We start from the raw sequence: 1,153,433 nt of genomic DNA on the forward strand, positions 1-1,153,433 counted from the left end.
TTCCCCATCCCTTACCCCATCCACGCTTGTGCTCCGTCTCTAATGACCTCCATGTCGACGGAACGCTGGTGTTGATAAGAAAGTATCCATCGACTATTCATTTAAGAACCGTTTCGTCTTAATGGATGAAATTTCCAAATTTTGCTTAATAAGTAGGGCGGTTTGAAGTTGATTCTTCTTTATAGGAGACAAAGTGAATCGTCTTTTAGTTCGATTAGTCTTTAGAGGTTATTCCCTCTTAAACAACGACGAAATTTTGCCATATCCTTGTCAACGACTCTCGATATGATGTTTAAAAAATTGTAGTTCAAAATTCGTTTTAAATCCATCAAAACAGATACGATTCTTCTTGAAATTTTCATGGTATCGGCTTTGCACGGCCACAGTCTTCTCTGCTGGATATGAAACAAAACAAAATCAAAGCTTGACATCACTACTTACGCCTTATAGAAAATATAAAATATATATTCTTTGTACTCGATACCTGGTGTTGCTAAAGCGAGAACAATAGGAGAGCCGTTGTAAATGTTTGTGATACCACAAACCTGAAACTTGAAACTTCCTGGCAGATTAAAACTGTGTCCCGGACCGAAACTCGAAATCGGGACCTTTGCCTTTCGCGGCCAAATGCTCTACCAACTGAGCTACCCAAGCACGACTCACGCCTCGTCCTCACAGCTTTACTTCTGCCAGTACCTCGTCTCCTACCTTCCAAACTTCACAGAAGCTCTCCTGCGGACCTCATGTCTTGAAACATAGAACAGTTAATGAAAGTAAGTAATTCGCAATTCTTAGTCGTAAATACACTCCTGGAAATTGAAATAAGAACACCGTGAATTCATTGTCCCAGGAAGGGGAAACTTTATTGACACATTCCTGGGGTCAGATACATCACATGATCACACTGACAGAACCACAGGCATATAGACACAGGCAACAGAGCATGCACAATGTCGGCACTAGTGCAGTGTATATCCACCTTTCGCAGCAATGCAGGCTGCTATTCTCCCATGGAGACGATCGTAGAGATGCTGGATGTAGTCCTGTGGAACGGCTTGCCATGCCATTTCCACCTGGCGCCTCAGTTGGACCAGCGTTCGTGCTGGACGTGCAGACCGCGTGAGACGACGCTTCATCCAGTCCCAAACATGCTCAATGGGGGACAGATCCGGAGATCTTGCTGGCCAGGGTAGTTGACTTACACCTTCTAGAGCACGTTGGGTGGCACGGGATACATGCGGACGTGCATTGTCCTGTTGGAACAGCAAGTTCCCTTGCCGGTCTAGGAATGGTAGAACGATGGGTTCGATGACGGTTTGGATGTACCGTGCACTATTCAGTGTCCCCTCGACGATCACCAGTGGTGTACGGCCAGTGTAGGAGATCGCTCCCCACACCATGATGCCGGGTGTTGGCCCTGTGTGCCTCGGTCGTATGCAGTCCTGATTGTGGCGCTCACCTGCACGGCGCCAAACACGCATACGACCATCATTGGCACCAAGGCAGAAGCGACTCTCATCGCTGAAGACGACATGTCTCCATTCGTCCCTCCATTCACGCCTGTCGCGACACCACTGGAGGCGGGCTGCACGATGTTGGGGCGTGAGCGGAAGACGGCCTAACGGTGTGCGGGACCGTAGCCCAGCTTCATGGAGACGGTTGCGAATGGTCCTCGCCGATACCCCAGGAGCAACAGTGTCCCTAATTTGCTGGGAAGTGGCGGTGCGGTCCCCTACGGCACTGCGTAGGATCCTACGGTCTTGGCGTGCATCCGTGCGTCGCTGCGGTCCGGTCCCAGGTCGACGGGCACGTGCACCTTCCGCCGACCACTGGCGACAACATCGATGTACTGTGGAGACCTCACGCCCCACGTGTTGAGCAATTCGGCGGTACGTCCACCCGGCCTCCCGCACGCCCTCGCTCAAAGTCCGTCAACTGCACATACGGTTCACGTCCACGCTGTCGCGGCATGCTACCAGTGTTAAAGACTGCGATGGAGCTCCGTATGCCACGGCAAACTGGCTGACACTGACGGCGGCGGTGCACAAATGCTGCGCAGCTAGCGCCATTCGACGGCCAACACCGCGGTTCCTGGTGTGTCCGCTGTGCCGTGCGTGTGATCATTGCTTGTACAGCCCTCTCGCAGTGTCCGGAGCAAGTATGGTGGGTCTGACACACTGGTGTCAATGTGTTCTTTTTTCCATTTCCAGGAGTGTATAATCAGTGGCTAACACTTGGATTAAGAATCATGAAAGTAGGTTGTTTACATGGAAGAGATCTGAAGACATACACCGCACGGTTATGGTAGATTATAGAATGGGAAGACAGAGGTATTGCAGCCAGCTTTTAAACTGTAAAACATTTTCAGGAGCTCATGTGAACTCTGGTCATAGAGAAATTAAGGCAAGTTAGAGTGTCAAACAGATGAGACCTAATCCATAAAATTTCGCGCGTGCAGCCGCATAAATTTGACTTCTTCTTCTAATATTTCAGCTGAATACCGTCCAGCCATCTTCAGGGTGAGCCGAGGTGACTGTCGCTACAGCTTTTTTTTCTTTATTGTTATTTTAACACCTTATACAAGGTGTGCCGGCAGCGGCAATATTACGCCGCTCTTCGGCCACAGATAATACAAATAGAAACAGGAAGACATAGAAAAAAACATAATGATTGACAAAAAACAGTAGACACAGGAGTAAAAAACACGGAGCCGTTCACAGGCGTAGGAAATTAAAAAACGTTCAGCACTGGTATACGAATACAGATGACTGAAATGACACACGTGAACGATGGAGCGTGGGCGGTGAAACACTAAAGCACTAACACGATGGCACACACAACAAACCGATGGCGATGATCTCCGGCGCGCGAATGTTCACTGTACGTGAATGAGTCCAGGGACCTGCCAAAGAGGAAAAGGTGGGGGAGGAGGGAGAGGGGAGGGTGTAGATGCCAGTGGCAGAGGAGATGGGAGGGGAGAAAAGATGGTAGGGTGGTAGGGGAAGCCCAGGGGAGAGGAGGGAGGGAGGAAGGGAGGAGGGAAAGAAGGGAGAGAGGATGCCCTTGGGAAAAGACAGAGGGGATGGATTGGGAGGATCAAAGTTGGTAGGAGGGGTAGATGGAGGGGATGAGGGCATCATCAGAGAGATGGAGTTGGTGGAAGCCACCTTGGGCGAGGGTATGGAGAGTGGAGAGATGGAGAGCAGGTGGGACGTGGGAATACAGGTGTGGCAGCAGACGGGGGTGGGAGAGGATGGGGGAGACAAGGGGGTGAGGGGGATCAACTTTATGGGAGGTGTAGAGGATCCGTATCCATTCGAGGAAAAGGAGGAGGTGCTGGAACAGAATGAGGTCATACAGGATCCGCGTGGGGGAGGGGAGATGGATACGATAGGCGAGGCAGAGCGTATAGTGTTCTAGGATTTGAAGGGATTTGTAAAAGGTAGGAGGGGCGGAGATCCAGGCAGGGTGAGCGTAGCAGAGGATAGGGCGGATGGGGGATTTATAGGTGTTGAGGATGGTGGAGGGGTCCAGACCCCATGTGTGGCCAGAAAGGGGCTTGAGGAGATAGAGTTGAGAGCGTGCCTTGGCTTGTATTGTCGGGAGATGGGGGGTCCAGGAGAGGCGACGGTCAAGGGTGACGCCAAGGAACTTGAGGGTGTGGGAGAGGGTGATAGGATGGCCATAAATGGTGATATAGAAGTCGAGGAGACGGAAGGAAGGGGTGGTTTTGCCTACAATGATTGCCCGGGTCTTGGAAGGATTGACCTTGAGCAACCACTGGTTGCACCAAGTGGTGAACTGGTCAAGATGGGATTGGAGAAGGTGTTGGGAGCATTTCAGGGTGGGGGCGAGGGCAAGGAAGGCGGTGTAATCGGCGTACTGGGGAAGGTGGATGGAGGGTAAGGATGGATTCCAGGACCTTGCTGAAGACCGAGGTAAGGCTGATGGGACGGTAGGAGGAGACAGCAGATGGCAGTTTGTCAGGTCTGAGGAACATCAGGATATGGGAAGTTTTCCACAGGTCGGGGTAGTAACCGGTGGACAAGACCACATTTTATAGGATGGAGAGGAAGGGTGGAGAGGAATGAGGCAGGAGCTTCACGGAGGTGGCGATAGGTAACACGATCGTGACCAGGAGCGGTGTTGTGTTTCATGTGGAATGTAGTGATGATATCCTGAGTGGTGTGGGGGCATTGAGTTCGTTGTGTGTAATGTTGTCCAAGTACTGGAAGCCAGGAGTTAGTGGAGGGACAGAGGTGTCAGTTCGATCGCAGACATCTGGGAAGAGGGAGTAATCGAACTGAGGATCGTCAGGGATGGTAAAGATATCGGAGAGGTAGGAGGCAAAGTGATTTGCCTTACTAAAGTTGTCAGGGAAGGGTCGGTCATCATGAAGGAGGGGATAGTGTGCGGGGGGGGGGGGGTTATATCCCGTAAGGCGGCGGAAGGCTGACCAGTACTTGGACGAGTTGATAGGAAGGGTAGCATTAAGATGGGTGCATGTCTGTCGCCAGTCCCGGCGTTTCTTAGCCGCGAGCAAGTTTCTAACGTGTCGTTGTAGTTTCCAGTGGCGTCGTAGTGTGTCCCGGTCACGCGTGTGAAGGAAGGCACGGTAGGGACGGCAGGATTCATGGAGGAGGAGGACGGCCTGTGGGGGTAAATTGGGATGGTGCGGGTGGATGACGACGGTAGGGACGTGGGCCTCCACGGCCTCAGAAAAGGTCTGCTGGAGAAAGGAGGCGGCATGGGTAACATCATCAGGATGGTGGTAGGTGAGGGGGTGGCTATGGACCTGGGTAGAGAGGTAGGCATTCCAGTCGACACGGCAATAATCATGGACATATTTCGGCGGAGGGTCGATGCGAGGATCGGGACGGGGGCGACGACCCTCTGAAATGGTGAGGAGGACAGGGAGATGGTCACTACCAATAGGGTCAAGGACGCTCCAGCACTTGCTCCGTCCTTTTAAAGCCGTGGACCGCCACACTGCGCATGCGGCCACAGATACAAAAGGCACTAGAGACGTTAAGGCGCCAAAGACGTATGGCATATACATGGAAATAGATCTATGGATGCGCAGTCGATCCACACGGTGATATCGATGTATCACTGCGAGCTGCACCCGTCGCGACGTCTTTGTGATTTTATTACAGAAACTGCCGGATTCCAAGATTAGTCCAAGCTAAAGTCGCTATCTCTAATATTTAAATTCGTCGCCAAGCGAATTTCAAATGCTTCCTTCACTACTGAGTCCCAGAAGGATGAAGTCAAGGCTAAAATCTCGACGTTATCGTACACCATAGAGTGCCCAGTGTCAATACAGTGCTCGGCCACTGCAGATTTATTAGGTTGTAAGAGCCGGGTATACCTGCGGTGCTCTGTGCATCTCTCTTGGATAGTACGTGTCGTCTGTCCGATGTATGAAAGGCCGCACTTAAAGGGAGTCTTGTAAACCCCAGGCTTCGGAAGCACCAAATCATCTTTCACGGAACCCAGTAGTGCTGCAGTCTTTGGTGGAGGGCGAAAAATCACTTTTACTTCATGCTTACTGAGGATCCGTCCTATTTTTGACGATAGGTTTCCCATGTATGGCAGAAAAGCCATCGATTTAGAAATTTCCTTGTCTTCTTCTGACTTTCTTATACCCACAGTTGGTTTCATTTGTAGCGCCTTATGTATCTGTTGTTGTGAGTACCCGTTGGCTTCAAAAAGTCTTCTCAGGTGTAAAAGCTCGTCCTTCAGACTGCTCTCGTCAGCAATGACATGTGCTCTGTGTACTAGAATTTTGAGGACACTCACCGTCTGTGAAGGATGGTGGCAGCTATTTACACGTAAATATAAATTCGTATGTGTCGGTTTTCGATAAACCGCGTGTCCCAAGGTGCCATCATCTTTACGCCGTACCAGCACATCCAAAAATGAAAGGCATCCATCTTTTTCGATTTCCATCGTGAACTGAATATGTCTGTGGATGGAGTTCAGATGATCCAAAAATCCTTCAACTTGTCTTCACCATGGGGCCACACTACAAACGTGTCGTCAACATACCTCCAAGGTACCTGCGGTGGCCGAGCACTGTATTGACACTGGGCACTCTATGGTGTGCTATAACGTCGAAATTTTAGCCTCGACTTCATTCTTCTGGGACTCAGTAGTGAAGGAAGCATTTGAAATTCACTTGGCGACGAATTTAATTAATAGAGATAGCGGCTTCAGCTTGGACAAATCTTGGAATCCGGCAGTTTCTGTAATAAAATCACAAATACGTCGCGACGGTGCAGCTCGCAGTGATACATCGATATCACCGTGTGGATCGACTGCGCAGCCATAGATCTATTTCCATGCATATGCCATACGTCTTTGCCGCCGATTAACGTCTCTGGCGCCTTGTGTATCTGTGGCCGCATGCGCAGTGGTGCGGTCCACGGCTTTAAAAGGACGGAGCAAGTGCTGGAGCGTTAGTCACTTCGGCTCCCTCTGAAGATGACTGGACGGTATTCAGCCGAAATATTAGAAGAAGAAGCTGAATTTATGCGGCTGCACCCCCGAAATTTTATGGATCAGTATTTGCGCCGCGAACATATGAAGATGCACAGATGAGGCCTAAATAATCTGAAAGAACCAGACGTTGTTGAGGATTTCAGTGGGACTATTAGACGATAATTTCCTGAAATGGCTGAAAGGAATGTAACAGAAAACAAATGGATAGCTTTCGAAGATGAAGTAGGGAAGGCAGCAATTAATCAAATAGGCAAAAGGACAAGGCCCAGTAGAAATACTTTGAGTAACGCATGAAATTATAAATGTAATTGGCGAGAGAAGAAAGTATAAGAAAAGCAACAAATGAAATAGTCTAAAGGGAATACAGACGCCCAAAACGAGACCGATAAGAAATGCAATACTGCAGAAGCATGCACGACTATGGGAAAGACAGGTGCAACGTATACTAACATTAAAGATGCTTTTGGAGAAATGAGAAAAGCAGCTATTTGAATATTGAGAGCTTAGATGGCAAGCCATTACTAATCAAAGAAGAGAAACCTGAAAGTTGGAAGGAATATACAGAACTGCTATATAAATAAAACGAAGTTAAAGACAGTATTATAGAGATGGAAAAGGAAGTAAATGAAGGTGAGTTGCGAAACTGCGAGAACAATGCCTTAGAGCGCTGAAAGAACTAACTAGAATCAAAATTCCTGGAGCAGAAGACTTTCCCTTAGAATTACTAATATCCTTGGCAGAGTCAGTTATGACAAAACTATTCCAGGTGGTGTGCAAGTTACAGGAAAGAGGCGAAATAACGTCAGACTTCAAGAAGAGTGAAATAATTAAAGTTTCAAAAAAAGGCAGGTGCTGACAGGTATGAATATTAGCGAACTGTCTGTTCAGTAAGTCGCAGTTGCAAAATACTGAACGAAATATTTGCAGACGAATAGAGACGATGGTAGATGCCGACCTCATGGAAAATCGGTTTGGATTCACGCAAATTTTAGGCATACGTGAGGCCATACATTTATAGCATCTGTAGATTTTAGAGAAACGTTTCACAGTGATGACTGGACTACACTCTCTGAAATTTTGAAACTAGCAAAGATAAAATACAGGGAGCGGAAGTTATTGGCAGTTTGCACAGAAACCAGACTGCAGTTATGAAAGGGAAGCAGCAGCTGGGAAGGGAATGACACTCTGTTGTAGTTTATCCTCCATATTATTCTATCTATACACTTGTAACACGCCTGGGAGTACAATGGGGGTGGGGGATCCTTAAAATGGTTGTCTCTTCTGCTTTTCTAGACCGTGCGCCCTGTCCACACCACGTACCTGATAATCCCGCGGCGGTCGTACTGTTCTGCTCCACACTGCTGTTGGCTTGCCTGGAACTATCTATCGAAGTATGCAAGCGAGTCAGGGGAGCTACTCAACGTCAAAACACAACACTGTCCTATGTCTGGTATGAACATCTATGTTCTGAGACGATATGGAAACCACAGGTTGCACTGTTTACACTCTAAATCGTAAATGTTTATCCCAATTAGCAATCTTGATGATTAACAGTCCAAAATGTCATTCAGACGAGCGTACGCGTAACCGACACGACGCGGGTGACTGTTGATGATGCGGAAGCCGAATGATCGATCGAAAGTTCTTACGCTCGTCACACATACCGATGTCTGGTAATAGTCCTCCTTGCACTAGTAATGATATAACACTGTTCGTAAAGTTAATTATTCAGTTCTCACTTGTACGAGGGTGCGCATAAGCGTCGCGGCGCGGCTGATTGTTGATAATGCGGAAACGCGATGACCGAACGCAAGTTCTCACGCTCGCTACAAATCACTGGCACTTAATTGCACTCTTTTATGGTAACTAATTTCTACTGATTCACATCAGTTCATTCTGGGAGACCGAGCACGGCGCGGATGACTGATACTGTACGGAACGACACGCAACGAGAGGATACACATACACTTTATCAGCAGCACTGCTCATTTTTAAATTACTGCTTGATGCACTTTCCTCTGAACCATTTGCATACTTTATCACTTTACTGTAATAGCACTTGTAGCAACACTTCAACTTCCATAATAACATTGCCTCTCACATGCAGAGCTACACAGTACACAACATAACAGTTCCGTGTCCTGCGCTCGACTCCACAAACGCGGCTGCCCGCAAAGATACTCCATAACTAAGCCAGCGATATGACAATACGCTTAAACACTGAGCAAAATGTGCAAGAAACAAAGGAAAATTTTGGAAAGAAATTAAAGTTCGGCGAGAAAAAATAAGAACTTTTAAATTCGCCGATGGGCTTGGAAGAGCAGTAGAACGTTTTTATTCCTCTCTTGTACCAACCTCTTCATTTCAAATTAGCGCTTGCACCCTAAATCCTCGATTACTTGGGGGGGGGGGGGTGTTACAGTGTCTGTCTTCCCCTACTGTTTTTACCCTCTACAACCTCTCTAGTGCCTTGTAAGTTATTCCCTGTTTTCTTAACACACAAGCTAAATCCTGTCCCTTCTTCTTTTAAGTGTTTTCCATATGTTTCTTTCTTCGCCAGTTTTACAGAGTACCTGCTCAGTCCTTATTTTAGCAGTGTACCTAATTTTAAACATACTTCTGTAGCACCACATCGCATATGATTCGAATTTCTTCTTTTCCCGTTTTTCCACCGTCTATGCTTCACTACCTCTGACACAGAATGACTGACACACACATACACCTTTTCCAACGCATGATTATTTCGCTACAGAATGTGGAAATGTACTACTGTATTGTTCTGTGAACTCATACGAATAGTAATGTGAAGCTGTAAAAGAGCTCTAATGTTGTCTTACACCTCAGATCACAATTTTAATTTAATAATTGATTGGAACACTTCGTGAAAAACGTAGGTATGTCCAACCAACCCACCCGGATACCGTGCGTATCAAACCACCTCTTCTAGGATGGAGATGTGCACTGGCCCTTGATCGAATCTGATCACCAGATGAGCGTGTGTCGGCGTGCAGGCCAGCCTGTGTTTGGTTTTAAGACGATTTCCCACACACCACTAGATGAATGCCATGCTGGTATCCAAGTTCGGCGTCAGTTACACGATTCTTAAGCATTTAGAAAACTTTCACTCACTTTCACACGAATTAAACTACACGCAGGCATTTTAAATATTTCGTCTAGTGGGAGGCCATGGGAGAGGGGGTAGCGTGGTGGCGACAGGAAAGGAATCTGGCGACCCCTTAAATCAACAATGCCAAATGCGTTAATAGCCTTGCCGACCATGCGCCAATGCGGGACAAAGACGCAAGAAACAGAAGTAGGCAGGTCCAACTAATGTCAAAAACCATACAGATCCCGCACAAGTCACTGACGCCATCTATTGCTCTTGCACTTACAGGACCTGGAGATTTACATGAATTATATGCGTGGTGTCTGTTCTTTCGGACATGTCCGAAAAAAACAGACACCATGCGTTCGCACAACTGATACACCTCGATGGGCTGTGAATCCACATCCACCAGTGCAAGTGCACAATTACGTTCGACCTCCAGCGGGAATCTAAAATTTTGCGAGCACGGAGGACATGCACGAACACTGCGCATGAGCAGTGGCGCCAGCTGGGAATGTAGGTCGACCGAATAGCGTGCCGAGGTAGTCCGCGCATTTGCGATTAGCACTCTGTTCGGGTGGCGCTGTAGTGAACGAAACTTTTCCCGCTAAGCAGAAGAACTCGGGTTAGAGTCCCGGTCCGGGTCGCTTTTTCAATCGTCGCCGCTGACTCTGCATAAAGTTCCAAAGCGTCTGAGGTCCTCATTTTCTTCTCTGACTTCTCCCTCCACCTTCAGTTAATACAATTGGAGGATCACGAATACTGCCAATGAGACCCGATCGGACACGAGTAGGATGCCGAAAAAAAATTGCAGCGAATGACAAAGTTTATTCGATGCTCCATGTCACTACTGAGCTGGTCCGCTTTGAATAAGAACTTGAGGGATTTCAAAAACTACCGAGTCGACACGAACGTGCGGGAGAGAAGACAAGCGAGTAACGAAACTTTTCCATAACACCGTAACGTATAAAAGGAGTACGAAAACTACCGTCCGTATCTCAGTCGATCACGAACTGCCTCCGGATACTATACTACTGGCAATTAAAATTGCTACACCATTAAGATGACGTGCTACAGACGCGAAATTCAACCGACAGGAAGAAGATGCTGTGATATGCAAATGATTAGCTTTTCAGAGCATTTACCCAAGGCTGGCGCCGGTGGCGACACCTACAACGTGTGACATGAGGAAAGTTTCCAACCGATTTCTCATACACAAACAGCACTTGACCGGTGTTGCCTGGTGAAACGTTGTAGTGATGCCTCGTGTAAGGAGGAGAAATGTGTACCATCACTTTTCCGACTTTTATAAAGGTCGGATTGTAGCCTATCGCGATTGCGGTTTATCGTATTGCGACAGTGCTGCTCGCGTTGGTCGAGATCCAATGACTGTTAGCAGAATATGGAATCGGCGGGTTCAAGAGGGTAATACGGAACGCCTTGCTGGATCCCAACGGCCTCGTATCACTAACAGTCGAGATGACAGGCATCTTATCCGCATGCCTGTAACGGATTGTGCAGCCACGTCTCGATCCCTGAGTCAACAGATGGGGACGTTTGCAAGACAACAACCATCTGCACGAACAGTTCGACGACGTTTGCAGCAGCATGGACTATCAGCTCGGAGACCATGGCTGCGGTTACCCTTGACGCTGCATCACAGACAGGAGCGGCTGCGATGGTGTACTCAACGACGAACCTGGGTGCACGAATGGCAAAACGTCATTTTTTCGGATGAATCTAGGTTCTGTTTACAGCATCGTGATGGTCGCATCCGTGTTTGGCGACATCGCGGTGAACGCACATTGGAAGCGTGTATTCGTCATCGCCACACTGGCGTATCACCCGGCGTGATGGTATGGGGTGCCATTGGTTACACGTCTCGCTCACCTCTTGTTCGCACTGACGGCACTTTGAACAGGAGACGTTACGTGTTACGACCCGTGGCTCTACCCTTCATTCGATCCCTGCGAACCCTACATTTCAGCAGGATAATGCATGTATCAGGTCCTGTACGGGCCTTTCTGGATACAGACAATGTTCGACTGCTGCCCTAGCCAGCACATTCTCCGGATCTGTCACCAACTGAAAACGTCTGGTCAATGGTGGCCGAGCAACTGGCTCGTCACAATACGCCAGTCACTACTCTTGATGAACTGTGGTATCGTGATGAAGCTGCATGAGCAGCTGTACCTGTACACGCCATCCAAGCTCTTTTTGACTCAATGCCCAGGCGTATCAAGGCTGTTATTACGGCCAGAAGTGGTTGTTGTTGGTACTGATTTCTCAGGATCTTTGCACCCAAATTGCGTGAAAATGAAATGACATGTCAGTTCTAGTATAATATTTTTGTCCGATGAATATCCGTTTATCATCTGCATTTCTTCTTGGTCTAGCAATTTTAATGGCCAGTAGTGTAGAAAATGCGAGTAATGGATCGTTTTAGGTAGTAATGAAATGGTGCTTCGAGTCCCGAGGCGTATTCGTTACTCACAAGGGAAACTTCCCATCGCCCCGCCCTCAGATTAAGTGGCACGAGGGCCCAGCTCACAGCCCGTCAAAATTGGACACATATCAAGCATGAAAACAGGAAGAAAATGGCTCTGAGCACTTTGGGACTTAACTTCTGAGGTCATCAGTCCCCTAGAACTTAGAACTACTTAAACGTAACTAACCTAAGGATATGACACACATCCATGCCCGAGGCAGTATTCGTACCTGCGACTGTAGCGGTCGCACGGTTCCAGACTGTAGCGCCTACAACCGCTCGGTCACCCCGGCCGGCAAAACAGGAAGAAGGCGTACTGAACTGTCAGAAAAAAAAGCAAAATAGAAAGAGTGGACGGTCCAATCACAAGAAGTGAAAAATAGAGAGGACTGGCTGAGTCGTTGTGTCGTAGTTAAGTGGTCAAGGTGTTGGTCTGCATAGCGGGCGAACAGTGTTCGAAGCCCTCGTCACTTTTTTTTTTTTTTTTTTTGGCTGTTATCTCTATTCAAATTTTTGTCTGTGTCGTGGTGCAACGTCTGCTTGCAACACCGATGTCTAAGGAAGATATCTATAATGAAAGTTTATTCTCCACAACTGCTCTGTTAGCAGGCGATAGGAAGTGGCTTTCGAAATGCCACCGCAAACCTTTGATGGCAAGGCGACTAGTCAACAGAATACTCCACCAGAAAAGACGTCCGGTGTGTCATATGCGGCTTTAGTGTCAGTACGTGTGTCATATGACAAGAATCTCTTATCGACGCACCTAACTTGTGCTCCTCTGGTGAGTGAGTGAGATATTCCTCCTTGCCCGATTTACGTGTTCCTATGAACGTGAAGGTGATCACTCCCAAGCAAATGACGAAAACGTAATAGTTTGTCACGTAAGCTGAAACAAATGAACGTACAGTTCCACAATCACACAGTTTTACCTGTACTCTGTCAAAAATGTTTTTAATGTTTTTTGAAGTTAAGTTCCATTTTGGACGTTTTGACTCTTGAATTCCTTTGTTGTAACATAGTTCACACCCGTTTATTTGTTATATTCATTTCTGTGAGACGTCTGTGTGGTACCTCGCCTGCTCCCACTACTGATTACATTTGCTTGCGACGGTAATGTATTCTTACAACGTGACCCTTATTCTATAACCAGTGTATAGTGTGTCAGCTGCCAAGACTACAGAGAGAATAAACGTTTCAGTGGCCATACGGAGAGTTCATGATTTTGTGAATAAATAAATAAATGGCATGAGTGAGTTTCGAACCCAGGTCAGCTCCTTAGCAGTAAAAATGTGGCCCCTCCACGCCCACATCAACGTGGTGAGCAAACAAAAGTTCTACTGTCACCTCCGTATAACATGTTAGTTTTTGAATCGGGAGTCACAGGATGCGGGCTGTGATGTTATCCATGCGTCTGGGTAAGTGTGGTGTGCGTACTGTAAGACCTTCGGTACACACATCATCAGATTATTTGACTAGTCGCTCTAACGAAATAGGCGATTGTCAGCAATATGTCTTGTGGTCTTATCGTGGCGTGTTTATCTTCTGCCGATAGAAATGCCTCTTGCACGCTTAGAGTAGCAGATTGACAGTGACCAACTTTAAACAGAACTTGATTAATTTTCACACATATTTATTAAAATAATAAGTAACATAGACATTACGTAACTTGATTCTTGATGCTGTTTACAATTGACAATCTGAAGTTCCTTTGGTCTTGGTACGTTAATCTTATTCTCACATATCTCTGATACTTTGCAAAGTGTCTATGCATTTATCTTTATGGCTATGTACAGGAATATGGTAATCTTATTAGGCGCAGACTGAAACTTGACTATAGACTGGTGCAGACCCTCCACCACACACCGTCAGGTGGCTTGCGGAGTATGGATGTAGATGTAGACTAATGCAGACTGGTACAGACTGGTGCAGACTAGTGCAGACAAATGCAGACTGACTAATCCGAGGTCTGTACACTCGTTATAAAACCTTGCGCGTTCAGGTATCACTGCGCGAGCATGGTCCGCGAGGAGAAAAGGTTCTACATTAGCAGCAATCTCATTGGCTGCATTACATATTAATACGCGGATCGGCGGAAGCAGAATTTGGTCCGTCTCTAAGGCAGCGCCATCTCGTAGTGCGGAGACGGACGAGCGCTGCGCCTGCGCTGTTGTGCTTAGAGGGGCGCGCTCTAGTGGGAAAGTTGTGTACGTGCTGACTGCGCGGAACTATGTACACAACAGTAAGATTACTCATTTACATGGTCGATCGGGAGATAGAAGTGGACGAAAGAGATCGAAGGGTAGCGGTTGTAAGGGCAAGGGAAAAAAGTGCCAAGGCAAGCGCCAAGGGGGAAAAAAAACCTCTGCGACCGTAGGACGGCTAGTAAGGGCAGTACCTGTTTGCTATCTGCATCAGTGCATGCAAGTTAGGTAATGTTAGTGTGAGGTATTGTGCATCGTTACCTATGTCGCTGCGTGCTCGTTATAGCTGGCTCAGTCCGGGTGCTGCAGCTGGGCTCGTGTGGATTCTCCTGGGGCTGCTGCAGTGTCTTCGTCCCTGTAACAAAGGAATTCGGTGCGGCAACGCATGCGTTGCCTTTACGCCCTCTACTGTGTCGTATCGTCAGTGACTTGGTACAGCTTCATCAGGCTGGATGCTGAACAGCGGCAGCCCCCCACCGTTCGGCGTCCTCCGCTACTGCATGGCGCAGCTCTGCCGCATCTGGGCCTCGACCAGCTCTGCTTGCTCGGTGAGCTGCACCGCCTCAGCATCGGAGAAATGCACGCCGTTCGCTCGCGCTATGATGGCTGCCTTTGCTGTCCCTTGCGGGGGCCGCCCCCACGGTGGTCGGCGTCGCCGCCAATACCGCTTCTTTGCACCTTTCACCTGCGGTGCTGCTGGGCGGCCGCTGGGGCAGGCACGCGAGGTGGCAGGTGTGTTCGCAGGGCTTCGAACCCCTTCAGCTGTACGGAGGCCTTGAGCGAAGACTGCACGCAGTTGCCTCGAGGCCTCTTCCTTCTCTGCAGCCACGGCGGCTGCGAAGGCAGCCCTCTCAGCCGCCATGACCGCTTTTGCGGCTGCAGTGCCCTCCATGACGGCGGTGCCGAGTTCGAGGCCACAGTTCTTCTCGGGGGCGCGAGTTGCATCCCGACCGCCAGCCTCCGGGCGGTCGTCCACACTCTTGGCAGGTGGAGCTGCTTCTCCGCTGTCTCTCAGCTGGGCCGAGCTGGTCTGCGCCCTTCGTCGTTGCCGACGTCGTCTTCTCTTCTTCCGCTGCGTCGGTGCGGCCGCGGCCGCCTCGCCGCCTTCGGCACGGCTGCGGCTTGAGAAAGCCGATGTAAGTAGGCTGTTTAGGTTTTTATGTTGGTAACGCCACGTAGCACTCTATATGAAAGTCACAGGCTGCACTGTGTGCAGTCTGTGTCTGGTTGGCATTGTTGTAATATTCGCTATTGTAGTGTTGGGCTGTTGGATGAGAACAGCGCGTAGCGTTGCGCAGTTGGAGGTGAGCCGCCAGCAGTGGTGCATGTGGGGAGAGAGATGGCGGAGTTTTGAGAGCGGATGATCTGGACGTGTGCCCATCAGAGACAGTAAATTTGTAAGACTGGATGTCATGCACTGATATATATATATATATATATATATATATATATATATATATATAATGACTTTTGAACAGTATTAAGGTAAACACATTGTTTGTTCTCTATCAAAATCTTTCATTTGCTAAGTATGCCCATCAGTAGTGCCTTCAGTAGTAAGTAGCCGGCCAGAGTGGCCGTGCGGTTCTAGGCGCTACAGTCTGGAGCCGAGCGCCCGCTGCGGTCGCAGGTTCGAATCCTGCCTCGGGCATGGATGTGTGTGATGTCCTTAGGTTAGTTAGGTTTAATTAGTTCTTAGTTCTAGGCGACTGATGACCTCAGAAGTTAAGTCGCATAGTGCTCAGAGCCATTTGAACCATTTTTGTATTGCAGTAGTTCGAGTTACGAAGATTTTTGTGAGGTAAGTGATTCATGAAAGGTATAGGTTATTGTTAGTCAGGGCCATCCTTTTGTAGAGACTATTGAAAGTCAGATTGCGTTGCGCTAAAAATATTGTGCTTCAGTTTAGTGTTGATCAGAACAGGTAAAGAGAGTAATGTATGAGTACGTTCAGTTTTGCTCAGCTGTTTGAAAATCAAATAACGTAGAGGTTTATCAACACAATCATTCATAATTTTTTCTAAGGGGAGGGCAGCTGCGCCAGCTGCCGACGTGCGGGCCGCCACACCGGACGCAAGTCGGCAGAACGTTGCTGCCGCGGTCGCAGGCGCGGCTGTCGTGCTCGCCTGAGCACTTGACGCACCGCGCCGTGGTGCGGCAATACTTCGCAACATGGCCCTCGCCCTGGCACCTGAACCACTGGGCTGGGGGGCCATGGCGGTCGGGAGTGCTTCCGTCGTAACCGGGAAGCCCAGCAACTTCCGAAAGCCGAAGATGTCGCTCTCGCCGTCGGCCGTTTGCACGGTCACGGCATAGAGCGGCGCCCTCTTCTTATTGGTCCGGTTGTGCAACCTTGCGGTTGCATTACCAACCCCAGCTCGCATCAGCCCTTTCCGGACCGCTGCCTCGTCGCACCACCAAGGTAACCCCCTTAGGAGTGCCTCGGTCTTCTTCTTCCTTCGAGCGGAAGGTGCCTTCTCACGCGCTGGCGGCGCGTCGACAATGTGGTCGGCCACTGTGACCTAGATCGTCCTGTGGTCAGCCATGTTTGCGGCCTGAACGCTAAATAAGCGAGTCTGTGTCGACAGACTTGTAGACCACCTCGTTCTTGGCGCAATTCGTCATTATGTAGAACAACGCTGTCCACCCGCCTTTGCACTTGACGTACATCTACATCAACATCTACATACATACTCCGCAATCCGCCATACGGTTCGTAGCGGAGGGTACCTCGTATCACAACTAGAATCTTCTCTCCCTGTTCCACTCCCAAACAGAAAGAGGGAAAAATGACTGCTTATATGCCTCTGTACGAGCCCTAATCTCTCTTATCTTTGTGGTCTTTCCGCGAAATATAAGTTGGCGCAGTAAAATTGTACTGCAGTCAGCCTCAAATGCTGGTACTCTAAATTTCCTCAGTAGCGATTCACGGAAAGAACGCCTCCTTTCCTCTAGAGACTCCTACCCGAGTTCCTGAAGCATTTCCGTAACATTCGCGTGATGATCAAACCTACCAGTAACAAATCTAGCAGCCCGCCTCTGAATTGCGTCTATGGCCTCCCTCAATCTGACCTGATAGGGATCCCAAACGCTCGAGCAGTACTCAAGAATAGGTCTTATTAGTGTTTTATAAGCGATCTCCTTTACAGATGTACCACATCTTCCCAAAATTCTACCAATGAACCGAAAACGACTATTCGCCTTCCCCACAACTGCCATTACATGTTTCTCCCACTTCATATCGCTCTGCAATTTTACTCCCAAATATTTAATCGACGTGACTGTGTCAAGCGCTACACTACTAATGGAGCATTCAAACATTACGGGATTCTTTTTCCTATTCATCTGCAGTAATTCACATTTATCTATATGTAGAGTTAGCTGTCATTCTTTACACCAGTCACAAATCCTGTCCAAGTCATCTTGTACTCTCCTACAGTCACTCAACGACGACACCTTCCCGTACACCACAGCATCATCGGCAAACGTACAAATGGGGGACAGGCTGCGACTCGTCTTCTCGGGACTTCCTTGCTTGGTCGGCAGACTAGTGAGGCACACAACCGAAGGACCCTTCGTAGCAGCAGCTTTCCTCTGCTGGCGTTGTGAAAACAACGCACAACAATTTGCTTCCCGCGGTACCCACAGCACAGAACTTCTTCACGCGCTCACAACAGCCTAGTATGCGTAGCGTGCAGCGACGGCGTTACGCACACCTCGCTAGCTCAGGCCGCTCTGCCTCCTTAGCAGTATAACGCTGTGACTACTTAACCGCGATGCTGGAGCTCTTCGAATGCGCACGATGTTGCAGTTGTTAACGTGGACCTTTCACTGTTTCTGTTTTGCTTCATTTTCACCCTTCGGTACACCTCCTTTCTGTTTTCATGCTTGATCTGTTTACAGATTTTGACGGGCTACCAGCTGGGCCATCTACATCTACATCTCCATTTATACTCCGTAAGCCACCCAACGGTGTGTGGCGGAGGGCACTTTACGTGCCATTGCATTACCTCCCTTTCCTGTTCCAGTCGCGTATGGTTCGCGGGAAGAACGACTGCCGGAAAGCCTCCGTGCGCGCTCGAATCTCTCTAATTTTACATTGGTGATCTCCTCTAGAGGTATAAGTAGGGGGAAGCAATATATTCGATACCTCATCCGGAAACGCACCCTCTCGAAACTTGGTCAGCAAGCTACACCGCGATGCAGAGCGCCTCTCTTGCACAGTCCGTCACTTAAATTTGCTAAACATGTCCGTAACGCTGTCACGCTTACCAAATAACTCTGTGATGAAATGCGCCGCTCTTCTTTGGATCTTCTCTATCTCCTCCGTCAACCCGAACTGGTACGGATCCCACACTGATGAGCAATAATCAAGTATAGGTCGAACGAGTGTTTTGTAAGCCACCTCCTTTGTTGATGGACTGCATTTTCTAAGGACTCTCCCAATGAATCTCAACCTGGCACCCGCCTTACCCACAATTAATTTTATATGATCATTCAACTTCAAATCGTTCCGCACGCATATTCCCAGATATTTTACAGAAGTAACTGTTACCAGTGTTTGTTCCGCTACCATATAATCATACAATAAAGGATCCTTCTTTCTATGTATTCGCAATACATTGCATTTGTCTATATTAAGGGTCAGTTTCCACTCCCTGCACCAAGTGCCTATCCGCTGCAGATCTTCCTTCATTTCGCTGCAATTTTCTAATGCTGCAACTTCTCTGTATACTACAGCATCATCCGCGAAAAGCCGCATGGAACTAACGACGCTATCTACTAGGTCATTTATATACATTGTGAAAAGCAATGGTCCCATAACACTCCCCTGTGGCACGCCGCCGGCCGGAGTGGCCGAGCGGTTCTAGGCGCTACAGTCTGGAGCCGCGCGACCGCTACGGTCGCAGGTTCTAATCCTGCCTCGGGCATGGATGTGTGTGATGTCCTTAGGTTAGTTAGGTTTAAGTAGTTGTAAGTTCTAGGGGACTGATGACCTCAGATATTAAGTCCCATAGTGTTCAGAGCCATTTGAACTTTTTTTTTTTTTTTTTTTTTTTTTTTTTTTTTTTTTTTTTTTGTGGCACGCCAGAGGTTACTTTAACGTCTGTAGACGTCTCTCCATTGAGAACAACATGCTGTGTTCCGTTTACTAAAATCTCTTCAATCCAGCCACACAGCTGGTCTGATATTCCGTAGGCTCTTACTTTGTTTCTCAGGCGACAGTGCGGAACTGTACGAACGCCTTCCGGAGGTCAAGGGAAATAGCATCTACGTGGGAGCATGTATCTAATATTTTCTGGGTCTCATGAACAAATAAATCGAGTTGGGTCTCACACGATCGCTGTTTCCGGAATCCATGTTGATTCCTACAGAGCAGAATCTGTGTGTCGAGAAATGACATGATACGCGAGCAAAAAACATGTTCTAAAATTCTTCAATAGATCGATGTCAGAGATGTAGGCCTATAGTTTTCCGCATCTGCTCGACGACCCTTCTTGAAAACTGGAACTACGTGTGCTCTTTTCCAATCATTTGGAACCTTCCGTTCCTCTAGAGCAGAGGTTCTCATCAAAATTTTCTCGAGGACCCCTCATTGAGCATGATTGGTACCTTGTTATATCACAGTACCAAGTACAAAAAAAAGCCAAATTAAGAGTCTTTTTATAAGTTTTATCTTTTTGGTACTTAGAAAAAACATTGGCATATTCATTATTGAACAAAATTGAGCTTAACTTTTTCAATTTAGTCATCATTGTTATTATTAAGTTTTTGATTATTGCTCAAAATCTTTGTCTTCAAATCTGGGTGTTCAGTTGTAAGGTGCCAGGACATGGGCACTTACACGTTAGCCTACCAACATTAGTATTTATAATAAAGGGACTGGCCAGGGCATCAGATCATGACTCTGTAATTATGATAAATATGAGGCATTCTCGAGCAGTATTCCCTGCATGTCTGCATGATTGAGCCAGTGACTTACAGCGTTGGTGAAAAGTATAGGAAGTTGAGGATTGTGCAATGTAAAGTCTGCAGATGGCCGTAGCTCGCCGGGCCGCCGTGGGCGGCAGGTAGCGCTCACCGGAAACGCGGGACAATACGGCGCTTTTGGGGATAGCCCGGCATCCGGAACCACCTGTGCTGGGCAACACGTGGCGAAGACGGGAATTTCGTTTGCCTAGGGGCGTTATGACCTACTCGATCATTGGGTAGATCTCAGTGGAGGGATTTCGGCGATGATAGAGCGTTCGACACTGGCCGAAACTGAGTATTCTTCCGCCGCGTTTTCGTACGCGTGGGAGACGAGAGAATTGTGGAAGGACTTCGCCTTCAGCCATCGAGCGGTACGGACTTGGAGACGGCGCCTTGGCCATCGTCTTCGAAGGGAGATATACGGTCTGTATCGCAGCACTGCACCAACGCGTGTTCCGTTCAGAGTTCTGCGGTTAGAGCTCTTTGTGTGCTCAGAAGCGAGATTTTCTCCAACGCCTAACCACTTCCAACAACTTACGTAATATTCTCGATCTAGAAGTTATCCTTGCGAGGTGCCGAGTATTTATCAACACAGCTGCCGGTAATAGGGGCGCGTAATTGCAAATTGGTAATGTGCCGTTCTCAGGAGTGTGTGGGTGGACAAAGAGATTCACTTTTCTTTTTGCAAATTTTTTCAGTTGTGGGAAATATCAAATTAAAATGCCAGTATTACGATCGAATTATCGACTTCATTGTAACTAGTATTTACCCTGTCCCAGTAAGCTTTACATGTACTCTAGTCACTGCACAGCTTGCCCAGACGGGAAGGAAAGGTTTGCAGTCTTTTATACTTGAGGACAATATTATGGAAATGAAAGAGGATGTAGATGAAGATGAAATGGGAGATGTGATATTGCGTGAAGAGTTTGACAGAGCACTGAAAGACCTGACTCAAAACAAGGTCCCCGGATTAGGCAACATTACATTAGAACTACTGACAGCCTTGGGAGAGCCAGTCCTGACAAAACTCTACCATCTGGTGAGCAAAATGTATGAGACAGGCGAAATACCCTCAGATTTCAAGAAGAATATAATAATCCCAATCCCAAAGAAAGCAGGTGTTGACAGATGTGAAAATTACCGAACTATCAATTTAACAAGTCACAGCTGCAAAATACTAACGCGAATTCTTTACACACGAATGGAAAAACTGATAGAAGGCCACCTCAGGGAAGATCAGTTTGGATTCCGTAGAAATGTTGGAACACGTGAGGCAACACTGACCCTATGACTTATCTTAGAGGAAAGATTAAGGAAAGGCAAACCTACGTTTCTAGCATTTGTAGACTTAGAGAAAACTTTTGACAATGTTGACTGGAATACTCTCTTTCAAATTCTAAAGGTGGCAGGGGTAAAATACAGGGAACGAAAGGCTATTTACAATTTGTACAGAAACCAGATGGCAGTTATAAGAGTCGAGGGGCACGAAAGGGAAGCGGTGGTTGGGAAGGGAGTGAGACAGGGTTGTAGCCTATCCCCCATGTTATTCAATCTGTATATTGAGCAAGCAATAAAGAAAACAAAAGAAAAGTTCGGAGTAGGTATTAAAATCCATGGAGAAGATATAAAAACTTTGAGGTTCGCCGAGGACATTGTAATACTGTCAGAGACAACAAAGGACTTGGAAGAGCAGTTGAACGGAATGGACAATGTCTTGAAAGGAGGGTGTAAGATGAACATCAACAAAAGCAAAACGAAGATAATGGAATGTAATCGAATTAATTCGGGTGATGCTTCGGGAATTGGATTAGGAAATGAGACACTTAAAGTAGTAAAGGAGTTTTGCTATTTGGAGAGCAAAATAACTGATGATGGTCGAAGTAGAGAGGATATAAAATGTAGACTGGCAATGGCAAGGAAAGCGTTTCTGAAGAAGTAAAATTTGTTAACATCGAGTATAGATTTAAATGTCAGGAAGTCGTTTCTGAAAGTATTTGTTTGGACTGTAGCCATGTATGGAAGTGAAACATGGACGATAAATAGTTTGGACAAGAAGAGAATAGAAGCTTTCGAATGTGGTGCTACAGAAGAATGCTGAAGATTAGATGGGTAGATCACATAACTAATGAGGAGGTACTGAATAGAATTGGGGAGAAGAGGAGCTTGTGGCACAACTTGACTAGAATAAGGGATCGGTTGGTAGAACATGTTCTGAGACATCGAGGAATCACCAATTTAGTATTGGAGGGCTGCGTGGAGGGTAAAAATCGTAGTTGGAGACCAAGAGATGAATACACTAAGCAGATTCAGAAGAATGTAGGCTGCAGTAGATACTGGGAGATGAAGAAGCCTGTACAGGATAGAATAGCATGGAGGGCTGCATCAAACCAGTCTCAGGACTGAAGATCACAACAACAACAACTCAGCGACTGAGTGAGTGATAAGCTGACACAGTGTAACGAACTCCTTAAAAAAATAAAAATTGAGTATAACTGAAAAAGACAGGAAAAAATTAAAACTGAGTGTATTGGTCTTTCAAGTGTACTACACTTGAGATTGCTTGAGTCGACATGTGTGAAAAATAGTAGCATCTTGCGGACCCCTCTGGCGTAGCTCGCGGACCACCTGTTGGGAACCACTGGTCTAGAGACTAGCGGTACACGGCTGTTAGAAGGTGGGCAAGTTCTTTCGCGTACTCTGTAGAATCGAATTGGTGTCCCGTCAGGTCCATCTTACCAAAAAATCTGAGCGGGCCGCGATGGGGACTTCCCTAGTCAGTAACGAAGACACGGCGGCAGCCGGCAGCGGCTCTCGCGCGGGGTGGCCGCCCACGGAGCGTGGCGCTGGCGTGCGCCGCGACCTGACCTAGCCCACGGCGGCCCCTCCACTGCCAAGGCTCGCTCGGCTCTTAACCTCGTTCTGTTCCGCCGCGGCTGGCAGCGCCGGGCCGCCGTGTCGTCTTTTTGCACCGCAGCGCCGCGCCGCCTGTGTTTACGTCTACTTGCGTGTTTATTTGCTCATCCCTCGCCTGCAGGCGCCCTCTCCACCGCTCCCCGGCTGCTCTTGTTTCTCTCTGACTAACGCCCGGCGTGCCCGTTTTATTGCTTTATCCGTTCCTTCCGCCTTTCCTTTCCCTTTCCCTCTTGCCGTCGTCGCCGTCTTATTTGAATCCGCGCCCCTGCTCCATTCATTACTGTACTCGGCTGGCTGGCGACACCACCGCTCTCCTCTCCCGGCAGCGGACGGTAGTTAAACGGATGGAGCCGCTTCGCTGCGGCCCGTATTGAAGGAGAGCTTGCGACGCGCTATCGCGGTCAGTAATGTTCTGTTCTACATCTCCACGAGTACACTACAATTCACATTTCAGTGCCTGACAGAGGGTGCCTACAACCATTTTCAGTTTATTTCTTATCTTTCCACCCTCCTTTAGCCCGTGGTAAGAATTGAAACGTCCCCTTTGGAAAATTAGAAATAACTGTGCTGATAAACCTCTTACGTTATTTGATTTTCAAACAGATGAGCAAAACTGAACGTACTCAGACATTTCTCTCTTTACTAATTCTGATCAACACTAAACTGACACATAATATTTTTAGCACAGCGCAATCTGACTTTCAATAATCCCTAAAAAACAATGGCCCTGACTAACAATAACCTATACCTTTCACGAATCACTTACCTCACAAAAGTCTTCGTTACTCGAACTACTGCAATACAGCGAGCGCCAATACTGCCAGCTAAATAAAAGACTCTAACTACTGAAGTCACTAACTACTGATAGGCATAGTTAGCAAGTGAAAGATTTTGGTAGAGAACAAACACTGTATTTACCTTAATAATGTTCAAATTCATCATATATATATATACCAGTTCATGATATCCAGTATTACAAATTTACTCTTTCTGATGGACACACGTCCAGATCGTCCGCTCTCAAAATTCTGGCATCTCTCTCCGCACATCCACCACTGCTGGCGGCTCACCTCCAACTGCGCATCGCTACGCGCTGGTCACATCCAACAGCCCAACACTACACAAGCGAATATTCCAACAGTACAAACCAGCCACAGACTGCACACAGCACAGTCAGTGATTTTCATACAGAGCACTACGTGGCGTTGCCAACATGAAAACCTAAACAGCCTACTTAAAACCTAAACAACCTACTTACATAGCCCCAACGCTCCACACACAAAAAAATTACAAATGCCCAAAATATTCCAACAATGCAAACCAGCCACAGACTGCACACAGCACAGTCACTGATTTTCATACAGAGCGCTACGTGACGTTGCCAACATAAAAACCTAAACAGCCTACTTACAGAATGAAAAACTAAAGCTATCCGTACGAGCTCCGATTTCTCCCTATTTAGCCGGCAGTCATCAAAATTCAGTGGTATGCAAAACTTAAGGACGAAAGTAGCTTTCGTGTGATGAGTCTGTGGCAAGTAACATACGTTGATGGAACTTGGACCATACTCAGAAAGAACTGTTACAATATAGTACATAAGGTAACTGTAAGAAATACGCAATGGCACGATCGGGAATGACACATTTATTCAAAGACAATAATTCCACTGAAGCCACTGCCATTCATGGTCGTTTCCTGGACATTATAAGAGGCGGGACATAGTTTTTCAGTAGGGTGTGTGATCACGACGTACCTTAGTGAATACTCTGCAAAGTGCTACTATGCTGGCTCCAAGTGATGGGGCGTCCCATTCCTACACCAATGCCGTTGTTGTTCGTGTTCAACATCTACATCTACATGGATACTCTGTAAATCACATTTAAGTGCCTGGCAGACGGTTCATCGAACCACCTTCACAATTCTCTATTATTCCAATATCGTATAGCGCGCGGGAAAAAATGAACACCAATATCGTTCTGTGCGAACTCTGATTTCCCTTATTTTATCGTGGTGATCGTTCCTTTGTATGTAGGTCGCTATCAACAAAATATTTTCGCATTCGGAGGAGAAAGTTGGTGACTGTAATTTCGTGAGAAGATTCCGCCGCAACAAAAAACGCCTTTCTTTTAACGATTTCCAGCCCAAATCCTGTATCATTTCTGTGACACTCTCTCCCATACTTCGCGATAATACAAAACGTGCTGCCTTTCTTTGAACTTTTTCGATGTACTCCGTCAGTCTTACCTGGTAAGCAGCAGTATTCTAAAAGAAGACAGACAAGCATAGTGTAGGCAGTCTCATTAGTAGGTCTGTTACATTTTCTAAGTGTCCTGCCAATAAAACGCAGCCTTCGGTTAGCCTTCCCCACAGCATTTTCTATGTGTTCTTTCCAATTGAAGTTGTTCGTAATTGTAATACCTAGGTATTTACCGGCCGGTGTGGCTGAGCGGCTCTAGGCGCTTCAGTCTGGAACCACGCGACCGCTACGGTCGCAGGTTCGAATCCTGCCTTGGGCATGGATGTGTGTGATGTCCTTAGGTTAGTTAGGTTTAAGTAGTTCTAAGTTCTAGGGGACTAATGACCTCAAATGTTAAGTCCCATAGTGCTCAGAACCATTTGAACCATTTTTGAATCTAGGTATTTAGTTGAATTTACGGCTTTTAGATTGTTGTTGTTGTTGTTGTTGTCTTCAGTTCTGAGACTGGTTTGATGCAGCTCTCCATGCTACTCTATCCTGTGCAAGCTTCTTCATCTCCCAGTACTTACTGCAACCGACATCCTTCTGAATCTGCTTAGTGTATTCATCTCTTGGTCTCCCTCTACGATTTTTACCCTCCACGCTGCCCTCCAACGCTCAATTTGTGACCCCTTGATGCCTCAGAACATGTCGTACCAACCGGTCCCTCCTTCTGGTCTAGTTGTGCCACAAACTCCTCTTCTCCCCAATTCTATTCAGTACCTCCTCATTAGTTATGTGATCTACCCATCTAATCTTCAGCATTCTTCTGTAGCACCACATTTCGAAAGCTTCTATTCTCTTCTTGTCCAAACTATTTATCGTCCATGTTTCACTTCCATACATGGCTACACTCCATACTAATACTTTCAGAAACGACTTCCTGACACTTAAATCTATACTCGATGTTAACAAATTTCTCTTCTTCATAAACGCTTTACTTGCCATTGCCAGTCTACATTTTATATCCTCTCTACTTCGACCATCATCAGTTATTTTGCTCCCCAAATAGCAAAACTCCTTTACTACTTTCAGTGTCTCATTTCCTAATTTAATTCCCTCAGCATCACCCGACTTAATCTGACTACATTCCATTATCCTTGTTTTGCTTTTGTTGATGTTCATCTTATATCCTCCTTTCAAGACACTGTCCATTCCGTTCAACTGCTCTTGCAAGTCCTTTGCTGTCTCTGACAGACTTACAATGTATCGGCGAAACTCAACGTTTTCATTTCTTCTCCATGGAATTTAATACCTACTTCGAATTTTTCTTTTTTTTCCTTTACTGCTTGCTCAATATACAGATTGAATAACATCGGGGACAGGCTACAACCCTGTCTAACTCCCTTCCCAACCGCTGCTTCCCTTTCATGCCCCTAGACTCTTATAACTGCCATCTGGTTTCCGTACAAATTGTAAACAGCCTTTCGCTCCCGGTATTTTACCCCTGCCACCTTTAGAATTTGAAAGAGAGTATTCCAGTCCACATTGTCAAAAGCTTTCTCTAAGTCTACAAATGCTAGAAATGTAGGTTTGCCTTTCCTTAATCTTTCTTCTAAGATAAGTCGTAAGGTCAGTATTGCCTCACGTGTTCCAGTATTTCTACGGAATCCAAACTGATCTTCCCCGAGGTCGCCTTCTACTAGTTTTTCCATTCGTCTGTAAAGAATTCATGTTAGTATTTTGCAGCTGTGGCTTATTAAAGTGATTGTTCGGTAATTTTCACATCTGTCAACACCTGCTTTCTTTGGGATTGGAATTATTATATTCTTCTTGAAGTCTGAGGGTATTTCGCCTGTTTCATACATCTTGCGCACCAGATGGTAGAGTTTTGTCAGGACTGGCTCTCCCAAGGCCGTCAGTAGTTCCAATGGAATGTTGTCTACTCCGAGGGCCTTGTTTCGACTCAGGTCTTTCAGTGCTCTGTCAAACTCTTCACGCAGTATCGTATCTCCCATTTCATCTTCATCTACATCCTCTTCCATTTCCATAATATTGTCCTCAGGTACATCGCCCTTGTATAGACCCTCTATATACTCCTTCCACCTTTCTGCTTTCCCTTCTTTACTTAGAACTGGGTTTCCATCTGAGCTCTTGATATTCATACAAGTGGCTCTCTTTTCTCCAAAGGTCTCTTTAATTTTCCTGTAGGCAGTATCTATCTTACCCCTAGTGAGATATGTCTCTACATCCTTACATTTGTCCTCTAGCCATCCCTGCTTAGCCATTCTGCACTTCCTGTCGATCTCATTTTTGAGACGTTTGTATTCCTTTTTGCCTGCTTCATTTACTGCATTTTTATATTTTCTCCTTTCATCAATTAAATTCAATATTTCTTCTGTTACCCAAGGATTTCTACTAGCCCTGGTCTTTTTACCTACTTGATCGTCTGCTGCCTTCACTACTTCATCCCTCAGAGCTACCCATTCTTCTTCTACTGTACTTCTTTCCCCCATTCCTGTCAATTGTTCCCTTATGCTCTCCCTGAGACTCTGTACAACCTTTGGTTTAGTCAATTCATCCAGGTCCCATCTCCTTAAATTCCCACCTTTCTGCAGTTTCTTCAATTTTAATCTACGGTTCATAACAAATAGATTGCGGTCAGAGTCCACATCTGCCCCTGGAAATGTCTTACAATTTAAAACCTGGTTCCTAAATCTCTATCTTACCATTATATAATCCATCCGATACCTTCTAGTATCTCCAGGATTCTTCCATGTATACGACCTTCTTTTATGATTCTTGAACCAAGTGTTAGCTATGATTAAGTTACGCTTTGTGCAAAATTCTACCAGACGGCTTCCTCTTTCATTTCTCTCCCCCAATCCATATTCACCCACTATGTTTCCTCCTCTCTCTTTTCCTACTCTTGAATTCCAGTCACCCATGACTATTAAATTTTCGTCTCCCTTCACTACCTGAATAATTTCTTTTGTCTCATCATACATTTCTTCAATTTCTTCGTCATCTGCAGAGCTAGTTGGCATATAAACTTGTACTACTGTAGTAGACGTGGGATACATGTCTATCTTGGACATAATAATGCGTTCACTATGCTGTTTGTAGTAGCTTACCCGCACTCCTTTTTTTATTCATTATTAAACCTACTCCTGCATTACCCCTATTTGATTTTGTATTTATAACCCTGTGTTCACCTGACCAAAAGTATTGTTCCTCCTGCCACCGAACTTCACAAATTCCCACTATATCTAATTTCAACCTATCCATTTCCCTTTTTAAATGTTCTAACCTACCTGCCCGATTAAGGGATCTGACATTCCACGCTCCGATCCGTATAACGCCAGTTTTCTTTCTCCTGATAACGACGTCCTCCTGAGTAGTCCCCGCCCGGAGATCCGAATGGGGAACTATTTTACCTCCGGAATATTTTACCCAAGAGGACGCCATCATCATTTAACCATACAGTGAAGCTGCACGCCCCCGGGAAAAATTACGGCCGTAGTTTCCCCTTGCTTTCAGCCGTTCGGAATACCAGCACAGCAAGGCCGTTTTGGTTAGTGTTGCAAGGCCAGATCAGTCAACTATCCAGACTGTTGCCCCTGCAACTACTGAAAAGGCTGCTGCCCCTCTTCAGGAACCACACGTTTGTCTGGCCTCTCAACAGATACCCCTCCGTTGTGGTTGCACCTACGGTACGGCCATCTGTATCGCTGAGGCATGCAAGCCTCCCCACCAACGGCAAGATGCATGGTTCATGGGGGTAGGGCTTTTAGATTAGACTGATTTATCGTGTAACCGAAGTTTAACGCGTTCCTTTTAGCACTCATGTGGATGACCTCACACTTTTCGTTATTTAGGGTCAACTGCCAAATTTCGCACCATTCAGATATCTTTTCTAAATCGTTTTGCAATTTACTTTGATCTTCTGATGACTTTATTAGTCGATAAACGACAGCGTATTCTGCAAACAACCTAAGACGGCTGCTCAGATTGTCTCCCAAATCGTTTATATAGATCAGGAACAGCAAAGGGCCTATAACACTACTTTGGGGAACGCCTGAAATCACTTCTGTTTTACTCGATGACTTTCCGTCAGTTACTACGAACTGTGACCTCTCTGACAGGAAATCGCAAATCCAGTCACATAACTGAGACGATATTCCATAAGCACGCATTTTTACTACAAGACGCTTCTGTAATCTTCTCAGGTATTGTTGAAAGGAAAGTGCGAGTATTAGTTGAGGACCAATTGGATGAAAATCAGTGTGGGTTCAGGCCTCTTAGAGGTTGTCAGGACCAGATCTTTAGCTTACGGCAAATAATGGAGAAGTGTTATGAGTGGAACAGGGAATTGTATCTATGCTTTATAGATCTAGAAAAGGCATATGACCGGGTTCCTAGGAGAAGTTATTGTCTGTTCTACAAGATTATGGAATAGGAGGCAAACTTTTGCAAGCAATTAAAGGTCTTTACATGGATAGTCAGGCAGCAGTTAGAGTTGACGGTAAATTGAGTTCATGCTTCAGAGTAGTTTCAGGGGTAAGACAAGGCTGCAACCTGTCTCCACTGTTGTTCATATTATTTATGGATCATATGTTGAAAACAATAGACTGGCTGGGTGAGATTAAGATATGTGAACACAAAGTAAGCAGTCTTGCATATGCGGATGACTTAGTTGTGATGGCAGATTCGATTGAAAGTTTGAAAAGTAATATTTCAGAGCTAGATCAGAAATGTAAGGACTATGGTATGAAGATTAGCATCTCCAAAACGAAAGTAATGTCAGTGGGAAAGAAATATAAACGGATTAAGTGCCAAATAGGAGGAACAAAGTTAGAACAGGTGGACGGTTTCAAATACTTAGGATGCATATTCGCACAGGATGGCAACATAGTGAAAGAACTGGAAGCGAGGTGTAGTAAAGCTAATGCAGTGAGCGCTCAGCTACGATCTACTCTCTTCTGCAAGAAGGAAGTCAGTACCAAGACTAAGTTATCTGTGCACCGTTCAATCTTTCGACCAACTTTGTTGTATGGGAGCGAAAGCTGGGTGGATTCAGGTTACCTTATCAACAAGGTTGAGGTTACGGATATGAAAGTAGCTAGGATGATTGCAGGTACTAGTAGATGGGAACAATGGCAGGAGGGTGTCCACAATGAGGAAATCAAAGAAAAACTGGGAATGAACTCTATAGATGTAGCAGTCAGGGCGAACAGGCTTAGATGGTGGGGTCATGTTACACGTATGGGAGAAGCAAGGTTACCCAAGAGAGTCATGGATTCAGCAGTAGAGGGTAGGAGGAGTCGGGGCAGACCGAGGAGAAGGTACCTGGATTCGGTTAAGAATGATTTTGAAGTAATAGGTTGAAACGTCCCCTTTGAATAATTTTACATGTGAAACGTCCACTTAGAACAATTGTACAAGCCTGTGCTTAACCTGACACACAATATTATTTAGCGCAACGCAATCTGACTTTCAATAACCCCTACAAAACAATGGCCCTGACTAACTTTAACCTATACCTTTTACCAATCACTTACCTCACAAAAATCTTCGCTACACAAGCTACTGCAAAACAGCGAGCGCCACTACTGCCAGCTAAATAAAAGATTCAAACTACTGAAGGCACTAACTACTGATAGGGATAGTTAGCAAATGAAAGACATTAATGGAGAACAAACAATGTATTTACCTTAATATTCATAATTGACATCCAGTATTACAAAACTCCGCCATCTCTCTCCCCACATCCACCACTGCTGGCGGCTCACCTCCAACTGCCCAGCGCTACGCGCTGTTCGCATCCAGCTATAGCAGTTCATGACAACAATGGCAGACAACAATGCAAACTAGCCACATACTGCACACAGCACAGCCAGTGATTTTCATACAGAGTGCTATGTAACGTTGCCAATAAAAAACATAAACAGCCTACTTACATAGCCCCCATGCTCCCCACAAAAAATTTTACAAATTTTTTTGGGCAGTGGCCAATACAGATTTGAAAAAATTTTTCATAATTACAATCACAAAGATATCAAATGCACACACTTATTAATACAATGTTGGTCAACAGCTAAAATTTTCTCACAGTCCATAAAGACAGTCCAGATTGTTCATCATAATAGTAATTACAGTTTCTCATTAGTAAAAGAAATTGCATACAGAAGTAGTGGATTTCCATGTAGTATTGAAGAAGTAGTGTTGTCCTTCCAACGGAAAGACAGTGCTGACTCTTGAAATGCTGACAGGTAATGGGCCACAATGGAGCAAACCCACAGCAGAGTCATTCGAAGTTCTGACGAATATTGGTAGATAGGTCATCACAGAGCAGACCAACTGCAGTCCTGGTAGAGAGTATGGTATTGGTGGGCCACCAGAGGTGCAGACCCACTGCAGTCCTTGTAGAAACTGTGGTACTGGTGAGTCAGCAAAGGTGTAGACCCACTGTAGTCCTTGTAGAGATGGCCAGCAGCCATCTGCTGCGACTGTGCAGGTGCACAATCACCATCGAAGAGTCTTGCAGAGAAGATAGCAAGTCCATAAACCACCACTTGTGCACGCACAAAGTTTTTGGGAATTGTCCTTAGAACCAGCAATGCTGTTATCCAGTCCCTTGCTGAATTAGTAACACACGTGCAAACACTAACAGTCCCTACTTCTCACATATTGTCCATATACTATGACCAACAGAATGTGTGCAGTGAAATGAATGCTGACAAGTTAATAATATGATGAACTGGTGTCAATTACAATTATATAACATAAGAATACAATTACAAAGATACAAAATACATCATTAAAAACATAACAATACAGATAACATTTGTAGTAATAGGGGCTTTACAAAAGAATAGAAATAAACATATACATCAGTGTTACAGGAATGATGACATGAGTACAAAAATAAAAGATCAGAATCACTTTTAAAAATTCAACTTCACACATGAGCATTAAAACAACACAGAATAAATAGTGTCTAAGCATCTTTACAAAGAAAATAACAGAGTATTAGAAAAATTCTACAACATAGCTCTCATCAGCACATAAACACATCAACACATAAAGACAGGAAAACCACAAATACACAAGGGTACACAAACATATAGTGGGATAACACAAAAGGAAAGGACAGGGTTTATTTTCAGTGTAACATTTGGTACTGCAGTCCACCCCACAACTTCATTCGATAGATCTTTCGTCTTATTTCAACATTTGTTTCCACCAAAAAAATCCTATCCAAGCATGCTTTCTGTATTTATATGTTCACACATTGCTTACCTCATAATTTATTTCCAAGAAAATCCTACCTATACCTCGTTCCTGTATTCTATTCATATTTCTTTCAAAATAATTATTTCTGATTGTACCATACTCATTTGGGCCCAAATCTTTCTTCGCAATGCATTCTTTACCTATTCTCCATAGTCAGTTTCTTATATAGTCTACCCCCTCTTAAGCTAACTTAAATCTACTGAGCTCAGATATATATACCAAGGGACGAGGCAATGCAGCATGACAACAAATCAACACAAACAGAAATGACAAAAAATGCAAATTGGCAAAGCTAGCAGCATAAATTAGCAAAGCAAGTGCAATATTACAACTAATATAAGGCACTGTGCAGGAAACAAAAAAAAACTAGCTTAGAAGAGTAACACAAAGTCAAATTCAGCAACACCACGCCTGGCAAACAGCAGCAACTTATACCTAAACATGACATAGCTCAAGCAGAAAAAATATTACGGTAAAAACAACAATGCAGACAAGGGAAAAGCATATTCACATCTTAATGTCTATGTAATTAAAGTGGTGCACCATAACAACTTATTGTAAAAAAAATACTACCATGTACTTGAAAAGAAAACTATGTGTCCAGTTACTAGTTCCTTCTTATTGTTCTTTCCTTTCCAAGTGCTCCTTTTTTAAAGAATGTGGATCATAAAATAATTATTTAATAGATCTGTTGACAGAAAGAGTTCACATTAGCAAATGCATCTCAGTTTATTTTATAAAACTAATGCTGCAACACAGCTGGAAACCAGATATTAAATGAAATAAGCAACTATGAAAAGCAAAGCATAAAAATATCATTCAATAGTCATGTGGCATTTCGTAAGTCAGTAGCACTCAACTCTCGGAGAAAGACACTTGTCATAATCAAGTGTGCAGATGTACGAATATTTCCCATCAATTCATAAGCATTTCAATAATTAGCACAAAGTGCGAGTAATCATATGTTTTTAAGTAACGAGGGTGTCGCATTAGCGATGAAAGGCACACCTTAATGGCTTGTTCTCCAGGTGTTTGACGCAGCTGTGTGCCCACAACGCATTACAAAAATCATATGTTTTCAAGTAACGAGCGTGTCGCATTAGCGATGCCCTCTACAAAGGATTGTCAATAGCATGGTTAACCCCTTTTTTGTTTTTCTACCTGTGCTTCCGGAAAGGCCCTCACTCTAATGGCTTGTTCTCCAGGTGTCTGACACAGCTGTGTGCCGACGACGCACGTGCAGGTGGTCACTTTCTTACGGAAATATTTACGACAGCAGTTTCCGCTGCAGTGACAGTCCCATTCACGCATTTACACACACATTTCATAACTCTTAAAGTACGATTCTTGGTTTCCAACAACCTTTTTCACAAGTCAAGAGTCCCTATCTTCTATTCATTATTCATATACATATAAACTGGTAATCACCTTCCTCATATATGGTAGCATCATCTTATTGACATAAACATACCTCAACAGCATAATACACATCGTCGTCATAAAAATTACATCATAACACCTCAGTCAAATGTCAAAACCGTCGTAGCTTCCGCCAATGATTTCAAAACCTAAAGAAAATTCTATGCTCATTTCAGTGGTGTCATCTACCTCAAACGTACTTTAAAAATCATGATCTCATACCAAATACATCATTCAAAGCTCTCATAGTATCACAATGGTACCAAAAAAATATGAACAGTTCACAAAGTACAGACAAAGTACAATTTCTTAAGTGTGAAGTAATCCAACTCTGTAATTGCGTAAACATGTGTCACTGACGTAGTAAAAGGATGTTTGTTTCTCTGTTAAATGATCAGATAGCTGTGTAATTTATGTGTTAGAGAAATATGGTACCGATGTGTTAAATTGTATAAGCAAATACCATATTAGCTAGGGCTCCTTGTGCTTGCCAAACACATGGTACACAAAGTAGGCGTGTACCCCCCTGAGGTTTATTGTAATTATACCCTCAGGTGTTACAGATTACAGCAATGGAATGAAATGTATTGCGAAAAACTTTCTTTGTAATTCAAAAATCTTTAAAAATAAATGTTTTAAGTACAAAATTAATCACTTAAATACGTGTCCTGTAGCGCTAAATGTGCGTCTTGCTGTAAGATAATCTCTGGGAAGTGCCGTAGTCATTGTCCTCCGAAAGCTAAGTTCTGCAGAAGTCAATGTACTTACCTCATGATAAACAAAGTGAAATGCTTTGCGTATAGATAACTTAGTTATTACGCTTATTGCCGTGATGAGGAAAGTACTGTGCTGTAACGTATTGTTGTCCTACGGAAAAGGCTGTCTCCTTGTAGCAATAGCACAAAGGTCACCACTAAAACATGTCTCACTTTATAGAAGAATTCAGAAAAAACTGTGCAGATATAAAACAGATACACCGCAAAAGCGACATTGTAAATTGTCACTCATTAGTAACATCGTGATATAATCGTGTAGCTGTCACATAAACTAACCACTGTGTCATCTGGCATTTCACATAAAGCACCTCAAATCCAGAATCCACTCGTAAGCAAACCAAAATGTTGCATGTTAACAGTTTCTCAGTGTGACAAATTGTACAAGTAGCGTGAAGTGAAAATTGCAAAGACTAAGTTAAAAAGCAGATTATCTGTCAATAAATGGTTTTACATGAGAAATGTGGTGTAAACCTTTACTCTTCCTAGTACGCAGAGTTTCAACTTCAACGCAATTATCATGTGGTATACGTCGGATTCTGTAAGGTCCATTGTAAACTAGAAAGAATTTGTGACTCAAGTGTTTCTTCTTATGTGACAATGAATGAGCTTTAATGAGAACTTTCTGACCAATATATAATTTCTTTGCATTTGCTTTACCGTGTAGTTTTCTCCTTTTGTCTGCTGCAGATTTTATATTTTTTTAGAGCCAAATCAATTATGTCTTTGTGTCGAAGTTTACGTGTATTCGGGAAAGGTACAAGCTCTCTGATTCTGTTCGGAGGTTCTTCATTCTTCAGTACAAGAGTAGGTGGTAAAGCAGTGGAATCATGAGGCATTTCATTCAGCACATTTTGAAATAAGTGTAAATATCTGTCCCAATGCTGATGCTTTCTGTGACAATAAAGTCTGCAAAGCTTATTGATTTCTTTCATAATCCGTTCAGACGGGTTACAATGTGGTGAATACAATGAAATAAAAACAGGTTTGATTTTATGATTCCGAAGCATGCGTGACCAAACAGCAGATCTGAATTGCGGTCCGTTATCTGAAATGACTTTACTAACGTGTCCAACTTCACGTAAAAAATTTTTAACAAAGGCGTTGGATACAGACCGTCCAGTGGCTTTACGTAACGGAGTGAAAGAAACAAATTTTGAAGTAAGTTCAACAGCGACTAGAACGTACGAAAATCCATTCGATGTTCTGACAAGGGGTCCCAAGAGATCAACAGCAGCAAATTCTTTTAATTTAGAAGGAATAATAGGAAATAACGGAGCACGATGTGAGATAGTAGATGGTTTCGCCTTTTGACAAAGTTTACAAATAGACAAGACTCTTCGAATTCTCTTTTCCATATTGTTAAAATAACAAGTCGTTCGAAGAATATGATAACATTTTCGTGGGCCAAAATGTGCGTAGCTGAAATGAATGTACCAAATGAGCTTATTAACAAAATCGTCTGGAATGCAAAGTACCCATAGCTTGCCATCAACAGTGCAACGTTTGAAGAGTATGTTGTTTCTAACCAGGTAATAATGCCGAATCTGAGTGTGTGTCTTTTCATGCCATTTACTTTTGATATCTTTCCAAATCGGATCTTTATCTTGTTCATGAGCAATGTCCTTTAAAGATGTGGTGATGAAGTTTTCAAAGGCGACTTTCTGAATGTAAAGAATACTGAAATTTTTCTCGAGGTTGCCTTCTGTGTTACTTTTCTCAAGCCCAGCCGGTGCGCGTGACAGCGCGTCCGCAACAATGTTCTCCTTGCCGGGAATGTAGACTATTGTGAAGCGGAATTCTTGCAGAAACAATGCCCAACGTTTTAACCTATCATGATTTAATTTTGAAGACATAAGAAATTGTAATGCCCGATGATCACTGTATACTTTTACGTGCTTACCAGAAAGAAAGAAACGGAATTTGTTAAATGCCCAAACGATAGCTAAAGCTTCTAATTCAGTAACGGAATAATTTTTTTCAGATTTTGTTAGCACTCGGCTAGCAAAAGCAATGGTTTTCTGAACAGTAGTGTCATTTTCTATGGCTTCTTGAAATAAATGGGCACCAAGACCAACTTTGGAAGAATCAGTGCTAAGGCAGAAATCTTGTGACAGATCTGGATGAGCTAGTATTGGCGCGTGAAGTAACGCTTCTTTCAAAGAATTGAATTCCAACTGTGCTTGTTCGTCCCAGTTCCAAATAGTATTTTTTCCAGTGAGAGAACAAAGTTTTGGTGTAACTAGAATTTGCATATTCAGAAAACGACGGTAAAAATTTACGAGACCTAGAAAACTGCGGACTTGTCTTTTTGTGGATGGAACAGGAATGGCTCTGATTGCTTCTAACTTTTCTGGATCCGGCTGAATGCCTTCAGAAGAAATAATATGTCCCAAAAACTTCACCTTTGACCTACCGAATTCAGACTTTTCCAAGTTAACTGTAATTCCAGATTCTGCAAAAATACGTAACAAACTGTTGAGGATGCGGTTATGTTGTTCCCATGAAGCTTCTGCTATTAGAATATCGTCCACATATAAAGTGATGTGACGTTTTAAGAACTCAGGTAATATGGAATTTAACCCACGAATGAATGCTGCCGAAGAAATGTTCAAACCAAAAGGAAGTTTCCGAAACTGATAACAAACGCCGAAACAAAGGAAAGCTGTGTATTTTCTGCATTCTGGATGAAGTTCGATCTGATAAAAGCTGGATCTGAGATCAATGGAAGACAACACTTTTACACCATTAAAATTTTGAAGAAGTTCTTCCATCGTCTGCGGCCTGTCTGTTTCAGGAATAATGATAGTATTGATTTGTCTCGAATCTAAAACAAGCCTGATCGATCCATTTTTCTTCTCAACAACATGTAATGGATTGTTGTATGAGCTTACTGCAGGCTCAATAATGCCCTCTTCAAGCATAGATTGTATTTCTGTTCTAACACGGTCCCTATAATGTGCCGGAATTACGTATGGTCTAACACAAAATTTAGTATGCTCACGAACACGAAATTGGTATTGAAATCCCTTGATTGTTCCTGTCTTGTGAGTAAAAACTGTGGAATGTGCTTGTAAAATCTCAAAAAGGTCCTGCCTATCAGTGTCATTACAATTCTCAATTGTTTGAATTTTATTCTGAATTAACTCATTAATTTCAAATATGCCGTCGATATCATCCCTTTCAGTACTTGCAGAGTGATTGTTGGTGTCTAGTTCCGTAGAAAATTCCGAACTGTTATCTAACAGAAGGTAAAGCCGATTAATTTCCTCATCATGGTTCGAGAGCCAGTCTTCAAATTTCAAAGCTATTGACTTACCTTCTTTCTCTAAACTTATTTCAGCATCGTGAAAGCTTAAGATTGCTTTGTATTCATTCAAGAAGTCTACTCCCAGTATAATTTCCGTCGACAATAATGGAACAATAAGGAAGTTCATAGAGAAGCTGTGGCTTTGACAAAAGAATTCTAAGTTGGTTTGTTGGCGTACATCTACACTTTTTCCAAAGATTGCACCTTGTAATTTAATCTTACGTAACGGAAGTGTGGGGCAATCGTTCGATTTGTTGCATTTGCTAAAAGCTGTTTCACTAATTACTGAAATGGGACTGCCAGAGTCAAGTACTGCCGTAAATTTTACGTCATTTACAGTAATGTGAATCACAGGATATGCAATGTTATTATGTTTTACGTCGTGTTCCTGGAGTAAGATGTCCCTAATGTCTTCCATTTTTACGTAATTACTAGCTACGGCAGCTGCGTCGTCAGTTTCATAAGTACGTCTTGTGGCTGCCAGTGGTGTGAGTCATCGCCTATTTTCTCTTTGTTGGCGCGCGTCGTTATTGGGATTTGGAGACCTAACTTCTACAAATTCATCGTGACGAGAGTGCTCTGCTCTGTTTAAATCTCGCCAGTTCTGATGCAATTCAGGTCTGTCGTTACGATCATATCGTCTGTCGTCATGTCGGTAGTTTCCATAGTTTCTTTCTTGTCGGTCACATGGTGGAGAATTTCTCCTTGAATCGTAACTACGCGCTGGACCGTTGCGTCTAAAGTTATTCTGTCTCCCTTGATAATAGTTATTTTGGTTCCCATATTGTCTGTTTCTCTGATTGTCTCTGTGATAGTCATTACCGCGGAAAGGTGATCTTTCCCTGTAACTATTACTCTGCCAGTGGTTGTCATATGGGTGGTGTCTGTTTTGGTCACGATTTACGTTGTAAGAATAGGTTTGTCGTGGCCATTTATTGTTTCTGTCGTCACAGAGTTGTGACAGATGTGACCTGTAATGATTGTTTTCCTGTTTTCGCATCCCGCGACTGTCTGTGTCAATTTCCAGTTCTTGTAACAGTCCCTGAAAAGCTTCAATGTCGTCTTTGCAACGTCCTGCTAAAATAATATGTCTCAAATGTTCAGGCAGTTTGATTAAGCAAATGCGGATGAGTTCTGAGGGGCTGTATGGGTTTGACAGGTACTGATTCTTGTGCAACATGTCTTCAAAATATTTCACAAGACTGGAAAATTCAGATTGTTCAAAGTGTTTCATCATCATGATGCTATGTTTTACTCGGTCCTGTGTGGCTTGAGACCAATATGCTGAGAGGAAGGCATGGTAAAATTCTCCTTCACTGTGGCAATCGTGAATGACCGATCGCATTCTTACAGCTGGTTCATTCTCCAAATAGCCACACATAAATTCTAATCTGTGCTCCAATGACCAGTTGGGAGGAAAACAATGAGAGAATTGATGGAGCCATGCTTGTGGATGAATGTCGTTGCCAGAATTCTTAAATGTTTTGAATTTACGTGTAGTAATGAACAGCTTATAGTCAAAATCATCATGTCGGCGAGTCACATATCGGTCATTGTTACGTCGTGTCGGCGGTTCCATATCAAAATTCGGTGCACCTTGCCAATTCCTTTCATAATTACCGAAATGCTCTGTGTTATTATTTTGTGGCTGTTCCGTATTTCTATGTCCCTCTTCCCTTATTGGGGTGCGAGTGTCCTCTGAAATACGTAATTCTTGTATTACCTGTGTCAGCTGATCTTGTACTTCCCGCATTTCTCTTTTGTATTGCGTATTAATTTGATTCTGATTTTGTTTGAATTTTCTTATTTGTTCATACTCTTCTGTGTCAGTGAAGGCTACGGGTCTTGTGTCATTCAGATCATCATCTACCTTTGTAGATAAGTTAGTGACCTGATCCGAAAGTTCGGCTACTTTCTCTGATAATGAACTAATTTCCCCCATGTGTCTTTCTACTGTGTCCTTTAAGTTTTCCTGAGTTTTTGCAAGTTGCGTAACCGAATCGGTAGATGCAACTGAGTCCATTTTAGCTTGCAAGGTCTCATGATTTTCATGAACAATAGTTTGCAGTTCTTTTATGGCTGCTTCGTGATTCTGTAATGCATTTTCATGCCGCGAAAAAATAGGCTGAAAATGCTCACAAATTTGTGTTTTTACGTCATTACAGACTTTTTGACATTTCGATTCAATGTTATGTAACTCAGTAGTTAAATCTTCACGTGTTTGTTCAAGTGTGGTGTCTAACTTTTGAAGCTTTTGCTGTGTTTGTCTCTGATTTTGTTCCATTGTGTCTAACTTTTTAAGATTTTGTTCCACTGTGTCTAACTTTTTAAGATTTTGTTCCATTGTGTCTAACTTTAGGAGATTTTGTCCCATTTGTTGCATTAATTGTAATAACAATGCATTAGTGTCTGGAATCTGTTCCTCTACGCTTTTCGGCAGTGCATTTGCACCAGCAACATTCACATTTTGACAAGCAGAAAATGTGTCTTGACTCATTTGAGAAAACGGTGAGGACGCAAAACCTGAATCTACAGTATTTGCAAAATTGTGTCCTATCATTTCGGATTCCTGAGGCGAGCTGTTGCCGACCGATCGATCGATAATGCTTCCCTGTTCACTACCTGTTTGACTGTCTACGCCATTGTTTGACGCCCGCTCCATTTCCCTATGCACAGTTACCAAATTACTACTTTGAACATTAGTTAACTCATTACACAGTGGCGCTAACACATTGCTTTCGTCTTCACTGTCGTTTCTCATTTTACTTTGGAGCCGAGTGTTACGTTTTTCACACGCCATTATTGAGACAATATTTCACACGATAACACACAAAAACACAATTTGAAGAGCAAAAATAAGAGAACACATTAATATAGCACTGAAAATAATATCTAGTTAATTGCAGCAGCGAAATACTTGGCGCAAAGCTACATGCATTCCACAACTGTTTTACTGTACAACAATGAAAGACTGCAACTACAAAGGAGATTCTCTCTACAATTACGCGCTAGCAATAAACAAAAGCTGCACTAAATACACAAACTACAAGAAAAAATCAGAAGATTCCAGTGAGGTATCCTAGGCTAAGGGTCGACATATGAAACGTCCCCTTTGAATAATTTTACATGTGAAACGTCCACTTAGAACAATTGTACAAGCCTGTGCTTAACCTGACACACAATATTATTTAGCGCAACGCAATCTGACTTTCAATAACCCCTACAAAACAATGGCCCTGACTAACTTTAACCTATACCTTTTACCAATCACTTACCTCACAAAAATCTTCGCTACACAAGCTACTGCAAAACAGCGAGCGCCACTACTGCCAGCTAAATAAAAGATTCAAACTACTGAAGGCACTAACTACTGATAGGGATAGTTAGCAAATGAAAGACATTAATGGAGAACAAACAATGTATTTACCTTAATATTCATAATTGACATCCAGTATTACAAAACTCCGCCATCTCTCTCCCCACATCCACCACTGCTGGCGGCTCACCTCCAACTGCCCAGCGCTACGCGCTGTTCGCATCCAGCTATAGCAGTTCATGACAACAATGGCAGACAACAATGCAAACTAGCCACATACTGCACACAGCACAGCCAGTGATTTTCATACAGAGTGCTATGTAACGTTGCCAATAAAAAACATAAACAGCCTACTTACAAGGTTTAACATCAGAAGAGGCACCAATGTTAGCACTGAATAGGGGATCATGGAGGAACTGTATAAGGGGGCTATGCTCCAGACTGAACGCTGAAAGGCATAAAGAGTCTTAAATGATGATGATGATGATGATGATGATGACGCTTCTGTAGTACAGTGTCAAAAGCGTTCCGGAAATCCAGGAATACGGAATCGATCTGAAATTCCTTGTGTTTGTGGACACATCACATTCGTTCTCGATGGGATTAACGTTCGGGATGGAGGGGGAAGAGGCAGTCCATTGGCCGGACATCCTCTCTTTTTAAGAGCATCTCCACGTGCGCTGTTCGTTGCGGTCGCGCATTGTCATCCGTAAAAATGAAGTCACGGCCGAAGGACCCCTGAAAAGAAGCATGTGGGGGACGAGTACAGTGTCAATGCACCATCAAAAGTGTACCGTGTTCGAAAATTTGCAGGTCAGTACTCCCATGCTCCACTGTACGTCCTCACGCCACAACACCTGGACTACAAAAACGATCACTAATCGACGTGTTCAGAACGTAACCTCGTATGGCGAGTGCTAGAACAGTGTAAACCTAGGGCGTACAGTGTGCGCGTGTTTAGAATAAGATATTCGGGCCGCGGTTATAAGAGTCAAAGGGCAGCAGAAGAGAAGAGAATGAGTCAGGGTTTTAGTCCATACCTTACGTTATTCAATCGGTACGTGCAGTAAACAGTTGGGGAACGAGTGAGAAATTTGGAAAATCAATTAAAGTTCAAGGAGCAGAAATAAAAATATCAGTATTTGTCAATAACGAACTTGGAAAACCATTTGAATGAGTTTAATATGTATTGGTACAACAGGGGTATCATTCCACTTTGCTTTGCTGTCAGATGTATCCAAGATGGCGGTGATGACGTCATCCAAGATGGCGGCGTGTAGACTTGGCAAGAGTGCATAACGTCATTCAAGATGACGGCTGTGACGTCATTCGAGATGGCGAGAAATTCGAATGTTGGCGGGAATAAGGTCAACTGGGCTACCTCCACTAGCCTAACCTCCTCCGTCAGAAAAATGGCGGCAAGTTCAAATTCCAATAGGATAATGCAGCACACCTGACTTATCTCTATTAAGCAAAGAAAATAGCGGAAAGATAGTTCACTTGGACTAACGTAAGTCATCCGACCGCCACGTCCTCATACAAACTGTTGCAAAGTTTGAATGTTTGAATTTTGCTGGTAAACAAAGATCACTTGGGGTTTCGCTGCTAATGCGAAAGAATGCTCACTTGTACTAATCCGACCGCCACCTCCTTCTCCTAAGGAATCGTGGGAAAAAAGGACTTCTCTTCACAATTTAAACAATTTAATGAACGTGTGTTCACCACTGGGTCCAGAGCCCAACAGGCTTAGTTCATTTCGCCACCAGCAGAGGGCGCCATCATGACGTCACGTAATGACGCAAGTACCGTTATTCAAGATGGCGGCACCCAGTGTGTTCACCACAAGGTCCAGAGCCCAACTGACTTAGTTCATATCATCGCCACCAGAGGGTGCTACACTGACGTTGGCTGATGACGCGAGTTCTGTTATTCAAGACGGCCACATAAATTTTGTTCGCCATGTAGCCTGGAGCTAGTAACCAGCACGATTCCATTACATAATCCAAGATTGTCTTCTTTCTCTCCCGAGCGTTTATAATGGCATACGCGGCGCGTCTGCGGCCCACGAGCACTGCTGACGTCACATCCTCCACCCCACACCTGTATACTTGCATCAGAAATAGTCTTCTGCAAATATCCTAACGAATGTAACACCTCCATCGCACATCTAACGTATGAATTACCTAAGTGCTTAATTCCACTTCAATTTTAATGATATTCAATAACTGAATGTACCACTTCGATATTCAATGATCAAATGACAAGTTCCACATTTTCCCACTAGGGGCGCAGTGCTCCTTCATGACGTAGCCCCCCCCCCAACCCCTAGAATGCTGCTCTCCAATTGGCTACTTCATTAGTCACGTCATTCGACGTCATAGAACCCCAGACGGTGGTCTGTAGAGGGAAAATGGCTCGAAAATGACTCAGGCTGCGCTGGGTTGCTGGGGAGAGTAAGGAAGGAGTGTACTCTATTTATTTTTGAATGTTTTATTTATGTATGGAGTTCATTTATCACACTGATGTAAAACACACGCTCTCGCTTACTTGGGGTCATCTCACACGTCCCACAGACCTTCAAACTACTTCTAAATAACGCTCTACAGACACGCAAACAACTCCTAAATTAACCAAATAATTTCAGTACACACTTCCAGACTACTCCTAAATAATGCAGCACAGTCATGTGTACACACACTAAGTACTCGTAAACTGTCCAAATAGCGCATGGCGCAGCCTACAGGCCCGCTCGCAAAATAATGCAATCAACACGTGGAAGCACCGCCCTCCCCCCCACCCCCCACACCCTGTCTAACAAACTGCGAAGTGGCGCGGCCGTCAGTTGTCAAACCAAGCACAGGCCCCCGCTCGCGTCCCGCAAGCATAAGGCAGCCACATCCCTTTCATGCGCAAATTTCTGAGAAATTCCCATCTGAATATGTGTTCACCTAGACACACATGCTGACGTGAACGGGTGGGAACGCAGACGCAAGCCGCCGCCGAACGCAGGTGAGAGTTGTATCTAGGCGCCGTTGATGACGCAGTTGGACAGGGGTGAAGACTTATTTACAGGGTGGACGCTCCAAGCAGTGCCGCGTGTGTGGGTTCGTCGCTACCCTCGCTCTAACTGAGGTCCGGCGAAGACGTCGCAGAAATCCATTCGAGAATAGCACAAGCTGCTTTCTCCTTAGCGATTCTTATGGACCATGTGTGATGTCTGACTGACGCTTCGCCACGCGTAGCTACTTCCCATCGCAAGTGCATCTAGCAACGTTCTCAATCTTATACTGATTGCTATCTAATAAACAAGTCGAACTCTAGTAAATTCCATAGTCCCCCAGAAATACTTAATGTGCGCTTTTGTAGGAGTTTTCGTTTTATCTCAGCTTGCATGCACGAAAATTCTTGCCCTAACAGAACCTCTCTACGAAAATAACGGACAATAACGTCGAATGCAGTCTTCCTCGCGCACCTAACGTGGTACCGACTCCATCACATGCTACCCTTCCTGCTCTCAACATACACAAATGTTCTCACGGCTATGTAGATGCTCCTATATCCAAGCACAAATGATGGAACATTATGATTGGCTATTATCGAATTTACTCGCCGAAATACTGATACCGCCGATATTGAAGGACTGGCCGCCTTTTTTCCTTTTGCAGACGAGACTTTCAGCGGTTACTTTACACAGATCGCCATACTGCACTCCCAATTAAATCGTACAGACTACCATACATATCGTCAAATACGGAAAGACTCTTACAATAGGACACTCAGTCATATTCTCTACTCTTGCCATAACATAAGCCATATTAACTTTACAATGCAATATATACACATTTTACATGACGTAAGCCACAGTAATTTTACAATACAATATATACACACATTTTACACAAACAGTGAAGTTATCTTTTATATCTGTACAGCACCCGAAAAAATTATCATATGCCTACACTCACACAGGCTATATGTCACGATGCTCCCCAGTCCTAGGAAAGCACCGTCCACCTTTTCTTTCTTTCTACATACGTGACATTCAGCCGCAATAAACTATTTTACACTGATCGCCATATTGCACAAACAACTAAACCTCACAAAGTGCCATACATATCGTCAAATACGTAAAGACACTTACTCATTTACACTGTCCTCCCAATTGTGCTAGGGGCTTGAATATTAGTGCGTGAAACCGATATCCAACTCAGCAATATATCAACGTTTGCTGTGTCGATGTAGTAAACATACAATTCCTATCATACGCAATACAAAATCACCCCTTTTACATCAGAAAGCCCTCACTGAATCGAAGTCACTCTCAGAACTGATGTGCAAAGACAGGTTCGTTTTCCCCTCAGTACAAACGCGCTACTGTTTCTGGTCTGGACCTGCTTGCTTGCTTGCTTTTCTACACCCATTTCCAGACTCATCGATTACATGAACACAAGTATTTCCGCATCGTCTGCCATAATATTATATGATTTTCCCTGTACTTCTCGATATCAAGCACACATCAATAGCCGCCCGATCGCTCACGCAGCATAATTCCGAAGATAAAGACTGGACATTATTTCTCTACAAACGCAAACTTCAGCTAGGTGCTCTAGACCACTGAGTAACTAGAAACTAACAGATGAAAAATGATATTTCCACCCACGAATACCGATCTCGCTGATGTAACAGATTCCAAATCATCGCTATAATTTACAAGCCAACTAAGGTCTTTCCCACGTCTAGATAACAGGCAACCGTGTCTTCCACATACCAGATGCACACACCACAATCGATCTTCTCTCAACTAAGTAAAAGTCCGAGATGTGCAGAAGCAGCCAACTGAACAATTTACATGGGAGGGAATAATAGTCCAGCGCAAACTCACTTCCATACACAATCTTCTCAAATTTCGACATGATCACGAAAGCCGCCCAACACATGCTCAGTATTGGTTCTCTATTCGCTCATCTATAGACGTCAAAGTTAACTCATATACATTCCTACACTCCAACAGGCATCTGCATTCGGACAGCTGCTGCCGTTTACGGGGAACGTGGATCATTTCCACCACTGCCCATGTATACAGGGAATTATTCCAGTAAACTGGTCACATATGTATTTTATCATTATACTTACAATTAAATGTTACAATCGTGTTCTCAATTTAACGGCATTCGACAATGAGCGAAGTATTGGAAATACACCCTGCTGTCGGCAGTGGCTCTGGAAATAGAAAAATCTGTACCTTCCTTAAGAATGGACATACTCTTCCCTTTACTATAACAGTACTCCAAGTCAAATCCATACCCTCCTTACGAATGGACATAGTCATTTCCTTTCCACAAACACATACTTTATAAATCTGATCCTCAAATGCGAACAAATCACGCATTCCCTATTACCACTAAATAAAATACTTCGTCAATAGATGATTGCCTGTGATACGAAATGCTACTGACCGAAAATCAACGATCTGTGTGCATGTCTCTTAGGTTTTTCTTGCGAGTCCTACCACCCTGTCCTAGAAAGAGAGACGTAATTGGTGAGATGTTAAAGAAAAACCCGATCGCAGCAACTACCACATGTTACTATCACAAGCGGCCTTGGTTCTACAGGTGCACACAAGTATCCATGTTAAAAGCTATACCCACTTTACGAATCGAGGTACGATATTACCTCAGAATGAGGTGTTTTTTTTTCACGACAAATACGATGACGGTGATCGTAGGAATGCATATTACCAGCCCATCATGCAACCTCCTGATAAAATTATCCCATTTTGAAAGCGATTCGGCTACGGAACGTGGTATGTAAGCTGCATTTGCGACTCCCTCACACCACCCGAACAAGATAATTGTATAGTATTTCTAGCGCATTCTGTCTCGATACCATAGCAGAGGTTCTGCCATAAATACACTGAGTTATAGGCTACGGATGATTGAGAAGGAACACAAACAGTAGTAGCAGATGATGTGTTGATGAGGTCGTAAGAAGAAAACTGTACACTAGCTTCTCAGATCTCTAGTGTTACGCTATCCGCTAGAAATGATGTCAATCATTTGGAATCAGGTCTCTACATTCAAGCACATACCTTCATCCGATCACACCCACAAGTGAGTCATATTTCCGGCACTCCCATATCTCGAAACGTGTAACGCCGGAAATAAATTTTTTTTCCTTATTTTGTTACCTGAAGATATGACATTTCTGTGTCTTTATATATTGTAATTGTTTTACTGTTTGTATATATATATATATATATATATATATATATATATATATATATATATATATGTGTGTGTGTGTGTGTGTGTGTGTGTGTGTGTGTGTGTGTGTGTTGGTGTGTTTTGTGAATATTATTTGTATTTATACGCTGGGTCTGGCCTAGGGAAAACTATGCTATCGAACGAATACATCGATAGGTCGTGTGGAGAACAAAAGTGTTTAGGATCTTTGGTATGGGTTAACTCTGTCGCGTGGAGCGCGGGAAGAGCAGGGGGAGTCTGGCTGGGGTGGTGCAGTGGAGCAGGTGTGTTGTGTGAAGCTCCCACGAGTTGCCGCGCTTTCGGGGTTTGACAGCATGTAATTGCGCTCGACTTGTGATGATAGTTTCTGACATGGTGTCGCGGACGGGAAGCATTAGCTGGCGCACATCAAGAGCCCGCTTCGTCTGGTGACCGTGTCGAGAAGAAGGCGCGCCAACATACAGCTTCTGCAACAGCGACGACCGACAATGAGTGACTGTCGCCACCTCCTCGATCGACGGCTTCAAACCTTCAATCAACCAACAATGAAGACTGGAAGCACGTAAAGTTTTTTGAACTGTATGGCAGACCTCAGCTTTTAAAACTGTTCAAATCACAAAATTACAGCAATGTAGCATGAACGTTTGTTGCTGATTGTCCCAGTTGCATTACCAAGCAGGGTCTCTTCCTTTTCCGGAATGAACCCGAGTGTCGTTGAAATTCAAACGCCAGCATCATTCGATTTCACTGCTTTAATTTCAAAGTTCAGTTAAGGTATTCGTAGCTGGCTACAATATTTAGATTACACAAGCACAAATTAAGAGTGCGAGTTTTGTTACCGTATTTTAACTTACCTGTGACTGCAGCTCAGCTTGGTACATACTAAATTTTACTATTGTTAATTGTTCAGAATCATTTAATTCAAGTTCAAAGTTAAATATCTTATTTCTAAATTGCGTAGATTCAAGTAGCTTTTGAAATGATTGTTGAGGTAGTCCAAGACTAACCGTATTTTTCTGAATTTCTATATGCTTCAGAAAGAAAGCTCACTATTAACTTCAGTCACTAAATTAACTTTCGATTTTCCGGTTTTATTAATTCTTTTGCTAAATTAAGTCAGAGTGTAGCGAAATTTATTACTTCTGACAAACTTTCAGTTTTCACACTACACGTGTCAACCTTCAGTTGCCACACTTGTAGTGCTAATTGTATGTGTAATAACCTTTCTTTTTCAGTTACTATAGTAATTGTCCTAAGGACTGGCGACCGTAATTTCTCCCAAATCTCAAATACCTAATTACCGCTAGTTAATTGTTAACGTAACGGCCGCACATTTACTTTCTTTATTAACTTTACCCCTTTTCAAAATTAATTTCCACCAGTTTCATTAGCATTTTTCCTTTCATTTAGATGTAACCCTTTCCTCCCTCTTTACCGACAAATTAACTTCGGTGACGATTGCTTTTCCCAAATTTCCATTAGGTACACGCGGTTTAATTTTTCACTGTCATTAAGGTCGATAAGTGAAGGGGAGGTTACAAACGAATCACCTTTTATGAACCTAGCTGCTACAGTAAAATTGCAATGTGGTTTCAGTCACCCCGTACGCATCGTGCGACACCTATTTCTACAGGTTTCCACATGTGATGGCTTCAATTTAAGTCTGAACTGAGCACTAGTCGGAGGTAGACATACCCACCACCTTCCGCAACCAGTGTAGAAACAGAACGACCTGAGTTAGTACAACTGGACAGTGTTTCGACCATTCGGCGGAAATGCGCGCTATGTTGAACGTCCCCAAACTACATACAAGTACTACAGATCCACGTCCATTCAAATTAATCAGCCCAGCATGCTATCATCGTTATTCTTTACCCCAACATAGAAAAATTACGAACTATAAAATCTCATCCCATTTAGAAGTCATCTAGGCACCGATGAGGGCGCAATGACGCATAGCTACGGCATGGTCCAGCAGGGAGAAACAGATTTCGCAATGCTTCCCCAGAATAGCAAAGCGTGCAGCCATCCAAGCACTCCGAACTGTTTACCAAGTCCCTCACCGAATTTACACCTAAAACTGCTTCTGCTACTAACGCCTATTAAATATACAGGGCTGGAGAGACCACTTTAAAGTTCGACCAGCTATACTCTAGGTGAATCATCTTATCCTGCTGACTATACTAAGTCGCATTAGACGCTCCCTCTCTTCCTGGTTCCAACACTGTTTTCTATCACGCTTTTGTACAATGCCAAAAATTTCGTTTTTCTGTCACGACTTAGAGGCCAGTATCAGGTTCTAAACTGACATTAAGAAGTTCTGATCTACGGCCTTTCGCAGGAAATTATACGTTGCATGGTGTAAATGATATTCTTACGGTGGATAGCATAACACACCACACATCGTTTTATTTTAAATAAAATACAATTGCAAAATAAGCAAAGTGGAAGAGTTTTGCCGCATTGGTATAGGTTTCGAAACTACCGTCCTAAGGTGATTCACGAGCTCTACATTTATACTCGTCTCTCACACTGACCTAATAGCTCATGACTCTGTGTTCCATTTTGACTGATTCCTCATATTGCACTCATGTACGCGATCAGTGTTTCGGCGCTATCCACCCAAGAAGTTGCTGTTCGTCCACGAAAAAATTTTCCCCAACTCAAACAAGCAATATTAGTTAATAATTATGTGATAACCAGTGCACGGATGGAATAGAAAGCCGGCCGGAGTGGCCGAGCAGTTCTAGGCGCGTCAGTCTGGAACCGCGCGACTGCTACGGTCGCAGGTTCGAATCCTGCCTCAGGCATGGATGTGAGTGATGTCCTTAGGTTAGTTAGGTTTAAGTAGTACTAAGTTCTAGGGGACTGATGACCTCAGCTGTTAAGTCCCATAGTGCTCAGAGCCATTTGAACCATTTTTTGAAATGGAAAAGACAACATCCATGTACTGTAATAATAAGCATCGCAGTTGATAGCACGAACAATTTTACAGTAACTTCAACACCGGCCAGTAATGTGACAGCATGTTCCACCAATTTCAGTATCATAGCTAAACCACCCCTTCTCCACGTTGCGAGTATCAGTGTGAACATGGATAGATGACTGTGCAGTACATCCATTCAATGTTAATTCTCGAACACGTAAATTATCAACGTATACCAGACAGCACTCCATATATTTCTGTCGCCTCAAGCACAGTGTTTAATTTATGATCTAACTCTCTGCGTTTGGGAGTCACAGAGCATTCCCACTGTCTTAGGGTAAAATTAGAAAGTGAAAGACCCTCCTAACATTGTCATTGACCAACCTGCCATGCAACACTGTTAGCGAATTAAACTGCAACCGACCAGAAGAAGACCGCTACACTCCACCTCTCGAGAATGAATGGAGGTTTCCTAGTCCTCACCCATCTCTAGATGCTTCCATATCGAGGAGCTTAGCACTCCTTATCGACATATAGTAACAGATTTCAAAGTGCCATGATGTAATAGCAGACAGTTAAGAAGAACAAGAAAGGAACAATTTTTATAGGCGACAGAGCCCCAGACGGATGGACTTCGACGCATTTTTACGTAAATCAACCAAGCTATCAACTCTAAAGTACTTTTCTAGAGTGTAGGATCGGTACATGGAAGGTATTGGTAAGAGAGAACATAAATACACGCACTCCTAAGGCTACAACGTTCTGCACTTAAAACGGGCCTATAATGTTAGATCACCTGCGTTTCCGACCTATCAGACATGTGGAATGTACCGTTGTTAATATTCCTTTGTGAGAAATTTATTTCAAGTGCCTGACATACATCCTCCTTCCCGCTTTCTCTACGAAAAACTGTGTAATCGAACCATAAAACACTTGCTCTGCGTGATACAAGCAGAATATAGCTTTACAGAGATGTAAGGTGTCCACTGTTCACATCCAAATGGCATTCAGACATTATATCATGCCTGCATCAGACCTATATAAAATGATCGTTAGTAGCGGAGGATACGTCCTACAAGGAAACAAATAAACGCATAGCACCAGTGTCCAACATTTGAAAATTACAAGTAATTCCATCAATAACTCTGTAAACAGCACATCTGTCGGGCAAATGTGTACACGGGGCTTGCAACGCCTCACAAGCTCCTATCGCTAACTCAGTTGTGATGCTGAAGTCTGAATTTCACACCCAAGATGCGGTAGGGGGGATGGAATACATCACATAAATCAAAGTTCGTTTAGAGGAATCTATCAAGTATCATCACTCTTGAGATGTAAGTCCTCTGATGACCGACAGGTTTACCATTAACAATCGCAAATAGACAGTGCTTTAAACCGCATACAGAACATGTGGCTGTATACGAGTAGAACGCAGGCTATGTCATGTGACTGATGCATCCGGACAGAACACTGGAAAAAATTGATCTGCAGCAACTTCTCCTTCCGTAGAATGAATCGGTCAACCATTAAATCGTACCTCGTTACAGCTCTATCTTAATCGATCACTCCGTCCACTCTCTGTTATCCTTTAACCCAGATGCAAGTAAATTTAGAGCTGAATGGTTCTTTGTCGTCCTGAAAAGCGTAAAAACAGTAGTCAAATCGCATTTATCACTGGTACCTCAACAGACATACAGTATAATACTGCCTCGACGGAAAAAATTGACTACCTCCCTGATTCCCTTTGTTTCGATGTCGACTTTTTCTCAGATTCCTCCCGGTGCCGCATACTCGTTCGCATGTACAAAATTGTTCTGCGCGAACCAGAAGATACGCAAGTACTTCCTCAATTTCACAGCATTTTGGTGTATATTCCGTCAATTTATACCTATTCCCTCGTCATTTTTGTCAATTCTATCGATTTTAGATCAGATCTACCCATGCGATCACGACATAACACCTCGTTCTGTGTTCTAAAATTGCCTGTAAGTGTAGAACAGCCGCCAACACCTAGCCCAGATGCACTGATTGGGAGGCGTAATACAGCACTGTACTGTATGGGTGATTTAGGTTAGTCCAAGTGAACTATCTTCCCTCGATTTTATTTGCTTAGTAGAGATAACCGAGGTGTGGTGCATTATCCTATTGGAATTTGAACTTCCCGCCATTTTTTCTGGGGGAGGGGAGGGGGTTAGTGGGGGTAGTCCAATTGACCTTCTTCCCGCCAAAATTCAAACTTGCCACCTTCTTGAATGATGTCATAGCTGCCATCTTGGATGATGTCATGCACTGTTGCTAAGTCTACACGCCACCATCTTGTATGACGTCACACCGCCATCTTGGATACATCTGGCGACAATGCAGAATGGAAAGATGCCCCTGTTGTCCCAATACTTTAATAGCCTCTTGAAAAGATATGTTTGAATAGTGCTTCTGTTCACTTTATTTGAAGAAAAACACTAGTTACAAGTTCAGCACTGGTAGAGAGTTCGGCACACAACACACACTTCTGACTGGCTGCGTTTACACAGAGAATAAACATACTGAAATACTGTAAGTTCATAAATAAAGTGCAACTCTGTCCCACAGCTCATAGAACCAGTCAAGGACTAAACGCAGAAACAGTCCAGATTCGGGGGGTAGATTGTCAACAGAAGGGTGTGTGTGTGTGTACTGCGTACTGAACCGTGGACCTAGAAACGACGGAGAGGCTTCGTCCAGCCGTAGCCCACAGCTGTTCACAGCCCCACAACAGGCCACAGCAGTCCACCCACCCCACCGCCGCCCCAAAACTGAACACAGGGTTATTGTGCAGTTCTGCCTCCAGTTCGGCCCATGCAAAGAATGGTGCCACAACTGAATCTGATAGCGCCACCAGCAGAGTCCATCGGCATCCAAGCTGTAAAGGCAACAGGCCTAGAGATCTATGATGGTAACAGGGACCATCTCGGATCTCATCAGTATCTCCGCGCGTTATCGAGTGCAAAACTTCTGCTAGGCTCTAGTCTGTGATAGCACCTGTATGCATCCCAAAAACGGTTAGAGTGTCTTTTCCTTAAAAGCGCAAACCATCTGCTCCATCTCGCCATTCGATTGAGGAGGAAAAGGAGCAGTGTGCTATACTGACTGCAAAATTCCGCGATGGTAGCAGAAGTCAATCTGAAACACACTGGCGCCGAATGGACAGCTCTTTTTCTTTCATAGTGCGCGCAAGCACGTCCCGTGCGATATGTTCCCTTCTATTTGTTTATCTGTGCATCGTGCAGCTGGTGTATACGACAGGCCAACACAGACGGTCTTTGTGCCGTCTCGTGTACCATATCTCTCTCTTTTCAGGGACTTTTGACTTGCGGCAGCCAATGAGAGAGTGGACAGCTAAACTTCAGACGAAACAGGAAGATACACCGCAGGCCCCTCATTCATGTAATATAGTTCTTTCATTCTAGAGGTGGATGTGACTGTTTTGGTGTTTAGGCATGCTTTTTGATATAAATGGGTGAGATTTCTGCCTGATGTAGGCTTTACCCGCGCATTTCATTCACGTTCCTCCTGTGTCTCTTGCCTTTCAAACGTCTTTTCAACTTACGGTTATTCAGAACGGCTTCTCATGCCGCTTGTTTATTTTATTTGCAGTGGAATTTCAAAATTCTTTTGTGATACGTTTAAGGTCATGTGAGTTTATAATTAGTACGTCTGTGAATATATCCTGCAAAATATATATGAAACGTTTTATCACTTTCGTTCACATCAAATGAACCTGTAACTTCCGAGCTCGCGTAGCACTTGAACTGACGAACAATATCTGTCCATGCGAAATTACCTTGTCTGCACTACAGTTTGGAAAATTATTATGATCATTTACCGTATCTTGAGTACTCACACTCATAGAATCAGAGAACACCCATTGTCCATACGTACAACCTCGTGACTTTGTCCATCCACATTATTACTAGGTTTTCTCATGGGATCTAGTCCCATTTTCTTCTGCTGTTTGTTTTGAAAGAAAGGTACTTATTAAATACTGCAATGCGTGCGCCATTTATCTTTCTTAATATTTTTTCAGCGAATAGGTAAGGGGCCGGCCGCGGTGGCCGAGCGGTTCTAGGCGCTTCAGTCCGGAACTGTTAGAGTCGCAGGTTCAAATCCTACCCCGGGCATGGATGTGAGTGATGTCCTTAGGTTAGTTAGGCTTAAGTAGTTCTAAGTTCTTGGGGACTGATGACCTCAGATGTTAAGTCCCATAGTGCTCAGAGCCATTTGAACCATTTGATTCTGGTGGGAGTAACGCACAAGACATAGTACCCTTTGCAGGAGCTATTTGACGAATTTAGCCTCCTTCTTTCGAAGTGGGTTTTCACGTTCTACGTATGTCGTCAATGACCTGTAAATGGTATTTGGATGAGAGCATCCCTTTCTATACTGAAACCCAGGTAGTCGACAGAACGTCGGTAAAAATGACATTTCTTGAGACTGCACTTCATTCCGGCTTTCTGTAAGGCGGAAAAAAGTGTGTGCGTTTTCGAGATGCTTGTTGGTCTTAGACCCCTTGATGATTATGCCGTCAAGATAGTTAAAACACACGGGATTTCTCGGACCAACTGTTCTAAGTATCTTCGGAAAACGGTAGATGAGCTACAAACGCCAAAAGGGAGCCACTGCTATTGGTGAAAGCCGCGATGGTTGTTCAAAAGAAGCACTCTTTTGGACTCTGGATGCAAGCATTTCCTAGAAATGTGGAATGAGGTTAAAGTCTCCACAGAACGGAGGGTAAAGAACTCTTCCGTCCAAAATTGGGGTGGGAGGGGGGGGGGGAGGGTTCGCTGAACTGGAGATACATTTTTGCCCGTATGTCAGAGGCACAGCGTAGCTCTTAAGAAAATAACTCAAGTATGTGAGTAGTATGTCGACGGCTTGGATAGCAAATACCATAGAAACCAGATATATTGTCCCATCGAAGGAAAATCCAAAGCGACTAAATGCGTAGATATTAAAAGTATCACCTGCTACAAGGGAATTCTTAACAATAAAGACGATGCGCCGGCCGCGGTGGCCTAGCGGTTCTAGGCGCTTCAGTCTGGAACCACGCGGCTGCTACGGTCGCAGGTTCGAATCCTGCCGCGGGCATGGATGTGTGTGATGTCCTTAAGTTTAAGTAGTTCTAAGTCTAGGGGACTGATGACCTCAGATGTTAAGTCCCATAGTGGTTAGAGCCATTTGAATCACTTGAAAGATGATGCTCCATGGCGCGCATTTCGATGTCACCTTCGTTTGAAAAGCTGCTCGAATATGAAATTCGTAGCCCCTGTAGGTCATACCTTCCTTTGAACAAGTTTGCACGACGAGAGAGCCCAATTTATGAGGGAATCTGAAGTGTCTGTATCAACTTGAAACGCAATCAATTTGTCAAAAATTTTTAGTTCAGTAACTCGTGTGGAGTGCCTGACGCAGGTTTACCACAGTTTCGTTGTGGTTCACCGAATCCTACTCCTGGTGACATTCAGTCATGAATGAAGAACTGCAGACACTACTTATGTAGCCGTATTTCCTACAGCGAAAACGCTGTTCATCATACTTTGGGCATCGGTGGTGAGGATGCTGTAGAAAACAGTCTGGGCAGGACCGCAGCTGCTGCTAGCGGTAGACGGACGTAAAAAGAGGAGAGGTTTCGAGAATGAGATTTTCACTCTGCAGCGGAGTGTGCGCTGATATGAAACTTCCTGGCAGATTAAAACTGTGTGCCGGACCGAGACTCGAACTCGGGACCTTTTCCTTTCGAGGGCAAGTGCTCTACCATCCAAGCTACCCAAGCACAATTCACGCCCCGTCCTCACAGCTTCACTTCTGCCAGTATTTCCAGGCTGTGGCTAACCCATGTCTCCGCTATATCCTTTCTTTCAGGAGTGCTAGTTCTGCAAGGTTCACAGGGGAGCTTCTGTAAAGTTTGGAAGGTAGGAGACGAGATACTGGCAGAAGTGAAGCTGTGAGGACGGGGCGTGAGTCGTGCTTGGGTAGCTCAGATGGTGCCGGCACGGTAACTCAGCGTGTTCGGTCAGAGGATTAGCTGCCCTCTGTAATAAAAAACCTAAGTTAATGGATCAACGACGAACTGAAACGAGTGTCTTGCGACGTCCGCCACGAGCAGATGTAACGAACAAAAGCAAACAAAATGAGATTAAAAAAAAAATGCTAGAGCACTTGCCCGCGAAAGGCAAAGGTCCCGAGTTCAAATCTCGGTCCGGCACACGGTTTTAATATGCCAGGAAGTTTCATATCAGCGCACACTCCGCTGAAAATCTCATTCTGGAAACACCTCCCAGGCTGTGGCTAAGCCATGTCTCCTCAATATCCTTTCTTTCAGGAGTGCTAGTCTGCAAGGTTCGCAGGAGAGCTTCAGTAAAGTTTGGAAGGTAGGAGAGGAGGTACTGGCAGAAGTAAAGCTCTGAGGACGGGGCGTTAATCGTGCTTGGACAGCTCAGATGGTCGAGCACTTGCCCGCGAAAGGCAAAGGTTCCGAGTTCGAGTCTCGGTCCGGCACACAGTTTTAATCTGCCAGGAGTTTCAGAGGAGAGGTTGCTTACGTATGCAGCTGTGAACCTTGCCAGGGACGGGGTTGCTTACTAGTACCAACGCATGCTGTCGGATGTGCTCTCATGGAGAGAGCCGTTTGTCTAGCATTGCCGAAGTAAATGAGGAAACTGGTAACTGCTTTAGCAGATTTTATTCAGGTTCGAAATTTTGTGCAACTTTGAGTTCTCCTAATGAAAGATCCAAACTTATTAAAGCCTGTGTGCGAACCTCACTGCCTGGGGGAGGGGGGGGGGGGGTACCAAACAATGGAGTCCCAAAGGAGAGAGTCTGCGTGCGATCTTTTGCACATATCATTCATGTTGCGAAGTTGCAACGACATCTTAAGTCCTTTAGCTCCGCGATCCATTCCTGATACGATCCCGAAGGTGATGTTCGATCCCAAAAAGGTGCACGACTAGCGAACGCTATGTGCGCATTGTGACTATAGCAATCTGATATCAGTTCACACAGTCTAGAAACGAAAGCCTATTCGGGTCGCATAATGAGTGGAAATTACGAAACAAACATTTCGAGAGGACCCGCACAAAAAGAGGCGCTTCTGAATTTATAGAACTCTATTCTTATTAGCTGGGAAGTGGTGATGTAGCCGTAGAAAATATATTTCCCAGTCGTCTTTTCCGGTTTGGAAAGATGGGATCGGAGCTACAACCGGTGCTGTCGAAGCCGACGGTAATTGATGAACGCACTTAATTTTTGGATTTGCAGGATGCACTTTGTACCTATGAACGGTGTTTGTTCTTCCGCTTTCACTTTTCATTAGCACTTTCTGATATGCTCTTCGCTTGACCATTGGCAATATTCATTACGCTGTCCTAAAGTTGTTACCAACATTGGTCATTAACATAACTGTTCTCTATCTTTGCATTCATTGCTGTCTTGTTGAAGGTTTTCACACTCTAATGCTCATTAAAGGGAATAAATAGCATCTCTTATACGCATGCATTTTCATTTAATACATTACTGACCATTAAAATTGCTGCACCAAGGAGAAATGCAGATGATAAACGGGTATTCAATGGACAAATATATTATACCAGAACTGACATATGATTACATTTTCACGCAATTTGGGTGCATAGATCCTGAGAAATCAGTACCCAGAACAACCACCTCTGGCCGTAATAACGGCCTTGATACGCCTGGGCATTGAGTCAAACAGAGCTTGTATGGCGTGTACAGGTACAGCTGCTCATGCAGCTTCAACATGATACCACAGTTCATCAAGAATAGCGACTGGCGTATTGTGACGAGCCAGGTGCTCGGCCACCATTGAGCAGACGTTTTCAATTGGTCAGAGATCTGGAGAATGTGCTGGCCAGGGCAGCAGTCGAACATTTTCTGTACCCAGAAAGGCCCGTACAGGACCTGCAACATGCGGTTGTGCATTATCCTGCTGAAATGTAGGGTTTCGCAGGGATCGAATGAAGGGTAGAGCCACGGCTCGTAACACATCTGAAATGTAACGTCCACTGTTCAAAGTGCGGTCAATGCGAGCAAGAGGTGACCGAGATGTGTAACCAATGGCACCCCATACCATTACGCTGGGTGATACGCCAGTATGGCGATGACGAATACACGCTTCCAATGTACGTTCACCGCGATGTCCCAAAACACGGACACGACCATCATGATGCTGTAAACAGAACCTGGATTCATCCGAAAAAATGACATTTTCCCATTCGTGCACTCAGGTTCGTCGTTGGATACATCATCGCAGGCGCTCCTGTCTGTGATGCAGCGTCAAGTGTAACCGCAGCCATGGTCTCCGAGCTGATAGTCCAAGATGCTGCAAACGTCGTCGAACTGTTCGTGTAGATGGTTGTTGTCTTGCAAACGTCCCCATCTGTTGACTCAGGGATCGAGACGTGGCTGAACGATCCGTTACATCCATGCGGATAAGATGCCTGTCATCTCGACTGCTAGTGATAGGAGGCCGTTGGGATCCAGTACGTCGTTCCGTATTACCCTCCTAAACCCACCGTTTCCATATTCTGCTAACAGTAATTGGATCTCGACCAACGCGAGCAGCAGTGTCGAGATACGATAAACCGCAATCGCGATAGGCTACAATCCGACCTTTATCAAAGTCGGAAACGTGATGGTACGCATTGCTCCTCGTTACACGAGGCATCACAACAACGTTTCACCAGGAAACGCCGGTCAACTGCTGTTTGTGTATGAGAAATCGATTGGAAACTTTCCTCATGTTAGCACGTTGTAGGTGTCGCCACCGGCGCCAAGCTTGTGTAATGCTCTGAAAAGCTAATCATTTGCATGTCACAGCATCTTCTTCCTGTCGGTTAAATTTCGCGTCTGTAGCACGCCATCTTCATGGTGTAGAAATTTTAATGTCCAGTAGTGTACTTAGATGCGAACCTTAACTAAAACATGGTGTCGTTTGACGGTTTACCTGTGTATTTCACGCATGACTATCAACTTTTGAAGGTGGGCCTACCCATGTTTCAGATTTAATAATTCACTATCCGTTGTGTGACTTGTTTCATTACCTTTTAAAAGTTGGTTCGCATGGTTGCTAAAGGAGCTTAACTCCGTTTCCCGATAACGGGGAAATTAATTTTGCATTTCAGGGGTATGCGCACTACTATAACAATCACCCCAACTCACAAAGGCACCTGACAATATTTATCTCAGCAGGACATAGCATTATGCAAGCATTAGTAAACAGGATTGTGAGAGGGTGCTTTTAGAAATGTTCTTGATCAGTTTGCATTCTTCTAATGTGGAAAGGAAAGATGATATTACAACTATGAAGGTTGCCAACGAATAATTGCATAGGTGAGTAAACAATCCAAATTGACCAATCACCTGTAATAATCTGACCCAAGCAAATATGTCTGAATATTAGGGGAGGGATCCTCCTAAACTGGAGACATCGCCACTAGGCCGGACGAATGGGACTTCAGCGAATGCTCAAAGGCTGATTTTGAGTGCATTTACTTAATCATAACCACTACATGCCTTGTCCGTCCCAACCTGGCTACTACAACATACGTCATCTGTTGCCCCAAGATACTGCTGTTCTTCAGATTGAACCATGGATATCACATAATACCCATACCACGGACAATCTTTTCCACTTTGCCACGACAAGCTCTACACCGTTCAAATGCATGGCAGCAAAAAAGCAATAAATAATACTTAGAACACAGAACATCGCCCGTGTAGCCGTGTTCGTCAGTTCACCGCTTCCTACATTTGGGAGACGACCCCGGGTCGAATCCGCCTTGCGAATTAAGTACGAGGGTTTGTGGGCCGACCAGGCTGTATGTGGTTTTTAGGGGGTTTCTCATTGCCAGTTAACTAAATACCGGGGTGGTACCCACACCCCGCCTCACATACAGGGTAAGTAAAAATTTAAGAAATGTTCCCACATTTGTAAATTCCCTTCCAAGGAGAGTGGTGGCGACAATAGGACAGTCGGCCACTAACATTGCCTCAACAATGGTTCAAATGGCTCTGAGCACTATGGGACTCAACATCTTAGGTCATAAGTCCCCTAGAACTTAGAACTACTTAAACCTAACTAACCTAAGGACATCACATACACCCATGCCCGAGGCAGGATTCGAACCTGCGACCGTAGCAGTCCCGCGGTTCCGGACTGCAGCGTTGCCTCAACACATACAACAATGCCGATGTCATAGAGAGACGAGAAAAGCCAAGGATGTAGAAGAAAAGAAGAAGAAATAATATCGTGAACGCATCCCTGAGATCGTTATTAACACGATGGACATACTATCGTTTTCTTATTATTCTTTGCTTGTGATGGAGAGATATCAATTATTTCAAAATACTTCCGACTTTCGTAGTCCTGTCATCCTCAGATGCGTGTAATGTTTCGGTTGTTGATAATTTTTACTTGTGAACCGATTTATAACAACTGAATGAGACACAATTTTCGCGCCTTACGCATTTGGCGCTTATTCTATGTAAGGCAACTTCAGTGGCTTCTTACAGGTTCCGTGGACGTAGTTCTACATGCCATGCCTTTGTTCCATTTTGGTACTGTTTCTCGTATTACTATAATTGCTGTTGTCCAGATTTCACAGGACTAGGAGCTGAAGACTTGTTTTGATGCTCTTGTTTTGGTTGGTGTTGCCGACTGTCGAATGTTATTGTCAAAGCTAGAGTGTTATTGTTAACTACTGAGTGTAATCTTGAGATATCTGTGATATGTGTGCGTCAGTGTGTGGGTGTACTTATATTTGTATGATTATATTTTTTTAATAATTTTGTGTGCGTGTATGCACGTGATCAGAGGGGAAGAGAGAGAGGGGGGAGGGAGACAGAGAGAGAGAGAGAGAGAGAGAGAGAGAGAGAGAGAGAGAAGGAAGGAGAGAGAGGATATGTCCATACTAAAACTGGAATCACACCCAACTACACGATTTCTTGCAAACCTGAAGCGAACACTGAAAAACAGTGAACATGTGCTCACTGATAAACTGAGATACTACATAACACAAAGAACAGACAAGCACCGATACTTCACAGCCAACCAAAGATATATAAAGACTTTACGACAGTGAGAGCCGTTATTAACTTCAGGAAAGGCCCGACGTATCACACAGCCAAACATCTTCAAAAATAGAAAACAACAGAACAGTGATAAACACAAGAGATCTAATAGAACACATCCAGCATCACTGATTTCATTCGACATAAAAAACATGTATAGCTCCATCACTTTCACAAATCATAGAGAACATCCCACAGCACCCTCACCACAGAAACAGTAACAGAAATAACAAATGTGCTGAGGTTGGTAACAAAAAAAAAAATCTTCTTCCAGTTTCAGAATGAATATTATATCCAAAGTGACGGACTTCCCATGGGATTCCCAATATCAGAAACATTAGCCAACGTTTTTGTTAGTCATTTAGAAAATCAGATATTAGAAAGGTACCTGGTTATGAAAAATTTAAAATCATATATTGGTACAGATAAGTGGATGACATTATTTGTCTGTTAGTTGACCCAAATGAAAAACATAGATGAACTGTTCTCTGAATTCAACAAAAAGCACACGAGAACATAAAATTCAAGCTTGTAAAGGGAAAGGAAGATCAAATAAATTTTCTTGACGTAATAGTAATGAAAGAAAATGGAGAACACACATTTAACATTTTCAGAAAACCAACGCCACAGACACAATAACACATTTCACATTAATCATCTCCACAACCAGAGGCTTGCGGCACTGAGACATATGTTGTATAGAGTAAACAGGATTCCGCTCAACAAGAGAAACTATGAAAAGGAAATGAGTGCAATCATACAAATAGCTAGAAGTAATGGATATGACACACATGTAGCACAAAGACTCAATCAAAAACTAAAAACACAAATACAAAACAAACACAACATATCCAGTACTTCCAGAATGCTACGTGACTCACAAGTTGCAAACTCACAAACACACTCAACACACATAAACAATGACAACATCACACAGAACAGAGGCAGATGGTACACTATCACTTACACACACAAATTAGTACACAGAGTGGCAAATATCCTAAAAGAACAGGTCTTAAAATAGCATAAAAACTGTGTAAACCATCCAATCAAACTTAAGCCAACCAACAATAAAGGAGGAAAAATTACAGAAATCAGGAATATACAAACCTGAACGCCAAAGTTGTGATGCAGTATACACAGGGATGACGTCAAGAGTACTAAGACACAGTACAAAGACCACATCAGGTACTGGAAATAAGAAATAAAGCAGTCCACATTTGCAGAGGATTAAAAACCACAACAACCATCCTACAAACATTTGACAGTCGGTAACACCAAACACATAGCATTAAAGTAAGTGTTCAGTTCCTAATGCTGTGAAGTCTGGTAAACGGCAAGTATAATAATAAGAAGAAAAACACCAAAAAATGGAACAAAACACATCATGTAGAACTACATCAACGGAACCTGTAAGTAGAATTTTAAATTATTACAGTTATTGTTGTTGTGGTCTTCAGTCCAGGGACTGGTTTGATGCAGCTCTCCATGCTACTCTATCTTGTGCAAGCTTCTTCATCTCCCAGTACCTACTGCAGCCTACATCCTTCTGAATCTGGTTAGTGTATTCATCTCTAGGTCTCCCTCTACGATTTTTACCCTCCACGCTACCCTCTAATACTAAATTGGTGATCCCTTGATGCCTCAGAACATGTCCTACCAACCGATCCCTTCTTCTAGTCAAGTTGTGCCACAAACTCCTCTTCTCCCCAATTCTATTCAATGCCTCCTCATTAGTTATGTGATCTACCCATCCAATCTTCAGCATTCTTCTGTAGCACCACATTTCGAAAGCTTCTATTCTCTTCTTGTCCAAGCTATTTATCGTCCATGTTTCACTTCCATACATAGCTACACTCCATACAAATACTTTCAGAAACGATTTTATGACACTTAAATCTATACTCGTTGTTAACAACTTTCTCTTCTTCAGAAACTCTTCTTTGCCATTGGCAGTCTACATTTTATATCCTCTCTACTTCGACCATCATCAGTTATTTTGCTCCCCAAATAGTACATTACTACTTTAAGTGTCTCGTTTCCTAATCTAATTCCCTCAGAATCACCCGAATTAATTCGGACTACATTCCATTATCCTCGTTTTGCTTTTGTTGATGTTAATCTTATATACTCCTTTCAAGACACTGTCCACTCCGTTCAGCTTATTATCCAGGTCCTTTGCTGTGTCTGACAGAATTAAAATGTGATCGGCGAACCTCAAAGTTTTAACTTCTTCTCCATGGATTTTAATTCCTGCTCCAATTTTTTTTTGTTTCCTTCACTGCTTGCTCAATATACAGATTGAATAACCACGGGGACAGGCTACAACCCTGTCTTACTCCCTTCCCAACCACTGCTTCCCTTCCATGCCCCTCGACTCTTATTACCGCCATCTGGTTTCTGTGCAAATTGTAAATAGCTTTTCGTTCCCTGCATTTTACCCCTGCCATCTTTAGAATTTGAAAGAGAGTATTCCAGTCAACATTGTCAAAAGCTTTCTCTAAGTCTACAAATGCTAGAAACGTAGGTTTGCCTTTCCTTAATCTTTCTTCTAATATAAATCGTAAGGTCAGTTTTGCCTCACGTGTTCCAACATTTCTACGGAATCCAAACTGATCTTTCCCAAGGTCGGCTTCTACCAGTTTTTCCATTCGTCTGTAGAAAATTCGTGTTAGTATTTTGTAGCCGTGGCTTATTAAACCGATAGTTCGGTTATTTTCAAATCTGTCAACACCTGCTTTCTTTGGGATTGGAATTATTACATTCTTCTTGAAGTCTGAGGGTAATTCGCCTGTCTCATATATTTTGCTCACCAGATGGTAGAGTTTTGTCAAGACTGGCTCTCCCAAGGCTGTCAGTAGTTCTAATGAAATGTTGTCTACTCCTGGGGACTTGTTTCGGCTTAGCTCTTTCAGCGCTCTGTCAAACTCTTCACGGAGTATCATATCTCCCACTTCATCTTCATACACATCCTCTTACATTTCCATAATATAGCCCTGAAGTACATCGCCCTTGTATAGACCCTCTATATACTCCTTCCACCTTTCTGCTTTCCTTTCTTTGCTTAGAACTGGGTTTCCATCTGAGCTCTTGATATTTATGCAAGTGGTTCTCTTTTCTCCAAAGGTGTCTTTAATTTTCCTGTAGGCAGTATCTATCTTACCCCTAGTGAGATAAGCCTCTACATCCTTACTTTTGTCCTCTAGCCATGCCGGCTTAGCCATTTTGCACTTCCTGTCGATATCATTTTTGAGACGTTTGTATTCCTTTTTGCTTGCTTCATTTACTGCATTTTTATATTCTCTCCTTTCATCAATTAAATTCAATATTTCTTCTGTTACCCAAGGATTTCTACTAGCCCTCGTCTTTTTACCTACCTGATCCTCAAAGCTACCCATTCTTCTTCTACTGTATTTCTTTCCCCCATTCTTGTCAATTGTTCCCTTATGCTCTCCCTGAAAATCTGTAGAACCTCTGGTTCTTTCAGTTTATCCAGGTCCCATCTCCTTAAATTCCCACCTTTTTGCAGTTTCTTCAATTTTAATCTACAAATGGTTCAAATGACTCTGAGCACTATAGGACTTAACTTCTGAGGTCATCAGTTCCCTAGAACTTAGAACTACTTAAACCTAGCTAACCTAATGACATCACACACATCATGCCCGACGCAGGATTCGAACCTGCGACCGTAGCGGTCGCGCGGTTCCAGACTGTAGCGCCTAGAACCGCTCGGCCACTCCGGCCGGCTTTAGTCTACAGTTCATAACCAACAGATAGGTGCCAGAGTCTTCATCTGCCCCTGGGAATGTCTTACAATTCATAACCTGGTTCCTAAATCTCTGTCTTACCATTATATAATCTATCTGAAACCTTTCAGTATCTCCAGGCATCTTCCATGTATACAATCTTCTTTTATGATTCTTGAACCAACTGTTAGCTGTGATTAAGTTATGCTCTGTGCAAAATTCTACCAGGCAGCTTCTTCTTTCATTTCTTCCCCCCAATCCATATTCACCTACTAAGTTTCCTTCTCTTCCTTTTCCTACTATTCCAGTCACCCATGACTATTAAATTTTCATCTTCCTTCACTATCTGAATAATTTCTTTTATCGCATCATACATTTCTTCAATTTCTTCGTCATCTGCAGAGCCAGTTGCCATATAAACTTGTACTACTGTAGTGGGTGTGGGCTTCGTGTCTATCTTGGCCACTTTAATGCGTTCACTATGCTGTTTGTAGTAGCTTACCCGCACTCCTATTTTTTTTATTCATTATTAAACCTGCTCCTGCATTATCCCTATTTGATTTTGTATTTATAGCCCTTTTTTCACCTGACCAAAAGTCTTGTTCCTCTTGCCACCGAACTTCGCTAATTCCCACTATATCTAACTTTAACCTATCCATTTCCCTTTTTAAATTTTCTAACCTACCTGCCCGATTAAGGGATCTGACATTCCACGCTCCGATCCGTAGAACGCCAGTTTTCTTTCTCCTGATAACGACGTCCTCTTGAGCAGTCCCCGTCCTGGGATGCGAATGGGAGACTATTTTACCTCCAGAATATTTTACCCAAGAGGACGCCATCATCATTTAACCATACAGTAAAGCTGCATGCCCTCGGGAAAAATTACGGCTGTAGTTTCCCCTTGCTTTCAGCCGTTCGCAGTACCAGCACAGCAAGGCCGTTTTGGTTAGTGTTACAAGGCCAGATCAATCATCCAGACTGTTGCCCCTGCAACTACTGAAAAGGCTGCTGCCCCTGTTATTATTACTATGTCATGGAAAAGCCAGTTCCAGACCTATTTACTACCTACATGTAACTTGTCCCAAAATGTAAACTAAATAGTATGAATAATTTGTACATATTCCATGCCACTGAAGATGCCTTACAAAGAATGAGGGCAAACGCATATGGCACGAAAATTGTGTCTCATTCAGTTGTAATTAGACGGTTAAAAGGTAAAAAAAAAAATATCAATATACTGTAATATCTCAGAACATGTTTCCGAAGGATAACTACAGCGAATCTAGCTTGACCTGGGAAAGTGTACTTTATGATAATGGGAGTAGCTGTAACATACCCAACTGACTGACTTGCAGTTGTCGCACTGATTAATTTACTTGATTTACATTAGAAACAAAGAAGTCAAATGCTAGTATTCATAATTAAGAACTGTGACTAACTTAAGTTAGCTTAACACTGAGGGCGTAAAACAGCAGGACATAGCATTTAAAATGGCGTCCACCGACGGGCTGGAAAAAGTGTTTCTTGAACACTTTAACGAGTAACAGCTGATTTTGTTTCTAGTAATTTTAGCTATCTTCAGACCTCACTGGGTTACCATTCATCCGTGTATAAATCTGACTGATTCTTTTTCTTAGGAACCATGATCCCTTTCGTTATAATACATAAACAAACACCTCTCTGGACAGCAACTTTTTATTAGCGACTACCGGTTTCAATCTGCGCTCCCATTCATTTTCATGTCTAAGCTGCAAAAGAGTGATATTACAAACACTACAACAAAGATTCTACAAAGGATAACAAAAATTGTGAACTCATACATATCCGGTGGCGCAAAGTGCAGATTGTCAACATCGGTGCAAAACTAATGTAAAATACGAAAATGTGGTGTGAAATCTGTTTTTGTATAATCACGTGCGTAAGCCATAGATGAATACATTAAAACAGTGTACAAGAATTCCCCCGTGATAAAAAATTAACAAAAATTAAGGCTTAAAACACGTTAAAGTAGTACATTTCTGCATGTGTTAAGTGTTATACAATAGAAAACATTAAACAAATGTAATAAGCAACCTTACTGTATATTGAACATCGTAGATTTTTGTTCTTGTTTATATATTTTTAAAGGCAGTGAAAAATTAACAAATACGTCTAATTTGCATAGTTTGAATCCTCCACCTGTAAAAATAAAAACTTTAAGGAATTGCCTTTATTTCAAATAAAAATAAAATTCACTGAGTGCTCACAATGCGAGTTAAGAACATGTGGTTTGCGTCAGCTGTCCTATACTTCTGCAGCTCCCTTTTCGCTTCGATGCCCTATGAGGTGCCTCGTCTTTCACCTTCAGTTTTTTATTGGACATGACATTTGTAAACTTTCTATTGGAATATAATCGATCATGGTAACACGCTTCATTTATATGCCAGTATACTGTGTTTTCAATCAAAAAATTTTTCCGTAACTCTCGTGTTTTCAGTTCAGAACTTCTGGCCAGCGAGTAATGTTCCGATAATGCTTTAGTTTATAAAGTTTTTGAAGCCCCTAGACAAGACTAACGAAGCAAGACTGAACGAAGATAGCTGCGTTTCCTCACGGGTTCGTGTAAACGGCGCGAGAGTGTGACAGAGATATTGAACAAACTCCACTGGCAGACGCTAGAAGAGAAGCGTTGAGGATCAAGAAGAAGTTCACCATTCAAATGACGAGAGAGTGTGTTCTGGGAAGAGTCGAACAGCATATTGCTTCCTCTCACATACGTCTCGCGAAATGACCACAACGAGAAAATTCTAGAAATTGTAACTAATACAGAGACTTACCGACAACCCTTCTTCCAACGCCCCATTTGCGAATGTAACAGAGAAGGATGAATCAGTTGGTGGTAAAAGAAGTGCCGTAAGTCACACACCATCAAGTGGCTTGTTTAATGTAAATGTAGGTGTGAATGATCATACATGTACGGAAATTACAAAACTAGTGGCTTTTTGAGGGTTGACTACTTAGAGCAGTATTCGTATATAAAGTCTTACTTAACATGCGACACGCACACATAGCTTACAGAAACACACAAAATGTCAAAGTGATCTTTTGTCGATCGCGCTTTATACTACACACAAACTTGCTGCTATAAGCATTCCATAAGAAGCAGAAATACTTCGTAAGTAGCTCAACACTGACTGATACCAATTGCTCAGAAAGGCTATTTAAAGGTATATACACAGAGTAAATTAATTCAAGTTTTTTGAGAAAGGACTGTATTGAACTAGAGATGGTCAAATGTAGTATCGATTGTGTAGTAGCGTCGCTGCTTAATAGCGATCACTGAGTCAAGGTGTTACGGGTAATGTGTCAGAGTAACTTTAGATCGAGAGAGGTACGAAGGATTCTCAAACGTAAAGACGTGTTGCACTTGATGTGTGCTGGATATATACTTACTCGCTACAGGCAGTAATGATTTTCTTATTTGCAAGATACTATGATGTTTGATAACTGCAAAAGGAATCTCTACAGAAGTTGGAAATAATTAAGATAAAGAAAGTTTTTTGTTACTAGCACAATGCGCGTTTTCAGAAGTGTAGACCGAGACAATGCATAGCACTCACATCCAATGATTTTGTAACGCTAACTTTTAATGTATAATCAGTTATTTGAGTGTGTTAATTGTGAGCATTATTAATTTTCAAAGAGTCAAAATACAAGTTGTGAAGTTAGTGCCATATTGTTACTTATCCCAAGACAATACAAGTTCTCTGATCCATGTCATCTTTGATTAACTATTTTTCCCAAGAATTTATTGTCTCAGTCATATTCGATTTAATTAATATTTATGCTAAGCAACAGCCTTGCACGTTAGCTGTTTGCTAGCTAACAATTTAAAATACTAAGAGAGAGCAGTGTGAAGAGTGTTAACATTATGTAGATAAAGGTGAGAAATTTTATTATTTCGGGGATAACATTCACTCAGCACAGGGACCATCATTTTCAAATTGATCAAGTTTTGTTTTATTATTATGGCTAATATGAAATCAATTGTGTTGCGTCAGATACAGTACCCATGTTAGGTAAATTCATGCAATTTTGCTTCGGTATAAGTTCTTGACAATTTACATTCTCGCAGCTGAATTAAATTTACATTCTCGCAATCAGAAAAGTTCAGTACAGGGCAAAGCGCATAAGCGACGAGATAAAATATACGTTCACATGCCTCTCCCACTCTACGCAATTTCAATCTTATTTCAAACGTACGTTTCATTTGGCGACAACTTTGTGCAGTTCGAAATTCTTTTTGGAGTATTTTGAAATAATACAGTCAGGCATACGCTCTGCTCTTTGTTACTCAGTTCGTAAGTGCAGTTAGCAATTTTGTGCTGCGTGTTTGCTAATCAGTGTCAATCATTCCTAACACGAAAACGGCAAGTTGCTCTTTATTTCTTGTCTATTTGTTTGTTGTTTTAATGTATTTGTGCATCAAGCCGCTTAAAACGATTAGTAGCACTACGCATAGCTCTGTCATGGACAATACCGAAAATACTCATTTGCCAAATAACTCTGTTGCAATGAATATATCGCATTCTCTTTGTTATTGCTCGCGTAACAACTAATATATTGATAAATGGTTGAGATTAATATGTTGCTACGAAAAGAGTCCTGAAATACGTTTTAGGGATGCTGTTCTGTGACTCTCTTTGGATACTTAATTTTCAACAAAACAATATATATTATGTTCTTATTATTCTGGATCTGGTTTTCTATAAAGGGAACAGTGTTTCGTTACTGTAACTCGTTATAAAGTTCAACATATCTTTCTTACTTTACAGTTATTGAAAAGGTTACTGAAAATTATTTCGTTATCGATACTGATGTTACAGTACGCAATGTTTGTTCAACATCAAAATTTTGCAGGCGATTTTCGTTAACAGTAAAACACCAATAAGTACCACGACTAACACGAGAACATCAGACTGTTATCAGAGAAAAAATTTTTTGCTATAATGTTTGCCAGACCAGAACTACGCACAGCAGGATTTCTTTTATGCCATGAATGTAAATTATCTTTTAGCACTGTTAATAATATATCATCCACAGCCCGCGTCCGCCTGTAAAACACATCATAAAATCTGCTGCTCTGTCCTGCAATCCCGAAAGCTGAAAGAAGTAATTTTACTTCACTATTACCTGTCCGCTTCTTTGCGGTATGATTGGTTTCATTTAATGCAGTTTGAATGTGCCGAGGCAGCGGCTCGTTCGTTCGTAGCGCAGCTCTGCACCACGAATAATATTTAAATAGCTGAAAATGTATTAAAAGGATGGGATAAAATACCAGGCAAGCTTATTACAAATCATAATGCAAGTTTTCACTAAATAACTCTATTCAAAACATTTAGACAGATTAAATTTTTACACAGCTTTACAAATCAATGCCTAATGGCGTCCTTCTCTCAATCTTGACGAAAGAATGCTACACAAGCATACAATATAGCGTCACAACCTCTTCCTACTCACGTAACTCCAAAAAGACGACAGAGAAATTAATGCTCGAGCGATACTATTTATACTCAGTTTGATATATTTTCAGCTTTGTTTGATCGGCTTCAGTACTCGCCGACACAGATATTATCTTAAAAAAAAATCGGTACATAATTCTATACAAGTATAAAACATGACATATAATGGTTTCTCTTTATTACATAAAGTTCACACAATCATTGTCCACGCAATTACAATCATCCAGTTCAATTATTCTTTTCTTTTTTTTACCACATATAACACGTGTTTTGCCAGGAGACGTTGCAAACACCAATTCTGACAATACTGCATTGACGACAATGTATTACCCGGCAGTCAGTGAAAGTGCATCTTCAATGCCAAACAGTCAAACTACCTTGAATTTTGCTTTACCTGCCGATGTCGCAATTAATCAGACGGCACATTTCACAAATGCGGAAGCCGCTGATACGCCGACTTCCTACGTACAAAATTACTTTCTGATCATTTACCCTTAGAATTCAATCAAAATGACGTCAAATGCTGCACTGTTGAACTGTTTACGCAAAATACTTTAAGGGGACCACACTGTGGTTCAGGTCGAGAAAAACCGATTTTCGGTTTTCATCATATTTCGATATATTAAGGTTTTATTGAAGTACTCTGAAAAGGATTTTGCTGAAAAAAATTTTTTCGAGCATTTAAAGAGCATTTTCCTACCACGTGTGTTTATGTGCCACTCCCATTTTTCTGTCACCCACTTTTCTGCATATATTTTAGATCTTTATATCCCCTACATTGCACGTTAGGGATTTTTTCTTACTCCCGAGTTTGTTGGCTATCTTTGGAGTGGAACAGTCGGTATTCTTTTGTTTCTGCTATTTGTAAACAACACGGTTTCAAACACGCAGTTAGTTTTGTTCAAGAGTGATTGCGAGTAACTGTTACAGAAAACTTGCAGGTATACTATGGGCAGGCAATTAGGAGAGATAAAGAAAATCTGGAGGCAATGAAGAGAGATGTTTGGGCCATATTCTTCCATAAGTCCTCTACTGATGATAAGCCAAGTCATGGATTGTGTCCATCAGGAGAAAATTCGTGGTGGAAATACCATAGGCCTCAGGCAACTGGAGAATCTTATTTTAACCATCATTCTCTTCCTGCTGCTGTTCTACAGCAATTAAACTGATTTTCAGAGACTTGGCTCAGCCTGATCTTCTAAGGAAATGTCTGCATGGGCAGACGCAGAACCCAAATGAATGTTTCAACAACATAATTTGGAACCGCCTTCCTAAAATGGTGTTTGTAGGCATGCATACAATGAAACCAGGAGTTCGTGATGCTGTTTTTACATTCAATTGTGGTAACATTGGAAATTGTTGGGTACTGAAAAAGCTAGGAATTAATCCTGGTGATAATATGACCACTGGGCTGCAACACTGCGATAAAATGAGGATAGCCGATGCAGACAGGTCTGCATCTAATAATCTATGGCCAAGAAAGCAAGACAGACATCCAGGAAGGTGAAAATGAAGCTAGAAGACCTGCTAGAGGCCAAAGAAGGGCCATCATAGGCAGCAGGACAGTTTTAATTAACTGTAAGTAAAAAAAATTTCAAAAGTTTTTTCTTTAAAGTCAGTTTCCCGCAAACTTAAACCCTAATGACTACGGTAGCAGAACTGTAGAAATTATTGAGATGCCACGACAAGCTTCGACAAATAATCAAATTCAGAATACTACATGACTAAAGGACAACCCCGTTGCTTTAGCCTGCAACGACGATCAACAGTTGGAGCCTCACGGAACAGTAAATGAAAATGAAATTACTTTCGACCACGATAAAGAAACGCTTTTACAAGAAAAGAACCAGACTAAGAAGACAGATTCACACCCTATCACTGAAATACAAATAGGTACTCATAAATTTACTGCTGTGATAGATTCAGATTCGCCTGTTATAATACTGTGATAAGTGATGCTTACATTTAGTAAGTGTAACCACGATAATTCCTGTCCGACTTTTCCACTGAGCAAAACAAAAGTACGTGGCACAGTTTCTAGCAGAAGCGTCGACGTAAAACTTCAAACACATATACGTTTCTCTGTACATGGTCACACATTTTATTCTAATTTTTCGATTGTTCCCTTACTCACCACCGACGTAATGTTAGGTTTGGACTGTCTGATCGAACATAAAGCTATTTTGAATTTGAAAAACTCGTACCTCATATTAGATGAAAATGACAACAGGTTGCTAGCGAATTTCACTTAATTTGTCCTCTGAGGAATAAAACGTCAATAGAACTGAACTTATTTCTGTTACCAAAAATACGCATTTGCATACATCTTTTTACACTGACACTCATTTTCATTGCAATAATGTACCAGAAGATATAGAATACTACATTCAACAAGTAATTACCAACAAGGTAAGTGAAAACCAAGCAACAATTAATGACGAACAGCGGCAATTACATGACAGTTTACTACATCATCCACGAGTCTTTGATAACATTCCAGATACTACGGCAGGTTTCTTATATGAATTCCAGGTCAAACCTCAGGATTCTTTCACATCTAAACATTGTTCCATACCATTTATTTATAGAGACCAGATCAAACAGGAACTTCAAGCCATGCTCGACTAAGGAACTATAGAACCAGCTGTTAGTCAGTACATAAGTCCACTACACATTTTTATTAAAAAGGATCGATCATTACGCCTTGTTCTCGGTTTACGCCAGATCAACGACATTACAGTAATGGAAACTGATCGACCACAGGCTTTAGACGAACTTTTACCGAAATTTCTTGGTACATCTGTTTATTCAACACTAGATCTGAAATAGGGTTTTGGCAGATAGAATTTCATCCCATCTGTAGAAAATACATGACATTGCTCTGTTTTGGCAATTGCTATAAGTTTTGTAAACTGCCATATGGTTTGACAACATCTTCTGCTGTATTCATACGAGGTATGAACACAGCAATACTGGCTGAATTGGAAGACAGAATAACCACGTATGTTGATGACATTTTAATTGTGGAACCCACTTGGTCAGCATAAAAATACTCTTCAAGCTTTACTTCAGACATTCTTTAGCAAGGCCTCACAGTTAATCTGAGTAAATCCCACTTTGGTAAAGTTTCTATTAAATTTCTAGGTCATATCATTTCTGCCAACGACATAGCGCCCGATCCAGAAAAACTTAAAGCAATTCGAGATATTACGATTCATGCTCTGATAAAGCAACTTCATAGCTTCCTGCGACTGATTAACTTCTTCGTCGTCTCATTTATTATTTTGCACTGGATACCTCGAGATTATGTCAATTAACGGGCAAAAATACTATCTGAACCTTAAGCATGTACTCTGATACTATCATACCCTGCTCCCACTAAGAACTTTTCTATCGCCACTGAGAGTTCCAAAACAGCTCTCGACGTATACATTTTCCAAGAGACAGGAAAAGATGGCATCATTGTTATTAAAAGCATTGCATTTGCGAGCCACATTCCATCTGCTGCAGAACGCAACTATTCGATTACAGAGTTGGAAACCGTATCTGTAGTTTGGGCCTTTACCAAATTTAGACACTTTTTGTATGGAAGACATACCACATTTTATACTGTCCACTGTGCTATTCAATTCCTGCTTTCCACTAAATTTCTCACGACCTCCTTGGACAATGGAAGTTATATTTACAAGAATTTGACTTTACTGTAACCCATATTCCTGGTTCTCAAAACGTGTTAGCTGATGATTTATCCTGTTCTCTTACTACCAGACAACAAGACATAGCCACACATTTCTGCCAAACTAATTATCGTATTTTGTAGATATAGCAAGTAACGTTTGAAAACTTCTTTTCTTCGTCTCTTAAAGACATTCTAGTGAATAGGATAAGGACAGTATCTGGGAAAATATTAAGCATCTTTAGCACGAGAAGACCAATTCAACAATCAGACATCACTGCGTACTATCTAACAATATTCTCCTTCGACATACACATCCACACAGCGACAGTTGGGTCTTATTTATACCTTAAGGTTTAGTCAACAAATTATTTTGGTATTGGTACATGCACGTAAGTTACCCACATTATCGTTCACGAAAGTGTTTCCTCATTTTCCCTGTTATTTTGCAAATGTGGAAAACGAATACGACGTGTACTAGCAACATGCAAGCTTTGTCAGCAAGTGAAATCATCGACAACTTCTTATCTCGCTCCATTATATCCCATTATACCAATTAAGTTATGTCACACGGCCGCCGTGGATATCCCCATAAGCAAAAGAGGATTTTCTTACATTTTCGAGCAGTAATTTTCAGACCATTACGTAATGCTACATCCAAAATTTTTCAAAACATTTTTTACCCATGTAGGTCATGTACAAAAAGTTATTTCTGATAATGGAACACAGTCCAGATCAGCTATATCGACACGCACTGTGGAAGCTAGGATGATTGCAACTACAGACATATCCAGTTACCCTCCTTCATCAGACTCATCTGAACGCATTATGAAAGAAATTGGCAAGCTTTGACCCCTATACTGCCACAATAAACACAAAGACTGGGATAAAGATATTTACACATTTCACATTTCAAGCAATTATTAAATCCGTTCAAATTCGTTGTATATTGTTGTGTCTGTACGTGGTATTACAGAATGTTGGACCGCCGAGCAAAATTAAGAACTATTAGCATTTCCTGCTTCACGGTGACTACGTAACCATGAAGTCATCGACATTGCACTCAGCAATATTAAGCGTGCATCTAAACGCAGGAAGAAACAACAGAAACAGGTAAGTCGTCTCCACGAATTTAGAATCGGTCAAAAAGTATTGGTATGTAGTCATCATCTTTCCAACAAAGCCAAAAATAGGTGCAACAAGTTCGAGTTGCTGTTAAGTAGTCTGGGAACATCACATCAGTAACTGAAAACATTTTTTTGAATGAAACCTTTTTTTTCCTGACAGATGATATTTGATAGTACACTGTCAACCATGACATAATAATTCCTTTTTCATTTTTCTCTACTTTTAGCACATTTATTTGCACTATGTACTATGTATTTGTTATTTGTCTTGTAACTTACTACCATTTCATGCACTACTATGTTTTTACAGATAGCCATCATCTAGGTACAGATAACATTTCACATGCTTACTGTATATTGTCATTACTATTTACTCATCAAGCTCATTCACTGTTCCAGAACAAGTTGTTAGCATAAATATAAACTTAAGTGTAACATCCATATACTACAATCTCATTTATATGCTGCTACTAATCAGTTCCTCTTCAGCATGCTACATGAGTATTATAGCAATACCAAGAACACCATGTAGTAACGATTTTTATATGTATGCTAGACATGTTTCAGTTTGATTATAGTAATATTTTATTAAGTGATAATAATAAAGACACAATGATGTTCTATTAATAACAATAATAATTATTAGTGAATGATAAGGCAAAGAAAACTGATGACACAGAGGTCACACTGTTATAATGAGAAATGTTTTATGATGATTTGAAGTTAACAAAAACATAATAATGGATTAACAGAGGTACAGATACTGTTGTTTTACCTATTGTAGAAGAACATGACATTACTTGGTACACACATGCATTACTTCTTCTACAAAAAACAAAAGATTTGCTTTTGAATGGTAGAATAGTCATGCATGTTCTTCTTGGTACACTGCAATTTTCTGAACTAATTATGATTTTACACAACGTGTGCACCGACATTGAGCATCTGCTGATACTACTTTTGATTGAACTAACTGTGCCATTAACGGTTTCAGTATAATAATTTCCTCATGCTTTACAGGTACAAAAAGCCATAAGCCGTAACTATGGAAATAAGGATTATAAATGGATACTTGATCTCACATACTAGTGCACGTAAGCACTACAATTCTCAACAAGTTTGTAAATACTTAGTAACGTTTTTCTATAACTCTGTATTAAATAACTCAGGTTGCTTTTATTCCCATGTACTTTCTAAGCAGCGAGTTGCTGATACTATTGTGTTTTTCTAGTTCCCAAACTTTTATTGGCCTATACTTATGTAATGTTAAGAATTTGTTGTGTTGTTATGGCCAATTGCCATAACAAACCTGCCAAATTCTTCAGAAGGAGGGAGCAGTGTTATGAAAGGTATATATACACAGGGTAAATTAATTCAAGTTTCATAAGAAAACATTATTCTGAACCAGAAATTGTCAAATGTAGTATCGATTGTGTAGTAGCATTGCTGCCCAACAGTGATTGTTGGTTCAGGATGTTACGGGTAATGTGTTCAGATTAACTATAGATTGAGAGAGGAACTGAGGATTCTTAAGTGTTAAGACTTGTTGTACCTGATGTGTGCTGGATGTATAATTACTCGCTACAGGTAGTAATGATGTTTTTATCTGCAAGATACTATGATGTTTGATAACTGCAAAAGGAATCTCTACAGAAGTTGGAAATAATTAAGATAAAGGAAGTTTTTGTTACTAATGCAATGTGCGTATTCATGTGCTGACTGAGACAATGCACAGCACTCACATCCAATGATTTTGTAAAGCTAATTTTTAATGTATAATCAGTTTGTTGAGCTTTAATTGTAAGCATTATTAATTTTCAAAGGGTCAAAATACAAGTCGTAAGGCTAGTATTATATTGTTACTTATCCCAAGACAATACAAGTTCTCAGATCTATGTCATCTTTGACCAACTGTTTTTCTCAAGAAGTTATTGTTTGAGTCATATTCGATTTACTTAAAATTTATGCTAAACAACAGCCTTGTACATTAGCTGTTTGCTAACTAATAAGTTAAAGTACTAAGAGAGAGCAGTGTGAAGAGTATTACTATTATGGAGATAAAGGTGAGAAATTTTATTATTTCGGGGATAACATTTCTTTAGGCACAGGGACCATTATTTTCAAATTGATCAAATTTTGTTTTGTTTATTATTATGGCCAATATGAAATCAATAGTGTTGCATCAGATACAGTTCCCATGTTAGGTAAATTCATGCAATTTTGCTTTGGTATAATTTTTTGGCAATTTACATTCTCACAGCTGAATTAAATTTACATTCTTGCAGTCAGTGAAGTCCAATGCAGTGCAAAGTACATTAGCGATGAGATAAGATACATGTTCACATACCATACCCAGTCTAATTGTTGTTTCAGACTACTGTCAGTAATGCAGTTTTAATCTTATTCCAAAAGTACATGTTTCGCTGTAAGTGTTTCACACAAGAGTGAACTATCAATAAAAAAGAAAACAGTCACTGCTGCGAAGTTTAAGCCACATGTTGTGAAAAATAATAGTGATCTCTATCTCTTGTACGTCTTCAAAGAAGAACAACAGCTTCATCTGCACAGCTGATGAAAGTTAAGTTGGTGCCTGCAAACTGGATATTAAAGAGCAGTAGTCATAATTGGACTATTGTCACTTCCTCAAACTACATTAAGTACAATTTGATGGGCTTAAGTGATGTTTGTGGAAATGTTCATTTTATTTTTATTTAACTAAGTGTATGCATCAGTAACATGAAATCACTTATACATCACGAGCAGCTCGCACTGTTGCTAGATTATCGATGACACCATCAATGAGGTCACCCAGAGACGTCATGCAGTGCAGCCAGATTAGTCTTCTACCCAAACCCTGTGACTGCACACTCTAAGAGGTTAGAAGTAGGTTAAAAAATATGTGGGCTTAGCACAGTTACCCTAAGTATATAATCCAAGATGGCTGATGTAGGCCACTTTTGCTACTGGGTTTTCTCCAACCCTTGATGGCACAGGCCATTTGTGCTAAGTATAGAATTCATGATGTAGGACCCGAGGACAACCTGCAAGGCGTCCAGACACTTGTGTTAAGTACAGCATCCAAGATAGTGTATAACGGTAGCATGGTGATGTAAGTACTGTTCTGTCACCTTAAGCCATTTATAATGATAATATACATAGTTAATGTTCTAGTCCTGTCTAAAGGCCGCTTATAACACTCACCGTTTCTACTCTTGCAATTACGTTTAGTACTTCAGATGCTATTCTAGCTTCGGTAATTGAAACACTTAAACACAACTACTTCCTTAAGAACCGCTAGTGACCTCAGATGCCGCGTAATGGATAAAGCTCGGTCAAATGTGAAGTTATCGTATAGTCTTGGTTGCAGCTTTACTATTTCATCAAACTCTTCTTGCAAGTGATAATAATACTAAAAAACACAGTCCCCAGCCAAAATGATGAATAGATTGACGTTATTCAACGAATTCACCAAATTTGGTCTTTACTATATTTTGGTTCTTATTAAAACTTTTTCTCTTTTAATAATTTCTGTCACTGAAGGAACAGGCTAATACACGTAGCTAGCTGAATAATGACTGCTTTCAGAATTGGTCACATGCACACACTTAGAAAGTTTTGGTCCATGAAAACAACGCCGGAACGACAATAATGTCTACTTACGTTTCGAAGGTAAGATCAGCAACAATGCCTCTGAAAAAAAACTTCTGACAGATATGGGGAAAAATATATTGCGGTTTTTTGTCAAAAATAGTTCAAATGACTCTGAGCACTATGGGACTTCTGAGGTCATCAGTCCCCTAGAACTTAGAACTACTTAAACATAACTAACAAAAGGACATCACACACATCGATGCCCGAGGCAGGATTCGAACCTGCGACCGTAGCGGTCTCGCGGTTCCAGACTGAAGCGCCTACAACCGCTCGGACACACAGGCCGGCCATGTATTATACACAAGAAACATTTTACGATACTTTTGTAAGTATCGAAATGATTGCAAAAGGTTTTATACTTGGTTTTTCTCAGTTTTATTGAAATAGTTACTTTACGTAATTTCTTGGACAGAAGGTCCCAATAAAGAAGTCCACACACTAGATAGAATTGCTATTTACTTTACTTACTTTCAAGGCAATCTACAGTTCTCCACATTTACTTTAATGGTTGCACTTGAGTGATAATTTAAATTTATTTTGCAAGAAAACACTCAGTTGCGCAATAATGTTTCGCACCATGGATTCTCGGTTTCATTCTCTTTAGTATAGGAAAGGAACCCTACTTGGCACACTATAGGTTCAATGAGTAGTTTTGCGTAAAAAACAGTTAAATGACTATTGAAAAAAAAACACGCAAAAACTTGTTAACACAGCTCGTATACAGAACTGTGGACGGTTAATTTCGGTAGTGTCTTTGTGAGCACAGTTACTGGATATGTAGGTGCTTTGAAGGCATGTACCGTTTTGCAGCGACGGAGATTATTACTTGTCTTCGTGGCGTCGAATCATGCGACTTATACCATCGCAAATATGAGTCTGGCTTTCCTCAGGATCTGTTTCAGTCTAAGTAATGGATTCCTTAGACCATTTCAGCTGGCCGCGGTGGCCGAGCGGTTCTAGGGGCTTCAGTCCGCAACCGCGCGACTGCTACTGTCGCAGGTTCGAATCCTGCCTCGGGCATGGATGTGTGTGATGTTCTTAGGTTAGTTAGGTTTAAGTAGTTCTATGTTCTAGCGGACTGATAACTTCCGATTTTAAGTCCCATAGTGCTCAGAGCCATTTGAACCCTCTCCTGACTGATTCCCTTAGCAGCAAAGGAAAAAAAAATCTCCACCTTTTCCGTCCTTCCAGAACGTCAGTAAATCCCTACTGGTTTTCACCTATATTTAACTTTAGCCCTGAGCTGGAGTTGACTTCACTTTACAAACAGTTATACATAGTTAAATAAAAGATACTTATTGTTACTTACATAACATTATTAACATTTGTGAGTTACATATAAACATTGAACTTCACACAGTCTAAGAATATTGTCTCCTGCAGACACTGTGCAAATCTCATTCTTTGCTTCATTAGTGCAAAGTCTCTCTACTCTAAAAAGGTCGACAGTGTTACAAATGGATTGGGCATTTAGGCCAGACTGCATTGTTTCCTGATCTCCAATGAGGTCATTGACCACGTCATCAAATGCTCCTCACTCTTCTTCCGAGCATTTGATATCACAGGACACTTAGGGCAATTTCCCTAAGCGTCAAAAGGCTGTAAATTCAAAAATTGGGGACGCGGACCTATCTAAATTCCTGTAAGTATAAAATCCATAACAGTGAACATAGGCCAAAATTCTCCTGAATGTTCTCCAACCCCCTGATGTTAGAAACTAAGATGGCCACTTGTCCTAAGCATAGAATCCAAGGTGACAGACCTGATAGACCGCCCCAGGCTGCATGTTTGCCAGGTCATTTGTGCTAAGTATAGGAGCCAAAAGCCTTTAGCTTATCGACCGTATTCGGTCAAAAAATGCGGCTGAGAGAAAGTTGATTCACATGATTTTGTAGCTAAGGGTACTGGGAAATCACTTTGGGTCAGCGTTGAATCTATCTTTCCAGCAGGAATTTTGTGTGTAGTAGAACCGTTAGAAGGGAATGAAATAGATCATGAAGGTTGCTTAGTCGTAAGTGGTATAATAAGCATACAAGGCTGAAAACAAAGTACGTGTATTGTAGCTAATTTTAGCGTTGAGGGGATTGTTAATCGCTAGTGCAGATATCCTGTAGGAAGAAGAATAGGACACAAGGGGTCTTAGTCCTGTGAAATGTCGGGACACATTTTAAATTGCATTACGAGGAAATGTGAAGCACATTGAGGGAAGCAATAGGGAACAGATGCAAAAACTATTTTTGGTGTTTAAGGATTTATTTTTCCCAAAAGTTCCATTGAAAACTACGCAGATTACACAGCACTGCATACCAATAGGAAATGAATCACCTGTCTACTGCAAACCATAGAGAATACCTAGGTTCTTGCAGCCAATTTTGGAAGAATTTAACGATCAATAGCTGAAAGATGGAATACTTGAAGAAAGTCATAGGGCGAGGGGTTCAGGAATAGTCATTGTGCCAAAAAAATCAATGGATGGAACTCGAAAATATAGATTTTGAGATTACGTAGGCTTTCCCGGCGTAATACACTCCTGGAAATGGAAAAAAACAACACATTGACACCGGTGTGTCAGACCCACCATACTTGCTCCGGACACTGCGAGAGGGCTGTACAAGCAATGATCACACGCACGGCACAGCGGACACACCAGGAACCGCGGTGTTGGCCGTCGAATGGCGCTAGCTGCGCAGCATTTGTGCACCGCCGCCGTCAGTGTCAGCCAGTTTGCCGTGGCATAAGGAGCTCCATCGCAGTCTTTAACACTGGTAGCATGCCGCGACAGCGTGGACGTGAACCGTATGTGCAGTTGACGGACTTTGAGCGAGGGCGTATAGTGGGCATGCGGGAGGCCGGGTGGACGTACCGCCGAATTGCTCAACACGTGGGGCGTGAGGTCTCCACAGTACATCGATGTTGTCGCCAGTGGTCGGCGGAAGGTGCACGTGCCCGTCGACCTGGGACCGGACCGCAGCGACGCACGGATGCACGCCAAGACCGTAGGATCCTACGCAGTGCCGTAGGGGACCGCACCGACACTTCCCAGCAAATTAGGGACACTGTTGCTCCTGGGGTATCGGCGAGGACCATTCGCAACCGTCTCCAAGCTGGGCTACGGTCCCGCACACCGTTAGGCCGTCTTCCGCTCACGCCCCAACATCGTGCAGCCCGCCTCGAGTGGCGTCGCGACAGGCGTGAATGGAGGGACGAATGGAGACGTGTCGTCTTCAGCGATGAGAGTCGCTTCTGCCTTGGTGCCGAAGATGGTCGTATGCGTGTTTGGCGCCGTGCAGGTGAGCACCACAATCAGGACTGCATACGACCGAGGCACACAGGGCCAACACCCGGCATCATGGTGTGGGGAGCGATCTCCTACACTGGCCGTACACCACTGGTGATCGTCGAGGGGACACTGAATAGTGCACGGTACATCCAAACCGTCATCGAACCCATCGTTCTACCATTCCTAGACCGGCAAGGGAACTTGCTGTTCCAACAGGACAATGCACGTCCGCATGTATCCCGTGCCACCCAACGTGCTCTAGAAGGTGTAAGTCAACTACCCTGGCCAGCAAGATCTCCGGATCTGTCCCCCATTGAGCATGTTTGGGACTGGATGAAGCGTCGTCTCACGCGGTCTGCACGTCCAGCACGAACGCTGGTCCAACTGAGGCGCCAGGTGGAAATGGCATGGCAAGCCGTTCCACAGGACTACATCCAGCATCTCTACGATCGTCTCCATGGGAGAATAGCAGCCTGCATTGCTGCGAAAGGTGGATATACACTGTACTAGTGCCGACATTGTGCATGCTCTGTTGCCTGTGTCTATGTGCCTGTGGTTCTGTCAGTGTGATCATGTGATGTATCTGACCCCAGGAATGTGTCAATAAAGTTTCCCCTTCCTGGGACAATGAATTCACGGTGTTCTTATTTCAATTTCCAGGAGTGTATATAGTTCCATTAAAATCGTATTTGTCTCAATATTTCGGTTGTTAAAGAGAGTCAATCCTCTAATCATCATGTGGCTACGATGGGTGCATCGGCATCGGCGCGTGCCGAACGGCTAGCTGCTTGAGGACATATACATAGCACTTGTAACCTACATCCTCAATTATTTGCTGGACGTATTGTACCTCTGTCTTCCTCTACAGTTTTCGCCAACTACAGCTCTCTGTAGTACCATGGAAGTCATTCCCTCAAGTCTACATGTCAAATCATCCTGTCCCTTCTGCTTATCAGTGATTTCCACATATTCCTTTCCTCTCCGATTCTGCGCAGAACAACCTCCTTCCTTACCTTATCGGTCCACCTAATTTTCAACATTCGTCTGTAGCACCACATCTTACATTATTCGATTCTCTTCTGTTCCGGTTTTCCCAAGTCCATGTTTCACTACCATACAATGCTGTACTCCAGACATACATTCTCAGAAATTTCTTCTCAAATTAAGGCCGATATTTGATATTAGTAGTCTTCTCTTGTCCAGGAGTGCCTATTTTGCCATTGCTAGCCTGCTTTTGATGTCCTTCTTGCTCCATCCGTTATTTTACTGCCTAGGTAGCAGAATTCCTTAACTTCATCTACTTCGTGACCATCGATCCTGATGATAAATTTCTCGCTGTCTACCTTCGTCTTTCTTCGATTTACTCTCAATCCATACTCTGTATTCATTAGACTGTTCATTCCGTTCAGCAGATCATGTAATTCTTCTTCACTTTCACTCAAGATAGCAATGTCATCAGCGAATCGTATCATTGATATCCTTTCACCTTGAATTTTTATTCCACTCCTTAATCTTTCTTCTATTTCCGTCAATGCTTCCTCGATGTGCAGACTGAACAGTAAGGGCGAAAGGCTACATCCTTGTCTTTACATTCTTTTTAATACGAGCCCTTCGTTCTTGGTCGTCCGATCTTATTATTCCCTCTTGGCTGTTGTACATAGTGTATATAACCCGTCTGTCCCTGTAGCTTACTTTTCTCAGAATTTCGAACATCTTGCCCCATTTTACATTATCCAACGCTTTTTCCAGATCGACAAATCCTATGAACGTATCTTGATTTTTCTTTTGTCTTGCTTCCATTATTAACCGCAACGTCAGAATTGCCTCTCCCGTGCCTTTACCTTTCCTAAAGCCAAACTGATCTCCATATAGCGCATCCTCAATTTTCTTTTCCATTCTTCTGTATATTATTCTTGTAAGCAACTTGGATGAATGCACTGTGAAGCTGACTGTGCGGTAATTCTCGCACTTGTCAGCTCTTGTCGTCTTCGGAACTGTGTGGACGATGCTTTTCCGAAAGTCAGATGGTATGTCGCCACTCATACATTCTACACACAAACGTGGATAGTCATTTTGTTGCCACTTCCCCCAATGATTTTAGAAATTCTGATGGGATGTTATCTATCCCTTCTGCCTTAGTTGACCTTAAGTCCTCCAAAGCTCTCTTAAATTCTGATTGTAATACTGGATCCCGTATCTCTTCTGAATCGACTTCTGTTTCATCTTGTATTACATCAGGCGAATCCCCCATTGAGCATGTTTGGGACTGGATGAAGCGTCGTCTCACGCGGTCTGCACGTCCAGCACGAATGCTGGTCCAACTGAGGCGCCAGGTGGAAATGGCATGGCAAGCCGTTCCACAGGACTACATCCAGCATCTCTACGATCGTCTCCATGGGAGAATAGCAGCCTGCATTGCTGCGAAAGGTGGATATACACTGTACTAGTGCCGACATTGTGCATGCTCTGTTGCCTGTGTCTATGTGCCTGTGGTTCTGTCAGTGTGATCATGTGATGTATCTGACCCCAGGAATGTGTCAATAAAGTTTCCCCTTCCTGGGACAATGAATTCACGGTGTTCTTATTTCAATTTCCAGGAGTGTAAGTCTTGAAAGTCTCTTCGGGTTTGCTGACGGATCCTAAAATTTGTTGTGATTACAGACATACAACTGTGAAAACCATAATGGACGTCTACCCTTTGCCACACATCACAGAAATCTTGGATCATTTAGGAGAATGGAAATATTTTTGGGCAATGGATTTGAAGAGTGGTTGTTCCCAGATAGAGGCTGCACTGCAGGATCGACACAAAATAGCGATTTTGGCACTCTGGGGACCCACTAATTCAGCAGAATGCAATTCGGATTAAAAATGCACCTGCAATGTTTCAGATATTGCTAGATGGAGAACTCAGAGGCAATGCTTAGTGTATCTAGATGATATAATCGTCTGTTGGAATGATATGGAATAACGTATGTAACGATTAAGGGAAGTATTCCTTGGCATAAAAGCGGTGAAGCTAACACTGAGTACAGAAAAACTGTAATTTTTCGATTGAAGAGGTGGTATATCTACGTCATATTATAAGTAAAGATGGGTTTAAGATGGATCCAAGATTAATTAGAGCTTCTAACAATCCTACCACAACAAAGGTCAAAAATTAATTATGATTGTAGTGTAGACACGCGGCTAAATATTGCATTTTCGGGCAACAACAAAGTTATATTATGTGGCAGGTGTCATTAGAGCACAGTTAATAAAGTCATTTTACGAAATAATGTATGAATTAGGCACTCATCTTTTCGTGTTTCCCACGCTGGTCTCGTTGTGAACTCATGGCTCAATCGTCGAAAATCTAGATAGCGATGATTCCAAGCTCGGATGCAAAGAGGCCTAGGTGTTATTCTGCGACATTCAAAAGTCTTTTAGATGTGTTTCATAAACCATTCTTGAAGATTGAACTTTTGAAAATTAAGACAATGGTGATGTAAAAAATAAAGTAATCAGCACTCCGAATTTAAATTACACTTCTTTTTTATTACTTCTGTTGCAATATCACTTCACAATATAAAACCTACTTGAAAATATCTTCCTCACTGTTAAAGCTCATATTTCTTAAACTGACTACAACTTGAGTCTTTTCAACATGACAACCAAGACTTGACTCTCTAATAACCGCTTAAGTACCCAAAAATCAGAGTTACAAGTACGACAAAGATCATAGTGACAAAAGAAAGAATACACATAAGAATAATATCATTGCAATATAAACATATCGATGTATCAAAGTACCTCTACATTTAGGTAATCAAATCTGAATGTTGTCACAGAAATATGTTAACTATCTTACAGAAACACAGTAGAATATTGCTGGTATCGAGTGGTTGAGGTTAGATACCCTAATGGTTACGTAATTCAACTACCATTACAAGCTGTACCTGATTTTTCTGTGCCAGAATCCGTAATTGAGCTATAATAGTTCTCAGGTGTCGTGAACTACTACCTCCAGTTCAAATAAAAGGGTTTGTGGATACTGCTAGACCATTCACACAGTTGTCAAATAGGGTACTAAATCTGTGACGTTAGAAGAGTGCCAGCATGATTTTGATGAGCTAAAAGAAGCTTTAAAATCGAGACTGATATTGTTATTTTCCAATATTAATAGAAAATTTATTTTATCATGTGATCCATCAAACTATACATTTGGCTATGGGGTGTCACAAGAGGTAGAAGGCGTAGAACATCCGCTAGCTTGTGCATCAAGACAGCTAAACTCTACAAAGTGAATTATTTCACAATGGAGAAAGAGATGTGAAGAGTTATTTACAGAATCATACATTTCGAATGTTATATGTACAGTAAAAAGTTTACGGTAATAATAGATCTGTGACATAAAAAATGGTTGTTGGTGTTAAAGGATCCTTCTAGTAGGTTGACACGATGGGCAGTAAGACTAAGTGAATTTGATTTCGAAGTCATGCATAAAGAGGGGAAGAAGCATGGAAATGCGTATGTTTAAGTAGAAAAATAGCACTAGCACGTATTGGTGATAACGAGCATAAGGAAGGACAAACTGCACAGAGAGCAGATGACGAATGTAAGCAATGTTTTAAGCAGTCACAAGTTTGTATACAGGATGGATTGCTATACAGAGAAACCAAGTGAGGACTGTGGGTGGTGGTACCAGTGAAACTAAGGAATAGAGTGCTACAAGAAGCTCATTGTTGTTGTTGTTGTGGTCTTCACTCCTGAGACTGGTTTGATGCAGCTCTCCATGCTACTCTATCCTGTGCAAGCTTCTTCATCTTCCAGTACTTACTGCAACCTACATCCTTCTGAATCTGCTTGGTGTATTCATCTACTGGTCTTCCTCTACGATTTTTACCCTCCACGCTGTTCTCCAATGCTAAATTTGTGATCCCTTGATGCCTCAGAACATGTCCTACCAACCGGTCTCTTCTTCTTGTCAAGTTGTGCCACAAACTGCTCTTCTCCCCAATTCTGTTCAATAACTCCTCATTAGTTATGTGATCTACCCAACTAATCTTCAGCATTCTTCTGTTGCACCACAGCTCGAAAGCTTCTATTCTCTTCTTGTCCAAACTATTTATTGTCCATGTTTCACTTCCATACATGGCTACACTCCATACAAATACTTTCAGAAACGACTTCCTGACATTTAATCTATACTCGATGTTAACAAATTTCTCTTCTTCAGAAACGCTTTCCTTGCCATTGCCAGTCTACATTTTATATCTTCTCTACTTCGACCATCATCAGTTATTTTCTCCCCAAATAGCAAAACTCCTTTACTACTTTAAGTGTCTCATTTCCTAATCTAATTGCCTCAGCATCACCCGACTTAATTCGACTACTTTCCATTATCATCGCTTTGCTTTTGTTGATGTTCATCTTATACCCTCCTTTCAAGACACTGTCAATTCCGTTCAACTGCTCTTCCAAGTCCTTTGCTGTCTCTGACAGAATTACAATGTCATCGGCGAACCTCAAAGTTTTTATTTCTTCTCCATGGATTTTAGTACCTACTCCGAACTTTTATTTTGTTTCCTTTATTGCTTGCTTAATATACAGATTGAATAACATCGGGGATAGGCTACAACCCTGTCTCACTCCCTTCCCAACCACCGCTTCCCTTTCGTGCCCCTCGACTCTTATAACTGTCATCTGGTTTCTGTACAAATTGTAAATAGCCTTTCGCTCCCTGTATTTTACCCCTGCCACCTTTAGAATTTGAAAGAGAGTATTCCAGTCAACATTGTCAAAAGCTTTCTCTAAGTCTACAAATGCTAGAAACGTAGGTTTGCCTTTCCTTAATCTTTCTTCTAAGATAAGTCATGGTCACATATTATTGGGTCATGGAGGTCGCACATTTACCAACAGAAGAATAGCAGAAAGGTATTGGTGGAAGAATAGGCAGGCAGACGTAAACCAGTACGTGCGCAACAGAGAGATTCGAACGGCTGCCTGCGCCTTCAACCACGTGGCGACTGTCTTTTGGAACAGAAAAGGAGTGATTTTTGTGGATTTCCTGAAAAGAGGCACTACAGTAAACTCTCAAAGGTATTGCCAAACTCTGCACAACCTCAGAAGAGCAATACAAAACAAGCGCAGGGGAAAGTTGGGCTCAAAGATCTTGCCGATTCACGACAACGCCCGGGCCCACACGGCAAATGCCACTCGTGAAGTTCTCGAATCTTTTAAGTGGGAGTTGTTTCCTCATCCGCCGTACAGTCCCGATCTGGCACCGAGCGACTTCCACTTATTCCCAGCAATGAAGAAGTGGTTGGCTATGCAGCGTTTTGATGACAACGCACAGCTTCAAGAAGAGGTAACCACGTGGTTGAAGGCGCAGGCGGCCGAATTTTACGACGAAGGAATTTCCAAGCTCGTCCATCGCTACGATAAGTGCCTTAATTTAAATGGCAACTATGTAGAAAAGTAGTATTTAAGTGTGGCTTTCATCTGTATATAATAAAAAAATTTCCAATACTTTATTTATTTTTAATTCCAAAACGTAATGTACTTTGTGGATAGCCCTCGTATATCAAAGATCAGTACTGGAAAGAATCAACATTGACTATCGCCATACCAACCACTGCAGCGGCACTCGCTCTGCGTAGCGTAGTCCTTGTTTTGGTACATAGAAAACGAAGCACAAGACAGATTTCTCACCCAGCCATCTTTCAGATTCCAGTGGATTGGATACTCCGACCATAAAAGCAGCAGGTGTAAGATGAACGCACAAGTGGGTAGTCTTATGGATAAGTGCATTGTTTTAGCTTGTAAATTTTGAATAGAGAGAAGTTATTGAGCAGGAAGCTTAGTAATGAAATAAGTTCCACGATGTTTCAATTAAGGAGCAGGACAAGCGGCCCTGAAGAAATGTCTAAGATTAAACGACAGGGTTAAGGAAACCATTTGATAGAATAATTCTTGAGAGGCAGAACAGGGCCACAAAGGCCGATCGCCAGGAACTTTGGTGTAAAGGATAATCTAGTCTCGTCTACCCAAGGAACTGGGTCTTGATAAAAAGGAGGGCAGTTTAGTGTATCGACCGTGTTCGGTCGAAAAATACGCCAGAGAGGAAATGAGTTGTAACAGAATCATCCGCAGGCAGGCCAGAGTATTATGCATTGTGAAGCAAGAAACTTCTGACAGCCATTGTGAAGTAGAGCCAGCTGTGTGAGGCATAGCAACAGCCGACGCTGCAGTACGCTGGTGGAAGAACAGACGCCTCTCCTCACTTGCCACCATGTCAGTGTTTAGAGTATGTGCCTCAATCCCTAAGCGAATGTAGTCTGGAGCACAATGATGTCATTGGGTGTTGTCATGAATGATGTCATCGAAAATCTGGCAGCAATGCAGCCTGGGTCCAAATCATCAGGTCTGCTATCTTGGGTTCTATACTTAGGACAAGTCACTTGGCAACCATGAAGATTATCCCAGTATCCTCAGGTCCACCGTCTTAGATTCCATACTTAGGATAAATGGCCTATGACATCAGAGGGCTGGGAAAAGCTCCATAGTGCATGTGGCCTATGTCCACTGTATTAGATTTTGTACTAAAATTTATTGAGCTAGGACCACCTGCTTAGGTACATGGAATATCAGCTATTTTATATTCAGGGCTATTGTCCTGCTTCTACTGGCTTGGATTGTGACATCAGTGAAGTGGGGCAATAGTGCGGGAGAAAGCTGTGATGATGATGTTTGATTTGTGGGGCACTCGACTGCTCAGTCATCTGTGCCCATACAGAGCCTCAATTTTTTACACTGTTTAAATTTTTTCACAGTCCAGTCGAGCCACTGTCACAAATGATGATGATGATGATGATGAAATGACGAGGACAACACAAACACCCAGTCCCCAAGATGAGAAAATCCCCAACCGGGCTGGGAATGGAACCTGGGACCCTGTGAAGGAGGAGAAAGCTGGCAACATTGTGTGATTATTGGGTGACATCATCTGGCAACATTGCAGACTGTCCTAGATCGTCCATTTCCTCACTACTGTTTTTTAAAAGAATGACAATATAAAACAATCGAACCATGAAACTCCAAAATTAAGATAACAAGAAAAGTAATAACTGGAAATATGAAATATAATCCACTACTGCTTTACTGTTATCATCACTATTATTCTTATCAACAGTTGTTATTATTTCAGTTCTGCAATTTCACACATGTCGTTATCCTAGGTGCTGATTATGAATGGCAATAACAATCATAAAAATACGCAATTCAAAATTTATTTAATTTTGCAGATATTACTAAGAATCGTTACAACATTCTCCTGGCTTGATTTGGAAAAGGTATGAAAACGAAAAAGCAGGATGACTTGGTCAGGCGAACAAAACTGATTAGTTTTCGTACTTTTCATTTCATTTTAATGAGTAACACTGTAAAACAAATTTTAAATAGTGACATGTTAATGATGCAGTCTATAATTTCAATCATCTTGTTAAATAACTGTTTTTTTCCTACGGAATCCCTGCAGCGAATAGGTGGTCTTTTCCAAGATAGGAGGTTTGAAAAACTGTAAACTGTTACCAAAGGCCATCGAATCTCGTGGAAGGCTATCGACAATGTGTATATTAGAGTACTGCGTGTTCTCTTGAACAGTACTTCTGGATGCACTCATAAGAAAAGAAGAACCTTTCACTGTTGCGCATTTACTGCTGTTACTTTTGACTAACTTAATGTTACCCGTTATAAATCTTAAAAGGATGTGAATGCAATCCGAGAATATGCGGTTCATAACAAAGAAGTCTTCGTGCCTCCACGATCAAATGGAAATGTGTACGAAATGTCTCGCTTTTGTATTAAAAGTATGCTCTCTGTCTAAACTGAGGAACCGTAAAATTGGTCCTATATGAAATGGCGATATGAAAGGATGCAAAGGAAACAACTTTCAGTGTATGAATAGTCTTGACTGTAGACAAGATTCGAATCGAAAACTTCATTCAGTTTTATTAGGAGGTCCTGAAAATGCGTCTGCTAGAAGAACTTAGCGTCTGCCATCACTGCCAGAAGTGTGGTATCTCCTGCTTCACTAATCGTACCACCATTGTGAAAGGGATACATGAAAAAGCTGACAGTATTGTGTCTAAGAAACTGGCTGCAATGGATTGCACTTAAGAGCAATGCTAAGAGCTTGAGAGAAAATTGATTTTCTCTGGTACATAGTTCTCTGTATGATCCTGTTCATCGTGAACAGCCGTTAAAGAATTTTATAGCGACGTTGGAGATATTTACGGGCGTGTCAGGACGAAGCGTCCAGGGAAAGGAAGATTGAGCAACTAGTCACACACTGAATGCATTGTAGATAGGTCAATGTAACTTGAAACTTCGTCGCATATTCAAGCTTTGCTGGACCGAGACTAGAACCTCGAACCTTACCTTATGCAGTCACTGCTCACACATACCGAGCTGTACAAGAAACTCATGATTCAGCCCCACAGATTATTTACTTTCGCCAGTACTTCCCTCCTGCCTAGAATGTAGCGTGTACTTCTCTTGATTATGAAGTAAGCGAAGTTGAGAAAGAGAATGTTTGATATAGTTCAGGTAATTAAATCAGTTCTAAAGTTCTCTGAAAATCATGAGACTGTTTAGCAGGAAATAATCTTTCCTTATTGGCTTCTGTCTCGGGTTCTTCGGCCGACGTTCATCTAATGATTTTACTGACGTTTCGCCAGCACGAATGGCTGGCATTGTCAAAGCTTCACCCTCCATTGCTGGTGGTGAAGTGGAACCGAGCTCGCGGCCGCAGGCTACATGTACCTGGAGCGCCAACGTACGAGGGCTTCTCCTCGGTCATTTCCGGTGCGGTTCTCCTCTTGCTACCTGCGACGGTCGTTCGCTGCAGTACGGGAAGCCAGCATCCGTTTGCCTTAAGGCTTTACTCTTTCTTGTCGAAACTGTTCGCGTGTTTTTGTATTTGTACATCTTCTCTGAACAAGCGCGTATGATAGTGCTTCTCTAAAGCCAGAACTTCCGTGACAGCGAATTTTATTACGTGGTCGGTCTCACATAGTGCGTACTCTGTCACGGCCGATTTCTCCACCTGCCCCAACCTACAATGTCGCTTATGTTCTTTGATCCTGATGTTGATTGATCGTCCAGTCATTCCGACATAAACGTTTCCGCATGTGCATTGTATACGGTATTTTCCCGACATTGCAACTGGTTCCCTCTTCTCCTTTGCCGCCCTAAGACACTATTTGATCTTCCTTGTCGGTTTGAAAATCGTCTTTACGCCATGTTTGCGCAATATACGGCCGATTCCGTCCGTCACTCTGGGAATGTATATCAGAAAGGCCGTACCCGACATTTCTTTTTCTGATTCCTTAGGTCGCCGAGTGTTTGGCTCTGTTACACTTCTAATATAACTTGTAGAGTACAGATCGCTCCTCAGAACACTTTCCAGGTGTTGCATTTCGCGTCTGAAGTGCTGCGGCTCACATATTCGTCCTGCTCGCGTTACGAGCGTATTAATCATGCCTCTTCTCACGCTCGGGTGGTGGTTTGATAGTTTGTGCAGGTATCGGTCCGTGTGTGTTAGTTTTCGATACACGCTGTGTCCCAGGTTTTCACCATCCCTTGTGACCAGCACATCTAGAAATGACAGTTTTTTGTCCTTTTCTACTTCCATGGAAAATTTTATGTTGGCATGGAGGCTGTTCAAGTGTCTTAGAAAGTCACTGAGATGTTCTTCACCATGGCTCCACACAACGAAAGTATCATCGACGTACCTGTACCACATCTTAGGTTTGCAAGTCACCAAGTCCAGTGCCTGTGCTTTGAATTGTTCCATGAAGAAGTTGGCTACCACTGGACAAAGAGGACTACCCATGACGACGCCTTCCAGCTGTTCGTATAAATCGCCATCCCACTGAAATAGCTCGTGCCGAGATGAAGATGCTACACCGATTCTGAAGCTTTGACAATGCTAGCCACTCGTGCTGGCGAAACGTCAGTAAAATCATTAGATGAACGTCGGCCGAAGAACCCGAGACAGAAGCCAATAGGCAGTTTGTCAACAAGTGACCACGAAAGCCTTAACAATTTTATAATCTTTCCTTAGCTATAGAACGGTTACCGGTAGCACTAAGCAATGCATTCACCAGCAAATATGTTAATTGATCTTAACATAAAAGTAAACAACTCACAACTTTCTCTAAACAACAAAAGTTAAAAACTAGCATCGAATGCTTGTATTGAATATGTGACAAACTGTTAAGGAGAATACAATGTTTTTGAAACTGTGAGAATAATCGTCATCGCTGCAGTATACCAACAATGACAAAAACGATGACGATAGGCTATCACTCGCTGACGAGTATGATTGTCTTCTTCGAAACTCGGTTTCTATGGGATCTCAACTGACTGTAGAGCCCAATCCTCGAGTTGCAGATTTTACCACGTTGTTGACACATGTTTGTTCTGGTGCGGAATGGTTACGTAGCGTTGCTCATCTTCAGCAGTTGCCACTGTTTCTTAGCATTGGGTTTGTCAGATTCTGTTTTGCGCTTCAGTTTTTCGAAGCGCTGAACACCTTCCCAAACATTATGATGTCATATTGCACAGTTAAGTGCAGTAGTTTCCCACTTATCAGTTTCAATGTCAAATTCTTTCGTGTTGTAATAAAATGGAACACCTACAGCCGTCCTTACGGTATTTATTATACAGCTACCAGTTTCCGTGCTTCAGTGCATCATCTTTAGGCCTTTATTGGCGCTGAAAGGGTTAAGTCCAATCGTGTACACCGTTCATCGGTGGGCAACATCTCTCAACGTGTTTTTGCAGATACCTGTAACAACGATGTCGTGTCTCCAACACCAACTTCCATCTCAGTTGGCAGTTGATACTTGGAGACACGACATAGTTGCTACAGGTAGTCTGCGAAAACCCGTTCACAGATGTTGGCCACTGATGAATTGTGTATGCGATTGGAGTTAATCCCCTCAGAGTCAGTTAAGGCCTGAAGATGGTGTACTGAAGCACCGAAAACGGTGGCCATATTGGTATGGTAGGAGCTATGTAGGAGTGGAAAGGTGCCAGGATAACATTAATTCAGAAATCTTTTAAAACAAATTTATTAACAAACAATTCTTACTGAACAGTTATCAAAAACATATTGCCCTACCCCTTCCATTTTTTCTTCTTTAAAAAGGTAGCCATTACAAGGCTTACTTTCACTGATAATATTTACACTTATTCAATATCAAGGATAAAATATTGGTGATATAGTAATGTCAAATTTGACCCCAAAGCAGTTATAACATCAATAAAAAGTTTCAACTTAGGGTGGGCGACCACTGGTGATAAATAAATAAAATCCCCAATGCTATCTAAAAAATTCATGTAGTAACCCTTAAACAAATTTAGAATAAGAACCTGGCAGTAATTCAAACCTGAAAACAATATTCAGATAAATGCAATTTGTTAAAAGCACTTGAAATACGCAACAAAAAATTACAGCGGGATACCCTTATCAAACACACCAGTTTTTCTCCTGCCACAATTTAAAATTTGCTCATTTAATGTTCAGGAGTGCGAACAATATCAAAACAAGTTTAGGTGCAGAATTCCTGCAGATGAACCCCAAATTAAGAGACGTGAACTGTTCAATTACAAAAGGTAATTATTTAACTCAAGAATAAATCTGCAGCGTTAGAATTCATCCGCTGCTACCTCAGTGGGTTTACAGAGCCATAATCTTCCTCGCAATACATTACAAACATCATTAAATTGGAGTGATAAGAACTGAAACATAAATCAGTTACCACTGGTCCCAGACATGTATACAAAATAATGGCCGCCACCAGTGCAATCTCAATGACAACTCTGTAACATGAACAGTTAAAGGAAACAAATGACCTGTAACGAAATAGCGGAACTAATAGAGCTACACAAGGACAGATTCAATTACAATTTTGCAAGACGAGCATGCAACAGATAGTGCTGAGGATCAGTGGACAAAGTTCAAAACCATTGTACAATATAGATTAGATGAGTATGTGCCAAGCAAGATCGTAAGAAATGGAAAAGAGCCACCGTGGTGCAACAACCGAGTTAGAAAACTGCTACGGAACCAAAGGGAACTTCACAGCAAACATAAACATAGCCAAAGCCTTGCAGACAAACAAAAATTACACGAAGCGAAATGTAATGTGAGGAGGGCTAAGCGAGAGGCGTTCAACGAATTTGAAAGTAAAGTTCTATGTACTGACTTGGCAGAAAATCCTAAGAAATTTTGGTCTTATATCAAAGCGGTAGGTGGATCAAAACAAAATGTCCAGACACTCTGTGACCAAAATGGTACTGAAACAGACGACGACAGACTAAAGGCCGAAATACTAAATGTCTTTTTCCAAAGCTGTTTCACAGAGGAAGACTGCACTGTAGTTCCTTCTCTAGATTGTCGCACAGATGACAAAATGGTAGATATCGAAATAGATGACAGAGGGCTAGAAAAACAATTAAAATCGCTCAAAAGAGGAAAGGCCGCTGGACCTGATGGGACACCAGTTCGATTTCACACAGAGTACGTGAAGGAACTTGCCCCCTTCTTGCAGCGGTGTACCGTAGGTCTCTAAAAGAGCGTAGCGTTCCAAAGGATTGGAAAAGGGCACAGGTCATCCCCAATTTCAAGAAGGGACGTAGAACAGATGTGCAGAACTATAGACCTATATCTCTAACGTCGATCAGTTGTAGAATTTTGGAACACGTATTATGTTCGAGTATAATGACTTTTCTGGAGACTAGAAATCTACTCTGTAGGAATCAGCATGGATTTCGAAAGAGACGACCGTGTGAAACCCAGCTCGCGCTATTCGTCCACGAGACTCAGAGGGCCATAGATGCCGTGTTTCTTAACTTCCACAAGGCGTTTGATACAGTTCCCCACAGTCGTTTAATGAACAGAGTTAGAGCATTAAGACTATCAGACCAATTGTGTGATTGGATGGAAGAGTTGCAGCATGTCATTCTCACTGGAGAGAAGTCTTCCGAAGTAAGAGTGATTTCAGGTGTGCCGCAGGGGAGTGTTGTAGGACCGTTTCTATTCACAATATATATAAATGACCTCGTGGATAACATCGGAAGTTCCCTGAGGCTTTTTGCGGATGATGCTGTAGTATATCGTGAGTTTGTGACATTGGAAAATTGTTCTGAAATACAGTAGGATCTGCAACGAATTGACGCATGGTGTAGGGAATGGCAATTGAATCTCAATGTAGACAAGTGTAATGTGCTGCGAATACATACAAAGAAAGATCCTTTATCATTCAGTTACAATTTAGTATGTCAGCAACTGGAAGCAGTTAATTCCATAAATTATCTCGGAGTACGCTTTAGGAGAGATTTAAAATGGAATGACCATATAAAATTAATTGTCGGTAAAGCAGATGCCAGACTGAGATTCATTGGAAGAATCCTAAGGAAATGCAGTCCGAAAACAAAGGAAGTAGGTTACAGTACACTTGTTCGCCCACTGCTTGTATACTGCTCACCGGTGTGGGATCCGTACCAGATAGGGTTGATACAAGAGATAGAGAAGATCCAACGGAGAGCAGCGCGCTTCGTTACACGATCATTTAGTAATCGCGTAGGCGTTACGGAGATGATAGATGAACTTCAGTGGAAGACTCTGCAAGAGAGACGCTCAGTAGCTCGGTACGGGCTTTTGTTGAAGTTTCGAGAACATATCTTCACCGAGGAGTCAAGCAGTTTATTGCTCCCTCCTACGTATATCTCGCGAAGAGACCATGAGGATAAAATCAGAGAGATTAGAGCCCACACAGAGGCATACCGACAATCTTTCTTTCCACGAACATTACGAGACTGGAATAGAAGGGAGAACCGATAGAAGTACTCAAGGTACTCTCCGTCACACACCGTCAGGTGGCTTGCGGAGTATGGATGTAGATGTAGATTAAGACACAGGTGGGAAAGTACTCAATAATAAAGTTACCCAGCTTCACGTGAGTTATCCAGTACTCGCGTGTAAACGCAACCAGGTCGCAGTATAGTGACGGCTGTACAGACCTCCAACCGATGCCTTAACTGCCTGTCTTCTTCGGGCAACACCAGCACTGTGCAGCCGAAGCGCTCTTGCATGCGAAATTACAATTTTCCAAATTACAGCTTTCCAAACAACGGCTCCCGACTACAACTAGACCGGGCTATCACTGCGGGTGCGGCAAAGTCGTTTTCCGGCACACACAGGGGCTGCTCCTAGCATAGGGCCCCCCCCGTTCGCCACCTTCCTCGTACCGCTGCTAACTCAAGACTCCCGTCGCCACCCGTTCATACGCCGCCTCGCGGACCACACTCGCGCCACAAGCCTCTCTGGCAAAGGGATTCTACACAAGCAGTGATTCCATCAGAGGCACAAAGTCGAAAAATAACAAAACTTTGCGGAAGGTTTCGAAGCACGGCAAACATTTAATAATTAAGATCGTAAGGACAGATGTAGGTGCCCCGTTTTATTGCATAAGTGAACGGCCGATCTCCTTCAAACCACCAATCAGAATGACAGACAAACAAAAATCTTTTCATGTTGTCCTTCAGTAAATTTTTGCATCGTCTCTGAGGTCTTCCTAGTCTTCTTTGACCATTCATTAGCTGTTGTTGTTGGTGTTGTGGTCTTCAGTCCAGAGACTGGTTTGATGCAGCTCTCCATGCTACTCTATCCTGTGGAAGCTTCTTCATCGCCCAGTACCTACTGCAAGCTACATCCTTCTGAATCTGTTTAGTGTATTCATCTCTTGGTCTCCCTCTACGATTTTTACCCTCCACGCTGCCCTCCAATACTAAATTGGTGATCCCTTGATGCCTCAGAACATGTCCTACCAACCGATCCCTTCTTCTAGTCAAGTTGTGCCACAAACTCCTCTTTCCCCAATTCTGTTCAATACACCCTCATTAGTTATGTGATCTACCCATCTAATATTCAGCATTCTTCTGTAACACCACATTTCGAAAGCTTCTATTCTCTTCTTATCTAAACTATTATCGCCCACGTTTCACTTCCATACATGGCTACACTCCATACAAATACTTTCAGAAACGACTTCTTGACACTTAAATCTATACTCGATGTTAACAAATTTCTCTTCTTCAGAAACGCTTTCCTGGCTATTGCCAGTCTACATTTTATATCCTCTCTACTTCGACCATCGTGAGTTATTTTGCTCCCCAAATAGCAAAACTTATGTAGTACTTTAAGCGTCTCCTTTCCTAATCTAATTCCCGCAGCATCACCCGATTTAATTCGACTACATTCCATTATCCTCGTTTTGCTTTTGTTGATGTTCATCTTACATCCTCCTTTCAAGACACTGTACATTAGCTAGGAATACATAATATTTCTTGGTAAACGGGTTTCAGGCGTACGAACGATGTGGTCTGTACAGCAGAGTTGATGCGTGATGACCTGCGCTTCGATGCTAGTAGTGTTTGCTTCTCCTACAACTCTGATGTTGGTGCGCCCATCTTGCAATTTCATCCTTAGGATCCTTTTCAGGAAGCGCTTATGGTACTTTTCCAGTCATCGTATGTGACTTCTGTATGTAGTCCATGCTTCGCTTCCATATATGAGAGATGGTGTAACAGTAGCCTGATATTCGCAGAGCTCGGTCTTGATGTTATGGTTACCAAAGCCGTTATCCAATACGACCAAAAGCAATACTGTCACATCTGAGGAGATAGTATATTTCAGCTTCAATATTTGCATTTGCTGAAAGATAGCTGCCAAGGTATGGAGAGTGTGCTATGAACTGCAGAACTTTACCTTGTACTGTGATTCTTGGGCGGAAGTTGATGTAGGATCTACTTCTTCTGGATGTTAAGGCTTAGACCATGCTCGTATATGCTTCATCAAATTCATTCAAGATAGCTTGCAGGTCATTTTCTGAGTTGTAAAAAACGACATTACCAAAAAGAACATTTTCCTCTACATCTACATCTACATGGATACTCTGCTCTTATATGCTTCATCAAATTCATTCAGGATAGCTTGCAGGTCATTTTCTGAGTTGGAAAAAACGACATTATCAGAAAGAACGACATTTTCATCTACATCTACATCAACATCTACATGGATACTCTGCAAATCACATTTGAGTGCCTGGCAGAGGGTTCATCGAATCACCTTCACAATTCTCTATTATTCCAATCTCGTATAGTGGGCGGAAAGAATGAACACCTATATCTTTCCGTACGAGCTCTGATTTCCCTTATTTTATCGTGGTGATCGTTCCTCCCTATGTAGGTCGGTGCCAACAAAATATTTCGCATTAGGAGGAGAAACCTGGTGATTGGAATTTCTTGAGAAGATTCCGTCGCAACGAAAAACGCCTTTCTTTTAATGATGTCCAGCCGAAATCCTATATGATTTCTGTGACACTTCCATACTTCTCGATAATACAAAACGAGCTGACTTCCTATGAACTTTTTCGATGTACTCCGTCAGTCCTATCTGGTAAGGATCCCACACCGCGCAGCAGTATTCTAAAAGAGGACGGATAAGCGTAGTATAGGCAGTCTCCTTACTAGAAGTGTTACATTTTCTAAGTGTCCCTGCCGGCCGCGGTGGTATCGCGGTTCTAGGCGCGCAGTCCGGAACCGCGCGACTGCTACGGTCGCAGGTTCGAATCCTGCCTCGGGCATGGATGTGTGTGATGTCCTTAGGTTAGTTAGGTTTAAGAAGTTCTAAGTTCTAGGGGACTGATGACCACAGCTGTTAAGTCCCATAGTGCTCAGAGCCATTTGAACCATTTTTTCTAAGTGTCCTGCCAATAAACGCAGTCTTTGGTTAGTCTCCCCCACAACATTTTCTATGTGTTCCTTCCAATTGAAGTTGCTCGTAATTGTAATACCTAGGTATTTAGTTGAATTTACGGCTTCTAGATTAGACTGATTTATCGTGTAACCATCTGCATACTGAAGTTCAGTGATGATTATAGCGGATACTTCAGTCATGTCCCGTAATCTACTGAGATTGAACAAGCTGCAACCGGTCCTGTATTCTATTTCTATGCGCTTTGGCTATTTCCCGTTGACAAGATGAAGTATAGTTTAACAAATATTGAAAACAAAGTGGGGCCTATCACACAACCTTTTCCAAAGCCGTTGCGTTTTCGAAATTGTCTCCAGGACTATTGTTGACAAGAAACATCCCATTTATGTTATTGCGCAGAAGTCTAAGAACATTAATGTGCTTCAAGGGAGAGTCTATTTTAGCTAAGATCTCCCACAACTTGACAAGACCCAGAGGACGTAGTTCTTCTTTACACTTCTCCTGCATTTGTCTGGCATAGAAAATCCTATCTGTGGTACTACGAGTAGGTTGAAATCCAAACTGTGTTTCGGGTAAACACACTTCAGAGAGAGGTATCAGGCTGTTGGATAGAATTCGCGCATTTTTCCAGCACCTGATAGAAGGGATATTCCACGGCAGTTACCATAGTCAGTTATGTCACCATTTTTGAAGATGGTAACTAACAGTGCATCCCTGAAATCAGGAGGAATGGTTTCAGTGCTCCATATTTTGACAATCTAAATTAGAGAGGAAACGCCCATCTCCTTTGAAAAATTCAGCAGGGATTCCCTATCTGATCCACCGCCTTTGTTGTTTTTCAGTTGTTTAATAGCTTTCTCGACTTCTTGTAGAGAAGGGCTTCGTCAAGTTGAGCTATTGTAGGTTATTGTGGCATTGTGGAAAGTGTTGTCTCATTGATCTCTGGGTCTTTATTCAAGAGTTCATGGAAATGGTCCTTCCATCGTGTGTTAATGGAATTGATGTCCTTCAGGAGGGTAGAGCCAGCCCTAGAATTACCTTGAGTTACTGGGCTACATATAGTTTTTGTCATGCTGAAGAAAGCTTGAGAGTTGTTAGTTTCTGCTAGATTTTGCATTTCTTGAGATATCATTGTCCACTATTTTTTTCCTCTGCACTTGCGCCTTCGCTTCTAGATATTCTCTTTTCCTGGTGATTGACTTGGGATTGCTCTGCCACGACTGATGTGCCTTTCTTGGTTTGTTTATTAGTGCCTGTGTTTCTTGGTCATTTTCGTCAAATCAGTCTTAGTGTTTGGTCTTGCAGTACCCAACTGATTCTTCAGGAGCTGACATTCTTCCAGCCTTTAATGTCGCAATGTGTTCTTCAGTGGTTTCAGAATAGTTATCCGGTAGCCTTTCCTCCAAGAGTTTCCTTTACTACTACTATGCTTATGACCGTCTGCGTTCGTTTTAGATCTTGCAGTTTTCCTCTGTTTCCTACAATGTAAGTGAACGTGAAGGGATATCACATACTGCACCAGTCGGTGGTCCGTTGAGCAGTCATCAGCGCTTATCAATGCTTTCTTGATAACGACATCGCGTTGGTCTCTTGCGCGCACAGTTACATAATCGATCAAGTACCATTGTTTTTAGATATGTTACCATGAGGTTTTCAATTTGTCCTTCTGCCTGAAGATGGTATTAGTGATAGCTAAGTCGTTTTCCGAGCATTTTGTGAGTAGCAGAGTTCAGTTATGACTGCACTTGCCTATCGTCTCTTTTCCTATTACTTTGTGACAGTGTTGAATCTCTACCAACTCGTGCATTGAAATCTCCCAAAAGAATGATTTTGTCGTCTTGGGGTATTCTTGTCAGAACATTTCAAGTTGGGAGTAGAAGGCTATTTTTTCATCGTCTTGACAAATGAGGGTCGGAGCATATGCTCTGATAACTGTTTATTGATGAGTTTAGGTTCACGAGCCTTTCGCTTAAGCCGGCAGGGAGTTCATGAAGGTGAGGAACAAGTTCGTTAGTGATATCAAAGCCAGAACCATGAATGCTGGGTTCATGAATTGTTTTTCCTTTCCAAAAGAAAGTGTAGCAACCACCGTTTTCTTTGATTTGTCCTTCGCTTGTTCTTCTAGTTTGACTCAGTGCTGCAATATCAGCCTTAAATCTTTTAAGTTCACGAGAAACAATAGCTGTTCGCGTTTCCGATCGATTTACTCTATCGTTATTTTCTGTTGACCGCATGTGGTGAACCCTCTGAGTGCGGCTTTCCTGTCGGGTTAAAATTTAGGCTGGATACGTTTAGGGCATCTTTTATAGCCCTCTTCCAGTTCGGAGTGAGCAGAATGGGTCCTGAACAGGCCTGCTCAGTCACAAGTGAACACACGAGTCACCTTACAGCATCTTCTCACGCAAAGCGGCTGCCAGAAATTCGTCGCCTATGTGCCCAGTCCCAGAACTTGGGGTGTTGTGCTACGTTATTCAGAACGCCTGGGCGTGATATCGTTAAGTGCGGGAATGCTCCTGCACAACAACAAACGCACATTTCTTGACAGGCTCAGCACCTGTACCCAATAGCATAGTAGTTACGTCGACTAGAGATTCCGAAACTGCTGCAGTCGTAGTTCTGCCTTTCCAACCGACGGGGAAACTTTGGCTGTCCCTGCATATGGTTTGTCGTTGAGGACTTTAAGCCTCTACCAGCTCATCCACCTTCCTAGGAGACAGCTGGTATAGGAGAGGCGACTCTTGATACCGAGAGTATATCGAGGATTTTCTGCCAGGGTTTAATCCGTTAGCCCTAGAAAATCCCCCTCATCCCACAGGACAATGAGTTCCACCTGTATTACTCACAGAAAGGTGGCTTGTCTCTTTTGCCAGCTTCGCCGTTCTGAATTCCACAAATTTCCGCCTTCGCCGCCGTTGATGGCTTCGATGTACCCTGACAAGGGGCCCTCACGAGGCGCTATCACCCAGGCCAAGTGAAACGATGTTTTTTAAAGAGGTGCTACCTCCTTTTCTCCTTTTCTCTCGGCCGGGATTGGGACCTACTATGGAAAAGAATGAGATTTTCACTCTGCAGTGGAGTGTGCTTTGATACGAAACTTCCTGGCAGATTAAAACTATATTCCGGACTCAGACTCGAACTCGGGAACCTAGCCTTTCGCCGGCAAGTGCTCTACCAACATAGCTACCCAAGCACGACTCACGCGCCCCGTCATCACAGCTTCACTTCCGCCAGTACCTCGTCTCCTACCTTCCAAACTTTACAGAAGCTCTCCTGCGAACCATGCAGGACTAGCACTCCTAAAAGAAAGGTAGAGCACTTGCCTGCGAAAGGCAAAGGTCCCGAGTTCGAGTCTCGGTCCGGCACACAGTTTTAATCTGTCAGGAAGTTTCATATCAGCTCACACTCCGCTGCGGAGTGAAAATCTCATTCTGGAAACATCCCTTTGGCTGTGGCTAAGCCATGTCTACTCAATATCCTTTCTTTCAGTAGTGCTAGTCCTGCATGGTTCGCAGGAGAGCTTCTGTAAAGTTTGGAAGCTGTGAGACGTGGTATTGGCGGAAGTAAAGCTGTGATGACGGGGCATGAGTCGTGCTTGGGTAGCTCAGTTGGTAGAGCACTTGCCTGCGAAAGACAAAGGTCCCGAGTTCGAGTTTCGGTCCAGCACACAGTTTTAATCTGCCAGGAAGTTTCATACTATGGAAAAGTTCACACATCGAATACGTTCCTGACAATAAAGGCACAACACCAAGCAGATACTATTGGATGTCAGCGTAACTTCATGCACATACGCAACATCAGTGGGTACTTAATGATTCGAGTTAGAGTTCTCTTTGACACTGCCACGAGCATGCGTTAGTGGTTGTCGCGTTGAGTGTTGTTATCAGAACTGATAGAGTACATATGGCACATGAACGACGGCGGATGTTGAGTGATGCCAACTGCAAACAGGTAATGGACTCCCTGCAACAGACTTTGTCATCCAGCACTATTAGACGCGGACTAACAGCTCAGCTGGGGATTATCGCCCCTTGAGTAGGCTGGTGTTAACTCCATGACACAAATGACTCGTTTTGGTGCCGTGAAGGGGAGGCATGGACTACTGACTAATGGCGTCGCATTGTGTTCGGCGATGAACTGCGGTTCTGCAGTATCCTAGACGACTATCGTTAGCTAGTAGGGCGGCGACCTGAGGAGAGGTCCTAATCTTACATTGTTTTGAAGGGGCACAGCGATGTTACTCCTGGGGAGTGTGGGGAGCCACTGGGTACAACTTCAGGTCAGGATTGGTAGCGATTGAGGGAATTCTGAAGGCACAGCGGTACGTCACAGACATCGTGCATTCTCTACATCTATATCTACATCTACATTTATACTCCGCAAGCCACCCAACGGTGTGTGGCGGAGAGCACTTAACGTGCCACTGTCATTACCTCTCTTTCCTGTTCCAGTCGCGTATGGTTCGCGGGGAGAACGACTGCCGGAAAGCCTCCGTGCGCGCTCGAATCTCTCTAATTTTACACTCGTGATCTCCTCGGGAGGTATAAGTAGGGGGAAGCAATATATTCGATACCTCATCTAGATACGCACCCTCTCGAAACCTGGACAGCAAGCCACACCGCGATGCAGAGCGCCTCTCTTGCAGAGTCTGTCACTCGAGTTTGCTAAACATCTCCGTAACGCTATCACGCTTACCAAATAACCCTGTAACGAAACACGCCGCTCTTCTTTGGATCTTTTCTATCTCCTCTGTCAACCCGACCTGGTACGGATCCCACACTGATGAGCAATACTCAAGTATAGGTCGAACGAGTGTTCTGTAAGCCACCTACTTTGTTGATGGACTACATTTTCTAAGGACTCTCCCAATGAATCTCAACCTGGCACCCACCTTAGCAACAGTTAATTTTATATGATCGTTCCACTTCAAATCGTTCCGTACGCATACTCCCAAATATTTTACAGAAGTAACTGCTACCAGTGTTCCGTTATCATATAATCATACAATAAAGGATCCTTCTCTCTATGTATTCGCAATATATTGCATTTGTCTATGTTAAGGGTCAGTTGCCACTCTCCGCACCAAGTGCCTATCTGCTGCAGATCTTCCTGCATTTCGCTGCAATTTTCTAATGCTGCAACTTCTCTGTATACTACTGCATCATCCGCGAAAAGCCGCATGGAACTTCCGGCACTATCTACTAGGTCATTTACATATATTCTAAAAAGCAATGCTCCCATAACACTCCCCTGTGGCACGCCAGAGGTTACTTTAACGCCTGTAGATGTCTCTCCATTGAGAACAATATGCGGTGTTCTGTTTGCTAAAAACTCTTCAATCCAGCCACACAGCTGGTCTGATATTCCGTAGGCTCTTACTTTGTTTATCAGGCGACAGTGCGGAACTGTATCGAACGCCTTCCGGAAGTCAAGGAAAATGGCATCTACCTGGGAGCCTGTATCTAATATTTTCTGGGTCTCGTGAACAAATAAAGCGAGTTGGGTCTCACACGATCGCTGTTTCCGGAATCCATGTTGATTCCTACAGAGCAGATTCTGGGTTTCCAGAAATGACATGATACTCGAGCAAAAAACATGTTCTATAATTCTACAACAGATCGATGTCGGAGATATAGGCCTATAGTTTTGAAAACTGGGACTACCTGTGCTTTTTTCCAATCATTTGGAACCTTCCGTTTCTCTAGAGACTTGCGGTACACGGCTGTTAGAAGAGGGGCAAGATCTTTCGCGACAGTATCGTAGTCCAATATTTCAAGAGGACAATGCTCGTTTACATGTGGCACATGTCTCTCTAAACTATCTGCATTTTGGTACGGTACTCCTCTGACCAACGAGTTCCTCAGAACTTAGCAGATAGATCATGTGTGGGACCAGCTCGGATCTCAGCTCCGTCCCAGTGCCAGTATCAGGGATATCAACAGTTGTGGGTCAGCTTGGTTTAGGAGGAGATACAACGGCTTTGTGGCACCATTCACCACGGGACTGGCGCATGCATCCACACCATAGGTGATGAGACCTCACACTGATAAGTGCGCTAATGCTGCCAAGTTCACTGTAAATTATGGACGGGTCTGTAACCACAGAAATAACATCGCATACCTTCTCCACACATGAAGTTTCATTTCGTTTCCTCTTCCCTTTCTGGTCAGGCAGTGTACATTGTGACACTAATTTATACAAAAAGAATAAAATATTGTTACGAGCGCATTTCTATCTGCATAAATATATGTATTTATTGTACATTACACATAATTATTTGACACGTGATATGTACTTAAAATGATGAACACCCTTAGAGGGGGCAGACAGTGCTTCTCAATTGTCTGTTATAGCTGTTGACCTATGTGGAGATTACGTAAAACTGATCGCCTATTTTATCGTTTGCACTGTCCATTCCAATGGATGGTTGACGAATACTGTGAGCAAAACCGCACAAATCGATAGATTAAAGTTTACTATTACTTCGTTAGGTCATCATCGCAGATAATGTTAACCCTTCCTAATAGCTCTCTTCATCACACGTTTGATGCCACTTTTCTGCTTTTCAAGTGCTATTAGTAACTTTTTTGCACCAATTTATCACTGCAGCCATTTCATTATCCTCCTATAATTTCTGTAGGCAATGAATAGGACACATTTCGCCTCGACAGTTATTCACTCCCAAAATGGTTAGCATGTGACGGTCCAACACATTATTAACTTTTATGACTAAGCTTGCGAAAAAAAAATGACGCCACTGAATGAAATGAAATTCCTCAGCAGTTCCAGCCCCTCGTAACTACATTTTCATATTCTTTTGGATTTGTATCTGAACACCCAAAAATAAAAAGGGCGTCAGGCAAAGATACAGTCTACTGTTCAGCCTGTTTATCGAAGAAGCAAATAAAATAAATGCCCAGCAACGGGACTAAGATACATGATGAAATGATATGAATGACAATATTCACTGATGACATTGCTGTTCTCTGTAAAACGGAGGAAGAGCTGTAGGAGCAACTGAATGGGATGAATAGCTTACTGAGCACCACATACTATGGACCGAGAGTAAAACAAGGAAATACTTAAGTATTAAGGAGCCCCAGATATTAAATTAGCAGTAAACTTAACATCAAAACTGGGATGCACTAAATAGATGAAATACAGGAATTTTGCTATCTTAGAAACAAAATATCGAAGGTTAACTAGGCAAAAAGGATATAAGAACCAGAATAGCGCAGCCAAATAGGGGATTTCTCGCTGAAATAAGTCCACTAGTATCAATGTTAAGAAAAAACATTCTGAGAATGTACGACATTTTTAAATACTATATATTCTCACTTCCACTGGTTCCGATACTTACATTTACTCCTCCTGTGGAGATGTTTGCTTTCATCTAAGTTGAATTTCAAATATGGTTTAGAACTGGATGGGGAATCTTTGACTAATAACAGTCGTCATGAATTTAACACTGCTTACTAAGAGACCTCAACTTAACATCGCACATACATTTAGGCCGGCCGGTGTGGCCGAGCGGTTCTAGGCGCTACAGTCTGGAACCGCGGGACTGCTACGTCGCAGGTTCGAATCCTGCCTCGGGCATGGATGTGTGTGATATCCTTAGGTTAGTTAGGTTTGAGTAGTTCTAAGTTCTAGGGGAGTGATGACCTCAGAAGTTAAGTCCCATAGTGCTCAGAGCTATTTTAAGCCATATATTTAGAAATAAACATTTCAGCCAGACTGTGCGGGACAAATTTGTCAATCTATCCGAAATGATCGTGACTTTCTGACTGTAATCTTCGATAAGGCTTTAGTCAGAAACACCATGGTGTAAAACTGGCTAGTATTAGTGGTGGATATTCTCATGTTTTTGTAATAAGAACATCTTCTGACGTTTTTTTCCAATTAAAAAACAAACGATAAAATTGTGTTCTTGTTTGTCATAAATATTTGGCTGTTTTTTTTTTTTCGAATATGGCACGACTTCTGACGAAGTGGTAGACAGTTTTGACAGCACCTGGTCAGAACATTCAAGATTAGATATTTTGTGTATGATAAGTTTATTAACATTGGATAACAATATTTCATTCTGGCAGTGTATTAATTCTGTAAATATTAGCAGGTGCACTTCACTGTAATGATTCACGCATCTGACAATCTCCCGACAGACTCTGCAGGAGAGGAGGGTGCGTTTCTGGATGAGGTATCGAATATATTGCTTCCCCCTACTTAAACCTCCCGAGGAGATCACGAGTGTAAAATTAGAGAGATTCGAGCGCGCACGGAGACTTTCCGGCAGTCGCTCTTCCCGCGAACCATACGCGACTGGAACAGGAAAGGGACGTAATGACAGTGGCACGTAAAGTGCCCTCCGCCACACACTGTTGGGTGGAGTATAAATGTAGATGTAGATGTAGAAATGATAATGAGTATTATACTCAAATGTTTTATGTTTTGTATTTCAGAGTTTCTGACTTGTTCGACCCCCACGGGAATCATCTCAGTTTAGAGTCTATGGAACGAAACCTGAATCCAATCTAAACTCTAATCTAATCTCATTGGATAGCGCCACGTATTTGCAGACAACTATGAATACATGCCTGATAGAACTTAAGTGACCTGCCTTCCTCTAACTTTACTATTTTCCTTTCGTGGCGCTCTGGTAGCGGCGTTTCTTCACAGCAGTGCCACTGGTAGCGGGGAGTGAACAGTGTTAGTCAGTAGTAGGGTGGGACAGTGTAGTACTCAGGAGGCTGCTGGCACAGTGGGCTCGTGGCCAACACAGAGGAGGGGGAAACAGGAAGGGTTGGGGTGGGGGCGCACAGACAATTTGGAAGCCTGCCACAGAGTCACCTCTGCGCTGGCAAATACGAAAACAAGACCGCTCCAGTTGCCCCGGATGAGAATCTTTTCGGTGGAAGGCCAAAGTGTCTGAGCGGAGCTGAAAAACTATTGCTCCTAACAAAATTACGAGTACACGATCACAGCACTTGCCAAAGCAAGAAGAAATGCAGATGATAAACGGGTATTCATTGGAGAAATATACAGGATGTTACAAAAAGGTACGGCCAAACTTTCAGGAAACATTCCTTACACACAAAGAAAGAAAATATGTTATGTGGACATGTGTCCGGAAACGCTTACTTTCCATGTTAGACCTCATTTTATTACTTCTCTTCAAATCACATTAATCATGGAATGGAAACACACAGCAACAGAACGTACCAGCGTGACTTCAAACACTTTGTTACAGGAAATGTTCAAAATGTCCTCCGTTAGCGAGGATACATGCATCCCCCCCTCCGTCGCATGGAATCCCTGATGCGCTGATGCAGCCCTGGAGAATGGCGTCTTGTATTACAGCCGTCCACAATACGAGCACGAAGAGTCTCTACATTTGGTACCGGGGTTGCGTAGACAAAAGCTTTCAAATGCCCCCATAAATGAAAGTCAAGAGGGTTGAGGTCAGGAGAGCGTGGAGGCAATGGAATTGGTCCGCCTCTACCAATCCATCGGTCACCGAATCTGTTGTTGAGAAGCGTACGAACACTTCGACTGAAATGTGCAGGAGCTCCATCGTGCATGAACCACATGTAGTGTCGTACTTGTAAAGGCACATGCTCTAGCAGCACAGGTAGAGTATCCCGTATGAAATCACGATAACGTGCTCCATTGAGCGTAGGTGGAAGAACACGGGGCCCAATCAAGACATCACCAACAATGCCTGCCCAATCGTTCACAGAAAATCTGTGTTGATGACGTGATTCCATAATTGCGTGCGGATTCTCGTCAGCCCACAAATGTTGATCGTAGAAATTTACAATTTGATCACGTTGGAATGAAGCCTCATCCGTAAAGAGAACATTTGCACTGAAATGAGGATTGACGCATTGTTGGATGAACCATTCGCAGAAGTGTACCCGTGGAGGCCAATCAGCTACTGATAGTGCCTGCACACGCTTTACATGGTACGGAAACAACTGGTTCTCCCGTAACACTCTCCATACAGTGACGTGATCAACGTTACCTTGTACAGCAGCAACTTCTCTGACGCTGACATTAGGGTTACCGTCAACTGCACGAAGAACTGCCTCGTCCATTGCAGGTGTCCTCCTCGTTCTAGTTCTTGCCCAGTCGAGAGTCATAGGCTGGAATGTTCCGTGCTCCCTAAGACGCCGATCAATTGCTTCGAACGTCTTCCTGTCGGGACACCTTCGCTCTGGAAATCTGTCTCGATACAAACGTACCGCGCCACGGCTACTTCCCCGTGCTAATCCATACATCAAATGAGCATCTGCCAACTCCGCATTTGTAAACGTTGCACTGACTGCAAAACCACGTTCGTGATGAACACTAACCTGTTGATGCTACGTACTGATGTGCTTGATGCTAGTACTGTTGAGTAATGAGTCGCATGTCAACACAAGCACCGAAGTCAGCATTACCTTCCTTCAATTGGGCCAACTGGCGGTGAATCGAGGAAGTAAAGTACATACTGACGAAACTAAAATGAGCTTTAACATGGAAATTAAGCGTTTCCGGACACATGTCCACATAACATCTTTTCTTAATTTGTGTGTGAGGAATGTTTCCTGAACGTTTGGCCGTACCTTTTTGTAACACCCTGTATTATACTAGAATTGACATTTGATTACATTTTCACGCAGTTTGGGTGCATAGATCACGACAAATCAGTACCCAGAACAACCACCTCTGGCCGTAATAACGGTCTTGATACGCCTGGGCATTGAGTCAAACAGAGCTTGGATGGCGTGTACAGGTACAGCTGCCCAAGCGGCTTCAACACAATACCACAGTTCATCAAGAGTAGTGACTGGCGTATTGTGACGAGCCAGTTGCTAGGCCACCAATGACCAGAGGTTTTCAATTGGTGAGAGATCTGGAGAATGTGCTGGCCAGGGCAGCAGTCGAACATTTTCTGTATCCAGAAAGGTCCGTACAGGAACTTATATATGCATTATCCTGCTGAAATGTAGGGTTTCGCAGGGATAGAATGAAGGGTAGAGCCACGGGTCGTAACACGTTTGAAATGTAACGTCCACTGTTCAAAGTGCCGTCAGTGCGAACAATAGGTGACCGAGACGTGTAACCAATGGCACCCTATACCATCAAGCCAGGTGAAACGCCAGTATTGCGATGACGAATACACGCTTCTAATGTGCGTTCACCACGATATCGCCAAACACGGATGTGACCATCACGATGCTGTAAACAGAAACTGGATTCATCCGAAAAATGACGTTTTGCCATTCGTGCACCCAGGTTCGTCGTCGAGTACACCATCGCAGGCGCTCCTGTCTGTGATGCAGCGTCAAGGGTAACCGCAGCCGTGGTCTCCGAGCTGATAGTCCATGATGCTGCAAACGTCGTCGAACTGTTCGTGCAGGTAGTTGTTGTCTTTCAAACGTCCCCATCTGTTGACTCATGGATCGAGACGTGGCTGCACGATCCGTACACCCATGCGGATAAGATGCCTGTCATCTCGACTGCTAGTGATACGAGGCCGTTGGGATCCAGCACGGCGTTCCGTATTACCCTCCTGAACCCTCCGATTCCATATTCTGACAACAGTCATTGGATCTCGACCAACGCGAGCAGCAAAGTCGCGATACGATAAACCGCAATCGCGATAGGCTACAGTCCGACCTTTATCAAAGTCGGAAACGTGATGGTACGCATTTCTCCTCCTTACACGAGGCATCACAACAACATTTCACCAGGTATCGCCGGTCAACTGCTATTTTTGTATGAGAAATCGGTTGGAAACTTTCCTCATGTGAGCACGTTGGATGTGTCGCCACCGGCGCCAACCTTGTGTGATTGCTCTGAAAAGCTAATCATTTGCATATCACAGCATCTTCTTCCTGTCGGTTAAATTTCGCGTCTGTAGCACGTCATCTTCATGGTGTAGCAATTTTAGTGACCAGTAGTGTATTAACATAAAAGACACGCTAGAAAATATTAATAGACATTTGGGAATTTAGTTGTCCACTCTGTGTGCGAAGGTCCAGCGTTGTCTTGACAAATAAACGAAGTTTTCATGCATCAACTGGAAAACTATAGAAATTTATGTCTTTGTAATACGAGCAGGTTATTTGCCTCTTTTACAGAAATGTGAAACATTACTTATTTCCTTTTTTTTGTCAATGTTTTGGAAGCCATTTGACAACATAGTACATACACCACCAACATCTTGACTGAATGCTGTGAAAAGAAGCACGTGAACATTCGACCAGCTTCGCCGTTTCCGAGACACTCGTTGACGGGCTCTGGGTCATAATAATCTGCCCTTCGTCAAAATCGCTTATCTCGATGGATTTCCCGATTTGCTGGTCATATCTTCATTAGGCCGGTCCTCCGTCCGTGTCTGCTCGGCCAACATATTTTCGTTACTTTGTCACGTGTACGCAACGCTACCAGGCGGCATCTAACGTGGCGGTTGGGCAGCGGTGATAATATTTTGGCTCGTCAGTGTAACTGTCGTATTTCAGTGAGTGGTTTGTTATTGCTGTTTGATGATGTCATAGTACAAAGCAGACACGTGGTATCGGCAGGTTCTGTACGCTCTATAATTAATCACTGTTGTGTACGCAGTGGGCTGTCCATTAGAGTTCACAGTTATCTGTCTGACTTACATCATCTGTTATTCCCCGTCTCTGAGGGAAAAGGCGGAGGGACGGGGCAGGAGGGGACTGTTGTAGTTTTAGAGGAGGCAGGTAGCTACATTGCCTTCCTTCCACTCCCCAAATAATTCATGTGCTAGCGGAGTCCACTGTCCACGGGCAGACCCGATAACCTACAGCCACGGCGCGGCTGGCAGGAAGTAATCCACTGCGTGGCGTCGGCCTATTTGCTTGTCACAGAGGCTGCCATAATGAAACGCAAACAGCAGCGCGCCCATTTGTCTTCCAGCACGCAGCGGACGCAGGGTGGCGGCCGCCTTGTCTAGCTGTCTTATTTTTGTTACGGTTTAACGCCCTGCCGACAGCCAAGTCATTAAGGACTTCCTCGGATATGACAAAGAGTGGGAAAGGAGCGCTTCGTAATGAATCGTCACATTATTTTCCCAACATAATTTATTAACATCACGATCTATATACATCCCCCAAAACAAAATAATCTTTCTTCTGCGTTAAAAGAGCTTGAAATGTTTTCTAAACCTTAGATTTTAAAAGTACATGTACTGAAATTTTCAGTTTCTATTTACTGACTGTATAACTCAACCCTTGTGTACGTTTATCACTATAGTGTTTCGTTCAGCAGCACTGGCAAGGCATGAAGGAACGATATGTGTGAATTCCAGCTTTGTCTCTGATTCACTGATTCTGAGAAATGTTTTTGCACATTGTCTAAAGAACCTGTACTAGTTGCCCATACTGTATCTATCCAACGTAAGTACCGGGTGATCAAAAAGTCAGTATAAATTTGAAAACTTAATAAACCACGGAATAATGTAGATAGAGAGGTAAAAATTGACACACATGCTTGGAATGACATGGGGTTTCATTAGAACAAAAAAAAAACCACCCCATATTGCTAGACGCGTGAAATATCTCTTGCGCGCGTCGTTTGGTGATGATTGTGTGCTCAGCCGCCACTTCTGTCATGCTTGGCCTACCAGGTCCCCAGACCTCAGTCCGTGCGATTATTGGCTTTGGGGTTACCTGAAGTCGCAAGTGTATCGTGATCGACCGACATCTCTAGGGATGCTGAAAGACAACATCCGACGCCAATGCCTCACCATAACTCCGGACATGCTTTACAGTGCTGTTCGCAACATTATTCCTCGACCACAGCTATTGTTGAGGAATGATGCTGGACATATTGACCATTTCCTGTAAAGAACATCGTCTTTGCTTTGTCTTACTTTGTTATGCTAATTATTGCTATTCTGATCAGATGAATCTGATTCTGATTCTGATCTGTCGGACATTATTTTGATCGTTTGTATTTTTTTGGTTCTAATAAAACCTGACGTCATTCCAAGCATGTGTGTCAAATTGTACCTCTCTATCTACATTATTCCGTGATTTATTCAGTTTTCAAATTTATACTGACTTTTTGATCACCCAGTATATTGAGAAACATGCAGTACACATGGGAAAGAAAATAGTTCAAAGAAATAAAACAGTCAAGTTGATAATATTTTTTACCTATGGCGGTTAAAGACGGCTACTGGATGGACAGAAAAGGAATAAAGAGACAAGTTATTTTCGTAAACTAAAAACTAAGCTTACACTTCCCGTGAAAAAAAAGTTTACAGCCACATATATAACCAGTTTTGCCTATACGTATTGAGGTACAGCCTTCAAATATCCACACACAGAAACTAGAAAAGACATGAAAACACACAAAAGAGTCACAGGAAAGCAACAGTAGATCATGTAACTATGTCTACAAATTAAATGAAGATGAGAAGCAGATGTAGCTAAGCTGGGTTAACCGAAAGTACACGGGGTAGGAAAACTCTCTACTTAAATCCAAGAAATAAGGTAGAGACGATGATTTAGTGGAAGATGATAAGATGAATCTGGAAAACATTCAGGAGGAACGAGCATCTGTAGAACAGGAGACACAAACTATAACGCATCCCCGAAAAAAATAAAACCAATAAAGTGAAATTCTCAGTATTAATTGTTCGAGAGGTAGGACACGTCACATTGACGACGGCAGGAGCATGACAAGAATAACATGGAGCAGCATTGTTTATTTCAAGTTTCTCCTACCAGTCACTTTTTATTTTATTCTTAATCTAACATAATGCAACGCGTTTTGAGTTTTTGAATTCAAAAACTCAAAATTCTTCAACAGTCTTAAACCAACTCTAACTCAATAGATTCAAGATATGTCAATGTAAATAATTGGCTACAAATCTGTCAGTACCAAGAATATCTATACAAAACCTCGATAATCGATACAGACTCACATGCTACATTCCGCCATCTTGTGTTGTGTGTATAACATCGAAGCAATTCGTGCAGTGAATTACGTTGGCAATCAGTGACAAAATATAATATACAATAGTGTAATGTCAGCCAACAGCTCCGCCACTACATCCGTGATGCAAGTGAAGCACCAAGATGATGAAATTGTAAGTGATCAACTGTCATATAAAAGCCTTTCACACTATTTTCATAACGCATAACTGATGCAAATCTATCTGCATCCTATACAGGCTGTGATATACATAGTCAACCATAAAGAAGAAAACCAGCGGAAGACATCACTGATTTCGATTTCTAGCCATACTCTGCCCCCCTCCTTCCCCCCCAAATGCCACACCAGCAGCTACGGTAAAAAACAATGGACGAAGTGTTCTAGATTAATCTAGTTTAAGACTGTTTATTTTTAAGTAACATTTCTCTATGTATGTATGTATGTATGTATGTATAAACGCCTGAAGATGAACAGAACATGTTCGAAACGCGTTGCATTATGTTAGATTAAGCATATAATAAAAAGTGACTGGTAGCAGAAACTTGAAATAAATAATTATCCCACACAGTCACGGTTCACAAACATAGCCATTACGGCTGAAAATAATGGAGCACCATACCTTTTTAGATTAGTGTTCAAAATGAACTTCCCGCTGTGCCCCATGGAAGCTCTTACATATTTTTATTAAAAGCAGGCGCAGATAAATGAGTCTATGGAAAGATCTATGCGCAAAGCATACCATTACTACCAATGTCTTACTTTAGCGAAAGATCTGGCAGAGAACCCAAGAAAACCCTGGTCCTGTGCAAAATCTCTAAGTGTGTCTAAGGCGGCCATCCAGTCGCTTGTTGACCACTCTGTCGTAGCAGTTGAAGATGGCAAAACGATAGCCAGAGTTTTAAATTTCACGTTCAAGAAATCGTTACGCAGAAGTATCGTACAAACATAGCGTATGGACGACATAGTAATAAGCATCCCTACCGTAGAGAAACAGCTGAAAGAGTTGAACACAAATAAGTCACCAGGTTCGGACGAAATCCAAATTCGGTTTTCCAAAGAGTACACTACGGAACTGGCCCCTTACTTAGCCGGCATTTGTCGCGAATCTCTGACCGAGCACAAAGTACCAAGTGCCTGTAAAAAAGCACAGGTGACTCCTGCGTATAAGAAGGCTATAAGAATGGACCCGCAAAATTACAGACCAATATACCTAACACAGTTTGCTGCAGAATACTTGAACATATTCTCAGTTCGAATGTAAGAAATTTTCTTGAGACCGAGAAGCTTACGTCCACTCATCAGCATGGTTTTATAAAGCACTACTAGGGCAAAACTCAGCTTACCCTGTCCTCAAATGATATACTGCGAACTATGGCTGAAGGGCAAGAAGCAGATTCCATATTTCTAGATTTCCGGATAGTGTTTGACGCTGTGCCCCACTGCAGGCTATTAAAAGAGGTATGAGCATATGGAATAGGTTCACAGATATGTGAGTGGCTCGAAGAATTCTTAAGTTATAGACCTCAATATAGTGTCCTTGACGGCGAATGTTCATGAGAGACAAGGGAATCGTCAGGAGTATCCCAGAGAGTGTTATAGGACCGCTGTTATGTATACGTAAATGTGTAAGTAGGCTGTTTAGGTTTTTATATTGGTAACGCCACGTAGCGCTCTGTATGAAAATCACTGGCTGTGCTGTGTGCAGACTGTGGCTGGTTTGCATTGTTGTTGGTCATTGTAGTGTCGGGCAGCTGGATGTTAATAGTGTGTAGCGTTGCGCAGTTGGAGGTGAGCCGCCAGCAGTGGTGGATGTGGGGAGAGAAATGGCGGAATTTTGAAATTTGTAAGACTGGATGTCATGAACTGCTATATACATTATGACTTCTGAACACTATTGAGGTAAATACATTGTTTGTTATCTATCAAAATCTTTCATTTGCTAACTATGCCTATTAGTGGTTAGTGCCTTCAGTAGTTTGAATCTTTTATTCAGCTGGCAGTAGTGGCGCTCGCTGTATTGCAGTAGTTCGAGTAACGAAGATTTTTGGTGAGGTAAGTGATTTGTGAAAGGCATAGGTTAATGTTAGTCAGGGCCATTCTTTTGTAGGGATTTTTGAAAGTCAGATTGCGTTGCGCTAAGAATATTGTGTGTCAGTTTAAACACAGTCATGTATAATTTTTCTAAGGGGACGTTACAAATGATTTGGCGAACAGGGTGGGCAGCAATCTGCGGTTGTTTTCTGATGATGCCGTGATGTCCGGTAAGATGTCATCGTTAAGTGACTGTAAGAGGATACAAGATAACTTAGGCAACATTTGTAGTTACTCTGAGGAATGGCAGCTAGCTCTAAATGTAGAAAAATGTATGTTAATGCAGATCAGTGGGACAAACAAACCCGTAATATTCGGGTACAGCTTTAATAGTGTCGTGCTTGACATAGTCGCGTCGTTTAAATATCTGAGGGTAACGTGGCAAAGCTATATAGACGGAACGAGCATGTGAGCATGTGAGGATTATAGTGGGAAAGGCGAATGGTCGACTTCGGTTTATTGGGAGAGTTCTAGGAAGGTGTGGTACATCTATAAAGGAGGTCGCATACATGACACTAGTTAGGTCGGATTAAAGGAACAGATAGAAGCAATTCATAGCCGGCTGCTGGATATGTTACTAGTAGGTTCGAACAACACCGAATTTTTACGGAGATGCTTCGGGAACTCAAACGGTAATCTCTGGACGGAAGGTGACATTCTTTTCGAGGAACACTACTGAGAAAATTTAGAGAAGGCTACTGCAGAACGATTCTGTTGCCTCCAACATACATTGCGCCCCAAGGACCATGAATATAACATAAGAGAAATTAGGGCTCATACGGAGCCATATACACTCCTGGAAATTGAAATAAGAACACCGTGAATTCATTGTCCCAGGAAGGGGAAACTTTATTGACACATTCATGGGGTCAGATACATCACATGATCACACTGACAGAACCACAGGCACATAGACACAGGCAACAGAGCATGCACAATGTCGGCACTAGTACAGTGTATATCCACCTTTTGCAGCAATGCAGGCTGCTATTCTCCCATGGAGACGATCGTAGAGATGCTGGATGTAGTCCTGTGGAACGGCTTGCCATGCCATTTCCACCTGGCGCCTCAGTTGGACCAGCGTTCGTGCTGGACGTGCAGACCGCGTGAGACGACGCTTCATCCAGTCCCAAACATGCTCAATGGGGGACAGATCCGGAGATCTTGCTGGCCAGGGTAGTTGACTTACACCTTCTAGAGCACGTTGGGTGGCACGGGATACATGCGGACGTGCATTGTCCTGTTGGAACAGCAAGTTCCCTTGCCGGTCTAGGAATGGTAGAACGATGGGTTCGATGACGGTTTGGATGTACCGTGCACTATTCAGTGTCCCCTCGACGATCACCAGTGGTGTACGGCCAGTGTAGGAGATCGCTCCCCACACCATGATGCCGGGTGTTGGCCCTGTGTGCCTCGGTCGTATGCAGTCCTGATTGTGGCGCTCACCTGCACGGCGCCAAACACGCATACGACCATCATTGGCACCAAGGCAGAAGCGACTCTCATCGCTGAAGACGACACGTCTCCATTCGTCCCTCCATTCACGCCTGTCGCGACACCACTGCAGGCGGGCTGCACGATGTTGGGGCGCGATCGGAAGACGGCCTAACGGTGTGCGGGACCGTAGCCCAGCTTCATGGAGACGGTTGCGAATGGTGCTCGCCGATACCCCAGGAGCAACAGCGTCCCTAATTTGCTGGGAAATGGCGGTGCGGTCCCCTACGGCACTGCGTAGGATCCTACGGTCTTGGCGTGCATCCGTGCGTCGCTGCGGTCCGGTCCCAGGTCGACGTGCACGTGCACCTTCCGCCGACCACTGGCGACAACATCGATGTACTGTGGAGACCTCACGCCCCACGTGTTGAGCAATTCGGCGGTACGTCCACCCGGCCTCCCGCATGCCCACTATACGCCCTCGCTCAATGTCCGTCAACTGCACATACGGTTCACGTCCACGCTGTCGCGGCATGCTACCAATGTTAAAGACTGCGATGGAGCTCCGTATGCCACGGCAAACTGGCTGACACTGACGGCGGCGGTGCACAAATGCTGCGCAGCTAGCGCCATTCGACGGCCAACACCGCGGTTCCTGTGTCCGCTGTGCCGTGCGTGTGATCATTGCTTGTACAGCCCTCTCGCAGTGTCCGGAGCAAGTATGGTGGGTCTGACACACCGGTGTCAATGTGTTCTTTTTTCCATTTCCAGGAGTGTAGATAGTCGTTTGTCCCTCGTTCTGTTTGCGAGGGGAACAGGAAAGAAAATGACTAGTAGTGGTACGGGTTACCTTCAACCACGCGCGGTAAGGTGAATGAATCAGAAAAAAAATGGAGTCGTCGTAGGAGAGCAGAGAAGCTTGGTGACACAGGAGCGTGAAAATACTAAACTGCACTGCAAGAAATGATTTTCTTGGAAGTAGCAATCATAATGGGACTTCGAAAAAAAAAGTAAAATGGACTGTGGGGGCGACTTGTGAAAGACGTAAATGTGCAATCGATAGCGCGCTGATGGCGTGCGATTATCACGTCACCGATCCGTTCACTTGAAACGTATAATCAGAAAGTTCAAATGATACTGGTGGATTGAATTGATCACTTTGTCAATAAATGAAACTATTGTGAAATTCATGAATGCTTTCCATTAAAATCAAATTACAAATAATAAAATATACAGGAAGTTGCAGGATGGTGGCCTGGATATAAAAGGACAGCAAGAGAAAGACTTAGCTCATTTCATTGCTTTTATAAAACGTAAGATGAACGAAAATCGAACGTAGATGAGTTAATTTTCAAAGAGGTAAGTTCTGCAACAAACTTAAAACGATCTGATCGCTGACGTTCAACATACTGTTGAATGCGGAACACAATGTCTACAATAATTTGTTATGCGCTATTCAACTGTCACATAGGGGTTGAGCATTACATGAATTCTTAAATCAAATACTTGACAGACCAACGACACATGTATCTAGTTTAAAATATGGTAGAAACCCAGTGTCGTCTAGTTAAATTTTCTGACAGAGTAGTCTCCAACATTTTGGACGCGTAACATAACTGTCTTTTTTATTGCGATATTTTAAGCAAGCCTTGATAGCAAAATATTAAATGGAAAGGCTTGGTGTTAACATCTCGAAATTTAATTGAGCTCAGGGTTATTTAGATAAATATTTGCTCCCTGCCCCCTTTGGGCATAGTCTACGAATAACATGAAGAAACTTCGTTTGGGCCTTCAGACGTTAAGTGACAGTCATTAGCTCTTGGGAAAAAAAAAAAGAACTCGCTAGGCTCTTCACAGATTTAAATATTTATGAGTACAGTACTTTGACTTATAATTCGTCATATTGTGCAGTTTACTGAAAATGACCTTTTTTAACAGTTTGCGCTTTAGCAGTTAAAAAATTCTTGGGATTAATTCGTCATTAGGGTAATCCCCTTTCAATTTGTGAACAGTTACACATATCGAAACGCGGTTTTCGGCAAATGTTACAGCGTCGAGAGGCACGTATTTTTTTGTTTGGTTAATTTTTATAGCGCTGGTATCAACTGAGATATTGAAGTATGTACCTTTAAAAAAAATGAAACAGTATACTTTTTATAACTGCGTTCGATAGCTCTTGAGAAGACAATTACAGTGATATAGCGTTTTTTAATGTTGCCGTTGAAACCTGTCGTAAAAAATTTCGAGAAACGTCCTAGAATTTGAGAGCAATGCGTCTGGAATCGGCATTTGCGGCTCAGACACTGGGAATCAGGCGTCTCGGACCAGGATGCGTAGTTGTATATCATTAGGTTGGCGTGCGCTACGAGAATAAATCTTTACTCCCCCTTGAACCAAATTACGACCTAGATGCAGGTTCACCTCCGAATGTTGTATATAGAAATACATCATGGGCTAGAACCTAGTGTATCACAAAGGGCTTAGGAAAACTTTTTCACATTTGTGTATTCTCCAGATTTATGTGATTTATGTGACCTGAAACACAGAAATCAATTGCTCATTCTTAAAAAAAATAAAGAGGTCTTATACGATGGAAAACGCAACTGCTGTATTAAATATATAAATGTTAGAAGGAAGATTTGACCATCTTTTTCTGTACGTGGCCGTGTTGTTAGAGGTAAAACACATGCTGTCGTACAACTGTCTCTACCTACACTGCTCTAATTTACATCATGTGGGATACATTCATTGAACTAAACATTTTATTAAAAATACTTTGGTGACCATCTGTACACCGTAAAATAAATATTCTTCATAACGAAACGTCGTTTCGTGTTGAACGTAGGCACGTAGTGACAATGTTACCAGCTACGTGCAATACACTCTGTCGACTTATTTGACATTGCAATGCAGTTTCGTACAAACGTAAATGAAATAAACAGTTTACTAACAATGATTTGATAACCACCCAAATCATATTACATAAATTTTGCCTTAAAAAAACTTTATCCTTTATCTAAGCTCGTGTTCAGTCTATTGACCATGGACTGAAAGACACATATGCAATAGAGAGTACGATCAACGGATGTAATTACAATGGTTGATACGGTAGAGCACGCACTGGCAATTCAACGACACATATCGTCTGGCGTAGTTGGGGCTCCGTCATAGACTGCATGTTTGAGATCTTCCCAAAGAAAGAAAGGAGGTCCAGGAAAGTTCTCATTCAGTATTTTCGTTTGAAATACGGGACGCGTAAGCTGGACAGTCGTCGTGTTGCAGCCACATACACTGTCGAATATCTACTGGTACCTTTTCTAGAAGACACGGCAGAATGTTGGTCAGAAAACTGTCACAAAACTGTGCGTACGAATGTCCCTTTAGGACGCCTGAGACGAAGTAAGGTCCCACAATGTAACTTCCATTGGTGCCGCACTATACGTTCTCGCTACACGGGCGCTGATGTTGCACCTGACGAAGCCAGTATGGATTTTCGGCTGCCTAGTAGTGCATTAGCCTGATTGGTAAACGTTTCTTCATCGGTAGGGAGTCCGTCCCGGTAGCTGAATGGTCAGCGTGACAGACTGTCAATCCTAAGGGCGCGGGTTCGATTCCCGGCTGGGTCGGAGATTTTCTCCGCTCAGGGACTGAGTGTTGTGTTGTCCTAATCATCATCATTTCATCCCCATCGACGCGCAGGTCGCCGAAGTGGCGTCAAATCGAAAGACCTGCACCAGGCGAACAGTCTACCCGACGGGAGGCTCTAGCCACACGACATTTCCATCGGTAGGGAGCACACGTTAGAAATAAGTACGTTCGTCTCTGAGTTGCCGAAGGGAAAAACGACAAAATCACAGTCGTCGAGTGCCTTATGTAGTGACAGAAGATAGGGATGGAAATTCTGTCGATGCAGGGTGCGAAAGACACTCCCCTGGGTGATTCCACATTCCTTGGCAATATGTCAGGTACCACTGTGCGGATTCATTAACGTCGTACCCAGAACAGATTCTTTGTGTTCTCTGTCAGTAATAGTTTTCTTTCTTATCCTCTTGTTGACTTTCAAGCAGCCTGTCCGCACTAGCGTCTTGATAATTCGTGCAATTGCCTGGCGCATCGGACACTGGGGATCCGGACAGACAGCCCAATACCGCTGTACTGTTTTTATGGCATTTCTTTTACATTCACCATATAAACGTAGTATATCCAACTTCGCCTCTTTGGTATGTACTTCTGTACGCAATGAAACAGATATGAGAGGCCTGCAGTGCAGACAAGTAAACAGACAATTGTATTGACATTCTGACAGCGCAGCACGGAAGCTCTGCTTGGCGATTTTTGCTCCGCTAATGCCGATTCCGCTCAGCGTGCTCTCAAATTCTGGGACATTTCCCGAATCTGTTTACGAAAAGTTTCAACGTCAGCATTAACAAACGCTATAACTCTGTAATTGTCTTCTCAAGAGCTATCAAATGCACTTATAAAAAGTGTACGGTTCCATTTAAAAAACGTACTTGCTTCAGTATCTCCATTGATAACAGCGCTAAAAAGTTAACCAGATAAAACACACGTGCCCCTCGACGCTTTAACATTTGCTGAAAACCACGTTTCGATACGTGTAACCGTTCACGAAATAATAGGGGTGTTACGTCTTATGTGACTCAACCTATATATATATATATATATATATATATATATATATATATATATATATATATATATACTGATCAGCAAGAACATTATGAGCCGGCCGCGGTGGCCTAGCGGTTCTAGGCGCTTCAGTCCGGAGCCGCGCGACTGCTACGGTCGCAGGTTAGAATCCTGCCTCGGGCATGGATGTGTGTGATGTTCTTAGGTTAGTTAGGTTTAAGTAGTTCTAAGTTCTAGGAGACTGATGACCTCCGATGTTAAGTCCCATAGTGCTCAGAGCCAGAACATTATGACCAACGAACTACTATCGATTTATACCCGTCCAGGCGACAGCAGCGTCTGGAGAAGACTGACTGCTAGTCAGACACACGCATGGTGCATGTAATATCAGCGAGCGTGCTGTCCATGTGTAGAATGGGGCAGGTGCTCTGTCTATCTGAGTTTGACCGAGGGCATAGTGTGAAGGTCCGGGGGCTCAGTACAAGAAAAGAAGAATCCATGAAACTCAGTGATATATATCGAAAATGAAACACTTGCAGCCGTCCTTTCGATGTCATTTATAATACAGCAACGATCAACTGGTTGCAGACATAAAATAGCTGGTACAGTTTACAGAAGCCAGATCATAGATGTTGGTCACTGATGGGATTGTGTATATCATTGGAGTTCACCCCCTCAGCGTTACTTAAGGCCTAAATATGGTGTACTGAGTTACCGAAATTGGTTGCTATATAGCAAATAACATCGACAAGACGGCTGCAGGTGTTTCATTTTATTACAAAAATGATTGGTCGAAGTCCCACAAACACTCAATCACAAGGATGGACATACAAAAATCAGTGCTATATGGACATTGGGTCTACAGAACCGATTGATAAGTTTTTCTCCTTCGCAGGGGACACCGATAGTGAACTTTTATCTCTGACAAAGATTATCTCTGCTGATCACATGTAAACTCGACCACACCCACTTAACACAGGATTTGTTTCGCTCTCCAACACGTCAACTGGCAAGAATGAGCGCCACCAGGAGCGCCTTCAGTGATGTCCAGCACAGCTCTGGACAAAACGTTAGGAGCTGAAAAGTTTCTTTGACCTCGCCATACAGCCTGGAAGTCCCATCAGCAACTGTGACGTCCGGCTGTGAAAACCTTCATTGTATCAACAGGGAGAAAGCGGTCTCCCAGAAAGCGTTGCCCCATTAGATCCTGTTCCAGGTGCCGTTATAAACTTGGAAGCCACATATAACTTGTCACCTATATGTAATAGTTTCTGCATTGTGGACACTATTATCTGCCAGGATGGTCGATTCAGGACGCTGCGCAGGACATGGGGTGCATACTACCACTTTCTCACCAGTCATGAAATCAGAAAAGCTCCGTTAGCAGTTACAATCTTTATCATTGAGACCCTTAAGAAGTGGATGCTGGTAGCGTCTTAAAAGAATGCTTTGCCCTCGGATAGCCAAGCTTACCTCAGCAAAGTGCAATTCAGTGTATTCGGCTGGTGGCAGAAGAGGCAACCAAGACAGCTGTGTTCTGTCTCAAGGAAGAAAAGTGACGACAAACTTTGCTGACTCAAGACTGACTTCAGATGCTTCGCAGCTGGGAGACATGGGTGTAGAATAGCCATCAGCTTCTGACCACACTGTCTCCGATCCGAAGACCCCCTGGAGACACCCAGAGGCCTGATGCCAGCTGATAGTATTTGAAGTGTTGTATTATACTTGTATAGCGTTTGTGTTGTTTGCAGTGACTAGAAGTAAGAAGTAAGTGGTGCAGCATTTGCTTTTTGCATGATCGAATAACTTCTTTGAAATCTGTATTGCACGCTATATATATATATATAAAAGGAAGGAGGACTAGAAATTGCACTCGCGGATTGAGGAAGTATGTAATATATTTTGGGTGATTTTAAAATCGAATGAAATATACAATAATCTTTACAGTATAAGCCAAAATATTGATATGACTTTGCCCCACCTGTAACCTCGTTTGAGAAAGGTGTCATAAAGTTGAATTATCCTCTCTTAAACTATGCTGGCTCACAGCTGTTGCAAATGGGCCTTGACCTGTTGGCTACTAGCACAGAATGGAGTCCACCTCCGACCTCGCCCCACATACGTCCTATCAGGGAGAGATCTGAGGCTCTTGCTGGCCAAGGGAGTTCCTCAAAATCACATAGTCAGTGACGAGCACTGTCCTCTTGAAAAATGACAGCGAGGTATTGTCGCATAAGGGGTAAGACATAAGGATATAGGATGTTCGCGATGTACTATTGTGCCATCAGATTTCCCTTAATCACTACTAGCCCTCACCTGAGTGAAAGCCAAAGACTCGGCACACAATGATGCAAAGAGTAACACCGCTGTGCCTCTCCAAAACGTTGGAAGAATGGGACGTTTCCGTAGGTTGTGCTGATAGTAGCTGACGGTAGACATCATGAGAGTGCAAAGCCGCGGTTCTTCGCTGAACACTATGCAAACACCACTCTTCAGCAGTTCGTGATACCTGGTCACGACACAACTCCAAACATAGTCGTTTGTGCTGTGGTGTTAACGGCAGCCTGCGGTTTGTACGGTAATTCCCTAGTTCAGGTGGTTCTAGTCTCCCACCAGTGGTGCAAGATGGCGCAGAACGTTGCAGGAAGTTGACGGGTGGCAGGTGCAGATGTCAAGTAGTTACGATGTGCTTGGCACACAATATGAGGATCCGCCCTCGTGGTAGTCAGACGTGGTCGGCCGTAAACTTGGTGACAAGTATGCCTGCCGTCAAGTTCGCATGCAGTCCAACGTGGGGCGACTGACAAATCTGCAAATCGCACGATTCGACAAGTCAGTCAAACGGAGACTGACAACGAGGCCCCTTTCAAACTCCGCCAGGTGACGATAACGCTTTCTCACATGAAAACGCATCATCTCCGCGTCCGTCACAGTGGTCATTCAGCAACTGGCACCGTTCACTTTCCTTACGTAACCTTCCAGGCCTGGCAACAACACTAAGCAGACAACACTAATATAGTGGTGGCCGCTCTGCCTGTCGTAATTAATCCATTTACAGACCCTCCCTTGATGCGAAACGTACGAAGCTGCATTGATGTCCGATAATGTCTTCTGGGTGCTTCACTTTTTTTTGTCAGTCACTGTATGAATTACGTTATTTTCGTCGTTCTTAAAGTTGTAAGTAGGCTGTTTAGGTTTTTATATTGCTAACGCCACGTAGCGCTCTGTATGAAAATCACTGGCTGTGCTGTGTACAGTCTGTGGCTGGGTGGCATTGTCGTAATATTCGCCATTGTAGTGTTGGGTAGTCGGCTGTTAACAGCGCGTAGCGTTGCGCAGTTGGAGGTGAGCCGCCAGCAGTGGTGGATGTGGGGAGAGAGATGGTGGAATTTTTAGAGCGGACGATCTGGACGTGTGTCCATCAGAAAGAGTAAATTTGTAATATTCGATATCATGGACTGATATATATATATATATACTCGCTGTATTGCAGTAGTTCGAGTAACGAAGATTTTTGTAAGGTAAGTGATTTGTGAAACGTATAGGTTAATTTAGTCAGGACCATTCTTTTGTAGGGATTATTGAAAGTCAGATTGCGTTGCGCTAAAAGTACTGTGTGTCAGTTTAAGCCCAGTCATGTATAATTTTTCTAAGGGGACGTTTCATAAAGTATAATACGATGACATGTCCAATGTCCTTGCAAAAGGTCTCAGGGGATGAGTACAGCTACTTCTGTTACTAACACTGCTGGCAAAACAAAGTAGACAGCTTCCCATTAAGAGCGTGTCTCAGACTGTGGCAATTACCGAAGTGATCAACGGTTATTTCATACAGACCAATGCAAGAGCACAAACCGTTATTGTGTCTATGGCTGTGTATGCTCTTGCACTGTCCTGCATGAAATGACAGTAGATATTTTCTTAGTTGTTAGGTGTCTGACAAACGAATGCCGGCCGGTGTGGCCGAGCAGTTCTAGGCGCTACAGTCTGGAACCGCGCGACCGCTACGGTCGCAGGTTCAAATCCTGCCTCGGGCATGGGTGTGTGTGATGTCCTTGGGTTAGTTAGGTTTAAGTAGTTCTAAGTTCTAGGGGACTGATGACCTCAGAAGTCCCATAGTGCTCAGAGTCATTTGAACTATTTTTGACAAAAAACCGCAATATATTTTTCCCATATCTGTCAGAAGTTATGGACTGGTGGATAAGTTCATTGGAATAGTTCATGTTGCACTAATTGTACATTCCACAGTCGAGCTTCCAGGTCACCCAGAAGGCTCCTGATGTAAGTAATGAAGATCTTTCGGAACTCCAAGGTCTATTGTAATGCGAGACTCATACCATGATATATGCAGCCATGTTTCATGAAGTAAAAAAAAAATGTAAAACAGGACAAATGCGAGTAGAGGGTTCTGTAAAAACTAGGTTTTCATGAATGAATTTGTGTCTATAAAAATATGTGAAATAAATGGTTATATGTTTTCGCTGCATTGACTTAAAAGCTTAAATAATTTACACCGACAAGGAACCGTAGACCTTGTTATTTGACATACATTTCAACTTAAAAACTGTACCTATACCTGAGGAAAAGAAGTCGTAACAGGCATAAGGAGAAACAAACGGACAACAAACAGGAAAAGATTATTTTTTATATGATATAATTTCAAATTAACAATTTTCGGATTATTTCCTTCACTTCGACCGTAAACTCTTGCTTCTTGGCAAATTTCGTCATTATGGGTCAATGGGAAGTACCCTACTGGTTTTGAAGAGTAAGTCTGAGAGTATCAAAATATGTGACGTAAACGGCAGTATCTTTTGATTGCATTGAGTTATAAGCTTCTATTTTTTTCACCGCCAAGCCTAATGTCGACCGTAGTATTTGACGTATATTTCAACTCGACATCTTTACCCTTTCCTGAGAAAAAGGAGACTTAACAGACTGACAGACAGATGGCCAACAAAGTGAACCAGTAAGGGTCTCCTTTTCACCGACTGAGGTACACGACACTATGAAAGAGCACTCCAGGATTAACCTCCCCATCGTGCACAGAATACGCTAGCCAGTTGCAGTACTGACGTCGAACAACAAGGCCTGAATCGTTCAGTCGACGCAGTATTGCTACTTTAGTAGATTTCAGTTAACGTTTTGTGCACAGCTCTGGGACCACATGTTGCTGACACATAAGTCTGAAGCGTTAAATGACGCGACAGTTTTCTCAGACTTCTTTACAAGGCCTTTCGTAATGTAAAGCCGATACACCACTTGCTAGATTCTGAGATACAGGGCGCAGCGTGTACTGCGGTCAGAGACTGCTTATGTAAAGTCCCACGCCACGCTGATACAACGCATGCATCGTGCACGAAATACTCCCTGTATCCGAAAACATGTCATTTGAGTGCTGTAGCTGCCAGTTATAAAGTTAGTCGATGTTCAGTCGTATGCGAATAAAAACAGAACATTATTTAAAAATTTACATCGTCCATTTCCAGTTTCAGTTGCATACCTCTACTGTACTAGTTTAGATTCCCTAAATCATCTTCAGATCTAAAAACAAAGTAAAGCTAAGTATGTACTATCTATTATTTAACAGGGGCTACATTTTTCTCAAGGACTGATCGGCTGTGAAATGGAAACCTCAGGGAATATAAAAAGAATTTATTTGCAAAATTTAACTACACCTTCCAGCTAGTTCTGTATATAGTTGCCGCTCTGACTTACACATTTGTTGTGTCGTGATACCATCATTTTAATGCCTTCTTCTTAGAAGGCAGCCGCCTATGCTTTCCGACGACTCTCTATGCTGGTCGGCAACTCGTCGTGTGTGCCGAAATGCGGTTCGTGCAAGCAAAGAAGTGAAACTCAGAGAGAGCCCTGAATGACGGGCGATCAAACACTTTCTATCGAAAACAATGCAGGAGCGTCTTTGTTCCAGGTGCACTGTGCTGCTGAGCATTGTCGGGAAGAAGGACAATGCTTGAAACTTCCTGGCAGATTAAAACTGTGTGCCCGACCGAGACGCGAACTCGGGACCTTTGCCTTTTGCGGGCAAGTGCTCTACCAACTGAGCTATCCAAGCACGACTCACGCCCCGTCCTCACAGCTCTACTTCTGCCAGTACCTTGTCTCCTACCTTCCAAACTTTACAGAAGCTCTCCTGCGAACCTTGCAGAACTAGCACTCCTGAAAGAAAGGATACTGTGGAGACATGGCGTAGCCACAGACTGTGGGATGTTTCCAGAGTGATATTTTCACTCTGCAGCGGAGTGTGCGCTAATATGAAACTTCCTGGCAGATTAGAACAGTGTGCCGACCGAGATTCTAACTCGGGATCTTTATCTTTCGCGGACAAGAGCTCTACCAACTGCAAGGTTCGCAGGAGACCTACTGTAAAGTTTGGAAGGTAGAAGACGAGGTACTGGCAGAAGTAGAGCTGTGAGTACTGGGCGTGAGTCCTGCTTGGGTAGCTCAGTTGGTAGAGCACTTGCCCGCGAATGGCAAAGGTCCCGAGTTCGAGTCTCGGTGTGGCACACACTTTTAATCTGCCAGTAAGTTTCATATCACCGCACACTCTGCTGCAGAGTGAAAATATCATTCTGAGGACAATGCTTGTTCTGAACAGCCCTTCATAGATGATTTTCTGGAATCCCCTGGTCCACTTGCTGAACAGGATCATCAACTGACACCCGGTTCCGTTCTTGATCGCCAGCATTACGAACGTCTGTATGCTCAGCACCGTTACTGCATTTAGCTGTCACGCATGACAGTTATGTTATGTGGGTTGAGTTAAATCACGCACAACCCCTTAAAATGAAGAAATCGGATGACAGCAAACAATCCAGGAGCTTGTTCCAGGCATCATCAGGTATTCACTGTGCGCACAGTATATATATATATATATATATATATATATATATATATACAAACAGTAAAACAATTACAATATATAAAGAGACAGAAATGTCATATCTTCAGGTGACAAAATAAGGAAAAAAATTTGCAGTGCAATAGATGGAAATAGGAGGATATGCATTTCCGGCGTTACACGTGCCCCACACTGTCTGAGGATGTTCGTGTAACCTAAACAGACTCAGAAAATGTCCCAAAAAAGAAACAGCGGAAATGCATATGCTCAAAACATCAACAAAATTTAGCATTCGTCTAATTAACCATGAATCAATTTTTAGACCATAATAATTGAGTGGAGACACTCCTAATCTTATTCCACTCTGTCATCTTTCACAAAATAAAACAGGTTGACAACATATTAAAATTCATAGAAAACAATGAAAATGGTTTAGCTATTCAAAAAATCAAAATTCTTAATAGTATCAAGAAATGTACTACTATTTACAAAATTAATCAGAGTACATGGTCATAAAAACAGGTATATCAAAATACGCAAATTAATAATTAATTACATAGAATACACATTTTATATAACCTTTTCATAATTATTATCTCGTGACGAGAGTCGAATTAACGCTAAACAAGAAAATAATATTCAGCAGATCGAAAAAACCATAAATATTGACAGCAGAATTCTTTCACATCAGCTGTCTGGGAAGAAAAACAACTCCACCTTCGGTACTCACAAGTACAAAGAATGCCGACAGCGGCACAAGAGCCGACAGCGTCACAAGAGCCGACAGTGGCTCCACCTCGCCACTTTTGTTGCGCCCGCCTGTGCGGCACGCTTGATCTCACTCGCCCTTGTAACGGCATTTCCAGAACGTCCGTTTGACTGAATTCTTTCGGAAAAACACACTCCCGAGTAATCTCAAGGAGTCCATTAACACTATCACAGTGGATAACTCGACACAGTCCATCATCACACACATGTACTAGCCTGAAACTTAAAACAGCGTCTAAGTACATCGGCAATGACTAGTAAATCACACATTAATTAAATCTTACAGTTAGTTACAAAATCATACTTACATTCCTTTATCTACAGTGACTCAGCTGAAAACTTGAACTAGCAGCTTGTATTTTTCAATTGATTTATAATGACTCTCTCTTAAATCATTTAGTAAAATTAATTACTTATTAATTACAACTTCTTTAATGTCCTCTTGGTCAGGCAAAAGCATGGCAATCTAGCAAACCTTAAATCTTACACTCTATATTTACATACTATACAAATTACCCATTGTGTGGTATTAATCGATCCTAGGTTGGTACAATTTCAAGTCTACAATATTAAGTATACCTAAAGTTTTCCATTCTCTAAGCAATAAGCATTTGTGTGAGGTATACCAATGACTTTATATGGTCCATTGTAAACAAATTTAGAGATTTCATTGTCTATCTCGCTCGATTTCTCATGAGTTTTTACAAGTATTAAGTATCCGATTGCAAACTGAGCAAAACGCGCTTTAGCGTCATGACGACATATGCGAGCATCGGCTTTTAGCTTCATTACTTCTCGCAAACGATCTTTTTTTCACACCAATACTAATGTCAATCCGTGGAGGGAATTTGATTATCTCTTCCAATTCACTTTCTACACTTTCGTCAATGCCGAGATTCCTCACGTTACGGCAGTTCAAATTCATTCCTACATCAATGTCATCCGGCCAGTTAACAATGTGTATAGGCTGGTATTGCCTATGCACACCGTCTCCTGCCTCGTCAAAACTAACTACTATTGCTTTATCTTGTGACGTACATGTCAAAGTTTTGCTTTCGCAGTTAATCACTGCACGGTACTTTAATAGCCAATCTAACCCGATAATTACTTCCGTAGTTAAGTCTGGCACGACGAAAAACTCTTGTTCAAATCGTGCCCCACATATCTCGAAGTTGACAAAAATCTGTTTTGTGACCGGTTTACTAGCCTTCCCAGTAGCACCGATAATTTTCACTCCTGTTACTGGCATAACTACGATACCAGGTCTGTCTTTCAGTAACTCAAATATTTTCCCAGATACAGCGCTCAATTCTGCACCGGTGTCAATCAACATGTTTAGTTGTAGGCCGTGCATATTAACGGACACTACTATCTGTCTACACTTGTCCTCGACTGTTTCTTTATTTTCCCACAATAAATCCTCGTCTATATCGAGGTCATTCCAGAAAAAACCATCCGGCTTTGATCCTAAATCCTGCTTATCCGGCGGCTTTTTCAGCCTCTGTTCACATACAGTTTTAATTTCAACACGTTTGTCCTCCAATGCCGAAACCTTTTCCTGTATCTCGTCAACTAGTGAGTGTTGCTTTGCTATCAATTCACTAATGTCACCTTCGTTGATTCCTCTTTGGTCACATTGATCTCATCTGCCAATCTACCTGGCGGAATGTGCCCAGTAGTATCTGCAATTACTTCCTCTGGATCTGCGCAACCCACACTGCTACATCATGTCAGCTGTAACCTCATACACGCTGTAATCTACGTGCTTTTCTACCAATCGTGTCCGCCTATCACTAAAATTTTCGTAATCTTTCTCCTTAATACTCTCGCAATGTTTAAACTGGAGGTTTGCGTTGGATGGGTCGGCTACTTCTACCACTATAACTTTCAGTAAAATCTGCCGGTTAGGGCCAGAACTTTCCGTTACTACTTCAACATCCAACTCCTGCGGGACGAAACACGACGAATCTTGCTCGTGCTCCCCATTAACATCAACTATTTCTAGTAAAGTCTGCCGGTTAGGGCCAGAACTTTCTATCACTTCACAACTACTATCTTCCTGTGGGACGAGACGCGGCAAATCCTGCCCGCGCTCCCTATAAACACTTCTCCCGTACAGGCCGCTATAATCTCTTAGTTCGTCGTATAAGCGACCGAACTGCCTTAACCAGACCTCATCCCTCTCTGCATCCCCTCGCTCAATGACGGACGTGTTATCCGACATCTGATCTCTCAACAATTGCGAATCATTCTTAAACTCAATCTCCATTTCCGCTGTGGGTGTTACAGCAGCCACATTATAATCGATTTCCGGAACACTACTTAAATTGTTCTCACTGACAGTGAATGTATTTTCTACTGCCGTGTATACAGCTGATCTACTACTTGTTGGCGCACTCCTTTCTCCTAACACTGGCACACTCTCCCGCCATTGATTATTCCATACGAAATTTTCATAACGACGACACCTGGGTTTTCTCTTGTTATTGGGCCTCCAAAATTTCTCCACGCCCGGTCGGCCCCTCACCGGCGCGGCTAATGGTTTCCCTGTCTCGTCCCAACAGATACGCTCCCCGGATGCTGCTGAGGCGGCTGACCACACCCTCTGGCCTTATTACTATTCTGCGAAGCCCTTATCACGCTAGTATGATACTGGTTTCCGTCATTCCTGTTATTATTTGCATTGTACCGATTTTCATTATGGCCCGAACCACTATTGTTATTGCTGCCATGGTTGCGGTATGCATTATTCCCTTGGTTATCGTTGTTGTGGCTCCCGTTGTTGTTTCCACGGCCTCTACCACTGTCGCGATTATTGCGCCAAATGTCCTCGTCCTCAATTCTTTCCAGGAAATCATTGATTGTCTTGTAATTGCTTCCTACGCACCGTTTAGTATCATCTGGAAGCTTCTTGTAGAGTTCCCAGACCATTTCGGATTCCGTGCGGCGATCACGCAAATATTCCAACTTGCGGATCCAGCCCTCACAAAACTCCTTCATCGAGCCGCGCGAATTCGCATCGAAAGGCGTCGATACGACAAATTCGCGCCAGACACTTTGTTGTTTTTGCTCTGACCAGTATTCAGCCAGAAACAAATTTTTAAACTCGTCAAAAGTCAGGTTCGTAATGTTGAGGTTTAAGCCCCAACGCTTGGCATCACCAGCCAACACATCAATAACCGCATTAATTTTTCTCTCATTAGTCCATAATCTGGGTAAAACTCTTTCACAATTTTTAATGAAATCCGTCGCGTGTATACCGCCTTTTTTCAAGGGGTCGAACCGCTCCTCTTTCGTCAACAATTCCGAACTATGTGCACATATTGGCACATAGCTCTGTTTTTCGTCAAGTTTCTTTTCTAATTCCGACACTCTCGTAATTACTTGGCAAGTGGTTGTCGCAAGCGTTTCTACTTCCCTTTTTTCTCTTCGCAGGTATTAGCCTGCTGCGTCACTTTGGTATCTACTTCGGATGCTAAAGCCTTTAAAGTTTCCACCTTCTTTTGATCCTCTTTTTTCACTAATTGAATGTGTTCCGTCACCTTATTCTCGATGATTGGAGCAACTGCTTCTCCTACACTTTTCTCGATTCTGCTAATTTCGGAATAAAAACGAGTATTTATGCTCGCAATCTCCGCCTGAACGCCTATCATTTCCTGTTTAAGATTACCGATTTCGGTATTAATCACAACAATATCTTCTTTGATTTTCTCAACTTTTGAGTTAACAACTCCAACATTGTTGTTAACAACATTAATAGCTTTGTTCTGATTGTCTAGCTTTCGTTCAATTTTTCAGACTGAGCTTCTTGCTTGGCAGCCTGAGCTTCTTGCTTGGCAGCCTGATCTTCTTGCTTGGCAGACAGAGCTTTAATTTCTGCCGATTGACTCTTGATTTCGTTAGTCAAAACATTCAATAAATCAGTTAAATTCCCGAAAACTGCCGGTTTTACTCCCGTAGCGGCTTCCTCTTTAATTGTCCCCCCGTATTCGTCATCAAGGGATTCAGATTTGATTTTCGCTTCCGATTTCGAAACATTTTCTAGAGTGTGGAATTCCATTTCTGCTCTTTGTTGCGTTTCGGCGGTCGCGTCTTTCATGCTAGCCGCCTGCCCCTGAATAATGGGTACCGCGGTGCGCGTTTCCCACTGTTTGACCGATTGTTCCACATCCAAGTCCACCAAATTTTGGCAATTGTTGCCTTCACTCATTTTAATAATTTTCAATATAAATGCGAAATCTCAAATCTAATTAGGATTGCTCACACTAATATTCTCGGTGAGGTATCGACCATTTCGTAACCAGTACTTTGTTACGAGATTTGCACAATGCAAAATTCGTGTCCAGAACAACCTCAAATCCGAAGATTGTCCTGTCACCAGGTCGCCACGTGTAACCCCCTCACTTATCGATCCCAATGACAGAGAAAAACTAAACCGCGTGTACCTAATGGAAATTTGGGAAAAGCAATCGTCACCGAAGTTAATCTGTCGGTAAAGAGGGAGGAAAGGGTTACATCTAAATGAAGGGAAAAATGCAAATGAAACTGGTGGAAATTAATTTTGAAAAGGGGTAAAGTTAATAAAGAAAGTAAATGTGTTGCCGTTACGTTAACAATTAACTAGCGGTAATTAGATATTTGAGATTTTTGGGGAAATTACGGTCGCCAGTCCTAAGGACAATTATTATAGTAACTGAAAAAGAAAGGTTATTACACATATAATTAGCACGAGAAGCGTGGCAACTGAAGGTTGACACGTGTTGTGTGAAAACTGAAATTTCATCAGAAGTAATAAATTTCACTACACTCTGACTTAATTTAGCAAAAGAATTAATAAAACCGGAAAATCGAAAGTTAATTTAGTGACTGAAGTTAATAGTGAGCTTTCTTTCTGAAGCACATGGAAATTCAGTAAAATACGGTTAGTCTTGGACTACCTCAAAAATCATTTCAAAAGCTACTTGAATCTACGCAATTTAGAAATAAGAGATTTAACTTTAAACTTGAATTAAATGATTCTGAACAATTAACAATAGTAAAATTTAGTACGTACCAAGCTGAGCTGCAGTCACAGGTAAGCTAAAATATGGAACAAAACCCGCACTCTTAATTTGTGCTTGTGTAATCTAAATATTGTAGCCAACTACGAATACTTTAACTGAACTTTGAACTTAAAGCAGTGAAATGGAATATTACTTTAATGCTGGCGTATGAAATTCAACGACACTCGGGTTCATTCCGGAAAAGGAAGGGCCCTTCTTGGTAATGCAATTGGGACAATGAGCAACAAACGTTCATGCTACGTTGCTGTAATTTTGTCATTTGAACAGTTTTAAAAGCTGAGGTCTGCCATACAGTTCTAAAACTTTACGTGCCATACAGTTCTAAAACTTTACGTGCTTCCAGTCTTCCTTGTTGGTTGATTGAAGGTTTGAAACCGTCGATCGAGGAGGTGGCGACAGCCACTCATTGTCGGCCGTCACTGTTGCAGAAGCTGGATGTTGGCGCGCCTTCTTCTCGACACGGTCACCAGGCGAAACGGGCTCTTCATGTGCGCCAGCTAATGCTTCCCGTCCGTGACACCGTGTCAGAAACTATCATAGCAAGTCGAGCGCAATTACATGCTGCCAAACCCGAAAGCGCGGCAACTCGCGGGAGCGTCACACAACACACCTGCTCCACCGCACTACTCCCACCAGACTCACCCTCTGCCCGCGCTCCACGCGACAGAGTTAACACTCCCAAAGATCCTAAACACTTTGGTTCTCCGCACGACCTATCGATGTATTCGTACGATAGCATAGTTTTCCCTATGCCAGACCCAGCGTATAAATACAAATAATATTCACAAAACCAACCAACATAAATGCATAAATATATATATACAAACAGTAAAACAATTGCAATATGTAAAGAGACAGAAATGTCATATCTTCAGGTGACAAAATAAGGAAAAAAAATTGCAGTGCAATAGATGGAAATAGGGGGCTATGCATTTCCGGCGTTACAAGTGTAGTACAGAACTGTTGAATTTACGCCGGCCGGAGTGGCCGTGCGGTTCTAGGCGCTACAGTCTGGAGCCGAGCGACCGCTACGGTCGCAGGTTAGAATCCTGCCTCGGGCATGGATGTGTGTGATGTCCTTAGGTTAGTTAGGCGACTGATGACCTCAGAAGTTAAGTCGCATAGTGCTCAGAGCCATTTGAACCATTTTTGTAGAATTTACCTACGTACTGTAGGTGCGTCAGCAACCCGTCGTGTCTGTATCGTAACACACATCAGAATATTGTGCTATGGAACTGTGGGCTATGTTTTTGAACAGCTAACTGGTGGAGGGAGGAGCTCTGGGGGAAAAGGGAAGAGGGAAAAAAAGTGGAAGAGAGGAAAGGAAGGAGGAACGGGGATGCCGAAGGATGACAAGACCATAACGTTTGCGTTCGGTAAACCATTATAGAAACTTGTGGAAAAAAGAGAGAATATTAGGCTAAAGTGATAAAAACCAAAATTATGTAAATTTCTTTTTGGTTCTTATGAGTATTACAGGTCACATAATCACATTCTGAATTCTACAACGACTGTTGGGAATCACATATTTTTCGAATCTTATTAATTCTTTTTCTCATTTCTCATTTCGTCGTGATGCTTCGTTTCGAAGTCGTGCAGAATTTCACGGTTGCAATGTAAGTGTAAGTGAACAAGTTTTGGTAATTTATTTTATTTTACCTTTCGTAGCAAAAACTGGCAGGAGGATTACAGCATACCTCAAGAAAGCAGTTAAGCCGACGAGGGACAGGATAATAAGAAGCAAGCAGCTTAAAACCGGCTGATTTTCACGTGAAGGGATGTAGCCAGGCAGCGTGGAGGAGTGGCACAGACTGCGGCGTGGATGAGACAAAAAGACAAGTGCCGTGAGACTATGCAGAGGACCAGCGCCGCAAATGGAGAAGCGGTGTCAGACAGGCGCTGGGATATGCCCCAGGAACGCGGCGCGCGGCGAACAACAAAAGCAGCGATATGCGCCTGCACCTTCTGCATTGAAGAATATCGCTGCCCACAGGCGTATCGTTATAACGCAGCTTCACAGGAAACTGCGGTCATCTGGATCGGTTGGGTTTCAGGTAGGGTGCGTCACGTGGTGTAGAGTAAGCTGACGGAAGCAATTACAGTTACTCTTCCTTTTTTGCAACGGCTGCTAAACATCAGAATGAAACTTTCGCTCTACAGCGGAATATTACTGAAACATCCTGGATGATGAAATGTTCTCTCTGGATCGTTCCATAGCCTGTGGTTGAATCACTTTTCTGCAATCTCTTTTCTTTCCGGAGTGCTGATGTAGCTAGGTATGGAGGGTTTCTACGACGTTTGGAAAGCAGCAGAAAGGTACCGGCACAGTTTGAGGTAGCGTGGCTTTTGAAACGTGTCTGGGTAACTGAGTCACGAATAGCAGTCCTCGCAAAGACAAGATTCCGTGTCCGAGTCCCAGAACGGCACAGGCCTCTAATCTACCAGGTAGTCTGATTAGAGGAGGATGTATACTTGGAAAAGGCCGAGTGATAAGGGAAGATTGCAGTTAGATTACATTATGGTCAGAGATTCCGAAAACAGATACTGGACTGTAAGGCGTACCAAGGAGCAGACATAGACTCAGATCACAATATAGTCGTGATGAAGAGTAGGCTGAAGTTTAAGACATTAGTCAGGAAGAATCAATATGCAAAGAAGTGGGAAACGGAAGTACTAAGTAATGACGAGATACGGTTGAAGTTCTATAAGGCTACAGATACAGAGATAAGGAATAGCTCAGTAGGCAGCACAGTTTAAGAGGAATGGACATCTCTAAAATGGGCCATCACAGAAGTTGGGAAGGAAAACATAGGTACGAAGAGGGTAACTGCGAAGATACCATGGGTAACAGAAGAAATCGCTGAAAGCAGCAAATACAAAAATGTTCCGGGAAACTCAGGAGTAGAGAAACACTAGTCGCTGAGGAATGAAATAAATAGGAAGTGCAGGGAAGCTAAGAAGAAATGGCTGCAGGAAAAATGTGAAGACATCGAGAAAGTAATGATTGTCGGAAGAACAGACTCAGAATACATGAAAGTCAAAACAACCATCGGTGACATTAAAAGCAAAGGTGATAACATTAAGAGTGCAGCAGGAATTCCAGTGTTAAATGGAGAGGAGAGAGTGGATAAGTGTAAAGAATACATTGAAAGCCTCTATGAGGGGGAAGTTTGTCTGATGTGATAGAAGAAGAAACAGGAGTCGATTTAGAAGAGATAAGGGATGCAGTATTAGAATCAGAATTTGAAAGAGCTTTGGAGGTCTTAAGATCAAATTAGGCAGAATGGATAGATAACATTCCATCACAATTTCTAAAATGGTTTAGGGAAGTGGCAACAAAACGACTATTCACCTTGGTGTGTAGAATGTATGAGTCTGGCGAGATACCATCTGACTTTCGGAAAAGCATCATCCACACTATTCCGAAGAATGCAAGAGCTGACAAGTGCGAGAATTACCGCACAATCAGCTTAACAGGTCATGCATCCAAGTTGCTTACAAGAATAATATACAAAAGACTAGAAAAGAAAATCGAGTATGCGCTCGATCACGATCAATTTGGATTTAGGAAAGTTATAGGCACGAGAGAGGCAGTTGTGACGTTGCGGTTAAGGCCAACGAAATTTTTTTTTTAAAAACTTTTTTTACTTTGACAGCTGATCTTAATAGATTTTTATGAGATGAATCCAAATCTAGCCTTAGTTTTTCTGTATCACCCATAGTTTTCAAGGAATATGCTTTTTACTATATAGTTTAAAAATCCTGTGATATACGGTAAACGGAGAAATTAATGAAACGCTTTGTCACAGCGTAAGCATGGTTTGTATTTACAGTAAACTACTTTAAACAATGATATGTGTTAATAGAGGTTTCACTCGTCAGCTGGAATTGGTTGTATTTTCTTTCTCTTTTTATGTAGCTTTTTCTACGATGAGTCGCTTGCTGAACTTCTCGGTGAAGTGACCAACAGTAGTCCCCCATCATGTTGGCGTACCAGCGGCCTTAGTCGCGTTTTTCCATCACTTTAATGTCATAGTGGAAACGCTCTCCTTGCTCCTCACCAACATTTCCCATATTGTCCGCGAAGTAATCAAGGTGAAAGTTTAGAAAATGAACTTTCAGGCTCATTAAACATCCTCAAGATTTAAACTTCTTTAACATTGTAGCTATAAAAGAAACATATTATGGGTTTTTTTCATGCCCTAAGAATTTTGTAATGACTTTCTTGAATGATACCCATGCTTCTTTCTCATTTAAGGTCATTGTGGATTCAAAGCTAACATCCGACATCAATTTTCTAATGTCAGGTCCGAGGAAGACGCCTTCTTTTAGTTAATCTTCTGAAAGGTGTGTAAACTTTTGGCAGATATAATTAAAACTCGGTCCATCTTTAGGCAAAGCCGTTACAAACTGTTTCATTAGGCCTAACTTTATATGTAGAGGTGGCAGGAGTACGTTTTTTGGATCTACAAGATTTTTGCGTAAAATGTTCTTCTCACCAGGTTTAAAGACTCCCACACAGGTCAGTTCTTTCTGCACCAGTGTTGATCCCTAGCCCTACTGTCCCATTCACACAAGAAACAGCGAAATTTGGTAAAGCCATCTTGCTGACCAAGGAGCATGCATGTTACTTTTAGATCACCACATATCATCCAACCATAAGCAGAATAGCCTATTTGATTTAGCATTATTTCTAGGTTTTCATAGCTTTTTTTCATATGAACAGAATGTCCAACAGGTATAGATGCATACATGTTACCATTGTGTTATAAAACAGCCTTTAAACTAGTTATGGATGAATCAATAAACAGCCTCCAGTCTTCCTTTTTGTATTCAATAGCAAACTCATTCATCAGACTGGGAATGTCTGAGCAGTACACTAAGTCACCTTCTTGCTGAAAAAACTTGGAAAATTGCTGCTCTCTCTTTCTATACATGTATATGCTGGTTCCAACTGCGAATAAGTTCTTTTCTTTTAATCTAGAGCCAAGGAATTCAACTTTTTCTTTCATTAAGCCCAGATCCCTAGCCAAATCGTTAAGCTCGGCCTGAGTAAACAATTTGGGCTCTAGACTTTCTGTATTACAATGGAATTCAGCATCTGGTTCATCTAAATCAAACTGTACATCAGAAAATACTTCTGTTGAAATAGAATTTAAATAATCTGGTGGTTCAGGAACCATTAAATCTACACCATGCCCTACTACTCGGATGGCGGACGGAAGGTTAGGATAGCTTATTACCTTCTTGTTTTTCGAATTGTGACCAGTAATATCCACATTGCAAAAGTAGCAATCATCGGAATGATTTCTTGGATCCCTCCATATCGTAGGAACAGCAAATCTAAAGGCTTTTGTTCTCCTTTCTGGATAATTTTCTCAGATCTTTAACACACACATAACATACCTTATGTGGCGCCCAAGATTTATCTTGATCACCAAGTTTAGATCGAAAGTATGATAGACAAACCTTTTTCTTTGGTGTTTTTAATCACAAATTCACCACAAATATAACAAAAACTGTCAGCAGACACTGTACTGAGCACACATACAGGAAACAGAAAAGTGAGGTTAGGTTGACAGTAAACAAAACACCATCTGTTAACACAAAAATAGAATTGACCTTTTTATGCCAGCAAATGTTTTTCAGCAGTGCTACCAACGTCATCTACATTCATTACACCTCCTTTTTAAAATACTTCAACTATATGAAAGCTGTTAAATTCTTTAAAAATGGCTTAATTCAATAAATTTACTGTAAAATGTGAAGAAATGGGGGTGATAAGTTTTTTAAGTATCATATTTGGATTTCCTACCCTAAAAACATAGGAATAAGGTTTTTTAACAAAAAAGTTTTTACATCGTTGGCACTGGTCTTATGCAATGTTGTACCTATCTGCAACTCAGAACTTCCATTATATTGTTACAAATATTTCTCCTGTGATTTAGGCCTATGCTGCCTTTGTTTAGGAATAGTTAGTCATAACTTGTTTTGCCATTACAAATTTCTCTTTTCAGGAAAAATTAATTTCGACAAACAGCATTTTCGGACTTAAAAATAAATGTGCACACAGTTGTTACAAACACAGAATATTGTGTTCTGCCTGCTGGATTATTCATTATTGTTAAATTTATTATATGGAGATAGTTATTAAGCAGTTAATATTATCTTTAAATACGATATGCTCAGTTCCAGAATATGATGTAGTTCGACAATGTAAAATGGTGCAAGATGTTCTAAATTCTAAGAAAAGTAGGGGTAAGCTGTAGGGAGAGACGGGTTGTATACAATATGTACAACAGCCAAGAGGGAATACTAAGAGTGGGCGACCAAGAACGAGGGGCTCGTACAAAAAGGGTGTAAGACAAGGATGTAGCCTTTCGCCCCTTCTGTTCAATCTGTACATCGAGGAAGCAATGATGGAAATAAAAGAAAGGTTCAGGAGTGGAATAAAAATTCAAGGTGAAAGGATATCAGTGATACGATTCGCTGATGACATTGCCACCCTGAGTTAAAGTGAAGAAGAATTACGTGATTTACTGAACGGAGTGAACAGTCTAATGAGTACAGAGTATGCATTGTGAGTAAATCGAAGAAAGACGGAGGTAATGAGAACAGCGAGGAACTTAACATCAGAATTGATGGTTATGAAGTAGGTGAAGTTAAGGAATTCTGCTACCTGAGCAGTAAAATAACTAATGACGGACGGAGCAAGGAGGACATAAAAAGCAGACTAGCAATGGCAAAGAGGGCATTCCTGACCAAGACAAGTCTATTAATATCAAATATCAGCCTTAATTAGAGGAAGAAATTTCTGAGAATATATATTGAAAATTAGGTGGACTGATAAGGTAAGAAATGAGGAGGTTCTGCGCAGAATCGGAGAGGAAAGGAATATGTGGAAGACACTGATACAGAGAAGGGACAGGATGATAAGACATCTCTTAAGACATGAACGAATGACTTCCATGGACTAGAGGGAGCTGTAGAGGGCAAAAACTGTAGATGAAGACAGAGATTGCAATACATCCAGCAAATAATTGAGGACGTTGGTTTCAAGTGCTACTCTGAGATGAAGAAGTTAGCGGAGGGCCGCAGCAAACCAGTCGGACGACTGATAACAAAAAAAAAAAGTCTGATAATTTGCAGCTTCAATCAGTACTTGACCATAAGCACAGCTAGCTTCACCTGTGCTGAACTATATTCTGACGAAATCTTACGACCTGTATTGCCTAGCTGCCAAGATGATTGCTGATACGTCACTTACCAGAATAACTTTCACTGTAATCTACACCATCGTATATAGGGTGTCGCAAGAGGAATTGTCGATGTTTAGGAATATAACTGGTGCTATCATTCGAAGTAAAACAGTCTAGTGAACATACGCTCTGAAATGCATAATTTAAGAGCTACGAGCACTTGTTGGTCATCGATACCGTGAAACAAGTCTCTTGTGCTGAACTATACTCTGACGAAATCTTACGACCTGTATTGCCTAGCTGCCAAGATGATTGCTGATACGTCACTTACCAGAATAACTTTCACCGTAATCTGCACCATCGTATATAGGGTGTCGTAAGAGGAATTGTCGATGTTTAGGAATATAACTGGTGCTATCATTCGAAGTAAAACAGTCTAGTGAACATACGCTCTGAAATGCATAATTTAAGAGCTACGAGCACTTGTTGGTCATCGATACCGTGAAACAAGTCTCTTTTGCTGCAAGCTCTTTGTTTTCCACATTTTTGGAGGAGGTAGTGTGGACCAAAACAACACACAAAAAAAAGATTTCTATTAAACATGGGCTCTAAAATAGATACCTTAAGAGCTACGCGCACTTCTTCATGTTCGATACTGTGAAACAAATTACTTCATCTGCAAGCTCTTTGCTTTCCATGTTTTGGTAGTAGGTGGTATGGGCCAAAAAAATAAAAATTTGTGTAGTAAACATTGGCTCTAAAATCTGTGCCTTAAAAGCGATGAGCACTTGTTCTGTAGATGTGTTTCACAGTAGCGGAGATGAACAAGTGTTCAAAGCTGTTATGTTATGCGCTTTAGAGGCCATGTTTCTTTCACGACTTTTTTTTTTTTTTTTTGGTTACATGCTACTTACTCTGAAAATGTGGAAAGCAAAGAGCTTGTAGCGGAAGGTATTTGTTTCGCCGTATCGAAGATGAAGAGGTGCTTGTAGCTAAGCTGTACATTAGAGCCTATGTTTATTACACATTTGTTTTTTTTTTTTTTTGTTCAGTTCCAGACTATCTACTCCCAAAACGTGGAAAGCAGAGAGGTTGCATTAGAAGAGATTTGTTTCATTCTGTCGAAGATGAAGAGGTGCTCATACCTCTTAAGCTATGCATTTTAGAGCCCATGTTTACTAGATTCTATTCCTTGTTTCGATCCATACTACCACCTCCCAAGAGCTTGTTGTAGAAGAGATTAGTTATACAGTACTTGTTTAACAGTATCAAAAATGAAGAAGTCCCGATAGCACTTAAGGTACAGCCTGCGTTTACTAGTCTTTTATGCTTCGAATGGTCGTTCCTGTCATATCCCTGAACATTGACCATTCCTATTGGGAGACCGTGTATTCTACGGAAGCAGCTATACAGTGCTCTTCACTGTGGTTGCAGACTAGTGATGCAGATATAACTTGATTATGCGTTCGGTCTCCTTTGGACTTTCTGGCAGTTAACATCCGTTTAACCTCTGGCAATGCTTTTTGTATATGACAAATATCAGTTTAATGTTTCTTCGTTAATTCATACAGTAATGTTTGGCTGAGTAAATCATTCACTTATCAAATCCAGATAAAGGTCTACAGTGGGTCGTCCGCAACATGCAACGTGTTGTTCAAACCATCCTACTGCACCTGCACCTGCTTGTATATTCAGCGGATTATTGTAAGAGGCTATATCTACATCTACAGTATTCCACTAAGTTTTATTTTTTCCACCCGTCCCAGCCGCAGATGGACCGAGAGACGAGTGACTGTTTACATCTCTCTCTCTTTGGTCTAAACCTACGTACCGAGCGAGGTGGCGCAGTGGTTAGACACTGGACTCGCATTCGGGAGGACGACGGTTCAATCCCACGTCCGGCCATCCTGATTTAGGTTTTCCGTGATTTCCCCAAATCACTCCAGGCAAGTACCGGGACTGTTCCTCTGAAAGGGCACGGCCGCCTTCCTTCCCCATCCTTCCCTAATCCGATGAGACCGATGACCTCGCCGTCTGGTCTCCTTCCCCAAAACAACCCAACCCTCCAAACCTACGTAAGTGTGTATCGGCATCACGTGGTAAGTGGTAAGCCTCTTGACGATCTGCCACCACTGAGGCATGGTAACTTGCTTTCTGCAAGTGCATCCCCGTCTGGTTTTGTCTGGTTTTTAATGTGGTCTGTCCACCGAAATGACCCGCGTCCTATGGGTCCTCTAGGACTTTTACATTGTCTCTTGCCTTCTGCCAATGTGACCAAAATATTCCAACTGATTTTGGTTGACAAGAGTCGACCGTCTTGTTCTGATGGCGAGCTGCCTCAGGATCGATTCATCAGTCCGATGTGCTGTCCATGATGTTTGAAGTAGTCTTCTGTATCATCACATTTGCAGAGCATCAATCCTGCGACGATCCTCCGTCTTCTTCGTCCAAATTCGTAGCGATAGGGAAAATTAGAGTTCGGAAGATGGTGGGCTTTATCTTGGCGGAGATGGAGGTGTCCTTCCAGATGAGAGCATGTTTTTCTGTAGAATTTCTGGCAGTCAACATGAACCTATGGATCTGTGGCTCGCAATCTCCAATATCAATGATAACAGACTCTACATACTCGAAGCGACTGACGACGTCGTAGCCACAATTCTCGTGATATTAGGTCTGTTGTCATTATGGTGATTTAAAGTCATTAATTTGGTCTTTTTATTGTTTATTTCAACCGGATGACACTAAGAATGCGTATGTGAAATACATTATCACCAGGACTGAAGGAGCAAAGGCAGCTTGCTCACTTAAGAACCCTGGATGCCCAGGAGAAAGAACGAGTGCTTAATAACGTCAAACACTAGCCAGTGGATACAATTGTCAGACTTGGTATGGATTTCCACGTCTGTACGGAAAGTAGGCCTACTTGAAAAGTTACTAAAGCGCTTCTTTGGTCTGTATCGCATCCTCCGTCGTTGTCGGACGTCACATAGGAGGTCAAGGATTATGACCCTATATCAGGAAGACAAAAATACTGACACATCCACCACCTCCTCCGTATGAAGCCGTACCGCAGTTATGCTGGTCGACGATGGTAGATTCAAGCAAACTGAATATTCACTCGAAGATCGCGGAAGTTCGATGGAAGGTGCTACCTCCGATGCTCATCACAGTGAAGAGTGTGTACTAAAACAATAAGAACGCGAGGATTCACCAGCGCCGCCAAACGGAGGACTACTGATAAGATCTGGATACATGGTACTGTAGGCTGCTCAAACAGGAACATCTGATTCAGTGGGTCGCCGTTTCTCCGGGAGAGGGAGCTATACCGTGTACTCAGGTGCATGTAGTGTAGCGTAGTACTTAGTGTCGCTGGACGGTGCGCTGTGGCCTGCCTACAAGAACAACCATTTGCAGTTATTTAATATTTAGTATTTATTATTTGTGGAAGATTGTTCAAATATCTCTTATCTCGATTGTTTGTTGTTCGTATATATACTAGTACTTTGGAATATTCGTGCGCCATGGCGCTCAGTGCGCGGGGTCGCATTGATTTGGCAATCTTTGCGAGAATTTTTAATCTCTGCGAGAATTTTGAGAGGTCGAGTAGAGAAACTAGCCAAGAGAGGTCGGGCGTTGCGACGCGAACGAGGAGACGAGTGCGAACGGCCTTTGCGAGAGGGAGTTAAGAGGGGTGCGGAAACTTGCTCGGTGTCAGTTGGTTGCTGCTGTCTCTCTTGGCTACGATTATCCTTCGCGTAAGGGGTCATTGGAGCTGTGGCCACTTGTTTATTGATTCCACTGTGTACGCTGCACGATCAGACCAAGTCCGGCGTTTGGAAACGGTGAGCCTTACTACGCTTAGGACGAATCTGTGTTCAACGACTGTTTGTAATGTGACGAGTTGGATTTGATGAATAGAACTTAATGCTTGGAACTGTATATCCTTGTTAAAGGCCTCACAAGTGTAGTAGGCTCAAGCATACATTTGCATGTGACTTTGTGGTATAGCTTGGTCAGCTGAATTACATGATCTAGTCTGTTAGCGTTCACAACTGTAAATGCTCCTTTGCCATGTCGTGCTTGCTGTAATTACATACATTTAACCCTGTTAGTGGAGACTGGCAGTATCTTGGTACATTCAGCTTCCGTTCTTGTCAGATAACGGAATTTAACCTTGTGTCACTGCTCATATACCAAGTGCCCCTTTAAGCAATATAAGTGTGGCAAACTATTGCTCGCTAGTAATAAACTTAATCGGTTTTAGTACACTACTCCTCGGGTCCTGTAATTGGTCACCTTTCCCTCCATGTTCTTGAGTAAGCGATTGAAGTTGTTTATGGCGGACCAAGTGGTCTGGGCCGATCAGTTGATGGAGGAAGGAAACTGCACAATGCAGTCATGGCATTTGCAATATTGCTGTGACAAAGGTGAACGGGTCGGCGCCTTGGCCTTGGCCTTGTTATGGACTAATTTATGTACACAACAGTTGTGTTAAAGTTATTGTGTTTAAAGGATTGTTAAAGTGCCCAACTTACTTTGATTGCCACTTGGCAATTGAACTGTGTTTTAGTGCGTACCTAGCAGTATTTCCTTACATTTTGTGCGAGTGCACGAAATTCATTTCATCACGTTTTAGTGTCTGTAAATTATTATTAGCCACTTATTGAATTGTATCCATTTGTGTGTCTTGAGAAATGATTGTTTCTGAAATGAAATGACTAACGGTCTTATTTGTGTTGACATTACATTTCTTTAACGTCAGTATTTGTTAGCCTCAAGTATTGGTACGAATTCAGGGAGTTACTAGTAGTTCACGATGTCGATTGCCTCAATAATGGCTAAATATGTAAAGAAAACATCTTACTTAAAATACCATTTTCTTGGGATTTGTTAAAGATATTGATACAGTGTTTTTAAGAAAATTTTTCGTATTTTAAGAGATCATTATTTTAAATATATCTGAACTTTCTCAAGCTGATTGAGACCTGAAAAACATTCCTTAAGATTTCATTATCATAAACACATGCTGTATCAAACTGAGCTTTTGTCCGCAACTCGTGGTCGTGCGGTAGCGTTCTCGCTCCCCACGCCCGGGTTCCCGGGTTCGATTCCCGGCGGGGTCAGGGATTTTCTCTGCCTCGTGATGACTGGGTGTTGTGTGACGTCCTTAGGTTAGTTAGGTTTAAGTAATTCTAAGTTCTAGGGGACTGATGACCATAGATGTTAAGTCTCATAGTGCTCAGAGCCAAACTGAGCTTTCCGGTTATTAAATAAATTTTCTGTTAAAATTTTGTTAATGTGAATGGTGTTGCTGTTGTGTTACTCTTGGGTTTCCCCTCCAGAGCCCTTGTGCTGACCTTTACCTTCTCGCTGATAAAACTCTTTAAAATTCGGTGCTTGTATAAACATTTGCACTCACTATCCAGGAGTTCCGTTCTGTTCTGACTGTACGTTGGTGTGAGCAATGAACGTCTTCTCACTTCTCCTGTGCTTCAGTGTGAAACGTCCCCTTTGAAAAATTGTACATGACTGTGCTTAAACTGACACACAATATTTTTAGCGCAACGCAATCTGACTTTCAAAAATCCCTACAAAAGAATGGCCCTGACTAACATTAACCTATACCTTTCGCAAATCACATACCTCACCAAAAATCTTCGTTACTCGAACTACCGCAATACAGCGAGCGCCACTACTGCCAGTTAAATAAAAGATTCAAACTACAGAAGGCACTAACTACTGATAGGCATAGTTATCAAATGAAAGATTTTTATAGGAACAAACAATGTAGTTACCTTAATAGTCATCAAAAGTCATAATAATATATATAGCAGTTCATGACATCCAGTCTTACAAATTTCAAAATTCCGCCATGTCTCTCCCCACATCCACCACTGCTGGCGGCTCACCTCCAACTGCGCAACGCTACGTGCTGTTCACATCCAGCTGCCCAGCACTACAATGGCAGACAACAATGCAAACTAGCCACAGACTGCACACAGCACAGCCAGTGATTTTCATACAGAGCGCTACGTAACGTTGCCAATAAGAAAACATAAACAGCCTACTTACATAGCCCCCATGCTCCCCACAAAAAATTTTACAAATTGTTTTGGGCAGTGGCCAATACAGATTTGAAATTTTTTTTCATAATTACAATAGCAAAGAAATAAATGTACACACTTATCGATACAATGTTGGTCAAAAGCTAAAATTTTCTCACAGTCCATAACGACAGTGCTGATCGTTCATCACAGTAAAATTGCAGTGTTTTCCTCAAAGTCTGAGCAGAAAAAGAGAATGCACATGGAAGTAGTGGATTTCCATGCAGTCTTGAAGCAGTGTTGTCCTTCCAACAGAAAGACAGTGCTGATTCTTGACATGCAGACAGGTAATGGGCCACAACAGAGCAAACCCACAGCAGAGTCATTCGAACTTTTGAAGAATATTGGTAGGAAGGTCGTCACAGAGCAGACCCACTGTAGTCCTGGTAGAGAGTATGGTATTGGTGGGCCACCAGAGGTGCAGACCCACTGCAGTCCTTGTAGAAATAATGATATTGGTGGGTCATCAAAGGAGCAGACCCACTGTAGACCTTGTAGAGACGGCCAACAGTCATCTGTTGCGACTGTGCAGGTGCACAATCACCATCGAAGAGTCTTGCGGAGAATATAGCAAGTCCATAAACCATCACTTGTGCACTCACAAAGTTTTTGGAATTGTCCTTAGAACCAGCAATGCTGTTAATCAGTCCCTTGCTGAATTATCAACACACGTGCAAACACTATTAGTCCCTAATTCTCACATATTGTCCATATACTATGACCAACAGAAATGTGTGCAGTGAAATGGATGCTTACAAGTTACTGAATTTGATGAAATGGTGTCAATTACAATATTATGACATGAGAATACAATCACAAAGGTACAAAATACATCATTAAAGAACATAACAATACAGATAACATTTGTAGTAATACAGGCTTTACAAAAGAATAGAAGTGGACATATACATCAGTGTTACAGGAATTACGACATAAGTAAATAAATAAAATAATGAGAATAGTTCTTGAAACATTAATTTCACACATGATCATTAAAACAAAACAGAATGAATAATGTCTAAACATCTTTACAAAGAAAATATTATAGTATTTGAAAAATTCTACAACATAAATCTTATTAGCTAAACACATAAAGACAGGAAAAACACAGATATACAAGAGTACACAAACACATAGCAGAATAACACAGGGGGAAAGGACAGGGTTTGTTTTCAGTGTAACATTTGGTACTGCAGTATTTTGCAAACAAAACCTTTTTTTCTTGGAGATCTCCCTTCGTTCATCATTATTCCCAAAAAGTCCTATCTATACCTGCTTTCTGTACTTTTTTCGTATAACTTCTCAATGCATTTCTTCCAATTCATCACAAATCATTCTCTTATATAGTCTACCCCCTCTTAAGCTAACTTAAATCTACTGAGCTCAGATGCTAAACTAAGGGACGAGGCAATGCAGCAGCATAAAACAATTAATACAAACAGCAATGAAAAAAAATGGAAATTGTCAAAGCAAGCTGCAGTAAATCTAAATTAACAAACAATGCAACATTGCAACTAATATGAGCCAATGTGTAGCAACAAGAAAAATAAATCAGTAGTAAAACTAGCTTAACAGAGTAATACGAAGTGAAATTTAGTAGCACTATGCCTGGCAAACAGCAGCAGCAAATGTAATAACTTATATCTAAAGATGACAAAGCTCAAGCAAAAAAAATATTACACTAAAGATGGCCATGTCTAATACCTATGTCACTTCTTAATACTAGAGTGATGCATCACAATTTATTCTACAAAAGAAATTATCAAGTACTTGAAAAGAAAATTCTGTATGCAATTCCTGTGAAAGGAGATGTCTTTCTGTGCTCCTTCGTTTTATTGAAGTACATCATAAAGTTATTCTTTACTGGGTCTGTAGGCATAAAATATTTATATTAGTACTTCTATAAAATTTTATTTTAACCATAGCTGCATGGCAGCTAGAAACTAGATATTAAACAAATTGAGCAATCTCTCAACTAGAAAGACAATAGATGTAAAAACATTTCTCATCATTTCATTAGGCTTTTTAGTAAATATCATAAATTAAAAGCTCCACAGTGTAATCATATGTTTTCAAGTTTGAGCGTGTCGTATTTGTGATGCTTTCGACAAAGAACTGTCAATAGCGAGCATAATGGCTTCTTTTTTTTCTACCTGTGCCTCTGAAAAGGCACACACTAATGGGTTTTTCTCCAGGTGTCTGACACAGCTGGCCGCTCAAGACGCATTACGTCAAGGTCACTTGGCTTTCTTATGGAAATATTTACGACACCAGTTTGCACAACAGTGACAGTCTCATATAAAAAAATTTCACAGGTCGAGAATTTGCGTTGCAAATCTGTAGAAGCAAATTCCTGTAAATATAATAGTGTCTATAAAATTTTTGCCGGCATTGTGATACATTCACGCATTTACACACATTTCATAACTCTTAAAGTACGATTCCTGGTTTCCCACATCCTTTTTCACAAATCACAGTCCCTAACCACTACTCATTATTCCTTACCTTATTACACATGTACACATTCATCGACACTTCTTCAATATTTCATCATAATAAATACGTAGCATAATCAAATTCCTCATATTGAAAGGTCTCTGTTGGATTCATTTCATGTTTAAATTCTTAAATCTGTTGCCATTTATGGAATAAATTCCTCTTCTAAATGTACTGTGGCGTTTCTGACTATCTGGGAGGAGACTGAGCAGTGGAACGTGTTACTTTTACACATAAACAAGAACGATCTGTCACACTACTACACTTTAAAGCACAGTTTATATGTAATTCTTATATGTAATTCATGTCACACAGTCTCATACGGAACCTACATCCGCTTTCTTTTATATACTGTATATGATAAGATACTGTCATCCCCCTTCCCTTTTGTGTGAGAGGATGAATGAGCATATGTATTTCTAGTTGCATGCTTGAGGGTAGCAGACAAGGCTGTCTGCTAGAGAACAGTAGGACCAACGTCGGAACAGGTAGCTACGCTTCCTAAAAGCAAAGAGGTTTCTATCCTTAGTATGGTCCTGTCCGTCCGTTGTCATGTTGGTATAGGAAGCTGCCCCTCTGGCCACTTCCGTTGGTCTTTGTGAGACCCTCAGGAAGCACGCTGGGCAGGAGGGCAGTTGCAGTGTGGCCGTGGCGAGCGTCTGAAGTGGTAAGATCTCCGGCTAAGCGCGTGTCTGTTAAGTCCGTAGGACAATGGATTTCTTAAGTTCAGCCTAACTGAAAATTTAATCACCTTGATTTCAGGTTTAGCTCTAAAATATCTAATGCTATCTTAAAGTGCAGCAGAGTGTAATTCTCGTGTTAAATTCAGATTATTTTGCGGTAGTTGCTTTGTTACTACTTTGTGAGTAAAGTGGAACCACGTGTTGATCAGTAACTCTAACTAAGTTCATCAATCTTAAATGCGAATGTTTGTGTGATTATAACGTCTCGTCTTGACAATATTTTGCAATATAGCAACTTTTCTTTATGTTCAACCCACGTGGAGTGTACTTTGCGAGACCACTACCATGTGCTTATATAACTGTTTGACCCATCAGGTTAATAGTAAGACATTAGTAACCAGTTCAAGGTTTTTCTTTTGTCAATTGCTTTTCGATCTAATGTATTTTAATTATCAAAATTATTGTGGAGTTGTACGCTTTGTGTAAACCAAGTTGACCACGTGAAGCATGTGGTGTAATCATCAAAGTAGCCCTCAGCTATTCTTTTTGCGAAGACTTCACAAAGAGTTAATATGAATTTAGTATACCAGTGTGTGGTAATTACATGATGGACAGGATTGTGGTATGAACGTAATTTCTTTGGGTAAAAACTGAATCTGTTGGTTGTGGTTAATTTCTTCTTGCTTATGTTTCAATGTTCTTTGTGTGTTATTTTATGAATGCAGTGTTGTATCCAGTCTCCCAATCTTGGCTCCATATTTTATGTGTTCCGTAAGATTACAATCTCACATTCTTTTCAATCGTAAATAAGGCACCAGCTCAGTTATAACTCACGTATAATATGCTGAAATTTCAATGAACAATCTTAAAATAAATTTCCAAATATAAACTGATTTCTTTCCTTTTATTTAAATTCTCCTTTTTATATATATATATATATTACCGGTTTTGTATGACTATTAAAAGATTATCATTAATGCATTAATGTTAGTCTGCTTGGTAAGCCTAGACTAAATATCTGATGAAACAGTTGCCCAGTAATCCACGGTTAATCTCCCCAGACAGATCACGCCTTTTAACCCACTTTCATTGTCATTTAGCACTGATTTCAGTATACCAAATTAAAGTTACAACGTTACACATCAGCATACCAAATTAAAGTTACAACGTTACACATGGCGACCCTGTTCTGTGATTCCGCTAGACTCTGGAATCTCTGAAATGTTAGATTGCGAGCGTGTTATAATCTTAATTTTTTTTCCTTACAGCGCTCAAACAACTTCTGCGTTGTTTCCGAGCAGACTTTCAAAAGATTCACGGCGTTGTTGATCGGCGTTGCGTTGCTTGTCTTGTTGTGTTTTTTTTATAATTGTGTGTTTTATATGTCTGTGTGTTTTTTTATTCTCGCTTGTAAATTCCACTGTTTCGATCTAAGATAAAAATTTGTTTTGCATGTGAAAAAGTGCGTACTAGGTTGGGTATCTTTCGTGTGACTGTCGTAATTTTTGTGGGACACATTTATTTTGATTAGTGTGTCGCATACCGGTTATAAATTGCACTAATGCAGACACGTAACCAAACTAAAAGTAAGCGGTCCGACAACCTAACCAACATGGACCAAGGGGATAATTTAATTTCGAATGTTAACGCGTCGGGCGGTTCCGAAAATGCAATGGGGAATACTTCAGACGAAATGCAAGACAGGACGAACGGGCTCACATCAGAGCCACAAATTAATTTGCCTCCAACTAACCAAATTGATTTGGCAGAACTCATGAAAGCCTTATTGCAACAAAATAAAGAATCATTTGAAAAATCATTCTGAGAACAAAAAGAATCATCCGAAAAATCGATCCGGGAGCTAGGGGAACAAATAGACGAAAAACTAATCCAGCAGACAAATAAAGTCGACAAGTCGATGCAGAGAGTGTCCGATGATATCTCGCAAAGAATAAACAATCTGGCAAGTGAGATAAAAAGTGATATTATGAAAGAATTAGGCCGTACATTTGAACAAATCGATGATCGTCTGCAAGCCTTAGAACAGAGCAAGCGGAGGGGCGATGCCGAATCTAAAGAAAGCGAAGAACGGCTGCTTAGGAATTTCCTAGAGCTGAGGGAAGAATGCCAAAGGGAGCACCAGCAGGTACTCTCGAGTGTCCAAGAGGCGGAAACGCATTGTCCCACGTCCGTTAGAAACACAATAGCGGACAACAGTTTAGCGATCCATGCGTTGGAACAGCAAATAGAACAATTGAAGCAGACTGGGGCGGAGGACAAGAGACAAATTGATGATAAGATTGCGGCATTAGCGGACATTGTAGGCACGATGAAGCTGACGGAAAGCGAGAACAATACTACACCGGTAGCGGCCGCAGAGACCGAAGAAGTGCGTTCTCTTCTGAGATTTCAGAAGGGACAGTTTGAAGTGAACAGGCAAAACAGAGCTGTAACAGGCGAATTGCAAGAACGCGTGGCGCATCTGGAAAACCGCATGGCATGTCATTCCGAACTCGTCAATAGCATTAAAAATAGCCGTACGAACAGTGCAGAGAGGGACTCCGGCCACGAGGGAGATTTTGACGACAGGGAAGAATGTAATTTGAGGGGCAGACATGAGAATAATAGAAACATTCAAGGGCCTCGCCAGGAGGAAATGCGGGGATTTGATTTCAAACATTTCCTTACGGTGAGAAAGTTTGAGATATTCCGAAATTCGCAAAAAGGAATACATCCACGAGCATGGCTCGAGCAATTTGAGTTCTGTCTTCCTCCCGACAGGGCAAGTTCACATAAGATAGAATATATGTGTGGCTATTTGGAAGGCGAACCGGCGATTCGCATGAGGTCGGCAGCGCGTCACTGCAACTCCACTCGGGAGTTTCGACAAGCCTTTCTGTCCGCCTATTGGTCGGAAGCGGCACAAGATAGGGTCAAACATGGCATAATTATGCTGCCAAATTTGAACCAGTCTGGTTTCGGCAGCCCTGCACGTCTGTTCGACCACATGCTGCAGGCAAATCAATTTTTATACGACCCATACGGGCCTGCGGAACTAATTAGGATATGCATCACCAAATTGCCGATGCACTTGCGGCACGTCATTCTTGCGGGACGATGCAAAGAGGACGTGGAAACGTTTAAAACACTTCTCCAAGATTTGGAATATAATACAGCAGAATGCCCGCCTAATCAGGCACAAAGTTATTACGGGGCACAGCAGCGCGATCGCAGTCGTGGCCGTAGTACTAATCAAGGGCGTGACTGGTCGTCGCGACGCGAACGGAACAATAATCGGGACAGGCCGTATAGAAACTGGGGTGACAGTCGCGAACACAGGTGGAACAACAGAAATGATCGAGGACGTGGACAAGATCGTAGAGGTACGGCAACCAGAATCGATACGATGAATACGGTGGGAATAGGACTGTAGGTGGAGCACCTCATGATGTCGAAATTCGGCCGGCCAACCCTAGAAATAATCCGGCAAATGGAAATGAACAAAACCGGCAATGACAAACGATTAGCGCAGAAGGCACCCAATCGGAAGAAATGAGCGACATGGCAAATGACTAGAAAGGACAGTGAGAAGTAGAGAGGACGGTGAGGAGAAAGAATTGATTAGTTTAAATTTGTGACGTATGCATTTTGAATAATATGTTGGTAAAAATTAATGATAAAGATGTTTCTATGTGATGGATTGAAGTGATGTTTTAATTTTTTTCTCTCCTTGTGCAATTAGGATTTAGTTTGATTCAAACGTGAAGATAAAAGGTTTCTTTGTGAACGAGTAAAATGCTGTTTATGTTTTTTTTTGTGTGTAAATTGAAAAGAGTCGCTCCTGAGGAAAGCAAGATCGTTGCTGAATTAGTGCATAAACTCAGGGGAATATCCGATCTGTGGGTATTATGGGTCTGGCAAACCCAGGTCCCCAGCTGTTAGTAGCCTTGTTTCCGATTTTCTGCTTTCAGTGCTACTATCTATCTATTACTATTCTATATCTGTCAGTATAAATGAGGATCTCTTACTATAGTATGCGTGCTGTATGAATATTTTAAGATAGGAGAACTCTGAGAAAGGAATGAGTAAGTTTGGAATCTTGAAAACAGGATGCGATAATACGATTGTTGAACCATTGGCTTCCAATATGCGATGATATGTTAATATTGATGATATATGTCTTTTTTTGTTCTTTATAGCTGAGTACGTAAAGTGCTGTCTGTGGATTTCGTAAGTATATTGATTCCCTTCAAGGTGAAAGAAGAATTGTGGTTTGTGTAATTTACGTGGCTCTGAAAGATTATTGTGGTAGTCAAATACGAGCAGCTTTTCAGCAAATGGAGAATGGAACGGAAATATGGATCCTTTTTGTAGTCTTGATTGATGTTGAGCCAAAGCCTAAAAAATTATTCTGCGTTAATACTTGTCCTAGTAAAGCGACGTTTATGTGTTTTGCTGATGCTGTGAGCATTACAGCTTACTGTTTTCGCTGGTGCGGGATGCACTGCAGCCTATATGATTTGTACTGAGGAAATTTCCCTCCTGAAGGTAGAGGATGATTAAATAATTTTGATTATGGGAACGAAGGAAAGCTTGGTTTAAGGTAATAAGGATAAAGCAAAACATTTGTCATTTAAACTACAGGAGGATTCGGATCTTTTGTGTCTGTTGTAAGTTCAATATGTTAAGATGATACTGTTTTACAGAATAGAGGTGACCACAATTTTGCCATTCATGAGAAATGAATCCAGAATAACCACCACAGGCGAAATAACTGATTTGGAAGCGAAAGGTAACGTAAAGAAGGAACGAAATCGCAGCAAAATGGGTAAGAAAATGTAATATAACCTGTATAATGCAAATATTTGTAACCTTCTCAGAGTCATCTGCGTGATTAATTGTTGTGATAACGTAATTTTAGGTGAAATTTTCTTACTGTTTTATGTGTGAATATATGAGTATGATAAATGTATAATTGCGAGTCTCTTTTCAGGTGTGCGAACTGGTATAAATGTTTTGGCGTGTAAATAACCATTGTTCTTTTTAATGTGTATGTTTAAGGAAAGTTCTCCATATTTATCATGTGACAAGACGTATGCTGCGAGCGTCAAGAAGAGGACGAATTAGAACAATGTTGTAGTGGTGTAAACACTTTGTTGAAGTAGCATTGAAGTAGCTTGTTGGATTAACTAGTAGTGGATTGAAGTAAAATTTTGAGTAATGCATGTTTACGGGTAGTTAGTTTGTAGAATAGACAACAGGTGTGCATGTGTGTGTGTAAATAACATGTGAACCCTATGCTCTCCTGACCTATACTTGCGCAAGGCATAACCCTATTCATTTTAGTGAATTAATAAGTGGCATTTGATTTATTAAAACACAAGTGAACCACATTAGTGATGTGGATTTAAATATTGTATTGTCAGTTCATTTAAATTTTTATTTTTATACTGTCAAGTCATTTCACTTTTATTTTTTTTACATTGTCAAGTCATTTAAATTTTATTTTATATTGTCGATTCATCTAATTTTTTTTATTAAAAAAAATATTAAGTCTCACTTTGTTCTCAAAAATTGTGAAAGACAATACTAAGTGGTATTATGTATGACATTGTGTAATCACATAAGGATGATGAAAAATTTCTGTGAATGCAGTTGAGAACGTGAAAGCGAACCGGCAAAACTCTTAAGAGACAGCGGGAGCAGTCGGACTAGTTGTAAACTGGCGGGTTTCCCAGCGGGACACGCTGTCATCCGGGCCACTTTGGGAGCGCGGCCGACAACAAAAGCAGAGTAAGCGGCAAACACTTTCCCTTGTACCTGGAGCTAATGGGCGGCCGCCCCGGGCGACCTTTCCTCGAGGCGATGACCTGAGATGGGCGAGCGGTCCACCGCGCGGAAATCCATCTGCTGGCAACGCACCACACGCACGCGACCGTGACGAGACGGCCGCGGTGAAACAACACAAGGGGCGTGGAGCCTTTTGACACATACTGTCCAGAGTAACTGGCAGACTTCAATGACGCCTATCAACATCTCCTGATGGATGCCTACTGTCAAGCGACAGTAAATCTTGGTTCGATGTTCTCTGGTCGCTAAGGGTGGCACAAAAGAAGAGCCATTAAGTGTCATCCTTGCCCGAGAATATCAACCTGGCGTATCAAACGAGGATACCGCACGAATTTGACAATACAAACATGGAACCAAATCGAGATGTACGTGACACGAGAGAAACTTCATGAGAGGGCAGAGATGGCGGGATCGCACGCAACAGATGGACAAAAATCCCTACTGACAGCTGCGGCGACGAACCCCCCCTTTCCCTTATATTGTGCCTCGGAACAGTGGAACTACTGAGTGTGTCAGTGAACAGTGATTATACGGTTCTTAGTCCAGTGCATATACGTGTGTTTCTGTCAGAGAAACTCTGACTCGTGTGTTTTGCAGGAGTTCGATTTATTGGTGTTTATTAGACTGACTCTTGTATTTTGCAGGTGTTCTATTTATCTTTTTTAGTCTTTGACTCTTGTTTTTTGCAGGTGTTTTATTTATAGGTGTTTTTTTTTGTTTTAGATGTTGACTATTGTACTGTTTTATTTATCAATGTTTGTTTTTGTGTGATGTATTAGATTTGTGATATTTTGTTTCGTAAATTCATTGCTGTGGCATTGCTTCGTTTATCAGTCAGATAGCTTTTTATTCTCATTGAACTGTGATCGATTAGCCTTTGCATGGGGCATATTTACTGTGAGGAACCCCTTAAGGGTAACAATCACATAATTATTGTAGTTTCAGTATAATGACACAGTGCTCATTGTTTGCTAGCTAATTGAAATATAGTAGAGTGATTAAATGAGTGCCACATAGTTATTTTAATTCTACAAATTATTAGTTTTATACGATATAGAATTTTTTGCGATAACCACTTTGTAAAACATGTTTTTTCTCTTATCATTTTGTTGCTTTTGCAGATTGTGCATTGTTATGTTCTGCTTTTTAATACCGATGTTATTTGATGTTCTTTTTTTCTGTTTGAAATTGGTAGATTCTAAAGATGTGTTGAAATTATTGTGTTTTAGTAAGTAGCTGGTGTCCTTTTGCCTTTTCTTTTACACTTTTGGTTTAAGTAGGGTGTGAGAAGCCTGCTTGGGAATGTCCTAGCATGGCCAGAAAATTCCCTGCACAGTCTTTTCCCGGAGCGTTGGGGTTATGAAAGGTCTCTGTTGGATTCATTTCATGTTTAAATTCTTAAATCTGTTGCCATTTATGGAATAAATTCCTCTTCTAAATGTACTGTGGCGTTTCTGACTATCTGGGAGGAGACTGAGCAGTGGAACGTGTTACTTTTACACATAAACAAGAACGATCTGTCACACTACTACACTTTAAAGCACAGTTTATATGTAATTCTTATATGTAATTCATGTCACACAGTCTCATACGGAACCTACATCCGCTTTCTTTTATATACTGTATATGATAAGATACTGTCATCCCCCTTCCCTTTTGTGTGAGAGGATGAATGAGCATATGTATTTCTAGTTGCATGCTTGAGGGTAGCAGACAAGGCTGTCTGCTAGAGAACAGTAGGACCAACGTCGGAACAGGTAGCTACGCTTCCTAAAAGCAAAGAGGTTTCTATCCTTAGTATGGTCCTGTCCGTCCGTTGTCATGTTGGTATAGGAAGCTGCCCCTCTGGCCACTTCCGTTGGTCTTTGTGAGACCCTCAGGAAGCACGCTGGGCAGGAGGGCAGTTGCAGTGTGGCCGTGGCGAGCGTCTGAAGTGGTAAGATCTCCGGCTAAGCGCGTGTCTGTTAAGTCCGTAGGACAATGGATTTCTTAAGTTCAGCCTAACTGAAAATTTAATCACCTTGATTTCAGGTTTAGCTCTAAAATATCTAATGCTATCTTAAAGTGCAGCAGAGTGTAATTCTCGTGTTAAATTCAGATTATTTTGCGGTAGTTGCTTTGTTACTACTTTGTGAGTAAAGTGGAACCACGTGTTGATCAGTAACTCTAACTAAGTTCACCAATCTTAAATGCGAATGTTTGTGTGATTATAATGTCTCGTCTTGACAATATTTTGCAGTATAGCAACTTTTCTTTATGTTCAACCCACGTGGAGTGTACTTTGCGAGACCACTACCACGTGCTTATATAACTGTTTGACCCATCAGGTTAATAGTAAGACGTTAGTAACCAGTTCAAGGTTTTTCTTTTGTCAATTGCTTTTCGATCTAATGTATTTTAATTATCAAAATTATTGTGGAGTTGTACGCTTTGTGTAAACCAAGTTGACCACGTGAAGCATGTGGTGTAATCATCAAAGTAGCCCTCAGCTATTCTTTTTGCGAAGACTTCACAAAGAGTTAATATGAATTTAGTATACCAGTGTGTGGTAATTACATGACGGACAGGATTGTGGTATGAACGTAATTTCTTTGGGTAAAAACTGAATCTGTTGGTTGTGGTTAATTTCTTCTTGCTTATGTTTCAATGTTCTTTGTGTGTTATTTTATGAATGCAGTGTTGTATCCAGTCTCCCAATCTTGGCTCCATATTTTATGTGTTCCGTAAGATTACAATCTCACATTCTTTTCAATCGTAAATAAGGCACCAGCTCAGTTATAACTCACGTATAATATGCTGAAATTTCAATGAACAATCTTAAAATAAATTTCCAAATATAAACTGATTTCTTTCCTTTTATTTAAATTCTCCTTTTTATATATATATATATTACCCGTTTTGTATGACTATTAAAAGATTATCATTAATGCATTAATGTTAGTCTGCTTGGTAAGCCTAGACTAAATATCTGATGAAACAGTTGCCCAGTAATCCACGGTTAATCTCCCCAGACAGATCACGCCTTTTAACCCACTTTCATTGTCTATTAGCACCGATTACAGCATACAAAATTAAACCAACAATATTACAATATAACATCAGCTTATTGATCATAAACATACCTCAACAGCATAATACACATCGTTGTCGTAAAAATAACATCATAACACCTTAGTCAAATCTCAAGAACGTCGTAGCTTTCTACAATAATGTCAAAACCTAAAAAAAATTCTCTGCTCATTTCAATAGTGTCATCTACCTCAAACGTACTTGAAAATCATGCTCCCTTACCAAATACATCATTCAAAGCTCTCATAGTATCACAATGGTTCCCAAAAAATATGAGCAGTTCACAAAGTACAGATAAAATACAATTTCATAAGTGTGAAGTTACCCAACTGTGTAATTGCAGAAACATGTGTCACAGATGTAGTAAAAAAATGTTTGTTTCTCTGTTAAATAATCAGATAGCTGTGTAATTTATGTGTTAGAGAAATATGGTACCGATGTGTAAAGTTGTATAAGCAAATACCATATTAGCTAGGGCTCCTTGTGCTTGCCAAACACATGGTACACAAAGTAGGCGTGTACCCCCTGAGGATTAATGTAATTATACCCTCAGGTGTTACAAATTGCAGCAATGGAATGAAATGTATCATGGAAAACCTTTGTATCATTGTACTTCAATATCTTTAAAAATAAATGTTTTAAGTACAAAATTAATCACTCAAATACGTGTACTGTAGCGCTAAACTGCGCGCTTGTTGTAAGATAATCTCTGTGGAAGTGTCGTAGTTATCGTCCTCCGAAAGCTAAGTTCAGCAGAAGTCAATGTACTTACCTCATGATACACAAAAGTGAAATGTTTTGCATATGGATATCTTAGTTATTACACTGATGATGAAAGTACTGTGCTGTAACGTATTGTTGTCCTACGGAAAAGGCTGTCTCCTTGTAGCTATACCACAAAAGTTACTACTAAAACATGTTTTACTTTACAGAAGAATTCAGAAAAAATGTGCAGATATAAAATAGATACACCGCAAAAGCAACATTGTAAATTGTCACTCATTAGTAGCGTTGTGATAAAATCGTGTAGCTGTCACATAAACTAACCACTGTGTCTTCTGGTATCTCACAGAAAGTACTTTAAATCCAGAATATATTTTCAAGTAAACCAAAATGTTGCAGTAAAATCTCATTAGCACTACTGGTAAATGTTCTAAGTATGGGAGCCTTATAGTCGTTAAGTAATCGTGGAACTAACAAGCAAGAATGTACACACACAATAACACTGTGTTGTCTGTTCACAATAACAATGCATTCGTAATTTCTGTTTAAATAAGTTCTCTTGGTTCTTGACTGGATATTTAACTTCAAACATTAACAGATTCTAAGTCTGACAAAGCATACTATCAATGTAAAGTGAAAAGTTATATGGCAAAGACAAAGTTAAAAAGCCGATTATCTTTCAATAAACGGTTTTACATGTGAAATGTGGTGCAATCCTTTACTCTTCCTAGTACGCAGAGGTTCAACTTGAACGGAATTATCATGTGGTATACGTCGGTGAGGAATGCTAAAATTTTTGTCAAGGTAAGCGTCTATGTTATTCTTCTCTGAGCCAGCCGGCGCATGCGGCTGCCTGCGGTGCGAGTCAGTGTCTGTTCCTTTGCTGGCGCGCGTCGTTATTGGGATTAGGAGACCTAACCTCTAAAAATTCACCTTGTCGAGAGGGCCCTGCTCTGTCTGAATCCCGCCAGTTCTGATGCAATTCAGGTCTGTCTTTACAATCATATCGTCTGTCGTCATATCGGTAGATTCCATAGTTTCTTTCTTGTCAGTCACGTGGTGGAGAATGTCTCCCTGAATCGTAACTGCGCGCTGGACCGTTGCGTCTAAAGTTATTCTGTCTCCCTTGATAATAATTATTTTGGTTCCCATATTGTCTGTTTCTCTGATTGTCTCTGTGATAGTCACTACCATGGAGAGGTGATCTTTCCCTGTAATTATTACTACTCTGCCAACAGTTATCATACGGGTGGTGTCTGTTTTGGTCACGATTTGTGTTGTGAGAATAGCCTTGTCGTGTCCAGTTATTATTTCTTTCATCACGGATGTGACCTGTAATTGTTGTGTTCCTGTTTTCGTGTTCCGTGATTGTCAGTGTCAATTTCTAATTCTTGTAAGAGTCCCTGAAAAGCTTCAATGTCGTCTTTGCAACGTGCTGCCAAAATAATATGTCGTAAATGTTCAGGTAATTTGATTAAGCAAATGCAGATGAGTTCTGAGGGGCTGTATGGGTTTGACAGGTACTGATTCTTGTGCAACATGTCTTCAAAATATTTCACAAGACTGGAGAATTCAGATTGTTCGAAATGTTTCATCATTATGATGGTATGTTTTACTCGATCTTGTGTAGCTTGGGACCAATATGCTGAGAGGAAGGCATGATAAAATTCTCCTTCACTGTGACGATCGTGAATGACCGATCGCATTCTTACAGCTGGTTCATTCTCTAAGTAGCCACACATAAATTCTAATCTGTGCTGCAATGGCCAGTTGGGAGGAAAACAATGAGAGAATTGATGAAGCCATTCTCGTGGATGAATGTCGTTGCCAGAATTCTTAAATGTTTTAAATTTACGTGTAGTAATGAAAAGCTTATAGTCAAAATCATCATGTCGGCGAGTCGCATATCGGTCATTGTTACGTCGTTTCGGCGGTTACATTTCAAAATTCGGTGCACCTTGCCAATTTCTTTCATAATTTCCGAAATGCTCTGTTTTATTATTTTGTGGCTTTTCCGTATTTCTAAGTTCCTCTTCCCGTGTTGGAGCGCGAGCGTCCTCTGAAATATGAAATTTTTGTATTACTTGTGCCAACTGATCTTTTACTTCTCGGATTTCTCTTTTGTATTGCGTATTAATTTGATTCTGATTTTGTATGAATTTCTTAATTTGTTCATACTCTTCTGTGTCAGTGATGGCTACAGGTCTTGTGTCATTCAGATCATCATCTACCTTTGGAGATAAGTTAGTGAACTGATCCGAAAGTTCGGCTACTTTCTCCGATAGTGTACTTATTTCCTCAGTGTGTTTTTCTGAACCAAGTTTCAGAGTGTCCATTTGTGTTGAAATCGTATCTACTGTGTCCTTTCAGTTTTCTTGATTTTTTGCAAGTTGCGTAACCGAATCGGTAGATGCAACTGAGTCAGTTTTAGCTTGCAAGGTGTCGTGATTTTCATGAACAATAGTTTGCAGTTCTTTTATGGCTGCTTCGTGATTCTGTAATGCATTTTCATGCCGCGAAAAAATAGGTTGGAAATGCTCACAAATTTGTGTTTTTACGTCATTACAGACTTTCTGACATTTCGATTCGATGTTATGCAACTCAGTAGTTAAATCTTCACGTGTTTGTTCAAGCGTGGTGTCCAACTTTTGAAGATTTTGTTCCATTCTGTCTAACGTTTTAAGATTTTGTTCCACTGTGTCTAACTTTTGAAGATTTTGTTCGATTGTGTCTAACTGTTGCTGTGTTTGTCTCTGGTGTTGTTCCATTGTGTCTAACTTTTGAAGATTTTGTTCCATTGTGTCTAACTTTTGAAGCCTTTGTCCCATTTGTTGCATTAACTGTAATAACAGTGCACTGGTGTCTGAAACATGTTCCTCAGTGCTTTTCGGCAGTGAATTTGCACCGGCAACATTCACATTTTGACAAGCAGAAAATGTGTCTTGACTTATTTGAGAAAACGGTGAGGACCCAAAACCTGAATTTACAGTATTTGCGAAATTGTGTCCTGTCATTTCGGATTCCTGAGGCGAGCTATTGCTGACCGATCGATCGATAATGCTTCCCTGTTCACTAATTGTTTCACTGCCTACACCATTATTTGCAGCCCCCTCCATTTCCCTATGCACAATTACCAAATTACTACTTTGAACATTAGTTAATTCATTACATGGTGGCGCTAACACACTGCTTTCGTCTTCACTGTCATTTCTCAGTTTACTTTGGAGCCTGGTATTACGTTTTTCACACGCCATTATTGTCACAATATTTCACATGACAACACAGAAAAACACAGTTTGAGGAGCAAAAATAAGAGACCACATTAACATAGCACTGAAAATAATATCAAGTTAATTGAAAGCGCAGCTGCGAAATACTTGGTGCAAATTTACATGCGTGCCACACCTGTTTTACTGTACAACAATGAAAGATTGCAACTACAAAGGAGATTCTCTCTACAATTACGCACTAGCAATAAACAAAATCTACACTAATTACACAAACTACAAGAAAAAATCTGAAGATTCCAGTGAGGTATCCTCGGCTAAGGGTCGACATATGAAACGTCCCCTTTGAAAAATTGTACATGACTGTGCTTAAACTGACACACAATATTTTTAGCGCAACGCAATCTGACTTTCAAAAATCCCTACAAAAGAATGGCCCTGACTAACATTAACCTATACCTTTCGCAAATCACTTACCTCACCAAAAATCTTCGTTACTCGAACTACTGCAATACAGCGAGCGCCACTACTGCCAGTTAAATAAAAGATTCAAACTACGGAAGGCACTAACTACTGATAGGCATTGTTAGCAAATGAAAGATTTTTATAGGAACAAACAATGTAGTTACCTTAATAGTCATCAGAAGTCATAATAATATATATAGCAGTTCATGACATCCAGTCTTACAAATTTCAAAATTCCGCCATGTCTCTCCCCACATCCACCACTGCTGGCGGCTCACCTCCAACTGCGCAACGCTACGTGCTGTTCACATCCAGCTGCCCAACACTACAATGGCAGACAACAATGCAAACTAGCCACAGACTGCACACAGCACAGTCAGTGATTTTCATACAGAGCGCTACGTAACGTTGCCAATAAGAAAACATAAACAGCCTACTTACAAGTGACTACGCTGTCTTTGGATTTGGACTGTGATATGTGATTTCGAATTGACAATATTCATTCGTGTCAGCTCATGCTTTCTTTGGAGGGTATTTCGACAGTCTCGTGTGTCTCGCACACCCCACGGAATATTTGTAACGTTACGAGCGACTGGCGCTGATTGTATTTAGCGACGGCTTGTGCGACCATTGTCATTGTCAGATGTCTTGTCCCACCGAGAACTGCAGTCTGCGGGGAGAGATCATAGTACGCACGCAACCTGTCAGCCAGGGGGAAATCACGAGCGCGGGGACTGTATGGCTGCCTTGCTCGGTGAGCAGAAAAATGGAGACTCTAGTGACGTCGACTGTGGAGACATTCTACAGAAAATACATCCCTTGCAGACATGTTACCAGAAAACTAGATACACCATGTGAATCGCGAATTAAACCTGGATTGTAATCAAATTCTTTAATATGTTATTGATTTTTTAAATTATTATAGCTTATAAAAATTATAACAAATAAAGCAACCACACATTATACACTTACAATGAGTCAATGAGTCATATGAAAACTGATGACAACATGTTACGTTTACACTCAATCAAAAATTATACACAATTACAAACAGCTTAATCAGTTACCTGCTAACCGCGGCGTGAATAAGATTTCTCCACATGAACACAAAATATGACTTGAGCTTGAGTATCCCAGTCTATTATTGAACAAACCCCTATGTTTAATTAGCTATAATTCTATGTTTATAGAGTATTTATGGCCTATAACTTGAAGCTGAACATGTTAAACAGCAGGATGTGTTTGGGCTGCCAGCAAAGTTCTGTTAGTAGATAACAAGTAATTGATTTAAAACGTCTAGTAACATGTTTGTCCATTTAAAAATAAAAGAAAAAAAAACAGTTCAACTCGGGAAAATGTTTTTGGAAAAGTGGACATGGGACTGCGCACAGCAGGATTAGACGTGACTTGTGGAAACATTATACACAGTAGACTGGGAGAATGCATTAAACATTATCAGAACACTATGCCGCGCGGAGTGACCGCGCGGTTTGATGCGTCATGTCGCGGATTGCACGGCCCCTCCCGCCAGAGTTTCGAATCCTCCTCCGGGCATGGGTGTGTGTGTGTGTGTGTGTGTGTGTGTGTGTGTGTGTGTGTTGTCCTTAGCATAAGTTAGTTTAAGTAGTGTGTAAGTCTAGGGACCGATTACCTCAGCAGTATGATCCCTTAGGAAATCACACACATTTGAACATTTTTTGAGAACACCGCGGGGTGCCTGCTCCACGCCCTTCCCCAACACAGATGCACTTGTATAAGCAATGGGTTCGTGTTATTTACCACTGCGCAGATTGACATCACGGGCGTGAGTCACCAGCAGTGGCAACAACAGTCTGCGTGGTTAGGTGACTGTAATGCGCCGATCGTCGGCAGTCGTCGAGTTACCTGTGCAGTTAGTTGCAACTCTGTTAAACGTTAGGATGGAAGGGAGATTTACTGTCACTGAACTATGCGTTCTTCATTTATTTTATGGCGAGGCGAAAGGTGTTACGAGGATAGCTCTACGAATTAATCAAGAAAGCTTCCCACAACGATGTCTTCCTGCACGATCGACATTTCTTGCTGTTCACGGAACGTTTGTATCATCATAATTCTCTACTTTTACTCAATTATTTTACAATTCACTCGTAACGAAGCACAGCAGTCATCTTTACCTTTTTACATTTAATTCTGCTTGCGAAACATATTGCCCGTTCTGATACATTTTCGTTTTACTATTAAATAAATCATAGCAGTATACGCCTTACGAATACGTATTTAATTTGCGTAGATTAAGAGATACTGGCTCTTTAGTACCCCGCGCAGAAGGCAGAAGCGCACAACGCGAAGAACGTACCAGGAACAAATTCTGGAGCGCCCAAGATCCTACTCAGAGTACGACACTACTGGCCATTAAAATTGCTACACCACGAAGATCAAGTGCAACAGACGCGAAATTTGATGGTCAGGAAGAAGATTCTGTGATATGTAGATGATTAGCTTCAGAGCATTCACACAAGCCTGGCGTCGGTGACGACACCTACAACGTGCTGGCATGAGGATTCTCATACACAAACAGCAGTTGACCGGCGTTGCCTGGTAAAACGTTGATATGATGCCTCGTGTAAGGAGGAGAAATGCGCACCATCACGTTGCCGTCTTTGATAAAGGTCGGATTGTAGCCTATCGCGATTGCGGTTTATCGTACCGCGACATTGCTGCTCGCGTTGGTCGAGATCCAATGACTGTTAGCAGAATATGGAATCGGTGGCTTCACGAGGGTATTACGGAACGCGGTGCTGGATCCCTCGTATCACTAGCAGTCGAGATGACAGGCATCTTATCCGCATGGATGTGACGGATCGTGCAGCCACGTCTCGATCCCTGAGTCAACAGATGGGGACGTTTGCAAGACAACAACGATCTGCACGAACAGTTCGACGACGTTTGCAGCAGCATGGACTATCAGCTCGGAGACCGTGGCTGCGGTTACCCTTGACGCTGCATCACAGACAGGAGCGCCTGTGATGGTGTACTCAACGACGAACCTGAGTCTACGAATGGCACAACGTCATTTTTTCGGATGAATCTAGGTTCTGTTTACATCATGATGGTCGCGTCGGTGTTTGGCGACATCGCGGTGAACCCAATTGGAAGCGTGTGTTCGTCATCGTCATACTGAGGTATCACCCGGCGTGATGGTATGGGGTGCCATTAGTTACACGTCTCGGTTACCTCTTGTTCGCGCTGACGGCACATTGAACAGTGGACGTTACATTTCAGATGTGTTACGACCCTTGGCTCTACCCTTCATTCGGTCCCTGCGAAACCCTACATTTCAACAGGTTAATGCACGACCGCATGTTGCAGGTCCTGTACGGGCCTTTCTGGATACAGAAAATGGTGGACTGCTGCACTTGCCAGCACATTCTCCAGATCTCTCACCAATTGAAAACGTCTGGTCTATGGTGGCCGAGCAAGTGGCTCGTCACAATACGCCAGTCACTACTCTTGATGAACTGCATGGGCAGCTGTACCTGTACACGCCATCCAAGCTCAGTTTGACTCAATGCCCAGGCGTATCAAGGCCGTTATTAGGGCCAGACGTGGTTGTTCTGGGTACTGATTTCTCAGGATCTATGCACCCAAATTGCGTGAAAATGTAATCACAAGTCAGTTCTAATATAATATATTTGTCCAATGAATACCCATTTATCATCTGCATTTCTTCTTGGTGTAGCAATTTTAATGGCCAGTATTGTAGAAGCATCGTTCGCCAAGTGGGTGTATCGCACACTGTCGTTCATTACACTTTGAAAGAGGAGCGCCTGCGACCTTACCACGTTCAACGCGTACAAGCGTTGAAAGAGTAATATCTCCCTCCGCGACGAGCATACTCAGAGTGGTTTTTTGTTACAAAGTGCGCAGCATGATTTTGTAAACAAAGTATTCGCCACACATGAAGCGGATCTCACTCCAGACGGAATTACCAATTTCTGTAACATGCACACGTGGAATGTACACAATCCACAAAAAGTAGCAGCAATACATTTTCAGCGCTGCTTTTCCGTAAATGTATGTGTAGGTATAATCGATGGTTACATTATTGGGAGCCGGCCTGGACGGCCGAGCGGTTCTAGGCACTTCAGTCTGGAACCGCGCGACCTCTACGGTCGCAGGTTCGAATCCTGCCTCGGTCATGGATGTGTGTGATGTCCTTAGGTTATTTAGATTTAAGTAGTTCTAAGTTCTAGGGGACTGATGACTTGAGCTGTTAAGTCCCATAGTGCTCAGAGCTTTTTGAACCATTTTTTTTACATTATTGGGACTTACTTTTTACCTCCACAATCGACTGGTAATAATTATCGAACTTTTCTAGAGGAAACGTTACTACTCACGGAGGTGGCTCTGAGCACTATGGGACTTAACATCTATGGTCATCAGTCCCCTAGAACTTAGAACTACTTAAACCTAACTAACCTAAGGACAGCACACAACACCCAGTCATCACGAGGCAGAGAAAATCCCTGACCCCGCCGGGAATCGAACCCGGGAACCCGGGCGTGGGAAGCGAGAACGCTACCGCACGACCACGAGCTGCGGACGTTACTACTCACTTTATTACGAAATATTCCGTTAGCCGAACGTCATAGCACGTGGTTCCTCCACGATCATGCGTCACCCCACGTTGGTCACAGAGTACGAAGATTTTTGAATAGACGATTTCCAGGACGATGGATAGAACGCTTTGCTCCACATCGACGGCCTGGTTGAAAAACACTGGATTTTACTTTCGGCGCCATATGTAGAAACTTATTTATGCTGGGCAAGTAAATAATGTGAAAGAACTTACGTAGAGGGTTTTCGATGCTGCCCGTACCATAAAGGCGGATAGATGTTCATATGTGTGAACGAGTGCGACGAAACTGGGTTGGACGTAATTAAGCATGTGTCGAATCGAACAGTGGACATTTCGAACACTTATTGTAGTTTTGGTGTAATGGGAAACAAAACAATGTGGGTTTCATTTTTTTTACGATATGTTGAAGAAAAGGAAATAATCTGAATTTAATTTTCGTCGTGGAATTGCTGCAAAAAGAGGAAACAACTGATTCTAATTAATGCACAACAAATGACGTAGAATTTGTAGATTTTCTATTAAGACAAACACATTTTGTTTGATGTTAGCATTTTTTTACTACCACGACTTTCGTTATGGTAATGTTGTAAAAGAGAAAACGTCGGGTTGTACTTAATTCAATCTCTACGTAAAACGAATGATACGTTCATGACAACTCAGTGACTGTTTAAACTGCTTGATTGGGTAGTAGGTACCGCCGCACGACGTCGTTGTACACGTGTTTAAACAGCGCTGGTTCGTTATCTTTTCTCTGACCGCCGCGTTGATGTCTGTAATAAACAAGCAAAGTCGTGTGCCGTCAGTTTAGAATGTAAACAGAACTGCGTCTACTATCAAACCTACGGATACCTGTCTTTTAGAAATACAAAAATAAAGAACGTGTTACAACGATATTTCATTAGACTTTCTTGTTGAGCACACCGTGATGTAACGTCTGTATAATTTTAGCAGTTTATAGCGTTTATACCCTGTATATGTGAAATTAATGTTTAAAATTTGAATGGTGATCAGTTGCAGACACTTACACTGAGTTGAGTAGTGGTCACGTGACCGAGTGGTTGAAGGTGAATGCAGAGTCTGGAGTGGGGCCTTCTTGGTTTTTCTCGGGATATATTTTGGCGAGCGTTCCACCTGGGTAAGGTCGGTGAGTACGATTTAGACAACAAAAAAATGGCTCTGAGCACTATGGGACTTAACTTCTGAGGTCATCAGTCCCCTAGAACTTAGAACTACTTAAACCTAACTAACCTAAGGACATCTCACACATCCATGCCAGAGGCAGGATTCGAACCTGCGACCGTAGCGGTCGCGCGGTTCCAGACTGTAGCGCCTAGAACCGCTCGGCCACTCTGGCCGGCTTAGACAACAAGACAGCGTTCACGGAGTTAGTAAATTTCTGGTGGTCACGAATTGGACACTTATAGCAATTTCAATATTTAGTACAGTTTCGTGGGAGTGAGCCCAGAAACCTGAATTCTGCCGGGACTTGGGAGAATTTCGTGTTGCTTTCAGTGATGGTTGCTTCTATGACGACGCCAATTTTATTGTTGTTTAAACAGTTTAGGGCAGCAGTGAATATTATTATTTCAGATTGTGTGACGAACTCGTTAACTGTTTGTCGCGATAGTATCGACGATTAATAGACATTAGCTTTGGCTGTTAATGTTAGTAATTGCTACGGTCGCAGGTTCGAATCCTGCCTCGGGCATGGGTGTGTGTGCTGTCCTTAGGTTAGTTAGGTTTAAGTAGTTCTAAGTTCTAGGGGACTTATGACCTAAGATGTTGGGTCCCATAGTGCTCAGAGCCATTTGAACCATTTTTGTTAGTAATATTTCACGTAGACGAACGTTTAATATGTTAGTACTGTTAATGCACTGTGTGTACTTATTTGTGCTTACTAATGAGTGTAAATGCTCTGTTTACGCTATTTAAATACATTTGGCACTGTCCTTTGGAGAAAAGAGAACCACTTGCATGAATAGCAAGAGCCAGTTCTAAGCAAAGAAGGGAAAGCAGAAAGGTGGAAGGAGTATATAGAGGGTCTATACAAGGGCGATGTTCTTGAGCACAGTATTATAGAAATGGAAGAGAATGTAGATGAAAATGAAATAGGAGATATGACACTGCGTGAAGAGTTTGACAGAGCACTGAAAGACCTAAGTCGAAACAAGGCCCCGGGAGTAGTCAACACTCTATTAGAACTACTGACAGCCTTGGTAGACCAGGCCTAACAAATCTCTACCATCTAGTGAGCAAGATGTATGAGCCTAACCTCAGACTTCAAGAAGAATATAATAATTCCAATCCCAAAGAAAGCAGGTGTTGATAGATGTGAAAATTACCGAACTATCAGTTTAATGAGCCACGGCTGCAAAATACTAACACGAATTCTTTACAGACGAAAGGAAAAACTGGTAGAAGCCGACCTCGGGGAAGATCAGTTTGGATTCCGTAGAAATGTTGCAACACTTGAGACAATACTGACCCTACGACTTATCTTAGAAAATAGATTAAGGAAAGGCAAACCTACGTTTCTAGCATTTGTACTTAGAGAAGGCTTTTGACAATGTTGACTGGATTACTCTCTTTCAAATCCTGAAGGTGAAATGGCAAAAACAGGGAGCGAAAGGCTATTTACAATTTTTACAGGATCCAGATGGCAGTTATAAGAGTCGAGGGGCATGAAAGGGAAGAAGTGGTTGGGAAGGGAGTGAGACAGGGTTGTAGCCTATCCCCGATGTTATTCAATCTGTATATTGAGCAACCAGTAAAGGAAACAAAAGAAAAATTCGGAGTAGGAACCAAATCCATAGAGAAGAAAGAAAAAGTTTGAGGTTCGCCGATGACATTGTAATTCTGTCAGGGACAATAAAGGACTTGGAAAAGTAGTTGAACGGAATGGACCATGTCTTGAAAGGAGGATATAAGATGAACATCAACAAAAGCAAAACGAGGATAATTGAATGTAGTCGAATTAAATCGGGTGATGCTGAAGGTATTAGATTAGGAAATGAGACACTTAAAGTAGTAAATGAGTTTTGCTGTTTGGGGAGCAAAATAACTGATGATGTTCGAGGTAGAGAGGATATAAAATGTAGACTGGCAATGGGAAGGAAAGCGTTTCTGAAGAAGAGAAATTTTTTAACATCGAGTATAGATTTAAATGTCAGGAAGTCGTTTCTGAAAGTATTTGTATGGAGTGTAGCCATGTATGGAAGTGAAACATGGACGATAAATAGTTTGGACAAGAAGAGAATAGAAGTTTTCGAAATGTGGTGCTACAGAAGAATGCTGAAGATTAGATGCGTAGATCACATAACTAATGAGGAGATATTGAATAGAATTCGAAAGAAGAGAAATTTGTGGCACAACATGACTAGAAGTAGGGATCAGTTGGCAGGGCATGTTCTGAGGCATCAAGGGATCACCAGTTTAGTATTGGAGGCCAGCTTGGAGGGTGAAAATCGTAGAGGGAGACCAAGAGATGAATACACGAAACAGATTCAGAGGGATGTAGATTGCAGTAGGTGTTGGGAGATGAAGAACCTTGAACAGGATAGAGTAGAATGGAGAGCTACATCAAACCAGTCTCTTTACTGAAGACCACAACAACATCAACAACAATATGCGCTGGTGCTTTGAATACTGTCCAACTCATATATTAGTTTTGTCTATGTAGGGTCACCTTTTTCCAAAGCTGTTTCACAGAGGAAGACCGCACTGCAGTTCCCTCTCTAAATCCTCGCACAAACGAAAAAATGGCTGACATCGAAATAAGTGTCCAAGGAAAAGAAAAGCAACTGGAATCACTCAACAGAGGAAAGTCCACTGGACCTGACGGGATACCAATTCGATTCTACACAGAGTACGCGAAAGAACTTGGCCCCCTTCTAACAGCCGTGTACCGCAAGTCTCTAGAGGAACGGAAGGTTCCAAATGATTGGAAAAGAGAACAGGTAATCCCAGTCTTCAAGAAGGGTCGTCGAGCAGATGCGCAAAACTGTAGACCTATATCTCTGACGTCGATCTGTTGTAGAATTTTAGAACATGTTTTTTGCTCGAGCATCTTGTAGTTTTTGGAAACCCAGAATCTACTCTGTAGGAATCAACATGGATTCCGGAAACAGCGATCGTGTGAGATCCAACTCGCTTTATTTGTTCATGAGACCCAGAAAATATTAGATACAGGCTCCTAGGTAGATGCTATTTTTCTTGACTTCCGGAAGGCGTTCGATACAGTTCCGCACTGTCGCCTGATAAACAAAGTTAGAGCCTACGGAATATCAGACCAGCTGTGTGGCTGGATTGAAGAGTTTTTAGCAAACAGAACACAGCATGTTGTTATCAATGGAGAGACGTCTACAGACGTTAAAGTAACCTCTGGCATGCCACAGGGGAGTGTTATGGGACCATTGCTTTTCACAATATATATAAATGACCTAGTAGATAGTGTCGGAAGTTCCATGCGGCTTTTCGCGGATGATGCTGTAGTATACAGAGAAGTTGCAGCATTAGAAAATTGCAGCGAAATGCAGGAAGATCAGCAGCGGATAGGCACTTGGTGCAGGGAGTGGCAACTGACCCTTAACATAGACAAATGTAATGTATTGAGAATACATAGAAAGAAGGATCGTTTATTGTATGACTATATGATAGCGGAACAAACACTGGTAGCAGTTACTTCTGTAAAATATCTGGGAGTATGCGTGCGGAACGATTTGAAGTGGAATGATCATATAAAATTAACTGTTGGTAAGGCGGGTACCAGGTTGAGATTCATTGGGAGAGTCCTTAGAAACTGTAGTCCATCAACAAAGGAGGTGGCTTACAAAACACTCGTTCGACCTATACTTGAGTATTGCTCATCAGTGTGGGATCCGTACCAGATCGGGTTGACGGAGGAGATAGAGAAGATCCAAAGAAGAGCGGCGCGTTTCGTCACAGGGTTATTTGGTAACCGTGATAGCGTTACGGAGATGGTTAACAAACTCATGTGGCAGACTCTGCAAGAGAGGCGCTCTGCATCGCGGTGTAGCTTGCTCGCCAGGTTTCGAGAGGGTGCGTTTCTGAATGAGGTATCGAATATATTGCTTCCCCCTACTTATACCTCCCGTGGAGATCACGAATATAAAATTAGAGAGATTAGAGCGCGCACGGAGGCTTTCAGACAGTCGTTCTTCCCGCGAACCATACCCGACTGGAACAGGAAGGGGAGGTAATGACAGTGGCACGTAAGGTGCCCTCCGCCACACACCGTTGGGTGGCTTGCGGAGTATAAATGTAGATGCAGATGTAGATTCACGTACGAGTAGCCAGATTTCTGAAATAAACATTTGCCTCGAACGTTAAGTAATCTGGTTTAGACCTCTGCTGGCTTCACTATTTCGTCTCTCAAAGATACTCTTTCGTCTTGCATTGTACTCCTTACCCCGTATCACCCACAACTTGCGTATTGTCCCCTCTGAAAGTCTCAACAACCTCGGGCTCCTTCTGTTTATCCAGGCACTTTCTCTTTAACTTCCTACGAAACATCAGATAGAAAAATATTCTTCTTCGTAAGATGTGGGTGTTGCTGAACGGGGACAAGTGGAGAGTAGTGGAGCGACTTTTGCCGTAAGCTCAGGTGGAGCGGTGGGTGTGGGCACCGCAGCAGTCGCTTGCAAATGCAGGAGAGCTGCCAGCCAGCGCTGTGACGGACTGCAGCGGTCTCCCTCTCTTCTGGGACGGCGCCAGCGCCCACAGGCTGCGTCCAGGCTCCCGGGCGGCGCGCTTGCTTGCCACAGGACGCGGCTCCAGCGCGGTGTTCTACCTGCCATACTCAGCAGGGAAATATCCTCCATAAACGGCGTTATTATAGGATGTTCGAAAAAATGCTTTGAGAGCTGGTAGTACTCATCGAAACAACAAATGTAAGTTCAACAAACATAGGTCCGGAAATGCATACTTTTTGTGATAAGTTGTATAAACATGAATGCGGAAATGCGTATTTTCTGCGCTAAACTCTTGTCTACGGGGATGTCCAACGTGGTCTCGCCGGCCGCTGTGGCAGAGCGGTTCTAGGCGCTTCAGTCCGGAACGGCGCTGCTGCCCCGAGCATGGATGTGTGTGATGTCCTTAGGGTAGTTAGGTTTAAATAGTTTTAAGTCTATGGGACTGATGACGTCAGATGTTAAGTGCTTAGACCCATTTGAACATATTGGGCGTGGTGTCCATTTATGACAATGAACCCCTCTACGCTCCGGCGTAAGTAATGTTGCACACTCTGAAGTATACCTGGTTGATGTAGTGCCCGCTGGCACGCATTGAAGACGCGACCCTGTAGTGCCCGCCAACGTTGATTGGCGTGACGTGTACCAATTCCTTCTTCCTTCAAGTGTTCCCGTTACGAAAAGTCTAGGGGATTGAGGTCTCGGGAACGACCAGGCCAACTCCACCCCCCCCCCTCGCCCTCCCCCCTCCCAGTCTTGCGGTCCTGAAATGTCTACGTCAGATGTTTGCGCGCACGTTGTGACGAAAGTGTGCTGGTGCGGCATCATACATGAACCACACAGTCATTCGTTCTGCAATTGCACAGTCTCCATCAAGGTAGGCAGTACATTAATGAGAAAGTCCAGTTGATGTGTCCCAGTAAACCTTTATGGTCAGTTGATGTGCCCCAGTACACCTTTGTGGTACACGTATGGCCCTTTTAATCTATCGCCAAGTACGCCTGCCCATAAGTTGATGCCCTCTTTCCTGAATTGCTTGGGGATTTACATCTACAAATGGTTCAAATGGCTCTGAGCACTATGGGACTTAACATCTGAGGTCATCAGTCCCCTAAAACTTAGAACTACTTAAACCTAACTAATCTAAGGACATCACACACATCCACGCTCGAGGCAGGATTCGAACCTCCGACCGTAGCAGTCGCACGGTTCCAAACTGAAACGCCTAGAACCGCTCGGCCACCGCGGCCGGCGATTTATATCTGCCCATATATTCTGGTTATGGAAATTCACAACACCATCTGTTGTGAACCCTCCCTCATCGGTAAATCAAATCTTGGATGTGAAAAGTCGATCAGCGGCACACTTCAGCAACAGCCATTGAAAGAACCGCCGTCTATCAAGATCATCCTGTGGCATTAGGGCCTGAATGCGATGTAGGTGATATGAGTACAGCAACTGTTCATGAAGTCCCCCCTCACCAAGATACCAGAGTAAGACACACCTTCTGCTGCTGATAACAGTCGACACTGTTCCCAGGGGTTCCTTCCACAGAACGTAGCACACACTCTTCCATGTCAGGCGTGCAGACTGCGTGGGAACTTCTACTGTGAGTCTTCCGAGGTGCGAGGGTAACTGTGCCTTCAGACACTGGAAATGTCTGCCGAACAGCTTGTCAGAGCGCACTCTTCGCTGTGAATATTTTTCAGCATAGAGGGCACCGGCTCGCGGACTACGACCGCAGAATACCACATCCGCCATTTCACTTGTCGAGTAGTAGGCTTCCATTGCTAACAGGTGGTGGAAGACAGAAAATGTAAAGGTACTACACCATTTGCACGTGCAAACAGTGCAAAAACAGTAAGCACATGGGTGAAACTGCGTTTGGAAGAAGGTAAAACACCATGATACGTACCCAGGGTCGACAGTACTGTTCAATAACGCACAAAAACACGACGAAAACTAACGTAGGCTATAGCACGACTCGAACCACACAACGGACTGTAGACCACCCGGTGGTAAGTGGAGTGCTGTGAGTAAGACATCATAATACCTTGACGACACATTTGACGGAGAGCCAATGCAGCGATTGTGCTAATATCCACAAGCAAGCGTCGCACAACCCTTCCTATAAACACGTGTTTATCTTGGAAAGAATGCATTTCCGGACCCACGTTTATTTTTCTTGTTTCACTGAGTACTACCATTCTTAAAGTATTTGGCGCAAATAACTGTTTGGTACATGGACCTAGGTTTCGACACCTACTACGGTTGTCTTCATCAGAATGAAATTTTGAGAACCATAAAATTACATCCACGTCCTATGAAACGCCCGTCGATCGTGTACCTCACCCCTCATGGTAATGTACATGTGCGTCAGTGAAAAAGACCAATAAAAAGGTGTCAGCATGTGGACGTAATGTGCTGTTCCAGTCTCTTCTGTACCTAAGGCCCATCACCGTTCCCTTTGGATCCCTACGTAATTCGGTGCTCTCCGATACACACGATCGAGCAGCGGAGGAGTGGTACTCAAGCGTCAACTTTAGGTTACAATATCTCCGGATGTAATTAACATTTTACAATGCAACAAACGGCACTGATTACGTATTTGTTTATATGTTCAGATGTGCTAACAAAACTAACGGGGTTCCATTTAAAAAAACGTAGGTTTGTGTTAAAAAACATACTTCCGTGCATTTTTTTATGGTTTGTATTAACCAATTACACTAGCCCCTCTCCTCACGTTCGGTCTGTGGAATCGATTCGTCAGTATATGATGTGCTTTACGAAATATATCCAGCGGTAATGTTAGGTGACTCACCCTGTATATATACCGATCAGCCAATGACTTTTCTATGTTTCAAATATACACATACATCAAAAAAAGTTTTGCATCACCTCGGTTCAGAGAGTTCCGGAACCTGTACAGACAACTGGAATAGAGATCAACATAAACGTCATTTCCGTCCTTTTTATTGCTCATGAAAACCACACATTGCATATTGTACCATAATACAGCGAGACCTTCAGAGGTGTTGGTCCAGGTTGCTGTACACACCGGTACCTCTAATACTCAGTACCACGTCCTCTTGCATTGATACATGCCTGCATTTGTCGTGGCATGCTATCCACAAGTTCATCAAGGCACTGTTGGTCCAGATAGTTCCACTTCTCGACTGCGATCCGGCGTAGAACCCTCAGAGTGTTTGGTCGGTCAGGCCTTCTATAAACAGCCCTTTTCAATCTATCCCAGGCAGTTTCGATGGGGTACATGTCTGGAGTACGTGCTGGCCACTCTAATCGAGCGAAGTCGTTATCCTAAAGGAAGTCATTCACAAGATGTTCATGTTGGGGACGCGAATTGTCGTCAATGAAGACGAATGCCTCGTCAATATCTTACCGATATGGTTGCACTATCGGTCGGAGAAGGGCATTCACATATCGTACAGTCGTTATGGCACGTTCCATGAGCACCAGCGGCGTACGTCGGTCCCACATAATGCCTCCCCAAAACAGCAGTGAACATCTACCTTGCTGCACTCTCTGTACCGTGTGTCTAAGGCATTCAGACTGACCGGGTTGCCTGCAAACACGTCTCCGACGACTGTCTGGTTGAAGGCATATGCGACACTCATCGGTGAAGAGAACGTGATGCCAATCCTGAGCGGTCCTTTCGGCATGTTGTTGGGCCCGTCTGTACCGCACTGCATGGTGTCGTGTTTGCAAAGATGGACCCCGCCATGAACGCCGGCAGTGAAGTTGCGCATCATGCAGCCTATTGCGCACAGTTTGAGTCGTAACACGACGTTTTGCGGCTGCACAAAAAGCATTATTCAACATGGTGGCGTTCCTGTCAAGGTTGCTCCGAGCCACAATCCGTAGGTAGTGGTCATCCACTGCAGTAGTAGCCCCTGGATGGACGATCGAGGCATGTCATCGACAGTTCCTGTCTCTCTGTATCTCCTCCATGTCCAAACAACATCGCTTTGGTTCGCTTCGAGAAGCCAGGACTCTTCCCCTGTTGAGAACCCTTCCTAGCACAAAGTAACAATGCGGACACAATCGAACCGCGGTATTGACCGACTAGGCATGGTTGAACTACAGACAACACGAGCCGTGTACCTCCTTCCTGGTGGTATGACTGGAATTGATCGGCTGTCGGACCCCCTGCGTCTAATAGGTCCTGCTCTGGCGTGGTTGTTGACGTTTTTGGGCGGTTTTAGTGACATCTCTGAACAGTCAAAGGGACTGTGTTTGTGATACAATATCCACAGTCAACGTCTATCTTCAGGTGTTCGGGAAATCCGGGTGATGCAAAAGTTTTTGCATGTGTGTATATACACTACTGGCCATTAAAATTGCTACACCACGAAGATGACGTGCTACAGACGCGAAATTTAACCGACAGGAAGAAGATGCTGTGATACGCAAATGATCAGCTTTTCAGAGCACTCACACAAGGCTGGCGCCGGTGGTGACACCTAAAACGTGCTGATATGAGTAAAGTTTCCAACCGATTTCTCATACACAAACAGCAGTTGACCGGCGTTGCCTGGTGAAACGTTGTTGTGATGCCTCGTGTAAGGAGGAGAAATGCGTACCATCACGTTTCCGAGTTTGATAAAGGTCGCATTGTAGCCTATCGCGATTGCGATTTATCGTATCGCGACATTGCTCCTCACGTTGGTCGAGATCAAATGACTTTTAGCAGAATATGGAATCGGTGCGTCCAAGGGGGTAATACGGAACGCCGTGCTGGATCCCAACGACCTCGTATCACTAGCAGTCAAGATGACAGGCATCTTATCCGCTTGGCTGTAACGGATCGTGCGGCCACGTCTCGATCCCTGAGTCAACAGATGGGTACGTTTGCAAGACAACAACCATCTGCACGAGCAGTTCGACGACGTTTGCAGCAGCATGGACTATCAGCTCGGAGACCATGACTGCGGTTACCCTTGACGCTGCATCACAGACAGGAGCGCCTGCGATGGTGTACTCAACGACGAACCAGGGTGCGCGAATGGCAAAACGTCATTTTTTCGGATGAATCCAGGTTCTGTTTACAGCATCATGATGATCGCATCCGTGTTTGGCGACATCACGGTGAACGCACATTGGAAACGTGTATTCGTCATCGCCATACTGGCGTATTACCCGGCGTGATGGTATGTGGTTCCATTGGTTACACGTCTCGGTCACCTATTGTTCGCACTGACGGCACTTTGAACAGTGGTCGTTACATTTCAGATGTGTTACGACCCGTGGCTCTATTCGATCCCTGCGAAACCCTACATTTCAGCGGGTACTGCACGACCGCATATTGCAGGTCCTGTACGGTCCTTTCTGGATACAGAAAATGTTCGACTGCTGCCCTGGCCAGCACTTTCTCAAGATCTCTCACCAATTTAAAACGTCTGGTCATTGGTGGCCGAGTAACTGGCTCGTCACAATACGCCAGTCACTACTCTTGATGAACTGTGGTATCGTGTTGAAGCTGCATGGGCAGCTGTACCTGTACACGCCATCCAAGCTCTGTTTGACTCAATGGCCAGGCGTATCAAGGCCGTTATTACGGCCAGAGGTGGTTGTGCTGGGTACTGATTTCTCAGGATCAATGCACCCAAATTGCGTGAACATGTAATCACTTGTCAGTTCTAGTATAATATATTTGTGCAATGAATACCCATTTATCATCTGCATTTCTTCTTGGTGTAGCAATTTTAATGGCCAGTAGTGTATGTTCTGATTAGCCGAAACATTATTACCACTGCGTAGCGCGGAGTTGGATGCCGCCTGGTGGCGTTCCGGGCACGTGACTCGGTAACAAAGGTATATAAAAGGAGCAGACACGTCGCGGAATTACCCTAGTGAAGATGAAATGAAGTCCCTTGCTTCTTTACAGATCGTAGGGGAACGATGCGGGAGACCCGCACCGCCTTACTAGGCAAGGTCCTAATGGAGGTTGTTTGCCGTTGCCTTCCTCCGACCGTAAGGGGGATGATTGATGATGATGAAGACGACACAACAACACCCAGTCATCTCGAGGCAGGAAAAATCCCTGACCCCGCCGTGAATCATGGTCTGAAAATGGGAAAATCCATTCAGATACGCGACTTTGACAAAGAGGAGACTGTTATTACGCAAAGCTTATGAACGATTATCTCGTAAACGGTGAAGCTGGTCGAATTTTCAAGTGCTACTGTCGGGAGCATCTGCAGAAAGAGGCAGAACGGTGAAACAACCACTAGGTGCTACGTGGTTGGGCGTGCACGACTCTTAATAGAACGTGGGGTTGTGTAGCTTGTCTGCTCTGTAAAGTAGGATAGATTGTGATCTGTGACATTTCTGCTGAAAGAGCACAATGCTGGTGCACGCACAAGTATTTCGGAGCACACCGTTCATTGTACATTGTTGAACATAGAGCTTCGCAGCAGATCACGCTGGAACCGCCCGACCGCTACGGTTGCAGTTTCGAATCCTGCCTCGGGCATAGATGTGTGTGATGTCCTTAGGTTAGCTAGGTTTAAGTAGTTCTAAGTTCTAGGGGACTGATGACCTGAGACGTCAGTGCTCGTAGCCATTTCAACTTTTTGAGCAGATCGCGCCTGCGTGTTTACATGTTGACCCAACGATACAACTGAAGTGGCCGGCCGGTGTGGCCGAGCGGTTCTAGGCGCTACAGTCTGGAACCGCGCGACCGCTACGGTCGCAGGTTCGAATCCTGCCTCGGGCATGGATGTTAGGTTTAAGTAGTTCTAAGTTCTTAGGGACTGATGACCTCCGATGTTAAGTCCCATAGTGCTCAGAGCCATTTGAACCATTTGAACAACTGAAATGGTCACAGGACCATCGGATTCGAACTCGATCGATGGAAACGTGTCTGCTCTTCATTGAATCTCATTTTTGCTACGCTAGGTCGATGTTCGTCTTCACGAAAGCAGTCATCGAGGTGAACGCATCACGGACGCATGATGGTGGGAGAAACACTATGCTTTGACAGACATTCTCCTGCGAATAGGTATGTAAAATTCCGTTCCATTTTGTTTATGCTGGGAAAAAACCGGCGCTTTCCGTTGACACTAGGAGTCGCACAAGGGACTTGATGAATGGTGTTCGTTTGGGCTGACTCCAGATACACATTCAAAACACGAAATTGCAGGTATCTGCCAGAACACTATATAAAATGCAGCTGACGACACCTTATACACACAGGGTCAGTCACGTGACACCTTTTACTTGCTGAATGCTTTCAGATATCGGAACGAGGTTTTCGGCACATGGTAGAACGTTAACGTGCACGTACTTCAGTGAATAACAGAGAGTCTTAACTCTTGTATCTAGGAAGATACTGAAGCCAGTATGATTTTTTTAGAAATAGAATTATGTACTTTCTTTAACGGCATCCTAAAGCGCTCGACAAGACGAGTACACTGATGTAATGATAGTTCATTTTAAGTCCCAAATTATTAGCAAAAGAATACAATTAAACTCTAAAATTGAAAGGCAAGTCTGCCGAAATCTGTTATTAAGTTGTAAACACCCCCATTCCAGGCTACGCCGTTGCATCAAACCTTTCGACTGTTTGTCTGCACTGCAAAACTAGCAGGAACTGTTGGTGTCTGTCGGCATGTCACTTCTGCTGCAAAAGTCCTTGAAGACAGACACGTACACGAATGAGGAGAAGTTACAAAAGTCAACCAGAGGACGAGAATGAAGACTGCAAGTGATAGAGCACATGAGAAAGTTATCAATCCGCATGGTGGCAGGCATTGCCCAAAAATGTCGGATCAGCCAGACAAGTACCATTCGTATCTTTAATGGACATAAATTCCATCGTTATTGTCTGTCACTGTATCAGGCACTCGGAGGACATGATTTCGATCGTTGTATAGAATTTTGTCGGTTTCCTCTGCAGCGCTGGGCGACGTCGCTTCGTTTTTCCAACCTGTGATCTTTGTCGACGAAGCAACATTTACGTGTCACACTAATGTACTAATGTACACAACGTGTCCGTAGCGCGCACTACTGGGCAGTTGAAAATACACGCTAGTTTAATCATGTACAACATAACGACCGTGCAGCATAAACATAATTATGGTGCTGTATCACAGGAAATTACATTTTCGGACCTTACTTCACCCCAGGATTGTTAAAAAGAAATACGTACGCACACTTTCTTACGAACAACTCTACCTGTTCTTCTAGGAGAGGTACCACTGGATAAGCGACAGTGTATGTGGTTCCAACACGATGACTGACTAGCTAACTCTTACCATAGAGCAACGCAAATACAGAATAAAACGTTTCCCGACCATTGGATAGGACAGAATGAGGCAGTACAATGTCCTGCGGGGTCCCCTGCTTTGACTCTTCCTTAGTTGTTTCTATGGGGAGCACTAGAAGACGCTCTATACCATGAAGCCGCAACAACATCAGACGATATGCGCCGTAGGTTGGCGAAGAACCACCGACTAAAACCGATACCGGTATTTTAGTTCTAAACAACCGGTATTTTTCGGTATTTGATTGGTCTCAGTAGTGACAGGTTTCTTATTTTCTAATAACAATAGGATAAAAAACGAAATATCGATAAGACATTACTCTTTTTTGAAGAAGAGTAATTTTAATTCGTAAAATATCCCTTGCATTGGAATGTTGCATTATTATAGAAAATGGGGAACGTATCAGTTCGATTTTAATAACAATTCCGACAAAAACGAGCAACAAACACATGACATAAGAACTCGTAACTATTCCTGAGACAATAATGCACCTGGCCAATTGGGTGGGAGTCTTGTACATACAGTGTTTGAGACGTGCCGTATGTGGTCTATATGGTTCCTCTCCGTAGTCGTGGGACATGCGTTATAGATTGGTACCACCTCTAGTCTAGAAATATTTTACGAAGTGCGATATCAACGAAGTAAAACGCTCCATTTGCTTCAAAAAATTGAGAACGGGAGGCGCCGCAACAAACTTGCGACATCATATAAGGAGAACACTTGAAACTTAACAATTCATTCATAGTTTACAATAAAAACAGAAAGTAGCTGATTTGTTGCTTGTGCCTACATTATATGCCTTTATCTGCTTCTAGCGCTTGAAAATGTACAAATTAACACAAAAACATACTTCTCCAGCTTCAGTTTTCACCCTTTAGCACTGACTAATCGTAATGCCTAAATAGCGGTATGATCCTCGATTACAACAGGATTTTTGAACAGAGTTTCAAAAAATTAGAACCAATAGAATACTGGCGATTTTGTTGTAGTATATCCAGTTACACTTTCCGAGAAAAGCAGGGAACAGTAGCTGGACTAAGTACTTTTCTATTTGCCTATTTCATTTAATATTTTGATTCGATGTATCTTGAAATTGAGGAAGTCAAAATTTTTTAATATTTATTATATTATTATAATTAAAGATTTACAACAAATAATCAGAATATTCTACAATTCAAATCAGTATTTACATTAACTCTAAGCGGGTACTATAAGCTCCGTAAACGGAAATTCGGGAGGGCAACGGTTCAATCCCGCACCGGACCATCCTGATTTAGGTTTTTCGTGATTTCCCTAAATCGCTCCGGGCAAATGCCGGGATGGTTCCTGTGAAAGGGCACGGCCGACTTCCTTCCTCGTCCTACCCTAATCCGACGTGACCTATGACCTCGCTGTTCGGTCTCTTCCCCCAAATAACCCAAACCAACCGTGAACTGAAGCGGCCGCCCGTCGGGAATATAACGTTGAAACAACCTTAAAACAGGAACTAATCTAAAACAGAAAAAACAGAATAGATGCCGTACCATTCAACTCTTCTTTATACAAAAGTTTTACAGGACATGAACTACTTAGACGGGGTTAATGGTCGAGCGAAATTTATGACTTTTTACTTTATTTTATCAACTGAGCAAAAATTTAAAAAACCTTGGCCAGTGTTTATTAAAATAATGAAAATACTTAATAAAAACAAAGTTCAAAAGGGGCAAAAGCACTATTAAAGACGAACACACATTAAAATTTCATTTAAGATCTTAGCCTTCCGTGGTGGCCGAGCGGTTCTAGGCGCTTCAGTCCGGAACCGCGCTGCTGCCACGGTCGCAGGTTGGAATCCTTCCTCTGGCATGGATGTGTGTGATGTCCTTAGGTTAGTTAGGTTTAAGTAGTTCTAAGTCTAGGGGACTGATGACCTCAGATGTTAATTACCATAGTGCTTGGAGCTATTTGAACTTTCTGAAATTTCGTAGCTGAACATTACAGTGCTTCTGCGTTAAGTCAATTTACAAGAACATAGAGAACGCCTCCTTAAGAAATTGACTCAAATTACAAAACAGCTCTCGATGTTTAAACAACCGGAAAATTGCTGGTAAACAGGAATCACTCATCCCTTCCCGTGAGATTACGAGAACGGATGTTCACCGTAAATTCCAATTATATTAAGAACTCCTCGGTTTTGGTTCCCACACAGCTTTCCATCAGCCGCGAAGCCAGATGGAAATTTCAAACAGAGGATCAGCACCTACTTCCGTGCTGCGGTGATCGCGTGGTTCCGACAGTACAGAACAACTCTCTACTTACTGTTTATTTCCACTCTACGCCCACGTTCTGACGCACACTTCGACCCAAGGCGTAACTCTGCCTTACAGCGAAGCGCACACTGCAACAAGTCAGCATGATTTCACCGGCATGACTCTCATATCGTGGGTTATATCTGGAACCCTGCTTACAAGGTGAGCTGACAGTCAGAGCCGACTGCCGATACAATTCCCGCAACCTCACACCTTCGAGCCGAAAGCCAACTGCTACGAGACGGTCTCTTCTACGGCTCTTGAAGGCTTCGTTCAGCCCCTTCCGCCACCTAATGGAGAGGCAGAACAAATGGTTCAAATGGCTCTAAGCACTATGGGACTTAACTTCTGAGATCATCAGTCACCTAGACTTAGAACGACTTAAACCTAACTAACCTAAGGACATCCCACACATCCATGCCCGAGGCAGGATTCGAACCTGTGACCGTAGCAGTAGCGCTGTTCCGGACTGAAGCGCCTAGAACCGCTCGGCCACAGCGGCCGACAGAGGCAGAACACACGCGACAGCCGTAACCTCTCTGAAATCGATAGAGACAGTCTCAATTATTATTATTATTATTCAAATCTAAGAAAGTAAATACAGTAGTTCCTTTTTTCCGTCAATAGAAATGTTTATCATTAAGAAGTATGGACGACTGACGTGTCGGTTTCGACTTTGATAGAAGCAGCAACGCGGAGGGTTTAAATAGAAAAGTGTCTGAAGAAACTGTATTTGTTTCCATAAAAACATGGAAACGTATGCACATTTGACATACTTTTCTTAAGTACCGCCTGATACGCCCGAAGCTTGCACATCCCGTAGTTCCATAAACAAATATAATGGCTTACCTTGTATCTATGTCATATGTGAAATGAGGTTTTTCTTAGCAGCGTAGGCCTATTTTGCTGCATATAACGATGAAGCCTCGCATGAGGGCTCTGGTTAGCGGTGTTTACAGCGCAATAGCCGACTCTGGCCGCATTGCTTTCCTATTTTAGTACATTTCACGTATTCTTTTGAAAAAGGTTTGAATGACAATATAAACTAGAGCTCTGTCACTGTGATTGTGTTCGCAATACCTACTGAACAGAGTTATGAGAAGGATACGGTTCCAAAAAAATGATTCAAATGGCTCTGAGGACTATGGGACTTAACATCTGAGGTCATCAGTCCCCTAGAATTTAGAACTATTTAAACCTAACTAACCTAAGGACATCCCACACATCCATGCCCGAAGCAGGATTCGAAACTGCGACCGTAGCAGTCGCGCGGTTCCAGACTGAAGCTCCTAGAACCGCTCGGCCACACCGGTCGGCGATACGGTTCCATTAAAAAAAAACCATACTTTTCCCAATATCCCTGTTAATATCAGAGTTCAGAATATTATCCCTACGAAACAGTACGTGCCCCTTAGATACCATCAATCGCGGAAAACCTCGTTTCGATATCTATCTGGAATCGTCACGTCACGTCACGGACTGCGCGGCCCCTCCCGTCAAAGGTTCGAGTCCTCCCTCGGGCATGAGTGTGTGTGTTGTTCTTAGCATAAGTAGTCTAAGTTAGTTTAAATAGGGTGTAAGTCTAGGGACCGATAAACTAAGCAGTTTGGCCCCTTAGGAATAAAACACATTCGAACATTTGCCAGAGATACTTTGGTAGAAGTGCGGCGGTTTTGAATGAACACGTCAACAGTTACGTGACTGTACTCGTAGTTAAAGCATGTGTTCAAAGTGCCGTCCTTGTAGAGGGATGCAGACCTGTACCCGTTGCTTCAACGAGTTTCGAATCCTTTCAAACAAACCTGGATCATTTCGAAATTCTTGACAATCACTGTCAAGTCTCTGCTCCAGTCGTCAATCGTGTTAACCGGAGTGGCGTGCACTACACCTTTAAGATGGACCAGGACGCAAAATCTGTGGGTTTCAGATAACGTGATATTGGAAGCCACGGTGCAGGTCATCCTCAACCAATACATCTTCGGCCATATCGGGGCGTCAGATATCGTCTCGCCATAGCGGCAAAATGTGCCGGTGCTCCATTATGCGTGGACTGTGCGGCTGGTCCCGGCGTAGGTTCGAGTCCTGCCTCGGGCATGGGTGTGTGTGTTTGTCCTTAGGATAATTTAGGTTAAGTAGTGTGTAAGCTTAGGGACTGATGGCCTTAGCAGTTAAGTCCCATAAGATTTCACACACATTTGAACATTTTCTGGAAGATGATGCTGCAGAAACCGAAGGTAATTCAGCCCATTGAGTTTTTTTTGGTAACATGCACGGCCGAATAAAACGATTACCTGTCACCCCTAACCTTACATTCAATGAGGAACGTTGCCAGTGTGGAGACTCATGCACAGCATGTGGGTGGAGCCTAGTTGACTCCGAACGTCATAATTATGGCAATTAAACACGCTATCACGAGTGAACCCCGCTTCATCTTTAAATGGAATGTTATCTTCAGACGTAGGCTTGCCTGCAGCTTGTTATTGGATCCACTGACAGAACGTTAGTCTAGGACCAAAGTCCGTCTCAATAAGACACTGAGCTCTTTGGAGGTTGTGCGGATACAGTGCATTGCAACGTATTATTCTCCAAACACTACTGTGTCTCATTCCTGGAATTTGTGCGGCAAGGCTCCTTGTCTAGATTCCTGGAGAGTGGTCGATTGTTTACAGCACCGCATCTTCAAACACAGGTGTAATTCGCGCAAGCCTGCCCACTCCGGCAGCTTATGCAAAGCTCCCAGTTTCTCGGAGATACTGATGCACCCTTGTAAACCTTCGACTCTCGGGGTGCTTTCGGGCAGGGTATGCTTCTTGGCACAAGCGTACGGCCACCAGTTCATTGTCGTTTGCTCTACACTACTTGAAATGCTTATCCGCGTACTCCCCATTGTATTGTATTGTATTGTATGTTAACCGGGGGCCTAGAAACGACGGAGAGGCTCCGTCCCCGCCGCAGCCGTAGTGGTCCACAACCCCACGACGTCTACCGCAGTCCACTTGGTATCCGGACAGTTGCCACGCCGGACATTTGCCACGCCGGACATTTACCACGGTTTCACCTGCTCCGAAGGGTTCGGTCCCTTGTCTCCCCCCCCCCCCCCCCCCTCCCTCCTCCTCCTCCTCACCCGCCCGCCCAGTTTGCTTTTGAAGTTCCTAACGTGACCAGCAGTATGGAAGTTATTACAACGAACAAGGACAGGCCTCCTGCTCATTAGAAAGGTTACGCGTATCTTAGACAGAGGGAATCTAAAGAAGGTGTTGTTACATGGATTTGCTTACGCTGAAAAGCGGATCATTGCAAGGGAAAGCTGCTTTCGAGGAACGGAGAAGTGTTGAGCGTATTAGAACATCTCTGTGGACCACCTGATGATGCAGCTCTGAAAGTGAGAAAGCAAGTGGAAAGAGCGAAGAGAAGGTCTCGAGAAGAAACTACACAGTTATCGGAGATATACGCGGATGAAATGGGAAATCTACATAATAAAGTTTATGACTTTGTTACAGCGATGCCTAATCCAGAATCTATGAAGAGAACCATGCGTCGTTGATGGAGTCAAGAGTGGGGCAACCAACAAGAGCCTAAGAACTCTTATGAAATTGATCTTCATGAAGATCTATTAAAAATGGGAGATTGCAGTAGTTTTCTTCTGGAAGACGATAGATTAGAGGTGAGAATAATGATTTTTAGTGGAAGCAAAGGAAAAGAAAGTTTAAAAACATGTTCCCATTTTTTTATGGATGGAACATTTAAGAGATGCAGCAAGCAGTTTGCACAGATCTACACCATACATATAGACTTAGGAGGCCCGTTAAAGAAACGAAAATTCTTCCTACAGTATTTGCACTGCTCCCTAATAAGAAGAAAGACGCATTTGTTCGTCTGTTTCGTCTGATAAAACAGGCAGTCTCTGAGTGGCGTCCTAAACAAGTAAAGGTGGACTTTGAGGCAGCTGCGATATCGGCCATTCGTCAAGTTTTTCCCACAACTGAAATAAATGGATTCTATTTTCATATGAAGAAGACTTTATGGAGTGCTTGAAAAAGGAAGCAGAGCTCACAAACTGCTTGTACATGAAATTGGAAATGATTCTTGAAGGTAAGTAGAGGAAGAAGAAGTACTTGAAGCTGGACGACAGGATGGAGAGAATCGTAAAGAATTATGAAAAGATTGGCAACATTGGCAATCAACTATTTAGTGGAGTGCTTGAAAAAGGAAGCAGAGCTCACAAACTGCATGTACATGAAATTGGAAATGAATCTTGAAGGTAAGTAGAGGAAGAAGAAGTACCTGAAGCTGGACGACAGGATGGAGAGAATCGTAAAGAATTATGAAAATATTGGCAACATTAGGCCTCTCTTGAAAGCCATTGCCCACATTCAGAAATCGAGTTCTCGGTCTGACTGAGGAGTAACGCTAGAACGAGGATTTAAGATTTCACGTCGGCATGTGTGCAGCGCTGGCAGTTGTAAAACTGGAGGACGTAAACAATGGATGGATTGAGATTCACGCAGAAGCTCTTGATAACGAAAGGTTCTCTCAATTTTTTGACTACTTTGTGGATATCTGGCTAGAGCATGAGCATATCGCAATAGATATGTGGGACTGTTACGGAAAAAGGTACCAAACGATGAATGCTGTTGAAGGGTGGCACAACAAAATAAATAGTATTATTGGAAACCCTCACCCTAAAATCAACTATTTAGTGGAGTGCTTGAAAAAGGAAGCAGAGCTCACAAACTGCATGTACATGAAATTGGAAATGAATCTTGAAGGTAAGTAGAGGAAGAGGAAGTACTTGAAGCTGGACGACAGGATGGAGAGAATCGTAAAGAATTATGAAAAGATTGGCAACATTAGGCCTCTCTTGAAAGTCATTGCCCACATTCAGAAACTGGACTAAATTACGTTAAAAATAATGTATTAAAAACTATGACGACCACTGAGTCCTCGCAGGTTACTGAGACAAAATTATTAAAACATTGAAGCAGCATTATCGGAGCTAATATTAAGTTGTAATTGTAAATAGAGTGTACATTAGTTCAGCGTGTTGAGGCTGATTTTACACACTCCAAAAAAAAAAAAAAAAAAAAAGGTTCAAATGGCTCTGAGCACTATGGGACTCAACATCTTAGGTCATAAGTCCCCTAGAACTTAGAACTACTTAAACCTAACTAACGTAAGGACGTCACACACACCCATGCCCGAGGCAGGATTCGAACCTGCGACCGTAGCAGTCCCGCGGTTCCGGACTGCAGCGCCAGAACCGCTAGATCACCGCGGCCGGCTACACACTCCAGAATGGTAGATGGTCATTTATCATTTTCACGGTCCAAAGTCTGTGCAAAGTGTGATGCGAATCAGTCTTTAATGTAAAAATTAAAAAGTTTTTCATGCCTCACAAAAGTATCCCTATTGTTGTCACGCTAAGATAACTTTTTTCTACCTTCCAATATTATGGCCATACTGTTAAATAATTGTGAGCTGTAAAATGATTTTCTGAAGCTTCAGAATCGCAACTATCACTTAAAATATCATGGTTTGTTAAACTGATTGTATACGCTTTCGTAAAAGAAAATGGGAACTGAACCTTTGCATTGCACCTAAAATTGACATCCCAAAACCTGATGCTAAGGCTGACAATTTTGGCTCCTCAAATACTTTTTATTTATGTTTAGCTGCAAACATTTATAGTAGATATAAATCTACTTAAGTACATTTAGATATAGTCCTTTAAAAATTAAAATTTCTTACTAAATTGTAGATTATCTTTAAACAGGTCAGTAAAAGCAAGCAGCTTACTACTGAAAATTAATTGTTAATAAAGAACATCAGAAACAAATGTATTAGACCTACTTTTCTTATACATTAGAGACTTTTTGAAAAGAGATTTGATCATTTCCTCTGTCACTGACAGTGTAATTTCAGTTGCTTTGCAACACCAGGGATATCTACCTCTAAATTATGTTTGCAGCTGTTCTCATTTCGAATTCTGGAATATTACTTCGTCTTCTTTGGTGGAGGAATTTCGTATAATGCATTTACTAACTCCACTTTAGTGGTACTGCCATCAGTAACATTACCGTCGCTGTCGCGCAGTAAATGTACTTACTGATCCTTTCCGCTGGTTTACTTAACATGGGACCAGTATCTCTTTCGATTTTCCGCCACATTTCTAGAGCGAGTTTCGTTGTGGAAACTATTAAATGCATCTCGCATTGAAATCCGCACCAAATTTCGAGCCTCAGTAAAACTTCACCAATCTTGGAGATTTTGCGTTCGCCTGAATTATACGTGCGGTGCTCCTGCAACAGCTTCAAAAAATGTTCAAATGTATGTGAAATCTTATGGAACTTGACTGCTAAGGTCATCAGTCCTAAGCTTACACACTACTTAACCTAAATCATCCTAAGGATAAACACACACACCCATGCCCGAGGAAGGACTCGAACCTCCGCCGGGACCAGCCGAACAGTCCGTGACTGCAGCGCCTGAGACCGCTGTGCTAAACCCACGCGGCTCTGCCACAGCTTTCTGTCGTGTTTTGTGTACCATTGGGGATCAGTTTCGTCTCTTATTAATTTATTTGGTGTGAATATCTCGACTGCTGTTGATACTATTTCTTTGAACTTAAGCCACATATGGTCTTCATTTACATAGTTTGGAAGGATTGGAGACTATATCTTAGAAAGATGTCACCCGAATTTTTAGCTGCTTTTATAAGTACGAGTAGACATATTTCGCGTTTAGTTTTGGTAAATTTCTTTGCTTCGGAAGTGAGCCTCTCTACGACTGCGTGTTCACTAATCCCTGTATCCGTCGTGATGCTCAGGATTATTTGTGGCTAAGAGGTCAAGTGTGTTTTCAAACCATTTACAATTTGAATGGCCTCGTCAACTAATTGTTAAAAATAATTTTAAAAAAGCATTTATAACAATTACGGAAGTTGTTTTCTATTTACAATATGGTATGAAAATGTATTTTTGTCAACATGTGGAAGGTAGATTGAAGTAACTGCCAACTATAATTGTATGACTAGGGTACCTATTTGTGATGAGACTCAAGTTTTCTTTTCTTTGAACTGTTCAGCAACCGTTTCATCTGAGACAGTTATTAATTTATTCCGGTTGTCTAATATAACCTCTGCCCATACTAAGTCACAGGAACTAGCTGCTTCAAGTGGATTGTGAGCTTACATTATTTTTCCTTAAGTTGTCCTTATTGTTTCTGTTTTAGTGCAGATAATTACAAGTACGGCTTTTCCCTCCAGAACCTAAGATGCTTTCTCTGTGACCCTGTAAATACCAGCAATGTAGAACAACAACATACGTTACAAGCGTAGCATTCTGTATTACTTCATTTCCTTATTTCTAACATTTTAAAATGGTAAGTCGACTTTAGATGACATGCCAATCATAAATGTTCTTATCTTTATTTAGTGAACGTGTTTTCAGTTATGTTTTGAACATAGTCCCGCTACACTTTATTAACTAATATTTTTAGAGAGTAAATTAATATGGAGTACGTCGTTCTTCTTTTCAAACATTCACAAATCCATTTATCCTTTCCCTATTGTCTTTTGGGTATGCAGTTGTAGTAATTAAAGTAGGCAGAAGTGCAGTAATAAAAAAGAAATGATTAGCGTACATTTGCATTCTCGTTTTATCGTTCCTTTCTTGTTGCTCCCATGCCGATGGACTGTTTCTATCGCAGTCAGTAAGCGTGAAAGGAAGCTACCGTACAGACAGAGGAATCTATAATTATACTTGGCAGAACTAATTACATAGTGACATAATCGTCGGTATTGCTTTCGTTTCCCATAAGTTATAAATATTTCGATTTCGGAAAAGAAGCTCTGTATTTGGCCAAGAAGAAGGTCCCTTACGTACTGGTGGTATCGAGTAAGATGTGGAGACGGTGGTTTGAAAGCGAACAGAGGTAGTGCGGGGAAGGGCGTCCCTTACCTGAGGGATCGCTACTCAAGCTACCTGGCGAAGGGGCAAGTGTGGCAAATGTCCGGCATTCGCCCACTTCACCCCTCCGCCACCCCACACCCAACCTCTCCTTCAGGATTATTGTGCGGTTCGGCCCCCAGTGGACCCTCCTCCTCCCCCCCCCCAGCCTAGGGAACGTCTCACACCAGATGAGTGTAGAATAATGGTGGTGTACGCGGAGAACTTGTTTGCGCATCAATCGCCGACATAGTATAGCTGAGGCGAAATAAGGGTCGCTGAGGCAGATGGAAAACCGCCTAAAAACCATCCATAGACTGGCCGGCTCAACGGACCTCGACACAAGTCCGCCGGGCAGATTCGTGCCGGGGACCAGGCGCTCCTTCCCAATCTGGAAAGCCGTGCGTTAGACCGCACGGCTAACCGGGCGCGCTGTACTCCCCGTTACTGTAATGTTCCATGTTACCACGAACATTCGTACACCATAGCTGACGCTCCGCAGACAACTGACGTGAGTGATACTCTGTGTACTGTACTATGGTATCCGTACTGTTTACAACTCCAGGTCTCGAAAATGTCATGTAGATTTTACACAGAATCTCGTCAGTAGCAGCTGCTCACCAAAAAGTCGCAGTTATCTCCCAAAAGGTTCGTTTGCGAACTTAGGTTTGCTCCTAGTATCGTGCACTTTCCACTATGTACATTTACGTCATTCATTATTATACACCCTCCCTTGGTTTCTTCAGGTGTTTTCTCTCATGCCTCCAGAGTTTTTGCAGTTCTTTTCCATCCGGCACTCTAATACTGGTGAGATGCTCTATTACTTCATCAATCCGCTTTCTTCTACAGTTTTCTTTTTCATCTAACGGTCACACCTTTCATCATATTCTTTTGTGTTGTACCCTCTGCCATTATCTCTACGTGTCCTAACCATGGTATTCACCGTGAGTTGATAAATTTTGCTGTATCTCTTCCTTGTATCAATGCCTGTTACTCCGTTTTGCAGGGTGTCCTCTCACTTTGTTCCTCCCTTCTTGAGCTATAAATTTCACGACGGTAGTCGTTACTCAAGGTTTTTAAAACTTTTAGGCATCCTGGTCTAGGGGTAGCGTCTTTGATTCATAATCAAAACGTCTTCGGTCCCGGGTTCGATCCCCGCCACTGCCTAAATTTTGATAAATAATCAGCTTTGGCGGCCGAAGACTTCCGGCATCAAAAGTCAGCCTCATTCTGCCAACGGCCTTGTCAAAGAGGGCGGAGGAGCGGATAGAGGTTCAGGGCACTCTCTTGTCCTAGGGTTGGGAAATTGCCCCTAAAGCGGAAGAATCAGCAATGATCAACGACATGAGGATGCAGAAGGCAATGGAAACCACTGCATTAAAGACACGTAACGTGTATCCACAGGACATGTGGCCTGTAATTGAAGAAGTGCCATGATCTCTCCATTGGAAAAAGATTCCGGAATAGTACCCCATTCGGATCTCCGGGAGGGGACTGCCAAGGGGGAGGTTACCATGAGAAAAAGACTGAATAATCTACGAAAGGATAACGTTCTACGAGTCGGGGAGTGGAATGTCAGTAGCATGAACGTGGTAGGGAAACTAGAAAATCTGAAACGGGAAATGCAAAGGCTCAATCTAGATATAGTAGGGGTCAGTGATATGAAGTGGAAGGAAGACAAGGATTTCTGGTCAGATGAGTATCGGGTAATATCAACAGCAGCAGAAAATGGTATAACAGGTGTAGGATTCGTTATGAATAGGAAGGTAGGGCAGAGGGTGTGTTACTGTGAACAGTTCAGTGACCGGGTTGTTCTAATCAGAATCGACAGCAGACCAACACCGACAACGATAGTTCAGGTATACATGCCGACGTCGCAAGCTGAAGATGAACAGATAAAGTGTATGAGGACATTCAAAGGGTAATGCAGTATGTAAAGGGGAACGAAAATCTAATAGTCATGGGCGACTGGAATGCAGTTGTAGGGGAAGGAGTAGAAGAAAAGGTTACAGGAGAATATGGGCTTGGGACAAGGAGTGAAAGAGGAGAAAGACTAATTGAGTTCTGTAACAAGTTTCAGCTAGAAATAGCGAATACCCTGTTCAAGAATCACAAGAGGAGGAGGTATACTTGGAAAAGGCCGGGAGATACGGGAAGATTTCAATTAGATTACATCATGGTCAGACAGAGATTCCGAAATCAGATACTGGATTGTAAGGCGAACCCAGGAGCAGATATAGACTCAGATCACAATATAGTAGTGATGAAGAGTAGGCTGAAGTTCAAGACATTAGTCAGGAAGAATCAATACGCAAAGAAGTGGGATACGGAAGTACTAAGGAATGACGAGATACGTTTGAAGTTCTCTAACGCTATAGATACAGCAATAAGGAATAGCGCAGTAGGCAGTACAGTTGAAGAGGAATGGACATCTCTAAAACGGGCCATCACAGAAGTTGGGAAGGAAAACATAGGTACAAAGAAGGTAGCTGTGAAGAAACCATGGGTAACAGAAGAAATACTTCAGTTGATTGATGAAAGGAGGAAGTACAAACATGTTCCGGGAAAATCAGGAATGCAGAAATACAAGTCGCTGAGGAATGAAATAAATAGGTAGTGCAGGGAAGCTATGACGAAATGGCTGCAGGAAAAATGTGGAGACATCGAAAAACATATGATTGTCGGAAGGACAGACTCAGCATACAGGAAAGTCAAAACAACCTTTGGTGACATTAAAAGCAACGGTGGTAACATTAAGAGTGCAACGGGAATTCCACTGTTAAATGCAGAGGAGAGAGCAGATAGGTGGAAAGAATACATTGAAAGCCTCTATGAGGGTGAAGATTTGTCTGATGTGATAGAAGAAGAAACAGGAGTCGATTTAGAAGAGATAGGGGATCCAGTATTAGAATCGGAATTTAAAAGAGCTTTGGAGGACTTACGGAAAATAAGGCGGAAGGGATAGATAACATTCCATCAGAATTTCTAAAATCATTGGGGGAAGTGGCAACAAAACGACTATTCAGGTTGGTGTGTAGAATATATGAGTCTGGCGATATACCATCTGACTTTCGGAAAAGCATCATCCACAGAATTCCGAAGACGGCAAGAGCTGACAAGTGCGAGAATTATCTTACAATCAGCTTAACAGCTCATGCATCGAAGCTGCTTACAAGAATAATATACAGAAGAATGGGAAAGAAAATTGAGAATGCGCTAGGTGAGGTGGCTTTATGAAAAGTAAAGGGACGAGAGAGGCAGTTCTGACGTTACGGCTAATAATGGAAGCAAGGCTAAAGAAAAATCAAGACACTTTCATAGGATTTGTCGACCTGGAAAAAGCGTTCGACAATATAAAATGGTGCAAGCTGTTCGAGATTCTGAAAAAAGTAGGGGTAAGGTATAGGGAGAGACGGGTCATATACAATATGTACAACAACCAAGAGGGAATAATAAGAGTGGACGATCAAGAACGAAGTTCTCGTATTAAGAAGGGTGTAAAACAAGGTTGTAGCCTTTCGCCCCTGCTCTTCAATCTGTACATCAAGGAAGCATTGATGGAAATAAAAGAAAGGTTCCGGAGTGGAATTAAAATACAAGGTGAAAGGATATCATTCGCTGATGACATTGCTAGCCTGAGTGAAAGTGAAGAAGAATTAAATGATCTGCTGAACGGAATGAACAGTCTAATGAGTACACAGTATGGTTTGAGAGTAAATCGGAGAAAGACGAAGGTAATGAGAAGTAGTAGAAATGAGAACAGCGAGAAACTTCACATCAGGATTGATGGTCACGAAGTCAATGAAGTTAAGAAATTCTGCTACCTAGGCAGTAAAATAACCAATGACGGACGGAGCAAGGAGGACATCAAAAGCTGACTCGTTACGGCAAAAAAGGCATTTCTGGCCAAGAGAAGTCTACTAATATCAAATACCGGCCTTAATTTGAGGAAGAAATTTCTGAGGATGCACGTCTGGAGTGCGGCATTGTATGGTAGTGAAACATGGACTGTGGGAAAACCGGAACAGAAGAGAACCGAAGCATTTGAGATGTGGTGCTATAGACGAATGTTGAAAATTAGGTGGACTGATAAGGTAAGGAATGAGGAGGTTCTACGCAGAATCGGAGAGGAAAGGAATATGTGGAAAACACTGATAAGGAGAAGGGTCAGGATGATAGGACATCTGCTAAGACATGAGGGAATGACTTCCATGGTACTAGAGGGAGCTGTAGAGGACAAAAACTGTAGAGGAAGACAGAGAATGGAATACGTCAAGTAAATAATTGAGGACGTAGGTTGCAAGTGCTACTCTGAGATGAAGAGGTTATCACAGAAAAGGAATTCGTGGCGGGCCGCATCAAACCAGTCAGTAGACTGATGACAAAAAAAAAGGCATCCTTAAAAATATGATAATGGCAGGGGCACTACTAATGTAGTGTGTGGACTATAAGTCGAGAATGTGGGTCTCACGGGGAGCGTACCGGTGATAAGTCGCTGCAGTCGCTGTCCTCTGTGCCCTCGGTGGCTCAGATGGAAGCTGCATTATTGGTTTATATCAGAAATCTGGAAATTGACAGTTTTTGTGGAAATGTCCTTATCCATTGGGTAAAACCATAAGATTAACAATCAATTAATGTCCAGAAAGTGTAGTTGGAAGGCTAGTCAACTTTATAATATCTCCTTTCCGCCATTCTCAAGTATTTCAGAAATTGTTTAATATGGTTATTAAATAGTTTTTATGTGCGCAGGACATAAACATTACATATTCTGTATTTGGTAGCCGGCCGGTGTGGCCGAGCGGTTCTAGGCGCTTCAGTCTGGAACCGCGCGACCGCTACCGTCGCAGTTTCGAATCCTGCATCGGGCGTGGATGTGTGTGATGTCCTTAGGTTAGTTAGGTTTAAGTAGTTCTAAGTTCTAGGGGACTGATGATCTCCGATGTTAAGTCCCATAGTGCTCAGAGCCATCTGAACCATCTGTATTTGGTGACTTCCACACATTTGTGTGAAATGCTCCTAGCTAGTCTGACTAAGCTGATAATGTTAAAGATCAGTTTTTACCCTTAACCTACCTCTCACAGAGACGATTTCCTTGTGTACATTAATATAAAAAGCATCCCACAAACTTGCTGATATCCTTCATAAAGAGCTAATTATGCTTGTGTAAAGATTGGAGCACATGTAATTCAAAGTGCAGATTTTATTTCTTCATGTTTGAAGTTTGAATGTCTTTAAAAATTTTTTTTCTTGATGTTTATCTTAATTCTTTTTGGTAATTTAGTCAGTAACACAGTCTTAATCATTTCATGTATAACATGTGTACATGGTTAGTATATGTACTTAGTATGTATTTGGAATGTGTAATATTGTTTCTTTAATAAATGTTTTTATAAATAAAGAAAGAAAAAGATGGATAGAGCGTCTGCCATGTAAGCAGCAGTTCAAGGGTTCGAGTCCCGGTCGGGGCATACATTTTCAACTGTCCCTGTTGATGTATTTCAACGCCTGTCTGCAGCAAATGGTATTGATTTAATTGTAATTTCATTTTAGTCATCTTCCGTCTGCGTCCACACCTTTACCCCATATGTGGCAAAATGGCGAAGTAGGGAGTCATATGGCAGGAGTTTCATTCTTCAGCAAAACACGATGAATAACCAGTATTCCAGCAGCGACTGAACAGCGCTGTTGCATGGCGGTAGCAATCACCGCGAACCAAGGCAGCAAGCAAGGCACTGCTGCAGTACGGATTATTCTTTGTGTTTTAATGTACAGTCGTGGTCAAAACGAGCGAGACCCCTCGCCTTTTCTTTATGCTGATCCGCACGGCTTTAAAGTCTGCTACACAGCATAACCGGCAAGGCGACGAAGTGCTACCAACATACTATGCACAGGCGTGAAATTGACAAACTATCTGACCTTTTTTAGGCTGTTTTCAATAATTTGTAATACTATATTAATGCTGATTAGTGTGTTAAATACAACACGTAAATATAAGACAGAATGAAGGAAGAAACGCTAATTGGTATGAACTGTACCAATAAAAATGAATTTCAACTTATCGAGATAACATAACTGTTTTAGTAAGACAAAGAACGCCGGATCGTTACGAATTAGCAAAATATTATCCGCTTTCGGCCGCGAATCGGTCTGTGTCAACGTTCAGACCAGTCCTACTGGATTACCGTTGCTGACCTACCATGAAGGTGTGCAAATTTAGCAATGCGTGAAGATTCATAACGAAATTCAGTTAAAAATCATTCAGTGCCACACTTAAGTCAATTCCATTATTGACAGAAGCGGAAAAAGTAGGCAGTAACATGTGAAATTCTACAAGAGTGTCATATTGACATGCACAGGGCGCCAGTACAGAATAAAGGTAGCGATTAAAAGTATTGAGGGCGCGAGAATTTCTTAAAATTGCTTTACTGATATTCTACCTGCCTCCATCGAGATTAGAACCGAAAACAAACCAGACCTTCCTTTCACTACGCTAGCAGACAACCCAGGCAAACAGCCCTCTATTATTACCCCAGACATGAATAAGCCGGCAATTTCGCAATGAAAATGGTAAAATGATCTACAGATTCTGTTGCATAGAGCTTTCTGCGCTCAAAAACATGAATTTTCTTCCTTTATGTCACCGCTTATGTGACAATCATTCGGGATGTTTATCGAAATAACAAAATACTCTTATTAGAGGGTAAATTTAGTAGGATAATTCTGCACCACCTCAGGAAATAAACGGCTACATAGCTGCCAAACATATTCTACACTGTTTCGAATTCTCCACTAGACTCGCCACAGCCAGAAAACGTTCTTTAGCCTAAGTGTTTCTTAAGCTATCTAGCAATGGGAATGTTCGCACTTCTAAAACACGGTAGCATTAATACTGGGATGTGAATTACAACGTGTATAGGCAAATGGATTCTATTTGCATTCCTGTAAACATGATTTGGATCGAATGCGTAGCTACGATTAATATGCTGACGTATCGACTACATCTAGAACATTTCGAATAAAGAGTAGGGGGTGTTATTTATGCGGCCCTCATCTTCAGTAGCTGTCGTAGCTGTTTTCGTTGTTAGGATTTCGTCACCTAAACCGGTAAAAACGGAACCCTACTAGTCTCACGACCGTCTATCGGTCTACCCAACCTTTAAAACTCTTCTACCTCCAGAAGGGGTAGACATAATAAGCGGAAATGTATCTCACTTCTTGTGGTAACCGGTCCCTTGGTGGTGTAGAAAAGTGAGCTTCTATGTCAACGCAATCTAAAGATACGGCCGTTTATGTAAAGAAAATTTACGCGAAAGGCCAAAAAATGGCTTCAAGAACTATGCGACCAAACTGCTTATGTCATCAGCCCCTAGACCTAAAGCTACTTAAACCTAGCTAGCCTAAGGACATCACAGACATCTATGCCCGAGGTAGAATTCCAACCTGCGACTGAAGTAGCCGTGCGGTTCGTGACTGATGCACCTGGAACCGCTCGACCACAGCACCCAGCGGGGCCCTATTTACCTCATGTATAATGATAAACTGTATTCGCCAGCAACTCAGATCGTTTGATCACGAAACTTTTACGAAGCTACATTCAAACTTTGTTCGAAGTCGTCTGCAATATCCATTTATAAACACCCTAGGAACGTCGTATGCGATATCCACTTCTGAAGACGCTGGCAGATACTGCAGTACCATAACAAGTAGGTAAGAATTTATTGTTATTGGTACATGCATCACACTTTATTTCAATATCAATTTAACGCGCCTAGGTGTTCATATATGGCTGAAACTAATGAACAAAAAGTAAATAAACAGCAAACAACTTCGATGTTCAAATCAAATGAAAGTCACATGTTGCAATTACAACATAATTTCGTCGTTACATCTACATGACTACATCAACAAGATTTCTTTGCAATCCAGACTTACGTGCCTGGCAGAAGGTTCGGACTATTTCTCTACCGTCCCAGTCATTAACAGTGTGCGGGAGAAAGGACCACTTAAATCTTTTCTTGCGAGCCTTGAATTACATTACTACTATGGTTTCTTCCTGTGTAAGTTCCCGAGGATTGGCATTCAGAACAGATTTTGGTGATTGAAATTTCGTGAAAAGATCTCGCAGCAACGAAAAACGCTTTTGTTTTCATGAATGTTACCCCAACTCGATTATCAAACCTGGCACCCTCTCTCCCCTATTTCGTGACATTACAAATCGTGCTACCGTTCCTTGGACGTTTTTGCGAGCGCAGTCAATCACTTCTGTCAAGGATATTATAGCAGTGGACGGACAAACATAGTGTAGGCAGTGTTTTCAGTTGGCCTGTTGCGTATTCTTAGTGTGCGGCCAATAAAACGCAGTCATTCGTTTGCCTTCCCCACAAAAGTATGTTTTCGATCGTTCCAGTTTGAGTTTTACTGGGTACTGAGATGAACTGACAGTGCTTCGACTTGTGTTTTGTCATGTAATCGAAAGTTAATTATTGTTATTGAACGCAGCTTTCATGTTTAATGTATTCCTCATTCAATAGAGTGCACTCCTCCTACACCACATATAACTGTTTCAAAGTATTAAATTGTTACTGATGTTACCAAGTTGCAGTGGTCATCTTAACTTGCCGTTATAGCGAAATGTAGCAACTAAGAAGCGGAGTATCCAAATAAATAAACATTTCCGGTTTAAGAAGTTGCAGTAGGTCTACTACACAGTAACGTAAATTAGGAGCAAAGTCCATTAGCAGATCGTTATCAGGAAAATCAGCCCTCATAATGCAAAGTGCCACAACAAGAAAGAAAGTTTCCGAACATGTCAATGAGTAGTCGAGGAAAGTGGACGCATTCTGTCTACTGAATCCCAACGCACGCCACCTACGAGAGGACACGCCAAGCGTCATACCCCGATCTTGCTGAAACTTCCCTCAGTGAAAGAGGGGACAAAATAAGCGAACACGTGTCTTAGCTTATCTGCTTACACTCTACCGCTTCTGAGAAAACGACGATCAAAGTTTTCAATGCGCTGTTGCTATAGTGTAGATACCTCTTAGCGGGTAAGGATTCAACTGAAGCGGTGGCTCTGCGGCTACCATAGCGACTTCGGAACTTTGCGCTGCGAGTTCAAAACCCGGTTTTTCCTTCCCCCCACCCCCCCCCCTCACTCACTGAATTATCTACGAATGTTTATTCCAATTTATGTTGAAACACTGTTGTCGTTATTCGTCAGTTAATTTACTGTGTAAAGAAATAAGTTAAAAAGGGAACACATAGTGCGTAGTGGGGCGATCACTCTGTTGTAGAAATAATTCAGAAGCCAAGATCGCTTAAATACTGTTTACTGGGTAACCGGGTTCAACACACTAAAGGTGCCGTCATCGGATCTGAATGTAGATTAACATTTATAAACCATTTGGATATAACGATACATGAGGCAGACCAGATGATTTTAGATCAGCTTGTCTCATTCGTTTATTGTTTTTTTAATTAATTTATTACACATAAAGTTAATTGGCGAATAATGACAACATTATTTCAACATAAATTAGAAAAAAAACGTTCGTAGATAATTCTGATAGAGAGGCAGGAAAAATAGTCATAAAAAAACCCAATATGGTCTCGAACACGGGAATCAAAGTTAAGAAGGAACGACGGTAGCCACAGAGCCACCGCTTCAATTGCGTTCTCGGCTGCAGAAGGTATCTACACTATAGCAAGAGCGCGTTGATAACTTTGACCGTCGTTTTCTCGGAAACGGTCAAGTGTCTGCAGATAAGTCGAAACACATGTTCGCTTATTTTGTCCTCTCCTTCACTGAGCAAATTTTCCGGACAATCAGCCTATGACACCTGGCGAGTTCTCCTCGTTAGTCGAGTCGCTTCTTACGCCCGGCGAGAATTATGTATGCCTCAGAGAAAACTGCGCCACTGGGAAACACGGCGAGCGAGGATAAACACGTTTTCCTTCTTATAAGGCGACCTTCTACAGCTAAAATTCACGAAGTGTTCTTCAGGTTGCCTCATATATTTCAGAAATGTTTCTTGCTTTAGGCCTGCCGCATATGCAAAACGTAAACATTTCATTTCATGTAATATTTATCAGGATAAGACATGACAAGAGTGGACCAGTCCCTTCTGAGAAAAATTACAGATTCTAAGTTGCTCCACTATGTAATGACACGGGTACGGGCTTGCGACCTCTCGTTTATGCCATAGATTTCCGTGTTACACATACTTGGCCACTGCGTGGTGGCTGTCGTCGTGGAGGAGGCAGTCTGTTTCCTACTAGCGCTGTTTCCGCAGCAGATACACTCCTGGAAATTGAAATAAGAACACCGTGAATTCATTGTCCCAGGAAGGGGAAACTTTATTGACACATTCCTGGGGTCAGATACATCACATGATCACACTGACAGAACCACAGGCACATAGACACAGGCAACAGAGCATGCACAATGTCGGCACTAGTACAGTGTATATCCACCTTTCGCAGCAATGCAGGCTGCTATTCTCCCATGGAGACGATCGTAGAGATGCTGGATGTAGTCCTGTGGAACGGCTTGCCATGCCATTTCCACCTGGCGCCTCAGTTGGACCAGCGTTCGTGCTGGACGTGCAGACCGCGTGAGACGACGCTTCATCCAGTCCCAAACATGCTCAATGGAGGACAGATCCGGAGATCTTGCTGGTCAGGGTAGTTGACTTACACCTTCTAGAGCACGTTGGGTGGCACGGGATACATGCGGACGTGCATTGTCCTGTTGGAACAGCAAGTTCCCTTGCCGGTCTAGGAATGGTAGAACGATGGGTTCGATGATGGTTTGGATGTACCGTGCACTATTCAGTGTCCCCTCGACGATCACCAGTGGTGTACGGCCAGTGTAGGAGATCGCTCCCCACACCATGATGCCGGGTGTTGGCCCTGTGTGCCTCGGTCGTATGCAGTCCTGATTGTGGCGCTCACCTGCACGGCGCCAAACACGCATACGACCATCATTGGCACCAAGGCAGAAGCGACTCTCATCGCTGAAGACGACACGTCTCCATTCGTCCCTCCATTCACGCCTGTCGCGACACCACTGGAGGCGGGCTGCACGATGTTGGGGCGTGAGCGGAAGACGGCCTAACGGTGTGCGGGACCGTAGCCCAGCTTCATGGAGACGGTTGCGAATGGTCCTCGCCGATACCCCAGGAGCAACAGTGTCCCTAATTTGCTGGGAAGTGGCGGTGCGGTCCCCTACGGCACTGCGTAGGATCCTACGGTCTTGGCGTGCATCCGTGCGTCGCTGCGGTCCGGTCCCAGGTCGACGGGCACGTGCACCTTCCGCCGACCACTGGCGACAACATCGATGTACTGTGGAGACCTCACGCCCCACGTGTTGAGCAATTCGGCGGTACGTCCACCCGGCCTCCCGCATGCCCACTATACGCCCTCGCTCAAAGTCCGTCAGCTGCACATACGGTTCACGTCCACGCTGTCGCGGCATGCTACCAGTGTTAAAGACTGCGATGGAGCTCCGTATGCCACGGCAAACTGGCTGACACTGACGGCGGCGGTGCACAAATGCTGCGCAGCTAGCGCCATTCGACGGCCAACACCGCGGTTCCTGGTGTGTCCGCTGCGCCGTGCGTGTGATCATTGCTTGTACAGCCCTCTCGCAGTGTCCGGAGAAAGTATGGTGGGTCTGACACACCGGTGTCAATGTGTTCTTTTTTCCATTTCCAGGAGTGTATTAACCGCGACGAATCATTCAGTCAACGCTAAATGGCCCATCTGGCTGAGGAAGACAAGGGCGCTATAATAGCACTCCATGCAGAGGGATCTTCAAATGGCCATACAGCACGAACTATGGGTCTTCCCAAGTCGACGGTAGCCAGGCGGATCAGACGAAAGGAAGAGAGTGGTAACCTGAATGGGAGGCCTCATGGGCGTCGCCGCAAAACAACAGCAGCTCAGGATCAGCAGATACGCCGTTTCAGTGAGAACCACCCATTTGTCACCCCACGACAAATTCAGCAGACTTTGGGTCTCAATGTTAGTAGTAAGACCGTCACTCGTCGTCTAAGGGAAGGTGGACTGAGAGCAAGAACCGCTGCTCTGAAAGAGACATTGACTGTTTTCCACAGAGAAGCTCGCCTTGCTTTTGCTGCTGAAAATGTCGACAAACCTCTCCAGTTTTGGAGGCGAGTGATTTTCACGGACGAAAAAGTTTTCTCTACGGCATCAACCGGAAAAGTACTTGTTTACCGGCCTGAAGGTGCTAGGTATAATCGAAAATATATTACAGTTGCCGAAGGAATGGCAGGGATTCGGTAACGGCATGGGCATGGATATCGGCCGAAGGGTGTGGGCTCCTGTGGGAAGTGGAAGGAAGATTCGATGCGCGCAATTAGATATCAATTCTGGAGAACGTGATGTAGCCTTCTGTGACAGCAAGATTTGGCGATGATCAAATCATGTTCCAACAAGATCGCTCGCCTATTCATATGGCACGTGTGGTTAAGAGGTGGTTCGACGACCATAGTAATATTACTGTAATGGAATGGCCACGTAAAGGAGCTGACATGAATCCCATTGAGAATATTTGGGCAGAAATGGTCAGAGTACTACGAGAAAAGGGGCAGTCACCGTCGACTCTCCGACAGCTTTCTGATGTGATTCAGGACGCTTGGAATGAGTTACTTGAATCTCCTAGTTATGTGTCTCGAGTTGTGGGCTCAATGCCCAACAGACTTAGAGCTGTTGTGGAAGCCGAAGGAGGCTATACGCGATACTAAGCAGCATCAGCGGAGGTGGCTTTTTTTTTTTTTCAGCCCTTCACCAATCAGCTGCAACAGCTGTTTCAAGTTTTTTCTTTATTTGCAGACGTATATTTTATATAATTTCAAGGAAACGCAGTAAGTGGAATGTGGACAAACAAATTAATTCACAGCAAGATATGTAATATTTAATTTGACAAGAGAAGAAATACACACCTTATATATTCATGCAGTCTGTAAAAAATACGTGACACACGTGTATATGCAAGAAGGGTACAAAACAAATCAACACAAATGAAAAATATTGAGGAGAAGCTCGCCGATGAAGGCGTAATTGGAGAACAAAGGTTGGGCTAGAAGGAGAGGTAATGAGGCCCGAGAAAGCAGAGAAAAATCAAATACCCAGTAGACTTTGAGTCGTTGTCGCTGCAGAGGGCGGTTGGTATATGCGATTCGGAGCAACAGTAGAATAATAGTTTTATTTACTGATTTTTGAGGCTTTATTTTGTGACGGCTAAACAGTGCTGCATCATGAGACCCACTATTTGTCCACATGTGGCTAAACATCAGAGGTGTAAAAATTTTTGAGAGATGCCGAAGTTCCCTGGAAGAGTAACGTGTTTTAGACACGAAGATGATTTTTAGTTCATTTCATTTTAACCATTCACACTATGCTTTGACATTCTAATCTTTGATTTCATTTTATTATCATGTATCTTTTCTTCAGTGAAAGTCAACGGTAGTAAGTTTCAAGATATGAAGAATAACTGGAAGTTTTTAATTTGTGGAACAGCGTATTTAACAGTTAATATTTTCAACAAATCTGTAGTTATAGGACATATTAAGAAGCAAGTCAAAAATGGCATTGTGGAAAGATCAGGTTGGTTTCTAAAGGGTAACGACGGTAAAATAGCAAATACGAAAATATGGGTAACAACTATTGTTGATGGTGAGGAGCAATAATCGATATCCAGAATGAGATTTTCACTCTGCAGCGGAGTGTGCGCTGATATGAAACTTGCTGGCAGATTAAAACTGTGTGCCCGACCGAGACTCGAACTCGGGACCTTTGCCATTTGCGGGCAAGTGCTCTACCAACTGAGCTACCGAAGCACGACTCACGATCGGTACTCACAGCTTTACTTCTGCCAGTACCTCGTCTCCTACCTTCCAAACTTTACAGAAGCTCTCCTGCGAACCTTGCAGAACTAGCACTCCTGAAAGAAAGGATACTGCGGAGATATGGCTTAGCCACAGCCTGGGGGATGTTTCCAGAATGAGATTTTCACTCTGCAGCGGAGTGTGCGCTGATACGAAACTTCTTGGCAGATTAAAACTGTGTGCCCGACCGAGACTCGAACTCGGGACCTTTGCCTGGGGTATGGATGTGTGTGATGTCCTTAGGTTAGTTAGGTTTAATTAGTTCTAAGTTCTAGGCGACTGATGACCTCAGAAGTTAAGTCGCATAGTTCTCAGAGCCGTTTGAACCATTTTGAACCAGAATTTTTCGACATTTTCGGTGTTTTTCTTATTTTCGATGTTGGTGGGGACACGTGCATTGATGAGTGTATATTTTTTACTGGGGCTCTGAATGAGCATAGTACCTAAGCTTACACACTACTTAACCTAAATTATCCTAAGGACAAACACACAAACTCATGCCCGATGGAAGACTCGAACCTCCGCCGGGATCAGCCACACAGCCCATGACTGGAGCGCCCCAGACCGCTCGGCTAATCCCTCGCGGCTACTAAAAGTATACTCGTCCACAAAACCCATGTGAACAATTATCTGATAATCGGTCAAGCTTCGCTTTGTCGCAGCTCTTTAGCATACAAGTCCATTTGCTTTCAGGCTCCTCCTTACAATTCTTGCAATGCAAGGTAATTGAAAAATCCCATCCACTCGACGCCAACTGAGGAACTGACTGGTGCATGTGTTGTTCAACACACAGTAGTTGTCAGCCTCACTAGAATCAATGACTGTGTGTGTGTGTGTGTGTGTGTGTGTGTGTGTGTGTGTGTGTTTTCGTTTTCATGCACAATCTGAATCAATACTATTAACATTAGAGAGACAACCAACAATAAATAATTCATCAAGTATGACTGTAAAGTATTTTAATGCGATGGGAAGTTACTAACTGAATTTTCACCCAACCCACGTCCTGCATATTACGTTAAGTAAGATGTATTAACTCCATAGTATCGTTAGCAAAGACAGTGCGCTCTTGTTGTCGAGGCTCGCGACAAGCGCAGCGATCAGCAGTGCCCAATGCCGCCGCGATTTGTTTATGTTGGCTGAGCGTGGACACTGCAGCAGACGCTTCGCCATAAACAGAAAGAAATCATCTTGTCTCTGACCGCAGTGAGCGGATATCACTGCCTGCGTGTTCTTTTAGTAACCAACGTGAGACTCTACTCACAGGTGCCATGGAGCAATTGCAACGGGTATCATGTCATTAGTCATCAGAATATTAACCAGTGATGAAATGTCCACTCTATTTGAATCCCAAGAAAATAGGAACCTTCTCACAAAGGAATGTGAGGTGATATCAAAATTTATCCAACATACAAAAATTAACTGCAGGGCTTTCATGTATGCAGTAGTAGCACACAAGGAAATATTGTCTTGGAAACCAAACCCGCGTGGATTTGGACGATGTCGTGCGCCTAGCACTGAAAACTTTAGATGAGCCGCCGAGACCCATATAATTATACAGGATGTTTCAGGAGGAGTAGTAAATATTGTAGGAGGTGGTAGTATAGACAAGTTGCAGAAGAAATGCCATATAACGTGTGTCCAATTTTTATTTCGTACATACAGCTGGGTTCAATGCATTTACGTTTCGTATGTTGGTCCTTACAGTACCCAGTTGTCTACATTTCCTTGAAAATGACTTCCAGCGTTATTGGAAGAGGTTTATTTGGCTACAGGAATGCCTGTGTTCCTCCAGCATGACGGGGCTCCTGCAAATTCTAGTCGTCAGGTGACACATTATCCAAACCTAACATTTTATGGAAGATGGATCATTAGATATGGGCACTTCTTTTGGCCTTCAAGGTCCCTGGACGTTCTCTCTTTGGATTTGTGCCTGTGGGGATGGTTAAAGGCGAAGTCTAGAAAGAAAAAGTAAACCCAAGAGCCGATTTGATCGTTCGGATCATGAATAGTGCAGCCCTCATAAAAGAATGCAAAGACGACCTCAGAAGAGCTACACGTGGTGTTATCAAGAGAAGTCAAATGTGCATTGAAGTTGGTGGGGAAATTTTTGAAAATCAACTTTGAACGTCCTCATTTGCCTTTGATTTGAGTTTGTTAGGGTTACGTACTAACAGCTGTATCTCTGTCATCAATAAAAAGTGGACGTATTTACATGGAATTTTTTTATGCATTTCGTCTGTACTACCACCTGCTAAAATATCTACTGTTCCTCCTGAAACACCCTGTATATGGATATATGTGTGGTGTCTGTTCTTTCGAACATGTCCGAAAGAAAATGTTTCATGACATTCTGCAACGACCTTCGATCTAGTTGTACGGGCTGATAGAGATTTCAGAGCTGCTTGGCTGTCTGAATAAAAGTAGATGCTACGATTTTTGTAGGGTCTACTCTAATTCTCCTCCGTGCACTTGCTGATAGAAGATGTCATGTAATACTGTGGCCATCTTCCCTAAAGAGATTCTAGGCAGTACACCAGACCCGGTACATTCATCTGTTTTCGACCTGTCAGCAAACCACTATATTATGTCTCCTGCACGGTTTAGTGGTTCGTTCTTCCACTGCTCCCTGCCTCCAACTGTTACATGGCAAGGTTTATTGAAACAGCTACAAGTTATTGTATAGTTATTCGGCATTTCCCGAGCCAGCGCCATACTGATTTGGGATTCCGTATATTCTAACTATATCCAGCTATTTCCAATTTTTAGCCTTTATGTCCCTGCCGCTGTCTCCATTTTAAGCCACAGGTGTAAGGCTGGCATGTCTAGCGTAATATCAATCCCAAGAGTGGATGTCCTGCTAATTCCATCTGTTTGTGAAAGCAGATAAGTCTCTGCACTTTGCCAGACTCCCTAGCAGCCACCTTCTGTTCGACTTTGTTCATATTATAGGCCTATAAATTACCAATGGTCTTTTTACAGAGGTGTATATCCAGTAAGTACTGGGTTTAGACCCCATTTTACCCTACAACAGCTTCTAGTGCTTATAAGATTGTCTTTCGCAGTGGAACACATTATTTATGTGAGGTGTTCATAATATTTTTCCATTCAGGGCTACCTCTAGATACATTACAACCCAGCTATATGTATGTTCAATAAAAATTGGACACATGTTATATGTCATTGTTTCTGCAATTTGTCTATACTACCATCTCCTACAATAATTACTGTTTCTCCTGAAACATCCTGTATAATTATTTGGCTCTCGACGGGTCATCTAAAGTTTTCAGTGCTAGACGCACGTCATCGTCCGAACCCTGACGCACGACATCGTCCGAACCCTCGCGGGAATACAGTGTGGCCGCGAGCGAGTGGAATAATGGCCGGTGAGGAGGGGGGGGGGGGGAGGGAGGGGGGAGTACCGCGCATGTGGTATACGGCAAAGATGGGAATTCGCGTCTGATGTGGAGCGTGTGTAGATATGTGCTGCAGAGAGGTTGGTTGCTGTGTCCCGACAGTGCCCACCGTCGGAGCTTCGAGTCCTCCCTCCGGCATTGTCCATAGTTTAAGTTAGATTAAGTAATGTGTAAGCTTACTTGGTCCCATACGTTCTCACCACAAATTTACAAAATTTTAAATCCAAAATACTGCATCTCGGTTCCTACAATAGTGCAATAAGTGCGCACTGGTTAGATGTAACTGAAGTGAGTCTCCATCTCGGATTGTGGTTAAGGGCGAACGCCAAGCGAATGGCCACTAACAGTTGGGAGCGGAAACTTAATGTCATCGGAACCGTGTTGAAGGACCATGACATGCGATCGTTAGACTGACTGCAGAAAGTTCAGTTTATAAATACATACATACTTAGCAAAATTTATCATGTCGCAGCAGTCTTACCGATACTGCAGGTCACTGCACATAAAATATTAGCTGTAGCCTCTTGGTATGTGTGGAAACAAAATATCTTCAAAGTACCCTTCCACACGGCGACTTTGCACAGGCAAAACAGAGGACTTGGAATTAAAGACGTGCCTTTAAACTAATACATGCCACTAAGACAAGCATCACGAAACTTCTGTTCCTCTCGTTAGATCCTGGAGATAGGAACGCTCCTGTTAATGTAGCACGCCAGCCTAGATTACGTCCGAAAGTACTATGGCGATTGGAGCTGTATAAGACTTCCACCAGCACAAACCAACACTAGAACCGTCTATGATTATATTACCAGACCTTGTCTACACAAACCAATTCCGGTGAATTAACCTACAAAAAACTGGAGAAACGTCTGGAAAAATATTAACAATAAAATTATACCAACTAGAGTCAGTGCCGTATGGTGCGACGTTGTAAACGAAACCATACCCACAGCGGAACGATTATGAAAAATCCAATTGAGACCATCTTCATACTGCGACAAATGTGGGCTTGTAGAAACTGTAGCGCACACCTTCTTATGTGAAAATAGAATCAGAATTTGGAACTGGACTACGAAGAAATTACCACTAGCCACAGAACCGCAGAAAGTCATATACCGATAACTGAAGCTTTAAACCTGACTGGAAATGTTACCCGTCCGCAAAGAATAACAGTTATTCGTGGCTTCTGGGACAGTTTGTGTTGTACGTCGTAATAAACAAAACTTAGAACTTAGAAGAGTGCATGTTTTATATTTCAGAAGAACATTTTAAGCTGAAGAAGAATAACAAATATAAGGAATGTTTTAAAAATTTTTTATCTATTGCTTTATGTGGGCTACAAAGAGGTGGACAGTTTTATTGATTCGAAGCAGAATACTATTCTTTCATTTATTTTTATTCCTGGAATATTCTTTTACGTCGGTTCTTAAATCACAACTGTTCTAATTTGGCAAACCCCCTCCGGCTCCGAAACTTCTTCCATTTGTTGAAAAATATATGGCTTCCTTACAGACTTCATATGCATCCAGTACATAATAACTTAAATTGTGAATATATTTCTGAATGAATGTTTGTTATTTATTTTTCCGTCACCCTGTTCACTGTTATAAGTTATGTTCCACAAGGAACGCACGACATTGGAGGCGACAATCTGTAATTTATTTTACCTTAATTACTACTTCAATTTTGTTCAACAATTTAAAGGAATATATGGGTGCAAACATGGAATACATGTGAATAATGCAGCTGCTCAGTGACAGGTATGGGGGAGGCACTATGGCCAGGCCTCGGATTTTCGACCCCTGCCCTCTTTGCCTCCGCCTACCTGGTGCTGAAATTCTTCTCAAACTTTAAAAAAAAGTAATAGTGCAGTGGTCAGAACGTCTGTCTAGTAAGCAGCAGGTCTAGGTTCGAAGCTCAGTCGGTCACAAATTTTCATCTGCCGTCGTTGCTGTATTTCACCGCGCTGTGACAGTGTGGACGTCGGTCCTTCGATATTTAAGATGCAATTGTTTTTTGAGGCAATAGAGGTGATTTGCGAACATTTGTCTTGCCATCAAAATAACGGAACTCCAACGGAATCCAATCCTTAGTCATACCTTCGTGCCGGAGCTAACCCATGCCATATACATGCGAATTAGATTGTAGTTCATATTTAGTCAAATAACGAATGGTCAGTATACAAGTATGCCGGCCAGGGTGGCCGAGCGGTTCTAGGCGCTACAGCCTGGAACCGCGTGAGAGCTACGGTCTCAGGTTCGACTCCAGTCTCCCACATGGATGTGTCTGATGTCCTTAGGTTAGTTAGGTTTAAGTAGTTCTAAGTTCTAGCGGACTGACCACCTCAGACGTTAAGTCCCATAGCGCTCAGAACCATTTGAAACATTTTTGAAGTATTTAAGTATTTACAAACAGAAGCAGCAGGATTGCAGTGAACTGATCACTTAACCAAGTGCAACATAGAGTACCTGTGTAATGAGTCATTCCAGCTACATAGCTGAGGGTAATATTTTTTAAGCAATTCATTGCAGAATTAATGTAATACCCGCACGATGATCTCTGTAGTCATACAGTATCATTAGCAGCCCGTGAATGTAGTACTATGTTCGTTAAATCGGATTATTCAAGCTGAGGTCAAATAAAGACAAGCGACGACGCCACAACACTATCTTTACTTAAGTAGGTAGTCAGCGCTAAATTATGTGCGCCACCATTAACGTTGCTGTAAGCAGTTTGACAGCATAACACCACCACAATTACTGACAACCTGAACCATTATCATCACGCAGTTGTAACTCGCAGTGATTACAAGTTTCTCATGTTTGTCAAGAATAGCGAAAGCGCCTCTCAAGCTCAAAAAAAAAAAAAAAAAAAAAAAAATGGTTCAAATGGCTCTGAGCACTATGGGACTTAACTGCTGAGGTCATCAGTCCCCTATAATTAGAACTACTTAAACCTAACTAACCTACGGACATCACACACATCCATGCCCAAGGCAGGATTCGAACCTGCGACCGTAGCGGTCGCGCTGTTCCAGACTGTAGCGCCTAGAACCGCTCGGCCACCCGAACCGTCGCCTCTGAAGTTCCATTCCCACTGCGCCTAGGACGGAGAGAATCCTAAATATCAGTAACAGGTCACCTATCGAAGAGAAGAGTCCACGTATTGTCTCAAGTTCTTGCAGTTTGATGTTAATGCAGTTTCAGATGGTTTCGCACTAACGGGTTCTTTTGGCTATGGGAATACGCATATGGGAATTATAGAAGTGTAATTGCTAGAACGTTCAACTATCTTAATAACACCTCATTCTGGATTGAATACGACTTTGACGTTTCCATCCAACTCCTGACGTCTTACTGAATGAAGTCTGAAGTGCACGCACAGCCGTGTTGCCTGCCGCAAGGATTCTGTGAAGTGTTGTGGCAGCTGGCGGTCATTGCTGAATACAGACATGTGCAAATATCCTCACTGCTCCAGGGGAACTCGTCTTTGTTGCATTTTTTCCATACCGTAATTAGCAGAATAACATAAGGCTTGTTCTGCTGAAGAACTTGATGCTCACAAGTCCTTAAATAAGAATCTCCTAACGTGAGTAATGCATGAAAGGAAACAGACTTTTGGACAAAACAATGGACAGCTCCCTGCTTTTTGCGTTTCCGATAGCGCCTACGATAAGAATCTGGTGTCATATTATGTTTCAGAACCCTAAACTGTTTATTTTTTTACCTCATACTAAAACAAAAGTTATGATATGAGAAGAGGAAATGACTTATATGCTTCTCAGGAACTTGAGTTTTTCGTGTTTATTTTCCCACTTCATACTAAAAGAAGGGCGATAAAATGAGAAGAGGAAATGAAATATACGCTTCCAAGACATAATATTTCCTTGTGTGCTACTACTGCATACATGAAAGCCCTGCAGTTAATTTTTGTATGTTGGATAAATTTTGATATCGCCTCACATTCCTTTGTGAGAAGGTTCCTATTTTCTTGGGATTCAAATAGAGTGGACATTTCATCACTGGTTAATATTCTGATGACTAATGACATGATACCCGTTGCAATTGCTCCATGGCTCCTATGAGTAGAGTCTCACGTTGGTTACTGTAAGAACACGCAGGCAGTGATATCCGCTCACTGCGGTCAGAGACAAGGTGATTTCTTTCTGTTTATGGCGAAGCGTCTGCTGCAGTGTCCACGCTCAGCCAACATAAACAAATCGCGGCGGCATTGGGCACTGCTGATCGCTGCGCTTGTCGCGAGTCTCGACAACAAGAGCGCACTGTCTCTGCTAACGATACTATGGAGTTAATACATCTTACTTAACGTAATATGCAGGACGTGGGTTGGGTGAAAATTCAGTTAGTAACTTCCCATCGCATTAAAATACTTTACAGTCATATTTGATGAATTATTTATTGTTGGTTGTCTCTCTAATGTTAATAGTATTGATTCAGATTGTGCATGAACACGAAAACACACACACACACACACAGACACACAGTCATTGATTCTAGTGAGGCTGACAACTACTGTGTGTTGAACAACACATGCACCAGTCAGTTCCTCAGTTGGCGTCGAGTGGATGAGTTTTTTCAATTACCTTGCATTGCAAGAATTGTAAGGAGGAGCCTGAAAGTAAATGGTCTTGTATGCTAAAGAGCTGCCACAAAGCAAATCTTGACCGATTATCAGATAATTGTCCACATGGGTTTTGTGGACGAGTATAGTTTAAGTAGCCGCGCGGGATTAGCCGAGCGGTCTCGGGCGCTGCAGTCATGGGCTGCGTGGCTGATCCCGGCGGAGGTTCGAGTCCTCCCTCGGGCATGAGTATGTGTGTTTGTCCTTAGGATAATTTAGGTTAAGTAGTGTGTAAGCTTAGGTACTGATGACCTTAGCAGTTGAGTCCCATAAGACTTCACACACATTTTAACATTTTTTTATACTTTTAGTAACCAACCCACCCACGATCATTACGTAAGATTTCTCGAATGCTTAGGGAATTGATTTCATTAAGTCGTCGACAGTGTAGCGTGATGGTTTACTTCCCAACATATGTTTTCTATATTTGTCCAAAGGTCGCTTGCTTTTGTAGATCCACGTGGCAATGGCCTTGTTACCTCTGCCCACATATTCTCTATCTGGTTGATGTTTGGTGATCGTGGAACAAACGGCAACAGCTTTATCCTCTCTTGGGCCTGAAACCAATCTCGCACTGCTCTGCTATGATGGATGGGGCTCTGCTCCTGTAAATAAACTATTATCTCATTAGTCCATGTATTTATATTTAAATAACGTATTTGTAATAAGCACGTTGGATTATTATTTTCCACAGTGTTTAAGAATTCAGGCCCTGTCATAGATAAGTGATCTATATTCAACAGTCTGATTAAGAATGTGATTTGCCCAGTCTATCACATGATGAGAGTCGTAGTCAGATACCCACATTAAGACTGCCTAGCTGAATCCGATTAGAACTATCTGGTATCGAAACGAAATTACAGAAATCGGATAATTTGAACGTCTGTATTGCAACAATGCTGCGCACATAAATTCCTATGATGGAGGAACAGGTAGCAACTGTCTAAGAAAAAGTGAGAAATATGTCTTCTAGCAGCAATGTAACGTAATTATAACCCACATTTATGTGATGGAAATACTGAATCGAACAATACACACCTATTTCAGTGGTGGGAAGATACACCATATCGGATTTGCTGATGACATAATGACAATAATAATAATAATAATAATAATAATAATAATCGCGTGTGGCGGATAGGGGAAACCCTCCCCCATATGGGTGGTACCGAGGAAATCAAATACTAGGGGTGAACCAAATACTAACACAATCCTGAACGGCTACCAAATCCGTTGAACCCAAAATCCAGACACGTCTGAGTGAAAATCACCGCTACTCTGGTCACCGTCTCTTAGCTCAATGAGCTTGGCTGAAAATATTTGCTTTCAAAGGCTTCAACACCCTCTGGTCCTGTCCGGTCCTCGTATCACCCAAGCCAAACCAATGAAACACAAGCAAACATGAACTATGCAAGCAAAGTCAACTTTACCCCAGGTGGTACACAACCCGGCTGTCGACAGGCGGCAGTTGGATTTTCGGATTCTGGGGAGTCCAGGTTAGCACGGCAGAGAATATCGAAGATCTCTGGTAAATTTCCCTACAAGGAAGAAACATGCATTTAAAAGTAAACATCGATACATTGATCCAAACACGAAAACTAAATAATCTCACAAAAGAAATCCACCGACAATCTTCGGCATTGCATTTCTCGAACACAGATCTATCATCAACTCTGTCAAAGAAATCACACCCATCAACAATGAAAAGGTTCAAATGACTCTGAGCACTATGGGACTTAACACCGGAAGTCATCAGTCCCCTAGAACTTAGAACTAATTAAACCTAACTTAACCTAAGGACATCACACACATCCATGCCCGAGGCTGGATTCGAACCATCGACCGTAGCAGTCGCGCGGTTCCGAACTGAAGCGCCTAGAACCGCTCGGCCACCGTGGCCGGCCCATCAACAAGCGACTTATGACTATGCTCATTCAGAGCCACAGTAAAAAATATACGCTCATCAATGCACGTGTCTCCACCAACTTCGAAAATAAGAAAAACTCCGAAAATGTCGAAAAATTCTGGAACACACTCGAAAATACTATGAGCAAAATTCACCAGGATGACGTGAAAATACTAGTGGGAGACTTCAACTCTCTATTTGGGACAGAAGAAACCTGTAGAAAAATCATTGGCACAAATTCAACACACCGAACCGCTTAGACCAATGGCACACGCCTGACTGACATTTGCCAACAATTCAATCACAAAAGGACGTCTTCCCAGTTTAGGAAAAAACCAGTTCCCAGGTAACATGCTTAGCTAACAGGTGCAAGCTGCTTTCGTTCGCCATTCGCGACTTGCTGAAAGCCAGATTTTTAATTCTTTTGTAGCACAGCTACAAGCAGGCTGATAAAAACTCAATAAGGGAATCGTAAGACAACGCACGAGCAAAATTCGTCTTGCTACTTTCAGTAACTCTTAGTGTCAGAGCGAAAACCTTACGGTACTGCCAAATTCATAATGCCACTTTTGTTTTCTGCCGACATATTTTTTGTTGTTGTGAATACATAATTTTATCTATGAAATGTCACATTTTCATAATGCTTGCGAATGGTACAGGAAATGAAATAAATACAGATCTTTTCGAAGTCAAAAGTTGGTAATATCCTACTAATTCGTGTTAAAATAGGTTCAATCGTCTCACAGACACTTAATGCTTTATTAAGATAGACTGCCGTCGTGATGTTTCTGTAGTAAGCTGAATTTAATTTGTATTAGTACAGTGAATATTTTAATTGCATTTTTCATTAGTTTACTAAACGCAACAGTAATTATCAAAGAGAAATTAATCAGCAGCAGAATTTTCTTTCACGATATCTAAAACGATCTGACAATGCTAAAGTTGTTTACAAATTCTACGCCTGTAGAAACCTACTGGTTCTAACGATGTCATTAAACCAGAGTAGTTTTAAGAGTATTTCCGTCTAGAAATGAATTGCCTTGACGGTTGATCGATCAAGAGCGGGAAAGGTAAAATTTTACAAATATATGACGAGAGGGACAAGTGCTTGAGAGACGACTTCCCTATCAATACAAGTGCCTGACAGACGACTTTTCTATCAATCTCCTGGATTGTTTTGTTTCTCAAATCAACATAGTGCGTTATCATGCATTAGCACAGGTGATGTAGTTTTGTTGCTCGATTTTCTTACACTCTGACCGAAAGGAATGCTCGATGAGTGACCTGATGATGTTCAATAATAGTCACTCCGTTGATTTTTGTTGTTTCGAATTAGAGCATGCAGTACTCCTACACCAGACTTCTGAACTTTGCCTGTTGAATGCAAATGTCGCATGATGGTTAAATGGTAATCTATCACATATATCAGTAGTCGAGACTTCCTTAATGTGGAAAATCATTCTTGTCAGAACGATCTTTGTTGAAACACGAATTCTTTTTCTGGCGTATTTTTACCAAAAGCACTCGCTCCAAACACAGTTCAAATCTTTCTAGCTGCCTCCTCTGCATTCACCCCTCTGTTATACCAAAAGTAAACGTTGTGTTTCAGGTGTTACACCTTTTTCCACTTGCGACTCAATTTTACAATGCTTAACTGTAGTTCATGATTTTCAAGTATGCAAAATCGAATGTTTAACTGCAAGATGATAACTAGAACTTCAAATTCGAAAATGACAGTTGATACATACACTGACAGCGTGGCGCCGCGTTCACATGGGCGGCGCCGGATTTCAGGCGGCGGGTGGCGTCCGGCCGGTGGCCGGTAGCCGCTGCAGCGTGAGGCAACGCTCGAGCGTAAGCTGTTATGATCACGGCGCAGCCACGAACTGTCCTGCGGAGTTGTTTCTGGAATACTTGTCATTGCTGGTGGGTAGAATGTTAAGTGAATTATCTTCGATGCTCAATCAGAATCATAACTTTAGACCGAAATGTGGTAAAAAAAAAAAAAATAGTTGGACACGAACAGGCGACCATAAGCTTAGAATGCATGACGATTACCATTTTTTCTTTTCTTTTTTTTCTTATTGTTCATTATTGATCTTTGTGTTTGGTCGTTGCGGACGTCGCAGGACATCCTGTTCAAGTTCGGTGGTTGATCCTTCCACTCAGTTTTTTTTATTACAGAGGCCAACCGGCTCTCTGACCGAACACGCTGAGCTACCGTGCCGGCTAGCACTAGACCACGGGCTCACACAATCCGAGAACATCTCGGAAGTAGACAATACTTCCTCCTAACGCTTCCGCATCTTACAGTGTTGCCAGATTGTGCAGATGGCCGGTCAGTTTTATTGGCTACGTTAAGTGCATAGACTCTGACTTAGTCTCTGTGGCAGGCGGCCGGCGGTCAGTTTTTATGTCTAAAACTGTACGCCAATGTGTTTCATTCACGTATCTGTGTGGAGCTAAAGTGTGTTTATGGATAATACGTATGCTCAGATTGCGAATGTAACATCATAAGTAAAGAGAGGGAAACGAATTAGGCGTCCTTCGTCTTCCGTAACATAAAATATATTTTAGTTATTCTATCTTAAATGAACTGCGCAGAAAATCATTCACCAGAAGTAAATAACTTGTTAGCAACATCAGATGATATTAACAGCTTTCCGGCGCGGGTTAGCCGTGCTTTCAACGGCGTCATATCGCGGATCGCACGGCTGCTTGCGCCGTCAGTTCGAATCCTTCCACGGGCGTGGATGTGTGTTACGTTAGGTTGGTTTAAGTAGTTCTAGGTCTAGGGGCTGATGACGTAAGCAGTTTGGTCGCATAGTTCTTGGATCCATTTTTTGGCCTTTCGCGTAAATTTTCTTTACATAAACGGCCGTATCTTTAGATTGCGTTGACATAGAAGCTCACTTTTTTACACCACCAAGGGACCGGTTACCGCAAGAAGTGCGATACATTTCCGCTTATTATGTCTACCCGTTCTGGAGGTAAACGGGTTTTGAAGGTTGGGTAGACCGATAGACGGTCAAGAAAGTGAGACTTGCAGGGTTCCGTTTTTACCGGTTGAGGTGACGAAATCCCAATAACGAAAACAGCTACGACAGATACTGAAGATGAGGGCTGCATAAATAACACCCCCTACTGTTTATTCGAAATGTTCTAGTTGCAGTCAATACATCAGCATATTAATCGTAGCTACGCTTTCGATCCAAATCACGTTTACAGGAATGCAAATAGAATCCATTTGCCTATACACGTGGTAGTTCACATCCCAGTATTAATGCTACCGCGTTTTAGAAGTGCGAACATTCCCATTGCTAGATAGCTTAAGAAACACTTAGGCTAATGAACGTTTTGCGGCTGTGGCGAGTCTAGTGGAGAATTCGAAACAGTGTAGAATACGTTTGGCAGCTGTGGAGCCGTTTATTTCCTGGGGTGGTGCAGAATTATCCTACTAAATTTACTCTCTAATAACAGTATTTTGCTATTTCGATAAACATCCCGAATGGTTGTAACATAAGCGGTGACATAAAGGAAGAAATTTCATGCTTTTGAGTCCAGAAAGCTCTATGCAACAGAAACTGCAGATCATTTTGCCATTTTCATTGCGAAATTGCCGGCTTATTCATGTCTGGGGTAATAATAGAGGGCTGCATGGGTTGTCTGCTAGCGTAGTGAAAGGAAGGTCTGGTTTGTTTTCGGTTCTAATCTCGGTGGAGGCTGGTAGAATATCAGTAAAGCAATTTTAAGAAATTCTCGCGCCCTCAATACTTTTAATCGCTACCTTTATTCTGTACTGGCGCCCTGTGCATGTCAATATGACACTCTTGTAGAATTTCATACATGTTACTGCCTACTTTTTCCGCTTCTGTCAATAATGGAATTGACTTAAGTGTGGCACTGAATGATTTTTAACTGAATTTCGTTATGAATTTTCACGCATTGTTAAATTTGCACACTTTCATGGTAGGTCAGCAACGGTAATCCAGTATGACTGGTCTGAACGTTGACACAGACCGTTTCGCGGCCGAAAGTGGATAATATTTTGCTAATTCGTAACGATCCGGCGTTCTTTGTATTACTAAAACAATTATGTTATCTCGATAAGTTGAAATTCATTTTTATTGGTACAGTTCATACCAATTAGCGTTTCTTCTTTCAGTTCTGTCTTATATTTACGTGTTGTATTTAACACACTAATCAGCATTAATATAGTCTTACAAATTATTGAAAAAAGCCTAAAAAAGTTCAGATAGTTTGTCAACTTCACGCAAGTGCATAGTATGTTGGTAGCACTTCGTCGCCTTGCCTGTTATGCTGTGTAGGAGACTTTAAAGCCGTGCGGATCAGCATAACGAAAAGGCGAGGGGTCTCGCTCGTTTTGTCCACGACTGTACGTGTGAAGCGATGTATATTTCATCGTTAAACCGAGTATCGCATTGGACTAATTTCGGACTGCTGTATCGGATGAACATGGAAATTTTGCATTAAAAATCATTTTGTTTTGTAACGGGAAACAAACCGGCACTTTCCATAGATATTGCACGTCGCATGGAAGACGTGATGAGCAGTATCTGTCTGAGCTGACTGCAGCTACACATTGCAAAAACGAGTTTGTATCCGTATATGTAAGTATTTACAGAGTGTTTCAAAGTCTTTGCGACAGACATGTTTGGGGACAACTTTTGTTTGAGACAAAGTGTTTGCTACGTAACGGTGTCGTATAAGACTGGTTATGCCCCTGAGGGCGGCAGGGTATAGGCAGTCTGCGATGTTAATATGCCACTTGTGTTGCCTATCATCCAGTCATCTGCTACGTGTGAAAGGCGGCTAGCCACGCAAAACTAAAATTCCTGGATTGTTTCTAAAAGATGTTTCTCTGCTTACAGACATTCATGCTTACGGTTTTCTTGTTGTCATTTTATCAACTTGCTAGGGTAGATAGTACCATGCAAATGCAGCACGCCGGACCGGTAGATTTCGGTGAAATCGCGTCGTCTCAGGCCAGGCGAATACCGAAGAATGCCTAACGTACCAGGTAGCGTCAGCGAACATGTTTTCTCCGTCAAAAGTTGTTTTCCATGATGTGATGTAGCACCCCTAAGTGTGTTTGTAGCAAAAACTTGGAAAGGCATTTATACATTGAGGTTCGGCAATGAGTAATAATGCAACTATAAGTGCTTCGGTTTCTTACGATAAACCACATTTGACCCCTGAATACACTTTTAATGAAGGTGAATGCAATATGCAATGATCAAAACGCATAACACAAAACGCAGGCTAACACAATAACCCTCACTCAGATACAAAAGACAAGGCTACCGTCACCACGGGACCTGCTCAAGACAGCGTCATTTACAGACTTTCCAGTGCACTCAGCGAAACTATACACAAGGTGCATATCGCCTCCTAATCAGTAAACCTATCCGCACTGCCGCGAAACATTATTAATCTGCAACTAACATTGCCCAACTAACAATGCGCGGGTTAAATAAACCCAAGACAGATCAGAGCCATATTGAACGTACGCTTGAGGGCAAAGAGTAAAGTGGAGACATCAAAATTAGGGAACAGGCTCCCTGATATTGGATGAAGAGGGAGAGGAGCGAGAAAATAGTAGAGCCGGCCGTGTGGCCGAGCGGTTCTAGGCGCTTCAGTCTGGATCCGCGCGACCGCTACGGTCGCAAGCTCGAATCCTGCCTCGGGCATGAATGTGTGTGATGTCCTTAGGCTAATTAGGTTTAACAGGTTCTAAGTTCTACGGGACTGATGACCTCAGATGTTAAGTCCCATAGTGCTCAGAGCCATTTGACCTAAAATAATGGAAATAATGGGGGTTTATGCTGGGGACAAGCTTGGAATTAAGAGAAGAGGGATAGAACTGTGGCAAGATCAATTGAATAATGAGGAAACGGGGCGCGGAACGTATGAGCTGCTGCCAAACATAGAGGGACGTTTAAAACTCACATACCACAAACCAACCAGAGGACTACTGCACTTCCTTACCAGACATAGGCCCTACCGGACATACTTGTGTCTTTTTGGGAAGCGGGCTGCCCAAAAGTGTGACTGTGTTGCTGTGCAGGGCACTCCAGACCATGTGGTGTATGAGTGCCCCCACTTCGACGATGTTGCATATCAGCTTAGACAGCAACTCCCTAACAACGACACGCACCACCTGTTCAGTCAAGAGGACACATACAACGTCCTTAACAAACTTTCGGATGAGATTTCTAGAAAAGTTCTCAGGGAATTTTTGAGCAACAAAATTAGTAAATAATCACACCGACGAAGATTCCGTGCACCTTCCCCGTTCTGCCGGGGCCTGGACTTGGCCAGCCGCTTCACGGCTGGAATCTGCCTTGCCTTGGATTAGAGTGGAGGGTGTTCACACCACAGATTAAGACACGCACCTACTATGACGGTAGATATTAGAGGTAGGTTAGTTGTAGAAAGAAATGATAAAATTCTTAGCATAGCACTGCAGCGAAACTAAGTCATCGAGCAGCCCAGTGCCAGGGTTAGCTCAGTGGGCAAGGCCAAGAATAACTAGGTTTGTAGATTACTGGCCTACCTGTAACGCTGCAGGTAGTGTAGTTTAGTAGGATAAAGGTAGATGTAATTTAATAGTAACACAGTTCAGAAAGAAATAAAAATAACCAGCACTTAGCCATATGTAGAAATGGAATAACAGTATGTTAGAGATCCCTGTAGTGGAGAAGGAATAAAAGCATTTACCTGTAGTGTAGAAATAATAGCTGCAGAAACGTAAAAATATGAAATTAAAAACCACTAATGTACTTAGATAGTGGGTTAATATGTATTATTATAATACTTTTGAATAAAGAATTATTTTTTTAAAGAAAAAAAGAGTAAAGTGGGCATTGCTCCTGTCGGCGCCAAGTACCGTGTGCATGAATGGAACAGTGTTGCTTCCAGATAAGAGATGCAGCGCAAGCTGTCGATTTTCACACTTTTGTAGAGACGTTTTCAGTGCAACACAGATACAAAGATAAGTGAGGCTAAGAAATTACTGTTTAAGGAACCACAGGTGACTACAAGTACGTTATATCTAATTACTTAGAAAAATTCCTGAACGATGTCCGAAATTTTGTCAGTATGCCTCAGTGCTCCAGTTTTCATTAGACTTCAAGACAGTGAGAACAGAACTGAAAAATGTGATGAACGAAGATACTGTGGGGCGGCGGGTGGAATAATAGAATAAATGTTTTGTATTTATGCTGTTGTTTGCCATTCTCAACACTGGCTCTCTAACTACAATATTGGCAACCAGAAAGTGATTAGCAATACGTGAAGCCTGTAATTAGAATTCCTAGTGCCCACTTCATCTGAGAAATACATTTGTAGCTACAGCTTATAGCTCTGAGGAATTAGGAGATTGTCTGGGATTCATAATCAAAAACCGTTCTCTCTAAAATGTTCACTATATTCTGAAAGTCACAGACCAAAAAGAATCGACACAATCCAACTACCAGAGCAGTTCAGAGTCTAATGCGCTGATGCAACTATAACTGTTCAAATTAAATGTTTAAGTGAATGCTCGCCATAATTTGATGATAATGTTCATCAAACGCCACGCTAATAGTGGTAGAATGTCTGTCGTGCGGCACGTGAAAATACGACGTACGTAGATCATTAACGTCATCCCAAAATTAACACTTCACCCGAAAACGATTTCATGGTTACGCGTATCACGAGTAACTTATTACTGCATCCGAGGCTGTTTATATCAACGATACCGACGCGACGCGACTCCTGGCACAGGTGGTGCGCTAATCAGCATCTGGATAGAACTGGGGCCTTCTTTCTTGCGCAGCGTTCTTACATATAAAGCCGCGGTGCGGACGACTAAGGGAACGCCTGATCAAATCTGCCCTCCCGACTAGCCGCTGGGCTAGTAATGCACCACTTTAAGTTATCGAATAAATCATTGCTTCCTTTGCTGATGGCCGATGAAGCTGTCAATTTAAATGTGCAATCAGCACACAGGTAAGTAATCATAATAAAAGTCTGATGTGGCTAAGTCAAATATTTTTGGCGAGAGAATTAATTTAATTACACTACACGCAGTAGACGAGCTCTGAACTTGCCCTTTGGAGATACGCTATTACTATAGTTTTATAGTTATTCAATTGAAACTTCTCACATCTTTATGATTATAGCAGATCTCCCTTCTACTTAAATTTAAACATCCTAGCTTTAGTTATTCGCCTACTTAATCTATCTTGCTTCCTTAATTTCTAAGACAAAAACCAGAAAATCATGAATTTCAACTAAAATTTTAATTTGTGAGATCCAGAATACTGTTTCTACTAAATTATTATGCAAAAGAAATCTAAATATAAATTTTTAAGTTTCTAGCTCTTTTCTGTTGCGCCAATGATTTTTACAGAAAACATCCAAATTTCGAAAATGGTTAAAGTTATTGAACTCATATTCAACACATATTGATTTAGTATTACTCCTGACTTGCTAGAAACGTTTCAGGTTATTTACTTGATTTTTAAAGTATTGCGCAACATTTATGACGTCAGAGCTAGTTACAGCGGACTGGCTGGCACACAATGGAAAGACTGATGTGAATTTTATAAGGCGTGAGTAGGCTGCCCTACAATACCATATCTTGAAAACTATTCTTACCAGTCGCAGAGCAGATTCTGAGAACCTTAAACAAGGATAATAATGACGGGATACGTGTTACAGGAACATATTTGAAATTACTTCGTTTTAGTGATGTCATTGTTTTGTTTTGTTTTGTTTGCCTGATACAGACTACTTAACAGAACAATAGGAATAAATTATAATGAGACTAAAATGGTAGACTGCTAACATGTAGAAAAGAGTAAATATATTCGTAGAATCAGTTAAAATGTAATTTAAAACTGCCATCAGGAAAGAACACCGAGCGCTCGCGACCGGCCGCCATGTCATCCTATGCCACGTGGTGTCATTCAGATGCGGTATGGTCGGACGTGGCGCCAGCACACCGATCCCGCGGCCGTTGTTGGCTTTCCAGGTCTTGAAGCGCTACTCCTCATTCAAGCAGCTCCCCAGTTGGCATCACTGGGAAGAGAGGAAACCACGATCCATTCTCCCAGCAAGGAAAAATTCCTGAAAGTGCTGCGCTGAGTACTCAGCTATGGAGGCAGACCATAGAACCAGCTAACGAGGTTTTATGTTTAGGGCACATGGAACTGTGGACCCGATGAAAGCTAAAGAAATAAACGTAAAGCCGGCCGGTGTGGCCGTGCGGTTCTAGGCGCTTCAGTCTGGAACCGCGTGACCGCTACAGTCGCAGGTTCGAATCCTGCCTCGGGCATGGATGTGTGTGATGTCCTTAGGTTAGTTCGGTTTAAGTAGTTCTAAGTTCTGGGGAGCGGATGACCACAGATGTTAAGTCCCATAGTGCTCAGAGCCATTTGAACCATTTGAACGAAATAAACGTAAGAGTAAAAATGACATGACTATTTTTGGTGAAAGGGAAGTTAACACTATAATTTTTGACAATTCTAATGTACGATGCTGAGATGAACATCCGCGAGAAATATTCAAAAAAAAAAGAAGGTCGTTCACGGAGCAGTCGAAAAATTTATGTTGGGAATTACAGGGAAACAAAGAAATCGATCAAGGAAGAGTCTGAAACCGAAAACGTAGTTATTATTGTAAAGAAAATAAAATGGAGTCGGGTAGGCAGACGAGTGGGTGTTAGATGGGCAAAGAAAATTCTTTCGTGGATTCGAAGTAATAGGAAACGCCAGTAATCCGAAAACATGCGAAAGAGAACAGAAGAGTGTATATCTGAGGCTATAAATCATAGAAAGGACTAGAAGAAACCTTTCTTCAGCAACAAATATCAAATGACTAATGAATCTGTAATAAATAATACGTACATCGTTCCACTCTTACTTGCACAGTTAATAAATGGCACGTATTTATTCAGATGAAGGTAACGTAGCTAATATTTCATTAACAGAACATCCGGATAAAGACATGAACATAAAATCTCAGCAGTTTGCATACATTATTATGAAACGAAGCAGTAGAAGTAATTACGAAGTTCTTTACTGTTGAACTCGTTGCTTGCGCCAAGCAGACGAAGGTCAGTCTGTCACTAATACGCATTCACTGCACGCATATTCACGCTGCAGTAGCAAATAAGTCAGTTTACTCTGCGCACGAGTGATTCGGTCGTTTGTTCAGATCTTTTTAATTCATCCTTTCATCACATAAAATGTAACTTTCGTTATGTGAATTCACACAAATTATGTCCCGCAAACTGAACTTGTTCAAAGAAGTATAAATACCAAAATTCCATGTGAATTTTGAAAGTTCCTCGGCGTACTGAATACTGATGATGTTTTGGCAGTGGGACTGACCGTCATTTCCACTATACACGATATTTCGTCTGGCAACCTACCAGGTACCTTTAGGTGAGCTGTCGATACTGTTACCTCGGTCGCAAATAGATTATGAAATTGATCACTTTCCTTCTGTTCTTTTGGTAGTAGAGGATTCGGTACCGTCGGTGACTGAGCTGTAGTTAATGCACTCACTGAAAACTACAGTGAAGATTTTATTATGCAAAGTATTATTACGCATTAAAACAAGACGATGAGTAGTGTTGTATTAATTTTGCTACGCTATCACACATGCTACTGCAAATTTACTCCTGCTGATATCATTCTTAACTTGTCTTTAGTTCTTCTAAGAGAACTTATGTACCGGTAGCGGATGGCATTATTTCCTTGACCTTGAAGCACAAGCACAGAAGATGATAATAGTAGCGGGCAGACATGAAATCGTGTAGGAGAAGTAAAAATCTAGTTTCAATGACTATTTCTACGTCTGTGGAGCTGATTACCAAAGCAGTGGTTTTGTTTATATATTTATCTGGTCACGGTTATTTTCATCAGTCTTGGACAATCACGTATCTCTGTCGGCATTTAAATCAACTATTAATAGTACGAACACACTGAGAGTCATAAAATACTGTACGTCTGATATATGCCTACATATTCAAACAGGCTTATCTAAATCAGCATTTAGTACGCTACAAGTAGTCTGGCGGTACACGTCTTTCATTAAAGAGCTTTTTGTTCTCCACAACAGAAAGTCACCATCGTATTTGTTGAGTCCTTAATCGTAAGTGTACTTCCCACTCCTGGGCCATTCTTTGTTCTCTCCCCCCCCCTCCCCCTCTATCTATCCCGCCCCTCCGTCCATCACACCTTCTCTTTCCACCCCCTCCCCTCTCCTCTCTGCCCACCTCCTTCTCTTCCCTTTTTCTGTCCACTTCTCCCACCTCCTTTGTGTGTCCATCATCTCTCCCACCCCCCTCTATCTGTCCATCTCCTCTTCCCCCTTCTGTCTCGCCATTATCACCTCCGCCCCAATAGGAGATTGCTACTTTCAACTCCTACAGTAAGTAATGCGTGTACCAAAAAAAATGGTTCAAATGGCTCTAAGCACTATGGGACTTAACATCTGAGGTCATCAGTCCCCTAGACTTACAACTACTTAAACCTAACTAACCTAAGGACATCACACACAACCATGCCAGAGGCAGGATTCGAACCTGCGACCGTAGCAGCAGCGCGGTTCCGGACTGAAGCGCCTAGAACCGCTCGACCACAGCGGCCGGCTGCGTGTACCAAGTTAGGTTGAAATCGAACCAGGACTTTAGGAGTTTTCCACCGGCGGCTTTGCTACATTAAGCACTTGTCATACATATATTCAACGCATTTTACTCGTATTTGTGCACATATAATCACCGTATCTTTAGCGAATCTCGCCCTACAGTTACGTCTTCATGCAGTTCAAGGCCTTGGCGTCATATCGCCTGATATACACTGAAGCGCCAAAGAAACTGTTAAAGGCACACATATTCAAATATAGAGATATTTAAACAGGAAGAGTAAGGCGCTGAGGTCGGCAACGCATATGTAAGTGTCTGGCGCAGTTGTTAGATCGGTTACTACTGCTAAAATGTCAGGTTATCAAGATTTAAGTGAGTTTGAACGAGGTATTAACTCATTGTACGAGCGATGGGACACAGAATCTCCGAAATAGCGATGAAGTGAGTATTTTCCCGTACGACCACTTCACGAGTGTACCGTGAATGTCAGGAATCCGGTGAAAAATCAAATCTCCGACATCGCTGCGGCCAGACAAAGATCCTGCAAGAATGGCACCAACGACGACTGAAGAGAGTCGTTCAAGGTGACAGAAGTGCAACCCTTCCGCAAATTGCTGCAGATTTCAACGCAGGGCCATCAACAAGTGTCAGCGTGCGAACCAGTCGGAACCGAAGGCCCACTCATGTACCCTTGATGACTGCACGACGCAAAGCTTTACGCCTCGCCTGGGCCCGTCAACACCGACATTGGACTGTTGAAGGCTGGAAACACGTTGCCTGGTCAGACGAGTCTCGTTTGAAATTGCATCAAGCGGATGGACGGGTACGGGTATGGAGAGTCCTCCCGGCTAAACGTGCGGTCTAACGCGCTGCTTCCCGAGCGGGAAGGCGTACCGGTACCCTGCACGTATCCGCCCGGAGGATTAGTGTCGAGGTCCGGTGTGCCGGCCAGCCTGAGGATGGTTTTTACGGCGGTTTCCCATCTATCTTGGCGAATGCGGGCTGGTTCCCCTTATACAGCCGCAGTTACCTATGGCGGCGATTGCTTCGCAAACACTCCCTCCACGTACTCGTAAACCATAATTACTCTACCACGCGACAATTGGGATTACACTCGTCTGGAATGAGACGTTCCCAGGGGCCCGGGGGCCGAACCGCACAGTAACTCCAGGTTCGGTGTGGGGCGGTGGTGGGGTGAGTGGACTGCTGTAGCCTGCTGTGGGGTTGTGTACCACTGAGGGCTACGGAGAGGACGAAGCCTCTCCGTCGTTTTTAGGTCCCCTGTTCGATACATGCGCACATACGTGTACGGAGACAACCTCATGTATCCATGGACCCTGCATGTCGGTAGGGGACTGTTCAAAGCTGGTGCAGGTTCTGTAATGCTGTGCTGTGTGTGCAGTGGGAGTGATATGGGACCCCTGATTCGTCTCTGACAGGTGACACGTACGTAAGCATTCTGTCTGATTACCAGCATCCATTCATGTCCATTGTGCATTCCGACGGACTTGGGCAATTCCAGCAGGACAATGCGACACCTCACACGTCCAGAATTGCTACTGAGTGGTTCCAGGAGCACTGTTTTGAGTTTAAACACCTCCGCTGGTCAATAAACTCCACAGGCATGAGCATTATTGAGCATATCTGGGATTTCTTGCAATGCATCTCCAACACCCTCGTACTCTTACGGATTTATGGACAGCCCTGCAGGATTCATGGTGTCAGTTTCCTCCAGCACTACTTCAGACATTAATCGAGCCCATGCCACGTGTGTGGCAGAACTTCTGCATGCTCGCGCGGACCCTAAACGATATTAGGCAGGTGTACCAGTTTTTTTTTTGGCTATTTGGCTTTTGTTGGTACCTCCAGTGGTATATGTGGATATTGTCTGCAAACTGTGTTGCGAATAGAGTTATTAGTAAAAAAACTAATAAGGTAAAACTCCTGCCTGATATGACAGTTTTACTACCCGAAGGTGAGAATGTAGTAAGCAATAAACTTTTCACCTGTTATTATTTTGTGGTGGGTGTCAGAGTGAAAAAGTCTCTTAAAGTTCGTTGCAAGTCACTAAGTCATCTCATTCTCAAATGCTGGATGAATGTAGTCCCGTTATTTGCGCTTCGATAGTTTGGATAGTTTACACACTGTACACTCCAATCTTTGAGAAGGGGTGGTTCTTAATCCTACGATGGTTATTTCCAAGCAGTACATGATTTGTGTAACAACTGTGGTTGGAATCAAAAAATGGTTCAAATGGCTCTGAGCACTATGGGATTTAACATCTGAGGTCATCAGTCCCCTAGAGCTCAGAACAACTAAAACCTAACTAACCTAACGACATCACACACATCCATGCCCGAGGCAGTATTCGAACCTGCGACCGTAGCAGTCGCGCGGTTCCGGACTGAAGCGCCTAGATCCGCTCGGCCACCGCGGCTGACTGGTTGGAATCAATCCATTTGTTTAGGAGGAGATGTAGAGCATACGAACAAACGTCCTATTTTATAGTATTTTTTTGTTAGTAGATGTGTCAGGTGATATTAGAGTCCGTAACAAGTAGTCTTGAAACTGATGAAGTATTCTGCATCATTGTAAGTCGACAACATTCTTAGTTGTTTCTTCTGTTAACGATCTTTTTGCCAGGGATACTGGAAAGTAACAAAATATTCTTGGATCTGTTAAGATATTTGCAAAAACATTGCTCACTTTTTTACTTAAAAACTATATTCAGGAGCTGAACTGAGGTCAGAGTGTCATTGGAGTAGGCTTCTTGAATAGTTTTCAGATGGTTCATTCATTCTACTACATTTTATGACACGTTACTCCCATATATTTCAGACCATCATTTGGGTGTGTTTTGAAAGTCTGTTGTAGATAAACTATGATACAGCCACAACTAACTACAATTTTCGTTCACTTCACGCACAGCCTTGCAGAAATAATAGAGTCCAGATAAATGTAAACACTATTTGTTGGAATCACTCTACTGGATGATTAAGATCACATTCTAGTGGCCCATCCATTAAGTGCTTTTTTGATATGGTATTTTCTAGGACGTTTCAGTGGGGTCCAGACTGTTACAAACCTACAGTAAAGCTCCACACCCCCTCCTCTTAAACACGTCTAGAGTACAAGGAATTTTTGATAACAATACACGTTCGGGACGCGCTGAAATGGACTTCTCCAAGCAAGATGCTCCATAACTGACTCGCAGACTTGACGACTTTCGAACAACTAAGTTTGACTCAATCGGAATAGTTGTGCACAACGACTGTGGTATATTTCAAAAAAAGGAAAACGAATTCAGTAACTCAGTCGCTAATCCACACTGTACTTTTATTGCAGATCTAGGTTGCAGTTATTGTGTAGCTATCTCCTCAGGCCTGTGACAAGACATGTTACTATGCAACTTTAAGTTCGTATCTGTGCTTTACATTCTGAACTCTTATGGTTAGCTGAAGATATTGTTTTTTACCTGCATCTGTCAGTGTGCAATACTGAGTATTTACATTTATTAGTGTCATTTAGAATCGATACATTGAAGGTAGCAGTTTTTATAGTTTTATTGGGTCATTTTCGAGTGAACATAAACGTTTGTTTACATTATAAATATGAGGGATAATCAATAGTTGTAGCTTACCGTAGGATATTGTTTAATTCTGTAATAATATTCACTAGATAGCCCCTAGCAGTTTACTGTAGGTCACTGTTTATTTTCTTTAGTATTCACTACACAGCTACTAGCAGAAAAAAAGCACAAGATCTAGCTTCTACCATACATTTTTGTTGTTTTCATTGTTGAGTGTCCTTTCTGCCAACTACAGTGTAGCTGTAAACCTTGTATGGCAGTACGTTTCCTTAATTTTCTTACAATAAATCACATACTAGTTAGATGCATATGGAATGTGTCTGTTGTGTGCTGATGCAGGAGGGGTTGGTCACAGTCAAAACGCAGCTGGAAGCTTTGTTGGCCACAGTTAACAGGCTCCAGAGTGCCACCTTGACTTGTGGTGATTATGGGGTGCCTGGGGCAGCCTCTGCTGTGCTCTTTGTCACTGAGCCGACCTCAGGTGCGACTGAGCCGGCAGGCCCACTTTCACCTCAGTGTGGGTGGCGGACTGTGTCGAGGTCTCGAACCTCAAGGCGAAAGCTGCATTGGGGACGCAGGCTCCTGCCAATTCCCATGCACTTTGCTAATAGATTCAGTGTGCTATCTGATGCTGGGGGGGGGGGGGGAGGGGGAGGCTGAGCCGAATCAGAATGCTCCCTCTGCCAGGATAGTGGCCGCTCCTTCAGCAAGGTCCAGAGAGGCACGTGGGGACAGGGGTTTGTTAGTTATTGGGAGCTCCAATGTCAGGCCGGTAATGGAACCCCTCAGGAACATAGCGGCTACGGCGGGGAAGAAGTCCAACGTTCACTCGGTGTGCTTGCCGTACGGCCTCGTCGGGGATGTGGAAGAGGCTCTTCCAGCGGCTATCGAGCGTGCGGGGTGCAGCCAGCTGCAGACTGTTGCACATGTCGGCACCAATGATGCCAGTCCTCGGGTTTCCGAGTAAATCCTCGGTTCCTTTAGACGGCTGGCTAAGTTGGCGAAGGCGGCCTCCATCTCTTGAGGAGTGGAAGCCAAGCTGACGATTTGCAGCATCGTACCCAGGGTGGACAGGGCTCCTTTGGTTTGGAGTCGTATGGAGAATGTAAACCAGAGGCTATGTCGACTCTGTGACAAAAATTGTTGTAGATTCCTCGTTCTATGCTATGGGGTGGAAGGTTGTAGGACGCCCCTCGATGGATCAGGGGTGCACTACACACACGAAGCAGCTACATGGGTTGCGCAGTACTTGTGGCGTGCACGTGTTTTTTTTTTTTTTTTTTTTTTTTTTTTTTTTTAGATTAGGTTGCTCCCCACGGGAAACTAACCGTTTTGTGGATAACATCGGAAGTTCACTGAGGCTTTTTGCGGATGATGCTGTGGTATATCGAGAGGTTGTAACAATGGATAATTGTACTGAAATGCAGGAGGATCTGTAGCGAATTGACGCATGGTGCAGGGAATGGCAATTGAATCTCAATGTAGACAAGTGTAATACATAAAAAGAAAGATCCCTTGTCATTTAACTACAATATAGCAGGTCAGCAACTGGAAGCAGTTAATTCCATAAATTATCTGGGAGTACGCATTAGGAGTGATTTAAAATTTAATGATCATATAAAGTTGATCGTCGGTAAAGCAGATGCCAGACTCAGATTCATTGGAAGAATCCTAAGGAAATGCAATCCGAAAACAAAGGAAGTAGGTTACAGTACACTTGTTGGCCCACTGCTTGAATACTGCTCACCAGTGTGGGATCCATACCAGACAGGGTTGATAGAAGATATAGAGAAGATCCAACGGAAAGCAGCGCGCTTCGTTACAGGATCATTTAGTAATCGCGAAGGCGTTACGGAGATAATAGATAAACTCCAGTAGAAGACTCTGCAGGAGAGACGCTCAGTAGCTCGGTACGGGCTTTTGATGAAGTTTCGAGAGCATACCTTCACCGACGAGTCGAGCAGTATATTGCTTCCTCCTACGTATATCTCGCGAAGAGACCATGAGGATAAAATCAGAGAGATTAGAGCCCACACAGAGGCATACCGACAATCCTTCTTTCCACGAACAATACGAGACTGGAATAGAAGGGAGAACCGATAGAGGTACTCAAGGTACCCACCGCCACACACCGTCAGGTGGCTTGCGGAGTATGGATGTAGATGTAGATGTAGGTTACCAGTTCGTGACACTGATGTGGATGTGAAACTGTAAAAACTGTTAGTTTGCCTAAACAGGTCAATCCAAAGGATTTATATATGCTAAATCTCATGTTAGTAAATAGTGATGTGTCTGTGGCAAGATCCCCGAGTTACTCTCCGAAATAAACAGTAGTAAAGCCAAAATTTTATTACGTACCGAAAGCTAGTTGTAACCAGACATAAACAGCTGTGAAAATTAGAACTCGCGTTGGATAATGTTCAGGAAGGATAGGACTGACGCTATGGTAGGTGGTGCGTTCACTGCAGTTAAAAGCTATTTAATCGTAGTTGAGATCGATACTGGGACGGACTGTGAAACAGTCTAGATAAAGCTGTCAATCAGACAAGGAGTGACCATGGTATTAGGATGTTTTTATAGACCACCAGCATCCGGAACAAACGTCGCAGAGCGTTTCAGGGAAAGTCTTGAGTACATAGGAAATAAATATTCAAATTATCCATTAGTTATAGGTGGAGACTTTAATCTGGCGTCCATTGACTAGGAGAATTACACGTTTATCCCAGGGGGCAGAAGCAAAGACTCGTGTGAAGTTATTCTAGGAGTGCTCTCAACATACAACCTTGAGCAACTGGTTAGAAAACCAGCTCGAGATGGGAACATATTAGATATCTTGGCGACAAACAGACCTGATCTTTTTGAGGAAGTTAATCTAGAACAAGGCATTAACGACCATAATGTCGTTGTGGCTTCTATGTCAGCGGAAGTTGCAAAAAAAGCCAAAGAAACAGCGTAGAGTTTTCTTGTTTGGGAAAGCAAATAAACGTGTCATTAATGAATATCTTTATAGTCAGCTGCAAGCATTCGCCGCGGCACACGAAGATCTTTAGCATCTTCGGTCGGAATTTAAAGGTATTGTCCACCACGTGCTAGAGGAATATGCGTCTAGCAAAAATATATGGGAGGAAAAGGATCCACCTTCGTTCAACAGACATATTAGGAAGTTGCTGAGAAAGTAGAGAATTTTGCACAGTCGTTTTAAACGTAGTCACTGCCACTCTGAAAAACAGAAACTACGTAAAATGAAAGCAGCTGTCAAAAGGTCAATGAGAGAGATTCTTTCAACGAATTTGAAAGCAATATTTTATCTCCAGATTCTAAAAATAACCCCAAAAAATTTCGGTCGTGCGTAAAATCTATGAACGCTACAAATAATTCAATACCTTGTCTTGCTGACACTACGGGTAATGTAACGGATGATGATAAACAGAAGGCCGAAATTCTAAACCTAGCTTTCAAAAACTCGTTTGCTGTAGAGGATTGCAGCACCATTCCCCATTTCAATTATTGAACAAACGCAAGGATGGCTGATATAGTGTTTAGTGTACCTGGGATTGTAAAACAGTTAAGATCCTTTGACACCTGGAAGGCATCTAGCCCAGATGATATCCCCATAAGATTATATGTTGACTATGCTACAAATATACCACCATTCTTATCCATCATCTATCAGAGATCATTGGAACAGCGGAAAGTTCCACGGGACTGGAAGAAGGCCCAGGGTAGAAAATCGGATGCACATAATTACTCGCAAATTTCACTGACATCGATTTGTTGTAGAATCATGGAACATACCAGGTGATCAAAAAGTCAGTATAAATTTGAAAACTGAATAAATCACGGAATAATGTAGATAGAGAGGTACAAATTGACACATATGGTTGGAATGACATGGGGTTTTATTAGAACCAAAAAAATACAAACGTTCAAAAAATGTTCGACAGATGGCGCTTCATCTGATCAGAATAGCAATAATTAGCATAACAAAGTAAGACAAAGCAAAGATGATGTTCTTTACGGGAAATGCTCAATATTTCCACCATCATTCCTCAACAATTACTGTAGTCGAGGAATAATGTTGCGAACAGCACTGTAAAGCATGTCCGGAGTTATGGTGAGGCATTGGCGTCGGATGTTGTCTTTCAGCATCCCTAGGGATGTCGGTCGATCACGATACACTTGCGACTTCAGGTAACCCCAAAGCCAATAATCGCACGGACTGAGGTCTGGGGACCTGGAAGGCCAAGCATGACGAAAGTGGCGGCTGAACACAGGATCATCATCACCAAACAACGCGCGCAAGAGATATTTCACGCGTCTAGCAATATGGGGTGTTTTTGTTTTTTTTGTTTTAATGAAACCCCATGTCATTCCAAGCATGTGTGTCAATTTTTAACTCTCTATCTACATTATTCCGTGGTTTATTAAGTTTTCAAATTTATACTGACTTTTTGATCACCCGGTATTCTGTGTTCAGACATAATGACCTTTCTAGAATCTGAAAAGCTCATCTGCAGAAACCAGCACGGTTATAGGAAAAAGCGGTCATGCGAGACACAGCTGGCCCTCTTTGTGCATGACATACAACAAGCTCTAGATACTGGCTCCCAGGTTGATGCCATATTCCTCGACTTTCGAAAGACGTTCTACTCAATTCCGCACTGTCGCTTGTTCCAAAAAGTGCACGCTTACGGTCTATCCGATTATATATGTAGTTGGATAGAAGGTTTTCTAATAGAAAGAGAGCAGTATGTCGTTCTGAATGGGGAGACTTCAACAGAAACAAAGGTAACATCAGGTGTGCTCCAGGGCAGCGTAATAGGTCCGCTGCTTTTTACGATTTACGTAAACGATCTGGTTGATGGTATAGACAGCGGCATTAGACTGTTTGCCGATGATGCTGTAGTCCACAGGAATGTAGTATCACACGAAAGTTGTGAACAAATCAATGAGGATTTGCAGAAAATAAATGCATGGTGTAATGACTGGAAGTTATCTCTTAATATTAGTAAGTGTAGCCTACTGCGTATAACAAAGGGAAAATCCCCATTAGTGTACAAGCATAAAATAAATGCCCAGTCTTTGGATGTGGTAACATTCGTGAAGTATCTGGGTGTGACTATTCCAAATGACCTCAAATGGAACGATCAGATTACACAAGTAACAGGTAAGACAAACTCTAGATTGCGGTTTATTGGTAGAATCCTGAAGCGATGCAGTCCTTCAACAAAAGAAATTACTTACAAGGCTTTAGTTCGTCCAGTTTTAGAGTGTTGTTCGTCAGTATGGGGTCCTTACCAGTTGAGTCTGATTCAAGAGATTGAGAAGGTCCAAATAAGAGTAGTAAGATTCGTGAGTGGTCCATTTAGCCATCGCGAGAGCGTTACAAATCTCACAGGATGTTTGAAGTGGGACGCACTTGTAGATAGACGATGCGCTGAACGGAAGGGGCTGCTCACTAAATTCCAAAATCCGATCTTCGCCGAGGATGTAGACCATATACAGGGTGTTTATAAACGAATATCGGGGTTTTAACCTTTTATGATATTTATTTTATTAAACTTACAGTTATAAATGATATGTCAAATGAAAGAGCAACACTAACAGTTTTACCGAGAACCTTACAATCCTCATTGGCATAGCGAAGTATGCGATTCGTTGAACTTCACTGTACCCAAGCGCTGGATAGGCCGCAAGTGGCGCAATGACAGAACTTGCTTTGCATATCCTCCACGTTCACCCGACCAAACGCCATGCGATTTATTCCTTCGGGGCTTTATCAAGAATCGTGTGTACGTGCCTCCGCTACCAGCAAACCTCCTTAAATTAAGAAACCGGACTGAAGCGGCTGTATGACAAATGGTGTTCACATTGAACATTTATAAAGTTCTTGGTAAAACTGTTTGAGTTGCTCTTTCATTTGACATATCATTTATAACTGTAAGTAAGGAGATACAGAGAGACAGGAACTGCCGATAACATGCCTCGCTCAGGCCGCCCAATGGCTAATAATGCAGTGGATGACCGCTAACTACAGATTATGGTCCGGAGGAACCCTGACAGCAACGTCACCACGTTGAATAATGCTTTTTGTGCAGCCACAGAACGTCATGTTACGACTCAAACTGTGCGCAATACGCTGCGTGATGCGCAACTTCACTCCCGACGTCCATGGCGAGGTCCGTCTTTGCAACCGCGACACCATACAGCACGGTACAGGTGGGCCCAACGACATGCCCAATGGACTGCTCATGATTGGCATCCCGCTGTCTTCACCAATGAGTGTCGCATATGCCTTCAACCATACAATTGTCAGAGATGTGTTTGGAGGCAACCCGGTCAGGGCGAACGCCTTAGACACACAGGACAGGGAGTGCAGCAAGGTGGAAGTTTCCTGCTGTTTTGAGATGGCATTATGTGGGGCCGACGTACGCCGCTGCTGGTCATGGAAGGTGCCGTAACGACTGTACGATATGTGAATGCCATCCTCTGACCGATAGCGCAACCATATCGGTAGCATATTGGCAAGTCATTCGTATCCATGGACGACAATTCGCGTCCCTATCGTGCACATCTTGTGAATGACTTCCTTCAGGGTAGACATCGGTCGACTAGAGTGGCCAGCATGTTCTCCAGACGTTAACCCAATCGAACATGCCTGGGATTGATTGAAAAGGGCTGTTATGGACGAAATGACCCAACAACAACTCTGAGGGATCCACGCTGAATCGCCGATGAGGAATGGGACAATATGGACCAACAGTGCCTTGATGAACTTGTGGATAGTATGTTGTTGTTGTTGTTGTTGTTGTGGTCTTCAGTCCTGAGACTGATTTGATACAGCTCTCCATGCTACTCTATCCTGTGCAAGCTTCTTTATCTCCCAGTACCTACTGCAGCCTACATCCTTCTGAATTTGCTTAGTGTATTCATCTCTTGGTCTCCCTCTACGATTTTTACCCTCCACGCTGCCGTCCAATACTAAATTGGTGATCCCTTGATGCCTCAGAACATGTCCTACCAACCGATCCCTTCTTCTGGTCAAGTTGTGCCACAAACTTCTCTTCTCCCCAATCCTATTCAATACTTCCTCATTAGTTATGTGATCTACCCATCTAATCTTCAGCATTCTTCTGTAGCACCACATTTCGAAAGCTTCTATTCTCTTCTTGTCCAAACTATTTATCGTCCATGTTTCACTTCCATACATGGCTACACTCCATACAAATACTTTCAGAAATGACTTCCTGACACTTAAATCTGTACTCGACGTTAACAAATTTCTCTTCTTCAGAAACGCTTTCCTTGCCATTACCAGTATACAATTTATATCCTCTTTACTTCGAACATTACCTGTTATTTTGCTCCCCAAATAGCGAAACTCCGTTACTACTTTAAGTGTCTCATTTCCTAATCTAATTCCCTCAGCATCGCCCGACTTAATTCGACTACACTCCATTATCCTTGTTTTGCTTTTCTTTATGTTCATCTTATACCCTCCTTTCATGACACTGTCCATTCCGTTCAACTGTTCTTCCAAGTCCTTTGCTGTCTCTGACAGAATTACAATGTCATCGGCGAACCTCAAAGTTTTTATATCTTTTCCATGGATTTTAATACCTGCTCCGTACTTTTCTTTTGTCTCGTTTACTGCTTGCTCAATATACAGTGTTTAGCTTCGGGGAGAGGCTACAACCCTGTCTCACTCCCTTCCCAACCACTGGTTCCCTTTCATGTTCCTCGACTCTTATAGCTGCCATCTGGTTTCTGTACAAACTAACTTTAATATATCCATTTCCCTTTTTAAATTTTCTAATCTACCTGCCCGATTAAGAGCTCTGACTTTCCACGCTCCGATCCGTATAACGCCAGTTTTCTTTCTCCTGATGACGACGTCCTCTTGAGTAGTCCCCGCCCGGAGATCCGAAAGGGGGACTATTTTACCTCCGGAATATTTTACCAAAGAGGACGCCATCATCATTTAATCATACAGTAAAGCTGCATGCCCTCGGGAAAAATTACGGCTGTAGTTTTCCCTTGCTTTCAGCCGTTCGCAGTACCAGCTCAGCAAGGCCATTTTGTTTAGTGTTACAAGGCCAGGTCAGTCAACCATCCAGACTGTTGCCCCTGCAACCACTGAAAAGGCTGCTGCCCCTCTTCAGGAACCACACGTTTGTCTGGCCTCTCAACAGATACCCCTCCGTTGTGGTTGCACCTACGTTACGGCTATCTATATCGGCGAGGCACGCAACCCTCCCCACCAGCGGCAAGGTCCATGGTTCATGGGGGGAGGGGGGGCTGGGGGTGTGGATAGTATGCTACGACGAAATGCATCAATGCAAGACGACGAAGCTACTGGGTATTATAGGTACCGGTGTATACAGCAATCTGGACCACCACCTCTGTCGGTCTCGCTGTGTGGTGGTACAACATGCAATGTGTGGCTTTCATGAGCAATAAAAAGGGCGGAAATGTTGTATATGTTGATCTATATTCCAATTTTCTGTACAGGTTCCGGAACTCTCGGAACCGAGGTGATGCAAAACTTTTTTTGATGTCTGTATAAAATTCAAGCAATATTCCTAGCATTTTGCCCTATATCTCAGCTTATACTCAGAATTTCAGAATTTATTCTTGAAACCATGTTTACTGAGTTTATAGAAATAAGTGTACAAAATTTCATAATTCTAGTCTTCATAGCTTCGGAGAAAGAGGTATGTAAACTTAAAAAAGAACACAGAAGAACATAATTTAGAAGAAATACTATTGAAAGTTGAACATAACGTTTTTTCATATGTCAGCTCCTCACGAGGCCCCAGGTTTGTACTCAGGATCCTCTTTCCCTTCAAGGCTTCTCTTCAGGGTTCTTGTTTTCTACCTTCTTTCCATTACCATGTCTTAAATATTTTCAGCTGCAGAGAGCCACTACAAATCTATTTTTCTCAAGATGTCTCGACTAAATTTCTCATCTTAAAGCCCATTGTCTCTAATACTTTTATTTTCCTCTCTTTTCCTTAATTAAATCCAAGAACTGCACCATAAGTTACAATTCTTACAACAGCAGCAGATGAAAACGTGGCAAAACAAGAATTGCTTCTTCTTCAACTGCAGCAGCAGCTGGTTTGTTATTGTTTCTAAGATACGGAACAGAGCCACATACGAGCTATAAAACCAAACAGTATATAACACAGCCTTCTAGATGTATCCCATGCATGTTTGCTTGGAAGTAATCCACGAACTCGTTGTTCATCTAACTAGTATTAAAGTGTTTCTTCAAAAAGTGGACTGTCACGAAGGTCGTATGGCATATTTAATTATTTTTCAGGCACGTCGGATGCGGTTTCATCATTGAACTTTGGGACCTTATTGTCTATGAGTTCTACTGTTAAATAAAAAATAAACTGAAAAATGACATTTTCGATCAATTCCATGAACGTACGCACTTAGAGCACAGAGTGTGCAGGGTGTAATTCGGGCCAGAGGTGGTTCTGCCGTACATTGGGATTGTTTATTGCATAACGACTTGGTGCAACTCACTCAGGACAACGCGATGTTGATTTCAAAATTCTCGGTGGGCAAGTGTTGCCCTTTCTTCTACACCTTCACGACGGCTATGCTACGGACAGTCTCGTACTGCAAAATGATTAGAGTCGTGTGGACAGGAGAGCACGCATACGTTACTGGTTCGACGAACACTCTGGCAGCGTATCGCATCTCGAACTGCACGCTGTTCATCTAATTTTTATCGCATGGAAAATCTTTGGGACTATTTGCAACATAGCAGTGAAAATCCCCGCATTTCGGAAGCACCATGGGACCTAATCTTCAATGTATGGCTTCAGGTCGACGTGCCATACTTCAAGAAACTAGTGAATTCTATTCTTCTTTGAAAAGAGACAGTTGTCATTGCTAGAATCGGTGTTGGACGATATTAACATGTACGCTTGATGTTTGTATTAGGTTGGTGTATAAGTTCGTAGCATTTTTGTTTTGGATGTTGGTATTCCGGTTGCTATGGATGTATTTTTCGATTGTCATTTTTTATTTGTATTTCACTTCTGCTATTCGGGTTTACATTTCGTCATTTTGTCGTTTGGAGATACTGAATGGAGCTGGGGACGCTAGAAAATGGAGTGACAAGTGGAGAAATCGGAACATTTGCGAGATATTCTTCTTCACATTTGCGCCGTGTAGGGGGATAAACCCACTGGAGAGAGATTTAAGGAAGATCGTTTTCACATTAGCGACCTTCCACGTCCAGAATGATCTTTTTCTGCGATGAGGATCGTTTAAAAGCATTAACGCACAATGATCCACGTCAGTGTACGCGAGGGCTGACAGATGCGCTGAACTGTGATCATCCGACCATCGAACCACATTTCCACGCTATGGGGAAGGTTCAAAAATCGGGTGTATAGGTATCGCATGCTCTACGCCAATGTCACAAAACTCAGCACGTGGCTATACGTGCATCTCTGCTTGCTCGTCATCAGTTGACTCGTGAAAAGCACCAATCATTCCTATTGTGTATCGTTACTGGTGACGACAAATGGTGCCTTTGTGGTAACATAACGAAAAGAAAGGAATGGTCGAGCCGAAACAATGCCGAAGCTCTCCGTACATAGGCTTGCGCTCACCCACAAAATATAGTGTTATGCATCTGGTGGAACAGCAACGGTGTGGCGTGCTGAGAATTCCTTCCCCAAGGTGCAACCATCACTATTGATATTTACGTCAACAACTGAGACGTCTTGTATGAGCAGTCCGAGAACAACGACCAGGAAGACTGCGCGAAGTTATGGTACTCCATGATAACTGTGGTGTCACCGCCAGACACCACACTAGCTAGGTGGTAGCCTTTAAATCGGCCGCGGTCCGTTAGTATACGTCGGACCCGCGTGTCGCCACTATCAGTGATTGCAGACCGAGCGCCGCCACACGGCAGGTCTAGTCTAGAGAGACTCCCTAGCACTCGCCCCACTTGTACAGCCGACTTTGCTAGCGATGGTTCACTGTCTACATACGCTCTCATTTGCAGAGACGACAGTTTAGCATAGCCTTCAGCTACGTCATTTGCTACGACCCAGCAAGGCGCCATATTCAGTTACTATAACTACTATCTTCAAGAATGTATTCTGAACAGATAATATTGTGAATCATGTACCCTCAAGAGCGGCGTTCATCATGAATGGATTAAAGTAAAGTATCAAACTAATTACGTCCGCTTTCTGAATTCTCATTCCTTGTCATGCTCCAGACCTCACGTCAGTATAGTTCTTCCCTCCTCACGCCAGTCTGCGTGTGCTAAAACGCGTGAATTTCGGCCTCCACTCGTAACACGGTGTTGGCTCTTCTGCTAATACAAAAATAACATCCGCCGAATTCTGCTGGACCGACAAGTCATTCAGTACCCAACTTATTCATCTGATCTAGCGCCCTCAGATCTTCACCTTTTTCCGCGCGGGATTAGCCGAGCGGTCTGGGTGCTGGAGTCATGGAGTGTGCGGCTGGTCCCGGCGGAGGTTCGAGTCCTCCCTCGGGCATGTGTGTGTGTGTGTGTGTGTGTGTATGTGTGTTTGTACTTAGGATAATTTAGGTTAAGTAGTGTGTAATCTTAGGGACTGATGACCTTAGCAATTAAGTCCCATAACATTTCACACACATTTGAACTTTTTTTTTCTTCACCTTTTCCGCTTGCTATCGACATCCTCTAAGGAACTTCCTTTCTAGACGAAAATGAGCCTGAACAATGCTGGACGAGTTCTTCGTCTCAAAACACGTGTGATTTCTACAGTCGCGGAATCTAAAAGTTATTCTAGCTTTGGCAGACTTCATGTAAGTAGTGAAGGAGAGTACATCATTGATGACTAAAGTCTCTGTTATGTGTATCTATTGTGTTTCTTGAACTACTGCAGAAACGCTAAGAGCTTATGCACCAATCCAATAATTTCTTGTCCTGTGTGCCGATTTTTAATTTAAGGCGCTGATGGTATAGGAGTGACCCGCAACCTGGATTACCAGCACTGGAATGACGGTGGACCACGGTAAGTAGAGGAGGCGTGCGGCAGTCGTACTGCAGTCGCTGCTGCGTGTGAAGACGGCTCGTGGTGGCGTCCGCTGGTCCCGGCGCAGCGCCGCAAGGCCAGCAGGTGGCTGGCTGGCTGGCTGGCTGGCTGTGAGCGCCGCCGAATCGCCGGCCTTGGCGCCGTCGGCCTGACCTCGGCGGGACTCGCGCCGCGACCTCCGGCCTCAAGGCCGACTCGGCCTCCTCCTCCTCCTCCTCCTCCTACTACATTCGGGGCTCAGAATTCCTCTCTCCCGCAGCACTGCAGGTCCTTCCAAAGGTCCGCCCGCACGATTTCCATTGCTCTCTCAATTGGCCCAGAGGCTGAAAATACCGCTTCAGTTGTAAAGTTCTTGTATTATCGACCGGTTTCAGCCTCTCATACGCCCATCTTCAGGTGTCGTACCGAAATAGCAAGAGACGGGGGACAATTTATAAACGCAGCAATACACATAACAGCCGGCCGCTGTGGCCGAGAGGTTCTAGGCGTTTCAGTCCGCAACAGCGCTGCTGCTACGGTCGAATCCTGCCTCGGGCATGGATGTGTGTGATGTCCTTAGGTTAGTTAGGTTTAAGTAGTTCTAAGTCTAGGGGACTGATAACCTCAGATGTTAAGTCCCATAGTCCTTAGAGCCATTTGAACCATTTGAATACACATAACAAACAAAACATTTTCATTAAAAATGTAATTAAAAAAAACATTTCGAAACCGTCGGTCGGGCTAGGTGCTGCGAAATCTATGTCAATGTGACACAACACAGTATTACGGACGGCTGCCTGGGTAGAAAAAGATACAAAGATTACCAGGACACTTACACTTGGTGCTGTGACCCCTGAGCGCTACGGAAGACGTGTACAAGGCACGGTGCGCTACATCTACATCTGCATACATACTCCTCAATCCACCATACGGTGCGTGGCGGAGCGTACCTCGTACCACAACTAGCATCTTCTCTCCCTGTTCCACTCCCAAACAACACGAGGGAAAAGTGACTGCCTATATGCCTCTGTACGGGCCCTAATCTCTCTTATCTTATCTTTGTGGTCTTTCCGCGAAAGGTAAGTTGGCGGCAGTAAAATTGTACTGCAGTCACCCTCAAATGCTGGTTCTCTAAATTTCCTCAGTAGCGATTCACGAAAAGAACGCCTCCTTTCCTCTAGAGACTCCCACCCGAGTTCCTGAAGCATTCAAAAAAATGTTCAAATGTGTGTGAAATCTTATGGGACTTAACTGCTAAGGTCATCGGTCTCTAAGCTTACACACTACTTAACCTAAATTATCCTAAGGACAAACACACACACCCGTGCCCGAGGGAGGACTCGAACCTCCGCCTGGACCAGCCGCACAATCCATGACTACAGCGCCTTAGACTGCAGGGCTAATCCCGCGAGGCTTCTGAAGCATTTCCGTAACACTCGCGTGATGATCAAACCTACCAGTAACAAATCTAGCAGCCCGCCTCTGAATTGCTTCTATGTCCTCCTGATAGGGATCCCAAACGCTCGAGCAGTACTCAAGAATAGGTCGTATTAGTGTTTTATATGCGGTCTTCTTTACAAATGAACCACATCTTCCCAAAATTCTACCAATGAACCGAAGACGACTATCCGCCTTCCCCATAACTGCCATTACATGCTTGTCCCACTTCATATCGCTCTGCAGTGTTACGCCCAAATATTTAATCGACGTGACTGTGTCAAGCGCTACAGTACTAATGGAGTATTCAAACATTACAGGTTTCTTTTTCCTATTCATTGCCTTAATTTACATTTATCTATATTTAGAGTTAGCTGCCATTCTTTACACCAATCACAAATCCTGCCCAAGTCTTCTTGTATCCTCCTACAGTCACTCAACGACGACACCTTCCCGTACACCACAGCATCATCAGCAAACAGCCGCACATTGCTATCCACTCTATCCAAAAGATCATTTATGTACATAGAAAACAACAGCGGACCTACCACACTTCCCTGGGGCACTCCAGATGATACCCTCACCTCCGATGAACACTCACCATCGAGGACAACGTACTGGGTTCTATTACTTAAGAAGTCTTCGAGCCACTCGCATACTTGGGAACCAATCCCATATGCTAGTACGTTAGTTAGGAGTCTGCAGTGGGGCACCGAGTCAAACTCTTGCCGGAAGTCAAGGAATATGGCATCCGCCGTATACCCTTCATCCATGGTTTGCAAGATATCATGTGAAGAAAGGGCGAGTTGCGTTTCGCAAGAGCGATGCTTTCTACAGCCGTGCTGATGCATGGACAGCAACTTCTCTGTCTCAAGGAAATTTATTATATTCGAACTGAGAATATGTTCGAGAATGCTGTTAAGTGCTGTCGGGCTTGGTTAGCATTTGGATAAGTGACCGTTCAAGTCTGCCGAGAGCCGCTGGCAAGCGGGACGCACGCAGTCCTTGTGAGACCAATTGAGGAGCTACGTGAGTGAGGAATAGCGGCTCCGGTCACGAAAGCTGCCTACGACCGGGAGAGCGGTGTGCTGACCACACGCCCCTCCCTCACCATCGAGGACAACGTACTGGGTTCTATTACTTAAGAAGTATTCGAGCCACTCATATGGGAACCAATCCCATATGCTCGTACCTTAGTTAGGAGTCTGCAACTGGGCAAGAGATTCGCGATAAATGCAAGCTAAGTAAGGAGCCAATGCAGTAGAGTACTCTCTGTGAAACCGAATTGGAATCCCATCAGGACCTGGCGATTTATTTATTTTCAACCCATTCAGCTGCTTCACAACCCCAGCGCAGAGCATGGCGTAGTGATTGTAAATAGTGATTGTAAATAGCAGTGGCACATGAGTATATTCTTTTAACTGATGCCTGTGGCGTATTGTAAAAGTATATTTCTTATGTAATTTTTTTCTTTTTTTTCTTCATTTTAAATGTAACTATTAATTCAAATTGTTAACGGCCGGGCTAGTGGCCCCGCGTTCTTCTCTCCGTCAACAGATGGCAGCACCTTTGCCACTGTGGTTTACAGGTTTGCTTCCCCCTTCGCAACCGCTACTACATGCTCTGCGCTCGTAGGTCGCACACCGCGCCTTGTACGCGTCTACGGCGGCGCTCGGGAGTCACAGCACCAAGTATAAGTGTCCTGGTATTATTTGTATATTTCTCTTCCCGGTCTGTCGTCCTTAGTACTGTGTGGTGTCACTTTCGCCTTTACACAGATTTCGCAGCACCAAGCCCGACCGGCGGTTTTGAAATGTTTTTAAATTTTTTCTTTTTTTACGATTTTTTTTTCTTTTTTATGTGTATTACTGCGTGTATAAATCATCCCCCGTCTCTTGCTATTTCACATGAAGATGGGCGTATGAGAGCCCAACTTTACAACTGAAGTATTTTCAACCTCTGGTATAATGCTCAGTTGCGGATGTTCCTCCAACAGGATTGTTTGTCTATCAATTGGGTACGTTTGTGTATCTCAATGCAAATTTGCCATTTATTTTCTTTTTACCAAAATACAAAATACGAGGACGTTCAATAAGTAATGCAACACATTTTTTTCTCCCCCGGCTTTGGGTGAGAAAATGCGGAATTTGCTATGGAATATTCCCACTTCAGCCTCTATAGTTTCATGAAATTCCGAAAGCTGGCGTCTGTAACTGAGGTCCCGCTCCAAGCAGAGAGCTGTCATTTCGTTTCTTTTGGAAGAAAACCAGCGCATCAGAGATATTCATACGGGTTTACAGAATGTCTACGGAGAGCTGACAGTGACAAAAAGCGGTTTGTGTAGTTGGGCGAGGCATGTGTCATCATTGTAACAAGATCGCGGAAATCTGTCCCATCTATCGCGTGCCGGCTGGCCGCACACTGATATGTTGGAACGTGCGGACACTCTCATTCGAGGTGATTGACGGGGGTACTCAAAGGAGTGTGCCCAAAGGGTTCCTCGCCGCCTAACAGAAGATCATAAACAAGAAAGAAGGATCATCCTCCCTGAATTGCCTGCTGATTACGCGCCTGACCGTGACAATTTTTTGTCGTCCATCGTCACAGGTGATGAAACATGGATTCAGCACTTCGAACCGGAAGGAAAGCGGCGATCTATGGAGTGGCGCCTGACCATCTCTCCTCCGAAGAATAAGTTCAAAGCCGCACCCTGAGCTACTAAAGTCATGGTGACTGTCTTCTAAGACTCTGAAGAGGTTATTCTGTTTGATGTCCTCTCTCATGATGCAACTACTAGCTCTCAAGGGTATTGTGCTACCCTCAGGAAACTGAAGAACGTTCGTGTCCGTCGCCACAAAAATGCAGACGAAGTTCTCCGTGACAACGCAAGGCCGTACGAAGTCTGCGCACCCCAGAGGAGTTCACGAAACTTCATTGGACTGTTCATCTTCATCTACCCTACAGCCCGGATCTCGCACCATCCGGCTTCCATTTGTTAGGCCCAATGAAGGATGCACTCCTCGAGAGACAGTGCGTGGATGATGGAAGGGTTACTGATGCAGCAAGACAAGTAGAGTGGTACTACGCGGGCACAAAAGCCTTCCCAGTATGGCGGCGTAAGGCAGTCACACTGATCGCAGTTGATGTTGAAAAATAGGGTTTTGTATCCAGCAGTGGTGAACAATGCCGTGTACTGGAATCCTGAATAAAACCAACCTGCTTTCAGAAAAATGTTGGTGCATTGTTTATTGAATGCCCCTCGTACATATGCGCTCAATTTTTCTATCAAGAAATAAACTTTCACGGAAAGATAAAATGCAATAGCTCAATTAATAAAGAACATTGCACATATATAGGACGAGTATAAGATCTTTCCCTGACTACAAATTTTTTTTCTAGTGGACTATGCTCGGTACGTGCATAAGGTTTGTTTCAAATCGTAGTTCAACTCGCCAATTATTTTATGAATACATTTCCACATGTCTATGCGGTTTTCTGCAAATGGTAACTTGTGAAGTTTTTGTAGATGCACTTTTACACGTTCTCTGACAGCATCTGGTTTCTTTTCCGATTCTCCCGTTACGAGCAACTTAATGTAGTCTCTGAAATAAACCGCACCAGCTATACAGGGCGTAAATTTTAAGTTGACAAACCAGAACAACTCGAAAAATAAGCTTCATACGAAAAAATGTGTAGAATCCAAAGTTGATTATTTTCGAGGGGGACATCTGCTGGTGCTAAAATTAGCCCGCCACCCCAGCCCGGTGGGGGTGAGGCGGGAGACAACTTCAAAATTTCAAATGAGAACCCCAATTTTTTATTGCAGAATCAGATTCTACATAAAAAAACTACGTTCATTTTGTCTTAAACATTTGTGTTCATTATTGGTAGTGGTCGGTTGATGTAACGGAAAGAATAGGGAGGATCTTGACGAAGCGGAATATTACCGTAATTTACAAGCCCACCAGGAAGATACAGGAATACCTTAAGCCTGCCAAGGACGCTCGCAAACCACTAGAAAAAGCTGGAGTGTATAGGATCCCATGCAGTTGTGGAGATGTTTATGTGGTTACCACTAAAAGGACTGTTTCAAAACGTTTGGAAGAGCACAAGGGAAATTGTAGAAGAGGAGAAACGGAACGATCAGCTGTTGCGGAGCATGCTTTCCAGCCAGGTAACACCATACTCGTTTTGAGGAGACGCAAGTACTAGAGGCCACAAGCGGATATTACGAAAGGGTATACAGGGAGGCAAACAAAATCGCCAAACACCCTAATAATTTCAATCGAAAGGAGGAGGGCGTGAAATTAAACGGTATATGGATGCCGGTATTGAAGAAGATGTGTACCACCCGTCCGCCACTGGGTGATGGCAACGGCGATCGACGGCAGCGGACAGAGGCCAATTGCACTGACGTTTTCAAAACACGTGACGTCACGACTCGGCGCGGGAGAGCGCGGACACGGAATTTAGCGGCAGTCAGTAGCGAGCCAGTGGGTGTGTTGGACCTTCCATCGAGCTACAGACCCCCTTGAAGATGTCCTCCGCAGACGGGGACGAAACGTTAAAGAAAGTGGGAACTGACACAGAATTCATCAACCGACCACGGCATAACATCCCGGATAATTATAATGAACATCCTTGCAACACTTCACACGATTCCGTTTTTGGTCAAGGGTGAGCAATCGCGGAACCCATCTTGCGAATAGCTTTTTCATGTCCAAATGTTTACGCAAAATATTATGTACCCGTTCATTCTAGATGCCCACAGCACTAGCAATCTCACGCACCTTAACTTTTCTGTCATCCATCATCATCTCATGGATTTTATCAATGATTTCTGGAGTCCACAGGGCGTTCAGAAAGTTCAGCATCACTTGTGCCTATACGGCCACTCCGAAAACTTTGAAACCACTTATAAACTGTTCTAATCGAAGTTCCACAGTCACCGTAATGTTTATGAAACTTCTCTTTAGTCTCCTGAGGGGTTTTGCCTATCACAAAGCAATGTTTAATCACCACACGAAATTCTTTTTCGTCCATTTTTTTAAAATTACTCGACTTACTTGATTCACACGAATGCCAAACACAAAGAAATAGACCAATATGGCCGAAATTTGGTGTGCGTTTCTCCCAAAGATGCTACTAACTAAACATGACCTCCATACGCACTGGTGCTGCCATCTATCGGACTTTGCACGGACTTTTCAAACGCCCCTCGTATTTCGGCTTCTTTTGGATAGCACCTACTATATTTCTCTCAAAATCTGCAACCAATCAAGGTTCCGCTACGAAACGTTCACTGACATGAAGCTACGAAACAAAAGGATTGCTTAGGACAGTTTTTGAAAACTGAACTTTTGTAGATTTTTTCTCTACCACGGAAAATGACCTCTTGTGCAATATGTGACTCTCCTATCACTTGTGGTAAGTGAATTTAATTTTATAGTTCCTGTACTACCATACTTGCCGGCAGTGTGATAATATACAGCATCTACTACAATTTTCATTTATGTGCTGCATAAACGTAAGCTATAAAAACACTTGATGGTGATAACATGTTGCTGAATGTGCAGTGATAATTTTACTAAAAACTGTGCCTGAAAATGAGTTTATTTCTCGCAACATATAAGAAAACAAAGTGTGACACTTCTAGGTTGAGCAATATCCGAAATAATCTTCAATGTAGAACTACGCTCTTTATTACGTGCAGGAGAGTTTTTAATGGTAATCTGTCGCTACTTAAACTTTTTCAATTAATCAATATCTTACTGATTTTATGCCTATGTTTCACAATATTTTATTTCACATATTCTAAATTTTGGGTTCGAAATGTTACTCCTTCAGAGAAGGTATTCATGTTCTCTGGAGTACTATGAAGCAACGAATCTAAACCATAAGAGTTGGGCATTCGAAATAATCGGTATCTTGTAGTATGCACAGAGAAATCAAATGATAATATGAGACACTGATCGCGTAGTATATAACTTAATTGTAGACTAACTATGCGATTTCTCACTGCACCATACTGATATATTATTTGCTACGCAACATCGAGCCACAGTTCTTCTGCAGTTTAAAATATATAAGAATTTGGCACAATAGGAGAGAATAAGTCGGCGAGGAGGAGAGATCAGTCAGGTTTTCCCACAAAAAGTCTGATAAGAAGCAAAATCTGTGTGTGTGCGTGTGTGTTTTAATTGAACGAGCGCTAAACAGCGAGGTTATCAGCGCTCAGCAAATTCCGTGTGGTCGTTCAGTGGTAGTTCTGGCTAGCTCTTATGATGGTTATTAGTTTCTAATGCTTCAAGCCCCGGACGTTGTCTGTTCTCCGTGTCCTGGATTCAATATTTCAACATATATTGAATTCATACTGTCGGTTTCTAAATATAAAAGAAAAAATGGGGAGTCTCTTTTTTTAAAATTTCCAGGCATATATGATTTTCAGTGTGCCCCTGTACTCGTATTTACTGTGTAGTACAATCTACATTCCTGGCAAGTTAACTTGTACAGTTCACTTTTATAGTAGTAGAACTGTGTCTCTGGCTGAACAGATTTACGCCTATGCCACCGTGATGTAGTTGGCCAGTGAGTAACTTATTACTGTGAAGATATCGCAAATTTTTGATGTCAAATTACTGACAAATGACGTGTCAACAAATAATAAATGTCCTTTCCAGTAACCGTTAACACTCACGCGCGTGCTGTTGGCACTTTGCATTAATTTTAGTTACGCGGCGAATTTATTGATATAGACGTATCATTAGGCATTCATGAGAGTATAAATATAACTATACGTAAGTAAGTGAGCTTATGCATTTGCTTTTTGCACGATACTGTAATCTTAGCGTGTAATGTAACGTAAATGGACTGTCCGTTATTTATGTTAAATACTACATAAGAATCATATGGAGCGTTATTAAGTGATAGTGCTATAAACCAGAGACATTACTAAACAAAAAAGATATCTTTTCCTCTCGGCAGTCAAGGAACTTGGTAGCGAAGTAACGGAGATAATTTTTTTGTTCTCTGTATTAATCAAGAACTGGAGAATATATCAGTGCTCACCACAGAATAATAGGTGAGGTTGGATCTTAACAAATCTCTTATCAAGTTATTTCTCATCTTATAGGTCAGTTACAGAACTTCTACGAGGACATGGCGTCGGAGCACGAATTTAGATGACTGCGAGATTAAAACTGTTTAGCTCTTCACCGAGATAATTCCAGCCGAAGCTTTTTGAGGACATTCGATTGATCTTCACAAGACATTAACCAGGAGTTCCTATGAGTGGATTTGAAGACAAACTATTCAGGACTACAGAGTAAACACAAAATACAGCACGTAATACTGAACAGAGAAACAAAAACAATAACAAGGAAATATTTTAGGCTGTTGCTTACGATGTCTTAGAACATCGACTATGTAGGGAGAAAGGACTTGCACTCTATCTCCTCAATTATTTGCTGGATGCATTGCAATCTACGTCCTGCCCTACAGTTTTTACTTAATACAGTTCCCTCTAGTACCAAGCAGGTTTTTCCCTGGTGCATTAACACATGTTCTACCACCCTGTCTGTCCCTGTTGTGTTTTCCGTATGTCCCTTTCTGTGGAGAAACTCCTCATTCCTCACCTTATCAGCCGACCTGATTTTCAACGTTCTTCCGTTGCACCACATCTGAAACGCTTCGATTTTCTTGTGTTCCGGTTTTCCCACTGTTCGTGAGTAACATGCATACAACGCTGTGTTCTAAATTACAGTCTCAGAAGTTTCGTCCTCAGATTAAGACTTCTCCTGGCTAGGAACGCTCTTTTTGCCTGTGCTAGCCTGGCTTTTATGTTTCCCTCGCTACATAAATCATAAGTTATTTTGATTTTAAGGTATCACGATTCCTGAACTTCGTCTACTTCGTGGTCACCAATTTTTATGTTAAGTGTCTCGCTATTCTAATTTCTGCTATTTCTTATTACATTCGTCCTTCTTCGGTTTACTCTCAATCCATATTCCGCACTGATTAGACTTTCTTTCTATTGAAGAGATTCAGTAGTTCTTCTTCAATTTCACTGAGGGTAGCAATGTCATCAGCGAATGTCGTCGTTGTTATCTTTTCACACTGAATTTTTATGCCACTTCTGAACTGTTCTTTTATTTCCGTCATTACTTCTTCTGTGTATAATGTGAACACTAGGGCCGGAGGACTGCATCCTTGTCTTACGTCCTTTTTGATCCAGGCACATCGTTCTTGGCCTTCGAGTCTTATTTTCTCCTCCTGGTTGTCGTAAACATTGTAATTACCCATTATTCTCTGTAGCTTACTCTCATTTTCCTCAGAATTTCGTACATCTTGAACCATTTTGCAATGTCGAACTCGTATTTCGGTTCGAGAAACCCTATGAACGTGTCTTGATTTTCCTCCAGGCTTTCTTCCATTTTCGTCTTCCAACAGATCCTCAATTTTTTTCACCATTGTTCTGTTTATAAATTTTGTTAGAAAACTGGATGCACGACCTGTTAAGCTGATTATGTGACAGGTATCACACTTGCCCACTCTTGTTCTCTGCGGAATTGCGTGGATGATTTTTTTTTTCTAAATGGTATGTCACCTGCTTCATATACTCTGCACACCACGCTGAATAATCGTTTGGATGCTTCTTCGCCCTATGATTTTAGAAATTCTGATGGAGTGTTATCTATCCTTTCTGCCTTATTTGATCTCAAATGTACCATACCTCTTTTAAAATCTGAGTCGCAAACTGGATCTTCCATATCAGGGGAAGGGAAGGGCCAGTTAAAAGACAATGGTCCAAAAGCTAATTGTTGTTGCATGCTGATGTTACTGGATGAACAGGATCAATTTCCCCCACACCCTTTTTTTATCTCAGTTTTGTGGGTTTCGTCATTCATATGAGTGAAACGGTCAGGGTCTTTCTGTTTGTAAATAACAACACGAATGTAGCAAAATTTTGGGTTATTTAGAATAATTTTTTTACAAAACTTTTTTTTCGAAGTTACAATACAATTTTCTATTTTATTTATTTTTAACAGTTCAACAGAGAACTTATATAGAAATAGAGATATATCAGGGAGACATTACTGTGCTTCCCATTGGTTAATTACATACTTTTATACAGTATATACAATACAGGGGAAATGGTCGAAACTAATTGGTATCATTCGCAGCAGGTGAAGAAAGAGACATGTACACAGCAGTCAATATCTGTAAGCATACACACACACACACACACACATATATATATATATATATATATATATATATATATATATATATATACGTTAATACTACTCCACGTACACATACAACATAAATACATACACTCACAATTTCTCTCTCTCTCTCTCTCTCTCTCTCTCTCGGACACACACACACACACACACACACACACACACACACACACACACACACACATTCACACTATCACGAAAGTGATTTGTCTCAATATGTGACAATCCAACTTTCAGCTACGGTGCAGTATGGATCTCATGGCTTCACGATCTAAACACTACTTGGTGCACCAAGTGCAGAGCGGCGCAGAACCCCTCAAGTAGGCACCTCTAGTAATCTTCGACCGAGTGAGCCTTGCAGCAGCATAATGCACAGCCTTACTTATTTTTGGTTGGTGCCTTTGTCTGTACGCTGTGTTTGCACTTTCAATCCAAGCCCCACAAGCTCACTATCTGTGAACTATTTCTGTCATCCTTCATCAGTACATTTACCTTCTTGTTTTGAAGCCTAATGCTGAAAGAACTGTCAGCCACATATCCACATCTGTCGAATGCTTCAGCATGGTATCTTATTACTTGACACAGATCACGGCCTTATCCTTATAAAGCAACTTTGGATCGCCAAAATTTGGTATTGTTAACTGATAGCGGAAGTAGTACATGTAAAGTCTAGGAAGGTCCAGAACACACATCCTGACATAGATAGCTTTGTGAACTCCACCATCACCGTAGCTATCCCCAGACCGACTGATTTTTGATGGAATGTAGTGACTGCCTTACAATTTGGCCTGGCGATGTAATATATAGCACCATAACGCCCATACCAGTGGCAAACGAAATGAATTTTGTGACGCTTTTGAACCGGGTGTAGTTACCCTAAAGCAGCTTAATACACTGTTGAAGGGTAGGGCTGAGCCAGAAGGCAAGAAAGTTGAATTCACATTAATTGAACACGTACAAAAGTCAATAACCTCGTGACGTCAATAAAATAGCTTTTAAAAACAAGTAAGAAATTGAACAACTTGTCGAATATTAAAGAGAAAAGGAGATTAGCAATTGATGTCAGCAAAACGGTTAAGAATTTGTCAAATATTAATTGGTATCTGAAGTTAGCCAAACTGCATATTGATACTCAAAAGCTTACCATTTACAAAATTTTTCAGTTGACTTTTAAATATAAAATCTTAAATGATTGCAGCAGATTTGGTAACAACAGTAGCGATGTGACATCCGTTGATAACAAAAGTCCAGAACCAGGAGCAGTTATACAGATACAGTTCAGCCCGTGACAGACGGGATACCTGACAGCAGGATGGGTGGTGTGACTTCGCCACCCACAGGTGTGCTGGTGAATGGGGAAACACTGTACAACGTAAACTACAACAGACTAACATCTAACCTTAGAAAACCAGTAATAGTGCACTGCTTCACAAAGGGCAGCACATATTTCATTATATTACCATTTAAGAACCAAACATAAATAAATAAAGAAAAAACAACCATCTGCCCAATCAGCGAATATGATGATACGAAACAAAGCACTTAACAACGGGGAAGTGCTCCTGTTACAGGAATCAGTAAACTAATAAAGCTTACCTGCCCCCAAAATTAATTGGCAATCAGCTACTTCTACTAACTATGCACCAGGAACTGCTCCACCATTTCAAATAGCTAAACATCGAATCTCTGATGCCAAACTTGGCTTTCCAGGCTGCCAGTAACAACTACAGTGTGTAAGAGGTCCATGACAAAGGAATTTATTGCTAGCGCACTCAAGCAGATGTAACTTCTATGGATTGCTCACGCGCTGCCTGCGATATGTAAAGCTACAATAGAATCGCAGACCAGAGACCACTGTCGGCAGTAGTAGTAGTAGTAGTATTAGTAGTAGCAGCTCGCAGTCGGGCGGTTGGGTCAGGTCGCTCTTAGAGAGCAGTAGTCTAGGTGTATAGCTCACAGAGAGCACTTGTGTCCAGTATGGAATTACCAAGGCCGGTCTTGGAGAACGATGGCGATGCCTGAGCGATGTAGTATAAGGTAAAAGCAAGTGGAAAAGTACATTCTTATTTTAGCACAATTTACCATAGAAAATCTTGGGGCGGATTAACTAACAACCCCACCAAAATGTTTTACAACTACTGAACCAAAATTATAACAGTGAAAATCCATACAGATTAAAGTAGACTAACCCCACTAAAATGTCTTGCAAAAGCTGAACTAACATGATTACAGTGCCCTGATTGAAGTTAGACTACAATATATTTTAAAGGAAGAACAACACAGAGTCCGGCCCTGAACATGGTTCACGCTAAGCCATTCGAAATATGACTAATTTAAACAGGCAATTCTGATAAATGTAACTCCACTAGCTCTGTGACGCAGACCACTCAACTTCCACACATATCACAAAGAGTTGCGACTAACGTCTGTAACGAAACGGAGTTTCCTCCATTAAGGTAAACTTCAGTTCTTTCGTAGCTAACTCTCACAAACAGAAAACACAGCAGTCTTTCTAAGAAGGAGAAACTAGTCGCAACACTACGAATTTAACAAAACAACGCGCACAAGCCACGGAGTCTAACCAAAATATTTGGTGATGTGCAGCGAATTGGCATTTAAAATCTCCACACGCTCGGCATAGGCAAATTAGAAGAGTTCCATTACGACCAACCCAAAACACTATCTTTGCGGGATGAGATCTGTGCTCAGCAAAAGCCATTTACTATCGACTCCAGACCGGCCTCGCACCCCTCAAGTGCTCCTTCCAATTCTGCACGCAAATTCTAACAGTCCTCCTTCGTGCCAGTCAAAGCTCCTTGTGGGAAGAACCAACAAAGATTGTGCTCCGCTGCTGCTATCTAGCGACCGATTGATCGATGCGAGCCGGCGCGGATCAGCTTTCTCAAATCTTCCATAGTTTTCCCGAAAACTGAACTGTTAAATAATTTAATATATACTTTTCGAAATTACACACTGTGAGTGCCCTCTTTTCGGTATGGTCATCTATGTACTCCTTCAACCAGCAAGAATGGTTGAAGGATATGATGCAGGTGACTTTAATAAACTGCATTCTCAATATGAACCAATGCTGGTGGTTTCTGTATTGCATGATGTATGTCTGTTTGTCGCTCTGGACACAGCAGCATGTCACTCTGCGCATGATGCAAAAGGCTGGGATGTACCAATTCTGTTTCCAAGACATGTCTTTCACAAAACTGTGCAGCCACATCTTTGATCTTACCCAATCTGACGACTTCCTTTCCAGAAAGCCATCAAAATCCTCCAGAGATCGTTGCATGACGTGCCCACACAGGTTGGTTACATCCATGTATAGGAAGCAACTCCATTCGTCTGAAGGCTTGTCTTCCTCCTCGCTAATTAGCATATTGTTTGTCTGGACATGTACATGAAAAGACTGGCACAACTCCCCACGAATCACCCATTCAATAGAAAGCGGCATGTCAAGATCAGTCAACCGTTTGATATCCATATGCATCTTTTTAACACTGTGTCCTATGAAAGCTCTGGTGTGCTATCTTCTCTTCTTCTTAAGTTGCCAATCCTAGGATTGATTTGCAGCAGCTCTCCATTCAGTGCGATTGTCGGCCAGCCTCTTCAATTCCGTGAAACTTCCGCATCCTAGGTCCTGCATTATCTGGCTTATGTACTTTCTTCTAGGTCTGCCTCTTGCCCTTTTGCCCTCCACAAGGCCTTCCGTTATAGTGTGGAGAAGACTTTCATGTCTCAGAATGTGTCCCATCCATATATCTCTCCTCTTCTTGACCGTCTTCCAAAGAACTGGAACTTCCTCCGCTCTCTGCAGGACTTCTTCATTTGTCATCCTGGCCGTCCATGGAATTTTTAACATCCTTCGCAGACACCATATTTCGAATCCTTCAATCCTTCTTCTTTCGTCCTCTCCAAGTGTCCAGGTTTCGCTGCCGTAGAGAAGCACACTCCCAACGAAGGTCTTTATTAACCGCTTCCTTAACAACAGACTTAGCATATTTGATGTGAGGAGTCCTTTCCTTTTATAGAATGTGCTATAACATAAGACAAAAGACAGCATGTAAAAACCAATCAACTCTCTGATATCGGCAGGTGTGTTTTTAACACTGTGTCCCATGAAAGCCACAGTGTTATTATCAAAAGACAGGATACAGAGTGTATGTGTGCATGCACAGACTCCAGAATTTCTCAACTGTCTGCACTCAAGTAAATATCTGTCTCCATTTGTCAGACATAGTCCCCAATGGGTGAATGTCGAACTCATGTGAAACATTCACCCCATGTCCATACTCCACTTTCATTAAGGCAGTCTGTGCAAGTTTACTGGTGATTGTGGTTATGCTGGACAATATGGCTTCGTTGCATCCCTACTTGGAATTCCTAAAGAAAAGACCTCCTTCTTCATCACAAGCTGAAACTTTCCATCATTAGGATATGCAGCTCTAGTGATGTGCATGTCCTCCTGATGCATTGTTTCAGCAAGTTCCTGAAGAGGTATTTGCATGAAAGGTAGGGAATCAAGAAACCGGAGCATTATTTATGGCTTGATACGTTTGGAGAATGGAATCAATTTTTTGCGTTATCAGAGGAACACTAACCTTATCATCTGTCTAACTGAAAACAGCCAAGTGATCAACAACAAAGTGAGCACATACCTGCTCAAATTGTGAAAGAAATTGTGTCCCAGTAGTTGGTATTCCAAGTGGCATGTATTGAGTGGTGCACTGCCGAACTTTCCTGTCAGATGGCAATGGTCTTTAGGTAGCGTTTCTGATTCTCTAGGCAACAGCAGATAATAAATATGAGAATCAGTTGCCTGCTCATATAACGCATCTTTCTCCTGCTGTCTGGTCATGGGAATGTTGTTCCGATAAATCTCATCACCACTCTTTGCAAGTTCTATGAACTCAGCAAGCAGCCATTTCACAGGATTATCTCGGACGTATGATTTGAACTGGTTAAGAATGGAATCAAATGAGCACACAACTTGATGTACCACTGCATAAGGTAAGTGTGATTGTGTGAAAGTGATGTGAGAGGCTGTGGGATCACCTTCACAACCTGCCACAGAGGCTAGTAGGCACTCAAAATCCACGTAAAAGACAAAGAGGTATCACTCCTAGTGGTGGGCTTTCTTAAACTTTAAGAACTCGTCGCCCTTTCCACATGTACCATCTTCTAGCTAGTGCAGTCAGTTACATGCCATTCAGAACACGCACTCGTAGGAAACGAGTTTAGGCGTGTATGGGAAAAATGGAATTTCTGTCCTTTTTTACTCATTTGGAAAGTAGATGGGACATGCTTTCGGTCAAGACATAGTGTTATGTCTCACGGGCAGTGACTCGCTGCTTCTAAAAACAGAGGGGTCCAACTACTTTATGCTTTACATAATCTATGTTTGCACAGTGCCCTCTTCAGCATTGTCTTCTCCGTCATCCTCTTTTTCTTCTTCTTTCTGTGACTTGCTTTTTTGATCAACCTGCCAGTCATAAACATGTACTGAGTAGTCCAGATTCAGCCTCTCAGATTTCGGCAGATCGTCAAGTTTAATGGAGTATGAGATGATTATGAAGCTATAATGCTTGCAGACATTAGATGTTTTGTATGTAGCAGTACGCTCAAGATAGAGCCCGTAATTTCTGTCACAAGCCAGAGTCAACCAACAGGAATAACGCTTATCCTCCACAGCAGTATTTTGGACCTTAACACATTTTTTTAGCAGTGATATCTTGTGGAAGAAGAAAAAAAATGCCCCCTCCCCCAAGTATTGAATCGTACACATGTGAATACAAATCAAGGGACACTACGTGACTGAGTGTCTTACCAGACACCTTTTCCTGCATTTTGGAAAAACGATCAAGTGTGTGATACTCTTGGTGATAGTTCTGAAATAGTCTGCAATTGACCTGTCCTGTGGTTTCAAGCTATTGCCCACGCAAATGTAGACAACGAACTTCTCTGCAACATCTTTACCGCCTTCTTTCGGAGGTGAAAGGGGGTAGGGAGGCAGGAGTTCACAGTACAGAACCACTTTTGCAATTTTAATGGTAGGATACTGTGGGTCACTGATGGATTCTGGGAAACTTACTTCCTTTCCAACACAGGAAGGCATACATTTAAGAAACTACAGGGTCTCAGTAGCCTATATTAGAATTCTGTATAGGAGCATGCAAGATGCAGTCCAAAAAGTGCCAGCTATCACAGAATAGTCCAATGCGGACATGTGGCTCATCTGGTTATTGTTAACACGGTGGGATGGTGGGCTGCCGCTAGGTCTAGGACGATGATACCGAGATGGTTCAGGGTGTGGGGAGTGTGTCATAGACTACAGCAAATGTGCCATTACCATCAGTCTGTACCAGGCTGAAGATAATGATGATGTCGACAGACCTGTTCATAGTGATGACATCAATTGGTGCAGTGAGAAGGTCATTGACAGGCCCATTTGCAGTACTCGTGTTGTCTGTCTTATGTGGATGATTGGCCCACACATTGTACTGGCATTGTTTAGAACAACAACAGTGTTAGCATTGTCAGGCATGGTGAATACATCGACAGGTTCAGTAGTGATACCGTTATTATCAACCATGGTATTACTGTAGTCAAGAAAAGTATATGCATCACAGACAGGCCGACTCACGGTATGATAGGTATGATATTAGTGAAAGGTAATGTGCAGACACTTCCGTCATTCCTGCAAAGGAGAGGCGATATTGATAAGTATCAAGTAACAGACATACACAGTTTTTAATAATAACAGTAATAATAATAATAATAATAAAAACAACGCCCAGTAGTTATTTGGAAAATCATCGGTGTTGGTACAGCCACACAGGGACTTCCATCACTCATCATCCTCAGCACAGACCGGATTATTGGCTTTTAATATTGCAGCCAGTTTAGTGTTAACATAGATCACATTGTGGGAAAGCGTGATATCAATTGGAGTAATGGCTCCCAGTATTTCATCAATATCAATCAAATTGTGAGCAAGTGTGACACCCTTCAGTTAATGGACTCTAATATTTATCCAGCTTGGCTTAAGCGCTGATCTCATTGTTAGCATGTGTGACATGGACTTACTCTGCAGACAGAGTTGTGTGTACATCCTCCACCCTCATGGCTGCAGTCTCACTGAAGAGTTCTGCAAGAAAGGAAAGCGTTACAGGCGGAAACCATCATGCTATTATTATTATTATTATTCACGTGAGGTATATGCTTACATTCACAAAAATCGCTTTTTAATGGTTCTGGATATATCCCAAGTAGCTGTATTACCTCTTCTAATTCATTATTCTTTAATGATGGTAAGGATATACCTTCATAATGCACCCACATGCCTGATGCATCACACTCCTCTGGAGGTCGACATTTCGTATTTTTCAGATTTTATCCTGGGTCAGACTCTAAACCGAGTGAAGTCTCCCAACAAAGCATCGCTTATATGTAGACCACAAGGTGACAAGTTGCAAGTTGAAGAGATAAGTAATGAGGCCACCAGCAATGGCTAATGTCTTATCTCCCTTCTCATAGTGCAGTGTAGGTGGTGGTCACAGTGATGAAAGAGTACAATCATCTTATTAAACCCCTCTCACATGTGGGGTCTCAGATCTACGTCTCCCAATCACAATGCTGGTTCTAGGACAAAGGGGTCCATATTTTTGGAGATGGGTGATGGATTGTCTGCTGTCTTATTGCTGTCAGCATGATTCAAAGAACCATTACATCTTATCCAACCACCTGGCACACACTAATGTCCTCATAATTATTTTTATTACTGCTTGTTATCTTATCACATCCAGGTGGCAACAGTGCTCCATTATCGCGAGCAATACCATGCCTGCACTGTGAAGTAGTAGGATGCAAAGGTTGCCCCTGTAGCTGCTCTTGTGACATAGCTGCGGCTTGTACCATTGAGACCTTGTGCTGGAACAGTCTTGCCTTTCTGTGGTGGGTATGCCTCTGTCAGTAAACAAACATGCAGTCATGAAGAATGTGCACCTCTCAGTTGGTTCTCATATGAAATGTCTGGGATTTTTTCATGTACAGAGCAGCTCCAGTAGGTCCATGTCAACAGACTGCTATGGACAAATGACGCTTACAGAAATGCACTGAACAGGCTTCTAAAGTTATAACTCCAGTCCGCTATCAACAGCACAGATAGTGCATAATAAATATTTACCTGAAAGCTGTAACAGATGTAGGAGGAAGTGGAATAAATGAAAGTAAGTCGATCTCTAGTCCTTTTCAAACCCCGAATTAGGAATTTGATGAAATGGACACCACCAGTTAAGAAGAACAGTATCATTTGTTGAGAAACCAACTTCAAAATATTTCTGCATTGTCTCAAGCACATGTATGTCACTTACATGTCAAACATACTCTCTCCTGAGTCGTCAAATGATTGGGCCATTATAAACTTCAAGGTTTCTTATTAATACATTTTTGAAAAATTAGAAAGCCTTGACACTTTTTCAAAGCCTTTGATGTAAACACTCTTACCTGTATGATGAAAGTTTTGAAGTAAATTTGTAACATTTTTGTACTCCTTTCCAACACTGTCCCACCATTTTCTGTGGTGAAAACACGTTAACCAAGCAGCTGTCCATCAATGTTTGGCGTTCTTGACTACTGCAAATGGTGTGTGCAAAGCGAAGGTAGTTGATATCGTTGGCAACAGTCGACCAGTGTTGTCAAATGCAAGGAACACAACGGCTTTGGACACATATTATGCACACCTGTCGTAAAAGACCTGCACATCCACAACATTGTTTGCACTTGATGGGCCATCAGGGAATGCCTCACTTGTGAAGCACTTTGAGACATTTATGCCAATCACTGTACGATTTCTATGAGAGATGAATAATTAACATGATGATGCAACAATAATGCATATGGTGCGGTGTGTGGTGGAAAACTGTGTAATGATTGAAACTGAATATGGATGTCTACAGGGCCTGATTTGATACTCTCATTCTGATTTGAGCAAACGAGCAAAACAACAGCACTAAATCGTTAAGCCGACCTTGTGGCCGAGCGGTTCTAGGCGCTTCAGTCTGGAACCGCTACGGCCGCAGGTTCGAATCCTGCCTCGGGCATGGATGTGTGTGATGTCCTTAGGTTAGTTAGGTGTAAGTAGTTCTAAGTTCTAGGGGACTGATGACCACAGATGTTAAGTCCCATAGTGCTCAGAGCGATTTGAACGATTTTTGAACTGAATCGTAAAAACGCTTTAAGCTGAGAACGCATCCTAATTTATCACCCTCATAGTATGAAGAGCGAAACCTAGTACACATATCATACAGTAGATCGATATTTTTATAGCCCGCCGGCCGTAGTGGCCGAGCGGTTCCAGGCGCTTCAGTCTGGAACCGCGCGACCGTTGCGGTCGCAGGTTCGAATCCTGCCTCGGGCATGGATGTGTTTGCTGTCGTTAGGTGAGTTAGGTTTAAGTAGTGTTAAGTTCTAGGGGACTGATGACCTAAGAAGTTAAGTCCCATAGTGCACAGAGACATTTGACTCATTTTTTTATAGTCCCAGTCAATCGTAATTAACGTAGGAGTCATATGCAGAATTCAGAAACACTCTTGCATCCGTTAGTGCACAGTTGTCGAATACAGTGGCATCCTTCCTGTCTGTTTGCAGCGCTAGAATAATGAATTAAAACTTCTGTAGTTGAACTGACATTTTGATCACTCAACTTTGCTCTTGAAGCCATTAGTAAACTGAATATTTGTAAAGTTACCTTTAATGGAAACTTAATGGCAGTTCAACACTTGCATTCATTGCTTGTAATAGTGTCACATGCCCCTTGTCTGATACAAATAAATGGGGCTCTTTCCACACCAACATATCGAGCAAACCGATATTCTCTGCTCTCTCCTCTAGAACGTACACATTGTTATCCGCAGTACCTCAGACAAGATTCACTTCTTGTTTAACATTCACAATTATACATTTACTATCTTCAAGACGACTTATCGATTTACCTTTGAACCATCCTACATTTTGTGAAGCATTGACTTCCAGAGTTTATGTGGATACATATGTTTTGAGGGCCAATGTGACTCCAACATTTCTTGCGCAGTCGACCTCGACACCATTAAGTTCATATCTTATTTCTTGCAATAGGAAGGCAAACGCATTATGCGAAAGTTGCGAAGTTGCAGCTGTAGGGCTTCCATTGTTCTTCATAAATTTATCTTCCCGGTATAGGAAATTGCTACTTCGAAATTGTAACTCATCTTAATATTGAATCAGAATCAATATCGTGTCTTTATAACTAAATGTTGCTGGAACAAAAGGTATTTGGGAGAAATACTCCAGGCAAGTGATCAACTTATCATATTCAGCTAGAGCTGTTACATAGTGTGAAGTCACTGCACAGTTTCACGCCTATCTGTTTAAGAAACTCATAATTCTCAAATATTATCACATTATACTCATACTTCCGCCGTGAAGCGACGTACTGAAGTCCGTGTACATTGCTTCTATGCTTTATACCCACTCTCCTTCAAAGGAATAAGTAATATGACTTCCTCTTCTTGAAAAGTAACTAGATTCCCTTCCTGGTCCACAATGTTCAACTCGAGGCAGTCTAATGTCTGAATAGTCACTGGGAGGTATACCAGGCTCCTCAGCACCTTACTGAGTTTGTATCCTGGTGCCACCACAGGGAAAACCAGTAGATTGTGTGAATTAATGGGTTTTTGAGATATGAATTCGTTGCTATGTTACACTAAACATGGATTGTGCTAACTGGGAGCATGTCCACAGCTGGACCCAACGCTTAAATTTTCTCAGCATCACTCTCGAAAACATGGCTCCTTGAGTATCCCGGTAGTAGTTCTCTTGGACTTTCCTTGCTATAGTTTATTGTGTATTTTGTCATGTTTATCTCTGTTTCAAAGATGTTAATGTTTGTACGTAACTCAGACCCTTTTACACATTGTTTAGTAATAACATTTAGACCATGGATTTGGTATGAGTGTAGGAATATTTCCACAACTTCAACTCCACCAAAATGAAGTTTATTGTTCACCTCGGTGGTATTTGGAATACTGTTGTATATATCCAGACCAATCAACGTAATACTCCACTCCCCTTGCTTAGATATATTGGCAGAAACTAACCAGCACTTAATGCCGACGAACTTTCTTTTGACATTAGCATGTACAATAACACATCTAAACGTCAACTGACACAATGGTATGCATGCTACTTGTTTCTGTGCAATCGTAAGGAAGAACATTGAGTAGAAATGTCCACAGATGTGTGAATCAAAGCCTTGGTAGCATCGAAAATTGAAGGACCCAAAGCCACTGGTGGAATAATGGCAACGATAAATCCCTGTACATGTCGAAGTAGCACAAGATTTTGTAATATACGCAACCCATTACATTTCAGAAGCCTCTGAAACATTCTTTAGATATCCACATTATCTCTGACAGTGTTCTCCACAGAACTGTATTTGTAAGTGGTCTCTCCGACGGCATAGCTAGGCTCTTTTTTATATATATAAATAGACCAAGTCCTTTCTTGCACATTTTTAAATGTAGCTCTTTCCCAATGGCGATGGCCTGCAACATCCTTTTACTCCTTTTAGATTCCTGTACTTGGTCCTCTGCATTTAGTGCATTCTTTACTGTTCGCTACAGCAGCCACTCTTCCTACCAATGACACATTTGCTGGTAGCCCCCTGCAAAAGCAGGAATTGTAGTAGAAACCAATAATCCCACCAGATGTATTAGGTAATGATAGAATCCTAGGCATTTTAATGTGCCTTCTTCCTCTAACTCCCTCCTGCTTCAAGGAACTTTTTGTCACTACCAAAAGTAATTGGATGCAGTTTTCTGAGCATTCTACAGGTTTTTTTTCCGTCTTCTGCTTCTTTAGCGTACGATGAGTGGCGTCCATGGCATGTTGAAAATTTAACCAAGCACCCAATTTAAGTTTGGCGTGCATCACTTTATTAAATATGACTGCTGCGATACGTTGTTTCATGTTATCTCCGATATATTTTCTTGGCTGTCTGAGCTAAAATTCGACCAGCAGTGTACCGTTCTGCCAGACCTTAATTTGCAGCATATGCTAATTCACGTTTCTTGCAAGCATAATCAAGTAGCTTAGTCCTTTTGTCCAGGCCCACATAAAATGCACCCAGGAGAAGGAAATTCAACTGCCAGTTTATCGAGAACGCTGTGATTACCTCTGATTCGCTTCCTAGCAATCACAGTGCGCTACTGCACTGCCTGAGTTATGTATCATCGGTGGAGAGTTGACATTTCTGTAGAACGTGGTGGCAGTTAACATCGATGTCTTGCATGGGTGCCTCCACTCATCTATGGATAGCACAGCTTCTGTGTGTAATCACCGCAACTTAGGATTATTATTTTCTGTTTATAAATCAAGCATTTTATCCAAACAGCTGTGGTATCAGTACGAGGTGCATTGAAGTTCTAAGGCCTCCGATTTTTTTTCTCCGGACTGGAAAGAGATAGAAACATGTGCATTGTTTTAAAATGAGGCCGTGTTCATTGTCAATACGTCCCAGAGATGGCAGCACTGTACGGCAGATGGAATTTTACCGCCAGCGGCGAGAATGAGAACTGTTTTAAATACTTAAAATGGCGACGTTTTCCTTACTTGAACAGCGTGCAATCATTCGTTTTCTGAATTTGCGTAGTGTGAAACCAATTGAAATTCATCGACAGTTGAAGGAGACATGTGGTGATGGAGTTATGAATGTGTCGAAGATGCGTTCGTGGGTGCGACAGTTTAATGAAGGCAGAATATCGTGTGACAACAAACCGAAACAACCTCGGGCTCGCACAAGCTGGTCTGACGAAATGATCGAGAAAGTGGAGAGAATTGTTTTGGGGGATCGCCAAATGACTGTTGAACAGATCGCCTCCAGAGTTGGCATTTCTGTGGGTTCTGTGCACACAATCCTGCATGACGACCTGAAAATGCGAAAAGTGTCATCCAGGTGGGTGCCACGAATGCTGACGGACGACCACATGGCTGCCCGTGTGGCATGTTGCCAAGCAACGTTTACGCGCAACGACAGCATGAATGGGACTTTCTTTTCGTCGGTTGTGACAATGGATGAGACGTGGATGCCATTTTTCAATCCAGAAACAAAGCGCCAGTCAGCTCAATGGAAGCACACAGATTCATCGCCACCAAAAAAATTTCGGGTAACCGCCAGTGCTGAAAAAATGATGGTGTCCATGTTCTGGGACAACGAGGGCGTAATCCTTACCCATTGCGTTCCAAAGGGCACTACGGTAACAGGTGCATCCTACTAAAATGTTTTGAAGAACAAATTCCTTCCTGCACTGCAACAAAAACGTCCGGGAAGGGCTGCGCATGTGCTGTTTCGCCGAGACAACGCACCCGCACATCGAGCTAACGTTACGCAACAGTTTCTTCGTGATAACAACTTTGAAGTGATTCCTCATGCTCCCTACTCACCTGACCTGGCTCCTAGTGACTTTTGGCTTTTTCCAACAATGAAAGACGCTCTCCGTGGCCGCACAATCACCAGCCGTGCTGCTATTGCCTCAGCGATTTTCCCGTGGTCAAAACAGACTCCTAAAGAAGCCTTCGCCGCTGCCATGGAATCATAGCGTCAGAGTTGTGAAAAATGTGTACGTCTGCAAGGCGATTACGTCGAGAAGTAACACCAGTTTCACCGATTTCGGGTGAGTAGTTAATTGGAAAAAAAATTGGAGGCCTTAGAACTTGAATGCACCTTGTATTATATTATCTCGTAATTCACATCTGAATACTGACTATTATTACAGCAGGAAAGAAGGAAGGAAGTGGCGAAGGCACTCTGCTGGCAGTGGCAGCAGTGTTAGTTGTGGTGGGATTGGGGTTGGTGGTGGTGCCTGCAGCAGCAATGGTCACACTGTGAGGAGTGTTGGCACGCGTTACATGAAGATTCATATGCATGACTGGACATAGTGGCCTGTTGAGGGCAGACCAGTGGCTAGCAGGCTAGATGAACGGGGCTTCGCTCCAGCCCCCCCCCTCCCCCCCCCCCTGATGTGGGAGTTTACAGTGGTAGCAGCACTAGCAGTAGCAGCAGTAGTGGGTGAATCATACACATCACTACTTGGCACGCGCTTTGCTGCTAAGTGTAGCCCTGTGGAAACAGCACCGATGACTCTTGGTACATAGCAATATTTTGTGTAACATCTGATTTTTAACATGCTTTTTCGTTGGACAAGCTCGGCTACAAACCATCTGATTGAAACGACTGGGGAAAATATAATCACTTTTGTAGGAGATACTTTTTGTATTTACACTTGTGTATATCCATTCCATTCATTCTATTGGACGATATTTTTCAAATAGTTTCTTTCTATAGCCCTTAAATTCAGCCTGAATTGTGTTCAAATCAATAGAAGCAATGACATCCATGGGTATTATTATTATCATTATTGTTATTATTATTATTAGTAGTAGTAGCTTTATTCATCCATAGATCTCTTTTTACAAGGATATAGGACATGTCAAAGGATCTACAAGCTTAGACCAATTTAAAATAAGTTAATTTGTATACACATACATTTACAGAGACCATAATTAGATTTACTCCTGCTATACAATACTTTTTTTTTACAAATAAATTAAATAATGTAATGCCACACTGTTCAGTCATATCTCACTATCAGTCACTGCACACACAATACACACATTGTTTCATAACACTTCACTCACTACACACACAAACATATACACACTGGTGATCTTTGGGGAATTTTCTGTACCACAACTTCCCATTTGCTATCCTGAAAAACTGAGTCAGCATCCCTCTATAACGTTGAGCTCAGAAAGAGGAAGAGGTGTTAGTATTGTGCTGTGCATACCTTGGGAGTAAGTTTTCCTAGAAAAGGAAAAAGAAAGAAGGAAGAAAACATTGTGTGAAGGTGTTATGTGGAATGTTGGATGTGTTAAACTGATTATTATGTGTATACCTTTTTTTTTACCACACCCCTGCTCTGTTGTATCCAAGTAATCCTTCAGTGTATAAAATGTAATGCATAAGAAGCTGCCTCTTTAAATAAGTGTATTTTTGCAATTTCTTTTACCTCTTTTGGTAATTTATTGTACAGTTTTATTCCTTGGTAGAAAATGCTGTTATGAGTTGTATGTTTATTTTTTCTTGGCAAATGTGCGTCTGGTTCTTGTTCCATGGTCATGGACAGAACTGCTTGTTATTTTTTGCATTTGTTCCCGAATAATGAATGCCATAGCTAAGAATTGAGTGTACATATGAACAGTATGTAACTAAAAGACACTGCATGTTACACACTGATGATAGGATTCTAAGGGCAGACTGATGACATTCTGTTTGCAAGTATCTTTGTTTGTTCACACCACTTCAACTGAGAATCAGTATTCATTCCTAGAAATTTTGCATCGGTTACACAGTCTATAGAGGTGTCATTTACATTTAATTTAACATTGTTATTTTCCCTCTTCAAACTAAAATTCATGGCATTATCTTTCTTTATGTTCAATGTCACTTTATTCCTTATTGTCAAATCTTAAACTTCCTTGAGAGCTTCATTTGCTTTCTCTGCAAGGAGTTCGCTTGTTTGCTCAGAGACTATAACATTGCTGTCAACAGCGAAGATAATTTTTTCACCATGAGTAACACTACTGGGAAAATCATTGATGAATATCAGGAACAGTATTGCTCCATCCATATATTCCAATCCTACAGACATTCTGCTTATGGGGTGAACTGTGACACTATTGCTGGAGGGGTACAAGCATTTATATAGCGTTATCACTGATTTATATTTACACTGTAGTTGTGTAAACAGTATAAAAGGTCATAGTATGTTGCTCTGATATATAGATGGCAGTGGCATAATTTGTCTGTCAAAATCACTAATACATAGTACCCGCCATGTTAGCCGAGAGCGCTAATGCGCTGCTTTGTGGACTCGGGTAGGCGCGCCGGCCCCGGATCGAATCCGCCTGGTGGATTAACGACGACGGTCGGTGTTCCAGCCAGCCTGGATGTGATTTTTAGGCGGTTTTCCACATCCCCCTTAGTGAATACCGGGCTGGTTCCCACGTCCCGCCTCAGTTACGTGGCTCGCAGACATCTGAACACTTTTGCATTATTCCATGGATTACACTAGTCACAGACAGTTGGGGTACACTAACTCCGTCCCGGGGGGTACGGAGTGGCGGCAGGAAGGTTATCCTGCCCCCCCCCCCCTTAATCTCAGATTGCCAAATCCGATTAACCATGCCGATCCTGCGTACCTGCGGGAAAAACGCACAAGCGAAAGAAGGAAAGAAGAAAGAATCATTAATACGCTATGAGTTCACGCAAATTGACGACAATTGCGTATTTAATGAATACGCCAGTGTCTCTGCAAGTTATCTTCAGCATTGTCTCTCCATACACTTAGTAGTCAAAGGTCGTACTCGGTTGTCATATTTCTCCTGCTGTAATCTGTCATACTGCCCAGGTAGTCCCACTTGTGCCATGTACACTTCACTCTCTTACTGAGCCATTGGAGATTCTCTACTTCAATCATTACATTAAAGTCACTATCAGGCACGAGGCGTATGTTCACACCTGTAAATCTGCTAGCAGTCAAAACTTAGGTGTGCGAAAATAGTAGCTACTGCTTCTCTGACTGTCATGGTTGAGGGTAGTCTGATAAACCTGGAAGACCACCTTTTGGTTGCTGTCGTTGTGCAGTGAGTAGGAAGTTGTATACCTGTGTTACCTGGTGTAGCATTTCGGATAGTACAGCATCAGGGACCTTTGTGCTGTTGGAAGAATAAACAAGACAGTTTACCACATAGAATATTAATAACAATATTTTTTCATAACGCTAATAAGGAATGGACAAGTACTTACATTTCTTCTTATTGCTCGATAACTATTGGCAATTCATGGTGATTCTTCCGCTACGATTAAAGTATGTATGACAATGCTTATTAAATGGAAGCTATATCAAGATCGAGTGAAGGGTAATCATTAGGAATTCAGGTGAGAAATTTTGAAATCGTTTTAACCTAATGGAAGAACCGCGGTCCCCACATAACTGCTTCAGTGTTCATCATATTTAATACGTATCATGACTTTATTAAAATCAAACGAGTTTAAAAAAAATATACAGTAAAACTGACTGAGAAGACTTTAGAAAAATGACTTAAACAGTTACCACTAATTATGAGCCACCAGATTTTAAAAGCAATTAACTCCAGCTAGCAAAATTCACTGAACAGTTTAACTAAATGATCTTTAAACAGCTGTCATTAATTATGAACACACTGTCACTGAGTAGAGAGCAAAGGTAAATAATTTTAAATACAACTAACAGTCACTGAATAGTTAGCTACAGCTAGCCAAAATTGCCACAACAGATTTTCATCAAATGATTTTCAGACAGCTGTTATTAATTATGAACCCACTGTCATTCAGTAGATAGCAAAATACAGAATTTTAAAAACAGTTAAATCATTGAATAAACAGCTATAATTATCCAAAATTCACTGGTCAGAGTTTAAGCAAATGACTTTTGAACAGCTGCTATTGATTACGAACCCACTGTCATGCAGTAGACAGAAAAATACAATTAATAGTCACTATGTAGGCAGAGACAGTTAAGCCAAAGTTCACTTATCAGTTTTTAACCAAATTACTTTTAATCAGCGGCCATTAATGACGAGTGGTGGTTGAACAAACCCCACGAAAGTGGGGAAGAGGGAGGGGGCGGAAGGAAGAGCACGAGGTAAGGATGTACACGAAGTTACTTAACTTGGCGGAATGACCGCCATACTTCTATTCCTTAAGCCTGCAAGAGACCAGACTGCCCTCATTAGCACTGAACCGGCCAAATAACCTCCAAATTGCTGGTGTGTTTTCCAAAACATCGTGCCCACACATGGAAACCGCTCTGCAGGGCAGGCAATAACCAACAGTCAAAACCAGGCTTGGTGCCTTCACAGGAGCTGATTCGTTCTCTTGTGTACCATCCAGAACTCCAAACCTCTAGCACCCTCAGCCGACTCGCTCCACACATTATACACTGAGTTCCCAAAACCTTCCTGCGTATCTTCAAGCTATCCAGATAAAGGAGGGGCGAAATCGATAGAAGGCCGAGCCTGCACGGATGAGAGGGGAGGGTGAACTAGATCTCTATTGTCCCAATGACCTCAGCTTTTGAGAACAACAGCCTTTTGCCCCAGTACTAACCCTGTGGTTTAATTACCTCACTAAATTTCAGGAGGATGGGGAAAAGAGGGGACTTCACTTATTGGTGTCCTTGGTATACTAGAACAATATCCTTCTGTCGCTAAACCAACACTGTTGTTCAACGCCCAGGGGAGTGGAGGTGATGGAGCTTATCTTATCAGCGAGCCTGGCATACTAAGATAATGGGCCCCAATATTTTAGAACCGATCCTGTCCTGTTACTCACATGAACTTCAATTTCTTCATCTATCATGTCGAAAGACAATTCCCCTGCCTCCCCTCCCCCTCCCCCCCTCTCATATAGGCCTTCAATGTACTCTTTCCATCTATCTGTGTTGGCTTTGCATTTCACTTTTAATGTAGCCATCCTTGCTCTTGGTTTAACTTTCCTATGTGCTAAAACAGTCCTACAGTCCTTCCTGAACTGTTGCAGTCAGCGTTGGTTTGCTGTCGAATCTGATGAGAACAATCCTATCACTGAACTGTCTACAGCAACTCATTTTCTGCCCCACCACCGATTCACAATGAATCCTTCTCCCATTATACCACTTTATTTGTTGCTAATATTACCATATATTCTTTTGAGCAGAAATCCTTGTCTTCTTTCCATTTCACTACACTGACCCTGCAATATCTAGACTGAGCTTTGCAGTTCCCTTTTCAGATTTTCTAACTTCTCTGAAACTTTCGAACTCCTGACATTCCACCCTCCGGCTTGTAGATTATTACCCTTTCGTTGGTTATTCCATCTTTTCCTAATGGTCTTCTCTATTTTTGCAGTCCTCTCCTGGAAATCCGAACTGAGGATTAATTCGGAATCTTTTGCCAATGGAGAGATCATCATGACAGTTTTCCAATTACAGGCCAGTGTCCTGTGGATACATATTGTGTCTTTAATGCAGTGGTTTCCATTGCATTCTGGATCCTCATGCCGTTGATAATTTCTGATTCATCCGTCTTTTGGGTGCAATTCCCCGCTCCAGACGTTCGCTCCTGCGCCCTCTTTAAAGAGGCCATTGGCATAAAGAGCGTGACTTCTTATACCATTAGTCTACGGCCGCAATTGCTGATAATTGTCATGCAAGATTTAGGTAGTGACTGGATTCGACCCCAGATACAGGAAGATTTAATTATCAGTCTTTGGTACTACCCCAAGACCAATTGCCGAATGACAGTAAAACGTTTGATTCCCCCAAATCCTCTATAAATTTATTGGTTTCTTCCTGCTCAACTGTATATTTACAATAAATTAAATTTGTTCCCTATCGTTCCCAGTGGCTTGCAATGTAAAAATTTACACAGAGCATTATTGTGATGTCTACGCAGTCTTCCTCTTCTCGCCGAATTTAAGCCATTATCAAGGCGGTGTTACTAGATAATAGCGTGACGTCTTTGCCGGGGCAGGGGGAGAGGGAGGGGTGGGGGGGTGGAAGTTGATTTCTTTCTCGATGTGTTGAATTTTTTAGAAAGCGGTATCTTGCAGTATTTACTGTACTTTTATTTCGCAGGTAGCTTTACATTTCACCTCCGATTCTAGTGATTAAGGATATCTGCAGCTTCTTATGATCCTTCCACATTATTTTCTGAAGGGTTACCTCAACAGTTCTACAACTTACTTCCTTTAGCACCCTGGTCCAAATGAACGAGTATTCTCTCTAACAGCCTCGACGTAGACTTAAAATTGAACTCTCAACAGTTTGTTATTTTCTCCTCAACTTGAAGTATCTTATTTCTTCCACGATACATTCTTTCTCTTCTTGTGCTTTGCAGCCTGATGATGATCGCTTCTGTATTAGGACACGAATGAATATCTGTCCCGATTGTCATGTATACTGTCGTACAACAAATGTGTCACCGATAAAAAGCCAGGAAACCAATCACATCTGTCGTGGGTCAACCTTTATGTTGTTTCCTTGTTGTGGTCTTCCGTTCAGGATTGGTTGAAGCATGTCCGCTCCACAGCTTGTCCTTTCAAACCATTACTGTTTGCTTATGTATTTGCAGCTTCATCCCCTTAAATCTATTTACAAGTCAAGTCTTCCAGCGATCAAAACATTTTGAACTTATACCTTCCACCATTGTCTAACTCTACCTCGATGATCCGAATGTGTTGTGTCAGTCTATCCCTTCTCTTAGTCAAGTTGTGCCGCAAATATCCTTTATTCCAGATTCGATACAGTGCCTACCGGTATCCAATCTACCCATTTAATCTTCACCAATCTTCTACAGTACCACATTTTAAAAGCTTATACGCTCTTCTTTATCTGTTTGCTTTATCGCCATACTTCTGTATAAGACTATAATTCAGATAAACAGTTTCAGATAATGACTTCCTAACATTTACATTTACACTAATAAACCCATGCAGGATGATCACTGTCCACAACTTTACCCAAGCGTTACGGAGAAGTAGTTGCAAACATTATTCACCTGAAAACAAAAAATACGAACGTATAGGAGATGAAATTTTAAACAGAGTTGTTAAACGGAGTTACTTTTTCATGAAACCCGATTCAAGAACCGAAGTTCAAAAAAATCGCTAAGTTACAAAAAACGATTTTTCTGAAGTTAAGCAAAACTATAGCTCCAATCGAAAAATGTTACAGAAGAAACTTGTAGGGCTTAAAAAGATATATCGATTGCTTTTTAACGATCATTAGTTTTTTTGTTTCGTATCGCGAAATACCGAAAACGCCCTTTAAAAATCAGGTTGTCTGTAACTCCTTAACATTTACATTCCTGTACTTGCTGTCTACTGAAAGTAAAGCACGTGGTAATTAAAAAAGTATTTGTTTGAAAAACTGAAAGATATTAATCATTTTTCGCGATATATTTTTTGAAAAAGAAAAGGCGCTTTTGATATTTGGCCAGTTCTTCTTATTAGATCGTCTTACAGTAGCGGTTTAAGACTTATTTCCTTCGCAAAGAAATGTACAATCATGCTGTTAAATAATTTTTAAGACTTTATTAATTTTAAGGATCAGAAAATGTTTTCTCAGAACTTGCAGTTTTGTTGGGCGTGTTTTTTCACTAATTATTTCGGTTTTTTCACAGAAATAACTTTCAAAGAAAGAAATTTTTTACACCTTTTTGACGAATTAAAAAGAAATCTACGACCTTCTGGAGCCGAGACAATTAATTTTTTTTTTAAACCTAGTTAACGCAATTAAGGTTTTACAGTGATGTGTGGTGAAGGTTAATATTGAATACTTACATTTCCAAGAAAAAATTTCATTGATTTTTAGTATTAGTAACTGAATAATGAAATGAAGCGTGCAAGAGTGGAGTGCGTCAACTGGAGCGGGTGCCGGAATGTGTGTGTGTGTGTGTGTGTGTGTGTGTGTTGGGGGGGGGGGGGGGGGACCGGCACTCTCTCACTCTGAAAACTGATCCTAATCGGCCCGTGCTTGCACAATCTTTTATATATCGGCTTCAGAACTTACTCTGGTATTGCTTGACGCGGTAAACGCAAATTATATAGTAATTTCCGCCTTGGAGGCAAAATAGCCCAGGAAATACATAATCTTCATTTAATTTACCTTTATAGGTGTCAGAGCGAGCTCCTCCGTGCGTCTTTTTTTACCTTTACAATTAATAGTAAAAATTTTTAGTAGCATAGGGCACAACTCTTTGCGAAGAAAATAAGGCTAAAACTATTGCTGTAGTGCCATCTGCTGAGAAGATCAAGCTCATTATCAAGAGCGCCTTTTTTTTCAAAAAGTCTATACACCTCGAAAAATAATTAATATTCCTTAATTCTTCAAACACGAACTTCTAAAACTTGCAGCAGGCTATACTTACAGTACAAAGCAAGTATGGGAAAAATAATTAATATTCTTTAATTCTTCAAACATGAACTTTTGAAACATACAAAACATGTTCAAATGTGTGTGAAATGTTATGGGACTTAACTGCTAAGGTCATCAGTCCCTAAGCTTACGCACTACTTAAACTAAATTATCCTAAGGACAAACACACACACTCATGCCCAAGGGAGGACTCGAACCTCCGCCGGGACCAGCTGCACAGACCATGACTGCAGCGCCTTATACTTTAAAAGATACAGCAGGCTATACATACAGTACAAGTAAGTATGGGAACGTGAATGTTAACGAGTTATAGAGAACACAATTTATAACAGTTTTTTCGGTATATGTCGAAACGTAACAAAGCAATCAATAATTATTTAAAACAATCAATCGATAGGTTTTTTTAAGGCCTACAACTTCTTTTGTTTAACATTTTTCGACCGGAGCTATTATAGTATTTACTTATCTATGAAAAACCGATTTTTTGCAGCTTTGCGGATATTTTGGCCATATTCGCCATCTTGGATCGAGTTTTACGAAAAAAAGCCTTCTGTTTAAAATTTAACTTCCGACGCGCTTATATTTATTGTTTTCATGTAACAATTTCTTTCAAATTTACATTACGGCGTCACTCAACGCTTGGGCTAAAGAAACTGAATGCCGCCATGAGGCGTTGTGGACACGTGGCGCATGAGGAAATTGTATAACCAGAGCAAAGGCGAATGAGGAGCCGAAAAACGTGAAAATTTACTGACGTGTGCGAATTTGACAGAAGCAGGTTGTAATGACTCGGCATTTTGGAACCAGTATCACAGAAACAGTGTAGCTGGTCGGTTGTTGGAATCGATGGAAAGTGGTTGAAGGAACGTGAAATCTCAAAAGGCGACACAGAGAAGGTGAAGGTTCGGACATTTGCACACTCTGTATACGAGGGTAGACGGCATTTTGTGACAGCTCTGACGACAGAGTGTACTGATCGAGCAGGCACAAGTGTTTCGGAGTTCACTGCTCGGCGCACAGCGTCGAAAATAAGGCTCCGCGGCAGAACAACCATACGCGTTCCCATGTTCACCCAACGACATCGTCAGTTACAATTACATTGGCCAGGGGATCATCGACATTAGGGCGTGGGTCAATAGAAACTTGTAGCCTGTGTAAAGGGGTGGTTGTCTTATAAAGTGGAGCAATGTGAATTCGGGTGAAATTCTGATAATCGCGTAAATGAAACAGCGTCAGTCGAGAAGTTGTACTGTCATTATTGTGATCTTAGTATAAAAGGCAGACAGTACTAAAGAAGGGATCGCGTTGCATATGTGGTCGGAGTTTGAAAGTAAATTGGTTATCTGAATCTGAATGTTAGTCTTCAGAGTGAAGCTTGAAGTTAATGAAAATGACTTTACTGTCCCTATACGTCACCTCAGGGTCGCGACTCGATCTCACCACAGCAAACTGTAGCAGGAGGCTGAAACGGCTGCAGAATCAGTCATTGGCGGCACACCAACGACTCTCGCCAGCGGCCAAGTCAAATCAGCCCGACATCTTTCTATGTCACTCAGCTCACCTGCTCTGGGCTGGAGTCTCTCCAAGATTAAGCGATGAAGGCTCTCTGCGATCAAGTCTTGAAAACGAAGTAATTTTTTATTGAATGCTTACTGAGAGAAAAACATGTATTTCTGCGTTTTGCACTTTTTACTCTTTCCGTATTGTCTGGGCAACGGATCTTCCGAGCGCCTACCTGTAAAAATATTCCTTACAAGGGAACCTCCCCATCACACCCCCCCTCAGATTTAGTTATAAGTTGTCACAGTGGATAGGCCTTGAAAACTGAACACAGATCAATCAAGAAAACAGGAAGCAGTTGTGTGGAACTAGGAAAAAATAAGCAAAATATACAAACTGAGTAGTCTATGTGTAAGATAGGCAACACAAGGACAAATTGCGATCAGGAGCGCCGTGGTCCCGTGGTTAGCGTGAGCAGCTGTGTAACTAGAGGTTCTTGGTTCAAATCTTCCCTCGAGTGAAAAGTTTAATTTCTTTGTTTTCGCAGTTATGATCTCTCCGTTCGTTCATTGACGTCTCTGTTCACTGTAATAAGCTTAGTGTCTGTGTTTTGCGATCGCACCGCAAAACCGTGCGATTAGTAGACGAAAGGACGTGCCTCTCCAATGGGAACCGAAAACATTTGATCGCAAGGTCATAGGTCAACCGATTCCTCCACAGGAAAACACGTCTGATTTATTCTATACGACACTGGTGACGGCATGTACGTCACATGACAAGAATATGTTGTCGACCCACCTAACTTGTACACTTGGCGAATGGGTAAAAATTCTTCTACCTTGCCCGATTTACGTTTTCTTGTGGATGTGATAATCACTCCCAAAAAAGTAATGAAAACATAAGGGTTTGTCACATAAACTGCAACAAATGAATGCAACAGTTTCACAGTCGCACAGTTTTCCTTGTGCTCTGTCAAAAAATATGTTTTTAACTTTTTCAAATTTTTCCGTCTGTAGACCGTCAAATCCTGCATATGCCCTGGAATTTTGGAGAGCGAAGTTGATTGTGTGTGAGTGCCTGAACTTTTATAATTGTCTGAAAATAAAAAATTAAAATTTCCTCTCGAGGGAAGACTTGAACCAAGGACCAGTCGCTCCAGAGCTGCCCGCGTTAACCACAGGACCACGGCGCTGCTAGGCTGATACTCTCCTTAATGTTGCCTATCTTCAGCATGAACTACTCAGTTTGTATATTTTGCTTTTTTTTTTTCATAGTTCCACACAACTTCTTCCTGTTTTCTCGATTGATCTGTGTTCAGTTTTTCAAGGCCTATCCACTGTGCCAACTTATAATTAAATCTGAGGGGGGTGCGATGGGGAGGTCCCCTTGTTAGAAATGCAAGTTCCCTTCGCTGAGGTTTTCTTCAGACTGTTAATCAGTATTGTATCGCCTATTACTTCGTGCTGAAAAATGGCGTCTCACTTTCTTTCTATCTCTGTCTGTTGTCAACAAGGTGGGTCCTCATCTCCAGTTTATTTACGCTGGTCAGCCAGTGTGCTCCCTGCCGACGTTGGATAAGCAGCTGCAGCAGCAAGTCGTATACTCCTAGTTCACTCATTTGTTACATAGTTTAATTCTTAATTTCTTTGCGTGTTTTTGGTACTTGCATTGTTTAATTCTTAAATTTCGGGCGTATTATAGTATTTGAGAGTTGTAGCATCGCGTTTTAGTACCTGAGTAGTGTAAATTCGCGTAGTCGTTTGTCTTCTGGTTTTGTTTTGAACGGCCAGTGTCGGTTGGTCAGAGTCAGTGTGCTCCCTGCCGCCGTTGGATAAGCAGCTGCAGCAGCAAGTCGTATACTCCTAGCTCACTCATTTGTTACATAGTTTAATTCTTAATTTCTTTGCGTGTTTTTGGTACTTGCATTGTTTAATTCATACATTTCGGGCGTATTATAGTATTTGAGAGTTGTAGCATCGCGTTTTAGTACCTGAATAGTGTAAAATCGCGTAGTCTCCTTCCGCCGCCGAGCAGTGTGTCAGCAGTGCGCAAATAGCAGCATTACTGCATTTACTAGGCAATCTTGTATTTTAATAACCGTTTAAATTTTGTGTCGATTTGTTTGCGCTCTCTGTAGATTAGTTCAGACGTTCTTTGCACAACAGTTTTTAGCATGGATAGGGACTGCAACTGCTGTGTTCGGATGCAGGCTGAGTTGGCGTCCCTTCGCTCCCAGCTTCAGGCAGTGTTGGCTTCGCTCACACAGCTTGAGGCTGTTGCCAATGGGCATCACTGTGTGGGGGTCCGGATGGGGGTTTGTCGGGGACGGCCAGCTCGTCCCACGCATCCCCCGATCGAACTACTACTGTGGTTGCCCGGGATACTGCCCGCGTTGAGGCTGATCCCTCACCTGTGGTAGAGAGGTAGGTCGTCTCGAGGTGTGGCAGGGGGCGAAAGACATTCCGGAGGGCTGAACGGAAGGCCTCTCCAGTTTGTCTGACGAACCAGTTCCAGGCTCTGTCTCAGACTGATACTGATCTTCGGCCTCACATGGCTGCTTGTCCTGTTCCAGAGGTTGCCCCTCAGTCTGCAAGATCTGGGCGGTCGCAGAGGGTGGGCTTACTGGTAGTTGGGAGCTCCAACGTCAGGCGCGTAATGGGGCCCCTTAGGGATATGGCAGCAAGAGAGGGGAAGAAAACCAATGTGCACTCCGTGTGCATACCGGGGGGAGTCATTCCAGATGTGGAAAGGGTCCTTCCGGGTGCCATGAATGGTACAGGGTGCACCCATCTGCAGGTGGTCGCTCATGTCGGCACCAAAGATGTGTGTCGCTATGGATCGGAGGAAATCCTCTCTGGCTTCCGGCGGCTATCTGATTTGGTGAAGACTGCCAGTCTCGCTAGCGGGATGAAAGCAGAGCTCACCATCTGCAGCATCGTCGACAGGACTGACTGCGGACCTTTGGTACAGAGCCGAGTGGAGGGTCTGAATCAGAGGCTGAGACGGTTCTGCGACCATGTGGGCTGCAGATTCCTCGAATTGCGCCATAGGGTGGCGGAGTTTCGGGTTCCGCTGGATAGGTCAGGAGTCCACTACACGCAACAAGCGGCTACACGGGTAGCAGGGGTTGTGTCGCGTGGGCTGGGTGGTTTTTTAGGTTAGATGGCCTTGGGCAAGTACAGAAAGGGCAACAGCCTCAACGGGTGCGGGGCAAAGTCAGGACATGCGGGGACCAAGCAGCAATCGGTATTGTAATTGTAACTGTCGAAGCTGAAATCGATATAGGTACAGAAAGCTGGCTGAAGCCAGAGATAAATTCTGCCGAAATTTTTACAAAGGTACAGACGGTGTTTAGAAAGGATAGATTTCATGCAACCGGTGGCGGAGTGTTCGTCGCTGTTAGTAGTAGTTTATCCTGTAGTGAAGTAGAAGTGGATAGTTCCTGTGAATTATTATGGATGGAGGTTACACTCAACAACCGAGCTAGGTTAATAATTGGCTCCTTTTACCGACCTCCCGACTCAGCAGCATTAGTGGCAGAACAACTGAGAGAAAATTTTGAATACATCTCACATAAATTTTCTCAGCATGTTATAGTCTTAGGTGGAGATTTCAATTTACCAGATATAGACTGGGACACTCAGATGTTTAGGACGGGTGGTAGGGACAGAGCATCGAGTGACATTATACTGAGTGCACTATCCGAAAATTACCCCGAGCAATTAAACAGAGAACCGACTCGTGGAGATAACGTCTTGGACCTACTGATAACAAACAGACCCGAACTTTTCGACTCTGTATGTGCAGAACAGGGAATCAGTGATCATAAGGCCGTTGCAGCATCCCTGAATATGGAAGTTAATAGGAATATAAAAAAAGGGAGGAAGGTTTATCTGTTTAGCAAGAGTAATAGAAGGCAGATTTCAGACTACCTAACAGATAAAAACGAAAATTTCTGTTCCGACACTGACAATGTTGAGTGTTTATGGAAAACGTTCAAGGCAATCGTAAAATGCGTTTTAGACAGGTACGTGCCGAGTAAAACTGTGAGGGACGGGAAAAACCCACCGTGGTACAACAACAAAGTTAGGAAACTACTTCGAAAGCAAAGAGAGTTTAAACGCAGCCAAAACCTCTCAGACAAACAGAAGCTAAACGATGTCAAAGTTAGCGTAAGGAGGGCTATGCGAGAAGCGATCAGTGAATTCGAAAGTAAAATTCTATGTACCGACTTGACAGAAAATCCTAGGAAGTTCTGGTCTTACGTTAAATCAGTAAGTGGCTCGAAACAGCATATCCAGACACTCCGGGATGATGAAGACATTGAAACAGAGGATGACACGCGTAAAGCTGAAATACTAAACACCTTTTTCCAAAGCTGTTTCACAGAGGAAGACCGCACTGCAGTTCCTTCTCTAGATCCTCGCACAAACGAAAAAATGGCTGACATCGAAATAAGTGTCCAAGGAATAGAAAAGCAACTGGAATCACTCAACAGAGGAAAGTCCACTGGACCTGACGGGATACCAATTCGATTCTACACAGAGTACGCGAAAGAACTTGCCCACCTTCTAACAGCCGTGTACCGCAAGTCTCTAGAGGAACGGATGGTTCCAAATGACTGGAAAAGAGCACAGGTAGTCCCAGTCTTCAAGAAGGGTCGTCGAGCAGATGCGCAAAACTATAGACCTTTATCTCTGACGTCGATCTGTTGTAGAATTTTAGAACATGTTTTTTGCTCGAGTATCATGTCGTTTTTGGAAACCCAGAATCTACTCTGTAGGAATCAACATGGATTCCGGAAACAGCGATCGTCTGAGACCCAACTCGCTTTATTTGTTCATGAGACCCAGAAAATATTAGATACAGGCTCCCAGGTAGATGCTATTTTTCTTGACTTCCGGAAGGCGTTCGATACAGTTCCGCACTGTCGCCTGATAAACAAAGTAAGAGCCTACGGAATATCAGACCAGCTGTGTGACTGGATTGAAGAGTTTTTAGCAAACAGTACACAGCATGTTGTTATCAATGGAGAGACGTCTACAGACGTTAAAGTAACCTCTGGCGTGCCACAGGGGAGTGTTATTGGACCATTGCTTTTCACAATATATATAAATGACCTAGTAGATAGTGTCGGAAGTTCCATGCGGCTTTTCGCGGATGATGCTGTAATATACAGAGAAGTTGCAGCATTAGAAAATTGTAGTGAAATGCAGGAAGATCTGCAGCGGATAGGCACTTGGTGCAGGGAGTGGCAACTGACCCTTAACATAGACAAATGTAATGTATTGCGAATACATAGAAAGAAGGATCCTTTATTGTATGATTATATGATAGCGGAACAAACACTGGTAGCAGTTACTTCTGTAAAATATCTGGGAGTATGCGTGCGGAACGATTTGAAGTGGAATGATCATATAAAATTAATTGTTGGTAAGGCGGGTACCAGGTTGAGATTCATTGGGGGAGTCCTTAGAAAATGTAGTCCATCAACAAAGGAGGTGGCTTACAAAACACTCGTTCGACCTATACTTGAGTATTGCTCATCAGTGTGGGATCCGTACCAGATCGGGTTGACGGAGGAGATAGAGAAGATCCAAAGAAGAGAGGCGCGTTTCGTCACAGGGTTATTTGGTAACCATGATAGCGTTACGGAGATGTTTAACAAACTCAAGTGGCAGACTCTGCAAGAGAGGCGCTCTGCATCGCGGTGTAGCTTGCTGTCCAGGTTTCGAGAGGGTGCGTTTCTGGATGAGGTATCGAATATATTGCTTCCCCCTACTTATACCTCCCGAGGAGATCACGAATGTAAAATTAGAGAGATTAGAGCGCGCACGGAGGCTTTCAGACAGTCGTTCTTCCCGCGAACCATACGCGACTGGAACAGGAAAGGGAGGTAATGACAGTGGCACGTAAAGTGCCCTCCGCCACACACCGTTGGGTGGCTTGCGGAGTATAAATGTAGATGTAGATGTAGAACATCTACCTACTATCGATGTGAACCCGTCCGTGTGACAGCAGCATCACCTGGCGATGAACGACTGCTAGTCAGACACTCGCGATGCATGCAGTATAGCGAACGTGCTGTCAGTGTGTAGAATGGGGAAGGTGCACGATTATCTCAGTTTGACCAAGGATAAATTGTGATGACCTGGAGGCGTGGCACGAGCATTTCGGCTTTTCGGGTGTTCGAGGAGTGCTGTGGCGAGTGGCTTCAACACGTGGCGAAACCAAGGTGAAACCATGTCCAGACTCGTGGGGTTGGGCGACCACCCCTAACTACAGGTATTCGACGTCCTCGGCAGACTGGTAAAACAGGACAGGCGGCGAACTGTGGCGGAACGAACATCCGACTTCAGTGCTGGGCAGAGTACGAGTGTCCTGAACACACAGTGCACCTAGCACTCCTAACAGTGGACCTCAGCAGCTGACGACCCGTGCATGTGCCAATGTTTTAAACCACGACATCGGAAGCTACTAATGAATTGGGCACGTGGCAGCTGGCATTGGACGTCGGCGCAGTGGCAGAGCGTTGCATGGTTTGATGAATCCTGATACCTTCTTCATCATGCCAATAGGAGAGCGCGAGTCCGACGTCTTCTAGGGGAACAGTTCCTTGAGATGTACTGCGGGACGGAGACAAGATGGCGGGGACCCCATTACGCTCTGAGAAACTTTCACGTGGGTCAAATGGAATATCGTACACTGGTTGCATTCTACATACACCCCTTCATGACGATCATTTTTCCCGACGCCTGTGCCGGCCGGAGTGGCAGTGCGGTTCTAGGCGCTACAGTCTGGAGCCGAGCGACCGCTATGGTCGCAGGTTCGATTCCTGCCTCGGGCATGTATGTGTGTGATGTCCTTTGGTTAGTTAGGTTTAATTAGTTCTACGTTCTAGGCGACTGATGACCTCAGAAGTTAAGTCCATTGTGCTCAGAGCCATTTGAACCAACCGACTCCTGTGACATTTTTCAACAAGATAATGTGCCATGTCACTGGGCCATGGGTGTGATGGAGTGGTTCGAGGGACACAGTGACGAGTTCCAGTTGGTGTGCTGACACCCCCAACTCACCAGATCTGAACCCGATCGAACACATTTGGGATGTGATCGCTCCCATCTCCAAATTTACGGGGATTAGGTGATTGTGTGTTCAGATCTACCAAGACCTCATTTCTTCCACGCAACGACTCGTTGCAGCTGTTGTCTGTGCCAAAGTTGGACATACCGGCTATTAGGTAGGGGATCATGATGTTCTGGCTGATCAGTGTACATTAGACTATGGCAGCGGTTCTGATGTTCTTTAAACATTTAGGTTTTGTGAACTCAGTATTTGGTGGTGTTTCATTTTTTTCAAAGGTGCCCCGAACTGGTTGTCACTACGTTTCCTGGGTGTTATCTCTAACGACAGGTGCATTCCAAAGAAGCACAGGTTTCTACGTTTTATGCATAGTAGAGCCTTCCTGGGCCCTGATAAAGACAGAGTTCCTTCTCTTTCGATTTCTGGGCGGCGAAACGGTCGCCACAAGAGATCGTACCTGTGTTCCTTGCTGTGTGCCCAACACCCAAGCACGATACTACAGAAAAAGAGTCCTGTGGACTGCATGGCATTGAACTGCACCTCTCCTGCAGCCTCGTTCTGCGAACTGCTTTGAGGGTGGTCCCTCCGTTTGCCTTCATGACTCTGCAGCTCGCCTGAGCACTGTCACCTTGTCCCATTCTCCTTTCAGCGCCCTCTTACTTATAAAAAGCATGCAGATTCGAATAAAAATGTAAATTACGACAACTGACTGCTGAATGTCACATTTCTTGTTGACGATTAATTATTCCAGTGTAACGGATCTTTATATTCTGATCTTATATACGTCATTGGACAAAAAGGGAAGTAGGAGTAATCCGCTGAATTACAGGTCATATCACTAACGCCAATTTGCAGTAAGGTTTTGGAACATATACTGTATTCGAACATTATGATGTACCTCGAAGAAAACGATTTATTGACACATAGTCAGCAAGGTTTTAGAAAATATCGTTCTTGTGAAATCGACTAGCTCTTTATACTCCTGAAGTAATAAGTGCTATGGACAGGGGATGTCAAATTGATTTCATAGTTTTAGATTTCCAGAAGGCTTTCGACACCGTTCCTCACAAGCGTCTTCTAACCAAGCTGCACGCCTACGGAGTAACGCTTCAGTTGTGCGACTGGATTCGTCATTTCCTGTCAGAAAGGTCACAGTTCGTACTAATAGACGGAAAGTCATCGAGTAAAGCAGAAGTAATATCCGGCGTTCTCCAAGGAAGTGTTATAGGCCCTCTATTGTTACTGATCTATATTAACGACATAGTGTAACGCCGGAAATGCATATCCTCCTATTTCCATCTATTATACAATAAATTTTTTTCCTTATTTTGTTACCTGAAGATATGACATTTCTGTGTCTTTATATATTGTAATTGTTTTACTATATATATATATATATATATATATATATATATATATATATATAGTCGATGTATAATTGGTTTGTTTTGTAAATATTATTTGTATTTTTACGCTGGGTCTGGCCTAGGGAAAACTATGCTATCGAACGATTACATCGATAGGTCGTGTGGAGAACCAAAGTGTTTCGGATCTTTGGTAGTGTTAACACTGCCGCATGGAGCGCGGGCAGAGGGAGTCTGGCTGGAGAAGGGCGGTGGAGCAGGTGTGTTATGTGACACTCCCGCGAGTTGCCGCGCTTTCGGGGTTTGGCAGCATGTAATTGCGCTCGACTTGCTATGATAGTTTCTGACACGGTGTCGCGGAGGGGAAGCATTAGCTGGCGCACATCAAGAGCCCGTTTCACCTGGTGACCGTGTCGAGAAGGAGGCGCGCCAACATCCAGCTTCTGCAACAGCGACGGCCGACAATGAGTGACTGTCGCCACCTCCCCGATCGACGACTGCAAACCTTCAATCAACCAACAAGGAAGACTGGAAGCACGTAAAGTTTTAGAACTGTACGGCAGACCTCAGCTTTTCAAACTGTTGCTACACAAAAATACAGAAACTTAGCATGAACCTTTGTTGCTCATTGTCCCAATTGCATTACCAAGCAGGGTCCCTTTCTTTTCTGGAATGAACCCGAGTGTCGTTGAAATTCAAACGCCAGCATTAAAGTAATATCATTCCATTTCACTGCTTTAATTTCAAAGTTCAGTTAAAATATTAATAGCTGACTACAATATTTAGATTACACAAGCAGAAATTAAGAGTGCGAGTTTTGTTACCATATTTTAGCTTACCTGTGACTGCAGCTCAGCTTGGTACATACTAAATTTTACTATTGCTAATTGTTCAGGATCACTTAATTCAACGTCAAAGTTAAATCTCCTATTTCTAAATTGCGTATATTCAAGTAGCTTTTGAAATGATTGTTGAGGTATCCCAAGACTAACCTTATTTTATTGAATTTCGTAGTGCTTAGGAAACAAAGTTCACTATTAATTTCAGTCACTAAATTAACTTTCAATTTTCCGGTTTTATTAATTCTTTTGCTAAATTAAGTCAGTGTGTAGCGAAATTTATTACTTCTGACAAACATTCAGTTTTTCACAGAGCACGTGTCAACCTTCAGTTGCCACGCTTTTAGTGCTAATTATATGTGCATTAATCTTTCATTTTCAGTTATTATGGTAGTTGTCTATAGGACTGGCGACCGTAATTTTCCCCAAATCTCAAATATCTAATTAATGCCAATTAATTGTTAACGTAACGACCGCACATTTACTTTCTTTATTAATTTTACCCTTTTCTCAAAATTAATATTCACCAATTTCATTTGCTTTTTTCCTTTCATTTACATGTAACCCTTTCCTCCCTCTTTACCGACAAATTACATTCGGTGACGATTGCTTTTCCCAAATTTCCATTAGGTGCACGCGGTTTAATTTTTCACTGTGATTAAGGTCGATAAGTTAGGGGGAGGTTACAATAGGAGACAATCTGAGTAGCCATCTTGGATTGTTTGCCAATGATGCTGTCATTTACCGTCTTGTAAAGTCGTCAGATGACCAAAACGACTTGCAAAATGATTTAAATAAGATATCTGTATGGTGCGATAAGTGGAAATTGACCCTGAATAAGGAAAAGTGTTAAATAATTCACATGAGTACTAAAAGAAATCAGCTAAATTTCGATTACGCGATAAGTCACACAAATCTGAAAGCTGCAAATTCAACTAAATACTTAGGGATTACAATTAGATAAATTTGAACGATCAGTAGATAATGATATGGGTAGAGCAAACCAAAGACTGCGATTCATTGGCAGAACACTTAGAAGGTGCAACAGGTCTACTAAAGAGGAGCCGGCCGAAGTGGCCGCGCGGTTCTGGCGCTGCAGTCTGGAACCGCGAGACCGCTACGGTCGCAGGTTCGAATCCTGCCTCGGGCATGGATGTGTGTGATGTCCTTAGGTTAGTTAGGTTTAACTAGTTCTAAGTTCAGGGGACTAATGACCTCAGCAGTTGAGTCCCATAGTGCTCAGAGCCATTTGAACCATTTACTATAGAGGCTGCTTACATCACGCTTGTCCGACCTATTCTGGAGTATTGCTGTGCGGTGTGGGATCCGCATCAGGTGGGACTGACGGATGACATCGAAAAAGTACAAAGAAGGGCGGCTCGTTTTGTATTATCGCGAAATAGGGGAGATAGTGTCACAGAAATAATACGGGAAATGGAGTGGCAATCATTAAAACAAAAGCGTTTTTCGTTGCGACGGGATCTTCACATGAAATTTCAATCACCAGTTTTCTCCTCTGATTGCGAAAAGATTCTGTTGGCACCCACCTACATAGGGAGAAATGATCATCACGATAAAATAAGAGAAATCAGGGCTCGCACAGAAAACTTTAAGTGCTCGATTTTCCCGCGTGCCGTTCGAGAGTGGAACGGTAGAGAGACAGCTTGAAGGTGGTTCAATGAACCCTATGCCAAGCACTTTATTGTGAATAGCAGAGTAATCACTCTGAAAAGCTAATCATTTGCATATCACAGCATCTTCTTCCTTTCGGTTAAATTTCGCATCTGTAGCACGTCATCTTCGTGGTGTAGCAATTTTAATGGCCAGTAGTGTCTCTGAGAACGAGCGTCTCTAAGGGGATTGGAATATAGGCAAGACACACCGCACATGTACTTCACGGAGTGCCTACACCTTGCCATCTCTCAGGGGTATACTCAATACAAAAGGACACGTAGCATTGCTGGGAAGCGTCAAGGAACATAGTTTTTTTGATAAGTAGGACGAGAGGACCACGCCATCAGCTCTGACTTTGTTATCAATCTAATGGTACTGAATTCGACGCTCCACTTCACCATCAGGCCCTCTACATATGTAGTGGCTGAATTTTCCCGGAAGACGTCAGTCAGAAAGTCCAACGAGGAAATAATTGTTATTCGCATTAGCTATTGTAGAAAGCAACTTTTGTTTCCATTCTTACTTGTGTGGTTGCTTACTATAAGAGTTGATGCGAATGCCGGTTATTTTCGCGTGGGGCCGGCCGAAGTGGCCGTGCGGTTAAAGGCGCTGCAGTCTGGAACCGCAAGACCGCTACGGTCGCAGGTTCGAATCCTGCCTCGGGCATGGATGTTTGTGATGTCCTTAGGTTAGTTAGGTTTAACTAGTTCTAAGTTCTAGGGGACTAATGACCTCAGAAGTTGAGTCCCATAGTGCTCAGAGCCATTTGAACCATTTGAATTTCGCGTGGGACTTTCTGATTGATGTCTTTCGGACAAAATCAGTCACTATAGACGGACTGATGATGACGAAGTGTATCGCTGAAACCGGTTTCCAGTAGACTGGTAATGAAATCAGAGCTGGCAGTAGTGTTGAAAATTGTAATAAGGAATATTACGTCTAACAAAAGTTATTCCCCATGACGCGAATTATCATTCCCACACGTCTGATGCAAACACTGAAACGCCCTGCATATTAAGTATAATTATGAGTTAGAGCAGATCAGCGCTTGGCATAATATGTTGATAGTATACTTAACAGCCGGTCACTGTGACCGCTGTGTGCTTTCGTCCAGAACCACACGCCTGCTACGGTCGCAGGTTTGAATCCTGCTGCCCCCATTGATGTGTGTGATTTCCTTAGGTTAATTAGATTTAAGTAGTTCTAAGTCTACCGAACTATCATTTTAATAAGCCACAGCTGCAAAATACTAACACGAATTCTTCACAGTCGAATGGAAAAACTGGTAGAAGCCGAGATCGGGGAAGATCAGTTTGGATTCCGTAAAAATGTTGCAACACGTGAGGCAATACTGACCCTATGACTTATCCTAGAAAATAGATTAATGAAAGGTAAACCTACGTTTCTAGCATCTGTAGACTTAGAGAAAGCTTTTGACAATGTTGACTGGAATACTCTCTTTCAAATTCTGAAGGTGGTAGGCGTAAAATACAGGGAGCGAAAGGCTATTTACAATTTGTACAGAAACCAGACGACAGTTATAAGAGTGGAGGGGCACGAAAGGGAAGCAGTGATTGGGAAGGTAGTGAGACAGGGCTGTAGCCTCTCCCCGATGTTATTCAATCTGTGTATTGAGCAATCAGTAAAGGAAACAAAAGAAAAATTCGGAGTAGGAATTAAAATCCATGGAGAAGAAATAAAAACTTTGAGGTTCGCCGATGACATAGTAATTCTGTCAGAGACAGCAAACGACCTGGAAGAGCAGCTAAACGGAATGGACGGTGTCTTGAAAGGAGGATACAAGATGAACATCAACAAAAGCAAAACGAGTATAATGGAATGTAGTCGAATTAAATCGGGTGATGCTGAAGGTATTAGGTTAGGAAATGAGACGTTTAAAGTAGTGAATGAGTTTTGCTATTCCGGGGGGCAACATAACTGAGGATGGTCGAAGTACAGGGAATATAAAATGTAGACTGGCAACGGCAAGGAAAGCTTTTCTGAAGAAGAGAAATTTGTTAACATCGGGTATAGATTTAAGTGTCAGGAAGTCGTTTCTGAAAGTATTTGTATGGAGTGTAGCCATGTATGGAAGTGAAACATGGACGATAAATAGTTTGGACAAGAAGAGAATAGAAGCTTTCGAAATGTGTTGCTTCAGAAGAATGCTGAAGATTTGATGGGTAGATCACATAACTAATGAGGAGGTATTGAAGAGAATTGGGGAGAAGAGAAATTTGTGGCACAGGTTGACTAGAAGAAGGGATCGGTTGGTAAGACATACCCTGAGGCATCAGGGGATCACCAATGTAGTACTGGAGGGCAGCGCGGAGGGTAAAAATTGTAGAAGGAGGCCGAGAGATGAATACACTAAGCAGATTCAGAAGGATGTAGGTTGCAGTAAGTACTGGGAGAGGAAGAAGCTTGCACAGGATAGAGTAGCATGGAGAGCTGCATCAAAGCAGTCTCTGGACTGAAGACCACAACAACAACAATTCTAGGGGACTGATGACTTCATATGTTAAGTCCCATAGTGCTTAGAGCCATTTCAACCATACTTTACAGAAGAAGACTACATACTAGTGAATAACTTGAATCGCCCCACTAGTTTGAAGAATCTCCTATATGATGGGAATGACAGAGCACAGAGTACATGAACGTTAAGGACTCGTTACAGAACGATGTTACACATATTGGTATTTCATATGTATCGTCAGTACACAAAGGTGAGACACTGAGTAATGTGTAGGTTAGAGTCATAACTCACATGCTCCAAAATAATGAAAATTGAGATGCCAACATATTGTCATATAGCTTTATACATAGAACATAATTCACGGAACAGTTATTCACAATTGGCACAAGATCCTTGAGAAAACCGGTGTTAAACTTCATGGTTAGTTCCAAAAGTCTTATGATCCGCGGGATCTTGTGAGTTTTGTCCCTACCTCATCTTGACCAATCAGCGATTAGCTCATTCGGCGCCATTTTCTTGTGTAGTAGTAAATATTGATGCCACTGGAGTGTGTTTTCTGTTCTGTTCAGTTATGTTGAGGAATATAATTCAATATAGTGGTTGGAATAAAATTGATTTCAGACACAAGTCATGGAAGAAAACGTTTCACCCGTTGGAGAAAGAGGAAGGCCAAGGAAACGTTCACAGCATCCAGAAATGACCTTGGAGTGTTTAGATCCGTGTTTAAATCTGGAGAAAATGCACTTACACATCCTGAACTCATCCAACCAAAGAATTCAATCTCTTTAGAGAAAAGGAGGGATGTTGAAAAATTTCTGACTGCCCATTATGGGGAAAGCTGGAGAGAAATTGAGGAGCTCAAGTTCTATAAGCATGTCATTGATGAGAATACATTGGATCAAACTGATCATGAGTGTATGTGTGACATGATTCAAGAGGAACTTAATGTTGTGATAGAGACATGGAAGAGTAAAAATATTTTCAGTTTTAGAAGTGAATCTCCTTTAAATTTTCAGTTTTATTTTAGTAGCTTATTTTCTTTTGGGATTTGATAGTTTCTTTCTTGTCAAAGAATGCATAACAAGTTTGAATTATTTTCCTGATCATAATATTCTACTTTTATTTGTGATCAATAATTAGGTCTCATGAATGGAAAATTTGTAAATTTCTTTGATCATTAAACTGAAGAAATGTGCAACGGTAGACATTTGTTTTATGAAATTGCAAACGGTATTCCAAACTAGAGAATATCTTTCGTAAACTAACACTAGCAAAGTCCGTAAAAGATGATTAGTTGGTATTTATCACGATTAACATCGGAACTTAATATTATATATACACTGTAGAAGAGAAGGTTGCTTGCAGTCAGAAACAAAAAGTGTTGCTTATCGAGTGGCAACACGATAGTTCCCGCGAAACCAACATCGTCGAAACAGCTCAGTATCAAAAGTCACAAGATCCAAAATGGGGATTATCAAAACTTACGTGTTCTATAGCCCATTAACAAAACTCACATGATCCATGTTATAACCTTAAATAATTGTAATATCTCAAAAAGCAAACATAATCTGAAATATACATAATGATTTATAGACATTGTTGTTGCACATACTGATGTCAATATATGGGACATGGGCACGACGCATGTAAAACACGTTTTTAGTCATTTGTGAAAATTTGTGTTTTTGGAACATGTGAGTTACCCTTCTAACCTACTCAATTGGAGAACGTGTTTAGGGACAAGCCCGCGGTGAAAAACTGCAAGCGAAAGAGGCGACTTATTGATTTTTTAACGGTCCGGGCACAGCCACATAGCTACAGACTAACAAGTGAAACTTGAGGTGTGCACCAATTGGGGGTGATGGACCAGTCGACGTGCAGAGTGGTCAGAGGATGGGATGCCTCGGGCGGAGCAGGAAGGCTGCAGGAAGGCCGATCGCCGGGGGCCAGAAAAATGTCGGAGCATCGGGCGGCCGGTTATGCGGCGCGCAGAGGCGGGGCAGAGCAAAAAAAAGCGCGGCAAGTGGCGCCGCTGGTCGGCCGTCCGGCGAACCCGCTGCAGCCGGCAGCGGCGGCGGCGGCGGCCCAGTGCGGCGCTGCGCTGGCCTGGCGTGGCGAGGCGAGGCGATCATTGCGGGTTGCGGGCGGCAGGCGCCCAGCCCCGTCCGGCTGCCTCTCCACTGGGAGGGCGAGCTCTGCAGCGGCGCAGCCCGCAGCGGCCGGGGCGCGCCACCCGACGGCAGCTCTCGTACGTGGGCTAGTCACAACATTTGCAGTACTTGAAACCAAAAACTAAACTCCGACCGAACAGGCCTCGGAAGGCCTAACGGTATCGACTAACGGCCTTGTCATCCTCGACCGGCAGGTTCACTGGATGCACATACGGAGGGGCGTGTGGTCAGCACACCGCTCTCCCGGTCGTAGGCAGCTTTCGTGATCGGAGCCGCTATTTCTCACTCACGTAGCTCCTCAATTGGTCTCACAAGGACTGCGTGCGTTCCGCTTGCCAGCGGCTCTCGGCAGACTTGAACGGTCACTTATCCAAATGCTAACCAAGCCCGACAGCACTTAACAGCATTCTCGAACATATTCTCATTTCGAATATAATAAATTTCCTTGAGACAGAGAAGTTGCTGTCCATGCATCAGCACGGCTGTAGAAAGCATCGCTCTTGCGAAACGCAATCCGCCCTTTTTTCACATGATATCTTGCGAACCATGGATGAAGGGTATACGGCGGATGCCATATTCCTTGACTTCCGGAAAGAGTTTGACTCGGTGCCCCACTGCAGACTCCTAACTAACATACGAGCATATGGGATTGGTTCCCAAGTATGCGAGTGGCTCGAAGACTTCTTAAGTAATAGAACCCAGTACGTTGTCCTCGATGGTGAGTGTTCATCGGAGGTGAGGGTATCATCTGGAGTGCCCCAGGGAAGTGTGGTAGGGCCGCTATTGTTTTCTATCTACGTAAATGATCTTTTGGATAGGGTGGATAGCAATGTGCGGCTGTTTGCTGATGATGCTGTGGTGTACGGGAAGGTGTCGTCGTTGAGTGACTGTAGGAGGATACAAGATGACTTGGGCAGGATTTGTGATTGGTGTAAAGAATGGCAGCTAACTCAAAATGTAGGTAAATGTAAATTAATGCAGATGAATAGGAAAAAGAATCCTGTAATATTTCAATATTCCATTAGTAGTGTAGCGCTTGACACAGTCACGTCGATTAACCAGCATTTGAGGTGACTGCAGTACAATTTTAGTGCCGCTAACTTACATTTCGCGGGAAGACCACAAAGATAAGATAAGAGAGATTAGGGCTCGTACAGAGGCATATAGGCATGTAAGGTGTCAGGCAAATCCAACACCTTCCATGAAAACCCTGACATGATAAGCAAATCCAGTAGTATGTCACATAGCTCCGAATAAATCGTGACATTAAATTAACCAAAGTAATACGAGTAACGAGTGAGCAAATGGAATACCACACACTAACACAAGAATGCCTAAGTGCATGTCATATCTTCCCACCGTGACGCAGACGCAGTTCCGAGAGGAGGAACGAGAACAGAAGCCGAGACCAGAACCGTGTTAAGCTGGAAGACCCTACGATAAGGGACGGACACCCACGTTACCAGCTAACCGCTAGGACCATACCCCAGACGCAAGTTTTAGTGTGAGACTTTTTCGCGTCTCTGTTACGACAGGACCACCCCCCAGCCCATGTTAAAAGCTAGAGCCCTCCAGAAGAACAGTATAGGTCTTACGATAACACAAAATGGTCCACCCCAACCGCAAGTTTTAGCATGAGACTTTTTCTCATTGGATAGACAGAATTTTTGTAGGTGGAGCTTAAGGTTAACATTGAGACCCTGATTGGTCAGATGAAAACACAGCCAGATAGTTTTTTTAAACCAACTTCGGTAAATTGTAGTAAGGAGAAGTTAGGAGAGAGTTGCTTCCGAGACGGCGAGGTGAGGGGAGCTGTGCTGCGCGCCGCCCCCTGACGAACACCGACAAGGTAATGAATGCACGCGATGCCGCATAACAGCGCATAAAGCTTCACTCAGAACTGCAGAAGTCTCATCTGTTACACCCCCTTTTTGCGCAATACTTGTGTCGATCGTCAATTAAAACTCATGGTGTTCACATTTGCCACTTGAAGTAAAAATCTGAAACGCGATGATTTTTCTGTTATATAGTTATTGAGAAGCCACATCAGACACTGTAATTTACGACAAGTTAGATAAGTAATTAAAGATAATTGTGGGTCACTGTAGACCATTTTGATAGTTTTCTCTCTTGTGAAACTTAATTTAAACCTAGATTATAGATGTGATATGGCATAGGTCATCCTTCGATCCATTGTAGAACTTGGAAACCCACTCAGGGAATATTCGTTCACATTTTTGTTGAACGCAGTTGGTTTTTACCATCCTGTATTAAAACGTTTCCTTTTATCAATAGTGCAATTTATAAACGATGTTTTGTGAGTAGGATAAAATTTCCAATGGTAAACTTAACTGCTTTTTCGACATTATTTTACCAGCTAACTAAAAATAGGAAAGCCTTGAACCCCTTCCACTAAATTTCGTTATTATTAAGTTTCTTTTACAGGGAGTTCAGTGGAGCTGACGCTGAAATCATTAATTATTTGGTTATATCATCGCTAGTCTCACTGAACTCTTCTGAATTCTACATGTCATGTGTGGTCTGGCGTCTCCTTATCAGCAACAGGTCCCAGGTTCAAACTAGTCAATTCCCTAAAAAACATGCTCAGAGCGTCGTTGCGCGAAAGTGGTAGGGAGACACGATATAGAACAAACAGACACCACGCAGAATCTTAGAGGCAGTTATTTTTCCCTAGTTCTGTTTGGGAGTGGAACAGGGAGTGAAGATTCTAGTTGTGGTACGAGGTACCCTCCGCCACGCACCGTATGGTGGATTGCGGAGTATGTATGTAGATGTAGATGTACGTCGGTGATCTGACGGGTATCGGTGTTACCAAGGCAGCAAGGCCGTTGGCAACTTTATGTTATTGCTTTGCGAACGTGAGAACTAGTGTTACGTCTTTCTCTACACGTTCATCCTTCATTACGACCAACGTACGGATGAAGTAAATGAGTTGGCAGAAATCTTGGTTGGGGAATGCATTTTGCCTGTTCCACATCTAAAATTATCTCGTCATCATTTTGAGAATAACTGCCACGCAGAACAACGGAAATAGGAAGAACACAGTGGGTGTTGCAGCAAAATTTGATAGCCTGAAGATGCAGCATGTGCGACTATCTTGAGCAGAAGGAGCTGGGGCATTCAAAGTAGAGCTAAACCGTCCCTTTGAACAGGACCCCGACACTTCGTCCGTATAGCTTTGCTCAATCTCTCCAGGAGGGTATGCTCCCATGATGGCTTGCCCCTACGGTTATAAACTATTAGTACCATACCATGGCAGTCCAAAAAGTCACTCTGCGTCACAATGAATTTTTAATGTTTTCATCAGTTTAGATACAAGAGCCGTTAAGTACTTTAGAAAGTGCAATTTAACCATCGTTTGTTTTGTAGCTCTTTACACTAATGAAGTAATGAGTGCTATCGACAGGGGATGTCTAATTGATTCCGTATTTTTACGTTTCCAGAAGGCTTTAGACACCGTTCCTCACAAGCGTCTTCTAACCAAACTGCGTGCCTCAGTTGTGTGACTGGATTCGTGATTTCCTGTCAGATAGGTCAGAGTTCGTGGTAATAGACGGAAAGTAATCGAGTAAAACAGAAGCAATATGAGGCGTTCCCCAAGGATGTGTTATAGGCCCTTTATTGTTTCTGATCTATTTTCACGATATAAGAGACACTCTTAATAGCTGTCTTAGATTGTTTGCAAATGATGCTGTCATTTACCCTCTTGTAAAGTCTTCAGATGACCAAAACGAATTGCAAAATGTTTTAGATAATATAGCTGTTTGGTGCGAAAAGTGGCAATCGGCCCTGAATAAATAAAAATGTGAAATGTTTAGTATTCACAAAAGTACTAAAAGAAATCCACTAAATTTCGATTACGCGATAAGTCACACAAATCTGAAGACTGTAAATTCAGCTAAATACTTAGCGATTACAATTACAGGTAACCGAAATTGGAACGATCAGATAGATAATTTTGTGGATACAGTAAACCAAAGACTGCGATTCATTGGCAGAACACTTAGAAGGTGCAACAGGTCTACTAAAGAGTCTGCTTACACCACGCTTGTCCGCCCTATTCTTGAGTATTGCTGTGCGGTGGGGGATCTTCATCAGGTAGGACTGATGGATGACATCGAAAAAGTACAAAGAAGGGTGGCTCGGTTTGTGTTATCGCGAAATAGGGGAGATAGTGCCACAGACAAGATACGTAAATTGGAGTGGCAGTCATTAAAACAAAGGCGTTTTTCGTTGCGACGGGATCTTCTCACGAAATTTCAGTCACCAGTTTTCTCCTCCGATTGCGAAAACATTCTGTTGGCACCCACCTACATAGGGAGAAATGATCATCACGATAAAATAAGAGAAATCAGGGCTCGCACAGAAAAATTTGAGTGCTCGTTTTTCCCGCTCGCCGTTCGACAGTGGAACGGTAGAGAGACAGCTTGAAGGTGGTTCATTGAACTCTCTGCCACGCATTTATTTTGAATAGCAGAGTAATCACGTAGATGTCGATGTATTTAACGTGTGTATGTATCATCTTAGGATTTGGTCATAGACCAGCGTGACTAGAGGGAAACCAAATAAGATAAAAAGCATATGTAATTTTTAGTACTTTATCCATCTTCAGCAATTGTAGTCGTAAATGTATAAATAATCACCCTACCAGTTGTATGAAAGAAATTTTGTTTACATAACCGTTTTCAGGCACATAGTGGCCTTCTTCGGAAGGTTATCACCATCTCATTGTCTATGTTTTTAACTGATGTGTTTTACCTTACATCCAGTGATGACTGCCTATTACCGAAACGGGTATATGATATATAACTTAAATAAAACAGCTGATGGTTAAAATACATTTTCTAAAATGAATTTCTCTCATCGAAGGAGCATGCACTGATTAGAAACTTCCTAGAGGTTTAAAACTATGTCCCAGACCCAGAGTCGAACCCAGAACCTGGGCCTTTCGTGGGAAAATGTTGTACCGAACAAGTACGACCGACCTTCACATCTTTACTTCTGCCAGTACCTCTTCTCTTACCTTCCAAACTTCCCAGACGTTCCCTTTTCTCCCAGGTGTGCTAGTCGCACGAGGTACGAAGGAAAATTTGTTCCAGGCGTGGAAGGCAGGAGAAGAGGTACTGGCGGAGCTAAAGCAGTCAGCGTGAATCGTGAGTCGGGCCTGGAGAGCCCAGTCGGCGGAGAACTTCGTCGCGAAAGGCCAGGTTTATGGGTTCGAGACCCGGTCCGGGACACGGTTTTAATCCGCTACAAAGTTTCACTCGGCGTCACCTTGCTCGATGATGGTCGGATTCTCGCCCCTTTCTGAAGTGTTGAATTCTCTTGTTTGTCAACAACTTCCTCATCATCCACGTACTGCTTCCTGCAGAGTGCATTATTCATCGGACCAAACAGATAGAAGTCGGAAGGTGCGAGATCCGGGCTGTAGGATGGGTGAGGAATAACAGCCCAATGAAATTTTATGACCTGCTCTCGTGTGCGCTGACTTGTGTGCGGCGTTGCGATGTCATGGAGAAGGACGTTAAGTGGCGACGTACAAGTTCATGTCGTTTCTTCAGTTTTCTGTGAGTAGCACAATAAAGAGTTTATCGTTGCTCCGTGACACATAGTCCCGGAAGACCGTCGCCATGTCTTTACCGGTTGAGAATACGGCTTTGAGCTTTTTCTTTCGAGGGGAGTTGGTGTGGCACCATTCCATTGATTGCTAGTTTGTTTCCGGTTCGATATGATGAACCCATGTTTCATTGCCTGCAAGGATGTTTGACAAAATACTGTCGCGATCCTCTCATAACGCGCAAGTAATGCTGCACAGATGATCCATCTTTGCTCTTTATGAGAGGCGGCGAGGAACGCAGCGGGAACACACCTTTGAGTATTAGCGGTTAGCGTTTCTGCCTCTGGATCACGGGGGCCCGGGTTCGATTCCAGGCCGAGTTGAGGATTATCTCAGCCGGGGAACTGCGTGTTTTGTTGTCCTCATCATTTCGTCATCATCATCATAATTCGTGACAGTGGCTAGATTGGATTGTGAACAGAATTGGACTGTGTAAAAATTGGGACTTTGTGCGGGCGCTGATGATCGGGAAATTGAGTGCCCCACAAACCAACCATCATCATCAGCACCTTTGAGTACCCCAGATGGTGGTCGAGTGTTTCAGCGCTACCAACAGAGATGTACAGTTTTTCAGAGAAGTGTTTGATTATGATCCGTCGAACATCTCGAATGAGAATGTCCGCACGTTCCAACACTGCAGCAGTCAGTCACAGTTGTCTGCGGCCAGCCGGCTTGCCAGAGATCGGACAGGTTTGCACGACCTTGTTGCGGTGATGACAGACGCCTCGCCCAACGACTCAACGTGCTTTTGTTCACAGACAAGTCTGAGTAGGTATTCTACAAGCGCCTATGAATATCTCCAGTGTTCTGGTTTTCCACAATAAAAGGCTAAATGATAACTCTTTACTTGGAATGCACCTCTGTTGGAGACAACATTTTGAAGGCTACGTGAAGCGGTGCCACCTACAGGAACTTGACGAAATTGTAAGGGCTGAAGTGGGAATATCCCGACATGTTCCATAACAAAGTCGCATTTTTTTTCAACCGAAATTGTCCGAGAGAAACAAGTATTGCATTATTTATTGAATGCCACTCGTAATTTGGTAGTCCTAATACTTCTGCAACGTTTCTACTGCTGCCCTGATCCGCCGGGCTTTTCAAATAATTGTAAGCTGTCACGGCATCCAGTGGATGGCGACCGCTGTAGATCAAAATGTTTTACAAGATTTTGATTTTCGCATTTTCCGCTATCGCATCTGGTGCATACGAGCTGTAAAACGCCTTCCAGTGAGCGCTTATGTTTCAGTACATGGGTACAAAGGGTAATTAAAAGCAGAACATAACCCTACTGTTTTGTTCGGCTTTATACGACCCAAAATGATTATAAATTTCGTTTTTTATTATTTAAATATTGAAATAACTTTATGAAATTTGATAACTTTTTCTGAAAATGCAACGCCAGTCTGTGGTTAAATAAGTTTTAAAATATATTAAGTCATCTGGTCATAAACCTTAAGAGTTACGTAATGTTTGGGTCAGTGTGACCCGACATAAATATAATTACTCTAAAGTCAAATACTTTATTGTTGTCTCTTGTTTTATAGCAGTAATAACTTTTATTGTTCATACTTATTCTCAACATTCAACAAGTCAACAAAGGCGCTGCGTTTACGACAATGGATTTGTCATTACGACTTGCCAGCTATTCGAATTATCCGTTGTTTTTGCTCAGTTTGTGTATTCTAGCGTCTGTGATCAGTCTGAATCGTGACTTTTGGGGATTACATCACTGACTGACGCTGAGTTGGAAGAATTTGTAAAAAGCTCAATAGAAGAAGGATCATTTTCGACGATCATATCAGTAATGCATCTGAGAGCGAGTGTGCTGATGATATTGACGACAATCCACAGCCTGTTCAAAGTAGTGTACAAACTTCTATTTCTAAAAACGGGAACATAGAATGGCAGCTGCAACGACCAGCACAACATAGCCGCCTATGTCCTTCGAACGTCATCAGGTATGCAAGCAGCAGAACAAGTGATCTAAAAAGTTTATTTGAAGTATTATTTTATACAACACTTCAGAATGAAATAGTGGAGATGTCAAATATTGAGGGGCAACGAGTTTATGGTAAACAATGGTCAAACATTTATGACTCTCTTTTTCGCCCATACTTAGGACTGCTATTCCTTGCGGGTAGGTATCACTCACATGGGAAATCTATAAAAAGTTTGTGGGATAAGGGTACTGGGCGGAACATATTTCGACCAACCATGTCCCTTGAAACATTCTGTAAAATATTGCGCGTCTTGCGATTTGATACGAAATCCTTAAAAGAGAAAAGACGACGTGCTGATAACCTCGCTGCAATTCGCAGTGTTTGGGAAAAGTGGTTAGTAATCCTTCCTAAACTGCATAATCCAGGGGAAAATGTGACCGTCGACGAGAAGCTGGCAGCATTTAGAGGCCGCTGTCGATTCAACCAGTACATCCCAAGCAAACCGGCCAAATATGGGATCAAGGTATGGACTCTGTGTGGCAGAAAATCTTCATATTTACTGAAAGCCCAAACTTATTTAGGAAAGGAAAGTGGAGTGGCACCAGAAAAATCAGGGAATGAGAGCAGCTGCTTATGTTACCTCTGATTTGCGAGGTCCAAATGTACGTCAATTTGGGACAGTTGCTCCTGAAAAGGAAATTGACAATGTTAGGAGCCATATTGATAAATAAACTAAAGCTTCCACAAAATATGACCAAAAAGGAGGTTCATAGCTCTTCATTTTACTTCACAAATGGTACTACGATGGTCAATTATATTACTAAGAAATATAAGAATGTTGTACTAATGAGCACTCTCCACCATGGTGGGGCAATAAGTGACAGGACTATTAGAAGCTAAAAATGATTTTACATTATAATTCAACCAAATGGGGTGTAGACACATTCGATCTGCTAACAGGTGCATATTAATGCAAACTAAATATCCGTAGATGGCCCATGATAGTTTTTTATAATGTTCTTGATGTTGCTGTTTATATCGCATATGTCTAGCGGACTGCGATTGACTGTAACTGGAATGCAGGAAAATTGACTACTTTTGAGGGAACTTGGAAATTCACTGGCTGCAGAGCACATTGCATCAAGGAAGCATTTTCCAAGAACAAAAAATTCTTTAAGAATGGTCAGGAGCATCCAAAACCCTGAAGGGGTAGCAGGTGCGTCTAAATCAGTAACAACAAGAAACTCTACTAAACGTGCATGCTGTTAAGCTCTGTCCTTCGAGCAACGACAATAAAACAAACATGTTATGTGGAACGTGTAATAAAGGTGTTTGCAAAAGATACGTACCTACTTGTGTCAAAACTGCAGTGAGTAAGAAGGAGAAAAAGTGATACGTGCAGATGGGCAGATGGTTATTGAGGATCACTCTTTGGTAAAAATGTCTGTTTTCGTAATATTCCCTGCATTAATATTAAAATAATGAATTTTCTTTAGTGAAGTTCTGATTATTTATACTGCTATTATCGCTATGATCATTAACAACATATTGTAATATAACAACAATGTCGATGGCTTACAACTGTATGAAAAATAGTGAGCCGTGCGTGGCTCGTGTTCCCGCCCTCATGTATATTATACCCTGTTTCTTACGTACTTCCACCTCATTACGTAAATTTTAATTACTACTGTCAGTGAGTTGCTGCTTTGCCTGACCGTTAGCGGCGTTAGCAGCGCGTGTCGATATTTGCCCTCTCGTAGTATCTTTGCTCGACTGCTATTACTTCCCAGTGGTTGTCTGTCGCAAGCCAGTCCGGAATGCGAGTTCGGTCTGCCACTCAGTTGGAACGTGTCTGGAGCGCAGTCCGGACCCGTCAGTTGGAGTTGCAATGCGGCATTAGTGCAGTCGGGTTGGAGCAGCAAAATTGGTTCAAATGGCTCTGAGCACTATGGGACTTAGCATCTGAGGTCATCAGTCCCCTAGAACTTACAACTACTTAAACCTAACTAACCTAAGGACATCACACAACACCCAGTCATCACGAGGCAGAGAAAATCCCTGACCCCGCCGGGAATCGAACCCGGGACCCCGTGTGTGGGAAGCGAGAACGCTACCGCACGACCACGAGCTGCGGACGTTGGAGCAGCACTGAGGTCTGTGTCGACATGGCTCGTCCGACCATTGCCGCCTCGCATCACTTGAGCTGGGCCACGGTCTTGGTGGATCGTCTGCCGGTCGTCTTACCGGATGTTTGTGTGTGTGTGTGTGTGTGTGTGTGTGTGTGTGTGTGTGTGTGTGACTCCCGTTTTGTCTTCGTGTGACTAGTGACTGTGAGGCATCGTTCAGGTCTCTGTGCAAGTGCTTGTCAGGTTGTGTGTGTAGTCGGCGTTATTCCCATTGACGACTATTTTAGATGTTGCCGGCATTCTGAGCGAGTCGGTCTGTTGTTGCGGATGAGGAAAGTTATCTCCGCGCGGTGCAGTCGGCAGGGTCCGCAGGCAGCCCCTGCGCAGTGTCAGAGGGTGTGTGGAGCTGTCCGATTGCTACGAGCTTCGTCGTGCACCGACACAGGACATCAGAGTTGAGTTGTGGTTTCAACTACCCAAGCTACGTCCATTCATGCTGTAGTGGTTCGTTCGGTGGTTTGCTGTTGGGGTGGTTTTCCTGTGAGCAACACCGAGTGTTTATGCTGCTGAAATTTGCCGCCATGCGGTGCAATTATCTATTTTGGTTGACTACAGTTCGAGTGCACGAGTGGAATTTTCTGCCTAGTGGCCGTTAGTGTTCCGGTTACCTGCCCTGGCCACTAACGTAATTTCAGGCAGCGTCCTTTCCTCACCTGTTGTCGCTGTCCAACATGGTGTGTAAGTTTGGCAGCTAATACATACTCCACTGGGGATTTTCACGTTTGTAACCTTCTCTGTTTGAGTTCTCATGTACTGATTGATGGGAAGCAGGTCGTTGTGTTGGTCGGTCCGTGGCTGTCCCCTGGTTGGGTTCCGACAGATCAAGTGTAGTTGGGCTCACCACCGTTCTCGCCTAAGTGAACAAGAGCAGACGGATTTCCCTGGAGGCTTCTGAGTGCCACCGGTGTTTAATTATCTGTTTTCAGCTGATTGAAATTTAAGGTTTAAGGTTATTTTTTCTTAAAAATTTTGCAAAATTAATTCTTTAATTTATCTTTCAAGCTTAAAAATTTCAGCCTTCTGCTTTTAAAAGATTATGGTAATATATTTTAAAATTTTGAAACTTAATTGTGGCCTTCAGCCTTTGGTATTGCACCTTGCATATGTTTGTTATATCTACTTTGCTGTGATTTTTTTTATTATTTTATTGCTATCTTAATTGGATTATTATCTTGTTGATTTGTTAAGATTTCTTATTTGGAGGCCTTCAGCCGTGAAAGAGTTGCATTCAGTAAAGGTCCGGCTACTTGCCGCTTTGGTTGTAAAAGTGTTATTAAATTACAATAATTACAACTAGAAGGTGAAACTGCCCCCAACCTATTCGGCCCTATCCACAATCCTCATTACCTGTTTTGCCCAGCGGGTTTAGCGGGAGTATCAAATGCGTGTGAGTAGAAGTTTTTTTCAGCATTTTATTATGTAGGGTCATATTGGCCCTAACAGTATGCGTGAATTACTAATGGGCCAAACTGCTGAGGTCATTGGTCCTTAGAATTATACACTATTTAAACTATCTTAAACTAACTTGTGCTAAAGACAACACACACACACCCCCATGCACGAGGGAGGACTCGAACCTCCGTCTGGAGCGGCCGCGCTGTCCGTGACATGGCGCCAAGACCGCGCGGCCACTCCGCGCGGCCCGAACAGTACATCTGTGTAGTAAAAGTGAACAGAACAGCAGGAATAAACAAAGATTTGTTATCAATGCTACAACCTGCGTCAATACCAGTCCTTGTAAATTCAAAGAGCAGCATGTCGGAGATATTTTTAAAATATAGAATCTATGGATTAGGATGTACATCTATATAGTAGCTTCTTTTTCGCAGTACACGCCAGTGTAACATAATATGAAAATGTATGTATTTATGTTCCATATCTCCTCCTAAACCACTGGACCGATTTCAACCAAACTTGGTACACTTATCCCTTACTGTCGGGCAACAATTGCTGTGGAGGTAATAACCACCTAACTACCATACTTCAGGAGATAAGCCGTCATGAACAGTGAGATGCATGAAAAACTGACGCATCACGCATTACCTTTACATTTATTAGTTCCGTCCCCCTAACTCTATTCGCAATAAATTTCGCAGACAGTATCCAATGTGCTGCAAGAGTGTAGGCTATCATGTTACCAGTTCAGGAGATATGACGTCATAAGCATTTAGAGGAGTGAAAATTGCCACTTAGTCAAATTCTCCGTTGGCGTTTTGTCCATCTACTATATGTAGCTGCACATTACTTTTGTATTTAATTTTATCGAAAGAGGTAGCGGTGTCATTAAGACACTCAACTTGCAGTGGAGGACCGTGGTTCAAATATCTGGCTTCTTGGCTTCTAGGTTAAGCGGATGCAACGATTTTTTAAAAAAATCGCACGAAGTTTTTAACGATGCGTTTCTTTTTCGTATCAGTTTATATAAAGCTGCATGTTACGCCTCCACAATTACTTATTAACCAGCGTCTGATCCAAATAACATAGCATTAAGACGAGCCTAAATGTTTTCCTGTTATCATCAGCGTAGCATCACCGTCGGTTTATCAACCTGTCTCCCACTCATCCAGCAGCGAACCAGGGTCTTCGTCACATTTTCAACACGGTTCCCGCTTTCCGTTCCCCTGTCTGTCTCGGTTTCATTTCTTCAGTATTTTCTGCTTTATCCAATTATATCTGGTGGCTGTTCCTCGATCCACTTAACTCCTTCTCTACAGGGTGTTTCCGTAAGAGCGTGCAAAAATGTAACTGGGCACAGAGAATGCGCCTTTGAACAATTTTAGGTAGGGAACCTGGGGTCGGAGAAGGAGCTTAAGGGGGGACGTACACGAAACTGCAGTAATTTTAAAAGTATTTTATAAAACTCTAATTTTTTAAGATAATCAATCCAAATTTGGTACAGTTATTAAGAAATGTTATGCGCATATGAACCTAAATTTTCATTTTTATTGACCTTTTACATCTTTAATTATTAACAATTAATTTTTTTTCAACAATGTAATTACAAATGTTCCTTTTTTGAGAAAACTGTGAGAGCAATGTTAATGAATTTTTGTACACACTTTCATACCAAATAATTACAAAACTCTGTGGAGCAGAATTTTTATATCTTCTTTTGTTCAGTTTTTACGGGTCTCCCAATTTCCCTGAAAAATAATATATCAAATTTAAGGAATATTTTCTACCATAAATACGTTACTATTTTATTAAATGAAAATTCCTTCCACAGAATTTTTCACTATAGTACTGACTAGTCATATACCAAATTTCACTTCTCTACCTTTTGTGGTTTTTGAGAAAAAGGTACATAAAGTTATAAAAATGTAAGTTACGGGAAAACTGAATCAATGATTTGATAGTGTTTGTATTAGGTCTTACCGTCTCTGTGTGAACTAGTGCAAGCCATATGCATACTCCTCTTCATCTGCAAGCAGTCTCTTCTTTGCTTGTCTTCTTTGGTTAACCTGCTGTTCAATTTTATTGGCTGTAATATCAGCCGCAGCAACTCTTTTGTCATCGATGTCCTTCAATATTGAATAGGTGAAAGCTCCTGGATGAAATCCTAGCCTCTGTAGAGTTTTTATTCTTCCAAGATTACCATTGTTAAAAACTAAACAAGCATCATATGCAGCAATTTCAACAATAATTGTTGAAACAAATGTTGTTTTTGGGCAACGTTTCCAAATCAGTGAGTTGTAACTTTCATTAGGGTTTTGTGTCTTTCCATGCACACACTTTCGTAGGAGGTCTGGCTCTGCTAAACACCTAAATGTTGGTTTTATAGCACTTAAAACAGCCACAGGTAAACTGTGCTTGTGTGAATAGTTCATGCCATCACGCTCAGCCTGCTTGAATTTGCACCACGATATGTCACACAAATTATGTACAGGTTTGTCATCTGTGGATAGTTTATGAAAATAAATAGACCACACAGCCTTCTGCATGTTATTCAAATTTCCACTGTTGTCCCTTATTGCCTTGCCATAGTACACTTGTAAAGAATGAATTTCTTTGTCTGTGAGTCTGTTGGGACCACCTAAAAGTTTTCCATCCTCAAGTTTCCTGCCCTTCAATTCACGTTTCAATTTTAAAAGTCTGCCTCCCATTCGTTTTTGCACATGTCCAACACATTCCAACTTTTCTATAGCACAATGGGGACCATAAGGTTCACTTTCCAAAACAGTTTTGAAGGAGCTGGAGTCACCATCACCAAGGTATTTTGTGTATCTAACACCGTACTTTTCCACACTTCGATGGAACATAAGTTTCATAGCTGCAGGTTCCATTCCACCACTAGAACCAGAATAATTTCTACAGCACACTTTCTTGTGTTCAACCTGCCACTTATTTTCTTCCACTTCACCAGCTCTCTTTCCGAGTACACAGCTATAGCAATATTTGCTCATTACCTGAACGTCAAGAATTTTTCCAGTATCAACACTAATGACAGATGATACTCCATACAGTGATGTATGTCCACGCTTCATCCACGTTCCATCACATGACACACACAAATCGGTGTCTGGCGTGTTATCTGCTTCTGTCTTTAGTTCACTATTCATCTTCACAGCTTCCTTTGCAGAGGACTTCAAGTTTTCTTCCACTTCCTCTTGAAGAGCACTTAGCAGTGTTTTATTTCCAGTGGTGTACCTAGCACTTGGTTGTGGCATGTTCATGATCCCACAAAACAGTCTGGTACCTTCCCTGCCTATGCCCAAACATCTCATGCCATATATTAAACGCATATTTGCTTCATATATCCGGTTACTTGATGCCGAAGTTCTAAAAGCAGTGTCTGAATGACAGCTTTCACAAGTAAGATGCAACATACACACTATTCCAATTCTGTTTTCTTCGTCATATAATCTCAAACTTTTTGCACCACAGTCAGCACATACACAAGCAGATGATATAATATCAGATAGTATTTTCAAATCAATAAGCCTAAAACCACTAGTAGCTTGAGTGTCTGAGCCACAATCATCAAGTGATTGACAGCTGTCAATTTTCCTTCTCGAAGCACTCGCTTTCTTGGTTGAAGTATCGTTTCCATTTGTTATTATGGGGCTGGTTTTCAAGTTGTCTTTACTACATCGAGAAGCTTGACACTTTCTAACCTTTTTAAACACCTTACTAGAACGCGGCATGCTGCAAAATATAATAACAAGTCTACTTACAACTTTCGTAAAAATGTATTCCAAACAAACACTCGTAAACAAACGCTATAAATCAAAGAATATAAAACCAGCGGCAGAGATATTATTCCACAGCCTTCTTGATGTAGTACACAAACGTTCCCTGCATTGTGACTGCACAAAACTGGAAAAAAACGCAGTATAAATAGATATACGAGAGGATGAAGACCAAGATGGGGGGGCGTCGCCCTGTGCAAGCTATTACAAATTATTATTTTTTTCCCCCTTAGAAGCGGAATTGGAACGTAATATTTGGTAATTGAAATTTCAATACCATGTAGTAAATGAAGAGCCAATAAAATTTTTTTCACAAATTTGGTCATTTTCATGTACGTCCCCCCTTAAGGAGATATGGAAGTAAACTTGCCTACCGATTTGTCTAGCATTACTGTTTTCCAGCTTATTTACAACTAACATGTGTACAAATTTAACGTACTGTGCTGTTTACTAACATATAATTCTTTATTTCCTGCAATGAAACATGGAGAACGAGCCTTATTACTAGGAAGTCATGATGCAAGTTTTTTTACTTGAGGTTCGTGCAAAGAGTTCTACTTTAGTTTTTGGAGAACGTACCCATGGCTGTTCGTGAGAGGATTGGATACAGCATGACGGTACGCCGCCTCACTTCAGTGTGCATCTCTGCAACCATCTCAGTGCCGTATTTCCTGGTCGCTAGATTAGAAGTCTTATTCCATGGCCTGCGAGTTCACCCCACCTGAATCCCCTTGACGGCCATATCTAAAGTCTTTTGTTCAAATGGTTCAAATGGCTCTGAGCACTATTGGACTTAACATCTGAGGTCATCAGTCCCCTAGAACTTAGAACTACTTAAACCTAACTAACCTAAGGACATCACACACATCCATGTCCGAGGCAGGATTCGAACCTGCGACCGTAGCGGTCACGCGGTTCCAGACTGAAGCGCCTAGAACCGCTCGGCCACACCGGCCGGCCATGCTGGTAACAGCGTGGTGCTTGGTATTATGTCCTAAGACGTCTTCAGTATAACTGGCTGTTCTTCTGTAAGTGTCGCAACCTCAGTGCCTTACCTTGCAGTGTTCCATTGTGCGTTACGTGTCACGTTTTAGGACTAAAGGCGGTGGCTACCCTCATCGAGCGTGAGTGTCGGATAATTGGAAAGGCCGAGCTGTCGGACGAAGATTAACGCCGCTCGCGCGCCGCCAGGCGGTGCACGGCCTGCAAGGCGATCCGGTCCTGCGGCCGTCCCAAGGTGGTCGGGTGTGGCGGCTTCCGGCAGAGGCGAAGGCCGCAGCGGGGGCAGCAGCTGCCGAATAGCCGCGCACAGCGTGCCCTCTGCCCTCGCAGCGCCGATAGCCGGGGGCCGGCTGACGTCCCACCGTGTCCTAACGCGGCCACGTCACGCCGGCTGCAGCTGGAGAGCAAGGCTTGCGCGCAACGTATCCGTGGTGTCCCTTATTTCGACCGCTTTCCATTACCTTACCTACATTCACGCTGTTGGCTACTAATACTGCAACACGATGAATCTGGCATGCAATAAACGTCAAACTGGACAGGAATGTACACTGTTGTTGTTGTTGTGGTCTTCAGTCTTGAGACTGGTTTGATGCAGCTCTCCATGCTACTCTATCCTGTGCAAGTTTCTTCATCTCCCAGTACCTACTGCAGCCTACATCCTTCTGAATCTGCTTAGTGTATTCTTCTTTTGGTCTCCCTCTACGATTTTTACCCTCCACGCTGCCCTCCAGTACCAAATTGGTGATCCCTTGACGCCTCAGAACATGTCCTACCAACCGATCCCTCCATCTAGTCAAGTTGTGCCACAAACTCCTCTTCTCCCCAATTCTGTTCAATACCTCCTCATTAGTTATGTGATCTATCCATCTAATCTTCAGCATTCTTCTGTAGCACCACATTTCGGAAGCTTCTATTCCCTTCTTGTCTAAACTATTTATCGTCCATGCTTCACTTCCATACAAGGCTACACTCCATACAAATACTTTCAGAAACGACTTCCTGACACTTAAATCAATACTCGATGTTAACAAATTTCTCTTCTTCAGAAACACTTTTCTTGCCATTGCCAGTCTACATTTTATATCCTCTCTACTTCGACCACCATCAGTTATTTTGCTCCCCAAATAGCAAAACTCCTTTACTACATTAAGTGTCTCATTACTGGCCATTAAAATTGCTACACCAAGAAGAAATGCAGATGATAAACGGGTATCCATTGGAGAAATATCTTATACTAGAACTGATATGTGATTACATTTGCACGAAATTTGGGTGCATAGGTCCTGAGAAATAAGTACCCAGAACAACCACCTCTGGCCGTAATAACGGTACCTATGTTTCAACATAGCACAGTTGTTACTTACTGTAGGAATTTAAAAATGGTTCAGATGGCTCTAGGGACTATGGGACTTAACAACTGAGGTCATCAGTCCCCTAGACTTAGAACTACTTAAACCTAACTAACCTAAGGACAACACACACATCCATGCCCGAGGCAGGATTCGAACCTGCGACTGTAGCAGCAGCGCGGTTCCGGACTGAAGTGCCTAGACCAGAAATTTAAAAAAAAAAATGTGTCTCGTGCCATGGTACCTATCAAAACTAGGAAAACTACTGGTATTTCCAGCGGCAGACCTGCGGTTTTTTCTTTCCCACTCCCGCAATACGTCAGTTGCATTGCAGGATTGAAGCAATGTTAAGCATTTTTATTACAAAATTAAAAAAAGAAAAAAACGGTAGGACAGGTGCGATCAGGACTCGCGCTCTTAGGCCACCGTATAAATTTGATTATGGTTAGTTGCTTGCTTGTTTTTGGGGAAGGAGACCAGACAGCGAGGTCATCGGTCTCGTCGGATTAAGGAAGGATGGAGAAGGAAGTCGGCCGTGCCCTTTGAAAGGAACCATCCCGGCATTTGCCTGGAGCGATTTAGGGAAATCACGGAAAACCTAAATCAGGATGGCCGGACGCGGGATTGAACCGTCGTCCTCCCGAATGCGAGTCCAGTGTCTAACCACTGCGCCACGTCGCTTGGTATTTGATTATGTAAATAGATATTTTAGCTATGGATTTTGATGAGTATCAAAATGCGTGACATAAATGGCTGCACCTTTTCACTGGATAGACTTCGAAGCTTAAATTTATTCTACGGCCAGGGGCCTTATACCTTAGTATTTGACATAAATTTCAATTTGATACTACTACCCGGCCGCGCGGGATTAGCCGAGCGGTCTATGGCGCTGCAGTCATGGACTTTACGGCTGGTCTACATCTACATCTACATCTACATGATTACTCTGCAATTCACATTTAAGTGCTTGGCAGAGTGTTCATCGAACCACAATCATACTATCTCTCTACCATTCCACTCCCGAACAGCGCGCTGGAGAAACGAACACTTAAACCTTTCTGTTCGAGCTGCGACTTCTCTTATTTTATTTTGATGATCATTCTGAAATTTCGTAAATAGATCTCGCCGCGACGAAAACCCTCTTTGCTTTAATGACTTCCATCCCAACTCGCGTATCAAATCGGCCACACTCTCTCCCCTATTACGTGATAATACAAAACGAGCTGCCCTTTTTTGCACCCTTTCGATGTCCTCCGTGAATCCCATCTGGTAAGGATCCCACACCGCGCAGCAATATTCTAACAGAGGACGAACGAGTGTAGTGTAAGCTGTCTCTTTAGTGGACTTGTTGCATCTTCTAAGTGCCCTGCCACTGAAACGCAACCTTTGGCTCGCCTTCCCCACAATATTATCTGTGTGGTCTTTCCAACTGAAGTTGTTCGTAATTTTAACACCCAGGTACTTAGTTGAATTGACAGCCTTGAGAATTGTACTACTTATCGAGTAATCGAATTCCAACGGATTTCTTTTGGAACTCATGTGGATCACCTCCCCGGCGGAGGTTCGAGTCCTCCCTCGGGCATGGGTGTATGTGTTTGTCCTTAGGATAATTTAGGTTAAGTGGTGTGTAAGCTTAGGGACTGATGACCTTAGCAGTTAAGTCCCATAAGATTTCACACACATTTGAACATTTTTTTGAACTGCTACCCGTCCCTGAGAAAAAGGAGCCTTAACACACGGAGAGACAGATGGACAAAGAAGTGCTCACTTAAGGGCTCCATTTTTACTGAGTGTCATTGAAAATACGGGAAGACATAAACGAATTTTCTTCAGATTCAAAAGTATAAATCTTATGGCAAACTTTTGACATAAAACATTACTTAAAATAAGAAAATAAACAAAAGCAATATAATGCGGATTCTTCAAAAGTTTCAGCAAAGAAAAAATTGAATGGATAATTTGTTACAGGTTTCCGTGTTGAATACTGAGATGTGAGTGTACTATAGAGTACCTAATTATTTATAAAATGAATTTGTTTTCTATTATTTTCTGTTATGTGATGTTATTATTTGAAAATGTTAAATGCTGAATTAATATTACGAAAAAAATGAGGCACAGAACCATAAAAGAGAGGTAAATAATCATCTTAACCGCCATAAAGGTGACGAAAAAGTGTTGAGAAAGGGAAGTATATAACAATGAATTCCAGTTTCAAGTAATTTTGTTCTGTAGCTATGTTTAAGCTGGCGATAACATTTTAGTTTTGTACTAAACACGCACCAACAAGTTCGGTCTATCCACTTCACCATTTTTCCGTAGCATAATTTTGTTCTGCTTGTCTCTTTCTGGTTTTCTTGTCAGTTTTTGGTACGGAACTGGAGCCGAATGTATGAGTCTGTCTGTACTCTCCTCAAGTTACTCAAACGTTATGGTGAGCCGAGATTAAAAGAGAGAAGCGAGACTGGGGCGCATTTGTCGTTGCCAAAGCGAGAAGGTCTTCCTAACTATCTGATCACACGTATCCGAAAATCCCTCTGTAATGCGGAACTGACCACTAGGTGTTAGAAGAGGTGGACCCGCCAGTATAAAAGAAGGCGAGAAGTGTTGTGTCGGCAGCGAAGCAGGAGCATGAAACTGCATCGCGATCAGGAAAGCTGTGTGACTTCAAACGCGGATGTCACCAGAGTAACAAATACACCAGGGAAATTTCCGTTCTTCAAGAGGTGTCCGACTGTTAATGATGCGATTGTGAAGCGTAAACGCGAAAGAACGCCCACAGCTAAACTAACAAGGAGAGGCCACAACGTCGTGATCACAGACTTACTTCAGACATTGTAAACTTTTAGTAGACCATTAAAACTACATATTGTGCAAGTAGTAAGGTGCACTACACTGGCAATTCCGAGAAAATCGCAAGAGAAGTTGTAAGGGTCTGTAATGGACGTATCTGTGCGTAGACGCAAGTTGGCAAAAATTGGTGGCGATGCCTGCACGGTAGCTCAGCGTGTTCGGCCAGAGGATAGCCGGCACGGTAGCTCAGCGTGTTCCGTCAGAGGGTTAGCAGCCCTCTGAAATAAAAAAAACTGAGCTAATCGATCAACAACGAACTTAAAACGGATGTCTCACGACGTCCGCCCCGAGCAGATGCAACGAACAAAAGGAGATAAAAAAAAATTAAAAGAAGAGGGTTAGCTACCGTCTGTAACAAAAGAACTGAGTGAACGGATCAACGAAGAATCTAAACGTGTGTCACCGACGTCCGCCCAGGAGAAATTCAACGAATAGTGGCGGGTGGTGTGGACCCCCTTCATTTTTTTCCTTCAGCAGCGCAGGTCACCGAATGTGGTTGAGGGTAAGCTTCCTCAAGTCGACTGGCGTGCCGATTGGCGAACGGTGTACGCTCCTTACCTTGACACTGACGTCCAGTCTACACGTTCCTTACCGTCAATGGAAAGCAAGTACGCAGGTCATGCCCTCATAGGATTCACCTCGCAGACACCCCGATGTGTGTCGACTGTGATGTTCTGGACACAGAGGAACACCGCCTGGTGTGCAGATCGGCGAGAGGTGTTCTGGTTCTTGGTGCGACAGGTGTTGTCCCTAATTACCCGTGCCGCGCGGGGTAGCCGTGCCGTTTAAGGCGACTTGTTACGGTTCACGCGGCTCCCACCGTCCGAGGCTCGAATCCTCCCTCGGGCATGTGTGTGTGTGTGTGTGTTGTCCTTAGCGTAAGTTACAAGGCGTACAGCTTTGCTTCGTCCTTTTTTCCCCCAAATTTTGAGGCTTTAATGAAACAAATTGGTTACGCATGTATCATTCAAAATATTTTCCATTGCTGGCCACTACTTTCTCCCATCTTCCTGGCAGTGTACGAATCCCGTGTCGAAAAAAGTGTTCATCTTTTGAAGCGAGCCACGTATCGATCCAATTTGTGACTTCTTCACGAGATCGGAAGCGTTGGTCAGCCAGGCCGTGCGTCATTCATCTAAACAGGTGATAGTCGGAGGGAGCAATGTCTGGAGAATACAGACTTCCCATTTTAACCTTTCCAAGTACGTTTTGACCTCTTTTGCAACGTGGGGTCCAGCGTTGTCGTGCTGCAAAGTCACTTTGTCGTGCCTCTCGCTGTATTGCGGCCGTTTATCTTTTAATGCTCTGCTCAATCGCATTAACTGCGTTCGATGACGAGCACCTGTGATTGTTTCCCTTTGTTTTAACACCTCATAGTACACAACCCCGAGCTGTTCCCACCAAATGCAGAGCATGATCTTGGAACCGTGAATATTCGGTTTGGCCGCCGACGTGGAAGCATGGCCGGTATATCCCCATGATTTTTTGCGTTTAGTGTTATCGTAATGAACCCATTTTTCGTCCCCGGGCACAATGCGATGCAGAAATACCTTCCGTTTTTCCCTGTTTTGCCAATTCACAAACACAAAAACGACGTTCAACGTCTCTTGGTTTCAGCTCACACAGGACCAAAGTTCCTTCTTTCTCAATCATGCCCATAGCCTTGAAACGTTTTGAAATGGCTTGCTGTGTCACTCCCACTAATCGTGCCAATTCTTCTTGAGTTTGATTTGAGTCTTCAATCAGCAAAGTCTCCAATTCTGCATCTTCTAAAATATTCTCTCTTCCACCACTACGCCGGCCTAGACACTAAAATCACCGTTCTTGAAACGTTTAAACCACTCACGGCACGTTCTTTCACTAACAGCGTCCTTACCATACGTACTTGAGAGCATTCGATGAGATTCAGACGCTGTTTTCTTCATGTTGAAACAAAACAGTAACACCTCCCGCAAATGACGAGAATTAGGCTCGTAAGCTGACATTTTCAACCAAGAACAACTTTATGATGCAGACATAAATCGACTAATGTTTGAATGAGGTTATGTTGACCGAGGTCCAAGCTAGCTGCCTGACGTCTGCGATCTGTTTCTTTCGACCGCTACTTACCGTTGTCGCTACCTATCGGCAAACCGCGGATGCAAAGTTGTACGCCTTTTAGTTTAAGTTAGATTAAGTAGTGCGTAAGCCTAGGGACCAATGGCATCAGCAGTTTGGTCCCATAGTCCTTACCACAAATTTCCAAATTTTTCCCTAATTACCCGTACGACTCCTCGTCAGATACCAACTCAAGTGCTCCTCTTTCCGGACGCGGTGTACTTCCCGCAAGCGAAGACGAACTATGTGAAGTGGATTTGTAGATAGGCAGCACGCTACTTGTTTGTTGATGGCGAGAAATGTGTCCTTGACTTTGGGAGTTCCTTAATGAACGCCACTGTGCAGTTGTCTGCAATCCAAAACACAGACAAATTTTCCCCAGTTTCCTGTGCAGTGTCTTCCCTAACCCACCCCTGAGCTGGAGTGTTCCTGTCATGAAGAGTTGATCCCCCCTCCCGCCCTCCTTCTGCCACCATTAAAACCGATATATTCACTGGCAATCGGAAACTTCTTAGTCTGACATGTTGCTACGCCCTCCTCCGCCCGTGACGCCGGTTTCCTGATATTCTCGGTGGTACTAATGCCAAAACAAAAAAATAAAATAAAAAATAACGTAAAATAAAAAAAAGAACGGAAAGAAAAACAGATAAATAAACGATGTTCATTGTACCTCTACTCCACGTTCCTTACGCTTTTCTTGGTTTCTGGAGGGTGGGAAAAGGACATCGTGGCCAAGCCTCGGGTTGCGGCCCCTGCCCGTAACAAAAAAACTGAGTGAAGGGATCAACAATCAGCTTCAACGGATGTCATGTGACGTCCGCTACGACCAGATGCAACGAATAATAACGAAAAAAAAAAGTGGTTAGCGTACGAGCTTTGTAAGAGGTACGTGTGTGTCGCGACGTTTCAATTCCCGTTGAAGGTTAATGTTTAATGTTTTTCATCTCTGGAAGTATTATTTAATTTATATGACATTTGAGAGGTAATATAATTTAAAAAGTCACGTGTATTTACATAAAGTTTTAGTGAATTTCATGTTATTTGAGTACTTACAATTTTTAATTAAATTTTATTATTAGACCAAACATATTTATAACCATCGACAAATAAATGAACAAACGCACAGAGTTTTCCTGAAAATGTATCGCTATCGTGATTTGGGACATCGACAAATAAATGACCAAACGCACAGAGTTTTCCTGAAAATGTATGACTGGCGTGATTTGGGACATCCCTTACATATGCAGTCTGCTAATGTATCCGGACCTACTTTGCACATCGACGCTTTGAGCTGCAGAGACAGAGGCAGGCCTAATTTAGCAGTTAACCTGCGTAGCGGTGGAACGTTGCTAATGTAGGGAGAACGAATAGTGTAGGTGCAAACAGTTTGAATGTCACAGAGTTTACACTTGTACTACAAAAATTAAGGTTTGAGAGGGAGTCGAACCGTCGCTTTATAAACGTTCGTCTTATAAGACTCGAACGCTAACCAGTTTTTTTTGTTCTTTTTTGATCGTTGTTCTTGTTCGGGGCGGACGTTCCACGACACTCGTTCAAGTTCATCGTTCTATTCACTCAGTTTTTTATTACAGAGGACAGCTAACCCTCTGACCGAACACGCTGAACTTCCGTGCTGGCCAATTTTTTTTTTAATCTCAGTTTGTTCGTTATTGTTCGTTTCATTTGCTCGGAGCGGACATCCCATGACACCCATGCAAGTTGATCATTGACCCATTCACTCAGTTTGTGTATTACAGAGGGTACTTAACCCTCTGACCGAAAGCGCTGAGCTACCGTCCACTTGATCAGCATCAATTCTAACGTCAAAAACCCACGCAGAGGCACATCAGGTACATAATAGGCACGTAAAACTTCTCTTCGGAATTGCCAAATTAGCGAACCTTCATACTTGCTCATTATGTTGTTTTAATGGCTTACTGTCCGCAGTTCGTGATCTTGCGGTAGCGTTCTCGCTTACCGCGCACGGGGTCTCGGGTTCGACCCCGGAGGGGTCAGGGATTTTTCCTGCCTCGAGATGACTGGGTGTTGTTGCGTCGTCTTGATCATCATCATTCATCCCCATTACGGTCGGAGGAAGGTAATGGCAAACCACCTCCACTAGGGTCTTGCCTAATAAAAAAATGGTTCAAATGGCTCTGAGAACTATGGGACTTAAAATCTGAGGTCATCAGTCCCCTAGAACTTAGAACTACGTAAACCTAACTAACCTAAGGACATCACACACATCCATGCCCGAGGCAGGATTCGAACCTGCGACCGTAGCGGTCACGCGGTTCCAGACTGAAGCGCCTAGAACCGCTCGGCCACCGTGGCCGGCCCTTGCCTAGTACAGCGGTGCGGGTCTGCCGCATCGTCCCCTACGCTGCTCGGAGTATGGGACCTCATCATCATCATCATCAGTGGCCTACTAAACGAGTACAAAGTCTGAAGTAAGTCCGTGTTCCCAACCTCGTGGCCTCCCCATGTTAGACCAGGCTGATCTCATGTACTTAGGGACAGAGAACGTAGAGAGTGGCAGAGGGTTGTTCCAAAAAATCGCTTATCAGCGGAAGGAATCACTTGTGAGTTACAAAGTACTTCCATCAGTCCAGCCAGCACAATGGCCGTGCACTGGTAGTTAAAAACATTGGGTGCAATGGTCTAGCAGCTGCTCATAAGAATACATTTCCGTAATCAATGCTAAGCGACACTTTAAGTGGCATAACGAGCGACGCCACTGGGCAGTGGATGACTGGAAACGGCTGATTAATCACGATAAATCCTGTGCCAGTCCGGTGCAAGGATTTGAGTCCGGCTTAGGCCTGGAGAACGTCATCTGTGTTGCCAACAGTGAAGTACAGATGGAGTGGTGTTGCAGTATGGAGGTGTTTTTCGTGACTAGGATGTGGTCTTCCTATTGCGCTTAAGAAAACACTAAATCTGCAAGTATGTGAACACATTTTACAGCACTGGGTGCTGCGTACGACAGAACAACAGTTTGGAGACGCTGGCCGTAACAGCACTACAACGCACCCTGTCATAAATCAGCATCTGTGAGGCAACGGTTTGTGGATAATACGAGAGCGTGCTGAAAAGTATTGCCCCCGAATTTATACTCATGGTCATAAATTAATGATAATTGCAGAATGAGGTGCCACATAACGTGGCACTCCACAAAACTGGCGTTAATGGCATAGGCACATAGAGAACACACACGACACAAATCTGTAAGTTCACGGTATTGGTTATAAGTTGAGAAAACCGTCCCTAAACAAATGTGCTACGAAACGCCACTGTTTCCTGCGCATGTACCCCGACGTCAATATGGGATATGATCACCATGCACACGTACACAGGTCGCACAACGGGTTGGCATACTGTGGATCAGGTGGTCGACCCGCTGCTGGGCTATAGCCTCCCATTCTTGCACCAGTGCCTGTCGGAGTTCCTGAAGTGTCGTAGGGGTTTGAAGACGTGCAGCGACACGTCGACCGAGAGCATCCCAGACGTGCTCGATGGGGTTTAGGTCTGGAGAACAGGCAGGCCACTCCATTCACCTGATATCTTCTGTTTCAAGGTACTCCTCCACGATGGAAGCTCGGTGGGGCCGTGCGTTATCATCCATCAAGAGGAAGGTAGGACCTATTGCACCCCTGAAAAGGTGGACATACTGGTGCAAAATGACGTCCCGATACACCTGAACTGTTACAGTTCCTCTGTCAAAGACATGCGTGGGTGTACGTGCACCAATCATAATACCACCCCACACTATCAAACCACGAACTCCATACAGGTCCCTTTCAAGGACATTAAGGGGTTGGTATCTGGTTCCTAGTTCACGTCACTGTTCCAGTGGCTGCGGTAAGGTCCCGAGCAAGGCTACCTGCAGTACTCCGTCGCCGTCTGCGGGCACTGATGGTGAGATATCGGTCTTCTTGTGGTGTTGTACATTGTGGACGTCCCGTATTGTAGCGCCTGGACACGTTTCCTGTCTGCTAGAATCGTTGCCATAATCTTGAGATCACACTTTGTGGCACACGGAGGGCCCGTGCTACGACCTGCTGTGTTTGACCAGCTTCCAGCCGCCCTAGTATTCTACCCCTCATAACGTCATCATTATGTCTTCTTTGAACCATTTTCAACACACAGTCACCATTAGCACGTCTGGAAACGCCCGCACACTTACTCGCTGCACCGTACTCAGACATGCACCTGCGTATGTGGAGTGCAGCCAGCGCCACCGTCGACGACCGCAGGTCAAATGCACCGCATGGTCATACATCGAGGTGATTTAAACCCGGAAAACGCCCACCAGAGCGTTGTTTCACCATGTATCATCATTATCCTTAATTTATGAGCATGAGTGTATTACGCGAAACAAACGTTAATGACATCTTTATTATTCATGTCTAAATATTTAGTTCTCAACATGGTGAAAGTGGGAACGAACCTATTTCTCCCATCGGGAGAGCAGTTTGGAATTTGTTGACGGGTAGCACCGCTTCATCTCTAACAAAGTGAACTCCTCGAAGGTGTTCTTCAGATTCCGGAAACAGATGAAAGTCGGATCGGGCCAAGCCGGGAAAGTATGGAGGATGGTCGATGACACTGAACCCAAGGCGTCGAATTCTTGCAGATGTCGCATCACTCGTGTGTGACCTGGCATTGTTCTGCTAAAGGACAGGGTGCTCCATGTATGGACAAATTCGCCGAATTCAAACTCGGTTACAGCATCCTGTATCTTACACACTTACTTAGTTACGTTACACACCACCATGTTACAAGCTGCAGAGGGCTTCAAATATGTGGACATAAAGAATGAAGACGTTGATTTTTAATAACGTTTGTTTTTCTTAAAAACCCTGCAGAGTATTCGCATCAAAAATTTGGAGGCATTACTTGTCAGCAAGCCGTCGTAAGATTTCTGAAATGGACTGTGAAACATTCCCGATTAATTTCCGTCGATTGTTAATAACTGAATAGTACCCTGTACTATACTGAATGAGCCTGTGACCTAACAGATAAGTGCTAATCGGGTTTATTTGCTTCGGGAGTCGTTTCCGATCACGATTCAGCTGCTCAGCAACGCGAAACATAATGCAGAGGAGTTTTTGTAGTAATTAGTGTCAAGGTATTTTACACTGCTTTGAGCGATATATTCCGTTAAGCACAATTTGGGGCAGACACTACTGTTGTCTTACAATTCTGACTGCTGTTAATCTCATCGCAGGTCAGTATTTTGATAAATCGTCGTGCGCTGTGGCAAGGGTTAACACACACAATCATCACAGTAATCTATTGTGTTGCTCACTACACGAATACGGATGTTCTGCACTTCATAAACTTTCCGGAGACTTGTCGGCAATATCACTTATCACCATTCGATGTAACGTTTTACTGAGGGTTAATCCACGGCGATGGGGACTGTCTCAGTGAGTTCAAATGGTTCAAATGGCTCTAAGCACTATGGGACTTAATGTCTGAGGTCATAAGTCCCCTAGACTTAGAACTACTTAAATCTAACTAACCTAAGGACATCACACACATCCATGCCCGAGGTAGGATTCGAACCTGCGACCATTGCAGCAACGCGGTTCCGGACTGAAGCGCCTAGAACAGCTCGGTCACAGCAGCCGGCGTCTCAGTTAGTACGACGTGACGCATTGCTTACTGGTTCACGGCTCGACACATGCAGGACTGACTATCACTTCACTCACTTAGCCATCACGGTGCTTGACAGTCGATTCTGCTATTAATTAAGGACTTAACTAACTTCATAGGAAAAATCTTGAGAAAGCGGAACAACACGGTAATTTACACACCCACACGGAAGATACAAGATAACCTAAAATCGGGCAAGGATGCTCACCAACCGCTGGAAAAAGCTGGAATTCATGGTATTCGGTGTAGTTGTGGGAAGGTGCACGTGGGTGTTTCAAAAAGAACTGTCAAAAAAAAAAAAAAAAAAAAAAAGACTCGAAGAACACAAGAGAAATTGCAGAAGAGGGAAGATTGAAAAAGATCGGCTGTTGCGGAACATGCTTTACAACCGGATCGCTACCATATTCATTATGACTGGTCTCAAGTACTTGCGGCCACAAACGGATACCGCGAAAGATCATAGAGATTGTGAAACGCCCCAGGAATTTAAATAGGACGGATGAGGGCGTGAACTTCAATAAAATTTCGATTCCGGTGCTGAAGAAGATGTTTACGTCTTCGACCATAGGATGACAGTAACAGCGGACGACGGTAGTCGACAATGGCCAGTTGCCCTCACGTATTCAAAACATGTGACGTCACGCCACTGCGCGGAAGCTCGCGGAAGCGCAATTTTGCTGTAGTCAGTAGAGAGCCAGGGGGTGAATCAGACATTCAACATAGCCTCAGCAGATGAGGACGAAACGTTGGGTTTTAAAGTGAAATCCCTTCGACCACTGCCTAATAGCCTGGGATATTTTATTAATTGTGACAAGTCCGATTGTGAAAGTTTACATTTCACAATCGACTCTGCCTACCAGCTATCTGTGTCAGACAGAACGTGTCTGCAAGTAAGAGGTCGTACATCCTTTACAATTGCCCTATCTCTTCCCGACCTGAACCCAATGACCTATCTTTCGTATGAGTCAGAACATCGTCTTCAGTCCGGACCCGAGCTTCAGACGTATCCATCTTCTCTGGAATAAGCTCTGGAGGAAGAATGGAGGGCCATTCTTAAACAAACATTCAAGGCAACTCATTGAAAGTCTCCCCAGTAGAGTTCACGCCACCGTACCGGCGGAAGTCGGAGACACTCCATGTAACATAAACCAAGAGGTGACTGGATACTTGTGATTGGATAGTGTAATGTGCGGGGTTCCTCTGCCCGAAGAACAAATAATGGAATTCGAGGGTGGATGTAATGAGTAGAGGAACCAAGTTTGTGTCAGCCCACTCACCATTGTTGCCAAATTTACTGAAGATGGCGGTTCCAAGATGACGTGATAGATATGACAAAATCTCAATGACATGGCGGGAAGTTCAAAATTTGGCGGGAAAATAGGTCAATTGAGCTACCTCCACTAACCTAACCCTCTCCCCTCCCCCTCCACGTGTCCGCAGCTCGCAGTCGTGCGGTAGAGTTCTCGCTTCCCGCGCCCGGGTTCCCGGGTTCGATTCCCGGCGGGGTCAGGGATTTTCTCTGCCTTATGATGACTGGATGTTGTGTGCTAACCTTAGGTTAGTTAGGTTTAAGTAGTTCTGAGTTCTAGGGGACTGATGACCATAGCTGTTAAGTCCCATAGTGCTCAGAGCCCTCCACCTCCTCCCCCTGAAAATAGCTGGAAATTCAAACTCCAGCAGGACAATGCAACACAACACAGCTACCTCCACTAACCTAACAAAATGGCAGGAAAATAGGTCACTTACCTACTGCCACTAACCCAAGTCATCTGAGAGCTACAACGTCCTAGGAATTGGCTGGGAAAGGACTCAGCCTATGCCGGATAGGGTGGATGTAAGTCTTTATTTTCAGAATTTATCTAAACAGTTTGAGGCAGTAGCTCCATCCAGTGTGTCCACCATGAGGTCCGGAGTCCAACAGACAAAGTACACACTATCGCCACCAGAGTGCACTTTCATCCCATGGTAGTCTGGGTGAAAAATGGCGAGAAAATGACTCAACCTATGTTGGGCTGCTGGAGAGGGGAAGTAGAGTACTTTATTTATTTTGGAACAATTTGTTTAGAGACGGATTTCACATAGTTTATTTATTACACTGATTCAAAAAAATGTTCAATTGTGTGTGAAATCTTGTGGGACTTAACTGCTAAGGTCATCAGTCCCTAAGCTTACGCACTACTTAACCTAAATCATACTAAGGACGAACACAAACACCCATGCCCGAGGGAGGACTCGAACCTGTGCCGGGACCAGCCGCATACACTGATACAAAACACACGCTCTGACGTGCTTGGGGTCGCAAATAACAACCTACAGACCTGCAAAATACTAGTGAATCACCGAAATAATGCAGTACACTTATGTGCAGAGATGCAAAAAACTCCAAAATTGTCAAAATATGCATGCAAAAGGCTCTTCAAACACGCTTGCTACTCGTCAGATGTTGAAATCATGCATTGCACAGCCTACATAACAATTCACAAAATAATGCAACAGACACAAAAACAACTCATAAATTGTCAAACGATAACGCATGTATAACGCTATGTAATCACGCTCACAACGCGTAAACAGCCGAAAATAATGCAGTGTAGAAACACTCATTGCATGTAAGGAAAACGCTTTCGAAATATGGTCACCCACCAACTGGCCCCCTTCAGAACTCCAAGGCAAGCACTCCAGATTGGCACACTCATGCCAGTCCCATACATGAGACGCCTCTGGGCCATGCAAGCCTGTTTACCATTGCTGGCGCGATACCTCTCTACCTGTGGATACTGATGTCACAGGTCGTGCTATAGAAATCTGTCCCAATGGTTCCCAGAGTATCACAGGGTGCATTGTTCCTAGCGATGCTAATGTGACATGGGAGCTGCATCTAGTTGTGCACGTGTTTACCTCTCCAGTGTGACCGACGCAGCAAAATGTTCACATGGTGACTCAAAATCTAGATGATTCTCAATGTTATACTGATATCACATGGCTATGTAAAATAAGAGCAAGTCGATCTCTCCGAAATTGTATAGTGTCCCAGAAATAGTTAAAGGTCTCTTTCGTAGGAGCTTTCCTGATGTCTCAGCTTGTCTGCATGGTAATTTTTATACTAACAGAATCTGTTTACGAAAATAGCGCAAAATAACGCAGAATGCATTCCTCCTGATGGACCTAATGGGGCAGCCCGTACATCACATGTCACCATTGCTGGAAATCGTTAAGTCCTGTTTTCAACAAAAATTTCCAAAACGCAAATTTTCTCACCACAATGTAGAGGCTCCTATGTCCCAGCACAAAGGATGTCTTGCGAATGAATGGAGCATTCTCATTGGCTCTTGCTGAATTTACCCACCAAATTACTGATGCTGCCAGTGTGGAAGCACTGTCCATCTTTTTCTTTCTGCAGGCGAGACTTTCAGTGGCCAAAAACTATTTTGTACAGATCACCATATTGCACTGACAAACTCCGCAAAGTGGCCTATAGATCGTCAAATACAGGAAGACTCTTACTCAATTACACTGCTCTGCCACTGAGGACAGAAGGTCGAACATTAGAGCGTGAAACCGATCTCCAACTCAGCAATATGTCACCCTGTATAGTGTCGGTGTAATAAATATACAATTTGTATCCTGTGCCATACAAAATCGCCCCGTTTTGCTACATTCATAAAGCTATAGACCGCCAGACAATCGTAAATATACAGACAGGCAGCACTGTAGGTATACTCCTCGTTGCACTTGATATTTTCCTACAACTGATGGTCATAAGTCGTCTGCCCTCGTTGCATAACCAGAGCGCCCTCAGTGGACCAAAGTCTAACCAGAACTGTTGCACAAAGTCGGGCTCGGCTTCCCTCCTCACAAAGCACTGTTTCTGGCCCCGACCTAATTGCTTGCTTTCTTTCCACACCCATCTCCTGACCCTGGGATTACAAGAACATATGTAATTTTGAATGGTTTGCCAGAACATCATACCATTTTCGCGATACTTCTCGATATCAAGCACATAGCAATATCACTTGCTTAGCAGTATTGCTTGCGCTGTTTACAGGGTGTTTATAAATGAATATCAGGGTTTTAACGCTTTATAATATTTATTACATTAAACTTACAGTCATAAATGATATGTCAAATCGAAAAGCAACTGAAACAGTTTTACCAAGAACCTTATAAATGTTTTATGTGAGCACCATTTGTCACATGGCACACATCAAGTCAATAGCCGAGTTCTGCCCATACGTTGATAAGTGTGTCTTCAGTGATTGTAGCAGCTACTTCAATCTGGTTTCTTAATTCAGGGAGGGCTGCTGGTAGTGGAGGCATGTACACACGATCCTTGATGAATCCCCAAAGGAAAAAACTGCATGGCGTTAGGTCGGGTGAACGTGGAGGCCATCCAAAGCAAGCCCTGTCATTGGGCCCCTTGTGGCCAGTCCAGCGCTTGGGTACAGTGAAGTTCAACCAGTCGCGTACTTCACTATGCCAGTGAACATTTATAAGGTTCTTGGTAAAACTGTTTGAGTTGCTCTTTCATTTGACATATCATTTACAACTGTAAGTTTAATGTAATAAATATTATAAAGCTTTAAAACCCTGATATTCATTTATAAACACCCTGTAGTTTCGAAGACATAGACCAGAAATTATTTCTCTAGAAACCTGAAACCTTAGCGAGGTGGAGCGTGCTGTAAGCCACTGAGTAACTAGAAACTGATCTCATCTGCGAACACCTTTACGTGAAACCTCGAGAAAAAAAATTGAGGAGGCTCATATTTCCACTAGGAATACAGATGTCAGTGATATAACAGATTCGTGTCCTCCACCCGTCTTTCACCTGCTAGATGCGCACAACACACACCACAATCGATGTTCTCTCAACCAAATCAAGATGGGAAATGTGAAAAAGGAGTCAATCGGACAATTTGCATGGGAGTGAATAATGGTCCAGCGCAAACACATGTCCATATTGAATCTTCTCAAATTTCCACGCAATCAGGAAAGCTGTCCACCATATGAAGTACTAATTCACTAATCAGCCGTCTAGAGGAAGACACGGTTAAGTCAGCTACATTCCTGCATCCCAACAGGCCTTTCCATTCGGATGGCTCCTTTCGTTAACAGGAAACGTGAATCATTCCTGCCACAGGCCACCACCGGTGCGCCACATACCCCTAGACAGAATCGTCCTATTTATTTGATCGCTATACTTACAATTAAATGCTACGATTGAGGTCTCAGTTGAACGACATTCGACAATGAGCGAAGTATCATCGGAAATACACCGTGCTGGCGGTTGTGGCACTGGAAATAGAAATATCTTTACCATTCTTATGACTTGACATAGTCTTCCCTTTGCTATCATTTCCATCGAATGGTCAAAACACAATCCTGTCGCACTAACTCGGGTCACTCTGTTTCTACATGGGTTGCAACAGGTGGTAGATACATCTCTCTCAAACTTCTGCTCAGTTCCTGCTTAAACTGGAACGATTACATGTGCAAAGCTGCAGAAATGGCAGCAGTGGCATGAGGCATAGCGACTGTCTAAAATTTTACTACAGCAGACAGATTCGAAAAAGGTGACTCGTTTCGAGATATGCCAATCCTAGAAATATGTTTCACTAGTGGCTATAATCATTAAAGGACTTCTTCATCGGATACAGCCCAGGTATGTGGTTGAATGGAAAGATATGATACCAAATCCCATAGCACTAGAAATCTGGAAACATAGTGTACATTTCTTACGACCTAAATCAGCACACAATCTACTTTTTGTGATCTTTCTCAATCAACCGTCACATATAACCCAGTGGATATATCGCAGAACCTCTGAAATGGCATCAAGACGGAATGCGTTACGAATAGTGGAGAAATAGCGAGTGGTGGCGTGAGGGTGTGGTAAATATCGGTTTCATTCCACGTTTATTAGCCGAATCACTTTCTAATTTCGGTAATCTTATTACGAGTTCCATAGTCTGCAACATGGAACTGCACTGTTGATCTGATAATATACACTCCGGCGATCACCGTCTGTATTCAGTGTCACGGTATTTGTCTGGAGAAAAACCATTTCATTCAGAGGTAATGCCATACCTCGTTTTATAAAACCAGTATAGCTTTTAACATGAATACTTATGTGCACCTGTAGAAGCAAGAGTGATCGTGATAATAATATGGTCGTTGCGATGGTGTCTTTTAAACATGTATCGGTTTGTAAGACGATCATCTCTGTTTCTAAGACACAGTGGTACCACTCACACGAGAAACTTACGATGCATGTCCATCCATCGCTGATTTTCGGTCAGTATTGTTTCGTATCGGTAGCAATCAGTTATTGGCGAAGTATTACGCATAGTAGTATGGGGTGCGTGATAGGTTCGCCCTGAGCATCTGGGTTGTAAAGTATGTGTTTGTGTTCTGACACGTGCAAGGTAAATGCCTATGTCCAGTCGTAAGGAATGTATGGATTTCACGTGGAATACTGCGATAGCAAAGGGAAGATTATTTCAAGTAATAGCCGGCCGGAGTGGCCGTGCGGTTCTAGGCGTTACTGTCTGGAACCGAGCGAACGCTACGGTCGCAGGTTCGAATCCTGCCTCGGGCATGGATGTGTGTGATGTCCTTAGGTTAGTTAGGTTTAATTAGTTCTAAGTTCTGGGCGACTGATGACCTAAGACATTAAGTCGCATAGTGCTCAGAGCCATTTGAACCATTTATCAAGTAATAAGAATGGTAAAGATATTTCTCTTTCCAGAGCCACAACCGTCAGCAGTGTGTATTTCCGATACTTCGCTCATTGTCGAATGCTGTTCAACTGAGACTGCAATCGTAGCATTTAATTGTAAGTATAGCCATCAAATATGTAAGACGATTCTGTCTTGGGGTGCGTGGCGCGCCGGAGTTGGTCTGTGGCGGGAATGATTCACGTTTCCTGTTAACGGCAGGAGCCATCCGAATGGAAAGGCCTATTGGGTTGCAGGAATGTAGCTGACTTAACCGCGTCTTCGTCTAGACGGCTGATTAGTGAACTAGTTCTTCGTATGTGGTGGACAGCTTTCGCGATCACGTGGAAATTTGAGAAGGTTCAATATGGACATGTGTTTGCGCTGGATCATTATTTTCTCCCATGTAAATTGTCGGACTGACTCCTTCTTCGCATTTCCCATCTTTATTTGGTTGAGAGAACATCAATTGTGGCGTGTGTTGTGTGCATCTAGCAGGTGAAAGACGGGTGGAGGACACGTTTGCTGGTTCTCTAGACGAGAGAATCATCTTATTTGACTTTGTAAATTACAAGGATGATTTGGAATCTGTTATATCACCGACATCAGTATTCGCTAGTGCAAATATCAGCTTCCTCTGTTTCTTTCGAGGTTTCACATAAAGGTGTTCGCAGACGTGATCAGTTTCTAGTTACTCAGTGGTTTACAGCACGCTGCACCTCGCAAAAGTTTCAGGTTTCCAGAGAAATAATTTCTGGTCTATATCTTCGAAATTATGCTGCACAAGCGATACTACTAAGCAAGCGATATTGCTATGTGCTTGATATCGAGAAGTATCGCAAAATGGTATGATATTCTGGCAAACAATGCGAAATTTTATATGTTCTTGTGATCCCAGAGTCTAGGAGTATTTTGCAGGTCTGTAGGCTGTGAATTACGACTCCAACCACGTCAGAGCATGTTTATTGTATCAGTGTAATAAAAAACTATGTGAAATCCACCCCTAAATAAACTGTTCAAAAATAAATAAAGCACACCCCTTCCTCTCTACTGCAGCCCAATATAGGCTGAATCATTTTACCGCCATTTTTCACCCAGACTGCCATAGGATGAAAGTGCAATCTGGTGGCAGTACTGTGTGCTTGTTCAGTTGGACTCCAGACCTCATGGTGGACACACTGAATGGAGCTACTGCCTCAGTTGTTTAAATAAAGACTGAAAATAAAGACTTATGTCCATCCTATCCCGCCAGCCGTTGTTGCCGTGCGGTTCTAGGCGCTTCAGTCTGGAACCACGTGACCGCTACGCTCGTAGGTTCGAATCCAGCCTCGGGCATGGATGTGTGTGATGTCCTTAGGTTAGTTAGGTTTAAGTAGTTCTAAGTTCTAGGGGACTGACGACCACAGATGTTAAGTCCCATAGTGCTCAGAGCCATTTGAACCATTTTTTTCCGTCCTATGCAGTACAGGCTGAGTCCTTTCCCAGCAATTCCTAGGAACAGGTGACGGTTGGCTGACTTAGGTTAGCGGAGGTAGGCCAAGTGACCTATTTTCCCGTCATTTTCTTAGGTTAGTGGAGGTAGCTGTGGTGTGTTGCATTGTTCTGCTGGAATTGAACTTCCTGCCATTTTCTTGTGGGCTGGGGTGGGGGAGGGGAGGCGGGAGGGGAGTGGATTAGGTTAACAGAGGTAGCCAATTGACCTATTTTCTCGCCAATATTTGAACTTCCCACCATGATGTCGTATCTATCGCCGCCATCTTGGGTACGCCATTTTGAATTAATTTGGCAACAATGAAGAGTGGGGGGACACAAACTGTAATGGGCCCTTCGACGACCCTTTTGAAACTGTAGACCTCATGTCCACTGTGCCTGCGCCAGCCTTGCCATGTGCCTATGTCTCTCTTGGACTTCCCCAATCGTATTCTGGCGACCTGTGGTCGACTTGCAGTCCTGCTTGCACGGGCTGTGCCCTCAGCCTGCGGTGCAGAGCGGTTCGCCGAGTGCCATCGCTCGGCGCCGTATCGGCTCTCAGATCGGCCAGCGCCGGTAATTATGGGGTCCGGCCGCGAGGTCCGGCGCACCCATTACCTCTTGTCCCCCACCCGTGTCTCTGCCGCTCTGGTGTCGGAGCCGGTGCAGCGGGCAGTCTGCGGTGGGAGCCGCGCTCGTTAAAAACCCGCCAAAGCCCCGGGCCGCGATTTATGTGCGAATTATGCCGGCCGTGCAGCCCTGTAAGGCGAGCGGGCCTTTTGTGTCCGGCACCGCCGAAACTCGGTCCGTATCTGCGGCTCCGCCATCGCGTGCCTTAAGAAAGCCTGCCGACGTGCATGTCCGCCTCGTTTGCACGCCAAGTGAAAGCGGGGGTCTTTTACAGTCGTGTGAAGTTAGCACCCTTTTTTTCAGAAATATATATTTTTTTCAGAGTTCTTGATAGATATGAAATAGTTCTAGAGTTCTTTGTACAAAATTTCAATAGTTCTGCAGAATTTAGCGAAGAAAACAACAATACTCGAAAAAATTTTCGTACCCAAATCATTCTTTGTCAATTTCCGCAAAATGTAAATAAGTATGACAGTACTGAGCACAGTTCTGAATAGAGCTCCAAGAGTTCTATCGAAAATCCCAGTAACATTTTTTTGTGCAGCTAATAGTTTACGAGATAATTGCAATTTAAGGAGAAAATTCTTTCACTTACTGTGAAGTTGGCACCCTTTTTTTCAGAAATTTATATTTTTTTCAGAGTTCTTGACAGATATGCCATAGTTCTAGAGTTCTTTGTACAAAATTTCAATAGTTCTGTAGAATTTAGCGAAGAAAACAACAATATTCGAAAACATTTTCGTATCGAAAACATTCATTGTCAATTTTCGCAAAAATTGAACTCGTACAACAGTTCTGAGGACGGTTCTGAACAGAATCCCAAGAGCACTATCGAAAATGCCAATAACATTTTTGTATGGCTATAATAGTTTATGAGATAAATTGATTTAATGTGGGACACACTTTCTCTACAGAAAATATAAATATATTCGTACAACAGTTCTGATGACAGTTCTGGACACCACGTGAAGAGTTCTATCGAAAATCCTGGTAGTATTTTTTTGTGCAGGTAATAGTTTAAGAGGAAATTGCAACATAATTAAGAACTCTATAAGAGCTCCCACTGTGAAGCTGGCACCCTTTTTTACAGAAATATATATTTTTTTCAGAGTTCTTGATAGATAAGCCATAGTTCTAGAGTTCTTTGTACAAAATTTCAATAGTTCTGCAGAATTTAGCGAAGAAAACAACAGTACTCCTAAAAATTGTGGTATCGAAACGATTTTTTGTCGATTTTTGCAAAAAGTAAATTCGTACAACAGTTCTGAGGACAGTTCTCAACAGAGCCCCAATAGTTCTATCGAAAATACCAATAACATTTTTTTGTGCAGCTAATAGTTTGCGAGATAATTGCAATTTAAGGAGAAAGTCTTTTCACTTACTGTGAAGTTGGCACCCTTTTTTTCAGAAATGTACATTTTTTTCAGAGTTCTTGATAGAAATGCCATAGTTCTAGAGTTCTTTGTACAAAATTTCAATAGTTCTGCGGAATTTAGCGAAGAAAACAACAATACTCGAAAAAATTTTCGTATAGCAAACATTATTTGTTAATTTTCGCGATAAGTAAATTCGTACAACAGTTCTGAGGACAGTTCTGAACAGAACCCCAATAGGTCTACCGAATATCCGAATAACAGTTTTTTGTGCAGCTAATAGGTTACGAGATAATTGCAATTTAAGGAGGAAACCTCTTCACTTACTGTGAATTTGGCACCCTTTTTTTCAGAAATGTACATTTTTTTCAGAGTTCTTGATAGAAATGCCATAGTTCTAGAGTTCTTTGTACAAAATTTGAATAGTCCTGCAGAATTTTGCGAAGAAAACAACAAAATTCGAATAAATTTTCGTATCGAAAACATTCTTTGTCAATTTTCGAAAAAAATGAATTCGTACAACAGTTCTGAACAGAACACCAAGAGCTCTATCGAAAATCCTAATAACATCTCTTTGTGGCGGTGATAGTTTATACGGTAACTGTTTTGATGGAAGACCTACTGTATCCACAGAAAAAAATTAAATCTTGCAACAGTTTTGATGAACAGTTCTGGATAACACCCCAAGACTTCTATCGATAATCATAATAACATTTGTTGTGGTTATAATAGTTTGTAAGGTAATTGATTAATTGTGGGGCTCACTTACTCTAAAAAAAATTATGTCTATTCGTATGTTCTGATGACAGCTCTGGATAGCAATGTAAGAGTTCTATCGAAAATACTGGTAACATATTCTGTGCAAGTGTATTGATTACATAGTGTATTGTTTAGTGTATCCTGAAGAAGAGTTGTTGACGGACCTGTACATCACAGCCTGTAGTTTTTACTGGTACTTTGAAATTTAATAATGCAAGACTGTCAATAGATTCAGGAATGAAACTTTTATCAAAGAATTGGTATATTGTGAGCTCCAGGTGAAAAAAATTGTAAATCTGTGCAGTGAATATTGATGTTTTCTTACATACTGAATTACACGTAAATGTTATTTTAGGTTCAATGTACTTAACGCTATTCCAAATAAAAGATAAAAAACAAATTTTATTCTTTGAATTATTACATTGTTGAAACAGCAAACCAGTAATATTTACATTTCATGTTTTGATTATTTAAAAAAAAATGTATTTTAAGAGTAAATTTTTTCTCCTAATGATTTAAGAACATAATATGAGATACTGCAGCTTAAAATACTTAATCCATTGTTGAATAATGTGATTCAGTGTGTATGCAAGCACTATATTATTATTCATCCATAGCTTTGTTTATGTAGCTTTAATAGTGGATGAGATACCGGTAACAGTATCTCGGTATGCAAACACGTTGATTACAGAAAACTGAAACTAAAGATTTGTATCTTTTGTATCTTTGTATCTGCTTATCACTAGGCCGCTAATTTAGTCTAGTACTGAGTGATAAAGGAGCTCAGAGTGTTTAATGTATTGTACATTAATATAGCGGTGTATTGGTGTCCATCAAGTAAGTTGCATAGTAACCACGCCAACCGCACTCCACCAGAGCTCATTGTACCTCTGGTGCGCTTCTCGACAGGTGTGACACCACCTGGTTAATGGCGTGTGTGAATGTATCTGCCCTCTCAGCCATCTGTTTTGCACTGACGAGCCTTCTCTCTTTGAATCATCTAAGCGTGCACATCCCACGCTTCCACCTACAGTTACTACAATCAGTCTTAAGAAGGTGTACCGGTATTTGTACAGTGCTGAACATTTAGACTTTTTGTATTTAGTAGAATATATATCCGGATTTTCGGTTATCCGGATTACTTCCGGTCCCACATAGTCCGGATAAAAGAGCTTCTTGTGTACCGCACTGCACAAAGTAACATTGTTTATGTCTCACATAATTTCGAAATAAAGGTGAGAATTTACGATCCGTCCTCATAGCTGTACTTCTAGCAGTACCTCATCTCCTGCTTTCCCAATTTCGCAGAAGTTGTCCTACGAAAATTGCAGAAGTAGCACTCCTGGTAGAAAGGATATTGTGACGATGTTCCTTCGTCACAGCCTGGGGTTAGAGACCCGGCCCAGTACACAGTTTTTATCTGCCAGTAAGTTTTACATTGGCGCACACCCACTGCAGAGTGAACACACAATCTATTTCATAATCTATTGGCACCATAAAAATGTTATTAGGATTTTTAAAAGAACTCTTTCGGTGCTATCCAGAAAGGGTTGTGCCAATTTATTATAATGTAGACCAAGGGGATCTCTCGTAAATGATATTATCTCATTAATTGTTATCCCCACAAAAAATGTTATTACAGTTTTCGGTAGAACTTTTAGGGTCCTATTAAGAAATGCCATCAGACCTTTTTTACGAATTTATTACTTTTACATGACAAAAGTGAGTCTCACATTAATTATCTCATATAATGTCATCGTCACGAAAAATGTTGTTATAGTTTTTGGTAGAACTCTGTAGGTGATATTTACAACTGTCATCAGAACTATTCTACGAATTTTGTTTTCATAGAGAAAGTATGAGATTAAAACAATTATCGTATAAACTATTATCGCCACAAAATTGTTTTTATCAGTTTCAATACAACTCTTCTGGTGCTATCGAGAAATGCCAATAGAACTGTTATACAAATTTATTTTTTCCAAACTGACAAATAATTTTTTACTATACCAAAATTTTGCCCATTTATTGTTTTCTACCCGAAATTCTGCAGAACTATTCGTGTTTTGAGCAGGGAAATCTAGAACTATTGCATACATATAAAGAACTATTAAAAAATGTATATTTCTCGTAAAAGGGGTGCCAACTTCACGGGAAATGCTCATAAGCATTCCTTATTAAATGCAGTTACTACGTAAACAATACACTTGCACAGAATATGTTACCAGTATTTTCGATAGAACTCTTACATTGCTATCCAGAGCTGTCATCAAAACATACGAATAGACATAATTTTTTTTAGAGTAAGTGAGCCCCACAATTAATCAATTATCTTACAAACTATTATAACCACAAAAAATGTTATTATGATTATCGATAGATGTCTTGGGGTGTTATCCAGAACTGTTCATCAAAACTGTTGCAAGATTTAATTTTTTTCTGTGGATACAGTAGGTCTTCCATCAAAACAGTTACCGTATAAACTATCACCGCCACAAAGAGATGTTATTAGGATTTTCGATAGAGCTCTTGGTGTTCTGTTCAGAACTGTTGTACGAATTCATTTTTTTCGAAAATTGACAAAGAATGTTTTCGATACGAAAATTTATTCGAATTTTGTTGTTTTCTTCGCAAAATTCTGCAGGACTATTCAAATTTTGTACAAAGAACTCTAGAACTATGGCATTTCTATCAAGAACTCTGAAAAAAATGTACATTTCTGAAAAAAAGGGTGCCAACTTCACAGTAAGTGAAAAGACTTTCTCCTTAAATTGCAATTATCTCGCAAACTATTAGCTGCACAAAAAAATGTTATTTGTATTTTCGATAGAACTATTGGGGCTCTGTTGAGAACTGTCCTCAGAACTGTTGTACGAATTTACTTTTTGCAAAAATCGACAAAAAATCGTTTCGATACCACAATTTTTAGGAGTACTGTTGTTTTCTTCGCTAAATTCTGCAGAACTATTGAAATTTTGTACAAAGAACTCTAGAACTATGGCTTATCTATCAAGAACTCTGAAAAAAATATATATTTCTGTAAAAAAGGGTGCCAGCTTCACAGTGGGAGCTCTTATAGAGTTCTTAATTATGTTGCAATTTCCTCTTAAACTATTACCTGCACAAAAAAATACTACCAGGATTTTCGATAGAACTCTTCACGTGGTGTCCAGAACTGTCATCAGAACTGTTGTACGAATATATTTATATTTTCTGTAGAGAAAGTGTGTCCCACATTAAATCAATTTATCTCATAAACTATTATAGCCATAGAAAAATGTTATTGGCATTTTCGATAGAGCTCTTGGGGTTCTGTTCAGAACCGTCCTCAGAACTGTTGTACGAGTTCAATTTTTGCGAAAATTGACAATGAATGTTTTCGATACGAAAATGTTTTCGAATATTGTTGTTTTCTTCGCTAAATTCTACAGAACTATTGAAATTTTGTACAAAGAACTCTAGAACTATGGCATATCTGTCAAGAACTCTGAAAAAAATATAAATTTCTGAAAAAAAGGGTGCCAACTTCACAGTAAGTGAAAAGATTTTCTCTTTAAATTGCAATTATCTCGTAAACTATTAGCTGCACAAAAAAATGTTACTGGGATTTTCGATAGAACTCTTGGAGCTCTATTCAGAACTGTGCTCAGAACTGTCGTACTTATTTACATTTTGCGGAAATTGACAAAAAATGATTTTGAAGCGAAAATTTTTTCGAGTATTGTTGTTTTCTTCGCTAAATTCTGCAGAACTATTGAAATTTTGTACAAAGAACTCTAGAACTATTTCATATCTATCAAGAACTCTGAAAAAAATATACATTTCTGAAAAAAAGGGTGCCAACTTCACAGTAAGTGAAAAGATTTTCTCCTTAAATTGCAATTATCTCGTAAACTATTAGCTGCACAAAAAAATGTTACTGGGATTTTCGATAGAACTCTTGGAGCTCTATTCAGAACTGTGCTCAGAACTGTCGTACTTATTTACATTTTGCGGAAATTGACAATGAATGTTTTCGATACGAAAATTTTTTCGAGTATTGTTGTTTTCTTCGCTAAATTCTGCAGAACTATTGAAATTTTGTACAAAGAACTCTAGAACTATTTCATATCTATCAAGAACTCTGAAAAAAATATACATTTCTGAAAAAAAGGGTGCTAACTTCACACGACTGTCTTTTACTGCAGTATGTGCTGCCTATCTGGAACAAGCAACAAACAGCATAAAATACACTCGAAGCAGAAAAAAGAAGCGACGCAGCACGAAGCAATTTTCCAAATGAGATGGAAAGCGGTAGATGTGATGTACATGTACAGACAACCAAATGATTTCCATTTCAGAAATAGTGAATGATTTATTGAAGAGCAAAATCTTCACAAATCGAGCAAGTCAATAACGCGTTGGCACACCTCTGGCCGTTATGCAAACAATTATTCGGTTTGGTATTGACTGACAGGGTTGTTGGATTTCCTTCTGAGTGATATCATCTCAAATACTACCCAATTGGCGCTTCGGATCATCAAAATCCCGAGGTAGTTTGAGCGCCTTGCCCATAATGCTCTACACGTTCTCAATTGGGGAGAGACCCAGCTGCGTTTGCTGGCCGTTATAGGGTTTGACAAGCAGGAAGAGAAACAATAGGGACGCTGACCGTGCGCGGGCGGACCGTATCTTGCTGAAATGTAAGCCCAGGATGGCTTGCCGTGAAGAGCAACAAAACGGGGCTGTAAGGATGCCGTGGATAACAACCAACTGGTCCTGCTATGGAAAGAATCTCCTGGTTGTCAGGTTGGTAATCCACTGCCGTCTGGGGCTCTCCTGACACATTTTCGCTGGTTCAAAATGGTTCAAATGACTCTGAGCACTATGGGACTTAACTTCAGAGGTCATCAGTCCCCTAGAACTTAGAACTACTTAAACCTAACTAACCTAAGGACATCAGACACATCCATGCCCGAGGCAGGATTCTAACCTACGACCGCAGCAGTCGCGCGGCTCCAGACTGTAGCACCTAGAACCGCTCGGCCACCCCGACCGGCTTTTCGTTGGTCATTAGAGTTACTTTCGAAGCGGATTCATCACTAAAGACAATTCCACTCATTCAGTCATTGAGATTTGAGACTGAAGACTTGTCTAGAGGCGCCACAGACAGCAGTGGATATCATCCAGACTGTCGCCCGTCATATGGCCCGACAACCGAGAGTGATGGTCTGGGATGCGATTTTATTTCACAGCAGTGCCATACGTGGCACCCTTACATCACAACGGCGCGTCGACGATATTCTACTACCTGGTTTGCTGCGCTTCATGGCAAGCCATGCTTGGCTTACATTTCAGTAAGATATTTCCCGCCCGCCTAAGGCGGGAGTTTCTACCGCTTGACTTCGTGCTTGCCAACTCTATCTTGGCCAGCAAGGTCTCCGAATCTCTCACCAGTAGAGAACGTTTGTAGCGTTGTGGGCAGATCCCTCCAACCAGTTCGGGATTTTGACAATCTAGCGCGCCAGTTGGACAGAATTTGGCTTGATATCCCTCAGGGGTCACCCAAAAACTCTCTCAGTCAGTGCCAAGCCGAATAGCTAAATGTATAAGGACCAGAGGTGGACAAACGCGTCATTGACCTGCTCAATTTGTGAAGTTCTTTTCCTCGAGTAAATCATCCAGATTTTCTGAAATTGTAATCATTTTTTTCTCTGTCCTTACACATCACATCTACCGATTCCTGTTCCATTCAGATAATTCATTCGTTGTGCGTCGTTCTTTTTCTGATTGTATGTTTCTGCGTACCTCGCGGACACCTGTTATAAAATGCACGTAACGTTTCGGCTGGTTTTGCAGTTGTCTAGAAAGAAACGACGAAGACTGCTTGATATAGTCGGACAGTAATGGCAGAATATTTATAAGCAAGTGGAAATCAACTACTAAAACGTACGTGCTTTTCACTTGGTCTTGCAGCGCAGCACGTATAGACTTGGTCTGTGACTGAAGGAAGTGAAATCGAGCTGTACCAATTCCATGTGCCATTTTACACCGTGCACCTCTGATGTTATTTTCTGCGCGTTTCTCATCCACTTTAATTAATAACTGCTGGTTTCAAGTCTTTGATTAAGCAGCATGGTCTCGCAATAGATAAACAGAACACCCACACGAGAGGCGATTCATAGGCATGTTACACACTGTAATCCTCCCATTACAAGAAGGTAGCTTGTTGCATCTGAGAAGGTGTTCACATACAGAAACGAGATTGAAAATCAATTATTGCCAAAGGTTCTTTAGCTTAGGGAGTAGATGGGTAGAATGGAAGATGCTGCGTTAGTAAAATCTTGAGTAAGCTTAACAAACATTATCTACAACTTCAGAATTTGTTACAATTGCCCAACACAAACATAATTTCAGACAATTACTGGGAAGCATGAGTAAGTTTGCACTAGTGATTACCACAGCGGCCAGGTGCCTAGTTTCTTTTTAATATAATAATAATAACAGTAATAATAATAATATCCTTTTTACTGGTCACATAAAAATTTTAAGTCGATTAAATTAATTTTTTTAATTATCCACAACAACAAATTTTAAAGCAGAGCAGAAACAATTACTGTTGGAATAACTCTTTGAATAACTGACCATAAAATTTTAAAAATAAGCAAATAAATAGCAAATGATAAAGTTAGTCCTTAAAAATAAACAGACACAAAAAAAATTAAAGCTGCGATGCCGTTAACGGTAGAATTGTCACACTCAAAAAATTTTTATTCAGACAAAGAAAACAGCAAATATTAGTATTAATCATAACAATTCCACCGTATTGCTGAGCCCTGATCAAGAATATTTTTATGAGGAAAGCACTCCTGGCGGCAATGACAAAATGAGTGTTCATTAACAGGAACTTCATATAATACACAAGCCAGTACTATAGTACCAAAATCGTCACACACCTTAATATCTACATAAATCTTACGAAGCAGAGAAGAAGAAAACAACGAATTTACTTCATGACCAAAAGAAATAAAAGAATGTAACTCGAGTTTAACAAAAGCAGATAAATGAGAGATAGCTCAGTAAAGAAGCCTGAGTCTGAATCAACAGTGGCTGCCATAAACGGCACGAACCTATCATTAAATGAAATAACTCTGTTAGTAACACTGTTACTCAGTGAACTCATTAACATGAAGAGCGAGAGGTAAGAATAGACACGCAGAACTGATTTTCTTAATTTAAAGAAGTAATAGTTAAACAAATATTTGGCAGTAATAACTATCACGTTTTAACCTTTAAGATAAATCAGTACTAAAAGCAGCACATGTACATTGCGTGTCACCTTCAGGCTTATGAATCATCCTTGAATATACTAATTTTATAGCTTAAATTTTCAGCAGGCATGGGCAGATGTCTGTTTCGTATTACCAATCAAAGACCGCATTTAATTACACTTTACTTTATGTCCATTATAATCATCCGGGCTGTTATGGCGTGGTAGGTTGATGAATTCTGTGTCGATTCCCAACGTTTCGTCTCCGACTGCGGGAGACATCTTCAAGGGGATCCGTAGCTAAATGGAAGGTCCAACACACCCACTGGCTCGCTACTGACCCCCTTGAAGATGTCTCCCGCAGTCGGAGACGAAACGTTGGGAATCGACACAGAATTCATCAACCGACCACGGCATAACAGCCCGGATAATTATAATGGACATAATATTTCCGGCCGTGAAAGTCTACATTTTAGTACTTTACTTTATGTAACAGAATTGAGCTTAGTCTGAAATTCACAAACTGTAATTAGATAATTCATACATCAAATAACACGTATCTGTTGGCGATAAGTGTCTCAATGAATCAGTGCAAATGTTCACTCAGAGGAAGGCAGGTCGCAAGCAAACACGTGAATCACACACCACAACACACTTATTAACCTTGAATAGAACAATGAATAACATGTACTGACGCCTGAAATAAGCAATGTGGTTGCTATAGCTACCAATCTAGTGGTTGTCCCTGGATCAGGCACTAGGTAACCAGGTTGATGAGTTACAATCCGCACTCAAACACTTGAAGTTCATCAAACTGTTCATCATTAATTTCAAGCAGTGACAGTTAGCTATCTCGCTGTCGTTCCAGAAGTTTCAAATAGTAACTGCCATAAAGACACGTATTGACCTAGGTCATGGCTGCCGCAGTTCCACTACATTCAGCCGTGGTCCAAAATAAACACATCCATCAGAGTCATGGACACCAAGCTTCCTGCCCTTATATCAGACCACACACTTCATTCGGCTCTGAACCACAGCTTCCCCTTCATACAGCTAGTGCCTGCGCTATAGACAAGCACTGAGCCGCACCACTGCCACCTGGCGGAAGTGTCTGCACTAGTTGCCAGGAGATCCGTCAGAGAGGTTCCAGCAAGTGGACTACATCGACAGCAAAGGAAGTCACCTATGCAGCCTTTGCATGGAACAGGCTCCTCAGGTCTGGATGTTGAGTATTAGTCACGAGAAACGACTGATGAAGAAAAATGGTTATACGAGGGTCATTCTCAAAAGAAGGCCTGCTATTTGCTTTCATGGATACCACAAAGATACAGAAAGCACTCTACCTCAGTTATTTAGTACAAGGTTTCATCTACATTCTACATTTTTCCACATACATGCAGTTGCATTTCGGGTAAAGGCAGCCACATCATTACCCCAACTGCATTTGGGGTAATGGTAGTCACCGTAGGTCAACGTATCATCATTTTCCACTCAGCATTAACCAGTGTAATGCCGATCACCATATCAGCTGATCATTATTGCCCCATAGTATCCCCCACGTGTTAAAAATGAACAGGACGATTTGCTACAATTTTATATGAGAATGGTAATCTATGTGACAATTTGTTACAATTAAGCTACAACCGGTAGCAACTTGCCACAACCTTCCTGAGAATGATTATGTACGTGTTAGTTTGTTTCAATTTTACTGTAAAACAGCGATGTAAACAGTAATTTCTAACAATTTTGCCAAAAAATTATGATGTTGGCGTATTTGTCACAAACTTGCTGTCAGGTGACGGTGAATTGGCGGTGAAATAGCACTCTCCACTGTCCAATAGCAGAAGATGACGTGTTTGTACTGAAACATAAGATTAATTCTTAGGAAAACAGCTAGAAAGCTTAGTAACCCTCATTTCTAACCTACTCAAGTATATTAGAACTGTTCAGAATGATATTTCATCGAAGCGAAATGTAGCCACCGCTGTGTGACACTATAAGTTAGTACTATCAGTAGAAGATGGCAAACATTTAGCATGAAAAATGAAGTTAAACTCCTAGCATAGAGGTCACTGTAATGTTTGACGATTTTCATATATGTTTTAGCCACACGAAGACTAGTTGTTGACAAATTTGGATGTTGGAATAAATTGGTTACTCTGATACAAAGATCGAACTATTCTCGTCGTTAAGTGCACATTAAGCTATACGTTAAATCAACGGTAGTGTTTTTAATCTTAAAAAACATTAGATATTTTGATTTCTTCAATGCTTGGTACAAGAGGCCGTCTACTAACCTGTAGGTTATGTCAGTAGTAAGATGCATGTATTTTATTAACACAGACCCTTTAGACATAGAAATATTTAATTTAAGGTTTCATTCTGCCTTATAAAGCGTAGTATCGATATTAAATTTAAGTCATTGATAAGTACTCTCTGGTATGATTTATTTTTTTATTTTTTTTTTCAGTAATTTACTTGAAAGCTTTGTTGCTTTGGTAAAAATAAAATTGGTTCTTTTTGTCGTGACAGAATAAATTACTATTAATCACACCAGATTTGTCGGAGAACAGCAGCAACATGTGTAATTGATCCAGCTTTAAGAAATTCTATTACCTTTTAGTGGAAAATTCGTGTGGTACTCTCCGACGACAGAAAAGTCGTGGTGTTCCGTTCGGAGCAGGAGGCGGCTGTCTTTTCTCATTCGCGATATCGAAAATTACTAAAAAATGAACAGAATTTTTTTTTTCGGAGGAAGATCGCGCGGAGAAAATAGACAGAAGTTACATGAAAGAAACCTAAGGGACCAACTAATTGGATTTGTACGAACGTATAAACGGAACTGAAAGAACTTGGAATAAATACTATAGCGATGTCGTCACGACAGCCTCCTGTTCCGACAGAACACACGCTGGATCATAAGCTGCATAAATCTTTTAAACAGAAAAGATTATCACAAGTATAATTAATGAAAATAAGGTTGAGAGATTTTCTTTGAAATTAAATAAACTTCAAGGCTTCAAGTATTATATTATGAAACGGAAACTTACATTAACATGGCCACCCATTGTGGCGGTGGAGCGAATTTTCATGATACACATTCTCGTCCGTTTGTGGCTACATATATTTTTAATCACTTAAACCCTCAAATTTACAATAAAATGACTATATCAGTATGGAGCACAACACTTTCGCGTCCGACCCGCAACACATTCACAGAAGAACAGCAAGAGAGCGTCGCGGCTCCCTGCAGAAGTAAAAATTGTCAATTGTTATTTTTTGAAACATAGGTGCATCGTTTTTTTTTTACTGATCGATAGCAGCGTATAACAGTTTATAGCTATCGTGATATTCTGCGCTTTTCAGGAGCGCGGCAAAGATATCTGGTTACAACATTCATTGATATATGTTAAAAGTTCGCACATACTGACGCGAATACAGAAAAAAAAACTTTTACAGTGATAAAGGCTGTAATGTCACAATGCCTCCCATGTGAGGCATGATGATTCCGGAGGATCATCAGGACTCACATGTAGTTTCAAGACATTACTGTGTTTTATCATCTGTTTACCTTCGTTCTAACATAAACTAACTTAAAACTAACTGAGAATCTGTCCTCTCAAATGGAATGTGCTTTCTTTTTCGTACGCCATAATAAATCAAATCTTCAATTACCTCCATAGTTTTTTCGCCAAAGCGTGAGTACTCGTATTGGTGTGTTTGAATACCAAAGTGTTTCACAGGTTAAACCTTAGGCTAATGTTCCTTTGCTTGTTACTTTGCCTCGTTATACTTCTTGAGATCCTGGTGGTGATACAATCTTTTAATTCTGCCAGATGCTGGATCCGCTATTAGATAACATCCTGTATGTGGTTTTCTAATTACTACAAATGGTCCGTCGTACAATAGCCTCCATTTCCGATTTCTTTTCAGCAACTTCGATGGCTTAAAATGTGTCCGTAAAAGCACCTTTTCATTAATATCATATGTAAGAGCCTTAGATACCTTCTTGTCGTAAGACTTCTTGCGTAGATTCGCCTGTACAGCTAAGGATACCAATGCTTGCCTAAGTTTTGCATCTAAATCTAATTCTGGTTCTACAATTTTAGGTATGGGATCTAACCATTCATTTCTTTCCCGATGACTCGTCATTAATTCCGCAGGTGTAAATCCAGTTGAGAAGTGTGGAAGATTGTTGACAATCTGCTCGAATGAAGATACAAAGTCAATCCAACGGGTTTGTCGATTAGGTATGTAGGTTCGAATGAATCTATTGAACTCTTTGAAGATACGTTCGGTGGGATTAGATTGCGGTCTGAAACGAGATATAAGTATTTGTTTGATGCCATGTCTGGCAAGAAAATTGCGCCATTGTCTGCCAGTGAAATTCGATGCATTATCTGATAGAATGGCCTCCGGCTTGCCAAATCGAGGAAAATAGTCTTGTTCGATTCGACGGATGATCGGAAGTGCACTGGATGATTTCACTGCATAAAGTCTCACATGTTTTGTGAAAAGATCCAACAATGCGACTAGGTATTTCACCCCTCCCCTCCCTTGCGGCAGGGGGCCGGCGAGATCAAGGGCCAGAAATTGATTTGGTCTCTCAGTAATAATTGGATTCAGAGGAATTAGGTTCGAATGGTTGAAGGGTTTTGCCTTCTGGCAGATAAGACATGTACTTAACAATTTGTGGATTCGATGGTGCAAGTTTGGTACATAGCAATACGCAGAAATCTTTCGTTTGCATTTTTCAGGTCCATAATGACCCCAGGAAAGATGTGTGTACCAGATAAGGTGTTCAACGTATGCGTGTGGTATACACACACACCATCTACCAGAGAGGAGAGAAGTTCGATGGAATAAAACATCGTTGTGTAGTTTATAAAATTTGGACAAGTGGTGATCGGGTTTTGTTAGAAGAAGTTGTTTGACCTTACGCCATTTGGGATCTGTTTCTTGGAGTATACGCATCTGCTTGCAGAGCTGAAGGAAATACTTTCTATGTAGTGGGTCTTTCATTAGAAGAATTCGGTAGTTAGACATCTGCTCGATAAGTTCACTGGACTCGGGAAGTCCTTGCGGCATGCGTGACAAAGCATCCGCGATAATGTTGTTTTTACCCTTGATGTATACTATTTCGAAATCATACTCTTGCAAGAAGAGACTCCATCGTGTAAGACGAGGATGAAGAAGTTTACACGAGAGCAAGAAACTAAGAGCTTGGTGATCAGAAAAGACCTTAATTTTCCGACCATGGATGTAGTAATTGAACCTTTTAAAGGACCATACAACGGCCAGAGCCTCCAACTCTGTCACCGAGTATGACCTCTCGCATTCTGTGAGAACCCTACTTGCAAAGCTGATAACTCTTATCTCTTCTTTTCCATCAATTACTTCTATTTGAAACAAACAAGAACCAAGCCCCTGAAATGAAGCATCTGACGAAATACAGAATTCTTTATCCATGTCTGGATGGAACAAAATATTGCTGTTAAGAAGTGCTTGTTTAATGCGATCAAAATATGCCTGACACTCTGGCGTCCAATGCCAGTGAGTATTTTTCTTTAGAAGATCATGCAATGCTTGACTGTTCATCGACTGGTCTGAAATAAACTTTCTGAAAAAGGAAGTCATTCCGAGGAAGCCTCTCAACTGGCGTTTAGAAGAGGGCACAGGAAAGTTTTTAATAGCTGCTAGTTTGTCTGGATCTGGGGTAATTCCCTGTGATGATACAAGATGTCCTAAAAATTTAATCTCGCTTTTACCAAATTTAGACTTATGTAGATTAGCTGTGACTCCATAGTCAACAAACCTCTGGAAAACTTATGTCTAAATGTTCTTCCCAAGATTTCGTAGCAATCAGTAAGTCATCAACATACACTGTTACTCGATCCAACAGTTCAGGTCCTAATACATGATCAAGTGCAGCTATGAATACGCCTGAACTCACATTCAAACCAAATGGAACTACTTTGAATTGGTATGATCTACCTGCAAATATAAATGCTGTATATTTTCGAGACTGTGATGTCATCTTGACCTGCCAGTAGCTCGATCTCAAGTCTACCGATGTGAGGAATTTTACTCCATGAAACCTTTGTAATTGTTCATCCATAGCCTCAGGTCGAGTTCTTACTGGAATAATTATTTTATTTATGTTTCTTGCATCCAAAACTATACGTACACTACCATCCTGCTTCAAAACTGGCAATAACGGACTACTGTAAGGTGAGTCTGACGGTTCAATGATCTCCCACTTAAGCATTTTACGTATTTCATTTTTCACAGCCTCGCGCCTTGCATACGGGACAGAGTACGTTGTCTTGCAAAAAGTAGAATGGGGAGCGACCTTCATGTCATATTCGTAATCACGTATTACTCCAGGTTTCGAAGAAAAGACATGAAGATACCTCATAAGTAAGTGCAGTAAATCTTGCCTTTGTATGTAATCAAGTTCACTTGATTCGCTTACTTTATTCAAAATCTCTTCTCTAGTCGGAAGTCCGTCATCAGTATCAAAATCCGTCCAACTGTTACCCTGTCTTGTCATGTGTGCTTGGTTCAAAAACATTCGCTGTACCAGTCTGCGTACCTTAACTTTGTGCTCAGTGTTGACTCTTTTGACCTTGCCGCGCAACAATTGCAGCGTTACCTCCTGTTCACCTACTCGGATTGTACAGATACCCTTTTCTATATCAATCACTGCCTTATTCTTCCTTAGGAACTCCATTCCTAATAAGCATGACACTGACAAATTCTTAACTACTAGAAATACACACATGAAAGAAGTAGAATTAATCCTTATCGGTACCTGAGCTTGCAAATTGACTCGCTGTGACAAAGATCCTACCGCTCCTGTTACTGAACAACCTTGTACTGGTAACGTTAAAATTTTCATCCCTGCAGAAACTTTCTTAAACATACATAGTGATAAAGCATTTACGTTTGCACCAGTATCAATAATAGCATCTATTGGTGTTTTGGCTATGTAAATTTTAGTCATTGCTTGTACTTCGTCTTCCCATACGTCATTCAAGTCTGTCTCAATATTTTCCTGCAACAAATCGTCTCTCAAGTCAGTGTTGCGATCATAACGTATTACGTTAAGTCGTTCAAGGTCGAGTTTGCCCCCATTATGTCCCGCAGCATCCCCAAGGAGGCGAAAAGGTGCTGCCTTTAGTTTTCCGCTTTCTTGTGATGCGACTGATTTGATTCTTCTGTCACATCACTTGACCATTCTCGCTGGTTTTTTACCCATTGTGTGTGTTGATTTGTATCAAACCCTTGTTGGTACTGCACTTGGTTACCAGGCTGAAAAATCGGTACATTACTTGCCTGCGTAAAATATACCGGTGGATTGTATTGTTTTCTTGGTTTATTGTTATTGTATCTAAAGTCCTGTTGTGGTGGCGTGTACTGTTGTTGTTGCATGAATGGTTGTTGCTGAGGCGTGTATTGCTGTTGTTGCTGATGTTGTGGCTGCCCATAGGGTTGTGGTGGAGGTAGCTGACCTCCGCAATTTTGATTGTTGCAACGTTTACCCTTGTGTTTGTTCCCATTCTGGTAGAAGTTACTACCGTTATTGTTTGGTTGGTATGGGGCATTCCCGTAATACTGTTGTTGCGTGTTGTATATTGGATTGTACCGTTGGTTGCCGTAATGCTTGTTTTTGTGTTTACCATTACGGTAACCATTGTTTCGGCCTCTATTGCGGTTATTGTACTGTTTGTTTCCGTATTGTGTTTCGTGTGAACCATTTCCATTACTACCGTTTCCATTCGAATACGTGCCTGCGTTGTTGTTCTTACGGTTAGCATTTGCACGCGCGTCTTCGTGTATAAGATCGAGCGAATCAAGGACGGATAAAAATGCGTCCTGATCTTCCTCTGACACGTTCACTAATTTTTCGCGTATGGAAATGGGTAGTTTTGACTTAAGAATCATAATAACATCTTTTGTTGTTATGGGAGTGTCCCAATATTGTATCTTTCTCAAGTACTTTTCAAAGTACCGGCGAAGTCCGCCACTGTTCGAATGGAAAGGTTCGGCGTTGTAGACCTCTTTGCGTAGGCGTTGCTGAACACCTGCGCTCCAAAATTTGCTTAAAAAGTTCTTCTCAAACTCGCTAAATGTTTTGCACTTATCAACCATCTCGGTTCCCCATATAGCACTTTCTCCTTGTATGTATCCGGTAATGAATTGTATTCTCTGTTTGTCATTCCAGGCAGCTGGAAAGACTCCTGAAAAGTTCTTTAGGAAAACGACTGGATGAATATTTCGCTTTTCCGGTTGGAATGGTTGAAAAACTCTGTGTTTCAATACACTCTCCTCTTTCATGAGGGTTGTGAGTGTCAATTGTTCAGTGTTGTTGTTGCGTGAATCGTTAAATTCATTTTTCGGTCGCGGAATGTACTGTGGTGTGTTGTGTTGTTGTGTTGTCTGGTATTGATGTTCATCTGGCTCAGAAGGTAGTGAGTGTTTCCCGTCACTCTGGTTATCATACTGTAGTGTTTGAATTTGCTGTTTCAGGTCGGACATCTCATCTGTTACTTGCTTCCGCCATTCCGGCAAATCCCGGGTAAACACTCGTCTAATTTGGCCTAGTTCAGTACAAACAGTGTCTCCTGAACTGCCGGGTGCAGATAATATGTCTAAGGTTGCGGATTTAACAACATCTTTCAAGTCACGTGTAACCTTCTCCTCAACAAGCTTCTCTTGTACATCAATCCATTCTTTGTAATGTTCGGAAAGTGCTTTAGTGTGCGAAGCAACACTACTGTTAACTCTTTCCTCAATAGTTCGGTCCGAAATGTCATCCGCCATTGCACTTACTTTTGATTCTACAGTGGCTACCGCTGTCGCTAACTCGTCTACCTGTCGTGCAACTGTTTTATACGCAAGTTTTACCGAATCGGTTTCTTTGCGACACGCTTCGATTTGAGTTGTGAGATTCTGACCAATGTTATCAATTTTGTTATTCAGAGTGCTTATCTGTGTTGTCAAAGTGGTTACTTGCGCCGTGACGTCACCCTTAACCGAATCTATCTGTGCTGCGAGAGAGCCTACTTGCGTAGTGAGGGTACCTACTTTCGCATCAATGGTGGTATTTACGTCATTCCTAACTGAGTGAATGGTGGTATTTACGTCATTCCTAACTGAGTCAATGGTGGTATTTACGTCATTCCTAACTGAGTCAATCTGTGTTGTCATATCCGTTTTCAACTCTGATAAAAACTTGTCTCTGTCTTTCTCACGTTGTTCCCTCTCCTGTCTGTCTAGTATCAATTCCTGTAACATTTTGACAATGTCAATTGATACCGCTATCGGGGAGGTGGGTGTTTCCTGCTGAGTGTCGTCCACGTTAGCTACCTCTTGTCTGTCGTCTGTCCTGGCCGTCGTTCCGCGTGAGCGAAGTCGGTAATGTTTGTTAACAGTGCCGTCGCTTTCGTCTGCAGAGTTCGCGCTCGATTGTCCGTCCGCCATAATGAAATTCAACTATTGCCAACTTAAAATGGGTACTGCCAACTGAAATTCTGATTGTCAATTATTCTTGCCGCGCAAGTTAAAGTCGTGGCGCGTTCGTCAAATGTCTAATGTTACGTGGGTAATAACTGACACACGTCTGTAGCAAAAAGACAAGATGGAGTCAACGCCGTTGAAACAATTGATTGCCAACGCTGTTACACAGAAAAGACTGAAATGGCATCCATCTTGAACTTACACGAGAATACTAGCTACAGTATAAAACAAATAATCCAAGCAAAAGGTTACAGAAAATCTTCGAATATTTACGTAGAAAAAAAGGTGTTTTTTTTTTTACGTTAAGCTACAGAAAGGATAGAGTGAGGTCGAATTTGAAGGTCAAATGAGCTACTCTTTAGACAGAACTATGGCAAACGAAAATTTGGTACTCACTCGGCGTTGTCTTCAAAGCTGCAAATTTGCGTCTTATTAAATCCCAAGATATTTGTGTAAATACCGCGTCCTTCAATACTGCGTATATTTATTGCTCATCCGTAATTTTATGCAGCATTGGGTTCCAAAGAGCGATACATGAAATAAGACAATCATATATTAGTACCGTGACACTTTCAATATTTTAGTCAAGCCCCACGTCGGGCGCCAGATCTGGTATGATTAATTTTTTTATTTTTTTTTCAGTAATTTACTTGAAAGCTTTGTTGCTTTGGTAAAAATAAAATTGGTTCTTTTTGTCGTGACAGAATAAATTACTATTAATCACACCAGATTTGTCGGAGAACAGCAGCAACATGTGTAATTGATCCAGCTTTAAGAAATTCTATTACCTTTTAGTGGAAAATTCGTGTGGTACTCTCCGACGACAGAAAAGTCGTGGTGTTCCGTTCGGAGCAGGAGGCGGCTGTCTTTTCTCATTCGCGATATCGAAAATTACTAAAAAATGAACAGAATTTTTTTTTTCGGAGGAAGATCGCGCGGAGAAAATAGACAGAAGTTACATGAAAGAAACCTAAGGGACCAACTAATTGGATTTGTACGAACGTATAAACGGAACTGAAAGAACTTGGAATAAATACTATAGCGATGTCGTCACGACAGCCTCCTGTTCCGACAGAACACACGCTGGATCATAAGCTGCATAAATCTTTTAAACAGAAAAGATTATCACAAGTATAATTAATGAAAATAAGGTTGAGAGATTTTCTTTGAAATTAAATAAACTTCAAGGCTTCAAGTATTATATTATGAAACGGAAACTTACATTAACATGGCCACCCATTGTGGCGGTGGAGCGAATTTTCATGATACACATTCTCGTCCGTTTGTGGCTACATATATTTTTAATCACTTAAACCCTCAAATTTACAATAAAATGACTATATCAGTATGGAGCACAACACTTTCGCGTCCGACCCGCAACACATTCACAGAAGAACAGCAAGAGAGCGTCGCGGCTCCCTGCAGAAGTAAAAATTGTCAATTGTTATTTTTTGAAACATAGGTGCATCGTTTTTTTTTACTGATCGATAGCAGCGTATAACAGTTTATAGCTATCGTGATATTCTGCGCTTTTCAGGAGCGCGGCAAAGATATCTGGTTACAACATTCATTGATATATGTTAAAAGTTCGCACATACTGACGCGAATACAGAAAAAAAAACTTTTACAGTGATAAAGGCTGTAATGTCACAACTCCTTAATATCCAAGTTTTATCAGTAGTACTGTTATGTAAACCACGTGTATTGTTCTTTTTTTATGTTACTGAAAAATGAAATATGACAGTATTGTGTAACTGATCTCTTACACATTTTGATAAAGCATTTTATTTTGGTACAAAGATCGTATTTTCGATATATTGAACATTCCTCTCTGTGTGTGGGACCTTATCCATCATTCAGTTTGGCCAAGTTGTATTCTCAGCCAGTAGCGAATGTGGGCATGGAGAATGAAGCTTGCTGGTGGTTTCACTGGACGTAAGTCATTATTTATCGATAAACACATGATCATCATACTGTAGTTCTTGGTAAGACCATTTTCACAATCTTTGATCATGAGAGTTTTGTAGCTGTCTTCATTTAATCACATTTACCAAGATGAAAAACAAATCTTTTTGCTTGTAAATCACTAAATACATATACAAGTGACTTCTCAATTTCGTTTAAAGCCAATCTTCGACACATAACTCCAAAAACATTACATAACAAATACATATCTCCTTCATGTAGCCTAGCATAACTAGCTTACTAAATTATACAATAGTTAAACTCTTAGCAAATTTACCTCTATAGTTCTCACTTATATACCACCATCTCTGCAATACGAGCGTAGTAAATATTTTAAAACAGTCAAATGGTGGCAACCATAAAAATTAATTTTCAATGTAACATCACATTCCTTTACATCACTTAAAAGACACGCACCTGTAATACGTAATAAATAGGGAAAGCCAACCTTAATACTAATTTTAAACGGGGGACGAGTGACAAAGAATCTTGGCATCCAAAACAAGCCTCTCAGTTATAATAAAGAGACGTACAGAAATATACACTGTCTAACAAAACATGACCTCATATTGGCCCAGTCGATGACAAAAACATGACAGAAGAAGTACAACTAAGAAGGGCAACGCCATAATAAGCCACAATCACAGCTGTATCTGCCAAACGACGTCGCTCAAACATACACTCCTGGAAATTGAAATAAGAACACCGTGAATTCATTGTCCCAGGAAGGGGAAACTTTATTGACACATTCCTGGGGTCAGATACATCACATGATCACACTGACAGAACCACAGGCACATAGACACAGGCAACAGAGCATGCACAATGTCGGCACTAGTACAGTGTATATCCACCTTTCGCAGTAATGCAGGCTGCTATTCTCCCATGGAGACGATCGTAGAGATGCTGGATGTAGTCCTGTGGAACGGCTTGCCATGCCATTTCCACCTGGCGCCTCAGTTGGACCAGCGTTCGTGCTGGACGTGCAGACCGCGTGAGACGACGCTTCATCCAGTCCCAAACATGCTCAATGGGGGACAGATCCGGGGATCTTGCTGGCCAGTTGACTTACACCTTCTAGAGCACGTTGGGTGGCACGGGATACATGCGGACGTGCATTGTCCTGTTGGAACGGCAAGTTCCCTTGGCGGTCTAGGAATGGTAGAACGATGGGTTCGATGACGGTTTGGATGTACCGTGCACTATTCAGTGTCCCCTCGACGATCACCAGTGGTGTACGGCCAGTGTAGGAGATCGCTCCCCACACCATGATGCCGGGTGTTGGCCCTGTGTGCCTCGGTCGTATGCAGTCCTGATTGTGGCGCTCACCTGCACGGCGCCAAACACGCATACGACCATCATTGGCACCAAGGCAGAAGCGACTCTCATCGCTGAAGACGACACGTCTCCATTCGTCCCTCCATTCACGCCTGTCGCGACACCACTGGAGGCGGGCTGCACGATGTTGGGGCGTGAGCGGAAGACGGCCTAACGGTGTGCGGGACCGTAGCCCAGCTTCATGGAGACGGTTGCGAATGGACCTCGCCGATACACCAGGAGCAACAGTGTCCCTAATTTGCTGGGAAGTGGCGGTGCGGTCCCCTACGGCACTGCGTAGGATCCTACGGTCTTGGCGTGCATCCGTGCGTCGCTGCGGTCCGGTCCCAGGTCGACGGGCACGTGCACCTTCCGCCGACCACTGGCGACAATATGGATGTACTGTGGAGACCTCACGCCCCACGTGTTGAGCAATTCGGCGGTACGTCCACCCGGCCTCCCGCATGCCCACTATACGCCCTCGCTCAAAGTCCGTCAACTGCACATACGGTTCACGTCCACGCTGTCGCGGCATGCTACCAGTGTTAAAGACTGCGATGGAGCTCCGTATGCCACGGCAAACTGGCTGACACTGACGGCGGCTGTGCACAAATGCTGCGCAGCTAGCGCCATTCGACGGCCAACACCGCGGTTCCTGGTGTGTCCGCTGTGCCGTGCGTGTGATCATTGCTTGTACAGCCCTCTCGCAGTGTCCGGAGCAAGTATGGTGGGTCTGACACACCGGTGTCAATGTGTTCTTTTTTCCATTTCCAGGAGTGTAGATGAACCACACTTTACCTGCCCGCCGCACTGCAGTACCATTCCACAGCAGTATAGAGAAAAACAGACTGAATAGCATCTAATAGAACAGAAGATCACTGTGAAGCACGGTAAATAGACAACAACTTCAGTTCTGGCAACCACTGGCGTGGCGGCTATTTATCTTCTTGGAAACACAGCTGAGAACCACGCTGGCTAGCATAATACATTCTCTTTTGCATCTGTCCTTTCCGGAACATGACAAGCATAACATTTACCAGCGCACCCCACTCCGTAAACGCCAGCGACAAATGGAAAGAGACAGCCCGCACTAGTTGCCTGTAGCTTTGTGCTGCCACGTCGCTCCTCTATGACTGCTCGCCGACGCACTCCGGTAGACAGTTTTTTCACTTCCTCTTCCACAGTCAGACTCGCCCGAGACTCTGTAACAGCTAGTGGTGCTTCGACTTTCGTCTCGGACATAGACAATACCAGCCACATGTTCCTGGAACGGCTCAATTCGGAGCATTATTAAGTTTTATATTCTCTCGGTATTAATAATAAAAGGCCAACGGCCTTGCCGCAGTTTTAACACCGGTTCTCGTCAGATCACCGAAGTTAGCGCTGTCGGGTTGGGCTAGCGCTTGGATGGGTGACCATCAGGTCTGCCGAGCGCTGTTGGCAAGCGGGATGCACTCAGCCCTTGTGGGCAAACTGAGGAGCTACTTGACTGAGAAGTAGCGGCTCCGGTCTCCTAAACTGACATACGGCCAGGAGAGTGGTGTGCTGACCACATGCCCCTCCATATCCGCATCCAGTGACGCCTGTAGGTTGAGGATGACACGGCGGCAGGTCGCTACCATTGGGCCTTCCAAGGCCTGTTCGGGTGGAGTTTAGTTTAGTTTACTTATTAATGATAAAAAACCTGAGTGAAGTATTCAACGATGAACGTGAAGGGGTGTCACGTGACATCCGTCCAGACCGAATGCCGAAGACAGTGACGGAAAGAAGGGGATCAGCGTCTTCGGCTAGTAGTCAAAACGTAATAGGCCTTGGGTTCGAACCCAGCCACTACTTGCGTTTTTAGTTAAAATCATCTACAATGGCGGCTAAAGATTTCCGGCATAATAAGTCATCTTCACTCTGCCAATAACTTTCTCAAAGAGGACGGAAGACTGGAATGACGTTATTGGCACTCTCTTGCCCTTGGGGTAGGAAACTGTCCAAATAGCCGGGAAAACCAACAGCGATCAAGCGCGCATGAGGATGCAGAAGGCAACAGAAACCATTGCATTTAAGGCACATGAATCCACAGAGTATGTGATCTGAAATTGAAAAAGTCTCATGATGATCTCTCCATTGGCAAGAAATTCTGTATTAGTCCCCCATTTGAATCTCCAGGAAGGGACTGCCAAGGTGGAGATGATCATGAGAAAAGATGGAGTTACAAACGAAGAGATAAATTCTACAAAAAGGAATATGGAATGTCAGAAGTTTGAAAGAAGTAGGAAAGCCAGAAAATCTCCAAAGATAAATGCAAAGGCTCTGTCTAGGTATAATGGGTGTCAGTGAAGTTAAATGGAAAAAAAATAAGGAGTTCTGGTCAGGCGAATGTATGGTAATATAAACTGCACCAGAAAATGGTATAACGGAAGTAAGATTCATTATGAATGGGAAGTAGGGCAGAGAGTGAGCTACTGTGAACAGTTCAGTGATAGGGTTGTTCTCATTAGATCCGACAGCAAACCAACGCTGACAACGACAATTCAGGTACACGTGACGACATCGAAAGCAGAAAATGGAGAGGCTTAGAAGGTATATGAGGGTTGTATTGTATTGTATTCTATTGTATGTTAACCAGGGATCTACAAACGACGGAGAGGCTCCTCCCCCATAGAAGACGCAGTGTTCCACAAGCCCACGACGACTACCGCAGTCCACTTCACCCCTCGGCCGCCCCACACCGAACCCAGGGTTATTGTGCGGTTCGGCCCCCGGTGGACCCCACAGGGAACGTCTTACACCAGACGAGCGTAACCCCTACGTTTGCGTGGTAGAGTAATGGTGTTGTATGAGTACGTGGAGAAATTGTTTGCGCAGCAATCGCCGAGATAGTGTAGCTAGTGTAGCTGAGGCGGAATAAAGGGAACCAGCCCGGATTCGCCGAAGCAGATGGAAAACCGCCTAAAAACCATCCACAGACTGGCCAGCTCACCGGACCTAGACACAAGTCCACCTGGCGGATTCATGCCGGGGATCAGGCGCTCCTTCCCAATCCGGAAAGCAGCGCGTGAGGCCGCACGGCTAACCGGGCGGGCTAATTATATGAGAATACCGAAATGGTAGTTCAACATTTAAAGGGAAATGGAACGCAGTGTTAGGGGAAGGAATAGAAGAGAGTGGTTACGGGAGAATGTGGGCAAGGCAGTAGCAATGAGAGAGGAGAAACACTAATGCTGTTCTGCAATAAATTCAGATGGCAACAGTCAATGTTTTATTTGAGAATCTCAAGAGGAGGTGCTTGTGTACTGGGAAAAGCCATGGACATATGGGAAGATTCCAGCTGGATTACATTGTTGTCAGACAGAGATTCCGAAATCAGATATTGAATCGTAAGAAGTACCCAACAGATACAGACCTTTTAGTAATGATATAGATAGTACACTGAAGTTAAGGAAAGTCATACGGAAGAATTAGTGTGGACGGATGTGGGATACAGAAGCAATGAGGAATGAGAGGAACGGTAAGCCGCAATTGACGTTCGTTAAGGATGTGGATGCTGAGATAAGTAGGCACTTCAGTGAAAATGTAGTGGACATCTCTAAAAAAGGCAATTACAGAATTTGGACAGTCAGACATAGGTACGATGAAGGCAACTTCGAAGAAATCTTTGGCAATAGAAAAAATACTGCAACTTTTTAACGAAAGTAGGAAGTTAAGAAAATGTTCAGGGAAAAACTGGAATACAGCAATACAAATCACTGAGGAATGAAATACTCGTAAATAAGAAGAGCAGGCCGGTCAAGACGAAATGGCTGCAGGGAAAATATGAAGAAATCGTGAGTGAAATGATCATTAGAAGGAGTGACTCAGCATATAGAAAAACAACCTTCAATGCAATTAAGAGAAAGGACGGAGGGGGGGGGGTAACGTATTAAGAAAGGAATGAGAATTCCACTGTTAAACGCAGATGAAGGAATGTATAAGAAGAAAAAACGCGAGTCTATAAGGAAATCATAGTGGTGCAGTGTTGGAGTTATAATGTAAAAGAGCTCTGGAAGATTTAAGATAAAATAAATCAGAAGGTAGAGATAACATTCCATGGGGATTTCCAAAATAACTGGGGGAAATGGCCATCAAATAACTAGTCAAGTTCCTGTAAGTCCATCTTTATACAGATGGTTGGTGGACCTCGCCTGTTTGATACAAAATGTAGAAGAAAATCATCAACCGTCTAAATTTCCAGTAGTTATTTTATTTGAGTAACCAGTTTCATCGCTACATCACGCCATCTTCAGGTCACCTAACCGACGAGTATCAATAAGCCCACCTCTGGCTCCTTCGAAATTGGGGCCAGCATTCAGTGACTGGTGTCCATAGTTGTTTGGCACAGTGATCCCTTCGAACATCACTTGCCGATCTAAGGGATCACTGCGCCAAACAACTATGGAAACCAGTTGCCCATCAAAGGGATCACTGTACCAAAAAAACTGCGGATACCAGTCACTGAACGCTGGTTCCTATTTTGTGTCAATCTATTTAAATGATGTGACGGCCACATGCTCGTCACTAATGTTTTAATCGGATATTATCGAGATTCATACTATCGCAATTATGTTTTTGTAGGCGTTATTTTGTGTTAGCTCGTTTTAGAAGAGCTCTCATTCATTCTACCAACTGGAGATATTGCCCAACCTTTTTGTCTTTCTTTATGATCAAGCGGGAGAATACTTCACTGTAGACTAAGGCATCGTTGGCTAACAGTCTGATACTGCTGCTGATCCTATGCGATAAATTGTTTACGTATGTTGAGAACTGTGTATCTCGACCAATTCTGCAAATTATAAACGGTTACTATGGCAACTATCTTTACAGGTGTTCATACCATATACCTTGAGTACGAACTTCCAGGCGACTGAACACGTATAAAATAAGAAGAGCAGTCTAGAGAAAATGAGGAAAGGTGAATGTGTTACAGCACGCAGGCAAACGTCATACTACGTCTTTCCTCCATCATTGTTTCGGTGGACTTAATAAGCCGCATAGTCGAGGTGCTAAATACAAATCAAAACTTTCAGCAGCACTCCCTGCAGTTCAAAATGGCTCTAAGCACTATGGGACTTAACATCTGGCCGGCCGGAGTGGCAGTGCGGTTCTAGGCGCTACAGTCTGGAACCGAGTGACCGCTACGGTCGCAGGTTCGAATCCTGCCTCGGGCGTGGATGTGTGTGATGTCCTTAGGTTAGTTAGGTTTAAGTAGTTCTAAGTTCTAGGGGACTTATGACCACAGCAGTTGAGTCCCATAGTTTAATTAGTTCTAAGTTCTAGGCGACTGATCATACACATCCATGCCAGAGGCAGGATTCGAACCTGCGACCATAGCAGCATCGCGTTTCTGGACTGAAGCGTCTAGAACCGCTCGACCACAGATGCCGGCCACTCCCTGCAGTCATAAATTATTATTTACATGTATTTTTGAAGGCTCCTCTTGTGACTCCCATGAAAATTACCTTTGTTCTGGAGCTGTACTGGAGGCGAAGTGTAATTGAATTTAGCGATATCGATGCCATTGCTCACTGTAGAAGTCATTGAATCTCATGAAAGAAGACTGATTACTAAACGTCTCCTCGAACACGTCTCATTATTATTTTTAATTACTAAGATGTCAGGAATTTATCCTCTTATGGAGAAATCGGTAGTTCGATGAGACTGTGAGCGGGCCTGCAGACGGTGGTTAATTAATTTCACAAACCTCGCATAAAAGCCGTCGAGTTCCACAGTTTGGCGTGTACTGGATACCACCCACTACTTTCCTTACTGGAATCAGAATTTTCACTACTCATGTTTTATCGGAACTTGTGAATGGTTGCAGAACTAATTTAAATTTAAATTTCGAAAGTCAATTAAAAAGTTGATTAAAATCTTACTTTAAATTAATTAGCCTTCAAAGACAGGGGATAATTTATTACGTTAACATGTTCCATCTAAATCGCGTGAAAATTGTTAGTGGCAGATTTTTATATGCTATGCACTGTTAGTATGTGCTTGAGGCAATCGACTCAAGTTCTACCGCGGCCCTCAAAATTATAAGGCTCCTGTTAGAAAATGCGTAGTATCGGGACTGTGATTGTTGGAGCTGGTAAGCAGCAAACGTTTAGTTTAGAGTCAATCTGAGAACTGGTGAAGGCTTACAAATACTTTATATTTGATATATGTGGTTACTTTTCTTTCGGACGACACCATTCTCATCCTGCAGCCTCTATGAATCAAGACAAAAAGGAATTAGACATTAGCCGCCAGTGATCCAGACTGGAATTCGAACCAGGGTACCCTGCTTACAAGGATGATGTGCTGACCACTACGACATCCAGGCACAGCAGTTACCACAGCCACACAGTCTGCCGTAGCACGGCTCCCATCAGACCGAAATTCTCAACTTGTACCATATATGTATTGCTGATGTAATGCCCCTGTTCGTTAGTCTCATTACTCACAGCATCTCAAATTCCTGTAAGAATTGAGCTTGGTTGCATCTGCACTGAAGGGATCATTGTCGTTCATCACTGTAATTGTATATGTAGTGTCTCTTATTTCTGACACATCTGAAAGAACAGACACAATATTGAGCCTTCAGCCAGTATGAATCAGAGGCACTGCATCAGGAGTGTGTGGTATAGGTTGAGAACTTCGGTCTAGTGGAAGGCGTGCTAGGGTAGTCCGTGCGATTGTGGTGACCACTGTGTTTAAATGGCATAATGGTCAGAACATCTGCCTCGTAAGCAGGAAACCTGGGTTCGAATCCCAGTCTGACACAAATATTCAACCTGCACTATTGATATAAATCAATGCCTTCCGGCGTTACATCAAGCGCCGGCACGTCGGCCTGGAACGTAACAACCTAGAAGGCTGTGAGACGACGTCAGCCAATAGGACCGCACCATGTCAGGAGCGGCACCTATACGAAGAGAATATAACAGCCGCTCCAGGTGGCCTCGGCCGCACTACAAGAGCCGCACTAGAAGACGAACTGTGATATAAATTATATAGCAGTGACTTACTAACTTGTGCGACTTGCTTGCATGGAAATTGTATATATCGAAGGACATTGATTATTTGCATTTCCCCATTTGTTTGCGATCCATCTTTGTAGAAACGCAAGTTAAGTTTATGGTTGTTTAGCTATCCGGGAAAGCAGCTTCCTAGGCACCCTATGTTACACGAGTGGGCAAGATCCCACACAATGCCCACTAACAAAATGGTTCAAATGGCTCTGAGCACTATGGGACTTATCATTTGACGTCATCAGTCCCCTAGACTTAGAACTACTTAAACCTAAATAACCTAAGGACATCACAAACATCCATCCCCGAGGCAGGATTCGAACCTGCGACTGTAGCAGCAGCGCAGTTCGGGACTGAAGCGCCCACTAACAGCTAATGTCTTTAATTCCTCTGTGACTTTATATCTGAGGTGTAACTGAAGGATTACCTCTTACTTCACCTTTCATTTTAATAACTTTTTTTTCATTTCGAAACATAGTAGCATTGTCCGCTGGTTCTTTAAAAAATCAAACTGCCATGTATAAAACAGGTACAAACGTCTGATTGCTTTACAAACGTGTTAATGTATTAGATATCTGACGTTACGAATTTAAGCGAGAAAAAGTTCAGAAAAAGTTTAGTGCTCTCATTATGAATCACTGTATGAATACACTGATGGCAATTTGTGCTCCATTTTAAGAAAAAGTAAGTTATTCACGCATCATAATGTCTGCGAAGTCATACGTCTTCAAATGTGTGTCGTACCACGATATAGTTATGCAGGTACTTTCAGTGGTATATATAGCGTATCGTGCTTTTCTCTTCAGTGCGAAGACTGCTTTGCTGCAGCGCACCGTGCTACTCTATCCTGTGGAAGTCTCTTCATCTTCGAATAACTATGTAACCTACTTCTTCTGAATCTCCTTACTGTATATATCGGTTGATCTCCCCCAACGAGTTTTATCCCGCACACGTCACTGCAGTTTAGTACTGTGGTGATCCCTTAATGTCTCGGAACGTGTTCTGTCAACCGATCCTTTCCTTTAGTCAGGTTGTGCCACAAATTTCTTGTCTCCCCAGTTCTATTCAGTACCATCTTATTTACACGATCTATCCATCTAACAGTCAGCATTCGGTATACAGGGTGTTACAAAAAGGTACGGCCAGACTTTCAGGAAACATTCCTCACACACAAATAAAGAAAAGATGTTATGTGGACATGTGTCCGGAAACGCTTAATTTCCATGTTAGAGCTCATTTTAGTTTCTTCAGTATGTTCTTCCACCTACGCTCAATGGAGCACGTTATCATGATTTCATACGGGATAATACTCTACCTGTGCTGCTATAACATGTGCCTTTACAAGTACGACACAACATGTGGTTCATGCACGATGGAGCTCCTGCACATTTCAGTCGAAGTGTTCGTACGCTTTTCAACAACAGATTCGGTGACCGATGGATTGGTAGAGGCGGACCAATTCCATGGCCTCCACGCTCTCCTGACCTCAATGCTCTTGACTTTCATTTATGGGGGCATTTGAAAGCTCTTGTCTACGCAACCCCGGTACCAAATGTAGAGACTCTTCGTGCTCGTATTGTGGACGGCTGTGATACAATACGCCATTCTCCAGGGCTGCATCAGCGCATCAGGGATTCCATGCGACGGAGGGTGGATGCATGTATCCTCGCTAACGGAGGACATTTTGAACATTTCCTGTAACAAAGTGTTTGAAGTCACGCTGGTACGTTCTGTTGCTGTGTGTTTCCATTCCATGATTAATGTGATTTGTAGAGAAGTAATAAAATGAGCTCTAACATGGAAAGTAAGCGTTTCCGGACACATGTCCACATAACATATTTTCTTTCTTTGTGTGTGGGGAATGTTTCCTGAAAGTATGGCCGTACCTTTTTGTAACACCCTGTAGATCGATACTGTCTGGAAAATCTGTTGCTAATAGAGTCGGCAGTGAAAAAGTAATAAATTAGAACGTCAAGTCTAATACTTAAATTTTACTGCACGGACAGCGAAATATGATGAACGATGTACACTGTGTGATAAAAAGTATCCGGAAACCTGGCAGAAAATGACTTACAAGTTCTTGGCGCCCTCCATCGGTAATGCTGGAATTCAATATGGTGTTGGCCCACCCTTAGCCTCGATGACAGCTTCCACTCTCGCAGGCATATGTTCAATCAGGTGGTGGAAGGTTTCTTGGGGAATCACAGACCATTCTTCGAGGAGTGCTGCTCTGACGAGAGGTATCGGTGTCGTTCGGTGAGGCCTGGCACGAAATCGCCGTTCCAAAACATCCTAAAGTTGTTCTATATCATTCAGGTCAAGACTCTGTGCAGTTTAGTCCATTACCAGTGATGTCGTTGTCGTACAACCACTCCACTACTGGCCGTGCATTATGAACAGGTGCTCAACAGTGTTGAAAGATACAGTCGCCATCCCCGGATTTATTTTCAACAGTGGGAAGCAAGAGTGTGCTTAAAACATCAATGTAGGCCTGTCCTGTGATAGTGCCACTCAAAACAACAAGGGATGCAGCATAACAACACCGCCTCAGAATTTTACCGTTGGCACTACACACGCTGGCAGATGTCTTTCACAGGGCATTCGCCATAGTCACACTTTGCCATCGGATCCCCACATTGTGTACCGTGATTCGTCACTCCACACAACGTTTTTCCACTGCTCAATCGTGTAATGTTTACACTTCTTACACGAAGCGAGGCGTCGAGCTTTACCGGCGTGATGTGTGGCTTATTAGCAGCCACCCGACCATGAAATCCAAGTTTTCTCACTTCCCACCTAACTGTCATAGGACTTGCAGTGGATCCTGATGCAGTTTGGAATTCCTTTGTGATAGTCTTGACAGATGTGTGCCTATTACACATTACGGCCCTCTTCAACTGTCGGCGGTCACTGTCAGCCAGCAGACGAGGTCGGCCTGTACGCTTTTATGCTTTACGTGTCCCTTCACGCTTCCGCTTCACTATCACATCGGGAACAGTGGACCTAGGGATGTTTAGGAGTGTGGAAATCTCGCATACAGACGTATGACAGATGTGACGTCCAATCACCAGAGGACGTCCAAATGTCCGTGAGTTCCGCGGAGCGCCCCATTCTGCTCTCTCACGATGTGTAATGACTACTGAGATCGCTGTTGTGGACTACCTGGCTGTAGATGGCAGCACAATGCACCTAATATCAAAAACGTATGTTTTTTGGGGTGTCCGGATACTTTTGCTCACATATGTATTTTATTCCTTTCATTGTCTAGTGTGGTGTGTCAGCGAAAAAGTTTTCACACCGTCAGTTACGCTTTCACGAGTTAACCACACTGTATCTCACCATAGTACTTGCCTTATGTTGTTAAAAAGGATTGTACCTCTTAATGAGTAGATTATGACAGCATTTTATATTTTTAAATTCGTTCGCGAATGATTGAAAATCAAATTTCTGTTGTCCCTGAAGGTGGATAAGAGAGGCAATCTGCAACTGTGCCTGGTTCCGGGTTTTAGGTTGCATGTCAGTTGCTTAGTAATATAGACGGGTTTATACGACCTGTTTTAGGTAACTATGGAACGGATCACGCTAAGTAGTAGGCATAATAAATGTGTAGTGTGTCAAAAATAGAGATAGAGATGTATATTTTGTTTAAACCGGCGTGTGTAATCCCAGCTAAGAGCCGGCTGGTGCATCTGATAACCATTCGAGATATTTCTCATTTATTGTTGCGACCCAGTTGCAGAAGACTCTGATACGTAGTTCTGAGTAGAGAAGACGGGTTTCTGGTGCAACTACACTACTGGCCATTAAAATTGTTACACCAAGAAGAAATAGATGATAAACGGGTTTTCATTGGACAAATAAATTATACTATAACTGACATGTGATTACATTTTTACGCAATTTGAGTGCAGAAATCCTGAGAAATCAGTACCCAGAACAAACACTTCTGGCCGTAATAACGGCCTTCATACACCTGGGCATTGATTCAAACAGAGCTTGGATGGCGTGTACAGGTACATTTGCACACGCAGCTTCAACACGATACCACAGTTCATCAAGAGCAGTGACTGGCGTATTGTGACGAGCCAGTTGCTCGGCCACCATTGACAAGACGTTTTGAATTGGTGAGAGGAGAATGTGCTGGCCAGGGCAGCGGTCGAACATTTTCTGTATCGAGAAAGGCCCGTACAGGACCTAATACATGCATTATCCTGCTGAAAGGTAGGATTTCGCAGGGATCGAATGGAGGGTAGAGCCACGGGTCGTAACACATCAGAAATGTAACGTCCAATGTTCAAACTGCCGTCAATGCGAACAAGAGGTGACCGAGACGTGTAACCAATGGCAGCCCATACCATCACTCCGGGTGATACGCCAGTATGGCGAGACGGATACACGCTTCCAATGTGCGTTCACCGCAATGTCGCCAAACGCGGATGCGACCATCATGATGCTGTAAACGGAACCTGGATTCATCCGAAAAAATTACGTTTTGCCATTCGTGCACCAAGCTTCGTCGTTGAGTACACCTTCGCAGGCGCTCCTATCTGTGATGCAGCGTCAAGGGTATCCGCAGCCATGGTCTCCGAGCTGATAGTCCATGCTGCTGCCAACGTCGTCGAACTGTTCGTGCAGATGGTTGTTGTCTTGGAAACGTCCGTATCTGCTGACTCAGGAATCGAGACGTGGCTGCACGATCCGTTACAGCCAACCGGATAAGATGCCTGTCATATCGACTGCTAGTGATACGAGGCCTTTGGGATCCATCACGGCGTTCCGTATTACCCTCCTGAACCCACCGATTCCACATTCTGCTAACAGTCATTGGATCTCGACCAACGTGAGCAGCAATGTCGCGATACGATAAACCGCAATCGCGATAGGCTACAATCCAAGATTTATCAAAGTCGGAAACGTGATGGTACGCATTTCTCCTCCGTACACGAGGCATCATACCAACGTTTCACCAGGCAACGCCGGTCAACTGCTGTTTGTGTATGAGAAATCGGTTGGAAACTTTCCTCATGTCAGTTCGTTGTAGGTGTCGCCACCGGCGCCAACCTTGTGTGAATGCTCTCAAAAGCTTATCATTTGCGTATCACAGCATCTTCTTCCTGTCGGTTAAAATTCGCGACTGCCGCACGTCATCTTTGTGGTGTAGCAATTTTAATGGCCAGTAGTGTACTTCGGTCTGAAGATGATCCAGATTGACTGGAACAAGTAATCCAACTATAATTTTGCATCTGAAACGGCACAATAAATGAGAATTATCTAGAATGGATTCTCCTACGGATTAACGAAAGCTCATGTAAATTAATTTAAAAATTTGCAGGTGAGACGGAACAGTATATGAGAATTATCATAAGTGTGTAGACAGTGCTGAATATCTCAAGACGTTTATGTCGACCATAGTGATTCTATTCTAGTGAGACTCACGTCGCTATCTCCCACTATTGTGTATGAGCAGCTCAAATGTACGAACAAAGAAAAGACTGAGATGACTAATTGTAAGTCTCATTTATTTTCTTCATCCTCCGACGCGCTGCATTAGCAGTAACAGTTGGTTCCGCGAAGCAAGTTTTTTTCTCTGGTTTCGCCGCCTGTGTTTGGCAGGGGCTGTCGACGTGGCCTTGCGTGGCGTCGGCAGTGGCTCAACCGCGACCTTGAGCCCACACGTGGAGGCTTATCTGTTGGGTCAACGCGGCTGGCCCCGCCGACAGATTAGCTCACGAATTTGAAGTCCAGTTGTGTGGGCTGATGGGCCCGGGCAGAAAAAAAATCGTCTGCAAAAACTCGTGGACCAGAGTTTCTAGAAAGTGGACTTGTAACAACAAAGAGTCTGTACTATTGTACATATAAGTAATTCTTTTCATCTGATTTTACGATAAACTTGTGTAATTGATGTTCTGATTTTATTTCTTTTTGTTTCATGGCATTATGTTAAGAAAACTGTAAATAAGTTTCAATGTGAACATTAATGTTTATGTCAAATGTCAAGTAATATTGTAATAGAATTGAAATGTAACTAATATGTTTATAATTGTGACTGTGCGTCTGGTCCATACGTAGGCAATGTGTTAAGATATGTAGAATGCAAAACCTCGGGTGAATAGCCGGTCTGTCAGGGAGCGGTAAAAGGTGGATGGCAGGCGAGCGCGGGAAAAATGCGCGCTGGCACTGCACGGCACAACGGACACAGTAGTAATTGGAGTTTGGCACTGGTTTGAGTAACACCTTCTGGAGCGAGGAGGCTCTCCTGGAAGACATAGCTTCACTGAGCCTCGGGTATGCCGGTCCAACGCCCACACAGCATGGCAAAATTCCATAGGCACTAAATCAAAAAGTACTGCGACGCTAAGAAGAATTTAAGTGCCGATATGTCAAGAGCCATAGCTGTGGTTGTATGAGTGCTCTGTGCCTCACCATCTTGCCGCCCGCCAACCGCCGCATCGTTACTAGCAGGTAGACACTTTTGATGCTGTATCCATATGGATCAGAGAGTGAACTTTGTTTGTTTGGTGCAATAATAACCTAAATTTTACCAGAACTTTTCCATCATTTAATTATACTCACAACTAACCTAGACAGGGTTCTTTCCAAACGTTGTGCAATCCGAGTGTCCCGAAATGAAAATTAAAAATTGTGTTAATAATAATTATTTGCAGAACTAGCTATATTAGAATGGTGTTTAAAGAAATGTTTTGTTAATGAACCAGTAAATGAATAGCAAAGGTCTAACGAAGTCGAAAGATAACTTTAGTATCGATATAGTAATGAAGTTTATTATTTCGAGACAGATTTAAAGGCATTTAAATGAGCAGTAAATAAGATGAAAAGAGTAGTAACTTATATACTGGAAATCTTGAATGAATAATAAATTCAGTAAAATTTTTTTAAGTACAGCGATCATAACAGTTTCAGCCCCCCCCCCCCCCCCATTCATTTGAATTCTGAAGTGTCCTAAATTGGTTTGACCAGCAAAAGTTAAAGTCAATATAAAAGTCAAAATTTATCAGTGTTTCATCTTTATCAAAACTGACATTTTGTGTGTGGCATGAAAGTACAATTTCTAGGGTAGTCTACGCCCGATTTTAATCAGATTAATAGACAGTATAAAGTTTTGTAGTAAACATTATAGTGTAGTGTTATCTATTCATGATTTTCCATATCAGTACAGAACGTGAAAGTATCAGTTCAATAGATTTTCTGGTTCTAAAATTCTACTATATCATGCAGTGTTACAACTTGTTCTTTTGCATGAATATATACCAACTTGTACAGGGAAGAAACTCAGTTAATGCCTAATTAAGCCTGCGACCGTATTATTGTCACATTGGTAGCACCTTCTGGTTTGCTTTTGATCCATCCTGACGTGTCATTGCATTTTGAACTTCCTTGACGGATCATTGTTATTACAGAGTGGATGTAAGTCTGATTTGCCGCCATTCAGGTACACGCGGTCGACATCTATGCGAAAATCCTTTCTCATAAGGTGAATCTCGCTCATTTATCGTAGCACAGGCTTTAACGAGTACTGTGTTAGGGATTACAGACTCCACAGAGTGATCTTTGCAAACTATTAATTGCCGTTTCTTACATTTTATCACATGTGCATAAATTTTCATGAAATGCATTTCGTCATAAGAACAACAGGTAGATACAAAAGGAATTGCTCTACATATTGGGAATTTGACCTTAGGAGACACGTTGGGACAACAGAAGAGAAGATCTTAATGTACGGATAAATCTTCAGGAGGGCTTTATCCAACTCTAAATGTCAAATAGTTGATGACGATGACGTTTATTGGACAGTTTTTACAGAGGCGAGATTTATTTAAAATGTAGTAAGCAGAATGGTATTTTTCAATGTTGCTAATACTCAAAACATTATCCACTGAGATATACCGGCTGACTCAAAAAGAAAGAACAATTTACAGTTGTTCATTACAGGCAAACTGTAAAAGATAGAAACACACTACGTACTTCACTAGATAGAGGAAGATTCAAAATTTTGAGACAGCTGCACTGTTTGTTTGTTCCAACTTGGCGACGACACCATAAGACAATTTTTTTTTTTTTTTTTTGTGGTAGGATCTGAGCGAAATCAACCCATTGTTCAAGGACAATATGGATTCCACCGACGATTCAGTAAGAAGCCGCCTCTATACAAGCAGATTTACATCTGGCACACAAAATTCTTCTAAACTGGTGGTGTGTGCAAAGGGAAGAGCACTTGTCGGCCACACATTTCCGATGAAAATGTTGAACGTATCCGAAACATGTTCACAACGCGCCCTTAGAAGTCCACAAGACGTGCAGACTAGGAACTCCTGCTTCATCAAACAACGGTTTGGCGTGTTCTGAAACGACGCCTGCTTATGAATCGTTACAAATTACAGTCACTGTAACAACTGTGTCCCGGCGACCATTAAAGAAGGTACTTATTTTGCTTTTCATTTCTCCAGAATATGACAGAGGACACCTTTTCAGGAAGGACTCTTCATTCAGACGAATCGCCACGTGGAGTGGCCCTGCGGTTAGAGGCGACATGTCGCTGATTGCGCGCCCCCTCCCGCCGGAGGTTCGAGCCCTCCCTCGGGCATGGGTGCGTGTGTGTCGTTCTTAGCATAAGTCAGTTCAAGCTAGTTTAAATAGTGTGTAAGTCTAAAGACCGATGACCTCAGCAGTTTGGTCCCTTAGGAATGCACACACATTTGAACTTTTTTTTTTTTTCAGACGAATCGACATTTCAGCTATCGGGTAAAGTAAAGCTTCATAATGTAAGAATTTGAATTTACAAAACAATGGCGTCGTCATCGAACATGAAAGAGACTCGCCGAAACTGAAGCAGTTTTGTGCCGTTTGTGTTCACGAAGTTTATGAACCTTTCTCTCTCTCTCTCTCTCTCTCTCTCTCTCTCTCTCTCTCTTTTTTTTTGTGTCACGAAACTATGACAGGAATACTTGGACATGCTCTATAATTGGCTGTTTCCTCAGATTCACGAAGGTTTCACTGACATCATTTTTATGCATGACTGCGCCTCGCTTCACTTTCAGCTGCGGTGCAGTGTTATCTTAACAATACGATTCCACAAAGTTGGATTGGGAGAGGTAGACAACAAGATCTTGTTCATTGCTTTTGGCCACGCAGATTACTAGACCTCGCACCCAGTGATTTTTTTCTATGGCGTTACGTAAAAGGTAGCATCTTTGTCCCACCTATGGCTGCTACTCTTGACTAGCTGAGAAATCGAGTTTTTGAAACTGTCGCTTCAATAAATAGGGACCTACTGATACGTGTATGGAACGAAAGGAACTACCGTTTCGATGTTACTCGAGCAACGCATAGTGCTGAAGTTGCGTGTACGGCACGGTGTATGTTCAAACATAAAACTATGAACTTTCCTCTATCCAGTGACATGCGCAAACTGTCTCTGTCTTTCATAGTTTTTAATAAAGAATCGGAATCTCTTCTTTCTTTCTGTATTACCCTGCACAAGAAAATACACCGTCGAAGAAAATATGCAACACAGTTTAGTACTAGTGCTATATGTGCATAATGGGGAGCTGTACTGTTAGCGATTCACTTGTCACGATCATCGGCGATCAGATGGCAATCAGGAGGCCCCTGTTTTGTGTCTGGAGCCAGTAACTACGCTGAGTTTGGAGCTGAACAGTGTTTGTAACAGTCATTCTAGGGTACATCCATGCCCCAACGACGATCACGTACACCTGTTGACCAGCTTCAGCCATTTAAGTGTATTCGTATTTTCGGCCTGCTGGATTCATGACTGACATAGCAAGGGATTGCTGCACACTTTACGCACAGTCGGTGGTGTGTCGCTGCTTTTAACAGTGGTCGGCGTGCGGGATTCTGGACTGACATATCGACGGATTGTTGCATATTTTAGTCACAGTCGGTGGTGTGTCGCTGCTTTTAACAGTGGTCGGCGTGCGGGATTCTGGACTGACATATCGACGGATTGTTGCATATTTTAGTCACAGTCGGTGGTGTGTCGCTGCTTTTAACAGTGGTCGGCGTGCGGGTTTCTGGACTGACATATCGACGGAATATCGACGGATTGTTGCATATTTTAGTCACAGTCGGTGGTGTGTCGCTGCTTTAAACAGTGGTCGGCGTGCGGGATTCTAGACTGACATATCGACGGATTGTTGCGTATTTTAGTCACAGTCGGTGGTGTGTCGCTGCTTTTAACAGTGGTCGGCGTGCGGGATTCTGGACTGACATATCGACGGATTGTTGCATATTTTAGTCACAGTCGGTGGTGTGTCGCTGCTTTTAACAGTGGTCGGCGTGCGGGATTCTGGACTGACATATCGACGGATTGTTGCATATTTTAGTCACAGTCGGTGGTGTGTCGCTGCTTTTAACAGTGGTCGGCGTGCGGGATTCTGGACTGACATATCGACGAATTGTTGCATATTTTAGTCACAGTCGGTGGTGTGTCGCTGCTTTTAACAGTGGTCTGTTCGACGTATTGTGCGAGCAGTGGTTGCCGACTGAACATCATCCAAAGCGGAAATCCGAAAACATGTTGCACCTGCTCTAACATCAGGGATCGTTGGGAACCGTCTGCTTACAGCAGGATTAAAATCACGTGTGCCTCTGGTCAGACTACCAGTGAGACCACGACTCCGCCAAACGTGGCTACTCTGATGTCGTGAAAGAATTGACTCGCGAGTGGAATGACTCTCTGTTGTCGTCGTTGATGAGTACATTCTATCGATATGCGAGTGATGGACCTACACGTATACGACGTAGACCTGGTGAGCTGCTTATTCCATAGTGCATTCGCAATCGATACATAGGTCCCGCTCCAAGCTTCGTATTGTGTGTGTGGGAGGGAGGAGGGGGGGTGTCAGTTACAGCTCGTGGTCACATTCGATGTTTCTGCAGGGTAAAGTAACCAGCGCCCGCAATACTGCACGCGCTGTTGTGTATGTGTTACTTCCATTTCTCCGACAGGAAGTGATGTGGTTTCTCAGCAGGACAGTGCACGTCCACATGCAGCGGTTGTGAAGTAATGTGTTCTTCGCGGTTTACAACAACTGTCCTGGCCAGCAAGATCACCAGATCTCTAGCCAGTTCAACAGGTGTGGGACGTGATGAAGTGGGAACTTAGTCGTTCTCCAGGGTCTGCAACAAACGTAGCCGAATTGCAAGAAAGACTTAAGACGTATCGCAGAATGCTGTTCGACACCTTTATGATCATCTGCGTGCGAGAATACACACCTGCGTTGTCACTATAAGAGTGGGGGGTACACTGTGTATTGATGTGACGGTTTCGGCTCTCATTACTATGACATGAGTGTTTAATTTGGTCTGAATTTGCTATCGTATACTCTTATAATGATGAACTACTTGTCACATCACTTGGCAATAAACAGACCTTTTCCCTCAGGGTTCTACATTTTCCTTCCTGTTGTGTATATTTCTCAACGGATGGATCCATTTCTGTTAATGGCAAGGACTGTTCGAGAAAATTTTTCCATTAAAGGGTCAAATCATTTGGTGCCTCTCCCCACTCCTTCCTCTCCTCACTCATTAGTTGCCTTTACTTGGTCTCTTTGTAATGCTTTAACGATCTAAGTGACAGTGAAAATGAGTTGCTTTTTCATTTAAAACACTTACTTCATAAACACTCTGTAACAGAAATAAATTTCTTAGTATTATTCTGTAGTCAAATATTAAAATAAGAAACCATTTCCATTTAAGATAGGTCTGGAAATGTTTAATAACTTACAGTAAACGGAGAAAGAACTAGTCCTATTTAATTGTTGTAGACTGAATAAAATTACGTTGTGCACTGACTGAGTGAAAAATTAAAATACTTAATTTTTGTATTTTTTTCAGTTTAATGGTGTAAATTCATTGTTCTGTGCTGTACAAACTATGTACCTTTCCATCGTAAAATGTGAGGCAGAAGTACAAATAATGTCGTCTAATTTTATGTTGATGTGTTAAACATAAAATATTTATTTGTTACGTGTGGAATAAGCTCATCAGTAAGGATTCAGAGTTAAAAAATTGCAATAGAAGTAGCTGAAATTTTTGTATGCAACTACAAACTTAAACAAAAATTTTGTGTGTGATACCAAATAGAATGACGACACATCGGACACCTACATAAACAAGAAGTTGCATTGTATTCTTTGTTAAGGGTGAACTTTGAGAGGAATCAGATGGGGGACTTAATCGGAAAGTTTACATTTCGAATACATTTAAACAAACTCGGATAATATTTGTTACTAAAGTCAGTGATGTGTCTTAATCACAGATTCACGACTATCTCGAAAAAGGCTCGTTCGCTGACCCGTGTTTGCTGGAGCTTTTCTTCTCCTACTGCATGTTTCCACCATTGTCTGTTTTCGCTACTATGATACACCCCGTAAGCAAACAGCTTGGTCCCCAAGCAGCCGCTCGTGGCGCTTGGCCTTTAAAACGGCCCTCATTAATGGCTATCGATATACAGTGAAAACTGCAGTTTCAGCACCACTTCCTAGAGAACTTGTACAAGGCTCAAACTGCACTGTACCAGCCAACTTCTGCCTTTCAGTTAACGAATTAGTACGGTATTTCTGTTTTCACCCGCTACCGAAATATGTTAGGAAAAGTACATGGTATAATTTTTTTTAAAAAAGAAAGCTACTAGGTGTTTTGAACCGACTGTGAAATAATGACCGTTTTAAGCTGACTAACCATATGTATTGGAAGACCTCTGAGGACAGCACGGAAGTTATGTAACAAAATATATGTACAGAAATATGTCTTCGTAACCTACAAGAGATTCACCACATTTGTCACTAGGAATGACAGATTCAGATGTGGTCAGGGCACCAGGTGGATTCACGCTGGTTTGCTACTCTTGCCACCCTGGGTGTGGTTGTTCGGCTGGCATTGTACTTCTGTCTAGCAAAATTCCGACTTGCTTCCACACTCTCAGACAGTTCGAACAAAGACAAAATAATTTTTGATGGACAGTTTTAGGGTATATGAGGATGTGACCATCGAGAATTCCAAGCGGGAACAGAAAAATGAAAAGTCCAAAAAGTCCAAAATGAGTGAGCGCCATTCATGTCAGAAGAGAGAGAGAGAGAGAGAGAGAGAAAGACGGGGGGGGGGGGGGGGGGAGGAGAAAAAGTCCATACGAGATTTGCACTCACAGCCGTGTATGTAGTAAAGACAAAGTAAACAAACAGAAAGTCAGGGAAGATGTAATAGCATTAGCATTCACGTCGTCTGCTGCTTGTAATTCGGAAAAAAATAAAGAAATGAGACAGAAATGTTTCTTAAGTTCCTTTTTTAGAAAATATAAAACTGAATGGTATTAGCATACATAAATCTCTTATGAAATTTGCTCCAAACGCTGAATACACAGTGTCACATTATATACTCTGCAAAACGAAACGTTTTTGTGGAATATATTTGTATAGCACTCTGTCAATATCCAGGCCCATACTAGCTGTGTGGAAGGTAAAAGGTATTTATCTTATACTTCTTCTTCATGATAAACATGATATTTGTGCACTGGGCGTCTGCCAAACACTTACGTCAGTATTCCCATTGATTCGTTCCTTTGTAGATAATGCTAGCTGTTTTTTTTTCAAAAAAACTTTGTTAGGCATGCTGTTTGTTGTTCTTGTGATCATCAGGCTTAAGACTGGTTTGACACAGCTATCCACGCTAGTCTGCCCTGTGCAAACCCTTTCGTATCTGCAGAACTACTGCAACGTACATCCATTTTGACTTATCTTGTTAAATGCAATCAAACATTGGCCCCGCAACCCCCCCCCCTTCCCATCCACACACACACACACACACACACACACACACAGCACTTGTCTTCATTCAATACTGACAATTCATTAATGCCTCAAAATGTGTCATATCAATCGACCCTTTCTTTCACTCAAGTTGTGCCACAAAATCCTTTTCTCGCCATTTTGAATCAGTAGTTTCTCATTAATTATACGATCTACCCATCTTATCTTCAGCAATCTGATATAACGCATTTCTAAATCTTTTGGTCTCTTCTTGTATGAACTGCTTATTGTCCACGTTTCACTTGCATGCAAGATAATACTCCAGGCATTTACCTTCACTAACACTTAAACTTATATTAGATGTAAAAAAGTTTCTGTTTCAGAGAAATGTTTTCCTTGCTGAGCCACACAGCGTTTTATATGCTCTCTACTCCGACCCACTATCAGTCTTTTCCTTTTGCTACCCTAATAACAAAACTCATCCACTACGAAGTAATTAATTGTCTTCCATTTAACGATAGATGCCCCCCAGAAAGTCAATGTTATGGGAATACCATTACGTTTTGCTATTAAGCAACATACTTCGTATCGTTTTCTACTTTTTAAACGTGTATCAGTTGTCAACTTTACTTTATGAGTGACAATGGCAGGTGAAATTTCAAACTATTTGACTGCATCATTTCAGTATGCTGTAAGAGTACATACAGGGGGTAGCCAAAATAATGTGAACAGTGGTAGTAATGGGATAGTTGTGTTTAATGGTCAACAACGCAGGTAAGACACATGTCACGCTGGACTGTGCATGTTCAGTATGGACTAGGCATCAGTGCAAGTGTTTATGAGTAGCGCACACTTCGTATTTGCATTCAGAGGCTGAGGTCGACGTGCAATTAAAGACCTGACAGAGTTCCAAAGAGAGCAGATTGTGGGGACCCGATTAGCTGGAGCATCAGTAACAAAGACTGTATGTTTCAAGAACAACTGTTTTAACAGTCATGAACGCCTACACAAAGCTTGGATAGATATCACAGGATAAACGTAATAGTGGGCGCAAATCAAAACTGAATGACAAAGATCGTTGTATGCTAACACTAATTGTGTCAAAACAACACTAAACTACAGCAGCTAAAGTGACTGCAGAGCTCAATAGCCATCTTCGAGATCCCGTTCCTATCGACACGCTCCACCGAAAGCTCCAAAAAGGGAATAGTCATGGACGAGCTGCTTTGCCGAAACCATTAGTGATGACAGACAAGGCAAAGATGCGGTAAATGTGGTGTCAGGAGTATAAATCCTGGACGGCTGATCGGTGGAAACACGTCATATAGTCCGACGAATTAACGTGCGTCGGCCGCTGTGGCCAAGCGGTCCTAGGCGCTTCAGTCCGGAACCGCGCTTTGCTACGGTCGCATGTTCGAATCCTGTCTCGGGCATGGATGTGTGTGATGTCCTTAGGTTAGTTAGGTTTAAGTAGTTCTAAGTCTAGGGGACTGATGACCTCAGATGATAAGTTCCATAGTGCTCAGAGCCATTTGAATTTGAATCAACGGGAGACCTAAAAGGCCCATAGATGTTCGGGCTCATATGCGCTTCCTCTTCGTGGAAATGTCTTGGCTCAAACTCGTCTAGGGGATGAACCGCACATTGTCGTATTACAGGCCCTAAATTAGACACTTGTAATCCTTTGGTTAAATTGTCTGGCTGATGGCAAGTTTGCGAAATACAAAGTTAATATGACATATAGCAATAGCAATAATAATATCGGGAACTAAATTAACGACCCATAAATGATGTAGGCCACACAGTTGCTATTTTGTTAGAATAATGTCTATTCAGAAAGCAAATTAATAGTGAAAGTGGTCGTATTTAGAGTTACTGTTAAACTCGAGCGCATATCCATTTGATACAGTTCGATCATTCACAATCTCACTGCGAAACACAAGTCCAATACTCCGCCTCCTTAACTACGCGAAAAGTTACAGTTCACACCAGGCGCGCGGCTGCTCACCGCTCAGAGACTAAGTCCAGCGATACCACACAACGCGAAGTTTTCTAAGTCGTTTCACTTTCTAGCTACTTAACGACCGACCGTCCGCTTTCGCGTCTGCACAAGCACTGTCCACTTTTGTGTCTCCGGCCGAACTGTCCGTTTTCGCGTCTCCATCCGAACTGTCCCCTTTGTTGTCTCGACCAGAACTGTCCGCTTTCGCGTCTGCACCAGCACTGTCTCTCTGCCCGTCCCCGGCCGCGTTTACCGCGAGCCGAACGTCTTCGCTCAACTGACTAGTGCACTTCCCTTTCCTGAAGCCGTTCATTTCATTGGCTACAGCTTATTCTACATTATTTTAAATTTTAACATTTCAAAATAATCAAAGCTTGACACTTTCACGTTCTAAATAAAGTGACAATAACATTCATTACATAATAAACATTAAATTATTTTACATAAAACCAACACAATTTCCTTCTTAACTCTGAATGTCACGGCCAGTAGCCTTGCACCAATGTGTTCTGTGATAAATACAGAACAAAAGTAACTATTATGCACTAAACTTTACAACAAATATTCTATTACCTAATGATTCAGTAAGGTGCCATGCTGACATCATTCAATGTGTTTTGTATGGAGGAAATGATGATCTGATGCTTAACTGAAAATACTGATCATTTTAATTTACTATATCTTTTAAACAAATAAAGTTACAGAGTTAATATCTATAACGTTTGTCATTTTAATGATGCGCTTCCGTATGAAAAGTCGATCGTTTAGATCAACCAAAGAGTTCGGATTTTAGCATTCAGGTCATTGTTACGAAACTTGTGAATTTCACTTTAACAGTAAATTCTAAACTATTATAGATATGATCAATATTCGAGTTTTATTGGGATCGCCATGAAGATTTATGAAGGATGGTAGATTAAAATTACTGTGGCTTTATTCCCTGCACTACTACAGAATTAAATAGTTTCCGTAAATGTTTCCCAATCTTAGATCCGCCATATTTGACACTGCTACGTCTCCTTGCCCACCCACAAAAGCCTTCTATTGGGTTTCCCTATGACGTAGGTTCTCGTCTGTCTCATTCGCACACTACAGCGCTTAGGTCTCAATAGACAACAGATGCCTGTGAGTTTCCCTATCTTGAGGTGAACTGCGCCCTTTGTGGCATCCGGTCCTGGACGACAGGGTTCGTTTAACAATTTCTGAAGGCTGACTCTTTCGGCCATATATTTAAATGAGAGCTCAGTGCTCGTTAACTCACAAACGTTTTCGTTATTCCCAACATCGGACCAAGTTTACGTCTAGAGAACACCAAAAGAAGCGTACAATCCTGATTGCTTGATTTCAACGGTTAAGCATGGAGGTGGAAATAGTGTGGGCAGCCATATCATGGTATTCTGCTGATCCCATCATTACTCTCAAAGGCTTTGTCACAGCAAATGATAACGTGAACATACTTGATCAGTGACATCCCATGATTCAAATGTTGTTCCCCAACAATGATGCCATATTTCAGGACGATAATGCTCCCATCACACAACCAGGACAGTACAATAGTGGTGTGAGGAGCATGTAACTGAACTGCAGAGTCCTTCCTGGCCAACACAGTCCCCGGACTTCAACGTAATCGAACCCTGTGAGCGGTATTGAGCACAGACTCCGGAGCAGGTTTCCACCTCTCTCGTCACTACAGGAGTTAGAAGAGGTTCTGATTGAAGAATGGCATAACATTCCACTGGAGACTATACAATTAGATCCACTGGAGACTATACAATCATATTCTAAGAAGTATTGCAGTTGTATTACGGGCAAATGGGGGTCCGACCCCTTATTAATAAACTATTCCCAAGTAAGTACAGGTGTTCACACTTCTTTGCCTATCCCCTGTATATTTATTGTTGTGTGGTACATGAAAGCAACATATCTTACAAAGTTTGTCACAGATGCCAACAATGCCTTCCAGAAAGCACAGTAAACAACGACCTTCTGTATGAACCTCGGTCTGTTTAGGAGTTAATGCACCTCATCTTTACCTTAATAATTATAACGTGTAATTGTAACGCATCGTAGTAGTATGGATTTTTTTATGTATGTGACATGTAAAGTGAAGTAAATAGTCTGTCAATAAATAGTCTGTCAGTTAAACTTGTACTTCACCAATTGACCTTGTCATTTTCCGACCATAAAGTAGATGACCAACAATAAAAAGAGGAAAGCAACTATAGTCACCGCAATAGGTGTAACTGCAAAAGGCGGTGGTATGCTTACAATGCGTGAAAAGGGCATTGTTTGACATCAGACTACGTGGTCAGAGGCTGATAACCTTTATTCTTTACTTCACTAATTTTTATAGTTGTACTTAACTCTTAAACTCCATACTCGTGTTCACACAGCTAATTCGTTGTATTTATTAAGAAGACAATAACATAAAAACAACGAGAGAAAAGATCGTTGTTATGTACGATTAAAAGTAAAAAAGCAGACATGGACTTTCCTGTAGATTATCACTTCATTGCAGGTTACAACGGTATTTAAAACGCTGATTGTCATATTCGTTGGGAGTACATTTCATTACAAGGACGAATACATATTCGGACTTACCTGAAATAAACTGACAAATATCTACATTGTGGATATCTGTCCTTCAAATTCTTGATTCTGCCCCCCTCTTCGCTTAACGTAGATTCCCTAAATCGCTTAATTCGAACGCAGGGATGGTTCCTTCCAGACAAACACAGCCAAATCGTTCTCACTCTGTTATCTTCCGATACTGTTGTTACGGCCCGACACAGTTTCTTATGTTGTACCAGTCTCTTCATATCAGATTAGAGCTCATGCCCAGCATTCCCAGTTATTTTCTATTTATAGTTTACTTTCGGCCTTCAAAAAAATGGTTCAAATGGCTCTGAGCACTATGGGACTTAACATCTTAGGTCATAAGTCCCCTAGAACTTAGAACTACTTAAACCTAACTACCCTAAGGACATCACACACACCCATGCCCGAGGCAGGATTCGAACCTGCGACCGTAGCAGTCTCGCGGTTCCGGACTGCAGCGCCAGAACCGCTAGACCACCGCGGCCGGCACTTTCGGCGTTCCCCTATAATTATCAGCATAAGAGATATCGTGTCGTAATACAGTTCTATATCTGCTAACAGAAAGCAGACATATAAAAAGATTAAACATGAAAAACACTAACACTCTTTCGTGCTTAAGAAAATGCTAGTCAGAGATATGTTGGAATAACATTACTGAATCAATAACAGTCTAAGACTAGATATCTATGAGCAGTCTATCGTAGGTCACTGGAACAATGAAATATCCCAAATGTATTGAAAAACGCACAGGGTATTCCTGCATGCAATTAGGACCGCGGTAAAGATGCACACGACTACAGACCTACCTACCTGGCTGACGTTAGTTAGCTGTATAATAATACAACACATTTTGTGCTCGCGTGTAGGGACTTTATTGGAGATCGAGAAATTCCGCTTCAAATATTCTGCAAGCAAAGATAGTGTGGAACTCAGATTGCTCTATTCGTGTCCGAAAGTTTGAGATAGCAAATTACAGAACAATACTCTCTTTTTTGACATCCGGAAGGATTCTAATAGAGTTTAGCACCGAGTAAATAACATACGTTTTCACATTAAATGGACGCATCTATGCGACTGGATCGAAGGCAGTCTATCACAGTGCCCATAAAACGTTCTTAATGCGGAGAACAGACTCACGCTTAAGTGGCGTACGGTGTACGTCAAGGAAACGTGACAAGGCCGAGGTTGTATACGATATATGTAAATGATCTGGCACAAAGCGTTTATAGTTCTCAGAAGCTGCTACCAGACGATGCCGTAGTCCATAGGCAAATCACGTATAAAGAAAACTTGAGAATATTGGCATAAAGACTGAACATTAGCTGCTTCTAAAGGTTATGTGTGCCTTGATCTTCATGGAAATTAATGTTTGCTATCGCTTTACTTTTCTCTTTTCTTATCAAAAGCATATTATCCTTGCATTTCTACTGGTTTATCCGTTTCGTGTTATAGATAACAGACGCTTCTGCAATTCAAAACTTGTTTGTGTTTGTGTGAGCCGTGTTCTTCAGTCGTCTTTGTCTTGCTTGACTGGTCATATTAAACATTCTTTGTTTGTTTTACGAATGACAATTTACCAATCATTATAAAATTATACTGAAATGTTTTTTGTGTCAAAAAACCGAAAGTGCTATCAAATATATACATTTATGATTGACTTAGTCTGTAATCGTAACATGTCAGTCCGTGTTTCATAGATTTAAAGTATAGCAAGAGACCACTCGAAGACAGTGAAATTTTCCTTGTAATTCAGTGGCACGTGAGAAACTAACATTCAGGAAGAGTGAAGCATTCCTAGTTGAAAACCACTTACAGACTATAAGTAAATGATTCTCTTATCTAGAACCAGCGTTACACAGGATGGCAGAACAAGGAAGATATCTAAAGGAAAAGGACACAGGCATAGACATATTTCTTAAATAAAAGAGCCCTAGCGATATCATACACCGATATTAAACTTGGGAAGAACTTTTTTAAAGTGCACATCTAAAGCATAGTGCTGAATGGAAGTGAAACTTGGACTGCTGAAATTCACAGAAGAAGAAACGGGAAGGACTTCGCATGTCGTGCTTTTAAATGATGCTGAAATTAAACAGCTAATGTGCGAAATGAAGTAATAAAAGGCACAGACTTGGATAATGTCCATGGAAGAGCGTTGCCAGAATATGGGACCAATTAGTGGGGTTTCTTCTACAGCGGCCAGCAATAGTGAACCTGGCGCTGGAAGGATGCAGTAGGGGGTGGGGGTGGGGGGAGGGGGATGGTTGAGGCAGACAAACACTAGATCATGCAGAATGTTAAGAGTAATACTTAGAGAGGTGAAAATGTTAACATAAGTTTGGCAAATAAGACGGACGGAATCATCAAACCAGTCGAACTGTTGACCTTAAAAAAAGTCTTGCCTTTCTTGGTCAACGTTCTTACAACCATGAGCGCCCGCAAAAATTTTTCCAAATGCTGCCAGATTCTAAAACCGCCATTTTTTTACAAATTTTACAGGAAACGTACAAAACCTGTAACTCACACGTTCAATAGTTATCCAGCCAATATCTTGGAAGTAGACTATTCTTATACCTAAAAGATAACGATATGCCATTTGCAAATGTAAAAAGAGAAAACAGACTAAAAAATCTTATTCAACGTTGGTGCCATCTATACCAACCTTTTCCACAAAACATAACATCCTATCATATTAATGGATGTTTCATGCCTTTTAATTTTTAATGTTGGTCAGCATAATTTGTTCAGTATAATTAAAGATTATTTGGTGAAGCAGATAATGGAAGTTGGAACACATTTATTCCGGAAGTTACATTTATTTGGTTGGCATTCGACCAGATGAATGTAGGAAAGATTCCAAAACAGCCATCAAATTGATCGCTAGAAGCGACTTTTATCATACAAGGACTGATCCAAGATGGTCATAATCTACACAGTTTGACATATTATTGTGGAGCTACGGCAAATGAACTTTATTCATAACTCTATAACTCGATGTTGCGCTGTGTTGCACCCCATATAGCTTGAGTGGGTACAAAGTCCCGGAAAGGACATATCTTCGATCTTGAAATTTCAGATTTTTTCCTTCTTTCTAGCGCATAAAATGACAGTCCTGCTTTCCAACTTATGCATTTGGTCCAAACTCCTCCACTGCAGAGTGTTCTTTAGAGTTTACTACAACCAACCGCTATTCCGTGTAAAACTGAATGCAATCTCAGCAAGTCTTTACAGGTCTTTTTTTGCCCCAGCCAAGTAGGGGAAGAGGGTATGCTTGTGGGACTTGGATGTCGAGCAGGTGAACTCCACAGATGCTTATAATGCGTTGGGTGTTCGAAGTGTCCCTCTCTGTAGCTCGCTGAGAGCTTTACGAGCAACAGTCACAGAAACGTTGGGGATTCTTATCAGACTCACTTTCACCATGACCGCAAAACATTGCCGAAATAGTCAACGTGACAGGAAAACTATGTAGTTTTCCGTGAACAATCTGTGTTTCCCTCAGCGTTTGCCAATGTTAAAGCTGTTGCTCAGAAGAATTACGACTCACTCCAGAAACACTTAAAAATACTGTAATGAATTAAGTCTGTACTCCAGATTCCTTGAGGGGGTAACGGCCACCCTCTGCATCCCCCCCCCCCCCCCGCCTCCCCCCCCCCCTCTTGTAGACGTCTATGCTTGCAACTGTTTGACGTGCTTGTGCAAGAGGAGACAGGTATTGGCTATATGAGTTTTAGAGTGGCCATGAAGTGTAATAGAATAACTCAGATGATAAAAGCATTGATCTCGGAAGATAATGGTCTGGGTTCAAGCCTCTGTCAGTAATAGGCACTAAAACGTACCGGGTGATCAAAAAGTCAGTATAAATTTGAAAACTTAATAATCCACGGAATACTGTAGATAGAGAGGTACAAATTGACACACAAGCTTGGAATGGCATGGGGTTTTATGAGAATAAAAAAAACAAAGTTCACCAAATGTCTGACAGATGGCGCTGGACAGCAAAACGTCAGTGACTGCGCTTGACAATCGTGTATAAAAGGAGTTGTAATGAGAGAGAGAATCAAATGCGCCAACAGTCGAGCATGTTGACGTTACCTGAAAATGCGATTTTAGTGAAGCTGTATTATCACAATGGGGAATGTGCTAGTTCAGCGTTACGATCGTATCGCCATAGGAAGGCGATTCGAACGGGTAAAGGTCCGTTGACAAATACAGCTGTGGCGAGAATGATTTCGAAATTCGTAGCCACGGGTTGTTTAGACGATAGACCCCGTAGTGGCCGACCGAGCACAAGGCGTAATGCTGCTGAGACAGTTCAGGAAGAAATGGAGACTGTAGCGGGTTCGTCTATGCACGGGGAAGTCAGCGCTCGTGCAGTCGCACGTCGCACCGGCATTCCATACACTACTGTTTGGTTGGCAGTTACGCGTACCCTCCGATGCTATCCATACAAAATCCATCGGCATAATGAACTGTTACCGGCGATTTAGTGAGCGGAGGGCATTTGCGGTGTGGGCGTTTCAAAAGATGGCGGAAGATGACGATTGGTTGAGTAACGTGTTGTGGACAGACGAAGCTCATTTCACGCTCCGAGGGTCTGTCAACGCCCACAACTGAAGAATTTGGGCTACCGAAAATCCTAGAACTGTCGGGGAAACTCCATTGCACGACGAGAAAGTCACGGTATGGGTTGGATTTACATCTACCGTTATCGGGCCTTTTTTCTTCGAGGAAATGCGTGATTCTAGTTTTGTAACTGCTACCGTGACTGGTGAGATGTACGCCGATATGATACAGAATCGTATCATCCCCAGCCTGGCTGATAAACGCCTGCTGGAACGTACGATGTTTATGCAGGATGATGATGATGATGATGTTTGGTTTGTGGGGCGCTCAACTGCGTGGTTATCAGCACCCGTACAATTACCCAATCTTTGCTCAGTCCAATTTCGCCACTTTCCTGGATGATGATGAAATGATGAGGACAACACAAACACCCAGTCATCTCGAGGCAGGTGAAAATCCCTGACCCCGCCGGGAATCGAACCCGGGACCCCGTGCTCGGGAAGCGAGAACGCTACCGCGAGACCACGAGCGGCGGACTTTATGCAGGAAGGCGCTCTACCCCATATTGCTAGACGCGTGAAACATCTGTTGCGCGCATTGTTTGGTGATGATCGTGTGCTCAGCCGCCACTTCGTCATGCTTGGCCTCCCAGGTCCCCAGACCTCAGTCCGTGCGATTATTGGGTTTCGGGTTACCTGAAGTCTCAAGTGTAACGTGATCTCTAGGGATGCTGAAAGACAACATCCGACGCCAATGCCTTACCATAACTAAGGACATGCTTTACAGTGCTGTTCACAACATTATTCCTCGACTACAGGTATTTTTGAGGAATGATGGTGGAAATATTGAGCATTTCCTGTAAAGAACATCGTCTTTGCTTTGTCTTACTCTGTTATGCTAATTATTGCTATTCTGATCAGATGAAGCGCCATCTGTCGGACATTTTTTGAACTTTTGTATTGAAACGTCCCCTTTGAAAAATTATACACGACTGTGCTTAAACTGACACACAATATTTTTAGCGCAACGCAATCTGACTTTCAAAAATCCCTACAAAAGAATGGCCCTGGCTAACATTAACCTATATCTTTCACAAATCACTTACCTCCAATTGCGCAACGCTACGCGCTGCTCACATCCAGCTGCCCAACACTACAACGGCAGACAACAATGCAAACCAACCACAGACTGCACACAGCACAGCCAGTGATTTTCAGAGCGCTATATGGCGTTACCAATATAAGAACCTAAACAGTCTACTTACATAGCCCCCATGCTCCCCACAAAAAATTTTACAAATTGTTTTGGGCACTGGCCAATACATATTTGTTAAATTTTTTTCACAATTACAATAACAAAGAAATCAGATGCATACACTTATTGATACAATGTTGGTCAAAAGCTAAAATTTTCTCACAGTCCATAAAGACAGTCCTGATCATTCATCACAGTTAAACTGCCGTTTCTTTTCTCAAAGTCTGAGCAGTAAAAGACAATGCACACGGAAGTAGTGGATTTCCATGCAGTCTTGAAGAAATAGTGTTGTCCTTCCAACGGAAAGACAGTGCTGACTCTTGACATGCTGACAGGTAATGGGTCACAACAGAGCAAACCCACAGTAGAGTCATTCGAAGTTTTGAAGAGTACTGCTAGGGGGAGGTCATCACAGAGCAGACCCACTGTAGTCCTGGTAGAGAATATGGTATTGATGAGTCATCAAAGGTGTAGACCCACTGTAGACCTGAGATTGTGGTACTGGTGGGCCACCAAATGTGCAGACCCACTGTAGTCCTTGTACAGATGGCCATCAGCCATTTGTTGCGACTGTGCAGGTGCACAATCACCATCGAAGAGTCTTGCAGAGAATATAGCAAGTCCATAAACCACCACTTGTGCACTCACAAAGTTTTTTTTTTTAATTGTCCTTAGAACCAGCAATGCTGTTATCCAGTCCCTTGCTGAATTATTAACACACGTGCAAACACTATCAGTCCCTACTTCTCACATATTGTCCATATACTATGACCAATGGAAACGTGTGCAGGGAAATGATACTTAATTTGATGAACTGGTATCAATTTCAGTTTTATAACATAAGAATACAAAGGTACAAAATACATCATTAAAGAACTTAACAATACAAATAACATTTGTAGTACAGGCTTTACAAAAGAATCGAAATAACATATACATCAGTGTTGCAGAAATTATGACATGAGTACATCAATAAAAGATCAGAATAACTTTCGAAACATCAACGTCACACATGAGCATTAAAACAAAACAGAATAAATAATGTCTAAACATCTTTACAAAGTAAATAACATATTATTAATGCCAGTTATTTTTGAGGATAACAGTATTCCTCATCATAGTGAATGTAGCTTAGTATTAGAAGAGAAAAAAAATTCTATGAAACAGTACACAGAGACAGGAAGAAAACAAATACACAAGGGTACACAAACACTTAGTGGGATAATACAAGGAAAGGACAGGGTTTGTTTTACTGCAGTATTTTGCAAACAAAACTTTCTTTACTTCTCGGAGATCTCCCTTCGTTCTTCATTATTTCCAAAAGTCCTATCTATACCTGCTTTCTGTACTTTTCTCGTATAGCCTCTCAGTGCATTTCTTCAAATTCATCGCAACTCATTCTCTTATAGGCTACCCCCTCTGAAGCTAACTTAAATCTACTGAGCTCAGATGCTAAACTAAGGGACTAGGCAATGCAGCAGCGCAAAACAATTAACACAAACAGCAATGACAAAATATGCCAATTTGCTCTTGATGTCTTTCCAAATCGGATCTTTATCTTGTTCATGAGCAATGTCCTTTAAAGATGTGGTGATGAAGTTTTCAAAGGCAGGGTCGCCATATGAAACGTCCCCTTTCAAAAATTATACACGCCTGTGCATAAACTGAAACACAATATTTTTAGCGCAACGCAATCTGACTTTCAAAAATCCCTACAAAAGAATGGCCCTGACTAACATTAACCTATACCTTTCACAAATCACTTACCTCACAAAAATCTTCATTACTCGAACTACTGCAATACAGCGAGCGCCACTACTGCCAGCTAAATAAAAGATTCAAACTACGGAAGGCTCTAACTACTGATAGGGATAGTTAGCAAATGAAAGATTTTAATAGAGAACAAACAATGTATTTACCTCAACAGTGTTCAAAAGTCATAATGTATATAGCAGTTCATGACATCCAGTCTTACAAATTTCAAAACTCCGCCATCTCTCTCCCCACATACACCACTGCTGGCGGCTCACCTCCAACTGCGCAACGCTACGCGCTGCTCACATCCAGCTGCCCAACTCTACAACGGCAGACAACAATGCAAACCAACCACAGACTGCACGCAGCACAGCCAGTGATTTTCAGAGCGCTATGTGGCGTTACCAATATAAGAACCTAAACAGTCTACTTACAGTATTTTTTGGTTCTAATAAAACCCCATGTCATTCCAAGCATGAATGTCAATTTGTACCTCTCTATCTACAATATTCCGTGATTTATTCAGTTTTCAAATTTATACTGACTTTTTCATCACCCGGTATATACCCCTGCTTAAAGCAAAATTAATTATGAAATTAAGGAAGTATTTGACAAAGTGTACTAAATTCTGCAACGCTTCAGTAATACAACACTACATAATCGTCAAACGCAGCAGAAATCAGTACATTACAATGACAGTTATTAGCCATTTTGCGAAGCCATTGTTGTTCTTCTAGAAACCGATATTTACGCCAGCGAAGGCGTTAAATGATGTAAGACATTTGTAACATCTCAACTGAACATGTTACTGATGTTCAGTATGAAGCTAAAGTTCCTCCATTTGGTTAGAAGTGGTCAGTCTTTGCAAAATAATTTCAAGATTCTGAGTCGTCGTTGGGTAAAACTGATGATATTCGCATCAAGAAGTTGGATTTACACAACGCATTTAATTTTTCTTCTGGCAGTAACATAAATGCTATTGTGTTGACAGTGGAAAATCTCTTAATATGATATTCTTCGTTGTTTAGAGAAGAACTGGCAACAATCACTTTATATCTTTGTAATTACTTTATATCTCTCAAATTTAGAGAAAAAATTTATTCCTGTCTTGGTTCTCGATTGACGTTTTGGTGTTCTGAATTTTAGATTGTGAAGTTCGTTTTTATGAGCTACAGAGTTATGAATCATCGTGACAGTTACCGTGCATCACTGAAAGATCGTATTTATGCCAATGCAGGGAATTAAGCGCTGAACTTTCAATTGTCAGTTACAAATTATGTCACATCCTGAATGCGACGCGCTTCATTACCGCAAACCAAAGAACTGAGTGACCTGCAATTGGAGGTTTATATATTAACGAGCGTGTGAGATATGAGACCACAGTCGTTAAGTAGCAGAATTTAGCACCAAAGAAATATAACTCCTTAATCATGTCGTGTAACTACTACATTCTGGCAACGATGAACGCACCAGCGGGGGAATAAACATTTGAAGGTCAGCAGTGCAACTTTTGACTTCTCCTTGCGATAGCCCGTGATAACGGACACGTGGAGTTTACTGTTCCGAAAAGTGGACACGGTCACATATCGCGGACTGCAAGGTCCAGCCGTAACGAAATTACTGCCTGAGATGGCGACTGCTCTTTTCCTGCACTTGGTGAAGGCCTTCCTGCCGGAATTGCAGACGCGCCCTCGATATGCCCTTTTTATCAGGCAGCACATGTATTACGCGCGATATACGAGCGCCTCAACCGTGAACTGGAAGAGATGTGCGGCAAGTACGACCTTTCTTTTACGATTTCTGAAGGACTTCATCTGAGGAGACGTACACACAGAGCACTTCCTAAAGATAAGAGTCGACACGTGGAGGAAATGCGCTACAGTAGAGAACAAGGAGTGCGACCAGCGGAAATAACGCAGACGCTGACGGCTCGATGAAGGAATATGTTTTCAAGTTCAGGTCCGCGGCCGGTGACGCAACCCGCAGGGCGTCCGTGCTGCGGGTGGAGCGCCATCAGGCGTTGTCCATAAGTTCACTCAATTTAACGCTGATAGCCGTTCTGAATAAACGTATTATACTTCTTATATTTATACATCCATGTAGCTGTAAGGCGTGCAGCTTATCTAGTAACATCACAGGGACAAGAAAATTGTAATTTTAGAAACGTTACTCTTCATGCTCGCTAGTAAAAATTACAATTAAAAATTTTTAATGAATACATCTGAACTCACTCATTAAAGTTGCGAAAATTTTTAGTCACTTTGTGTTCTTTCAATAACTAAGTAGCAATACGCAGACGTTGCTCGTATTAAATCATAAGCTTTGCTATGATATCAACAAGTTGGCCAAAAGGAACGTAGCAATGTTCTGTTAGCAAAGATATTAGCAGGACACTATTCAACAATGGTATAAAAGCATGTTACTAAAGATACGTTTGCCACACTTAAATTGTGAATAATAATTGCATGTGATAATATTTAACTGATTATTTTTTACAAACTACATGCAAATCACTCCTCCTTTACTGTCGCAGAAAGCTGTAAAGGACCCCTTCATGGAAAATTAATGTAGTGTAATAACTCTGTTACTGAAGAAAACAGGAAACAAATACGCAGTACTGAAAATCATGAAATGTTGCCTTGTGTGGGCACGAAGTAACATTGCCTCTAATATTAATGCTAACAACGATTATTGGTAACAGTAACTATTTATAATAGACAAAGGACGTTACCAATATAACTGTACGCCTTGCCCTCTGTTTATATTTTTATTGCTAAGACTTCATACAGTTTAATGATTTCCGGCCACACCAACCACCAGAATCGCGTTTGAAATCTCGTTACACTGTCTCTTGTCAGTTTACGTATACACTTGTACCATAGAATAGTCTATAGAGCATGAACAAGGTACAATCTATCGGAAGTTTAGATGATATATCTTTTCATGTTGTTATGTGAATAAGTTGGATCGTCTCTCCTCCGAGATATTCTGTATACGGACAAGAGCAATTGACGAGGGATTTTGAAAGCTGTTTCTGTCTGTCAACGTTCCCTATGCTCCATACCTTTATCTCTTGCTCTGTGCCCACAGCACATTTTTTGGATACTCACGTCACTAATAGACAATGTTTCAAAAAGATTCAGTCGATGCCCGAGGAAGGGTTCGAACCTGCGACCGTAGCAGCAGCGCGGTTCCGGGCTGAAGCGCCTAGAACCGCTCGGCCACAGCGGCCGGCGGCAAGACTACCTTTTATACACGAATGAAGATAGAAAATTGAGTTGAATTTTAACTTACGCAATGAAATTAGTAGTTTATGTAGGCGCCACTTGTAATTTGCTGGTTGCTGTGGTTGCCCGAATTGGTCTCCCCGGAGCAGCTAATCGCTGGTTCGTTCATTACCCAAAGTACGTCGAGCCCTGATGCCAACAAGGCAACAGAAGACGTTGTGTGTTCACCATATCAACAGATAAAATTCATTTAATTGTTTAGCGTGATTTAGTTCCGAGTACAGTACTGAATATCTGACAGCTCAAAATATTCGACGATGGCACCACGAGTTTCTAGTACTGGCTGTTTGTGTGAGGGAAAATCCTCCGGTTGCCACCATGAGTTCGTTCAAGGCAGAGACCACATACAGCAGAGTTTTTTCAGCCGAGCGTAGGTCATTCTTCATGTGTCTATCTGGCGTGTTTTGTGGCGACATTTCAGTCTGAAAGCGTACAGGATTTGACTGCTTCAAGCTCTTCTGCTGCTAACAAATTAAAACGTGTAGTTTTTCGAATTCATTCTTAGCATAGAGATAGAAGACAACAATTTACTTTCCCTTTCAGCGTTGAGTGATGAGGTTACGTTCCATTTAAGTGGACAAGTGATCCGACTCAACGTAAGCTTATAGACAACGCATTAGCATCATACTATAGACAGACACTCAAAAACTTCATGTGGTTTGCTCACTTTCACGAAATCAGACTTTGGGATGTTCTTCTTTGCAGAAACGACGACTGACAGAACCTCACACCAGGATATGTTGAACATCTGTTTTTTCCGTAATTGTGAGAACGCGCCGAAAATTTTATTTTTTTACTGGAAGGAGAACAACCGAACTGCCACCTGCATGTAAGGAACGTTTCCACTGAGGCACAGCAAGTAACATGTGTCATGTCACACGTGTTTTTTTGCTGCTAGATGTCGCCCAGCGTCTTCATACGTAGAATGTCGCCCAAGAACCTGTTGTCAGTTGTCAGTTGCTACTTGCCGTTGCTTGTAGCATGAGGCAAAAGCATTTCAAGTTATTCAACGATAGTCTGCCAGTAGTGTGTGTCATGTCATCAGAACCAATGGCAGCTGCTGCTGATTTGATCCTCGTGAATGGCAATAAAAGATGAAAATGGAAAAAGCGTAGGTGGTGGACCAGAGTTATTTGTTAGAAGAAGAAAATCGCAAGAATTTTCACGAGAAACTTACTTCAAAGTATGGTAGTTTGTCCAAAAATTTCAGACGTATGAGCAGGCAGGAGTTTGATTACTAGTCGGAAACGTCATTTCTTGGCTGAAAAAAACAGACGCTAACTGTTGTGATGCGATGCCAGTTCGAGTATTGTTGACTTTGAGATATAATGGAGATAATCATCTTGGTGTTGACGCTCTTTTTTTTCCTCTGTGTTTGCTTTAACAATACGTATGTTTTTCGGTGGGGTCCGCCGCAAAACACATTTTTGTTTTTTATCCCAAACACGTTTCACTGCAGTTGCAGCATCTTCAGTGGCCTTTTATTTTTCATCTGTTTGCCACATGGTGTGGTTTTCTGATGTGTTGTGTTCATGACAAACTGTGGAACAAAACAGTCACTGTAGAAACACAACACATCAGAAAACCACACCATATGGTAAACAGATGAAAAATAAAAGGCCACTGAAGATGCTGCAACTGCAGTGAAACATGTTTGGGTTGAAAAACAAAATAATGGAGATAGTTGTGCATCTCTTATGTATCTCTTCAGAATTTCAGTACCAGGTATTTGTTGCATAATACCAGAAGTATGCAGAGCCTTTATCTATAGTCTCTGAGATTTTGTGAAGGTAAGTTTATAAAAATTGAACCTTTTTATGAATAATGTTTGTATTTTTGTAGAACTGAAGTAAGGTGAGTGAAAGAATAAAGTAGTTTGTTATTTATTTATTCAAGGAAATAGTATATATTAAACCTTAACTGACAAATACAATGCCACACAGTAAACTTTTGACTTGTTTATTAAAGTGTCAATAATTTTGTAAGTATTGGAAACTCAGAACCATTTGGTTGTTCTTGTAGCTCTGGAAGATAAGAGATTGAGACAGGTGGACGAAATAAGTAACTGCTTGTAGCTGTGGAAGTACTCGTCGTATTCCCACGATATGAAGTGGATAACCCATCATTGTTGCATATTACTGTATGTGCTGCGAACAGTGTGTCGTTGTTGAAGTATTGGTTCAAATGGCTCTGAGCACTATGGGACCTAACTGCTGCGGTCTACAGTCCCCTAGAAGTCAGAACTACTTAAACCTAACTAACCTAGCTTTCGGTTTTAATTTAATTTGTGGTAAGTTCTATGGGACCAAATTGCTAAGGTCATCGGTCCCTAAGCTTACACACTACTTAAAGTAACGTACGCTTAGGACAACGCACACGCCCAAGCCCGACGGAGGACTCGAACCTCCGACGGGAGGAGCCGCGCGAACCGTGACAAGAAGCCTCAGACCGCACGGCTACCCCGCGTGGCTTTCGGTTTGAACCGGACGGTTTTTCCCATCGCTAAACAGGGGCTAATGGTCCTCGTCTTTCCAGCTTTTCTTTTTTTTAAATTTTGTGATACGGTACACTACAGCATCACCAACCTACCGCGGTCTAACTGTGTTGACGAGTCCCATACCACCCTACCACGGTGACAGTACTCTTCTGTCCGTCATAAATACGTAGTCCGACATGGGCAGGTAAGATTGGAAAGCCGTGGACTTGGAATGGAGGGCTAGTCCTGGCAAAGGAGGCAGTCCTGGTCGGCGTGCCAGGCTTTCCAACTGAAATAAATGCACAATAAAATAAAAAACTACATACTAATGTCAGTGGATGCATAGTTATCTCGCAAATGGCTCGACTGTGGACCCATCGTTATTTGATCGCTTTTGCATGTATTATGGTATACAGGGTGACCCAAAAGTCCATAAACATTTGAAAATGTTCTGATTCACGGCATAATGCTGGCAGCGCTAAAAATTGACACACATGTGTGGGATGACATGGGGTGCTATTGAAACCGGAAAAAAAGTGCAAAAACTGGTCAACAGAGGGCGCGCTCTGAATGTGTCAACACTCATAACTGCAGATTTGGGCTACTGAAAATTCTAGAATTGTCTTGGAAAACACATTGCATGACAAGAAAGTCACGGTGTGGGATGGATTTTCAACGTCAATCGTCATCGGATACCCGGCTTTTTTTTTATTTTTTATTTTTTTTTAAGGAGATGCGGGGTGCTAGTTTTCAAACTGTCAGCATGACGGGTAGGAGATCCGCAGATGTGTCACAGAAACGTGTCATCCCTAGCCTGGCTGATAAACACCTGCTGCAGTATGGCGCTCCACCCCATACTGCTACACGTGTGAAAGATCTCTTACGCACATCGTTTGGTGAGGATCGCGTGCTGAGCCGCCACTTCCATCATGCTTGGCCTCCCAGGTCACCAGACCTCAATCCGTGTAATTATTGGTTTATTGGTTGTGGGGTTACCTGAAGTCGCAAGTGTACCACAATCTTCTGATCTCATTAGGGATACTAAAAGACATCAGAAAATTTTTTTGGAATTTTGTGGCAAGGTCTTATGGGACCAAACTGCTGACGTCATCGGTCCCTAAGCCTACGCACTACTGACTTAAACTAACTTACGCTATGGACAACACACATACACACCCATGCCCAAGGGAGGACTCGAACCTCCGACGGGGGTAGCTGCACATACGGTGACAAGGCGCCTTAGACCGCACGGCTATGCCGTGCAGTGACAACATGAGTCAGCAGTTTCTCACCATAACTACTGATAAACTGTACAGTGCCGTTCACAACGTTTTCGCTCGACTTCAGGTGTTGTTGATGAATGACAGCCGACATTTTGAGTATTTGTTATAAAGAACATCATCTTCGGTAAAAGTCAATTGTTATGCTAAGTATCGCTTTTGTGTCACGTGAAGCGCAATTTGTTGGCAATTTTGTGAATTATTTTTTGGTATCAATATAGCGCCATATCATTTCATGCATGTGAGTAAATTTTTGCCTGTCTGCTTACATTATTCAGTGAAGTATTGAATTTTCAGAGGTTAATGGACTTCGTGTCAACTGAAGATGGCGAAGTAAGGGGGTGGGGGTGGAGAAAGGGAATGATGTCAGCTTCATCGGGACTCTATACGGAATCACACTCTTAGAAAAACTCAGGTTTTATGGAATTGAAGGCTGTACACACAGCTGGTTTGAATCATAATGAACAGAAAGCAAAATGTTGTGCTGAATAGCACAAATAGTGTTGGTAGGGTGATAAATTCTAGTGAATGGGGAGTTATCACAAAGGGAGTCCCACAGGGATCAATTTTAGGTCCTCTGCTGTTCCTTATTCATCTGAATGACGTCCCACTTTACGTTCAGCAAGCGGAACTAGTACTTGTTGCAGATGACACGAGTGTTATAATAAATCCCATTCCAGAAAAAGCAGCTGAAGATATTGTTAAGGATGTCTTTCAAAGAATTATTAAGTGGTTCTCAGAAAATGGAGTGTCTCTTAATTTTGAAAAAACTCACTTCTGTACACCGAATAGAGACATACCGACAATTCACGTAGCATATGAACAGGGCTCAGTTAACAGGGTAGATTTCTCCAAATTTTTGGGTGTTCACGTTGATGACAACTTGAACTGGAAGAAGTATATAACTGGGCTTCTAAAACAACTAAGTTCAGCTTCTTTCGGTCTTCGTATAACGCTAGTCTTGGTAATAAACAGATCAGCCTCCTAACGTACTTTGCATACTTCCACTCAATAACGTCTTATGGAATAGTTTTCTGGTGTAACTCACCACTTAGATATAAAGTATTGATTGCACAAAAGAGAGCAGTGAGAATAATTAGTGGTGTTCACCCAAGGACGTCATGTAGGCAGCTTTTCAAGGAGTTAGGTATTTTAACTGAACCATCAGAGTACATGTATTCGCTAATGAAATTCGTTACAAATAATCCATCTCAATTCGCGAAGAACAATGATGTTCACACGTACAACACTAGAGGGAAAAATGACCTTTCCTATCCGTTATTGAAGCTGTCAGTTGCTCAAAAAGGAGCACATTATTCAGCAACAAAGATCTTTGATTATTTGTCCAAGAACATAAAGTGACTGGCAGGTAGCAGATCAAGTTTGAAAGATAGCTTAAACCAATTTAATTTGGACAACTATTTCTACTCCAAGGACGAGTTTCTGTAACAGAAACGAAAAAAAAAATCCTGTATAGGTGACTGCATGTGTAGAACTAAAAATTTCTGTAATGTTTCAGTAATATTTCAGTAATATCTTGTAATCTGACATGTTCCACATCATATCGATAAAATAATCGGGAAAATGATCTACAGAACATGACCCGGGATCTGCAGCTAACTGGGGAGCTGTGTTAACCACTGCCCAAGCTAGACACAGTGATTTTCGCCATTGCACGGACTATTTCAGCACACCTCTCAGCCAAAGCACGTTCCCACCTAGCGCCACCTATGCGCAGTCCCCGTCACATTGTCGGTACTTTGAGATCCCCACAGGAGGTCGAACGTCATTCTGCATCTGCCCTAAAGGTGGTGGATTCGTTGTCCATCAAAGCGAATCAGTTACATCAATGAGTGGTGTCTGTTCTGTCAGACAAGTCCATAAGAAGAAACAAACTAGGCATTCGTATAACTAACGGTCTTTTGTGTTGCCCTGTAGCTACTTAAGCCTACATTAGTTTTCATTTTTTCATTAATTGTTATGATGTTGTTGTTGTGGTCTTCAGTCCTGAGACTGGTTTGATGCAGCTCTCCATGCCACTTTATCCTGTGCAAGCTTCTTCATCACCCAGTACGTACTGCAGCCTATATCGTTCTGAATCTGCTTAGTGTATTCATCTCTTGGTCTCCCCCTAGGATTTTTACCCTCCACGCCGCTCTCCAATACTAAATTGGCGATCCCTTGCTTCAGAACATGTCCTCCCAACCGATCCCTTCTTCTAGTCAAGTTGTGCCACCAACTCCTCTTCTCCCCAATCCTATTCAGTACCTCCTCATTAGTTATGTGATCTACCCATCTAATCTTCAGCATTCTTCTGTAGCACCACATTTCGAAAACTTCTATTCGCTTCTTGTCCAAACTAGTTATCGTTCTTGTTTCACTTCCATACATGGCTACGCTCCATACAAATACTTTCAGAATCGACTTCCTGACACTTAAATCTCTACTCGATGTTAACAAATTTCTCTTCTTCAGAAACAGTTTGCTTGCCATTGCCAGTGTACATTTTATATCCTCTCTACTTCGACCATCATCAGTTATTTTGGTCCCCAAATAGCAAAACTCCTTTGCTACTTTAAGTGTCTCATTTCCTAATCTAATTCCCTCAGCACCACCAGACTTAATTCGACTACATTGCATTATCCTCGTTTTGCTTTTGTTGATGTTCATCTTACTCGTATATCCTCCTTTCAAGACACGTTATATCCTCCTTTCAAGGCACCTTATGATACAGCCTGTGTATGTCGATGTTGTGAGAAAAAAAGAAAAAAAGGATCAAAGAGTAAACAAAATGTGCGGTGGAAAGTGTTGACGTGCTGGCACCGATCACAGGTGTGTCAGTCCGTCGCTGCGCCCCACGCAGTAGCACAATGCACCCGCCTAGTTCCTGTCCACGCACACACGCACACACACAGACAGACAGTGCACGCATTCTGGGCGCGCGCTAGTGCGTGACGCACCCGCCAGCAAGCAAAACAATCCCGGGCAGCGCCCCACGCGCACACAACTATGAATGGGTAGCCGCTTCCCCTCCCCGCACCCTGCACGCCGTACTGTTTTTAAACGTATCAAACAAAACCACAAGGCAGAGCCGTCTGCCGCTGCCGCTGCTGTTACCACTACCACTGCTACTACTACGAGTCTTGAGGCGGCATCCACGTCTTCTTTTATCTCTTCATATTTCACCTCGGCTCGTAGGCCTAACAAAACGACTAGAGCCGGCCTGGCACTGCTTCGCCGCCGCTCGCTTTAAATGGGCGGCGCTGGACTGGGACTGGACGACCCGACCAGCGCCGCGTCGTCGTTTTTCCCAGCCAGCCCTCTCTCCTCTTCTCCTCGTCTCTTTCCTTTTCCATCGCGGCGACTCGAACGCGCCGAGATATTATGTAAACACGGAGACTCGCCAATCTATTACAATTAAGGAACCTGGTTCCCTTTCCTTGTTTGCCTCTCCCCCCCTCCAGCCCTCCACCAGTTCACAGCTACTCAACAGGCGCTGACCACCTTTTCCGTTGGCGACGGCGCCTACCTTTTATTTTTCGGTTCCTTCCGGGGTGGTGGGGAGGGGTAGAGAGCGACCCGGCCGGGCCAGTGAATCGCATGTAGGCCACTTATTAAAAACTCGTCTGTTTTGTTTGTGTATGCGCGTCTCTCTCCTTTCCTCAGTGACGTAGGCGGTGGAGGGAGACAGACGGTCTCCGGAGCGTATCCGTACATGCGCGCGCGTGTGTGTGTTTGTTTGTGTGTGTGTGTGTGGGTGGATGGGTGGGTGTGGAGAAGGTCGGTCAGTGGCTGTTTCCTCGCCTTTCCCGTCCAGCACGAGCAAACAAACAGACGCGCGGCACCACGCCGGCTCACTCAATCGGCCGGTCGCGTACTCCATACACACACACACACACACACACACACACACGCACACACTTGCGCCGCTCGTTTTGTTTTCGGTCTCCCCCTGCCAGGCTGTGCTGTCACCGCCTCCCTGACCTAGCCTAAGGCGCAGTAGATCGACTTGGCTCGTGCGCCAGTTGACGACTAGTTCGTCCTAGTCTCTTTTTACTTCCTCCTCCCTTCCCCTCTCTCCCTCCCTCCCTTTCTCACTCGCTCTGTCCTCCTCTGCCTCTTCCCACGGCTCTCTCCTCGTCTTATTGTTTTCCTCGAGTTAATAAAAGGAGCGGCGGCTACAACAGCTGACGGAGCAAAAAGGAGTAACGGTGGCACAGCTCGGTTCCACTGAGGCCTTATTTTTCGTGCAAGGCGGCCGCGTCTGTGAATTTATATCGGAGCGACCGAGTCAGCTGGCACTTTCTCCGCACCCCTCCCCTCCGCCGCGCGCCACCCCTTGGGACGTCGCGGCCTTGCCTCCGCTACGCGACAGACCGGTACAGCTTGTCCGTCGAGCTTGCCTGCGTGTTTTTATCGTGATCTCCGCTCAAGTGGCGGCCACGCAGTGCGACGTGTTTTGCACATCCACGTCTCACTTACCACTGCAGTTGTGTTGGCAGCCTCGTACATGTCATTAAAAGCCGTGTGCCGCACTGTACTCTTTTCTTACCTCGCCAGTCTTTCGTCTGGTTTACTACTGTCGTCCACGTTGTCTTGTGCTGATCTTTTAATTTCTACTGCGCACGTTATAACTGTTTTGCAAATTCAGGTCTTTGGCTAGCACTACCGTTCCTCCCCTCTACGATCTATCTATCTATCGTATTAACAGAATCTTCCGTCGGTTCTTGGTAGAACTACAATATAATAAATGAAAAGCACCAGTTTGGTTTTGTTCTACAATATTACTTTTATTGCTAACCGGTTTTCGGCTTACAAGGCCATCTTCAGACATTTACTGAGTATTATCACCAAAGAAGTTAAATGTTCGCAGACAACATTGGAAGAGAAGTAACACATCTAGACTGAAGTAGAAACATACAGTAAGTAGCATCTTTGCAATGAAATAGTAAAAACTGAACTGTACATAAATAACAATGGAATTGACAGGAAAACCTTTAGCACAAAATAGGAATAGCTTGCCTACATGACAGTTTCTATTAATAAACAAAACTTAAAAATAAGATAAAATTAGTACTAGTCAAGGCTGCATCAAGAGGTGTGAAACATGGAGAGTGATACACAACCAATTAAAAAAGAAGAGGCAGTTGTAAATGTAAATACAGAATACATAAGGAACTTAGGCAATATCAATAAGACAAACAGAAATTAATAAATGCAGGAAAATGGAGGTGTTTGAGGGAACCTACAGTTTTAGAGTGTGGTGGTACTGCATTTTAACATTAACATTATGATCAAAGCAGTGGCTGTGTTCCGGTTTTCATTAAATAAATGAGCAAAGTAAAATATGAACAGTACTTGATGAGACAACTACAAGGGAAGTTAAACATGGACAGTAATACAAGTACAAGTTAAAAGTAAACCCTTAACTATTGAAACTACAGCCTACGTGGAATACAAAGACAACTGTAACAAATAAAACAACTTAATGAATACAGAAAAATGGGAATATGTAGGAAGAGAGAGTGTGGGAAGTAATGAACAACAAAGATGGTTATATGAAGTTTAGGAGAGGGGAAATGTTGAGTTGTGTCTGGTCATTTAGGATGAGATCTGGACTGTGAGCAAGATGTTTCTTGATTTCAAGGGCTTCCAACAGGTTGAGTTTATGGCCTTTGTTTGCTAAGTGAAGTACATGGGACACTGACTGGTAGTTGTGACCCTCACTCAGTAAATGCTCAGCAAATGCAGAGTCTGAATTCTGCAACCTCCAGCTGCGTTCATGTTCAGCCAGCCTAGTTGATATGTCTCTGCCTGACTGACCAATGTATAATTTGTCACAATCAGAACAGGTGATTTTGTATACCCCACTGTTGGCTAATAACTGGATCTTGTCTTTGCTATTAAAAACACACTGGGCTGTCGTGTTCCTGACATAGTAGGAAACCCTATACTTGCAGGATTTCAGTGCTTTGGCTACAATCTGTGATACCTGACCTAGAAATGGTAGTGTACACCATTTCTTGCAGACAGTGGATGGGGAAGCAGGTGGAGCATAGAGGAGGGGTATAATTTTCCGTTTTTGTTTCCTGTGCAAGATGTGGTCAATAAGAACTGGATTGTAGCCATTGGCTGTGGCAATAAATTTCATTGTATCTAACTCTGCTTTAAAATCATCTCTGGACATGGGGATAGATATGAGACGGTGTACCATTGAGTGGAAAGCTGCATGTTTGTGAGCTATGGGGTGTTGTGAGCAAGAAGGTATTACTGTGTCTGTAGTCGTTGTTTTTCTGTAAATTTTGAAACAACGTGTGTGTGTACTGATGTCAATGGTGAGATCTAAGAAGTTTATGTTTTATGTTTGATGTTTGCACTTAAAGGTTCTGGTTTTAGAAAATTTTGTTCAAAATGGTCCATAAATATTTCAGCCAACAGTGGACTAAGAGGGGAACCTAATTGTTTGTAAAGAGTCCCTTGGAACTGGAAATAGTTCTGTGCAAGGCATGTCTGTGTGGCCAGTCTCAAGTCATTCAGTTCTGCAGGACTGACATCTATCAATTGCTTGAGCCTTTTCCCGCAGTTACGCAGGGTCAGCCATCGGTAATCAGATTTGGCATGTTAATGTTTAAGGGGTGGCTGGATGCCCTTCCTGCCGCCACCCCGTACCCCCCCGACCCACGGAATTAGTGTACCCAAACTGTCTGCGTCGAGTGTAATCCGTGGAACAGTGCGAATGAGTTCAGATGTCTTGCGAGCCGTGGAACTGAGGCGGAACATGGAGACGGGCCCGGTATTCACCTAGGAGGATGTGGAAAACCGCCTAAAAACCACATCCAGGCTGGCCGGCACATCGGCCCTCGTGGGTAATCCGCCGGGCGGATTCGATCAACACCACCTAGACTACAGGCCTGCGCGCACACTTGTGACGTCACATATTGATGGCAGCGTCTGTATCGGAACGCTCCTGTTAAGCACTCTGCAGCTGTACGAACTTTACGAGTTTTAGAGCTGCGACCGCATAGAGATACTGGTGCTTTCCTCTCCTACATGTCCTTCTAATGAAAGTATGGAAATTTGTATCATTGCGTAAAGTAACTGAACAAAACTTCCCTATGTTATTTCAAGATGTAAAATTATTTTGACGATTTGCCTTAAATACGCGTTTCTAGGCTTGAATGCAAACTGTAATGTTAAATTCTGTCTTTTACCTCAGGAGCTACGCTTTCTTGCAGTAAAAAATCGGCAATACGCAACAACAAGCAGACGTTTTCGGTTTTAAATAAACCAGCTGGAGCTCCTACAGAATTTAAGAATTTGTTTCCCTGGTTATTTTCGTAAATTATCCTCTCCACTTCAAAATTTTCTGATCTCACACAAAACTCAAATCATTCGACTAAATGGAGCACCTCCTGACATAATGTTTAATAAATCAAAAAACCCGAAAAATATTTTATTTCCACGTTTCTCCAGAACTTTAGAACCTTATACATGAAAAGATTGTTTCTCCTATATCCTTGATTGAAATTCGTGTCAGAGAGTGCTCTTAATTTAATCATAATGCACTTACCTCGAAATTCTGCTTTCTATACTGCTTAATCTGTCGAACACTGAATTCATTAAAACAATTTTCTAAGGTAGTTTACTCAAATTTAAATTATTTCCGAATAGCTGTATATGTGAAACTGAATAAAATCATTCTGTAGCTCTTCCAAATAAAAGTACTGGAAACTCAATAATCTGGCAGGAATGATAAGGAATACTAAACAATTTCGAGTCACACTAATTAATCTAACTATTCTGTGTGACAATAGTTGCAAATATGAGAGACATTTCACAGCCAGCTTCGTATTAACCTCGCAGCAATGGTCCAGAATTAAGAGACAAATGATGCTGGTACATGATACATAACTGCTTTTAAAAACAATTGGCAAATGTGGTGCAATGGAAACAAATAACACACTACAATTTTTTTTTCATTTACTTACCCTTGAATGATGCGTAGACACAAATTCCTGTCTGGGAATAGCTGCAATCCAGCGATTTCTCAACTTCACACATTTGGGAAATCGAAACATTTGCACTTTCATGCCTTTTTGGGATATATAATTTCCCTGGCAAAAGGGAACGCAGTACTTGTATCCCATACTTCGAAGATCTGTAGGCGAACACTGTATGAAATATATGTTACTTTCACGTGTCACACATTTTCAACACAACATACACGCCAACAGGACTGTCGACTGAAGATAAGATGGCCAACAGTTTGTGACGTCACGTGCCAATTTGGCCGCTGTGCGTAGGCCTTCTATCTAGAAGGCTTTGATTCGATCCGGGGCCGGCGCGCCTACCCGAGTCCAGGAAGCAGCGCGTTAGCGCTCTCGGGTACCCTGGCGGGTCATTCCTTCCCTCTACTGTTTCTGCCATACACAAGCAAAATATCCCTGAATGCCATAGCAGGTGTACCACTAACCTGTCCCTTCTTCAGTATCAGCAAGATTGATCTATGTCCTCATCTATTCATTTTACTAACTCTTCATGTCGTGTACTTAATCCTTTTCTTAGATGGAAGCAAATTTCGACAAATTGGCCGTTAGCTTCTGCCTCGGGTTCTTCGGCCGGTGTTTCACTGATTATTTTTCTGATGTTTCACCATCACGAGTGGTTGTCATTGTCAGAGCTTCATCGTCCATTGCTGGTGGTTGGTGGAGGGTGTAGCTCTCGAAACGTCAGAAAAAAATCATCAAACAAACGCCGGCCGAAGAACCAGAGGCCAATAGGAAATTTGTGAATAAATATCAAAAAAGCCATAAAATTGCTGTAGATTTCCAGTGCTATCAGTACCTCTTCCTCTGGATTTCTGAAGTTTCATCTGAGCAAGGTGGGGAAGTGGTTAGCACACTGGACTCGCATTCGGGAGGACGACAGTTCAAATCGGCGTCCGGCCATCCAGATTTACGTTTTCCGTGATTTCCCTAATTCCTTCCAGGCAAATGCCGGGATGGTTCCTTTGACAGGGCACAACCGATTTCCTTGCCCGTCCTTGACACAATTCGAACTTGCGCTCCGCCTTTAATCACCTCGATGTCGACTGACGTTGAAATCAATCTTCCTTCCTTCCTTCCGAAGCTCCATGTTCCATTTTACGGCGTTCCTTGCAAACGCATAATTAAATACACGATCGCGACTGAGTATGACAAAGTCAGTCATAAGAGCAAGTGTGTTTGCGATTCTCTTATCTTATAACGGATACTTAAGATTAGCGTTGTAATGTGTCAGCCAGGCGAACCCTCCAGCCCTCTGCTGGATCCACAAACAGATAAATCGAGAAAATCGCCACAGGAAGGTCTCCCAAGCTCCACTGCTGTGGCCAGAAAATCTCGAAGGCTACGAAAAACACTGTCTGTGTTGAAAACTTCCTGGCAGATGAAATCTGTGTGCCGGACCGTGACTCGAACTCGGGACCTTTGCCTTTCGCGGGCAAGTGCTCTACCAACTGAGCTACCGAAGCACGACTCACGCCCGGTCCTTACAGCTTTACTTCTGCCAGTATCTCGTCTCCTGCCTTCCAAACTTCATATCAGCGCACACTCCGCTGCAGAGTGAAAATCTCATTCTGGAAACACCCCCAAGCTGTGGCTAAGCCATGTCTCCGCAGTATCCTTTCTTTCAGGAGTGCTAGTTCTGCAAGGTTCGCAGGAGAGCTTCTGTAAAGTTTGGAAGGCAGGAGACGAGATACTGGCAGAAGTAAAGCTGTGAGGAGCGGGCGTGAGTCGTGCTTCGGTAGCTCAGATGGTAGAGCACTTGCCCGCGAAAGGCAAAGGTCCCGAGTTCGAGTCTCGGTCTGGCACACAGTTTTGATCTGCCAGGAAGTTTAATATCAGCGCACACTCCGCTGCAGAGTGAAAATCTCATTCTGGAAACACCCCCAAGCTGTGGCTAAGCCATGCTTCCGCAGTATCCTTTCTTTCAGGAGTGCTAGTTCTGCAAGGTTCGCAGGAGAGCTTCTGTAAAGTTTGGGAGGCAGGAGGCGAGATACTGGCAGTAAAGCTGTGAGGAGCGGGCGTGAGTCGTGCTTCGGTAGCTCAGATGGTAGAGCACTTGCCCGCGAAAAGCAAAGGTCCCGAGTTCGAGTCTCGGTCGGGCACACAGTTTTGATCTGTCTACAAGATGTTTACCTACCCCGATGGCCAGCAAGATACCCAGGTACGTGGCGATAGATCTCTTATGGCGCCAGCTCGCACGGAAATTCTGTCCCAGTATCAGTATCCTGGATGTCAAGCACCACTTACAACAGTTGTGAGCCAGCATGTCTCAGAAAAGGCTTCAACGGCTTTATAACACACTTCCGCTCTATGCATGCACCTACCCCAGATGGTGTATAACGTTATTTCGATAACTGGGCTTATATTGCCAGCTTCTTAGTAAATTTAACTCTGTTTTGTAATCATTGAACCGGCCGCTGTGGCCGAGCGGTTCTAGGCGCTTCAGTCTTGAACCGCGCCACCGCTACGTTCTCAGGTTCGAATCCTGGCTCGGGCATGGATGTGTGTGATATCCTTAGGTTAGTTAGGTTTAAGTAGTTCTAAGGTCTAGGGGACTGATGACCTCAGATGTTAAGTCCCATAGTGCTCAGAGCCATTTGAACCATTCTGTAATTTAAATAACACCACATACACTCTCAACCTGTTAAGTTTCATTAGTTTCCTCCTTCCCTTATGGGTGCTTCGCTTTTTTTGTCGATTGTGTATTTCACACACCGGCCGTACGTTTACACGATGGCAATAGTAGGAGCCATTATTTTCTTATTTTATTATAGTGTCTAATAAGAAGGTAACAGTCTCATAACAGCGTTTTGTGAAAGCTGACTGAAGTCAACCAGTCACGTTCACAAAATGGAATATTTCATGATTATGAAAATAAATGGTTCAAATGGCTCTGAGCGCTATGGGACTTAACTTCTGAGGTCATCAGTCCCCTAGAACTTAGAACTACTTAAACCTAACTAACCTAAGGACATCACACACATCCATGCCCGAGGCAGGATACGAACCTGCGACCGCAGCGGTCCCGCGGTTCCAGACTGTAGCGCCTAGAACCGCTCGGCCACTCCGGCCGGCGATTATGAAAGCTACTGGATTTTGATGTATTTAAATTTCTGCAGCTGAGGGGTCTTATACTTTTATACGTTGCTAATTGACGGTGTTGCACCTAAAACATAAACATTTTGTGACTAATAAGTACGATTAACACAAATAGCTGGCAGTATGGAGCCCTGATCAAATCCATCACAGATAAAAACCTTACCAGCAAGAGCCCCACAGTGTTTAAAGAGACACGGAAAACTACATACTACTCAGCTTAAGTTTTGTAATTTTGTTTTTCTTTGACCGCTGTTATGTCACAGCTTATCCCCAAACTGTCATACAGCATGTTTCACAGTTTTAGATGCACATCCCCACGGTCAGTGTAATCGACCGTTCAACACTCTATAATAAATGCAGACAATACTCAATGCTGCCAGTGACTGCCCAGCTAATTTATTTCTCGTATTCCACTGCTTTAGTTTCGGCGAGGAGCCTATCATTTTTTGCAGCCTTGCAGAGCTTTTTCTAGCTGGCTCGCAACATGGCAGTTTACTTGAAGGGACCAGGGAGACTCATAAATTTGTCGTTGATAGCTGTCCTTGAGACATAAAGGGCAAAGCAGAATTCGCTTCTTTCCAAATCCGCACACTGAGAGGCCAAAGGACGCAGCTATCTGAGCCACGTGCAGCCTTCAGAAACGGTAGACCCCTAACAATCTCAGCCGCCACGTTACGAAAGAATGTTCCCTGAAAATCCTTGCAATGGACTTTTTCATTGACTCATTTATTTCCGTAGAACGCGCACCTCACATGTGTGTGTACATTTAAGCCCTTTGATTCGTCAGATTCAGAATCCATGGAATGGCAGACAGTTTCTGCCTTCCTTCCCATGCCCCGGCGTCATTGGATAATCAAGCAAAATCCGCAGGAGTAGGCGTTTGTTTAACTTATTTACAAAATTATTAGTGGTCGGAATTTGCAAGGCATGCGGCAGTTTACCGGCGAGATTCCTACATTGGCAGAAACTCCCAAATTTCAGAGGGTTAAGATAGATACTTTGTGCTGCGAGATGGAAGAGTAAAGATAGCTGCCATACGACCAATGATAAGAAGCTTGTTTTCATACAGAAGGATGTTCCTACTATTGTACTGAATAGAGAGGGTGATCTGGATGAACACAGCGAAATCTTTCGTTGATAGAACTTTAATCGGAAAAGTAAGGACAAACAGTAATAAAAGAGCCACAAGAATATAAACTAATTATAAGCTGCCTGTGCTTTACTCATTTGTGCTCCTTTACCGTGAAGGTTGGAGAGTAAAAGTCATCATCGTCCTGAATTTAGTCGTTGCGATGTTGAGGAAAATATGTTACGTGTTTGTGTTTTGTTAGAATCTTATTGTGTTTCATGTTATGTAGGTTAGGAATTTGGTTATTAGGGCGAAGCGTTTGAATGTTTGTGTCAGTAATTGATTATGCCAAGATTAACCTGTGCTCATGCACGTAGCGTATAGAAAATTTGCACCACTGATAAGAAAGAAGCGAGTCAGTCCGTATCTTAAGCTGTGAAGTTAACATGGAACGCGAACAAGGTAATCTGTAGAGTTCTGAGATAGGGAAATTCGTGAAAGTAGCTTGGACGAGTCGTTAGTGACAGGCAAAGACTCAAACAACTTGCAGAATAACGTTCACACACTGTTGCTGAGTGGTTTTGTGAAGAGAATGTGACAATGTCAAAAGCAACAAGTGATTCTGTAGCCACTGCTCGTGAGGACCTGACGTGGAATGTTGATGATCGCGCACCAACTTCATCTTCACCCCTTGATCTACATTCTCTTTTAATGGGAAATAATTGCGGGGAGTGTATAACAGGAATGGGGACATGTGTCTGTGCAGAAGATAAACGTTTACATTAAAATGAGCAATGAGACACCGTAAATAGCTGCAGAGCATAAAAGAGAAGAAGCGACAGAGAGGTCACACAAGAGCAAATTTATAGGCTACAAATTCTTTTACGTGTACTGTGGACTATACTGAGTGAGGAAAGTTATACATAATAACACAGCTGAGACAGTCGAGATTGAGGCCGTCAGGAGTTGTATATCGCACATTTCTCACTTCCAGATGTTCGTCGAAAAGATATTGTTACAGGGAACCAACATACACAAAGATGGGTGCGTATATAGGAAGAATAAAGGAGATGAACTGTATGTGGACAACTTCCCGGCAAAGTTAAACGATTGAAGCAGAATTGGAAGGTTGAAAAAGTCAATGCATTGGACAAGGGATTGGTATTACCCTGCAATTAGGATTTGTGTGTTATGCTTGATATTTGATGCCAGCAGCAAGAAGCACTGACAAGGGGAAGGCCTCAGACACGGCCAACCGATATGGCTCAAATTTGGCTGGTCGCTTGTGTACAACCTAAAACGAACTACTCTAAGGTATTTTGGGTCAACACCCCCGAGTGTTTGAGAAAATCACCCCTAAAGGTTATGTATGACGAACAATCGACTCAAAATTGAAGGGTTCGATAGATAATTGTAAATAGAGCATTTTCCATCATCAGGTATGGGGTCCGCAAACGCAAACTTTTCCAGAAATCGAGGAAAGAAACTTTTACAACTGCCGCTTCTGTACCCACGTGGTAAACGCTTTTCGCCGACGGCGCCGATAGCGCATCGGCCAAGGTAACTGGCTGGGAATCGGAGACCCCGTGTTCGAATCTCGAAGAAACCAGCGGATGTTATTCTTTTCGTTTGTATTTTTCCATACCTCAGTTGCTAGGGATAGGAGGGTTAATAAGGTAAGCAAATCAATAGGGAATGATAATAATAAGGTAGGCAAACTAATTTCCCAAACGCCGTGAGTTAGTAAAGTATTAAACTTTTAAGCCTTGTCACATGAGAACAACTCCGAGTAAGAGTGCTGCGGACCCCATACCTGATGATGAAAAATGCTCTACTTACAATTATCTATCGATCCCTCCAATTTTGAGTCGATTGCTCGTCATAACCTTTAGGGGTGATTTTCTCAAAAACGTGGGGGTGTTAACCCAAAATATCTTAGATTCCTTCGTTTTAGGTTGTACACAAGCGACCTGCCTAATTTGAGTCGAATCGGTTGGCCGTGTCTGAGGCCTTCCACTTGTGAACTTTAATTACTGGAGCACTGAGGTTGTTTGCTTTGCCGGATGCTATGGAGCGCAGAGCTTATGAGGATTTTTTTTTGTAATAGTGATTAAATACGACAGTAGTGTGAGGCACTGAGTGGTTGTGTATGCAAGATTAGATTAGTATCACAACACATCATGTAAAGGTACATGAGTCCATATCAGCGATTATGCAGGGTTTTTAGTGTATATTGTTCATAGGGCATGACACTGTCTCCTGGCAGAAGTAGATCGATAAAAGAGCTTTACAGCTATACAAATACCTCCAATGGATGTGAGGATCTGGTGAGGAATATTATAACTTAAACATCAGAGGTAATTAGATTTTTAACAAAGAAATTCACAAAACAGCCGTGCGATTGAGAAGCTATTTTATTTTATTTTCACTGTCAGTTTCGGCAATTCATTATGCCATCCTCAGGCCCCAAATGCACATCTCAAAAATAATCTATGCTGGAATAATGCGGCCATGTGTTTCTGGATGTCGTGAATTATGAAGTACTTCCTTTGAAGACTTGACTGCAATTCTTCGAAGGAGGCGCTTGAGAACTCACGATATCCAGAAACATACGGCTCCACTATGCCAATATAAATTATTTTTTGGAGGCGGATATGGGACTTTAAGATGGCATAATGAATTGCCGAAACTGGTAGCGAAAGTAAAATGAAATGACTTCTCAATTGCACAGCTGAGCTAGCCGGAGTGGCCGAGCGGTTCTAGGCGCTACAGTCTGAAACCGCGCGACCGCTACAGTCGCAGGTTCGAATCCTGCCTTGGCCATGGATGTATGTGATGTTCTTAGGTTAGTTAGTTTTAAGTAGTTCTAAGTTCTAAGGGGCTGATGACCTCAGAAGTTAAGTCCCATAGTGCTCAGAGTCATTTGAACCATTTACACAGCTGTTTGGCGAATTTCTTTGTTAAATATTGGACCAGCCGCTGTCGTATGTCCATACTGGATCAATAGAGGTCTATATACAGGTACAATTACTAGGGTACGTAGTTCTAAGTATAATGAATACCATGACGAATGTTGCAAAATTTATGTTATGCTCGAGCATCTTTGATTGTATAAGAAAAGACTTCCAGGTCATAGATTAAACAGTACATTTTCAGGAGTTCAGGTTGCTAAACAGGAGATAGAGGGAGAGAGAAAAGAAAACCCTTCATGATTATCAGGGAAAATGTCAACGCACAATTCCACTGCAGTAGTTAGCTGTGGACACACCAATAACTTGTCTAAGATGCATGCTTGAAGATGTAGGGAGGATTCTGTTAAGCATTTGTGGATACCTCAGAAAATTAACTCACTGTTGCATGTGATCTACATTAACCTCATGTGTACTAACTGATGTCAACAATAACACTAATTTGTCGTCTGTTTTCCAGTAAGCCTAACTGATAAGATTTACAATAGTTTAACTGGTGTAAATTCGTGCTGTATTTTTATCATTAAATGTGTTGATCATTTGTTAAGAGACCCAGGAGCCCAAATTTATTTGTTTCAACTTTAGAGGCCATGGATCCTACTCACCCACGGAGCATAATCACAGCTGTAAATACTTCATCAACACATTTAAAATTTTAAAGACCTAAGAAACAATTGTACAATTTTTGAGGCTGAAAACCATAATCGGTAGTTGCTTTAAGGAAATATATTAAATATACTGATTTTTATGTAAATTAGGTTATTGTATGTAATCGATATTGTGCAAGATTTATTGCTGTATTCTAATATTCTCATGTAACTCTTTATGAGGGCTTTACGAGTGACATGAGGCAGATAACCCACACCCAAGTACAAGGCATACGCCTGACCGGAGAGGCAGCCTTCACTGACTGTCGAGCTGTGGAGAGGCAGCCCGCATAGCGGCTTTTGTCTGGGGAGTACAATCGCTCCCACACCCGTGGCAGCCTGCTCGCGAGAGCCACATACTTTATGGCGTGTGTCTGCTACTCCTCTAGGTAGTAGCGCATCCCTGAGCAACGTGTTCGTCACCACCAGCGACATTTCACTCTTCTCTGCTTGAGACCTCACCACAAAAGATTACAGCATGATTGACCAACATAAGACAGCTGTATGGTCCCCCGTGCATCTGACTATGAGGCAACGCTGCAGAGGTCACTTAACCTGCATCAACCATATAAATTATAAGAGAGGCTGTATATCGACTTGAATCATTAGCAGTCCTGTGTGGGAGATTTCTGTAAGGACTTTTCTATCAACTGCTTGGTTTTCCTGACATATAAACATCATGCATCTGTCAATGGACATGAGCTTTTGCCTTGGCTACTCATTAAAATCTGGAGTCACACAGTTCAGATTCACACTTATTACTGTTGCAAATGACATCATATTTCTTCATGAATGAAAATTTTAATGACACACTACACAACATCAAATTATTTGTGAGTCAAGAATACTATTACTGTTGGTCACTAACTTTTATTATTATTATTATTATTATTATTATTATTATTATTATCGTATGCACCAATTGCAGTAATTCACATTTAGCAAAACAAAGAAATATATATAAAAATGAACATGTGAAATTATATATAGTACCCAAGCTTTAAAAAGGCTCAGACTACACCCGGATGTTGATGGACTCGATCCAGCAGAGTGCCTCGTGGGATGCTTGATGGAGCTTCTCAATGCCACCAGGGAAGAGTCTGATTGGGCAGTCATTCACAATGTGGCTCATTGTTTGGGTGCCACCACAGTCACACACACTGTCACTTGAAAAGCCCCACTTGTGCATGTTGTATTTTCACCTACCCCCTTCAGTCCGATATCTTTTTAACTGCACCCACACCTCCCTTGGTTGGTGGAAGCCAGGAACTGGAACTGTTGGATTGTCTACAAGTTCGTGGTTTAGGGTTCTTGTAGCTAGCCACTCACGTTTCCACTGTGCGTCCTGGTCTAATCCTGTGGATAGCATTTTGACTCCCATTTCACATGCTGGTGTTCTCGATTTTAGGCATTTCCTGGGCAGTGATAGCAAATCGTCATGAAGAGGGATCGAGTTGTTTTCAGAAACTTGCTGACAGAGGTTGTAAAGAGCAGCATTTCGACGAAGGTCTGGTGGACAGATGTTTAACAGCACTGGTAGCCAGCAAGTAGGTGTAGACCGGACTGTGCCACTAATTACTCTCACATCTGAGTTCAGTTGGACGTCTACTTTCACTACGTGGGCGCTTCGGAGCCAAACTGGTGCACAGTAATCTGCTGCAGAGTATACCAGTGCAAGGGATGCTCCTCGGAGGACTGATGTAGTTGCTCCCCATGTACTGCCTGTCAGCTTTCTCACAAGGTTCATTCGTGTTTGTATCTTCTTGGCCAAGTTGGAAAGGTGTTTTTTTTTTTGTATGTTAAAGTTCAGTCCAGAGTGACTGCCAGGTATTTTGTGTTTTCGTTTATCTGACTGTGCAAGAGCGCCGAACTGTTGACTGATCTTTGCTGAAGAAAGGCAATTAGAGAGGTGGGACAGGCTAACTGAAGACTCTTCAAACATTAGAGCAGGGAATTTATGAACAATATTATCGTGGACACAGTTTATAATTTGGGAGGGAATCAGTTGTTGTGAAGACCAGGTTACAGGCATGAATTTTATGCTAGTCAGCCTGTATATTACGAGTCAAAGAATACCACCTGGACAACCTACTAACTTCGACTGTGAATCATGTTGTGTTTCTGCTAAAAGAACCACAAAAACTATATATTTTGACACTGTGAGATGTTACTTGCCTTTTTCTGCATGTCGCCTCTCATTTTCATCAATTTTATTGATGTATTATATCATTTTACGGTGCGAACGGGCCGAATAAGGTTATTCTGATGAGGGTATTTGTACTGAGAGTTCAAATTACTTGTCATGTGATTGCTATGCATGTTGGGAACTGTATGTGGTCTTGCTTTTAGTTTTCTCTGTTACTTCCCTGGGTGGAGTGCTGCGAGGCGAGCACCGGAGGACGTGACACACTGCGTTTTCGTGGGGGGTTGCACTTCCGTGAATACGGAGAGGGTCGTACATCAATGGGCTTGAGTGCCTAGCGTGATGACTGACTTCAGTCGAGTTTCGCCTATTGTAAGGCCATCTGAGTGTCGCCGCAGTTTATGTGTTTACCATTCCAGTGCGACTGGAACGAAGACTGCTGGCGCCGACTGACTGTGTTTTCTTCATGATCCTGAGAATACGGGGGACCGTGCCCTTGTGGACGCTACTGTCTGGCGCTGGATGGCCGGTGGTGTTGGCATGCTGTTTTCGTTGCTGGTCAAATGGCAAGTTCAGTGCCACCAGCGAAATTGCAGAGGCATCATTGGCCAACTTAAGCTGAGGCCAGTTGACGTCATAAAGCCCTGCACGAAATTGGAGGGAACGATCGCTATTGGCGCGGACGATGTTCCGAGATACTGTGGGGGAATTTTGGAATCAGCACTGAATGCGGATTCATGGCTTTTTGAGGATAATGGAGAATTGAGTAACATTGGCTTCGCTCTTGCGTTGCGCTGGCGCATGGCATTCGGGATTTCATCTTTGTCGGAATCAGATGCTCTTGCTACTTAGTCGTACTTTTTCGGAATCGTTTTGGAGCATGACTTCGGTCATACTCCAGTTTCATTCCGCGACTAAAGACTCAGATTACTACTCTGCGTTTTCGCACCTGTACCGACAGGGCGAGTTAGGCGGTTTTGCTGTGTCTCTTCCTGGAGATACATCCTCGTACATCGAAGAGTTTCTCTGCTTCGGCCACGCGAGGAGAACTTGGAATTCTTGGACAGCATTCGAGGCCACAGGTTGAAACAGGGTTGCTGCACAGCAGGAGTCGGCGCCTACGTCATCAGAGCACTGCCTACCGACGACGTGTTGCAGGTTTCAGGTCTGGTAAGGTATTTTGCGGCTTCGGCATTGTAGGACCTATCATTTTTATACTGAAGTCCTCAGCAACACGAGCGCTCGCTTCGCTGCAGGTCCACCTTGCTTCTTTCTCCATGTTTTCAGATTTGAGCTCTCACTACTAATCGCAATACTGCATTATAGTTGGGGGAGTAATATTTGATTCATTAGGACCTCCAGTGATTATCGTCAGTATATTGCATCACAGGGAGTAGGAGCCCCATGTTCTCGAGCCAACTCTTATCCTCATAATAGTGCAGTATACCGTATCCTTTAACCTACTGTTCGTATCGACAATCAAGTGTCTTTATGTTCTGATGTACAATAAATCTCATTGTAATATTTAATCCGCATATCATTTCGTAGATAGATGATGAATCCAATTTTTTGTTGTTTATTATTATAAAGTTCTCTTTCTTTTACTGAGTATATTACGAGTTTTATTAAAATACTGTGAGTGTGCACTCCTTATTTTACCAACTAACAGGGTCCACTATCAATTCCTTTCGTTACTGTTGTGTGCATAATTAATTACATGGTAGGTAAGGAGGGGCCGAGTGCATGTCTAGTTCTCATGCAAAATTCGTCAGAATTAAAGAGATACAAACTCTTCTCCACCCCAGCACCTCGCAACTTCTGTTTACACGTTTTTCTTGTGTGTCCAACCTTTCATAAAACAATTCATGTTTTTTTGTGCTTCTGTTCTACTTTTCAGGGACCGCCGTAAGGACAGGCTGGTGGGTCCAACCAACATCCATTCAATAATTTTGACGGGCACCAGCAGTGTTGCTGCAAATTTGTTTGCATTTGTCGCTTGATGTCTGTAACCTGATACTTAAACTGTAATTCTGAGACACGCTATCAGTAGCGTTGCAGTTTGGTCATACTTGATTATATATAATATTTATGATCAAGACATGCTGTAAGCAGTCACTTATTGTTTGATACCATCTATGTTGATATCACATTTACAATATTTATTTACCAATCTGTACATCACTTTGCTTATACAATACTACAATTGTTTCCTGATGACAATTTATCTGTACTTTCAGTGTTCTTTTTTCAGTTACACGTGTTGCATGTAGTCATGATTACACGCCTTTGAGAAATTACAATGTTATACTGCTTCACAACCATGCAAGTTTAGTTCAATTTTCTTGTATCTTGCTTGTCATTAACATGTGTATCTATAAATGTCATTCTTATGGCTCAGTGTGATATACTATGTAACAGTGAATGATGTGGTACTGTGATGTAGTAAGTGTGGATGGAGTAATTAATTGTAGATTGATTTGAGTATCTGTAGATTTTGAAGAAAAAAAAGGCATTTATGAGTGTGAGTCTAGGCACTGTCTTCATTCATGAGGATTGTAAGAACATTTATTATATGTGTATAGTATTGTAATAGCCGGTGTTTCTCTTTCTCTGTCCGCAGCTCGTGGTCGTGCGGTAGCGTTCTCGCTTCCCACGCCCGGGTTCCCGGGTTCGATTCCCGGCGGGGTCAGGGATTTTCCCTGCCTCGTGATGACTGGGTGTTGTGTGATGTCCTTAGGTTTAAGTAGTTCTAAGTTCTAGGGGACTGATGACCATAGATGTTAAGTCCCATAGTGCTCAGAGCCATTTTCTTTCTCTTTCTAATTATATGTTTGCAAAAATAAATACACCTTTACACTGGTACAGATGAATGGATGTGAGGTGGCTTGTGCATAAATGTGCTTGTATATTTTCATCTTGGCTACCCTAGCATCAGGTCAACCCTTTTCACCTATAGCATGATATTCATCAGGCGATCAGTGTGTGAAGCAAAAAACAAAATAGTACGCAAAATCCTGTGAAAAGGACGCAGATGAACTTGTGATACAGATGAATCACAGCACAATTTCATCAGCATGCATTTTGTACACAACAAGGAGGTGGTGCTACATGGCACCTTGTCCCCAAACTGTCACACGACATCTTCCATAATGTTATATGCACATCCCTGTGGTATATGTAGTCGGCCATTTAATACTCTGTAATAACGATAGACAATATTCAATACTGCCAGTAACTGCCCAGCCAATTTACTTCTTGTCTTCCCTTCCTTTAGTTACGCTGAGGGGCATGTCATTTTCTGCAGCCTTGGAGTACCTTTTCTAGATGGCTTGAACTTGAGAGCTTACTTAAGTAAGCCAGGTGACTCATAAACTCGTTCAGACCTGAAAGCTGTCCTTGAGATCAGGTAGAAAAAGCAGAATTCTCTTTGGCCCACAGAAGACCAGCTGTCTGCAGAATAACAGCACTGTTTGAGACACTACGAGGAATCCTTTTGGGAAGCATAAAATCTAAGGCAGGTGTAGTTTTTACAAAGGGTAGAGAGTGAGACCAAGCATTAAACTTGCCTCGTAATATTTATTTCTGGAGGAGCGTGCTTTTCAATGTGTGCCTACATTTGAGCCGTTTGACTGATCAGATTCAGACTCCTATCATGGTATAGGAGAGAGCTTCTGCCTCCCTCCTCATGCCATCGCACCATTGGTTAACCATATAAAAATCAGCAGGAGTGTGGTCTGGCGTCTCCTTACCAGCAACAGGTCCCAGGTTCAAACTAGTCAATTCCCTAAAAAATACACTCAGAGCGTCGTTGCGCGAAAGTGGTAGGGAGACACGATATAGAATAAACAGACACCACGCCGAATGTTAGAACCTGGTCATAATGCTCGGCCTGAGGCATTGTGGTTACACGACAGTGACATCCCTGGTAATGGACTTGCATGCACAGAGTCCTGACCTGAATCCAACAGAACACCTTTGGGATGATTTGGAACGCCGAATTCCTGCCAGGCCTCAACGACTGAGCAACACTCCGTGAAGAATGGCTGCCATTCCTCAAGAAAGCTTCTAGCACCTGACTGAAAGTACGCCTGCGATAGTGGAAGCTGTCATCAAGGCTAAGGGTGGGCCAACACCGTATTGAATTCCAGCATTACCGGTGGAGGGCGCCACAAACTTGTAAGTCATTTTCAGCCAGTTGATACTTGTGATCACATAGTGTATGTAGTGGCAGTTCTTAGGTACAGTCCATTCAGACTGTTCCCCAGCGCCGGATCGATCAACAGAGGTACACCAAGCACGAAAAATCTAGAAAAATCAACGGTGACGAATAGGATCTTGAGAATGAAAGCAATAAAAGCAAAATCCTTTTTTGAGCGTACATGATATTAGTTCATGCGCCAATAGCTGTCATGAATTAGACGGTGGAAATTAGATCGTGTGTTGACAAGTTGTAGATATTGACTACTCAGTTTCTTCGTCGGATTAAAGACGATCCTTGATACTAATACATTTTTTTGGCCAGAAATGCCTCTTTTACTATGCATGTCTGCTTTTTATATGTTCCTTGCTGCGTAGATCATGTGGCATTTTGCTTCCAAAACAGTAGAATTCCTTTACTTCGTCTACTTCGTGGTCACCAATTTTGATGATAAGTTTCCCGCTGTTCTCATTTCCGCTACTTGTCATTACTTTCGAGTTTCTTCGGTTTACCCTTAATCCATATTCTCTACTCATTAGACTGTTCACTGCATTTGAAATGTCATGTAATTCTTCTTCACCTTCACTGGGGACAGCGACGTTAACAGCAGTTCTTATCATTGACTTACCTTCATCCTGAATTATAGTCTCACACATGAACTTTTTTTCGTAATTGCTTATTCGCAGCACAGACTGAGCAGATTGGGCAACAGACTGCACCCCTGTCTTACACTCTTTTCTCCTAGTAATTCGTTCTAGGCTTTCCGTTCATATTGTTCCGTCTTGGTTCTTTTACACATTGTATAACACCCGTCTTTCCCTATAGCTCACATCTATATTTCTGAGAATTTTGAATATTATCAACGTCGAACGCTTTTTCTAGGTCGACAAATCCAATGAACACACCTTAATTTTTTTAAAGTCTTGTTGCCATTATCAGGCGTGATGTCAGATTTGCCTTTCTGGTGCACTTACGAAACCCAAACTGGTAGTCACATAACAGATCCGTAGTTTTCTTTTCCATTCTTTGTCAGAAACCTGTAAGTTTGAATTGTTAAGGAGATTATGCGATACCTGCAGTATTTATTTTCCCTTGCTGACTTCAGCGTTCTGTAGATGGTATTTTTACGGAAGTGTGATGGTGCCTCTTCAGACTCATTCGTTTTACAGACCATCTTGAACAGTCACACGGTTGCCACTTCCTCCAATAACTTCAGAAATGCCGAGAAAATGTTAACCATTCTGCCATCACAAGTTATGCATATCTCTATCAACCTCTGTTTCTAGTGACTGGATCCCCTACGTTTTCCACTTTCATTGTAGAATTCCGACTCTCTTTGAGACTCAGCTGATTATTTGACGAAGACAGTAGTCGATACTGTTGAAAGATCAGAATTTGGTGAAGATTTTAGTCGCCAATTTAACTCAGGACATTTTGTACCACAAAAACGTAGCGACAACCTGTCCGGTTAAAGCTGAAACATGGTGTAACAGTATGGGCCATTAAACTCACAGTTTGAGTGGGTGTTATACTTTCTTGGCAAGAAAATGTAACTGATTAGATTCATTAATTTTTTAAATGATCACGTTCATTGCGTGGGGAAGATACTGCTCACAGAACAGAAAGGTAACTGGTGAAGCCTATAAACTACACTCCTGGAAATGGAAAAAAGAACACATTGACACCGGTGTGTCAGACCCACCATACTTGCTCCGGACACTGCGAGAGGGCTGTACAAGCAATGATCACACGCACGGCACAGCGGACACACCAGGAACCGCGGTGTTGGCCGTCGAATGGCGCTAGCTGCGCAGCATTTGTGCACCGCCGCCGTCAGTGTCAGCCAGTTTGCCGTGGCATACGGAGCTCCATCGCAGTCTTCAACACTGGTAGCATGCCGCGACAGCGTGGACGTGAACCGTATGTGCAGTTGACGGACTTTGAGCGAGGGCGTATAGTGGGCATGCGGGAGGCCGGGTGGACGTACCGCCGAATTGCTCAACACGTGGGGCGTGAGGTCTCCACAGTACATCGATGTTGTCGTCAGTGGTCGGCGGAAGGTGCACGTGCCCGTCGACCTGGGACCGGACCGCAGCGACGCACGGATGCACGCCAAGACCGTAGGATCCTACGCAGTGCCGTAGGCAACCGCACCGCCACTTCCCAGCAAATTAGGGACACTGTTGCTCCTGGGGTATCGGCGAGGACCATTCGCAACCGTCTCCATGAAGCTGGGCTACGGTCCCGCACACCGTTAGGCCGTCTTCCGCTCACGCCCCAACATCGTGCAGCCCGCCTCCAGTGGTGTCGCGACAGGCGTGAATGGAGGGACGAATGGAGACGTGTCGTCTTCAGCGATGAGAGTCGCTTCTGCCTTGGTGCCAATGATGGTCGTATGCGTGTTTGGCGCCGTGCAGGTGAATCACGACTGCATACGACCGAGGCACACAGGGCCAACACCCGGCATCATGATGTGGGGAGCGATCTCCTACACTGGCCGTACACCACTGGTGATCGTCGAGGGGATACTGAATAGTGCACGGTACATCCAAACCGTCATCGAACCCATCGTTCTACCATTCCTAGACCGGCAAGGGAATTTGCTGTTCCAACAGGACAATGCACGTCCGCATGTATCCCGTGCCACCCAACGTGCTCTAGAAGGTGTAAGTCAACTACCCTGGCCAGCAAGATCTCCGGATCTGTCCCCCATTGAGCATGTTTGGGACTGGATGAAGCGTCGTCTCACGCGGTCTGCACGTCCAGCACGAACGCTGGTCCAACTGAGGCGCCAGGTGGAAATGGCTTGGCAAGCCGTTCCACAGGACTACATCCAGCATCTCTACGATCGTCTCCATGGGAGAATAGCAGCCTGCATTGCTGCGAAAGGTGGATATACACTGTACTAGTGCCGACATTGTGCATGCTCTGTTGCCTGTGTCTATGTGCCTGTGGTTCTGTCAGTGTGATCATGTGATGTATCTGACCCCAGGAATGTGTCAATAAAGTTTCCCCTTCCTGGGACAATGAATTCACGGTGTTCTTATTTCAATTTCCAGGAGTGTAGTTTGTTTAATTCATTTACAAAACTATTAATAGTCGAAACTCACAGGATCTGCGGCAGCTGGCCATCGAGATTCCTACACTGGGAAAAATAGCCAAGCTTCAGAGGGTTAAGGTAGACAACACTTGCTGCAGAGATGGAGAGTAAAGACTTGCTGCCAGACGACCGATGAGATGACGTTGGATGTCATACAGATGGCTATCTCATTTCAGAATTGAGTACACAGGACGATCTTGACTCAGAATGCCAGCCATTACAATCAGCACTTTCCACATTCATGGTGCATGAGCGGTAAAAATGAGCCTTCGATGCAGTCACCGAGTTGATGGCGATGTGAACCAAATGAACTTTTATCAGGGGCTAATTGGACAGTTTTAACATTTGAAGGTAACTAATTGCTTCCATCAAGCATCTTGGGGGTTATAGTAGTGATCATGGTTTATCTTTTAGTTTCTTTCTTTTCACCAGTACCTATTCTTGCAGTCGTAGGCTATATCTGGAATTTATTCCCATGATTATGCATTTATTGATGTTACCCAACTGTGTCAAGGTTGGATTTCTGAATTATCATGTCTTGTCCATTTATTAAATGTTGACACACTTATCTCTGTGGGTAATTCGTATTTTGGTGCTTTATGATGATAAACCTAATTGTTACAGTGACTTCTTAAAAAAATGGGTCTGAGCACTATGGGACTTAACATCTGAGGTCATAAGTCCCTTATAACTTAGAATTACTTAAACCTAACTAACCTAAGGACATCACACACATCCATGCCCGAGGCAGGATTCGAACCTGCGACCGTAGCGGTCGCGCGGTTCCAAACTGAAGCGCCTAGAACCGCTCGGCCACCACGGCCGGCAATGACTTCTTATTTCAGTTGTAAATATATGTGGCCTTGTAGATATATGTGGTCCCTCTCACTAACATATCCATGTGTGGTGTGGTACCTATATTTTCATGCTCTACTGGCCCGCCCCTGTTAGATATCACTCAACAAGGCGTTTCTATTGTACAACTTTGGCATTCCATTAAAATTTACTTGATCTTACGGGGCGCTTCCCTTCTCTGTAGGTCACCAGGGATCGAACTTACAGCATCTCCATGTTAGGCATATACTAAACAGTTCAATCAGCACCTCACAGTATGAAATCTGCATAGCCATTGATTACTTTTAAGACTTTCACACATGCACGTCCACGTACACACACACACACACACACACACACACACACACACACACACACACACACACACATTTTCTGATATTCAATTGTATATTACATTACGTTAAATATTATTTTGCTCTCAGCATCACTTATTTCATTACTTTACAGCACAACAGAGTGAGCACCATCATATGGTAGTTCCAATATTATATTATTCTATATGGATATATACAAACATTTGGTCACTTGATCAACTTTAGAGCCATGAGGGTACAGAAACCACACTTTAGGGGTCGGGATGTAACCCCTGGAGTGATGGTTCAATCGAGTGCCGGAAATTAGAAGGGGTTGCTAATTCCCCATCTGGACATCTGAGAGTGAGGGTCTGATTTTTTCCTTGGGGGTGGGGGGAGTGGGGGGTGGGAGTATATTGTGATCTAGTTGGTTAGTTTTTCTCCAAAAGCAGCACTCTCACAGCCAAACTCATAGGAGACGTGAGTGATGGGGCGTTGGAATTTGGCAGCGGTGGCTCCATTTTCCCCTAATTTCATGTTTATTCAGCTCCTACAGAAGTTCAACTGGAGTTGTAAGATGTCACAACTTCGGCTTTCAGGGGCAATGGATAATGCCTTCCAGTTTGTCAGCGAACTGAATGAGCGCTCTTGCGCTCTGTTACGTCTTCCTGCAACATGGTGCCTAGGCTTCATGCTGACGACTACTGTACTCTCTATGAAGTCATCCACATTTACATGGTTACTCTGCAATTCACACTTAAGTGCCTGGCAGAGGGATCGTCGAACCATTTTCATACTACTTCTGTATCATTTCACTCTCAAATGGCGCGTGGGAGAAAGGAACACCTAAATCTTTCCGTTCGAGCTCTGATTTCTCTTATTATTATGATCATTTCTCCTTACGTAGCAGGGTGTCAACAAAATATTTTCGCATGCGGAAGAGAAAGTTGGTGATCGACATTTCGCAAATAGATCTCGCCGCAAAGAAAACCGCCTTTGTTTCAGTGACTGCCACCCCAACTCGCGTATCATATCAGTGACACTCTAACCCCTACTGCGCGATAACAAGAAACGAGCTGCACTTTTTCGATGTCCTCCGTCAGTCCCACCTGGTAAGGATCCCACACCGCGCAGCAATATTCCAGCAGAGGACCGACAAGCTTAATGTAGGCTGTCTCTTTTGTATGTTTTTCGCATCTTCTAAGTGTTCTGCCAACAAAGCGCAGTCTTTGTTTCGCCTACCTCGCAATATTATCTATGTGGTCTTTCCAATTAAAGTTTGTCGTAATTGTAATTCCTAGGTATTTAGTCGAATTGACAGCCCTTACAGTTGTGCAATTTATCGTATACCCAACATTTATCGGATTTCTTTTAGTACCCATGTGGATGACCTCGCATTTTTCTTTGTTTAGTGCAATTGCCACTCTTCGCACCATACGGCAATTCTCTCTAGATCATTTTGTAATTGGAATTGATCGTCTGATGATTTTACTAGTCCGTAAATTACAGCGTCGTCTGCAAACAATCAAAGGGGGCTGGTCAGACCATCACCTAGATCATTTATGTAAATAAGGGACAGCAGAGGGCCTATGACACTACCTTGCGGAACGCCAGATATCACTTCTGTTCTACTCGCTGATTTACCGTCTATCACTACAAACTGTGGCCTCTCAGAGAGGAAATCACGAATCCAGTCACACAACTGAGACGATTCTCCATATGCACGCAATTTGATTAACAGCCGCTTGTGCTCGTCGGGGCAGTTCACCACCCTGGCGAAGTGCCGTCGCAACAAAACTATTGTCCACCTCGTCACAAGCTAATGTATGGTGCTTATGTGGCCAGCGATGGCAGCGTTATGAAGAGATCGTCATAAATTTCATCTTAGAAAATGTAATGATAGCGCTGCCTGACGATGATGTGTTATATTTCAATTTATCGTTCCCTATGAATGGAAGCGCCTTCCTTATCTAATAACTAATCACCAGGCATTGCATATGTAGATCGACTGCAAGCGTAATGGATTTTAAAGGTAGGTATTCAGTTAGTTTTACCGAGAAACGTTTCGTAAGGCACCTGTGTGCCGAACGTAGGGAGTATATATCCTTCGTGTAAAGTGTCATTACTAAGTGACATACTCGTAGCCCGATGAAAATTAGACCATACGTAGAACGAACGGCTACTATATAATACAGAAGGTGCCATCCATAATGAAACGAACAGACAGGAAACTTTTTATCAAGACAATAATTACACTGAAGTCTCTAGACGTTATTGAAGGCAGGACATGGTTCATAATAGGACAAGTGATCAGCACAGTCGGAAATGTATGATCTGCACCGTTCTCCCATGTGGATACAAGGCTAGTAAGGAGTTGGGAGGAGTGTGGTTGATAACTGCTAGATTGCTCTGCCGCATGTGGACATGGTGCAATAAGTCTCACTTGCTCTGTTCGATGCAGACGCCCGTCGTCAGCTATACAAAATGAAGTGGTCGAATAGACCTATGAAAAGACTCACATGGGGAAGGAGTAGAGTTTCAGAAAAATGTTGCCTGGTGAGTGTACCGCGTTCAAAGATTTGGAAGTCAGTACAGCTATGCAACACTTTGACCACATGGACCATCAGTCGTGATCGACAGTGCTGGGTGTACCCTCATTTCGCGACAGGGCACATAATGTACCCAGGAACATTGTCGAACATGATCTTAGCCCTGTAATAAAATGAAAATCAGCGTACGTCAGCATACGTTGTCGAACTTGTAGAATGATCATTCTTTCACTTACTACTCGTAATAAAGACACAAATCCAAAGTATCACACATCGGAAGAGCAGTAACTGAAGTTATTAATCCTGGTGGAAAGTCTGGAATTCTACTGTGGATAATGCGACAGGTGATAACTAAAACTTGTGGCATTTATTTAGTTTTGCTGGGAGATCTATATAATACAGTGTACTAGTTGAAGGACGACAGTTTTACAGCCGAACACACAAACACACGCTATTCTCGCACATGATATTTGAAGTACTACACTACAAATCGATTTACAGTCCGACACCAAAACTTTAGAAAGTACTCAAGGGATTTGAGAAAAGAGAAAATAGCATTCCTCTCCTTAGTGGAAACGCCGTATAGGTAATTCTGAAACAAATTTCTGTTATTATAAAGGCTAAAAGTTACTAGAGAAGTTAGAAAACATTTTTTGAATATAAATGAAAATGAAATGTTTGTAGCAACGAGACCTGTAACTAACACTCATTTATCAGGTACTGAGAAAATTACTTGAAAAATGGCAAGCCAGGAAGAAATGCGAAAAATATAACTTTTCATTTCATTGGAAGTACAAACACTCATTAAATTAGCAAGGTGCGTTGTATTTCGATTGTACCGTAGGAAAGAAACTCACGGCTTAGGTACGCTACCATTCTAGACTGGCTGTCACAGATAATTACCAATATCTTAACCGCTATTCTTTTCACTTCATGTTTATTGTTGTGGATTGGCAAGAGGGCCAACCCGGTGTGAGAGGAAGCCGAAAGGCACGCGTTTTAGCTCACGCAGGCTGGCGTGAGGTCTGGAACAGGTCAAGGAAATTAGACTAGCAAAAAAGGACGTAGCTGTGGAATACTTAAATTTAATCCATAAATGGTGAACATCGCTCTTGACGGTACATGTTTTACAGCATCAATAGTAACTGGTAATGGCGCCTTGCTAGGTCGTAGCAAATGACGTAGCTGAAGACTATGCTAACTATCGTCTCGGCAAATGAGAGCGTATTTTGTCAGTGAACCATCGCTAGCAAAGTCGGCTGTACAACTGGGGCGAGTGCTAGGAAGTCTCTCTAGACCTGCCGTGTGGCGGCGCTCGGTCTGCAATCACTAATAGTGGCGACACACGGGTCCGACGTATACTAACGGACCGCGGCCGATTTAAAGGCTACCACCTAGCAAGTGTGGTGTCTGGCGGTGACACCACATTCATGACTCATTTCAATGAGATCATCTTGAAATCTGTGGTACAGAAATACATGAATCAGCCATACACGAAATACAAAGCAAAAATAAAACAAGAAATTGAAAGCACAGTGTAAATGTAACATCAAAGTATATAGCTTAGCACAGTTACAACAGTCTCAAAGGTCTTACACTGTATGAAAGGAAAATTTAATAGTCGCGAGATGGTTGCAACGTATTGCCGACAGATATCATCTTATGGTAAGAGTGACGTAACTATAGCTACATGCACAAAGATCAGCTTAGTACGAACATTTAGTTCAAACTTCATGAAGAGGACGAAAAGCACTAACAAAAACAAAGGAAGTGTAGCAGTCGTTACGATGTAAACTGTCCTAGGATTTAAAACCATATTTTCTTGATTTCTATAAACAACAACTATTATGTTTTGAAACCTTAAGCAGTTTATACGTCATTGACTGACGTGTTTTTTTTCTGTGTTTTTGTTTGTAATTGTGTCCTCCTCATGACATCTGAACCTCATTTAAAAGCTAAATGTTGGATTGATTTCATTTAATTGTATACACAATCATGTCATGATTATCTACGCATAATCTAGCTTTGTTCTGCTTTTTTTGTGTCAGCATAAATCCCTCAGATCGATGTACCTTAGTTCCAGTTGTGTATTTTCTATTTCTTAATCATGTTGTATATAGTTTTTGTAAAAATGCAGTCTGCCTTTGATGATCACTTCCGTAAAATGTGATAAAATGTTATCTTGTCATGTATGATAATAAATATGCTGCTGACTTTGTTTTTCGCTGTGGGAAGGCATTGTTTTGGTCTCATTTCATGTATTTTCTTAGACAATGGAACTTAAAGCGGCTTGTTTCAAATCGTGAAGGGTTTATATGTTAATGGGTGGCATGATTTCCGACCTATCCATGCCGTTTGAGCATCTGATAGTTGTTTACCAATTAAACAGTTTAAAACTCTTGTTAGTCGCCTACCCTGTCATATAATTTGTTGATGTAATATTTGTATTACGCTGTACGTTACCACTGCTCGTTTGATTCTCACTTTGTATTTCATGTATGGTTGATTCACGCACAGGTTATTTAGAATGATGTAGACACTTTCAGGTGATTATAAAAATATTTGTATTGAGGTAAGGTGTTACAGAAACAGAAACTCGCGAAATTTTTTGTGTTACGTTCGGAAACTCTCAGTGTGTAAACAGTTAGTCATCCAGGACATGTACAGGCTACAGCCCGCTTCAATCCACATTCACCGCAATAAGTGCAATCGATTCCAGTCACAGCTGCCTTCATATGTCCTTAAATTTCATCACGGAGTCTTACGTTCGAATCCCGGCAAGGTCGAGGATTTCCTTCGCTCGGGGTTGGATGTTTATGTTGGCCTCAGCATTTCGTCATGATTCGGGAAAAGTGGCGAGACTGGACGGTGAAAATATTGGGAGTTTGTACTGGCGCTGATAACCACGCAGCTGAGCGCCACACGAATCAAATACCATCATCATCATCATCATTATCTGAATTTTCGACGCACGGCAACTGCGTACGCGCTCTCGCAGAGCTCCACGACTCAAAACGTCTTCTCCGCAGAAAATTGCTATAGCGCGAACAACTTCTTGAGCTGTTGTATCCCTGCTAACAAGCAAATAATATCTTACCCCAATACAATTTTTTTTTACAATCACTTGAAAGTATTTAGTTCGTTTTTAGTAACCCTATATTTCTATACAAAAGATCGGAAGTGACGTTTCTCAAACGCACCCATTAATAAGGAATAAAAAGAATTGTGATCAGGGAACTAATTTACCTTTGAACATCACCACTTAGTTGTACGTCGCAGCTTTCAGACTTCTTCGTGGCTTAAATGATCACACTTGGTATCCCTTACATTTCTCCGAGCAATATTTCTGGAAACAGCAGTTCCATACCTACACTTTACTGTTTTAAATTTAATTGTTTATATTTTTCGTTCTTCGTGACTTGAAATTTGAAACGGGCAAAATTAAGCATTGGCCTTGATCTTACACTAGCAATAGGGACGCTATTGCCTTTTTACTTCTTTTTTTCTTCGTGATAAAAACTGTCAGATAGTGTCGAAAGGGGTTAACGTAACTATTAAAATGATGTATAAGACACAGGATTTCACACCGAGGAACCTTGTTTATGAGGCGTGAATCCCATAAAGCCAAGAAACAATTAGAGAAGAAGTGAATTCACTTTCCTCGGAGTGTTTCGAGAACAAACCAGATTGTACACAGTCGAGTGGTCTCACGACTTGGGCAGCGGTGAGGTGGCAGAACAGCCCACGGCGCCGGTCGTGATTACTCCCTCCCCTTTCCCCTCCCACCCTCCCCCAGACACGGAGTGGTTCTCCCCACCAGGGGCAGGCGGCTGGCGGCCTTCATGCATGACTCGCCGCTTTCACGGCGACGCTCAATTTGGACGGCTGGCGAGAAGCTGGAGGGGCCATCAGCCGAGCACTCCGCCCAGCCAGCAACAAGTGGCTCCGCTACGGCACGCCTCCCCCCCCCCCCCCCAGACTCCCACTCCGGCACGCCACGGTGATGGGCGGATGGATGCAGGTCTGCTTGACGCCTCAGAGATGATGACTCTCGTTACAATGGAATCGTCCGTACCAACTTCTCCGCGCGCTCGGGCGCATTAAAATCCAATCAAAGCTACTGTTGTTGTTGTGGACTTCAGTCCGAAGATTAGTTTCATGTACCTCCCTAGGCTTGTCTATCCTATGTAAGCCTCTTCATCTCTGTATAATTACTGCAAGCTGCACCCATCTGAAACTGACTTCTGTAGTCAAGGCCACGCCTCCCTTTACTGTTTTAACCTCGCTCCTTTTCCCCTCATGTCCCTCTTCATTACCAATCTCACGATTTCTTCATGCCTCCGGAAGTATCCTTTCAACTGATCTCTTCTTTCACTCCAGTTGTGTCATAAATTTCTTTTCTCCTTAATTCGATTCAATACCTCCTCATTACTTAATCGATCTACCCACCAAATCTTTACATTCCTCTGCAGCACCACACTTCACCTGCTTTAAGCCTATTCCTCATCATCTAAGTTTCATTATGTACACCGCCAGACTCCCCAACATTTAAATCTATATTTGATGGTAACAAATGTATGCTTCTCAGAAAAGCTGTCCTTGCTATTGCTCATTTCTTAAAATCATTCAAAGAACTCGATATGTCAGTATCTTACTGTGTAGAATCCTGAATCCATGATAAAGTGGAGTGCTCCGAAATGAAACTTCAAACGTTGAGAGGGTATGTGATGCTATTTCACTGATCGTGTAAATTTACTACGAACCCGGCACTCACTACAACGCTGCGCTCCCTCTGGCATGGATGCAGCTATATCATATTCTGAGGCAAGCTTGCCCACAACTGTTGTAAGAGTTTCATGATATCCCAGATACTGGCACTCGGAAGGAACTGAAGTCTGTGCTGGACCCAAACGTGTTCTATTGGGGAAAGATCTGGTATAGTGCTGGCCACTAGTGTACATTAACACCACACAGACACATGGAGACACGTGCATTGTCATGTTGAAAAATGGCACTGAGAAACTGTCGCATTAGAGGTAACATGTGAGGAGGCAGGACATCCATGAAGTATCGCTGTGTCGTTGCCCCCATCTTTACCATCGGTGACATGAAGTCACATCCGATGGCTGTCCATAGCATAACGCCATCTGTATGTGTCACGACACCATTCCAAACGCAGCCAACTGTGTCGTAGTGTTAACGGCAGCCTACCCATTGAACATAATTCCCAAGACCAGCTGCTGTTGGTTGCTTTATTTCGAAGTAACATTTACCTGAACAGACAAACACTAATCAACTGTAACACACCATAATTACAGAAACCTTAAAAAACAACCCTTTGTTGTAAAAGAAGTAGGAAAATTAGTCATCCTGACAGCGATGGCAGCTACTAAAGACAAATTTACACTTGTGACAAATTGAACAACAGGAATGTCATGTGAATAATAATATTTATCATGAAATAGAGACTGAAGGAAAGAATATAATACTATACGCAACAAAAACATCAAAGAAACAATTGCAAAATAATTAATGACGAAGGTTAAAGCCCAGATGGTACATTGGCCAAAGATAACATTTACAATAGAAGAGAGTTGTAGCCGCATCGAAAACGAAGTTCGATGTGACTACAATGTAACTCGGAAATGGAAATGTTAGCTTCAGTTGCTATCTAGTCGCTCTCTAGTACTATTACGATAGTAGCATGCATGTAAGCGCTACTAGATTGTTTTAAGCTAATCGGATGTTCGAAAGTTTTGCGATATAGACTGAAGTATTATTCGGAATTCATACTAAAGCAAAGTCATTTTTACCGTTAGCAAGATAACCCGATAAGGAGGTTCGCCACGAAATTAAATCGTGTGAGATATGTGATGGGACTTAGCCTTCGTGATACTGAATAAGCACGAACATTCAAGGACACTGAAAAAGAAAGATCGCCGACAGAAAAACAATTATTAGTCTCGAGTAGGTAACAGACAAACGCAAACACGAAGAACGTACAATTGCGCCGAGTTGTCAGAAGTTGTCGTCAACGACCGGATTACTGATGCAAACGGAAGCAATTCCCTAAGTGAGAAATAGGTCTGCGTGCTCAGCGTAGGGACAATTAATTAGAAGGAACAATAAAATTGGATTCAAACTTTAATTCTTCGTGTCGCCCACATACTGGAATAGACTTTATCATGTGTATTAGAGACAGTTAACTGACTACTAGAATACTATGAAGTGAAAAGTGAATACATGGTTATTTAACAGCGAACCCAAGATTACGACGCATTGACTGATGACCTCAGAAGTTAAGTCCCATAGTGCTCAGAGCCATTACGACGCATTCTGAACATTGCTTAAGTATATGTTATCTTTGGAATTACGTCGTGTAGTTATTGAACAAGTGACGTCTTGACGAAGGAATAACAATTTATCAACTTAACATCCTCGCAATCCCATAATGTGGCCACGACTTGGGTGATGAATTGAAGATTCAAGACTTTATATTATTAATGTTCAACATCCATTATCTAAACGGGCATAATAAAAAGAAGATAGAAGAGCGGCTTACACACTCTGACGCGTTGGTCTACAGAATATTGACATTAATCACGAAAGACGGTATCTGAAATATGACCAAACCACGCGAGTAGCTTAAGTTTTCCTACTAGTAACAGGGTGGCGTTGTCGTGAGCGACGGACGCCGTTCCACGTCATATCGACTGGGACAACCATCGTCGCCGAGTCGTGTCAACTCTAAGGAGACGCAGACACCACAAAAGGCTGCAGAATTTCACAGTTTTCGATAAGTTTGAAGTCTTTGCATGAAATAACACCGGGCTGCACTCAGTATCGTTATTCCAATTGGGGAGCTACGTGACTGACAGATAGCGAAACCTCACAACGGCCGAGATGGCAGCGTGGTGGCCGCCCAAGCCCTCCATGCTGCTACCTAAGGTGAATGACTAAGGACGACACGGCGGTCTGTCGACTACTGCGCGGTCTTCAGAGCCTTTCCTTTCCCTTCCTTTTTGCATGAAATACAAGCAACTTAAATTCAGCGCAGCTGCAACGCTGAAGTACCGCGAAGCAAGCAACATAAAACACTTTCACAGAATCGGTCATGCTATGAAATTTCAAAAAAGAACAGTGTTCATTAGCTAGTATCATTGTATTTAAATTATTTTAATTTAAATTTACTAGTGTTTTATTTAAGTTAAGATATATACTCTTCAGATTTTTGTACTGAACTAATTCACTCGCTTATTGACGCGTTACTACTGACTGATTTAGAACAGTTTCCAACAAAACATAACTGTCATAATTTTTAAACACGGTTCTTTAGTTGGAAAATACCATATTCATCAACGACGTTCGGTTATATTACGGTAGGAAAGGTGTAGGATCCTTGTTTAAGTAACAGTGTACTTAATGGTGGTTAATGACAAGACCGTAGAGTTAGAATTTTACATTATTATTCAGTTTGCAGTTGAATTGACTGGCTACGCCTTACAGGGGTTTTAAGATAATCTAATAAGTGCAGTCTTATAGGCTGTCGGTTCTGACGAGACAATGGTGTCGGCATCCACGACAGTGCTCTAGTATCTCAGCTCTTACGAGAAACTCTGGCTAATTGCAGACGATTTTGGGGGCAGTTTCTTGATGTTATTTGGGACTTAATTCATCTTCCACTAACTTTCACTCCCACTGTGTCTCGTAATAGATGACTTGGCTTCACATAGACCAACTTCTCGTTTTGCACGAGGTATACAGATCTTATCTATATCGTGACTAGAAAACGAGTGCCAAACTCTAACGTAACAAGGCAACGTGCAGAGGCATAGCTGCTGTCACAGTTTACTGTCTGTCAAATATAAAAACGTGTGAGTACTAACAGTTAGCTAGTGTAAAAATAATTTCCATAAAATTACAAAGACCGTCAACATTCCATTAAAAAAATTCACACTAAATACAAAAAAAGTTTTATTTTTCTCTCAGGTGAAATTTCAAAGACATGGAAAAATCTAAATCTTTCCTTCATCGAAATTAGATAATATTTAACGGAAGTGTTGAAAAACTATTACATCTGTGTGGTAGTGCTATACAGTCGTTGTGCTGAAAGGAAAAATTTCATTTCCAATTAGGCTGAGCAATCCCTTGGGGTTCTGAGGACAACAATGCAACATGACTCTCTTTTTATTATTCTTGTTATTTAAGTACACTGTGAACCAAAAATTTTTATATATGTAAAACCCTGCTCTCATGTAACGGAGGGCTTGACATAGAAAATCTGACAAGGTTAAAAATAAATAAATAAATAAAATTAATCACTACAACACCTCAGTCAGTGTCACCTCTCGGAAAGAAATTTTCAGTTCACTGGTACATATCTCTGGAGGAAAAGAGGCCGCTAATTGTATTTCCAATACTACCTACAGTGAATAAAGCTGAAACGTCGCTATAAATAAATATGTATGTCACGCTACCTAAAAGTAAATTGCTTAATACATTTCTTTGTTTATAGCGGCGTTTCGGTTGCTGTTATCATCAGATGAAAACGAGGAACCTAAGTATCAGCTTAGCCATTGGCTGTATTATGCCTGACACTGATAATGTGTTACAAATTATAAGTTTTGATCTGATGATTACAGTAACTGAAACGTCGTTAAAAATAAAGAAATTATTAAGCGATCTAGATGGCATCCTGTATAAAAATTAAAGATGGTTGCAGATTCATTTCGGAACCTTTTTTCCTTTTTTAGTAACTACCTACAAAAGAAGCAATATTATGTCATCCTCATACTAATCGTGCTCTCCTAAGATGTTTTCATTAAATTAAAACAATTTACATATTCAATTAATTTTCTCGAATATTTTAAATGAACTCTTACTGACACCAGCTATTCTTGACATTACCAGTAAAGTTTCCATTAAATGACACTATTTTTAAAAAAATCTATTAGTAAGAGACTAACGGCAAACCTTTATTTTTATTGTAGTCAATGGTTTATAATCTTCTGTGACAAGGGGAATTATCATCTCGGGATTTCTGGGTGATAATACAGTATTTGATCAATGCATTCTTCCTGTGATGACGTATGGCTGCGAGACATGGACACTGAACTCATTCACAAAAGGGAAACTTAGGACAGCACAGAGAGCCGTGGAGAGATCAATGCTGGGCTATACAAGAAAGGACAGGAAAAGGGCAGATGACATCCGGTCTGTGACTAAGGTTAATGACATCTTAGAGAGAGTAGGTTCCTTGAAATGGCAGTGGGCTGGCCACGTCGCAAGAAGAAAAGACAACCGTACTGGAGTGGAGTCCGAGAGAGCACCGGAGGCCTAGAGGAAGACCACCAGACAGATGGGACAAAGATATCAAAAAGATCGCTGGTAACACCTGGCAGAGAACTGCCCAAGATCGTCCCACTTGGAGAAGACTGCTCAAAGCCTATCTGGATCCACAACTCGAAGAGGCCACATCATTTAATGATTGAATTGGCTGATGATGATGATGATGAATACAGGGTCCAGTGAATCAATAGGCCCACATTAAATAGTTTATAGGCTTCACCAGTTACCTTTCTGTTCTGTGAGCAGTATCTTCCCCACGCAATGAACGTGATCATTTAAAAAATTAATCAATCTAATCAGTTACATTTTCTTGCCAAGAAAGTATAACACCCACTCAAACTGTGAGTTTAACGGCCCATACTGTTACACAATGTTTCAGCTTTAACCGGACAGGTTGTCGCTACGTTTTTGTGGTACAAAATGTCCTGAGTGAAATTGGCGGCTAAAATCTTCACCAAATTCTGATCTTTCAACATTATCGACTACTGTCTTCGTCAAATAATCAGCTGAGTCTCAAAGAGAGTCGGAATTCTACAACGAAAGTGGAAAACGTAGGGGATCCAGTCACTAGAAACAGAGGTTGATAGAGATATGCATAACTTGCGATGGCAGAATGGATAACATTTTCTCGGCATTTCTGAAGTTATTGGAGGAAGTGGCAACCGTGTGACTGTTCAAGACGGTCTGTAAAACGAATGAGTCTGAAGAGGCACCATCAGACTTCCGTAAAAATAGCATCTACAGAACGCTGAAGTCAGCAAGGGCAAATAAACACTGCAGATATCGCATAATCTCCTTAACAATTCAAACTTACAGGTTTCTGACAAAGTAATACTCAGAAGAATGGAAAAGAAAACTACGGATCTGTTATGTGACTACCAGTTTGGGTTTCGTAAGTGCACCAGAAAGGCAAATCTGACATCACGCCTGATAATGGCAACAAGACTTTAAAAAAATTAAGGTGTGTTCATTGTATTTGTCGACCTAGAAAAAGCGTTTGACGTTGATAATATTCAAAATTCTCAGTAAGATGTGAGCTATAGGGAAAGACGGGTGTTATACAATGTGTAAAAGAACCAAGACGGAACAATATGAACGGAAGGCCTAGAACGAATTACTAGGAGAAAAGAGTGTAAGACAGGGGTGCAGTCTGTCGCCCAATCTGCTCAGTCTGTGCTGCGAATAAGCAATTACGAAAAAAAGTTCATGTGTGAGACTATAATTCAGGATGAAGGTAAGTCAATGATAAGAACTGCTGTTAACGTCGCTGTCCCCAGTGAAGGTGAAGAAGAATTACATGACATTTCAAATGCAGTGAACAGTCTAATGAGTAGAGAATATGGATTAAGGATAAACCGAAGAAACTCGAAAGTAATGACAAGTAGCGGAAATGAGAACAGCGGGAAACTTATCATCAAAATTGGTGACCACGAGGTAGACGAAGTAAAGGAATTCTACTGTTTTGGAAGCAAAATGCCACATGATCTACGCAGCAAGGAACATATAAAAAGCAGACATGCATAGTAAAAGAGGCATTTCTGGCCAAAAAAATGTATTAGTATCAAGGATCGTCTTTAATCCGACGAAGAAACTGAGTAGTCAATATCTACAACTTGTCAACACACGATCTAATTTCCACCGTCTAATTCATGACAGCTATTGGCGCATGAACTAATATCATGTACGATCAAAAAAGATTTTGCTTTTATTGCTTTCATTCCCAAGATCCTATTCGTCACCATTGATTTTTCTAGATTTCTCGTACTTGGTGTACCTCTGTTGTTCGATCCGGCGCTGGGAAACAGTCTGAATGGACTGTACCAAAGAGTTGCCACTACATACACAATGTGATCAAAAGTATCAACTGGCTGAAAATGACTTACAAGTTTGTGGCGCCCTCCACCGGTAATGCTGGAATTCAATACGGTGTTGGCCCATCCTTAGCCTTGATGACAGCTTCCACTTCGCAGGCGTACTTTCAGTCAGGTGTTAGAAGCTTTCTTGAGGAATGGCAGCCATTCTTCACGGAGTGTTGCTCAGTCGTTGAGGCCTGGCAGGAATTCGGCGTTCCAAATCATCCCAAAGGTGCTCTGTTGGATTCAGGTCAGGACTCTGTGCATGCAAGTCCATTACCAGGGATGTCACTGTCGTGTAACCACAATGCCACAGGCCGTGCATTATGACCAGGTTCTAACATTCGGCGTGGTGTCTGTTTATTCTATATCGTGTCTCCCTACCACTTTCGCGCAACGACGCTCTGAGCGTGCTTTTTAGGGAATTGACTAGTTTGAATCTGGGACCTGTTGCTGGTAAGGAGACGCCAGACCATACATGACATGTAGAATTCAGAAAAGTTCAGTGAGACTAACGATGATATAACCAAATACTAACGATATCATCGTCAGCTCCACTACACTCCCTGTAAAAGAATCTTAATACTAACGAAATTTAGTGGAAGGGGTTCAAGGCTTTCCTATTTTTAGTTAGCTGGTAAAATAAAGTCGAAAAATCAGTTAAGTTTACCATTGGAAATTTTACTCTACTCACAAAACGTCGTTTATAAATTGCACTATTGATAAAAGGAAATGTTTTAATACAGGTTGGTAAAAACCAACTGCGTTCAACAAAAATGTGAACGAATATTCCCTGAGTGGGTTTTCAAGTTCTACAATGGATCGAAGGATAACCTATGCCGTATCACATCTATAATCTAGGTTTAAATTAAGTTTCACAAGAGAGAAAACTATCAAAATGGTCTACAGTGACCCTCAATTATCTCTAATTACTTATGTAACTTGTCGTAAATTACAGTGGCTGATGTGGCTTCTCAATAACTATATAACAGAAAAATCATTGCGTTTCAGATTTTTACTTCAAATGGCAAATGTGAACACCATGAGCTTTAATTGACGATCGACACTAATATTACGCAAAAAGGGGGTGTAACAGATGAGACTTCTGCAGTTCTGAGTGAAGCTTTATGTGCTGTTATGCGGCATCAGGTGTGTTCATTACCTTGTCTGTGTTCGTCAGGGGGCGGCGGACAGCACAGCTCCGCTCACCTCGCCGTCTCAGAAGCAACTCTCTCCTAACTTCTCCTTACTACAAGTTACCGAAGTTGGTTTAAAAAGCTATCTGGTTGTGTTTTCATCTGACCAATCAGGGTCTCAATGTTAACCTTAAGCTCCGCCTACAAAAATTCTGTCTATCCAATGGGAAACGTTATACTTTTCGTGGTGGGGCAATGTTTTTAAAGTTTGCAACATAACAGAGACGCGAAAAAGTCTCACGCTAAAACTTGCAGCTGGTGTGGTCCTTTTAATGTTATCATAAGATCTATACTGTTCTTCTGGAGGGCTCTAGCTTTTAACATGGGCTGGGGGGTGGTCCTGACGTACCAGAGACACGAAAAAGTCTCACGCTAAGGCTGTAGCTTTTAAAATGGACTCTGGGGTGTCCTAACGGTTAGCTGGCGACATAGGTATCCGTCCCTTATCGTAGGGCCTTCTAACTTAACACGGTTCTGCTCTCAGCTTCTGTTCTCGTTTCTCCACTCGGAACTGCGTCTGGCTCACGGTGGGAAGGTATGACATGCATTTAGGCATTCTTGTGTTAGTCTGTGGTATTCCATTTGCTCACTCGTTACTCGTATTACTTTGGTTAATTTAATGTCACAATTTATTCAGAGCTATGTGACATACTACTGGATTTGCTTATCATGTCAGGGTTTTCATGGAAGGTGTTGGATTTGCCTGACACCTTACATATCACCACACTTCGAACTTAATTTTCGCACTGAATTTAGGAAATGATTGAATCGTTGTCTAAGTGAGTCAAAAATTATTCTTTTATCTGAATTTTGTTGCCTACTGTTCAGCCACGTTATTCTGATTCTATGCTAGTTTGTATTACTAATTTATATTTTTATATTCTTCCACATTATTCTAAAAAATGACAAGAGAAGAATATTTTTATGCTATTATTAATTTTTAATTATTTTCTTTCTTTATTTAAGTGTGAAGTTTGTTTTTTAAGAAGTTTGTTATCGAAAGTGAGGAGTCTTTCACATCGATTTTCTTAGAAATATTGTTTTTATAAATGTAGTAATTAAGTAAAATCTATTCCTAACACATTTTCTAAATATCATGTACAAGTAAAATTTTTTTGTTTCCAGACACTCATTTCAACATTGTTACCCTAAGAAATAAGAATTATTGCCAAGAATTGCTTTGACAAAGAAATATACATACACAAGTATTGAGATATTATCCTAACAAATGGTACAAATGTTAAAAAAAGGGAAAACATCCAACAAGATAATTTTTTATTCTTTGTTTTAACAAGGAGAAAATAAGTAAAATATAGTTATTCTTTTATTTTTATGAGGAGAAAATAAGTGGCATATAGTTTTAGTGTTTACTATGCCTTACTTATGTTCTTCATATACTGTCCATTTCAGAACTAATGACTTATTTTTATCGATAGTCTATTTTTTACTTAAGTCCATAGTCAATGACTGTTATTTTGTAGTTTATTAGCTGTCTGGTGTGCTAAACTTATTTGGTTTTCACACGTTTCTTTTGCACAATTCCTACATCACGTAATTTGATTTCACACATTCACACAATCCTATGAACGTTTAAGCATGAGGTTGGTGAATGTTTTTTTGCACGAAGGTGTTGGACTTGAGCGAGATGGATGTGGCCAAGTATTTGATGTACAGCTTTGTTCGTCGTTCCTTGTTGGCTTTGCAAGTGTGTGTTGCTGTTGTGGAGGTCCCATAATGGAATGGTGCTGGTGTGTAGAATCTCGTGGTTTACTGGTTTTGTATGCGTGAAATTCATCGTTATGTGTCGCTGAAAGCGGTCGTTTTTCGTTGTAATACTTCGCAGATGACTAGTTTACAATAGGATAGGGATTTGGGAAGGTATGTCATCTATTCTTCACCCATCTTCTCTCATGGTCTCAATCTTGCGAATCTTCAACTTCTGTTCATACTGCTTTTTCTCTGCTTCTTAGTTGCTTCTTGGTTCTTCTCTGGGCAGGATATGGAAATATTTATTGATAACTAGTCACTTTGAAGTTCTCCTCTTAGTAACAGTTTGATAAATTGTTTGTGCATATCATTTTTACTTTGTGGAAGTTTTCTTCAGTTTCATGCATCAGCGTGCTGTTTAATAGCAGTAGTGTGACTTTTACACATATTTTTTTGCCAGTGGTGGCTTGCCCAAGCCGTCTTTTCGTCAGGCCGTTTTTTGCTCGCTCCACCGAGTGGGGGCGCTCGGAGACCCTTCCCGGAGATCCTTCCGGCGTTCAGAATTCCGTTGTGTCTCTGGAGGGCTCCGCCACTGTGCGGCTCGGTGTTCCGTCTCAGCAGGGTTCTGCCCAGTGGGCAGATTTATAACCCACTTTCGATACAAGGGCCTTCTGTTGGTCTTGCTGTCCTTTCCTTTCTCTTGACGCTTCTGCCTTGTAGGAATTGTGTCTTGCTAATTACGTCCTTTTCTTTCTTGATACTTCTCTTGTTGCAACTAGTGGGTCATTGCATCTCGTCCTTGCTGGAGTTTTTACAATGGATCTTACAAAAGATGTTACTTATAATCATCTAACATATGTCTAGTACCTACATTGTTTTACGCCTTCTTAAAAGCTTTACAAATTTCGGCGCCTTTTCCATGTTACAATTCCAAGATATTTTGTGTCTTAACTTCTATAAAAATCCTCAAATTCGTTTTTTATTTTTGTGTAGTGTCATGGTGTATAGCAGTTTAGTGTTTCATGCTGTTAGACTATCTACGCTTTATCCCTTCACCTTAATCTATGGTAGTATTTGTGTTATTTTTGTTTTTGTTTTTATTGAAACTACTTTCTTTTTCCCACCTTCCTCTCTCTTCATTCTTCTTCTCCTGACGATCTTATCTGCAACATAATCTTGAAATATTGTGCTGATTATTTACTAGTAATAAAATTAATCTTCAAACTTTTTGATATGGCTCACATGGTGAGGTCCTAAGGATTTGCCTGTTTTTGGGTTCATTAGTTCCACAGCATTATCATGAGCATTTCGGCTATTTATGACAGGTCCTTTGTATGCAGCATAAAACTGATGTATTTTGTGTTTCTGTTTGCTGGAGAGATGGTGTGTTTTTACAAATACTTTCTGGCCTACTGAGAATGTTCTTTTAATTGCTGTTCTATCTCCTCTTTCTTTTCTTTTAATGGCTGCCTTTCTAATGTTGGAGAGTGCTGTTGCTATGACTTGTTTGTGCTGTCTACGTGGTACAAAAGGAAATCTAACATTTTCTCTGGTTATGTTTGGGGGATCAATATTTTTAAGTACAGTAACTGGGGGTCGTAGTGTAGTGCTATGTGGCATTTCATTTATTACTTCTTGAAAATCTTTAAGGTATATATCCCAACTGTTGTGTCTTTTGCCTGCATATAATCAGCATAAAGTGCCTATGTCCTTCATAGATCGTACTGCTGGATTTACACTAGGTTTGTACTTAGATATGTAGATGGGTTTTATTTTGTGTGCCCGCATCTTGTGGTCGTGCCGTAGCTTTCTCGCTTCCCACGCTCGGGTTCACGGGTTCGATTCCCGGTGGGGTCAGGTATTTTTTCTGCCTCGTGATGGCTGGGTGTTGTGTGCTGTCCTTAGGTTAGTTAGGTTTAAGTAGTTCTATGTTCTAGGGGACTGATGGCCATAGATGTTAAGTCCCATAGTGCTCAGAGCCATTTGAACCATTTATTTTGTGTTGTTTTAATGTGTTCTGCCATTGCAATAATTTGTATTGTGGGCCATTATCCGAAATTATTCGTTCCACTCGACCTACTTGTCTGAGAAAATCTTGTCTAAATGCTTTACTTATAGTAAGACCTGTTGCCCATTTTAATGGTGTCAAGATAACATATTTAGAAGTAAGTTCCAAAACGACAAATATGAAAATATATCAATTTTTTGTGCGTGGGAGGGGCCCCATCAAATCTGTTGCAGCTATTTATTTTAATCTTTTAGGGATTATTGGAAACATAGGTGGCTTGGTTTGGAAAGTGACGTGGTTAGCCCTCATACATTTTTTGCATTTGACTAATACTGTTCTAATTCGTCTTTCCATATTAGGAAATTGGCTTGTTTGTTTTATTTTTAAAAAGTATTTCTTTGGTCCAAAGTGGTCATTACTTAAATGTGTATACCATATGTACTTATTCATTAGTTCATCTGGGATATAAATTAACCATTCATTCATTGCAACATTTCGGCTAAAAAATAAAACATTGTTTTTTACGAGATAGTGCTGTCGAATGTCTGGAAAATCCTTACTTCTCCACTTGTGTTTGATTCCTAGTATTTAGGGATCCTTGTCCTGTTCTTTGCCTATGTTTTTCAATGCTGTCGCAATGTAGTTTTCGAAAGGTACTTTGTTTCATATAGTACACTGTAAACTGGTCTTCTGCTGCTTCCAAACCTATGTTTTGGATGCACCCTGTGGACATCGTGATAAAGCATCTGCTAATACATTCGCTGGTACTCGTATGTGTGTAATAGTGAAGTCAAATTCTTGTAGTATTAACATCCATCTGGCTAACCTCCCATGAGTTAGTTTGGCGGATAACAGAAATTCTAATGCTTTGTGGTCAGTGTATACTTTTGTTTTTCTTCCGAATAGGAAGTATTGAAAACGTTGGAAGCCCCATACAATGGCCAATGCTTTCAGCTCCGTGATTGAATAGTTTTTATCGCTTTTTGTGAGTACCCGACTGGCAAATGCAATTGTTCTATATGATCTTAGCACTGCCTGTTCGTGTTCTTGGAATAAAACAACTCCTAAACCTGTTTTCGCGCTATCAGTGGCCATACAAAAATTTTGCGTTAGATCAGGATGTGCTAAAATCGGTGCTGTTGTTAGTGCGTTTTTCACTTTTAAAAATTCTTCATTGGCTTGTTGATCCCATACCCCTGGCGTGTTTTTTCCAGTCAATGCACATAGGTGTGGTGTTGCGAGAGAGTCGATCCAAATAAATTTTTAATAGAATCCGGTGAGACCTAGAAATCCTCTGAGAGTTTTCTTATTATATGGAGTACAGAATTCTTTGATTGCCATTAGTTTTTCTGGGTCGGACCTTACCCCTTTCTCTGAACTTATGTGTCCTAGAAATTTGACCTCTCGCCTTCCAAATTTGGATTTTGTTATATTTACTGTGACCCCATGCTCTTTCATGATCTGTAAAAACTGATTTAATGTATCGTGATGTTCCCAAGAGGGTTCTGCTATAATCACATCATCAACATAACAAGTAATTTTTTGTAAAATTTCAGGACTGAGTATAGTATTAAATCCCCTAATAAACGCTGCTGATGATATGTTTAAACCAAATGGCAATCGTTTAAACTGGTAACATCTACCGAATACGATAAATGCTGTAAATTTTCTACATTCTGGGACCAATTCTATTTGCCAGAAACTACTCCGTAAATCAATTGATGAAAATATCTTAGCACCGTGGAAGTTTTGTATCAATTCCTCTAATTTATCTGGGCGACCTGTCTCAGCGATTATGATTGTGTTGATCTGTCTGGAATCAAGCACTAACCTGATGCTCCCATCTCGATTTTGAACAATATGGAGCGGGCTGTTATATGTGGAGGTAGCTGGTTCAATAATATCGTCATCTAACATTTTAGATATCTCCAGGAATACTTTATTCCTGTAGCTTAATGGGATTGTATAGGGTGGCACTCTAAATAGTTTGTGCTGTTTTACTTCAAACTTGTACTGAAAGTGTTTAGTACTGCCAGTCTTAGGTAAAAATACCTCTGCTTTATCTCATAAAATACCCTCTAATTCTCTTTTACTGTGTTCCGAAATACCTTGAACTTCTTGCAATTTTTCGTCGATTTCTTTATAGACTTCTAACATGAGTTGAGGCGATTCCCCCTTTTGTGCATACCATTCTAATTCTTCATCCTCTTTATCTCGCGTCATTCTTAATTGTTTGTTATTATAACTGGTATTTCTTCTCATTTTAGCTTTTGCTCAAAGTGAAGTGTGACATACCGGAATGTTATGCTACCTTTCCCCATATCTATTATCGTCGTCTCTCATTTAAAAAATCTGCACCTATAATCAAATCTACAGTTAGTTTAGGTATAATCACGAAGTTGGCTTCGATCTTTTGACCTTGACACGAAAGAGTTAACCTTGTTTGTCTCGTAACTTCCGCAGCATTGTTTGTAATAGGACCTCTTACTTTAATCTTACGTGTTTTCAGAACTGACAATTCCTCATTGGCATTACACTGCATGAATAAATTTTCTGAGATCGCAGTCAGTTCACTTCCGCTATCAATTACAATATTGACTGGGATATGCTTTACCATGGCCTTCACAATTGGTTGAATTTGAAAGGGTTGGTTCTGTTCTTCTTCTTCTTGCATCAACGAATCCTCCACTGAATCATACATGAGTCTTTTTAGAAATTTCCCTTGTGAATTAGAACTTTCTGTAGGATAAGCTTCGACTGCTACTTCTCTGTCTTTTATTTCCTCTTCTCTATTTCTTCCTTCATTTAAACTTTCTTCAACATCCTCTACTTTTTCCTCATCCTCGTCTATCTTCTTCTTCTTCGTCGCTACTTCCACATAATCGCATCTAAATGCTCTAATTATCGCTTCATAACTTCCTTCATTATATACGTTGGGTTGTGTGCCCACTCGTAACTTATTTTTAACTTCTGTCGACTGCGCATTACCCTCATTGAATTCGCTTTCCCTGGTTTCCACCTCAAATAGCTCTGCAATACTCATTACTTCGTCCTTTACTCCTACATTCGTTGTGCATGCCTCTGGTAATTCATCTTCCTCGTCAGTATTCTCCCAATTAATTTCGTCCCAACACGATATTGTTATTTTCTTGCCTTCGATTTCATCTGGTCCCTGCGGATTTGTTTCTTCCTTCTTCTCTTCTCGTGATAAGATTTTTACTTCTCTGTTCAAGGTGCTGCAATTGTCCTGGGTCGGTGCGTCATTCTCTTTGGCATGGGCGCTTAGCTGTCAATTCGAACGTTTATCGGGGTTTGGTGGTCTTACCTCCACCTCTTCTATCTGTATTCTCTTTTCTTGTTCAGCTTGTTGATATTGGTTTCTTTGTTGATAATTTGTCGATCTATTGGTTCTCCAGGACCCGTTCCGGTTGTCGTTATTCCCTCTGTAATAGTTGTTGCCGTTCCTGGATGAATTATAGTTATTGCCATATTCTCTTCTAAATCCATAACCGGTTCTTTGTTGAAATCTATTGTCGTTTCTTGATGAGAAGTTATCACATGGTTCGTAATTATTGTTTCTTCGTACTGTGTCTTGTGGATTGCACTGCTTTTTGCTTTCGTTTTCACGTGCGCTTCGTCTTTTTCTTGCGTCATCTTCCGAAAATATGAACTCTGGTTCCCTTAGAATACCTTTAAATGCTTCGACGTCATTGCCTCCGCGCCCTACTAATGATTGCTGGTATTTCAATGGTAGCTTCATCGCGCATAATTTAATCAACTCTCCGTCACTGTATGGTACATCTAAGCATTGATTTTTCTTTGCCATTAATTCGAAAAATTTCACGGGACTCTTCTCTCCTGAATTTTCAAAATATGGGTTCTGTAATAATTTGTACTTCACTCTGTTCTGTGCTTCGCTGGACCAATATCGTGAGAGAAACTTCTCTCTGAAATCTTCGTACGATCGCCGTGTCGCTGCAACATTCTGCATGGTTTCTGCGACTGTTCCTGACATATGTGCATATATAAAGTCTAATTTGTGTGCTAGCGTCCAGTGTTCTGGTAATCCTACTCGGAATTGATCAATAAAAGTTCGTGGATGTAATGAGTTTCCTTCTCGAAAGTGTTAAAATTTTCTGACTGTGAGGAAATGATCGTTGTCGTACTTCGTCATAGTTCCATATGAAATTCGCGATTCTTCGCCACTTTTGTTTCTGATCATTTCTCCCGTCGTTCTTTCCGGTTGTGGTAGATCCATTGGATATTGTCCACTGTAACTTTCGCCTACCCTTGCGCAGTATCGTTGTAGTGGTAAGCAATAATTTTCTTCCACCGGTTGTGAACGTGTAACTGAATGCATTGCACTGTACTCTTCGCGACCTGGCTTTCCATTGTCAGGTATTGGTTCGGTATCTTGTCTGGCTAACCTTGCCGCTGCATTGCACGATCCAAACTGTCTTGAAACATACATTTGTGGTTCCACATATGTTTGTGATGACGTTTGTTGCTGTGCAGGCTGTCTGATTTCACGTATGTTACTTTCCGCCTGTGATTGGAATCGCAAATGCGTAATATCTTCGTTAATTGCTTGTTTTTCCGGTGCTGTTACAGATACGGATGTGGTTGCAGACTCAGTGCTTGTTAGATCTTCTTCACTACGCTCTTCAATGGTTTGCAACAACTCTGTTCGCACTTTCTCAAATTGTTGCTTCGTTTGCGCTTCTATTTTGACTATGCGGTTATCATATCTTTTCAGCGCTGCCTTTGTGATACGTTTGTATAACACACTGTTTTCAACAATTTCACGCGCTGTACCTGCTGCTTGTCTAGTAATTACGTTTATCTGTTTCTCTAGTTTCTTTACTTCCATATGGGTGTTGTTAGGTAATGTTTTGATCTCGTCCTGAGTGTCATTACGCAATGTTTGTACGTCCGCTTCTACCTTGTCAATGTCTGTTCTCAATTGATTGTGACCTGTTATTAAGTTTCCTATCACTTCTCGAAATTCTTTTGCCTCGTCTTCAATATGACTTAGGTGTAACTGATTTTTTTTGTTTAGTTCTTTAATCTCACGCATTTGTCTCGTGGTTTCTGCAATTTTTTTCGTCGTTTCTGCATTCTGAATTTTAATTTGGTTCGCAATTTTTTAATTTTGTATTATCATGGTTTCCGTCATTAATTGTAATAATTCTGCCAGATTGGTGGGTTCTATTGCGTTTTCTTCCGACGTCCTACGCTCTGTGTTTTCGCCCAATTGTTGGTTCGCAACCGATTGCATTGAACTGTGGTATGACACGTTTCTACTCGCATTCCTTGTACTCTGTGGTGAGGGAGCTCTGATTACTTGTACTATGAGTTCTACGTATTCAAGACGCAAGTTAGAATCCTCATCGACTGTCTCTCTACTTTCCTGCTCCTCTGTCGTATGCTGACTTATGTTTTCTATGCCTTGACGTACATTATCCTCGTTATGGTGCGTTATATGTCCTATTTCTCGCGATACTGCATCGTCTGTTGTACTGTCCTCTATTCTCTGTCCGTCTTCATGTTGGGTCTCTACCTCAATTCGGTCAAGGTCTCGATTTGCCACTGCTAATCTTTCCGAATCCCTTATTTTCTGTTTTAAAAGCAATTCATGCGCCCTACTTCGCGTCAACATGCGCTCATACGATCTCACGCGTTTCTTAAACTGTTTGCACAGACGACTTGACAAACCATTCACTTACTTGTTAGGTCAGAACCAACTTGTCAACGATGTATCCGGCACTTATGCGCTTGCATTGAAGAGAAAACTTAATCTTAACAATTTTTAAAATTCGTAACTTAATTTTGCTGTTGTCTCACCTAGAATGTCTCACTATATATCGCTGCAGCTACTGTTTTCGACTATTTATAACGTAAACAAAAAATTTATTATTACGAAAATTTTTCAACAGGAAATATTTCTGACCTAGTTGGGTATGCGGTAGACCTTCAATCATGGTATTTTACCATACTGGCAGGGTCGCCATTTTTTAACATTCTGCGTGGTGTCTGTTTGTTCTATATCGTGTCTCCCTACCACTTTCGCGCAACGACGCTCTGAGCGTGTTTTTTAGGGAATTGACTAGTTTGAACCTGGGACCTGTTGCTGGTAAGGAGACGCCAGACCACGCATGACATGTAGAATTCAGAAAAGTTCAGTGAGACTAACGATGATATAACCAAATACTAACTATATCAGCGTCAGCTCCACTGCACTCCCTGTAAAAGAATCTTAATACTAACGAAATTTAGTGGAAGGGGTTCAAGGCTTTCCTATTTTTAGTTAGCTGGTAAAATAACGTCGAAAAATCAGTTAAGTTTACCATTGGAAATTTTACTCTACTCACAAAACGTCGTTTATAAATTGCACTATTGATAAAAGGAAATCTTTTAATACAGGTTGGTAAAAACCAACTGCGTTCAACAAAAATGTGAACGAATATTCCCTGAGTAGGTTTTCAAGTTCTACAATGGATCGAAGGATGACCTATGCCGTATCACATCTATAATCTAGGTTTAAATTAAGTTTCACAAGAGAGAAAACTATCAAAATGGTCTACAGTGACCCTCAATTATCTCTAATTACTCATGTAACTTGTCGTAAATTACAGTGGTTAATGTGGCTTCTCAATAACTATATAACAGAAAAATCATCGCGTTTCAGATTTTTACTTAAAATGGCAAATGTGAACACCATGAGCTTTAATTGACGATCGACACTAATACACTCCTGGAAATTGAAATAAGAACACCGTGAATTCATTGTCCCAGGAAGGGGAAACTTTATTGACACATTCCTGGGGTCAGATACATCACATGATCACACTGACAGAACCACAGACACATAGACACAGGTAACAGAGCATGCACAATGTCGGCACTAGTACAGTGTATATCCACCTTTCGCAGCAATGCAGGCTGCTATTCTCCCATGGAGACGATCGTAGAGATGCTGGATGTAGTCCTGTGGAACGGCTTGCCATGCCATTTCCACCTGGCGCCTCAGTTGGACCAGCGTTCGTGCTGGACGTGCAGACCGCATGAGACGACGCTTCATCCAGTCCCAAACATGCTCAATGGGAGACAGATCCGGAGATCTTGCTGGCCAGGGTAGTTGACTTACACCTTCTAGAGCACGTTGGGTGGCACGGGATACATGCGGACGTGCATTGTCCTGTTGGAACAGCAAGTTCCCTTGCCGGTCTAGGAATGGTAGAACGATGGGTTCGATGACGGTTTGGATGTACCGTGCACTATTCAGTGTCCCCTCGACGATCACCAGTGGTGTACGGCCAGTGTAGGAGATCGCTCCCCACACCATGATGCCGGGTGTTGGCCCTGTGTGCCTCGGTCGTATGCAGTCCTGATTGTGGCGCTCACCTGCACGGCGCCAAACACGCATACGACCATCATTGGCACCAAGGCAGAAGCGGCTCTCATCGATGAAGACGACACGTCTCCATTCGTCCCTCCATTCACGCCTGTCGCGACACCACTGGAGGCGGGCTGCACGATGTTGGGGCGTGAGCGGAAGACGGCCTAACGGTGTGCGGGACCGTAGCCCAGCTTCATGGAGACGGTTGCGAATGGTCCTCGCCGATACCCCAGGAGCAACAGTGTCCCTAATTTGCTGGGAAGTGACGGTGCGGTCCCCTACGGCACTGCGTAGGATCCTACGGTCTTGGCGTGCATCCGTGCGTCGCTGCGGTCCGGTCCCAGGTCGACGGGCACGTGCACCTTCCGCCGACCACTGGCGACAACATCGATGTACTGTGGAGACCTCACGCCCCACGTGTTGAGCAATTCGGCGGTACGTCCACCCGGCCTCCCCCATGCCCACTATACACCCTCCCTCAAAGTCCGTCAACTGCACATACGGTTCACGTCCACGCTGTCGCGGCATGCTACCAGTGTTAAAGACTGCGATGGAGCTCCGTATGCCACGGCAAACTGTCTGACACTGACGGCGGCGGTGCACAAATGCTGCGCAGCTAGCGCCATTCGACGGCCAACACCGCGGTTCCTGGTGTGTCCGCTGTGCCGTGCGTGTGATCATTGCTTGTACAGCCCTCTCGCAGTGTCCGGAGCAAGTATGGTGGGTCTGACACACCGGTGTCAATGTGTTTTTTTTCCATTTCCAGGAGTGTATTACGCAAAAAGGGGCTGTAACAGATGAGACTTCTGCAGTTCTGAGTGAAGCTTTATGTGCTGTTATGCGGCATCGGGTGTGTTCATTACCTTGTCTGTGTTCGTCAGGGGGCGGCGGCCAGCACAGCTCCGCTGACCTCGCCGTCTCGGAAGCAACTCTCCTCCTAACTTCTCCTTACTACAATTTACTGAAGTTGGTTTAAAAAAAACTATCTGGCTGTGTTTTCATCTGACCAATCAGGGTCTTAATGTTAACCTTAAGCTCCGCCTACAAAAATTCTGTCTATCCACTGGGAAACGTTATACTTTTCGTGGTGGGGCAATGTTTTTAAAGTTTGCAACGTAACAGAGACACGAGAAAGTCTCACGCTAAAACTTGCAGCTGGTGTGGTCCTTTTAATGTTATCGTAAGATCTATACTGTTCTTCTGGAGGGCTCTAGCTTTTAACATGGGCTAGGAGGGTGGTCTTGGCGGTCGGCTGGAGACCTGGGTGTCCGTCCCTTATCGTAGGACCTCCTAGCCTACACGACTCTGCTGTCGGCTTCTGTTCCCGCTTCTCCTCTCGGAACTGCGTCTGTTTCAAGGTGGGAAGGTATGACATGCATTTAGGCGTTCTTGTGTTAGTCTGTGGTATTCCATTTGCTCACTCGTTACTTGTATTACTTTGGTTAATTTAATGTCACGATTTATTCAGAGCTATGTGAGATACTACTGGATTTGCTTATCATGTCAGGGTTTTCATGGAAGGTGTTGGATTTGCCTGATACCTTACAAGGTGCTCGATTGTGTTGAAAGATGCAAGCGCCATTCCCGAATTGCTCTTCAACAGTGAGATGTAAGAAGATGCTTAAAACATAAATTTAGGTCTATTCTGTCATAGTTCCACGCAAATCAATAAGAGGTGCAAGCCCCCTCTTCTGTTACCCAAGGATTTCTACTAGCCCTCGTCTTTTTACCTACTTGATCCTCTGCTGTTTTCACTACTTCATCTCTCAAAGCTACCCATTCTTGTTCTACTGTATTTCTTTCTCCCATTCCTGTCAATTGTTGCCTTATGCTCTCCCTGAAACTCTGCACAACCTCTGGTTTCGTCAGTTTATCCAGGTCCCATCTCCTTAAATTCCCATCTTTTTGCAGTTTCTTCAGTTTTAATCTACAGTTCATAACCAATAGATTGTGGTCAGAGTCCATGTCTGCCCCTGGAAATGTCTCACAATTTAAAACCTGGCTCCTAAATCTCTGTCTTACCATTGTATAATCTATCAGTATCTCCAGGCTTCTTCCATGTATACAACCTTCTTTGATGATTCTTGAACCAAGTGTTAGCTATGATTATGTTGTGCGCTGTGCAAAATTCTACCAGGCGGCTTCCTCTATCGTTTCTTAGCCCCAATCCATATTCACCTCCTACGTTTCATTCTCTCCCTTTTCCTACTACCGAATTCCAGTCACCCATGACTATTAAATTTTGACCTTCATTCTCTATCTGAATAATTTCTTTTACTTCATCATACATTTCTTCAATTTCTTCGTCATCTGCAGAGCTAGTTGGCATGTAAACTTGTACTACTGTAGTAGTGTGCTGTGTGTAGTAACTTATCCGCACTCCTATATTTTTTTTCATTATTAAACCGACTCCTGCATTACCCCTTTTTGATTTTGTATTTATAACCCTGTATTCACCTGACCAAAAGTCTTGTTCCTCCTGCCACCGAACTTCACTAATTCCTACTATATCTAACTTTAACCTATCGATTTCCCTTTTTAAATTTTATAACCTACCTGCTCGATTAGGGGGTCTGACATTCCGAGCTCCGATCCGTAGAACGCCAGGTTTCTTTCTCCTGAGAACGACGTCCTCCAGAGTAGTCCCCGCCCGGAGATCCGAATGGGGGACTATTTTACCTCCGGATTTTCTATGGGGGCTGAAGAGCCGTTTTAATCCATTGTCTGCTGAGATACGTATAACGTTACTGGATGTTGTCCACAGAACGGAAGGAACATAGTATACTGATCTTGGAGTGTTTTTTGACCAGATGTGTGAGAATGCTCACCAAATCTTATGAGATTTTACACTCATATCACCGTTATAAATTTTTCTACTTAATTTTTGCTCTTAGAAACTGTGCAATCATCACATCAAAAATAGAATCTTGGGAACTGTCATTACACTTTGCAATTGCATTTTATTATTACATCTCTCGTTTTCGGTTTTATTTTATGACTCTATGTAACCCCCCCTAAAATGGCACATCTAAAATTCACACTTGTGCTTATGTGGAAGATGCAATCTTCGTCATATGTGGCAATGACTCGGCAGCGAAAGCCAGTTGGCAGTTTAATTCCAAACGCGCACTGTTCTAAGGAACAGATTACACGAGAGTCAATGGAGACCATTACTTTATCCTATTGACTTACGATAGTCTGCATTCTTTCTCTGTTGCCTTCTTTGCAGAAAATATTATTAAAATCTATAAATATGCAACTTAAAAATATCCACAGAACGCCAAAAATTAAAAATTAAAATTTTAATAACGCGACAAAAATAGTCTCTTATTCAGAGCTCATGCGGTACAACAGCAAGTGTCAAAATTGAGAAATGCTAACGTTTCTTCTCCAAATTTTTCTTGTTCTTTCCAGAACCTGTTTAACTACAACCTAAGTTCACTTCTGGTGAGTCTTTCACAGACTCCATTCCTCGCTATTGTTTGGTTCTTCCCCTTTTCTTCCCACTTAATTTTTACATTCTTTGATAGCATCACATTTCAAATACTCTGGTTTCTTTTTTTTCTGATTTCTGATGGTTCGTGTTTCCCTTTCAAAAAATGCTGTGCTGCAGGCGTAGGCCTACTCTTTAAGATGCTTCTTTTCAGCTCCATATCAATATTTAATACTAGCTGATATCTTTTACTGAAGAACGTTTTCTTGGCCTGTGCCAGTCTACTTCTGATATCTTAATTGCTTCGGCAATCGTTTGCAATTTTGCTTCCTTGACATTCGAACTCTTTCACTTCATCCATTACAGTGTCGTTCCCAGTTTTAGTGTAAAGGATTTGCAGAAAATAAATGCGTGGTGTAATGACTGGCAGTTATCTCTCAATATTAGTATGTGTAACCTACTGTGTATAACAAGGCGAAAATCCCCATTAATGTATGAGGACAAAATGATCAGTCTTTGGAAGCGGTAAGATCAGTCAAGTATCTGGGTGTGACTATTCGAACTGAACTCAAATGGAATGATCAGATTACACAAGTAACGGGTAAGGCGAACTCTAGATTGCGGTTTATTGGTAGAATCCTGAAGCGATGCAGTCATTCAACAAAGGAAATAGTTTACAATACGTTAGTTCGTCCAGTCTTAGAATACTGTTCGTCTGTATGGGACCCTTACCAGTTGGGTCTGATTCAAGAGATTGAGAAGGTCCAACGAAGAGCGGCAAGATTCGTGACTGCTACATTTAACCATTGTGAGAGCGTTAAAAATGTCATTGAAAGTTTGAAGTGGGACACACTTGCAGATAGACGACACGCTAAACAGAAGGGGCTGCTCACTAAATTCCGAAATCCAATTTTCGCCGAGGATGTAGAGCATATATTATTACCACCAACTTTAAAATCGCGTAATTATCATCATTCAAAGATAAGGGAAATAAGAACTCGTACTGAGGCGTTCAGACAGTCGTTTTTCCCTCGCGCGATCCGCGAGTTGAACAAAAGGGGGGGGGGGGGACTTTGGCGCGAATTGTGCCATCCGCCACACACCGCTTGGTGGCTAGCGGAGTAGATACGTAGGTGTAGATGTAGAAAGTACGAAATGGAGCAAACCATGGCAACACTAAATCTAGAGGTATGGGGACGAATTTGAACTAATCATTTGCAGTCTCACTTTATACAAGACATTACATTATCTCTCCAAGGCCAAAATGTGTGACACACAATTGGAGAGGTTCCAGAGCATAAACATTTGATTAACGGTTGGACTCCATCTTGTAATACCTGCTTATTTTGAACAGTCTATTCATTTCACGTATGTATTCTTTGTGGAAGAGTAAGCCATGGTCCTTCATTATTTCAGTCCTCCCAGTGTTGCTGTTTCTGCATACTCCGTGGGGAAAGTTCTGGTGATAGTGTTCAGATGGCAAATGGGGAGCTGAGTGTCAATGAAAGTTTGAGTCGGGCTTAGTAGCGCTGGAAAATCTCTTTCCCTGCAAATGTTTTGACGTGCCAAAGTGGGGTAGCTGGTGTCATGACGAAATTAGTCGCACAACCTCAGTTATAGATCAACAATAAGTGGCTAAATATATAGACATACGATAATTTATTTGTGTATTGCTGGTTTCTTGATGTAAATATTTTATATCAGTGACTATCAGGGAAAGCTATCTTCTCAATTTATTAACCTTCCTTATTCCGACTGGGAATCTATGCCTGTGTAATGTTTGCTTTTGTTTCTGCGCTGAGATCTGGAAAGCTAACATTCAGCTACATCGGGGACGACGGGACGAGATTACGGCTGTGAGACTCCCTAGGATACTGGTAGGCTTGTGAGCCCCTGCAGACAGGGTGAGAGGTAATAGTTCTAGCCGTGCGATCCAGCTAAGGTGCTGACCAATATCTCTCTGTTCTGCGTTCTCTCGCCCCACACCTTCCCTCCCCCATGAGTTGTAGGAGTACTACGCAGAATGTACGAGTCCACCTAAAATGTTAAAACGGCGAAACGAGGAGACTCACTTGTAGCATATAAATGGCCACTCTTACAACTACACCTACTTACTTCGAAGTGCTCTGCAGTTCACGTTGTGCACAGCTTGGTGCATCTCGATAGGCATTTTGGGTGAAGGAACCGTTTGAACAGATTCTTCTCTCCCTGCTGGACGGAAATGAAGCTAAGGTATTGAGCTTTGTTCCCTGTGCTTTTTCATCACCGGGTGAAAGCATATTGCGCCCACCTGATGCCAAGTCCTGGCGGGGTGAGGGATTCTTCCACAATCTTCAAGAAATGAGTTTATTGGGGACTCTTAAAAATACTGTGGAGAGTGGGAGGTTTGGAGCTATCTTTCTGAAATTTGAGTGTGGAAAGACCGCACATTGGATAGGTTCGTGGTCTATAATGTCCTCGAAACAGCGTAGGCGGAAAGTCAGCTGACTGTATAACGCACACAGTTCAGTTTACACAGTTCTTTTGGTAGGGACAGTAACAGAAACTTAACAATTACGTCATTAGATAGTGTTGTGAACAAATTTTTCTTTGGTGAATAATATTTTTTGCGCGGACTCAGCACAGGACAGGGACAGGAGACCCTGTTTTTAGAAACTTCCTTCTCAGGCTTCACGCAGTACAGACTCTTCGGTTGGTGGCTATAAGCAATAAATTTCGAATACAAACTTAGAGCATATCTGTCTCTTGGGGACATGGAAGAGTGCAATTCAGCAACAAGCAGAACTGTAACTTTGATAGGCGGCCTGAGCGGTGTCTGACGAATTCTAGTGCCAGCCACCCGCACTATCTGCAGTCTACATTTCGATACAACAGTTATGGTGAGAATATCGAGTGGCATCACCTAGTAAGGCATGAGCGAAGTTAACCGTTTTCTGATATTTAAATGAATTCATGAAGACTCACCTAAGACTGAGCGTGCAAGAGTAGTTGAATATTGTTTTCACTTCATTTTGGCACGATCTAACATACACTGCATGTCTACCATGGCTATGTTTGATACAATTAATATTCTAGAATGTTGAGTGCTTTTGATTCCCATTTCTCTCTCTAAGAATGCCAAAGTATCTCAGTAACCCATTCTCATTAGATGTTTCTTTTATTGTATGCTGAATTAAATCTAATGTTAATGTCAGTGATTGATCTATGCACACTGAATATGACTGGATAAAATTTTGGTCCACTTGGGCCAAGATTTTAATCTAGTAGTTACTGCTTCCCTTTTCCAGACAGTTTACTTATACTGATTTTGTGAAGGCCAACACCTATGACTCAGTTATCAGGGCCACCACTTTGATATCGTTAAATCCATTGCATGACAGTTGTTAATTTAGTAGCTGAGTTCATTGCGGATCGCCTGCATATAGGTAGCCCAGCTTATGTAGCTCCACTAGTTGCCTAGAGGAAGATGTTCAGATCCGGCTGGTATTATGCAATCTGTTTTGGCCATAGAAGGATAATTTCGCCTGGAGCAACTGATACCCGATATAATAGTTCTGTATAGAAGGTTGTAAGAATCTCCGATTACTTTACATTGTGAAGTAGTTTGCTTGTGCAGAGCCTCATCTGTTGAGATTAATGTCTGCTAGTTAATATGAGTAGAGGGCTTTGATAAATTACCTTGATCGCCGTTGAAGGAATCAAGCGCAACAGGGACTACTTTTGAGTCACCAGACCGTTATAGTAGCTGACGGGCTATTTTATTCCCCAACCAAAGTATAACTACCAAGGTGAATTCTCCGATTTTCTTAATGGACCGTTCGAAAGAAAGAGCAACGTTTTCAGTCTCTTGTTTCATAAACTGGAGCGATTTTACACATTTTATTGGAACCGATAATTGAGAGAAGTTAAGAGTCACAGTTTTTAGTCACTTGTACAGTACAGACTCTTTGGTTTATGACTAAAGAGCAGACTTAGAGCAAATATGTCTCTTGGCGACATGGAAGGGTGCTGACGTGGTTGAGAATTGTTGCATCTTTATTAATTGGCTGGCAGTGATAAAGTGGCAGTGACACTAGAAGTTCTTTCATAGGTAAGGCCAAATTAGGTAAGGGAATACACTGGGACTCGTTTCAGTTCGTGTACTGATTTAAACGAAAATAAAATAGAATTTAAACCTGCATTGCCGTGCGGGATTAGCCGAGCGGTCTACGGCGCTGCAGTCATGGACTGTGCGGCTGGTCCCGGCGGAGGTTCGAGTCCTTCCTCGGGCATGGGTGTGTGCGCTTGTCCTTAGGATAATTTAGGTTGAGTAGTGTATAAGCTTAGGGACTGATGACCTTAGCAGTTAAGTCCCATAAGATTTCACACAAATTTGAACATTATTAAACCTGAATTATAGCATCAAAAAAGAAAGTTCTGATCGTTAGACCTGATCATATCATGAAAAAATATAATTCTTTTGAAATAGTATAAAACACTTCATAAAGGAAAGCTGTGAAAAAAAATTATAGCTATTTCGATAAAAATTTACACAGTGTAATTATCCATTATATATTCAGTAGCTATGAGCAAGGCTTTGACTAAATAATAAAAAGTAATTCGCTCTGAAATATTACATAGTCTGACGTTACTACAAGAAGAAAGACGGAAAACGTTTGAGAAAATGTCTAATAACATATAACATTAAGTCATTACGATATCAGAGGAATATCTTAAAAAATTGAACAGAAAATGGCAATATTATCTCTGACTAGTGAGATTTCATATTTCTGTTATCTTGTTACAGTTGAAAACAAAGGAAAGCATATTAAGAAAAATCTTTACGTAAATTCGTCACTTTAAAAAATTTCAAAACAGAAGAAATAGTTATCACCACAGAGCCATCAGGTATGTAAAGTGCTTTTACATAGCGTGAGCCAAAGCTACGAACCTAACGGTATATTAGTTAGCTTTTAACACTAACAAAATCAGAGATTATTACTAGCCCGCGATTTGATTTCAATTTATTTACATTACGCAATAAATTTTTTGGCGTAATGTCATTTTTTTCGTTTATTACGTGTATGAATAGAATATATAGGAATGCTGGGAGGTGGTCAGTTCAACTCAGAACTGTAGAAGCATTCTTCCGTAAAGACAATTAAATAGTCATAGCTTATCACCAGACAACTACTACGCACAGACTGTTTGTACTACAAGAATATTCGTGTATTATCACAAAGGAAAAATTAAACTACTGAGCTGCAGGGCATACTTCGAAGCAGTACATGTTCTTTCAGATTACCGAAAAGATGGTACGACATATGAACTGTATGGTGCGTGATTCCAAATGTCCCATCGAAACAAATCTTGTGTTGTGGGGTGTTGAATTTTCGTGCAGGAGAACAATGCCTTTGATTGATTTTTCGCGCCTCTCGTTCTTTATCGAACAGCGCGGCAATGTCAGTATCGCACAGCATAAATTGGCATTAATGCTTGTGCCCTTTGCCATAAACTCTATGTAGGCAACTCCTTTACAGTCCAAGTAATAATAATGTCGTGTGACTAGGGCGTCACGTAGGGTAGACCGTTCACCGGGTGCAAATCTTTCGATTTGACGCCACTTCGGCGACTTGCGCGTCGATGGGGATGAAATGATGATCATTAGGACAACACAACACCGAGTCGCTAAGCGGAGAAAATCTCCGATCCAGCCGGCAATCGAACCCGGGCACTTAGGATTGACTACTGTCGCGCTGACCACTCAGCTGCCGGGGAGCGGACTTCACAGTCGAAGAAAACGTTGATCCTGGGCTTCGGTGCTTATGGCAAATTTGGTATTTCCTCGTCAGAGGCGAGGAGGTGTGTCGCCATTCCATAACAGCATTGTTACAGATGTGAAATTATGGACCCATGCGCGGATTAAGACATTATTGCCTTTCACGGAATAACGCTCAAGGAAGTTCTGAGACGCCATGAAACTTACGCCTTTGCTTGCAGGTGACAGTGATCGCGGAAACCAGCTTGAACACAAGTTCCAATACTGCAGACGGCCACGGATCAAAGAATGAGCACTGCCTATTGAGGTGACCACCAGCTAATCAGTGTCCGCGATAATCACCCTGCAGTAGGGAATTTGACTTCAAATAGTTCAAATGGCTCTGAGCACTATGGGACTTAACATCTGAGGTCATCAGCCCCTAGAACTCAGAACTACGTAAACCTAACTAACCTAAGGACATCACACACATTCATGCCCGAGGCAGGATTCGAACCTGCGACCGTAGCGTAGGGTATTTGACTGTTTTGTGGAAATCATCTTAAATGGTTAATTATGTCATTTTATGCTCATAACATGCTTTTTTCCTTCTTGAATTTCAGTATTATTTTATAAAAACGGAAATGAAATTCAAATAATTTGAAAGCCCCATAAAACGCTCTATTCGAGTCACGTAGTGCCTGTGACGTCACTGGCTATCTTTCTGCGCCTACTGTCATAAAGCTCATTCGCAGAACTGTCCTGTTTTGGAATTTGCGTTTCGGAAAATGGATTACAAGTGGTGTGTAGTACCACACTGTACAAATATATCCATAAAAACTGTTGAAAGTTGTTTGGAGTGTTTCAGAGAATGAGAAGGTGTGTAAAAATTGGTTGCACTGTACCGGCAAAATTACACAACGTCGATGCCCTAGTTCACTTACTTAATTAAAAATGTCTTGCACTCCGAAGTTAACATTAATTTACCTCCGAGATACTCTTTCCCTCTGTTACAAAGAAGAAGGATAGTGTCAGTCGACGAAAAACTCTTAGTAAAAATTATCATTATACTCGCTTCCTTGCACAACATTGGTAGCTCGGTTGGTAGAGCGGTGGGTACTCGAATATTGAAAGATGATATCTATAGGCCGCTGGTTCCAATGTAGCCTGTAACAACATTGTAACTTATTTATAAAATAAATCGACATCCTTTTATATGAAAACCAAATCACAATTACAAAACCTCACCACACCGATTATAAACAGAGTATTATTGTGTTTTCCTTGGCGTTTAAATGTGATTACATTCGCAACAGCTGTTCTCACACGTCACGTTCAAAAATATATTTTCTAGTTAATGTTATCAGGAGAAAGAAAACTGCCGTTCTACGGATCGGAGCGTGGAATGTCAGATCCCTTAATCGGGCAGGTAGGTTAGAAAATCTAAAAAGGGAAATGGATAGGTTAAAGTTAGATATAGTGGGAATTAGTGAAGTTCGGTGGCAGGAGGAACAAGACTTTTGGTCAGGTGATTACAGGGTTATAAATACAAAATCAAATAGGGGTAATGCAGGAGTAGGTTTAATAATGAATAAAAAAATAGGAGTGCGGGTTAGCTACTACAAACAGCATAGTGAACGCATTATTGTGGCCAAGATAGACACAAAGCCCATGCCTACTACAGTAGTACAAGTTTATATGCCAACTACCTCTGCAGATGATGAAGAAATAGATGAAATGTATGACGAGATAAAAGAAATTATTCAGGTAGTGAAAGGAGACGAAAATTTAATAGTCATGGGTGACTGGAATTCGTCAGTAGGAAAAGGGAGAGAAGGAAACATAGTAGGTGAATATGGATTGGGGGGAAGGAATGAAAGAGGAAGCCGCCTTGTAGAATTTTGCATAGAGCATAACTTAATCATAGCCAACACTTGGTTCAAGAATCATAAAAGAAGGTTGTATACCTGGAAGAATCCTGGAGATACTAGTAGGTATCAGATAGATTATATAATGGTAAGACAGAGATTTAGGAACCAGGTTTTAAATTGTAAGACATTTCCTGGGGCAGATGTGGATTCTGACCACAATCTATTGGTTATGAACTGCAGATTGAAACTGAAGAAACTGCAAAAACGTGGGAATTTAAGGAGATGGGACCTGGATAAACTGAAAGAACCAGAGGTTGTACAGAGTTTCAGGGAGAGCATAAGGGAACAATTGACAGGAATGGGGGAAAGAAATACAGTAGAAGAAGAATGGGTAGCTCTGAGGGATGAAGTAGTGAAGGCAGCAGAGGATCAAGTAGGTAAAAAGGGCTAATAGAAATTCTTGGGTAACAGAAGAAATATTGAATTTAATTGATGAAAGGAGAAAATACAAAAATGCAGTAAATGAAGCAGGCAAAAAGGAATACAGACGTCTCAAAAATGATATCGACAGGAAGTGCAAAATGGCTAAGCAGGGATGGCTAGAGGACAAATGTAAGGATGTAGAGGTTTGTCTCACTAGGGGTAAGATAGATACTGCCTACAGGAAAATTAAAGAGACCTTTGGAGAGAAGAGAACCACTTGTATGAATATCAAGAGCTCAGATGAAAACACAGTTCTAAGCAAAGAAGGGAAGGCAGAAAGGTGGAAGGAGTATATAGAGGGTTTATACAAGGGCGATGTACTTGAGGACAATATTATGGAAATGGAAGAGGATGTAGATGAAGACGAAATGGGAGATAAGATACTGCGTGAAGAGTTTGACAGAGCACTGAAAGACCTGAGTCGAAACAAGGCCCCGGGAGTAGACAACATTCCATTTGAACTACTGATGGCTTCGGGAGAGCCAGTCATGACAAAACTCTACCATCTGGTGAGCACGATGTATGAGACAGGCGAAATACCCTCAGACTTCAAGAAGAATATAATAATTCCAATCCCAAAGAAAGCCGGTGTTGACAGATGTGAAAATTACCGAACTATCAGTTTAATAAGTCACAGCTGCAAAATACTAACGCGAATTCTTTACAGACGAATGGAAAAACTGGTAGAAGCCGACCTCGGGGAAGATCAGTTTGGATTCCGTAGAAATGTTGGAACACGTGAGGCAATACTGACCTTACGACTTATCTTGGAAGAAAGATTAAGAAAAGGCAAATCTACGTTTCTAGCATTTGTAGACTTAGAGAAAGCTTTTGACAATGTTAACTGGAATACTCTCTTTCAAATTCTGAAGGTGGCAGGGGTAAAATACAGGGAGCGAAAGGCTATTTACAGTTTGTACAGAAACCAGATGGCAGTTATAAGAGTCGAGGGGCATGAAAGGGAAGCAGTGGTTGGGAAAGGAGTAAGACAGGGTTGTAGCCTCTCCCCGATGTTATTCAATCTGTATATTGAGCAAGCAGTGAAGGAAACAAAAGAAAAATTCGGAGTAGGTATTAAAATTCATGGAGAAGAAGTAAAAACTTTGAGGTTCGCCGATGACATTGTAATTCTGTCAGAGACAGCAAAGGACTTGGAAGAGCAGTTGAACGGAATGGACAGTGTCTTGAAAGGAGGATATAAGATGAACATCAACAAAAGCAAAACGAGGATAATGGAATGTAGTCAAATTAAGTCGGGTGATGCTGAGGGAATTAGATTAGGAAATGAGACATTTAAAGTAGTAAAGGAGTTTTGCTATTTATGGAGTAAAATAACCGATGATGGTCGAAGTAGAGAGGATATAAAATGTAGACTGGCAATGGCAAGGAAAGCGTTTCTCAAGAAGAGGAATTTGTTAACATCGAGTATAGATTTAGGTGTCAGGAAGTCGTTTCTGAAAGTATTTGTATGGAGTGTAGCCATGTATGGAAGTGAAACATGGACGATAACTAGTTTGGACAAGAAGAGAATAGAAGCTTTCGAAATGTGGTGCTACAGAAGAATGCTGAAGATAAGGTGGGTAGATCACGTAACTAATGAGGAGGTATTGAATAGGATTGGGGAGAAGAGAAGTTTGTGGTACAACTTGACTAGAAGAAGGGATCGGTTGGTAGGACATGTTTTGAGGCATCAAGGGATCACAAATTTAGCATTGGAGGGCAGTGTGGAGGGTAAAAATCGTAGAGGGAGACCAAGAGATGAATACACTAAGCAGATTCAGAAGGATGTAGGTTGCAGTAGATACTGGGAGATGAAGAAGCTTGCACAGGATAGAGTAGCATGGAGACCTGCATCAAACCAGTCTCAGGACTGAAGACCACAACAACAACAACAGTTAATGTGATCATACAGACTTTTTATTTTATTAGAAACAAATGTTTTTTATCTTCGTAATGTCCTGGATGATCCTTATTGTTTACTTTTGAAGTTTCGTCATCTTATATAAGATGAAATTAGGTCTGCTTCAGACACTAACTTTAGCTTACACTCACAAACAGCCTAGCCCTTAGGTTTGTTTTACCTCCATGTTGTACATGCTTTATATCTCTTGGCATACAAAACCTTATCGTACTACACATCGTTGTACTGTGGGTGTATGGCAATTATCTTTACCACTAGTAATTGTTTCGATGAAAAGGTAAATGTTTGTAACCAAGTAAACGCATTTATCCTCAGAATAAGATTCACGTGGAGGTATATACACTACATCCTACCATCTTCAATGAGTTCTTGCTTTAGTTTTTTCATATTTCATGTAAACTTTTATGGCCCATTTAATATTCGAACCAGTGTTGTTCTTATCCGTAATTACTAGCGCTCTCGCATTCTAGATATAACATAAGGATCCATTTGTAAAAGTTCCGAAACTACTTAGTTTTGAGCTGGTTTAATGATGTTGCAGGGAGTTGGGAAAAAAGTGTCCATCCTTGCACATATCGCCGCCCTAAAAGAGTGGAGCATAAACGCATCAATTTTCGTAAGGTTTCCACTATCAGCGTTCACAAAATTCCTTTCTATTGTTACTTAAAAGTTGTAGATGCGTTTTCCATCACTACATACCTGCACTATTTGAAGGAAAAGTACGTATAAACCTAGTGACTTCGGCAAACACTCCTGTAACACACCTATAGATTCGTCTTATTCCTAGTTTGTGACGTCAGCAGAGCTTCAGCCAATACAGAGCGTTTTCGATCACGTGGCCAAATCTTGATATTAAATGATTTTTAAGCTTTAATTACATAACAATAAGAGATGTTTTATGAGAATATTGACTATTAATGCGATCTGAATGTTATAATCACTTCGAATAACAACGATTTGAACCACATTTTTAACATAAGAAAATAGCCTATTGTTGCTGATCAGTTCCTCGATTGTCTGGTCATACACTATGATGCACCTGTTATCCTTACCGCAGCATACAGTGTGTCTGCAGAAAACTCAGAAAGTACTCTCTGTTCTGGCATACGCCACATTCGGTGCTAACTGGCCGTAGCATGAGACGAATGTCTAACTAACCTTATGAAGTCCCTACGTTGTTCAGCTCGTCGAGAAAGATAACAGAGATAAAACCGATATTATTTATCCCCGTAGCAATAAATCCACACTATCCCATTAATATCTGACATACAGCTTAATGGACATGAATATGAGATGTGTCCACTTTTCGCCTTTGTGGCGGTTTCATTTCAGCTGGGAAAACTTGAAAAAATAAGTCTGAATGTATGTGGAGGTTCTTCCTCAAGAGGCGAAACCAGAGAACGTAGTTTTGATGGGCATTGGGATCTCGAGCGAAGTCGATGTTCTGACTCATTGGAGTTCCACTGGCTGAAGTCGGAACTGTGGGTACACCATTTTGTTTCAGGAATGTTAGTGTCCACAACCCTGTCTCACAGATGTTACTTTAAGAGAGGATGTATTGTCATTCCTCTATTGTACACAGTACACAATGCTGAAACATGAGTTCGTATTCATCCGCATTAAATATTTTCTTAAGGGCAATAACGAGATCAATGATTATCACGAAAAACATCCCATACCGAAATATTACCTCCACTGTATTTCTCCATTGGCTCTAAGCGTGATGGAGGTTACCTTCTCTACGCATTCGCCAAACCTCTCTAGCGGATTTCCGCACTCGTTTCTAGTCATCCACTGTTCAGTGGCGTCTCTCTAAACATCACTTTAAGCTTCTCTTAGTACAGAAAGCTGTCGGTTATGAGGAGCTGCTGGATCATTGCGCTCAATCCTATTTAATTCCCTACGCACAGTCATTGTGCTAGTTGAACTGATAACAGCACTTAGGAACTCACGAGTGATTTCTCCCACTGAGTTCACGCGACTTAAAGGGTTCCATACCACAGTCGATAGATACGGAACACTCACAAGACCACTTTGTTGTCTGTCTGTTCGACTGTTAAGGTCTTTTTTTCTCAAGGTCGGGTACTAAGTTGAAACTTATGTCACATACTAGAGTCTACGACCCCTTTCGGCGTGAAAAATTTAAGCTTATAAGTCAATGAAATCAAAAGGATTTTTGTCATATATTGCGACACTCGCAAATTGACTCATCAAAGCTTATGGGGCACTCCCTGCTGTCTTAGAATCATAAAATTTGGCAAGAAGCTAGGTTTCACAAGACAAGCAAATGGAAAAACCGAAAGTTATTATCTGAAATTACATCACATAAAAAATATTTCTTTGCTATTTGTTGTCCGTTTGTCTGTCTGTCTGTTAAGACTCCATCTCAGAATCGGGTACAGGTTGAAACTTCCCCTTTGTATGTAAACAACGACTGTACTAGTAACCTTCTATGTTATTTGATACCGAAATAGCTGAGTAAAACTGAACGTACTCAGTCGGTTCTCCAAAAAAATGGCTCAAATGGCTCTGAGTACCATGGGACTTAACATCTTAGGTCATCAGTCCCCTAGAACTTAGAACTACTTAAACCTAACTAACCTAAGAACATCACACACATCCATGCCTGAGGCAGGATTCGAACCTGCGACCGTAGCAGTCCCGCGGTTCCGGACTGTAGCGCCCAGAACCGCACGGCCCCCGCGGCCGGCTAGTCAGTTCTCCCTTTACTTATTCTGATCATCACTAAACTGACACACAATATTTTTAGCACAATGCAATCTGACTTTCAATAATCCCTACAAAAGAATGGGCCTGACTAACAATAACCTATATCTTTCATGAATCACTTACCTCACAAAAATCTTCGTTACTCAAACTACCACAATACAGCGAGCGCCAATACTGCCAGCTAAATAAAAGATTCTAACTACTGAAGGCACTAACTACTGATAGGCATAATTAACAAATGAAAGATTTTGATGGAGAACAATGTATTTACCTTCATAGTTTTCAAAAGTCGTAATATATATACCAGTTCATGACATCCAGTCTTACAAATTTCCTTTTTCTGACGGACACAGGTCCAGATCGTCCGCTCATAGTAACCTCTCAGAACTCTGGCATCTCTCTTCCCACTGCTGGCGGCTCACCTCCAACTGCCCAACGCTACATGCTGTTCACAACCAACTGCCCAACACTACACAAGCGAATATTCCAACAATGAGTCCAACCAGCCACAGACTGCACACAACCCAGTCAGCGATTTTCATACGGAGCACTACGTGGCGTTACCAGCATAAAATCTAACAGCCTACTTACAAGGTATAAAATTCAAATTTGTGTCAAATACTTTGGCGGTGTAGAAGAATTAACCGTCTAAGTAAATGAAATCAAAATATTGGGCCTTGTATGTCACATATTTTGATACTAATAAACACACTCACCAAAACTTGTAGATAAACTACGTAGATACAGCTTGGCTCTTTGTGGTCTAGAGATAAAGCCGTGCTTCGTATTGGAGATGTCACGAGATTCGATGTCAGTCGGGTCATCAACATTTCCGTCTTCGTTTCAACACAGTCTTCACCTCTCAACGATTTGAGGAGTGGCCAGAAACAACACGTGGTTCGGATTCAGTGTTAAATTGTAGGTTCCCTTTCTCCAGTTGGATAACTGGGGAACGTTAGGGACACGCAAGTCGTCGAAGTGGCGTCCAATAGAAAGACTTACACCGAGCCATTGAGCCACACTTGTCCGCGTTTTTTTTACAAACATCCCGCGCATTGCACGACGATGGTTGCTTCCGTGATTATTTAGAACCACCCCTCACAATTGTAGACGGCTGCCATCTGTCAGTTCATAATGTCTGCCTGGTCTCGGTTTAGCTATGGTTATTCGTTCGCGTTTCCACTTCAGTCACTTCATCCACTGTCAACTGTCAGCTGAAATGTCCCTAATGTATTTGTTTCTTAGGAGGCAAAGTTTGACCTATTTGTTGTTATTACTTCTCTACTGAGAACACAATAGACCCCGTCTCCTTTAAGGGGAGTACGTACGTCCTATACACACAGTGATAAATTTGCAATATTGATGATCTCAGAACCTGTGACAGATAGAGATCTGAAATTTTTGGGATGAATAGTATCACTCCTTTTCTAATTACTGAACCAGAATCAAAATTTACAGAGAAATAATTAGCTAGTTATGACTTTTTAAAAATGTTGTTGAATATTTTCTTTTAAAAGTCCACTTTTTCTTCCGTAAGTAAAAAACCGTTAGAGGTAGCGATGTTTTGGGAGGTTCAGTAGCTGCAGTATACTAAGTGGTCACATAGTGTAGAATTAGAGATATGTATCTGTAATAGTTCCTGAGATAATGGGTCAAATAATTTTAAAAATGTCATTTCCGGCAAATCAAGTTCAAACATTTTATTTGATATTAACTTACACATGGAGGCATGCACGCTTCTAGAAACAGCCAGGCCCATAATCAGCAATATCTGGATCCTGTTCTTGACTATCCTGCAAACCTAGAAGCTTCCTTCTTTTCCTGCCTCTTGCTTCTTTAGTCATTTCCTCTGCTGCGCGCTGGGCTTTCATGATCCTAAGTCGATCCATTCGCTGAAAGGCTTGCAGTGTGTTGGCACCTGGAGTGACACCAAGTTCCTCTAGTACGCCAATTCTTCCCTTTATACCATTATTGAACGTTATCACAGCATCACAAACATCCAAGCATAAAGTTTTCCTTCCTACAAAGACATTTTTTGGTATGCGGGTCCAAATTACATTATTGAAAGACTCATTCGGGTTTTGTGTTCGACCATGGAGACATTTGGAAAGGAGGTCAGGATGAGCTAATTCTCTATATATTGGTTTAATCGTAGCTTCCATCTCTGCAGATGGTTTGTGCCTAAATTGCTCCTCGCTACCAGCTGCCTGAGCTTTGCGGTACTTGCACCATGAATCAGCACCAGGTGGACAAAGACCACGTATAGGTGTATCACCAGTGGAAGATTTGTGGAAGAATGTAGCCCACACTGCTCGTTTCATCCCTTGTAGGTCATGTGTATTGTATCTTATTGCCATTCCATAATAATGTTGGAGTTCATCAATGTTTTTGTCTGTAAGTCTTCCTTTACCATTTAGAGTCTTTCCATCTGATAACTTCTCTTCTCCTTTTGTCTGCTTCAATTTTCGGAGACGTGTTCCCATCCGTTTTTGAACGTGGCCCACACAATGAATATTAACCATCTGCTTATTACCATAAGGTTAGCTTTCCACTACTGATTTGTAAGCTTTTGAATCACCATCTCCCAAGTACTTAGTATAACACACACCTCTCTCCTGCTGTGAACGTCTGAACATAGAAACAACTGCAGTAGCCTCCATACCGCCACTAATTCCCTCATAATTCTTAGCACAATTTGTTTTATGGCTTTCACGTGTTTCATAAACTGATTTACACTGATGACAGTATTTAGTTAGCACTTAAATGTCTAAACCTTTAACTGTGTCAACACTATTGACAGCTGCAACTGCATTCGTGGATGTGTGACCTCTCTTCTGCCATTTGCCATCAACTGCCACAGATAAGTCTGTTGTGTTATTTAATTCTACTGCTTCTTTAGAAGCAGCTTTCATAGAAGCAACAGCAACAGATTTGACACATTCATCAATTACTTCTGTGTACTTACTTGATCTGGTAGGTGGGTTTGGCAAGTTCAGCGTTGCACATAATACTTCAGCTGCAGTCAATCCTTTTCCAACGCACCTCATTCCATACAGGAATCTAACATTGCTCTCAAACAAGTCATTCTTGTACTTTTCAGAAGTCCAAAATGATGTCGAGAGCCTACAAACTTCGCACTGAATATAAAGTTTGTTAGCCAGTCCAGTCCTTGCAGATGAGTCCTCAGAGATGCTAATTTTCCTACCACAAACCTTACGTGACACAGCATCCTGCAAAACGTGTCCTAACACATTCAAATCTAAAAGAACATAACCTAAACTATTTTGATCTTTTCCAATAAATAAATCCTGATGGTCTCCAAGTTTCCTCTTCGAAGCACTAGTAGGCATGTCCTATCACGGGTGTGTGAAAAATCTATTTTAGGATCAACACTGGATTCAGATTTTGTGATATGCTGATTTCCATGGAAACGTCGCTTCTTAAAACAACCCTTTCTTTTCGTCATGTTGAAACGAGGTATACGAGCGTATAACAACACACCAAACCACTATGTTTTCAGTTCAAAACTTACGAAAAACGACAACCACAAAGTAAATAAACAAAATGCATGTGCTATACCGCCATTTCTGTTTACACAGTGCATTCAACCTCTTAACATGAATATTAACATTATTTCAAGGAATAAATAGCTGAAAACCAAAGCCTTCTAGATTGAATAGTTCAAGAGATAGAGATACTTAGGCATGTCAGTGCAGAACAACCGGATAATTTTACACACGCACTATTAACTTTGAAATGATATAAACTACACTTCCAATTGAAATTTTTCGACAAATAATGCATCAAATTATTCAGGAGAGATCAAATATTAATAAGAGACAATAATCCGAAAATGTCACTTTTTGACGATTTCCGCCATACGTCCTCCTCTTAACCAATGGCGGGTCCGTCCCTCATTGCCAGTTGCGCAACACCTAGGAGTACGGACACGTAGGAGTTTACGGATGCTTTAGACCAGATAGTGTATTTTGATATGTCCTCTACAACGCAGCACTCTTTTTTTGTTTTCTGAAAGGGTGCGCTAAATGGGGTTATGCTCGTATGCGACTGCGTTTTCGTGGCGAGCAGGAGTACTAGCTAGCTAGTGCCGTGCATAAGGCGATGTAATGTAAGGGAAGCAGGCAGTCGGCGGCGTGCGAGTGTGGCGTGGCTGCGGTGGCAGGCAGGGCCAGGGCCGAGTGCCGCCTCGGGGCACACACACACACACACACACACACACACACATACACACACACACTGCCCCAGCTGCCAGGAGCGCAGGCTGCAGAGCCAGCGCAGGTGTGTGTGTCCCACCGGAGCCAGATTCACTACGCAGTGCGCACTGGAGCGCCCGCCACTGGCGTTATCGGAAAATGTTCAGTTCGGAAGATAAACGACTTTGAACGATTGAAGGCAATACACGTTGACAGACGTCCGTGCCTCATGCCACGTGATGCCGTATATGACGTCATATCACGTGTCATCACAGAACAACACGGTGAACTGAATCGCAGCGCATCAGTTGCCACTACTTGATCTAGAAAGACGCTGCACTACAGAATGGCAGAGTATACACGTTCCCGAGATTCCAATCCCAAAGAAAGCAGGTGTTGACAGATGTGAAAAATTCCGAACTGTAAGTTTAATAAGTCACAGCTGCTAAATACTAGCGCGAATTCTTTACAGCCGAATGGAAAACTGGTAGGTGGTTCAAATGGCTCTGAGCACTATGGGACTTAACTGTCGTAGTCATCAGTCCCCTAGAACTTAGAACTACTTCAACCTAACTAACCGAAGGACATCACACACATCCATGCCCGAGGCAGGATTCGAACCTGCGACCGTAGCGGTCGCGCGGTTCCAGACTGCACCGCCTAGAACCGTTCGGCCACTCCGGCCGGCAAAGTGGTAGAAGCTGACCTCGGGGAAGATCAGTTTGGATTCCGTAGAAATACTGGAACACGTGAGGCCATACTGACCCTACGACTTATCTTAGAAGAAAGATTAAGGAAAGGCAAACCTACGTTTCTAGCATTTGTACAATTAGAGAAAGCTTTTGACAATGCTGACTGGAATACTCTCTTTCAAATTCTGAAGGTCGCAGGGGTAAAATACAGGGGGCGAAAGGCTATTTACAATTTGTACAGAGACCAGATGGCACTTATAAGAGTCGAGGGACATGAAAGGGAAGCAGTGGTTGGGAAGGGAGTGAGACAGGGTTGTAGCCTCTCCCCGATGTTATTCAATCTGTATATTGAGCAAGCAGTGAAGGAAACAAAAGAAAAACTCGGAGTAGGTATTAAAACCCATGGAGAAGAAATAAAAACTTCGAGGTTCGCCGATGACATTGTAATTCTGTCAGAGACCGCAAAGGACCTGGAAGAGCAGCTGAACGGAATGGACAGTGTCTTGGAAGGAGGATATAAGATGTATATCAACAAAAGCAAAACGAGGATAATGGAATGTAGTCGAATTAAATCGGATGATGCTGAGGGAATTAGATTAGGAAATGAGACTCTTAAAGTAGTAAAGGAGTTTTGCTATTTGGGGAGCAAAATAACTGATGATGGTCGAAGTAGAGAGGATATAAAATGTAGACTGGCAATGGCAAGGAAAGCGTTTCTGAAGAAGTCAAATTTGTTAACATCGAGTATAAATTTAAGTGTCAGGAAGTCGTTTCTGAAAGTATTTGTATGGAGTGTAGCCATGTATGGAAGTGAAATGTGGACGATAAATAGTTTGGACAAGAAGAGAATAGAAGCTTTCGAAATGTGGTGCTACAGAAGAATGCTGAAGATTAGATGGGTAGATCACATAACTAATGAGTAAGTATTGAATAGGATTGGGGAGAATAGGAGTTTGTGGCACAACATGACTAGAAGAAGGGATCGGTTGGTAGGACATGTTCTGAGGCATCAAGGGATCACCAATTTAGTATTGGAGGGCAGTGTGGAGAGTAAAAATCGTATACGGAGACCAAGAGATGAATACACTATGCATATTCAGAAGGATGTACGTTGCAGTAGGTACTGGGAGGTGAAGAAGCTTGAACAGAATAGAGTAGCATGGAGAGCTGCATCAAACCAGTATCAGGACTGAAGACTACAACAACAACAACGTTCCCGAGAATATCGACTCGTTGCTCATCTAAGGTGACAGCGGTCGAAATGGTCGATTAGCACAATGCCCGTCTATTACATGCAATTTTTGCAAGATCGGAAGAACGGCTGTGGGAAGCCAGTACGTTCAAGGCTAATAGGTCCGATTGTAGTCGTGGCTGGACGCGCCACACTGTTGACGTGGAAGTACAAGTCCTCCAACTGGTCGACCAGACCCATCGACGTGTTCCCCCAACATTGCAAGTTCTGCGGATGTATCCCAGAGCAGCACGTGGCGATTTCTCCATGAACAGCAATTCCAGTGAGTGTAGGCAATTGGTTCAGCTGATGTTGTGCCAAATGTCGATTACTGCGAATCGTTCCTACACTTCTGTGTCGCCGTTCCAGATTTTGCTCCGATTATTCTTTTCACAGACGAAGAGCAGGTCTGCTCAGATATCAGCCACATTTGAAACGAGCAAAATACCTCATGCCACACATCTCCATGAATTTCAACATCATTTTGGTATTAAAATGTGAGGTGGTATTACCCTTGGTCATGTGACTGCCGACATATTCTACTGCCCTGTCTAACTGATCACAGCTACTTAGCCTTCCTGAGAGTTGTACTAGTACAGCATTTGGAGGCTGTTCCGATGCATTTCTGTTGGATGATGTTGTTCCAGCATGACGGATTGAGTGGGAAAATATAGCCAAAGTTGGTGCTACCTGCACTGTTGCCAAATTTACTGAAGATGACAGCTCTCCTTGGGTGGTCCCCCACCTCTGTGGGGCTAAATGAGGCACATTGTTGACATCACTACCCTCATTCCTCCCACCTCCCCCACTACCCCTCACCTACCCCACTTCCCCCTCTGCTCCGCTCCTCCACTTGTGAATCGGTGGTAAAAAGATTCTGGCTCTGTGCTGAGCCGCTGGAGAGGAAGAACGTAAGGTGCTGTCTTGGGAATTGTGTTCTGCACTATTATCCAGCCACTCCCTGCCTGCACTTTCTGTCTCCCTCTACCCCCACTTTTCCCAATTGCTCATATGTATGTCTGCCTCAAAGTTTGAACACTGACTGCTTTAGTCCACAATACCACCACCAGAGGGTGCTCAAAACTGTCCTTCACCCATGACCTACCCAACTCCACTTCCCATTGCCCCCCCCCCCCCACGTCCAGATTTTCCAATTGTATGTGCCCTAGCCAACAGTACCACTCGTTAACCTCTGCTGTGTGTGTGTGGGTGGGTGTGTTTCTCATATACTGTGGAAAGATGATATTCCTACTGCATGGACAGTGGAGGAATAGTTGTTGGAGGAATTTTCCACTGGTTGCTTGCTCGTTATGGAGTAACGCACTGCATGTCTGCCTAAAGTGTTGCCGTTCTTGACAGCTCAACTGCTGTGAAAAAATTTGGAAATTTGTGGTAAGATCTTATGGGACCAAACTGCTGAGGTTATCGGTCCCAGGACTTAAACAGTACTTAATCTAACTTAAACTAACTTAAACTAAGGACAACACACACACCCATGCCCGAGCAAGGACTCGAACCTCCGACGGAGGGAGCCGCATGGACCGTGACAAGGCGCCCCAGACCGCACAGTTACCCTGCACAGCTCAACTGCTGTAGTGTCAGCTCACTTATTTAAGAAAAGTGACTGAATAAATACCATCACTCATTTGCTGCATGAAGTATTTCCATCATGTATTCTCCAGGTATTATTCTTATGCTTGCTAAACTGAATATTATACCGCCAGACCTCACCTTATATTATGTAATGGGTTTAGTTTTACGCTTTTTAAACGAATACTCTGAGAGCAACAGTGCAAATAGCGGGAGTAATACTAAAATCAATGAAATCTCCAGCTAAATAACCGTAAACTCACTTTTGTGGTGTGAATATTGAACTGAGAACATTGAATCTTGCATTGAATGTATTACAAAATAAGTGCTTGGGAACATCCAACAGTCCTTAAACATAAATTCAGCTAGCAAGTTCCACACATTATGGTGAGTAGAAGACATCGCCAATAACATAAATCTGGCAGGACCAAACAAAAACACAATAACCACTAATGAATGGATATTCCTGGAGGGATGGGTAGACGCGTTTTTCTTGTGAGTGATACCAGTATGTTTTAGGCGGAGAGACATGTCATCCTCTTATAAAGTGAGCTACTATTCAAAAAGACACAATTCCAATGACTCTGTTATGTTAAAGTTGCATGCCGGCCATTGTTCTGCCGGAAGACGAAAATCCTGTACTATCACACAAATATTGGAAAAAAAAACTTCCACCAAAATTGTGCATGTGTCTTCATCTCAATGTGTGGATACAGATGAAGTAGCTTAGAACAAGTCTTTTCTTCCCTCCTAACTCCCCTCCTCCCTCCCTCTTCTCCCAACCCCACCATAGGCAGGACGACTGATTTTCCAGGCCTGTTCTAATGTGTAGCTAATAATACATAAAGAGGTCCGTCCACTGAAGGTGCACTGGTTTCGTCTGTGTTACAGGTCTGCAAAAATCAAATGTGTTTCTAGGAAATGCTCACCCCAGGAACAACAGCAAAATATTCGTCATAGATGGGAAACAGACAATTCTCCCAAATAAGAATGGCCAACAGCATGCTATGGCCCAGGAATATGTCAAGCAGTGGGAAGACGCAGCTCCAGGGGCTGCACCGGCAGAGGGGCTGACGTCATGACCTGTGGCCGTTGAGGTCGCTGTGGGCAGTCGCCAGGGCCGATCACCCCTGCTGCCATCGGCCGATTGTAGCAGCTTCCCGAAGCCCGCTTGCTCTTCCAGCCTCTGAGCATTCAAAATTAGTGTCTGTGGAAATATTGTAAGTAAATTGTCATGCATGTGGAATTTACAAACATTTCAGACACACAAATACACTACTAGCCAATAAAGTTGCTATACCAAGAAGAAATGCAGATGATAAACGGGTATTCAATGGACAAATATATTATACTAGAACTGACATGTGATTACATTTTCACGCAGCTTCGGTGCATAGATCCTGAGAAATCCGTACCCAGAACAACCACCTCTGTCCGTAATAACGGCCTTGATACGCCTGGGCATTGAGTCAAACAGAGCTTGGATGGCGTGTACAGGTACAGCTGCCCATGCAGCTTCAACACGATACCACAGTTCATCAAGAGTAGTGACTGGCGTATTGTGACGAGCCAGTTGCTCGGCCACCATTGACCAGACGTTTTCAGTTGGTGAGAGATCTGGAGAATGTGCTGGCCAGGGCAGTAGTCGAACATTTTCTGTGTCCAGAAAGGCCCGTACACGACCTGCAGCATGCGGTAATGCATTATCCTGCTGAAATGTAGGGTTCCGCAGGGATCAAATGAACGGTAGAGCCACGGGTTGTAACACATCTGAAATTTAACGTCCACTGTTCAAAGCGCCGTCAATGCGAACAAGAAGTGACCGAGACGTGTAACCAATGGCATCCCATACCATCACGCCAGGTGATACGCCAGTATAGCGATGACGAACACACGCTTCCAATGTGCGTTCACTGCGATGTCGCCAAACACGGATGCGACCATCATGATGCTGTAAACAGAACCTGGATTCATCCGAAAAACTGACGTTTGCCATACGTGCACCCAAGTTCGTCGTTGAGTACACCATTGCAGGCGCTCCTGTCTGTGATGCAGCGTCAAGGGTAACCGCAGCCATGGTCTCCGAGCTGATAGTCCATACTTCTGCAAACGCCGTCGAACTGTTCGTGCAGGTGGTCGTTGTCTTGCAAACGTCCCCATCTGTTGACTCAAGGATCGAGACATGGCTGCTCGATCCGTAACAGCCATGCGGATAAGATGCCCGTTATCTCGACTGCTAGTGATAGGAGGCCGTTGGGATCCAGTACGGCGTTCCGTGTTACCCTCCTGAACCCACCGATTCCATATTCATTGGATCTCGTCCAACCCGAGCAGGAATGTCGCGATACGATAAACCGCCATCGCAACCTTTATCAAAGTCCTTACACGAGGCATCATAACAACGTTTCACCCGGCGATGCCGGTCAACTGCTGTTTGTGTATGAGAAATTGGTTGGAAACTTTCTTCATGTCAGCACGTTGTAGGTGTCGCCACCGGCGCCAACCTTGTGTGAATGCTCTGAAAAGCTAATCATTTGCATACCACAGCATCGTCTTCCTGTCGGTTAAATTTCACGTCTGTAGCGCGTCATCTTCGTGGTGGAGCAATTTTAATGGCCAGTAGTGTATCAGTGCAAAACAGCGGCTACACTTTATCTATTCGCTTGCAGCCATTTTTACATTCAACAGCAAGCTGTAATTCACATCTCTCTCTCTCCCCTCATTTTTTAGCATTACAAGGAGTGCCACTACGAAGTACAAAAACTTGCTAATATCACGTAGTAGAGAACTTGATATGATTTTACAGAGTCTGTCTCTTCTGATATATAAAAAACTAATACCATCTGCATTTGACATTGAGCATAAGTGGTGAACCATTCAGTATACGCGTATTGGTCCAGTGGAACATGTAGCCAGTGATGTAAGTCCCTTCCACAGACATGTGTAAAGTTTTGTCGCCTGTACTGAAAGAAGACCATTTACAAATGACTATCAATTACAATAGAGGATTCCTGTGTTGTAGTTTCATAAACAGTTGGATTCACTGTTTTTTTTCTGTAACCCATCCAAGCAGTGTATAACTATAACTTTCTGCACTGCCATACATTCTCTTTTTTATATCACATCTTTGAGGTCTACGTCAAGTGCTAAACCAACATGCCTTTTGATCCAATGGCTCTCACTGAAAGCTGGACAAAGTATAGTGTGAAATGTGCTGCACTCACAACACACAGCGCGGTGGAAATAAAATTCTTATTGAAAAAATATAGAAGAGATCAGAACATATGAAAACTGGAAGAGTTTCCAGCATTGTGGTGGTTTTCCAAACAGCTGTCTGAAGGCAATGTCCTCTACATTTCATCTCATAATCCACAGCGATGGAGTAGTAGTTGTCTCATAGTTCTGTTTTTGAAGGGACCAAGAGCACTGATTCCTTATATTGCACCAAGATACATGATCACTGTTGCAGTGTACTAGGTATCAGTCAGTCTGACCTCCAAAACTTGGACACTATTTCTTTAACTTTTATGGCTTACAATGTATAACTACATGTGGAACAGTGAAGATCTGCAGGTCTGAAACTCATTGAACACCCTCCATCAACTGTCAATCGCACCGGTGGAGGAATGGAAGATGTTCATACACTCATGGTGGTATGTAAGTACCCTCATTTTTATGTCTTCTAAGTCAATTTTCGCATTTTTACCAAGTTTTTCATAATTTCAACGCATTTTACCGAATTAATCAAGTTCCAGACCACTGCTCTCGATGACCTGTCACGTCAACAAAATGTCTCATCACGTCGATCCCATTATGCTCAGCCATTGAAATTATAGCATGTTTCTCAATTCCTGTATTACTGCTAAACCACGACTCCACTACGAAAGTGTTTGTGACGTTTATTGAAATAATAGAGGAGCAATCTCTCATGTAAAGTGCTAAACTTCGAAACATTGTGCATGTGTGTGATCCTAAAGATGCATGTACACCGGAAAGTCAGACCTCAGCCCAAACGTGCTTGTGCTAACAAATCTGCAAGGGCGGCTTCAGTGGCTTTCATGGATGGATCTGGCACTTAAATGTCACTCTGGACTACTGAAAATGCTACGTCATTTAGCGTCTTGATCTCAAAATCTTTTGACACAGTGAACATTACTACAACACTCCGCATCTTTCAGGATGGATTCATTTCTATGGCTTTACAATGCATAATCACACGGGGAGAGGGGGGGGGGGGGAGAGGAAACTTGTCCGATGTTAGGTGGAGTTCCTCATGTGTAGAGGAAGATGGTCATTTCATCTTGACACCATGTCTCTATAATGCACCTTGCTTCCACTACTAATATACATATATAGGTATCATCAGTCCACTTCCTCTCCACCACCCCCCCCCCTCCCTGCCCCACGAACGCAGTTTTCTTGATTTCAGCTTGTACTCCAACACATGCCCAGTTTACATTACAGTTTACTTTAAATGCCAATAGTCTCCCTGTTCGAACCACATTTTCCCATACCCGACCCTGCTCACACATCTGCAATTGCCTCTTCTTTTTCTAGTTTCAGTTGTCTTCGCCATATTCCCCAATTCTTGTTTCATGACTCCAGTTTTCTTTGTCTCCACATAGCACATTAAGTGTACTTAGAGGAGTAATATACTTAATAGGAAGTGGTTTAAGTCTATTCGATACATTGGTTCCTCTCCTTAGTATTTGTGGGGAAAACATGGTTTGCGACAACCAGCTCTAATTTGGTCTTCGCTGGTATGACAGGGAACGCTGTCTTGGATTGGGGGAAATATGTTTCGCCTGCTTTAATATAGCGCTTCTGTGTAATATTTATATCGTTTTTGTTGGAGTTCGTGTTACAATTACCCATGTAGCTTACAGATGGATAATTAAAACTGAATCCAAACAAAGCATAATTTATAAGCTTTCCTTGGTCTTGAGAGACTGAGAGGTTGATATTATATCTGCACCAAAAGGACTATACATCGAAACTGCAGTTAACTGTTTCCGAAGCTACAATATCCATCATCACAGCTCTCAGCTCCTCCAGCACTGCAAGAACTCAATCTAACTATAAATACAGGTATCCAGCAAGAATATGTCGTAATAGAATTTTACTGATTTTGTGACGTTTTTCAATACTTTCCCAGAATGTTCGTCACACTTGGTTATTGTGTTGTTGTTTGGTCCTTCCAGCATTATGTTATTGGCGAAGTCTCCTTTTCATGACTGTGCGTGGAACTTGATAACCGAATGTATGTTTAATGACTGTTGGATGGTTTCATTTGGTAGGATATTCATCATACGATACAATGTTCTCGGCTCAATACTCATTGCAGCAATCATAAATTCATACCACAAGACAGAGCTGACTCTTATTTAGTTGGAGATTTAATTGATTTTAGTACTGTGTCCACTACCTGCACTGTTGCCCTCACAGTATTCGTTTTGAAAGCGTAAGGCTACACCCTTCACACTATGTGAGGTGAGGTCTGTCAGTACAATATTCGTAGAAAGGAAAAAAATCACACCTGGACGCTACAAGATGGTAATACTTCATACAGAAATGAGTCTTAGTGTTTATTCAGTCACTTGTTCTAATAAATGAGCTGACATTACAGCAGTTGAACTGTTAAGAACGGCAAACTCTTTAGGCAGACACACACTGTGTTACTCCTAGACGAGCAAGTTACCTGTGTAAAATTCCTCGACCATTTATTCCTCTGCCGTCTCTACTGTAGGAATCTAATCCTTCCAGATTATAAGAGAACACACACACACACACAAAGCTGTTATTTTGTACAGCGAAGTATCTGAAACCTCTACCAGACAGCCATATGACAGTTTACCTGAAGACCTCGAATAAACGTGAGTGATGACAGGTTGTAACAGCATGCAGTGGCGGAGGTTAGCGAGTGCAGACACTGCTTTTCATCAGTAATGGGCAGAGCAAGTTGATCAGCGGACAGTGAGACGACTAGTATAAATATATATCCGTATCTCATATATGTGGGACATATTATCTCAATGTTTGTCCTACATGAGGATAATTTAACTTAGCCGAGGAGCTCTTTCAGATAGTGTCGCCACATCCATAACCTTCGAAAACACTCCATTATTGCCCATTTAGCTCTTCATCTTTGGTGGATAGTCATGTATTTCGCTAATGTTCTAGTCGGACTTGCAGCAAGCTTCCTGTTCTTGAGCCTTTTGTCCATCTGTGACTCATTTCCATAGACGATAAACAATATACCACTGCCGGCAGACGGAACTTTTTGTGTACTGTCAGCTACAGGCTAGAACAGTCCTGGAAAACTGGTATCCTTAACTGTAGGGGACGTGAGGGGGAGGAAAAGCACGGAGGATCGGAGATAGGACGGTAGTTAGGAGGGGAGGTAAGGTTGGTTCTAAACTTATTAGCCGGTATCCACAAATCAATGATGATGAGGATGATGATTTTTGGTTTGTGGGGCGCTCAACTGCGCGGTTATCAGCGCTCGTACAAATTCCCAACTGTTGCTCAGTCCAGACTCGCCACTTTCATGAATGATGATGAAATGATGAGGACAACACAAATACCCAGTCATCTCGAGGCAGGTGGAAATCCCTGACCCTGCCGAGAATCGAACCCGGGACCCGGTGCACGGGTCCACATATCGAGGTGAACAAACATACAGCTGCTATGACTGTCCCTTACGGGACCTTACGGGGTCGCGTTTTCCCGTAGTTGTGTTACTACAACGATTTCTCTTAATTCCAAGTGTGTATTGCATTATGATGCATTGTTTATGAGTGGCGATATTTTCATGAGAATTTCGATGCGTGATTAGAATAGGGAAGCATTTTTCATTAGCTGTGGTAGCATGTACTGGCCTTGCTACACTTCAGTAATAATTTGCTACCCTATCCCTTCTTACCATGTATCTGTGTACAAGTTCCTCAGCAACTATACACTTGCAGATAGAAAGGATGCAGTTCTTCTGGCAACGGCTGCAGGACAGTTTCCCCTCAATTTCAAGTGGTATTGTGGACTAGGGAACACTGAAAGGTGATCAAAAGAGCGTGTGGGGTGCCTGTAGGACAGTTTAGAACATCCTCTGGTTACAATGTTGTGGATTAGAGCAGTCAGTCTTCAAACGTCGAGGCGAACATAAACACACTCAATTGGAAGAAGTGCGAGTGGGGCCACTGGAAAGCTGGAGGTGGCAGAATGTGGAGGCAGCTGTAGGATACTCCAGCAGCAAGATAACATTCTGAAAAATAAATAAATAAAGACAGTTCTGGTCCCAATTCCCAACACTACGCCTTACATTCTTTCTCTCCAGCAGCTCAGCATAGATTGCATTTTTGTTTCCCACGAGTTCACAAGTCAAAGAGGCGTGGGGAAGTGGGGAATGGGTGGGGTGGGGAGGTGGGGGATGGGTGGGGAGGGGAAGTGGGGCAGGGGGTGGAGTGGGGGTAGTGATGTCAAAACTGCTACATTGCCTCATCTATCTTCCATCAATATGAGGTTGCTGGACCACTCAGGGAGGGCCGCCATGTTGAATATATTTGACAGCAATGCAGACAGCACCAACTTCGACTTTATTCCCCTACTGATGGTCAAGCCCACTTTTCACACAGCCTCTGTAAGCACCTACACCAAAAATTCGAGGACATGTGGATAGGTTGTAGTGCACCGATTTGTTGTCCACAACAATCATCCGATCTAAAACCTCTGGACTTCCTCGTGTGTGGCAACGTCACGAGTATTCTTTAGGAGACTACTTCATAGTCAAAGGACGATATCTGCGCCTGTGTAATGGCTGCAGTGGAGGTAATTCAGGACACTCTAGGACTTTTGGATTTTACGAATGTGAAGACTGTTCGCAGGCACATTTTATGCAATGAAACTCGTGGTAGTTGCCACTTCGAGCACATATCGCAGTTCATGCAAGAGCGAGTTGATTTGGAGCTGATGTACCTTATCTTTTGACGTTCTTTCATACTCGTTTATCTTCCAACATGGGGTTATTACCAAATATTACCGTCCTTAGTTCCCTCTACAAGCACGCCTTCGGAATGTAGCGCAATTGGAATCTTTGCTCTGTTGTACAGAGTGGAACCACTAGGGACCGTTCAAAGCCACTCAGTGAAAAGAGGGCTCGTAACAGGAGTGCTGAGAACAGCATAAGCACACTTTTCAGCTTCGGATCACATTCAGGTTTCTTCGAATGGTTTTGAACCATCTATAATGGTTCCACTCTGTACACCAGTGCCAAGATTGCAGTTGTGCTACCCTCCAAAGACGTGTGATCATGTTCAATGGGACTGCAATCCCACAAATGTCCTTAGAGAAGGGTTGAATCGTCCGGGGAAGGTGTCAGCAGTCTCAGAGGTTGTGAAGAACGTTGTCCCGTTGCACATCACACTCCAAACTGTCGTTTCCGACAGCGGAAATGCGTGCGAATCAATTCCCTAATGAAAGAGGCGGTGTCATTGACGCACTGTGTCACACCTGCTCAGAGTTTTTTGTCTCGATTCTGAGCGGCAATGTGTCTGAAATGTTTCTCTCCGCCACCAATAAAAAGAACGTATGATCTCAACACTGGACGTCGTGGTTCTGACCTCCAGCGTGAAAGCGTCGAAAGAAGGAGTGAAGTGTCGGTAAAAGGGAGACTGATGGGTACACTATGGCACTGGAAAGAACTGTGGTGAAATTTGGTAATTTAGTACCACCAATGTGACACCATTAACCCACCTTGCACCTCTCATGAACTTTTTTTTTTTTTTAAGATGTTTCGACACTTTCCTGTTTGAAGTATCGCGAAGGCTGTTGGCAAGGTCGCGGGGCACAACGCTTTTGCACCGTTACAGAGGTGGTTGTACACCTTTTTGAACCAAATGTAAAATTTCTACATCGCAATGAGAGCCAATTACGGGATTTCGGAAAAGTGTCCCTTTGATTGGGTTGCGCAGTGTATGTGTAAGACAACTGAAATCGAGACGGCAACAGAGAAAAGATCGCTGAAGAGAGGGGCTAATATATATTAAAGGTTTCCTGACGAGGAAAATAAGGATAATAACGCTACATAATACCACGAAATCAAACAGGAAGAGGTAGAACACAGCCGTGAGAGGTGCGATATGTTACAGTGGAGAACTGTTTCTCTTCACTTGCAGTGGTACCATTCAGTAGTGTAACCCTTATTAATTTGCAATGCGCAAATCTTCCCACAGTTGTCGACAAGTGCTAAGGAAAAACAGTGTTTCTGCAAGTGGTTGCAGCGATGTCTTTATTTCTTCTTTTTCTTTCACTGGTGCCATGTCCCGCGCTGACGCAGGGTCGGCATTGTTAGGAGCGGATTTGGCAAGGTCAGTGGAAAGGGGTGGCCGGATGCCCTTCCTGCCGCCACCCGTATCCCCCGGGACGGAATTGGTGTACCCCTGCTGTCTGCATCTGCTGTCTGAGTCGTGTAACTGAGGCGGAACGTGGGGACCAGCTAGGTATTCACCTAGCGGTATGTGGAAAACCGCCTAAAAACCACATCGAGGCTGGCCGATACACCGGCCGCCGTCGTTAATTCGCCGGGCGGATTCGGGACCGGCGCGCCTACCCGAGTCCAGGAAGCAGCGCATTAGCGCTCTCGGCTAACCTGTGGTTGCAGCGATGTATCCGCATGAAATTGCTAACAGCAGGCGCTGACAACCTCTATTTGGGAGGATTATGCAACGGTACTACTGGAAATTTGTTGAGGAAAATCTACCAGCTGCAGCACAAAGTTATCTTGATGGAGAATGACTGGAGTATGTCATCTGACTAGGTTGTGGTTTTCCACAAGCAGATATTCGACTTGATTGTTTCACTTGCGTACACATTAAAGACGTTGTGTATTAAGAGTAGAGCAGTTAGATAACGTATCTGTTCGTTAATGAGTAACAAATATGGCACAAAACTCGCAGTACCGTTTCGTTGCTACCTGAAAAGTTCGTTTCCTTCTCCGAAAGCACTGCGTGCCCGACTCGGATCGAGTCGGTAGTTTTCGAATTCCTCCAGTATATTACTCTCAGCGGAATTGAAGTGGAGGTAACGTTACGTTACTTGCGTTTCTCCTTCCACACACACACACACACACACACACACACACTCAGTCGTGCCGACTCGGTAGTTATCGTATTATTTTCTCCAAGTTCCTGTGCGTCTCGGGACGCGTCGGCAGTATTCATAAGCCTCCGATTTCGTCCTCCCAGAAACATTTCACGCGTTACGCTATTTTGTGCGCCAAGAATTTCAGCGTATGACAAATCGTCTGCTTTTCGGTGGCCCATGACGTTACATTTTGGAGATTGTCACACACAACGGAAAGTGCCACAGACAGCAACAGCCATCCAGCGATCGTACACCGTCTGTCCAGAATGTTCCGAGAGTGATTTCATTGTTGGCGTACAAACGAGGTAAGTACACCAACTACGGTGGAAGTTTGAACACACAATTGCAAACAACAGATGTGCATGCGACCAGTCAGCTGTGAGCAGGAAGTATTGAGTAATGGACGTGAGGCAGTAGTGTGTCAACATTGTTGTGTCACAAATCGCAATGGAGCAGCATCTCTGAATCAAGTGTTCAAGACGTTCTCCAGAATGCTTTGAAGAGGAGAAAGTGTGTGCAAAGTTTGTCATGACTCCTGAACAAAAGCAACCACGCGCGGTCGCCTGCCTCGACTTGACTGAAGTGAAAAACGCGACACTTTGTAACACCAATATCGATTGTAAGTAGGTTATACTATGAAACTGTGTGTATGTAACTATGAAGTGGTTGTTCTTTACTAATGAAGGTCATTGAATTGTCAGAGGGAGAGTTGAAGTTTGTAACATAGGTATTGTAAAAAAAATTAAAAAAAATAAAAAAAATTTAAAAATAAAAAAATTAAAGGATATTTAAAAATAATGGAATTTTATAATATATGTCTGCTCATAAAATAGAAATTTTACTTTGAATGCTGAGTCATGCTTAGGGAATTTTTATTGTGTAGTATAAAAGATATAGGGAATCCCCTCCGCTACGGAAGTGCTATGGCGCACGGTAAAAGGTAGTTTTGGCGGTCGATCTTGGCGGCTACTGGGTGAGCACGCTACGCAATCAGTGGCCAGACGTTGTACGGTTAACATTGAGGGTGCCAAGTGAGGCATTTGGAAACTATATTGAAAACTTGCCTCGGATGTGGATTCGGCTGTCGGGTGGTGCTCTTGGTATTATGGAATGACTCTAAAACGAAAAAAATATGTCGCCTAGAAGAATTTGTAAAGAGCATTCTACTTCAAGAGCGTGGGACCAGTTAGCCGCCACAATGCTTGCCACCACTATTGCTCCACTGCTCCGCTAACTTCAGAATCACAGATATGTATGATAGCATCGACCAGTATATTTGTGTGAGTGTTTGCAATAATAATCGAAGTGCTATAAACTTTTGTTTTGAACCATAATTTTATCCATGTCATGAACCGATGCAGTATCCTTTCCTAAGTGTGCAGAAATCCGAGTATCCTGTGTCTAACAAAACGATGATTTGTTTCTGTTTTTTAAATGAGCACTAATTCAGTGCCAAAATGTATAAAGGTTACTGTCTAAAATACCTGCTTCACAGATGATTAAAAGGCACACAAAATTAAACTTATTTGAAAAGTAGTTTAGCCTTGATTGCTATCACAATTAATTTAGTTGAGATTATTCGAGTACAGTGTTGAGTAATTTGCTTTGAAAAATGAAAATTTAAACTATTCCAAGTAGGACTAATAATTGATTATGATAGAATTGAACTTAACTGCTGAAATTATCGTAGCGTTTTCCTAATGAGACAGTATCAGTTTATGAGTCCCCCATCATTTTCTTCTTGTACCAATAAGATATTTGGAATATTATCTTTACTAAAGAAATCAGATATTTTTGCATTGATGAGAGAATATAAAAAGTGCATATGTGGTGACAGAAGGTGACACTAGCTTGCAGGCGAGTGTTATATTTGGCGCCAACTTGCAGGCTTAGTGTTATAACTTCTTTTCTGAAAAAAAAAAAATCATCACAGGTGGCGAGAAATGGTGTTATCAATGCGAAACTGCTAGAAAATGACAATGTGTTGAAATTCACATGGTGGAACAACTCTTTGACAACATAACCAGTGAGACGCGCGAGTTGAGCAACATCACGAATGAACTTTTCTGGCATGGTTTTACGAACGTTCTGTGCCTTAACCTAGATGGGAAGAGACTATGTAGAACAACTGAAGGATTAAAGCCACGGCCTTAGCGTTTTGGTATTTTTTTTATTAACCCTCGCAATACCAAGGTGCAAGCGTGTGGGTACTTGATACACACCTTTTGAAAATATTGTAATCTTGTCACGGACTTTATATTTTATAATTTTGAAAAAAAAAATTGTTTTTAATCATTTCATATACCAGGTTTTGTAATTGTTTTGAATTTTCGGTAAAACATGTCTCCAAAACTTAAGTCTTAGTAGTGAATGTAACTTTTCGCAACAAATGTCATATTCATATTTTCACGTTCAAAAGCATTCTTACATACCTGTATATCTATAAAAAGTATGTTGTGAATAAAACTCAACGACAATTAACGAAACTTCAGTTTTTAAAATTTTTTTATGGTGGTCATAAAGTACCCTTCCTCTCTGTGTATACCTTACGAAAAAAATGAGTTGTTATTCTTAAGATTTTGCTAAAAGGTATTTTCAGGTTCAGGACCCTACTTGTACATCTGTACCTGTTCAAAAACAATTTTATTAATAAAAGTTAACAACAGTTAACCGAATTTTTGTTTTTTAACGCTTTTTGGCAGTCGGACGAAGCAGCCTCACTCCTCTTGGTAGTAAGCGTTATGGAAAATGCGTTGGTATTTCTGGGTTTAATCCAGTCTCTAAACTGCTTGGATTGACGGAGTGGGGATCGAAAATGTGCCTTGCTTCTACAGTGGCCTGCCGCCATATGGAAGAATTGCTGTGTCTTCCTTGAAGGAACTGTGTTAGGGAAAATGGACGTAGAAATTGTCTCGAAGGAATTGTATACTTTGGTACAGGAAGGACCTATGCATAAGAGTTGAGTAAGATAGGAAAAGGTTTCAATAAAGATATATTCATCAAATTACAAATTAGAATACCGAGTTTAACCCTGAATATTAAAAAGTAAAAACAACTGGCAGGTAATCCAACTCAGAATGGGAACATGTGAAATAAACATGTGACAGAAATGGAACCTTTATCATAGGACGAGTCCTGTTATCCTAACCCCAGCAGCAGTAGCAACTAGGAGGGACTGAAGGGCGCATTAATGAATTAGAAATTCACAAAGGAAAGGGAAACACGTATATGTATGTGTATACACCAATGTAAGTTGTATAGCAAAAAGTGTAAAATTAGTGTCTAAGACTCAAGGGTGAATCTTCCTCTGGTAAGGGATGTGTGATAACCGAATCATGGAAAAGGAAAGGGAAACACGTATATGTATGTGTATACACCGAAGGAAAGGGAAAGATGTGTATGTATGTGTATACATCAATGTAAGTTGTATAACAAAAAGTGTAAAATTAGTGTCTAAGACTCAAGGGTGAATCTTCCCCTGGTAAGGGGTGTGTGATAACCGAATCATGGAACATTGCCAAAAAAAAAAAAAAAAGAAAATCTATCCAAGTATCAATATTAATTATAATCCTTGTAACATACATAGAGGCGAGCAGTGAAAGCCACATTCGTCATTCCATTAGGAGATTATACGCAGTGATAAACTGCTGATTTCACGCTCATTGCGAACTAGAGTTAAAAGCGACACAGTCTTGTGTCATTAGTAAGCAACTAGCCTCAACGCCATATATAGGGGCCATCAAATGCTAAGCAAGGCAGAGTTCGCAGAGCTCGAGAATTCCAAGAACAGAAGAGATCCGGCACTGGATGAACGTGCCTACAGCGGATGCTATGGAAATGAGCAGTCAGACTCAATGAAATTTGTGCACTAATTGTAAGATGGACTTGCAAAGTTGCCTGTATGTATCTCTGGGCTAGGGTTATTGGTTGCCATCGTTCATTTATCTACATGTGTCTGTGTCTCTGTGTTACTTACATTGTGATGAGTAGTAGAATCTAAGGTTTAGAAAATAGGGATATAATCTGTCACTTGTGGTTAGTGGTCTGTTGTACCATACATTATTGTGTGTAGCTGATCTTAACAGAGTTGTAGGCCGATGTGCCATTTTTCTTGTAACTGATAGGAGAATGCTGTAAACTTCATCCATGTTCTTATAAATCGGTGTTTGTGCTCTTCAGCACGTTCCTCACTGGCAAGTAAAGAAGCAATAAAAACAGACCAGTAAGCAAGCCCATCCCTGTCATCATCATATCTACCTCCTTAGCTTAACATCCGAGACTTTTGTACTGTCTCCAGCCAGAGAGACCTAAAAAAAATCTCGGCTTGACCCTGCTGCAGCTCACATACCAAGAAAGGATTGAACTCAAAATCCCGTTTCACCTCTCATCTGAGTGTAAGCTTATAAATAATTATGTTGCCACCCACCTCTGGTTACGACAGCGTCTGTGACATGCCGTTAATGCACATTCAGTTCAGACTCAAGAGCAAGAAGAGGCTGCTGATCCCAATAACCTATCCACAGATAAATCGACTAAATCTACACTTTTGCTTCATTGCTTTTATTTTTCACCAACAGTTTCACCCTTCTAAGCCATTGTCAACTGATTTTCTTGTTCTGCACGGTATAGAATAAATTGTGTTACCTTAACAAATAGAAATATAATTATGTGAATGTAAATATGTTTGAAATACATTTTCCTGCAATATAAAACTATGTCTTACATACTGAAATGCCAGCATCTTGAAACTGGTCTTATCTCCTGTTTTGGTTTATATGTGCTATCTTGTAGATTGTACAGCTTGACGTTTACAAAGGTGCTTTATTGATCAAAGAATAAATTTGAGTATAGAATAAACAGAATAATAATTTCAAATAATGTGACTGTATATTAATATGTGTAGGTGAGGAAAGTTAAAAAGTAAGAAATAGAATAGTATGGAAAATAAAACTGAATAAAAATGAACATTAAAATATACGGTAATGTGAGATTATATTTTAAATTTCATTGTGTTGAATAGATGATTTCTGACTGGTCGTTAGTAGAATATCACTAAAGTTATTAAGGAATTTTTCATTCTGAAGATCAGCTCTATCATTAAGAAGTGTATCAGGCTGACTTCTTATATGAATGAAAATTTCAGTTTCTTCTAAAATATCCAATTACTTCCCTTTATTAGCATAATGCGTTAGCATTACCTAGATGCTTTCTGTTAATGTTTTAGAATGGATGTTTGTTTTTAGAAGACATAGTGCAAAGGCACTTGTACTGTTGTGGTTACATTTTGTGTGCTCTTTAAAACCTTTCCAAGAGTTTCTTCCAGTCTGTCCACTGTATATTTTATCACAGTCATCACATCCAATTTCCTTGACTTGTTAAATGGATCTGTTGTATTGGTGATGTGTCTTATAATGCTACTAATATTGTTTTCAGTGTGGAAAGCCAATTCTGATATTAAAATTTTTATAACTTCTGCGTTTATTATTAGAAATGATTCCATAATAGGACAGAACTATGAATTTAATTCTTTATTTGGTTTCCTCTCATTCTAGAGTAATTTGATTTGCGTCTAATTTTTTCTTAACTTTCAGTTTACATTTACATCATTACAACTCTGTTCGTGTAGGTAATACCAGAATGTCGCAGTGTGTGAAACAGGTGTACCACTGTGAATTAAAGTGCTGTATACGAGGAAACTGTACGTCACTGATATCAGTTAATTTGAGTTAACTACGTTTCTTACAAAGTGTTCAGTTAAACCACAAATTCAAAATTGTAATTGAGGTTGAAGGGAGAGGAGGGATTAGTTCCAGTTCATTATGACTTGTAATACTGTTCATATGAGCTCACATTAACGCTAATGTAGTACATTTTCTCATTGTGTGGAGGAATCATCGCGTAGCGAAAAGAAGCAAGCAAACGATGGTGCCAGATTAAAACAAACTGGTTTCTTATCTCAAGGTCATTGCTAAGATAAGGCTTCTGGGGTGTCAGGTTACTCCTGAGGTAATCGTACCATGTAATACTCAAGGTCACTCTTTTCTCCTCTCCGTTCCCCTCCCCCCTTTTTCTCTGGTCCTATAAGAATCAAACTCCCTTACCCCAATTTCCCCTTTAATGATTAGAGAAAATGCGTAGGCCAAGTCTTTGGATCTGTTCACCTAGTAAGAGAATCAGTGTCGGTTGGAATCAGGGTGTAGGTATTGTTGTAGATAGTAACAATAATAACAAAAATAACAATAATAAAATTATTTTCGTTATTATTCTAAATACATGAGTTTCGCCATTCGAGGTCTGGTCATTCTATTGAGAAGACTATCAGCAGCAGAGTTATCCCACTTACAAGTGGCGATACATATTACCACAAGTTGCGAACTAAGTCACTTTTAACATTACAGTGAATGGATGAATTACTGTAATTTTATGATGTCATTGTACATTCTGCAAAGCGTCGGAACTTTTATTTAAATTTTGCCACTAAGACATAAACTCCAACATCTTCATTACAAAATATTACATAGTTTCTAAATGTCGTTCTTGAAAGTTATTAGATGTTTTGGATTTCAGATTCTGAAAAATGGCAGAAAATGCTAGTATGTCGACCGTTCTAGAAGCATTGTGTCTGACATTGTGTTGTCTTACTTAAAAAGTGAAGTTGATGTTACCATAATTAGTGGACCAAAGTGACCACCTCCTAGTTAGTGTCTTAGTTAACACAATTAACACCAAACTATTGGATATTTTCTGGAAGCACTCCAAAGCATGAACACCACTCAGTATTCGAAAAACATATACGTCAATATGAGACACTTGAATGTTTAACAATTTGTGCAACGCGTTATTTAATATCAAATGCACATCTGCATCTACCTTCTGCAAGCAAACTTACCAATGATCATATTCCTCGATTACTATACAGTGATATCGAGGATGGCTGAGGAGGGATTGCTTCATTATTCCAGGTTCATTCACCACGAAGTGCCGACAGCAGGGATCATCCAGTGCCCCTAGGCTGAATGAAAAGAGTAAGAAGACACGTTAAGTAAAATTAGCCTACCATAACATGATATTTTAGAACATACCAAATATATTTCACCCCTATAATATTAGCGTGTGACATCACAGTGTGTGTTAAAATTACTATAATTTAATGATGTCATGACATTTCCTATAGGAACTTCAAAGAATTAACACCACCCAGTATTCCAAAGCTACATATGTAAATATGATGTACTTGAATGTTTAATATTTCCCATAGTTCATTATTCAATAGCAAATGCTCTGTTGCTACGTACCAAGTTAACATCCCCCCTGCATTATTAGTGTGTTAAACCACTATAAAAGTACCCATAGTAGACCCGTAAATTACAACGAAATATCACATACGTAACGTAGCTAAATTGACACTGTAAATAATTATTCTCACTACTGGCAGAAAACTGATATAATAGTTTATTAAAAAACAGTAACGCGACTAATAGGATTCCTTAGAGAAGTCAGACTTTAAAAGAATATAGTATACTAGTAATTCAAAATGGAAAATGTGAATAGTAACGCTTACATGTATCGGTAAATTACACAGTAATCAATTTCCCCACCAGTGGATAGAAAGGGTAGAGAGATCATTTTTTTTTAAACAAACTAAAACGATGCATCTGTAATCCTCTTCGTGCCAGGCGCTATCTACCACTTATCTGCGCAGCTGAAGCTCCTAGCTGGCTCACCTTAACTCGCAAATTGTGGAAATCATATCAATATCAGATGGATAACGGTGAATCATTCTGTTGACTGACACGAAAGGTGCCCACCTGCCTCCTTCGGATAAGAAATCCGCCCACCAACAGGAGCCCCTGCACAATTGAATAACTTCCCGAGACGTGGCTTCAATGTGATAAATACTTCGAGTTTTAGGTTAGTCTGTACGGGTAATCTAATGTATTTTACGGTGGTTTATTACCAATAGGATAGCGTAGTGGAATTGCAATACATACTGTTATGTGGTTTGATCAGGTAGGCAATTTCTAATGACGGGTAAACTGTCTCGATATGTTAACCATGCTTATTTTCATCCTCACTTTTTTTCTATAATACAATAAAATTATCAGATTTAATCTGTTGAACGTCAAGATTCGCGTCTAATCTTCCTATCCTGTGTCGTTTTTGTATCGTAGATGATGATTAACGTAGGTTTTTATACTATTAAGGAATTCAAATAAAGACCGCTCTCCATTTTACAATTAACAGTTACGAACAGAACTTCAAATATTTCATCATATACACTTCTCGACAGATCAGAGAGGGTTGGTCCGCTATCTGTGGCCTAAGCATCTTCATTCCTACCAGTACTTACCACTACGTTTCAAAACCACTACATCGTTACGTTAGTATCTCGTGGAAGCAAAACAAAGTTACTGAAATCCTTCAGAGATCAGTAAAAGGGACGTCATGACTCAGTAACTCAGTAACTCAGTAACTGAGTTGCCATAATTTAGTAATGTTGAATCCATCTCAAGGCACAGGAAAACTCCATTAGAGGAAGTGATGAATTATCTCGATTTACTGGCAACGAGACGCAAGCATTTCACGTGAGATGCGTTCGTTCGGCGTGGGAGAGGTGTGATGTCTCACGTCAGAAACTTCACACAGCGAGGTTAGCAAGACATTACTCGCAAGGGTCTGAATGCTGAGCTCATGGACATCATGAAGCCCACATTCTATTTGACTAACAACGCAAGTTTAAGTTGAAGGACTCCAATGAACGATGTTTTGCTCGCCCACAAAAACACACACACACACACAGACACTGACGCATTTATACTTACGTGTACTTCACCACGTATTTGGCTTGAAAAGCGAGGCATCATACGATGACGTGAGAATAATTTTTTAAAAATCTTACTCTGCTCCCACTGAGTAATCACAATCACAATCCTATACATACTTTTTTCTTGTAGTGGGGAGGAGAATTATCAGCCTTCTGACTGGTTTGACGCGTCCTGCCACAATTTCGTCTCCTATGGGAATCTCTTCATCTCAGAGTAGCACTTAATTGTTTGCTGTAAATATTTTCATATCTGCTCTTCTCTAGAATTTTTGACATCTACAGCTGCCTTAAGTGGAACGGACGCCATCGATTCAGTTTTAATTTTCCGATACTGCCAGTATTATCTCTGCAGATGACAACGATGTTTGTGCCGCAAAATTAAAATAAATACTTTAGCAATAACGGTTGTACATTGTAAAGTAGAAGTTATTTCTTGATGTGTTAATACATGCCTTTTCTTCCTATTCCTTTTTCCAGATCATACTTACTAAATCCTTTGTGCTGAGGAGATCGTCCTCAGTTACTATCTAACGAGTCCTATAAATTTTCGACATCGTTCTGCAGCATCACATCTTAAATTCTTCGATTCTCTTCCTTTCTACAGTTCATAAATCACTTCCGTACAGTGTCGTGTTCCACACGTATATTCACAGACATTTCTTTCTCAAGCTAAAGCCCATATTCGTTAATAGTAGACCCATATCGGTGAGAAATGTCCTCTTTGCCTGTACTGGACTACTTTAATCCTCCTTGCTTCCGCCGTGGTGCGTTAATTTACTTCCAAGGCACGAGCATTCGTTCATTTCACCTGCAATATTTTGATGCTAAGTTTCTCGCTTTTCTCATTTCTGCAGTTCCTAAATACTTCGCCTTTCTTCAGTAATACTCGTAAAATATATATATATATATATATATATATATATATATATATATATATGCTCATTAGACCGTCGTTGCATTCAGGTTGATCCATCATCAACAAATCTTATCACTGATAGCCTTTTGCCCCAAGTTTTAATCTCATTTCGAACCTTTATTTCATCTTATTACTTCCTCGATATAACTGTTGAACAATAGAAGAATAAGATTGCACCGCTGCCTTACACACATTTTAGTCTGCACACTTTTTACTCGTTTTGCTTTCTTAGTTTTAGTGCAGACTGCACATTATTCGTCTTATCTGTTTCTCTGAAGGTTTCTAACATCTTGCAGTGATTCACATTGCTGAACGCTTTTTCTAGGTCAATGTGTTCAATGGAGGTATACGATTTTTTTCTATTCTTGCATTACTAAGCTCTCTGGTGGCTTCACTTCCCCAAAGCCAAAGCTGACTGTCATCTTACAAATCCTGTACTTCCTTTTCCATTCTTCTGTGTATTTTCTGGTCAGAAACTTGCATACATGATCCATCACGCTGTTTGTGTGGTAGCTCTCGAATTTATCTGGTATCGTCTGCAGGATTGTGTGGGAGATAGTCTCCCGAAATTACTATTGTATGTCTTTGTAATGCATGAAAAGGTCTTGAGGAGTACTTAATGTTGCAGTGGGAGTCGAATTAGTGGTTATTATGGCAGTGCACTGCTTCGTGGGTAAATCGACAGCGTCCAAGGGTCCAGTCAGCGTCATTTGCGAGCTATGCGTCCATAGATTCCACGGCCGTTCTCATCTTTGATCAAAATTTTCCGGGTAAGTCGCCGTGGCATCTTGTTATACTGATGAATATTTCCTTTACTGTAGCAGTTAATCTTCACCATCATTACAGCACCCTAATGACTATTGCAACAGTGGGCAAAACGTTTATCTATCACCTACACAGGTAAGGCAAAACGGCATGAGCACTCACTCAATAGTGTATATGTGTGTGTGTGTGTGTGTGTGTGTGTGTGTGTGTGTGTGTTTGAACACTGAATAAATTTTCAGCTACCTAGATTGCTAAATTCATTTTTTCATACGGGTTAGTGCTTTCGGCAACTTCGGATCTGCGAAAGATTCCCGAAAATGCTAGTATACTGCAACAAATATAACAGCACACAAATTATATCCAAGATCTGCAGTACATGGAATAACGACATATCTATGTTTACATCATTACACAACCTTCTTCTTCAGTACACTAAATGGTGCTATTCAATGAATGTCTACGTTGGTATTGTGAGCTAAACTGGAAGTCAGCGCGTCAGTTTTAAAATAACAGTTATGTACGCAATGTAATTGTTTTCTCGTTCATCACCAATTCACAGCTGACACATCCAAGTGTAAACATTTTTAGTGATACGTAAGTACGTCAGATGGCGCCGTCGTTGAGCGAATAGATAGTGTCATCTCACATTAGATCAAGGCATAGATCTACTATCCCATATAACAACATATGACTAGATTACAGTCGTAAAATATAAGCCAGGTCAGTATTCTACAGCTTTAAAAAAACTGACTGTGAAATCATGTGCAACATTTATAAAACATAATCGATACATAAACCTTTAAATCAGCTTAGAAATTTTTTAAAACATTTTATAAAAATTTCTTTACCAAATTTTTCTTTACACAAAATCACAAACAATGTGACAACCTATACCTCCCTATATACGTTGATTTTAATACATCCAGGAATAGCTCGATGTATACAGGCACAATTCTGATGTTTCATCAAGCACACGTTCAAAGTATACATACCAACAATGGAGCTATTTAATGTTGTGCTTATGTTATCAGTCACGATGTTTACATAAGCTTACCCATTACAACACATCTCTCGAGGTCTGGGTGAAATCTCGTCACCTGGCTCTTATGTGTAATCTGATCAGCTGATACCTAGGACAACACTCTTCAAATGTTTAACGTAACCAACGTACTATTATTGCAAATTGTGGTGTGTGTATGCATGTGTGTGTGTGTGTGTGTGTGTGTGTGTGTGTGTGTGTGTGTCTGTGTCCGTGTCTGTGTTTGTGTCTGTGTCTTTGTGTATCCGCTATACAGTAACGATTCCACAAGTCTTTATAAGCATTCAGGAGAAATGTGGCACCAGGTGTCTGCATACATGTCCGTAAATTACTGACTGGTGGCTTGTGGACGCGAAGATGAGGCCCTGTGGAGTCCCAGAAGTACACTTTTTTTTTGTTTTTGTGCCTAGTAACTGGATATGTAACCCCTGAGTGGATGTTGATTAAGGAACAGATATCTGCTCTCAATCGCTTCCTCGTTTCCAAAGTGCTCTCATACAGGTGCAGTCGGGGTAAAACTTTCCGGAAATCAATAAATAATGTGCGAGTTGACGCAGTGGCTAGCACACTGAATTCATATTAGGAGGAACGACGGTTCAAAGCCATGTCCGGCCATTCTGATTGAGTTTTCCCGTGATTTCCCTAAACCGCTTCTGGCAAATGCATGGATGATTCTTTTGAAAAGGCACGGCCGTCTTCCTTTGCCATCCTTCCCTAATCCGATGGAACCGCTGACCTCGCTGTTTGATCACCTCGCCCGAACAAACAATCAATAAATCCTAAGAAAATTGATAAATCAAAATGCAATTTTTTCGGTAATGTTATTTACTTGATTGCTGTAAACGAGAGTCTGAATACAATAAATATAAAAATAAAGTTAAATGTCTCCTTAAATGAATGGCTCTTACATCTCCCTCCACACCCACGCTAGCTCCATTCCTTTCTTGTATCAGCATAGAAAGGCCCTATTTCACAATGGTGTTTTCACTTACTGTGCTATATTCTACATTTGGTGAAGTCTGAAACTACTCTGTTGTCTAGTCACAACTTCAACGTACCCAGAACTAACACTAGAGATAACTCACTGTAGCCGTCAGACATCATTTTCTGCTCTGTGTCTGTGATCCAGTAATAGCACGGATCCGGCGGGGTTTTTATGCGCATCGGAGAAAACCGGTCACCTGCTTGCTTGTGGTCATACTGTGTCGCAAAAAAACGTAATAATAATAACAATAACACGATTGCGCTGTATACTCCCGGCAGACGAACGGTGCACGTGTTACAACTATGGAAGGCGGCGGAAGTGAAAGCTACACATATCGACCATGGTGAGGAGTGTTTGCTAATATGAAACAAAACAATGTTTACCTGCAGCTGACGGCCATAAACCATTCTCAGATGAAACTAGCTCTCCGTGATTCCAGTTAAGACATTGTCTGTACCACCTAACTAATTTCTGCGTTCTGTGGTATCGTAAATGACATTTTTTGATAAGGAGATAACTTCAGTCTGCAAAATCATATTTTTGTTGTGCGTTACAGCTTACATAGAAGACATTTTTATGTATAATCACCATGAGGTTGCTCAAATGTACAGCGTTCTGCAAGTAGTTTTGCGTTACGTTATCGTCGGGAAAAATTTAATTTGTTGAATTTATTTGAAAATGGAGTATCCCACATGTCTGTAATTTCAACAGATGTTGTCTATGGGGGACTGAGAGCAAGGAACTAGGAGTGGAGGTTGCTGGCCAAATAAAATTCAGAGATAAAAGAACATCATGAACGACTCGTGATGAGTCGTTGATATTCACATGACATGTACATTAGTATGTTCTTCAGAAATAATTAGCATATGAACCATGCCGGTCGTCGGGTTCCAGGTCAACATCGATATCTCGGTGCAACTCTACCTGCCGGTAAAATATGCCTGCTACTCTTCTTGTCGCTATGAAACGACCGTAATGGATCAATGCGACTTGAGTAGAGTGCAGGATGCCTCGTAGACGTATGCGCAAACCTCTTTCAAGAGGGCGCATTGCTGGCATGAACGAATGTGATACATCCTTCCTGAAAATTGCTGCTCGGCAGTGCAACGGGTGTGTGCGGAATGGTTGACGGATGGCCGTGGAACACGACGAGATGTGTCAGGCCACACCATTCAGACCACTCACCGACAAGGTGAGTGGCATTTCAGGACAAATCTGCGTCCTCCTCGGCTTTGGCGCAACAGTGTAACAGTGGAACACATCGTGCACTATCAGGGGTGGCAGTCCGTCGCCATTTATTACGGCCTGTGTTACTTGCGCGGCGTAACTTCTTCGCCTGCCTTTGACGGATGTGCAGAAATGTGCTAGACGGCAATGGCGTATGAACGAAGCCGCTGGGGCCAGGAATGGTTTCAGATAGTATTTTCGAATGAATCCGGGTTCTGTTTACTTGAAAATGATCACCGCATTGTGGTTCGTCGCGGAAATGGGGAGCGACACTACAGTGACTGCATGCGCGCAAGACATACAGCTCCAACTCAAGGCCATATGGTGTGTAGGCTGTTGGGTACAAACACAAATCACAGTTGTTGCGTGTCCAGCGCACAGTGGCCATTGTGATCTATGTGAATAACATCCTGCGGCCTGTAGCCATACCTTTTTCTGCACCAAAATCCAGACGCCATTTTTCAGCAAGACAATGCACGACCACATGTTGCTGCACGAACACGTGCCTTCTTGGTTTCAAAGGATGTCAGCCTTTTGCCCTGGCCGTCCAGATCACCAGACTAGTCCTGAGTCGAAAATGTGTGGGATATGATGAACCGACAGGTGCACTTCTGTGATCCATTGCCTATCACCACAGGTGACCTTTGGAGTCAGCTGAATGCAGCATGATGGGTATACCACAGGACGCCATTCTCGCCTTATACGTGTTGATGCCATCATGCATGGAACAGTTATCAGGGCCCAAGGCGGATCCAGTGCCTACTAGGCTACTGGAGACATGTTGAACCAAGGTGTCTGAAATGCTAATTATTTCTGCAGAACTTTCTAATGTCCAGGAACATTCTAATGTCCACGAACATTCTAACGTTTCTGTGAATATGAAAGTCCGATATCTTGCCGTTCAAGGTATTCAGTTTTTTTATAAACATGAATTTATTTATTAAAAAGGAACAAATTATTTTAATTTTAAGGCCACTTTGCACAAAAACAATAAAATCAGCACACCCTATTGCTGAGAGACTTAACAATAAATACAAGGAATTAATCACGTGGTACCCTGGCACCTACAGAATTTATTACAAGGTTTTTTTTTTTATATACAGGCAGGAGCTGGCCTCTGTCGCAAGATCTGATACGCACTCCACCTGACTAAACTTGACAGTTTCACGCAGTAAACTGGCCGTTAGTGGTAGCTACAATATCTCACAAGCAACTCGCATTAGACAAAGAAACGAATGAAAGACACGGGCCGGCCGTAGTGACCGAGCGGTTCTAGACGCTTCAGTCTCGAACAGCGCGACCGCTACGGTCGCAGGTTCGAATCCTGCCTCGGGCGTGGATGTGTGTGATGTCTTTAGGTTAGTTAGGTTTAAGTAGTTGTAAGTTCTAGGGGACTGATGACCTCAGATGTTAAGTCCCAATAGTGCTCAGAGCCACTTGAACCATTTTTTTGAAAGACACGGAATAATACAAATATGAAAGCAAACCACTACATATTAATCACAGAACATGTATCTTCAGACCTCGCAGTAAACTCCAATAAAAACAACACAAAGTGAAAAGCATTTAAGAACCATCTAACAGGCAGCAGTTAACGTTCATAGCAAAGCGCCATCACAAAAGTCATCGGATATTTCATAAAGTAATGTTGGACCTCCTATTGTCCGGCGTAGTGCAGCAACCCAACGTGACGTCCACTCAACAAGTCATTGGAGGCCCCCTGCATTAATACTGAGCCATGCTGCCTATACAACTGTCCATAACTGCGACTGTGCTGCCGGTGCATGTTTTGGTACACGACCTGACTTCTCGATTATGTCCCATAAATTTTCGATGGGATTCATGTCGAGCGATATGTGTGGGCAAATCATTTGCTCGAATTGTCCAGAATGTTCTTGAAATCGATCACAAACAACTGTGGCCCGGTGACGTGGCGCATTATCATATATAAAACTTCCATCGTTGTTTGTGACCATGAAGTCTATGAATTCCTGAAAATGGTCTCCAAGTAGCCGAACGAAACCATTTCCAGTCAACGAACAGTCCATTGCATGTAAACACAGCCCACCCCAATATGGAGCCACCACCAGCTTGCACAGTACCTTGTTGACAAGTTGCGTCAGTGGCTTCGTGTGGTCTGCGCCACTCTCGAACCCTACCACCAGCTCTTATCAACTGAAATCGTGACTCAGCTGACCAGGTCACGGTTTTCCCGTAGTCTAAGGTCCAACCAATATGGTCACGAGCTTAGGGCAGTCCTGCAGGCGATGTGCTGTTAGCAAAGGTGCCCCCATCTGTCACCTACCGCCATAGCCAGTAACTGGCGGATTTCGACGCTCCGACCACGTTCGTTGCACGTCCCACATTGATTTCTGGGGTTATTTCACGCTTGGTTGTTTATCTCTTAGCACTGAAAACTCGACGCAAACGCCGCTGCTCACGGTCGTTATGCGAAGGCCGTCGGCCACTGCATTGTCAGTTTTGAGAGGTAATGCCTGAAATGTGGCATTCTCGGAATACTCTTTACACTGTGGTTCTCAGAATTTTGAATTCCCTAATGATTTCCGACATGGAATGTCCCATGCGTCTAGCTGCAACTATTATTCAGCGATACAAGTTTGATAAGGGGAGTTTCCAGGGCCTATGCGGGCAGTGTTAAATTAGCCTACTTTATGTACCTTTATCTCTGGAAGCAATGAAGATAACACTTAATTTTTAGAGGTATCTTATCTATGTTATTTATGTCTACTGAACCAGAATTAAACGATGAGGTACAAAAGAAGGATATATATATATATATATATATATATATATATATATAAATTCAATTATGCTATATTTTATTACAAATAATTGCACATATAATGCCCTACATGTCTATCTACTCAAATTATTGCTATGGTTGTGCTTCAGTAGGTGCAGTATGCTATAGTGAAATAGGTTCATAAGTTTCATACAGCTATCACTGGTAGTTTTGATATAAAGGAACATACAGCTCAAAAAATGGCATTTTGAGAAAATCACATATAAAATTTAAAATGACAAAAATCGATTTGTAATTTTAAATTACATGTCCAATAACTTCAAGGCGTTTACAGTAAGGTAGGCTAGAGTGATGTTAAGATGTTTTAGAACTTTTGTTCTTCCCATGTTAAATGTTAATGCAGCGTCACTAACTCCCCATTTCCCATTTTGGTGCATTGAGACCTACAAAAACATTTTTGGGAACTCGTGTCCAGATAATGTTATTGAATGACTCGCTAGGATTCTGTTTGCCCATGTAGACACTTTCGGAGGAGGTCTGGTTGAGGTAGGTCCCTATAAATAGGTTTGATTGCTTGGATAACAGCTTCAGGAATAGAGTTCCTGTGTTCAAAAGACACTCCTAAAACATCAGCCTTCCGGAATTTACGCCATGATTCAGGTACAGGAGGGCAGAGTAAATGTGTTGGTTTTCTGTCGGTTGAAAGTTATTTCTGATTGCCATTCCATAATACTGATGAAGCTGATTTATTGTTTTATCAATCAGCAGACCTCTAGGTCACTTGCCATCAGACAGTGCGGTGGTGGGAAGAGTTTGTTTTAATTTTCTGAGACGTGTGTCCATCCTCTTTTTTACATGCCCAACGCATTCCAATTCCTTATCACAATATTTTCATACGGATTTGCTTCAACAAAACACCTTTACGCTTTAGAATCTCCATCCCCAAGGTAGTGTGTGTATCTGACACACCTGCCCTGCAGTGATCGCTAAACATTTTTATTGCGGTATCAGCTTCCATGTTTCCACTTCACTGGTTCCTTCATAATTTTTCTGACAGTTTTCATGTTCATTTTTTCCGTTTTTCTCACAGAAGGTATAGCAATGGTTAGTAAGTGCCTCAAAATCCATTACTGTGCCAGTGTCTACCCTTGTGATTGTGGCAACCGAGTGTTTCGATGTGTGGGGACGCTTTTGCCATGTCCCATCAAACGCAACTGGTATATCAACGCTGCCTTCGTTCATTCCAGTAGCTTCATTTGTACAGACTCCATTGACAGGGAAGCGACAGCTTCAACCGCTTCTCCCATAGCGTCAGTGTACCTCTGAACTTTCCCAGGTGGTGTGGCAGGTTCATAAGCGAACAGGACCACTGAGCTGCTCTAAGACCTTTTCCGATGGCTCTCATCGCATAGAAAAGTCTCAAAATTTACCCCATACAGGTTATTATTCCATTCATTTGACGTAACAAATGACTTTCTGTTGTCATAGCCAGTGCAAATAACTGATATTGTTGTAGCAAGTCTAATACATGCAGAAAAATCTTCTTCAATAATTACTTTTCCGCCAGAAATATTACAGCACAATGAATCACAAAACACCTGAATTAAAATGCTCATGTCACGCAAAACATAACCCAGACCAGAAGGGCTATTTTTTAAATTATTCTGCAGTAATCCTAGTTCCTCATATTGTTTATCTATTTTAGTTTTACTTGTGCTGGGTGATGTCGGAGCTCCCTTGTTCTCTGGTGACACACTGAGGTTATTTGATTTTACAGTGCTAGTGGGTTCCAACTCTTGAACAACACTCAGTTTTACACTTCTGTTGTGTTGGGTATCTTCAAACGTATGTTTCTTAAAGCGACTAGCACTACTAGGCACGTTTATATTTCGTCAGACTGCACCAGATGGCACCCAAAGTCACTGTTTCACTCGAAACAAACAAACAATTGCCAAGCGACAGACAATACAGCAAAGTGACTAACATCGAGCACCACCTATTTTCAGTCCATAGATGAACATTACAGCCTTCTATAAAGTGTAATTTCCGAGATATTCTCATATAAACAGATGTGGTGATTCCAGAGATCCCCATGTAAGACCAGAAAATTAAAAATAAAATACTTCTAAATGTCACACACAGATAATTTATGCACCATTTTGTGCAGGAAAGAATAAATGATATTGTAGGGCACGTTTTGTAAAATGTCAAAATTTTCTAATTTTTGCCATCAAACTCCCCTTGATTCACGTCGTAAGGCCATAATAAAGTTGGAAACCTTTTCACATGAATCACCTGAGTACAAATAACTGCTCCACCAAAGCAGTGCCCCTTCATACCTTGTGTACGCGATACTACTGCCATCTGTATGTGACCATATCGTGTGCCGGCCGGAATGGCCGAGCGGTTCTAGACTCTACAGTCTGGAACCGCGCGACCGCTACGGTCGCAGGTTCGAATCCTGCCTCGGACATGGATGTGTGTGATGTCCTTAGGTTAGTTAGGTTTAAGTAGTTATAAGTTCTAGGGGACTGATGACCTCAGATGTTAAGTCCCATAGTGCTCAGAGCCATTTGAGCCATTTGAACCATTTTGACCATACCGTGAAATTTGTCACCTCAGTGTATATAAAAAAAACTTCGTAAATGCTATGGCGGTGATTTACAACCATTTTGAATACTCCACCATAGGAGCAAAACGGTGAGAAGACAACGAGAGACTAGACTGCAGGCCCGCGAAACTAAAATCAAATAAAGCAGAGCAAAATAAATAAAAATTCGTCTTGTACACAAGACAAACACGTACACAAGAGACTCACTCTGGAACTCTACTGTATCTCCTGGGGTGGTCATGAATTTGAAATTTATAAATTCCATGTAGTGATAATTATTGTATGAATAAACTAAAATATAGTTGTTCATGACTTGAAATTTGTGTACGGTAGGCAGTAATTTGAAAACTTGTAAACCTAAACCTTGCTTGTCCTGAGTAGACGTGGCCTTAACGGAACATAGACCATTGCTAGGCACCATAATAGAAAATAATTAGTAATTTTCTTTCAGCTCATCTTCGTGACGTGCCGCCGGTTAGGACACAAAGCTTTCTTTCAGATTCCTCGAACTACGCCGTTACGAATAATTCAATATATTTCATTTCAGATTTTCTCACGCTTCCAGGCAGAAAGGCCTGGTCACAGGATCTACATATACATCAACATCCATACTCCGCAGGCCACCTGACGGTGTGTGGCGGAGGGTACTTTGAGTACCTCTATCAGTTATCCCTTCTATTCCAGTCTCGTATTGTTCGTGGAAAGAAAGACTGTCATTATGGCTCTGTGTGGGCTCTAATCTCTCTGATTTTATCCTCATGGTCTCTTCGCGAGATATACGTAGGAGGGAGCAACATAATGCTTGACTCCTCGGTGAAGGTATGTTCTCGAGACTTCAACAAAAGCCCGTACCGAACTAATGAGCCTCTCTCCTGCAGAGTCTTCCACTGGAGTTTATCTACTATCTCCGTAACGCTTTCGCGATTACTAAATGATCCTGTAACGAAGCGCGCTGCTCTCCGTTGGATCTTCTCTATCTCTTCTATCAACCCTATCTGGTACGGATCCCACACCGCTGAGCAGTATTCAAGCAGCGGGCGAACAAGCGTACTGTAACCTACTTCCTTTGTTTTCGGATTGCATTTCCTTAGGATTCTTCCAATTAATCTCATTCTGGCATTTGCTTTACCGACGATCAACTTTGTATGATCAATCCATTTTAAATCACTCCTAATGCCTACTCCCAGATAATTTATGGAATTAACTGCTTCCAGTTGCTGACCTGCTATATTGTAGCTAAATGATAAGGGATCTTTCTTTTTATGTATTCGCAGCACATTACACTTGTCTACATTGAGATTCAATTGCCATTCCCTGCACCATCTATCGATCCGTTGCAGATCCTCCTGCATTTCAGTACAATTTTCCATTGTTACAACCTCTCGATGTACCACAGCATCATCCGCAAAAAGCCTCGGTGAACTTCCGATGTCATCCACAAGGTCATTTATGTATATTGTGAATAGCAACGGTCCTACGACACTCCCCTGTGGCACACCTGAAATCACTCTAGTATAAGATTTCATCAGCAAAAGATTATGCTTGTGATCTTATATTGGTATTCGAGACGAAACGACAATCTGAAGTTACGGGTTTTATTACTTCACATGGAACTGACCTACGAAATGTTATTTGGTGGTGTAAGCAAATGAGTTTTAACTATACTTTTGATATATGTTGAGGAATATTCGTGATGTTTCAAGAGTGAGATAATTAATTATTTATAATCCCGTAACTACCCTGAGTACTGAGCTGGTATGCGGAATGCTGATCCGCGTCGGGCTAATTAATTTACATTACACTGTTAATAGTATTATTAGAGTTATTTGTCTTTTGTTTTGACGTCACTTTATTAAAATCTATCAGAGTATATTTCTTTACAGACGAATGGAAAAACTAGTAGAAGCCGACCTCGGGGAAGATCAGTTTGGATTCCGTAAAAATATTGGAACACGTGAGGCAATACTGACCCTACGACTTATCTTAGAAGCTAGATTAAGGAAGGGCAAACCTACGTTTCTAGCATTTGTATCCTTAGAGAAAGCTTTTGACAATGTTGACTGGAATACTCTCTTTCAAATTCTGAAGGTGGCGGGGGTAAAATACAGGGAGCGAAAGGCTATTTACAATTTGTACAGAAACCAGATGGCAGTTATAAGAGTCGAGGGACATGAAAGCGAAGCAGTGGTTGGGAAGGGAGTGAGACAGCGTTGTAGTCTCTCCCCGATGTTATTCAATCTGTATATTGAGCAAGCAGTGAAGGAAACAAAAGAAAAATTCGGAGTAGGTATTAAAATCCATGGAGAATAAATAAAAACTTTGAGGTTCGCCGATGACATCGTAATTCTGTCAGAGACAGCAAAGGACCTGGAAGAGCAGTTGAACGGAATGGATAGTGTCTTGAAAGGAGGATATAAGATGAACATCAACATAAGCAAAACGAGGATAATGGAATGTAGTCGAATTAAGTCGAGTGATGTTGAGGGAATTAGATTAGGAAATGAGACACTTAAAGTAGTAAATGAGTTTTGCTATTTGGGGAGCAAAATAACTGATGATGGTCGAAGTAGAGAGGATATAAAATGTGGACTGGCAATGGCAAGGAAAGCGTTTCTGAAGAAGTCAAATTTGTTAACATCGAGTATAGATTTAAGTGTCAGGAAGTCGTTTCTGAAAGTATTTGTATGGAGTGTAGCCATGTATAGAAGTGAAACATGGACGATAAATAGTTTGGACAAGAAGAGAATAGAAGCATTCGAAATGTGGTGCTACAGAAAAATGCTAATGAGGAAGTATTGAATAGGATTGGGGAGAAGAGAAGTTTATGGTACAACTTGACCGGACTAAAGCGCCTAGAACCGAACCGCTCGGCCACAACGGCCGTCCTCTAAGGCACTCGAGAAAGCGGTCTAGCCTGGGTGGACAGCGCTCTAGGAAGCAGGTACATCTAGCGACATTCTCAGCTTGCTGGGAAGTGATGCCAAAATGACGTATCATTTGATGCGACAGACGCCATATTGATTTCGTCGTATTTTGCTGTACCGGGTGGTTACAATTAAAGTACAGGTACTCACTGTAATCCAGTGTGGGCTGCAGTTGTCGTATGGCAACAAAATGTGGTAGATATTCTAATGCTTTAATGCAGAACTGATTTAGTCTCGGAAAAAATTAGTTATAATTTTGGTCACCAGGTGCAAATCTGGCGCTGTGAATGCAAAAAAAAGACATATAAAAATGTTCCCTGTATAACGGATTAGAAACTGAATTTGTGCAGAAAAAGTGAAACAAAGGCATAATATCTATTTTATCGTTAACCGTCAGTTACCCAATTTATTCAGCATAAACAATGGAGATGTGCACGAGATGCTGCATCGGTAATACGACATGAACAACAGTTGCTCGCAGTTCCAGTGGAATCTACATCTACATCTACATAATTACTCTGCTATTCACAATAAAGTGCCTGGCAGAGGGTTCAATGAACGACCCTCAAGGTGTCTCTCTATCGTTCCACTCTGGAACGGCACACGGGAAAAACGAGCACTTAAATTTTTCTGTGCGAGCCCTGATTTCTCTTATTTTCTCGTGGTGATTATTTTTGCCTATGTAGTTGGGTGCCAACAGAATGTTTTCGCAATCGCAGGAGAAAACTGGTGATTGAAATTTCATGAGAAGATCCCGTCGCAACGAAAAACGCCTTTGTTTTAATGATTACCACTCCAAATCACGTATCATGTCTGTGACACTATCTCCCCTATTTCTCGATAATGCAAAACGAGCTGCCCTTCTTTGTACTTTTTCGATGTCATCCGTCAGCCCCACCTGATGCGGATAACGCACCGCACAGCAATACTCCAGAATAGAGCGGACAAGCGTGATGTAAGCAGTCTCTTTAGTAGATCTGTTGCACCTTCTAAGTGTTCTGCCAATGAATCGCAGTCTTTGGTTTGCTCTACCCACAACACTATCTATGTGATCGTTCCAGTTTAGGTTATTTGTAATTGTAATCCCTAAGTATTTAGTTGAATTTACAGCCTTCAAATTTGTGTCACTTATCGCGTAATCGAAATGTAGCGGATTTATTTTAGTACTCATGTGAATAACTTCACACTTTTCCTTATTCAGTGTCAATTGCCACTTTTCGCACCATACAGATATCTTATTTAAATCATTTTGCAAGTCTTTTTGATCATCTGATGACTTTACAAGACGGTAAATGACGGCATCATCTGCAAACAATCTAAGACGGGTACTCAGATTGTCTCCTACGTCGTTAATATAGATCAGGAACAATAGAGGCTCTATAACATTTCCTTGGAGAACGTCTCATATTACTTCTGTTTCACTCGATGACTTTCCGTCTATTACAATGAACTATGACCTTTCTGACAGGAAATCACGAATACAGTTGCACAACTGAGGCGATACTCCGTAGGCACACAGTTTGGTTAGAAGACGCTTGTGAGGAACGGTGTCGAAAGCCTTCCGGAAATCTAAAAACATTGAATCAATTTGACATCATCTCTCGATAACATTACTTCATGAGTATAAAGAGCTAGTTGTTTTTCACAAGAACGATATTTTCTGAATCCGTACTATGTGTCAATAAATCGTTTTCTTCGAGGTACTTCTTAATGTTCGAATACAGTATATGTTCCAAAACCCTACTGCAAATCGACGTTAGTGATATAGGCCTGTAATTCATCGGATTACTCCTACTTCCCTTTTTGGGTATTGGTGTGACTTGAGCAATTTTCCAGTGTTTAGGTACGGATCTTTCTGTGAGCGAGTGGTTGTATATAATGGATAAATATGGAGCTATTTTATCAGCATACTCTGAGAGGAACCTGACTAGTGTACAATCTGGACCGGAGGCCTTGCCTTTAGTAAGTGATTTAAGCTGTTTCGTTACTCCGAGGATATCCACTTCTATGTTTCTCATCTTGGCAGTTGTTCTTGATTGGAATTCAGGACTATTTACTTCGTCTTCTTTGGTGAAGGAGTTTCGGAAAGCCGTGTTTAATAACTCTGCTTTAGGGCACTTTCATCAGTAACTTCACCGTTGTTATTGCGCAGTGAAGGTATTGGTTGTGTCTTGCCACTGGTGTGCTTTTTGTATGACCAGAATCTCTTTAGGTTTTCTGCCAGATTTCGAGACAGAATTTCGTTGTGGAAATTATTGAAAGCATCTCGCTTTTAAGTATGGCCCATATTTCGTACTTCTGTAAAACTTTGCCAAATTTGGGGATTTTGTGTTCTTTTAAATTTGTTTTAAATTTGGCATGTTTTTTTTTTGGTTCTTTTGCAACAGCGATCTGACCCGTTTTGTGTAGCATGGGGGATCAGTACCATCACTTACTAATTTATGTGGTATATATCTCTCAATTGCTATCGATACTATCTCTTTGAAAACATTCCACAACTTTTCTACACTTACATGACCAGATCGGAAGGAGCGAAGACTGTCTCTTAAAAAGGCGTTAAGAGCATTTTTATCGGCTTTTTAAAATAGATATACTTTGCGTTTCTTTTTGATGGTTGTAGGTGTTACGGTATTCAGCCTAGCAGCAACTGCCTTGTAGTCGCTAATCTCTATATTCGTCACAATACTCAGTATTTGTCCAGGATTATTTGTTTCTAAAAGGTCAAGTATCCTTTCGCAACCATTTACGCTTCGAGTGGGCTCATGAACTAATTGTTCAAAATAATTTTCTGAGAAAGCATTCAGTACAATTTTGGATGACGTTTTATGCCTGCCGCCGGCTTTAAACGTATAATTTTTCCAGCGACATGTTCCTGTTACTAGCCTTCAGATCAAATAGAGATAGAAGGTATCCATAGCAAATGCGTTTTTTTAGATATCTCCAGAGCCAAAGGTCACATGGATTCAGATCAGCTGACGTTGCCGGTCGTGTATCTGGAAAACGTCTGGAGATAACAGGTTCGACGAAGGTTGCATTAAGCAGATCTTGCACTGGGCAAGCATTCTGGGGTGTTACCTTATTTTGTATGAAAACTGTGGTTTCGACACAACAACGCTCTTCCAAAGCAAGAATCACATGCAGCACAAGGAGGTCTCGATGACGTGCAGACGTCGCGGTACACCTGACAGGCCCTCTGGGTGTATTCTGTTCCAAGAAGAACAGACCGAGAATAAAGGTATATGTGAATCCACACCATACAGTCTTGTACGGCGAGTGCAGTGGCTCTTCGTGCACAACACGGGGTTTCGACAGTTCTGTTTTCACTGCACACTGTGGTGAAAAATGCACCTCGTCACTCCGTAGAATATCACCAAGCAACTTGTCATGAAGTCCACTCTGTGCCAAAAAGTTAAGAGCAAATTCAGAACGTTGCTGCTGATCATGAGGTTTCACTTGCTAAACCATCTGGATCATGTACAGGCGCCAGTGTAAAATAGGGCACAAAACCTTCTTCACTGTTGACCATGGGATGGACAATTATCGCGGCACTGCACGAGAACTAACTAGCGCTACCCAGGGCACGTGCTGTATTGTCATTTACATCAACAGAAACCTCGTGACCAACTGCCACCAGAATAGGATGCCTTGCTCTTCCATTTGACACACCAAGCTCACCAGTGTTTTCGAATCTTATTAGCATGTTCTTTAAACTACACTCCTGGAAATTGAAATAAGAACACCGTGAATTCATTGTCCCAGGAAGGGGAAACTTTATTGACACATTCCTGGGGTCAGATACATCACATGATCACACTGACAGAACCACAGGCACATAGACACAGGCAACAGAGCATGCACAATGTCGGCACTAGTACAGTGTATATCCACCTTTCGCAGCAATGCAGGCTGCTATTCTCCCATGGAGACGATCGTAGAGATGCTGGATGTAGTCCTGTGGAACGGCTTGCCATGCCATTTCCACCTGGCGCCTCAGTTGGACCAGCGTTCGTGCTGGACGTGCAGACCGCGTGAGACGACGCTTCATCCAGTCCCAAACATGCTCAATGGGGAACAGATCCGGAGATCTTGCTGGCCAGGGTAGTTGACTTACACCTTCTAGAGCACTTTGGGTGGCACGGGATACATGCGGACGTGCATTGTCCTGTTGGAACAGCAAGTTCCCTTGCCGGTCTAGGAATGGTAGAACGATGGGTTCGATGACGGTTTGGATGTACCGTGCACTATTCAGTGTCCCCTCGACGATCACCAGTGGTGTACGGCCAGTGTAGGAGATCGCTCCCCACACCATGATGCCGGGTGTTGGCCCTGTGTGCCTCGGTCGTATGCAGTCCTGATTGTGGCGCTCACCTGCACAGCGCCAAACACGCATACGACCATCATTGGCACCAAGGCAGAAGCGACTCTCTTCGCTGAAGACGACACGTCTCCATTCGTCCCTCCATTCACGCCTGTCGCGACACCACTGGAGGCGGGCTGCACGATGTTGGGGCGTGAGCGGAAGACGGCCTAACGGTGTGCGGGACCGTATCCCAGCTTCATGGAGACGGTTGCGAATGGTCCTCGCCAATACCCCAGGAGCAACAGTGTCCCTAATTTGCTGGGAAGTGGCGGTGTGGTCCCCTACGGCACTGCGTAGGATCCTACGGTCTTGGCGTGCATCCGTGCGTCGCTGCGGTCCGGTCCCAAGTCGACGGGCACGTGCACCTTCCGCCGACCACTGGCGACAACATCGATGTACTGTGGAGACCTCACGCCCCACGTGTTGAGCAATTCGGCGGTACGTCGACCCGGCCTCCCGCATGCCCACTATACGCCCTCGCTCAAAGTCCGTCAACTGCACATACGGTTCACGTCCACGCTGTCGCGGCATGCTACCAGTGTTAAAGACTGCGATGGAGCTCCGTATGCCACGGCAAACTGGCTGACATTGATGGCTAGTGGTGGGCAGGAAATCGCGTATCTGTTAGAAATCACAGTGACTGAGAAGTCACAGATATCACAGTAGCAACTTTACAGAATCTAACTACGATTTCAGTCACAGTTAGCAGTCGCAAGTAGTATTTCATATTCAAAGATGTCAGCCATCTATTGGTCGAATTTAGCACTGCTTTCTGCGATTTCAGTGACAAGTCGCAACTAAGAGTCGCAAGTAGCAACTAAAAAGCGCGGTTAACAGTGGCATCTGTTGGCCAAAGTTCGTACTACGTCCATCTCTGCGATACACTATTGAGTCCAACTGCGATTTCCGTGACAAGTCGCAACTAAGAGTCGCAAGTAGCAACTAAAAAGCGCAGTTAGCACTGCCATCTGTTGAGCAAAGTTCATACTACGCTATTCGCTACCGTGTCAAACTGCGATTTCTGTGACAAATCGCAACTAAGAGTCGCAAGTAGCAACTAAAAAGCGCAGTTAGCACTGCCATCTGTTGAGCAAAGTTCATACTACGCTATTCGCTGCCGAGTCAAACTGCGATTTCTGTGACAAATCGCAACTAAGAGTCGCAAGTAGCAACTAAAAAGCGCAGTTAGCACTGCCATCTGTTGAGCAAAGTTCATACTACGCCTCACGAGATCTATGTGCTGTGTGTGCATATGAAGGGCTTATTTCAATAGTGGTACAAGTCCATATTTGTTCATTTTGAGATACAGAGTCGTAAAGTTACATGGGCGCTGATAAATCTGCATTTGAGATACCAGAAATATTCAAGCATATGGCTTCTTGCTAGTGATGAACCTTTATTTATGTTTGTTTGGATCACTAATTTTAGAAGCATTATAAACAGAAAAGTGGAGGCAATGGACTTGTACCACTATTGAAATAAGCCCTTCATATTATATGACGACATGCACATTCAGCATCAGTTATGGTTGGTCAAATACTGCTGTGACTCTGAATGTATTATATTAATAAGAAGCAACATTGCCTTTTTCTCCTGAAAATATCAAGTAACGTAACAAATGTGTTTGATTCTGCTTCCAATATGACAGTTTTGGTTAATACTCCACATGCCTACAGGACTTTGCAATGTTAACACAGCAGAACTCAGACATCTGTATAAGTGTAGAGAAATGAAAACAGTCATATGAATGCCTCACTTTTGTTCCGACATAGTTCAAGACTCGAGAGAAAAGTTTTACACCTGGTGTTCTACATGGCAACTTCACACACAAGAACTTTTTGCCGACACTACTACCACCTACATAAGTAAGCTTTTCCTGCGTTACTTTCAAGTAATGCGCTTAAGCTATTCCTGATTTAACTGGAAGATCTGTACTTCCCACTTTCATATCAACAGCCTCAAAATGCATATTCTAGACTTCGGGATAAGTTACAGGTCAGTGTCACACCAAGATTGTGGAGAAAAAGGGGGGGGGGGGGCGGCATGTAACTCTCCAACAAGTGTTTACCAATAAGTAAGTGGCGGAAAATTATGGGTAATAGGACGGCTTAAACATGTGGAAAATGAGATTTTTATTATTCATTCACTGTATTTGACATTTATTATTCCTTTAAAATCGCACAACAAACTTCAATAAAACACAGTTTAATCATTCACACACTTATTTCACAATTATTTCACTTTTAAACTGCAAATCCTCTAAGAGCTGTCTTGAATCTTCACAAGTCTCTCTCAAAAACAGCCTTGATGTGGATAGATACGTACAGCAACCAGTAATCAGAGTCAGAACTGTGTCTGCAAAAACACAAGGATTATTAAACAATTTTTGCTGTCATTAATTACTAGCAATATAATTGACAGAGTAGATTGCTAATATTTGCTATAGTGAATATCACATTTGCAAGAACGATCTCACTGAAGTAATTAAGTCCATCGAAACGCTTAGAAACTAACCTCTCGTCTGACGAAAACGGTCTCAAGACGCAGTGGCAATTTCTTCAGATCTGTTGACAATGATATTTTGAGTTATCACTTTACTGAGTGACTGAAATGTAGTTCAGGTACCTGTGAACATAACAATATGTTAGAATTCATTTTCTAAATACGAACTATTACGGTACTGTACGGCTACTTACATATTAATTACACTATTAATATTTTCACAGTTGTTTCGTTAATACAAAATTAAAGCCAACGGAAGAAAAAACGTAAAACATACTTGCCAATGACAGGTTTGTTGAGATGCAATTTTCTGTGTTGACAGATGTAACTTTTTCATACGGTGGTAAGTCACAGAAATCGCAGAAGTAGCAGAAATCGCAGAAGTAGCAGAAGTCACAGAAATCGCAGAAGTAGCAGAAATCGTGGAAGTAGCAGAAATCGCAGAAATAGCAGTGGCGGAGGGATACACGACCTATGTTCCTTAACTGCGACTCTTAACTGCGACAAATCACAGTTAAGAATAACAGATACTGAAAAGTAGCATTCACAGAAATCACTGATATCGGAAAATCGCAGTTTAGCCCATCACTACTGACGGCGGCGGTGCACAAATGCTGCGCAGCTAGCGCCATTCGACGGCCAACACCGCGGTTCCTGGTGTGTCCGCTGTGCCGTGCGTGTGATCATTGCTTGTACAGCCCTCTCGCAGTGTCCGGAGCAGGTATGGTGGGTCTGACACACCGGTGTCAACGTGTGCTTTTTTCCATTTCCAGGAGTGTATTTAATAACACTGGGTCTCGCTTCAGAGCTTCCTGTTGGTGATACGCTTGCAATGCAGCATATAAGAGAAGTTCACTAAGAACGCACGGTCTATCTTCTCGATAGCCGTATTGTTCGCTCACGTTATGGCTTGTTAAATGACTGTTGTGGTTGGCAGGAGAGCCAACACGTGTTACTAGAGGAGGCCGAAAGGCACGCGTTTTAGCTCACGCAGGCTGGCGTGAGGTCTGGAACAGGACAAGGAAATTAGAATTTAGAAAAACGGACGTAGCTGGTGGAATACTTAACTTTAATCCATTAATGATGAACGTCGGTCTTGACGTTACATGATACACAACATCAATAGTAACTGATAATGGCGCCTTGCTAGGTCGTAGCAAATGACGTAGCTGAAGGCTATGCTAAACTATCGTCTCGGCAAATGAGAGCGTATTTTGTCAGTGAACCATCGAAAGCAAAGTCGGTTGTACAACTGGAGCGAGTGCTAGGAAGTCTCTCTAGACCTGCCGTGTGGCGGCGCTCGGTCTGCAATCACTGATAGTGGCGACACGCGGGTCCGACGTATACTAACGGATCGCGGCCGATTTAAAGACTACCACCTAGCAAGTGTGATGTCTGGCGATGACACCACAATGACAGCATGGATGTCATACAAACAGTATGCAGTGCCAGAATTGCACCTGGTCCCCAGAACTGGTACTAATTTTTTTGTAGCGTAGATAGGTTCTGCATTAACGCATTAGCATATCTACCAAGTTTAGCCGCCGTATGATAATTGCAGCCCACACTAACTCTGAAGTAATTGCACTTTAATTATGACCATCCGTATTATTGCCTGTAGTATGCCGTTTCACGACAACGGCGCACTGGAGATTTATCACAGCCACAGCGTACACTCCGCTGTAGAGTGAAAATCTCATTCTGGAAACATCCCCTAGGCTGTGGCTAAGCCATGTCTCCGCAATTACCCTTTCTGTCAGGAGTGCTAGTCCTGCATGGTTCGCAGGAGAGCTTCTGTAAAGCTTGGAAGGTAGGAGACGAGGTACTGGCAGAAGTAAAGCTGTGAGGACGGGACGTTAGTCGTGCTTGGGTAGCTGAGTTGTCAGTGCGGCTCTCGCAGCCGAGCGAAGCAGACGTGCGGTGTGTGCTCTCCGCTGTCAGAGAGAGCCCGCGCGCCTTGTTTACTTTCTTCGGCCGACACTAACGTGACGCCGTAGCGCTACAAGACCATGGCAAACCAATACAGAAGATCAACCATGAAATTCACATTTCGGAACGACTTTACCCGACCAAAGGCGCTCGAAGTTGAACGCTTTTTAAAAGAGAAAGCCAAGATCCCGGCTGCCGACATTGTCGGCATTCCCTTTTCGATCGTCAGTAGCACGGTCTATGTAAAGCTCATAAACGAAACTACGTGCGACAAGGTGCTTCGGGAGATGAAGCAAGAACTCCGCTTCTGCCACGCAGATGGCAATGTGGGCAACGTTGAGGTCGGCCATGCCGCAATGGGACTGTGGACTATCCGCATATTCGAACTTCCATTTGAACTCCCGGCGGCAGAAGTTGTAGCTGCGCTCCGCCCCTACGGCACGGTACACGAACACGTGGCTGAAAAATAGACCCAGTTTAAGACGTATCCAGTACTCAATGGAGTACGCCAAGTGCGCATAGATCTCCAACGACACGTGCCATCCTATCTACAGATAGGAGGATGCCGGGCCATAGTTATTTATGACGGCCAGCCAAAGACGTGTTCCGGATGCGGCAAAGAAGGACACCTTCGTTCCGAGTGCCTCCAGCGGCAGATCACGCAACTCCCACCGAAGGACGTTGCACCACCAGCGGCGAAGACTATTCTACCCGTGACTTACGCGGCGGCGCTCACGACGTTCTCCACACAACAGACACGGCCGACCGCTTCAGCGGTACAAGAATCACTTTCCACGGACAAAAACCTGGATGATCCGCCGACCTGGCCAGTCGTGGAAAATAGTACTACGACTCTGGAGCTACCGAACGCGACATTGACGCCGGCAAGATGGCAATTGATTCCCTTATTGTACCGACCGAAGCGTTTGTTCCGGCGGAGCGTGAGTCAGTGCCGTCTTCTGACAATGAAGGCCATGTACGGAAACAGCGATCACCGTAACGCCGAAAGCGCCGTCGTCGGACCGTGTCGGAACACAGCGGTTCGCATTCGGCCGGGGAAGAACAACTGACCACTCAAGAAGCCAGCCGCGAAGCTGGGGCTGTTTCCACTGACTCCAACCTTGCAGAACAGACAGAAAAACATGCAGCTTTCGAACATCAGCCCATTGACAGAAACAGTGAGCAGCGGGAAGGTACCAGTGCAGGCAGCGAAGTCGCCCGGTCCCTTACTACCAAACATTCCGAGGCTATGGAACATGAACAAACATCCGCGCCCGCTTCGTGGGCCGAGGACGTCGAGACACAAGATCCCGACCCGCGGCCAGCTGAGGCGCCGCCGGATCATGCAGCATAAGCAGCACAAGGAGGACCGCGTTTGGCGGGGGTTGACATCACTTCCGATGTTCGCTTCTCTCCAACTTCAACACGGATAACCTCGCCCAAACAACGCGTTGCCAGGCTTACCGCCTGGCGACAATGAATATCAACATGATCAGTTCTCCTGTCAAGATCCAACTTTTGAAAGAAACCATACGAGCCATGGGAGTTGACTTTGCTTTCCTACAAGAAGTGAAAACGACTGCACTCCCGCACTTTTACGGTTACGCCACACATGTGACGCCCGGTAGCCCTGCAGACACCGGAGTGGCAATATTAGTGCGTGAAGGTATTGAAGTTACCGACGTCGCGTTTCTTCCCTCCGCGCGAGGAACAGCATTTACGGCACTCAACACCCGATTCATTAATGTTTACGCGCCGTCGGGTACCACAAGACGTCACGACCGCGCCAGATCCTACTCCACAGATGTCGCTCCCCTTTTCCTTGGACGATACGACCACAGCGTCTTCGCCGGCGATTTTAATTGCGTACTTCACCCCAAGGACCACATCCCACATTACATGCCTTGTCCGGAACTGGCTGCGATGATCCAAGAACTTCAGTTGTGCGACACGTGGGAAAAAGTCCACGGTAACCGCTCTGGCCACACTCATCTTACCAGTCATTCGGCCAGCCGACTTGACCGCATATATGTGTCACAAGATCTCACACAAGGTGTGGTGGACGCCGAATTATGGCCTCAAGCCTATTCCGATCACAGTGCCTATATCTGCACTATACACCTATGCCCCCAACAAGTCTGGGGCAGCAATGGCTTTTGGAAGCTCAACATAACTCATCTCCAGGACCTGGATTGCCGTCGGCAAGTTGCAGCAACGTGGACTGACTGTGAACGCCGCCACCCACGATACACCTCGACCCTGGAGTGGTGGCTCCTCTGTGCCAAACCAGCAATCCGTAGGACACTTATGCGATTTGGCAAGGACGTGGCTGCGTGACATCGACAGACCCTCGATTTTTACTACGCGGCACTCAGGGACCTCGACGCCTTACCCCCTTCCTCGGAGAGACAACATGACCAAAGCAGAATCAAGGCTCACATACTATCATTGACGAAGCGTCGACTAGAAGGTGCAGTAGTCCGCTCGCGACGGCACGACCGAACGGTTGCAGAGGAACCCACTATGCACCACGTTGTGGCGGATAAGCGCCGACAACGCCAACATTTAATCTCACAACTCAGGACACACGACGGTCGCTTATGTACGACCCAAGCAACCATAGTAAAGGCGGTGGACGATCATTTTCGTCATCTTTACAAGGAAAGAACCGTCAATGACGAGGCCACTACTGAAGTGTTACAGCAGGTAACACGTACTATCGACGAGGCTACCGTGAATGCACTAACAGAGGAAATCTCACTCGAAGAAGTCGAAGACGCCGTGGACAAAGGTGCGGCCAATAAATCTCCTGGACCTGATGGATTGCCCATCGAATTCTACCGGACTTTCCGTGACATCATGATGCCTCGCTGGGTTATAATGTTCCGCGAACTTATGTCTCCAGACTGTGTTGTACCGCCAGCGTTTGTAGAAGGTCTCCTCATACCAGTACACAAGCCAGGTGGAGGGCTATCGATTAACGACTATCGGCCGCTTACAATGCTGAACGCCGATTACAAGATTTTCACCAGAATTATGGCGAGCCGTATTAAGACGACTTTGCCGATGATCCTCGCTCCAGAACAGACGTCGCATGGGGGAGAAGCCAACATACACATGGCCACCGGTGACTGCAGGGACTTAATAGCGATCGCTTCTGCGTGCCGTCTGAGAGCGGCGATCGTCTCCGTCGATTTCAACCGCGCCTTTGATAGAGTGCACCACAACTTCCTCCTACGAGTGATGGACTGTATGGGATTCCCCCGGGCCTCATCGACACCCTAAGGCGTCTTTGAAACGCAGCCAGCTCACACGTCCAGGTCAATGGAAGGACGGTAGGACCAGTACCCATTAAGAGGTCTCTACGACAGGGTTGTCCCGTTTCTACCTACCTTTATGCAATCGCACTCGAGCCACTCCTAGGGGGGCCTTAACCACCGCCTATCTGGCATCACGCTGCGGGACTTCACCTTTCGCTATAGGACATACGCTGACGACCTGCTACTGCTGGTTCGTTCCAATGACGAAGTTCAAAGCGTACTAACCTGGATTGAGCGATACGGACAGGCCGCAGGCAGTCTTCTGAACATCAACAAGTCGGCGGCGTTGGACATTGGGCGTGGTCCCGGACCGGAAGCCCTCGCTCCCCTCCCACCAGTTTCTGATCTGCGATATTTGGGAATCACGTTCAAGAAAGATGTACGTAAAACAGCTGCAGCAAACTACCGACGGTTATTACAGATCATACGCGCAATGGTGCGATAGAACCTGCTCCGGGACTTGAATCAGCTACAACGTGTTGAATACCTGAACCTCTACGTAGCATCCAAACTCAACGACGTGGCACAGGTCCTCCCACTACCGCTGCAGATAGGTCGCCGGCTTCAGGCGGCCTTCAGTTACTACGTTTCCGCAGGTCATATCTTTAAAGTACGTTACGACACTCTTACCCTCCCAGTGCACAAAGGAGGGCTGGGATTGGTCAACGTCAGGGCGAGAGCAGCTGCCCTTTACATGAGCAACATGAGGAAACGATGGAAAAGTCAATATACCTCACTCACGGGTCGTTTACTACAGGTTCTGATGCCAGCCTCTAACGTCCCGCCGGTGTCGGTTGCGCACGTCACACCACAGCTCTCCCATGTGTCGACCTTCATTCTTGATTACAGCTATGTCAGCTCGAACCTCTCCGCCACACGTCCACCAAATGCGAAAGATTTTTATACCAACCTTCTGCGGGCTGTTCACCATAACGTGGTGGAAAACAAGTACCCTACGGTTCACTGGCCAAGAGTGTGGAAAACGATACACCACCACTTTCTGTCATCCACGGTGCGTTCGAAGTGGTATCAGATCGCCAACAAAAAATATGCCACACGCCAGCGACTTCACACTATTGGACTGGCAGACTCCCCTTATTGCCCAGATTGTCACCTTTTGGATACCGATGAACATCGTTTTACTTGCGCATCATCGTCCGGAGTTTGGCGACTAATACAGAAGGTATTGGCTTGTTACCTCCGGGTCACACCTGATATGATTGACCCGCAGACCCTACTCTGTCCCGATGAAACTTACTTTCCGGCTGCAATAAACACTCCTGGAAGTGGAAAAAAGAACACATTGACACCGGTGTGTCAGACCCACCATACTTGCTCCGGACACTGCGAGAGGGCTGTACAAGCAATGATCACACGCACGGCACAGCGGACACACCAGGAACCGCGGTGTTGGCCGTCGAATGGCGCTAGCTGCGCAGCATTTGTGCACCGCCGCCGTCAGTGTCAGCCAGTTTGCCATGGGATACGGAGCTCCATCGCAGTCTTTAACACTGGTAGCATGCCGCGACAGCGTGGACGTGAACCGTATGTGCAGTTGACGGACTTTGAGCGAGGGCGTATAGTGGGCATGCGGGAGGCCGGGTGGACGTACCGCCGAATTGCTCAACACGTGGGGCGTGAGGTCTCCACAGTACATCGATGTTGTCGCCAGTGGTCGGCGGAAGGTGCACGTGCCCGTCGACCTGGGACCGGACCGCAGCGACGCACGGATGCACGCCAAGACCGTAGGATCCTACGCAGTGCCGTAGGGGACCACACCGCCACTTCCCAGCAAATTAGGGACACTGTTGCTCCTGGGGTATCGGCGAGGGCCATTCGCAACCGTCTCCATGAAGCTGGGCTACGGTCCCGCACACCGTTAGGCCGTCTTCCGCTCACGCCCCAACATCGTGCAGCCCGCCTCCAGTGGTGTCGCGACAGGCGTGAATGGAGGGACGAATGGAGACGTGTCGTCTTCAGCGATGAGAGTCGCTTCTGCCTTGGTGCCAATGATGGTCGTATGCGTGTTTGGCGCCGTGCAGGTGAGCGCCACAATCAGGACTGCATACGACCGAGGCACACAGGGCCAACACCCGGCATCATGGTGTGGGGAGCGATCTCCTACACTGGCCGTACACCACTGGTGATCGTCGAGGGGACACTGAATAGTGCACGGTACATCCAAACCGTCATCGAATCCATCGTTCTACCATTCCTAGACCGGCAAGGGAACTTGCTGTTCCAACAGGACAATGCACGTCCGCATGTATCCTGTGCCACCCAACGTGCTCTAGAAGGTGTAAGTCAACTACCCTGGCCAGCAAGATCTCCGGATCTGTTCCCCATTGAGCATGTTTGGGACTGGATGAAGCGTCGTCTCACGCGGTCTGCACGTCCAGCACGAACGCTGGTCCAACTGAGGCGCCAGATGGAAATGGCATGGCAAGCCGTTCCACAGGACTACATCCAGCATCTCTACGATCGTCTCCATGGGAGAATAGCAGCCTGCATTGCTGCGAAAGGTGGATATACACTGTACTAGTGCCGACATTGTGCATGCTCTGTTGCCTGTGTCTATGTGCCTGTGGTTCTGTCAGTGTGATCATGTGATGTATCTGACCCCAGGAATGTGTCAATAAAGTTTCCCCTTCCTGGGACAATGAATTCACGGTGTTCTTATTTCAATTTCCAGGAGTGTATCATGCGCTTACATGGTTCAAAGGACTTACCGTCGCTTACATCTTTAGCGACGGAGAGAAAGAGCAGCTTGATTACTGGTGGTTCCTACAAAATACTCACAATGCCCTCGAACGCACACCGAAATACCGTACGCTCTTCGCAAATTATTTACGCAGCGTTTTCGTTAACCCCCCACTCAGCTGGGGAGTGGCAGGCTGTGGTTGATGTGCTGTGCCGCATCACACTAACGGCTCAACGTTCTGCCTTGTCAGCCATGACCAAAGAAAGAGACAAGCTGCTACAAGGATACTGTTTTCCTTGAGGCACTAGCGAAGCAGAATGCCTCCGTTGCTGATGCCCTTCAAAGGCGCTATTGGCGATTTCAGATAACGATGGCGGGACTCCAAGTGGAACCAGTTACATTATTGAAGAACCTTTTAGTTAGAATTACATCAGTGGCTTATATTTTATTTTTTGATTACTCTTTTATGCCACCTTTTTTGTTGTAACACTTACTTGTAACACTTAGTTACTAGAATTCTCATTTGTACACGCTCCCTAAATGTAATCATATAAAAAAAAAGTGGCAACGGATAGCCCTAACCTTGATTTCCCATACTTCCCCTGGTCTATAGGCAGCTCTCTGGGGTGGGTTTACTCAGGAGCCAACGCCTGAAGTGGATCAGATTTTTTTGTTATAGGATGACAAGTGGCGGTGGCACTTAGGTTTTTTATTTTTTTATTTATTTATATTTTTAGTTCCATTTTCCTAAGGGGCTTTTTAAGGGAAAAAAGTAGTCCAACAAGGGGGTAGCGTCTAAAAAAAAAGGGTAGCGTCTAAAAAAAAAGCGGTTCTGGCGCTGCAGTCCGGAACCGCGGAACTGCTGCGGTCGTAAAAAAAAAAAAAAAAAAAAAAAGTTGGTAGAGCACTTGCCCGCGAAAGGCAAAGGTCCCGCGTTCGAATCTCGGTCCGGCCCACAGTTTTAGTCTGCCAGGAAGTTTCGTTTTACATTTTCTGAATCCGTGTTGGCTATTTGTCAAATGTAGTTCAAAAGGAACAATGATGTCCTTCATAATTACAACAGCAGAAGAAAAAATTACAATCATTACTCCACATTAAAGTCGATTTTAGCAGAAAAGGGGTGCACAATGCTGCAACCAAAATGTTCGATCACTTATCCGTTGGTACAAAACGTCTGAACAGAAAGAAAAATGTAAAGTCAAAATATTCTTTGTTGTGGAAGAATTTCTATTATTGAAATGGGTGAATGAGATGGGTAGGAAATACTAGCCCACAACTGCATTAAAAAACCATTGTGAATTGTCAGCATGTAGTCATATTTACAAATGAGCATATAATGTGAATGTAAACTGGCTCGTTTCACATCATTATGATTTATCGTACAGATGATCCAAGAAACTAACTACTACCTGCCTTTATGTACTGTACATCGTGCGCATTAATGGGCACTCCCTTGGAGTACGCCTGCAGTTACTATTACGTCTGAAGATCTCTTTCCATTAAGATACAAGCTGTAGTTGATTTCTGTAATGGAGTCATTCGGGCGGGCGTGGCTATGTCCGCCGCCACTTCAGGGTCTAGTGAAGCAGGCATAGATAATAAAACAGTTCTGTGTTCCGGATAAGCGCTATCATTGTACATTATAATAATTATTCGTAATGATATTGAGGTAATTTGGAGTATTATTTTGTTATTGTAGAACAATTTTTAATGTCTTATTTTCGTTTATTGGAATGGATTTGTCTGTTTGTGGGTATGTAATTTTCGTTACTGTCTGTCTAGGAGAGTTTCGGTTATTCCTCGATATTTCCGTGTGGTATGTTCACTTTTCCATTTGCTTCTTTCACGGTATTTCAGTATTTTGATATCTGACTGTTTTATTCCACCAATATGTGTATTTTCGTGTTGTGAAGTACGTAATAGAAATTTCTCAGCTGTCGATCTTCTTTCGTTTCCCAGCACTAGTATCAGTACGACATTTTCGAATGTGTACTTGCTATATTACAGGCGAAACCCCCGACACAACTAAAATTTGATCCCGTCCTTCACTTCGCCTTTACACTGACGACACAACTAAAATTTGTATCCCGTCCTTCACTTCGCCTTTACACTGACGCTATATATGTCAATTGGCGAGCAAGATACAGATGTTGCGTTACCTCAAGTAACGAATGGGATACTATTAGCGTCCAAGGCAACAAGAAAACTGTACCCCATAGTGAAGTACGGGATACAAATTGTGCATGTGTCTTCTCCTTGTCTCCGTGTAGTTCAATTGAGGTACAAGTTGCAAATGTAACGTACGTCTATTTCCACCTTTTCGTTACCAGTGGATAGAGGTCAACGGAAGTCTGGTATACATATATTACATACGTAGGACCTTCTGCCATCAATAGTACTGATACGTACGTAAGGAAAGACTATTACTAATAGCGGAGATGAAATAAACAACACATCTACACTTTGTATCCCGTGTTCCATTTAGGGTTTACTGAAGCGGAGGATACATCGTTCAAGCGAAGAACAGGACAGTGATGCTAGTGAAAACGAAGAAATCTACTTACGCTAAACTCGTATTCCGTACTGTACTGAAGCAACACACTTAGAATGAGCTTTCAATTTGTATCTGGTGTTTCATTTACGGTTTAGTAAAGCAGGGGATACATAGTTCAAGTGAACAACAGGACAGCAATGCTAGTTGAACCTAAGAAATCGACGTACGCTGAACTTGTATCCCGTACTGCACTTAAGCAATACAGTTCGAAAGAGTTTCGAGATACAACTGACATACATGTAACGCGATGTATTCTTTGCTAGTAATATATTTCATTCATTTCTTTCCATTGTATTTTGCGGAGAAATACTAAGATACAAACATGCGATGTCGTTAACGTGAAAATACTACTGGCCCTTATACAGGGTGTTACAAAAAGGTACGGCCAAACTTTCAGGTAACATTCCTCACACACAAGTAAAGAAAAGATGTTACGTGGACATGTGTCAACAAACGCTTAATTTCCATGTTAGAGCTCATTTCAGTTTCGTCAGTAGTCCTCGATTCACCGCCAGTTGGCCCAATTGAAGGAAGGTAATGTTGACTTCGGTGCTTGTGTTGAAATGCGACTCATTGCTCTACAGTACTAGCATCAAGCACATCAGTACGTAGCATCAACAGGTTAGTGTTCATCACGAACGTGGTTTTGCAGTCAGTGCAATGTTTACAAATGCGGAGTTGGCAGATGCCCATTTGATGTATGGATTAGCACTGGGCAATAGCCGTTTGTATCGAGACAGATTTCCAGAACGAAGGTGTCCCGACAGGAAGACGTTGGAAACAATTGATCGGCGTCTTAGCCAGCACGGAACATTGCAGCCTATGACTCGCGACTGGGGTGACCTAGAACGACGAGGACACCTGCAATGGACGAGGCAATTCTTCGTGCAGTTGACGATAGCCCTAATATCAGCGTCAGAGAAGTTGATGCTGTACCAGGTAACGTTGACCACGTCACTGTATGGAGAGTGCTACGGGAGAACCAGTTGTTTCCGTACCACGTACAGCGTGTGCAGGGTACACTTCTGCGAATGGTTCATCCAACAATGTGTCAATCCTCATTTCAGTGCAAATGTTCTCTTTACGGATGAGGCTTCATTGCAACGTGATCAAATTGTAAATTTTCACAATCAACATGTGTGGGCTGACGAGAATCCGCACGCATTTGTGCAATCACGTCATCAACACATATCTTCTGTGAACGTTTCAGTCGAAGTGTTCGCTTCTCAACAACATATTCGGTGACCGATGGATTGGTGGAGGCGGACCATTTCCATGGCCTCCACGCTCTCCTGACCTCAACCCTCTTGACTTTCATTTATGGGGGCATTTGAAAGCTCTTGTCTAGTCTACGCAACCCCGGTACCAAATGTAGAGACTCTTGGTGCTCGTATTGTGGACGGCTGTGATACAATACGCCATTCTCCAGGGCTGCATTAGCGCATCAGAGATTCCATGCGACGGAGGGTGGATGCATGTATCCTCGCTAACGGAGTACATTTTGAACATTTCCTGTAACAAAGTTTTTGAAGTCACGGTGGTACGTTCTGTTTCTGTGTGTTTCCATTCCATGATTAATGTGATTTGCAGAGAAGTAATAAAAGAGGTCTAACATGGAAAGTAAGCGTTTCCGGACACGTGTCCCCATAACATATTTTCTTTCTCTGTGTGTGAGGAATGTTTCCTGAAAGTTTGGCCGTACCTTTTTGTAACACCCTGTATATGTGAAGTAGTTTTTCCCTCTTGCATTCCTTTGTTTCTGAACATTCTTCTCAGCTCTTTCATCTTTGTAATACATGCTCCCTGGCCAGTTCTGACGTCATTGGTCAAAGCCGACGGGTTGTATCCCCCGCTAAGCTAGACCCTTGATTTCTGTAATGGAGTCATTCGGGCGGGCGTGGCTATGTTCGCCGCCACTGTACGGTCGTGCCCGCCGCGCAGAGCCAGAGGCGAGCGGTAGCGCCTCAGCTCGTTCCCAGTGGCGTCGCCAGGCAACAGCGCGGCTGCACGCCCTGCGGCGGTGTTGCGTCCGCGTGGGGGGGACACCGGCTGTCCACCGGACGCTGCACAGCAGGGATGTCTGCGTACCAGGGGTGGGGAAAACAGACCGCTCGTTACCGATACCGGTATTTTAGTTCTGAATAAACGGTATTTTTCGATTTCGTTTGGTCTCGGTTATAAGACGTGTTTATATATATATATATATATATATATATATATATATTACTGATAACCCGGTAAAAAAGCCCGAAACATCAATTGGCCATAGCAGCAGTGCCAAAATTTTTCGTTTCTAAATATATCTTTTTTAAGGAACGAGTAACTTTTATTGCCGGCCGTGTTGGCCGAGCGGTTCCAGGCGCTTCAGTCTGGAACCGCGCGACTGCTACGGTCGCAGATTCGAATCCTGCCTCGGGCATGGAAGTGTGTGATGTCCTTAGGTTAGTTAGGCTTGAGTAGTTCTACGTTCTAGGGGACTGATGACCTCAGATGTTAAGTCCCATAGTGCTCAGAGCCATTTGAACCATTTGAGCCATAACTTTTATTTGTAAGATTTGGAATGCTTTGAAATATTGCAATATTATGGAATATGAGAAAGTGCTATTTTAACAACAATATCGACAGAAACGAGCAACGAAAACATGACATAAGAATTGGTACACATTGCTGAGTCAATGATGTACCGCTCATCATACAGCGTGGTCTGTTACATAGTATGAGGGTACACGCAACGTGCGATATTTGCCCCATCCGGTCGACACAGTAGCTTCCCATTGCCACTGTCGTATATCAGCTGCATTACAGACTGGCACCATACCAAGTCTGGAAGAATTTAACAAAGTGTGGTTTCAGTGTAGTACAATGCTCCGTTTGCCTTAAAATATTAATACATTGAGCAGTCGCAACCAACTTGTGACATAATCTAACATTCTGCGTGGGGTCTGTTTGTTCTAAATCGTGTCTCCCTACCACTTTCGCGCAACGACGCTCTGAGCGTGTTTTTTTAGGGAATTGACTAGTTTGAACCTGGGACCTGTTGCTGATAAGGAGACGCCAGACCACTCATGACATGTAGAGTTCAGAAGAGTTCAGTGAGACTAGCGATGATATAATCAAATACGTAATGGTTTCAGCGTCAGCTCCACTGCACTCCCTGTAAAAGAATCTTAATACTAACTAAATTTAGTGGAAGGGGTTCAAGACTTTCCTATTTTTAGTTAGCTGGTAAAATAACGTCGAAAAAGCAGTTAAGTTTACCATTGGAATTTTTATTCTACTCACAAAACATTGTTTATAAATTGCGCTATTGATGAAAGAAAATATTTCGATACAGGATGATAAAAACTAACTGCGTTCAACAAAAATGTGAACGAATATTCCCTGAATGGGTTTCCAAGTTCTACAATGGATCGATTAGCTGACCTATGCCATATCACATCTATAATCTAGGTTTAAATTAAGTTTCATAAAAGAGAAAGTTATCAAAATGGTCTACAGTGACCCTCAATTATCTTGAATTACTTATTTAACTTGTCTTAAATTACAGTGGCTGATGTGGCTTCTCAATAATTATATAACAGAAAAATCATGGCGTTTCAGATTTTAACTTCTAGTAGCAAATGTGAATACCATGAGCTTTAATTGACGATCGACACTAGTATTACGCAAAAAGGGGATGTAACAGATGAGACTTCTGCAGTTCTGAGTGAAGCCTTATGATTCTTATGCAGCATTGCGTGCGTTCATTACCTTGCCGGTGGTTAGTCAGCGTCAGGGGGCGGCGGGCGACGCAGTTCCACACACCTCGCCGTCTCGGAAACAACTCTTTTTAACTTCTCCTTACTACAATTTACCGAAGCTGGTTTAAGAAAAGCTACCTGGCTGTGTTTTCAACTGACCAATCAGCGTCTCAATGTTAACTTTAAGCTCCGCCTACAAAAATTCGGTCTATACAATGAGAAACGTTATACGTTTCGTGGTGGGCAATGTTTTTAATGTTTGCTACGTAGCAGAGACGCGAAAAAGTCTCAAGCTAAAACTTGCAGCTCGTGTGGCGCTTTTAGTGTTATCGTAAGATCTATACTGTTCTTCTGGAGGGCTCTATCTTTTAACATGGGCTAGGGGGTGGTCGTGGCGGTCGGCTGGAGACCTGGGTGTCCGTCCCTTATCGTAGGACCTTCTAGCCTACACGACTCTGCTCTCGGCTTCTGTTCTCGCTTCTCCCCTCGGAAATGCGTCTGTTTCGCGGTGGGAAGGTATCACATGCATTTAGGCGTTCTTGTGTTAGTCTGTGGTATTCCATTTGCTCACTCATTGGTTAATTTAATGTCAGGATTTATTCAGAGCTATGTGACATACTGCCGGATTTGCTATCACGTCACGGTTTTCATGGAAGGTGTTGGATTTGCCTGCCACCTTACAATAAAATAAAGAGAAAACGTGAAATTTAACAATTTATTCACAGTTTGCAATACACATAGAAAGCAGCTGATCTGCAGCGTTTGTCTGCATAACGTGCGCCGCGTGGGGTAGCCGTGCGGTCTAAGGCGTCTTCTCACGGTCCGCGTGGCTGTCCCCGTCGGAGGTTCGAGTCCTCCCTCGGAAATGGGTGTGTGCTTCGTCCTTAGTGTAAGTTAGATTAAATAGATTGTAACCTTAGGGAACGATGAGCTCAGCAGTTTGGTCCCATAAGGCCTTACCATAAATTTCTTAGTTCTTCCGCAACGTGCCATTATCTACTTGTAGCCCTGACGGACAAATTAACACGAACAATTAAGTACTTCAACCTCAGTTCTCACTCTTCAGTACTGACTGTTCGTAATTTCCAAATAGTGCCATGATCCCCGGTTACAACATGACTTTTGAGCAATTTTTAAAAAAGTTTAGACTCGATAGGGAAATAATGGTGATTTTTTGTAATATTCAAGCATCAAACGTTGGACGGACTCAGTTTTCTTTCATTTGCCTATTGAATTCACAATTTAATATTTTTAAACTGACGCAATCTAAATTTTTCAATTATTGGTCCTCTTCTACGTTTATTAAACGAAACAAAGGAATAAAACTCGAAATCGGTTATTTCAGAAACCGATTATTTTCAGCCGTTTCAATAGTGCCGTTAAATTGGCTTGAAAGAAACCGATATAACCGAAAAACGGTTGTTTCAGCTGTAACCGCCATCCCTAGTGTGTAGTCCAGATAACCAAGAGAACCTCTCTACCTGGTGGCTATCGCTTAGTCTTACGAGGGCTAATCGTGAAGTTTTAATTGCTACCTCGAAAAAAAATTCTTTAGATAATTAATTATTTCTTTATTTGCATTTACAAGTCTGCAGCCCTGGTGCACACTGAACAGCTATCGCCACCGCACAGTAGCAAGCCGCTAGATGAACCAGAACAAAGTGGCGCAGAGCATTGATAAGTGAAGTACCTCGCGGAAATCTGTTTACTGCATTTTTTAAGAGCTATTCTCTTTCACAATGTTGGAATACTTCCATCTCAGCACTGGAAATGTTATACTACAGTTTGTTTTGTGAATTCAGAGTATATATTAGTTAAAGTCGTAGCCTGGTACGAAGTTCTATAGAGTTAACAAAGGACATATTCCGACGAAAACAGGTTTTACCGTCGCAATATACTGAAACGGGGGAATAAGAAGAAAATGTAACATAGGATACATTAAAGTAGTATGCTGTTAAAATCCTCCTGATATCACAATAAGAAATGATAAATCGCCATTGGTAGACATTTGTGATATTCCCGATTCAGTCCATATTATTGTCTAAGTATCTAAACTAGGCATAAAATACTCTTTTGTATGTCCCGTAAGAATTGTTTCAAAAGCTAGAGAACTGAAAATAAGTACCATGTAGACAGAACATGGGAACAGTATGCAGTCACCAGGTTTAGGTGTTACAGCTATACATACAGGTACACCAGTATTCAGACACACGCAGGAGGCCTGAGAGCATTATACGAATATATGAGCGCGTCCTTATCACTGTTGTCCTCCCTTCCCCCACTTGCCATATTCCCTTGCTCGTACGATATGTGTTAATGAAGTACTTTTGTTTGAATGTGATCTTTGGACACTTCGAATGGTGATGCTAATTTTTTTTAAGAAGAAAGTCCATTAGTATGATTTGTTGATATTGTACGTTTTTCACTCGTTTCTACAGTTAGAATGTTGCCTTTTACAGTTGCCAGCTTACACTTTCTCATATATTAAGCATCTGTCAGCTCGGGAGCAGTTTTAGTTACGATAATCTGTTCCCAATGGTTGATGTCTGCGCAGTAATTACTCCTGGCTCAGATTCATTGGTTTGTCTTTATCGACGCTTCTTGGGGAAATGGTGGCTCGGCCAATAAGAATTTAACGCGGTCATTGACAGAAACGTGGCCTATGTTTTTGAAGAAGGAGCGAAGATTCTTTAAAATTCGATTCCTATCTTGTCTGTGCTGTGCTGTGGTTTTAAGGAGGAAGAGTGGCTGCTCTGATGTACATAGAGAAAAAGATTGTGTTTGCTGACGACGATCTGTGTTCGCATGTGAAAACTTAACGATGAGAGTTGAAACATGCATTTCTCTGTGAAAGATAAGGTATATTTGCTGCTAATACGAAGCTTGGTGTCCCACACTAAACAAGGTATTCACATTTGTACTTAACCATTGTGAAAACTTTAGTGAAACGCCAGTATCTATCTGTTAGTGTGGGGCAGAATATGTTTCTCTACATAGTGTATTTGATTCGTAACCGCAGTACATAATACGCGATTCGTTGCATTTTCGTGGGTTTTATGAACATTTTATGTGTGAAGTCTTTGTCTTACTATGGTTCCTCGAACATTATTGTGTACTTTCATGATTGTATTTCTTGTTGTATAATTATTAAGTGATACCAAACTTTTCATTATTTATTCACGCACTTTCTCATCATTAATCTAACTATATTATGTATGTCCTTTTCAAGAAACCACAGCCTTCATTGTGGTTATTTGATCCTAACAATTATTTTTCGTTTGGGGGCTTCATTCTGTCAGTCATTAATTGCACAATTTTTAGTGACATGGTTACAGGTTTCGGAAAGTAAGTTTTCGTCGAGATCTTCGAAGCAGCACATAGTATGATATGTTCCAGATATTATTCTTCGATTGTTCAATATTTTCAGGTTCTTGTCGAAAGATGTTTAAAATACATTTACGAGACAAGCATGCTAACTGCTCATGTTTTGCCTGTAGGATGGGACATACTGAAATTTTCCAAGGCGAAATGGTAATTCATTTGTTAGGAAACTTAATCATTAAAGTGATTTGAGGAACCACTATGCCTAATTTAACGTTTGCGTAATGTAAACTCATCTGTGTTCAGTTATTCTAGAAAGAAGTCAAACTGAGTTATTTCGGTACTTCCGTGGGTCAGTATTCATAGAATTAAAAAGAGCATTTTGCTCAAGGCAATTTTCTGCAGGCATTGCTGCGTGGATACAGATTAAATTCAGAACAAGCAGCTTACAGTTTCATTTTGTTAATAACTGTCTGTCTACATTAAATGCATGACCCAGTATCACAACAACCGTGCGCCTAGTGACAATGTTACGATAGATACATGATGCTGTCAGTTGAGCATCCATATTACAACAGATTCCATTTGATATGACACTTTTTACTAATCTTCTCTCTGATTTTCTGATTCCGGAGCGCTTTAATAAAAAAAAAGGCAAAACAAAAGTAGACTCTTTTTATTAACGACGTAAAGCGGTGATATGGACGTGCGTAGATGGATAACCTCGAAAATCATAGAACAGTACTACTAGTTCTCCGGTAAGAACGCGAATAGCAACCGTCGGCAAGGCCAGCAGAAATATACGACGTGTCCAAGTAAGGAACAAAGTTATATACGTCATAACTGTATTTACGGTTGCTTAACGAGGTACCCGGGCTACGCAGTTTCTGATCAGAGCGGTATTTACCGTGCGGCGCTAGCGATAATTCCACAGCGTTTTGAACGCCGTCCGGGGCCGCAATCGGCGCTCCGAAGAATACCTGCTGCCACTTGTTACCCTCCAGTTAGCCCTACCTCTGCGGAGCAGCTGTTAGCACGAACGTGCTTACGTTTTTAAATTGGCTCTAATAGAGAACAATTACGGAAATTACGCGGAGCTGTTTTCGACAGTCGTAGACTGTCGGCCAAACGCGAAGTGAAGTGGGTGGTGCTAAGAACTCGTTACCAGCCTGTGGGAGGGCCAGTCTCGGCTTCGGCGATCGCCTGGAGAAAGTCTTGTGCGAGAATGCTGAACTAAGCAACCTGTGAAGTGTCTGAACGTATCTAATCAACGGAGAGCCGCCCCTTCTCCCTCCTCCGCGATGGCTTCAGGAGGGTTGGGCTGTTTGGCGGAGGAGACCAGACAGCGAGGTCATCGGTCTCATCGGATTAGGGAAGGACGGGGAAGGAAGTCGGCCGTGCCCTTTCAAAGGAACCTGGAGCGATTTAGGGAAATCACGGAAAGCCTAAATCAGGATGGCCGGACGCGGGGTTGAACCGTCGTCCTCCCGAATGCGAGTCCAGTGTGCTAGCCACTGCGCCACCTCGCTCGGTGCTTCAGGAGGGCCATACTCAACACAAGTGCCAGAGGTGACAGCCATATTGTTTGCTCAGCAGTGCAACATCAGACAACCAAATCATATACTTTGAGTCCAGAAACGTATCCAAATGGACAGTGGGACAATGTCTGTAACACCAAGGGCTGTCAGCACAGTAATTATTGCCGCGTGTTCTGCGTACAAGATCACGATGGACGTATCCGTATCTAGCGGTTCTGGGAAGGATTAACGTTGCATGATAGCATTCTTCAGCGTCATAATGCCCGGCAACGGGCATTATGGTATGTGTTTCCACTGTGTACACAAAACGATTAACTACAGTTCACATAGCCATTAATTCGGACATCAGCCATTATATTTCTGATAATTTTTGCAAGTGTATCTGCGAAATATATTCGGAGAGCCAGCCATGGCAAAACTCTTCCATCTGGTGTCAAGATGTATGAGAAAGGCAAAATACCCTCAGACCTCAAGAAAAATGTAAATTACAGTTCCAGAGAAATCGGGTACTGACATGTATGATTATTACTGCACTATCAGTTTAGTAAGTAATGACTGAAAATACTCAGACGAATTCATTACAAAGGATTGAAAAAACAGGTAGAACTCGACCTCGGGGAGATCAGTTTGGATTCCGGAGAAATATAGGAAAACGTGAGACAATACTGACCCTAAACCTACCTTCATAGAATCTGTAGACTTAGAGCAACATTTTGACAGTGTTGACCGGAATACTCTCTTTGAAATTCTAAAGGTGGCAGGGGAAAAATACAGGGAGTGAGAGGCTATTTAGAACTTGTACGGAAACCAGACGGCAGTTATGAGTCGAGAGGCATGAAAGGGAAGAAATGGTTGAGAGGGGCTGAGACAGGGCTATAGCTTATCCCAAATGTTATTCAATCTGTACACTGAGCAAGCAGTAGAGGAAATCAAAGAAAGCTTTGGAAAGGAAATTAAAGTTCAGAGAGAAGAAATAAAAATTTTGAGGTTTGTCAGAGACAGCAAAGGACTTGGAAGAGCAGCTGAACGGAATGCACGGTGTTTTGAAAGGAAAATGTAAGTTGGAAACCAACAAAAACAAAACAAGGATAATGGAATGTAGTCGAATTAAATCAGATGATGCTAAGGGAATTAAATTAAGAAACGAGACGTTTAAATTAGTTTGTTATTTGGCCATCAAAATAACTGTTGATTTCGAAGCAGAGAGGATATAAAATGTAGATTGGCAATGGAAAGAAAAGCTTTTCTGAAGAAGAGAAATTTATTAACATCGAATGTAGATATAAGTGTTAGGAAATCTTTTTTGTAAGTATTTATATGGAATGTAGCCACGTATGGAAGTGAAACATTGAATGTAAACGATTTAGACAACAAGAAATTAAAAATGTGGTGCTACAGATGTGTAAATCACGTAACTAATGAGGTACTGAACAGAACTGGGGAGAAAAGAAATTTGTGGCGCAACCGGACTAGACGAAGGGATCGGTTGATATGACACATTCTGAGGCATCAGAGGATCACAAATTTAGTATTAGAGGAAAGTGTGAGGGATAAAAATTGCAGAGGGAGACCAACAGAAGAATACAGCCAGCACATTCAGAAGGATGTAAGTTGCAGTACTCACTCGAAGGTTAAGAGGCTTGCACAGGATAGTGCAGCACGGAGAGCAGCATCAAACCTGTCTTCGGACTGAAAACCCCAACAACAACAGTGGAACGATAGCGATCATCTGAAACAGTATGACAAAGACAGTCATTCGAGATGGCATCTAATATTTAATTATTCTGATAACTGTTTTCAGACAAACGTGACGTTCTCCAGTCCTTAGGGACGTCTGGAGCCGGTACATGGAATTGTTGTATGTACCAAAAGATACCAATCAACAACTGCTCTGGAGAGTTCTTTTTACATTCCGCACCCAATTCCAGTGGCGTATCAAATTATAGCAAGCCGTTATCTGTATTGTCTCGTGCACTCTATAGTCCCTTTCAGTCACTCTATACTCGAAATGTACTATGGAAACAGCATAAACGTTGTACAGTCTACCTCTCACAACTGTCCGAGTTGTTAAAAGTAGTCCCACGTAAGTTGCCTGAGCAAACCGGTTCAATTTTGCTATCGGCGCATTTGAGCTGTAACGCTCCTACAGAGGGAAACATCGAATTTTTTTCTGCCTTGTGATCCCAAACACTGAAGCAATAGTGAGAAACTGGTCACATCAGGATCACGATATAATATTGCGTTCTTCAATTTCAAGGAAACTGCGAGACATGCATAGAACCATCAACAGTGTTGGAGGAAACGATGGATACGGCGGAAACGAAATTTTTAATACACATCATGAGCAACTATATACCATTATAGCCTCTCTTGTTATTCCTGAAACTTTACTAATGAACATTCTTCGACAGCCGTTAAAAATACTGATGTCTGACAGAACTCCCGTCTCTTTTCCTGTTGACGTGATTGTTAAATGCACCCGAAAGTACAATATTTTTTTAGCTAGAATAAGCGATTTTCATCTGGGGATTGCAGAAAAGAATTTGCACGTTGTAAGACCAAATGTAATTGAGCTCCTGGGAAAAAGAATAACTGCATTTTTTTCTGTTGTTTTATTATGGTGGCGACGCAAAGAAAGATGACATTTCTTGTGACTGACTTTGCACTTGTTAGCCAGACGCAAAAGGAGTGGAAGATAGAAATTTATAAGACCGAATGTAATTGTACTCCTGGGAAAAAGAGTAACTGCATTTTTTCCTACGGTTTCATTATGGTGGCGACCCAACGAAACATGTCATTTCTTGTCACTCTCTTTGCACTTGATGGTCAGATAAAAAAGAAGTGGAAGATAGAAATTTATTCAGTCATTTAGTTTTTTGTGGGGTTTGAAAATTATTGACTTTAGTCTTGGACCGGAAAATGATGTTGTCGCGGTAACTACATTAATTCATTTCACGTCAGACTAGCTCTGCCATAATTTACAGTGACACGATTCATCTCTTTATTATCTCAAACAATGAAACACACTGTTTTTCTGAGTTGTACAAATTTCTCGTTCATCAGCTAAGTGGTTTTAAAATTCTTTTCGTGATAATTAAAACGATGAACAATCTACAAATTTCAGAACTAAGTTTCCACTCTGTAACGGAATGTGCACTCATATGAAATTTTCTGGCAGATTAACTCTGTGTATCGGACCGAGACTCGAACTCGGGACCTTAGCCTTTTAAGGCAAGTGTTCTACTAGCTGTTCTGCCCAAGCACGACTAACGACTCCTCCACACCGCTTTAATTCTGGCAGTACCTCGTCTCCTACCCTCAAAACTTCACAGAAGCTATACAGCGAACCTTGCCCGCGAAAAGCAAAGGTCCCAAGTTAGAGTATCGGTCCGGCACACAGTTTTAATCTGCCAGGAAGTTTCAGTTTACAAATTGTTTTAAAACGACTAAAATAGATTTTTCTTGATGGTAATAACAATAAAATGAAATACGTTTTTTATTTTTTAATTAAATAGCGAAAAAATAAAATAGTGGCGCAGAACTTCGTTAAGATCTTAAAAAATTAATTACCAAAAAAACAGAATACTTGACTAATGATTCAGATGAGCTATACATTGAAGGAAAGAAATCAAAAATATAAACACTTTCTGTTATTTGGGATCCATTTTAGAAATAGAGGGAAAATCAGAGTCAGAAATCAACTCAAGAATTAGTAGCGGACGGAAGGTCATTGGGATGCTTAACTCAGTCTTATGGAGCAGGAATGTAATGAGAAGAACTAAAAAATTAACATATAAATCCATATTAGAGAGTGTGGTACTGTATGGAACAGAAACCTGGACAATTAACATGAAGCACATTAAAAAATTACAAGCTCTAGAGATGGACTTCTGGAGAAGATCGGCAAGAATCTCCAGGAAGGAAAACATAAGGAACACCGAAATAGTAAGGAGAATGGAAATAAAAGAAAGAATATATGACATAATGGATAGGAAGAAATTACAGTGGTACGGGCATGTACGACGAATGGAGAAAACCAGAATACCAAAACTGATCCTGGAGTGGGAACCGGAGGGGAGAGGAAGAAGAGGACGACCTATGACCACCTGGATCCAAATGTACAGCACACAATGTGGAGAATGGGTGTAGAGGAAGAGGACACATGAGATCGAAACACCTGGAGGAATATTTTGAAAATATAGTTTAAGAACGTTTATTCTTTGTATTGTAATTTCCGAGTAAATTATTATGTTGGAGATAAGCCTCTGTAATGTGGAAAAGCTCAAAATAATAATAAAAATAAAAAATGAGCATTGCGCATTCACTAAAACTGGAAGTACCTGCACTAGGATGGAACAGAATTAGGTGAGGTACGGTTAGAGGCTGTGTAGGTTCATAGCGAGTGGGTTTAAATAGAGAAATCAAGCGTATGGTAATATGGTGAAAACAATGCATGGATAAAGGAGTGTATGGCAGATGATAGGAAGCAAAAATAGATTAGAGGTTCTAGCCGTGGGCCAAAAAATGAGAGGAGTGAGAGAGACACAGAGAGGGGAGACGAGCACTAGTTTCTTGTAGGATAGAAAGGCAAGAGTTAGAGCTTGTAGGATTGGTGATATCATGGCGGATTTCACCGTATGAAAAAGTCAGTAAGTTGAAGTAGAAGGTAATACAGAGTATGAAGTGCGTGTAGATGTCAAATACAGCGGAATAAAAGTAGCTATGTTTCCATTTATGATGATACACTTCACTTTCACCAAAGAGTAAGCGCTACTGTTCATTGGTACTGGTTTCTCAGAGGAAGAGTGAAAACCCAGTTCACTGTTTTTAGCCTCCAAAACCGTCAGACTTCTCCACAAGTAAATCATGTAACATGTGGGGACACTTGTCTGGGTGACACTGGCTGGAACATTGCAGCTATGGTGAGCGCCACCGTGGCACGTCCGGTGCAACCACCAGCATCGCGGTTCACAGCTAGTCACGCGACCTCCAGCTGTGGTCGTGACACACAGAGGCCGGCGGGGTGCTGTCTCTTCACCTCACAGAGCCACCGCCCGCCTAACTAGACTCCTACACTCAGTCAGACACCCATGTCCCGACCAGGGACGCGCGTCACCCTTTTCATAAAATATACTTTCCAGTCCCATTACCATCCAGTCCCTAACCAGGAGACCTCTCCGCAATCGTCTCCGGTGATTATAGAATGCTACCTCTCATAATTATAATCACATACGAATGATTGTGAATTTAAGTATGTGTTTCACATTGGGTGAAGAGGGCCACATAAGCTTTGCTACCTACCTTCTGCTCCCGAACAGCTTGGTAAGAATCTAAATACACTGACAGAAAAAAATCGCTACAACAAAAACGAATTACTTTGGGATAAAGAAATTTCTGAAATACATATGTCTGGGTTTTTGTTGTTGTGGTCTTCAGTCCTGAGACTGGTTTGATGCAGCTCTCCATGCTACTCTAACATGTGTAAGCTTCTTCATCTCCCAGTACCTACTGCAACCTACATCCTTCTGAATCTGCTTAGAGTATTCATCTCTTGATCTCCCTCTATGATTTTTACCCTTCATGCTGCCCTCCAATACTAAATTGATGAACCCTTGATTCCTCAGAACATGTCCTACCAACCGATCCCTTGTTCTAGTCAATTGTGCCACAAACTTCTCTTCTCCCCAATCCTATTCAATACCTCCTCATTAGTTATGTGATCTACCCATCTAATCTTCAGCATTCTTCTGTATCACCACATTTAGAAAGATTCTATTCCCTTCTTGTCCAAACTATTTATCGTCCAAGTTTCACTTCCATACACGGTTACGCTCCATACAAAAACTTTCAGAAACTTCTACCTGACACTTAAATCTATACTCGATGTTAACAAATTTCTCTTCTTCAGAAACGATTTCCTTGCCATTGCCAGTCTACATTTTATATCCTTTCTAATTCGACCATCATCAGTTATTTTGCTCCCCAAATAGCAAAATTCATCAACTACTTTAAGTGTCTCATTTCCTAATCTAATTCCTTCAGCATCACCCGACTTAATTCGGCTACATTCGATTATCCTCGTTTTGCTTTTGTTGATGTTCATCTTATATCCTCCTTTCAAGACACTGTACATTCCATTCAACTACTCTTCCAAGTCCTTTGCTGTCTCTGACAGAATTACAATGTCATCGGTGAACCTCAAAGATTTTATTTCTTCTCCATGGATTTTAATACCTACTCCGAATTTTTCTTTTGTTTCCTTCACTTCTTGCTCAATATACAGATTGAATAACATTGGGGAGAGGCTACACCCCTGTCTCACTCCCTTCCCAACAGCTGCTTCCCTTTCATGCCCCTCGACTCTTATAACTGCCATCTGGTTTATGTACAAATTGTAAATAGCCTTTCGCTCCCTGTATTTTACCCCTGCCACCTTCAGAATTTGAAAGAGAGTATTCCAATCAACATTGTCAAAAGCTTTCTCTAAGTCTACAAATGCTACAAATGTAGATTTGCCTTTCCTTAATCTTTCTTCTAAGATAAGTCGTAGAGTCAGTATTGCCTCACGTGTTCCAACATTTCTACGGAATACAAACTGATCTTCCCTGAGGTCGGCTTCTACCATTTTTTCCATTCGTCTGTAAAGAATTCGCGTTTATCTTGGTTAACACATTTAAATGATTAACATTGCAAGATCACAAGTTAATGTAAGGATGAGAACAGCCTTTTGCAAATGAGAAGTACTGGTAAATTAATAACCAGTGTGTCTGCCAGAATGTTGAATGCAACCATGGAGACGTACGTGCACTGTGTTTAACAGGTGCCAGATGTCAGTTTGTGGGATGGAGTTCCATGCCTGTTGCACTTGCTCGGTCAATATAGGAACGGTTAATGCAGTTTGTGGATTATGCTGGAGTTTGGTCAGAAGATGGTGCTCGACTGGAGACAGATCTGGTGATAGAACAGGCCAAGGTAACATGTCGAAAATCTGTAGAGCATCTTGGGGTACAACCGCTGTATATGGGCGAGCATTATCCCGGTGGAAAACTCTCCCTGGGCCGGCAGCGGTGGCCGAATGGTTCTAGGCACCTCAGTCCGAAACCTCGCGACTGCTACGGTTGCAGGTTCGAATCCTGCCTCGGGTATGGATGTGTGTGATGTCCTTAGGTTAGTTAGGTTTAAGTAGTTCTAAGTTCTAGGGGACTGATGACGTCAGATGTTAAGTCCCATAGTGCTCAGAGCCATTTGAACCACTCTCCCTGGAATGATATTCATGAATGGCAGCACGACAGGTCGAATCACCACGTTGGGTGAATAGTATAATCACGAGAGTGGTCCTGTTGTCAAACGGATCGCACGCCAGACCATAACCCCAGTGTGTCTAGCACGTAGACTAGGTTGGTTTCGGGTCAACAACTGGCGTCCTCCTAAACAACACGGCCATCGCTGGCACTGAGACAGAACTAGCTTTCATCAAAAAATGTAACAGACCACGACCCTGCCATCATCCATTGACCTGTCGCTTGAAACCATTAAAGTCACAAATGAGAGTGGTTTGGGGTCAGATGAATGTAGGCTACAGAGCGTCTGGCTCGGAGCTGTCCTTGAAATATCCGAGTTGTAACAGTTAGTTCTGTCACTGTGGAGTCAATAGCTGCTCAAAGTACTGCTGCAGATGCAGTATGATGCGTCAGGGCCACACGCCAAACACGATGCTCCACCCTCTCGATTGTGTGGAGTGGACATCCGCTGCCAGTTCTTCTTGCGGCAGTACATTCTCGTGACCATCATGTGAGTGTGTGAGTTTTATTTTGTCAAGTTGCGCAATGGAGTGATCCAACAAGTACTCTTTGGCTCCAACAAGAAACAATTTCCACCTCACACTACTACAGAAGTCAGACAGACGCTCCTTATGAACCTACACGAACTGCTTGAAAAACGTTCAGCAGCAAATATCTTCTGGAGTCATACGCTGTAAGGAAAAGACACAAAAATATTCTATATTCTTACATAGCTAGTGGAATACTTGGGTACTAGATTATTGCTGGTTAGTGCAAGAAAAACATTAAACGAGCGACAAATATTATTTATTGCAAAAAAATTCTGAGAAATCAAGTGAAACTTTTTCTTTTCCGAACAGTAGATTGCCTCTTTTGGAAAGGAATGCTATTATTTTTACAAAGTATGGAAAGGTTATTTTCTCCATTTTCTCTAAGAATGTTATTTACTTGGCAGAATGGCTGAGAGCTGCGGCTACACAACTTGAATAACTTTTCTAGGTACAGTCAAGGCTGCTGTGTGAGAAATGTAATGAAGTGTACTGTTATGGAGGACAGATGGGGCTCGCATACGCTGTAGTGCACAATACCATGAGCTGCGACGACTGCTGCCTGCGTCGCTCGCTGCTGACAAATAACACAACTATCTCTTTCTATCTGGATTGACCAACGTCAATCAAACTTTCCCTTCGCCCTGATGAAGTCAAGGACTCCTATCCGCCCCTAGTATAACTATTGGTGTGGTACACTGGTCATTAGCTGAGCGGTCTAAGGCGCTGCAGTCATGGACTATGCGGCTGGTCACGGCGGAGGTTCGAGTCCTCCCTCAGGCATGGGTGTGTGTGTTTGTCTTTAGGATAATTTAGGTTAAGTAGTGTGTAAGCTTAGGGACTGAAGACCTTAGCACTTAAGTCCCATAAGATTTCACACACATATTTTTTACACTGGTCAGATAACCAGTCCACTGCGATGCCACTCAATATTCGCTCACAGGCATTTAACTAGTACTCTGTCCGTGTTCACACTGCACAATAAGTGTGGCGGCCAACACAGTGAACAATGCTTAATCGTGAGCGACTCAATATAGAGTATCACTCTGATTCGCTAACGACAGAGGTGCTCTCCCAGTGAAGTACTGAGGAGAGACTTTGTTCCTCACTCTTTGTGTACATGTACGAGCGCACTCGCTCTCGTTACATGTTCCTGCTCAAAGAGCGACAACGGACCGGCCTCCTTTTTCTTTTATGTCGAGCACGGGGGTCGTTATCCCTTCGCACTGGCAAAATCTGTACTCTCTCTGGTCGGACTCTCCAGCCGAAATAGGTGTGTTGACTCACCCCTCTTTGGAATGAAAATTCCTGTGGCTGCCATGTTGTGTACCCCAGCCTCGACTTTTTCAGCCTCGGTGCACACTTGCGATTTACTTATTAGATTTGCATATTGCTTGCATGAATTCATACAAAATTGACTCTACCTTATCGAATTTGGGTTCGAATGAAGTGTCTTAATGTGCAGCATACAATTGTGAGGACAAAATACGTAAGTAATGAAGGTGAAGACCACATCACCTTACAATCGCTGCCAGCAGTTCATGTACAGTGGCTACGTTCCTGCCAAATCTTTCTGCGGTATCGCACAAGGAACATCCCGATTATGATCGCCCTATTGCATGACCTTGTTCAGACTCGATGAGGTGCTGATAATGGTATCTTTGTCGCCTTAAAGGCATTATTTACTAACATCAATCCATATCCAATCTGAAATGTAACAAACGCTCGCTATCATTACAGAGTGTAATTAAAGCAAACCTGATTTGCACCCTCATAGTGGCGCCATTAGCGCCACTCATATGTGACACGGGTGAGATTCGAACTTACTTCATGTTTCAGATGTAGAAACACGCCTATCAACTTTTGCTTATGTCTCACGACATCTTCTTGGTGCTGTGATTTGTTTTTACTGACAGTGCAGCTGATAAAAAAAAATCGGAATAAATATGAGTTCCATTAGAACTACTGACAGCCTTGGGTGAGCAAGGCCTAAGAACGGACTACCATCTGGTGAGCAAGATGTATGAGACAGGCGAAATACCCTCAGACTTCAAGAAGAATATAATAATTCCAATCCCAAACAAAGCAGGTGTTGCCAGATGTGAAAATTACCGAACTATCAGTTTAATGAGCAACGGCTGCAAAATACTAACACAAATTCTTTACAGACGAATGGAAAAACTGGTAGAAGCCGACCTCGGGAAAAATCAGTTTGGATTCCGTAGAAATATTGGAACACGTGACGCAATACTGACCCTACGACTTACCTTAGAAAATAGATTAAGGAAAGGCAAACCTACGTTTCTAGCATTTGTAGACTTAGAGAAAGCTTTTGACAATGTTGACTGGAATACTCTCTTTCAAATTCTGAAGGTGACAGGGGTAAAATACAGGGAACGAAAGGCTATTTACAACTTGTACAGAAACCAGATGGCAGTTATAAGAGTCGAGGGACATGAAAGGGAAGCAGTGATGGGGAAGGGAGTGAGACAGAGATGTAGCCTCTCCCCGATGTTATTCAATCTGTGTATTGAGCAAGCAGTAAAGGAAACAAAAGAAAAATTCAGAATTGGAATTAAAATCCATGGAGAAGAAATAAAAACTATGAGGTTCGCCGATGACATTGTAATTCTGTCAGAGACATCAAAAGACCTGGAAGAGCAGTTGAATGGAATGGACAATGTCTTGAAAGGAGGATATAAGATGAACATGAACAATAACAATAGGAGGATAATGGAATGTAGTCGAATTAAATCTGGTATGCTGCGGGAATTACACTCCTGGAAATGGAAAAAAGAACACATTGACACCGGTGTGTCAGACCCACCATACTTGCTCCGGACACTGCGAGAGGGCTGTACAAGCAATGATCACACGCACGGCACAGCGGACACACCAGGAACCGCGGTGTTGGCCGTCGAATGGCGCTAGCTGCGCAGCATTTGTGCACCGCCGCCGTCAGTGTCAGCCAGTTTGCCGTGGCATACGGAGCTCCATCGCAGTCTTTAACACTGGTAGCATGCCGTGACAGCGTGGACGTGAACAGTATGTGCAGTTGACGGACTTTGAGCGAGGGCGTATAGTGGGCATGCGGGAGGCCGGGTGGACGTACCGCCGAATTGCTCAACACGTGGGGCGTGAGGTCTCCACAGTACATCGATGTTGTCGCCTGTGGTCGGCGGAAGGTGCACGTGCCCGTCGACCTGGGACCGGACCGCAGCGACGCACGGATGCACGCCAAGACCGTAGGATCCTACGCAGTGCCGTAGGGGACCGCACCGCCACTTCCCAGCAAATTAGGGACACTGTTGCTCCTGGGGTATCGGCGAGGACCATTCGCAACCGTCTCCTTGAAGCTGGGCTACGGTCCCGCACACCGTTAGGCCGTCTTCCGCTCACGCCCCAACATTGTGCAGCCCGCCTCCAGTGGTGTCGCGACAGGCGTGAATGGAGGGACGAATGGAGACGTGTCGTCTTCAGCGATGAGAGTCGCTTCTGCCTTGGTGCCAATGATGGTCGTATGCGTGTTTGGCGCCGTGCAGGTGAGCGCCACAATCAGGACTGCATACGACCGAGGCACACAGGGCCAACACCCGGCATCATGGTGTGGGGAGCGATCTCCTACACTGGCCGTACACCACTGGTGATCGTCGAGGGGACACTGAATAGTGCACGGTACATCCAAACCGTCATTGAACCCATCGTTCTACCATTCCTAGACCGGCAAGGGAACTTGCTGTTCCAACAGGACAATGCACGTCCGATGTATCCCGTGCCACCCAACGTGCTCTAGAAGGTGTAAGTCAACTATCCTGGCCAGCAAGATCTCCGGATCTGTCCCCCATTGAGCATGTTTGGGACTGGATGAAGCGTCGTCTCACGCGGTCTGCACGTCCAACACGAACGCTGGTCCAACTGAGGCGCCAGGTGGAAATGGCATGGCAAGCCGTTCCACAGGACTACATCCAGCATCTCTAGGATCGTCTCCATGGGAGAATAGCAGCCTGCATTGCTGCGAAAGGTGGATATACACTGTACTAGTGCCGACATTGTGCATGCTCTGTTGCCTGTGTCTATGTGCCTGTGGTTCTGTTAGTGTGATCATGTGATGTATCTGACCCCAGGAATGTGTCAATAAAGTTTCCCCTTCCTGGAACAATGAATTCACGGTGTTCTTCTTTCAATTTCCAGGAGTGTAGATTAGGAAATGAGACTCTTAAAGTAGTAAAGGAGTTTTGCTATTTGGGGAGCAAAATAACTGATGATGGTCGAAGTAGAGAAGATATAAAATGTAGACTGGCAATGGCAAGGAAAGCGTTTCTGAAGAAGTCAAATTTGTTAACATCGATCATAGATTTAAGTGTCAGGAAGTCGTTTCTGAAAGTATTTGTATGCAGTGTAGCCATGTATGGAAGTGAAACGTGGACGATAAATAATTTGGACAAGAATAGAGTAGAAGCTTTCGAAATGTGGTGCTACAAAAGAATGCTGAAGATTAGGTGGGTAGATTGCATAACTACTGAAGAGGTATTGAATAGAACTGGAGAGAAGAAGAACGTGTGGCACAACTTGATTAGAAGAAGGGATGGGTTGGTAGGACATGTTCTGAGGCATCAAGGGATCACCAATTTAGTACTGGAGGGTAGCGTGGAGGGTAAAAGTCGTAGAGGGAGACCAAGAGATGAATACTGAAACGTCCCCTTTGAACAATTTATACATATGAAATGTCCACTTAGAACAATTGTACAAGCCTGTGCTTAACCTGACACACAATATTATTTAGCGCAACGCAATCTGACTTTCAATAACCCCTACAAAACAATGGCCCTGACTAACTTTAACCTATTCCTTTTACAAATCACTTACCTCATAAAAATCTTCGCTACTCAAGCTACTGCAAAACAGCGAGCGCCACTACTGCCAGCTAAATAAAAGATTCAAACCACTGAAGGTACTAACTACTGATAGGGATAGTTAGCAAATGAAAGATATTAATAGAGAACAAACAATGTATTTACCTTAATATTCATAATTGACATTCAGTATTACAAAACTATCAAAACTCCGCCATCTCTCTCCCCACGTCCACCACTGCTGGCGGCTCACCTCCAACTGCCCAACGCTATCTGCTGTTCACATCCAGCTATAGCAGTTCATGACAACAATGGCAGGCAACAATGCAAACTAGCCACATACTGCACACAGCACAGCCAGTGATTTTCATACAGAGAGCGCTACGTAACGTTGCCAATAAGAAAACATAAACAGCAAACTTACATAAAGAAAACATAAACAGCCTACTTACATAGCCCCCATGCTCCCCACAAAAAATTTTACAAATGTTTTTGGCCAGTGGCCAATAATGATTTGATAAAATTTTTCATAATTACAATAACAAAGATATCAAATGCACACACTTATTGATACAATGTTGGTCAACAGCTAAAATTTTTTTCACAGTCAATAAAGACAGTCCAGATTGTTCATCATAATAGTAATTACAGTTTTTGTTTTTCACAAAGTCTCATTAGTAAAAGAAATTGCACATAGAAGTAGTGGATTTCCATGCAGTCTTGAAGAAGTAGTGTTGTCCTTCCAACGGAAAGACAGTGCTGACTCTTGAAATGCTGACAGGTAATGGGCCACAATGGAGCAAACCCACAGCAGAGTCATTCGAAGTTCTGACGAATATTGGTAGGTAGGTCATCACTGAGCAGACCCACTGCAGTCCTGGTAGAGAGTATGGTATTGATGGGCCACCAGAGATGCAGACCCACAGTAGTCCTTGTAGAGATAATTGTATTGGTGGGCCATCAAAGATGCAGACCCACTGTAGTCCTCGTAGAGATGGCCAGCAGCCATCTGTTGTGACTGTGCAGGTGCACAATCACCATTGAAGAGTTTGCGGATAATAGAGCAAGTCCATAACCACCACTTGTGCATTCACAAAGTTTTTGGAATTGTCCTTAGAACCAGCAATGCTGTTATCCAGTCCCTTGCTGAATTAGTAACACACGTGCAAACACTAACAGTCCCAACTTCTCACATAGTGTCCATATAGTATGACCAACAGAAAAGTGTGCAGTGAAATGAATGGTTACAAGTTAATAATATGATGAACTGGTGTCAATTACAATTTTATGACGTAAGAATACAATTACAAAGGTACAAAATACATCATTAAAAACATAACAATACAGATAACATTTGTAGTAATAGGGGCTTTACAAAAGAATAGAAATAAACATATACATCAGTGTTACAGGAATGATGACATGAGTACAAAAATAAAAGATCAGAATCACTTTCGAAACATCAATTTCACACATGAGCATTAAAACAAAACAGAATAAATAATGTCTAAGCATCATTACAAAGAAAATAACAGAGTATTAGAAAAATTCTACAACATAGCTCTCATCAGCTAAACACATAAAGACAGGAAAACACAAATACACAAGGGTACACAAACACATAGTGGGATAACACAAAAGGAAAGGACAACACACAATTACATATTGGGAAAAAGCAGCAAAGAGGAAAGGACAGGGTTTGTTTTACTGCAGTATTTTGCTTGGAGATCTCCCTTCATTCCATAGATCGTTCGTCTTATTTCAACCTTTGCTTCCACCAAAAAAATCCTATCCAAGCATGCTTTCTGTATTTATGTGTTCACATATTTCTTACCTCATTATTTATTTCCAAGATAATCCTACCTATACCTTCTTCCTGTATTCTATTCATATTTCTTTCAAAATAATTATTTCTGATTTTACCATACTCATTTGGGCCCAAATCTTTCTTCGCAATGCATTCTTTACCTATTCTCCATAGTCAGTTTCTTATATAGTCTGCCCCCTCTTAAGCTAACTTAAATCTACTGAGCTCAGATATATATACCAAGGGACGAGGCAATGCAGCAAAAAAAAAAATAATTAACACAAACATCAATGACAAAATATAGAAATGGCAAAGCAAGCAGCATAAATTAGCAAAGCAAGTGCAATATTACAACTAATATAAGGCAATGCAGGAAACAAGAAAAACTAGCTTAGAAGAGTAACACAAAGTCAAATTCAGTAACACTATGCCTGACAAACAGCAGCAACTTATACCTAAACATGACATAGCTCAAGCAGAAAAAATATTACAGGAAACAACAATGCAGACAAGGGAAATGCATATTCACATCTTAATGTCTATGTAATTAAAGTGGTGCACCATAACAACTGATTGTAAAAAAATATTACCATGTACCTGAAAAGAAAATTAAGTGTTACTGTTACTAGTTACTTCTTATTGTTCTTTCCTTTCCAAGTGCTCCTTTTTTAAAGAATGTGGATTACAAAATTATCATTTAATAGATCTGTTGACAGAAAGAGTTCACATTAGCAAATGCATCTCATTTTATAAAAGCAATGCTGCAACACAGCTGGAAACCAGATATCAAATGAAATAAGCAATTACACAAACCAAAGCATAAAAATATCATTCAGTAGTCATGTGACATTTCATTTCATAAGTTAATGGCTCTCAACTCTCGTAGAAAGACACTTGTCATAATCAGGTGTGCAGATGTAAAAATATTTCTTGTCACTTTGTTAGGCATTTCAGTAAATATCATAAATTTTTAAGTAACGAGGGTGTCGCATTAGCGATGAAAGGCACATCCTAATGGCTTATTCTCCAGGTGTTTGACGCAGCTGTGTGCCCACAACGCATTACAAAAATCATATGTTTTCAAGTAACGAGCGTGTCGCATTAGCGATGCCCTCTACAAAGGATTGTCAATAGCATGGTTAACCCCTTTTTTGTTTTTCTACCTGTGCTTCCGGAAAGGCCCTCACTCTAATGGCTTGTTCTCCAGGTGTCTGACACAGCTGTGTGCCGACGACGCACGTGCAGGTGGTCACTTTCTTACGGAAATATTTACGACAGCAGTTTCCGCTGCAGTGACAGTCTCATTCACGCATTTACACACACATTTCATAACTCAAAGTACGATTCTTGGTTTCCAACAACCTTTTTCACAAGTCAAGAGTCCCTATCTTCTATTCATTATTCATATACATATAAACAGGTAATCACCTTCCTCATATATGGTAGCATCATCTTATAGACATAAACATACCTCAACAGCATAATACACATCGTCGTCGTAATAATAACATCATAACACCTCAGTCAAATCTCAAAAACGTCGTAGCTTTCTGCAATTGTTTCAAAACCTAAAGAAAATTCTCTGCTCATTTCAGTAGTGTCATCTACCTCAAACGTACTTTAAAAATCATGATCTCATACCAAATACATCATTCAAAGCTCTCATAATATCACAATGGTTCCGAAAAAATATGAACAGTTCACAAAGTACAGACAAAGTACAATTTCTTAAGTGTGAAGTAATCCAACTCTGTAATTGCGTAAACATGTGTCACTGACGTAGTAAAAAGATGTTTGTTTCTCTGTTAAATGATCAGATAGCTGTGTAATTTATGTGTTAGAGAAATATGGTACCGATGTGTAAAGTTGTATAAGCAAATACCATATTAGCTAGGGCTCCTTGTGCTTGCCAAACACATGGTACACAAAGTAGGCGTGTACCCCCCTGAGGTTTATTGTAATTATACCCTCAGGTGTTACAGATTACAGCAATGGAATGAAATTTATCACGGAAAACTTTCTTTGTAATTCAAAAATCTTTAAAAATAAATGTTTTAAGTACAAAATTAATCACTCAAATACGTGTCCTGTAGCGCTAAATGTGCGTCTTGCTGTAAGATAATCTCTGGGAAGTGTCGTAGTTATTGTCCTCCGAAAGCTAAGTTCTGCAGAAGTCAATGTACTTACCTCATGATGCACAAAAGTGAAATGCTTTGCGTATAGATATCATACTTACTACGCTTATTGCCGTGATGAAGAAAGTACTGTGCTGTAACGTATTGTTGTGCTACAGAAAAGGCTGTCTCCTTGTAGCAATAGCACAAAAGTTACTACTAAAACATGTTTTACTTTACAGAAGAATTCAGAAAAACTGTGCAGATATCAAACAGATACACCGCAAAAGCAACATTGTAAATTGTCACTCATTAGTAACGTCGTGATATAATCGTGTAGCTGTCACACAAACCAACCACTGTGTCATCTGGCATTTCACAGAAAGCACCTCAAATCCAGAATCCACTCGTAAGCAAACCAAAATGTTGCATGAAAATTTCATTAGCAGTGCTGGTATATGTTCTAAGTATGTAAGCCGTATATTCGTTATGTAATCGTGCAACTAACAAGGAAGATTGTATAAATAACAACACTGTGTCGTCTGTTCGCAATAACAATGCATTCGCAATTACTTGTCTAAGTTACCTATGTTCTTGACTGGATGGTTAGTTAACTTTAAAAACATAGTTGCATGTTAACAGTTTCTCAGTGTGACAAATAGTACAAGTAGCGTGAAGTGAAAATTGCAAAGACTAAGTTAAAAAGCAGATTATCTGTCAATAAATGGTTTTACATGAGAAATGTGGTGTAATCTTTTACCCTTTGCTCTTCTCAGTACGCAGAGTTTCAACTTGAATGCAAGTATCATGCGGTATTCGTCCGTAAAGAATACGGGAATTTTACTCAAGGTTAGCGTCAATGTTATTTTTCTCGGAGCCAGCCGGCGCACGCGGCAGCCTGCGGTGCAAGTCATTGTCTGTTTCTTTGTTGGCGCGCGCCGTTACTGGGATTAGGAGGCCTAACTTCCATAAATTCGCCTTGCCGAGAGGGCCCAGCTCTGTTTAAAACTCGCCAGTTCTGATGCAGTTCAGGTCTGTCGTTACGATCATATCGTCTGTCGTCATGTCGGTAGATTCCATAGTTTCTTTCTTGTCTGTCACGTGGTGGAGAATTTCTCCTTGAATCGTAACTACGCGCTGGACCGTTGCGTCTAAAGTTATTCTGTCTCCCTTGATAATAGTTATATTGGTTCCCATATTGTCTGTTTCTCTGATTGTCTCTGTGATAGTCATTACCGCGGAAAGGTGATCTTTCCCTGTAACTATTACTCTGCCAGTGGTTGTCATATGGGTGGTGTCTGTTTTGGTCACGATTTGCGTTGTAAGAATAGACTTGTCGTGTCCAGTTATTATTTCTGTCGTCACGGAATTGTGACGGATGTGCCCTGTAGTGATTGTTTGCCCGTTTTCGCATCCCGCGACTGTCTGTGTCAATTTCCAGTTCTTGTAACAGTCCCTGAAAAGCTTCAATGTCGTCTTTGCAACGTCCTGCCAAAATAATGTGTCGTAAATGTTCAGGCAGTTTGATTAAGCAAATGCGGATGAGTTCTGAGGGGCTGTATGGGTTTGATAGGTACTGATTCTTGTGCAACATGTCTTCAAAATATTTGACAAGACTGGAAAATTCAGATTGTTCAAAGTGTTTCATCATCATGATGCTATGTTTTACGCGGTCTTGTGTAGCTTGAGACCAATACGCTGAGAGGAAGGCGTGGTAAAATTCTCCTTCACTGTGACAATCGTGAATGACCGATCGCATTCTTACAGCTGGTTCATTCTCCAAGTAGCCACACATAAATTCTAACCTGTGCTCCAATGACCAGTTGGGAGGAAAACAATGAGAGAATTGATGGAGCCACGCTTGTGGATGAATGTCGTTGGCAGAATTCTTAAATGTTTTGAATTTACGTGTAGTAATGAACAGCTTATAATCAATATCATCATGTCGGCGAGTCACATATCGGTCATTGTTACGTCGTGTCGGCGGTTCCATCTCAAAATTCGGTGCACCTTGCCAATTTCTTTCATAATTACCGAAATGCTCTGTGTTATTATATTGTGGCTTTTCCGTATTTCTATGTCCCTCTTCCAGTATTGGGGCACGAGTGTCCTCTGAAATACGTAATTCTTGTATCACCTGCGTCAACTGATCTTGTACTTCCCGGATTTCTCTTTTATACTGTGTATTAATTTGATTTTGATTTTGTTTGAATTTTCTTATTTGTTCATAGTCTTCTGTGTCAGTGAAGGCTACGGGTCTTGTGTCATTCAGATCATCATCTACCTTTGTAGATAAGTTAGTGACCTGATCCGAAAGTTCAGCTACTTTCTCCGATAGTGAACACATTTCCTCAGTGTGTTTTTCTGAACCAAGTTTCAGAGTGTCCATTTGTGTTGAAATCGAATCTACTGTGTTCTTTAAGTTTTCCTGAGTTTTTGCCAGTTGCGTAACCGAATCGGTAGATGCAACTGAGTCAATTTTAGCCCACAAGGTCACATGATTTTCATGAACAATGGTTTGCAGCTCTTTTATGGCTGCTTCGTGATTCTGTAATGCATTTTCATGCCGCGAAAAAATAGGTTGAAAATGCTCACAAATTTGTGTTTTTACATCATTACAGACTTTTTGACATTTCGATTCGATTTTATGTAACTCAGTAGTTAAATCTTCACGTGTTTGTTCAAGCGTTTGTTCCAATGAGTCTAACTTTTGAAGCTTTTGCTGTGTTTGTCTCTGATTTTGTTCCACTGTGTCTAACTTTTGCAGATTTTGTCCCATTGTATCTAACTGTTGCTGTGTTTGTTTCTGATTTTGTTCCATTTTTTGCATTAATTGCAATAATAATGTATTAGTGTCTGGAATCTGTTTCTCTATGCTCTTTGGCAGTGCGTTTTCACCGGCAGCATTCACATTTTGACAAGCAGAAAATGTGTCTTGACTCATTTGAGAAACCGGTGAGGACCCAAAACCTAAGTCTACAGTATTTGCCATATTGTGTTCTGTCATTTCGGATTCCTGAGGCGAGCTGTTGCCGACCGATCGATCGATAATGCTTCCCTGTTCACTACCTGTTTCACTGCCTACGCCATTGTTTGACGCCCGCTCCATTTCCCTATGCACAGTTACCAAATTACTACTTTGAATATTAGTTAATTCATTACATGGTGGCGCTAACAAATTGCTTTCGTCTTCACTGTCGTTTCTTAGTTTACTTTGGAGCCGAGTGTTACGTTTTTCACACGCCATTATTGTCACAATATTTCACACGACGACACAGAAAAGCACAATTTGAATAGCAAAAATAAGAGAACACATTAACATAGCACTGAAAATAATATCTAGTTAATTGCAAGCGTAGCTGCGAAATACTTGGTGCAAATCTACATGCATACCACAACTGTTTTACAGTACAACAATGAAAGACTGCAACTACAAAGGAGATTCTCTCTACAATTACGCGCTAAAGCTACACTAAATACACAAACTACAAGAAAAAATCAGAAGATTCCAGTGAGGTATCCTAGGCTAAGGGTCGACATATGAAACGTCCCCTTAGAACAATTTTACATATGAAACGTCCACTTTGAACAAATTATACAAGCCTGTGCTTAACCTGACACACAATATTATTTAGCGCAACGCAATCTGACTTTCAATAACCCCTACAAAACAATGGCCCTGACTAACTTTAACCTATTCCTTTTACAAATCACTTACCTCATAAAAATCTTCGCTACTCAAGCTACTGCAAAACAGCGAGCGCCACTACTGCCAGCTAAATAAAAGATTCAAACCACTGAAGGTACTAACTACTGATAGGGATAGTTAGCAAATGAAAGATATTAATAGAGAACAAACAATGTATTTACCTTAATATTCATAATTGACATTCAGTATTACAAAACTATCAAAACTCCGCCATCTCTCTCCCCACGTCCACCACTGCTGGCGGCTCACCTCCAACTGCCCAACGCTATCTGCTGTTCACATCCAGCTATAGCAGTTCATGACAACAATGGCAGGCAACAATGCAAACTAGCCACATACTGCACACAGCACAGCCAGTGATTTTCATACAGAGAGCGCTACGTAACGTTGCCAATAAGAAAACATAAACAGCAAACTTACATAAAGAAAACATAAACAGCCTACTTACAATACACTAAGCAGATTCAGAAGGATGTAGGTTGCAGTAGGTGTTGGGAGACGAAGAAGCTTGCATAGGATAGAGTAGCATGGTGAGCTGGGTCAAACCAGTCTCTGGGCTGAAGACCGCCGGCCGGAGTGGCCGAGCGGTTAAAGGCGCTACGGTCTGGAACCGCACGACCGCTACGGTCGCAGGTTCGAATCCTGCCTCGGGCATGGATGTGTGTGATGTCCTTAGGTTAGTTAGGTTTAAGTAGTTCTAAGTTCTAGGGGACTTATGACCACAGCAGTTGAGTCCCATAGTGCTCAGAGCCATTTGAACCATTTGACTGAAGACCACCTCAACAATATGAGTTCTGCACTTCACCGCGAGGACGCTCTCTGTGCTGTAATGACCTCCGGTACGCTTGTACTAGTGTGTCTATAAGAATATTCATCACCTACATTACTCAGGAACTATCACTGTCCACAATTTTCCCGTGTCCACTCGATTATCGTTTTCACGAGAAAAAGCCTAAGAACGTGAGGCGCCAAGTTTCTCGTCCTTTGCCCGCTAAGAGGCTATTCGGCAGTGCAGGAGATGTGGTAGCGACTGCCGCTATCGCTCAGCGAGAGCAGTCGGCTGCTGTGGACCCGGCCGCGGTGGTTCGAGGGCCGGCGGCAGCGACGGCGCTTATGCAACGCGCGCCGCGGAGCGGCCTAGCCGGCTGCAATGTCAGTCAGCGCGAGGCCTTGACGCTCTCCAGGGCTAAGCTGCGAGCCAGCCACGCGTCCGCCCAGCCGGGCTCACCACTGACACAGCCTTTACATTAAAAAAAAAACTCTATTTTTCTTCTACACGGCTCATTTGCCTGGCGATCAAGATACGCTGACTCACAGAGGACCGGTATACAGAAATACGAGCGTGCCTCTAGGAACGGAGTTTGAAGATAATCCAGGAAAATCGTCTCACTTACGTACACTAACTTAGACAAAAAGAAGAAAAAAAACACGACATCCACCAGGTTAAAAAAAAAAAAACAGCTGGTCAACAGCTTCTCTATGTGTTGTGTACATAGTTCCGCGTAGTCAGCGCGTAAACAACTTTCTCACTATAGCGCGCCCCGCTAAGCACAACAGCGCAGGCGCAGCGCTCGTCCATCTCCACACTACTAGATGGCTTGCTTTAGAGATGGACCAAATTCTGCTTCCGCCGATCCGCGTATTAATATGTAACGCAGCCAATGAGATTGCTGCTAACATAGAACCTTTTCTACTCGTGGATCACACTCGCGCAGTGATACCTGAACGCGCGAGGTATTATAACTAGTGTACAGACCTCCGATGAGTCAGTCTGCATTTGTCTGCATTAGTCTGTACCAGTCTGCATTTGTCTGTACCAGTCTATAGTCAAGTTTCAGTCTGTGCCTAATAAGATTACCATATTCCTGTACATAGCCATGAAGGTAAATGAATAGACACATTGTGAAGTATCAGAAATATGTGAGAATAAGATTAACGTGCCAAGACCAAACGAACTTCAGATTGTCAATTCTAAACAGCATACAGAATCAAGTTATGTAATGTCTATGCTTTTTATTATTTTAATAAATGTGTGTGAAAATTAATCAAGTTCTGTTTAAAGTTGGTCACCGTCAATCTGCTACTCTAAGCGTGCAAGTGGCACTTCTCTCATCTGACCTAATGACAGAAGATAAACACGCCACGATAAGACCACAAGACACATTCCTGACACTCGCCTACTTCGTTAGAGCGACAAGTCAAATAATCTGATGGTGTGTGTACCGAAGGTCTTACCGTATACACACCACACTATGGCTGGGAGAGGTTTTCGAAATGGAAAGATTTTAAGCCACCTCACGTATGCAGTTCTGTTATGGGGCAACGCCTCTGGGGCAAAAACAATTTTTCTTTGGCCGAAAAAGGCCATTAGGTGTATTGCTGGAGTGAGAAACCATGTATCATGTAGAGACTATTTCAAAGAGTTAAAAATACTGACACTTACATCACTGTTTATTCTCAGTTGCTTAGTGCACATAAAGGAAAACCAAGAAAGTTATAAACTGCACGAGTCTGTACATAGCCATGACACACACCAAAGGCAGATGACGGACATCCCAGTTACTAGGCTTAAAAAAACCAAAACAGTTACACATACACAGGGATACAATTATTTAACATGCTACCACCTACAGCACACAGTGTATCACTGAATGTCTTCAAAAATATTACAAAAAGGTGGCTTGAACAAAAAGCATTCTATACAATAGAAGAATTTAAAGTATGTAATAAAAATGATCTTATCTATTAAAACTGGTGTATGACATGACCACCATATTACATGAGTATTTCTGAAAATGTTATTGTATCATGCGGTTGTGCTTTATTTAAAATAATGTACTTTTACTCAATAGTTAACTGCTGTACGACATGACCACACTATTACATAAGTTCTTCTGAAAATGTTAGTGTACCATGCTGTTGTGCCTTATTTACATAATGCATTTTCCCCAATGGTTAACATCTATTAATTCTGTCTCATTTATATTTGTTAAAATGTTTTTGTTAACTTATGTATTGTGTTACACATACAGTATCTCCTTTTGTCATTCTGCATGACACATTTATGTTTAATGACTACTAAACATGTGCAGTATAAAACATATTTACTCAATCAGAATGTTAAAAACGTATGACCTATTTTGCAATTATATAATATATGTAAAATGATGACATCAATTGCATGAAAAATGCTTAAAGATGGATCAATAAATCAATCAATAAATCAATCAGAACATTTCTTATGGAGAAACAGCGACCATGCTAAAAGTACTTTAAAATGGATTTAAAACAGTCTCAACCACAATAAAACATTTATTTACACGTCTTCAGACCATTTACACTGAAATATGGACACAGAATGGCGTTAGAGGGATATCTAATAATATTAGTAACATATAAAATACATGATATTTAACAAAAATTAAAAGAAGAAATTATACCCATGATGGTAGGCGGTGGTGGTGAATAGAGCAGATGTTATGACTCCATGAATGTCAACTGCTCTGGAGATCAACAGATTTGTGATTTAAATACACGATGCTCTACTCACTGTATACCAAATTATGTAAGCGATAGCTGGTAAGGCATACAGGACGTAAAACAGTTAATGCTGAAAGGTCTCTGTTGGATTCCTTTCATGTTAATTTCGTAAATCTGTTGTCATTTACGGCATAAATTCCTCTTCTAAATTTACTGTGGTGTTTCTGACTATCTGGGAGGACAGTGAGCAGTGAAACGTGTTATTTTACCACATGAACAAGAACGATCTGTCACACTACTACACTTTAAAACACAGTTTATATGTAATTCATGTCACACAGTCTCATACGGAACCTACATCCGATTTCTTTTACATACTGTATATGATAAGATACTGTCATCCCCGTTCCCTTCTGTGTGAGAGGATGAATGAGCAAATGTATTTCTAGTTGCATAGTTGATGGTAGCAGACAAGCCTGTCTGCTAGAGATCAGTAGGACCAACGTCGGAAGAGGTAGCTATGCTTTCTAAAAGCAGAGAGGTTTCTATTCTTAGTATGGTCCTGTCCGTCCCTTGTCATGTTGGTATAGGAAGCTGCCTCTCTGGTCACTTCCGTTTGTATCGGTTAAGCACGCTCGGTAGCGGCCCAGGTCAGTCTGTCCGCGGCGAGCGCCTGAAGTGGTAAGATCTTCGGCTAAGCGCGTGTCTGTTAAGTCCGTAGGACAATGGATTTCTTAAGTTCAGCCTAACTGAAAATTTAATCACCGTTATTTCAGGTTTAGCTCTAAAATATCTAATGTTATCTTAAATTGCAACGCAGTGTAATTCGAGTGCGAAGTTCAGAATATATTCCGGTAGTTGCTTTGTCACTACTTTGTGAGTAAAGTGGAACCACGTGTTGATCAGTAACTCTAACTAATATCATAAATCTTAAATGCGAATGTGCATGAGATTATAACGTCTCGTCTTGACAATATTTTTCAATATAGCAACTTTTCTTTATGTTCAACCCACGTGGGGTGTACTTTGTGAGACCAGTACCACGTGCTTATACAATTGTTTGACCCATCAGGTTAATAGTAAGATGATAGTTACCAGTTCGAGGTTTTTCTTTTGTAAATTTACTTTTCATCTAATTTACTTTAATTATCAAAATTATTGTGGAGTTACACTCTTTGTGTAAACCAAGTTGACCACGTGAAGCATGTGGTGTAATCACCAAAGTAGCCCTCAGCTATTCTTTTCGGGAAGATTTCACAGAGAGTTAGTATGAATTTAGTATACCAGTGTGTGGTAATTACATGATGGACAGGATTGCGCTACAAACGTAACTTCTTTGGGTGAAAATTGCATCGGTTGGTTGTGGTTAATTTCCTCTTACATATGTTTCAATGTTCTTCGTGTGTCATTTTATGAATGCAGTGTTGTATGCAGTCTCCCAATCTTGGCTCCATATTTGATGTGTTCTGTAAGATTACAAACTCACATTTTCACAGTCCTAAATAAGGCACCAGTTTAGTTATGAACCAAGTTTAATATGCTCAAATATCAATGATCAATGTTAAAATAAATTTATAAATATAAACTGATTTATTTCTTTTTATTTAAATTCTCTTATATATATATATATATATATATATATATATATATATATATAATCTTTTAATCGTCATACGACAAACAGTGATATATATATATATATATATATATATATATATATATCACTGTTTGTCGCATGACGATTAAAAGATTATAATTAATGTTAGTCCGGTTGGGAATTATGTAAGCTAGACTGGATACCTGGTGAAACAGTTGCTCAGTAATGCAAGGTTAACTTCTGCAGACAGCTCACAGCTTTTAACCCGCTTTTATTGTCTATCAGAACTATCTAGAACTACTTAAACCTAACTAACCTAAGGACATCACACTCATCCATGCCCAAGGCAGGATTCGAAACTGCGACCACAGCAGCCGCGTGGTTCCAGACTGAAGCACCTACAACCCGCTCGGCCACTGCGGCCGGCGGTAATATTATATATAGAAGAGTTACCATTAGTAATCGGTTGTGAGGACGCCGATAGCCTTCAGTCAGGTTTTTATCGAAAACCCGTAGATTGTATGCCACCAAAGATAGTGGTTAAGCGATGCCAGTGGTTCCCATGGAGACGGCGTTGTCGTATCGATATGCGTCGTCATAAATAAATGTTTTACTTTGGTCGAGACTGTTTTTAATCCGGTTTTAAAAGCAAGATTTTTACACAGAACTAAGTCAAATAGTGAAAAATTAGTAGCAAAATTAGCAAAAATACGAGGTGCATTCAAGTTCTAAGGCCTCTGTTTTTTTTTTCTCCGGACTGGAAAGAAACATGTGCATTGTTTTAAAATGAGGCTGCGTTCATCGTCAATATGTCCCAGAGATGGCAGCACCGTACGGCAGATGGAATTTTACTGCCAGCGGCGAGAACGAGAACTGTTTTAAATACTTAACGTGGCGACGTTTTCCTTACTTGAACAGCGTGCAATCATTCGTTTTCTGAATTTGCGTGGTGTGAAAACAATTGAAATTCATCGACAGTTGAGGGAGACATGTGGTGATGGAGTTATGGATGTGTCGAAAGTGCGTTCGTAGGTGCGACAGTTTAATGAAGGCAGAACATCGTGTGACAACAAACCGAAACAACCTCGGGCTCGCACAAGCCGGTCTGACGACATGATCGAGAAAGTGGAGAGAATTGTTTTGGGGGATCGCCGAATCACTGAAGACTAAGGACTCTCATGGTTATGATGGAGTGTCTAGTAGAATATAAAAGTACTGTGCTGCACATGTTAGCCCTGTATTTATCCATATTTGTAATTTTTCCTTTAGGAATGGTCAATTTCCTGAGTGATTAAAGTACTCAGTAGTAAAGCCACTTTATAAAAAGGAAGAAAGGGATAATGTAGATAATTTTAGACCTATTTCTATACCATCAGTGTTTGCAAAAGTTATCGAAAAGGCTGTGTATGTAAGGTTAATTGATCACTTTATATCACACGATTTGCTATCAAATGTACAGTTCGGCTTTACAAGTCGTTTGACAACTGAAAATGCTATATTCTCTTTCCTCTGTGAGGTACTGGATGGTCTGAACAAAAGGTTTCGAACCCTTGGCGTATTTTTTGATTTAACAAAGGCATTTGACTGTGTTGATCTCACAATATTGTTCCAGAAGTTGGACCTTTACGGAATAAGGGGAGTAGCTCACAATTGGTTCACCTCTTACTTTAGCAACAGGCAGCAAAAGGTCATTATTCACAATGTTGATAACGGCTGTGATGTGGGATCTGAGTGGGGCACTGTCAAGTGGGGGGTGCCCAAGGGATCAGTGTTGGGGCCGCTCCTGTTCCTTATTTATGGAAATGATATGCCCTCTAGTATTATGGGTAACTCTAAAATATTTCTGCTTGCTGATGACACTAGCTTGGTAGTAAAGGATGTTGTGTGCAACTCGGTTTCAAGTAGTGCAGTTCATGACCTCAGTTCATGGCTTGTAGAAAATAAACTAACGTTAAATCACAGTAAGACTCAGTTTTTACAGTTTCTAACACACAATTCAACAAAACCTGACGTTTTAATCTCACAGAACGGACATATGATTAGTGAAACAGAACAGTTCAAATTCCTAGGTGTTCAGATAGATAGTAAGCTGTCGTGGAAAGCCCACGTTCAGGATCTTGTTCAAAGACTTAATACTGCCATTTTCACTATTCGAACGGTATCGAAAGTGAGTGATACTTCGACACATAAATTAGTCCACTTTGCTTATTTTCATTCACTTATGTCGTATGGTATTATGTTTTTGGGTAACTCTTCCCATTCTAGAAGGATATTTTTGGCTCAGAAACGGGCGGTTCGGGCAATAAGTGATGTGAGTTCACGAACCTCTTGTCGACCTCTGTTCACGAGTCTGGGTATTTTGACATTGGCCTCTCAATGTGTATATTCCTTATTGTCGTTTCTTGTTACCAATATTAGTTTATTTCCAACAATAAGCAGCTTTCACTCGGTTAATACTCGGCAGAAATCAAACCTCCATTTGGATCGGACTTCCTTAACTCTTGCGCAAAAAGGTGTGCGGTAAACTGCTGCATCCATTTTCAATACGCTGCCACTCGAATTCAAAAATCTTAGTAGTAATCCACGCGCTTTCAGATCGAAACTGAAGAGTTTCCTCATGGGTCACTCCTATTCTGTCGAGGAGTTCCTTGAAAAATGAAGCTGATTCTCATTGTATTGCTGACAGCGTTTGCTTAAATTTATGGACTGATTTTCTTTCAGGTTCATGAACATTTATTTTTATGTGTTATTACTTTTATGTAGTAAGTTCATGTACTGACACGTACCATGACCTTGGAGATTTGCTCCTCAATTTGGTCCTACGGAACTTGACATGTAGATAAATAAAAAAAAAATAGTTATTATGACGATATTGGTTTTATTATATTTCTTAATTTTGGTTTATTTTCATTTTCAAGCATTTTGAATTTTTATCTTACGCGCTAACATGTATTTTAACTAAGGTGCTATCTATTCGATTTTACTTATTGCCTATACCAGCTCGCCGACCGCGGTGGCCGAGCTGTTCTAGGCGCTACAGTCTGGAACCGCGCGACCGCTGCGGTCGCAAGTTCGAATCCTGCCTCGGGCATGGATGTGTGTGATGTCCTTAGGTTAGTTAGGTGGAAGTAGTTCTAAGTTCTAGGGGACTGATGACATCATAAGTCCCATAGTACTCAGAGACATTTGAACCATTTTTACCAGCTTCTTCTTATAGTCTTACTCCTATATTAATTTCCTTTTTACCGACACTAGCGCCTTCTGTTGTTGTACTGCCCTACTAGCACGGCCTCTGCACGTAAGTTTCAATGTGACCGTCTATTTGACCGTTTAGTCATCTGATATCCAGGTTCATTCGATGTACGTGTGGCTCTAAGCTGCCCTTCAGCTGGCAGCTATGACTGCACGGAAGTACTTTACGTTACTTTATTTGACTTCCTCCCTTTTATGTTTGCCTTCATATATTTATCTCGGTTTTTATCTTTATCATTTGGTTTTCTTCCAATGTATCTTGTTCGAATGTGCTAATTTCAGATGGTTTCTTACCGTTGTTATGACTAACCGGCCAATCAGCTGGTGATGGGTAAAGCTTTGATAGTCTTTTAATTTTTAAATTTTTCAAATTTTTTTAGAAGTTTTTAACCACAGCCCTTAACTTTTAATTAGATACAATTACATCCTTGCTTTTATTTTCCTTTTAGAAAATCTGAGGAAGTCTAAATCAGGCGAAACGCCTTATTTGTAATAAAAATAACTTTGCAACCGAGACTGTTCCTTCTGATATCATTAAAAAGTAATTGATCTGAAGTAACCCATGTTGGATGAAACGAAAGAAGAGGAAGAGGCCACAGGTCCCTTATACTCAGAAAATATCGGTGAACAACCTCCGAAGCGTTGTTGTAGACTCCAGGTTTACCCTGTATCAATAAGTGTAACTGGCATGTGGAAATTAAGTCGGGAACCTTCTGCCTCAGTCGAGGCTAGCGTGTAACTACTAACTGCGTCCTTACTCAGTACCAAGGTTCGGCTTGGCCGAACAGCTCTGTGGCAGTGGTGAGTACTTTATCACAGAGCTGTTTTTTGTGCTTCTCCAATAAACGAAAACGGCGGGTTCTTATGCAGTCTCACAGTAAACGACAAGCATAAATGTTTCGAGCGCTGGAAGCAAATGTCGACTTGACGCGGTTGAATCTGATCATCAGTATCTGAACATCACTGACGTGACAAAAGTTCTGGGCTACCTCCTAATAACGTGTCGGACATCTTTTTCCCGGCGTGGTGCAGGAACTCGACGTCGCTGTAAGTCCCCTACAGGAATATTGAGTCAGGCTGCCTCTACAGCCGTACATAACTGGAACGTGTTGCCAGTGCAGGAATTTGTGCACGAACAGACCTCTCGATTGTGTCCCATAAAAGGTTCAATGGGATTCATGTCGGGCAATGTGGGTGGGAAAATCATTCGCTCGAGCTGTCAAGAATGATCTTCAAATCAATCAGGAGCAATTGTTGCCCGTTGATATGGTGCACCGCCATCTTCAAAACTTCCATCGTTGTTTGGGAACATGAGGTTCATGAACGGCTGTAGATGCTCTCCAAGTGCCGAACATAATCATTTACAATCAAATCAATCATTGGTTTCTTTGGACCAGAGAACCCATCCATTCCATGTAAACGAAGCCCACACAATTATGGAGCTACCACTAGCTTGCGCAGTGCCTTGTTGAAACTTGGGCCCATGACCTTGTGGTGTCTGCGCCACACTCGAATGCTACCATCAGATATTACCTACTGGGATCGAGACTCGTCTGACCAGCCGTCTATGGTCCAGCCGATATGGTCACAAGTCGAGGACAGGCGCTGCAGACGATGTCGTGCTGTTAGCAAAACCACTCGCGTCTGTCGTCAATTAACGCCAGATTTCGTCGCACTGTCTTAACGGATACGTTCGTCGTACGTCCCGCATTGATTTCTGTGGTTTTTTCATTAGGCTTGCTTGTCTGTTAGCACTGGCAACTCTACTCAAACTCTGATGCTCCCGGTCGTTAAGGAAAGGCTGTTGGCCACTGTGTTTCCCGTGGTGAGAGGTAATGTCTGAAGTTTGGTATTCTTGGCAGACTCTTCACACTGTTGTAAGTAGGCTGTATAGGTTCTTATGTTGGTAACGCCACATAGAGCTCTGTATGAAAATCACTGACTGTGCTGTGTGCAGTCTGCGGCTGGTTTGCGTTGTTGAAATATTTGCTATTGAAGTGTTGGGCTGTTGGATGTGAACAGCAAGTAGCGTTGTGCAGTTGGAGGTGAGCCGCCAGCAGTGGTGGATGTGGGGAGAGAGATGGCAGAGTTGAGAGAGGACGATCTGGACGTGTGTCCATCAGAAACGGAAATTTGTAAGACTGGATATCATGAACTGATATATATATATATATATATATATATATATATATATATATATATATATATATATATATAATGACTTTGGAACCGCGAGACCACTACGGTCGCTGGTTCGAATCCTGCCTCGGGCATGGATGTGTGTGATGTCCTTAGGTTAGTTAGGTTTAACTAGTTCTAAGTTCTAGGGGAGTAATGACCTCAGAAGTTGAGTCCCATAGTGCTCGGAGCCATTTGAGCCATCTGAGCCACTATTAAGGTAAATACATTGATTGTTCTCTATCAAAATCTTTAATTTGCTAACTATGCCTATCAGTAGTAAGTGCCTTCAGTAGTTAGAATCTTTTATTTAGCTGGCAGTATTGGTGCTCGCTTTATTGCAGTAGTTCGAGTAACGAAGGTTTTTGTGTGGTAAGTGATTCATGAAAGGTAGAGGTTATTGTTAGTCAGGGCCTTTCTTTTGTAGGGATTATTAAAAGTCAGATAGCGTTGCCCTAAAAAAAAAAAAAAAAAAAAAAAAAAATGTTTCAGTTTAGTGTTGATGAGAATAAGTAAACAGAGAAATGTCTGAGTACGTTGAGTTTCGCTCAGCTGTTTGAAAATCTAATAACGTATGAGTTTTCCCAGCACAGTAATTTATACTATTTTGTCTAAAACTGACATTGTGAGACCGTGGCTGTGTACAATTAATGTAGGTTAATTCTTACAGAGAAGAAAACAGCAATCAGCCACTATTAATAGTGGCTGGTTGCTGTTTTCTTCTCTGTAAAAATTAACCTACATTATTTGTGGCTGGTTGCTGTTTTCTTCTCTGTAAGAATTAATCTACATTAACAGTAATTTATAATTTTCCAAAGGGGACGTTACACTGTAGATGTCGGAATATTGAATCCCCTGACGATTTCCGAAATGGAATGTCCCTTGCTCCTAGCTCCAACTACAATCCAGTGTTAAAACGCTGTTCATTCCTGTTGTATGGCCATAATCACGTCAGACGCCTTATTACATGGATCACATAAGTAAAAATGACAGCTCCTCCAATGTACTGCTCTTTTATCCCTTGTGTACGCGATACTACTGCCATCTGTGTATGTCCATATCGCTATCGAATGGCTCTTGTCACCTCAAAGTCGTAAGCTTACGACTGTGGGGAAAGGAACGAGTCAGCAGGGAGTTTCTTGCTCAGCAACGTGAGCGGGCATACGCTCGTGTTGACTGCGTTACACAAGCGGCAGGCGGAGCGAGTGTAACTGACGTCATTGCGGAGCAGATCGCCGCGCTCCGAGGCTCAGAGCACTCGGCGCTGAAGCCAGGCGGCCGCGGTGACGTCACAGGGTCCGCGGCTGCGGCGCTTTTTGTGCGCTGACCTTGCAGCCAGGCCCGGGGACACGTGTTCGGGCCCGGCCGGCGCATTCCAGCCAGCCGCCGACCTCACACACGGCCCGGACGGCCGGCGGGCCCGCCGCCGCCGGAATGCAGCCCGGCTGCACCGCCTAACAAAGGACCGCCGCTCCACTCCTCACGAAATCTCCGCCCGCCTTGCCAGGTGCACCTGTTGCCAACGCGATTGCCGCCTCTTCCGATGATCATACTGTTTGAAAGGAGCGACACATAGCCCGGCTGTAGTGGCTGAATTACGTGTTTCGCACATGCTATCAACCACTGTCTGCAGTAATGCTTCCCAAACTTTCTGAGTCCATTGACAAAAAAGGTACATGTACAGAATGATGGGGAGGAACTCATAATACACACACACACACAAAAAGCACACCACAAAGGAATTATTCGAATGATACGAAAATAGGTAAAATACGATGTTCATGAACAGGCAAATAAGCGATTAAAATTATAACAATTTCAGAAAAATTGGATGATTTATTCAAGAGAAAGAGCTTCTCAAGTTGAGCAAGTCAATAATTGGTTGGATCTCCTATGGCCCTTATACAAGCAATTATTCGGCTTGGCATTGGTTGACACAACTGATAGAGATGTCGCATGTCCTCCGAAGGGACACCATGTCAAACTCTGTCCAATTGGTACATTAGATCGCCACAATCTCCAACTGCTTGGAGGGCATCGACCATAATTCTGCAAACTTTCTCAGATGGGATGATATCCGGCGACTTTACTGCTCTAGGTATGGTTTGGTAGGCATGAGGACAACCAGTAGATACTCTGCCCGTGTATAGGCGGGCATTATCGTGGTGAGAGGTATGCCCATGAAGAGCAACAAAACTGGGCATACAGTATCGTCGACGTACCGCTATGCTGTGAGTATGCTGCAGATACCAATCAAATGGGTCATACTACGGAAAGAAATGGCACCCCAGAACATCATACCTGGTTGCTGGGCCGTATAGCGGACGACAGGTCAGTATTCCATCACGTCTGAGGCCTCTCCAGACACATCTTCAGCCTAGAAGCTGGAGTAGAATTGTCTTCAGTGATGAGTCTCCCTTCGAATTGAGCCTTGATGACCAGCGGAGACGTATCTGATAATGTCCTGGGCAGCGTTGGTGTACCAACCTATCACCCGCTAAATGGCCCGACAGTCAGGACTGATGGTCTGGGATACCATTTAATTTCACAGCAGGACTCTTTTGGTTGTCATCTGCGGCGTCCTTACAACATAGTGATGCGTCGACGATGTTACAGGCCCCGTTTTCAAAAATGGTTCTAAGTACTATGGGACTTAACATCTGAGGTGATCAGTCCCATAGACATAGAAACTACTTAAACCTAACTAACCTAAGGACATCACACACATCCATGCCCGAGGCAGGATTCGAACCTGCGACCGTAGCAGCAGCGCGGTTCCGGACTGAAGCGCCTAGAACCGCTCGGCCACAAAGGCCGGCGGGCCCCATTTTGTTGCCCTTCACGGGAAGCCATCCTGGGCTTCGTTTCAGCAAGATAATACCCGCCCGCACATTGTGAGAGTTTCCACTGCCTGTTGTCATGCTGGCCAAATCCTGACTTGGCCAGCAAGGTCGCCGGATCATTCCCCAATTGAGAACGTATGGAGTATTATAGGCTGTGCCCTCCCGTCAGATAGGTATGTTTGGATAGAATTTGGCACGGTATCGCTCAGGAAGTCTTCCAAACACTCTTTCCTATCAATGCTTCGTCGAATAACCGTTTTCATATTGGTCATAGGTGGACCAACTCGTTATTGACTTGCTCAGTTTGAGAAGTTCTTTCTTTTGAATAAATCATCCAATTTTCCTGAAATTGTTTGCATTTGTTTGTCTCTACATGTACATCACGTCGACCGATTTCCATGTCATTCGATAATCCATCGTGGTGCTTAGTTTATTTGGTCTTAGAGTGTGCGCTTCTAGCCATTAAACGGAGAATTTACTTGCTTTAACACGTTAATAAACATCTTACAAAGAAGGTAGGAGTAACATTATCTCTTATTCTTCCTAGCATGTAAAGGACAGTTGGTGGCGGGATGTCCTCCCTGATGCCATCGCTCCCCCTGATATGCAGTTCGTGTAGCACATCTTTGCTTAGCTTGTATCTTACGTCGGACTTGGGCATCAGTCCGGTAGTTACCTTGTTGGTTGTGCGAAACCGCCTACAAACCAAATTCGGGCTGGCTGGCTCACTAGCCCTCATAGTTAATCCACGAGATGGATTGGATCCGGACAGCACCTCCCTCGGCATCCCAGAAGCTCCACGTTAACGCGTTTGGGTATCTGGGCAGGTGCATCTAAATTCTGTGTATCAGGAAAAATTTCACAGCGGATTTCTCATGCAGAAATCGCATTTGAATGTTTTTAGTTTGTGTAAAGATAGCGTTACGTCTCGCGTAAGAAGGAACAATGTGTACTAGTCTTCTAACACGTGTCGGAATTGGAAAACGACAAGATAATGGGCTAACTAGTCTGCGATTTTATTTTCCTTTTTCTCACGATATTTCTGCACATGTTGGTCAGATTCTCACAAAGTGCACGTGAAAATGATGAAATCGAATGCTTCGGGGCACCATGCTCAACATAACTCAATATCTCAGTGGCCCTCACTTGACTACCGCCCAACACCACAGCACTGTTGTTCGCTGTGCCATGCCACGTCGTACCCTGACTTTAAAAAAAAAAAAAAATGGCTCTGAGCACTATGGACTCAAAATCTGAGGTCATCAGTCCCCTAGAACTTAGAACTACTTAAACCTAACTAACCTAAGGACATCACACACATCCATGCCCGAGGCAGGATTCGAACCTGCCACCGTAACGGTCGCGCGGTTCCAGACTGAAGCGCCTAGAACCGCTCGGCCATTCCGGCCGGCACCCTGACTTTGTGGCTGTAAGAGATGGCAGCTTGATTACTAACTCCAGCTTCACGTATTCTTCCAAATCACTTACAAATTTAGTGATCAGTTCTTTCGACTGGAAATTTTATGCATAATAAGAGAAATTTTGTAATTTGCTATACTTCTTGGTATAACAGTTTTAATGGCCAGCAGAACAGTTTTGTGGAAGTGCACGGTTTGGTGAAAACAAAGCACGATTTCGTACCGCTTTTAACTTTTAAATTGCTAAAAAATGTGCTTATTGATCACCAAAAAAAACGACAGGACTTCAAACAGTAAGCTACACATTATTATTGCAGGCCAGGTAATTTTTATTGACTACTGTCCTACGTTTGGAAGTGGCACAGATACTGTAAGTTGGCTGTTTAGGTTCTTATATTGGTAACGCCACCGCCACCTATCGCTCTGTATGAAAATCACTGGCTGTGCTGTGTGCAGTCTGTGGTTGGGTGGCATTGTTGGAATTTGCTATTGTAGTGTTGGGCAGTTGGCTGTTAACAGCGTGTAGCGTTGCGCAGTTGGAGGTGAGCCGCCAGCAGTGGTGGATGTGGGGAGTGAGATGGCAAAGTTTTGAGAGCGGATGATCTGGACAGAGACAGTAAATTTGTAATATCGGATATCATGGACTGATATAGATATTATGACTTTTGAACACTATTAAGGTAAATACATTGTTTGTTCTCTATCAAAATCTTTCATTTGCTAACTATGCCTATCAGTAGTTAGTGCCTTCAGTAGTTTGAATCTTTTATTTAGCTGGCAGTAGTGGCGCTCGCTCTATTGCAGTAGTACGAGTAACGAAGATTTTTGTGAGGTAAGTGATTTGTGAAACGTATAGGTTAATTTAGTCAGGGCCATTCTCTTGTAGGGATTATTGAAAGTCAGATTGTGTTGAGATAAAAAGTATTGTGTGTCAGTTTAGTGTTGATCAGAATAAGTAAAGAGAGTAATGTCTGAGAACGTTCAGTTTTGCTCAGCTGTTTGAAAAGCAACAAACGTAATAGGTTTATCAGCACAGTAATTCATTAAGTTTTCTGAGGGGACGTTTCATATGGCGACCCTAAGCCGAGGATACCTCACTGGAATCTTCTGATTTTTTTCTTGTAGTTTGTGTAATTACTGTAGCTTTTGTTTGTTGCTAGCGCGTAATTGTAGAGAGAATCTCCTTTGTAGTTGCAGTCTTTCATTGTTGTACAGTAAAACAGTTGTGGCATGCATGTAAATTTGCACCAAGTATTTCGCAGCTGCGCTTGCAATTAACTAGACATTATTTTCAGTGCTATGTTAATGTGTTCTCTTATTTTTGCTCTTCAAATTGTGCTTTTCTGTGTTATCGTGTGAAATATTGTGACAATAATGGCGTGTGAAAAACGTAACACTAGGCTTCAAACTAAACTGAGAAATAATAGTGACGACGAGCGTAGCTTATCAGCACCACTGTGTAATGAATTAACAGACATTCGAAGTAGTAATTTGGTAATTGTGCATAGGGAAATGGAGCGAGGGGCAATTAATGGTGTAGACAGTGAAACAAGTAGTGAACAGGGAAGCATTATCGATCGATCGGTCGGCAACAGCTCGCCTCAGGAATCTGAAATGACAGAACACAATATTACAAATACTGTAGACTCAGGTTTTGGGTCCTCACCGTTTTCTCAAATGAGTCAAGAAACATTTTCTGCTTGTCAAAATGTGAATGTTGCCGGTGAAAATGCACTGCCAAAAAGCACAGAGAAACAGATTCCAGGCACTAATACATTATTATTGCAATTAATGCAACAAATGGAACAAAATCAAAGACAAACACAGAAAAAGCTTCAAAAGTTAGACACAAGGGAACAAAATCAGAGACAAACACAGCAAAAGCTTCTGAAGTCAGACACAATGGAACAAAATCAGAGACAAACACAGCAAAAGCTTCAATAGTTAGACACAATGGAACAAAATCTTCGGAAGTTAGACACCACGCTTGAACAAACACGTGAAGATTTAACTACTGAGTTACATAACATTGAATCGAAATGTCAAAAAGTCTGTAATGACGTAAAAACACAAATTTGTGAGCATTTTCAACCTATTTTATTGCGGCATGAAAATGCATTACAGAATCACGAAGCAGCCATAAAAGAACTGCAAACTACTGTTCATGAGAATCACGAGACCTAGCAAGTTAAAATTGACTCAGTTGCATCTACCGATTCGGTTACGCAACTTGCAAAAACTCAGGAAAACTTAAAGGACACAGTAGATACTCTGAAAATTGGTTCAGAAAGACACATGGAGGAAATTATTTCATTATCAGATAAAGTAGTTGAACTTTCGTACTTAGAACATGTACCGGTACTGCTAATGAGATTTTAATGCAACATTTTGGTTTAGTTGAAAAGACATTCTTTATTTGAAGTACTTTCTGTGAGATTAAAGATGACTTAGCATTTGGTTTCTTTGATAGCTACACGATTGTATCACGACGCTACTAATGTGTTACACAATTTACATTGTTGCTTTTGCGGTGTATCTGTTTTATATCTGCGCAGTTTTTCTGAATTCTTCTGGAAAGGAAAACATGTTTTATTAGTAACTTTTGTGGTATAGCTACAATGTGACAACCTTTTTCGTAGCACAACAATACGTTACATTATAGTACTTTCTTGATCACGGTAAGGTACGTTATAACTATGATATCTATATGCAAAGCATTTCACTTTCGTTTATGATGAGGTAAGTACATTGACTTCAGCAGAACTTTGCTTACAGAGGACGATAACTACGAAACTTCCACAGAATTATCTTACAGCAAGACGCACATTTAGCGCTACAGGACACGTATTTGAGTGATTAATTTTGTACCTAAACCATTTATTTTTCAAGATTTTTGTATTACAAAGAAAGTTTTCCGTGATACATTTCATTCCATTGCTGTAATCTGTAACACCTGAGGGTATAATTACATTAATCCTCAGGGGGGTACACGCCTACTTTGTGTACCATGTGTTTGGCAAGCACAAGGAGCCCTAGCTAATATGGTATTTGCCTATACAACTTTACACATCGGTACCATATTTCTCTAACACAGAATTACACAGCTATCTGATTATTTAACAGAGAAACAAATTTTTTTTTACAATGTCAGTGACACATGTTTACGCAATTACACAGTTGGATAATTTCACACTTATGAAATTGTATTTTGTCTGTACTTTGTGAACTGTTCATACTTTTTTGAGAACTGTTGTGATACTATGAGAGCTTTGAATGATGTATTTGGTACGGGGTTATGATTTTTAAAGTGCGTTTGCGGTAGATGACACTATTTAAGTGAGCAGAGAATTTTTTTAGGTTTTGAAATTATTGGCGGAAGCTACGACGATTTTGAGATTTCACTGAGGTGTTATGATGTTATTATTACGACGACGATGTGTATTAGGCTGTTGAGGTATGTTTATGATCAATAAGATGATGCTACCATATATGAGGAATGTGATTACGTGTTTATATGTATATGAATAATGAATAGAAGTTAGGGACTCTGGTTTGTGAAAAAGGATTTTGGAAACCAAGAATCGTACTTTAAGAGTTATGAAATGTGTGTAAATGCGTGAATGTATCACATTGCTGGCGAAAATTTTTTGGACATTGATATATTTATAAGATTTTGTTTCTACAGATTTGTTACACAAATATTTCGACCTGTGAAATCTTATTTGTATCGAGCTGTCACTGTAGCGGAAACTGATGTAAATATTTCGGTAAGGAAGGTAGGTCACCTTGACGTAATGCACTGTAAGCACCCAGGTACGCGACAGTTGCCTGGGAGAAAGCCATTAGTGTGTCCCTTTCAGAGGCACAGGTGGAGAAAAAGAAAAGAGGCCATTATCCTCGCTGTTGACATTCCTTTGTAGGAAGCATCGCAAATACAACACTCTCATGATTTGGAAACATATTGTACTTTGTGCTACTTACTGAAATGTTTATGAACTGATGGGAAATATTCTTACATCTGTACACCTGATTATGTGAAATGACTACGAGAGTTGAGAGAATTTCTACTAATTTATGAAATACCACATGACTATTGTATGATATTTTTATGCTTTGCTTTAGATACACTCCTGGAAATTGAAATAAAAACACCGTGAATTCATTGTCCCAGGAAGGGGAAACTTTATTGACACATTCCTGGGGTCAGATACATCACATGATCACACTGACAGAACCACAGGCACATAGACACAGGCAACAGAGCATGCACAATGTCGGCACTAGTACAGTGTATATCCACCTTTCGCAGCAATGCAGGCTGCTATTCTCCCATGGAGACGATCGTAGAGATGCTGGATGTAGTCCTGTGGAACGGCTTGCCATGCCATTTCCACCTGGTGCCTCAGTTGGACCAGCGTTCGTGCTGGACGTGCAGACCGCATGAGACGACGCTTCATCCAGTCCCAAACATGCTCAATGGGGGACAGATCCGGAGATCTTGCTGGCCAGGGTAGTTGACTTACACCTTCTAGAGCACGTTGGGTGGCACGGGATACATGCGGACGTGCATTGTCCTGTTGGAACAGCAAGTTCCCTTGCCGGTCTAGGAATGGTAGAACGATGGGTTCGATGACGGTTTGGATGTACCGTGCACTATTCAGTGTCCCCTCGACGATCACCAGTGGTGTACGGCCAGTGTAGGAGATCGCTCCCCACACCATGATGCCGGGTGTTGGCCCTGTGTGCCTCGGTCATATGCAGTCCTGATTGTGGCGCTCACCTGCACGGCGCCAAACACGCATACGACCATCATTGGCACCAAGGCAGAAGCGACTCTCATCGCTGAAGACGACACGTCTCCATTCGTCTCTCCATTCACGCCTGTCGTGACACCACTGGAGGCAGGCTGCACGATGTTGGGGCGTGAGCGGAAGACGGCCTAACGGTGTGCGGGACCATAGCCCAGCTTCATGGAGACGGTTGCGAATGGTCCTCGCCGATACCCCAGGAGCAACAGTGTCCCTAATTTGCTGGGAAGTGGCGGTGCGATCCCCTCCGGCACTGCGTAGGATCCTACGGTCTTGGCGTGCATCCGTGCGTCGCTGCGGTCCGGTCCCAGGTCGACGGGCACGTGCACCTTCCGCCGACCACTGGCGACAACATCGATGTACTGTGGAGACCTCACGCCCCACGTGTTGAGCAATTCGGCGGTACGTCCACCCGGCCTCCCGCATGCCCACTATACGCCCTCGCTCAAAGTCCGTCAACTGCACATACGGTTCACGTCCACGCTGTCGCGGCATGCTACCAGTGTTAAAGACTGCGATGGAGCTCCGTATGCCACGGCAAACTGGCTGACACTGACGGCGGCGGTGCACAAATGCTGCGCAGCTAGCGCCATTCGACGGCCAACACCGCGGTTCCTGGTGTGTCCGCTGTGCCGTGCGTGTGATCATTGCTTGTACAGCCCTCTCGCAGTGTCCGGAGCAAGTATGGTGGGTCTGACACACCGGTGTCAATGTGTTCTTTTTTCCATTTCCGGGAGTGTAGTTGCTTATTTCATTTGATATCTGGTTTCCAGCTGTGTTCCAGCATTGGTTTTATAAAATGAGATTAAATTCATTTGCTAATGTGAACACTTTCTGTCAACAGATCTATTAAATAATAATTCTATGATCCACATTCTTCGAAAAAGGAGCACTTGGAAAGGAAAGAACAATAAGAAGGGATTAATAACAGTTACTTTTCTTTTGAACTACTTGGTAATTTTTTTGGTAGAATAACTTCTTGTGGTGCACCACTTTAATTACATAGACATTAAGATGTGAATAGACATTTCCCTTATCTGCATTGTTGTCTTTGGTGTAATATTTTTTCTGCTTGAGCTTTGTCATGTTTAGGTATAAGTTATAGCATTTGCTGCTGCTGTTTGCCAAGCATAGTGTTACTGAATTTGACTTTGTATTACTCTGTTAAGCCAGTTTTACTACTGATTTATTTTTCTTGTTTGCTGCACAGTGCCTTATATTAGTTGTAATATTCCAATTGCTTTGCTAATTTAGATTTCCTGCTGCTTGCTTTGCCAATTTGCATTTTTTTGTCATAGCTGTTTGTATTAATTGTTTTGTGCTGCTGCATTGCCTCGTCCCTTAGTTTATGCATCTGAGCTCAGTAGATTTAAGTTAGCTTAAGAGGGGGTAGACTATATAAGAGAATGAGTTGCGATGAATTGGAATAAATGCATTGAGAAGTTATACGAAAAGAGTACAGAAAGCAGGTATAGATACGACTTTTTGGAAATAACGAAGAACGAAGGGAGATCTCCGAAAAGTAAAGAAAGTTTTGTTTGCAAAATACTGCAGTAAAACAAACCCTGTCCTTTCCTTGTGTTATCCCACTATGTTTTTGTGTACCCTTGTGTATTTGTGTTCTTCCTGTCTTTATGTGTTTATCTGATAAGACTTTAGTTGTAGAATTTTTCTAATACTCAGTTACATTCACTATGAAGACGAATACTGTTATCCTCAAATATAATTTGCATTATTAATTTGTCATTTTCTTTGTAAAAATGTTTACACATTATTAATTTTGTTCTGTTTCAATTCTAATGTGTGAAATTAATGTTCCGAAAACTATTCTCATTATTTTATATATTTACTTATGTCATAATTCCTGTAACACTGATGTATCTGTTTATTTCTATTCTTTTGTAAAGCCTGTACTGCTACAAATGTTATTTGTATTGTTATGTTCTTTAATGATGTATTTTGTACCTTTGTAATTGTATTCTTATGTTGTAAATTTCTAATTGTATAGACACCAGTTCTTCAACTTAAGTTTCATTTCAGTGCACACGTTTTTGTTGGTCATAATATATGCACAGTATGTGAGAAGTTGGGACTGTTAGTGCTTGCACGTGTGTTAATAATTCAGCAAGGGACTCGTTAACAGCATTGCTGGTTCTAAGGACAATTCCAAAAACTTTGTGAGTGCACAAATGGTGGTTATGGACTTGCTATATTATCCGCAAGACTCTTCAATGGTGATTGTGCACCGGCACAGTCACAACAGATGGCTGCTGGCCATCTCTAAAGGACTACAGTGGGTCTGCATCTTTGATGACCCACCAATACCATTATTTCTACAAGGACTACAGTGGGTCTACACCTTTGCTGACTCACCAGTACCATTATTTCTACAAGGACTGCAGTGGGTCTGCACCTCTGGTGGCCCACCAATACCATAATCTCTACCAGGACTACAGTGGGTCTGCTCTGTGATGACCTGCCTACCAGTATTCTTCAAAACTTCGACTGACTCTGCTGTGGGTTTGCTCTGTTGTGGCCCATTACCTGTCTGCATGTCAAGAGTCAGCACTGTCTTTCTGTTGGAAGGACAACACTGCTTCAAGACTGCATGGAAATCCACCACTTACGTGTGCATTTTGTTTTACTGCGCAGACTTTGAGAAAAACACTGCAATTTTACTGTGATGAACGATCATGACTGTCTTTACGGACTGTGAGAAAATTTTAGCTTTTGACCAACAGTGTATCAATACGTGTGTGCATTTGATTTCTTTGTTATTGTAATTGTGAAAAATTTTAATAAATATGTCTACATCTACATCTACATTTATACTCCGCAAGCCACCCAACGGTGTGTGGCGGAGGGCACTTTACGTGCCACTGTCATTACCTCCCTTACCTGTTCCAGTCGCGTATGGTTCTCGGGAAGATCGGTTGTCTGAAAGCCTCCGTGCGCGCTCGAAACTCTCTAATTTTACATTCGTGATCTCGGGAGGTATAAGCAGGGGGAAGCAATATATTCGATACCTCATCCAGAAACGCACCCTCTCGAAACCTGGCGAGCAAGCTACACCGCGATGCAGAGCGCCTCTCTTGCAGAGTCTGCCACTTGAGCTTGCTAAACATCTCCGTAACGCTATCACGGATACCAAACAACCCTGTGACGAAACGCGCCGCTCTTCTTTGGATCTTCTCTATCTCCTCTATCAACCCAATCTGGTACGGATCCTACACTGATGAGCAATACTCAAGTATACGTCGAACGAGTGTTTTGTAAGCCACCTCCTTTGTTGATGGACTAGATTATCTAAGGACTCTCCCAATGAATCTCAACCTGGTACCCGCCTTACCAACAATTAATTTTATGCGATCATTCCACTTCAAATCGTTCCGCACGCATACTCCCAGATATTTTACAGTAGTAACTGCTACCATTGTTTGTTCCGCTATCATATAATCATACAATAAAGGATCCTTCTTTCTATGTATTCGCAATACATTACATTTATCTATGTCAAGGGTCAGTTGCCACTCCCTGCACCAAGTGCCTATCCGCTGCAGATCTTCCTGCATTTCGCTACAATTTTCTAATGCTGCAACTTCTCTGTATACTACAGCATCATCCGCGAAAAGCCAGTGTATTGGCCAGTGCCAAAAACAATTTGTAAATTTTTTTTGTGGGGAGCATGGGGGCTATGTAAGTAGGCTGTTTAGGTTCTTATATTGGTAACGCCACCGCCACCTAGCGCTCTGTATGAAAATCACTGGCTGTGCTGTGTGCAGTCTGTGACTGTGTGGCATTGTTGGAATTTGCTATTGTAGTGTTGGGCAGTTGTCTGTTAACAGCGCGTAGCATTGCGCAGTTGGAGGTGAGCCGCCAGCAGTGGTGGATGTGGGGAAATGAGATGGCGGATTTTTGAGAGCGGATGATCTGGACGTGTGTCCATTAGAAACAGTAAATTTGTAATATTGGATATCATGGACTGATACATATATATTATGACTTTTGAACACTATTAAGTTAAATACATTGTTTGTTCTCTATCAAAATCTTTCATCTGCTAACTATACCTATCAATAGTTAGTGCCTTCAGTAGTTTGAATCTTTTATTTAGCTGGTAGCAGTGACGCTCGCTCTATTGCAGTAGTTCGAGTAACGAAGATTTTTGTGAGGTAAGTGATTTGTGAAACGTATAGGTTAATTTAGTCAGGGCCATTCTCTTGTAGGGATTATTGAAAGTCAGATTGTGTTGCGATAAAAAGCATTGTGTGTCAGTTTAGTGTTGATCTGAATAAGTAAAGAGAGTAATGTCTGAGAACGTTCAGTTTTGCTCAGCTGTTTGAAAAGCAACAAACGTAATAGGTTTATCAGCACAGTAATTCATTAATTTTTCTAAGGGGACGTTTCAATACACAAAACTATTTTTCACCATAGTCACCACGTCTCAGGTCGGAATGTTCTATGACTCGTTCAATTCCTCAGTTATAGAAATCCGCTGCTTGTTCGAGAACTCGTTCGAGAACCGTTGTATGATGAACGTTCTCATCATTGAAAGACTCTCTTCCCCCCCCCCCCCCCAGATGCTCTTTCAGCTTTCCGAAAAGATAGAAATCGTATGGTCCAAGATCTGAACTGCGCGATTTTTGTCAAACTGTTGGAACCATTTCACTATAGCTGTACGCAGCCGTGTTTGGTCTATACATTGCTAGAAGTTTACGATGAATATGCATACAATTTAGACATTTTGCCTATAAGAATTTTAATGTGTCGCGTACTTCACCTTTGGAGTACGTTTCAAGCTGTCTCGACGTTTCACTCGCACACCGTCCGCCCCTGGTAGCTGGGTGGTCAGTGCGACGGAATGTCATACCTGACGGCCCGGGTTCGATTTCCGGCTGGGTCGGAGATTTTCTCCGCTCAGGGACTGGATGTTGTGTTGTCCTTATCATCATCATTTCATCCCCATCGACACGCAAGTCGCCGAAGTGGCGTCAAATCGGAAGACTTGCACCAGGCGAACGGTCTACCCGACGGGAGGCCCTAGCCACTCGGAATTTACATTTACTCGCACATCGTGACGCAAGTGATTTTCGTTCTGCAGCAGAACCGTATCTGTCGGAAACATTGAACGTATACTCTCTTAGACACTGCACCACCCTTGTTGCACAGTGGCCTTAACACTTTATTTGGCACACACGGAAATACTGTGAAGAAAAGATATTAAGTTACTTAAACTAGATGCATACACTGATCAGTCAGAACATTATGAACACATGCCTAATAGCCATTACCTCCACCTTTGGCACGGATAATAGCGGTCACGCGTGGTGGCATGGAAGCAGTGAGACCTTGATAGGTGGCTAGAGGGAGTTGGAACTACAGCTGAACACACAAGTCATCTAATATCCGTAAATTCCTGGAAGGAGGGCGGGAGGGGGCGATGAGCGATGAGATCGGAGGCCACGTTCAGTCACATCCAAGACTTGTTCAATCGGGTTCAGATCTGGCAAGTTGGAGGCCCAGAACATCAATTGGAACTCGCCACTGTGTTCCTCGAACCAACCCATCTCACTCCTGACTTTGTGACATGGTGCAATTTCTTGATGAAAAATGCCACTGCCATCGTCATGAAGGGGTGTGCGTGGTCTGCAACCAGTGTACGATACTCTTTGGCCGTCAAGGTGCCTTGCGCGGGCGCCACTGAACCCATGAGTTCCCACGTAAATGTTCCCCATACCGTCATGGGCCTGCCGCCAGCTTTTCCCCGTGACCAATACGGGTGTCAAGGAGCTGTTCCTCTGGAAAACGACAGATTCGCGCCCTCCCATCGGCATGATAAAGAAGGTATCGGGCTTCGTCAGACCATGCAATGCTCTGCCATTGAACCATCGTCCGGTGCCGACGGTCACGTGCCCATTAGGTCGTAGTTGCCGGCTGCGGAGGCCGGTCGTTAGTAGAGTGCTGTGCACTGTTTATTTAGACATGCCTGTTCTCTGCCCGCCACCGTTCGCCGCCTGTCCTGTTTTACCAGTCTGCTCAGCCTTCGACGTCCGACATCTGTAACGAAGGGCGGCCGCCCAACCCCATGACGTCTGGACTGGGTTTTACCTAGGTTTCACCACGTGTTGAAGACACATATCACAGCACTCTTGGAACACCCGTCAAGTCACGCAGTTTGCGAAATGCTCGTGCAAAGCCTCCGGGCCATCACAGTCTGCCCTCGGTCAAACTCAGATAGATCACGCGCCTTACCCATTCTACAGACAGCACGTTCAGTGATACTACATCCACCGTGTGTGTGTCTGACAAGCAGTCATTCCATGCCAGGTGACGTTCCTGTCGGCTGAACGGGTTTATATCGATAGCAGGTCGGTGGTGACAATGTTCTGTTGATCAGTGTTTAGTTATGTGAACAATTTTACATAATTTTCTTCAACACACAGCACGTTGCCTTTACGTATTATTTCCCACAGAGGGTGAAGCAGTGCTACAACATAAATACTACAATGTTGTTCCTATGGATGAAGAAACGGTTGCATTTTGCACTATTTCATGGGGAAAGTCCTAAAACAATTAACTTTTGATACAGAGCTCAGAGTAATTCTACATTTCCTGTAGTTTACAGTCGAATAACCTTGCGGCTAAAGCCCGCGTCTTCCTTATTGGCCCACACTCTGGCCGTGTCCAGAAGTGCCGTATATCATTCACTGTCACTGGTCCTGCAGTTTTCTTCTTATTCTGCACTTGTTGGCGATCCAACAATCAAGGCCAGGATTCCTCTTCCCAGAGAAGATTAGTCCATTTGCAATGTCCCATTTGTGTAACAACTCACTTCACGTATTTTCTTTCCATTTGTGGGAAGTCTTCGTATAAAAAAAATCTTTACAAAATCGAAACAAAAGCAAAACTGCTACTTCGCCAACTGGTGCCCACGTAAGCTTACACTTACACGGTGTCTGTTGAAGATGCACACTACTTGGAAGTTTTTCACCAGAGTCAACAGAATATCACTGTTCATGAGAGCTTAAATGTTGTTTGTAAGCAACATTGCACACAAAAGGACGAATCTTGAAACAAGTCGTAGAAAGCTGTGTAAAATTTTGATTTTGGATGACAGTAACATTTCCAAATAAAGGGTTAACATGGCACGACGTGTGATTTAGTTCCTGGAGTCCCTTCGTATCTATGTTTGTTTCTGAAGGAAAAAAGGCCACTTTACGAAAAAATAAGCTACAAAATATGAGAGACAGACAGGAAGAAAAAGAGAGAGAAAGAGACACAGACAGAGAGGGGAAGAGATTAAAGTTATTAACGTCAGGCCACCATCAAATGGTTCAAAATGGCTCTTAGCACTATGGGACTCAACTGCTGTGGTCAAAACTCCCCTAGAACTTAGAACTACTTAAACCTAACTAACCTAAGGACATCACACACATCCATGCCCGAGGCAGGATTCGAACCTGCGACCGTAGCGGTCTTGCGGTTCCAGACTGTAGCGCCTTTAACCGCTCGACCACTCCGGCCGGCTCAGGCCACCATCTTGGTGACTAATTCTGCATATTTCACAGTAGAAACTGAAACGATCCTACTCATCCGTCCGTCCTTGGAGATTTCGTAGCGTAGCTCGAAGTCAAAGAATTTACACACTCTAGAAAGGAACGACTACAAGGGAAATTAGGCCCCCTTCCAGCACACACACACACACACACCATTGTCCCTGAATCAATTTAAAATAGTTCCACTCCTTTGGTTCCAACCAAGGTTTCCAGCACACACACACACACACATACGCACATATCATTGTCCACGAATCAATTTAAAATAGCTCCAGTCCTTTGGTTCCAACCAAGGTTTTCGAGAAGTTTCCTTTGGTTATCAGGCAAATGCCAGAACTGGAAGTCTCCTCCCCAAGTATTCCGAATATTGGGAACGCCAGTGTCCCACTCCCATCCCCCTCGGATTACCCTTAAAAGAACATAGTTCTACAGCTACTTACGCAGCTCTCATGAATATGGAATAAAAGATACACTAGAAAACTATTTGCCAGCTTCCTCAGACTATGCATCACTCAGGTACTCTGATTAATTAATCATGCAGTACACTTCTACTTGCACTTAGTCAACAGGCGATCTGAGAAATTTTTATCTACAGTTCCTATCACAGGCAAAAACTAAATGGTTCCTTTCTATCAATTCTTTGATCCTAGTTATGGTCGGTAGTGGGCCACTCAGCATTGTTGCTAGATGTGCGATGACATCACCAGCAACGGGAACATATGCCGGTACTGGATCTCCCCTCCCCCTATGTGGTATACGGCAATTGCTCTTTGGAAAGAAATTGAAATAATGATAGGAAATTCAAAATAGCCCAGAATATCCCCCCCCCCCCCCACATCTCTTGATGTCACAGCTCAAAGCCCAGTTACCCTAAAAGCAAATTGGCTGTAAATTAAGAAATGGGTAATTGTCCTGTCAGCACTATGTGCACACATTTCTTTCTGCTCGCTTGGCACTGCAAGAGAGCGATCAGGGTGAACCAGTGTTCTGTTCTGTTCACGATATTAGTATAATATCAGCAACATACTGTTAAGTGCAGACGTCAAATGCTGATCATACTCGTATATTTCTGTCAAGGAGTACATCTTCATTGTACTGGTCAGTGAGATGTATACTGAGAACAGTCGGTCACTGAAGTATAATCATAAAGAACTGTGACAGATGGAAATATAGCAACTTGGTGTAGGTATTGATAAAACCAAAAACGGGTTTGAAATAAGTGAATGCTGTATATATAAGTAGGCTGTTTATGTTTTCTTATTGGCAACGTTACATAGCGCTCTGTATGAAAATCACTGGCTGTACTGTGTGCAATCTGTGGCTAGTTTGCATTGTTGTCTGCCATTGTAGTGTTGGGCAGCGGTAGCTGGATGTGAACAGCGCAGTTGGAGGTGAGCCGCCAGCAGTGGTGGATGTGGGAAATGAGATGGCGGATTTTTGAGTACAGAATGGATATTATGAACTGCTATGTATATTATGCTTTTTCAACACTATTAAGGTAAATACATTCATTTGCTAACTATGCCTATCAGTAGTTAGTGCCTTCCGTAGTTTGAATCTTTTATTTAGCTGGCAGTAGTGGCGCTCGCTGTATTGCAGTAGTTCGAGTAATGAAGATTTTTGTGAGGTAAGTGATTTGTGAAACGTATAGATTAATGTTAGTCAGTGCCATTCTTTTGTAGGGATTTTTGAAAGTCAGATTGCGTTGCGCTAAAAATATTGTGTGTCAGTTTAAGCACAGTCGTGTATAATTTTTCAAAGGGGACGTTTCATATACAGTACCATTCTTGAGACATCCAGATATTTTAAAGTAATATCATCAACAAAACATGTAAAAGCTGTGTACTGGAAATTATCATAATATTCCAAGCTACTTCCCTAAATATTTAGTTTTTGTACACTTCCCTCAGTTGTGGTTTCATAACCCCTTTCCTATTTTGCTCGTGTAGTCATGACTTCTAAAGTTTTCTCAGAGTGGTTGATAGTATGTTTTCGGACTTCTATGCCAGCGATTACGCTATGCTCACAATATTTCGAAATCCCTCTCCCAAGCCTCACTCACCAAGCATGCACACCTACCGCTGGTAGTCGCTATATCCACTGTTATGGAAACGTATAATAGAAGAAACAAAGACATTCGAGAAGAAATACATAGCCACACTAACCCCACCTTTGACCTGAACAAAGCAGCGGATAACTGTGAAACCCTCAGCCCTCCCAAAAATGCAAGACTGTGGTTGTCTTGGAAATATTCCCACATTTTGTCAGACTGACTGATTAATTAATTAGATCGATGCCCTTTGTGTGTGGGCAGTTTTTCCTTGCATGCTATTGGTGGATACTAGGACTGGTATATTTGGAAGGATTCAATCCTGCAGCCAGTTGGTTTCAAAATCCTTCCAAATTTTTTGTGTTGACTCCTATTGGTGGCTGGCACAGTTAGGTCATTTGGGCCAAATCGTAGATAGCATTTCTATCAGAAGTGTAACACCTTAAATCCGAAAAGCAAGTGTACTGGTCGTAAGATTTTGTACATTTCTTACAACATCAGTCTAGCCCTGCATTTGTAGGTGGTGCTTTACATAGCACACCATCTACAGTATGAGATCATTCTCAGTCAATCATCTTCCTCCCTCGCCTATAACCCCATTGATATATCGCAAACTCTGTTACACTGTCTACATAGCATTGAGATAGAATGCCTTGCAAATAAATTTTTGTTATGGTGAGAAATATCTTGCTGCGGCATGAGGGAGTGGCAAGTATAGGCTTAATACCACGTTCCTTAGCGGAATCAGTTTCTATAATCGGTGAGACGGGCGATTTTATTACGGGCTTACAGTGCTGGCGACGTGCACACACGTCTTCTGTCTGTTAATACACACCCTAGAGATCACCGCCTATGTTCAAGGCCGCGGTATTTATGTTGGAGATCACTTCATTCGGAAGCAATAACGTACCTCGATTTTTAAAGCAGGTATAGATTTTAACATGGATATCATTTTCGGTACTTGTGTACGCCTGTAGCCGGCCGGAGTGGCCGTGCGGTTCTAGGCGCTACAGTCTGGAGCCGAGCGACCGCTACGGTCGCAGGTTCGAGTCCTGCCTCGGGCATGGATGTGTGTGATGTCCTTAGGTTGGTTAGGTTTAATTAGTTCTAAGTTCTAGGCGACTGATGACCTCAGAAGTTAAGTCGCATAGTACTCAGAGCCGTTTTTTTGTACGCCTGTAGAATCAAGATCGCTTTTTAAGCAGGTTGACAATAACATAACCGTTGCGATCGTGATTTTAATAGCTGGTCGCTTATAAGACAAATATGTCTCTCTTCCTAAGACACACTTGTACCACTCGCAAGAAAAACAAATGGAGGATGTCCATAGATTCTCAGTACTATCTGGTGCCATAAGAATTTAGTTATTGGCGAGGTATTATACTTAATACGGTTGTGAGATAGATTCGCTGTGATCAACAGACTTTTAAGTATGTGCTGGAGTGTAAAGTTACTGAGGTCAGTGTTCCAACATGTGCAAAGAAAATGACTATTTCAAGTCATAAGGGAGGTTTGGATTTGACATGGGACATAGCGAATTTCATCACTCAAATAGTCATAAAAGGTATGAAAGATTTTCCGTGAAAAATTATGACAAGTCATAAGAAGTATGTAGATACTGGTATTACACTGTGAGATTCTTGTAGTTACCGATTTTTATAATGTGAGATACGTCCCAGAGCCGCAGTTGTCAGGAGGAGGTATTGCCGGTATTTCGCTCATCGTCGAATATCACCAGCTTGGGGCTGCAATCGTAATATTTAATTGTGATTACAATGATAAATATGTAGCTGGTTTCCTAGGAGGATTGTGTCTGCCATCTGGGTGCGTGGCAGAGGTAGCCAGCGACCGGAACGAATGGGCATTTCTGGCTTAAGGTTCGAGCTGCCGCAAAGCCTCACAAATCGATCAGATGGGATACAACTGTGTCGCCCTCTGGGCACGTGAATACCGAACTAATACTCAACATGTGTCAGGCAGCCGTGTGTTGCGAGTATTCTCCGATTTTTACATGGAGATTTGAGAAGATTCAGTATCGATCACTGACAAGTGCTGGCACGAACATATTGATGACATCCGAATTCCTACCATACCGGTCATCCTGGACACCCTCGACGGCCGTGCGGTCCTCTGCTGCGGGCCGAGTCTGACTGCAGGCCTGCGCCAATCGCTGAGGTGCGCGTCCATGGCGGCGTGTGGGCATCAGGATAAGAGTGAGCACGAGGTAATAATGTTTTAGCAATTTCCAACATCTAACTACTACTACGGAATGGAATGTGGATTAAGTGTTCACTGCATCTCGATACACTCCAGTGGACTCTTGCAGGAGAAAGATGGGGGTGATATCACATCGTAGACCCTTCCTCCTACTCCTCCTCATTCTTCTTCCTGGTGTAGCTGAGGGAACCAAATTAGAGATTACATGGTGATTTAAATAACCAAACGCAACATCAAATTCCTTATAAACCACATTGGTTCTGTAGTGGTAATGCGAGGATTCACATCAATCCAAACACTCTGCAGATTTTTGAGGGTATAGCGTGCAACTGAGCTGAAATTTGAAATTCTCAGTTACCAAGTTTCAAAGGAATGCCGCTACCTGATGGATGGTTTGCGGAGGATTAGCGTTGTCCAGTAGCTGCGGTGGCCCTCGACCAGAGGCGTGTGTGGAGTGGTTCGATCGGCCCGGCAGTCAGTGGCATGATTGGGAGAGGTTTCTCGCCAAATAGCCAGATATGTTTAGCGTTATCTGTGACAGTGTAATTACGTATGGTGACTGTTTCATGTCGGTATTTGTTGTGACATCGGAATAAAAATAATTGTTTAAATATTCGATACTGCCTTACCACCCACAAATTGTTTAAATAACAGTATTCCATTTACTGCAGTCAATATCCCGACAAATTCTTTAAATAAATAAATAAACTGTACTCCATACACTGCCTTGCATCCCATAAATTGTTTAAATAACAAATATTCCACACATTGCCTTGTCTACCAGACATTGTTTAAACAATATTCAATGCACTGAAATTGATTTCCTACCAAATAGCTAAACAATCACTGTTTGAAAAAAAAAAAATGTTTCAGATTGCTCTAAGCACTATGGGACTTAACATCTGAGGTCATCAGTCCCTAGACTTAGAACTACTTAAACCTAACGATATCACACACATCCATGCCCGAGGCAGGATTCGAACCTGCGACCGTAGCAGCAGCGCGGTTCCGGATTGAAGCGCCTAGAACCGCTCTGCCACAGCGCCCGGCTCAATGTTTGCAGAAGGGGGCAGTATCCACCAAGGAAAACTGTCCTACACAAAAAGTTTTCGTTTTAAGTAATCAATCAATCAAAACGATATAGTGGGAGGCGGCTATTCTAATAACTCAGGCCTTACCTAAAGTAGCTCATGTTCACCGATAGAGTACCAGAAGGGAAAAGTAGTGTAAAACTGAACAATAAGTTAAGGGGAGGGGATGGGGAGAGGAGATGGGGAAATCTCATGACATCTTGATGGGGGTGATTGTAATTAATTGATGAATTTAATTATTTTGTATAATTAATTTGATATAAAGTGGTGTAGAAGTACAATAGGTTAAAGTTTGACATGAAGCAGAACAAAAAATGTTCAAATGTGCGTGAAATCCTATGAGACTTAACTGCTAAGGTTATCAGTCCCTAAGCTTACACACTACTTAACCTAAATTATCCTAAGGACAAACACACACACCCATGCCCGAGGGAGGACTCGAACCTCCGCCGGGACCATGACTGCAGCGCCTGAGACCGATCGGCTAATCCCGCGCGGCGAAGCAGAACAGTAGGTTAAGGCATGATGTCAGCATTGCCCCTAAATGTATGCTTTCCCATGAATATATGCAGTCCGTACAGTGGGGAGTCACTTCTGTTGCCCTACTACTCACAGACACTGTGTAACATCATGTAGAGCAGGAGCAGCAGACATGTCATTAGAGCAATATTTCATTAGCCCCTTCAGCCTGAGGTATGCTGTGGTAAAGGCATGCTGCAGCTGAAGAGATTCAGCGTGCTGTCCATTGGGGTCCTGATGCTACCACTGTAACCAAACTGCACTAAATTCCATATTAGATAATGTGGCCTCGTGCCCTGCAGTGTCTGTTGACATCAGTGACGTGTTGCAAGTTCCTGAGCGGACCTGTGGTGCGTTTAAACAAATAAAATGAAAGTGCATACTTCTCCCAATACTATTCTATAACGGCCGATCAAAAAGTTTCATTTTGAGAGAGTTGCTGGAGCTCATATGCAATGTAGCACGACTCCATCATGGATATATAAGCAGTGAAATGTAGACAAGGCATTAGCTTGGGATTGTACCTTTCTGACGTGTATGGGATAAAAGGGAAAACGTCAAATTACCAAACATGTCCAAACACGACCAACATGCTATTACTCTTTTCTTGGCTGCTGAAGGACACCAGTGGACATCCATTGGGTAGTCTAGAATGTGTATGAGGCAGCATGTCTGTCGAAAATCACCATTGTGGAATGTTGCACCAAGTTCTGTGCTGGCCATGATGCAACACAAGATGCTTGTCAATCAGTGAGACCATTCTCATTCTTTATGGGCTAGTGAGGAAGACTCGAGCACCCACCCTGGTCCTAATCTCTCCCCATGCATTTATCAGGCCTTTGATCTCTTAAAAAAGACCTTGAAGTTTCGACGATTCCTGTTGGATGATGAGGTGCAGCGGGCAGTTATGGACTCTTCACGCATCGGCATACCAACTGGTATACCAATTCTTGACTGCAGAGCCTTTGAATGGAAACTTTTTGATCGCCCCTCTTACAGTGACATCTGTTTAACAGCAATACACGATGAAGCAGGGAGATATACAGTTTTAAAGTTAGGGTAAGTGCTCTGGTTCTGACAATCAGTGGGCTTGCCATCTTTTTAAACTCAGGGAACGTGGCTTTTTGAATTTTATGCCATTTTAAAACTTAGGAGAAGTGAATTCTCGGGTTTTGAAATTAATATCTCAATACTGGATGTCAGAAGATTGTGGAATTTTTTAAAACTTACGACTACTATCATTTTAAACTTAGAGCATGTGACCTGGCATCCATACAAGCTGAGCTTCTATCTCTCAGGCAGCTATCTTGGATTTTGATGTCATACGGCTGAGCCTCTCTGACTGTCATTCAGGCTGGGCCAGTATCCACCTGGATACTCGTTACAGCAAATGATGGAGACATAAACTAAAGATTATATCATACATTTCCAAAGAAAATATATAGTAAAGATATAGGTAATCATATGCATATGCCTCTCGGCTATTGACAAAATCAAAATATATCAAAGGGGGTCTCTGGGGCCATAATATGATGTGGCTTTAATACTATTAGTATTTCACCTCAGAAACTTATGTGTACTTCATCACATGTGAACATATGCATTGTATCACATAATATAAAACTAAGGGAGGCATAGTCATAGTCCTGATATGTACTGACGTTCGAACTCTCGCTTTCATTAAGGGGATTCTACATATATCATAAAGATTAGATTTTAATCCATAGGGCAAGTGTTCTTTTTTGAATTTACTGTCACTTTAGGTTATGAGTTTGTGGGGGGGGGGGGGGGGGGAGAACCCTGTAGTACAATTGGGCTGTTTTGAATTTAGGCTGTGTTTGAATTTCTTCATTTCCTCTCAATTTTTTGAATTTTCCACAATTCTGTACGTAGAACAGTTGGCCTTTGTCAGAAGAGGCGGTAGCAGGAGAGGAGGAATCTGGCAGTAGCTACTGTAAACGTTGTGAATGATATCATCTGAAATCTGGCAGTATTACACAGTGGTTCCGAACATATAGAATTCTGCTAGTATGATATGTGTCTCCTTTTGGGGAAAAGCTGGGCTATCTACACACACAAGCAAGACCTCCACTTAGGCAATGTCACTCGTGTCAGTATCCAATCAGATGAACACTGGTTGCAGTAATTACACTAGTTTTCCAAATTTTAATCCCCGCTTCTCATTATATTATTTTTCATTCATTCAGTCATTCATTATTTCTTTCGTTGATCCACTGTGCTGACTAAGTCCAATGGAGAAGAACCTTTAGAAGTACAGAACAAGGCAGTACATGTATTAATAGCTACTCAGTTTTTACACTGTGTCGCCAGTAATCACAGTATTGTATCAACGGATGGTGGCTATTCTTTCCGACGTGTCCAAAAGAACAGACACCACGCAGTCATATATAATTGATTGTCCTCGATTGGCAATGAATCCTCAACCTTCAGTGCGGACGCATATTTACGTCTGACTTCCAGTGGGAACATAAAATTAGCGAGCGTGGAGGTCGTGGCTGGGGGCTGCAGAATACAAGGCCGTAAGTGGGAAGGCGAGTAGCCCAGGGAGCCTGTTGAGACACTTTGTGTGCTTGCGATGAACACTGTGGCGCAGTGATTGGTTAAGTGTCTAGTAAGCAGGAGATTCCGAGTTCGAGTCCCGGTACGACACACATTTTCACTCGTCGCCGCTGATTCCACTCAAAGTCCTAACACATCTGGTATCAATAGTTCCTTCCGTTTCCATTCCTTTCTCCCTCTTCCCCTTCAGTTTACAAAATTACTACACTACTTAGTGCTGTTTGTGTTTAAGGCATTTAAATATAACCTGTTAACTAGTACTAGCAGTGCAGCGTTGTAATGAACACCGAGAGTTATCAATAGCTGACAGCAATTTTCAGTCCTTGCAGCGAGGTAATCAGCTAATTTGTAGAAGGACTTGTCAGTGACGCATGTTTTAAATTCCAATTTGAGTTAGCAGGCATATCCAACTTGTTGCTTGATGTTAGAAGGGAGCTACTGAAACACGTGCCAGACCACAGAACTCCACTGTGAACGCTAGAGTAGAATACAAAATGTACATGGACATTTTGTTTGTCTCATATGAAGGGCTTATTTCAATAGTGATACAAGTCTATTTTTGTTCATATTGAGATACAGAACTCTAAAGTTAAATGGTCGCTGAAACTTCTGCAGTTGAGATACCAGAAATATTCAAGCATATACCTTCTTGCTAGAGATGAACTTTCTTTCAGTTTGTTTGGCTCCTTAAGTTCAGAAGCATTAAAGACAGAAATGTGGAGGTAATGAACTTGTACCACTATTGAAATAAGCCCTTCATATATTGTTTGTGCAAATCACAATTTACGGTCCCAAGATCTTGGCACGTGGCCGGAATCAGACGACACGATACGTCCATGAGCAGAAATGGAAATCCTAGAGACTAAGAGATAGTGGTTTGGGTCTGAACTGAACGTCGACGATATCCGAGATGTGTTCGACACTCTTTCGCATTACGGAGTTATCACGGTATAATATAGGAAGTGAGTTGTTATCTACAAATTGTATAGCAATCAAACTGCTGTTTACGAGAATCAAAAGACATCAAACTGAAACGGTAATTGAGAAGAGGATTAGTGACCGTTGTTGTCTGTTCATCATGTTATGTGTGTGTACATTGACCAAGACATTAAAGGAAATTAAAAAGAAATTTGGCAAGTAAAATGAAGTTCGGGGATAAGAAAACAGATTAAGGTACGGCTACGAAGTTTTAATTCTGCCAGAGACGGCAAGGATCTTCGAATATCAGTTCAGAGGGACGGTTAGTCCCTTGAAAAGAGGTTATAAGACAAACATAAACAAAAAGTGAAAAGGGGGAAACGAACGTAATGGAATGTAGCAAATACACTCCTGGAAATTGAAATAAGAACACCGTGAATTCATTGTCCCAGGAAGGGGAAACTTTATTGACACATTCCTGGGGTCAGATACATCACATGATCACACTGACAGAACCACAGGCACATAGACACAGGCAACAGAGCATGCACAATGTCAGCACTAGTACAGTGTATATCCACCTTTCGCAGCAATGCAGGCTGCTATTCTCCCATGGAGACGATCGTAGAGATGCTGGATGTAGTCCTGTGGAACGGCTTGCCATGCGATTTCCACTTGGCGCCTCAGTTGGACCAGCTTTCGTGCTGGACGTGCAGACCGCGTGAGACGACGCTTCATCCAGTCCCAAACATGCTCAATGGGGAACAGATCCGGAGATCTTGCTGGCCAGGGTAGTTGACTTACACCTTCTAGAGCACGTTGGGTGGCACAGGATACATGCGGACGTGCATTGTCCTGTTGGAACAGCAAGTTCCCTTGCCGGTCTAGGAATGGTAGAACGATGGGTTCGATGACGGTTTGGATGTACCGTGCACTATTCAGTGTCCCCTCGACGATCACGATCGACGCTCCCCACACCATGATGCCGGGTGTTGGCCCTGTGTGCCTCGGTCGTATGCAGTCCTGATTGTGGCGCTCACCTGCACGGCGCCAAACACGCATACAACCATCATTGGCACCAAGGCAGAAGCGACTCTCATCGCTGAAGACGACACGTCTCCATTCGTCCCTCCATTCACGCCTGTCGCGACACCACTGGAGGCGGGCTGCACGATGTTGGGGCGTGAGCGGAAGACGGCCTAACGGTGTGCGGGACCGTAGCCCAGCTTCATGGAGACGGTTGCGAATGGTCCTCGCCGATACCCCAGGAGCAACAGTGTCCCTAATTTGCTGGGAAGTGGCGGTGCGGTCCCCTAAGGCACTGCGTAGGATCCTACGGTCTTGGCGTGCATCCGTGCGTCGCTGCGGTCCGGTCCCAGGTCGACGGGCACGTGCACCTTCCGCCGACCACTGGCGACAACATCGATGTACTGTGGAGACCTCACGCCCCACGTGTTGAGCAATTCGGCGGTACGTCCACCCGGCCTCCCGAATGCCCACTATACGCCCTCGCTCAAAGCCCGTCAACTGCACATACGGTTCACGTCCACGCTGTCGCGGCATGCTACCAGTGTTAAAGACTGCGATGGAGCTCCGTATGCCACGGCAAACTGGCTGACACTGACGGCGGCGGTGCACAAATGCTGCGCAGCTAGCACCATTCGACGGCCAACACCGCGGTTCCTGGTGTGTCCGCTGTGCCGTGCGTGTGATCATTGCTTGTACAGCCCTCTCGCAGTGTCCGGAGCAAGTATGGTGGGTCTGACACACCGGTGTCAATGTGTTCTTTTTTTCATTTCCAGGAGTGTATATGTGAGGTGTTCCAGAGGCAGTTTGATTATGAAATTAGTTATGCTATGTGAGAAGCAAAATAACTGTCCAAGTCAGAATTAAAGAGGATATAAAATGTGGACTGGAAACGGCAAGCAGATGTTTCACACAAGTATCAAATATAAATTCATGGGATTAAAAATCGTTTATAAAAGTAGCTTTAAAATGTAGCGTTAATTGGTAGAAAAAAATTGAGGGATAAACACTGTAAACAAGAAGAGAAGAGATGCTTTTTAAATTTAATGTTACATAATACTGGCAAGATTAGACGGGCACGGCAATTAACTAATGAAGTATTGTACCGAACTGAGAAGAAAGGAGTGTTATGCAACAATTTAGCTACATCTACGCTATTTTCCTGCAATTCACAATTAAGTGCCTGGCAGAGGGTTCATTGAAACACCTTCAAGGTGTCTCTCTACCGCTCCACTTCGAACAGGCGCGCGGATAAACGAGCACTTAAATCATTTCTGTATGAGCTCTGACTTCTCATATTTCATCATGAGGATCAATTCTCCCAATGTAGATGGGCACAAACAGAATATTTTTGCAGTCGTATAAGAAAGTTGGTGATTGAAAGTTCATGGGAATGTCCTGCCACAACGAAAAACGCCTTTGTTTTAATGACTGTCACACCAATTCAGGTATCGTGTCCGTGACACTCTTTACCCTATTTCGTGATAATACAAAACGAACTGCCCTTCTTTGAACTTTATCGATGACCTCCGTCAGTCCCATCTCATGCGGATCCCACATCGCACAGCAGTACTTTAGAAGAGGACGAACAAGCATCGTGTAAGCAGTCTCTTTAGTGGACCTGTTACACTTCCTAAGCGTTCTGCCGATAAATCACCGCCTTTGGTTTGCTTTCTTCACAACATCTACGTGATCGTTCCAACTTGAAGTATTCGTAATTCAAATTCTTAAGTATTTAGCTGAATTTACAGCCTTTAGATTTGTGTGATTCGCCGAGTAACTGAAATTTAGCAGATTTCTTTTAGTACTCATGTGGATGACTTCACACTTTTCTTACCATACAGATAACTTGTCTAAATCCTTTTTCAATTGGTTTTGATCATCCGATTACTTTATAAGATGGTAAATGACATCATCATCATCTGCAAAAAATCTAAGAGGGCTGCTCAGATTGTCTCCTATGTCGTTTATGTTGATCAACAGCAGCAAAGGGGATATAACACGTCCTCATGGAACGTCATATATTATTTTTGTTTTACTCAATGACTTGCCTTCAGTTACTACAAACTGTGACCTCTCTGACAGCAAATAACGAATCCAGTCTCACAAATGAGGTGATAATTCATAGGCACGCAATTCGACAAGAAGTCGCTTATGAGGTACCGTGTCAAAAGCTTTCTGGAAATCTAACAATATGTAATCAATTTAACGTCGCCTGTCGCCAGCACTCATTGCTTCGTGAGAATAAAAAGCTAGTGGTGTTTTACAAGAAGACATTTCCTGAGTCGGTGCTGACTATTTGTCAATAAATCGTTTTCATCAAGGTAATTTACATTCTTAGAGCGCAGCATATGTTCCAAAATCCTCCTGCAAATTGGCGTTATTGATTTAATTGTTATGACTGATTGGAAATACTTCAGTCTAGTTTTCAAATTGTCGACTACGACATTTCGTAAATATTTAGCGGAATTTTTGGGTTGTAATTGGAAAGAACCATTACTATATTTTATGTATATAATTTTTATCATTGTTCGGGAATATTTTAGTCATGAAGTTGTGGAATGTAATATTTCCTAAATATTTAGCGAAATTCTGAAGCCGTAAATTGAAAGAAATACCATGATATTACATTTATTCAAAACAGAATGGCGTTAGTTACAATTCGTAAAATTTTATAACCCATGAAAGAAAAGCTGAAATATAAAACACACGTTATCACACAGAAGTAGTGCTAGAAAATAAATGTAAACTTATGTCACTGTACGGAAAGCACACTTGTATCATTTAGTATGATGGGTTATTTAGGAGCCAAGTTATGTCTGAAGTACAGTTCAGAGACTTCATATGTCTTACACAGACTTGCAGATTGTCCCAATGGACCGAAATCGACAGTCTATTGACAATTTTTGTAACTATCGACTGGAATTAAAGAAACAAATTGTGTATTTCCTGGACCACCGTCTATCTTCGGGACTAAGTAAAAGCTGCTAAAAAGAATTGAGAGTTGTAGTATGAGTCCGTCTATTATGTATTCGTCAGCTTTAGTGATTACAGTCAGTAAAGGGAGACGAAATTTTTACTTTATTGTTCAAAATACAACACAGCCAATGCTAGGCACCTGCAGCAAAATTCAACCCTGGAAAATATAAGAAGACACTGCAGTATGAATGTAAATGGCGATAATGCGTCATCATAATCAACAAAGTTGAGTAAAAAACAAATCTATATTTATTCTCTGATAAATTGACATTAAATGTATAGAAACAAATTTTTTTCAGAACTTTGTGCTCTCACAAAACTTATAGATTTTTTAAATCTATTATTTCGCCAAAAGTGAAGCATGAACTTCGTTAAGAAAACAAATTATACAGTGGCGTAAATGATATTTAGCTAGCAGAAGCAGCTGCATTTACTTTCCATTCCCGTTGTTTTCTAACTGGCTGTTTGATCAAAGAGCTAGTTCTGTAGATATACGTTTTCTGCAGGAAACTATATTAATAAGAAGACTACACCAAATATTTAGCATTTAAGAGATAGCTTTAGAAATCTGGACAACAATATAGTTTGGGCGCGTGTAAGGTTTTTCATTTGTTGAAATGTGGTTGATTGTGGTCTGCAATCATTAAAAGTGTTTTAATACGGAATTACTATTACTTAGCATACTATGGGGACCTGGGTTCAAATCCCGTAGTGGTCACCGTGTTGAGTTTTCCACGAGCTGAAAGCTGGAATGACCGCTTCGAGAAAAAGAAAGTCGTATTTGACTGTTGTCTGGAAGACCAAGGTCAGTTCCGCTGCCTTGAAGGGGTTTTGTTCTTCTGCGCACAGTGACCCATTTCCATGTTGGTGTGAGAGTTGTTGAGTGTAGGTGACTGTAAGGGATGAGAGTATTGTGTGGAGTCCTGTCTAAGTTGTACGATGATGAGAGAAGATAGAGGGTCAACCCTGGTGCCGGTGCATAGCCTCACACCTCTCGAAAAGCACCAAGGCAACGCCGAGTCTAACGTCACTACCCGACGGACGTATCGCCATCAACGGGCCCTCATCTCACAGACAACGCTGAAAATTGTGGAATTTAACCCAGGGCATGAGAACAAAGTCTGGTGGTCATGAACTTTACACCACTGGAAGCCCTTGCCGACCATTTACTGGTAATGAAATTTTTTTTCCATCTTCACCAGAAAAAAAACTGGCTGTCTGCTAGTCGAACGCCATCACACAGGTGTACGTTAGCGACGTCGGGTACTGAGATGGGCTCCTGTTATTCGATCACGCCCAATGACTTCCTTTCCCCTTACGTCTTAATGCTCCAATTTGGACAACCCGTCGATGTGTTTTTCAGTCTATCAAGGAGAATATTTAGGAAGGGTCTAACGTGATGTTACCTGTTGTGAAAGTGATACAAGTAATATGAATTCTGAGCCGTGGCGAGATGGCGCCAGACTTATTTTGTTCATGTATCGTTGAGATCGACTGTGGTTGATGTAAGCTATCTTTACTTTTCGGGTGTCTTACCTTGCGGATTCGCAGGCGAAGTGGTTTGGTTGTTAGCATTCGACGGGTAACCCTCGAGATCTGATGACATTCCCGGGGAGACGAGTGTCAACGGCTGCCGAACGAGCGTGATGGCCGTTACACGTTGAGGTGTGAAATTGGTTGGGCGTTTTGCTGACATGGGTAGCTTGGAGATATAAGTTCCGTGACTTCGTTCGGATCAAAATTTGAAGGGATGCTGTGAAGCTGTGGAACCCGCTCCCTCGTATTGTGTACCTGATACGGAGTAAGTCGTCGTAATTGTTTGCTCACCGACGCACTCAGAAAGTTTAAACTTTATTATTATGGCGAGACTTTCATAGTCAAAACTTAAGACTTTGTGGAAGAGTTCAGTTGGCTTAGTTAAATGGTGGCCGTTATTTGAAAATTTTCTCAGAAGTTTTACTAGTGCTTTGCGTCTCTTGAAATCAAATGATTTTATGTTGCTGTTTTTAAAGCGTGCACTCTATTAATACAGTTGTCCATGTGTGAGTCAAAAGTTCTGCCAAGTGTTTCTATGTTTCGGAGTTATTGGAATGTCTTTGTGATTCGGGCAGAAACTTTTAATTGTGCCAGCGCCTTGGCGGGGAGTGAAATGTCATCCGAGGTCTAGGCCTGGCAGTGTTTAAGGACCTGGCCACTACCGAGAGTTGTTCACGTATCCCCTTCCAAAGTATAGTATTTATCTTCCTTTTCGCCAAGGCGGGTTAAGCTGGTAGATATATATATATATAGTATGTAACCTGTTTGTATATGAACTTGTTCTCTTAAGTATTTGGAACTGTCAACTGGCTAAACCTTAAACTGCATAGCATCTGCTGAGTTCCTTGTGCAGCCTTTTCTAGTAATTTTTTATTAATACGTCTGAGCACTTAAACATTTATTTTTCAGTGTCTCTGTTGTAGATTTTTTATTTAGTGATTCTATCTTGTTATGTAATGGCATCCTAGCTTGGCACTAGTGTTCAAGTGTTATGAAGTCACCCTTTACCTGTAATTGTTTCATTATATCTATTTTGAGGGAAGTCCTATATGGGAGTTTGAAGTTCTCAAGTTTGTCAGTAACCATGTTTTCTTAATTTGGAATTGTTTGTTAGAGTACTGAGTGCGTTGAGTTTCGAACTGTATTTGCAAAGCTTTATCTAGTGGCTTGTCCACAGTTTGTAATTGTCAATTTTTTTTTAAAAGGGGTAATGTCAACAAACCGTCTTAATTATAAATTGTGACTACTAACCATGATTCCATCCCGCTTCCTCTTTTATGTTATTTAAGATTGGTGTGTAAGTGTGGTACGATTAAGGAATCACGTATTAAATTCTAATAATGGACGTTAAGTAATTTCATTAAATCAGGTCTACTTTTACATAATTAGAAGTGCTAACAGCAGTGAAGCAGCGCCGTCGAGAATCACAAAGACGAGATACATACAATAGAAACTTATGAAACTGTGTATACATTAAGGGAATTTTGGAAGGAACTGTTGCTTGTACATCATCTGCAATTAAACTGTGGCAAAGCTAGACTTCACTTTACCGGAACACTGTTTCCTCCCGTTTACAGCAGACGGAACCGATGGTGGGGTTTCGGATAGCGGTCGGTATTTATAGAAACGAATGGGGAGGAGGGGGCGGAGGAACTGAAATAGCTTGAACTCCGCCGAGGCCGCTCGCTTCGTCCTTGATCGAGGCGAATGTCGAATGGCTAGCGTGCCGCTTAATTGCCTTTCCCGCTCGTGAGACATTCGTCCTCGTATCGGGTCTGCCAATCGCAACGGCGAGTTCGATTGGCGTCCATTACAACAGCGCTATACAACACGCCATTCTGATAAACTTAAGCCGTTAATGTGACTTAACATCGCCGCTTGGCTGAGTTCCATGACATCTAGTCTCGGTTGTATGTCACCCTAAATTAGTAGGTGGACCACCAAGACGCAGAGTGTCCGGTATTGTTTTTTTTTATTTTTTATTTTTTTTTAACTAAGCAGTTGAAAGTTTCTGTCTGCGAAGAATTCGGTTGAATGACATCATTGTCCCTAGAGACCATTTGACTCCTATTACCCAGTTTATTTAATTTCAACTGTTAAACATTAGAATGTTTCTTCCTTTTAACGGCTACGACGGGTTAAGTTTTATTTCTAAGACCACAGCACGTTTAAGAGTGTTTCCTGCATCATTACGCCGGCTGGGGTGGCCGAGCTGTTCTAGGCGTTACAGTCTGGAACCGCGCTACCGCTACGGTCGCAGGTTTGAATCCTGCCTCTGGCATGGATGTGTGTGATGTCCTTAGGTTAGTTAGGTTTAAGTAGTTCTGAGTGCTAGGGACTGATGACCTCAGAAGTTAAGTCCCATTGTGCTCAGAGCCATTTGAACCATTTTTTGCATCATTACGATCAGATTATAACTACGTCATAAATTAATTTTTTTACTATTTCGTGCGAGATTTTATTTGCAATCTGTCCTTGGGACGACAGTTGGAAGAGGAAAACGAAGACGGAGGCGTGACAATGCAATAGAAAATCTACAGTGATCTCAGTAACATTTCACAGCAAAAGTCACGTTTCTGTAGTGCCGGTACCAGCATTGAAATCAGTGTTGATTTAGAGTAAATGCGTGTCGCTATGTGTTTAGCGCCCCTGTCCGTCATCTGGCGATCATTCTGAACACATTAATACAAAATATTGCTAGATATCTTAGAACACTCCAGGTTCTCAAACACGAAAGTAAGTTTTAAACGATTGCAATAAACTCATCCAACACATTATCGTCTTTTCTTATCACTGTCTACCTACACAGTGTTACATTTATCACCTTTTAACCATTACTTTCGCCCACAATGTTTTCCAACAACTAATATCTAAAAATCATTCCCGTGCTTCCATGAATACTTCTTCGTAAATACCCACTCTCTTCCCATGTAATCGCCTGAACGTAAAGTGCATAATTTAGCAATAAATAGATTCACATACGCTAAACGTGAAAACTGTCATTATTTGAAAGCTACATCAGTTCCCACGTATTTAAAACAAAAAATTACATGTTACCTGCTGAGAACAGCTGTACCTACGGAATACTAGCATAAATTATGTGATCAATTGGCGTTATACCATCATATAAGAACTGCTAGTTGTGAAATTATCAGTAGAGAGTATTTATCTATATACTGAGCCATAAATTTAATATGTACAACTTCGCCCTGTAAGTAGAGAATATCGGAAGTGTTTTGAGACTGGAATAAAAACTGTCTGGCATAATTGTCAGACTGAAACGGTGTTTCGGAAGTACCCTAAAGGGGTGTTGTAGGATCAGTATTCTTGAACGTCCAAAGCTAGAAAATAAAATACCAGAAACAAATATTTGTTGCGTCATGGTCACTTAAATTGTAGATGAGGGCGGCCAGTGGTTTAAGCAGGTCGCCGTCCCCTTAACACTCACTGTTCACTCCTTATTGGTAGTCTTTTCGTTTGTACTTAGTCCTCCGACCGTTATGTTACACCAGCCATTCCGAATGTATCTTTTTGAGACTGTGCTGGCATCAGACTGAGATGATTGATTCTGGACAAATTAGCGGGTGTTGTTCTTCACCAAATTCTGTGTGACTAAACATCCGTGTTACTGGAGAAGGTTATATGTGCAAGAAGTCTCCGTTGCTGTGTTTTTTTGTCCTTTGGAAGCACCGGAGTGGTATTTCCGGCTAAAGTCCAGCTTGGCTTTAATGATTAAAGAACAAAGGCGGAGTTTATACATCTGCACGATAGTGTGCATATACGATGTTTGTTTACAATGTCTTATAGCCTAAATTGTCTGTTGGAATGGTTCAAATGGCTCTGAGCACTATGGGACTTAACATCTATGGTCATCAGTCCCCTAGAACTACTTAAACCTAACTAACCTAAGGACTTCACATAACACCCAGCCATCACGAGGCAGAGAAAATCCCCGACCCCGCCGGGAATCGAACCCGGGAACCCGGGCGTGGGAAGCGAGAACGCTACCGCACGACCACGAGATGCGGGCAAATTGTCTGTTGGGAGTGGATATAGGTTTCTTATCTGAAGTGCCGGAGTAATGTGTACTTAACTGATGAACGAGATTGTGGTGTGCAGGGAAGCCTTCTCATAAAGGTTTACAGGCCTCTTCTATATGAATGTGAAGATGGATGCTTCCGCCTAGTAGGTACGTTTGACGTGTATCGGTCGAAGTCTGCGATAATTTTGTTGTGAAAGAGCTGGAGTTTGTTCAGGTGTGTACTTACTGGACCACAGCTCTGATCCATCCTCGATTGTAAGAGATGCGTTGACGTTAAATGTAACTGTTACAGTAAAGTATTTTCACATTCAGAACGGCAGGCACTGGCGGGTGCGGTGTGCGAACGGTCCAGTGTGCATGAGTTCATTGATGCAGATGCGCCCCGACCAGGGGGCGGCATTTGGGGCAGAACAGTGCTGCTACATTTTATACGAAAAACCAAGAGGCACTTGGGACAGCCTTCGTTTATCTCGTATTGTTTAGCTTGGACCGTCTCCTCAAGTTGGTACGAAAAAAAAAAAAAATGTTCAAATGTGTGTGAAACCTTATGGGACTTAAGTGCTAAGGTCATCAGTCCCTAAGCTTACACACTACTTAACCTAAGTTATCCTAAGGACAAACACATACACCCATGCCCGAGGGAGGACTCGAACCTCCGCCGGGACCAGCCGCACCAAGTTGGTACGGGCGCAGCCAGCGACCATGGAGGTTGGCGGTAGGCCACAGAAAAATCGTACAGACCGCGCTAGCAGCTGACGGTTTGAAAAGGCCTGTGTCCCCACCATAGGTGGAAGAGGGGGGGGGGGAGGGAGAGGAATGAGAGGAAGTAGGAGTGCCTATAATTTTGTTAGTGCCCAGCCGTACATCGAGGAGAATGTACATTCAAATGCCGCCCATCTGCAATCTTTTGGTACTACGATTTTCCCCAGTACATGTGTGGCATTATGACCCGTTGATTAAGAGTTCTAGTTTTTTCACGACAATTTAGAACAGTGTTGCATTTTCCCACAGGTGTGGTAACGTGTACTGATTTCGATTACCTTGGCTGCAGGGTGACTCAAGCAGGCGTTTGTAGCGAACTCCGACATCAAACATTGCTAGACACAGTCCTCAGTTGCATGCTTACGGTAATACACTTATTAAACTCGTCTCTCTCCAATACCAGCATCTCGCCAGTTGAACAAACTTCCCGCAAAAAAAAACTAAAGATAGTACCTTCCGCTCTACCCGTCTTTCCTCCCAGCTTGTAGGTGAAAGCTAGAGTTTTAGTACATTTGCCACTAGTTTCGAGTGGTATTATGAAATTTTTTTCCCAGCAGGATAATACCAGTTGTGTGATATCGTCAGCTATTGAACTGTATTTCGATTTTAGACACTCCTTGTGTGGCATTACGCATATATTACGCATATATTTGTGTAATTAGGACCAATCTTTATGATTAATTACGTAACTCAGGCTAATCTTTACTTCAGTTTCCCAACCAAAATAAATGAAATACATTGATCTAACTTTCCTCTCCTACATCTGGACAGTTTCCATGTGTTGGGGGCTGAACTTGAGCTCTCTGTCCAGAAGGACGAGGCTTCGAGTCCCAGAAAGGGCACCACCATTTTCAATTTCCCACCACTTTTTAGATGCGCGTGGGTTGGGACGTCATCAAAGCCCTGGAAAAAAGAAATGTCCACCATTTTTTAAATTCCTGCCTAAATTCAAAATCCCGCCAAAATTCGAAATTGCTGCCAATTGGGTAGGTATTGGAGGGGCAGAGGGAGGTTTGGGAAGGGACAGGTGTCGGGGACCCATGTGCAGGCTGAGGAAAGCACATGTCGTCATCTGGGAGGCAGGGGCCGAGGGATGGGTTTGATTGGGGGTATACTTAATTGATCAATTTAATTATTTTGCGTGTCAATTCGACATCGAAATTGCACCTGGTGCCACATTTCCAACTACTAATTTTCAATTTCAAATGACATCATGGTAGCACCCAAATGTCGAATTTACAGGGTGTGAACAACATTCATCTGTGGTATTTATGGGCATAACAACTGCCACAACGCGGAAGCAGTAGATCAAACAATCTCATATTTATGGCAGCGTTCATCTCTTAATCACTCTTCCCTTCCCAACTGGGCAAAAAATAAACGTTTTAGGACACTTTCTTCATTGTACTAGGTGATAACCTTTTTACGTGAACTGCTGCTCATGATGATAGTTTGTGATATGCTAACTCTGCGAGTGTAGTCATCAGCCACTAGAATCTCATGGCAGCCATGCAATGCTAATTTAACTTTGTTGATGTATATCGTCAAAGCTACAGCAACCTACATCCATTTGAAATTGCTTATTATATTCATGGAATGTTAACTACTCCCGGTGCCTTGTTTCGACTCAGGTCTTTCAGTGCTCTGTCAAACTCTTCACGCAGTATCGTATCTCCCACTTCATCTTTATCTACATCCTCTTCCATTTCCATAATATTATCCTCAAGTACATCGCCCTTGCATAGACCCTCTATGTACTCCTTCCACCTTTCTGCTTTCCCTTCTTTGCTTAGAACTGGGTTTCCAGCTGAGCTCTTGATATTCATACAAGTGGTTCTCTGTTGTTTTCCTGTAGGCAATATCTATCTTACCCGTAGTGAGATGAGCCTCTACAGCCTTACATTTGTCCTCTAGCCATCTCTGCTTAGCCATTTTGCACTTCCTGTCGCTCTCATTTTTGAGACGTTCGTATTCCTTTTTGCGTGCTTCATTTACTGTATTTTTATAGTTTCTCCTTTCAATAATTAAATTCAATATTTCTTCTGTTACCCAAGGATTTCTACTAGCCCTCGTCTTTTTACCTACTTGATCCTCTGCTGCCTTCACTACTTCATCCCTCAGAGCTACCCATTCTTCTTCTACTGTATTCCTTTCCCGCATTCGTGACAATTGTTCCCTTATGCTCTCCCTGAAACTCTGTACAACCTCTGGTTTAGTCGGTTTATCCAGGTCCCATCTCCTTAAATTCCCACCTTTTTGCAGTTTCTTCAGTTTTAATCTACAGTTCATAACCAATAGATTGTGGTCAGAGTCCACATATGCCCCTGGAAATGTCTTACAATTTAAAACCTGGTTCCTAAATCTCTGTCTTACCATAATATAATCTATCTGATACCTTCTAGTATGTCAAGGATTCTTCCATGTATGCAACCTTCTTTCATGATTCTTGAACCAAGTGTTAGCTACGATTAAGTTATGATCTGTGCAAAATTCTACCAGACGGTTTCCTCTTTCATTTCTTACCCCCAATCCATATTCAACTACTATATTTCCTTCTCTAGATTTTCCTACTCTTGAATTCCAGTCACCCGGGACTATTAAATTTTCGTCTCCCTTCACTACTTGAATAATTTCTTTTTTCTCATCATAGATTTCATCAATTTCTTCATCGTCTGCAGTGCTAGTTGGCATATAAACTTGTACTACTGTAGTAGGCGTGGGCTTCGTGTCTATCTTGGCCAAATCAATGCTTTCACTATGCTGTTTGTAGTAGCTTACCCGCACTCCTATTTTTTTTATTCATTATTAAACCTACTCCTGCATTACCCCTATTTGATTTTGTATTTATAACCCTGTATTCACCTGACCAAAAGTCTTGTTCCCCCTGCCACCAAACTTCACTAATTCCCACTATATCTAACTTTAATCTATCCATTTCCCTTTTTAAAATTTGTAACCTACCTGCCCGATTAAGGGATCTCACATTCCACGCTCCGATCGGTAGAACGCCAGTTTTCTTTCTCCTGATAACGACGTTCTCTTGAGTAGTCCCCGCCAGGAGATCGGAATGGGAGACTATTTTGCCTCCGGAATATTTTACCCAAGAGGACACCATCATCATTTAACCATACAGTAAAGCTGCATGCCCTCGGGATAAATTGCGGCTGTAGTTTGCATTAGAACTACTGATGGCCTTGGGAGAGCCAGTCCTGACAAAACTCTACCATCTGGTGAGCAAGATGTATGAGAAAGGCAAAATACACTCAAACTTCAAGAAGAATATAATAATTCCAATCACAAAGAAAGCAGGTGTTGACAGATTTGAAAATTACCGAACTATCAGTTTAATAAGTCACAGCTGCAAAATACTAACGCGAATTCTTTACAGACGCATGGAAAAACTGGTAGAAGCCGACCTCGGGGAAGATCAGTTTGTATTCCGTAGAAATGTTGCAACACGTGAGGCAATACTGACTCTACGACTTATCTTAGAAGAAAGATTAAGGAAAGGCAAATCTACATTTGTAGCATTTGTAGACTTAGAGAAAGCTTTTGACAATATTGATTGGAATACTCTCTTTCAAATTCTGAAGGTGGCAGGGGTAAAATACAGGCAGCGAAAGGCTATTTACAATTTGTACAGAAACCAGATGGCAGTTATAAGTGTCGAGGGGCATGAAAGGGAAGCAGCTGTTGGGAAGGGAGTGAGACAGGGTTGTAGCCTCTCCCCAATGTTATCCAATCTGTATATTGAGCAAGAAGTAAAGGAAACAAAAGAAAAATTCGGAGTAGGTATTAAAATCCATGGAGAAGAAATAAAAACTTTGAGGTTCGCCGATGACATTGTAATTCTGTCAGAGACAGCAAAGGACTTGGAAGAGCAGTTGAATGGAATGGACAGTGTCTTGAAAGGAGGATATAAGATGAACATCAACAAAAGCAAAACGAGGATAATGGAATGTAGCCGAATTAAGTCGGGTTATGCTGAAGGAATTAGATTAGGAAATGAGTCATTTAAAGTAGTTGATGAATTTTGCTATTTGGGGAGCAAAATAACAGATGATAGTCGAATTAGAAAGGATATAAAACGTAGACTGGCAATGGCAAGGAAATCGTTTCTGAAGAAGAGAAATTTGTTAACATCGAGTATAGATTTAAGTGTCAGAAAATCGTTTCTGAAAGTATTTGTATGGAGTGTAGCCATGTATGGAAGTGAAACACAGACGATAAATAGTTTGGACAAGAAGAGAATAGAAGCTTTCGAAATGTGGTGCTACAGAAGAATGCTGAAGATTAGATGGGTAGATTCAATAGCTAATGAGGAGGTACTGAATAGAATTGCGGAGGAGTTTGTGGCAGAACTTGACAAGAAGAAGGGATCGGTTGGTAGGACATTTTCTGAGGCATCAAGGGATCACAAATTTAGCATTGGAGGGCAGCGTGGAGGGTAAAAATCATAGAGGGAGACCAAGAGGTGAATACACTAAGCAAATTCAGAAGGATGTAGGTTGCAGTGAGTACTGGGAGATGAAGATGCTTGCACAAGATAGAGTAGCATGGAGAGCTGCATGAAGCCTGTCTGAGGACTGAAGACCACAACAACAACAACAAAACATTATATGCATGTCTTCTAAACTGTTTATCCCCTTCATCATCAGCCAATTAACAGTTCCTTGCTACCTGAAACCGAGTGAGTTGGCGCAGTGGTTAGTACACTGCCTCAACTTTGAGAGGACGACACTAGTAGGGCAACATGGACATCAGCATACATAGTGGGTTGCCTATATCAGGGGAGAGTATACATTCAGGGCTAAACCTTGATTTACAGGTTCTTAACCTAGTTCTGCTAAGAGGACTATGCCGCTCGAAGTGGCCACGCGGTTTGAGGTCCCATTTCACAGACTGTGCGGCCCCTCCCACCCCAGTCCTGCCTCTGGCATGGGTGTGTGTGTCGTTCTTAGCATAAGTTAGATGAAGTTAGTTTGAGTAGTGCGTAAGTCTATGGACTGATGACCTCAGCTGTTTGGTTCCTTAGGAATTCACACACATTTTTAAGAGGATTATGACCCCCTGGGGATAATCTGTCCCTTTGATTGACAGATCCTTAACCTGTTGTTTGTTTATGTGGTTTCCGTGTCACATCTACCCCTCACCCCCTCAGAAACCTGGCACAGTTTCTGATATCAAATTAATTGACCACTTAATTAAACTATAAAAAATTTGGCGAGAAATAGCTCAATTGCTTGACTTCACAAACAGCTTCAGGTTATTATAATAGCCCCCAAACTACCACTATATCTACATCTACATCTACATTTATACTCCGCAAGCCACCCAACGGTGTGTGGCGGAGGGCACTTTACGTGCCACTGTCATTACCTCCATTTTCTGTTCCAGTCGCGTGTGGTTCGCGGGAAGAACGACTGTCTGAAAGCCTCCGTGCGCGCTCGAATCTCTCTAATTTTACATTCGTGATCTCCTCGGGAGGTATAAGTAGGGGGAAGCAATATATTCGATACCTCATCCAGAAACGCACCCTCTCGAAACCTGGTGAGCAAGCTACACCGCGATGCAGAGCGCCTCTCTTGCAGAGTCTGCCACTTGAGTTTGCTAAACATCTCCGTCACGCTATCACGGTTACCAAATAAGCCTGTGACGAAACGCGCCTCTCTTCTTTGGATCTTCTCTATCTCCTCCGTCAACCCGATCTGGTACGGATCCCACACTGATGAGCAATACTCAAGTATAGGTCGAACGAGTGTTTTGTAAGCCAACTCCTTTGTTGATGGACTACATTTTCTAAGGACTCTCCCAATGAATCTCAACCTGTTACCCACGTTATCAGCAATTTGACTGACTAATTAATTAACTAATTAAATCGATATGTGGATTGTGCAATATATGTTGAATATTGTTAAAGAACTTGACAGGAAATCGATTGCAATGTATGGAATATTTAAAAAACTGTGGCAGTTTCTTAATTCCGATAGCGTAAGGAAGCACGTAATTACACTATCACAGACTGCATACAAATATCTGAAAAACTTTCTTGCATCTCGTCACCCACACAGGCTGCCCAGCCGCACAACCCAGCGCCCGCGTCGTCTGCCGGATCGCGATACACCGGTGAGGTCCTATAAAGTAGTGGCGCTCCCGGGCATGCGGTAATCCTACGCACACTTCCTGTCAGCATCCACAGCCATTTCAAGTGGTCTGTATGCATAAAATAACCTTCGTATACCGGCACACGCGAGCTACCTTCCTTCCAAAGCAAATACCTGACGGAGAATCGGTCCAAAAGGTAATAAATAATCAATTTAACGTCACATGATCATGATGCAGGGGATGTAAGGCAGAGACCGTAGGTATTTCACACACACAAATTGATGATGTCACAAATCTTGTAACGTGCTGACTCGAAATACACTTTAGAAAAGATAGTTGCGTACTAAGAGGGAAAAAGTGCTACAGTTTGCTTTGCATACTGCATATTAACTAGCATGAGATATTCCATTCCGCCATGGACTCTAAACTGCCCCAGATCTTCTTGATGCACTTTCCTTGCGGTACACTTCACGAACTGCTTCAGGAGTTATGAAATCTGGTGCGGAATATCACAGCTTGAAGATGTCACAAATGGTACTTCAGAATATGTACCACAGGAAATATTAGTTGAATCATAAATATAGATGATTAAACAATTTTGCTTCACACAGTTTGAAACTGCTTTAAACAAAAAAAGATCGATACGGCGCAGTAGTTTCCGTACATAAACTACAGTGTTATGTTTTTGACAAGATGTGGTGTCACCGCCAGACACCACACGTGCTAGGTGGTAGCCTTTAAATAGGCCGCGGTCCGTTAGTACACGTCGGACCCGCGTGTCGCCACTATCAGTGTTTGCAGACCGAGCGCCGCCACACGGCAGGTCTAGAGAGACTCCCTAGCACTCGCCCCAGTTGTACAGCCGACTTTGCTAGCGATGGTTCACTGTCTACATACGCTCTCATTTGCCGAGACGACAGTTTAGAATAGCCTTCAGCTACGTCATTTGCTACGACCTAGCAAGGCGTCATATTCAGTTACTATTCTGAACAGATAATATTGTGAATCATGTACCGTCAAAAGCGACGTTCCACATTAATGGATTAAAGTATCAAACTAATTATGTCCGCTTTCTGAACTCTCATTCCTTGTCATGTTCCAGACCTCACGTCAGTATAGTTCTTCCCTCCTCATGCCAGCCTGCGTGAGCTAAAACGCGTGCATTTCGGCCTCCAGTTGTAACACGGTGTTGGCTCTTCTTCCAGCCCAACACAAGAAATGTCATAAAACAACCCAAACTTATTATTATTTGACGTCAGGACTGGAAGCGGAGATGTATGAAATGATAGTTGCAATTTAAAATTTCGATGTGAATTTATACGATCACGGTTACAGGTCTGCTAAATGTATTTTCTGTTTTAAAAGTGCTATAGACTTTCTAAGTTGAATGGTTGTCTCAGCTACACCAGGATAAAGAAGAGGGAGGAAAGGATCTATCATATGATACAGGTAGTATAGTAACAATTATAAATACTACTGCGACGTATTGGGAAACACTATTCACTCTTGGCTAGATGACTGAGATCGTTGAAAACACTCTTACATCCCACAAAATCGACTTTCAGATGGCCACATCATGCAACAGTACAATGCCAACGCTCAGAGACGGAAGAAACTACCGTCGCAACAATTCAGGAATGGCACAAAATAAATCATGCAGTTAAGGCCAGAGTACTACCGATACACCAAGTACTAGATGACCGCTGTCGATATCGCCTTAAATCAAGAGCGCCAATATGGGAAGACAGAACACTTGCCCAAGGAAATATCTATGGCTGCCACAAATCCTGGAAAACCAAGTGGAACAATAGTGACATTAACCGACACAATATAGAACACCCCAGCCAACAACTGCCAGCCAACTGCCAGGAATGCAGCTTCCTCGTAAAATCTGGTGCCGGTTTAACCGCGTGAGAACTGGACGCGCGAGAACTAAATCCATGCTGTACAAATGGGGCGCCAATGATAACCCAATGTGTGACTGTGAAACTGATGAACAAACATTACAACATCTAGTGCAAGATTGCCCACTGCGAAGATTCTGTGGTGACTGGAGAGACTGCTGCCATTAAATGGCTGTCACATTTGGACATAACGTTTTGACGAATTGTAGCTGTGATTATATTTCAACTTTGCTCAGATTTAATAATGACTGGTGTTTGTTCTGTTTATATTATTATGTATGTGTGTATATGTATATTTGTCTTTATACGTTATGTTATGTAAATTTACGATGTAAATACCGCACTTGCACTGGTAAAGCCATACGGTAAATAAAATAATAGCCGCCGTAAACGTGGCCCATGATCACACTCGCGGGAGTACGGGTACGAGTCATCTAGAGAGAGGCCACACCCCATGAGGACCTGAGTGGTAGGAGTTCGAATGCTATCAATAGTACCAGCGTAAACACTCCTCATAATGAGACTTCTCAAACTTCCATGGGGTGTACTCGTGACACAAGCCGAATAAACGCAAACTGGCTATTAGTTCGCTGCTCACCCGTCAAAGGGGAGCCTTGAGCGAAACCGTCATAAGCAGCAGCAGACCGGAAGCTTATCAGGGACTCTCCGAAGTGGTGTAGAAAAGATGGGCAAGCCCCATCCTGAACAAAGGCGTTCGCTGACAGACTGTTTCCGGCCCCAACCTTCTTGTTTGCTGCTATGCTATCTACAGCCATCTCCAGATCACAGAAATACTAGGAACCAGGCGAATTTTTTCAGTGTATCTACAATGAAATAAAACGATTGTTGCTGCAGTCTGACACCAATCGACGTAATGGGAATGTCTCCTCTTGACGGCTGTTTCTGGGACGAATCTCACGTTGAAATTTGAATATCTACCGCGCACACTATTTTCCACGTAAAATATCTCTTATACCATTACGTCTTGAGTTTGTAGCTCCTTCACGATAGGGCACAGAGTCATTTTCTCTGCATATGCCGGAACAAAAGCCAAAGTAACTTTACACTGCAACGTACATTTCATACAAGCAGTGTAGTTGTCATTTATATGTGTATAGCACCCGAAAAAAAAAAATAGTATCCCCACACAAGTGTATCGATTCTCTTAGTTGTAGGAAATGTTTTGACGTTTAACTCTTCCAGTCAGAGCTTCTGGAAGGTGCTGCAGCTTGCCAGGCTCCTCCCAAAAAAATGTTTCTAATAGCTCTGAGCACTATGGGACTTAACATCTGAGGTCATCAGTCCCCTACACTTAGAACTACTTACACCTAACTAACCTAAGGACATCACACACATCCATGCCCGAGGCAAGATTCGAACCTGCGACCGTAGCGGTCGCGCGGCTCCAGACTGTAGCGCCTACAGCCGCTCGGCCACTCTGACCGGCAAGCTTCACCTAAGCAAGTGTTGTAAAAGCACAGGCGTCCGGCACTATGTGATAATCAACAGCGCTCCCGTGGACGAAAGGGTTGGAAAGACATCACAGATGAAAGTTGGTGTACTGTAAGGGAGCCGATAAGGGTACGTTTCGCGTATCAATTTTGTTACAGCCGTATTGCCATTCCTGTTTGTACACTTCATCAGATCCAGCAGAACTCTCGCTTTGTTGTATTGTGCAGCTGTTTGCGAAATGAGTCTATCACCTCTTACATTCGGATATACTTCTCAATGTGCTGAAATCACAGTTTACGACGTCAGACCTTTCCTCCCCTTACGACTGGACAAACGTAATTTTTTACATGAATAGTAGTCTCATTACTTCCCACAAATGTCTGGTGATTTGTCGAACAGAAGCCACAGTACCTTTACGTACAAGCAGGGCAATACTGCTGACTAACAGTTTTATACACGTATATATACACTGTAATGCGAAAGGAACTGGTATGGGCATGCGTATTCAAACACAGAGGTATGTAAACAGGCCTAACGATGCGGTCAGAAACGCATATATATGACATCAAGTATCTGGCGCAGTTGTTACATCTGTCACTGCTGTTATAATAGCAGGTTAGCAAGATTTAAGTGAGTCTGAACGTGGTGTTATAGTCGGGCGATGGGACACAGCATCTCCGAAGCAGCGATGAGGTGAGGACTTTCCCGTACGCCCATTTTCCGAGTGTACCGTGAATATCAGGTATCCGGTGAAACATCAAATCTCCGACATCACAGTGCCCGGAAAAATATCTTACAAGAACGGCACCAACGACGACTGAAGAGAATCGTTCAGCTTGACAGACGTGCAACCGTTCCGCAAATTTTTGCACATTTCAGTGCTGGCCCATCAACAAGCGTCAGCGTGCGAACCATTCAAAGAAATATCACCAATTTGGGCCTTCGGAGCCGAAGGCCCACTCGTGTAACTTTGATGACTGCACGACACAAGGTTTTTCGCCTCGCCTGGACCCGTCAACACCGACATTGGACCGTTGATGACTGGAAACATGTTGCTTGATCGGACGAGTCTCGTTTCAAATTGTATCGAGCTGATGGATGTGTAGGGGTATGGAGACAACCTCACGAATCCATGGATCCTGGATGACAGCAGGGGCTATTCAAGCTGGTGGAGGCCCTGTAATGGTGTGTGGGTGCGTGCAGTTGGAGTGATATGGGGTCCCTGAATGTCTAGATACGACTCTGACAGGTGACACGTACGTAAGCATCCTGTCTGATCACCTGCATCCATTCATGTCTATTGTGCGTTCTGACGGACTTGGGCAATTCCAACAGGACAACGGAACACGACACACGTCTAGAATTGCTACAGAGTGACTCTAGGAACACTCTTCTGAGTTTAAACACTTCCGGTGGCCACCAAACTCCCCAAACATGAACATTATTCAGCATATCTGGGATGCCTTGCAACGTGCTGTTAAGAAGAGATCTCCATCCCGTCGTACTCTTACGGATTTATGGACGGCCCTGCAGGATTCATGGCGTCAGTTCCCTCCGGCACTACTTCAGACATTAGTCGAGTACATGCCAAGTCGTGTTGCGGCACTTGTGCGTGTTCGCGGGGGCCTCACACGATATTAAGCAGGTGTACCAGTTTGGCTCAAATGGCTCTGAGCACTATGGGACTTAACTTCTGAGGTCATCAGTCCCCTAGAACTTAGAACTACTTAAACCTGACTAACCTAAGGACCTCACACATATCCATGTCCGAGGCAGGATTCGAGCCTGCGACCGTAGCGGTCGCGCGGTTCCAAACTGTAGCGCCTAGAACCTCTCGGCCACCCCGGCCGGCTGTACCAGTTTCTTTGGCTCTTCAGTGTAAATAGATGAACTTCGCGTTTATTTTCGGTGGATTTGGATGTTACGGTATTCAGTCCTGCTACAATAGCCTTGTTGCCATTACTGCCTACATCCGTCATTATGCTCCCTATTTGCTCAAGATCGTTGAGCACTAAGAGGTCAGGTATGTTTTCGCAACTAGTATTTACTGAGTGTGCTCCGTTACTAGTTGTTCAGAATATTTTTCTGAGAAAACATTCACTACAATTTCGGATGATGTTCCATGCCTACCGCCGGCTATAAACATGTATTTTTGCCAACATAACGAGGGTGACTGAAGTCACCACCAACTACGACTGTATGAACGAGGTACCTACTTGAAATAACAATCAAGTTTTCTATGAACTGTTCAGTAACAGTATCATCTGAGTCAGGGTGTTGGTAATAGGAACTAGACTTGGCAAAGGAATAGGCTCATAGTACAAATTTTAAGGTACCAAAGGAAGAAAGGGAGAATGAATAGTGCTTAACATGGATCGACTTTACGAGGTCGTTAGAGATGAGGCACAAACTCATATCAGGAAACGATGAAACGATGGGGAAGGAATTCGATCGCGAGCTTTTCAAAGGAACCATTGCGGCATTTGCCTCAATCAATTTCGGGAAATGGTAAGAGAACCTAAATCTGGATGGCACATCTTTAGTAGTAGGATAAGAAGGACATCAACAGACATTGTGGGCTGCCTACATACTGGGCAAGTTTACATTCAGGGGTAAACCTATTGTTCTCTTTTGATTGACAGTTCAATGTCGGTGTTGACGGGCCCAGGAGAGACGTAAAACTTTGTGTCTTGCAGTCATCAAAGGTACACTAGTGGGCCTTCGGCCCCGAAAGCTCATATGGAAGAAGTTTCGTTGAATGGTTCACATGCTGACACTTGCTGATGGCCCAGCATTGACATCTGCAGCAATTTATGCATGGATTGCACTTTTGTTACGTTGGAGACTCAGTCGTCATTGGTCCAGTTCTCGCAGGATCTTTTTCCGGCGTCAGCGATGTCGGAGATTTGATGTTTTACCGGATACCTGATATTCAAGGTACAGTCGTGAAATGGTTCAGATGGTTCAAATGGCTCTGAGTACTATGGAACTTAATATCTGTGGTCATCAGTCCCCTAGAACTCAGAACTACTTAAACCTAACTAACCTAAAGACATCACACACATCCATGCCCGAGGCAGGATTCGAACCTGCGACCGTAGCGGTCACGCGGTTTCAGACTGAAGCGCCTAGAACCGCACGGCCACATGGGGCCAGCCGTGAAATGGTCGTGTGGGAAAATACCCACTTCATCGCTACTTTGAGATGCTGTATTCCATCGCTCGTGCGCCGACTACAACACCACGTTCAAACACTCTTAAATCTTGATAACCTGCCATTGTAGCAGCAGTAACCATCCTAACGACTGCGCCGACACTTGTTGTCTTATATAGGCGTTTCCGACTGCAGCGACGTATTCTGCCTATTTCCATATCTCTGTGTTTGAGCACGAATGCCTGTATCAGTGGAGTTGTCGTTTCAGTGTAAAAAAGCCGATAAAAATACGGTTAGCCTCTTTATAAGATACAGTCTCTACTCCTTTTGATGTCACATGTATGCGGTGACCGGATGTGGCTTGAATGCAAAGAAATAGTATGATGACAATTGCGAGACATATAGGAAATAAATTAGTAAGCAAATAACATTACGAATGACGATCGACGAAACTACGAACGACGGAAAATGGAAGGACAAGGTAGCTGGGGCCGCCGCGTCGATGGAACGCTATGAAACGAAGACCCGAAGGTTACTTTCTGCCGCCCTTTCTTCACCGTCAACATTCACTACACAAGTAATGACTAGGTGAAAACTTACGACGAGCTGGTGGCAGAACTTCGGCATGCAGTCAAAGTCATTTCGATGGATAATGACGCTACACTGGAGATTCACGCGTTCACTCTGAACGATGAAGAAACACTGAGGAAAATATTAAAAGACTAACTGATTGAAGACGGAGTCAGGATGGAACTTCAGAAGAAATCGAAGCAAGTGAAGGCCCCACTGCGAGGTCTCCCATGGACTCTCGACACTGGAGCATTTTGCAGGCTGCCACTTCGCCACAGCCGGTCGGAGTGGCCGAGCGGTTCTAGGCACTACAGTCTGGAACCGCGCGACCGAATCCTGCCTCGGGGATGGATGTGTGTGATGTCCTTAGGTTATTTAGGTTTAAGTAGTTCTAAGTTCTAGGGGACTGATGACCTCAGCAGTTAAGTCCCATAGTGCTCAGAGCCATTTTGAACTTCGCCGCAGATACGATGTGACGGTGAGGCTGCACCAGCGGACCAATAAACCAAGACCATCGCTATTTATCTTGGCGATGGACGTAACAGAAGATGCTGTGACCTGGATGGATCGACGAGAGGTGTCACCTACCTCTTCGACCTTGATAGATTTGATGTAAAAATCGAACCACTCCCAGCAGGATTCGAAAAGAGGCCACCGTGCTACAAATGCCAGCGCACATGGCGAAACATTGCCGCAATCCAGCGATGTTCGTCAAATGCGCTGGAAACAGAGACAGCCGCAACTGCCGACCACCAAAGATGATAAACCGACATGTTCCCGCTGGCGGCCAACACGTGGCAAGTTGGCGTTGCAAAGCCTTCACAGGTAACGGCAGCGCTGGCGCGAAGACGCAGCTGAGGAAGAGAACCCCGGCGGATTCAGCAGGTGCTGAGCAGGGCAAAAAGAAGACACGGAGGGAAAGACCGCAATCACCGACTGCGGTACCTCTTCCTGAAAACTGCAACGGGCCAACAATCGTCGCTGTTCCAGGGAGGCCGGAGACCCGCATTGTTGTCAGAGAGACCTACGGCGAGGAGGGAAACCGGCAGTCCGTTGCGGCGGGGGGAGGGGGGGGGGGAAGTCGTCACAGGAACCTCGCGCGGATCGAGCCGCAGAAGCCGCAACGGCGACAGAGGGCGGCATGAAAGACCACACTGCAGGCAGTAGAGCGGCGGCCAACCAGCCGACAGATGAAGTCTACGTACTACTCAACAATGTTTATGCCCAGCCGTTAGAACGGGTAGATAATTGAAAAACTCATTGCCACCACGAAGGCGACCAAAGAAGAAGACGAGGATAACCAACGAAGAAAAGGACATGATATCAAGAAAGTGGAAGACAAACAAACTGTTAATCATTCAGTTTCAAAATTTCACAATAGTGTAAATTCAAATAACTCATTTTTGTAAATCTTATACCAGTATCAATGTGTTAATATACAGAGTGTTACAAAAAGGTACGGCCAAACTTTCAGGAGAAATTCCTCACACACAAATGAAGAAAAGATGTTATGTGGACATGTGTCCGGAAACGCTTAATTTTCATGTTAGAGCTCATTTTAGTTTCGTCCACCTACGCTCAATGGAGCACGTTATCATGATTTCATACGGGATACTCTACCTGTGCTGCTAGAACATGTGCCTTTACAAGTACGACACAACATGTGGTTCATGCACGATGGAGCTCCTGCACATTTCAGTCGAAGTGTTCGTACGCTTCTCAACAACAGATTCGGTGACCGATGGATTGGTCGAGGCGGACCAATTCCATGGCCTCCACGCTCTCCTGACCTCAACCCTCTTGACTTTCATTTATGGGGGCATTTGAAAGCTATTGTCTACGCAACCCCGGTACCAAATGTAGAGACTCTTCGTGCTCGTATTGTGGACGGCTGTGATACAATACGCCATTCTCCAGGGCTGCATCAGCGCATCAGGGATTCCATGCGACGGAGGGTGGATGCATGTATCCTCGCTAACAGAGGACATTTAGAACATTTCCTGTAACAAAGTGTTTGAAGTCACGCTGGTACGTTCTGTTGCTGTGTGTTTCCATTCCATGATTAATGTGATTTCAAGAGAAGTAATAAAATGAGCTCTATCATGGAAAGTAAGCGTTTCCGGACACATGTCCACATAACATATTTTCTTTCTTTGTGTGTGAGGAATGTTTCCTGAAAGTTTGGCCGTACCTTTTTGTAACACCCTGTATAGCACAATTTCAAACATAAAAATAAATAAAGTAATGTCACCTGACCTATGGCCAGCCCAACAAAGGGGACATTATATGCAAGCTCTTGAATGTCCCACCCGCTTCCCAGAAGCAACGAAAAAAGCATATCAGATTTAAAGGAAAGTAAAGTCCTCAACACTGGCGAAGTTTTACAGAAGCACGAAATTTAGTGCGAACTTGAATTCGAGATGCTTTTAATAGTTTCCACAACAAAGAGATTCTGGTAGTTTATAAAATACACCACCGATAAGATGAAGTCAATACCTTCACAGCGTGATAACAATGGTGATGTCACTGGTGACAATGCCACTAAGCCAGAGTTACTAAATACGGTTTTCCGAAACTCCTTCACAAAAGTAGACGAAGTAAATATCCAAGAATTAGAATTAAGAAATAACTGCCAACATGAGTAGCTTAGAAGTAGATACCCTCGGTCTAGTGAATCAGTTCAAATCGCATAGTAAAGGGAAGGCATCCGGCCCAAATTGTACACTAATCAAAATCCTTTATGTTGTTACACTAGCTCCATACTTAGAAATCATATACAACCGTTTGCTCGTCGGAACATCTGTACCCAAAGACCGGAAAGTTCCACAAGTCACACCAACACCCAACAAAGGAAATAGGAGTAATCCGCTGAATTGCAGACCCATTAAAGCATAGTGGTGAATATATGCTGGAACCTTAGGACATCATTTTGTTTGTTTTAATTACGTGGAATTTTATTTGTGATTTGCTGGCTTTCTCTGGCACTTTTTATTACAATTTGACGCAACATCCTATGTGGCTTTCAGTGCTGCAAAAAGCATGAACATCTAATTAACTATATAAGATCCGATGACGACAGAGCAGATCTGACGAAACTGGTAATAACAATAAAAAGAATTACTAGTGGTCTTCGCAAACTCGATTCCTCAAGAATAATATAAGTTTCAGATCGTGCCCAATAACTGAAATGTGTAGCTTCCCACTTCATAATCTCCTGTTAATTTCGTTGTTTCGGATGATGATTGGTTCAAATGGTTCAAATGGCTCTGAGCACTATGGGACTTAACATCTATGGTCATCAGTCCCCTAGAACTTAGAACTACTTAAACCTAACTAACCTAAGGACATTACACAACACCCAGTCATCACGAGGCAGAGAAAATCCCTGACCCCGCCGGGAATCGAACCCGGGAACCCGGGCGCGGGAAGTGAGAACGCTACTGCACGACCATAAGCTGCGGACCTCCTCGGATGATGAAACACGGTTTATAAGACAACATTTCTCAACGATTGGCGAAGGATTAAGTGTATAAATGGAATAAACCTACAGATCCAGCCAAAATCTGGATGATTACACTGCCAGCTACACAAAGAAAGACAGGAGACACTTGGATAAGTATGGCAGAGGTAAGGTATCTCTTAGTCCAAATACACCGTGCCACTCATGGCTAGTAATCACTTGTATTTTTTTTTACATTATGATTACGTTTGCTAACAGCCGCCCAAAGGTCTGAGAGGGAACTTACGCTGACAACGTGGTTGTCGTCTGTCTGTTCCTGATACAGATGTAGTTCGGGTTGCACAAAAAGACATCTGTAGGTGTAGCTGAATCGCCCTGTATAGAGGTATGGCAACATATGGTCTTGCGTTACCTTGCTGAAATATAACGTCACAGAGACATCGATTCTACGGCAGTCACTTGCCTTAATACATCACATATGTAACAACTGCTGCCCACAGCTATGTAAACCAGAGGTGAAGGTTTTGGGTACACAGTTTCACTTCATAATTGTATTACGATGCCGAATGCAATCTAGCAAGATTCGGTCCATTGGGAGACTCCATTCGCGGATACGACCATTACGCTGGTTAACGCAAAAAAGAGACTGGCTTGTAAAGCTGGCATGGCGCTTTAATGAAATTAAATTAAAAAAATTAAACAGTTACTTTATTTTTTATGTTTTTTTTATTTTTTCCTTCTTTCTTTCAGTACGAACTTTGTTGTAGAACTCCTTATTTACGTGTGGTAATAAAAATTCATTTAGACAGAATTAAGTACATTTAAAATTACGTGAACTTAGTCAACCCTCTCATGCTGATAAATTCATATTGACTGATTAAGAATATTTAGTTGAGAATTAAATCCTTTACATAATTCGGCCCTAGCACACATTTTCTAAATGCAGTGGTTTTTTTTAATATTTACTGAATTCTTTCCCGGCGTTAGCTATGGAACACAAGACTGTCTCTATTAGCAGAAAATGGTTAAATATTGCCAAGCCGACGTTTAATTATCATTGATAAAACACACTTCACTATACATTTAAGTTATTTGAAAGAACCAACAAATTGTTAAATTTCAACGTTAACTATCCGCCTATGAATGCACAAATGTGAAACTAGTAATAAATTCCGTCAGTCTCAGGATCGCTGTAAAAGAAAAACATTTTCTTAATTCACTGCTAATTTTTATCTGTTCCCGATTTACGGGTTTGGTTAATTTTTCTTAGCGGAACAATTTTTTAAATGTGCCGCCGCTGCAAATCGTTCGGTCGCGGCACAGCCCAGCAACACCAGCGATCATTGCTAAAAATGCTGAAAATTCTTTAAAGAAATATTATAGATGACATGGGCAAGCTAATTTACATTAGTAATACACACTTTTGATAAATTATAATGTATTTAGACCACAACAATAATTCAACTTACATTAGTTTGTAATTTCTCCTCTAATGGCGGCTAAATCTAGATACAGACAAATGAAGTCTACCCATTCATAAAATGCTACGTCACAGGTTCCTCTCTCTCTCAGCTCTCGAAGCTCTCGAGGAAGACGACAAAGAACGCACACCATGCAGTGTTATTTATATTATTGCTGACCATTAACATCTCTTTGTAATCTTACAACATTATTTTCCTCTGTGGCTGAATTTTACATTTTTGTTATCGCAGATATTGACATATTTCGCAATTACATTGTGAGTATAGAAATATTACAATCATAAATACATCGAGAATATTACTACAGAAAATATTACAATAATAACGAATGTCCTTTACACAAAATTAAATAATATTTTTTGTTAAATAATTACAGTATATACAAATTGCTTCATAGTGGCGTATATAGTACAATTAAATTTTAGTTTATTAATAGTGTGAGTGTTGCCAGGGAACGTCACATTGCCCCCTGGCAGCATTTGGCAAAGTGTTTCTATACTTTGACACAATGGTGCCAGTAAAGTTCTTTACAATTCTGTATTTTTTTTTTATGGAATGGCTCTTTAATTAGTCCCAGGGTTATATATGTTCATGGCTCCCCCATTTGGGCGAAGGCAGACAGGAAACCTGGGCAAAACTGTGCCGGAGCCCAGCCATCCCAGTTGGTTCATGATTAATCTTGTCTCTTTAACAGTCATTCTTTTGAATTGATTTAGCAGTTTGTCATCAACGGTTACATAATATCACAGTCACATACAGTTCAACGAAAGTTTGTTGTGTGTGATTAACAACTCGGTATTATTATTTTTGCGATATACTGCAAGTTCACTTGTCCTAGGATATATCACTTAGTTTTTTGAAATCATTTAGCCCAACGTCACTTTTCATAATGTTCCCACTACCTACGTGTTACAAATCCATCTCCTACACTTGTTAGTGTTCATTTTCTCTTGTCAATTTACGGGTATACATAATAAATGTTCAATGTTTATAAAAAATCGAGTTCATTGACATGTTATGCAGTTTGTGTAAATATTTTGGAATATGTCAATAATGCTGTAGTTGGTGAGCGGTGCGGAGTGATTGTTGAGCGGCGCTCGGCGCGGCGCGTCGGCTTCGTGTAGGGCACCGCCCCCGGTGTTGACAGCTACGGCGCGGAGAGGCGTGTTGCTGTCTGGTCTGCTACGGGCTGCTGCGGCCGCTGCATGGCTGAAGTAGCCGGATGCGCGTTGCATATCAGCTCGCCCGTGTGACATCTTCTTGCAATGGTCCAGCAAACATGCAACAAGTTCACAAACAGTGTACTATCCTTATAGGCATTTTTCCTGCTGTGGGGAAGAGCGCACACAGTTATTGGCAGTTATTATTCAGTAGGCCTTCACTAGTCTGGTTTGCACAATGTTTCGTTGTCACAGTAACACGTTTTACGGGCACACAATATTTTTTCGCCATGTCATGACTTGTCATTAGTCACACGCAAGTTTTCACCTTAGGACAAAATGTATCTCTGTAGTCAATGCGCTTTCCTAGCGTCCCTTGACACACAAAGAGTTATAGTTTGACATTAACTTGGTCCACCGTCTGTTATCGGCTCACTGTTCGTGTCGTGCTAATTCCTTTTCCACTTGCCCACACGGCGATGATACAGTTTCTTATTTGATGTTCAAAACAACCTTGTGACGTATTGCTGCAGGTTTAACAGTCACTGTCTGTCTCTGCCACGCAATACTGCACTTTTGTTTAAGTTTTTTCATTTACAATGTCCGTTGTGCAATTTTTGTAACAGCACATTCGTAACTTCTTTGTTCGCTCTTTACCAAGGTGTGTGACATTTACGTACATGGTAACAAATATTAAAATTTCGTATTAGTTTGCCCAAAAATCATCTATATTTATGTTCGAGTAGATTTTATTTATGCATTCCAGCCGGATTCAAGCATATTGTTCAATAACCCCTTTGAAATTATGTCTCACTTTACTTGCAAGGTCCTACGTAACTACAGTGTAGTCTCTGTAGGCTAAAATTGACTTGGACTGTATCAGGCTAGCTCTTTTAACTGATTGGATCTGTAAATGCTTCAATTGAAGCTTCTTTGTGCGTAACTTTGCGTTACTTAAATTTGCAATAAGTTTGCCTCCCATGGTGCCCTCGGGTCACTTCTGGGTACATTATTCTCTTTGATAACACTGGTTTGAAAATAAAGTTCTCAGGGTCTCATATTATTGATATTATTCTGGGTTCGAATCTGTCAATCTGACAGCTACACACACACACACACACACACACACACACACACACACACATATATATATATATATATATATATATATATATATATATATATATATATATAAGAGAAAAGATTGTACCAAGAAATGTTTCAAGTCTGACACACATATAGAATATTATGCAGTACACAAACTAATCACTACTAAAATGTTCCTCCTGACTGATCTCTGTCACAATTTAACACTATAAACAATTGCACTAATCGGTTATCTGTCCAGACATTTAGAGCATGTTTAAGATAACAGTAATTAAAAGAAGACATAACACAAATATTCATAAACAAAAGAGAAAGTCGATCATATTCTTATAACTAAATACTTCTACACTAGTACATTATCTCTACAGATCACACATCATTAATGTTCATTCATTTTCAAAAGAATGGTGTCCCTTTTTTTTACACATAACACATAGGGCTATTAGTCATTTACTGTAGGAATATTTTCACATCCTTACGCGGATACAGTCCCCGTACTCTTCCTGAGTGGGGATCTGCTAAGAGATAGCTACTATTTCCTTCTTACACTAAGGAATGGAGTATGAGGCTCGACAGTAGGTTTTGTGAGGCTTCACCTCGATATTGTATTGATATCCCTTAACAATTCCTGGTCGTTCTGAAAATACATCTGCATAGTTAGACAATAACTGTACCAAATCCTGCTGTTGCATAGAGTTCAAATTTTCGGACTGTGATACTTTGTTCACAAGTGCGTCCACATTTGCTTTTAATTGATCACTTTGTACGTCTGGATAATAGAGATTTTGTCCTAGAGAATGATTGTCTAAATGTAGTATCCACTGATTCTTACATTTTATGTTAATAACATTACAATTAGGCACAGGTACCTCTTCAGATCTGAGCATGGACAATTCTATCCTCCTACCCGCGTTCATCAAACTTAATTTTCACCGAGAAAGGTCGATTACTGCGTCCCTTTCTCTCAAAAAATATACCTCCAAAATGCAGGCTACCTTTAAAACCTTTACTACCAGGAATGAGCACGCTATGGCTTCTCCCCCTATATACATCTCTACCCGCACTTGGAGTTTAATTATTTGTCGCTGTGCACTGATGGCTCCAGTGACTTTGCAATTGTTCACAGGAAAAGTCAGCATACGCTTTTCTTTCCCCAGTACTCTGAATAAGTCCATATTCATGACACTGACAGTAGCACCCGTATCTACGATTGCTTGCACATCAATATTGTTAATTTTGATCTCTATTATCGCTTGTACTTAGTCATTGTGCTCCTTTATGCACGTGGGTGGTTCAGTTATTAATTCATGTCCCACCTGTACCCCGTCATTATACCTGAGGATACAGATTCCCGATGTTTTGTTCTGTGTCGGGCTGCTCTCACACCAAACCTCAGCCGACGATGGAGAGCGTATCTCGGCTGAATCTAGTTTGTTGGATTATTACTGGTGTGGCTGCTCTAGGTCGCTGACCTCCACTATGTGTAAGTTGTGTTGCGTCGGCCGCCACGGTTGCGCAATTGGCGCATTTTGTGGTGGCGGTCGGTTATTGTCATATCTTTCACTGTTTTGCCGGTCCGGACAGGGCCTCTGGTTCTGTGGCCAAGTTCGGTTTGCATCGTTATAGGTATTAGTGTTCCACGGCCCCCTGGCATTTTTCCATCTACTATTGCTTGGTAGACCTGTTTCATATCCGTCATCGAACCTCCTTTTCCGGTCATTGTTCACCGGCGGACTATTGCCGTTCCGGTCTCTACCTCTATTCCCGTTTTGTACATAATCTTGTCTCCTGTTGTTACCTCCGCCGTTTCCATTATTTGGTGGAGGCGTGTTATTTCGACAATTTCTGTAACCGTTTCCGTTACTTCTAGCCTGTTCAGAGGCTGCCTTAACATCCTCCTGAATCAGGTCAGTTGAGTCCAGAACAGACAAGAAATGTTCCATGTCGTTCTCCAGTACGTGTATAAGTTTTTCCTTTACGTGTATCGGCAAGTGTGATTTCAAAAGTCTGATCAAATCCCGGGATGAAATCTACTCGTCCCAGTAACGGGTCATATTAATGTATTTCTCAAAATATTTTCGCAAATTGCCTAATTGTGGAGAATACGGCTCTGGATTGTATACCTCTTTCCGTAATCTCTCCTGAATACATGTTGACCAATATTTGGCCAATAATGCCTTTTCAAATTGCTCATATGTGTCGCAACTGTCAGCTGCTTCGGTTGCCCATAATGCAGCATCTCCTTGTATGTAAGACATAACGAACTGTATTTTCTGTGTATGACTCCAAACGCTAGGCAAAATGTTTGTAAATCCCTTGATAAACACTACAGGATGAACAGATTTCTTCTCCGTTGTAAAGATCTGAAACTGTCGGTTTTTAATCAGGCTTTTTTCTATCACTATTTTGGAGTGACATTTGTTTGTTTCGCTAACATTGGTTGCCTGTTCTGTCTCGCAGTCGCAATTTTTCACTGCTGTAGTTATATGCCTATCATTGTTGGACCTGTCTGGCGTGATACACGCCTGTGCGTCGCCATGCAGCAAGCTGTTTTCCAGTTCCATAAGACGACGGTTGACATTCCACTGCCACAGCGGAATGTCAGTGTGCACCGCCTTTTCTAGGTCCTGCTCTTCCGCATTGGCCTCAATTGCGACGTGCACCTTCTCGTAATCTTTTTTATAAATTCGTTGTCAATTTTGTGCACTTGTTCGGACATTTTCTGATCAATTACTTGACTTGTGTTAATTTTTAATTGTTCCATCCTGTTAGCCAGTACACTAATTCATGTACGATACTGGCATTAGCCACGTGGATACTATCTACTCTTTCGCTCAATTCTTACACCGCTTTAGGTATGGTTTCATAGTTTTGCCTCAAACTAACAATCTCACTTTGCATAGCTTCCAAAGATTGCATTAACTGCAAGTCTCTCTCATGCAGGCGTCGATCACGCTCTGCTTGTTTAGCATCACGTTCTCTATCGCGTTCTGCTTGCATACGCGCAAATTCAGCTTGGAAATTGAGCATGCGCTCGAACATAACCCTTAATGACTGCACTTCTGACACCTCACCACTCTCTGGTCCGTGTCTAGTGCTTGTGGGTGGTACAGTATTTCTACTATCAACTGAATCACTGGCTGGCAGTGGCAACATTTCTTGCCCTTCTGCCCCCAGATTCTCACATTGTACTTCCTGAACTACGCCACTAACATTACTTTGTGCCCCACTTTCTAACTCGGTATCACTGCTTGCTAACTGTTGTTCATTATCCATGTTTATATCTTTCTGACTACTCAATCTAACCATAGTCAACAAAAGAAACAAAATCTGAACTAAATATCCTAACACTCAGGTTTCACTGACATAATCACTCAAGAAATGGTCATTTGTTGAAACACACCTATTATATACTACAATGACTAACTACTCAAATGTCCTGTTATTTAAAAAAAGAACACTAACAACAAGCACACCACTAATGATCCGAGAACACTGCACTGAGGCTACTTTACTACCCACATGACAACTACACTGTATCTTTACCTTTTGGTGATCTATCTTGGGTGCAGCTGCCCCCTGGTATTGTGGTAGGTAATTAATTTTTCGATATAATGAGCTCTCTTCTTCAGCTTGCCTCTGGGTATATAGCGTTCTCATGCAAAAAAAATCATATACAGGTATTACCACACAATATTGGTTAGGCAATACATACAATACATGAACAAATTATTAATTGTTCTCCAACAAAGTTCGACTACAATAATTCCCTAGTTATCTCATGGGTATTTTGTGGCCACTGCATATTCGGGCCCCACGTTGTTGGGCGCCTATTTAATGAAATTACTAATTAAAAAAAAATTTAATAGTTACTTTTTTATAATGTTTTTTTTATTTTTTTGTTAAATACTTACAGTATATACAAATTGCTTCATAGTGGCGTATATAGTACAATTAAATTTTAGTTTATTAATAGTGTGAGTGTTGCCAGGGAACGTTACAGGCCACTCCTGCGTGCAGTGTTGTGACTGCAGGTACCACTGGCTGCGCGCCTTCTCTCTGCTGCCGCATCAGTGGTCACCACGCTGACAGTCCGTGCTGCTCCAGACGTCATCACACTGTTCGTGTGGATACTCGCCTTGCATGAACGAAAGCAACTCCCTGGTTCAAGGTATGTGATGTGGCTGTACGATCCTCCACGCCTGAGAGAACTATATTTCTGCCCAGATGCTAGGCGCTTGGAGCCACCGAGATAATGCGTGGCATAGAATTCTGGCCTCCTGAATCAGTCGATTCGATGTTCGGATCACTATGATTGGTAACCAAAAGGCACGCGTTAAAGCTCACGCAGGCTGGCGTGAGGTCTTGAACAGTGAAGGGAATTTATAGTAGCAAAGAAAGTACTTAGCTGATGGAATACTTAACTTTAATTCATAATTGGTGAACATCGGTCTAACGGTACATGCATCACAAGATAAATAGCAAATGATAATGGCGCCTTGCTAGGTCGTAGCAAATGACGTAGCTGAAGGCTATGCTAACTATCGTCTCGGCAAATGAGAGCGTAATTTGTCAGTGAACCATCTCTAGCAAAGTCGGCTGTACAACTGGGGCGAGTGCTAGGAAGAGTCTCTAGGCCTGCCGTGTGGCGGCGCTCGGTCTGCAATCACTGACAGTGGCGACACGCGGGTCCGTCGTATATTAGCGGACCGCGGCCGATTTAAAGGCTACCACCTAGCAAGTGTGGTGTCTGGCGGTGACACCACATCCTCCAACATCAATGTAAGTGAATTTATAATCTGCATCACATAAAGTAAGGGTTGGGAAGGGAGTGAGACAGGGTTACAGCCTCTCCCCGATGTTATTCAATCTGTATATTGAGCAAGCAGTAAAGGAAACAAAAGAAAAATTCGGAGTAGGTATTAAAATCCATGGAGAAGAAATAAAAAACTTTGACGTTCGCATTCTATCAGAGACAGCCAAGGACTTGGAAGAGCAGTTGAACGGAATCGACAGTGTCTTGAAAGGAGGGTATAAGATGAACATCAACAAAAGCAAAACAAGGAGAATGGAATGTAGTCGAATTAAGTCAGGTGATGCTGAGGGAATTAGATTAGGAAATGAGGCACTTAAAGTATTAAAGGAGTTTTGCTATTTGCGGAGCAAAATAACTGATGATGGTCGAAGTAGAGAGGATATAAAATGTAGACTGGCAATGGCAAGGAAAGCGTTTCTGAAGAAGAGAAATTTGTTAACATCGAGTATGGATTTAAGTGTCAGGAAGTCGTTTCTGAAAGTATTTGTATTGAGTGTAGCCATGTATGGAAGTGAAACATGGACGATAAATAGTTTGGACAAGAAGAGAATAGAAGCTTTCGAAATGTGGTGCTACAGAAGAATGCTGAAGATTAGATGGGTAGATCACATAACTAATGATGAAGTATTGAATAGAATTGGGGAGAAGAGGAGTTTGTGGCACAACTTGACAAAAAGAAGGGACCGGTTAGTAGGACATGTTCTGAGGCATCAAGGGATCACAAATTTAGCATTGGAGGGCAGCATGGAGGGTAAAAATCATAGAGGGAGACCGAGAGATGAATACACTAAGCAGATTCAGAAGGATGTGGGTTGCAGTAAGTACTGGGAGATGAAGAAGCTTGCACTGGATAGGGTAGCATGGAGAGCTGCATCAAACCAGTCTCAGGACTGAAGACCGCCACAACAACAACATCACATAAAGCAAGTAAAACGACCGAAAAATTATTTTTTAATTATATTAAAGTGAATCTGAATGACGGGGCTTTATTACTCTGATACGTTTCCCTTCGATGGCACCGGTGCAATTGGGAAAGTTTGCACATCTGTTACACCCATTTGCTATTCAATCCATCTTTCCTCATTTAATTCTGGAAACGCAGTCTGTCTCATTTTGTCCCAAATCGCCAAGCCAGTTTTATATATGACTTGTCGGGCAGTAGTACATCCGATCCGAAAATTTTGTCTCAGTGCTGCCACAGTACATCCTGTAGCCAGATATCCGAAAGGAATTACATGTTCGTGTGAAAAAATGAAACCCACGTACTTCTGCCAGGAATTTTATTACATTATTATAATAGATTAGTCATATTAACATCCCTAATTTCATCCTGTCCGCGCCGCTAATATAGACTTTTTTTGCAGGCAAATCTCTACAGCAGAAGTGGAAGAATATTAGGACAAGTTTCGGCAGGGAATTAAAACGCAGAGCAGGTGCCAAAAGTGGATCAGCAGCTTTGCGTAAAAGCCCTTACGTGTGTTAAGATCAATTACAGTTTCTTAAGGAAACTGTTGTAGACAATATAACTCAAGGTAGCCTGGATGAAACTGACGTTGCTGAAAGTAACTATGGGGGATGTGGCGTACAAAGACCTTCACTTCTTCCCAGAAAAAAGCAGAAAGGTAACGACGACAGATTGATTGATGTACTACAAGAGAGTATCACACTGAGGGAGGAGCGTGAAAGGAACCATGAATCTGATTCAGATAGACTATTTCTGCTTTCATTACTAGAAGACATGAAAAAGATTCCGGTACAATGCAAACTTGCTACCAAAATGCAGATTATTGACGTCATAAAAAGAGGACAAAAGCTTCCACTGCAGACTCATCACCAAGGCTATTATGATTATGCGTCAGAAACAACAGTGGCTGGAGCATATAGCCGTAGGTATGAACCAGAAGCCTCGAGTAGATAGCAGTTTCAGCATGGATGCAGACTACAGCCAAACGACGGTCGAGCAGACTTCAGCAGAGGGCACAAGGAAAGTCGCCGTGATTATTCTACGCCTATTACATACAGACTCAACTACATCATCTCAGAATTATTAAACACTTGATCTGTTCCAGTCATGAGCACTGCAACAACTTTAATATTAACATTCTTTCCAAATGTTGCTATAATTTAGCATATAAATTTAAAATAATAATGTCAGATCATCATACATGTTGTATTATTTTCAAACTATCACTTCAGTTTTCTGACTTCGTCCGTTTTCACTTACTTCAAATTCGTAACATTAGAATCGAAGGGCCAGGAGAGAAACCGATGATAATTCAATAACTTTTCACACAAATTTGGCGTTTTACTGCTTTGAAGTTTTTTAATTGTACATTTTCTAATACGAGCGACCATTGTTAGTCAGCGACATAAATCTTTGGAGTTGATAGCTGCTGCAGAATTTGGAAAGGGCAAGTACTATTTTTTTTATCTAAAAAGAAATAAGTGAATTGTGACTTATCGTTTTAACTCTTGGCCAATTATTTTCAAATGTTATTAAAAATGAACTATCATATTTGTTTTTGAACTCCCCTCAAAGAAAACAACAATTTTTCTTCCGGAGTTACACAAGCTCGCATACGAGTATCAGTACCCGTTATGGAATTTCTCACATTTTCCAGAAGGTTATCAAAAGATTTCACTGACATTCTTGTGTAGTTAAAAAAACTATCTGGGTAGTTTCGAAGATCCTTGAAGTAATTTTTAAATAAACCCTTTTTATGTCGCTCCAACAGTAGAGGATGAATCCAGTATCTCTGTTTGGCTCTGCGTTTCTTCTGAGACAAAAGGTGGACAATTATCGCGTCTCCCACGTCCATCTCGCTCGGCCAATTCGTCACGACTGGCCGTCAGCTAGCTGCTGATGCTGGCTGCTCAAAATTGCGGCTGCCGCAGCATGGCTGCCTAATGCGTTACTGGCGTAACTCCTTGCAGTGTCCCAGCCACATGGCCATCGCGGGACTCTGCAGGTCGCCACCGCTTGTGATGCGCCGCGCAGCTTTTCAATTAGGCGTGATTGACGTGCGGCCGCTAAGTCATGAGCGAGGCGTGCCGGCATGGAGATGTACGAGGTGCATTCAAGTTCTAAGGCCTCCGATTTTTTTTCTGATTAACTATTCACCCGAAATCGATGAAACTGGCGTTACTTCTCGACGTAATCGCCCTGCAGACGTACACATTTTTCACAACGCTGACGCCATGATTCCATGGCGGCGGCGAAGGCTTCTTTAGGAGTCTGTTTTGACCACTAGAAAATCGCTGAGGCAATAGCAGCACGGCTGGTGAATGTGCGGCCACGGAGAGTGTCTTTCATTGTTGGAAAAAGCCAAAAGTCACTAGGAGCCAGGTAAGGTGAGTAGGGAGCATGAGGAATCACTTCAAAGTTGTTATCACGAAGAAACTGTTGCGTAAGGTTAGCTCGATGTGCGTTGTCTTGGTGAAACAGCACACGCGCAGCCCTTCCCGGACGTTTTTGTGGCAGTGCAGGAAGGAATTTGTTCTTCAAAACATTTTCGTAGGATGCACCTGTTACCGTAGTGCCCTTTGGAACGCAATGGGTAAGGATTACGCCTTCGCTGTCCCAGAACATGGACACCATCATTTTTTCAGCACTGGTGGTTACCCGAAATTTTTTTGCTGGCAGTGAATCTGTGTGCTTCCATTGAGCTGATTTGCGCTTTGTTTCTGGATTGAAAAATAGCATCCACGTCTCATCCATTGTCACAACCGACGAAAAGAAAGTCCCAATCGTGCTGTCATTGTGCGTCAACATTGCTCGGCAACATGCCACACGGGCAGCCATGTGGTCATCCGTCAGCATTCGTGGCACCCACCTGGATGACACTTTTCGCATTTTCGTGTCGTCATGCAGGATTGTGTGCACAGAACCCACAGAAATGCCAACTCTGGAGGCGATCTGTTCAACAGTCATTCAGCGATCCCCCAAAACAATTCTCTCCACTTTCTCGATCATGTCGTCAAACCGGCTTGTGAGAGCCCGAGGTTGTTTCGGTTTGTTGTCACATGATGTTCTGCCTTCAATAAACTGTCGCACCCACGAACGCACTTTTGACACATCCATAACTCCATCACCACATGTCTCCTTCAACTGTCGATGAATTTCAATTGGTTTCACACCATGCAAATTCAGAAAACGAATGATTGCACGCTGTTCAAGTAAGGAAAACGTCGCCATTTTAAGTATTTAAGACAGTTCTCATTCTCGCCGCTGGCGGTAAAATTCCATCTGCTGTACGGTGCTGCCATCTCTGGGACATATTGCCAATGAATGCGGCCTCATTTTAAAACAATGCGCATGTTTCTATCTCTTTCCAGTCCGGAGAAAAAAAATTGGAGGCCTTAGAACTTGAATGCACCTCGTACAGGCGGCACGCAGGCACGTCGTTCCTTGTGATTCCTAACGAGCGGAGCCGCGTACGATACCGAGTTTCCTGTATTATGAAAATGATTTTGTAGTCAGTACGTATTATAAAAATGGATGTACATACATATGTAGGAGGTATGTATGCAATTATGGATGTGACACACCTCCTCCTAAACCACTGGGCATATTACAACCAAACATGATACACGCATCGCTTACTGTCTCTAGATAATTGCCATGAGGCTAAGAAGCAGTGAGAAACCAGTGTAGAACAACTCACAAATGACCATACGTCATTTAACTAGTGCTTGAGAATGAGAGCACTTAGTGAATCACAACAAACTTTACACAGAATTTGAAATCTTTATGAAGCTATTTCTCGCTGACAACCCCCCCAAAGTTATGAAACGAGAAAAGTTTGTCACATATTACATTTTCGTTATTGACAGAGCAAAACTGCCGCATGAAGCATGAAGTTTTAATTTATTACTTCCTTCCTACTAATTATATTCGCGACACACTCTGTAGACGCTATTCACATATACCACTGAATGTACCAGTAACATTTTATTGTTGTACGACACATAGTTCGGGAGATGTAATGTCATAAACACAGAGATGCATGAAAAGGTGCCGTGTCATGCAAGACGTTTAAATTTATTGCTTCGTTGCTACCGCCTCTATTTGCAACGCTTTCCGCAGACACTATTCACATATGCCGCTCAATGAACCTATAAAAATATATCATCGTATGATGCATGGTTCATGAATATTGTGTCATAAAGGGTGAGCGGTGTGAAAAAGAAACTGCAGGCCGAAATTCGCTACAGACACAGCTGAAATACGTGTACAGATACGTGTGAAATATGTTCAGTTTCTGTGTAATTTATTCGACATGTGCATACGCGGGCAATGCCACAGGTAAGATGCGCATCCTACATTCCAGGAACGATCTGAACTAAATATGGTACATACATTACAGTAGTCTTGATCTGGAAGAAACACTGTGGGACTAGGAACCACCAACCTGCTATTGTGGAAAGCGAGCTAATATGGAAAGAGAAACAGGGGAGGAGGAGATGGACAGACACTGAAGTGGAAGGTGCAGGTGGACACAGACAGGTGGGAGGAGTTGGACAGAAAGAGGCTGGCAGGGAAATCGACAGAATGAGGGGAGAGGAGAAGATGGACAGAGAAAGGGAAGAGGAGGGGATGGATAGAGGCAGAGTGAGGAAGTGATAGGCACAGAGGATAGGAGTAGGAGACGAACAGAGAGAAGGAGTGGAGTGAATGGTCTGGAGAAGTACGGAGAAAGGAGAGAAGAGAAGATGCACCGAGAAAGAAAAGAGGAGGAAGGGACAGAGGAAGCGGATGGAGGAGACAGAAAGAGTGGCAATAGGAGATGGATATAGAGTAAGGGGTGAACAAAGAGAGTGGGTGGAGGAGATGGATACATAGGAGATGGATACAGAGGAGATAGATGCAGGGGAGATGGATACAGAGAGGTAGGAGATGAACAATGACAGGAGGAAGGAAGATATGGACTAACAGAAGATTGGAATAAATACACACTCAGGCAATGCTAGATAATTAGCTAGTGTTAAATAAACTGTGTAAGCCATTGTGAAGGATGGGTGATGCAGTACGTACCAAGACGGAAGGATCAGAAAAGGAGACCAAACACGAAACACTCGGATTACGAAAAGCGTAACACAGCACCAAGTTCTTTCTCTTCTCTTCGACCTCTTCTGTACATCAGAGAGACATTGAAAGAATTGGAAAGCTTGTCTCGGAAGAGGGTCAGAAACTCAGGGCGAAAGAATATCAATGATAGAACTCGCTGGCGACATGCTATACTCATTAACAGTGACAGAAGAATTACGGGACGTACTGAATGGAATCAATCTACTGAGGATAATGAATACTGAATATGACTTCAGGGTAAACTAAAGAAAGACGAAACTGTTAAGGAGTAGTAGAAATGAGACCAGTGATAAACTTAACAACAAAGTGGGAGACCTCGTAGTACACGAAGAGAAGCAATTCCACCACCTTCGAAGAAAAATTTCGGGCGAAGCTAGGACTAGCATAAGCAAAGCAAGCATTCTTCACCAAAAGAAGTCTACTCGAATCATATGCCTTAATTCGGGGAAGAAATCTCTGAGAATATTCGTCTGGAACCCAGCACGGACCATGGGAAAGCCGAAAATGATCTGATGCTACAGAATGATGCTTCCATTAAGTGTACTGACAATAAACGTGGAGGTTCTGCGCAGAATTGTAAATGAGAAAAATATGTGGAAGACCCTGGGAAGGAGATGGGCCATGGTGGAAGAAATTTTGTTAAAACATCAGAGAGTAGCTTGCATGTTATTACATAAAAGACGGAGGTTAGAAAACATCCAGCAAATTATACGTACACCAAATAATTGGGAACGGTGTGTGAGAAATTGAGATTGGCACTGGAGAGGAAAACGTGGAGGGATGTATCAAACCAGTCTGAAGTTTGATAGCAAAAGAAAACGAACTTCCGTTCTAAATTTCGGACAACAGGACAAAAGCCATGAACGTAAATGTCCAGAATCTTGTTGTGGGACAACAAAATGGCTCTGAGCATTATGCGACTTAACTTCTGAGGTCATCAGTCACCTAGAACTTAGAACTACTTAAACCTAACTAACCTAAGGACATCACACACATCCGTGCCCGAGGCAGGATTCGAACCTGCGACCGTAGCGGTCGCTCGGTTCCAGACTGTAGCGCCTAGAACCGCACGGCCACTCCGGCCGGCGTGGTACAACAAGTTGTAATATACCAACCATCATTTTAAATTCATTCGACTTCCCGCGACACGCTTTATCTTGCGTAGAAGAAGGGGACATCCTCCTTTTTTTCTAAACTGTGGCAAATCCTGTTGTAGTCCATCCTTCTTTTTGGACGGAGGAATTAAAACAGAAAGAATCGTTTTCATTAATTACACACATTACAGACTGAAAACTATACTGAAAAGCGAATATGACAAGTGAATATTTACAAAAAATAAGTCTCTTTGGTTTCGTTGGACTATACTTATGGTTTAATGCCTCTTTGTACGAAATTGTCATATAATGACACTTGTGAATGACAAAATTCGAAGGACTTCCCTAGTCATTATTGCACTCCTAATGGTGCTATCGTTTCATCTTATCTGATTCCTTCCGAACCACATAAATGTAAAGATTTGCGTAACCCTTCTTCCTCTTCAAACGATCGAAATTTTTTGGCAGATATGCCAGCTGTCAGCAACAGCCGGTAAAAGTGAAGGGGTATCATGTGTCGACGTGCTGCATGACTGAACAACCCTATTATCTACACTTGAATCAGTAGGAATAATTTGAACACAGTAATTTTTACATACACATAATCACACATGGAACAATGAATAATGAACGAATAGACACATAGCTATACAGTGTATATTCCGGTGCAGATGTTTTTGTTGGATACTGGTGACTGTGTACTCAACAACATTACATTAAAACTTTATTTGCAGAATTATTTTTTGGTTTCATTTTATCAAGCTCATTACGACTCTTCGGAGAGACTCTCCTTGGTCTCATTGCGCTGTTTTGAGGCTAACAATTCTTAGTTACTAGTGCTAGTATGTTTTTAGGCTGCTTAGTTCCTCCAAGTACATGTGGCAAGAGGAAGTCATTAAGGCTTATTTTCCCCTGCGCAGCAGCTGAGGTGTTGAAGTGCAGACGCATGGACGCAAAACGGTCAATCCATACTGACAGATGTAGTCTACTTATTGGTGCATTTACAACTGTGCGGACGATATCGCGTAGTAATTTAAGTGGTGTGTTTGCAGGAAGACTGGTAAAACGCAGAAAAAACAACTAACACTCTCACTTGGGTACATTTTAAGGTACTAGTGATCACTATATGTGCACTTATACTACTAACAACCTGTATAACCGTCGACTTGTAAGTGCAGAAGACTTTTTCCGCTTTATTGGAGGAAGATTCAAAGTCCGTCGGCAACTAGGTCCCCACACACCGAACACCAACGCGGACTGGGAAAGGGATGTTGAAGGAAACTAGCTGTGCCCTTACAGCAGAACTGTCGTTGAGAGTTTTTAAGCAATGTAGGGGACTAATGGGAACGTAAATCCGGATGGCCGGAAGGGGTCTGAAACGCCATTCTCCCGAATACGAATCCGGTGTCTTCATCACTGACTCTGATTCTGTTCAGAGCGCCTGACGGAGGTAGAGGGCACGAGTGATATTTGCAGCGCTGTGCCTCTTCCCAGAATCACCACTCGACAATACAAATCCTCTAATTAAGAGCAGAACATGGCAAGTGCCAAGTCCTTTAACCCGACTTCCCAGAAACTTCTCTCAGTAGAAGAGAGGTCAAAATAAGCGAATACCTGTCTCGGTTTATATGTAGACGCTCGTCCGCTTCTGAGAAAACGACGGTCAGTGTTTTAAAGGTACTTAATGTGCCTTTTAACGAGTAACTCAACTGGAGGGGTCGCACAGTGCCTATCATTGCAGCTTCATACTTCTGTGTACTGCGTTCTAAACTCAATTATTACTTTCATTTTTCTGCACATGTCCGTAGACGATCACTACACGCATGTATACTGAAATAACGTTGTCCTTATTCGTCTACTAATTGTACATCTACTGACTTGATTAATAAAACAATAAATGAATGAGAGAATTACTTGAAATTCTTTTCAGTGAAAATCCTCTACTGTACCTTGATTCACAATCAGTTGAGAGCGCCAGTCTTTGGTAAAGTGATCCATTATGTGTGGTTGCCACAAAGTCATTGCCGATGCTTGAAATATTTAGTAATGTTAACATTTGTTTCCCGAGTGAAGTTAATAAGAAGAAATGTCACTGTGGCTAATCTGCCCTCACATGATGCTTGTGTGGTTGAGAATGTGAGTGGTGGAACAAAGAGAGAGCGAGCGCATTTTGTGAGTTGGGTTGCCTATATCAGGGACAGGTATGCACTCAGAGGCAAGCCTATTGTTCTCCTTTGATTAAAAGGTCATTAACTTATTGTTCTCCTTTGATTGACAGATCCTTAACCTACTGTTTTCCACCCCCTCCCCCTCCCCAGGCTGTAGTGTATGTAGTGTACGGTATATTGTTTAACCAATTTAGGAAATGTATAGAATACTGTTTAGTTATTTATGGCACTGAATGGAATATAGTCTATTTATTTAGTTAAGATAATTTGTATGAAAATCGATTGCAGTGCATGGAATATTGTTTAAACAATTTAGAGAATGTGTGGAACATTCCTTATTTAAACAATTTAGGGGATTCAAGGCAGTGTGTGGAAATTCCATACACTACAGTCGAATTCCCTCCAAATGACAGATCTAATGAGTCTCTTTCCCACCAATTTATGGGAGGGAGGGTGTGATGGGAGGGGTTTACCAGAGGGGGAGAGGATAAGTAATTGATCAATTTAATTAAGTAGTCAATCAAATTGATAAGAGTGAGAGGGCCTATCAAATAACTCAGACCTTAAAGTGTACCTGTACCAGCGAGGGCGGAGATTTCCTGAGGGGGAGAAGAGTGGGAAGGGATGTGGAACAGTAGGTTAAGTGCCTGTCAATCAAAAGGAAGGATCCTTTTAGCAGAACACTAGATTAAGTACCTGTCAGTCAAAGGAGAACAATAGGTTGAGTACCTGTCAATCAAAGGAGAACAACAGATTTGGACCTGAGTGCATACTTTCCCCTGATGTAGGCAACCCACAACAACAAAATGAGCTCGCTCTCTCTTTGTTGTATTACTAACGTGTGCGTTTTGAATGTTTCTACAATTGGTAATATCCAATGACATGTATCAAATCTTAATATAAGAATTAATATAAGATTGGATGTAAGAATGAAATATAAGAACGTGAAATTTTAAAATGATTGTAACACCTGAATATACCATACATACATGTATAATAAAAGTATGACACTTATGATGAAACTCAGCTGCAATTTTACAGTTAATGTAGTGCCCTTATGTCCCCTAAATTGATAAAAAACATTTATCCGAGGTAACCTTCTACAGACACAGTTAGACAAAGGAATACAAATAAAAACAGTAACCAATACCGAACATGTAGCGCAAAAGTGAGAACTGCAACTGCGCCACTTACCCACGGAAATTATTGCTCACCAAAAGGCATCCAACAGCGAAAACGATAGTTCAGGTATACATGTTGACGTGGAAAGCTGAAGATGAAGAGGTATAGAAAGTATACGATGGTATTGAAAGGGTAATATAGTAAGTAAAGGGAGATGTCATGGGGGACTGGAATGCAGTTGCGGGGGAAGGAGTAAAAGAAACGGTTACAGGAGAATATGGGCTTAGTATAGCGAAAGAGATAGAAGAAAGATTAATGGAGTTCTGTAATAAATTTCAGATAATAATAGAAAATACTCTGTTCAAGAATCACAAGAGGAGGAGGTATACTTGGAAAAGTCCACATGATATGGGAAGGTATCAACTAGATTACGTCATGGTCAGACAGAGATTCCAAAATAAGATACTGGATTGTAAGGGTTTCCCAGGAGCTGACATAGACTCAGATCACAACATAGTAGTGATGAAGACTAGGATGACGTTTAACACATTAATCAGGAAGAACCAAAATGCAAAGAAATGGGATAAGAACATATCAAGGAATGACGAGATACGGTTGAATGTCTCTAAGGCTATAGATACAGCAATAAGGAATAGCTCAGTAGGCAGCACAGTTGAAGAGGAATGGACATCTCTAAAAAGTGCCTTCACAGAAGTTGGACACAAAAACATAAGTACAAGGAAGGCTATTGCGAAGAAACCATGGGTAACAGAAGAAATACTTCAGCTGACCGATGAAAGGAGGAAGTACAAAAATGTTATGAGAAACTGACGAATAGAGAAATACAAGTCGCTGAGGAATGAAATAAATAGGAAGAGCAGATAAGCTAAGACGAAATGGCTGCATGAAAAATGTGAAGGAATCAAAAGAGAAATAATTGTCGGAAGTCAGGAAAGTCAATACAATTTTAGGTGACATTAAAAGCAAGGGTGGGTAACATCAAGAGTGCAACGGGAGTTGCACTGTTAAATGCAGAGGAGAGAGCGGATGGTGGAAAGAATACATAGAAAGCCTCTATGAGGCGGAAGATTTGTCTGATGTGATAGATGAAGAAACAGGAGTCGATTTAGAAAAGATGGGGGATCCAGTGCTAGAAGCGGAATTTAAAAGAGTTTTGGAGGGCATAGGATCAAATAAGGCCAGAGGGATGGATAACATTGCATCAGAATTTCTAAAATAATTGGGGGAAGTGGCAACAAAACGGTTATTCACGTTGGTGTGTAGAATGTAGGAATCTGGCGACATACCACCTGACTTTCGGAAAAGCATCATCCATACAATTCCGAAGACGGCAAGAGCTGACAAGTGTGAGGTTTATCGCATAATCAGCTTAACAGCTCATGCATCCAAGTTGGTGACAAGAATAATATACAGAAGAATGGAAAAGAAAATTGAGGAAGTGCTATATGACGATTGAAAAAGGGTGTAAGAAAGGGATGTTGTCTTTCTCCCCTAGTGTACAATCTGTACATCGAAGAAGCAGTGAAGGAAATAAAAGATAGTATCAGGAGTGGAATTAAAATTCAAGGTGAAAGGATGTCAATGATACGATTCGCTGATGACCTTGCTATCCTGAGCGAAAGTGTAGAAGAATTACTTGATCTGCTGCATGGAATGGACAGTCTAATGAGTACACAATATTGATTGAGAATAAACTACATAATGAGATGTAGCAGAAATGAGAACAGCGAGAAACTTAACATCAGGATTGATGGTCACAAAATAGATGAAGTTAAGGAATTCAGCTACGTAGGCAGTAAAATAACGAATGAGGGACAGGACAAGGAGGACATCAAAAGCGAACTAGCAATGGCAAACAGGCCATTCCTGGCCAAGAGAAATCTGATAGTCTCAAACATAGGCCTTCATTTGAGGAAGAAATTTCTGAGAATGTACGTCTGCAGTACAGCATTGTATGACAGCGAAACATGGACTGTGGGAAAACCAAAACAGAAGAGAATCGATGCATTTTAGATGTGGTGTTACAGCCGAATGTTGAGAATTAGATGGACTGGTAAGGTAAGGAAAGAGGAGGTTTTGCACAGAGTAGGAGAGGAAAGGAATATGTGGGAAACACTGATAAGGAGAAGGGACAGGGTGATAGGACATATGTTAAGACAAAACTTTAGAGGAAGACAGAGATTGGAATACATCCGGCAAATAAGCAAATAATTGAGGACGGAGGTGGCAAGTTCTAAAAAAAAAAAAAAAAAAAAAAAAAAGTTGTAATAAAATAAAGGAAATAAAAAAGGGTCTCCAAATTACGTCGAAAAGTTAGACCATCGTTTTCTCAGCAACGGAGCATGCTTAATTAGTATTTCGATTCTTGCTGCAGACATTCTTCCTCTTCGCCCACATCCCTTTCGTATGTTTATATCTCTGCGTCTGGAGCTGTTCGATGTTGCGAGGATGTTTTCTTTGTCTTTCTTTCGTCCCTGAAGACCATTTTCTGAATTTTGTTCCTAAGTAAATTCCAGCTATGTGTGCCTTTTCCGTTGATGTTTGCTTCTTTGTTGTCTTTCAGTGTCTGTGTAAAACATGCTGGTTGTCTTTCCAGCTTCAAAATTTAACTAAAGATTTGCTTCATCAGTGTGTCATGATCCATTCCAGAAAGAAATTCCTGTTACGAGCATTTTGTGTTTTACGTTCTATACACGTCCGTATTTTTCTGTGTTGGGTCGTGGACTGTTGTGTTTCTGTTGGGCTTGGGTCAGGTATGCTTCTAACCAGTCTTATCTCTATCTTCATAATTTTGTCTACGCCGCCTTTCCGAACTAGCTGAAGTGTTTTGGTGCCATACAAAGCCTCACATCTCACTACCGTGTTATTATTTTTAGCTTTGGCATCCCACGAACAGAGTTTCTAACACCTGTCATTATTTCTCTTTCTTGTCAGTCTGTTTTGCAATTGAGGGGTTGATTAGCAAAAACTGGACAAGTCCAAAATTGTGATTATTTACGAATCAAAGAAAGCTTTCCACCGTTCAAGCTGAACTGTGAAAAGCGTCCAAACGATTTTAAACAAGAACACAGTTTTCACTTACGTTCGTTTTTAAATATACAGGCTGCAGTTAATTCCTAAGAAACACTTTCTTTTGGACTTCTCTAGCATTTATAGGACGTCAAGAAAATAAAGTTTCAATATTTTTCACTGGTCTAATTTATTGTTCTATCATACCACTGTTACGAGAAGTCCTACTACAAAATATATTACTTTGGATGTATATCAGTTATATGACAAGAATCCAGGTATTCAGCCAACTAAAGCCAGATATGTTTGTAATTTGATGCAGTTCCTAGAAGAAGAAAAAAGATCCTCCTGTAAGGATGTAACCTCCCCTCACTTATCGACCTTAAGACAGTGAAAAATTAAACCGCGTGTGCCTAATGGAAATTTGGGAAAAGCAATCGTCACCGAAGTTAATTTGTCGGTAAAGAGGGAGGAAAGGGTTACATCTAAATGAAAGGAAAAATGCAAGTGAAACTGGTGAAAATTAATTTTGAAAAGGGGTAAAGTTAATAAAGAAAGTAAATGTGCGGCCGTTACGTTAACAATTAACTAGCGGTAATTAGATATTTGAGATTTGGGGGAAATTATGGTCGCCAGTCCTATGGACAGTTACTATAGCAACTGAAAAAGAAAGGTTATTACACATATAATTAGCACTAGAAGCGTGGCAACTGAAGGTTGACACGTGTAGTGTGAAAACTGAAAGTTTCTCAGAAGTAATAAATTTCGCTACACTCTGACTTAATTTAGAAAAAGAATTAATAAAACCAGAAAATTGAAAGTCAATTTAGTGACTGAAATTAATAGTGAGCTTTGTTTCTGAAGCACATCGAAATTCAGTAAAATAACGTTAGTCTTGGGCTACCTCAACAACTTTGAACTTGAATTAAATGATTCTGAACAATTAACAATAGTAAAATTTAGTACATACCAAGCTGAGCTGCAGTCACAGGTAAGCTAAAATATGGTAGCAAAACTCGCACTCTTAATTTGTGCTTGTGCAATCTAAATATTGTAGCCAGCTATGAATACCTTAACTGAACTTTGAAATTAAAGCAGTGAAATCGAATGATATTACTTTAATGCTGGCGTTTGAATTTCAACGACACTCGGGTTCATTCCGGAAAAGGAAGGGACCCTGCTGGATAATGCAATTAGGACAATGAGCAACAAAGATTCACGCTACGTTGCTGTAATTTAGTGAAACAAAATTAACAGTTTGAAAAGCTGAGGTCTGCCATACAGTTCTAAAACTTTACGTGCTAACAGTCTTCCTTGGTTGATTGAAGGTTTGAAGTCGTCGATCGAGGAGGTGGCAACAGTCACTCATTGTCTGCCGTCGCTGTTGCAGAAGCTGGATGTTCTTCTCGACACGGTCTCCAGCCGAAACGGGCTCTTGATGTGCGGCAGTTAATGCTTCCCGTCCGCGACCCCGTGCCGGAAACTATTATAGCAAGTCCAAACCCCGAAAGCGCGGCAACTCGCAGGAGCGTCACACAACACACCTGCTCCACTGCCCTCCTCCAGCCAGACTCTCTCTGCCCACGCTCTACGCGGCAGAGTTAACACTACCAAAGATCCTAAACACTCTGGTTCTCCACACGACCTATCGATGTAGTCATTTGATAGCATAGTTTTCCCTAGGCAAGACCCAGCGTAAAAATACAAATAATATTTACAAAAGAAACCAATTATACAGCGACATAAATGCGTATATATATATATATATATATATATATATATATATATATATATATATATATATATATATACACAAATAGTAAAACAATCATCATCATCATCATTTAAGAGTGATTATGCCTTTCAGCGTTCAGTCTGGAGCATAGCCCCCTTATAAAATTCCTCCATGTTCCCCTATTCAGTACTAACATTGGTGCCTCTTCTGATGTTAAACCTATTACTACAAAATCAATGTCAACTGAATCCAGGTACCTTCTCCTTGGTCTGCCCCGACTCCTCCTACCCTCTACTGCTGAACCCATGAGTCTCTTGCGTAACCTTGCTTCTTCCATGCGTGTAACATGACCCCACCATCTAAGCCTGTTCGCCCTGACTGCTACATCTATAGAGTTCATTCCTAGTTTTTCTTTGATTTCCTCATTGTGGACACCCTCCTGCCATTGTTCCCATCTACTATTACCTGCAATCATCCTAGCTACTTTCATATCTGTAACCTCAACCTTGTTGATAAGGTAACCTGAATCCAACCAACTTTCGCTCCCATACAACAAAGTTGGTCGAAAGATTGAACGGTGCACAGATAACTTAGTCTTGGTACTGACTTCCTTTTTACAGAAGAGAGTAGATCGTAGCTGAGCGCTCACTGCATTAGCTTTGCTACACCTCGCTTCCAGTTCTTTCACTATGTTGCCATCCTGTGAGAATATGCATCCTAAGTACTTGAAACCGTCCACCTGTTCTAATTTTGTTCCTCCTATTTGGCACTCAATCCGTTTATATTTCTTTCCCACTGACATTTCTTTCGTTTTGGAGATGCTAATCTTCATACCATAGTCCTTACATTTCTGATCCAGCTCTGATATATTACTTTGCAAACTTTCAATCGAATCTGCCATCACAACTAAGTCATTCGCATATGCAAGACCGCTTATTTTGTGTTCACATATCTTAATCTCACCCAGCCAGTCTATTGTTTTCAACATATGATCCATAAATAATATGAACAACAGTGGATACAGGTTGCAGCCTTGTCTTACCCCTGAAACTACTCTGAACCATGTACTCAATTTACCGTCAACTCTAACTGCTGCCTGACTATCCATGTAAAGACCTTTAATTGCTTGCAAAAGTTTGCCTCCTATTCCATAATCTTGTAGAACAGACAATAACTTCCTCCTAGGAACCCGGTCATATGCCTTTTCTAGATCTATAAAGCATAGATACAACTCCCTGTTCCACTCATAACACTTCTCCATTATTTGCCGTAAGCTAAAGATCTGGTCCTGACAACCTCTAAGAGGCCTAAACCCACACTGATTTTCATCCAATTGGTCCTCCACTAATACTCGCACTTTCCTTTCAACAATACCTGCGAAGATTTTACCCACAACGCTGATTAAAGAGATACCTCTGTAGTTGTTACAATCTTTTCTGTTTCCATGTTTAAAGATTGGTGTGATTACTGCTTTTGTCCAGTCTGATGGAACCTGTCCCGACTCCCAGGCCATTTCAATTATTCTGTGTAGCCATTTAAGACCTGACATTCCACTGTATTTGATGAGTTCCGACTTAATTTCATCCACCCCAGCTGCTTTATTGCACTGCAAACTACTGACCATTTTCTCCACTTCCTCAAATGTGATCCTATTTCCATCATCACTCCTGTCCCATGCTACCTCGAAATCTGAAATATTATTGATCGTATTTTCACCGACATTGAGCAACTCTTCAAAATATTCCCTCCATCTGCCCAAGGCATCCACAGGATTCACCAGCAGTTTTCCTGACCTGTCCAAAATACTTGTCATTTCCTTCTTACCTCCCTTTCGAAGAGTGCTAATTACACTCCAGAATGGTTTTCCAGCAGCTTGACCCATAGTCTCCAACCTGTTTCCAAAGTCTTCCCAAGATTTCTTCTTGGATACTGCAATTATCTGTTTGGCTTTGTTTCTTTCTTCAACATAACTTTCTCTACCTGGGTTCTGGTATGTAGCCATTTTTGATACGCTTTCTTTTTCCTTTTACAGGCTGCCTTGACTGTATCATTCCACCAAGCTGTTTACTTCATCCTACTTTTACACACTACTGTTCCAAGACATTCTTTAGCCACTTCTAGCACTGTGTCCCTGTACCTTGTCCATTCCTTTTCCAATGACTGTAATTGACTACATTCAACTAACTGGTACCTTTCTGAGATCGCTGTTATGTACTTGTGCCTGATTTCCTTATCCTGAAGTTTCTCCACTCTTATCCTCCTACATATGGATCTGACCTGCTGCACTTTCGGCCTCACATTACCAATTTCACTGCAGATTAAATAGTGATCAGTGTCATCAAAGAATCCCCTGAATACACGTGTGTCCCTCACAGCCTTCCTGAATTCCTGACGTGTTATTAGATAGTCAATGACAAATCTGGTTCCCCTGCCTTCCCAAGTATACCGATGAATGTTCTTATGTTTAAAAAATGAGTTTGTGATTACTAAGCCCATACTGGCACAGAAATCTAAGAGTTGTTTCCCGTTCCTGTTGGCCTCCATATCCTCTCCAAATTTACCCATAACCTTTTCATACCCTTCTGTTCGATTTCCAATCCTGGCATTAAAATCACCCATGAGCAGAACATTGTCCTTGTCCTTTACTCTAACAACTACATCACTGAGTGCGTCATAAAAACTATCCATCTTATCTTGACCTGTCCCTTCACAATGCGAATATACTGACACAATCCTAATTTTCTTGCTAGACACTGTCGAATCTATCCACACCAGTCGTTCGTTTACGTACCTTATTGCAACTACGCCGGGTTCGATTTCTTTCCTGATGTAAAGCCCTACTCCCCATTGTGCTATTCCTGCTTTGACTCCTGACAGGTAGACCTTGTATTCTCCCACTTCCTCTTCTTTCTCACCCCTTACCCGAATGTCACTAACAGCTAAAACGTCCAGCCCCATCTTACTTGCAGCGTCTGCCAGCTCTACCTTCTTCCCAGAGTAGCCCCCATTGACATTAATAGCTCCCCATCTCATTACCATTTGTTTGCCAAGTCGTATATTACGAGTCCCTGGTTTGTCAGTTAGAGGTGGGACTCCGTCACCTCCAAAGGTCCGAGGCATTTTGCTCTGATTGTTGCCAGCATCATATTTAAAGTACCAGGGAAGCAGGTTGCTAGCCTTACTTGCCCCGAGACCCATTGGGTTTTACCCCTAACGGTTGGTAGTCTTTGCCGTATGAGCACAAAGGTGACCACGACTCAGAATATGTCCGAGATGCCCAGCCTTATTCCAAAGTAACTGGTATCCCGACTGTCGGGACCACTTACTTGGCCACTCATACGTGGTTCATGAACTAGGACATGACTACAGGAACCCACACCATGAACCACTAGTAAACCACTAGTAAAACAATTACAATATATAAAGACACAGAAACATCATATCTTCAGGTAACAAAATAAGGAAAAAAATTATAGTACAATAGATGGAAATAGGAGGATATGCATTTCCGGCGTTACATGGGCTTTCATATGACACCCCAGATGAAAATTTTAATGAAGAGTGGCAGATTGACGTTGATGATGATCATGACAACAGTGAAGGCAGTGACGGTGAATAACAACTAATAATGGGAACAGTAGGAGTAGCCAAACATCTGTTTAGAGTTTGTTGTGAAGAAAATAAGACTGTCTCGTGTTCGTTGTTATATACTCGTACTCTGGCCGCTGATGCCGCCCTGTCCACAGCTAGCCACCGTTGCTGTCCGCCTTCGTCGCCGCGCTTCTGGTGAGGCGTCCTGCTCTGCACGACACTTTCGCACATGGAGATGTCTTCCACGTTGACTTTTACTTTTGAACTTAGACAAATTTTCGTATCCTGTTCTGGACACGGACTTCAGCTCAGAACCGAGACAGTGTAGTGACTTTGTCTTTTCCTCGTGTTCCAGGTGTTATTTGAGTTCCCTTCTAGAAACTGGCAAAACTTTGTTCTTTGGCCTTGGACTCTCCAGGAAGTTAATCCTTTGCTGAATACGCAGAAGAATTTTTTTCTCCCTTTCGGTTCAAGTATTAGATCAATTTTGTTCAAAGTCGTTTTAAACTGCTCGTTAATTAACACGTTATTGTGACAGTGTTTCCTGTTCTCATTTTTGGGAGACTTTTCACGTATCACTAGTGGTGAAACCTGCTGGCAGGTATTTCCGATTTCGTGATTTGATTCTCTTGCTTTAGCACTTTAAATGAGATTCAATCAACTGAACAACCGGCTCTGGCAATTTCTGTTTGTTTTTATGGGAAACACTTTTATCTTTTGGTGACTGCCCATACATTACAAAACTGTTCTGGTTTCTGCTCACTCTGTGCTTGGTCATTCCGTGACAGCTAAGGAGAGCTATTTCACAGATTGGAATATCCCTGCCTTCAGTTGCCAACTTGAGGGAAAATGCAGGTGCACGATGACGACGTCCTTCTTCGTCTGCACTCCTCTGAATGTGGTGCATAGTAATCTGTCCAGTGAGAGAACAGGAAACCTACCAATCCCGGACTTGTCCGGCTTTTGTAGAAACAGGAAAGGACTAGTCTGCTTTTTATGGAAATATAAGATCTTGAAATGAATATTTATTTGGACCATATCGTTTGCCGAAAGAAAGTCCGACATGAAACAGATGTGGCGACAGGAGGAACAAGGCAGAATTAGTGCAAAAAACGCTTTTTGGGCTTTCTTGGCTTTTGTAATAAAGCCCTTCCACTGGTTTTAAACAAACATCCTGATCAGCTTTAGACTTGAAATTTTAAACATAGTCAGGACTGGATGACACTGCAATATTAACTCGCTGTTTATCTACTAGCCCCAACCAGATTGGCTCTGAGGACTATGGGACTTACCTTCTGAGGTCATCAGTCCCCTAGAACCTAGAAGTACTTAAACCTAACTAACTGATGTGTTGGCAGAATAGCCAACTCCGTGTTGCTAGAGGAGGCCAAAAATGCACGCGTTTACGCTCACGCAGACTGGCGTGAGGTCTGGAACAGGACAATGTAATTAATATAGCCAATAAGGTACGTTGCTGCTGGAATACTTAACTTTAATCCATAATTGGTGTACATCGCTCTTGACGGTACATTAATAACAATCTCAATATAAACTGGTAATGGCGCCTTGCTAGGTCGTAGTAAATGACGTAACTGATGGCTATGCTAACTATCGTCTCGGCAAATGAGAGCGTAGTTTGTCAGTATAGCATCGCTAGCAAAGTCGTCTGTACAACTGGGGCGAGTGCTAGGAAGTCTCTCTAGACCTGCCGTGTGGCGGCGCTCGGTCTGCAATCACTGACAGTGGCGACACGCGGGTCCGACGTATACTAACGGACCGCGGGCGATTTAAAGGCTACCACCTAGCAAGTGTGGTGTCTGGCGGTGACACCACACTAACCTAAGGACATCACATAACACCCAGTCATCACGAGGCAGAGAAAATCCCTGACCCCAATTCCCGGCAGGGTCAAGGATTTTCTCTGCCTCGTGATGACTGGGTGTTGTGTGATGTCCTTAGGTTAGTTAGGTTTAAGTAGTTCTAAGTTCTAGGGGACTGATGGCCATGATCCCATAGTGCTCAAAGCCATTTGAACCATTTTTGAACCGCTCGGCCACTCCGACCGGCCCCTACCAGACTCCTAACCTCACATCGGTAGACCTGAAAATCAGAATTGTGAATTTTTAATAGCTGTGAAGACAATTACAAGGTATGGGGCACATGCAATACATAATTGATGCATCAGCATTTTACCACCTATTGTCTGTCGCATGCACTCCCGTTTTCTGTTATTACTTTCACAAGCATTTTCATAGCTATTGCAAATTCACACTTACAAACTCTGTATGGCTTTAGGAAAATGTCTTGACGCCACGAGAAATATTTTATGCGTTTTACTTCAGTTCAAAAAGTTATATATTAATAGTTTATTTTTATTTTAATAATTATTTTAATTTATGTGTTTCTGGTGTGCTGCAATGCAATGTTCACTTATGTGCAGGTAAGATGCACGTAACAGACCGCTGCAATACAACAAACGCAACAAGGGCAGTGTTCCTAGATGGAGGAAAAGACTTTTGACCTTCTCTGACACCATGGTCGCATCCACAAAACTGAGCGACGTTGGTATCTCCGACGTGTGCGTGTGCCCCATAGACCAATGTTTCACTAAGAAATATCTCAAGAGTGGTAGCCAGGGTAATAGTCAGCACAACTTATTACTCAGGTAGGAATACCGCAAGGTATAATCTTGGCACCCCTTCGGCTTAAAATCTACATTAGCGATATCCCAGCGACACGTAACACGATGGTACCCATCTACGCTGATAAGATAACTATCCTGGCACAGGTCTGGAAGTCGTACAACACAGAACGACGACTTCAGCCAGAACTGTCAAGGGTTCATTGAAGAAGAAGTCTCTGTCAGTCAACAGACGAGGTCACCCTGTACGCTTTTATGCTGTACGTGTCCCTTCACGTTTCCACTTCACTATCACATCGGAAACAGTGGACCCAGCGATGCTTATGAGTGTGGAAATCTCCCTTACAGACGTATGACACATGTGACACCCAGTCACCTGACAACGTTCGAAGTCTGTGAGTTCTGCGAAGCACCCCATTCTGCTCTGTCACGATGTCTAATGACTACTGAGGTTGCTGATGTGGAATACCTGGCAGTAGGTGGCAGCACAATGCACCTAATAAGAAAACTGTCAGTTTTTGGTGGTTTCCGGATACTTTTGACCACGTAGTGTATACAGGATTCATTAGGTCTCTGCGCCTTACCGCTAATGCAACAGGACAGCGGAGCTTACTAAACAGATCGTAGCGTTGCTCATATAACCAAGGGATAAGTGAAACTTGTCCGCAAATCTCTTTATTACTCTTGTCGGAAGCCATGTTAACAAGACTTGATTTCCTGCTCAGAATATTAGTACTGATTGCCATATTAATTAATATATTTAGTATTCCTAAGAAAGATTTGGGCCTGAATTAGAGAGTGCTATATCCTATTTGATACATTTGCTTTCGTCCTTAACGTCTGGCAGTCGGTGTGGCACTTTCTTGAAGGTGTCTACAGCAATGTCATTACCGGCATGTCTGGCGCTCGTTCATAAGCACCGTGCTCCCAAGGGCCATTACAGCACGGGCAGGCTCACTCTGGGTTCCAGCACGCAATATCGACATCAGTGTCGCACACAAGGCTTCTCTACAGCGTGTGCGACCTCCAAGCTTACGTCTTCACGTCCGGACCGTGAGTCGCGTACTGACAGACATTATTTTCATAAGACGATTTTGAGGGCTTAGTGTTCATTGCTCTCCTGATACCGTTTAAAAGCTGTTATTAACAAGGAGTACCGTTTTAATAGCATCCAATTTCTCAGAGTATAGACAGAATTCGTAACTGATGATCAAGCACCGAAAAACTCTTATTGTTATTACCGTATTTATTTGGCATCCGAATAAGATTTGTGGGGCACCATATATATATATATATATATATATATATATATAAGGTTTAATACAAATATGATTCAAAACAATATACTTCAACATTAACAACACCCGCAATTTCTACTGTGAAAATAATTTCAGGTGTTAGCTGATACAGTAACCGATGTCACTTAAGCACGTTTGTGCCTGGCACTCGACTGAGACACAAGCCAATGGCAATCCAGGTGTAGAAGAAGATTTCACTGCATTATTTGTGACGGAAAGGAGAACACAAGTGATGGCGTTCCCGATCACATGAGACATTGAGCCACTGACTTTGATTAAATACCAGGTCTCTCCATAGTGTCTTACGGAGTGAGAGAATGTTGCTAATCTGTCTGTCAGATGAGAACCTGAAGCTCGTTGGTTTCCTTGGTGCTGTTCGGGGGAAGTGTGCAATATGCCGACGCTGGGTTTCACCCTCACTCTTCTGTCGTCATCATTCAGCACAAACATTAAATCACAAAAAACAATAGTCACCTACATCCAGCAGCCTACAGACACAATTCCTTGGACTATGTAGGAAAGGGTCACTGTGCACAGATATAGAAAACGCTTTCCAATTAGGTGGCTCCATAAACCATCAAAGTCTCCCAGCCAACACTGTCACACAACTCTCTCTTTTGGTTGTTACCTGCCAGACTGTTGGAACCCCAAAAAACGAGAAGCTGTCTCTTCAAAGTGTCTCCACTTCTTCTCTCTAGTCTGCAAGGATATCATTCATTTCCTTTTTCACTGTTATTTATTATTCGTATTTGGAGAGCACTCATTTGGCTAACCTCTAGTACAAGAGATCGAATTGTACAGTGTACCGCAAGAACGCATACCCGTCACATATGCACACACACACACACACACACACACAAACACACACACACACGCGCGCGCACACACACACACACAGATGTATAGGGTACAACACTTTACATTAGAAGTTCAGTGTCTAATAATCTGACTTGCGTTAAGGGGTTTTAAGTCAGCCTACGTTGTTGGCAGATTCTCCATCTGCCTCAAGGACACCCCCTGTGACATAATGCAGTATGTTAGAGTTCCTCCTCCCTCTCAAGGTCTCCCTCCACTCCCCCTTAAGACAACTCTCTCCCTCTCCCCCTCAAGGTCACCCCTTGAAGTTACTCATTGCCTTTTCCTCTCCCCTCTTTTTCAAAGAGAGCTCTGGTGCTGGGTTGCAGCGAGTTTTATTTCGCTTTAATTAATTCTTCAGTTTCAGGATTCAGGATGATGCGGTCTTTCTTGAAACAACTGTACGTTTTTATGACAGAAAAATTGTGTAGATATTGCACTTTATTTAAGTGTCTGCAGGAAGGTTTTCACATTAAACAATTCATGGCTACAATTGCACATGCAAGCACTAATAGAGGCAGGGTTCCAAGATCGAGCTAACCAATTTTGCAGTCATATGAGCATATACCACTTAATTATTTTAAAATAGTTTACAGAGCAGCAGCAGGTATAGTTACAGCCAGCAGACTCATGACTTTTCTGGAGAGGGACTCATTGGTCGAACATTGTTACCTTTGCTATTGAAATGTTTGTCAAGGAAAAAATCCTTTTACGGTAATCAGCTGTTAATGGGTAGCCAGCACTGCAAGGAAGAGATACAATGTTTCCAGCAGTCGAGGCAGCTTCCTCTGCAAAGTTTGAGCAACCCTTGGCAGCAATAATTTTATCTTGGAACTCTTCCATACGGCCCGTGTTTGCATAGAAAAACAGTAATATCAGAAATTGAGTACGCCTTGATGCAAAACACATTGTTATTCGTTTATTTCTTTATTCTCCCAAACTAGTTTCGGTGACAAATATCGCCATCATCAGTGTTTTTTTTTTTTAAATCTAAAATATGCAGAAAAATAGCATGGTTATACAAACACAGTAGCACATTATTAGATTTTTACTATTCGTTTTTTGAAATATTGTTTTCTATTGATACTTTCATACTACCGTACTTATTGTATGTTGCAGCACGTTTTAAGCAATTATTGTCGCTGTTTGCGACCTCTGAACAACTGGGGGCTTTTGTCTTGTGGCTTGAGGCAGCCATTGGTTGGTTGTGGGAGAAACACCCTGTGCCTGGGTTCTTACACTTTCCAAGGCAGTTCTGGTTACGACTGTGTCATGAGGGGCCACTCCCGGCACGCACATTGGAGGCCTTTTTTCTTGCTGCAGCCATTTGCCTAGCTTACAGCCGCTGGGCAGCTGTACTAAACACAGCTGCGTATTCTTTGGGTGCAAAATTGATGAGTATCTAAATCAAAACACCACACAGACACACGAAGTTGTTAACATGGATCATAACTAGCCTACCAAAATAACAGCAGCATAGTAAACTTTTTAAAAGATTTTGACATACATAATAAAATCTGTTATACTTCGTTTTAGTCATAAACTAAGCTAATGAAACATCTAGTAAGCCTCTTCTATACACCATAAAATATTACTATTATTTGAATAAACACTGTGGGTGAGTTCAGTATGACTGCATGTCTTGTCTGGAGACCAACTTATTCCATTCATTCATGACACTTGCTGTTGAGAACAGTAATGCCTACTTTACTTCTGTCCTCAAGACTGCATTCAGTACTGCTCAGTTGCATCTCAGGTTTGTTTTCGCAGCAGTGATACACAGCTGCCTGGAAATAACTGATGTGGAGTCGACTGAAATGCACCTTGTGCATAGATTCGCCGAATACAGTGGAAAAGCAACGTCTGCAACAACATTACAGTAGTCTTACATTTTTACATATGCGATATGCGACCACAAATAACCAGAGCTTTTCATGTTACTGCTCTGTGGTGATTGCATATTACAGTGTCTTTGACTTTTATGACAGTGTTTTCACAGAAACAAAGATAATTCTAATGGACCAAATAAATCATAAATACGTTATTATTCTGCAACAGAGACCAGTGGTCTCTGATATGAAAGTATTCAGGAAACATCCCTGAACAAACAATGAAATTTTGCAAACATTTTGCTTACATTCGAAAGTCATTAGCCACATTTGAGATCTTACATCTATTTTTACACACTACGATACGGCTAGGGATTGTGCTTGCAGCGAGCGGACACAGGGTTAACTAGCAGCTGTCCGTAAACAGCTGGAAGCAGCGTTGGCTACCTTTGACTTGCTTCTGACAAATGCTCAAAGTTGCGGCGACATCGGGGCTCTGGAAACGAGATCTGCGACATCTCTGGTGCCTTTGGAAGCCCATGGTGATTCGGGTGCCGATGGTACGTAACAATTGGCAGGTCCGTCCTCACTTGAGGTTGCATGGAAGACAGTGGCGGGTTCACGTGTCACTGGGCGTAAGGCGAAAGAAGGAGTAGATCATGCGGCTGGCTTCCTACGCCTTAGCAACAAGTACGAGATGCTACCGAATGTTGCTAACTCTGAGGCCGCACGGGATGCTTCTCCTGTTGGCCCAGCGGCCGATTTTCCTGACCAGTGGGCAAGTGCAGGGGGGGGGGGGGGGTATGCTTGTCATTAGGAGCTTCGATGTTAGGCGGGTGATGGAGCCCCTCAGGGTAATAGCAGGCAAGGCGGAAAAGAATGCCAGCTTGCATGCGGTATATTTGCCAGGAGGGGGGCGGGGTCTCGTTCTTGATGTGGAAGAGGCCCTGCCGGCGGCTGGTGAACGCACTGAGTGCCACCGTCTGCATATAGTGACATATGTCAGCACGAATGACGCCTGCCGCTTGGGTTCTGAGGGCATCCACAGCTCCTTTCGGCCGATGGTTGATTTCGTGAAGGCAGCTAACACCGCACGCGGGGCGCAGGCTAAACTGTCTATTTGTAACATCGTACCCAGGGCAGATCGCGGTCTTCTGCTTTGGACCAGAGTGGAAGGTCTAAACCAGAACCTCAGACGACTCTGCGACGGTATCTGGCTCTGAGCACTATGGGACTTAACGTCTGAGGTCATCAGTCCCCTAGAACTTAGAACTACTTAAATCTAACTAACCTAAGGACATCACACACATCCATGCCCGAGGCAGGATTCGAACCTGCGACCTTAGCGGGTGCGCGGTTCCAGACTGTTGCGCCTAGAACCGCTCGGCCACTCCAGCCGGCGCGACGGTATCTGATACGAATTTCTCGACCTCCGCTATCGCGTACAGAATTGTAGGATTCCCCTTAATAAGACAGGCGTGCACTACACGCAGAGAGCGGTTACTACGGTAGCTGAGTACGTGTGGCGTGCACGGATTTTTTTTTTTTTTTTTTTTTTTTTAGGTTAGAGAAACGCTCCCTGGGAATCAAAGACGATTTTCGTGATAAATTAGCCACAATGTCCTCAGTGAACGTCCGTCGTCGTAGATCAGATAGAAAATGTTAATATGAGTTTGTAAAGTAGTATCCAAGGAAACGTCCCACAGTTAGTATCGCGTACTGAAGGTTGTAAAGCACAGCTAGTGTTAGGAACAGAAAGTTGGTTGAAACCAGACGTTAATAACAACAAAATCCTAAGTTAAGTTTGGAATATTTATCTTAGGGGCAGGTGAATCACCAATAGCGATAGCGTGTTTATTGCAGTAAAGAATTCGATAAAATCTAGCGAGGTCATCACGGATTCCGATTGTGAAATAATCTGGATGAAGTTAAGTATCAAAGATCGGTCAAAAATAGTAATCGGATGCTTTTTTAAAACCGCGTGGGTCAGGAGGGCTAGTGGTAGAGCGAACTTGGATAATATCGTTAATAATTCTCCTGATCATACTGTTGTAACAGGGGATGACATCAACTTGCCAGATATAGACTGAGAGTGTCATGCTGTCAAAACTGGTGCCAGCGAAAAAATTACTTTGAGCACATAGTTGGACAACCAACTCGTGAGGGCAACGTATTAGACCTCCTGGCAACAAAGACATCAACTAATTGAATCAGATACCTTAGATATCTGTGATCATAAGGGTATGATAGAAACTATGAAAACTGGTCTGACGGAAAATGTTAGGAAAGGCAGGAAGATATTTTTGCTTAGCAAGAGTGACAGGATACAAATTTCAGAACACTGAGCAGCTAGCATCAGATATTCGATGATGATAACGAAGATGTGGAAAACGACTGGGAAAAATTTAAAGAAATCGTGGAATATGCCCTAGACAATTACGTTCCTAGTAAGGTCGTAAGGGATGGGAAAGATACATGGTGGTTGAACAGCAGTGTTAGAAGAATACTACGTAAACAACGAAAACTTCATCAGATTCCAGAGAAGCAAATTCTAACTGACAAAGAAAAGCTCAATGAAGCCAAAATGAGAGAAGCGTTCAATGACTTTGAAAGTAAAAGTTTGTCAACCGATCTGAGTACATACCGTAAGAGGTCTTGGTCGAATGTAAAATCAGTAAGTGGGTCAAAATAATATATTCATTCACTCAGTGACCATATGTCACCAACATTGAACAGAGAGAAGCCCGAAATGCTGAAAGCGGTTTTCCGAAATTGTTTCACCGCGGAAGACTGTAACACGGTCCCTCATTTCAATAACGAAATCGCAGATTTGAGGTAACCGATCGCGGAATATAAAAATAGCTACAGTCGCTTGGTAGTGGAAAGACGACAGGACCAGATGAGATATCTATAAGATTCTACAAAGATTATGCGAAGGACTTGATCTCCTTCTAGCAGTAATTTAGTGCCGATCGTTTGAGCAACGAACCGCACCTAGCGATTGGAAGAAAGCGCAGGTCATTCCCTTTTTTTAAGAAGGGCCGTAGGACAGATTATAGACCTATGTTGTTGATATAAATCTACTGTAAAATCGTGGAACATGGTTTATGCTCAATAATTACGACGTTCTTGGGGAAGGAAAATCTCTATAAAAAGCAACATGGATTCCGCAAACAGAGATCCTGCGAAACTCAGTTGACTCTATTCATCCATGAGATCCACAGTGCCGTGTTCCCACTATCCAGAGAGACCTTTAGTGGATACAGAACATAAAACAAATAGTGGGAAAAGCGGATGCCATACTCAAGTTCATAGGAAGAATCCACGAAGAAAGCGGCTTATAAGGCGCTGTTCGACCCATTCTTGAGTGTTGTTCATGTATCTGGGACCTCTACCAGATAGAACTGATAGAAGTGATAGAGAAGATCCAACGAAGAGATTTACTATTGAAATTTTTAGAGGGCACTTTCCGGGAAGAGTCGGACAACATATTACTTCCCCCTCCCCCCAAATACGTCTCGGTAAATTCGAGAAATTAGAGCCAATACAGAGGCTTACCGACAATCATTCTTCCCACGTTCTATTCGCGAGGAGAACGGAGTTGGAGGACTCTGTTGATGTTACAAAAAGTCCTCTCCGCCACACTCCGTTTGGTGGGTTGCGGAGTATGACGTAGATTTAGATGTAAAATGAGCAAGAGAATTAAAGGTTCATTTTTTTGAATTTCTAATTATCTTCCATTGCGATACAAAAGTTTGAAATTTGGCTCAAAGATGACTTCAAACTTCCTCTGCAGCTCTGCAAAAGAATAGCACTCTGAGGCTTTACCCTTGTGGTCGGCGACGCTTCAAACGACGAAGTGTCGACGCATGTTAGGAACAGGCCAGAGCTCAGAAGTTCATGTGAGGTATAAGGTGGATTAAGGATCTTAAACTTGCACCAAATTCCACTATAATTCTGCCAAAAGTCACCGTGGATGTGTCATACCTATGGGATGGTGGTCCCATACCGTCTTACCCACTTCAGAAACCATTAAGTAAAAGTGTGAGGTTGCTCAACCCAGTATCTATAGAGCACTTCCGAGGAATTTTAAGAAATGTGAATTTGGGAGATGTATATAATGAGCCAAATGCTAATTATAAGTGCAACTTATTTCTTGATAAATTTATATCCCGTTTTGAACACTTTTTCCCAAAGAAAATTACTAAATGTAACACCTCACACTTTTCAAAGCAACCTTGATTCAAAATGGTTCAAAACGGACTTAACATCTGAGGTCATCAGTCCCCTAGAACTTAGAACCACTTAAACCTAAATAACCTAAGGACAACACAAACATCCATGCCCGAGGCAGGATTCGAACCTGCGACCGTAGCGGTCGCGCAGTTCCAGACTGAAGCGCCTAGAACCTCTTTCAAGACAGCGGCCGACCAACATTGGATTACTACAGGTATTAAAGCGTCTTCAAAAAGAAAAAGAAAACTTTATGAGACAGCAAGAACTAGTAAAGATCCAGAAGTAGTTTTACACTATAAAAATTATTGTAACACACTGAGAAAAGTTGTAAGGAAATCAATAAATGTGTATGTTAGAGAAGAAACTAATAACTCTGGCAATAAAATCAAATCAATATGGATGTTGTTAGAACAGAGACAGGAAAAGTAACCACTAGGGTAGGTAGTATTACTATTAAAGAGAATGAGACCATCCTAACCAACAATACACAAGTAGCTAAGGTATTCAACAACCATTTCTTAATTGTAGGAGAATAGTTCAAAATAAAAAGCCAGGCAGTACATGTAAGAGTCAGTTATGATAAATTTTAGTCAGACTAAGTTTCACCTAACAACCTATTGTGAAATAAGTAAAATTATTAAACGTTTGAAAAATAAATCTTCTGTTGGAGTAGATGACATCTCTAATAAAATATTAAACAATGTGGAGGAATTGCAGCTGATGTTCTGAGTCGCATGTGTAATGCATCACTAACTCAAATTATTTTCTCAGACAGGTTAAAATATGCCATTGTCAGGCCTCTCTACAAAAAGGGGGACACCACAGATGTCAATAATTATCGGCCAGTATCCTTGTTTAGAGCATTTTCAAAAATTTTTGAGAAAATAATGTACTCAAGAGTGATTAACCACCTCAAAAGTAGTGGGATACTTAGTAAATCACAGTTTGGATTTCAAAAATGCTGTTCCACTGAGACAGCAATATACATTTTCAGTGTCCACATAATAGTCTTCAAATATTAAAATGTCACCAATAGGAATTTTCTGTGACTTGTCCAAAGCATTTGATTGTGTGAACCATGACATTATATTACAGAAATTACAATTCCATGGTATAAATGGAATAGCAAATGAGTGTTTTAAGTCATACCTACAGAACAGGAAATGTACCTTTATATGGGTCAAGTGATTTAAATAAGTTTGCCACCTCCTCTAACTGGGGTGAAATTACATTAGGTGTTCCACAAGGTTCAGTCATGGGTCCCCTTCTATTCTTGATGTATGTGAACGACCTCCTTTCTTATCTGAAGCAAGATGGTGAACTGACACTGTTTGCTGATGATACAAGCATCATTATTAATCCAGTAAAAGAAACTCCAATTGTAAATGTCACAAATAAGATCTTTGGAAAAGTCATTAATTGGTTTTCTGCAAATGGGCTTGCTCTAAATTTCGGAAAAACACAGTACATCCAATTTTCTGCTGAAAGAAGTACAGTTCCTTCAACAAATATAACACATCAACAGAAATCAGTAGACTGGGTAGAGCATCCAAAATTTTTGGGTGTACACATAGATGAGAATCTTAATTAGAAAAATCCATATTTTGGATCTTCTAAAGCGACTAGTAATTGTCAATTTTGAGGATATAGAAATTAGTAACCTAACGTACTTTGCATACTTTCACTCTCTGATGTCATACAGACTAATACTTTGGGATAACTCAACACTTAGACAAAAAGTATTCATTGCTCAAAAGAAAGTGGTTAGAACAATGTGTGGGGTTCATAGTCGGAGGTCCTGTAGGCATATTTTTAAAAGATTGGCAATTCTTACAACAGCCTCACATTTAATTTGTTCTCAACAACATACACAAGTTTAAAAACAACAGCGAATTCATGATTATTATACCAAAATAAAAGAAAGACTTCCACTATCCTTTACTCAACCTATCTTTGGCACAGAAAGGGGTAAAATATGCAGCTATAAAAATTTTTGACAAATTACCAGATGAAATAAACTGTTATTATCTTGTATCATATGTGCATTTCTTGTGCACTTAACACGTTCCACATCATAACGGCTTCCGTGCCGTGCGATTGATCAATAGAACACGCAACCAACTAACTAACTTCGCATCACTTTTTTTGACTCCGGTGCGATGCTCAGAACCGTGACGCCCAGTGTTAAAATCACGCAGTTTTCTTCTGGGTGGCCGATGAAAACATTTCAGACACGTTGCCGCTCAGAAATGACACTAAATGGCCTCATGAGTTGGCATAAATGGCGTCAGTGAAACCACTCCTTCCCTTGTGGCGTTAATTCCCACATATTTCGCTGTAGAAAACGGCAGTTCACAGTGCGATGAGCAACAAGACGGCAATCGTGGGAACAATAGACACTGCTGATTGCCCCAGGACGATTCAATTGTTCTCAGTAACTTTTGCTCAGTATACAGCCAGTAGGGATCGTTGTAAACCTTTCGACGACATTTGAACGTGATCCAGAGCATCAGCAGTTGTTAATGCCTTCTCAGCCTTTTGCGCCATTACTGCTACCAAGTGGGCTCAATATGGCCCACATCAGTGTCTTGAAGAGTCTGAAAGCGCCCAATTACATTCTGCACAGCAGAACGAAGCATGTCCGTAGGTATGCTAGGTATCTCTCTTGATATGCTGCGGTTCAGATCACCACATGTCTGAATGTTCCCCTGGTAAACCTTCAAGTAGCCCAACATCCAGAAATTACAGGGACTGACATCAGGTGCCGGCCATGCGTTTGGAAACGATCTGGCGATAATTCCGTGGTTTCCAAATGTGTCTCGGAGAAGCAGGTGAACTTCACGAGCGATGTGCGGTGAGGCCCTATCTTTCATGAAAACTGTTTGTTCAATGCATCTCTCTCCTGTAGGGTAGGTGTGACATGCTGGCGAAGCATATCGCAGTAACGCTGGTCAGTCACACTGCACGTCTTTGGTCCTTGAGCGCCAACCTGTTTAAAAAGGAATGAGCCAATGATGAAAGTAGCCATGAAGCCACATGATACGGTGACACGTACACCATACAGATGAATTTCATGCACAGTGATTGGAGGTGAAGATCCCCACACTTGGCAATTCTGAGCGTTCAGATCACCCGTCAAAGAAAAATAAGCTTTTTCTGATCACAGAGTAGTCCAGGGTCAGCCCTAATGAACTTCAGTCCTTGCGACAAAGTGAAGAGCGAATTCAACACTTCGTTGTGTGTCCTGTGGTGCAAGCCGCTGTACGATATGGATCTTTTACAGATACTGTTTGAGAATTGTTTGAAGCATTTTCTGTACAGTGGACCACGGGATGTTCAATTGTCCTGACAGCACGAGCACTGCCTGACGATTGGGAATTGTGCTCAGCTTCGTCTGCCATAGCAATAGCGATTTCATCAACCACCTGTGGTGCAACCGGTCGTCGGCCTCTTCCCGGAGCGATGCCCAGTGGTGCAGTTCATTCGAACTTCTTCATCGTGCTCTGCACAGCAGGTGGAGAAAGAGGACCCTCCCGTAATCCTTTCAGCCGGCGATACTCTCCAAGTGCAACTGCAGAATTGCTGTTCTTTTGATAAAAGGGCTTCACCAGTAATACCCTGTTCATTTTGTCGAAGCTCATGTTGACACGTCAGCAAGTGCACAGCGACTGGTCAGGTGAGAGAGACTATGAATCACAATGACTGATCACGGCACCTGGTGGCCATAGTTGGAGCTGAACGGTGGCGCTGTAGCGCATGGAAATCATGCACCACATACTCTGGACATTAATGCTACCAAGTCTGATACTTGTACGATGGTTATTTTCCGAGTTATAACGTGTTAAATAGGGTAAGTTTAATTGTAACCATCCGGTATATTCCAGAGCCTGAGTACGAGTCTTGATTACACTTCACGTTATGTATTAGTTTATGTTAGCTTATTTGATGTAGAGAACAACTTTTACTTTGTGATTTTTGAAAATACTTGCGATTTTCTGCGGTATACTGCCAAAGTATGGGATGTTAGATATACATTTGTTTTGGTCTTTTTCTTCTGTGGTGCACTTTGTGTTGGGGTCTTACATCACTTTGTTTAGGACTTTGTCAACCATGGAAGCAGTATAATCATTATCGACTGCAATCTTTTTTACTATATGAGGCGTGTTTTTTAAGTAAGGTCCGTTTGAACATAAGTACGCAACGAAAGGTTATTTCAGAAAAATAAATTTATTTTCAGAAAGTACATACTTCTCTCTATTTTTCGACATAGTTGCCAAGCTTTTTCAAACACGAATCATACCGCTCAACCAATTTTAAACTACCCTCTTCATAAAAACTTGCCTCCTGCTCCGATAACCAAGAGTTCACTACCGTTTTCACGTCGTTGCCATCACTGTAATGGTTGCCACTCAGGTGTTTGAGGTGGAGGAACAGATGGTAATCGCTCGTCGCAAGATCAGGACTGTAGGGAGGGTGGTCTAAAACTTCCCAACCAAAACTGTCCAATAAATCGCCGGTCTGACCTGCAGTGTGAGGTCTTGCATTGTCATAGAGAAGGGCAATTCCCTTTGTCAGCATGCCGCATCTTTTGTTTTGAATCGCTCTGCGTAGCTTTCTCAGGGTTTGGCAGTATGCTTCTGCATTGATAGTGGTTCCTCGTTGCATGAAGTCGAACAACAAAACACCATGTCTATCCCAAAACACCGACGCCATGATTTTGCGCTGGGACAGAGTCTGTTTGGCGTTCACCTTTATAGGCGAATGTGTGTGTTGTGGCGTCCGCTGTGTTATTCAGTGGTTTGATATTTAACTAATTTGTAAATGGAAATAATAATCTTATTTTATTACATTGAATAATTACTAAATAATTTTTCTCCCGGCTAAAGATTTGATCAAGTCGCTACAGAACTCCAAGTTAACGTCGTGTTAAAGTGTTGTCTGTAAGTTGTGTAAGTGTCACTAAATCACAGTTCATACAACAGATTCCTTACAACTATTGATTAAGATAGAAGCAGTTATCTTCAGCAAAATGATCATTAAAACCATCGAATATCAGCAGCGCACAACACTGACGTATGTTACCTGAAACAATATTCTTCGCAACTCGTGCGTAATTAATTTCGGCTCCATACATCAGCTAGAAAAGTTTCTTATAAGGATCGTGCTATGAGCACTGTTTTTAAAGAACCAATCTGATTCGAATCATTTTCATTAAAATGAGTTCGGGACCACCGGTGCACAATTATTTTTACACATTTGTGTTACCTTCGGCATTTATTCTGCAGAGTTGCGTAATTTAAATTTGAATTTGCCGCTGAGATAATTTTTAAGATTGCGGCAGACAATTGATAGAGACTTTCTATTGTTAGAGCAAATAAATAAATAATTAAAATGCATATTAAACTCTATAAAATCTACTTTCGTATTGTGCACTATTTAGACTTCATGAAGCAAACATTTGATTTGTTTCAAAGGAAAACACAGACAAAAACGCGATACAAATCGCTATCATCAATGGCTGCGCTCCTTGCAGCGGAAAGAAATAATTAACACAGATAATGCCTACTGAGAGAGGAATTAAAGTTACAAATAATTATTCACTCGTATTTATAATAATAATGAACTCTATTTTCAAGTAATAATTAACAAATAATTACAATTTCTTAACAGACCTCAGTTCAATATGCGTCCGCAACCTACAAAAGCCAACCAACAAAAGGTAAAAACAAAGGAAGACAAACGCAGATCATAAAAGCAATTTACAATTATCATTGTCTTTGTGTGATACACATCGATATGTCCAATTACATCATAGAATATTATATAAATAATTAATATTTATCATCGTTTTCACTATTTTTTTCATATGTCGAATAGATAATGTTTATAACTGTTACGGGCATAATTTCCTCTCGTCGCAGTGCAGCTAAAATTTACTTCGTGGATGTTACAGTGTCTCTATTACATGCTCTACTGCTTCGATTCAGGCGTGATATGCGAAGCCCATGTTTCGTCTCCAGTTACGATTTGACTCAAGAAGCCATAATCTTCTTCGTGATAATGAGTCAAGAACTTCATCGAACACTCAGATCTTTGGTTTTTGTGGTCCTCTTAGGAGTTTCGGGACCCAACGGGAGCACAGTTTCCTAAACTTTAGGTGTTCAGAAACAATGTTGTAAAGCACTGATCTCGACACGTCAGGAAATTCGTTTGAGAGACCTGTTGTTGTGAAGCGCCTGTTCTCAAGAAACCTCGTGAGGCGTAGCGCCGTATACCGATCCTGCCTAGGAGGCGGTTAAGTGGGAGATGTGTCTCAGAGCTGGATAGTGACAGATGGTGAAGCGAGACTGGACGCGCACGTACTTTATGTATCAGCCGATAGAGGACAATATTGGATAGGGGGACTGTGATTTTAGTTTCGATTGTGCCCACTAGAGTGCACTAAAGGAATAGAATGTTTTACATAAACTGTTCTAGTATTTTCATAAAGTGTTATTATGTCTTTTTGTGTATGAAAAATGTTATAAATGTGTTTTAGCAGTATGAATGATGCGTGAGTGTGGTTTAAGGTTAATATGAAGATAATTGTTTAACGAGTTATGTAGTAGAATTTAGTGTAGGAACATTTCGAAGAAGTGTGGATATGGACCAAGGGGATTTTTGTAGAATAGATTTGTAAAGTAAGTTGGTAAAGGGAAAGTTAATTCAGGTATAAATAACAATAGTAAATAACTTTATGCATAAACAAAACTTCAGCAAATTAGATAATTACGTCGGTAAAAAGTGCAGTCGTTAAGTTTACTATTTTGCGATTGGTTTTTGATGAAAAGTGCGGACTGACGCGGGAGAGTGTTGTTTTGCTATTGGCTGCTGAGTAAACTGACCAATGGTAAAGCAATATTCTTCGAGCGCCTTTCTCTGCTGGTAGAGAAGACTTAGAGTATTCAAGAGAAGAGTGGGAGCCCAGCCATGAAACAGTTCGGACGTGTGTAGTAGTAGTTCCGATGGAAACGATAAGTTGCCCGATCTAGCAGTGTTTCATACATCAAAACTGTGGTAAAGTGACGGCATAATTATTCCGATGGGCATGTAGAAATTTCGGAATTTTTAAGTGAATTTTGTCACGAGAAAAGAAATATATTCCGCGTGGCGTATTGAGCGGGTCGGTGCCTAAAAACTGTGACTGCATTTGGTACCGACAGACTTAATATTTGGCGAGCATTATCAATCAAAAACAATCAGTATTTTTGTAGCTGTTACGTTTTCGGGAAATGCAACACCATAAACTTGCTAACGTGAGTGAAAGGGATTGTGAGTGACTGTGTTAAGACTAGCACGGGCTTGGCAGTGATACTTGTTCACCTAAGTTTCAGAATATATTAATTGAGGACAAAATTTCCAACCTTTCATTTCATGTGAAAACTATCTCCCAGAACGTAGATTAGTGACTTAAATTGCAGCCTGGTTCACGTCGAACTACAGTAGGTTTCACTCGGCTTTCCTACTGATGATATGCTGAGAAAATGTTCACAGGTGGGTGCAGGTTCGTCGTAAAGGGACGGAAAGAACCGCGCCGCCGCACTTTCTTCCACTGAAGCCACTAAATCGTCTGTAACCAAAGGGCGACCCGAACGGTCCTCATCATGGACGTTGTCACGGCCATCTTTGAATTCTCGTACCTACTTGGGCACTTTGCTTTCACTCATAACAGTATCACTGTACTCTTCGCAAATCTGTTGATGAATTTCCGCAGCAGACAGGTTCCTTGCTGACAAAAACCGTATCACTGAGCGAACCTCAGACGCGGCGGGTGAGTTGATAGTCTTAAACATTTTGAAAGCACAGAACAGAACCGTACAGGTTAGCTACAGAGCTGAAACTGAGCACAGTTGTTCCCGAGGCATGCCGGTACACGACGCACGCGCTCGTTGCGGTATGCGCGCGAACTACTAGTGTCTACAAAAAAACGGACCTTGCTTAAAAAACACACCTCGTATTTATTTCTTGTTGCATTTTTTGTTGGTTCATAGGTACGAGGTTTGTCCGGAAAATACGTATAAAAGTTGAATAATGTCTTTATGTTACAAGTTGCAGTCACTGCCAGGTGGGACTACTGCTGTAATCAATCCCATCAACGCTCATTCGAGTCAGAGCACTCTGCGTGAACGTGGGAGTGTGCGGCAGCTTGTTGACAGTTACCCTTTTTCACCTTCCGTCGGCATGGAGCTCTCTCTGATTGAGGAACAGCGCGTCAACATCAAGTTTCTTGCAAAGCTGAGCAAGAATGGCCGTGAGATTTTTGACTGTTTGAAGCAGGTTTACGGAGACAATTCTCTGAAGGAACCAACCGCGAACAAGTGGTTAAAAAGGTTCCGGGATGGCCGAGGAGAAGTGAACGATGACCCTCGCCCAGGACGCCCGCCGACATCGAGTTCCGATGGAAATGTTGAACGAATTCGGGTTGTGTTCTTAAAGACCGTAGATTAACAGTCAGAATGCTTGCTGACGAGCTGTCAGTCCCCAAAACAATCGTTCAAGAAATCCTGACACAAAAACTTGAAATGAAGAAATTGTGTGCGAAAATCGTAACGAAGCTCTTGACGCCAGTACAGAAAGCAAAGAGGGTTGAGTGCTGTGAGGATTGGTTGGAAGCAGTGGAACGAGGGGACTTTCTCAACCGAGTCATCACTGGAGACGAGTCCTGGTTTTACGAATTTGATGTGGAGCTCAAATCTCAAAGCAAGGAATGGAAACTAGCAGGAGAACCGAGAACTAAAAAGTCGCGAAAATCAAGGTCCAATGAGAAGACAATGTTGGTTGTTTTCTTTGATTCTAGGGGCATTGTTCACAACGAAATTGTCCCTCCCGGCCAGAGAGTGAACGGAAATTTTTACGTTGAATTTCTGAGACGTCTCAGAGCTCGTGTGGCCCGAGTTCGACCGGAGTTGGCAAAAAGGGGCAGGTGGATGCTTCATCACGACAATGCACGCGCTCACACGTCGCTCGTTGTGTGCGAGTTTTTGGCCTGAAGCTCAATCACCGTGACAGACCACCCGCCTTATTCACCCAATTTAGCCCCGTGTGACTTCTTCATGTTCCCGAAATGCGAAATGGTGCTTCGGGGGCGGCACTTGGGAGGTGTGGAAGCCATCAAGGCGGAAACGACACGGCAACTGAACATCATCACAACTAAGACTTTCAGCAACGTTATCGACAGTGGAAACGGCGTGCATCGCGTCTCAGGGCGAGTACTTTGAAGGAGACCGTATTGTAATACCTGAATAATTGTAAAATAAAGTTATATTCAACTTTTATACGTATTTTCGGGACAAACCTCGTATTTTAGTTGTGCCATCTAGCACCGACGTGTATGCTGTCTGCTTATGGATGTCCGGGTGACACGAGGTTGCCAGAATTGTGGTGTGGGTCATCGTTGAAGACAGTTCTACTCAATGCGATTTCAGACTAAGATATGTGTGTGTGTGTGTGTGTGTGTGTGTGTGGAGACGCCCCGGACTATTGTGCACGCTATGAGGATCCTCCAGACCGTCACCCATAGCGATGCCACACGGTCGAGCGTCTGCAGCAGGATGTCTGATCCGCGGCGACTTCTCTGGAACCGCAGCGCTGGCTGTTCCGTCCGTCGGCTGCGGACCGGACGGGTCCCGGCGCACATTCTTCTTCGGCCGGCTGGCCCCGTGACAGGTGATTTACGTCCGTCGGTGCGGTGAAACGAAATATGAAGACAATCTACTTTCGTAAGCCCTGCTGTTTCCTTTTGTCCGGCGGCCTGTGTTTTTTTCCTTTCCTTTTCCTCGGCTGCGAGATAAATGGGCTGGCGGCGCCGCGGACAGGTGTGTCGGAGTCGTGACCGCGCATAAAGCGACGGCGGTCGCGCAGAGCAGGGCAGCGTGTGTCTTCGGTATGCGTCCTGCGCTCTGCCGTACGACGGCATCGGGTACCTACTGGGGAACGAGGAGCACGGAAGAGCGTAATTGGAAAAGGTGGTCGCGAGATGGTGTACAACTTGGAAACTTTATCCTCGCGTTTTATGACCTCTTTGGAGGCCGAAAGTCTCCTCTGTAGGAACTAACACGGACTCAGCAAGCAACGACCCTGTGAAACTCAATTCTCTCTTTTTGTCCACAAGACCCTGAAGGCAGTACGAGACGGATAAAATAAAACTGACCCGGAAAATATTTCCTGCACACTGAGATAAACAATCTGCCCTAGCTGCAGCTAAATGGTTCAAATGGCTCTGAGTACTATGGGACTTAACTTCTGAGGTCATCAGTCCCCTAGAACTTAGAACTACTTAAACCTAACTAACTAAGGACATCACACACATCCATGCCCGAGGCAGGATCCGAACCTGCGACCGTCGCGGTCGCGCGGTTCCAGACTGTAGAGCCTACAACCGCTCGTCTACTCCGGCCGGCTAGTGGAACTGCACAGTGTATGTAATACATGTGCTTGAAACTATAGCCGTCTTCACCACCAACATGTTACTAAAGTTACCACTCGAATAGCAACTGCAGATGGTTGTGAGTTTCCCTATCTTAAAGTTGTAACGTTTAAGTCTAAAGTAAGGTGTGATGATTATGTTGTAAACCCCCTTAGAAAAATTATAAGCGCTTCAGTCTGGAACCGCGAGACCACAACGGTCGCAGGTCCGAATCCTGTCTCGGGCATGGATGTGTGTGATGTCCTTAGGTTAGTTAGGTATAAGTAGTTCTAAGTTCTAGGGACTGATGACTCGAGATGTTAAGTCCGATAGTGCTCAGAGCCAACAATAACCTATACCTTTCATGAATCACTTACCTCACAAAAATCTTCGTTACTCGAACTACTGCAATACAGCGAGCGCCAATACGGCCAGCTAAATGAACGATTCTAACTACTGAAGGCACTAACCACTGATAGGCACAGTTTGATAGAGACAAGCAATTTATTTACCTTAATAGTGTTCAAAAGTCATAATATATATACAATAGTTCATGACATCCAGTCTTACAAATTTCCTTTTTCTGACGGACACACGTCCATATCGGCCGCTCTCAAAACTCCACCATCTCACTCCCCACATCCACCACTGCTAGAGGCTCACCTCCAACTGCGCAACGCTACGCGCTGTTCACATCCAACTGCCCAACACTACAATAGCGAATAATTCGACAATGAGTCCAACCAACCACAGACTGCACAGCACAGTCAGTGATTTTCATACAGAGCGCTACGTTTCGTTACCAACATAAAAACCTTAGCAGCCTACTTACAATGTCCAACAAAGAACAGTTATACCAGGCGGTGTGCTGACAGCATATCTGATTACTTGTATCTGTATATTCACCTGACCCTGTTTTAAGCAACCTGTCTACTAGCAAGAAAGCAATACCAGTAAACCCGAACTAATTAAAACCTGTGTGCGATAATGACAAATTAGAGGTAAGTACATTCAGATCTACTACGGCCCGGTATATCTGAATAAGTACAAAAGTGGTCCCTTTGCGAAAATCGATAAACTGTGTGAAATAAATATATTACCTCGTATTGTTGTCGACTTGGATATTGCGTTGTTCTACTCTCAGCATAACTAAACTAACTGCAGTTGCAAAAGCCAAAATGGAAGATATTTTACTCAGACACATTTAGAATTTGTTTAGATAAAAACGACTTGGAATTGGGAGGCGGAACGTGACAGAGGAGAATGACTGTAATATCTTATTTAAAAATCTTACTATACTGTGAAACTGCCATGCAGTTGTTAAGCCAAATCATAAAAAGTACATTTACGCAAACAAATGATGTTTACAACAAAAAAAAATACAATAAAAAACTTAAGGTTACATACAAAGCTGGTCTCAATCAAATTTATTCTACAGCAAAAGCGCATAAATGCATTATTACTGATTACCTTACTGTGGATCTATGTTACAATAAGTAGAAAGATTCGTCATCAAAATTTCATAATAACATTTGTAGCATTTTCTTGATTAATTTTACTTCAAATCTTATTTCTTACATAAATCGTTAATACACAACACTGAAATTATTACACTGAATATTTAATACTAAGCGACTGTCCACGCCGGAGAATCGCCTCTCCAAAACTTTGAAACAATGGGACATCTCCCTAGGTCGCAGAAAGCTGATTCATCTCTGAAAGCAGTGCGACGCTGTTAACCAGTATTTCATCTTTCTTCGTCACGGCTTTGCAACAACTGATCGAAGGTAACGTATTCCTAAAATAGGGAAAAACCTTTCTAATTCATTTTATGACCATCACATGCAGTCATAGGAGCAACAACGTACATGGAATAATATACTACTAAAGAACCACCAATAAAGTAAGTTATAATGAGCCTAGTATATCTGCAGATATCGCTTGTTCCTATGACAAAATCACAAGTGTCACTAATGTATCCAGTGTATAGCACTTCCACTGTAGATACTTTAAAATGGCCTAAGGCCAAAATTGCTCAATCGTACATGAGATAAAGAGAATGGCGGTTGAAGGTGTCACGAAATCATTCAAAAAGTCTAGATATTGTACGATTCGAGCAGATGAGCACATGGATACCCACAATGAAGCCCCACTGAAACTGTCAGGTCCTAATAACGGTATGTCACATGAGTGTGAATCATCTACATCACCTTCTTGCCGATCACTAAATATCTGATACTGTTCACGGTATTGCCAGGCCTGGTAACAACATAAAACACGAACATCAGTGATACCCACTGGTGGCTGCTCTACCTGTCACAGTGAAGTTACGTTGACGTACGACCATGTCTTGTGCGTTCTTCGCTTTATTTTGTCAGGCACTGTATTCTCACGGCAGTTTCATGTTGGCCACCCTGTAGATACCGCCATCCAGATTATTGCAGTATTACTTGTCTTCTGAAAGGGGTTCGATATGGTTCCATACCGTAGCTTAATGAATGAAATACGAACGTACTAAACGCCGAACCTACGTAGCAAAGAGACTCAGCACGTCTTTCTTAAAGGAGAAAATTCTTGCAGATGTAAAAGTGCCTTAGGAGGTACCCCAAAGGAGGTCTACACCGCAGATACATCTCAACTCTGCAATCCAGTTTCCCGTCCGTCTTGGTGCGTGCATCTTCTCTTCTGCTCGCACCGTCCCTGTCCCATAGGCGACTGAAGCGTTGGAAGAACGACTGTTGATAAAGTTCCACATGCAATCAAATTTCGTTTTTTTTTTAGTCGTCGTCGTTTCGCGAGACATATGTGAGAGGGAGTATCTTGTTGCCAGACTCTTTTTCAGACACGCTCTCGGAATCTCAGCAGTGGCCTTCTTCTTCATGGTACGCAACGCCACTCTTGTAGCGTCTGTCACATGAGTTTGTTGACCGTCTTCGTAACGCTCTCAAGCATACTAAACTATCCCGTGATAGAACGTGCTAGTCTTCCTTGGATCCTCACTATATCTTGTCAATGCTACTGGGTTCGGATCCCAAACTGCTGAACGATGCTCAATATCGCCAATGCTCAATAATATATCTAACGTGTGTTACGTAAGCCACTTCTTTCGTGGATGCATTACATTTCTTTTTCTTCCAACGAAACCCAACTTTTCATCTACTTTTTCTACAATTACTTTTAAGTGATCATTCCACTTCTGGTCACTCCGAAGGTTTCTCCAAGGTATTTTGCAGTTCTTAATGTCTCCAGTGTCACCATTAACGAAATCGGACTTTAATGTACCTCTTTGCTTATTTAGACGCCACTCTTGTAGCGTCTGTCACATGAGTTTGTTGACCGTCTTCGTAACGCTCTCAAGCATACTAAACTATCCCGTGATAGAACGTGCTAGTCTTCCTTGGATCCTCACTATCTCTTGTCAATGCTACTTGGTTCGGATCCCAAACTGCTGAACGATGCTCAATATCGCCAATGCTCAATAATATATCTAACGTGTGTTACGTAAGCCACTTCTTTCGTGGATGCATTACATTTCTTTTTCTTCCAACGAAACCCAACTTTTCATCTACTTTTTCTACAATTACTTTTAAGTGATCATTCCACTTCTGGTCACTCCGAAGGTTTCTCCAAGGTATTTTGCAGTTCTTAATGTCTCCAGTGTCACCATTAACGAAATCGGACTTCAATGTACCTCTTTGCTTATTTAGACCCCATGTATTACAATAACTTACGTTCAGGGTCAATTGTCATTCTTTGCACCAATCATCGATCATCCGCAGGTCTTCCTCCATTTCGCTAACGTCATCTTCTGAGCAAGATCTCACGAGGCTTCAGACATCATCATTTACATATACCTCAAACAGCAATGGGCCTACAGCTCTACATTGGGCCACACCAGAAACTACATCTGTCGGTTTCGTCGCATTAATAGGGCGCGGGCGTTATCGTGCAATAGGATGTATCCATCCGACAACATTCCTGGGCTTTTTGATCTTGTGGCGCATCGTAGTTTCTGCAAAGTGTCTTCAAGGCGCTGTACGTTGATTGTGATTGCACACTCGCGGAACTCGACAAGCAGAGGAAGCATTTTGTTGAACGACAACGCCCGTTCCCACACTACCAGTCGGAGGAAGGCTGCACTTCAGCGATATGGTTGGAATACACTGCAATATCCTCCCTACAGCCATGATTTTTCACAGTCTGATTTTCACATCGTTGGCGACGTGAAGAAATATATGCGTGGATGTCCATTTCATTCGAACGAGGAAGTGGAAGAGTGGGTGTGGTTGTGGATCCATCAGCGACCGACCCTGTTGTACGAAATAGGAACTCTCTCTTCTCCCAGTGAGATTAATGTCTCAACTCTTGTGGTTATTACTTTTGAATGGTACCGTTTCATGGTGCCATTGTGACTGGTTTTCGTTTCTCATTTCACTGGCCCTTATTATGAGGGGCGTTAAATAAGTAATGCAACGTATTTTTTCTGAATGCAGATTGGTTTTGTACAGGATTCGAATTCCTCATTTGTTTGGCTACAAAAACCTATTTTTCAACACAATCTCCGTTCAGTGCGACAGCCTTACGCCACTTTACTAAGAGGGCACGTATGATAGCACAGTAGCTCTCTACTGTAGTGGTAACTTCTGTCTCTGAATTTAACAGCAACACCAAATGTAGGGGGAAGAGGTAGAAGGTATCATATTAAGACTTGTCCGAGCTGTCCAAGTAATTTATTGTTTCCAACCACAGTGCCCTCGTTCCTCTCGATCTGCATCATGGGGTCCTGCAATGCTGAGGACACCACTTTGCTGTCTGCGAAATGGCTTGGCGCGGAATGGCTGCCTCAGCGACCAGTGCATGCACTGCTGTGAGTCGGCCTTGTTTGGCAGTGGAGTTGCGGTGTCATCAGGATGCTGGTAGTTGACTCAGCGCTCTGCCACCCCGCCGACTCAACACCGCTCGGTGTGAGCCACAGGTGACCAGCTGCATGCTTCTCGCCAGAGTAGCTAAGATCGAGTCGACAACAAGTGCCTGTGATCCAGAGTCTGAATCTGTTCCCCTCGCTTCGGGATGCCTCCGGCATGTGTTTGAAGCCAGGACGACTGCCTGCAGTAGCAAGCCATGGAGTGACCTGCTGCTGTATATCTACGGACCCTGTGTCGGCCTCAGAGTGACCTGCCGTGGACTGTAACGCTGGCGCCCCATCTGCTGCTGCGTGTAGCTGGTGGTGTGACACGCTCTGCCATCCAGGAGAGCTGCCACACTCGAATGAATCTTGTTAGAAACCCGCACCTATTTATATGCGGCTGTGTGCCTCTGTTTTGCCATACGTGCCACTTCATGTCATGTACTCATAACACACTAGGTTGGCCAGTGGGCCCCCTCTGCCTGTGATTTGCGACATTCAAAATCACTACGTATAGGCTTTCAGCAATTTGATGGCCCAGTGGCCTCTATTCTACTTCACAACTGTCGGTATGCATAACTCACTGCAATCTGGCTCACACCTGGCTGTAGCTTGTCCTCAGAATATCAACCAAAACTAACTTTCCCTATCCTAAACGGTGGTGCCACTACACTACTGATCGATGACAGAGCCAAAGTCAATAAACTCCCTTCCATCCATGTACTGTTTCCCATGGAGTGCATCCTTCATTGAGCCAGATGGAAGTCGGAAGGTGCGAGATACGAGCTGTATGGTGTCCAACGAAGTTTTCTGAGCTCCTATCAGGTGAGCAGACTTGTGTGAGACCTTGTATTGTTGAGAAGGAGAAGCAGGAGGAGAAGGAGAAGGATCACCTCGAAGAATGTCTGCACATTCCAGCCTTGAAGGAGAGGCAGCTGTGTGCAGCCGGCCAGCACGGGGGAGATTGAACATGTTTGTGCAACCTTAGTACAATAATTACAGACACCTCGCCCAACGACCAACTTCACACCGTACTTTTGTTCAGTGTCAGGTCACCGTAGACATTCTGCAAGCGCCTATGAATATCTGTGATGTTCTTGTTTTCCGCCAAAAGTAACTCTGACAGTTCTTGGTTGGGAACGGACTTCCGTTACTGACACCATTTTTGAAGGCTATGTTGGCACCGCAATCTATCTATGGAAGCTGAAGCGGAAATACCTCACAATAAATTCCGTATTTTTTCAGCAGAAACTGACCGAGAAAAAATATGCTGCATTACTTATTGAATACCACTTGTATGTTTAAATTAGTCTTTTCTGCGGTTAATGTATTGTTACACTGACAATTCTAAACTACATATAAGCGGGATAACTATAATAATACTTTGTTTAGTTAACCTCGATATCGTCTTCTCTTTCCCGACTACTAATTTTTACGTCTGTCTGTTTTAACTGACGACTCATATAGCGTCTCGTAACTCCATATATGGCATTATCTAGCTAGGTTACTAATTATAATAAAATTAATTGACCACAGTTAACTGCTCCAGAGCCAATTATTTTATCACTAATCAGACAATTTCCTTGTAAGAATACCTTGCTTCAGCAAGACATCACTCAAAGGAATCGCTTATCTGCAACATTTCCACAACGAATACACCTATCTGACTGTAGTGCGAAACTTTTCTCCAGTTAGCCAATAAAACACATACACTCATTATCGAACAGGCAGGATCCACACATATTCTCTGAATATCTCTAAATTAGGCTAGCTCTTTTTGGACACATTGATTACAAATAAAGTAAACACAACCATTTATTCTTCTTAAACTGTCCGCAGCTCGTGGTCGTGCGGTAGCGTTCTCGCTTCCCGCGCCCGGGTTCCCGGGTTCGATTCCCGGCGGGGTCAGGGAGTTTCTCTGCCTCGTGATGACTGGGTGTTGTGTGATGTCCTTAGGTTAGTTAGGTTTAAGTAGTTCTAAGTTCTAGGGGACTGATGACCATAGCTGTTAAGTCCCATAGTGCTCAGAGCCATTTTCTTCTTAAACTATGCTGTTTTTTGTAAATCATCACCTACATTGGAGATCGCAGACACTAATAATCCGCATTGAGGAAAACCATAAATTATATCCAGCACCTATACTATTGTCTACCTTTTTTGAGGCTATTTCCTTCTTTGTGAAGGAGACGTTAGCCAACATTTGTCACAATCTGCTTGACTCGTCCACTTCCTTTACTTCCGTGACCGGCACTAGTAGATTTTTCTGTGTTTTCTAAAGACCCGGGACCCTCTTTTTCTTCTAATCTGAAATTCTTGATACCGTTTCAGGTGTAGTGTTTTCATGTTCGTGAAACCCACGATACCTATATACACTCCTGGAAATGGAAAAAAGAACACATTGACACCGGTGTGTCAGACCCACCATACTTGCTCCGGACACTGCGAGAGGGCTGTACAAGCAATGATCACACGCACGGCACAGCGGACACACCAGGAACCGCGGTGTTGGCCGTCGAATGGCGCTAGCTGCGCAGCATTTGTGCACCGCCGCCGTCAGTGTCAGCCAGTTTGCCGTGGCATACGGAGCTCCATCGCAGTCTTTAACACTGGTAGCATGCCGCGACAGCGTGGACGTGAACCGTATGTGCAGTTGACGGACTTTGAGCGAGGGCGTATAGTGGGCATGCGGGAGGCCGGGTGGACGTACCGCCGAATTGCTCAACACGTGGGGCGTGAGGTCTCCACAGTACATCGATGTTGTCGCCAGTGGTCGGCGGAAGGTGCACGTGCCCGTCGACCTGGGACCGGACAGCAGCGACGCACGGATGCACGCCAAGACCGTAGGATCCTACGCAGTGCCGTAGGGGACCGCACCGCCACTTCCCAGCAAATTAGGGACACTGTTGCTCCTGGGGTATCGGCGAGGACCATTCGCAACCGTCTCCATGAAGCTGGGCTACGGTCCCGCACACCGTTAGGCCGTCTTCCGCTCACGCCCCAACATCGTGCAGCCCGCCTCCAGTGGTGTCGCGACAGGCGTGAATGGAGGGACGAATGGAGACGTGTCGTCTTCAGCGATGAGAGTCGCTTCTGCCTTGGTGCCAGTGATGGTCGTATGCGTGTTTGGCGCCGTGCAGGTGAGCGCCACAATCAGGACTGCATACGACCGAGGCTCACAGGGCCAACACCCGGCATCATGGTGTGGGGAGCGATCTCCTACACTGGCCGTACACCACTGGCGATCGTCGAGGGGACACTGAATAGTGCACGGTACATCCAAACCGTCATCGAACCCATCGTTCTACCATTCCTAGACCGGCAAGGGAACTTGCTGTTCCAACAGGACAATGCACGTCCGCATGTATTCCGTGCCACCCAACGTGCTCTAGAAGGTGTAAGTCAACTACCCTGGCCAGCAAGATCTCCGGATCTGTCCCCCATTGAGCATGTTTGGGACTGGATGAAGCGTCGTCTCACGCGGTCTGCACGTCCAGCACGAACGCTGGTCCAACTGAGGCGCCAGGTGGAAATGGCATGGCAAGCCGTTCCACAGGACTACATCCAGCATCTCTACGATCGTCTCCATGGGAGAATAGCAGCCTGCATTGCTGCGAAAGGTGGATATACACTGTACTAGTGCCGACATTGTGCATGCTCTGTTGCCTGTGTCTATGTGCCTGTGGTTCTGTCAGTGTGATCATGTGATGTATCTGACCCCAGGAATGTGTCAATAAAGTTTCCCCTTCCTGGGACAATGAATTCACGGTGTTCTTATTTCAATTTCCAGGAGTGTATATTCTTTTTCCTTTCCTTACCGTGATACAGCTGGTACATAAGTAAATACTCTGTTTTACATCTAAAATGAAATGTCCTAAATTTTCTGACACTTCATTTCTTTCTTCTTACATGGGCAGCATGACCTTTGCGTTCACCTGTTTTCTTTCTCCTTGTATGAAGTACTGATACCGTCTTAAATGCATTTTTTACTAATGTGAAATATATGATAAACTCTTACATATGTAAAGTTTAGCTGATATGTTCGTATATTACCTAAAGAGCTAATCCATGGACTTTTAACATTACTCTTCTGTCTATATTTTTAACAGAAATGTTTCAGTGATGTGCTTGTTATTGTCTTCCCCGTGGTGTTCCCTATTAGTTTTGACACAACGCTTAAACGAACGAGTGGAAATAATTACCTCTTTGCTGTATTTTGGTGACCATCGTAATTCCGAAAACATATGTTCAACGAGAGCTTCACTTTCTGCAACATCTAACGGGTTCTCTTGTCTCATACCTAGATGGCAGCCAGTTCTGTTGTCCATGGGAGGTGATGGAGTAACACTGTAAGTAGCTGTTTAGGTTCTGATATTGGTAACGCCACGTAGCGCTCTGTATGAAAATCACTGGCTGTGCTGTGTGCAGTCTGTGGCTGGGTGGCATTGTTATAATACTCGCCATTGTAGTGTTGGGCAGCTGAATGTGAACAGTGCATAGCGTTGCGCAGTTGGAGGTGAGCCGCCAGCAGAGGTGGATGTGGGGAGAGAGATGGCGGAGTTTTGAAATTTGTAAGACTGGATGTCATGAACTACTATATATGACTTTTGAACACTACTAAGGTAGATACATTGTTTGTTCTCTATCAAAATCTTTCATTTGCTAACTATGCCTATTAGTAGTTAGTGCCTTCCGTAGTTTGAATCTTTTATTTAGCTGGCAGTAGTGGCGCTCGCTGTATTGCAGTAGTTCGAGTAACAAAGATTTTTGTGAGGTAAGTGTTTTGTGAAAGGTATAGGTAAATGTTAGTCGGGGCCATTCTATTGTAGGTATTATAAAAGTCAGATTGCGTTGCGCTAAAAATATGGTGTGTCAGTTTAAGCACAGTCATATATAATTGTTTTAAGGGGACATTTCAACACTATCAGATACTACATTTTTTTTTCTGTCACAGTTTGTGACGGTACGTCACGTAAATGGACATTTGGAGAAACGGAAAAGAAGTTTTTTTTTATGAGATGTGTGAACCATAAATTATTTAAAGACTAAGTACGTCTGCGCGATGTATAACAAATAGTAAAGATTGTAAATTATTATTATAAAAACACAAATATCGATGTAATTTACAAAACACGCTCCCATGTTTTGTTTCGTCTAGCGGTAGGCCGCCATTGTAGTGCTGTTTGGTAAATAACGTAATATTTATCTGTATTTTTGAAAAATATAATAGAAATTGTTGTTAGAAAGTGTGTATTATTGACTTAGTTGTCACCTCTCATGATCTCAACCATCAATTCTCATTAACCAAGTTTTTACAGAACTTCGTAGTGCAGGGAGCTCATCTCCCCTAGCTGGATTTAGTCTGCCATTACGCTGACTATATTATTTAATTAAAATATCATGTCATAATATTAAATGTAAATGCGAGAGACGTCTCCATTTTGATCTTTCATTAAATTCAAAGTTAAAAAGCGTAGTAATAAATTTAATTTACAAAAATCCACTGCACTGAATGAGTTACGCATGTTTCATTTTGGCCGCCTAACGGCAGACGAGATCTCTCCAGTTTTGCCTTGCAAATAATGAACAACAAATACTGGAAATCATTACACCCAATAAGCTCTGCAATATCTCAGTTAATCTTTGTGACATTTGGTACATAAATAACCAGTAGCCCCTGAGACCCATTTTAATAATTACAGTTTGCGTAAGAATACGCATATTTTCTTTTCTAAATAGCAGAGCTCACGCAAACTATTGTGAAAATCTCATTCTGGAAACATCCCCCCGGCTGTGGCTAAGCCATGTCTCCGCAGTATCCTTTCTTTCAGGAGTGCTGGCTCTGCAAGTTTCGCAGGAGAGCTTCTGTAAAGTTTGGAAGGTAGGAGACGAGATACTGGCAGAGGTAAAGCTGTGAGTACCGGGCGTGAGTCGTGCTTCGGTAGCTCAGATGGTAGAGCACTTGCCCGCGAAAGGCAAAGGTCCCGAGTTCGAGTCTCGGTCGGGCACACAGTTTTAATCTGCCAGGAAGTTTCATATCAGCGCACACTCCGCTGCAGAGTGAAAATATCATTCTGGAAACATCCCCCAGGCTGTGGCTAAGCCATGTCTCCGCAGTATCCTTTCTTTCAGGAGTGCTGGTTCTGCAAGTTTCGCAGGAGAGCTTCTGTAAAGTTTGGAAGGTAGGAGACGAGATACTGGCAGAGGTAAAGCTGTGAGTACCGGGCGTGAGTCGTGCTTCGGTAGCGAAAGGCAAAGGTCCCGAGTTCGAGTCTCGGTCGGGCACACAGATTTAATCTGCCAGGAAGTTTCACAATTAATATTGTCACCCGTAGATAACGGTATGGTTCTTTCGCGCTTCCTAACTCGACTACCTGTTCTTTCTCCTGACAGCAGCTGATACCGCTCTGCACCGTCAACTATGGGATGAATGTATCCTCTATCGTTTGCTCTATGCTTTCTGACATAACAGTTTCTTTCTTCTCCTCATAACACCTAATGCAGTCGTCCACAGGAAGCGGTGGGGTAAGCGTATCAGCTACTTGGCTATCTATCCCCTCGGCCTCATAACAGAGCTTTAATATATCACTCATATATTCTGAATCTTAGGCAATGGATCATTCTTTTGATTGTGGAACACCATTACCTGATTTGTTATTATTGCTGTCTCTTTGTTGCACAGAAACTCGGTTTAATCAAGAGTAATTGCTGCCAGCCCTTCCCCCAAGTGAACAAATACTTTACAATATTAATTCTTTCACACTGCAGGATTCCCTTTAAGCTTTTCTTTTCTATTACGAAAATTTATGTGCTTTCTAGGATACCGTGTATTTCCGTTATCTATTTCTGTACTATCTAAATGCTTAAGTGACTTTGGATATCATTAACTTTCTTTAGCTTCTTTTCTCTCATAGTTTTCCTCACACGGGCGAACAGTCAACCTTTCAATACTGTAATGAGATATTTTTCATCTATTGTATCATATAACCACTTAGATCCCTTTACATACCATTCAAAGAAACGTTCATATCCTTGCCGCTGCCTATCATATTTGTCGTCCAAATAAGCCGCATGGAATTTCCTCTGTTTCACACTCAGACCAATACTTTTCTCTAAATAGTCTACAAAGTTCTTTTCTGCGTGTAAATTCTCCTTGTGACGTATCATCCATTTCTTACCTCCGCTAATTAAGTGCGACGTAACAAACTGAATCTTTCTCCCATCATTCCAAGATACAGGAAATGTATCCTCAAATCGTTGAAAAACTATTGGTAGTATCGCATCAACAGGTTTAAACGTGTCTAAATCGACTGGTATTTTAAAGTTACGTCTAAAACGTAGTTATTTCCATTAATGTTTACCCTCTTCATCTGTCACAAGGTAACAAAATTCATACAAACAGTTACGTGCTTCCTTTTGTTATCTATTTCTTTGCTACAATTAAAACTGTTTGTCATTTTCTTAAGACCTGTGTCCATGATAGCATTACTTGTATCTAAACGATTTTTCATTTATTGCTTGCTTGCGGCTACGTTTAATTTTTCATTCCTAGCCGCTAAATGATTATTCATTTCCTGAAAAGTGTTACCTAGTAGCAGCCGGCATCTCTTTGATCTTCACCATTACACACGAATAGTGTAATAATGATGCACTAGTTTCTGTGGTGAATTACCCTGTATTAAATTTACCACTCACCAAAGACTTAGCTTCACCTGATAACTTAACAGTTAACCCCACAAGTTAAAGTTTATAAAAATCTATTGTTTTAATTTCTCCTAAGCAGCAACTTAAACAATATCATTACAGTCACTTTTACACTTTTGAGAACACTAATCAACGTTAGCCGCTACAGCTATTAGCCTGACTTGCCGCATCTATTTATTGTCTACGTTGGGGAATGTCGTAAAGAGGGTGTCGATAAGAAACTGTATGTAGGCGGCGAGATGCGTCAGCTACCTGGTTGTACTTCGTCAGCTGCAAGATGCTCTGCACCATGCTGCAAGTTGCTCTACGTCATCTGCAAATTGCTGCTGCACCAATCGTAGTGTGTGCGATTGCTCGATGTTGGAGAACGACGGACCCGTCGACATGGAAACTCTACACGTTCCTGGAAAATCTCTCTCTCCCTTAAATTGCCTCTTCTTTTCTTGAAGTTTCGTTAGGTGCTTTCGCTTCGTCTTATTCTTTCCTCTTCTTTTTTCGGATGTCTTCTTTCTTCAGCACGTATCTTCCCGTTCCTCACGTCTCAGTTTCCACCTATGACTTTCTCCTCTATCTTCTGTAGTGTCCACAAGTTTCGTCGTTTCCCCAGCCGCCACTGAGATAATATTGACGTACATTGGACGCCACTGAGATATATTCCCATGTGGTTACGTCGCAGTCTCTTTATAGACACTACAGAGCAGTATTTAGTGTAATTTTCTGCCAGAGCGTATCTTACGGAGCTCGTTTGCAAAACTCAATTCTGCTACCTTTGAGAGTGCAACAGCCTTTGCTTCCTCACCTTTTTACGAATTTCGTTATTAAACCACGGTGATTTTTTTTCTGTCCTTAATACAAATACTAGGCACATACTTGCCCAGAGCACGATTTACAAGATGTTTAAACTTTGACCGTAATTCCTCTATAGCCATCATTTTGGGACTAAATAATTACAGTTCATTGTCTAAGAGAGACGCTAACAACGGCTTATCTGCTCTTTCTAACAGAAACGGTCTCCTAGCCTTCTTGACTGGTTTATTATCATTCGTAAGCATAGTCGCTATGATGACATCATGATCACTAATCGCTGTCTCTATACTGACGCCATTGATAAGTCCCGGCCTGTTTGTAGTTACAATGTCCATGATATTTCCATTGTGTGTCGGTTGGCGACCTAGCTGCTCAAGAGAGTTTTCGGAAAACGCGTTCAAAAGTGCTTCACAAGACTGTCTGTCTGTACCCCCTGCAGTAAAGCCACACACGTCCCAGTCTATACTCGGTAGGTTGAAGCCATCCGAAATTAGTACTGCGTGATCTGGATATTTATGCACTTTGAATTACTCTAGAACAGTTACAACGGAGTCGGGTGGACGGTAAAAACATCCAAGAATTAACTTGGTTGCACCTAGATCTGTTATGCGCAACCAGATAACTTCACTACCACACTCAGTTTCAACTTCAGTAGAGACAACATTTTTGTCCACGTTATGGACACCCCCATCTTACGGCGTGTAGTCTGTCCTTACGATGAATATTACAAGGCTTGCTAAATACCTCAGAGATTTTCACTCAGTCCCAAGAACCATTCGGAGTTGAGAACTTTCTTGAGGGCAGTAAATTCTGGAACTTCGTTACAAATACTACGACAATTTACTGATGAAATTTGTACAGTCGAACTGTCTTTACTCTGAACGCAGTCTGATTTCCCTATATGCGTATCAACTGACGAGCGTTCATGAGAGTACCTCAGACTGTGAATCGTGACATTACGCGAAACTAGCGGTGACATGTGAAAAATGTGCACTGGACTGCGATTCGAACCGAGGATCTCCTGCTTACTAGGCAGATGCGGTAATCACTACGCTGCATGCTCGCTTCTCTGAGATTCCCACAGGAGGTCTGACGTACCTGTGCATCTGCACTGAAGAAGGTGGACCCATTGCCATCTAGGCGAATCAGTGGTGTCTGTTCTTTCAGACATGTGCCGAGATAGTCAGCGCAGCCGCAGTAAACACTGTGTCCCGGATGTCGCAGTGGCTTAACGCACCTGCCTAATCAGCAAGAGATCCTGGTTTCGAATCCCGGTCCGACACACATTTCCACTCGTTCCCGCTGATTCGGAGTGATGTCTCGAATCAGCTGACATCAGTAATCCCTTTCCTTCTCTTTTCCTTGTACCCCCCCCCCCCCCCCCCCCCCGCCCCTACCACTCCCCATCCACTTTCCATTTACGTATTTCGTACAACATTAAAGATCTCTTCGGCTGCCGTTTACTTGCTGTCCCCCTCACTAAATATAAAAACAAGAAAAGACACATATTTGTAGTTCTCAGGCCGGCCGGAGTGGCGGAGCGGTTCTAGGCGCTCCAGTCTGGAACCGTGCGACCGATGCGGTCGCAGGTTCGAATCCTGCCTCGGGTATTGGTGTTTGTGATGTCCTTAGGTTAGTTAGGTTTAAGTAGTTGTAAGTTCTAGGGGACTGATGACCACAGTTTGCCATTTGAACCATTTGTAGTTCTCAGAAAAAAGTAACTAATGGTTAAAATGGCTCTGAGCACTATGGGACTTAACTTCTGAGGTCATCAGTCCCCTAGAACTTAGAACTACTTAAACCTAACTAACCTAAAGACATCACACACATCCATGCCCGAGGCATGATTCGAACCTGCGACCGTAGCGGTCGCGCGGTTCCAGACTGTAGCGCCTAGAACCGCTCGGCCACTCCAGCCGGCAAAATAAAGTAACAGTACTTCAAAAAAGTAACAGCACTTCAAATTAATAAATTCTGGTGGATACTTACTGTATGTCATTCCAGCGATATTTGATACCGTAAAAAGTCCTGTATCATCACGAGTATGTTTGAAAGTGGCAAGTTGTTCCGAGCGAACGTTTGTTTAGGATACCTCGATGTATGTAACTTCTGGGGCTGACATCTAGCGGCCTACCCGGGAGACACACGTGCATATGTCACTGTCTGCCGTGGGAAAGCTATTCAATGTCTCTTACTGAATGCGTACATTCTCCACCTATAAGAATGTAAATAAAGGATGGTATTTTTTTTAATCGCTTTCGAAATTTGTATACTGCACTTCGTTATTAATAGAAAGGTGGTGCGAAAATCTCAGCATTCTAGAGGGCATATTTTCGGAGATAGAAAAATTTACTTTAAAGTTACAGAAACTTCACTTAAGAAAGGAAATTCACCTGGGAACATTTATGAGTTGTTTTTGGTTGTCAGTTGAAATATTCACCTGAAGTGTCAGGGTATAGAATTATTTAATTGAAATTTAATTTAGAAATTTCAAATACCTTACAATTCTCGTAGTATGAAACCTAGAAAAACTTCAGAAAGAACTATTAAAGTCAATATTTATTTTATTATGTGTTATGTGAGCCTGTGAGTAAATTAGAGTGTGTATGTGGGACATGCGTCAAATTTCAATATTTCATTACCGTCTTAAGTAACGTGCAAGAGTTACATAAGCCTGTCGTGGGAAAATGATCCTAGGGGATTTACTCACTTTGCTGATGACGTATGTCTAGGTGTGATTGCTATTGTAACAGAGCAGACAGTAAGTCAGCTGGAGTAAAATCTGTATCTAAAGAATATTTCCAGAATTATTGTCTTTTCGTTTTCATTTATTAAACATTACTATAATATTTGTATGTCAGTTTGACACAAATGCGTCTGTGTATAAGGATTGGAGCAGACCAGTTTTGGCTCGAGTATGATCACGAGCGAGTATTCTGATTGGCAGTCAGTATGGTCAGCCAATCAGAATTGAGACGGTTCCCACTCGTTACCTGATAGTTATACGGGGAGTGAGGCTGGAAGAAGGGAGTCGCTCACTAGCTTTGAACGCGAACGGTCATGTTACTAGTGTCAGTAAAAATAATGTGTACGATGAAGAATTACTTGGTGTTTGAGTTATTGGTGAGATAAGTCGATAGCAGTTGTTGTTGAGGACTGCTTGGCGAAATTTCAGAGGTTTTGACTAAATCTGTTGGACAGATATTTGCATGTGAAATATTGGCCTTCATAGAATCCGCTTAGCATGTTTCAGTATCCAACTACTGAGCAGTTTTGGCGAGCAGTTTCTTTTTTAGAAATCCACAAGAAGTACCGAATGTAATAACTCATATTAGTGGAGAAATTAATGACTCTGAAAACGTTGTTTAATTTGGGTCGAGTTTGGACAGATTTCTGGCTGCTGTGCGTGTGAAATGTGTGTATGAATCGTGAACTGGAAGAAAATAACCAATTGTTTAAATGTGGACTGAATAGTACCTTTTCTTTGGTTATCAAGGAGAAAATAAACATTATTCTGTGGAAATTTCGGACATTATTTTTCAGAAGCCTATCCATTTTCTCACTGCCCGATAAAATTGGATGACAGTATTTCTACAGAACTTTCTAACTAGAGAGCGGCCTCAGTAATTGTAGATATTAGGTGGCGTTTTTTTTATCAACACTGCTTTTACATCATCTTGAAAGTTTCTACGTTGCCGAGTGAAGGGGCATTGAGCAGACGCCATTCTGAGGTATGTGAATTTTAATTTGCAAACTGCACAGTGACAACGACGTATAGACAAGAGAAATTAAACCCCGACCCGCCGCAAGCTCCTCCCAAGTTCACCGACTTCGAAAGTGGTATGATGATCGTTACAAGGCGCGTGGGTCATAGGAGCTACAAGCTCCTCGCAAGTTCACCGACTTCGAAAGTGGGATGATAATTGTTGCAAGACACGTGGGTCATAAGATGTTGGGGATTACACAAGAATTCGTGTTAGTGCTCAGTAGTGCCTAGCATGAATGTACAGTATCCCAGAGACGAAGTAGTCACACTTGTAAATCTCCTCCTTAGAGTCAACGATACCATTGACTTTCTTCTGAGAGCCAGATCGCTTGCAATTTGAATGAGGTGTGTATGGAGCCCATATTTATCAGGCCGTACGGGACCTAAAGGCCTCAACAGTCGAACATCGTATCCCGTATCGCCCCATGATTTTTGGTCTCCCAGTGTATGTAAATGGCCTAGTGCAGTGGTCGTTGCTGCTATAGTCACAGGTTCGAATCCTGCCTCGGGCATGGATGTGTGTGATGTCCTTCAGTTAGTTAGGTTTAAGTAGTTCTAACTCTAGGGTACTGATGACGTCAGATGTTAAGTCCCATAGTGCTTGGAGCCATTTTAACCATTTGCAGTGGTCGTCAAACTGCGGCCGGCGGGCCGCATGCAGTCAGGATTAAGTATTCGCGCGGCGCACGGTTTTCGGACGTATTTTATAATAATGCTAGCGATCCGCCATGGCTTCGCACGAGTACCACTAAGTACATACTGGCAGACGACTCGTTAGCCGTACTGGTAATTTTGTTTGCAGGGCACCGCTAGAGTAATGATTTAAAATCAGAGGAAGGTAACTGAATATTATCACTTTCATATAAACTGAACGGTTAAAGCGGCAAGAGCCACTTGCCGGCGTACTGGAGTGCCTAAAGGACCAAACGGTCTGCCCGACAGCAACCTGCTAATAACGCGAGCCGTGCATCAAAGACACCCCTCCTCAGCTGCTTCTCACATGTCGCCGGGGTGGTGGCGCCAGTCCGCTGCCAGTATCAACATCCCTACAGTGCTTGCTGAGGATGGGCCGTACATTCTAACAGAAGCGAGCCGGGCATTTCAACCTATATATGAAGACATGCGCGCAAAACCGGGTTCACCCTCAAATGCAAAAAGTTACGAGATAAGTGTTGCCATCTGTTGCTGGGTACGGGAACTATCTCTTCTCTGACGTCAACATCAGTTACATATGTTAGAACAGAACCTTTGGTACTGAATTGCTTTATTTTGTATTTATGCGCATTTTATTAACTCACAATTCTAGCCAATGTACAGATTGTTTGACTGCAGGACCACAGCTACTGGCTATTATTTTTAGCGAATTAAATGTTTCTGAGCACTACGGGACTTAACTTCTGAGGTCATCAGTCCGCTAGAACTTAGAACTACTTAAACCTAACTAACCTAAGGACGTCACACACATCCATGCCCGAGGCAGGATTCGAACCTGCGACCGTAGCGGTCACGCGGTTCCAGACTGTAGCGCCTAGAACCGCTCGCCCACCCCGGTCGGCTTTTAGCGAATTAGCTGCGGGGCATGAAAGCAAAGGAGTGCAGCTCGACCCTGTGACTACATTGAGCTATTATTTTCAAACAGAGCCGTACATAGACCAAGTATCTAAAATATGAATAACCACAGGTAAAGGCGCAACTAGTTTGCTTTTTGCTCGTATATCTGGGAGTATGCATACAGAGCGATTCAAAACGGAGCGGCAACAGAAAGAAAATCACACGAAAAACAGAGCCACACTATGGCTCAAATGGTTCAAATGGCTCTCAGCACTATGGGACTTAACTTCTAAGGTCATCAGTCCCCTAGAACTTAGAACTACTTAAACCAAACTAACCTAAGGACATCACACACATCCATGCCCGAGGCAGGATTCGAACCTGCGACCGTAGCGGTCGCGCGGTTCCAGACTGTAGCGCCTTTTTTTTTTTTCCGCGGGCAACTGCTCTACCATCTTTGTTTTCTTACGCCTTAACCACTTTTTTTTTCTTTTTTGTTTTTTTCGACTTTTTTTGTATTGTTTTAATTTCTTAAGTGCTCTACTAATTATTTTTTTTTTAGAAAACAAATAAAAACCTCTTGGGTATGAAAATAAAAGACGACGTTCTTCATAAAATAACACAATATTCTTTGAAAACGTAAAACATAAAAGGTAGCTATATTTCCGCAACGGCCTTCTTTTGTATTTTTATGTTTTTTGTTAACATAAATGAATATACAGTCTCACCATCAGCAGCAATTTTTTTGTTTTTTTTTGTTTTTTGGGAGCACAAGAGAAAGAAAACAAATAGGCTGCAGATAGAGAGCTATGTGTGAAAAGGATAAACATGTGTAAGGAGAAAAAAAACTTAGAAGAGGAGGAGAAAAGAGAAGTGAAATAAAATAGGAATACTTTCCGCGCCATGCTCCACTTTGGCGCGCCATTAGAACAAAATGCATCCTATCATTGACCATTGAAGGGGAACGTGGGATCGTCCAGTCTTGGCTGGCACGGTTCGTTCAGATTCCAGCTTTGAGGCGGGTTGGTGAAAATGCTCTGTAAATAGTTCGCGAAAGTGGCCCGATAGTGTCGATGCCGGCGAAGGGTGTGGTGATGTACTTGGAGGCGTGTCCAAAAGTCCGCCGGATCGACAATGTCGTCCCGGAAGAGGTAGTTGACAGCCATGCCACTGATCCATGTGATGGCGTGCCACTTAGCCGATGGAAAGTAGGTCGTGTCGGGATATATCATCATTGTGGGAGAAACGTGATGTGGTGGTACTCGGAGGTAGAAAGCCACAATCTTCTGTACGAGGGTCCAGACAGCTGCTGCTGGCCCACACTCAAAACGATGTAAATCTGTATCTTCGACATTGCACTTAAGGCACAGGGGTGAGTCCACCAGTGCGATGCGATGCAGTTTCTGTCTTGTAGTATACTTGCCGTTGACGAGAAGGTACCACATAGAGGTGGTGTCAGTGGTGTGATACGGTTGGTGGATCGTTTTCCAAACTGTAGGCCATGAAACCTGGGGGTGACGTGTTTCGACGGGGTTGCGGGGTGGAGACTTTCGGAGAAGGCGGTAGATGTCGCGGGTGGTCGTCTTCCTGGTCCTGGGGAGCTCGGTGCATATGTAGCTGTACTCCAAAAAGAAACGGCCGATGTGTGACATCGGAGGTGGGATGTGTGCCAAAGACGTCGGTGGGCGTCTCGAAACAGGTGCGAGCTCGGTGGTCAACATTCCAGTAAAACTAGCATTTTGGCTTTTCCATAACCGGAGCATAGTATTGGTGTAAAGTGCCGTAGTCCTGGCTCTCACATTAACCAGATCGAGGCCACCATCCCGCTTCGGTAAGGTGAGAGCTTCATACTGGACTTTGAAGATGTGTCCAGAACAAATGAAATAGCCGAATGCCGCCTGTAACCTGGCCGCCATTGTCGCAGTGATGGGCAGAATCTGCGCTATATGGGGTATCCGAGCCGCCAGATGGGTATTGACGAAGGTGACTCTCTGGCACATATTCAACGGGCGTAGTATGTGATTTTGTATGTTGGCCCGGATGCGTTGCAGCAGCGCCCGAAAATTAATCGCCGAGGTGCGGCGAATGTCTCGGGTGTACACCAATCCGAGACAACAAAGGGTATCCACCAGTTGAAATGGAACTACGCTGTCTGCGGGAAGGCCGCGGCCGATCTTCATGGCGCATGATTTTGCCACGTTCATAACGCTCCCTGCCCCTGCACTGTAACGGGTAATCCACCGCATCGCAGCTTGTACGTCAGCCGCTGAACGTACGACGAGGGCCAAGTCGTCCGCATAAGCTCGGCAGCGGAACATATGATCCCGGAGTGGAATACCTGTCAAACCTCGCCGTAATCCGCAAATGAGTGGTTCCATCGCAATGGCATAAAGCACCGTCGACAATGGACAACCCTGCCGTACTGAGCGTTCAATCCGTATAGGTTCCGTAAGTCTGCCGTTGACGAGAAGTCTGGACGTTGCTCCACGAAGGAGCCGCATAATCACCTGCGTGAACGTCGGGGGAATTGCCATTCGGTCCATCACTGCGTTGAGGAATGCATGATTGACGCGGTCAAACGCTTGTTTGAAGTCGATGGAGATTAAAGCGCCTGGCAGTCGCGAGTGTGTTGCCACAGCGATCACATCTCGATATTCACTGAGGGCTGTCTGTATATTACGATCGCCGCCTAAGGATGTTTGTTCGTGGGAAACAATGTCCCGTAAGACACGTTTGAGTCGCACTGCTAGAAGGCGTGTGAAAATCTTGAAGTCCGAATTGAGTAACGTGATCGGCCGATAACTGTCGAGTCGTGTTCCTCCTGCGGGTTTCGGGACTGGTACAAGTAAGCCTTCCATGAACATTGGTGGCGGGTTCGCCGCGCCGGACAAAAGTTCCCAGTACATGTCCCTCCATCGTGGCATCATCAAATCTTGGAAGATTCTGTAAAATTCGAGAGGTAAACCATCCGGGCCGGGAGATCGATTCAGAGACCCCTTGGTCACAGCGCCTTGGACGTCGTCGGTGGTCACTTCAGCAGTCAGGAGGGTTGCAGCTGCTGCGTTTAGAGTACCAAGTGTCTCCTGGGCAACCTCAGCAATTGCCTCTGCACCGGCAGGTACTTCTTGATAGAAAAGTCTATAGTGCGTTGTGAATGCATCCGCAATGGTAGCTTGCGAAGTCAGCCGTCGTCCATCAGGTAAGTCTAAAGTTGTCATTAAAGCCTGTCGGCGTCGACGAACATTTTGAACAATATGATGCATAGAAGGTTCTTCACCGTTAATCCTGTCTTGGCTGCGGGCTCGTACAATGGCTCCCTCTAGACGGCATCTGGTCAAGGATAAAATCTTTGCCTTGATGCGTTGAGCTTCTTGGAGGCGATCCGGGGATGGAGGATGATCCATGAGTTCACGTAGAGCGCTATAGTAGAAATCAGTTGTATGGTGATTCCACCTGGCTTTGGCTCTGCCATAGTGTGTCAATGTGCGTCGGATGGCCGGTTTGGCGCACAGCAACCACCACTGCAGTGTGGTCTCGTAACGCATAATGCGTCGAACACAGGTGTGCCACGTGTCGGTGACCTGTTGTCGACATTCAGGGTCCCGCAGTAGCGCGACATTGAGTTTCCAAGGTCCTGCACTGCGCCATATAGATTGTCGACGTAGGTTCATGGTACAGATATAGATGTCATGATCCGAAAAGGCAGACGGCCAACGTTCCGCGTCGAGGAGATCTGATTTTAGAGCGTTAGAGATGTATATTCTATCAAGTCGGCTGGCGGAGTGGCTCGTGATGTGTGTATACCCCGGGCGGTCGCCGTGTACCACTCGCCAAGTGTCGAGGAGACGAAGGCGGCGGACGAGGAAGCGAAGTTCGGGACATGTGGTGAAATGAGGGTATTGGTCTGTGCGCTCGAGAACACAGTTGAAATCTCCACCTACGATGAGATGATCGTATCGACCGAGGAATAAAGGCGTTATATCTTCTGCGTAGAAATGGGAGCGATCCCTCCGTTTATCAGTGCCCGATGGGGCGTAGAGATTTATGATTTTGAGTCCTTCAACTGTTATGGCCACCCCTCGCGCTGTTGGGAGGTATGCGACATCGGAAACTGCAATTCCTTCTCGGAGGAGGATGGCTGCGCCTGAGTGTTCCATAGCTGCAGGGGCGGCGTACGTCTCATATCCATAACACCCAGTCCAAGTCGCTGTTCTCAGTTCTTGTAACAGGGCGATGTCGATGTCCGCTGCTCGTAGCGTGTCACGGAGCAGTTGAAGTTTAGCGTGGGAGCCGATATTATTAGTATTGATAGTAGCTATTCGGTACGCCTGATGGGAGATCCGTGCTGCCGATAGGTTCGTAGCTGGTGAAGATTGTTGTGGTGGATGCTGGAAGTCCATAGAAGTCGCAAGAGTCGCCGTAGAAACTTCCCCCATTTTAGTGTTGGTCTAACGGAGAAACAGATCTCATTTCCGCATCAGATGGAGGTGGGAAATCCGTGTCATCCGCCCATGAAAGGTGTCCGACAGGTTTGACATCGGCGAGAGGTGGCAGCGCTGGCCGAGTCGGCTCAATGGCGTCGGTGACAACAGGCGAGCTATGTTCCATGGCTTCTGGGCGCGGGGCTTGCGCACGATCTCTGTTGGCCGGTTCACCGTCTTGTGGATGACGCGTCTCCGTGGCAGAGGAGAAAGTGTTATCGTGTTCTCCGTCGGAGTGATGTGGCATCTCTTCGTCCTGCGGAGGGGGCTCAATAGTCGTGTCTGATGTCTTGCGGCGTTTTTTTCGTCGTTTGGGCGACTTCTGCTTTCGGCAATGAGTTTCGGTGTCTGAGGAAGGAAGAGATTCGCGTCGTTCCGGTACAAAAGCCGCGGGTGCTGTGACGCGGTCTTCATTCTCCAGAACACTCTCATTGGTATCCTTGTGATCTTCTATCGTTGGTGTGTCCGGCTGTTGGACATGTTCACGGGCGGCATCGCCGGTGTCAAGGTGCTGGGACGCCTCCGGGTGTATCGGACCAGAGAGAAGCTCATGAACGGCGCCTTGTGAGGGCTGGACGTGCAGTGTCGCCGCATAGGTGACTGGAAGGGTGGTCGTGGTTCTGTCGGTGGTCGTATCGTCGGGCCGTAGTTGTGTGATGCGGCGTTGCAGGCATTCATTACGGACGTGTCCTTCTTTGCCACAACCGGAACATGTTCGAGGTTGTCCGTCGTATATGACCACCGCACGGCAGCCGCCGATAGAAATGTACGATGGAACGTGCCGTTTGAGATCGATTCGGACTTGTCTCACACCATTAAGTACCGGATACGTCGTAAACTGTGCCCATGTCTCGGCTACGTGGCTCTGGACTTTTCCGAACGGGCTTAGCGCCGCGATGACTTCATCTTCATTCACCTCGAAAGGCAGTTCGAATACACGAATCGTCCGAAGGCCAAGTCCTGCATGGTCGACATCCACAGGCCCGACGTTTCCGTCGGAGTGCCGAAATTTTAGTCCATGTCGCGTCCTTTGAATGATCTCATTGCAGGCAGCGTCGGAAGTCATCTTAACATAAACGACGCTGCTAATGATCGATAGGTGTATGCCGATGAGTTCGTCACGCGGGATCTTCACGTCTTCGCGTAGGAAGCGTTCGACGGCCAGTGCTTTGGGTCGTGCGTATTCGTTTGAGAAGGTGAACTTAAGAGTGTTCTTTCTGTAAGAGTTGGCCATTACAGCTTGTTCGACTGAGAAGCGCTGTGACGAGGAAGTAAACAAAACACTCCGCGCGCGCAGCGGCGTGGACGGCCGAGCGCGGTGCGCACTGCTGCCCTGCCGAACGCAGACTATTAACCGCTTGGCCACCCTGGCCGGCGAACCACACTATGTGTTATTGGAAGAACCGCCCGGAAATTTAGTTGACACGTGAATGGCCGGCCACGGTGGCCGAGCCGTTCTAGGCGCTTCAGTCCGGAACCGCGCGACTGCTACGGTCGCAGGTTCGAATCCTGCCTCGGACATAGATATGCGTGATGTCCTTAGGTTAGGTAGGTTTAAGTAGTTCTAAGTTCTAGGGGACTGATGACCTCAGATGTTAAGTCCCATAGTGCTCAGAGCCATTTGAACCATTTTTGAACACGTGAATGACGCGACTTACAAAACCCATGTTAGACAGACAGTTGTTTGTAGTTGTTTCATTATCGGTTTATTTGCCTTGTATGCGAGTGCATTTTTATCGCATGTGACTAGTTTTTCGGCGTCACATTCAAGGAACTTAAAATAAATTTGTGGCTGGTTGCTGTCTCAACACCAACAACATTTGTCTTCAAATAACAGCCACGGTATCCAACCATGTCATTATATGACAAAATCACATGATGATTGGGCTTTTGTTTTCTGTTAGCCTTTTTAGATACCAATCACGTTTCTTAATACTTGAGGACTTCTAAACTTATCCGCAGTGTCTGATGAGGCAAGAGTATGTGATACTGTTTACGGTGATCCGTGTCTGGGATTGGACCCTTATTATGTAGACTGATAAGAGAAATTGAGAAAAGCTAATAAGAAAAGCGTCACGGGTCGCCGGCTCGTTGACGATACACCAAAGTGTCACGGGAATGGTCGTCCAAATCCAGTGGCATACGCTAAAAGAGAGGAATTGTGGATCACCGTGTGGTTAACTGATAACATTCTAAATGCTTCGTCGAGAAACACGTTGACTTCTCTTACGTACATCTGGCGAAAAGTTCGACTCACACAGCGAATGACGCAAACATGTAAACGAAACCTTTGGAATGTTAGGAAAAGGAACTACATGTTGCGGAAAACGTCAAAGACAGAATATCAGCGTACAATTTATTACGTATTACAGTGCACGATGTTGAACAAAAGCACTACGGAAGAAATGTACATTAGCGATACAAATATATTGTGGAATATACAGGCGCAAAATAAAGAAACAGAAAAATGTTTGCTTTTAAAAAACAGCAACCAACATACTAAATATTGAACCATGCCATTCTCATGTGCGAAAAAGGAACTGTTGTTGTTGTTGTGGTCTTCAGTCCTGAGACTGGTTTGATGCAGCTCTCAATGCTACTCTATCCTGTGCAAGCTTCTTCATCTCCCAGTACTTACTGCAACCTACATCCTTCAGAATCTGCTTAGTGTAGTCACCCTCTTGGTCTCCCTGTACGATTTTTACCCTCCGCGCCGCCCTCCAGTGCTAAATTTGTGATCCCTTGATACCTCAGAACATGATCTACCGACCGGTCCCTTCTTCTTGTCAAGTTGTGCCACAAACTCCTCTTCTCTCCAATTCTGTTTAATACCTCCTCATTAGTTATGTGATCTACCCATCTAATCTTCAGCATTTTTCTGTAGCACCTCATTTCGAAAGCTTCTATTTTCTTATTGTCTAAATTATTTATCGTAAACATTTCACTTCCATACATGGCTACACTGCATACAAATACTTTCAGAAACGGCTTCCTGACACTTAAATCTATACTCGATGTTAACAAATTTCTCTTCTTCAGAAACGCTTTCCTTACCATTGCCAGTCTACATCTTATATCCTCTCTACTTCGACCATCATCAGTTATTTTGCTCCCCAAATAGCAAATACTTTAAGTTTCTCATTTCCTAATCTAATTCCCTCAGCATCGCCCGACTTAATTTGACTACATTGCATTATCCTCGATTTTCTTTTATTGATGTCAGTGAAAACATCAAAGACAGAATACCATTTTACCGATTGTTTCGTGTTACGTGGTCAGATGTTGAACAAGGAACGGAGGGAATGTACATTAGTCATAGAAAAGTATTTTAGGAAATATAGGCGTAAAATAAAGCAGCAGAACAAAATAACAGCGAATAAGGTAGACATCGAAAGAAACCTTTGGCATGTCAGACAATGGAACTATATGTTACCGAAAACATCATAGATAGAATACAGACGTACCGACGATAACTAATAGATCACCAAATGGAACTGCAAACAAAAAACGTGTGGAAAGAAGATGTAAAATAGAACTTAAGAATGTTTTAATTCCTGGTAACGTCTACGACTGAAAATTTTCGAAGGATTCTTAAGGATAACTTAAAAAACGGAAAAGAAAAAAGAGATTTATAGAGCACTGATAAAGAAAGAGAGTACAGTCACATATATCTGTGAGTTATTCACTTTAAAAAGAAGAAAGAGGCATTTACTATATACAATGAAATGAACGACTGTGCACAAGCTTCTTTAAACGAATAACGAAATAAATAAATGCAGTACGTGTGCGTGAGTGAAAATGTGAAGGTTTTTTAGTTATCAAGCGCATTGCTCTGGTATCTTATTAAATTAAGCAGGATGTGTAATTATGTTCTAAGGGCTGACTGACGTACTCCGTCATATTACACACACTGAGAACGCCGTCCGCTGTGACCGAGCGGTTCTAGGCGTTACAGTCTGGAACCGCGCGACCGCTACGGTCGCAAGTTCGAATCCTGCCTAGGGCATGGATGTGTGTGATGTCCTCACGTTACTTAGGTTTAAGTAGTTCTAAGTTCTAGGCGACTGATGACCTCAGATGTTAAGTCTCATAGTGCTCAGAGCCATTTGAAACACACTGAGAACACTCTTCTCCTCCCAGTTGCCATTGCTTGAATTGAAATGCTGGTGGTTGGTGTCTGGGTATTTGATAGTTCTGTTTACAAGGCATTAAGGGCACTAATCTTGGAACAATAGGTTTCTACCGAGCCATGAGGAGAAGCCAGACATAAGGCACTGATTGTGATTCTCCCAGGCGCGCGTCTTTACAATGCAGCAGCAGAAGACTGAGAATGCACATGTACACGTGAAACACGACAGCCACAGCTGCATCCCAATGGAGGTTGCTTCCGTAGGCGAGCCACCAAGACAACGCTCTGTTACATTCGGCCCATTTCGATTTCGTTCAGTGACGTGTTAAGGCCGACAAAATGTATCCACAAATGCAGGTTGTTATGAATGTTATGAATGAACAGTAATACCAGCACTTACCACAACCACAAGAATAATACATCTTCCAGATGGTACCGAACTGACGCAATCTAAAACGTATCTAAGATCTTTTGCTCTATGGCACCAGGACATGCGACAATTTTGCCTGTACTTCTCTCAGTTAAACCTAACGAGGAAAAATGACGATTAGAATGTAACGTGACATCAATAGCGTGATCTTTAGAATCAGGGTGCTTGGGGAGTTGCAGAATGATGGAGAAGGAAGAAAGTATTGTACCATTTTCCTTGAGAAGTTTAAATAAAATAATAATAATAATAATAATAAAAACAGATTCAAGATACTCAGATAGTGATTTTGTTTATGTATATTTTTACTGATTGAAAAAACAATAACTGTATTTTTGTTTTGCTCTTTATTAACAGAGGTTTGTGTGCATTGTAGTTAGTTTCCTTATGACACTACTTCTGACGGTAATTCCGTTCTCTTTTACTGACTTCAGGCACGCTTGAAGGAAATATGCAGTCACAATGTGGAGATGGGACCATATAGCTGAATACAGATGCTGGATGAAGCTTTTATTTTTAAAAGCATGGTACGATATTGCCAAAATGGTTCAAATGGCTCTGAGCACTATGGGACTTAACTTCTGCGGTCATCAGTCCCCTAGAACTTAGAACTACTTAAACCTGTTCTGAAATAAATCAAGTACAATACTTCCTCTCTCCAGGAGCCCAGGGCAGACTGAGTGATTTTCCCGCCATTTTTCCTCCAGGCCGCCATGGGATGAAAGTGGCCTCTAGTGGCAGTACTGTGTACTAGATCAGTTGGACTCCAGACCTCATGGTGTACACACTGGATGGAGCTACTGCTTCAAATTGTTGAAACGAACACTGCATGCAGAATAAAGACTTACGTCCATTCTATGCTTTTCTACCAATTCCAAGGAAGAAGCGGCAGTCAGATGACTTAGGTTAGTGGAAGTAGCCCAAGTGACCTGTCTTCCTGCCTATGTCTTAGTGGTTCAAATGGTTCAAATGGCTCTAACAAGGGAACCTCCCCATCGCACCCACCTCAGATTTAGTTATAAGTTGGCACAGTGGATAAGCCTTGAAAAACTGAACACAGATCAGTCAAGAAAACAGGAAGAAGTTGTGTGGAACTATGAAAAAAATAAGCAAAATATACAAACTGAGTAGTCCATGTGCAAGTTATGTAACATTAAGGATAGAGCGAGCTAAGGCGCGCCGTGGTTAGCGTGAGGAGCTGCGGAACGCGAGGTCCTTGTTTCAAGTCTTCCCTCGAGTGAAAAGTTTAATGTTTTATTTTCAGACAATTATTATCTGTCCGTCCGTCCGTCCGATGCGAGGTAACTGCGCCCTAGTATCGGGACGCTACACCTAAACAAACATCGAAACACACGACGTCAGTCGACTACAGGTAGAATAATCTTTTTACCCATTCGCCAAGTGTACAAGTTAGGTGGGTCGACAACATATTCCTGTCATGTGACGCACATGCAGTCACCAGTGTCGTATAGAATATATCAGACGTGTTTTCCTGTGGAGGAATCGGTTGATCTATGACCTTGCGATCAAATGTTTTCGGTTCCCATTGGAGAGGCATGTCCTTTCGTCTACTAATCGCACGGTTTTACGGTGAGGTCGCAAAACACAGACACTTATTACAGTGAACAGAGATGTCAATGAACAAACGGACAGATCATAACTTTGCGAAAATAAACTTTTCACTCGAGGGAAGACTTGAACGAAGGACCTCGCGTTCCGTAGCTGCTCACGCTAACCACGGGACCACGGAGCTCCTGAGCTCAAAGTATCCTTGATTTTGCCTATCTTGCGCATGGACTACTCAGTTTGTATATTTTGCTTATTTTTTTCATAGTTCCACACAACTTCTTCCTGTTTTCTCGATTGATCTGTGTTCAGTTTTTCAAGGCCGATCCACTGTGCCAACTTATAACTAAATCTGAGGGGGGTGCGATGGGGAGGTTCCCTTGTAAGCACTACGGGACTTAACATCTGAGGTCATCAGTCCCGTAGAACTTAGAACTACTTAAACCTAACTAACCTAAGGACATCACACACATCCATGCCCAAGGCAGGATTCGAACCCGCGACAGTAACGGTCACGCGGTTCCAGACTGTAGCGCCTAGAACCGCTCGGCCAACACGGCCGGCCGATATTGTCATTTGGAGATGTCTGCTGACATTACGTTTTCTATACCGAGGGTGTTGAGGCAGATTAGGGATTAATTCTAACATATTATTCCTGGCTGTGCCTGCGGGGCTATCCTGTTTCTTGTTCGTCACAGCAGAAACAATTTTGACACGTTGGTAGTAGGGACTTTGTCTGTATGTGCATCTACACGATTAGTCTGTAATTCACCCTTAAGAGGTTATCAGAGGATTCACAGAACCAGAAGCAGAACTGACTACACACTGCCCACCGTGGGACACTGCAAGGTGAGGAACAACTTATTTCTGATTAGATGTTAACGCATTTAAAAGGAAAATTGCACTGTGAGAGAAACAAATTCTGACAAAGTACCGCCGAATTCCATAAGCTCAACGGCGTTAAAGAAAACGCGTGGTTTGAAGAATGAATTGTGATCTTGAAAGAATTACAAGGACAAATTTCTAAATGTTTTGAGGACACTGCCATCGTACATCTGTCTTCGTGCTATTTTCGAGACCATTTGCCTTTTCAGTCGAAAGCGCCCCTGCGGATGTGCAGACGGAACTAATTGATCTGTTTAAAAGCTAAATTCTATTACGTTAAAACTGTCCAAGAGGTGAACGTTGTTTTCCTCCAGTAGAGTTTCTACATCTCCGTAATGAAGTTGCAACGTGAAAAAAAATATGTCGATCGACATATGTTTGTGAAAGACTTTCTACGATTATGAAGTTAAATAAGTTACAGTTATATGGCAGCCTGAGAGCAAAAATCAATGACATTGTCTGTGTCTTTCCGTATGCCGACAGTTCGTACCAGATAAAAATTATAGTATGTCTTCAACATGCAAAAGATAAGTAAATAATACTGATAAATTATTTTGTTTGTGATCTATGTTGTTGAGAATTACTAAATATGAAATCAGGTCTACGCAGCGTGACTTCACTGCCATGTAAATGCGGCGAGTTCGCAGTTTGTCTCTCTTCCGCCACCTCACGTTCAGGATCATGTGGAGGTGGAGAAAGTGTACAGCTAGGAGAGAGAGCAATGGCGCGTTCCCCGGAGCGCTTCTATGGTACCGAATTCTTGACCACCCCTGCTGTAGGAGGATAGTTGAACTTCCGTAAATTTGGTTTTCTCCGTGGTCTGTCAAAAATACGACGTCTTTGGTTCATCCTCCACACAACATTTTCTATGTGCTGGTTCAAATGTAAGAAGTTGTGATCCCTAGGTATTTCGTTGAATCGGCAGCCTTTAAATCTATGTGATGTATCACGTATCCGGATTTGATTTTTTGGTCTTTACTAGATACTAAACGACAGCAAACAAGCTAAGAGGGTCCCCTCATATTGTCAAAATGGTTCAAATGGCTCTGAGCACTATGGGACTTAACATCTGTGGTCATCAGTCCTCTAGAACTTAGAACTACTTAAACCTAACTAACCTAAGGACATCACACACATCCATGCCCGAGGCAGGATTCGAACCTGCGACCGTAGCAGTCGCGAGGTTCCGGACTGAGCTCCTAGAACCGCGAGACCACCGCGGCCGGCTCATATTGTCACATAAATTGTTCATATATACCGAAATATAGGACAGGGTGTAACGCTTTCTTGGAGAAACGCAGATATCACTATTTCACACGATGACTTCCAGTCCATTACTGCAATCTATGACCTTTCTGAGAGGAAATCACGAATCCAGTCTCACAACTGAGACGATATTTCATAGGCACTTAATATGGTTAAAAGCTACTTATGTGGAACGATTTGTAAAGATTTCTTGGTATGTAGAAGTCTGGGATCAATATGAAAGACCTTGTCTATAGCCCTCGTTACTTCACGTGAATAAAGTAACAGCTGTGTTTCGCAAGAACAACCTTTTCTGAATCCGTGCTGGTTATGTTTTCTTCAAGATATTTCATAAAATTCGAAGATGTAATACAAAATACTACTGTAAATCGATGTCAGTGATTTGGGTATGTAATTCAGTGCGTTACTTCTTTTTGATTTCTTATACGATATAATGGTTTGACCTGTGCAACTTTTCATTCTCCGGTGCTATGCTGGAGCGGATATGTTGGTCTTTCCGTAATCTGTCTACAGTGATTTGTGGTTTGTGTCTACTACGTTGACTTAAGGGCTACAGTGTTTATCATGAACGCAAGTGTTTGCAGCACTTGTTGCAAATAATATTGCAAAAAGTCCTCGCAATGGTTAGCTTTCCCAATAACCGATGGAAACGCGTGCATTATGTTCCTTAGGCTGGTTTGATGAAAAGTCTGAATATTGAAAAGTGTAAAAGAGTGTGTCGAATCCATTAGTTGTAACGCCACCTTTCGGTTGTAGGAGACAATCAGAGTGCACTATGTGCAGGAGATGGGGTTTTATGACATTTAATCCATCTTAGCTTGTGTGTGTGTGGGGGGGGGGGGCGGGGGTGGGAGAGTATTACAAGTCATTTTACAATTTGATACGTGACTGTTGTTACTTGGTGAGCACATAATCCCATACTCGGAAGGAAAATTTCTCATACCGTAGTGGGAAGCCATGACTGGTGGAGGTGTCGGATAACGGAAAAGACGGAGTTGACAAGGTTTAATTAAAGTCAGTAAATTTACTTTTTTGAAACCTTGGTGATTCTGTGTGTCTTTCATCCTCTTGTCTTTGAACTGTTATTCTGTTTTGTCTGTATGAAGATTTTAGCCAGAACCTGCTGTGTGCCAGCTGCTAGCTGTGTACGAAATCCAGTTCAGTGGTCGTATATAGGAATCTTCGTAAGTGCTGATAGATAGCTACAGGATATTAATTATTGGTTTTGGAACTGGTGAAACGTTTTACTTGTCTCTGTGGCTATAAACCTTCCTCAGGGGCTTGGTACGTCTCGATCTGAGATAGAGCAAATTACTGTTTGCCTTACTGAATGGACAGAATTCACATAAAAATCTAGAGAGAGCAAAGCTGACTAAAATATCTTGCTAACATCATTGGGGGCTGCCAAATTATGTGGAAGATATCTGAACAAATCACGATTTCAACGTTAACGAGATATAAAAGGAAGAAAAAATTGTAATGAGACAGGTATCAGAAATTGCAAGGCAGAAAAGGAAAGGTAAGTAGTCGCGAGCTGCTCATCATATGGATCGCACTACCACAGTTGCGAAACTTACGTTTCCCAAAAGTCAGCTGGCCTGTGCCAATCAGCACCACATGGTGGCCGGAAGACGACAGACTCCGATTCCGAGTCCACAGCTTTCATTCGACTGGATACAGAAGAATTTTTGAGCGAAAGCAACCTATTTTTTGACGCTGGTCCGGCTGGCGTCGCAACAACCTGTCCTTTGACATCTGGGCAAAAAATTAATAATATCGTGCTCGATTATTCTCTGAAGAAAGCAGTGGCAGTTCGATGGTCGTTGCCCACAGTGAGTGTAGGTGCCGGCTCTTGCCAACAACAGTACAGAATGGGCCGCGGCGCAATTTGTGCGCAACTGCTCAACTCCCCGGCGACTCTCGCTCTGCTGTTGAACACATTTGTGCATACTGACCACCGTCTGGCGAAAAGCAGCAACTTGAGACCACACCAACAGAGCGCCTTCCCAGCGAGAAATACCCAAAAGTTGACTCCCAAAGAAACGCGCCCACTACTCTCAATAAGGAAACCACGGAATAGTAGCAGAAGATGAAGCAATGTCCCATAGTGATGTGTGACAGTCATGTTACACAGTTACAAGTTTTACACTGTTTCTTTACAGTCATTTCTTTCTGGCTGCCGTCTTATCCACCACTGGCATCTACGAGGCGTGCTTTTTAAGTAAGGTCCTTTTTGTTGTAGACACTAGTAGTTCGCGCGCATACCGCAATGAGCGCATGCGTCGTGTACCAGCATGCCTCGGGAGCAACTGTGCTCAGTTTCAGCTCTGTAGCTAACCTGTACGGTTCTGTTCTGTGCTTTCAAAATGTTTAAGACTATCAACTCGCCCGCCGCGTCTGAGGTTCGCTCAGTGATACGGTTTTTGTCAGCAAGGAACCTGTCTGCTGCAGAAATTCATCGACAGATTTGCGAGGTGTACGGCGATACTGTTATGAGTGAAAGCAAAGATAGCTGTGATAACGTCTATGATGAGGACCGCTCCGGTCGCCCTTCTTTGATTACAGACGATTTGGTGGTTCCAGTTGAAGTGAGGATTCGTGAGAACAGGCGCTTCACAATAATAGGTCTCTTAAACGAATTTTCTGACATGTCGAGATCAGTGTTTTACAACATCGTTTCTGGACACCTAAGGTTTAGGAAACTGTGCTCCCCTTGGGTCCCAAAACTCCTAACAGAGGACCACAAAAGCCAAAGATATGAGTATGTGATGAAGCTCTTGACTCGTTATCACGAAGAAGGTGATGGCTTCTTGAGTCAGACCGTAACTGGAGACGAAACATGGGTTTCGCATATCATGCCCGAATGAAGCAACAAAGCATGGAATGGAGACACACACCCTCGCCTGTAAAGGTGAAGGCCAAGCAGACTCTGTCTCAGCGAAAAATCATTGTGTCGGTGTTTTGGGATATGTATGGTGTTTTGTTAGTGGACTTATAAGTAGGCTGTTTAGGATATTATAATGGTAACGCCATGTAGCGCTCTGTATGAAAATCACTGGCTGTGCTGTGTGCAGACTGCACACAGCACAGCCAGTGGCTGTGGCTGGGTGGCATTGTTGTAATATTCGCTATTGTAGTGTTGGGCTGTTGGCTGTTAACAGCGCGTAGCGTTGCGCAGTTGGAGGTGAGCCGCCAGCAGTGGTGGATGTGGGGAGTGAGATGGCGAAGTTTTGAGAGCGGATGATCTGGACAGAGACAGTAAATTTGTAATATTGGATATCATGGACTGATATAGATATTATGACTTTTGAACACTATTAAGGTAAATACATTGTTTGTTCTCTATCAAAATCTTTCATTTGCTAACTATGCTTATCACTAGTTAGTGCCTTCAGTAGTTTGAATCGTTTATTTAGCTGGCAGTATTGGCGCTCGCTGTATTGCAGTAGTTTGAGTAACGAAGATTTTTTTGTGAGGTAAGTGATTTGTGAAAGGTATAGGTTAATGTTAGTCAGGGCCATTCTTTTGTAGGGATTATTAAAAGTCAGATTGCGTTACGCTAAAGATATTGTGTGTCAGTTTAGTGTTGATCAGAATAGGGAAAGAGCGAAATGTCTGAGTACGTTTAGTTCTGCGCAGCTGTTTGAAAATCAAATAATGTAAGAGGTTTATCAGCACAGTAATTCATTAATTTTCCTAAGGGGACGTTTCAGACTTCATGCAACGAGGAACCACTATCAATGCAGAAGCATACTGCCAAACCCTGAGAAAGCTACGCAGAGCGATTCAAAACAAAAGTCGCGGCTTACTGACAAAGGGAATTGTCCTTCTCCATGACAATGAAAGACCTCACAATGCAGGTCAGACCCGCGATTTATTGGACAGTTTTTGCTGACTTCCCACCCACCCTACAGTCCCGATCTTGCGATTAGAGATTACCATCTGTTCTTCCACCTCAATCACCTCAGTGGCAACCATTACAGTGATGGCAACAACGTGAAAATGGCAGCAGGTGGCAAGTTTTTATGAAGAGGGTATTTTAAAATTGGTTGAGAGGTATGATACGTGTTTGAACAAACTTGGCAACTATGTCGAAAAACAGAGTGAAGTATGTACTTTCTGAAAATAAATTTCCCTTTTTGAAATAACCTTTCGTTGTGTACTTATGTTCAAATGGACCTTACTTAAAAAAACATGCCTCGTACAATATCCCTCACCGTCATTTTTACATTAGCTGGCCAAACCTAAGCTGATCTCTGCGACGAACCAGAACCATTTTGGACGGATCCAGAATGCTGACCTCAGCCCTCACGTTTTCCTCTAACTTGTTGTCAGACTAGTGTCTCATATCAGCTTGAAGGCTGCTTGCAACCATATGCGGGATAAATGAGCGGATTTTCTGATTTATCAGCGGACCCGGAACGGAGATTTCCCGACAGACCAGAGGCCATAGGCGATAGATTTCCGTAGCTGGGACTGTGTCTCGCCGAAAGTACGTTGTGCAATGCAACACTTTTAGACATTGTTTCATTGAAGTATACTTTTGGCTTCTGAAACTTTATCGTCCACAAGAATTTTGAATGGACGACAGTAGGAAGAAAACTGGCACTCGTCGGCGATTTGTACGATATGTCATATATATTTCTCGAAAGATAAATCTCATAGGATGGGTCAAAAATGGATTGGTGAGAGCTAGTTTTCGAATCTCACTGATCTGATTCGGAGTAGTGGGAATTCATCTGAGAATCATGAAGTTTCAGTGTTTTAGGAACAGGTCGTTCGGTGATCCTTTGTAAAATATTTCGCAATTCCTGTAAAATACTGAGCCTAAGAGACTTATGGATAATAAAATAATGAAAACAGCACAAGCATCTTTTTGTAGGCACTCACTATTGTGTTGGTTTATGGAAAGCGTTCCCCCTACACCCTTTTCGTTTTTTTTTCAGAGGCCTCCAGTTGTCTCAGCTATTCTCTGAAATTTAGTATAAAATTTTGTAGCTCAGATATTATCACACTTTCTGCCCCCATCTCGAATGCCATCTACAAATATTTCAATCATCTCTTTCTACGATCTGTTTTTACAGTCTTGTTACTGTGATGTTCATGTGCCAATTTTCACTGACAAGGTATTTCGCAGTACAATGGGGTAAGTTTTTCAATCTGGTCGTCGGTCCACTCCTTTAGTATAACTGTGGAAGCTGAAACTTACTGTCACCTGAAAATAACAAGAAAACTCAGGGACTTTCAGAATGTGGCCCGATGAAAAGATCCGCTCGCTTGTACCCCGCTGTGGAGGCGGGATCGCCGGCTCTGAGAACTTCTGGTAAAGGCTTGCAGGTCACGTCTGCTCCCACGCACAGGCAGAGCCTGCGGGTTTCGCAGGAACCGTCGAAATTCCCATGGCTCGTCAGTAAAACCCGCTCACGTGTGTCCAGCTATTATGATCTCCGGTACTTGCATCTGTCACTGTGGGTATTATCTTTACCGCGTGAGATTAGCCGAGCGGTCTTAGGCGCTGCAGTCATGGACTGTGCGGCTGGTCCCGGCGGAGGTTCGAGTCCTCCCTCGGGCATGGGTGTGTGTGTTTGTCCTTAGGATAATTTAGGTTAAGCAGTGTGTAAGCTTAGGGACTGATGACCTTAGCAGTTAAGTCGCATAAGATTTTACACACATTTGAACATTTTTTTTGTGTTATCTGTTCTAACCAAGTTTAGTTCATAGCTAATACGGTGTTTGTTACACTGCTCAGTTACGTAAAGTTGCCGATACTCAGAATTAATAACTCTGTCTTGCCACTGGAAGTTTCCTGCTTCCATTGAGTGAGCATATGAAAAACACATTGTCGGGGGATCCTAAATTACAACGATCATACTTCGTTAATGGTCTCCTTCCTATTTTGGGTGAATATTGAACTACGCACCGCGATCTTTCGTAAAGTGAACTATACGACTGTTGGGGGAGGTGTGTTTTATTTACAAGCAAACTATGGTCGAAAGTGCAAAGGATGTTTGGATGGAAGAAAATTAAACGCTAATCACAAATCAGCAAATAAAAAATACGTGATGCAGTTTTACAAGAAAGAATGCAACCAAATGTGACAAAAAGAGCATGTTTAGGACTATAGCTAGGTAAACTTTAAGTACTGTGCCTAAAAAGAAATTTGAGAAAGACACCATCAAACGTCGTCCATTATGTAAACTCTTCAAAAAAAATATTGTTTCATTTCTGCGGTTTGTCTGTGCATATCTGTTGAGAGCAGTACACCATACTGGCTGTACGATTATCGCCTACAGAAACGTAAGTTCGTGTTTGTTAAATATTTTGTTGCTAGCAATGACTGCAGCTTACATCGTTATTAAGGGCATTCTTCAGCTAATACAGTTTCTCTGAAAAGCGACCAATTTATAATCGTGCGCTGATTGCTAGTAAGGATATACTGAAATATTTCCATGGTCAACCTGTAGTAGTCGAAATATTTTCGCATGACCTTCTTCGCAAGACCGAGGAAACAATGCCTTTGTTTTCACTGGAGGATTTTCCTCATGAGAGGTGCATTACATAGAAAGTACATTTTCATAATACTTGTCGAGGTCGGAAAAGCATGATCGTCAACGTAAAAATGGTTAATAGTTTCCTTCCAGGTGTTACGCTGTTTTTAATGCACAGTATTTCCGTTACCGACAAAAGTCATCTTCTTCAGGTGTTGATTGCTGCTTTGTTAAGTGTAGCCGCTGACAATAACCAACGTTGGTATTGCGCTGCTATTTAAAGCTGATCGAGTCTTTTTTACAGCCCGCACTGATATTCCATGAAACCCACATTCTCTCACCGTTTGCCAAACATGGGGTTTGTAATGGCCGGCAATATCTTAAAAAATTGAAAATCGCACCCTAAGTCTTGTTTAAATTTGAACACTTGTCCCTAATTACTGGGTTTACAGGCATACTCATTTCGAAAGACTCCTCAGTTACGCTATTCCAGAAACTTGGTGTTTGCACAACGGTACTGATCTCATCGTGTTACATTTCTTGATTATACTGAAGCAGTGCTCGGCAACAGCTGATTCGTTTCAGTGTCGTAATTGGTTAGGTCACAGATGTTCCTAGCATTTCTCCTAGTGTGTTCTAATAGTCCGCCCCACTGAAGTTGTCACATTCGCATGGAATATTGCTGAGACCTACTTCGTCCTATAACGGTACAGAGGAGACTTTTGATCTTTATTGTTTGGCGAAATTCTCTGGATGCCATGTTTTTATAGGAGTCTATCGATCTTTCTGGTCATTGGGACAGCGTAAGGTAGATATTCTTAATTTCTCTTTCTCTGCATCGGTCTCCACCTCTTTCTTAGGAGTTCTTGAATATGACTGCAACGCCTACTCAGTTTAACAGTCTGAGTATCTACTTCTTCGGAACACTATTCGTAAATGCAATTCGTCGGCGAGGTTTCCTCTTCTGAAAAAGTTGCACCTCTACGGACCAGAGTCTTTAGTACTGAATGGTGGTGACTCGAGGAGTGGACATATTTTGCGTGGGTTTTCTGTATGCACTGTGACCCAGGGATCCATCCAGCCTTCATTTAACTAACACAGGTGGCTGGCCCTCTTTTTCAATTCCATTAGTGAAATTCGAAATAGGATGGGCAGAATTTACTTGCCGCAGGAACTCTTGAAGCTTTATCCTTGCAAGTTGGCAACAGTAACCGGTCGTCCACGTATCGACAAAAACACGCCAGTTTGAACTGGACTGATCCTACTGAGTTTGCTTCAAAGTGTTCCAGGTATGTACGCCACGACATTCGATAATGGACTACCCATCGCCACGTCATCGGTTTGTTCATATCATTTTCTGTCAGCAAGGGAATAAGTGCACGTCGAACACACCTAAAAAGTTCAATGAAACAGTCATCGAACTTCTCCGCCATTAGTTGCAAGGATTCTCATAAAGAGGGCGACTACATCGTAGGTGACCGTAATATCTGCATCAAGGACTCGCAATTTACTGAGACGGTGTATAAAGTGAGTGGCGTTCCGAATACGGTGTTCGCGCTTCTGCACACATTCGCTAAAAAAGCGTTGCAGATATTTTGCCAGGAGATATATAACTGCACCAGTATTATTAACTTTGGGTCTTAGAGGACTGAATTCCTTCTGTACCTTACGAGGGCGCACCTACTCGTGGTTTGAGACCATTTACGACGTTACATGAAAATCCTGACTCAGTGAGAAGAGTTGTGCCGGAGATTCTTCTCCTGTGTTATTAATATGTACCCATTTAACTCTGTTATATGTTTTCGTTGATTATCTTTGCTTTCAGTGTTACTGTATATTATTCTGTATTTTATTACGGATTTTTATTAACACCAAGTGAAGTGCGTATATTTGAATATTTGAAATTGTATTTGCAGATGTAGCCTTCTGCTGTGTTTTTATTTAATATTAATATAAAATGTTGTGATTTATATAACTGAAGTAATATGTCTGATAGCACAAATTATATACCTGTGTTATTAAATGAAAAGGGAAGAAGTGTAAAGAGAATAACATAGGCCCTTTAGCGAAAGTATGGTGAAAGTAGGGGTATTTGAACTAATGTTCAGACTGGAATGTGTGGATAATTGATGCGCGGAGTGGCCGCGCGGTTTAAGGCGATATGTCACCGATTGCGTATCCTCTCCCGCCGGAGGTTCGAGTCCTCCCTCGGGCAATTTGTGTGTGTATAGTTTTCAGCATAAGTTAGTTTAAGTAGTGTATAAGTCTAAGGGCCGATGATCTCAGCAGTATGGTCCCTTAGGAATTCACACAAACACACAAGCACACACACACACAAGCGCACACACACACACACATACACACACACACATACAATTGTGGAGAATTGTACAGATAGAAGTACTGCGAGAAAGAGTTCAAGCAAATCTATTTGGAACCAATTAACAGTTTTCAGATACAAAATAATGTCATCTTGAAGGAATGTGTTGGCGACCTTGTAATTGAGCATTCAGCATATGAAACACTCAGTGACTATGAAAGCGTAGCAACAGAAGAAGAGAAACGCGGCTACTGACGAAAGAAGAAGACCAGGAGGCCCCTCTAGAGCAATCGACCGCCTGTTGCAAAGTCTTTCTATTTGACGTCTGTTGAGGGACTTGGGCGTCTGATGGAGATACGTTTAATGGCGAGGACAACTCTCTACCACTCTCCCACTCTCCCTCCCTCCCTCTCTCTCTCTCTCTCTCTCTCTCTCTCTCCCTCACACACACACACACACACACACAATACGAACTCTCGCTCTGAAAAAGCGCCGATCAGGCTAGGATTTTAAGCCACGGCACTGCAATTTGGGGCAGCAATGCTACCTACTGGACTAAGACCTGTTGACTCCACTGAGCACAGAATATGGACTGAGAGTAAAACAAGGAAAGACGAAAGTACTAAGGAAGCTATAAATGAGATTAGTGACAAGCTTAGTTTCACAATTGGAGATCCTGCAGTATGCGAAACGAAGAAGTTTTTCTACCTTTGTAAAAAAATAGCTTATAGCCCATAATAAAAGGGAACACAAGAAAAATAACACAGTAAAAGAAAAGAAATCGCGTCAGAAGAACACAAGTTTCAAACATAGGTCGTTTATTGAGGAAACTTCTAAGCTTGTGCGTCTAGAGCAGAGCACTTTATGAAAGTGAGTAGTGGACTGTGATAAACAAGAAAAGAATTCATGTGTTTCAGATGTAGGAGAGTAGCGACCATTAAATGTACTGATAAGATGGAAGGAGATTATCTATAGAATCAGTGAGGAAAGGAATGCTTCACATACACTAATTAGAATAAGCTATAGGATGATTTCAATTGTGTTAAGACGTCAGAGGATAACTTCTATGGTACTAGAGGGAGCCATAGAGAGCAAACGCGGCAAGGGCAGATAGAATTTACATGCGAGTATATCCTACAAATAACTGAAGACTTTGAGGTTGGCTGTTAGTGAGACAGGAGGAGTTACTGAATAGAAATGGGGAGAAAAGACTTTCGTGATATAGCTTGATAAAGAGAAGGGAGCTGTTGATTCAACGACTTTCTGATCCATCAAGGAATCGTCAGTTTAGTAATGGGGGGGGGGGGGAGTGTAGGGACGAAAATTGTACCAAGATTTACAGGAACTTCTACCACCACTACCTATTCAATAATACTTTAACAAAATTTCAGCAATAAATTGTTTGATTCACATTATCCAGATCTTTACATTTCATGTGTATACGAGCATTTAATAAAATTTTCTATCGTTACAAATCGATACATAACATAATCATAATTTCGCACATTTCTGTGAATTAATCTTACGCTAAGAAAATTAGGTTCCCTGTAGATTCCACTTTGTACGGGTTATCAGAAAGGCCACTTACTTCAGACAGTTGACCACAGATGTATTACACAACTATCCACGAAAATTATTTGTACATGAAATATAAAGTTGTTATTATCTACCAGAAACAGGCTTAATATCTCATAAATACAGACACACGTTAGAAACATCTAAATATTCATTGTCTTAAGCACGTCGCATATTTCGATATCTAAAAAATTACATTTTCACTTTATTTAAAGGGAACTATGCTACTAAATTTATCCTTGGATTTTTGTGAGCTTCAAAAAATACAGCTTCTCTTAAATTACTCACTAGTGGAAAACTGAAACGCAACTATACCCTAAGTTGAATCATTACTGCTTTTGGAACGTTCTGTAACGAATTGTTCTAAGATATAGAACAAATTAGACGCCACAATCAGCAGTCATTGTTCAATCGTTGTCGAGGCAACATCTACCATGTAACTTAGCGCAAAGCTCTTTTTCTTTGCTTCATATAATTTTTTTTGAACACGTATTTTAACAATTTTTTCTTGCGTATAGGTATATATATGTATGTGATTTTGTGCACTGACAAAAAGATAGAAAAGCTCTCTTTAGTGTGAAAAGAACACTCCTGTAAAATGCTGGATTGGTAATAAGAATTAGTTATGTGAAATAAATCAGTAAATCTTCAGATCGAAGAAAAGTTCCTTTGCTATAAATCGTCAAAATGTGGACCTATTAACTTTGTTATGAATTGTTAGTAGTGTCCAGCTTTCCGATAATGCTACAGATGTGCCGTAAAAGCAATGTCTATTGCTAAATAGGTACTAATTTTCATTTGTATATTAGAAAAATGTTGATACTGCAATAAAGCGTAGGAAGGGAGGCATTATATGTTGAAGATACGTGCACATTACGAGAGTTCAAAGTGATGTGTGCAGAACCCCATGCATGTTTAAAATATTATCCCGACCCAAGAAGCTAATCGAGAGGTGAATATGCCTTTTAGACCCAAGGTGAAATTAGTATGCACAGTGGAATGTCTAATGGAAACATTGTAACTTCCTTGGTAACAATACTAAGTAAATGTCTGAAGATGGCCTTGTAAGTAGAAAACCGGTTAACACAATAAAAGTAATATTGTAGAACAAAATCAAACTGGTGTTTCTCATTTATTGTAAGTTGTTCTACCAAGAACCGACGGAAGATTCTGTTAACATGACTAATGGAAAGACTTTATAACCCTTGCTATGTATCGAAAAGACGAGAACTGCATAGTACTAAATTCCATATTAATGGAAGGTGTTAACAGAAACAAGTTGTAAATGAACACAATTTATTTACTTAAAACACACATTAAGTGCACAAGATTATGAAAAAACTTCAACTGAAATAACAAATTTGCCCTTGGTGAACTATACCAAGTGAACCTGCTGATTTTCAGCATTAATTTATTTACTTAAAACACACATTAAATGCATAAGATTATGAAAAAACTTCAACTGAAATAACAAAATGTGATCTTGGTGAACTATAGCCAGTGAATCTGTTGGTTTTCAGCATTACTTGAGGGTAAATGAGGGTGTGCACTTTAGATCTAACTTATATTCTAAAATTACTCATGAGTTTTTATTCTAACAAATGCAGTGACTATTCGCTTGAAGTTAGATTGGATATCACATGCATATGCTAACGAAATCCAAGACTTGAATCAAATAACGACAATGATTTGACCAGTGCGGACCAAGTGTTGTCGTACGATGCCGGTTCTGCTAATAATGATCATCATAATTATAATAGCTTTGGGCGTGCTGAAAGATGCCGTTGTGCCCATGCCCCTGCGGTACACAGGGCAAGGGTCGTGCTTCCACCAACATGCATTTTGTACTCCGGTCAGCTGCTGTGCACCAGATCCGTGCCTCCCCGTCTCTGGACAAACGCTTCAGTCCGTCTGTGTCTCAGCCGGCCGGCGTGGCCGAGCGGTTCTAGGCGCTACAGTCTGGAACCGCGCGACCGCTACGATCCTTAGGTTAATTAGGTTTAAGTAGTTCTAAGTTCTAGGGGACTGATGACCTCAGAAGTTAAGTCCCATAGTGCTCAGAGCCATTTGAACCGTCTGTGTCTCAATTCCACAACCAACTCCCTATATTCTCGCTGCCTCCTCTTTTTCTGCTGCCAAACAGGACATCGCACCAAGAAAGCATGCCACAATAAAACGTCAGTCACTTTCCGATTCGCCCTCCTTTCTCAAAACAGCTACTGCTTCTGCTCCATCCTCTTGGTGTTAAAGACATTGTTACTAATCACGCGTTCTCGTGTCCAGCAACAAGTCTCAGAAGACAGGGCATCTGAAAGTACAAAAACTGCGCCCCAGGTTAGGCTCCCGTTTTTCTGCAAGCCATGTTTCTTTATGAAAGTGTGAGATACTTATCTGCTGAAAATGGGAAAGCACCTTCCTTCTGCTGATAAAGTTCCATTCCCGGCCTCACGAGTCATAAATGCACAACTGCTCCGACTCTCTGGGGCTCACTAACCCAAGCAACTATCACAAAGACAACATCTGAGGCTGCCTTCCTGTGCGGATGCCAGAAGACACTTAAGTTGTTACGCCGGACACTGCTGTGCCTGTACCACATCCAGCGTTCTGTCCTATTCCCACGCACTCTCAAAAGTAAAACGCAAAAAAGACCCAAACTGTGATTGATGAACTTAAGATTTGAAGTTGGTCAGAAATCAGTACGCACAGACACTGTAGTCCAGTTTGCTTATATAAACATGTCGGCCAAAGGCTTCTGGCATACGAAGTCACCCTCATTCAGCCAAAGGCCTTATCAAAGCAGTGGAGGAGCAGACACAGCTTCAGGGCACTCTCTTGCCCTTAGGGTGGGAAACTGCCCTTAAAGGTGGAATAATCAGAAATTATCAACGGCATGAGGATGCAGAAGGCAATGGAAACATCATTAAAGACACACTACGTATATCCACAGGAAATGTGGCCTGGTATTAAGAGAGGGTCATGATGATCTCTCCAGTGGCAAAAACTTCCAAACTATGTGATTTCGTAGGCTTTCCCGGCGTAATATAAGTAAGTCTTGAAAGTCTCTTCGGGTTTGCTCGAGGATCCTAAAATCAATTCGATTCACCATGGCGAACAGTTGGATCGCCGAAACATCGAATCGAATTGATTTTTGAATCCCGCAGCAAACCGGAAGAGACTATGAGATTGCGAAGTAGTCCCCCATTCGGATCTCTGGGAGGGGACTGCCAAAGGGAAGATGATATGAGAAAAACATTGAATAATCAACGAAAATTTTACGTTCCACAAGTCAGGGCGTGGCATGTCAGGAGTTTTTATGTGGTAGGGAAGATAGAAAACCGAAAAGGGGAAATGATAAGGATCAATCTAGATATAGATGGAGTCAGTGAAGTGAAATGGAAAATCAGACAAGGATTTCTAATCAGGTGAGTACAGGGTAACATCAGCAGCAGATTAGTATAACGGGAGTAGGATTCGTTATGGATAAGAAGGTAGTGAATGACTTACTGTGGACAGTTCAGTGATAGCATTATTCTAATCAGAATTGACAGCAAAGCAACACAGACAACGGTAGTTCAGGTATACATGCCCACGTCGCAAGCCGATAGAGAAAGTATATGTGGATATTGAACAGGTGATTGAGTATGTTAAGGGAAATGAAAATCTGATAGTCATGGGGGATTGGAATGCGACTGTAGAGGAAGAAAGAATTACAGGAGAATACTGGCTTGGTACTAGCAAAAAGAGAGGAGAATGACTAATTGAGTTCTGCAATAAACTTTAGCTGGTAACAGCGAATACTCTGTCCAAGAATCACAAGTGGAGAAGGTATGCTTGAAAAAGATCAAGTGATACAGCAAGATTTCAGTTGAATTACATCATGGTCAGGCAGAGATTTCAGTGTAAGATACTGGATTGTAAGGCATACACAGGAGCAAATATACATTCAAATCACAATTTAGTAGTGATGAAGACAAGGCTGCAACTTAAAAGACTGGTCGGGAAGAATCAGTGAGCAAAGAAGTGTGATAAGGAAGTACTAAGGAATGAAGAGATACGTTTGAAGATCTCTGAGGATACAGAAACTTAAGAAATAACTTAGTAGCCAATTCAGATGAAGAGCAATGGAAATCTCTAAAAAGCGCAGTCATAGATGTTGGAAAGAAAAACATACGTAAAAAGGAGGTAACTTGCAACAAATACTTCAGTTGATCGTTGAAACAAGGAATACAAAAGTATTTAGGGGAATTCAGGAATACTTACGAATGAAATTAATAGGAAGTGGCTGCATGAAGTATGAGAAGAAATGGTAAGAGAACTATCGTCGGAAGAACAGGCTCAACAAATAGAAAAGTAGAAACAACTTTCCGTGAAATTAAAAGCAAAAATGGTAACATTGAGACTGCAATTGGAATTCCACTGTTAAATTCTGAGGAGAGAGCGGATAGATGGATAGAGTACATTGAAGGCCTCTGGGAAAGATTTAAGATCGGATAAGACAGAATGGATACGTGATGTCCTTCAGAGTTTCTAAAAATCATGGGAGGAAGTGGCAACAAGACGGCTATTCACGTTGATGTGTAGAATGTATCAGTCTGGCGATAAACCATCAGACTTTCTAAAAAACATCATTCACCAGTTTTGAATTTGCAAGAGCCGACAAGTGCGAAAATTATCGCACGATCAGCTTAACAGCTTATTATCCAAATTGCTGACAAGAATAACAGACAGAAGAAGGAAATAGAAAACTGAAAAACTGAAGATGTGTTAGACGACGGTCAGTGTTGCTTTAGGAAAGGTAAAGGCACCGAAGAGTCAATTCTGACGTTGCCACTTTTATGAGAAGAAAAGAAAAGGCTAAAGAAAAAACAAGACATGTACATAGGATCTGTCGACTTGAAAAAAGCGTTCGTCCATGTCAAATGGTGTATGTTGTTCGAAATTCTGAGAAAAACAGGGGTAAGCTACAGGGAAAGTTGGGTAATACACAAAATGTACAAGAATTAAGAAGGAACAATAAGAGAGGAAAAACGTCAACAAAGTACTCGGATTAAAAAGGATCTAAGAAAGGTATGTAGTCTTTCGCCCCTACTGTTCATTGTATACATAGGAGACGTAATGACGAAAATAAAAGGAAGGTTACCGGGTGGGATTAAAGTTCATTGTGAAAGGATATGAATGGTAAGATTTACAGATAACATTGCAATTCTCAGTGAAAGTGACCTGCTGAACGGAATGAACAGTCTAATGAGTACAGAATCTCGACTGAGAATAAATGACAGTAAGAGAAACAGCAGAAATGAGAACAGCGAGAAACTTAACATCATGTTTCGCGATCACATAGTAGATGTAGTGAAGGAATTCTGCTACCCAGGCAGCAAAATAACCCACGACGAGAGGAGCAAGTAGAACATAAAAAATAGAGTAGTACTTACAAAAAATGATATTTCTGGTCGGGAGAAGTCTGCTAGTATGAATCACAGGTCTTAATTTGAGAAAGAAATTTCTGAGGATGTACGTTCGGAGCTCAGCAGTGAGACATGGAGTGTGGGAAAAGCAAAATAGCAGTGTGACATGGACTGTGGGAAGGATGGAACAGAAGTGAATAGAAACGTTTTAGATATGGTGCTACAGAAGAATGTTGAAAATTAGGTGGACCGACAAGGTGAAGAATAAGGAGGTTCCTGGAAAACCGACGAGCAAAAGAACATATGGAAAACACTGACAAGAAGAAGGGATGGGATGGTAGGACATCTATTAAGACACCGGGGAATAACTTTCATATTATTAGCGTGGAGCTGTAGACGGTAAAACTATAGAGGAAAACAGAGATGGGAATAACAGAGAACGTAGGTTGCAAGTGCTACGCCGAGATGAAGAGATTGGCAAAGGATTGGAATTCGTGGCGGGCTGCATAAAACCATTCAGAAGATTGATGACACGGAAAAGAAACATTATTATCATATTCTCCCCCAAATTATCCCGCAAGTAGAGTGTTATTCTCACGTTAAAAGAAAAAGGTCATTTGGATTTGGAGATTAAGAGGCTTGCACAGGGTTAATCACTTCGGAGAGCTCCATCGAATCAGTGTTCAGACTGGAGATCACAACAACAACAACAAAAACGATAACATTAACAAAAATGGATCCATTGGAAGCGAAATTAAGAACGGCATGGATCAAGGTAGACAAGCAACCAAATAATCAAATGGAGTCTTGTGAAATAACAAGCAGTGGTAGGTCTGAGGTGAGCAGTGCGTGATTACAATAATTATTTTAAAACTTTTGTTTGTCAGCATGGCATAGCCTTTATATTACAATTAGTATCACAATACGTGTAAGATAAATGCTCTAAAATGCTTCACCAAATGGCTGAAAAACAACAGATATTCAGTGAAGACTAATAACCCCTGAATCAAGCCAAAACGCAACAGTCCTTACAATTACTTATACTACAAAACCCAGTAACAGGAATCAAAGATACTTACCATAATATAGAAAACAAATAATATAATTAAGTTGGACTGGAGCACCCACGTAGTAAAAACAATTCAAAAAAGCGTACCAGAGTAAGAAATGAAATGAGTGCACGTGTACCAGAGCACTAAACGCAATTTTACTATGACGGTGAGAACATATACATGAATTTTATATATGTAGACTGAAGCGGCGAAAAGATTTTGTAACAAGCGAGAAATCGAACCCGCGTCTCCTGCTTACTAGGCAGCTGCGTCAGCCACTAAGCCACCTTGTCACAGCAGTTACACAACTGCACAGATTACCCTGGCAAGACGCCTCCCCGATGCAAATTCTCACTAACGCCCCCTTCTACCTTAAATTCCCCCTTACACAGAACAGAGGCATGTCAGGGTGATCCGTGCAGTGCTGTGCCAAGTTGGCTTACTGGCTAACACACCTGCTTAGGAAGCAGGGAACATGGGCTCGATTCCTGGCCTTGGCAAAAAATTTCATTTGCCGCTTCGGTCTGTATACACAAAATCATATCTCTATATAGACCAGTAAAGTCTCTGAAATTGTGTCATTTCATTTACATACATATGAACCATGGACCTTTCCATTGGTGGGGAGGCTTGCGTGCCTTAGTGATACAGATATACGTACCGTAGGTGCAACCACAATGGAGGGGTATATGTTGAGATGCCAGACAAACGTGTGGTTCCTGAAGAGGGGCAGCAGCCTTTTCAGTAGTTGCAGGGGCAACAGTGTGGATGATTGACTGACCTGGCCTTGTAACATTAGCCAAAACGGCCTTGCTGTGCTGGTACTGCGAACGGCTGAAAGCAAGGGAAAACTACAGCCGTAATTTTTCCCAAGGGCATGCAGCTTTACTCTATGGTTAAATGATGATGGCGTCCTCTTGGGTAAAATATTCCGGAGGTAAAATAGTCCCTCATTCGGATCTCCATGCGGGGACTACTCAGGAGGATGTCGTTATCAGGAGAAAGAAAACTGGCGTCCTACCGATCGGAGCGTGTAATATCTGATCCCTTAATCGGGCAGGTAGGCTAGAAAATTTAAAAAGGGAAATGGATAGGTTAAAGTTAGATATAGTGGGAATTAGTGAAGTTCGGTGGGAGGAGGAGCAAGACTTTTGGTCAGGTGAATACAGGGTTATAAATACAAAATCAAATAGGGGTAACGCAGGAGCAGGTTTAATAATGAAAAAAATAGGAGCACGGGTCAGCTATTACGAACAGAATAATGAACGCATTATTGTAGCCAAGAAGTGTCAGGAAGTCTTTTCTAAAAGTATTTGTATGGAGTGTAGCCATGTATTGAAGTGAAACATGGACGATACATAGTTTAAACAAGAAGAGAATAGAAGCTTTCGAAATGTGGTGCTACAGAAGAATGCTGAAGATTAGATCGGTAGATCACGTAACTAATGAGGAGGTACTGAACAGAATCGGGGAGAAGAGGAATTTGTGGCACAATTTGATTAGAAGAAGGGATTGGCTAGTAGGACACGTTCTGCGGCATTAAGGGATCACCAATTTGGTGATGGAGGGAAGCGTGGAGCGTAAGAATCGTAGATGGACACCAAAGAGATGAATACACTAAGCAGATTCATAAGGATGTAGGTTACAGTAGTTACTCGGAGACAAAGAAGCTTGCACAGGATAGAGTAACATGTAGAGATGCATCAGACCAGTCTTTGGACTGAAGACCACAACAACACAACATATGAAGTTAACTCTAAATAACCGTGTCCCCTGTCTCTGCCAAAGAACTCAGTGACAATAAATCACAAATATGAAAAGCCGCAGGGAATTTTGTTGCAATTCAGAAGTACAACAAGACTAGAAAACGATTCCATATAATTTACCAGAGTAGTTGTAGGCCTTGTACTGAAACCGGCATAATGGGCAACAACGTTAACAATAATATGAAAGACTAATAACTCATTCACTGGAAAGGAACCAGAGTGGTAATTCGATAACACTAGACCGAAACACCAAAATATGCCAAGAGTTAGCTTTACTTAGACGTGCTTACATCACATGGCAAAAGGTACAATAAATAACTTAGTAGTTCACAGGGTACTGCCGCACAACTGGCCAACATGATTGCAAGTACCCAGAATCAGAGATCATGTACTACAAAATGCTTAAGAGACACGCAACTGTAAACAGTCACCCTTTCTCTGGTTAAGAACCTATGTATACACCAACAACACTATCTGCACTATTCTATAACCACGATACGGGTCTATAAGGGAGGGAGTTAACAACAAGTTGTACAAGAAATGAGGGAAGCGCTCTATTATGACAACACACTCGCGCAACGCAAGGCGCAGTCTCGGTTTGTGCTTCCCTGGAACTGCCAGGAAGATGCTGCTCTTCTCCAAAGAGCACCAGGAGTGCCGTACTTCCACTCTTCAGGCAGCACACTCTTATCATCATTCCATGACTGTGCAGTCTGACCCGGCCTGTTTGGCTACTCGGTGGTACTCCAGGGTTCCCTCTCATATTCCTCGGTGGAACTCTCATTTCTTCCCATTGTGTCCAGCTGATCTCGTATGCCAACTCGCGCCACTGTAAACTGTAGCGAAACGATTAAAGTGTTATTGACATGTGTGCCGTTTGCATAAGGACCGATGACCTAAGAAGATGATTTAATGGATTCTAAGTAGCAGAAGCCGGCCAGTGTGGCCGAGCGGTTCTAGGCGCTTCAGTCTGGAACCGCGCGACCGCTACGGTCGCAGGTTCGAATCCTGCCTCGGGCATGGATGTGTGTGATGTCCTTAGGTTAGTTACGTTTAAGTAGTTCTAAGTTCTAGTGGACTGATGAACTCAGATATTAAGTCCCACAGTGCTCAGAGCCATTTGAACCATTTGAACTAGCAGAAGAAAAAAAGGCGCCCGAAAATAACAAGAAGTGTCAGAAAAGCGACGTCAAAGAGGAATTTACAGACGGAAAATTGGAAAGATAGGCGTTTCGGAAGTTAGGATGTAGCTGGTAAATTGTCAGAATCATGAGGCATAATCAACAACTCGTCTTAGGTGCATCAGAAGAACAGTTGTGCGAAATCTCAGAGCTCTGGTTGCTCCAAGGTGTACACTGATCCATCTCCCGCTAGCCGGCCCTTGTTGCCGAGGGGTTCTAGGCGCCTCAGTCCGGAATCGCGCTGCTGCTACGGTTGCAGGTTCGAATCCTGCCTCGGGCATGGATGTGTGTGCTGTTCTTAGGTTAGTTAGGTTTACGTAGTTCTGAGTGTAGGGGACTGATGACCTCAGATGTTGTCCTATAGTGCTTAGAGTCATTTGAACCATCTCCCGCGGCCACTCAGTAAACAAGCGCTTCGGCCTTGACATCAACATGTGACAGTTGGTGCAAGACTGGGGCTCGAACACGGACATCCTGTTTATTGCGAGCAGCTGCCTTAGCCCTTTAGCTGTCTGAGCACGCCTCTACCACAGACCTATACTTTTGTTGTCACTGATGTTTGCAGCTATGATTTCCGAATACTTCTACGATCTAGAGGGTTCTCCCACAGGATATGTGAGTATAGCGCAACTGGCGAATCGGGGTTGTTGGAGGATTGTGACTTACCACTTTCTCCCAGCAGTAGTTTTCGCACATTCTCAATGGTAGCAGTCTTTAGAAATCATAACGGCAACCATCAGTGGCAGAGAAAGCTTACTTCAGGCCTAAAGACGACCTGAAATAACCGTCTGTCAGCCATCTTAAGGAACCACCACTAGCATGAATCAATGAAAATTTGTCAAGTATTCTCGATTTTCCACTCTCGAAAGAGTAAATGATAAGCATAGTATCGGCAGAAAACCAAAAAGATGACCGCTGATAACATGAATGGTGCTCAGCCCCTTCAGTTACAGACTTACTTCCGAGACAGAATGGTGAATCAGATAGTGAGTCAGAGTAGCAGAGCTCCGGGAAATCCGAAGAATAAATTTATATTGCCCCAAAAGACAATGGGATGAGAAAGGAAGAAAAAGGAAAAGCAAACTGAAATCAGTATGATGAAAGCTGTAGTAAAAGGTACAGTAAAGGAGAATCGCCGGCCGGGGTGGCCGAGCGGTTCTAGGCGCTACAGTCTGGAACCGCGCGACCGCTACGGTCGCAGGTTCGAATCCTGCCACCATCGAGTCGATGGTGGAAACTGTGAAAAATCTGTCTCTGATCAACTTTCAGGACCTGGACGCCGTTTTCGACATGACGTAGGCGGTTCTCTGTGAGTTCCGGAACTGCTCACAATCGAACCGAGGCAGCAGTGGTGATATTGCAGCTGCGTCAGGCCAACCTACACGATTTCTTTAGCCACCTAATCACCATGGACAAGTGCTGAGTGCATCCATGTGGTTCAAAGGAGTAAAGGAAGCACTGGAGACATGTATTCACCACCACCGAAAAATGTTAATAACCAGCTTTGGACTAAGTTATGCTGAGTACTTCTTGAGAATTCATCGTGTGCAGTCAACGATGTTATGGGAGGATGTCAAGACAAAAATTCCCATTAATCTCTACAACTAGTACCTCAGCTGCTGCTACTCAGAACACATCCACAAATAATGCTTCTTTGGGCAATTAAATTGCGCCTTACCTCCATATTATCATGGAATGGCACCCAGTGACTTCTTGTTCCCTCAGATTAATACACCACCGGTCAATAAAATTGCTACACCAAGAAGAAATGCAGATGATAAACGGGTATTCATTGGACAAATATATTATACTAGAACTGACATGTGATTACATTTTCACGCAATTTGGGTGCATAGATCCTGAGAAAACAGTAACCAGAACAACCACCTCTGGCCGTAATAACGGCCTTGATACGCCTGGGCATTGAGTCAAACAGAGCTTGGATGGCGTGTACAGGTACAGCTCCCCATGCAGCTTCAACACGATATCACAGTTCATCAAGAGTAGTGACTGGCGTATTGTGACGAGCCAGCTGCTCGGCCACCATTGACCACACTTTTGAATTGGTGAGAGATCTGGAGAATGTGCTAGCCAGGGCAGCAGTCGAACATTTTCTGTATCCAGAAAGGCCCGTACAGAACCTGCAACATGCGGTCGTGCATTATCCTGCTGAAATGTAGGGTTTCGCAGGGATCGAACGAAGGGTAGAGCCATGGGTCGTAACACATCTGAAATGTAACGTCCACTGTTCAAAGTGCCGCAAATGCGAACAGGAGGTGACAGAGACGTGTAACCAATGGCACCCTATAACATCACGCCGGGCGATACGCCAGTATGGCGATGAGAAATACACGCTTGCCATGTGCGTTCACCGCGATGTCGCCAAACACGGATGCGTCCATCGTGATGCTGTAAACAGAATCTGGATTCATCCGAAAAAATGACGTTTTGCCATTCGTGTACCCAGGTTCGTCATTGAGTACACCATGGCAGGCGCTCCTGCCTGTGATGCAGCGTCAAGGGTAACCGCAGCCATGGTCTCCGAGCTGCTGCAAACGTCGTCCAACTGTTCGTGCAGATGGTTGTAGTCTTGCAAACGTCCCCATCTATTGAGTCAGGGATCGAGGCGTGGCTGCACGATCTGTTACAGCCATGCGGATAAGATGCCTGTTATCGAGATACGAGGCCGTTGGTATCCAGCACTGCGTTCCGTATTATCCTCCTGAACCCACCGACTCCATATTCTGCTAACAGTCATTGGATCTCGACAAACGCGAATAGCAATATCGCGATACGATAAACCGCTATCGCGATAGGCTACAATCCGACCTTTATAAAAGTCGGAAACGTGATGGTACGCATTTCTCCTCCTTACACGAGGCATGACAGCAACGTTTCACCCGGCAACGCTGGTCACCTGCTGTTTGTGTATGAGAAATCGGTTGGAAACTTTCCTCTTGTCAGCACGTTGTAGGTGTCGTCACCGGCGCAACCTTGTGTGAATGCTCTGAAAAGCTAATCATTTGCATATCAGAGCATCTTTTTCCTATCGGTTAAATTTCGCGTCTGTAGCACGTCATCTTCGTGGTGTAGCAGTTTTAATGGCCAGTAGTGTAATTCATTGAGAGGTAAGCATTTCCAGAATGAGGCGAGCTGATCTGCGAGATGGAAGGTTTATTGAACTACGAAAATGTAGACTTCTACAACCATGGTCTCCGCCGTTGCGAAAACATTCTCGCGTTGAAGGGTGAATATACAAAGCAGGGGTAAGGCTGGGTTTTGTAGTCATCTTATTACACATTCAATTTCATCCACATCGATAAGCTGACTCCATGTCAGACCGTCGGATGCAGCCTCCACTGCTCGACAACGGCGAAACAGTGGCGCTGGCCACCTGCGCTGGGCCGGCCCCCGCGTCGGAGGCGGAGGTGGTGCCGGGGTTTTGGAGCTGGATGTATCTGGCCGGTCGTTTTATTGGGCGCGCGGCCCGGCGCCGTGGCCTTGGTCCGGACAGGTTCTGGCAGCTGCCCGCGTGCCTGCGCCGCCGCCGCCGCAGCCTCAGGCCGCTGCCGCAGCCGCAGCCGCAGCTATAGCAGGGCCTCCAAATAATTTACACGCCGGCACCCGCCGCCGCTTCATCCGCTGCGATTGCGTCCGCTCCCCGCTGCCGCGACGCCTTATTCGGACATTCCCTATTACAACCGCGCCGCTGCAATTGTCGCGGCCGCCGTGCGAGGTCAGGAGAACCACTGGGCGAGGTTTACACTAGGGGCCCAGCAGGCAGAGCGCAAAACCTCGCAGCTGCGTCATCCTCTCTCCACGCGATACAGCATGACAGGACGACATCATACCTGTAAGATTCTACATGTAACACGCGAAGAAAATTTCTCTTTCCCCATCAGCAGTCTATCCAAAACCGATGGATGAGAAAGACGTTCCAAGTCATTGGGGAAATGAGCAGGTCATTCTCGTTTTCGAGAAGGGTCGTCGAAAAAATGAGCACAAATACCTGGTGATCAAAAAGTCAGTATAAATTTGAAAACTTAATAAACCACGGAATAATGAAGACAGAGAGGTAAAAATTGACACAAATGCTTGGAATGATATGGGGTTTTATTAGAACCAAAAAAATACAAACGTTCAAAAAATGTCCGACAGAAGGCGTTTCAACTGATCAGAATAGCAATAATTAGCATAACAAATTAAGACAAAGCAAGGATGATGCTCTTTACAGGAAATGATCAATATGTCCCCCATCATTCCTCAACAATAGCTGTAGTCGAGGAATAATGTTGTGAACAGCACTGTAAAGCATGTCCGGCGTTATGGTGAGGCATTGGCGTCGGATGTTGTCTTTCAGCATCCCTAGAGATGTCGGTCGATCACGATACACTTGCGACTTCAGGTAACCCCAAAGCCAATAATCGCACGGACTGAGGTCTGGGGACCTGGGAGGCCACGCATGACGAAAGTGGCGGCTGAGCACACGATCACCACCAAACGACGCGCGCAAGAGATCTTTCACGCGTCTAGCAATACTTTGTTTTTTTTTTTTTTATTCTAGTAAAACCCCATGTCATTCAAAGCATGTGTGTCAATTTTTTCCTCTCTATCTACATAATTCCGTGGTTTATTAAGTTTTCAAATTTATACTGACTTTTTGAACACCCGGTATAAGCTTACCTTCCTGACGTCAGTCTGTTGAAGGATTGTGGACCACTTTAATTCTCGCTATTGCGAGCTTACTGGTTACGTAGATTCTCCTCTGTTGGGATCAGCACGGATTTCACAGACATGAAGAAGCCGAGATAGTTCTGCCACACGTGGAATACAGAAGGCAGTACATACCGGAGCCCACGACGACGGCTTGCCTTTCTGAAGAGCATCCGTAACATTACTCATTGTCGCCTGACGAACAATACACGAGCGCAAGGAATATCAGACCATCTTTATGGTCGAGAATACTTATCAAATAGAACACAGAATGTCTACATCTACATCTATCTACATCTACATGGATACTCTGCAGATCACATTTAAGTGCCTGGCAGAGGGTTAATCCAACCACATTCACAATTCTATATTATTCCAAATGGTTCAAATGGCTCTAAGCACTATGCGACTTAACTTCTGAGGTCATCAGTCGCCTAGAACTTAGAACTAATTATACCTAAATAACCTAAGGACATCACACACCCATGCCCGATCTATTATTCCAATCTCGTATAGCCCGCAAAAAAAAAAAAAAAAAAAAAAAAAAAATGAATAGGCATATATTTCCGTGCAAGCATTGATTTCCTTTATTTTATCGTGGTGATTGTTCCTCCCTATGTAGGTCGGTGTCAACAAAATATTTTCGCATTCGTGGGAGAAAGTTGGTGATTGGAAATTCGTGAGAAGATTCCGTTGCAACGAAAAACGCCTTTCTTTTAACGATTTCCAGCCCAAATACTGTATCATTTCTGTGACACTCTCTCCCATATTTCGCGATAATACAAAACGTGCTGCCATTTCTTGAACTTTTTCCATGTACTCCGTCAGTCCTATCTGGTAAGGATTCCACACCGCGCAGCAGTATTCTAAACGAGGACGGACAAGCGTAGTGTAGGCAGTCTCCTTAGTAGGTCTGTTACATTTTCTAAGTGTCCTGCCAATAAAACACAGTCTTTGGTTAGCCTTCCTCACAACATTTTCTATATGTTCCTTCTAGTTTAAGTTGTTCGTAATTATAATACCTAGGTATTTAGTTGAATTTACGGCTTTTAGATTAGACTGATTTATCGTGTAACCGAAGATTAACGAGTTTCTTTTAGCACTCACGTGGATGACCTCACACTTTTCGTTATTTAAGGTCAACTGCCACTTTTCGCACCATTCCGATATTTCTTCTAAATCGTTTTGCAGTTTGTTTAGATCTTCTGATCACTTTATTAGTCGATAAACGACAGCGTCATCTGCAAACAACCGAAGACGGGTGCTCAGATAGTCTCCTAAATCGTTTATATAGATAAGGAACAGCAAGGGGTCTATAACACTACTTTGGGGAACGCCTGAAATCACTTCTGTTTCACTCGATGACTTTCCGTCAATTACTACGAACTGTGATCTCTCTGACAGGAAATCGCAAATCCAGTCACATAACTGAGACGAGTCAGAGACAACAAAGGACTTGGAAGAGCAGTTGAACGGAATGGACAATGTCGTGAAAGGAGGGTATAAGATGAACATCAACAAAAGCAAAACGAGGATAATGGAATGTAGTCGAACGAATTCGTGTGATGCTGAGGGAATTAGATTGGGAAATGAGACACTTAAAGTAGTAAAGGAGTTTTGCTATTTGGGGAGCAAAATAACTGATGATGGTCGAAGTAGAGAGGATATAAAATGTAGACTGGCAATGGCAAGGAAAGCGTTTCTGAAGAAGAGAAATTTGTTAACATCGAGTATAGATTTAAGTGTCAGGAAGTCGTTTCTGAAAGTAATTGTATGGAGTGTAGCCATGTATGGAAGTGAAACATGGACGATAAATACACTGCTGGCCACCGTAAATGCAACACCCTGAAGGAAGCATCCGAATCAAGTGAAATTTACACCATGAGTTTGCAGCGATGAGATATGCAACTGATTAGAATTTCAGCGCAGACGCACATCACGCGCGCCTGTGGCGCCACCTCATAGCGCCATTTAAGGCTTGGCGATTTCGACGAGTGTACGTTCGGCACGTGTGTTTACCTTGTGGTTGTTTCACAAGACGATCAGTTATGCCTCGTAGACAACAGCGAACATCTTTCGATCAAATATCCGAGTTCGACAGAGGAAGGATAGTGGCTTACCGAGATTGTGGATTATCATACAGAGAAATCGCTAGTCGTGTTGGACGAAACCAAACAACTGTAATGCGGATATGTGACCGTTGGATGCAGGAGGGTACGACGGACCGACGTGGTCGATCGCATTCACCTCGGTGCACCACTGCACGTGCTGATAGGCAAATTGTGCGCATGGCAGTGACGGATCGCTCAGTGACATCCCGAACCATAGCACAGCACATTGCGTCTGTAACGCATCATCCAGTGTCTGCTCGTACCATTCGACGCCGTTTACAGCAGAGTGGTCTGTCCGCAAGACGTCCATTGCTTCGTCTACCATTGACGCAGAACCACAGACGTCTCCGTCACCAATGGTGTGATGACAGACGGATGTGGACGGCAGAATGGAATGACGTTGTCTTTACTGACGAGGCACGCTTCTGTCTGCAGCACCACGATGGTCGGATTCGAGTGTGGAGACACCGTGGAGAGAGGATGCTGGACAGCTGCATTATGCACCGCCACACTGGTCTTGCACCGGGTATTATGGTATGGGGCGGTATTGGATATTACTCTCGCACGCCTCTAGTACGCATTGCCGGTACATTAAATAGCCGGCGCTACATATCCGAGGTGCTGTAGTCAGTTGTCCTTCCTTACCTTCAGGGCTCGGCCACAGCCATATTTCAACAGGATAATGCGCGACCATACGTGGCACGCATTGTCCAAAGGTTCTTCGTCAATAACCAGATTGAATTGCTTCCCTGGCCGGCTCGCTCTCCGGATCTTTCGCCGATAGAAAACATGTGGTCCATGGTTGCTCAACGAGTGTCCCGGATTACATCCCCAGCTGCCACACCAGATGATCTTTCGCAACGTGTGGAAGCTGCTTGGGCTGCTGTACCCCAGGAACACATCCAACGTCTCTTTGACTCAATGCCGAGACGTGTGGCAGCGGTGATCTCCAACAATGGCGGCTACTCTGGCTACTGATTCTGGCAGGAACTACATGTCACAGACGTCTGTAAACGTAATCATTTGATACTTGGTCAACATGTTATCTACAAAATAAATTTTGTTGTGCTACCTCTTGTCTTTCTTGGTGTTGCATTTACGGTGGCCGGCAGTGTAGTTTGGACAAGAAGAGAATAGAAGCTTTCGAAATGTGGTGCTACAGAAGAATGCTGAAGATTAGGTGGGTAGATCACATAACTAATGAGGAGGTACTGAATAGGATTGGGGAGGAGTTTGTGGCACAACTTGACTAGAAGAAGGGATCGGTTGGTAGGACATGTTCTGAGGCATCATGGGATCACCAATTTAGTATTGGAGGGCAGCGTGGAGGGTAAAAATCGTAGAGGGAGACCAAGAGATGAATACACTAAGCAGATTCAGAAGGATGTAGGCTGCAGTACGTACTGGGAGATGAAGAAACGTGCACAGGATAGAGTAGCATGGAGAGCTGCATCAAACCAGTCTCAGGACTGAAGACCACAACAGCAACAACTGAGACGATATTCCATAAGCACGCAATTTGACTACGAGCCGCTTGTGTGGTACAGTGTCAAAAACCTTCCAGAAATACAGGAATACAGAATCGACCTGAAATCCCTTGTTAATAGCACTCAACACTTCATGTGAACAAAGAGCTAATTATGTTTCACAGGAATGATGTTTTCTAAAACCCATGTTGACTGTCTGTCAATAGACCGTTTTCTTCGAGGTAATTTATAATTTTCGAACACAAAATATGTTCTAAAATCCTGCTGCATATCGACGTTAACGATATGGGCCTGTAATTTAGCGGATTACTCCTAACTCTTAACGGCAAAAATTCTACTTACGTCTATGTAACTTTAGATACACGCCAACGGTCTACTGTAGGACTATTAGGCCCCAATATATTAAAACAACTTACTCAGTAGCGATGGAAACTGCCTGAAGCTGTTCGCGGATAATGCTGTTGTACAAAGCAACACTACAAAATAATAGCGAAGAGCAGCAATATTTGCAGAGAGATGTCGCTTGCTACAGGAACTGCAAATTGATTCCCAGCATAAAGAAATCCAATGTGATGTGCATAAATAGGGGGGGTGTAAGTATGTCGAAACAATCACTTCATGAAATGACCGTTAGTATGAATGCGAAGCGGTTATATATACGTAGATTGACGACATATGACGACTGGCAGGGAGGAATCCAGAGTTCGCTTCTCCGGCGGGGTCACAATCGTCTATGTTACTCTCTTCCACCGCCATCCCAAGTACAGCTTACCGCTACAACCGCATTTAATGTGCCATATGTATCTAGTATTTTCATTATAAATAAAATATATAATATGTTTCAACATCATAAAATATTTTAATACAATAAAATAAGAGAAATCAGAGCTCGCACGAAAATATTTAAGTGTTCGTTTTTCCTGAACACTGTTCGAGACTGAAACGATAGAGAAGTAGGTTCAAGATATTTGATGAACCCTCTTCCAGGCACTTACTTGTGAATTGCAGAATAATCATGTAGATGTAGATGTAGAAGAGTATTAGTCCTCAGTTACTCTTATAATTAAGGATTGATAAAGCAAATAGAGAACATGAACACCCACAAAGAATTTTTCCTAAGCTGAGAATAACATACTACATGCTGCTTCAAACTGGAAAAGCAAACGGTGCAGAGAAATCTTTCCAGTCGCCGAGAATGTTATACAGCGTGTTACAAAAAGGTACGGCCAAACTTTCAGGAAATATTCATCACATACAAAGAAAGAAAATATGTTATGTGGATATGTGTCCGGAAACGCTTACTTTCCACGTTAGAGCTTATTTTATTACTTCTCTTCAAATCACCTTAATCATGGAATGGAAACACACAGCAACAGAACGTACCAGCGTGACTTCAAACACTTTGTTACAGTAAATGTTCAAAATGTCCTCCGTTAGCGAGGATACATGCATCCACCCTCCGTCGCATGGAATCCCTGATGCGCTGATGCAGCCCTGGAGAATGGCGTATTGTATCACAGCCGCCCACAATACGAGCACGAAGAGTCTCTACATTTGGTACCGGGGTTGCGTAGACAAGAGCTTTCAAATGCCCCCATAAATGAAAGTCAAGAGGTTTGAGGTCAGGAGAGCGTGGAGGCCATGGAACTGGTCCGCCTCTACCAATCCATCGGTCACCGAACCTGTTGTTGAGAAGCGTACGAACACTTCGACTGAAATGTGCAGGAGCTCCATCGTGCATGAACCACAAGTTGTGTCGTACTTGTAAAGGCACATGTTCTAGCAGCACAGGTAGAGTATCCCGTATGAAATCATGGCGGTGAATCGAGGAAGTACAGTACATACTGACGAAACTAAAATGAGCTCTAATATGGAAATTTGTGTGTGAGGAATGTTTCCTGAAAGTTTGGCCGTACCTTTTTGTAACACCCTGTATAGTGTGGGAGAGTATACTGCTGATTAACTTATTTCTTATTTTTGTCTCTTGTGTTCAATAAACTAACGAAGAAACACTGTAAAGTATAAACAAATGAATTTCAGCTTACCATGGTAAGCTCACAACAGAAGTCTTCTGCAATATAAGAATGTACCCGTAGAACAAATGCCCCCAAATCGTCACGAATTACACTGAAGAGCCAAACAAACTGGTACACCAGCCTAATATCGTGTAGGGCCCACACGAGCTCGCAGAACTGCCGAAACACGACGTAGCATGGACTCGACTAATGTCCGAAGTAATGTGGGAGGGAAATGACATCATGAATGCAGCAGTGCTGTCCATAAATGCATAAGAGTACGAGGGGGTGGAAATATCTTCTGAATATCACGTTAAAAGGCATCCCAGATATATTCGTGTCTGGGGAGTCTTGTGGCCAGCAGAAGTGTTTCAACTCGGAAGAGTATTTCTGGAGCTACTCTGCATCATTTCTGGACTTGTGGAGTGTCGCATTTTCCTGCCGGAATTGCCCAAGTCCGTCGGAATGCACAATGGATTCCGCTCATCACACAGGATGCTTATGTACGTGTATTGAATTGAGGTAGAAAGAAAAAAGGTGAAGTTTCCTATAGATTTGTTTACTGACTGTCGATCTGCCTGAGGGGAACTTTGCGACAGAAGAAGCAAAAGTTTTGTCGCACCCAGATTGCAACCGACAATCTTCCATTTGATGGGGGAACACTATCGCTGAGCTTGTGGACAACTGTTGCATGGAACTCTTTCTTTGCCCCATTGACAGCCAAGATGGATAGTTTGCAATGTAGAAGATGAGAGTGGCTGTAGTTTCAACTTGGAACGAGCTTCGTGGACTCAAAAACACAAACTTTCTAGCTCTGTTTCATGTCTTAAGCGACAACCATTCAGAATATTTAATCTAAATGACAGGAAAATATCAAGTCAGTATTAAAAGATAATTCTCTGCCACGCCAGGAACTAAGTCAAAGATCACATTGTTGCCAAATATATGCTGGGATGTTGTCCCATCTCTAACTAAAGACAGGAAAAATGTTTCCACAGCTTAAGTTGTATCTCGGTAGTGTCCGAATTGCTTTTAAAAGACGCAGAACAGGCACGAGCTTTATTTGCATTTCTGTAACTAGGGGTCGAAACTAAATCGTAGTTTTGAATAGTTTTTAGTTGCACCGACGGCAGCCTAAACACTGTAAATAAAGGTTAGGAGGAATTACTTGGGTGGATCAACTCTTCAGAAGCGGTTGTAATTATTATGTTTTCTGCTTCATGCGTGACGAAAACTGAAAAGCTCCTTCGCTGTACACAATTGAACCGCAGCTGTTTGTTGCTTTATTATAAGCCATACTTAATCTCTGATAGGGAAAAAGTTGACAACTATATGTTAACTGCATCGACAACCCATAACCTCACACACTACACAGTCGCCTCATTAGGTGGGTAAATAAGTTATATACACTGTCTACTGCGTGTTAATATGAATGTAAATTCCTGTTGGGACTAAATGTCTTTGGATAAAAATTGTTGCTGCGAGGTTTAATACTGACAGCAGATTTAGTGATAGACAGACAAAGTCCTTAGATAATTCATGAGATACTGAACTGTGTTGAGGTGGCATTGAATCACGGAAGTCGAAACAAGGTATTTGGAGTAGAAAACGTTCATTTGTTGACATCCTCAGTGTAAAATACCATGAAAAACTATTCCAACGGGTATGCGAAATATATGACGTAGGAAAAATAGCCTCTTGACTTCAAGAAGGTCGTAATAATTCCAATAACGAAAGTGGCGGTTGCTGACAGATGAGACTGTCACCGAAATATCAGTCTTATGAGTCATGGATGCAATGTACTGACACGAATTATTTACAGAAGTATCGACGGAAACAGAATCGTGTAAGTCGAGTTCAGCGATGAACAGTATGGGTTCCGGAGAAACGTAGGAACATTCGTTCTTTTTGCCCTTCGCGGAAGATGTCGAAGCACCAAGGGTGCCGTCCACATTGACAAGTGATTTGTAAACAAGCAATCGCCGGCGACGACGATAACATCGTTTACGCATCATTGTAAGAAGCAGTGCCTCAGTGGCTATTCACTCACACAAGAGTGAATGCGCTAAACAGGACAGTGTGCTCTTTCGTTCTTTTGCCCTTTGCGGAAGATGTCGAAGCACCAAGGGTGCCGTCCACATTGACAAGTGACTTGTAAACAAGCAATCGCCGGCGACGACGATAACATCGTTTACGCATCATTGTAAGGAGCAGTGCCTCAGTGGCTATTCACTCACACAAGAGTGAATGCGCTAAACAGGACAGTGTGCTCTTTATATAGCATCAGTCCTGGCGCACGCAGCGGATGTGGACTCTTATCAGCACGATTGCGCAACCGGAAGTTTTGATTTTTGAGAAACACGGTCCTAGTAATCGTCGTCGCCGGCGATTGCTTGTTTACAAATCACTTGTCAATGTGGACGGCACCCTTGGTGCTTCGACATCTTCCGCGAAGGGCAAAAAGAACGAAACGAGAGGAGTTTCTAAAACTACTCAATTCGTTCTTATACATGGTCCTACCTCAGAATATCTTGAAGAATGGAAAACACGTTCGTATCACTCTTCGATTTTGAGAAAACATTTGACAACGCTGATAGGGAGAAATACTTACATTCTGAAGATTTCAGAGGTAAAAGACAGGGAGCGAAAGGTTCTCTGCAAGTGATACAAATCAGATTGCGGTTGAAGATCACGAAGGGTAGCAGTTTCTGAGAAGGCAGTGAGAGAGTGTTTTAGTCTATTTCCGACGTTATTCAGTCTGTACATTGAAATTTTGAAAGGAAACTGAAGTTCAGTGAGAAAAACTAAAAACTTTGAGTTTTGCCGATGACGCATAATTCTGTTGGTAACGGTAAAATACTAGGAGGAGCAGCTAAACGGAATGGATAACGTCCTGAAAAGAAATGATACGATAAACATCAACAGAAGTAGAACAAGGATAACAAAACACATTCGAATTGACAACGTAACACTGAAGGAATTAGACTGGGAAACGGGACACTAGACGTAGTAGATGAGTTTTGTTATTTAGGCAGCAAAATAAGTGGAGATGGTCGATGTAGAGAGGATAGAAAAAGCAAGGTGTATTAGCAAGAAAAACTTTCCTGAAATGGGGGACACAGTTTACATCCAATAAAAAGTTGAATATTGAAAAGATGTTTGCCTGGAGTGTAGCCCAGAACAGAATTGAAACTTGGAATGAACAGTTCAGACAAGAAGAAAATAAAAGCTTTCGAATACGATGCAGAAACAGAAAGCTGAGGATCTAAATGAGGGGAAGGAAATAAATTTATTTTAAAACTTCACTAAAAGTAGGGATCGTTTGATAGGACACGTTCTGAGGCATTACGTAATAGTCATTTGGTAATTAATGGCAGTGTGTGTGTAGGTGGGGGAGTGAGGAGGGGTATGAAAAGTTGAGGACTGAGAAGGACCAAGAGCTGAACAATGCAGGAAGATCCGGGACGATGGCAGTAGTTAAGTAGAGATAATGCATATCTTGGGTTAGCTTAGCGAACTGCATCAAACTAATCTTCGGCCGAAAGAAAACTGCAACAATAGCAATAACACAGATTAAATTCTCCAATAAAGTACTTTTTTCCTCCAGTCTTCTGAATGATTTGCTGCAGTTTGTCACGACTTCCTCTCCTGTGCCAACCTCTCCATTTGCACTAAACATTTTCAGGTATACGAAGCATGTAGTTCAAAATCTGCCTTCCTTTACAGCTTGTACCCTCTACGGCTCTCTCTGGTACCATGGATGTTTTCTCCAACTATCTTAGTATGTTCTCTCACCCTGTTTTAATTAATATTTCACGTGAAGATCCTCATTTCTTATCTTATGAGACACTTAATTTTCATCACTTACTTTTCCGGTTCTCATATGGTATGTAACTGCGCCACAGAATTGTCAAAGGCTAAAGTTCCTGTGTAGAAACCTTTAGAACGAGCTATTACAGTCGAATACGTTAGGCATTTATTTCGTACGATAAAACGTTGAGGAGCTGCCAGAGTCTCGGTTTTTGGCAGTTGTTTTGAGCTTTTGTAAAGAGGCGCTAACTTGTGAAGTCGCGGCTGTAAATAGGAAAAAGTTTACAAAAATATAATATTGGCAACGTTCCTGGAGGACAGGCTATATTTCAGTAAAATTCTGAACGGTGGAAGACAGGTGGCAGTGAACAGATTGTTTATCAAACCGTAACACACAGAACACATGCAGTGACCATCATTTCGTCTGTGTACCAGACGACAAGATTTGTCATGCATATTATCAATGGTACTAAAAGGGCCAATTTTAGGCCCAAGCGACACAAGCTACCGATTAGGGCGTCAAGCTGAGAGAGGTGCCAGGGACTCCACAACTGTGAGATTTCTACACAGGACGTATCATAAGCAAAAGTAGCTGCATACGGTGCCTCTGGAGGCCAAAGTCAAGATTTGTATACTGTGCTTATCGCCTTTAGTAGCGAAAATTTGTACGGGTGAGAATGTCCGGGGGGAAATGGGGGAGAAGACGAGCTTCAAATGATAAGTCGCTTGAGCGGAAGAATAGTCTAGAAGCAGCCTTGGGAATTAACGCAGTAACTATAGCAAGCAACGAATTACGGTAGTGAACAACAAGTTGCTAGGAAGAGATAATTCCGTACAACAGTGAAAGGCTTAGCGCATGTATGGTACCAATTCTGCTTGGCAATACTATTTTCAGAGCAGTTCGCACTCATACCGCTGTGTTGTCCGAACAAGACATAGTCAGGGATAAACCACCATAGGCGCAAAGAGGCGAGATGGTACCAGTGCCGTAGTGACCCGCCACTTGCGCGAGTTTCAGCAGCGCCACTGGAGGCGCTGAAGATGAAGACATTGACTTCGCCTCGGTCAATTGCCGGCCGAGTATAATCCAATGACCGGACGACAACGGACAGAAAAGCCTACTCAGAAGAGCAGCTCTCGCTCACTTGGTTATATATCATCGTCCAGGGCTGACTTAGGCAGGGAACATCGTTTAGTGAACTAAAAAATGGTTCAAATGGCTCTGAGCACTATGGGACTTAACATATTAGGTCATCAGTCCCCTAGAACTTAGAACTATTTAAACCTAACTAACCTAAGGACATCACACACATCCATACGCGAGGCAGGATTCGAACCTGCGACCGTAGCGGTCACGCGGTTCCGGTCTGCAGCGCCTAGAACCGCACGGCCACCACGGCCGGCTGTTAAGTGAACTCTTACAAGTGAATAGACAGTTGTAAATTGCACTTGCTATGTACTATGAAGTTTACCTACGATTATTTGTACTTAGCCATTGAAGGCCTTTTTGTGTTATATTACATACAGTGCTGCAGATCATTATTCAGCAAGTCACAAAGATAACTGAACCTTTTTAACTCATTTGTGTGACATCGTTACTACTTTGTTGGAGTGTTGTAGAACCTTCTTTCTTCTATCATGTTACCTGACCCTGGAGTATAGTTGTGTGATACTGGCTGGGAGAAATTGCCTTAGCGGTGTATTGCATCAGAAAACGTTTCATGAACTCACATACTCGGCCTAGAGTAACAACAGTGGCAACTCGGCCTCCACAGCTGTAGCGACGAGGCCTTTACGAAACTGGCGACGAGGGCTTACAAAACAGGCTGTATGTCATCAGCAGATGGAATGAAATTAAAATTAGGATCACCGACTGAGTCATTTTCAGCCCTAAGCCTAGTACAAAAAAACGGCTCTGAGCACTATGGGACTCAACATCTTAGGTCATAAGTCCCCTAGAACTTAGAACTACTTAAACCTAACTAACCTATGGACATCACACACACCCATGCCCGAGGCAGGATTCGAACCTGCGACCGTAGCAGTCCCGCGGTTCCGGACTGCAGCGCCAGAACCGCTAGACCACCGCGGCCGGCAAGCCTAGTACAATTTAACGTAGTAGCCTGTTTTAACATTTGCACTTTGTTAATTCTCGTATAAAGTTTTGGGTAGCCTTGAGGCTTCGCTAGTATGAATCAATCAGGAATTACCTGTAAGAGCAAACGTCACCAGGTGCAAAGCTGCAAAGCAATTTAGGTTATTTGTAATTGTAATCCCTAAGTATTTAGTTGAATTTACAGCCTTCAGATTTGTGTGACTAATCGCGACAGCTTTTTTAAATAGATATACTTTGCGTTTCTTTTTGATGGTTGTAGGTGTTACGGTATTCAGCCAAACAGCAACTGCCTTGTGGTCGCTAATCCCTGTACTTGTCACAATACTCACTATTTGTCCAGATTTATTTGTCGCTAAAAGGTCAAGTATACTTTCGCAACCATTTACGCTTCGAAGGGCTCATGAACTAATTGTTCAAAATAATTATCTGAGAAAACATTCCGTATAATTTCGGATGACGTTTTATGCCTGCCGCCGGCTTTAAAAGTATAATTTTTCCAGCATATCGACGGTAGATTGAAGTCACCTACGACTATAATTGTATGAGCGGGGTACTTATTTAAAATGAGACTCAAATTCTCTTTGAACTGTTCAGAAACTATATCTTCTGAGTCGGGGAGTTGGTAAAACGATCCAATTAATAGTTTAGTCTGATTGTCAGGTACAACCTCTACCCATACTATTTCACACGAACTATCTACTTCAATTTCGCTACAAGGCAAACTACCTCTGACAGAAATAAATACTCCTCCACCAACTGTGTTTAATCCATCTTTTCTGAACACTGTTAGATCGTTTGAAAAAATTTCGGCTGAACTTACTTCCGGCTTTAGCCAGCTCTCTGTACCTACAACTATTTGAGTTTCAGTGCTTTCTATTAGGGCTTGGAGCTCTGGTTCGCTCGACGAAAGATCCGTACCCAAAGACTGGGAAGTTAAACGGGTCACAAGAATATTCAAGAAAGGTAGTAGGAGTAATCTAATAACTTACAGGCCCATATCGTTAACGTCGATATGCAGCAGGATTTTAGAACATATATTGTGTTCGAACATTATGAATTACCTCGAAGAAAACGGTCTATTGACACACAGTCAACATGGGTTTAGAAAACGTCGTTCCTGTGAAACAGAACTAGCTCTTTATTCACATGAAGTGTTGAGTGCTATTGACAAGGGATTTCAGATCGATTCCGTATTTCTGGATTTCCGGAAGACTTTCGACAGTGCACCGCACAAGGGGCTCGTAGTGAAATTGCGTGCTTATGGAATATCGTCTCAGCTATGTGACTGGATTTGTGATTTCCTGTCAGAGAGGTCACAGTTCGTAGTAATTGACGGAAAGTCATCGAGTAAAACAGAAGTAATTCCTGGCGTTCCCCAAGGTAGTGTTATAGGCCCTTTGCTGTTCCTTATCGACATAAACGATTTGGGAGACAATCTGAGCAGCCGTCTTCCGTTGTTTGCAGATGACGCTGTCGTTTATCGACTAATAAAGTCATCAGAAGATCAAAACAAACTGCAAAACGACTTGGAAAAGATACCTGAATGGTGTGAAAAGTACCAGTTGACCCTAAATAACGAAAAGTGTGAGGTCATCCACATGAGTGCTAAAAGGAACTCGTTAAACTTCGGTTCTACGATAAATCAGTCTAATCTAAAAGCCGTAAATTCAACTAAATACCTAGGTATTACAATTACGAACAACTTAAATTGGAAGGAACACATAGAAAATGTTTTTTCGTTGCGACGGAATCTTCTCACTAAATTCCAATCACCGACTTTCTCCTCCGAATGCAAAAATATTTTGTTGACAGCGACCTACATAGGGAGGAACGATCACCACGATAAAATAAGGGAAATCAGAGCTCGTACGGAAAGAAGTAGGTGTTCATTCTTTCCGTGCGCTATACGAGATTGGGTAATAGAGAATTGTGGAGGTGGTTCTATGAACCCTCTGCCAGGCACTTGAATGTGATTCACAGAGTATCCATGTAGACGTTGATGTAGATGTCCGATGAAACGTAGAACCTGGGTCACCAGAAAAGGTCACCTGTCGTCTCTCAGCGGACGTCCAGTTGCAATACTGGCGTGAAAATTCCAGCATTTGTCACCAATGTACAGCAGTGAGCATGTGTACACGAACCAACCGCCTACTGCGTAAACCTATGTGCAGCAACGTTCGCCGAACTGTCGTTGAGGAGTGACTGGTTCATCTGGACGTTCAGTCACCAGTAGCACGCCTGTTCACCTGTACACGTATCCAGAGCCGTCGTTCACTCCAGTGATCTATGGCCCGTGGTGCACCACAGTTTCCCCAGAACGGCTTTGGATAGCGCCATTTTGCCGCGCACGGTATACCTTTACACAGCGGTATGGGAACAGTTTACAAACTTGCCATTTCGGAAATGTTTCCACAGTTGGCCCGAAAGCAAAAGATCATGCTCTTTTCGACGTCAGATAAATCGCTACATTTGTACATTACGACAGTGACAGCACTGTTTCTTCCGCTACTAGTACTGCCACCTTCCATCTGTGAGTAGTTCTGTCCCGTTGATGTATAGTATAGGGGTGGTCATGCACGTGACTGGAACGAATACGATGTTCGTTCTATAATTCATGGTACAGTTAACACAGAGAACAGTCACTACTCACTTTTGACGCGGCGATAGCGAATGTTTCTCTTTCGTGCACTGTAATTTTTCTATGTTATTGGGGTACTTAGGAAAGGAAAACTTGTCTATCTTTAACATTAACAGTCAGATTTGTCTCCCATCTTCATTAATCCATCTTTGAAGTCTTTTTCGAACCCTGTTAAATATTCTAAGGCATAGTATGGCATCAGTGTCCAGATCATGAAATGAATCGTGTGTGTAGTCTTTTAGTTCAGCAATGATCTGAGGCTTTTGAGAATAAGACGAGGCCTTACAATTGGAGTCGTCAGACAACACTATTTTATTGAATAGGTTAGGATTGTGTGTCTGTTAGTCAAGCATCAATTCACTATACTGAAAATGTCGAACTAGACCGTCTTCGGGTAACCCCTCTCGTAAACATAGAAGGTAAATTTTAAACATCTGTCTGTGTAACATTCTTTACACTGACCTTCATGTTAAATTCAGCTCAGTTGCTAATATTCTGGTTGATTTTCGCGGACTTTGGGTGACAGGTAAACATACCAGCAATTTATTTCCCTCAATTGTGACTGTTGTTGGGCGGTACATCAATAGCAACTCCATGTTCTTCAGATCTATCTCTTATGCCGTACACTGTTTGTTTTGACCGTGTTTTTGATCTAAAGTGTTTTGCCCATTCATTAATAAATGCTACAGCACCACCTTGGTGTACAGAGGTCCACGGCATTCGGCGCAAAGGGCGCCGTGGGCTCGGCCCCTTTCTGTGAACCGTCTATTAATGGTCCTTGTAGTCACTGAAGCGCCAGTTGCACGTCGGATCGATGATAAAGATGCATCCGGGAATCTGAGTGCCCTTCTGTCGATTACTTGGTCTCACCCTTTCGTTCTCTCTATCTCCATCGCTGTTTCCTTAATTCTATGTTCAGCCCTGGTTCAATCATTCCTGCTATCATCGTCGAATAGTGGTATCGCTCCCATTCAAATGCCGAGCGATTCGCCAATTTCTTCAACCGCCTTCTTTGAGTCCAACTACACATCCTTTCTCAAATGCTGACATTACGTATATTAAGTTTTTGCATGTCCATTCTTGTGCCTAGAGGTCTGCTGGCTATGGCCGTTCACTGTTGAAAGAAAATGAAACACCTACAGCCGTCCTTAAGATGTCATTTATTGTGTAGCTAACAGTTTCGGCGCTTCAGTGCACCGTCTTCAGGTATTAGTTGATACTGAAGGGGTTATCACGATCGATGGTTGGAGAGAAAACATCACAATTACTGGTACTATGCATAAAAAGGTTATTGGCCACTTACGCATCGAATATATGGATCGTGGTAGCCCCTTCAGCATCAACTAAGGCCTGAAGAAGGTGTACTGAATGGCCGAAGCTGGTAGCCTTAGGTATTACATTCTCTTAAAATCTGCGTGTATTGTTCATGCGCTTATCTGTGAGGCTTAGGTACAGGCCAGCCGAGTACATGGAATGAAATTTGCAAAGACTTTATACTCTGGTGTCGACTTGTCCCCTGTTTACTATCCTTGCTATCTGCAGCGTCACACATTTATGCACCGGTGTCCATAGTTTACAGTTTTGCATTTTCCGTCGATACTTATATCAATATCAGTTTGCAAAACTCCTTCGAGATGCGAGGTTTTTTTGCCTGCCGCGGTGGTCTCGCGGTTCTAGGCGCTCAGTCCGGAGCTGCGCGACTGCTACGGTCGCTGGTTCGAATCCTGCCTCGGGCATGGATGTGTATGATGTCCTTAGGTTAGTTAGGTTTAAGTAGTTCTAAGTTCTAGGGGACTGATGACCACTGATGTTACGTCCCATAGTGCTCAGAGCCATTTGAACCATTTTTTTGCGAGGTTTTATTTTTTCCTTTGAATGTACATAACTCGATGGCTGCGTACTTGATACCTCAAGGAAGCCAAGTGAAAGGGTTAGTTCACTTCCAAAAGTTAGTACATAAATTTATTATTTATCTTCGTATTAAAGTTTTTAATCGAGAGTCGAATGCGGGGGTGGTTAACATAAATAATTATGGCTTTCTTGGGATCTGTGCCCCTCGGTAACAGCCTTCAGTGAATCTCTAATGTGGCAGCAAACGCAATGAGATATTTATCAACACCGGTATCCTAAGTGGGAAACAAGGCTTAAGATCTTAATCTTGCGCCAGCTAGGACACGCCAAACGACGCAGCGTCGTTGCGTATGAGAAAATGCCAGAAGGCGTTCTCACGGCTTCTAGGGTCTGCGTGATCTTTATCCTATCACCTGGGTTTATGTTACCTTTAATTTACGTGTATGGTCACAATCTTTTCTGTTTAACAGATTATGAAACAGATCTGATGATGGTTATTAAAGACCGAAAACGGTAATCTATTAAACAGAAAAGATTGTGACCATAGACGTAAATTAAAGAAAAGCTATTACTTATCCCGGTCACTATGTTTTTTCGCGACGATGTCGCAGCTTGTCCAGACACTTATTGTCTTAAATAGGCGTTGCCTATCGCAGCGCCGTATTCTGCCTGTTTACATATGTCTGTATTTGAATGTGCATGCTTATACCAGTTTCTTTGGCGTTTCAGTGTATATTTGGATTACATCTATAGCATCTAATCAAAAGCTCCCGGACAGATATTAGTGGACGTTAATGTGTGGTGTGCTCACACTTCGCCTTTACGATAACTTGAATTCTGCTGGGGACACTTTCAATTAGGTGTCTCAATGTCTGTGGAGGAGTGCTAGCTGGGTCTTCCTCAACTGCCGAAACCAGAGCTGGCAGTGACGTCGGAAGCTATTGACACAAATGCTTGGAATGATATGGGGTTTTATTAGAACCAAAAAAATACAAACGTTCAAAAAATGTCCGACAGAAGGCGTTTCATCTGATCAGAATAGCAATAATTAGCATAACGAAGCAAGACAAAGCAAAGATGATGTTCTTTACAGGAAATGATCAATATGTCCCCCATCATTCCTCAACAATAGCTGTAGTCCAGGAATAATGTTGTGAACAGCACTGTAAAGCATGTTCGGAGTTACGGTGAGGCATTGGCGTCGGGTGTTGTATTTCAGCATCCCTAGAGATGTCGGTGGATCACGATACACTTGCGACTTCAGGTAACCCCAAAGCCAACAATCGCACGGACTGAGGTCTGGGGACCTGGGAGGCCAAGCATGACGAAAGTGGCGGCTGAGCACACGATCATCACCAAACGTCGCGCGCAAGATATCTTTCACGCGTCTAGCAATATGTGGTGGAGCGCCAGCCTGCACAAACATCGTACGTTCCAGCAGGTGTTTATCAGCCAGGCTGGGGATGATACGATTCTGTAACATATCGGCGTACCTCTCACCCGTCACAGTAGCAGTTACAAAACGAAAATCACGCATTTCGTCGAAGAAAAAAGCCCCGATAACGGTAGATGTGGTAAATCCAACCCATACCGTAACTTTTTCGTCGTGCAATGGAGTTTCCACGACAGTTCTAGGATTTTCGGTAGCCCAAATTCTGCAGTTGTGGGCGTTGACAGACCCTCGGAGCGTGAAATGAGCTTCGTCGGTCCACAACACGTTACTCAACCAATCGTCATCTTCCGCCATCTTTTGAAACGCCCACACCGCAAATGCCCTCCGCTTCACTAAATCGAGAGGTAACAGTTCATGATGCCGATGGATTTTGTACTGATAGCATCGGAGGGTACGCCTCAGTGCCAACCAAACAGTAGTGTATGGACTGCCAGTGCGACGTGCGACTGCACGAGCGCTGACTTCCCCGTGCATAGACGAACCCGCTACAGTCTCCGTTTCTTCCTGAACTGTCTCAGCAGCATTACACCTTGTGGTCGGTCGGCCACTACGGGGCCTATCGTCTAAACAACCCGTGCCTTCTAACTTCGAAATCATTCTGACCACAGATGCATTTGTCAACGGACCTTTACCCGTTCGAATCCTCTTCCTATGGCAATAGGATCGTAACGCTGAACTAGCATATTCCCCATTCTGACAATACAGCTTCACTAAAAGCGCCTTTTCAGGTAACGTCAACATGCTGCGACTGCTGGCGCGTCTGATTCTCTCTCTCATTACAGCTCCTTTTATACACGATTGTCATGCGCAGTCACTGACGTTTTGCTGTCCAGCGCCATCTGTCGGACATTTTGTGAACTTTGTTTTTTTTCGGTTCTAATAAAATCCCATGTCATTCCAAGAATGTGTGTCAATTTTTACCTCTCTATCTACATTTCTCCGTGGTTTATTAAGTATTCAAATTTATACTGACTTTTTGATCATCCAGTATTATCCGATGTACAGCGTTTTCTGAAGCGTAATAAGGCGACCGCAGCTGAAGTACGAGAAACGCCCCCATACCGTATCACCACCTCCTCCGTAAATTCACTGCTGATACTACGCGCGATGGCAGGTAATCTTCTCCAAGCATTTGCCCAACTCAGTTCCTTCCATCCGACTGGCACAGGGTGTAGCTTCAATCATCACTCCAGATCACTCGCCTACAGTCATCCAGCACCCAGCAGCGTCACTTTATACCAACGCAAGCATCGCTTAGCATCGACTGCAGAAATGCGGGGCCTGTGAGGAGCTCCTCGAGCATGGTATCCCATTCTTTTTAACTTCCTTCTCAAGACAATGTGCTAGCTATACTGCTGGAAGCATTTTTCCACTGCTGACTACATGCGTTTTGCTACAACCACCTTCCCAGACGCTCAGCGGTCCCTATCGGTCAGTACACGAGGCCCGCCTGGTCTCGGTTTAGCTGCGGTTTCTCCTTTGCATTGCCATTCCACGATCATACAAACCAGTAGTATACTTGGGCAGTCTTCGCAGGTTTGAAATGTCCCTGATGGATATGGAGACGATATCAAATGACTAGCTGACGTTCGAAGCATCGGAGCTGTTGTGAAAGATCCATTTTACTTTCATTACTTCTCTGTGTCCACAGCTCGTTGTGTAGTCGCTAGCGTTGCTGCCTCTGGATCATAGGCTCCCGGGTTCGATTCCTGGATGGGTTGCGGATTTTCTCTGCCTGAGGACTGGGTGTTTGTGTTGTTCACATAATTTCTTCTTCTTCATCATCATCATCATCATCATCATTATCGTCATCATCATAATCATCATCATCATCATCATTGAAAGGTCTCTGTTGGTTTCCTTTCATGGTAATTTCTTAAATCTGTTGTCATTTACAGCATACATTCCACTTCTAAATTTACTGTGGTGTTTCTGACTCTATCTGGGAGGAGACTGAGCAGTGCGAATGTGTTAATTTTACACATAAACAAGAACGATCTGTCACACTCCTACACTTTAAAATACAGTTTATATGTAACTCATGTCACACAGTCTCATATGGAACCTACATCCGCTTTCTTTTATATAGTGTATATGATAAGATACTGTCATCCCCCTTCCATTCTGTGTGAAAGGATGAATGAGCAAATGTATTTCTAGTTGCATGCTTGATGGTAGCAGACAGGCCGTAGGACCAACGTCGAAACAGGTAGCTACGCTTTCTAAAAGCAAAGATGTTTCTATTCTTGGTATGGTCCTGTCCATTGCTTGTCATGTTGGTATAGGAAGCCGCCTCTCTGGTCACTTACGATTGTATCTGTGAGGCACCCTCGGTAGGGGCCCACACCAGACTGTCTGTGGCGAGCATTTGAAGTGGTGGTAAGATCTCCAGCTAAGCGCATCTCTGCTAAGTCCGTAGGACAATCGATTTCTTAAGTTCAGCCTAACTGAAAATTTAATCACCTTTGTTTCAGGTTTAGATCTAAAATATTTTATGTTATCTTAAATTGCAACACAGTGTAATTAGAGTGTGAAGTTCAGAATATCTTCCAGTAGTTGCTTTGTCACTACTTTGTGAGCAAAGTGGAACCACGTGTTGATGATATGTAACTGTAACTAAGATCATTAATTTTAAATGCGAATATGCATGAGATTATAATGTCTCGTCTTGACAATATTTTTCAATATAGCAACGTTTCTTTATGTTCAACCCACGTGGGGTGTACTTTGTGAGACCAGTACCACGTGCTTACGTAATTGTTTGACCCATCAGGTTAATAATATGACGATAGTAACCAGTTCAGGGTTTTTTTTTGTAAATTGCGTTTCGATGTAATTTATTTTAGTTATCAAAATTATTGTGGAGTTACACTCTTTGTGTAAACCAAGTTGATCATGTGAAACATGTGGTGTAATCATCAAAGTAGCCCTCAGCTATTCTTTTTGAGAAGATTTCACAGACAATTAGTACAAATTTACTACACCAGTGTGTGGTAATCTCATGACAGACAGGATTGCGCTACGACCGTAACTTCTTTGAGTGATAATTGAATCGATTGGTTGTGGTTAATTTCCTCTTGCATATGTGTCAATGTTCTTAGTGTGTTATTTTATGAATGCAGTGTTGTATGCAGTCTCCCAATCTTAGCTCCATATTTAATGTGTTCCGTAAGATTAAAAACTCATATTTTCACAGTCCTAAATAAGGCACCAGTTTAGTTATGAATCAAGTTTACTATGCTGAAATTTTAACAGAAGAATGATCAATGTTAAAATAAATGTCCAAATATAAACGGATTTATTTCATTTTATTTAAAATCTCTTTATATATATATATATATATATATATATATATATATATATATATATATATATATATATATTTTACACAATCCAATCTAGCCACTGTCATGAATGATGGTGATGTAAAGTTGATGCTTTAAGTTGTTCTGAAAGCCGTGCTGATATATATATATATATACATATCACCAGTTGTCATAAGATGACTATTAAAAGATCATAATTAATGTTAGTCTGGTTAGCAATTTGATAAACTAGACTGGATACCTGGCGAAACAGTTGCTCAGTAATGGAAGGATAACTTCCCCATATAACTCACATCTTTTAACCCGCTTTTATTATCTTGAATATAAGCACGGCTTTCAGAACAACTTAAAGCATCAACTTTAAATCACCATCATTCATGACAGTGGCTAGATTGGACTGTGTAAAAAATTGGGCTGTGTAAAAATTTTGGCTTTGCTTGGGCGCTGATGACCCCGCAGTTGAGCACACCACAAACCAACTTTCATCAACTACTTCTCTGCGGACAACACTGTACTCGCTACCTCCTTTTAATCTGGCCGGTTCGCCTCTCGTGACATCGAGTGGTCACTTTCTCATTATGCTGGGGTGATCGGATACTACTTGAAACGCCCGCTAAACCCACTGGGCAGAACAGGTGATTAGGATTGTGGAAAGGGCCAAATAAGGTGCCGGTCAGGTTCACTCAAAATTGGAATTTATTGTAATTGAATAACACCTTTAAACCAAAACGGCACATAGCCGAACCTTTAGAACTACGAGTTTCTAAAAGGCAATTAATTCACAGCTGAAGGCCAAAGGCCACCAAACAAGAAATCTTAAAGCAACAAGATAAATCTCAAGTGGTAAAAACATGCAGTTAAAATTGTAAATAGTATATATATATATATGTATATATATATATATATATAGAGAGAGAGAGAGAGAGAGAGAGAGAGGCTGAGAGCTTCAAGGCAAGGTGAATAGACAAACATAACCAAGACGCAGTACAGACGGCTGAAGGCCCACAATAAAATTTTCAATATTTTAAATAAATTACCATCTACATCTACATCTACATGTATACTCCGCAAGCCACCCAACGGTGTGTGGCGGAGGGCACTTTACGTGCCACTGTCATTACCTCCCTTACCTATTCCAGTCGCGTATGGTTCGCGGGAAGAACGACTGTCTGAAAGCCTCCGTGCGCGCTCTGATCTCTCTAATTTTACATTCGTGATCTCCTCGGGAGGTATAAGTAGGGGGAAGCAATATATTCGATACCTCATCCAGAAACGCACCCTCTCGAAACCTGGCGAGCAAGCTACACCGCGATGCAGAGCGCCTCTCTTGCAGAGTCTGCCACTTGAGTTTGTTAAACGTCTCCGTAATGCTATCACGGTTACCAAATAACCCTGTGACGAAACGCACCGCTCTCCTTTGGATCTTCTCTATCTCCTCCGTCAACCCGATCTGGTACGGATCCCACACTGATGAGCAATACTCAAGTATAGGTCGAACGAGTGTTTTGTAAGCCACCTCCTTTGTTGATGGACTACATTTTCTAAGGACTCTCCCAATGAATCCCAACCTGGTACGCGCCTTACCAACAATTAATTTTATATGATCATCCCACTTCAAATCGTTCCGCACGCATACTCCCAGATATTTTACAGAAGTAACTGCTACCAGTGTTTGTTCCGCTAGCATTTAATCATACAGTAAAGGATCTTTCTTTCTATGTATTCGCAATACATTACATTTGTCTATGTTAAGGGTCAGTTGCCACTCCCTGCACCAAATGCCTATCCGCTGCAGATCTTCCTGCATTTCGCTACAATTTTCTAATGCTGCAACTTCTCTGTATACTACAGCATCATCCGCGAAAAGCCGCATGGAACTTCCGACGCTATCTACTGGGTCATTTATATATATTGTGAAAAGCAATGGTCCCATAACACTCCCCTGTGGCACGCCAGAGGTTACTTTAACGTCTGTAGACGTCTCTCCATTGATAACAACATGCTGTGTTCTGTTTGCTAAAACTCTTCAATCCAGCCACACAGCTGGTCTGATATTCCGTAGGCTCTTACTTTGTTTATCAGGCGACAGTGCGGAACTGTATCGAACGCCTTCCGGAAGTCAAGAAAAATAGCATCTACCTGGGAGCCTGTATCTAATATTTTCTGGGTCTCATGAACAAATAAAGCGAGTTGGGTCTCACACGATCGCTTTTTCCGGAATCCATGTTGATTCCTACATAGTAGATTCTGGGTTTCCAAAAAGCACATTATACTCGAGCAAAAAACATATTCTAAAATTCTACAACAGACCGACGTCAGAGATATAGGTCTACATCTACATCTACATCTACATCTACATCCATACTCCGCAAGCCACCTGACGGTGTGTGCCGGAGGGTACCTTGAGTACCTCTATCGGTTCTCCCTTCTATTCCAGTCTCGTATTATTCGTGGAAAGAAGGATTGTCGGTATGCCTCTGTGTGGGCTCTAATCTCTCTGATTTTATCCTCATGGTCTCTTCGCGAGATATACGTAGGAGGGAGCAATATACTGCTTGACTCTTCGGTGAAGGTATGTTCTCGAAACTTTGACAAAAGCCCGTACCGAGTTACTGAGCGTCTCTCCTGCAGAGTCTTCCACTGGAGTTTATCTATCATCTCCGTAACGCTTTCGCGATTACTAAATGATCCTGTAACGAAGCGCGCTGCTCTCCGTTGGATCTTCTCTATATCTTCTATCAACCCTATCTGGTATGGATCCCACACCGGTGAACAGTATTCAAGCAGTGGGCGAACAAGCGTACTGTAACCTACTTCCTTTGTTTTCGGATTGCTTTTCCTTAGGATTCTTCCAATGAATCTCAGTCTGGCATCTGCTTTACCGACGATCAACATTATATGATCATTCCATTTTAAATCACTCCTAATGCGTACTCCCAGATAATTTATGGTATTAACTGCTTCCAGTTGCTGACCTGCTAGTTTGTAGCTAAATGATAAAGGATCTATCTTTCTGTGTATTCGCAGCACATTACACTTGTCTACATTGAAATTCAATTGCCATTCCCTGCACCATGCGTCATGCATTTCAGTACAATTTTCCATTGTTACAACCTCTCAATACACCAAAGCATCATGTGCAAAAAGCCTCAGTGAACTTCCGATGTCATCCACCAGGTCATTTATGTATATTGTGAATAGCAACGGTCCTATGACACTCCCCTGCGGCACACCTGAAATCACTCTTACTTCGGAAGAGTTCTCTCCATTGAGAATGACATGCTGCGTCCTGTTATCTAGGAACTCCTCAATCCAATCACACAATTGGTCTGATAGTCCATATGCTCTTACTTTTTCATTAAACGACTGTGGGGAATTGTATCGAACGCCTTGCGGAAGTCAAGAAACACGGCATCTACCTGTGAACCCATGTCTATGGCCCTCTGAGTCTCGTGGACGAATAGCGCGAGCTGGGTTTCACATGACCGTCTTTTTCGAAACCCATGCTGATTCCTACAGAGTAGATTTCTAGTCTCCAGAAAAGTCATTATACTCGAACACAATACGTGTTCCAAAATTCTACAACTGATCGACGTTAGAGATATAGGTCTATAGTTCTGCACATCTGTTCGACGTCCCTTCTTGAAAACGGGGATGACCTGTGCCCTCTTCCAATCCTTTGGAACGCTACGCTCTTCTAGAGACCTACGGTACACCGCTGCAAGAAGGGGGGCAAGTTCCTTCGCGTACTCTGTGTAAAATTGAACTGGTATCCCATCAGGTCCAGAGGCCTTTCCTCTTTTGAGCGATTTTAATTGTTTCTCTATCCCTCTGTCGTCTATTTCGATATCTACCATTTTGTCATCTGTGCGACAATCTAGAGAAGCCTTTCAAAGGCAGAATGCCCCAATGATTTTTTTTTCCTTTTTTTTAGAATAAGGATTTAAGTGGCTGAAGGACCACAGTTGATTTTACAATATTCAAAATACATAAAATCCAGTAATAGCAATTTAAAAAAAAAAAACATTGGCTATGATAGATTATAAACAGACAAACACCGATGAGAAGGACAATAAAGAAGACGGCACTCAGAAGCCTCCAAGGAGGTCAGTCTGCCCTCGTTCACTTAGGTGAGACAGGTGGTGAGCCCAACTGCACTTAATCTGTCGGAACCCAACCAGGGGACAGCCACGGACCGACCGACAAAACGACTTGCTTCCCACCAATCGGTACATGAGAACTCAAACACCAAAAGTTACGAACGTGATTAAACCAACACTATGTTGGACAGCGACAACAGATGAGGAAAGGACGCTGCCTGATATTACGTTAGTGGCCAGGGCGGGTAACCGGAACACTAATGGCCACAAGGCAGAAAATTCGGCTGGTGCACCTGAATTGTAGTTAACCAATATAGTTAACTGCACCGCATGGCGGCTAAATTTCAGCAATAGAAACACTCGGTGTTGCTCGCAGGAAAACGTCCCCAACAGCGAACCACCGTAGCGAACCACACAACATGAATGGACGTAGCTTGGGTAGTTGAAACCACTACTCAACTTTGATGTCCTGGGTCGGTGAACCACGAAGCTCGTAGCGATCAGACAGCTGCACACACTCCCTGACACTGCGCAGGGACCGCCAGCGGTCCCAGCCGACTGCACGCAGACTGACGACAACATCTAAAATAGTCGTCAGTGGAAATAACGCCAACTACACACACAACCTGACAAACACTTGGACGAAGACCTGAACGATACTCAACAGTTACGAAGCACGCATGGAGACAAATCGGTAGTCGATGTACACACAAACACACACACACATACACCCGACTCATAAACTATCGGCGAGCCACAACGCGTTGTCCGGTAGGGACGACCGATCGACGATCCACCAAGACCGTGGCCCGGCTCAAGTGACGCGTGGCGGCAACGGTCGGGCGAGTCATGTCGACGCAGACCTCACTGCTGCTCCAACCTGACTGCACTAGTGCCGCACTGCAACCCCCGAATGGCAGGTCCAGACTGCGCTCCAGATGCGTCGCAACTGACTGGCAGCCGGAACCCGCGACCCAAACTCTGTTCACGGCAAACAACGACAGAAAAGTAATCGTAGTCAACCAAAGATTCTACGAGAGGTGATATATTGATGGGCGTTGCTAGCGCCGCTCATGGTCAGGCAATGCAGCAACTTAGTGACGGTAGTGACTAAGGACAATATCCTTTCTTTCAGGAGTGCTAATTCTGCAAGGTTCGCAGGAGAGCTTCTGTAAAGTTTGGAAGGTAGGAGACGAGATACTGGCAGAAGTAATGCTGTGGGTACCGCGCGTGAGTCGTGCTTCGGTAGCTCAGATGGCAGAGCACTTGCCCGCGGAAGGCAAAGGTCCCAAGTTCGAGTCTCGGTCGGGTACACAGTTTTAATCTGCCAGGAAGTTTCATATCAGCGCACACTCCGCTGCAGAGTGAAAATCTCATTCTGGAGTAGTAATTTAAATTGCCGGCCGCCGTGGCCGTGCGGTTCTAAGCACTTCAGTCCGGAACCGCGTGACTGCTACGGTCGCAGGTTCGAATCTTACCTCGGGCAAGTTTAAAGCTTCTGGATGCCTCTGTAAGGGGAAATCAACGGGTCGGCCTGCAGTGAGCGAAGAAACGGTTGAACGCGTTCTGGCGTAGCCCGCGGAAGTCGCCGAATAAAGCAAGCAGGGAGCTAAACGTACCACAGCCGACGGTTTGGAAAATCTTACGGAAAAGGCTAAAGCAGAATGCCAGTTCGGCATTTCTTAAACAGGAGATTGGAAAACCGATGGATCGGTCGTGGTGGAGATCATGATCAGCAATTCATGTCATGGCCTCCACGCTCTCCCGACTTAACCCCATGCGATTTCTTTCTGTGGGGTTATGTGAAAGATTCAGTGTTTAAACCTCCTCTACCAAGGAACGTGCCAGAACTGCGAGCTCGCATCAACGATGCTTTCGAACTCATTGATGGGGACATGCTGCACCGAGTGTGGGAGGAACTTGATTATCGGCTTGATGTCTGCCGAATCACTAAAGGGGCACATATCGAACATTTGTGAATGCCTAAAAAAACTTCTTGAGTTTTTGTATGTGTGTGCTAAGCATTGTGAAAATATCTCAAATAATAAAGTTATTGTAGAGCTGTGAAATCGCTTCAATCATTTGTAATAACCCTGTAGTTCTATGTTCTAGGGGACTCATAACCTCAGATGTTGAGTCCCATAGTGGTCAGAGCCACTAATTTAAATTAACGTAGTGACGTGGGAGTACGTTAAAAACAGGGTGTAAAATACATGATGGCTGGAACACGAGGCACGCGCGGCTCACTACTGATGTGTATGACGTAAGATGAAAAGATAAAAAAAGAAAAGGAAATGGACATTTCCTTTTGTCATTTGAACAAGTGGCCACTAAGATAAAAGTGTCTGTTAAGGTCACAGTAGTTTTGCACGTAAACGTGATTGTTGTGCTTCTTGTTGCTTAGCCAATTAAACGTATTTGATACTTCGGGGACGTATTTTGTAGTTAACTTTAGGTTACTGTACGTCTCCATCTTACCCAGCAACTCACATTGAAGTATTTGGCGCCGCTCTGAGTGGCCGCGCGGTTTGAGGTGCCATGCACTGATTGCGCGGCCCCTACCGCCGCAGGTTCGAGTCCTCCCTCGGGCGTGGGTGTGTGTGTTGTTCTTAGCATAAGTTAGTTTAAGTAGTGTGTGAGTCTAGGGACCGATGATCTCATCAGTTTGGTCCCTTAGGAATTCACACACAATTGAACGTTTTAAGTGTTTGGCAGACGGTTCGTAGAGCCACTTTCAGACTTCACTGAGGTGCCAAAGGCATGGAAAGGTGATATGCAGAAGCAGGTATTATCGCTTACACAAGGTATAAAAGGGCCATGCCATATGCCATGGCAGAGCTTTTCCTGGTGTAACTAATGGCTCCTTAAGGTTACCCCCCCCCCAAAAAAAAAAAAACAGGCAATAATTATAGGACACACTACCCGCACCTTCCAATCTCAATGACATCTACCTCGCCACTTACGACCCTCCCATCGAGCTAACTAACACACTAAAATACCTTGGACTAACCTTCGATCGAAACCCACCTACTAACCATCCAACAGAAATCCCACAATAGACTAAAACTACTAGCAGTACTTACCCATCGACATGGAGACTATCCCCCTCCACTGTCCTTGACACGTACATATCCCCTACTCTGCCTCATCCTTTGCTATGCAAATGTTGCGTGGATATCCATCCCTTCCAAGTTCTATAAGCCCCTCCTCCACGCTTTCCACATCCGCTTACTTCACATTCCCGCCTCTCCTCATTCATAATCAAAACCTGCGCACAATATATACCATTCGAAAACTCGATTGCAATAATCCTGTCGTTTACCTTCTATTTTCAAATCCTCATATGCTGTCAGGCCTTTACAAACACATGCTACCACCCCTCCCTTCTTGCAGATCACAAATTCCGCCCTGTCATTTAGCCATCTTACCAGCTCGTCCCACTCAATCCACCTTATCAGGGCTCCCTCTCCCGTCCCTCCCCAAATTTCACTCCCTCGACAGCTACTCCTACTCCATCAGTGTAACGAATCCTTGTACCTCCACATTTCTACACTCTTCACTGGCTTAACTTTTCCCGTTCAACAGCTGACTCCCTAACCAATGGTAAGACCTTCCAATGTGCGTCTTTCATATATCAGTGTTTCGGAAACACGTTTCAAATGTCTTAAATCTGCGCTTATTGTATTTCATTTTACCTTTATTCTTACTGTTTTTAACTATCAGTACAAAAAATCATCCATGTATATTTCAAAACTTCAATTTTATTCTTCACCTTTAGAAGTTTTAAATTGAGTGTATATATCTCCACGATCTGTGTCATGTTTTTTCATCTACTTTACTTTTTTGTTATCCACTGGTTGAAGAGCTGGTGCCGCTTACAGGTCCTCCACCCGCCCTTCCCCCCTATATGGAGTACGGAGGAATGAAGAAACAATAACGAACAGAAAGCGGAGCTGTCATTCGTACTCACGTCATCCATGTGAAAAGGTTTCCGGCGAGATTGTGGAAGCATGACGGGTATTTACAGACTCTGAACGCGGAATGGTAGTTGGAACGAGACGCATGAGACATTCACTTGTGGAAATGAAATTCAGTATTCCGAGATCCACAGTGTCAAGAGTGTGCTGAGACCACCAAATTTCAAGCATTACTACTCACAGCGGACGACGCACTGGATGACGGCCTTCGCTTAACGACCCAAAGCAGCGGCGTTTGTGTAGAGTTGTCAGTGCTAACAGATAAGCAACACTGCTCGAAATAAGCACAGGAATCAGTGTGGGACGAAACATGAGCGCATACTCCATGGCAGTGCGGCGAAATTTGGCGTTGATGGGTAACAGCAGCGGACTATCGACTCGTGTGTCTATACTGACAGCACGACATCGCCTCAGCGACTCTCCTTGTCTCGTGACAATATCGGTTGGACCCTAGACGACTGGAGAAACGTAGCCTGGTCAAATGAGTCCCGATTTCAGCTGGGAAGAGCTGATGGTAAGATTCGATGGTGACGCAGACCCCACGAAGTCGTGGACCCAAACTGTCAACAATCACTGGGCAAGGTGAAGGTGACTCCATAATTGAGTGAGATGTTTTCATCTGGAAACCCTCTATAGCCATTTATGGACTTCATGTTCCCAAATAACGATGGAATTTTTATGAATGACAAAGCGCCGTGTCACTGGACCACAACTGTTCGCGACTGGTTTGAAGAATATTCTGCAGAATTCGAGAGGACGATTTGTCTATCCATCGAACATTTATGAGACATATTCGAGAGGCCAGTTCGTACTGAAAGTCCTGCACCGCCAACACTTTTGCAATTATGGTCGGATACAGAGGCAGCACGGTTCAGTATTTCTGTAGGAAACTTCCAACCACTTGTTGAGTCCGTGACACGCTGAGTTGCTGCACTACGCTAGGGAAAAGGATGTCCACGATATCAGGAGGTATCCTATGACTTTTGCCACCTCAATGTATTTTTCGCCCGTTCCACTTGAAACGGGCAATGGTCTTGCCGCAGTGGAAACACCTGTTCCCGTCAGATCATCGAAGTTAAGCGCTTTCGGGCGTGGCCGGCACTTGGATGGGTTACCGTCCGGGCCGCCATGCGCTGTTGCCACTTTTCGGGGTGCACTCAGCCTCGTGATGCCAATTGAGGAGCTACTCGACCGAATAGTAGTGGCTCCGGTCACAGAAAAGCATCATAATGACCGGGAGAGCGGTGTGCCGACCACACACCCCTCCTATCCGTGTCCTCAGCTGAGGATGACACGGCGGTCGGACGGCCCCGATGGGCCACTTCTGGCCTGAAGACGGAGTGCTTAGTGCCACTTGTAACGCTACTGCTTTTTACCATTCATATAACTACTGTTACATTTATTGTCTATTCATAATAGTAATAATTTTTTACTGTGTGTAATATGCTGAATATGTTTTATGTGTGGTTTACGTATATAAAGCAAAAAGGCACGTCGTATGTAACTTCCATTTTGTTTGATTCATCAGTTTCTGTTGTTGATGAAAACTCTTCTAAAGTTAAAGAATCTCAGGGGCAGCCATATCTATGAGCCTAAAATGCATATCGCTGAGGATGAAAGCTAAACTGATGGTAAGTGTCAGGATGGATGTGGGAACCACAGTGGCGTCGCGCGGTGGGTGCTGGGTTCGGCCAGTGGCGGTAGGTAGCGGCGTAGCTGCATAATCCTGTCTGCATGGTCATTACATCAGTTAATACATTGAAACTTCCTGGCAGATTAAAACTGTGTGCCGGACCGAGATTCGAACTCGGGACCTTTGCCTTTCGCGGGCAAGTGCTCTACCAAGTGAGCCACCCAAGCACGACTCACGCCCCGTCCTCACAGCTTTACTTCTGCCAGTACTTCGTCTCCTACCTTCCAAACTTTACAGAAGCTCTCCTGCATACCTTGCAGAACTAGCACTCCTGAAAGAGAGGATATTGCGGAGACATGGCTTAGCCACAGCCTGGGGGAAGTTTCTAGAATGAAATTTTCACTCTGCAGCGGAGTGTGCGCTGATATGAAACTTCCTGGCAGATTAAAACTGTGTGCCGGACCGAGATTCGAACTCGGGACCTTTGTCTTTCGCGGGCAAAATCCTTTCTTTCAGGAGTGCTATTTCTGCAAGGTTCGCAGGATAGCTTCTGTAGGAGACGAGGTACTGGCGGAAGTAAAGCTGTGAGGAGGGGGCGCGACTCGTGCTTGGGTAGTTTACTTGGTAGAGCACTTGCCCGCGAAAGGCAAATTATTGAACATGGTGCTCCACAGCAGACCACCCCTACGTGTTCACATGCTGACCCAACGACTGGACACGGTGCCATCGGGCTCGACTGAAAAACATTGGAAACATGGCTTCTCTTCGAACGAATCGAAGATACACTGACAGCTGCGAACCATCTGCATCCCTTCATGCTTGATGTCTTCCCCGACGGCGATGTCATCTTTCCGCAGCATAACTGTTCGTTCCTCGAAGCCAGAGCTGTGCTACAATGGTTGAGGAGCATGATTGTGAAATCAAGTTGATGTCTCGTTGACCAAATTCACCTGATGTAAATCCTATGGAACCCATCTGGGTCGTTATCGGGAGCCGTCACTGCGAACACAAATCAGCGGCCCTTTGTTTACGCGAATTACATGGCCTGTGCATAGATATCTGCTCATAGCTCCACAAACCTACCAACAAACTGTCGCACCGATGATATGCTGAATCAGTGATATATTTCGTTCCAAAGACGGACAAATAAGCTATTAAGCAGGTGGTCATAATGCTTAATGTATCCAGACGGGGGTTCAAATGGTTCAAATGGCTCTGAGCACTATGGGACTTAACATCTGTGGTCATCAGTTCCCTAGAACTTAGAACTACTTAAACCTAACTAACCTAAGGACAGCCCGCCCGGTTGGCCGTGTGGTCTAACGCACAGCTTTCCGGGCGGGAAGGAGCGCTGGTCCCCGGCACGAACGCGCCCGGCGGATTTGTGTCGAGGTCCGATGAACCGGGCAGTCTATGGATAGTTTTTAGGCGGTTTTCCATCTGTCTCGGCGAATGCGGGCTGGTTGCCCTTATTCCGCCTCAGTTACACTATGTCAGCGACTGCTGCGCAAACAAGTTCTCCACGTACACGTACACCACCATTACTCTACCACGGAAATATAGGGGTTATACTCGTCTGGTGTGAGACGTTCCCTGAGGGGTCCACCGGGGACCAAACCGCACAATAAGCCCCTGGGTTCTTTGTGGGGCGGCGGAGGGATGAAGTGGACTGCGGTAGTCGTCGTGGGGCTGCGGACCACTGCGGCTGCAGCGGGGACGGAGCCTCTCCGTCGTTTCTAGGTCCCTGGTGAACATACAATACAATACATACAACGTCCGCCGCACGTGGTCTCGCGGTAGCGTTCTCGCTTCCCGAGCACGGGGTCCCGGGTTCGATTCCCGGCGGGGTCAGGGATTTTCACCTGCCTCGAGATGACTGGGTGTTTGTGATGTCCTCATCATTTCATCATCATCCAGGAAAGTGGCGAAATTGGACTGAGCAAAGATTGGGTAATTGTACGGGCGCTGATAACCACGCAGTTGAGCGCCCCACAATCCAATCATCATCATCATCACAATACATACAACCTAAGGACATCACACACATCCATGACCGAGGCATGATTCGAAACTGCGACCGTAGCGATCGCGCGGATCCAGACTGTAGTGCCTAGAGCCGCTCAACCACCCCCGGCGACCCCAGACGCGGGAAGTGTTTTCGTAGAGCATCGATAAATATAACGCGAGCTTGAATATACTATATTTAATGGAATGTAACAATACAGTCACACCTTTCAATTTCCTCGCAAAACTGTGTCTTTGTGTTCTCCCTTGAAGGAACGATACGTGACAGGGTGACGTGAGAACAATGGCTCTGAACACTATGGCTCTTAACATCTCAGGTCATCAGTCCCCTAGAACTTAAGAACTACTTAAATCTGACTAACCTAAGGACATCACACACATCCAGGCCCGAGGCAGGATTCGAACCTGCGAACGTAGCGCTCGCGCACTTCCGGAGTGAAGCGCCTAGAACTGTGCGGCCAGGATGACATGAGACCTCACACTGTAATCTCTACAGCCGGCCGTTGTGGCCGAGCGGTTCTAGGCGCTACAGTCTGGAACCGCGCGATCGCTACGGTCGCAGGTTCCAATCCTGCCTCGGGCATGGATGTGTGTGATGTCCTTAGGTTAGTTAGGTTTAAGTAGTTCTAAGTTCTAGGGGACTGATGACCTCAGAAGTTAAATCCCATAGTGCTCAGAGACTTTTTTTTTTTTTTTGTAATCTCTAGAACGTATTCACAAATCAACCACATATACAGTTAACACTCCAGGCATGTTGAGGATCAGAAAAAGGTCTCGAACTTCACGAAAGCACTAACTTAGCTTATACGACTATAAAATGCATGCGAAAAGTTGGAAATTAAAAAAAAAAACTGCAATTCTGTCACTATTTCGGTTGGGTTCCACATAAAACATCCTTATCAAATTAAAAATTTCTTCTGCTCGTTTTTTGCAGCGCAAACTCTCAAATAAATTTATCATTGTCAATTAGTGTCTCTTGTTCGATTTCCAAAATAGTTAGATTTGTTAATCTCAACGTGGATATTTTAGATTTTAAATAATTTTTAATCAGTGCCGATTTAGAGAAGGTTCTCTCACAACTAGCACTACTTATGATTCAGTGTTATAACTATTTTGAGCATCCCTTCTTCGAATCTGGACTCAAAATAAACTTAAAAAAAAAAACCAATGAGCCTGAATCAGTACGTCCTCTCCTACAAGCTGTTGAAGCTACGAAACCTCGTAGTCGCACGCGAGCTTAAACTCTTTTCTGTCAATATCTTGAGGAGCTTGGCCGGCGTTGCATCCTTCATCATCAACGCCCAGTATTATTGCAAGCCTCAAGGAATTTACGTCTCGGTACGTGAATGTATGTATTTTCTTTATTGAAACTGTCTTAAATACGAGTATGTTTTTTCCTTCTTAGGGACGTCTCGCACAAACAAGTCATACAAAAATCATGGAAAACGATTAGTTCAGCGTGACGGAAAGCGTAGAAGCCACTAACAAAATTATGCAGAAAATAAATTATAAGGGCCCCTCTCTTCTGATTATCTACATCTACATCTACATTTATACTCCGCAAGCCACCCAACGATGTGTGGCGGAGGGCACTTTACGTGCCACTGTTATTACCTCCCTTTCCTGTTCCAGTCGCGTATGGTGAAGCGGGAAGAACGACTGTCTGAATGCCTCCGTGCGCGCTCTAATCTCTCTCATTTTACATTCGTGATCTACTCGGGAGGTATAAATAGGGGGAAGCAATATATTCGATGGAGAGCGCCTCTCTTGCAGAGTCTGCCACTTGAGTTTGTTAAACTCCGTAACGCTATCACGGTTACCAAATAACACAGTGACGAAACGCGCCGCTCTCCTTTGGATCTTCTCTATCTCCTCCGTCAACCCGATCTGGTACGGATCCCACACTGATGAGCAATACTCAAGTATAGGTCGAACGAGTGTTTTTTAAGCCACCTCCTTTGTTGATGGACTACATTTTCTAAGGACTCTCCCAATGAATCTCAACCTGGTACCCGCCTTACCAACAATTAATTTTATATGATCATTCCACTTCAAATCGTTGGGCACGCATACTCCCAGATATTTTACAGAAGTAACTGCTACCAGTGTTTGTTCCGCTATCATATAATCATACAATAAAGGATCATTCTTTCTATGTATTCGCAATACATTACATTTGTCTATGTTAAGGGTCAGTTGCCACTCCCTGCACCAAGTGCCTATCCGCTGCAGATCTTCCTGCATTTCGCTACAATTTTCTAATGCTGCAACTTCTCTGTATACTACAGCATCATCCGCCAAAAGCCACATGGAACTTCCGACACTATCTACTAGGTCATTTATATATATTGTGAAAAGCAATGGTCCCATAACACTCCCCGGTGGCACGCCAGAGGTTACTTTAACGTCTGCAGACGGCTCTCCGTTGATAACAACATGCTGTGTTCTGTTTGCTAAAAACTCTTCAGTCCAGCCACACAGCTGGTCTGATATTCCGTAGGCTCCTACTTTGTTAATCAGGCGACAGTTCGCAACTGTATCGAACGCCTTCCGGAAGTCAATAAAAATAGCATCTACCTGGGAGCCTGTATCTAATATTTTCTGGGTCTCATGAACAAATAAAATGAGTTGGGTCTCACACGATCGCTGTTTCCGGAATCCATGTTCATTCCTACATAGTAGATTCTGAGTTTCCAAAAAGGACATGATACTCGAGCAAAAAACATGTTCTAAAATTCTTCAACATATCGACGTCAGAGATATAGGTCTATAGTTTTGCGCATCTGCTCGACGACCCTTCTTGAAGACTGGGACTACCTGTGCTCTTTTCCAATCATTTGGAACCTTCCGTTCATCTAGAGATTATAAGTCACAACTAAATGCTGCTACGCGTGTCAGAGAGCTTGATTATTTTTTGGTTAACTGTTAAAAAGGGTGCTGGCAAATTTAGGGCTCGCATCGGGTGGGAGAATTCCACGCTACTCCACTGGGGCATCACCGCAAAGCCAGGGTTGATGACCGAGACGAGCAGAGCTGTGTTCGGCTGTGGACAGCGAGACGTGCCGGTGGCGGGAGGCGGCTTTTGTTCCGGGCCGCCGTTATTTACGTCGGTCCAGGGCACGGCAGCTGCGTGGCGTGGCGTGGCGTGGTGTGGTGCGGTGGCAGCCAAGGCTGACCCGCTGGGGCCCGGCCGCCGAACAAAGGCCCGGCCGGGTTGCTGCCCGCCGGAGTCGAACTGAAGCCCGCAGCTGCTGACGCGCTGCGCTCCGCGCGCCGTACGTTTCTCACCATCTCTCAGCAGGCAACCGTTTTGTGGTTGACCGTACCGTAGCTGCCAAACACGTCGGTACAAGGACTGCAATTTGCACACCTACGATGCAGAAAGGTGGAAGGAGTATATAGAGGGTCTATACAAGGGCGATGTACTTGAGGACAATATTATGGAAATGGAAGAGGATGTAGATGAAAATGAAATGGGAGATATGATACTGCGTGAAGAGTTTGACGGAGCACTGAAAGACCTGAGCCGAAACAAGGCCCCGGGAGTAGACAACATTCCATTAGAACTACTGACAGCCAGTACTAACAAAACTCTACCATCTGGTGAACAAAATGTATGAGACAGGCGAAATACCCCCAGCCTTCAAGAAGAATATAATAATTCCAACCCCAAAGAAAGCAGGCGTTGACAGATCTGAAAATTACCGAACTATCAGTTTAATAAGTCACAGTTGCAAAATAATAACGCGAATTCTTTACAGACGAATGGAAAAACTGGAAGAAGCCGATCTTGGGGAAGATCAGTTCGGATTGCGTAGAAATATAGGAACACGTGAGGCAATACTGACCCTACGACTTACTTTAGAAGCTAGACTAAGAAAAGGCAAACCTACGTTTCTAGCATTTTTAGACTTACAGAAAGCTTTTGACAATGTTGACTGGAATACTCTCTTTCAAATTCTGAAGGTGGCAGGGGTAAAATACAGCGAGCGAAAGGCTATTTACAATTTGTACAGAAACCAGATGGCAGTTATAAAAGTCGAGGGACCTGAAAGGGAGGCATTGGTTGGGAAGGGAGTGAGACAGGGTTGTAGCCTCTCCCCGATGTTGTTCATTCTGTATATTGAGCAAGCAGTAAAGGAAACAAATGAAAAATCCAGAGTAGGTATTAAAGTCCATGGAGAAGAAATAAAAACTTTAAGGTTCGCCGATAACATTGTGATTCTGTCAGAGACAGCAAAGGACTTGGAAGAGCAGTTGAACGGAATGGACAGTGTCTTGAAAGGAGGATATAAGATGAACATCAACAAAAGCAAAACGAGGATAATGGAATGTAGTCGAATTAAGTCGGATGATGCCGCGGGAATTAGATTAGGAAATGAGACACTTAAAGTAGTAAAGGTGTTTTGCTATTTGGGGAGCAAAATAACTGATGCGTCTTCTGGACGATCCCACACAATGTAGCAGAATCTGCTTTTAAGTTGAACACGGAGGTTGCTATCCTTTCGTTCTGGCAAAAGCTGTCCTCTCTCTGGGCGGTCATTCTGCCCGAAGTAGGTGTGTGCTGACCCACCTCTCTGAAGACGGGCCTCCCAGCAAGCCGGCCACCTCCCTAGAACGATAATTCCTCTGACTGTCATGTTGTGTACGCCAGCATCGACGTTTTCAACCTCGGTGCGCACTTGCGATTTACTTATTAGATTTGCATATCACTTACACGAATACATACAAAATTGACTCTGCCTTATTGAGTTTGGGTTGGAATGAAGTGTCTGGATATGCAGAATACAATTGTGAGGACAGAATATGTAAGAAATGAAGGTCAGCAGACCACGCCACCTTGCAACAATAATAATGGTAAAGGGCATTTAGAATGATATAGATTAGTCCTTCAAAATGCTCTCCATTGCATTTGCCCCACAGGTGCTTCCATTGTTCGAAGCATTTTTTGTAGTCATCTTTGGACATGGCTGGCAGCTCCTCCCTCATTTTTTCTTTACTCCTTCAGTATAGTCAAATCAGAGTCGTTTCAGCCCCTTTTCATGCATTGAAATAAGGAAGAGTCGCACGGAGCCAAATTGGGTGAGTAAGTGCGTGGGGCAGTGGAACCATAACATTTTTAGCCAATAATTATCTAACAGACATGGCTGTGTGCAGGTACATTGTCGTGGTGGAAGAACCAGTCTCCTGTCTGACACAAACCGAGCTCCAAGATAACCCACTAATCTCTGACAGCCGATCAATTGTCTGTCGACGGTCTGTGAGCACGATCTCTCGAATTTTTTCAATATTTTTGTCGATTTCGGAGGTTGATGGACGTCCAGAACGAGGTTTCTCGTCAGTCGACATGTCACCATTTTTAAATCGAACAAATCATTCGTACACTGGAGTTTTTCCCAAAGCGTCACCGTGGTAAGCTGTTTTCAAAATTAAAACAGTTTCAGCAGAATTTTTACCGAGCAGAAAACAAAATTTCGCAGTTGTACATTGATCACTTAAACTTGCCATCATAAAAAAACGTACCAACAGCAAAATAGCAGTAGGACAAACAATCACTACAGATGAATAGAACAAGCCTCGTCGACAACACAGGCGGCACTGAATTGGCTATGAATTGAGCTATACAAGCTGTAAGGTGTCAGGCAAATCCAACACCTTCCATGAAAACCCTGACATGATAAGCAAATCCAGTAGTATGTCACATAGCTCCGAATAAATCGTGACATTAAATTAACCAAAGTAATACGAGTAACGAGTGAGCAAATGGAAACCACAGACTAACACAAGAATGCCTAAATGCATGTCATACCTTCCCACCGTGAGACAGACGCAGTTCCGAGGGGAGAAACGAGAACAGAAGCTGAGAGCAGAACCGTGTTAAGCTAGAAGGCCCTACGATAAGGGATGGACACCCGCGTCGCCAGCTAACCACCAGGACCACCCCCCCAGCCCATGTTAAAAGCTGGAGCCCTCCAGAAGAACAGTATAGATCTTACGATAACACAAAAAGGGCCACACCAGCCGCAAGTTTTAGCGTGAGACTTTTTCGCGTCTCTGTTACGTTGCAAACTTTAAAAACATTGCCCCACCACGAAAAGTATAACGTTTCTCATTGGATAGACAGAATTTTTGTAGGCAGAGCTTAAGGTTATCATTGAGACCCTGATTGGTCAGATGAAAACACAGCCAGATAGTTTTTTTTAAACCAACTTCGGTAAATTGTAGTAAGGAGAAGTTAGAAAAGAGTTGCTTCCGAGACGGCGAGATGTATGGAGCTGCGCCAGCTGCCGCCCCCTGACGAACATCGACAAGGTAATGAACGCACGCGATGCTGAATTTTTGAGCGCATAAGGCTTCACTCAGAACTGCAGAAGTCTCATCTGTTACATACCCTTTTTACGAAATACTAGTGTCGATCGTCAATTGAAGCTCATGGTATTCACATTTGCTACGTAAATTAAAATCTGAAACGCGATGATTTTTCTGTTATATAATTATTGAGAAGCCACATCAGCCACTGTAATTTACGACAAGTTAGATAAGTAATTAAAGATAATTGAGGGCCACTGTAGACCATTTTGATAGTTTTCTCTTTTGTGAAACTTAATTTAAACCTAGATTATAGATGTGATATGGCATAGGTCATCCTTCGATCCATTGTAGAACTTGAAAATCCACTCAGGGAATATTCGTTCACATTTTTGTTGAACGCAGTTGGTTTTTATCATCCTGTATTAAAATATTTCCTTTTATCAATAGTGCAATTTATAAACAATGTTTTGTGAGTAGAATAAAATTTCCAGTGGTGAACTTAACTGCTTTTTCGACGTTATTTTACCAGCTAACTAAAAATAGGAAAGCCTTGAACCCCTTCCACTAAATTGAGTTAGTATTAAGATTCTTTTACAGGGAGTGCAGTGGAGTTGACGCTGAAATCATTAAGTATTTGGTTATATCATCGCTAGTCTCACTGATCTCTTCTGAACTCTACATGTCATGTGTGGTCTGGCGTCTCCTTACCAGCAACAGGTCCCAGGTTCAAACTAGTCAATTCCCTAAAAAAACACGCTCAGAGCCTCGTTGTGCGAAAGTGGTAGGGAGACACTACTTAGAACAACAGACACCACGCAGAATGTTAGAACGCCTAGCGGCAGAAACACGTACTACACAAGCTCCGCCCAGCACAATGTTATTTTGTTTTTTTTGGGTACCTCTCTGAGTCAGAAGCAGAATGAATAAATGGAAAGGAGAAAGCTTTAATGCCACTGACAGTGGCTGTTATGAAAGAAGACAATATAGGTAGAGAACTCTGTAGACAAGAGGTAGGCAGCTGCTCAGAATATGGGAGACATAGCTGTGTGGACCATTAACTGTCTTTTGAAGTTTGGAAGGAACTTAATTTCTCTCATATTATGAGAAACCTTATTGCACGGTCGGGTTTCTCATACAGAAAATGATTTATAGAACATTTCAGTATGACAGTACAGAGAAAATTTTACTTTGTTGAGAACGAGTATTTCTGCTGTGTTGCTCATAGAGTAGAGTGAGAGATGAAGACAAATAAGAGAGAGTGCAGTGACTGAGACCACGAGAGAGCAAACATAGAATATGACAGTGTCTATGCTTATCGGTACGCAGCCATGGTCTTTGTTCGTATGCTGGTGTGATTTTGTCGGGAAAGCGTACTTCGAAAATACATCGTACACAAGCATTCATCGCGAGTTCCAGCTGCCATGAGCTTTTGTACGAAAATATTTGGTGAATGGCATCACCATAGTACTGTATGGGAAGTGTTAATGTCTCTAAAGGCTTCTTTTTAAGCTCTAAAGGAAACACTTTTTTATATTTCTGCAGTGACTGAAGTAACGCTGACACCTTCTTACAGACTGCTGTTGTACGCTTAGTCCATTGAAAGTGACGGTCCAGAATTATACCGAAGTTCTTTGCAGAAGAAGAAAAGGTTATTTTTACCCCACTTAGTATTAACGGCGCAAGAGGTTCTCTGACCTGAGGGGCAAAAAGTCTTTTGTGAGCGACTAATATTGCTTCATTTTAGGTTGGTTAAGTTTCAAACTTATGCTCTAAGCCCACGCTGATAGGGCAAGAAAATTGACAATTGCGTATTGGAAGGCTATGTACACCTTCGTTGGACTTGCACATAGATATAACTGAATGTTGTCACCGTATAGGTGATATTTTCATTGGTAGAGAATAGTTGACAAATCATAAACATATAATGAGAAGAGTAATAGACCCAACAAAGATCCTTGTGGGACCCCTGGTACTGTATCTCTTCATCTACATCTATATCATACTCCGCAAACTACCTAATAGTGTGTGGCGGTGGGTACTTTTGGTACCCGTATGTGATCCCTCCAACCCTGTTCCACTCGCGAATAGCGCTTGGGAAGAATGATTGTCGGTAAGACTCTGCATTCGCTCTAATTTCTCGAATTTTCTCCTCGTGATCAATGCGCGAGATATATGTGGGGGGAAGTAATATGTTGTCCGACTACTCTTGAAAACCGCTGTCCCGAAATTTCAATTGTAAGTCTCTCAGTGATGCACAACGCCTCTCATGTAACGTCTGCCAGTGGAATTTGTTTAGCCTCTCCATAACGCTCTCTCGCCAGGTAAACGATCCCGTGGCAAAACATGGTGCTCTTCCTTGGATCTTCTCTGTCTCTTCTATCTGTCCTTCCTGATTCCAAATAGATGATCAATACTCAAGAATTGGGAGAACAAGCGCCTTATGAGCCACGTCTTTCGAGGATGAGTTACATTTCCTTAAGATTCTTCCGATGAATCTGAGTCTGGTGTCTGCTTTTTCCACTATCTATTTTATATGGTAAATCCACTTAAGGTCGCTCTGGATAGTTACGCCTAGATACTATATGGCAGATGCTGTCTCAGGCTGTTTGTCATTAATTGTGTAGTTGTACAGTAGTGGATTTCTTTCCATTTATTTATGTTCAAAGTCAACTGCCAGAGCCTGCACCATACATCAATTCTCTGCAGGTCGTTCTGCAAATTCTTACTATCTTCTGGCGTTGCTGCTTTGGTACAGACAACTGCATCATCTGCGAATAGCCTTAAAGAGCATCTGACATTTTCTACTAGATCATTTATGTACTTTGTAAACAGCAACGGTCGTACCACACTTCCCTGTGGTACTCCGGATATTACCTTGTAAGTAGGCTGTTTATGTTTTCTTTATGTAAGTAGGCTGTTTATGTTTTCTTATTGGCAACGTTACGTAGCGCTCTATACGAAAATCACTGGCTGTGCTGTGTGCAGTCTGTGGCTAGTTTGCATTGTTGTCTGCCATTGTAGTGTTGGGCAGCGGCAGCTGAATGTGAACAGCGCATAGCGTTGTGCAGTTGGAGGTGAGCCGCCAGCAGTAGTGGATGTGGGGAGAGAGATGGCGGAGTTTTGAAATTTGTTATACTGGATATTATGAACTGATATATATATATTATGACTATTAAGGTAAATACATTATTTATTCTCTATTAAAATCTTTCATTTGCTAACTATCCCTATCAGTAGTTAGTGACTTCCGTAGTTTGAATCTTTTATTTAGCTGGCAGTAGTGGCGCTCGCTGTATTGCAGTAGCTTGAGTAACGAAGATTTTTGTGAGGTAAGTGATTTGTGAAAGGTACAGGTTAATGTTAGTCAGGGCCATTCCTTTGTAGGGATTTCTGAAAGTCAGATTGCGTTGCGCTAAAAAAATATTGTGTGTCAGTTTAAGCACAGTCTTGTATAAATTGTTCAAAGGGGACATTCATAATGAGGTAAGGAATAATGAGTAGAAGTTAGGGACTCTGGCTTGTGAAAAAGGATGTTGGAAACCAAGAATCGTACTTTAAGAGTTATGAAATGTATGTAAATACGTGAATGTATTACAATGCCGAAGAAAATTTTTTGGACACTGTTATATCAATAGCATTTTGTTTCTATAGATTTGTAACGCAAATTCTTGACCTGTGAAATATTTTTATATGAGACTGTCACTGTAGCAGAAACTGCTGTCGTAAATATTTCAGTAAGAAAGGTAAGTGATCTTGACGTAATGCGTTTTGGGTGCCCAGCTGAGAGGTAGTCGTCTGATAAAAGAAAGCCATTAGGTGGAGAAAAAAAAGAGGTCATTATCCTCGCCATTGACATTCCTTTAGAGATAGCATCGCAAATACGACACGCTCATTACTTGGAAAGATACTTACATCTGCACACCTGACTACGACAAGCGTCTTTCTACGAGAGTCGAGAGAATTTCTACTAACTTATGAAATGTCACATGACTATTGAATGATATTTTTATGCTTTGCTTATCATAGTTGCTTATTTCATTTGATATCTAGTTTCCAGCTGTGTTGCAGCATTGGTTTTATAAAATAAAATGCATTTGCTAATGTGAACACTTTCTGTCAACAGATCTATTAAATAATAATTTTGTGATCCACATTCTTCAGAAAAGGAGCACTTGGAAAGGAAAGAACAATAAGAAGGGACTAGTAACAGTAACTGCATACATAATATTCTATTCAAGTACATAGTAATATTTTTTTACAATAAGTTGTTGTGGTGCACCACTTTAATTACATAGACATTAAGATGTGAATATACATTTCCCTTATCTGCATTATTGTCTTTAGTGTAATGTTTTTTTTTTTTTTTTTGCTTGAGCTATGTCATGTTTAGATATAAGTTGCTGCTGCTGTTTGCCAGCCATAGTGCTACTAAATTTCACTTTGTATTACTCTGTTAAGCTAGTTTTACTACTGATTTATTTTTCTTGTTGCTGCACATTGGCTCATATTAGTTGTAATGTTGCATTTTCTCTGTTAATTTAGATTTACTGCTGCTGCCAATTTGCATTTTTTTGTCATTGATGTTTGTGTTAATTGTTTTGTGCTGCTGCATTGCCTCGTCCCTTAGCTTAGCATCTGAGCTCAGTAGATTTAAGTTAGCTTAAGAGGGGGTAGACTATAAGAGAATGAGTTGCGATGAATTGGAAGAAATGCATTGAGAAGTTATACGAAAAAAAGTACAGAAAGCAGGTATAGGTAGGATTTTCTTGGAAATAAATGATGAGGTAAGATAATGAAAAATAAATAATGACGTAAGAAAAATGTGAATATATAAATACAGAAAGCATGCTTGGATAGGATTTTTTTGGTGGAAGCAAAGGTTGAAATAAGACGAAAGATCTATGGAATGAAGTTTTGGGTTGTACTGCAGTACCAAATGTTACACTGAACACGAACCCTGTCCTTTCCTTTTGTGTTATTCCACTATGTGTTTGTGTACCCTTGTGTATTTGTTTTCTTCCTGTCTCTGTGTAGTTTCACAGAATTTTTTCTTCTTCTAATACTAAGCTATATTCACTATGATGAGGAATACTGTTATCCTCAAATATAATTGGCATTAATAAAATGTTATTTACCTTGTAAATATGCTTAGACATTATTTATTCTGTTTTGTTTTAATGCCCATGTGTGAAGTTGATGTTTCGCAAGTTACTCTGATCTTTTATGTATGTACTCATGTCATAATTCCTGTAACACTGATGTATATGTTATTTCGATTCTTTTGTAAAGCTTGTACTACAAATATTATCTGTATTGTTATGTTCTTTAATGATGTATTTTGTACCTTTGTTATTGTATTCTTATGTTATAAAATAGTAATTGACACCAGCTCATCATATTATTAACTTGTAAGTTCCATTTCATTGCACACGTTTCTGTTGGTCATAGTATGTGGACAATATGTGAGAAGTAGGGACTGTTAGTGTTTGCACGTGTGTTAATAATTCAGCAAGGGACTGGATAACAGCATTGCTGGTTCTAAGGACAATTCCAAAAACTTTGTGAGTGCACAAGTGGTGGTTATGGACTTGCTATATTATCCGCAAGACTCTTCAATGGTGATTGTGCACCTGCACAGTCGCAACAGATGGCTGCTGGCCGTCTCTACAAGGACTACAGTGGGTCTGCACCTGTGATGACTCACCAATATCATTATTTCTACAAGGACTGCAGTGGGTCTGCACCTCTGGTGGCCCACCAATACCGTAATCTCTACCAGGACTACAGTGGGTCTACTCTGTGATGACCTACCTGCCAATATTCTTCAAAACTTCGACTGACTCTGCTGTGGGTTTGCTCTGTTGTGGCCCATTACCTGTCTGCATGTCAAGAGTCAGCACTGTCTTTCAGTTGGAAGGACAACACTACTTCTTCAAGACTGCATGGAAATCCACTACTTCTGTGTGCATTGTCTTTTACTGCTCAGACTTTGAAAAAAAAAAAAAAACACTGAAATTTTACTGTGATGAACAATCTGGACTGTCTTTATGGACTGTGAGAAAATTTTAGCTTTTGACCAACATTGTATTAATAAGTGTGTGCATTTGATTTCTTTGTTATTGTAATTATGAAAAATTTTATCAAATCATTATAGGCCACTGCCCAAAACAATTTTTAAAATTTTTTGTGGGGAGCATGGGGGCTATGTAAGTAGGCTGTTTATGTTTTCTTTATGTAAGTAGGCTGTTTATGTTTTCTTATTGGCAACGTTACGTAGCGCTCTATATGAAAATCACTGGCTGTGCTGTGTGCAGTCTGTGGCTAGTTTGCATTGTTGTCTGCCATTGTAGTGCTGGGCAGCGACAGCTGGATGTGAACAGCGCGTAGCGTTGCGCAGTTGGAGGTGAGCCGCCAGCAGTGGTGGATGTGGGGAGAGAGATGGCGGAGTTTTGAAATTTGTTATACTGGATATTATGAACTGATATATATATTATGACTATTAAGGTAAATACATTATTTGTTCGCTATTAAAATCTTTCATTTGCTAACTATCCCTATCAGTAGTTAGTGACTTCCGTAGTTTGAATCTTTTATTTAGCTGGCTGTAGTGGCGCTCGCTGTATTGCAGTAGCTTGAGTAACGAAGATTTTTGTGAGGTAAGTGATTTGTGAAAGGTACAGGTTAATGTTAGTCAGGGCCATTCCTTTGTAGGGATTTCTGAAAGTCAGATTGCGTTGCGCTAAAAAATATTGTGTGTCAGTTTAAGCACAGTCTTGTATAAGTTGTTCAAAGGGGACGTTTCAACCTTTACATCTTTCGATTATGTTCCATTAAGAGCAACGTGTTGAGTTCTATCTGGGAGAAAGTCTTGAATCCAATCGCAAGTTTGCTCCGATACTCCGTATGCTCGTTTTTTTTTTTTTTTTTTATGGCAGTGCGGGTCAAATGCCTTAGTGAAATCAAGGAACACGACTTCAACCTGTGCGCCGTTGTCCACTGCGCTGTTGATCTCATGGACGCACAGAGCGAGCTGAGTTTTGCAGGACCTGTGTTGGCGGAATCCATGTTGATTTTTATAACGGACATGTTCATTTTCCAAAAACGTCCAATACTAGTCTGACCGATTTGTTCCAATCGTTACATACTGAAAGCTTGTTACTCTCTTTTATAATCTGGACTGTAATAAAAATGGCAAGGTACTGTTAATCAGAACACAGGGAGAAGTTGTGATCTAAATGACAATAGATTTATTCATCCTTAACATCACAAGACAACAAAAATGACTAAAGAAACGTCACACAAATATTTTTTATTTGATAAACGCTTTCACTTATATGGGGTCTATGCCCTGCCCTGCATACACCGATTTGACCAATCAGAGACTTTAAAGTTGATTGGAAAAAAATGAGATTCAGCTTTGCAGCCTCTTTCCCACGCATTTACGCTGTGTATTTTGCTAACAACATGACCAGGATGGAACCAAAGCCATCCATAAAAAGCTTGTTATTGCCCGTGTTGCGTCCATTTCGATGTTTCCAAAGAACAGCCATAAACTCGCTAAAAGCCTCGTGCTTTCACAAATATGTTTTGTAACAGGGTCTGGACGTCTGGGCGCCTGTGACCTGTACCACTGAAATTCCCAGAATGCTCACAGTTGTCTCGTCGGTTTCCTGTTTAACAAGGGCCCATCCTCTGCTTTATTGCCAGTCTAAAATGCACTGGCCACTCCAGCGGCTACTTCTCAGCGCTAGTCAGTGTACCTGGACGTGGATGCTGAACGACTGGCGCCAACCAACGTGTCTCTACAATCAGACCCCAGAACTTGGTCGTCCGGAAATATTTCGTCTCAGGTTCTGCAGAAAAAGCGCGCATCCCTCGGCCCACCGTCGCCGTGCTCTTTTACTGTAGTCGTTTAAATCGGGCACCCTACTCTTTTGAACGCAGGCAGAGCTTACCGTTATTCCTTCCCTAGAGCACACAAGCAAGAGCATTAACTACTGCCCACCATTTCCTCATGATGTATGAAATCAATTCGTAATAAAGATAATCTTCCCTAAGAACATAAAGTGGCATAACACCGAATCAGAAGTGAGAGTGCCTTGCAATCTCTCAATACGTTTGGGGAGATGTAAAATATGCATGGAACCACTGAACAGCACTTGAAATCACTAAAGACCAAGAACTCTCATGGATATGACGGGGTAATACTGAAGTAATGTTCTATGTATGTTCTGAGCCATATCTGTAACTTTTCCTTTAGGAGTGGTCGGTTTCCTTACCGATTAAAGTACTCGGTAGTGAAGCCACTTTATAAAAAGGGAGACATTGATAATGTTGACAATTTTAGACCTATTTCTATGCCATCGGTGTTTGCTAAAGTTATCGAGAAGGTTGTATATACAAGGTTACTGGAGCATTTAAATTCACATAATTTGCTGTCAAATGTTCAGTTTGCTTTTAGAAATGGTTTAACAACTGAAAATCCTATATTCTCTTTTCTCTGTGAGGCTTTGGACGGATTAAATAGAAGGTTCCGAACGCTAGGTGTTTTCTTTGATTTAACGAAGGCTTTTGACTGTGTTGACCACAAAATATTACTGCAGAAGTTGGACCATTATGGAGTAAGAGGAGTAGCTTACAATTGGTTCGCCTCTTACCTTAAGAACAGAAAGCAGAGGGTAATTCTCCGCAATATTGAGAGTGGTAGTGATGTTCAGTCCCAATGGGGCACTGTTAAGTGGGGCGTTCCCCAAGGGTCGGTGCTGGGGCCACTGCTGTTTCTTATTTATATAAATGATATGCCTTCTAGTATTGCAGGTGATTCAAAAATATTTCTGTTTGCTGATGACACCAGCTTGATAGTGAAGGATCTTGTGTGTAATATTGAAACAGTAACAAATAATGTAGTTCATGAAATAAGTTCGTGGCTTGTGGAAAATAATTTGATGCTAAATCACAGTAAGACTCAGTTTTTACAGTTTCTAACTCACAATTCAACAAGAACCGATATTTTGATCAGACAGAATAGGCATATTATAGGCGAGACGGAACAGTTCAAGTTCCTAGGCGTTCGGATAGATAGTAAGCTGTTGTGGAAAGCCCATGTCCAGGATCTTGTTCAGAAGCTAAATGATGCTTTATTTACCATTAGAACAGTATCTGAAATAAGTGGCAGTTCAACACGAAAAGTAGTCTACTTCGCATATTTTCATACGCTTATGTCGTATGGTATTATTTTTTGAGGTGATTCTTCTGATTCAAAAAGGCTATTTTTGGCTCAAAAACGGGCTGTTCGAGCTATATGTGGTGTAAGTTCGAGAACCTCTTGTCGACCCCTATTCAAAAATCTGGGAATTCTGACATTGCCCTCACAGTATATATTTTCTTTAATGTCGTTTGTTGTTAGTAATATTAGCCTATTCCCAAGAGTTAGCAGCTTTCACTCAGTTAATACCAGGCAGAAATCAAATCTGCATGTAGAAAGCACTTCCTTGACTCTTGTGCAGAAAGGAGTGCAGTATTCTGCTGCATCCATTTTCAATAAGCTACCACAAGAACTCAAAAATCTTAGCAGTAGCCCAAACGCTTTTAAGTCTAAACTGAAGAGTTTCCTCATGGCTCACTCCTTTTATTCTGTCGAGGAGCTCCTGGAGGAGCTAAAAAATTATGCAAATTCCAGTGTTACATTGTTGATTTTCTTCATTTAAACTTACGACTTGTCACCTGAATATGTTTTTTTATATTTCATTTTATCTGTTCCTAATATCGTGTTATAATTTCATGTATTGACTCGTTCCATGACCATGGAGGCTTCTCCTTAATTTGGTCCCACGGAACAATAAATAAATAAATAAATAAATAAAATTTTGACTTGTCCGCTTAGGAAATAGAACGCCGTAGTCGACAGTGTCGAAAGTTTTGCTGAAATCCAAAAAGCACATAATAGTCACCTGCTTTTTATCCTTAGTTTGTTTCAGTTCGTCATTCTTTTTTATAAGAAAAGTCGTAGTGCCAGAAACCTGACTGGCAGTCATCTTAAAGTTCGTTTGGTGTTAAATAATTACTAAAGCCTTGCATACTGCTGGTAGAATGAAAATGGGAAGCTATTTGGAAGAGTCCTTCTTGTGTAATGGTTTTATGAGTCCCTGCTTCCAGGCTGTTCTCTACTACCCCAACATTCTGCCAATGAATGGAAGTCTATGACCTGTTTCACCTGGATTGAACCTATTCCTCACAAACTGTTGTACTTACGTGGTTTTCGATTTGACTCCTTCGTATTATAGTCTTAGTAGACTATGTTCTTCGTCTTCTGAAAGACATAGTTTTGCATTTATGAAAAGTTAAAGCAAGTTATCAACCTCTGAAACAGTCGGAAATTTTCGAAATTCTACTATTAATATTGTCTACAATGTCTTTCAGATATAACATGAACAGCTGGCCGGTGTGGCCGAGCCATTCTAGGCGCTTCAGTTTGGAACCGCGCGACCGCTACGGTCGCAGGTTCGAATCCCGCCTCGGGCATGGATGTGTGTGATGTCCTTAGGTTAGTTAGGTTTAAGTAGTTCTAAGTTTTAGGGGACTGATGACCTCACATGTTAAGTCCCATAGTGCTCAGAGCCATTTGAACCAATTTTTTATAACATGAACAGCTAGCCTTCAAATACGCTTCGCTGGGACCCACCTGAACTTACAGGAGTGGACAAAAATACGGAAACATCACGAGATGTGCATGCTTGAAGATAAATGCAAGTGCTAGCCAAGTCCGCACGTTGCGCTGCTGTATTTGACGACGAACGGTAACGGTGCAATGTCCTCAGTACGTTGCAAGCGTCAACAGTCGTGAAAATAGTGTTCTGTGTAGTTGTGCGTGTATGATATCGGAGTTAACTGACTTATAAAGTGGGCAAATTGATGGTGTTCGTATGGTGAGTGGTTCAGGAGCACCGTATCGAAGATTTATGTCTAATACAGGGTAAGTGGAAAAACATCATCCGCTAAGTCAAAACGCGGACGAACGTGTGTTGAGTGTTTGTGACAAACAGTCATTGGGGAGGACTGTGACGACAAATAAGAGAACAACTGCAAAAGTCACTGCAGAACTGAATGTCGCACTCGCGAGCCCTATCAGCACCAAACAACACGAAGGGAGCTCCATAAGCAGAGAATTGCAGGACAAACTGGAATTCCAAAACCACTAATCAGTGGTGCAAATGCCCGTAACAGAAAAACGTGGTGCCGAAGCCATGAAACCTAGGTTACAGAGCAATCGAGAACGTCATTTGGTCGGATGAGTATTATTTCACACTAGTTCCAAATTTTGTCCATTTTTACGTCTCAAGAGTGAAACATGACTGTGGGTCGATCATGATTTGGGCAGCCATATCTTGGTATCCCGTGGGCCCCATGGTCACTCTGCTAGGTCATATTACTTCCAAGTATTATATGACCATTTTGGCTGATCCAGTCCACCCCATGGCACAATGTTCGTTCAGATGTTCAAATGTGTGTTAAATCTAATGGGACTTAACTGCTAAGGTCATCAGTCCCTAAGCTTACAGGCTACTTAACCTAAATTATCCTAAGGACAAACACACACACCCATGCCCGAGGGAGGACTCGAACCTCCGCCGGGACCAGCCGCACAGTCCATGACTGCAGCGCCTTAGACCGCTCGGCCACAATGTTTGTTTCCCAGCAGTGAGGCTGTGTTCCAAGAAGACAGGGTCCCTGTTCACACAACTCACATCGTCCAAGACTTGTTTCTCGAGCACGAGAATAAATTTTCACACCTCCCCTGCCCACCACAGTAACCAGAGCTCAATATTACTGAACCTTTGTGGCGTACTTTCGAGAGAAGGATACGTGTTCGCTATATACCTTCATCGTCGTTACCTGAAATTGCCACTTTTTTGCAGGAAGAATTGTATAAGAGTCTCGTGGGAACCATACAGAACTTATTTATCCATTCCCAGACGACTGGAAACTGTCTTGAAGAAAATAGCCGGCCGGTGTGGCCGAGCGGTTCTAGGCGCTACAGTCTGGAACCGCGCGACTTCTACGGTCGCAGGTTCGAATCCTGCCTCGGGCATGGATGTGTGTGATTTCCTTAGGTTAGTTAGGTTTAAGTAGTTCTAAGTTCTAGGGGACTGTTGACCTCAGCAGTTACGTACCATAGAGCTTAGAGCCATTTGAACCATTTGAAGAAAAGAGGAAGTCGAGCCTTTTTGAGTAATAATTGTCTTCCTCTACATGGCTAACGTTCACCACGCGTTACACCCATCCTTTTAGAAAAGAATTGGCAAACGTAAGAGATAGTTCCGCTGAAACGCCAGAGCTTTCGTAGCGGAGTGGGTTCTGTTGATTTTCTGCACTGATGTGTCAACCGCACACTGATGGAACTATACGATATAAGCTGCGATTGATAGCAGGAACAATCCTGATTTGTGTCGGTCTTTGGGAGCGCTGATGAAAGATCTCTTCCTTTCTTTCCCTCCATAGCTTTCTCCTGTTTCTCCCTCCTTATGAAGCAGGTGGTTTATTAAATTATTCTGTTTTTCAACCATATCTGCATGGCTATGAATCCATATCCAGTGGTCACCACGTGCAAGCGACTGTCAAGTTTGTGTCTGAGATTCTAGTGTAGATTAAAAATACAGCAACGAGCTTTGATGAGTTCTTTTTTGTGAAATAATTTATGTTGTTAAATGTTTTGCATTTCATGGTAATTTTCAAACGCTGCCAGATGAACATGCGGCCTCTAAAATATTTCATAGTTTATTCGGCAAGACAGGATAATTTAATTTTTGTCAGACTGAGAATAAAATTTTTACCACCCATCGTCCCTAGTAATGGAAATGAGTTCATGTACAAAAAGAAGTTTTTGTTATTACGTGATTTGTAACAAAAGCTGAATATGAAATTTAATTGGAGAATCTGACTCATATTGACACACTTTCCAGATGCTGTGGCTGACAATTAATTTTTATTTAGTCTCCCTCGTTTGACCAAAACTTGGCGATAAACCTGTTTTCTTTTCCCGCTAATCTTTCACATTAAAGATCTACGACAGCGGCCAAAGAATGGACAGTCTGTATTATCTGTGTCTCTTAACAAAGAACACTTTTTCTTTAACCAGACAAAAAGTGGACAGAGTTTAGTAAAAACTGCGCATGATTAATACAAAGTGGACACTACTTTTGTTGTCTGATAACGTCATTTGGACTTCAGTAACATGCCTGCAGAACCATTCTGAGATACTGTCTGCATGGAACACTATGGTTTTTTTCCCTGATGTAACATGCTTTGCGTGCAGTGGTTGTAATCACTGGCTGGCGACAGACATGTCGGTCAACCGTTAGATTACTATCTCATGCAGTCAATTATTTATGACTTCAGCTTCCCTATATTTGGAAGATTCTGATATTAATTTATAGAGTACTGTAATAAGCTTGAAAGTTAAAAGCTTGCAGAGGGAGGTGGCTATGAGCCATAATGACGCCAGTGGGCGGTGGAACAGAGGTGGGAGTCCAGGAAACTCCAGATAAAGGCAGTTACAATTGTAGCAAGTTCTTTTATTGAATCATATATGCAGACCAAAACATATGACCAGTGGCGGCTGGGCACTGACTTCTGCTGGGCTGGCTGCCCGCTCACCCCGCAATAGTGATGCTGTGCTCCACTGCTGCGATGGCCTCGTTACATACACCAGATCCGCGGTTTCCGCGCCAGCAGCGTGTTCTCTATAATGGCGTACGTGTGACGTCGCTGGGCTGCGCGCGGTTGCGTCTTGGTGGCTGATGCCCACCCCGGGGAGACACCCATCCATGTGGTGGTAGACAGCTCGCGTGCACGGGGAGTGACCTGCTGCCCCCTAGGCAGGAGTCTGCCGTGCTGTTCGAGATGACCTCAAGTGGTCTACATCTACATCTACATCTACGTGACTACTCTGCATTTCACAATAAAGTGCTTGGCAGAGGATTCAATGAACAACCTTCAAGCTGTCTCTCTACCGTTCCGCTCCCGAACGGCACGCGAGAAAAACGAGCACTTAAATTTTTCTGTGTGAGCCCTGTTTTCTCTTATTTTATCGTGATGATCATTTCTCTCTATGTAGGTGGGTCGTAACAGAATGTTTTTCAATCGGAGGAGAAAACTGGTAATTGATATTTCATGACAAGATCCTGTTGCAACGAAAAACGCCTTTGTTTTAATGATTGCCACTCCAATTCACGTATCATGTCTGTGGCACTATCTCCCCTACTTCGCGATAATACAAAACAAGCTGGCCTTCTTTGTACTTTTTTGATGTCATCCGTCAGCCCCACCTGATGCGGATCCCACAACGCACAGCAGTACTCCAGAATAGGGCGGACAAGCGCGGTGTAAGCAGTCTCTTTAGTAGACCTGATGCACCTTCTAAGTGTTCTGCCCACGAATCGCAGTCTTTGGTTTGCTCTACCCACAATATTACCTATGTGATCGTTCCAATTTAGGTTATTTGTAATTGTAATCCAAGTATTTAGCTGAATTCATAGCTTTCAGATTTGTATGACTTATCGCGTAATCCAAATTTAGCTGATTTCTTTTAGTACTCATGTGAACAACTTCACACTTTTCTTTATTCAGGGTCAATTGCCACTTTTCGCACCATACAGATATCTTATCTAAATCATTTTGCAAGTCGTTTTGATCATCTGATGGCTTTACAAGACGGTAAATGACAGCATCATCTGCAAACAATCTAAGACGGCTACTCAGATTGTCCCCTATGTCGTTTATATAGATCAGGAATAATAGAGGGCCTGTAAGACTTCCTTGGGGAACGCCGGATTTTACTTCTGTTTAACTCGATGACTTTCCGTCTGTTAGTACGAACTGTGATCTTTCTGACAGGAAATCACGAATCCACTCGCACAACTGAGGCGATACTCCGTAGGCACGCTGTTTGGTTAGAAGACCATTCTGTGGAACGGTGTCGAAAGCCTTCTGGAAATCTAAAACTATGGAATCAATTTGACATCCCCTGTCGATAGCACTTATTACTTCATGAGTATAAAGAGCTAATTGTGTTTCTCAAGAACGAAAATGTTCAAATGTGTGTGAAATCTTATGGTACTTAACTGCTAAGGTCATCAGTCCCTAAGATTACTCACTGCTGAAGCTAAATTATCCTAAGGACAAACACACACACCCATGCCCGAGGGAGGATCCTAAGGACAAACACACACACCCATGCCCGAGGGAGGACTCGAACCTTCGCCGGGGCAAGCCGCACAGTCCATGACTCCAGCGCCATTGACCGCTCGGCTAATCACGCGCGGCACACAAGAACGATATTTTCTGAATCAGTGCTGACTATGTGTCAATAAATCGTTTTCTTCGAGGTACTTCATAATGTTCGAATTCAGTATTTGTTCCAAAACCCTACCGCAAATCGACGTTATGATATAGGCCTGTAATTCAGCGGATTACTCCTACTTCCCTTTTTGGGTATTGGTGTGACTTGAGCAATTTTCTAGTCTTTAGGTACTGATATTTACTTGAGAGAGTGGTTGTATATAAGTGCTAAATATGGAGCTATTTTATCAGCATACTTTTAGAGCAACCGGACTGGTATACAATCTGGACCGGAGGCCTTCCCTTTATTAAGTGATTTAAGCTGCTTTGTTACACTGGGCCGTGGCACGCAGTCTGGGAGGGACTTAGTGCACAGAACTGTTGCCCTGCTGTCGCTTCAATATGGTGACTTGTACTGGCAGGTCCGCATGGCATCTTCGTTCATCACGTCATTCCGTTTTTGCTGCAAGACTCAGAATAATTTTTTTATAAAAATGTCCAGTATTTATGCTAGGTAGTGGCCCACTTGTGCATATGTACCACTGCCAGTGACGTATCCTAAATCACCACTGCCACTGTCAGCGAGTAAATCTGCGTTGCCCTTTGCTGCACTAGGCTGTGCGGTATCATTGATCTCGCTGTTCCAGCAAGTTAACCTGCTTCACAACGTCGTGCTAGCCGTGTTGAATTACTGCTGCGACAACACCCAGCGTCAGCCTACCATCAGCGCTGCTGCAGTACACCGCGCAGGCTGGTTCTACTATCCCCATACAGCACTATCGGCTGGACCAGGCAGCTCAGCTTCATACATATTCCGTGTGTGCGCAGTGAACCTGTTCTCAATGTGTACTGTTATTTCTGTCTGATGTAACTGGCACTTGATTACAGATCCTACACGACGGAAATTAAATATTTGCCATCTCGTGATGATTTAGGCTTCATGACATCACATCATCAGCATCATCAGCCACTGGACAATCACTACTATGTAACGGGGTCCTCCAGCCATCCCTATACAGTATGTCCCTCAGTTGTAGACATTCACGTTTCATCAACATCTCAGGTCGTTTATCTATCTTCCATTGACAGCACCTTGGACTTTTATCCTGACTAAATGCCCCGCCAACTTCTACTTCATTTTAATTAAGGTACGCACCTTTCCACTGCTGAGTGTTTAACGCACATTTTTATTTATCTTTCACACATCTAACGACAGTGTCTCTCCAAGGTAAATTAAAACTGTAACAGAAACTGATTCCAGACACTCCGTTTCAGGCACATTGGGAATTTATTTTTGAAAACTGTTTAGTTTAGCAACAGCACAGTTGCCCATTTCTACTCCTATATGTGTTTGTTTTGGTATCAGTCCAGTTCTCTTCTTTAGGACTGGCAGCAGTGGCACTCCTGTGGAGACACATTTCGGCAGACCCTGGGGCTATTACTCGGTTAAGCAGCCATTCGCTCGTAGCGTACACGCACACTAAGGATTTGTTTCCTATCTAGCAGTCTACCACAGCGTGATATACTCAACTAGACGTGTTACTAGGAATTAGTTTTAATATATGTTGAAAGCCTGAAAAAACTGCAAGCAGTCACTTTTTGATTATAATTTATTTTGCCTTTACTAGTTTCAGGCTGGTTTCCCCATCTTGAGGCGATGTCCGTTATAAGTTGGAAGGCGATAGTTTGGTTGTCAGTTGTACGGCAAGAAAAAGGAATAAAAGTGAGATAGTGTCAATACTTTCACCCTTCTTTACCTCCTCTGCATTACTGCAGATGACGTGTCACTGAGCACATCTGTATTGTGCATGCAGTACACGTGAGGTGCCTAGTTGTTTCCACTGCCAGGTGTGGAATACATAAGTTCTTGTACACTTCACTAACCTGCTGTCTTCATGATGATGATGTCCCCTGCGCAAAAAACAGCACGCAGGTTGTGGATTCTTTTTCTTGAGGCTGAAATTAACTTCGGAAGGAATTGCTGCTACGAATAAACTATAACTCATTTGGGATGCCACTCGCGTTTTTATTGATATAGACACGAGAAACTATTCTTGATCACAACATATTGAACATATCTTTCCACAGTCATTATATGCGGCTAAAATAACATGAAATACATCCTGCCTCAGACAACATGTCTGTCTACTGGAACCGTCAGAACTGGAGAATAAAATTACATGAATCAAATACTACTATTACAGATAACATGTCTGTACCTAGCGACGGTCCGAACTGTAGAAAATAAAATTGCATGAAACAAATACGGCTATAACAGACAACATGTCTGTCTACTGGAACGGTCAGCAATGGAGAGCCGGACTGCCCGGGACACTTCGCGCGCCAAACCAGCAAGGCGTGACCCGAACGCCACCGAAATGCATCGGCATTAATATCGTCAGTCTTTTGTTTTAGCAATACTTTGATTTTAATAATTTTGAAATAACTGATTGATAACTGGCTGTTGAGAGATGTTTATTTAAAAAAATGAAGTAATTTGGATGACAGGTTTAATTAATAATAGCAACTAACGTTTAACGTTTTGGCGGCCTACCGCCGAACACAACAGCCAATCACAGAGCAGCAGCATCATGCAGGCGGTCTTTCTCACGGAAATGGTACCGAATCTAACATCTGTCACCGGTACCTGATTCCACATTGCGTCATCTCTATGCTTCTTGCATCTCCACTGCCCTGGGAATAGCTTCCTGGAACCTAATATGATGGTTGAATAAGCCATAAATATTACAGTTGGCAAAGCCAACAAACGAGAATGCAAAAAACCTGGTTTTGGTGAAAGACCTAGATCTCGATTAGGTTAGAATGTGACAGTCACTTTGTGCGTTGGCGAAGCCTGCGAATCTGGAAGCAGAAAAATTACGTTAGGTGTTTTGGACTCTGCCAGAATGTCAGGACATTCCCTCCCTGCGCAAGTGTCCCTCCCCTCAATTGTCACAAACTCGTTTTTTTCGACTACTGCTAAATACAGCCGGCCGGAGTGGCCGTGTGGCTATAGGCGCTACGGTCGCAGGTTCGAATCCTGCCTCGGGCATGGATGTGTGTGATGTCCTTAGGTTAGTTAGGTTTAATGAGTTCTAAGTTCTAGGCGACTGATGACCTCAGAAGTTAAGTCGCATAGTGCTCAGAGCCATTTGAACCAAGCCATTTTTGCTAAATACAAAATCCCATCAACTGGAGCTTTTTTCTTATCACTATATTTTAGCCATTTTCTAGAGATACATTTATTACACGCTGTTACTGTTAATAAAATTTATTTCAGTGAATATCTTCAAAGTTGCCAGTAGAGGTTTTCCTTTAGTTGTAGACGTTTACTTACAATGGGGACATAGTGTACACTAAACGAAAGTAGCAAGCCTGGATTTAGTTCTGGAGTAAGTCGAGCGTGCATTTGAACACACACTAGATAATAGATCACTTTATTAAAATTTTGAATCTCTAAAATACTTAACTTGGAAGCAATCAACGTCCACATAAATGACAATCAGTATTTGTTACTGTCGCTGACTACCGTTATCATTTGGAACAATACAGAATGATGGTCATCTCAAAGTACAGTTGACTATAAACTTTGATACACTGTTCTGACTAACAGTTCCGTACGTTCGCAGCCGGATCTGAGCTAAGACGTTGCTGTCGTCGTGGGCAATAATTGCAGAGCGGGCTGAGCGGCACTGAGCTCTGACATAAGTAGTTTCCGAAAGCGCCAGCGTATGGTACCTCTTGAGGGTGTGTCTGACAGCGACTGTCTTTAGCTAGTGGTGCCTTCGTGAAGTATCAACTTTGACATGGGATCTTGCCCTTCGGATGACACAAGTTCCTTTTACTCCGATTGCTATTTTTCCCAAATTTAGTGACCTAAAAACTTTCTCGCAACATTTGGTGTTTCTTATGGTCTTGAGTTGGAACGCTGGTTTGATGCAGTTCTCGAGGTAGACCATTCTGTGGAAGCCTCTTCATTTCTGAATAACTACTGCAAATTACATTCATTTAAACCTGATTGCTGTTGCCAAGCATCAGCCTCGCTCTACCATTTTACCCTCTCACTTGCCTCCATTATCAAATTGTCGGTTCACCTCAGACTTCTTTTAGCTATGTAGCGCCATAAATGTCTTTTCTTCCAATTCGGCTGAGTATCTCCTCATTAGTTATTCGATCTGTCGATCTATTCTTCAGGAGCTTTCCCCTGCAGCAGCACATTTCGAAAACTTTAGTTTTATTCTTCTCTACACTGTTGATCGTCCACGTTTCACTTGCGTACAAGGTTCCTGCCAAATACTTTCAGAAGGAAATCGATTTTAACATCTTTCTCACAAACATTTCTCATGCTACTGACAATCTACATTTTATATCCTCTCTACCTCGGCCGTAGTCAGTTATTTTGCAGTCCAGATATCAGAAATCGTCTACCATTTTTAGTCCCTCATTTCCTAATCAAATATTCTCAGTATCGCCTGATGTAATTCGACTATTTCTCTTCACTCTAGTTTTACATTTATTGAAGTTCATCTTACAACCTCTTTTCAAACCACTATCCATCCTGTTCACCAAATTTTCAGAGTACTTTGGCATCTCTAATAGAAATACAATGTTATTTGGAAACCTCGAAGTTTTTATTTATTGTGCTTGAACTTTGATTTACGTTCCACATTTCCCTTCATTTCCTTAACTGCAGGCTTAATGTGCACATTGAATAATATCAGGGATAGGATACCAACGTCTTGTTTCAGTCGCTTTTCCTTTTTAGCGCACTTTAGAAAGTTTCAATGGTGATATACGAATCCCGCATGTCTGGGATACTAAACTGTTCTATTGCTCAAGAATGCGGTAAAAGGGATGGTAAAACGATTGTTTTGCTTCTCATGGTACGATACTTAAAATACGCATCTCACGGACAAATAATCGTGAACAGTGTAACATGAAAGACTGTGCACAGTTGTTACGTGATAGAATTACGCTATAAGTGTTACAACGTGTTTAACTTATATCTTATTGTTCAAATTTTTAAATATTCGTAAGCCATTCTGATCTGTTCATTGTAGATTTGAAGAAAATGTTAATTATCATATTAACCAAAAATTGTGTTATTCTTCAACTGATAGTGTAAATGAAAAAGCTGAAGCTCAAAGATTATTTTTACTAATTTCTGCAATTTTAAGGTCTGTGACAGTGATACGAAATACACCTACGTTATGGATGGTACGTGGTTCAGGAGACAAAGAATAAGATTTTACTGACAAAACGATAAATACACTAGTACCGGTTTCGAACTACGGTTTAAAATCCCGAAGACGATGGGGTCCCTAGAGGACCGCAAGCTAGTGTTCGGGGAACAATGGTGAAGGAAATCGGCTGTGTCTTTCTCATAGCAATTACCCCGCCATTTGCCGTTAGGTATCTGGGAAGACCTCGGAAAACCTAATTCTCTATGGCTTAGGGCGGCTGTTCAAGCCGCATCTCACTCTGTGGCAATCTGCCAAGCTTTAACACATATGCTTGAGAAGGCCGCGCGCATAATCGCGGTTGTGAGAGTTGATGCTCGATTCCCATTTGGGCTAGAAACATGGGCGAAAAGTTTTTTATTTTAACCCTGACCAGAGGAAATTTGTATAGCAATTGGAAGACCTGTCTTACTGTAGTTAATTAACAGTGCATTAGGCAATGTTTGAACGATGAACCGGAGATGGCGCCCAAGCAAATTGATCTCATCGATTAATTCGTCTTGCAAAAGAAGTTAATTAGGTTGAAATTAATACTCAGCTAATGGCACCATTTGTATGTGCACCTTCGGATTTTAGGTGCAAATACGTGCAAAAAAAAAAAAAACGAGTTTTAGGGAAGGTTTATGAAGTGCGCGACTGATGTAGTTGTAACTTGTACGAATCGGTTCAAACTTTGCACTAAGTGGATAAAATCAAAATGATTTTTTTGTGTCCAATAATCTGTATCTATTCTCCAGATACAATGGTTTAAAGTCGAGGTAAATGTAGTATGTAAAATTAATTCTTATGCGAGCTGAATGAGCAGAAATGTTTTACAGTGGTTCAGTAAATGGAAAATGAATTCTTCCGATAAAATTGAAAATTTGTCCTCAAAAATCTAGTTTCATTCGGATATAACATGCAAAAAACACGTTTTTTCTGGGTGTTTTTGCACGCGTCGCTTGTTTATTTCAAACTTGTGCAAATCTTTTTTTCATGAAGGTATACAAAGACATATAATTAATGCTCGTCTTGCTGTTTCGCATAAGTCTTATCCGTTGCCGTCTGCTTCACGTCTGCTGTGCAGCGGGCTATCTTAATTTAAGTATTAACTGTATTTTTCTTACTTGTCACTCCTTCCGTGTGTTTTTGCTTTTAGGAAGCTTTAACTGTCGAGTGCTAGTAATAGTATTCCATAGATTTCGTGTTTGTTTTGAATACAGTCAGAGAGAGTCCCCTTCGTCAACCATAGTGCCAGTAGTGCTAGTGTTTGTTTTCAATACAGTCTAGAGACAGGTAGTACTATTTTCATTGTTTTCTGCAAGAAGTTTAGTCAACTATCAGCCGCCTTTAGTGATTTAGCAGTCTAAGTAAAAGTTGATTAACTCTCTTCAGTAAATTGATTCCTTAGGATGGATAGGATGTGTGACTGCTGTGTACGGACGCAGGAGGATCTGGCAACTGTTCGCGAACAGCTGAACGTGTTGATGGCCGCGGTCAGCCGTCTTCAGGCTGCTGCCTCGGAGTGTAGCGGCAGTGGGGAGTCTGGTGCGTCGCAGGGTACACCCCAGGTGTTACATGCTTCACCCACTGTCCCTGCTGTCGAGACATCTTCGCGGGTACCGGGCGCGGTTGGGCCACCCTCTCCCCAACGGGAGTGGCGGGTTCAGCGGCGTTCGCGGCACACGAGGCGGAGGGTCCATGTGGAGGCTGGCCGTGTGGCATCGCCCGCTCTGCCTGTGAGTGGACATGTGGCTGCTCCTTCAGCAAGGTCCGAGCAGGCACACGGGGGGAGGGGTTTATTAGTTATTGGGAGCTCCAACGTTAGGCGGGTGATGGAGCCCCTTAGGGAAATAGCGGAAAGGTCGGGGAAGAAGGCCAGTGTTCACTCTGTCTATTTGCCGGGGGTTTCATCCGAGATGTGGAGGAGGCCCTGCCGGCGGCGATAGAGAGCACTGGGTGCACCCGACTGCAAATTGTTGGTCATGTCGGCACCAATGACTCCTGCTGTCTGGGTTCAGAGGTGATCCTCAGTTCGTACAGGAGGTTGGCGGAATTGGTGAAGGCGGGAAGCCTCGCTCGCGGGGTGGAATCAGAGCTAACTATTTGTAGTATCGTTCCCAGAACCGATCGCGGTCCTCTGGTTTCGAGCCGAGTAGAAGGCTTAAACTAGAGGCTCAGACGATTCTGCGGAGATCTGGGGTGCAAATTTCTCGACCTTCGCTATCGGGTGGAGAAATGTAGGGTCCCCCTGAATAGGTCAGGCGTGCACTACACGCCGGAAACGGCTACAAGGGTAGCGGAGTACGTGTGGAGTGCACATGTGGGTTTTTTATGTTAGAGAATTCCCTCCCTAGGCCCGACAAGACGCCTCCTGACACGCGGCAAGGTAGCAGTAGGCAAAATGCAACAGGGACTAACAATATTAATGTGCTAATAGTAAACTGCAGGAGCATCTATAGAAAGGTCCCAGAACTGCTCTCATTAATAGACGGCCAAAATGCCCATATAGTACTAGGGACAGAAAGTTGGCTGAAACCAGACGTAAACAGTAATGAAATCCTAAACTCAGATTGGAATGTATACCCCAAAGACAGGCTGGACAGTGAAGGGGGAGGCGTGTTTATAGCGATAAGAAGTGTAATGGTATCGAAGCAAATAGATGGAGACCCGAAATGTGAAATAATTTGGGTGAAGGTCACGGTTAAAGCAGGCTCAGACATGGTAATTGGATGTCTCTATAGGCTCCCTGGCTCAGCAGCTGTTGTGGCTCAGCACCCGAAGGATAATCTGGAAAATACACTCCTGGAAATGGAAAAAAGAACACATTGACACCGGTGTGTCAGACCCACCATACTTGCTCCGGACACTGCGAGAGGGCTGTACAAGCAATGATCACACGCACGGCACAGCGGACACACCAGGAACCGCGGTGTTGGCCGTCGAATGGCGCTAGCTGCGCAGCATTTGTGCACCGCCGCCGTCAGTGTCAGCCAGTTTGCCGTGGCATACGGAGCTCCATCACAGTCTTTAACACTGGTAGCATGCCGCGACAGCGTGGACGTGAACCGTATGTGCAGTTGACGGACTTTGAGCGAGGGCGTATAGTGGGCATGCGGGAGGCCGGGTGGACGTACCGCCGAATTGCTCAACACGTGGGGCGTGAGGTCTCCACAGTACATCGATGTTGTCGCCAGTGGTCGGCGGAAGGTGCACGTGCCCGTCGACCTGGGACCGGACCGCAGCGACGCACGGATGCATGCCAAGACCGTAGGATCCTACGCAGTGGCGTAGGGGACCGCACCGCCACTTCCCAGCAAATTAGGGACACTGTTGCTCCTGGGGTATCGGCGAGGACCATTCGCAACCGTCTCCATGAAGCTGGGCTACGGTCCCGCACACCGTTAGGCCGTCTTCCGCTCACGCCCCAACATCGTGCAGCCCGCCTCCAGTGGTGTCGCGACAGGCGTGAATGGAAGGACGAATGGAGACGTGTCGTCTTCAGCGATGAGAGTCGCTTCTGCCTTGGTGCCAATGATGGTCGTACGCGTGTTTGGCGCCGTGCAGGTGAGCGCCACAATCAGGACTGCATACGACCGAGGCACACAGGGCCATCACCCGGCATCATGGTGTGGGGAGCGATCACCTACACTGGCCGTACACCACTGGTGATCGTCGAGGGGACACTGAATAGTGCACGGTACATCCAAACCGTCATCGAACCCATCGTTCTACCATTCCTAGACCGGCAAGGGAACTTGCTGTTCCAACAGGACAATGCACGTCCGCATGTATCCCGTGCCACCCAACGTGCTCTAGAAGGTGTAAGTCAACTACCCTGGCCACCAAGATCTCCGGATCTGTCCCCCATTGAGCATGTTTGGGACTGGATGAAGCGTCGTCTCACGCGGTCTGCACGTCCAGCACGAACGCTGGTCCAACTGAGGCGCCAGGTGGAAATGGCATGGCAAGCCGTTCCACAGGACTACATCCAGCATCTCTACGATCGTCTCCATGGGAGAATAGCAGCCTGCATTGCTGCGAAAGGTGGATATACACTGTACTAGTGCCGACATTGTGCATGCTCTGTTGCCTGTGTCTATGTGCCTGTGGTTCTGTCAGTGTGATCATGTGATGTATCTGACCCCATGAATGTGTCAATAAAGTTTCCCCTTCCTGGGACAATGAATTCACGGTGTTCTTATTTCAATTTCCAGGAGTGTATTTCGAGTAGATTTCCCCACCATGTTATAGTTCTGGGTGGAGATTTCAATTTGCCGGATATAGACTGGGAGACTGAAACGTTCATACGGGTGGCAGGGACAAAGAATCCAGTGAAATGTTTTTAAGTGCTTTATCTGAAAACTCTCTTAAACAGAGAACCGACTGGTGGCGATAACATATTAGACCATCTGGTGACAAACAGACCCGAACTATTTGAAACAGTTGACGCAGAACAGGGAATCAGTGATCATAAAGCGGTTACTGCATCGATGATTTCAGCCGTAAATAGAAATATTAAAATAGGTAGGAAGATTTTTCTGTTTAGCAAAAGTGACAAAAAGCAGATTACAAAGTACCTGACGCCTCAACACGAAAGTTTCGTCTCAAGTACGGATAGTGTTAAGGATCAGTGGACAAAGTTCAAAACCATCGTACAATATGCGTTAGATGAGTATGTGCCAAGCAAGATCGTAAGAGATGGAAAAGAGCCACCGTGGTACAACAACCGAGTTAGAAAACTGCTGCGGAAGCAAAGGGAACTTCACAGCAAACATAAACATAGCCAAAGCTTTGCAGACAAACAAAAATTACTCGAAGCGAAATGTAGTGTGAGGAGGGCTATGCGAGAGGCGTTCAATGAATTCGAAAGTAAAGTTCTATCTACTGACTTGGCAGAAAATCCTAAGAAATTTTGGTCTTATGTCAAAGCGGTATGTGGATCAAAACAAAATGTCCAGACACTCTGTGACCAAAATGGTACTGAAACAGAGGATGACAGACTAAAGGCCGAAATACTAAATGTCTTTTTCCAAAGCTGTTTCACAGAGGAAGACTGCACTCTAGTTCCTTCTCTAGATTGTCGCACAGATGACAAAATGGTAGATATCGAAATAGACGACAGAGGGATAGAGAAATAATTAAAATCGCTCAAAAGAGGAAAGGCCGCTGGACCTGATGGGGTACCAGTTCGATTTTACACAGAGTACGCGAAGGAACTTGCCCCCCTTCTTGCAGCGGTGTACCGTAGGTCTCTAGAAGAGCGTAGCGTTCCAAAGGATTGGAAACGGGCACAGGTCATCCCCGTTTTCAAGAAGGGACGTCGAACAGATGTGCAGAACTATAGACCCATATCTCTAACGTCGATCAGTTGTAGAATTTTAGAACACGAATTATGTTCGAGTAGAATGACTTTTCTGGAGACTAGAAATCTACTCTGTAGGAATCAGCATGGGTTTCGAAAAAGACGATCGTGTGAAACCCAGCTCGCGCTATTCGTCCACGAGACTCAGAGGGCCATAGACACGGGTTCACAGGTAGATGTCGTGTTTCTTGACTTCCACAAGGCGTTCGATACAGTTCCCACAGTCGTTTAATGAACAAAGTAAGAGCATAAGGACTATCAGACCAATTGTGTGATTGGATTGAAGAGTTCCTAGATAACAGAACGCAGCATGTCATTCTCAATGGAGAGAAGTTTTCCCAAGTAAGAGTGATTTCAGGTGTGCCGCAGGGGAGTATCGTAGGACCGTTGCTATTCACAATATACATAAATGACCTTGTGGATGACATCGGAAATTCACTGAGGCTTTTTGCGGATGATGCTGTGGTAGATCGAGAGGTTGTAACAATGGAAAATTGTACTGAAATGCAGGAGGATCTGCAGCGAATTGACGCATGGTGCAGGGAATGGAAATTGAATCTCAATGTAGACAAGTGTAATGTGCTGCGAATACATAGAAAGATAGATCACTTACCATTTAGCTACAAAATAGCAGGTCAGCAACCGGAAGCAATTAATTCCACAAATTATCTGGGAGTACGCATTAGGAGTGATTTAAAATGGAATGATCATATAAAGTTGATCGTCGGTCAAGCAGATGCCAGACTGAGATTCATTGGAAGAATCCTAAGGAACATGCTTCAAAAGAGAATAAAGACACCTATACCGGATCAGTCGTCGCCCGAGTCAACAAAAATCTGTATTGCTTTCCAAGCTATGGCGGTCTAGTGCCAAAATTATGGTACAGAAAAAGTTGGGAATCAGAGTGAATAATACCCCTGTCATAGCACAAAAAAGCGCGAATGCGTCCTGGGCAGTGTTGGGGATGTATAAGAAGGGTTTTTCGACTTATCTAGTGTCTTTGAAGACACCAGATATATCGAAAAGCCTACTGCCCTTGCTTTACATCCCTAGATCTGCCCACGTGAGACTCACCTTGTTTTGTGCTGTGATGGAGCATTTTTCATTCTGGTTTGTAACTTGTCTGTTAATTAATAGCTGATCATGACATCACATGATAAGTGCGAACTACTAGAGAAAGATGTTTTCATGTGGAAACTCATAAATACTTTTCCATTGTCAGAAGATTTTTACTGTTGCGTGAATGAACCAGCTGGATTATTACTCTGTTAGCAAACTTTTTTCTGAGGGAGTGCGTTTATCTGGTATACGAATCTTTTAAATAAGCTCGCATTCATAACTAATTAAAATTACAACGTCTACAAACATTAGAGAAATGCCATTACGTACTTTGCGATTTCAACAGAGAATCCAAATTTCTGAACTGTTCTACTGTCAGTTGATTTAAACATTTGGAGCACACTATTTTGTTATATAGTACCAGTATCTGGGTAAGGCGTGGACGCCCGTATAATACTAGAATGAATAATTCTGGAACTGGCAATATGTAACCTAGTCATGTACGTGAGTGGCGAAGGTGTGTCCATCGGAGAGAAAGAGTAGTGATATGTTAAAAGTAAGATCTTTGAGCTGTTTTTACTCACGTCATCGCGGACTCACCGTTTTGCGCATATGAAGAACGACGATGAAAATACGTTATCAATTGACTTATATCTCTTATGCATAATGAAACGGTACATAGATCCGTCTTATAGATTCTGAATTCACCGATACGTCATAACCATTAGTCTTATTTGCTGCTAGCACTGGTCGAGTGCAATAGCCAACAAGACCAAGGTTAAACTCATTATTGCTAGTGTGATGAGAGAGTATGTAACCTAGTCATGCAGTGTAGAGTACCTAGGAACACTTGATGTTTCCTTGGTGGGGTTTCGATCAGTAACTGATTTTAGAGTAACATGAAGGTGAGAGCCTCAAGCTGATTCCAGAATTTACTGCTATTTTTGTATTCGTGAGATATGACGTTTTGTCTTGAGCAGTATTTGCATTTATTTTTAGTCCTATACGTTTAACCCATGAACCATGGACCTTGCCGTTGGTGGGGAGGCTTGCGTGCCTCAGCGATACAGATGGCCGTACCGTAGGTGCAACCACAACGGAGGGGTATCTTTTGAGAGGCCAGACAAACATGTGGTTCCTGAAGAGGGGCAGCAGCCTTTTCAGTAGTTGCAGGGGCAACAGTCTGGATAATTGACTGATCTGGCCTTGTAACATTAACCAAAACGGCCTTGCTGTGCTGGTACTGCGAACGGCTGAAAGCAAGGGGAAACTACGGCCGTAATTTTTCCCGAGGACATGCAGCTCTACTGTATGATTAAATGATGATGGCGTCCTCTTGGGTAAAATATTCCTGAGGTAAAATAGTCCCCCATTCGGATCTCCGGGCGGGGACTACTCAGGAGGACGTCGTTATCAGGAGAAAGAAAACTGGCGTTCTACGGATCGGAGCGTGGAATGTCAGATCCCTTAATCGGGCAGGTAGGTTAGAAAATTTAAAAAGGGAAATGGATAGGTTAAAGTTAGATATAGTGGGAATTAGTGAAGTTCGGTGGCAGGAGGAACAAGACTTTTGGTCTGGTGATTACAGGGTTATAAATACAAAATCAAATAGGGGTAATGCAGGAGTAGGTTTAATAATGAATAAAAAATAGGAGTGCGAGTTAGCTACTACAAACAGCATAGTGAACGCATTACTGTGGCCAAGATAGACACAAAGCCCATGCCTACTACAGTAGTACAAGTTTATATGCCAACTAGCTCTGCAGATGATGAAGAAATAGATGAAATGTATGACGAGATAAAAGAAATTATTCAGGTAGTGAAGGGAGACGAAAATTTAATAGTCATGGGTGACTGGAATTCGTCAGTAGGAAAAGGGAGAAAAGGAAACATAGTAGATGAATATGGATTGGGGCGAAGGAATGAAAGAGGAAGCCGCCTTGTAGAATTTTGCACAGAGCATAACTTAATCATAGCCAACACTTGGTTCAAGAATCATAAAAGAAGGTTGTATACCTGGAAGAATCCTGGAGATACTAAAAGGTATCGGATAGATTATATAATGGTAAGACAGAGATTTAGGGACCAGGTTTTAAATTGTAAGACATTTCCTGGGGCAGATGTGGATTCTGACCACAATCTATTGGTTATGAACTGCAGATTGAAACAGAAGAAACTGCAAAAAGGTGGGAATTTAAGGAGATGGGACCTGGATAAACTGAAAGAACCAGAGGTTGTAGAGAGTTCCAGGGAGAGCATAAGGGAACAATTGACAGGAATGGGGGAAAGAAATACAGTAGAAGAAGAATGGGTAGCTCTGAGGGATGAAGTAGTGAAGGCAGCAGAGGATCAAGTAGGTAAAAAGACGAGGGCTAGTAGAAATCCTTGGGTAACAGAAGAAATATTGAATTTAATTGATGAAAGGAGAAAATATAAAAATGCAGTAAATGAAGCAGGCAAAAAGGAATACAAACGTCTCAAAAATGATATCGACAGGAAGTGCAAAATGGCTAAGCAGGGATGGCTAGAGGACAAATGTAAGGATGTAGAGGCTTGTCTCACTAGGGGTAAGATAGATACTGCCTACAGGAAAATTAAAGAGACCTTTGGAGAGAAGAGAACCACTTGTATGAATATCAAGAGCTCAGATGGCAACCCAGTTCTAAGCAAAGAAGGGAAGGCAGAAAGGTGGAAGGAGTATATAGAGGGTTTATACAAGGGCGATGTACTTGAGGACAATATTATGGAAATGGAAGAGGATGTAGATGAAGACGAAATGGGAGATAAGATACTGCGTGAAGAGTTTGACAGAGCACTGAAAGACCTGAGTCGAAACAAGGCCCCGGGAGTAGACAACATTCCATTTGAACTACTGATGGCCTCGGGAGAGCCAGTCATGAAAAAACTCTACCATCTGGTGAGCACGATGTATGAGACAGGTGAAATACCCTCAGACTTCAAGAAGAATATAATAATTCCAATACCAAAGAAAGCAGGTGTTGACAGATGTGAAAATTACCGAACTATCAGTTTAATAAGTCACAGCTGCAAAATACTAACGCGAATTCTTTACAGACGAATGGAAAAACTAGTAGAAGCCGACCTCGGGGAAGATCAGTTTGGATTCCGTAGAAATGTTGGAACACGTGAGGCAATACTGACATTACGACTTATCTTAGAAGAAAGATTAAGGAAAGGCAAACCTACATTTCTAGCATTTGTAGACATAGAGAAAGCTTTTGACAGTGTTAACTGGAATACTCTCTTTCAAATTCTGAAGGTGGCAGGGGTAAAATACAGGGAGCGAAAGGCTATTTACAGTTTGTACAGAAACCAGATGGCAGTTATAAGAGTAGAGGGGCATGAAAGGGATGCAGTGGTTGGGAAAGGAGTAAGACAGGGTTGTAGCCTCTCCCCGATGTTGTTCAATCTGTATATTGAGCAAGCAGTAAAGGAAACAAAAGAAAAATTCGGAGTAGGTATTAAAGTTCATGGAGAAGAAGTAAAAACTTTGAGGTTCGCTGATGACATTGTAATTCTGTCAGAGACAGCAAAGGACTTGGAAGAGCAGTTGAACGGAATGGACAGTGTCTTGAAAGGAGGATATAAGATGAACATCAACAAAAACAAAACGAGGATAATGGAATGTAGTCAAATTAAGTCGGGTGATGTTGAGGGAATTAGATTAGGAAATCAGACACTTAAAGTAGTAAAGGTGTTTTGCTATTTAGGGAGTAAAATAACCGATGATGGTCGAAGTAGAGAGGATATAAAATGTAGACTGGCAATGGCAAGGAAAGCGTTTCTCAAGAAGAGGAATTTGTTAACATCGAGTATAGATTTAAGTGTCAGGAAGTCGTTTCTGAAAGTATTTGTATGGAGTGTAGCCATGTATGGAAGTGAAACATGGACGATAACTAGTTTGGACAAGAAGAGAATAGAAGACTTCGAAATGTGGTGCTACAGAAGAATGCTGAAGATAAGGTGGGTAGATCACGTAACTAAGGAGGAGGTATTGAATAGGATTGGGGAGAAGAGAAGTTTGTGGCACAACTTGACTAGAAGAAGGGATCGGTTGGTAGGACATGTTTTGAGGCATCAAGGGATCACAAATTTAGCATTGGAGGGCAGTGTGGAGGGTAAAAATCGTAGAGGCAGACCAAGAGATGAATACACTAAGCAGATTCAGAAGGATGTAGGTTGCAGTAGATACTTGGAGATGAAGAAGCTTGCACAGGATAGAGTAGCATGGAGAGCTGCATCAAACCAGTCTCAGGACTGAAGACCACAACAACAACAACAACGTTTAACAGCTGCATATTACATTAAAGTTGTTTGGACGGTTAGGGCACTCTTCGTCGGTCATGCACCATCTTGTACCTTGAAATGGAAGGAGCTTCTATACAACGAAACACCCAACAGTTGCAAATAACCTTTGTTTATTCAGTGACTTAAGAGTTTTAACTGTCCTGAATAAAGACAATTGTATTAGTTTGCGGTAGCTTTTATTTCAAAACGTATTTGACTTGTAACTAATTCTCCTTAACAATTCTAATTAATTGATGTCACTCACTACTGGGACGTCATAGAGTCGTAACGTAACAGATACACTATTAAATCCAGTACTGGCAAGATTTTGTTGTTTGTAAGACTTTTAAATATGAATAGAACTTTATTCCTAGGTACATGACCATGTCGTACCTTGGAACACGTTTTCACATTTCACAAAACCTTAATTTTCTGTAGTAATTTTCAGAAAAAGACTGCGTCACATCAAGAGTAAATGCTATCATTTACAAATGGATGCAGGAAGAGCACTCTTACATAAAAAGTTATGTACATTGGAGACAAACAAAAGATTATAAATGCAAAAAATTGGGTGATTTATTCAAGAGAAAGAGCTCCAGAAATTGAGCAAGTCAGTAATGGGTTAGTCCACCTTTGGCCCTTATGCAAGCACTTATTCGGCTTGGCATTGATTCACTGATTGACGTAGTTGTTGAATGTCCTCCTGAAGAATAATGTGCCAGATTTTGTCCAATTGGTGCGTTACATCGTCAAAATCCCGAGGTGATTGCAGGAATCTACCCATAATCTTCCAAACGTTCTTAGTTGGGGAGATATCTGAAGACCGCACTGGCCAAGGTATGGTTTGGCAAGCATGAAGACAAACAGCAGAAACTCTCGCCCTGTGAAGGCGGGCATTTCTTGCTGAAATGCAAGCTCAGGGTAGCTTTCCTTGAGAGACAACAAACCAAGGCGTATAGTATCGTCAACACACCACTGTGATCTAAGGGAACCGCTGATGACAACTAAAGGGGTACTGTAACGGAAAAGTAATTGCACTCCAGACCATCACTCCTGTTGTCTGGCCATATACCGGGTTTCAGGCAAGTTAGCATCCCATCGCTGTCCAAGGCGTCTCCAGACACGCCTTCGGTCGGGAATCTCATTGGCTGGAGTAGAATTGTCTTCAGTGATGAGTCCTGCTTCAAACTGAGCCCCTATATCTAGCGGAGACAAGTCTCGAGAAGTCCCGGACAGCAGTGGGATACCAAACTGACAGTCACCTGCCATACGAGCCGGCATCAAAGTGTTATGGTCTGCGGTGCCAGGCAAGTTAGCGTCCCACCGTTCTCCAAGGTGTCTCCAGACACGTCTTCGGTCTCGAATCTCAATGACTGGAGGAGAATTGTATTCAGTGATGACTCCTGCTTCGAACTGAGCCCCTATGTCTAGCGAAGACTAGTCTCGAGACATCTCGTCCAGCAGTGGGATACCAACCTAATAGTCACCTGCCATATGGCCCAATATCAAGGAGTGAAAACTTGGGGTGCCAAGCGGGTTAGCATCCCATCGCTGTCCAAGGTGTCTCCAGATACGTCTTCGGCCTGGAATCTCATTGGCTGGAGTAGAATTGTCTTCAGTGATGAGTCCTGCTTCAAACTGAGCCCCTATATCTAGTGAAGACAAGTCTCGAGAGGTCCCGGACAGCAGTGGGATACCAAACTGACAGTCGCCTGCCATACGACCCGACATCAAAGAGTTATGGTCTGAAGTGCCAGGCAAGTTAGCGTCCCACCGCTCTCCAAGGCGTCTCCAGACACGTCTTCGGCCTGGAATCTCAATGACTGGAGGAGAATTGTATTCAGTGATGACTCCTGCTTCGAACTGATCCCCTATGTCTAGCGAAGACTAGTCTCGAGACATCTCGCCCAGTAGTGGGATACCAACCTGACAGTCACCTGCCACATGGCCCGACATCAAGGAGTGAAAGCCTGGGGTGCCAAGCGAGTTAGCATCCCATCGCTGTCCAAGGTGTCTCCAGTCACGTCTCCGGCCTGGAATCTCATTGACTGGAGTAGAATTGTCTTCAGTGATGAGTCCTGCTTCAGACTGTGCCCCTATGATTAGCGAAGACAAGTCTCGAGAGGTCCTGGACAGCAGTGGGATACCAACCTGACAGTCGCCTGCCATACAGCCCGACATCAAGGAGTGATGGTCTGGGGTGCCATTTCTCTTCGTTGCAGGACATATTTAGTTGTCATCTGCGACGCCCTTACAGCACAGCGGTAGTTCGCCGATATTATTCGATCCGTTTTGTTAGCCTTCGTGGCAAACCTTTCTAAACTTACAATTCAACAAGATAATGCCCGCCCGCATACGACGAAGTTTCTACTGTTTGTCTTAGTGCTTGCCAGATCCTATCTCGGCCAGCAAGGTCTCCGATCTCTCCTCAGTTGAGACTATCTGGAACATTATAGGTAGGGCCCTCCAACCATGTCGGATTTTTACGATCTAACGCTCAGATTGTACAGAATTTGCACGACATATCTCAGGGGGACATCAATCAATCACTGCGACGCCGAATAACTACTTACAAAGGACCAGAGGTGGACCAACGCATTGTCCAGTTGCTCAGTTTGTGAAGCCTTTGAATAATTTATCCATTTTTTCTGAGATTGTTATTATTTATTTGTCTGTTTACGTACGTCACTCCAACCGTTTTGTGCCCCATTCGAATAATTCCTACGTAGTGAGTTTTCATTCGTTTTAGAGTGTGTAATAAACTTCTGTTACAAAGCTGGCTAGAGGAGAAAGTCTGAAAAGTGTTCCTAGACAGGGAAAATGTGGAATAATAACAATTCCAGTTCCAGATTTCTTTTAGAATTTGGTACTAAGTACAAGGTATACAACTTTGCTGCCGCCGTTTGCCGATAGGTGGCGACAACGGTAGGTAGCGGTCGCAAGAAACAGAATGCAGACGTAAGGCAGTTAGCTTGGACCTCGGTCAATAACCTCATTCAAACATTAGTCGATTTGTACCTGCATTATAGAGTTGTTCTTGATTGAAAATGTCAGTTTACGAGCCTAAAACTCGTCATTTGCGGGAGCTGTTTCTGTTTTGTTTCAATATGAATAAAACTGCGGCTGAGTCTCATCGAATACTCTCAAGTACGTGTGGTAAGGACGCTATTAGTGAAAGAACGTGTCATGGGGGGTTTCAACGCTTCAAGAACAGTGATTTTTACGCCGTAGACCGGCATAGTGGTGGGAGAGAGAATGTTTTCGAAGATGCAGAATCGGAGACTTCGTTCAGTGAAGACTTGCGTCAAACTCAAGAAGAATTGGCACTATTAGTGGGAGTGTCACAGCAAGCCATTTCAAAACGTCTCAAGGCTATGGGCATGATTCAGAAACAAGGAACTTGGGTCCGTGTGAGCTGAAACCAAGAGACGTTGGACGGCGTTTGTGTGTTTGTGAACAGTTGCTTCAGAGGCAAAAATGGAAGGGATTTCTGCATCGCATTGTGACCGGGGACGATAAATGGATTCATCGCGTTAACCCTAAACGCAAAAAATCACGGGAATATTCCGCCCATGCTTCTACGTCGACGGCAAAACCGAATATTCACGGTTGTAACATCATGCTTTGCATTAAGTGGGACCAGCTCGGCGTTGTGTACTATGAGGTGTTAAAACCAAGCGAAACAATCACAGGTGCTCGTTATCGAACGCAATTAATGCGTCTGAGCAGAGCATTAAAAGACAAACGGCTAAATTACAGCGAGAGGCACGATAAAGTGATTTTGCAGCACGACAACGCTCGACCCCCCATTGCAAAAGAGGTCAAAACGTACTTGGAAACGTTAAAATGGGAGGTCCTACCCCACACGCCATATTCTCCAGACATTGCTTCCTCCGACTATCACCTGTTTAGATCAATGGCGCATGGCCTGGCTGACCAACACTTCCGATCTCTTGAAGAAGTCACAAATTGGATCGATTCGGGGATCGCTTCAACAATTTTTTCGATGCGGGATTCGTACACTGCCCGAACGATGGCAGAAAGTAGTGGCTAGCGATGGAAAATACTTTGAATGATACATGTGTAACCAATTTGTTTCACTAAAGCCTCAAATGTGGGGAAAAAACGGCGGAAGTAAAGTTGCACATCTTGTATGATACAATGGTTCCCAGTTTTTACACACTTACAATTAAATTACAGTTCTGCCTCTTATACACGTAAGTCCATCACCAGATATAATTCTTCCAGTTAAATGAAAAGATAAAAGGAAGATTCATTCCACGCAAATCACTCGTGATATCGTTTCAACTCGTTTTACATAAAGCATAATATCTTTAATGAGACTACGCCCACCGGTCCGAAACTCAATAGACTACACACTGATGATGTAAATAATGTATAACCGTGCCGTAGTTCAAAGAGAAGGATGTACCGCCCCTAGCTAAGATGAGCAATACATTATGTTACATACCCAACAAGTCTTTTATCGGCTGAGATAGAAATATACCGCAGATATACAACGTGCCATTGAGTTTACTTTGGATACGTATGAGCAAACGTTTTCACATACATTAGGATTTAAAATTTTTTGCTTTGGACATATAGTTCAAGAGAAAATTAAAAGTGGTTTCCCTTCCCCAGTTGTGACAAAGAGTTTGAGGATGTTTCTCTTGGGCATAAGGGAAATGTCGCAACTGGAATTTAATCCTAAATATTCACAAATGTGACTCCTTCTGCGTCACTAACAGCACGTCTGATGTTTGGCTGAAAAATCTCTGGCGCTGTAATTGGCCAATAGTCGAGGAACCCGCTCTACCTATAGAAGGCAAAGTATACCCATCCTTCCCCCTCCCACTCCCCACCCCCCGCCCCCACCCACAAGAAAAGTGAACAGTCATCACGGTGCAACAAGATTGTACACTTACGTGACTTTCATAGTAAGGCTCCAATGCTGACGAGAAGGATAAGGAGAGGGAAGATATAAAGGCAACAACAGAGGTGATGCTCCCGTCGGTTAGACCGTTAGCCTGGTGCAATTCTTTCGAGTTGACTCCACTTCAGCGACTTGCATGTCGATGGGGATGAAATGATGATGATAAAGACATACCAACACCCAATCCCTGAGCGGAGAAAGTCTCCGACCCAGCCGGGAATCGAACACGGGCCGTTAGGTATGACATTCTGTCGCGCTGACCACTCAGCTATGAGGGGCGGACTTTACAAGCGTTAAATGGCTGAAAGGTAAAACCCAACGAAGCAGTATCCACTGCATGTTTTCATTATTTTGGATTCATACATCACTTTAATGTAAGCATACCTACACGTGAAATCACGAGCCGCACTAGCGTTGATGAGATTTTTGATTTTGAATGTCATCTGATGTGTATCTCCCTGCATTTTAAATGGCGATTAGACCGTCAGGAAACGACTCCATAAACGAGATTTGCCAGTAGGATCGTGTTAATGAATCCTACTATCGTCAGTATCATATTATTTGTACAGCTTTGGTGAAACAATACGACAAAATACCTGAATACTATGACACGAAATCTGACAAAATTGTGAAGATCAGTTGGATTATGGTGCGAGATGAATTACATCATGTCTTCTTCCATAGAAATAATAATTTTTCTCTATAAAGGAGTCCGTCAGCACTGATATCAAAATATGAGAAAAGGCTGTTTGTCAATTTGCCTGAAGAACGCTATATTGAACTCGTTGTTCTAAAATATTAAAACCTAATGAACTGGCTCTGAGCACTATGGGACTTAACTTCTGAGGTCATCAGTCCCCTAGAACTTAGAACTACTTAAACCTAACTAACTTAAGGACATAACACACATCCATGCCCGAGGCAGGATTCGGACCTGTTACCGTAGCGGTCGCGCGGTTCCGAACTGTAGCGCCTAGAACCGCTCGGCCACACAGGCCAGCCCCTAATGAACTGATTGCTCGTCTTACGCTTCGTTTTAACCAAGACTATAGTAGATATTATGTTGGAATGAAAGAGCAGGCAACAGAAGTTTAAAGTATTAGAGCAACTAAAACGTCATAAAAAGGATTTTATGGTTCAAATGGCTCTAACCCCTATGGGACTTAACATATGAGGTCATCAGTCCCCTAGACTTACAACTACTTAAACCTAACTAAGGACAACACACACATCCATGCCCGAGGCAGGACTCGAACCTGCGACCGTTGCAGCAGCGCGGTTCCGGACTGAAGCGCCTAAAACCGCTCGGCCACAACGGCCGGCTAAAAAGGATTTGAGTTTAATGTACCGTCTACAACGAGGTCACTAGAGACGGGGCTTAAGGTCGAATCTGTGAAGGATGGGGAAGTAAATTGGTCGTGCACTTTCCAAAGGTACTATCCCAGCCTTTGCCTTAAGTGATTTCGGGAAATCGCGGAAACCCTAAATCCGGGAACTTTAACCATCGTCCTCTGGAATGCGAGTCCATTTTGCTAGCCTCTGCGCCACTTGGAAAAGAAAGTTAAATACATGTGTGTAAAATCATGAGTAGAGCACTACATGCAACTAGTGCATTGACCCTCGAGTGCACCTGAGAGCTTAACCATTAAAGATAACTGATAATACGTTTTATGGCGTTGTTCGCTGGTGAAAAGCTGCGAAATGTTGAATCAGTTATCGATACCAGGTGCCCCGGCGCATTAATCCTGCGCCTTATTGTCGTTGCATGCTGTCGACGTAAACACAGCTGCCGCATTTGCATTCTTGACATATGAGCCACCTGCAAATCGTGGGCACGCCGAGGAGCGAGTTACGGCAAGGTAAACACTGGGTACACGCCCTCGCTCCACCTGGCCCATAAAGTGCTCTCACAAAACGACCAGCCGCAGCCGCCAGCACCACTTGTCGAGTTCTGCTCAGTCAACTTCACCTTTTTGTCTCCCCCCCGCTTCCCCTCTCGCTTCGTTTCTCCGTCTCTGTCTCCCCAATTCTTGTTTTTCCCTAGTGTCTATTTTTTATTGCGCCGCCTCCTTCTCGATGGTCTCATTCTTTTCATTTTTATGTCTCTTTTTAAAAATTCATTCTGGTTCAGCCGCGGCACCTCTTAATTCTCTCGTCCGCCTACTCCTTCTTTTTGCCTCTCTCTCTCAATCTCTCTCTCTCTCTCTCTGTCTCTCTCTCTCTCTCTCTCTCTGTGTGTGAGTAGTACTACTACTACTTTCCAACACTCCTTTTTTCTCCCCTCTCTCTCCCCGCCGTGCCTTTTTCTTCGTCTTCCGCATCCACTATCGGAGATGCTCGGCCCGTGTTTATGTTCTTGCTAGTGGCTAGTTTTCCTTTTACTCGTGTTATTCCATTCATTCCCGAGTGCGCCGCTTCCTGACTAGTCTCTTGTTAGTTTTGTTCTCTCCCACGCCGCGTACCGCTATCTGAACCCGTAGTGTATCCATCAGGGGAAGGACGCGGCAAGGCTAACGAGATTCCCGTTGCTCTTCTTCGCCGTCAGGCGCCGCCCGTGACGAATCGACGGCGGATACTGCCGCTTCCTACAACTGTCACGTCCGTCGTAGCGAGCCGCGCACGCAGCGACGCGCCTACTGGACGAGTGCGGTAGGTCTTGCCCTTATTCACCTCGGACAAGTTCTCAGCCACATCCGTATCTTTCGACGCTAATATCTTTCCGCAATTGTTCTTAGTAACGTTGCTAGTAACTCGTACTCTCACCACAAGCTGACTCACTCAAGGTGGGCAGTTGCAGTGTCGGTAGACATGCGACAGCGTGCACTACGTAACACGAGGATAATCCCAAAGGTAAGGTCTCCTATTTATTTATAAGTACATAGACCTGTTTATTTCTACAACGGTTTACATCAGTTTACAGTTTGAACATTTAGCTATTTTTCGACATAATCACCATGAAAGGTCTCTTTAGGATTTCTTTCATGTTAATTTCTTAAATCTGTTGTCATTTACGGCATAAATTCCTCTTCTAAATTTACTGTGGTGTTTCTGACTCTATCTGGGAGGAGACTGAGCAGTGGAACGTGTTACTTTTACACATAATCAAGAACGATCTGTCACACTACTAGACTTTAAAACACAGTTTATATGTAATTCCACACAGTCTCATACGGAACCTACATCCACTTTCTATTATATACTGTATATGATAAGATACTGTCATCCCCCTTCACTTCTGTGTGAAAGAATGAATGAGCAAATGTATTTCTAGTTGCATGCTTGATGGTAGCAGACAAGCCTGTCTGCTAGAGAACAGTAGGACCAACGTCGGTACAGGTAGCTACGCTTTCTAAAAGCAAAGAGGTTTCTATTCTTGGTATGGTCCTGTCCGTCCCTTGTCATGTCGGTATAGGAAGCTGCCTCTCTGGTCACTTCCGTTTGTATTTGTGAGGCAACCCTCAGGAGGGACCCACGGCAGTCTGTCTGCGGCGAGCGTCTGAAGTGGTAAGATCTCCAGCTAAGCACGTCTCTGCTAAGTCCCTAGGACAATGGATTTCTTAAGTTCAGCCTAACTGGAAATTTAATCACCTTTGTTTCGGGTTTGGATCCAAAATATCTAATGTTATCTTAAATTGCAACGCAGTCTAATTCGATTTGAAGTTCAGAATGTCTGAATCACTACTTTGTAAGCAAAGTGGAACCACATGTTGATAATCGGTAGCTCTAACTAAGATCATTAATCTTAAATGCGAATGTGCGTGAGATTATAATGTCTCGTCTTGACAATATTTTTCAATATAGCAACTTCTCTTTATGTTAAACCCACGTGGAGTGTACTTTGTGAGAGCAGTACCACGTGATTGTATAATTGTTTGACCTATCAGGTTAATAGTATGACGATAGTAACCAGTTCGAGGTTTTTCTTTTCGATGTAATTTATTTTAATTCTCAAAATTAGTGGAGTTACACACTTTGTGTAAACTAAGTTGACCACATGAAGCATGTGGTCAAAATAGCCCTCAGCTATTCTTTTAGAGAAGATTTCACAGACAATTAGTATGAACTTAGTATACCAGTGTGTGGTAATTTCATGATGGACAGGATTGCGCTATGACCGTAACTTCTTTGGGTGAAAATTGAATTGGTTGGTTGTGGTTAATTTCCTCTTGCATATGTTTCAACGTTCTTAGTGTGTTATTTTATGAATGCAGTGCTATATGCAGTCTCCCAATCTTGGCTCCATATTTGATGTGTTCCATAAGATTACAAACTCACATTTCCACAATCCCAAATAAGGCACCAGTTTAATTTTGAATCAAGTTTAATATGCTGAAATTTTAACGGTACAATGATCAATGTTAAAATAAATGTCTAAATACGCTCCTGGAAATGGAAAAAAGAACACATTGACACCGGTGTGTCAGACCCACCATACTTGCTCCGGACACTGCGAGAGGGCTGTACAAGCAATGACCACACGCACGGCACAGCGGACACACCAGGAACCGCGGTGTTGGCCGTCGAATGGCGCTAGCTGCGCAGCATTTGTGCATCGCCGCCGTCAGTGTCAGCCAGTTTGCCGTGGCATACGGAGCTCCATCGCAGTCTTTAACACTGGTAGCATGCCGCGACAGCGTGGACGTGAACCGTATGTGCAGTTGACGGACTTTGAGCGAGGGCGTATAGTGGGCATGCGGGAGGCCGGGTGGACGTACCGCCGAATTGCTCAACACGTGGGGCGTGAGGTCTCCACAGTACATCGATGTTGTCGCCAGCGGTCGGCGGAAGGTGCACGTGCCCGTCGACCTGGGACCGGACCGCAGCGACGCACGGATGCACGCCAAGACCGTAGGATCCTACGCTGTGCCGTAGGGGACCGCACCGCCACTTCCCAGCAAATTAGGGACACTGTTGCTCCTGGGATATCGGCGAGGACCATTCGCAACCGTCTCCATGACGCTGGGCTACGGTCCCGCACACCGTTAGGCCGTCTTCCGCTCACGCCCCAACATCGTGCAGCCCGCCTCCAGTGGTGTCGCGACAGGCGTGAATGGAGGGACGAATGGAGACGTGTCGTCTTCAGCGATGAGAGTCGCTTCTGCCTTGGTGCCAATGATGGTCGTATGCGTGTTTGGCGCCGTGCAGGTGAGCGCCACAATCAGGACTGCATACGACCGAGGCACACAGGGCCAACACCCGACATCATGGTGTGGGGAGCGATCTCCTACACTGGCCGTACACCACTGGTGATCGTCGAGGGAACACTGAATTGTGCACGGTACATCCAAACCGTCATCGAACCCATCGTTCTACCATTCCTAGACCGGCAAGGGAACTTGCTGTTCCAACAGGTCAATGCACGTCCGCATGTATCCCGTGCCACCCAACGTGCTCTAGAAGGTGTAAGTCAACTACCCTGGCCAGCAAGATCTCCGGATCTGTCCCCCATTGAGCATGTTTGGGACTGGATGAAGCGTCGTCTCACGCGGTCTGCACGTGCAGCACGAACGCTGGTCCAACTGAGGCGCCAGGTGGAAATGGCATGGCAAGCCGTTCCACAGGACTACATCCAGCACCTCTACGATCGTCTCCATGGGAGAATAGCAGCCTGCATTGCTGCGAAAGGTGGATATACACTGTACTAGTGCCGACATTGTGCATGCTCTGTTGCCTGTGTCTATGTGCCTGTGGTTCTGTCAGTGTGATCATGTGATGTATCTGACCCCAGGAATGTGTCAATAAGGTTTCCCCTTCCTGGGACAATGAATTCACGGTGTTCTTATTTCAATTTCCAGGAGTGTATAAACTGATTTATTTATTTTTATTAAATTCTATTTTTATATATATATATATCACCGGTTGTCGTAAGATCACTATTAAAAGATTATAATTAATGTTAGACTGGTTGGGAATTTGGTAAGCTAGACTGGATACCTGGTGAAACAGTTGCTCAGTATTGCAAGGTTAACTTCCCCAGATAGCTCACAGCTTTTAACCCGCTTTTATTGTCTTGAATATCAGCACCGCTTTCAGAACAACTTAATGCATCAACATTACAACCATTTCTGTATATGCATTTTTGTGGACGCTGTGGCATGTCATACCAGCTCGCCGTCATGCTGTTCAGAAAGTTATGAACGTCTTCTTTCACGTCGTCGTCGGAGCTGAATCGCTGTGACCACAATTAACTCTGACAGGTACTCTGAGACTCTGAAAAATTGAAACGGGCAGTTCAGAGTCGGATAAGACGAATGTTCAGCAAGGACGTACACATTCTCCGTGACAACGCTCGCCCACACATCGCTCGGCAAACCGTTGCTCTTCTGCAACAGTTTCAGTGGAGCATAATCACCCACCCACCCTATAGCCCTGACTCGGCGCCCAGTGACTGTTACCTGTTCTCTAGGTTAAAAGAACATTTGGCCGAAAAGCGATTCAGCTCCGACGACGAGGTGAAAGAAGAGGTTCATATCTTTCTGAACGGCATGGCGGCTAGCTGGTTTGACATGTGCATACAAAAACTGCCACAGCGTCTACAAAAATGCATAGATAGAAGTGGTGATAATGTCGAAAAATAGCTAAATGTTCAATCTGTAATCTGATGTAAACCATTGTAGAAATAAACAGGTCTATGTACTTATAAAAAAATAGGAGACATTACTTTTGGGATTACCCTCGTATGTTCCAAAACGGGGTGCATAAGAAGGGGATTTTTCCGGGGCTCGTACTTCAGGTTTTATTGGTGACTTAAAGATAGGTCTTTTTTTATCTAGGAATGATTATTATACCCAACAGTAGGATCGTCTGACTATAACTATCCTACCGAACAGGAACAAAGTTTAAGTATTTGGTGTGCGTACTGTAAGACCTTCGGTACACACACCCTCAGATTACTTGACTTGTCGCTCTAACGAAGTAGGCGAGTGTCAGCAATATGTCTTGTGGTCTTATCGTGGCGTGTTTATCTTCTGCCGTTAGGTCAGACGATAGAAATGCCACTTGCACGCTTAGAGTGGCAGATTGACGGTGTCCAACTTTAAACAGAACTTGATTAATTTTCACACACATTTATTAAAATAATAAAAAGGATAGACATTATGTAACTCGATTCTGGATGCTGTTTATAACTGACAATCTGAAGTTCCTTTGGTCTTGGTTCGTTAATCTTATTCTCATATATCTCTGATACTTGACAAAGTGTCTATTCATTTATCTTCATGGCTATGTACAGGAAGGAGCAGACTGAAACGTGACTATAGACTGGTACAGATTAATGCAGACTGGTACAGATTGGTGCAGACAAATGCAGACTGACGCAGACAAATGCAGACTGGTGGAGACAAATGCAGACTGACTAATCGGAGGTCTGTACACTCGTTATAATACCTTGCACGTTCAGGTATCACTGCGCGATTGTGATCTGCGAGGAGAAAAGGTTCTATGTTAACAGCAATCTCATTAGCTGCGTTACATATTAATACGTCGATCGGCGGAAGCAGAAATTGGTCCGTCTCCAAGGCAGCGCCCTCTCGTAGTGCGGAGATGGACGAGTGCTGCGCCTGCGCTGTTGTGCTTAGCGGGCGCGCTCTAGTTGTGTACTCGCTGACTATGCGGAACTATGTACACAACAGAGTATTAAACACTTAGGCAAACGGAGTGAATCGGTTAGCTTTTTAGCATTATATATGATGTAAGGTGGCTTATTGAATCACCATCTGGTTTATGGGCGGTTGCTGAGGAAAGCGGAAAAATTTGACTTCTGGGTACAGAAACTGAGCAACAGATTCCAAGACGGATATGTGTCAGAAATGGATGATTCTTTTTATGCTCTATTCCTGAGATTCCGATATCGAAAAACCTTGAAAATTATATTGGTAACATCCGTTTCCGAGATACAGAGGTTGAACGTTACCCTACTTGTACTCGTAAAAGACGCCGGTAAATTCCAGAGTGAGGCGAAATCTAAATAATAAATAAAAGCAAAAAGTTGCTCAAATTTTCACGGTATATTCTCTAGGCATTTATAAGGAAGTGACGCTTCCCCCTTTTCAAGAATATTTATCCATTACTGAGAAACACCCCAAAAAGAATGGTTTTTTGGGAGCAAATCCGACCTGCGCATTCCAAGACTGCTTTACACAGAAAGTGGCTATAACTTTGACGATGTATTCCCATGATCCCGACCTCTAACAGCCTTGAAAATTTTCTTGATGTCCTTACCGTTTCCGAGATACACAAAGGTTTAAAGTTACACTGATCAGCTACAACATTATGACCACCTACTTAATAGACGGTATGTGCACCTTTGGCACGGATAACAGCTGCGACGTCTCATGGCATGGAAGCAATAAGGCTTTGGTAGGTCTCTGGATGGAGTTCGCACTACATTCGCACTCACAAGGCACCTACTTCCCGTAAATTCCGCGGAGGACGGCGATGAGCTCTGACGCCACGTTCATCCCAGATGTGTTGGATCAGGTTCATATCCTGGAATTGGAGGTGCCAGTACATCAATTGGAACTCGCCATTGCCTTTCACTCCTGGCGCATTATCTTATTCAAAAATGCCGCTGCCTTCGGGAAACACGATCGTCATGAACGGGTGTACGTGGTCTGTAAGCATTAGGTCCGATACTCCTTCGCCGTCATGATGCCTTGCACGAGCTTCACAGGACCCATGGATGCCCACTTTAATGTTCCCTAGAGCTTAATGGACCCACCGCCAGCTTGCCTCCGTCCCGCGGTACAGGTGTCAAGGAGCTCTTGCCCTGGAAAATGACGGATGGCGCCCTCCCATCGGTAAGCTGAAGAACATATCGGGATTCATCAGACCATGCAACGCTATGCCACTGCGCTAACGTCCAATGTCGATGATCACGTGCCCATTTCAGTCGTAGTTGCCGATATCGAGGTGTTAACATTGGCATACGCACGGATCGTCGGCTGCGGACACCTATCTTTAGGAGTGTTCGGTACACCATGTGTTCAGACACTTCTACTGTTCCCAGCATTACAGTCTGATAGTTCCGCCACAGTTCGCCACCTGTCCTGTTTCACTGGTCTGCCCAGCCTACGACATATGACACATGTAATGAGGGGTGTCCACGACATCTGGCCGTGGTTTCACCATGGTTTCGTTACGTGTTGAAGACACTGTACACATCACTCGTCGAACAGCCGAGAAGTCGCGCAGTTTCCGAAATGCTCGTGGTGAGCCTCCGGGCCATCATAATCTGCCGTCGGTCAAACTCAGATAGATTGCGCGTCTTCTCAGTCCTACACACGGGAGCACGCTCACTGATACTAAATGCATCATGCATGTGTCTGACTAGCAATGATTCCTCACCAGGTGACGCTGTTATCTCCTGGACTGGTTTATATCGATAGAAGATCTTTAATCATAATGTTTCTGGCTGATCAGTGTACATAAAATACAAACGTAATATCCCGTGTGAGGTGAAAACGTAGCTTATGAAGTGACGTAGCCCGATGAAATATACTGTAAAATGTCTCCGTTATCACCATAGTGGTTCTGGGAACCGCATGTCATAGTACTAAAGCATATGCAAAATTTTTGTACACATAAAATCCCGTCTGAAGTGTAAAATTAGTTTTGCTTTATTTCAATTGCACGTAAGTAAACTGTCAAAATTTTTCTGACACACAAAGTTTTTTCGAATGAGTGATATAACCTGCTGTAGTAAGAAAAAGGAGGGAACCAGCGAAAAATTGTTGTCAGAAAACAAAAAAGGATAACATCCTCCTGTTTTTCAAAAGACTCTGTCTGAAAAGCGGGGTACCAATTGTTTCGTCCTACCTTCCTCACTACATTTCAGAATTTTCCCCAAAAGTTGTAGCATGCGAAAATATTATTGCTCTTTTATGCTGAGAGAGAGAAGGAGGCAGTGGGAGTGGGGAGGAGACAGATAAATAATAAATACTGAAAGGTATTAGACATTAGTTGTGGAATAGAAGGAACAAAGGAGAAAATGGCAATGTGAGAGAAAGAGAGGGACACAGAACAGTGATAGGGAAAGAGTGAAGGAGATATTGCCAATGGGAGAGGAATAAAAAGAAGAAGAAAGTGGAAGTGGGTGAGAGTTAGGGATAACGAGAGACAGAATCGATGATATAACAAAAAAGACAGATATAGTGACAGTGAGAAGAGAGAGCAACAATGGGAAGGAATGAGTGAGATGGTGGTAGTAAGAGAGAGACAGTGATTCTGAGAGGAGGCAGTAGTAATAGGCAGAACGAAGGCTACTGTGACTTTGACTTGACTGTCTCAGAGTCACTGTATCTCTCTTGCCAGAAAGACACAGAGAGATAATGACAAGGAGCTGAACTGAATATGTGAGTGAGAATGGACAAGTAGGAGTGGATAGGTACGATCGACTTCCAGCGAAGGATTAGTGGATATGAGCGAGTTACAGTAAGGAGAAGTTGTGTAAGTGAGAGGTGAGTTGCATATTAAAAACAGCACGAATACGATCGTATATCAAAATCTTGTGGTTGTTTTAAAGATGCTGAGGGAGGTGGACTGAAGCGGCTAGTACCTCACTTTTCAGTCGGAGTCTTTTAATATAGAGGAGCATATTCGCCCTTTTGTGCTCCGATAGGATCATTTTTCCGCTGGTTTCATTTAAATGACTTAGGATTATGGAACAAGATTTTCTACACAAAGAGGTGAGTATGTTGCTGACTGTTTAATATAAATGTCTTTCTCACAAAGAGAGAGACAAAATGCTTTCAGTAGTACTATGTACCCCTTTTAGCCACAAGACAAAGCTCTTAAAAAGATGAGTACAGTACTTTAAGTGCTGGTATTACTGAACTTAATACGCAGGATAGCTAAATACTGTCACTACTAACAAGCAACAGGTTCCACAAACTGATCACAGTAGCCTCAGGACAGTATCTCTACTCCGCAAAATGGGCGTCCCGAGATGTACTGCCATTACTTTGTATGTCCTCTGGAGGCTATACACTGAGCGGACAAAAGCCATGGCATGACGCCTAATAACGTGTCGGACCTCCTTTTGCACGGGATAGTGTAACAACACGACGTGACATGGAGTCAACAAGTCGTTGAAGTCCCGTGAAGACAAGTGAGCTGTACTGCCGCTACAGCCGACCACAATTGCGAAACTGTTGCTGGTGCAGGATTTTGTGATTTAACTGACCTCTTGATCATGTCCCATAAATGTTCGATGGGGTTCATGTCGGGCGATCTGAGTAGACAATAGTCCAGGATGTTCTTAAAACTAGTCGTGAACAATTGTGGCATGGTGCCATGATGGCTCTAAATGGTCTCAAAGAAGCAAAACATAACCATTTCCAGTCAATGATCGCTTCAACTGGAACAGAGGAGCCAGTCTATTCCATGCAAACACAGACCATACCAAACTCCCTGGCAGACTGAAATTGTGTGCCGGACCGAGACCCGAAATCGGGACCTTTGCCTTTCGCCGGCATGTGCTCTACCAACTGAGCTACCCAAGCAGACTCACGCCCCGTCCTCACAGCTTTACTTCTGCCAGTACCTCGTCTCCTACCTACCAAACTTTACAGAAGCTCTCCTGCGAACTAGTTGGTAGAGCATTTGTCCGCGAAAGGCAAAGGTCCCGAGTTCGAATCTCGCTATGGCACCCAGTTTTAATCTGCCAGGAACTTTCATATCAGCGCACACTCCGCTGCAGAGTGAAAATCTCATTCTGGAAACATCCCCCAGGCTGTGGTTAAGACTTGTCTCCGCAATATCCTTTCTTTCAGGAGTGATTGTTCTGCAAGGTTCGCAGGAGAGCCTCTGTAAAGTTTGGAAGGTAGGAGACGAGGTACTGGCAGAAGTAAAGCTGTGAGGAGGAGGTGTGAGTCGTGCTTGGGTAGCTCAGTTGGTAGAGCAATTGCCCGCGAAAGGCAAAGGTCCCGAGTTCGAGTCTCACTCTGGCACCCAGTTTTAATCTGGCAGGAAGTTTCATATCAGCGCACACTCCGCTGCAGAGTGAAAATGTTATTCTGGACAGACCATACCATTATGGAACAACGTCCAGTTTGCACAGTGCCTTACTGAAAATTTGGGTCCATGGCTTCGTTGGAGTCTGCCATCAGCTCTTAACAACAATCGGGACTCATCTGACCACGCCATGGTTTTCTAGTTACCAGTATCCATCCGAGAACAGGAGAGTCGTTGCAGGCGATGTTGTGCTGTTAGAAAAGGCACTAGCGTCGGTCGTCTGCTGCCATTGCCCATTAACGACAGATTTCGCAGCACTGTCCTAACAGATACATTCGTCGTACGTTCCACATTGATTTCTGCGCATATTCCACGGAGTGTTGATTCTCTATTAGCACTGGGAAGTCTCCGCAAACGAAACTGTTCTCGGTCCTTAAGTGAAGGCCGTAGGTCTCTGCGTTGTCCCTGGTGAGAGGTAATGTCTGAAGTTTGGTATTCGTGGCCTACTATCGCCACTGAAAATCTCGGAATACTGAATTCTCTAACGATTTCCTAAATGGGATGTCCCATGCGTCTCGCTCAAACTACCATTCCGCGTTCAAGATATTTTAACTTCCGTCGTGCGACCATAATGACGTCGGTAATCTCGTCTCATGAACTGCTTGAGTACTAATGACAACTCCGACAATGCACTACTCTTTTAGGCCAGCCGCTGTGGCCGAGCGGTTCTAGGCGCTTCATTCTGGAACCGCGTGACGGCTACAGTCGCAGGTTCGAATCCTGCCTCGGGAATGGATGGGTGTGATGTCCTTAGGTTAGTTAGGTTTAGGTAGTTCTGAGTTCTAGGTGACTGATGATCCCAGATGTTAAGTACCCATAGCGCTCAGAGCCATTGTGAACTACTCTTTTATATCTTGCGCACGCCATACTACCGCCATCTGTATACGTCCATATCGCTATCCCATTACTTTTATAACTTCAGTTTTCTTTGAAATACGCAAGGTATGGAAACACCACGAGAAATGCATGCTTGAACATAAATGGAGACAGTAGTCAAGCTTGCATTTTACGCTGCTCTATTTGATCACGTACGGCAACTGTGCAATACCCTTAGCACGTTGCAAGTGTCGGTCACAGCCAGAACAGTGTTTTATCTAGATGTGACGCATGGTGTCGTAGTTAAGCGAATTTGAATGTAGGCAAATTGTTGGTACTCGTTCGGTGGGTGCCTCTGCAAACAAGGTATCCGAACTGAAACTTCCTGGCAGATTAAATCTGTGTGCCGGACCGAGACTCGAACTCGGGACCTTTCAAAGGTTCGCAGGAGAGCTTCTGTGAAGTTTGGAAAGTAGGAGACGAGGTACTGGCTAAAGTTGTGAGGGTGGGGCGTGAGTCGTGCTTGGGTAGCTCAGATGGTAGAGCACTTGCCCACGAAAGGCAAAGGTCCCGAGTTCGAGTCTCGGTCCGGCACACAGTTTTAATGTGCCAGGAAGCTTCATATTAGCGCACACTCTGCTGCAGAGTGAAAATCTCATTCAAGGTATGTGAACTGTTTGGCGGTTCAAGGAACACCGAACTGAAGATTCATACTGCGTACAGGATTGGTTTAGTTCTTGAGCATGGTCGCATTGCTGTTTAAGCATGCGTAAGTGCATGTGGATGACCACCTCCTGCAGAATCTTCTGAAGACAGAAGGCGTCCATGCATTATGAATTATCCACATCGCTGCAACCAGCATCCAGTCCGCCTGAGCACCATTGCATGGTCTGTTTTCATATGTTTGAGAGTTGCATTTCGGGCGCTGCAGCATATCATCACACACGTTGGTGTCTGTAACTTAATATGGTAGTCATTGGCTAATCCTTTTAGCACTTCATTTTTGCCCTAAATCATCTGAAATTATGTCCACTCAAGAATAAGCAAAGTTTCCATGTCCCACGGATCGTAAATATCTCTCTTACAATGCAGAAGTGAAATCACAGATATAGTAATTACGAGATCGTGTTTGATCCCACGAATCAAAACATGTTTCTGGGTGTGATAGTAATAGGGGGATAAGGGCGGGACCAGCACATTTTTTAGTGTGGGTTGCCTACATCAGGGGCAGGAAGGTACTCAGGGGCAAACCTTTTAATCTCCTTTGATTGACTTGTACTTAACCTATCATTCTCTGTTGATTGACAGATACTTAACCTATTCTTCTGCTAAAAGGATCCTTCCTTTTCATTGACAGGTTCTTAACCTATTGTTCCCTTCCCCCCCCCCCCTTCCATCCCCCCAGGAAACTTCCCCATTGGTGCTACAGGTACACGTTAGATTTCAATTTGATTTACTATTTCCTTAAAATGATCAATTAATTAACCTCTCTCCCTTCTGTAAATCCCCTCCCCTCCCACCTCCCCCATCCTCTCTCCCTCCCCTTCCCCTGAAAATGTTGGGAAGTTCAAATTCCAGCAAGACAATGCAACACACCATGTCTACCTCCACTAACCTAAGAAAATGGTGGGAAAATAGGTCATTGGGCTACATACACTAACCAAATTCATTCGACCGCCAGCTCGTCCTTGGAATTGGTGGGGAATGGACCCAGCCTGTGGTGGGCTGCTGGATAGGATGGATGTAAGTCTTTATTTTGCAGGCAGTCTTCATTTAAACAATTTGAGGCAGTAGCACCATGCTGTGTATCCACCATGAGTTCCAGAGTCCAACTGACCTAATACATAGTACTGCCACCAGAGGGTGCTGTCGTCTCTTCTGTGACATAATCCAAGACGGCTGTCTGGGGGAAAAATGGCGGGAAAAGGACTGAGCCTGTTCTAGGCTGGTGGAGAAGGGATGGAGTGTATTTTATTTACTGACGGATTTCACATAGTTTATTTATTACACTGATATAAAACACCCACTCTGGAGTGCTTGAGGTCACAATACACAGCCTACAGACCAGCCAACTACCTGTAAATCACCGAAATAATGCAGTACACTGATGTATAGACATGCAAAAAACTCGTAAATTGTCAAAATAATGTATGCATAATGCTCTGCAAACAGCTTGATAATTGTAAACTGTCGAAATAAGGCATTGAACAGCTTACAGAGCTGCAAACTACTCGTAAATCACTGAAATAATGCAGTTCACTGATGTGCAGACACGCTCATTAACTATAAATTGTCCAAATAATGCATACAATTTATATAGGGACGGATTTCACGTACTTTATTTATTACACTGATACAAAACATTCATCCACGCGTGCTTGTGGTCGCAGTAAATAGTCTACAGACCTGAAACTACTCGAAAATCACCGAAATAATGCAGTAAACTGATGTGCAGAGACGCAAACAACTCGTAAAATGTCAAAATAATGGATGTAAAAGGTACTGCAAATACGTTAGCTAATGGTCAACTATCGAAATCATGCATTGCACAGCCTGCATACATGTTCACAAAATAATGCTACAGACACTAAAACAACTCATAAATTGTCAAAAGATAATGCATGTGTAATGTTATGCAAACATGCACACAGCGCTTAAAAAGCCCAAAATAATGCAGTGCACAAACACTCATTGAACGTAAAAAATGCTTTCGAACTATCGTCAATTGCAAAATATCAGTGAACTGCGCCCCTACAGAACTCCTACGTGGTCCCATATCTGTGACGCCTCTGGGTCTTATGCATATGTTTATCATTGCTGGTGTGATACCTATCTATCTGTGGATACAGGCATCACAGGTCACACTATACGAGTATAAATCTGTTCCAATGCTTCCCAGAGGAGCACAGAATGAATTGTTCCTGGTGATTGTAATGGGACATTCGAGCTGCACCTAGCCATGCATGCGCTTACATCCCCAGCGTGGTTGACGCATCACTGTGAAATGTTCACATGGTGACTCACCATCTAAAAAGTTTTTAGTGTTATACTGATGTCACATGGCTATGTAAATAAGATCCAAGCCGACGTCTTGGAAATTGGTAAAGTGCTGCAAAAATAGTTAACAGTCGCTTTTGTAGGAGCTTTCATGCTGTATCAGCTTGTCCCCATGGAAATTCTTGTCCTAATAGGACCTGGTTACGAAAATAGCCCAGAATAACGCCGAATGCATTCCTCCTGATGGTCCTAACATGGCACCCTGTCCATCACATGTTACCCTTACTGAAAGTTGCGACATCCTGCCTTCAGCATACCTCCCAGAAATGCAAACGCTCAGACTGCAATGTAGAGGCTCCTATGTCCCAGCACAAAGGATGCCCTATGAAAGAATGGAGCGTTCTGTTCAGCTCTTACTGAATTTACCTGCCAATTTACTGATGCTGCAAAAAAATGGTTCAAATGGCTCTGAGCACTATGGGACTCAACTGCTGTGGTCATAAGTCCCCTAGAACTTAGAACTACTTAAACCTAACTAACCTAAGGACAGCACACAACACCCAGCCATCACGAGGCAGAGAAAATCCCTGACCCCGCCGGGAATCGAACCCGGGAACCCGGGCGTGGGAAGCGAGAACGCTACCGCACGACCACGAGATGCGGAACTGATGCTGCCATTGTGGAATCACTGTCTGCCTTTTCCTTTCTTTCTGCAGGCGAGACTTTCAGTGGCCAAACTATTTTGTACAGATCGCCAAATTGCACTGACAATTAAACCCTGAAAAAGTGACCTACGGATCATCAAATACATGAAGATACTTGCTCAATTACTCTGCTCTGCCACCAAGAACGGAAGCTTGAATGTTAGAGCGTGAAACCAATCTCCAACCCGGCAATATATCATCGCATACTGTGTCGATGTAGTAAACATACAATTCATATCCTGTGCCATACAAAATCGTCCGTTTTGCGTCATGCATATAGCTATCAACTTCCAGACACTCGTACATGTACTGCAGAGACAGACAGCATAAGCATACACACTGTAAGTATAATCCTCGCTGCACTAGATATTTCCAGCGAAGTCGGGTGTTCATCCACCACTGCAGTGTGACCAGAGCTCTCTCAGTGGACCAAAGTGACTCTCAGAACGGTTGTACAAAGTTGGGGTCAGCTCCCCTCGCCACACAGGTGTTCCTGTTTCTGGCCCTGACCTGCTTGTTTGCTTGCTTTTTACACCCATCTCCAGATTATGGGATTAAAAGAACATATGTAATTTCACATTGTTTGCCAGAATATCATCCCATTTTTGCGTGACACTCGTACATACGTCGTGAAGACTGTTGTACAAAGGATGGGTCAGTTCCCCTTGGCACAAAGCCATCACCATTTCTGGTCCCGACCTGCTTGCTTGCTTTCTACACCAACCTCCAGACTCTGGAATTACAAGAACACAAGTATTTTCACATGGTTTGCCAGAATATTATACCCTTTACATGATAAAAATGGTTCAAATGGCTCTGAGCACTATGTGACTTAACTTCTGAGGTCATCAGTCGCCTAGAACTTAGAACTAATTAATACTAACTAACCTAAGGACATCACACACATCCATGCTCGAGGCAGTATTCGAACTTGCGACCGTAGCGGTCACTCGGTTCCAGACTGTAGCATCTAGAACCGAGCAGTCACTCCATCCAGGCTTTACACGATACTTCTCGATATCAAGCACATAGCAATATTGCTTGGACAGCAGTATCGCTAGCGCAACATAATTCTGAAGACAGATACTGGAAATTATTTCTCTAGAAACCCAAAACTACAGCAAGGTGGAGTGTGCTGTAAGCCGCTGAGTAACTAGAAACTTATCCTGCCTGCGAAAACCTTTACACGTAAACTCGAAAAAAATAGAGCAACTGATATTTCCACTCGTGACTACTGATGTCATTGATGTAACAGATTCCAAATCATCCCTATAATTTACAAAGTCAACTAAGGTGTTTCTCATGTCTCGAGAATAAATAATAAATTTTATATACTTCATTTGTGGCAAAGTCTATCCACTGTCTTTCAAAACAATTTTTTTATTTCTTCTTCTGTTTCTCTTATTTTTTGTTCCTTCTCCAAAACATTCTTGTGTTCTTCCTTTAAAGATTGTGTATTATTAAAATATTCTAGTTTTCTTTTTTTGTGTGTGTAAGTTTTCTAATTCATGTTCTCTCTTTTGTAGTGGATTGCAAATATATGGCATGTTTCAGTTCAATTTCTCGAATAGGAAATGGAGAATGTTTACTGGCTGTATTTATTCTTTTTCTAGACACAAATGGTAAAACATTATATGTTTCTATCAGCCCCAACTGTTCGATATTTATTTTCTTTGGTGTTGTGGAAAAACGAGCTATTGGATTTAGAAAAATATGTCTCCTCCAGTATTATATTACTGTGCAGTTAATAGGAAACAAGTTAAAACTAAAAGCAGATAAAACACATTTAACTAATTTTTCTCTTTCATCTTTATTTTCTGTTTTAATTTTTATTTGTATGCCTGTTAAATTTTTCGTGTTTTTGTTTCCCCCATAGACGTACTGCCAAAGATTGTTGTAAATAGGGCAACAACTGTTTTGGAGAGCATCTGTTAATTTTTGCCACGTTTTAGCGAGTGGAACAGAATTAAATGGAGCATTCTAGAAGTATTTCCTAGTGTTTGTTGTTAATTGTAAACAGTCTGTTAATGGATCGAATTCCTGATCTCTTTGGAAATCTGTATTAATGTAATTATAAATTGTTGCTTCCAGTCTTGTAATTCCATTTTCTTTAGCTAATTTAGAAGCGAATATTTCTTTTAATCTACTCTCTGGACAATTTAGAAAGTCTGTAATATGGTTTCCAAGCTGTTTGTCAACTCCTGGGTCTGTTAACTGGCAAAGAAATTTGTTGTATATTTTCACTCCAGAACTAGAATTTATCCATGTTAAACAGTCTTTTTAAAAGAATTGTTGTTAACTATTACATTACATTCTCCTTTATATACTCCTTGCGTTTGAAAATTAAAATTATTTGTTAAATATGTGCACATTTCTTCATTATTAAAAATTCCTGCGAAATCTTGTGTTATGTCTAAATCCAATAAATAATAGCATTCCTTTTTAAGTTCTTCTAAAATTTCTGGTAATTCTGTTAAAAGTGTATTGAGTTTACCATCTGGTAATTGTATTTTGTAAGGAATGACAACAGGGGTTTTATATTTTTGTTCTGTAGTTTTTATATCTTTGCTAATAATTTGTTCAATATCTTTAATTTTTTGTGTATAGGAATCTAATAAATATGGAATTTTAGCATTAACTCCATGTCTTGCCAAATTAAATTTAGAAAATCTAGATCTTAAAATAATATTAAAACCACCACATGCTTCCTTTTTTACAAGAAATTTGCCATTTTTTATTTCTCCTTCACAATCTGTAAGAGCTGTTATTTTAACTATGATAATGTTATCGCAAAATGGTTCTGTAATAGACTTAATTTCTTCTAATTTTTGTTCTCCACTTGTGTATATTATATCTCCAGTTTTGTAACAAGATTATTATTATTCAAATTATCAGTAAGTAACCATAACCCAAATCTTTCGTTGTTTGGTTTTACTTTATTTCCCAAAAATTATGTTACAGAATATTTATTATTTTTTGTAGAAGACAATTCAGTTTCAACTCCCATTTATAGTGGAGAAAATTTATTAGGTTTGGAAAAAAGTAGTTAGGACTAGAGATGCAAAAATTATTAGTAAAAGATATAAAATTTAATTGTTTTCAGAAATTAGTTCAAATTGGGTAGTCAAAAGCATAGCGATGTGTTTTTCTTACCTATATGAAGTAAACAAGAAAGCATTGAGTCCTCATGGTGATAAAAGATACGTTTTGAGAAATAAAATAGATACAGTACCATATGGACATTATAAATTATAATTCATTTTATTTATTTTCTTACATTCACCTTTTATAAACATTTTTAAAAATAACTGTCAGTGCAATATGGCGATCTGTACAAAATAGTTTTGCCACTGAAAGTCTCGCCTGCAGAAGAAAGAAAAAGGCAGACAGTGATTCAGTAATTTGGCTGGTAAATTCAGTAAGAGCTGATCAGAATGCTCCATTCTTTCACAGGGCATCATTTATGCTGGGATATAGGAGCCTCTACATTACAGTGAGAGCATTTGTGTTTCTGAGAGATATGCTGAAAGCAGGATGTTGCGACTTCCATTAAGGGTAACATGTGATGGACGGGGTGCCATGTTGGGACCATCAGGAGGAATGCATTCGGCGTTATTCTGGGCTATTTTCGTAAACAGTTTCTGTTAGGACGACACTTTCCATGCGGACAAGCTGAGACAGCACAGAAGCTCCTACAAAAGCGACCGTTAACTATTTATGCAGGACTTAACCAATTTCTCAGAGGTCAACTTGGCTCTCATTTACATAGCCATGTGACATCAGTATAACATTGAGAGCCTTTTAGATGGTGAGTGCCATGTTAACATTTCACAACGATGTGTCAGCCACACTGGGGATATAAACGCATACATGGCTAGATGCAGCTCACATGTTCCATTAGGTTCACTAAGAACAATGCACTCTGTGCTATTTTGGGAAGCACTAGAACAGATTGCTGTAGCGCGACCTGTGACATCAGTATCCACAGGTAGAGAGGCATCGTGCTAGCAATGGTAAACATGCTTGTGTGGCCCAGAGGTGCCTTATGTATGGGACCTTTGTGAGCACAACAATTCACATGTGCACCTTGGAGTTCTGTAGGGGGCAGTTTACTGATACATTTTGGTTGGCGATAGTTCAAAACTCTATTAGGTGCAGTAAGTGTTTGTGCACTGCATTAATTTCGGCTGTTTAAGTGCTTTGAGCATGTTTGTATAGTGTTACACAAGCATTATCCTTAGTGGAGGTAGCCCAAGTGACCTATTTCCCCTCCATTTTCTTATTTTACTCGAGTTAACCATGGTGTGTTGCATTGTCCTGCTGAAATTTGAACTTCCCGCCAGTTTCTGGGGGTGGGGACCAGGGAGAAGGGAGGGGGGAGGGAGGTTAGGGGGATTACCAGAGGAGGTGAGGTTAATTAATTGATAAATTTAATGCAATAGTTAATCTAAATGATATCACCAGTGAGAGGGAGGTTTCCTGGAGGGCAGCAGGGGGAAACAATAGCTTAAGAACCTGTCAATGAAAAGGAAGGATCCTTTTAGCTGAACAACGGAGAAAAATGAGAGCAATAGATTAGCCCTTGAGTCCATACCTGCTCCTGATGTAGGCAACCCGCACTAACAAAATGTGCTGGTGCCGCCCTTGTCCCCCCTACTCTCAGTAGCCTGATACTTACAAATGAAATTGATTTACAGTTATTGGAACTGTGTACGTCAGACCTTTGTTACCATTGTTCTATATTTGTGAGTGTCCCTGTATCTAACTAAGGACTGGAAAAGGAGAAAGAGTGAAGGGAAGCCAAATAAAATCGCATATGGGAAGATACCATGTGCCAAGTGGCATGAATAAAAGAGATAAACCCTGTCCTAAGGTTACGACACAACATGTCTTGAATAATTCATGGTGCATTGTTACATCTAGCACAATGTTATTTACAAATAAAAAAGTTTAGGTAATCCATTAAGAATCTTAAGAAACGATGTAGGTTAGCAAATCTTATAGTAATTAGAAGAACGTGAAAACATTCATCACTTAACATAACTAATTCACGAAATAATTTCGTTTTGGCTTCAGCATCTTATTACTATAAATGCATAGCTTGTGTTACTTACATATTTACAATGAGTAGAAATGTTCAAATGTATTTATACAAAGGAAAGAGCTTCACAAACAGAGCAAGCCAATAGTGCGTTGGTCCACCCGTGGCCCTTATGCAAGCATTTATTTGGATTGGCGTTGATTGATAGAGATGTTGAATATCCTCCTGAGGGATATTGTGCCAAATTCTGTCCAGCTGGCGAATCAGACCATCAAGATCCCAGGCTGGAGGGAGGATCCTGACCATAATGCTCCAAACGCTCTCAATTTTGGAGAGATCCAGTGATCCTTCTGGCAAAGTTACTGTTCAGCAAGCCCAAAGACAAGCAGTAGAAACTCTTGTTGTGTGCAGGTGGGCATTAACTTCCTGAAATGCAAGCCCAGGATGGCTTACAATTAAGAGTAACAACGCGGGGTATAGAATATCGTCAACGTTCTGCTTTGATGTAGGGGTGCTGCTGATGACAAGCAAAGGGCTACGGCTATGAAAAGAAATGTCGCCGCCTCCTACCAGGTATAAAAAAAAATTATTTTAGCTCCCTCCTCTCCCCAGGAACAAATCCTCCCCCCGAATTTTTTTTTTTTTTTTTGCCCCAGAAAAGCTTTTTTAGCTATTATATGTGCGCTCTTCAACTGTATGATATTGTATGTCGTTGACTATAGCTGACGAAAATTCTGGATTCTGGCCATAGGTTCAGGAACATTTGCCTATAAATTGCAAGTTACATGTGTGCGAACACATTGTAGTTATGAGAGCTCACTGAGTTGAGGGACTGTGGTTAACTCGTAAAATGGAGCCAACACAGTCGCTTCTGGTCCTCGAAGTGTATGGCAGGTGGTATTCATCCACTGCGGCATCTCCAGACACGTCTTCGTCCTGGAATCTCATTAAGTAGTATAACTGTCTTCAGTGAGGTGTTCAGTTTCGAGTTGAGTCCTGATGACACGACTGAAGACGTAGGCAGGCGAATGTACACTGACGTGACAAAAGTCATGGGGTAGCGATATGCACATGTATAGATGGCAGTAGTACAAAAGGTGTAAAAGGGCAGTGCACTGGCGGAACTGCCATTTGTACTCAGGTGATTCATTTGGAAAGATGTCTAACGTGAATTTGGCCACATGAGAGGAATTAACAGACTCTGAACGCGAAATGGTAGTTGGAGCTAGGCGCATGGGACTTTCCATTATGGAAATGGTTAGGGAATTCAGTATTCAGAGATCCACAGAGTCAAGAGTGTGCCGGAGCACACTTAAGGACCGACAGCAGCGGCATTTGCGTAGAGTTAGGCTAACAGACAAACACTACTGTGTGAAATAACCGCAGAAATCAATATGGGACGTATGACGAACGGTCCTGTCAGAACAGTGCTGCCAAATGTGACTTTAATGAGCTATGGCAGCAGACGATCGACGTTGCTAACAGCACAATGTCTCCTGCAGGGTCTCTTTTGGGCTCATGACCATAGTGGTTGGACGCTAGATGGCTGGTTCAAATGGCTCTGAGCACTATGCGACTTAACTTCTGAGGTCATCAGTCGCCTAGAACTTAGAACTACTTAAACCTAACTAACCTAAGGACATCACACACACCCATGCCCGAGGCAGGATTCGAACCTGCGACCGTAGCGGTCGCTCGGTTCCAGACTGTAGCATCTAGAACCGCACGGCCACTCCGGCCGGTGGATGCTAGGTGACTGGAAAGCTGTTGCCTCGTAAAACGAGTCCCGATTACAGTTGGTAAGAGTAGATGGTAGGGGTCGAGTGTGGTGCAGATCCCACGAAGCCATGGACCCAGGTTGTCAACCAGGCAATCTGGTGGTGGCTCCACAGTGGTGTGGCTGTGGTTACATGGCTCTGCTGGTCCAGCTGAACTGGAAATGGTTATGTTCGTCTACTGGGAAATCATTTGTAGATATTCATACACTTCATATTCCCAACAGCGATTAGATTTTTACGGATGACAATGTGCCACGTCACAGATCCACAATTGTTTGGATTGGTTTGATGAACATTCTGAACGATTCGAGTCGGTGATTTGGCCATCCAGATCATCCGACATGAATCTATTCGAAAATTTATAGGGCGTAATCGAGGGGTCAGTTCGTGCACAAAATCCTGCGCAGGCAACACTTTCCAAATCGAGGCAGCGTGGCTGAATATTTCTGCGAAGGACTTCCAACGACTTGTTGAGTCCATACTGTAAGAGGTCGCTTATTTTATCGTAAAAATATGTCCAACTCATGTTAAAAGTTATTATCTTTACATCAAGAAAAGTATTATCTTCTCAACAATTGTCAAATCGCGAGCTGCTCCGTTACTTTTTATATATGAAATTAGTGAATTTACTCATGGCACTTCTGTTGCCTTTGTCTGCGGTCACTTTCAGAACTCAGATTAATCATCAAATTAATTTAGTACGACTACATTCTGAATTGCTGGTGTATCCATGTATCATCACACAAAAATAAAAGTAATGAATGGCTGGACGAGTATGAATGAGAACAGTGGCGTATTTGAGTTTAAAAAAATGATTACATATTTTTATTTATCCCTTTATAAATTCAATCGAGCCGATACATCTTACAAAAAATGTGGCAAACATAAATCACGAAAGGAATGGTGTTTGGTTGGCAAAGCATTCATTGGGATGAAAACTGTACAAGTTCTCCCTTTTACAACGCAATAAGACGTCGTTTACATGAATCCACTGTGAGGCCAAATTCTATTCAAATGAAATCAGCTACGACCAGCTACACCACAAACTGTGGTTCATGGAGGACAGGGAACTGTGAATACCATTTAAAAAACCTACGCCGGTGCAGCAATGATTTAGCCTTTCACCTTGATTCAGGCGCTAGTAAGAAATGAAACCCTGTGGGCAATGGGTGGAGCGCGGCGGCAGCTGTAATATTCTGATGCGTCCACTAAAACTTGCAAACTACACGGACTGGCGTTCTGATTATTGGAACGTGGGAAATTTCCCTATCGGAGTCGTGAAATCCCGGCAGATTTCAGTTGGAATGTACACTTTCACTGGTCTCGCTATCCAATTTGTGTGACAAGCACGACGGTGCGTGCTGGAATGGTCAAACGTCAGACGGACGACTCAGGCCGAATAAGTTACCCTCGGGACACACGATATGTTCGAGACGATATGCAGTTCCACTGTCGGTACAGTTGAAAACTGCCACTGGCTCTTAGTCCTCCACAAGTTGCATACCACAAGTCTCACCAACTAAGGAAAGACCTGAAGTTTCTCACCAGTGGAGGACCAGAAGACGAAAAAGGAAAAAAAAATCACAATCACATTCCATCAAGCCTTATATAGGAGTCGAATTAGCAGGAAAAAAACCGCTTCCATGTCGTACAAACGAATCATACTATCCTCCACTCATTGAATCTGCCATCTTGACTACTCTACTGGTATGGTAGCCAATCCAGACACAGCACTGGGGTTCCCACGTTAGGGCAGCAAGCCTTTACTTCGCATGTCCTGAGAGGAGTCAACAGCTACTCAAAATCTCTCTTGTCTGAAAAAAAGAAGGCTATTAAGCTACCCACATAGTCGTGTCTGTGAAATATATATTTTTTTCCGCTCACTGAAAGAACTTGGTGACTTCCTCTCATCAGGGGAGTTACAGTCTTGCCTCCACTAAACACGTGTACCAGCTGCTCTGATCTTATCGTCCCAGCTTCTTACATGAGAATTCTTATAGTCTTATGACCATCCTGCCACTCGCACAAACGCTGAGATTACCGCAGTCTCTCTTAAATGGCTTCCACAATCCACTTTCCGCCATCTGGCTGCCTTTGCGGTGGACTGTCGTCTGGCTCAGATAAAACGTTTTGTGAGCTGGCACCCTCTTGCTACAATCCAAGGTGGAAAGAGTAGAGTGTCATGGCCCGAGGCACCTATGCATGCACAATGCCCACAGCGTTGCCTTCCCAAATCATTCGCACAGCCAGGCCACTGTACACTACATTTTCGTCTCACAATCCATCTTTATCCCAGTTCTCTGTTGCCTCCATTATGGCACCTTGGATACAAGTTCTCTACAGGCTACACAGGCCATCCCCAATTACTCCATGCAAAAAAGTCATAAACGACACATACCAAATGTTGTATTGGGGAACACAGAAATCATGACCTAAAATAACGATATTAGTCTGGCCAACAGAGTAGTGAAAGTGAGAGAGTGGCTTGCTACCATTCACTACCTCCCCATTATCATATAATTTATGTAGAGAGAATGTCACACTACAACAAAGAGATTAGCGTGACACAGAGCAGAAGAAATTATGATACTCTTACTTGGTCTTTGAGATTAACATGTCAGACCATGAAGCTTTGCCAGCCACAACCCCCAGAAAAAAAGAAAACCACACCTTGTCTTGTCTTCATTCAACGGTCATACACACACTCACTGCTGCATACCTGCTAATGGTTTGTGATATTTTGAATGTCGGAATTATTCCTGTTGTCCCTCAGGTCTTTGACATACACCCCTGACAGTCAGTACAATGACTGAATGGTTAAAATGTCATGCAGACGTTTAACTAACCCATTCACACTGAAGCTGAGATCAGAGATGATTGGTTTCCCTAACCACAATACGATATCGTTGAGCATTGAGATTCTTTGCCTCAGAGATTTCGTGACCCCTGTCTATGCATTCACAATGAGTCAATCTTCCAGGGACAATGACATGACAAATTCCACCCAAGCATCAGCAAAACTAGTTCTTTTAGTACAACAGAATAAATGGTGTTAACACAAAATAAACAAAATGAAAATGACACGTGTAATACAGTGAGACTTTACACAAATGACAAAGACAAAATAAACAAATGAATCAATTTCAGAAGGTGGTTTGGATATTAGTGTATTTGTTGTGTGTGATCTTTTGTCAGTCTTAGATTTTAGATGAGAGTGGCCTTGTACCTCAGCACACATCTAAAATATTGTTGTCCCTTAAAGTATTACCTTTAACCTAATAAAATAAATACAGTGAGGTACACAGAAATAAGAATTAAGAATCACATATATTTTTAAATCTCCTACTGCCCCTTCTCAAAGGTCGTTAGGGAGTCCAAGAATTAAATTTAACATTAGATGGACATATAGACACAGCACTAAACTCAAGAGCCCGCATCTCGTGGTCGTGCGGTAGCGTTCTCGCTTCCCACGCCCGGGTTCCCGGGTTCGATTCCCGGCGGGGTCAGGGATTTTCTCTGCCTCGTGATGGCTGGGTGTTGTGTGCTGTCCTTAGGTTAGTTAGGTTTAAGTAGTTCTAAGTTCTAGGGGACTGATGACCATAGATGTTAAGTCCCATAGTGCTCAGAGCCATTTGAAACATTTTGAACTAAACTCAAGATGTGGTAGGTGTAGTGGGTGAGTTGATGCAGAGAAAAGGGTAAGCCCTTTACTTAACATCATCAGTGGTGGCAGCAGTGTCGACACAGGACCTGTAACCAGTCTATGTCAGCAACAGGTAGGCATCTGGACTATTGACAGATCATAGATGGGGTAGCAGATGAAAAACAGTTGCTCCTGTTGAAGACAGTCCTCCAGCAGCAGTTGTCATTGATGTGTCAAGTGCCTGGAGACATCAATCGCTTAGTCAAGCACTCTGCAATTTCTCCTTTCTGGTCAGCAGCCATGTTAGATTTAGGTTGAGTCCCTCGAGGCTCTTGCGTCAGACTGTGGTGGTCCTAGGTGGTTGTGTGAAGTCAGGGGCGTGCCTTTGTTACCGGCTGGCTGCAGGCAAGGCACCCCTGTGGTGACTACATGCCAGTTGGTCTCTCGTCCTGGGACATCGCCTATGCTGTGATGTCACATTGGCAGCCATGCCCAAGGTCTCACTGCAAAACCCGAGCCCTGCTTGCCGCATTGTGATATGGGTGACTGTGCTGCACAGAGCAATGTCCAGCCATGGTCTTTAATCAGTCGCCGTAGTCCTCTGCACAACCCTTAGCACAAGTTTTGTGCTGTGTTCCTACAATAAATGTTGACAAAAAACACAGACATAGAGAATCATAAGAAACATATGAACTGAAGTTTATTAAACTTTACAGTATTATTAATGGAAAAACGTGTCATTCTGCTGTCTTTCATTAAAGTAAATAACGAAAGAACAATAAATTAATCTCTTATCTAAAAACACACCTAAACAATCATTTTCTGGTTTTGAAGCCGTTGCTGTGGTGTATGTCATTGCCAGGTTAGTCCCCAACACCCCTCGTTTGCAGTAGGCTATGTCGGCACAGTCTGCACATTCATACTTCAAACACTCTCACTTCATGCAACACTAAATTCTAATTATTCTACCCACTGTTAAGTTCATTCTACCCACTGTTAAGTTCATGGTGTGGGTTCCTGTAGTCATGTCCTAGTTCATGAACTACGGGCAACGTATGAGTGGCCAAGTAAGTGGTCCCGACAGTCGGGATACCAATTACTTTGGAATAAGGCTGGGCATCTCGGACATATTCTGAGTCGTGGTCACCTTTGTGCTCATACGGCAAAGACTACCAAATCCACCGGTTAGTCCCTCAGCCGTTAGGGGTAAAACCCAATGGGACTCGGGGCAAGTAAGGCTAGCAACCTGCTTCCCTGGTACTTTAAATATGATGCTGGCAACAATCAGAGTAAAATGCCTCGGACCTTTGGAGGTGACGGAGTCCCACCTCTGACAAACCAGGGACTCCTAAGATACGACTTGGCAAACAAATGGTAATGAGATGGGGAGCTATTAATATCAATGGGGGCTACTCTGGGAAGAAGGTAGAGCTGGCAGAGGCTGCAAGTAAGATGGGGCTGGACGTTTTAGCTGTTAGTGACATTAGGGTAAGGGGTGAGAAAGAAGAGGAAGTGGGAGAATACAAGGTCTACCTGTCAGGAGTCAAAGCAGGAATAGCACAATGGGGTGTAGGGCTTTACATCAGGAAAGAAATGGAACCCAGCGTAGTTGCAATAAGGTATGTAAACGAACGACTGATGTGGATAGATTTGACAGTGTCTAGCAAGAAAATTAGGATTGTGTCAGTATATTCGCATTGTGAAGGGACAGATCAAGATAAGATGGATAGTTTTTATGAGGCACTCAGTGATGTAGTTGTTAGAGTAAAGGACAAGGACAGTGTTCTGCTCATGGGTGATTTTAACGCCAGGATTGGAAATCAAACAGAAGGGTATGAAAAGGTTATGGGTAAATTTGGAGAGGATATGGAGGCCAACAGGAACGGGAAACAACTCTTGGATTTCTGTGCCAGTATGGGCTTAGTAATCACAAACTCCTTTTTTAAACATAAGAACATTCACCGGTATACTTGGGAAGGCAGGGGATACCAGATCTGTCATTGACTATATAATAACAGATCAGGAATTCAGGAAGGCTGTGAGGGACACACGTGTATTCAGGGGATTCTTTGATGACACTGATCATTATTTAATCTGCAGTGAAATTGGGATTGTGAGGCCGAAAGTGCAGGAGGTCAGGTCCATATGTAGGAGGATAAGAGTGGAGAAACTTCAGGATAAGGAAATCAGGCACAAGTACATAACAGCGATCTCAGAAAGGTACCAGTTAGTTGAATGTAGCCAATTACAGTCATTGGAAAAGGAATGGACAAGGTACAGGGACACAGTACTAGAAGTGGCTAAAGAATGTCTTGGAACAGTAGTGTGTAAAAATAGGAAGAAGAAAACAGCTTGGTGGAATGATACAGTCAAGGCAGCCTGTAAAAGGAAAAAAAAGGCGTATCAAAAATGGCTACATACCAGAACCCAGGTAGACAGAGAAAGTTATGTTGAAGAAAGAAACAAAGCCAAACAGATAATTGCAGCATCAAAGAAGAAATCGTGGGAAGACTTTGGAAACAGGTTGGAGACTATGGGTCAAGCTGCTGGAAAACCATTCTGGAGTGTAAGAAGGAAATGACAAGTATTTTGGACAGGTCAGGAAAACTGCTGGTGAATCCTGTGGATGCCTTGGGAAGATGGAGGGAATATTTTGAAGAGTTGCTCAATGTAGGTGAAAATGCGATCAGTAATGTTTCAGATTTCGAGGTAGAATGGGATAGGAATGATGATGGAAATAGGATCACATTTGAGGAAGTAGAAAAAATGGTCAATAGATTGCAGTGCAATAAAGCGGCTGGGGTGGATGAAATTAAGTCGGAACTCATCAAATACAGTGGAATGTCAGGTCTTAAATGGCTACACAGGATAATTGAAATGGCCTGGGAGTCGGGACAGGTTCCATCAGACTGGACAAAAGCAGTAATCACACCAATCTTTAAACATGGAAACAGAAAAGATTGTAACAACTACAGAGGTATCTCTTTAATCAGCGTTGTGGGTAAAATCTTCTCAGGTATTGTTGAAAGGAAAGTGCGAGTATTAGTTGAGGACCAATTGGATGAAAATCAGTGTGAGGCCTCTTAGAGGTTGTCAGGACCAGATCTTTAGCTTACGGCAAATAATGGAGAAGTGTTATGAGTGGAACAGGGAATTGTATCTATGCTTTATAGATCTAGAAAAGGCATATGACCGGGTTCCTAGGAGGAAGTTATTGTCTGTTCTACAAGATTATGGAATACGAGGCAAACTTTTGCAAGCAATTAAATGTCTTTACATGGATAGTCAGGCAGCAGTTAGAGTTGACGGTAAATTGAGTTCATGGTTCAGAGTAGTTTCAGGGGTAAGACAAGGCTGCAATCTGTCTCCACTGTTGTTCATATTATTCATGGATCATATGTTGAAAACAATAGACTGGCTGGGTGAGATTAAGATATGTGAACACAAAATAAGCAGTCTCGCATATGCGGATGACTTAGTTGTGATGGCAGATTCGAGTGAAAGTTTGCAAAGTAATATTTCAGAGCTAGATCAGAAATGTAAGGACTATGGTATGAAGATTAGCATCTCCAAAACGAAAGTAATGTCAGTGGGAAAGAAATATAAACGGATTGAGTGCCAAATAGGAGGAACAAAGTTTCAACAGGTGGACGGTTTCAAGTACTTAGGATGCATATTCTCACAGGATGGCAACATAGTGAAAGAACTGGAAGCGAGGTGTAGCAAATCAAATGTAGTGAGCGCTCAGCTACGATCTACTCTCTTCTGCAAGAAGGAAGTCAGTACCAAGACTAAGTTATCTGTGCACCGTTCAATCTTTCGACCAACTTTGTTGTATGGGAGCGAAAGCTGGGTGGATTCAGGTTATGGATTCAGGTTACCTTATCAACAAGGTTGAGGTTACGGATATGAAAGTAGCTAGGATGATTGCAGGTACTAGTAGATGGGAACAATGGCAGGAGGGTGTCCACAATGAGGAAATCAAAGAAAAACTGGGAATGAACTCTATAGATGTAGCAGTCAGGGCGAACAGGCTTAGATGGTGGGGTCATGTTACACGCATGGGAGAAGCAAGGTTACCCAAGAGACTCATGGATTCAGCAGTAGAGGGTAGGAGGAGTCGGGGCAGACCGAGGAGAAGGTACCTGGATTCGGTTAAGAACGATTTTGAAGTAATAGGCTTAACATCAGAAGAGGCACCAATGTTAGCACTGAATAGGGGATCATGGAGGAATCTTATAAGGGGGACTATGCTCCAGACTGAACGCTGAAAGGCATAATCAGTCTTAAATGATGATGATGATGATGATGATGATGATGATGATGACTGTTAAGTTTAGCGACCTCTGTCCTTTTCTACTTTACTCTACTCTGGACTTTGATACTTCTCCTGATGCCAACTTAGTGGATGGGGACGCTGATGCTGATATCTGGAGCAGAATGTTGGTCGAATACTGCTCACTGTCATCAATACACTTGTTACTGTTCTGTCAGGACAGCTCAGACATTGGCACAATTCACTTTTCCATCTGACACTGACCAATATCTCTGAAAATATATATATATATATACCATCAGTTAACAGCTGCTGCAATGACATGAAAATACCAGGCCTTATTAATATTTTTAGTGCAGAACGATTAGTAGCTTCAGTTTTTATCTGGTCCTATTCGCCATTTCCTTCCTATCTACCTGAAAATCTAGTACTGTGACTCGCACTCCACGTGCTCACGTCTCGTAATGTTAATCTTTGCCAATGATTCATCTCTGGCGCTGGCGATCCACAATCTAAAGACTTTAAGACATCCCACTGCTGGAGATCATCTTTAAGTGAGAGCCACAGAGGAAACAGTACCTCCAGCGAAAAACATCGTACCATAGCCGATTATCCATAAGTAAAACCACATTCTAAAACGACCAACGAGAACACATCGCTCGACTGGCGATAAACATAATAGAACCACAGCGAGAAAAATAGCGATACTCAAACGTCAACACGCCTCTGGCGTGAACAACCCATGTACCCATCTCGCAAGATACCCCCACCGGTATCGGTGGCATGATTCAAACCGCGCCCAGATCTACTATCGGATGACAGAGCACCACTATTGCCTCCTCTCTCCGAATGGTGTAACAGACCGTGCATACGCGCCACCGGCAATGCATGCAATATCAACGGTACAAACCAAACCACTACTACATTAGGGTAAAAGAGAAATTTTGAAAAGAATTGTGTCTCCAAGACTTGTGCAATTATTTGTGAACCAAAAAATGCTATTTTTACGTTGTTCCAGCACATACCTTTGTTGTGGTGTGAGACGCTACTAATATAGCAATGGTAAAGTATTGAACCAACCGGTTTTGTCGTAAGTCCGAGGTGCTTTCTCCGAGAAATCAGCACATTCCTGGGGTCCATGAAAGGAGTCTCCACGAAGATTGCAATGATTTCCGACCAAGATAAGACTTGCAATCGGGCGTACCCTGGGCGTCAGGTTTCTCTCGCGGCTGATCAAATGGTTCAAATGGCTCTGAGCACTATGGGACTCAACTGCTGAGGTCATAGGTCCCCTAGAACTGAGAACTACTTAAACCTAACTAACACACATCACACACATCCATGCCCGAGGCAGGATTCGAACCTGCGACCGTAGCGGTCGCGCGGCTCCAGACTGTAGCGCCTAGAACCGCTCGGCCACTCTACCCGGCGCGGCTGAGCCTTTCACGCCAGAAACATCATCTTGGTCCTTTTCAGTACCACAGTTGACCACCATATCGATGAATATAGAAGGTATATCATCACCAAAAGAAGAACTGTTACAAGAGCTGTGCAGACAAACTAAGTGCGATGTACTCTGCATACAGGAGACCCACAGATGCTGTGAAATGCGCAGACCAAAAATAAACGGAATGCAACCGGCTACGGAAAGACCCCACCCAAAATACTGAAGTGCTATATTTGTCCAACCAGATATACAGATAATATCATCAGCCTTTACTGAAGCAAATGATACTGAAATCTTAACTTTGGAAATCAAAGGTTGTACAGTCACATCCGTATACAAACCACCGGACGTTGATCTCAAAATCAGTCTACCTGATAACTTTTATAGTCAACACACATAAAAGTGAATGGTGACTTCAACCGTCACAGCACCACGTGGGGCTATGAGCATGATGATGAGAATGGTACAGCGTTACAAGAATGGGCGGAAGGGAATCATCTGAGCCTTATACATGACACTAAGCAACCTGCATCTTTCAACAGTGGCAGATGGAAACGCGGATACAACCCCGATCTGATATTTTGCAGCGAGAACATCTCACAACAGTGCATAAAAACTGTCTGCAACCCTATTCCAAATACACAGCACAGACCGATCATGTGTGAAATTTACGCAGCAGTTAGACCACAGATAGTTCCGTTCAGAAGGAGATTTAACTTCAGGAAAGCCAACTGGCCGAAGTTTACAGAAACGCTGGACGCTGCAGTTCCCAATATTGAACCTTCACCTGACTCGTATGATACTTTTGTGAGGGCTGTAAAGAGTTGCTCCAGAATTGCAATTCCTCGGGGTTGTCGAACATCATACATTTCTGGTCTAACTTCAGAACTCAGTGCTCAATTTACAGAGTATAAGGTACTATTCGAAGAAGATCCATTCGGCGAGACTACGCTATCGGCTGGGAATAAACTTATTGCATCTCTGAAAGAACCCAAAAGGAATTCTTGGGTTAAAACTATGGAAGAACTTTGATCTCATCAGAAACCGTCAGAAATCGTGGAGATTACTGAGACGCCTCAATAATGACCCAACCAGATCCACAGCACATTGCAACATTACTGCAGATGAGATAACACACGAACTGTTCATGAATGGAAAAGGAAGCCATAGAATTAAAGTTCCAAAAGTACAGCAAGAAGCCCAAGAACAAACGAGGGATCTGACTCTCCCATTCGAGATATCTGAATTAAACAAGGCTGTTAAGGAGAGCAAAACTGGTAAAGCATCCGGTCTAGATGACATCCGTATGGAGCAAATCAAGAATTTCGGCCCAGAAACAAGAAAGTGGATCCTGCAGCTTTTCAACAACTGCATGAACCAGTGCCAAATACCAAAGATCTGGCGAAAGAGCAAGGTGACAGCTCTTCTGAAACCTGGAAAGGAAGCAAATCATCCCAAGAATTTCAGACCAGTTAGCCTTTTGAGTCACCTTTATAAACTGTTCGAATGTATGGTTCTGGATAGAATCCTACCAGTAATAGACCCTCTTCTCATACCCGAACAAGCAGGATTTCGACCAAATAGAAGCTGCACAGGGCAACTTTTGTATCTCACTCAATTTAGAGAGGATGGTTTTGAAACCCGTCAAGTAACGGGCGTGGTCTTCGTGGATCTCACAGCAACGTTTGATACTGTCTATCATCGGTTACTACATGCAAAACTATACAATATGATCAACAACGCCCACCTCGTTAGACTATTCAGCACCCTCCTCCAAAACCGCAGGTTTTTTGTTGAATTTCAAGGACAATGCAGAAGCTGGAGAGCGCATAAAAATGGTCTACCTCAGGAGGCGTCTTGGCTCCACTTCTCTTCAACATCTATACCAACGAGCAGGCACTGACCCCAGGCACAAGGAGATTCTTATATGCAGATGACCTAGCCCATGCTACCTCAGGAAGCGTCTTGGCTCCACTTCCCTTCAACATCTATACCAACGAGCAGGCACTGACCCCAGGCACAAGGAGATTCTTATATGCAGATGACCTAGCCCATGCTACGCAGAGCTCATGCTTTGAAAGAGTGGAAAGAAACCTGACAACAGCACTTAGAACACTGTCAAGCTACTACAAGTGGAACCAACTCAGACCACACCCTTCGAAGACACAAGTGTGTGCCTTTCATTTAAGGAACAAGGAAGCTAATCGTGAGCTACATATTGCATGGTCAGGCATCCAACTCCAGCACCATCACGCACCTAAATACTTGGGAGTCACTCTCGATAGAACTCTGACATTCAAAACTCACTGCAAGAACACCAAAATGAAAATCACCGCTCGAAACAACCTAATTCGCAAACTAGCGGGGACACAGTGGGGATCACATCCACAAACTATTCGCTGTTCTTCATCTCATGTCAGACAAGTAGACATTGCTCTCAACGAAACCTGCAGGTTGATCACAGGTTGCTTAAGACCTACCCCAACTGATATGCTCTACTGCCTGGCTGGAATAGCGCCACCATGGGGACGCAGAACAGTGGCTGCCAACAAGGAGAGACTGAAAGTGGAACAGGACAGTGCCCATCCACTGCATGGACATAATCCACCACAGCAACGGCTGAGATCGCGAAAGAGCTTCCTGAGAACATCCGAGAAGCTCACCATTTCACCAGAGGAGGCAAGGCTGGAGTTATGGAAGTCGACGCCTCATCTGCAGACGCCAGAAGCTGAAGAACTACCACCTGGACACAACGAGAGCTGGCTGGTGAGGAAATCTTTAAACAGATTACGATCAGCAGTTGGACGATCCGGAGGCAACCTGAAGAGATGGGGCTTCATAACAGAAGATACGTCCTGTGATTGTGGACAAGAACAAACCACAAGCCACGTGCTCCAGTGCCTTTTGTGCCCTACATCCTGCACGAAGATTGATCTCCTGCAAGCCACTCCAAGCGCCTTGGAGGTTGCAAAGTACTAGGCACATGTAATATAAATACAATTTGTGTATATATATGTACATACTTATTGATGTGTATGGCTACTGTATATTTGTAAGTTACTGATTCGAGAATATATGATATAGCACATTCCTATCCATGAAATAAATTTCTATCTGAGAAACATGAGAGCAAACCAGTAAGTCACAGATTTGCGGTAAATCATCAAAGTGAATACGCTGGACAGAAAATTACGAACACCAGATTCATTGATCATATGTCACAGGAGAATATCTTTTCCTCTAATCATCCAAAAAGAGCAAGTGCGAAAAAGAGCAATACACTAAATGACTACATAAACGAATCTGGAACAAATGATTCTTAACACTATCTTAATGGTCTAACTGTACAACTTTTACATTACACATGTGATAAATCTCTAAGGACTTCTTGGATTTCAATGTTTCGAGTTCCACCGTGTTTGGACAGGCTATCCTACGAACCCTAACAAGTCCGATATAGATTGGATAAAATTTGTGGCACAGATGCTTTTGCTTAGTCGATATTCAGAAGCTTTTGACGAGGACTTTTTGTCCAATCTGAAACCCTCTTTTTCGAGATTTCCTGTCTGATGCATGCTTTGTCTTCGCACCTGCCACCCGCAGACGTCTGATAGCCAGCACCACAATGTATTTATGTTGTTTCAAGGTTCTCGTCGGAAAGGCAATTACCTCGCGAATCAGGTCATTGGGCTGCCTATTTTTTAGCACAGTCTTTGGTGCTATTCTTGCGACCCATGTGGCTGCTCATTCATTACGTCCTGAAAATCATGTAAGAAGAGCACCCAGGTGGCGTGCCTTCCCATGCAGTAGATGTGGCAGGGATTCCTGAGGCTTTTCACTATTCTCTCCACCGCCGACGATTGAGGATGCCTTCTAGATATATAAATTGGTCTTATCCTGTACCGTCTCTACATGGCCTTCCATCTGTCTGAGCTAAACTGGGGACCATTGTCGGAGATCATTCCGTCCAAATGCTCTACTTGTGACAGGAAACCTTTACAAAAAGCTTTCCCCACCGTTTGCGCGGTAGCCTTCTTCAGTTGCGTCAATGTGCCGTATTTGGACGTTAGCTCCACGACAACTAGTATGTAGCAGTACCCCCTACTCGTGCGTGGGATAGGTCCCCTGAGATCTGTTGGCGGCCATACGCTTTAATTTCGTCGTAATGGTAGGGTACTGTAGTGCCTGCGTTGTGACTGTTGTGTGTTTCGATCTCTGGCACGTCTTACACACCGCTAGTACTCTACTTATCTTTCGTTCCATTTGTTTTTTTTAGCACAGTGTGCGTAGCTTAAAATAACACTTTCTGACACCGAAGTGCGGTTAACTCAAATATGTGTACCATATCACTTTGTTTACGAGTTCATGAGGGATGCAGACGCTCCACAATACATCTTCCCCTTCGCAACAGTAAAAAAGCATCCGTTTACGTAACGAATAGCACGGCCTAATCTTTGTTTATGCGCGGTCTTTGACTCTCCCCATCAAGAATGACAGAGCTGGGTCTTTCTCCTATTCTCTCCCGACGTCTTTCAAGTTTGTGGTCACACAGTTTTCAAATACTACATTTTTTGTGTAGTGTAGACTGAAGGGCTCCTCCTGCAGTGGATGCACAGTATTTGTCGCCAAACTTGCAGGTGATCGTGACAGCGCAACAGCAATTATGTTCTCTTCGCTAGGTATTGAGTGATTATAAAATAAAATTCTTGTAATGCTAGAACCCATCTTGTCAGTCCTTTATTGCAGAGTTTTGCTGTGAGAAGAAACTCTAAGGGCTTGTGGTCAGTATATACTCTCGTTTTTCGACCATACAAGAAGAATCTGAATTTCTCGAAACACCAGACTACCGCCAGTGCTTCCAACTCGGTGACTGAGTACTTTTTTCGCATTTACTCAGGACACATCTTCCGAAAGCTATGTACCACATTACCACCACCTTCTTCGTACCTCTGGAAGAGCATAAGCCCCACACGAGAATAGGAGCTACCCGTGACCATACAAAATTCCTCTTCTAGAGCGGAGTGAGACAGGAATGGCGCATTAATGAGCGCTTTTCTGAATGCTTGAAACTTATCCTCAGCCACGTCGTTACATGCCCATGTAGACTTCTCTCCAGCGAGTTGACAAAGCCATGGTATTGCGAACTATTTTATGTGTAGAAACCTCTTGTAGAAATTGACAATTCCAAGAAAGCCAAGGAGTTGTTTTATTGTTGTTGGGATCACTATTGCTTCTATTTTTTCTTGATATGGAGAGATTACCTCTGCCATAATGATGTAGGCTAGGAATCTGACTTGGAACGTCCCGATACATGATTTGGTAATATCCGCAATGGCACCACACTTTCTGAAGGTATAGAGGATTTCTCCTATCGTCAAGTTGTGTTGCCTCCGTGCTAGCTCTCCTGAGGTCACCGGTCCCTAAGCCTACACACTACTTAAACTAACTTACGCTTTGGACAATAGACACATCCATGCCCCATGGAGGACTCGAACCTCCGACGGGGGAGCCGCATGGACCGTGACAAGGCACCTCAGACCGCGAGGCTAAGGATTCTGTTTAGTCTCCTGATGAAAGTAGCAGAAGAGACATTCAGATTAAATGGTAACCATTTGAATTGATAGCATTTACCAAACGCAAGAAATGCAATGTATTTCTGGCAGTCTGGTCAGAGGTTATTTACCAGAAGCTTTGTCTTAAATCGATCGTGGAAAAAACAATGACTCCATCCAAATTTTGTAGTAGCTCTTCTAACTTCTCCGGTAGGCCTGTTTACGGTTCAATTATCGTGTAAATTTCAACCACAGTGATTGGATTATTGTATGTGGAGGTCACTGTTTCGATAATATCATCATCCAGCATTTTCTTAATCTCCAAGTACATGTTCTCCCGGTATGCCAGTGGTATGATATAGGGAGGCACAAGAAACTTGTTTTGGTCACAGAATGCGTATTCAAAACTTCTAATGCACCTATCTTTGGCAGGTATACATCGGCGTTCTCTCTTAACAAACTCTCCAAATCCTCCTTATCACTTGTTGCGAAGTTGTCTAGGTTGCTCAATATGCAATCTATTCCCTCTTGCACCTCTTGCTCTATTTGTGTCACGTCTTGTGCTGTCGGTCTACTTCTGTATCGACATTGGGTTACTGCGGCTTCTTCCAAATTCGTAGTGTAGCACAGGTTTAAACTCTCTACCGCAATCTCTGCTCATATTGCGCGATTTGCAAATGACAATCTGACCACACTCTCCTTCTTTAGGATTGGTTCACCTGGTCCTACATCCTGAACGGGCTGATGTTCACTTAAGAAATCCATTCCAAACGCTATCTCGGTAGTCAGAGCGGGGAATACCAGGAAGTTGGGCTCTAGCATGTGCTCTTGGCAGTTAACCACCAGTCGAGTTTTAAACTGCACCTCAGTGTGCTTCCCCGTCATTCTTGTGTTAGTGATTTTGAACGCAGGCCATGAGTGATTTTCAATGTATCTACTGTATGTACTCACTGATATGGCCGTATGTGGTGTAACACCCCACCAGTTGCTTGTCCGATTTTTGCGTGCGTTCGCCCCTGACAAACAACTTGCAGAGAAATTGGAAGTGTAACTGTACGCAAAAATGGATAACGCTAGCCTTAAATATGGCCCTGTCACCCCTAATTAATCTGCGGTGGAAGTGTAGACGATAAATCACGCCTATTTTTACTTCCAAACATGAACGATCACGAACACTTAGGGTGTTCAATGACATCAAACACCTACATAAAAATAAAATAAAGCAAAAGGTTGAATGCAGTATCAACTACTGAAAGTAAAGGCTCTACTGTATCACAATAATTTTATTATAACCTTCAGATCAATTCTGAATGAAACACAATGAACAATTTACAAATTATCCTCCTAACTGGCATTGGCAGTGAACTGTGTTAAAATCGGTCCAAAACGCGATCTCTTATAACTTGACTGACAGGCTGACATCGACACAAAAAGTAAAATACGAAGAACCATTACACCTCAAAGTACCGTGAAACCTCTGTGGACACAGCAATTGCACGTGATCCAACATTTAACGTTACTCCAAACACAGGCCGAAGCGGGAGAGATCCCACCGTAATAACCCTGTTGCAGCAGCTGTCTCCGACGGCGACGGCGCGGCTGTGCGGCTGGCGTGAGGCGTCTCGTAAAGTAGATTCCTGCAATACTCGGACAACAGACCGCTGTCCGTAAACTTCTCTATTTGCAACAGTCTTCCCGGCAGCAAAGAGCTGGCGCGGCTAATGTTCTCTCAGAGCGAAAGACCAAGAAGGGAGACGACTTGGCTAACGTCCTCTCAGTACGAGAACCCAGAACGGAAGACCTCTCCTGAGAGTCGAGCAAGATCGTTCTTCACCTCTGTTTTCCCACATCAACTTTTACCGAGCGAATCACATCACTAGAAGCTCTCAAAATACACAATTTGCCAGTGATGACCAATGCACGGCCTGGGAATAGAAGTCTTTTCCACAATTCTTCCCTTTCTACAAAATTTCACAAGTAAACTCTGCCCACGCCGGCTGGGAAGAACCACAGCTGTAGGCAATAACACGTTTACTGGAATTTTTCTCCTGAGGGAGCATTCGAGATTTTCCCGGCAAGATTCCCCGTCGTAGCGAACACAGACTCCTGCATTGAAAGTTTTAAGTTACTCAAAGGCGTAGAATTAGTGGGACATAGGCGAGAACACGCACAGGAAAGCCCGCCCAGCTATCCACTGCTCTGTTTTGGTCAACACCTGCAGCCGCGCGTCCCTCAGAGGCTGGCGGCCGCTGTGGCCTCTCTAAACGGATTACAGGACTTCCCCAGTTCACCATTCATGCCGTTAGGCTGTGGCCTTCGGCGGCTAGCCGGGGAGGTAGCGGAGCTCTGTCTTGCTTGCAAAATCTGACAATTACAAAATCGAGGAATTCTCGCTGTATTACCTAGCCAGCGTGCCGATGCGTTTCCACATAGATTTCCTAGACCGTAATTTAGAGTGTTACTCCAGCAAACAACAATTACTTATCTACATAGTGATTGCGACACTGTCAGTCGTTCTTATTGACCTGAAGTGCTCGCAAAGTGATTACAGTTGCGTTAAATGGACTTGTGTAAGGTGCAAGGCAGTTGCCACTATACAGTGGCTCTCACTGTAGATAATTTCCATCAGCCCGATGTCACCTATGGTCAAATGAATGATGGGGTGTAAATCCTGTCTGCTAATCTACCCTTTTTTCGCATGTAACACTGTGCAGTTTTGTTTTGGGCTGAGGCCGCAGCTGCCGTCAGTCAGATCCTACACCGTTTTCTGCTGCGGTTTCTGTTTGAGCGATTATCTGGTCATTCCCTCCATTATTCCTTGTTTGTCCTAAGTTCCAGATCAGCTGCAATAAATGGTTAGAATTTTACCGCTATACATCTCCCACCTGCTTCTATCATTCCACTGAGGCTCATTATTAAATCTTTGACCTTGATAGTGATTTCTTGTCTCCCTGTCTCTGTTTGTACTTTGCCCGTCATTATTGCCTCCACATATATATTGTGAGTTTCGTGTATTATGTCTCATTCAGTTGCCCGTGTTTTGTGCTTCCTTGACAAAGTATAACTCCCGTAGAGCGCTCTTGAATGACTCAACTGTATCGTTACATCTGCGAATAAGCAGTTCTTCGTACCTCAGTGGCACTTTCATGTAGAAACATTGCATTATCTCCTAGTCACTATATGGTTGGTAAAGGTAATGGTTCTTGTTGACAGGTGTCTTGAAAAACCATATAGGACTGGGACACTCTGATGCTTCGCAAGCCTTCCCTAACTTTATCCCCTGTTTAATCCTTTCTTGGGTGCCCTTTGTCCAGTAGGTATTTACGAAAGCCTCTCTGCATTCGCCATAACTGCGGCAGATTGATTTAATACTACGCATATGCTCTGCTATTGAACCTTATAGGTATCCACAAAATGGTTCAAATGGCTCTGAGCACTATGGGACTCAACATCTGAGGTCATCAGTCCCCTAGAACTTAGAACTACTTAAACCTAACTAACCTAAGGACATCACACACATCCATGCCCGAGGCAGGATTCGAACCTGCGACCGTAGCGGTCGCGCAATTCCAGACTGTAGCGCCTAGAACCGCTCGGCCACTCCGGCCGGCAGGTATCCACAGACCAATTCCAATTTCTATACGAGTGGCCATGACTCGGGTAGTCACCTATCATACTGAGCAATCCATGACTTGAGGTGTAATGAATTGTGGTTCTCTCTGTCAACCTGAAAATTTTGAATAGCGAGAAAATGATTTAAGTCAAAATACGAGGCCTATTAGGAAAGTAAGGTCCGATCGGGTGCGAAATGGAAACCAAAATGACAATCCAGTGAAGTTTTTCCCAGGTGTTTTGGGCAGTGTCTCTAGTATTCCCCTCAACGGCGTCACGTCGCTCTTTTCAGTTCTGAGAGCACAATCACCAAGTACATAGTGTCTCCCGCCAAGTATGAGGACCTGGTGTGAGATTTCGCCTGATGTCATGCAGCCCACATAACGCAACTGTCATGCGCTTCCTTTTTGATGCCGGCCGCGGTGGTCTAGCGGTTCAGGCGCTCTGTCCGGAACCGCGCGACTGCTACGGTCGCAGGTTCGAATCCTGCCTCGGGCATGGATGTGTGTGATGTCCTTAGGTTAGTTAGGTTTAAGTAGTTCTAAGTTCTAGGGGACTGATGACCACAGATGTTAAGTCCCATAGTGCTCAGAACCATTTGAACCATTTTTTTTCCTTTTTGATGACAGTTCTCGGCCGAACTATGTGGGGGTGCTTCTGCGGCGTTTTCGATTGGGAATTGTTTGATCACTCATAATACAGCCCGTAATTTGCTCACCCTGAGTTTCATCGCTTCTCACATAAACAGCTGGCTATGAAGAAAAGATTTTGGTACAGACAACGAGCTGCAGACTAGATTATAGCTCTACCGGAAAGTTCAGGCGGCTGGCCTCTATTGCGATGGTATTGGAAAGTTGGTAGACAATGTATAAGTCGGAGGGGTGACAACGTAGAGAAATAGCTGAAAGGTGTAGCTTGCTTTTGTAAATAAAACGATTTTGATTTTCACAGTGATTTCCATTTCGTGACCAATCGGACCTTACTTCTCCGAATAGCTCTGGTTTTCGTAATTATGCACCTCTGCAGTTTCTCTAAATTCTAACGCACGTGCGCCCGAGATTCCATTGCCGAGCGCTCCCTGTATGCTGTTGTACCTTCGTCTCCTGCCATCAGACTCATGTAGAAATGTTTCGGAATGCCTGAATCGTGCGCAGTTGTAGTGTGGCTCAGTACTTTGTATACTACGCGCCACTGACTGCGCGCGCTCGGCCGGACGCTATACCCCGTTAAGCGAGCGCTCCTGCCGTGTTTCGGCCTGAGCCGTGGGTGTGGCTCCAGGTTGGTTTTCACTGTTTTGTCTTTCACATTCCGGGTGAGCAACGAACTCACGGCGACGAGCTGTGGCTTCTGGCTTAAATTCTGCGCGAGCGACCCATTCGCACATTTGTCTCATCTCATCCGCCAGCTCATTCTGCGGGTAGTGAGACGTGTTTGCTCGTCTGTGATTTCTGTGTATTTAGCTAGCCTTTGTCTCTATTTTCTAAGAAGAGAAATAGCCTTCTTGGTTGCGCTCACTTCGCCATTGCCAGCCTGATCTCTCGCAAATTGGGTATTTTTGCGCGCGTGTTATATTACCAATCTGGCTGTTCTATCCTCACGTCCGGAATCTACCGCTACTTCTCGCGTCTCATCTGATGTTTTCCGAATGCATTCAACCTATGCTTCTACACCCTGCACTTCGTTCTTGACCTGATTTACGTTTTCGACAAACTCATCACTCCTCCTTTGAATTTCCTTAATTTCTTTATGACGTCATCCTGTCTCTTTTCCTCCTTACCTAGTCGATTTAGTGAATTTACTCTGTTGCCCGCATCTCGTGGTCGTGCGGTAGCGTTCTCGCTTCCCACGCCCGGGTTCCCGGGTTCGATTCCCGGCGGGGTCAGGGATTTTCTCTGCCTCGTGATGGCTGGGTGTTGCGTGCTGTCCTTAGGTTAGTTAGGTTTAAGTAGTTCTAAGTTCTAGGGGACTTATGACCACAGCAGTTGAGTCCCATAGCGCTCAGAGCCATTTGAACCATTTTTTGAATTTACTCCTTCAGTGAAATTACTCATGGCATCTTCGTGGCCTTTGACTGCAGTCACTTTCAGAACTCAAATTGCGGTGTCACCGCCGGACACCACACTTGCTAGGTGGTAGCCTTTAAATCGGTCGCGGTCCGTTAGTATACGTCGGACCCGCCTGTCGCCACTATCAGTGATTGCAGACCGAGCGCCGCCACACGGCAGGTCTGGAGAGACTTCCTAGCACTCGCCCCAGTTGTGCAGCCGACTTTGCTAGCGATGGTTCACTGTCTACATACGCTCTAATTTGCAGAGGCGACAGTTTAGCATAGCCTTCAGCTACGTCATTTGCTACGACCTAGCAAGGCGCCATATTCAGTTACTATAAGTACTATCTTCCAGAATATATTCTGAACAGATAATATTGTGAATCATGTACCGTCAAGAGCGACGTTCATCATTAATGGATTAAAGTTAAGTATCAAACTAATTACGTCCGCTTTCTGAATTCTCATTCCTTGTCATGTTCCAGACCTCACGTCAGTATAGTTCTTCCCTCCTCACGCCAGCCTGCGTGAGCTAAAACGCGTGCATTTCGGCCTCCACTCGTAACACGGTGTTGGCTCTTCTGCTAACACAAAACAAATTAATCATCAAATTATCTAATTTAGTATCATTTCACTCTGAATTTCTGGTGTATCCACGTAACACACACAAAAATAAAAACAGTGAATGGCCGGAGGAGTATGAATGAGAACAGTGGCGTACTTAAGTTTAGAAAAATAATGCAAGTTTTTATTGATTCTTTTATAACTACAATCGAGCTGATAAACCTTACAAAAAATTACTAACAAAAATCGGGAAAGGAATGGTGTTTGATTGGTAAACCATTCATTGAGGTAGAAAGTATACAAGTTCTCCCCGGAACTAATCCCTTTTACAACTTCGTTCACATGAATCCACTGTGAGACCAAATTCTCTTCAAATGGAATATACTACTATCAGGTACACCACGAACTATGATTCACAATGAACAGGCAGCTGTGAATATCATTTAACAATCCTATGTTGGTGCAGCGATACTTTACCCTTTCATCTTGATTAAGGCAGCAGCAGAAAACAGCATGCTGTGGGCGAGGGGCGGCAGCTGTAATGTTCTAATGAGGTCACGAAAACTTTAAAACTACGCGGACTGGCGTTCTGATTATTCCTCGTGTAGGAGCCGAATCAGCAGAGAAAACCTGCCTCCAAATTGTACAAATCAGTCGCATTATCCTCAACTCATTGAATCTCCCTTCTTGACTGTTCCGCTGGCCTACTAGCCAATCCAGACACATCACCAGGGTTTCCACGCTGGGGGAGCAAGCCTCTGCTTCACATACCCTGAGGGGAGCCAATCAGCGAATCAGAACCTCTCTTGGCTGATAAAAAAAAGATCTTAGGCTATGGAGGCGACGTTCTCACATTAAGCATGGCCATGTTTCGGAAAAAAAAACGTCTATCTACATGTGACCACAGTCCCTCATTTACAAAGAGACCTAATCTTTGCAGGTCGACCATTTCCAATTTATGAAAGAATGCTGTTAAGCTACACAGACAGTCGTGCCTGTGAAATATACTCATGCTCATAAATTAAGGACAATGCTGATACATGGTGAAACAACGCTCTGGTGGGCGGTTTGCGCGTTTAAATCACCTCGGGGTATGACCATGCGGTGCATTTGACCCGTGGTCGGCGCACGATGGCGCTGGCAGCAGTCCTCATACGCAGAGGTGTGTTGGTGCGTGTCAGAGCAATGTGCAGCGAGTAAGTGTCCAAATGTTTCATATGTGCTAATGGTGACTGTGTGTTGAAAATGACTCAATGAACACATATTGATGACGTTGTGAGGGGTAGAATACTAGGGCGACTGGAGGCTGGTCAAACACAGCAGGTCGTAGCACGGGCCCTCTGTGTGCCACAAAGTGTGATCTCAAGATTATAGCAACGATTCCAGCAGACAGGAAATGTGTCCAGGCGCTACAGTACGGGACGTCCACAGTGTACAACACCACAAGAAGACCGATATCTCACCACCAGTGCTCGCAGACGGCCACGGAGTACTGCAGGTAGCCTTGCTCGGGACCTTACAGCAGCCACTGGAACAGTTGTCTCCAGACACACAATCTACAGACTGAACAGACACTGTTTATTCGCCCGGAGGCCTGCAAGGTACATTCCACTGACCCCTGGTCACAGGAGAGCCCGTAAAGCCTGGTGTCAAAAACACAGTACATGGTAATTGGAACAGTTGTCCAAGGTTATGTTCACAGACTTGTCCAGGTATAGTCTGAACAGTGATTCTCGCCGGGTTTTCATCTGGCATGAATCAGGAACCATATACCAACCCCTTAATGTCCTTGAAAGGGACCTGTATGGAGGTCGTGGTTTGATGGTGTGGGGTGGGATTATGATCGGTGCACGTACAACCCTGCATGTCGTTGACAGAGGAACTGTATCAGGTCAGGTGTTTTTTTTTTTTTGTTCATCAGTCTACTGACTGGTTTGATGCGGCCCGCCACGAATTCCTTTCCTGTGCTAACCTCTTCATCTCAGAGTAGCACTTGCAACCTACGTCCTCAATTATTTGCTTGACGTATTCCAATCTCTGTCTTCCTCTACAGTTTTTGCCCTCTACAGCTCCCTCTAGTACCATGGAAGTCATTCCCTCATGTCTTAGCAGATGTCCTATCATCTGGTCCTTTCTCCTTATCAGCGTTTTCCACGTATTCCTTTCCTCTCCGATTCTGCGTAGAACCTCCTCATACCTTATCAGTCCACCTAATTTTCAACATTCGTCTATAGCACCACATCTCAAATGCTTCGATTCTCTTCTGTTCCGGTTTTCACACAGTCCATGTTTCACTACCATACAATGCTGTACTCCAGACGTACATCCTCAGAAATTTCTTCCTCAAATTAAGGCCGGTATTTGATATTAGTAGACTTCTCTTGGCCAGAAATGCCTTTTTTGCCATAGCGAGTCTGCTTTTGATGTCCTCCTTGCTCCGTTATTGGTTATTTTACTGCCTAGTTAGCAGAATTCCTTAACTTCATTGACTTCGTGACTATCAATCCTGATGTTAAGTTTCTCGCTGTTCTCATTTCTACTACTTCTCGTTACCTTCCTCTTTCTCCAATTTACTCTCAAACCATACAGTGTACTCATTAGACTATCCATTCCGTTCAGCAGATCATTTAATTCTTCTTCACTTTCACTCAGGATAGCAATGTCATCAACGAATCGTATCATTGATATCCTTTCAGCTTGTATTTTAATTCCACTCCTTAACCTTTCTTTTATTTCCATCATTGCTTCCTCGATGTACAGGTCAGGTGTATAGGGACGTAATTTTACACCAGTATGTCCGCCTTTTGAGGGGTGCAGTGGGTCCCTCCTTCCTCCTGATGGACGATAATGCACGGCCCCACCGAGCTGCCATCGTGGAGGAGTACCTTGAAACAGAAGATATCAGGCAAATTCAGTGACCTGCCTGTTCTCCAGTCTTAAATCCTATCGAGCACATCTGGAATGCTCTCGGCGGACGTATCGCTGATCTAGACTACGCCAACCCGTCGTGCGGCCTGTGTACATGTGCATCGTACTGATGTCTGGGTACATGCGCACGAAACGGTGGCATTTTGTAGCGCATGTGTTTCTGGACGGTTTTCTCAATTTATCACCAATACCGTGGACTTACACATCTGTGTCGTGTGTGTTCCCTATGTGCCTATGCTATTAGCGCCAGTTTGTATAGTGCCACATTGTGTGGCACCACATTCTGCAATTATCCTTAATTTGTGAGCATGAGTGGATATGTTTTCTTTATACTTGCTAAAAGAGCCTGGCGACTTCCTGGCATCAGGGGATTTACAGTCTTGTCTCCAGTAAACACGTGCACCAACCATTCTGATCGTAGAGTTCCTGCGTGTAACATGAGAATGCTTATAGATTTATGACCGTCCCGCCGTTTGCTCAAAAGCTCAGTTGACAGCAGTCTCCCTTGAATGGCTTCCTCCATCCACTTTCCGCCATCTGGCTGCCTTTGCGATGGACTTCCCCCTAGCCCAGGTAAAATGTTTTGCGGGACGGTGCTCTCCTGCTCTGACCCCAATTGGGAAGAGCGTGCCACGGCCTGAGATCCCCGTGCAGGTACAGCTCACAAAACACTGTTTACCCGATACAGTCGCACAGCCAGGTCGCTGGAAACAACATTTATGGCCCACAAATTATCTTTCTTGCTGTTCTCCATCGTATCCTCTACGGTCTCTTGCGCACAAGTTCTCTACAAGCCACACATGCAGTTCTATGAACAATCTGCCCACAATTTCCTCATGTGAAAAAGTCATAAACCGCTCATACCAAATGTAGTACTGCGGAACACGGAGATGATGAACTAAAATAAGAATATTAATCTGACCGACAGAGTGGTTAAAGTGAGAGAGTGACTTGCCATCTTTCAATGTCACATCGAGTTGCTGACCTACAATGGGCAAAAGGAGGTCCGACGTGATAACAGGGAATATCTCAGGACTTTTGTCACCTCACTGTACGATAGATTGACCGTGGAAGTGCTTTCACGAATTCCAGGCGGTATGGTAAGACCGAGGAGACGATCTAATCAAACGCGAGAAAACTCCACTGGGAAAAAATAAATAAAATAGGAGAAACTGGACGCTTGTAGTTTAAGCCCATAATAGGAGATTATATATACAAAACTTTCATTGAGTAGGGGATCACAATATTGAAGAAAAATACCACATAATTATCTATGTATTTCTAGGCAACAAGGATTTCGACGATTAACCTTGGCCGGCCGGGGTGGCCGAGCGGTTTTGGGCGCTACAGTCTGGAACCGCGCGACCGCTACGGTCGCCGGTTCGATTCCTGCCTCTGGCATGGGTGTGTGTGATGTCCTTAGGTTGGTTAGGTTTAAGTAGTTCTAAGTTCCATGGGACTGATGACCTCAGAAGTTAAGTCCCATAGTGCTCAGAGCCATTTGAACCATTTGATTAACTCTGTTTAAAAGAATTCAGTTATTAATTGCATCATTATAATTTTCTCTGTTAAACGCTTTGTTATCTAAATAATATATTATTTAGCTTTAGCATTTTCAATTACCTTAATACTGCACTGTCGAAAACGACATTTACTCTGCGTTCATACATCACACCACATCTGTAGTATCTTTTTCAGTGTTGTTTACTGGTACTGTATTATCCTTGATAGTGATAGTCAGTAATAATACGATTATGGCATTGTAACCATAAAGCAAATTAACTAAATACATTAACACTTTAATACTTTAATATGTAACTAAACTTCTGTTGGAAAGAAAGAATCAAAAATTATATTTTGTTGTCAGGAATGTGTGATATAGAGCAGGGGACAACCGAGAAAGTGGCTATGGTGATCAAAGTGAATATTGGGGCCCCAGAAGCTATGATGTGCTAGAATCGCACGAGAAATGGCTCAGATTAGTCTCCCTGGGCATCGCAATTACTCTGTGAAGCCTAACCTGTCTGCAGTGCCAGCACTCCGAGATACAATAAGTTTTGTGGATTTTAGTTATCCTGATGTAAGATAAGGGTTCACATTGCGCATTAATTATTTGGAGGGAATGTCATTCATGTTTCTTTTTTTTTACCAAAATTGTGTTGGAAATGTCATATCTTGAATCCATAATGGTGCTTTAGCTATCGAAAGTCTTGTAATGCTGTTAGAGGGTATACAGATTTTGTGTAAAGGTGTCTATGGGGGTAAATTGGCCATCTCGGCGGTGTCATCTGCCCGCTTTGTGTAGGGGGAAAATGTAGAAGCCACAGACGAAAGAAGGGCTCTGCAGCCGTACTTACAGGAGATTCTTTTAAGAATGATACAGAAGTTTCAAATAAGGAAAGAGAGGAAAAAGAAGGTAAAGAGAAGGGAAAACGGAAAGCAGCTGAAGAGAAGAACGGCAGTAAAAAGAAAACTGTGAAGAGCAGGAAGCCCAGCCGTAGACGATCTCTTCTTGATGACGACACAGAGTGCATGTAATGTAGTAGTAGGACTAAGTATGTGTGAGCACACTCTCCATTGTTGCCAATTTTATTCAAGATGGCGGCGATGACGTCATCCAAGATGGCTCCTTTTGGTGGGAAAATAGGCCAATTATGCTATGTCCACTAACCTAACCTCCAGAAAAAATGGCGGGAATTTTGAATTTTGGTGGGAAAATAGACCAATTGGGCTACGTCCACTAACCTAACCTAATCCCCACCCCTCCATGGGCGCCAAATTCAAATTCCAACAGGATAATGCAAGCAAAACTGTACTTGTCTCCATTATTATTCATTATTATTGATTATCATTTATTAACATTCATTATCATTCATTATCATTTATTATTTATTATTATTATTATTATATATTATTATTGGCTACCTCCACTAGAAAATTCGCGCCAAATTCAAATTCCAGCACGATAATGACTGCAAAACCGTACTTCTCTTTATTATTAATATTCTTTATCATTCATCATTTATTATTATTATTTATTATTATTATTGGCCTACCTCCACTAGAAAATTGCGCAAATTCAAATTCCAACATGATAATGTCTCCAAAACTGTACATCTATTTTTTATTATCATTTATTATTTATTCAAGGATGTCCGATTTTCTCAGCGAGAAAGTCATTTACGTTACATCCATAACAAAAAATCTGTCACAAGTTCAAATCCCAGCACCATAATTGAACACTCGTACAAACTTTCCCTGTCACTTATCTTTTTTCACTGGTAACCAATCAAAATCGCGTCAAATAATAAACAGCACTTATATTGACCTAAGTCATGTTCTTCGATTTTGCAGGGGGAAAGGGGCTGAAATCTTTATTTCAGGCAGTACGGTCATCACTTGTTCTCCAACACAATCAGTACACATCTACAAGATCCCAGTGCAGTCGCCACGACGTCCACACTACAACTGAATTAGTTGTAAAGAAAGGATACTTATACTAACTTCATCCACCCGACCACCACTTCCTCCTAGGATCAGACGCCAAGTGTGAAATCTGCTAGTAAACAAAGCTCACTTGTGTTTTCACTACCAATGTACGAAAACTGCTGCAAACGAAGCATATATCAGCACCACCACTTCCTAGGGGGCGGGCGGTAAAAGGACTCAGCTGATGGAGGGAGGAAGGAGTGTACTTTATTTATTTGGGAGCAATTTATTTAGGGATGGAATATATGTATCACAGAACACACGCTCTGGCATGCCCCATAGCATACAGACCTGCAAAACACTCCTACATAACTCATGTATAAAGCTCTACACACACTCTTCCTAATTGTAAACCGTCAAAAATAACACATTGCACAGCCTACAGACAGGCGAACCACTCATAAACCATGCACAGCATTTACGTCCAAATAGCCAAAGAATTCACAAATCGTCAAAATTATAATCCATCTACAAGACTCTGCTTGCTAATCACCAACTGTCGAAATCATACACCAGCCTTTATTTACACAATTAGAGGCAAGACCACCACCAAGTGTATTCACCACTCAGTCCATAGCCCAGCTGACTTAGTTCATATCTATGCCACTGGAGGACGCTGTAGTGACGCAAGTACCGTAATCTAAGATGGCGCCACCTAGTGTGTTCACCACGAGCTCCAGACCCCAACGGTCGCAGTACATTTCCTCACCGTCAGAGGACGCCACAGTGACACCAGCTGATGACGAAAGTACAGTTATCCATGGTGGCGGTAAACATTGTGTTCTCCACGAGGTCTACGACGCTGTCGTCCGCTTCGTGACGTAAATCAAGATCGTGAGGGAAGACGACTCAGTCTGTTCTGGGCTGCTGGAGGGGGTGTAAAGCACGAGTGATCAAACATTTTGTTTAGCGATCGTATATATCCATCACATTGATACAAAACATCCACCCTAATGTGCTTGGCGTCACAGTACGCAGTCTGCAGACACGCAAACAACTCCTAATTTCAGTGCACAACAGCAAACTGTTCCTAAATAATGCAGTACACATATCTACAAACACGCTCAGTACTCGTAAGCTGTCCAAATAACGCGTGGCACAGCCTACAGGGCCGCTCGCAAAATAACCCAACAGACACGCACAAGCACCCACCACCACACCGCCCGCATACTCTTTATGCCCGCATCTCGTGGTCGTGCGGTAGCGTTCTCGCTTCCCACGCCCGGGTTCCCGGGTTCGATTCCCGGCGGGGTCAGGGATTTTCTCTGCCTCGTGATGGCTGGGTGTTGTGTGCTGTCCTTAGGTTAGTTAGGTTTAAGTAGTTCTAAGTTCTAGGGGACTTATGACCACAGCAGTTGAGTCCCATAGTGCTCAGAGCCATTTGAACCATTTTCAACCACCACACCCTCTCCCCCGCGAAGTCACACGCCTGACAGCCATCAAACCGCGCATAGGTCCCTGCTCGGCTTCCGCAAACATGACGTGGCAACAGCCGCGATCATACTCCACGTCCGTGAAATCCCTATCCAAATACGTGTTCACCTAGACCGAGCGAGGTGGCGCAGTGGTTAGCACACTGGACTCGCATTCGGGAGGACGACGGTTCAATCCCGTCTCCAGCCTTCCTGATTTATGTTTTCCGTGATTTCCCTAAATCGTTTCAGGCAAATGCCGGGATGGTTCCTTTCAAAGGGCACGGCCGATTTCCTTCCCCATCCTTCCCTAACCCGAGCTAGCGCTCCGTCTCTAATGACCTCGTTGTCGACGGGACGTTAAAGAACACTAACCTAACCTAACCTGTTCACCTAGACACAGCTCCTGGCGCGACCGGCCAAGGATGCGCGCTCCACCGCACCCGCCAGCCGCCGCCACCGAACACCACCAAGTGCACACGCATAATTACAAACTCATCTAACAACCTTCCCAGTCTTATTCTTAAGTCACATCTCTTTGTAAAAAAATAAGAGCCAAGTCGACCTCTCGAGAATTGTATAGTGTCCCAGAAATAATTAACGCCCGCTTTCTTCATGCCTCAGCTTGAATGCACGGAAATTCTCACCCTAACAGAACCAGTTTACCAAAATATCGCCTAATCCAATCTTCCTCCCGGATATAACGTGATAGCCTTCCTGCTCGCAATATACACAAATGTTCTCACCTCTCCTACATCGCATCATAATCAATCGAGCATTCTCATTAGCTCTCATCGAATTTACTAGTCGAATTACTAACGCTGTCGTTATCGAAGCACCATCCACCTTTTCTTTCTGGGGCTTTCCCTCGTTATTTTGCAAAGATTGCTAATTTTCACGAACAGTTCCCTCAATATATACACCGCCAACCTGTTCTTTCTTTCTACAGACGCTACACTCAATGATAATTAACTATTTTACACTGATCACCATTTTTCACAGACAAGTTGTATGCAGGTCATCAAATACAACCATACTCGCAAGAATATTGGCCCGCAAACCGATCTCTAACCAGGGAATATATCACAGAGTACGGTCAATTTTTTGCTGTACTTATCGATATCAAGAACACCGTACTAGCCTCCCGATCGCTAACGTAGCATAATGCACAACATATGCAATGCAAATTACTTCTCCACAAACACCAAACTTTAGCGATGTGCAGCGTGCTGTAAACCATTGACCGACTAGAAACAAGTAGAGTAAACGAATATTCGCACTCTCGAATACCGAAGTCGATCATCTAACAGATCCGAGATGATCAATATTCTCTACAAACCAACTGTGATCGTTCCCATGTCTAGAGAATAGGCAAACGTGTGTCCAACACACCACAATCCATATTCCCTCAACTAAATAAAGGCATCAAATATGCAGAAGCAGTCGACCGAACAATTTACATGGGCGTGAACAACGCTCCACCGCAAACGCGCCATCTTCTCGAAGTTACACTTAATCACGAAAGCAGACCATGACATACTTAGTTCGCTATTCGGTCGTCTAGAACAAGGTAAAGTTAACTATCATACATTCCTACACTCCAACAGGCCTCTGCATTCGGAAGACCGCTACCATTAACGTGGAAACGCCAATCAGTACCACATTCTTACATATTCCTTCGATCATTATGCTTACAATTAAATCTTACGATCTAGGCCTCAACTGAACGGTATTCGTCAATGAGCGAAGTATTGGAAATACACTCTGTTGAACGCTGTGGCTCTGGAAATACCTGTACCCTAATTAGCACTAGATATACTCTTCCCTTCGCTGTCACAGTTCCCCAAGTCAAATCCACACCCCCCCTACAACAGCACATAGACATTTCCTTTACACAAAGAGATATACTTTATAAACCTGATCCTCAAATGCGGACATATCACACACCCGTCCGATGAATTTTGAATCCGTTATATATCCATTGAGTTAAAGACGATGACTCAGTGAGAAAGATCACAGGCATAGGTGAATCATATCTCGAAACGAGTCACCTTTTTGTCGAACCTATCTGCTACAGTAAAAATCCATCATGGTCTTAGTCCGTCCCTACATGTCTTGCAACTGCTCCCATTTATACGTTGTAAGTAGGCTGTTTAGGTTTTTTATTGGTAACGACACGTAGCGCTCTGTATGAAAATCACTGGCTGTCTGTGTGCAGTCTGTGGCTGGTTTGCATTGTTGTTTGCTATTGTAGTGTTGGGCAGCTGGATGTGAACAGCACGTAGAGTTGCGCAGTTGGAGGTGAGCCACCAGCAGTGGTGGATGCGGGGAGAGAGATGACGAAGTTTTGAGAGCGGATGATCTGGACGTGTGTCCATCAGAGACAGTAAATTTGTAAGACTGGATGTCATGAACTGTTTATATATTATGACTTTTGAACACTATTAAGGTAAATACATTGTTTGTTCTTTATCAAAATCTTTCATTTGCTAACTATGCCTATCAGTAGTTAGTGCCTTCAGTAGTTTGAATCTTTTATTTAGTTGGCAGTAGTGGCGCTCGCTGTATTGCAGTAGTTTGAGTAACGAAGATATTTGTGAGGTAAGTGATTCATGAAAGGTATAGGTTGTTGTTAGTCAGGGCCATTCTTAGGGATTATTGAAAGTCAGATTGCGTTGCGCTAAAAATATTGTGTGTCAGTTTAGTGATGATCAGAATAAGTAAAGAGAGAGATGCCTGAGTACGTTCAGTTTTGCTCAGCTGTTTGAAAATCAAAAAACGTAAGGGGTTTATCAGAACAGTAATTCATAAATTTTTCTAAGGGGATGTTTCATATGTCGACCCTTAGTCGAGGATACCTCACTGGTATCATCTGATTTTTTCTTGTAGTTTGTGTAATTAGTGTAGCTTTTGTTTAATGCTAGCGCGTAATTGTAGAGAGAATCTCCTTTGTAGTTGCAGTCTTTCATTGTTGTACAGTAAAACAGTTGTGGCATGCATGTAGATTTGCACCAAGTATTTCGCAGCTGCACTTGCGATTAACTAGATATTATTTTCAGTGCTATGTTAATGTGTTTTCTGATTTTTGCTCTTCAAATTGTGCTTTTCTGTGTTATTGTGTGAAATATTGTGACAATTATGGCGTGTGAAAAACGTAACACTAGGCTCCAAAGTAAACTGAGAAATGACAGTGAAGACGAAAGCAGTGTGTTAGCGCCACCGTGTAGTGAATTAACTAATGTTCAACATAGTAATTTGGTAATTGTGCATAGGGAAATGGAGCGGGTGGCAAATAATGGTGTAGACCATGAAAGAATTAGTGAACAGGGAAGCATTATCGATCGATCGGTCGGCAACAGCTCGCCTCACGAATGCGAAATGACAGGACACAATCTTGCGAATACTGTAGATTCAGGTTTTGGGTCCTCACCGTTTTCTCAAATAAGTCAAGACACATTTTCTGCTTGTCAAAATGTGAATGTTGCGTGTGAAAATGCACTGCCAAAAAGCATAGAGAAACAGATTCCAGACACTAATACATTAGTATTGCAATTAATGCAATAAATGAAACAAAATCAGAGACAAACACAACAAAAGTTAGACACAAGGGAACAAAATCTTTAAAAGTTACATACAGTGGAACAACACCAGAGACAAACTCAGCAACAGCTTCAAAAGTTAGACTCAATGGAACAAATGCTTGAACAAACACGCGAAGATTTAACTGCAGAGTTACTTAAAATCGAATATAAATGTCGAAAAGTCTGTAATGACGTAAAAACACAAATTCGTGAGCATTTTCAACCTACTTTTTCGCGTCATGAGAATGCATTAGAAAATCACGAAGCAGCCATAAAAGAAATGCAAACTACTGTTCATGAAAATCACGACACCTTGCAAGCTAAAATTGACTCAGTTGCATCTACCGATTTGGTTACGCAACTTGCAAAAACTCAGGAAAACTTAAAGGACACAGTAGATACGATTTCAACACAAATGGACACTCTGAAACGTGGTTCAGAAAAACACACTGAGGAAATGAGTTCACTATCGGAGAAAGTAGCCGAACTTTCGGACCAGTTCACTAACTTATCTACAAAGGTAGATGATGATCTGAATGACACAAAACCCATAGCCTTCACTGACACAGAAGAGTATGAACAAAATAGAAAATTCAATCAAAATCAAAATCAAATCAATACACAGTACAAAAGAGAAATCCGGGAAGTAAAAGATCAGTTGACACTGGTAATACAAGAATTACATATTTCAGAGGACACTCGCGCTCCAATACGGGAAGAGGGACATAGAAATACGGAACAGCCACAAAGTAATAACACAGGGCAAGATACACCGAATTTTGAGATGGAACCGCCGAAAAGATGTAACAATGACCGATATGCGAATCGCCGACATGATGATTTTGACTATAAGCTGTTCATTACTACAATTCTCTCATTGTTTTCCTCCCAACTGGTCATTGGAGCACATATTAGAATTTATGTGTGGCTACTTAGGGAATGAACCAGCCGTAAGAATGCGATCGGTCATTCATGATTGTCACAGTGAAGGAGAATTTTATCATGCCTTCCTCTCAGCATACTGCTCTCAAGCTACTCAAGACCGAGTAAAAAATAGCATCATAATGATGAAACATTTCGAACAATCTGAATTTTCCAGTCTTGTCAAATATTTCGAAGACATGTTACATAAGAATCAGTATCTTTCAAACCCATACAGCCCCTCAGAACTCATCCGCATTTGCTTAATCAAATTGCCTGAACATTTACGATACCTTATTTTGGCAGGACGTTGCAAAGACGACAATGAAGCTTTTTAGGGACTGTTACAAGAGTTGGAAATTGACACTGACAATGGCGGGACGCGAAAACAGGAGCACGACAATTACAGGTCACATCCGTTACAATTCCGCGATGACAGAAATAATAACTGGACACGACAAGGCTATTCTTACAACGTAAATCGTGATCAAAACAGACACCACCCGTATGACAACCGTTGGCAGAGTAGTAATAGTTACAGAGAAAGATCGCATTTCCATAGTAATGAATATGACAGAGATAACCATAGAAACAGACAATATGGGAACCAAAACAATTATTATTAAGGGAGACAGAATAACTTCAGACGCAACGGTCCACTGTGCAGTTACGACTCATGGAGAAATTCTCCACCACGTGACCCACAAGAAAAAAATTACAGAAACTACCTACATGACGACAGACGATATAATCGTAACAAAAGACCAGAATTTAATCAGAACTGGTGGGTTTGAAACAGGGCAGGGTCCTCTCGACAAGGTGAATTTGTAGAAGTTAGACCTCCAAATCCCAGTAACGACGCGCGACAACAAAGGTAACAGGCAATGACTCGCACCGCTGGCAGCCACGAGCGCCAGCTGGCTCAGAGAAGAATAGCATAAGCTAACCTTGAGAAAAATTCGAGTATTTTTTACCAACGTACAGCGCATGATAATTGCGTTAAAGTTGATTTGCTGCATACTGAGGAAAGATACAGGATTACGCCACATTTCACATGTAAAACCGTTTATTGAAAGATAATCTGCTTTTTAACTTAGTCTTGGCCATAAATCTTTTCACTTCAAGTTACTAGTACTCCTTGTCACACTTAGAAACTGTTAACATGCAACTATGTCTTAAAATTAACTATCCAGTCTAGAACCTAGGGAACATATTTAAACAAAAATTACGAATGCATTGTTATAGTGAACAGACGACTCAGTGTTGTTATTTGTGCATTCTTGCTTGTCAGTTGCACGATTATGTAACTAATATAAGGCTCACATACTTTTACTGCTACTGCTAATGAGATTTTACTGCAACATTTTGGTTTACTTGAAAATACATTATGGATTTAAAGTGCTTTCTGAGAGATACCAGATGACACAGTGGTTAGTTTATTTGACAGCTACACGACTATATCACGACGCTACTAATGTGTGACACAATTTACATTGTTGCTTTTGCGGCGTATCTGTTCTATATCTGCACAGTTTTTCTGAATTCTTCTGGCAGGGAAAACATGTTTTAGTAGTAACTTTTGTGGTATAACTACAATGAGACAGCCTTTCCTGTAGCACAACAATACATTACAGTACAGTACTTACTTCATCACGGCAATAAGCGTAATAACTACGGGATCTATACGCAAAGCATTTCACTTTTGTTTATTACGATGTAAGCACATTGACTTCTACATAACGTTGCTTACAGACGACGATGATTACGACACTCGGCACATTTTTTATCCTTAAGTAATGGCAGAGATTGACTTACAACAAGACGCACAGTTTAGCGCTACAGTACACGTATTTGAGTGATTGATTTTGTACTTAAAACATTTATGTTTAAAGATTTTTGAATAACAATGATACAAAGATTTTCTGTGATACATTTCATTCCATTGCTGTAATCTCTAACACCTGAGGGTATAATTACATTAATCCTCAGGGGGGGTACATGCCTACTTTGTGTGCTAAGCATGTAGCGAGCGCTAGGAGCCCTAGCTAATATGGTATTTGCTTATACAGCTTTACACATCAGTACCATATTTCTCTAACACATAAATTACACAGCTATCTGATCATTTAACTAAGAGAGACAAACATTTATTTTACTACATCAGTGACAGATGTTTACGTAATTACACAGTTGGATAACTTCACACTTATGAAATTGTATTTTGTATGTACTTTGTGAACTATTCGTATATTTTTCAGAACCATGCTGATACTATGAGAGCTTTGAATGATGTATTTGGTATGGGATCATGATTTTTAAAGTACGTTTGAGGTAGATGACACTACTGAAATGAGCAGAGAATTTTTTTTAGGTTTTTGAAATTATTGCAGAAAGCTATGACATTTTGAGATTTGACTGAAGTGTTATGATGTTATTATTACGAGGACGATGTGCATTATGCTGTTGAGTTATGTTTATGATCAATGAGATGATGCTATATGAGGAATCTGATTATGCTATGTATTTATTATGATGAAATATTGAAGACGTGTTGATGAATATGTATATGTGTAATAAAGTAAGGAATAATGAGTAGTGGTTAGGGACTCTGATTTGTGAAAAAGGATGTTGGAAACCAAGAATCGTACTTTAAGAGTTATGAAATGTGTGTATATGCGTGAATGTATCACAATACCATCGAAAATATTTTGGACACTGGTATATTTATAGGATTTTGTTTCTACACATTTGTAACGCAAATTCTCAACCTGTGAAATTTTTTATCTGAGACTGTCACTGCTGTCGTAAATATTTCGGTAAGAAAGTCAAGTGACCTTCACGTAATGCGTCGTGGGGGCCCAGCTGAGCCACCTGCTTGGAGACAAAGCCATTAGGTGGAGAAAAAAAAAGAGACCATTAACCTCACTATTGACATTCCTTTGTAGAAAGCATCGCAAATACGACACGTTCATTACTTGCAAACATATTGTACTTTGTGCTACTTATTGAAATGCTTCTGAATTGATGGGAAATATTCTTTCATCTGCACACCTGATTACGACAAGTGTGTTTCTATGAGAGTTGAGAGAATTTCTACTGATTTATGAAATGCCACATGGCTATTGAATGATGTTTTTATGGTTTGCTTTACATAGTTGCTTATTTCATTTGATGTCCGGTTTCCACCTGTGTTGTAGCATTGGTTTTATGAAATAAAATTAAATGCATTTGCTAATGTGAACACTTTCTGTTAACAGATCTAGTAATAATAATTTTATGATCCATATTCTTCAAAAAAGGAGCACTTGGAAAGGAAAGAACAATAAGAAGGGACTAATAACAGTAACTGCACACATAATTTTCTTTTCAAGTACTTGGTAATTTCTTTTGTAGAATACATTGTGGTGCACCACTTTAATTACATAGACACTAAGATGTGAATAGACATTTCCCTTATCTGCATTGTTGTCTTTAGTGTAATAGTTTTTCTGCTTGAGCTTTGCCATGTTTAGGTATAAGTTATAGCACTTGCTGCTGCTGTTTGCCAGGCATAGTGTTACTGAATTTGACTTTGTATTACTCTGTTAAGCCAGTTTTACTACCGATTTATTTTTCTTGTTGCTGCACATTGGCTCATATTTGTTGTAATGTTGCATTTACGCTGCTAATTTAGATTTACTGCTGCTTGCTTAGCCAATTTCCATTTTTTTGTCATTGCTGTTTGTGTTAATTGTTTTGTGCTGCTGCATTGCCTCGTCCCTTAGTTTATGCATCTGAGCTCAGTAGATTTAAGTTACCTTAAGATGGGGTAGGCTATATAAGAGAACGAGTTGTGATGAATTGGAAGAAATGCATTGAGAATCTATAAGAAAATGGTTTGGCCAAAAAAGTAGTGTACAGTGGAGAAAAACTATTTTTAAAAGAGGATATGAACAGAATAGGATTTTTTTGGTGGAAACAAATGTTGAAATAAGTGGAAAGATCTATGGAATGAAGTTTTGGGTTGGACTGCAGAACCAAATGTTACACTGAAACTGAAACCTGTCCATTCCTTTTGTGTTATTCCACTATGTGTTTGTGTATCCTTGTGTATTTGTGTTTTTCCTGTCTTTATGTGCTTAGCTAATAAGATTTATGTTGCAGAATTTTTCTAGTAATAAGCTACATTCACTATGATGAGGAATACTGTTATCCTCAAATAGAATTTGCATTAATAATATGTTATTTTCTTTGCAAAGATATTTATAGACATTATTAATTCTGTTCTGTTTCAATGCTCACATGTGAAGTTAATGTTTCGAAAACTATTCTCATTATTTTATATATTTACTTATGTCATAATTCCTGTAACACTGATGTATATGTTTATTTCTATTCTTTTGCAAAGCCTGTGTTACTACAAACGTTATCTGTGTTATTATCTTTTAATGATGTTTCCTGTACCTTTTTGATTGTTTTCTCATGTTATAAAATTGTAATGCACACCAGTTCATCAAATTAAGTAAATTGTAAGCATTCATTTCACTGCACATGTTTGTGTTGGTCATAGTATATGCACAATATGTGAGAAGTTGGGACTGTTAGTGTTTGCACATGTGTTAAATATTCAGCAAGGGACTGGTTCACGGCATTGCTGGTTCTAAGGATATTTAAAAAAAAAAACTTTGTGAGTGCACAAGTGGTGGTTTATGGACTTGCTATTGCTGGTTCTAAGGACGTGCCAAAAGGTTTGTGAGTTCACAAGTGGTGGTTTATGGACTTGCTATATTGTGCGCAAGACTCTTCGATGGTGATTGTGCACCTGCACAGTCGCAACAGATGGCTGCTGGACGTCTCTACAAGGACTGCAGTAGATATGCACCTTTGATGACCCAACAACACCATTATTTCTACAAGGACTGCAGTGGGTCTGCACCTTTGATGGCCCACCAATACCATTATTGCTACACGGACTGCCGTGGGTCTGCACCTCTGGTGGCCCACCAATACCATAATCTCTACCAGGACTACAGTGGGTCTAATGGCTCTGAGCACTATGGGACTTAACAGCTGTGGTCATCAGTCCCCTAGAACTTAGAACTACTTAAACCTAACTAACCTAAGGACATCACACACATCCATGCCTGAGGCAGGATTCGAACCTGCGACCGTAGCAGTCGCGCGGTTCCGGACTGCGCGCCTAGAACCGCGAGACCACCGTGGCCGACACAGTGGGTCTGCTCTGTGCTGATCTACCTACCAATATTCTTCAACTTCGACTGACTCTGCTGTGGCTTTGCTCTGTTATGGCCCATTACTTGTCTGCATGTCAAGAGTCAGCACTGTCTACCCATTGGAAAGACAACACTACTTCTTCAAGACTGCATGGAAATCCACTACCTCCATGTGCATTTTCTTTTACTGCTCAGACTTTGAGAACAAAAAACACTGCAGTTTTACTGTGATGAATGATCGGGACTGTCTTCATAAACTGTGAGAAATTTTTAGCTTTTGACCAACCTTGTATCAATAAGTGTGTGTATTTGATTTCTTTGTTACTGTAATTATGAAAAATTTTTTCAACGCTGTATTGGCCACTGGCCAAACAATTTGTAAAATTTTTTGTGGGGAGCATGGGGGCTATGTAAGTAGGCTGTTTAGGTTTTTTTATTGGTAACGCCACGTAGCGCTCTGTATTAAAATCACTGGCTGTGCTGTGTGTAGTCTGTGGCTGGTTTGCATTGTTGTTTGCTATTGTAGTGTTGGGCAGTTGGCTGTTAACAGCGCGTAGCGTTGCGAAGTTGGAGGTGAGCCACCAGCAGTGGTGGATGTGGGGAGAGAGATGGCGGAGTTTTGAGAGTGGATGATCTGGACGTGTGTCCATCAGAGACAGTAAATTTGTAAGACTGAATGTCATGAACTGATATATATATTATGACTTTTGAACACTATTAAGGTAAATACATTGTTTGTTCTTTATCAAAATCTTTCATTTGCTAACTATGCCTATCAGTAGTTAGTGCCTTCAGTAGTTTGAATCTTTTATTTAGTTGGCAGTAGTGGCGCTCGCTGTATTGCAGTAGTTTGAGTAACGAAGATATTTGTGAGGTAAGTGATTCATGAAAGGTATAGGTTGTTGTTAGTCAGGGCCATTCTTAGGGATTATTGAAAGTCAGATTGCGTTGCGCTAAAAATATTGTGTGTCAGTTTAGTGATGATCAGAATAAGTAAAGAGAGAAATGCCTGAGTACGTTCAGTTTTGCTCAGCTGTTTGAAAATCAAATAACGTAACGGGTTTATCAGTGAAGTAATTCATAAATTTTTCTAAGGGGACGTTTCAACATCTTTGCACATGTGACCATACCATTTTAAGTCAGGACTGAGCAGAAGTCGAACAAAGACATATCCACCACCTTCTGCATGCTGTCTAGAAACAGAGCGAACTGAGTTACTGCAACAGGACCGTGTTTTAACCATTCGGCGGAAATGCGCACATTGTCGTGCATCCCAAAAACTACATACAAGTACTACAGATCCACATCCATTCAAATCTATAGGCCAACATCCTGTCATCGTTATTCTCTCTCCCCCCCCCCCCTCCAAGCAGACAAAAATTAACAACTATAGAAGCTCAAATAACTTCATCCGATATAGAACTCACATAGACGCCATTACTCGCGCGTCGACCCAAAGCTGCGTTGGGGGGTCCGGCGGAGGGAGACAGACAGAGAAAGAGAGAGAGAGGGAGAGAGAGAGATTTCGCAGTGCTTCCCAGAATAGCACAGCGTGCAGACCTAACGGCATACTTCGCCCCTCACCAAATTTACCCCTCAAACTGCTGCTGCTACTGCTCCCTGTGTCTACCAGACCTATTGAATACACACTCATTGATACACTACAGAGGGTACTTTAAAGTTTCATCACCTCTACTCTAGGAGAATGATCGTATCCTACGTACGATACTGTAAATCGCAAGAAACGCCCACTGTGGCCTTGTTTACTTGTTTGAAACACTGTTTTCAAACGCGCTTTCTACACTACCAAAGATTTCTTTCTTCTGCCACGACTTCGACCTCTATGTCACATTCTAAACCGGTATTAAGACGCTCTGATCCACGACATCTCACAGAAAAATAGACATCACACTATGTAAATCATATTCTTACCGCGGATAGCATAAGTCTGAATTATTTTTAAATAAAACAAACTTACAACATAAGGAAAGTAGAAGAGTTTGGCAGCGTTGTAGAGGGTTTATAAACTACCGTGCGAAAGTCTTTAATGACTCTACATTTAAGGTCATATGTCGCCGTGACGGAACAGACTATGGCTCGGCTTTCCATTTCGAGTTATTGTTTATTTGGCACTCATGTACGCGATCGCTGTTTAGCTGCTAGCAACCCCCAGAAGTTGTCTCCCACCCACAAAACTTCTCCCCCAACTCAAACAAGCCATGTCACCCAATGATTATGTGGTAACCGATGCGTGGATGTGATGGAAAAGACACTTTCGATGTACTGTAATATTAAGCAACAGACTTGATAGTGCGAAGAATTTTACACTAACAAGGGAATGGTCAGACTTGTCATGCCGAAACATGTATTGATTTTTTTAGCACTGTTATTTAACTGTGCAAAAGGTCCGTTTGCAAAATTGTAGCTGCTGACATGAACTGGAAGTCCCTAAAAAAAATCACGAACATGGCTGTGTTTCCTGCTTGGCGCTTGCAGTGACGGCTGGCCACACCTGGAAATGGCGAGTCGCGAGCGTTGTGCGCATGGTCGGGAAGAGCGGCCGTCTTACCGCGGCGTTCACTAAAGAGGAATATCGCTGCAAGGTTTTGGTGGAAAGGGGGAAAGAATATTCGTTTCTGTGGCATGCACGTCCTTTTAATTTCTGGTACGTATTTCGAAACATACCGTCCTGAAACTGGTTAGAGATATGAAAGATGTTCTGTGCATGTTCATCTATACTCCGCAAGCCACTTTACGGTGAACATTCAATCTCCCCTCACAAGTGATGGCGAACCCTGTAAATGTTTTGCTGCTTGCCATAGAGATATACCACAGACGCCAAATGAAGCAATCAACAGAAAACACGCGTGAAGACTATGTGTTGTGCGACATGGTTGTTAAACTTCTAGACGAGCATGTAAATGGCATAGACATGTGGCTAGAAACAACTGGAACACTCGATATTGCAGACTGTGACTATACAGACGGCGAAGACACCGACGAAAGTAGCACTCGTGAAGACTCTTCGAGTGATAGTGCCGCGTACCATCATCAGTTATCTCCGAAAGTAACACCAGCAACTACAATTACCTTATCAGACAAAGAAAAAGCGGTGGTTGAACGAAAGTGGTAAGAAACGCCTACGTGTCAGTACTGTTCAAAATAAGTATCGCTTTGTCCGTTCTGAACGTGAATTGTATAGATAGAAAAAGCAAGTCGCTCGACGACGTAATAGTCGACTGGAAATTGCGACGGAGATAACTGCGCGACTTTTGAGTTATTTACCGATGCCAGACAACAGTCATTTGGTGTGAGCAATACAACTTTGAGTGACTGGGCGTTAGAGATTCCCAACGCGATAGGCGGTAAAGAATTTACAACTTCTCAAAGTTGGATTATTCGCTTCAAAAGATCACATAAAATTGTGGCTAGAAAAATAACAAAATTTGTATCGAGAAACAGGTCGAAAAATGAAGTGACACAAATCGAAATGATAGAAGCTTTTCTTACGAATGCAAAAAATAAGACTGCTAGTTTTAGCGAATCATACGTGTACAATGCAGATCAGTCAGGCTTTCAAAAAGAAATGCGTGCGAAAAGAGCACTGTCATTCAAACGGGAAAAATATATTAAGGCGATTGCACAGTCCACGACTGCACTCACCCATTCATACACTATAATGCCCATAATTAGTCTGGATGGTTCATTGCTGCCTAAAATTTATGTGTGTCTTCAAGAACCAACTGGACGTTTTGGACCACGTGTCAAAAGAACAATGTTCTACGCAAACAGTCTTGTAGTAGACGCATCGAAGTCTGGAAAAATGGCAAACGAAAATGTTACACTTTTCATACGTCATGCTTTTCTTCCGTTCTGCGGGAACAAATCTCTTCTCCTTCTAGATTCGTGGTCAGGTCATAAAAGGTCTGATTCATTAAAAGCTGTATTTCAAGCCCACCCTGACAAAGAAGTAGAGATGCTTCAGATTCCACCCGGCACGACCAACGTAATTCAACCTGTAGACAGAGAATTTTTCCGCCAGTGGAAGGCATTTTACAGAAAACTAACAGAGAAAATTATTGTGTGCTGATCACTGCAATTTCCTCCCCACGATTTCAGAATTTGATTAAATATGCGTGGCACTCCTCGAAATATGCTGATATTAGGCCTGATTCATTCCTAACACCAGCCCAGTTTTGTCTACGGACATCTAACAACGTCTGTGATTCGCAGGGCTGTCATATGTCGTCTTTACTTGTATGTTCTTGGTGCACAAAAAACCTATGTTTTGAACAATGTATCAATGTTTCGCATTTTTGCGGTAATTACAAGAAATAAAATTTGGACGTGTTCTAAGCCGTATATTTATTTGTGTCTATTTCATAGCTATTTGGAAAGAATGTCGTAGATAACATATCAGCCATATTTGTCAACGAATGTTTAATTATCATACGATCGCTTTCACTGGGGGAATCAGCTCTCTCACCGCTGTGGCAAGAGAGCGGCGCGTAGCTAACGCCACCTTGTCCCTAGATGGCGTTGGTATAACGTAGCGAGAGAGGTCAGGGTTGTACAAGAGGCAGTTATAAGCACGGAAACCATGCGACAATAATGTCTTACTTCATAAAAATGTTTACAGACTTGCAGGTCATGTCAGCAGCTAAAATTCTGCATACAGACTTCTTGCAATGTTAACTCACAGTGGTAAAAAAAGCAACACAGGTTTCGACATGACAAGTCTGACCATTCCCTTGTAAGTTCAGCACCGGCCATTGATGTGACAGCATGGCCCTCAGTTTCAGTATCACAGCTAAACCACCCCTTTTACATCACTTTGCGAGTATGGTTGCGAATGTGGGTAGATTACTGAGCAGCACGCGCATTCATTCTTAATTCTCGAAAGCAAACATTATCAAAGTACATCAGACAACTCTCTACATGTTTGTAACACTTTGAGCATAGTGTTTAATTTACGATCTATCTCTCAGCGTATGGGAGTCGCAGAGCATTCTCCCCGTCTTAGGGTAAAAGACCAACGTCACACAGTCATTGACCAACACACCCTGCAGCACCGCTAGAGAATTAATCTCCAAGCGATCAGAAGAAGAGCGCTACACTCCACGTCTCGTGAATGAATATACAGGGTGTTTCAAAAATGACCGGTATATTTGAAACGGTAATAAAAACTAAACGAGCAGCGATAGAAATACACCGTTTGTTGCAATATGCTTGGGACAACAGTACATTTTCAGGCAGACAAACGTTCGAAATTACAGTAGTTACAATTGTCAACAACAGATGGCGCTGCGGTCTGGGAAACTCTATAGTACGATATTTTCCACATATCCACCATGCGTAGCAATAATATGGCGTAGTCTCTGAATGAAATTACCCGAAACCTTTGACAACGTGTCTGGCGGAATGGCTTCACATGCAGATGAGATGTACTGCTTCAGCTGTTCAATTGTTTCTGGATTCTGGCGGTACACCTGGTCTTTCAAGTGTCCCCACAGAAAGAAGTCACACTACCGAGCGAGGTGGCGCAGTGGTAAGACACTGGACTCGCATTCGGAAGGACGACGGTTCAATCCCGCGTCCGGCCATCCTGATTTCCCTAAATCACTCCAGGCAAATGCCGGGATGGTTCCTATGAAAGGGCACGGCCGACTTCCTTCCCCATCCTTCCCTAATCCGATGAGACCGATGACCACGCTGTCTGGTCTCCTTCCCCAAACCAACCCAAAGAAAGAAGTCACAGGGGTTCATGTCTGGCGAATAGGGAGGCCAATCCACGCCGCCTCCTGTATGTTTCGGATAGCCCAAAGCAATCACACGATCATCGAAATATTCATTCAGGAAATTAAAGACGTCGGCCGTGCGATGTGGCCGGGCACCATCTTGCATAAACCACGAGGCGTTCGCAGTGTCGTCTAAGGCAGTTTGTACCGCCACAAATTCACGAAGAATGTCCAGATAGCGTGATGCAGTAATCGTTTCGGATCTGAAAAATGGGCCAATGATTCCTTTGGAAGAAATGGCGGCCCAGACCAGTACTTTTTGAGGATGCAGGGACGATGGGACTGCTACATGGGGCTTTTCGGTTCCCCATATGCGCCAGTTCTGTTTATTGACGAAGCCGTCCAGGTAAAAATAAGCTTCGTCAGTAAACCAAATGCTGCCCACATGCATATCGCCGTCATCAATCCTGTGCACTATATCGTTAGCGAATGTCTCTCGTGCAGCAATGGTAGCGGCGCTGAGGGGTTGCCGCGTTTGAATTTTGTATGGATAGAGGTGTAAACTCTGGCGCATGAGACGATACGTGGACATTGGCGTCATTTGGACCGCAGCTGCAACACGGCGAACGGAAACCCGAGGCCGCTGTTGGATCACCTGCTGCACTAGCTGCGCGTTGCCCTCTGTGGTTGCCGTACGCAGTCGCCCTACCTTTCCAGCACATTCATTCGTCACGTACCCAGTCCGTTGAAATTTTTCAAACAGATCCTTTATTGTATCGCTTTTCGGTCCTTTGGTTACATTAAACCTCTGTTGAAAACGTCGTCTTGTTGCAACAACACTGTGTTCTAGGCGGTGGAATTCCAACACCAGAAAAATCCTCTGTTCTAAGGAATAAACCATGTTGTCCACAGCACACTTACACGTTGTGAACAGCACACGCTTACAGCAGAAAGACGACGTACAGAATGGCGCACCTACAGACTGCGTTGTCTTCTATATCTTTCACATCACTTGCCGCCATCTGTTGTTGAAAATTGTAACTACTGTCATTTCGAAAGTTTGTCCGCCTGAAAATGTACTGTTGTCCCAAGCATATTGCAACAAACAGTGTATTTCTATCGCTGCTCGTTTAGTTTTTATTGCCGTTTCAAATATACCGGTCATTTTCGAAACACCCTGTAGCTCTCCTAGCCCCAACCCGTCCAAGTGCGCGAGATTTCTCGAGATGTTACCATGTCGAGGAGGCTAGCACTCCTTATCCATGTGTAGTAACAGATTTCAAAGTGCCATAATGAAATAGCATTCAGTTAAGAATAACAAGAAAAAACTTATTTTTATACGCGATGGAGTTCGAGACGAATTGAACTGGATACATTTTTACCTAAATCAACGAAGCTATCAAGTCTAAATTATTGTTCTAGAGTCTAGGTTCTGTACTTGGAAGGTATTGGTAAGATAGAGCACATAAACACACACATGCCTAAGACTGCGACGTTCTGGACTTTATAACTGGCTTTAATGTTAGATCGAAAACTTCCCCCCCCCTATCAGACATACATCCTTCTTCACAGTTTCTCTACGCTGAACTATCTTATCGAATGGTAAAACACTTGTTGTGCATCATACGAGCGCAATATAGCTTTGCGGAGACGTATAGTGTCCACTGTTCACATCCGATCACGGTCCAGAAATTATACGATGCCAGGCACTTCAATGTGATTTGCAGATGTAGATGAAACCTCAGCCATCCATGGTTGTTTGAATAAAAGCTTCAGAGTATTATCGGCTCATTAGAGTTTTCATATCGCAATAGAAGTAAAATGTAATGAGTCAAGACAGTGTTGAGATCAGATGTTTATAGGAAGACGCAATAAGGACATATTCCCCCCCCCCCCCAAAAAAAACCGAAGTTTTCAGTAGACACAAAAAATTTCATAAATCATAAATATTTAGAAACAGAGAATTTCCACATGAAACTTTTCTGCAGCTTTGCAATAATGTTCTGCCACAGTACTGAAAGGAAAATTACTACGACATGTGACATATCAGTCAGTTGTAGAACATTACTTACAGGTGTCCATAATTAGAGTTCCAGTTTCAAAACACTGTACAAAGAGAACCACTTCTCAGAATTTGAAAAGCTTATTATTTACGCAGGGGAAAACGTCACGGCAAAAAAGCAGCGAAAATTTTACGAACCGATGGCGTTATAAGCGTCTTGACGTAAATGCGGTCGACTAAAAGTGAGAGACGAACTGCAATGGGACGGGTATTGTTTAAGTTACGCTATCTGTGCTGTTCAATGAGTTCACAAGTTCGGCAGTCAACAGTTGTGGCACTGTTAGTTTGGTAGTCCCATCCACCACGGCAAAGTCGTACCACATCGGGTGGAAAAATCAGTTTTTAATTGTCCTGAGGCCAAAAACGGCGTAAAAAGCAAAATGACTTATTTTCCTGCGACCAAAAAACCGCATAAAAAACAAATTGACATCGGTTTATAATTGTCGTGGGACTGGCGCAACACATGTTCAATACACTCCCCACAATTTTTTGCCATAAATTGAAATCGAGAAACAGTATATTCCACCGTAGACCGGAGTGTCCCGGCGGTCACGTTCAGAATGGACCGCGCAATGCGTGCCGTCTATGCAGCTGCGTTCGTAATTGGAGCACTGAACACAACATCTTTCATATAACTCCACAGGTGGAGATGATACGGATTAAGATCAGGTGATTTGGACGGCAAGGCTGTAGGGAAATGGCGGCTGATAATTCTACCTTTTCCGAAACGTCTCTGCGGCAGCAGCTTCGCTGACTGTGCAATTTGCGGAGCGCCATCATGCATAACAATGAGCCTACTCACACATCCACACTGTTGACGAGTTGGAATGACGTGGTGCACAAAAGACTCTCATAGCATTTACAAGTCACAGTACAGGTAACAGGACCCGCAGGACTCATCTCCTGTATTTTGTCTGTACTTTGTGAACTGTTCATATTTTTTCAGAACCATTGCGATACTATGAGAGCTTTGAATGATGTATTTGGTATGAGATCATGATATTTAAGGTACGTTTGAGAAAGATGACACTTTTGACATGAGCATAGAATTTTTTTAGGTTTTGACATTACTGCAGAAAGCTACGACGTTTTTGAGGTTTGACTGAGGTGTTATGATGTTATTTTTACGACGACGATGTGTATTATGCTGTTGAGGTATGTTTATGTCAATAACATGATGCTACCATATATGAGGAATATGATTATGTGTTTATATGTATATGAATAATGAATAGAAGTTAGGGACTCTTGACTTGTGAAAAAGGATGTTGGAAACCAAGAATCGTACTTTAAGAGTTATGAAATGTGTGTAAATGCGTGAATGTATCACAATGCCGGCGAAAATTTTTTGGACACTGTTATATTCATAGGATTTTGTTTCTACACATTTGCAACGTAAATTCTCGACCTGTGAAATTTTGTGTATGAGACTGTCACTGTAACGGAAACTGCTGTCGTAAATATTTCCGTAAGAAAGTTAAGTGACCACCTGCACGTGCATCGTGGGCACACAGCTGTGTCAGACACCTGGAGAACAAGCCATTTTGGTGTGCCTTTCCAGAGGCACAGGTAGAAAAAAAAAGGGAGGCCATTAACCTCGCTGTTGACATTCCTTTGTAGAGGGCATCGCTAATGCGACATGCTCGTTACTTGAAAACATATGATTACTCGTACTTTGTGCTAATTACTGAAATGCTTATGAATTGATGGGAAATATTCGTACATCTGCACACCTGATTATGACAAGCGTCTTTCTACGAGAGTTGAGAGAATTTCTACTAACTTATGAAATGTCACATGACTATTCAATGATATTTTTATGCTTTGGTTTGCGTAATTGCTTATTTCATTTGATATCTGGTTTCCAGCTGTGTTGCAGCATTGCTTTTATAAAATAAAATGCATTTGCTAATGTGAACACTATCTGTCAACAGATCTATTAAATAATCATTTTATGATCCACATTCTTTAAAAAAGGAGCACTTGGAAAGGAAAGAACAATAAGAAGGAACTAGTAACAGTAACTGTATATGTAATATTCTTTTCAAGTACATGGTAATATTTTTCGTAGAATAGGTTGTGGTGCACCACTTTAATTGCATAGACATTAAGATGTGAATATGCATATCCCTTGTCTGCATTATTGTCTTTAGTGTAATGTTTTTTTCTGCTTGAGCTATGTCATGTTTAGATATAAGTTATTTCTGCTGATGTTTGCCAGGCATAGTGTTACTAAATTTCCCTTTGTATTACTCTGTTAAGCTAGTTTTACTATTGATTTATATTTATTGTTGCTGCACATTGGCTCATATTATTTGTAATGTTGCATTGCTTGGTAATTTAGATTTACTGTAGCTTGCTTTGCGATTTTCCATTTTTTTTGTCATTGCTGTTTGTGTTAATTGTTTTATGTGATGCTGCATTGCCTCGTCCCTTAGTTTAGCATCTGAGCTCAGTAGATTTAAGTTAGCTTAAGAGGGGTAGACTATATAAGAAACTAACTGTGATGACTTGGAAGAAATGTATTGAGAAGCTATAAGAAAATAGTTTGGCCAAAAAAAGTAGTGCACAGTGGAGAAAAACTATTTTTGAAAGAGGATGTGAACAGAATACAGAAAGCATGCTTGGATAGGATTTTTTTGGTGGAAACAAATGTTGAAATAAGACGAATGATCTATCGAATGAAGTTGTGGGGTGGACTGCAGTAACAAATGTTACACTGAAAACAAACCCTGTCCTTTCCTTTTGTGTTATTCCGCTATATGTTTGTGTACCCTTGTGTATTTGTGTTTTTCCTGTCTTTATGTGTTTAGCTGATGAGAGCTATGTTGTAGACTTTTTCTAATACTCTGTTATTTACTTTGTAAAGATGTTTAGACATTATTTATTCTGTTTTAATGCTCATGTGTGAAGTTGATGTTTCGAAAATGATTCTGATCTTTTATTTTTGTACTCATGTCATAATTCCTGTAACACTGATGTATATGTTCTTTCGATTCTTTTGTAAAGCCTGCACTACAAATGTTATCTGTATTGTTATGTTTTTAATGATGTATTTTGTACCTTTGTAATTGTATTCTCATGTTATAATATTGTAATTGACGCCAGTTAATCAAATTAAGTAACTTGTAAGCATCCATTTCACTGCACACGTTTCTGTTGGTCACAGTATACGGACAATATGTGAGAAGTAGGGACTGTTAGTGTTTGCACGTGTGTTGATAATTCAGCAAGGGACTGGATAACAGCATTGCTGGTTCTAAGGACAATTCCAAAAACTTTGTGAGTGCACAAGTGGTGGTTATGGACTTGCTATATTAACTGCAAGACTCTTCAATGGTGATTGTGCACCTGCACAGTCGCAGCAGATGGCTGCTGGCCATCTCTACAAGGACTACAGTGGGTCTACACCTTTGCTGACTCACCAATACCGTAATCTCTACCAGGACTACAGTGGGTCTACTCTGTGATGACCTACCTACCAATATTCGTCAGAACTTCGAATGACTCTACTGTGGGTTTGCTCCATTGTGGCCCATTACCTGTCAGCATTTCAAGAGTCAGCACTGTCTTTCCGTTGGAAGGACATCACTACTTCTTCAAGACTGCTTGGAAATCCACTACTTTTGTGTGCAATTTCTTTTACTAATGACACTTTGTGAAAAAAAAACTGTAATTACTATTATGATGAATGATCAGGACTATCTTTATGGACTGTGAGAAAATTTAGGTTTTGACCAACATTGTATAAATAAGTGTGTGCATTTGATATCTTTCTTACTGTAATTATGAAAAATTTTTTCAAATTTGTATTGGCCAGTGCCCAACACATTTTGTAAAATTTTTTGTGGGGAGCATGGCGGCTATGTAAGTAGGCTGTTTATATTTTCTTATTGGCAAAGTTACGTCGCGCTCTATATGAAAATCACTGACCGTGCTGTGTGCAGCCTGTGGCTAGTTTGCATTGTTGTCTGCCATTGTAGTGTTAGGCAGCGGCAGCTGGATGTGAACAGCGCGTAGCGTTGCGCAGTTAGAGGTGAGCCGCCAGCAGTGGTGGATGTGAGGAGAGAGATGGCGGAGTTTTGAAATTACATATATTATGACTTGTGATGATATTAAGGTAAATACATTGTTTGTTCTCTATTAAAATCTTTAATTTGCTAACTATCTCTATCAGTAGTTAGTGCCTTCCGTAGTTTGAATCTTTTATTTAGCTGGCAGTAGTGGCGCTCGCTGTATTGCAGTAGTTCGAGTAATGAAGATTTTTGTGAGGTAAGTGATTTCTGAAAGGTATAGTTTAATGTTAGTCAGGGCCATTCTTTTGCAGGGATTTTTGAAAGTCAGATTGCGTTGCGCTAAATAATATTGTGTGTCAGGTTAAGCACAGTCGTGTATAAATTGTTCTAAGGGGACGTTTCACCTTAAGATGAACGATGCCGTCACTCCTTTACAGAATGAACTGGTACCGTTTTATGTGCGCGCGGATTTTCCGTTGCTTCTATTCCGCAATTGTGCGTACTGACATTTCCTTTGAGACGGAAATGGGCTTCGTCTGTCAGCAGAGTGTTATATGGCCATTCATTGTCCGCTTCCATGCGAACAAGATATTCCAGAGCTCATGTTTGTTTTGCTGGCGGGTCTGCGGGAGGTAACTCCTGAACGTGAGTGATTTGGTTTGGAGACTAATGCAGGATGTATTGCAGAATGTTATGCACCGTGCTCGCAGGCATGTCCAACGTTCGAGAAATTCACGCTGCACTGCATGTTTACACACCACAGCTCCATCTCCTTGCCTTGCTGTGAGCACATATTCGACAGCCGTCGGATCAGTTGGTTGTGCCCCCTCTGAAATATTGCTCTTCAAAAGAACCTTTCTTTACACATTTTGTAATTACTTTCTCGAGAACCCTTAGCAGACACTGGAGAAATATGCCTTTTTACATAGCCCTAAGTGTCTGGAACATCTGCAGGGCTATTGGCGCACAGTCACCGTTCTCATAAAAGAGCCATAACAGTAGCGCACGATCCTTCATGGAGACAGTTACGGATGGGCGTCTCGGACCCAAACTCACAACGGCATCTATTGTTCAGTTTTTTTCTATCAATGAAATTTCCCTCTGCGTCAATAATATGCTGTTCAAACTGGACGTCATTCTAAGCAATGGTTCTATTCCTACAGCGTTCTGAAACTGCTGCTTTAATTATGGACATTATGCAGTTTTACATGTGCCCTTTTCGCAAAGTTTGACTTTTACAATCAAAGACATTATAAACGTTTTAATGAAATAAATAAGAAACTGTTAGAACATTTTTTATAATATTACTTCATATGACTGAATTAGGAAGTGAGCAAACCGGATAAGTATCTTCAGAGAAACGTATGAATAGAGAAATTTCGGGCAGCTTTTCATCTCATTGAGTGTCCTATTCTTCTATATTCGTGTGAGCACTTGAAAAGTGTCTCAAAAAACTCACTGTATCCTGCCGAAACATTTTGTGCCCGTTTTTGCACCACTTTTTTTTATTATTATTTGTATCGCCCACTGCTTGAATACTGCTCCGCAGTGTGGGATCCGTACCAGATAGGGTTGCTAGAAGAGATAGAGAGGATCCAACGGAGAGCAGCGCGCTTCGTTACAGGATCATTTAGTAATCGCGAAAGCGTTACGGAGATGATAGATAAACTCCAGTGGAAGACTCTGCAGGAGAGACGCTCAGTATCTCGGTATGGTGTTTTGTTAAAGTTTCGAGAACATACTTTCACCGAAGAGTCAAGCAGTATATTGCTCCCTCCTACGTATATCTCGCGAAGAGACCATGAGGGTAAAATCAGAGAGATTAGAGCCCACACAGAAGCATACCAACAATCCTTCTTTCCACGAACAATACGAGACTGGAATAGAAGGGAGAACCGATAGAGGTACTCAGGGTACCCTCCGCCACACACCGTCGGGTGGGTTGCGGAGTATGGATGTAGATGTAGATGTAGATCCTATCAGCGATATGTGCTTTCTCATTAGGTGAATATTGTGGCACTTCAGAGAAAATGTGTACTTGCATAGTTCATCAACTTACTTAAAAGCAACACTCTTCCCTTTCATATCTGATTCGTATCCAGTGCGCCTCAACTTGGACAATTAAAAACTAATTTTATTTTCCTTAGGAATACCTCTCCCCGCTGTCTCGTCTATGACAAGCATCCTTTTTATAACGCTTTGGTCTCCGTTTCTTAATAGATAGAACGTCATCTGAATTCTACACATCAATCCGTTTACATTGTAACGTTACGAGCAGAGTCCACTATACAACTGCAATACAAGATGCAGAAAAGACGTATTTATTTGGCACAAAGGGAACAGCTAAGCAAGATATGTCCATTCTCCGTTTCACATGATCATCAGCAGTCTGCAAAATCATGTTCCAATGTATATATGTGAGACCTTTCTATACAGTGCTTTGAATTTTCAGTTGATGCAAAAAAGTGAGAATTTCAATTTTTATTTAGATATGGTCACTGAATCACTCTGGTTTACAAATCAACGGGAACACTTTCTGTCACCTCACTTGATTCCATCTCTTGCACACGCTCACACAGGTACGCAAACGACTAAAAATGTATGTTCTATACATACTGTATTTTCGAATTCACTTGCAACTCGTTTATTACATCAAAATGTGAGTTTTTATTCGTCACAAATACTACACAACTAAATATAATTTTCAGAACTGATCTTACCTCTATACGAATATGTAATTCTCCAAATAATAATGATAACGTCTCGTGCGTGTGTTGCGAACAAAGGCACGCACAAATTGCTCTCAGGAAAAGGCAGCACATGTCAGAGGTGTTCGCAGTTTCGTGTAGAATCTGCATTTGTCGTCACTAGTTCTCAGAAACAATCACCCTTCTATATACTAGCTTCGCTTTGGTATGATATGAAACTGTGACACCGGGCATTAATGCTACAGAACATCAAACCTTTTTGCTTTTCACTGTCTGACTTTTATTGAAACACAAATGTGAGGAGGATACACGGTTTTTGGAACTATTGCTTCTTTAGCACAAAGTTTGTCCCCTGAACATTTCACACTTTTTTACTTTTTCTGCGTATACCAAGAGATAAGATCAACGTCGACGCTTCCGCAACTGTGGCCGAACACGATCTGCTAACTCATCGTATGTTGCGTTGTCAAGCCTTTTACGACCACGCCGCTGGCAAAGACCGTTTATTTTCCAAGAGCATATAATTAATAAATACAAATAACTAATTAGGCTGTCAGGAAGACTGAAAATATGGGTGACAGCTACTCCAACAACAGGTACGCCTTTAGGAAACTGTAATTAAATTTTAAAGGCGTGGCGAAGTTTGTTTTTCAATCCCTTAAGATATATTCTGACAAATCAGACAGACACTCTAATTACTGCGAGAAATTACGGCTGATGTGTCATAATGATGTGTTGTGTGCAAGAATCCGCTGACCCTGAACCCACCATGAGAGCTGAGGAGAAACTGAAACAGTTTTCTTTACAATTACATGCGAGTTACTGCATGGGGTGCTACTACGAAATTATATGAATATTAATTTTCATCTTATCTTCCACTACCACTGTCACGGTGATCTAGTTCTAGACTTTAGCATTAATTGTGACACGATAAAAACTGATGTGGTCCATTCAGCTTGAACCGTGAGTTGATGTATCAAAAAATTTCGGGGATTAAATAAATATATATCATTTGTCTTCCAGTTTTCGGTTTACTTCATTAGAATAAGGGTTAAATTTACACGTCTCGAGAGCTATAATGCCCCCGGGCCTGTGCTGGATAAGATTTCTGGATTTCAGGGGGTATAATGGTCCATGGGCTGAGCTAGCTGGTGGGCGTCGTGATTCGGTTGAACAACCTTTCAATTGTTATTGGTTTAACGTTAATATACATCGCGGGGTTGGGCGTTTCGCCCGCGCGAGTGAAATATTTATTCTTTGACTAAGCATTGCTCAATGGCGAGGGAAGAAAAGTAAGAAAATCGGAACGTGGCTGGACCTTCTTACGAGACAGGATAACGAGAGGATGTGTATGAAAGGTGTGCAATGAAACGGTCATAATACAGTCATAATACAGTCTGTCGGAGTCGGTAGCTGCTTCTCCACCACGAGAGTAACTTGTCTGCGTGTACGAAGTTACGTACGCTGTTGGGGTCGTCGACACTACTAGGGATATTGTCCTTCACAGACACTACACACTAATTCAATAACGACGAGTTTAATATTACCAGCTTAAAACATTAATTTCTTCTTTTGAGCAGTAATATAATAAAAATGGATGAAACGTGACAGGACCTACAAAGAGTGAAACACAGGTACTGGCAAACTATTTCGTGACCAAAAACAAATTAATATATGATCATCCAGTTATATCTATTTAGTGTATACATTGTGATTTGTTGTGAAATGTTAAGTGAATGTACTAATGTTGTGCTTTGTATAATTTCATGTGCGACTGATGGAATCATTCTATGTGAGCTACATCCGACATCAGGCAGTCACGACAACGTGGGTCCATCACATATCAACTTCATGCGGTTCTACTCTGCAGTAAAGGCAAGCACAAAAATGACGTGCTAATTCATTGCACAAATTAGTCTGATCATTGTAAATAACGACTAGGTTAGAAATATTTGTAGATTTAGTTATTATATGCTTTAGTATATGCAGAGTGATATTTGTTTTTTTTTTTTTTTTTTTTTTTTTTTGATGTGTTCACAATCGTGGAGAGATATTCTGGGGTATGGAATCTGATGTGTACTTTAGTGGGGTAAAGCTGAAGTGCGTCCAAAGTAAACAATTAAAAGAATAGTAAACGATTGAATTTTATGGTTAAAACCGGATCAAAGTTTAAAATGCAGAGGGAACAGGAAGCGAATGTGCAGCCGTGTGGTGAGGAACAAAACTCAGGGTAAACGGTAGATGCTGGCCGAGGAGAAGTCAAAGATACTTTGGCTAATTCTTAAATCAAATGGAACTTCTGATGAATACCGTAGCTAGTTTAGCTGTGGAACAGTCTCACATGTCTGCTATTCAAATTACTACGCTAGCGAATATTTCAACATCCGTTGAAAATTTAGCTTCGGAACAGTCCAACGTGTCTGCTACTCAGACGAAACTGTTTGCTCAGCAAGCGAATGTCAGCTGCACAGGCGGCTGTTTCTGCAAATTTAGAAACCATAACTGTGAAACAAGCAAATATAATGGCTAAAGTAATAAATTTGACGTCCACTGTGAGCAATTTAGTTACAGAACAGACAGAGTTAACCGAGGAAGTAAAGGGTATAACCAATAATGTAAACGAACCGCCGCCGGCCGGGTTGGCCGAGGGGTTCTAGGCGCTACAGTCCGCAACCGCGCGACCGCTACGGTCGCAGGTTCGAATCCTGCCTCGGGAATGGATGTGTATGATGTCGTTAGGTTAGTTAGGTTTAAGTAGTTCTAAATTCTAGGGGACTGATGACCTCAGAAGTTAAGTTCCATAGTGCTCAGAGCCATTTGAACCATTTAGGCAAACGAACCGCCCACAAGGGAAGATTTTGTTAAAGTATTAGCTGATGCGAGTACTTTGACAAATGAACAGACAGAAATCAGGAAATAAATAAATAATATGAAGCAAACCCATGAACAATTTCCGATCGAAATCAACAGAGAGTGGGGAAGACAACAAACTATAGAAGTAGAGGTACAAAACCTGACCTCAACAGTCGAGGAATTAGCGTCCGGATGTGAAGGGCGAATGGAAGAAAAGTTCCAAGAAAAAACCCAGCAGTTTAAGCAACAATTAGATGACTGGGTAGTGGATAAGCAACAGCAGGTAATATTGTCTGTTAATAAAGGTATCAAGGAAGCGGTAGAGAATGTAGTGAGTGCAGGCCTACCATTAACTCGCCAAATAGATCAAGAGTTGAAGGAAGTTAGCGAGCAGGTAGGAACCGAGTTTCAGAGATGGAAAGGAGAAGTTACACAGAATTTGCAAACGTACACTCAAACGATAGAAGAACTGCAGGGGAAGGGGGAGGGGGAGAAGGGGGTTGGCTACGGCAGAAAGAAAGGAAGCCAGCCCAGAGTGGAAATCTAAAGGTAGAAATCAGGGCTCGATGTATAATTATGGAGGTGATGAGCAATACCCATATACAAGCCCAAACGAACAGATTTAAGGAATTATGTCACCTGTGAGTGATTATACTGATTGTACCAGATCTATCAACGAAGAGAAAATATTAAAGCGCAGACAATTCCAAATATTTTTTTCCGGAGAAGAAGACATTAAATGCTGTCGTATTTATCAGATGCTTCAGAGGAATGTTACCACGAGCTTGGTCTGATCGACAGAAAATCGAATATGTATCAGGATACATCTAAGGCGATGGAAGTCTATGGGGACTGACGTAATAGACAAGTGTGACACCTACGAAGAATTTGAGAAGACTTTCCTCAATAGACATTGGTCAAGAGGAATTCAGGAGAGTTTGAAGAAGGAAGTACATATCACGGAAACCTTTTCTTACCGAAACGGGAACTTAAGGAGACACTTCGAAAAATATTTGAATAAAGCAAGATAATGGAATCAACCAATAGATCACAAAAGTGTGATAATGATAATCAAAGCTCAGCTTCCGATGAATCAGGGAAAAACTGCTGCATGTTTCAGAAGGTAATCTAGAATAATTAAGGTCTGCAGTAGATTCAATCGATTTCCTACAGGAGTAACAAAGAGGAAGAAATAATTACAATAAATGCTGTGAAGTAGAAAATAGGCAGATGGGTTATAACAGTAATAACGGAAGAATGAATGGAAGACAAATGGATAATTTTCAGCCGGCCGGAGTGGCCGAGCGGTTAAAGGCGCTACAGTCTGGAACCGCACGACCGCTACGGTCGCAGGTTCGAATCCTGCCTCGGGCATGGATGTGTGTGATGTCCTTAGGTTAGTTAGGTTTAAGTAGTTCTAAGTTCTAGGGGACTTATGACCACAGCAGTTGAGTCCCATAGTGCTCAGAGCCATTTGAACCATTTTTTTGATAATTTTCATCGAACCAATAGCAAACTGTATGCAACATCAGAATAACGGAAGAAATTATGAGCCGAACAGAAACAGGCAGAGGTGATTTGGAAAGAGGAACAATCCTGTGTATAATGACTGTAACAATCAAGGACGAAGTGATCGAACCGTGTACCAAGCGAGACCAAGGCCAACAAATTATCAAGCCTGGCGAGAACAACCACAAGTAATTGTTGAAGCAACTGATGACGACAACAGACCGGCTAGAACGGGAAATTTAAACTGAATCCAACCGGACTACGCCCCAGAGTGAATGGGGGCAAGCAATCACCTGTAAACTGTTTTAGATACAACGATGGAATGAGGATCATTGAGAAGTTAACGGAAGACGTAAATCCTGGGGAACAAGTTTCTAATAAAGTGCCAATATCAGCTGTCCGGGCCGAAATAGTAGACATACCTGTCAGAGTAATCTTGGATACCGGACCTTCGATAAATACGAGCTCCAACAATTTATTTAAACAGCTATCCCAGAAGACAGAGTTACCGACGTTGCCGGTACGAATCTGTAAGATCATTGGAGCCTTAGGTACCCGCTCGTAACCAGTCCGGATACAAACTTTGCTAGATGTAAGAATAGGAAATACAGCGATAAGATGCGTGTTCCTAGTAATTCAAAAATTAATAGAAGATTGTATTATCGGCTTAGAGACTACGAGGGAGGAGGACTTAAAAATACACTTCTCGTCTGGTGATACTGGGAAAATGATAGAACTTGATCTGATCAGGGAAGAAAGGAGCATTGGAAATTACTGTCCTGGGCATGGTCTTAAGCTCATTAGAAAAGAAAGGAGACGTAAACGTACAGAAGAGGTAAAGGAAAGCAAAATACTTGGGATAGCAGAACCAGTGGAAGAAAAGGTAAAGGAAGTTGATGGATTGGAAAACGAACAAAATGATCAGCTGCTAGATCTTTTGGAGAAATATACGGTATCTAGGTTTTTGAAGAAATACCAGGAATTATTAAGGAATTTACGTGCCAGTTGGAAGTGTATTCATGAGACGTACTGTAATGAATCAAATCCAATTCCGTGGAGATTGAAGAAACCAGTAAGTGAAGAAATAAACAGGATGATAAACTGGGACCTGATAGAACCATCAGTCAGTCCATATTGCAGTCCGCTGTTAGCTGTACCTAAACCAGAGGAATTGATGTTTCAAAAAGAAGAAAGGAATGAGTGGGTGAACATCCTACCAAAGGTGCCACATGATAAGCCTACTTGGAATGAAAAGATTAAGTTGGCTTTAGTGAAATTGGCCAAAAGGGCCAGAAAAAGAAAGGTAAAATATGACAATTAGTTAAAGAAAGTACAAACGTTTTACTGTAGGAGATAGAGTATTGTTGCGCACTCATCTACAAGCATCTTTATTGAAGAAGAGACAGAAGAAATTGCAATTGTTATTTGTTGGACCGTTTGAAATAATAAGGATTCCACATCCTGGTGCATATCTGTTGGCCTACCCAGTGACGGAGAAGGTGAAGGGACTCCATCCTCACCGTGATATTAAAAATTACAATGTGAAGTGAAAATTAGAATTAGTCCAGTCTCTAGTAAAGATTGTACACATTAAGGAGATATTATTTCATTAAGTATTTTTGTGTAGGTAGGTCTAGTTAGATAACTAAGTGTATTGATGTTTGTCTTCAGCAGAACCACAGAAGGAGAGCTGATGCTGATTGTATACTGTTATGTGTATATGAATAACTTTTGAGTTTATTTCCAGAATGAATTTTAATTTTGTACGTGTACATGTTATAAATGAAGTATAAAGAGTAATGTAGTTTATGAGTGATTGTGTCAGTACTTACTGGAAGCAAATATTTTGACGGGAAATGAGTCCAAGTAGCTCTGGACAATGAACTTCACGCACTTGTCTGAGAAGTATGCTAAGGCAGAATAATTTTTCTGGGGATACTAGACAACAAAGAGCGGGGCTGTGAATGTCATCTTGTGGTTGGCTTTACTACAATTAGGTGGACCTTTGCTATATAACCAAATTTTTAGTGTCATGAAAAGATAAACTAACGGGGGCTGAGCTATGTTAGATTCGGATGCTAGCGAGACATTACCATATATGAGTGGCTAAATGTTTGTATTACTTGAGCAAAATGGACTTCCAGTGAAGCAAGCAAAGCAATATGATATTGTCAATAAGGGAATATATGACTGATTAAACTACGTGTGAAGTTATCTAAATGTAGGTGCAGTGTAATAGTGCATACCCACGGACAACCTGTGACTGTTGATAAGGTACAACCAATGCACCATAATTAGGAACATTATGCGAACTGATATCGTGTTGAGACTGATACACGATGTAATTCGATGAAAATTGGATGTAAAAACAGTGACATTTAACATAATTGTTATAAATGTGAAAGAATGGTGAAAAGTGAACAAAGCAAAACTCTATCCAAATCTATCAAGCCAATGCAGAAACATGTTAGCATGCCAATGTACTAACAGTTTCAGGGCCAAGAAGATATTCGTGCCATATAATATGTGGGGTTGCGAAACGTTGTAAGCAAAATTTCGCTCATTTCACTCGCAGACAATCATCGAATGACCTAATGCGAGCCGCTCGCGGTGGCCGAAGGTTCTAGGCGCTTCAGTCCGGAACCGCGCGACTGCTACGGTCGCAGGTTCGACTGCTGCCTCGGGCATGGATGTGTGTGATGTCCTTAGGTTAGTTAGGTTTAAGTAGTTCTAAGTTCTAGGGGTCTAGGCCGGCCGCGGTGGTCTCGCGGTTCTAGGCGCGCAGTCCGGAACCGTGCGACTGCTACGGTCGCAGGTTCGAATCCTGCCTCGGGCATGGATGTGTGTGATGTCCTTAGGTTAGTTAGGTTTAAGTAGTTCTAAGTTCTAGGGGACTGATGACCTCAGAAGTTAAGTCCCATAGTGCTCAGAGCCATTTGAGCCTTATACAGCTCAGTCGATTCAAGAGGTCATTTAACTATTTCTGGTACGTGCCCAGAACGGCGATGTGAATGATCGGAGATTGTCAATACTTCGTTGAAATTACATACATGATGCTTGTACTAGAGCCTTGAAAACAAAGTACGAATCACAACAGTAAAACTAAATAAATAAAGAAGAATGAATACATTGCACCCTAAAAACGCAAATAGCAACTTTACACTCTGGAACAACTGAATTAACATTTTAGTGTTCATAATTAAGATTTCTCCTCCGTGAGAATTAATTTCATTTGCCCTCAATAAAATGTACTCTAAATGAAAGCTTTAAGCGTTGTGCATTGCATCTTAGTCATTTATTACAGTGGCGGGCTTAACCATCCTCCATACTTTCTATCTAGGAGTAGTTTACGGTGATTTATGGCAGGAAAATACCACTAGTCACCGAGGATAACAAATAAGAAACAAATTCTAAAACAAATACACATGCGCATTCCAGCCGTACGATAGAATTTTTCGAGACATGACACAACCATGTCGTAAGGCAACGTAAACGGACCAAGGTGGAATCGGCCGGCCGGCAGGAAGAAATAGGTCGTTAGTCTCCATGAGATTCTACCGCCAGACGTCTCCTAGGGGAGCAGCTCCACTACACGCACGGAGAAGCACGCGGGCTTCTCTATCCCCGCCGCAACCTTTCTGCATTATGCCGAGTGACCAACTTCGAGAACTTTCTTCGCAGTTAGTACTTAGTGCACACCGTGTTCAAGTCTGTAATAAAATCGTTATATATGTGTGTGTGTGTGTGTGTGTGTGTGTGTGTGTGTTTTCTCTGAGACTGTCTGCGCTACGGTCCCTTCGCCCATTTCGATTTGTGCTCGGAACTGTTAATTTCGTCTCGCCGAGAATTTGAGAGTAAAAGTATTAACAGTCGGATCGCGGTCACTGCTCGGCCTTCCTAGCTTGAAGTGCCGTTAATGTGTACATTTCTGAAGTGTGTTTAACTTTAGTGTTCCTTTCTTTAAAGACCGCTGCAGTGCGGGTTGTGTATTTTGCTGACTATTTTAAGATGTGTTTTCTTAATAACTCAGCTCCTGAAGAAATTTTGCTGTTAGTTCATTCTTCTGGTAATGAGCTTCGTAAACACGTTTGTATCCTGAGAGTGCGTCGCGTGTGGCTGCATTAGGTCTAATCTCGCTAGAGCTCCAAATCACTGTCACCACCTGTTTGTCATGTTTGTCGCCTTTAGGCGGTTCAGTTGGTTGGTTGGTTGGCTTGGGGAAGGAGACCAGACAGCGTGGTCATCGGTCTCATCGGAGTAGGGAAGGATTGGGAAGGAAGTCGGCCGTGCCCTTTCAGAGGAACCATCCCGGCATTTGCCTGGAGTGATTTAGGGAAATCACGGAAAACCTAAATCAGGATGGTCGGACGCGGGATTGAACCGTCGTCCTCCCGAATGCGAGTCCAGTGTCTAACCACTGCGCCACCCCGCTCGGTGGCGGTTCAGTACGAAGCATTTATTGCGCTGTTTTAAGGTGTTTGAGTGAAGCATTGTATCGTGTTGCCTTATCGGCAAACCAGCCGTTATGTCAGCATTCATGACTGTAGCTGCTGTTAAAAATTAAAAATCGTCTCTTTTCTCTAGAGTATTTCCCGGCATTTTTCAGTTTCCCAGGAGTACTGAGTTCCCCTTCTTTAAAATTCATCATCATTTGTACGATCTGGTTATTTGATCTCATGTTTTGTATGGGACGGGCATTCATCCGTGCTTAACACCCACCTTTTACTCAGTACGTTTCCCTTTTTAAGTTTTGAAAAGTTTACTGCACCTTCCTGGTGTTTTAAGATAATTATTACAGTGTGTTCTCTTGTTTTGTGAGAGCGTATGGCGCTAACCCTGTAATTGTGGGCCTTCGTAGTGATTTATCATAGTAGCTCTCTTGTCGTAAATTTTGTTATCGCTCTTCATTGGGTCAGCGAAATAATTCCCGCTTCCACTGCACATCTGTGTGCGGTTCCACCACTGGGCGTATAGCGTGGTTCTGTGATGTGTACATTTGGATGCGCACCAGCTTGACTGTTTGCTTTCATCTGAAATTTAAAAAAGGTTGCAGAGTTCTAGCGTTGTTCGCCCTTTAGTCACTTAAAGGTAATTGGATCTTGCGACGGGACCGTCAGTGCCAGAGAATGTTAATGTATGTGAAGATATGTTTGTGTCTAGAAGTAGCATGTGCATTTGCAGTGCCTGTTGGTAAGGTGTCCCGAATTTTCTGGAGACATTTCGGGATGTTATCAGCCACTGGGCTTCATAATCAGGGTTTGTTGTATGTGTGAATGCTTTCACTCCTGTTAAGATGTTCCTTTGCTAGTAATTTTCTCTAACCCAAGCACTAATGATTAAAAATAATTTGTTTGGACAAGTATTAGCTCAAAATCCGGAATTAATACTTTCTAGTTACTTCCCTTAAAGTAAACATTGAAAATTGATGATTTTCTAAGGCAAGTATTAACCTAAAAATCAAGGCTTAATATTTTTGTAATCTACCGTAATTCAAGAATCTGTGTCACTCCTTAATATTTGACCCCAGAGGAAAGATTAGTTTTTTGTATTAACTTGCCTGAATGCAATGTTTAATAAACGCAATTAAAAATTGGTTGGGTCAAGAACGATGTTCAGTACCCTGTTGTACCAGTTCTTCTGATCCCAAACTGTGCGGCTCGTCCCGGCGGAGGTTCGAGTCCTCCCTTGGGCATGGGTGTGTGTGTTTGTCCTTGGGATAATTTAAGTTAACTAGTGTGTAAGCTTAGGGACTGACGACCTAAGAAGTTAAGTCCCATAAGATTTCACACACATATGAACATTTTTTTGAACAATTGATCCCAAAGCAGCCAGGCATGGAAGCCGTGTATTGGAAAGATAAAAAATGATAAAAAAAATGAAACGAGTGCGAAACTAGCAAACTTCTTTCACGGTTTACTGTAATCAGCGCAGTAAGATGGGTCTACGTGGAGACGTGACAGAATAACAGAAGTGAGCTGTTGTGTACGGACGTGCTCGTTACCACAACACGCATAAAGTTTCACGATTTGCTGGTGGATCAACTTATCTACAGGGAATGGTCAACCCTTCACACCGTAAGAACGGTGCCATTAAAATTATTACTCGCAAGGAACGGAGACGAGTGTCGCGTCTTGACAATGGCATGAATGCAGGCCCCTCTCAACCGGTTCCGAGCGAACACTGCGGAAGGAACTACGTGTAATGGGTATGTGGAGTCGGCTACCTCGCGGAAGACCATCACAGCGGTACATAAACCTGTACGTCCTCAAATGGGCCAAACGACACAGAAAGCGGACAGTAGTTGAGTGGAGGGGTGTGGTGTGGTCCGATGAGTCGCAATTTCTCCGCTTTATAAATGTTACACCACGTCGAATGCACGACCGCCCTGCGAGGTGCTTCACCCATTGTGCTTGTGGGTGTAATTCCGGCCTGGGTTGGTCCTGTGATGTTTTGGGCTTATTTTTCGTGACATGACTTGGATACACCCATTCGCGGCATCGTCAGCTTGAACCAGGATCGTTATGTTAACATTCTGTGTGACCACGTGTTGCACTTCCTCCTAATCTCCATGGCTTTAAGAAAACTCTTGCACACTGTCGCATATCGGATTTCCAGTTAAATCATCTGATATTAAACCCATAGTAATTCTCTGGGATTATTTGAGACAGCGGAGGAAACATAATTCAAAAGGCATTAAATTTCATTGCTCTAGGGGATTTACTCATCATTGAGAGGCTATGGATGGATGTAATAAACCAGAAGTTTGTTATTTACTTGGCAACCTTGTTGCAGTGGTAACACCCGTTTGCATCAAATCGCTGAATTTCCAAGTACAACTTCCTGCATTTTTTTGTTAGATATGACGTAGATATGACGTTATCTTTTGGTTGGAAATACAACCAGTCTCATATTACTTCAATTTATCTAGAAGGATATTGTGATTAGAAATATCGTAGAAAATGGCAACCAGCACTGTTTTTTTTTTACTTAATATTTGTAAAATTTGGTAACAACTGAACATGTAAGTGGCGTTCTCAGTGGAGTAGATTTTCTCAAATCCAAACTGTGATTTCCTGTAGATATCGTTGTTGCACCGGTGAGAAACTAAGTAGAACGTATCAACTTTTCAAAAATTTTGTAAAATGGTGCCGGCAGTAAAACAGTTCGGCAGTTATTGACATCTCTCCTATCACCTTAGTTATGGATATGTTTGACAACGGTATATTTCAGTCTCTCTGGAAAAATGCCTTGAGGTCGTGATGCATTAAATATATAAGATAAGACAGCTCTTATAATGTGGGAACCAATCTTTAGTACTCTATAGGAAACACCATCAAATCCAGATGAGCTTCGTCTTGAGAGAATGTATAATTCTTCCGGTGGCGGCGTTAGGCGTCGGTGACGTCGGCAACAGCTGACGGCCTCGCGCCAGTGGGGAGCCATCAGAAATAATTGTTGAAGCTGTTAAAATTTTAGCTACTTATTCGTCCTTCTCTATTTCCGTACGCATGTATTTACCTAGGATCTTCTGGCAACATTATGACATTTACGCTCCATTACAAGATGCATCTAAGATGTACGTCTATGCGGCAGCGCGCCAAGCGTACAAGTTTGGAACTGCAGACTGGTTCTGGTGTGCCTATTATATTACACAATTCGAGCGGGATATACCTGTCACGAATCAGCACATGCGCACTAGACGGCAGTAACGCATGGAACTCGAAAGAGATTGTTTTGTTGTAAAGTCCTTCACACAGACTAAAAACTTTTGTAAAATACTTAGAGAGGAAACTGATCGCCATATTAAAAAAAGATGCATGTTAAACGGAAAATACTCTTACTTTACTTTGTAGCATGTTTACAGCCCACTTGGTGTGCATAGTTTATCCGAATTGACACTTCGATCCAAGAACAAGAAAATGCAACAATGCTCTATCGAAGAGACAATACCGGCAGGGGCATTGTCTTGGCCAGTAATGACAGCCCTCTAAAACCAACCCTACCAAGTGACACTTCAATCTTTCTTCAAGTAATTGAACTGGTACAAGTGAACAAGTCTTTTATCTCTGAAGGTGTGGTACCAATTTCAGCCATACATACTAAAGGAACACCTCGTATGGTTAGTCAGTATACAAATATATTTCTTGGCGTATTTACTTGGCTGCTATCATACATGACAGAATAGAAACAAATATTCTGCCATGTACGATAAGCGCACAGCCTATTCACTCTATACTATGGCACTGAGTACTTTAAGCACCCTACTGTACATATCAACGTACTTAGCACAAAATGTTTGTTAGATTATCATGTCTGGACGATTCTCAAGAGACAGAAACATTGAGAGACAATGGGAACCGGTGCATCAAGAAGGAAAAGAAAGGCTGAGAACAAGCTATGAGTTCGAATATACTGAAATTTCTTAAGAAAATTTCAGATGTAATTGCTCCAGAGGCCTCTGATGAAACTTTTATCCAAGTGTCGCTAGTTTCTGAACTGAAATCACCTTCAGGGTCGAAAAAGTCTGTTACCATTTCTGATACAGCGTCAGAGTGGGGTGAAACTGCTGTGATCCGAGATTGTGAGCCTAAGAAAGACTTCAAAAGAGCAAACTGTTCACATAAGAGAAAGTCATTTATAGAATTAGACTCGTGAAAGCGGATATATCCAGTAACAGGTTCGCAGCGTCATGATTTGATTCAAAATGATCTCCAACAAAACCTAGAGAAACCTAACGAAAGTTACCCCAAAGATGCAATTAAAAACATTTTATTAAATTTCGTTTTACGAAAATTGAGTAACGGCAAAAAGCAACATCGCAGACGGTTACCTTAATGCATATCTTAAGGCAAAGTTAATTTCTTTCCATATCAACTTTTTTTCACATTTGCAGACACAGATGGTAAAAAAATGATGTTGTGACAGGAAAGATCTGAGCAAGATACTGCAAAGACATGAACAAAATCAAGGACATATGGAGTGCATGATTAGATGGATGGAGCTCTGTAAAGGAATCAGATACGGGAAAACAATAGACAAAGAAAACAGGAGACTGATTAGGAAATCGTAAAAGTATTGGTGTAACTTGTTTGAAAGATTGGAAATTTGGAAATTTGTGGTAAGGTCTTATGGGACCAAACTGGTGAGGTCATCGGTCCCTAAGTCTACACACTACTTAATCTAACTTACAGTAACTTACGCTACGGACAACACAAACTCCCATGCACGAGGCTACCTTGCCCGGCTTGTAAGATTGATCGATATTTTAAAATACTTAGCTTCACACAATCTGGCATTTAGAGGGCATCGAGAATCCTTTAACCTGAACGATAGCAGAATTAGTGGAAATTTTACAGACCTATCTAAATTGTTATGCAAATATTATCTAATACTAAAAGAGCACTTGAAACGTACTAACGAAAAGCAACTTTGTCAGCATTATCTGAGCAAGACATACAAAATGAATTAATTACGCTTATGTCCAAATCTGTTTTCAAGGAAATTATAAACAGAGCCAAACAAGCAAAATGTTATGCCTTCATGCTCGGTTGTACCAGGGATTCGTGCCCTGTGGAACGTATGTCAATAATATCAAGATTTTGTAATTCCTCAACTGGAGAGATAGGGGAACATTTCGTTGGGTTTATTGCCGTTGCAGAAACAACGGGAGAGTATTTAACAAATGCCATTTTAAAGGAACTAGAAAATAATGGCCTAAACATCCAAAACGGTTGAGGACAGGGATATGAAGGGCTTATTTCAATAGTGGTACAAGTCCATTACGTCACTTTTCTGTCTATCATCCTTCTTAAATTAATGCGCCAAACAAACAGAAAGAAAGGTTCATCTCTAGCAAGAAGCCATATGCTTGAATATTTCTGGCATCTCAGCTGCAGGTTTTTCAGCGCTCATTTAACTTTAGGACTCTGTATCTCAATATGAACAAAAATGGTCTTGTACAACTATTGAAATAAGACTTTCATATGTTAATGGTGCAATCTGGTTGGCATTGATGAAGGTGTTAGAACTGGAATTCTCAATATTAATCCACGAGATTTGTTCACACTGTGCGGATGCCATTGTTGGAATTTGCTATTACTAGATGGCGCTAACACTTCTACAACAGCTAAAACGTTTTTGGGCTTCATAAATAAAGTTTATGTACTTTTTACAATATCAAACAAGCGTTAGGATCTTATAGACATTGAACTGAAATTGACGCTGAAACCTCTGTCTGAAAAACTGTGGGAAAGTAGACTCGGAGCTATAAAAGCGATATTTTTGAAACTTGATAACGTCATCGAAAGTGTGAGTGACCCGAAAAATAGAATTGATGATTCCGAAACTCTTAGCGACTGTGAAGCAGTTGTGAAGGAAACGTTTACTTTTGAGTTGATCGTTGCAATACACGTGTGGTATGAGATTTTACTACGTGTCAACAATGTAAGTAAACTATGGCAATCGGTTCAAGTGAATTTGAAAGTTACTATTGTTCCTTACGTTCATTTAGTGAATGGATTCAAGAATTCTGTAAAAAAGGATTTGAAACAAGCGTTGCAGAAACTCGATTGTTTGTAGAAAAAAGTTGTTGCGGAACTGAGTCTAAGTTTTAAAAAAATCGCACAGAAAAGAACGAATGTTCGATTGTGAACAAATTGAACTAATACAATCTACTGAAATGCAGTACAGTGTTAGCTTTTTTAACACAATGATAGACGATATAATCGTCGGCAGAGTATCTATTCAAAGCTCTCAACGAATATTTTGAACGATTTGGTTTTATTTACGATATGAATTATTTGAAATAGTTATACACGGACGACATTCGCATACATTGTAATGATTTAGGTACAATACTTCGAGAAGGCGAAAATAGCGACGTACAGCCTTTCGAACTTTATGAGGAATACCAACGTTTGAAATTCAACCTACAGGACTCAAAGACCCAAAATAACTTAATCAGTACATATTAGAAAACAATTTGGAAGAAATATATCCAAATCTTTACAAAACAATCAGAATAATGCTCACTGTTCCGGTCAGTACAGCTTCGGCCGACGGAAGTTTCTCAAAGCTAAAACTGATTAAGACGGTGCTTAAGAAGCACGATGTACCAAGAAAGACTGTCTGCGTTGTGATTACTATCAACTGAATCGGAGATAGCGGCTGGTATTAACTACGACGTAATCCTAAAAAAAATTTAGTGACCCAAAAGCCGGAAGATTCATTTATTTTAACGTGTGTTTGTTTAATGTAATTTTTGTCATTGCAGTAATCCTTGCATGTTATAATAATAAAATTTGTGTATAATTATTATTAGTGTATAATTCTGTTCATTTAATTTAATATTTTCTTTCTGACTGGAAAATGAATGGGGCCTCGCAAAGCTGATTCGTCGCCGACCTTCAGTTTTCACCTAGTGTCACCACTGAATTTTTCAACATACTTCTTCGATTCTTCTCTTGAACTGTTTGTCGCTGTACATTCTAGTGTATTTAAGAAATGTATTATCTTGATGTCTCCTGGAGGGTGACTGAATTTTGTCCAGCAGATGCCACTTAGAACCCAGTAATAACGCTGTCACATAGCTTGGAGGATGTACGAAAACGTTCCCCCATGATGGCAATGGAAGCTTAATGTACTCTAGAAACAGAATGTACACGAAGTCTGATTGCTCAACATTCAGAAAGCACTGCTTTCTGTAAATATAGCTGAGATAAAAATCATGAGCCAGATCTCCGGGGTATTTCAGAGTGCCGTATCTTAACTCTTCCGTGGCTGTTTATTTTTTATTTTTTTTCTAGCAGTGGATAAAAGCAAATCAGTCGTGGTCGGTCTCGCTGTCCTGCCACCAACATCGGCGGAGCCATGCTCCGTGCCTTCATCGTCTGCGGTCACACCTCACAGCACTTAGCGTCGCTTTTTGTCGGATTTCCTGCTACTTACGCAGAGCAATGAGTTAGCGTCGTAGCCGAGCGCTGGCCGCTCGCGCCGTTAGCTACAAAAACGTAATTCACCGCTGTGGCGCCGTGTCGGGCTTTTTATTAATGGCGACCTGTAGTGCGGCCGGACGAATTAATCTGAGACGGCTCGCTCAGGAGTAGGCTAATTGAAACCGCAGGAGCAGCGACGGCCGCCATCTTAGCGTCCCGCCAAGGTCGCGCTGCCCGATTCCGGCTCCACCGATAACCGGGCCTCTTCCCCGCTAACTGCCCTTCTCGCGTCTTGCATTAGATCAGACGCCCTTTTGTTCCATGCAACCATAAGGTGGATTACATGTAGAACATCTCATAAGAGAAGGGTGCGTAGTGCGCTAATGTCCCTTCCACGGGTTTTACTTACCTTGATCGCATCACTGCATTGAATACGTGGTGTAATCAGATTTTAAGCAACATTCACATTATTTGAGTTATTAAGAACACATACACATCATTCAGATTTTATTAAGAAATTCGTCAAAGGAGTAAAAGGAGTTGGTCACCAATAGTGACCGTAGGCTCCTCTTAAACTGAAAATTTTCAGTGCTTACATTTTTCGTGGCTGCTGGAAACTTACTGAAGACGTGTTTTCTCCTGTAATGGACAATTCACTGGACCAGAGTAAGTGAGTTAAACCGTTATGGAGACTGTTCTTATCGCAAAATTATTGAGAATTACTGTCTCATGGCATTCGTATCGGGATCTTCGGCTGACGTTTACTTAGTGATTTTTCTAACATTTAGCTAGCACAAGTAGCCGCTATTGTTCGTATTTTCCCTTCTTTTCTGGCGACGAAATGGAGTCGATCCCGCAGCCGGAGATTTTATGTGCTGATTATGATGATGTTGATGATACGTTGGTGTGGGCGCATGACAGCAATTTCTTTAGCTCCCATACAAAAAATGTTATAGTGGTTGCCGGCCGTTGTGGCCGAGCGGTTCTAGGCGCTTCAATCCGGAACCGCGCGACCGCTACGGTCGCAGGTTCGAATCCTTCCTCGGGCATGGATGTGTGTGATGTCCTTAGGTTAGTTAGGTTTAAGTAGTTCTAAGTTCTAGGGGACTGATGACCTTAGAAGTTAAGTCCCATAGTGCTCAGAGCCATTTGAACTATAATGTTCAAATACAGCATTGGTAGAGTTGATGCGTGGCGCCGTTTGCGCCAGTCGCTTCTCTATATTCATTTAAGATCCCTGCCATCGACTCTCTATCGCGTGGCCGTTTTTTTCCTCTTTGGTCGCTTTTCGGCTATTTAAGCGCACGTCGCTGTGGGGAGAGGGCTGGTTTTGGTCGGTTGGTCGGCGCTCCAGTGTGCAGGTGGTTGTCGACGGGTCGCTCTTTTCGCGTGATCTGCCTCTTTCTGTCACGTGGGGGTAGGCCTGCGGACGGAGACCTGAGTGCAGCCGGGAGTGTGTACTGCGTTTAGTGAGAAGGCGATGGTCTCGTCTGTGCTGCTAAACGGTATGAACCTGTGAAAGTGGTTTTGGAATCTATCAGCCTACAACTGGATACGCTGCAGAATCAGTCGGTGGGAATTATTCAGGTTCTTAAAGTCCTGCTGTATATATGTAAGTTGAATTTCGTGCAGTTTGCAGTTAACGGCTCTCCCTATGTTATGTGTTTCGTGTTGGCCACTGGTGCACAACTTATTGAACAGTGGTTTGGCTGCTTTGGACGCACTTGAGATGCAGGCAAGGAGTGTATATGTAAGTGGGTGCCTGTGCACTGCGAAATAACCATAGGTTTGATTTTCTGGCACTTCTTTCTGCCTTTTGCTATTACGTGTAATCCACCCGTAGTGGTATTATTTCGTAAAATTAAGAGGTTTATGACACTCTCTCTCTTCTTGTATGTAATTATTATTTAGGATTATAAGACAGAGTGTGTGTTTTGGTTTCTACACCTTCTGCATTGTTCTCGTGGTAAATGTTTATGAATCGTGGTTCTTTTGCAAAGGCAGTGTGAACTGTTGCTGTAGACAGTGATTGGAAGAGATTTAATATGGCTGCAAAGAGTAATTGTATTCCTGTTTTGTAATTTTTCTAGTGTTTTAAGGATTGTGTTGCTGTGGATACTGCCCAGTTGTTGTGTGGTTTTATTTTGTTGTTTCAGTGGTATAATCAGCGGTGCGCGTCGTCCGTTCTAGCTGGTCGTTTAACTAGGGGACGACGCCTTGGCGGCAGCCAGTGAAATGTAAGCGATAGCGCGGTCGCTTTATTTGTCAGCAGACTCCAGTTCTTCGGGGAATTTAAGTTGAATATTTTATTATTTGTTTCTGATGTCGCCGTGGCATCCGTCTTTCTTTCTCCACCGTTCCATTCAGCTTTCATTCAGGCTCGGTCTGAGTTGTAGTTTCCGCGCACCTCTGATGTGCCATTACTTATCACAGAAATTTTGTAATACCTGAAAGATGCATTTCATTGTACTCGGTTTTTAATACTTTATTCAGAAAGAGAAATTGTGAGCTGTTCTTGTTGTTACATCTTAAAACGTGCTCTACTTCTGTGGGAGTTTTTCTCAGTAAACCATTTATTGTTTGTATGGTTCTTAAGATTTATGTAAAGAGGGTTTTAAAATTATTTATTGTCTGGGGTGGCTTTCACGCCCGTAGACATTTTGGTTGTGTACTAATGTTTCAAATTCTGCAATTATGCATATTCTGGAGTAACAGCAGTTTGCTGTTGTCATGCAGTTGTTAAATAAAATCTGTTGGAAATTACAAGCCAGAGTTTGTGTTTGATTGGTAATTATTGCCTTGTATTTACTGAGTGAAGAATCGTTGAGCGTGTGTCTCACGTCTCAGTGTGCTGCTTGACACATTCACGACGATTAAATATCTGGGAATTATATTACAAAGCAGTATGAAATGGAACGAGCATATAAGGATTGTAGTACGGAAAGCGAATGGTGGACTTATTGGGAGAATTTTACGAAAGTCTGGTGCATCCGTAAATATCACCATTCTTGAGTGCTGCTCGAGAGTTTGGGATGCGCACCAGGTCATTGAAGGAAGACATCAAATCAATTCAGAGCAAGCTGATAAATTTGTTACCAGTAGGTTCGATCAAACGACAAGTATTATGGGATTGCTTCGGGAACTCAAATGAGAGTTCCTAGGGGGACGTGACGTTTTTTCGTTGAACACTACCTAGAACGTTTAGAGAAGTCGCGTTTGAAGCTGATCGCAGAATGAGTCTACAGCCGCCAACGTCCATTTCGCGTGAGGACCACGAAGAGAAAGTACCATAATTCAGTCATCTACAGAGGCATATATACAGTCGTGCTTCCCTCCATCTATTTGCGGATGGAACAGGAAAGGAAATGACTGTAGTGGTACAGGGTACCCTCCGCTATGCACCGTACGGTAGCTTGCGAAGTACCTACCTACATGTAGATGTATCTGTGTGATTGCCTTACGTTCTTCTTCTCCGTCTTCTTCTCTACTTTCGCCTCGTAGCGGTATATTTACATATTTATAACATGTTCCAGGTTCTAGGGATTTACCATTAATCCTGTAATAAGATACTTCCGTGTTCTCGCTTCTGCTCATGCCCATTATCAGGCATTATCACACTGCACAAAAACTTTCGGTCAGTATACCAATTGGAAATGCCGTTTACGTCATTCTGTATTTCCTTACAATCATTAGTCGGTGATGCTTTCCAGCAAACAAATGTCTGAAAACACTCCTGAAACTATTAAAATATTTGTGTAAGTTGAGAACATTTTTTTTCTTACACTCGCAAAGTTTCAGTTTCCGCTGTTCATTTGCCGCCCGGTATAATGGTAATTTTGTCTTAAGGTTTCGCGTATGTACCTCTGCTGCTGAAGTGCATTATACACTCATTTTCAGAAAAAACAGAACACCTTGAATGACTGGAGATAGGATGTCCATATTCACAGGACATGCACATTAGTATGTTGTGCAGAAATGGTAGGCATTTCTGTCACCTCGGTCCACTATGTGTCCTGTTGCCTAGTAGACGCAGAGTGCGCCATGGGCCTTGGTAACTTGTTCCATGCATGATGGCATCGACGCGTATAAGGCGTATCAGGCGCGAAAGATGTCCTGTGGTATAGCGATCTAAGCTGCGTTCACCTGGTTGCAAAGTTCAAATGTGGTGGTTAGTATTGGGCCACAGCGCTGCATCTGTCGTTTCACCATATCCCACACATTTTCGACTGTCGTCAAGTTTGGTGATCTGGCGGACCAGGGCAAAAGGCAATAAAGGCAAGTGTTCACACAGCAGCATGTGGTCATGCTGTCGCGTCGCGGCACAGCCTCACTATACCAGAATGGAGTAAGTGCGAACTGCGTAGCGCAATCGGGACGTTAACGACAATGGGTTAGTTATAAATTGCTGTCAACCTTTATATCGGAGATGAGAGGGAGAGAATCTCCTTGGTTTTAAGCAAATAAGTTTCCTGAAAATAGGTTACAGAATTGCAATAGTCAGAAAAGATTGGTTGGTTTCTATCAAGTTTATTCTCACATATACTTATGTGAGGTGTTGGACCATAAACCCCTTAGTAAGATTCAGTCTATTTGTTCGGACTTGCTACTTCAAAGCTAATTGCCGGTACATATAAGAAACAAGCACAAAGCAATCACTTGTTCTTGGTTAGCACTGAAATCTCTCTAAGTAATAGAGACAAAGACTGACAGCCTCTGTTCAGCACTATTCCAATGAAACTCTAAAAAATCCTACTCGACCTGCAGTTCCTGAGTGTCCACCAGAGTCTATCACCGACTTCTCGTAGTTGAAGTCTGTATCAGCTGTATTGGCTGCTACGGGCCTACTCGGCCCCGCTGGCGTCTCACTGTGGAATCTTTAAACTGCCGGCACTGGCTCTGAATCTGCGTCTGAATCTCTGCTTCTAGCTATTCTGCTGCCTGGCCTTTTATTTCGTTTCTCATGTACTTGGGGGCACACGAGTTAATTTGTTTCACACGACCCTTTCATTTCTAAGTGATCGGATTGCCTATGGTTCCACACGACACTCTCATTTCTAATTGGTCGGCTTGCGCAAGAATGCCCTCGGTTTCACATGATACTTTCGTTTCTACCTGCACACAACTTAATTTGGTTCCACACGTGACTGACATTTTCTCTTGCTGTTTTATCGTCCTGGTGTTTGCGTCTTCCATTGCGCAAGTTTGATTCATGCTGCTTCCTCTGGCAGAAAGTCAAACACTAAGTTATTTGATCAACAAGCCGTACTTGGCAGCCTCCGCCGCTTATCTTGTCCCTACGTCCTGGTGGACTATTTCTTAATGTCGGCTGGCTGTTTGCCTATGGAGCCTGGACTCTTATTGTGGTCACAAAAGCAAGAATAAAAATTAAAATTTTCTACGGTCACAACAAGGCATTGTCTTGCCGAAAAATGGCATCTGGGGTGTTATGCAGAAAGGGTATGGCCATGAGTCAAAGGATGTCACTCAGGTAGGTCACACTGGTCACAGTATCCTGGACAAAACTGTGATTTGTGGCTTTACCCAGTAGCACCCCACATCATAAGGCCATGAGTTGGCGCTGTATGTCTTGTGCGAATGCGGTCACTCTGATGCCGCTCCCCCTGTCTGTTACGAACCAAAATGCGGCTATCATTTTCAAACAAACAGAACCTGGATTCGTCTAGAACCACTATCTGATGCCGTTCCTTTCCCCAGGGACGTCGTTCCTTACAGCATTGCCGTCGAACATGTCGTCAAAGGTAGGTGGAGAAGTGGACAACGCGCATGTGACCCACGCCTTAATAATACAATAGCAAACGAATGGGTAGCCATGAGAGATGAAGCAGTGAAAACAGTAGATGATCAAATAGGTATGGCGACAAGACCTATCTGAAATGCTTGAATAAATAACGAGATTATGTAATTGATGGAAAACGGATACATAAAACGCAGTAAATGACGTGGGCAAAATGGACTGCATAATCTAAAAAATGAGTTTGAAGGAAATACAAAATGTTTAAGAAGTTATAGCTTGAGAGAACAAGTGTAAGGAAGTAGAAGCATGCTTTACTGGGGGGCGGGGAGTGGGTGGGGAGGGGGAGGGTAGAGAGATAGTAACTGCCTGTTGAAAAATTAAAGAGACCTTTGAAGAAAAGAGAAGTAGCTGTGTGAGTATGAAGAGGTCAGCTGGCAAACCAGTACTAAAGAAAGTAGAAGAAGACGAAAGATGGAAGCAATACATAGAATGATGATACAGGGAAACCAACTTCAAGATAATGCTCCAGAAAGAGAAGAGGAAGTTAATAAGGACGAGACAGGATCTGTGATACTGTAAGAAGAATTCGACGGAGCACAGAAAAACTCGAAACAAGTCCGTGGAGCAAATGACAAATGAAATACCAACCATATTTGAAGAAAAATGTAATAACATGAATTTCAAAGAATGCAGATCATGACAGGGGTGAATATTACGAACTACCTGTTTATTCAGTTGTTGTTGAAAAATCGTGACAGGAATTACTGACAGAAAAAGCTGATACTGGGGATGACTGGTTTGGAGATCACAGAAATATAGTAACGCGAGGCAACACTGACCCTACGACTTATCTTAGAAGACAGATTATAGAACTGCAGACCTTCAGTTATAGCATTTGTAGTTTTACGGATAACTTTTGACATTTTTGTGCAACATATTGCTTGCTAGCCATTCAAGTGTGCTAGAACTGTTTGCTGTTGTAGTCGCCTCAGCCAGTTTTCTTCTGCAATGGGAAGGGAGTTCTTATTCAGTCTGAAGAAGGTGGGCTAAAATTTCCCTTACAGGAAGAATAATTTCTCCATAACAGCTGTTGTGACCAACACCAGCTACAGAAAAAGTTTATAATGTCCTGCCGAGAGCCAGTACCTTGCAGAAGCGATGTGACAGGGAGTGGGAGCTCACGAAACCGGTGAGTCAGCCGGCATCCCTCATGGGATGTAGGAGTTGTGCTGCCCTCTGGGGCAGTACGTGTTTCCGTTGTGTACAACATGAAGAGACAAAGAAAGTGTATGACGATATTAAAAGGGAATACAGTATGTAAAGAGATAAGAAAATCTAATAGTCATTGGAGACTGGAAAGCAGGGGAAGGAGTAGAAGAAAAGGTTATAGGAGAATATGGGCTTGGGGACAAGGAATGAAAGAGGAGAAAGACTAATTGAGTTCTGTAACAAGTTTCAGCTAGTAATGACGAATACTCTGTTCAAGAGTCACAATATAGTAGTGATGAAGAGCAGGTTGAAGGTTAAGACGTTAGTCAGGAAGAATCAATACGCAAAGAAGTGGGATACGGAAGTATTAACGAATGACGAGATATGGTTGAAGTTTTCTAAGGCTATAGATACAGCAATAAGGAATAGCTCAGCAGGCAGTACAGTTGAAGAGCAATGGACATCTCTAAAAAGGGCCATCACAGAAGTTGAGAAGGAAACCATAGGTACAAGGAAGGTAACTGCAAAGAAACCATGAGCAACAGAGTAAATACTTCAATTGATCGATGAAAGGAGGAAGTACAAAAATGTTCCGAGAAACTCAGGAATAGAGAATGAGGAATCAAATAAATAGGAAGTGCAGGGAAGTTAAGACGAAATGGCTGCATAAAAAATGTGAAGACATCGAAAAAGAAATGACTGTCGGAAGGACAGACTCAGCATACAGGAAAGTCAAAACAGCCTTCGGTGATATCAAAAGCAAGGGTGATAACATTAAGAGTGCAACGGGAATTCCACTGTTAAATGCAGAGGAGAGAGCGGATAGGTGGAAGGAATACAATGTAAGCGTCCATGAGGGGGAAGATTTGTATGATGCGATAAAAGAAGAAACAGGAGTCGATTTAGAAGAGACAGGGGATTCAGTACTAGAATCAGAATTTAAAAGACCTTTGGAGGACTTAAGATCAAATAAGGCAGAAGGGATAGATAACATTGCATCAGAATTTCTAAAATCATTGGCGGGAAGTGGCAACAAAACGACTACTTACGTTGGTGTGTGGAATGTATGAGTCTGGCGACATACCATCTTACTTTCGGAAAAAGCATTATTCACTCAATTCCGAAGACGGCAAGAGCTGACAAGTGCGAGAAATACCGCACAATTAGCTCATGCATCCAAGTTGCTTACAAGAATAATATACAGAAGAATGGAAAAGAAAATTGAGGGTACACTAGATGACGATCGGTTTGGCTTTAGGAAAGGTAAAGGCACGAGAGAGGCAATTCTGACGTTGCGGTTAATAATTTAAGCAAGACTAAACAAAAATCAAGACACGTTCATAGGATTTGTCGACCTGGAAAAAGCGTTCGACAGTGTAAAATGGTGCAAGATGTTCGAAATTCTGAGAAAAGTAGGGGTAAACTATGGGAAGGTACGGGTAATATACAATATGTACAAGAGCTATCGAGGAATAATAACAGTGGATAACCAAGAGCGAAGTGCTTGGAATAAAAAGGGTGTAAGACAAGGATGTAGTCTTACGCGCCTTCTGTTCAATCTGTACATCTAAGACGCAATTATGGAAAGGTTCAGAAGTGGAATTAAAATTCAAGGTGAAAGGATATCAATGATACGATTCGCTGATGACATTGCTATCCTGAGTAAAAGTGAAGAGGTACTACATGATCTGCTGAAAGGAAGGAACAGTCTAATGAGTACAGAGTCTGGACTGACAGTAAATCGAAGAAAGACGAAGGTAATGAGATGTAGTAGAAATGAAAACAGCGAGGAACTTAACAACAGGATTGATGGTTACGGATTAGATGAAGTTAAGGAATTCTACTTCCTAGGCAGTAAAACAACCAATGACGGACGGAGGAAGGAGGACATAAATAGCAGATTAGGAATGGCAAAAAGGGCATTCCTGGCCAAGAGAAGTCTACTTATATCAAATATCGGCCTTAATTTGAGGAAGAAATTTCTGAGAATGTACGTCTGGGGTACAGCATTGCATGGTAGTGAAACATGGTCTGTGGGAAAACCGGAACAGAAGAGAATAGAAGCATATGAGATGTGGTGCTACAGACGAATGTTGAAAATTAGGCGGATAGATAAGGTAAGGAATGAGGAGGTTCTGCGCAGAATCGGAGAGGAAAGGAATATGTGGAAAACACTGATAAGGAGAAGGGACAGGATGGTATGACGTCTGTTAAGACAGGAGGGAATGACTTCCATGGTAATAGAGGGAGCTGTAGAGGACAAAAACTGTAGAGGAAGACAGAGATGTAATACATTCAGCAAAGAATTGAGGACGTAGGTTGCAAGTGCTACTCTGAGATGAAGAGGTTGGCACGGGAGAGGAATTCGTGGTGAGTCGAATCAAACTAGTCAAACTAATCAGAAGACTGATGACTAAAAAAAAAAAAAAGAAACGAAAAAACAAGATTTCTGAAGTTGTGCATAGGTGGCCCCTCCTGCCTAGCCCAGCTACTCCGTGCAGCACACAATATGAAGGAATACGAAGTGCGTTCCCAGGTGCAAAGGCGGAATTCTGCTTAGGCTGTTTCCTGTTTTTCTCGGCGAGTATTGTGGATCAGTGACTGTGGACTTATTCAGCAAAAAAGAGGAACCTCAGAGGTGAGACGAGAGCTGTTAGCGAGATGGAGATGGTAGTGATTAAAAGTGACAGCCTTGAGTAGGGTTACTTCTTGCCAATAAACTTCATTTCTTTGCGAGCAAATCTGATAGTTAAATTTTTGTGTAACTGTTACCCCGTTGATTATGTTTCGTGTGGTAATTATTGGCGAGAGTCACTGGTGGCGTACGTAACCGTAAACGGTCAACGTATTCCAGTGCAGCGGCCAGATCCGGGATGGTTCTTGAAAAGAGCTACATAGCTACAGGGCTTTTCATTATTTACTTTCTATTTGTGAAAAAGTTAACTTTGCCTCGCAAGTAAAAGCAAGGTTGATAACCCACATTCAGCGTGACTGATGGCGTAGCAGAGCAGAGAATTAGCTAAGGTCCGCCAGTAAACGACTGCGATTAAATCCGCAGATCGCTACGTCGTGCAATTTATCTCGCGCGCCGCGTATCGCCAATAATACGTTGTTTCTGGCCGCGGTTCTGAATGTGATTCGCATGACACCACGTGAGCTCCGAGGCACGGACGAAACGAACGCTTGAACTGGATCTAAACTCTTCGAAATTCTGAAGGTAGCCGGGATAAAACACAGCGAGCGAAAGGTTATTGGCAATTTGTGCAAAAACCAGTCTACAGCTATAGGCGTCTAAGGGCATGAAAGGGAAGCAGTATTTGAGAAGGGAGCGAGATTGGGCTATAGACTACCCTCCGATGTCATGTAATATGTACATTTAGCATGCTGTAAAAGGAACCAAGGAGAAATTTGGAAAGGGAATTAAAATTCAGGGAGACGAATCGAAAACATTCAAGTTTGCGGTTTGTACTGTAATTTTGTCAGAGACGTGAAACGGGTTGGAAGAGCACTTGATTGAAATGGATAAGGTCAAGGAAAGAGGTTGCGAGATAAACATCAACAAAAGTAAAGCGTTTGTAACGGATTGTAACCATTTTCAATGAGAGGATGCTGTGGATTAGATTAGCAACTGAGATACTGAATGTAGTAGGTCAGTTTTGCTATTTGGAGAACAAAATAACTTATGGTAACCGAATTAGAGAATAAATAAATTGCAGGCTGGCAATTTCAAGAAAAGCATTTCCGAACAAAATTTCTTCTGGACTTGAGTACAAATATAACTGTTAGGAAGTTTTTTCCGGAGGTCTCCATCTGGAGCGGAATTTTATAATTAAGTGATGGATAAAGACTTCAGACAAGAAGACACTAGAAACTTGAAATATGGTGCTACAGAAAAATGCTGAAGATTAGATGGATAGACCGAGTAACTAATGAAAAGGTATTGTACTGGATTGTGGTAAAAGGAAATTTGTAGCATAGCCTGACTAAAGATAGGGATTACATAGGACACATCTTGAGGCGTCAAGGAATCGTCCATTTGATAACTGAGGGTAGTGTGTGTGTAGAAGCTGTAGACAGAAAATTCTTGAATACAGTGAGCAGGTCCCAATGCATGTAGGATGCATGTGTGACGCAGAGGTGAAGATTGCTGAGGATCTGCTAGCGTAAGAAGCTACTCAAGCTAGTCTTCAGCCTGAAGATCAAATCAGCTGCAGCAACAGCAACAATGATGCATGGAAGACTTCGTAAACTTAGGAAAGCAGTAGTGACTCACAGAACGACTTAACTCAGCATTAAAAAAAGGGGGAAAATGTACAAAGGCTAATCAAATGTTGTATGTTGAATGAAAATTCTGCCAACTTTCTTGCCATACAAATGCAGTAGCTTAAGCGAAAAGCGCCATGTACTTACTGGACGTTAAGGTTTTTATTTAACTTGTGCACTCAGACTCCTTACGCCTTACTTACAAGATATCTCTAGTGGGTATCCTGAAATATTACACAATTTTTTCGTTTGCAAGTTAAGGTTATCGTTAGCAACATACAGGCTATAGATTTAAAACTGTTCGTTGTTATAATAACCTTTCCAGATTATTATAACAACAAACTGCTTTCAATCCATAACCTGTATGTGCAAACGAAAACCTAGATGCGCAAATGAAGAAATAGTGCAATATTTCAGTACACCCATCGAAGATGTCTTGTAAGTAAGCTGAATCGCGTCTGGGTGCACAAGTTCAATAAAAAAACTTAACGTGTAGCAGGGAAAAGGAGGTTTTTCTTTTAAACCTCTGCAGTTTGTATACAGCTACTTGTTTCTGCCATAGTTTGCAGCGGAACGTTTAGACTTTGGCTGTAAATGGTTTTAAGGGAAATAAGGTATATTTCACGGATACAAATTTTAGCGACATACAAAATCATAAGCATCGTATCTTCCGTAGTACACTACGGCAAGTGTGACAGTAGCACTGTAATTGGAACTTACCACATCATTGTCCTTTATTCTATAAATTAACAGTCTCTGTAACAACTGTACTGAGATAAATATCCACTATTTGCGTTCCGTTCGGATGTTTAATGGACATCACATCTTCGTAACACGGTTCTATCAATGTTCGGCAGCCGATTCTCTAATGAGGGAACGTCACACGTACGTCACAGGGTCAAAGATTTTACGTAACAAGTTTGCGAAATCTTTACTATCTCTTACCGTAAGAGTAAAATGATCTTTTTTCCACTCTCCTGCTAGCACGATATTTCACGCTGGACTTAATCCAGCAGACCGTCCTTGTGAACATCGTAAAAGTATTTTTAAACGGCAGGAGGCTACGATGAAGCCCGCCGTTTCGTTATCAACTTCGAAATATCTTCGTATTCGCTAGTTACTAGCTGTTGTATTTGTATTCTGTCTTCTATTTAGTGCACAGCATATGCACGCTACGAACTCCATCGTAGTGGGAAATTACTTTTTCGTGTATTTGCGTAACTGGATGAAGCTCATATTTATAGACCTAGCTGAATATTTCTCTTTTCTTTGAAATTCTGTATATGCTTCACTGAGCAATGTGACGATAAATTCGAGTAAAACGCTCCAATAAATGTGGGTTTGTCACTTGATGACTCACGTGAAGTATTAGTGATATTTGTCATCAGTTCCAATGTCTATGGGATCTATCCTGAATACTGTTGAAGAGGTCCAAGTCTTGCCTTGTTAAAATTTACTGTCAATATGTTAGGTTAGTGATATGCTATTGAAAAGAGCTATCATTCACTTACACTAAATTTTATTTTCTGTAAGGAAAGGTAAAAATGTGAACCTTTGGAAGAATAGTGTAAATTATGTTCCCTCGAAAATATAATGCAAATTTACAGACTGTAGTAGAGAAGAAAAGAAACACTTTTCTTTACACTTCAAATTCTTAAAAGGATTACACAGAAACGTACTTGAGACGTCAGTTCCAGAAACTCTGTTATTCATTATCTTAGGACGCTTCACAGCCGAGGTGATAGCTGCTGTTCGCCAACTATATTTTCATCCAATCAAACGTGGAACTCTACTTTGGACAACAGAAAGTTCAGTTTCATTCACATTATAAACCGTTTCAACACTTGAGAAATTTTGTTGTAGACATTTTTCAACATTCTGAAGAAACTTTCCCGGCTTTCCTTAGGGTTCAATGTAATGGTCTGGTAAAATATTTTGCACAAAGTTTGCAAGAAGGTAAGCGACGCTTGTGCCATCTGAGAAAAATATCTATCCACACTCATCAGGCTTAATTCTCTTTGAACGTAGTTTGCGTACCAGTATTAATAGATATCTGATACGCCATGTGGTCCAAATCTTTCCTGTTTCATCCAAAAAAATGTTTCTATATAACTACACTCATGCTCATAAATTAAGGATAACTGCAGAATGTGGTGCCACAGAACGTGGCACTACACAAAGCAATAGCAATAGCAATAGCTAATAGCAATGGCACGTAGGGAACACACTCGACACAGATCTGTTAAGTCCACGGTATTGGTGATAAGTTGAGAAAACCTCCCCGAAACACATGTGCTACAAAGCACCAATGTTTCCTGCGCATGTACCCTGACATCAATATGGGATATGATCACAATGCACACGTACACAGACCGCGCACAACGGGTCGGCATACTCTGGATCAGGTGGTCGAGCAGCTGCAGGGGTACAGCCTCCCATTCTTGCACCAGTGCCTGTCGGAGCTCCTGAAGTGTCCTAGGGGTTTGAAGACGTGCAGCGATACGTCAAACGAGAGCATCCCAGACGTGCTCTGTGGGGTTTAGGTGGGATTTAGAACAGGCAGGCCACTCCATTCGCCAGATATTTTCTATTTCAAGGTACTCCTCCACGATGGCAGCTCGGTGGGGCCGTGAATTATCATCCATCAGGAGGAAGGTGGGACCCACTGCACCCCTGAATAGGCGGAGATACTGGTGCAAAATGACGTCCCGATACACCTGACCTGTTACAGTTCCTCTGTCAACGACATGCAGGGTTGTACGTGCACCGATCATAATCCCACCCCACACCATCAAACCACGACCTCCATACAGGTCCCTTTCAAGAAGATTAAGGGGTTGGTATCTGGTTCCTGGTTCACGCCAAATGAAAACCCGGCGAGAATCACTCTTCAGACTATACCTGGACTCTTCTGTGAACATAACCTGGGACCGCTGTTCCAACGACCATGTACTGTGTTCTTGACACCAGGCATTACGGGCTCTCCTGTGACCAGGGGTGAGTGGAATGGACCTTGCAGGTCTCCGGGCGGATAAACCACGTGGAGACAACTGTACCAGTGGCTGCGGTAAGGTCCCGAGCAAGGCTACTTGCAGTACTCCGTGACCATCTGCGGGTACTGATGGTGAGATATCGGTCGTCTTGTGGTGTTGTACGCTGTGGACGTTCCGTACTGTAGCGCCTGGACACGTTTCCTGTCTGCTGGAATCGTTGCCATAATCTTGAGATCACAGTTTGTGGCACACAGAGGGCCCGTGCTACGACCTGCTGTGTTTGACCAGCTTCCAGCCGCCCTAGTATTCTACCCCTCATAACGTCATCAATATGTGTTCTTTGAGCCATTTTCAACACTCAGTCACGATTAGCACGTCTGAAAACGTCTGCACACTAACTCGCTGCACCGTAATCTGACATGCACGAACACACCTCTGCTTACGTGGACTGCTGCCAGCGCCACCGTGCGACGACCGCAGGTCAAATACACCGTATGGTCATAGCCCGAGGTGATTTAAACCCGAAAACTGTCCACCAGAGCGTTGTTTCACCATGTGTCAGCATTATTCTTAATTTATGAACATGTGTGTACTACGTACTGTATGGAACTGATCCACGTCTATTACTTAGAATTTTCTCATTGTGAAAGTACTGTAGGGCGATCTCTTTCAATTGTTGAAAACCATTCAAAAGCCAAGATAGCACAACATATTTTTTATTCAAGACAACAGGTTTCAACAGTCTTACCTGCCATCTTCAGGCCGTAAACATTTTTTGGTAGTAAGACATGTTCATTTGACGTTGACCTCATGCACTAGATGTCAGGTGGCTAAAACTCAGCATGTTATAAACGTCTGTTATTGCTAAAATATTTAAAACTTCACAGCATCTTGTCCAATAGGCCACGTCCATAGACATATTGCTTACAGAAGCTTGTTACACGATACAAATATGGTACAGAACACACATCTGTTTACATGTGCTGGACACATACTAAACAGTTCAATTCTCCTTTAAATGGTGTACAAGGAGCAAATAAGCCTTCCTCTCCACCGTAAGGTGCACTGTTTCAGCCAGAGTAGTGACAAGTTTCCAACTTAATATTTACATGGTTGTGAGAGAAACATTAGAAGTTTTGCGTGCTTTAAGATTCTTCGTGTTTTCTACCGAAAAAAATGGTTCAAATGGCTCTGAGCACTATGGGACTTAACATGTGAGGTCATCAGTCCCCTAGACTTAGAACTACTTAAACCTAACTAACCTAAGGACATCACACACATCCATGCCCGAGGCAGGATTCGAACCTGCGACCGTAGCAGCAGCGCGGTTCCGGACTGAACCGCCTAGAACCGCTCGGCCACAACGGCCGGCTTTTCTACCGAGAGTAGCGGCTTTTTCCCTGTCAGTTTCCTCGTAACACTGTACTACAGTCTCTGTAACGTATACTTTATTAGTTTTGGGAGTGGTGAACTTAAAAAGCCACAAGTTAGAGATTTATTTTAAGATTTTATAGAAGTAGCTTACATCTCAATACGTAACCCATGATAGTATGATGATTAAAGGAGAGCCAGCCGTTAATAAGTATTAACAATCCAACAACAACTCATGGCACAGAAAGCCACGAGAGTGGAGACATAACTGATTACCACAAAATCGCCGCTTTTAGTTCTGCTTTTTAAACAACAGTTATAATTGAAAGATAATTGCGAAGGATCTCAGTCCGTGAAACACACAAAAGGCGCCTTCGCGATCATCAGTCTTCCTCTACTTGTTGTTAGTTCTCAACCGTTATTTTCTCTGTGACGGAGTTTTGTTTCGTGTTGTACCTTTTACACTGTAACCGCTACTAGGCCAATAGCTCCCACAAGCCATACTCAAACGAGAACCCATATTTAGACCGCATTCTCTATCTGTATTAGAGAGAAGCAACGTTAAAAACTAACTCTTGTCTCCTGATTTAGGTGTTCCAACATTGTAAAAAGATCACTTCAGGAGAATGCCAGGATATTTCCTCCCAAAAACACCAGCTACCGACCTCCAGCCGAATCCTTTTGCCCTCTCTATTACTGCTCTATCTTTAATTAACTCCTCGAAGTCGACAAGACGCTAAGCTCAAACTTCCATGTCTTACAGCAACGCAGTCTAATTAGCGGCCATGTCTTCCTCTACTCGCCTGTAACATTCCGGACGAAGTACTACTCTCGCGAGAAACTGAAACAGGGGTGGCTGCGCAGCTGTAAAAAGCGTTCCAGTGGCCAAGGCGAACGGAACTGTCAACGCGTTGCTGACAGACCTCTTGCTGATTCCTTAGCGCTAGAAGAATTGTGGACGTCCGATTGGTTACTTAGCGCTAGAAGAATAGTGTACGTCAGCTTCTAAGTACTTTATTCTGCGGAGTACAAACTTTTAAAGTTTTATTCTCTTATTTTGTATCAGATCATCTGAGTTAAAGCTTTTTTCTTTTTCGATCGACTTCGAAGCTCTAAGGCTTTGTCTTCAGGCACGTATCCCGCAAGTATACCAACTTTTCGTAATTCAGCATCCTCCGGCCTGGTTAGTCCACGACTGACAATTTGACACAACTTTGTTTTAGTCCTCGAGTTGTAAGGTGCCGGGATATGGGCACTTACACGTTAGCTTACCAACCTTAGTATTAATAATAAAGGGACTGGCGAGGGCATCAGATCATGACTTTATTAAATTATGATTAAAATGGGGCATTCTCGAGCATTATTCCCTGCATGTCTGCATGATTAACTCACTAACTTAAAGCGTTGGTGAAAAGTGTCGGAAGTTGAGAATTGTGGAATATGAAGTCTGCAGATGGCCATAGCTCGCCGGGCCGCCGTGGGAGGCAGGTAGCGGTCACCGGAAACGCGGGACAGTACGGCGGTTTTGGGGATAGCCCGGCATCCGGAGCCACTTGTGCTGGGCAACACTTGGTGAAGACGGGAATTTCGTTTGCCTAGGGGCGATATGACCTAATCGATCATAGGGTAGATCTCAGAAATGCCGTTGAAGGGATTTCGGCGATGTTAGAGCGTTCGACATTGGCCGAAACTGAGTATTATTCCGCCCCGTTTTCGTACGCGTGTGAGACGGGAGAATTGGGAGACAGAGGACTTCGCCTTCATCCATCGAGTGGTACGGACTTGGAGACGGCGTCTTGGCCATCGTTTTGGAAGGTCTGTATCGCAGCATTGCACCGAAGCGTGTTCCGTGCAGAGTTCTGCGGTTAGAGCTCTTTGTGTGCTCAGAAGCGAGGTTTTCACCAACGCTTAACCACTTCCAACAACTTCTCTAATATTCTTGATCTTGTAGTTATCCTTGTGAGGTGCCAAGTATTCATCAACGTAGCTGCCGGTAATTGGGGCTCGTAATTGCAAATTGTTAATGTGCCATTCTCAGGAGTGTGTGGGTGGACAAAGAAATTCACATTTTTTTGTAAATTTTGTCAGTTGCGGGAAATGTCAAATTAAATGCCAGTATTACAATCGAATTATCGACTTCATTGTAGCTAGCATTTACCCTGTCCCAGTAAGCTTTACATGTACCCTAGTCACTGCACAGCTTGCCCAGACGGGAAGAAATGGCTCTGAGCACTATGGGACTCAACATCTATGGTCATCAGTCCCCTAGAACTTAGAACTACTTAAACCTAACTAACCTAAGGACAGCACACAACACCCAGTCATCACGAGGCAGAGAAAATCCCTGACCCTGCCGGGAATCGAACCCGGGAACCCGGGCGTGGGAAGCAAGAACGCTACCGCACGACCACGAGCTGCGGACCCAGACGGGAAGGAAAAGAGGTTGGCGGTCTTCTATGTCAGCGACGGACAAATAAGCTTACACAGTACGCACTAGTACATGGCGATGACAGGCTAAGAGTACACCTAGAAGCAGTGGAGGCTTTGTAACGTAGCTGCACATTCAGACATGTGGGGGAGGTGTTCTATTTACGTGAACAGAAATGCGGTCGCTGCTGCGTCTGCCATTGACTTGCACTGCGGAACTATAGAGGAAACTACTATTCGACCATGCGTTCGCCTATAGTATATTGCAGGTAACCTGGAACTTCAGCTACACAATGCGCCATTCCATCGCTCCAACGTAAAAGCAGAGTGGTGTTTAGAAACGCTGAACAGATACAAGAGTATTCCGTACCCAGTGCCATGCTGCAGAAACATACAGTAGCTTGGCGTCACGAAGTAGTGATTTAGGGAAACCATGGTAACTTGAAGCTATCTTGAAACTGTCGTATTTGATTGTGTTCCCTGTAAAACTTGGATACAGGATCTCACTACCGTATCAACTGGCGTAACAAGATCGTCCCAGATAGCAGTCACTTACCAAGAGGTCGTATTTCCCTATTATTCTTTAAATGAAAAACGATTAGTTCCGTGAGTAAAGAATTAACATACAAAAAGTAAAGTCGCTTAGTATTTTTGATTGGGCAATCCTAATGGATGAGTTGTCAAAAATAATATGCAAGCGGTCGCTTGCTTCACTCATAAATATATCGCTGAGTGATGCTAAATGCTGTTCTCTTTACATAAGGAAACGTATTGTCATCTCAGTAACATTCAGATTGTGAGCCACATTCCTAATGTATTACTTACGAAATTAGTGAATTTACTCTTGGCACTTTTGTTGCCTATGTCTGCGGTCACTTTCAGTCCTCAGATTAATAATCAATTTAACTAATTTAATAATATTGAACGTTAAATCGCTGGTGTACCCATGAATTACCCAAAAAAAAATAAAAAAGGGTGAATAGCTGAGGGAGCACGAATGAAAACAGTGGCGTATTTAAGTTTACAAAGGTAATGACAAGTTTTTATTCATCCTTTTATAACTACAACGAGCTGACAAATCTTAAAAAAAAAAGACAAACACAAATCAGAAAAGCTGTGGTGCTTGATTGGGAAAGCATTCATTGGGGTGCGAACTATGCAAACTCTCCCCTGAATGAATTCCATTTAGAACACAATCTGACTTTGTTTACATGAATCCACTGTGAGGTCCAATTCTATTCAAATGGGATCAACAACGAATAAGTACACTACAGACTATGGTTCACTGGAGAACACGGAGCTGCGAATATCATTTAACAGCTCTACACCAGTGCAGCAATACTTCACCCTTTCATCTTGATTGAGGCGGCAGCAGGAAACGGCACGCTGCGGGCTACGAGGTTCAAAATGGTTCAAATGGCTCTGAGCACTATGGGACTTAACATCTGAGGTCTTCAGTCCCCTAGATCTTAGAACCACATAAACCTAACTAACCTAAGGACATCACCCAAATCCATGCCCGAGGCAGGATTCGAACCTGCAACCTAGCAGTCGTGCGGTTCTGGAGTGAAGCGCCTAGAACCGCTCGGCCACCGTGGCCGGTGGGCAACGAGGAACGGCGCGTTGTGGCAGCTGTAATGTTCTGGAATACTGGAAACTTCCCTATCAGGGCCCTGAAATCCTAGTAGATTTCAATGTGAGGTGCAGTCAAACCAAAGTCACTCACAGGCAAGATGCTGCGTGCTGGAATTGTCAGGCATCAGACGACCGACTCAGAATGAATAAATTCACCCTCGTCACAGTTACATTGTTGGTACACTTGGAAACTGGCGCTTGGTCTTAGTCCACCATAGGTTGTAGACTACAGGTCTCACACACCAGGGAAGGACTTGAAGTTCTTTACCAAGGGAGGACCAGAAGACGATGCAAACAAAGAATAACAATCGCTTCCCACCAAGCCTCGGTACAGGAGCCGAATTAGGAAAAACGAAACCGTCTCCACGTCGTACAAACCAATCGAAGTATCCTCTACTTATTGAATCTCCCCTCTTCACTGTTCTGTTGGCCTGGTAGCCAATACAGGCACAGCACTGAGGTTCCTGCGCTGGGGGAGCAAGCCTCTGCTTTGCATATCCTCAGAGGAGCAAATCAGCAACTCAGAATCTCTCTTGTCTGAAAACAGAGGATTTTAGACCACTGAGGTTCGCAGGAGAGCTTCTGTAAAGTTTGGAAGGTAGGAGACGAGGTACTGGCAGAAGTAAAGCTGTGAGTACCGGGCGTGAGTCGTGCTTCGGTGGCTCAGATGGTAGAGCACTTGCCCGCGAAAGGCAAAGGTCCCGAGTTCGAGTCTCGGTCGGGCACACAGTTTTAATCTGCCAGGAAGTTTCATATCAGCGCACACTCCGCTGCAGAGTGAAAATCTCATTCTGCACTGAGGTGTTGTTCTCTCGGTAAGCATGGCCATCTTTCGGCGAAAAATCTCTACCTAGATAGGACCAGAGTTCCTCATTTACAGAGGCATCTAACCTTCCCAGGCCAATCATTTCAATTTCTTAAAGGAAAGCTGTTAAGCTTCCCAAACAGTCGCGACCAGGAAATATATGTTTTTGCCGCTCCCTAAAAGAACATGGCGACTTCCTGGCGTCAGGGAACTTACAGCCTTGTCTCCGCTAAACACGAGCACCAGCTGCTCTGTCCGTATCGTTACAGCTTCTAACGTGAGAGTGCTTGGAGTTTTATGACCATCCCACCATTTGCACAAAAGCAAGCTCAGATTACAGCAGCCTCTCTTAAATGGCTTCCAGCACCCACTTTCCGCCAACTGGCAGCCTTCGTGATGGTCAGTCGCCTGCAACCCGGCGCCCTCCTGCTCCGATCCTAAGTGGAAAGAGGGGAGTGCCACGGCCGGAAGTCCATCTGACGGTACAAACCACAGAACGCTTTTTCCCAGAATCACTCGCACAGCCACGTCGCTGGACACAGTATTTATGGCCCCCAATCAATCTTTCTCCCTGTTCTCCGTCGCCTCCACTACGGCCCCTCAGGAAAAAGGTCTCCACAGGCTACACATGCAAGTCTATGAATAATATGCCCACAATTTCCTCATGTAGAAAGTCATAAACCACACATACCAAGTGTAGTACTCAGTTCATGACGTAAAATATGAATATTAATCTGACTGACAGTGTTGTTAATTTGAGAGAGTGGCATGCCACCTGTCACTACCTCCCCGATATTGAATAGTTTCTGCAGAGTAATGTCATAGTTTAATAAATAGGTTAGTGTGACATAGAGCAGGAGAAATAAGACATTCTAACTGGGTCTTTGAGAATGACAGAATTGCCATAAAAAAAAACCTTGTCTTGACCTCATTGAACTAGTGTTCATGCAAACACTCACTGCTGCATGTCTGTAAAATTTTCATGATTTGCTGGTGTCAGGATTGTTCCTGTGAATTCTCGGATTCTCAGGTCTTTGACATACACTTCTGACCATAAATACAATGACTGAATGGTTAAAGGGTCATTCGGTCATTTAACTAACCCAGTCATACCAAAGCTGAGGTCAGAGATTTGTTTCACAACCACAATACAATGTAGTTGAGCAGTGAGCATGCTCTGCCTCAGAGATTTTGTTACCCCTGCCCAAAAATTCACAGTGATTCATTCTTCCATTGAGACAGTAACATGACAAATTCTATCCACGCAGTCAGAAAAACTTGTTGTTTTAGTACACAGAGTAAACTTTGTTAACACAGAATAAAGAAAATTTAAATAACATGTGTAATATGCAAGACTTCATACAAATGACAAAGACGAAATAAACTGAGGAGTCAATTTCAAAAGGTCATTTGATTATTAGAGAATTTGTTGTATGTGATCTTTTGTCAGTCTTAGATATTAGAGGAGAGTGACCCTGTACTCCAGTGCACATCTAAAATGTTGTTGCCCCTTAAATGATTATCTTTAACGTAATAAAATAAATACAGCAAGTCACTCAAAAATAAGGATTAAAAAACACAAAGATATTTTAAGTCTCCTACTGCTCCCTTCTCAAGGGTCGTTTGGGAGTCCATAACATTAGATGGACAAATAAACACACCAGTACCCTCAAGAGGTATGTAACAGGCTGGACATGGCAGGTGTAGTGGATGTGTTGGTGGTGAGATAAGGGTTACCCCTTTCCTTAACATCGTCAGTGGTGGCAACGAGGTGGGGGCAGGACCTGTCTCCAGGTATACATCTGGAGTATTGACAGACCAGAGATGGGGCAGCAGATGACAAATGGTTGGCCTTGTTGTACACAGTCCTCCGGCAGCAGTTGTCAGTGTCATGGCAAGTGCCCGGCGCCATCAATTGCATGGTCCGGAACTTTTAAGTCCCTCCTTTCTGGTCAGCAGTGGCGTTACATTCAGGTCGGTTCCTCGGACTGTTGCGTCAGACAACGGTGGTCACAGGTAGTCGCGTGATGTCAGAGGCAAGCCTCCATTACCTACTGGCTACAGGCGAGGCACCCCTGCACATGTTCCCACTCTCCACTGGCATATGCGAAAGGGACAACAGGATCCTATCCACGCCTCCATCCCCCTTGAGCTGCACCAGTATCATGACATCTGATGGCTGACTGCCCTATCGTCTCAGGGTGGTGAGACGGGTCACCTGTAGCTCACAGCTGCCGATGAGGCTCTGCAGTGATGTCATGCCAGCTGGTCTCTCGCCCCATACCATGGGTGCCTGCGCTGCGCCGAGCCATCTTCAGCCACAGTCTGCTGCTCTGTTGCCATTTGGAATGCCGTAGTCATCTGCACAATCCTTAGAACAAGTTTTAGTGCCTGTTTTTACAATGAAAGTTTACAACAACATTTACGCTACTGGCAATTAAAATTGCTACACCACGAAGGTGACGTGCTACAGACGCGAAATTTAACCAACAGGAAGAAGATGCTGTGATATGTAAATGATTAGCTTTCCAGAGCATTCACACAAGGTTGGCGCCAGTGGCGACACCTACAACGTGCTGACATAAGGAAAGTTTCCAACCGATTTCTCATACACAAACATCAGTTGACCGGTGTTGCCTGGTGAAACGTTATTGTGATGCCTCGTGTAAGGAGGTGAAATGCGTACCATCACGTTTCCGACTTTGATAAACGTCGGATTGTAGCCTATCGCGATTGCGGTTTATCGTATCGCGACATTGCTGCTCGCGTTGGTCGAGATCCAATGACTGTTAGCAGAATATGGAATCGGTGGGTTCAAGGGGAAATACTGAACACCGTGCTGGATCCCAACGGCCTCGCATCACTAGCAGTCGAGATGACAGGCATCTTATCCGCATGGCTGTAACGGATCGTGCAGCCACGACTCGATCCCTGAGTCAACAGATAGGGACGTTTGCAAGACAACAACCATCGGCACGAACAATTCGACGACGTTTGCAGCAGCATGGACTATCAGCTCGGAGACCATGGCTGCGGTTACCCTTGACGCTGCATCACAGACAGGAGCCCCTGCGATGGTGTACTCAATGTCGAACCTGGATGCACGAATGGCAAAACGTCATTTTTTCGGATGAATCCAGATTCTGTTCACAGCTTCATGATGGTCGTAACCGTGTTTGGCGACATCGCCGTGAACGCACATTGGATGTGTGTATTCGTCATTGCCATACTGGCGTATCACCTGGCGTGATGGTATGGGGTACCATTGGTTACACGTCTCGGTCACCTCCTGTTCGCATTGACGGCACTTTGAACAGTGGACGTTAGATTTCAGATGTGTTACGACCCATGGCTGTACTCTTGATTCGATCCCTGCGAAACCCTACATTTCAGCAGGATAATGCACCACCGCATGTTGCAAGTCCTGTACGGGCCTTTCCGGGTACAGAAAATGTTCGACTGCTGCCCTGGCCAGCACATTCTCCAGATCTCTCACCAACTGAAAACGTCTGGTCAATGTTGGCCGAGCAACTGGCTCGTCACAATACGCCAGTCACTACTCTTGATGAACTGTGGTACCGTGTTGAAGCTGCATGGGCAGCTGTACCTGCACACGCCATGCAAGCTCTGTTTGACTCAATGCCCAGGCGTATCAAGGCCGTAATTACGGCCAGAGGTGGCTGTTCTGGGTACTGATTTCTCAGGATCTATGCACCCAAATTGTGTGAAAATGTAATCACATGGTGTAGCAATTTTAATGGCCAGTAGTGTACATAGAAAATCATAGCGAAAATGTGAACTGATGGTCATTAAACTTTACAATATTATTCATGGGAAGAAGTGTCTTGCTTCTTCCCTTCATTTAAATAATGAACCAAACATCGATAATTAATCTCTTATCTAAAAAATAAACAAATCATTACCAATATGTGAAGCTGTGTTGCTGTTGTGTATGTAAGTGTTATGTTAGTTTCCCAACACCACTCAGGCACCCCAGTGAGCTAAGCCAGCATAGTCTGCACATTCATACTTCAAGTACTCACACACCAAGCAACACTTACTCCTAAGTATTCTACCCATTACCAAGTTCAACTACTTCTAACCCTTTCTTCTTTGCACTCCTCTGGACGTTGATACTTCTCCTGACGCCAGTTTATTGGATGGAGACGCTGATGTGGATATCTTGTGCAGAATCCAGGTCGAATGCTGCTCACCTCCATCTGTACACCCCTCTGTGATCAGCACAGATCGGACATCGATACGAATTCTCCTTTCCCTCTGAAACTGGCCAATACCTCTCAAAAGCAGATGTACAGATATCATCAATTAACAGCTCCTGCAATGACATGGTAACTTTTAGTGCAGACGGATTTGTATCTTTTGTTTTCACCTGGTCCCATTCGCCTTTTCCTCCCTATTCATCTAAAAACGTACTACCGTGACACGTGCTCATGCCACGTAATATAAATCTTTGCCGATGACTCATCTCTCGCGCTGGCGATCCACAATCGAAATACCTCGAGACGAGCATCATCGCTCAACTGGCGATAATCCATAAGCGATAACCACAGACGAAAAAGCACCACCAGAGAAAAATGTCGCACCACAGGCGATTATCCGTAAGTGTAGCCACATTCGAAAACCAGCAACAAGAACACATTGTTCCACTGGCTATAACCGTAATCGAACCGCAGTGAGAAAAATAATCATACTCGAACGTCAACACGGCTTTTGCATGGACAACCCATGTCCATCTCGGAAGATACCCCACTGGTATCGGTGGCATGATCCAAATCACGCCAGCATCCGCTGTCTTATGACAAATCTGTGGCACGACTATCGCCTCGTAACTCCGAATGGTGGAGAAGACCGTGCGTACGCCCCACCGGCAATGCACACAGTATCAACGGAAGAAACCAAATCACTACAACATTACAAGATAAATTCTGAAAAGAACTGTGTCTTCAAGACTTTTACAATTATTTCTGAACCAAAAAATGCAATTTTCACGTTGTTCCAACAGATGCCATTGCTGAGGCGTGAGAAGCAACTAATATAGCAATGTTCAAGTGTTGAACCTACCAGATTTCTCATGAACCCGAGATTTTTACGCCAAGAAATCGACACATTCCTATCCACGAAATAAATTTCTATCAGTGAAACATGAGAGGGTGCCAGTACGTCACAAATATGTGGTAAATCATGAAAGTGAAAATGTTGGACTGAAAAATACGAACGAAAAACTTATTGATCAGATGTCACAGGAGAAGACCTTATTCGCTAATTATGGTAATAAATCATCCAAAAAGTGTAAATGCAAACAATAAAAAATATATACTAAATGACTACATAAATGAACAGGAAACCAGTGATTCTTAACACTAACTTAATGATATAACGTTGCCGCAGCGCCCGACTATTAGTTCCTACGCGGAGTTCTGCTGAAGTTTCTGTTTGAGGGGTTAGGTGATCTGATTTCCACTACGTCATTCTGGTGATCATGTTGCGGAATTCTCCTACCAACCCCTTCATTGTTCCTTGTTGGCCTTGAGTTCCAGATTGGCTGCATTAGGTGATTAGAATTTTGCATTTCCTCCAGTTGTCTATTTCCGTTTTCGAAGAAGTTACCGCCATACGGACCCCGCTTGCTTCCATCATTCCATTGAGGCTCATTACTAGAACTTTGGCTTTGATACTGATTTCTTGTTGAGCTGTTTTTATTTGTATTTAGCCCGTCATTATTCCCTCCAGATGCACTTTGAAAATTTCGTTCATTATGCTTCATTCGGTCCCACACATTTCGTACTTCCTTGATCAAGTCTAACTTTCCTAGAGCGCTTTTGCATGACTCTATTGTGTCATTAAATTTACCAATGAGCAGTTCCTGGTACCTCAATGGCAGTTACACGTAGCAGTGTCGCATATCTCCTTATCACCATACGGTTGGTCCAGGTAACGGTTCTTGTTGACAAGCGTCTCGAAAAACTTTACCGGACTGCAGCACTCCGATGCTTTGTAATCCTTCCCTAGTATAATCTCCTCTTTAATCCCTTCTCGGGTTTCCTGTGAGCGGTTTGTATTTAGGAAAGCATCTCTGAACTCGCCGTTTGCAGCTCGTGGTCTTGAGGTAGAGTTCTCACTGCTCGCGCATAGGGTTTCGGGTTCGATTCCCGGCGGGGTTAGGGATTTTCCCTGCTTCGAGATGACTGAGTGTTGTTGTCTCGTCATCATCATTATCATTCATCCTAATTACGTCGGAGGAAGGCAATGGCAAACCACCTTCGCTAGGACCTTGCCTAGTCGGCAGTGTGGGTCTCCCGCATCGTCCCCTACGCTTCTAGGAGTATGGGACCTCATCATCTGAACTCGCCGAACTGCGGCAGTGCTGCAACGCTACGTATATCCTCTGCCATTGAATCTTCCATGTATCCACAGACAAATTCCAGTTTGTACAGTAGTGGCCATGACTCGGGTAGCACCCTATCGTACTGAGCAATCCATGACTAGGGGTGTAATGAATTGTGATTACCTTTGTAAACCTCAAAATTCTGAACTGTGAGAAAATGTTTTAAGTCGAAATATTCATAATTTTGCGCCTCTGGACTTTCTCTAAATTCTAACACGCCTGCGGGATCTCCTGTCTTTGGTCTTCTTCCTGCCGTCTCTTTTATTCTGATCTCTGTTCTTCCTCCTCTTGTTGTCCCTTGCATATATTGAATGATCGATTCTAATTGTGCACTTCCAGTAACGTACCCAGGACGAGATATACCCGACTCAGCTTCTCTATGGCACATTGCCCCCGATATCAGACTGTTATTTCCCTGATTGTAACTCTTTCTGTATTTAAAGAATCTATTTACCTGCCACCTCGGCATCGTTTTCCCTTTCATTTCCTGAGTGAACTGATCTCTCATCATCGAAGTATTCTGCATTTAACATTTGTGCCCCGTTTGCAGAGTGATCTAAATGGACTACTTCTGTCATCCTATCTTTTACTACATCAGTGATTGGCTCATGTTCCATTCTGGACGGAATTCGTTTTTTTGCACTGTTACGTGAATTTTAGAGCTATATTACTTCCCGTTTTCACCTTTTGTGGTAAGTCTCATTCGGATATTTATCTAACGTTGCGGCCAACTGAATGTGTGAGGAAACACGAAGCTGCAAACGCAATAACACATAATTTTATGTAATATAAACTATAAAGCATGTAATAATAGTGAAATATGTAAAAACATTTAATGTTAGAATGAACTATATCGACGCTGACAACATACTTCATGAACATTTGCATATTTCATGTGTTTACGAGCGAAGGAAAAGAATATGTAATTACAGAAAAAATCCGAGCTCTAGTGATAATGTATTATACCTGCGATGGTTCAAATGTGTAATGACGGTTGTAATAAAAAGTCAGCCTTTCATAGATGTATATGGTGTCTGTCGACATTCATTGGAGAATGTGATATCCTCTGATTACAGCGTTTCACGGCAACATATACGAGCTCCATCTGCTAATATATTTGTCGACGAGAAAGCAGTTAAGCGTTAATACATTTTTTAGATTCACCTTCATCATCATCAATGGGGTCGTTTAGTATTCAGAACTTCCTTGGACCGCGAAAGATCAATTCGAATAAGCACGTTTCCTGGGAAAATATGCTTCATACTGTATTCATAGTGACGAATTCCAGTCCAATCTGTTCTCTGCCCATTTCTTTGAATCTCGGCGATTTTTTGTGATGTGCACTGTTTGAAGCGTAATTATTAAGTCAGTTACGCCAAAATTACCATAAATGTAATAATTTCTCAAATAATAAGATGCACCAGTTACTTGAAACTGCACTACAGAAACAGTTCTGTAGAACGTAGTCGACACGTATTAGAGTAAGGTGTAATGTTTTTAGTAGTGAAATCGCAAGGTCATGAGTTCATTATTTACAGAGAACATTAATGAACTTTTATTGTGACTGGTGAATCAGCAGCAGTATGCTAAAACACTGATGAAGAAGTAATCAGAAAATAAATTTAAACGTCCTTGTTTTCTTTTTTCAAATAACGTATTCCCTAGCAGGAAAAGTCGGCGTCGATTATCACTACAGAACTGACATCCTCGAAGAATGTTGTAACTCATCCCTTCAAAAACTAGCGAATGTGTGTGTGTGTCACGGTCCCAAAAATTCTATGGCGATCTACTCAAGTGTGTTGGATTCCTCGTGCTTGACGCTGGTTTGCAGCCGTGCAGTGGACGTAGTGCATGTGTGGAACCCATACGAAATACGACTAACAGGGTATATTGAAAATGTACAATTAACCGCGGCACGAATTGGATTCGCGGAAGAACAAACTAAAAAGGCAGAATCTTACGGTCAACCGTCCCGTGAAAGCATAGTTGACTTAGTCGTGGTTCAGTTGTCTCACTGTGATATTCCAACAGTTTACAAGTCATCGGCGTATATTATTGATGCACTATACAGTGAGAGGCACCCACATGCCTTGCTCATACTGTGGCATCAAGCAGTCAGGCCTGCAAGATGAGTGGTCTGCCAAGCGAGTGGATTCTTTCTTAATTTAACGAGTAACATGAACTCTAGTACTCACACTTCGTTACAAGTTATCCTCCTATATGATTACTACGCAACGGAAACGCATATCTGACTATCAGTGATTTACAGAACTCTGACTGTACACTACGCACTGGCAGTACCACATTTTCTTTTTGTCTTTTATTTGACGGCTTTTATTAACATGTGGCCATCCCACTGAATATGAATGGCGCACACTTTATAAATTCGGGACATTATGACAACATACAATTTGAAGGAATAGTCTACCAATCTTTCTTTTCACTAACTGATTTATTCTGATAAATTCCCTAACCTAAACACACAAATTCTATAACCTACAACAATAACATGTGAGAAATTCCGCCCAGTGGGCATGGCTTTACATTAGTGAATCTCTATATTATGGTCTCGTAATTTATTTAACGCTACAGTGCACTTTCTGGATAGGTTGGTGGATCTTTTATTATACCTCACACTTCGACTCTCACAATCATCATCACGAAACTTTCCTCCAGACCGAGCGGTACAGAAGGAACAAGCATAACCCACTAATCTTTTGAAACTACTTCGCTACACACCCATGGAAACCACACATACCCAAATTACATGACATACACTACACAACAATATGAAATACTACACAGAGAATGGTTACAACATCATCACTTTCAGCTTTCCCACTTCAATTAATATTGATCCCAGTTTCACACGACACTGCCTCACTTTGTAATTCTACTTTCCTACTGTGAACTCTGGAGATAAATGCACGTCTTCCTGTGCAATGCAAGCCATGTGGCGTTGCTGGATAGACGGCCGACTCACCTTACTTCTCTCTCAGAGTTTGAATTTAGCGTCACACGCAATGTAGTATTAAGATATTCATCACACACGCGAACTGATGCCATGGACGAGTACTTCTCTTTATCCTTTGTCTCATACACAGATTGAGACTCACACAGTACTCACCACGTGGAAGTACTCGTCTCTAATTTCAAGTCCTCCACACGCCATTTCTTAAATATTTCAACTTATGGTACACACGCTATTTCTTAAATATTTCAACTTATTGTACACACGCTAGTAATTCAGCTTAGCTTAAGCACACGGAAGTATTTCAACTTATTGCTACACGTGGTTTCTTTGTGACCGTTGGTCACTTCCGAAGATTACTACACTCCCATTAATATTACCTGCCTGACATTTAATTCTCCCCACAAAAGATCCTGAAATAGAGAAATTATTATTTCAAACTACTCTTAAATATTCCACATGCATACCATGCCTCCATTCTTTCGTCATTACGTAGCACAACTAAAACAGGTGTTAACAGCACAGGATCCAGCGGCAGAGTGCTGAAACATGGCCGTATTCAGGTTCTCTCGCACCTCTGTCGAAGTGGGAGAAGCACCTTGCTACCTTATTGGTCAGCCACATTTCAGGCGCTCAAAGCTCTGGCAAATTTCATGTCTTTGGTCCCACCAAAGGTGGCCAAAGGATCGACTCAAAGATGATCATATATTCACATTCACTATCTGCGGTTAGCAGACGACCATACATTCATTCATTTCAAAAGATCTCACCAAACTGGATGTAGGGATTTATTTTGTGGGAGTGCACATATGATAAATTAAATAAATAAATTGTCATTCATTTCCTACACTGGTATCCGGCTTCGCTGTATCAATTGAAATTGAGTTAATTTACAAAAAAAAGTGTTGTTCTGACAAAAATACTGAAGTATGTTGTACCTATATTCAATGTCGGGCGGTACTGTACCCTTTCACCACCGGCTACCCATGCAGAAAAAAATGGCACGGTACTATCCTTGCAATGCGAGGGTAGTTCCGAACATTTTTTTAAGAAAACTGTATTAGAACAAACATAGCAAGTCATCAAAGTAACCAGGAGGAGACCCTAGCCCCTGGTGACCTCAAATTGACGACCAAATTAGCAAATTATTGACACAGTTGTTGCATTATTGTACTCTCCACAGTCCGGAGTAACGTACACATACAAATTTACAACAATCCAAATGACAGATAAAACATCACATCATACAAATAAAAAATAATGGTGAGATAAAAATTGGCTTAGTTACTGGAATCTTCGTTATTTTTATGAGTAATCCAAACTTCACTAATTCTATGACAAATAAAAAAAATACTAATTGTACTCATGAAATTTTAAATAGCTCACCGTCCAAACACAGAGCAAGTAATCTGACATTCATAAATTGCGGGGTAAAACCCTTTACACAGCAAAGTCTAAATGCAAAACAAAATCAACAAAAGAAAAAACATTCCGTACACCAGTTACATGTAGAATGTCAGGCTCCATACCATTACTCTAAAATATACATCAAACGTACAGAGAAATAAAACTGAGAAGAAAAACAATGAAATATACCACAAGTTACATCCTGTTTAGGTAATATAGTTCGTCTAAGACATCATGTCATACCTCATTAACTATCATCACCTAAGCAATTGCCACAACTACTCGACAGTGAGTTTAACCTTATCCTTATCCATCAGTACAAATACCTGCTGCTGAGCCAGTCAGTCCATCAACTTTGATCAATACACGCAATAAATAGTTAGCAATAAGTACTTGAATCCACCAGTAGCTCTCGTATCTTACTCTACTGCTCATTTCTCTGTTGTCACACATTTAGACGACAAGAACTTGCATTTCGACTAGCCTTCTTTACACTTTAATGGGAAATATCACCACTGTGATAATGAAAATAAGTGGCTTCAGTCAACACACCAACAAGATCAATACTGTCCACGACATCAAAATGCATCAGTTAATTCCGATGTTTGTTGTGCAATGCAAACTCTTGTCCCCTGTGACAACCTTACTGACCAATGCAACAAGAGCCGCTACGTTAGTATTACGCCACTGGCTAATAATTAAAGCATCATTGTACCAAATATCCTAATAAACATGTTACGTGTACTTGATAACCCAGAACAAACAAACAACAATAAAAACACACTAACTATTCTACACACAAATGTTGATAAAATACAATTACACTTGCTGTCCCTTCAGGAATGAAACATATATAAAAAACATTTACACAATTACAAATACATTATTCCCTATCTTGCGAGTCACACGGAAACATTTCATTCTGTGATTTTCTTGGGGTCAAAAAAGTTGCTGACAGGTTCCCTAGAAACACTGTCTCGGTGTCAAAGCTCTCCCATGGTTACCCAGACGAAAGTCTTTAAGTCACTTAAATCGGCATTTTGAACACGCACTGAACAGTAAACTGTATCTCACATAAACACAAGTGTCATAGTCACACTCAGCGTACCATCCACACGAATCTGGTCGTCCAGAAATGGCCCTACAACTACTATTACCCACGGTTCTGTCCTTTCAGTTCATGGTGTAATTAAAAGTCGTAAGTTCCAACAAACAGCACTTATCCCCGCACCAATTAAGGAAATGTCTCCCACTACAAACGCAAATGTCAATGTCCCACTCTAGTTTCTTGCGTTCATACAATAATTAGTCACCAAACGACAACTGTCCTCTTCAAGAATACCAAGCATCCCACATGCAATTCACAAAGCACACTGAACAAGTCACTGCCAAAAGTTTATGGATCCCACCGTCCAGTGGTCAAGACAAAACAAAACAATCGTCCTGTCTGCTAAAGACAAAATCTTTTCCACCACTCACAACGTGGAAACACCAGTCCTTCACTTTCCACCTTATGGAGACATACGAGCAGTCATCTTGTTTCACGGCTCCACAGTCCAGTACCAGTTAATAGTTGCTGGTAACAAATGCCCGCCGGGCTCTCCCGCGCGTCGTCCATTCTGCCGTGGCGCCGCTGCGCGCCCCGTTGAGCAGAAGAAACCACCCGCTGTTGCTTCCGCGGGATACTTTCCCCAGTCGTAAGGGTGGCGGAACTTATGAATGGCCAGTGGTACGTGCGTGTCGCCCCAGGCCGTTGACCTGCTGTAGCGGGCGCGTGGAGGGTACCCCGACCGGCAATGGAGTGGGGAGTGCCGCGGTTCTGTTGCCGCCGTCTGTTTGGCTTATGTGGTACGGGCGTGTTCGGTGTAGCCCTCAGCGCTACGACACCCAATCAGTCTGACCCTTCCGCGCATCTCGCAACATTACAGACAAAAGGATATATTTAAATAATCATTGATTACATGTATGATCTATTAGATACAGTGGTAATAAAAAGAATCTTTGTTCTAAAAAAAATGAAGTTATACACCCTAGTTTTCTACACATACAACATCAACATTTATCCCTTTTCTATATACAGCACACACTTGTGCTATTGATTGTACCTGTCGTCCCTCATACAAAACATGAAAGTGTAAAAAAAAACAAAAGGAATAATAAACAATCTATACAGCTCATAATTACAATTTCAAATAGTAGACTACTTTAACGTCCTATCACAGTGAAAATATTAGAAACTGTTTATTCTAATACTACAATATACAACGCACCTTTGTGCTTGTGACAGACTGAAATTAATACCCCTTGAAAGTGTTCTAACAAAAAAATAAGAAATAATCTACACAGCTCACAATTACCTACCACAGGTTATTAAATAGTAAATTATTTTAACATCCTAACACAATAAACATTTTAGAAACTGATGACTCTAAATCTACAACATACAATGCACCTGTGTGCCTGTGACAGACTGATATTAGTATCTCTTTATATATTTTACATTTTATTATATATGTAACAACATTTCTAGGACACGTATGTACCATCCACATGATGTCAGGTCCTGACCTGCCATCGAGGTTCATCCAAATCAAACAATACACAATAATGTTTTAGTTACAGATCGGTAGCATCCCCTTTACAGGAGTGTGCGCATTGATCACAGTACTCTACGACTCTCACTCACCAGACATCACATTTTCCTTCTCATTCAGTCCATTAATACACTAACAGAATAGGTCTAGAAGTCAGCTAACCTTAACTCCACCACACTCACGACAACATACCATACCTTTGTTCCCTTATACTCAACCACATAACACATGAAGCTGTTTCGGAGATAGCTTTCCAGTCTCCAAATTCGTCCTTTCACTCTGGCACCTCTCTCCATCGGCTTACCTCTGCATTCCTCCTGCTAAATATCACTTAGAGTTGCGACATTTCATCTAAGAACAAAAAATACACAAATTATTCATCCTGCAAAATAACTGTACACATTCTTGGTACCGTTTTGATTAGTTATACTGGTACCTAGGCTTCAACAACAACAACAAAAATATTCTCTTTGCAATATTGTAAATGTTATGGTAAGAATCAGATTTACACTTATATTACATCTTACGTCAGTATTCCACAACGTTCACCATCTGGATCTCATACTCCCTTTATGTCCTTTCACATTGTGCAGTTGTCCTCATCTCTTCATTCGTATTTCGGCTCTCCGTCCGTCCATTACTCCATCATTTCCTGGTCTTCCTTCGCCATTGGCATCAATCTCTATTGCAGCATACACAGGCCTCTCTGTAACATACATCTAAGACATCTCCACATTATTCAATTCTACTCACCTTTATTTACCACTGTTTCATCACGTCGAATCTCTCTTTATTAATCACACTGCTCCACGTCGCTTCTCTCCTTAAATATCCCCTTTATCCACTACTATTTATCACGTCGCTTCTCTATCTACCATCTTTATTCACTCATTAATCATCACGTCGTTTCTGCTTGATCCTTATTCATATGACAAAAAATACGTACATACACCACTCTGTCGACTCCTGTTCATGACTCATTCGACCAGTCTATTCCGTCATACTTCCTGACATCCCGCCTGAAAATTCTTATGTTCGATTTGCCCCTGCACAACGTTACACGCCACAAATAAATACACTGACTATCTACCATAAATTGCCTACTTTCGATCTATCCTTAACTTTTCAATAACTTGATGTTAGAAATGTGATGAAGCCCACGAGATTGTTTTCCCTTGATCATCTCAATCAGTACAGCATTTTCCTGGACAATCCGCCTCACTCTGGATGGTTCACTATACACAGTAAAGAATTTACTAGTTAGGAATCTGTGCTTACACGAAAATTAAATGTGTGCAGAGAGTATACAAGCTGGGAGAAATGGGCAGCCCAAGTGTTAGAAACTTTGGTGCTAGTGGCCTCTTCACACCAGATTCCGAACAACCATATACAGCACTTCATTATAACTGTCACCACGACAATGACATCAGATGGCATCCAATTTAAAAACTTCGATCACAATGTCGACTTTTTACATTACGTGTTAATTACCTGCCATATTCAAATCGCACTAATTATACTGGACTCATTGGCATTATTACATAACATTTTTAGCAACTGGTCTTTGAGGAAACAGTCCTTTTACTTTAGTGTTCCAAATAAAAATTTGCAAATTTTGCTGAGATACCAGCCTAACAGATGCCATTACTGGTGTTTTATTCTCTGATCAGAAGTATGGTATTTGCATTCCTACATATCAGTAGAGTATGTCTGCTACATAGACAATTTTCAGTGCCAGCTGCATGTGTTTTAAGGCAAGATGCTAAGGGCTGATTTGATGGATTAGTTTCTCCTATCCTTCAATCCATTATAACAAGAATGAAATGCCAGGATTCCATGCTCTCCTGTCATTCTGATAGTTTCTGCCGTTCCTATCCTCGCCACTATGTGATCCATGAGTCGTGTCTCTGTTCACGATATTGCTCTCATTACCCAGTTCCTGTAACAAGTGTTGAAATGACGCGGAATCGTCTAAGCCTTTGCCTGCTATCGCTATATCTCTGTACAGTTTCACTGGCAACTTCGTTATACTGATCCTAATGAACTCCCCAGGTTCGTATGGCACATCCAAATACCTATTTCGTCTCAGCATTTCCTGATAGCACGACACTGGATCTCTTATATCATCTTCGTTACAATTTGGCATCATCAATATGCTTTGCTTAACCAGGTCCTGCTTACTTTTCGACCAGAATTCATTTAAATAACTACTGCAGTCTTTAATGTCTTCCTGCATTTTCGCTCTAGCCTCGTCCCTCAAATGGTTATACACAAACTTCGTTTTGAGGAGCGGTCCCCACGATGAAGGTAATGAACCTTGAAGTTGAGAAAGCCTTGGACTATACCCAGTTGGGTTTGCTACCTGTTTTATCCGACACAACCGTTTTTCTGACTCTCTGAATTCGTCTTCCTCTTCCTTCCTATTTTCGCTTTTTGAGTTTATCTCTCTCTCTCTCTGCAATCTACCTGGTGGTGTGTCACCTTCGCTACTGCACACTAATTGCAACTGTGGTAGTTCTTCACTATGTTTCCTATTTATTTCTAATTGTGCCTCTTTAAACTGTAATGGTGATTGTATCTCCTCCTGATCGGCATAAACCTCTCGCTGCGTACTGTCAGAACCTGTCTCGCCTCTTGTACTGATCTTTCCTGCATCTGCACTAATCGTATTCATTCTGACCACTACCTCTTTGATTCGCTCATCCGGCAACACGTCCCTACGTTCAGTAGTATCACTCTCTATTGCAAATACTTGTACCTCCAAATTATTAGTTTTTTCTTCCACGGCGTCACATACTTCCTTCAACGCACCCAGATTCTTGTCCCCCTCATCTAACCGATTATTAACTACGGACAGACGCTCATCGATAACTGTGTGTAGCTTCCTCATTGCCTCTTTATTCCCCTTATCCATTGCCTCCAATCTTTCCTTATTTGCTTCCAATCTTTCCTTAGTTGCTTCAAATCTTTCCTTATTCTCCCTATCTCTCTCCTTATTGTCTCTATTCATCTGCTGTAACAACTGCAGTAGCACACTGTCATTTGCTACTTTCGGTGAGCTCACCTCGTTCGTCTGAGAAACCATAGCTTCGCTAAGGGTAGCTGCACTTTCACTGCATACCTGACCTAGTCCCGGCTCGCCCGCGTCGTCGGGTAAAGCCCCCGATTGTGAACAAAGCCCGCCGCTCAAAGGATCACCTTGCAGCGGTCCACTGAACAATTCAGCCCCTTCCGAGCGTTTCCCGTCCCCGCTCATTAACAGATGGTCAACCGCTACTTCCTGCTGCACTGCTACGTCCACCCCAGAATCGCTATTCTCCATGGTGGCTACACTTTTCGACTGCGACCTAGTTACTACGGACATTACGCAAAAAAAATTATACCACGATCTTCCAGCCTAGGACGATATAGCAATTAATTACATAAAAAATAAAAGATCCTCACCAATCCAGAAAGAAATCGCAAACAGAAAAAAAATTTACTTCTTAGCGCTATCACAATATATTCCACCAAAAAATAAAAAAAAATCTTAACAGGAAATTCTAACAGCAAAATATCCTGGCAAAATATATCCTGGCCAAATCATCCTGACAACAAAATACCCTGGCAAAATATATCCTGGCCAAATCATCCTGGCAACAAAATTATCCTGGCAGGGTCGAAATTATGAGAGGCACCCACATGCCTTGCTCATACTGTGGCATCAAGCAGTCAGGCCTGCAAGATGAGTGGTCTGCCAAGCGAGTGGATTCTTTCTTAATTTAACGAGTAACATGAACTCTAGTACTCACACTTCGTTACAAGTTATCCTCCTATATGATTACTACGCAACGGAAACGCATATCTGACTATCAGTGATTTACAGAACTCTGACTGTACACTACGCACTGGCAGTACCACATTTTCTTTTTGTCTTTTATTTGACGGCTTTTATTAACATGTGGCCATCCCACTGAATATGAATGGCGCACACTTTATAAATTCGGGACATTATGACAACATACAATTTGAAGGAATAGTCTACCAATCTTTCTTTTCACTAACTGATTTATTCTGATAAATTCCCTAACCTAAACACACAAATTCTATAACCTACAACAATAACATGTGAGAAATTCCGCCCAGTGGGCATGGCTTTACATTAGTGAATCTCTATATTATGGTCTCGTAATTTATTTAACGCTACAGTGCACTTTCTGGATAGGTTGGTGGATCTTTTATTATACCTCACACTTCGACTCTCACAATCATCATCACGAAACTTTCCTCCAGACCGAGCGGTACAGAAGGAACAAGCATAACCCACTAATCTTTTGAAACTACTTCGCTACACACCCATGGAAACCACACATACCCAAATTACATGACATACACTACACAACAATATGAAATACTACACAGAGAATGGTTACAACATCATCACTTTCAGCTTTCCCACTTCAATTAATATTGATCCCAGTTTCACACGACACTGCCTCACTTTGTAATTCTACTTTCCTACTGTGAACTCTGGAGATAAATGCACGTCTTCCTGTGCAATGCAAGCCATGTGGCGTTGCTGGATAGACGGCCGACTCACCTTACTTCTCTCTCAGAGTTTGAATTTAGCGTCACACGCAATGTAGTATTAAGATATTCATCACACACGCGAACTGATGCCATGGACGAGTACTTCTCTTTATCCTTTGTCTCATACACAGATTGAGACTCACACAGTACTCACCACGTGGAAGTACTCGTCTCTAATTTCAAGTCCTCCACACGCCATTTCTTAAATATTTCAACTTATGGTACACACGCTATTTCTTAAATATTTCAACTTATTGTACACACGCTAGTAATTCAGCTTAGCTTAAGCACACGGAAGTATTTCAACTTATTGCTACACGTGGTTTCTTTGTGACCGTTGGTCACTTCCGAAGATTACTACACTCCCATTAATATTACCTGCCTGACATTTAATTCTCCCCACAAAAGATCCTGAAATAGAGAAATTATTATTTCAAACTACTCTTAAATATTCCACATGCATACCATGCCTCCATTCTTTCGTCATTACGTAGCACAACTAAAACAGGTGTTAACAGCACAGGATCCAGCGGCAGAGTGCTGAAACATGGCCGTATTCAGGTTCTCTCGCACCTCTGTCGAAGTGGGAGAAGCACCTTGCTACCTTATTGGTCAGCCACATTTCAGGCGCTCAAAGCTCTGGCAAATTTCATGTCTTTGGTCCCACCAAAGGTGGCCAAAGGATCGACTCAAAGATGATCATATATTCACATTCACTATCTGCGGTTAGCAGACGACCATACATTCATTCATTTCAAAAGATCTCACCAAACTGGATGTAGGGATTTATTTTGTGGGAGTGCACATATGATAAATTAAATAAATAAATTGTCATTCATTTCCTACACTGGTATCCGGCTTCGCTGTATCAATTGAAATTGAGTTAATTTACAAAAAAAAGTGTTGTTCTGACAAAAATACTGAAGTATGTTGTACCTATATTCAATGTCGGGCGGTACTGTACCCTTTCACCAGGGTAGTCCATTGATCGTGACCGGGCCAAATACCTCACGAAATAAGCGTCAAACGAAAAAACTACAACGAACGAAACTTGTCTAGCTTGAAGTTGGAAACCAGATGGCGTCATGGTTGGCCAGCTAGATGGCGCTGCCATAGGTCAATCGGATATCATCTGCGTTTTTTTAAATAGGAACCCCCATTTTTATTATATATTCGTGTAGTTCGTAAAGAAATATGAATGTTTTAGATGGACCACTTTTTTCGCTTTGTGATAGATGGCGCTTTAATAGTCACAAACATATGGTTCACCCTTTTAGACAGTTGGTAATAGGTAGGTTTTTAAATTAAAATACAGAACGTAGGTACGTTTGAACATTTTATTTCGTATGTTCCAATGTGATACATGTACCTATGTGGACTTATCATTTCTGAGAACGCATGCTGTTACAGCGTGATTACCTGTAAATACCACATTACTGTAATAAATGCTCAAAATTACGTCCGTCAACCTCAATGCATTTGGCAATACGTGTAACGACATTACTCTCAACAGCGAGTAGTTCGCCTTCCGAAATGTTCGCACATGCACTGACAATGCGCTGACGCAATTTGTCAGGCGTTGTCGGTTGATCACCTTAGCAAATATCCTTCAATTTCCCCCAGAAAGAAATAAAGAAATGCGGGGACGTCAGATTCGGTGGACGTGCCGGCCATTATATGGTGCTTCGACGCCCAATCCACCTGTCATGAAATATGCTATTCATTACCGCTTCTACCGGAATCGAGCTATGTGCCGGACATCCATCATGTTGGAAGTACATCGCCATTCTGTCATGCAGTGAAACATCTTGTAGTAACATCGGTAGAACATTACGTAGGAAATCAGCATACGTTGCACCATTTAGATTGCCATCGATAAAATGTGGGCCAATTATCCTTCCTCCTATAATGCCGCACCAGACATTAACCCGCAAAGGTCGCTGATGTTCCACTTGTCGCAGCCACCGTGGATTTTCCGTTGCGCAATAGTGCATATTCTGCCGGTTTACGTTACCGCTGTTGGTGAATGACACTTCGTCGCTAAACAGAACGCGTGCAAAAAACCTGTCATCATCCCGTAATTTCTCTTGTGGCCAGTGGCAGAACTGTACACGACGTTCAAAGTCGTCGCCATGCAATTCATGGTGCATTGAAATACGGTACGTTTTTGAGATTCCCGATTCTCGCGCAATTTGTCTGCTACTGATGGGCGGATTAGCCGCGACAACAGCTAAGACACCTACTTGGGCATCATCAATTGTTGCAGGTCGTGGTTGACGTTTCACACATGGCTGAACACTTCCTGTTTCCTTAAATAACTTAAGTATACGGCGAACGGTCCGGACACTTGGATGATGTCGTCCAGGATACCGAGCAGCACACATAGCACACGTCCGTTAGGCATTTTGATCACAATAGCCATACATCAACACGATATCGACCTTTTCCGCAATTGCTAAACGGTCCATTTTAACACGGATGATGTATCACGAAGCAAATACCGTCCACACTGGTGGAATGTTGTGTGATACCACGTACTTATACGTTTGCGACTATTGCAGCGCTATCTCTCACAAAGCGAAAAACATGGTACAACTAAAACATTCATATTTCTTTACGTACTACACGAATATGTAATAAAAATGGGGGTTCCTATTTACAAAACGCAGCTGATATCCGTTTGACCTATGGCAGCGCCATCTAGCGGGCCACCATAGTGCCATCTGGTTTCCTCCTTCAAGACAGATGAGTTTCGTTCTTTGTAGTTTTTTCGTTTGATGCTTATTTCGAGAGATACTTGGCCCGGTCGCTATCAATGGACCCCCCTGTATTACTGACACACTGACCTTTCTGAACAATGTTGATCATGGACTGTGCGGCTGGTCCCGGCTGAGGTTCAAGTCCTCCTTCGGGCATGGGTGTGTGTGTTTATCCGTAGGATAAATGAGGTTAAGTAGTGTGTAAGCTTAGGGACTGATGACCTTAGCAGTCCCATAAGATTTCACACACATTTGAACAGTTTAGTGGACTCTGTTCTAGTGCTCAGTTCCTGTTTTTCAAATAGTAGGACGGACGTAATTTATGTATGCACAAAAATATCGTAATTGAGATACGTTGTGCCGTATGACGATACTTCCACGTGGCTCCATGGCCTGGTGCAATTATTTCAATTGGACACACTCGTTGCGACTTGCTGTCCCTAAGCTACCAAAGTTATCCAACCAGGAAAAAGGGACCTGCAGTTTAAGATGGAATGCAAACCATGTGCCTTTCATGGCTACTTCTTACGTCTTTGAAAGTTGAATGTTAGACTGAAGGAAGGCTGGAAATTTTCGTGGTCCGAAGGGGATTCGACTCTCCGACCTCCTGGTTCTCATGCATGCGTGTTGCCGCTAGAGCATCGACTCCAACGTGCCTTATGATGACTAGTAAGTGCGGTATCGTCGTTGCTTTTGCCGACCGTACGGAGCGCGCTGCACACATCGTAGCGGAAGAAAAGACCTGTGAGCACCCCTCCGTCGCGCCATCGCAAGCCAAGCTCCTCCCCCCCCCCCCCCCCAACCCAGAGCTCGCTCGCCGTCTTTTGATTTGTGGCGCCACAGACGTCACCAGAGGAGTCCTTTTCAGCTTAGACCCACTGCATGCAACCGTAACCCTCCGCGCGGCGTACTAACGAGGAGAGGCGACGACATTTGAATCAAAGATTTACTTCCAACTTTGTACACCTTCAGTAGGCCATTAAAACAACATAACCTGCGAGTAGTAAGGTACGCTAATCTGGCAATTTCGAGAAAATCGCATAAGAAGATACACGAGTCTATTATGTAACTAATGTACGCTTTATTTGTTCATAAGACTCAGAAAATATTAGGCACAGGCTCCTAGGTAGGTGCCATTTTCCTTGACTTCCGGAAGGCGTTCGATACAGTTCCGCACTGTCGCCTGATAAACAAAGTAAGAGCCTACGGAATATCAAACCAGCTGTGTGGCTGGATTGAAGAGTTTTTAGCAAACAGAATACAGCATGTTGATCTCAATGGAGAGACGTCTATAGACGTTAAAGTAACCTCTGGCGTCCCACAGGGGAGTGTTATGGGACCACTGCTTTTCACAATATACAGGGTGAGTCACCTAACATTAGCGCTGGATATATTTCGTAAACCACATCAAATACTGACGAATCGATTCCACAGACCGAACGTGAGGAGAGGGGCTAGTGTAATTGGTTAATACAAACCATAAAAAAATGCACGGAAGTATGTTTTTTAACACAAACCTACGTTTTTTTAAATGGATCCCCGTTAGTTTTGTTAACACATCTGAAAATATAAACAAATACGTAATCAGTGCCGTTTGTTGCATTGTAAAATGTTAATTACATCCCGAGATATTGTAACCTAAAGTTGACGCTTGAGTACCACTCCTCCGCTGTTCGATCGTGTGTATCGGAGAGCACCGAATTACGTAGGGATCCAAAGGGAACGGTGATGGACCTTAGGTACAGAAAAGACTGGAACAGCACATTACGTCCACATGCTAACACCTTTTTATTGGTCTTTTTCACTGACGCACATGTACATTACCATGAGGGATGAGGTACACGTACACACGTGGTTTCCGTTTTCAATTACGGAGTGGAATAGAGTGTGTCCCGACATGTCAGGCCAATAGATGTTCAATGTGGTGGCATACACTGGCCAGCCCGTTCTCCTGATCTTACACCTCTGGACTTCTTTCTGTGGGGTACGTTAAAGGAGAATTTGTACAGTGATGTGCCTACAACCGCAATGAAACAATGTATTGTGGCAGCCTGCGGCGACATTACACCAGTGTACTGCGGCGTGTACGACATTCATTACGTGTAATTGTGTGCAGCAAATGATGGCCACCACATTGAACATCTATTCGCCTGACATGTCGGGACACACTCTATTCCACTCCGTAATTGAAAACGGAAACCACGTGTGTACGTGTACCTCACCCCTCATGGTAATGTACATGTGCGTCAGTGAAAAAGACCAATAAAAAGGTGTTAGCATGTGGACGTAATGTGCTGTTCCAGTCTCTTCTGTTCCTAAGGTCCATCACCTTTCCCTTTGGATCCCTATGTAATTCGGTGCTCTCTGATACACACGATCGAACAGCGGAGAAGTGGTACTCAAGCGTCAACTTTAGGTTACAATATCTCCGGATGTAATTAACATTTTACAATGCAACAAACGGCACTGATTACGTATTTGTTTATATTTTCAGATGTGCTAACAAAACTAACGGGGTACCATTTAAAAAAACGTAGGTTTGTGTTAAAAAACATACTTCCGTGCATTTTTTATGGTTTGTATTAACCAATTACACTAGCCCCTCTCCTCACGTTCGGTCTGTGGAATCGATTCGTCAGTATTTGATGTGGTTTACGAAATATATCCAGCGGTAACGTTAGGTGACTCACCCTGTATATGAATGACCTAGCAGATAGTGTCGGAAGTTCCATGCGGCTTTAGGCGGATGAAGTTGCAGCATTAGAAAATTGCAACGAAATGCAGGAAGATCTGCAGCGGGTAATCACTTGGTGCAGGGAGTGGCAACTGACCCTTAACATAGACAAATGTAATGTATTGCGAATACATAGAAAGAAGGATCCTTTATTGTATGATTATATAATAGCGGAACAAACACTGGCAGCAGTTACTTCTGTAAAATATCTGGGAGTATGCGGACGGAACGATTTGAAGTGGAATGATCATATAAAATTAATTGTTGGTAAGGCGGGTGCCAGGTTGAGATTCATAGGGAGGGTCCTTAGATAATGTAGTCCATCAACAAAGGTGGTGGCTTACAAAACACTCGTTCGACCTATACTTGAGTACTGCTCATCAGTGTGGGATCCGTACCAAGTTGGGTTGACAGAGGAGAAAGAGAAGAGCGGCGCGTTTCGTCAGAGGGTTATTTGGTAAGCGTGACAGCATAACGGAGAAGTTTAGCAAACTCAAGTGGCAGACTCTGCAAGAGAGGCGGTCTGCATCGTGGCGTATCTTGCTGTCCAGGTTTCGAGAGGGTGCGTCTCTGGATGAGGTATCGAATATATTGCTTCCCCCTACTTATACCTCCTGAGGAGACCACGAATGTAAAATTAAGAGAGATTCGAGCACGCACGGAGGCTTTCCGGCAGTCGCCTTTCCCGCGAAACATACGCGACTGGAACAGGAAAGGGAGGTAATGATAGTGGCGACGTTAAGTGCCCTCCGCCACACACCGTTGGGCGGCTTGCGATGTATAAATGTAAATGTAGATGTACGTGTGCGTAGATGCCAGACAGAGTTCGAGGTGGTATGAGACGACTCTTCGACTTCTGCTCAAACTAAATTTTTAATCTATATTTTTTTTATCACTGGTCACATCACTTAATTTATATGACAATTGAGAGGTAATACAATTTTAAAAAATCTGGCGTATTTGCATGAAGTTCTATTTTTGTTATTTGACTTTTTACTGTTTTTAATTAAATTTGCTTAGTAAAACACACATATTTGTAACCATTGACAAGTAAATGAAGAAACGCATAGAGTTTTCCTGAAAATGTGTGCCTCTCGTGGTTTGCAAAATCCCTTGTACGTGCAATCTGGTGAGGTACCCGGAACTATTTTGCACCTCGACGCTTCGAGCTGGAGACACAGAGGCAGGCCCTATTTGGCAATTAACCTGCGTAGCGGTGAGACGTTGCTAATGTAGGAAGAACGAATAGTGCAGCTGCAAATCTTTTGAATATCACAGTATTTATACTTGTAGCAGAGTAAGGAAGGTCTGAGTGGGAGTCGAACCGTCACTTCATACACGTTCGCTTCACCAAGCTCAAACGCTAACGCCTTCACTACAACGAACTCTATCATCCGCCACCTACGCACACATACATCAGTTACATAACAGACGCGTAAAACTTCTCTTGCGATTTTCTCGGAACTGCCTGTGTAGTGCACCTTTCTACTTGCACATTATGTTGTATGAATGGCCTTCTAAAGGTTTACAAAGTATCTAGTAAATCCGTGATCTGAACGTCATGGGCTCCCCTTGTAAGACTGAAAGTGTCCCATCCAAAATTATCTTTAAAAGTGAAAGTATCTAACCAAAATTGTTTCCTTTTTAATTAGTGAAAGTATCAAAGATAAAATTGTTCCAAAATGATTACTCAACAAACCTGCATCTGACTGCGTCTGCGAACTTGTTTCGTGCACTCCTCCATTTTGCGAGTGATGAAACATGTATTTGACTCAGCAATCAAGTTTAAGAGAATAATGTCGTTTGTGCAATGGCATTAAGATGGTACCGAAAAATTAACTTTTGGCCCTGATATTTACTTAATGAAATTATATCTTGACTTCAGTAATGCCAGTTGTGCAGTGCCATAAAATTAGTTATTTGAAATAACTTTGCTCTGATAACTTTAGTTATACTAAAATCGATTTGAAACCATGAAGTGCACATATATATTGCATAGAGGCCTCATTTTCTTTATGCTCTTTCATTTGGTGGGTAACTTTACTTTACTACTGATTTTCATATTCAATCAAAGCGAAGGATGTGGATTATGATTCAGGCTGTTAGATTTAACCACAATGTTGATCTCAATATATATATATATACTGGAAATGGTAGTTTTGTATGTGACTTCAATTTTTAACTCTCTCTCTCTCTCTCTCTCTCTCTCTCTCTCTCTATATATATATATATATATATATATATATATATATAGAGAGAGAGAGAGAGAGAGAGAGAGAGAGTTAAAAATTGAAGTCACATACAAAAACTACCATTTGCAACATTTTTGCAGCACGAATCATTCTTACAAAAAATTTTACACAACGCTCACTGCGCCAAAACTTGGTCATACAAATCCTAGTTCTGAACATTATCTAACAAAAACCATTTTGAAATCATTTTATAGTTTCTCCCATTAACGTGCTAAAGTTTGCTCCGTGTACAACCTGAAAACTGCGTAGTGCGAATCCTCCCTTAAAACTGTCACCACATGTCTGCTTCCTTTCGGCTCCTAGCTGCGCCGACCGAGTATTTTACTGCGCGCGCCCGGCTCTCTTGACCATCAAAGATCCTCCTACTCAAAGATATTATACTCATTCCACCGTGCGGTTGGCTACTATCGACTTTGTTTTCTGGATCTACCCTGATCAGACCTTAGCACATACCTTTCAAGACGTCGTACCGGGCTCCGGTTCTGATCTAAGAAGACTCGCAATGAGAAGAGAAGAACCTATCACGACGCTTCTGATCAGGTAACTGCTCTTAAGTGATTCTACATTCTAAATGTTAGCCAGAGAGACACAGCATTTAACAGCATTGTAACCGGCAGTGTGGAACAGTTACGACGACACATAGCAAAGTTATTTGTAAATATATCTATCATGTAAAGAGCGTAAATACATATGCTCTCGTATCTTTAATCAATGTTGAAGCGTATGTAACATCCCGTTCACCTACAGACATAACAGTAAAACTCGAAAGTGGTGGCGACAGAAGTAGACTGTGGTGCAACGTGATTTTAAATTATCTGCAAGCTGTGGGGGCACCAGGAACTGAAAGTATTCCTACTCAAAAGCTTACAAGAACCAGTATTACGTAAAGAATGTAGGAATATACCAAAATCCTTTACCCATCGCTCCCGTACGGATCTGAAGAAAATTAATTTCAGCACTCACAAAAACAGTCTTTCTTCATGCTCTCCAAGCGCGAATCGAACTGAAAGAAGCGCTCTTATGCGGTGCAATGGGCAATAAACTCTGTCACACACTTCACAACGGTTTGCAGAGTATGCATGCAGTTGCAGATGTGGATACGGCGTTCCACTGGACACTCGACTACTGACGATGTTACATAGATACGTGATGTAGCTTGGTAAAGAGAATTCTGTATCTCTACGGCGCCACTGATTGCAGTAACACGTTTTTTTAGATTCTGCCGCTCCCGGTGGTGTAATGGAAAGTGCGTCAGCCGCATGACGCGACCTTCGCGATCCTGAGACGCAGGGAAAGAAACCCGAGAGCGGCGCCAAAGTAAAGACTGAGCAGCGAGCGGAGTGAGGGGACGGTGAAAGGCGCGGTGTGGGGCGTGGCGTGGCGGGCATTTCTGAGCCAATTAGCGGCTCTGACTGCGCACATCCACCCAGCGGCGGCTGCGACGCCGGCACGTAGCATCCGTCACCCGACAAACACTCACAGGATATCGACTCTTCTTTAACAACGAAACGTCTCCGTAATATACACTGAGGAACCAAGACGTTATGACCACTGCCCACCACGAGACTGAGTGATGCCTAGGTCACGTGACAAGGTAAGGAAAGCATTGAGTGGTTGTAATTAAAGTGCAGAGGCCCGATGTGTGTACAGTGAAACAAGTTCAATTAATTTAATTAATACCACAGGTTATGTACATAACAAGAAGCAAATGATTACCTTTTCAAATCTGTACATGTCCCTTGAGCCCTGCTATTGAGTATGTCGTGTGGCCACCATGCGCTGCAATTAGAGCTGCTGTACGCCGTGGCGTTGAATCATTAAGATTCTGAATACGTTTCTACATCTACATCTACATTTATACTCCGCAAGCCACCCAACGGTGTGTGGCGGAGGGCAGTTTACATGCCACTGTCATTACCTCCCTTTCCTCTTCCAGTCGCGTATGGTTCGCGGGAAGAACGACTGCCGGAAAGCCTCCGTGCGCGCTCGAATCTCGCTAATTTTGCATTCGTGACCTACTCGGGAGGTATAAGTAGAGGGAAGCAATATATTCGATACCTCATCCAGAAACGCACCCTCTCGAAAACTGGACAGCAAGCTACACCGCGATGCAGAGCGCCTCTCTTACAGAGTCTGCCACTCGAGTTTTCTAAACATCTCCGTAACGCTACCAAGCTTACCAAATAACCCTGTGACGAAACGTGCCGCTCTTCTTCGGATCTTCTCTATCTCCTCTGTCAACCCGACCTGGTACGGATCCCACACTGATGAGCAATACTCAAGTATAGGTCGAACGAGAGTTTTGTAAGCCACCTCCTTTGTTGATGGACTACATTTTCTAAGGTCTCTCCCAATGAATCTCAACCAGGCACCCGACTTACCAACAATTAATTTTATATCATCATACCACTTCAAATCGTTCCGTACGCGTACTCCCATATATTTTATAGAAGTAACTGCTACCAGTGCTTGTTCCACTATCATATGATCATACAATAAGGGATCCTTCTTTCCATGTACTCGCAATGCATTACATTTATCTATGTTAAGGGTCAGTTGCCACTCCCTGCACCAAGTGCAGATCCTCCTGCATTTCGCTGCAAATTTCTAATGTTGTAACTTCTCTGTATACTACAGCATCATCCGCGAAAAGCGAACTTCCGACGCTATCTACTAGGTCATTTACATATACTAGCCCCTCTCCTCACGTTGGGTCTGTGGAATCGATTCGTCAGTATTTGATGTGGTTTACGAAATATATCCAGCGGTAATGTTAGGTGACTCATCCTGTATATTGTGAAAAGCAAGGTCCCATAACACTCCCCTGTGGCACGTCAGAGGTTACTTCAACGTCTGTCGACGTCTCTCCATTGAGAACAACATGCTGTGTTCTGTTTGCTAAAAATTCTTCAATCCAGCCACACAGCTGGTCTGATATTCCGTAGGCTCTTACTTTGTTTATCAGGCGGCAGTGCGGAACTGTATCTAACGCCTTCCGGAAGTCAAGGAAAATGGCATCTACCTGAGAGCCTGTGCCTACTATTTTCTGGGTCTTATGAACAAATAAAGCGAGTTGGGTCTCACACTATCGCTGTTTCCGAAATCCATGTTGATTCCTACAGAGTAGATTCTGGGTTTCCAGAAATGACATGATACGTGAGCAAAAAACATGTTCTAAAATTCTACAACAGATCGATGTCAGAGATATAGCCCTATAGTTTTGCGCATCTGCTTGACGACCCTTCTTGAAAACTGGAACTACCTCTGTGCTCTTTTCCAATCATTTGGAACCTTGCGTTCCTCTAGAGACTTGCGGTACACGGCTGTTAGAAGGGAGGCAAGGTCTTTCGCGTACTCTGTGTAGAATCGAATTGCTATTCTGAGGGATTACCTTCTACGCAGTTTGTATCCGAACCAACAAATCCGTGACACCACTTACTGGAGGACCGCGACGGATCAGGTGCCGACCAACCATATCCCAGACATGATCGATAAACGACATGTCTGGCAGGCCAGGGAAGAAATGGTACCCGAGGAAGGCCTGTACATTCCTCGCAATATGTGGCCGGGCATTGTCCTGTTGAAATGTGGCCTGTGGAGATGTCTGAAGCAGAGGGAGTACGTCAGGCTCCACAACCTCCGTTAGGTACCGGTTGCTGCTCAAAGTGCCCGCAATACGTACTAGGCGAGGTCGGTTGTTGTAACCAATGGCGTCCCAAACTATCACACCTGGTGTTTGTCCGCTATGCCGCTCCACAGTCCAGCCCTCCAGTTTGCGCTCGCCACGGTACCTCCGGACACGTATGCGGCCATCACTTAAGGATTCACCAGAAAACAGTACATGTTGCCACTCGGCACCCCAGTGACGGTGTTCACGTGCCCATTGCAGTCGGAGGAGCTTGTGGTTTCTGGACAACGGAAGCCGAAATAATGGCGTGCGTGCTACCTACCAGTCCAACCTGCTGCAGACGGCGACGAACCCTTGATGCAGACAAATTCACACCCGTTGCAGTGCTCCAGTGATGAACCAACACTGTGGATGACGCTGTACGATCCGTAATGGCCATGCGGACAACATGACGGTCATCCCCTGCTGTGGTCATGTTGCGTCGTCCAGTTGCCGCTCGTCGCTGCGCACGACCTTCCTCTATCCACTGCTTCCGCACACGCACCACTGTCGTAGCTGCATACCCTGTGCGAGCCGAAATGTCACGGTATGATAACCCCGTTTCCCGGAGACCGATCGTTCTGGCCCGTTCGAACTCGCTCACATGCCGATATGGCTCCCTTTGACGTCGACGAGGCTTACTGGCACTCGCTGTTCTGTTTCCACCTCGTGTGGCAGCTCTGCACCGACTACACTGGGCACAACACCGACCCTGTCGAACGGACACGAGAGATCTCTGCTCGGCCTACGTGTACACCATCTCGCTTCAAATTTAACACGTATTGCTTGCACATCCGTTGCCATTTCCACCAAGCGTTGCGCTATTCGGGGTATTCCATCTCGGCGTTGCACTTTTTAACAAACAGCAATGTATATTTTAATGCGTTAATGCGGAACAAATTTACGCTTAAAAAAAAGGTGCCAATTTTGGCAACCAGATGCAAATCAGGCGCTGTGAATGCAAGAAAGAGGTATAGCAGTGTTTCCATATGTACATTATCAAGAACGGGTTGTGGTCAGAAAAGATAAAAAAAAGTGAGGGAGGCATAATATTGCGTTTATTACTGACCGCCGTTTACACAGTTTGTTCAGTACGACCACCGGAGACGTCGACGAGACGCTGCATCCGTAAAACGATGTGGCTAACAGCTGCTCACTGCAGTTCTAGTGGAATCTGAGCAACGTGTGGCCTTCAGATCAGGTAGAGACCGAACGTGTTCAAGCCAAAAACGTACGTTTGGATACCCCCAGAGCCAAAAGTCACTTGGATTCAGATGAGGTGATCTTGTAGGCCATGGATACGGAAAACCCCTGCAGATAACACGTTATTGGATGGTTATTGAAGTAGATCTTTCAGAAGGCCAGGAACGTGAGCTCTTCCTCCATCTTCCATAAAAACAGTGGTCTCCACACACATGTTGTCTTCCAAAGCACGAATCAGATGCTGTACAAGGAGGCCTCGATAGTCTGCAGCCGTCACGGTACACCTGACAGACCCTCCCTCCAAATTCGGCAGTTCTGTGTATCCACTGCATCCTGTAAAGTAAATTGTGCCTCGTCGCTCCATAGAACACTGCCTAGTCACATCAGATTCGATCCGTGTGAAAAACTGAAGAGAAAACTCAGAACTCTTTTGCGTATCATGAGGTTTCAGTTGTAGCACCGTCTGGATCTTGTACCAGTGTAATATAGACCACAAAGTTTTCTGTATTGTTGACCAAGGGATGGACAATTCTCGTGACATTGCATGAGCACTAGCACTGCCCAGAGCGTGTGCTGCATGGTCAGTTGCAGCAAAAGCAACCAAGTCAATATCTTCCGTCGCGACAGGACGCTTTCTTCTTTTACGCTCCACAACTAGCACCTGTGTTTTCGAATTTCATTATCATCTTCTTTAAACCATTTGATGACATCAGTCCTCTCCTCAGTTTTGTCAGTTGACGATATTCTGTCAGTGTAGCAGTGTACTTGCTGCCATACACATAAAACAATTTCACGAACTGCGGACGCTCTCTCTTTCCGAGAGCCGTACTGTTCACTCACGTAATGGCTTTTCAAATGACAGCGTGAATTCTGTGCCGTCATACAAGCAGTGTACAGTGCTGTACCTGGTGGCCAGAAATGGAACTAATTCGTTTTCCATTGTAAATCAGTACAGGATAAATGCATTAGCATATACACCAAATTTCGCTGTCATATGATAATTACAGCTCACACTGGACCTCTTTAAGTAACTGCACTTTAATTATGACAACCCAGTACATACGCACCTCATCAGGGAGCTTCACAATAACGTAACATACATATTTTGTGGCGCATGCCACATCCCAGTCATCAGATTTGCTTTCTCGTTGCCCCACTAACTTTCAGCTGAAGTAAGTCCATCAAAGGTCACTGTTGGAAGGAAGCAATGCACACAGCAAATGTGGCAATAGCTTGTGTCACAAAGAACGGTATGTTTGTATGTTGGTTTCTGTGAACGCAGTTATTTCTGTAGCACGCGTAGGTTGCCGGCGCAAACAAAATTGTAGCAAACTGTCACATTTACTCACTATAACGTATTGTTACACACCAAGACAGTAAGGAAACGGAAGAACCCATCATTGCTCCAGCACATGAAGTATCATCATGAGTCAGCCGCTAGCCGAAAATAATTCGACATGATTAGTTGGCCAGCAAGACTGTGCCATCTACGTTTTTGTGTGTGACTGCATTATGTAGGAAGCACTAGGTAGCATTTCACGACAACTTTCACGGGTTGGAGGAAGCAGTTACGATACTGAAACAAACCGAGAAAGCCAATACAGCAAAACTGAAGATTGTTGACGACTTGTAAGGAGCGACACTAGTTCGGTCATTACAGGTGATATCGTAAAGCTAAGCTGTTTCTGGACGCCATAAATACTCTACCCCATTAGTTTAGAGGCAGTTCAGCGCACCAACTGCTCTGAAAGTTGCATTGTTCTGAGGGAGACGGAGTACTCTCAGGATGGCGTGTGAGCCACATACACACGCTCCACAGCCACGGTCTCATCCATTGTGGACCAGCCGATAAGAAGCGCCTTCGAACCAATGGGCAGGCAACCCATCACGCTCTGAGTCACCAGTCTGCGCTGCAGGCTGATGATCGTGATCTTCAGCAGCCCTGAGTCTGCCTCTGGATTCAGCAGATTCTACCCTGGCTCACAATGTCACCAGTCTCCAAAAAATGTTCAAATGTATGTTAAATCTTATGGGACTTAACTGCTAAGGTCATCAGTCCCTAAGCTTACACACTACTTAACCTAAATTATCCTAAGGACAAACACACACACCCGTGCCCGAGGGAGGACTCGAACCTCCGCCGGGACCAGTCGCACACTCCATGACTGCAGCGTCTTAGAACGCACCAGCCTCCATAAGAGAATAAAAAAAGTAGTATTTAACCTCGATTTATTGCATCTGACGACGCCCCACAGGTTCCTTGGTCTCCATCATGATCAAACAGCAGGGGATTCCAGCCTGGCAGTGGGTGAACGCTAGAGTAAGAAACTCAACTTATATAATTGGAAACAATACACATTAGAATCATAGTGTCACTATCTTTGTATAAAGACCTCTAGATGATCTTTGGCCGGCTGGTGTGGCCGAGCGGTTCTAGGTGCATCAGTCTGGAACCGTACGACCGCTACGGTCGCAGGTTCAGACCCTGCCTCGGGCATGGATGTGTGTGATGTCTTTAGGTTAGTTAGGTTTAAGTAGTTCTAAGTTCTAGGGGACTGATGACCTCAGATGCTAAGTCCCATAGTGCTCAGAGCCATTTGAACCATTTTTTTGATGATCTTTGGTTCAATCGGTAAACAGTGAACAGCCATGCAGTCCCCAGTATGTAGAATGCCAAAAGCCGTAGCGTTAATGCTAACGGTTGATATACACTTGTGATCAAAAGTATCCGGACGTCTGGTTGAAAATGACCTACAAGTTCGTCGCGCCCTCCCTCGGTAATGCTGGAATTCAATATGGCGTTGGCCCACCCTTAGCCTTGATGACAGCTTCCACTCTCGCAGGCATACGTTCAATCAGGTGCTGGAAGGTTTCTTGGGGAATGGCAGCCCATTCTTCACGGAGTGCTGCACTGAAGACAGTTACCGATGTCGGTCGGTGACGTCTGGCACGAAGTCGGCATTCCGAAACACCTAAAAGGTGTTCTGTAGTATTCAGGTCAGGACTCTGTGCAGGCCAGTCCGTTACAGCGATGTTATTGTCGTGTAACCACCCCGCTACAGGCCGTGAATTATGAACAGGTGCTCGATCGTGTTGAAAGATGCAATCGCCATCGTCGAATTACTCTTCGACAGTGGGAAGCAAGAAGGTGCTTAAAACAGCAATGTAGGCCTGTGCTGTGATAGTGCCATGGAAAACAGCAAGGGGTGCAAGCCCCCTCCATGAAAAACACGACCACACCATAACACAACCACCTCCGAATTTTACTGTTGGTACTACACACGCTGGCGATGACATTCACCGGACATTCGCCAAACCCACACCCTGCCATCGGATCGCCACATTGTGTACCATGATTCATCACTCCACACAACGTTTTTACACTGTTCAATCGTCCAATGTTTACGATCCTTACACCAAGCGAGGCGTCGTTTGACATTTACCGGCCTGATGTGTGGCTTATGAGCAGCCGCTCGGCCGTGAAATCCGATTTTTCTCACCTTCCGCCTAACTGCAGTGGATCCTGATGCAGTGTGGAATTCCTGTGTGATGATCTGAATAGATGTCTGCCCATTACGCATTACGACCCTCTACAGTTGTCGGCGGTCTCTGTCAGTCGACAGACGAGGTCAGCCTGTACGCTTTTGTGCTGTACGTGTCCCTTCACGTTTCCACTTCACTATCACATCGGAAACAGTGGACCTATGGATGTTTCGGAGTGAGGAAATCTCGCGTACAGACGTATAACACAAGTGTCACCGAATCACCTGATCACGTTGGAAGTCCGTCAATTCCGCGGAGAGCCCCGTTCTGCTCTCTCAAAATGTCTAATGACTACTGAGGTCGCTGATATGGAGTACTTGGTAGTAGGTGGCAGCAAAATGCACTTAATATGAAAAATGTATGTTTTTGGGGGTGTCCGGTTGCTTTTGATCACATAGCGTAACATGAATAAGTGCACTGTCTGATGCATTTTATGGTTGATGATATTTATATTTCTATGTGTTTACAGGTAACTCAACGTAAATGTGATCCTTCTATAGTGTTTGGACAAAAACATGGGAACACTATGAGAAACGCGTGCTAGGACAGAAATGCAGATGATGGCCAAGCATACAGAGTGCGCTGTTTTATTTGCCTATGAACAGCACCTGTGGAATTTTCTGAGTACTTTGCGAGTCAAGATAGTTTTATGTGTGGATGAGAGCACATTATGTCAGTGTTAAGTTGCTGGTACTCGCAATGTGGGCGCCTCCACAATGAAAGTAGCCAAACTGTTTTCTGGTGGCACTCGAAGATCTATACAGCATGCAGGAAAAGCGGAAAAACATCATCTGCTGAGTCACAATTTGAGCGAAAATGTGTGTTGAATGATCATGACGGACGATCATTGAAGAAGATTGTGACGAAAAATAAGAGGACGATACCTTCAAAAGCCATTGTAGAACGGAATGTCGCACGCCTGAACCCTGTCACAAGAAAACAACACGAATGGAAATGCATAAACTGGGAATTACAGGGCGGTGTGGAATTCCAAAACCGCACACCTTGATGCAAATTCTTGAAGCCGGAAAACGTGATGCCGGAGCCACAAATCCTGAATTACGAAGCAATAGTAGAAACTCACTGTACTGATGAGTCTTGTTACAAACTACAGTAGAAACTCCTTAATCCGTCATCTTCGGGGCCGGGACGAAAAAAAGGTCGGATTAATAGAAAAATCTAATATTTATTGCAAAAAATATAAAAAGACATTTAGTACAAAAAACTTAAACGATTTAAGAACTAAAAGACGTCTACAGTAACATAAAAAGATATTTTTTACAGTGTTAAACAATACATTAACTAAAAAACGTCTACACACACTACAATATGTATTGGTTTTAAAAGGAAAAACGACAAACAAATTACAGTACTGTACTGTACTTAATAACGTATAAACGATATATACTGTAAACTAAAAATTATTTATAGCACTGTATATAAAAAAGAAATTTTTTACGACGAAATAAACTACTGTATGTATAAACTAAGAAATGATTATACTGTATGCATTGTTTTTACAGTAAAAACGAAAGCAAATTACTTGGAAAAAAAGTCAGTGATACATTTTTGTTTAGCAGATGTTATTCTAGATTTAGCTGCAGTGTCCCTCCATTTTTTTATCCACGAAACGGCCGTTGGAATTGAAGCTGGATTCTGCTCTATGTATTGAAGGGCGATGTCAAAAGCGTTTTTTGCATCGTTGTGTGAAATCCGGGTGGGGGGTTCGTCTTCGCCGCCCGAGTCCTCATACACAGTTTCCTGGCTAACAGCGGCAACACTCTGGTCGTCTTTGAGCTCTTCAAAAGTGTCACAGTCTTTGTCACATTCGTTGATCAACTCTTCAACTTCATTAGTAGGGACATTCGGCTTCAGAGTTTGTAGATCTTTAACGATTTCCAGTGAGTCGTTGTTTTGATTATCTTCTGTATGCTCATTTTCAGTCATAACTTCTGGCCAAAGCTTACGACACGATTTTCGCCGTGTGTCAGGTTTCAGTTCATGCCATGCTGCAGCAATTGTGTAGATAGCATCTTTGATGTTCAGGGATTTCATTGCCTCAAATAAGTTATAACCTCCTTCAGATTTTTCCAAGATTGAGCTGATATACTTTCTGCGATATCGCCTTTTTAATCATTCGATAACGCCCTGATCCATTGGTTGGATGAGCGAGGTCACATTAGGAGGCAGAAAGTGACCTTTTATGTCCCCTTTCACCATATCTTCCTCAGATGGATGTGATAGTGCGTTATCCAAAAGCAGCAGAGCACGAACAGGCAGATTTTTTTGCTTCAAGTCTTTTTCGACCGATGGCACAAACTCTTAGAAAAACCAGGATTTGAAAAGGTTGCAGTCCATCCAAGCAGATGTTTGATTGCGTGAATAAACGGGCAAGGAAGATAAGTTTATATTTTTGAATGCCATTGGCTTCTTAGATTTGCCAATGACGAACAAGGGGAGCTTGTGGGTACCATCTGCGTTGCTACAAGGAATGACTGTTATTCTATTTTTTATATGTTTCGTTCCTACCACGGATTCATTTGAAGCTGCAAGCGTTTTTGTTGGCAATATTTTAAAGTTCATCCCTGTCTCGTCGATGTTATACACTTGGCGGGGTAACAGTTCATTTTCTTCTACAATTTCTTGAAACTTAATTGAAAACTCCATAGCAGCTGCGGCATCGGCAGATTGTTTTTCACCGGAAATAGAAAGAAATCGGGCACCATGTCGAGTTTTCCAACGTTCAATCCAGCCTTCACTGGCAGCAAATTTACTTTCGGATCCAGTTTTTTGTGCAAAACTGTCGCTTTTTCTTTGAGAATTGGCTCATATATTGGTGTTCCTTTCCTTCTTTCTTGACAAAGCCACATCCACAATGCGTTATCAAGCAGTTCAAGTTCAGGCTTTTTTAATGTTTTGCGATTCTTCAGAGTGTTTTCACCATCAATCGTAACTGCATAGGATTCAATGTCTTTCCGATTCTTCCTACAATCCTTAATTGTCATATCACCTACATTCAGTTCCCTTGCAATTTTTTGGAGAGATTCTCCTTCGTCCAGACTTTGTAGCACTGCTAATTTATCATTTACTGAGAGTTACGTGTTTACGTTTGAATCCAGACACGTTGAAAAATAGGAACTGTACACACAATGAATCTACAGTAACAAGTACTGTAGAGAACACGAAATAAAGCGAACAACGACGTTTTTTAATCCCAACAAAGGATAAAACTGTACAACAACGTACAGTATAACAATATGCACAGCGATAGATACCGCAACAACGGTCCGACAGGCGTCCAGCCGGTGACAAGTCGGCACAGGCTCGCGAGCCTCAGCATGGTCAGACTAACCGGAGTGACGGACAATCCAAGGTCGGATTAAAGGGGTTCTACTGTATTTCCAACTTCTGGCCTAATTTACATTCCAAGAGTGAAACACGGCGGCGGTTCAGTGATGATTAGGGAAGCCTTATCGAGGTATTCCGTAGGTCCGGTAGTAACTCTTCGAGGTCGCATTACTGCCAAGGATTTTGTGACCATTTTAGTTGATCAGGTACGTCCCACTGTACAACCATTTGCTTCCCAGTGGTAGTGCTGCGTTACATGTCTATAGGGATCCTCTTCAGACAGCTCACATCGTTTAGGATTGGTTTTGTGAGCACGATGTTGAATTTTCGCATCTCCCCTGGTCACCAGTCATCAGATTTCAACATTATTGGGTCTGTTTGGTTTACTTTAGAGAGACGGGGAGCGTGATTGCTGTCCACCTTCATCGTCGTTACCGGAACTTGCCGCTATTTTGTAGAAAGAATGGTATAAGATTTCCTTGAAAAACAAACAGGACCTTGTACAGTAAATTAGTTAGAAACTATGGCCTGCACACACTTTAGTCAACGTGTAAATGTCACTACAGGTAATCGTGTTTAGGTTATGACATGTTCGATATGTCTGCCATCATTGGACGTGATGTGGTGCAGATGAATAACGAAATCTGCATGACTTGCTGAAATGTCGGAACCTCGATGCTGCCGCCGGTCTCCTGAATGGCTGTTTTCAGCTCAGCAATGGTTTTGGAGTTATTGCTGTACAACTTGTCTTTAACACAGCCCCACAAAAAGGAGTCGCATGCTTTCAGATCCGGAGAATACGGCGGCCAGTTGAGGCCCATGCCAGTTGCCTCTGGACACCTCAGAGCCAGAAAGCGGACCCTGAAGTGCTCCTTTAGGACATCAAACACTCCCCTGAGTCGATGGGGTCAAGCTCTGTCTCGTATGAATGACATCGTCTCGAAATCTGGGTCAGTTTTGATGATGGAGATGAAATCATCTTCCAAAACCTTAAAACCGTTCGGTAGTCACCGTCCTATCTAGGAATATCGCACAGATTGTTCTGTGACTGAACATTGCACACCGCACAGTCACCCGTTGAGGTTGAAGAGACTTCTCGATCGCGAAATGTCGATTCTCAGTCCCCCAAAATTTACCAATTTTGCTTATTGACGAACCCATACAAATGAAAGTGGGCTTCGTCGCTAAGCCAGTCATACTAATTCCCAACATGCCTCGGGGCCAACCGTGCAATTTGAACGTCATAACGCAAACCGTTCAGAAGTTATGACGATTTTATTTCATATAGTTCAGTTATTGTCACCCTGTATTTATCCATTACGAGACTACTGGAAGCTGTTTTGAATACCGACGGGTTTTCTATACCGTATTAGGCATGATAATGTGTTGTGCTTTCGTTGTTTCCAGCGCCTGAGTGTCTTTTGTTCATGTTGTTGTTGTTGTTGTGGCTTCAGTCCAGATACTGGTTTGATGCAGCTGTCCATGCTAATCTATCCTGTGCAAGGTTCTTCATCTCACAGTACCTACTGCAACATACATCCTTCTGAATATGCTTAGTGTATTCATCTCTTGGTAACCCTCTACGATTTTTACCCTCCACGCTTCCCTCCAATACTAAATTGGTGATCCCTCGATGTCTCAGAACATGTCCTACCGACCGGTCCCTTCTTCTAGTCAAGGTGTGCCACAAATTTCTCTTCTCCCTAATTCTATTCAATACCTCCTCATTAGTTATGTGATCTACCCATCAAATCTTCAACATTCTTCTGTAGCACCACATTTCGAAAGCTTCTATTCTCTTCTTGTCCAAACTATTTATCGTCCACGTTTCCCTTCCATACATGGCCACACTCCATACAAATACTTTCAGAAACGACTTCCAGACACTTAAATTTATACTCGATGTTTACAAATTTGTCTTCTTCAGAAACGCTTTCCTTGCCATTGCCAATCTACATTTTATATCCTCTCTACTTCAACCATCATCAGTTATTTTGCTCCCCAAATAGCAAAACTCATTTACTACTTCAAGCGTCTCATTTCCTGATCTAATACCCTCAGCATCACCCGATTTAATTCGACTACATTCCATTATCCTCGTTTTTATTTTGCTGGTGTTCATCTTATATCCTCCTTTCAAGACACTGTCCATTCCGTTCAGCTTCTCTTCCAGGTCGTTTGCTGTCTATGACAGAAATACAATATCATCGGCGAACCTCAAAGTTTTTATTTTTTCTCCATGGATTTTAATTTCTACTCCAAATTTTTCTTTCGTTTCCTTTACTGCTTGCTCAATATACAGATTGAATAACATTGGGGATAGGCTACAACCCTGTCTCACTCCCTTCTTAACCACTGCTTCCTTTTCATGTCCCACGACTCTTGTAACTGCCATCTGGTTTCTGTGCAAATTGTAAATAGCCTTTCGCTCCCTGTATTTTACCCCTGCCACCTTCAGAATTTGAAAGAGAGTGTTCCAGTCAACATTGTAAAAGCTTTCACTAAGTCTACAAATGCTAGAAACGTAGGTTTGCCTTTTCTTAATCTATTTTCTAAGATAAGTCGTAGGGTCAGTGTTGCCTCACGTGTTCCAACATTTCTACGGAATCCAAACTGATCTTCCCCGAGGTCAGCTTCTACCAGTTTTTCCATTCGTCTGCAAAGAATTCGTGTTAGTATTTTTCAGCCGTGGATTATTAAACTGATAATTCGGTAATGTTCACATCTGTCAACCCCTGCTTCGTTTGGGATTGGAGTTATTATATTCTTCTTGAAGACTGCTTTTGTTCACAGATGGATAAATTATTCTGTATCGTAATTTAATTCCAGTGAGGAACTGATGAATTTTATCATCTGGCGTTATTGATTTGATATCGTAGAATGGGATATTTTGATGTGAATACTTTTATTTGAGTACATGACATTTTATAATGAGTATATTTTGTTAACATGCACATACGTTAACAGGATTTTTAGAGTTTGATCTTTTAATGCTTTTCATGTTGTCTTTCATTTAGTGTACAGGAACCTGATGATGTTCTGTGAACCGAAAATGGTTGTTCAATAATAACATTTTATGCTCATCTCTTGACAGTAAATCATGACGTTCTTCAAATAGTCACATGGTGCAGGAAAACTCTTTCTGAAAATATATTGGAAGAGAGTTGCTGTTTTTATCTTTGTCCAAATAGACAGCTCCATTGGTACCTTGCAGTTGTGAAAAATGTTTCGCAATAAACGATAAGGGTTGGAGAAAAATTTGTATTGTGGGCATCCACGGCTGTAGAATTGAAGCATGATGAGTAAGAGCACTTCAGCTCTGTCAGGAATCTTTATTTCTGGGCTAACTGGTTTAGTGGCGTTAGAGCGACATCTTCTGGGATATAGATTTATAACGGCTAATCGTTTGGAATAAATTATAAATGTGTATCATTAAAGATGTGGCTCTAACTTCGCGAAACTAGATGGAGCAGTAATAAAGATTTATTACAGAGATGAAACGGTAGTAGTCATCATAATTCGTTATCGTTTTGTGTGAATCCTCTCTTTTAGCATGTGCCAGTGGAGTTAGCTGTGCATTTCTGTTAAGTTCTAGCGGTTACTAAATGAAGCCATTAAGAATCGCGATAGTCTTCGTTGTATCTTCTCTACTTACCGTCTCTAATGACTTCGATGTCAACTGCACGTTAAACCTTAATCTTCCTTCTTTTTCTCTGTTTCCTCTATCCATCCCAGGTGGCATGGAACCTAGGCTGACAAGCAGTATTCATGTATTGCTCGAACGAGAGTTTTGTTACATTCTCCGTTTGAACTATGCTTTCTAAGGGTCCTTGCAATGAATCTTGTTCTTCCTTATGATTAGTGTTATGTTGTCAACCACATGAAATGACGCCTTGCGCACATGTCCACACGTTTAATGAATGTGACGGGGACACTTGTTCGCCGGTAGTTGTGGCCGAGCGGTTCTAGGCACTTCAGTCCGGAACCGCGCTGCTGCTACGGTCGCAGGTTCGAATCCTGTGTGTTATGTCCTTGGGTTAGTTAGGTTTAAGCAGGTCTAAGTATAGGGGACTGATGACCTCAGATGTTAAATCCAATAGTGCTTAGAGCCATTTGAACCATTTGGACTGATGACCTCGATGTTAAGCCCCATAGTGCTCAGAGCCATTTGAACCATTTTTTGACACTTGTTCGGAAATCGTGTAGTCACACTGTAACGCATCTTTGCGTCAACTAACTGAGGTGACAAAAGTCATGAAGTACCTTCTAACATCGTGTCTGATCTCCTTTCGCCCGTCGCAGTGCAGCAACCAGATGCGGGATGTACAACTAGTGACTGGAAGACTCTGAAGTATTGAGCCGTGAAGCTTCTATACCATAACTGTGAAAGTGTTACTACGTAGTGCAGGATTTTGAGCAGAAACTGACCTCTCGATTATGTTCCACAAACATTCGATGGAATCCATGTTGGGCAATATAGATGGCCAAATCATTAGCTCAAACTGTCCAGAATGTTCTTAAAACCAATCGCGGTCAATTATTGCCCGGTGACATGGCGCATTATCATTCGAACATAAGATCCATAAGAGGTCGCAAATGGTCTCTCAGTAGCCGAACATAACCATTTCCAGTCAGTGACCAGTTAGACCAGAGGACCTAGTCCATCCCACGTAAGAGCAGCCCACACCATTATGAAGTCACCACCGCCTTACACAGTGCCATGTTGACGACTTGGGTCCTTGTATTTGTGGGGTCTGCGCCGCACTCGAACCCTGCCGTCAGCTTTATCAACTGAAGTCGCGATCCAGTCGTCTGAGGTCCAACCGATATGGTCACGAGCCCAGGAGAGGCGCGCCAGGCGGTGTCATGCTGTTAGCAAAGACACTCGCGAAGGCTGTCTGCTGCCATAGACCATTAACGCCAAATTTCGCAGCTCTGTCGAAAGGGTACGTTCGTAGTACGTCCGACATTGATTTCTGCGGTTATTTCACGCAGTGTTGCTTGTCTGTTGGCACTGAGAACTTCGCAAACGACGCTGCTCTCTGTCGTGGAGGCCACTTTGTTGTCCGTGGTGAATGGTAAGGCCTGAAGTGTAGTGGTCTCGGCACACTATTGACACTGTAGATTTCGGAATATTGAATTCCCCAGCGATTTGGAATGGAATGCTCCATGCGTCTAGTACCTACTACCTCTCTGCGTTCAATGTCTGTTAATTGCCGTCTTGGGGCCATTATCCTGTCGGAAGCCTTTTAACATGAATCACTGATACTCCGCCAATGCACTGCCCTTTTATACCTGGTGTACGCGATACTACCGCCATATGGTTTAAACGGCTCTAAGCAATATTGGACTTAACTTCTAAGGTCATCAGTCCCCTAGAACTTAGAACTACTTAAACATGAAACTTCCTGGCAGATTAAAACTGTGTGCCGGACCGAGACTCGAACTCCGGACCTTTGACTTTCGCGGGCAAGTGCTCAACTGCGCTCCCCAAGCACGACTCACGCCCCGTCCTCACAGCTTTACTTCCGCCAGTACCTCGTCTCCTACCTTCCAACCTTCACAGAAGCTCTCCTGCGAACCTTGCAGGAAACATTCCCCAGGCTGTGGCTAAGCCATGTCTCCGCAATATCCTTTCTTTCAGGAGTACAAGTTTTGCAAGGTTTGCAGGAGAGCTTCTGTTAAGTTTGGAAGGTAGGAGACGAGGTACTGGCAGAAGTAAGGCTGTGAGGACGGGGCGTGAGTCGTGCTTGGATAGCTCAGATGATAGAGCACTTGCCGAGAAAGGCAAAGGTCCCGAGTTCGAGTCTCGGTCCGGCACACAGTTTTAATCTGCCAGGAAGTTTCATATCAGCGCACACTCCGCTGCAGAGTGAAAATCTCATTCTACTTAAACCTAACTAACCTAAGGACATCAACACATCCATGCCCGAGGCAGGATTCGAACCTGCGACCGTAGCGGTAGCGCGGTTCCAGACTGTAGCGCCTAGAACCGGTCGGCCACCCAGGCCGGCCCGCCATATGTATAAGTTCATATCGCTCTCCCATGACTTACGTGCAGCGCGTTACATTTGTCTGTATTGAGGGTGTACTGCCAGCCGCTACAACAAGCGCGGATCTTTTGCTCGTCTTCCTGCGTTTTGCTCCAGTTCTCTACTCGCAGCGCTGCGACTCGCTCGCAGAGTTGTGGACGCGTGGGCAGGCCAGGGCAGAGCAGCGCTCAGCCAGCCAGACAGTGGTTGGTTAGGTTAGGCCCGGCCAGCGCCGCGTGTCGCCCGCCGCAGCAGACCCTGACCTTTCGTCGTTCTGGGAAGCCTCGCGCCACGCCGCTGCAACCGGACCGCACCACAGCACAGCGTTGCTGCATCTGCGAGATACAACAGGGGGCCACGTACACCGCGCTTTCTTTACACTCGCCTTCTTCTCTACTGTACTTCAAACAACTCAGCCTTTTCTCATCTTGAATCTTGTCACTCGTCTTGTCACGATTATATCAAATGTAAAATTCATTGTATAGTTTTCATGGAGATCTTCCGCAGCAGCTGTTATAAGAAATTATTATTGGTTTTTCCGTCTTAAGCTTACTGTAATTAATTAAAGAGTATATTCCACCAGGCGCGTTTCGCATTTATTTATAAAGCATCTTCTTTTATCATTCTCGAGACACGAATTCATAATATTTTTGTAAGGTTTGATTTTTATAGATTAAAAATGTTATTTGTTTATGAAGGTGCAGTTTCATGTGTTCCGTACTAAGCACAGTATCTATATTCATCCTTTTTTGGTGTAGGTTGTGAGCGTTGTGCAGATGCATTTTTTCTAATTGAAACGCGGAGTGATGATGGAAGGGAGAGGCTCTCTGTCCACTCTCCTTGCTCCCCACTCTCTCTCTCCATGTCCCTCCCCCCCTCCTCCACACACACATACAGACAAATATAGAAGTTCAGTCACAGGTTGGCGATGCTCACAATTTAGCTGAAACTGCAGTTCTGCTTCTACTGAGAAGTTCTAAAATGTGAGGTGAAGTGGAAGTAATATCAAAGCAGCGTAAGAAAAAGCGGTTTCAAAAAAGGTCAAAAACTGCTAAGAGTGAAGGCACAACCAAGTTACATTCGACCTCAGTCTCCGCTAACAACGAAGGAAAAAGCAGTGATTTGCAGTATATTTAAACAAGAGGCAGGAACACTTAACTGACCAACTTTATAAAGACACACTGTTTTTAGTCTATAAGAACTAATATGCATAAACATGGTAAGTATGGCTTCAGAAGATGCTTTGTAATGCGTCTGGTGTAAAATACTCTTAGTTGACTGCAGTAATCTTAAGACGGAAAAACAATAAAGAATTGAGTACAATTTGTTGGTGATACTTTCAAAGATTTTCGAGAGATGTACTGGTGTTCGACAATGAGATGGTCTCTACTCCGTTCAGTTTAATATTTTGTTCGATGTTGCACACAGTTCTCGACTTATAGGGTGTCGTATAGTCCTGCAGTAATTGCCCAAGTCCGCTGAAATGCACAATGGATATGAATGGATGCAGGTGAACAGACAGGGTGCTTACGTACATGTCATTTGTCAGGGTCGTATCTAGACATATCAGGGGTCCCGTACCACTCCAACTGCACACGCCCGACACCATTACAGAACCTCCACCAGCTTCAACAGTCTCCTGTCGACATGCAGGCTCCATGGATTCCTGAGGTTGTCTCCATACCCTTACACGTCCATCCGCTCGATACAATTTGAAACGAGACTTGTCCGACCAGGCCATATGCTTCCAGTCATCACCAGTCCAATGTCGGCGTTGACGGGCCCAGGAGAGGTGTAAAGCTTTGTGTCGTCCAGTCATCAAGGGTACACGAATGGGCCTTCGGCTCCGAAAACCCGTACTGATGAAGTTTCGTTGAATGGTTCTCTTGCTGAGAATTGTTGATGACCCACCATTGAAATCTGCAGCAATTTGCGGAAGGGTTGCACTTCTGCCACGTTGAAAGATTCTCTTCAGTCGTCGTTGGTCCAGTTCTTGCAGGACCTTTCTCCGGCCACAGCGATGCCGGAGATTTGATGTTTTACCGGAGTCCTGATATTCACGGTACACTCCTGAAATGGTCGCACAGGAAAATCCCGACTTCATCGCTACCTCGTAGGTGGTGTGTCCTATCACCTTTGAGCGACTGTGACATCACGTTGAAATTCACTTAAATCTTGATAGCCTGCCATTGTAGCAGCAGTAACCGATCTAATAACTGCACCAGACACTAGCCGTCTTACATAGGCATTGCCGACCGCAGTGCCGTATTCTGCCTGTTTACCTATCTCTGTATTTGAGTAGTCCGCAGGTCGTGGTCGTGCGGTAGCGTTCTCGCTTCCCACGCCCGGGTTCCCGGGTTCGATTCCCGGCGGGGTCAGGGATTTTTCTCTGCCTCGTGATGACTGGGTGTTGTGTGACGTCCTTAGGTTAGGTTGGTTTAAGTAGTGCAATTTTGTCATATGATGACATGTTGGAGACCGTGGCTGTTTTTGAAGACAAATGTTGATGGTGTAATGACAGCAACCAGCCACAAATTTACTTTGAGTTCCTTTATTCAAAGGAAACCGTTACCTGTTTCGAATCGTTGCGATTCATCATCAGACGGTTTACATGCTTTCTTTCTGACATTTGGTGTGTTTTTTATAGATTAATTGTCCTAAAATATAAATAAAACATAATTACAAACACGCCACACACAGATGGTTGGGTTGCAGATTTTCGTTATATGTGACTTACGTGAAACGTCGGTTTCGAGGTTTAAGTAGTTCTAAGTTCTAGGGGACTGATGACCATAGCTGTTAAATCCCATAGTGCTCAGAGCCATTTGAACCATTTTTTGTATTTGAGTACGCATGCCTATGCCATTTTCTTTGGCGCTTCATTGTAGCTGTGTTTACTGCAGCTACTCGAGAACAAGCCTATAACATAATGGCTGGAACAATAGCCGCCATCATGAATAGGAATAGGAGTGGGAAGGAAGGAGGAGGCGATGAAAAATCCTTAAAGAATTCAAGGTCTAAGGTACAAAATGCTGAAATGAAGAAAAAATGTACTAACTACTGCTTGATACTGGAGGGAGTTACGCCGGCCGGTGTGGCCGAGCGCTTCTAGGCGCTTCAGGGGGCGTCTGGAACCGCGCAACCACTACGGTTGCAGGTTCGAATCCTGCCTCGAGCATCGATGTGTGTGATGTCCTTAGGTTTAAGTTGTACTAAGTTCTAGGGGACTGATGACCTCAGATGTTTAGTCCCATAGTACTCAGAGCCATTTGAACCTCTTTTTTTTTTTTTTTTTTTTTTTTTTTGGAGGGAGCTACACTTTGAAGACGAAGAATGAGACTAAGTTGTTATCACTTCTTTTCCATTTGACAAGATCACAGATATTACCCACACAATTCCGAAGATATCAAGCGAGGTAAATGCGAAAACTCACAGTCTCTCACAGTCAGCTTAATAGCTGAGGCATCTAAGCTACTGACAAGAATAACACACAAAAGACTAGAAAAGAAAATCGGGAATCAGTTAGATGTCGATACGTTTGCATTTAAGAAAGAAAAAGGTACAAGAGAGGCAGTTCTGATGTTGTGCTTGATAACTGAAGAAGGGTTGAAGTGGAATCAAAACACGCTCATAGGATTCGTCAAACTAGAAAAGTATTCGACAATGTAAAATGCTATAAGATGTCCGAAATGCTGGGGAAAATAGGAGTAAGTTTTAAGGAAAGAAGAGTAATAAACAATATCTATAAGAACCAACAGGGAACACTAAGATTATAAAATCACGAACGAAGTCCCTGCATTAAAAAGAGTGTGAGAGAGGGAGGCAGTCTTTCAACCCCTATGCTTTAAGCTATATGCCGAAAAAGCAGTGACGGAACTAAGAGAAATCTTGAAGCGTGGAATTAAAATTCAAGGTGAAAGGAATTCAATGAGAAAATTCGCTGATGATAAGTCTTCCTAAATCATCACTTACGTTCTCTTTTCATTCGAGAAAACTAAATATGGAGCCTGTGTCAGGGGAATTAATGTCGGAAGAGGTGTGTCATTCTTCATATGCCCAAGTAGATGATATAACTGTCTCAAGTTACGAGGGTAATGCATTCAAAATTGAGTTTTGTTTTAGTGTGAATGACGGCGGCCTGGAGATTCGTGTCTCTCTCAGCGATGAAAGTTACGTGTTCAACAGAGCACTGAATTGTCCTCTAGTATTTTTGAACGCAGCGGAATCGACGTTTACCTGGATCTGTCAACAATTGTAGTACTTATATTTGGCGACTAGTTTCAAAACTTTCAGGTTCACTTTAAAGCCTGGTCTACTGAAACTGCATTGAACGTACCTGATCCTAATAATGAACATCAAAGTGGCAACACATGCTTTATAAATTGTTTGCAGAATGAATGCCGGAATCCGCACGTTCCTCTTAGCATGTGTTGCCTCTTTGGCGCTCGTTATTAAGATCAGCTATATTCAGTGCAGCCAGGCATGAAACTGAACATATAAAGTTTGAAACCGGTCGCAAAATATAAATACGGAAACTGTTGACAGAATCGTTAAGAAATGCTATGTGAAATTTGATAAAGTTGCTGGTTCCCTGTCAACAAAACAGTGAAACTAAAAAAAAAAGAGGACTTTTAGTTTGCAGTTGGAAAGTGGCGTAGGGATCGAACTCCGTACCTAAAGCAACCCACACCCCCTTGAGGGTGCTCCTAAATGAATATATCCAACTGAATTTAATGAAAGAAGTATGACATACCTAATCCGTGATCATACTTTTCATGTATAGAAATATTTGGTACAGGCGGTGCTGGACGGCTTCGATAAATACACTCCTGGAAATGGAAAAAAGAACACATTGACACCGGTGTGTCAGATCCACCATACTTGCTCCGGACACTGCGAGAGGGCTGTACAAGCAATGATCACACGCACGGCACAGCGAACACACCAGGAACCGCGGTGTTGGCCGTCGAATGGCGCTAGCTGCGCAGCATTTGTGCACCGCCGCCGTCAGTGTCAGCCAGTTTGCCGTGGCATACGGAGCTCCATCGCAGTCTTTAACACTGGTAGCATGCCGCGACAGCGTGGACGTGAACCGTATGTGCAGTTGACGGACTTTGAGCGAGGGCGTATAGTGGGCATGCGGGAGGCCGGGTGGACGTACCGCCGAATTGCTCAACACGTGGGGCGTGAGGTCTCCACAGTACATCGATGTTGTCGCCAGTGGTCGGCGGAAGGTGCACGTGCCCGTCGACCTGGGACCGGACCGCAGCGACGCACGGATGCACGCCAAGACCGTAGGATCCTACGCAGTGCCGTAGGGGACCGCACCGCCACTTCCCAGCAAATTAGGGACACTGTTGCTCCTGGGGTATCGGCGAGGACCATTCGCAACCGTCTCCATGAAGCTGGGCTACGGTCCCGCACACCGTTAGGCCGTCTTCCGCTCACGCCCCAACATCGTGCAGCCCGCCTCCAGTGGTGTCGCGACAGGCGTGAATGGAGGGACGAATGGAGACGTGTCGTCTTCAGCGATGAGAGTCGGTTCTGCCTTGGTGCCAATGATGGTCGTATGCGTGTTTGGCGCCGTGCAGGTGAGCGCCACAATCAGGACTGCATACGACCGAGGCACACAGGGCCAACATCCGGCATCATGGTGTGGGGAGCGATCTCCTACACTGGCCGTACACCACTGGTGATCGTCGAGGGTACATCCAGACCGTCATCGAACCCATCGTTCTACCACTCCTAGACCGGCAAGGGAACTTGCTGTTCCAACAGGACAATGCACGTCCGCATGTATCCCGTGCCACCCAACGTGCTCTAGAAGGTGTAAGTCAACTACCCTGGCCAGCAAGATCTCCGGATCTGTCCCCCATTGAGCATGTTTGGGACTGGATGAAGCGTCGTCTCACGCGGTCTGCACGTCCAGCACGAACGCTGGTCCAACTGAGGCGCCAGGTGGAAATGGCATGGCAAGCCGTTCGACAGGACTACATCCAGCATCTCTACGATCGTCTCCATGGGAGAATAGCAGCCTGCATTGCTGCGAAAGGTGGATATACACTGTACTAGTGCCGACATTGTGCATGCTCTGTTGCCTGTGTCTATGTGCCTGTGGTTCTGTCAGTGTGATCATGTGATGTATCTGACCCCAGGAATGTGTCAATAAAGTTTCCCCTTCCTGGGACAATGAATTCACGGTGTTCTTATTTCAATTTCCAGGGGTGTATTTAACAATGAAATTCGCCAAACAGTCGTGCAATGGAGATGTTGTTTTATTTTATTTTCGCTGTCAGTTTCAGCAATTCATTATGCCATCTTCAGGCTCCATGTGCACCTCTAAAAAATAATCGATATTGGCATACAGGGGCCATATGTTTGTGGATGTCGTGAATTCGTCGCTCAAGTGCTTTCTTCGAAGACTTGACGCCAACTCAATTGCAATCAAGTATTCGCAGGAATCACTTGAGCGCCGAATCTGCGACATCCGTGGAAATATGACCCCTGGTCGCCAGTATCGTTTATTTCTGAGAGATGTACGAGTGGGGCTTGAAGATGGCATAATGAATAGCCGAAACTGGTAGTGAAAATAAAATAAAATAACATGTCAACTGAATGGCTGGCGAATTTCATTGTTAAATATTTGACCAATATCTGTCCCATGCCCATAATGGATCAACACAGAGCTTTGATAAAGCTCTGTACTTTTTATTAAAGACGATCGATATCAGTCACGATACTGAAAATGGTTTAAATGGCTCTGAGCACTATGCGACTTAACTTCTGAGGTCATCAGTCGCCTAGAACATAGAACTAATTAAACCTAACTAACCTAAGGACATCACACACATCCATGCCCGACGCAGGATTCGAACCTGCGACCGCAGCGGTCGCTCGGTTCCAGACTGTAGCGCCTAGAACCGCACGGCCACTCCGGCCGGCCACGATACTGACCGTTGGGTCACAAATGTATGTGTTTTGCAATACATGGCTGGTTACCTTTTAGTAAGGTGAGGACATCTACATCTACATCTACATGGGTACTCTGCAAATCACATTTAAGTGCCTGGCAGAGGGTTCATCGAACCACCGTCACAATTCTCTATTATTCCAATCTCGTATAGCGCGCGGAGAGAATCAACACCTATATATTTCCGTACGAGCTCTGATTTCCCATATTTTATCGTGGTGATCGTTCCTTCCTATTGAGGTCGGTGTCAACAAAATATTTTCGCACTCGGAGGAGAAAGTTGGTGATTGAAATTTCGTGAGGAGATCCCGCCGCAACGAGAAACGCCGTTGTTTTAAAGAGGTCCATCCCAAATCGTGTATCATATCCTAGACACTCTCCCGTCTTTCTCGATAATACAAAACGTGCTGCTCTTCTTTGGCCTTTCTCGATGTACTCTTAAGTCCTATCTGGTAAGGATCCCACTAAAGAGGACGGAAAAACGTAGTGTAGGCTGTCTCCTTAGTAGGTCTGTTACGTTTTTTAAGTGTCCTGCCAATAAAACGCAGTCTTTTGTTACCCTTCCCCACAACATTTTCTATGTGTTCCTTCCAATTTAAGTTGTTCGTAATTGTAATACCTAGGTATTTAGTTGAATTTACGGCTTTTAGATTAGACTGATTTATCGTGTAACCGAAGTTTAACGAGTTCCTTTTATCACTCATGTGGATGACCTTACACTCGTCGTTATTAAGGGTCAACTGCCACTTTTCGCATCATTCAGATATTTTTTCTAAATCGTTTTGCGGTTTGTTTTGATATTCTGATGACTTTATTAGTCAATAAACGACAGCGTCATCTGCAAACAACCGAAGACTGCTCCTCAGATTGTCTTCAAAATCGTTTATATTGATGAGGAACAGCAAAGGGCCTATAACACTACCTTAGAGAACGCCAGAAATCACTTCTGTTTTGCCGACCGGTGTGGCCGAGCGGTTCTAGGCGCTTCAGTCTGGAACCGCGCGACCGCTACGGCCGCAAGTTCGAATGCTGACTCGGGCATGGATGTAGGTGATGTCCATAGGTTAGTTAGGTTTAAGTAGTTCTAAGTTCTAGGGGACTGATGACCTCAGATGTTAAGTCCCGTGTATAGGTTTGTCCACTATGTGTATAGATTGTTATAAACACTTCTACATCTACATCTACATACTCCGCAATCCACCATACGGTGCGTGGCGGAGGGTACCTCGTACCACACCTAGCATCTTCTCTCCCTGTTCTACTCTCAAACAGAACGAGGGAAAAATGACTGCCTATATGCCTCTGTACGAGCCCTAATCTCTCTTATCTTATCTTTGTGGTCTTTCCGCGAAATGTAAGTGGGCGGCAGTAAAATTGTACTGCAGTCAGCCTCAAATGCTGGTTCTCTAAATTTCCTCAGCAGCGATTCACGAAAAGAACGCCTCCTTTCCTCTAGAGACTCCTACCCGAGTTCCTGAAGCATTTCAGTAACACTCGCGTGATGATCAAACCTACCAGTAACAAATCTAGCAGCCCGCCTCTGAATTGCTTCTAATTTCTACCTCAATCCGACCTGATAGGGATCCCAAACGCTCGAGCAGTACTCAAGAATAGGTCGGATTAGTGTTTTATAAGTGATCTCCTTTACAGATGAACCACATCTTCCCAAAATTATACCAATGAACCGAAGACGACTATCCGCCTTCCCCACAACTGCCATTACATGCTTGTCCCACTTCATATCGCTCTGCAATGTTACGCCCAAATATTTAATTGACGTGCTGTGTCAAGCGCTACACTACTAATGGAGTATTGAAACATTACGGTATTCTTTTTCCCATTCATCTGCATTAATTTACATTTATCTATATTTAGAGTTAGCTGCCATTCTTTACACCAATCACAAATCCTGTCCAAGTCATCTTGTATCCTCTTACAGTCACTCACCGAAGACACCTTCCCGTACACCACAGCATCATCAGCAAACAGCCGCACATTGCTATCCACTCTATCCAAAATATCATTTATGTAGATAGAAAACAACAGCGGACCTACCACAATTCCCTGGGTCACTCCAGATGATACCCTCACCTCCGATGAACACTCACCATCGAGGACAACGTACTGGGATCTATTACTTAAGAAGTCTTCGAGCCACTCACATACTTGGGAACCAATCCCATATGCTCGTACCTTAGTGTCTGCAGTGGGGCACCGAGTCAAACGCTTTCCGGAAGTCAAGGAATATGGAATCCGTCTGATACCCTTCATCCATGGTTCGCAAGATATGTGAAAAAAGGGCGAGTTGCGTTTCGCAGGAGCGATGCTTTCTAAAGCCGTGCTGATGCATGGACAGCAACTTCTCTGTCTCAAGGAAATTCATTATATTCGAACTGAGAATATATTCAAGAAACCTGCAACAAACCGATGTTTAGTATATTGGTCTGTAATTTTGAGGATCCGTCCTTCTGCCCTTCTTATATACAGGCGTCACCTGCGCTTTTTTCCAGTCGCTCGGGACTTTACGTTGGGCAAGAGATTCGCGATAAATGCAAGCTAATTAAGTAGCCAATGCAGTAGAGTACTCTCTGTAAAACCGAATTGGAATCCCATCAGGACCTGGCGATTTATTTATTTTCAACCCATTCAGTTGCTTCACAACCCCAGGGATGTCTATCACTATGTCCTCCATACGGGAAACTGTACGAGGCTCAAACGGCGTTATGTTTGTACGGATCTCCTGCGTGAAAGATTTCTCAAATGCTAAATTTAAAATTTCAGCTATCGTTTTGCTGTCTTCCGTTGCCAGGCCAGACTGATCAGTGAGTGACTGGATTGAAACCTTCGACCCGCTTACCGATTTTACGTAAGACCAGATTTTGCTTGGGTTTTCAGCAAGATCTTTTCCTAAGGTATGACGGTGGTAGTGGTTGAATGCTTCGCGCATCGTTCTTTTTAAAGCAACGCGAATCTCTACTTTACCATTTGGTAAACTTGCAGTGCGGTTTGGTCGTCGATGAGTGAGTGTTTACGCCGGCCGGGGTGACCGAGCGGTTCTAGGCGCTGCTGTCTGGAACCGCGCGACCGCTACGGTCGGAGGTTCGAATCCTGCCTCGGGCATGGATGAGTGTGATGTCCTTAGGTTAGCTAGGTTTAAGTAGTTCTAAGTTCTAGGGGACTGATGACCTCAGACGTTAAGTCCCATAGTGCTCAGAGCCATTCTTGAGTGAGTGTTTATATCGGGAGACAAAGTGGATTAAGTGGAGCGGACGTGGAGAGAGAGAACAATGCGTGCCGGCTGGGTTAGGCTCCGGTCGCCGGTCTCGTGAGATGGAGATGGAGCCGCCCTCGCTAATAGCCGGGGTCAAGGGCGGCGCCGGGCGGCGTGTTTGAAGCGGCCAGCCAAGGCCGACGGCTCGTGAGCGTGGGGCGGGCACGGGGTCCAGGCGGAGCAGTGTACAGCACACGACTCGAGGCCCGGGCGCTGCGTCTGCAGCAGCGCGCGGCCGTCCGCAAGGCCAGCCCTCCCTGGGGCGCCACGTCGGGACACCAGTCTAGTAACGGTGCGACTCTCTGGCTGAAATCGGTAACGCGGAGGTGAATGCGTCCCACGTGTCGGCGTGTAAATCAACAGCCAATCACGACACGAGTAGGTCGGTGACGCAATCAGAGAAACCTTCGGACGTAAAAATATCTCCGGGCGTCCCCCTAGGGCGTGTTAGAGGACCATTCTAATTACAGGCTCATTTCGCTAACATCAATATGTTGCAGAATTATGGATCATGTTTTATTATAACGTATATCGACGTTTTTGAAGAACGAAAATCACTTGTATAAACATCTCAAGGATCCAGAATGAGCTTCTGACTCTGCAGCGGAGTGTTCGCTGGTTTGAAACTTCCTGGCAGATTAAAACTGTGTGCTGGACCGAGACTCGAAGTCAGAGGAAAAGGTCCCGAGTTCGAGTCTCGGTCCGGCACACAGATTTAATCTGCCAGGAAGTTTCATATCAACAAGGATTTCTGAAACAGAGGTCTTCTGGAACTCGTTCGTCCATAACATTCTCCCCAGACATCGGGGCCCAGGTTTATGACGTGTCCCTCGACTTCAGGATGGCAGGACGGCACTGCCGTGTAGTGAAAACAATACAACTTTACCGACTATCGACCAAATTTCTGATTGGATTTGCGACTTCAAATCAGATGGTTCAAATGGCTCTGAGCACTATGGGACTCAACTTCTGAGGTCATCAGTCCCCTAGAACTTAGAGCTACTTAAACCTAACTAACCTAAGAACATCACAAACATACATGCCCGAGGCAGGATTCGAACCTGCGACCGTAGCGGTCTCGCGGTTCCAGACTGTAGCGCCTAGAACCGCACGGCCACTGCGGCCGTCCTTCAGGACGTCCTTGGACTTGGAACTCAACATATCTTTCTTAACGGAACAAAATCGAAAGGTAATTTTAGGAAGATACCAAGTAAGTGTCTAGGACCATCTCCGTTTGTACACAGGCAGGAAAAAATTACCGCAATAACGGAAAAAATAATTAATGTACAGTGATGAATGTCGACACTCTATTGAGCATGCTAGGCTGCGACAGCCGTATGTGGGCGAGCTTTATCCTGCTGGAAAAGAAACCCTGGAATGCTGTTCATAAATGACAGCAAAACAGGACGGAACACCAGACTGAGGTGCAAATTTGCAGTCAGATTGCGTGGCATACCCACGAGAGTGCTCCTGCTGTTACTAAATCGCACCCCAGACCGTATAGGTCCAGTGTCTCTACCATGCTGACAGGTTGGTTGTAGGACCTCAGCTGGTCGGTTTCTAACCGATACACGGTGTCCACTGCCACCGAAAAAAATGGTTCAAATGGCTCTGAGCACAATGGGACGTAATTGCTGAGGTCATCAGTCCCCTAGAACTTAGAACTACTTAAACCTAACTAACCTAAGGACATCTCACACATCCATGCCCGAGGCAGGATTCGAACCTGCGACCGTAGCGGTCGCGCTGTTCCAGACTGTAGCGCCTAGAACCGCACGGCCACTCCGGCCGGCCCACTGCCACCGAGACACAACCAGCTTTCATCATAAAACACAACACACCTACACCCCGCTCTCCAATGAGCTCTCGCTTGACACCACTGAAGTCGCAAATGGCGGTGGTGTGGGAGCAGTGGAATGCACACTACAGGGCGGGATGGCTCTCCGCTGTCCCTGAAGCAACCGAATTGTAAAAGGTCGCTGTGTCACTGTGTAAGTAGGATGTTTACGTTTATATATTGGTAACGCCACGCAGCGCTCTGTATGAAGATCACTGACTGCGCTGTCCGCAGTCTGTGGCTGGTTGGACTCATTGTTGGTATACTCGCTTGTGTAGTGTTGGGCAGTTGGATGTGAACAGCACGCAGCGTTGGGCAGTTGGAGGTGAGCCGCCAGCAGTGGTGGATGTGGAGAGAGAGATGCCAGAGTTTTGAGAGATTGCTGTAAGCGGAAGACCTGGACGCGTGTCCGCCAGAGAAAGGAAATTTGTGAAGATGGATGTCATGAACTGACATATACAGGGTGGTCCCGAATTCATGGTACAAACTTTAATGGTAGGTGCAGGACATTGTAACAAGGATATATTGTATAGGAATGTATAGTCCCAGGTGACGCGGTGAGGCGTAAACAGGGGAAATAACGGCCGAAAGGAAAACGAAGGATTTTATTGAAATCGTTGTTGACAAGTGTCATGTTTACAGTAAGTGTTCAAAATTGCGTCCACCATGAGCGATACATGCTTGACAGCGTCGGTGCAGCGATTGGCGTACACGTTCAAAGATGCCTGGTATTTCACGCACACCTGCAGCAGCTACAGATATGCGAGCAACGAGATCCTCATCTGAGTCAACTGGAGTCTCATAAACAAGACTCTTAAGATGTCCCCATAAAAAGTAATCGAGGCAAGAGAAATCAGGAGATCGGGGTGGCCAAGGGACTGGTCCACCACGCCCAATCCATCTAGCACCAAACGTGGCATTCAGGTAATTCCGTACAGCAGTGCTGAAGTGTGCTGGCGCTCCATCGTGCTGAAACCACATGCGGTTACGAATGGCGAGCGGAACATCTTGCAGCAGTTCTGGTAACACTTCTTGCAGAAAAATACGATAGCTTTCGCCACAGAGTCGCGTGGGTAGTAAGTATGGCCCAATCAAAAAGTCGTTCACAATACCAGCCCACACATTAATACCGAAACGTTGTTGATACGCATGTGGACGCGTTGCATGTGGATTATCTGTTGCCCACACATGGGAATTGTGCGCATTAAAGACACCCTCGCGTGAAAATGTCGCTTCATCTGTAAATAGCACATGACCTACGAAATCCGGCTGCAACGCACATTGCTGCAACAACCACTGGCAGAAGTTCACGCGAAGAGGATAATCTGCCGGATTCAATGCTTGTACTTTTTGAAAATGGAAGGGGTGTAAGCGATTTTCATTTAACACTCTGCATACAGTCTGATGACTCACATGTACGTCACGCGCAACAGTTCTTGTGCTTGACTCGGGTCTATCAGCCACTATGTTCAAGATGCGTTCTTCCAGTCTTGGAGTGCGTACAGCTCTTAATCGACCAGCGTCATGTCTGTTGACGTCGAACGTACCTGTTTCACAAAGTTGACGATGTAACCGTTGAAAAATTCTATGATCCGGCATTCGTCGATTAGGATACTCCGCGCGATACATTCGTAACGCAGCTCTGGCGTTACCATTTGCACGGCCGTACATGTAATGCATGTCTGCTTTTTCTGCATACGTAAAGTCACCCATCGTCTACGGCAGCACAATTGTGAATGGCGCTTGTCCCTACTGCGATACATCATGTTCATCTACTGCCCACTACCGGCAGTGACACCAACCGATCACTCCATTTCTCTTTCCCCTGTTTACGCCTCACCGCGTCACCTGCGACTATACATTCCTATACAATAAATCCTTGTTACAATGTCCTGTACCTACCATTAAAGTTTGTACCATGAATTCGGGACCACCCTGTATATGATGACTCTGGAACGCTATTATTATGGTAAATACACTGTTTGTTCTCTATCAAAATCTTTCATTTGCTAAGTATGCCTATGCGTTGTTAGTGCCTTCAGTAGTTTGAATCTTTTATTTAGCTGGCAGTATGGGCGCGAGCTGTATTGCAGTAGTTCGAGTAACGAAGATTTTTGTGAGGTAAGTGATTCGTGAAAGGTATAGGTTATTGTTAGTCAGGGCCCTTCTTTTGTAGGGATTATTGAAAGTCAGACTGTGTTGCGCTAAAATATATTCTGTGTCAGTTCAGTGATGATCAGAATAAGTAAAAAGAGAACCGTCTGAGTACGTCCAGTTTTACTCAGCTGTCTTTGTATTAAATAACGTAGACGTTTACTAGCACAGTCATTCATAATTATTCTAAGGGGACGTTTCAATTGTGGTGCCAACTGCTGCTCATGTTGCTGCTGCTGATGTAATACGATGCGCCAGAACCATAGTCAGAACACGATTGTCTTCCCTCTCGGTAGTGCCATGTGGATGTCCCGAGCCCAGTCTTCTTGCAACTGTTCATTCTGAGGACCCCCACTGCCAGCAATCATGTGTAGTGGCCACTTTCCTGCTAAGTCCGTATGCAATATCGCAGAAGGAATGTCGAATTTCTCGTAGCCGTATTACAGAATCTCATCAAACTCAGTGACTTGATGATAATCGTCTTGTCGTCTTAACGGGATCCTTGACTAAGATCAACTCACCATGTCCAATCTCGAAAGTAACCATTGCTCACTACTGTTACAGCGTATATTTAAAGCAAACACGATTTGCATCTTCGCCACTCATATGGGAATGGAGCGAAATGCGAATAGACATCGTCTTTCAGATGTAGAAACACGCCTGCCAACTTTCATTTAAGTCGCACAACTCCTTCTTGGAGTCGAGGTTTTTTTTTCCGTGAGTGTAGTTACTCGCTTCCAATCGAGGACGTTCGCTATCACTCGTAAGACCTGCAGTTTCACGTGCTGTGACGTACGCACCACTGCCTGTTTTTCTCGTGGGCCTTGATCAGCCGCCAATTACGCCACAAATGGTTCGTTTGACGTCAGTGAGAGAAATGTTCTGACGTAAAACTAAATCGAGCGTACCCCAAGGGTATGTTCTAGGATCATACTAATTACAGGAATATGTCACTGACGTCAGTATTTTGTATAATTATGGAACATTTTTATAACAACGTATTACGACGTCTCCTATTTCAAAATCATTGAGGATTTCTCAAACACAGATCTTGTGAAACTCAGCTGGCCCTCGTTGTCCATGATATCCAGAGCCCTCTAGAATCAATGCCCTCGTTGATGGTTGACGGTCGACGTCATTAAAGCATTTGGTAGAGTTTGACTCTGTCGCGTAGTGAACATAATACAGTCTTAACCAGTGTCGGACGATGTATGTGACTGGTTTCGGCATGTCGAGCATAATGGAACAAAATCGACACATGTAAAGGCAATTTCAGTAGTACCCGAAGCAGGCAGCGACGTCAGAAGTCGTTCGAATTGCAGGCCGACCTTGGAGGGTATCGAATAGTTCAGAGACTGGCAATTGTCCTCGAACGCAAATGATGCACCACACTTTGCATAAATAGGCGAAGAAACCCACTGCTCTTCGCTTACACTATAGGCGACAAATCGCTCCAGAGCTAGGAGGAACTATCCAGTGCGACGCAAAGGGTAATGACCACATAAATCAAATTATAGGGAATTTAGACGCTAGTTTTAGATAAACTAGAAGAATCCTTATGAGGTGTTATCACCCACGAAGAAGGTAGTACATAATAGTTCTTATATTGTGGGAAATAGCTTTTTGACTACCTGGATGAAACCGAAACTAGTCATCCAGTAAATAAAAGTGAAATTTGCAACTTTGGCTGTTTTCTTCGATGTGTTGATTAACACATGGTGCTGCCCTGCAATTACTCCAACATGCTGGTAGTTTGTAATGATTTCTCTGTTTTTATGTCTTCTCAAACTTTGTTTTATTGATTAATTTGTTTTCGCGACACATTGCGAATAACTTGAAATTTTTCTTCGTTGTTGAAAACCTTTCCAACAGTCTAAATGTCGGCTGCACTTAAGGAGACAGAGTTTTGTATGTTTTCTGCCCTTAGAAGGAAAACAGGACGGATAATAAAGGAACACGGTACTACTGTATATACTGCCTAATTAAGCTTATTCCTCGTATTAGTCAGCCCAAGTGTTTGAGACCCAACAAAATGCGTGTGGCTGCAGTAACTTCAGGCCTAGGTTCGTGCGTGAGGACATTCCTCATTTGTCAGTTCGAAGGTTGAGGTCCAGGAAATCTCCACTACAGTCTTAGCAGAGGTACTATTAGACGCTACTTGGTTCGAACATTCCTGCCGACAGCTGAAAGCTCTTAACAAAATTCGAACGTCACATGGAGTGTGTCACAATCCTCTGTACAAATGGAGCAAAAGCTCAAGTCTTCAGTGTGACTGTAGTGGTCTGCGCCAAGTAGTGGACCTTATTATGACTGCAACTTCAGAGCGCACCCAGGACAAATGTCGGATCTACATGAACGGATGGATGCTGCTGTTTCCTCGCTGAATGGTTTACATTAATATTTAACGATTAACCTTGCTGTTCATCTTCCTTAAAAGACGGTCAACTTCTTAGCGTAAATTTATTAGTCACTTTATTGTTCATTTTATTATTCTTTTTATTGCTGATTGTAACGTGCATTCAACAGCACATCTTACTGTTCACTTTAATGTTTTTATTGACTCTTTTTACAGTTTATTTTTACTGGTCATTTTACAGTCCATTGCACTGTATTTTTTGCTTTTCATTTTACTACATATTTTATGTCTGTTTTATAGCTAATACATTATAACGTGATGCATTCATCTGTCCATACGTCCAAGTGTTCACACTAAACGATAAATAAAATAAATCACCTTTTCTGCACTACCGAGGTTCAGCTCCCAGCTGCCGAACTGCGCTTGGCTAATCATCATCATGATCTGTGTCAAACGAGAGACAGCTACCCATATGAGTAAACTGTTCCCCACCTGGGGTGTCAGATACGACAATTCTCTTAGGTTATGCAATGAAAATACTTCCCTTAAAACTGACTGTGACAAGAACTTTATTCTCACACGGATCAGCTAAAAAGAGAGTTTTATTTGTCATCCAAACAGTAGATTTACTGACGCACTATTTTGTGTCTCTCCCATTTCACCGACATGGACGAGTCCTCTAGTCCGGACACAAGGCGTATTCCTTCACAGAAACTGCATCTTACGTTTCTTTTCTTCAGAAGTGAATACGTGTACCAGTTTTCTAGAAGGTTGGAGAAACCACGTCGGAATCTCCACCTGATATATCTTTCGCTCACGGCACCATCCTCGATTCTTGCCTGTCCGCCGCTTCTCTCGCCTTCCGGAACAATAACGAAATGGCATGGAAATCAAGCAATAAGTTCAATGCAGATTACATCAATGAACTGGATATTTTCCACTGTTTTTTTTTTTTCTAGACTAGTAAGCAGTAATTTAATATTTGCCTTAAGTTATTACGTAACATTACAGTAATTAGCGGTAATTAGCGTGGGCAGGGGAATCAAATATCACTGTCATGGTTCAAGTAGTAGACAATTATTACTATTTTCGGAGCAGACTAACTGACAATGCCTGAAGTAAAGAGCGTATGAAGTGCAGACTGGCAATAATAAGAAAAGATTTTCTACACACAACTAAAAAGTTTTGCATCACTCGTTCCGTCCCCCCCTGGTAGATGAGTGGTTTAGGCAAGGTAGCTCAGCGTGTTCGGTCAGAGGGCCCTGTGCTCTCTGTAATAAAAAAACTGAGTCAAGGAGTCAACGATCAACGTGAACGGATGTCTTGTGACGTCCGCCCAGACCAAACGCAACGAACTATATCGAACAAAACGAAAAAGAAAGTGATCAGCGCCCAAGAATGTCAAACCTAACGGCCCGGGTTCGATTCCTGACTGGCTCGGAGATTTTCTCCGCTCAGGGAGTGGGTGTTGTGTTGTCCTAATCATCATCATTTCATCCCCATCGACGCCTAAGTCGCCGAAGTGGCGTCAAATCAAAAGACTTGCACACGGCGAAATGTCTACCCGACGGGAGGCCCTAGTCACACGACATTTACGTTTTACCTCTGTTCCGAGAGTTCCGTAACCTGTACAGAAAATTGGAATAGAGACCAAAATAAACATCATTTCTGCATCTTTATTGCTCATGGAAATCACACATCGAATGTTGTACCACCATACAGCGAAACCTTCAGAGGTCGTGCTCCAGATTTCTGTACACACTGGTACCTCTAATACCCAGTACCACGTCCTTTTGCAGTGATGCATGCCTGCATTCGTCGTGGCATACTATCCACAAGATCATCAAGGCACTGTTGGTCCAGATTGTCCCACTCCTCAAAGGCGATTCGGCGTAGATCTCTCAGAGTGGTTGGTTGGTCAGATAATCCATAAACAGCCCTTTTCAAAAAAAATGGTTCAAATGGCTCTGAGCACTATGGGACTTAACATCTGAGGTCATCAGTCCCCTAGAACTTAGAACTACTTAAACCTGACTAACCTAAGGACATCACACACATCCATGCCAGAGGCAGGATTCGAACCTGAGACCGTAGCGGTCCCGCGATTCCAGACTGAAGTGCCTAGAACCGCTCGGGCACACTGGCTGGCAGTCCTTTTCAATCTATCTCAGGCATGTTCAGTAGGGTTCATATATGGAGAACATGTTGGACACTCTAGTCGAGCGATGTCGTTATCCTGAAGGAAGTCATTCACAAGATGTGCACGACGGGGCGCGAATTGTCGTACATGAAGACGAATGCCTCGCCAGTATGTTGCAGATATGGTTGCACTATCGGTCGGAACATGGCATTCACGTATCGTTCAGCCGTTACGGCGCCTTCCATGACCACCAGCGGCCTACGTCGGCCCCACATAATGCCACCACAAGACAGCAGGGAACCACCACCTTGCTGCACTCGCTGGACAGTGTGTCCAAGGCATTCAGCCTTACCGGGTTCCATCCAAACACGTCTCTAGCGATTGTCTGGTTGAAAGCATGTGCGGGAACGTGATGCCAATCCTCAACGGTCCATTGGCATGCTTTTGGTCCCATATGTAGCGCACTGCATGGTTTCGTGGTTGCAAAGATGGACCTCGCCATGGACGTCGGGAGCGAGGTTGCGCATCATGCAGCCTATTGCGCACAGTTTGAGTCGTAACACGACGTCCTGTATCTGCACGAATAGCATTATTCAACATGGTGGCGTTCCTGTCAGGGTTCCTCCGAGCCATAATCCGAAGGTAGCGGTCATCCACTGCAGTAGTAGCCCTTGGGCCGGCATGAGCGAGGCATGTCATCGACAGTTCCTGTCTCTCTGTATCTCCTTCACGTCCGAAGAACATCACTTTGGTTGACTCCGAGACACCTGGACATTTCTCTTGTTTGCAGCCCTTCCTGGCACAAAGTAACAATGTGTACGCGATAGAACCGCGGCATTTACCGTCTAGGCATGGTTGAACTACAGACAACACGAGCCGTGCACTTCCTTCATGGTGGAATGACTGGAACTGATTGGCTATCGGATCCCCTCCGTCTAATAGGCGCTGCTCATGCATGGTTGCTTACATCTTTGTACGGATTTAGTTCAAAAATGGTTCAAATGGCTCTGAGCACTATGGGACTTAACTTCTAAGGTCATCAGTCCCCTAGAACTTAGAACTACTTAAACCTAACTAACATAAGGACACCACACACATCCATGCCCGACGCAGGATTCGAACCTGCGACCGTAGCAGTCGCACGGTTCCGGACTGCGCGCCTAGAACCGCGATACCACCGCGGCCGGCACGGATTTAGTTCAAAAATGTTCAAATGTGTGTGAAATTTTATGGGACTTAACTGCTAAGGTCATCAGTCCCTAAGCATACAAACTACTTAACCTAAATTATACTAAGGACAAACACACACACCCATGCCCGAGGGAGGACTCGAACCTCCGCCGGGACCAGCCGCACAGTCCATGACTACAGCGTACGGATTTAGTGACATCTCTGAACAGTCAAAGGGACTGTGTCTGTGATATAATATCCACAGTCAACGTCTATCTTCAGGAATTCTGGTCACTGCGCTGATGCAAAACTTTTTTTGATGTGCGTAGAAAAGACAAATACGTCAACATTTAATACAAACGTAAATGTTAGCAAACCTTTTGTGAAAGTATTTGTCCGGTGTGTAGGCTATCAACAAGGTAAAACATACAGACAAGAAGAGAACAGAAACTTCTTTTTTGCAGAACTGCAGAAGAATGCGAAGTTGCGATGTGTAGATCAGATAACTAATGAAGAGTTGGTGAATCAAATTACTGAAAAAAAACAACTAATAGTACAACTTGTCTAAAAGAAGGGATATGTCTATAAGGTTCATCCTGCAGTGTCAAGGAACTGTTGATTTGGTAATTGTGGGATGTGTTGGGGGAGTGGTGGAGGAATAAAAATTGTAGATGCAGAGCAAAACTTGACTACAACAAGTAGGTAGAGTAGCTGCAGATTGCAATAGCTATGCTGAAATGAGGCTTTTTAGGGTAAAATAGAGTTTGAGCTGCTTAAAACAAAGAATGGAGGCAACAACGGAAGAGATTAGGATTCGTATGTGGGAGGAAAGGGATTCAAATCATCATACTTACATCTCACTTATGTTCCCACGGCTATTCGTAAATATAGAACCACTCTAGCTTTCTAATAACCCAAAAGACATTGAAATCCAGTCTTTTTTCCAACTTCTTCGTTTAAAGACATCCTTTTTGGTCTGAGTTGCCTAGAACCCCCACACAATTTAGCCTTAGAAACAAATGTGGATTAACGCGCTCCATGCGAAAGTTGAAGTGGTAGTTACTCAACACCAGGAACTATGACCTACATTTCTGTTAGTATCGTGTGGTACTCTTATTTGATTAATTGTGTAAGAACCTACTTTTTTAAAATTTAGTGTTGTTGCATCCACAAGGTAACGTTTTACGTAGAGGTATTTCATTATATCGAAATACTAGTGTTATTGCTTACATATTGTGTACACACACACACACACACACACACATACATACACACGAACAGATGTAAATTTTAAAAATGTTTTTAAAGAATGCAGTAAACAGCCATTCTGTAAAGCTTTATTCTATGCAAGGATTCGTTTCAGACTTTCACCTATCTTCAGTTTGAGTAACCCATAATGTCCTCGCAATTATGACGTTTTTATTGGCTACGTTTTGAGTGCTGCTGTTGCCTTCTGTTCTCTGTTCTGTTATTTATGGCTGCTTTTCTGGTCATTATATGTAAAAGTTCACGGATGCACTGATGCAACGCAACGTTCGCCATGAGCCACATCAGCTTCTCGTCCCTCAACTTTTCCAAACACGCTTATGTCAACAGATTTTAATAACTTTAAAAACACAAAAGTATTTTATATTTTTAATTTTTTAGAAAACCATGCTTATATATTTTATGAACGATCTAATTTGAAAAGATGCAATGTACCGTTGTGAAATAAAATAAGAAACGGAACAATCTCAAGTCAATTAGACCAGGTTTCCAAAGACGATGATGGAGACAGCCGTCGAAAACTTGGAATGTAAGTAAATTTGACGCGACTAGTTAACACGGAACTTTTTATCCAAGGGCTTCGACGCCATACTCGATTCCTTTTGAAACTTACTGGCAAATTAAAACTGTGTGCTGGATCGAGAATCGAACTCGGGACCTTTGCCTTTCCCGGACAAGTGGTCTTGTCTCGAAGGTATGAGACGAGGTAGTGGCAGAATTGAAGCTGTGAGGACGGGTCGTGAGTCGTGCTTAGGTATTTCAGATGGTAGAGCACTTCCCCGCGAAAGGCAAAGGTCCGGAGATCGAGTCTCGGTCCAACACACAGTTCTAATCTGCCAGGAAGTTTCATATCAGCGCACACTCTGCTGCAGAGTGAAAATCTCATTCTAGTTTCCTTTTGTCGTAGATGGCGTGAATGACTACTGTTTAGACGGTACCGTAGTGATGTACGAAAAGTCGAGAGGAGCAATTTCTATAGGACAGCTGCGATCTATCAAATCGGAAAACTACCTCAAATTGCTCTATAACAACCACCTAAGATACAGCGCATGGGTTCGCGCGATATTTTCTATATTCATTGGCTCCCTTCGCACAAATTACAGGGTTATTACAAATGATTGAAGCGATTTCACAGCTCCACAATAACTTTATTATTTGAGATATTTTCACAACGCTTTGCACACACATACAAAACTCAAAAAGTTTTTTTAGGCATTCACAAATGTTCGATATGTGCCCCTTTAGTGATTCGGCAGACATCAAGCCGATAATCAAATTCCTCCCACACTCGGCGCAACATGTCCCCATCAATGAGTTGGAAAGCATCGTTGATGCGAGCTCGCAGTTCTGGCACGTTTCTTGGTAGAGGAGGTTTAAACACTGAATCTTTCACATAACCCCTCAGAAAGAAATCGCATGGGGTTAAGTCGGGAGAGCGTGGAGGCCATGGCATGAATTGCTGATCATGATCTCCACCACGACCGATCCATCGGTTTTCCAATCTCCTGTTTAAGAAATCCCGAACATCATGATGGAAGTGCGGTGGAGCACCATCCTGTTGAAAGGTGAAGTCGGCGCTGTCGGTCTCCAGTTGTGGCATGAGCCAATTTTCCAGCATGTCCAGATACACGTATCCTGTAACGTTTTTTTCGCAGAAGAGAAAGGGGCCGTAAACTTTGAACCGTGAGATTGCACAAAACACGTTAACTTTTGGTGAATTGCGAATTTGCTGCACGAATGCGTGAGGATTCTCTGTTCACTTCACCATTAAGAAAAAATGTTGCTTCATCACTGAAAACAAGTTTCGCACTGAACTCCATGAGCTGTTGCAACCGCGCCGAAAATTCAAAGCGTTTGACTTTGTCATCGGGTGCCAGGGCTTGTAGCAATTGTAAACGGTAAGGCTTCTGTTTTAGCCTTTTCCGTAAGATTTTCCAAACCGTCGGCTGTGGTACGTTTAGCTCCCTGCTTGCATTATTCGTCGACTTCCGCGGGCTACGCGTGGAACTTGCCCGCACGCGTTCAACCGTTTCTTCGCTCACTGCAGGCCGACCCGTTAATTTCCCCTTACAGAGGCATCCAGAAGCTTTAAACTGCGCATACCATAGCCGAATGGAGTTAGCAGTTGGTGGATCCTTGTTGAAATTCGTCCTGAAGTGTCGTTGCACTGTTATGACTGACTGATGTGAGTGCATTTCAAGCACGACATACGCTTTCTCGGCTCCTGTCGCCACTTTGTCTCACTGCGCTCTCGAGCGCTCTGGCGGCAGAAACCCGAAGTGCGGCTTCAGCCGAACAAAACTTAATGAGTTTTTCTACGTATCTGTAGTGTGTCGTGACCATATGTCAATGAATGGAGCTACAGTGAATTTATGAAATCGTTTCAATCATTTGTAATAGCCCTGTATTTGTGCTAGAGAAAAAAATAAGTAGTAGTTTTTTTTTTTTTTTAAGGAAACTTAATGTAGCCCAATTTTGTACTGGAATTCGTTTTCGCTGGAGGCGGTGGTTTTTGAGTTAATCGAGAAAACAATACAAGAGTGACCTTCAAACACACTCACACACACACACACACACACACACACACTCCACTTGTCGGGAGATTTAATATGTTGTTGATGGCTCCCCGTCGTCGTCCTCGCTCCGACTACACGAATTATTTCCCAGGTTGGACCTTGGCTTCGTGATCATTGACTGGGCTATTGCGCCACTGGCTTAGTCGTGCCCTTACAAATTGTAAAATAATGACGTCTGCGTAACTTTACCTCACAATTTTGCGAATTTCAACAGCATGTATGGCAGTAATGGCTCTAAGCAGTATGGAACTTAACATCTGAGGTCATCAGTCCCCTAGACTAATAACTATTTAAACCTAACAAACCTAAGGACATCACACACATCCATGCCCAAGGCAGGATTCGAACATGCGACCGTAACAGCGGCGCGGTTCCGGACTGAAGCGCCTAGAACCGCTCTGTCACAGCAGCCGGCAGCATGAAATTAATAATTAAATCGTTTTGTTTATTTTGCTTTCTCACTGCGAAACTACTGTGCTCGTAAGGGGTCAATTTAGATCTAATTATGAACGTAATTAGTTTTTGTCTCTTTTCCTTGACTGCTCTCACGAGAAAATTTAAATTATTGATGTTAACGAAACAACTGTGGCCTCTATTGAAAGGACAAAATTTAACTAAATATGCTCCAAAAAGGTCCTATTCACTTATTTGTCTCTAGGATTGATACTTTTCGGGAGGAGAACACGAGAATGCTGGAAATATCTCACGACGCGCATGCTCTGTAGCTTTGGTAGTTTTTTCAAGTCAGTTAAGAGTTAGATTTCCTACTTGATAGACCACGAGTATCCTACATCAAACTGTTCGTCTCGACATTGTCTACAACTTGTGATAAGGTGTAGACAGTTATCGTTTATAGAATGAAATTTTCACTCTACAGCGGAGTGTGCGCTGATATGAAACTTCCTGGCAGATTAAAACTGTGTGCCGGACCGAGACTCGAACTCGGGACCTTTGCCTTTCGCGGGCAAGTGCTCTACCAACTTAGCTACCCAAGCACGACTCATGCCCCGTCCTCACAGCTTTACTTCTGCCAGTACAACGTCTCCTACCTTGCAAACTTTACAGAAGCCCTCCTCCGAACCTTGCAGAACCAGCACTCCTGAAAGAAAGGATATTGCGGAGCCATGGCTTAGCCACAGCCTAGGGGATGCTTCCAGAATGAGATTTTCACTCTGCAGTGGAGTGTGCGCTGATATGAAACTTCCGCAATATCCTTTTTTTCAGGAGTGCTAGTTCTGCAAGGTTCGCAGGAGAGCTTCTGTAAAGTTTGGAAGGTAGGAGACGAGGTACTGGAAGAAGTAAAGCTGTGAGGACGGGGCGTGAGTCGTGCTTGGGTAGCTCAGTTGGTAGAGCACTTGCCCGCGAAAGGCAAAGGTCCCGAGTTCGAGTCTCGGTCCGGCACACAGTTTTAATCTGCCAGGAAGTTTCAGTTATCGTTTAGATTTTGTATATTGGACGATAGCAAATAAGGGAACGAAGAGGCGCATTGGACCTCATTCGTTAGGACAACGGTTGAAATCCGCGTCCGTCCATCGAGATTTAGTTTACCGTTATCTCCCTAAATAATTTGAGGCAAATGCCGCGTTTGTACCTTTGGACGGGGGCGGCCGATTTCCTTACGCGTCCTTGAGGCAGTACAAGTTTATGATCCGTCTCTAACGAAATCGATGTCGACGGGACGTTAAATTCTAGTCTTCCTTCCCACTTATACCACGTATCGAAACACAGCCCTGCCGTTTTCGCACATCACTGTGGTTCGGACGACACTGACAATGCGCCGCTACCGCCTCTTTCAAGTACGTCGATATGTGGGCAATTTATTCGGGGCTCCTACGGCGCGCCGAGTTTTCTTTTGACACGCTTCACGGGCCATCGCGGCTGCTTGCCCAAATCGCGATTTCACGGTGTAGGAGTAGGAGGGCAGCGGCGGGGTGCTGGGGCTCTCAGCACGACATGTGGCTGGGCATTCGTCATGCGCCGCTCTTCGGACACGGTCGGCCGCGGCCGCGGCTCGCTTTCAAGGATAGCGCACTATGACGGCGCGCACAATGGCCAGCACGGCGGCACCTGCCTGTGTTACACGGCGCTGCGGACATTCCGCTGCGTAATCGCCCCGTCCGGCGTACAGCTTCTGCGCCAGTCTCTAATGGGGCACCAGCCGCTCGTACAGCAGCCTACAGTGGAGACTACTCTTTCCAGCCGTCCTCTCACGGGACGTGAAAATGCACGTAGGCGAGCAGCTGGTGGTGTTAAGATGTGGAATTGCACGTTTCACTACACACTTTTTTCTTATCTTTTTTTTTTTTTTGAGGGGCGGGGTGGGGGGCGGGAGTGGGGGGGAGCATATCCATCATGACGCAAGATACTTCGTACCAAGTGCCAACGTGCGGGTGTAACCGTGTCGGTGTTATCCAGAGAACGTGTTGTGGGTCAGAGGAGGTCGATCTCCTCGTCTAGGAATTTCCTTGCTGAAGTGGTTTTCCCTAATGGTAGGTGTGTTCAGTTCATGACGGAGGTCTCTGACTCTCAGCCGCCTCGGGGCCGCCAAGATCAGGCGGGGGCACTGCTGTGGACTGTCTGAAGATGTTTTATGTTAGAACTGAAGATCGCTCCCCATGTGGCGCAGCCGTAGACCAGTGCTGGAAGGTTCGCCGTTCGATGTAGCATCAGTTTAGTAGTTACTTTAAGGTCGCGGCTCGCCAATAGTGGGTAGACTTGATGAAGAAGGCGAAGCAACTTGATTCTCGCCATCTGGATCTGCGCTATGAGTAGTAGCTTGCTGTCAAGCACCACTCCCAGGTGTTTGACTTGAGTTTTCCACGGTACTTCCATATTGTGTAAAGCCATTCTGTTACGGAGGTTGGGACGACGTCGTGTGAACATTATGGCTCTTGCCTTCTCTGCATTTAACCAGATGTGATTGTCTGCTGCTCAGCCTTCAGTGATGGCAGGTTGGCGTTGGAGGCTTCTGATAATCAGCGTGACCTGGCAGCTGCTGGAAAACAGTGAGGTATCGTCTGCGAATTGAGCCAGCATCATTTGAGGGAACAGTGGCATGTCGTTTTGACGTAGATTACAAAAAGAATTGGCGACAGGACAGATTTTTGGGGTATGCCGGCTCTGACAAGTTTCACACTGTACCACTGACTCCCAGCTTTTACCGTGATGTGCCAGTCGATGATAAAACTGTCAATAATCCGAAGAAAATATCTTGGGATGGGGCGAAGATCTTGGACTCTGACCAGAAGTTTAAACATCCAGCCCTTGTCATAGGCGTTCTCCACATCCATAAAGGCAGCGGCTGTGTGAACAGCTGAGGTTGTTTGCTGTGTAGTCTGTCACACTCAGAAGTTCCCCTAAAGTGATGGTTGGAATGTAAACTGGTGGGTCTGACGATGTGTTCCCGAAGGATGAATGGATGGAGGTGGCAGAGAATGAGTTTCTTGGACATTATAAGCAGATGGCTAATCTTGTGGTCACTGGCCGTCTGAATGAGGTCTTTACCTGGTTTGTGGATAGAAACACTCCATAACATCTTCCATGTGTCCAAGAAGTAACTCCACTACTCTTTCGAGTTTGTAATAAAGGATGTGGCATGTTATATTTTTGCCTAGTGGGTTGGTTCAAATGGTTCAAATGGCTCTGAGCACTATGCGACTTAACTTCTGAGGTCATCAGTCCCCTAGAACTTAGAACTACTTAAACCTAACTAGCCTAAGGACATCACACACATCCATGCCCGAGGCAGGATTCGAATCTGTGACCGTAGCGGTCGCGCGGTTCCAGACTGAAGCGCCTAGAACCACTCGGCCACTCCGGCCGGCTGCCTAGTAGGCAATATGTTCTTATAATTCCATGTGTGACCCATAGAGATCATGCACCCGAGGGGCCACAGTGCAGGCGACAGAGAACGGGAAGAGAGTGAGTGATGCTGGGATGCAGCACTCGGTGGATCCTTCCTGCAGAGAGACTTCTGCTCATATCACTCCTCTCCATTCTCTTAGGGTCAGAGAGGAGGGCGCTGGTTCACAAAACATGTTACCTGGTCCAGGCAGCAGTCCGTCTCTAAGGCAGCCAGTTGGCACAAAGTGGGTGGAGGAAGCCATTTAACAGACACTGCTGGAAACTGAGCCTTTGTGTAAAGATGGGAACGTTGTAAAACTCTATGAGTTCTCATGTTAGAAGCTGGGACGATACGGACTGAGTGGCTGCTGCATGTGTTTAGTGGAAGCCAGACTGTAACTACCTGATACCAGGAAGTCGCTAGGTTCTTTTAACGAGTGGCAAAAACATATACATTTCACGGGCACGAGTGTCTGGGAAGCTTAACAGCCTTCTTTCAGAAATTGGAAATGGTAGGCCTGGAAAGGCTAGACCCCTCCATAAATGAGGGACTGTGGTCCCATCTAGGTAGTTTTTTTTCCCACAAACATGCCCATGCTTACCGTGAGAACGACGCCTCCCTAGTCCAAAATCTTTATTTTCCAGACAAGAGAAAATTGCAGCCGCTGATTAGCTCCCTTTGGATATGCGAAGTGGAGGCTTGCTCCCGCAGCGTGGGCACACCAGTGCTGTGTCTGGATTGGTTACCTGGCCAACAGAACAGTCAAGAGGGGTGATTCAATGAATCGAGGATAGTTCGATTGGATTGTACGATGTGGGGGCGGTCTCGTTTTTGCTAATTTGGCTCCCATAATGAGGCTTTGTGGAAAGTGGTGGTGATTCTTTGCCTGTTTCTTCTGCTGGTCCTCCCGTTTTCTGGTCCGATAGTGGAACTGCAAATCATCTCGAATACATCGTGTGTCACGAGGGTGAACTTATTTGTCCTAATCATCTTGGAGTTGAAGCTCTTTTTTCCGTGTTTCTTTAACAATACGTATGTTTTTGCTCCGTATTATTTGTCCTAAGTCGGCCGTACGATGTTTGACGGTTCCAGCATGCACCGTCATGCCTATGAGTCATATCGGTGTGGCCAGACTAGTCAACGGGAGCACTGCACACTGAAATGAGCGATTTCAGCGTTCTGATAGGGAAGTTTGTAGCATTCTGATAATGAGAAAGCCTGACCGCTGTTTGCAAATTTTCGTGGACGCGTAAGAACGTTACATCTGCCACAGCGCGCTGTTTTCTGCTCCCGCCTCAATCAAGATGAAAGGTTAAAATACTGCTGCACGAACGTAGAGTTTTTTAAAATGATATTCACAGTTCCCTGTTCTCAGGTGAACCATGGTTTGTGATATACTTGGTCGTAGTTAATTCCATTTGAATAAAGTTGGGCCTGACAGTGCACTCATGTTAACAAAGTCAGATTGTGTTGTAAAAGGGATTAACTCAGGGAAGAATTTGCACCTTACACTCCTATGTATGCTTTGTCAATCAAACACCATTCATTTTCTGATTTGTGTTTGTCACTTTTGTTCAAAAATGGTTCAAATGGCTCTGAGCACTGTGGGACTAAACATCTGAAGTCATCAGGCCCCTGGAACTTAGAACTACTTAAACCTAACTAACCTAAGGACATCACACACATCCACACCCGAGGCAGGATTCGAACCTGCGACCGTAGCGGTCACGTGGTTCCAGACTGTAGCGCCTAAAACCGCTCGCCCACAGCGGCCGGCTGTCATTATTTTGGAATGTTTATCAGCCAGTTGTAGTTACAAAAGGATTTATAAAACTTGTCATTATTTTGTAAACTGAAAAACGCCACTGTAGCGCAGTTCATAGTTTCGGAGGCTGTACGCTGGGAAAACTAAGACAGCAGATTCGCTTTCATCTTCTTCCAAATAATTATTTTTCATCATTTGTTTCTTAAAAGACCCTGAATCCTTCTTATTCGTTTAATAGAAGTACTATCTCAAAAGTCGATATAATTTATTGTAAATGATGTATTTGCTGCAATTCTTGTTCCAAAGGCTAACATTTGGAATGTTCCTGCAATGATCAGAAATCTTAAGTGACTGCCAGTCTACGTCAGACAGTAAAAATAAGTTACACACTCATGTTTGTGTCTTATCGGTAAATATCTTTTCCACTGATGGTGACCAGCTTCGAAAAAATCACGCTTTCCATTCGAAACATTAGGCATTATATGTTAACCATTGAAACGAGACTTCTACTCATAAAAGAAAGATTAATTAATTAATTAACTTGCTTGCTCTTTCACTTATTGTCTTCGACAAAGGTAAGACACAGTTTTCTCTAAACTGCTACAACTCGTGATGAAGACTCTTGTCTCTCTCTTGACGGCAAAAGTACTCACAGTCGCTGTAAGATTTTCTGGAAAACACTTTGAAAATGAGAAGGTTAAACAAACAGTGACAGTGTGGTATCTTCTGACCAACAAACTGGTCGCTTAGGGAACGACTTGAACACACAAGCTGACGGCTAAATATTGCTCGTCGTTCGTGCCGTGATGTAGCAGATTCGCCTACTATTGTTAATTCGCGAAGAAATGACTATGCACTGCACTGCAAAACATGCTAACAGCTTTTTTTGAACGTCCGGGATCCAACATCGAATAAAGGTTCGCAAACGATATTTACCTTTTCCACAAATTCAGTTTTTAATCTTGATAATCGCGGTTACATATTGACCTCTGCACTTCACGTTACTTCTACATGCAAACTCGTCTCCAACAACAACAAAAAACCACAATATCCAATCGGCATTACTTATTTCCATAAATTAGAAGAAAACATAGCTGCTCCTCTTTTTTTTCAGCTAAGAGCTTTGTCGTCAGAACAAAGATCGCTGTTGTATAAAATTCCGGAGGGCGTCGTCTCTTGTACTCGCAGCTGGCCCACCAACACAGTTAGACCGCAACAGACCGGTGATGCTGTATTGTAACCTATCACCTCGGACTACAAGTCCTCATAAGTGTTGGTGCGTAAGGCGTTCTTATGTTTAGTTCCCAAGTATGCTGTCTTAGGTTGAATGAAAAACTATAGCACGCCGAACCCACAAGCTCTAGAGAGGAAAATCTCCAGCTATGCAGAAAGACTAGATAGGAGAACAGACAATTAACACCAACGGAAGTTAACATTCCAGAACACAAATATGCTTTCCCACCAAAGCCAATAAAAGAATGCATTGCTTACGACGACAGCAATGACAACAACAGAACGAACCTAATTAGCCGCCCCATAGAAGATTAACTATACACCAACGGAAATTAACATTCCAGAATACAAATATGCTTTCCCACCAAAACCAATAAAAGAATGCATTGCTTCGTTCATATATCTAGTTCCCGAGTATGCTGTCTTAGATTGAATGAAAAACTATAGCACGCCGAACCCACAAGCTCTAGAGAGGAAAATCTCCCGCTATGCAGGAAGACTAGATAGGAGAACAGACAATTAACACCAACGGAAATTAACATTCCAGAGCACAAATATGCTTTCCCACCAAAACCAATAAAAGAATGCATTGCTTACAACGACGACAGCAATGACAACAACAACAGAACAAACCTAATTAGCCGCCCCATAGAAGATTACCTATACACCAACGGAAATTAACATTCCAGAATACAAATATGCTTTCCCACCAAAACCAATAAAAGAATGCATTGCTTACAACGACGACAGCAATGAGGAAAATCCCCCGCTTTGCAGGAAGACTAGATAGGAGAACAGACAATTACACCAACGGAAATTAACATTCCAGAATACAAATATGCTTTCCCACCAAAGCCAATAAAAGAATGCATTGCTTACGACGACAGCAATGACAACAACAGAACGAACCTAATTAGCCGCCCCATAGAAGATTAACTATACACCAACGGAAATTAACATTCCAGAATACAAATATGCTTTCCCACCAAAACCAATAAAAGAATGCATTGCTTACAACGACGACAGCAATGAGGAAAATCCCCCGCTTTGCAGGAAGACTAGATAGGAGAACAGACAATTACACCAACGGAATTTAACATTCCAGAATACAAATATGCTTTCCCACCAAAACCAATAAAAGAATGCATTGCTTACAACGACGACAGCAATGAGGAAAATCCCCCGCTTTGCAGGAAGACTAGATAGGAGAACAGACAATTACACCAACGGAAATTAACATTCCAGAATACAAATATGCTTTCCCACCAAAACCAATAAAAGAATGCATTGCTTACAACGACGACAGCAATGACAACAACAACAGAACGAACCTAATTAGCCGCCCCATAGAAGATTAACTATACACCAACGGAAATTAACATTCCAGAAGAACAGACAATTAACACCAACGGAAATTAACATTCCAGAATACAAATATGCTTTCCCACCAAAACCAATAAAAGAATGCATTGCTTACAACGACGACAGCAATGAGGAAAATCCCCCGCTTTGCAGGAAGACTAGATAGGAGAACAGACAATTACACCAACGGAAATTAACATTCCAGAATACAAATATGCTTTCCCACCAAAACCAATAAAAGAATGCATTGCTTACAACGACGACAGCAATGACAACAACAACAGAACAAACCTAATTAGCCGCCCCATAGAAGATTAACTATACACCAACGGAAATTAACATTCCAGAATACAAATATGCTTTCCCACCAAAACCAATAAAAGAATGCATTGCTTACAACGACGACAGCAATGACAACAACAACAGAACGAACCTAATTAGCCGCCCCATAGAAGATTAACTATACACCAACGGAAATTAACATTCCAGAATACAAATATGCTTTCCCACCAAAACCAATAAAAGAATGCATTGCTTACAACGACGACAGCAATGAGGAAAATCCCCCGCTTTGCAGGAAGACTAGATAGGAGAACAGACAATTACACCAACGGAAATTAACATTCCAGAATACAAATATGCTTTCCCACCAAAGCCAATAAAAGAATGCATTGCTTACGACGACAGCAATGACAACAACAGAACGAACATAATTAGCCGCCCCATAGAAGATTAACTATACACCAACGGAAATTAACATTCCAGAATACAAATATGCTTTCCCACCAAAACCAATAAAAGAATGCATTGCTTACAACGACGACAGCAATGAGGAAAATCCCCCGCTTTGCAGGAAGACTAGATAGGAGAACAGACAGTTACACCAACGGAAATTAACATTCCAGAATACAAATATGCTTTCCCACCAAAGCCAATAAAAGAATGCATTGCTTACGACGACAGCAATGACAACAACAGAACGAACCTAATTAGCCGCCCCATAGAAGATTAACTATACACCAACGGAAATTAACATTCCAGAATACAAATATGCTTTCCCACCAAAACCAATAAAAGAATGCATTGCTTACAACGACGACAGCAATGAGGAAAATCCCCCGCTTTGCAGGAAGACTAGATAGGAGAACAGACAATTACACCAACGGAAATTAACATTCCAGAATACAAATATGCTTTCCCACCAAAACCAATAAAAGAATGCATTGCTTACAACGACGACAGCAATGAGGAAAATCCCCCGCTTTGCAGGAAGACTAGATAGGAGAACAGACAATTACACCAACGGAAATTAACATTCCAGAATACAAATATGCTTTCCCACCAAAACCAATAAAAGAATGCATTGCTTACAACGACGACAGCAATGACAACAACAACAGAACGAACCTAATTAGCCGCCCCATAGAAGATTAACTATACACCAACGGAAATTAACATTCCAGAAGAACAGACAATTAACACCAACGGAAATTAACATTCCAGAATACAAATATGCTTTCCCACCAAAACCAATAAAAGAATGCATTGCTTACAACGACGACAGCAATGAGGAAAATCCCCCGCTTTGCAGGAAGACTAGATAGGAGAACAGACAATTACACCAACGGAAATTAACATTCCAGAATACAAATATGCTTTCCCACCAAAACCAATAAAAGAATGCATTGCTTACAACGACGACAGCAATGACAACAACAACAGGACAAACCTAATTAGCCGCCCCATAGAAGATTAACTATACACCAACGGAAATTAACATTCCAGAATACAAATATGCTTTCCCACCAAAACCAATAAAAGAATGCATTGCTTACAACGACGACAGCAATGACAACAACAACAGAACGAACCTAATTAGCCGCCCCATAGAAGATTAACTATACACCAACGGAAATTAACATTCCAGAATACAAATATGCTTTCCCACCAAAACCAATAAAAGAATGCATTGCTTACAACGACGACAGCAATGAGGAAAATCCCCCGCTTTGCAGGAAGACTAGATAGGAGAACAGACAATTACACCAACGGAAATTAACATTCCAGAATACAAATATGCTTTCCCACCAAAACCAATAAAAGAATGCATTGCTTACAACGACGACAGCAATGACAACAACAACAGAACGAACCTAATTAGCCGCCCCATAGAAGATTAACTATACACCAACGGAAATTAACATTCCAGAAGAACAGACAATTAACACCAACGGAAATTAACATTCCAGAATACAAATATGCTTTCCCGCCAAAACCAATAAAAGAATGCATTGCTTACAACGACGACAGCAATGACAACAACAGAACGAACCTAATTAGCCGCCCCATAGAAGATTAACTATACACCAACGGAAATTAACATTCCAGAATACAAATATGCTTTCCCACCAAAACCAATAAAAGAATGCATTGCTTCGTTCATATGTCTAGTTCCCGAGTATGCTGTCTTAGATTGAATGAAAAACTATAGCACGCCAAACCCACAAGCTCTAGAGAGGAAAATCTCCCGCTTTGCAGGAAGACTAGATAGGAGAACAGACAATTAACACCAACGGAAATTAACATTCCAGAATACAAATATGCTTTCCCACCAAAACCAATAAAAGAATGCATTGCTTACAACGACGACAGCAATGACAACAACAACAGAACGAACCTAATTAGCCGCCCCATAGAAGATTAACTATACACCAACGGAAATTAACATTCCAGAATACAAATATGCTTTCCCACCAAAACCAATAAAAGAATGCATTGCTTACAACGACGACAGCAATGAGGAAAATCCCCCGCTATGCAGGAAGACTAGATAGGAGAACAGACAATTACACCAACGGAAATTAACATTCCAGAATACAAATATGCTTTCCCACCAAAACCAATAAAAGAATGCATTGCTTACAACGTCGACAGCAATGACAACAACAACAGAACGAACCTAATTAGCCGCCCCATAGAAGATTAACTATACACCAACGGAAATTAATATTCCAGAATACAAATATGCTTTCCCACCAAAACCAATAAAAGAATGCATTGCTTCGTTCATATGTCTAGTTCCCGAGTATGCTGTCTTAGATTGAATGAAAAACTATAGCACGCCGAACCCACAAGCTCTAGAGAGGAAAATCGCCCGCTATGCAGGAAGACTAGATAGGAGAACAGACAATTAACACCAACGGAAATTAACATTCCAGAATACAAATATGCTTTCCCACCAAAACCAATAAAAGAATGCATTGCTTACAACGACGACAGCAATGACAAAAACAACAGAACAAACCTAATTAGCCGCCCCATAGAAGATTAACTATACACCAACGGAAATTAACATTCCAGAATACAAATATGCTTTCCCACCAAAACCAATAAAAGAATGCATTGCTTACAACGACGACAGCAATGAGGAAAATCCCCCGCTTTGCAGGAAGACTAGATAGGAGAACAGACAATTACACCAACGGAAATTAACATTCCAGAATACAAATATGCTTTCCCACCAAAGCCAATAAAAGAATGCATTGCTTACGACGACAGCAATGACAACAACAGAACGAACCTAATTAGCCGCCCCATAGAAGATTAACTATACACCAACGGAAATTAACATTCCAGAATACAAATATGCTTTCCCACCAAAACCAATAAAAGAATGCATTGCTTACAACGACGACAGCAATGAGGAAAATCCCGCGCTTTGCAGGAAGACTAGATAGGAGAACAGACAATTACACCAACGGAAATTAACATTCCAGAATACAAATATGCTTTCCCACCAAAGCCAATAAAAGAATGCATTGCTTACGACGACAGCAATGACAACAACAGAACGAACCTAATTAGCCGCCTCATAGAAGAATAACTATACACCAACGGAAATTAACATTCCAGAATACAAATATGCTTTCCCACCAAAACCAATAAAAGAATGCATTGCTTACAACGACGACAGCAATGAGGAAAATCCCCCGCTTTGCAGGAAGACTAGATAGGAGAACAGACAATTACACCAACGGAAATTAACATTCCAGAATACAAATATGCTTTCCCACCAAAACCAATAAAAGATTGCATTGCTTACAACGACGACAGCAATGAGGAAAATCCCCCGCTTTGCAGGAAGACTAGATAGGAGAACAGACAATTACACCAACGGAAATTAACATTCCAGAATACAAATATGCTTTCCCACCAAAACCAATAAAAGAATGCATTGCTTACAACGACGACAGCAATGAGGAAAATCCCCCGCTTTGCAGGAAGACTAGATAGGAGAACAGACAATTACACCAACGGAAATTAACATTCCAGAATACAAATATGCTTTCCCACCAAAACCAATAAAAGAATGCATTGCTTACAACGACGACAGCAATGACAACAACAACAGAACGAACCTAATTAGCCGCCCCATAGAAGATTAACTATACACCAACGGAAATTAACATTCCAGAAGAACAGACAATTAACACCAATGGAAATTAACATTCCAGAATACAAATATGCTTTCCCACCAAAACCAATAAAAGAATGCATTGCTTACAATGACGACAGCAATGAGGAAAATCCCCCGCTTTGCAGGAAGACTAGATAGGAGAACAGACAATTACACCAACGGAAATTAACATTCCAGAATACAAATATGCTTTCCCACCAAAACCAATAAAAGAATGCATTGCTTACAACGACGACAGCAATGACAACAACAACAGAACAAACCTAATTGGCCGCCCCATAGAAGATTAACTATACACCAACGGAAATTAACATTCCAGAATACAAATATGCTTTCCCACCAAAACCAATAAAAGAATGCATTGCTTACAACGACGACAGCAATGAGGAAAATCCCCCGCTTTGCAGGAAGACTAGATAGGAGAACAGACAATTACACCAACGGAAATTAACATTCCAGAATACAAATATGCTTTCCCACCAAAACCAATAAAAGAATGCATTGCTTACAACGACGACAGCAATGAGGAAAATCCCCCGCTTTGCAGGAAGACTAGATAGGAGAACAGACAATTACACCAACGGAAATTAACATTCCAGAATACAAATATGCTTTCCCACCAAAACCAATAAAAGAATGCATTGCTTACAACGACGACAGCAATGACAACAACAACAGAACGAACCTAATTAGCCGCCCCATAGAAGATTAACTATACACCAACGGAAATTAACATTCCAGAAGAACAGACAATTAACACCAACGGAAATTAACATTCCAGAATACAAATATGCTTTCCCACCAAAACCAATAAAAGAATGCATTGCTTACAACGACGACAGCAATGACAACAACAGAACGAACCTAATTAGCCGCCCCATAGAAGATTAACTATACACCAACGGAAATTAACATTCCAGAATACAAATATGCTTTCCCACCAAAACCAATAAAAGAATGCATTGCTTCGTTCATATGTCTAGTTCCCGAGTATGCTGTCTTAGATTGAATGAAAAACTATAGCACGCCGAACCCACAAGCTCTAGAGAGGAAAATCTCCCGCTTTGCAGGAAGACTAGATAGGAGAACAGACAATTAACACCAACGGAAATTAACATTCCAGAATACAAATATGCTTTCCCACCAAAACCAATAAAAGAATGCATTGCTTACAACGACGACAGCAATGACAACAACAACAGAACGAACCTAATTAGCCGCCCCATAGAAGATTAACTATACACCAACGGAAACTAACATTCCAGAATACAAATATGCTTTCCCACCAAAACCAATAAAAGAATGCATTGCTTACAACGACGACAGCAATGAGGAAAATCCCCCGCTTTGCAGGAAGACTAGATAGGAGAACAGACAATTACACCAACGGAAATTAACATTCCAGAAAACAAATATGCTTTCCCACCAAAACCAATAAAAGAATGCATTGCTTACAACGACGACAGCAATGACAACAACAACAGAACGAACCTAATTAGCTGCCCCATAGAAGATTAACTATACACCAACGGAAATTAACATTCCAGAAGAACAGACAATTAACACCAACGGAAATTAACATTCCAGAATACAAATATGCTTTCCCACCAAAACCAATAAAAGAATGCATTGCTTACAACGACGACAGCAATGACAACAACAGAACGAACCTAATTAGCCGCCCCATAGAAGATTAACTATACAACAACGGAAATTAACATTCCAGAATACAAATATGCTTTCCCACCAAAACCAATAAAAGAATGCATTGCTTCGTTCATATGTCTAGTTCCCGAGTATGCTGTCTTAGATTGAATGAAAAACTATAGCACGCCGAACCCACAAGCTCTAGAGAGGAAAATCTCCCGCTTTGCAGGAAGACTAGATAGGAGAACAGACAATTAACACCAACGGAAATTAACATTCCAGAATACAAATATGCTTTCCCACCAAAACCAATAAAAGAATGCATTGCTTACAACGACGACAGCAATGACAACAACAACAGAACGAACCTAATTAGCCGCCCCATAGAAGATTAACTATACACCAACGGAAATTAACATTCCAGAAGAACAGACAATTAACACCAACGGAAATTAACATTCCAGAATACAAATATGCTTTCCCACCAAAGCCAATAAAAGAATGCATTGCTTACGACGACAGCAATGACAACAACAGAACGAACCTAATTAGCCGCCCCATAGAAGTTTAACTATACACCAACGGAAATTAACATTCCAGAATACAAATATGCTTTCCCACCAAAACCAATAAAAGAATGCATTGCTTACAACGACGACAGCAATGAGGAAAATCCCCCGCTTTGCAGGAAGACTAGATAGGAGAACAGACAATTACACCAACGGAAATTAACATTCCAGAATACAAATATGCTTTCCCACCAAAACCAATAAAAGAATGCATTGCTTACAACGACGACAGCAATGAGGAAAATCCCCCGCTTTGCAGGAAGACTAGATAGGAGAACAGACAATTACACCAACGGAAATTAACATTCCAGAATACAAATATGCTTTCCCACCAAAACCAATAAAAGAATGCATTGCTTACAACGACGACAGCAATGACAACAACAACAGAACGAACCTAATTAGCCGCCCCACAGAAGATTAACTATACACCAGCGGAAATTAACATTCCAGAAGAACAGACAATTAACACCAACGGAAATTAACATTCCAGAATACAAATATGCTTTCCCACCAAAACCAATAAAAGAATGCATTGCTTACAACGACGACAGCAATGAGGAAAATCCCCCGCTTTGCAGGAAGACTAGATAGGAGAACAGACAATTACACCAACGGAAATTAACATTCCAGAATACAAATATGCTTTCCCACCAAAACCAATAAAAGAATGCATTGCTTACAACGACGACAGCAATGACAACAACAACAGAACAAACCTAATTAGCCGCCCCATAGAAGATTAACTATACACCAACGGAAATTAACATTCCAGAATACAAATATGCTTTCCCACCAAAACCAATAAAAGAATGCATTGCTTACAACGACGACAGCAATGACAACAACAACAGAACGAACCTAATTAGCCGCCCCATAGAAGATTAACTATACACCAACGGAAATTAACATTCCAGAATACAAATATGCTTTCCCACCAAAACCAATAATAGAATGCATTGCTTACAACGACGACAGCAATGAGGAAAATCCCCCGCTTTGCAGGAAGACTAGATAGGAGAACAGACAATTACACCAACGGAAATTAACATTCCAGAATACAAATATGCTTTCCCACCAAAACCAATAAAAGAATGCATTGCTTACAACGACGACAGCAATGACAACAACAACAGAACGAACCTAATTAGCCGCCCCATAGAAAATTAACTATACACCAACGGAAATTAACATTCCAGAAGAACAGACAATTAACACCAACGGAAATTAACATTCCAGAATACAAATATGCTTTCCCACCAAAACCAATAAAAGAATGCATTGCTTACAACGACGACAACAATGACAACAACAGAACGCACCTAATTAGCCGCCCCATAGAAGATTAACTATACACCAACGGAAATTAACATTCCAGAATACAAATATGCTTTCCCACCAAAACCAATAAAAGAATGCATTGCTTCGTTCATATGTCTAGTTCCGAGTATGCTGTCTTAGATTGAATGAAAAACTATAGCACGCCAAACCCACAAGCTCTAGAGAGGAAAATCTCCCGCTTTGCAGGAAGACTAGATAGGAGAACAGACAATTAACACCAACGGAAATTAACATTCCAGAATACAAATATGCTTTCCCACCAAAACCAATAAAAGAATGCATTGCTTACAACGACGACAACAATGACAACAACAGAACGCACCTAATTAGCCGCCCCATAGAAGATTAACTATACACCAACGGAAATTAACATTCCAGAATACAAATATGCTTTCCCACCAAAACCAATAATAGAATGCATTGCTTACAACGACGACAGCAATGAGGAAAATCCCCCGCTTTGCAGGAAGACTAGATAGGAGAACAGACAATTACACCAACGGAAATTAACATTCCAGAATACAAATATGCTTTCCCACCAAAACCAATAAAAGAATGCATTGCTTACAACGACGACAGCAATGACCACAACAACAGAACGAACCTAATTAGCCGCCCCATAGAAGATTAACTATACACCAACGGAAATTAACATTCCAGAAGAACAGACAATTAACACCAACGGAAATTAACATTCCAGAATACAAATATGCTTTCCCACCAAAACCAATAAAAGAATGCATTGCTTACAACGACGACAACAATGACAACAACAGAACGCACCTAATTAGCCGCCCCATAGAAGATTAACTATACACCAACGGAAATTAACATTCCAGAATACAAATATGCTTTCCCACCAAAACCAATAAAAGAATGCATTGCTTCGTTCATATGTCTAGTTCCGAGTATGCTGTCTTAGATTGAATGAAAAACTATAGCACGCCAAACCCACAAGCTCTAGAGAGGAAAATCTCCCGCTTTGCAGGAAGACTAGATAGGAGAACAGACAATTAACGCCAACGGAAATTAACATTCCAGAATATAAATATGCTTTCCCACCAAAACCAATAAAAGAATGCATTGCTTACAACGACGACAGCAATGACAACAACAACAGAACGAACCTAATTAGCCGCCCCATAGAAGATTAACTATACACCAACGGAAATTAACATTCCAGAATACAAATATGCTTTCCCACCAAAACCAATAAAAGAATGCATTGCTTCGTTCATATGTCTAGTTCCGAGTATGCTGTCTTAGATTGAATGAAAAACTATAGCACGCCGAACCCACAAGCTCTAGAGAGGAAAATCTCCCGCTATGCAGGAAGACTAGATAGGAGAACAGACAATTAACACCAACGGAAAATAACATTCCAGAGCACAAATATGCTTTCCCACCAAAACCAATAAAAGAATGCATTGCTTACAACGACGACAGCAATGACAACAACAACAGAACAAACCTAATTAGCCGCCCCATAGAAGATTACCTATACACCAACGGAAATTAACATTCCAGAATACAAATATGCTTTCCCACCAAAACCAATAAAAGAATGCATTGCTTACAACGACGACAGCAATGAGGAAAATCCCCCGCTTTGCAGGAAGACTAGATAGGAGAACAGACAATTACACCAACGGAAATTAACATTCCAGAATACAAATATGCTTTCCCACCAAAGCCAATAAAAGAATGCATTGCTTACGACGACAGCAATGACAACAACAGAACGAACCTAATTAGCCGCCCCATAGAAGATTAACTATACACCAACGGAAATTAACATTCCAGAATACAAATATGCTTTCCCACCAAAACCAATAAAAGAATGCATTGCTTACAACGACGACAGCAATGAGGAAAATCCCCCGCTTTGCAGGAAGACTAGATAGGAGAACAGACAATTACACCAACGGAAATTAACATTCCAGAATACAAATATGCTTTCCCACCAAAACCAATAAAAGAATGCATTGCTTACAACGACGACAGCAATGAGGAAAATCCCCCGCTTTGCAGGAAGACTAGATAGGAGAACAGACAATTACACCAACGGAAATTAACATTCCAGAATACAAATATGCTTTCCCACCAAAACCAATAAAAGAATGCATTGCTTACAACGACGACAGCAATGACAACAACAACAGAACGAACCTAATTAGCCGCCCCATAGAAGATTAACTATACACCAACGGAAATTAACATTCCAGAAGAACAGACAATTAACACCAACGGAAATTAACATTCCAGAATACAAATATGCTTTCCCACCAAAACCAATAAAAGAATGCATTGCTTACAACGACGACAGCAATGAGGAAAATCCCCCGCTTTGCAGGAAGACTAGATAGGAGAACAGACAATTACACCAACGGAAATTAACATTCCAGAATACAAATATGCTTTCCCACCAAAACCAATAAAAGAATGCATTGCTTACAACGACGACAGCAATGACAACAACAACAGAACAAACCTAATTAGCCGCCCCATAGAAGATTAACTATACACCAACGGAAATTAACATTCCAGAATACAAATATGCTTTCCCACCAAAACCAATAAAAGAATGCATTGCTTACGACGACAGCAATGACAACAACAACAGAACGAACCTAATTAGCCGCCCCATAGAAGATTAACTATACACGAACGGAAATTAACATTCCAGAATACAAATATGCTTTCCCACCAAAACCAATAATAGAATGCATTGCTTACAACGACGACAGCAATGAGGAAAATCCCCCGCTTTGCAGGAAGACTAGATAGGAGAACAGACAATTACACCAACGGAAATTAACATTCCAGAATACAAATATGCTTTCCCACCAAAACCAATAAAAGAATGCATTGCTTACAACGACGACAGCAATGACAACAACAACAGAACGAACCTAATTACCCGCCCCATAGAAGATTAACTGTACACCAACGGAAATTAACATTCCAGAAGAACAGACAATTAACACCAACGGAAATTAACATTCCAGAATACAAATATGCTTTCCCACCAAAACCAATAAAAGAATGCATTGCTTACAACGACGACAACAATGACAACAACAGAACGCACCTAATTAGCCGCCCCATAGAAGATTAACTATACACCAACGGAAATTAACATTCCAGAATACAAATATGCTTTCCCACCAAAACCAATAAAAGAATGCATTGCTTCGTTCATATGTCTAGTTCCGAGTATGCTGTCTTAGATTGAATGAAAAACTATAGCACGCCAAACCCACAAGCTCTAGAGAGGAAAATCTCCCGCTTTGCAGGAAGACTAGATAGGAGAACAGACAATTAACACCAATGGAAATTAACATTCCAGAATACAAATATGCTTTCCCACCAAAACCAATAAAAGAATGCATTGCTTACAACGACGACAGCAATGACAACAACAACAGAACGAACCTAATTAGCCGCCCCATAGAAGATTAACTATACACCAACGGAAATTAACATTCCAGAATACAAATATGCTTTCCCACCAAAACCAATAAAAGAATGCATTGCTTACAACGACGACAGCAATGAGGAAAATCCCCCGCTATGCAGGAAGACTAGATAGGAGAACAGACAATTACACCAACGGAAATTAACATTCCAGAATACAAATATGCTTTCCCACCAAAACCAATAAAAGAATGCATTGCTTACAACGTCGACAGCAATGACAACAACAACAGAACGAACCTAATTAGCCGCCCCATAGAAGATTAACTATACACCAACGGAAATTAACATTCCAGAAGAACAGACAATTAACACCAACGGAAATTAACATTCCAGAATACAAATATGCTTTCCCACCAAAACCAATAAAAGAATGCATTGCTTACAACGACGACAGCAATGACAACAACAGAACGAACCTACTTAGCCGCCCCATAGAAGATTAACTATACACCAACGGAAATTAACATTCCAGAATACAAATATGCCTTCCCACCAAAACCAATAAAAGAATGCATTGCTTCGTTCATATGTCTAGTTCCCGAGTATGCTGTCTTAGATTGAATGAAAAACTATAGCACGCCGAACCCACAAGCTCTAGAGAGGAAAATCTCCCGCTATGCAGGAAGACTAGATAGGAGAACAGACAATTAACACCAACGGAAATTAACATTCCAGAATACAAATATGCTTTCCCACCAAAACCAATAAAAGAATGCATTGCTTACAACGACGACAGCAATGACAACAACAACAGAACAAACCTAATTAGCCGCCCCATAGAAGATTAACTATACACCAACGGAAATTAACATTCCAGAATACAAATATGCTTTCCCACCAAAACCAATAAAAGAATGCATTGCTTACAACGACGACAGCAATGAGGAAAATCCCCCGCTTTGCAGGAAGACTAGATAGGAGAACAGACAATTACACCAACGGAAATTAACATTCCAGAATACAAATATGCTTTCCCACCAAAGCCAATAAAAGAATGCATTGCTTACGACGACAGCAATGACAACAACAGAACGAACCTAATTAGCCGCCCCACAGAAGATTAACTATACACCAACGGAAATTAACATTCCAGAATACAAATATGCTTTCCCACCAAAACCAATAAAAGAATGCATTGCTTACAACGACGACAGCAATGAGGAAAATCCCCCGCTTTGCAGGAAGACTAGATAGGAGAACAGACAATTACACCAACGGAAATTAACATTCCAGAATACAAATATGCTTTCCCACCAAAGCCAATAAAAGAATGCATTGCTTACGACGACAGCAATGACAACAACAGAACGAACGTAATTAGCCGCCCCATAGAAGATTAACTATACACCAACGGAAATTAACATTCCAGAATACAAATATGCTTTCCCACCAAAACCAATAAAAGAATGCATTGCTTACAACGACGACAGCAATGAGGAAAATCCCCCGCTTTGCAGGAAGACTAGATAGGAGAACAGACAATTACACCAACGGAAATTAACATTCCAGAATACAAATATGCTTTCCCACCAAAACCAATAAAAGAATGCATTGCTTACAACGACGACAGCAATGACAACAACAACAGAACGAACCTAATTAGCCGCCCCATAGAAGATTAACTATACACCAACGGAAATTAACATTCCAGAAGAACAGACAATTAACACCAACGGAAATTAACATTCCAGAATACAAATATGCTTTCCCACCAAAACCAATAAAAGAATGCATTGCTTACAATGACGACAGCAATGAGGAAAATCCCCCGCTTTGCAGGAAGACTAGATAGGAGAACAGACAATTACACCAACGGAAATTAACATTCCAGAATACAAATATGCTTTCCCACCAAAACCAATAAAAGAATGCATTGCTTACAACGACGACAGCAATGACAACAACAACAGAACAAACCTAATTAGCCGCCCCATAGAAGATTAACTATACACCAACGGAAATTAACATTCCAGAATACAAATATGCTTTCCCACCAAAACCAATAAAAGAATGCATTGCTTACAACGACGACAGCAATGAGGAAAATCCCCCGCTTTGCAGGAAGACTAGATAGGAGAACAGACAATTACACCAACGGAAATTAACATTCCAGAATACAAATATGCTTTCCCACCAAAGCCAATAAAAGAATGCATTGCTTACGACGACAGCAATGACAACAACAGAACGAACCTAATTAGCCGCCCCATAGAAGATTAACTATACACCAACGGAAATTAACATTCCAGAATACAAATATGCTTTCCCACCAAAACCAATAAAAGAATGCATTGCTTACAACGACGACAGCAATGAGGAAAATCCCCCGCTTTGCAGGAAGACTAGATAGGAGAACAGACAATTACACCAACGGAAATTAACATTCCAGAATACAAATATGCTTTCCCACCAAAACCAATAAAAGAATGCATTGCTTACAACGACGACAGCAATGAGGAAAATCCCCCGCTTTGCAGGAAGACTAGATAGGAGAACAGACAATTACACCAACGGAAATTAACATTCCAGAATACAAATATGCTTTCCCACCAAAACCAATAAAAGAATGCATTGCTTACTACGACGACAGCAATGACAACAACAACAGAACGAACCTAATTAGCCGCCCCATAGAAGATTAACTATACACCAACGGAAAGTAACATTCCAGAAGAACAGACAATTAACACCAACGGAAATTAACATTCCAGAATACAAATATGCTTTCCCACCAAAACCAATAAAAGAATGCATTGCTTACAACGACGACAGCAATGACAACAACAGAACGAACCTAATTAGCCGCCCCATAGAAGATTAACTATACACCAACGGAAATTAACATTCCAGAATACAAATATGCTTTCCCACCAAAACCAATAAAAGAATGCATTGCTTCGTTCATATGTCTAGTTCCCAAGTATGCTGTCTTAGATTGAATGAAAAACTATAGCACGCCGAACCCACAAGCTCTAGAGAGGAAAATCTCCCGCTTTGCAGGAAGACTAGATAGGAGAACAGACAATTAACACCAAAGGAAATTAACATTCCAGAATACAAATATGCTTTCCCACCAAAACCAATAAAAGAATGCATTGCTTACAACGACGACAGCAATGACAACAACAACAGAACGAACCTAATTAGCCGCCGCATAGAAGATTAACTATACACCAACGGAAATTAACATTCCAGAATACAAATATGCTTTCCCACCAAAACCAATAAAAGAATGCATTGCTTACAACGACGACAGCAATGAGGAAAATCCCCCGCTATGCAGGAAGACTAGATAGGAGAACAGACAATTACACCAACGGAAATTAACATTCCAGAATACAAATATGCTTTCCCACCAAAACCAATAAAAGAATGCATTGCTTACAACGTCGACAGCAATGACAACAACAACAGAACGAACCTAATTAGCCGCCCCATAGAAGATTAACTATACACCAACGGAAATTAACATTCCAGAAGAACAGACAATTAACACCAACGGAAATTAACATTCCAGAATACAAATATGCTTTCCCACCAAAACCAATAAAAGAATGCATTGCTTACAACGACGACAGCAATGACAACAACAGAACGAACCTAATTAGCCGCCCCATAGAAGATTAACTATACACCAACGGAAATTAACATTCCAGAATACAAATATGCTTTCCCACCAAAACCAATAAAAGAATGCATTGCTTCGTTCATATGTCTAGTTCCCGAGTATGCTGTCTTAGATTGAATGAAAAACTATTGCACGCCGAACCCACAAGCTCTAGAGAGGAAAATCTCCCGCTATGCAGGAAGACTAGATAGGAGAACAGACAATTAACACCAACGGAAATTAACATTCCAGAATACAAATATGCTTTCCCACCAAAACCAATAAAAGAATGCATTGCTTACAACGACGACAGCAATGACAACAACAACAGAACAAACCTAATTAGCCGCCCCATAGAAGATTAACTATACACCAACGGAAATTAACATTCCAGAATACAAATATGCTTTCCCACCAAAACCAATAAAAGAATGCATTGCTTACAACGACGACAGCAATGAGGAAAATGCCCCGCTTTGCAGGAAGACTAGATAGGAGAACAGACAATTACACCAACGGAAATTAACATTCCAGAATACAAATATGCTTTCCCACCAAAGCCAATAAAAGAATGCATTGCTTACGACGACAGCAATGACAACAACAGAACGAACCTAATTAGCCGCCCCATAGAAGATTAACTATACACCAACGGAAATTAACATTCCAGAATACAAATATGCTTTCCCACCAAAACCAATAAAAGAATGCATTGCTTACAACGACGACAGCAATGAGGAAAATCCCCCGCTTTGCAGGAAGACTAGATAGGAGAACAGACAATTACACCAACGGAAATTAACATTCCAGAATACAAATATGCTTTCCCACCAAAACCAATAAAAGAATGCATTGATTACAACGACGACAGCAATGAGGAAAATCCCTCGCTTTGCAGGAAGACTAGATAGGAGAACAGACAATTACACCAACGGAAATTAACATTCCAGAATACAAATATGCTTTCCCACCAAAACCAATAACAGAATGCATTGCTTACAACGACGACAGCAATGACAACAACAACAGAACGAACCTAATTAGCCGCCCCATAGAAGATTAACTATACACCAACGGAAATTAACATTCCAGAAGAACAGACAATTAACACCAACGGAAATTAACATTCCAGAATACAAATATGCTTTCCCACCAAAACCAATAATAGAATGCATTGCTTACAACGACGACAGCAATGACAACAACAGAACGAACCTAATTAGCCGCCCCATAGAAGATTAACTATACACCAACGGAAATTAACATTCCAGAATACAAATATGCTTTCCCACCAAAACCAATAAAAGAATGCATTGCTTCGTTCATATGTCTAGTTCCCGAGTATGCTGTCTTAGATTGAATGAAAAACTATAGCACGCCGAACCCACAAGCTCTAGAGAGGAAAATCTCCCGCTTTGCAGGAAGACTAGATAGGAGAACAGACAATTAACACCAACGGAAATTAACATTCCAGAATACAAATATGCTTTCCCACCAAAACCAATAAAAGAATGCATTGCTTACAACGACGACAGCAATGACAACAACAACAGAACGAACCTAATTAGCCGCCCCATAGAAGATTAACTATACACCAACGGAAATTAACATTCCAGAATACAAATATGCTTTCCCACCAAAACCAATAAAAGAATGCATTGCTTACAACGACGACAGCAATGAGGAAAATCCCCCGCTATGCAGGAAGACTAGATAGGAGAACAGACAATTACACCAACGGAAATTAACATTCCAGAATACAAATATGCTTTCCCACCAAAACCAATAAAAGAATGCATTGCTTACAACGTCGACAGCAATGACAACAACAACAGAACGAACCTAATTAGCCGCCCCATAGAAGATTAACTATACACCAACGGAAATTAACATTCCAGAAGAACAGACAATTAACACCAACGGAAATTAACATTCCAGAATACAAATATGCTTTCCCACCAAAACCAATAAAATAATGCATTGCTTACAACGACGACAGCAATGACAACAACAGAACGAACCTAATTAGCCGCCCCATAGAAGACTAACTATACACCAACGGAAATTAACATTCCAGAATACAAATATGCTTTCCCACCAAAACCAATAAAAGAATGCATTGCTTACAATGACGACAGCAATGACAACAACAGAACGAACCTAATTAGCCGCCCCATAGAAGATTAACTATACACCAACGGAAATTAACATTCCAGAATACAAATATGCTTTCCCACCAAAACCAATAAAAGAATGCATTGCTTACAACGACGACAGCAATGAGGAAAATCCCCCGCTTTGCAGGAAGACTAGATAGGAGAACAGACAATTACACCAACGGAAATTAACATTCCAGAATACAAATATGCTTTCCCACCAAAACCAATAAAAGAATGCATTGCTTACAACGACGACAGCAATGACAACAACAACAGAACGAACCTAATTAGCCGCCCCATAGAAGATTAACTATACACCAACGGAAATTAACATTCCAGAAGAACAGACAATTAACACCAACGGAAATTAACATTCCAGAATACATATATGCTTTCCCACCAAAACCAATAAAAGAATGCATTGCTTACAACGACGACAGCAATGACAACAACAGAACGAACCTAATTAGCCGCCCCATAGAAGATTAACTATACACCAACGGAAATAAACATTCCAGAATACAAATATGCTTTCCCACCAAAACCAATAAAAGAATGCATTGCTTCGTTCACATGTCTAGTTCCCGAGTATGCTGTCTTAGATTGAATGAAAAACTATAGCACGCCGAACCCACAAGCTCTAGAGAGGAAAATCTCCCGCTATGCAGGAAGACTAGATAGGAGAACAGACAATTAACACCAACGGAAATTAACATTCCAGAATACAAATATGCTTTCCCACCAAAACCAATAAAAGAAGCATAGCTTACAACGACGACAGCAATGAGGAAAATCCCCCGCTTTGCAGGAAGACTAGATAGGAGAACAGACAATTACACCAACGGAAATTAACATTCCAGAATACAAATATGCTTTCCCACCAAAACCAATAAAAGAATGCATTGCTTACAACGACGACAGCAATGACAACAACAACAGAACGAACCTAATTAGCCGCCCCATAGAAGATTAACTATACACAAACGGAAATTAACATTCCAGAAGAACAGACAATTAACACCAACGGAAATTAACATTCCAGAATACAAATATGCTTTCCCACCAAAACCAATAAAAGAATGCATTGCTTACAACGACGACAGCAATGACAACAACAGAACGAACCTAATTAGCCGCCCCATAGAAGATTAACTATACACCAACGGAAATTATCATTCCAGAATACAAATATGCTTTCCCACCAAAACCAATAAAAGAATGCATTGCTTCGTTCATATGTCTAGTTCCCGAGTATGCTGTCTTAGATTGAATGAAAAACTATAGCACACCGAACCCACAAGCTCTAGAGAGGAAAATCTCCCGCTATGCAGGAAGACTAGATAGGAGAACAGACAATTACCACCAACGGAAATTAACATTCCAGAATACAAATATGCTTTCCCACCAAAACCAATAAAAGAATGCATTGCTTACAACGACGACAGCAATGACAACAACAACAGAACGAACCTAATTAGCCGCCCCATAGAAGATTAACTATACACCAACGGAAATTAACATTCCAGAATACAAATATGCTTTCCCACCAAAACCAATAAAAGAATGCATTGCTTACAACGACGACAGCAATGAGGAAAATCCCCCGCTATGCAGGAAGACTAGATAGGAGAACAGACAATTACACCAACGGAAATTAACATTCCAGAATACAAATATGCTTTCCCACCAAAACCAATAAAAGAATGCATTGCTTACAACGACGACAGCAATGACAACAACAACAGAACGAACCTAATTAGCCGCCCCATAGAAGATTAACTATACACCAACGGAAATTAACATTCCAGAAGAACAGACAATTAACACCAACGGAAAGTAACATTCCAGAATACAAATATGCTTTCCCACCAAAACCAATAAAAGAATGCATTGCTTACAACGACGACAGCAATGACAACAACAGCACGAACCTAATTAGCCGCCCCATAGAAGATTAACTATACACCAACGGAAATTAACATTCCAGAATACAAATATGCTTTCCCACCAAAACCAATAAAAGAATGCATTGCTTCGTTCATATGTCTAGTTCCCGAGTATGCTGTCTTAGATTGAATGAAAAACTATAGCACGCCGAACCCACAAGCTCTAGAGAGGAAAATCTCCCGCTATGCAGGAAGACTAGATAGGAGAACAGACAATTAACACCAACGGAAATTAACATTCCAGAATACAAATATGCTTTCCCACCAAAACCAATAAAAGAACGCATTGCTTACAACGACGACAGCAATGACAACAACAACAGAACAAACCTAATTAGCCGCCCCATAGAAGATTAACTATACACCAACGGAAATTAACATTCCAGAATACAAATATGCTTTCCCACCAAAACCAATAAAAGAATGCATTGCTTACAACGACGACAGCAATGAGGAAAATGCCCCGCTTTGCAGGAAGACTAGATAGGAGAACAGACAATTACACCAACGGAAATTAACTTTCCAGAATACAAATATGCTTTCCCACCAAAGCCAATAAAAGAATGCATTGCTTACGACGACAGCAATGACAACAACAGAACGAACCTAATTAGCCGCCCCATAGAAGATTAACTATACACCAACGGAAATTAACATTCCAGAATACAAATATGCTTTCCCACCAAAACCAATAACAGAATGCATTGCTTACAACGACGACAGCAATGAGGAAAATCCCCCGCTTTGCAGGAAGACTAGATAGGAGAACAGACAATTACACCAACGGAAATTAACATTCCAGAATACAAATATGCTTTCCCACCAAAACCAATAACAGAATGCATTGCTTACAACGACGACAGCAATGACAACAACAACAGAACGAACCTAATTAGCCGCCCCATAGAAGATTAACTATACACCAACGGAAATTAACATTCCAGAAGAACAGACAATTAACACCAACGGAAATTAACAGTCCAGAATGCAAATATGCTTTCCCACCAAAACCAATAAAAGAATGCATTGCTTACAACGACGACAGCAATGACAACAACAGAACGAACCTAATTAGCCGCCCCATAGAAGATTAACTATACACCAACGGAAATTAACATTCCAGAATACAAATATGCTTTCCCACCAAAACCAATAAAAGAATGCATTGCTTCGTTCATATGTCTAGTTCCCGAGTATGCTGTCTTAGATTGAATGAAAAACTATAGCACGCCGAACCCACAAGCTCTAGAGAGGAAAATCTCCCGCTATGCAGGAAGACTAGATAGGAGAACAGATAATTAACACCAACGGAAATTAACATTCCAGAATACAAATATGCTTTCCCACCAAAACCAATAAAAGAATGCATTGCTTACAACGACGACAGCAATGACAACAACAACAGAACGAACCTAATTAGCCGCCCCATAGAAGATTAACTATACACCAACGGAAATTAACATTCCAGAATACAAATATGCTTTCCCACCAAAACCAATAAAAGAATGCATTGCTTACAACGACGACAGCAATGAGGAAAATTCCCCGCTATGCAGGAAGACTAGATAGGAGAACAGACAATTACACCAACGAAAATTAACATTCCAGAATACAAATATGCTTTCCCACCAAAACCAATAAAAGAATGCATTGCTTACAACGTCGACAGCAATGACAACAACAACAGAACGAACCTAATTAGCCGCCCCATAGAAGATTAACTATACACCAACGGAAATTAACATTCCAGAAGGACAGACAATTAACACCAACGGAAATTAACATTCCAGAATACAAATATGCTTTCCCACCAAAACCAATAAAAGAATGCATTGCTTACAACGACGACAGCAATGACAACAACAGAACGAACCTAATTAGCTGCCCCATAGAAGACTAACTATACACCAACGGAAATTAACATTCCAGAATACAAATATGCTTTCCCACCAAAACCAATAAAAGAATGCATTGCTTACAACGACGACAGCAATGACAACAACAGAACGAACCTAATTAGCCGCCCCATAGAAGATTAACTATACACCAACGGAAATTAACATTCCAGAATACAAATATGCTTTCCCACCAAAACCAATAAAAGAATGCATTGCTTACAACGACGACAGCAATGAGGAAAATCCCCCGCTTTGCAGGAAGACTAGATAGTAGAACAGACAATTACACCAACGGAAATTAACATTCCAGAATACAAATATGCTTTCCCAAAAAAACCAATAAAAGAATGCATTGCTTACAACGACGACAGCAATGACAACAACAACAGAACGAACCTAATTAGCCGCCCCATAGAAGATTAACTATACACCAACGGAAATTAACATTCCAGAAGAACAGATAATTAACACCAACGGAAATTAACATTCCAGAATACAAATATGCTTTCCCACCAAAACCAATAAAAGAATGCATTGCTTACAACGACGACAGCAATGACAACAACAGAACGAACCTAATTAGCCGCCCCATAGAAGATTAACTATACACCAACGGAAATTAACATTCCAGAATACAAATATGCTTTCCCACCAAAACCAATAAAAGAATGCATTGCTTCGTTCATATGTCTAGTTTCCGAGTATGCTGTCTTAGATTGAATGAAAAACTATAGCACGCCGAACCCACAAGCTCTAGAGAGGAAAATCTCCCGCTATGCAGGAAGACTAGATAGGAGAACAGACAATTAACACCAACGGAAATTAACATTCCAGAATACAAATATGCTTTCCCACCAAAACCAATAAAAGAATGCATTGCTTACAACGACGACAGCAATGACAACAACAACCGAACAAACCTAATTAGCCGCCCCATAGAAGATTAACTATACACCAACGGAAATTAACATTCCAGGATACAAATATGCTTTCCCACCAAAACCAATAAAAGAATGCATTGCTTACAACGACGACAGCAATGAGGAAAATCCCCCGCTTTGCAGGAAGACTAGATAGGAGAACAGACAATTACACCAACGGAAATTAACATTCCAGAATACAAATATGCTTTCCCACCAAAGCCAATAAAAGAATGCATTGCTTACGACGACAGCAATGACAACAACAGAACGAACCTAATTAGCCGCCCCATAGAAGATTAACTATACACCAACGGAAATTAACATTCCAGAATACAAATATGCTTTCCCACCAAAACCAATAAAAGAATGCATTGCTTACAACGACGACAGCAATGAGGAAAATCCCCCGCTTTGCAGGAAGACTAGATAGGAGAACAGACAATTACACCAACGGAAATTAACATTCCAGAATACAAATATGCTTTCCCACCAAAACCAATAAAAGAATGCATTGATTACAACGACGACAGCAATGAGGAAAATCCCCCGCTTTGCAGGAAGACTAGATAGGAGAACAGACAATTACACTAACGGAAATTAACATTCCAGAATACAAATATGCTTTCCCACCAAAACCAATAAAAGAATGCATTGCTTACAACGACGACAGCAATGACAACAACAACACAACGAACCTAATTAGCCGCCCCATAGAAGATTAACTATACACCAACGGAAATTAACATTCCAGAAGAACAGACAATTAACACCAACGGAAATTAACATTCCAGAATACAAATATGCTTTCCCACCAAAACCAATAAAAGAATGCATTGCTTACAACGACGACAGCAATGACAACAACAGCACGAACCTAATTAGCCGCCCCATAGAAGATTAACTATACACCAACGGAAATTAACATTCCAGAATACAAATATGCTTTCCCACCAAAACCAATAAAAGAATGCATTGCTTCGTTCATATGTCTAGTTCCCGAGTATGCTGTCTTAGATTGAATGAAAAAGTATAGCACGCCGAACCCACAAGCTCTAGAGAGGAAAATCTCCCGCTATGCAGGAAGACTAGATAGGAGAACAGACAATTAACACCAACGGAAATTAACATTCCAGAATACAAATATGCTTTCCCACCAAAACCAATAAAAGAACGCATTGTTTACAACGACGACAGCAATGACAACAACAACAGAACAAACCTAATTAGCCGCCCCATAGAAGATTAACTATACACCAACGGAAATTAACATTCCAGAATACAAATATGCTTTCCCACCAAAACCAATAAAAGAATGCATTGCTTACAACGACGACAGCAATGAGGAAAATGCCCCGCTTTGCAGGAAGACTAGATAGGAGAACAGACAATTACACCAACGGAAATTAACATTCCAGAATACAAATATGCTTTCCCACCAAAGCCAATAAAAGAATGCATTGCTTACGACGACAGCAATGACAACAACAGAACGAACCTAATTAGCTGCCCAATAGAAGATTAACTATACACCAACGGAAATTAACATTCCAGAATACAAATATGCTTTCCCACCAAAACCAATAACAGAATGCATTGCTTACAACGACGACAGCAATGAGGAAAATCCCCCGCTTTGCAGGAAGACTAGATAGGAGAACAGACAATTACACCAACGGAAATTAACATTCCAGAATACAAATATGCTTTCCCACCAAAACCAATAAAAGAATGCATTGCTTACAACGACGACAGCAATGAGGAAAATCCCCCGCTTTGCAGGAAGACTAGATAGGAGAACAGACAATTACACCAACGGAAATTAACATTCCAGAATACAAATATGCTTTCCCACCAAAACCAATAACAGAATGCATTGCTTACAACGACGACAGCAATGACAACAACAACAGAACGAACCTAATTAGCCGCCCCATAGAAGATTAACTATACACCAACGGAAATTAACATTCCAGAAGAACAGACAATTAACACCAACGGAAATTAACATTCCAGAATACAAATATGCTTTCCCACCAAAACCAATAAAAGAATGCATTGCTTACAACGACGACAGCAATGACAACAACAGAACGAACCTAATTAGCCGCCCCATAGAAGATTAACTATACACCAACGGAAATTAACATTCCAGAATACAAATATGCTTTCCCACCAAAACCAATAAAAGAATGCATTGCTTCGTTCATAAGTCTAGTTCCCGAGTATGCTGTCTTAGATTGAATGAAAAACTATAGCACGCCGAACCCACAAGCTCTACAGAGGAGAAAATTTCCCGCTATGCAGGAAGACTAGATAGGAGAACAGACAATTAACACCAACGGAAATTAACATTCCAGAATACAAATATGCTTTCCCACCAAAACCAATAAAAGAATGCATTGCTTACAACGACGACAGCTATGACAACAACAACAGAACGAACCTAATTAGCCGCCCCATAGAAGATTAACTATACACCAACGGAAATTAACATTCCAGAATACAAATATGCTTTCCCAACAAAACCAATAAAAGAATGCATTGCTTACAACGACGACAGCAATGAGGAAAATCCCCCGCTATGCAGGAAGACTAGATAGGAGAACAGACAATTACACCAACGAAAATTAACATTCCAGAATACAAATATGCTTTCCCACCAAAACCAATAAAAGAATGCATTGCTTACAACGTCGACAGCAATGACAACAACAACAGAACGAACCTAATTAGCCGCCCCATAGAAGATTAACTATACACCAACGGAAATTAACATTCCAGAAGGACAGACAATTAACACCAACGGAAATTAACATTCCAGAATACAAATATGCTTTCCCACCAAAACCAATAAAAGAATGCATTGCTTACAACGACGACAGCAATGACAACAACAGAACGAACCTAATTAGCCGCCCCATAGAAGACTAACTATACACCAACGGAAATTAACATTCCAGAATACAAATATGCTTTCCCACCAAAACCAATAATAGAATGCATTGCTTACAACGACGACAGCAATGACAACAACAGAACGAACCTAATTAGCTGCCCCATAGAAGATTAACTATACACCAACGGAAATTAACATTCCAGAATACAAATATGCTTTCCCACCAAAACCAATAAAAGAATGCATTGCTTACAACGACGACAGCAATGAGGAAAATCCCCCGCTTTGCAGGAAGACTAGATAGTAGAACAGACAATTACACCAACGGAAATTAACATTCCAGAATACAAATATGCTTTCCCACCAAAACCAATAAAAGAATGCATTGCTTACAACGACGACAGCAATGACAACAACAACAGAACGAACCTAATTAGCCGCCCCATAGAAGATTAACTATACACCAACGGAAATTAACATTCCAGAAGAACAGATAATTAACACCAATGGAAATTAACATTCCAGAATACAAATATGGTTTCCCACCAAAACCAATAAAAGAATGCATTGCTTACAACGACGACAGCAATGACAACAACAGAACGAACCTAATTAGCCGCCCCATAGAAGATTAACTATACACCAACGGAAATTAACATTCCAGAATACAAATATGCTTTCCCACCAAAACCAATAAAAGAATGCATTGCTTCGTTCATATGTCTAGTTCCCGAGTATGCTGTCTTAGATTGAATGAAAAACTATAGCACGCCGAACCCACAAGCTCTAGAGAGGAAAATCTCCCGCTATGCAGGAAGACTAGATAGGAGAACAGACAATTAACACCAACGGAAATTAACATTCCAGAATACAAATATGCTTTCCCACCAAAACCAATAAAAGAATGCATTGCTTACAACGACGACAGCAATGACAACAACAACCGAACAAACCTAATTAGCCGCCCCATAGAAGATTAACTATACACCAACGGAAATTAACATTCCAGAATACAAATATGCTTTCCCACCAAAACCAATAAAAGAATGCATTGCTTACAACGACGACAGCAATGAGGAAAATCCCCCGCTTTGCAGGAAGACTAGATAGGAGAACAGACAATTACACCAACGGAAATTAACATTCCAGAATACAAATATGCTTTCCCACCAAAGCCAATAAAAGAATGCATTGCTTACGACGACAGCAATGACAACAACAGAACGAACCTAATTAGCCGCCCCATAGAAGATTAACTATACACCAACGGAAATTAACATTCCAAAATACAAATATGCTTTCCCACCAAAACCAATAAAAGAATGCATTGCTTACAACGACGACAGCAATGAGGAAAATCCCCCGCTTTGCAGGAAGACTAGATAGGAGAACAGACAATTACACCAACGGAAATTAACATTCCAGAATACAAATATGCTTTCCCACCAAAACCAATAAAAGAATGCATTGATTACAACGACGACAGCAATGAGGAAGATCCCCCGCTTTGCAGGAAGACTAGATAGGAGAACAGACAATTACACTAACGGAAATTAACATTCCAGAATACAAATATGCTTTCCCACCAAAACCAATAAAAGAATGCATTGCTTACAACGACGACAGCAATGACAACAACAACACAACGAACCTAATTAGCCGCCCCATAGAAGATTAACTATACACCAACGGAAATTAACATTCCAGAAGAACAGACAATTAACACCAACGGAAATTAACATTCCAGAATACAAATATGCTTTCCCACCAAAACCAATAATAGAATGCATTGCTTACAACGACGACAGCAATGACAACAACAGAACGAACCTAATTAGCCGCCCCATAGAAGATTAACTATACACCAACGGAAATTAACATTCCAGAAGAACAGACAATTAACACCAACGGAAATTAACATTCCAGAATACAAATATGCTTTCCCACCAAAACCAATAAAAGAATGCATTGCTTACAACGACGACAGCAATGACAACAACAGAACGAACCTAATTAGCCACCCCATAGAAGATTAACTATACACCAACGGAAATTAACATTCCAGAATACAAATATGCTTTCCCACCAAAACCAATAAAAGAATGCATTGCTTACAACGACGACAGCAATGAGGAAAATCCCCCGCTTTGCAGGAAGACTAGATAGGAGAAAAGACAATTACACCAACGGAAATTAACATTCCAGAATACAAATATGCTTTCCCACCAAAACCAATAAAAGAATGCATTGCTTACAACGACGACAGCAATGACAACAACAACAGAACGAACCTAATTAGCCGCCCCATAGAAGATTAACTGTACACCAACGGAAATTAACATTCCAGAATACAAATATGCTTTCCCACCAAAACCAATAAAAGAATGCATTGCTTCGTTCATATGTGTAGTTCCCGAGTATGCTGTCTTAGATTGAATGAAAAACTATAGCACGCCGAACCCACAAGCTCTAGAGAGGAAAATCTCCCGCTATGCAGGAAGACTAGATAGGAGAACAGACAATTAACACCAACGGAAATTAACATTCCAGATTACAAATATGCTTTCCCACCAAAACCAATAAAAGAATGCATTGCTTACAACGACGACAGCAATGACAACAACAACAGAACAAACCTAATTAGCCGCCCCATAGAAGATTAACTATACACCAACGGAAATTAACATTCCAGAATACAAATATGCTTTCCCACCAAAACCAATAAAAGAATGCATTGCTTACAACGACGACAGCAATGAGGAAAATCCCCCGCTTTGCAGGAAGACTAGATAGGAGAACAGACAATTACACCAACGGAAATTAACATTCCAGAATACAAATATGCTTTCCCACCAAAGCCAATAAAAGAATGCATTGCTTACGACGACAGCAATGACAACACCAGAACGAACCTAATTAGCCGCCCCATAGAAGATTAACTATACACCAACGGAAATTAACATTCCAGAATTCAAATATGCTTTCCCACCAAAACCAATAAAGAAATGCATTGCTTACAACGACGACAGCAATGAGGAAAATCCCCCGCTTTGCAGGATTACTAGATAGGAGAACAGACAATTACACCAACGGAAATTAACATTCCAGAATACAAATATGCTTTCCAACCAAAACCAATAAAAGAATACATTGCTTACAACGACGACAGCAATGAGGAAAATCCCCCGCTTTGCAGGAAGACTAGATAGGAGAACAGACAATTACACCAACGGAAATTAACATTCCAGAATACAAATATGCTTTCCCACCAAAACCAATAAAAGAATGCATTGCTTACAATGACGACAGCAATGACAACAACAACAGAACGAACCTAATTAGCCGCCCCATAGAAGATTAACTATACACCAACGGAAATTAACATTCCAGAATACAAATATGCTTTCCCACCAAAACCAATAAAAGAATGCATTGCTTCGTTCATATGTCTAGTTCCCGAGTATGCTGTCTTAGATTGAATGAAAAACTATAGCACGCCGAACCCACAAGCTCTAGAGAGGAAAATCTCCCGCTTTGCAGGAAGACTAGATAGGAGAACAGACAATTAACACCAACGGAAATTAACATTCCAGAATACAAATATGCTTTCCCACCAAAACCAATAAAAGAATGCATTGCTTACAACGACGACAGCAATGACAACAACAACAGAACGAACCTAATTAGCCGCCCCATAGAAGATTAACTATACACCAACGGAAATTAACATTCCAGAATACAAATATGCTTTCCCACCAAAACCAATAAAATGTTGCATTGCTTACAACGACGACAGCAATGAGGAAAATCCCCCGCTTTGCAGGAAGACTAGATAGGAGAACAGACAATTACACCAACGGAAATTAACATTCCAGAATACAAATATGCTTTCCCACCAAAACCAATAAAAGAATGCATTGCTTACAACGACGACAGCAATGACAACAACAACAGAACGAACCTAATTAGCCGCCCCATAGAAGATTAACTATACACCAACGGAAATTAACATTCCAGAGGAACAGACAATTAACACCAACGGAAATTAACATTCCAGAATACAAATATGCTTTCCCACCAAAACCAATAAAAGAATGCATTGCTTACAACGACGACAGCAATGACAACAACAGAACGAACCTAATTAGCCGCCCCATAGAAGATTAACTATACACCAACGGAAATTAACATTCCAGAATACAAATATGCTTTCCCACCAAAACCAATAAAAGAATGCATTGCTTCATTCATATGTCTAGTTCCCGAGTATGCTGTCTTAGATTGAATGAAAAACTATAGCACGCCGAACCCACAAGCTCTAGAGAGGAAAATCTCCCGCTTTACAGGGAGACTAGATAGGAGAACAGACAATTAACACCAACGGAAATTAACATTCCAGAATACATATATGCTTTCCCACCAAAACCAATAAAAGAATGCATTGCTTACAACGGCGACAGCAATGACAACAACAACAGAACGAACCTAATTAGCCGCCCCATAGAAGATTAATTATACACCAACGGAAATTAACATTCCAGAATACAAATATGCTTTCCCACCAAAACCAATAAAAGAATGCATTGCTTACAACGACGACAGCAATGAGGAAAATCCCCCGCTTTGCAGGAAGACTAGATAGGAGAACAGACAATTACACCAACGGAAATTATCATTCCAGAATACAAATATGCTTTCCCACCAAAACCAATAAAAGAAAGCATTGCTTACAACGTCGACAGCAATGACAACAACAACAGAACGAACCTAATTAGCCGCCCCATAGAAGTTTAACTATACACCAACGGAAATTAACATTCCAGAAGAACAGACAATTAACACCAACGGAAATTAACATTCCAGAATACAAATATGCTTTCCCACCAAAACCAATAAAAGAATGCATTGCTTACAACGACGACAGCAATGACAACAACAGAACGAACCTAATTAGCCGCCCCATAGAAGATTAACTATACACCAACGGAATTAACATTCCAGAATACAAATATGCTTTCCCACCAAAACCAATAAAAGAATGCATTGCTTCGTTCATATGTCTAGTTCCCGAGTATGCTGTCTTAGATTGAATGAAAAACTATAGCACGCCGAACCCACAAGCTCTAGAGAGGAAAATCTCCCACTATGCAGGAAGACTAGATAGGAGAACAGACAATTAACACCAACGGAAATTAACATTCCAGAATACAAATATGCTTTCCCACCAAAACCAATAAAAGAATGCATTGCTTACAACGACGACAGCAATGACAACAACAACAGAACAAACCTAATTAGCCGCCCCATAGAAGATTAACTATACACCAACGGAAATTAACATTCCAGAATACAAATATGCTTTCCCACCAAAACCAATAAAAGAATGCATTGCTTACAACGACGACAGCAATGAGGAAAATCCCCCGCTTTGCAGGAAGACTAGATAGGAGAACAGACAATTACACCAACGGAAATTAACATTCCAGAATACAAATATGCTTTCCCACCAAAGCCAATAAAAGAATGCATTGCTTACGACGACAGCAATGACAACAACAGAACGAACCTAATTAGCCGCCCCATAGAAGATTAACTATACACCAACGGAAATTAACATTCCAGAATACAAATATGCTTTCCCACCAAAACCAATAAAAGAATGCATTGCTTACAACGACGACAGCAATGAGGAAAATCCCCCGCTTTGCAGGAAGACTAGATAGGAGAACAGACTATTACACCAACGGAAATTAACATTCCAGAATACAAATATGCTTTCCCACCAAAACCAATAAAAGAATGCATTGCTTACAACGACGACAGCAATGAGGAAAATCCCCCGCTTTGCAGGAAGACTAGATAGGAGAACAGACAATTACACCAGCGGAAATTAACATTCCAGAATACAAATATGCTTTCCCACCAAAACCAATAAAAGAATGCATTGCTTACAACGACGACAGCAATGACAACAACAACAGAACGAACCTAATTAGCCGCCCCATGGAAGATTAACTATACACCAACGGAAATTAACATTCCAGAAGAACAGACAATTAACACCAACGGAAATTAACATTCCAGAATACAAATATGCTTTCCCACCAAAACCAATAAAAGAATGCATTGCTTACAACGACGACAGCAATGACAACAACAGAACGAACCTAATTAGCCGCCCCATAGAAGATTAACTATACACCAACGGAAATTAACATTCCAGAATACAAATATGCTTTCCCACCAAAACCAATAAAAGAATGCATTGCTTCGTTCATATGTCTAGTTCCCGAGTATGCTGTCTTAGATTGAATGAAAAACTATAGCACGCCGAACCCTCAAGCTCTAGAGAGAAAAATCTCCCGCTTTGCAGGAAGGCTAGATAGGAGAACAGACAATTAACACCAACGGAAATTAACATTCCAGAATACAAATATGCTTTCCCACCAAAACCAATAAAAGAATGCATTGCTTACAACGACGACAGCAATGACAACAACAACAGAACGAACCTAATTAGCCGCCCCATAGAAGATTAACTATACACCAACGGAAATTAACATTCCAGAATACAAATATGCTTTCCCACCAAAACCAATAAAAGAATGCATTGCTTACAACGACGACAGCAATGAGGAAAATCCCCCGCTATGCAGGAAGACTAGATAGGAGAACAGACAATTACACCAACGGAAATTAACATTCCAGAATACAAATATGCTTTCCCACCAAAACCAATAAAAGAATGCATTGCTTACAACGTCGACAGCAATGACAACAACAACAGAACGAACCTAATTAGCCGCCCCATAGAAGATTAACTATACACCAACGGAAATTAACATTCCAGAAGAACAGACAATTAACACCAACGGAAATTAACATTCCAGAATACAAATATGCTTTCCCACCAAAACCAATAAAAGAATGCATTGCTTACAACGACGACAGCAATGACAACAACAGAACGAACCTAATTAGCCGCCCCATAGAAGATTAACTATACACCAACGGAAATTAACATTCCAGAATACAAATATGCTTTCCCACCAAAACCAATAAAAGAATGCATTGCTTACAACGACGACAGCAATGAGGAAAATCCCCCGCTTTGCAGGAAGACTAGATAGGAGAACAGACAATTACACCAACCAAAATTAACATTCCAGAATACAAATATGCTTTCCCACCAAAACCAATAAAAGAATGCATTGCTTACAACGACGACAGCAATGACAATAACAACAGAACGAACCTAATTAGCCGCCCCATAGAAGATTAACTATACACCAACGGAAATTAACATTCCAGAAGAACAGACAATTAACACCAACGGACAGCAATGACAACAACAACAGAACATACCTAATTAGCCGCCCCATAGAAGATTAACTATACACCAATCGAAATTAACATTCCAGAATACAAATATGCTTTCCCACCAAAACCAATAAAAGAATGCATTGCTTACAACGACGACAGCAATGAGGAAAATCCCCCGCTTTGCAGGAAGACTAGATAGGAGAACAGACAATTACACCAACATAAATTAACATTCCAGAATACAAATATGCTTTCCCACCAAAGCCAATAAAAGAATGCATTGCTTACGACGACAGCAATGACAACAACAGAACGAACCTAATTAGCCGCCCCATAGAAGATTAACTATACACCAACGGAAATTAACATTCCAGAATACAAATATGCTTTCCCACCAAAACCAATAAAAGAATGCATTGCTTACAACGACGACAGCAATGAGGAAAATCCCCCGCTTTGCAGGAAGACTAGATAGGAGAACAGACAATTACACCAACGGAAATTAACATTCCAGAATACAAATATGCTTTCCCACCAAAACCAATAAAAGAATGCATTGCTTACAACGACGACAGCAATGAGGAAAATCCCCCGCTATGCAGGAAGACTAGATAGGAGAACAGACAATTACACCAACGGAAATTAACATTCCAGAATACAAATATGCTTTCCCACCAAAACCAATAAAAGAATGCATTGCTTACAACGTCGACAGCAATGACAACAACAACAGAACGAACCTAATTAGCCGCCCCATAGAAGATTAACTATACACCAACGGAAATTAACATTCCAGAAGAACAGACAATTAACACCAACGGAAATTAACATTCCAGAATACAAATATGCTTTCCCACCAAAACCAATAAAAGAATGCATTGCTTACAACGACGACAGCAATGACAACAACAGAACGAACCTAATTAGCCGCCCCATAGAAGATTAACTATACACCAACGGAAATTAACATTCCAGAATACAAATATGCTTTCCCACCAAAACCAATAAAAGAATGCATTGCTTACAACGACGACAGCAATGAGGAAAATCCCCCGCTTTGCAGGAAGACTAGATAGGAGAACAGACAATTACACCAACCAAAATTAACATTCCAGAATACAAATATGCTTTCCCACCAAAACCAATAAAAGAATGCATTGCTTACAACGACGACAGCAATGACAATAACAACAGAACGAACCTAATTAGCCGCCCCATAGAAGATTAACTATACACCAATCGAAATTAACATTCCAGAATACAAATATGCTTTCCCACCAAAACCAATAAAAGAATGCATTGCTTACAACGACGACAGCAATGAGGAAAATCCCCCGCTTTGCAGGAAGACTAGATAGGAGAACAGACAATTACACCAACATAAATTAACATTCCAGAATACAAATATGCTTTCCCACCAAAGCCAATAAAAGAATGCATTGCTTACGACGACAGCAATGACAACAACAGAACGAACCTAATTAGCCGCCCCATAGAAGATTAACTATACACCAACGGAAATTAACATTCCAGAATACAAATATGCTTTCCCACCAAAACCAATAAAAGAATGCATTGCTTACAACGACGACAGCAATGAGGAAAATCCCCCGCTTTGCAGGAAGACTAGATAGGAGAACAGACAATTACACCAACGGAAATTAACATTCCAGAATACAAATATGCTTTCCCACCAAAACCAATAAAAGAATGCATTGCTTACAACGACGACAGCAATGAGGAAAATCCCCCGCTTTGCAGGAAGACTAGATAGGAGAACAGACAATTACACCAACGGAAATTAACATTCCAGAATACAAATATGCTTTCCCACCAAAACCAATAAAAGAATGCATTGCTTACAACGACGACAGCAATGACAACAACAACAGAACGAACCTAATTAGCCGCCCCATAGAAGATTAACTATACACCAACGGAAATTAACATTCCAGAAGAACAGACAATTAACACCAACGGAAATTAACATTCCAGAATACAAATATGCTTTCCCACCAAAACCAATAAAAGAATGCATTGCTTACAACGACGACAGCAATGACAACAACAGAACGAACCTAATTAGCCGCCCCATAGAAGATTAACTATACACCAACGGAAATTAACATTCCAGAATACAAATATGCTTTCCCACCAAAACCAATAAAAGAATGCATTGCTTCGTTCATATGTCTAGTTCCCGAGTATGCTGTCTTAGATTGAATGAAAAACTATAGCACGCCGAACCCACAAGCTCTAGAGAGGAAAATCTCCCGCTATGCAGGAAGACTAGATAGGAGAACAGACAATTAACACCAACGGAAATTAACATTCCAGAATACAAATATGCTTTCCCACCAAAACCAATAAAAGAATGCATTGCTTACATCGACGACAGCAATGAGGAAAATCCCCCGCTATGCAGGAAGACTAGATAGGAGAACAGACAATTACACCAACGGAAATTAACATTCCAGAATACAAATATGCTTTCCCACCAAAACCAATAAAAGAATGCATTGCTTACAACGTCGACAGCAATGACAACAACAACAGAACGAACCTAATTAGCCGCCCCATAGAAGATTAACTATACACCAACGGAAATTATCATTCCAGAAGAACAGACAATTAACTCCAACGGAAATTAACATTCCAGAATACAAATATGCTTTCCCACCAAAACCAATAAAAGAATGCATTGCTTACAACGACGACAGCAATGACAACAACAGAACGAACCTAATTAGCCGCCCCATAGAAGATTAACTATACACCAACGGAAATTAACATTCCAGAATACAAATATGCTTTCCCACCAAAACCAATAAAAGAATGCATTGCTTACAACGACGACAGCAATGACAACAACAACAGAACGAACCTAATTAGCCGCCCCATAGAAGATTAACTATACACCAACGGAAATTAACATTCCAGAATACAAATATGCTTTGCCACCAAAACCAATAAAAGAATGCATTGCTTACAACGACGACAGCAATGAGGAAAATCCCCCGCTATGCAGGAAGACTAGATAGGAGAACAGACAATTACACCAACGGAAATTAACATTCCAGAATACAAATATGCTTTCCCACCAAAACCAATAAAAGAAAGCTTTGCTTACAACGTCGACGGCAATGACAACAACAACAGAACGAACCTAATTAGCCGCCCCATAGAAGATTAACTATACACCAACGGAAATTAACATTCCAGAAGAACAGACAATTAACACCAACGGAAATTAACATTCCAGAATACAAATATGCTTTCCCACCAAAACCAATAAAAGAATGCATTGCTTACAACGACGACAGCAATGACAACAACAGAACGAACCTAATTAGCCGCCCCATAGAAGATTAACTAAACACCAACGGAAATTAACATTCCAGAATACAAATATGCTTTCCCACCAAAACCAATAAAAGAATGCATTGCTTCGTTCATATGTCTAGTTCCCGAGTATGCTGTCTTAGATTGAATGAAAAACTATAGCACGCCACCCACAAGCTCTAGAGAGGAAAATCTCCCGCTATGCAAGAAGACTAGATAGGAGAACAGACAATTAACACCAACGGAAATTAACATTCCAGAATACAAATATGCTTTCCCACCAAAACCAATAAAAGAATGCATTGCTTACAACGACGACAGCAATGACAACAACAACAGAACAAACCTAATTAGCCGCCCCATAGAAGATTAAATATACACCAACGGAAATTAACATTCCAGAATACAAATATGCTTTCCCACCAAAACCAATAAAAGAATGCATTGCTTACAACGACGACAGCAATGAGGAAAATCCCCCGCTTTGCAGGAAGACTAGATAGGAGAACAGACAATTACACCAACGGAAATTAACATTCCAGAATACAAATATGCTTTCCCACCAAAGCCAATAAAAGAATGCATTGCTTACGACGACAGCAATGACAACAACAGAACGAACCTAATTAGCCGCCCCATAGAAGATTAACTATACACCAACGGAAATTAACATTCTAGAATACAAATATGCTTTCCCACCAAAACCAATAAAAGAATGCATTGCTTACAACGACGACAGCAATGAGGAAAATCCCCCGCTTTGCAGGAAGACTAGATAGGAGAACAGACAATTACAACAACGGAAATTAACATTCCAGAATACAAATATGCTTTCCCACCAAAACCAATAAAAGAATGCATTGCTTACAACGACGACAGCAATGAGGAAAATCCCCCGCTTTGCAGGAAGACTAGATAGGAGAACAGACAATTACACCAACGGAAATTAACATTCCAGAATACAAATATGCTTTCCCACCAAAACCAATAAAAGAATGCATTGCTTACAACGACGACAGCAATGACAACAACAACAGAACGAACCTAATTAGCCGCCCCATAGAAGATTTACTATACACCAACGGAAATTAACATTCCAGAAGAACAGACAATTAACACCAACGGAAATTAACATTCCAGAATACAAATATGCTTTCCCACCAAAACCAATAAAAGAATGCATTGCTTACAACGACGATAGCAATGACAACAACAGAACGAACCTAATTAGCCGCCCCATAGAAGATTAACTATACACCAACGGAAATTAACATTCCAGAATACAAATATGCTTTCCCACCAAAACCAATAAAAGAATGCATTGCTTCGTTCATATGTCTAGTTCCCGAGTATGCTGTCTTAGATTGAATGAAAAACTATAGCACGCCGAACCCACATGCTCTAGAGAGGAAAATCTCCCGCTTTGCAGGAAGACTAGATAGGAGAACAGACAATTAACACCAACGGAAATTAACATTCCAGAATACAAATATGCTTTCCCACCAAAACCAATAAAAGAATGCATTGCTTACAACGACGACAGCAATGACAACAACAACAGAACGAACCTAATTAGCCGCCCCATAGAAGATTAACTATACACCAACGGAAATTAACATTCCAGAATACAAATATGCTTTCCCACCAAAACCAATAAAAGAATGCATTGCTTACAACGACGACAGCAATGAGGAAAATCCCCCGCTATGCAGAAAGACTAGATAGGAGAACAGACAATTACACCAACGGAAATTAACATTCCAGAATACAAATATGCTTTCCCACCAAAACCAATAAAAGAATGCATTGCTTACAACGTCGACAGCAATGACAACAACAACAGAACGAACCTAATTAGCCGCCCCATAGAAGATTAACTATACACCAACGGAAATTAACATTCCAGAAGAACAGACAATTAACACCAACGGAAATTGACATTCCAGAATACAAATATGCTTTCCCACCAAAACCAATAAAAGAATGCATTGCTTACAACGACGTCAGCAATGACAACAACAGAACGAACCTAATTAGCCGCCCCATAGAAGATTAACTATACACCAACGGAAATTAACATTCCAGAATACAAATATGCTTTCCCACCAAAACCAATAAAAGAATGCATTGCTTACAACGACGACAGCAATGAGGAAAATCCCCCGCTTTGCAGGAAGACTAGATAGGAGAACAGACAATTACACCAACCAAAATTAACATTCCAGAATACAAATATGCTTTCCCACCAAAACCAATAAAAGAATGCATTGCTTACAACGACGACAGCAATGACAACAACAACAGAACGAACCTAATTAGCCGCCCCATAGAAGATTAACTATACACCAACGGAAATTAACATTCCAGAAGAACAGACAATTAACACCAACGGACAGCAATGACAACAACAACAGAACAAAGCTAATTAGCCGCCCCATAGAAGATTAACTATACACCAATGGAAATTAACATTCCAGAATACAAATATGCTTTCCCACCAAAACCAATAAAAGAATGCATTGCTTACAACGACGACAGCAATGAGGAAAATCCCCCGCTTTGCAGGAAGACTAGATAGGAGAACAGACAATTACTCCAACATAAATTAACATTCCAGAATACAAATATGCTTTCCCACCAATGCCAATAAAAGAATGCATTGCTTACGACGACAGCAATGACAACAACAGAACGAACCTAATTAGCCGCCCCATAGAAGATTAACTATACACCATCGGAAATTAACATTCCAGAATACAAATATGCTTTCCCACCAAAACCAATAAAAGAATGCATTGCTTACAACGACGACAGCAATGACAACAACAGAACGAACCTAATTAGCCGCCCCATAGAAGATTAACTATACACCAACGGAAATTAACATTCCAGAATACAAATATGCTTTCCCACCAAAACCAATAAAAGAATGCATTGCTTACAACGACGACAGCAATGAGGAAAATCCCCCGCTATGCAGGAAGACTAGATAGGAGAACAGACAATTACACCAACGGAAATTAACATTCCAGAATACAAATATGCTTTCCCACCAAAACCAATAAAAGAATGCATTGCTTACAACGTCGACAGCAATGACAACAACAACAGAACGAACCTAATTAGCCGCCCCATAGAAGATTAACTATACACCAACGGAAATTAACATTCCAGAAGAACAGACAATTGACACCAACGGAAATTAACATTCCAGAATACAAATATGCTTTCCCACCAAAACCAATAAAAGAATGCATTGCTTACAACGACGACAGCAATGACAACAACAGAACGAACCTAATTAGCCGCCCCATAGAAGATTAACTATACACCAACGGAAATTAACATTCCAGAATACAAATATGCTTTCCCACCAAAACCAATAAAAGAATGCATTGCTTCGTTCATATGTCTAGTTCCCGAGTATGCTGTCTTAGATTGAATGAAAAACTATAGCACGCCGAACCCACAAGCTCTAGAGAGGAAAATCTCCCGCTATGCAGGAAGACTAGATAGGAGAACAGACAATTAACACCAACGGAAATTAACATTCCAGAATACAAATATGCTTTCCCACCAAAACCAATAAAAGAATGCATTGCTTACAACGACGACAGCAATGACAACAACAACAGAACAAACCTAATTAGCCGCCCCATAGAAGATTAACTATACACCAACGGAAATTAACATTCCAGAATACAAATATGCTTTCCCACCAAAACCAATAAAAGAATGCATTGCTTACAACGACGACAGCTATGAGGAAAATCCCCCGCTTTGCAGGAAGACTAGATAGGAGAACAGACAATTACACCAACGGAAATTAACATTCCAGAATACAAATATGCTTTCCCACCAAAACCAATAAAAGAATGCATTGCTTACAACGACGACAGCAATGAGGAAAATCCCCCGCTTTGCAGGAAGACTAGATAGGAGAACAGACAATTACACCAACGGAAATTAACATTCCAGAATACAAATATGCTTTCCCACCAAAACCAATAAAAGAATGCATTGCTTACAACGACGACAGCAATGACAACAACAACAGAACGAACCTAATTAGCCGCCCCATAGAAGATTAACTATACACCAACGGAAATTAACATTCCAGAAGAACAGACAATTAACACCAACGGAAATTAACATTCCAGAATACAAATATGCTTTCCCACCAAAACCAATAAAAGAATGCATTGCTTACAACGACGACAGCATTGACAACAACAGAACGAACCTAATTAGCCGCCCCATAGAAGATTAACTATACACCAACGGAAATTAACATTCCAGAATACAAATATGCTTTCCCACCAAAACCAATAAAAGAATGCATTGCTTACAACGACGACAGCAATGAGGAAATTCCCCCGCTTTGCAGGAAGACTAGATAGGAGAACAGACAATTACACCAACGGAAATTAACATTCCTGAATACAAATATGCTTTCCCACCAAAACCAATAAAAGAATGCATTGCTTACAACGACGACAGCAATGACAACAACAACAGAACGAACCTAATTAGCCGCCCCATAGAAGATTAACTATACACCAATGGAAATTAACATTCCAGAATACAAATATGCTTTCCCACCAAAACCAATAAAAGAATGCTTTGCTTACAACGACGACAGCAATGAGGAAAATCCCCCGCTTTGCAGGAAGACTAGATAGGAGAACAGACAATTACACCAACGGAAATTAACATTCCAGAATACAAATATGCTTTCCCACCAAAGCCAATAAAAGAATGCATTGCTTACGACAACAGCAATGACAACAACAGAACGAACCTAATTAGCCGCCCCATAGAAGATTAACTATACACCAACGGAAATTAACATTCCAGAATACAAATATGCTTTCCCACCAAAACCAATAAAAGAATGCATTGCTTACAACGACGACAGCAATGAGGAAAATCCCCCGCTTTGCAAGAAGACTAGATAGGAGAACAGACAATTACACCAACGGAAATTAACATCCCAGAATACAAATATGCTTTCCCACCAAAACCAATAAAAGAATGCATTGCTTACAACGACGACAGCAATGAGGAAAATCCCCCGCTTTGCAGGAAGACTAGATAGGAGAACAGACAATTACACCAACGGAAATTAACATTCCAGAATACAAATATGCTTTCCCACCAAAACCAATAAAAGAATGCATTGCTTACAACGACGACAGCAATGACAACAACAACAGAACGAACCTAATTAGCCGCCCCATAGAAGATTAACTATACACCAATGGAAATTAACATTCCAGAAGAACAGACAATTAACACCAACGGAAATTAACATTCCAGAATACAAATATGCTTTCCCACCAAAAGCAATAAAAGAATGCATTGCTTCGTTCATATGTCTAGTTCCCAAGTATGCTGTCTTAGATTGAATGAAAAACTATAGCACGCCGAACCCACAAGCTCTAGAGAGGAAAATCTCCCGCTATGCAGGAAGACTAGATAGGAGAACAGACAATTAACACCAACGGAAATTAACATTCCAGAATACAAATATGCTTTCCCACCAAAACCAATAAAAGAATGCATTGCTTACAACGACGACAGCAATGACAACAACAACAGAACGAACCTAATTAGCCGCCCCATAGAAGATTAACTATACACCAACGGAAATTAACATTCCAGAATACAAATATGCTTTCCCACCAAAACCAATAAAAGAATGCATTGCTTACAACGACGACAGCATTGAGGAAAATCCCCCGCTATGCAGGAAGACTAGATAGGAGAACAGACAATTACACCAACGGAAATTAACATTCCAGAATACAAATATGCTTTCCCACCAAAACCAATAAAAGAATGCATTGCTTACAACGTCGACAGCAATGACAACAACAACAGAACGAACCTAATTAGCCGCCCCATAGAAGATTAACTATACACCAACGGAAATTAACATTCCAGAAGAACAGACAATTAACACCAACGGAAATTAACATTCCAGAATACAAATATGCTTTCCCACCAAAACCAATAAAAGAATGCATTGCTTACAACGACGACAGCAATGACAACAACAGAACGAACCTAATTAGCCGCCCCATAGAAGACTAACTATACACCAACGGAAATTAACATTCCAGAATACAAATATGCTTTCCCACCAAAACCAATAAAAGAATGCATTGCTTACAACGACGACAGCAATGACAACAACAGAACGAACCTAATTAGCCGCCCCATAGAAGATTAACTATACACCAACGGAAATTAACATTCCAGAATACAAATATGCTTTCCCACCAAAACCAATAAAAGAATGCATTGCTTACAACGATGACAGCAATGAGGAAAATCCCCCGCTTTGCAGGAAGACTAGATAGGAGAACAGACAATTACACCAACGGAAATTAACATTCCAGAATACAAATATGCTTTCCCACTAAAACCAATAAAAGAATGCATTCCTTACAACGACGACAGCAATGACAACAACAACAGAACGAACCTAATTAGCCGCCCCAAAGAAGATTAACTATACACCAACGGAAATTAACATTCCAGAAGAACAGACAATTAACACCAACGGAAATTAACATTCCAGAATACAAATATGCTTTCCCACCAAAACCAATAAAAGAATGCATTGCTTACAACGACGACAGCAATGACCACAACAGAACGAACCTAATTAGCCGCCCCATAGAAGATTAACTATACACCAACGGAAATTAACATTCCAGAATACAAATATGCTTTCCCACCAAAACCAATAAAAGAATGCATTGCTTCATTCATATGTCTAGTTCCCGAGTATGCTGTCTTAGATTGAATGAAAAACTATAGCACGCCGAACCCACAAGCTCTAGAGAGGAAAATCTCCCGCTATGCAGGAAGACTAGATAGGAGAACAGACAATTAACACCAACGGAAATTAACATTCCAGAATACAAATATGCTTTCCCACCAAAACCAATAAAAGAATGCATTGCTTACAACGACGACAGCAATGACAACAACAACAGAACAAACCTAATTAGCCGCTCATAGAAGATTAACTATACACCAACGGAAATTAACATTTCAGAATACAAATATGCTTTCCCACCAAAACCAATAAAAGAATGCATTGCTTACAACGACGACAGCAATGAGGAAAATCCCCCGCTTTGCAGGAAGACTAGATAGGAGAACAGACAATTACACCAACGGAAATTAACATTCCAGAATAAAAATATGCTTTCCCACCAAAGCCAATAAAAGAATGCATTGCTTACGACGACAGCAATGACAACAACAGAACGAACCTAATTAGCCGCCCCATAGAAGATTAACTATACACCAACGGAAATTAACATTCCAGAATACAAATATGCTTTCCCACCAAAACCAATAAAAGAATGCATTGCTTACAACGATGACAGCAATGAGGAAAATCCCCCGCTTTGCAGGAAGACTAGATAGGAGAACAGACAATTACACCAACGGAAATTAACATTCCAGAATACAAATATGCTTTCCCACCAAAACCAATAAAAGAATGCATTGCTTACAACGACGACAGCAATGAGGAAAATCCCCCGCTTTGCAGGAAGACTAGATAGGAGAACAGACAATTAAACCAACGGAAATTAACATTCCAGAATACAAATATGCTTTCCCACCAAAACCAATAAAAGAATGCATTGCTTACAACGACGACAGCAATGACAACAACAACAGAACGAACCTAATTAGCCGCCCCATAGAAGATTAACTATACACCAACGGAAATTAACATTCCAGAAAAACAGACAATTAACACCAACGGAAATTAACATTCCAGAATACAAATATGCTTTCCCACCAAAACCAATAAAAGAATGCATTGCTTACATCGACGACAGCAATGACAACAACAGAACGAACCTAATTAGCCGCCGCATAGAAGATTAACTATACACCAACGGAAATTAACATTCCAGAATACAAATATGCTTTCCCACCAAACCAATAAAAGAATGCATTGCTTCGTTCATATGTCTAGTTCCCGAGTATGCTGTCTTAGATTGAATGAAAAACTATAGCACGCCGAACCCACAAGCTCTAGAGAGGAAAATCTCCTGCTATGCAGGAAGACTAGATAGGAGAACAGACAATTAACACCAACGGAAATTAACATTCCAGAATACAAATATGCTTTCCCACCAAAACCAATAAAAGAATGCATTGCTTACAACGACGACAGCAATGACAACAACAACAGATCGAACCTAATTAGCCGCCCCATAGAAGATTAACTATACACCAACGGAAATTAACATTCCAGAATACAAATTTGCTTTCCCACCAAAACCAATAAAAGAATGCATTGCTTACAACGACGACAGCAATGAGGAAAATCCCCCGCTATGCAGGAAGACTAGATAGGAGAACAGACAATTACACCAACGGAAATTAACATTCCAGAATACAAATATGCTTTCCCACCAAAACCAATAAAAGAATGCATTGCTTACAACGTCGACAGCAATGACAACAACAACAGAACGAACCTAATTAGCCGCCCCATAGAAGATTAACTATACACCAACGGAAATTAACATTCCAGAAGAACAGACAATTAATACCAACGGAAATTAACATTCCAGAATACAAATATGCTTTCCCACCAAAACCAATAAAAGAATGCATTGCTTACAACGACGACAGCAATGACAACAACAGAACGAACCTAATTAGCCGCCCCATAGAAGACTAACTATACACCAACGGAAATTAACATTCCAGAATACAAATATGCTTTCCCACCAAAACCAATAAAAGAATGCATTGCTTACAACGACGACAGCAATGACAACAACAGAACGAACCTAATTAGCCGCCCCATAGAAGATTAACTATACACCAACGGAAATTAACATTCCAGAATACAAATATGCTTTCCCACCAAAACCAATAAAAGAATGCATTGCTTACAACGACGACAGCAATGAGGAAAATCCCCCGCTTTGCAGGAAGACTAGATAGTAGAACAGACAATTACACCAACGGAAATTAACATTCCAGAATACAAATATGCTTTCCCACCAAAACCAATAAAAGAATGCATTGCTTACAACGACGACAGCAATGACAACAACAACAGAACGAACCTAATTAGCCGCCCCATAGAAGATTAACTATACACCAACGGAAATTAACATTCCAGAAGAACAGATAATTAACACCAACGGAAATTAACATTCCAGAATACAAATATGCTTTCCCACCAAAACCAATAAAAGAATGCATTGCTTACAACGACGACAGCAATGACAACAACAGAACGAACCTAATTAGCCGCCCCATAGAAGATTAACTATACACCAACGGAAATTAACATTCCAGAATACAAATATGCTTTCCCACCAAAACCAATAAAAGAATGCATTGCTTCGTTCATATGTCTAGTTCCCGAGTATGCTGTCTTAGATTGAATGAAAAACTATAGCACGCCGAACCCACAAGCTCTAGAGAGGAAAATCTCCCGCTATGCAGGAAGACTAGATAGGAGAACAGACAATTAACACCAACGGAAATTAACATTCCAGAATACAAATATGCTTTCCCACCAAAACCAATAAAAGAATGCATTGCTTACAACGACGACAGCAATGACAACAACAACAGAACAAACCTAATTAGCCGCCCCATAGAAGATTAACTATACACCAACGGAAATTAACATTCCAGAATACAAATATGCTTTCCCACCAAAACCAATAAAAGAATGCATTGCTTACAACGACGACAGCAATGAGGAAAATCCCCCGCTTTGCAGGAAGACTAGATAGGAGAACAGACAATTACACCAACGGAAATTAACATTCCAGAATACAAATATGCTTTCCCACCAAAGCCAATAAAAGAATGCATTGCTTACGACGACAGCAATGACAACAACAGAACGAACCTAATTAGCCGCCCCATAGAAGATTAACTATACACCAACGGAAATTAACATTCCAGAATACAAATATGCTTTCCCACCAAAACCAATAAAAGAATGCATTGCTTACAACGACGACAGCAATGAGGAAAATCCCCCGCTTTGCAGGAAGACTAGATAGGAGAACAGACAATTACACCAACGGAAATTAACATTCCAGAATACAAATATGCTTTCCCACCAAAACCAATAAAAGAATGCATTGCTTACAACGACGACAGCAATGAGGAAAATCCCCCGCTTTGCAGGAAGACTAGATAGGAGAACAGACAATTACACCAACGGAAATTAACATTCCAGAATACAAATATGCTTTCCCACCAAAACCAATAAAAGAATGCATTGCTTACAACGATGACAGCAATGACAACAACAACAGAACGAACCTATTTAGCCGCCCCATAGAAGATTAACTATACACCAACGGAAATTAACATTCCAGAAGAACAGACAATTAACACCAACGGAAATTAACATCCCAGAATACAAATATGCTTTCCCACCAAAACCAATAAAAGAATGCATTGCTTACAACGACGACAGCAATGACAACAACAGAACGAACCTAATTAGCCGCCCCATAGAAGATTAACTATACACCAACGGAAATTAACATTCCAGAATACAAATATGCTTTCCCACCAAAACCAATAAAAGAATGCATTGCTTCGTTCATATGTTTAGTTCCCGAGTATGCTGTCTTAGATTGAATGAAAAACTATAGCACGCTGAACCCACAAGCTCTAGAGAGGAAAATCTCCCGCTATGCAGGAAGACTAGATAGGAGAACAGACAATTAACACCAACGGAAATTAACATTCCAGAATACAAATATGCTTTCCCACCAAAACCAATAAAAGAATGCATTGCTTACAACGACGACAGCAATGACAACAACAACAGAACGAACCTAATTAGCCGCCCCATAGAAGATTAACTATACACCAACGGAAATTAACATTCCAGAATACAAATATGCTTTCCCACCAAAACCAATAAAAGAATGCTTTGCTTACAACGACGACAGCAATGAGGAAAATCCCCCGCTATGCAGGAAGACTAGATAGGAGAACAGACAATTACACCAACGGAAATTAACATTCCAGAATACAAATATGCTTTCCCACCAAAACCAATAAAAGAATGCATTGCTTACAACGTCGACAGCAATGACAACAACAACAGAACGAACCTAATTAGCCGCCCCATAGAAGATTAACTATACACCAACGGAAATTAACATTCCAGAAGAACAGACAATTAACACCAACGGAAATTAACATTCCAGAATACAAATATGCTTTCCCACCAAAACCAATAAAAGAATGCATTGCTTACAACGACGACAGCAATGACAACAACAGAACGAACCTAATTAGCCGCCCCATAGAAGATTAACTATACACCAACGGAAATTAACATTCCAGAATACAAATATGCTTTCCCACCAAAACCAATAAAAGAATGCATTGCTTACAACGACGACAGCAATGAGGAAAATCCCCCGCTTTGCAGGAAGACTAGATAGGAGAACAGACAATTACACCAACGGAAATTAACATTCCAGAATACAAATATGCTTTCCCACCAAAACCAATAAAAGAATGCATTGCTTACAACGACGACAGCAATGACAACAACAACAGAACGAACCTAATTAGCCGCCCCATAGAAGATTAACTATACACCAACGGAAATTAACATTCCAGAAGAACAGACAATTAACACCAACGGAAATTAACATTCCAGAATACAAATATGCTTTCCCACCAAAACCAATAAAAGAATGCATTGCTTACAACGACGACAGCAATGACAACAACAGAACGAACCTAATTAGCCGCCCCATAGAAGATTAACTATACACCAACGGAAATTAACATTCCAGAATACAAATATGCTTTCCCACCAAAACCAATAAAAGAATGCATTGCTTCGTTCATATGTCTAGTTCCCGAGTATGCTGTCTTAGATTGAATGAAAAACTATAGCACGCCGAACCCACAAGCTCTAGAGAGGAAAATCTCCCGCTATGCAGGAAGACTAGATAGGAGAACAGACAATTAACACCAACGGAAATTAGCATTCCAGAATACAAATATGCTTTCCCACCAAAACCAATAAAAGAATGCATTGCTTACAACGACGACAGCAATGACAACAACAACAGAACAAACCTAATTAGCCGCCCCATAGAAGATTAACTATACACCAACGGAAAGTAACATTCCAGAATACAAATATGCTTTCCCACCAAAACCAATAAAAGAATGCATTGCTTACAACGACGACAGCAATGAGGAAAATCCCCCGCTTTGCAGGAAGACTAGATAGGAGAACAGACAATTACACCAACGGAAATTAACATTACAGAATACAAATATGCTTTCCCACCAAAGCCAATAAAAGAATGCATTGCTTACGACGACAGCAATGACAACAACAGAACGAACCTAATTAGCCGCCCCTTAGAAGATTAACTATACACCAACGGAAATTAACATTCCAGAATACAAATATGCTTTCCCACCAAAACCAATAAAAGAATGCATTGCTTACAACGACGACAGCAATGAGGAAAATCCCCCGCTTTGCAGGAAGACTAGATAGGAGAACAGACAATTACACCAACGGAAATTAACATTCCAGAATACAAATATGCTTTCCCACCAAAACCAATAAAAGAATGCATTGCTTACAACGACGACAGCAATGAGGAAAATCCCCCGCTTTGCAGGAAGACTAGATAGGAGAACAGACAATTACACCAACGGAAATTAACATTCCAGAATACAAATATGCTTTCCCACCAAAACCAATAAAAGAATGCATTGCTTACAACGACGACAGCAATGACAACAACAACAGAACGAACCTAATTAGCCGCCCCATAGAAGATTAACTATACACCAACGGAAATTAATATTCCAGAAGTACAGAAAATTAACACCAACGGAAATTAACATTCCAGAATACAAATATGCTTTCCCACCAAAACCAATAAAAGAATGCATTGCTTACAACGACGACAGCAATGACAACAACAGAACGAACCTAATTAGCCGCCCCATAGAAGATTCACTATACGCCAACGGAAATTAACATTCCAGAATACAAATATGCTTTCCCACCAAAACCAATAAAAGAATGCATTGCTTCGTTCATATGTCTAGTTCCCGAGTATGCTGTCTTAGATTGAATGAAAAACTATAGCACGCCGAACCCACAAGCTCTAGAGAGGAAAATCTCCCGCTATGCAGGAAGACTAGATAGGAGAACAGACAATTAACACCAACGGAAATTAACATTCCAGAATACAAATATGCTTTCCCACCAAAACCAATAAAAGAATGCATTGCTTACAACGACGACAGCAATGACAACAACAACAGAACGAACCTAATTAGCCGCCCCATAGAAGATTAACTATACACCAACGGAAATTAACATTCCAGAATACAAATATGCTTTCCCACCAAAACCAATAAAAGAATGCATTGCTTACAACGACGACAGCAATGAGGAAAATCCCCCGCTATGCAGGAAGACTAGATAGGAGAACAGACAATTACACCAACGGAAATTAACATTCCAGAATACAAATATGCTTTCCCACCAAAACCAATAAAAGAATGCATTGCTTACAACGTTGACAGCAATGACAACAACAACAGAACGAACCTAATTAGCCGCCCCATAGAAGATTAACTATACACCAACGGAAATTAACATTCCAGAAGAACAGACAATTAACACCAACGGAAATTAACATTCCAGAATACAAATATGCTTTCCCACCAAAACCAATAAAAGAATGCATTGCTTACAATGACGACAGCAATGACAACAACAGAACGAACCTAATTAGCCGCCCCATAGAAGATTAACTATACACCTACGGAAATTAACATTCCAGAATACAAATATGCTTTCCCACCAAAACCAATAAAAGAATGCATTGCTTCGTTCATATGTCTAGTTCCCGAGTATGCTGTCTTAGATTGAATGAAAAACTATAGCACGCCGTACCCACAAGCTCTAGAGAGGAAAATCTCCCGCTATGCAGGAAGACTAGATAGGAGAACAGACAATTAACACCAACGGAAATTAACATTCCAGAATACAAATATGCTTTCCCACCAAAACCAATAAAAGAATGCATTGCTTACAACGACGACAGCAATGACAACAACAACAGAACGAACCTAATTAGCCGCCCCATAGAAGATTAACTATACACCAACGGAAATTAACATTCCAGAATACAAATATGCTTTCCCACCAAAACCAATAAAAGAATGCATTGCTTACAACGACGACAGCAATGAGGAAAATCCCCCGCTATGCAGGAAGACTAGATAGGAGAACAGACAATTACACCAACGGAAATTAACATTCCAGAATACAAATATGCTTTCCCACCAAAACCAATAAAAGAATGCATTGCTTACAACGTTGACAGCAATGACAACAACAACAGAACGAACCTAATTAGCCGCCCCATAGAAGATTAACTATACACCAACGGAAATTAACATTCCAGAAGAACAGACAATTAACACCAACGGAAATGAACATTCCAGAATACAAATATGCTTTCCCACCAAAACCAAGAAAAGAATGCATTGCTTACAATGACGACAGCAATGACAACAACAGAACGAACCTAATTAGCCGCCCCATAGAAGATTAACTATACACCAACGGAAATTAACATTCCAGAATACAAATATGCTTTCCCACCAAAACCAATAAAAGAATGCATTGCTTCGTTCATATGTCTAGTTCCCGAGTGTGCTGTCTTAGATTGAATGAAAAACTATAGCACGCCGTACCCACAAGCTCTAGAGAGGAAAATCTCCCGCTATGCAGGAAGACTAGATAGGAGAACAGACAATTAACACCAACGGAAATTAACATTCCAGAATACAAATATGCTTTCCCACCAAAACCAATAAAAGAATGCATTGCTTACAACGACGACAGCAATGACAACAACAACAGAACGAACCTAATTAGCCGCCCCATAGAAGATTAACTATACACCAACGGAAATTAACATTCCAGAATACAAATATGCTTTCCCACCAAAACCAATAAAAGAATGCATTGCTTACAACGACGACAGCAATGAGGAAAATCCCCCGCTATGCAGGAAGACTAGATAGGAGAACAGACAATTACACCCACGGAAATTAACATTCCAGAATACAAATATGCTTTCCCACCAAAACTAATAAAAGAATGCATTGCTTACAACGACGACAGCAATGACAACAACAACAGAACGAACCTAATTAGCCGCCTCATAGAAGATTAACACATATAGTAAGTAGAAGAACAAAGGCAGAAGATAACAACAGCAAAGACAAGGACCCTTGCTAAGGTTTCCGAGAGGTTTCCCTTAGCACTTGGGCAAATGCCAGGGTCGTCACTTCCTCTCACCAGAAAACAAAGAAATTAACAGGACCCTAAAGAGAAAATTTCCCCAGCTCAGCAAATAAATGGTGTCCCAACAGAACAACATAAGCTAAGCTAAGGCACTCAAGAGCAATAGGTTCTCCATGTGTCCACCTTCCCCCATCTGGAGAAAAATAAAAATAAAAGATGCCTACCAGCTGGCGGAAAGAATCGGGCAAACGTCTCGGGTATGGGCTATATCTATATAACAGCTTTGAGGTCCACCCATTCCGGCGCGGTTGACGAAGGCATAAAGAACCGCGCTAACTTTCTCGGGAATTGGCTATGTATTAGCCTTGAGGTCCACCCATTCTGGCGCGGTTGACGGAGGAAATCAGAAGTCAAAAACTCCCCAATGGGCCTGACCACACCGGCTGTAATTATCATATTTAGCAAAACAGCGGAATTATGAATCAAACATGTTGGTTTTCAGCACGAATAAAATAAATGTTATATGGTTACTAAGAAACGAAAAAGAAATTTACAGAAAATAGTTTAAATGCACACAGAACTGTTTAGAGTCTTTGAAAACGGAATTACTCAAACAATGCAAAATTTATTTAATGTCGACTATGCGATGATAACGGTACGATGTCGACGGCGCGATGCCGATGATACAGCAGGATGGTGAGAAGCTGCAAGACATCGGGATGGAGTGGTGCTCAGTGGTGGTGGCTGGTCAGGTGGTTAGATGCGAAGCTGTTAGTGAGGGACTGGTGGCTGGGATGGAACTACTAAGGTCTCACAGTGCCAAGATGGAGGTTCTCGCGACATGCAAGGTCATAAAGGCGGACTACAGCGCCTATCTGAAATAAAACGGGCTAATGTTCAACTCTACCCAACTCGCTCCTGTGTATAAACAGTCCACTTCGGTTCGTGTTTGTTCCTGCAGTCCAGAGTATCCAGAAAAAAAGCAGTCACAGCACAGTGAAAACAATGTACACTGAGATATCTTCGCAACACCAGATAAATTGTCCAGAGTATCCACAGTTACGTTCAGAAATGACACCAGAACCCTTCAGAGAAGATTGGTGCAGTCACATGTGTACTAGTGAATGAGCAGAATGGATCTCTGTCTTTGCATAGTAGCACTGATCTGGCTAACACCTCAGAAACAACATCACTGTCAATCGACAACACTTCCTTTGAAGTTTCATTATCAGACAGGACACAGGCCTAAAACAACTCACAGGAACAAAGTTCACTGTCTTTATATTTCACACAATTCCGAAGAATACGATCCAGAACAGTCACTAGTTAGCATGAGACACAGTAATCGCGACAGAACACAACACACAATGTTGCAGTACATCTTCAAATTTTACCTTTGCAGTCAAACAGCAACAATGCTCCCCCCGTCTGTGATCTAATGTTTATACATATATGCTCATAACCTGAGCAGCACGGTGAAAGAAACGTTGTCTAACGAATTGAAGTTTCAAAAAACACTAGAACACTAAATTAATTGAGGACAAAAGAACAGGAAAAGGGATAAGATACCCTATTCAGACGAAAAGAGTCCACGAAACTCACTTAACGCTAAGACACAAAATCAGAAACTTGCAGAAAATGGCATAACCTATAGAATAAAAAACATAATATGCAGATTATCCTGCAAGTACTAACAACCGTCAAGAAAATCAAGTATGGTGAAAATAAACATAACTAAACCACGTAGTTATATCCCTGTATCTGGATTGAAAGTTCACTCATTTTAGAACACCAGTTCATGGCACATAATGGTGGCATATTATCAACACGTGTCATAGGAAACAAATATCATAACTTAAGCAACTACTATTTACAGATCATACCGTTACACAAATCATGGCATACATAAAAAACACACAGAATTATTTTATAGAACGTTTTTAAATCCTTAAGAGAGTACATACCCTTTATTTTCAATGTCTTTGGATATGCCAACAGATGTGCACCTGGATGTGGCAGTTTTATAATAACATATGGTGCATGGTATATTCTTTGCCACTTATTGGTCCTCTTCTACAGAAGTGAAAACCTCGAATGAGATCTCAATAGTACCAAATCTTCGACATTATAATATTGTCTTCCCTTTAATCCTTCGTCGTGTCTACTCTTTCTCATAAGAGCTTTCTCTTTCATGTAGAGGTAAGCATCACGAATTTTTTGATCCCACGAGATCCTCCTTCGGAGTATCTTCGGTAACGCTTGCATTATTTACTTCGGTATTTAGGAGGAATTCTTCCGGAGTATAACCAGTAGTTGTATACGGTAGGTTATTTACGATTGTAGTGAAGTCTTGCAACAGATCAATCCAGTTAGTTTGCTTCGTTGAGCAGGTTCTCATAAAACAATTTAACTCTTGCAACACCCCACCCATTGCTTGTCCGAGTTTTGCGTGTGTTCGCCCCTGACAAACAACTTACAGAGAAATTGGGAGTGGAACTGTACGCAAAAATGGACAATGCTAGATTTAAATGTGGCCCTGTCAACCCTAATTAATCTGTGGTGGTAGTGTTGACGATAAATCACACCTATTTTTACTTCCAAACATGAACGATCACGAACACTTACGGTGTTCAATGACATCAAACACATACACAAAAATAAAATAAAACAAAAGGGTGAATTCAGGATCAACTACTGAAGGTAAAGGCTTTACTGAATCACAATACTTCTATTATAACGTTCGGACCAATGCTGAATAAAACACAATGAACAATTTACAAATTATCCTCCTAACTGGCATTGGCAGTAACTGTGTTGAAATCGGTCCAAAACGCGATCTCTTATAACTTGACTGACAGGCTGACATCGACACAAAAAGTAAAATACGAAGAACCATTACACCTCAAAGTACCGTGAAACCTCTGTGGAAACAGCAATTGCACGTGATCCAACATTTAACGTTACTCCTAACACAGGCCGAAGCGGGAGAGATCCCACCGTAATATTCCTGTTGCAGCGGCGGTCTCCGACGGCGGCGGCGCGGCTGTGCGTTCGGCGTGTGGCGTCTCGGAAAGTACAATCGTACAGTATTCGAACACCAGACTGCTGTCCGTGAACTTCTCTAATTGCGACAGTGTTTCCGTCAGCACTGAGCTGGCGCGGCTAACGTCCTCTCAGAACGAAAGACCAAGAGGGGAGACGACTTGGCTAACGTCCTCTCAGTACGAGAGCCTAGAATGGAAGTCTACGACCGAGAGTTCAGCAAGACCGCTCTTCACCTTTGTTTTCTCACATCAACTTTTACCGAACGAATCACATCACTAGACGCTCTCAAAATACCCAGTTTGCCAGTGCCGACCAATGTACGGCCTGGGAATAGAACTATTTTCCACAATTCTTTTATTTATACAAAATTTCACAAGCAAACTCCGCCCTCGCCGGCTGGGAAGAACCACAGCTGTGGGCAATAACACGTTTACTGGAAGTTTTCTCCCAAGAGACCACTCACTTGAGTTACTCGAAGGCATAAAATTAGTGGGACACAGGCGAGAGCACGCACAGGAAAGCCCGTCCAGCTATCGACTGCTCTGTTTTGGTTAACAATTGAACATCTGCAGCCGTGCGTCTCTCAGAGGTTGGTGGCCACTATGGCCTCTCTAAACGGATTACAGAAATCCCCCAGTTCACCATTCATACCGTCAGGCTGTGGCCTTCGGCGGCTAGGTGGGGACGTAGCCAAGCTCTGTCTCGCGTACTGCCCCTCTGCAAAATCTTATAATTACAAAATCGAGGAATTCTCGCGTGCCGATGCCTTTCCACATAGATTTCCTACACCGTAATTTAGAGTATTACTCCAACAAAACCTAATGTGTCACGTTAAATGGACTCATGTAAGGTGCAAGGCCGTTGCCACCTTACACTCTCTGAATACAAGTTCGATTGGACTCGCTCCGGGATTGTAACATGACGTTTTGACATGTGTAACATTTGCTTCCCGTAAAGCCCTATTCCAAGTATAACACACGAAAATTGGATTGGACTCGCTCCGGCATTGTAACATGACGTTTTGACATGTGTAACATTTGCTTCCAGTATTCCAAGTATAACACACGAAAATTGTTGCATCGTCTATCAGAATCGTTCTTGGCTTACCAACAGATGGAATAAAATCAGAAAACAGTTTCTTGATAACGGATTTGCTGGTGGCTGATCGAACTGGGTACAATATTACATACTTAGAAAACGTATCCAAAAATCCAACTATGTATTTACTTCTTGCCCTTGGAACTGGCCCACAGATTTCTACACTGATCAGATCTAAGGGCTTATGTGGAATGATTGAGTGCATCTCATCTTGTGTACCTTTGTTACAAGGCAAGCTGACAAACTTTGAATTTTTTTTCAAAAACTGCTGAACTCCTGATACTCGGAAAGTAACAGTAGCTACCTATTTTGCTTGCACATTTAAGTATGTCAAAATGTCCCCAAACATAGTGAGTGTGCAGTACGAGCGTTTCCACGTAATCTTCTGGTATACGGTGAAAGTGTACAGTACCGCCCGACATTGAAAATAGGTACAACATTCTTCGTTATTCTTGTCAGAACAACATATTTTTTGTAATAATAACTCAATTTCACTTAACACACCGAAGCCGGATAACAGTGTAGGAAAGAAGGACAATTTATTTATTTAATTGATCACATGTGCACTCCCACAAAGTAAATTCCTAAATCCAATTTGGTAAGATCTGTGAAATAAATGAATGTATGGTCGTCTGCTCACTGCAGATAGTGAATGTGCAATATATGATAATCTTTGAGACGGTCCTTCGGTCACCTTCTTGGAGCCAAGGAGATGAAATTTACCTGAGCTTTGAGCTCCTGAAATGTGGCTGACCAATACGGTAGCATGGTGCTCCCCCACCTCGGCGGAGGTGCGAGATGACCTGAAGAATGGCCATGTTTCAGCACTCTGGCGCTGGATCTTGTGTTGGTAAGACCTGTCTTAGGTGTGCTCCGTAAAGACAAAAGAGTGGAGAGATTCGGTATGCATGTGGAAAACTTAAGAGTAGTTTGGAATAATTATTTCTCTATTTCAGGAACGTTTGGGGGGAGAATTAAATGGCAGACAGGTAATATTAAGGGGATCGTAGTAATCTTCCAAAGTGACCAACGGTCACAATGAAACCACGTGTAGCAATAAGTTGAAATGTTTGCAAGTGCTAGTACTAAGTTGAAATACTTCCGAGTGTTAAAGTTAAGCTGAATTACTGGTGTGTGTACTGTAAGTTGGAAATATTTAAGAAATGGCGTGTGCAGGAGTTGAAATTAGAGACGAGCACTTCCACGTGGTGAGTACTGTGTGAGTCTCAATCTGTGGTTTTTTTTTTTTTCCATCAGTCTACTGACTGGTTTGATGCGGCCCGACATGAATTCCTTTCCTGTGCTAACCTCTTCATCTCAGAGTGGCACTTGCAACCTACGTCCTCAATTATTTGCTTGACGTATTCCAATCTCTGTCTTCCTCTACAGTTTTTGCCCTCTACCGCTCCCTCTAGTACCATGGAAGTCATTCCCTCCTGTCATAGCAGATGTCCTATCATCCAGTCCCTTCTCCTTGTCAGTGTTTTCCACATATTCCTTTCCTCTCCGATTCTGCGTAGAACCTCCTCACACCTTATCAGGCCACCTAATTTTCAACATTGTCTATAGCACCACTTCTCAAATGCTTCGATTCTCTTCTGTTCCGGTTTTCCCACAGTCCATGTTTCACTACCATACAATGCTGTACTCCAGACGTACATCCTCAGAAATTTCTTCCTCAAATTAAGGCCGGTATTTGATATTAGTAGACTTCTCTTGGCCAGAAATGCCATTTTTGCCATAGCGAGTCTGCTTTTGATGTCCTCCTTGCTCCGTCCGTCATTGGTTATTTTACTGCCTAGGTAGCAGAATTCCTTAACTTCATTGACCTCGTGACCATCAATCCTGATGTTAAGTTTCTCGCTGTTCTCATGTCTACTACCTCTCATTACCTTCGTCTTTCTCCGATTTACTCTCAAACCATACTGTGTACTCATTAGACTGTTCATTCCGTTCAGCAGTTCATTTAATTCTTCTTCACTTTCACTCAGGATAGCAATGTCATCAGCGAATCGTATCATTGATATCCTTTCACCTTGTATTTTAATTCCACTCCTGAACCTTTCTTTTATTTCCATCATTGCTTCCTCGATGTACAGATTGAAGAGTAGGGGTGAAAGGCTACAGCCTTGTCTTACACCCTTTAATACGAGCACTTCGTTCTTGATCGTCCACTCTTATTATTCCCTCTTGGTTGTTGTACATATTGTATTCGCTCCCTATAGCTTACCCCTACTTTTTTCAGAATCTCGAACAGCTTGCACCATTTTATATTGTCGAACGCTTTTTCCAGGTCGACAAATCCTATGAAAGTGTCTAGATTTTTCTTTATCCTTGCTTCCATTATTAGCCGTAACGTCAGAATTGCCTCTCTCGTCCCTTTACTTTTCCTAAAGCCAAACTGATCGTCACCTAGCGCATTCTCAATTTTCTTTTCCATTCTTCTGTATATTGTTCTTGTAAGCAACTTCGATGCATGAGCTGTTAAGCTGATTGTGCGATAATTCTCGCACTTGTCAGCTCTTGCCGTCTTCGGAATTGTGTGGATGATGCTTTTCCGAAAGTCAGATGGTATATCGCCAGACTCATACATTCTACACACCAACGTGACTAGTCGTTTTGTTGCCACTTCCCCCAATGATTTTAGAAATTCTGATGGAATGTTATCTATTCCTTCTGCCTTATTTGACCGTAAGTCCTCCAAAGCTCTTTTAAATTCCGATTCTAATACTGGATCCCCTATCTCTTCTAAATCGACTCCTATTTCTTCTTCTATCACATCAGACAAATCTTCACCCTCATAGAGGCTTTCAATGTATTCTTGCCACCTATCTGCTCTCTCCTCATCAAATAACAATGGAATTCCCTTTGCACTCTTAATGTTACCACCGTTGCTTTTAATGTCACCAAAGGTTGTTTTGACTTTCCTGTATGCTGAGTCTGTTCTTCCGACAATCATATCTTTTTCGATGTCTTCACATTTTTCCTGCAGCCATTTCGTCTTAGCTTCCCTGCACTTCCTGTTTATTTCATTCCTCAGTGACTTGTATTTCTGTATTCCTGATTTTTCCGGAACATGTTTGTACTTCCTCCTTTCATCAATCAACTGAAGTATTTCTTCTGTTACCCATGGTTTCTTCGCAGCTACCTTCTTTGTACCTATGTTTTCCTTCCCAACTTCTGTGATGGCCCTTTTTAGAGATGTCCATTCCTCTTCAACTGTACTGCCTACTGCGCTATTCCTTATTGCTGTATCTATAGCGTTAGAGAACTTCAAACGTATCTCGTCATTCCTTAGTACTTCCTTATCCCACTTCTTTGCGTATTGATTCTTCCTGACTAATGTCTTGAACTTCAGCCTACTTTTCATCACTACTATATTGTGGGTACGCCATACAATCCAGTATCTGATTTCGGAATCTCTGTCTGACCATGATGTAATCTAATTGAAATCTTCCCGTATCTCCCGGCCTTTTCCAAGTATACCTCCTCCTCTTGTGATTCTTGAACAGGGTATTCGCTATTACTAGCTGAAACTTGTTACAGAACTCAATTAGTCTTTCTCCTCTTTCATTCCTTGTCCCAAGCCCGTATTCTCCTGTAACCTTTTCTTCTACTCCTTCCCCTACAACTGCATTCCAGTCGCCCATGACTATTAGATTTTCGTCCCCCTTTACATACTGCATTACCCTTTCAATATCCTCATACACTTTCTCTATGTGTTCATCTTCAGCTTGCGACGTCGGCATGTATACCTGAACTATCGTTGTCGGTGTTGGTCTGCTATCGATTCTGATTATAGCAAACCAGTCACTGAACTGTTCACAGTAACACACCCTCTGCCCTACCTTCCTATTCATAACGAATCCTACACCTGTTATACCATTTTCTGCTGCTGTTGATATTACCCGATACTCATCTGACCAGAAATCCTTGTCTTCCTTCCACTTCACTTCACTGACCCCTACTATATCTAGATTGAGCCTTTTCATTTCCCTTTTCAGATTTTCTAGTTTCCCTACCACGTTCAAGCTTCTGACATTCCACGCCCCGACTCGTAGAATGTTGTCCTTTCGTAGATTATTCAATCTTTTTCTCATGGTAACCTCCCCCTTGGCTGTCCCCTCCCGGAGATCCGAATGGTGGACTATTCCGGAATCTTTTGCCAATGGAGAGATCATCATGACACTTCTTCAGTTACAGGCCACATGTCCTGTGGATACACGTTACGTGTCTTTAATGCAGTGGTTTCCATCGCCTTCTGCATCCTCATGTCGTTGATCATTGCTGATTCTTCCGCCTATAGGGGCAATTTCCCACCCCTAGGACAAGAGAGTGCCCTGAACCTCTATCCGCTCCTCCGCCCTCTTTGACAAGGCCGTTGGCAGAATGAGGCTGACTTCTTATGCCGGAAGTCTTCGGCCGCCAATGCTGATTATTTATCAAAATTTAGGCAGTGGCGGGGATCGAACCCGGGACCGAAAACGTTTTAATTATGAATCAAAGACGCTATCCCTAGACCACGGGTGTGTATGAGACAAAGAATAAAGATAAGTATTCGTCCAAGGTATCAGTTGAGGACTCGCGTGTGTGACGAAGGTGATCTTAATATTACTTTTCGTGGTATGTTTCCGTGTGACGCTAGATTCAAACTCAAATACTCTGACAGAAAAGCAAGGTGCGTCAGCCATCTATCCAGCAACGCCACTTGGCTTGCATTGCACAGGAAGACGTGCATATATCCTCCAGAGTTCGTAGTAGTAAAGAAATGTTACGAAGTGGGGCAGTGTCGTGTGAAACTGGGATGAATACTAATTGAAGTGGGAAAGCTGAAAGTGAAGTGATTCTAACGTTGAGACTATTCTTTGTGATGTATTCTATGTTGCCAGTCTGATGTGTTTCATGTAATTTAAGTATGTGTGGTTTGCATGGGAGAGTAGCAAGATAGGTTCAGAGGCAGTGGGTTATGCATGTTCCTTTTTGTACCGCTCGGTCTGGAATAAATTTTCGCGGTGATGGGTGTGAGAGTCGAAGTGTGAGATATAGCAAAAGATCCACCATCCTATCCAGAAAGTGCACTGTAGCGTTAGATAATTACGAGACCATAGGATAGAGAATCACCAATGTAAAGCCATGCCCACTGGGCGGAGTTTCTCATGTGTAATTATTGTATAAAATGTAATGGTGTGTTTAAGTTTTCTTTGAATCATAATAGAATTTATCGAAATAAAAAAGATAGTGAAAAGAAAAAGATTGGTGGCCTTGTTATTCGAATGTGTGTAGTCATGATAACCAGGATTTATAATGTGTGCGCCATTCATATTCAGTGCGACGGCCACGTGTTGATCAAAGCCGTTGGGTAAGAAAGAAAATGTGGTATTGCCAGAGCGTAGTGAACAATCAGAGATGTGTAAATTCCCAATAGTCAGATGTGCGCTATCCGTTTCCGTTGCGTAATATTCAAACAGTATAATAAATTGTAGCTTAATTGTGGGTACCAGAGCTCATAATCAGTCATTGATGTTACTCGAGAAATAAGAAAAATTGTAGAAAAATCCACTCGCTTGGCAGGCGACTCATCTTCCAGGCCTGACTGCTTGATGCCACAGTATGAGCAACGCTTGTGGGTGCCTCTCAACATACACACCACTTATCTGAAGTATCAGATCTCCTGTAGAAAAAAAAAAAAATTATCAACTACTTTGAAAAATCTTCGGAGCTGCCCTGGGTCTGGCTGACTCAGTTTATTCAAAATTATAGACCAACGACCATCTCGTTGTTGGAGGACAGATAGGTTATTACACATGTATAAATAATATCTCCTGTATTCCAAATCTTTCATCAGCAAGATCCTATATTGCTTCTCCTCATCTTCCATCTAATGTTCTTCAAACCTTCAGGCAGTCTAGATAAAGCATCTGCGATCTGGTTATGTTGTCCCTTTATGTATACAACTCTGAAATTATATTCTTGTAAAGCCAAGGGCCAGCGTGATAGACGAGCGTGAAGTAGTTTGCATTGTTGAAAGAATGTGAGAGCTTGATGATCGCAGTACACGTTAGTGCGTGTTCCAGACAAGTAATCGTGGAATTTTCGAAACGCCTACACAACCGCCAAAGCCTCCAATACTGTGGTTGTGTAGGAGCGCTCGCAACACGATAACATGCAACTGGAGTAAACTGTGGGACAGAACGTTGGCTGATTATTGATTTCCTTGATTTGAAACAAACAACAGCCTACACCAACGCTCGATGAATCAGTCATCAAACCAAACTACAATGTCCTATCTGGATGGTATAATAATTTTGCATCCACAAGAGCGTCTTTGATAAGCTGGAATGCAACTTCAATGTCATTTTACCACCTACACGGTACGTTTTTCCGTAGAAGCTGGTGTGAGGCCTATGCATTCATCACCTGTTTGTTTAAAAATCGCCTATAGAAGGTCGTCATTCCTATGAAAGATTTTAACTTCTTCTTGTTTGATGCTGTGGGAAAATTTTGATGGCACTATCCTTCGCTGAATCCGGCACTATTCCCTTATTGTCTATTGTATGCCCGAGGAAACGGATTCGACCGAGTGAAAAAAGAGATTTTTGCAGGTTAACTGTCACGCGTGCTTTAAAAAATACATTTATGACTCTGGCCAAGAGGTTAATGTGTTCTTCCCAAGGATATGTAGCAATGGGGATATCATCGACAAAAAGCGTAAGATGCAAACGCAGTTCAGGTCCTAAAACAGCATCCAATGCCTGGATAAACACACCAAAGCTAAAATTTAGGCCAAATGGAAGAAAAAAATGATAGCTTCTCCCTGAATAAACAAATGCTGTGTACTTCCTCGATTCAGGACTTAGCATTATCTGCCAGTAAAAACTTCTAAGATCACAAGTTGAAAAGAATTTCTTGCCATGAAACTTCTGTATAATCTCACCGATATTTTCTGAATGAGTGCGGGTAGGAACTATAATCTTACCTGTCTTGCGTCCAAAACTAGTCGAACTTTGCCATCTGATTTAGGGACAACCAATAAGGGACTACAGTATGGGCTTGTGGATGGCTCAATCAACTTCCAATCCAACGTTTGTTGCAATTCTTCATCGGAAGATCGTCGAAGTCGCCACGGTACAGGATAAAAATTGTTTGTTGTTGTGGTCTTCAGTCCTGAGACTGGTTTGATGCAGCTCTCCATGCTACTATATACTGTGCTAGCTTCTTCATCTCCCAGTACTTACTGCAGCCTACATCCTTCTTAATCTGCTTAATGTATTCATCTCTTGGTGTCCCTATACAATTTTTTCCCTGCACGCTGCCGTCCAACGCTAAATTTGTGATCCCTCGATGCCTCAGAACATACCCTACCAACCGGTCCCTTCTTCTTGTTAAGTTGTGCCACAATCTCCTCTATTCTATTCAATACCTCCTCATTAGTTACGTGATCTACCCATCTAATCTTCAGCATTATTTTGTAGCACCACATTTAGAAAGCTTCTATTCTCTTCCTGTCCAAACTATTTATCGTCTATGTTTCACTTCCATACATGGCTACACTCCATACAAATACTTTCAGAAACGACTTCCTCACTCTTAAATCTATACTTGATGTTAACAAATTCCTCTTCTTCTGAAATGCTTTCCTTGCCATTGCCAGTCCACATTTTATATCATCTCTACTTCGACCATCATCACTTATTTTGCTCCCCATATAGCATAACTCCTTTACTACTTTAAGTGTCTCATTTCCTAATCTAATTCCCTCAGCAACACCCGACTTAATTCGACTACATTCCATTATCCTCGTTTAGCTTTTGTTGATGTTCATCTTATATCCTCCCTTCAAGACACTGTCCATTCCGTTCAACTGCTCTTCCAAATCCTTTGCTGTCTTTTACAGAATTACAATGTCATCGGCGAACCTCAAAGTTTTTATTTTTTCTCCATGGATTTTAATACCTACTCCGAATTTTTCTTTTGTTTCCTTTACTGCTTGCTCAATATACAGAGTGAATAAAATTGGGGAGAGGCAACAACCCGTTCTCACTCCCTTCCCAACCACTGCTTCCCTTTCATGCCCCTCGACTCTTATAACTGCCATCTGGTTTCTGCACGAATTGTAAATAGCCTTTCGCTCCCTGTATTTTACCCCTGCCACCTTTATAATTTGAAAGAGAGTATTCCAGTCAACATTGTTAAAAGCTTTCTCTAAGTCTACAAATGCTAGAAACATAGGTTTGCCTTTCCTTAATCTTTCTTCCAAGATAAGGCGTAAAGTCAGTATTGCTTCACGTGTTCCAACATTTCTACGGAACCCAAACTGATCTTTCCCGAGATCGACTTCTACCAGTTTTTGCATTCGTCTATAAAGAATTCGCGTTAGTATTTAGCAGCTATGACTTATTAAACTTATAGTTCGGTAATTTTCACATCTGTCAACACCTGCTTTCTTTGGGATTGGAATTATTATATTCTTCTTGAAGTCTGAGGGTATTTCGCCTGTCTCATACATCTCGCTCACCAGATGGTAGAGTTTTGTCATGACTGGCTCTCCCAAAGCCGTTAGGCATTATGTACTATGTGGGTGCACTTGTAATTTACACTATACCCGGTTTTTCACGAAAGACATCGATATTCTGCCGCAATAAGTCTGCCAATTGTTTTCGCTGCCGATCGTTCAAACAGTTAGATTCAGACGTCTTTTGAGATATAACATCAGTTAATGTGCATACTTGATAAACCTCTTCTGCATTTGATCTGCGATTCTTTTTGAAATACCTTACAACAGGGCTTCCCAACCTGTGGGCCGCGGACCCCTTAGGGGTCCGCCACCTCTTTCAAGGGGGTCCACGGCGGGGTGCACGGCCACCTTTCACCAAATCGTGTAAAATAATGAGTAAAATTATTGAATAAAAATGTGAAAATCAAAGTCATCACCTTTTTTTCCGTGTGAAAAGCATGTGTACTTTTACTTCAGGTCGTATCCCCAAGCAGCCTTTGCGGTTCCTAAGTGAGAACGTATACACAGTTTAGTGCCAGACAATGCGGCTTCTCTGATCCACTGTTTAGCAAAAATACGGGGGTAGTTTGTGCGCTGGCTCACGACGCTAGATGCGCTGAAACCTTTTACGCATGCGCGGAGCGAGCTTTGTCGACCAATCACAGCGCTCGCTGGCACGTATGCGGCCCCAGCCATAATTAAATGTTAAACTTGCCTTGTCAGTGCACTACCTGTTTCATAAGTCGATTTTTGGCCAGTTTATTACTTCTAACATGGATCGGTGGCTGAAGTCAGGATCATTGAAGAAGGGTGCAGTTTCTCCATCGCCTCCACAACAAAGGAAGTTTCCAGTTGAAATGAATGAGGAGGGAGGACGAGCAAAGGAAGACTTTACATACATTTGAACATTTTTCTTCGGATTTCACTAAAAACCACACACACACACACACACACACACACGACTGTTACGAAATATGTATGCTCCTTACACAACAGTAGCCAAATAGTGGAAGTGAACAGACCATAAGCGACAGCTTGTCAACAGCGAACAGTTTGGACGTGACGTTGATTGCTCTTGGAGGAAGAAAGCTCCATCGTGTGAAATTTCAAATACCAAGTAATTGTAATCAGGCTATAGTGTGTTGAATAAAGGGAGTAAATCCACTAGTAAGTGTCTGGATACAGTGGGAATTCAAATGGGATCGTTAATTTCAAGTTGTTTTCATTTATCTCTAAACCAAAGACTATTGATATTGGAGGGGGGGGGATCATTGGGAACATGGCACCTGCATTAAGAAGCTGTCAGTTCCCATGGGTTTCGCTCTGAAAGTTGAAGTTACTGTGCTCTTGACTGACTAGGGGTCCGCCATGGATTTTCGACTGAAGAAGGGGTCCGCCAGCTAAAAAGGTTGAGAAGCCCTGCCTTACAAGCTTAATTGTTGAACCCCGACAGTAACTTCCTTGGCTACAGTCTTCTCTGATCAGCTCCACACACATTCTCATCATCAATCTTAAAAAGAGGCACAGCCCGCAGAGAAGTCGAATTTTACGTCCTTCTCCCGAATACTCTCATTGCCCAAAATACATTCCCCTATTAATTTATTTATTACTAGGAACGTGCATAAGGTAGCTACATTTCCTACTCTTAATTCAGTAAGAGTCCGTACCTTTACCTTCTCTGCCCTGGTACCGATTGCACCTATAACTTCACAATTACTCACAGGAAAGGCTGGTAGTTTCCAGTGTCGTGTCAACCTCTCAATCAGTGCTGCGGAGATTGCATTCACATTTGCACCTGTATCGACAATTACTTTAATGGTATGGCCATAGCCTTCTGCATATATCGCCAGTATAGGAACGGCCATACGCTTAACTGTACAATGCTGGACGTCATGCATAAGTTCATCTACTAGTCTCTGTCCGTCACTGCATTGGAACATAACAACTCTCTTGCCAGAGCCCCTTACATCACACCCGACCGATTCTCCGGGCCACGATCAGGTCATCTTTAGTTTAGCGGATGGGTTTTGGCTTCGTCAGTGACATCCTTAATCACTGGTGGTTGCTCTCTCCAGTCATGTATATTCGGAGATTGCTGGTTAATATTATTTGGTTGCCAGTTCCGATTATTCCCGTGGAATTGCTGATTATTCTATGTAGGTTGCGGTTATTTTGATTCGTGGCTTGCATCGGGTTGAATCTTCGTTCTTTAGGTTTATTTTTCGCCCAGCGAGGTTGGAAATGCACAGCATTGGCATTCAATCTTTGGCCGCCGTTCAGCTGTTTGTTATTCTGAGCTTGGAAGCCTGATCTCTGCTGCGCTCTACTGTTATTATTGCCGCTCGGTTTTGTGTGATACTCGAAGTACTTGTTTACTCTGGTCGCAGACCCATTCCCATGATTTGTAGCTCTTGTCTTCGTTTAATAGGTCGATGGTGTCGACATTGTCTTCGGGAGCGTACATGAGTTTTTCACGTATATGGACCGGTAACTTTGCCTTAATAATCTTCAAAATATCCACCTGTGGGACTAGAGTATCCCAATATCTACTTTTATTCAGATACTTCTCAAAATATCCGACGCAAGTTCCCATTCTTGACTGAAAATGGTTCTGGATTATAAACCTCTTTCTTCAGTCGTTCCTGAATTCCCTTAGACCAATACCTATGCAAGAACGCTCGCTCAAAATCGTCTTAAGTACCACAGGTTTCCATAATGTCCGTGCACCATAAATTACCTTCCACTTGTACGTACCCAGCGACAAAAGAAATCTTTTGCACGTCAGTCCATGCACGAGGTAAACACCTCAGAACCCGCGATTGAAAACGACAGGGTTAACAGTTTTCTTCTCCGGAGAGAAAGCTTGGAACGGCCGGTGCTTTAGGAGCTTCTCTTCCATCAACATTTTGGTGTATACATTGTTGGGTGGTATATTGCCATAAATAGCGTCAGACACCACATGTGCACTTTTTGTCGTAGGAGTAGAGCTACGTCGGAAAATGTGACATGTGTGTCAGAACCACTCGCTCTTATTTCGTTTAGTGACTTCGAACATTCTTCAACCGATTTGGTTATATTGTTTTTCCACTTCGAGAACTCTTGACCGAATTGTTGGCTTATCACATCACTATCAATCTGGATCGTTGCGGAATCTGATAACATCAGCCATTTGAACGTTTTACACAGCTTTTTGCAATTGTTCATTAACACACTGTGTCATCCTCTCTTATGTAACTGCGACACAAACTGATTTAGCATGTTCCAATTTGGACACTAGAGAATCTACTGTTGTGGTAACATCTTTCACTTCGGTTTGGATTTTGGAGATTTTCTCAGGATCTTTCTCCTGGTCTAGCTTAAGATTTGCCATTTCCGTAGCAAGATCACTTTGCTGAATGCTTAAATGACCCACTTCGTATCTCAGACCCTAAAAATCTTGTTTCTTTGCTGCTTAAAGAGACCGTTTTGTTTAGCAGAGAGACCTGCCTATTCTACTGCTTGCTACAGTATGAACTATAGTAGAAATTTTGTCTTGTTCTGCTGCCATTGATTCTTATGCGGAATTGCACTTTTGCAGACATCGACTGTTGATTTGTAGTTAACGTCTGCACAGCTTGGGATATATGAAGTAAAAGATCTTTAATGTTTAGCTCCTCAGTCCTAGCCGTGGTCATTACAGGTACTGAACTATCAGTGGAAGGAACTTCCTCAACTGACTGAATATTGCCCGTTGTATTCTGTTCCCTTTCCATTCTCGACGGGCGCATGTCCTAACCATAAATTACTGAAAAAAAAGAAAACGAAAGAACGGGTTAGGTTCAGAACGAGTTGTGGGTCGGAGGTTTCCACTTCTCCAGTTCTCAGAGAACGCCAGGCAAAGTTGAAGAAAACTGCTATAACTCGTGATGAAGACTCTGTCTCTCTCTTGACCACAAAAGTACTCACAGTCGCCGTAAGATTTTCTGGAAAACACTTTCAGAATTAGAAGGTTGAACAAACAGTGGCAGTGTGGTATCTTCTGACCAACAAACTGGTCGCTTAGAGAACGTCTTGAACACACAAGCTGGCGGCGAAATATCGCGCGTCGTTCGGACCGTGATAGTAGCAGATTCGCCTAGTATTGTTAATTCGCGAAGAAATCACTATGCACTGCATTGCAAAACATGCTAACAGTTTTTTTAAGGTCCAGGGATCCAACATCGAATAAAGGTTCGCGAACAATATTTACCTTTTTCACAAATTCAATTTTTAATCTTGATACTCGCAGTTACATGTTGACCTCTGCACTTCACGTTACTTCTATATGCAAACTTATCTCCAACAACAACAAAAAAACACAATGTCCAATCGGCATTACTTATTTCCAACAATTACAAGGAAACGTAGCTGCTCCTCTTTTTTTTTTTTCAGCAAATAGCGTTGTTGTCAGAGCAAAGCGCGTTTTCGTATGAAATTCCGGAGGGCACATCGTTGGTACTCGCAGCCGTCATATTACAATCATATTACATTACATAGGGACATTACATTGCATTTGAAGTGTAACAAATGGAAATCTTTATATGCGGTTGAGTTATATGTGTTACTCTGAACGTTGTACAGTACTGTGTAATGGCCTTCACAACTCTGCCGAGTCCTCAACAGTGTTAACAGAGTTAGCGCAGCCATTTTTCGCGTCCGCATTTCAGTCAAGAGATGGAGTGGTTGACTAGCACAGGCGGCTGCTTTGAGAGAGCAAACACGCTATCCAGCGCCGCCCCCCCCCCCCCCTCCGCCAAGCGCGTGGGCATTGCCCCCCGCGAGATAACTTTATAGTAGTGACAGATCAATCAGGGTATTGTTATCGAATCATGAAAGGGAGACTAATAATGTTCATTACTAGATTAAAGAGGATTAAAATGTTTGTAGTATGAACTGTCCGCCAAAGAGAAGAACGTGCGTCACTGAAATGTTGCCGGTGGTGATCTGCGTGTTGTGTGTGGTACGGTCTAGAGGGCAACAGTGTGTCCCGTTATAAAAAACATTTTCATTAATGAGATTACATCAGCACTGTGAGAACAACTAGCTTGATGAACTCTAAAAACCGTAAATACTTTAAATCCTCACACCTTTTCAGCATGCTTAGGAAATGATATTAGTCAAATTCCACGAAGGCGTGCTAAAAAGTGAAATTTGTGGTAAGGTCTTATGGGACCAAACTGCAGAGGTTATCGGTCCCTAAGGCTACACACTACGTAATCAAACTTTAACTTACACTATGGACAACACACACACACACCCATGCCCGAGGGAGGACTCGAACCGCCGGCCGTTGAGGCCGAGAGGTTCTACGCGCTTCAGTTTGGAACCGCGCTACCGCTACGGTCGCAGGTTTGAATCCTGCCTCGGGCATGGATGTGTGTGACGTCCTTAGGTTAGTTAGGTTTATTTAGTCCTAAGTTGTAGGGGACTGATGACCTCAGATGTTAAGTCCCATAGTGATCAGAGCAATTTGAGCTAGGACTCGAACCTCCGACGGGGGAAGCCGCACGGACGCGAAGGAACTTGCCCCCTTCTTGCTGCGGTGTACCGTAGGTCTCTAAAAGAGCGTAGCGTTCCAAAGGATTGTAAAAGGGCACAGGTCATCCCCGTTTTCAAGAAGGGACGTCGAACAGATGTGCAGAACTATAGACCTATATCTCTAACGTCTATCAGTTGTAGAATTTTGGAACACGTATAATGTTCGAGTATAATGACTTTTCTGGAGACTAGAAATCTACTCAGTAGGAATCAGCATGGGTTTCGAAAAAGACGATCGTGTGAAACCCAGCTCGCTCTATTAGTCCACGAGACTCCGAGGGCCATAGACACGGGTTACCAGGTAGATGCCGTGTTTCTTGACTTCCACAAGGCATTCGATACAGTTCCCCACAGTCGTTTAATGAACAAAGTAAGAGCATATGGACTATCAGACCAATTGTGTGATTGGATTGAAGAGTTCCTAGATAACAGAACGCAGCATGTCATTCTCAATGGAGAGAAGTCTTCCGAAGTAAGAGTGATTTCAGGTGTGCCGCAGGTGAGTGTCATAGGACCGTTGCTATTCACAATATACATAAATGACCTTGTGGATGACATCGGAAGTTCACTGAGGCTTTTTGCGGATGATGCTGTGGAATATCGAGAGGTTGTAACAATGGAAAATTGTACAGAATTGCAGGAGGATCTGCAGCGAATTGACACATGGTGTAGGGAATGACAATTGAATATCAATGTAAACAAGTGTAATGTGCTGCGAATACATAGAAATAAAGATCCCTTATCAGTTAGCTACAATATAGCAGGTCAGCAACCGGAAGCAGTTAATTCCATAAATTATCTGGGAGTACGCATTAGGAGTGATTTAAAATGGAATGATCATATAAAGCTGATCGTCGGTAAAGCAGATGCCAGACTGAGATTCATTGGAAGAATCCTAAGGAAATGCAATCCGAAAACAAAGGAAGTAGGTTGCAGTACACTTGTTCGCCCACTGCTTGAATACTGCTCAGCAGTGTGGGATCCGTACCAGATAGGGTTGATAGAAGAGATAGAGAAGATCCAACGGAGAGCAGCGCGCTTCGTTACAGGATCATTTAGTAATCGTGAAAGCGCTACGGAGATGATAGATAAACTCCATTGGATGAATCTGCAGGAGAGACGCTCAGTAGCTCTGTGCGGGCTTTTGTTGAAGTTTCGAGAACATACCTTCACCGAGGAGTCAAGCAGTATATTGCTCCCTCCTACGTATATCTCGCGAAGAGACCATGAGGATATAATCAGAGAGATTAGAGCCCACACAGAGGCATACCGACAATCCTTTCCACGAACAATACGAGACTGGAATAGAAGGGAGAACCGATAGAGGTACTCAAGGTACGCCCCGCCACACACCGTCAGGTGGCGTGCGGAGTATGGATGTAGATGTAGATGTAGAAGGCGCCTCAGACCGCGCGGCTACCCCTAAAAAGTGATGCCTCCGAATTTTATTCTTTCCTCGATATCGATGAGGTATTACATGTCATGCGTATTACTCGGTCGGCTTTCCCTCCCGTCACTGACGCAAGCTGCAACCATTTGCGCAAGACGGCTCCGAATTGTAGTGTGTAAGTAACATGACGGTGTGTAATATATCCATGTTGGTGCCTGAGAAATAGCGTGCTGTAGTCGAGTTTCTAACCGCATGAAACGTGCTTCCAATTGAAATCCACTGACTACGGTGATGACCGTGTTGACCTCAGGTATGTGCGACAGTGAGTTGTTCGTGCTCGTAGTGAAGGAAAACGTGGTGCTGACCTCAACGTGTGTGTCTGAGCTAAGAGCGGACGACGGCGTATCTCAAACGATGAGACTCATTGGTGTCGGGTTGATCAGCTCACCATAGAAAGTCGTCGGGTAGCACAGACACAGCTCTCAGATAAACATGGCGTGTCACGAGAGTGTGTATAGGCCATCACTACAGAATTACGTCTGTAAGTCCATCTTTATACAGACGGTTGCGGGACCTCAGCTGTTCATCATAGAATGTCGAATCAAAACACATTCGGACGTCTAAATTTCCAGTTCTCATTTTATTCGAGCAAACAGTTTCAGCGCTCCCCTACGCTGTCTTCAGGCACCCCAGCAACTCAGATTGTACACGCGTATTGCAGAATGCCTACGCCCTGTCGCCAATACGTAAGAACCCCTAGCGTCACTGGGAAGCGTCAGCGAACATTTCTCTAACAAAAGTTATTCACAATGTATTGATCTGTCACCATTAGGCGTTTGAAGGGTAATGTGAGATGGTCATTATCACCGATTACAGGTAGCTGTGGGATGGAAGGAAGTTGAAACACTCTCTGTTGGTTTGAATATTACTGATCACGGAGTAGCAACCTAATAAATGAATTAGATTGACCGCATCCTAAGGACGCTGTGGGAGTTGTGTCGTATCTGTGTTTCTGCTGCTGAATAATGAAGTAACACAATTAGTTAGGTTCTGTTGCACTAATAATCACTATGGCATTCCACTGTAAAAAAGTGTTATGTTCTTGTTTTTACACAAATGTTACTCACTTTGTCTTACAATTTAATGACGGTTACACTCACCACAGGTCGCTCTTTGATATCTTCACACCGTATTGCATTAACCAGCGCAAACACGGCACAGTCATCACCGCAGTCCAATTGTAAACTGCCGGATCTGTTGACACTAAACACGTAATTACGGTCCGATGTAGATAATTAATTGAAACACTTCAAAATAAACTCTTTTGTCGTTGTTGGTAAACTGCTGAGGGTTAACCCACGGCATTGGGGACACGCTCAGTCGACAATAAGTAATACCATCGACCTACCACCACTACACCACGCCCTGCTCGCTTAGAGCTCTCTTAGCCACTTCTGACCCTGCATACTGCCTGCACTCCACTAACTAACAGTTGCTATGTCTCTCTGGTGCTCGTGGCGCTAAACTATCGATATCTAGCTTACCTCTACCTCTGAGAGGCAATACTACGTTTATTTTTACGTAAGGCGCTGCAGACCCGTTATATCCACGCCCAAAAAGCTTCCTTTTTGCTGGAGGTGAAAAAGAATGTAGGAAAACTTCATACAGACTCAAAAAGAACGAAGAAGTCAAATCCAAGTACACACTGAAATTGTAAAATATCGAGTAAATTCGTTCTGACTGCGGTCGTAAACTGCCTCTACAGAAAATGTTACACAAAAAGTTCAACATACCTTATCGGTAAAAATACTTAACACACATTCTTTACGTTGTGCACAACAACTTTATCTCTTCAGCAGTTTGTGTGTGCCATAAAACGATAGATATCTGTTATGCAGCACAGCACAAAAGCACATACTAACTTTATTTCGGCTACCCGTTGGGTTTCCCGTCCTTTTAGCAAGGCTTGCCGTCATAAAACACTATCACTATTCCCTCAATTTAGCACTACACAAGAAGGAGAGGAAATACTTCTAATTAATGACTGTTCTCTAATACACTAGTAACACAAAAGGTATTAAAAACCATATAATAAATAATACAAATAATTGGCAATGTCTTACTGCTTAGCAGATTACGTAGATGTAAGTCTATCACTGTGTGGTCATCTCAGAACCATTTTCCAGAGAGATGGCTGCATTACTCTGTCGTAAGCTATTTTTACTGAATTTGAACAGTTGTTATTAACACTGCATGTAGGATGGTGAATACCTTTTGTTATACAGATTCAGAATCTGAAATATTAATTCTCATCGTTTGCCACATACTGCTAGCATTGTACATCTGCACTCAACCGTATAACATAAATTATCGACCTTGACAGCTAATTAGATCACTACAATATTATTTCTCTGCTCTTCAGGAGCTATTCTCCACTTATCATCAACGTACATCTTTCATCAGTACAACTTGTAAATATGTACTGATGTAAACAGGATAACTCATGTGAATGTAAATGACAATCAGACATCAATTATTACATTCTTCATTTTCTGTATATCTTACACCTTATATAAACCTTCATAAACAGACACACGCCTACATCAACTCTACATCTCAATTTAGTATCACTTTTATTTCAAATACATATTCCTTCGTCAAACACAAATCACCTTAATTAATCTCTGTAAATACACAAAAACTCCACAATGCTCCATCAACTCTCTACATAATATGAAACTCATTAACTTCATAATATCACAACACCTCTTCTCTCTGCATCTCAGTATTACTCACACAGACCATTATGTGTCAATTATATGCCACTATACACATTCTCCTGTTGACAATACCCATCTGCTGTTATTTAGCTACAGTTCTCTACAATTTGCTTACTCTTTCGTTACTCCATGGTTCTCTTGGGCTGCATCAGTTATGTGTTGTAGCTCGCAATTGAATTGTGTACGTTTGCGTGTTCTGTGTGTGACTTAGAGCAGTGTCTGCCTGCAGTCGCTAACAGTAAATGTCTACACACCACTGTCAGCCGATAGCTTCCCACACATGTGTGATGAATCGTGTTCATCGATGGGGAACCTATTTCGGCACCCTCCTCTAGACGAACGACGATATATGCGAAGGACTCCATTTACCTGTCACATCTTGGATGTAAATCGAGTCTTCAGTTTCATATTGATACAAAGCGACTATTACTATACTTTTCATGTTCGTCCTATTCCTAATCCATGCATGTGTTATCATTGCGAAGAGGGCAAATAGGTTACTATATAAAATGCACAAATATTCTTGTAGAAACTCAAAGAGCACATGGGTATGTCAGCAATATGACCATATTAATACTGAATTGGAAAAAAAAATTACGAGAAATGACGCAAGATCACTAAAATTCGAGGATAACCTGGTATAACTGATGTGAAATAGGTAAAAATGGAGGTAAATACCATGAAATAGGTAATATCACGAAACCTCGTAAAATTATAGATATTGACTGGGAACACATAAAATTAGGGAAAAAATCATAAGATGACTACTGAGCAAAATCAATAAAATTCCTTGTACTGGAGGTGGAGAGTAGACTGATACTACATTTGCACGCCTTATTAGTGGCAAGAGGAGGCACTCTGGAGAAGTGGTGTCAAGGAGGAACAACTGTATTATCCCGCACTTGAGCAGTTTAACCTAACCTTTACGAAAGAGGACGAGGTAGTGATTGTGGGTGGAGCAGGGAATAGTCTTGGTATGGACAGGGGATATGATGTAAATGGTGACCTGGTAAAGATAGCTACTCAAACTGGTGGCACTAACGTGCACTTCATGCAACTGTTCCAGCTTCATGATTGGCCTCATCTTAATGATGCTATTGGATGCGTCAGCATGGGTCAGGAGAAGGCACTGATCGCAGAGGGCATGGCTCACATTGCAGTGGTGCCAACTCAGTCCTTCAATAGATTGGGTTTCACTAGGCATGGCCTGCACCTCAATACATTTGGGAGGGGGACGCTGGCAAAGCTTATAGGTGACAGTCTAGTGGGTGACGGTTGGATCACTCATGGAAAAATTCCTGTAGTAGTAATTTTTAGATTGAAGTCAGCTGATAGGTATGCCTCTTGAAAGGAAGTCCCTCTAACAAAGGAATCACCTTCAGAGGAGGTAAGGTATCCAGGTAGAGAAGGTGTTAGCATATTTCATCAAAATATTAGGGGTATTGGAGATAAAGTTAGTGAACTGCTCATATATGTTGACTCTGCATTACTGGTTTATCAGAGTACCACAGAAAAAAAAATTGGCAATTCAGAGGCTTCCTTTACCAGGATGCAGATTAGCTGGCAGTTTTTCAAGGAGTTCTTTGCGGAGTGAGGAATGGTCATGTATGTAAAGTATAGTACTGCATTTGAGCCCATAGACATATCACGCCACTATACTGAACAGATATTTGAATGTTGTGCAGGGGCAGTTGAATTTAGTGAAACTAAACTTCTAATTGTTATTGTTTATAGGTCCCCTAACTCTGAGTTCAGAGCATTTCTGCTCAAGCTGGAGAGGGTTCTTGGTTCACTTTATAGGAAATACCAAAAATTTGTTATTTGTGGTGACTTCAATGTTAATTTTGTATGTGATTGCGCACAAAAAAGGAATTTGGAAGATCTAACCTCATACGATCTGATGCAGGCTGTGTTTTTTCCAACCATAGTGAAGGGGAACAGTAGCACAGCCATAGACAATATTTTTATTCGTTCGTCATTACTAGATGGGCATTCTGTTAGTAAAAGGGTGAATGGCCTGTCATAACATGATGCTCAGATTTTAGCACTAAAGTGTTTTTGTACTAAAACAAATGTTACATACAATTACACATTATGTAGGATACCTAATCTAACGGCAATAGAGAGTTGTTTAAATCTCATTACGGAAAAAGAGTGCAAGGATGTTTATAGGTCGGATAAAACAGATGACAAATATAATGCTTTCCATAACACATTTCTCATGCTGTTTGAAAGTTGCTTTCGATTATAACGTTACTGGCAGTAAAGGGCAGCCTGTGTGGGTGACTAGTGGGATAAGGATATCATGTAGAACGAAGTGGGAATTATATCAAAATGTCAGAAAAAGTCACAATCAAGCTACAGTAGCCCTTTAAAAACAATATTGTAAGGTGTTTAAAAATGTTATTAGTAAGGCAAAGAGTATGTGGTACATAAATAGAGTAGCTAATTCAGAGGATAAGATTAAAATCATATAGTCACTTGTGAAGGAAGTGTCTGGTCAACAGCATAGGGTCGACGATGTAAAGTCAGTTCGTACTACAGATATTAGTGTTTCTGACAAGTTAGGTATATGTACAGTATTTATCAATCACTCTCTGAGCATTCTGGTAAATTAAACAAAAACTTTGTTTCTACAGCGAATAATATAACTATCTTGGAAAATGCCTTTCTGAGACTGATGTCTGAAATACCCCTCTGTGATACTGACAAAGAGAAGATTGAGTCAATAATTAAATCACTGAAGACTGAGGACTGTCGCAGATATAATGGAGTGCTTAGTAGAATATTAACGTACTGTGCTGCACGTGTTAGCGTAGAACTCATCCATATTTGTAATTTTTCCGGTAAGAATGGTCGGTTTCCTGACGATTAAAGTACTCAGTAGTAAGGCCAGTAGAAAGGGATAATGTAGACAATTTTAGATCTATTTCTATTTGCTAAATTTATAGAAATGACTGTGTATATAATGATAATTCATCATTTTATATTACATAATTCGCTGTAAAATGTACAGTTCGGCTTTAGAAGTAGTTTAACAACTGAAAATGCTGTATTCTTTTTTCTCTGTGGCGTAATGGATGGATTAAATAGAAGGTTTCGAACACTAGGAACATTTTTTGATTTAACTAAGGTGTTTGGTTGTGTTGATCACAAAATATTGCTCCAGACGTTGGACCAATATGGAATGTTGGGAGTAGCTCACAATTTGTTCACCTCTTTCTGTAACAACAGACAGCAAAAGGTAGATAATTAACAGTGTTGAGAATGGCTCCTTTGTGTGGTCTGAGTGGGGCACAGTCAAATGGGGGGGGGGGGTGCCCCAGGGATCAGTATTGGGGCCACTCCCATTCTTTATTTATATAAATGATATGCCCTCTAGTATTACAAATAATTCTAAAATATTTTTGTTTGCTGATGACACTAGCTTGGTAGTAAAGGATGTTGTGTGCAACATTGACTTTGTTTCAAATAGTGCCGTTCATGACATAAGTTTATGGCTTGTAGAAAATAAACTAACGCTAAATCTCAGTATGACTCAGTTTATACAGTTTATAACACACAATTCAACAAAACCAAAAGTACTGATTTCACAGAATGGCCATATGATTAGTGAAGCTGAACAGCTCAAATTTCTAGGTGTTCAGAATGATAGTAAATTGTTGTGGAAAGCCCACTTTCAGGATCTTGTTCAAAGACTTAATGCTGCCATTTTTACTATTCGAACGATATCTGAAGTAAGTGATTGTTCAACACGAAAATTAATCTAGTTTACTTATTTTCATTCACTTATTTTTCTATGGTACTATATTTTAGGGTAACTTTTCTCGTTCTCAAAGGATACTTTTGGCTGAGAGACAGACAGTTCAGGCAATAAGTGGTGCAAGTTCACAAGCCTCTTGTTGACCCCTTTGCGCTAGCACTAGTCTGGGTATTTTGACGTTGGCCTCTCAGTATATACAGTACGAACTCACTTTATATTGTCGACCTTGTGCTGTTGAGCTGTTGACCAGACACTTCCTTCACAAGTAACTATATATATATATATATATATATATATATATATATATATATATATATATATATGTGTGTGTGTGTGTGTGTGTGTAACTATATATATGTATATAGTGCTAAAGCCACAAACCTTTCGAAGGGACATAAAGGATAAAGGTACAGTCTGTTACAGCTAGTATACAGGGTGTTACAAAAAGGCACGGCCAAACTTTCAGGAAACATTCCTCGCACACAAAGAAAGAAAATATGTTACGTGGACATGCGTCCGGAAGCGCTTACTTTCCATGTTAGAGCTCATTTTATTACTTCTCTTCAAATCACATTAATCATGGAATGGAAACACACAGCAACAGAACGTACCAGCGTGACTTCAAACACTTTGCTACAGGAAATGTTCAAAATGTCCTCCGTTAGCGTGGATACATGCATCCACCCTCCGTCGCATGGAATCCCTGATGCGCTGATGCAGCCCTGGACAATGGCGTATTGTATCACAGCCGTCCACAATGCGAGCACGAAGAGTCTCTACATTTTGTACCGGGGTTGCGTAGACAAGAGCTTTCAAATGCCCCCATAAATTAAAGTCAAGAGGGTTGAGGTCAGGAGAGAGTGGAGGCCATGGAATTGGTCCGCCTCTACCAATCCATCGGTCACCGAATCTGTTGCTGAGAAGCGCACAAACACTTCAACTGAAATGTGCAGGAGCTCCATCGTGCATGAACCACATGTTGTGTCGTACTTGTAAAGGCACATTTTCTAGCAGCACAGGGAGAGTATACCGTATGAAATCATGATAACGTGCTCCATTGAGCGTAGGTGGAAGAACATGGGGCCCAATCAAGACTACACCAACAATGCCTGCCCAAACGTTCACAGAAAATTTTTGTTGATGTCGTGATTGCACAACTGCGTGCGGATTCTCGTCAGCCCACAAATGTTGATTGTGAAAATTTACAATTTGATCACGTTGGAATGAAGCCTCATCCGTAAAGAGAACATTTGCACTCAAATGAGGATTGATACATTGTTGGACGAACCATTCGCAGAAGTGTACCTGTGGAGGCCAATCAGCTGCTGATAGTGCCTGCTCACGCTATACATGGTACGGAAACAACAGGTTCTCCCGTAGCACTATCCATACAGTGACGTGGTCAACGTTACCTTGTACAGCAGCAATTTCTCTGACGCTGACATTAGGGTTATCGTCAACTGCACGAAGAATTGCCTCGTCCATTGCAGGTGTCCACGTCGTTCTAGGTCTTCCCCAGTTGCGAGTCATAGGCTGGAATGTTCCGTGCTCCCTAAGACGCCGATCAATTACTTTAAACGTCTTCCTGTCGGGAAACCTTCGTTATGGAAATCTGTCTCGATACAAACGTACCACGCCACGGCTATTGCCCCGTGCTAATGCATACATCAAATGGGCATCTGCCAACTCCGCATTTGTAAACATTGCACTGACTGCAAAACCACGTTCGTGACGAACACTAACCTGTTGATGCTACTTACTAATGTGCTTGATGCTAGTACCGTAGAGCAATGAGTCGCATGTCAACACAAGCACCGAAGTCAACATTACCTTCCTTCAATTGGGCCAACTGGTGGTGAATCGAGGAAGTACAGTACATACTGACGAAAGTAAAATGAGCTCTAACATGGAAATTAAGCGTTTCCTGACACATGTCCACATAACATCTTTTCTTTATTTGTGTGTGAGGAATGTTTCCTGAAAGTTTGGCCGTGCCTTTTTGCAATACCCTGTATATATATATATATATATATATATATATATATATATATATACATATATATATATATGCAGAAGGTCTTGTTAACAGTATCAGTTTATTCCCAAGAATTAGCAGGTTTCACTCAGTTAATAGTAGGCAGAAACCCAATCTGCATTTGGATCGCACTCCCTTGACTCCTGTGCAGAAACATGTGCAGTATACTGCTGCATCCATTTTCAATAAGCAACCACATGATGAATTCAAAGATCTTAGCAGTAATCCACGTGCTTTCAAATCTAAACTGATGAGTTTCCTCATGGATCCCTCTTGCTATTCTGTCAAGGAGTTCCATGAACAATTAAGCTGATTCCTACTTCACAACTGATAGCACAATTGATGTACATAGAATGTTTCAAACTACATCTGTCTGGAGGTCTATCATGCATAAACCACACGTTTCTTCTTATTTCTTTTATTTCAACCATTCTGTGTGTTTTTGGGTAACAAAATGCGATGTCCAGCTTTCAGAGAGAGTCAGTGGATTGAGACATGTTAATGACGGTTTAGCACCTGACACAGACCTCTAAGTGATGGTGAAAAAGAACAAAATGATGTTGGTGTCAAATCTGTAATTATACAATACTTGGATGTGTATCAGAAGGAAAAAACAATGCATCAAATAGCTTATGAATGAACAACGGAGGGACCCCCTCATGCGACTCATAAGAAGAAAGTAGGGAGAGAATGTTTGGGTGACAGGCTTGAATGCACTCTGAGGGACACAGATCTCCTTCGAACTGCAGTACCTGTATGTAGTTTTGAGATACACCGCAATGCAATAGCAAAATCCTCATCCTTCATCCAGTTCCTGTATGATGTGGAGTCTTCCTAATTTTCATGATAAGAAAAACCACTGTAACCATTTGCACTGTTGTTTCTATTACCTCATGCTGCAGATGAAATCTTCGTTAGGCGCTGGCCTTACACACTGTACGCAATTTTCAGAACTACAACAAGTTCCCATTTCCTCAGAGTGTTCAAAACACTGTCCTGTTACATTAATCAGCTCACCTTGTTCTTCCGTTCAGTTCCGACTTAAATTCGATTGGTCACATAGACAAAGTTGCAGGAAGGACGGGCAGAGACTGAGGACCAGTTACAAGGAGGAGAGGGAGTGTCTAAAAAACCGCACTGTAATTTTTCTGTATGGGATCCTTAGCAGATAGGTTAGAAAAAGGTGATTCGTTTTGATGAGAGTGGTACAAACTTGATTCACCAGTAGCTGTAAACATTTAAAGACATCGCCACAGGATCCAATACAAGTATGCAGTTGAATGGATAGACTTGATTCCAAATCGCAGACAGAATGTCTGCTAGAAAGCGTAACACTAATAGCGACTCTTGGTGTGCCTGTAGAACCAAGACTGATTTTTATACAGGGTGGAATTAGCATAGTAATTGTGATTGTGTTCTTAATAGTGTGGTCCTTATGCGAAATGTATGTTGCCAGCAGCTGAGGTCTTCTGCGGTCAGCCTTAAAAGTCGGTTCTCAATGTTGTTCCTCAAAAAGAACATCGTCTTCCATCCAGCTACCTGGTGAGTGAAATCTGACAGCTGAAAAAAAAAAAAAAAAAAAACACTCGCCATGCATAGTGACTGTCACGATGAATTTAATTAATTACCCTATCAATTTCATATCAATGACATGCTGCCTGTTTGGTGGAAGCGATGGCCAGGGTAAACAGGTATGACTCTTGAGTTATAATGAGGCTTTTTTTCGTTGCAGTGATATCTTTTAATGAGATTTCAGTGTCCCAGCTACTCAGGGAGAAACAACCATCGTAATAAAATCAGATGTATTACTAAATGTATGAAATGATACTTAGTATAAACCTGGTTTTTACAATGTCTCTATGCTGTTACCATAAGAGACTTCGTATGTGGCGAGGCATTCAGGTACTTTAAGGGAGTTCGAAAGAGGGGAGGCATGTTGTGACAAAATTAGATATTAGCACTCAGTCATGAGCCAAAAATGAGTTTAGTATTATAGTCCTGCGATCATGACATTGTAACGCCGGAAATGCATATCCTCCTATTTCCATCTATTGTGCTATTATTTTCTTTCCTTGCTTTGTTACCTCAAGACATGACATTTCTGTCTCTTTATATATTGTAATTGTTTTACTATTTGTATATTTATGCATTTATGTCGATGTATAATTGGTTTGTTTCGTAAATATTATTTGTATTTTTACGCTGGGTCTTGCCTAGGGAAAACTGCTATCGAACGATTACGTCGATAGGTCGTGTGAAGAATCAAAGTGTGTAGGATCTTTGGTAGTGTTAACTCTGCCGCGTGGAGCGCGGGCTGAGCAGAAGGAGTGTGGCGGGAGTAGCGAGTGGAGCAGGTGTGTTGTGTGACGCTCCCGCGAGTTGCCGCGCTTTCGGGGTTTGGCAGCATATAATTGCGCTCGACTTGCGATGATAGTTTCTGACATGGTGTCGCGGACGGGAAACATTAACTAGCGCACATCAAGAGCCCGTTTCGTCTGGTGACCGTGTCGAGAAGAAGGCGCGCCAACATCCAGCTTCTGCAACAGCGACGGCCGACAATGAGTGACTGTCGCCACCTCCTCGACCGACGGCTTCAAACCTTCAATCAACCGACGAGGAAGACTGGACGCACGTAAAGTTTTAGAACTGTATGGCAGACCTCAGCTTTTCAAACTGTTCCATTTTCGTCACTATAATTACAGCAACTTAGCATGAACTTTTGTTGCTCATTGTCCCAATTGCATTACCAAGCAGAGTCCCTTCCTTTTCCGAAATGAACCCGAGTGTCGTTGAAATTCAAACGCCAGCATTAAAGTAATATAGCTAACTCGTTTTCACTGCTTTAATTTCAAAGTTCAATTATGGCATTAATAGCTGGCTACAATATTCAGATTACACAAGCACGAATTAAGAGTGCGAGCTTTGTTACCGTATTTTAGCTTGCCTGTGACTGCAGCTCAGCTTGGTACGTACTAAATTTTACTATTGTTAATTGTTCAGAATCATTTAATTCAAGTTCAAAGTTAAATCTCTTCTTTCTAAATTGCGTAGATTCAAGTAGCTTTTGAAATGATTGTTGAGGTAGTCCAAGACTAACCGTATTTTACTGAATTTCGATGTGCTTCAGAAAGAAAGCTCACTACTAACTTCAGTCACTAAATTAACTTTCGTTTTTCCGGCTTTATTAATTCTTTTGCTAAATTAAGTCAGGGTGTAGCGAAATTTATTACTTCTGACAAACTTTCAGTTTTCACACTACACGTGTCAACCTTCAGTTGCCACGCTTCTAGTGCTAATTATATGTGTAATAACCTTTCTTTTTCAGTTACTATAGTAATTGTCCTTAGGACTGGCGACCGTGATTTCCCCCAAATCTCAAATACCTAATTACCGCTAGTTAATTGTTAACGTAACAGCTGCACATTTACTTTCTTTATTAACTTTACCCCTTTTCAAAATTAATTTCCACCAGTTTCATTAGCACATTTCCTTTCATTTAGATGTAACCCTTTCCTCTTTACCGACAGGTTAACTTCGGTGACGATTGCTTTTCCAAAACTCCCATTAGGTACATGCGGTTTCATTTTTCACTGTCATTAAGGTCGGTAAGTGAGGGGGAGGTTACACGTGGCGACCTGGTGACAGGACAATCTTCGGATTTGAGGTTGTTCTGGACACGAATTTTGCATTGTGCAAATCTCGTAACAAAGTACTGGTTACGTACAGGCCGTTACGTCAGCGAGAATAAGTAGTGGAAGTAATCCTAATTATATTTGAGATTTGTCATTTATATTGAAAATTATTAAAATGAGTGAAGGCAACAATTACCAAAATTTGGTAGACTTGGATACAGAACAATCGGTCGAACAGTGGGAAACGCGCACGGCGGTTCCCATTGTTCAGGGGTAGGCGGCTAGCATGAAAGACGCGACCGCCGAAACGCAACAAAGAGCAGAAATGGAATTCCAAACTTCAGAAAATGTTTCGGAATCGGAAGCGAAAATCAAATCTGTACCCCTTGATGGTGAGTACGGGGGAACATATATAGAGGAACCAGCTACGGAAGTAAAACCGGTAGTTTCCGGGAATTTAACTGATTTATTGAATGTTTTGATTAATGAAATCAAGAGTCAATCGGCAGAAATTAAAGCTCTGTCTGCCAAGCAAGAAGCTCAGTCTGCCAAGCAAGAAGCTCAGTCTGAAAAAATTGAACGAAAGCTAGACAATCAGAACAAAGCTATTAATGTTGTTAACAACAATGTTGGAGTTGTTAATACAAAAGTTGATAAAATCAAAGAAGATATTGTTGTAATTAATACCGAAATCGGTAATCTTAAACAGGAAATGATAGGCGTTCAGGCGGAAATTGCGAGCATAAATACTCGTTTTGATTCCGAAATTAGCAGAATCGAGAAAAGTGTAGGAGAAGCAGTTGCTCCGATCATCGAGAATAAGGTGACGGAACAAATTCAATTAGTGAAAAAAGAGGATCAACAGAAGGTGGAAACTTTAAAGGCTTTAGTGTCCGAAGTAGACACTAAAGTGAGGGAGCAGGCTAATACCTGCGAAGAGAAAAAGAGGGAAGTGGAAACGCTTGCGACAACCACTTGCCAAGTAATTACGAGAGTGTCGGAATTAGAAAAGAAACTTGACGAAAAACAGAGCTATGTGCCAATCTGTGCACATAGTTCGGAATTGTTGACGAAAGAGGAGCAGTTCGACCCCTTGAAAAAAGGCGGTATACACGCGACGGATTTCATTAAAAATTGTGAAAGAGTTTTACCCAGATCATGGACTAATGAGAGAAAAATTAATGCGGTTATTGATGTGCTGGCTGGTGATGCCAAGCGTTGGGGCTTAAACCTCAACATTACGAACCTGACTTTTGACGAGTTTAAAAATTTGTTTCTGGCTGAATACTGGTCAGAGCAAAAACAGCAAAGTGTCTGGCGCGAATTTGTCGTATCGAGGCCTTTCGATGCGAATTCGCGCGGTTCGATGAGGGAGTTTTGTGAGGGCTGGATCCGCAAGTTGGAATATTTGCGTGATCGCCGCACGGAATCCGAAATAGTCTGGGAACTCTACAAGAAGCTTCCAGATGATACAAAACGCTACGTAGGAAGCAATTACAGGACAATCAATGATTTCCTGGAAAGAGTTGAGGACGAGGACAATTGGCGCAATAATCGCGACAGTGGTAGAGGCCGTGGTAACAACAACGGGTACCACCCCAACTATAACAACGATAACCATGGGAATAATGCATACCGCAGCAATAACAATAATGGTTCGGACCGTAATAACAATCGGTACAATGCAAATAATAACAGGAATGACAGAAACCAGTATTATACTAACGTGATACGGGCTTCACAGAATAGTAATAACGCCAGAGGGTGTGATCAGCCGCCTCAGCAGCATCCGGGGAGCGTATCTGCTGGGACGAGACAGGGAAACCATTAGCCGCGCCGGTGAGGGGCCGAGCGGGCGTGGAGAAATTTTGGCGGCCCAATAACAAGAGAAAACCCAGGTGTCGCCGTTATGAAAATTCCGTATGGAATAATCAACGGCGGGAGAGTGTGCCAGTGTTAAGAGAAAAGAGTGCGCCCACAAGTAGTAGATCAGCTGTATACACGGCAGTAGAAAATACATTCGCTGTCAGTGAGAACAATTTAAGTAGTGTTCCGGAAATCGATCATAAAGTGGCAGCTGTAATACCCACAGCGGAACTGGAGATTGAGTTTAATAATGATTCACAAGAGTTGAGAGAAGATCAGATGTCGGATAAAACGTCCGTCATCGAGCGAGGGGATGCAGAGAGGGATGAGGTCTGGTTAAGGCAGTTCGGTCGCTTATACGACGAACTAAGAGATTATAGGGGTCTGTATGGGAGAAGCGTTTATGGGGAGCGCGTGCAGGATTTTCCGCGTCTCGTCCCGCAGGAAGATAGTGTTTGTGAAATGATAGAAAGTTCTGGCCCTAATCGGCAGACTTTACTAGAAATAGTTGATGTTAAGGGGGAGCACGAGCAAGATTCGTCGTGTTTCGTCCAGCAGGAGTTAGATGTTGAAGCAGTAACGGAAAGTTCTGGCCCTAACCGGCAGACCTTACCGAAAGTTTCAGTGGTAGAAGTAACCGACCCATCCGACGCAAACCTCCAGTTTAAACATTGCGAGAGTATTAAGGAGAAAGATTGCGAAAATTTTAGTGATAGCCGGACACGATTGGTAGAAAAGCACATAGATTACAACGTGTATGAGGTTAGAGCTGACATTATACGGTCAGACGACAGCAGTGTGGGTTGCGCAGATCTAGCGGAAGTAATTGCAGAAACTACTGGACACATTCCTCCAGGTAGATTGGCGGATGAGATTAATCTGACCAAAGTGGAATCAACGAAGGTGACGATTAATGAATTGATAGCAAAGCAACACTCACTAGTTGACGAGTTACAGGAAAAGGTTTCGGTATTGGAGGCGAAGCTACAGACTAAGCTTCAGGACAAACGTGTTGAAATTAAAACTGTATGTGAACAAAGGCTGAAAAGGCCGCCAGATAAGCCGGATTTAGGATCAAAGCCGGATGGTTTTTTCTGGAATGACCTGGATATAGACGAGGATTTACTGTGGGAAAATAAAGATACAGTCGAGGACAAGTGTAGACAGATAGTAGTGTCTGTTAATATGCACGACCTACAACTAAACGTGTTGATTGACACCGGTGCAGAATTGAGTGCTGTATCTGGGAAAATATTTGAGTTACTGAAAGACAGACCTGGCATCGTAGTTATGCCAGTAACAGGAGTGAAAATTATCGGTGCTACTGGGAAGGCCAGTAAACCGGTCACAAAACAGATTTTTGTCAACTTCGAGATATGTGGGGCACGATTTCAACAAGAGTTTGTCGTCGTGCCAGACTTGACTACGGAAGTAATTATCGGGTTAGATTGGCTATTAAAGTACCGTGCAGTGATTAATTGCGAAAGCAAAACTTTGACATGTACGTCACAAGATAAAACAATAGTAGTTAGTTTTGACGAGGCAGGAGACGGTGTGCACAGGCAATACCAGCCTATACACATTGTTAACTGGCCGGATGATATTGACGTAGGTATGAATTTGAACTACTGTAATGTGAGGAATCTCGGCATTGACAATAGTGTAGAAAGTGAATTGGAAAGTATTCTAGACGGTGTGTCAAACGTAACACACGAACAAAGACGAGGCCTCTATGAAGTAATAATGAGGAATAAGAGTGTGTTTTCAGACAAACCGGGACTTGTGGAAGGATATAAATGCAAGTTGCATGTAATTCCGCACGAACCATTCTTCGTGAGACCGTATGCTATACCGCTGTCCAAGAAGGAAGCAGTGCAACGGGAGATAGATAAGATGATCGAATGGGGAGTGATAGAAAGAAGTACGAGTCCATACAATAACGGTTTGGTCGTTGTAGCAAAACGGGATGGTAGTGTGCGTATTGTGATTGACGCACGCACGTTGAATAGGGTCGTTCAACGCGAAACCGACAGACCAGAGAGTATGGAGGAGATTTTGCAACGTTTTCATGACGTTAAGTTCATGACTAGCCTCGATCTGACGGCTAGTTACTGGCAAATAGAACTCGAAGAAGAATCTAGGCCATACACCGCCTTCTTGTTTGCGGGCAGGTGTTATCAGTATAGAGTACTGCCGTTTGGACTTAATATATCTGTGTCCGTATTCATCAGGGCCCTAGATAAAGTGCTAGGACCGGCTTTGAGTTCAAGATTAACTGTATATGTTGACGACCTATTGTTGGCCAATGCCACTTAGCATGACCATTGTGACCTGTTAGATGAAGTTTTTAGAGCATTGCGCCGTGGCGGAATGACTCTAAAGCTAAAGAAATGCGAATTTGTGAAGCAGGAACTGAAATTTTTAGGGCATGTAATTACCACTGCTGGTATTACGAAGGACCCAGAGAAATTAGAGGCAATAAGGAATTGTCCTCCACCCAAGTCTAGGAAACAGTTAAAAAGTTTTCTAGGGTTAACAGGATTTTACCGCAAATTTGTAAAAGGACAAGTGTTTAATGATGAAAATTTGAATAACCTCTTACGCAAAAACGTTCCGTTTGTGTGGACTGACGGGTGTCAGGCCGTTTCCGAGAGATTAAAAGACGAGTTGTTAAGATCTAACATACTATTTCATCCTGATTTATCGCTACCCTTCCATCTGGGAACGGATTCGTCGAATTACGGGGTGGGGGTAGAACTTTTCCAAGAAGTTGGTGAAGGAGAGGACAAGGAACACCGGACGATAGCGTTCGCGAGTCGAACTTTATCAAAAAGTGAGCGAAACTACACGATTTCTGAGAAAGAGTGTCTCGCTATCGTGTGGGGATTCAAGAAGTTCAAAGGTTACCTATGGGACCGTAAGGTGATTATTCATACGGACCATAAAGCACTCACTTATCTGAAGGATTGTAAACTACTTCACGAAAGACTCATCAGGTGGTCGCTGTATTTACAGCAATTTAACTATGACATCTGTTACGTAAAAGAGACCGACAATTGCGTAGCGGATGCGCTGTCGCGGTTGCCCGAGTCTAATCAAGATGTATTGAAAGATGAGTCAGATGGAGTGGTCAAATTATACTATTTTAAAGAAGTTGAGGGACGTAAATTAGTAGTGAACATCTGTAAGAATCTACGTCGTCATCAGAACGAGGACGGTTGTTTAAATATGGTGAAAACCCGATATGACGAAAGGAGTTCAGAAGGAGAGAAATTAAGAAAGTATTACAAGATATACGATCATATCTTGTACATACGTAAGGGTGAAGATAGTAATATGTGGCGGGTATGCTGGCCCACCAAATACGTCACGGAAATAATAGACTACTACCATTTGGCGTATGGTCACTGTGGACCTAAGAAATGTACGGAAAAGCTGAGTGAAGTAGTGCATTTTAACAACATGTTAAAACGCGTTACTGACAGAGTGAAAACTTGCGATTTATATCAGAAGGTGAAGGTTACCAACTGTACGAGTCGTGGTCCTATGCAAAGTATAAGGCCTAACGACACCTTTGAATTACTGTGCGTAGACTTGTACGGACCTTTGCCCAAGTCACCAGGAAACTTTGCCTACATTTTAGTAGTGCTAGAAGCTTTTTCCAAGTTCATCAAACTATACCCGATTAGGAAAGCTACGGCCAAAGCGGTCTATAGCAAGCTTGTGAACGATTATTTTGTTCATATTGGTAAGCCCAAGGCGATTCTATCAGACAATGGGGCACAATTTACTTCTAAGTTGTGGAATGAAGGTATGGAAAGTAATGTGGTCAAAGTGATCCATATTTCAGCTTACTGTCCGGCTGGAAATCCCGCTGAGAGGTATATGCGCGAGCTAGGCCGACTTTGCCGTACCTATTGCCATCACAATCATAGGGCATGGGGCAAATATGTAGCAGTATTTGAGAGAATTATGAACACCTTGAGACATGAATCGACAGGATTTTCTCCAGAGGAAATCCTGTTGGATGACAGAAGTAAAAGTTTAGTGGAAGAGATAATCAAATTCCCTCCACGGATTGACATTAGTATTGGTGTGAAAAAAGATCGTTTGCGAGAAGTAATGAAGCTGAAAGCCGATGCTCGCATACGTCGTCATGACGCTAAAGCGCGTTTTGCTAAGTTTGCAATCGGAGACTTAGTACTTGTAAAAGCTCATGAGAAATCGAGCGAGATAGACAATGAAATCTCTAAATTTAAGTTTGTTTATAATGGACCATATAAAGTCATTGGTATACCTCACACAAATGCTTATTGCTTAGAGTATCCACGCTCTGGAAAACGATTAGGTATACGGAATATTGTAGACTTGAAATTGTACCAACCTAGGATCGATTAATACCACACAATGGGTAATTTGTACAGTATGTAAATATAGAGTGTAAGATTTAAGGATGTGCCATGTTATGATGCTTTTGCCTGACCTAGAGGTCATTAAAGAAGTAGTAATTAATAAGTAATTAATTTTGACTAAATGATTTAAGAGTAACTGATTAGTAATCATCTGAAAAATCCAAGCTGCTAGTTTAAGTTTTCAGCTGAGTCACAGTAGATTAAGGAATATAAATATGATTTTGTAACTTGCTGTAATATTTCATGAATGTGTGTTTTTATTATTCATTGCCGATGTACTTAGACGCTGTTTTAAGTTTCAGGCTAGTACATGCGTGTGATGACGGACAGTGTTGAGTTATCCACTGTGATAGTATTAAGGGACTCCTTGAGATTACTCGGGAGTGAGTTTTTCCTAAAGAATTCAGTGAAACGGACGTTCTGGAAATGCCGCTACACAGGCGAGTGAGATCAAGCGTGCCGCACAGGTGGGCGCAACAATACTTGCGAGGCGAAGCCGCTGTCGGCTCTTGTGCCGCTGTCGGCATTCTTTGTACTCGCGAGTACGGAATGTGGAGTTGCTTTTCTTCCCGGACAGCTGATGTGAAAGAATTCTGCTGTCAATATTTATGTTTTTTTTCGATCTGCTGTATATTATTTTCTTGTTTAGCGTTAATTGGACATGACGAGAAAATTATCTATGAAAAGGTTACATAAAAATGTGTATTCTATGTAATTAATCATTAGTTTGCGTATTTTGATATACCTGTTTTTTATGACCATGTACTCTGATTAATTTTGTAAATTGTATTCCATTTCTTGATACTGCTAGGAATTTTGATTTTTAGAATAGCTAAACCATTTTCTATGTTTTCTATGAATTTTAATATGTTGTCAACCTGTTTTATTTTGTGCAAGAGGACAGAGTGGAATAAGATTAGGAGTGTCTCCACTCAATTATTATCGTCTAAAATTGGTTTATGGTTAATTAGACGAAGGCTAAATTTTTTTGATGTTTTGAGCATATGCATTTCCGCTGTTTCTTTTTTGGGACATTTTCTGAGTCTGTTTACGTTACACGAACATCCTCAGACAATGTGGGGCACGTGTAACGCCGGAAATGCATATCCTCCTATTTCCATCTATTGTGCTATTATTTTCTTTCCTTGCTTTGTTACCTCAAGACATGACATTTCTGTCTCTTTGTATATTGTAATTGTTTTACTATTTGTATATTTATGCATTTATGTCGATGTATAATTGGTTTGTTTCGTAAATATTATTTGTATTTTTACGCTGGGTCTTGCCTAGGGAAAACTGCTATCGAACGATTAAGTCGATAGGTCGTGTGAAGAATCAAAGTGTGTAGGATCTTTGGTAGTGTTAACTCTGCCGCGTGGAGCGCGGGCTGAGCAGAAGGAGTGTGGCGGGAGTAGCGAGTGGAGCAGGTGTGTTGTGTGACGCTCCCGCGAGTTGCCGCGCTTTCGGGGTTTGGCTGCATGTAATTGCGCTCGACTTGCGATGATAGTTTCTGACATAGTGTCGCGGACGGGAAACATTAACTAGCGCACATCAAGAGCCCGTTTCGTCTGGTGACCGTGTCGAGAAGAAGGCGCGCCAACATCCAGCTTCTGCAACAGCGACGGCCGACAATGAGTGACTGTCGCCACCTCCTCGACCGACGGCTTCAAACCTTCAATCAACCGACGAGGAAGACTGGACGCACGTAAAGTTTTAGAACTGTATGGCAGACCTCAGCTTTTCAAACTGTTCCATTTTCGTCACTATAATTACAGCAACTTAGCATGAACTTTTGTTGCTCATTGTCCCAATTGCATTACCAAGCAGAGTCCCTTCCTTTTCCGAAATGAACCCGAGTGTCGTTGAAATTCAAACGCCAGCATTAAAGTAATATAGCTAACTCGTTTTCACTGCTTTAATTTCAAAGTTCAATTATGGCATTAATAGCTGGCTACAATATTCAGATTACACAAGCACGAATTAAGAGTGCGAGCTTTGTTACCGTATTTTAGCTTGCCTGTGACTGCAGCTCAGCTTGGTACGTACTAAATTTTACTATTGTTAATTGTTCAGAATCATTTAATTCAAGTTCAAAGTTAAATCTCTTCTTTCTAAATTGCGTAGATTCAAGTAGCTTTTGAAATGATTGTTGAGGTAGTCCAAGACTAACCGTATTTTACTGAATTTCGATGTGCTCCAGAAAGAAAGCTCACTACTAACTTCAGTCACTAAATTAACTTTCGTTTTTCCGGCTTTATTAATTCTTTTGCTAAATTAAGTCAGGGTGTAGCGAAATTTATTACTTCTGACAAACTTTCAGTTTTCACACTACACGTGTCAACCTTCAGTTGCCACGCTTCTAGTGCTAATTATATGTGTAATAACCTTTCTTTTTCAGTTACTATAGTAATTGTCCTTAGGACTGGCGACCGTGATTCCCCCAAATCTCAAATACCTAATTACCGCTAGTCAATTGTTAACGTAACGGCTGCACATTTACTTTCTTTATTAACTTTACCCCTTTTCAAAATTAATTTCCACCAGTTTCATTAGCACATTTCCTTTCATTTAGATGTAACCCTTTCCCCTCTCTTTACCGACAGGTTAACTTCAGTGACGATTGCTTTTCCAAAACTCCCATTAGGTACACGCGGTTTCATTTTTCACTGTCATTAAGGTCGGTAAGTGAGGGGGAGGTTACAACATAACGTATATTAAGCTGATTAGATCAGATTTGTTTCTACCTGATGAGTCCGTCCCCGGTAGCTGTGTGGTCAACGTGACAGACTGTCAATCCTAAGGGCCCGGGTTCAATTCCCAGCTGGGTCGGAGATTTTCTCCGCTCAGGGACTGGGTGTTGTGTTGTCCTGATCATCATCATTTCATCCCCATCGACGCGCAGGTCGCCGCAGTGGGGTCGAATCGAAAGACCTGCACCAGGCGAACGGTCTACCCGACGGGAGGCCCTAGCCACACGACATTTCATTTCATTGCTACCTGATGAGAAAGTACATAGGAGAAATGTAACCTGTGGTATACTATTACAGGATTTTGACAACAATAAACGATCTTTAGCTTCTTAAAAACACATGTATGCCCCAGTCTCTTCTTTCTTCGAAAATAAGTCGTGTAAAAGGGAAAAATCTTCATTTCACATGAGAAATTCGAGATGTCTGGTTAACAACATAGCTGTCTCGGATTAAGTGGATTTTTTAAGCTGGTGCCTTAATGTCGTGGTGAAATTCGTTAGAACTACTGTATACATACAGGAGGCAGCTGTTTGTTTGGAAGTGCACCACAGCTGGCTGTAGGGGTGGCCACGATGAGTCAGCAACTGGAAGTAACAGGTTAGCTCAACCTGTGATTGACAGTTAGGCACAAAGAATGCGCTGACCTGTCTGCTCTTGCATGTGGCAGCAGGGGTTAGCAAAGTGACCAGCGTGCTGGATAAGCAGTGGTAGAAGTGGACGTGTCTGTTGCGTGGGAAGATTCAAAATGCTGGATGTTTGCAAAGGACAAACATGCCACCCACATAAATTGTTCAGTTGTCTGCTTGGTGATAGTCTCTCTCCAACATCTGAGTGTTTGGTAGGACGGGTATGTGGATGCTGGGGGATGGGGCATGCAGTTGCCAGCATAGCTGGTAAGTGTGCCAGTCTCTCCTCACTGTGCTATGTCCATGCCCATGGTGAATGGTGTAACTGTGGCTCATGGCAATTGGTGTGCTCTTTTGTTCATGTGGTATGTTTAGTGGATACGTTGTGAAGGAGGAGGGTGTTTGTGCTCTCAAACGTCAGTGCATACAAGACCTTGGATATATTTAGCACTAGAATGTATTTTTAAAAAGCACTCCGTCTTCAGGCCACGAGTGGCCTACCAGGACCATCCGACCGCTGTGTCGTCCTCGGTGGAGGATGCGGATAGGATGGGCGTGGGGTCACCACACAGCTCTCCCGGTCGTTATGATGGTATTCTTGACTGAAGCCGCTACTATTCGGTCGAGTAACTCCTGAATTGGCATCACGAGGCTGAGTGCACCCCCAAAAATGGCAACAGCGCATGGCGGCCTGGACGATCACCCGTCAAAGTGACGACCACGCCCGACAGCGCTGAACTTCGGTGATCTCATGGGAATCGGTGTATCCACTGCGGCAAGGCCGTTGCCTACTAGAATGTATTTGTAGCGGAAATTTCATTACTTGATTTACATAATATTTGCATTAATACTCAAATGTTGCAAATATGTTTTAGTATGCAGGATGATCATCGTGAGGTGAAGGTGAGTGTTTTAAGTGATATATTTGACTCCAGTAAATTGTTAAACATTTAATTTGACAGAATAGTGCAAATGGATTATTTCACTCTATTTTTGATATTAAAATTGCGTCACCTCGCCTTTGTCTCCAACATTAGCTAGTAGGAACGCACTATTCTGAGGAGAGATGTAAACCACTGTCTTCATGAATGAGATTTTCACTCTGCAGCGGAGTGTGCGCTGATATGAAACTTCCTGGCAGATTAAAACTGTGTGCCTGACCGAGACTCGAACTCGGGACCTTTGCCTTTCGCGGGCAAGTGCTCTACCAACTGAGCTACCGAAGCACGACTCACGCCCGGTGCTCACAGCTTTACTTCTGCCAGTACCTCGTCTCCTACCTTCCAAACTTTACAGTCGTGCTTCGGTAGCTCAGTTGGTAGAGCACTTGCCCGCGAAAGGCAAAGGCCCCGAGTTCGAGTCTCGGTCGGGCACACAGTTTTAATCTGCCAGGAAGTTTCATATCAGCGCACACTCCGGTGTAGAGTGAAAATCTCATTCTGGAAACATCCCCCAGGTTGTGGCTAAGCCATGTCTCCGCAATATCCTTTCTTTCAGGAGTGCTAGTTCTGCAAGGTTCGCAGGAGAGCTTCTGTAAAGTTTGGAAGGTAGGAGACGAGGTACTGGCAGAAGTAAAGCTGTGAGTACCGGGCGTGAGTCGTGCTTCGGTAGCTCAGTAGGTAGAGCACTTGCCCTCGAAAGACAAAGATCCCGAGTTCGAGTCTCGGTCGGGCACACAGTTTTAATCTGCCAGGAAGTTTCACTGTCTTCATGTTTTGAGATGTTGGTTCACACAAGCAAAAGAGGGAGTGGCTTCTTGAGAGAGACAGATACAGGAAGCGACCCTGGAATTTCCTCAGCAACAGAATTCCACCTCTTGATGTTTTGCTTGGGGCTGTGAGATCAGAGGCAGGTGGAATTTAGTAACATGATCTGTAATTGGGACATTGGGCGGTTTTGACACTCGTGACGGTGCCATGACGTTAGACACACATGGGGGAGACCCCAAATGGAGGCTAATATGCCACACTTCATTCTGTTCAAATCTGTAGATCACTTTTGCAGGATTTAACTGTCAGTGCAATATGACTGTTGTATGTTTCTCGATGTGTGCAAAATAGTTTGCTGGTGAAAGTAACGTAATTTGAGTGTCTTTAGAAAGTGGTGGACAGTGCTCCGACACCAGCAGCACCAATTTGGCGGGTAAACTCAGTATGAACCAGTCAGAATATTCCTTTCACATGAAGTTTCATGACATCAGAGAGTGGCAAGACGTCCTTTGTGGCTCAAATGGCTCTGAGCACTATGCGACTTAACTGCTGAGGTCATCAGTCGCCTAGAACTTAGAACTAATTAAACCTAACTAACCTAAGGACATCACACACATCCATGCCCGAGGCAGGATTCGAACCTGCGACCGTAGCGGTCACGCGGTTCCAAACTGAAGCGCTAGAACCGCAAGGCCACACCGGCCGGCAGACGTCCTTTGTGTGTGTGTGTGTGTGTGGGTGGGGGGGGGGAGGACACATAGGAGTCTCTGCTGACTGGTTTGAACGAGACAGGGGCAGAGCAATTTACCTATAGAAAGTTCCATGATGTCAGAGAGTGACATGATGTCTTCTTTGTTCGAGTGTTCAGAGGCAAGTCCAAGTAGCCTCCTCTGTTTTGGAGAGGTAGGATGCTGTGCCCCTCCCCCAAATGCCATTGTGGCTGTTGAGCATCTCCAGACCTGAATTTGTAAGACATCGAAAATTCACAGAAAATTGCAGCCATTTTTCTAGTCTGTAGGAGAGTGCTTCAAATTCTGATTGTGTGTGTGTGTGTGTGAATTTGGAAACATGTCTCCACTTAGACACCAGTGTGCTTCAAAAAGTGAGGAAAATAAAAAATAAGTACCTTAACATCCCTGTCTGCAGCAGCAAATATAAACTAAGCACACTCAGCATTTCCATGTGCAATCAGAATAAAAAAGCGCCACAATTGTTTAAGTACTCCATACTGCCTTGTCACCCACATATTATTTACATAAACAGTGTTCCATACACTGCAGTCAGTTTCCTGAGAAAGTCTTGAACTAAATCAATAAGATAAGTTCCAAACACTACCTTATATCCCATAAATTGTTTTAATAAACGATGTTCCACACATTGCCTTGTGCACCAGAAATTGTTTAAGCAATATTCCATACACTGCAATCGATTTCCCACCAAATGGCCAGTCAACTGAGTTTCTGACTGGGGGAGGGGATGGGGAGGGGTATCGAGACTTTATGGGTTAATTAATTGACTGACTTCATCAATTATTCAATGAAATTGATATCAAAAGTGTGCTTGTATCGGCGAGGGGAATTCCCAGAGGGGTTAGGAGGAGGAGGGCGAGGGGGAGGGATGGGCAGATTTCTCAGAAGGACAGATTGTCGCCAGGTGGTCAGAACAATCGGTAAAGGACCTGTCAATCAAAAGAGAACTATAGGTTTGACCCTGGAATGTATTCTACCCCTGAATATGATCAACCTGACTAACAAAACGCTCTGATGCCGATGTTACTCCGCTACTGACGTCCAATGAGTGGTAACGGTTGGCCTTTTCAGATGAATAACGTTTCATGCTCCATCAGACAGATGACCTTTTAAGCACACAGCTTGAAACGTCTGAAAATGGCATTCACTGTTTGATCTCTTCCTTCTCCAATATACAGTGGATCAACACAAGTATGCATCTATCGTTAGGGACCACGCGCATTTCTGTATGCAGCTCGGTTTTCCTCGGAGCGATGGCATCAGTCACCAGTACAATGCAACGTGTCACACACCAGGAAGTGTACTTGTATGGTTCGAAGAATGCCAGAATCGACTGAGAAACCTAGAGAGGCAGGCCACGACACTGAAGTCGGCATGGCTCCACATCCCTCTCGGTGCCTTCCAGAACTTCACTGACACACTTTCTGCACACCTCCCAGCGGTGATTATTCAGACACTTGACAGGTGACCAAATTAATGTGATTGGGCAGTGCAAAGGTGAAAACCTTTGTAGGAACCGTTCAAAACTTTTTTAAATGGATGGAAAGTTGAACACCACTTGTGTCTCTCTATACAGGGTGGTCCATTGATGGTGACCGGGCCAAATACCTCACGAAATAAGCGTCAAGTGAAAAAACTACAAAGAACGAAAGTTGTCTAGCTTGAGGGGGAAACCAGATGGCGCTATGGGTGGCCCGCTAGATGGCGCTGCCATAGGTCAAACAGAAATCAACCGCATTTTTTAAAATAGGAACCCCCATTTTTATTACATATTCGAGTAGTACGTAAAGAAATATGAATGTTTTAGTTGGACCACTTTTTTCGCTTTGTGATTGATTCCGCTATAATAGTCACAAACGTATAAGTACGTGGTATCACGTAACATTCCGCAAGTGCGAAGGTACACTCCTGGAAATGGAAAAAAGAACACATTGACACCGGTGTGTCAGACCCACCATACTTGCTCCAGACACTGCGAGAGGGCTGTACAAGCAATGATCACACGCACGGCACAGCGGACACACCAGGAACCGCGGTGTTGGCCGTCGAATGGCGCTAGCTGCGCAGCATTTGTGCACCGCCGCCGTCAGTGTCAGCCAGTTTGCCGTGGCATACGGAGCTCCATCGCAGTCTTTAACACTGGTAGCATGTCGCGACAGCGTGGACGTGAACCGTATGTGCAGTTGACGGACTTTGAGCGACGCACGGATGCACCCCAAGACCGTAGGATCCTACGCAGTGCCGTAGGGGACCGCACCGCCACTTCCCAGCAAATTATGGACACTGTTGCTCCTGGGGTATCGGCGAGGACCATTCGCAAGCGTCTCCATGGAGCTGGGCTACGGTCCCGCACACCGTTAGGCCGTCTTCCGCTCACGCCCCAACATAGTGCAGCCCGCCTCCAGTGGTGTCGCGACAGGCGTGAATGGAGGGACGAATGGAGACGTGTCGTCTTCAGCGATGAGAGTCGCTTCTGCCTTGGTGCCAATGATGGTCGTATGCGTGTTTGGCGCCGTGCAGGTGAGCGCCACAATCAGGACTGCATACGACCGAGGCACACAGGGCCAACACCCGGCGTCATAGTGTGGGGAGCGATCTCCTACACTGGCCGCACACCACTGGTGATCGTCGAGGGGACACTGAATAGTGCACGGTACATCCAAACCGTCATCGAACCCATCGTTCTACCATTCCTAGACCGGCAAGGGAACTTGCTGTTCCAACAGGACAATGCATGTTCGCATGTATCCCGTGCCACCCAACGTGCTCTAGAAGGTGTAAGTCAACTACCCTGGCCAGCAAGATCTCCGGATCTGTCCCCCATTGAGCATGTTTGGGACTGGATGAAGCGTCGTCTCACGCGGTCTGCACGTCCAGCACGAACGCTGGTCCAACTGAGGCGCCAGGTGGAAATGGCATGGCAAGCCGTTCCACAGGACTACATCCAGCATCACTACGATCGTCTCCATGGGAGAATAGCACCCTGCATTGCTGCGAAAGGTGGATATACACTGTACTAGTGCCGACATTGTGCATGCTCTGTTGCCTGTGTCTATGTGCCTGTGGTTCTGTCAGTGTGATCATGTGATGTATCTGACCCCAGGAATGTGTCAATAAAGTTTCCCCTTCCTGGGACAATGAATTCACGGTGTTCTTATTTCAATTTCCAGGAGTGTATTTGCTTCGTGATACATTACCCATGTTAAAATTGACCGTTTACCAATTGCACAAAAGGTCGATATCGTGTTGATGTATGGCTATTGTGATCAAAATGCCCAACGGGCGTGTGCTATGTATGCTGCTCGGTATCCTGGACGACATCATCCAAGTGTCCGTACCGTTCGCCGGATAGCTACGTTATTTAAGGAAACAGGAAGGGTTCAGCCACATGTGAAACGTCAACCACGACCTGCAACAAATGATGATGCCCAGGTAGGTGTTTTAGCTGCAGTCGCTGCTAATCCGCACATCAGTAGCAGACAAATTGCGCGAGAATCGGGAATCTCAAAAACGTCGGTGTTGAGAATCCTACATCAACATCGATTGCACTCTTACCATATTTGTATGCACCAGGAATTGCATGGCGACGAATTTGAACGTCGTGTACAGTTCTGCCACTGTGCGCAAGAGAAATTACGGGACGATGACAGATTTTTTGCACGCGTTCTATTTAGCGACTAAGCGTCATTTGGTGTGCCCAAGCGGTTAAAGGCGCTACAGTCTGGAACCGCGTGACCGCTACGGTCCCAGGTTCGAATCCTGCCTCGGGCATGGATGTGTGTGATGTCCTTAGGTTAGTTAGGTTTAAGTAGTTCTAAGTTCTAGGGGACTGATGACCTTAGAAGTTAAGTCCCATAGTGCTCAGAGCCATTTGAACCATTTGAACTAAGAGTCATTCACCATCAGCGGTAACGTAAACCGGCATATATGCACTATTGGGCAACGGAAAATCCACGATGGCTGCGACAAGTGGAACATCAGCGATCTTGGCGGGTTAATGTATGGTGCGGCATTATGGCAGGAAGGACAATTGGCCCCCATTTTATCGATGGCAATCTAAATGGTGCAATGTTTGCCGATTTCCTACGTAATGTTCTACCGATGTTACTACAAGATCCAGAATGAGATTTTCACTCTGCAGCAGAGTGTGCGCTGATATGAAACTTCCTGGCAGATTAAAACTGTGTGCCCGACCGAGACTCGAACTCGGGACCTTTGCCTTTCGCGGGCAAGTGCTCTACCATCTGAGCTACCGAAGCACGACTCACGCCCGGTCCTCACAGCTTTACTTCTGCCAGTATCTCGTCTCCTACCTTCCAAACTTTACAGAAGCTCTCCTGCGAACCTTGCAGAACTAGCACTCCTGAAAGAAAGGATATTGCGGAGACATGGCTTAGCCACAGCCTGGGGGATGTTTCCAGAATGAGATTTTCACTCTGCAGCGGAGTGTGCGCTGATATGAAACTTCCTGGCAGATTAAAACTGTGTGCCCGACCGAGACTCGAACTCGGGACCTTTGCCTTTCGCGGGCAAGTGCTCTACCATCTGAGCTACCGAAGCACGACTCACGCCCGGTACTCACAGCTTTACTTCTGCCAGTATCTCGTCTCCTACCTTCCAAACTTTACAGAAGCTCTCCTGCGAACCTTGCAGAACTAGCACTCCTGAAAGAAAGGATATTGCGGAGACATGGCTTAGCCACAGCCTGGGGGATGTTTCCAGAATGAGATTTTCACTCTGCAGCGGAGTGTGCGCTGATATGAAACTTCCTGGCAGATTAAAACTGTGTGCCCGACCGAGACTCGAACTCGGGACCTTTGCCTTTCGCGGGCAAGTGCTCTACCATCTGAGCTACCGAAGCACGACTCACGCCCGGTACTCACAGCTTTACTTCTGCCAGTATCTCGTCTCCTACCTTCCAAACTTTACAGAAGCTCTCCTGCGAACCTTGCAGAACTAGCACTCCTGAAAGAAAGGATATTGCGGAGACATGGCTTAGCCACAGCCTGGGGGGATGTTTCCAGAATGAGATTTTCACTCTGCAGCGGAGTGTGCGCTGATATGAAACTTCCTGGCAGATTAAAACTGTGTGCCCGACCGAGACTCGAACTCGGGACCTTTGCCTTTCGCGGGCAAGTGCTCTACCATCTGAGCTACCGAAGCACGACTCACGCCCGGTACTCACAGCTTTACTTCTGCCAGTATCTCGTCTCCTACCTTCCAAACTTTACAGAAGCTCTCCTGCGAACCTTGCAGAACTAGCACTCCTGAAAGAAAGGATATTGCGGAGACATGGCTTAGCCACAGCCTGGGGGGATGTTTCCAGAATGAGATTTTCACTCTGCAGCGGAGTGTGCGCTGGTATGAAACTTCCTGGCAGATTAAAACTGTGTGCCCGACCGAGACTCGAACTCGGGACCTTTGCCTTTCGCGGGCAAGTGCTCTACCATCTGAGCTACCGAAGCACGACTCACGCCCGGTACTCACAGCTTTACTTCTGCCAGTATCTCGTCTCCTACCTTCCAAACTTTACAGAAGCTCTCCTGCGAACCTTGCAGGATAGCTTCTGTAAAGTTCGGAAGGTAGGAGACGAGATACTGGCAGAAGTAAAGCTGTGAGGACCGGGCGTGAGTCGTGCTTCGGTAGCTCAGATGGTAGAGCACTTGCCCGCGAAAGGCAAAGGTCCCGAGTTCGAGTCTCGGTCGGGCACACAGTTTTAATCTGCCTGCAAGGTTCGCAGGAGAGCTTCTGTAAAGTTTGGAAGGTAGGAGACGAGATACTGGCAGAAGTAAAGCTGTGAGTACCGGGTGTGAGTCGTGCTTCAGTAGCTCAGATGGTAGAGCACTTGCCCGCGAAAGGCAAAGGTCCCGAGTTCGAGTCTCGGTCGGGCACACAGTTTTAATCTGCCAGGAAGTTTTACTACAAGATGTTTCACTGTATGACAGAATGGCGATGTACTTCCAACATGGATGTCCGGCACATAGCTCGCGTGCGGTTGAAGCGGTATTGAATAGCATATTTCATGACAGGTGGATTGGTCGTCGAAGCACAATACCATGGCCCGCAAGTTCACCGGATCTGACGTCCCCGGATTTCTTTCTGTGGGAAAAGTTGAAGATATTTGCTATCGTGATCCACCGACAACGTCTGACAACATGCGTCAGCGCATTGTCAATGCATGTGCGAACATTACGGAAGGCGAACTACTCGCTGTTGAGAGGAATGTAGTTACACGCACTGCCAAGTGCATTGAGGTTGACGGACATGATTTTGAGCATTTATTGCATTAATGTGGTATTTACAGGTAATCATGCAGCACCAGCATGCTATCTTAGAATTGATAAGTTCACAAAGGTACATGTATCACATTGGCACAACCGAAATAAAATGTTCAAACGTACCTACGTTCTGTACTTTAATTTAAGAAACCTACCTGTTACCAACTGTTCGTCTAAAATTGTGTGCCATATGTTTGTGCCTATTAGCGAAAAAAGTGGTCCAACTAAAACATTTATATTTCTTTACGTACTACACGAATATGTAATAAAAACGGGGATTCCTATTTTAAAAAACGCAGCTGATATCCGTTTGACCTATGGCAGCGCCATCTAGCGGGCCAGCCATAGCGCCATCTGGTTTCCCCCTTCAAGCTAGACAAGTTTCATTCTTTGTAGTTTTTTCGTTTGACGCTTATTTCGTGAGATATTTGGCCCCGTCACGATCAATGGACCACCCTGTACAATACAACTGCCTCACCATATCATGACTTAATAGGACAATACTCCATTTCCATTGTTTTAGCGAATTTCATACGATAACCTCTTTTCAAGACATTAACTGTTGCGCTGAACTCATCTTGCCAACTCTGGCAAAATTCGGTCTGGAGTTTACTTTCTTTTCTAAATTTCTGCTTGGTTTCCTTTACTGCTTGCCGAATTCATGTGGGATAAAACAAAACCTTCATGCACTCCTGTAACTACTGCCTCCCCTTCGTATCGTCCGGCTCCTTTAGCTGTAGTCAGGTTTCTGAACAAGATTTAGATGACTTTTCCGTACTTTAACACATATTCCGAATCTTAAGGAGTGTCTGAACCACACTAATAAACATGGACTGCGTTGACTGCAGTTCAGGCTTGCAGGACCTGGAGCCCGCCGCCCCCCACCGTCGGCGCGGTGAGGCGGGGGTTGGGGCTTCCTCCGCAGCTCTGCCACAAACTCCCCAGCGCCGGCCGTATCCTGCTTAAGCCGATGTGCGTGACAGGAAGTTAATTTTCGGCTTTCGCAGATAGCGAGGTCGTTATTAAAAAACTTTATCTCGCTACTTCTTTCGGGCCTCCGAGAATTTTAAAAGCAGAATTTTCGGTTACTCGCAGACTCGTTATTACACGAAATTTTACGTCAGTCGTCGAAGCAGCTGATACACCGCTTGCATATCACCTTATAGAACGGGAAATACCGATACACTGGAAAGAAAATATTAACATTAAAATGCCCTGCCAACGTTTGATAACTGGTAGTATGTGGCTCACTTACAGCACAAATTGTAATGGAGGTGGTTCAAATGGTTCAAATGGCTCTGAGCACTATGGGACTCAACTTCTGAGGTCATCAGTCCCCTAGAACTTAAAACTACTTAAACCTAACTAGCCTAAGGACATCACACACATCCATACCCGAGGCAGGATTCGAACCTGCGACCGTAGCGGCCTCGCGGTTCCAGACTGTAGCGCCTAGAACCGCACGGCCACTCCGGCCGGCATTGGAGGTGGTACTTACTTGGATAGCGACACCGTCATCGTCAAATTCAAGGATTAAATCGTCTCTGACCTGTTCCACCCTCAGTTACATTACCCTGTCCGTCTCTTATTCACCGACCGAACTTCCTTCTTTCTGAAGGAAGCTTTTTTCTTTATTTCTCGACTATTGTGTTCAAGTTCCTTGCGTTATTGTTATATGCTCTTTCCATATTTTTCTCTTTTCACTGTTTCTTCATTCATATTAGATATGTTAAATTCTTTCCTAATATCTTCATTCTCTTCAACTCAGGCAATGTGTAGTCAGCTACTGCTCTCAGAATGCTCCTCCGTACACTTTTTATTATTTTTCATTTGTCGATTAGAAAGGATTCAACATCTGCATTCAGCTAACAACGTTGGTATGGCAGTTACTTTATGAAATTTAAGCAATGTATCCTATCGAACAGTTTCAAATTCCCATTTGAGTGTAGTCCGCACCAATAGCTGAACGGTAGCCGGCACGGTAACTCAGCGTGTTCGGTCAGAGGGTTAGTTGCCCTATGTAATAAAAAAAAAAACTGAGTTAATGAATAAACGACGAACTGAAACGGTTGTCTTGCGTCGCCTGCCACGAGCAGATGCAATGAACGAAAACGAACAAAATGCGATTAAAAAAAAAATGGTCAGCGTGACGGACTGCCGTCCTAAGGGGCCCGGGTTCGATTCCCGGCTGGGTCGGCGATTTTCTCCGCTCACGGACTGGGTGTTGTGTCATCTTCATCATAATTTCATCCCCATCCGGCGCACAGGTCGGCCAATGTAGCGTCGAATGTAATAAGGCCTGCACCAAGGCGGCCGGACTTGCCCCGTAAGGCCCTCCCGGCCAATGACGCCAAACGCTCATTTCCATTTCCATTTGAGTGTACAACACAGGTACTCGAATTTCTGCAGCTTTCTAGTCACATCATCCTTCGATACGTAAGAATGTCACACCAAAGGTAAAGAAATTTATTTAATTTCTATACTGCGTCGCTGTACAAAATTACATTCATCTGCTGCTTTCACAAGCAGGGGAGCACAGGGGCTATGTAAGTAGGCTGTTTAGGATTTTATGTTGGTAACGCCACGTAGCGCTCTGTATGAAAATCACTGATTGTGCTGTGTGCAGTCTGTGGCTGCTTTGCATTGTTGGAATATTTGCTATTGTAGTGCTGGGCATTTGGATGTGAACAGCGCGTAGCTTTGTGTAGTTGGAGGTGGGCCGCCAGCAGCGGTGGATGTGGGGAGATAGACGGCAGAGTTTTGAGAGCGGACGATCTGGACATGTGTCTGTCAGAAAAAGAAAATTTGTAAGACTGGATGTCATGACTTTTGAACGCTATTAAGGTAAATACATTTTTTGTTCTCCATCAAAATCTTTCATTTGATAACTATGCCTCTCATTAGTTAGTGCTTTCAGTAGTTAGAATCTTTTATTTAGCTGCCAGTATTGGCGCTCACTGTACTGCAGTAGTTCGAGTAGCGAAGATTTTTGTGAGGTAGGTGATTCATGAAAGGTATAGGTTATTGTTAGTCAGGGCCATTGTTTTGTAGGGATTATCCAAAGTCAGATTGCGGTGCGCTAAAAATATTGTGTGTCAGTGTAGTGATGATCAGAATAAGTAAAGAGAAAACTGTCTGAGTACGTTGAGTTTTGCTCAGCTGTTTGAAAATCTAATAACGTGAGAGTTTCTCCAGCACTGTCATTCTTTACTTTCAAAGGGGAAGTTTCAACCTTACGTTGTAAATCTCCTTCTCTTCCATCTAAAATCACTTGTTCGTCTGCATAGTGCAGCATTATTTATTTCAGTGTGTTTTAGTAATAGTTTTTGCATTCCTTTAATAAATTGTCAAGATAAAGTTATAGAGAAGCTGACAATGGGTAACTCTCAAGTTCATTGGGTTATTTTTGCTTTTGCCACTCCATTTAAAATTATATCACAAGTTGTGCCATACACAGTTTGTATTGCCCGTACTAGATACTGCGGGAGACTCTCGTCCAGTAAGACTTGAAATAAATAGATTCTATTTACCTTATCAAATACGTTTTCATACACAATAAAATTAGAATAAATGCAAATATTAATTTCTCGGAGTTTTTCTGTTGTGAAGTGTGTTACACTCTACCTTTACAGAAACATTCTGTCTACTAGAATTCTTCTCCCATTGCGTCAAGACGTCTGTATTCTATCTTTGCTTATATTTTATATGTAATTCCTAGTAAGCAAAACGATCTGTCATAATTACTGCAGCGAGTAAATTAACAATATTAGCAACAACACTGAGCAATACTGTAAAAAGGGAATAGGCCGAACAGGGCAGTGAACATACCATGGCGAGAGAATCCAGATGATCACAAGAAACGACATAATGTATGACAAAGCTAAATACAAGTACCCAATAAATATAAAAAAATTATTATTGTCACCTATGACAGGAATGTACAAAAGCGAAGAGCAGTATACGATGACGAATCAAGTAGCAAAGTATGTCATGCGTAGAAAAACCACATGTGTGTTGAATATAAAAACTTGACTCAGAAAATTAATTATGAGACAGACACTCATCCTTAAGACCCGAGGTAAAGTAGGCGCACAGAAGAATTAATAAATGCCTAGAAGTGCTAAGGCCCTAGCTGTGGATCGTAAAGGGAGAACTGCCAAATACAAAAAATGAAAATATGTAAGGCGTTAAAAAAAAACTGTGATTTGAATGAACGTAATAATTTATTGACAGAGGCACATATCTGGAAACACATTTGAGTTTCCGACAACCAACAAAGCTAAAAAGTATAAAAATGTAGCATGAACTTCAGACAAACTGAATCATCCGAATAGTGTGCTGGCTGTGTCTCTGGCTCTCTGAAGTGCGACGCTATGGTCGGGCTTCTGTAGACTCGAACGTTGGATCCCCATTCGGCTGCTCCAGAGGACACCACAGCCTACAGATATGTGTTGAGCACTAACACCCACGTCGAAATATCCTCGTATCCATCATAAGCTCTTTCCTTCTCAAGGACAAAATATGAATTCTGATAATCTTACAAGTATTCTGAGTCCACCAGTGGTGCATTTCACCAATCCTGCCAAGAAAGTGTGGCACACAAAAAACTCCACTGACTTTTCTATCCTCCTCTGTTCTCTAAAACTCTGATCTCATGATGCCGCACGAATTTTCCAATCGTCATTTTCACGTCCAGCAGGGAGCCTTGATTCCCAGGTCCTGGGAAATTTAAAACAAAACAAAAAACTGTACCTGAGACTAGCTGCTACTTCTGTGGCCTCTTCATATTTTTGGAAAATCGGAGGTTTTTGTCTGCAGAAGGCACTATTCTGAATACAGCATGGCGCCATATTCCTGCTGATACAAGTTCTTTCTTCCATCCCACAGCTCTGCTCACACAGCCAAAGTGGAAATGTGCTAAAAAGCCAAACAAAAGCGGCTTTCCACCAGGGAACGTCTTAGCGATGCAACTTTCACACTGATAACGCATCTATCTCTAACTGAGGCAGGGCATGGCTCTGTTTACATGAACGCCTGTGTCCCTGCTACATATTAGGTCGTGTTTTTATCTGCCAGATCCCATGTCACCCGTTCTGAGTCCATTGTGTGTGTGATTCCCGAACTCTCTCAGAAAAATGAAGAACAGATCCTTCTGAGGTTAAGTGTGAAAACACTAATTAAGACAAGAAGTTGCCGAGAAAACAGCTTGTACAGTCATTGCAGTCATATTAACTCTTCAAAGCTATTCACCACCGGCAATAGAGGGTGAAGCTTTGACAATGCCAGCCACTCGTGCTGGCGAAACGTCAGTAAAATCATTAGATGAACGTCGGCCGAAGAACCCGAGACAGAAGCCAATAGGCAGTTCGTCAACAAGTGGCCACGAAAGCCTTAACAATTTTGTAAAGCTATTATTGTCAGAGATCCTGCCTCGTCATTATTCTATAGCTGAATTAATTATCATATTAAATGGAAAGAGACAAGATGGATGCCTTGCCGCTTTACAGTATCGCGTGTTGATTGAAAAGAAGCTTTTAATCCATTTTGATAACTTCTAGGGAAAATATTCGTTTTTAGGTGCTGTAGGTACTCCTTAGTTGTTGTATGTGTGATGAAACCCACAAGAGTGCAGTTTTGAAATGAGTGGAATAAATAAGTAACAAGCGAAACTACCGTAATTGATATCCATCGATTCAGGTTCAGTATGTCATCACTTTGAGAGGAAAACACTGCTTAATATGTGTAAGACACGGGTGTTTCTACATAACTGATAGGTTATTCTGAGGAACATTCTACTACCCAAGAGAAGAGAAGAGAAGCAATCATTGTCTCTGAAACAGCCATTGGTGTCAATCGGCTGGTTGCAGCATATTTCCAAGAAAGCCACAGGCAAGTGTTACATGATTTCATTCCTAGGATCACGCTGATCAACAGAACTCGATAGGGACAAGCATTGTCAGTCCTCAAAAGGCGAGAAGAATCGCCAGTTGTCGTAGCCTACAGCAACTCAAAGATAACAATTAACCAGTCTCATCTTCACCATAGAAATTTTTCACGTGGTGTGAAGTGACTCTTCATAGGCATAAGAGGGAATAGGACAGACCTTTCATATACACGATGACAGAAAATCTGGATTAATTCTCTGCGCATGTTGAAAAAGTTCAAATGGCTCTGAGCACTATGGGACTCAACGTCTTAGGTCATAAGTCCCCTAGAACTTAGAACTACTTAAACCTAACTAACCTAAGGACATCACACACACCCATGCCCGAGGCAGGATTCGAACCTGCGACCGTAGCGGTCACGCGGTTCCAAACTGAAGCGCTTAGAACCGCACGGCCACACCGGCCGGAGCTACTGCCTTCATCTTCTTCATACGATTCTACAAATTTGGAGTTGGATTTCAGTATTTATCTTGGCATGCCATGAGCAAGAGTTAAGGAACTTAGATTGGGATTTAATAGACCGTCGATGGATCATTAGAGCGTGAGCACAAGCTCACAGTGTGCAAAGATAAGTAAGGAACAATCCCTTACTCAGTTTAAACTAAACACGAAAAATCTAAATTTGGATGACTGGAGAGAGATTTGAACCCACACCTCCAGAATGTGAATTGGGAACGTTAATGATTGTCATTCGTCGCTTGCATGAACAAGAAGCAGCAATAAACGAGTCAGGATGTAACTGACATACATTTCTTTTCTTTTCTTTAGTGATGACATTCCATATTGTCTTGTCTTGGGCTAATGTTTTCATCTCCTACTCTCTATTACGTACAACGACAACGTCCCAATGTAGCTGACATGGGTTTATGAGTTTCTTCCATTTACTTTACTTTCTCCCCTGTCTGCCTTGAGCTTACAAATTTTAATCACAGCTGCGGATTCCGAGTGGTATATGTTCTTTCAGACATGTCTCAAAGAACAGACACCATGCACTTATATAACTGAGTCTCCTCGATGGGCACCTTCAGTGCCACTGCACAATCACTTTCGATCTCTTGCAGGAAACTCAAAGTAGCGAGCATGGAGGACATGGATGGAATCTGCGTATAGGTTGCATTAGGTGGGGATGTGGACTGGCTGAGGGGCGTACTGAGATAGTCTGCACAGACATCATGCATTCATATAATCAAGAGCTGCATCGATTTTAAGAGATTCACTGCACCACTGTGTAAGAAGTGCTCATGAAAGAAGTCTGTTAGTATCAAATATCCCAGGATGTACGTTGAAAGCACAGAATTCTATGTAAGTGAATCGTAGACTGTGAGAAAACCAAAAAAGAAGAGGATCAATGCGTTTGAGAAGTGATGCTATAGAAGGATGCTGAGAATTTTGGGGAGTTATGAGGTAAGTGATGTGGAAGTTGCCCACAGAAGCAGCGAAGAGAGGAACATGTGGAAAACACAGGCCAGAAGATGGGACAGGATGAGAGGCTATGTGTTAAGACACCAAGGAATAACTTCCATGGTACTCGAGAGAGCTGTAGAGGGAAGACAGCATAGAGGACCACAGAGATACGCACATATCCAACATATATTGTAGGGCATAGGGCGTAAGTGCTAGTCTGATACATAGAGGTAAGTAGAGGAGAGGAATTCAGACAGATCCCATGAAGACTCAGAAGAGTGATGGCTGGAAAGAAAAGCTGATAACACTGTAGGTAGTAGCTATCTGTTATAAAGTACTAATTAATAAACAGTTTCTAGTTATGAGTTTTACATTGGAGAACGCTGTTCCGTTTCCTAAACGCTTCCCTCTTCCAAAAATTAACATTAGTTCTCACCTTCCCTGAGAAGTGACACGCCACTCTCTTACTTTACCTATACTGTCTGCCAGATTAATATTCATATTCTAGATCATCGTCGCCATGTTCCCCAGCACTACATTCGGTTTGAGTGGTTTATGAATCTTTTACATAAGGAAATTTTAGGCAAAATGTTCGTATAACTGCATGTGTAGCCTGTAGGGAACTTGTACCCGAGGGCTGTAGTGGAGGTAACAGAGAACAGGAAGAAAGATGGATTGTGGGCGGTAAATGTTGTGTCCAGCGACCTGATTGTGTTAGTGATTTCGAGAAGCAGCACTCAGTTAATTGTACATACAGAGGGACTTCGGCCAGGGGCACCTCCACTCTTCCCACTTAGGGTCTGAGCAGGAGGGCAGTGGTTCACACGCCGGTTCACAAAACATTTTACCTGGGCCAGGCGGCAAACCATTGCGAAGCGGCCAGTTGGTGGAAAGTGGGTTGGAGGAAACCATTTAAGAGAGTCTGCTGTAATCTGAGCTTCTGTGTAAAAGGTGGGATGGCTATAAAACTACAAGCATTCTCATATTAAATGCTGAGATGATACGAACAGAGTGGATGGTGCATGTGTTTAGTGAAGGCCAGGTTCTTTTAGCGAGCAGCAAAAGCGTATATTTCATGGACACAACTATCCGGGAAGCTTAACAGCTTCCTTTCAGAAGTTGGGAATGGTCGGTTTGGAAAGACTGGATCTCTCCATGAATGAGGGACTCTGGTCTTGTCTAGGTACATGTGTTTTGCCAAAACATGGCCATGCTTACCCAAGCTATTTAAGGAATAAAACTAAAATAAATTAACATAGGAAAAGCATATGTTTTGAAAACATTAAACTAGAAGTTTAACTCTTCTATTAACTTTTCTCAAAAAATTTCACTAACTGAATGAAATAAATAAAATCTTCAAACCAATAAAGAAAATAAAACAATTTAAAGACAAAGATAAAAACTCTTACAAGCTAAATACATTATCTTTCATAACGAAATCGTGGTAAAGTGCCACGAACTCAGATAAATCTAGAAGATATAACAGCACGCTGAATAAAAAATATAAAAGAGTAAAAATCACCCCCTAAAAAAATTAAAGCTAAAGTGAGAACGGTAGCTACCTAGTATGAAATCTTTTTTTTTTTTTCAGACAAGAGAGATTCTGAGTCGCTGATTGGCTCCTCTCAGGATACGCAAAGCAGAGGCCTGCTCTCCCAGTGTAGAAACCCCTTGTGCTGTGTCTGAATTGTCTACCAGGTCATCGGAAGCCGCAAAAGGGGAGATTCAATGAGTAGAGGATAGTTTGATTCGTTTGTACAACGTGGAGGTGGGTTTTTCTGCTAATTCGGCTCCAATACCGAGGCTTAGTAGAAAGTGATTGTAATTCTTTGTCTTCTGGTCCTCCTCTGGTGGAGAACTACAGGTCTTTCCCTAATGGGTGAGACTTGTGGTCAGCGACTATTGGTGGACTAAGAGCCAGTGGCAGTTTCCAACTGTAGCAACAGTGGAACTGCATATCACCTCGGACGTATCATGTGTCACAAGGTTGAAGTTATTCATCCTGAGTTAGGTGTCCGACGTTTGAGAATTCACTAGTGTCGATATGGAAGACAGATAACAGATGATAGGGCTTCACATTCCAACTGCAGCTTAAAGCATATCACGTCGATCCGTCCACTGGCTGTCCACAGCCCACAATTGCCAGTCACTGATGCAAAAATAGCTTCAAATGGCTCTAAGCACTATGGGACTTAACATCTGAGGTCATCAGTCCCCTAGACTTAGAACTACGTAAATCTTACTAACCTAAGGACATCACACACATCCATGCCCGAGACAGGATTCGAACCTGCGACCGTAGCAGCAGCGCGGTTCCGGGCTGAAGCGCCTAGAACCACTCGGTCACGGCGGCCGGCGTCACTGATGCCTTTCGTGACCTGAGCTCTGTGGAGTTTGACCTCGCTGTATTAGATTTGCCACTCGGATTGCTCCCTGGACTGTTTTTGTATGCAGAAGACAATTTTGCTGAGCTCTGGTTTTGTTTTTTGCTGATCATTTCGTGAACTCTACCGTCGTCGACCTCTGGAATCATCTGTTTGTTCCTCTGGTCTCTACTTTAACCTTCACTGCGGACTGATCATGAACTGTGTTCTGCTTACGCAGAGTGGGATACAAAAGAGGGCAACACTCTAGCGCAGTAAGTCGCCCAGCGTGTGCTACATCATAAATGAAAACAAAAAACTTGAGTCAGAAGGAAATGATAGTGAAAGCAGTATTAGACGCCTCAGTGCTGGTGCACGTTGCTCATTAATGGCAGTGACGAGCGGAATTTCCACTATAGAGAGGTAACACGCCAATGAATAGAACCGCTTCAGGAATTCTCGACTACTGGGCCACAAGAGGTTAGCCGGCTGCGTGGAGCAGTTGTGCGCATGCTCTTGTGACGTAGGTGCTTGCTGGTGAGTGGGACTCGCCAGTAGGGTCGTGGTCTGTGAGAGCACCACTCCAGCTATCGCCCAGGTAGCCAGCCAGCCACCCGACACTGCTGCTGGCTGCCAGCTACTCACTGTTCCGCTATGCCTTCTCACTGTGCGTGAGGAGCTCGGACGACTAGAGACATGTCACCTCACAAGAAAGTCTAACGAGGAAAGTATTACAGTTTTTAGTACGCGATTTTGTTATTACCTCGCTGTGTAAATGGGGGATGAAGCTCTTGGAGTTGTTGTTGTGGTCTTCAGTCCTGAGACTGGTTTGATGCAGCTCTCCATTCTACTCTAGCTTCTTCATCTCCCAGTACGTACTGCAGCCTACATCCTTTTGAGTATGCTTAGTCTATTCATCTCTTGGTCTCCCTCTACGATTTTTACCCTCCACGCTGCTCTCCAGTACTAAATTGGTGATTCCTTGATGCCTCAGAACATGTCCTACCAACCGATCCCTTCTTCTAGTCAAGTTGTGCCACAAACTTCTCTTCTCCCCAATCCTATTCAATACCTCCTCATTAGTTACATGATCTACCCACCTTATCTTCAGCATTCTTCTGTAGCACCACATTTCGAAAGCTTCTATTCTCTTCTTGTCCAAACTGGTTATCGTCCATGTTTCACTTCCATACATGGCTACACTCCATACAAATACTTTCAGAAACGACTTCCTGACACTTAAATCCATACTCGATGTTAACAAATTTCTCTTCTTCAGAAACAGTTTCCTTGGCATTGCCAGTCTACATTTTATATCCTCTCTATTTCGACCATCATCAGTTCTTTTGCTTCCCAAATAGCAAAACTCCTTTACTCCTTTAAGTGTCTCATTTACCAATCTAATTCCCTCAGCATCTCCCGACTTAATTCGACTACATTCCATTATCCTCGTTTTGCTTTTGTTGATGTTCATCTTATATCCTCCTTACGAGACACTGTCCATTCCGTTCAACTGCTCTTCCAAGTCCTTTGCTGTCTCTGACAGAATTACAAAGTCATCGGCGAACCTTAAAGTTTTTATTTCTTCTCCATGGATTTTAATACCTACTCCGAAATTTTCTTTTGTTCCTTTCGCTGCTTGGTCTATATACAGATTGAACAACATCGGAGAGAGGCTACAACCCTGTCTCACTCCCTTCCCAACCAATGTCTCCCTTTCAGGCCCCTCGACTTTTACAACTGCCATCTGGTTTCTGTACAAATTGTAAATAGCCTTTCGGTCCCTTTATTTTACCCCTGCCACCTTCAGAATTTGAAAGAGATTATTCCAGTCAACATTGTGAAAAGCTTTCTGTAAGTCTAAAAATGCTAGAAACGTAGGTTTGCCTTTTCTTAATCTAGCTTCTAAAATAAGTCGTAGGGTCAGTATTGCCTCACGTGTTCCCATATTTCTACGGAACCCAAACTGATCTTCCCCGAGGTCAGCTTCTACCAGTTTTTCCATTCTTCTGTAAGGAATTTGCGTTAGTATTTTGCAGCCGTGACTTATTAAACTGATAGTTCGGTAATTTTCACATCTGTCAACGCCTGCTTTCTTTGGGATTGAAATTATTATATTCTTCTTGAGGTCTGAGGGTATTCTCTAGAGTTAATGATACATAAAAGGACAAAGTGTGCTGCCTGAGGAAATGTAAAACGAGTACGTTACAACAGTTTTATTTCCGCAAACAATGCAAAACAATAAATTTATGTCCATCACACATTCACTGAATTTGCACCTGGAGGCTCTTCTGCTATCAGGCGAATGGAAGACTTGGATTTGTTGGAAGGTTTATGGGATAGAGGAGTGTAGTTGTAAAGGCAGTGCCGCACAAGTCGCCAGTGCAACCATTCTATGGCATTGTTGCCGCATTTTCGAGTCCTTATCGAATAGACATGACTGCAGGTATCGTGCGAATTCAGAGGTGCACTGTTGCGAGCGTAGCAAGTCAGTGCAGCCCATATGAAAGTATAACCGAAATTCTGAGACAAACTGTATTTGAAGATTGTGTGACCAGTATGATGCTATCATTCTGTATTTTACGTAGGCATCGTGAAAATAAGATAGGAGGGTTTGGGCTATTAAATTCCACCTTCTGCAAAACATGGTGCATTTCTTTCTGATATTTACCCAAACATATTACCCACACCTATGTGTCTTCTTCTGTGGGGTCTCAATTTATTTACGCAATTAAACTAACTGTTAAAGTACTTTTCTACAGGGTGGTTTGTTTTTACGCCTTTTATCTTTCGACAGCATCTCATGTTTTCATCCAGTTGTGCAATTTCGGCCGGTTTTCTTTTGCTATTGTAATTATATAAAGTGTTTCTTTCACGTCTTCTTATACTTCACTCTTCGAATGTTTGCGCAAATTTTTAATACAAAAGCGATGTCTGACAAAACACTTTCGTCACTATGCACTTGTAAGACATTGGCCCTTGACCACAGTGATTAACGTTTTGAATGCTTTTGTGGATAAGAGTTCCGATTTATAGGCAAAGCATTAAGCTGCATCATTGCAAGTATCGCTTATTTCATGTGTACACATATATCAAAATCAAATGGTTCAAATGGCTCTAAGCACTATGGGACTTAACATCTGAGGTCATCAGTACCCTAGACTTAGAACTACTTAAACCTCACTAACCTAAGGACATCACACACATCCATGCCCGAGGCAGGAATCGAACCTGCGACCGTAGCAGCAGTGCGGTTCCGGACTGAAGCACCTAGAACCGCTCGACAACAGCGGCCGGCACACATTTATCGACTGTTGCGCATTATTCCTTGCAAAAGCAACCACTTTTGCCAGTATCACTTGTAGTCCGCGTACATACGACAGATACATGTCAAGGAACACTACAGAATTGTACCACATTTGAACCCTGTTTCTCTTCTTGTTATTTGTTTTATGTTACCACTCCCATATTTTATTGTTTCACTACGTAACTTTGGCTAGATTTTCAGGCTTTTGCATACATTTTTTTACGTTTCCTCCTTGTGATTTTGCTGGAAGATTATGTTACCAGCATAATTCCATCTACAATCCATCCGTCCTCATCCCTTATTCTCACTGACACGTCATCATTGACCCAATTTTCTGGAAATAATTTTGACGAGTGTAAGTAATTTGCGACAACATCTTCAAACTCTAACCTGGAGGATAACAAACGCGATAACTGATTATTTCCCTAAAATGGTTTTCTTCAACACACTGGGACGATTACTAGCCCCATTGTTAAGATATGGGACACTTCCGTATGCTTCCTCTGCCAAGGTCTGTCCTATTTAGGAGATCCTGTGGTACCTACACTACTGCAGTCACAATTATCTTGATTGGTGCACAGAAAGGTACATAAGGTACCTTCGATTAGGCAGTTTCCCCTAGATTGAACCACATTCAGATTGCGTAAAGTACAGTAACCTGCTGATTCCCCTCATGGTAAAGTACATGTGCGTCAGTGAAAAAGACCAATAAAAAGGTGTTAGCATGTGGACGTAATGTGCTGTTCCAGTCTCTTCTGTACCTAAGGTCCATCACCGTTCCCTTTGGATCCCTACGTAATTCGGTGCTCTCCGATACACACGATCGAACAGCGGAGGAGTGGTACTCAAGCGTCAATTTTAGGTTACAGTATCTCCGGCTGTAATTAACATTTTACAATGCAACAAACGGCACTGATTACGTATTTGTTTATATGTTCAGATGTGCTAAGAAAACTAACGGGGTTCCATTTAAATAAACGTAAGTTTGTGTTAAAAAACATACTTGCGTGCATTTTTTTATGGTTTGTATTAACCAATTACACTAGCCCCTCTCCTCACGTTCGGTCTGTGGAATCGATTCGTCAGTATTTGATGTGGTTTACGAAATATATCCAGCGGTAATGTTAGGTGACTCACCCTGTATATGAGGCTTACGGCATAGTCCTGCTAAGTAATTGGCGGAAGAGCATACTAAAAAATGTTGTCTGTATGACTTACGAGGTGCGTGAGAAAAATAATGAGACTGACGACACTGTGAGCGATCTGGCAACGCTGTACTGTGTAGACCGGTTTGTTCGTCCCTCACAGATGCTCAGTCCGCGTTTCAGCTCCGCGCAACCATCATGTAGTTTTTGAGAGCTCCATCAATGAAATTGTGTTTTTGTTGTGTGTTACGAAAATGGAACAAAGGAATTTAGAGCAACGTTATGTCACTGAGTTGTTGTGTGTTGAATTTGGGGAATACCCGAGTGTTACGACTGAAAAGTTGAAACAGGCCTGTGGGGAATATTCCTTGCGAAGAGCATTAAGTGTTTCGCTGGTACAAATAATTTTTGAAACGACGCGAATACGTTGAAGATGAACCTCGCTCACCGCGACCTTCAACTTTAAAAACCGAAGAAAAGGTCGAGAGTGTCTGTGCTCCTGTGAGGTTGTTCCTCCAGGAAAAACTATCAACCAAGTGTTTTGCAAACATGTCCTTTAAAGGCTCATGAAAAGGATGAATCGATTGACACCAGGCATTGCAGACAGGCGGTTGCTGCATCTTGACAACGCCTCACGTCAAACAGCCACTTCCATCACGGAATTTTTGATCTGAGAAGACGTTCCTGTTGTTCCTCTCCCCCCCCCCCCCCCCCACCATTCATCTGATTGGAGTCCTTGTGACTCTTCTTCTCCTGAAATTGAAAAATGTCTTAAAAGGATGGCATTTTGGGACTCTGTAGAACTTTCAGAGGAATGTGATCGACGTGTTAACGACCCTACCAGTTGAAGCCCTTCAGCATTGCTACCAACACTGAGAAGTACGAATTACGACTCTGCCTCTGTATGGCTGCCAGGGGGACAATGTTGTTGTTTGAAAAAATAAAGACTTTTGTTGATAAAAAATCAATCTTATTACTTTTCTCACCTCATATATGTTAGCTGTGAAAGAGTTTTATACTGGATGTACCAGTTGTGTAAAGATGGGTAAACGGGTGTCTGTTGAATTTAAAATCACAAAAGGATTCCGACAAGGATGTACTTTATCTCCTACTCTGTTCAAAATCAATTTAGAGGAAGTCTTATAAGAATCAAACGTACTGTAACTGCTGCGTAATGGACGTTCCAGCTGACACAGAAACGTTGTAAATACACTCCTGGAAATGGAAAAAAGAACACATTGACACCGGTGTGTCAGACCCACCATACTTGCTCCGGACACTGCGAGAGGGCTGTACAAGCAATGATCACACGCACGGCACAGCGGACACACCAGGAACCGCGGTGTTGGGCGTCGAATGGCGCTAGCTGCGCAGCATTTGTGCACCGCCGCCGTCAGTGTCAGCCAGTTTGCCGTGGCATACGGAGCTCCATCGCAGTCTTTAACATTGGTAGCATGCCGCGACAGCGTGGACGTGAACCGTATGTGCAGTTGACGGACTTTGAGCGAGGGCGTATAGTGGGCATGCGGGAGGCCGGGTGGACGTACCGCCGAATTGCTCAACACGTGGGGCGTGAGGTCTCCACAGTACATCGATGTTGTCGCCAGTGGTCGGCGGAAGGTGCACGTGCCCGTCGACCTGGGACCGGACCGCAGCGACGCACGGATGCACGCCAAGACCGTAGGATCCTACGCAGTGCCGTAGGGGACCGCACCGCCACTTCCCAGCAAATTAGGGACACTGTTGCTCCTGGGGTATCGGCGAGGACCATTCGCAACCGTCTCCATGAAGCTGGGCTACGGTCCCGCACACCGTTAGGCCGTCTTCCGCCCACGCCCCAACATCGTGCAGCCCGCCTCCAGTGGTGTCGCGACAGGCGTGAATGCAGGGACGAATGGGGACGTGTCGTCTTCAGCGATGAGAGTCGCTTCTGCCTTGGTGCCAATGATGGTCGTATGCGTGTTTGGCGCCGTGCAGGTGAGCGCCACAATCAGGACTGCATACGACCGAGGCACACAGGGCCAACACCCGGCATCATGGTGTGGGGAGCGATCTCCTACACTGGCCGTACACCACTGGTGATCGTCGAGGGGACACTGAATAGTGCACGGTACATCCAAACCGTCATCGAACCCATCGTTCTACCATTCCTAGACCGGCAAGGGAACTTGCTGTTCCAACAGGACAATGCACGTCCGCATGTATCCCGTGCCACCGAACGTGCTCTAGAAGGTGTAAGTCAACTACCCTGGCCAGCAAGATCTCCGGATCTGTCCCCCATTGAGCATGTTTGGGACTGGATGAAGCGTCGTCTCACGCGGTCTGCACGTCCAGCACGAACGCTGGTCCAACTGAGGCGCCAGGTGGAAATGGCATGGCAAGCCGTTCCACAGGACTACATCCAGCATCTGTACGATCGTCTCCATGGGAGAATAGCAGCCTGCATTGCTGCGAAAGGTGGATATACACTGTACTAGTGCCGACATTGTGCATGCTCTGTTGCCTGTGTCTATGTGCCTGTGGTTCTGTCAGTGTGATCATGTGATGTATCTGACCCCAGCAATGTGTCAATAAAGTTTCCCCTTCCTGGGACAATGAATTCACGGTGTTCGTATTTCAATTTCCAGGAGTGTATAACATTTTGCGGACGACCAAGTGATCATTCCCACAGATGTTTAAGATATGGAATATATCTTCCGGAAATTCAGAGAACAATGTGAGCTATATAGTCTTTCTACAAATCTTGCCAAAATTGAATATCTTGCAGTGGGTGGAAAGTGATGCAATGGATTTTGAAACTAATGCTGGCAAAATAAATGAATGTAGAACTTTTAAATATCTGATGGTAACATCTTATGTTAGTGGAACGAGCACAAAATAAATAATAAATATATTTGGACAAGGCAAGTACGGCATCTGTCAGTTAAATTTTTCCTTCTGCAACAGAAAACACACTACGAAACACCAAACTGTACAATTATGGAAAGTATTGCAATATATGGGTCAAAAGCTTGGGAAATAAATAAACAGATAAAAAGAGGCTTCTTGCAAATGAGATGGACTACTGGAGGCGGAGTAGTGAAATGGCGTGATTGGATCACATAAGGAACAAGGAAATACAGAGGAAACTAGAAGTTGCAAAGACTATTACAGACACAATTTTTTAAACGCAAAGGCTGCTTTGGTATGGGCATCTTGAAAAGATGGATGGTAGAAGACGGTCGAAACGAGTATGGCCTTGGACACCGCCTGTAAAGAGATAAAGAGGTAGACTAGCAAAAACTCGGAAACGGAATGTGTATGAAGAAATGCAAAGTAGAGATCTGCGTTATGGTGACTGGATAAAGAATCAACGGAAAATGGGAAGCGAGGAACGGCGATAACAGCATTAAACTCGAAAATACATTCACACAAAACAACACACAAACACACACATCTCCTTGCATTCCTGAAGTTTTACAGCGACCATCCACGCTTCGCAGCATCAAGCACAGCTACCCAAGTGTGACGCGGCCGCACCGGAGCGTTTCCGCCACGCTCGAGGGGGACAGAGAGTGAGAGTAACGCCGGCTTACTTGTTTGCTGGAGTGCGTCCAGAGTTTCCAGCCACTTAGTCATCTGACGCGACTCCGTAAGACGTCTCATGCAAATGGTCGAACTGCATGTCACGACAAGTATATCCGGAATGAGTTGATATAACGAGGTGTGGTTTTCACTAAGCTATAGCGAACAATGCGGCAAATTTTCTCATGTAATCAAATAATTTTTAACATTTATAGTTGTCGAATTTTGACACCAATCTTTTTCTTTAAAAATGGAACTACATATTTTTCAGTGTAACTTTGGAACAAGCATTTGAAGACGACGTCATCGACATTAGATGTGTTGAAACTGATCAAATTGTAACCAGGTACAAGCGCCGCCATATCTTCCACTTTCATTAGCATTGCCAATGAGCAGATTCACGAGCTACTTGTCACGTCGCTACGACGCCGTGAGGAGAAGAATGTCTGCTGTACTGGACTAGAAACAGAGTGTCTCAGGAGGAATGGTCACTATTCACGGATGTGACAGGAACGACCATTCGAAGCAAAAAAGTAAGTAAACAGGAGCTCTAAAATACACGACGTAAGATATATAGTACTTGCTCAGTAGAAAAGATGTGTTTCACAGCAGCAACGATAAACGAACGCTCATAGATCTTAAGGTATGCGCATAACTAGACTTTTTTTCTTGTTTCGGTCCATACTATCACTTCTCAAATTATATATAGCAAAGAGTTTGAAGTGGAAGAGATTTGTTTCACAATGTCGAAAATGAAGAAGTGCTCATAGCTTTTTGAGATATTCATTTTAGAGTTTATGTTTACTAGACGTATTCGCTCCGAATGGTCACTCCTGTTATATCTCTGAATATAGGCCATACCTTCTGGGACACGCTATATAAGCAAACACGTAGCTCAAGTACATTTCACTTGTTAACTTGTGCGCTTGAACCACAGCAGTGTGAGCTTTGGAGTCGTAGCGATGAGACAACTTGCTCGTGAATCTGTTTAGATTTTGTCAATGCATACGGAAGCGGAAGAGAAGTGGATGCAGTTTTCAGTCATTTCCAAGGTTTATGAGACATCTTCTCCTTATGGCGTTTACGGTGCTGTTATCTTGACACTAACAGAAAGAAGTGGCACACATGCTGGGTCACTGAAGGCCTCTTCGAAGGCTCTTTCCAATGAAATAAATAAATAAATTTGTTCTAATTAATTCAATTTGTTCAATATAGCTTAGCGAAATCCGCACAACGGCATACTAATAGCTAGTGGACATGATTTTTCCAGATCGTCATCATGCAACATTGTACCTAAGTGACTTGTTCACAATGGGAAAGTGGAAAAGAAGAGAATCCAAACTCTTGAGATGTTTTGCTATAGAAGGATGTTGAAAATGAGATGGAATGACAAAATATGAGGAGGTTAGATTCTTCTGAGAATCGACGAGGGAAGAAAAATGTGGAGATCAAGTAACAGGAAGAAAAGACAGAATAATAGGACATATATTAACACATCAGCGAGTAACTTGCTTGCTGCTAGTGGGAACTGTAGAGGGTGAACACTCAAGAGGAAGACAGAAACTGGAGTATATCCAACAAATAACTGGGGACATTGGGTGCACGAGCTACTCAAGAGGTTGGCACAATTGGACAACTCGTGGTGTGTCTTGTGTATTGCGTATGAAACCGGAAACCTATAAGCGATGGAGAGGCTTCGTCTCACCATAGTCCTCAGTTGTTGACAACCCCACAACAGGTCACAGCAGTCCGCCCACCCCACCGCCGCCCCACACCGAACCCAGGGTTATTTTGCCGTTCGGATCCCAGTACACGCCCCCGCCCTGAGAACGTCTCATACCAGACGAGTGTAACCCCAAATGTTAGCGTGGTAGGGTAATTATGGTGTACACGTACGTGGACACAGTGTTTGCACAGCAATCGCCGACATAGTGTAACTGAGGCAGAGTAAGGGTAACCAGTCCGCATTCGCCGAGGTAGACGGAAGACCACCTTAAAAACCGTCCACAGGCTGGCCGGCACACCGGACCCCGACACTAATCCGCCAGGCGGATTCGTGCCAGGAACTGACACGCCTTCCCGCTCGGGAAGCAGCGCGATACACCGCGCGGCTAGCCGGGCGGGCAACAATTCGTGGTGGTCGGCATCAATCCAGTCAGAGGACTGAAGATGTAAAAGAAATTCAAGATCTAGATTAGTCACAGTTTTCAACGCTAATATTGTCTACCACTCCAGTCAGAAACTATTGACTATGATGTCCTAACTATTTTCGAGACGAGCAGTCTCATTCTAAATCACAGAAAATCGTACTCTTCACAAAGCAGTACATTATAAATTGTTGAGCTCGTGTGACACGAAGCAGAAGTAACCGGACGTTCTTTACCTCTTGCTTTGTCCAGAGTTGGTAATGCTACCAGATCGATGTACAGGGTGACAATTATTGAAGTATATGGAAAAGAAACATAAAATAGTTACAAACTACGGCGTGCACACACTTTATGCAATATGTAAACGTCACTACAGATGTTCGGATTTTGGTTATGACATGTTCGATATGCCTGCCATCACTGGCGATGATGTGGCGCAGACGAATAGCGAAATTCTACATGACTCGCTGATGTGTAAGAACATCGATGTTGTGATGACCTCCAGCATGGCTGTTTTCAGCTCAGTAATGGTTTTGGAGTTACTGCTGTACACCTTGTCTTTAATATAGCCCCACAAAAAAGAGTCTTCTGTTTTCGGGTCTGGAAAATATGCCAGTGGTTTCTGGGTACCCCAGAGCCAGAATGCAATCCACAAAGGGCTCCTCCAGGACATGAAACACTCTCCTGCTTAGATGTGGTCGAGCTCCGTCTCGCATTGACCACATCTTGTCGAAATCAGGGTCACTTTGGACAGTGGGGATGAAATCATCTTCCAAAACTTTAATGAACCATTCGGTAGTCACCGTCCCATAAACGAATATAGCACGGATTATTCCGTTACTGGACACTGCATACCGCACTCTCATACGTTGAGGGTGAAGAGACTTTTCGATCGCGATCGAGTCCCGCAAATGCGCCAATATTGTTTATAGACGAACTAGTCCAAATAAAAGTTCTGTGGACAACAGTGTTAGCAAAACACAACCGCTGTTCCATGGCCCTGGGGCTTAATTGCTGATGGGTCTGAATTTTGTGTGGGAAGAGAGGCAGGTCTTCAACAACAATTTCTCGCAGTGTCTCCCGATTGATTCCTACCTGTTGTGCAGCTCTACTGATGGATTTCCTGTTGTTGGTTTGGAACACAGTGAGTGTCTTATCAATATTTTCAGGCGTTTTCACCCATTCTGGACGACAGACATTGTACACACCGTCATCACGAACACTACATGGTCTCTCAAATTTGCGAATCAAAACTTGATTGCTAGCACACTTGGACGGCTTGCCTTCAGCCTGAGCTCGGTAGCAAACTTCCTTTGAGCCGCAGATGGGCTGCTACTACTCGCATAGTAGGCCTTCACAAACGCTATACGTTCAGGTACGCAGTACTGGGACATTTTCACGTGCAAATGGCCGACTACAACAAGGTGCGTGCGTATGCGCTTCCCGTTCAGAATTTATGAGGATTTTATTTCATATAGTTCAATAATCGTCACCTTGTATATCACTCACTCATAGATTGAATGAGGAATCGTAAACGTCTTCCTTTCCGTATACTCACTTCCTTCGTATTCTTGCGAGAAATCTCTTTGTGAACTCAGGCTTGACTAGATTTATGTGGTCGTTCGACCTAATATTGCTCCGCTTATGTTTTCTTAGAATGTTGACGGTTGTGACTGGACTGATTAAAGTTATTGATTACCCATCATACAGTCAGAGGATGTTTCTTATTTTCGTCTCTTTATGCATATTACATTACATTTGTTTACGTCAGGTTTCAGGCGATAGTCCATCACACTCACCGTCAATCATCTTACAGTATTCCTCTTTATTACAAGAACCGACGCGACCAGCCGATGCGAAACTGCAGCTTTTTGGACATCCTCAGATAGCTAATACGTCTGACGTACCGTTTTTAAAAAAACTAAATTCCTCCAGAACAGGCCATGAAGGCCCAACGGTACCGACCGGCCGCCGTGTCATCCTCAGCCCATTGGCGTCACTCGATATGGATATGGTTATGGAGGGAGGGCATGTCGTCAGCACACCGCTCTCCCGGCCGTATGTCAGTTTCCGAGACCGGAACGTATCGTTTATACATAATATTATGAAAAACAGCAGCCGTGTCACACCTCATTTATCTACACTGGGAACTTTATTTGCTTGTGATTGCGTCGCTCCCTTAACCTTGAACTACTATTTTCTGTTTACATGAATGTATTGAGTTCCGTAGCACATACGTTTGTTTGGCATGCACAGGCTGCGGAACTGTATTGGAATGTTGTCAGGAATCAAGTCATCCAAAACGATTCTCGTTGTGTGTAAAGTATGCTAGAGGCTAAACACAATCAATGACTTCTCAGCGCTACAGCAACTGAAACACAATTCACGACAGTTCTGCCAGAGCAGAACTACTTAACACAGCCTTCCGAAATTCCTTCACCAAAGAAGACGAAGAAAATATACCAGAATTCGAATGAAGACCATCTGCCACCATGAGTAACTTAGAAGTACACTCCTGGAAATGGAAAAAAGAACACATTGACACCGGTGTGTCAGACCCACCATACTTGCTCCGGACACTGCGAGAGGGCTGGACAAGCAACGATCACACGCACGGCACAGCGGATACACCAGGAACCGCGGTGTTGGCCGTCGAATGGCGCTAGCTGCGCAGCATTTGTGCACCGCCGCCGTCAGTGTCAGCCAGTTTGCCGTGGCATACGGAGCTCCATCGCAGTCTGTAACACTGGTAGCATGCCGCGACAGCGTGGACGTGACCCGTATGTGCAGTTGACGGACTTTGAGCGAGGGCGTATAGTGGGCATGCGGGAGGCCGGGTGGACGTACCGCCGAATTGCTCAACACGTGGGGCGTGAGGTCTCCACAGTACATCGATGTTGTCGCCAGTGGTCGGCGGAAGGTGCACGTGCCCGTCGACCTGGGACCGGACCGCAGCGACGCACGGATGCACGCCAAGACCGTAGGATCCTACGCAGTGCCGTAGGGGACCGCACCGCCACTTCCCAGCAAATTAGGGACACTGTTGCTCCTGGGATATCGGCGAGGACCATTCGCAACCGTCTCCATGAAGCTGGGCTACGGTCCCGCACGCCGTTAGGCCGTCTTCCGCTCACGCCCCAACATCGTGCAGCCCGCCTCCAGTGGTGTCGCGACAGGCGTGAATGGAGGGACGAATGGAGACGTGTCGACTTCGGCGATGAGAGTCGCTTCTGCCTTGGTGCCAATGATGGTCGTATGCGTGTTTGGCGCCGTGCAGGTGAGCGCCACAATCAGGACTGCATACGACCGAGGCACACAGGGCCAACACCCGGCATCATGGTGTGAGGAGCGATCTCCTACACTGGCCGTACACCACTGGTGATCGTCGAGGGGACACTGAATAGTGCACGGTACATCCAAACCGTCATCGAACCCATCGTTCTACCATTCCTAGACCGGCAAGGGAACTTGCTGTTCCAACAGGACAATGCACGTCCGCATGTATCCCGTGCCACCCAACGTGCTCTAGAAGGTGTAAGTCAACTACCCTGGCCAGCAAGATCTCCGGATCTGTCCCGCATTGAGCATGTTTGGGACTGGATGAAGCGTCGTCTCACGCGGTCTGCACGTCCAGCACGAACGCTGGTCCAACTGAGGCGCCAGGTGGAAATGGCATGGCAAGCCGTTCCACAGGACTACATCCAGCATCTGTACGATCGTCTCCATGGGAGAATAGCAGCCTGCATTGCTGCGAAAGGTGGATATACACTGTACTAGTGCCGACATTGTGCATGCTCTGTTGCCTGTGTCTATGTGCCTGTGGTTCTGTCAGTGTGATCATGTGATGTATCTGACCCCAGGAATGTGTCAATAAAGTTTCCCCTTCCTGGGACAATGAATTCACGGTGTTCTTATTTCAATTTCCAGGAGTGTAGATATCCTCGGAGTAGTGTAGCAACTTAAATCATTTAATAAAGACAAGTCTTTCGGTTCAGATTGTACACTAATTAGGTTCCTTTCAGATCATGATGACGCAGTAGCACCATACCTAACAATCATATACAGTCGCTCGCTCGACGAAAGATCCGTACCCAAAGACTGGAAAGCTGCACTGGTCACGCCAATTTTCAAGAAAGGTAGTAGGAGTAATCCTCTAAATTATAGACCCATATAATTAACGTCGATATGTAGCAGGCTTCTGGAGCAGATATTGTGTTCGATCATTATGAATTACCTCGAAGAGAACGGTTTATTAACACATAGTCAACACGGATTTAGAAAACGTCGTTCTTGTGAAACTCAACTAGCTCTTTACACACACAAGGTGTTGGGTGCTATTGACAAGGGATTTCAAATTGATTCGATATTTCTAGATTTCCGGGAGACTTTTGACACTGTACCACATAAGCGGCTTGTAGTAAAATTGCATGCTAATGGAATATCGTCTCAGTTAGGTGGCTGGATCGTGACTTCCTGCCAGAGAGGTCACAGTCCGTAGTAACTGACGGAAAGTCATCGAGTAAAACAGATGTGATTTCAGGCGTTCCCCATGGTAGTGTTATAGGCCCTCTGCTGTTGCTTATCTATATAAATGATTTAGGAGACAATCTGAGCAGCCGTCTTAGGTTGTTTTCAGATGATGCTGTCGTTTATCGCCTAGTAAAGTCATCAGAAGGTCGGACCAAGTTGCAAAATCATTTAGAAAAAATGGCGCGAAAATTGGCAACTGATAATGAAAAATATGAGGACATCCTTGTGAGTGCTAAAAGATCCGTTAAACGTCGGTCACACGATAAATCAGTCATATCCTAGGGCCGTAAATTCATCTAAATACCTAGCAATCACAATTACGAACACCTTAACTTGGAAATAACGCTTAGAAAATGTTGTGGGGAAGGCTAACCAAAGAGTGTGGTTCATTGGCAGAACCCTTAGATGTAACAGTTCTACGAAAGAGACTGCCTACACTGCGCTTGTCTGTCCTCTTTTGGAGTACTGCTGCGCGGTCTGGAATTCTTACCAGACGGGATTAACAGAGTACATCGAGAAAGTTCAAAGAAGAGCAGCACGTTTTGTATTATCACGAAATAGGGGAGAGTATCACTGACATGATACAGGATTTGTGGTGGACATCATTAAAAGAAAGGCGTTTTTCGTTGCGGCGGAATCTTCTCACGAAATTTCAATCGCCAGTTTTCTCCTGCGAATGCGAAAATATTTTGTTGACCCCGACCTGCATAGGGAGAAACGATCATCAAATAAAATAAGGGAAATCAGAGCTCGCGCGGAAAGATATGTGTTCGTTTTTTCCGCGCGCTATTCGACATTGGAATAATAAAAAACTGTGCCGGTCACGTAAGTGTGATTTGCTGAGTACCCATGTAGATGTAGATGTAGATCTCATCTACAGATTTGTACATCTATTATCTTTAGTAAACTTGGGTCTACGGACGAGATTGGCCGCTGTGGCCGCCAGTTCTAGGCGCTTCAGTCCGGAACCGCACTGCTGCTAAGGTCGCAGGTTCGAATCCTGCCTTGGGCATGGATGTGTGTGGCGTCCTTAGGTTACTTAGGTTTAAGTAGTTATAAGTCTAGGGGACTGATGACCTCAGATGTTAAGTCCCATAGTGCTTAGAGCCATTTGAACCATTTTGCATCCAAAAAGAGGGGAACAATCGCACCTACTAAGTTGCAGGCTTCTGCTACTTTGCTGGTCAGCCTTGGTAACGAATCAGCGGTGCTATGGTTATTTCTGAAACCGGCTTGCTCGTGTGGTATATAATGTTACTGTTTTCTGCAAACTGCTGTAATCTGTTGATGATTGTTTCAAAGATTCTGTTAGTTCTTGGGGTAAGGTTATGCGTCAATATGAGTCATGTTTATTTTCCGGTTTTCCAGTTTTCAGAATACAACATTTTATCTACATAGGTTGTATTTATTCATAACCACTCTAGCAATTAGCTAATTTCGACCTATTGACTAGTATCGTGCTTCAACAATCAATTATATATATTTTGCGCTAAGTGATGGTATTACGCAGCTACCAACGAATATCATTTACTGAGTGTGTTACTTTTCCTAGTGCTTTTTCACAGTCCCACCCCTTTACCTATGAGTTTTCAGTGGGGCATGATGCACGATCTTATTGATTATGGATACGTTACAACGACCAAGCGATTGAATTTGACGAAATGCTAGCGTTATTGTTAATAAACACAGCACAGTTGAAAAAAAAGTTGTTAGTACAAGACATTCAGTATCTCGCGACAAACAGTTGCAATTCATTTGCACACAACTGGAATTCCGCAACGCCAGACCGATATATCGACTTCGCCCACACTGACATGCAGCGAGGTCGTGGCCACGATAACTGCTGGAGTGCCATCTTGACTGCTACTGAGTGAGGTGGCGCATTAGTTAGCACACTGGATTCACATCTGGGGGGACGGGAGTTCAAATCTCCATTCGGCCACCCAAATTTAAGTTTTCCGTGATTTCACCACATCGCTCCAGGGGAAGTGCTGAGCCCCTTCCATCCTTTCACAATCTGAGCTTGTGCTCCATCTCGCTAACGATTGCGCTGTCATCGGGACGCCAAGCATTAATCTTGCTTCTTTCTTCATATTTCAACACTCGATCGGCATATATTCAGCTCCAGTCCACATTAAAGAAATTGTAAACTGTACGAAATGACCAGAAGGGGAGAAGCGATAGGACCTTACTGTTCCTGAGCGCCAGATATTGCTCCAAGGTCCTGCTTCAATCGGATACATCAACAGAAAGTTGTGTGGTATGTTACCATTACGTGGTAGAGACCTCAGTCATCCCATGTACTGTGCTATGTTTTCATTGTACTGGGGCAGATGCGAGTATTGACCAAGAACTGACGCTATTTGCACTACTGTTTGTGCAAATTACAACACCCAGAACGAGTGGTCTGAACCACCCAAATCGAAGAGTGTGTAGAGCACTGAAACCATAATAAGTGAATAAGGTAGAAGAGAGATGGCATGAATGTAAGTCCAGCTTCGTCCTCTTGTGTGACTGGACAGGTCTCAGTGTTACGCCACGCTCAGTCAGTGCAGACAAAGTAGAGGAAGTGCAAAGTGGAAAGAGTGCCTGCGAATGGGGTAGAATGAGTTTGGTGTATCATGGCACTAAGTGGCATACAAGACACACAGCTACCGCAGTGATGTGTATGTATGAAGCCTGTGGACAGAGGAGAGTTGTGTTCAGCGACAAGCGGGTATGACCACACCCTAGGATTGCCTCCATCTTGTTTGCAAGGCCATAACCGACAAAACAGCATTGTCCACAGCGTTGTGTCGATGTTGGAGCCCTGCAAAACGTGCGAATATGTCTGCGTCGAAGATTCGGAACCACTCTGATTGCTGTACTGGTAGCACATTACGTCAATGAACACGTGAGCTACGTTACTGGTGTGGTGCGTAGCAAAATATAGTTTTGCGAAAGAGTCCCGCTGCAACTTCGTCGACAGTGATGGCTGCGTCGTTCGTGTTAGATGCTACTTTGGTGTACACAGCCGGGCAGACTACTTTGTTGTATAACTTCTATAGCGGACAAACGCCAAGTGTAATGGTTCGGAGTCCCATTGGGTACATCACGCAATCTCGCCTCCTAGATGTGGGGAGCAATCTGGACAGCAGCAGCTATATTAGGGAGGTTATAGTGCCCAAGGCAATGCCCCCCGTGCAGGCAGCTCCTCATGCCATATTGCTGCAGGACAATTCCTGGCCATTTGGGGCGAGGAATGTGTAACGACTATAATTAATATCAAATAATTTTAGGGAACTAGCTGTATTTTTGCTTAAATTCTTATAGGGAATTATTAATTTTTTTAGCTCAACAGATTAAAATCCTGAGTTTAAATTATTTGTTTACTGTACAGCCCCACTGTAACTGATGTTCTCCAACACAGGATGAAGTCGTTGATGGTCGTAAGCAGCTGGAAATCGCCTGGACTACTGTCAAACGATTGGCAACCGCTGCAGATCGCTGTGTTGTAACAGTTCCAGAGAATCATGCTCTTTACTTTAGTCGTTAGTCTTCTGACTGGTTTGATGTGGCCTACCGCGAGTTCCTCTGCTGTGTCAACCTTTACACTTCCGAGCAGCATTTGCAACCTATGTCTGGATGTATTCGAGTTTCTGTCTTCCTCTACAGTTTCTATGTTTTACAGCTCCCTCTAGCACTACGGAAGTTATTCCATGATATCATAACGCATGTCCTACCCGCCAGGATAGCCGAGAGCGCTAACACGCTGCTTCCTGGACTCGGGTAGGCGCGCCGGCCCCGGATCGAATCAGCCCGGCGGATTAACGACGAGGACCAGTGTGCCGGCCAGCCTGGATGTGGTTTTCAGGCGGTTTTCCACATCCCTCTAGGTGAATGCCGGGCTAGTCCTCACGTTCCGCCTCAGTTACACAACTCGTGCACGTCTGAACAAATTCTCACTATTCCATGGATTACACTAGACACAGACAGATGGGGTACACTAATTCCTCCCCAGGGGGGTACAGGGTGGCGACAGGAAGGGCACCCTGCCACCCCTAAAAATTAACATGCCACATCAGATTAACCAGCAGTCCTGAAAGTCGGGATTAATGCTTGGAAAGAAAAAAAAATCATAACAGATGTCCTATCATCCTGCTGCTTCTTTTTGTCAGTGTTTTCCATATATTTCTTTCCTCGTCGATAATGTGGTGAACCTCCTCATTCCTTACCTTATTCAGTTCACGTAATTTTCAACATTCTCCTGTAGCAGCACATCTCAATTTGAGTCCTTTTCCGGTTTTCCCACAGTAGATATTTCACTACCATATAACGCTGTACTCCAAACGAACATTCTCAGAAATTTCTTTCTCAATTTAAGGCCTAGGTTAAAAGTATTAACAGACTTGTCTTGGCTAGGAAAGCCCTCTTTGCCTGTGCTAGTCTGCTTTTTTGTGTGCTCCTTGCTCCGTCCATCATGAGTTATTTTGGTGCCTAGGCAGCAGAATTAATTAACTTCATCTACTTCGTGTTCACCAACTTTGATGTTACGTTTCTCGCTGTTCTCATTTCTGCTACTTCTCATTACTTTCGTCTTACTTCGATTTACTCTCAGTCTACGTTCTATACTCATTAGACGGTTTAGTCCATTCAATGGATCCTATAATTCTCCTTCACTTTCATTGAGGATAGCAATGACCTCAGAAAATCTTATCACTGATATTCTTTAACTTTGAGCTTTAATCCCTGTCTTGAACCTTTCTTTTATTTCCGTAATTGCTTCTTCGATGCATAGGTTGAACAGTAAGGGTGAAGAGTTGCATGCCTGTCCTATACTCTTTTTTAATCTGAGCACTTTGTTCTTGGTCATTCAGTCTTATTTTTCCTTATTGGTCCTTGTACATACTCTATATAACTCGTTTTTCCCTACCGTTTACCCTACCGTTTACTTCTGTTTCTCTCAGGACATCTTGCACCATTTTACACTGTCGATCGCTTTTTTCAGGTCGACAAGTCCTACGAATGCGTCTTGCTTCCATCATCAACCGAAGCGTCAGAACTGCCTCTGTAGTGACTTCACCTTTCTTAAAGCCAAGCTGATCACCATTTAACACACTCTCAATTTTCTTTTCCATTCTTCTGTATATTATGTCAGCAACTTGGATGCATGAACTGTTAAGCTGACTGTGGGATATTCTCGTATTCATCGGCTCTTGCAATCTTCGGAACTGTGTGGACGATGTTTTTCTGAAAGTCTGATGGTATGTCGCCAGCCTCGTACATTCTACGCACCAACATGAATAGTTTTGTTGCTCTTCCGCTAGATGGAATGTTATCTATCCCTTTGCCTTTTTGAACTTAAGTGCTCCAAAGCTCTTTTAAATTCTGCTTATAATACCAGATCCCCTGTCTCTTCCCTATTGACTCCTGTTTTTTCTTCTATCACGTCATCAGGCAAGTCCTCCCTATCACAGAAGCCTTCAGTGTACTCCTTCCACTTATTCGCTCTCTCCTCCGCATTTAACAGTGGAATTCTCATTGCGCTCTTAGTTGTTACCGCCCTTCTTTTAATTTCACCGAAGGTTGTATTCACTTTTCTACATGCTGAGTCAGTCCTTAGGACAATCATTTCTTTTTCGATTTCTCCCATTTTTCATGCAGTCATTTCGCCTTAGCTACCCTGCGCTTCCTCTTTATTTCGGTCCTAAGTGACTTTTATGTTTGTGTTAATGAATTCCCCTGAACTACATCTACATCTACATTTATACTCCGCGAGCCACCCAACGGTGTGTGGCGGAGGGCACTTTACGTGCCACTGTCATTACCTCCCTTTCCTGTTCCAGTCGCGTATGGTTCGCGGGAAGAACGATTGTCTGAAAGCCTCTGTGCGCGCTCTAATCTCTCTAATTTTACATTCGTGATCTCCTCTGGAGGTATAAGTAGGGGGAAGCAATATATTCGATACCTCATCCAGAAACGCACCCTCTCGAAACCTGGCGAGCAAGCTACACCGCGATGCAGAGCGCCTCTCTTGCAGAGTCTGCCACTTGAGTTTGTTAAACATCTCCGTAACGCTATCACGGTTACCAAATAACCCTGTGACGAAACGCGCCGCTCTTCTTTGAATCTTCTCTATCTCCTCCGTCAACCCCATCTGGTACGGATCCCACACTGATGAGCAATACTCAAGTATAGGTCGAACGAGTATACTTCCTACTTTTGTACTTCCTACTGCCGTCGATCAGCTGAAGTATTTCTTTTTTTATCCATTGCAGTATCTATAGCCTCACAGAACATCAAGCGTACGTGTGATACCAGCACAAAGGTATCTCGAATACTATTGTCTCCTTGGATCCTGTCTCCTCTGCCGAAAGCACAGGATCTGTCCTTACTCGTCCACTTGACTGCGGGTGGCGTGTCAATTGCAGATCTAGGTATCCTGTGCAGGGTTGACAGGGGCCAACGAAGATTCATGGTGTTATACCTACCCCCCTAAACAACAAGTTCGTTCACTGAAACTGAGGCAGAGGCACTCACTTCACTTGTTTCTGGGAAACCTGCTTTGTCCAGTGTCAAGAGGAAGTAGACGCAAAAGGGTAATGGTCTCGAAATAATCATCTTGCGGTTGAAGCTCTTTCTTTCCGTGTTTGCTTTAACAATACATATGTTTCTGGATAGGGTTCGCCTTTAGCAAAACACAGTTTTGGTTTTTTTAACCCAAACATGTTTCACTGCAGTTGCAGCATCTACAGTGGGCTTTTATTCTACGGCTGTCAAAGATAAGGAATGTTCTTTACCCAAAAATGGCTCAAAGGGCTTTGAGCACTATGCGACTTAACATCTGAGGTCATCAGTCCCCTAGAACTTAGAACTACTTAAACCTAACTAACCTAAGGACATCACACACATCCATGCCCGAGGCAGGATTCGAACCTGCGACCGTAGCAGTCGCGCGGTTCCAGACTGAAGCACCTAGAACCGCTCGGCCACCGGCGGCCGGCAATGTTCTTTACTGTTTGTATACGTGTAACTACTAGTTTTTAAATCGTAATTACAGATATTTGAAAAAAACAAATGAAATTATGGATTCATACATTTTTACCACATGGTGTGGTTTTTCTGATGTATTATGTTTCTAAGGTGACTGTTTTGTTTCACAGTTTGTCATCTGCAACCACTTGCACCATGGCTACGCCTGAAACTAATTAATTCTGTGTGTGTGTGTGTGTGTGTGTGTGTGTGTGTGTGTGTGTGTGTGTGTGTCTGTGAGAGAGAGACTGAAACATGTTTGGATTAAAAAACAAAAATTGTGTTTTGCTAAGGGCGGACCCTATCCAAAAACATATGTAGAGCAATGGTCTATTAATCGCCGGCAGTTCAAATTTACAACAAGTAAAGGTACCTCTCAGAGAAATGGCAGCGAGTGACAGAAAAGAGTTCGATTCCCGGCGGGGTCAGGGATTTTCTCTGCCTCGTGATGGCTGGGTGTTGTGTGCTGTCCTTAGGTTAGTTAGGTTTAAGTAGTTCTAAGTTCTAGGGAACTTATGACCCCAGCAGTTGAGTCCCATAGTGCTCAGAGCCATTTGAACCATTTTTGACAGAAAAGAACAGCAGGTGCAGTCAGAGAGTTGAAGTGCCTATTTTGGCAGCAGTTGAGAGAATACGGTGCAAAAAGCTGCAGATTATGGTGCACATTGGAACGAACGATGTCTGCCGTCTAGGCTCCGAGGTCACACTTGAATCATTCAAGTGACTGGTAGAGAAGGATGAGGAGACCAGACTTGCCCAAGGAGTTTCAACAAAGCTCACAATTTGGAGCATTGTTCCCACAACGGATCACGGCTCCCTGGCCTCCAGTCGAGTGGAAGAACTGAAAAGAGATTTCGAAGTTTCTGCGATAAGCTAGACTGCCACTTCCAGGATTTGCGCCTTAGAGTTGAGAACTGTAGAGTGTTCCTAAATGCGTCAAGTGTGCTCTGTACGTCAGTAATTCAAAAAATGTTCAAATGTGTGTCAAATCTTATGGGACTTAACTGCTAAGGTCACCAGTCCCTAAGCTTACACACTACTTAACCTAAATTATCCTAAGGACAAACACACACACCCACGCCCGAGGGAGGACTCGAACCTCCGCCGGGACCAGCCGCACAGTCCATGACTGCAGCTGCCGAGACCGCTCGGCTAATCCCGCGCGGCGTCAGTAATTGCTACCAAGGTAGCTGACTATGTATGGGGTGCACACAAGGGTTTATAAGATTAGGCAACTCTGCATTCATTCCAGATAACGGAGCTGTAAGAGGCCCAAAGTACAAGTGTAAGATCCAAAAGAATGCCCTCCACAAGCGAGAGTATTAAAATCCTGGTAGTTATCAGCCAATGGATTAGCAACAAAGTGCCAGAATTTGAAGTGCTCCTGAAAAGTAATGAAGCTCTGATAATACTATTTACAGAAAAACTTTTTGAAACCTGAAATTGATAGCAGTCAGATTTTTGAAGAAAATTTAGGTTTATATAGAAAGGACAAGCAAATGGTGGATCAAGGTGGTGTACTTGTCGCAAAGACATTAAACATTACTAAATTTGTTCTCTGAAAACTACCTCGAACAGGTAAATTGTAACTCGACTCATCATGGAAATACATTGGATCTAATGGCAAAAAATAGACCTGACGTCTTTGAGGGCGTCCACGTCAAAACATGTCAATCACCATGAGCCTGTTATGGCAACAATAATTACCAAACTACGAAAGACAACAAAACAAGCATAAAGATATACACGTACACTAAACTAAGTAAAAAATCAGTAGTATCATATTTCAATGAGAAACTTTTGGAACAGGCAGGAGCTTGTACTTTAACTCTGGGTAAACTTTAAAAGAATAGTTGACCATGCACTGGACAGATATATACCATGTAGAACAGTTCATAATGGGATGGACCCCCACGGTATACAGACACTGTGAAGAATCTTGTAAAGAAACAGAGACTACTGCTTAATAGATGTAAATAAAACACATTTGGCTGTCAACAGTGTAATGTGAGAAGCATTCAATGACTACCGTATCAGAATATGTTGAAATTATTTTTCACAAAACCCAAAGACGTTCTGGTCATACGTAAGGGCTGTTAATGGCACCAAAATTAGTGTCCAGTCCCTCGCAAATGAGACAGGAACTGAAATTTATCTTAATTCCGTTTTCAAATGTTTCTTTTCAAAGGAAAAACCAGAAAAATTGCTCCAATTTAATCCGTGTACCACTGGAAAGATGAGAGAAATAAGTGTTAATGTCAGTGCTGTTAAGAAAAAGTCGAAATTGCTAAAATTGAGTAAAGTTCCATGGCCTGACGCGATCTCTATCAGCTTCTATACCTAATTTGCTGCAGAGTTATCTCCTGTAATCTATCGTTGATCTTCCGAACAGAAAAGTGCGCCCAGTAGTTGGTAGACAGCACAGGTCACACGCTTTTACAAGAACGATAGTATAAATCATCCACAAAATTAGCGTCCAGTATCCTTGACATCGATTTGTTGTGGAAGTTAAGAACATAAGCTCAAACATAATGAGGTATCCAGAATGGAAAATCTCCTACAAGCGAATTAGCATGGATTCCGAAATGTGCGTTATGTGAAACCCAACTCACACTTCTATCACTTGAAATACTGAAAATTTTAGATCAAGGCAATCAGGTGTATGCAGTATTTCTTGATTTCCGAAAAGCATTTGATTCAGTATCAAATTTACGTTTATCGGCAAAAGCAAGATCATGTGAGGTATCAAGCGAGTTTACGACTGGATTGAGGATATTTTCGGCAGGGAGGATGCAGCATATTACGTTGCATGGAGCCGTTGTCAGATGTAGAAGTCACTTCGGGTGTGCCCCAGGGAAGTGTGTTGGGACTCTTGCTGTTCACGTTGTATATTAATCACCAAACGAACAATATGAATAGTAACCTCACTGTTTTTGAAAATGATGCAATTAATTATAATGAAGTCCTATCTGAAACAAAACTGCATAAATATTCAGTCAGATCTTGACAAGGTTTGAAAGAGGTGAAAAATTGGTAAATTTCTGTAAATGTTCAGAAATGTAAAAACGCACACTTCACAAAACGGAAAAAGTAGTATCCTATGAGTACAATATCAATGAGTCTAGGATCGGCCAACTCCTACAGATACCTAGGAATGATCAGTCGTGGGTAAAGCAGGTGGTAGACTTCGGTTTATTGGTAAAATTCCGGATCAGTCTGCAAAGGAGATTGATTACAAATCACTCGTGTGGTACATTATAGAATATTGCTGAAGTATTTGTGTCCTGTGTTCAGAGACGGGCAGTACAAGTATTCGCAGGTTTGTTTGACCCGTGGGGAAGTCTCACAGGGATGCTGAAGAAACTGAACTGGCAGACCCTTGATGACAGATGCAAACTATCCCGAGGAAGCCTTCTTTCAAAGCTTCAGGAACTGGCTTAAATGATGATTCTAGGAATATGTTACAATCCCCTACGTATCGCTCGTATAAGGATCGTGAAGAGAAGATTAGAGCAATTACAGCGCGTTTAGAGACATTTAAACCATCATTCTTACCGCGCTCCATACGTGAGTGGAACGGGAAGAAACCCTAACAACTAGTACAGTGGGTCCTTCCCTCTGCCACGCACTTCACAGTGGTTTGCAGCCTATTGGTGTAGATGTAGAAATAGTTTACATAGACAGATAAATAACATGCACCACAACATTTAATTCACTAGGGAAACAGAGACAGAAGAGGCAATACACAACATTGATCTCAAATTCATAAATTCTAATAACAGACACAGTTTCAACATTTTCAGAAAGGAAAAGCTACAGTCATGATAATTCGCCAGAAACTAAACCATCCACATTACCAAAAAACATCAGTCTTCAGACATATACAGAGTATGCAGAATATCTCTAAGCAAAAGGAACTATTAAGAAGAACGAAACAAGGTCATCAAAATAGCACAAGACACTGGATACAGCAGCAGCATAGTACAGAAACAACTTTACGTCACTAGAAAGGAAATACAGACAAAACACAGGAAAATTAGAAGCAATCCATATATGGCAACAAATAACAGTAAGACACAATGCAACTCTCAACGGAAAACATATCCTTCAGTAACAAAAAAGGCTCTTAATGACATACCATAACCAAAACACATACGTTTAAAAAATCTGCAAAAAAATAATATTCATGTATTCTTTAGTAGAAGCAGCATACCACAAAAGAAGCTAAAAGCTGTGATAGAAGAAAAAGATAAATGCGACAGTTCAGGAATATACGAATCAACTTGTAATAGGTGCAACTCTAAATGTATTGGGATACTTGTAAGAAATTTTAATACCAGGTACAAAGAATATATGAGAACACTGAGGAATGAATGTAGTCATTCTCTATATGTAGGATATTTAATGAAAGAAGATGACCATCATAGTGGGAGGAAAACAGACATGGCAATCTTATGCCATAACAGCAAAAGAAAGGAGTATTCACACTACAGGAGGAATATTTCGCGCAGGAAGCATAAATAAAAATGAAAACATTCTCAATGATAAAAAGAGCAACAACAGAAATCAGTATTCGAACTAATTCACAGTCTACAACGAAAACATCAAATAAATAAATTAATTAAATAAATTGCATGTGTTCATAGAAAGAAGGCTTTCACGGCCGGATGACATAGCTGCTGGTAAACCATCGTAGTCGAAGGAACTCTCCTGTTCCTCATGTTTCGTCCAGGACTACGCTGGAGTATCTCTGAGGATGTCCAACGCAGTCCTGGATGAAACGTCAGGAGTAGAAGAGTTACTTGGGCAACTACCTCACATCCCGAAATACTTACCAGCAGCTAAATTGAATGTATCTTTTCTAAGCTGTTTTCCACCTACAAATTGCATAAAATACATTGTAATGCTAGTCTACCAGAGTTGCTTTAGTCGACTATCATTGCACTTCAGTTTATATAAAAAATAAATAAATGAAAATATTAAAAAATATAAAAATAAGGAAAGCTATATACACGCACAGTAATCGAATTCTCCATCTTCAGAATCATCAGCTTGATGTCAGTCATCACGTCTTCAATTTGGTGCTTAATTCTGTCCTTTTCTGCCTTGTAATAATATACCATGTCGCAGTTACAGTACCTACAAGACACTACAATAAGGTACCAAGCAAGAAAATGTCTATTCTAACACTAAACAGAGCATTCGGGAACAACCTAAGCCGAGCTGACAACAGACTGACACCAGTGCGCGTGGCTGGTACGTGATACTCTAGAAAAAATGTTTGTTGTAAGCTAACCGGAAGTGCTATTATTAAAATACTAGGTGCACTATACCAAACGTCTCCTATTAAGACTACTTAAGGGTTCTGAGAAGATAACTTCTTAGGAGCAACTGTCAGACATTGTATTAATGTGAAAGTATTCTCCGTGGTCTCAGAGACCACCTGCGTGTACTTACGAGTTAATCGAAATCATTATATTCCAATTCTACGTAAAATTTACTTTTACTCTCTGGCAATATAAATTAATATTATTTCTCATTTAAATAGTAAATCATAGCATGACAATCAGAGGGCAATTGGATTAGACTCCTGCTACAAGCAATAGTAACTTGGGAAAATAGTCACCAGTGTCGAGAATTACATTGGGGGCAAAATGATATTTTTGGTCCATATAATGCGAAACACTAGTAAACCTTCGGCACAGCTAATCACCTGTAGTGGTTTGATGTTACAGTTTCACTGCTGGAGACGGTATGTAGTTAACTCGTTGGCAAGACTATTGCACCCTTCCTCAAGGTGCTGACGCTCTTCCCGGTGCTAAGTTTCTAGTACTGGGTTTTCCAAGAAACTGCTACCACTTGGCAGTTCTCTTCCAAGTAGACGCGTTGGAGCCTCATAATTAGCAGCCAATGTACTCCGGCATTTGTGTCCGGTAGTGAGACTCGCAACCACACGTGTCCCCTGCTCCGCTCTATGACTTATTTCTCTCAACATATCAGTACATAATCACATACTATGCTGTGATCTACCACTCAGACTGTTTCGGAGGTAACGTTATACTAAATGCCCAAAACTGGCAGTGCAATTTTGCAGAATATTGTTTTCACATTTTACATAATATTGTAGTTAAAAAAAATGGTTCAAATGGCTCTGAGCACTATGGGACTTAACTTCTATGGTCATCAGTCCCCTAGAACTTAGAACTAGTTAAACCTAACTAACCTAAGGACATCACACACATCCATGCCCGAGGCAGGATTCGAACCTGCGACCGTAGCAGTCCCGCGGTTCCGGACTGCGCGCCTAGAACCACTAGACCACCGCGGCCGGCTATTGTAGCTACAAATGTGTTGAGAGGTTAGGCATACTTCACAACTCATTTAAAATATTCTATACCATATATGAAAATGAGCAATAATGCCAAAAATATATGAAAGAGGGAGAAAAGGAAGTTATTTCAGTGGTAATAGTCGTAATTGTGTTCTAGTGTCACATATACCTCTCTTCGTAGAAAGCCATATTTTCTGATACATGTGTGAACAGTTTTGTGCAACATTTATTCATACAGCTAGCAACTAACAGAAATCTGCCGCTAGCCCGTGCCATACAACCGCCAACCTGGAATTTTCGGAAATTTCGTGGCCTGTGTGTAGACATCTGGTGCGACATAGCTCCAGAAGTGTGGCGAGGACTAGTCGAAACTATGCCACGCTAAGCCGGCCGAAGTGGCCGTGCGGTTAAAGGCGCTGCAGTCTGGAACCGCAAGACCGCTACGGTCGCAGGTTCGAATCCTGCCTCGGGCATGGATGTTTGTGATGTCCTTAGGTTAGTTAGGTTTAACTAGTTCTAAGTTCTAGGGGACTAATGACCTCAGCAGTTGAGTCCCATAGTGCTCAGAGCCATTTTTTATGCCACGCTGAAACGTTGGTACAACGCATTCCTAGGTCGACCAACACTCCAACGCATTATTAAGCAGGTGCTCATTATGTCTTGGCTTATCAGAACGTGTTACTACAATAACTAGCGAAAATCATGGCATGCAAATGATAATTGTTGTTACAAAAAATATGCTCTAAGGCAAAAAAAAAATCGATGCACCATGAAGGAATTATCCGAATGGAATGCAAATCGGTAAATATTTTGCACGTATACAGAAAAACAAATGATTACAGTTTCGGAAAAAAATTAAAGATTTATACAAGAGAAAGAGCTTTTCAAGCCTTCTACTTAAGTATCAAATGTAGATTTTAATAATAGAATGGCAAGGTACTGTTAATTAGAGCTCAGGGAGAAGTTATGATCTAAATGGCAATAGATTTATTCATCCTTAACATTACAAGACATCAAAATGACTAAAGAAACGTCACACAAACATTTTTATTTGCCAAACGCTTTCAACAACATAGGGTCTATGGTGGCAAAAGTGATCAGCTGGGGATCGACTCACGACACTAACCGGAACACTAATCGCTTTACTTGACTTCATACACGTGAATCCAGGTTATGCCACCATCTAGCATCTATATTCTACCATTCCAAAAAGAAAAATATGGTTAGAAAGAACAGGGTGCTGAGAAACATATATTGGAGCCCTACGCCATAGCAGCAACTACTTTACCCTCCTGCTCGTCAGGGCGGCAACTGAAATCATGGATGGCCGCAATCTGTTATTAATGGCGCGTTCCCAAAAAATGCAAGGTGGTTCAAATGGCTCTGAGCACTATGGGACTTAACTTCTGAGGTCATCAGTCCCCTAGAACTTAGAACTACTTAAACCTAAATAACCTAAGGACATCACACACATCCATGCCCGAGGCAGGATTTGAACCTGCGACCGTAGCGGTTGCGCGGTTCCAGACTGTAGCGCCAGAACCGCTCGGCCTTTCCGGCCGGCAAATGCAAGGTGGATGCAAGGTGGATTCCAGTGTGCAAGTGGACCCATTTGCTTGTCTGTCAAACCAATTTGACTCCGTACCACGATTGTGCGTGACGAAATGTGTCAAATGTTTGGACAGCCGACTCAAGACTGATAAGTACGCCCATGCATCACTCATTGTGTGCGTGATGCTAGAAGCAGTACCTCTGATGGTTCAGAAGGTGACTGGCACTGGTTCTAAGTGGCACACTAGCAAAGGACACAAATCGCACCATTTAGGTATAGACCTGCAGTTCTTTACTAGCGAAGTTCCTGTACAATAGTGTGTTTTCTTGTCTTTCTGTCCGCTTCCTCCTCAGCTCGGTAGCAAAGCACATTTACATCTTAGTCTTCCCCCACTTTAGCACAAGCCATTCATGAGCTGGAGCCCAGAAATCGAAGCGGGGAGAGCGGGCTTTGCTCTGCATACACAGATTTGACCATTCAGAGAGTTTAAAGTTAATTGGGAGAAAAGGAAAAAAAATTCAGTTTTGCAGCCTTTTTCCCACGCGTTTGCCGTATCTTTTTCTAACAATGTAACGTCCCCTTAGAAAAATTAGTGAATTACTGTGCTGATAAACATCTTATTTTATTTGATTTTCAAACAGCTGAGCAAAATTGAACGTACTCAGACGTTCACTAAAGTGACACACAATATTTTTAGTGCAACGCAATCTGACTTTCAGTAATCCCTACAAAAGAAAGGCCCTGACTAACAATAAACTATACCTTTCATGAATCACTTACCTCACAAAAATCTTCGTTACTCAAACTACTGCAATACAGCGAGCGCCAATACTGCCAGCTAAATAAAAGATTATAACTACTGAAGTCACTAACTACCGATAGGTATAGTTAGCAAATGAAAGATTTTGATAAAAAACAAACAATGTATTTACCTTAATAGTGTTCAAAAGTCATAATATATATATCAGTTCATGACATCCAGTCTTACAAATTTACTGTCTCTGTCCAGATCATCCGCTCTCAAAACTCCGCCATCTCACTCCCAACATCCACCACTGCTGGCGGCTCACCTCCAACTGCGCAACGCTACGCGCTGTTAACATCCAGCTGCCCAACACTACAATAGCAAACAACAATGCAAACCAGCTACAGACTGCACACAGCACAGCCAGTGATTTTCATACAGAGCGCTGCGTGGTGTTACCAATAAAAAAACCTAAACAGCCTCCTTACAACAATATGACTGGAATGGAACAACACCCCTCCATAAAAGCTTGTTATCTCCTCTGGTGCGTCCAATTTAAAGTTTATAAAGAACAGCCATAAACTCGCTAAAAGCCTCGTGCTTTCACAAATATGTTTTGTAGCAGAGTCTGGACATCTGAGCGCTAATGTCGATGTCCCACGGAAATTCGCAGAATGCTCACACTTGGTTTGTCAGCTTCCTGCCTAACAAGAGCCCATCCTCTGCTTTATTACCGGTCTACAATGCACTGGCCATCACAGTGGCGACTTCTCGGCACTAGTCAGTCTACCTGGACGTGGCTGCCTCCCGACTGGTGCCAACCAAAGCGCCTGCACAATGAGACCGCAGAACTCGGCCATCCAGAAATGTCTCCTCCAGGTTCCGCAGAAAAAATGCGCTTCCCTTGGACCACCGCCGCCGTGCGCTTTTACTGCAGTCGTTGAAATCGGCACCCTATTCCTTTGAACGCAGATAAAGCTTACCAATATTCCTTCCCTAGAGCATGAAAGGAAGAGCATTAACTACTGCCCACCATCATGATGATGTATGAAGTCAAAATTGCAATAAAGATCATATTCCCTAAGAACATGAAGCGGCATAACACCAAATCAGAAATGAGAGTGCCACGCAATCTCTTAGCTTCACAAATTGAGCAAGTCAGTAACACGTTTTTCCACCTCTGGCCCTTATGCAAGCAGTTATTCGGCTTAACATTGATTGAAGGGAAATCGTGCAAAATGCTGTCCAATTTTTGCGTTAGATCGCCAAGTTTTCTGAAGTGATTGGAGGGCCTGCGCGTAATGCTCCAAACGTTCTCGGGTGGAGAGAGATTGGGCGACATGCTGGCCAAGGTGTAGTATGGCAAGCACGAAGAGAAGCAGTAGAAACTCTCGCCGTTACTTTGCTGACATGTAAGCCCAGGGTAGCTTGCCATGAAGGGAAACAAACCTCAGTGTATAATATCATCGATAGACCGCTGTGCTGTGAGAGCAAAAATGTTCAAATGTGTGTGAAATCTTATGGGCCTTAACTGCTATGGTCATCAGTCCCTAAGCTTACACACTACTTAACTTGAATTATCCTACCCATGCCCGAGGGAGGACTCGAACATCGTGCGCGACCAGCTGCACAGTCAATGACGGCAGCGTCGTCGACCGCTCGGCTAATCCCGCGGGGCGCAGTGAGAGTACCATGGACGACAACCAAAAGGGCCCTGTAACGAAAAGAAATGTCACCTCAGACCATCACTCCTGGTTGCCGGCCTGACAGCGGTCGACAGTCAGACTGGTATCCCAACTCTGTCCCGGGAGTCTCCAAACATGTTATCCCTGGTCATCGGGCTCAGTTCCAAGTGGCACTCATCACTGAAGACAATTCTACTCCAGCCAGTGAGATTATATATGTAGACACCTCTGGAGATGCCCCAACAGTGGTGGGATACCAATCTGACTGAGCCGCCATATGGCCCGAAAACCAGGAGTGCCGGTCTGGGATGCCATTTCATTTCATTGTAGGACCACTTTGGTTGTCATCTGCGGCACCGTTACAGCACAGCGGTATATCTACGATGTTCTAGGGCCCGTTTTGTTGCCCTTTATGGCAAGCCATCCTGGACTTACCTTTTACCAAGATAATGATCGCCCGCAGAGTTTCTACTGTCTGTCTTCGTGGTTGGGATACCTTACCTTGGCCGGAAGATCGGCGGAGCTCTCCCCAGCTGAGAACGGTTGGAACCTTTAGACAGCACCTTCCAACCAGTTCGGGATTTTTACGATCTAACCCAGAAATTGTACAGATTTTCGCACGATATCTCTCAGGAGGACATCCAACAACTCTTTCAATCAGTGTCAAGCCGAATAATTGCTTGCATAAGGGCTAGAAGTGGAGAAACGCGTTATTGACCTGCTCAATTTGTGAAGTTCTTCCTCTAAAACAAATAATCAAATTTTGCTGAAACTGTAATTATTTTTTTGTCTGTACACGTACATTACTTTTTTTTGGAGAGTATACTGTTTTTCCCTTAGTGTGAAAGTCATTTACACTGTATTTCGAATTTATCTTGCAAATGTTTGTGTCTTTCGTTACAATTTTTCTGCCTCCAAGATGTAACCAAATCTCTTCTGGCAGAAGCTTCGAATGATGGCATCCATTTGTTATGATATGCGAAACCAATCATTTTTAGTGTCTATTTTGACGATGGATGAAGAGTAGTATATAATAACTTACATTGCAATAATTCACTGGCCTGGCTGCAATGTGTAAAACAGGGTCCAGAGATCCGGGAAGTAGGCGTAGCATTTTAAACTAACGGTTAAGATCTAACGGTGCATTCCGTGTCGCTAACTAGTGACGGCTTCTCCACGTGCCGAACATGTCAGAGAGGCAGACAGAGTCGTCCTGTGTTCCTTGTGGCTCAGAAGCCTCTTGACCCCTCCCCCTAACACGCTGCCTTCTTACGCCATTGTTCAAGCCGAGCTTCACTGTGCCGGCGCCAGCGGCTAGACACGATGAAGCGGCTGTCTTGTCAGTTGCTTGTGACCCGCTTTCTGCTCGGCCCTACCGACTAACCTCAATGAATCTCAGTCGCCCAGATCTCCTCCGCGTTATTGATTTCGATATGGCTTCTTCACACGCCATGAAATGTGGTTAAGAGCGGTAAAGGAATACTCTCTGAGGGAAACACATTATGAAAATAAACCGATGACTGTAAACGTTATTAGCAGTGCTAGAAAGCCATTCACCGCTAAAGGACTGGGAAGAGAATTACCGCAAATGAAACAAAATAAAGCCGCGGGCCCTGATGACATACGACTGAACAAATAAAAAAGACTGGTCCAAAACCTAATGAACTGCTAGCGGGGACGATGAACAGATGTTTGGGAACATTTCAGATTCTCAAACTGAGGAGGGAAGAAAGCAATGTATTGGCTCAGATGAGCATCCCAAAGTGAGGAACATATTTACAGAATAAAAATCCGCTTTAGTTGCAAGTAATTTCTTAATTTATTTTGTGATCGATATCGAGGCATGAAGTTCCATCTTCAGGTGTCACTAAATAAGTATGGGAACATAAATGTTCCGTCCATTCACTCGTGGGGGTCACACCCAAGCCAAAGCAACGCCTGGGAGCGTAGGACCAGCAACAACAGCGGCCGCCTGGACAGCATGACACGACATGTGGGTGTGAGCCCCAGTGGCTGACTAGCCCGATCGCCACACACATACCTTCGCAGAATTACATGGTGGTATCTGGAGATGAACTTTTATACGTCGAAACAAGTCGTGAAATAAATTAAGAAATTACCGGCAGCTGGTGCGGATTTTTATTCTATAAATGTGGAGCAAAACGCAAGTAGTAGCATTACTAAAGTCTGGCAAAGAGACGATTGAGCAAAAAAATTGCCGTTCTATTCCTTAAACTGAGATCTACGAGGGTAATAACGGCCTTGATACGTCTGGGCATTGAATCAAACAGAGGTAATTGTTCTGGGTACTGATTTCTCAGGATCTATGCACACAACTTGCGTGAAAATGTAATCTCATGTCAGTTCTAGTATAATATATTTGTCCAAGGAATACCCGTTTATCATCTGCATTTCTTCTTGGTGTAGCAATTTTAATGGCCAGTAGAGTATGAACATGCTCATATTATAATAATTTATCATTTCAACATATTCTTTTGTTTTTTTTTCATGTATGTGTTACAAATCTGTAATTTTCTTGCCGTAAATCAAGGAGTTTAAACAACACAGAATACACACTTCAAAAATTTCAGATACACATTTACATAAAATAAATCTACTCCTAATCGATATAAAGGTTTAAGTAGATCTAAGTTCTAGGGGACTGATGACCATAGATGTTAAGTCCCATAGTGCTCAGAGCCAGAGCCTAATCGATATAAGTCTTACAGGACCTGTAACACACAAAACTGGATGGTAGTAACACCAGCGAGCACACCAGCTTCTAAAACATAATGAAAACAAATATTAAAATTCAGAAACAGTTTGTCCTGTCGTATAAAACAATTTAAGAGCAAACGCAAGATTTCAAATACTAGGTTATTCATAGGCCCCTGATATAACTGTGAATGAAATGTGGGCAAAACATTAACAATGACAAATTTTTTGAGAGAAGCCTGGACTTCAGATTAACACACGTCAGTTCCAAGAACTTGCAGAGCAGACAAGGCAATAAATTTGTCCCAGAGTCACACAGAGTCAACAACGAAGACGTGCATGACGCCTCAATGAATATAAACATGAACATCCGCTCGAAGAGCTTGCGAAGAGGGAAATCGGCGCACAGAGCTGAACAACCAGATACGCACGGCATAGGTGAACGAAACCTTTGCCCTCTAGCCACTCCTGGCGAGGGAGACTGAACGACCAGCAGGAGAAGACGGCGTGCCGATCCGCACCGCGTGTCAGTTGCTCCAAGCACTGCCGTCAGTCCCAGCTCCACACTGCGCGAAGATTGCACATAACCTTCCTGCACCGGGCTGCTCCGAATGTTCCCCCACAACGCTGCAGCGGACGCTTTTGAAGCCTAGTCGGGGCAGCGATAACTGCACAAGGGAGTAATACACGCCACCTGGTGAGGTGCTACCTAGAAGCTGCCGATGGGAAGGTGAAGCAAGGGGCCAGGCGCCACACCGCATCAAAGAACGTCAAGGTCGGAAACTTGCCGACTTGTCAATCTGGACAGACGGCGATCTGTGGCAGGTATGACGACAGAGTACTGTGCGTGCGGAGGCACGAGAGTTTTCCAAATTCATTGCAGATTGTTGATCATGGGACTCCGTAATGGACGACTCCAATGGCTTACGATGCTGAACAAAAGGCACTGTCGATTACAAATGTAGTGGGTCCGCGATCATCGAGATTGGACCGTGGGTCGATGGAAACTTGTCACTGGTCGGAAGAATGACGTTACTTATTACAACAGATCGATTGCCGTTTCCAGATACACCGACAGAGGCAAACTCCGCTCGGAACTTGCACCGTGCTACGGATGCAGGCCAGTCTGTGATAGTACTCGATCATGACAACTGTGGAATACATGAACGTTATTGTGACTCATCTGGATGCATTTGCGTTTTGTGTTTTCCCCGGTGGCGATGATGTCGACCAGCAGGATAATTGCCCATGTCATGAGATCACATTCGTGCTGCAAGGGTTGGACGATCATTACAATTTATTCACGTCGATGTCTTCGAGATCAAAATTCGCCGGATTTCAACACATGTGGGACGCTATCTGGGCCAGCTCTGCGTCCATAACCCGCCGGCCGTAATTTACGGCAATTGCGTCAACTGTGTGTACACCATTGGTGCAGATACCTCAGGAAACCAACCCGGACTTTTCGATGTGATTCTTCAACTTCTCCCGGCGTATGTCTTGCTCGAACAGTCCATGGGTATACCGCCGGTCCATAGTGTCCAACGGGCACAATATTTCGGCGATCAGACATGTCGCCATCGTCAAGTGCGCTGACGAACTGAGCTCCTGAGGGCGGGCGGTAGAGATGGGGGATCCGCTCTTGAACTAATTCATAGAGTTCAATCTTTCAAAGGAGTGAACAATCAGTGATTCAGAAAAAAAGAACGGTAGCTCCAAACGTTTCCCACGGCAGAGAGAGAGAGAGAGAGAGAGAGAGACGGAGCATATCAGCAGCGCCTCTGGTGGTCAGAGCACAGTGCACGCCACACAACACAGCCAGCGCCGGCCTCTGCCCTGCTTCTACCTTGGCTGCCTGCATTGTGCAGTGCCCCATTGGATTTTGTGTTTCACATATGCCGTGCCGTCTCTGTGCGTCGTCTGCCGTGTGCACTGTGCAGTGTCTGGCGCAGCTTAACTTCGCATCGCACTCTGTCGGCGATCGTTTCAGTCGCACGTCCTGCCCTCTGGGCCGTTGATGCGAGCAACAGGACAGAGAGCCACCTAGCGGATAACATAGGAACTACTTGCAAAAACCTGCTCGCAAGGGAACGGACGATTTGTCTCGGAGCGGGTGAGTTCACCGTTCCCCCCCACCCTCGGAACTCGCCCGTTCAACGCTCACCCCACCGTCTCTACTCTAGCCAGAGCGTCGAGCAAAGCGACTCAGGTGTCACTCTGGTCTCTGCGGTCTCAGCTCACGTAGTAATACAGCTCGCGGCTCGACCTGCTCGACTCAGCGCCTCTGCATCGGAGTTCGTCCCCACTGGATATTGTTCTTCGTAGTAATACCGCTTTGTATATTACATTATTATGTTATGTATACATCAATTGTTTTTATTTTATTTTTATTTGTTTAAACTGATTAGATTAGGTTCCTGATGACTCCTCTTACTATAGGATTTTTTATTGTGGACACTCGAATTTACGCTTTAATTACGAGCGAACCGATAAACGTATCGCAAAATGTGATACACCAATATTTTCCTTGTTTTATTCTGCGTAAGGCTATATGCAGCACTTTCGTTTACAGTCAAATTTATATTTTTTTTTCTTATTCTGGTACGGATTTTGCGATTTTAGGCGTCTTCGAAAGGAAACGTTCACTTTAAAAATATATGGCTTGCGATGTATTTGTATGAGGTTAATGAAAGTTTAATACATTATAGCCAAATATATTGTTAATGTAAATCTCAAGTTACAACATTTTCTGATCACCCAAAAAACCACGATAGTGCAAAATAAATCAATAAACAAAAACTTTGTCATATCGTGGAAATTTCAATAAACAAAACAAAAATCTTACTCATTATCTGTGTTACTTCAAAATAGGATCAAATAAGATCAAAATACAGGTATAGTACTGGAATAAACCAAGTTTAAAGGGCAATGTGCCTTCCATTTATTTTCTATTGTAAATGAGTGGTGAGTCATGAAAAAGAGCTAATTCATTTCAGGGAGTGAACAGTTCTGATCCAGTCTCTGAAAAGAACAGTTTTGCCCATCTCTAGCGGGCGGCCGTCCTAAATCCCCATCCCCCGCAATGCATTCTCTCCGTGGTCTGCACCCGGGCATCGCGTCGGCGGTCGCTGAGAGGCTGACGTCGGTGTCTGTGGTGGTGGCGTCAGTGTAACTGCCTCGTCCGCCCTCATCAAGGCATGGGAACCAGTACTGAGTCTAATTAAAAAGAGGCTCAGCAAAGAAAGCGACCAGGGACCGGCAGTACACCCGTGGACTGTTCGAGCAGAACTTTTCGAATTCGCGCCACACCAGAAAGATGCTGTACTGAGCTTCTTCAGTGCACCAACATGCCATAAAGGAGGTGATCATAATGTGTTTGCTCGTCAATGCAGATCTACATCTATACTTTGCAAACCACTGTGAGACTTGTAACCGTGTCACATAATAGAGCTTCTTACTGTTCCACTCACATTTGGAACACTAGAAGACTGTGCACACTGTAATGACCGTAATCTTGTCTTTGTGGACCCTACGGGAGCGATTCTATTGGGTTGTAGTACGTACAGGAGAACGCAAAAGTGATAACCTTGAAAAAGGGCGAGGAAAAGAATCCCCTAGCTCCAGAGTCCTACAGACTGATTTTTTTTCTCGATACCTTATTGAAGATTCTCGAGAAGCTGCTGTGCGGTAATCTACAGGAGAAAAGAGTCCTTCATGGAACGAGTTCTCAGCAGAATGGTTTCAGAAGCGGGAAGTCAAAAGAAGATGCTGTAAATGAAGCGATAAGACTTGTGAGAAAGCCTTAATGGTGGCCATCGTCGGGGCGTTCGATCATATTTTGTCTACCCGAGGAGCTTGTAGTGCCCACGAACGCTATACAACTGTTTTAAGAACTACTATAAAAACAGAAAAGCAACACTGGTGGGTCTAGCAGAGACCTTAATAAAGGAAATTTCAGAAGTCTGCCCACAGGGATGTTTTATGGGATACAGTACCGGATCCGGTACAAGGAAAGCTTCAGGATAAAGAAAAGGTCGTAGGAGTAGTGACATTTGACGACGACCTGATAATCCTTGTAAACGAAAGCTCTAGAAGCAACGCGGAAGATGGATATCACATAGTTCTGTAACAATTGCGTTGGTGGTGACAAAGAATCAGACCGTGCGTTGTGCCTCAAGAGGCCATGTGCATGCTCTTTAGAGGGAATCTTTTACGAGGTCCGATCATGAAATTAAGCGACAGGTACGTAAAGAGAAAGTTCATCACCAGATACTTAGGCGTCTTCTTGGAAGAATTACAAAATTATCGTGCACGTAATGAGGAAATGAGCAAGAGAGCCAAGATGATGATCAACAAAATTATTAGTCTCTCCAGTTACTATTATAAGCTAACAATGCAAATAATAAGAATATCTCATAACGCTATCTTAACTGCGATCATGGGATACTGAGCGAGTGCTTGGGTCCACAGACTTTTGTTCGCAACACCAGCATGGGCAGTTAACAGGGTGCAACGTAGAATACTTCATCGGTTGACGGGAGCTTTTGACACTGTGTCAGTTGACGAATTGCAAGTAATGCCTGGAATGCGTCCAATCGATCTCTAAAAACGGATTAATGTGGCGATGTATTGGCTGAAGAAAGAACAATATCATGAAGTGCTGAATTTAATGGGAATACGGGTCACAAGCAAGCAACAAATTCAATATCAGATCCTCCACCTGTGGTATAAGGGGATGATGGGATGATGTTCAAACAGCGAGGCGCACCTATGGATTTTGCTAAATATAAAACAGAGACTGGAAAGGAAGCATCTGAATCGCTCACGAGGCCTGACACACTTCTTGACTGCCGGCCGTTGTGGCCGAGCGGTTCTAGGCGCTTCAATCTGGAGCCGCGCTGCTGCTACGGTTGCAGGTTCGAATCCTGCCTCGGGCATTGATGTGTGTGACGTTCTTAGGTTAGTTAGGTTTAAGTAGTTCTAAGTCTAGGGGACTGATGACCTCAGATGTTATGTCCCATAGTGCTTAGAGCCATTTGAACTTCTTGACTGATCATGGGTCGTACGCCGCCTACTAGCATCGAACTGGTTGCAGATAGACCTCTGAGTGTGCCTGTGGGGAGAAGGTCGCCAAAACACACTATTTGGTGACGTCCACTGTATGCTGATGAAGCTGATACAGAATCGGAACGAAAGACTGGATTTCAGGCAGATACTGCGTTGCAAAACAGAACGGCCGCTCTTGGACAACATTGCTGAAGCTATTTCAAGGAAGGCTTGGGCAACGTTTTATCTTATTAGGCTACCCCCGTCTACCGCACATGAGAGGTTGCGACAGAAGATAGAGAAGCAACGCAGTGAAGGGAGCTGAGGTCAAGAGTTGCGGCAGAAGAACTGCCAGCACCGGATGCACGGCCATCGTAAGAACACCAGAGAGGAATGCAGCCGTGGCTCGTGGCTCGGCACCCAAGGAACCAGAACCCGGGTGACGCGGACTGGCGTGTGCCTACGCTCGTCGGCGGCAGCAACGATGTTCCGTTGCAACAGGGGATTCCTTCCCTGAAAGCACGGAGCCAAACAACAGAAGGGCAGATACAACCACAACACCCTCCGAGCGTCCAAGGAACTGTCCGGGCATGCCTACGGATCGGAATGCATTGTGGAATGTGACATACAAGGGTAATCCCAAAGGTAAGTTCTATTTTTTATAACTACATTGACTTGTTTATTTCTACAACGGTTTACATCAGTTTACAGCTTGAAAATTGAGCTATTTTTTGACATAATCGCCATTTCTGTCGGTGCATTTTTGTGGACGCTGTGGCAGTTTTTGTATGCCCATGTCATACCAGCTCGCCGCCATGCTGTTCAGTGAACCTCTTCTTTCACCTCGTCGTCGGAGCTGAATCGCTTTCCGGCCAAATGGTCTTTTAACCTAGGGGACAGGTGATAGTCACTGGCCGCCAAGTTAGGAGGACTATAGGGTGGGTGGGTGATTGTGTTCCACTGAAACTGTTGCAGGAGAGCAACGGTTTGCCGACCGATGTGTGGGCGAGCGTTGTCACGGAGAATGTGTACGCCCTTGCTCAACATTCCTCTTCTCCGGTTCTGAATTTCTCGTTTGAGTTTTTTCAGAGTTTCACAGTACCTGTCAGCTTTAATTCTGGTCCCAGTGGGCATAAAGCCGACCAACAATATCCATTTCCGACCCCAAAAAACGGTTGCCCTGACTTTACCGGCAGACTGTATTTGAATTTCCGAGGCCTTGGCGAAGAAGGATGCCGCCCCTGGCGTGATTGTTGCTTGGTCTCAGGTGTAAAGTGGTATGCCCAGGTTTCGTCGCCCGTGACAGTTGAATCCAGAAAGTAGTCCTGTTCGGCTGCAAGGCGGTGAAGAAATGCGCGGGAAGCATCAACCCATTGCCACATGTGGTCCACAGTCAGCATGCGTGGCACCTATCTTGCGCACACCTTCCGGTAGTTCAATGTTTCCGTTAAATTTCTGTGAGCGGTGATTCGGGAAACCTCAGGAACCATCCAGGGTGATCCGCCGATCTTCACGCATGCTTTGCTCAACCTTCAACACTGTCTCCTCAGAAATTGACGGTCTCCCGACCCTGCTGCAAACTCTCTACACCACTTACGAACATTTTTGACATCCATGCACGACTCACCATACACTTCTGTTAATTGGCGGTGGATTTCAATCGGCGCAGTGACCTTTGCATTCAAAAACCGAATAACTGTGCGCAATTCGCTCTTGGAGGTAACATCCAACGGGAGCTCCATTCTCAACGGCTGCCAAACCAAGACTGAGCGCCTCAGCGCGGCGTGCACATGTTCACACAATGCGCGTGAAGCACTCTTCATAACAGTGTGACCAACTGCCACACAAACAGAGTTCTGTACCTATAAAAAAATTGGAGAACTTACTTTTGGGGTTACCCTTGTACAAAAAGTGATATTATTATAACAGCAGTAGACATAAATTTGGTAGTAGGTATAGGTTTTGTTCACGGTAGAAATAGTTCTTTTCAGTTATTATTATTAATATTATTATTGATAGTAAATATAGTTATGGTGGTGGGAAGTAGAATTATGTAGGGTAAAATTAAGTATAAATGTACATTGCTCAATTTCTGTAAGAATGAATACTGCCTGTGTTTAAACAGTCTACAAAGGAGTAAATAAATAAACAAATACATAAATAGTGCATAGAGTGTTTGAACTAGAGGTATACAAAAGTATTTGTTTATATTTCACTAATTATTGATGTATATTACTTTATTTGTCCAACATCGTACACAGGAGCTCAAACATTTTTACACATGTTGGTACAGTTCAATGTGGGCACCATTTGTCGCTTGACAGATATCGAATTGGTACTCTACTTCTAGCCAGGTGTTCATAGACATGAAAGGCGCTATGGCCACTACTGCGCCGGCCGCGGTGGTCTAGCGGTTCTAGGCGCTCAGTCCGGAACCGCGGGACAGCTACGGTCCCAGGTTCGAATCCTGCTTCGGGCATGGGTGTGTGTGATGTCCTTAGGTTAGTTAGGTTTAATTAGCTCTAAGTTCTAGGCGACTGATGACCTCAGAAGTTAAGTCGCATAGTGCTCAGAGCCATTGAACCACTACTGCGGCGTAGTTTTTGTCTCAAGTCTACCAAATCTCGAAACTTTCCTCCGTAATTTAAGTCCTTGACAAACCCCCAGGAACTGAAATGCAGCGGAGTCAAGATCGGGAGACCGAGGTGGCCAGGTAATGGATCCTCACCCTTTCCGTTCCAACGCTTAGGAAACGTCTCCTGGAGAAATGTGGTACCATCCCCACGATAGTGGAGTGGTGCACTGGAAAATGACATCGGGAGGCATCTGTGGAACTGCTTAGTTCGCCAACGTGCCTAGGTAGTTGTGCCCTGTCACTGCAGATTCCATTAAAAACATCGACCAGTCACACCATGTTTGTATAATGCCAACCATACGTTACCAACAACCAGTCACATCGTGTTTGTGTAATAGCAACCACACATTACCTTTTGGCGTGTCCGTTACGTACACAATCACTTTTCATGGAGTCTCACTTATCGATATTTGACTGTTATGTCGGTTAACTTCGAGACAAACTTGGAAGGTAGATACGTCACTGAGCAGCACTACGTTGAGGTGGTCTGTGTTTCCGTCTATACAATGGAACATTTTAACATTAAAATCGCATCTTCTGTGGTGGTCCTCAGGCTTAATGTGATGCAAGAAGTTTGTAATCCCGCAGCCGGAGACGTTTCTTCACCCCGTCGTGCACCGTTGCACGAGGGACGGCTAGTTCCTTATGAGCCTGTCTAATGGATTTACGTGGGCTTCTGGCGAATGCATCGCTCACACGTTCCACGGTGACGCCATTCACATGCGTTTTAGGCCGTTTTCCAGGGTTTGAACTCAAACTTCCCATTTCCTGAAGAGTTCTGTCGCACTGATAAACGGGCTTACGCGTGGGGGAATCCATGTTCCTTTCTCTTCTTGCACGCTGCTGAATATGTGTTAGACACTTTAACTCTGCTAACCGTTGTACACACTTTACCTTTCGTTGTTGGCTGTCAGTAATACGTCTGCCTGCTGTACAGTAAACATTTGTGCACATGTACAGTAAAACTCAGACCTGTCCATAAAATTGTGAGGCTTACATCTTAAAGAGTGTCTCTGTTGATTGCGATATTTACCCAACAACACAAAATGCCGAGTTCCTTCGTTAGAAGCGGACACCCTGTATTCCTAGACTCCTGAATGCTAGTTCTGAAAATTAAGATTGTTGCGAAACTTAGGCGTCTCTCATTTGGGGTTCTACAGCACCTCTGTGACGGTCTCTCATGGTCAAACAAACCGGTGACTAAACGCACTGCTCCTCTTTGTATACGTTCAACACTCCTGATCTGTTTGGCGTGGGCCTCATAAAAGTGAGCAGTATTCTACGACTGGTCGTAAGGGTGTAGAGACTGACTACGTTTTTCCAGTATGCTATCAATCGAAGTCTGTCACCTGCTGTACCTACATTTGAGCCTATGGGGTTATTCCATTTCATATGCCCAAACATTATTATTCGTATGGGTTCAGTTCCATAATAACTAACTAATACTGTAAATGTAAACACCGTCCACAGACGAGGCGCGCCCATCGGCATTGTATGGCCACTGTGTCTTCCTCTGCCAACGGCGTCATTGGATGATGCGGTGTCGAGAGTCGTGGGGCCAGCATACCACTCTCCCGGTAGCTGTCAGTTTTCATGACCTGGGAGCCACTACTACTCGATCAAGTTGTTCCTCAGCTTGTAGTGCCGCGAATCAAACCAGGCTGCTTCGCATGCCAGCCAGCTGTGCTGACCATTGAGCTTGTAATCTTACCCTCCCACACATCAACATTAAATTTCTCTGTCTCTGCACAAGCTTTGAAAGCCTCGAGAGGCGTAAGATATACAAAAGAAAAATATTTACTTATCTTCATTTTCTCTTCTTGTTGTTGGCTCCAGTTATTGCGTCTATCGGTACATTCTTGCGGCAGAAATTTTGATTTTGTAGGTTCTTGTTGAACTCAATAACTGATGGAATTCTTTCTGTTGCTATGAATACCTTTTTTATTTTATCCCATTCTTCTGGACCACACTGACTTCAGAATCTCCATTTTCATAAAACCTCCAATTACATTCTTGTAGACAAAATTAAAAAAAAAAACGTGCGCTTCCATCAGAGGCATGCCCACTACTCCTACCAACATTCTGTGGAGCTCACAGTATTCCAAAGAGTTTACAAAGCAAAAAAATAGTTTACAAACTTTCTTGACGAAAGAAGAATCATTAAATGGATATAACATTGTTCTACAAATGAATAACCCAGAAATAAATTTAATAATTCCCGATAGACTGTAAAATTAATAATATGAATTTCAAAGAAGCTAGATATTACGTAATTTCAAATATTTCTAAAAGAAGTATAATTTTAACCCTACATACAGAGTGTAACAAATTAATTTCTTTTTATGCAATTTGACCTGAAATATAATACATCGTATACAAAACCAAATGAAATTTCTTTAGTGAAACAGCTGTGATAATTTCAACCTATAAAATATTCGGAAATTACTTATATGGTATCGCCTATATCTTTAAAGAAAAGTGATGCTAGAAGAGGGTGTCCCACTACAAGTTGTTGATGGGGATCATGATACTGTAATAGCATAGTAAATTTTCTTGTGGAGTGAATAATTTTACATTTCTCGACAAGGGAAGAAGTTGCCAAACCTTGAACCACTTAGGAGTAGAATTCTTTTTGGTTTTGTAAGAGATATTTCGATAAGATTCTGCTATGGTAGTCGTTGCAGGTTTCACGCATTGCCAGCTTGACAGCCATACACAATTCATTTATTATTTCCTTAACTCCAACCGTATCCTTTATTTTACTCCTATTCTGCAGTATTAGTTGTTCCTTTAGAATTTTGTTTACATGTTCTGTATTTATTTTATTTTATTTATTGCTGCTACAGCTGATTCCGTCGTCTTCTGTTTTTAAGATGGGTTGTTATATTCTATACAATCTATATTTTTTTAATATGATACCTACAAATATGACACTCAGTTCATATCATCTGCACGAATATAATTCTCAATAAATCATTAGCATTCGACGTTAATTGCACTGATTTTTCCGTTGTGCTTTAGAGAGCTCGGTAGGTATAACAGGAAGTCATGCGTGCGCTATTCTACATCAAATACATAACTTTCCAACCTTTTAAAGGGGCGAAAAGTAGACTAACGTAAAGCAGAGTAGTAGTTCATTATTTATTTATTCGCAATGATAGACTGTTCCGTGTGTGCTTAGTAGAATATTTTGTACATTATGAACGAAGACACACACAACACTGGCGTAATATTCTACAATATTTCTTATTTAGTTCACAAGACGGTTTTCGGCTGTTCTGCCTTTATCAGGTATAATTTAAGTATTTGGTGCAGCGAAAGTTTTTTGGATGAAAGATTTTAAACTAGATCATCTAGAGAATATCTCCATTTACAGAGATGAAAAATGTTAACGTTAGGTTTAGGAATAAAACAAGAGGGATTTAATCAGTGTAAATGCGATCTTACATTGCATTTACACTGAAATAATTTCTCTTGCCTTATTCCCAAACCTAACGCTAATATTCTTCTTCTCTGGAAACAAAGATATTCTGTAGATGTTCCAGTTTAAAATCTTTGATCGAAGAGTTTATCACTGTAGCACATACTTACCTTTGTACTTGATGATGGCGTAATAGCCGAAAACCAGTTTGTGAGCTAAATAATAAATATTGTGGAATATTACACCAGCGTTGTGTGTGCTTTCATTCATAATTTATTTATTCATTTAGCTCTCACAATTAGTGGGCGGATAGACAGCGGCAATGTCATTGATCTTAAACCTCTGAATAAACCGATTAAAAGACGTAACGTATACTAATATAAACAAAATCGCTTATATTCTGATAAAATGGTGTAGTGATTGACCTTGAAATCTGTAAGGATAGTCGTTCGGTGGCCTCCTGGTGACATTTTACGCCGTCCAGTCAAATTAATGTGGCCGGCCGGAGTGGCTGTGCGGTTCTAGGCGCTACAGTCTGGAGCCGAGCGACTGCTACGGTTTCAGGTTCGAATCCTGCCTCGGGCATGGATGTGTGTGATGTCCTTAGGTTAGTTAGGTGTAATTAATTCTATGTTCTAGGCGACTGATGACCTCAGAAATTAAGTCGCATAATGCTCAGAGCCATTTGAACCACATTAAAGTGACCACCAGTCAGAAGCATGAGTAGCCGCCTTTTGCAGCGCGGACTGCTCGAAGTCGTGCAGGAAGAGAGTCATTGAGGTTCTGGAAAGTACAGACAGGGCTGTGGCGACATTCCGACTGCAGTGCCGTGCCCTCCTGCGCAAGGTTTCTCGGCTGAGTATCAATGACGCGAATACCCCTTCGAGCTGGTGCCACAGGTTCTCGACTGATTTTAAATCTGGGGAATTTGGTGGCCAGGAAAATACTTCGAACTCATCCTGATGTTCTTCGAACCACACACATGCACTGACAGATGTGTGACACGTTGCATTGTCCTGCTGGTAGACGCCATTGAGCCGAGGAAAAACAAACTGAATGCTTCCTCCTTATTTCTTTTCACAAGTTTGACGCAGTACGTATCTGCCAAATGAATTACAAAACGTGATTCATGTGAAAAAGCCACCTGTCGCTATTCACTGGCCGTCAAGTTGCGGTTCTGGTGTGAAAATTCCTGCCTTCGTTGCCGATGAACGCCAGTCAGCATGGGTAGATGAACCAAGCGCCTGCTGCGGATGTTCACATACGGTAACGTTCGCTGAATGGGTTTTGAGGAGATGTTCTTAGTAGACCGCGTGGTTCATATCTAAATCTACATAGATACTCCGCAAGAAACCCAGTGCCACTACTTATCATTTCCCTACCTGTTTTACTCGCAAATAGAGCGAGCGAAAAACGACTAACTATATGCCTCCTTATAAGTCCTAATTTTTCGAATCTTGTCTTTGTGACACTTACGTGCAATGTACACTCCTGGAAATGGAAAAAAGAACACATTGACACCGGTGTGTCAGACCCACCATACTTGCTCCGGACACTGCGAGAGGGCTGTACAAGCAATGATCACACGCACGGCACAGCGGACACATCAGGAACCGCGGTGTTGGCCGTCGAATGGCGCTAGCTGCGCAGCATTTGTGCACCGCCGCCGTCAGTGTCAGCCAGTTTGCCGTGGCATACGGAGCTCCATCGCAGTCTGTAACACTGGTAGCATGCCGCGACAGCGTGGACGTGACCCGTATGTGCAGTTGACGGACTTTGAGCGAGGGCGTATAGTGGGCATGCGGGAGGCCGGGTGGACGTACCGCCGAATTGCTCAACACGTGGGGCGTGAGGTCTCCACAGTACATCGATGTTGTCGCCAGTGGTCGGCGGAAGGTGCACGTGCCCGTCGACCTGGGACCGGACCGCAGCGACGCACGGATGCACGCCAAGACCGTAGGATCCTACGCAGTGCCGTAGGGGACCGCACCGCCACTTCCCAGCAAATTAGGGACACTGTTGCTCCTGGGGTATCGGCGAGGACCATTCGCAACCGTCTCCATGAAGCTGGGCTACGGTCCCGCACACCGTTAGGCCGTCTTCCGCTCACGCCCCAACATCGTGCAGCCCCCCCTCCAGTGGTGTCGCGACAGGCGTGAATGGAGGGACGAATGGAGACGTGTCGTGTTCAACGATGAGAGTCGCTTCTGCCTTGGTGCCAATCATGGTCGTATGCGTGTTTGGCGCCGTGCAGGTGAGCGCCACAATCAGGACTGCATACGACCGAGGCACACAGGGCCAACACCCGGCATCATGGTGTGGGGAGCGATCTCCTACACTGGCCGTACACCACTGGTGATCGTCGAGGGGACACTGAATAGTGCACGTTACATCCAAACCGTCATCGAACCCATCGTTCTACCATTCCTAGACCGGCAAGGGAACTTGCTGTTCCAACAGGACAATGCACGTCCGCATGTATCCCGTGCCACCCAACGTGCTCTAGAAGGTGTAAGTCAACTACCCTGGCCAGCAAGATCTCCGGATCTGTCCCCCATTGAGCATTTTTGGGACTGGATGAAGCGTCGTCTCATGCGGTCTGCACGTCCAGCACGAACGCTGGTCCAACTGAGGCGCCAGGTGGAAATGGCATGGCAAGCCGTTCCACAGGACTACATCCAGCATCTCTACGATCGTCTCCATGGGAGAATAGCAGCCTGCATTGCTGCGAAAGGTGGATATACACTGTACTAGTGCCGTCATTGTGCATGCTCTGTTGCCTGTGTCTATGTGCCTGTGGTTCTGTCAGTGTGATCATGTGATGTATCTGACCCCAGGAATGTGTCAATAAAGTTTCCCCTTCCTGGGACAATGAATTCACGGTGTTCTTATTTCAATTTCCAGGAGTGTATGTTGGCGGCAATAGAGTCGTTCGGCAGTCAGCTTCAAATGCCGGTTCTCTAAAGTTTCTCAGTAGAGTTTCCAGAAAATAACGTTGCTTTCACTCCAGGAATTCCCTTTTCAGTACCCGAAGCATCTCCGTAACACTTACATGTTGTTAGAACCTACCAGTAACAAATCTAGCATCCCGCCTCTAAATATCTTTAAATTTCTTCCTACAATCCGACCTGATACGGACCATAAAGACTCGAGCAATGCTTAAGAATATGTCGCACCAGCATCCTACATGCGGTCTCCTTAGAGATGAAGCACTCTTCTCTAAAATTCTCCCAATAAACCGAAGTCGACCATCGTCTTCCCTACCACAGTTCTCATATGCTCGTTCCACCTGATACCGCTTTGCAACGTTACGACCAGATATATAAAAGATTTGCTTGTGCCAAGCAGGACACTAGTCATACTGTATCCGAATATTACAAGTTTGATCTTCGTACTCATCCCCATTAAGTTACATTTTTTCACAGCTGCCATCCATCACACCAACTGAAATTTCGTGTAAGTCGTCCTGTATCTTCCTTCAGTCAGTCAACTTGCAGTACACCACGGTATCATCAGCAAACAACCACAGATTGCTGCCCACCCTGTTTGCCAAATCATTTATGTATATAGACAACAACAGCTCTCCTATCGCAATCCTCTGCGGATCTCCTGACGATACCCTTGTTTTTCATGAACACTTATCGTCGAGGAAAACGTACTGGGTTCTATTATTTAAGAAATCTTCAAGCCACACACATGTTTGTAAACTTACTCCATATGCTCGTACCTTCTTTAACAACCTGCAGTGAGGCGCTCTGTCAAATGCTTTCCGGTAATCTAGGCATATGGAATCTGTCTCTTGCCCGTCATCCATAATTCTCCGTATATCTTGTGAGAAAAGGCCAAGTTGAGTTTCACGCGAGCAATGTTTTCTAAATCCATGCTGATTTCTGGACATAAGCTTCTTAGTCCCAAGAAAGTTTATTGTATTCGAACTGAGAATATGTTCAAGGATTCTGCAGCAAAGACATTGGTCTGTAATTTTGCGAGTCCGTTCTTTTACCTTTCTTATATGCTGGGGTCACCTGTGCTCTTTTCCAGTCGCTTGGGACTACGTGCTCGGCAAGAAATTTACTGTAAATGCAATGCCGTACAGTACTCTTTGTAAAATCAACTGGGATTCCATCCGAACCTAGTGATTTGTTTGCTTTCAAACATTTCAGTTGTTTCTCTAAATGGTTCAAATGGCTCTGAGCATTATGGGACTTAACATCTATGGTCATCAGTCCCCTAGAACTTAGAACTACTTAAATCTAACTAACCCAAGGACATCACACAACACTCAGCTGTTTCTCTACGCCAAGTACGTGTATTAATATGTCGTTCATACGTGAGTCTGTCCAATGGTCAAATGACGGTATGCTTGTACGATTCTCCTGTGTGAAAGATTTCTTGAACGTGAAATTTAAAAACTTATTTCGTTTTGCTACATCTTCAGCTGCCACACCAGACTGGTCAACATGAGAGTGAATGGAAACCTTAGAACCGCTTAGCGATTTTCCATACGACCAGAATTTTCTAGGTTTCTCTGCCAGATCTTTTGCTAACGTGTGACGGTAGTAGTTGTTGGATGCTTCTCGCATACGTCTTTTCACCGACGCACGAATCTCCTCTAACCTTCGCTTCTCGTCTTTTCTGCATCTCCTTTTGAACCTAAAGTGCAACAGCCTTGCAGCCATGGTACGTCTTTTCCATCCTTTATCCACTTACTAGGCACACAACTCTCCACACCACGATTTACAATTTGGTTTAACTTCGTCAATAATTCCTCCATATTTATCTTATTGGAGCTAAGTCACGCCAATTCACTGTCTAAGTAAGATGTTAATAACTGATTATCTACTCTGTCTAGCAGAAACACTCTCCTAGCATTCTTGACTGATTTATTAACTTTCGTAATCATAGTTGCTATAATAACATCGTGATTACTAATCTCAGTTTCTATACTGACATTGAAGGTCCGACATATTTGTAGCTGTAAGGTCTAAGATACTTCCACTGCGTGTGGGCTGCCGAGCTAAGTTGTTCATGGCAATTTTCAGAAAACTTGTTCAAAAGTATTTCGCATGACTGTCCATCTGCATCCCCCGCAGTGAACCTATGGACATTCCAGTCTATGCTCTGCAGGGTAAAGTTGCCTCCAATTAGTATGGCATCATCTGGGTATTTACGCACTACTGACCGTAGACTTTCTTTGAATGACTCTATAACTGTCACTGCAGAATCGGATGACCGGTAAAAACATCCAGCAGTTAACTTGGTTTCATCTACACCTGTTATACGCGACCAGATGACTTCACTGTCACTCTCAACTTCGACCTCAATAGAGACAATATTTTTGTCAACTACAATGAACACTCTCCCTCCCATGGCCTTTAATCTGTCTTTCCGATATTCCTTCCGCGACTCGCTAAATATCTCACAGCTTTCCACTTCGGATTTCAACCAGTTCTCGCTCCCAACAGTAATTTCAGTGCGAGAATTTTCCTCGCGAGCGGTAAATTCAGAAACTTTATTACGAATACTTCGATAATAATTTTCTGATAAGATTGTGACAGTCGAAGTGTCTTTATTATCAACGGCATTTGACTTCCCTTGCCGCATATACACTTGCGAGTGTTCACCAGAGCATCTCAAAGTGCTGCTTAGCCACAGAAACCGTCATGTGCACTCCGCAAGTACTCTGCTACCCGAGTAGCTGCTTCCTTTGTGTAGTGCGCCCCTGAACTACTAAGGAGAGTCCTACAAATTTCCACGCGATTTCGCAGGTCTACAAATCAGGCAAGACCATCACAGAGTCGACGGGACCTTTGGCTGAGACCCTCCACTCCATTCCAAACCAAAGAATCCCTAGCAACTCTGGGAACGAAGCTGCAAATTGCGATCTTTGCTTACACCCCACGCGGGAGACCAGCAGTCTTCACCACCTCCGCCAGCCGCCTGTACGATCGCCACAGAACCAATGCGACAGGTGCCGAGTGTTCTAGCAGTAGTGAACACCCAAAGATCCTGAGGAAGATCCCAGCAGATGGGTCAAAACGTCGAACATTTTAGAACAAATATGACACGGCCTAGTAACCCAGAAGATTTTAACTTCAGTGACAACGGCCACGAAAGCCTGGAGACTGACATAGGTGCCGTTCGTGCCGACGTGAGCCACAAACAAAATGCAGACGACTGCACCATGCATTCTCAATAGCCACAGGCAAGGCAGCCTCCACATCTCGGAAGGGGCCCCCTGGCAGACATACTGAGTGCACTTTGGCTTTCCATCCAGCCATGAACGCTATATGCCTGAGAGGCTCCATAACAAGCCTAAGATTGGAGCTCCCAATAACTAGTAAATCACTCCCCCCGTGTGCCTGCTCGGGCCCTGCGGTCAGGTGACAATAGTCGCACGTCTATTCTCCGTACACTTCTCCTCAGCCGCCATTCACCCCATGCATCTATGGCCCGTGGTGCACCGCAATAGCATCGGCGCCGGTTTTGGATAGCGCCATTTCCCTTACACGATATACTTTGACCACGGCGGCATGCGAACAGCTTACAAACTTCCGTGCTAAAAGTGCTTCCACCCATGGCCTGGAAGCCAGTGATGATGCCCCTTTTTGATGATGCCCTTTTCGACATCAGCTAAATTGCTCCATTTCTACATCACAACAATTGCACTGTCTTCCGACTTCCACCGCCTCCCCCCTCCCCGCCCCCCACCCCCACATCTTTCATCATCTGTCGACATACACATCACAGCAGGAGTCGGGGCTATAATTGTTGAGGGAGTAACTTCCTTCCTCTGTAGTATCTCAGTCAACTGAGAAGCGTTGCTAGGGTGTGTCAGAGTCGTCAACGTGCCGAAATCGACATCGGCAACAGAGAAGGGATCGCATCTCCTCTGTAGACATACAAACCGGATGTGGCTTCCTTTCGTGCATTCTTAGCACACCTTTGGCTGTCCGTCGTGTGATCTCGGCTCTGCATCCTCCAATGTATAAATAGGGCAGGTCGTGTCTATTTAAAATCAAGCGTATCTGACAGACACCATTAAGGGCAGCATATATGCTTAACTGAGCCTATTTGTCCACAACATATCCATCCAATATCCCCTGAGGGCGAAGCACAGACACCATCTCATGTGTAGGAAACTCGAAAGGGAGTTCGAAATCCTGAACATCCACAATCCCGGGCCAGCATGGTCAGTGTTCAACACACCCACACTCCCATCCAAATGTCAGAATTTGAGCCTGTCTTAAGTCCCTCAAGGAGCCTAGAGCTTGACGTACACCATATTGCTGAATATGGAAAGGTGCATACCAACTAGTTTGTCACTACAGATCTTTAATTCCTCTCGGAAGAAAAGTTCTAATTCCAGAGATTTTGGTCGAGTAAATTCACTGAAACTGAATTTCAGCGTCGATATTCTGCAACAGTTGGCCATTTGAGTCGCTGAAAAGACTAGGACGCACAAAATGGGCGAAGTAAGTAGACAAACACTGAGCGCGCACTCCGAGGCAAGGACGTAAACAGTACGTCCGCACTGCACGGCTACTCGAGCCAAATTGTTGTAGCTATCCGTGCACAACGTTCGGCTAGACCCAAATTTCCCTATGTCTTCGTTCATACGTCACTACTCTTAGACACATTCTCTTACAGGGGAGGACATGTAAATTGAAATAGGTGCCTGGTATCGGCGGATACATACGATATTACAAAATGGTTCAAATGGCTCTGAGCACTTTGGGACTCAACTTCTGAGGTCATCAGTCCCCTAGAACTTAGAACTACTTAAACCTAACTAACCTACGGACATCACAAACATCGATGTCCGAGGCAGTATTCGAACCTGCGACCGTAGCCGTCGCGCGGTTCCAGACTGTAGAGCCTAGAACCTCTCGGCCACTCCGGACGGCTACGATAACACAGTTCAGTCATAATGCATGTATGAAGGAACACTGCACCTTTCTTATTAACAATACAGACTTAACAACACAGGCACTGCAATATCGTATCAAGGTTATTTCTTCTTCCGCAACTGATTCCCTTTCCAAATTTCTCCTTGATTTCCCTTACTGCTGGTACAATGTACAGATTGAATAACATTATAGGTAGGTTAGAACCCAGTCTCACTCGCTCCTCCAATATTGCCTCCTTTGCATGTCCTTCGATTCTTATAACTGCAGTCTGTACAAGCTGTAGATGACCTTTCGCTCCCTGTATTTTTACTCCTGATACCTTCAGAATTCCCGAAGAGTGTATTCCAGTCAATACTGTCAAACGCTCTGTGCAAATGTTGTAAATGTAGTTATACCACTGTCAAGACTATCTTCTATTGTAGGTTATAGGGTCAGAAATGGCTTCTGTACTCCTACATTTCTCGAGAACCCAAAGTGATCGTCCCCTACGTCGACTGCTACCAGTTCTTTCAGGCTGTTGTAACCATGACTTATCAGACTAAGATGAAAATAATAACTCTAAATACATTTCCTTTGAACTATACTGTGTGGTGTGAATCAGTCTGAAAAGTTTTTGAGAGTGTTACATTGTAGGTTATGCTGTGAAGACGCGTCCTTCGTTTGGTTTCCTAAAACAGAACAAGATACCAATACAAAAATTGGACATGGGGTGGTAGTAAGGATCGAAGCGAAGCCAAAGGCGCTGTTATCTACGCTGTGACAGAAACTTATACTAGTCGCGTCCGGCGGGCCGCTTGAATCCGCGGGCGCAACGGCCTGCTTGGGTAATTTCAATACTAATTAACCCAGAAACGGCCCAAGTTATCGAGTCTTTTTCTGAGCAGTTTGTTCTCAGCACAACCTGCCTTGAAACAACCTTACAACCTTTTCAGACTGTATTTGACCACCTTGGACATTTCTTCCATCTTTCAGTCTTCCCGTCTCCGCTTAGTAGTGTCTTGACATTTGAGTTTTAGTATTCATACAGGTATTTCTCTCTTTGCCACATAAGTGTTCTTAATCTTCCTACTTGCTGCATCAATCTTTACCATGGTCATACATGATACCTTAGCTTTTCATTTATCGTGTAGCCATTCTTGATACGCCATTTTACGCCATTTGGTAAAAAAGTTGCGAGGTGTCGGGGTGGAGAAGAGTTAGTACCTCTTTAATTCAGACGAATTTTGCATGAGAACGAGACATGCACTCCTTATCTAGCAGCTAATTAATATGAGCACAACGGTAACGAAAGGAAATGATGGTGGACCCTGATAGTTGGTAAAATAAGGAGTGCACACTTACAATAATTTAATAAAATTGTAATCTACTCAAAAAAAGAGAACTTCATCATAATAAACAACAGGAAATGTGATTCTACCAAATGATATGCGGATTAAATATTACAATGAGATTTATTATACATCAGGACATAAATGCACATGATTAACGACATACACAGTAAGTTAAAGGATAGGGTATACTGAAATATTATGAGAATAAGAGTTGACTCGAGAAAAAGGGGCTCCGACTCTTTGTGATGCAATAGATTTACGATAATGACTGGAGGTCCTAATGAATCAAATATTAATCTCTCGACTGTATAGCAGTATCGCAATTAGTAGTGAGAGCTCAAATGGGATCACATGGAGAAACAAGCAAGGTGGACTTGTAGCAAAGCGAGCGCGTGTGCTACTGAGGGATTCAGTATAAAATTGATAAGGTCCTACAAAGCCGGAGCCGCAAAATACTGTACCAGTACTGAAATCTGCAGCACGTCGTTGGTAGGCAGCGTCCTGTTGATGTAGGCGCCGACTTCTGCCGTGCAGCAACTCTGTGTCAACCCCTGGCCGCGAAGGCTGTCCGAGAATTCTAAGTTCTTCCGAAAACGAGCGGCCAAGTCGCAAGACCATCCGACTCCAAGGAAGATCAGATCCCAAATCCCACTGCCCGCGCAAGGCAACATTGCTCTACTCCCTACTCTCCTCGAAAAACCGCGAATCAGCATTCAGTTCTGATTCCTAAATTCCCCCCCCCCCCCCCCCCCCCCCACTGTCTCAGAACATCACTCGCGCCAATAGCGACCGTTCCCTCCAATTTCGAGCAGGGCTTTATGACGTCAACTAGCCTCAGTTTAAGTTGACAAATCATGCCTCTGCTATTCAGTTGAGGGCACTGAACTTGCCGTTTGACCGGCTATGAAAACAACCCGCCTAGACCACCGGCCATCCGGTGCCAGACAGTCGCACTCAGCAGGGCACAGTCCACAAGTATTCTCAGAATCAAGAGGACAATGTAGTCAGTCGCTGCCAGGAATCTTCGTTCCGGACCCGCTGGAATGGTAAACACATAAACTGCGGCGACACTCAGACGTCTCGCAGGTCGTTTCGCCCTGCATACGATAGGCGGAATTTGACCGACGTCAGTCGTTCCGCCAGGCGCTTAAGCCTATTGTGTGAACCCCTCAGAATTCAGGGAAGTGCAGCCCCCAACCGGAAATGCCGTGTGTCGCGTCCTCCGATGCTCGCCTCGCACAACCCACCAAGTGAAGTAAAACGACATGTTTAGGAATCGAGTGAAAAGTATTTTTTTGAGCTCTCAGTACAAATACTCTCATTACAATAACCTTATTCGGTCTGTTACAACCGTGCAATGACACAGAACACTAATAAAATTGATGAAAATGAGAGGCGGCATGCAAAAGAGGGCGTGTAATCTCTCGAAGAGTCTATAGCCAAGATCAAATAATTACTTTTTTATTTTTGACAACCGGTATCGACGGACGTTCCTGGCATTTTCTGACCAGAAGATGACAGTAAAGTCTGTCGAAACCTGTTGCTAGTAATAAAGAAGTATTCATGCGATCTTGGCTATAGAAAGTTTTTTATCATTTTTAGTCGTCTATATTTCTTGTCAGCTGCTTTATTTTCTGCATTTTTATATTGTCTCCTTTCGTTAGTTAAATTCAATATCTCGTGCATTGTCGAATGAGTTCTATTCTGACTTGTCCATTCGCTTGTTTGTAGCTCTGCTGCCTTCACTATTTCGTCTCTGAGAGTTACCCCGTCACGTTCTCTTGTATTCTTATCCCCTGTTTCAGTCAATTGTTGTTTAAAGCGCGCCATTTGAAATTCTCGGAAACCTTCAAAAATGGTTCAAATGGCTCTGAGCACTATGGGACTTAACATCTGTGGTCATCAGTCCCCTAGAACTTAGAACTACTTAAACCTAACTAACCTAAGGACATCACACACATCCATGCCAGAGGCAGGATTTGAACCTGCGACCGTAGCGGTCGGGCGGTTCTGGACTGAGCGCCTGGATCGGAAACCTTCTGGTCCTGTTAACTGATCCACGTTCTGTCTCTAATATCTTTCCGTCAGATGTTTTTATGGTTTAATCTGCAGTGAGGTTTGACAAAATTAAATATATGTATATTAAAATTTTGTACATGGCTGGAGCAGCAACCGTGGAATGAAATCTTCTTGAACAAAAAGTAAACGGTCAGTCTGCTGACAAATGGAAGGTTTATTAAAACCCCTTTACCATAGTCTCAACTTCTATGAAAACCTCGTCTTCAAAAGGAAATACTGAGAACTGGGTTACATATTGTGGCAGAGGTACGTTAAAATATAGCCAAAAGGCGTCTGTCAAATACAAATTTCGGCTATATTTTAACGTACCTCAGAACATGTAATTCAGTTGTCAATATTTCCTTCTGAAGAATACGTTTTCATAAGCGTTGAAACAATGATAAAAGGGTCACTTTGCAACTGACTGGCTGTTTGCCATTTCTGCAAGAAGCGTAAACAGTGAAAATAAAATTTCAGGAAGTATGTTTCAAAATCGGGCCACTTGAAAAAGTAGGTACTGAAAATCGACCTATTTGGTTGTCTTTAGATACAAATAAATAACAAACATTGTGAAACATGTATTGTTTTTGAGGTTCACACCAAAATTACAAGTGTCTGTTTTATGAAATCTAAAACGGCATCAAATTTTACAGAGTTGTTATTGTTTTGTTTTTTTGCAGTCATGCGAATCAGTTTAAAAAACGTTGTGCCGAGAAATAAGCGTTCAAAGTTTTGAGTTCAATTTTTGTGTACATAATATATATAAACACTAATGTGCTATTCCTGGACCGTACAGTAAGCCTGTCTTTTCTTCGAAGATCTCAGTTTACAGAGTGCGAGTCTCTCTAGTTGCAGTTCCACCTCGACGCTGCTCTGGAATGAGGCGCTTCTCGTCCCTTTTCGTGGTGAATGAGCAACATAAGGTGCCCATAACGACTCTCATTACTTTAATGTTATGCGGGGCACCCTTAAATCTGTCGTTAAAAGTGAAGCATGCCCAATTGTTAACAATTTGGATGACTTTTACATTAGAAAACATGATTTTTTATGGAGCAAAAGTCCAAGTTAAAGAATTCAGGGCTTCATTGTTATTCTGAGTATAGGTTCCAAAGCATCTGTCCTTCAAATTGTCGTCCGTCAGATGTCTGTACACATCAGAAATACTTCAATAACTTCAATCTTCAGTGTTGGCTTATGATCAAAAGTATCCCGTATCCCCTTCACCTCACATTGCTTCCATTTACACCAACTTTCAGAACAGTAATCTTGTTGCAGACTGTGATTCATTGAACTCCTGCGATTAGGTATCAGCATAACCACTTTTTCCATTTCACTTTTGTCGAAATCTTATACTTCAGACGCCTAGTGGTCTAGTACAACGCCTGTATCGATATTTTCTTCGCTAATGTTACGATAGCTTTACAGAGAATGGGATATCCATCGGAATTAAAAACGACCCAAGCGCCGGTAGCAGCTAGAGTAGGCTTCTGCGCGCTACCATTGAAACGTGATTTTCAGCTATAACGACTCATTTCCCGACAAAATGCTGTCGATTACATATTCTTAAGACGATAAGGAGTCAAAATATACAACAACAAAAAATACTGAAACGTCGAGACCAGAAAACACCCTGAAACCAGCGTTAGCAAATATCATATTGTGCTCTGTTCATAACTCTACCAGGTGCCTTCTCCTATAATTTCTTCCGGCAGTCGATGTTATTCTACTAATTTGCCTTCTCTTCCATTTCTTACTGTATAATTCCAGTCCCACATCACAATAAAATTTCTTCTCTCCTAACGATGCGAGTAAATTGTTTTTCCTTATCACATATTTCTTGGAACGTCTTCATCATCTGTGAAATTCGTAGGCATACAAGCTTGAACTACTGTGGAGGGTGTTGAGTTAGTGGATACTCTTAAAATATTCTACGCATACAATATTCTGTTCATAGAGTAGAGCATCAATACTCCTATTTTCTTAATCATTATTACACCTTCTCCTGCATTGCCCTATTTTATTTTAAGTAATCCTGTGTTCACCCAAACTGAAATCCTGTTCCTCTCATCGAACTTCACTAACTTCCACTATATCTAAGTTGAACCTTTCTACTTCAATTTAAATTCTGTAACAATATCTACCAGTGGTAAGGTTCACTGTTCGTGGGGCGTAAAGCACACACTTCCTTCATGTGATTAGAAATACTGGGGTGCTAAGCAATTCAAATGTTAGTCGCAAAAATACTGTAGTGTTTTCCTTGTTCCAGTCATTTACCCATGAAGCTGAGTTATGACACAAGTCTTGTGGACGCTAGTTACTAGTATTCATGAGGACATAGAAAAAACTCAAAACTGTAAAATATTTTTGGACTTTGTTTTACTTTATACAGTCACTTCTTCTTTAGCGTTGTTAAGCTCTGCGTTAGACGGTTAGATATTTTCTGACAATTACGAGGGTCGGTCAAAAAGTAATGCCTCCCATTTTTTTTCTACTTAAAGAAATTAAGTTAAGTGAAAAATTTGAATTTGGCGCCATTCCTCAAACCTTCTTCTGCAATCCACTGCAGTAGTAACTTTCTGTGTGAACAGATGGCAGCACAGCAGAAGTTTGTAAGATGGCCGACATCGATGTTCGTTTGAGACAGCGTTGTGTGATTGAATTCTTGAATGCAGAAGGTGAAACGCCCATACGCATTCATGAAAGACTGAAGAAGGTGTATGGTGTTGTGACAGTGGATGTCAGCACTGTTAGACGATGGGTTCGTCGTTGTAAGGAAGCTGAAGGGCAAACACCGTTGACTGACGAAAAGCGGAGCGGCAGGCCGGTGAGTGCAGTGACTCCACACAACATTCAGCAAGTTGATGACATCATTCGTGGTGACCGTCGGGTGACTGCAGATGAAGTGTGTCGCATTATTTCTCTTAGTAAAGGCAGTGTGATCACGATTATTAAACAATTGGGGTACTCAAAAGTTTGTGCACGGTGGGTTCCAAGAATGTTAACCGATCAGGATAAAGAGGCAAGGAAAACAATAGCCTCCCAACACTTGCAGCGCTTCCGTTTGGAGGGAGATGAGTTTCTGAAAAAAATTGTGACCGGGGACGAAACATGGGTGCATTTTTTTGAACCCGAATCAAAGAGGCAGTCAATGGAGTGGCGTCACACAAGCTCGCCGAGGAAGAAAAAATTCAAAACTGCGCGATCGGCAGGGAAAGTTATGGCAACAGTTTTCTGGGCTACAGAGGGTGTGATTCTGGTTGATTTTTTGGAGCAGGGATGCACAATAAATTCTGTTCAATACGTCACAACCCTCAACAAACTTAAAGCACGTCTTCAGCGAGTTCGCCCAACAAAATCAATGGCAGATGTTCTTCTTTTGCATGACAATGCAAGACCACACACCAGTCGTCACACCTCTGACGAGATTGTCAAAATTGGATGGGAAGTTTTGCCTCATCCCCCATACAGCCCTGACCTGGCACCATCAGACTTCCATCTGTTCGGGCCACTTAAAGAAGCTCATCGTGGGATTCATTTTGAAGATGAGGAGGCCGTCAAAACATCCGTGCGTCAATGGCTTAGGAAGCAGAGCTGTGATTTTTACCGTGCT

This window comes from Schistocerca cancellata, chromosome 3 (assembly GCF_023864275.1).
Source record: "Schistocerca cancellata isolate TAMUIC-IGC-003103 chromosome 3, iqSchCanc2.1, whole genome shotgun sequence".
Taxonomy (NCBI): domain Eukaryota; kingdom Metazoa; phylum Arthropoda; class Insecta; order Orthoptera; family Acrididae; genus Schistocerca; species Schistocerca cancellata.